General features: G+C 42.0%; 2 protein-coding genes, 1 long non-coding RNA gene and 1 pseudogene across 9 annotated transcripts in view; 2 read left to right on the plus strand and 2 right to left on the minus strand.

The window, feature by feature from the left end:
- Positions 1 to 53,971: 53,971 nt before the first annotated feature.
- On the plus strand, positions 53,972 to 841,589 carry kcnma1a (potassium large conductance calcium-activated channel, subfamily M, alpha member 1a). 6 transcript variants are annotated; one of them, XM_068020590.1, is made up of 31 exons: positions 53,972 to 54,794; positions 260,592 to 260,756; positions 464,176 to 464,237; positions 517,103 to 517,196; positions 521,469 to 521,580; positions 601,404 to 601,479; positions 610,046 to 610,121; positions 613,626 to 613,796; positions 624,434 to 624,525; positions 637,027 to 637,137; positions 641,642 to 641,747; positions 644,051 to 644,133; positions 647,908 to 647,977; positions 655,729 to 655,884; positions 682,711 to 682,820; positions 688,575 to 688,643; positions 696,169 to 696,255; positions 701,164 to 701,240; positions 732,580 to 732,673; positions 736,321 to 736,444; positions 744,566 to 744,790; positions 748,517 to 748,709; positions 784,854 to 784,967; positions 793,565 to 793,648; positions 794,282 to 794,412; positions 801,926 to 802,120; positions 806,942 to 807,060; positions 815,490 to 815,714; positions 816,980 to 817,008; positions 839,567 to 839,700; positions 839,822 to 841,589. In XM_068020590.1, exons 1-31 carry the CDS (start codon positions 54,546 to 54,548, stop codon positions 839,876 to 839,878), a joined length of 3,690 nt encoding a protein of 1,229 aa, XP_067876691.1. In that variant the 5' UTR covers positions 53,972 to 54,545; the 3' UTR covers positions 839,879 to 841,589. The 6 variants fall into 6 exon arrangements, with proteins under 6 accessions (XP_067876691.1, XP_067876686.1, XP_067876689.1 ...); XM_068020585.1 differs by lacking the exons at positions 816,980 to 817,008; positions 839,567 to 839,700; positions 839,822 to 841,589 and adding an exon at positions 825,878 to 826,034; XM_068020591.1 differs by lacking the exons at positions 793,565 to 793,648; positions 839,822 to 841,589 and having other exon boundaries at positions 53,973 to 54,794; positions 839,567 to 839,809.
- Positions 538,153 to 538,283, plus strand: LOC137355531 (U2 spliceosomal RNA; annotated as a pseudogene).
- On the minus strand, positions 782,619 to 794,911 carry LOC137355457 (uncharacterized). The gene is made up of 3 exons (XR_010970928.1): positions 794,830 to 794,911; positions 793,631 to 793,969; positions 782,619 to 783,523 (listed from the first exon to the last, which is right to left on the minus strand). It is a non-coding gene; the product is annotated as an uncharacterized lncRNA (long non-coding RNA).
- A 95,632-nt stretch (positions 841,590 to 937,221) lies between the features above and the next one.
- lrmda (leucine rich melanocyte differentiation associated) overlaps positions 937,222 to 1,153,433 on the minus strand; it is a 1,191,210-nt gene continuing 974,998 nt past the window's right edge. Inside the window, exons 6-7 of one of the 2 annotated variants that reach the window (XM_068020592.1) lie at positions 1,055,682 to 1,055,769; positions 937,222 to 938,897 (exon numbers count right to left, since the gene is read on the minus strand). In XM_068020592.1, the coding sequence (XP_067876693.1) occupies positions 938,818 to 938,897; positions 1,055,682 to 1,055,769 (168 nt within the window). In that variant the 3' untranslated portion in view covers positions 937,222 to 938,817. Of the gene's footprint in view, positions 938,898 to 1,055,681; positions 1,055,770 to 1,153,433 lie in introns of those variants that run through there. The other variant, XR_010970929.1, reaches the window with a different exon arrangement.

Raw genomic sequence — 1,153,433 nt, forward strand, 5'->3', positions numbered from 1 at the left:
TTTGTGCATGTGTACGGGCGTGTTTACGTGGTTACATGATAGCGCCCTGTGATTCTACTGGCAGGTTAAACCTAATAAAATTGGTACAGAGTGATCATGTAGTTGGGAAAAGGTATTGTGATTGGTACTGTTTGGAGTGAATTATGAATTTTTGTGCACTCCTGTAAAGGGCAGACCACTGCATTTTTGTTTCTATTTTTTTGTCTGTCGAAAATATATTTTTCTGCATGGATCTTGATATTTAAACAGCATAATGTATCTGATCATATTGTATAAACTAATACCTTAATTGTTGGGCCTAATGAAATGTAGCAAGGGGTAATGAGCTATTAGCTAGGCCTGGCATGCTGATATGACACTTTCTAAAAGCTGTAAATATTGAAGAAACTGATCTTGGTGCAATTTTGCCGTATATGTTGAGTAGTTTTTTTTAAAAGAAAAATTCAGAGTGTGTAGCAGTCAGATAGATTTATTTAACTTCGAGAAACTATTTCCCTTGCTTGGAGGTTTTGTCTAAGTAAATGTAGTTATGAGGCACAGTAAATAATTGTAGTGTTGCCACTGTTTGGAAATTGGTCATTGAATCTGCAATGCAAGGCTTATGTATGTTTTTTCCCCCCCCATATATTGTGCCAAATTGTCAACATTTATATCCTCTGTTTTCACGTTGCACTTGTGAATCCATGTGTGCCTAACACAGGATTGCTTTTGTCCTCCAGTTTGTGTCATGTTTTTAGGTAGTTCTCCACTGTACCTACAGACTTCAACGCAACTGAATCATTAAAGAAACACAAGACTGTTCCTAACATTTCACAAATTGCCTGGTGCATGATAGCCTTTCATACATTCAACAAAACATGTAAACTGCTTATTTTTGCATTTGATAATGAAAAGGGATGTTTTCTTGTTTCAAAGAGCAAAAAATTGTTCTACATTTTAACAATTGGATTTTTAAAAAATTGTACTTGCTAAATTAGAATTGAGGCCTAAAGTAACACTTGGCTTGGTTATTAATTTCCTTCATCTTCTGCAGATATGTAGAACAATTTGATTATTTCTGTAATAGCTTGACCTGGCAGTGAGGAAGCTTCCCTTTTACATTCAAAGCATCCAATCATACTGTTGGAATTTTAGTTTTGGCTCAATATGTAAATCCAAACTCACTGATCGGGTGACTAGATCCCTACGCACCTACTGCCAGTGTAAGTTGTTGCAGGGCACGGTCAAAGTGTGACAGAGATGGTACAGAGCAAACAGGTACTGATTTTTTTTTCTGAGCTGAAAGAAGAATGTTACTTTGTATCAAATGTAAAGCAATTGATTAGCATATGAATAAAGGTCAATTTCTGATATTCAACATGTGTGTTTTTCACGTACCCATTGTGTTTGAAGTGGATCAAATAGTGTCAAGGTAAGCAGCTTAACTCATCTATAAGGCAGCAGGCTTGGAACTGGTAGAGGATAGTGATGAATTTTTGCTTTGGGATTGATGACCTGAAAAGCAAAAAAAGTTATCTTGATTTAGCAGTGTTGTTTTCTTTCTCCTAATTGGCTAGTGCATCCATATATTTTCTAAAAAGGAATAGGAGGTGTCCATTCCGCCCCTCCAGCCTGTTCTGCCATTCAGTTAGATAATGGCTCATCTCTTTCTTACTCCATCTACCCGCCTTGGTTCTGTAACTCTTAATACTCCTGTCTAACAAAAATATATCAATCTCGGTTTTGAAATTTTCGATTGACCTCGTCTCAACAGCTGACTGCAACACAGTGTCATAGCAGGATATGGCAGAAGTTTTAAGTGGTGGCTTCTCATCCAGCTCAGTACCATTAATACTAAAGTTTGTAAATGTCAAAGTGAATGCGGATGTAATTCTGGAAAGAGTAAAGGTCTCAAATCAGATGGGCTACTCGTCCTAAAAGCATTCACATGAGGGTGTTCAAAGAAATGGAAGATGTGCCAAGTGAGTCCCATGATTATACACTTAAAAGCTTGCTAGAGTCTCAGATTATTCCTGTGGAAGCTAACAAAATTCAAAAAAGGGCAATAAATCAGAACCGGAAATTGTAGGCCCATTAGCTTATCTGTTTGTGGCAAAATCCCTGAAGGGATCATGAGAAATACTCTTTTTTTTAATTCATTCTCAGGATGTAGATGTCAATAGAAAGGTTGGTATTTACTTCCCATCCCTAATTGCTCTGAGAAGGTGGTGGTGGGCTGCCTTTGTAGGAGTTTGATAAAACTGAGTGGCTTGCTCAGCCACTTCAGAGGGCAGTTATGAGTCAACCATGTTGGTATGGGACTGGAGTCACATATAGACCAGACAAGGTAAGAATGGCACAATTCCTTCCCTAATGGGCATTAGTGAACCAATTGGGTTTTTACAACAATCTGTTAGTTTCATGGTCAGCTTTACTGATATCACTTTTTACTTCCAGAATTCTTTTTAGACTAAATTCAAATTCTATATTCTCAACTTTCCATGGCAAGATTTGAACTTGTTCACTAATCTCTGGATTACTCAGACCACCTGGACAGAGAAGAGGTCATTAGAGACTCTCAACATGGTATCTGGAAGAGAAGATCACCTATCACCAATCGGGTTAAAATTTTTGAACAAGTTATTAGGTTGGTGGATGAAGGCAACCTGGTAAACTTGGATTTTCAAAAAGTTTTTTTGACAAGATGCCACATCATAGGCTGTTTATAAGATAAAGTTCTATTGGATAGGAAGCTAGACCCTGGGTTAGATAAAACCTTTGTTGCATTCTTGTATGCAGAGTCCTTTTATTAACGTTAGTAGTTTTGTGTGGAGTTTGGTTACACATTGAGTCTGTGTTGGGAACATTGCACTTCAAGATCTATATTAATGATCTCGGTATAGATGTTTTGGGAACTGTCTGCAAGCTCACAGATGGCGCACAGATTTGTACTACTGTGAGAACCTTGGACGAGAAAAAGGACTACAATCACAACTAGATACAATTGGAGAATTGGCCCATGTCTGACAAATCTCATGTAATGTAGATAAATGTAGTTTTATGCACATGGGTAGTGCTAAACAATATACTTATGTATATGTGTTTACCCTGTAGAATTCCAAACTAAAGTATATTAAGCAGAATAGAAACCTAGCTGTTATAATGCATTAGCCTCTAAAGGTTCATGATCAGTGCTGCAAGACTGTAGCAAAAGCAAGTAGATTAGGATGTATTTCTCGGGTGATCCAATATAATGCCAAATGCACTACAGTGTCCTGGTACAAGAACTTGGTTAGGTCTCATTTAGAAGAAAAATATTACATTTGTATAATACCTTTCATGACCTCAGGAGGGCATCCCAAAGGCAATTAAGCACTTGATTTTTTTGAAGTGTAGTCACTATGGTAATGTAGGAAACACGGCAGCTAATTTGATCATAGAAATGTCCCACAAACGGCAATGTGCTAATGACAAGATGATCAGTTATTTTAGTGATGTTGGTTAAAGGATAAATATTGGCCAAATCAGAGGAAGAACTCCCCTTCAAACTCGTGCAATAGGATCTTGAGGGGGCAGACAGTTTAACACCTCATCTAAAAGATGGCACCTCCAACATTGCAGCACTCCTTTGGTACTGCACTGGTGTGTCAGCCTGAATTTTGTGTTCAAGCCACTGGAGTGGGGCTTGAACCCACAATCATCTGACTCAAAGGCGAGAGTGATGCCTAGATTGTTGGGATTGATAGTTAACGTTTGGCCAGAATGGTCTATTTTCAGCTCAGGCCTCATTGTACGCAATCCATTGGTGTCAAACGGGTGACCCTTTGCAGCTGTCCAGTTGTGAAGGGCAAGTAATTGGTTAGCTCCCATGCTTAGCTGACCTGTAGCCAGAGACGTAGTGATTCTGGGGGATTGGGACCTCGCATGGGCCAGTGGCAGGCTGGTGTTCCTTTATGGACATCCTTCATTTTAGGAATAAAATCAGCACAATTTAAAATTATATGTGGTGGAGAAAGAAGGATTATAAAGATTGTCATTTTTACTGTGGCCTTTTTTGTATGTTGTCCATTATATCTAACTCTTGATTGAGGTGATGGGACATTATTATTCAGTTCTAATACATTTTCTTTTACTGAATAAGCATAAACTGCACTACAGAGGTGGCTCTGTTAAAAATGAGTGATGAATGGTCTGTGTGCACGCACACTGGAATTGTTAGGATCATGTAACGGATTCAAAACTCCTTGAGGGGCACTGTCTGACTCCCTTTCCCTGGTAAATAATGGTCCCAAAGATGGATACATACATGGATAAATTACATTCCAAGAATGAAAATGACTATATGAAAGGTAGGTAATTAGCAGACAATGACACCAAGAATAAATTGTAGAATTTAAGACAGTACATAGTCAACATAAACATTGGAATGTATGACGATATATAGCTGATCCATCCTTGTAATTTCAATAGATTTAGTGAACCAAATAAAAAGTTACTTGCCTTTTGTGACTTCCTCATAGTGAGCAAAATGCAGCCAGTCAACATGAACATCATACCATGAAGTCTTGAAAACCAAACAAGTAAGTCAACAGCAATAAGAAACATCAAATCTTCACTATTAACCCTATACTTATTTCTACTTAACCCACATTACTCTATAGATGGACTACCTTTACTAATATATAAATCTCTAGCCCCCATTGATATCCCACTCATTCCATTCATATCAGGGTAGTTGAAGTAAATATTCATAAAATTACAAGTCAGGAGATAAAGAAGAGGTTATGATTGGTAACAATACTATGAACAGAATACTCAAAAGGAAAGAGATGGTCTTCATTGAAAATGTTAAATTCACTCTTGTTATGCAGAGAGGATTGTCTTAACTGGATAGAAAGTGAGACACCTATCAGTGTTTCGTTGTCCAGTTCAATGCCAATTGTACCTCTGTGCAGATCTAATTCTTGGTTCTTGTCAACTTCAACCTAGATGAGTTTTATGTATTTTTTTATTCGTTCGTGGGATGTGGGTGTCACTGGCATTTATTGCCCTTCCCTAATTGCCTTTGAACTGAATGGCTTGCTAGGCCATTTCAGAGGGCATTTAAGAGTCAACCACATTGCTGTGGGTCTGGAGTCACATGTAGGCCAGATCAGGTAAGGAGGATAGATTTCCTTCCCAAAAGGACATTAGCGTGGTCACCACTAGATGGCTTTTAATTCCAGATTTATGAATTGAATTCAAATTCCACCATCTGCCTTAGTGGGATTCGAACCCATGTCCCCAGAGCATAAACCTGGGGACATGGGTTACTAGTCTAGTGACATTACCACTACGCCACTGCCTCCCCTTACTTGAGTTTCTCTAACTATAATACTTATTTTTGACAATTAAAGAAAATATTGATTCCTTAAAGTATAAAACACAAGCAGAATAATTTCCTTGCTACAGGAATATCGCAGACAAGTTAGCATCTATTTGTGGAATATTAACCCTGTATAACACGCACATCCCATGAATCGACGGCACAGTGGTTAGCACCGCAGCCTCACAGCTCCAGCGACCCAGGTTCAGTTCTGGTGACTGCCTGTGCGGAGTTTGCAAGTTCTCCCTGTGACCGTGTGGGTTTCCACCAGGTGCTCTGGTTTCCTCCCACAGCCAAAGACTTGCAGGTTGATAGGCAAATTGGCTATTGTAAATTGCCCCTAGTGTAGGTGGGTGGTGGGAGAATGGTGGGGATGTGGTAGGGAATATGGGATTAATGTAGGATTAGTATAAATGGGTGGTTGTTGTTCGGCACAGACTCGGTGGGCCAAAGGGCCTGTTTCAGTGCTGTATCTCTAAATAAATAAAAAATAAATAAATACAAAAAAGGTGATTGTTGCTTTCTAAATTAATGCAGCAAGAGATGTCATTTTTTTTAGATTGTTTTCATCTGTATCAGGTGACTTTCTGCAGCATTACTCACAGAGAGTGGCACCATTATTTACTCTGTGGCTGTTTCATCTCCCATCCAGTAATTCTTTGTGTGCCTCTGTTTAGCTTAGAAATTGTTGTGATTGCATTGCTTAACTACACTAAGGAGGTAGCTAAAGACCCTTTATTTGTAAGAGGAAATGGTTAGGTGTTTATTCAGCAATGTTTTTTGTAAAGTGCATTACTAAGATTTGTTTCAGTTGCTAGGAATGCTGATCCAGGAAGTGAGGTGGAGGATGGCATGTCTTGTATGGAACTAAGCACTTCAGAAGCACCTGGTACAACAGATGAGAGCAGTAGCAGACAGGGTCTTCAGAACTCAGTAGACTTGGAATGCTATGAGGAAGATGTTAGCAGACCTCAACAAAGCAACTGAGGTAAGGCTAAAGTACAGTTTGAAATGGTAAATATCCGTCACAAGTAGGCAGGTCACAAGATACACCCTCATAACCTTTAAATCATCCTGTACTGATCCATGATAGCCATTAATAAAGGGTTAACATGCTCAGTAGTGCCAGGAGATAAACTGGCACAGAATGAATGGGAGAAATATATCGGTATAAATCAAACAATATGTACCAAAAGATCTTAGGGGCTTAACAGAAGAAATCTTTATAAACTGACATAGTTACATTGCCATTTAGTTGTTGAGGATGGACAGCTGCATTTTAATCTCTCAATTACCTAAACCTGCCTAGTTTCAAAACTAATCTCTTTGCAGGATAAGAGGTTAAGAGAGTCTCCTTTTGCAGACATTACCCTGGACATTTTAGGGTATGAAAATATTGAGAGAGTAAGTGAAGCTGGAGGCCTCCTCCAAACTCTGTGTTGTTATGTCTAATATCTTGTCTCCTGTTCAGTAACATGCAGTGAAAGAACTGCCTGAAGGTGTTTATTTGCTGCAACATCTTGCACTATGTCCCTCTGTTTTTGTCAGCATAAAGGAACAGAGTGGCACCACAGCCAGTCCCTGAGCAAGCCAGCTCCCCTCTCACAGGCGCTGAAACATGTAAATAAACTGTGGTACTATCAGGTGAGTCATAGTATATGAATGAAGAACAAATACCTACCTGCTGCTTTAGTCCAGCATGGTTCCTAAATCTGTAACACCATATAGGGATTCTGACCTGCAGCGGCTTACATATATGAGGATTGCTGTCTAAGCAGGATTGTCTATATGAGGTATTTGTGTCTATGCACAACACCCTGCAAGTTTGGTGAGGAACAGAGGTGTTCACTAGCTTCACACTCCTAGATGAATGGTTATCTGTACTACAGTATGCTTTGAGTGCATTGCAATTAATGGGCATCAGCAGTGAAGTCTTTAATAGCGTACATGCTAAGCACAGTGGGAGCATTTTAGGTGCTTTAGGTTCATCTACAAGAGGCTGTATTGTCTGACTTAACACACTGGGTGATCAGATTGTGAATGCTTTGAGACAGGTATTTACAGCCTTCATTATTACCCAGAGTTCTGCTTCCATAAAGATCAGTTGATTTACTGAGGGACTGCTCAACAGCCGTGGCATGCTTGGAAGTAGCACAGATGAAACTGCTATTGCTCAATGCAACTCACATCCAACATCCTTGTGCAAGTAACAGTAGAAGATTCAAAAAGTCGACTCCATCAGCCAGCTACAGCAGAAGTAGACTTAATTATGCATTGCATAAAAAGTTAGCATTGTTCATAAAATACTCAACTTGGGTTAGAATGTTTTGAAGTTTGAATATTAGCTGGATTGCTTCTGTACATTGCTATGAATATACTGTAATCTAATCAACAATATTGAATTACTACCTCACAAATTGAGTGTTTTGTTTGAGCAAAGGGAAATAAAATTCCATATCACTATCTAACAGCCCCCTCCTGAAACTGCAGACATGTGCGTGATAGGATAAGGACTGACTTGGGGCCCAGCCCTCCCAGGATTGAAAAGCCTGCCAAATACTCTGTCCAGATACGGGAATGACCCCAAAGGTGAGATAATGGAACATTGTCGTTGTAGATCCCAGCTTTCATGGTTATTGTGGTGGCGGGGGGATGATTAATGGACTGGGAAAAGTGGAGGAAATGAAAAAGTTTCAAAGCTTTCATTTCATAGTTTTATAACCAGTTGTATGACAAGTTTACAGAAGTAGCAATGAAATTTAAAAAAAACCTTTCAGAAGGTAAGATGTGCTCATCAATGGTCTGATCTGATGGGAGACAATCCTGTTAAGTCCATCTTGTTCAGGGTATCTTCTCTGTTCAAACCACAATTTCTGAACTGTACAAGCTCCACATGCTGGTAAAACACAAAGTACTCTCTGCCAGATTTTACAGCCTTATTACCAGATGCTACAATGGCCCTGCACCAAATAGGGCAAGAAGTTTCTTCAGACTGATGACACCTGAACTCCTATAATAAGCCAAGTATCAAATATCAATACTTTATTGTCATTTTGATGCCTTAAGTTACAGCTTTATATTCAATCTATATTACCTAAACAAGTGCCAGTAAAATAAAAGCAGTGATAATAGTTATAAGTAATGCTGAAGTTAGTGTTTGAAGACTGTAAGACTACTGGCATTCATTATACTATGTAACTCTAATTGTGGGGAAGTTAACAAGTGAGTTAGTTTTCACTTCTGAATTAAATACCCAGTATGTAGAATCTGTGTTTTCTTTGTAAAATGAAACTGTAGTGTAATTGGAAACATTGAGCTATCTGGGTAGTGCGTCTGTTGTTGTCTGTGGTATTTACGGATTATACAATCTGATACCACAATAATTGCTGCATCTTAACCTTGCACATGTTATCACTATACAGATAGGAACTTTAGAAATGAGAACATAAATCCAGAATACCAACAAAAACATTTAACTATGAACTAACATTTCCATAAAAGAACTGGATAAATGTGATCAAGAATGAAATTGCAAGATGAGGATAAATATGGAAGGAGACAAATAATCACTATTGCAAGGTAAGTACATATGGGAAAAGCCATTTGGCTTCCATCCAGAAAAATCCCAAAGTCACCCAATTGTTTAAGCAATTCAAAGGTTTTCAGTTCCACTTGTTCTTATCCGAAGGTCTATTCTATGTGTTCCTCACAGAAGGAAATTTTTCACGATTTCAGTTCTGAACTTCACTAGCTCGAGCCAGTATTCTCTTATTCCATTTGCAATTTAATTTAAGGAAATATATGGATTAACTTCATCCAGTTCCTTAACTATCATATATTCATAACATCAGATGCCTACTTTCCAATCCTGGAAAGCTCATGTTTCTCCAGCTCATAACTCAACTCAAACATTTGACATTGGGGATTAACATCACTGCTCTCCTCTACGCTGCCTTTACGGCTTGAATTTGTCCCTTGTGTCTTGGCAGCCAGAAATGGATGCCGTATTGAAGGTACGGTATGACCAAAACAGATGGCAAGATGGAATAACTCTGTATTAGGGAAATCAAACCCACAAATTCTACATTGTCAACAATAGAAATCAAAATCTTGATGGAAGAATAGAATTGTATATGGTGAACCTCTGCATCTAAAGCATCTAACTATGGAACTATAGAAGAAAATCTAATTGTGGATGAAATTTAGTATACAGAATGGTACAAGGAAGAAACTTTCATAAGAATCAAAAACAACAATGAAAGCTCGTATCAACACATATATAGCTTAAAGTCGTTTGGTAGTGCAGAACTTGAGTATTGCTGAAAACAGAGACATTTTGTCAAAGCAAGGCGGCACAGTGGCGCTGTGGTTAGCACCGCAGCCTCACAACTCCAGCGACCCGGGTTCAATTCTGGGTACTGCCTGTGTGGAGTTTGTAAGTTCTCCCTGTGTCTGCGTGGGTTTTCGCCGGGTGCTCCGGTTTCCTCCCAAAGCCAAAGACTTGCAGGTTGATAGGTAAATTGGCCATTTTAAATTGCCCCTAGTACAGGTAGTTGTTAGGGGAATATAGGGATGGGTGGGGACGTGGTAGGAATATAGGATTAGTATAAATGGGTGGTTGATGGTTCGGCACAGACTCGGTGGGTCGAAGGGCCTGTTTCAGTGCTGTATCAATAAATAAATAAATTAATTAATACACATCGAAAGTGACCTGGAAAAGAAGCTGTACTTCAGAAAAACCCCTACAATAATAGTACCAAGAACTTGAGTTTTGAGATATTTTGATACTTCTAATTCTTAAATAAGCTTGATTTCTGGAATTTCATTCTGGATAGTGAGTTCAATACCAGCACATTTTTAAATAACATTTTTACAAACAGCTTGCTTAACTTCAGAGCAAAGGGATAGCCCCATCTACTGACTGCAAAATTTGACTTCCAACTTTTTAATGAATAAATTGTTTAAAGGTAATTTGTATTCATTTTTCTGATATGTGGAGTTATTTTTGAAGGAAGTGACTGCAGCCCAACTGTCCCCTGTTCCAAATGGGTTAAAATACTAACGTAAAGAATTGTGGATAATTGGGCTAAAATTTACTATTGGCTATAAGGTATATATTTCGTAAAAGAGCTGGATAGATTTCTGCTTTAGAATGAAATTGAAGGTTAAAGGGATCAATGTGGAAAGAAGCAAGTAATCTGTTGTTTACACTATTTCCTATGCTGTTGGGAAGCGAGTAACCAGGGTTAAATAGTCATGATAGGTTAAATAACATGTTTTACTCATTATCTTTTGGGTATTGGGGAGAAACTGAGCACTATTCTCTCAGGTATAAATATGTGGAGTTGAGACTGTGACAAAAATGGACCGTTTTTGGCCAAGGTGGAGTATATTATTGGCATCTGTCTTGCTGTGGGCGTAAAAATCCAGTTTTAATTATAGAAAGTGACCATCCCATTCAGTATGCAATAGCTCAGGACCTAGAAGGGTTGGCCATCTGAATATGAACAGGACACATGCATTGGTAATTCATTGTGCTTCAAAACATTGTTGCAAGTAGGTAACCATTAGATTGTTATGGCAACAATCAGTTGGGACAGAATCTTTTGAATTGAATGGCTCGACTCCCGACCAAAGCTCAGTATGCTGTAATTCTCTTTGAAGTATATATTCGATTAGCAGTTGCGGTTACATTTATCTAGGCACCATGAATGGTTCGCCACCTGATGTAGTTGTGAGATAAATTTTCAGTGACCTTTTCTGTTCTGATTTATTTTCAAAGGATTTTGAATGGCATATTTGTGGCCTGTCAATTTGAAGCTGTCAGGGAGTAGGGCAAATCGAAGGCTTTGTGGTAGTAAGGCACCATCAGAGAATGTGTATTAAGGTTCAATTTATAATTGACAATTGGTACAGGATAATTCCCTTGGTTGTTTCTGATATTTCAAGAGTTGCAAAATCTGTAATTACAATAAATCTACTGTTTGTATTTAATACTCCTTTTATTTGCGTTCAATAAATGTGGTTACTAGTTAATATTCTAAGCCATGGTTTTGCGGAATTGTTGCTCTTTTGTGTACCAAAAGGCTAAAACTGTGAGGCCACTTTGTACAACAGGGAATACAGTGATGAGAGTTCTCAGTTCAATTGTTGGGCTTACTACTTTTACCTAGATATTGGGCAGGTAAAGATGCACTGCAAACTGTTGAGTGGGGTCTCGCTTACCAGAGTGAAATTGTGGTACTGAAGCAGATGAAAACATTCATGTAAAAAAAAATGAAGATCATGATACAGTGGGTTGCATATGGTCTGTGAAGGAGCAGCTTTGTTTAGTTTAGTTTAGAGATACAGCACTGAAACAGGCCCTTCGGCCCACCGAGTCTATGCCGACCATCAACCACCCACTTATACTAATCCTACACTAATCCCATATTCCTACCACATCCCCACCTGTCCCTATATTTTCCCTACCACCTACCTATACTAGGGGCAATTTCTAATGGCCAATTTACTTATCAACCTGCAAGTCTTTTGGCATGTGGGAGGAAACCGGAGCACCCGGAGGAAACCCACGCAGACACAGGGAGAACTTGCAAACTCCACACAGACAGTACCCGGAATTGAACCCGGGTCGCCGGAGCTGTGAGGCTGCGGTGCTAACCACTGCGCCACTGTGCCGCCCCAATGATGGTCTCTTTTTCATGTACTACTTGAACTGCTATTACAGCCTCTTGCTTTCGCTTTCTACAGCATTAATGTTTTTTTAAAAATACATACTAGCAGATTTTCAATGGTGTTGTTTAATGAGGAGAGAATCATTACTTGTACCCAGGCAATATGTCAGTGATTAAGATTCAGCTATTTATAAATGAGCATGCCTTTTTTAAGGTCACAAGACTTAATTGTTGTAAATGGGCACTTCCTAAAAGACAATTAGAGACTAATTAGTGGGTAATGTTCAAATTTCACTAAGATGTGACCTGCAGTGTTCAAGGCCACCATTATGAGAGAAGACTTTCAGGAAATTATTCTTCACACATGGAAATAAAACCCTGTAATTACTAAAGAACCAATTGGGTATGGGAGGCGAAACATAAGGAACATTCTGAATGGAGGAACTGAGGTGGGCTGATATCCTTCCTCATCCATAAATATCTTGTAATAATCAGATTCTTGTAAATGATGGATGTTCTGAACCTTCCCCTCCCACCCCAGCCAAGGTCCAGTGCACGGGACTGGAAGTAACCATTTTTTTCCTGCTGAGAGTAATTTGGATGTTTTCAGTATTTACGAAATGGGTCCTTGAGGCATTGAGGCCAATTGTGGAACCCTGGGCCTTGCTACCATAAGGGATGAAATCTACCATCAGCACAGATTGAAATTCTAATGTATGATGTATTTACCCATTAAGGATTTCTGTTTTGGGGTAAAAAAAAAACTTCATATGTATATTCTTCTGCCGAAAGTTTCTACTTGCATGACTTAATTTGTCATCCTTCAGGGGCATGTAAAGCCTGTACATATGAAAGTTTTCTGCAAAGAATTGGCTCAGGATTTTGTATTTGTGCAATAACTATAAATCTGAGGTGATTCTGCATTCCTCATGGAACACTGCAGTTGCAGAAAGTGTTGATTAGAGAATTGGGACAAGAATGTTCTAACGCATATGCTCTTTACGTGCAATTTCCCCACCGGGAACTTAAGAACGTGGACTTACCTCTTGCAGCTTGTGTTTGATACAAGCACGAGCAAGCTGATTAGCAAAATTACCAATGAAAAACCACGAAGGTTGTGTAAAAGCAATAAAATAAATACAAGCGGCAGCCCACAAACTCTCAGGAACACAAGAAATAGGAGCAGGAGTAGACCATATGGCCCATCGAGCCTGCTCTGCCATTCAGAACAAAGAACAGTACAGCACAGGAACAGGTCATTCAGCCCTCCAAGCCTGCACCGATCTTGATGCCTGCCTAAACTAAAACCTTCTGCACTTCCGGGGACCGTATCCCTCTATTCCCATCCTATTCATGTATTTGTCAAGTTGCCTCTTAAACGTCGCTATCGTACCTGCTTCCACCACCTCCCCCGGCAGCAAGTTCCAGGCACTCACCACCCTCTGTGTAAAGAACATGCCTCGCACATCCCCTCTAAACTTTGCCCCTCGCACCTTAAACCTATGTCCCCTAGTAACTGACTCTTCCACCCTGGGAAAAAGCTTCTGACTATCCACTCTGTCCATGCCACTCATAACTTTGTAAACCTCTATCTTGTTGCCCCTCCACCTCCGTCGTTCCAGTGAAAACAATCCGAGTTTATCCAACCTCTCCTCTTAGCTAATGCCCTCCAGACCAGGCAACATCCTGGTAAACCTCTTCTGTACCCTCTCCAAAGCCTCCACGTCCTTCTGGTAGTGTGGCGACCAGAATTGCACGCAATATTCTAAGTGTGGCCTAACTAAAGTTCTGTACAGCTGCAGCATGACTTGCCAATTTTTATACTCTATGCCCCGACCGATGAAGGCAAGCATGCCGTATGCCTTCTTGTCTACCTTATCCACCCGCGTTGCTACTTTCAGTGACCTCTGGACCTGTACGCCAGATCTCTCTGCCTGTCAATACTCCTAAGGGTTCTGCCATTTACTGTATACTTCCCACCTGCATTAGATCTTCCAAAATGCATTACCTCACATTTGTCCAGATTAAACTCCATCTGCTATTTCTCCGCCCAAGTCTCCAACCGATCTATATCCTCTGACAATCCTCATCACTATCCGCAACTCCACCAGCCTTTGTGTCGTCCGCAAACTTACTAATCAGACCAGCTACATTTTCCTCCAAATCATTTATATGTACTACAAAGAGCAAAGGTCCCAGCACTGATCCCTGCGGAACACCACTAGTCACATCCCTCCATTCAGAAAAGCACCCTTCCACTGCTACCCTCTGTCTTCTATGACTGAGCCAGTTCTGTATCCATCTTGCCAGCTCACCTCTGATCCCGTGTGGCTTCACCTTTTGTATCAGTCTGCCATGAGGGACCTTGTCAAAGGCTTTACTGAAGTCCATATAGATAACATCCACTGCCCTTCCTTCATCAATCATCTTTGTCACTTCCTCAAAAAACTCAATCAAATTAGTGAGACACGATTCCCCTTCACAAAACCATGCTGCCTCTCGCCAATAAGTTTGTTTGTTTCCAAATGGAAGTAGATCCTGTCCCGAAGAATCCTCTCTAATAATTTCCCTACCACTGATGTAAGGCTCACCGGCCTATAATTTCCTGGATTATCCTTGCTACCCTTCTTAAACAAAGGAACAACATTGGCTATTCTCCAGTCCTCTGGGACCTCACCTGTAGCCAATGAGGATGCAAAGATTTCTGTCAAGGCCCCAGCAATTTCTTCCCTTGCCTCTCTTAGTATTCTGGGATAGATCCCATTAGGCCCTGGGGACTTATCTACCTTCATGCTTTGCAAGACACCCAACACCACCTCCTTTTTGATAATGAGATGACTGAGACTATCTACACTCCCTTCCCTAGGCTCATCATCCACCAAGTCCTTCTCTTTGGTGAATACTGATGCAAAGTACTCATTTAGCACCTCGCCCATTTCCTTTCAATCATGGCTGATCTTAAGCTTCAATTCCACTTTCCCGCCCGCTTGCCATATCCTTTGATTCCCTGAGAAACAAAAATCTGTCTATCCCAGCCTTAAATCTATTCATCGATGGAGCATCCACAACCCTCTGGGGTAGAGAATGCCAAAGATTCACAACCCTTTGAATGAAGTAATTTCTCCTAAGCTCAGTCCTAAATGATCAGCCCCTTATCCTGAAACTGTGCCCCCGTGTTTTAGATTCTCTGACTAGCGGAAGTAATTGCTCAGTGTCTACCCTCTCTAGCCCCTTCAGAATATTGTATGTTTCAATGAGATTGTCTCTCATTTTTCTAAACTCCAGAGAGTATAGGCCCAGTTTATTCAGCCTCTCATCAAAGGACAACCCCCTCATTTCAGGGACCAATTTAGTGAATCTTTGCTGTACCACCTCTAATGCAAGTATATCCATTCTTAAATGTGGAGATCAAAACTGCACACAATACTCCAAATGTGATCTCACCAAAACCATGTATAATCGATCAATCTACATCCAATTTTATGCCATTGACTGGCTGCTTTCAGATTGCAATGGGGGTTTGTTCAGTGTCAGCCAATCCGTTAGCCACAGAAATGTTAAACCAGTAACTGACGCATTATTTGGCAAAGCCAATACTTGTTAGTGCTTTCCCATTGTGCAGCAATAGCAACATGCCCGAGCTACTTAATTTCACTGCATTTTACAAAGTACATGGGATCAATGATAGTTTTTGGTAATGTGGACTTTTAGCCGCAGTGCCATGACCCGACTGAGCAGAAAGGACTTCTGTTTGATCAACATGCCACTTGTCAATGACTACCAGCATCACGTTACATGAATTTATTACCTGCTTTCCAGCTTGCAATCGCAATGCTTTTATTTTAAGCCAGTTATCTGTCTCAGGTTTATTTGAAGGCTCAGGCAGGTTGGATGGATGACTCCTCGGAGATCAAGGCTATCTTCTTCAGCCATGGACAAAAGTAGTGCTCGCTACAGTGAGGCCAATGTAGCTACCAGGACCATTGCGGAACAGGCCACTGGCCTCTTCAAACAGCACTTCAGGTGGTACAGTGCTGCAAAGGTCTCCCAGGCTGATTACTTTATGCTGCATAATTAATACAAAAATGCCTAACTGCAGTTCTGGCTGCCTCCCAACACTCTTTACTTGTGCTCACCATATAAAGCAGCTTCCTTGCGTGTGTCCATGTACCAATGTTTTATTGTGCTTGTGCAATTTATAGGACGTAGCCTGTCTCTGAGCTGGAAGATATTAGAAATTGTATGGGAGACCTATTATGCTGTCTTGGTCTTTTCAGTAGAAGGAAACCCGCCACGCTGATGGTTCAAATATTTCAAGCTGGACTAAAAATCGTTTAGATAAAAATATGCAAACAAATTAAATCAGAAGATAAAACAGCAGAGTGGGGATAAAGGGAACATTATGATAGGAAAGCGGTGACAAGTGGTATTCCCCAGATATCTGTACCCTTGGGATCTGTAATGAGGCCTCAGCTTTTCATTATGTATATCAATGACTTGAACAAAGGAATGCAAAGTTGCATGTCCCAGTTTGTATAACGACCTCCAGTAAGAAGACATAGTAAGTTGTGCAGATGGGAGCAGGAGAGATTATAGCCACTTAACTGTTTGCTGGAGACCTTTTAAAATGACTATCACATGTACTCCAGTCAGCGCTCTGCGTGGGAGCTTTTATTGACTAGATGACTTGTTTATACCAAATGAAATAGAAATAGCTGTGCGCATGCAGTCGGTGATAGCATTTGTATAATTTTCACTGAAAATACAGTAGGAATTTCAACGCCTATATTTTGTAATGTATTAGTGCTGCATTTCTTATGGCTTTGAACTGAAAAGACCATGAAAAAAATAATTAAGCAACAGTAATTCTAAAACAACAGTAACATTATTCAAGTTTGGAGGGAGATTCTGAACACACATCCTGATGTAAAACCAGTATGTAAATACCGATTACTGTTGTAAAGATAATTGAAGAAAAATATATACTAAATATTAAATATATATTAATTTAAATTTTTTTGTTCAGTTTTTGATCCTTAACCTAAACAAATGGACAGCAAGTTTAATATACTTTCCTCCCGTGTTGCAAGCAGATATATTAATCTAACAGTGAGCTCTGCTGAGAACATATTCATTTAATCACCTGCAATGGGGACTGAAAATGTTGTTTATTTTCAAACAATAAACCAAAAAAAAAATCTCATTTCACTGTCTTTGAAGAGATCTTATAAATGTCTTTCCAATGAAGAGTGTGGCTTTGGGAATTGTCTAGCATGGAGCCAGCACAGACACATTGGGCCAAAAGGCCTCCTTTTGTGGTTTTATAATCTATCATAATGCAGGTTCAGTCTTTCCTTTCAATATCATTAGAATCCAAATAATTTGCTCTTCTAATATTTGAAATATTATCATAAAGATATAGTGGAAAACAGTTTCTAACTTTGGATTAAGATGAACTTCATCCCCAGAATAAATAAGCACAGAATGTGGCTATTCAGCCCTGAGGCAACTGTTTGAAAGTGTCATCTAATTAGTCCCAGACCTATGGTCTTTCACCATATACCTTCAAATATTTATCGAATTCCCTTTTGAAAGTTGCTATTGTCTTATTACTGATTCACAAATATCCTTACTTTGATATATTTATCTAATGTTACAAAGGTAGATCACAAAAAATGCTGTCAGCTAGCAGGACGCCATGAGAGGCAAATGCATTCTGCATCTGTAGGGCGTGCATTAATTGCACTTGTTTATAACCTACCGTATCTTTAATTATCTTTTCCTGCACCTCAAGTGGCAAGAGATCTTCTGGCGTGCCATCTGTGCACAGCTAGTGGCAGCAAGCACAAAATTGATTTATTTTTCTTCGTTTTATGGGATGTGAGTGTCACTGGCAAGGCCAGAATTTGTTGCCCATCCCTAATTGCCCTTGAGAAGGTGGTGGTGAGCTGCCTTCTTGAACCGCTGCAGTCAAGCTGATCGCAACCAGAGCATAGCCAAAGAGGTTTTCCCCATAATATTTTAATGATCTTTGCATTCACACTTTTTATTCTTTCACGGGATGTGGCAATTATGAAAATTGAAACGTTGCAGGTAGGTTTGTAGATTTGGGCAATGATTGTTGTCTGTTGAACTTTCCAAAACAATAACCGTGGTATGTAGGAATGAGCAACAAAGCTAAAATATCCTTACTTTGATATATTTATCTAATGTTACAAAGGTAGATCACAAAAAATGCTGTCAGCTGGCAGGACGCCATGAGAGGCAAGTGCATTCTGCATCTGCACCTAAAACCCTAAAAATGTGTGTAGTGCATTTTTTTTTTACTTATTCATTCCCAGGATTTGGGTGGTGCTGGCAAGGCCTTAATTGGCCCTGAAGGAGCTGGTGAGCTGCCATCTTCAATTGTTGTTGTCTCTGTGGTGAAGGTATACCCACTGTGCTGATGGGGAATGAGTTTCAGGATTTTATTCCAGTGACTATGAAGGAATGGTGATATATTTCTCAGTCAGGATGGCGTGTGGCTTGGAGGGGAACTTGGAGATGGTAGTGTTCCCATGCACCTGCTGCCCTTGCCCTTTAGCTGGTAGGGGTTGTGGGTTTGGCAGCTGCTGTCGAAGAAGCCTTGGCGAGTTGCTGCAGTGCCTTTTGTTGATGGTACACATTGTGCAGGTGGTGGATGGGATTAAGTGAGCTGCTTTGTCCTGGCTGGTGTCAAGATTCTTGAATCTTGTTAGAGCTGTACACATCTATGCCAGTGGAGAGTTTCTATCAGATTGCTGACGTGCCTTGTAGATGGTACACAGGCTTTGGTGAATTACTCGCCACAGAATTCCCAGCCTCTGACTTGCTGTAGTAGCCACATTATTTATATGGCAGGTTCAGGTAAGTTTCTGGTCAATGGTGACCCCCTGGGATGTTGTGATGAAAACCACACCTGCCAAGAAGCATATTAATTTCATCATATGGAACATTAATTTTAAACTCTTACTGGACTGAAAACATGGCTACACCTGCATTCTAACAGGACAGTGGCTGGACACATTTGCAGTTGCCTGGAGAAGACAATGGAACTGTTCCCTGATTCAGTTAACCCAAATGGATTATGACCACCAGACATTGAATGTGTAAAAGTCAGCACTCCAGCCCCCTACTGCGGAAGTCTACTAAGATTGAAAGAATCCACAGAACCTCCCCGGGCAGGTTGTCCCAAAAGAAAAGAGCTAGTCACATGACTGGCCTGCCGGCCCAGGTTTAGTTTGAATTGTGTTCACAGAACAGTTTGAGACCAGACTGCAACTGCATTTAAAGAGATAGCATCTCCCTCTCTCTCTCTCTCTCGCTCACGAAAAGAAGAGACTGCAACTGAATTTCAAGAAGACAGAAAACCATCGAAACAAGTTTGAAAGTGTGTACTGGGCCCCAACGAGACGGCAAAATTTAACTGCAACCAAAGACTTTACATCAAACTCAAAAAACAGTAAATGAACTCCAGCTATTGCTTCAAACCTCTCCCCTTGACTCTTTCTGCTTTTCTGTCTCTATCTACATGTGTGTTTATCGCGTATGCATGCTAACGTGGTCGCGTCGCGTATTTTTAGTAGTTTTAACCGAATTAGAGTTTTAAGGTAACTAAACTTGCACCTTTCTTGTTTAAATCTAAGAAAACCTGTCTGGTTGATATCTTTGCCATTACAATTGGAGAGCAGTGAACAAGGATTCACTGAAGGGAATCTAAAAACGCGTTGTTTTAAAAATTACACCTTGTTATGGTCAAACCAGGAAAAGGCCGAGAGGGAACCCCTAGATCCCTTTCTTACCTAGTCATAACAATGCTGATGGTTAGGGATTCGACGATGGTAATGACCTTGAATGTCAAGAGGAGGTGGTTAGACTCTCTCCTGTTGGAGATGGTTATTACGTGACACTTGTGTGGAGTAAATATTATTTGCTACTTATCAGCCCAAGCTTGGATGTTGTCCAGGTCTTGCTGCATGAAGGCACAGACCACTTTATTATCTGATGAATTAAAAATCAACTGAATATTGTGTAATCATCAGGGAACATCTGCACTTCTGACCTTGTGATGGAGGGAAGGTCATTGATGAAGCAGCTGAAGATTTTGGGCCTAGGTCACCACCTTGAGGAACTCCTGCTGTGTGTGTATTATGTTCCTCTGATTTTATGGGAAATATAGTTGTTCCTGAGCCAGCTTTCATCAGTAATTGTATTTATAGTTATATTTATAGCAAGGATAGATAGTCATGAGAATTTAGCCAAGATTGAAATATAAGGAAAATGGGCCAACCAAGACCCCAATGACCCACTAACTCGGTTAACATTTTAAACCGCTGTGTGTTTATCAGTAAGAGGACCATACTACTCTTGCATTCTTTGACAGGTGATAACTGTAACTATTAGCGAGCCATGTGTCACTCAAATTCAATTGCTACCAGATATCCTTGTTTGAGCATTGTTTTATTTCCTCCTTATCCTAAATCTATCTGCACTATATATTTGGTCCAGTATCTTCTGGCCCTGAGTAAACTTAGTGCCAGCCACACATGGTAAATGTATCTAATCCTGGTTCTTTGTATACTTGTTTCGTAGTGATTTAATCAAATGTGCACCCAATTTTTATTACCTTGGTTGAGCATTGCACAAGCCATCCTTTCGGTTTTTAATGGGTATTTTAATCTTAAAGATTTATAAATGTGCGAGTAATAACATGCCTATTGAGCAACAAATTTTTGAGAAAAGAGATGCCTTATTCCATGCATTTGTTTCATTTTTATATCTGCAACCATGACGCAGGCAACATTTGTTACTTCTGAATTGTTTCAGTGTAAGAGAAGCCATGTAAATTACTTTTCTCAGATAATGAAGTCTGCTGCAAACCAGATCATTTGGCTAATACTTCCCACAGGGAACCACTTTACTAATACAAGTATAAGAATCAAAGAGAAAACATTAACAAGTCTATTAGAGGAAAGGCAAATCGGAGAACAGATTTATTTATCTCACCCCTCGGAGAATACAGAATGTGCATGGAACATTAATGTTTTAATTATACTGTATCTCAGTTTTGGGAGCAGGTTGGCCGGGCTGTGCAGACTCATTCTCTACTCGCATTGTTTGGCTTTTATAAGCCATTGACTGCAGCGTTCCACACAGTTATGCTTTGGCACATGAATTGCAGGTCTATTTTAAAGAACTTTGAACTCTGAGATCCCAAAGCTAGGTGTCAATGAAGCTGTACCAGTGTGTTTTATACTTATTGAAATCCCACTCATGTTGCACCTTTTATTAACGAGATGGATCAGGCGATGATTTTTATTTGAAGATCTGTTTGTGCTGATTCACAGCAGGACTCATCATTATCTTAGAAAAGGATTAATACTTAATGGTGAACTTTGATTTTGCTGGGACTCGGGCATCACTGACAATGATCTATTTCCCTCCCATTATGGCTCCTTATCTTGGCATTATAAAGTAGTAAGGGTACAATCTTAAGTATAACTGGTGTGCAATTGCACTGGCGATCAACTGCCAGATTTGTCTTGACCATATCGAGCTCTACCATGTGTTGCTCTTATGTGCCAAAACTATCTGTTTCAAGAGCATCCTAGAGAATCAGCGCAATCTTGGTTTCCTTTTCTCCAGAGTTAACTGGTGCTTCCACCCTCACCTCCAATTCCAAGTCTAAGGGGCTCATGAATTTCTTTGTCGCTAAGATTGAGAGCATTCATGCAGTTGCCTCTACCACTTACACTCCTTTTTCCTCCTTCCCCTCATCCCTGTCTCTCAACCACCCCAGTCCTGATGCACTTTTTTTTGCTTCTTCCCATCTCTCCCTTGCACGTTCTAAGCTCATCTCTTCCATGAGACCATCCCCTGTTTCCCTTTGACCTTTCCCTCCTTCATTCATTCCAGATGAGTCAGCTATGTAATAATGGATTTTAACCATTTTAACCATCATGACAACAACTTGTATTTCTGTTGTGCCTTTAACATAGTAAAACTTCGTAAGGCACTTGACAGTAGGGTTATCGAACAGAATTGAATACAAACCCACATAGGAGATATTAGGACAGATCACCAAAAACTTGGTCAGAGGTAGGTTTTAAGAAGAATTTTAAAGGTGGAGAGGTTTAGGGAGGGAATTCCAGAGTTTAGTGCTGAAATAGCTGAAGGCACTGTCACCAATGGTGAAGCGATTTTTAAAGTTGGTTGTGCAAGAGGCCCGAATTGGAGGAGCATAGATATCTCAAAGGCTTGTAGGGCCAGAGGAGGCTACATAGATAAAAGGGGATAAGGTCATGAAGGGATTTGAAAACCATTTTAAAATCGAGGCGCTGCTAAACCGAGAGCCCTGCCAAGGAAGGATGTTGAATAAATGAGGAAAAATTATTGTATTTTAAAGCTAAAGGAAGAGTCAAAATCTACATCACAATTTGCTACAATGTTTTACACCCTCATCATCTGTGTAAGTACTTTTGTGTTAATAACTGGGCTACAAAAACATACAATGCATATGGATGTCTTGGGACTTCCATTTCGTGGTAATAAGCCTTTATCATATTGTGGTATATATTGCATTGGGAGTGCCCAGATCTTCAATCAGCAGGGTGGTTACGTTCCACTGAGTTCAATCATCTTTAAAATTCTTTCCCTACTATAATCAAAACATTTCTCTCTCTCTTGAGATGCCAATGCTGGTATATGCCACTTGTGCCAGATTTTCATGAAATATTGGACTGTATACTGGTGCTACATTTGATGGGTTACATCTGTAGGTACAGAAAACATTGTACCAGCTCTTTCAAGTACACTCCACATCCGCAACACCTTTGATTGCTGTCGTACTAACTGTTTCCACAGGGAACACTCCTGCTATAATGTACTGCTGAGAGCTTCAATGTTCAACTATATGACCTGTTCTTGCTTCACGTTGCCAAATTTCTATCGATTATCTGCTTCCTCTCTTACTTTTTTCAGTCCCTCTGCACCACTAAGGGACAACCTTCTGCCCATGTCACTCTGTAACCTGCCTCTACATAGTCCATGAGGATTGCATGGTCTGACTTGTCATGATTTTACTCCCCTTCTTCCATCAAGGGAGACTTCCAGGTTCTGGTATTTCCGTAGTGGTGCAGATGAAAGTGATAAGATTTCATGCAACATTGGCTGCCATTTGTTTGGTTACAACACAAACATTTTTTCTTCTCTGACCAATAGTTTTGTCATACCAGTGTTGCAAACTTGAGCATCCCAAATCTTCTCCAGATTGAGCATTTAACAACAGGTTAACAGTTTGAAGTTGTATAAAGTGCTGTCATTAGCAATATTTTCAATTTTTAATTTCTCCAACTGAGACAGTGGGCTGAATTTCATGGGCTCCCCTGAGGCGAATTGGAGGCAGGGAGGGCATGGAGAATCATGACGGGTGGTGGGGGTCCGAGGGCCTGTCGCCTGTCCGTTGCCAAGTGATCTTCCTGGGGGCGTGATAGGCCGATGATCACCTTCCCACCCAGTGATCAATTGAGGCCCTTAAATGACCTATTGACAGCCAATTAAGAGCCTCTTTTCCCCCCCTCCCCTCGGCCGGTGCTGGGATCTTACCAGCAGCGGGGGAGTGGGGCGGGGGGGGGGGCCTCTGCCACATGCGGAGGTCACCTTGTAACTCGAGGCGATCTCCCTGCGGGATTTGGGGGAGGTCCCTCCTCCGTGGGCAGTCTATGGCCCACAGAGGACCCCTGTTGGGAATCACTTCACCCCCCCCCCCCCCCCCCGGGACCCCCACTGTCCCTGAACTGCATGACCACCCCCTCGCTGGGGCCTTCCGGACTGGTGCCGTTGACCCCGTCTCACCGACCTCTGGTCCGGGGTTTCAGAACTGGGCCTGGGTCCAAGGCCTCAGTAGTACCGGCAGTGGCCACCGCTCCCAGTGGCACTGCTGATACTGCTGAGCTGCTGACCCTCTGATTGGCCGGCAGCTGATGGAGGCGGGATCCCTTTCTTTAAAGGGATAGGGATCCCGGCTCCTGAAACTTTAATAGAACAAGACTGGTGGATCGCTCCAGGGGGTCAGGAAAAGGGAATCCTGTCTTTTCGGCCCAGCGCCAGGAGCCCACCTACTACTCAAAATGCAGCCCAATATGTCAGGTTGAATTCATTCCAAGGTAATAACTTCCTGTTCAGGTTATTCCAACTATATCAGTCAGGGCAGTCAGATCTTAAACAAAAGCAATGTTGGAAATGTGCAATAAAAAAAGAAACTGCTGGAAAATACTTAGCAAGTATTGACAGAGGACAAAGGATCGGCACAACATTGTGGGCCGAAGGGCCTGTTCTGTGCTGTATGTTCTATGTTCTATGTTCTATAAGTCAGGCAGCATCTATAGAGAGAGAAACACAGCTAACTTTTCAGGTCAATGACTTTTCATCTGAGCTCTTCCTTTAGCATTTCAACAAATAGCTAATTGGAAGCTTATGAAATTAATCATTATGCCAGGAGCCAGTTGAGTGAAAAAAGCAGCTGAGTGAGTTCATAGGGTTTGGCCTGAAATAGGATGAGTGGGTCAGTACTAAATAGTAATTTTTGCCTAGATGGCCATTAACTGGGATTTGCTTTATGTTCGGACTGACTGGACTAGTTTGATTTACAACCTAGCCTACTGTGAAAATACTGGTGGCTGGATGTAACCTCTCAGAGATTGGGATCTCCTCCGGGACAGGTGGGACCTGTACAAGAAGGACGGGTTGCATCTAAACTGGAAGGGCACAAATATCCTGGCTGCGAGGTTTGCTAGCGTCACTCGGGAGGGTTTAAACTAGTGTGGCAGGGGGATGGGAAACAGAGCAGTAGGACAGCAGGTGAAATAACTGAGGGGGAACTAGTAAATAAGGCCAGCAAGACTAAGAGGAAGAGCAGGCAGGGCGATGTTGCTGAGCACAGCAGGACTGGTGGTCTGAAGTGCATTTGTTTCAATGCAAGAAGTATAACAGGTAAGGCAGGTGAACTTAGAGCTTGGATTAGTACTTGGAACTATGATGTTGTTGCTATTACAGAGACTTGGTTGAGGGAAGGACAGTATTGGCAGCTAAATGTTCCGGGATTGAGAAGCTTCAGGTGGGATAGAGGGGGATGTAAAAGGGGTGGGGGAGTTGCATTACTGGTTAAGGAGAATATCGCAGCCGTACTGCGGGAGGACACCTCGGAGGGGTCATGCAGCGAGGCAATATGGGTGGAGCTCAGGAATAGGAAGGGTGCAGTCACGATGTTGGGGGGTTTACTACAGGCCTCCCAACAGCCAGCGGGAGGTAGAGGAGCAGATATGTAGACAGATTTTGGAAAGATGTAAAGGTTGTAGTGGTGGGTGATTTTAACTTCCCCTATATTGACTGGAACTCACTTAGTGCTAGGGGCTTGGATGAGGCAGAATTTGTAAGGAGCATTCAGGAAAGCATCTTGAAACAATATGTAGATAGTCGAACTAGGGAAGGGGCCGTACTGGACCTGGTATTGGGGAATGAGCCTGGCTAAGAGGTCGAGGTCGAAGTCTCAGTAGGGGAGCATTTCGGGAACAGTGACCATAATTCCGTAAGTTTTAAGGTACTTGTGGATAAGGATAAGAGTAGTCGTCGGGTGAAGGTGCTAAATTGGGGGAAGGCTAATTATAACAATATTATGCAGGAACTGAAGAATTTAGATTGGGGGCGGCTGTTTGAGGGTAAATCAATATCCGACGTGTGGGAGTCTTTCAAACGTCAGTTGATTAGAATACAGGACCGGCATGTTCCTGTGAGGAAGAAGGATAAGTTTGGCAAGTTTCGGGAACCTTGGATAATGAGGGATATTGTGAGCCTAGTCAAAAAGAAAAAGGAAGCATTCGTAAGGGCTAGAAGGCTGGGAACAGCTGAAGCCCTTGAGGAATATAAAGACAGTAGGAAGGAACTTAAGCAAGGAGTCAGGAGGGCTAAAAGGGGTCATGAAAAGTCATTGGCAAACAGGATTAAGGAAAATCCCAAGGCTTTTTATATGTATATAAAGAGCAAGAGGGTAACTAGGGAAAGGGTTGGCCCACTCAAGGACAGAGATGGGAATCTATGTGTGGAGCCAGAGGAAATGGGCGAGGTACTAAATGAGAACTTTGCATCAGTATTCACCAAAGAGAAGGACTTGGTGGATGATGAGCTGAGGGAAGGGAGTGTAGATAGTCTCAGTCATCTCATTATCAAAAAGGAGGTGGTGTTGGGTGTCTTGCAAAGCATTGAAGTAGATAAGTCCCCAGGGCCTGATGGGATCTACCCCAGAATACTGAGGGAGGCAAGGGAAGAAATTGCTGGGGCCTTGACAGAAATCTTTGTATCCTCATTGGCTACAGGTGAGGTCCCAGAGGACTGGAGAATAGCCAATGTTGTTCCTTTGTTTAAGAAGGGTAACAAGGATAATCCAGGAAATTATAGGCCGGTGAGCCTTAGGTCAGTGGTAGGGAAATTATGAGAGAGGATTCTTCGGGACAGGATTTACTCCCATTTGGAAACAAACAAACTTATTAGCGAGAGGCAGCATGGTTTTGTGAAGGGGAGGTCGTGTCTCACTAATTTGATTGAGTTTTTTGAGGAAGTGACAAAGATGATTGATGAAGGAAGGGCAGGGAAAGGCTTCAGTAAAGCCTTTGACAAGGTCCCTCATGGCAGACTGGTACAAAAGGTGAAGCCACACGGGATCAGAGGTGAGCTGGCAAGATGGATACAGAACTGGCTCAGTCATAGAAGACAGAGGGTAGCAGTGGAAGGGTGCTTTTCTGAATGGAGGGATATGACTAGTGGTGTTCTTCAGGGATCAGTGCTGGGACCTTTGCTCTTTGTAGTATATATAAATGATTTAGAGGAAAATGTAGCTGGTCTAATTAGTAAGTTTGCGGACGACACAAAGGTTGGTGGAGTTGTGGATAGTGATGAGGATTGTCAGAGGATATAGATCGGTTGGAGACTTGGGCGGAGAAATAGCAGATGGAGTTTAATCCGGACAAATGTGAGGTAATGCATTTTGGAAGATCTAATACAGGTGGGAAGTATACAGTCAACGGCAGAACCCTTAGGAGTATTGTCAGGCAGAGAGATCTGGGCGTACAGGTCCACAGGTCACTGAAAGTGGCAACGCAGGTGGATAAGGTAGTCAAGAAGGCATACGGCATGCTTGCTTTCATCCGTCAGGGCATAGAGTATAAAAATAGGCAAGTCATGCTGCAGCTGTACAGAACTTTAGTTCGGCCACACTTAGAATATTGCGTGCAATTCTGGTCGCCACACTACCAGAAGGACGTGGAGGCTTTGGAGAGGGTACAGAAGAGGTTTACCAGGATGTTGCCTGGTCTGGAGGGCATTAGCTATGAGGTGAGGTTGGATAAACTCGGATTGTTTTCACTGGAACGACGGAGGTGGAGGGGCGACATGATAGAGGTTTACAAAGTTATGGACAGAGTGGATAGTCAGAAGCTTTTTCCCCAGGGTGGAAGAGTCAGTTACTAGGGGACATAGGTTTAAGGTGAGAGGGGCAAAGTTTAGAGAGGATGTGCGAGGCAAGTTCTTTACACAGAGGGTGGTGAGTGCCTGGAACTTGCTGCCGGGGGAGGTGGTGGAAGCAGGTACGATAGCGATGTTTAAGAGGCACCTTGACAAATACATGAATAGGATGGGAATAGAGGGATACGGACCCCGGAAGTGCAGAAGGTTTTAGTTTAGGCAAGCATCAAGATCGGCGCAGGCTTGGAGGGCCAAATGGCCTGTTCCTGTGCTGTACTGTTCTTTGTTCTTCTCTTTGTTCTTTGCCTCCCTTAGAAAGCAGGTAGAGGAATATGGTAAAAATGCACTCAATGTGTGAAGTGCTTTTAGATGTTTGAGATGCAATAAATTCATAAAATGTTATAACACAGAAACAGGCCATTTGGCCCATCACGCCAGTGTCAGTGTTTTCCTTCACATGAGCCACATAGTGTAATCCCATTTTATTCAATCCCTATGCTCCTTTAACTTTCCCTTTTTCAAGCAACTATCTAATTCTCTTGAAGAATTTACGGACTCTGTTTCAAAGATTTAAAGAATTCCACATTCTAACCACTCTTTACTCATATATTAAGTTTTTTTTCTAGCAGTGTCAGTTGTGACTTAGTTGGCAGCACTGTTGCCTCTGAGTCACAACGTTCTGTGTTCAAGTCCCACTCCAGAACACAAAAATCAAAGCTGACACTCCAGTGCAGTACTGAGGGAGTGCTACGTCGTTGGAGGTGCTGTCTTTTGGATCAGATGTTAAAACCGAGGCCCCATCTCCTTGCTTGGGTGGATGTAAAATATCTCATGGCACTATTTCAAAGAAGAGCAGGGAGTTCTCCCCGATGTCCTGGTTAACATTTATCCCTCAATCTACATCACAATAACAGATTATCTGGTCATTATCACATTTCTGTTTGTGGGGGTTTCTTGTGTGCATATTGACTGCTGCGTTTCCTGCATAACAACAGTGACTACACTTCAAAAAGTACTTCATTGGCTGTGAAGCACTTTGAGACATCTGGTGGTCATGAAAGGCACTATATAAATGCAAGTCTTTTTTTTAACCTCCCCTTGAATTCCTTTTGTGTTTATTGTAAATTTGTTACCCCCTCATTTCCATCTCACTGACCAACAGAAACAATCTTATCACTAATTACTTGATGTCATTACCTCTTAAGCTCTGGCAGAAAAAGCCTAAATTGTCTAGTTCCCCATTGTATCTGTAACACCTCAGCCTAGTCAATGTACATTACACCTTTTCTATGGCTTTTATATTGTCCTTTTAATAGGATGCCCACAACAGCACCCAATAAACTAACTGAACCGACTGATCTCTTTGTACAAGTTGATCACCTTATTTTAATAATGTTTGTGTGCTAGTATTGCTAACAATTTCTACTCTTAAGTATCTGAAGAAGGTGATTGTGTTTAATTATCACGCATATTCTTATTCATTGTATTTGCTGATAGCACTAGCACTATCTGCACACAGCAGGATGCATTTTCTCATTGCGCGCTCCTTTAGTAGAGTCTCACCTCCCCTATATAATATCAAGAAATCAACATACAGGCCATGATTGCCCATCCATTAATTTTAATGGAAAATTATAGACTATGTGCAGTTTAGAAGATGATTCTTAATGCTCAGTTGCACGAAGTATTCATTCATTTTTCTTCTTACTAAATTTTACATTTTAACTTTGTGAAAAGGCTTTTTCCTGACCAACTGAGCTGAAGTCGGCTCCTATACTGAGCAATATCAGAATTGAATTATACAAACACAGTTGTTGGACATCAGTTAAATAGTTACTGATTTACCATTAGACTGATTCATTAATACTATTGTTTCTTTTTTTCTAAGACTCAAATACAAATGATTAGAAATTACTTCTAGTAATGTATCTCAAAAGGAGAATGGATGCATTACAAAGGGCTCAGAGGAGTACCCATGATTCCCAGCCTTGGGGCACTAAGTTATAAAGAGGCTCAAGCAATCAAATTTACATTCATAGAATCTTGTAATCGTACTATACAGAAGGAGGCCATTTGGTCCATTGTGCCTGTGCCAGCTCTTTGAGCTATCCAATTAGTCCCACTCTCCCGCTCTTTCCCCATAGCCCTGCAAAGTATTGATCAAATTCCCTTTTGAAAGTTACTATTAAATCTGCTTCCAACACCCTTTCAGGTAGTGCATTCAGATCATAATTTGTTGTGTCAACAACCCCCCACCCCCAATAATTTTCCCTTTTTTGGCAATTATCGTAAAATTGCTGGAAAGAAGACTAGAGAAATGATGCAGGCTTTTAAGAATAAATAAGGGTATAAATAAGGTTGAAGTATTAATTTGGACAATGAGCACAGTACCAGAGGATGCAACTTGGTATGACCGAGGCGGGAGCAATGCACTGTCAATTCAGTCCCATTACTCCATTGGTCATAGCATATTATTAAAGTTTTCTCACTTACTGGAAACTTAGCCAAATTAAACACTTCATTAACCCTCCCAGCATAAAACAGACCAAACCAGGTATCTTCAGGCAACAACAAATTAACTATTTATTAATAAACGAAATCTTAAACAATATTGAGATAAATCTATGTCTAAAGACCCTATAACTTCTTATTCCTCCCAACCTTCATGCACACACACATACATTCAAAAATCCAACGGTTAACCGGTTTTAAAATTGATGTTTTAAATTAGAGCTGTTTCTTAGGAATAACAAAATAACTGGGTTGTAAGTCTTTGTAGGTTACGTTCCCGGTTCGGTGAGGCATCCCAGAGTCGAATAGTCAGATGCCACTCCAAGTCTCCATGCAATTTTGATGAACAGTCTTTAATGGATAGGTGTTCAAAGCACTTCGGTTGCAGCAGGCATCACAGAGTTCTTTCAACAAGGAGTATAGCAACAGGTCTATTTGTATTTTTAAATTGGCAGTTATCAGTAGAAACTTTACTGAAAATTCCAGAACTCCCAGAAACACCAAAAGCCAACAGAAAGTCACTCCTGAGGCAAAGACTTCTTGGAGCTTGGAAGTAAAAAGTAATTTGCTATCTCCAACAATACAAATATTTCCTTTCTGGGGGTTTTTCCCTCTCCAGGCGAAACACAGCCTGTGGACCAAAGTAGATTTTCTGCTGAGAGGGACAAAAAAGCCCTTCCTTCATGTGGAGCACGCTTCGTTGGTCTCCAGATCAAACTAGTTCTAGCCAGTCTTTGCACACAGTTAGCTAATACAATACAGCATGTGACCTCCTGTCCTGCTGTTGCCTCGGAAACAGGCTTGGTGCTGGCACACTGTGTGCCCAAAGTATCTAAAAGCTTCTCTCTGCCTTAAAGGTACACAGCCCCCCTTAGTTTTTCAACAGAAGTAAAAAAAAACAGTCCCATGACAAAGTACAAAACTTTCTCTTCGTGCAAAAGTATAATGAAATGGAGAAGCTTCCCTTGTAAAATTAACCAGTCTATTTGACCCGGTTTTTCTGGGGTTTAACCTTTTAAAGGGGCAATATTTTGTTTTGTTTGCCAAACACATGATGAAATTGTTGTCACTCATTCTCATGATAATATCACATTAATTTTGTACTGCTTCTGTGTCAAGCTACCTGGACGCGGCAACTCCGTGGTCCAGTATCAGAAAACAGAGGATAAATTAGTAATAGGATCTTTTTCCTTGCCTGTACCTATTGGTATATGGTTCATATACTGGACAAAAGGATCCCATCTATGACTAAAGGATTGAAATGTTTAAAAAAAAGACTTTGCATCTGTTATGTCACTATAGCGTGACACCTTTCAAAGGATAGGCAATTCAAAGTGCGAGCCTGGAGGCATCACCCTGCCAAATCAGCATACATCTTCAAGCCGAAATAATTGTGATTGGCTCAAATAACCATGTATCTTTACATTATTAGTCAAAGAATCAAATGTGAATGAATCAAAAGCACCAATCAACAGTGATTAACCAACAAAAAATTGATCCTCTTTTCCCTCAACATTATCATTCACTAAGCAACTAATCAAATTGCTGAAATTTTCTTGCACTGTTTTTGGCTGCCGTTATCTTCTGCCATTCTGGTCAATGTAAATATCGAGAAATAATATCTTAGTCACAAAACCAACAGATAAAATTTCCACTATTCTGAAAGACTCAGTTTGCCTATTAAGTTTTTTATAAAGTTGGAAATTGCCTGCTTTGTTTCCTGCACATAGGCTTTCCCATCTATTTGGAGACTTGAATCACAGAATTGTTGCAGCATAGAAGGAGGCTATTCGACCCATCGTGTTTACACTGGCTTTCTGAACAAGCAGTTCACCTTGTGTCATTCCCCCACCTTCTCCCCGTAATCCTGCACATTCTTCCTTTTCAGATAACAGTCTAATTTCCTTTTGAATGTCTTGATTGAACCTGCCTCCATCACACTCTCAGGCAGTGCATTCCAGATCCTAACCATTTGTTGTATGAAGAAGTTTTTCCTCGTGTCGCTTTTGCTTCTTTTGCCAATCACTTTAAATCTGTGCCCTCTCATTCTCGATCCTTTCACAAGTGGGAACAGTTTTTCCCTAGCCACTCTGTCCAGACCCTCATGATTTAGAACACCTCCATCAAATCTCCTCTCAGCCTTCTCTTCTCCAAAGGAAAACAGTCCCAACTTCACCAATCTATCTTCATAAGTTCCTTATCCCTGGAACCATACTTGTGAATCTTTTCTGTACTCAGTCCAATGCCTTCATTATCTTTCCTAAAGTGCGGCACGCAGAACTGGATGTAATACTCCAGCTGAGGCTGAACTAGTGTCTTATACAAGCTCAACATAACATCCTTGCTCTTGTACGCTGTTAATAAATTAATAAATCCCAGGATAATGTATGCTTTATTAACCATGCTCTCAACCTGTCCTGCCACCTTCAATGATTTATGCACATAGACTCCCAGGTTCCTCTGCTCTTGCACCCCCTTTAGAATTGTACCCTTTGTTATATTATTTCTCCATGTTCTTCCTACCAAAATGAATGACTTCACAGTTCTCTGCATTGAACTTCATCTATCACTTGTCTGCCCATTCCACCAACTTGTCTATATCCTTTTGAAGTTCTACACTATCCTCCTCACAGTTCCCAGTTGTTCCAAGTTTCGCATCATCTACAAATTTTGAAATTGTGCCATGTACACCAAAGTCTAGGTCATTAACATATATCAGAAAGACCAAGGGCCCCAACACTGGCCCCTGGGAAACTCCAAAACAAACATTCCTTCAGCCTGAAGAACATCCATTAACCACTACTCTCTGTTTCCTGTCACTGAGCCAATTTTGTATTTGTGTTGCTACTGTCCCTTTTATTCCATGAGATATAATTTTGCTCAAAAGTCTGTTGTGCGGTACAATATCAAAGGCCTTTTGGAGGGTCCATGTACACCACATCAACAGCATTGCCCTCATCAACCCTCTTGTTACTTCAAAAAACTCCAGGTTACTTAATCATGATTTTCCCTTAACGATTCTGTGCTGGCTTTCCTTAATTAACCTGCATTTGTCCATTTGACTATTGATTTGGTCCCAAATTATTGTTTCTAGAAATTTCCCCATCACCGAAGTTGAACTGACTGGCCTGTAGTTGAGCTTATCTTTACATCCTTTTTTGAACAAGGGTGTAACATTTGCAATTCTCCAGTCCTCTGGCACCACTCCTGAGTCTAAGGAAGACTGGAAAATTATGGTCAGTACTTCCGCAGTTTCTACTCTCACTTCTCTCAGTATCCTTGAATGCATCTCATTAGCCTCTGGTGCTTTATCAACTTTTAAGTATAGACAGCCATTCTAATACCACCTCCTTATCAATTTTAAATCCTTCTAGTGTACAAATAGTTGTTTAGTAATACAGAACGTGAGTATTTCTGAAAATAGAGACATGTTGTCGAAGCATTTCATCTTGCACTCATCAGGACAATCACAAGAATTGTAAGGGAAAACAACAACTTATACTGCATGAGAAGAGAGTGCTGATTGGTTGGCAAATGAACTCTGATAGAGGCGTTGCCATGGCGAATGCACCAGTTTACGATGACTGACAGTTAACTGCCAAGCTTTGTTTAAAATTTAAACCAGGCAGCTTGACTCTTCTCATGCAGTATAAGTTGTTGTTTTCCCTTACATTGGTTATTCTTGTGATTGTCCTGATAAGTGAGTGCAAGACGAAAAGCTTCGACAACATGTCTCTATTTTCAGCAATACTCATTCTAGTGTAATAATTACCTCCTCTTTCATTGTGGCCTAGGTAGTATCTTCTTCCTTGGTAAAGATAGATGCAAAGTATTCATTTAATACCTCAATTATTTCCCCTGCCTCCATGCATAAATCCCCATTTTGGTCCCTAATTGGCCCTACTCCACCTTTTATCACCCTTTTACTATTTATATGCCTATAGAAGACTTTGGAATTCCCTTTTATGTCAGCTGCCAGTCTCTTTTCATACTCTCTCTTTGCTTCTCATATTTGCTTTTTCACTTCCCTTCTGAACCTTTGTATTCAGCCTGGTTCTCCATTGTATTATCTAACTGACATTAGCCATAGGCTCACTTCTTCATCTTCATCTCTATCTCTTTTATCATCCAGGGAGCTCTGAAATTGTTCATCCTACCACTCCCCTTTGAGGGAATATACTTTGGCTGTGCCCGAACTAACTCTCCTTTGAAGGTAGCCAATTGTTCAGCTACTGTTTTCCCTGCCAACCTTTGTTTCCAATTTATTCAGCCCAGATCCATTCTTAACCCACTGAAGTTGGCTTTCCCCCAGTTAATTATTCTTACTCTAGATTGTTATTTGTCCTTTTCCATAACCAACCTAAACCTTATGATACAATGATCACTGTCCCCTAAATGTTCTCCTACTGATATTTGATCCACTTGGTCCACCTCATTCCCAAGAACCAGGTACAGCAGTGCCTCCCCTCTCATTGGACTGGAAACATACTGCTGTAGAAAATTTTCCTGAATACAATCTAGGAACTCTTGCACCTCTCTGCCCTTTACACTACTACTATTCCAGACTATATTTGAATAATTAAAGTGCCCCATTATAACTACCCTATAATTCTTGCATCTCTCTGTAATTTCCTTGCAAATTTGTTCCTCTTAAACCTTCCCACTAGTTGGTGACTGATAGACTACACTGAGCCAAATAGATTCCGTCCTTGATCCGACAGGGATATCCTCTCTCTCCAGCACTGTAATGCCCTCCTTAATCAATACTACCATCCTCCCCCTTTTCTTCCTTTTTTATCTTTCCTGAACGCCTTGGATCCAGGAATATTTAACACCCAGTCCTGTCATTTTTTGAGCCAGGTCTCTGTTAAGGCCACAATATCATATTTTCCCATTTCAATCTGCACCTGTAACGCACCAATCGTATTAACCACATTCCGTGCATTCACAGACATGCACATTAACCCTGATTTAGACTTTATTACTTTCTCCCTTGCTCTGACCTCACCTAATAACTTACCTTTGCCTACTTTAGTGCTATCTATCTCTCCCAGTATTCTGTGCACCTTGGTAGTCCTCTCTGATATTTCCTCCTGGTCCCCATACCCCTGACAAGTTAGTTTAAACCCTCCCCAATAGCACTAGCAAATGGCTCAGCAAAGAAATTTGTCCCAGTTCTGTTCATCTGCAACCCATCCGGCCTGTATAGGTCCCACCTTCTCCAGAACTAGTCCCAGTGTCCGAGGAATCTAAAGCCCTCCCTCCCTCCTGCACTAACCTTCCAGCCAGGTGTTACGGCCAGGAGCGGAGGCGGTTTCAGACTCCCCTCTTGCCCTTCCTCTTATTTGACTGCCAGGGTATATTATTTTTAAACAGTGGTTGTGCTTACCACCTCTGAGAGTCTTTTACCTTTTCTGTGATTGTGAAAGAACCAATCAGACAGGTTTTCTTGAGTTTAAACAAGAAAGAGGTAAATTTATTTGGAGATATTGCACTGAAACAGGCCCTTCGGCCCACCAAGTCTGTGCCGACCATCAACCACCCATTTATACTAATCCTACATTAATCCCATATTCCTATCACATCCCCACCTTCCCTCAATTCCGCTACTACCTACCTATACTAGGGGCAATTTATAATGGCCAATATACCGATCAACCTGCAAGTCTTTGGCTGTGGGAGGAAACCGGAGCACCCAGCGAAAACCCACGCGGTCACAGGGAGAACTTGCAAACTCTGCACAGGCAGTACCCAGAATTGAACCCGGGTCGCTGGAGCTGTGAGGCTGCGGTGCTAACCACTGCGCCACTGTGCTGCCTGCTTATTATACTTATATTAATACTTTAACTATTATACTTAATACTCTAACCCCAATTTAAAAATACTAAAAATTACGCTACACATTCACACGAGAATCACACACACAAAAATAGATTACAGAGGGAAAAATAGATTTGGTGGTTGGATTAAAGTCTGGAATAAATGGAACTTAAATACACAGTCTGTGAAGTGGGTGATCCGGTAGTCCTCGCTGATCAAGGTGCACTTTGTGGTTGGCATGCTTTGTTCAGGGTTTTCTTGAAGGCCGAATGGTAGTTGGCTCTCTTCCCCTGGTCGCTGGCTGTAGCAGTCTGTAGGCTTAGAGGGTGCACAGTCGCAGACAGTTTTCAAACTTGATGTTTCCTGTTGAGAGAGAAAGGGAAGCCCAGAGCTTTCTCTGCTGCTGCAGTCTCTGTTACTGCTTGTCTCTTTGTCCAAAGGAAACAAAACCAGCTTCCCCTGAGATGGACAGATGGTCACATGGCTGCTTCAGGTTTTCTGGAACCTTCTAATGAAATTCAAGGTTAGGAATTGACTCCTCATGCCCCAGGATGCCAATTTACACTTGGAGGGGGTTTGCTCTTTCAAAGTTAACTGTTGTGCTAATGAAGCCATTTTAGGTAATTCAGTCACTTAGAGCAAGCCATTGTTCAGGGTCTATGCTCCTCAACCCTCTGGCTCCAGGTGGATCTTTTGAATATAAAAAGGTCTTTCAGATGCATATTGCGGTGGCCATCCTGGTTGCCAGTTGTTTTTTTTCAAGTTAACTGCAAGATTTTCTCCATTAAAAGTCTAATGTAAGTTTCCAACCATTGAAATTAATATTTCTCATTTGGCATATAGGGTTTTCTTGACACAGACATTCATCTGCACTATCGTCCTATTTCTATACTCACTTGCCATGGTACTGGGAGTAATCTGGAGATTACTACTTCTGAGGTCCTGCTTACTAATTTCTTACCTAGCTCACTAAACTTTTTCTGCAGCACCACATCCTTCTTCCTATCTATGTCGTTGGTATCAATGTGGACTACAATTGCTGGCTGTTCACCCTCCCCCCTCGAGGTGCTCTGCAGTGACATCCTTGAGTTGAAAGTTTGGCATGCGTTTTTGGCGCTATAGCTAAAATCTGTGCATACGATAGATGCATCATAGGAGTTGTAATATTCATGCTACTCAATTGGAACTACAATAGTCACAGTGTACTCTGACAGCCTCTCTTACAAGGCGATGCAGTAAATTTACAAATGACAACTGAGACACGAGCAGTGGAGGAAAAACATCAAGGGTTTAAAAAAATGTTTTATAAAGTTTAAGCCATTAAATAAAAATGTGAATAATAGTGTTTCGGATGATAGTTTATTGTGTGCTTACTGGGGACTGATGTTTGCACAGAACCAGAGGAAGTGTTTAAGAAATGCTCTGATTCTTAGATCTCACTGTAGTTGGTGTCAGCCAGACAGACTTGGACCATGGTGAATAACCACCTGTTCCCACTGGAGACTCAACAGTGAGGAAAAACTTCTTTAGGAAGTATTTCTGCATAGATTTTAATGTGAATCATACAGAGAAACGTCCCTTACTAACAGAAATCTTTCATCCCTGAGCTGTCAAATAATTTGTGGTTTCAAAAATTAAACTGTTCCCTGCTGCAGCGTAAAATTCTGAGACCTGTCAGGATTAATTTTTAAGACTGAATATTCAACCTATTTTTGCCTTATCAGCTGCATTTCCTTTCTCAGAGACTTTATCTCCGATGAATTTAATTATTGATTTGTACTAGAAATGAAGTTATTGGAATTTCATCAGCCAGTTCTTTCAGTTCAGCCAGAAAGATTCAACTTTCTTTGTGGCTGCTTCATATTGTCTTTTCTGAAGCAATAACACAAACTCATTTGCATGAAATCATTCCTTTATATGCTGAAAGAGAAAGACTCTTGATTCTTTTAAACAAAAGTAAGATCTTCTTCAAAAATTAGCTTTAGGATATTTCTGGCAGATATAATTACCTGACAATAATAGCCACTTAATAATGGAACAAATGGTGCAGTAATCATTACAAATTTTTGGCACTTGGTTAACTCCATGCCATTTGCTCTTCTGTATTATTTATCATTTCCATTTATGCACTGTTAGCAATATTTTACTGTGAATACTCAGTTTTGTTTGTTAAGCATTGCCATTCTTGTGTTTTCCCAATCTTATTGTAAATTAATTACTTTAAGTCTAAATTTAGCAATACTCTGTGCCAATTTTAAATAAATAATGCCTTAAAACACTTCATTTTCTGGTTTCTTTGGGTCAGTGCAGGGAATAAGAGGAAAAAAGTTTAGATGGAGGAAATGTTTATCATGTGTATTGTTTCAATTAAATGGAAGTAATATCTTGAATTGTGTAAATGAGGAGACATGATGGGAAAGGACAGGATAGCTAGCTTGGTGAATGAATGGATGAGAAGACCCAATGAATCATGAGTTATGGGTATCTTGCTCCAGAATGGAATAAAATGGGGATTGCATTGTTCCCACTTGTATGTACTTTTCATATGACATAGGCAGAGGTCATTTGGTTTGAGTGTTTTTGTGTTGCAAAGCAACTTCTCAATCACTCTAATTGCAGTTGACTACCATCTTAGAAATCTTATTGACTGAGATGAAGAACTAAAAATCACTGCACTACTTCGTTGGAAGGATGAATGGGAACGGGCAGAGACTGCTTGAGTTGTGTACCTATCATAACCTCTGCATCACCAACTCGTTCTTTCACACTAAACCCTGTCACCAGGTTTCATGGAGGCACCCAAGATCACGTCGTTGGCACCAGCTAGACCTCATTGTCACAAGGCGAGCCGCCTTAAACAGTGTTCAAATCACACGCAGCTTCCACAGTGCGGACTGCGACACCGGCCACTCCCTGGTGTGCAGCAAGGTTAGACTCAGACCAAAGAAGTTGCATCATTCCAAGCAGAAGGGCCACCCGCGCATCAACACGAGCAGAATTTCTCACCCACAGCTGTTACAAAAATTTCTAAATTCACTTGTAACAGCCCTTCAAAACACTCCCACAGGGGATGCTGAGACCAAGTGAGCCCACATCAGAGATGCCATTTATGAGTCAGCTTTGACCACCTACGGCAAAAGTGCGAAGAGAAATGCAGACTGGTTTCAATCTCATAATGAAGAGCTGGAACCTGTCATAGCCGCTAAGCGCATTGCACTGTTGAACTACAAGAAAGCCCCCAGCGATTTAACATCCGCAGCACTTAAAGCAGCCAGAAGTACTGCACAAAGAACAGCTAGGCGTTGCGCAAACGACTACTGGCAACACCTATGCAGTCATATTCAGCTGGCCTCAGACACCGGAAACATCAGAGGAATGTATGATGGCATGAAGAGAGCTCTTGGGCCAACCATCAAGAAGATCGCCCCCCTCAAATCTAAATCGGGGGACATAATCACTGACCAACGCAAACAGATGGACCGCTGGGTTGAGCACTACCTAGAACTGTACTCCAGGGAGAATGCTGTCACTGAGACTGCCCTCAATGCAGCCCAGCCTCTACCAGTCATGGATGAGCTGGACATACAGCCAACCAAATCGGAACTCAGTGATGCCATTGATTCTCTAGCCAGCGGAAAAGCCCCTAGGAAGGACAGCATCACCCCTGAAATAATCAAGAGTGCCAAGACTGCTATACTCTCAGCACTACATGAACTGCTATGCCTGTGCTGGGACGAGGGAGCAGTACCCCAGGACATGCGCGATGCCAACATCATCACCCTCTATAAAAACAAAGGTGACCACGGTGACTGCAACAACTACCGTGGAATCTCCCTGCTCAGCATAGTGGGGAAAGTCTTTGCTCGAGTCGCTCTGAACAGGCTCCAGAAGCTGGCCGAGCGCGTCTACCCTGAGGCACAGTGTGGCTTTCGTGCAGAGAGATCGACCATTGACATGCTGTTCTCCCTTCGTCAGATACAGGAGAAATGCAGTGAACAACAGATGCCCCTCTACATTGCTTTCATTGATCTCACCAAAGCCTTTGACCTCGTCAGCAGACGTGGTCTCTTCAGACTACTAGAAAAGATCGGATGTCCACCAAAGCTACTAAGTATCATCACCTCATTCCATGACAATATGAAAGGCACAATTCAACATGGTGGCTCCTCATCAGAGCCCTTTCCTATCCTGAGTGGTGTGAAACAGAGCTGTGTTCTCGCACCCACACTTTTTGGGATTTTCTTCTCCCTGCTGCTTTCACATGCGTTCAAATCCTCTGAAGAAGGAATTTTCCTCCACACAAGATCAGGGGGTAGGTTGTTCAACCTTGCCCGTCTAAGAGCGAAGTCCAAAGTACGGAAAGTCCTCATCAGAGAACTCCTCTTTGCTGACGATGCTGCTTTAACATCTCACACTGAAGAGTGCCTGCAGAGTCTCATCGACAGGTTTGCGTCTGCCTGCAATGAATTTGGCCTAACCATCAGCCTCAAGAAAACGAACATCATTGGGCAGGACGTCAGAAATGCCCCATCCATCAATATTGGCGACCACGCTCTGGAAGTGGTTCAAGAGTTCACCTACCTAGGCTCAACTATCACCAGTAACCTGTCTCTAGATGCAGAAATCAACAAGCGCATGGGTAAGGCTTCCACTGCTATGTCCAGACTGGCCAAGAGAGTGTGGGAAAATGGCGCACTGACACGGAACACAAAAGTCCGAGTGTATCAGGCCTGTGTCCTCAGTACCTTGCTCTATGGCAGCGAGGCCTGGACAACGTATGCCAGCCAAGAGCGACGTCTCAATTCATTCCATCTTCGCTGCCTTCGGAGAATACTTGGCATCAGGTGGCAGGACTATATCTCCAACACAGAAGTCCTTGAAGCGGCCAACACCCCCAGCTTATACACACTACTGAGTCAGCGGCGCTTGAGATGGCTTGGCCATGTGAGCCGCATGGAAGATGGCAGGATCCCCAAAGACACATTGTACAGCGAGCTCGCCACTGGTATCAGACCCACCGGCCGTCCATGTCTCCGCTATAAAGACGTCTGCAAACGCGACATGAAATCGTGTGACACTGATCACAAGTCGTGGGAGTCAGTTGCCAGCATTCGCCAGAGCTGGCGGGCAGCCATAAAGACAGGGCTAAATTGTGGCGAGTCGAAGAGACTTAGTAGTTGGCAGGAAAAAAGACAGAGGCGCAAGGGGAGAGCCAACTGTGCAACAACCCCGACAAACAAATTTCTCTGCAGCACCTGTGGAAGAGCCTGTCACTCCAGAATTGGCCTTTATAGCCACTCAAGGCGCTGCTTCACAAACCACTGACCACCTCCAGGCGCGTATCCATTGTCTCTCGAGATAAGGAGGCCCAAAAGAAAGACTTCAGCTCCAGATGTCACTGTGTTTTACAACTTTGGCATTCAATCATGTCATGAAAATCTTATATTTACAGACAGGAGAATGGAGCTAAGTGGTAGTTCTTTTAAAGAGCCAGCACAGGTGCAATGTGCTGAATGGCCTCCTATTGTGCTGTAAAATTCTGAGGCACAATGAATATAAGTCTCCATTCTTGATGTTTCAGTTCCATACAGCAAGATATTAAGCATGGTACAATTACTATCAAGTCTTGCGTATTGCACACTCGTGCTAGCTCTCAAAGCAAGAGTATTTGCAATCATGACCTTTCTAAAAATGAGTGACAACACCTATTAAAAATATATTTATCAAATCACTTGTGAAAATAAGCCATCACTACAAGTACCTCCAACTTAAAAGTCTGCTACCTTGGGTTACAATGATAAGAGCAGCAGTCACCTGGCAGTGACAGCTCTTCATGGGTCTTCAGGAAATTGATTTCTGTCAACTTGTAAACCAGGTTTTGGAGAAGAGTCCACCCAATAGAAATTGACACCACTTCAGTTTAATCATTGATGTATCTCACAAATGTCGAACAAACTGAAATATCACGACAGTGCAGAAGTACTATTTTGTGGGAGTGCCTTTTCCAGTTTAAGTTGAACTTAATTGTTGGCTTATGTTGGGAGAACACCATATTCTTGTTCACCTGCACCATCAGTGTAAGGAAGGTCAGCACCACAGTAATTAAAAACTAATTTAAAAAATTCAATACTGTCATTAATGTTGAGCAATAATTTAGAAAATCCAAAATATACTGAAGTTGGTGCACCTAACCAGATTGACAGCAAAAGCTGTAATGAATGTTGGATTTTCTTCCAAAGAATATTCTGCACACACACGGCTCCAAAATACTGACATCATACCTGTACCACATTTTGAAGCATTTAACTTAAAAACTATTTCACCAGAGTTTGTCACTGCTGCCTTTCCCTTTTGACTCTTGGACTCATGAGCAAAGATTACACTGACAATATTGTTTATTTTTTGCACTATTATTCACCAACTAACCTAACATTTGTCACTGTGGTGACTTGCGGGCCTCCAGTTACTCTTTCTCCTTGCTTTCCTGCTCCTGCACAATTTATTATTTTTTAACAGCCGTTGTATTCATTGACTGGATTATGATTAGTAATCTTTTACATGTTACCATAAATGGTGGGCGTTCTATTCGTGTAAGTGGATGCTGAAATAGGAATGCACATCTACATTCGGGTACTCTAAAGCAAATAATCTGCAAAAAAAAAATCTTCAAAGAAATTAACTGCAAAGCTATACGTAAAAAGCCAGCCATCAGTGAAATGTTTTTGTAGTAATTTAAAGTATTCATCTGTTTTTCCAGTGAGATGATTTTAACTGCTTTGTTAGCAAATATACTTGGATCTGTTTCATACCCATGAGACAGTTATTTGGCACGTGAAAATCTGAAATGATACTTGACACATGAAGTACACTTAATAACAACTCAAGTGCCTGAAGCTGCATATTCTGCAGTCATACCGAAGATTCTTCAGAGGATTAGTAGTTTGTAGAATAAAACAGAATTACTTTTGTGATTTTAAGTTCCTGGTAGACTTTCACTCCTGCAATAGACGATCATAACTCATTCACATAATGGCAGTGCTCTTGAGTTATGGGTTTTTCATGCTCTAACCTGACAAAATTGGGAATGCAAATTCTATATGTTAGGTGAAAGGACTGCAAGGAATACAGTGCAAAGGAGAAATGTCAAACAACAGAATGTCATCATAATTGCCTGTTATGGATCGGAAAATTTTAGATTCCTGTTGCTTTTCACTTCAGTGATCTATCACTGGGTTACATCATAGACATTTACGTTGAAGAATTTCAGCAATTCTTCATTCTTAATGGGAATTAGAAAGCCACTAGGTCTTGAATCAATGAGATTTCCTTGATCCAATTCTCTCTCCTTATTTTCAAGGTTATTACTTTGTTTATAACAGTTCTTGAAGGAAAGTAACTCATCTTTAATCTATTTGTGTTATCTATAATGTTGGGGCTGAAATTGGACATGGGTGTGGGGATGCAATGTCACCTGTTACACGCTCCGCCCTATTGACTTCAATAGAACTGATTATTGGACATGATTAATAATCGGCATTTGTGATTCTGCCTGTTTTCTTTCCCTGTCCCCACCCATGTCGATGTCCAGTTTCATTCCAGGTATCTCCAGGATGTCACAATTGAGAACAAGTAAAACTGCAGGGAACTCCCCTGCACGATCGAAGGAATCGCTTTGCGAACTCCATGTCAATTTAATTCCTTTTCAACATTGAAAATTTACTTTTCTCTATTCTCATTTTAATTTGATAACATATGCTCAAAACTGATTGCTTAAATGAATAAAGGAGCTGTGTGCGACATGTTCTATATGGAATAAACTTAAACTACAGAGTGACAAACCCATTCCCATTTGGAATCGGAACATTTCTAGTTCCATTTGCTTTTTGTTTCAGTGAGGGATGTGATCTGTATTCTACTGATGACACTGACCTTTATCAGGAAAGCCTGCTCATAGTTGCTAATCATATTGCACAGATCCTCATGGGCTGTGTTCTACTTCCATAGGTCTTAATTCAAATTCTTCCAATATGCCTTGTTAAAACCATAGATATGTCTTAAATTTTAGTAAACAATTTCACCAAGTCTTGTGTAACTGCTATCTTTCCCTTTAATTGTGGGATCTGTTGGCAAAGAATGCAGTGGCAATATTGCTTTTCTCTTGCAGTGTGTTACAAGGAGTCTCTTGCTCACCAAACAAGATGTCTGTTCATCAGCTCTCCTTATCCTTTGACATTCCTGCTGTGACAGTAAACTCTTCCACTGTATCAAAAGATGGAAAAACTATATCATTTACTGTTCTGCTTTCTCTTTTTTTTTGGTTCTGATTGTAACTTTTACGATACCCCAGGAGTTTTTATTTTGGAGTAATGGGCCTTAAAAATGTCACTACCCAGCCACGATAACCAGAAGCCAGCAGAAGTTAGAACTGATTACCTTAGGGAATAGCAACTGCAATTATCAGGCAAGTTTAGCTGCCTTTCTAAGACAGCACATTATTACAGTTCAGGTTTTCTTTTGTATGAATGGTTTGATGACAGTCTGCTTGTGGAAAAAACAACATGTAGTAGGAACTGACACCTGCATCATTATTTGCTGCTGTGCTCGGTTTAACTTAACTCAGATCTGAAAATTAACCCCAATCACAGCAAACCAACTATAGGTGAAACCAACATCAGAAATGATGCAGAGTTGATTAGCATGGCCCCTTCAAAGAATGTCATGCAAATTTGTGAAGCACATTGGTAAGTTTCTAGTCTTCATAGCTAAGTATTACACAGGGTTGTACATCATTCTTTGCCTTCAGGAGAACTAACTACCTCTGTTTATATATGAAAATGATATAACCTCTTTATCTCTGACTTTTTTTATTCTTTTATCTCTGATGTTTTTTGTGTGATATCATAATGTTCTTCTGGGGGGATCCTAGTGCTCCTACTCAATCTGGCCTACATGTAACTCTTTAACCCTTACTACTCTTTTAAAGTGGTCCAGAATGTCAACCTGTTAAAATATGAGTGCTTCACGAAGAAGGCCCAATACACCTCAGAGCAGCTGGAGATGTGCAATAAATGTAGACATGCCAGTGTCACCTATGTCTTAATATATTAAAAAATGAGAATCATCATACGAACATACAACCATACGAATTAGGAGCAGGAGTAGGCCACTCAGCCCTTCGAGCCTGCTCTTCCATTCAATAAGTTCATGGCTGAACTGATTACTCCACGTTTCCACCTACCCTGATAACTTTACAGCCACTTGCTTATCAAGAAGCTATCTACCTCTGCCTTAAAAATATTCAAAGATTCTGCTTCCACTGCCTTTTGAGGAAGAAAGTTCCGAAGACCCCCGAACCTCTGAGAGAAAAATATTCTCATCTCTGTCTTAAATGGGCGACCCCTTATTTTTAAACAGTGACCCCTGGTTCCAGATTCTCCCACAAGGGGAAACATCCTTTCCACAACCACCCTGTCAAGACCCCTCAGGATCTTGTGTGTTTCAATCAAGTCGCCTCATACTCTTCTAAATTCCAGCAGATACAAGCCTAGCCTGTCCAATCTTTCCTCATAAGATAGCCCGCCCATTCCAGGTATTAGTCTAGTAAACCTTCTCTGTACTGCCTCCAACGCATTTACATCCTTCCTTAAATAAGGAGACCAGTACTGTACACAATACTCCAGACGTGGTCTCACCAATGCCCTGTACGGCTGAAGCATAACTTCCCTACTTTTGTATTCAATTCCCCTCGCGATAAACAAAATTCCATTAGCTTTCCTAATTACACGCTGTACCCGCATATTAATCTTTTGTGATTCATGCACTAGGACACCCAGACCTCTCTGCATCTCAGAGCTCTGCAATCCCTCACCGGTTAGATAATATGCTTCTTTTTTATTCTTCCTGCCAAAGTGGACAATCTCACACTTTCCCACATTGTACTCCATTTGCCAGGTCTTTGCTCACTCACTTAACCTATCTATATCCCTTTGTAGCCCCTTTATGTCCTCTTCACAAGTTCCTTTCCTACATATCTTTATGTCATCAGCAAATTTAGCAACTCTACCTTCGGTCCCTTCATCTAAGTCATTTACATAAATTGTAAAAAGTTGAGGCCCCAGCACAGATCCCTGCGGCACACCACTCATTACATCTTGCCAACCAGAAAATGATCCATTTATGCCTACTCTCAGTTTCCTGTTAGCTAGCCAATCTTCTATCCATGCCAATATGTTACCCCTACATCATGAGCTTTTATTTGCTGCAATAACCTTTGATGTGGCACCTTATCAAATGCCTTCCGGAAATCTAAGTATAATGCATCCACCGGTTCCCCTTTATCCACAGCACATGTAACTCGCTCAAAGAACTCCAATAAATTGATTAAACATGATTTCCCTTTCACAAAACCATGTTGACTCTGCCTGATTACCTTGAATTTTTCTAAATGTCCTGCTATAACGTGTATATATGTATAATGATATTGCATTGTCTGCAAACAACTGTATTAACCAGCATAGTGAAAATAATGGAAAACGAGTTAATGTCACCTTGCTTTCAAACTTTCTATTTCTGCCTATATAAATTTTAGCTTACATTTACCACTGGTTGAAATTATATTTCGTTTCTTGTTACAGAATATTTTACCTTGTTAACCCTGAAGTCTGCTGTTCCTTGGTTGTCTTTTACGAACACCAAGTAGCCCTAGGCCCTGATGATGGTGAATATATTCCTCATGGTTCATTGGATCTCTTGTCCAAAAGCCTGACCATCTATCATGTAGGACAGAAAAGATCCCCACACTATGCATTTTCTTTAACTCTAACCTTATGGCATGCGCTTCAGCTGACTGAGTGTGTCCCACTATCCCAGATTCTGACCTGATTAAGATCACGTTCTCACACACAATTTCTCCACAGCAGCTGGAAATCTCAAAACAGCAAAGGACTTGGGAGATTTTTAACTCTCGGCCCCTGTCCCAGATAGCAGGGTATTTGTAGCTATTTAATCCAATTATTTTGAGAAGTTTTCTGTTAATTTCCTAGCTGTCTACACTGACCTAAGTCAAGTAAGAAATAGGCAGTCAAGCAATTTAAAGAAATTATCTGAGGAATCTAGTTGATTTGGTTTGTGAATGGTAGCTTTGCCTGTTTTTCTTTTGTTTCTCAATGGTTGGGTTTGCTGTTTTTGATTTATATACATTTAATCAATTGGATCTTTAGTCTTCAATCAGAATCTCTTGTCCTGGGGACTTGAGGCATTTAGTGGGTGTGACACATCTGAAGTCCCACTTCCAGGTACGATGCCTTTGAAAGGTATTGCATCCTGGAGCCAATCTGGTAAAGCTACAACATGGGACAACATGCCTGCTAAACAGCACTATCCGCATGCTATAGACAGAGCTAACTGGTCCCACAGTCAACAGATCAAATCAAAGCTCTGCAGTCCTGCCCCATCCAGTTGTGAATGGTGATAATCAATTAAACAACTAACGAGAGGTGTTAGGAGTTCCCTCTTCTCTCCAGATATGGAGCAGGATTCAAGTCATGGACAGAATGGGGTTATGGGGAGTTATGAGACTTGTTTGGCATAAAAGAAGAAACCGGTTGGAAGTAACTTTTAGCAATGGGACATCTTTGGGAACTGATTGTTGACTTGTCTCATTGATCAACTTCTGGTGTTAATTACCATCTTCAACATCAATATCTAATACTTTATTTTTAACATAAATATGCCCACTTCAAGTAAGTGGCTCATTAATTTGATTCAATAAAAATCCATGTATATCTTTACGAGGAAATAGATTTTAATCAGAGTACACTTTTTGCAGGTTTGTAATTCAGACCTAATGAGATCTGATTTGAAGCATGTTACCCACAGGAACTCAGCAATGTAACCACAAATAACGGTTCACATATTCTTAAGATAGTAATCTCGGAATATGTGTTGAAAGAGCTGGGTTATGGCCACTGAGCTTTCATTTTCTCTTGTGTTTTGTCATTTATTGGCAGCAAATTAGGCTACATTCCAAAATTAATACATTTAAATGTCTCAATCCATAGACTGGAAGGTTCCAAGGTTACAGTTCAAGCATTCAACGGGGCGGCACAGTGGCGCATGGGGTGGCGCAGTGGTTAGCACCGCAGCCTCACAGCTCCAGCGACCCGGGTTCAATTCTGGGTACTGCCTGTGCGGAGTTTGCAAGTTCTCTCTGTGACCGCGTGGGTTACCACCGGGTGCTCCGGTTTCCTCCCACAGCCAAAGACTTGCAGGTTGATAGGTAAATTGGCCATTATAAAAAAAAAAATGCCCCTAGTGTAAGTAGGTGGTAGGGAATATGGGATTACTGTAGGGTTAGTATAAATGGGTGGTTATTGGTCGGCACAGACTCGGTGGGCCGAAGGGCCTGTTTCAGTGCTGTATCTCTAAAAAAAAACCTCATAAAACAACAAAAACCTTTTTTACAGTGGTGGTGTGATCAACATAATCATGGGCCTGATTTTAACTCTGTGTAACTGGATGGGTTTTGAGTGAGTTAAAATCAAACCCAATGTGCCATAAGGTTAAAAAGCCATCAAAATAGATTATTTTAGCTCACAAATGAAAAGCTCCCTTATTGGAACTTGAGAGTATACTTCCAACTGTGAATGGTTCACGTTCTTGTACCACATTTCTCCGTCTACTGTTACAGGTAGCTGTTAAGCAGTCACACCTGGAACGTCACCAAATGGAAAACATGCCCCATGTAATTACTCTTAAAATTTAGTCAAGCCAATTTGATATGTAATATTCTCACTGCACTAATTCCTCCATATTTTCAGTTTGTATAACTTGTGTTTTGCACAGAGTAATGGCATTAGACATTTCCTGTAACTTTGTACCTTCCTTGCATCCTTTAACTGTAAAATGCTGATTTTCCTCTATACAGTGGCCCTGTCACTTGGCAAAGATAGTAAGAACCTAAAGATAGATTCACTTATACAATATATAGCAGGATGTAATAGATTATCTTCATTTGAAATATTACAATCTTGTGCTTGAAAACAGAAAAATAAACTTGAGCATACAATGCAATCAAACATTTCCTTTAAGTGTAAGATTACTTTCTCTTTGTTTTAAATCCCCTGTTCTCTGTTATAACTCTGTTCACTGCCTGTCTGTAGCAAATGTCCAAGAGATTAGAAACACGGCATCTGAGGGATCATCTGCATGAATCTGCATCTGCCTATCCCATGATGGAAGCTGTTGGTGATTCAATCCACCAAAGCACAACCCTGTCTATTCTAAACCCATTACCACCCACCTAATATTTTGTGTAAGATGCCATAGGTATTGAGTATGCATATATCTCTGGAAATGCCAAAATCAAGTGTATATTTTTCATGAATTATAAATCATTTCAGATTACATTTCTTTATAAAATTTAAAGGTACCTATTTGAGTAACCCCTAACCCCCTCCCTTTTATTATGTAATGTCTGACTAAATTCTGGACTTGGTTTGTATGCTTGAGCTATCTAGAACAATGTGCTGTAAGCGTGACATGCTAACATTTGACAAATTTGCGATGTAACAAATAAGATGGTGAATCTAACCTGCTGGCAGTGATCTTTTTCTATTGCTTTACTGGTTGCACCAAGACATGCAAACAATTCGCATTTATTCATTTTTTTTTATGGTGATTACCAACTGACTCTTCCCCCTTGAGACATTGCCCCTTCTCCATCTCATCAACATGCTGGAAACTTTCAGGCTGGTTGCTCAAGCTGCAACCAGGGGCAAAAAGGCCTGCTACCCAACCCGAACCGAACGGGACCCGATGACGTGTTGGGTTAGGGTCGGGTCGGACTTCCAGGTCCGACATTTGGGCTCAGGTCAGTTCGGGCCAGATCGGACACACTCTATCACCACCTCGTGTAAATGACTCTAATGTTAATTTACTTTTTGGACTTTAAAGGTGGTTTTGTTAGTTATTTCAAGCTTGTGCAGTTAAGGAACAAAGTGAAAAATGGAAAGTAAGTTAACTGATGGTCGGGTTGGGCGTGGGGAAAAAATGGAAGGACTCGGGCCGGGTTGGGCTCGGATGGGGTTCTGTCAGGCTCAGGTCGGGTCTCATTTGCAGACCTTTAGCAAAAAGCAGGCATAGTCACAATGACAGGTTTATAGCAAATGACCACTGGTGAGCATGTATGGCTCAAGATCTTGTCTTGCCAGATCACCACCTGTCAAAGCAGCTGCATTTTAACTGGGTGGAGGGGACCAACTTTCCTCATTATGACCTAAGTTGAAGTAGAGATGAGCCAACATCAACCAAGGGGACCAGAGCTGAGCATGGCTGCTTGCACTACCAGAACCATACACTGCGGAAAGATCAAGTGTGGGACATTCTGCCCGGAGGTGGCTTCTTCCTGCCATTTTCAGTTAGTAAATTTTGAGCTGTACAAATGTGTGTTTGAATTGATGCCTCTTTTACTGTGCTGATTTGCTATACTGGGTGAATAGGCATGTGCATGTCATCAAACATACTGTCATTGGTGAATGGTTTAACTGTTCCAACAAACCGAGCCTGTTGTGCTGACCCAAAACAGCTATGTTTGCAAATGCTGCAGGCCAATGCCCTCCAACATCAATAGCACAAAAGGCTGAAAAGGTCACTTTACAGCAGAAACCAATGAGCAAAGGAAACATTTACATTTTTTCCTACCCTGACACCTTGTGGCTGGAAGATCAGATGTTCCACTCTGTGATATGTTTTTTTTTGGAGGAGCATGATCCAGATTAACTTCACTTTCTTACATTTTGGTGCTTTTTAAATGACACCAAATCAGAGCATTGTGTTTTTAATTTGTGGAGATTGTTGAGGAGGTTTTAGAATATTTTAGAGAAATGTTAAGTATAATGCAGTGACAAGATGTGTTTCTGATTTGTACTTGTGTGTGGCTTTATCATTCTGACCCTGGCAGCAGTTGCCACACGATGACCTCTCATCCCACAGACATCCTTGCAAATCCATCCAGTTGAAACATTGTTTTATTAATAGAGAAAAGCACCAGAAAAATTGTTTCTTCTTCAACTTGAAGCAGCATCACAATGTTTCCTTCTAAAATTATTGTCTGGAATGGGGCTTGTGTGATGAAATCAGAAGGTGTGATATTGGTGTGTAACATGCACATTTCTATAAGATGTCATGTTATTACAACACAGACACTATTTCAATTTATTTTAAATGGGCTAATCCTTTATTCAAATAATGACCAGAGAAATTTCACACACAGCTTATGAAAGCTTTTGTTACTAATATTATGCAGTGTGATTTCACTGTCTAATTGAGGTACTGGTACAAAAAGAGGAAATGGCATCAAGGTCTAAAACCAGGTGCCAATAGTATTTGCAGTCAAATAATTAACAAGTTCAAATAGCATTTATCTGCTTGTGTTGGGTGAAAACTGGGACTAGTGTGTGTTCTGGTAATGCAGAGTAGGGTTGAGAAATGTTGTAGGAACTGACATTTACTTTTTTAAAATCATATGTTCAGATTTTTACCAACCGATTCAAATATGGTGCAAATTTTTTGAGGTGCTTTATCCACTTGTAGGTGGGTTAGGAAAATGTTCCAAGCTAAGTACACCATAATATTGCCACTTGTAGGTTGAGCCAGTATCACAGTCTTCATGTGCATTAATCTTAATTGTTTGCTTTCTAGCTAATGGATTCCAGCAATGCTCAAAATGGATGGATGCAAGAGACTGTACTGAAATAAGGCTTGGATAAATAAAAACACTACTGCTGTCAGTCTCCGAATGCCAAGTACAACTGGGAAAATTAGTACTAAACTGTGGGCAGTGACTCCTGCATCTGATGTGCATAATTTTGCATCTTTATTGCTTTTCTTTGATGCAAGGAGGCAGTGGACAGGCATATCTGTTTTCTCAAACTGCTAACAAGGCTTGGTACAAAGTACCCAGCAGGTCTCACTGATCAGCTGTAAAATTTTAAACCTGGCTTCATTACATACAGTCACATTATTTAATGGAAATGGGAGTCAGACTGTCACCTGACTCGCAAAGTAAATTGCCACTTTATGCAAAGCTGTTCTGTTTGTGCATAAACACAATGGTACATTAACCACAGCCTTAAAACATACATCAGGCTCCATTCTAGCTTAAGTCAATATATTTCCAATATTGCAGAATTTGAAAGTTGTTAAGGAACCAAATTCAAACTGAAGACTGCTACCCCGATATTCAAGTTTATTTTTAGGAAATACAAATTCTTTACATCCATAATTGACAAATTGGAAATGCATCTTGAATATTTGTTGGTATTTAAATCTAAAGCCTTATTTTAAAAATGCATTCTGACTTTGCAAAGTAAGTATTTTCTTTGTCTTGGATTTTGAGATGTGAACAATTTTTGGACAAAAACCTAAAACGTTGGAATTTCAGGTGTGAATCCTTTCATTCTCCAGAGGCAGTGAGATGCACCATAACCACCAGATGGCGAAAGTTGTACTACGCTGGTTAGTAACGTGCAAATTCTCCATGCCTTCGTTTTCTTCACACTGTTGAGCTGCCCCAAGCACATTAGCAGTTTAAACATAGTTCAATTCAATACTGAGGCAAAATTAAGTGATCTAAACATTAATTGTAAAATCAGTTAGTATTGTGTAATAGACTTTGGTTTCAGAGACTTGCAGTGGTCATTTTTTTGGTTGATGGATTTTTCAGCCACTGTTTATTGCTCAACTTTGACTCAATGTAATTGTGCATCAATATTTTGTGGTGATCTTTTTTTTAACACTATAGCATTTACTTCTTAGCTATTTAATGTTTTAAATATTATATCTATTGGACCTAAAACTTTTTTGAAGAGCAAAATGCATCGTTTTTAATGATCCTGGCGATTTAGTGTAAGGTTGTAAACAAAACATTTCAAAAATTAATAACGCGGCGCAAACGAGCAAATTCAGGATCCTTCCCAGGTTTGCGGGGAGATGGCTGATTTGAAAGATGCACATTCGGATACGCTGAACAGGAGACTTTGACTCCCGTGAAGCTGTTCACTAATATTTTTTGGGGTATTTGGTGTAGATGGGAGGATTAATTTAATTCCTAGATGCAACCTTTCACAGTATAATTGCTGGAGGTTGACCCAGTCCCAGTGGCTAGTTATTTCTCAGTCCAAAGAGTAAAATCAAAATAAGAGAAAGATAAGTCACTGGAAGGGGTTAAAATCCAGCCATTTCTGGTGTTGCTGTGCAGATTCATGTTGAGACGGTGGTGATGTGGGTTATTGATTGCAACAATTTTGTGTTATCTGCCCGCGATATGCTGCTGAACATACACACTATGTAGCAGAATCTTCCAGATAAGCATCGCTTCCACCTCTCTAACATACCCACTGATATATCATTTTGGAATGACATTTGCAATTAATTGAGATTTTCCCCCCAGCAGCGAGCCACTGAATTATATTTAAGCAAATATAACGAATTTATAGTCCCTTTGTATTGAATCGAAGCTCTGTTTCACTGGATGTCAGCTAACAGTCAAACATTACAAAACTGATTGTCCTGCAACATGCAACGACGAATAGATCTTTTATCATAACTACCCATTAAGAAATCGATCCGAAAACAAACAGCCAGCAACTGTGTTCTCTGGATACACTAACTCACAAATTTCCCGTTTTTAAAATCTCTCAGGATCTGCAACAGCAACAAAAAAAAAAGCTACCTGCTGTAGAACTGAGGTAACATCCATCATTTTGCAAGAGAAATCTGCGATGTGGGGGGGGGGGCCAAGGGCGAGATATTTGAGGAAGCTGTGATTTCAAGCTGAAGGATTAAATTGCAAATGCATGATATATATGGCAAATATGATTTATTTATATGTATCGAATTGAAAAGCAGAAACAGCTCTGGCAATCTGACCGGGAGCATTTTTTTTTTATTATTTAATTGGGAGACGTTGAGGAAATGGAATGAAATGAAGGGGCTGAGGATAGAATGTGATTAATGCAATCAGCAGAGTGCTAAGGGCTGTGTGGAGTTGCAGCAGTGCTGCTCCTGCTCAGTCAGTCAGTGAGTGAGTGAGCAGCAACCAGTGTGAGCAGGTCTGGGAGAGGAGAGGTTGGACCTCATCCAGCAGTAGCAGTGTCTGTCCATCTCCTGGATCTGGAACAACAAAATCCAATATTTTTCTTTAAAAAAAAAATGAAATAATAATTAGGAAGCCACCTGTGATTTTTTTTTTTGAACCAATGTGTGACTGGAAGTGCTGTCTGCAGCAGAAACCTTCCTGCTCCAGATTATTAGGGAAGAGAGAGGAAAAGAAGCGAGCAGCAACGTTATATTGGAGAGAGAGAAAGAAGATCCAGCAACTACTGTCTATAAATAATCTTGAGCACAAGGCTGGGCTGGGAGAAGGGGACATTGCAAAGCAAACCGTTGCCTCCTCCATCCTCCCCTCGGGATTATAAATCTGACTGAACGGAATTTGCTCTGAGGATTATTAATTCATCCGTGCGTCAGTGGTTGTGGAGAGTGTGAGGAGAAGCTTCTCTCAGTCTCTCCGTCTCCCTGCTGCCGGTTGCCATGGTGGCTCCGGGCCTGGCGGAGGGCCGCCGCCACCGCCGCCGCCTCTCCCTCCTCCCCCCCCGCTGCTAACCATGGCCCGGGGAAACGCCTCCGCCTCCTCCTCCTCCTCCCGCCGACACTCCGCTGCCGTGCTGAAGATGGATCCTGTCATCATCCCCATCGACGCCGAGGCGATCTGCGACAGCAATGACCAGCGCATGTGGTGGGCCTTCCTGGCCTCGTCCATGGTCACTTTCTTCGGAGGCCTCTTCATCATCCTGCTGTGGCGGACCGTCCATTACCTGTGGGCCGTCTGTTGCCACTGTGGCCTCAAGAGCAAGGTAAGAGGGAGAGAGGAGGGGAGAGTCTCCTCACACCCACTCCTCAATAACATCCTCTTTCTGTGTACACATTTCAAAAGCTGCCCTTCATTCATGGAGAAATTCCTCCCTGTTTTTTAAATTCTGTTGGGGAGTCTCCCTGTGTCTCTCACTGCCTTGAACAGGTTGCACTGATCTGCCTTTTCCTCTCCCATTTATTGGATAGTTTCTGAGGGAAAAAACAAGAAATAAGATGCTCCTGCTAGCCACTAGGAGTCGTGAATGAAACCAACATTGGTGTTTATTTGGAGAGCGCACGATTTAAAAACTATTAAATGATCAACACACTCGCCAACCCTGTTATGGATTGGATTTTAATAAGATGCCGATAGGGGTGAAATAATCTACTTGTGGGTCTTTGCTATCGTGGTTGTGTGCTGGGCATAATGTTAAGGATTGTCAGGAAATGATCAATGAATTGGTAATCATTTAATCTCTAGTTGAATGATGAATCGATTTAAGGAAGCTTTGGACACTCACCCTGATTTCTAAAAGATTCTGTGTGTTCCCCTCTTTCTACTCTGGAGAGTGATGCACCATTGTTGGGTGACAGGTCCCAGAGGTGATGGATGCAAACCTTCCTACACCTTGTCGACCCCCCCCCCCCCCCCCCCCCTCAGTACCCTTTCATTGGCAGTGGTGAGCCACAGTTTCTCCTCTGGGTGAAACTGACCACAGTCCCACACTACAACCAGAAAGCATCCCTGGGAACCATCAGCGCCCTCTGACCGAGAATATCAAGCCAACCACCCATGAAATGATATAAAATGGGATTTGTGCACTACAGATTTGGTGCTTTGGCTGCAGGTGACAGAGTGTCGGGTTTAAGTACAGGAGGGTCACTCCTGGTTTGCCAACCCCTTCATGAGATAAGCATGCTGTTGTGGGCAAGTGCAGTTTGCTGCTCCAGTCTGTGAGCTTCATGCCAAATTTAACATTCCTTTTCAGAGATTGGTTACATTCTTTAGATGCATTCATTTGTAGCATTTTATGCAGGTGCAAAGCTTTTATCAGCAGTCATTGCAATGTAAAATTGCCGTGCCGAGCAATCAAAACTTGATCTCAGCCTCGTAGAGAATATACTTGTTTAGTTTTATAAGGCATAAACTGCATTCTAAGGTCCTACTATTGTAGTCAGGACCAGGTAGAATGACAAACAGATAACTGTGAGCTGACTCAGTCCCTGAGCCATTCACTGCCTTGGCATAGGGATATGACTAATGGGGAATGGAAAGATGCAGCTGTAGTTCCTTGAAGTGATGCAGTTCAAAACTGCCCAGCCCTGACTCAAGATTGGGAGAGTTCCTCCTGGTTTCATGATTTAAAATTTAAATGTGTGCATAGAAATACAACACAAGTTAGCATCTTCACGTTTCAAAAGTCCCGTTTGGAGCCTCGTATCAACAGTATCTCAGCCCGTTAAAAATAGACTAGTGAAAAATAGACTAGAGGGAGCTTCTTCCTGCAAAGAGAGATACATATTTGGAATAATCTGGCAGCCAAAGTAACAGAGACATCACTATTAGTGACAGAGTGCTTTTGGTTTTTAGGCTGAGAGCTTGAATACTGGAGAAATTGAGTTTGGGAGCAACGAACTTTACTCCCCTTGCAGTTGTATTCATAACATTTCTTATAGCTCCATTGTTTTGTTTTTAAAGTGTAACATACAATGTTTGGTATCAAAATTGATTGTGAAATTAACTGCAAAATTGATTGCGAGGTTACTCTTGTCGGCTTGGTTCAGTGGCAGTACTCTCACCGGTAGGTTGTGAGATCAAGTCCCACTCCAGGACTTGAGTACATTCGCTTGACTGATATTTTAGTGCAGTACTGTGGTGGTGGTGCTGAATATCAGAGGCACTATCCTTTTGAAATGTTAAACTGAGCCTCCTGCTGCCTGCTGTCGTGGTTTTGGGTGACATTAAATGTTAGTATTTGAAGAGCCGGGAGTTCTGTATCCTCCTTCCCTAAAATCAGATTAACTGGTTCATCTTGTTGCTGTTTACGAGACTTTGAGCCAAATTGGTTGCTGTGTTTGCCGACGCATCGGCAGGGATTGCCTTTTCCAGTGAAAAGCTCGGAGCTGTTAAAGTTGTTTAAGGCTCCTGTGATTTTTGTTGGTGTTCATCAATAGGTGATGACAGAACAAATGAAAGAAAAGCTACGTAATCTATCCTTGAAGTGGTGGAACTTTCAAAGCAGACTACCTACCAATCCAGGCTCCTGGTCAGGGAATGGCAGAAAAATAGCTTGAAATTACTATTTCCTGTTCTTAAAGTTGAGGTTTGCAGCTGCTGAGGAAGAAGGTAATTTTTCCACATTGGTAACCAGTAACAGCATCAAGATCTGTCCAGGTAAATTGATCTCTGCACACACCACCTCAAAAATATGCTTTTCTTGTACCTCCTGCTGACTTAGTGTAACATTTCCATTTGCCACTCTAGCCATGGTTATGCCCTGTCTGTGTGAATTAATGCTGTTAGTGCCAGCTGTGGGGCCTGGCCATTGAGGAGTTGGGTTGCACCTCAATTTCATCTAATTTTGGTGCTTTACAGCCATCAAAAAGAAGACATTTCCCAGCAGCCTGGGAAGTCGCACCAAATCTTGAAGATTAAAGGATGGTGTGTTAACTTTGTCCCTCCATACCTCTGTAATCTCCTCCAGCCCTACAACACCCCAGCATACACTTTTTCTGGCACTGGCCTCTTGTGCATCCACCTCCCCCAGCCCCCTTGTCCCAACATTGGCAGACCTGCCTTCAGCTGTTTAGGCTCCAATTCCTGCAATCCCTTCCCTTAATGTCTCTGCTTCCTTAAAGATCTTCCTTAAAACCCCACCTCTTTAAACAAGCTTTTGATGATCCCTCCTAATTTCTCCATTATTGTCTGATTAAACTCTGTGAAACACCTTGAGGCATTATGTATAAATGAAAGTTGTTTTAAAACACTTCTCTAGTCCAGCTCCCTGCAAATAAATATTTCAAAAAAATGAACTTTTTGTTCACTTGTTATCTATTAGTGATTCCACTGCTAAAAGTTAAACATTGAATAAGGTGTTCCTGTGATAAAGCCCAGAACAAGTTTAAGGATTCATGGTATAGACTTGATAAATTCAGACTTGTCATTGTGACTCTGGTGCAATCTTCACAATGATTTTCATCAAAACATCTATAAACGAAACTAGCATCATAAGGATGTGTAAACTTGCATTCTGTCAGATTGTACAAGACCGTTAAAGTCGCTGAAATAAGAGATTGTAAGATTATAAGCTTGCCATAAACTGTCACTATAATCAACTGTCTCGCACTGTCCCCAGTGGGACAAGAGTCCCATTTAAATATTATATATCTTGACATTTAAGACTGATTTAAATGTTTTTCTCATTTTATTTCTACGATTACAACATTTAAAAATGAATAATTCATTATGTAGTTGCTGTCCATTGATAGTTCAGTGGGTAAGCACAGGGCCCAGGGCGGTACTGAAGCATTCCCAATGGCATCTGTCCTATATTCAGTTTCTGGTTTATGTTGCATAGCTGTTTTAAGGCAGGATAACAGTGGGCTGTTGCAAGTCCCTGAGTTATGGAAAGGGGAAAAATAAACATACTTGGGTTCCTGCTCCTGATTGCCATCCATTAACTCTCTGCTGGAAGATATGTGTTATTTGTGTGGGGACAGGATCAGGCTCCAATGTAATGCTCTCCCTATCCTCCTCAGAAGTTAGTACCAGCTACACTTAAGGCTGGATTTTTCCCCTCTCCTTGTTCCCATTTCCTGATGACAGTGAAGCAGGTGGAGACCATCAAAGTTAAATACATCACATTGCCTGTCATTACTGCCTTGTTAGTGTTAGACATTGCTGGCACCTGTATACAATGGACAGCCAATTTTTCTAGGTGATGTGTAATACAGGAAACTAAAAAGGTGGAGTTAATATCAATGAAGACTTTCACCTTAATATTCTCCAGCCGACTTATTTTTAAGTTGAGACGCTGATTGACCCTTTTAAGCTGATAAAAGTTTTCGTAATCCCTGCCTCAGTGCTGAGTTCCCGGGTACAGATGGTAATACTAGTGGGAGCCTGGTGAAAATGAGAATGGGCCTGATGGAGGGAAATTCACCAGGGGTCCACAGCTGACCACCTCAGCTGGATAAAATGCCCACCCCCTCCACACTTAAGCTAGCAATCTCACTGGTGAGGAATTTCCTAGTCTTGTTCTCCAGGCTCATGCATGCAGACTGGCCATTTGATTGAGACACCAGACAGCTGCTGGCACCTGTGGGACTGTACCTCAGAATTACTGTATCTTTTGCGGGGAGAAGTTCTCAAGGTAACATAAATAAGATGAAGTTGTGGCCCTGGGCTGTTAAATTTTATATTTTGTGCCAAGTTTTTAGAGCAATTATTTTAATTGAATATGTCACTAAAACCATAAATCTTTCCATACAAGTTCTAAACCTTGCCCCTTTGAAAGTGAAGCAGTTTTGATATAATACACCAGTACATGTTCTGAATATTACAGGTGGTAGGGATTCTTTGGCGGTTAACTTTCAGTTGCCTGGCTAGTTATAGTTCCCTCATGTTGCATCTCTTCGCTCTGCTGCTTGTACTTAAATTTCTGGTTCTTGTTTGGATTTCAAAAATGGGTGTTCAGTGTCTTAACAGTAGTGCAGAACTATGTCGTGCTACAGATATACTGAAAGAGGAAGTTGACTAACACACATTTATGCATTCATGAAGCTGATAGCAACCTCATTTAGGTCGCTGTGTCATCGAGCAAGTTTGACCATATAGAATGCTGCATTTTCAGATGCTTTGATTGACTCTAGAAAATTGTCTGTGCAGGAATATATTTAGTTTTATTCTTTTTGCTGTCTGGGCTTCTAGAAAAAATGGCATCACTTGATGTTTTCACACACATTGTACCTCTTGATGCAGTTGGATTGTTTGATTTGTTCACTGTCCATGGAGCTCACTTGTGAATTAACAGGTTATTAATAAACCTGCAGTAAGGATACCGTGAACTGCTCGTACCTTTTGTGTGAAGACCCATGAATCAAGGACGTGGGTCACATTGGTAGTCGGTATTGTCATTGACAGCCTCTGCTAGCATAGAAACAGGCTCCTTTTTTACATACAATTACATCAGTATATACTTTCGTCTGAGTCAGAGGTTGTGGTTTCAAGTCCAATTTAAGACTTGCACACATGGGCCTGGAGTTTCTGCCAGGTTACACCAGTGTTTCCTGCACAATTCAGCCAAACCAACGAGAAAAGGAATGGAATTTTAAGTTCAAGTTGCGCCCAGCACAAATAGTTTCTTTTGCACTAGTTTAAAAACATTGCAATGGAATTCGGCCATGCTCACAAATCGAATCACATTTGTGAGTTTCAGATAATTGCATCCATTTATGGCCTTCAAAGAGCTCTTAAAATTAAGCTGCTTTTTTAGGTGCAGGGGCACTAATACACTTAAAAGAAAATAATTATATTTTAAAATTACTATGAAACTGATGTACATCAATGTAAATTGTAAAGGATTCAGCATAGCTTTTTAAGGTCACTTTCTTGACTGACACTTCAGTGCTGCACTGTTGGAGGTGCCTCCAGTTGGATGAGACATTAAAGCAATGTGTCATCTGCTTGGCGTTAAAGATCCTATGGCACTTTTGGAAGAAGGAAAGTCCTCCTAGTTTCCTGGCCAACACTTATCATTCTGACACCCGCCACCAAAACCGGATTATCTGGTCATTATCTTATTGCTGTGTGTGGGATCTTACTGTGTGCCATTTTGGCTGTTGTGTTTCTGTTGCAACAGCTATGAGGCAATTTGGAATGTCCTGAGGATGTGATAGAATGCAAGCTCGCTCTTGCTACCATTTTTTTTTTTTGAAGTACCAGCTACCAGAGAATAAATCAAGCCAGTGATGGATTTGTAATGGACAAATTATAGACTGTTTGAACCTCACTCTTGCACTTTATCATGTTTCAACATTCAGATAACAAGATTATATGCATGTAAACTGTTTCCAGTATCCATTTATAGGCAGTCTAGATGGTTTAAAGTTTAAACATGATTCCAAACATCTGTGACATGAATATTTCTGAGGTAGTGTTTATCGCAGACCATTGTGTGTATTGTCGTGTCTTGATGGCTGAATGCTATTGTGCCTTTAGAAATTCACTCTAAAGGTTGTCAGTTATCTGTTGGTTTTTGGAGGTGGGTGTTGCTTCGAGGACACACAGGCAATCCGTGCCCTAGATTTGGACCACGTGTGAAAATCAGATGTTTATGGGATTGGAGGCAGGAAGGGTAACCATTTCATGTGTGATTCCTGCTGTGGTGATTTCAGCTCTCTCTATTAAAGGGGATTCTGATCTATGCCAGTCCCTTCTTGAAGTTTCTCCACTGGAACCTTCTGCACCTCCTTTTAATAACTTTCAGCTGTTGCTCATTTTCAGCCCGAGGCAGTGTCCTGATTAACACTATGCCTCAAATCTCTCACCTGTTAATGGATGTGTAAATAATATTTAAAAAATTTTATGTAACTCTTTAACCTAATAGTTTTATTTGGATAAATAGAGCTAATTGAAATTGTTATAAAATTGAAGTGGGAAGCTTTTGTCCTAATTTTTTGTTTTCAAAATTGAACAGTAAATTAACAATTTATTTGCATTTTTAACTTTCTAAAAAGTAAGTTTCCATTAGAAAAATGTAAGAATGAAATGGAACAAAACCAGTCTTGAGTGCTTGTTGATTGAACTGAAGAGACATGAGGGAGGTGCAAAGTATTTACAATTCTGGAGAAGGGTCTCTGACCTGAAACGTTGACTCTGCTTCTCTGCACAGATGCTGCCAGACCTGCTGAGTTTAGTTTAGTTTAGAGATACAGCACTGAAACAGGCCCTTCGGCCCACCGAGTCTGTGCCGACCATCAACCACCCATTTATACTAATCCTACACTAATCCTATATTCCTACCACAGTCGCTCTGAACAGGCTCCAGAAGCTGGCCGAGCGCGTCTACCCTGAGGCACAGTGTGGCTTTCGTGCAGAGAGATCGACTATTGACATGCTGTTCTCCCTTCGTCAGATACAGGAGAAATGCCGTGAACAACAGATGCCCCTCTACATTGCTTTCATTGATCTCACCAAAGCCTTTGACCTCATCAGCAGATGTGGTCTCTTCAGACTACTAGAAAAGATCGGATGTCCACCAAAGCTACTAAGTATCATCACCTCATTCCATGACAATATGAAAGGCACAATTCAACATGGTGGCTCCTCATCAGAGCCCTTTCCTATCCTGAGTGGTGTGAAACAGGGCTGTGTTCTCGCACCCACACTTTTTGGGATTTTCTTCTCCCTGCTGCTTTCACATGCGTTCAAATCCTCTGAAGAAGGAATTTTCCTCCACACAAGATCAGGGGGCAGGTTGTTCAACCTTGCCCGTCTAAGAGCGAAGTCCAAAGTACGGAAAGTCCTCATCAGAGAACTCCTCTTTGCTGACGATGCTGCTTTAACATCTCACACTGAAGAATGCCTGCAGAGTCTCATCGACAGGTTTGCGTCTGCCTGCAATGAATTTGGCCTAACCATCAGCCTCAAGAAAACGAACATCATGGGGCAGGATGTCAGAAATGCTCCATCCATCAATATTGGCGACCACGCTCTGGAAGTGGTTCAAGAGTTCACCTACCTAGGCTCAACTATCACCAGTAACCTGTCTCTAGATGCAGAAATCAACAAGCGCATGGGTAAGGCTTCCACTGCTATGTTCAGACTGGCCAAGAGAGTGTGGGAAAATGGCGCACTGACACGGAACACAAAAGTCCGAGTGTATCAGGCCTGTGTCCTCAGTACCTTGCTCTACGGCAGCGAGGCCTGGACAACGTATGCCAGCCAAGAGCGACGTCTCAATTCATTCCATCTTCGCTGCCTTCGGAGAATACTTGGCATCAGGTGGCAGGACTATATCTCCAACACAGAAGTCCTTGAAGCGGCCAACATCCCCAGCTTATACACACTACTGAGTCAGCGGCGCTTGAGATGGCTTGGCCATGTGAGCCGCATGGAAGATGGCAGGATCCCCAAAGACACATTGTACAGCGAGCTCGCCACTGGTATCAGACCCACCGGCCGTCCATGTCTCCGTTATAAAGACGTCTGCAAACGCGACATGAAATCGTGTGACATTGATCACAAGTCGTGGGAGTCAGTTGCCAGCATTCGCCAGAGCTGGCGGGCAGCCATAAAGACAGGGCTAAATTGTGGCGAGTCGAAGAGACTTAGTAGTTGGCAGGAAAAAAGACAGAGGCGCAAGGGGAGAGCCAACTGTGCAACAGCCCCAACAAACAAATTTCTCTGCAGCACCTGTGGAAGAGCCTGTCTCTCCAGAATTGGCCTTTATAGCCACTCCAGGCGCTGCTTCACAAACCACTGACCACCTCCAGGCGCGTATCCATTGTCTCTCGAGATAAGGAGGCCCAAAAGAAAAAGAAAAAAGACACTAATCCTATATTCCTACCACATCCCCACCTGTCCCTATATTTCCCTACCACCTACCTATACTAGGGGAAATTTATAATGGCCAATTTACCTACCAACCTGCAAATCTTTTGGCTTGTGGGAGGAAACCGGAGCACCCGGAGGAAACCCACGCAGACACAGGGAGAACTTGCAAACTCCACACAGGCAGTACCCAGAATTGAACCCGGGTCGCTGGAGCTGTGAGGCTGCGGTGCTAACCACTGTGCCACTGTGCTGCCCTTATTTCCAGCATTTCTTGTTTTTGTTACAGCTTTCAAGCATCTGCAGTATTTTGCTTTTATTTTAATTCAATAAATATATCTGTGTTGGCTGTGCTTCTGGGATATGTAATAAGTATTTGATAATTCTATATTAAGAAGTCCAAGTGTGTGATTCTGGTTCTGGCTGTACAGTAATTCTAAATGTTATAATCTGCCACAGGGTTTTCATAAAATCCATTCCATTAGTCTTAATGCTAAGTGACACCTCGTGAACTCTGAACCTCATATGCCTAACAGGCATCCCCCTACCCCATCCCCTCCTGGTGTATCATCAATTGGTTGGTGAGTCTGCTGTAAGTGCTTGCTTGGATGCTCCCCCCCCCCCCTCCTTGTTATTTGTGTACTGCAAGTGAGAGCACGTGGAGAAAGATGCACCAAGCAATGGAAAAGGCTAATGTAAACGTTGCTATTCTCAGGGGGGCTGGAATACCAAGGGAAGGAAGTTATGCTGCAATTCAAATCCCATCTAGAGTTCTGCGTTTAGTTCTAGGCACTGTACATCAGGAAGAGTATATTGGCTTTGGAGGGGTACGGCATTAGAGTGATAGGACTTAAAGGGTTAAGTTGTGAAAACAAGTTTCATAAACTTAGCTTGTATTCCCTTGAGTACAGAAGATTGAGTTGCCATCTAACTGAGGTGTTTTTAAAAAAAAAAAACAATTTGATAGTATAGATACAGAGATTCCTCTGGTCAGGGAATCCTGACTCAGCGGATACCATAAAATTAGAACTATAAGCTAGGCCATTCTGGAGTGAAATCAAGGAACACTTTTTCACAAGATAAGAGCAAAATACTGCAGATGCTGGAACTCTGAAATGGGAACAAAAAGTGCCAGAAATACTCAGCAGCTCTGGCAGCACTTTTTCACATTGTGGTGGAAATCTGTCCTTCCAAAAGGCTGTGGATGCTGCGTGTCACTTGAAACTTTAAATACCAAGATTCATAGATTTGTGTATTAAGGGATATGGAGCAAAGCTGGGCAAATAGGGTGGTGGTACACATCAACCATGATCCAATAGAATAGCAGAACAGGCCTGAGGATCTGAAAGAGTTAATGTGGAAGATACTGCAATCTGGACCGCTTTGGGTCAGCTATCCCTTTCTGTTCTGCAGTGTATGAGTGAATCAGCATAGCTAGCACAGTGCACAAGTGAGTAGAAGATCACTGAATCTGTCATTAAAGCCAACGGATAGGTGATATTTCAGGGCAAATATCACCAGTTTAGACTCCAATGTGCACCAGAAATAACCTCCAAGTTAAACACCAGAATCCTGAATTCAGAAGAACTATGCTAACTAACTTTCTCTTGGCAATTTCTGAAGACTGTTATGTGACCAGCAACATTGATTGACAAAACAAGAATGTCATTCGAAAAACTTCCTTTAAGAACCACCCAACGGTCTCCCTATTACCCAAGTGCAAGTCTAGAAATAGCCCTCAGTAATATAACTCTGCAAAGGTGCATTATTATAGTACAGTGTAATTGGCTGCTTCATATAATGGCATAATCTGCTTGATCCCCTCATTGTGATAGTATGCTGTTCACCCTTCTCAAAATGTGTGGTTCCCATGAATAGACTGTTTGAAATTTAGGAAATTGGTCTTGGGGTTTTATTTCTGATGCTTGTTTGAATTCCACCTCTTCAGACCTATCAAAAAAGATGCCCTTGCTCTAAATTGCTTTTCATAATGTGCAAGACATTTGTCTCCATGTATTTTTTGTGCATTTACTTGAACCTGAAGCTATTTCCTAACTAACACGATCAGTCATATCTGGTGGTCGTGGAGTGATAGAGTTATACAGCACAGAAACTGGCCCTTCGGCCCACCGTGGCCGCGTCGGCCGTCAAACCTCTCTATACTAATCCCATTTTCCAGCACTTGGCCCATAGCCTTGTATGCTATGACGTTTCAAGTGCTCATCTAAATACTTCTTAAATGTTGTGGTTCCTGCCTCTACCACCCTTTCAGGAAGTGTTCCAGATTCCAACTGCCCTCTGGGTGAAAAGAAATTTCCTCAAATCCCCTCTAAACCACCTGCCCTTTACCTTAAATCTATGCCCCCTGTTTATTGACACCTCCACAAGGGAAAAAGTTTCTTCCTATCTATGCTCTTCATAATTTTGTATACCTCAATCAGGGCCCCCCCAGCCTTCTCTGCTCTAAGGAAAACAATCCTAGCCTATCCCGTCTCTCTTCATAGCTGAAATGGTCCAACCCAAGCAACACCCTAGTGAATCTCCTCTACACCCTCTCCAGTGCAATCACATCCTTCCTGTAGTGTGGTGCCCAGAACTGTACACAGTACTCCAGCTGTGGCCTAACTAGCGTTTTATACAGCCCCATCATAACCTCCATGCTCTTATATTCTATGCCTCGGCTAATAAAGGCAAGTATCCCATATGCTTTCCTAACCATCTTATCTACCTGTACAGCTGCCTTCAGTGATCTATGGACAAGTACACCAAGGTTCTTCTGACCCTCTGTACTTCCAAGGATCCTACCATCCATTGTATATTCCTTTGCCTTGTTAGTCCTCCCAAAAGCATCACTTCACACTTCTTGACCAATTTCCCATGCGGGACCTTATCAAAAGCTTTACTGAAGTCCGTGTAGATTACATCAACTGCTTTACCCTCATCTACACATCTAGCCACCTCCCCACTAAGCATATCCAGCCTTTGCTTTTGCTTGAGCATTTTAAACTGGTCAATTCAGTGATGTTAGCAAAGATATCCAGCTGCATTTAGTTACCATTTTGCAGTCAGCATCCTGTGACATAATGCATTTAAAAACAAACACAAAAGAGGAATATAACATATTTCACGATTTATAAAGTAAAGCAGTAGTTTAGTATTGGACCCTGTACCTGTCCTGTACATTTTTTTGTTTGCTTAGCCTCCAGTGTCGCATAAAAACAAAGCCCAGCATTTATAAAGCAGCTCACCACATCTCAAAAATGTTCTGAAACACTGCATGCACAGTGAATTACTGTGAAGTGATGTTTCTGTTCTGGCAGCTATTTTGCACAAAGCAAGGTCCCACAAACAGCAATGAAATAAATGAGTTTGATCCATTTATGGTGGCACAAGAGCAAAATACTGTGGATGCTGGAAATCCAAAATAAAAACAAAGTCTTAGAAAAACTGAGCAGGTCTGATAGCATCTGTGGAGCCCTGCGGGCTTCTGAACCCCACCATCAGTCTCAATGGGGGTCAGAAGACCGCACTGTGTGGGGAACAATCACTCACCTATGATTTTCTCTGAATAAGGTCAATTGGTGGCCAGAGAGCAGGCTCGCCATCCATTTAAGGGCAGCGGGTGGGCTCTCAAAGCTGAGGGGCCAATAGGAAACTTCCAACTTAAAAGTAGCAGCAGGATGCCATGGCAGGTGCGAGAGAGAGGGCACCCCAAAATGGAGGCGCCGTCTCTCCAATTTTTTCAATTCAATGTTAAAAAAGTTTCAACAAGAGGGCCACCAGTGTGGAGGGAGAAGGGGGTGGTGGAGGGAAGGGTCAGTTTCCTCCAACTGGCCTTAAGCAGCCATTAACTAGGTGAATTGGCTACCTGCCACTTGAGTGCAGGCAGTCCTTCCACCGCAACCCTCCACCACCATATCCTCAAAATCGTGTACTGTCTTTAAGTATGCATCATTCCACTGATTGTTACCCTGTGTATAAGCTGTTTAGCCACTTTTTCAAATCCACCAACCCCGATGAATAGTTCTTGGACTATAAGTTTTCTTTCCATTTGGTGTTCAATAATAAACTCCATCCCAATTTGTGTCTCAACAACTTTTGCCATCAGCTTGATTTTGATCATCATCTTGCTGGTTACTCACAAATCATTTGTATTTTATGGAATGTTATTGACAAATTAAATCAAATGGAGGGATTATTGAGGTGAAATGGTCATTTTTCTAGTCGTCTTCATACATCAAGTGTCTTGCATACAGTGGACACTTCCTATCAAGGTAACGCTTGCTTCCTGCGACACTTTGCTCTCCTGCTCACTTAGTCACCTAATGGATGTGCAGTGCTGGTCATTTCTTCTCTGATCTCAAGGTTCATTAGAAGTTATTCAGCATCTCAGCAGCCACAAGTCTACCTAAATATGTCTCCAGTAACAGCATTGTTTCTTATTTTCAAACCACTGCCAAACAGCCATCCTCACAACCAAAATGATTATTCCTTAAGCTTTTTACAATAACTGTGATAAGGTATTTATCCAAGGACAGACTCTACAGCAATCCAGTTGTCCTTCCTCTCACCTAGACAGGATTAAGTGAGGGAAATGAGAGCTTAGAAAGAAAAGCTACTTTTGCAACTCTGAGGGTTTCAAGAAGATCAAAGAGGAGGACTGACAGATGGACGAACACGTGCACACACGCTTTTGTCATTTTCAATGTAAGAAAGCATGGAAAGAAGGGCCATTTAGCCACTAAATCTACTCGTTCCACTCACTCGGTGTGTTTCCTTTATTATGGCCTCTACTCCAGCCATGCAATCTATTACAGCAGCCTTTCATAAATATTCCGATCCCCAAAATTAAAACTCAAATATTCATCCTTCCTTGCATTTCTGCTTTTTGATTCTAGCTTGCTACCGCCTGAACACGATGCACCTTCAAGCATTTGACTTCAGTTTAGCCACAATTAGATTTTAGTCTTTATATTCCTGGATCTAACTTGGATCAGTTCATCAGCTCATTTAAGGACAACTTTTCAAAACTTGTGTTATGGCCACAGAAAGCCATTGATTGAAAGCAATAGGTATGCAGGCAACGCATCTGCAGGACACTACTGATAATACAAATTAGAAGTCAGAAATTAACTCACGCTAACATATTGATCATCAAGGCTGAAAACTGTTGTGACATCTTTTGGACCTGAGCAGCCAAGCGTAATTCAGTAGTACCAACAATAAACTGTCCTGATCCGAACTTCAAGCCCACAAGAAGTCAATGACTCCTTGTAGTTTCTAGAAATTCACTACAGACCTGGCTAGCAACAGGTTCCCCAATTGCCATTTTGACATGTTATGAAATACAATCTGCATACACACATATATCCTTTAAATGTTCTTGTCTGACACATCTGTGTGTGGAGCCGGAGGACATAGGTTAGGTTTTAAATGATTACTTTTGATCTGTGTTCACTATGGAGAAGGACGATGTAGGTGTAGAGATCAGGAAGGGGGATTGTGATATACTTGAACATATTAGCATTGAAAGGGAGGAAGAATTAGCTGTTTTAGTGGGCTTAAAAGTGTATAAATCCCCAGGCCCAGATGAGATGTATCCCAGGCTGTCATGTGAGGCAAGGGAGGAGATAGTAGGGGCTTTGACACAAATTTTCAAATCCTCTCTGGCCATAGGAGAGGTACCAGAGGATTGGAGGAAAGCGAACGTGGTACCATTATTCAAGAAGGGTAGCAGGGATAAACCAGGTATTGCAGGCCGGTGAGTCTAGGGAAACTATTGGAAAAAATTCTGAGGGACAGGATTAATCTCCACTTGGAGAGGCAGGGATTAATCAGGGATAGTCAGCAAGGCTTTGTCAGGGGAGATTGTGTCTAACTAACTTGATTGAATTTTTAGAGGCAGTAACTAGATGATGGGAAAGCAGTTGATGTAGTCTACATGGACTTTAGTAAGGCTTTTGATAAGGTCCTGCATGGGAAATGGGTTAAGAAGGTAAGAGCCCATGGGATGCAGAGCAATTTGGAAAATTGGATCCAAAATTGGCTTAGTGGCAGGAGACAGAGGTTGATGGTCGAGTGTTGCTTTTGCGAGTGGAAGCCTGTGACCAGTGGTGTACCACAGGGATCGATGCTAAGACCCTTGCTGTTTGTAGTGAATAGAGGAGGTATGATCAGTAAATTCGCAGATGACACGAAAAGTGGTGGTGTCGTAAATAGTGAGGAGGAAAGCCTTAGATTACAGGAAGATATAGATGGGCTGGTAAGATGGGCGGAGCAGTGGCAATTGGAATTTAATCCTGAGAAGTGTGAGGTGATTTTGGGAGGACTAACAAGGCAAGGGAATATACAATGGATGGTAGTGTGGAAGTGAGCAGAACGACATGGCACTATGCTAGATGGGAAATATAGCCAAGTTAGGAGTAGTCACTTTGCTGAGCTCTGATGAAATGATTTAAAGCTTGAGAAACTGCAATGAAATAGTTAAAAGTAAAGGCTGAGAGTGTGAGATCGTATAAACTTACAGGCACTGGTAATTGCAAGGACATTTGTTCATTCATGACTTGATTGTGTAACTCCTTGTGGTTTGGAACAAATGGATTCCTGTGAGACATGCTGGCCATCCCTGTGTGAGTGATGATAAGGAATGAAAGGCCACACTATCACTGTATACTGTTGCTGCTTGGTGTTACTTCATGATGTGACTTGATAGAGATTACAGGATCCCAGGACTTATGACAATTGTGGGAAGCAAAAGCAGTAACTCCTCTTCCTTTGCTAATTGTCTTAATGTCTGTTTTCTTTTAATCTTGCTGATACAAAACAATATTTTATTAGTAACAAGTATGTATTGAGAATGGAGTGTATTGTAACCTCAGTAACAGATGTACTGCATGTCACCACGTGGGTGAAGTCGAATTGTACCGCACTGGTTAAACAAGGAGGTGTAGCATGAATCTTAATGTATAAACAGTAGTACCTGTATCACAAACTTCACTTACTCTGGGGGGGGACCCGACAGACTCTGGTGGAGTCAGTGCCGCTGTTCTCAGAGTAAGTCCGCTGGCGACTGCGCAAATAAAGTAATTGATTTTACCTACACATCCGACTCGGTATATTTACTGAACCAGACTGAAGGCAAAAAGAACTCAGATTTACAGTAGGACCCTTGGAAGTACAGAGGGCCAGAGGGACCTTGGTGTACTTCTCCATAGATCACTGAAGGCAGCAGCACAGATAGATAAGATGGTTAGGAAAGCATGTGGAATACTTTTCTTTATTAGCCGAGGCGTAGAATGTAAGAGCAGGGAGGTTAAGATGGAGCTGTATAAAACACTGGTTAGGCCACAGCTGGAGTACTATTTACAGTTCTGGTCGCCACACTACAGGAAGGATGTGATTGCACTGGAGAGGGTGTAGAGGAGATTCACCAGGATGTTGCCTGGGCTGGAGCTTTTCAGCTATGAAGAGACTGGATAGGCTAGGATTGTTTTCCTTAGAGCAGAGAAGGATGAGGGGGGACCTGATTGAGGTATACAAAATTATGAGGGGCGTAGATAGGAAGAAACGTTTTTCTTTAGCGGAGGGGTCAATAACCAGGGGGCATAGATTTAAGATAAAGGGCAGGGGGTTTAGAGGGGATTTGTATAGCCGCATGGGATTTGATGGCCGGCACAGACACAGTGGGCCAAAGGGCCTGTTTCTGTGCTGTATAACTCTTTGACTTTTCCCCTTCAGTGTCAGGTTTAAGAGCTTGGAGGAGTGGAACCACTCATTGCAAAATTGGGTACAATTTACTGTTGATTTTCCGTCCTGTTTTCTTGCCTGTCTAAGAGCAAAGTACGGAAAGTCCTCATCAGAGAACTCCTCTTTGCTGACGATGCTGCTTTAACATCTCACACTGAAGAGTGCCTGCAGAGTCTCATCGACAGGTGTGCGGCTGCCTGCAATGAATTTGGCCTAACCATCAGCCTCAAGAAAACGAACATCATGGGGCAGGACGTCAGAAATGCTCCATCCATCAATATTGGCGACCACGCTCTGGAAGTGGTTCAAGAGTTCACCTACCTAGGCTCAACTATCACCAGTAACCTGTCTCTAGATGCAGAAATCAACAAGCGCATGGGTAAGGCTTCCACTGCTATGTCCAGACTGGCCAAGAGAGTGTGGGAAAATGGCGCACTGACACGGAACACAAAAGTCCGAGTGTATCAGGCCTGTGTCCTCAGTACCTTGCTCTACGGCAGCGAGGCCTGGACAACGTATGCCAGCCAAGAGCGACGTCTAAATTCATTCCATCTTGGCTGCCTTCGGAGAATACTTGGCATCAGGTGGCAGGACTATATCTCCAACACAGAAGTCCTTGAAGCGGCCAACACCCCCAGCTTATACACACTACTGAGTCAGCGGCGCTTGAGATGGCTTGGCCATGTGAGCCGCATGGAAGATGGCAGGATCCCCAAAGACACATTGTACAGCGAGCTCGCCACTGGTATCAGACCCACCGGCCGTCCATGTCTCCGCTATAAAGACGTCTGCAAACGCGACATGAAATCGTGTGACATTGATCACAAGTCGTGGGAGTCAGTTGCCAGCATTCGCCAGAGCTGGCGGGCAGCCATAAAGACAGGGCTAAATTGTGGCGAGTCGAAGAGACTTAGTAGTTGGCAGGAAAAAAGACAGAGGCGCAAGGGGAGAGCCAACTGTGCAACAGCCCCGACAAACAAATTTCTCTGCAGCACCTGTGGAAGAGCCTGTCACTCCAGAATTGGCCTTTATAGCCACTCAAGGCGCTGCTTCACAAACCACTGACCACCTCCAGGCGCGTATCCATTGTCTCTCGAGATAAGGAGGCCCAAAAGAAAAGAAAGAAAGAAGATCCCATAGAATGTCCAGCATGGAAACCGGCTATTTGGCCCAACTGGTCCAGAGTGGTGTTTATGAATGGATAGAAAATCCTGAGCAGCTTGTACCTCATGTTGCAATGAGTGTCTCTACCTCTTTTTTTTTTCTGCCCCCCCCAAAACCTCCACCACCCACCCCAAACGTGCAAGCTTTTATTTGAGGACAATTTACCCCAAATAATTGGAGTCTACTTTTCCTGGACGGTCCGCTGTTTAAAGTCGTCAAATCTTTTTGTTAATTATTTTTCCCACTTTTCTCTCCTGAAGTCCCTAACTCTGACTGAGTTCAGTTTCAGAGGCTGCACAGTCACCAAGTGATTTGCCACTTCCTTTGCATTTGACTGACAGAACTGTAAGATCCAAAATGGTTCATGACCACCATCACTGGGCAGAGGGTGAGCTATCATTTCTGGTTTTAAAATAGTGCACCTCTTTTTTTTTTAGTTCAGTGTTACTGTGGGCTTTGAGTCTAGTGGTTGCAGCCTGTTTGAGTGTAACATCTGCTGTTGATTCTTATCTATAACTATGTCAGGACTGTCTGTTTAGTATGCCGGTATTGTACGGGTTATGGTTGGACCATTACATTGATTTATATGTTGCCTCAGAAAAGGATTTCCCTCTACTTCAGTGAGCATTCCAGATTACTGCCAAAGTCATGGAAATGTTGTGTTTTTACACTGCAATCCGAGAGGCTTGATCTGAATCAGTCAGCTTCATACCCTTCAGTCTAATCTGAATTAACAGACTGCATTCAAATCATTCCTTCCATTAGCGAGCAAAAATCATTTGCAAGTATTTAATTTTTTTCCTGACCATTCTTACTTTGGTCACGTAATTGTCAATGCTGATATAAAGAAAAGGAACGGACTTGCATTTATGTAGCACCTTTCGAAACCTCAGGATATCCCAAAGCACTTTAGAGCCCATGAAGTACTTTTTTTTAATGCATAGTTACTGTTGTAATATAGAAAGATGTAGCAGCCAATTTGTGCACAGCAAGGTCCCTCAAACAACGATGAGATACCTGGATGGGTAATCTGTTTGTTTTTTAATGGTGGTTGAGGGATAAATGTTCACTAGAGTAGTGGGGGAGCTTCTCTGCTCTTCTAATAGTGCTATGGGATCTTTTATGTCCACCTGAGAGGGTAGATTGGGCCTTGTTTTAACTTCTTATCTGTGTGTGTATTATAATATGGTCACTGTTTTGCCAGCAGTATCTCTATCTCTGTCACAGGAAAGGAGTGATCTTGGAGTGATTACTAAGTTTCAGTTTGAGGGAAACACTAAACATTTGGAATTAAGATACCCAGCATTTATAGCCATCTCCAATATTTTTATTTTTTTTCTCTCTGAAATTGCCTCACCTCCCCTCCTTTCCTGATTAGGTTCGCCTTTCGGGATTTCACGAGCACCAGTCACCCTCTGGGACCACATCCTACTGGCATTATTGACATATGAAACCTCCTAGTGAATATTGTCAGACTATTCAGGCATGGGAGGATCATGGCTGAGCCTGCTGCTGTCCTTACCAGCATCTCCAGCGCAGGTTTTGTCTGGCATTGAGAATTGGCAGGAACCATGATCAATTTTCCCTTTCTGAAGCCTTTGCACTAAGGTCAGTTGCAGTGTCCTTACTACCTCCATCTCTAGGCTGAGTTCAGTAAATTCATCATGACTGCAATTCTGAACCCCTTCTCATTTAAAAACCTGGGGTTAGGAGGAATAGAAATTGGACATCACCTTATCGGAAAAGGTAAATGGAATATGTTGGAGAAAGCCATTGAAGTGGGCAATATCAATGGTTGATAAGGCAGTTAGTTTGGATTTCTTGAGGCAAGAGATTAAACAATATGATGAGACAGCACTGGGTGGAGCAGAGGTCTAAGAAAGTGCAGGTTTGTTGAGCCTTACGGTATTTTCTGATTTCTGGGGAAAAAAACTCTTACAAGGTTGAATAGCTTTACATAAAGTGATAGTAAATTGAGAAAATCAAACAAGGTAAAAATGTTTCTACTCCATAGAGTGGACTGGAAGTCATATAAGCAGTTTAGTGGGAATGTAGTAACATGATTTTTAAAATTCATTCATGGGATGTGGGCATCACTGGCACAGCCAGCATTTATTGCTTAACCCTAATTGCCCTTCAGAAAGTGGCGGTGAGCCACCTTCTTGAACTGTTGCAGTTGTATGGTGAAGGCACTCCTACAGTGCCGTAAGGTTGGGAGTTCCAGGATTTTGACCCAGTGACAATCAATTGACAGCAATCTATTTCCAAGTCAGGATCGTGTGTGACTTGGAGGTGGTGATGTTCCTACGTGCATGCTGCCCTTGTCCTTTTAGGTGGTAGAGGTCATGATTTGGGAGCTCCTGTCAAAGCCTGTAACCTAGAACACAATAGCTCAGTAGCTCTTGGAAGTTTTCATGTTTGATATAATTTTATTCTAGAATTCCCTCCCTAAACCTCCTCATCACCCTCCTTCTTTAAGACCTTTCTTAAAACCCAACTCTTCTTCAAGTATTTGGCTGTCTCTTTAAAACTATTTATTGGCGCTGTCTGTTTTTCCTCTTGCCTTCCTGAGGCACTTTGGGGCATCATTCGATATCAAAGGCGCCATGTAAATGCAAGCTGTAATTCAGTTGAAAGTCTTTGGTTTGCAATGCACCAATAAAATATGCATCATTTATTGCACAGTTCTAGATGATGGTACTGAGGTTCCAGCTGTAAATCCCTGCAGCAAAAGTTAAATGTCACGAGTCTAACTGGTGTGAGATATCAGGGAATGCACAGCCAATGAAAGGCCAGTGTTGAGTTGTTGTATTTATTTTCATTTAACTGAAGCTACAAAATAAGTAGTGTTCTATTTACTGGAAGCAAGAGGAATGCTCATTCTACTCTCAGTTTATATATTGAAAAACAAGGATCCATTTGATCACACTGATGATGAAATGCAGGTATAGAAGTTGTAATCTGAAAAATTATCTACTCAGAGTAGTAAATACAATGGTACACAATGGAGGCCTGTGTTTTAAATCATTTGCACTGGGCAACTGGCATTGCTTCTATTACTACAAGAAATATTTACAAATAATAGGGGTGCATGCTTTCAAATAGTGTTGGATTTACGAAGTTGCCCTAGATCTGGAGGTCAGCTGTTATGGGACTGCCTGCTAAACAGTTTGGAGCAAAGAAAATGGTCATTTTGGGGATAAATATTTGTGAGGAATTGTCGTTAGCCGCTTCAAGTGCCTTCACCGAGATGTGGTATGTTGAGCAAGAAAAAGATATGAGTGTTCACCTTGTTGCAAGTGACTGCACTTCAGAAGTATTTCATTCGCTCTAAAGTGCTTTAGGACATCCTGAGGTGCTATATGAATGCAAGTCTGTCTGTCAAGTGTCTATTTTCTTTTTTGTTATTATATAGAAAAGGAAGGAATTTCTTAACTCTCATCTCATTACTTCTAGACATGACTATACTAACACGTTCCAGGTCAATTTTCCATCTTCCAACATCCATAAAATTAAGCTCATCTAAAACTCTGTTGTCCATGTCTTAACTCGCACCAAGTCCTATCCACCAATCACCCCTATGCTTGTGGTCCTACATAGGTTGAACAACACCTTGATTTTAAAATTCTCATCTTTGTTTTCAAATTGCTCCATGGCTTCACCCCTCCCTATTTCTGTAACCTTTTCCCGTCCTACGACCTTCCGAGATCTCTGTGCTCCTCCGATTCTGGCCTCTTGAGCATCCCCTATTTTAATCACTCCACCATTGGCAACTGTGTGCCTTCAGCTGCCGAGGCCTAAAGTTCTGGCATTTGCTCCCTAAATCTCTGTCCATTTCTACCTCTCTTTCCTCACCGTAAAACTCCCTACAACTTACCTTTTTGATCAAGCTTTTGGCCATCTGCCCGAATATTTCCTTTTGTTATTCAGCGTCAGAACAACAAGGGTTGCTGGTAAATCATATGGCTTGTACGTGTTATGGCATTGATGCTTAATGCAGACTACATTTACTTTCCATTGGGTTTAGCCACATGCAAATTGGGTTAAAAGAAAACCAGTTTCCTTCTGTAAATGTAATTCCTGTCTTTCTGGAAATTGGAGGCTGTGATTATGCCGGTATTTCAAAATAAAACACTGTGCTAATTTGACTAATATAGCTGAAATATTAATTAGAAATTTGATTTTTCCCAATAACCTGAAAAATAACAATTCTAGGAATGTGGGAGAGGATAATTGTCATGACATTAAGATAATTTATACACCAACGGCCTAATTAATTTTTGGTCATCAGAAAATTAATGTTCCCATTTATCTGCATGTATAGTTAAGTCCATTAATTAATAGGCTAGGGGTAGGAAATATGGTAATATATAAGATACGGTGATGTATACTGAAGGTGCTAGGTCCTGGTAATTAGCTGTGAGTTACCACTCAGTGAATTAAACTTGCAGTGATACCATTCCTGTTAGTGATTATTCTCCATGTAATGGAATATTAAAAGCATGCTTTCTGCCCTTTTGTAAGCATTAATTTATTATATTAGCCATACCTATGATTCTCTGCTCTGTAAACAGGAAGAGTCTCGTTAAATAGTAGTTGCTTATTGTGATCTGAACTTCAGTTGTGTTGGGCCTGTTGTAGAAAGCACAGTTCCATGGGCGATGCTGGTGCCTTGGATCATCTCATTTGTATTCCCAATACATTTTGAAGTGAGTCACCATGAATATGACTCATTGTGTAGACACATCTCAGTTGCGCTTGTGCCAAAGATTGGTGCAAGTATGATTTCATATCCCATAGAGACAGCAAAATCTGATGCTGTACTGTAGTAATACAATTTTTTTATTCTTGTACGTGGAATTGCTCACTAAACACAGAATTTAAAAAATTAACTGACTTTGTAGATTGCCCCCATTTTAAACATTAATCCATAACAATATGTATTCATAAAATTGGACTGTGCTGTTAGATCTCCATCCTAGATTTTCTGTTGAGGTTCAAGGAGAATGTTTCAGTTCTCTTAGATCTTTATCTTTCATTGTTCATCTTCCTCAGAGAATTCATAACTATAATATCTTTGAGAAGGAGAGGCTCAGTGAGTCATAGCCTGTTCTTGTTCCATTATATGCTATTCATTGTCAAAACTGGCGCACGAAAATTCAAGGTCAGGTTGCATCCAGAGTTCTTTACCCAATCTGGTCCTTGCGTCACTGAATGCACCTCTCTCGCACTCGCTTTCTCTTTCTATCTCTCTCTTCCTCCCCCCATTTCACACATTCATAACTGTCAAGGTGGTTCATTGACCTGCTTTTGACACCGTACCAGTTCCACATGTGTGTCTCACTCACTCATTCGTTCATTCCAGGTGAGGAAGTGTCTCTTTCGATCTGTGGGTAATTGTGGTCATAAATAAAAGCCACTGGAACTCCATTGCGAGGCCAGAGCCAAGCATTTCTTTGAGATGCTCCATCTTTGCCACCATAACTTGGCGAAGTTGAAAATGACTCCTGTTAAGTTAGTGGCTGTACCTTCCAAAAAAGTGGATAACATAGCATAACAATGATTCCCAGTATCTGCACATGCTCTTTGAACAATGCATATTTGATGGTGGCGTCACATATATCAAATAAAAAGATATTCAGAATGTGGATCTGTTGTGGAACAATGTAACACTTCTTTGTCTGTACCAACTTGAAAGTAGTATTCTCTGAATATAAGAAAATGTTAAATATTGTGACCTGGACTGGGAATTTTCTCAGATCTGCTCCTGCTCTGTCGCACTTATTTACTTTGGACCCTGTAAAAGTCTGGGATCCTGAGAGGGCTCAGGACTGAGTGCTTGGAGTTACCTTTTCTAAACTTGTCTTTTTGCAAAGAATCAAATTCCAGTCAGGGTTTAAAATGATTACTGTTCTCACCTGATTGGTCTCGATTTGCTACCTAGTGTTTTTTAATTTAAATAATTTGGTGACTGTGTGTCTGTCTTTGTCCTCACACTATTCACACTCATTTTACTATCCTCTTGCTGTCACATTTTTTTCACCGCTATTAACCTTGCGATCGAGCCCATACTCGATCAAATTTGTTCACTAGAGCGCCATGCTAATAATTGATTATGAACTCTACTGTTTACCGGGCCTGTGCCAATATAGCACAGTATCTGTGATATCCAGTACCCGCACAACCTGACTCTTTGTTTCTGTAGTAACAATTGGTCTGAGTGCAAAGCTAGCAGCACTGACCACCACCCATGGGAGGCTTGAATTCCATTTAGTAGTCCTAGTTCCTGGTTGATATAGTCTTCCTCCGTTTTCTTTTTCCTCTTGCTGATTTTTCCATTTGGGTTTTGCCATCTTGATTTTTGTCTGCTTGTGTGATTGTTGCTTTCTTCTCTCTGGCCAATTTTGATGATGTGCTTTATTTCGTAGGACGGGTAGGTTTCACAGCAAAATAAAATGCGCAGTCCTTCTATGCGGTGACAGTGATTTATTGAAAACGCATCTTATTTTACACGCTGCAATACGCTTGTGTACACTTTTTTGTTTAAATGTGCATTTCAAAGTACAGATGTCATTACTGAGGAAAGAAAAAACCTGACCCGATCCACATCGGACCCGAGCCCGAGCTGGCCTGAGTCCTTCCATTTTTTCCTGCGCCCGGCCCAATCCGCCCCGACTATAGTGTACTCACTGTACTTAACACTTTTGGATGGATGGAATGGGAGGAAGCTGCAGCACGAGCGCGATGACATCATTAGAGACACTCACAGTGCAGACTCAGTCTGTGGAGTCCGGATGCACGTTTCCCTCCTTGACGTCCCGGACTCCCAGCTGGGGCAGTCCTGTCAAATTTTGACACTTTCTTACTCAACCTCCCTTTTCCTCCCAGCAGAGCAAAAGGCAGTACTGTGTGTGTCCGACCCGAGCCCGAAAGCTGGTCCTGGAAGAGCGACACTTGTCGTCTGGTCGGGTAGCAGGCCTTTAGAGCAAGGACTCTCCCATGCAATCTGTGATGCATTTATGTTTGTACACCTAAGCCATCAATGGGACTGGCCTCATTAGTGAGCGTCCATTGCTTGCAAGATGCAATTAGCTATTTCTGTTCCAGCATAATTTCCAAGAAATTCCAATGAGTTAGAGAGCTAGGTTTTCATTTCAACTGTGAAGGTGCAGAATTGGAAATAATGCACTTGCTCACTGAGTCACAATGAGCTAATCCTGAACACTTCCCAGAGACTGACTGAAGAGATTAGAATTAGACGTTTAGGAGTAATCTGCATTGAGCCTCTTCTCCCACACGGGGAACCTTAAAGAGGGGAAATAAGTAGCAAAATGAAGGGGAGAGATCACAAAATGCTCATTTATAGTTACTGAGGTAGAGTCACTAGAGAAACTGATGCATTGTTTGACGCACTTTTTTTTTTGAAAAATTTATTTAGACAGCACAAGTATGTATTGTATTATAGAGTCATATATTATTTGATGGCTCATTGTTCGTATTGTCAGGCAAACTCCCATCTGCCAAGACTGGAAGGACATGTGCATAGTACCAGACAATGTTGAAACAATGGGGTTGCTTCTCCAGTACACAGAAGTGGTCAGACCAGTTTTAGTCACATGACTACCTGGCTGTTGCAGAGAATTTGAACTTCCAACAAAGGATTTTGAAGAGACTGTGTCATGTAATGAGCTAGTCACATGACTAACCTGCTGGGCAACTTGAGTTTTTTTTGAACTTGAACTCCTTAAAAAATGGATTGAAACACAGAACGCCGTGTGCTCATGGAGTGAACAAAGCTGTGCTCCTAGAACTGAAGCAGAACCCTCTCTGCCTACCTCCATCTCTTCCCATGGAGCTGAATCTTGTGAAAACACGTAAACGCAAAGAGAGAACAGTCTCCTATATGAACAAAGTTTAAGACAAATACTGGGCTCCAACGAAATGCAAGACCATATCTTCAGTCAAGGACTACAGTGAGTTTAAGAAACAGTAACAAGATATTGCCTCAAACTGTTTCATCGTATCTTTTCTCTTTTCTATCCCTATTTGCATGTGTGTATCACGTGTGCATGCTAGCGTGGGCACGTCGTATATTCGTAGGTGTGAATGTATTAGGTTTTAATAAATTTCATCTTTAAACCAAAGAAAGCTCATTTCTTTGCCTTTAATTGGAAAGTTGTGAACAAGGATTCACAAAGGGGGAGCTCAAAACACAATGTGTTTAAAATTAAACCCAGTTACAAGAAGACCAGGTAAAGACAGCAAAAGACCCCTAGACACACTTCTCACCTGGTCGTAACAGAAACTGGAGACTAATGTCCGGATTGTTGCCCAGAGACGAATGAGTAAATTGGAAGTGGGAAGCTAAATTGTTCCCAATCAAAAAGAGCAAACCAGGTTTTCTTGTGGTTGTGTGTGATTGTATACTAACCTGTCTGCAACTCTCCAAGCCAGGGTGAAGTAACTTGGGAAAGTTAAAAGCACTGTCTGTGGAGGAGTTGAGGAAAATGGCTGAGCAATGTGGGATCACTGTATGTGACAAGGCTAGGAAGTCTGAACTCCTAAGGCTAGTGGCCAACCATTTTTCCCTTGAATCTGAAGTAGAAGCAGTCTTAGAGGCAGAATCCGACAGGGTAGTGTTAGCAAAGATACAATTGGAACAGAGGAAACTTGAATTAGAGGAAAGAGAAAAAGAGAGAGGCAGGAGACTGAGAAAGAAAGAGCCTTCCGAAAGGAACATGAAGAAAATGAAAGGCAGGAGAGGGAGAGAGACAGACCAGAGAAGGAACGCGAGATAGAGAAAGAATATTCTGGAAAGAATGTGAAGAACGAGATTTGAAGTGGCTTGAGTTAACTAGGGGGCGACAGAGTAACCCTAGTGAAAGCATAGCCAATATGAAGGATCAGAATTCAGGGCTGGGTACAAGATTGCCAAAACTCGCCCAACAAATTGCAAAATTCAGTGAGGAAGATGTGTAAGCTTTTTTTCATGTCCTTTGAGAAACTGGCAAGGCAGCTAAAATGGCCAGCTGAGACCTGGTCTCTTTTACTGCAAAGCAAACTAACTGGAAAAGCCCATGAGGTTTATTCCTTGCTGCTAGATGAAAGTTCATTAAATTATGAACTGACCAAAAATGCTATCCTCGGGCATATGAATTAGTACCCAAAGGCTACCGCCAAAAGTTTAAACCCTCAAAGAGCAAGCTAATTAAACTTAGCTGGAGTTTGCAAGAAGCAAGCAGCTGGCTTTTGACCGGTGGCTGAGGGCTTTAAAAATACAACTCAGCAATGAGACTTTGAGAAGTAATCCTGTTAGAGGAATTTAAAAACACTCTCTCTCCCATTCTCAATAAAAACTCATGTCAAGGAGCCGGCTCAGGGACCCCAGCAAGCGGCTGTTCTGGCCGATGAGTTTGCTTTAATTTATAAGTCGGTTTCCCAGGGGAGAACCTTTCCTGATCATCCCCACAAATCAGAAAAGGACAAAGGGTGGGCAGGTGATATCCTCCCAGGCAGCCCTGGAAGAGAAAGGAAAGCAGGGGGCCCTCCTCCAGCCAAAAAGGAAGGTGTTGTGAGCAAGAGTGAGACCTGGCGACCTATGTGCTTCTATTGTAATAAGGTAGGGCATTTAAAAGCTGACTGCTGGAAACTAAAGGTGAAACTGGTAGGGCACACCCACTCAGTGAAGACGAGGCCTGATGGAAAACACAGAATGGGCTGTGGCTTTGACTGCAGTAAGGGTGCAATCCAGGAAGCTTGCTACAGCCAGTGCAGGAAAAGTTAATAGGATTCCTGAAGGTTATCAGGGTCTTGCATCTGAAGGGAAAGTAACCCCATATCCCTCGAGTGGGGCAAGCAAGCCCATAGTGATTCTCAGGGACACGGCCACCAGATCCCTTTTACTGGGAAAAGGTCTGACCAAAGAGTGCAGTAAACACCAAAATGGTGGTGAATGATATTGGAGGGCAGTGTATGTCTATACCTGTACACCGGGTGCACCTGGAGTGCGACCTAGTTTCGGGACCGGTGACTGTAGGGGTTGTCCCTAGTTTGCCTGTGGACAGGGTTGACCTGTTCCTAGGTAATGATCTGGCAGGGGTGAAGGTGGTAGCCGCTCCCCCCCAGTAGTGAAAGACAGACCGCAGGAGGACAGGGAGGTGGCAGGAGACAGTCTCCTGCAGAGTCCCTGAATGTGTAGTGGGTCAGGCCATGATCAAATCAGCTCCCCCAGAGGAGTCTGCATTGGCACTGCAGGCAAATGACCATGGGGTCGGCCTGTCCGAGACTTTCTTTGGAAAGTTAGGAGACCCAGGCAATGAATTAAATGGATTTTCCCGAGGTGAGGCTCAGCGAGCCAACCCAGTATTGCGAGAGTTAGCACAGGCTGCCCAGTCTGAAAGTGAAGCAGAGGGAGTCCCTGATTGCTACTATTTAAAGAATGAGGTACTGATGAGGAAATTGAGTTCTCCGCACAGAACTGAGGGTAAGGGTTGGACAGTAGTTAATCAATTAATGTTGCCACAGGGGTACCGGGGAGAAATATTAAGGGCCCATAAGACTACAGTAGTTGTACATGCTGGTATACGAAAGACCAAAGCGTGCATAAGACAGCAGTTTGACTGGCCAAAACTCCACAAGGATGTGGTAGAGTACTGCAGGCGTTGCCACATGTGCCAGGTTGAGGGGGAACCCCAACCTACAGTGAAACCTGCACCCTTAGGTCCTGTACCAGTGTTATTAGGACCCTCCAGCAGAGGGCTGGTGAACTGTAAGGGACCCCCACCGAGAACAAAAGGGGACAGGCAGGCACACGGTTAGCAAAAGTTTTGAAAAGGAAAGGGAAAAAGTGACCAAGAGAGCAGGTTAATGGAAGTCTTGGAAAAATCCTGGATGAAAACCCCTACTGTTCGGTTAACCAACCCCGAAAAATGTGAAAAGTTAGACTCCACATCCTGCTATGTGAATGCAGACTCTAGAAACACCCCATCAGAGTTGCTAACAGCATTTACAGGAACCTGCAGAGACAAAGAGACCTCTAGGGGGCAGAGAAACCGTGAGGGTGATGCCTCACCTAGTCAAAGTGTCACAAGAGAATGCAGTTAAGCTGGCACAAATACCTGCAGGTAGGAGTGTCACAGAGAACAAAGGGGAGAGTAACAAAGACTTCTCCCCCACAGTCAGAGGAAAAGGGAATCACACATCCCCTGAAGTCAAAGGTCTTTGCATGACTCAAAGTTCAGGATAGACCCGCCCACTACTAACTTTCCTGAGAAAAAAGGGGGAAATTAAAGCAGCCCTGGCACCCAGAAGATACCACTTTTAATGAACTTTAAGATTGGTGAATGAGAGAAATGTATGGTTTTCTTTCTGTATCTTCTATTTCTCTCAAACTCTGTAATGAAATGTGCAGTTTTTCTTCAAATCGCATTTCATTCCTCTGGGTGTGGAGGTGTCATGCAAACCCCCACCTACCAAGACTGAGGGGCACGTTATTTCGCCACATGAACAAAAACTTAACATTGCAAGCCCTAACTGGAAGGGCATTTGCATAGTACCAGACAATGTTGAAACAATGGGGACCCAGCAGTTGCTTCTCTAATACACGAGTGGTCAGACCAGTTTTAGTCACATGACTACCTGGCTGTTGCAGAGAATTTGAACTTCCAACAAAGGATTTTCAAGCGACTGTGCCATATAAGGAGCTAGTCATGACTAACCTGGGCAACTTGGGAGTTTTTTTGAACTTGAGCTCCTAACAGAGATTGAAACACAACGCTGTGTGCTCATGGAATGAACAAAGCTGTGCTCCTGGAACTGAAGCAGAACCCTCTCTGTCTGCCTCCATCTCTTCCCAGGGAACTGAATTTTGTGAAAACCCATAAACGCAAAGAGAGAAGAGTCTCCTACGTGAGCAAGGTTTAAGATGAATATTGGGCCCCAATGAAACGCAAGACCATATCTTCAATCAAGGACTACAGCAAGTTCGAGAAACTGTAACAGGGTATTGCCTCAAACTGTTCCACCTTATCTTTTCTGTCCCTATTTGCATGTATCACATGTGCATGCTAGCGTGGGCACGTCGTGTATCCATAAGCGTGAACTGCATTAGATTTTAAGGTTTAATAAATTTCATTTTTCTTTAAACCAAAGAAAGCCTGTTTGTGCTCATTTCTTTGCCTTATAATTGGAAAGTTGTGAACAAGGATTCACAAAGGGGGAGCTCAAAACACAGTGTGTTTATAACTAAACCGTGTTACAATAAGACCAGTTAAAGACAGCAAAAGACCCTTAGACATATTTCTCACATGGTTGTAACAGTATTAATGGTCCCTGGATGATGATGAACTGGAAACTTGTATCCTTTATTCTATGCAGACATGAAGACAGTTTTGTACATTCTGTGCAAAGGTCCTGAATTTAAATGCTCCACAAAAAGGCTTGTGCAATAATTACAGTGCTGGTGTGTTATTCTCTGAACTCAGATCCAGCTCTAGGCTCTCCCTCACCTTCAGACTGCTACCGCGAATAAGGTTTTTCAGTTTTGTTCAGCTTTATGATGAGATCCCTCCTTACATCATTGTGTTCTGCTTGGATAACCAAATCGTGTTGGTGATGGTATCTCTGAAAGGGGCTGGCAAAAAAAAACCCTCCAGGGAGGTGTATACAGGGGAAGGGGTAAGCTTTGCTTTCATTGTAGTTTGCGTGTCGAGGCTAAAAGTCCACATAGCACTGCTGTTTGTTAACCAATCTGAAGTCTCCAATTAGATCAATTAAAACCTGCCTGGTTTTACAACCATCCTTCCATGGGCATTGCAAACACATCACGTGTGGTGACCTGAAATCACTTGATGTGGATTTGGTGACGCAGATCTAATTAAGTTTAGCTTGATATGCTGGATGAATTTGACCCCTGAGTACTTTTAATTTTTCAATAAATAGGCATGTAAAAGTAATAAAATATGCAAATTTGAATGGGACATTATACTGAACTGCTGCTGTTGGTTTTCACCTCCTTTTCTCACCCCACGTTCCCACTATTCCTGACTATCTTTCTAGATGGAGGAAGGTAAGCCCAATTGTTCGATACGCAATGTTGGTTTAAAAAGCAAGAAATCAAAAACTCTGTAGCCTTTCACAACCTCCAGTCATCCTAAAGCACTTTTACAACCAATGACGTACTTTTTGAGGTGAAGTCACCGTGGCAATGTACTTTCTCACTGACTCCATGATTCCATTAGTGTTTTTCATTGTATGTAGGGCAGAACAAATTAACATCTCACACAACATTATTTAAATATTCAGTCAAGTGAATAAACCCACAGTGTTCATTCAGCTGAATAAATTCATTTGATCTAACACCCTCTCTATGCAACTGATTGGAGACTGAAGTGGACCTGACACCTTTTTACAGATTTATCCTCCAACTAATGTTTCTGTGTCTGATACTGGGACATCACCGCATATTTAATAAAGTATTACAAGGTATTTACAGCACAGAAATGGACTGTTTGGCCCAACAAGTCCATGAAGGTTTTTATGTTCCACTCAAGTCACGTCCCACCCTTCCTCTTCCAACAATATCAGCATTTCCTTCTGTTCCTTTCTCACTCAATTGCTTTTTCTAGCTTCCCTTTAACATTGCATTTGTGAATTCTTAATTTTGCATTTAATTGTCTGCAGAGGCTTAGTGCTCAGAGCGAGCTTTTGAAACCAAGCATGTCTGATCGACCTTCTGAATGAAATACAAAATTATTACTTCAGTTTTTGCAGAGCAGGTGTATGCTGGGACTGCAGAAACACCAGAATTGTTAGTGGAGGCTATTAAGTGTCTTTTTAAACTAATCAGTACCCATGAAGTAACAAACTGATGGAAGACAAATTATGAATATCCTGAGGAAGCAACAATAGCAGATGCTCTTCTTGTTGTTTCCCAAAATTCTGTACAAAGGAAAGTTTCTGGAGGACTGGTGGATGGAAAATGTCACCACATTGAAAAAGACTGAAAGACAAATTGCTGGTCAAATACCCTTTATTAAGGTGATAAATCCCAACTATCTACAAAATGGGATGAAATTACTAGCAACTTGGGGAAGCATCAGCTAATCGGGGACAATGTACCCTTTAATTTTTTTTTCTTAGAGTGTGCAATAACTTAAAGGGGCCAACTTTTTGTGTGGCCTGCATGGGGACTTTTCGGGGTTGATGCACAGTTGTGCGGTTTAGTGGGAGCATTTGTCAGGGTGCATAGATTTTTAAAATAGGTTGTAGGTTACCAAGCTTATTGAAATGTTCCGGGGATAACAGACGAAATAAAAAGGAAATGTAGCAGCTGTGGTTTTATGGATTTTCAAAAAATATTTGAGGTACCACTGGCATCTTAACACGCAAGGCACTTCTGAGGAGGATAATAGCACATGAAATTAAGGGAAGTGCATACACATGGTTGAGAGGTAATTGGAGGGCAGAAAGCGAAAAAGAGCGATGAAGTGAAGTTTTTCAGATTTAACAAGATAAAGGAAGTGGCGTTCCATTGGGTTTGTGTTGGGCTGATCTTTGCATATAAATGATCTGGACTTGACAATTAAGGGACCAATATCAAAGTTGACTGAGACCAAATTGATGAGGGCGAGGGGTGTGACGAAATGTGAAAGACATGAGGACATAGAATAGCAGGATGGGCAGGTGCAGTTCAGTGTAGGGAAATGTGAGGTAAGACATTGTGGATAAAGGACTAGGGGCAATAAATACATCGGAATTGAAGTAGAGAAGCAGAGGGAAGATGCATATTAAAGTAGCAGCGCAAGTGGATGAGGTCATAAAAGTTATGAAAGTGCTTCCATTTTAAAAATATTTTTTGAGGACTCGTGTTTGAAGGTTGTGGAGATGGATTCATTTGAGACGGAAGAGATTCCGTAGATGCTGGACTTTGTTTTTTTTTTGAAGGAGGTCACTGGAAGGACTTTTGGACTTGGTTTAGAAACACACTTACTGGAAGTCTCATGTCTTCAGCTCAGTAAACAGCTAGAACCTTGGTGACTAAGGTGAGTTATTTACGGAGAAGTAACATGTCAAGATTTATGGTGGTCAAGAGTTGGTTTCATTTTGGATATTGTTTTAATTCAGTTGGAGGTCAGCCTAAGAGGTAAGACAACAGCTCATCCTTGCTCCAGAATCCAGTGTGATAGCTGGAACCCCTATGCCTCAGCTCTCCTGGAAAGTCTGATAGACTAACCCTCAAAATCACCTGAAGAGAACTGCTCCAACATGATCCCAGTGACAGCCATCTGTGTGTATTTGGGACACTCTAAGAAAGGGACAACTGATATTCTTGCTCATCTTTTTCCCTTTTTCTTTCAAGAATTAACAAGCATTTGGCCAACATTTTTGTCTCTTTTTGTAAAGAGATCTCCGAAGAGAAAACTTCTTAATTTTTTTCTTTGACTGTTGTGTGTGCGCATGCATGCTGGGCTAATTTAAAAGGGGAACTTTCATATTTCAGTCAGTGTGTTAATGCTCTGCATCTTTACTGAACGTCTTGTTTTATAATAAATTAACAATTTTGTTGTTAAGGAAACCTGGTTGGTAGATTTTACTCTGAAATAAAATAGCGTATATAATTGGCTGTATTGGTAACTGGTGTCATGCAGACCCACACCTGCCAAGAATGAGGCATATTGATTTCGTCATATGAACATTGATTTTTAAACTGTGGCTGGAGTGAAGAAATGACTGGTTTGAAGATCAGCAGATACTTGGCTGGAAGAACATTTGCATACATAGAGACAGTGCTTAGAGAGACAAAGGAATTGATCACTGATTCAATTAACAGAGATTGGTCTGACAATAGTTCCACATCTTGTCCGTAAGAGAGAGCACTACACCACACCCCCCCCCCCCCCCCCCCACCGAGAGCTTTGAAATCCACAAACCTCGCAGAAGAGACTGTTCCCAAATAAGGAGCTAATCACATGACTAACCTGCTGGGCGACTTGGGGTTTTTTGAATTGTGCCACAGAGAAAGGAACAGAAGGGAGTGTGCAACTGAAGCTGGAACAAGGAAACACCTCTCTCCCTTTCCCCCTCCTGCTTTCTCCAAAGCCTCCGGACCCACGGAAGACACGGAAGCCTTGAGAGAAGACTCCTACATCGGAACAAGTTGAAGTGTGAACTGGGCCCCAACGAATTGCAAGACTTACAAGCAACCAAAGACCCCACATTGAACTTAAAAGGACTGTAACTACCAGATATTGCCTCAAATTTTCCCCCTTTATTCCTTCTACTTTTTCTGTCTCTATCTGCATGTGTGTTTATCGTGTATGCATGCTAGCGTGGTCACGTTGCATATTCGTAGTCAGAGTTTAAGATTAATAAACTTCTAACTTGTTTAAATCTAAGAAAACCCGTTTGTTTTCTTTGCCTTACAATTGGAGCAGTGAACAAGAATTCACTAATGGGGAGCTAAAAACACTCTTTTAAAGTTAAACCCTGTTGCAGTTAAGCCAGGTAAAGGCTGAGAGGGAACCCCTAGACCCCTTCTCACCTGGTCGTAACACTGGGTAAAGATTTAAATATATGTTGTGACCTGTGGAGAAGTGGAACTAGAGAACTCCTCCAGCCTCGATCGTAACACAGTACACCAAAAACATTTTTTTAATCTGGAGATGTAGAACAGAAAATCAAGAAGGTTGAATGTGCAAGACCTTAATTAGATTACAGTTGGAGTTCCATGTAAAGTGTTGGCTGCTGAGGTATATGAAAATTAGAAAAATAATGGGAAAATATGTAATGCAGATTCACGAGGAAGTGTCTCAACTCATAGCACATCCTGTTCGCGTATCAGCCTATCCTTGCTTACCTACACTGGCACCCAGTCTGGAAACACTTTTTTATTCTTTGTTTTCAAATCTCTCCATCTCTCCTATATTCTCCTCCAGGCCTACAACTCTCTCGTATCTGGGCTCCTCCAATTCTGGCCTCTTGAGCATCCCTGATTTTAATCACTCCACGATTGGTAGCTGTGCCATTCAGCTACTAAGGCCCTAAACTCTCGAGTTCCCTCCCTAAACCTCTCTACCTCTCTCTCCTTTTAAGATGTCCCTTAAAACCTACCTCTTTGAGCAAGGTTTTAGTCATTTGCCCTAATATTCTTATGTGGCTTGGTGCCAAATTTTGTTCTATTATGTTCCTGTGTAGTGCCTTGGGTTGTCTTACTATATTAAAGATGCTATCTAAATACAAGTTGTTTCCAGAGAGGGGGAGCCAATTATGGAGAGAATTAAGAAGCTAGGGCTTTTTTAATCAGCCTGAGAAGGTTAGGGGGTTTACTAATGCTTATCTTTGAGGTCATGCAGAATTCTGATAAATTATTGAGACATTTTCACTGTTTGTTAAAAGGGATAAATTAAAGGGAAGGTTTAAAAAAAATACACAAGAGGGTGGCATGACTGTGCAGTCCTCTGCCATAAACTATTGTTGAAACAGTCATTTTATTCTTTTCAATTAGATAGTTGATTGACAAAGAAGAAAAATGTATGGGGAGTGAGAAGGACCAGGGTGTGGGGGGGGGAAAAACTTGCATAAACTTGATGGGACAAATGGTATGTTTCTGCACTATTACATTCAGTGATTCTATGAAGGCAACATTGAGATAGGTTTGCCGACGTGAGTAAACAGACCACGTTTCTCTGTGTCAGGTACATGTGGTGAGGCCAATGCATTTGATGCCTCTGGCCCTCTAATGTAGATTGAATCTGACTGCCTCATTTGTAGTGGCAAAGAGCAGATAAACTGGCGAGAATGATTGGGCAATTCAGCTCGCATTTCTAGTCACTATAAATATTGTCAACTGAGAGAACTTGGAACAGCTGAGCCTGGCCCTTTTGCCTAGATTTTGTTCTATTCTGAATTTTGTAAATACAGAGTTCCCTTCATTAAAGATGCTGGCAGACTCCATACATCAACACATTGCAGTGAATTAATATAACCATCTGTCTGCTTTTTACTGCATACTTCAGACCTGGCTATACTTGATTCAGTCTCAACAACCTTGCATGTTCCTCATGTTAACGACCAGGTGAGAAAGAAGTCTAAGGTTCCCTTTCAGCCTTCACCCGGTCTTAGTGCAACAGAGTTTAATTTTAAACACTGTGTTTTTAGCTCCCCCTTGGTGAATCCTTGTTCACCGCTTTCCAATTATAAGGCAAAGAAACCAGCACAAACGGGCTTTCTCAGGTTTAAAGAAGAAAAGTTGAAATTTATTAAACTTAACCGAATTAGAATTTAAGTTTTACGCCTACGGATACACGCAGCACCTCACACTAGCATGCATATGTGATATGTGCAAATCGAGACAGAAAAAAGCAGAAGAAAAATAAAGTGGAAACGTTTGAGGCAATATCTGTTCTTTTGAGGCCTTGTTTGTAGGTAGATCTTGCTTTTCGTTGGGGCCCAGTACTCCTCTTAAACCTTGTTTGCTGTCGGAGACTTTTCTCTCTTGGGGTTCATGTGTCTTCAGTGGATTCAGAGGCTTGTGAAAGAGATGGGAGCAGACAGGAGAGAGATCTTCTCAGTCCAGGAGCAAGCAATTTTCTGCCTAAACTGTTTGTACAAATTCAAAAACTCAAGTTGCCCAGCGTGTTAGTCATGTGACTAGCTGGTTTGACCATATCCGTTTGAGTATTCGGCCATCTTAGCAGTCAACCTGGAATGCAAGCTCCCCCACCTTAGTCTGGTGATCAAAAGTCCATTGTGCGTTGAATGTGTCAGAGAATGGCTGCTTTGTCCTTCCAAACACACTGTTAATATGCAAATGTCTTTTGCAGCCATGGCTGATCTGTTTAACAAGTCCTTTCTTAACTCCAGTAACAGTTTAAAATCAATGTTCATGACAAAATTAATGTCCCTCATTCTTAGAAGGTGGGGGCCTAGCATGACACTCAAAAGAAGCCATTATTGGGGGGAAGCCTACAAAATTACACTATCAGTACAGGCTTTAGTGTGCATACAAACCCTGTAGGTTACAGCACCTCAAATGCACATCCAAGTGTTTTTTTAAATGTGATGAGGGTTTCTGCCTTTACAACATTTTCAAGCGGAGGTCCAGACCCCTCTACCACCCACTTGATGAAAAAAAAACTGTTCAACTCCCCTCTAATCCTTCTACCAATTATTTTAAATTTATTCCTTATGGTTATGGACCTTTCTAAAGGAAATAGGTCCTTTCTATCCACTCTATCTAGGCCGCTCATAATTTAATACACTTCAATTAAATCTCCCCTCAGCCACTGTGTTCTAAAGACAACAAACTCGGCCTATCCAATCTTTTCTCATAGCTACAAATTCTCCAGTCCAGGCAACATCCTCGTAAACCTCCTCTGTACCCTCTGTAGTGCGATCACATCCTTCCTGTAATGCAATGATCAGAACTGTATGCAGTACTGTAGTTGTGGTCTAACTAGTGTTTTATACAGTTCTAGTATAATCTTCCTGCTGTTGTACACTTACGCCTGGGCCAATAAAGGAAAGAGTCCCATTTGCCGCCTTGACCATCTTATCTACCTTTCCTGCTACCTTCAGAGATCTGCAGACATGCACTCCAAGGTCCCTCTGTTCCACTACACTTCTCAGAATCTAGCCTTGTTTATCCTCCCCAAATGCATTACTTCAGACTTCACTGGATTTAATTCCATTTGCTGCTTTATCACACACCTGATAGCTTCCTGCAGTCTCCAGCTTTCTTCCTCATTATCAACCACGCAGCCAATTTTCATATCATCGGCAAACATTTTATCATGCTCCCTATGTTTAAGTCTAAACCTTTGATAAATACCACAAACAGCAAAGGAGCCCTGCGGAATCCCACTGGGAACAGCCTTCCAGTCATAAAAACACCAGTTGACCATAATCCTTTGCTTCCTGCTCTGAACCAGTTTTGTATCCAACTTGCCACTTTCCCTTGGATCCCATGAGCTTTCACTTTTTTGACCAGTCTGCTGTGTCGGACCTTGTCAAAAGCCTTGCTAAAACCCACGTCGACTGCATCAACCTTGCTACCCTCATTGACCCTCCTGTCATTTCCCGAAACTGCCCTCATCGACTCTCCTGTTACCACCTCAATAAATTCAATCAAGTTATTCAGACATGACCTTCCTTTAACAAATCCATGCTGACTGCCCTTGATTAATCCGTGCCTCTCTAAATGACAATTTATACAGTTTGAGTTGCTTCCAATGATTTGCCCACCATTAATGTTAGGCCAACTGCTCTGTAATTACTTGGGCTATCCCTTCCTACCTTTCTAAACAGCAGTACTACGTTAGTAGTCCTGCGGCACTACGACTGCAGCCAGGGTGTGTTGAAAAATGGTCAGACATTCCGCTGTTTCTTTCCTTGCTTCCTTTAGCAGCCTGGGACATGTTTCATCTGGGCCTGGTGATTTATCCCCTTTCAAGGATGCTAAACACCTTAATATTTCTTCTGTCGCCATGCTTATCCCATCCACTATTTCACACTGCTCCTTGACTACAATGTCTGCTTTGTTTCCCCTTTTTTGTAAAAATAACTACAAAGTATTCATTAAGAACAATACCAGTGTCTTCCACCTCAACAAACAAGTTACCCTTTTGGTGTCTCATTGGCCCTACGCTTTACTTAATTGTTCTCTTGCCCTTTATGCATTTATAAAATATCTTTGGGTTTTCCTTGTCTGTTATCAGCAGTACCTAGAGATATAAGATGTCAGGTAGTTGACATTGGAATCACTTGACTACCAGACTAGCACTGGAACAGAAGTGAAACAGCAGCAGAGGGAAAGGTAAGCAGTCATTTGAGATTTACTTTTTGCCAGGAGCATCATCTTTTTCTCCCATGGTATAATCAGCATAACATCATAGACAGGATTGTCTCTTGAATGTTGTGATTTGGCTCTTCTCCAAACTTACAGCTGTTCCACAGTAAAGTACGCTGCTCAAACACCGCAAATGAGTTTACTCTGCTTTTGATACAGAATGAAAATACACTCAACATCTGTACGAGCAGCTTGCTTAGATGGATTTTTGTGGGTCTGACTACCCAGCTGGTTATTTCTATAAATGTCAGTTACATTTTCATCCAGTCAATAATGTTAAATTCTTGGACCTGAGTATGTCATATCTCAATCAATAAGTAGGAAAAATGGTCGCTATTGATGCCCATGCTCTTACTCATAGAATCATACAGCAGAGAAAGAGGCTATTTGGCCTGTTGTGCCCGTGCCATATCTTTAAAGAACTATCCAATTAGTCCTGCCATCCTGCTCTTTTCCCGTATCCCTGCACATTTTTCCTTTTTCAAGTATATGTTCAGGTTCCTTTCGAAAATTACTATTGAATCTGCTTTCACCTCCTTTTCACGCAGTGCATTCCAGATCAGGACAATTGATTGCATATTGTTCTTTATCCTCTCCCATCAGGTTCTTTTGCCAGTAATCTTAAATCTGCATCCTCGGATTACTGACCCACCCACCAGCAGAATCAGTTCCTCATTTATTCAATTTAAACCCCTCATAATTTTGAACCCTTTATTAAATCTCCACTTAAACTTTTCTGCTCTAAGAAGAATAACCCCAGCTTCCTGGTGGTATTCTGGTAAATCTTCTCTGTAATTGCTGTACTGAGTTGTGTTATTTTGGACCCAGGGGCAAGTTACAAACTTATAGGGTTTAGGTCATCTCCTGTACCGTTTTCATTCTACCTGACTCTCCAGACTCATGTGTTCTACCTATAAATAGTCGTCACTGGCTGTCTCACTATTCACACTTACTTCACACTGAAGTCTCCTGACTTTTTTTAAATTGACTTCTAAACTTAGATCATTATTTGATAAGTTCTGCAAGTCTGCACTTGCAGCTGGGCACGGATCAGAAAATAGAGTCTATCCTTGTATACACAACTTATGAGGAATCTGAGCTTTGAACCAATGATTTTCATGGAAAAACATGAGGCATGCATAGTTTTATTTAAATGTGCAAAGGGGGTGTTAGTTTTACAGTTTTGATGTACAGGAAAGTCAGGTAGAATGTAAAATGGGCTGCAGATTTGCTATTGCCTATTCTGTATTCACGCCCATGGTGGGTTTATGTCCATTGTCTCCATGAAATCAGAAATATATAAATTTTGATGAAACTAAGTGATTTTGCTTTGCTTGTTATCTAATAAAATCCCCTTCCTACATAGAATTGAAGTCACAGCAGAGAAACAGCCCAGCTATGTGCTGCCACTTATGCTCCACATGAGCCTCTTTACACCCTGCTTCATCTAACCCTATCAGCCTCTCCAGGTCTAAATGTCTAAGCTGTACCCAGTTTGCACCTTGTGTATAAATAAAACTTCTCCAGTGCGCGCTATCATGACATTTAAATAACTTAATTTGTATTTACATGTAACTTTGCTGCACCTAGACTTCTTTGCCTTGATTGCCATTATGCATCGAAGTATGTGAGCTTCTTTAAAAGTGCTTATTTAACCCTAGAAAATGTTTGTTTGTTAGTTGCTGATTAATGTTGTCTGACCTGTAGCTTTTATGTTTTCTGTCTGGTGCTGCATAACCAGCGCTGTAGGGAGGTAAAATGAAAATAGTCTTTTTTTAAACATGCAGCTATTAAGTTTTAGAACAATAAAGTGTGCTTATTTTTATTTATGTGGCTTAATTGATCAAGCTTCTCCTGGCTCTCACACAAGAACGTCCAATTACATCAGCTGCATGACTAAGGGAGAGCTAACTGAGTAGAGTTATGTGCTGAATCGGAAATCACCCTGGTACACAATTCATCTCCTTACTCAGCTCTTTTACAGCACAGGTGCACCTGAGACAGACGCTAAAGTTTTCTGTTAAAATTACATGCCGTCTCAAATTAACCTGTTTTCTTGTTTTTAATACCTTTTAGCTCACCAAGTAAATATCTGCTAAGTTGGTCACAGCAGAGCTCAGGATTGTACCTAAGACACTTCTGTTTTTTATGTATCAGTGCCACACTTCTGTTTCCGTTGGATTTACCCATTGAATCAAGTGGAGTAACTTGCAATCAGTGCTCAAGATTTGTGTCTTCGGACTTTCAGCTGAACTACACAACCTCTTTTTGAACAGGAAGTGTATTTAATACTTAACTCGTTTCTCCTCCTGTTTGAGGTGGACGGTTCAGTGCAGATGTATATTAAACTAGATGGAAACTTTGAACAGCTGTCGCCTGCCGCCATGTATGTATTGAGTTTGGAGGAACAATCTCAACAACATGCATGTAAAATTGTTTTGGGTTCCTTTCTCGCATTGTAATTGCAATGCTATTTTACAGCTCTCCTTACTGCAGTAACACAATCAATATTAAATTGCATCAGATGTCCTAAAATTTTTTATATATTCTGTAGACTATTTTTTGTTTCAGGATATGAATGTATATACATATTGGCACCGTGTCAACAGTGGTTAAATTCTTTTGGGCCTCCTTATCTCGAGAGACAATGGATTCAACAGTGGTTAAATAACTTGCAAAATATAAGCTGAATAAATTTGAGTGTTATTTAGTAAGCCTCTTGATTACAAATGATGCCAGTTGACAAGGTATAGGAGCATAGGAAATAAGAGTAGACCACTCTGCCCATCGAGCCTGCTCTGCCATTCAAACGGATCATGGCTGGTCCATTAAGCCACTTTTCCCCACTGTCCTAATATCCCTTGATGTCAACTAGTTTCCAGAAATCTATCTACTTCAGTCTTGAACACACTCCATGATTGAGCTTCCACATCTCTCTAGGGTAGAGAATTCCCAAGATTCACCACTCTGAGTGAAGAAATTCCTCCTCATCTTAGGTTTCAATGACCTACCCCTTATTCTTAGACTGTGACTGTGGTTCTAAACTGACCAGCTGGGGAAAAACATCCTACCCGCATCTACCCTGTCGTGCTCTGTAAGAATTTTGTAAATTTCAATGAGATCACTTCCCGTTCTTCGAAATTCTCAAGAATAGAGGCCCAGTTTCCACAATCTCTCCTTATACGACAGTTCCGCCATCCCAGGGATTAGTCTGGTGATGGGATGAATCATTCTATCTTAAAAGTTTTAAGTTTGTAAGATTGTAATGCTGTAGACCTATAATTCTAGGCAGGAGATATGAGGCAGTGCTTCCAGAGTTGCTGATTGGTCCATGCCGACCACTTGATTGGTTAATGTTAACCATTCAATCACATCCCTGACAATCAATTCTGCAAGAACGTTGAAAGCAGCCTTTTTAAAAAAAAGATTTTTTTGAACATATCTGGCTTAAATGAATTACTTTTATTACATTTATTTTTAGGTTTTTATTTTTAAAATATATTTATGTTCACTTTTTAGAATGTTCTTTCTCTTGCATGATTAAGTCCAGATTATCTCTACTGTTACGAACTCAAACCTCACCCCCCCTTCGAGTGTCGAGGGTCCTCATCTGCTCACTACTCTGCTGCTGCCTCCTACCTGAATTTCTTTTCTGACCTGAGAGTATTGTAGATCCCAGCCTATTTGAACTCTCTGCTCTCCTGGCCTGATTCTCCCGCCTTCCCAATGCAACCCCTTTCCAAGTTAGCCATCTGCTCTTCCTGATTCAAACCTTCGCCTCTTCTAAGCAGGACTGCAGCCGAGATCTTGGCCTACTCAGCTGCTTTGCTTTTGCTAGGGTGACCTGACACATTTCGTCCTTGTCCTCTTTTTAAGGCAAAGGCAGAATAGGAACCGTTAAAGTAAACATAGAGAAATAACATAGTAAATGGGACAAATTGATTTATAGCGATAAGTCAATGGAGGAAAAGAAGATTGCCATGACGAAAGTAAATTGAAAAATAGGCAACTTTTCATATTCTGGCTTGTTGAATGCAGTACAAGGTGGGTTGTTGGTGAGTGTTGTAATATTTTCAGTCTTAAGTCAACATAATATATCGAGTTAAATATGAAAATTAAAGTAGTTATCGGGACTTGAATACAATTCTACAAGGTCTAATTCCTTTCATTAGGAAACCCTAAAAAATTGAATTGCAATGCCTATAGCTAATTTTATTTTCATATTTAAAATATTGGTAATCCATTCAGGAGTCATTGATTTTGATTTGAAAAGTCAGGTTGCAGAAGGCTCCAAAACATTGGGTAATGCACCAAAGAAAGATTAAATAATCAAGATTTTCTGGGAGGGGGAGGGGAAAAGCCCAACTGCTGTGAGATAAAATCTTAGAGACTCACATCTTTCATCATTTAAAAATCCACCACTACTGCAAACTGCACTTTTGTTTGGATTAGTTTTTTTTCTAACCTTTAATAAAAGTGATTGTTCCCAAATGATCCTGTTTTCTAGGCAGTCGGAATCAATAGTTACCTTATGCTGTGATACAGCAGGGGCAAAAAATGAAACCTATGCATTAAAAATCCAAATAAATTGAATTTTTGTGTGGGTGATATTCACTAAAAGGGTGATATGGTTCACCTGGGAGGAGAACCACATTTGATGGTGTTCTAAGGTTTCTAAACTGGGCATTGATTCATTTAGATACTGAGTGAACGAGGCCTTTCTGCCTGGCCTGGTTGAGAGAAGCAGGTGGAGGCTAGAAAACAGTAGATGCTGAACAGCTGGATATTATTCAGTAACCTCAAACTGTAACCAGCATGACAGAGTGCAAATAATAGTCTGCAAAAAAACTCGAGTTAATTTATTTTTTACCTTAAACATTCACTCTTTCCACCATCGACGCACTGTGGCTGCAATATGTATCATCTACAAGCTGCACTGCAGCCACTCGCCAATGCTGCTTCGACAGCACCTTCCAAACTTGCAACCTCTACCGCCTAGAAGAATAAAGGCAGCAGGTGCATGGGAGCGCCACCACCTAAAAGTTCCCTTCCAAGTTGCACACCTTCCTGACTTGGAAATATATTGGCATTTATTCACCCTCACTTGGTTAAAATTCTGGAAATCCCTGCCTAACAGCACTGTGGGTGGACCTACACCACATGGACTGCAACATTTCAAGAAGACGGCTCACCGGCACTTTCTCCGGGGCAATTGGGGATGGGCACAAAATGCTGGCCTTGCCAATGATGCCCACATCCCATTAACAAATTTTTAAAAAGCCTCCCTGAACTAAAGAAGCCATATAATGTACATAAGTTTTTATTTTCCATTTGCAACTGAAGAATGAATTCGCAAATTACTTGGGAAAACATTCTTGAGTTTCATGTCATTTGGGTGACTCCACATGTACAATTGATTATTTTAGTTCAGTTACAGGTAAGAATGAGCAAGCATTGACTAATCCCATTACATGGTAATTTGGCACTTACACTTAATTTTTTTTTCTGTTATTAATGGGTTTAGCCTGAAATTGCCAATTTTATTAAAGTTGAGAGCATGTTTTGTACTGTATTTTGATTTTGAATTATTTATCATTGCACGGAAGGTTGCAATTATCTTGGCTTCACATGATTTCTTGCGGTTTTCCTTTGTTCCCAAATGTATGAAGAAAACTGGAGTGAGCCAAATAATGCTTAATAACTCCCTGTGGGTCAATTAGAAAGCTCAGTGCATTAATAATGTTCAAAGTGCTGTTCTGGAGCAACACTCTTCAAGTGATCAAACTTATTTCTTCCTCTTAGTTTTCCTTCTGTTCTCTATAATGTGTCACCCTGGTTTTATGAATGCCAAAGGCTATCAAAGCTCAATGACCTGCTGTAAGAATCAGAGTGCAATGTCACTGTTGAGCACTACTGGGCTGAGGTTAAAAGTGGCCTAGAAATATGGTATTGCAGCATGATATTTTCACTGTGTAATATCTTAACTTCCACTGATATGCAATATCCCCTTCAAGGATAACAATGGCAACAGTATCCATGGATTAATCCCTCATACGCCGATGAAGCCATTTAGTTGTCTTGTGACAGGGCAACAAATATCTACACTCTATCTCCAGTTTTAAATTGGCGGCGCAGTGGTTAGCACCGCAGCCTCACAGCTCCAGCGACCCGGGTTCAATTCTGGGTACTGCCTGTGTGGAGTTTGCAAGTTCTCCCTGTGTCTGCGTGGGTTTCCTCCGGGTGCTCCGGTTTCCTCCCACATGCCAAAGACTTGCGGGTTGATAGGTAAATTGGCCATTATAAATTGCCCCTGGTATAGGTAGGTGGTAGGCAAATATAGGGACAGGTGGGGATGTGGTAGGGATATGGGATTAGTGTAGGATTAGTGTAAAGGGGTGGTTGATGGTCGGCACAGACTCGGTGGGTCGAAGGGCCTGTTTCAGTGCTGCATCTCTAAATCTAAATCTAACCTACCCATTTGTGCTGTCATGTTGAGGCACCAGAATGAATTGCTGAATGTGTGCGTGTGTAAATATATGGTATAAGAAAAGGCCATTTGGTGCATTAAATTCCTTTCGACTGTCCAATTTTCACTGTTAAGGACTCTACCAACTATATATTCTGTAACGAGGGGTAAATTATCCCAAATAGTACATCCATTATATGTCCCTGGCATAGACGTGACAATATATAAGTGAAGGTTAGTGCTGATGAGACAAACTTATGGTGAAGTTGAGGGAAATGCTCAGTGTACAAAAGTATGTCAATTTATCGAATATTTATGGTAAGATTGTGTAGTGTTCAGAAAAACCTCATTAGTTACCCAAATTTAACTTTACCACTTTCCTTCCAATGCTGCAGTAATGAGTTAGGCCACTGTGTGCTGCAGCTTAAACCCTTAACATTTGTCATCTATATTTTGTCAAATTATTAATTATTGCTTTGATAAAGTGTTTCATGATCTTAAAGAATCAGCTTCCTACGTGCAGTGACTTGGGGTAGTGCCCTTCAACTATCTTGATATTCTCAGCACACTGGAATTGATAGGAAATAAGCTACTTAGATTAAAAAATTGGCTTGCCAGTTGGAAACTGAAGGTGATAAATGAAGCTCTGCTTGGAGGTCAGTGATAAATGGAGTTCTGCTGCAGTGCCTTCTGGGCATCCTGGTGTTAACATATTGCTAAACAACATGGAGGAGACTACTGCTATAATATAACATTTGATGATACCAAGCTGTGAGTTCCAGGGACTAATAAAGGGGAGATTTATAGAATTCTAAGTGTTTTCAATGAATTAAGCAGATGGGGTACGGAATGGCAAATGGATTTTGATGTAGATAAATAATGCATACTGGAGCAGGAGAGGTAAAAAAGCGTACGCAGCACATTAGAATGCTAGAAAAGGAGCAGCATCTGGATGTGACTCAGTATGCAACAATGGCCTGGATTTTGCCATGGTAATCATGGAAAAACTGTCAGCATTGGCCATCATTACACCATTGAAACTGACGGCAACTTTGGGAGTCCACACATGCACAGAATAATGTGGAAATCCAGAAATTGGAGTCAGCGAGTCTATACTCCCCCATGGAGTGAGCTGATGAAGTTCCTCCTCCCCAGTCTGCAGTCAATTGAAAATCATTGAATTGACGAGAACTTCCACTCTTAGTCTCACTGTAAAAAAAAAAACCAAACAGCATACTAAGTTCATAATTAATGCTAAACACCCTCACTGAGTCTGAAAAGCTAATTTTATGTTTGTGGAATGTAAAATTTCTCCATTACGATAGAATTCCACATTTTAATTTTTTAAAGTATATGTTTTAATTTCTATCTTAATCCAATCAATCATTTATCTCTCTATCTGAAATATTTAAATTAAAAGTGAAGAGATTCAGTCCTTTTTGCTTCCTGGTTTGCTGTCTGTGAGAATACTACAGTGTGATTGGATGCATCGTGTGCTTTCTGAATTCACTACCACTGACACCTGGAGATCCTGTTGACTTGGTCCCAAATCTAAACTGCTGTTGGGGTAGGGGAAAACCATTCCATAGAGATTGATAGATCTTTGTGGGTACCTTTCTTCAAGGTCAGCAGTGGGTTCTGTTGCTTCACCGCTGGCTGCAAAATCCAGCCTAATTATTAAAGGATAATCATGCACTTTGAGACCATTTGATTACATATTATGCAAAGCTGCTCCTATCTTCTATTAATGTGTTGGCAAGGCAAATTCTAAAATTGTCCTAAATTCAAAGGAGGTACTGGAGAAAGATAGTACACAATATGTTTGCTCACTGCTCTCTACAAGGCAAGCTGGTAAATTGGGAAGGCCACATTTATAGATGTTGTCACCCCACAGCTTGAGTATGCAGGGAGAGAGGAAATGGGTGACCACCAGCCAGTCAAAAAGAATCAGGCAGGTAGTGCAGGAAACCCCTCAGTGCATCTCATTCTCCAGTGGTATTCTGTTCTGAATACTGAGGACAGTGATGCTTCACCTGGGGAGTGCAGCCAGAGCCAAGTCCGTGGCACCACGGGTGGCTGAGCTGCACCCGGGGTACAGGGAAGGCTGGAAGAGCCATAGTGATAGGTGATTCAATAGTCAGGGGACAGACCAGCATTTCTGTGGCCGCAGACGTGAATTCAGGATGGTGTCTTGCCTCTCTGGTGCTAGGGTGAAGGATGTCACTGAGCAGCTGCAGAACATCCTGAAGGGGTAGGGTGAACAGCCAGCAGTCGTGGTCCACATCGGAACCAAAGACGCAGGTAGAAAGAGGGATGTGGTCCTGCAGTCAGAATTTAGGGAGCTAGGCAAGAAATTAGCAAGCAGGACCTCAAAAGTAGTAATCTCAGGATTACTCCCAGTGCCATGCGCAATTGAGTATAGACACAGAAGGATAAGGCAGATGCATGCGTGGCTGAAAAGATGGTGCAGGATGGAGGGCTTTAGATTCTTGGGACATTGAACAAAAGAACAAAGAACAGTATAGCACAGGAACGGACCATTCGGCCCTCCAAGCCTGCGCCGATATTGATGCCTGCCTAAACTAAAACCTTCTGCACTTCCGGGGTCTGTATCCCTCTATTCCCATCCTATTCATGTATTTGTCAAGATGCCTCTTAAATGTCTCTATGGTACCTGCTTCCACCACCTCCCCCAGCAACAAGTTCTAGGCACTCACCACCCTCTGTGCAAAGAACTTGCCTCGCACATCCCCTCTAAACTTTGCCCCTCTCACCTTAAACCTATGTCCCCTAGTAACTGACTCTTCCACCCTGGGAAAAAGCTTCTGACTATCCACTCTGTCCATGCCGCTTATAACTTTGTAAACCTCTATCATGTCGCCCCTCCACCTCCGTCGTTCCAGTGAAAACAATCCGAGTCTATCCAACCTCTCATAGCTAATGCCCTCCAGACCAGGCAACATCCTGGTAAACCTCCTCTGTACCCTCTCCAAAGCCTCCACGTCCTTCTGGTAGTGTGGCGACCATGCCGTGTGCCTTCTTGACTACCTTATCCACCTGCGTTGCCACTTTCAGTGACCTGTGGACCTATACGCCCAGATCTCTCTGCCTGTCAATAATCCTAAGGGTTCTGCCATTTACTGTATACTTCCCACCTGCATTAGATCTTCCAAAATGCATTACCTCACATTTGTCCGGATTAAACTCCATCTGCCATTTCTCCGCCCAAGTCTCCAACCGATCTATATCCTGCTGTATCCTCTGACAATCCTCATCACTATCCGCAACTCCACCAACCTTTGTGTCATCCGCAAACAATCATTTATATATATAAACAGCAAAGGTCCCAGCACTGATCCCTGCGGAACACCACTAGTCACATCCCTCCATTCAGAAAAGCACCCTTCCACTGCTACCCTCTGTCTTCTATGAACGAGCCAGTTCTGTATCTATCTTGCCAGCTCCCCTCTGATCCCATATGACTTCACCTTTTGTATCAGTCTGCCATGAGGGCGGTGCAGTGGTTAGCACCGCAGCCTCACAGCTCCAGCAACCCGGGTTCAGTTCTGGGTACTGCCTGTGCCGAGTTTGCAAGTTCTGCCTGTGTCTGCGTGGGTTTCCGCCGGGTGCTCCGGTTTCCTCCCACCTCCAAAAGACTTGCAGGTTGATGGGTAAATTGGCCATTGTAAATTGCCCCTAGTGTGGTAAGTGGTAGGAGAATGGTGGGGATGTGGTAGAAAATATGGGATTAATGTAGGATTAGTATAAATGGGTGGTTATTGGTCGGCACAGACTCGGTGGGCCGAAGGGCCTGTTTCAGTGCTGTATCTCTAAATAAAATTTAAAAAAAATAAAAATGAGGGACCTTGTCAAAGGCTTTACTCAAGTCCATATAGATAACATCCACTGCCCTTCCTTCATCAATCATCTTTGTCACTTCCTCAGAAAACTCAATCAAATTAGTGAGACACGACCTCCCCTTCACAAAACCATGCTGCCTCTCGCTAATAAGTTTGTTTGTTTCCAAATGGGAGTAAATCCTGTCCCGAAGAATCCTCTCTAATAATTTCCCTACCACTGACATAAGGCTCACCGGCCTATAATTTCCTGGATTATCCTTGCTACCCTTGTTAAACAAAGGAACAACATTGGCTATTCTCCAGTCCTCTGGGACCTCACCTGTAGCCAATGAGGATGCAAAGATTTCTGTCAAGGCCCCAGCAATTTCTTCCCTTGCCTCCCTCAGTATTCTGGGGTAGATCCCATCAGGCCCTGGGGACTTATCTACCTTAATGCTTTGCAAGACACCCAACACCACCTCCTCTTTGATAATGAGATGACTGAGACTATCTACACTCCCTTCCCTAGGCTCATCATCCACCAAGTCCTTCTCCTTGGTGAATACTGATGCAAAGTACTCATTTAGTACCTCCCCTCTTTCCTCTGGCTCCACACATAGATTCCCTTCTCTGTCCTTGAGTGGGCCAACCCTTTCCCTGGTTACACTCTTGCTCTTTATATATGTATAAAAAGCCTTGGGATTTTCCTTAATCCTGTTTACCAATGACTTCTCATAACCCCTTTTAGCCCTCCTGACTCCTTGCTTAAGTTCCTTCCTACTGTCTTTATATTCCTCAAGGGATTCGTCTGTTCCTAGCCTTCCAGCCCTTACGAATGCTTCCTTTTTCTTTTTGACGAGGCTCACAATATCCCGCGTTAGCCAAGGTTCCCGAAACTTGCCAAACTTATCCTGCTTCCTCACAGGAACATGCTGGTCCTGGATTCTAATCAACTGACGTTTGAAAGACTTCCCACATGTCAGATGTTGATTTACCCTCAAGCAGTCGCCCCCAATCTAAATTCTTCAGTTCCTGCCTAATATTGTTATAATTAGCCTTCCCCCAATTTAGCACCTTCACCCGAGGACTACTCTTATCCTTATCCACAAGTACCTTAAACCTTATGGAATTATGGTCACTGTTCCTGAAATGCTCCCCTACTGAAACTTCGACCACCTGGCTGGGCTCATTCCCCAATACCAGGTCCAGAATGGCCCCATCCCTAGTTGGACTATCTACATATTGTTGCAAGATGCCCTCCTGGCTGCTCCTTACAAATTCTGCCCCATCCAAGCCCCTAGCATTAAGTGAGTCCCAGTCAATATAGGGGAAGTTAAAATCACCCACCACTCCAACCCTGTTACCTTTACATCTTTCCAAAATCTGTCTACATATCTGCTCCTCTACCTCCCGCTGGCTGTTGGGAGGCCTGTAGTAAACCCCCAACATCGTGACTGCACCCTTCCTATTCCTGAGCTCCACCCATATTGCCTCGCTGCACGACCCCTCCAAGGTGTCCTCTCTAAGTACAGCTGTGATATTCTCCTTAACTAGTAATGCAACTCCCCCACCCCTTTTACATCCCCCTCTATCCCGCCTAAAGCTTCTCAATCCTGGAACATTTAGCTGCCAATCCTGTCCTTCCCTCAACCAAGTCTCTGTAATAGCAACAACATCATAGTTCCAAGTACTAATCCAAGCTCTAAGTTCATCTGCCTTACCTGTTATACTACTTGCATTGAAACAAATGCACTTCAGACCACCAGTCCTGCTGTTCTCCGCAACATCTCCCTGCCTGCTCTTCCTCTTAGTCTTACTGGCCTTATTTACTAGTTCCCCTTCTTTTATTTCACTTGCTGTCCTACTGCTCTGGTTCCCACCCCCCTGCCACACTAGTTTAAACCCTCCCGAGTGACGCTAGCCAACCTCGCAGCCAGGATATTTGTGCCCCTCCAGTTCAGATGCAACCTGTCCTTCTTGTACAGGTCCCATCTGTCCCTGAAGAGATCCCAATGGTCCAGATATCTGAAACCCTCCCTTCTACACCAGCTGTTCAGCCACGTGTTTAGCTGCACTATCTTTCTATTTCTAGCCTCACTGGCACGTGGCACAGGGAGTAATCCCGAGATTACAGCCCTAGAGATCCTGTTTTTTAACTTTCTACCTAACTCCCTAAACTCCCCCTGCAGGACCTCATCACTCTTCCTGCCTATGTCATTGGTACCGATGTGTACCACAACCTCTGGCTGTTCACCCTCCCCCTTCAGAATGCCCCCCTGTCCGTTCAGAGCCATCCTTGACCCTGGCACCAGGGAGGCAACATACCATCCTGGAGTCTCTTTCACGTCCACAGAAGCGCCTATCTGTGCCCCTGACTACAGAGTCCCCTATAACTATTGCTCTTCTGCGCTTTGTCCTTCCCTGCTGAACAACAGTGCCCCCCGTGGTGCCACTGCTTTGGCTGCTGCTGTTTTCCCCTGATAGGCCATCCCCCCCCCCCCCCCCCCCCCCCAACAGTATCCAAAACGGTGTACTTGTTAGAGAGGGGGATAGCCACAGGGGATTCCTGCACTGACTGCCTGCCCCTTCTAGCGGTCTGGAGGAGACGGGATCTGTAAAGGCCGGAAGGGTAGCACCTAAACAGAGCTGGGACTGAGTTCCTTGCGGGATGTTTTGCTCGTGCTGTTGGGGAAGGTTTAAACTAATTTGACAGGGGGGTGGGGACCTGAGGATAGACTCAGTTGGGATAAAATCAGAAATGAAAATGGAAGGCAGAAAATTAATAAATGAGTCTGGAAGACAGAAGAAACAAAGGTTAGAAAATAAGAACAAGAGTTTGGCAGTGCTTAAGGCTATCTATTTCAATGCAAGGAATATAGCAAATGAAGCAGATGAGCTGAGGGCACAGATAGACACGTGACAGTATGATATCATCGCTATTTCAGAAAGCTGTGTTTGCTGGCAATGCAACCACTAGATGGCACAGTACTGGCACATGTGCAAATGCAGCCTCTTCCACTGAAACGTCACTGTCTGCGACGTTCAGGCAGCTGCCAGGATTAAAGATGGCGCTGCTCAGTTTATCACAGAAAAGTAAGACAGAGCTCTGGTATGATGCTGCCATTGAAATTTGGAATGTAAAGCAACTTTCTGTGGGACAGTGAAGTCAACGTTTACACTGTGAAGTTTATGGAGGAAATAACTGAATTTCTGTCCCACCACGCCCCCATTCTGCAATCTCCCATTTTCCCAATCCACACATTCACACTCGCTACAGCCTCGCCGTATTCCTCAGCCACTTGCTCTAGACCCCACCACTGCTCTCCACCCCCCCCCCCCGCCCCCGACTCCCCTCGGCCGATTGTTGCCCAATCCGCTCCCCCGTTCAATCGTTCCGTACTCCCCGAATAAGCAAGCCGGGCCGCTGGGGTGACAAGGCAACATGGGGGCGAGTGGCCGAGAGGAGGGAAAGCAGCACAGCTTAGAGCTAGTGGGGGGAAGCGGGGAGCTGGGAGAGGCAGCCGGTAAGGGGGTGGGGGAGAAAGTGTCAAGGCCTGGAGTGAGTGGCCAAGGGGGGAGAGCGTGTACCTGATGACGTCTTCCCGCTGCTGCACCAATTAGTCCTGGCAAGACTTAGGCTGCATATGCACAGCATCTCATTGAGTGCAGGAGATTATTGGTGCATGTGTGCAGCTTGGAGCACTCTGATGATGTCATCAGGCCTCTGCGTTGACAGCAGTCACTTTGATTACTGAAACATGGCTTAAGGAGGGACAGGAATGGTGCCTTAACGTTCCTGGTTACAGGGTTTTCAGACATGATAGGGAGGGGGATAAGAAAGGAGGGGGAGTGGCAATTTTGGTCAAGGAAACTATTACAGCTGTGAGGAGGGATGATATGTTGGGAGGTTCATCAAATGAGGCCATATGGATTGAGCTAAGGAATGAAAAAGGGGCAGTTACACTGCTGGGAGTGTATCATAGACCCTCAAACAGTCAGAGGGAGATGGAAGAGCAGATATGTCGGTAGATCTCCTGAAGTGCAAGAGCAATAGGGCAGTAATAGTAGGGGATATTAACTGGGATAGTTTTAGTGTGAAAGGAGTTGAGGGAGCAGAATTCTTGAGGTGCATTCAGAAGAACTTTTTTGCCCAGTATGTAGCAAGCCCAATAAGTGAGGGTGCAGTTTTAGACTTAGTTTTAGGAAGTGAAGATGAGCAAGTGGAAGGAGTGGCAGTGGGAGAGCATTTTGGTGGTATTGATCATAATTCAGTCAGTTTTAACATAATTATGGAAAAGGACGGAGATAGAACAGGAGTTAGAGTTCTCAATTGGGGCAAGGCCAATTTTACTAAACTGAGGAGTGATTTCGCAAAGGTGGACTGGAAACAGCTACTTGAAGGTAGATCAGTGTCAGAACAGTGGGAGGCATGCAAAGGGGAGATTCAAAGGGTTCAGAGTAAACCTGTTCCCACAAAGAAAAGGATGAGACAGCCAAATCTACAGCTCCATGAATGTCAAGGAGCTTACAGGGTAAGATAAGGCAGAAAAGGAAAGCTTATGTCCGACACAGAACTCAATACTACAGAAAGCCGAGAGGAGTTTAGAAAGTGGAAGGGTAAAATCAAAAAGGAAATTAGGAAAGCAAAGAGAGGGCATGAAAGAATATTGGCCAGCAGAATCAAGGTGAACCCAAAGATGTTTTATCAATACATTAAGAGTAAGAGGATAACTAAGGAGAGAGTAGGGCCCATAAAAGACCAAAAAGGTAACCTATGTGTAGGGGTGCAAGATATTGCTATGGTTCTTAATGAATGCTTTGTGTCTGTCTTCATAAAAGAGGGGGGTGATGCAGATATTGTAGTTAAGGAGAAGTGTGAGGTGTTGGATGTGATGAACATGGGGAGAGGGGAATTATTATTGGGATTACCATCCTTGTAAGTTGATAAATCAGCAGAGCCAGATGAAATGTGCCCTAGGCTGTTAAAAGAAGCAAGAGAGGAAATAGCAGAAGGTCTGACCATCATTTTCCAGTCCTCACTGGTTACAGGTGCTGTGTTGGAGGATTGGTTAATCAAGGATAGCCAGCATGGATTTGTTAAGGGAAGATCTTGTTTGACCAACTTGATTGAATTTTTTGAAGTAACAAGGAAGGTTGATGAGGGTAGTGCAGTTGATGTGGTCTACATGTATTTTAGCAAGGCTTTTGACAAGGTCCCACATAACAGATGGTTAAAAAAATAAAATCCTATGGGATCCAGGGAAATGTAGCAAGGTGGATACAAAATTGGCTCAGTGGCAGGAAACAAAGGGTAATTATTGACGGGTGTTTTAGCAACTGGAGGGCTGTTTCCAGTAGCGTTCCGCAGAGTTCAGTACTGGGTCCCCTGCTTTTTGTGTATATATTAACGATTTGGACGTAAATGTAGGGGCCATGATCAAGAAGTTTGCAGATGACGCAAAGATTGGCCGTGTGGTAGATAGCGAGGAGGGTAGCTGTAAGTTGCGGGAAGATATTGATGGTGTACAAAGAAAATTACAGCACAGGAACAGGCCCTTCGGCCCTCCAAGCCTGCGCCGATCCAGATCCTCTATCTAAACATGTCGCCTATTTTCTAAGGGTCTGTATCTCTTTTCTTCCTGCCCATTTATGTATCTGTCTAGATACATCTTAAAAGACGCCATCGTGCCCGCATCTACCACCTCCGCTGGCAACGCGTTCCAGGCACCCACCACCCTCTGCGTAAAGAACTGTCCACGCATATCCCCCCTAAAATTTTCCCCTTTCACTTTGAACTCGTGTCCTCTAGTAATTGAATCCCCCACTCTGGGGGAAAAAGCCTCTTGCTATCCACCCTGTCTATACCTCTCATGATTTTGTACACCTCAATCAGGTCCCCCCTCAACCTCCGTCTTTCTAATGAAAATAATCCTAATCTACTCTACCTCTCTTCATAGCTAGCGCCCTCCATACCAGGCAACATCCTGGTGAACCTCCTCTGCACCCTCTCCAAAGCATCCACATCCTTTTGGTAATGTGGCGACCAGAACTGCACGCAGTATTCCAAATGTGGCCGAACCAAAGTCCTATACAACTGTAACATGACCTGCCAACTCTTGTACTCAATACCCCGTCCGATGAAGGAAAGCATGCCGTATGCCTTCTTGACCACTCTATTTACCTGCGTTGCCACCTTCAGGGAACAGTGGACCTGAACACCCAAATCTCTCTGGACATCAATTTTCCCCAGGACTTTTCCATTTACTGTATAGTTCACTCTTGAATTGGATCTTCCAAAATGCATCACCTCGCATTTGCCCTGATTGAACTCCATCTGCCATTTCTCTGCCCAACTCTCCAATCTATCTATATTCTGCTGTCGTGTGGTCAGACAGGCAGAAAAGTGGCAAATAGAATTCAGCTTTGAGAAGTGTGAGGTGACGCATTTGGGAAGGTCAAACAAGACAAAGGAATACACAATTAATGGGAAAATACTGAGAAGTGTAGAGGAAGTGAGGGACCTTGGAGTGAATGTCCACAGATCCCTGAAGGTAGCAGGACAAGTCGATAAGGTGGTTAAGAATGCATATGGAATCCTTTCCTTTATTAGCCAAGGTATAGAATATAAGAGGAGGCAGGTTATGCTGGAACTGTATAACTCATTGGTTAGGCCACAACTCGAGTAGTGTGTGCAGTTCTGGTCACATCATTACAGAAAGGATGTAATTGCACTAGAGAGGATGCAGAGGAGATTTATGAGGGTGTTGCCAGTACTGGAAAAATGCAGCTATGAGGAAAGATTAGATAGGCTGGGGTGGTTCTCCTTGGAACAGAGAAGGCTGACCGGAGATCTGATTTGAAATGTTCAAAATTTTGATGGGCCGGATAGAGTGGAGGTGAAGGGTCTATTCACCTTAGCGAGGTCAGTGACTTGGGGCATAGATTTAAAGTGATTGGTAGAAAAATTAGAGGGGAGATGAGGAAAAAGTTTTTCACCCAGAGGGTGGTGGGGGTCTGGAACTCACTTCCTGAATGGGTAGTTGAGGCAGAAACCCTCAACTCATTCAAAAAGAGTCTGGAATTTACAGGGCAATGGACCAAATGCTGGAAGGTGGGATTAGAATACATGGATTGTTTTTCAGCTGGCACAGCCATGATGGGCCAAGTGGCATCTTTCCATGACTTTAAACTTTCTATGATTCTATACTTGGGCTGAATTTTTACTAATTTTTACTAATACCAGTACAGGTTGGAAAATGTCCCCAAATTACTACATCAGTCAACTCCTTTGGAAAAAGAGCTGGACAAATGTTTTAAGAGTGGGGTTGCAAGATCTAAACTTATGAGTTAGACTCAAAAAAATCAACTGTTCCTGGTATCATGAAAAACCCTAAATGCCAAATGCAAAAAATTAATATCATCGGTTGGAACCTTACGTTAGACTTTTAATGGAAAAATCTTACGTTAACTTTTAAAAGAACTGGCAACCAAGATGGCCACTGCAATTTACATTTGAAACACCAGGAGATTAAACTGGAGATGAAAAGTGTAACCGAACTCAACCAGAACAATGGCTTGCTCTCAGTGATTGAATTACCTAGAATGGCTTCATCAACATGGTCGTCAAGGCCATCTACACCTATTGACATTGCAAGAGCCAACCCCCTCCAAGTGTGACTGGATATATTGAGGCATGTAGCGCCTTGAATCTGAGATTCCAGAAAAAAGCTAATTAAAAACAAAGGGGTTTGACAGAGCCACGTGACTGCCTGCACCGCTCTGAAGAAGCTAAGCTTTGTGTCACTGCAGGGGCAGTAACTGAAAAGCCATCAACAAAGTTGGCTCTCCCCAGAAAATATCAAAAGATCCGGCTGCGACTAGGAAGCCCCCCAAACCTATAGACCGCTACAGCCAGCAACCAGGGGACGAGAATCAACCACCACCCTGCTGCTTTCTGGAGCCCTGAGAAAAGCAAGCCAACCACCATGCATGTGGCCCAGCAAAGACTTCAAGACTACACTTTCAGCTGAGGACTATTGGACTTGCATACTGTATTTAAATTCCATTTATTCTGGACTTGAATCCAAACATCAAATCTGTTTCCCTCTGTAATCTATTTGTGTGTGTGTGTGTGTGTGTGTGACTCTCGTGTGAAGGTGTTCGTGAATGTGTTGCGCATTTTAAATGGGGTTGGAGTGTTCAGTGTAGTAATCTTACCTCTTGTTTAAATTCAAGAAAACCTGTCTGGTTCTTTTGCAGTCACGTTAGAGGAACAGGAGTAAATGTTTACTGAAGCGGTAAGCTCGACCACTGTTCAAGGATAAACCCTGTTACGGTCTAACGAGAGAAGGGGCAAAAAGTGAAACCCCCTCCTCACCTGGCTGTAACACTAGGTACATGTTTATTCCTGTGCCTGTGGCCCACCTGTTCATTATTTCAACAGCAGAGTGACACAGATTGGAACTTGTCCACTCGCATTGATGTCTTGCTGTTTGGTTAAGCTTTACCATCTTGGTCGTTTAGCTCTGGTCGGATGCCTTAGGAAGTTGAGTGGATTAGATAGTCTATGATTGGGTTAACTATGCTTGGTCTTTATTATTTCATAAATCTATCTTTGGGTGAAAACTTTGTGCCTGATGACTTTCTCTCCTGACCTCCCTAAAACTGGGATTGTTTGATATTGAGTGGTAATGAATTCTATAGGACCTACTGAATCATAATCAATATGTACTTTGGGAAACAAATTAACCAGGAAGTCCCAGAAGTCCCCTGGAGAATCTACAAACCTTGGAATTCTCATTAGAATAATCTCTCAAGGACATCAGCTGCAATTGATGCCTCAGTGAACAATCTGTGTACATAAAGATTTCAGTTTGGATTAAGTTTTTTATAGATTGTTTAGGTAGGACACAAAATCTGGATTAATATTGCCCTGTGAGAGTCCAACAAACACGGGCTTTAAGTCATACACACAGCTCTGTAGTAGATCCGACAGATATTGTGAAAGGAAATCACTTTTTCTATTGCTAAGACCATTGAGGAGATTTTTGTGATACGCCACAGGGGAGAAAGGGCCAGAATATTATTGTGGGGACTGGGGGAACATTCATGCTCCTGTTATACCTACAACAATTTTTTTTAAAACTACTCTTACTTTGGAAGTGGCCTCCAGGGGTCCCATTTAATAATCACCACTTAGGCCACTCAGTGCCTGGAGTAAATGGGACTGGGATACTTCATGCATTTCTCCTTGAAAGCTGCTGTTGGGGTTCTATAAACCATCTTAGCACCCCATTTACATGCTTAAGCAGCCTCATGTCTATTTTAGGCTGGGGGTCCATATGAAGGCCTGCCTGTAGGTTGATTCAAATGGGCAAATGGCTGCACAAAGTCCCACCAGATATTCAACTCCTGTTTTTCAGGCAAGAAGTAGGGGGCTGGCAGTTGAACATCCTCCCCATGGATGTAAAGTTTCTGCAGCTTTGGTTTAAATACTGACCAAATATGTTATTGTCTAGAAATGTTTCATATTTGAGATGAGGGGATGTGAGTAATTATCAGCTTGCAGTTCAGAGTAGACTTCAATTATTTTACAGCCTGACAGTAGAATGCTTTGGGATGTGAGTTAATTGGACGCAAGAGAATAACCTAAGTAATTGGTAGCACATCTTGAAACTCTAGCATCCACCTGAAGGTTTGAATGTTAATGGGTTATATATCTGCCATATTGAGAATTAGTGGATTGAAATTGTACTGAAGGTGCTCAGGAGTCACAGCTGATTCGTGATACAAATTCTATGAATCAACAGGAAACAGAATAAAACCAGGCTGAATACACCTTCCAACTGGGAGGGTTCTGGTCTCTTTATTAATCTTTGCTTCCTTATTAAATGGTAGGAATTAAGTTGTTAGCTGATGACTGACAAATGTCTCATAAGCTGTAAATAATCTGCCCAGATGCATTTAAGGGGAAGCTGGATAAACGCTTGAGATAGAAAGTAATAGAAGGTTCAGCTGAAATATCGACAGATAATGACGGAAATACTCAGCAGATCAGGCCTGATGTGAGCATTTTCAGCATTTTTTTTTGTTTTATATCTCTGATTTCTAGCAACTACGGTATTTTGTCTATTGTTGAAAATGATGCTGATGGGGTTAGATGAATAGGGGTGGAAGGAGGTTCGTTTGGAACATGAATGCCACCATGGACCCAATTAGGCCAAATGGCCTGTTTTTGTGCTATACTTGATATGTGATTTCACCACAAAGAATCACATGCTCCCATATAATAAGTAGGTAGAATATGAAACTTTGGATAGTTGTACTTACAGTTTCCTGCTGGCCACTTGAAGAGGCTATTGCAAAGTTATAGAAGTTAATTATGAGCCTCAAATTTACTCTCCCCTCTTTCTGCTTCTCTGCTGGTATGAGATTTTTTTTTTTACTAGTTTATGGGATATGGGCATAGCTGGTTAGGCCAGCATTTATTGCCCATCCCCAATTGCCCTTGAGAAGGTGGTGGTGAGCTGCCTTTTTGAACCGCTGCAGTCCATGTGAGGTAGGTACACCCACAGTGCCTTTAGGAAGGGAGTTCCAGGATTTTGACCCAGCTACAGTGAAGGAACGACTATGTAGTTCCAAGTCAGGATGGTGTGTGACTTGGAGGGGAACTTACAGGTGGTGGTGTTCCCATGCATCTGCTGCCCTTGTCCTTCTAAGTGGTAAAGGTTGCGGATTTGGAAGGCCTGCAGATCTATTGAAACCTCTTCGCAGGTCTATTTATGCCTGGGGCTCTGGCCTTTCATCCTGGTGGCCCTGTCATTGGGGCATTGAGCCTTTGGCTCCAATGGCCCCTGGCCTGCTGCACACCCCGAGATTCAGGGGCAGGTGGGTCAGGGGAACTGCTCTGATGTCAGTAAAATGCCAGCTCAAAAATGCCCCTTAAGTTGGGCCTTATTGGACTAATTGGCTGCCCGCTTCCATGGAGTGGTTAGCAGACCCCGTTCCCATTCCGCCCTGGGAAAGTCCCCCAGAGGCAGGAATGCATCGGGGGGAGGGGTGCTCCCGAAGCGGCTCCGTCCCCTACTTTCTCACACCCCTCCTGTCTCCATGGGGCTGGGAAAATCCATTCCGCTGTGTTCGCTATTTTTACGCAGGGACATAGGAGCAAACTAAACATTTGTAGGTGAACTTTAACAGAATTTCTGCTTATTATCTCTAATAAAATTAAGAAATTGCAATGAAGAAAGACAGATTTGCATTGATGCAGCACCTTTCACGACCTCAGGATGTCCCAAAGCACATTAATGCCAATAAAGTCCTTTTATAGTGTAGTCACTGTTGTAAGGCCTGGACAACGTATGTCAGCCAAGAGCGACGTCTCAATTCATTCCATCTTCGCTGCCTCCGGAGAATCCTTGGCATCAGGTGGCAGGACCATATCTCCAACACAGAAGTCCTCGAGGTGGCCAACATCCCCAGCATATACACCCTACTAAACCAGCGGCGCCTGAGATGGCTTGGCCATGTGAGCCGCATGGAAGATGGCAGGATCCCCAAGGACACATTGTACAGCGAGCTCGTCACTGGTACCAGACCCACCGGCCGTCCATGTCTTCGCTTTAAAGACGTCTGCAAACGCGACATGAAGTCCTGTGACATTGATCACAAGTTGTTGGAGTCCGTTGCCACCGATCGCCAGAGCTGGCGGGCAACCATAAAGGCGGGGCTAAAGTGTGGAGAGTCGAAGAGACTTAGTTGGCAGGAAAAAAGACAGAAGCGCAAGGAGAGAGCCAACTGTGCAACAGCCCTGACAACCAATTTTATCTGCAGCACCTGTGGAAGAGTCTGTCACTCCAGAATTGGCCTTTATAGCCACTCCAGGCGCTGATTCACAAACCAATGACCACCTCCAGGTGCTTACCCATTGTCTCTCGAGACAAGGAGGCCAAAGAAAGAGACTGTTGTAAGGTAGGAAATGTGCACAGACCCACAACATAACTTATCAAAAGACAAATCACGTGCTAAGGTAATTACTTATGCAATTCAAGTGGGCTAATTATTTAGCCATTTTGATTTTTTTTTCTAGACATCCTCTGCAGAGGTATGCCCCCGGCCTATATATGTGATAGTTTATTTATGAAGTGACTTTCACAGTGTTCAACTTACAAAATGTGTACGCGTTCCAATTTTTAGTACAACCCTTAAAATAGAGGCTTTCTAACACTTACGCAACCTCATTTAAATATAGAATGTGTCCAAACTGCCCTTCTACTCTGTCTTTGCAATTAAAGTGCAATTATCTCTGTGCACCCTGCATACCTTGTATGATAATGTAACACAAAATGAAGTCAACATAGAGCAGATTTCAGTTCAATATTTTCAAGAATAAATATATTAAAGTTAGTATCATCAGATGGCAGAATTCCTGGCGACCGCTTAGAGATTTACCGAGAGATTACAGCAATGAAACAGGTTATTCAATGCAACCATTTAGATTTGGGTAGATTGGAGAGGCTGGGGTGGTTCTCCTTCGAGAAGGAAAGGTTGAGAGGTTTGATAAATGTTCAAAATCATGAGCGGTCTGGACAGAGTATATAGAAACTGTTCCCATTGGTGGAAAGGTAGAGAGCCAGAGAACACCAATTTAAGGCGATTGGCAAAAGAACCAAAGGTGACATGAGGAAACACTTTTTTTTTAACCCAGTAACTGGTTAGGTTCTGGAATGTACTGCCTGAAAGATTGGCAAAGACCGATTTAATTGTGGCTTTCGTTAGTGATTTGGATAATTATCTGAAGGGGAAAAATTTGCAGGGCCGTGTGGAAAAGGCAGGGGAGTGGGAGTAGATATATTGCTCTTGCAGAGTACTGGAAGAGGTTCACCAGGCCAGATGGCGGCCTCCTGTGCTGCATCCACTCTATGAAGGCCTTAGCCCTTGGGGACAGTCCCTGGCAATTGCATGATCAGCTTCAGTTGGGGTGTGAGGAAGGGTCAGCAATTGAGGGCAGACTTCTTAAATGAAGTTTAATAATGCAGTTTCAATAGACATGAGTAGTCAAAAAGTTTCTGTGCTTATTTAATAAATTGGACTGCCTGTACTCTGAGCGTCCATCGCACATATATGCGTGCATAAAGAATGTTATTAACTGGAAAATGTCCGCTGGATAATGCCCATGAAATATTCTGCTACCACAGTAGTGGGGAGATGTATAAAGGTATTATGCAGGTTAGTTTGTGTGCACATGTGCATATTTTGGAAACAGCAACTTGATAGAAAATTGATACTTTTTGGCATTTTTGTGCCATTTTTAGTTAGCAGTTTTAAGCAAGGTTAAATTGGTCAGGTAGAAAAAAGGAATTGGTTAATTTAGGCACCCGATTGGGACCTGAATTGTCGGGGGTAAACCAATTTGAGGGCAGGGCATGAATGGAAGAATGGCGGAATGAAGGGTTTGTATGTTTAATATTGCCAAGCCAAACTACCAAAGCAAAGTTCTACACAAACAAAAATAAATTAGCATATTAGTTAACAATACATTACTCAGTTTTTGCAGGTACATTAATTTGTTTTGGACCAGTTTCGAGAAATAATTTCAAGATTCTTAGAATTCCTTTATTAAAATTCTTTAACTTATGCTGGAAGCCATATAGGACTTTGACAACAAAGACCTCTGCAAATCACCAAAAGTCCTAATGTACAGAGCAGTTGTTGTCACCACACTGCTGTACTGCAGTGAGACCTGGACTGTATCAGCGATACGTTGGAGCGCTAGAGAAATGCCATCAGCAATGCCTCCGCTGCATTCTCCAGATTTAACAGGAGGACCATCGAAATAAGGCTTGTGTCCTCCTTGAAGCCAGTGCCACAAACATTTAGGCAAAACTCCTGCAAAACCAACTTCTATGGACTGGACACTGCGTCCGAATGGCCAAAAACAGTCTCCCCTGCCAGGTCCTGTTTTCTCAACTCTCAAATGACCTGTTTTCTTGGGAGGATGTAGAAAATGCTTCAAAGGCACTCTGAAGCTCTCTTTGAAGTACGGAAGCATTGACATTGATTGAGAGGAACTTGCTACCAATTGTTCAAAATGGTGACAACATGTCCAACAAGCTGCATCATGCTTTGAGTCCAAACGTCTTATTGATGAGGCAGAGCTGCGTCAGAGAAAGCAGCAAATCCTGCAGTCCGGATCCCACTACCTTGTGGGGTGTCCTGCCCATGTGCCCAAAGATCTGTGGGTCGAGAATCGGCCTGTTCAGTCACCTGAAGACCCATAGCAGAAACTCATGACCTTGAGCAGACGTGATCCTTGAATTGAGGGACAGCCGACGATGACTTTAAGCACTATGGGTTTCTGGTGCGCAGTTGCAATATGAACTAAATGATTGAATCAAACTGGCTGAAGGCTGAGCTATTTATCTAAGAAGCTTCGGAGCACAAATCTGTCAATCAAATCAGATTCAAAGACTCAGGTACCCACATGAACCTTAGTAAAATGAAATATAACAGTGATGCTCCAGTAATCAGAAATATTGGCTGCCTGTCGGCACAGGAGACCCCTCATGGGACAGCAGTTGCAAACAGTTAACTTGTAGTTGCTAACTTGTGTTGTTTAAAATCTGTCTAACAATTAAATAAACAAAATAAAACCTGCTTTTCACGATCACTGGACATTTCAAAGTGCATTACAGTCAGTGAGGTACTTTTGAAGTGTAGTCGCTGTTGTAATGGAGGAAGTGCGGCACCTAATTTGAACACAGCAAATGCTCTCAAACAGCAGATAATCTGTATTTATGTGCTGTTGATTTGAGGGATAAATATTGGCCAGGACACCAATGATAACTCCCCTGCTCTTTCTCCAAAATGGTACTATGGAATCTTTTACATCCATCTGAGACAGCAGACTCGGTTTAACATCTGATCCGAAAGATGGCACTTCTGACAGTACAGCACTCCCTCAGTACTGCAGTGGAGTGTCAGCCTAGATTGTTCTGCTCAAGTCCTAGACTGGGACTTGAACCTACAACCTCTGACTCAGAGGCGAGTGTGCTACCAACTGAGCCACGGCTGGCACATCAAAATTGCCAAATGGAATTAGCAAACTAAAACAATTTTCTGCAAAGGGTGCCTAACTTGGTAAGCAGAGTTTGACAGGACACAGGGTGTCAATAGATCACCTGACTTCTCCTTCAAAGAATATTTATCCCGAACAATTGAATTGCCTAGGAATTACTGGCAAAAGCCTGTTTTAAATATCCCAAGACGCTAGCCCAGTTAAAATGTAATTTGAAAGTTTATGGAGTCTGATTATCCAAATTCCAACCACCAGTATCTCGAACTCGAAAGAAAATTACTGCCATAATATTTCCCTTTTACGATATGAAATATGGATCATTGTGTCCACCATAGGACTTAGAGTCTGGGTTGTAAAGAAATTAGTATCAATAAAGAGGTTGTACTTGAAAAATTAATTGGATTGAAAGTTGATAAATGCCCTGGACCAGATGAGCTACATCCCAGAGTATTGAAGGAGGTAGTTATAGAGATAGTGGATGCATTGGTGGTTAACTTTCAAAATTCTATAAATTTTGGAAAGGTTTCTGTAGACTGGCAAGTAGCAAATGTAACCCCGCTATTTAAGAAGGGAGCGAGAGAGATAACTGAGAACTACAGACTTGTCAGTTTGATGTCAGTAGTGGGGAAAATGTTAGAATCTATTATAAAGGATGTGATAATTGGACACTTGGAAAATAATGAGGATGTTACTTGCAGCATAGATCAAGGATAACCAGTGGGTGTGGTGTATTTGGATTTTCAGAAGACCCACATAATGGTAAGGTCCCACAGAAGAGGTTAGTGAACAAAATTCGAGCACTTGGGATTGGGGTAATATATTGCTATGGATTAATAATTGGTTAACAGACAGAAAACAGAGTAGGAATAAACAGGTCATTCTCAGGATGGCAGGCTGTTACTCGTGGGGTACCACAGGGATTTGTGCTGGGGCCACAGCTGTTCACAATCTATATAAATGATTGAGGACCAAATGTAACATTTCCTGATGGCACTATACTAGGTGGGAATATAAGTTGTGAGGAGGATGCAAGGAGGCTTCAAGGGGATTTGGACAGGCTAAGTAAATGGGCAAGCACATGACAGATGAAATGTAATGTGAATAAGTGTGAGGTGATCCACTTTGGCAGAATAAACAGGAATGCAGAGTATTTCTTAAATGGTGAGAGGTTGGGAAGTGTTGATGTCCAAAGGGACCTGGGTTTCCTTCTTCATGAGTCACTAAAGGCTAGTATCCAGGTGCAGCAGGCAATTAGGAAGGCAAATGGTATATTGGCCTTCATTGCAAGGGGATTTGAGTACAGGAGTAAAGATGTCTTGCTGCAATTGTATAGAGCCTTAGTGAGACTGCACCTGTGTACAGGTTGGTCTCCTTATCTAAGGAAGGATATACTTGCCATAGAGGGAATGCAACAGTGATTCACCAGACTAATCCCTGGGATGGTGGAATTGTCTTGAGAGATTGCAGAGACTGAACCTGTAATCTCTAGAGTTGCGAAGAATGAGAGGTAATCGCATAGAAACTTGAAAAATTCTTACAGGGCGTGACAGGATAGATGTGGATAGGATGTTTCCTCTGGCTGGTGAGTCTAGAACCAGGGGACATAGTCTCAGAATAAAGGGCAGGCCATTTAAGACCGAGATGAGGAGGAATTTCTTCACTCAGAGGGTGGTGAAACTTTGGAATTCTCTACCCCAGAGGGCTGTGGAAGCTCAGTCACTGAGCTTGTTCAAGACAGAAATCGATAGCTATCTACCCAATAACATCAAGGGATATGACGATAGTGGGGGGAAAATGGTGTGGAGGTAGATAATTAACCATCATCTACTACTCCTATTTCGTATGTTTCTATGAAACATTGATGAGTGCAACAAAAATAGAAAATGCTAGAAATTCCATCTCCATGTATGACCAGAAAAGAGCAGTGAGTGTTACAATTCTTCATTTCTGACACCATTGTCTTGCTTCATCTTTTGTTAATCTCATTGTGTATCTAGTGTCTTGTCATTTGATTGTTTGTGTCTCTGGGCATGCACCAGGACAATGGTACATGTAACTAGGACAATTATACATTTGACCCATCCCCTGCAGTGAAGAACCTGAGATTACAAGCTTGGTGGGTTATTTGCCCCACTTGAACTACCCTATGGGCTACAGCATTTATGATTTAGCACCATATTGTGTTTATTGCAGAAGTATATAATTCTTGCCACGGGATCTCCTACGTTAACGGAAAAGGCAAATAGGGTCTCAGTTTAACGCCTCATTTGGAAAAGTATTGTTTGCCATTGAAATACTGAAACATACTTCCTTAATCTCAGGTCGCATCTTTCAGTCATGCTGGAAAATAAGATGGGAAGGGAAATATAATGCTCTGTTTGCAGTGTTTGCTTTGAAAATAAAATAATTAATTCTACATGAAGGAGCCTGTAGAAATGAACGTGGTTACCTTTTCCAATGCAATAGAGACCGAGTAGTGGGAATATATCTTTAAAAGAAGAAATCTTTTTCTTCAATTTATTTCTTATGTGGCCTACAGCCTTTCCTTAATAAGAACAATTGGATAATGTTTTGGTTGCCATGGAGATGTTCCCATTAAGAGGCTGCACTGTATGGTGCATTTTTAAACTGCAGTTACAGTACTGGCACTGGTAGCTGTCTGCATCATATGCATATCATGTATGCATTATACAGGGGCTGTAAATCATTAAGTGACAAGAGGGACCAAATTAGCATCTTAGAACCAAGTGTTATATGTAAGTGATCTGACATAAGCACTAAAATTAAAACAAGTAAATAGAGACCTACAATCCTGTGTTAACGTTAAATCTTGTATAACAATGCAAGTCTTCCTCAAATTCTTGATGAGAAATAACCTAAATTTGGGTATGGATATAAATGTTGCGGTCAACCTTCAGATCACTGTAAAGTTGTGAGAACATAAGAAATAGGGGCAGGAGTGAATATGTATGCATGTATGTGTCTTCTGTCTATGCCACCAGTAATTCTTTGCTGCTTGACTAATGGCCCAACAGGATGTGCCCCATTCAAAATATCACAAGCAGCTTCATGGACACGATGATTAAAGGAAACACTTATAATTCAGAACAAAAGGCCTTTTTGTTTTTGGAGCTGGGTATCTCATTAACGAACAACCTTTTCTTCGGGTGGCAACTGTGACAGTCAAATTTGTATAGTAGTCAGCTCCTGAATTTAACTCCCCTGAATGAATCATTAATTTGGAAGCAGATGTGTTGCAGCTCCTGTTCCAAGACGGTTTAAACACTGAGACAACGGACATTAGAAAATGGCCTATAATTTTCTCATCGCAAGATTACTAATGCAATGGAGAAATGTTTAGGTTGTACTCTAAAGGTGTGAACTTATCAAGGGCTTTGCAGCGATCAGTTTAGTTTCTAAGTTGCTAATAAGCATAACTTTAAGTAGAAATGTAGATCTGTTCTCAATTTAACAATTATAATTTAAGTACTGTTTCTTTCTTTTGGTCCTCCTTATCTCGAGAGACAATGGATACGCGCCTGGAGGTGGTCAGTGGTTTGTGAAGCAGCGCCTGGAGTGGCTATAAAGGCCAATTCTGGAGTGACAGGCTCTTCCACAGGTGCTGCAGAGAAATTTGTTTGTTGGGGCTGTTGCACAGTTGGCTCTCCCCTTGCGCCTCTGTCTTTTTTCCTGCCAACTACTAAGTCTCTTCGACTCGCCACAATTTAGCCCTGTCTTTATGGCTGCCCGCCAGCTCTGGCGAATGCTGGCAACTGACTCCCACGACTTGTGATCAATGTCACACGATTTCATGTCGCGTTTGCAGACGTCTTTATAACGGAGACATGGACGGCCGGTGGGTCTGATACCAGTGGCGAGCTCGCTGTACAATGTGTCTTTGGGGATCCTGCCATCTTCCATGCGGCTCACATGGCCAAGCCATCTCAAGCGCCGCTGACTCAGTAGTGTGTATAAGCTGGGGATGTTGGTCGCTTCAAGGACTTCTGTGTTGGAGATATAGTCCTGCCACCTGATGCCAAGTATTCTCCGAAGGCAGCGAAGATGGAATGAATTGAGACGTCGCTCTTGGCTGGCATACGTTGTCCAGGCCTCGCTGCCGTAGAGCAAGGTACTGAGGACACAGGCCTGATACACTCGGACTTTTGTGTTCCGTGTCAGTGCGCCATTTTCCCACACTCTCTTGGCCAGTCTGAACATAGCAGTGGAAGCCTTACCCATGCGCTTGTTGATTTCTGCATCTAGAGACAGGTTACTGGTGATAGTTGAGCCTAGGTAGGTGAACTCTTGAACCACTTCCAGAGCGTGGTCGCCAATATTGATGGATGGAGCATTTCTGACATCCTGCCCCATGATGTTCGTTTTCTTGAGGCTGATGGTTAGGCCAAATTCATTGCAGGCAGACGCAAACCTGTCGATGAGACTCTGCAGGCATTCTTCAGTGTGAGATGTTAAAGCAGCATCGTCAGCAAAGAGGAGTTCTCTGATGAGGACTTTCCGTACTTTGGACTTCGCTCTTAGACGGGCAAGGTTGAACAACCTGCCCCCTGATCTTGTGTGGAGGAAAATTCCTTCTTCAGAGGATTTGAACGCATGTGAAAGCAGCAGGGAGAAGAAAATCCCAAAAAGTGTGGGTGCGAGAACACAGCCCTGTTTCACACCACTCAGGATAGGAAAGGGCTCTGATGAGGAGCCACCATGTTGAATTGTGCCTTTCATATTGTCATGGAATGAGGTGATGATACTTAGTAGCTTTGGTGGACATCCGATCTTTTCTAGTAATCTGAAGAGACCACGTCTGCTGACGAGGTCAAAGGCTTTGGTGAGATCAATGAAAGCAATGTAGAGGGGCATCTGTTGTTCACGGCATTTCTCCTGTATCTGACGAAGGGAGAACAGCATGTCAATAGTCGATCTCTCTGCACGAAAGCCACACTGTGCCTCAGGGTAGACGCGCTCGGCCAGCTTCTGGAGCCTGTTCAGAGCGACTCGAGCAAAGACTTTCCCCACTATGCTGAGCAGGGAGATTCCACGGTAGTTGTTGCAGTCACCGCGGTCACCTTTGTTTTTATAGAGGGTGATGATGTTGGCATCGCGCATGTCCTGGGGTACTGCTCCCTCGTCCCAGCACAGGCATAGCAGTTCATGTAGTGCTGAGAGTATAGCAGGCTTGGCACTCTTGATTATTTCAGGGGTAATGCTGTCCTTCCCAGGGGCTTTTCCGCTGGCTAGGGAATCAATGGCATCACTGAGTTCCGATTTGGTTGGCTGTATGTCCAGCTCATCCATGACTGGTAGAGGCTGGGCTGCATTGAGGGCAGTCTCAGTGACAGCATTCTCCCTATATACTGTACTGCCACTATATTGGATAACATATTGCCAGACATTGCATGTTGGAGAAGATAATTTTTTGCACCTAAGAATTCCCTGTGGAAATAAATTTGATATTTTTAGAATATACTTGGCTGCTTAACACTTAACTAAGGTTGTAAAGCTTTCCTTTTCTTTATTGCTTACAGTACAGTGGGGTCTAAACACTCTCTCCAACTATAATTTGTAAGAAAACCTTTATCTGGACTTGTTTAATCTCATCCCTTTTATAACATTTAGTTGACTCATTGAGATTAGTGATATTTTGATTTTTGTTAGAATTTGACAAAGGCATTAAAAGCCATACCTCATCTATAATCTCTTGTCCCCTCTCTGCAGCTCTGAGACAAGTTTGGAGTTTTGCTTTGTAAGTTCCACTTCTTCAACCTGCTAATATATAATCTCATTTATTATTTTAGCAAAACAATTTTATCCAGTTATTTCTGTGATGAGATTTATTGCGATTGGATTCCCTGCAGGACCAGATCTGGATCGACCTCTTCCAGTTGCTTATATTTGTATAGGGATAAATGGCATTTCATTTATCTTTCTGAGAGAAAACATTTTGAAGGATGAACTGATATACTCTTGCTTGTTTAACCAAAGGGCATCTACGATATACCTTCGAAAACGTTCTTCTAAATAACTTGTACGTTTCGACAGGATACTGGTTTCACAACACTTTATATGTAAATGGTTCTATACTTTGATAGTATTCTCCCTACTTTTAGGAATCAGCTTCAGAATGGGTATAACTATACAAGTCGATTTTTAGCTTAGCAGGAGAAATTGAAGAGGCAGAGCCTTTAAGAAGACAACCATGACTGTCTGTGCTCTCTTGTTTGTGAGATGTCACCTGTGGGGCATGACTCCTGTCCATCCCCACTGTATTCTCAATCCTAGCATTGTTTTACATCTTTTTAACGACCTACCCACCAAGATATTAATCAGTGCCATTTTCCCTGATTAGATTGACTGGTGAAAAACAGGAGGTGGGGATGCAGCAGATAGCATCCCCAATTACTTGGCACCTCCGCCTGCTCTGATCTGTCAGAAAATTAGAGAGTGGGGCTACGGAATGAGGAAGGGTTGTTGGAGTATTAATGTACAACCAGGAAGAGTGATAGAATCCATACTAGATCTTTAAAAGGATGTGGATAAATTGTTGAGACTTTTGAAGGCAGGGAGAGATGGACCATAGCAGAGTGTTTTGAAGGGAATTCCAGGGTACTTGACAACGATGGGTGAAGTCTACACTTTTTGGTGGAGTAGATAGAATGTTACTCGAGAACTTGTAAGATTGGAGGATGTAAGCTGAGATAGAAAGCTGTATGAGACTGTAGAGATAAGGTGAGATGAACCATTGAGTGATTAGTAAATGAAACGAGGATTTTAAAATCAGGGCAGATGGAGGGGGTGGTGGCATCGAGGTTGGGGAAGGGGTCAGTGGATGTTGGTGAGGTCAGATGAGCAGGACATACAGCTAGGATAGGATGTGTGTGGTGGAGTTTCGGATGAGTCAGAGTTTGAGTAGATGCAGCTGGGAGACTGGTGAGAAGATCCACAAGGTTCTGAAGGCATGGGTGAAGAGTTCAGCAGTGATGGGGGTGGGGGGAGGAGGGGGTCAGATGGTGAGATAGGACCATGTATTTTCATCTTAAAAATGTACTTGGCAAATCAGTTTCTTTCACATGCTTATAAATGTGTACCAAAATGGCATCAGAACATTACTTATTCACCATATCTGACTTTTCTCCTCAAACAATATTTTAATCTGAATGCTAAATTCCTGTAAACAACAGTGTGTTCTAGTGGTCCAGTTAGCTTATACTATTCAGTACGAGTGCAGAACCTAGTTTGTATTGGTGCAGTATCTATCTACATTTATATTTGGCTTATTGTCACGTTGGCACTTATTAGAGATGCTGCTGATTTTTTTGGGCTACGTTCATCACCATTACAAAGGTGATTGAATCACATTTATTTCTTTGCCAAATGGTATCCCAGCAGTTTGTACTGTTGTAACATTAAGCCTCTGTCTGAATCGTGTACTGAATGGCATTCGTTTGAATTGGGGATTAGTTATAATCTAATACATGGATCTTTGAGGCCATAAATATTCACTTCTCTAGAGGCCAAAGGCAATGAAATATTAAATCCAGATAGTTGGCTGGCAGTGTGGCCCTCTGTTGTATAGTTGCATCTTAAATTATTAATGACTTGTAATTTTTTTTTTGTTGCAGCAACATCTTGTCGCTGTTAATGGAGGCATCTTGAAAAATGAATCTTAAGAGCTCCATTTTATTGAATAGAAAGATAAACTTCATTCCATTGTCAGTTGTTTGACTGTTTTCCACATGACATGGTGTTTGCTACTGGAGGCAATGTTCCTTGAGTATTTCTTAGTGTATTTGCTTTGCATAAATAGTTATTGTTAAAACCTGTTCTTCCATCTGGATTATTTGATGTTTCTTGCTGTTGGGTGTCTCGGATATAAATAGCCCCACTCTTGTAGTTAGATCAGTATTAACTAATGTGTTCAAATTGGTTGATCGATTCACAGTTTGAATTGACAGATTTGTTTTCAAGCCAACCCTGCTCTCCTGGAGGTTGCTATCAATATATTACAAAACAATGAAGTGTATTATATTTAGTGGACTTCTAATTATTCGGCAGTTAGATAATGGCTTAAAAATACAGTCAGTGAGTTGGACCTCATTTGTACTCACTTTAAAACACTACTGTGTGTATTGCATTTTAAAAATAATTTTTATAGCCTAACATTTAATGGTTCAAGAATTGATCAAACACTTAATGATCAATTACCATTGTCTGAAGTGTAATAACTAATTATTGGCTTCCTTATGTGGTTTGAGGCGTTATGTTTGCTTGATCCAGAAACACTGCACTCGTGCTTTTACAGAAAGAGATCTGGTGGAATATTTTGTGAAGACTAATATTTATTTCATGCCAATTTTATTGGGATAAACATCAATACAGAGCTTCTTTTAATCCTGGTCAAAATTCATCCCCGAGTTTTCGAAAGTGATCAGTGTTGTCAGTCCAGGGACTTGCCAGACAACAGAACTAACTTACATAAAAACAAAATGCTGGAAATACTGCTGAGTATATCCAACTTTTTCTGTTTTTACTTCAGATTTCCAGCATCCACAATATTTTGCTTTTTTGTAACAGAGTTAACGTCACAGGTGTCTATCCTGCTGTACATGACAGACAACATTCTCTGGAAATGATGTTAAAGGAGCAAAAGGAAACTGGGTGCAGATGATCAAAATGATTCAAAGCAATTCCTCGGCAATATTAGGATATGTTACTGCACATGAAGTGCTAAACTGCTGTTAAAATGACTATGTTTCATGGACTTAATATGTCCTTATAGCTGAATTCTCAAACAATTTTACTCACCGCCTCTGGTCCAGTACACCTACTCAGCATCTATACTCCAACACTCTGTTCCCCACCTGAAGCTAAAGATCAGTTCTACGAAGAACTCCATAATATCATAAGAAGCATCCCCAATACCGAGCATCTGTTCCTGCTGGGGGACTTTAATGCCAGGGTTGGGGTCGCCCATGACTCATGGCCCTCCTGCCTTGGGCGCTATGGTGTTGGGAGGATGAATGAGAATGGACAGAGACTGCTTGAGTTGTGTACCTATCATAACCTCTGCATCACCAACTTGTTCTTTCATACTAAACTCTGTCACCAGGTTTCTTGGAGGCACCCAAGGTCACGTCATTGGCACCAGCTGGACCTCATCGTCACAAGGCGAGCCTCTTTAAACAGCGTTCAAATCACACGCAGATTCCACAGTGCGGACTGCGACACCGACTACGCCCTGGCGTGCAGCAAGTTAAGACTCAAACCAAAGAAGCTGCATCACTCCAAGCAGAATTTTTCATCCACAGCTGTTAGATAAGTTTCTAAATTCACTTGAAAAAGCCCTTCAAAACACTCCTACAGGGGATGCCGAGACCAAGTGGGCCCACATCAGAGACTCCATCCATGAGTCAGCAATGACCACCTATGGCAAATGTGTGAAGCAGAATGCAGACTGGTTTCAATCTCACTTTGAAGAGCTGGAACCTGTCATAGCTGCTAAGCGCATTGCACTGCTGAACTACAAGAAAGCCCCCAGCGAGTTAACATCCGTAGCACTTAAAGCAGCCAGAAGCGCTGCACAAAGAACAGCCAGGCGCTGCTCAAATGACTACTGGCAACACCTATGCAGTCGTATTCAGCTGGCCTCCGACACCGGAAACATCAGAGGAATGTATGATGGCATTAAGAGAGCTTTTGGGCCAACCATCAAGAAGATCGTCCCCCTCAAAGCTAAATCAGGGGACACAATCACTGACCAACGCAAGCAAATGGACCGCTGGGTTGAGCACTACCTAGAACTGTACTCCAGGGAGAATGTTGTCACTGAGACCGCCCTCAGTGCAGCCCAGTCTCCACCAGTCATGGATGAGCTGGACATACAGCCAACAAAATCGGAACTCAGTGATGCCATTGATTTTCTAGCCAGCGGAAAAGCCCCTGGGAAAGACAGCATTACCCCTGAAATAATGAAGAGTGCCAAGCCTGCTATACTTTCAGCACTCTACGAACTGCTTTGCCTGTGCTGGGATGAGTGAGCAGTATCCCAGGACATGCGCGACGCCAATATCGTCACCCTCTATAAGAACGAGGGTGACCGCGGTGACTGCAACAACTACCGTGGAATCTCCCTGCTCTGCATGGTGGAGGAAGTCTTCGCTCGAGTCGCTTTAAACAGGCTCCGCTTTAAACAGGCTCCAGAAGCTGGCTGAGCGTGTCTACCCTGAGGTACAGTGTGGCTTTCGAGCAGAGAGATCCACCATTGAAATGCTGTTCTCCCTTCGCCAGCTGCAGGAGAAATGCCGCAAATAACAGATTCCCCTCTACATTGCTTTCATAGATCTCGCCAAAGCCTTTGACCTCGTCAGCAGACGTGGTCTCTTCAGACTACTAGAAAAGATCGGATGTCCACCAAAGCTACTAAGTATCATCACCTCATTCCATGACAACATGAAAGGCACAATTCAGCATAGCGATGCCTCATCAGACCCCTTTCCTATCCTGAGTGGCGTGAAACAGGGCTGTGTTCTCGCACCTACACTGTTTGGGATTTTCTTCTCCCTACTGCTCTCTCATGTGTTCAAGTCTTAAGGAATTTTCCTCCACACAAGATCAGGTGGCAGGTTGTTCAACCTTGCCCGTCTAAGAGCCAAGACCAAAGTATGGAAAGTCCTCATCAGGGAACTCCTCTTTGCTGAAGATGCTGCTTTAACATCTCACACTGAAGAGTGTCTGCAGAGACTCAACGACAGGATTGCGGCTGCCTGCAACAAATTTGGCTTAACCATCAGCCTCAAGAAAACGAACATCATGGGCCAGGACGTCAGAAATGCTCCATCCATCAATATTGGTGACCACGCTCTGGAAGTGGTTCAAGAGTTCACCTACCTAGGCTCAACTATCACCAGTAACCTGTCTCTCGATACAGAAATCAACAAGCGCATGGGTAAGGCTTCCACTGCTATGTCCAGACTGGCCAAGAGAGTGTGGGAAAATGGCACACTGTCACGGAACACAAAAGTCCGCGTGTATCAAGATTGTGTCCTCAGTACCTTGCTCTACGGCAGCGAGGCCTGGACAACGTATGTCAGCCAAGATCGACGTCTCAATTCATTCCATCTTCGCTGCCTGTGGAGAATCCTTGCCATCAGGTGGCAGGACCATATCTCCAACACAGAAGTCCTCGAGGTGGCCAACGTCCCCAGCATATACTCCCTACTGAGCCAGCGGCGCTTGAGATGGCTTGGCCATATGAGCCGCATGGAAGATGGTAGGATCCCCAAGGACACATTGTACAGTGGGCTCGTCACTGGTATCAGACCCACCGGCTGTCCGTGTCTCCGCTTTAAAGACGTCTGCAAATGCAACATGAAGTCTTGTGACATTGATCACAAGTCGTGGGAGTCAGTTGCCAGTGATCGCCAGAGCTGGCGGGCAGCCATAAAGGTAGGGCTTAAATGTGGCGAGTCGAAGAGACTTAGCAGTTGGCAGGAGCAAAGACAGAAGCGTAAGGGGAGAGCCAACTGTGTAACAGCCCCGGCAACCAAGTTTATCTGTAGCACCTGTGGAAGAGTCTGTCACTCTAGAATTGGCCTTTATAGTCACTCCAGGCGCTGCTTCACAAACCACTGACCATCTCCAGGCGCTTACCCATTGTCTCACGAGACAAGGAGGCCAAAGAAGAAGATGATAGCTGAATTCTCAAACAATTTTAAGGCTTCACAGTTTAGTGGAAAAACATATCTTTTGAATATATTAGCAATTTATGGGTTTTCTGTGAAAATATAACTCTTATGAAATGAACTGGAATGCACTATAATTCACAATACTAGTATATACTAGAGAAGAAACTTTCTTGGTTTGTGGTGGGCAGAATTTCTCTCATTGGAGCAGTTTTTAGGTATTCATTCATGCCTTTGTTACCTCTAGACTTGACTAGTCTAACGCACTCCTGGCTGGTCTCCCACATTCTACCCTCCATAAACTTGAGGTTATCCAAAACTCTGTCCATGTCTTACTTCGCACCAAGTCCTGTTCATCTATCACCCCAATGCTCGCTGACCTACATTGGCTCCCAGTCAAGCAACATCTTGATTTTTAAAATTCTCATCCTTGTTTTCAAATCCCTCCATGGCTTCGTCCCTCCCTATCTGTGTAATCTCCTCCAGCCCCACTACTTTCTGAGATATCTGTGCTCATCAAATTCTGGCCTCTTAGGCATCCCCAATTTTTCATTCCACCATTAGTGACTTTGCCTTCAGTTGCCTAGGATCTAAATTCTGGAATTCTTTCCCCCCTCTCTATCTACCTTTAAGAAACCCCTTAAAATCTACCTCTTTGACCAAGCTTTTGGTCATCCGACCTAATATCTCCTTATGTAGCTCAGTGTCATACTTTGTTTTATAATGCTCCTGTGAAGCACCTTGGGACAGTTTATTACGTTAAAGGCGCTTAATGAATACAGGCTGTTGCTGCATCTACAGCACGAGTGATACCAATAGACACTATTGAAACTTTATATGAAAGTCTGGCTACTAAGCTTAGGACCTCCACACCCTCCACCACCACCTCTTAAATACATTTTATCATTTTTTTTCAAACTGTTCCTGTGAAATTCAGATAAGTTTCATACAATAACTAGATTAATTTTAATGACTTGCAGGTTGATAGGTTAATTGGCCATTATAAATTGCCCCTAGTATAGGTAGGTGGTTGGGAAATATAGGGACAGGTGGGGATGTGGTAGGAATATGGGATTAGTGTAGGATTAGTATAAAATGGGTGGTTGATGGTCGGCACAGACTCGGTGGGTCAAAGGGCCTGTTTCAGTGCTGTATCTCTAAACTAATTAATGTGGTTCAAGAAGAGCTGTTGGAAATTGTTATAGTGAGCTCATCCTTTTAGGAAATCCTTTCTGTTACCTTACAACAACGCAGAGATTGATGCACAGGAATAACTTATTAAATCCATAAAACCTGAGACCGACATTAAATAATTCATAAGTGATTCAGCTATTACCTATCCGGCCAGCACACCATGAATCTACATAATTAATGGGATGGTTTACTGATCATAGAATTTTCTGCATCTCTTGTACTGTTGAATCATGTTGTGTTCCTAAATTCTTGTAGTTGTTGTGAAGTGGTTCAAAACAAAACGATCTTTCAGTGACATTTCACCTTGCTGGTGTAGACTTCTGTAATTTGACTTATTAAATCCATATAAATTGGAAACCGGGCAGTCCACTTTCATAGTACGCTGAAACTTCACTTTTTGAGATTTGGGATTTGTTTTCGTACAGACTGAAAGGGTATGTTAGCTGTCTGGGTATTCATGCAAAATGTGTTCAGGTAGTCTGAACCCAGGAAGATTATTGGGCACAGATCACAGCACAGAAATCTCTGGATAGTGGCATATATTGGCAATGGTAATCTCATTTCCAGAGTGGATAAAAGTGGTAAATGTGGGAAATAAGCAAATTCACCTCTGGATTGTGGTTCTCTTGTGGAGTTTAAGGCTAAAATAATTTTTTGAGACAGTAGAAAAGCTTTATTTTGAACCTTGGTCCTGTGTTGCTGATCAAGTAGTGCTTGATGACCAAACTGATATACAGCCACTAATAATCTGCTCTGTCCAACACATGTTCAGTATGCACCAAAAGCATTTCAATCAGAAGAGATGGAAGCCACCTTTATTTTGTTGAAATGGTCCATAATTTATGCCTCATTTTGGAGGCGTGTGTATCTAACGGCATTAACTTTCTTTCTGTGTAGATATTTGGTGGTTCTTTGCTTTTCATTGTTTGTTTGCTAATGGCAGTAACTGCCACTTTAATCCTCTGATTTTAATGAGGTAATTTTCATTAAGCTATTAGTTACTGTGCAGTTTTGGTCGCATTACCTAAGGAGGAAATAGTTGGCTTTGAGGGAGTTCAACAAAGGCTTATGAGATTGATTCCTGGGATGAGAGGGCTGACCGATGAGGAAAGATTTAGTAAAATGGGTCTGTATTCTCTGGAGTTTAGAAAAATGAGTGGTGATCTCATTAAACATATAAACTTTATAGAGGGCTTGCCATTATAGATGTTGAGAGGCTGTTTCTCATTTTTGGAGAGTCTAGAACTACTGGCCATAATCTCAGGGTAAGGGGTCAGTCATTTAGGACTGAGATGAGAAATTTCTTCACTGAGTGCCGTGAATCTTTGCAATTCTTTACCCAGAGGGCTGTGGATGCTCAGTTATTGAGCATGTTCAAGACTGGGATCGATAAATAAATGTTTGGGTTCTAAGGAAATCAAGGACATGGCAGTCAGGCAGTAAAGTGGAGTTGATGTAGAAGTTCAGCCATGATCTTATTGAATGGCAAAGCAGGCTTGAGGGGTCTTATGGTCTACATATCCTATTTCTTATGCACTTATAGTAAATAATTGAGATTCCTTCATTTTATCCACTATTTCTATCTCAAAGTATAACAACACTTTCATGTCTACTTTCACCATTTTAATTTTCTTTATCGTTCCACAAGACTTTGGCGCTGTCCGGACATTGAATTTCACTTGTTCTTTAGCATGTCAGTATCGTTGGCATATCCTGGGTCACGAGCATGTCTTTTATGAATCTGAATATTAATTTTTGTGCTTATCTAATACCCTCTTCGTATGCATTTCAAAAGTTATTAAATGGACCTATGTGGTGTGCATATTACTGAATGCCAACTTTTGCTTTGAATCTTTCTGTGCACTCACCATGACCTTTTTAAAGTGCCAGTTGTTTGCACCAATTCTTTGGTTATAGTTGAATCGATAAAACCGTTAAAAAGTTTTACTTTGCCTTTTCTGTAATCTTCCTTTTATGGCGAAAAGCTTTTCAACTATGTGCTGACCTCAAGTCAATTTGCCCTTCTCATTTTGGGCTTTCTGTTCTGCTGCATGGGCACATTTATTACTTCCAACTGCACCTTATCTAATGAGTTGTTAAACTGTTTGTTATAATTGGAACATGTAGGAAGCTATCAACATAAGGCTTGGTTTAATGAAGAACAGCAAATAAGTAATTGGATTGTATTTGTGAAAGGATAGTGTAAAATCAGAAATGGTCATTCTAATGGTGATACTAATGTTGGTTAGAATCAAGCGTGCAGTTCTTCTGGTCGCTGAGCTGTAGAAAGAATATTAATGTCTCTGAGTGGGTGCAATCGAGATGTTTTTGAATATTGGGAATTTATTTTATGAGGAATGGTTAAGACAGTTAAGCTTGTCTTCTGGGGGGAAAAAACCAAGACTTAGAAGTGACTAAACTAAAGGTTGATTATGAAAGAGACTGGCAAAGCTGATCCATGCAACTTGTCCACTTTGGTGAACAATTAGAACATTACTGGACATGAGGTAAAAATCAGAAAATTAGAAGTAAGAAGGAATGTCAGATAGCACTTTATTTTTCCATAAACTACAATAGACTTGGGAGTAAATTAATGAGAGAAGGTCAATGAAACAATAGTATAAATTGCTCCAAGATTGAGTTGGACACATTTCTATTGAGACAACTTATTTGGTGATAGGGTGGAGTTGATATTTATCCGACTGGGATGAGGTTTTGAGCCTAATGCCCTATCCTATTCCTAAAAGTTCTTGTGCTTCATGCTATTCCTTGGGCTCTTTCGGGTATCAGTGATTTCCTGTCTGTCTATTTTAACTGATTCTTCACCTACCTTTGTTCAGTTAGAAAGCATATCTTAGATTCTTTCAAAAGGAAACTAGAAGACACGAGTACTTGAGAGAGAAAGGAATAGAAAGATATGCTGAAAGATTAGACAGGAATAATAAAAAAGCAGAGCATTACTTAAATGGAGAATGACTGTAGAATTCCGAGGTGCGGAGGAATCTAGGTGTTCTAGTGCATGAGTCACAAAAAGTTAGTATGCAGGTACAACAAGTAATAAAGAAGGCTAATGGAATGCTATCCTTTATTATGAGAGGAATTGAAAATAAAAGTAAGGACGTTATCCTTCAGTTATACAGGGCATTGTTGAGACCACATCTTGAACACTGTATGCAGTTTTGGTCTCATTTAAGGAAGGATGTAAATGCGTTGGAGGCGATTCAGAGGAGTTTTACTAGATTGATACCTGGAATGAGCGAGTTGACTTATGAGGAAAGGTTGGACAGACTGGGCTTGTGTTCACTGGAGTTTAGAAGGGGAGACTTGATTGAAGTTTATAAGATCCTGAACAGTCTTGACAAGGTGGAACGGATGTGGAAAGGATGTTTCCTCTTGTGGGTGTGTCCAAAACTAGGGGGCACGGTTTTAAAATTGAGGGTCGCCCTTTAACGACAGAGATGAGGAGAAATTTTTTCTGAGGATTATGTGACCTTGGAACTCTATCTCAGAAGGTGGTGGAGGCAGGGTCATTGAATATTTTTAAGGCAAAGGTAGATAGATCCTTGTTAGGCAAGGGAATCGAAGGTTATCGGGGGTAGGTAGATGGGAGTGTGGAATTCAAAAGACAAACAGATCAGTCGTGATCTTATTAAATGGCGGAGCAGGCTTGTGGGGCCGAATGGTCTATTTCTCCAAGTTCATATGTATTGAGATGAGGTAGATGGAACGAGGGAGGCTCGTATGGAGTGGAAACATCAGCGCTGACTAGTTACATCAAATGACATGTTTCTGTACAAATGTATGTAATTCTCTAGTTGCAGTTGGAATGAAATTTGGAGATTATACAGGTTTTGTTTTTCTGATAGTTGTCTCTATTTCCCAGTGTTAGTATAAAAATGTTCCATTGTTGCTATTAGTGGTGGTCTGACAGTTATACAAATATTTTCAGAATAATTTCCTTGCACTTCAGAGGTCAGTTAAATGTACTGCACGCTACTGCATTTCTGGCTGTATTGCTAATCTTTCCCCACCCTTCCTGATCTATCTCTTGTACATTGGTGCTATTGGTATTTATTTGGTGGCACTGCTCTTCATTTTCCTCACGTGAAGATAGAGCTCCAAATCTATTTTGAGAGCATAAATTGCTTTGGTAACTCCTGATCTAATTGTTCCTTTTCTTCCTTCCCTATTCATCCTCCACTATCTGCTCCTTATGTCTCATCGGTATGTCTACCCTCTCGAACTCTCCCTCCAAAAACCTTTTTCCCTTCCTGCTGTGCCAGATTGCCTTCAATTCCTTCTCATGTTATAAAATTTTCAGCTCGAGCAATGCACAGATGTATTTCCTTGCAGACACCCACATCTGGTCGCAATGACACATGACACTTAAAATGCCTTTTAAATTTGGTATCAATTTGGTTGCCTTTTTCTAAGCTATCTACTACGTGTGGATATCCTTGCTGTAGTGAATGGGCAGAATTGTAAACAGGTGTAGCTATGCTAGTGCATTGTGCAGAATCATCATCGCCTATGATTTGTGTTCTGTGCCTCTGGTTGTGTGGCTTGAGATCTGGTTAGCTATCCTTACTGTTGCACAGCTTGCGCTGCTGGTTTCAGTGAGTGATTCATCAATATCCTCAATCCCTCTTCTGTACTGTTTCCTATAGCCAACTCCTGTAGTTGATCTCTCTTTACCTAGTCTCAGTACCTTGTGATTGTCATTTATCACTGATAGCTTATCCTGCCAACCTGTCCAGATCCCTTGCATCTCTTTCATGATGTCTGAACCCCTCACCTCCCCTACAAAACTGGGCATAATTAGCAAAAGTAAATAGGTTTGTTTCCAGCTCCAAATAATTTTCATGCATCGTAAATGCCAGTGATACCAGCACTGATCCCTGTGGCACCCCACTAATAACACTTAGGACGTAGTTCCATTCTCATACCTTTTGCTTTCGCCCCTTTAGCCAAATTAATTCCACTCCAGACTGTCTTCTATTTCATGCCTTCCTACCTTGTAGACTATTTGCTTTTGTGATATGAAATCAAGAATCTTGCTGAAATCTGAATATATCACAGTATCACCATCTGTCAACAAGATCTGTCATTTCCTCAAAGATCTCTAGTAAATCTGTTTTGCCACATCCCCCTTCCATAAATCCATGCTGACTCCCTCATGCCATTCCATACCTATATTGGTATGCTATATCCCTGGATAGTTATGTGAAAATGTATGTGAGGTGCACTCGCAGGCCATGTCTCTTAGTGTTCAGTTGTTACATTGCCAACCTGTGCAGTGTACATTTGCATTGTAATCTTAGTCTTTTGAACCTGCAATAGATGTACAGTCAAGGATGACTGCATCACAAGACAGTTAAATTGCTGTCAATTTACACAATTTCAATGCAATCTAAATTTGTGATTGCCATCAACTTGTTTAATTTCATATAATGCAAATGTAGGATGCATTTTGTTTGAGTTTTTAATTAATTATTTGATATTAATGTTCAGTTGCCATTTTGACAAAACAAATGGAAGATTTTAATCATTTTGTTGTAAATAGACCAAACCACTGTCATGTTCTGGTCTCTCGGGTGAGGGCAACCGGGCTATTCGCACTAATATATGGTAGCTGAAGTGGTTGCAATTGGAGTCTTTTTGTCACATGGCACATCTTTTCTTTTTAAGGTTGTAGTGGGGTTCCTGATCTTTGCTTGATCTACAGTTATAGGGCTGACTATAGATCTCTGATAGCTGCCTTTCCACCAGATTATGATCAGAAGAATCAGTCAGCCTGTATTTGCAATGTCAGTTTTTATATTAATAAGGCTATCAACTTGCAGTGTTTCATGGTACTTTATTTATTTTCACACCCTGTTAATACAGTATTTTCTTGTATGCTTTAATTTTCCAATTCTTGCACACTGCCAGTAGAAGGTTGCCTGCTTCCAGTCTTCTGCCTTTACCAGCCTGTCAGTAAGTGAGAATGATCTGGGATGTCTCGGTCTTCCGATTTTCCTTGTGGGAAAGCCCCTTTGCTCTGACACCTCTTCCTGGGTTGAGGAAAGGCCAGTAAGTCACTGTGTGGAAATTTCCAATTGTAAACAAAAGTAAAATATTGTAGATGCTGGCAATCTGGGGGGGAAAAAAAGCTGATATCCTGGAAATACTCAGCAGGTCAGGCAGCATAGTTTCAATGACTTTCATCAGAACTGGAAGAAGTTGTAGATTTAACAGTTTATAAGCAAGTACAGAGCCAGGAAGCCAGAAAATTTTAAATCCTCTTTTCAATCCTTTTTCTTACTTATCCAGTTTTCTCCAACCCTGAGCCCCTGCATCCACCAGCTGCTCTGATCTGTGGATCTTACTTACCTGTGCTCCAACATCAGGGGTAGGACCTTCAGCCTCTTACTGCGGTACTCTGGCATTCACTTTCTAAAGTTCTCTGCTTTGCTACCTCTTTCAAAGACCTCTTCAGAATTTATGTTGCCATCTGTGCTTTTGACCTCGATCTATACTCTAATTTTCCTGTTCGGGTTGAAGGATTGAAGTGAACATTGTCTATCGATTGCTGACCATTTAAATATATGGTTGGAAAATTAGACACAGTGATTCCAAGGGACATGCATTGAAATTTCAATTAGTTTTCTTTTATCCATGCGTGTTTGTTCCTTTCCATGTCATGATTACCACCAGTGATTAATGCTGTGCTGCTCTTCACTGATGCCAGCAATGAGCATGCCCATGATTGCATTACCAGTGGAAGTAAGAAACAAATCGATGATTATAATTGAGGTGCTTGAGGAAGTGTTTTCATTCTGGCGAGCTTTGTGTCGCTGTTAAATTAGATGCTTATTACAGTCATTGAAAACAAAGCTGCTGTTCTCATCCTCTTAAAATACTGTAATGTTAGAGGAGTCATTTTTCCTGCTTGCACTCCCGATGGGGATCCCTGCATTTCGGAAGTTTGTGTACATGCTGCACAAAATTTTCTGGCCATTAATTTCAGTGGTCAGGAAGTTATGCCCAGCGTGTGCCCAAATTTTCAGTCTGCACTCCCAGTGGGTGAGACTCTAGCCAGCAGACTGAAGTCAGAAAATTACCCCTTTATTATTATACTTTGCCATTTGGACCATCCATGCCCAGCCATCCAGAATGATGAACCAAAAATCCACTGTTCGATAATTAACCCTCTGGAATATAAGGTTTTAGAAAAATATTCCGGGCTGAGGGCGGGCATTTGTTGGTGGCGGGATGATGAGCAAGGGAAGAATAATTTGAAATGGAGGTAAAAGATTTTTGAGATGATATGATTACACATCACGAGCTTTTATCTATTGGTACTTGTATAGTACACATTCAGAAGGATAAATTGATTGGGGAATTGCTAGATTAGCTAAATAAAACCTCAAAATTCCTTTATTTCTTGCATCTACATGATATTCTCTGCAGTATTTTCATTTGGGGTGTCATGTGAATGCTTTAAATGTTCACTAATATTGACCGCGATAATTTATGAGCTTAAATGAAATTCCCATTTCATTAATATTTGTGATGTTTATTACTCAGTAAATTATGACTAAATCTATAATTCAAGCCCTTCTATAAATCATCCGTCACAACTTCAGTCTGATTTTACAGATGTAACATTTAATAGTATTTCAGTTCCTTTTAAGATACTGTAGATCATCTGATGCTGACATCCTACTTGGCCTGTTTCCAAAGGTGATATCACAACGGAGGAGGGAAACAGAAGAAGTGGCCATCGTTCTCCTTTCTGCCAATTAAAAAAATTCCAATGGAGTGAAATTGGTTTCTGCACCACATTTCCCTGCCGCCCAGAACTTAACCACACGGGACAAACAGGCTGCACGCAAGAAACTGTCCCTTTGAGATGTGTGACCACATGACAATCTTAGAGGAACCATGCAGTGCGGCAAATGGACTGTGCACAGCCAACAGGAAATTAGAGGGAACATTGCTTTTGACCCTTCATTGAGTTATAATGCGGATTTTTTTGTCTTTGATAGCTGTATCACCCATCTCCCTCTCCCACTAGGGTTGCCAACTCTGGATGGACACATTCCTGATGGTTTCCTGTCTCCAACTGCCCCGTCCCCGCACTCCTGCCATGGGACACTCGACCTGTTCACCCTTACAGTGTCCCACCTTCCTACTCCAATCAGAAAGTGAATAGACTCTTCATTACCTGATTGGATCATCCAATTGGCCATTTTGCTGGTATAACTAATAACAAAAGTGTTCCAAAAAAAACATAAAGTTTTTAATTGCCCCCATGATTTTTCTCCTGAGTCACTCACAGCTGTTTCCAGAAGATTCATCTTTATTTCTTGGCAACTCCAGAGTAGTCCTGGAGGGTTGGCAATCCTATCTCTCATTTTATTTGTTTGGTTGATCTCTGTGTACTCAAACAGCTATTAATATTTCAAAGGTTCCGATTTCAACTCTTTTTTCCATCTGCAAATCTTGATCACTTAATTCATCCACTATCAGATAATACTTCAACAGGTGCTGTTTGTTCGAGGCTGGTCCTTTTCAGAGAAGTATAAACATCGTGAACACACAATCATTGCAACAGATACTGAGAAAGTGGTGTGGGGTTTCTAACACTGTTAGATTTCTGAAGAGCTTTTTTTAAAAGTTTTTTTTGAGAGCTTTTATTCAAGAAAACTCTTCCTATCTGCTGACTTGGATAACGGTAGAGTGTACCAAATATTTTAGATGCGCAAAATTTTGCCCCTGGCTTAATGGGAAGAAAAATCCAGAATGTTGCTTAAAAAATTGTATTATAAGATTTTATAAAGAACAGCAAATAGCCGATGGTAAGTATAAAACAGCGGTTACGTCCTGGGTGGCAATGACTGTTTGCAATTATAATGAGAACTGATGAGTCACAAGTTTGACACCTGTGCTTTCTGAGAACATAGACTTGGCAAGAACTGTCTATAGTAGACCATGTTCCAGTTGACAACGCTGTTTAGGAGAATTCTCCCAGCAGGATTGTAGTCACCTGCAGTTTCACTGCTTGTATTTCCATCGACCTTCAGACTGTATGGGGAAAGAGCAGGGTCTAATAGTTCTGCCAAGGAACCAGCACAGGCACGATGTGCTGTATCATTTTATGATTCTGTGATTCAGGATGTTGAGCTACAGCTGCAATGGCTGTTGTGTTTGTCCTATAGGCATGGAGATCTGGCAAAGGGCCAGGAATGGTTGCAGTGCTGCTCCAGGCATGTCCTTCTGATATTGTTGAGCTTGAGCTGTGCCATGAAGTTAGCAGTCTCCATCCAATCCATGATCCATATGGCTTTGAGGGGCCCGAAGTGTGGGAGAAAGAGCTGCTCTATCTCCAAAAAGGCTACACCATTCCCTACTTGGTGATATGGGCATAACTATTGTATTCCGAGCCACTGTGTTAATAACTATAAGATTAGAAGGTAGATGGCAGGGAGCTACAAAGCAGTAACTCAATTGAACAGTTTTGATAGCTAGGTTTTCCTGAGGCTCCCCTTCAAGCTCTTCCAGCTGTCTTCACCAGCTGCTTATTCCAGTGCAGATTGAATGTGGCCAGAAAGTTTCAGGAGTTGAATTCTTCCAACTGAAGCCAGCCCTTTACCCTTAGGCAGTGCAAGTGGATGAGTAACATCACTGAGGAAGCTTTGATAGAGTTAACGACTTAGCCTTTTGCTGATGAAGTAGACCTTCCTGGAAATGTTGACAAATGCTATTTTTTCCTGCAGTGAATTAGTGTTCGTCTTACTGATACAGGGAAGCAGGGGGAGGCAGTTTAGAGACGGGAGTTGAACATTGTGTGGAGGTTGGTGTCATCACCAATGAGAACTTCTGTAGTCATCAATGCGGGCAAACTGAGTCATTGCCTTGTAGCATCTTATCCCAGAGTTACTGATCGCCTCTGCCCATGTGAATGTATGGCTGATGGATACTGAAAACAAGTGACATTCACACACAGTTTGCTGTGATTTTGGATCACTAACTGAAATATCCACAGGAAATTTTACACCATTCAGATTTTGAGTTAAGAGCAAGAAAAATTCATGTTGCTCTGCAGTGTTTTCAGCCATGTGGGTAAGATTTAAGTAATGCAAGTGTTGTCAAGATGCTTGAGCTCCTCCCATAAAAAAGTGATTGCTGATGCCAGTCCACCATGTTACATTGGCATCAGCCCAGTTTGTTATCTTGCACAAATTGTAATTTCAGTCCTATTCAAATGAAGAAACTGTTCTGTATAAGCTTTATCCTCTTTAATCATGTCTCTGTCCAGAAATTATTTTAGAAGGCAATCTTCCAAGTGCACTCTTTGGTAAATAGGAGCTTGACAGAAGACGACTGCATGGGCTGTTGCATTTTTATTTTACATAGATGAAAGTATTGGGCCTGCTCCCTCTGTACCTCTGCTATAAATATGGTATTTGTGTTTCTTTGCATAGACCATGCGGAAATGTTAAGAATGTTGTTCGATTCTGTCCAATGCGAGATTGCTACCCAGAAGTTGAGAACTTGCATGGCAGATGTGGTTTATATGGTATGCAAAGGAACCATCCTACCTGAAGCCCTACAATATCCTTATGTTGGGGTATCCCTGTCACCATTTCTAATTAAAATAGACCATTAAATATTGCACAACATAGTGCCTGCCACACTGATTAGAGCTGCTTTCATTGCAACATTTTTAAGGGGTGACATTTTTTTAAATTTATTTTTTATTTAGAGATACAGTACTGAAACAGGCCCTTCGGCCCACCGAGTCTGTGCCGATCATCAACCACCCATTTATATTATTCCTACACTACTCCCATATTCCTACCACAACCCCACCACTTACCTATACTAGGGGCAATTTATAATGGCCAATTTACCTATTAACCTGCAAGTCTTTGGCTGTGGGAGGAAACTGGAGCACCCGGTGAAAACCCACGCAGACACAGGGAGAACTTGCAAACTCCACACAGGCAGTACCCAGAATTGAACCCGGGTCGCTGGAGCTGTGAGGCTGCGGTGCTAACCACTGTGCCGCCCATTTGTTATGACCGAGGCGGGAGGAGTGCACTGTTTGTTCTCGTTCCATTTCTCCACAGGTCATAGCATGTATTTAAATTTTTTCGCACTTATTGATATGGTCAATCATAGATGTTATTTTTATCCTAGAATAAAACACACCAACCAAGTTTCTTTTATAAACAACAAAATTATCAGTTTGTTATCAAACAAGTCTTAACCATTAATGAAGCAAAGCATAAACACACAGATCAAAATATAAAAGTTCCCTTATTACCTTAGCCCGTCACATACACATGTGTATACACACACTGATTAACCAAAAAAAAAGAGATTTACTCTTTAGAGCTCTAGTACAAAAAAAAACAAAGAATACGTTGGCCAAAATACTTGCTAATTCTTGAAGAAAATTAGAAAAGATGTCGGAGGCCCTTTTCTGGTTTGGTGTCCCAAATACGTATAGACGGCTGTCACTGGGATCTTCCTAGAACAGTTCTTGTCAGGTGACGTTGAAGATCAGTTTAGGCAGGATTTCCAGGAAAGATTTGGAGGAAAGTATAGGTGGTCTGATTAGCAAGTTTGCAGACGACACTAAGATTGCTGGAGTAGCAGATACTGAAGGGGACTGTCAGAGAATACAGCAGAATATAAATAGATTGGAGAGTTGGGCAGAGCAATGGCAGATGGCGTTCAATCCGGGCAAATGCGAGGTGATGCATTTTGGAAGATCCAATTCAAGATTGGACTATACAATAAATGGAAAAGTCCTGGGGAAAATTGATGTACAGAGAGATTTGGGTGTTCAGGTCCATTGTTCCCTGAAGGTGGCATCGCAGGTCAATAGAGTGGTCAAGAAGGCATACGGCATGCTTTCCTTCATCGGACGGGGTATTGAGTACAAGAGTTGGCAGCTCATGTTACAGTTGTATAAGAGTTTGGTTCGGCCACATTTGGAATACTGCGTGCAGTTCTGGTCGCCACATTACCAAAAGGATGTAGATGCTTTGGAGAAGGTGCAGAGGAGGTTCACCAGGATGTTGCCTGGTATGGAGGGCGCTAGCTATGAAGAGAGGTTGAGTAGATTAGGATTATTTTCATTAGAAAGACGGAGGTTGAGGGGGGACCTGATTGAGGTGTACAAAATCATGAGAGGTATAGACAGGTTGGATAGCAAGAAGCTTTTTCCCAGAGTGGGGGATTCAATTACTAGGGGTCACGAGTTCAAAGTGAGAGGGGAAAAGTTTAGGGGGGGATATGCGTGGAAAGTTCTTTACACAGAGGGTGGTGGGTGCCTGGAACGCGTTGCCAGTGGAGGTGGTAGACACGGGCACGATAGCGTCTTTTAAGATGTATCTAGACAGATACATGAATGGGCAGGAAGCAAAGAGATACAGACCCTTAGAAAATAGGCGACAGGTTTAGATAGAGGATCTGGATCGGCGCAGGCTTGGAGGGCCGAAGGGCCTGTTCCTGTGCTGTAATTTTCTTTGTTCTATTGCAGCAACAGGGTTTAAGGCAGTTTCTTACACTTGTTTCTCAAGAGATGGAAAACTGACAGACTTTTTCAAAGAGCTGGAACAGACTGAGCTGGGGGTTTTGCTCCCTTGGCAAGTTTTCTCCAAATGCCTTAAAACCATTGGCCATCTCACTATCCAAAGCAAAACCAAAAATGTCATAAGGGTCAAGCCTCCTGACTCCCTATAAATCTTGACCTGTCACTTTTTAAACATTTTTCCCCAAGTTAAAAACAACCCCTGCTGGATAATTATTTGAAGATGGGTGCCTTCCAGTAACTGTTAACAATCCAGACCTCTGTGACCCTTGTTAAAAAAAAAAAATGGAGTCCTTTTCAGTTTTAAAACACAAATCTTCAAAATTTAACAAAAGAATGGAAGCACATTTTACCAGCTGGTTTTTGACTTGTAGAATCTTTCATTGAAAACACATGACAGTGTGACAGCTGAGGCTGGCTGAAGAAACTCTACGACTAAGTGTCCAAACTTCAGATGCACTATGAAATTGAAAACACTAACCTGGTGAATATTTTACAATGAATACCTTTAATAAGAATACCAAAATCAAAATTTTAAAAATGGAATAATTTGGACTAATTGTTATTCAGTGAACTTCTTTTGAACTCAGTAGAAATCCTCATTTTATTGCTGTGTCTTTCTTTTTCTTTTGGGCCTCCTTATCTCGAGAGACAATGGATACGCGCCTGGAGGTGGTCAGTGGTTTGTGAAGCAGCGCCTGGAGTGGCTATAAAGGCCAATTCTGGAGTGACAGGCTCTTCCACAGGTGCTGCAGAGAAATTTGTTTGTTGGGGCTGTTGCACAGTTGGCTCTCCCCTTGCGCCTCTGTCTTTTTTCCTGCCAACTACTAAGTCTCTTCGACTCGCCACAATTTAGCCCTGTCTTTATGGCTGCCCGCCAGCTCTGGCGAATGCTGGCAACTGACTCCCACGACTTGTGATCAATGTCACACGATTTCATGTCGCGTTTGCAGACGTCTTTATAACGGAGACATGGACGGCCGGTGGGTCTGATACCAGTGGCGAGCTCGCTGTACAATGTGTCTTTGGGGATCCTGCCATCTTCCATGCGGCTCACATGGCCAAGCCATCTCAAGCGCCGCTGACTCAGTAGTGTGTATAAGCTGGGGGTGTTGGCCGCTTCAAGGACTTCTGTGTTGGAGATATAGTCCTGCCACCTGATGCCAAGTATTCTCCGAAGGCAGCGAAGATGGAATGAATTGAGACGTCGCTCTTGGCTGGCATACGTTGTCCAGGCCTCGCTGCCGTAGAGCAAGGTACTGAGGACACAGGCCTGATACACTCGGACTTTTGTGTTCCGTGTCAGTGCGCCATTTTCCCACACTCTCTTGGCCAGTCTGGACATAGCAGTGGAAGCCTTACCCATGCGCTTGTTGATTTCTGCATCTAGAGACAGGTTACTGGTGATAGTTGAGCCTAGGTAGGTGAACTCTTGAACCACTTCCAGAGCGTGGTCGCCAATATTGATGGATGGAGCATTTCTGACATCCTGCCCCATGATGTTCGTTTTCTTGAGGCTGATGGTTAGGCCAAATTGATTGCAGGCAGACGCAAACCTGTCGATGAGACTCTGCAGGCATTCTTCAGTGTGAGATGTTAAAGCAGCATCGTCAGCAAAGAGGAGTTCTCTGATGAGGACTTTCCGTACTTTGGACTTCGCTCTTAGACGGGCAAGGTTGAACAACCTGCCCCCTGATCTTGTGTGGAGGAAAATTCCTTCTTCAGAGGATTTGAACGCATGTGAAAGCAGCAGGGAGAAGAAAATCCCAAAAAGTGTGGGTGCGAGAACACAGCCCTGTTTCACACCACTCAGGATAGGAAAGGGCTGTGTGCCTCATAGTAAAGCCACATACTACATTCCCTTGCAGCACTTCAGTTTCTTGCGTTTAAATTGGGTTTCAGTACACAGTTGAAAATTGATTTTTCTATTGCGGAGAATGCCTGCATAGTTTGCAAGAAATTAACTCAATTTATTTTATTTATTTAGAGATACAGCACTGAAACAGGCCCTTCGGCCCACCGAGTCTGTGCCGACCAACCTGTTTATACTAACCCTACAGTAATCCCATATTCCCTACCTACACTAGGGGCAATTTGTAATGGCCTGCAAGTCTTTGGCTGTGGGAGGAAACCGGAGCACCCGGCGGAAACCCATGCGGTCACAGGGAGAACTTGCAAACTCCGCACAGGCAGTACCCAGAATTGAACCCGGGTCCCTGGAGCTGTGAACCTGCGGTGCTAACCACTGCGCCACTGTGCCGCATAAGTGTAGAGAGCTCTGTGAACTACACCCACCTCTTCTGAGTTTATGTATTACGAAATCTCCCACGTCAATAACTGTTGCAAGAAATAATTGCAATTTGAAGGAAGTAGCTGCTGTGGCTGGCTTTGCATCTCTGGATGGCAGTTCTCACGTTGTGCACTCTGCATTGTTAGACAAACATTAGAATCTTGAAATAAAGACACAAAATGATGGAAGTACTCCACAGGTCCGGCAGTATCTGTGGAGAGAGCAACAGTTAACATTTCAGGTCGATGATCCTTCATCAGAACTGGGGAAAGTTAGAAATGTAATAGGTTTTGAGCAAGGTGAGGATGGGAAAAAAAACACAAGGGAAGATCTGTGATAGGGTGGAAGACAGGAGAGATTACATGACAAAAGAGTTATTTGTGCTGGGCCAAAGGGAATAGTAATGGGGCAAGAAAAGAGAGACAAAAGATCTGCCTAGAGCCATCTGCCGTCCAAAAGCAAAAACGAGAGAAAAATTGAAATGTGCAAAGTAAAAGAAACAAGATGGGAGCAGAGATTACAGTTTGAAATTGGTGAAATCAGCATTGAATCCAGAAGGCTGTGAAGTGCCTAATCGAAAGATGAAGTGCTGGTCCTCATGCTTGCATTGAGCTTCCCAAGATCCATAAACAGGTAGACTTATTGCTTCAGACTGCCCCGGCCCCACTGAACTGATTTCTTCCTATCTTGACTTTTTTTCCCTTGTCCATTCTCTTCCCACCTACATCCGTGACTCATATGCAATTCGTCACTTCAACTATTTCCCATTTCCTGGCCCTAACCATCTTCAACATGGATGTCCATCTCTCCACATCTCCATTCCTCCACATCTCCATTCCTCCACCAAGACCGTCTTGGGACTCCGTGCTTCTTCCTTTAACGGAGGTGCAACCAACCTACATCCTCCGCACCCTCTACCACCTGCCTGAACTACTTCTCACCATTGAACAACTTCTCCTTCAACTCATTTCACTTCCTCCAAATAAAAGATGTTGATATGGGTACCCGTATCAGTCGTAGCTATGCCTGCTTTTTGTGTGAAATACGGAACATTCCTTGTTCCAACCCTTGGGGGGGCCTCTACTCCCTCACCTTTTGTTCCCAGTACGTTGATGACTGGATCGGTGCCGCTTCCTGCTCTCCCCCTCAACTGGAAAACTTCAACTTTGCTTCCAATTTCCACCCTTCTCTCACTTTCACATGGTCCATCTCCAATTTGTCTCTTCCTTGACTTCTCTGTCTCTATTTCTGGAGATAAACCACCAATGATTATTCACTATAAACCCACTGACTCCCGCAGCTACCTTGACTACACTTCTTCACACCCTCCTTTCTGTAAGGAGGCCATTCCTTTCTCCCAGTTTCTCGGTCTCTGTCAAATTTGTTCTGATGATGCAATCTTTCATACCAGCGCTTTTGATATGTTCTTTTTTTCCCTCAACTGAGGATTCCCCTCACTGTGGTTGAGAGAGCCCTTGACTGTCAGTTCCATTTCCACGATAGGGCTGCCCTTGTCCTCACCTTCCACCCCACCAGCCTCCATATTCAACAGATCATCCTCCGCCATTTCCACCATCTCCAGTGTGACCCCACCACCAAACACATCTTCCCCTCTCCTCCCCTTTTCAGCATGCGCAAGGGACCATCACCCCAGCATCCCTCCCCTTATGGCACCTTTCCATGCAAGTGCAGAGTATGCAACACCTGCCCTTTTTTACCTCCTCTCTCCTCAACGTCCAAGGCTCCAAACACTTCACAAGTTAAACAGCGATTTTTATGTACTTTTTAATTTAGTGTTCTATATTTGCCGCTTATAATGCGGTCGGCTGGCCATTTGTGAGACCAAACACAGATTGGGGTGACCACTTTGTGGAACACCTCCGTTCAGTCTGGAAGCGTGACCCTGAGCTTCCTGTTGCTTGTCATTTTAATTCTCCACCTTGCTCTCCTGCTGACCTCTCTGTCCTCGGCCTACTGTCGGTTCCAATGAAACTCAAAGTAAGCTCGAGGAACAGCTGCTCATCTTTCAGTTAGGCACTTTACAGCCTTCCTGACTCAACATCGAGTTCAAAAATTTCAGAGCGTACTCTCTACCCCCATTTTGTTTCCTTTTCTTTGACTGTTAGGTTTTACTCTTTTTGCTTTCAGACAGCAGCACACCTGCTCTAGGCACACCTTTTGTTTCTTTTGCATCTTTTCTTGCCCCATTACCAATCCCTTTGGCCCTGCATGACCAGCTTTTCTGCCATTTTATCTCTGCTGTCCTCCACCCTATCCCTTTTGTTCTTTTCCCCCCACTCTCCCCTTACTCAAAACCTATTACGTTTCTAACTTACCCCAGTTCTGATGAAAGGTCATCAACATGAAACACTAACTCTGTTTCTCTCTCCACAGATGCTGCCAGACCTGCTGAGTATTTCCAACAGTTTCTGTCTTTATTTCAGATATCCAGCTTCTGCAGTATTTTGCTCTTCAATTAGAATCTTTTACCAGTGCAGTTGCTTCAGTTTATAAAAATAATGGAATGAGCTTGTCACCAATAAATATTACTTTAAAAAAAAACTGCTGTTCCGCAGACATTCCTGCCTCTCCTGGATGGTTTTCCAAGATATCGTTGGAGACATCAATTGCCTTTGGCAACACGTATGAATGGGTAGGGGAGGAAGGGGGTCCTGGTTGCCGGGTTCTCCGAATGCTAAAAAGCTGAATGTTGAGCTTGCCTCTACAGTCAGTGATGCATAGCTGGTTTCTGTGGACCTCCACCCAACATTGTGACTGGTTCACAGGCAGAAAATGAACGTTCCAGTCTCTGCTTTTAGTGAAAGACGGGATATTAATGCCAATGCTAAGTTGTTGGACAAAAGGGTTGCAAGCAAACAGATTGCACAGCACTGAGAGTCACAGCACACTGCAGAACCGTTACGATCCACTACAGTACCCAGTCCTTCCTGAATTGCAGGCAATGAGTATCCCCACATCAGTTTGAAGAGTAAAGCTGAAATATACTAGATGCACTGGCATTGCTTCTTTAAATTTTATTGAATTGATTTAAATGATTTTGTTCACTTAGTTGTATCATTTTCTGTATGGACATTGTAAACGCATTGCATGCATCTCTTGAACGCTACCACCTGTACTTTTTAGAGCCGTATGTAAATATACATTTTAAACATCTTAATTTTATTAGGGCATAGGTGCAATGGTTAACCCAATTGGAACGCCTTCCACGACCTCACTACCCTATATATAATCATCCTACCATGTCTAGGGATAATGTTATAAGCTACGATTATTCAGGTCTGGCAGTCTGCCCAGCAGTTCCACGATGGTATCACAAACCAATCAGAGTCCACCTCTTGACACTTGCAATGACATTGGCATTTGAATTTAGAACATTTTAAATATAAATATTTTGGACAACTTTTTCCCCTGCTTTTGTTACCTAATAAAACAACCACCAAGTAAACTAAGACAGGTGAGTGATCAGGTATTGAATAATCCAAGTAGACAGATTCTCTGTTGCTGTTCTCTGTATTAAAAGGTTAATTTACTAAAGCCGTTGTTATCATGCCATGAACATGGAAGCTGTCGATCTTCTAAAGTGATAACTTAACTGGTGCGTTCTCTGTGAGCCCTGCATATAATTTCCTGTCAAACTCTGTGACATCATAACCTCATTACTGATATCTGATTAAACAGACATTTGACTGATGCCACCGCTCATCAGGCCATTTACTGTACCCCTCACCTAAACAAATAAACTGGTGCTAAGACTCACCTGTTCTTCCGTTAACATAAGTTTAAAAACAAAACCAGCTCGAAATAGAATTGAGATATGTGTTGCTATAGTGGAGTCACATAGAAAAACAGGCAAAAACCAGAGGGCCCTTGAGACAATGGTGAAAAGGTACAAGAGTTGACTTCCTACCTATGGGAGTCTTGGTGACTGCGCGAAGGAGTTTTCATTCCTGTTAGTGTATTGGAAGCTTTTTAAAACTGGTTAAAAATCCTTTTTTTTGGGTCAGGAAAACTGCTGCAAAAACATTATCTGCTGTAGAAGGTCCACACTCTAGGTCGAACAACTACTTGCACTTATATAGCACCTTTAATTTGGTAAAATGTCCCAAGGTGCTCCACAGGAACATTACCAAACAAGAATAATGGAAGACAAATATAGATGAAGGAGGCCGTTCAGCGGGTCCATCCAGACAACATTTAGTGCTCCCCATCATGCTATCCACCTACTTTATTACCAAATATCAATCATTCTTTGTGGTAAGCAGTTCTTCATGACATCTGCCCTAAAATTATTCTTTCACCAATTTGAGATTGTGTCCCCACGTTCTAGGGGCTTTGTTTACCTTGAATAAATGCTTAAATCTTAAGTCCTCACAGTCACCACTTTTGAAGACTAAAGAGCCCAGTTTTTCCAGTCTTTGCTCCTATTTCAAAGCTTTGAAGCCAGAAGGGAAATGGGTTTTCCTTTCACTGAACCTGTGGCTTAAATGTTCTCCTCTTCATGTCTTGGTGACCAGAAGGAAGTATAGTACACAAAATGTTTTTTGGGGCACTGTACAGTTAGCATCACATGCTCCAACCTGCACTGTACTGACTTAGCAATGTAACTAAACGTTCTGCTTTATTTTGCTTTTTGCAGTTCTACAAAAATGTGTCATGTGGTAATGCCAAATCTACAATCACCAGATCTCTCTCAACTTCACCTGCAGTTCTTCGTTGATAATATGATTGTGTACCATTAGTTGCATCGGTGCATACATAAGCCCGCAAACAGCATAACTGCCGTTCCATCCATGGAGACTTCTGGTTGAGCAACCACAATAGAATAGTCAGTCATGTTAACAGTGCTCAAAGGCATTTTGTTCTAACTCGTGTCTATTTATACGAGTGAAATTGTTTGTATTAATCCTAAAGTTACCATGTTGATGAGATTCTTCTGTTCTATATAATTCAGGTCCATTCAGGAACCTGAAGGCAAGGCTATAATTTAACAGTTGCTAGTAGATTAAAAATATATTACACAAATATTGACCAAATGATAGATGTATATAGGTGATTTATTTTTTAAAGAGGAATGAGTGTTTGCCTTATCCATCAGTAATGCAAACAAGCTGATGTTCAGCCTTGGAGATGGTGGCATTTGTGAATAAGATGGGAGATAAGTGTAATGTAGATAAATCTGAGGATGTAAGCATCTCATGATTGTAATTATCCAAATACAGGAAATTACCGGCAGAGTGAATGTACTGTTTGCTATAGACAGATCCTTTTAATTGTAGTTTATCAAAATAAAATCATTAATATGTACCAATTTTTAAAGCATTTTTTTGACCGTTTGAAGAGAACGGGAGTCACTGTTTAATCCCATATAACAGCACACTCACTTGAATGAGGAATCCTGGGCATAGAATCCTGGAATCTTACAGCAAAGAAGGAGGCCATTTGGCTCATCAAATTGTTAATGATGGATTTAGAAAGCAAACCGTTTTTAAATAGGTGGGCGCTGCTGCCTTACTCCTGACTGCACTATTGACTTTGATAAAATGTCCAGATGAATGCTGCTGTCACTGTGTTACCTGCAGGATGGGAGTAGCCTTGCCCTTCAGTACTTGCCTGTATTCACATGATGGTTCAGTGATCAGGAATGCACCATGTGCAGAACAGTGGATGGTGACTGGTGTTTTGACACGAACAGCTTTGCTTTCCTCTTGTTTTGATGGTTCAAGATCAAATTTCTTGTAGAAGTTCCAAGTAAACCCAAACTAGGTCTGATTGAACAAACTAGAGCTCATCAGTTCAGCGTTAGCGCATTTATATTTCAAACTAACTCTTGGATTGCTGGTTTGATAAGTTAGTCTATTAGACCAGATTTCTGTAGTGTTTCTAAACAAGACAAAAAGCTACTGGTCAATGTGCAACATCGGTTTGCAAACATATCTTGTGTTTTTGAAGCTTATGAAGGATCTCGGAAGGCCCGCAAAGATCTTTCTGTATCTGTTGACTTATGGTCTGATTTTTGTTACTGTATGAATACAATTACCAATAAAAAAAAAATTCTGCTAGGAAAGCACTTCAGTTTCAAATGTTAGGGCAGAGGGGCTCTAGAAATGTCACACAGGGTCCCTAGGAGTATGATGGTATTTTCACAGAAAAAAATGTTGAAAACTACTGCTATACAAACTCTTGAAGCTTTTCATTTACTTAATTAAACATTTTAAACACAGCAATTCTTAATCTTACCCTTTAGAAACATAAATCATTAATTTAGTTCCTGTTTTGAGGTTAGGGGGAGAAAGAAAGCTTACAGCCACACTGAATATGATTTTATCAATATATCTGGGCGGCGCAGTGGTTAGCACCGCAGCTTCACAGCTCCAGCGACCTGGGTTCAATTCTGGGTACTGCCTGTGTGGAGTTTGCAAGTTCTCCCTGTGTCTGCGTGGGTTTTCTCCGGGTGCTCCGGTTTCCTCCCACAAGCCAAAAGACTTGCAGGTTGATGGGTAAATTGGCAATTATAAATTGTCCCTAGTATAGGTAGGTGGTAGGGAAATATAGGGTCAGGTGGGGATGTGGTAGGAATATAGGATTAGTATAAATGGGTGGTTGATGGTCAGCACAGACTCGGTGGGCCGAAGGGCCTGTTTCAGTGCTGTATCACTAAACTAAACATTAATAAGTACCAGCTGGCCACTTACTGTTCAGTATATTTAAGCAATACAGTGCTCTATTCACACTTACTGCCTTTTATTCAAATAAGTGTGGTTCTAGTCCAGAACTGCTGTCTATGTTACAGCTATGAGCAGCCTATATGCAACTGCAGAATCCACTCAACCGAACACCAAGTAGAGAAGGTGAGATTTAGAAGTTGAGAATGTGTCTGAATTGGATGGGAGGCTCTTAACCCACACCTTGGGCTCAATAGAAACCATCTGAAATTTCACTTAAAATCTTGGGGGAAATTTTACATCATCTGAACACTTATGAGACCATTATCTGACTGTGCTGTGGCAGGAAGCTTTGGCTGCTAAGACCGAATATTGGAAATTAAGGCTTACTTTGTGCATGATTTGCTGACTATTTTTAATGGGGCAGTGTACGCTTGAATTCCTACATGCGCTTTCACTGGATGAGGCTCCTCGTCGGTCCAAGGTCAGAAAATAACCTTGCGAATCCACTGTGAATATGCACAGGGACAGACTGCTCAGCCCAACTGGTCTATGGCGGTCTTTATGTTCCACACAAGTCTTCTCCCATCCTTCCTCACCAAACCCGATCTGCATATGCTGCTTGTATCGCCTTAAATGTAGAAGATTAAGTGGTGATCCAGTTGAGGTGTTTAAAGGAGTTGATAGGATAGACATTTTGTAAACACGTAACATTTGTAGCAGGTTATTTAAATACAGTTGTGTATAGATAACTCTGCTTCTTGCTTCAGGCTTAGATTGCTTATTGGTGATCACAATTGGGTGAGTGGGGAGTTACTAAGTTGCATTGCTCTGGGGGCTGTCTTATCTTGCCTTGGTTGTTGGTCTAAGTCGCTATTCTTGTGGGAGGGTGCCCATGGTTCTCCTAGCGGAGATCCAGCAAAGAAGAGAATTGGTTTGCTTGGATCACATGACCAATTATAATCTCTCGCATTATAGGCAATTGAACAGAAGGTTTGAATTTGTGGGGCAGGAGCAGAATGTGCCCAAAAGCTTACCTGTCTGGCTGCAGTCTCTCCAGCACTGATCTGTCAGGGAGCCATGCAATCTTGGGGCCTTTTTCCAAGCAAGAATTCTGCTGATTTCAGAATCATCTGATTTCAAAGGAGGAAAAGTTTGACTACAGGTTAATCTCTGGTTTGAGCTACTGAGATGGTTGTTAGCAGGTATGCAAAAGGAAGGCCATAAATAGATTTTTAAAGTAAAAAAAAGAGTTATAAAATGTAAGAGAGCCCTTTGACTTTCTGTAAGGTGATGAATAGTTTTTGTTTTGTTCTGCATTTCTTTTTACTATGCTAATTTATTTGGTGTTCTGTCGAATGCCAGTTTATTCCCAACACTATCCTTGCCGAATGTTGCTGTCAAATTGCATCAAAGATAATACAGTGAATGAAAAAGCAGTCATTCATTTGAACAGCTCTGATGAGATCATAAATCACAAGATTAACATTTAAGCAATTTGTGAATGTCGATGAGTTTAATGCAGCAATTTAACTGCAGGACTGTGCTGATGGCTATTGGTTTTACTTTGTTTTTCGCACCATCGTGTGATGGCAATCTTAAACAGAGTAGAAAATACATTATTAATTAGATCATGACTTGTGTCATGAAGGTGTCCCTCATTATATGATTCTGGTAGTGAATTACTGGGAAGTAGACCACATGTTTATATATTGTCCTGAATCATGGATGTCTGGGATCCATTTCAAAGCTGTGAAGGGCTGAAACCCTGTTAGGGTACTTGTGGCCTGGAGAGCACATTATGGGTCCTAACTGCTGATCCTCTCCTTTTTAAATTAATGGAAAGACAATCGGAAGCTAAGGACTTGCCATTTTCTGACTTGCATTCTCTGGGACTTCCACTTCCGGCAGAAGGAAGTCCCTATCACACATTTGGGCACGTACTGCTTATAATCTATATATTAACTTTAATGGTTTGGAATTTATGGAAAGGTTGTGCCTGAATTTATCATAAATGTTTCTGCCCGAGAGGAAATTTGTTTCATAATCGATGTAGTGGGATTATTTTGCGTGAGGTATATGTTGCATACTTTGATGTTGGAGTAAAGTAAAGCACATTGCAAAGAATTTGATTTCAGCACCAGATCGATTTATTTGATGAGAATCTTCAACTGGGTGTAATAAGGAAAGCAGTCTGTTTGACCAGCAAATTTAATTGTTTTGTATACAACATGTCAGCACAGTTCCTGGAACTGACAGTTCTTGGAATATGTTCTTAATCTGTTTCTTGCACATGTGTATGCATATGTTCAAGGTACACCTGCATGTTTGCAGGTTGTCAGCATATTTACCATTTTGCACAGATAAGACCACTGAAGTAGGCTCATTATTTAGAAAATAGTGATTTGCTTTTGTTGAATTGGATGGATTTCCAGTGCCTGTTCTGTCTCAAAAATTAAGACTGTCACAAGATGAAAATTAATATCTGTCCAAAATAATGTGGGGACTATTAAGTTTCATTTTTTTGTTTAATTTATGGACATTTCTGTGCAGTGAACTGGTAAACTAGAATTGCAACCAGTAGAGAAGCGAATATTTCATATCCATCCAATCAAAGGGTGAAAGGAGAATGTGGTAAAGCGACTGCATCTCATTATCTTCACTCAATTATCTGCGACCTTGTACTGTTGTGTAACGTAATTGGAAAACCTCAAGTGCAACTGGAGAAGAATTTATCCCTTGTGGAGAACTTAATGCATTGTATTTGATATGAGGGTTGATTTTGCATAATGCACTTTGTCAGTACAACCTTTCCTCTCAAGAGCACACCTGGTGGAATTAAACAAGTTGAGAGGTCAAATACTTAATTCACGAGGTGCCAAATTCAGTGACCTTTTTTTTTTGAGACTGTACAGAGTGTGCGTTAGCCTCATTATACTTCAGAGTTGTCAATCAGACAGTTGGCCCCATGCTGAAATTATAATTCTATCGCCTGCTTACTTGGTTGCCTGTTTAAAATGGGTGCTGTTGAGATTTCAAGCTCTGCCCTACAGCGATTTTGATTCTTTAAGCAGTCAGTGACTAATGCATTGAAAGCTCTCCTTTCTTTCCTGACATAGCTGTTTCGTCTGGTGCTTTCAACCATGAGAGTCAGCCATGGTTCAGTTGGTAGCATTTTCACCTCAGAAGATTCTGGGTTTAGTTCTCCCTCTAGGGAATTGAGCACTAAGATCTAGGCTGACATGTAGCGCAGTATTGAGGGAATACTGTATGGTCAGAGGTGCTGTCTTTTGAATGAGATGTTAAACCGAGGTCTTGTCTGCTCTCCCAAGTGGACATAAAATATCCCATGACATTACTTTGAAGAAGAGCAGGGGAATTATCCCCAGTGTCCTTGCCGATGTTTATCCTTCAAATGATCACAAAAAAATGATTATTTGGTCACTATCACATTGCTGTTTGTGGGAACTTTCTGCACGCATATTGGCTGTTGTGTTTCCTACAATTGTGACTACACTTCAAATGTAACTGTAAAATGTTTTGGGACGTCCTGAGGTTGTGAAAGGCATTGTATAAATGCTAGTCTTTGTTGCATTTTTGCATTGTTAGGCTCCTTTTGCAAGCACCTTTTTCCCTCAGTGCGGTTAATATTAACTCTGTTCAATAGAGGAAACTTTCTGGGTCTTCCAATGACCCAGAAGCCAAATCTTTAAATCTAGGCATAGCTACTAGGGAGTGTTACAGCCAGGTGAGACAGGGGTCTAGGGGTTCCCTCTCAGCCTTTGCCTGGTCTAACTGTAACAGGATTTAATTTTTAAAAACACCGTGTTTTAGCTCCCCCCTCAGTGAATCCTTATTCACCGCTTTCCAATTGGAAGGCAAAGAAATCGATTCGACGGGTTTTCTTAGATTTAACAAGAAAGTTGGAAGTTTATTTATATTCGGGTAACGGCTACAAATATGCGACGTGACCATGCTAGCATGCGTACGCGATAAACATGTGCAGACAGGGACAGAAAAAGTAGAAAGAATAAAGGGGAAAAGTTTGAGGCAATATCTGGTAGTTATTTATGGTCCTTTGAGTTCAATGTGGACTTTTTGGTTGCTGGTAAGTCTTGCTGTTCGTTGGGGCCCAGTGCATGTTTTAACTTATTTCGATGTAGGAATCTTTTCTCTCTTGAGGTTTACACGTCTTAATTGGGTCCGGAGGCTTGTGAGAGAGCGCCAGCCAAGAGAGAGGCTGTCTTGTTCCAGGTTCAGTTACAATCTTCAGTCTGACCCCAAACTGTCCTGTGTCTAGTTCAAAAAGCCTGGACCAGCTGGTTAGTCATGTAACCAGCTGGCTTAACCACTCCTGCGTTTGTGGATTCCAAAGCTCTTGGTTGGCAGGTGTGGGGTGGGGTGAGATGTATAATGCTGTCTCCCACCCCAACAAGATGTGGATCACCATTGCCCAGCCCAATTTCTGTTAATCAGTGAGCAATTCTTTTGTCTCTCCAAGCACTGTCTCTTAGTAAGCAAATGTCCTCCAGCCAAGTGTCTGGTGATGGCTTGTAAAACAAGTCATTTCTTCACTCCAGCAACAGTTTAAAATTAATGTTCATAAGACTAAATTAATATCCCTCATTCTTAACAGGACAGGAGTGTCTAAGGAAAACTGCTGTTATTGTCTGTGGTTCGTGAGAGAATCTGTCATGGTGTTGTGTCATCTGCTCATGTTGGCCCCACAGGCAAGATCTATCACGGGGACTGGGAAGGTCACAACAACCATGGATTAGTGATCTAAAACACATAACCATTGTTAACATTTTCCTTTAAGTTCTTGCCATTGACTCCGTGCATAAATACTATGATCATGAAGGGATAGAGTGCTCTACATGTGATCTCAATAATGCTTTATGCGATGTCAAATTTTTCTTAATTCAACTTTGATTCCGGGGGTTAGATTTTGAGCTTTCCTAACTGGTGAGAACAGAGTGTTAGCACCCTGAAAATGGTGGGGAACAACTTACCGACATTGCTGTGGCAGCTATGATCGTCCCCCTGGCCTGCTACTGCGTGCCTGGAGCTCCTGTCCGCATCAGACAATGGGCCTATTTATAATGCAAGAACCCCTTTCACCATTTTAGATCAGTTCTGGGTGGAGTGTGTGCTGAGCTCGGTATCAGCTAGCAGAAAAGGGTTTGGGTTGGAATCATTGTGGTCTTGTCAGAAGTTCTAGAAATTATTCTCTTTTAATCTGCTTATATTTTTTCTGACAGTAAGCAGCAAACTAACAGGCCCATAATTATAATGCAGTTTCTTCTGGATTTATTTTCTAATTGTCCAATACCATGCTTGTGCTCAATGAGCTGTACAAAACGTGCTACCACAGCTCCTCTCATTCCTCCAGGTATTATTGGATGGAGTCGATCTGGTCTAGATTTCTTATAAATATCCAAATATTCTGGTATTTCAAGACTTTTATTTTCCCTAAGAGGCTAGTGATGAAATTGTCATTTTAAAAAATAAAATAGTAATTGAATATGCATAAGGCAATAGTTAGCAAATAAATCAGAACTATAGAAAACATGTTCAAAGTCAAAATATGTATTGGAAAAAAATGTCCAGGGCTTTGAAAAAAAAATCTAAGTTGAAGAAGTTGTTAAACTAAGACGCAATATAACTAATGTTCAATGCATTGATATGTTTGAATGTATTTAATGTCACATTCTAATCGCTCTTTTATTAGATTATTCCCTAACTGGGCGTGGGTTCTGCTGGCTAATGTGAAGGGATGTAAACAAATTGCAATTAAGCCCAAGGTACCAACTCCAGTTGGATTACTGTTATGTAAATTAGAAATGTGGCACAAGAATCTGGTACCTGAAAGGGACATATTAGTGTGGGAGTGAAGTGCTTCCATGTAAAGTACTTAGCCCTGTATGTGTGTCACATCACAGGTACCAGCCGAAACTCATCATTCCCTAGTTATTCCTTGTTGCTGGGCTTCTCCATGGAGACGAGGAAACATTCATTTTAATTCAGCATTTTTGACATGCATATACTCCAATTACATTCCGTTACAGTTTCTTCTAGGTGTAGGTCTAAGCATCTTGCATAAATAAATTTGGGGAGTTTGAGCCCAGATCCTCATGGATGTGGGCAGACAATGAAAAGCTGACCATAATTTAGTACTGTTTGGCAATTACACTGATGGGCCATAGGCCTGACAGGTTTGGAATATGGGAAAATTCCCACTGGTTAATACTGTGGTTTAGAAGAACATCTCTTCACCCCAGAGATTTGGGTTTGAATCTGACCCAGGATCTTGGCCCATACTGAACATTTTCATTCGACATGTCACTGGCAGATTAGGTTGTTGTTTGAAATTTGAACCTTAACCACAAGAAAGTTGATCCATAGAATTGTATGTTTTGCTGGTGGTGGTATATTTATAAGATTATGCGTATGCTGCTTTGTTTCTGATGTGAACATACATACGAACATAAGAATTAGGAGCAGGGGTAGGCTGCTCAGCCTCTCAAGTCTGTTCTGCCATTCAGTCAGATCATGGCTGTTTGTTACCTCAACTCCACATTCCCGCCTATCCCCAATAACCTTTCACCTCCTTATCAAGAATCTATCTACCTCTGCCTCAAAAATATTCAAAGACTCTGCTTCCAATGCCTTTTGAGGAAGACGGTTCCAAAGACTCACGGCCCTCTGAGAAAAATTTCTCCTTATCTGTCTTAAATGGGCGACCCCTTGTTTTTAAACAGTGACCCCTAGTTCTAGATTCTCCCACAAGAGGAAACATTCTTCCCACATCCACCCCGTCAAGACCCCATGATGAAGTTTATTGAGAAACCCAGGTGAAGGGCCAAAGTTCATAGCTCAGGATATGAGGTAAATCAGGAAGTATTAGGGTAAAATAAAAGCAAAATACTGTGGATGCTGGAAATCTGAAATTAAAAATAAGAAATGCTGGAAATACTCAGCAGGTCTGGCAGCATCTGTGTGGAGAGAAGCAGAGTTAATGTTTCAGGTCAGTGACCCTTCTTCAGAACTAGCAAATATTAGAAATGTAAAAGGTTATAAGCAAGTAAAACGGGGGTGGGGCAAGAGATAACAAAGGAGAAGGTGTAGATAGGACAAGGTCACAGAATAGCTGACCAGAAGGTTGTGGAGCAAAGGCAAACAATATGTTAATGGTGTGTTGAAAAACAAAGCATTAGTACGGATAGGGTGTTAACAGTGAAAATTGAACAGCCGCAAGTACAAACATGAAAAAAAACTGTGGGTAAGCAAACTGAACAAACTAAGATGAAATAAAATAAAATAAACACAAAAAAAAATTTTAAGAAGAAAAATAAAGGAAAAAGAAGAAAATAACTGAAAATAAAAGTCAAATGGAGCCCGTCATGCTCTGAAATTATTGAACTCAATGTTCAGTCCGGCAGGCTGTAGTGTGCCTAATTGGTAAATGAGATGCTGTTCCTCGAGCTTGCGTTGACGTCTTAGTTAGGGCATGTGGAGCATGGGTTAGAAAAACCTGTAGATTGTAAGTGGAAGAAATGAAATACATTCAAAAGCAATTCCATACCGTCTTCTTTCAGTAAACCTATCCTTGAAATTGCCCCTCACCTATAAAATAGTGTAGGAGCCAGAAGCTAGAATGAATGTGTTAGTGCATTTAAAAGGGTTCAAATTCAGACCAAAGAAAAACATTGAATCACATACCTATTTAATAGATTCTAAGGTTAAGGAGGTTTTTTCCCCCAGTTATTTCAGTGTTTGTTGTAGACAGGAATCGGGAGAAGCAGTCAATACTTGTCTCTCAAAACAAACGACTTGGCCTTAAAGGTATAAAACCAATTGTGAGGAGTTAAAATAACTAAGTGCTAATAAAAATATGAATTTAATGTTTCTCTATTTTTCTATCCAGTGACAGTGGTATAATTATCTTCCAAGTGAGTTACATAAAGCCTGATGGCAATTTGAGACTATACCGTCACCTCCCTGAGAATGCATTTCAGCCACAAGCCTCAGTGATGACCTTTTCCATAAACACTCTTCACCCAAATAGGTTTAATGGTATATGACTGCCTTATATTAAACTAATTTGAATTACTGGGACATTTTTGTTTCCTTTCAGTAAAATGGATTTTAAAATCATCTATTAGTTTTCACGATGCAGCTTTTATTAAAAAAAACTCTAGCCTGAGTGTGACCGGGGTATTCACTGCTTTTCAGACTGGTGAAAATGGTTGTCATTTTGTTCATTTCCATGGGTTACATGATGATTGAGGGATATGTGTTAGTTTTATGACCAGTTACTCCACTCATGTTACATGAAAGTTGTAAGCTTTGGTCCATACGAGATTTGGTTTGCTTATCGAAACTGCTATTCAGCTATGAATTTGGCAAAAGACCAAATCATAACCGTTAGATCTAACATTTATATTTATATATTGTGGTCCATATTGTTTCCCCACCAATGCTTAAGGCAAGGATTCATACTGAGGTGCAGTTTTGTGAATTCCAAGAGCTCTCTGGTGCTGCTTCCAAATGGTGATCATTCATACCCGATCCTAGAGAGCAAGTGCTTGCAAACTCTTTGTTCATAAGGCCACCAGAGTTGCACCTCGTTCAGTCTTCAGCTGATGTCCACATCCATAGTTAAAGCAGGACAGCAAGGAACAAAATTCTTAGAATGCTTCTTTGTTCTCCCTATCCCAAGGAAATTGATGTGAATTATAATAATTTGTGCTGAGTTCGGCTGAGCACTGATCAGAGATCAAATTTGAGACGACTTTGGTAGATATGGCTCAGGGTTTTGAAGTGTTAATTGTATATCCATTCAGTTGAATTATCTGCAGGTGGAGGGCATTAATTGGGGTCTTTCTTGAGCACATAAAAAGAGATGCTTACAAAAAACGTGTGGTTGAGGTTGGAGGTGTTTGGTTGTCATGTTTTGCTCTAAATAAATGTAAGACTGAGTAATGATTGGCTCCAGTATTGTCCTCCTTCAAATGGCTTTCTGGAATAGGAGATGAAGTAGGTTCTTAGATTTGTATTTTACTATGGTTGATGAGTTAGGCGCAAGGAAACCTTGACTATCACTTTGTTGTGTATAAGCTATGGACATAAATGGAGCTTTGATTTTGCAGTGATCTGATTATTTACATACTTGCCTTTAGCATAAAAGTAATAAAGTTCACCAGGAGCCAATGACAATTGAGTGGACTAGGCCTATATTCCCTAGAATTTAGAAGAATGAGAGGTAACCTCATTGAAACATATAAAATTCTTAACGACTTTGATAGGGTAGATGCTGGGAGGTTTCCTCCCCAGTCTGGTGAGTCACTGGGAGGATGTTTCCTCAGGCTAGGGAGTCTAGAGCTAGGGAGTTATAGTCTTAGAATAAGGGGTCAAAAATTTAACACGTGTGAAGAAATTTCTCTTCTGCTCCGAGGTTGTGAATATTTGGAATTCGGTACCCCAGAAGACTGTGGATGCTCAGTCATTGAGTCTATTCAAGACTAAGATGGATAGAGTTTTGGATAATGGGATCGAGGGTTATGAGAGAAGTGCGGGGAGGTGAAGTTAAGGTAGATGATGTGTGACATGCAGTCATACTTGAACCTCTTGAATACAAACACAACATTAAAGCTCACACTTCTAGGAAAAGGAGAATATTTGTGTTTTTGTTGAATCTGAACTGAAAACAAGGAATCTAATTTCAACAGTCTTAATTTACTGTATTCAGCAAGGGAAGTTGAAATTCAGATGTGGGGGAACTGAAATGTCTATGGGAAAGAATTGATACTAAATGCAGATGGGGCACGGATTGAGAAAGGCACATGGCACCAGAAGAGACGTGAGCTGTCAAACAGAGGAATAGAGTACAAGATGAGACCTCAGTTGGTTGGTGGGGCAGATGCAGCATGAGATATGATGTGATCTATCAGATGTCCTGGATGTGGCACATGCAGTGGTCAATAGAGGTTATACGACTATCTTTGAAAGTACAGTGGAACAGTGTGGTCTAATGAAGAGGAGCTCTTTTCCAGTCTTGGCACAGGACAACCAAGTTAATACAGTTCTGTTGTCATAACATGCATCTTTGGGTACTGTCCAATTCTGCTTTACATCAAAATGAGTTGAATTCATCAGATTGGACTCTGGATTATGGTTAAGGTAAAGAAACTCCTCCTGTAGGTGTAGGCTGAACCTTGGGTGCAGAACAGAGTACCAGAGACATCCAAGCAAAACTCATTATGAGAAGTATTGCGGTCAGGTGAGGAGGGGTCAAAGGGCTTCCCTCTTTTCCTTGATTGACTGCAACAGGTTTAATTCTTTTTTTTAAAGTGGATGTACTGGTCAATTCAGTAGGTGTTCGATTACTTATTAGCTATGATCATAACTAGAACCAATTGGACAGGGTTTCTTGAGTTTAACAAAGAAAGAAGTTACATTTTATTGTACTTAAACTCACTAATTAAAATAATTAACTATGTGCCAACTTTCACATGCGTGCACACACACAAATCGGTTATAGAATGGGGAAGGGTAGATTGGTCGAGTTGGAATCCATAGAAAAATGAGTATACAGTCTGTGGAGTTTGGGGATTCAGCTGGCTTCTAGCTGAATTCGGTGGCCTGGAGGCTTTTAGTTTGAAGAGGTAGATGACTGATTTAGTGTGTCGCTTGGAGACAGCGATGTGGATGATTTCATTTACAGTGCTGACTTCATTTGCACTGGAGTGCTGACTTGGGGCTGCATTAGAGTGCTAAAGTGGGAGTTTTGTGACTGAGGGTAATTAAGGTTAGTTTTATCTAAAGTCTAGTCTTTTATTTAGCAAATTAACTTAACAGTTGCTGTTTTGGGTTGGAGATGGTGAGTTTTAGACCAGCTTTAAACAGAGTTCACTCAGGCTCTGCTTGCAACTGCACCTTGTTAATTAGATAACTGGCTTAAACCAGTTTTCAGGGGCTAGAGTCAGACAGTATAAAAGTGGGCCATCTTACAGTGCTGACTTCGTTTGCACTGGAGTGCTGACTTGGGGCTGCATTACAATGCTAAAGTGGGAGTTTTATGACGGAGGGAGTTCAGTGAGGGGGAGCGAGGAGCTCCTTTCATTTCCTACCTGTCCTCAAAGAACGTGAGGGGGGCCGAGAGTTTCCAAAGAGCACAACTGACTGGTGAGTAAGTCCTGGTGGGTATTTTTCAAAACCGGATTGAATTGTAAGTCGTTTTTAAAAAAAATTATAATAGTCTTCTAAAGTTTTAAATTTAAAGGGTTTAGTCATGGCAGGAGAGCTTAAAGCCGTGGTTTGCTCCTCTTGCTGCATGTGGGAATCCGGGAACATTTCCAGTCCCTGGGACCAGCATGTGTGCAGGAAGTGTGTCCAGCTGCAGCTCCTGGAAGCTCTGGTTTCAGAGCTGGAACGGCGGCTGGAAACACTGTGGAGCATCTGCAAGTCTGAGAGCATCGTGGATAGTACGTACAGAGAGGTGGTCACACCGCAGCTGAAGGGACTTGAAGGAAGGGAATGGGTGACCACCAGGCAGTCCAAGAGAAACCGGCAGGTAGTTCAGGAGTCCCCTCGGGTCCCGCTTGCAAATCGGTATTTCACTTTGGAGGCTGGTTCCTCCAGGGAGTGCGGACAGAGCCAAGCTTCTGGCACCTCAAGCAGCCTGTCTGCACAGGAAGGGGGAAAGAGAGGAAGAGTAATAGTAATAGGGGATTCTATAGTCAGGGGAACAGATGGGCATTACTGTGGCCATCAATGTGACTCCAGGATGGTGTGTTGCCTTCCTGGTGCCAGGGTCCGGGATGTCACTGAACGGCTGCAGGGCATCCTGAAGGGGGAGGGTGATGAGGCAGAGGTCATGGTACATGTTGGTACCAATGACATAGGTAGAAAGAGGGATGAGGTCTTGCATCAAGAATTCAGGGAGTTAGGCAGTAGACTAAAAATCAGGACCTGTCAGGTTGTAATCTCTGGATTGCTCCCAGTGCCACGTGCTAGTGAGTATAGAAATAGGAGAATAGCACAGATGAATGCGTGGCTCAAGAGTTGGTGCAGGAGGGAGGGTTTTAGATTCCTGGATCACTGGGACCGTTTCTGGGGAAGGTGGGACCTGTACAAGCGGAACGTTCTACATCTGAACCAGAGGGGGACTAACATCCTTGCTGTCGGGTTTGCTAGTGCTGTTGGGAGGAGTTTAAACTAATTTGGCAGGGGGAGGGGACGCAGACTCCTAGCAGAATAGGGACACAGCTAAACACAGGAAAGCAAACAAGTCAGAGGGAATACAGCGGAAAAGTAAGTTTCAAGGGAGTAAGACCAGGATGGATGGCCTCTACTTTAATGCCAGGAGTATTACAGTTAAAATGGATGAGTTAAGGGCAAGGATTGACACGTGGAATTGTGATATAGTAGCCATCACGGAGACATGGTTGAGGGAGGGGCAGGATTGGCAGCTCAATATCCCGGGATTTAGAATCTTCAGGCGAGACAGAGGAGGGGGGTGAAAGAGGAGGGGGCATTGCAATATTAGTTAAGGAGTCAGTTACTGCAGTAAGGAGAGATGATATCTTGGAGGAGGCATCAAATGAAGCTTTATGGGTAGAGTTTAAGAATAAAAAAGGGACAGCCACATTGCTAGGTGTTTATTATAGACCCCCAGATAGTCAGCGGGAAATTGAGGAGCAAATATGTGTGCAATTCGCAGAGGTGTGTAAAAATAATAATAGGGTAATTATATTAGGTAATTTCAACTTTCCCAACATTAATTGGGATAGTCATCATGTTAAGGGCTTAAATGGAGCAGAGTTCTTAAAATGTATACAGGAGAACTTTTTAGCTCACTATGTAGAGGATCCAACAAGGGAGGGTGCAGTGCTGGACCTAATTCTGGGGAATGAAGCCGGACAGGTGGTTGTTGTGTTGGTGGGGAAGTATTTTGGTGATAGCGACCACAATATGGTACAATTTAAGCTTGTTCTGGAGAAAGAAATAGATAAGTTGCAAAAAAAGGTTTTGGATTGGGGGAGAGCGAATTTTAGTAAAATAAGGCAGGATCTGGCCAAGGCAGACTGGAAAGAGTTACTTGTCGGGAAATCTACAGAAGAGCAGTGGGGGGCATTCAAAAAGGAAATGGGGAGGGTACAGGCCCAACACGTTCCCTCTAGGGTAATAGGTAGGTGCAACAAGCCCAGAGAACCATGGATGACCAGAAACATTCATGGTACGATGAGAAGGAAAAGAGAAGCTTTTAGCAAATACAAGGAGAACAAATCAACAAAGCATTAGTGGAGTACAGAAAGTGTAGGATGGAGCTTAAGAAAGCAATTAGGAAAGCAAAGAGGGGATATGAGAAAGCTCTGGCTGGTAAAAGTAGGGAACATCCCAAGATATTCTATAAGTATATCAATGGGAAGAGGATAACCAGGGAAAGAGTAGGACCCATTAGGGACCAAGGGGGAAATCTGTGGGTGGAGCCAGAGGACATTGGTAGGGTGTTGAATGAATACTTTACATCTGTCTTCACCCAAGAGAATGAGGATGTAGATATGGAACTCAGAGAGAGAGACTGTGAGGTTCTTGAGCAAATTGTCATAGGGAGTGACAAGGTATTGGAGGTTTTGGCAGGCTTAAAAGTGGACAAATCTCCAGGTCCAGACGATTTGTGTCCAGGATGCTGTGGGAGGCGAGGGTGGAGATTGCAGGGGCTCTGACCCAAATTTTTAATTCCTCTCTGGCCATGAGGGAGGTGCCAGAGGACTGGAGAACAGCTAATGTGGTCCCACTATTTAAGAAAGGTTGTAGAGATAAGCCAGGGAACTATAGACCAGTGAGTCTCACGTCAGTGGTAGGGAAACTATTGGAGAAAATTCTGAAGGGGAGAATCTATCTCCACTTGGAGAGGCAAAATTTGATTAGGAATAGTCAGCATAGCTTTGAAGGCGGGAGGTCATACCTAACAAATTTGATTGAATTTTTTGAGCATGTGACCAGGTGTGTAGATGAGGGTAGTGCAGTTGATGTAGTTTACATGGATTTCAGCAAAGCCTTTGACAAGGTCCCACATGGGAGACTTATCAAGAAAGCAAATGCACATGGGATACAGGGTAACTTGATAAGGTGGATTCAAAATTGGCTTAGCTATAGGAGACAGAGAGTGATGACAGACGGCTGTTTTAGTGACTGGAAGCCAGTGTCCAGTGGCATACCACAGGGATCTGTGCTGGGTCCCCTATTGTTTGTCATTTATGTAAACGACATAGATGACTATGTGGGGGGTAGGATCAGTAAGTTCACAGATGACACAAAGATTGGCCGAGTGGCTAACAGTGAGGTTGAGTGTCTTGGGTTACAGGAAGATATAGACGGAATGGTCAAATGGGCAGAAAAGTGGCAGATAGAATTTAACCCTGAAAAGATGCACTTTGGAAGGAGTAATGTGACACTGAAGTATTCAATGAATGGCCTGACACTGGGAAGTTCTGAGGAACAAAGGGACCTTGGCGTGTTTATCCATAGATCTCTGAAGGCAGAAGGGCAGGTTAATAGGGTGGTGAAAGAGGCATATGGGACACTTGCCTTTATCAATCAAGGCATAGATTACAAAATGTGGAGTTTGCAAGTTCTCCCTGTGTCTGCGTGGGTTTTCTCCGGGTGCTCCGGTTTCCTCCCACAAGCCAAAAGACTTGCAGGTTGATAGGTAAATTGGCCATTATAAATTGTCACTAGTATAGGTAGGTGGTAGGGAAATATAGGGGGACAGGTGGGGATGTTTGGTAGGAATATGGGATTAGCGTAGGATTAGTATAAATGGGTGGTTGATGTTCGGCACAGACTCGGTGGGCCGAAGGGCCTGTTTCAGTGCTGTATCTCTAATCTAATCTAATCTAATCTAAAAGCAGGGAGGTCATGTTGGAGTGTATGCTACTTTGGGAAGGCCACAGCTGGAGTACTGTGTGCAATTCTGGTCGCCACATTATAGGAAGGATGTGATTGCACTGGAGGGGGTTTCACCAGGATGTTGCCTGGGATGGAACATTTAAGCTATGAAGAGAGGTTGGATAGGCTTGGGTGGTTTTCGCTGGAGCAGAGAAGACTGAGGGGTGACCTGATCGAGGTGTACAAGATTGAGGGGCATGGACAGGGTGGATAGGGAGCAGCTGGTTCCCCTTAGTTGAAGGGTCAGTTACGAGGGGGCACAAGTTTAAGGTGAGGGGCAGGAGGTTTAAGGGGGATTTGAGGAACAACGTTTTTACCCAGAGGGTGGTGACGGTCTGAAGTGCACTGCCTGGGAGGGTGGTAGAGGCGGGTTGCCTCACATCCTTTAAAAAGTACCTGGATGAGCACTTGGCACGTCATAACATTCGAGGCTATGGGCCAAGTGCTGGCAAATGGGAATAGTTAGACCGGTCAGATGTCTTTAATGCATCAACGCAGACTCGATGGGCCAAAGGCCCTCTTCTGCACTGTATTTTTCTGTGATTTCCTCCAAAGGAGTTTCTGATTGTAGCTGGAGTATGCAAAGGTGGTCAGTCAACAGGCAGGATTCGTAGCTTGCAGGCTGGAATGGAGAGAGGGAGGGGCCCCCACTTGGGTCCGCATATGTCAGAGTCCAGATGCGTCTCAACCTGCTACAGAGAAACACCAGCTTAAGACCGCAGTTGGGGAGGGTGGCTTGTCACATGACAGTCATCCAGTGATTCAAGCATGGTAGTTAGCAATGTATTTCTTCTTGCTAAAAAGAACAGGCAGTTCCCTTTAAGGTCCTGGGTCTTGGTTCTTGCTGGGATGAGCAGACATTTCATCTCTCTCACAGGCCATGCAATGTAGAATACAGTGTTGCAAATTAGGTGGCCATCATAAGCTGCTAGCAAAGTCATCATTCATCTGTAAATTACATTTCTTTAAAATATATAAATTCAGTTCTCCAGTCAGTGGTTTAAAGAAAATTATCATTCAACAAAGCACGTTGATGTGACAGAAGGATATTTTCCCTTGGTGGTTTTCCAGAAAATGCTTGCTTTTATCCATTCCATGTATAGGTGTCATGTGTCATCTCACTGACGTTCGTGATATGCAGAAAGGAAGCAATAACTTTGAGTGCAATAGATTCATATCCATGGAGGGACAACTCTAGTCTATCTAAGCAGTGTACACACAATTATGTACCCACAGCAGGTATGTTGTAATAATTGCACCCTTTGTAAAGAATTCATACTTGGAAAATTCTAATATTGGCTGCGACAATACTCAATTTATGTACTCAGTTTATGTCAGGAAAATACAGATTTATTTATTGAACCAGTTTAATATAACCGTATCTATTTGGTGCATTTAGAATTGAGGAAAATGAATGTTGTTGCTTATGAAAATAAAAGCCTTTTATTTCTATTTCACATCCAGTCTACATTAACGAACAGTCTGATTTCTTGGACGACGACTTATCCAGGTTAAATGAACTATATCAACCCCGCTCCCAGTTAACAGGAGCCCACACACAATTCGCTTCACATCAGGCACAAATGATGCTTGTTGTTCAACCTCGCACACATGTTTTAAGGATAGATTATGCAGAAATAGAAAACTCATATTAGTACAGCAGGAGCTGCTATTATTGGGTTGAAGTTTAGGCACTTCATAATGTTTCCAGGATGTGAATAACATTCCCTTAAATGAACTACCAAACATTACTGTATTTCATCAGTTTACTGATACTTTCCAGGAGTCATGTTAATAGTATGAGAAATATATTCCAAAAAAGATACGTTGACTTTTTAATACTTGCTTTTTCTGCTGCTTCTATGTTTGTTCAACTTAGAAAGAAATCTGACCCAGTTTTAGCCTGTACATATTGGCCTAAATGCATGGTATTTTCTAGCTTTTGGAGAGGATGGGAGCATATGGTGGGCAATCCCACATGATTGCCACTGTACTGTAGTATAGAATGAAGGGATAATTGTTAATCCTGGTCTACCACACTGTAGGTACAAATCATTAGAGAATTGCTCTGCTTTTTGTCATGACCACAAGGTAAAAGTATTGTGAAAAAGCCAAAATGGTGGTATTAACTTTCATCAACCACCCTCCCACCCCTGCTGTTGTGTTGTAATGTTCCAACAAGAGAGAATCTGACCATCTCCCCTTGACATTCAATGGCATTACCATCACTGATTCCACCACCATCAATGTTCTGGGGGCTACCATTGACCAGAAACTGAACTGGACCAGCTATATAAATACTGTGGCTGCAAGAGCAGGTCAGAGGCTGGGAATTCTACAGTGTGTAACTCACCTCCTGACTGCCCAAAGCCTGCCACCATCTACAAAGCACAAGTCAGGAGTGTGATGGGATACTGGCCACTTGCCTGGATGAGTGCAGCTCCAACAATAGTGAAAAAGCTCAACACCATCCAGGGCAAAGTACCCCACTTGATTGGCAACCCCATCCCACCACCTGAAACATTCACTCCAGCCACCCATGACTGCAGTGTGTACCATCTACAAGATGCACTGCAGCAACTCATCAAGCCCCTTTCAACAGCACCTTCCAAACTTACGACCTTTGCCACGGAGAAGAATAAGGCAGCAGATGCATGTGAACATCACCACTTGCAAGTTCTGCTCCAAGTCCTGATTTGGAGCTATATTACTGTTTCTGTTGCTGAGTCAAAATTCTGGAACTCCCTCCATAGCAGCATTGTGTGTGTGTATATATTGTATCTACACCTACACCACGTGGATTGCAACTGTTCAAGAAAGCAGCTCATCACCATCTGCTCAAGGGCAATTAGGGATGGGCAATAAATCCTGGCCTTGCCAGTGTTGCTGACATCCCAAGAATGGATTTAAAAAAGTTGATCAAAATAAATATGTAGAAAGAATCCTGTAAAGGTGGGTATATGGAGTTGGGTTGCAGATAGGCCATGATGTCATTGAATGACGGAACAACTTGGGCTAAATGGCCGCCTCCTATTCCTGTGAGTCACCTGATAATGAGTCTTGTGTTTCTAAAGTGCTATGATTGGCAGCCACGTACTGAATTGCTGATTTTGTTCATGCTCTAAACACCTATGAAGAATAACCTGTGTGTAATTGGTCTAAAATTTTCAAGAGCAACAAATACCTCCCAGATAGGTGACCACATCTTTTTCTGGATATACGAGGAATTCTGCATTGTTTGAAGTTGCTGTGTCAATGCTGCTCCATGTAACTTGTCTTTTTGTTTTCTGCTTCTCTCTCCTATCCTAAAGCTACTGTCTTTGCTGGAATATGGTTCCACAGGCACTAGTAGCCCTGCATACCTCATCCAATTTCACGTTCATGTGTGAGCTCAGAGAGTATATAAGCATTTTCCAATGACAGGATCTTGCTTGCATATGATACTGTTATCTCATGTATGCGTTGTCAGCTGTGGCTGAGTTGGTAGCACTCTAGCCTCGAAGTCCCAAGGTTGTGTGTTCAAGCCCCACTCCAGGACTTGAACACAAAAATAAAGCTAACACTCCTGTGCATGTGGTACTGAGGGAGTGCTGCACTGCTGGAGGTGCCATCTTTCGGATGAGATGTTGACCCGAGGCCCCGTTTGCCCCCTCAGGTGAGTGTAAAAGATCCCATCCCACAATTTTGAAGAAGTTGAGTGTCATCCCCAGTATCCTGGCCAATATTTGTCCCTCAGTGAACATCACGAAAACAGATTATCTGGTCATTATCACGTTGCTGTTTGTGGAAGCTTGCTGTGCACAGATTGGCTGCTGCATTCCCTGCATTACAACAGTGACTACACTTCGAAAATAAAGCACTTTGAAATGTCCAGTGGTCGTGAAAGGTGCTATATAAATGCAAGTCTTTTTAAAAATTATATATATACTACCTGATCTTTGTGCTGTACCTGAAATAAATGAACACTCAAATAAACCATTGTGATTATAAAATGATAATGAGCAGCAAACTCTGATTTTTATAAAGAACACGAGTGGAAATTTTTACTTCGCCAATTAACCAATTGTAGCTAACACCAATTATTGCATTCTTGTAAATCATGTCAAAATGTTTAAAGTTATAATTGAGGGCAGTAGAGATTGAACTTAGAATATCAAAGTTTGTTGCAGACATGAAATTAGGTGGCACAGTAAGTAGTGTAGGTGGAAGCCTAAAGTTGCAATGGGATATTGATAGAGTAAACGAATGGGAAAAATTGTGGCAGATGGAGTTCAGGGTTGGGATATCTGAGGTCATCCGCTCTGGATCTAAGATAGATAGATCAGAGTTTTTTTTTTTATTCGTTCATGGGATGTGAGCATCATTGACAAGGCCAACATTTGTTGCACATCTCTAATTGCCCTTGTGAAGGTGGTGTTGAGTCACCCTTCTCTAACTGGACAGATGCTAGAAACAGTAGAGGAGAGAGAGATTTAAGAGGCCATGTGCAAAAATCACTAAAAGCTAGCAAACTGATACATAATATAATTTAAAAAGATGAACCAAATGTTGAACTTTACATCAGAAGGGGTGGAAGTTCTGTCAGTTATATGAAGCTCTGATCAGGCCCCATTTAGAATACTATGTTTGTTTCTGGGCACTGCACCTCAGGAAGAACATATTGGCCTTTGAATGGTGCAGTGTGATTCGCCTGAGCCAAAAGGGTTAAATTAAGAGAATACTTTTGCGATAGGCTTGTATTCCTTTGAATATAGAAGAGTAAGAGGCGATCTAATTGAGGTTTTCAAAATGATTGAAGGAGTTGATGATTTCTCTCTCTACCCTATTTCCTTTGATAGGAGGCATAACCTTTAAATAATAGTTGGGCCTTTCTCTCCCCCAGAAAGCTGTTGAGACTGGGGGTCAATTGCAAATTTCAAAACTGAGATTGATAAATTTGTGTTTGGAAGGGTATTGGAGGGCAGATGGAGTTAAGGTATACATCCGCTATGATCTAATTTAATGGCAGAACAAGCTTGAGGGGCTGAATGGGCTACTCTTTTCCTAATATACGGTCTTCCTTATCAAACTTTATGGTTTCCTCCCAGGAAAGATTTTGTCCTTCACCAGCTGACCGGATGACTAAGACTGATCTCCCCAACAGAGTTAATGTCAGAGCCAGATTTACTCATCTGAACTCATCACCTTTTAGGATCCAGTAGAATTACACAAACAACATTGCTACAAGTGCTTCCATTTTTTTTGTTAAATTATGAGGATTTGTGTGTTAAAACTGAAAAAAGATTCCATTGATGCTAGAATTTTGTTTTTTTTAAAAAGTAATCAGAAGGTCTTTTGGACTGAGCTTTGTAAACAACAGTTATTGGAAGAATCAAGGAGGGCTTAAAAACAAGCCCTTACTAGAAGACACCTATCTTCAGATAATTATCTAGCAGGGGTTTTTTTCGACTTGGGAAAGGTGTTTACAGTGAAGTGACAGTTCAAGATTTATCAGGGTCAGGAGGCTTGACTCTTGTGGCATTGTTTTTGGTTTCGCTTTGGACATTGAAAACATATCAAGGGAGTAAGCCCCCACTTTTTAAGTTTAAAACCCTGTCTATTGCCCTAGTTATTCAATTCGCCAGCACGCTGGCCCCAGCCCAGTTTAAGCGGAGCCTGTCCCAACGTACCAGCTAATCCTAATGAGGAAAGTAAGACACTTTGTCCTAAAATGTGGGACCAAATAGACAATTAGTACTAAAATCCTGCAGGTTTATGGCAATCTTTAAATAGTAGAGAAAGCAAGGGAGCTGTCGCAGAACAGATAGCAGTGTCCAGGCGTTAGAGCAGAGCAGTATTTTGAGTTAAAAATAAGCAGAATGGTTAAGAAAGGGGCAGTGAGAGTAACAAAGGCAATAGGGCATTAGTGACTAAGCTGACATCAGGGAAAATTAGAAAAAAGTCAAAGCTAAAGGCACTATATCTGAATGCGTGAAGTATTCGCAACAAATTAGATGAATTCATAGCGCAGATAGAAATTAATAGGTTTGATCTAATAGCCATTATGGAGACATAGTTGTAAAGTGACCAAGATTGAGAGCTAAATATTCTAGGATACTTAACTTTTAGAAGAGATAGGCAGAATGGAAATGGAGAGGTAGTGCTGAAAAAGAATGGGATAAAGACAGTGGAGAGAAAGGACTTAGCAAATCAAGAAGTAGAATCAGTTTAGGTGGAGCTAAGAAACAGCAATGGGCCAAAAAGATTGGTGGGAGTTGTTTATAGGCCCCCTAATAGTAGCTGTAGTGTCAGGCAGAGTACAAATTAGGAAATTAAAGGTGCATGCAATAATGGTAATACAGTAATCATGGGCAACTTGACACTTCATATAGACTGAACAAAAAAATTTCAGTAATAGCATGGAGGATGCATTCATGGAATAGTGTATAAGCTACAGTTTTCTAGTTCAGTATGTCAAGGGCCCAACTAGGGAACAGGCTGTTTTGGATGTAGTGTTGTGCAATGAGAAAGGGTTAATGAATAATCTTGTAGTAAATGGACCTCTAGGGAAGAGTGACCATAATCTGATGGAATTTTTATATTGAATTTGAAAGTGATTTAATTAAATCTGAAACTAGGGTTGTAAATATAAACAAAGCAAACTACGTAGGTATGACGAGCGAGTTGGCTAAGTTAGATTGGGAAACTACTTTAAAAGATATGACAGACAAGCCATGGCTTGCATTTAAAGAATTAATACATAAAGCAATGCATGTTTGTTGCAAATTAAGGCACAAAAGTCCTGTAGAAAAAGCGGTCCAACCATGATTAACGAGGAATTAAAGATAATGGAGCAAAAGAAGCAGCTTATAATGTTGCAGATTTGGTAGGATTTTAGAATTCAGCAAAGGAGGACCAAGAAATCGATAAGGAAAGCAAATATGAGAGTAGACTAGCAAGAAACATAACGGATTGTAAATGTTTCTGTTGATATGTAAAAAGGAAGAGATTAGTGAAAGTCAATGTGGTCCCAGTAGCGACAGAGACAGGTGAAATTATAATGGGTAATGAGGAAATGGCAGAGACATAAAACAGGGTGGCGCAGTGGTTAGCACTGCAGCCCCACAGCTCGAGCGACCCGGGTTCAATTCTGGGTACTGCCTGTGTGGAGTTAGCAAGTTCTCCCTGTGTCTGCGTGGGTTTCCTCCGGGTGCTCCGGTTTCCTCCCACAGCCAAAAGACTTGCAGGTTGATAGGTAAATTGCCCATTATAGATTGCCCCTAGTATAGGTAGGTGGTATGGGAATATAGGGACAGGTGAGGATGTGGTAGGAATATGGGATTAGTGTAGGATTAGTATAAATGGGTGGTTGGTGGTCGGCACAGACTCGGTGGGCTGAAGGGCCTGTTTCAGTGCTGTATCTCTAAATCTAAAATCTAAAAACTCAGTATCTGTCTTCATGGTAGAAGACACAAAAAACATTCTGGAAATAATGGGAACCAGGGGTCTAGTGAGAATGTGGGACTTAAAGAAATCAGGATAATTAAAGAAATAGTACTGGAGAAATTAATGGAACTAAGTGCCGACAAATCCCCAGACCGAATGACCTGCATCCTCGGGTTTTAAAAGAGGTAGTGGTTGCATTGGTTTTGGCCTTCCAGAATTGCTTAGATTCCAGAACAGTTCCCAAGGATTGGAAGTTGCAAACATAACCCTGCTATTTGAGAAATGTAATGGGCGATCATAGCTTTTAATCAGGATAGACCCAATCACAAAGCAGGTATTGGAAGACAGAAACCAATCTTTAATCAATTTAGCAAGATGTGATGGCATGGTGGATTCATACTTGATAGTTCACATAATTATGCCTGTTTTAAGCAGGCTTCTCTTTACATAACGCTATACAAGGCAGTGATGAACATTTCTGTTTTGTGCATAGTGACATATTAAGTTGCTGGCAGGCAGATCGCATGTTACGGAAGATGCACATCACTAAACTGGTTAAATATTGTTTCATGATTTAGACAGAGCTAGAGAGTTAGAGATTAAAAATAGGAGTTTTTGAAATCTCCATTCTAATTACTTATTGAAGCTGTTCTGCAAGTTGTCAACCCAACTGTCAGGTCAGGGCTTGCAACAAAGTTCATAGTCTGAGGGAAATTAGTGGTAATTCGAACAATGAATCTCTTAATAGGTTCCTTAATCCCACAATTGCAGGATGCAGGATTTCTTATCTCATGCCCTGCAAAGTAAGCAATATAACAACTAAATGTCCAACTCTGATCTGTAAACAGACTATTGAGCATTCCAAGTTAATTTGTTCCAGCGGTTAAGTTTTTGTTCTCTAACAAGGGCGGCACAGTGGTGAGCACTGCAGCCTCACAGCTCCAGCGACCCGGGTTCAGTTCTGGTGACTGCCTGTGCGGAGTTTGCAAGTTCTCCCTGTGACTGCGTGGGTTTCCGCTGGGTGCTCTGGTTTCCTCCCACAGCCAAAGACTTGCAGGTTGATAGGTAAATTGGCCATTGTAAATTGCCCCTAGTGTAGGTAGGAGAATTAAGGTAAAGTGGGGATGTGGTAGGGAATATGGGATTAATGTCAGATTAGCATAAATGGGTGGTTGTTGGTGGGCAGAAGGGCCTGTTTCAGGGCTGTATCTCTATGACTATGACTTTATTATTTTGAAATGGTCCTTTTGTGCAATTGTAATTTTTTTTTAAGTTATACCATAAATGTCGAGCATACAGAGAGAATAGGTACTTTAGCATTAGCTTGCAGTCTCACAGCATAATCAACTAAAATTGCCCAGTGTGAACAAACCTATGCAAATTTGAATGTTTCCTTGGAATAATGGGGAATGGGAAGAAAGATTCACTTGCATTTCACACATTGAAAAGATTTCAATTTGTTTAAAAAATCTGGTACTAGCAACTTATTCACATTAGTGTTGCATCTCTAATATTCAAATTGTTCCACGTGGAATTGAAAAATCCTGATATTTCCTTTTTTAAAAGCAGGAGTAGGCCATTCTGCCCCTCAAGCATGTTCCGCCCGCCATTCAATAAGATCATGGCTGATCTGATTGTGGCCTCAACTCCACTTTTCTGCCTACTCCACCCCCCCCATAACCCTTGACTCCCTTGTAGATCAAAAATCTATCTAATTCAGCTTTAAATATATTCAATGACCCAGCCTCCACTGCTCTCCGACGTAGAGAATTCCAAAGATTAACAAACGTCAGAGAAGAAATTCCTCCCGATATCCCTCTGAAATGGGAGACCCATTATTCTGAAACTTTGCCCCCTCGTTCTAGATTCCCCCGCGAGGGGAAACATCCTCTCAGCATCTACCCTTTCAAGCCCCCTCAAAATCTTATGTTTCAATAAGATCACCCCTCATTCTTGTAAACTCCAATGAGTATAGGCCCAACCTTTTCTCAAAAGATAAAGTTGAAAGCGGTCTCTTGTATTGCACTTTAAAGATGAGGTTAAAAGAGGTCCAAGGGTATGAGCAAACTCGGCCCTTAACTTGGAAATTTCACTTTACAAAGCCTAGCATGAAGTTGATTGCACAGACTTTGCACCCACCTGACTTGGCTGCCACTGACCCTGGCAAATCTTTAGGGCTCAAGTTAATTTAAATAGCTTTGATGAAATTCCTACCTGCAGCAGGAACCTAAATAGATGAGGGAACTAATCACTACTGCAAGCATTGACATTTGCAGCAACAGAGGAGGCTGAAGAGGAGAGAATTTAAGAATTCATAAATCACAGGGTTATGACTGCGGACTATTGCCCTACGATTGATTGCACTCCTTAACAAGGCCATATAACATTTAAATCATCTACCCACAAGGAAGATGTTGGCATTCCTTACATCCTGTGTTGCTATGACAGTAATGGATAATGACCAATTTACATCATTTCACAATTACCATGCTGTTTGAATGCACTTGCCTAAAATCAAGCATACGTCAACAGCCGTTGTTACTTCTGGTGGAAAATTCTGACAGTGGCAGCGATTGCGGGGAGAATGGTACACTGGACGAGTTTCTGCCCCTGTCCTACACCCATGAATTTGGACAGAATTCCAGTGAACAATCAAGGCTAAAACGATTGACAAAGCGAGTAGACTCCATTCCGAAAGTACTTCTATTTTTTGTTAAATTTTGTGGACTTGTGTTTTAAAACTGAAAAAAAATTCCATAGATGCTGGACTTTGTGCTTTTTATTTTAAAAAAGAGGTCATCGTAAGGTCATTTGGATTTGGTTTGTAAACAGCCCTTACTGGAAGTTACCCGTCTTCAGATAATTACCCAGCACGGGCTTTTTGCCTTGGAGAAGATGTTTGTAGAGAAGTGCCAAGTCAAAGATTTATAGGGGTCAGGAAGCTTGACTCTTGAGATTGTTTTTGATTTCGTTTTGCACAGCCAGTTGGAGTTTTTTAAAAAAAAAAGCCAGGAGAGCAGTCACCCAAGCTCAGCTTGTTCCATCTCTTTGAAAAGCCTGCCAGTTTTCCCATCCCTTTGAGAAGCTCTTAGAAGCAAGAGTAAGAAATAGAAATTGATGATGCATTCCTCCTGAAAGGCCTGCCGGAAACCTCGATTGCCGTATTGCTCCTGAGAAGCTTGATAAATCCTCAACGCCATCTGAATGAATTGCTCCAGAGAAAGATCCAAATGACAGCCACCTACATATATTTGGGACGCCAAACCAAAAAAGGGATAACTGACATTTTTCCATATCTTTTCAAGAATTAGCACATGTTTGACCAAAGTATTCTTTTGCTGGTAACAGAACTGTAAAAAGAAAATCTCTTTTTTCTGGTTAATGTGTGTGTGCGTGTTAATGCTTTGCTTCCATACTGGTTGATACATGTTTTATAATAACTGATTTTGTTCTTTATTAAACCTGGTTGTTGTATTTTATTCTGGGATAAAAAATAGAGTCTATGATTGATTGACAGTATCGGTAATTTGGTAAACATATAAATATACATTGTGACCTGTGGAGAAGTGGAACTAGAAAAACAATGCACCCTTCCCATCTTGGTTGTAACAACTCCTACGTTATGCTGCTAACTCCGAGGACTAAACCAGTGGATGCCATTCTGAAACTGTGCAGTGCTGTGGTCGGAATACAGTGTTCTGTTTTAATCACTGAATCACAAAGAGAATATGCACAGCCATGGAGCGAAGAGTCATGAGACTGATCCCTAATATCAGAGGATGTGAAATATGAGAGAATGCTGGACAGATTTGGGCCGATCAGTCTTTAAAGGAGATAACTTAGATTTAGAGCATTGTATAGCTCTATCATAGATATTAACGATAGGTATCCTATCAGAGGTACAGGTTCAAATTGGTGAAAGTCAGATTTAGGACTGACGTTACAAAGTTCTTTATGTAAAAAGTGATTAACAGTTAGAATGGGCTTCCAGGCAGGGTGGTGGAGGCAAAATCCTTGGAGTCATTTAAAAGATTGTTGATGCTTTGAAGAGTGAATGGCTACCTTCACCCTTACAGATCTTATAATATGGCTGAGGTATTTTGCCTCTCCGCTGCAAGCAGAAATGTACTTGTTGAATCCCTTGGGGACTTAAAGTATGGTATTGCTTCAAATTTATGCACTTTAGGCTGGTAGGATTCTAATCCATCCCTGTGATACTGTCCAAGGCAACTTTAATTGTGACACATCTGTATCTATCCTTCCAGTTTTCAGTTACATTCATAAACGGACACTTTCCCACCTCTTTTTTTTTGAAAGAATTAGTCAGCATAGCATGAACTGCTTTTGCTGGAAATCCAAATCTTTGTGGCAATAAAACAAACATTTCTTCTAAACTCTAGCTTTGCTTGAGGCTTGTTGACTTTGTTCTCCTGCCATCCCGTTCTGTGATCGCAATCTCATTTAGATGCTTTATCCATGCTTCACATCATTTTAAAGATTTCATATCAAGTTGTTTCTCAACATTTTTTCAGTGAAAATAGTTTCAGTTCTGTGCCGCAGGCCCTAAAATTGTCACTCTTCTTTGCTATCTGTCCAGTGGTTAATGTCCTTTCTGAGATAGGATGCTCAAAACTGCTTACGGTGCTCCAAATTTCACCTAACCAGTGATCTGTGCAAGATTGAAATGATCAGGTTTGATTTATAATCCAATGCCTTCAATGTGCATCCGGAGTAATGGATTTGTTATTTTAAATTGCTTTGCATTGACCAGATATTTTGAGCAAAAAGTATATTGCAACTCTTTTTTTCTGTTTTTGCTGTGAATATCTGTGCAATGGAGCCATGCTTTTAAGAACCACCTGTCTTTCAGCTATTGGTAAATTCTCCACTAATTTTCCACCAGATGGGAAATTGGAAATTAAATGGGAAATGAGCATTTTACTGAATTTCTACCAACCTGAATCGACTAGAACTTTGTTGATCTTAGGGGGCAATATCTACCAGTTATTGGCAGCCAGATTCAAACAAAACGGACATCCTCTTCCAGACCGTGGAGAATTACATTTGCTGAGGACAAGTTTGAACACGACACAGAACAGCTTGATGTATTGTCATTTTGGAACATGCTTTGAGATTTCCACCATAATTGTTCTCACTGAAAAGGAGAATGCGGTGTTATGAGATCAAATTGGAAGAGGGGCAGATAAAGAGAGATTTGTGCCCATTTAGCAGAAGTGATCAGCCAATGTTGAGTTGCCTTGTGTTTGAAGCACAGGGCTGGAGGAGATTCGGAGCAAGCAGGAAGGCTCTAAGCTCTGGAATTTACTCACATAAACCTCTCCGACACTCTACCTCCTCTTCACCCCCCCACCACGCCCCCTTTAAGATGGTCCTTAAAACCTGCCTCTTCAACCAAGCATTTGGTCACCCGTCCATATATCTCCTTATGTATTTTGGTATCGAATTTGTTTAACACTCTTGAGAAAGTGCCTTGGGATGTTTTACCTACGTTCAAGGCTCTCTATAAATGCAAGTTGTTGTATTTGGAGCACTGTGTTGGAGATTGTGTGAGCAGGAAGATTATCATGGAAATTTGGGAGTTGTTTGAATTTAGGGAGACTCTGCACTCACATGAAGCAATCACTCACTTCGAAAGCAAAACCCACATTCGTTTTGAATTTTCTTGCCAAGGTCAATCCGAGTTCCTGGTGGAGATTTAAACTGGCATTGCTCAGTTGTATTCAGGATATGATTGACACTTTTGTGGTGTGTTCTTCATGCTTCATTCATTTCTCCAATAAAGTAGGACAGCTGTAAAAGCAGTAAGAGTGCTTCAGGTCTGCTCAATGGCACACTTGTTGAGATATGGGCACATTCTGCGGTCTACAGTAACCACATGGGATTCCACTCCTTTAACACAAAGATAGTCTCTGATTTATCATGATGACTGCTGTTACAACTGAGGTTGGAGGAATGCAATGTCTTTCTCTAGTTCCACTACTCCACTGGTCACAACATATATTTAAATATTTTACCCAGTTACCGATATGGCCAATTATATATTTTACCTATATTGGTTTCAGAATCAAAATCTGCCAACCAGGTTTCTTTAATAATCAACAAAATTATTAATTTATTATAAAACAAGATTTATTCAATAAAGATGCAAAGCTTATTAACACACAGTTTGAAACATGAAAGCAAGATTTCTACCGTTCCAAAATAACCTAACGCACACACAAGTGCGCACACGCGAACACACACCGGTTGAAGATAAATGAAAACACTAGCTCTGCAGAGCAACTTTAAAAAAAAACTTTGGCCAAGTTATTGTCAATTCTTGAAGTAAAAGGATAAAATATGGAATGTTCCAGACAGCCTTTGGTCTGGCATCTGGTTACATGTAGACGGCTGTCACTGGGATCTTTCTGGAGCAGTTCTGTTCAGTAGACATCGAGGAGTCGTCTTGCAGGCTTTTCGGGAAAATCATGCATCAGTAGTTTCAGCTATCACACTGGATTCTCAGAAGATTTTTCAGAAACGGGTGGAAAAGGATCAGTTGGGTGGCTTCTCTCTTAGTAGGCTACACACCAACTGAGTATTCAAACAGTTCAAGCCCCAAATCAGAAAGCCAAAACTCCTGATGACCATAAACCTGGACATGTAACTTCCCTGTAAACAACTCCAATAGCCAGCAAGGCTCCTTTCATGTTTATTTAGCATTCATTGTCTCTTTCAATGTTTTTTTAAAAATGTCCTTCCAGTGACCTTTTTTTTAAAAAAAAAACAAATCCGGGCATCATCTAAGTCTTTCAAATGAACCAATTTTCACAATCTTTTAAACACGAGTCCTCAAAAAAATATCAATCATGGAAGCACCTTCATGACATGACTGAAAACTTCCCTCGGCCAACACATAATTTGATAACAATGCAATTGATGCATTCTGATAATGCTTGTAAGGGATAATTGTATATTTGATGAAGGCTATGGTCCAAAACGTTGGCTGGCAATAGCAGTGCAAAGCCTGCTTTTCAAGAAAGGAGGGAGAGAAAACAGAGGGAACAACAGGCCAGGTAACCTAACGTCAGTCATTGGGAAAATGCTGGAATCTGCTGTTAAGGAAGTCTTAACAAGGCATTTAGAAAAGCACAGTATGATTAAAACAAGTTAACATGGTTTTAGTAAAGGGAAATCCTGTTTGACAAATTTATCAGAGTTTTTGAGGATGTAACTAGTAGGTGGATAAAGGGGAACCAGTAGATGTAGTATACCTGGATTTCCAAAAGGCATTTGATAAGATGCCACACAAAAGGTTAATTTGCAAGGTAAGTGCTCATTGAGTTGGGGGTAATATATTAGGATGGATAGATGATTGGTTAACAGGAAGCCATAAATGGGGCATTTTCAAGTTGGCACGCAGTGAATAGTGGAGTGCCGCAAGGATCAGTGCTGGGGCCTCAGCTATTTACAATCTATTAATAACTTAGATGAAGAGACAGAGTTATATATCTAAGTTTGCTGATGATTCAAAGGTGGGTGGAAAGGTAGGCTGTGAGGATGACGCAAACAGATGTAGACCGGTTAAGTGGGTGGGCAACAAGATGACAGATAGAGTATGATGTAGGGAAGTATGAAGTATGAAGTTGTGCACTTTGTTCATAAGAATAGAAAAGCAGAATATTTTTTAAAAGGTGTGCAACTTGGAAGTGTTGATGTTCAAAGAGAAGTGTGTGCTTGTTCAAGGAATGCACAAAGTTAACATACAGGTACAGCAAGCAATTAGGAAGGCAAATGGCATGTTGGCCTTTATTGCAAGGGGATTGGACTATAGGAATACTATACTATAGTATTGCTACAATGGTACAGGGTTTTGGTGAGACCACATCTGGAATACTGTGTGCATGTTTGGTCTCCACAAACAATAAAGGATATACTTGCATTGGAGGCAGTGCAGCGAAGGTTCACTAGATTGGTCCCTGGGATGATGGGGTTGTCCTATGATGCATTAGGTAAATTGTGTCTGTATCTTCTGGAGTCGAGAAGAATGAGAGGTGTTCTCATTGAAACATATAAGATTCTAAAGGGGCTGGATAGGGTAGGCAGAGATTATTTCCACCAGTTGGGGAATCTAAAACACGGGGGCACAGTCTCAGGATTAGGGGCCGATATTTAGGACTGAGATGAGAGATTATTTCACTCAAAGGGTTGTGAATCTTTGGAACTCCCTACCCCATAGGGTTGTGGATCCTCCATCGTTGAATACATTTAAGGCTGGGATAGACAGATTTTTGGTGTGTGGCAAGCGGGCAGGAAAGTGGAGTTGAATCGTAAGATCAGCCATGATTGTTTTGAATGGCTCGATGGTCAGCAAGTTTTATAACCAGAGTCTCAGGAACATTGGTGAACAAAGCAATAAGTCTTGCCAATGGGTAAGATGTGGGCGAGAGCTTAGGTTGGAACAACTTTCTTGCCAATATCTTACCCTCCTCTCAAGGCATTGGCTCCTGGCTTGGGTGTGGTTCCATGGACATGGGGGCCCTTCTGGTGCTTTGCTCAAGTGGTTATAAATTCACACCTGAACTTTGATCAATATTCAATCATGAGAAGAATCACAGCTGAACTTGAGCCATGAGCAGCCCAACTGTGGTGTCCTGTCTGAGATCAATTAACTCAATACAGATCAAATATATACTCTTGAACATACGAATTAGGAGCAGGAGTAGGCCACTTGGCCCCTCGAGCCTGCTGATCTGATTGTAACTGCAACTCCACATTCCCGCCAACCTCCAATAACCTTTCACCTCCTTGCTTATCAAGAATCTATCTCTGTCTTAAATGAGCGACCACTTATTTTTAAACAGTGGCCCCTAGTTCTAGATTCTCCCACAAGGGGAAATATCCTTTCCACATCCACCCTGTCAACATCTCTCAATCTTATATGTTTCAATTAAGTCCCCTCTTACTCTTCTAAACTCCAGCGGATACAATCCTAGCCTGTCCAACTTTTCCTTATAAGACAACCTGCCCATTCCAGGTATTAGTCTAGTAAACCTCACTGAACTGCTTCCAATGCATTTACATCTTTCCTTAAATAAGGAGACCAATACTGTACACAGTACTCCAGATGTGGTCTCACCAATGCCCTGTATAACTTAAGCATAACCTCCCTACTTTTGTATTCAATCCCCTTGCAATAAACAATAACATTCTATTAGCTTTACTAATTACGTGCTCTACCTGCATACTAACCTTTCGTGATTCATGCACGAGGACACCCAGATCCCTCTGCATCTCAGAGCTGTAAAATCTCTCACCGTTAAGGTAATATGCTTTTTTTATTCTTCCTGCTAAAATGGACAATTTCACATTTTTCCACATTATACTCCATTTGCCAGGTCTTTGCCCACTCACGTAACCTATCTACATCCCTTTTGTAGCCTCCTTATGTCCTCTTCACAACTTACTTTCCGACCTATCTTTGTGTCATCAACAAATTTAGTAACCATACCTTCAGTCCCTTCATCCAAGTCATTTATATAAATTGTAAAAATTTGAGGCCCCAGCACTGATTCCTGTAGCACACCTCTTGTTGCATCTTGACACATTTGTGCTTTCCTGGTGTATATAACTTAGCTGTGCATTAGCCAAGTTCATTAAGATATTATGGGGAGCAAGTTTTACATGTAGAGACTGGAATCACATATGTTAATTAAATGTTGCAACAACTATCACTTAGGATTCTGGAAGTAGAAGCTAATCATATTAATGTGGCATTGATTCTGCAAACAACATAATTGTTTGAGTTGGGTGTTGCTCATTCTGACACAATTGGCTGCATTTTATTATGGCAATGGGAGACCGTGGTGGGAGGGAGACCATCCCTCAGACCCCGAAAGCCATCTGACGGTGGGCATGCAATTAACTGCCCACCTTTGGGGTCACTGTCTATTTAAGGAAAGAACTCTCGCCTCCAGAGCTACTGGGAGCAGTGACAACTGCCGGTACTCCGGAGACCCTGGGGAAGGTGAGTGGGCCCAGTGACCCCCAACCACATTGAGGCAAGCCCCAGCGACGGGGTGGGGCTGGGGGGTTGGTGAGGGTTGGGGGGAGGTGATTGCCATCGGGGGGGCCCTCCAGGGTCCTGGATTGCCCCCAAAAGAGGGACAGCCCTCTGACCCCATTATTAGGTCACCAGGCTTTACCTGGCGGTGCTTCCCCGCACTGGTGGGCCCCTCCACCTTCCACAAAATTGAAGGGCCTCAGCTGGCCTGGGAGGGAAGGCTGTCCTCAGCCTTCTCTGTCCTGATAAAATAGCAGGGGGGCAGGCAAAGTTGGGAAGACTGCTATTTTGTCGATTTGTTCACTGCCCCTGCCTCCCTGTCCGCCTCCAATGGAAAACAGAATTCTGCCCAATGTTTGTGCCCAGCAATATTCAATGCTAAAGAACTTTAGATATATTTCTTCAAACAGTTCCATTTGAATTGTATTGGGGAGCACTTTGTTTAGTCACAGAGTCATGTGATAACCTGTGTTTCCAGTATTATTTGGCAGATTGCATACATTTGGCATGTAATTGAACTAGAACTTATAAGATTGTCATACAATAAAATTAATTAGCTTGATGTGAAACACTTACTTAAAAGGAATTTTTATAAATCTTAAAGATGCCAATAGTCAGTCCGAAAGAAAGTACCCAACATGAGGCTAGATAATTCTTTTGGGCCTCCTTATCTCGAGAGACAATGGATACGCGCCTGGAGGTGGTTGAACTCTCGAAAATCAGTGGATTTCTTTAATGTTTTCTAAGGACAGTTTTGCATTCACTTGTCCTTTTCTATTGGAACTGTTGAAAACAGGATATCTGAGTTCGATACTTATGCTTGGTATGGGATTTGTTTGGTCTTCTCCAACAGCAAACCTTATTGTTTTGAAGGAGTCTGATCTTACCACATGCCTCTATGGCTGACCTACAATAATTAAATGGCAAGTCTGTTCCGACTTTATCCTGTGCTCACTAAGACATTTGGCTTTGAACTTCGCAATGTTTAAATATTTATATGAAGAAAAAAGTCACACCAAACCTTTTTTTAAAAGAGGTGTTTGAAACCACTGCAGGGTAGACCTCAGTGTGATGCCAATTAGGCGAAACATGAGGGAAGATTGCTCGCATTTGAAATGGTCAGTTCAGATAAACTCTGTTTTGAGCGAGCACACTAATTTACTACATAGTCTTGGGGAGAACTGACTGGGCTTTCATGCATCTCTCATTAAAGATGCATTATCCCCTTTCCCAGCCTTGTAATCTGTGTAATGGAAAATTACATTTATTTATGAAATATCTCATGATGGCATCCATCCATCTCGGGAGATGATGGACTGTGTCCAGGCTGTGTGTCGCTTCTGGATTGAACATCAAAACCATGAAGATGGAGTGTCCGCTCCAGGGCGCAGACCCGGGCAAATAGTATGGAGACCCTGAGTTGCCCAAGGATCAGGACCCCGCTCTTGGCATTGCTAGTATAATCCAAAGGAAAAGGATAAACACAGTACTGCTTCGTACCAGCTCTGCTGCAGGAGATGCTGGAAAGCTGCCGGATAAATGACAGATAACTGCCTGCGGTTTTCTGACAGGGTTTACTCCTTTAGCTGCCTTTTGTCCTGAGACTATTTACCCATAGCTAAGGATCTGGTTTGTGGGCACCAGGGCAGAATCACGCATCGGTGGACCTGCATGCCATGCATCTCTGGGCCAGGCCTCCTGTGAGTCCACTGTAGTGTAGCCTGGGACTGCGGGCTACCCAGTTTACGTATGTCGCCATGGGGAGGCACTACATAGGGCTTGCTGATGGAGAGACTATGTGCTGGCAGGGAGAGGCTTACACACTTGGCTCTCTTTTCACATTACGTACTGCACGCCAGTGGTGAGAGCTGCAAGTGAGAGGTAACAAGCAGACTAATTTCTATGCGCCACCCACTAAGTTAACACACTTGCCGCACCACCAGAGAGACACAATGATCCAAATATCTCCAATAATGGATGGATAAATGCAACAAATACACTTCAAAAACTATTAGGTTCTGGAACACTGATCTGCTTTTAGCACTCAATGCCAATACAAGTACTTCTACTTCAGGCACACCACAGGCCAGATGGAGAGTACAAAGAACAGTACAGCACAGGAACAGGCCATTCGGCCCTCCAAGCCTGCACTGATCTGGATACCTGCCTAAACTAAAACCTTCTGCACTTCCAGGGTCCGTATCCCTCTATTCCCATCCTATTCATGTATTTGTCAAGATGCCTCTTAAACGTGTCTATGGTACCTGCTTCCACCACCTCCCCCGGCAACAAGTTCCAGGCACTCGCCACCCTCTGTGTAAAGAACTTGCCTCGCACATCCCCTCTAAACTTTGCCCCTCTCACCTTAAACCTATGTCCCCTAGTAACTGACCCTTCCACCCTGGGGAAAAAGCTTCTGACTATCCACTCTGTCCATGCCGCTCATAACTTTGTAAACCTCTATCATGTCACCCCTCCACATCTGTCGTTCCAGTGAAAACAATCCGAGTTTATCCAACCTCTCCTCATAGCTAACGCCCTCCAGACCAGACAACATCCTGGTTAAACCTCTTCTGTACCCTTTCCAAAGCCTCCACGTCCTTCTGGTAGTGTGGCGACCAGAATTGCACGCAATATTCTAAGTGTGGCCTAACTGAAGTTCTGTACAGCTGCAGCATGACTTGCCAATTTTTATACTCTATGCTCTGACCGATGAAGGCAAGCATGCCGTATGCCTTCTTGTCTACCTTATCCACCTGTGTTGCCACTTTCAGTGACCTCTGGACCTGTACGCCCAGCTCTCTCTGCCTGTCCATACTCCTAAGGGTTCTGTCATTTACTGTATACTTCCCACCTGCATTAGACCTTCCAAAATGCATTACCTCACATTTGTCCGAATTAAACTCCATCTGCCATTTCTCCGCCCAAGTCTCCAACCGATCTATATCCTGTTGTATCCTCTGACAATCCTCATCACTATCCACAACTCCACCAACCTTTGTGTCGTCCGCAAACTTACTAATCAGACCAGCTACATTTTCCTCCAAATCATTTATATGTACTACAAAGAGCAAAGGTCCCAGCACTGATCCCTGCGGAACACCACTGGTCACATCCCTCCATTCAGAAAAGCACCCTTCCACTGCTACCCTCTGTCTTCTATGACTGAGCCAGTTCTGTATCCATCTTGCCAGTTCACCTCTGATACTGTGTGACTTCACCTTTTGTACCAGTCTGCCATGAGGGACCTTGTCAAAGGCTTTACTGAAGTCCATATAGATAACATCCACTGCCCTTCCTTCATCAATCATCTTTGTCACTTCCTCAAAAAACTCAATCAAATTAGTGAGACACGATCTCCCCTTCACAAAACCATGCTGCCTCTCGCTAATAAGTTTGTTTGTTTCCAAATGGGAGTAAATCCTGTCCTGAAGAATCCTCTCTAATAATTTCCCTACCACTGATGTAAGGGTCACTGGCCTATAATTTCCTGGATTATCCTTGCTACCCTTCTTAAACAAAGGAACAACATTGGCTATTCTCCAGTCCTCTGGCTACAGGTGAAGTCCCAATGAGGATGCAAAGATTTCTGTCAAGGCCCCAGCAATTTCTTCCCTTGCCTCCCTTAGTATTCTGGGGTAGATCCCATCAGGCCCTGGGGACTTATCTACCTTAATGCTTTGCAAGACACCCAACACCACCTCCTTTTTGATAATGAGATGACTGAGACTATCTACACACCCTTCCCTCTGCTCTTTCCCAGTAATATATTTTAACTGCAGCTCCCACTATGTCTTTATGACAGGGCTATTTCCCAGGTTAGCCATACTTTTGACCTCTCCAGAGTAAGCACACTATTTAAAGCAGAATTTTGAGTGGCTTTGTGGCCTGCACTGATGGCAGCAGGAACTGGTTGAGATTGATCCAACAGCCAATAGAAGGGTGCTTTTCCTCCCAGGCTGATTTTGAACCCAGGCCCAAGAGGTGAAAGGCCAGTGTTCCCATAGATTCTGTTTCCCTGTCCCTTTTAGACTGAGGTTTAAAACCATCTGTTCCTGTCGCAGTTTAGTGCTGTGGTAACCTTTCCTCCAACTTGCAGGTTTCTTGTGTGGGTGTGTGAAAAAATTGGTGTAGGCATTTTTGTGCACAATTTTGCAACTGAATTCCATTTACAGACTTCCTGTCAAAAAGGGAATTTGATTCAAATAACAGTTTTTTTTATTGCAGTTACCATGGAGTACTGTTTTTTTTCAGGGAGCTGCTACTGTTTCATTCTAAATATCTGAGGCTAATCCCATGAGATGGTTTCTGAAATAAGGTTAGCTGCAGGGTGTCGATGTTTTCTCTGAATTATCTTCATCGCTCCTTTCAGCTGTTTTATATTTTTTCTCTCCACTATCTCACTTTAATGCAACAAAAGAAGAATGCTAGGATGACATCAATCAGTTTAAATAAAAACCTATATCTATTGAAGTTCAAACTGATCAACTCAAGAATTCTTGGTATTTTCAACAAGCTTCTTGCACTCACCTTTCTTCACTATTTCCTTATGATGTGCAAGTATTGTGACATCAGAATGGCAATCTTATAATATAAGAAGAAATCGACTTTAAATGGTGCTGTGCACACTTAATTATGTTTACCGTTCTGTTGTTCAACTGAGGCAATAAGGCCTTCATGTGAAAGGCCGCTACAGGTCTCTCAGGCCAGCAGCTGTGTTCCTGTTTATACCCCTCGTCCCTTCCCAATCCCAGTATAAGGCTGTAATGGGGGTGGCCTAGCTGTTTTTTGGGAGGGCTACCCGGCTATGAAAATGACCTGGGCCATGAAATTTTGATGTCCTCCTCCCTCTAGTGCAGCTCCTGTACGCTGTGTATGTCTGATGCCTATTGGGAGTGCTGAAGAGGAAAATCACTCCTTTGCTGTCAGTCTGTCTTAAATGAAAGGAGGAATGTAGTGTTTTCGTCTGGACATCAGAGGGGGGAAATTTGGAATTTTCTCTTGGACTAAAGATCATGTAGTGATTGTATTACTTGCAACAACCAGGGACTTTTTGTACAAATTAATAATGTTAATAAAGGTAATGATAAGATCATTGACTGATATCCTGTGAACCCTGATGGCAGGTGCTCATTTGCAGATATCAAGTGGGCTCTGGATTGGGCTCAGCTGTGATGCCCTCCATAATCAGTATGTCAATACTGTCTAAGCTTAGTAGGTAAGGAAACGAGGGGCCACTTACGTGATGCAGTGGAGGGCTGTTGATGCCCATGGATTCATACACCTTGCAGAAGTCGATGCTTTCAAGCAGGCAGGGGAGAAAATTTAACGGAAATGTTTAAGGTGTGTATCTTCAAATTTCACCATGTTTGGTTGCTAAATTAGCAATGTTAATGGTGCCAGGTATAAAAACCAGAAAAAATATAATTTCTTGCCCAAGAGCTGTTCACAATATTAAATATCTTGGGAGAGCAGAGAAAGAACATTGTTGCAGGATCAGTGTCTGTTGAGGGTTATGTTGGTCATGAACAATGTATAAACTATAATGCTTTGAAGTTCTGTTCAACTTGAAATATCTGAAGCCAACAAAACTGATGTCAGAAATTTTCAGCATCTCTCATCATGACATCTTTCACCTTTCCCACCCAATATGATGGAAGCTTTGGCATGTAGTGAAAGGCTGTTTTTAAATGGCTTTAGATAATTAAAGAGAATTAAGGTTTGGATTTATGTTAGCTGTATATTGTCAAAATTTCTTTGGCTCTAAGTTACAAGAGTTAGTGCGTCAAACTTTGATCCATTTGCATTTCATTAAAAGTCATCTGTCTTGGGTAATTTTCCTCATTGACATAGTTGCCTATACCCAGAAATTAATTCTGTCAGATTACTTGGTGTCTGGGTCAGTAATTTTTAAGGTGTTAATATATTCCCCTTTGCAGATTGGCAGATTCGACAAATTCATCATTTCTAATATGACCCAACAGCAGTCACCTTGACAGGAAGATTATTGATGTCATGTTTAACACTTGCCTCGTGAAATTGGCATTCGAGTATTGCCATTGATTCCCAAATTCAGTTGAGTGTTCAAGTCTGGCTTCGCACACTTTGTACAGAGTCAGGATATAAAAGGAACAATGGCAGGAATATAGCTACAACCAAAGATAAATATCATGAAGTCTATGAGAGAATTATTTTTGTAAAAGTCCCGCAAATCAAACTGTGTAAGAATTTTACTTACGTTCTGAAGAAAATATTTAAACTCTTTTGGATTGATTCCACATTGTTTTCTAAAAGTTTGTATCATTTTCTTGCTGTGATGTTCTGCTTCTGTGTAATTACTTTACTTATAACTATGTTTGACTATTAGTTTAGCCTGAATGTAATCATCTGACTGATATTTACCATCTTTTGGAGTCAGCCAAAGATCATGGTTCATATCACATATGATCTATGGTGAGATCTATGACCTGAGAAAAGGTCTAATTGTTAGTCCTGTAGAAGCTATCTCATTCATAGTATGCCAAGTTTTAGCTCATAAAGAAATTCCTGATTGCTTTAACCCCAGTGTAGTGTTCATATTCCTCCAGTATTGAGATCTGTTTTGCTAGCATGAAAGAGAAAGAGGAGCTTCTGTGTGCAATGCCATGTCTGCCTTTATGCTGAAGAAGAATGAATTTGTTCAGCTGATTTTTAGCAGAAATATGAAATATTTTACATTTATATTAAATTTTGCGTCTAAAATTTGTTAGCTGCAAAAAGGTTTGTTCTATCACCAATCATCACAAACACTACTTGGTGCTTGGTATTGTGTGAAGGTCAAAACAACTTTGGCTCCTAAAACTGGGCAAAATTGTCAACCGAATATCATTCAAGCAATATTGCTGCTTAAGCAATCTTGGGTTTATCCCCAGAATTATCTCTTACAAACACCATTTGATGAGAGAAAATAATTCCTAGTGGACGGAAAGCAAAACATAGTCTATGTTCAACTTTGAAAGCCAGTGTAATCACAAAACTAGGAAAACAAACTAAACCTTGAATGCAAATTTCAATCTTGATCAAGATCAATTTTGATCAAAATGCTGTTTAGAGAAACACCAGGGGATTACACCAGTGAATCTTAGACGTTGATGCATCAACCCTATATTTCATGAGTGGTGTTTAGTACACATCATAGTTTCATTCCCAATTCCCACTCTGATAAGAGATACCTCCGAATAGAAATATCCTTTGATGCTCAGATTAATGAAAAAGGTCTGAAAAATCAAATCCCTCTCAGACGTCTGTTCTTTAAACCCAACTAAATGGCCTTCACCATTTTGTAGTAATGTCCCCAGAACTGGAAGATGAGTGTTTGAAGGCTTTGGTCTTGAAGCATCAATGCTTTGGGTCTTGACTATAATTACATGTTATTGCAGTAGGGTAGAGTAATATTTCAGCTTCATCCTAAGATCCTGTCCAAAAAAAACCTTTTGATTTAGCTCAAGATCATTCTTGAACATTCCATCAGTTTGTCATGTCCACATAAATCTATATGGCTGTTTGGCTAAATTTGAGTCTATCTACGTAGTAGCAATCTTTGTTAAAAGGAAACTGAACATCATGTGAACTTATGAAATGAAGAGTAGCAAAAGGGGATGTGGAATATACCTCTTAAAGCTATCAACTGGCAAGGAGAGAATGTCTCTGCGAACAAGTCAATGGTCATTGAGCAAGGGTTGCAGTAGGTTGAGAATCATCAGCTTGTAATTGATATCAATATCTTTATTAAAGCAAAATACTGCGGATGCTGGAAATCTGAAATAAAAAGAAGAAATGCTGGAACCACTCAGCAGGTCTGGCAGCATCTGTGAAAAGAGAAGCAGAGTTAACGTTTCGGGTCAGTTCCGAAGAAGGGTCACTGAACCGAAACGTTAACTCTGCTTCTCTTTTCACAGATGCTGCCAGACCTGCTGAGTGGTTCCAGCATTTCTTGTTTTCATTTCAATATCTTTATTCCTCTGTTTAGAGTTCATCAGCTTTTCTTTTCCAATATTTTCCTGCAGCTAGCCATTTGTGACTTTTGTAATTCTTCCCTGTCCCATTGAGAAGATCTTCCACTGTACTAAGTATGAATTAGAAAGGAATAGAGGATATGTTTATTTTATTTATTTAGAGATACAGCACTGAAACAGGCCCTTTGGCCCACCGAGTCTGTGCCGACCATCACCCATTTATACTTTTTTCTTTTTCTTTTGGGCCTCCTTATCTCGAGAGACAATGGATACGCGCCTGGAGGTGGTCAGTGGTTTGTGAAGCAGCGCCTGGAGTGGCTATAAAGGCCAATTCTGGAGTGACAGGCTCTTCCACAGGTGCTGCAGAGAAATTTGTTTGTCGGGGCTGTTGCACAGTTGGCTCTCCCCTTGCGCCTCTGTCTTTTTTCCTGCCAACTACTAAGTCTCTTCGACTCGCCACAATTTAGCCCTGTCTTTATGGCTGCCCGCCAGCTCTGGCGAATGCTGGCAACTGACTCCCACGACTTGTGATCAATGTCACACGATTTCATGTCACGTTTGCAGACGTCTTTATAGCGGAGACATGGACGGCCGGTGGGTCTGATACCAGTGGCGAGCTCGCTGTACAATGTGTCTTTGGGGATCCTGCCATCTTCCATGCGGCTCACATGGCCAAGCCATCTCAAGCGCCGCTGACTCAGTAGTGTGTATAAGCTGGGGGTGTTGGCCGCTTCAAGGACTTCTGTGTTGGAGATATAGTCCTGCCACCTGATGCCAAGTATTCTCCGAAGGCAGCGAAGATGGAATGAATTGAGACGTCGCTCTTGGCTGGCATACGTTGTCCAGGCCTTGCTGCCGTAGAGCAAGGTACTGAGGACACAGGCCTGATACACTCGGACTTTTGTGTTCCGTGTCAGTGCGCCATTTTCCCACACTCTCTTGGCCAGTCTGGACATAGCAGTGGAAGCCTTACCCATGCGCTTGTTGATTTCTGCATCTAGAGACAGGTTACTGGTGATAGTTGAGCCTAGGTAGGTGAACTCTTGAACCACTTCCAGAGCGTGGTCGCCAATATTGATGGATGGAGCATTTCTGACGTCCTGCCCCATGATGTTCGTTTTCTTGAGGCTGATGGTTAGGCCAAATTGATTGCAGGCAGACGCAAACCTGTCGATGAGACTCTGCAGGTACTCTTCAGTGTGAGATGTTAAAGCAGCATCGTCAGCAAAGAGGAGTTCTCTGATGAGGACTTTCCGTACTTTGGACTTCGCCCTTAGACGGGCAAGGTTGAACAACCTGCCCCCTGATCTTGTGTGGAGGAAAATTCCTTCTTCAGAGGATTTGAACGCATGTGAAAGCAGCAGGGAGAAGAAAATCCCAAAAAGTGTGGGTGCGAGAACACAGCCCTGTTTCACACCACTCAGGATAGGAAAGGGCTCTGATGAGGAGCCACCATGTTGAATTGTGCCTTTCATATTGTCATGGAATGAGGTGATGATACTTAGTAGCTTTGGTGGACATCCGATCTTTTCTAGTAGTCTGAAGAGACCACGTCTGCTGATGAGGTCAAAGGCTTTGGTGAGATCAATGAAAGCAATGTAGAGGGGCATCTGTTGTTCACGGCATTTCTCCTGTATCTGACGAAGGGAGAACAGCATGTCGATCTCTCTGCACGAAAGCCACACTGTGCCATTTATACTAATCCTACATTAATCCCATATTCCTGCCACATCTCCACCTTCCCTCAATTCCCCTACCACCTACCTATACTAGGGGCAATTTATAATGGCCAATTTACCTATCAACTTGCAAGTCTTTGGCTGTGGGAGGAAACTGGAGCACCCGGCGGAAACCCACGCGGTCACAGGGAGAACTTACAAACTCCGCACAGGCAGTACCCAGAATCGAACTCGGGCCACTGGAGCTGTGAGGCTGCGGTGCTAACCACTGTTAAGGTGAGATGAAGTACATAGAATGGGAGGGGGCTCGTGTGGAGCATTAGCAGCAGCATACACACATTGTCTGTTTCTGTGCTGTAAATTCTCTATTTTTGTTCAACTCTCAGATTTACAATTACTATGGCTTAGTGTAAAAGTCCAAGCAACTGTTTTGTTCTGGTATTGGCTTGAATTATTACTACAGTATGTGAAGAGCACCATCCAATGAATGAGTGCCAATGGACCTTTGAAGAAGGATTCAATTCTTATGAAATCTACTGTCATTTTCATTATACTTGCTCTAAATAGGAAGTCAGTACTTTTCAGTGACAGTCATTCATCAAAGAATTGTACCATACTTTGTTCAATCAATTATCATTCAGTAATCAGTAATTGCTACTGTTTGAATATGTCAGTGAAGGAGCAGTCCAGTAAAACACTAAAGACTTTTCTAACATGAGTGACAGAGTAGCGGTGAATGGTTGTTTTTTGGACTGCAGGAAACTATGTAGTGGGGTTCCCCAGGGGTTGGTACGAGGACCGCTGCTTTTCTTTGTACATTTTAATGACCTATACGTGGGTGTAAAGGGCATAAATTCAAAATTTGCAGATGGCACAAAACGTGAAAGTGTAATGAATTGTGAGGAGGATAGTGATAGACTTCAAGAGGGCATAGGTGGATACTTGGCAGTCAAAAGTGATGCATTTTGGTAGGAAGAACGAGGAGGGGCAATATAAAATAAAGGATACAATTTTAAAGGGGGTGCAGGAGCAGAGACACCTGGGGGTATATGTGCACAAATTATTGAAGGTGGCAGGGTAGGTTGAGAAAGTGGTTAAAACGGCATAAGGGATCATGAGCTTTATAAATAGAGGCATAGAGGAGAAAAACAAGAAAGTTATGGTGAACCTTTATAAAAACACTAGTTTAGCCACAGTTGGAGTATTGTGTCCAATTCTGGGCACCACACTTTAGGAAGAATGTGAAGGCTTTAGAGAGGGGGCAGAAAATATTTACGAGAATGATTCCAGAGATGTGCAACTTCAGTTACGTGGATAGCTTAGAGAAGCTGTGGCTCTCCTTTGAGAAGAGAAGGTTGAGAAGCAATTTGACAGGTCTTCAAAATCATAATGGGTCTTGACAGTATATCGGGACTAACGGTTCCCGTTGCTGAAGAGAACAAAGAACACCAATTTAAGGTGATTGGCAAAAAAAGGTAATGGTGGCATGAGGAAGAACTTTTTTACGCAGTGAGTGGTTAGGCTCTGGAATGCACTGGCTGAGAGTATGGTGGAGGCAAATTCAATCATGGCTTTCAAAAGGGAATTGGATAAGCACCTGAAGAGAAAACATTTGCAGGGCGATGGAAAAGGGTGGGGGACTTGCAGTGTTGCTCTTGCAGAGAGCCATCATAGACACGACAGGCCAAATGGCTCCCTTCTGTGCTGTGTAACCATTCTATGATTCTGAAAGCCTTTTCTCCCAGCACTGCACATGATCAAGGACCCCAAATACAACTTGGTTTAAAAGGTTGGACTTCAAACTAATAAGGCAGAAGGAGGTTCAGGTAAAGATAAATTGATGTCTGAAGAGAAAAGGCAAGGTGTGAGAGCAGAGTAGCAATATAGATAAAATCAAGCAGGTTGTGTCAGGAAGGGACAGAGTGTTTAACAATGGTAATAGAGAATTAGGGAAGAGTATGAGTAAGTCGAGCCACATTGGGGGGTGGGGGGGGGGGGGGGTAAAGAGAGAAAAAGCAAAAAGTTAAAATTAAAGGCACTCTATCTAAATACACGATGTGTTCACAGCAAGATAGCTGAATTAACAGCACAAATGGAGATAAATGGGTTTCATTTAGTAGCCATTACTGAGGTGTGGTTGCAGGGGAACTAAATATACCAGGATATTGCATTCTTATAAAAGACAGGCAAAATGGCAAATGGAGGTGGTGTAACCCTGATAAGAAAGGATGAGATAAAGACAGCAGTGAGAAAGGTTCTTAGCCCAGAAAATCAGGATGTAGAATCAATATGGCTGTAGCTAAGAAATAACAAAGGGCAGAAAACACTGGGAGTAGTTTACAGGCCCCCTAACATTAATCATAGTAATCATAGTATAACTGAGTATAAATCAGGAAACTGGAGGCGCATGCAACGAGGATAATGCAATAATACTGGGCGAATTTAATCATCTTGTAGACTGGACAAAGCAAATTAGCAAAAGTAGCTTGGAGGACAAATCCATAGCTTTGAGACATTTCAGATTCTTTCTAGAACAATATGTCGAGGAACCAACTTGAGGGAACTGGTTATTTCAGGTCTAGTATTGTTTAATGAGACATGGTTAACTACTAATCTTATAGTAACGGATCCTCTGGGGAAGACTGATCATAATATAGAATTTCCTATTAAGTTTGAGAGTGATGTGTTTAAGTCCAAAATTAGGATGTTAAATTTAAATAAGGCCAATTATGAAGTTAGGAGGAGTTGGCTGAGATAAATTGGGAAATGAGATTAAAAGATATGGTAGATAAGCAATGGCAAACATTTAAATAAATAATTCCAATTTCTCTATGAATATACGTGCCTTTGAGCAATAAAGACTCCACTGGAGAAGTGTTGCAGCTATGGCTAACTAGAGAAGTTAAGTATAGTATTAGATTGAACAAAGAGGCTAACGACATCGCTGAAAAGAGTGGTAAACTTGAGGATTTGGAGGGTTTTAAAAATCAAAGAATAACCAAGAAATTGTTAAAGGGGAGGGGGAATTAGATATGAACAAATGAGCAAAAATGGATTGTAAGAGGTGTTAGAAGTATGTAAAAAGGAAGAGATTGGCAAACATAAACGTGCGTTCTTGGAGGCAGACACAGGAGGAATTTATAATGGGGAAAAAAGGGAATGGTAGAGATGTTGAACAGATATTTTGTGTCAGTCTTCACTGTAGAAGACGCAAAGAACATACCAGAAATTGAGGGGAACCAAGGTCTAATGGCAACTTAAAGTAATTAATATTAATAAAGAAAATGTAACCATGCTGTTCAGGCAAGGAGGGGGAGAGAAAATGGGGAACTACAAGCTATTTAGCTCAACAATAGTAAGGAAAATGCTAGAATTTATTAATAACGTGATGACTGGGCACGTGGGAAATCAATATAGTTAGGCAGAGTCAGCACGGTTTTATGAAAGATAAATTGTGATTGACAGATCTCTTAATTTTTGAGGGTGTAACTAGGAGACTAAATAAGGGGGAACCAGTGGACCTAGTATATTTGGATTTTAGAAGACATTCAATAAGGTGTCACAAGCTTAAGGCTTATGAGATTAGGAGTAAAGATTCAGGAGCAGAGTTAACATGTTAGGTCTGTGACCTTTCATCAGTACCTGAACAGACCTGAAACATTAACTCTGCTTCTCTCTCCACAGATGCTGCCTGACCTGAGTATTTCCAGCACTTTCTGTTGTTATTTCAGATTTCCAGCATCTGCAGTATTTTGCTTTTATTTTAGCATAGATTGAGGATTGGTTAACGGATAGAAAACAGAGAGTAGGAATAGACGCACATTTTCCGGATGGCAGGTGTAACCAGTGGAGTGCCACAGGGATCAGTGGCTATTTACAATCTACATCAATGATTTAGATGAGAGGCCGTAGTGTAATTTATCCTAGTTTGCTGATAATACAAAGCTGGCTGGGAAAGTAAACTGTGAGGAGGACATGGAGAGGCTGACGAGGTATATACCCGGTGAAGTGATTGGGCAAGAAGATAGCAGATAGATATAATGTGGGGAAGTGTAAAATTATTTACTTTGGTAGGAAGAATGAAAAAGAATATTTTTTTAAAAGGTGAGAGAATAGTAAATTTTGGGGCTCAGAGAAATTTGGGTGTCTTTGTATACGAATCACAAAGTTAATACGCAGGTGCAACAAGCAATTAGAAAGGCAAATGGTAAGTTCGACCAAAGGAAAATACTGCCGATGCTGGAAATCTGAAATAAAAATAGAAAATGCTGGAAATACACAGCACGTCTGGCAGCATCTGTGGAGAGAGAAACAGAGTTAAGAGTTCCGGTCTGTGATGTTTTGTGAGAACCCCTGATGAACTGTCACAGAACTGAAATGGTATGTTGATCTTTATTACAAAGGTGTTTCAGTATAAGAGTAAGGAAGTCTTGCTGCAATTATATAGGGTTTTGCTGAGACCACACCTGGAGTACTGTGTACAGTTTTGGTCTCCTTACACACAAGGGTATACTTGCCATAGAGGGGGTGCAACAAAGGTTCCCTAGATCGATTCCTGAGATCAGAGGGATGTCTTATGATGAGAAATTGAGTAGAATGGGCATATAGCTTCTGGAATTTAGAAAAATGAGAGGTGATCTCATTGAAATGTACAAAATTCTTAGTGGGCTTGACAGGGTAGATGCTGAGGACCTGTTTCTTTTGGCTGGATAGTCTTGAACTAGGGGGACACAGTCTCAGGATAAGGGGTTGGCTATTTAGGATGGAGATGGGGAGAGCTTTCTCCACTGTGAAGGTTGTAGATCTTTGGAATTCTTTACTCCAGAAGGCTGTGGAGTATATTCAAGACAGAGATTGCTAGATTTTTGGCTACTAAAGGAATCCTGGGATAGGGCTAATTTAAAACTTCAGCCATGATCCTACTGAATGGCGGAGCAGGCTTATGGGGCCTGCTGGCCTGCCCCTGTTCCTATTTCTTATGTAACTTTATGATCAGAAGTATTTGATTAGATATATAAATGTAAAAATCCAAATGTTAAAAAATAAATTGAAGAATTAGATCATTTTTGGATTGTACCCATTTGACTTAGAAGGGATTTTGGTTTAATTTGCTATGTTGTCGCTATGAAATTGGCTGCAGTTTACAAAGGGCTAACTCCCAGTGATAGGCAAGCACTTAAAATTTTGTTTAAATTGGAATGAATGCTAGAATTCGCAATCCTCATAGCCATCATAAATTTTGCACATTGCATCAGCATTGAGACAATGAGAAGTGATTAAAGATAGCAATTCATATCTGATGGCTAGAAAGGGTCTCTGATCAATATGGAGAGATGTAATTGGACAGATAGTACAGGTGCTGTGAACTGCCACCTTTGGGGTGGGGGAAGGGAAAGAGTTCATTTAAGGTGCAAACTTTGATTGGCAGCTTGCCAGGCCAGTTCTTGCTCTAGAGCACAACTCTGCTGCCAGTCAGGGTTGCTCAGAAACTCCAGGCTGCAGAGCAAACATGTCCAAAATGAGCATCAAACTACACTGGACCGGCAACATTTTGGGCACCAGAAAGACTGGCGCAAAAGATAATCTTAAAAAAAAACTTTATTTACATCAAATATGTGGACTTTTGTACTATTGACTATATGTTAGTTGACTTAGTCAAGCTACTCGTTTTGTGGAAGTTTATATCCTCAATTGATGTATCATTTGAAAATGGGTCGCATTTTTAAGCGTTTTTTATTTAAACTGACATGATGGGCCACTAGTTAATGGGATATCTGCTGCTTGTTTTATATGCAGTCAATTTAGTTAACTTGCATCACAGCTGTCACAACAGTGGTGAACCACTCAAGTCAGCCAAGCAAATGAATGAGCAGAATTGCCAGTAGTCATTGCCTATCATTTGATTAGTCACACAGATTGTTGCTTGATAAAACCATTTCATTATATTAATATTTTGACGTTATGCACTGAATGGTGGTGTTGACGCCAATGTAGAAAAAGATTTACATTTCAGTGCAGCCATTGTGTGTGGTGAAGTTTTAACTCCTAGGCCAAATTATGATAGTGTTATAAGCAGTCTTTACATACCTATGGCGTGTAATTTTGCTGCTGAATATCTGGTTAAAGATAGCATACTGGGAGTCAAAGCAATAGGACCGTTGTTGCATGTGCTGGCTGTTATCTCCTACGTGTTGCAATTGTGAATTTCTGTAGTCTTTTCAGAAAGCATATTGAAAGGCATTTTAGTGTGAAAAGACCAATTGTAAACCAACTAATTGGATTATTTTGCACAATATATAAATAAACAGAATACAGTCAGATGCGTCTATCACCATCACTCTTCGTACAATAAAACAATTAAAAATGTAACTCTACCTCTGTTATAGGCTAACCTAACTTAGAAGTTAGAAATCCCTGCACCATCACTAATCTTTTCACTTTAAAAGATTAATTAGCACAAGCACAATGCATTTGTGTGTTTTCATCACCTCTGATTTGCAGTTTAACATTTATTGCTGTATTCCTCTTGCAGCTTTTTGAATACTTTCCAGCTGACATGGCACTATCCTTATTCCTCTAATTATGTGAAGTAAATTAGATGAGCTCAATTTACTTGAAAAGCTTCTTAGGGGCTGAAAACACACAAAAGTAACAGTACATGGCAAGATTGGATGCAATCTGATGACTGTTGTCAACGAATTCACTCACTTTAAGTAAGTTAATACATCAATGGCCTGGATTTTGCGGTGGTAATGACAGCAAAACTGTCAGCATTTGCCATTGTGATTATACTAAGACTGGCAGAAACTTCTGGACTCTGAATTTGAGCAGAATAGCACATAAATCCAGAAGTTGCTGTCAGTGATTCTACACTTCTCAGAGGGTGCGCTGAAGAAGCAACGCAAGACTGCTATCCGTGGTAATCAGTTGAATTGACGAGAACTTCCACTTTTATGCTGTTAGTCTCACTGTAAATATTCTTAAAGGTTACACCTTGTTGAATGAGGTGCAACTGGTTTTTTAACATGACTTCATAATTACCGCTAAACACTCCCACTGGCCCCGAAAAGCTAATTTTATATTTGTGGAATGTCAAATTTGTCCATAATAAAAAAAAATTTAAAATTATTTCTTAAAAGATTGTTTATCTTTATTTTAGCTTTTATCTTAATCCAATTACCATTTATTTCACTGTGAAAATTTAAATTAAATGTGAAGAATATTAAGTGCTTTTGATTTCCTGGTTTGCTTTGTGTGAATATTTCAATGTGTTTGGCTACTTAGCTGCTGGTTGGACACCAAGACATCCCCTTGATGGTGCCAGATTTAAATTACTGTCGGGAAAGAGGCAAATCATGGCACATAGATAACTAAATCTTTGTGACCACCTTTCTTTGAGGTTGTAGGCAAGTACAAATGTTTTAGCTTGGAGCTGGAATCAGGTAGCCTGAAAGAAATTGTTTTTCAACTGGATTACATTGTCATAGTCATGTGACTGAACTATTGTGTTTCCTTGTTTCTTACAAGATTGACTGCACATAGGCTTTTATTTGCATGTTAATTTGGTCTTTTGGCTTTAAGCATTTGCATTGAGTAAATATGAGCTTTAAGCCTAAGGGCAACTCCTTGCATTGTACCGAATTAAGACTGGCTATTCTGTCTGCCAGTAGAAACAACTGTCAAAGCATGTGGCTGTATCGCAGATCGCTAATGTAGTAAGTCTGATAGAGGCATGTTGATTGTATCATGTGTTATTTCGGTCCAACCTTGACTAGCAAATTTGGATAGAACCTGTGCTGTTGTAATTCATACTCCATGGCTTGAAGAAAGTAAAATAGGGTTGTGTGCGTATATACTCTTCCTGCAATAGTGCCAAAGGATCTATTACATCCACCTGAATAGGTAGACAATGTTTAAAGTCTCATTCAAAACATGGCGTCTTTGACAGTGCAGCACTGCGTCAGGACCTCAATAAAGTGTCATTCTAGAATATGTACTCATATTCATGCTCGTATGTACCCTGGTGCGGGCCTTGACCGATAACCACCTGATTTAGGAATTGAAGTTCAGGTTTGTCTTTGACGATTCCTGACTGTTGGATTCATTTCCTAAAATGAATTACTTTTGATAATCAAGAGCCAATTTAATGAGAGACTTTCTGAACCTTTTTTCTGGTTTGAGATTTTGGGAAGGTTCACTCTTGACCTTACAAGAATTCTTGCAATTTCACTGCAAATCGCACGAATGGGACTCTTCCCCCATTGTCTTTATTTCTCTCCACTTTGCCACAATGCTCTCAATATCCACAAACTTGAGTTGATCATCACTGCTTAGTGAGAATTAACCAGCAGGCTGAATGATTGTAAGTGGGTGAAGCATTTGTTTGAGGTTTTTCACAGCCTCCTGTGATGTACTTTGCCCCAATAGTGTATCCACAGAGCATTCAAATTCCATGCTGTTGAGTTGAAGGTTTGAATATTGTAGAGTGCAAGGCTCAAAACATATATGGCGTGTTTGCTGTGAAGCAAGTCCTTTTATCATAGTTTTGATGAGGTAGCCATGCAAACTCATTAAACTGTATTGTGAAGCTAGACTACTGACTATTGAACATCTGGAAAAAATGATTGGTTCTTGAGCTTGCTTCTTGTCACATTTTAATGGTAACTTGCATTTGTGTTTTTTGGTGCTTTCTACTCAGCTGTACTTAGATGCATCCCCGTTAATGTTATGCCATTCAAAGTCACTGTCAAATTTTACATCTCAATGTTTTCATATTATTTTGATGCATTAGATTTACAATAGCCTCGATTGCAATTCGTGGTGTGCTGAAAATTGCACTTGGTTTGACTGAGGTCCAGCAATTGCTTCACAGTTTGCTTCTGTATAAACAAATGTAATAATGCAGACTTGCAGCTATTTGATGTAACAGTGAGATGGAATGAATATTCTCTAACATTCAGTGCGTGATAGTCACAGTTCTCCTGGCAGACATCTGACTTCCTGAGTCTGCCCTGAAGAGACATGGTCAGGCGATGAGCCGTTTTTAAGGTATACATCAAATAGCTGCAAGTCTGCATTATTACATTTGTTTATACAGAAGCAAACTGTGAAGCAATTGCTGGACCTCAGTCAAACCAAGTGCAATTTTCAGGGCGCCACGGGTTGCCCTGGGCGCCACGGGTTGCCTTTGTCGGTGGGAGAGGTCATTGCACCTCACTGGACAGCTACCGCCCGCCTCAAACCGGGCAGCCCCCGGTCAATAAGGTTCTGTCCCGCCACAGTCTGCCTGCTTCAATGGGTGCTTGGAGCTCAGGGTCATTGCCCGAAAGGTGGACTGATACACCGCACCAAACAACATGAAAAAAGGAAAGAAGGTACCAGCCCTTCGCTTTGCAAGCTGGAACGTCAGAACTATGTGTCCTGGCCTGTCGGAAGACCTTACACAAATCAACGATTCTCGGAAGACCGCCATCATTAACAACGAGCTCAGTAGACTCAATGTGGACATTGCAGCACTTCAGGAGACTCGCCTCCCCGCGAGTGGCTCTCTAGCAGAGCAAGACTACACCTTCTTCTGGCAGGGCAGGGATCCTGAAGAACCAAGACAGCATGGAGTGGGCTTCGCCATCAGAAACTCCTTGCTCAGCATGATAGAGCCTCCCTCAAATGGCTCGGAACGCATACTGTCCATCCGACTGCTCACCACCTCTGGTCCAGTACACCTACTCAGCATCTATGCTCCAACACTCTGCTCCGCACCTGAAGCTAAAGACCAGTTCTATGAACAACTCCATAACATCATTAGCAGCATCCCCAACACCGAACACCTATTCCTGCTGGGGGACTTTAATGCCAGGGTTGGGGCCGACCATGACTCATGGCCCTCCTGCCTTGGGCGCTATGGCGTTGGAAGGATGAATGAGAACGGGCAGAGACTGCTTGAGTTGTGTACCTATCATAACCTCTGCATCACCAACTCGTTCTTTCACACTAAACCCTGTCACCAGGTTTCATGGAGGCACCCAAGATCACGTCGTTGGCACCAGCTAGACCTCATTGTCACAAGGCGAGCCGCCTTAAACAGTGTTCAAATCACACGCAGCTTCCACAGTGCGGACTGCGACACCGACCACTCCCTGGTGTGCAGCAAGGTTTGACTCAGACCAAAGAAGTTGCATCATTCCAAGCAGAAGGGCCACCCGCGCATCAACACGAGCAGAATTTCTCACCCACAGCTGTTACAAAAATTTCTAAATTCACTTGTAACAGCCCTTCAAAACACTCCCACAGGGGATGCTGAGACCAAGTGGGCCCACATCAGAGACGCCATCTATGAGTCAGCTTTGACCACTTACGGCAAAAGTGCGAAGAGAAATGCAGACTGGTTTCAATCTCATAATGAAGAGCCGGAACCTGTCATAGCCGCTAAGCGCATTGCACTTTTGAACTACAAGAAAGCCCCCAGCGATTTAACATCCGCAGCACTTAAAGCAGCCAGAAGTACTGCACAAAGAACAGCTAGGCGTTGCGCAAACGACTACTGGCAACACCTATGCAGTCATATTCAGCTGGCCTCAGACACCGGAAACATCAGAGGAATGTATGATGGCATGAAGAGAGCTCTTGGGCCAACCATCAAGAAGATCACCCCCCTCAAATCTAAATCGGGGGACATAATCACTGACCAACGCAAACAGATGGACCGCTGGGTTGAGCACTACCTAGAACTGTACTCCAGGGAGAATGCTGTCACTGAGACTGCCCTCAATGCAGCCCAGCCTCTACCAGTCATGGATGAGCTGGACATACAGCCAACCAAATCGGAACTCAGTGATGCCATTGATTCCCTAGCCAGCGGAAAAGCCCCTGGGAAGGACAGCATTACCCCTGAAATAATCAAGAGTGCCAAGTCTGCTATACTCTCAGCACTACATGAACTGCTATGCCTGTGCTGGGACGAGGGAGCAGTACCCCAGGACATGCGCGATGCCAACATCATCACCCTCTATAACAACAAAGGTGACCGCGGTGACTGCAACAACTACCGTGGAATCTCCCTGCTCAGCATAGTGGGGAAAGTCTTTGCTCGAGTCGCTCTGAACAGGCTCCAGAAGCTGGCCGAGCGCGTCTACCCTGAGGCACAGTGTGGCTTTCGTGCAGAGAGATCGACTATTGACATGCTGTTCTCCCTTCGTCAGATACAGGAGAAATGCCGTGAACAACAGATGCCCCTCTACATTGCTTTCATTGATCTCACCAAAGCCTTTGACCTCGTCAGCAGACGTGGTCTCTTCAGACTACTAGAAAAGATCGGATGTCCACCAAAGCTACTAAGTATCATCACCTCATTCCATGACAATATGAAAGGCACAATTCAACATGGTGGCTCCTCATCAGAGCCCTTTCCTATCCTGAGTGGTGTGAAACAGGGCTGTGTTCTCGCACCCACACTTTTTGGGATTTTCTTCTCCCTGCTGCTTTCACATGCGTTCAAATCCTCTGAAGAAGGAATTTTCCTCCACACAAGATCAGGGGGCAGGTTGTTCAACCTTGCCCGTCTAAGAGCGAAGTCCAAAGTACGGAAAGTCCTCATCAGAGAACTCCTCTTTGCTGACGATGCTGCTTTAACATCTCACACTGAAGAATGCCTGCAGAGTCTCATCGACAGGTTTGCGTCTGCCTGCAATGAATTTGGCCTAACCATCAGCCTCAAGAAAACGAACATCATGGGGCAGGATGTCAGAAATGCTCCATCCATCAATATTGGCGACCACGCTCTGGAAGTGGTTCAAGAGTTCACCTACCTAGGCTCAACTATCACCAGTAACCTGTCTCTAGATGCAGAAATCAACAAGCGCATGGGTAAGGCTTCCACTGCTATGTCCAGACTGGCCAAGAGAGTGTGGGAAAATGGCGCACTGACACGGAACACAAAAGTCCGAGTGTATCAGGCCTGTGTCCTCAGTACCTTGCTCTACGGCAGCGAGGCCTGGACAACGTATGCCAGCCAAGAGCGACGTCTCAATTCATTCCATCTTCGCTGCCTTCGGAGAATACTTGGCATCAGGTGGCAGGACTATATCTCCAACACAGAAGTCCTTGAAGCGGCCAACATCCCCAGCTTATACACACTACTGAGTCAGCGGCGCTTGAGATGGCTTGGCCATGTGAGCCGCATGGAAGATGGCAGGATCCCCAAAGACACATTGTACAGCGAGCTCGCCACTGGTATCAGACCCACCGGCCGTCCATGTCTCCGTTATAAAGACGTCTGCAAACGCGACATGAAATCGTGTGACATTGATCACAAGTCGTGGGAGTCAGTTGCCAGCATTCGCCAGAGCTGGCGGGCAGCCATAAAGACAGGGCTAAATTGTGGCGAGTCGAAGAGACTTAGTAGTTGGCAGGAAAAAAGACAGAGGCGCAAGGGGAGAGCCAACTGTGCAACAGCCCCAACAAACAAATTTCTCTGCAGCACCTGTGGAAGAGCCTGTTACTCCAGAATTGGCCTTTATAGCCACTCCAGGCGCTGCTTCACAAACCACTGACCACCTCCAGGCGCGTATCCATTGTCTCTCGAGATAAGGAGGCCCAAAAGAAAAGAAAAGAAGGACCAAATTTCCAACAGTGTGCTCCAAAAAAATTGCAGTGAGTGCGACTTGTTGGTAGAAGGCGTAGAGGGGACGTGAGGAAAAACTTTTTCACCCAGAGGGTGGTTGTCTGGAGTTCACTACCCGGATTGGTGGTGGAGGCAGAAACCCTCAACTCATTTTAAAGGTACCTGGACCTGCACCTGAAGTGCTGTAACCTGCAAGGCTACGGACCAGGTGTTGGAAGGTGGGATTAGATTGAGCGGCTCGTTTTTTTTCAGCCGGTGCAGACACGATGGGCTGAATGGCCTCTTTATATGCCGTTACCATTCTATGGCTTTTGTGCCTGATGTGTGCACCCAGTGGGCTTCAGGCGTTTGGAGAAGCAGCCCTTGCATCTGAAGCATGTAATGGGGTACTATTTCACCTTTACGCCCTCGGTGTTAAGTACTGCCTAAGTGCAGCACAGAGAGGAAAGTCGGGTAGGTAGAGTTGCCTACCCCCAACACATCCCACCATTAAATGATTGGAAGGAGAATTAGGTGGATTTAGTTACTGGGGGGCGAGCAGTCCTCCCTGCCCGATCATGTTATCTCTCCCTCTCTTCTCTCTTTCCTCCCCCGCCCCCCCACTCCACCCAGGAGATGTTTACAATGAGGTGGTGAGGACACTGCCCTGAGTACTTTGTGTAAGCTGCCACTTCATTAAACAACACCCAAAAAGGTACCACTCCAAAATATAGTACATTTTTAAAATCTCTTGTTTCTTGGAGTTGCTAGGGAGAGCGTTCTAAGCTGACCATTAAATCATTTAAACTTCACATTTGTGGGATATGATGAAATCTGAACCGATAGTTTTGATTGCAGCCCTGTAATCACTCACAAGGGATTGGTTATTCTCTGAACATTCTAAAATCATTGATTAAATTACAGCCTTGTAACTGACTCTTGGGTACCTATTATTCTCTGTATTCATTTCTTGATTGGACTATAGTCTTGTAACTCACTGCCATTTAGCCATTATAGCACATATATTATTTTTGGAACAGCCAGTTTTATTTAGGTAGCAAAGCAGTTCTGTGTAGTACTGTTTTTGCTGACCAAAGGAATTTTGTAAAATGGATAATGGAGTGTTAAGCTTTGCCTGGCGAAGTAGGATCATTATGAATCTATCTTCTATTCATGCAAATAGAAGGACAATCAGATGAGGTTATTTTAATCTTCCAGTGATCCTCCCTGCAAGATATTCCTCTTTGTGCTCTAAAAAGGCAATGCTTAACATCCAGGCAATAAAGATGAAAATCTACCTCAGTATATGCACACACCAAATTTAAGGGTTATGGTAAAGGAGTTTTAGTAATTTCTAAATTTAAAAGTTGCATCTTTAAATGAGAGGAAATCTAAAGTGTGTTTTGTTTGCTAAATTAATTCTATACTTGCTTTCAGTCCTTTTTAAATATTCTATATTTTGTTCCACTGATGTAATCAGAACATTTAATTGGGATGTGCACTGGTGCCTGAGTTTTGAGTGGGACTATTGCAAATATAACCAGTCAGGCTAATCAGGATAAGCAACTGGCTATAGCAGTCAAAATTATCTTGATATGGGGATCACCTGGCATGAATTCCATCCCTGTACATCCATCAACCAGCTGCAACTTGCATTTATATAGCACCTTTTACATGGTCAAACGTTCCAAGGTGCTTCACAGGAGCAAAGAGTGACAAACATTGACTTGAGCCAGAGACATTAGGATAACTTGGTTAAAGAGGAAGGTTGTGACAAGTGTATTGAGGGAGGAGAGAGAGGTGAAGAGGCAATTTCAGAGCTAAGGGCCTAGACAGCTGAAGTCACCTCCACTGATGGTGGGACAAATGATGTTGGGGATATACAAGAGGCCTAAATAGGAGGAACTCCAATTTGTCAGAGGATTGTAAGGCTGGAGACGGTTACAGACACACGGAAGGGTGAGGCCCTTGAGGGATTCGTACACCAGGATAAGAATTTTAAATTCAATCTTTTGGTATATCGGGTGCCAATGTAGGTTAGGAAGCACAGGGTGATGGGTGAGGAGGGTTTGGTGCGAATTAGGATATGAGCAACTTTGTTTTGGATGAGCTCAAGTTTAGGGGGGAGGAAGATGGAGGGCTGACCAGGGGAGCATTGAAAGAATTGAGTTTGTAGGTACAATGAGTGTTTCAACAGCAGATGGCTGAGGCAGAGGTGGTTGATACTACGGAGGTGGAAGTAGGGGTCTTGGTGATGGAGAAGATAGGAGTGGTCAGAAACTCAGATCAAGGTCAGTTAAGATGCTGAGGTTGCAAACTGTTTGGTTCAGTCAGGGAGACTGATGGAATTGGTGGCTATAGCATGGAGTTTATGGCGGGGACCGAAGACAACAGCATTGGACTTCCCAGTGCCAAATTTGTGGACATTTCTGCTAACCCAGTACTGGACGTTGGACAAGCACTCGAACAAATCAGAGACAGTTGAGGGGTCGAAAGAACTCGTGGTGAGGTACAGCTGGATGTCGTCCGTGCACATCTGGAACCTGATGTTTCAGATAATGTTGCTTAGTGCAACATGTAGGTGGGAAGTGGGATGATGAGAAATCTCAGTCTTGTAGATACATTTTCTTGGCTTTGGGCCAAACATTACTATGCATTTGGCAAGACCAAGACTTTTTCATATCAGCATAAGCCAGATTACATTTTGGAACAGGTTTAATGGATTCTAATGCAATTTTCCACTAAACTAGTGGTAGATAGATTACCAAGACAAAAATGACTGCAAAAACATTTGTGTGCAAATCTATAATAGAGTAAAATTCTCATGTCTGTTGTCATGCAGACCCCCACCTGCCAAGAATAAGGCATATTAATTTTGTCATATGAACATTGATTTTGAGCTGTTGATGGAGTGAAGAAATGACTTGTTAAAGAGATCACCAGAACTTTGACTAAAGGACATTTTTCTGCTAAGAGACACTGCTTGTGGAGACAAAGAACTACACCCTGGGCCAATGAACCCAGATGGATTTTGATCTCCAGACATTGAAGGTGTAAGGAAGTGCATTCCAGGGATTGCTAAGATGATACAATCCACAAAGTCAGGACTGGTTAAACCAGCTGGTCACATGACAAACTGGTCCAGGTTTTTTGAACTAGCTACAGGACCGTTTGAATTCAAGAAGCAGTTTGCACCTGAAGCTGGAACAAGGAAACCTTTCTCCTGGCTGTGCGTGTCTCTCGTTTTCTCCCAAGCCACCGGACCCTTGGAAGACACGTAAACGTCGAGAGAAAAGACTCCAACATTGAAACAAGTTGAAGCATGACCTGGGCCCCAACGAACAGCAGGACTTAGCAGCAACCGAAGACTCCAAATTTAACTCAAAGGACTGTAATTATAATCCCGATACTGCCTCAAATGTTTCCCCTTTATTCTTTTTCCGTCTCTATCTGCGTGTGTGTTTATCGTGTAAGCATGCTAGTGTGGTCATGTTGCATATTCGTAGTCGTTAACTGGATTAGAGTTTAAGATTAAACTTCCACCTAAATCTAAGGAAACCTGTCTGATTTCTTTGCCTTACTGGAGCAGTGAGCAAGGATTCACTGAGGGGGGAGCTTAAAACAGTGTTTCTTAAATTAAACCCTGTTACAATTAAACCAGGCAAAGGCTGAGCGGGAACCCTTAGACCCCTTCTCACCTGGTTGTGACACTGTGAACATGATTAGCCTTTTCTACTATAAATTACTATGTTCACTTTTATTTTTGGAACTTCTATGTAAATTTGTTATGCTACAATGATACCCTTCCCTACTGGGGTCACTTCATTTCCATTATAAATGTGAACACTTGAATTTATCATGGATTAGAAGGATGTAACATTTAAAAATGGAGACTGAATTATGTCTGCGTGCCCTGGTCCAATTATCTGTTGGACTGCAACCCTGCTTCACCTTCTTGAATCTTTATTTTATCCTTTTGTGCAGGAGTTGTGGTCATTTTCCAAAAAAAAACCTTGTTAAAATATTTTAAATGTTGCTTCAATGTAAGGGAATCTGAATTTCACATGCAGCAATTTTTTTTGTATTTCTATCCTGATCAGTCACTTCGGTGACTGCTCATGAGTCGGAATATCTAGATATCCAATGAAAATAAAATTTAAAGAATGTAGTAAATACTGACTATAACACACAATTGTAAAAATTGTGCTGAATCAGCTGATCAAATGGCAATGTTGCTTGACTTGCTTCGCAGTTGAGCTTGAGGGGTCCAGGTGAAATTTGCAGGTAAGCGTCCAAGATAAAGTCATGAAGTTAATTTCACACAATCAGCTCCATGTGTGTTAACCATCCTGTGACCTTGGATCAAACTGTGGGTTGAAAGGCAGGTTGATGTTCCAACTCCGTGGTGCCAAGGAATTGTGAGAGGTAGCCTCACTGTTGTTGGGACTTGGAGCAGTCGTCTTGGTTGGACCAGCAACAGGATAATGCAAGGCATTTTGCTTTGGGTGAAAAGGAAATTGATGAGTCAGTTTAAGCTGTTGCATTGCTACTCCCAGCAGCAGAACAGCACTGGCACAGTGAGGCCCGGTGATGCAGGGGAGGACTTTAAAAAGAGGAAGAAATAAAGTAAATTGTAATCAGTTATACTGTCCAAGAAGATGTGACACTATCTATAATTGAACAATTTGTTTAGATGAGATTTGTCCATATCATTCGATTTGTTTCATTGCCAAGTCCATTTTAAACGAAGCTTGATGACACGATGATGCTGCCGATGTGGCACAAATCATTTCATTCTTTGGACAAGTAGCACTGAAAATAGTTTAACATAAAAACAAAAGAGACTTGAGGGCTAATGTGATTTTGTAGATACAACACCTGGCCCAGATTGGTGTCCTCTGTGTAACATTGAAAGCTGTGTGTCAATCTCTGTAGCTGAATTAAGTTCTTGAAAACCTGCAGGGACTGAAATAAACAGTTTAGCATTCAGACGAGAGACGCTTCAGACGCGAACCCGAGTATGTAAAATGAATATAGCTCAAGGTTAAAGGCAATCCTAGCTTTGCCAGGAAGGATCATTTTAACAAAGTGGCATTAAGGATGAAGTATTCTTTTCCTTGAGATGACAGTAGTAATGCAAAGAAATTAATTAACTTTAAATCGTTGATACAGTCACCAATCATACAGTTATAGTAACTATTGTTATAGAAGGATTGCACTTTATACTGAAATATTTGGTATGAGAATAGTGAGTCAGTTGCCCAGTTTCAATTTTAAGAATTATAATGTAACTTTAAAAATTGCTCACAACCTGGCTTCACAATGACGGGAATGATTTGGCTGCTTTACAATGTGATAGAATCATAGAATCTTACAGTACAGAAGGAACTCATATGGACCATTGTGCCTGTGCTGGCTCTTCAAAAGAGCTATCCAATTGGTCCCACCCTTCCCCATATCCTTGCAAATTTTTCTTTTGCAAGTATATATCAAACTCCCTTATAAAAATTTAGTTAATCTGGTTCTACCACCCTTTCAGACAGTGCTTTTCAGATCACAACAACTCAGTGTAAATAAAAAATTCTCCTCATTTCCCTGTGGTTCTTGTATCAATTAAATCCGTGTCCTCTGGTTACCGATCCTCCTGCCAATGGAAACAGTTTCTCCTTATTTACTTTATTTATGTTGTGACATAATCATTGTAATAAACTCCAGCTACCAAATGAAGAATGATCTTTCTTCTGTTCAGAATTAAATGTCAACTTTTCTCCTGTACTCCTGTGGGAAACTATTCATCCACCAATTCAACCGAGTTTCCAAACAATAGTGAGAAACTTTATATCTGGGTAGATGCTTTGTGAAGACGGCTCCAAATTGGCAACGGATGTGCTTAATGGGTCTTGACATATTAGTTATGTAATAAACAATCTTTAGCTTTGGCTTTTTCTGTTGCAGGTATGTTATTTTGCACAGTCCTTTCAAAATCAACCAGGGTGGAGAGGAATAGTTGATTTATGACTGAGGAAATTGACCTGGAAACTGACAGATTGTTGAAGGGAGAGACTACAGCTCAAAAATTATTGTGATTGTGCTTCAAGATACATTTTGATTGTAAGTTATCAATAGGTTTCAACCAGGCTTTTTTTTTTTGCAGAATGTGTGTTTTAATTAGGATAATTAAAACCTTCTGCTAAAATCTGAAGATGGATTGTGCAGTCAGATGGGCACTGAGATTGGTCACGGAGGCAATAACTGTAGCAATCCAAGGATTGGGCTAGTATTATGTTACGTGGTATTTACAGCACAAAAACCGACCTTGTTTATGGCCCACACAAGCCTGCTCCCACCCTCCTCCTAACCCCATCAACATATCTCATTCTTTTCTCTCTCTTGAGTTTGTCTAGCTTTCCTTTAAATGCATCTGTGTTAGTTGCCTCAACTGCTCCTTGTGGTAATGTGTTCCACATTCTAGCCATTCTGTGGGCAAAGCAGTTTTTCCTGAATTCCCTTTTGGCGTTGTTACAAGTTATCTTATAGTCACTAGTTCTGGTCTCCCCATAAGGGAAAACATCTTCTCTGTGTCTATCCTATCAAACCCTTCCATGATCTCCAACAGGTCACCCCTCCGTCTGCTCCTTTCTGGAGAAAGGAGCCCCAGCCCTGTTCAGCCTTTCTTGATAGTCATAACCTCTCTGTTCTGATAGCTTTCAGTAGATCTTGTTTGCACCTTCTCCAGTGCCTCTATAACTGAACTCTGTAACACTCCAAGTGTAGTCAGACATTACTACTTTGTGATTTGTATATCTATATTCCCTGATCCCTCTGTTCCTGTACCGCACTTAGACACTTATTTTCCAAACCGAATGTCGTCTCCATATTCTTCCTACTTAAAATGTACCACCTCACATATTGATCTTTATTTGTCAATTATATGCCCATTCTGCAAGTTTATTACACCCTCTATCTTACGTTTTCCCCCCACTATTAACATTTGAGAAGCCCTCATAAGCATTTAAACAATTTTGCAAAGCACAACCTAGATTGTAATTTAAAGCAATTTCAGCTGCTTTTGGAACAACTGGTCTATCCATTGTAGTGGGGTAGAAATTGGTGTGTATTCCATCTAACCTTCAGGCATAAAACAGGTGCAGAGATGACAAATATAGCAGTGGGGTGGCCTGCACCCAATCTGCATACGAGTTTGGGCCCTGTTAAATTCATCTGGGGCCATTTTGTAGGCATTCTGGGCAACTGCCTAAAATGGGCATTGGTCCTTATATATGTTAATGAGGGGGCCTAACATCTGTTTTAGGACTCCTCCTGGGGAATTGGTTTCTGAGGAGTGGAACTAGTGCTTGGGCCTGCTCTGCGTGGAATTCTTCAGTGACCATTGCGTCCAAGCAGCGACCTCTACCTCCCTGCTGCCACAGTACTCCCCATCTCTTCTCTCAACACCTCCCTCCAGCACCCCCAACCCTGGACTTAGCTTCAGGTCACTGCTAGTGAGATCAAGCTGCCTGTGAAAGCTCAAAGAAGCCGACCACTTGTGCAAAAAATGTTAGAGTCCCAGGCACCAATTTCGAGCTGACCTCGGGTTGGGGCACGCATTGTCAGCCAAACAATGGGCCTGAACCAATTTCCACCTCAGTATCTTCAGTAAGAAAAGCAAAAAGATCTAAATATGGATGAATATCTGGCCTGAGTTGGTGTGGAAAAACAACAGTTTTTGGAACCAGCTCAGTAGGGTGTAAACAAGAATGAAGGTAAGGATCCCTGATGCAGGGTGGAAATTGGCTCCAGCATAGATTCTAGCACCATTGTGAATTTCACCAACTTTAAGTGGACTGGAGCAATCTGGAACTCAAACTCCATTCCCTTGACCACAATACGCACACAACCGCCAGTAGTTCAGATTTCAAAATCTTTCTTCCCGTTGCTGCTGTTTTTCAGTGTCAGAGTGTCAAAAGTTAATCTTTGTAATAAGCTCCTTCCAACAGATGAAGAATGGTATTTTCCTCATGTGCACATACATTACTGCATAATCAGGCCAACATCATTGTCGGAATGAAACGGGTTTCACATGAGATCAAGGCCCAACCTAGGCCTGACCATCTTCAGCTGCTTCATCAATGACCACCTCTCCATCATAAGGTCAGAAGTGGAGATGTTCAGTACTGTTCACATCTCTTCAGATACTGAAGTAGTCTGTGTCCATATGCAGCAAGACCTGGACAACATTCAGGCTTGGGCTGATAAGTGGCAAATAACATTTGCGCCACATAAGTGCCAGGCAATGACCATCTCCAATTAGAGAGAATCTAACCATCTCCCCTTGACATTCAACAGCATTACCATTGCTGAATCCTCCACTGTCAACATCCTGGGGGTTACCATTGACCAGAAACTTAAATGGGCCAGCCATTTAAAAGAAATCCTTTCTAGGGATGAGGGCGTCACTGGCAGATCAGCAATTGTTGCCTATCCTGAATTGTCCTTGAACTGAGTGACTTGCTAGGCCATTTCAGAGGGCAGTTAAGAGTCAACCACGTTGCTGTGGGTCTGGAGTCACATGTAGGCCAGACCAGGTAAGGATGGCAGATTCCATTCCCTAAAGGGCATTAGTGATCCAGATGGATTTTTACAACAATCGATAGTTTCATGGTACTATTACTGAGACCATATTTTCATTAATTGAATTTAAATTCCATTAGCTGCTGCGGTGGGAGTTGAACTCATGTCCCCAGGACATTAGTCTGGGCCTCTGTATTGCTAGTCCGGTGACATTATCACTACACCATCATCTCCCCAGTACTGTGGCAGCAAGAGTAGGTCAGAGGCTGGGAATTCTGCAGTGAGTAACCCACTTTCTGACTCCCCAAAGCCTGTCCACCATCTCCAAGGCACGTCAGGAGTATGATGGAATACTCTCCACTTGCCGTTCCAACAATGATCAGGATGCTGGATGCCCTCCAGGACAAAGCAGTCTGCTTGATTGGCACCCCATCCACCACCTAAAACATTCACTCCCTCCAACACCAATGCACAATGGCAGCACTGTGTACCATCTACAAGATGCACTGCAGAATCTCGCCATGCCTTCTTGGACAGCAGCTTCCAAACCTGCAACCTCTTCCACCCAGAAGAACAAGGGCAGCAGATGCATGGGAACACCACCACCTGCAAGTTCCCCTCCAAGTCGTACACCATTCTGACTTGGAAACATATTGCTGTTCCTTCACTATCGCTGGATCAAAATCCTGAAGCTCCCTGTCTAACAGCGCGGTGGGCATGCATGCACCAGATGGACTGCAGCATTTCAAGAAGGCAGTTCACCACCACCTTCTGAAGGGCAGTAAGGGATGGGCAGCAAATGCTGGCCTTGCCAGCGATTCCCACGTCCCAAAAAGAATTTAAAAAAAAAAGTCTGGAGCAGCCGAGGAATTCGGCTCAAAAGAGCCACAGTGAACTTTGAAAGTAATTCGTTGTCAGTACAGCTACATCCTTTGACGCCTGACCTGGAGATTCAGGCTGCAGAGATCCCAGCCCACATTCTATTCTGGAAAATGATCTCTGCAAAGAACTGTCAACAGGATAGTGGCTAACTGAATACTGCTAATTTGTGCAACACTCACACTAGTTGTAACTTATTTATATTTCCTTTCAGTCTTTGGAGCAGGCATATCTCGACTGAAAAGTTATCCCATTTTTTAAATTCCTTGAATCTTATGAAAGAATGCTACATGGGAAACTCAACAAAAATGCTATTTCGAGACAGCCATTTACATTTTGCTTGTTTTCTTACACATTTACATTTTTAGTTTGTAACTTTTTTTCTTCCAACCTTCCCGTAAAAATCAAAAAAGCTGAAGATGCTGGAAGTATGAAATAAAAACAGAAAATGCTAGATACAATCAACAGATCAGGCACCATCTGTGGAGAGAGAAACAGACAAATGACATTTCAGCTGTCAAGCCCTTCATTACAACTGAAAAAAGCTTACCGATGCACAAGCATTTCAAAAGGGAGCAAGAGCAAGCTCTTTCCTCTATATATTTTATTCCTGTTCTTGTGAAGGGCTACATTCCTGAACCGTTCAACTATCTGCACTTTCCAGATGCTGAGGGCAATCAGCACTTCCTGCTTTTAGTTTCCAGGAACCAGGCTCTGAGCTGCCATTGGAGCTGTCCTGCACTCATTTTGGAATGGTGATGACGCAATCTCTTATAACTTCAAATTTGATCAGTGAACCAGCTGATTAATTAAGACAAAATCTTATCTTTTCCCACCTGCTGCCTGCTTAGCCGTCAGTGCAGTTGTACTTTTCCTGAAATGTGCCAGATTGCTGGTGCATTTATGCATTTATTTCAATTTTTTTTTTATTGATTGACAGGTTGTTTAGCAGTGGAATTAAAATATTATCAAGGCAAATGCACACAATGTCAATCAAAGGGCACAGCTTCTTTGAGCTCCTTCCTAGCTGTCTCTTCTGGATATCATTTTGTTTGAAGGCAGTTTGGGAATGCAGTGACCTATTTGCCTCCAGGATAGTTTGAGCCTCAGTCTAAGCCTTATTTAAAAGGTTGTGGTGATTACTTGGTTTGTGGGAAAGCCAAGGAAGTCGATCTCTGGTTATTCCATGGACATGGTGGTCTAAAGATATGGTGATGCCATGATTATTTGACAGGTGTAATATGAGGCATAAGCGTCCAATATGGCACATGGTACACACACATTCGGCACCAGAAGTGTGCTATCTGGCATATTGGTAAAGAATCCTGTATAAGCATTCAGGGCCTGTGCCTATAACAGGTATTGGACCATTTGTGTGTGTGTGTAGGTAAGTGCCTCCACCTCTTTGTGGCCCACTTTCTAAAATTGGGCTGTCCTGAAAACCGCTTGTGCTGGGCCTGCTATTCTCAGGATAGCCATGTCAACATGTGGCCTAACAGATTGCCTTCAAAAAGGTGCTTAAAAAAAAAAATTAACTGAATGTGGAGTTGGGAGGAGCAAGAGAGCAGTCCAGAAAACCATTGCTGGCCCTCTCCCCTTTGACCCTTTCCCAGGACTTACCTGAGGGCTGCTGTTGGGAAGACAACTGACCCACCTTTTTCCTAATGGAACTGGTGAGTGACCTCTGGATGCCCAATTAGCGCCTCCAGCTCATCAGATGTTTGCTGATGAGGCCCAAGGTACAATTTTGGGTGAGCCATTGGCTTCTGGTGCACTCTCCCAGTGAGAGAGCCTTATTTTAGGGCCATAAAGGGGCTGGAACAAATCTCCACCCGGCACGATACTCATGAAGATTGCACTTCAGCCGGATTTTAATTCCTTTCTGCTTGGGCATGTTAAGTCTTGCAGGATGATCTAGAACAAAATTGCACTTGATTATTGGAACCATGTTACTGAAACGCTATGTTCTAATGCTTTGAAAAGTCCTGCAAATATCCTCCCGTGCCCTCATGACATTATTAGCATATACCTGTTGGGTTCCTTTTGCATACATTACTTCTTCATCTTGACATGGTCTTGTACCATAGTGTGAAGGGGGCATAGGTTTAGAGCAATTGGCAGAAGGATTAGAGGGGAGTTGAGAAATCTTTTTACCCAGAGGGTGGTGTGGGTCAAGAATTCACTACCTGAAAGGATGGTAGAGGCAGAAACCCTCGTTGCATTTAAAATAATACTTGGATATGCAGTTGAAGTGCCGTAACCTGCAGGGCTACAGACCAAGAACTGGAAAGTTGGATTAGGCTGGACAATTCTTGCGGCTGGCACAGACACGATATGCTGAATGGCTTCTTTCTGAGCTGTAAATTTTCTATGTTTCTATCCGGTAAGTTAGTAAGTACTGAGTGTCTGAAATATTTGGATTACTAATTGGTCCTAACTATGCTTTAAGCTTGGAACACAATGAAGGAGTTGTTATGACCGTTTGTGTCATCAATATTAGCTAGTTGTATTGTAACCAACATCTTTCTTTGATCTCCATTCGTTGTTTGTAGTCAAGGAAATGGACAGAAAACCTGCTCCCAATCTCCTCCATTACTGCTTTGATATGAGCTGTGAAAAGGAGCATAGGAGGGTTTTGAGATTACACTCCACACCTGTTCAGAAAACCTTCGACTTCGCTTGCCCTTTCCTGTGGGGGAATAGATTCGTGCACTACTGCTGTCCAGCACAGTTGGTATTTCCATGTCTCTGTATTACTGCTACATGGTTATGCAATAATGTGCTTAAATTAAAGTTAGTAAGCTTACTAATTTAAAATTATAATTTCAGCTGGTGAGGTTTGCCATTTGAAGTTCTGTGTTTAGCTGCTGGATTAAATTTTGTTGTTCAGACTTTCTCTTCAACTTTTACTGAGTTCTGCAGCTTAATTTCTATCTTCTGTGACCACCAGCACCACCAAGTACTTTTGTTTTGCTGCCACCCTTACTTTCTGTTTACCATCTGTTGAGAGTCCTTCTCATTGTCATGGTACAAGACAAGTGGAGGGTACTGCGCTTTTCACTTTACTGTGGAAATTGCCTTGTACGTGTTAGTGTGCTGATGTTGAGCTTTATTTGCTTTAGAATGAATTATTTTAATGTTGAATTACTTATTGGTACTGAACTGTGCTGTTACAAAGCCTTAGATTGCCCTGCAGGTTCCTGTAACTTGCATCAGGTGAAGATGTCTGGAAATTTGATCATCTGGTTAAATTGTTAAGATTTTGTTTATCCAGCCAGCCTTTCAAACTAAGTGTCATGTTGACTTAGTTAGCAGCACTCTTGCCTTTGAATCAGCAGGTTGTGGGTTCAAGACATACTCCAGCACACAATCTCTGCTGACACTGAGAGAGTACTGCATGTCGGAGGTGCCATCTTTGGGATGAGACGTGAAACCCAAGGGATATAGAGGATTGGATAAGGGAAAAATGGAGGATTATGGCAGTTCAGAGCACTGAAAACAGTGGAGGCCTTAGAGGAGTATAGAAAGTGTAGAGGGGTACTTAAAAAAAGTAATTAGGAGAGCGAAATGGGGGAATGGAAAAACACTGGCAGGCAAGATAAAGGAAAATCCCAAGGCATCTTATAAGTATATTAAGGGCAAGAGGATAACCAGAGAAAGAGTAGGGCCCATTAGGAACCAAAGTGGCAATCTGTGTGTGGAGCCGGAGGACGTAGGTGAGATTTTAAATGATAACTTTTCATCTGTGTTCACTATGGAGAAGGCCGATGTAGGTGTAGAGATCAGGGAGGGGGATTGTGATATACTCTAACAAATTAGCATTGAAAGAGAGGAGGTATAAGCAGTTTAGCAGGCTTAAAAGTGGATAAATCCCCAGACCCAGATGAGATGTATCCCAGGCTGTTAGGTGAGGCAAGGGAGGAGATAGCAGGGGCTCTGACACAAATTCTCAAATCCTCTCTGGCCACAGGCGAGGTGCCAGAGGACTGGAGGACAGCGAATGTGGTACCATTATTCAAGAAGGGTAGCAGGGATAAACCAGGGAATTACAGGCCGGTGAGTCTAAATTTAAATTTAAATTTGCTAACCAACCTCCTGTGGGGGACTTTATCAAAAACCTCTGAAAATCCAAGTGTACCACGTCCACCGACTCCCCATTATCAGTTCTGTTAGTAACATCCTCAGAAATACTCCAACAGATTCGTCAAACATGATTTCACATTCATAAATCCATGTTGACTATGCCCAATCAGATCATTATTATCCAAGTGTCCATTTATCACATCCTTTAGAATATATTCTAGCATAAGGGCACCGCAGCCTCACAGCTCCAGCGACCCGGGTTCAATTCTGGGTACTGCCTGTGCGGAGTTTGCAAGTTCTCCCTGTGACCGCGTGGGTTTTCACCGGGTGCTCCGGTTTCCTCCCACAGCCAAAGACTTGCAGGTTGATAGGTAAATTGGCCATTATAAATTGCCCCTAGTATAGGTAGGTGGTAGGGGAATTGAGGGAAGGTGGGATGTGAGAGGGTAATGGGATTTATGTAGGATTAGTATAAATGGATGGTTGATGGTCGGCACAGACTCAGTGGGCCGAAAGGCCTGTTTCAGTGCTGTATCTCTAAAATAAATTTAAAAAATAATTTTCTGAACGACTGATGTAAGGCTATCAGGTCTGTAATTCTCTCCATCCCTACTTAAATAGTGGGGTGACATTTGCGACCTTCCAATCTGCAGGAACTGCTCCAGAATCTATTGAATTTTGGAAGATGATCACCAATGCATCCAATATCTTCATAGCTACCTCTTTCAACACTCTGGGATGTAGAATATCAGGTCCTGGGGACTTATCGACCTTCAGCCCCATTAATTTCTCCAATACAACCTTCTTACTAACACTAATTTCCTTTAATTCCACATTTCTCCTTCTCCCTTGGATCTCTAATTCTGGGAGATTTCTTGTATCTTCCTCAGTGAAGACAGACACAAAGGCTGGAGGCTCGGGAGGCCCTGCCCTTCCTGATCCGGCCTCTGCCGCCACTTTACGCAGGACGGCGGCAGCGAAGAACGGCCCACCCAGCCCAGGCCAATCAAGGCCCTTAAGTGGCCATTTAACGGCCACTTAAGGGTCTTCGCCTGCCGCCATGGGGATTTTACCTGTGATTAGTCGGGTGGCTCAGGCCTGAGAAAAGCCAACTGACAAAAGCAGGCAGTTCTCTGCCAGCCTGGGGGGTTGCCCTCTTGATCGGGCACCCTGTACCTCACGGAGGGCTGCCCCAACCACCCCCAATACGTCCCCCAGTCGACCACCCTTGCTTCGCCGGGGCCTAGCCGATCACCCCTGGCGAGGCAACAAAAACCTAGCTTGTTTCCAGGGCTCCCTGACATCGTCATCTTGAAGGCGGGCTGCAGTCCCAGCAGTGGCCACCACTCCCAGTGGCGTTGCTGGAACTAAGAGCTGCCGGCCGCTCCATTAGGCGGGACCTTCTGCCTCGAGTGGGTAGAAGTCCCGCCTCAGAACAATTGAAGGCCGGGGAATCGCAAAATGTGGGTTGGACCCCCAGACCAGGCGGAAGCGGGTTCCCCACCAACTTTTCAGTCAGTGGATGGCTCCCATTCGCCAAGGGAAAAGTCCTGGCCAAAGTAATTATTTAGCTTCTCTGCCGTTCTCTATTCCCCATTATACATTCTCCTGACTCTGCCTGTAGAGGTCCCACGTTTGTCTTAGCCAAACATTTCCTTTTTACGTACCTGTAGAAGCTTTTACAGTCTGTTTTTATATTTTTTGCTAGCTTACATTCATATTCTATTCTCCCTTTCTTTATCAGTTTCTTCACCCTCCTTTGCTGTATTCTAAAATCCTCCCAGTTCTCAGGTTTACTACTATTTCTGGCCACTTTATAGGCATTTTCTTTTAATCTTATGCAATCCTTAACTTCCTTTGCTATCCATGGTTGACTGCCTTTACTTTTGGGATTTTTGTGCCTTGAAGGAATGTATAGTTGCTGTAAACTATGTAATATTTCTTCAAAGACTAACAGTTGCCTATGTACTATCATACCTTTTATTGTATTTTCCCAATTCACTTTCACCAATTTATCCCTCATACCTTCACAATTCCTTGTTCAAATTTAACACGCTGGCTTCAGATTGAACTACCTCACTTTCAAACATAATGTAAAATTCTATCATATTATGGTCACTCATTCCTAAAGCTTCTTTTACAACAAGATTATTAATTAGCCCTTTCTCATTACATAATACTTTATCTAAAATAGCCTGTTCTCTCATCAGTTCCTCAACATACTGCTCTAGAAAACCATCCCTACCATACTCCAGAAACTTGTCCTCCATAGCATTAATGCTCATTAGCTTTACCCAGTCTATATGCAGATTTAATTCACCCATGATTACTGTATTACCCATGCTACATGCGTCTCTAATCTCCTGATTAATACCATGCCCCACACTACCACTACTGTTTGGTGGCCTATAAACAACTCCTACCAATGTTTGCTGCCCCTTGCTGTTTCTTAGCTCCACCCAAACAGATTTTACATTTTGTTTTTCTGATCTGAGATTCTCCCTTACTAATGTACTGATCCCATTCCTTATTATCAGCGCAACACCACCTCCTTTTCCCTTTTGCCAGTCCTTCCGAAATGTCGAATATCCTTGAATATTTAGTTCCTAGTCTTAGTCACCCTGTAGCCACGTTTCTGTTATGGCAATTAAATCATACCCATTTACCTCTATTTGGGCCTTTAAATCACCTACCTTGTTGCGAATGTTGCGTGCATTCAGATAGATTGCCCTTAACCTTGTCGTCTTGACATTATTCTGCATTCTAAGCCCAGTTGATGCTCGCTTTTGTTTCACCTGTCTTCTAATGTCACTTGCTACTTTTTCTACCTCCTGTTACCAGCTTCATTTCCTTCCAATTTGAGCTCCCCCTCAGGTTCCCATCTCCCTGACAAGCTAGTTTAAACCCTCCCCAACAGCACTAGCAAATCTCCCTGCGAGGATATTAGTTATGGTCCTGTTAAGGTGTAGACTGTCCATCTTGTACAGATCCCATCTGTCCCAGAGCCTCAGAAATCTGATGCTCTCCCTCTTACACCAATTCTCCAGCCATGTGTTCAGTTGATCAATCCTTCTATTCCTATGCTCACTAGCATATGGCACTGGGAGTAATCCTGAGATTACTGCTTTGGAGGTCCTGCTTTTTAATTTCCTTTCTCACTCCCTAAAATCTGCTTTCAGGACCTCATCCCTCTTCCTACCTATGTTATTGGTACCAATGTGGACACGACCTCTGGCTGTTCACCCTCCCCCAAAAGGATGTCCTGCAGCTGCTTCGTGACATCCTTGACCTTGGCACCAGGGAGGCAACACATCATCCTGGAGTCACGTTTACTGCCACAGAAATGCCTGTCTGATCCCCTGTCTGTCGAATCCCCTGTCATTATTGCTATTCCACTCTTCTTCCTCCCCTTCCTGTGCAACTGAGCCACCCATGCTGCCACAGACTTTGCTCTGGCTGCATTCTTCCGAGGAACCATTGAGCTCGCCAGTATCTAAAATGGAAAACCAATTAGCAAGCAAAATAGACTCGGAACTCCTGCACTGCCTGTCTGGTTCTCTTAGACTGCCTGGCAGTCACCCATTCCCTCTTTGCCTGCGTGCTCCTAATCTGTGGTGTGACCACCACCCTAAACGTGGATGCACAACAGTGACTGCAGCCACTGCTCAAGTTCCGAAACCCGGAGCTCAAGCTTCTGCAGCTGGTGACACTTCCTGAAGATGCGTTCGTCTAGGACATGTGGTGCGTCCGTGACTTCCCACACACTGCAGTATGTACATTCCACTTGGCCAAGCTGACCTGCCATAATGTAACTTTAAAAACTTTTTATTACAAGGAGAAGTAAAATAACTTACCAGTTACTCACCAATCAATTTCTTCCCCTATGCCAAAGAGAGAGGCAGCTACTGGAGGCTGAAAAAGGTGAAAGAAAGGACCCCCACCCTCATGCACCAAACTCCTACTTTACATTCTGTACACTCAAATTTGTTTTCTTAATTTATAGTTCTCTCCTTACTGAACTCCCTCAATTACCGAAGTCCCTTCTTAACACTCTGTGCCCTCCAGCAGCACTGAGAGTCCCCTCAATTTATACTCTGAAAACAATGCTAGATCTCTGCTACATATCAGAAACTGGTTGAAGCTAGCTACCTAATTAACTAGCTACAGATATTCTGAGTGTTGGTATACCCCTGTTTAAAACTACAAGAAATCTAACTTACCTCTTAACTGAAAGAGGAATTTCAATTAATTGATTGATGTAAACAAAACAAAAACTAGTCTTGAGGGATTAACCCTTAAAATTCACCCACTTACCAAACTCCCTTCTTCACACTCAGTGCAGCTCCCTATTGTGATCTATCAGGACTTGAGCAGAATGTGCCAGTTTAATATAGTACTGAAGGAGGTTTGCATTGTCAGAGAATACTGTCTTTTGGATGAGACATTAAATTGAGCCCTATCTGTCTGTTCAGATGGGCAAAAAACATCTCCTGGAAGAATTGGAAGATGAGTTGAGTCTCCTTCAAAGATTTATTTCTCAACCAACACTTCAATCACAATCTCATCTATATCTGTCCACAAAGTGGATGCCCATGTGCTAATGATTACTTCAAAGTAGTTCATTGTATATGGGACATTTGTGCGAAAGACACTAAGGCTTTATAAATGCATGTCTTTTTCCAAATGTGAGACAGATGAAAGGAATTCTCTGACTCATCCTTGATCATTTTGAAAGTGCACAGTTGGTGGTCATCCCAATTACATTGGATATGCAGCACAGAAACAGGCCTTTCAACCCAACTAGTCCATGCTGGAGTTTATATTCCACTTGAGCCTCCTCTCATCTTTCCTCATCTAATTGTATCATCGTAACCCTCCATTCCCTTCTCCCTCATATGCTTCTCGAGCTTCCCCTTAAATTGGGTGATATATGCTTAAACTGGAGCTGTGAAAAGGCTGTTTGTCTTTTTAAATCATACTTGTTGGAAGTGAGAAATAATTGTCACCCTGGCCCTGGATAATGTAATGGGAAAATGGTTGTATTGGAGATCAAATGGCCCAAGGTACAGATGAAGAAGGCCCTATGTTGTGATCTAGTGATGAGATAAGACGTTACCTGATGGAGGTCAAGTAGACCTGTTGTCAAATAAACTAGTAGTATCATCCAATGCAAAATACAACTCAGTAACATTCAGCAGGATGTCTATGATGTTTCTCTCATTGGCTGAAATTGTGTGGGTTGAAAGGACGTAATAGCATGACAGCTTTGTGAAAAATGGATTAATTCTGTCCACATGAGTAACAATGCTAACAGATTAATAGCAAGTCACGGCACTTTCCTTGATTTTAAAAGCTTTCCCAGTTGTACCTGTAATTTGCCCCAGAGTATTGAAGTATAATGTGGATCTCCCCCAATGCCTCATGGAGAAATCAAGCGTGAGATGGGATTATTTATCAATGTTCTTTATTGTCCCAGAAGTTTCTGGAGTTTAGAATCAAAGGGGAGCGCTTAGCTTTTCCCTTGCTTTAGTTTGGGCCTGTGACTGACATGGAGCAAATGAGTGGGGAAAAAAGTGACGTTGAGACAGGCAACAGTTACTGTCTTTTTTTTTTAAAGCTATGCACTAAACCCAAAAGTCTCAGTTTCTGCTGTTGTCTTTGGTGCATTTTTAAATTCAGTAGAGTGACCAATTTAAATGCGAACAATAATGTTGCAAATGATACTTTTTTTTGTAAGCCACAGGACACCCATCTCTGATTGTGATACTCAACCATGCACCCCAGTCATATCTCGGGATCAATCCCCGATCTATGCCGAGTTAGTTGGACAGTGGTGGGGGATGCTATAATTCTCCCATTTATCATGGTCACATATATGAATAGATTCAATATGTGAAGAAGTTAGTTTACAATAACGAGGATTTCTACATCCACAGTGAATGAACAAACTCTTCCCCTATTACCAGTATTAGTGATAGGGATTTTGGTCATTTCTTTTTCTAGCACTTGTATGTATTGAAATTTTGAATGTCACATTTCAGATATTACATTTCAAAGTGTCATAAAATATATTTAAAAATAGTGAAAGGAAGGCCTTCACACCATGCTTATTTCTTCTGAATTGACACTTGAAAATTTACACCACCAATCTGCAAACATCCCTCACCATCAGTAAATATCTTCTAATAGATCGCAGAGTTTCTTTTTTTACAACAAATAGCCTTTCTGGTCTGCTTAAACTGAGCTGCATTTTAGTAACAAAAGTATGCATTATGTGCCACAGGCTCCCAAATGAAACATTATCTGACTTTCCATGAGCACCTCAATGGGAAGATTACTAGTTGAGAATTAATAATAATTTATAATCCTTTCAAGCAGGAAAGATATTATTTTCTAATCAATGGTAGTGGTGGAAATGTTATTTTTGGGCGGGTCAAAAAGATATGAGTGGAAATTCAGATTTCTCGATGGACAACCTATACATTAATATCTACATTAAAATAGCACAGAAAGGATTTGGTACAAGTATATTGAGTGTTGACATGAGAATATTGACGCTTGTAATTCCTGTGCTGAAAGGTTTTTTGGGTGAATAATGTCACAAACTGATGCATATAACTGTTGTAAAGCCTCAACCTCACAATAACCTACCAAAATTAATGACATTTATAAGCCTAATCTACTTCAAGGACAGGTATTCAGGATATGTTTGTCTTCTAATCAAATATAAATCATGGGTGCTTCATATTGTGAGGAATATTCAGTGTATACTGGTTCCATGTAAAGGGATATCTGTCACATTGCTTCCCATTAGCTTTCGGGGTGTAATTTAATTTTTCAACAAACAAACCGGATACTTCAAAGAAAAATTAAGAAAATATTGAAAGCCGCTATAATTATTACATCAGTTAAACTTCCCATTGAAAAATGGTCCATTCTAACCCAGAAGGTGCTTCTAACATTTTCAGTTCTTTTAGCTCAAGCCAAGAATGTATTTTCCTCAAATTGAAACGGGGATGCTTTAAATGTATATTTTATCACAATAACAGTGCAATTTGATTTATAAGGATTTGACCATTAAAAATGGTTTCAAATTAGTCATTTTGAGAAAAATAAGTGGTGGGATTCTCCCCTGGGCAGGTTTACTATAGGAAAAAATTAGTTCCAGTTGCTATAGCAGCCTTTTAAATGGGGCAATCTGCTTTTCATAATTTAATTGAACTTCGGTTGCTTTCTGATACTTAAATGCCTGCGGTATGCACTGACATTGGGATTCAGGACAATACGAAAGTCTGGCTGAGCACCAATGTAATTACTGGATTTAAAAAAAAATTTGTAATGCACTATCCCCATCACCCCAAATGTTGCGCATGATGTTGTGGAAAAAGATTTTGCTAGACAGTTGGATGCTAAAGATAGTTTTATTTTACCTTTACAACTATGCATATGTTGGAATCATTGTCAGCAAATACAAATTATTTGCATGAATTGCCCCTGTTTGGATAGCTCGTGAGTTATCTCCTTTTAATGATTTTCCATTCACTGACTTGCTTGAAAATCCAGAAAATAATTTGATTATGTGAATAATAAATTGCTCAGATCAAAGTTAAATAATCCTTCTCCTGATTGGTTGAAGACTGGTTTCACAGTTTTCTCCTTCAGCCAATCAGAGGACTGACTGGTGGCTGTGGGCAAGTTTCAGAAAGTGGATGGTTGCCCAGCAAAGTGATAAGTTTGAAAGGAGGGGTGGTGGAGGTGGGGAGTTAGATTTAAATCCTGTTGACATAGTGGTAACTGGTCAGATGGGCAGTTAAAATCACTTGGGCTGCTTGCCTGCTGGAAAGCTGCCAGCGATTTGCCATTCTGAATTTTAACCTGTTCTATTGAGCAGATGGCAAGGACACCTACCCAAACCCGGCAGAGTCCTCCTTACACAAGCATGTCAGATCCTGATGATGTCATCAGAACAACACTCCATTTTAACTGCTGACCCAAGCCAGGAAGCTGCTGTAGCTTTTTTCCTCCAGTTCAAGACAATGGGAAGAGGAGCTGGGGCCAGAAGAGTGGCAAGCGGGTAATCTTTTTTTGTAACTTGCCTTGTGGGTCTGGGACGAGCTCCTAGAGCTCAACAGGGAAAACGTTGGTGCCTTCCCTGCTGCAGTAGCCCCCCTCCCACCCCACAATTCCCCATTGTTCCCTGAACATGAGGCGCCCCACCCCCATGACATGTCACTCAAAACTAATCCTGCCATCATGTTGGTTCTAACTCGCCTCACTGGCCACTCACCCAAAACCTGTCTGGAGTTAATATCAGGGCGATGGAGATTATTAAAAGTAATGCTCATCAAACTGCATAGATTTGTGTAAGATGTATGTTTGTGTGTGTGCTTATTACCACAATAGAGCCTATCCTGACATCTTAAGACCTTTCCTATCCTATTGCATAATCATTGTACTGATGGTCTAATATAACAGTTACACTAATTTGCCATTTGGATACCAAATGTAAGATGGCTTCAGGAAACAGAGATGAGACAACCACAATGGAATGATGAATAGCATTGATCTGGCATCTGGAAAATTATCAAAACTTTGTTCAAATAAATAAATTAGTATTGAGGCTATACTATTCGGCATCAAGAATTTATTAAAATATACACTCTGATCAAGTGCAATGCTTGTAGGATATAGAGTTACATTCCACATTATTGTGTAAACCCAGTATAAAGACGATAACGTAATAAACACTTGCTTAAATCAGAACTGCTGGAATAAAACTGCCTGAACACTAAAAAAAGATGTGTTCTAATTTGTAACCAACAGAGCCGTACTGGGCAAGAATTTGCTTTCCGCGAAGCCAAAATAAGTTTAGGAATCAATTTGGCATGGATAATTGTATTAGCGAAGTAGTTAAGGGATGGTCCTGATTGATGTGAGGACATGCATCTATTGTATTTTTTTCAAATTGCTTCCATTAAGAAACACAAGTGATAGTTATTTATCTAAATCGCAGTATAGCTATTGATTTTGCTACAGGGTGTTCAGTGCACTAAATGCTGTTTTACTCAAATTCCTCCAATCTCATATCTGCACTGTTCACCTTGTTCAAGAAGCTCACTGCTGTACAAACCGAACTATCAATACCACTCATTGGCCAACCTGCCAAGAAGCCAATTTAATTGGATTGGGAAAGGCTCAATGCCAGCAATTTTTCCTTCTAACCAAGTGACTGTGTTCCAAACCCAGTGAAAAGATTCCCCATGGGAATTGGTTGTTGGCAATTGTAGCTACATGGGTAACCTGAAGAGGTCCTGGAAGCTCCTACATTTCCTGTGTTTGACTCATGGCGACTGAGCTTGAACTGAGACTCTTGCATGGTGAACTGTTGATCCAAGTCCAGCCTTCAGGAAAAGGGTGCCAAATGGACATCAATTACTTTTTCAGTGGTACGGTTAAGAACATAGGAACAGGAGCAGGCCATTCAGCCCCTTGGACCTGTTCCGTCATTCAATTAGATGGCTTAACTAATTGAGTAAACTGACTTAACTTGTAACTGCTTACAATGACAGAAGCTTAGGATCAGGTTGCTTCTCAACTGGGAAATTATACATGGTGCAGAGCAGAGAAATCTAGGAAAAGCAGAAGAGACAAATAATTCTAATTGAATGTAGTGACCTTTTTAATCTAAATCTTTGTTATATTTTTATATATTTAAGACTTAATGTGCCACATCAACTCCAGACTTGTTTTCTCTATTACAAAGGAATCCACATTCATATAGGTCCAGTCCACATTTTTTTTTTGAAGAGTTGGTGCCTGCAAGCTTTAATCAAAACTGTTTTGGTTATTTATTCAATCACCACAGATCTGTGGCTGAATGTTACCATGCCTGGATACTATAGTTGCACATCTTCATTCCTAATAGCTGGGCTATTGGAGCTAGGTTTGTTCTGAAAATAAACGGTCAACTGTATACCATTGACTGAAGAATGATGATCAGTACAGTGAAACCTGAGGGGGTGGGTTGGAAGCAGGTGTTGAGCTAATTGACAGCCCACGTCCAGGCAAAGAAATATATTCAGTGTCTTGGCCCCTCAGCAGTCTTCCTTTTATTCTGTCAATGTGGAAGTGTACAGGTAAAGGCTACAGCGACTGGACTAAACCTCATATCAACTTTGCATTCTAGATGCTGGTTCTGGCTCATTGATATAAGGAGAGTTGAAGAAGTGTCGTGGTTTTTATTATTTTGAGAGTCATGAAGTTGTAAGTTAATAGCTGCAGTTTCAAACTATGCGACCGTTTTTACTTTTTATTAAACTTGATCCATAGATTATAGCCTAAGCCATGTGGTATAAAAGGGTGATTATTATTCCATTATCCAAAGGCTAGGTTTAATTGTGAGAGGCTTTGTAATGATTCCATTGAGAAAATGACAAAAGGCAGGGTGATCTGTCCAACTCTGCAACGGTACGTTACCAGATATTGTGAGAAGATCATTCTTGATTTCATAGGGATCGATGGCGCACTTTCAGGAGTCTACAAGGGTATTAAGCATAAAAACAATTATCTATCAGAGGCTGAAAATCAGGAGAGAGAAAATTACTGAAAAACTTCACCTTTGCTGAATAACTATTAAATTGAGAAGCAAAATGCATGAAGAAAAACTGAAGGGAAAGAAGTGTTGGCTTGACTTGCCTTTTGGTCATTGTTGTTCAATGTTTAGTTGCATGTTGGCAATGTCTGGACAATACAGGCTTGAGTCAAAGTTTCATACAAGCTGCTTGCTGGCTGGCCATGAGTTTCCCACAAGGAAGTAGTTCAGTGGAAAAATTATTGGGCCACTTTCTGTCATTTGCACTGAAGGTTTACAAGTGGTGTTTGATTTTACTTGACTTGATTTGATCTTGAGCACTTGACCTTTCTGCAGATCCTACTGTAGCTCTGCATCTGTTTGGCTAACTCTGTTTAAAAATGGAAAGCTTATTGCAATTGCATTCTGGCCATTTGTCGTTAAACGCTTCAAAATATTCATCTACATTCTGGTGTCAAACATAATAGACAACATGTTTGCACTGCTGATCAGATTATTGTTGCCTCCTGTGTATGAAGATGTGATGCAGTGTCTTAGATTGCACCAACCACAGCAGCTGTGTACCTGCCAGGCTGCTTTAGAGTGAATGTCATTTTTAAGAGAGCTGATTGCATTTTGGCTTGGGACAATATGATTCATGTTTGGCAATCTGCATGTCACTTTATAGCATGTCGAGTCTGCTTTATTGATGTATTCACCTGTGCAAAGACACCCTTTGGTAGTTTGGTTTGGGAGAGAGAACTATTTCTGTTGTACTATTGAACTATTTGTGACCATTTTCTGCATTTGAAAATTTTTTCAACAATCGTATCCATTACTGTTAAACGTGTCCATAATGAAGGGCTGCATAACATTGCAGGATGTTGGTTTTCAAATATCAATGGTAATTTCTTTTTATTACGGGATGGCATTGGGAACTAGGGGAGAGAAATGATAAATAAAACAGTGCTTGCAGAAGGAAAGTAAGGAGTCAATGAAGACAGTGCGGAGACTTCTTTGGCTAACCTAAATTAATTCTCTGTTTTAAAAAAAATCATAAGTATTCCAGTGCAGGCCTCAAGACTTTCACACTGTTTCATGCTTGGTCTCACTATCCTATGTTCTATTAACTACAGTCACTGCACGTCAAAGTAATTTCTTGCATATGATTTGTTTTGAGACATGTCTGAGATATGTGATCATGTGCTCTGTAAATACCAGTCTTTCTCATTTCTTGCTGTCTTACAGTTTGTTCTTTCACTGGCTGCCTGTTACAATTTAGATTCTACTAATTGTTCATGTGCACATTGATATGTTCAGACCCATTTCTCCTAGGTTCTAAGACATACACCCTAAGGCATGCTGTGAGTGGGAGTAGCATACCAGGGTGAACAATAACCCTTTTCCCATGATATTTTACTGCAGAATTTACACAGCTGCCCCACCATGCACTGCTAGCCACTTCAAAAGGCAGAGGGCATCAGGCTGTCAAGTTGTACTATTCAGGCTAAAACGAATAGTTAACTTTATGTAGAAGATCTAGAATTAAAGAGAATGTTATGACCATGTGAGGAAGGGGTCTAGGGCTCCTCTCTCAGCCTTTTCCTGGTTTGGCCGTAACACGGTTTAACATTTAAAAGTGTTTTTTGCTTCCCCTCAGTGAGTCCTTGCTCACTGCTCTCTAATTGTAATTGCAAAGAAATCAACCAGACCCCAGGTTTTCTCAGATTTAAATAAGAAAGGTGTAAGTTTATTAACCTTGAAACTCTGATTCAGTTAAAACTACTGAAAATACACAATGCAACTGCACTAAGATGCATATGCGATAAACACACGCACAAATAGAGACCGAATAAGAGAAAGAATTAAAGGGGAAAGGTTTGAAGTAGCAGATGGAGGTCAGTTACTGGTTTTGGGTTGGATGTAAAGTCTTTGATTGAAATTAAGTCTCCCAATTCTCGTTGGGGCTCACTGCACACTTTCAAACTGGTTTCACTTGTCTTCTGTCTTGAGGCTTAAGTTACTTCTGTGGGTCCCTGGAACTTTCTGTGTGAGAGAGAGAGGGAGTGCTCTCTTCTTGAAGTTCAATTGCAGTCTCTTTCTTTCTGTGTCAGGCACAATTCAAAAAGCCTCCGGTTGACCACCAGGTTAATCATGTGATTAGCTCCTTGGTTGGAGCAGCCTCGCCTATGACGTTTGTGAATTCCTCCATGCTTACCAGACACAGTCTTGGTAGGGTGGGGGGTGGAATGCTGGCTCTTACACATTCAATGACTCTCAATGTCTCTTTATCATCATGAAAAAATCCATCTGGCTAATTGAATCAGGAAGAACACCCATCGTCTCTCCATGCAACAGTCTTTTCGAATGCAAATGTGCAGCCAGTTTTCAGCCACTGTTCTGTGGTCTTTTTAAAGCAAGTTATGTTCAATGTCCAGTAAGCGTTCAAGTAATGTTCCATATGGCAAAATTAATATATTTCTATCTGGCAGGTGTGGTTTCCGTCACGAAGTAAAAGAAATACAACAGGTAAACAGAAGTACAGTTCTTGATCAACATAATACTTAAAATCACATTGAAAACAGAATCTAAAATCTTGAAGTTCCTTTTGAGTCTTTTAAATTAGGCTCATTAAAAACTATCATGGGCACGTTGTCCCCTGTCACCACTGCAAAGATGTGGAAATAATTAGTTAAAGCAAGAGAGCTGCAGAACAGAGAATGCTGGACTTATAAGACTGCAACCTAGCTTTTGACACCTCAGATCACATCAGGCTTATAAACTTGCCTTAATTTTTTTTTTAGCAGATAACATGTGAACTTCCAACATTTAAATGGATTTGTTTCACTTCTAACACCTGACCTGATGTTAAATAGCTTGATCCTGAGATGAATGCTTAGTGTCCATCATGGACCAGCAAGCTTTGCATGGATCAGGCGTTTCAAAGCTTGACAGAAATTTCTCATGTGATTACCCTGTATTGCTTTCCCTCCAGTTGCTTGGTTTTCCTACGTAGCAACCATAAGCATTTATACTCAATGTTTGTGAACTGTTTTAACTTGGGCACCAAGACACACATTCTTTTCAAATGCCACTGAACAGTGCCATTTTAAATTCACAGTTGTCTGAAATTTTGTTTGGTAACTATACAACAGATTTTTTTGGTTTGTATTCAGAAATGGTCTCTGCTTCCATTACATCACCATATCTCAGTCTCACCTGTCCCTTGCAGTTCCTGCTCTATTTCCCCTTTTCTGTTGCATTTCCTCACTGTTCCTCTTCCCCACTTTGCTGTTGCTCTTCATTATCTCTTACTATCCTCCTCATCCTTGCCCTCTATTTTCCATTTCTTCCCATACTTCTCTTATTGCGTTCAATCCGTTGTGTCTTTTTGTCATATTAAGCTTTCCCTTTTAGTGCATTACTGTCTCTGCTCCCCTTTAATTTCAAACTTTTTCCCCAGAAGCTGATTGCTTTCTTCTTGAGGCTTCCATTTCATCTCAACATTCAAGCCTTGCCAGGTCGACTTGAGTACATAATTGTGGTTGGCCCTTCAGTGCAGTTCTTGGAGAGTGCTACTTTGTCAGAGGTGCCTTCTTTTGGTTAAGATGTTAAGTGGATTCCTATCAACTTGTTTCGATCAATGTAAAATAAAGCTGTAACAGGAAAATGTTGGTTGATATTCCAGAAGGATGGGAACAGATGGGCCACCTTCATCCAAGGCTTTGCGATCTTCTTGCAATAACCACCACCACCCCTTGCTGTTCCTCTAGGCAATATGAGAGGATTTTTCTTACAGATGGATGCATTTGGTGCGGACCCTCACTCATAAGACATTAAGGATGTTTTCCATGATCTATCCATTGCTATAATATTGCAGGAGGGGAGAAAATGTTTTCAGCTCATATACTGTGACACTTTTAAAAGTATCAAAACACTAATTATAATGTTGAAATGGACAGGGTACGAGATGGGAACAAGATTGGATTTGTTTGTGATGCCCTTCAAGTTAAATAGCCTGCTAATACTCAGTGCCTATGCATATATGTAAAGAATGACGACTGTCCTGCATTGCGACAGTGACTACGCTTCAGAAGTGCTTGGTTGGCTCTTGAGCGCTTTGGGATGTCTTGGGATCATGAAGGGCGCTGTATAAAAGTGTCACGCACTCCAGGCCTCTGCGTATGGACATGAGGAAAAACTTTTTGGATCTGGAATGCTCCCATTGAGAGTGTGGTTGAGACAGCAGGTTCAGTAGAGGTATTCAAGAGGGAATTGGATTATTATCTGAAAAGGAAGAATGTGCAAGGCTGCAGGAAGAAGGTGGGGGGACTACCACGAAGTAAATTGCTCATTGCTGCTTTGGAGAGACAGCACAATCCCAATGGGCCAAATGGCCTGCTTTTGTGCTGTAACAATTGTGATTCTGATATTCTCATTTTTATCAGTCCATTGCCGTAGTTTATTATTAGTTAATGAAATATGTTTGGAGGCACTGGTTGCTTTTTCCATTTTGTGATCGTTTTCTAGTTTTCTGTTTAGTGAATAACTGCACAGTAGCATGATCTAGCACATAGGTAACTAGTTCCTCAGCTTTACTGCTCCTATGCTCTCGATCATGTTAAATGAGTGACAGGTAAAGGACAGAAATGTTTTAAAGCTCCTATAGTGATTGATATGAAATTGTAACAGACACTGAAATTGGCAGTAGCTCCTTTTGGTTGATTGTGACAATGCTATAGAAGAAAATTCACTTACTGCCTTTCTCAAGGACCACATGCTTCCAGTTATAATGTACGGAAGATAGCGACTTAGTTTACACTGCTCGGTGGGATAAGAAGGAGCCTTGTTTGCCTGGATTGATTTCTGATGTGAAACCTTGACAGACAGGTGTTCTATCCTGCAGCTACAGGCGAATTGATCTTGGATAAAATATGGATCTTGATGTGAGAAATGTTTTTCACGATACATTAAAGCAGAAGGTTGAAAGCTGGCATGGTGAATTGTATATTTATGAACATTTACTGATTGTTTGCCATGAAGATCTTGATTTTGGTATTCAGTTGGGGCAAGTATAGTGGATTTACAGGGAATAAGAAAGATAATGTATTCCCAGATGCTGCTGTGTGAATATTATATTAATTGCAGTAAATTTTATGAGCTTTGTATAAAGGGAGGAATCAAAAAATTGTATCATTTTTGAATGAAAACGGTTTTTAATATTTGAGATACTGAATGCTCTTCCATTAATCATGTATGATTCACCTTGTTATGGACTCTACCATACTTTTTTATGTCCTGAGGGAACACTATGTAAAGTTAACCTCCAGAGCTCATAGTGGACCTCGAGGGTTGCTTTCCATCGATGATATTTTCAAGATTCCATCATCACAGGAACCGTTGTGTTCCACTGAATGGTTGTCCAATTAAATTGTTGGTTGGACTGTGTGGGGGGTGGGGGAGGTGGAAATTGCCATTATCTTAAAGCCTCAACTGGAAACCACAAATGCACACTGTTTTGAAATCTGTGCACTCAGAAATCCATTTTTTTGGAAAGAAGACCGAAATTTTGTTTGTGCCACAAAAATGCCGTAATGACACTTTTCAACATTATTCACATCATTGCTTTACATGCTTACTTACAAAAATAGGTTTGACCAATATCTTTCCAGAAAGACCGTTCCCCTTCGAAGAGTTGACTGAGGTTTGAAAGAAAGAAAATAGTAACATTCTTTTGGATAGCATCTTTCATCATACCATAAATCAATTGATTGCAACATTGACTTTTGGTTATGTAGGGAAACTTGACAGCCAATTTGTGCACAGCAAGGTCCTATAAACAACACTGAGGTAAATGTCCAGTTAATCTGTTTTTGTGATAGTTAAGGGATGAATGTTGGCCAGGACATGAGAACGCCCCTGTCCATCTTCTGATTGTTTCTTTTATGTCCACCCGAGAGGGCAGACGAGGTTGTAGTTTAATATTTTGTCTGAAAATTGAACCTCCGACAGTGTAACACTCCCTCGGTACAGCCAAGATTATGTGATGATGTCTCTGGAGTGTGGCTTGAATGCACAACCTTCAGACTTGGAGGTCAGTCCTGCCAGCTATCTGCTGTATATTGTAACAACACGGAAAGTGACGAGCATGGTTTGACGGCTGGATTAGCAATGGACTGTGTCTGCTCAGTGCATGGGAGATGCATTAATTAATTATGTAAATTATACCACAAGATTACATTATACCTCTACATGACTGTCAAATCTTTGTTTAATTTTATTTATAATTTCTCAGGCCAAGGAAAGAAAGCATTGCGCTGATTTAGGACTCTGAATTATTGACCCATAGATTCTGTCACATTGGGAGTCATGCTGTCTGTCATTGATTCACTTCTGCTCTCTGAAGGTAGAACTCTTTGTTGGAAGCACAAAAGACATCAAATGACTTTGTGTAACATGATGTGTATGTGTTGCCGCATGGCACTCTCTCTTGTAAAGTTCTGAACGTTTCATGTTGCCTATACTTTCTCAAGTTACCCCCCAACTCGAGCTGTTGTTAACCACAGCAATGATTTTCCCTTATTTCAACACTCCGAGCACTTGTTCTTTCACATCACTGTACTCTGATAACAAAGGGGATGCGAATGGCTTCAGACTTTCTTGGCTGCAAAAGGCAGGCATTTTGGATTGCGAGTATTTGTTTCCTGCAGAAATAGTAAAACCATGTCGATGACTTGCTCATGAAAAGCAAGATGCAAGACAAAACCTTGGTTTTGAAGGGATGTTTTGGAGTGAAGAGAAAGCAGGGTTTTACTTTTCTTGTATCAATCCTTCCTTGCTGGATAGAGGAAGGTGTGCTGCTTAGTCCTCTCTCTAATGCCAGGTGTTTTTCCTACTGACTGAAGCCCCATTTAGTTATTGTTGAAGTATCTGCTTGAAGCATGGTCTTGCCTGTTGCAGACCCCGTGATTTAAAAGATTCCTCAAAATCTTCAGTCGCACTTGTAAGATTTCTTTCCCTGATGCTAAATGTATGGTAGTTGTGTTCTGCGTGCATGTGAAGAAAAGAGCCTTTTTTAAAGCAGAATTTTGCATCTAAGAAAATGTATGGTGCCTTTACTTGCTAGAACAATGGGTTTTATTTATCAGAAGGCATTTTGTGTCTTGACTATGTAAAAACAAAAACATGCATTTATATAATGCCTTGAACTTAAAAAAAAGAAAGGGAGGTGGAGACGATTAAGGAGGGAATTCTGAAGCATTAAGGTCTAGGCAGCTGAAGGTACCGCTGCCAGTGGTGGAACAATTAAAGTCGGGGATCCTCGGGGCCCGAATTGGAGGAGTGTAGAGATTTAGGGACGGTGGGGGTTGTTGGGTTGTGGGAGAGTGAGGCCATAGATGGATTTGAAAACAAGAATGAGAATTTTAAAATCGAGGCATTGCCGGACCTAGAGCCAGTCTAGGTCACTGAACATTGGGTGATGAATGAATGGGATATAGTGAAAGTTAGGATACGGGCAGCAGAGTTTTGAATGAGCTCAAGTTTATGGAGGGTGGCAGATGGGAGGCCAGCCAGGAGAGTATCGGAATAGTTGTCCGCTTGTGAGTGTGGATCGAGCATTTTATACTTTTATATGATTTTAAATACTGTGTTTTATAGATTCCAAGTAAGGCCCTGATTAGCTTATTTATAAGTATTGTATCTTTAAAAGCATGACTTTTGCTTTACTAGTGCAGTGAAATATGTATTTAGATTGCTTTATGTGTATTTATAAGATGGATAAGGCCATTCATTGCATTAATTTAAAATATAAATGATTCACACATTGCTGTGCATTAGCAATGTCTACTGTTAACACATGACTTCACCCAAGTGTGACTTGGCTGTTGAAAGCTTAATAATTAATCGTATTGGAGATTGTTGCAGGTTCTGTCTCTCACTGGGAAAATTGGGAATTGTATTTGTTCCTGTTACTTAGGTGTTGCAATAGATTTTGTGATGGTAATAACGGCAAAACTGTCAGCTCATTGTCGGTACTCCAGTGAAACTGACAGCAACTTTGGGAGTATAATGCAGAAATCCAAAATTTGCTATCACTGATTCTGTGCTCCTCCAGCTGGCATGCTGTTGAGGTCCCCGCAGAATGCAATCCCTAAGCAATCATTGAATAGACGAAATCTTCCACTATGCTGTTGGCCTTGCTGTAAAAACCCTTGAAAAAAAATTGCACCCTGTTGGATGAGGTGTAACTGCATTTTAATGGTTTCACTAACTTCATAATTACTGCTAAACACCCTCACTGACCCTGAAGGAATAATTTTATTTTTGTTGGAGATCAAATTTCTCCATTGATTAAAAAAAAATCCACATTTTTTTAATAGCTTATTTATTTTAGCTTCTATCTCAATACAATTATCATTTATTTTTCTATCTGAAAATTTAAATTAAAAGTGAAGGATAATCGATGCTTTTAACTTCCTAGTTTGTTGTCTGAGAATCCTTCAGTTTGATTGACTACTTACCCTGCTTACTTATTTGATTGCTGCTAGATGTCTGGAGATCCCCTTGACTTGGCGCCAGATTTAAGCTGCCATTGGGTAAGGGGAAAACCAGACCACCAGGTTTGCTAGAGCTCTCTTGAGGTTTGCGGCAAACACTGTTGCTTCGCTGCTGACCTCAAAATCCTGCACAGTGTTATCCACACACTCGCTCAAAATGGTGACTGCATGTTGCTTGCTGTTTAAATTACCGCTCTGACTGATCTTCTGTGAACTGTCTGGCACAAAGGTGCACTGGTAATTTTATTTTCCTAAATCAATAAAGGATTTAGCATTAAAAATTTTCAGCAGCATGCATGTCACATTTTATTTGAGGACATTGAAACTGCATATACTTGTGCAGTTTCAGATTTTGCGTTAAAGAAGCAACTAAAAATGCTTATCATTTTTCTTAAATTGATTGTTTTATATTTAATCATGCCCATCAAAAGAAAGAAAACCTTGTATTTATACAGCACCTTGCATGACGGCAGGACATCTCAAAGCACTTTAGGGCCAGTGAAATACTTTTGAAGTTTAATCACTGTTGTAATGTGGAAAATGCAGCAAGCAATAAGTGCACAGCAAGATCCCATACACAGCAATGTGTTAATGGTCATAATTTTTAATTTATTTTTAAAGATGTTGCTTACCCTCCTCCAGAGGTTTTGTTTAAGATCTTTTCCAGACTTGATGCCTAGTATCTCCTCTTTCTCTAGCCACACCCCTCAATATCCTGAAATACTTGTGCAAATGACCAGGGTATGACTCGCTCTCCCTCTGTGCTTCCCCATGGTTTCACATGGTGGCTGCGATTTTATTAAAGTGATCATTTCGGAATGCTCTGGATCCGAAGGTGGTGCTATTCCAGCCAACAGTAGCAGCATCCAGGTCTTGGAACACGATGTACATCCTGTCTGGAGAAATGTGCAAGTGCTTATTGACCAGCTTGAACAGAATTTTGGAGTAAGTTTTGTTCTGCTTGCTGCCTTCATTCTACCTTCATGATCCAGGACTGTGATGTTATAACAATAAGAACATAAGAAATAGGAGCAGGATTAGGCCATTCGGCCCTCAAGCCTGTCCCGCCATTCAATAAGGTCATGGCTGATCTGCCCCAGACCTCAACTCCTCTTTTGTGCCTCTCAGCCCTGAACTCCCCGATATTTCAAAAATCAATCTACCTCCTCTTTAAATACTTTCAGTGAGCTAGCCTCCACAACTCTCTCGGGTAGAGAATTCCAGACATTCACTACCCTCTGAGAGAAGAAATTTCTTCGCATTTCAGTTTTAAATGAGTGTCCCCTTTTTCTGTAATGATGTCCCCTAGTTCGAGATTCCCCCGCTATTGGAAACATCTTCTCAACATCTACCCTGTCAAACCCCCTCAGAATCTTGTACGTTTCAATATCACCCCTCATTCTTCTTGGCTCTAATGAATAAAGGCCTAACCTGTTTAGTCGTTCTTCATAAGTCAACCCCTTCATCCCAGTAATCAGCCCAGTGAATCTCTTTTGAACTGCCTCCAATGCCAGTATCCTTTCTTAAATACGGGGACCAAAACGTACACAGTACTCCAGGTGCGGCCTCACCAACACCTTGTACAGCTGTAACAAGACTTACCTATTTTTAAATTCCAACCCCCTAGCAATAAAGGCCAAAATTCCATTATTAGGGTATCATTGCCTTGTAATTAAAACAATGAAAGTTCTTTTTTAAAGGCCTTATACACAAAGCTTCTTTTGCTAAGCCATTTATGCAAGTATTTAAGGGAAGGATTAGAATCTGAAAATTGAACCACTTTGCTCAGTTGATCAACACCCGCTATATTATTCCATCAGTTTTCATAGAGACTGCATGTTGATGTCAAAGGAATTGGGGATAATTACGTTGAATCATATTGTTTGATTCTTTGTAACAGGGATAATATATGGCTTTGTGGTTTTGGTAGAATACAGAAATCAGCTCCTTTTTAATTCTTTTAAGCATGTTTATATTTTGTTATTTAGCTTGCACGGTAACTCCAGCTTGGAGCAACGAGATGATATGTTGTGATATCTCATTAGCTCCCACTGGTGGGCTGGCTGGGTAAATTTAGGATCCCCTTCTGCTCCTACGGCGTATGTCCGTCTGTGTGATCTATTTAAAAAGAATGAACTCTAATAATGACATTTCTAATGTGAATCAATTTAACTTTTCTTTTACACACAATGAAAACACTCAATACATGAATCCAATCTTCATCTAGATCATGCAAGTTGTTCTTGTAAGTATATCCCGTATGTGAACATGTGCTGTGATTGTCCAATTACCAAAGTGATGACATTTCATAAGTGTGATTTAAGTGCCAGTAAAGGCTGTCTGAAGAACATGATCCACTTCTATTTAAAGGTCATATTTACTTGACCAGCAACAGGTGCACAAGCAATACAAACTATAACCTGAAGTAAAAATCTCCTCTTCTCCAATCCTTTTATTCCTTCTTTGATTTACAGACTATTCCAACATCTGTTGTACATTAATAAATTCAAGCACTCTTTCAGATGGCAGTTGTTAATTTTGCTATTCCCATTTACACTCTTCTAGACCCATCTTTTGTTTCTTGTCTCATTACCATTACCTTTTACCTTGCACCATCATTCCTTTTGTTATTTAATCTCCTACCTTCTACTCTATCACAGATTTTCCCTTTTGTTCTAGCATTTTCTGTTTTTATTTCAGATTTCCAGCATCTGCAGTGTTTTGCTTTCACTTGGAAACTGGTTGAACTTGCAATATAGCTCCAGAATCCAGGTGACACAATTCCAGAGAAGAAGACCTTGGTGAAAGTAGTGTCTCACTGTTTGGGTTCAGGCCCAAATGCAGTAAAATTCCAGTGTGGAGTCAATCCAGGTTCAAAAGGTCCTCTGAAGGTCCTTGGGATATCCTGTGAATTTACTGAACCTACCAGGAGAAGACAAAAGCTAGGTACTGTGGATACTGGAAATCTGAAATACGTACAGAAGAGTTTGGTTACCTTTCCTAAACATATAACAGCTAGACAGCTGTTCAATTTATGATCGAGGAAGAACTTGTGAACTTTTTCCACATTAAAGCATTATATAAATGCGAGCTTTTGCTGCATACTGTTTCACTTTAAATGTCAGTGTTGGGAGGAGGATTTCTGTACATACCTGCACTTACTATCTGAAAATTGAAAGTAAACTTTAAGCATTGCACATCCTCAGATTGAAATTCATATTAAAAATGTCTTATTAAGTATTGAGACAAAGAATTTGTCAGTGGAGGATACAGTGCAACTTTTTTTTTTAAAACATAGTGATGCTCAGACCCAATCATCTTTAAACGGTTCTGTACTCAGTCTAATATGACCAGAATTGTGATATCCATCTAGACACCTGTTGACTTTGCAAAGCTCTGCTTCTGGTGTGGAGCCTTGCCCGGAGCGCAGTCTACCTATCAAGTATTATAGTCCTGTCAGTGGCCTGCACTTCTGCCAAGCAAGTTTCCAAGCTCAGGGCAGAGATTTGCAAAATAATCCCTAGAATGCCCACTCCATAATTGGCAATCTGTTCGATAAGAATGAAGATAATTCTCCAGGCTCATGGTGAGGGCTGCTTTGGATTGATTTAGCTAAGGTTAGAAATTATATTTAACAATTTTTTGATTAACGTAAGTACAGAAGACTTGATGCCCATTGCTTCTCTGTTCCTGGTTCAATGACCAGCCCCCACCCCAGCAGGTTTAACAGGTGTCCTGTTAGTAAGACTCCTCTTTCTCATGTTGCAGAGCAGATTTAAAAAAAAACTATTTTCACTGAAGCAGAGAAGTTAACACTGATTTAGTCGAGACGTTTCAAATGTGAAGTTTTTGTGTGGGTTACCAGAGAAAGACTCTTCTGGTTGGGGAGTTTGTGGTGAGGCCATCTATTTAAGACTGCCGCTGAAATCAAGGAATGGATTGGGAGAAATTTCTTGATGCAAGAGGGTTGTTAAAGCTTGGATGCTTTTCCACAGGAATAGCTGCATCCTCTGAAGGAAAAGTGGTTAAATATTTGAAGTAAATAAAGGTAAAATGTTAATTGTATGTCAGTTGTTTAATTATATGTAGGTGGAGGGCATTAATTGGGGTTTCACTTGAGCAGATATAAGGGGACACTCTCTGAAACTGGGGGATGTAGTTGAGTTAGGTGTATGTAATATTTCACTCTGTAAATAAATGTTAGTACTGGAGCCAATCTTTACTCAGTCTATCGTTCACCAACTGGCTTTTTGGAATATAATATAAAGGACGATGGGCAGAGAGCAGGGCAGTGGCATTCATTTTGAATTGTTCTAGCAAGGAGCCAGCATAGACACGAAGGATGAATTGCCTCCAACTCTAATATGAACATATCTGCTTTTAAGAAGCAGAAGAAAAATTAACAGAAGGGGAAGCTGCCCCCTTCTGTGAGGTGTCATCTGTTAAAACTCTGCATTCCCCAATGCCAAGTTGATTGTGGACTGCAAAGGTATCTAAATATTATGGGCACAGAGAATAAAAAGTTGCCTGGAATGATACAAATCACTGAAAACAGCAGCTAAATTAACTGTTGTTTCCAATCAATTCAGTTCTTTGTCACTGAGCCATTATAGTATCCTGCAAAGTTACATCCACCTGTAGCAGCTACACACACATGCACATGTTCAGACTCATCTGGTTATAAACATAAATTACTTTTGTGCAAGTATTCCAATCTTTTACTCTGGAAAATATGGTCCTGGCTGGAAGGCAATGTTTAAGACCTGAAATCAGATAAATGTAATATTTTGGTGTGCATTTTGATTTCTTCCAAAAGATTGTTTGCACACAATATTGGCTTATATTGTGCTTTCTTCAGATCCCCACAACTGTCCAATGATATCCCTATGGAGACCACCAGCAAACCAAAAGAATCAAATCCGCCAAATGATCCTAATTCAGGGAACAAAAAAAAAATGACAAGATTTCACTTTTATAAATTTTACTTTAACACTCAAACCAAAACCAACATAAATTAAACATGAACAGTTAAATCAGTCGACGTATTTATCTCAAAGGTTACACTTTAATTATCAGATGCCACAAAGTTAGTCCTTATGAATCCTCTGAGCAGTCATGTCAGCAAGAGTGTGCCGATTAGTTCCAAAGTACATCAAAATCAGGAACTTGCTCAGGTAGTTTTCTAAGTCCTGTCCTCCAGGATGCAGATATGGAAGTAATGTCCCGTCAATAGCGAGCGACGCAATCTTCCCTTTAATGGTTCAGTATTGTCGCTTCTTGAACAACATCGGCCTTTCCCACAACTGTCATGGTGGCGTGGTTCCACTGGTAACTCTTTTTAAGTCACCAAAGACAACTGCTGTAAACCATATTCACTGATGATCAGCCCTCAGAGTCCAGACTTCTTTGCTTGCAGCTGGTCTTATTAAAATAACCAACAGCTCCCAGCTTGTCTCCTTAAAACAGCTGGCTGCTTTATGCTTCCACACACTGCCAACTGAAACCTGAGCTCCAGTCACATGGCTCTGATCATAAGACTGTGCTTCAAACTGCTTAGAACCAGCTTTGTCTTTTCCAGAACTCTCTGGAGCTTTCAGTTTCATTTCCAGTGAATGACTGTCTCAGGAAAAAAAACACGAGCTTTTAATTCAAAGTCATAACACCTAACTGTCCATTCAACAGGTCAGAATGTATAGAATGCAGTCTGCACACGACGACTCCATACAATGAATAAATTCCTTTTTCAACTGGGAGTTTTCCTTAAAAAGGATAGTATTGACCTCTTCTCTCCCTATAACTCAATGTAAAAGCATATCATAACTTGGCTGAGAATTGCTAAAATTGAATGAAGGTAAATGAATGTAAATCCTGAATGTCATTGGGATGCAGACTGGGAATCGTGGTTCTATGTTCCAGTATTATTGAATCATAGAACAATACAGCGCAGAAGGAGACCATTTGGTCCATCGAGTCTGCGCCAGCTCTTTCAAAGAACAATCTAGTTGGTCCCACGCCTCGGCTCCTTCCCCCACATCCTTGCTATTTTTCTCTGCGCCAAATGTTTACCCAATTCCCTTTTGAAGGTTATTATTGAATCCATTTCCACCAACCTATTAGACAATGCATTCCAAATCCTAATCTCACATTGCATATAAAAAGCTTTGCTTCAACTGCATTTGTTCCTTTAGCCAATCACCTTGAATCTGTGCTCTGTGGTTATCGACCCTTCGGCCATTGGAAACAGTTTCTCTTTATTTACTCTATTTAAACCTTTCATGATTTTTAAGTACCTCTATCAAAACTCCTCTTAGCCTTCTATGCTCTGAGGAGAGCTTCCCGGCCTTCTCCAGCCTATCCACATAACTCTACTCCCTTATCCCTGGAACCATTAAATCTCTCTTGTACCCTCTCCAAAGCCTTCATATCCTTCCTAAAATTATGCAGTTGAGCTGCATTTCAGATCTATGCTTGAAAATAATAGCCTATATTTATATAGCCCCTTTAACATAATATAATGATCCAAGACACTTCCAAAGCAATATAAAACAAAATATGACACCGAGCCACATAAGGAGATATTAGGTGAGATGACCAAAAGCTTGGTTAAAAAGGTAGGTTTTAAGGAGCCTCCAAAAGGAGGAAAGCAAGGCAGAGAGGTGTAGCAGAGCTTCGGGCCGAGGCAACTAAAAGCATAGCTACCAATGGTGGAGGGATGAAAATCGGGGGTACTCGAGGCCAGAATTTGATGAGTGCATATATTTGAGGGTTGTGGGGTTGGAGGCAATTACAGAGATGGGGAGGTATGAGGCCATGGAGAGATGGAATCATTACAACACATTGAAAACAAGGATGAGAGTTTTAAAATCACGATATTGGTTGATCGGGAATCAATGTGGTTCAGCGAGCACCTGTTAAATACATAAATGTTAAATATAAACGTATGTCAGCCAAGAGCGACGTCTCAATTCATACCATCTTCGCTGCCTCCGGAGAATCCTTGGCATCAGGTGGCAGGACCGTATCTCCAACACAGAAGTCCTCGAGGCGGCTAACATCCCCGGCTTATACACACTACTGAGTCAGCGGCGCTTGAGATGGCTTGGCCATGTGAGCCACATGGAAGATGGCAGGATCCCCAAAGACACATTGTACAGCGAGCTCGCCACTGGTATCAGACCCACTGGCTGTCCACATCTCCGCTTTAAAGACGTCTGCAAACGCGACATGAAATCCTGTGACATTGATCACAAGTCGTGGGATTCAGTTGCCAGTGTCCGCCAGAGCTGGCGGGCAGCCATAAAGGCGGGGCTAAAGTGTGGCGAGTCGAAGAGACTTAGTAGTTGGCAGGAAAAGAGACAGAGGTGCAAGGGGAGAGCCAACTGTGTAACAGCCCCGACAAACAAATTTCTCTGCAGCACCTGTGGAAGAGCCTGTCACTCTAGAATTGGCCTTTATAGCCACTCCAGGCGCTGCTTCACACACCACTGACCACCTCCAGGCACTTACCCATTGTCTCTCGAGATAAGGAGGCCAAAGAATATGTATATAAAATATGTTAATGCTGCAGTATGCTGGACTTCCTTTTAATTATTTGCTAACTTATCTATCTCAGGTCATTTAAGTTGAATGTTTATTTGTGGGTTTCCAAAGACTCTCTTCGAAAGCAATTTCACATATTGTCAATTATTGTAATACCCTGCGAAGGCCTGATTGTGAAGCAGCCAGATGGGTGTTCAAGTCACAACCCCTACAGGTATCATCAGCTAACTGTCCTTTTCTCCTGTTACTCTTTTTTTAAAAAACTTTATGTACCACCCACAGTTCCCTATTTGAAAGGACAGTCAAGTGATCTGCTTTTAGCCCTCAGTAAATGCTGCTTCGCCGTTGCCTGGTTAGATTTCTGTGGTATCTCCTGATTTTCACTCCCTTTGCTCTGTGCCTTCTTTTGACAGTGCAACTATCAATAGAATGATAGGGAGTACAGTATATAGACCCAACTCCTCACCCCACCTCGTGGCACAGCCCCAATTTGGATTGGGAATGTCATTGGATTGCCAGGGAGTTGAGCATATAGACCCAAAACCCTGTCTCTCTCCAGCACAGCCCCTCATTTGCCATGGGAATGTCAATAGAATGATGGTGACTGCAGGATGTGCAGCTAATTCCCACCATTCTGCAAAGGGGAGGCTGTGCTGCAGCAATTTAAACTGTATTTACAGTAAAAATATTTTGACAAATAGCAAGTTTTAAGTGTAGAACAACTTAGAATAGTGATTTTTTTTTGTGCAAGGTAAACATAGTGTTTAGGGGAGCATCAGATCACATGGCACAGTTTGACTGAAATATTTTAACATAGGCCTAAGGAGCTGCTTCTTGCCTGTTCTTAATATCACTGAAGTTGTATTTTGGAACTCTTGCTGTGCCTTGAGATTAGGACAGCAAAAGCACCAATGGGATGAACACTGTCATTGTACACAAGCTAGAATACAAGAAAGAGTTTTTTAAAATTCTTGCATGGGATGTGAGCATTCTGGCAAGGCCAGCATTTGTTGTTGCCCATCCCTAATTGCCGTTGAGAAGATGGTAATGAGCCGCTGCCTTGGATTGTTGCAGTCCATGTGGTGTAGGTACATCCACAGTGGTGTTAGAGAGGGAGTTCCAGTTTTTTAACCCAATGACGATGAAGAATGGTGAATGTTTAAGGTGGTGGATGGGGTGCCAATCAATTGGGCTGTTTTTGTCCTGAATGGTGTCAAGCTTCTTGAAAGTTGTTGGAGCTCAACTCATCCAGGCAAATGGAGAGTATTCCATTAAAGTCCTGACTTGTGCCTCGATGATGGACAGGCTTTGAGGAGTGAGGAGGTGAATTAGTCGCCACAGATTTCCCAGCCTCTGACCTGCTCTTGCAGCCACAGTATTTATGTGGCTGGTCCAGTTACGTTTCTGGTCAATGGTAACCCCTAGGATGTTGGTGGGGAATTCAGTGATGGTAATGCTGTTGAATGTCAAGGGAAATGGTTAGATTCTCCTTTGTTGGAGATGGTCATTGCCTTGCAAGTGTTGTTTGCCACTTATAAGCCCAAGCCTGAATTTAGTCCAGATCTTGCTGCATGTAGATACGGACTGCTTCAGTCTTGAATGGTACTGAACATTGTGAAATCATCAGTGAACATCCCACTTTTGACCTTATGATGGAGGGAAGGTCATTGATGAAGCATCTGTAGATGGTTGGGCCTAGGGCACGACCCTGAGGAGCTCCCGCAGTGATGTCCTGGGGCTGAGATGATTGGCCTCCAACAACCGCAACCATCTTCCTTTGTGCTAGGCATGACTCCAACCAGGGGAGAATTTTCCCTTGATTCCCATTGACTCCTTGACGTCGCACCCAGTCTAATGTTGCCTTGATGTCAAGGGTAGTTGCTCACACCTCGCCTCTGGAATTCAGCCCATTTGTTCATGTTTGGACCAAGGCTGTTATGAGGTCTGGAGCCAAGTGCCCCTGGTGGAATCCAAACTGAGCATCGGTGAGTAGGTTATTGCTGAATAAGTGCTGTCAGTGACACTTTCCATCATTTTGCTGATAATTGAGAGTAGATGGGTTGGGCAGTAATTGGCCGGATTGGATTTGTTGTTCTTTTTGTGGGCAGGACACACCTGGGCAATTTTCCACATTGTCGGATAGATGCCAGTATTGCTGTTCTGGAACAGCTTGGCTAGGGGTGCAGCCAGTTCTGGAGCACAAGTCTTCAGTACAATTGCCGGAATGTTGTCAGGGCCCATAGCCTTTGCAGTATCCAGTCCCTTCAGCCGTTTCTTGATATCATGTTGTGAGGAAAACCACACCCAGCCAAAAATGAGGCATATTAATTTTGTCATATGGAACATTAATTTTAAACACTTACTGGACTAAAAACATGACTGCACCTGCATTCTAAAAGGACAGTGGCTGGAAACATTTGCATTCTAAGAGACAGTTGCCTGGAGAAGACAATGGAACTGCTCCGTGATTCAATTAACCAAATGGATTTTGATCAAAAGACATTGAGGGCGTGAAGGTCAGCATTCCAGCCCCCTACTGAGGATGTCGACTAAGATTGAAAGAATCCACAAAACTCATCGGGCAGGCTGTCCCGAGAAAAAGAGTGAGTCACATACTGGCCTGCTGGCCCAGGTTTGGTTTTGAATTGTGTTCACAGAACAGTTTGGGTCTGACTGCAATTTGAAGACAAAAGAGAAGAAACGACTCTCTCTCACGAAAAGAAGAAACTGCAACTGGTTTTCAAGAAGACAGAAAACCATCGAAGCAAGTTTGAAAGAGTGCACTGGGTCCCAATGGGATGGCAAGATTTACCTGCAAATCGAAGACTTTACATCGAATTCAAAAGACAGCAAAGAACTCCAGCTATTGCTTCAAACCTTTCCCCATGATTCTTCCTCCTTTTCTGTCTCTATCTGCATGTATTTATCACGAATGCATGCTAGCATCATCACATATTTTTAGTAGTTTTTACCTAATTAGCGTTTTAAGGTTAATAAACTTATACCTTGCTTGTTTAAATCGAAGAAAACCTGCCGGGTTGATTTCTTTGCCGTTACAATTAGAGAGCAGTGAACAAGGATTCACTGAGGGGAAGCTAAAATCACAGTCGTTATTTAAAAATTAAACCCTGTTACGGTCAAACCAGGAAAAGGCTGAGAGGGAATCCCTGGACCCCTTTCTCACCTGGTCGTAACAACGTGGAGTGAAACGGATTGGCTGAAGACTGGCATCTATGATGCTAGGGACCTCTGGAGGAGGCCAAGATGGATCATCCACCTGGCACTTCTGGCTGAAGATTGATGCAAATGCTTTAGCCTTGTCTTTTGCACTGATGTGCTAGGATCCCCCATCGTTGAGGATGAGGATATTTGTGGAGCCTCCTCCTCTAGTTAGTTGTTTCATTGTCCACCACCATTCACAAATGGATATGGCAGGACTGCAGAGCTTTGATCTGATCTGTTAGTTGTGGGATTGTTTATATGCATGTTGTTTCTGCTGCTTAGTGTGCATGTAGTCTTCTTGTAGCTTCACCAGAGTGGCACCTCATTTTTAGGTATGACTAGTGCTGCTCCTGACATGCTCTCCTGCACTCGTCTTTAAACCAGGGTTGATTCCCTGGCTTGATGGTAATTGTAGAGCGAGAGATACGCCAGGCCATGAGGTTACAAATTGTGGTTGAATACAATTCTGCTGTTGCTGATTGCCCAGAGCACCTCTTGAATAGTTAGATCTGTTCTAAATCTATCCTATTTACCATGGTGGTCGTGCCACACAACATGATGGACTGTGTGATGGTCACTCCTACGAATACTGTCATGGACAGATGCATCTGCAACAGGAAGATTAGTGAGGGTGAGGTCAAGTATGTTTTTCCTTCTTGTTAGTTCTCTCAACACCTGCCGCAGACCCATTGTGGCAGATATGTCCTTCAGGACTCGAACAACTTGGTCAGTTGTGGTGCTACCAAGCCACTCTTGGTGATGGACATTCAAGTCCCACAGCCAGAGTACATTCCATGCCCTTGCTGCCCTCCATGATTCTTATGAGTGGTGTTTAATATGGAAGAGTACTGATTCATCAGCTGACTGAGGGCAGTAGGTGGTAATCAGGAGATTTCCTTGCCTGTGTTTGGCCTGGTGCCATGAGACTTTATAGGGTCCTGACCCTGTGTTGAGGACTCTCAGGGCCACTCCCTCCCAACTGTATACCATTGTGCCGCCACTTTTGGTGGTTCTGTCCTGCCGGTAATACAGGATGTATGCAGGGATGGTGATGATGGAGTCTGGGACATTGGCTGTAAGGTATGATTTAGTGAGTATGACTATGTCAGGCTGTTGCTTGACTGGTCTGTGGGACAGCTCTCCCAATTTTGGAACAAGTCCCCAGATGTTGGTGAGGAAGACTTTGCAAGGTTGACTGGTCAGGGTGTGCCTTTGTCATTTCCGGCGCCTCGGTTGATGCTGGATGGTCTTGTTTGGTATTATTCTTTTTCGACTTTTCTGAGTGGCTTGCTAGGCCATTTCAGAGGGCAGTTAAGAGTCAATCACATTTCTGTGGGTCTGGAATCACATGCAGGCCAGACCAAGTAAGGGCAGATTTCCTTCTCTAAAGGACATTAGTTTTCAGAGGACTCTGATTACAGAAAATGCTGAGTAGATTAAATATGGGGCTCTACAGCTTTGGTGGGAAGGTTATAAAGACATTGTAAGTTTAGCACCTATGTGTGTCCATCAGACCTGATGCAATAACTTTATGTTCAAGGTTTGCATCACATATGTATCTAGTTTACATTTCATACTTGTAAACCAGGAATAAATGAAATTTCACATTCACAAAGCAGTAGCAAATCAGAACTGAATAGGAAATCAGCAATTAACAGATGAGACCTGTTCAATCACCAAGATCCAAAACTATAAATCAAAAATGGGCAGTGAGTAAACTGTTAAATCTATTTTTAAAAGGGGGAATAAGTTCTGGGATGACTTTGGAGGACAATGCTGAGTAAAAGTTATGAATTTAAACATGTTCATTCAAGCAGCACCTTTTCGTAGTGCTCAGCAATGTAGCAGTGATAGTAGAATTTTTAAAAAAAAGATTCACAGTTTAATCTTTAAATTTAATGTTTCTTGGCCCTCCTTATAAAAACCTGTGCCCTAACCAGAAGACAATGACTGACTGTTATCCTTAGGTAAAGAATCATTCATTCTCCATGTGAGACATGCACAGATGTATCTATCTCGCTGCCGTATGTCCAGGGAACAATCTAGATGTCAACCTGCAATGAATAACGATATTAAGTTATTTTCAAATCAGAAATGCTTTCTCTGCTGTCTATGACCAAACCTACCACAAACATCTTGCTAAATACTTTCAGTGGAGATGTGAAGTCCTTCCACGCTCTCATGCCCTCTTTTGCAATAACATAGCCACTGACTCACTTGCTATAGGAGATATATATCTGTGTTTGTGTGCAAATTAATCAAGTCCATCACACTTGGGGACAGATGCAAAACAATCTTTCCCAGAAGAATGCTGATAATTTCCTGCTGCTGCTAGTCATCAGAGATAATCATTCCCCATTCTCTAATTAACCTTAGGAGGTGCCCAAGAGGGACTGACCTTTGATTAACCTCTGCACGTCCAGTTAGACCTTGTGGCTTAGTAACACATAGTTGCACCTGAGCAGCAGAATGAAATATTGTGCATTGCATGTTATAATATTCCTGCCCTTCTTAAATATATATTCTGACTACCAAGGCACAACATTCTCTATAGATCTTCAGTCTGTTAAAGAGCCTGATACAAGAATTCGCAAAGCTGAGTAGGTAGTATATCAGTTAAGAAATTAGTATTTGCCGAAGTATCTTTAACAAAGAGGGAAACATTTTTTGTTAGTAATATTTCTTTGTACCCATTGCCTTAAATAGCTAATCTTGTGAAATTTGAAGCATGATGTGAAATCTGTCCTAGTGTAAATATTAATCGTTATGAAAGATAAATGCTAAAAGTGCATTCGGTATCCTTTGGCAATGTGCTTCACTGTGGTATGATATTTGACATGGAACAGGGTTTCCTACCCAATAAATTAATATTTGGTGACTGAATTTCGAGATGTTGTCAAGCCACTCACGAGCAGCCATAGGTCCGCCACACATAGTTTGCTACTAATGTTTGCATCAAATTAGCAGTCTCAATTCAAGGAAGCCATTGAGGTAGAAGAAGGCATACTTTTGTTGGGGTGAGGGGGAGGAAAAAGAGTAAAGAGGGCTTGAGTCTGTATTTCACTCGTTTATACCTAATCTGTGAGTGCTCAATCCTGTCTTCAGGTAGAACAATATTCTATTCCCCAGCATTGAAACTCAAGCCTTAATAAACACCAACTTGGAGTAGTGAGCGGTTTTGGTGGAGTAGAGTGAGGTCCAATAGAGCTGGATGTGGTCTATAGATGGATGGTGAAACCAGTTGTGCACCAGATATTTTTAAATCTGTGGCCACTGGACTTGAGAGAGAAGGTATGAGCTATACCATGGGAAATGAGCGGAGGGTGAAGGCTTTATGATGGGCGGGCGTAAAACATGGACGAGAGGGACTGATTGAACAGATTGACAGTTGCAGACTTATGTGGCGAATGGATGGCCACAATTGGGAGGTTGAAAGTACAGTAATAATTTGGAAGTGAAGTATTTGGGAATTGGTAATGATAGAAAGACCTTTTATAAAATGAAGCCCTGTATCCTTTAGATCATTGACACACTGGAAACATTTAATAGATCTCTTCCTGTATTTCTATATTTAAATGATTTCCCCCTGTTAAAATGACCCAACATTGTCAGCACAAAATTCTCTGTTCGCTTCAGTTTTTGCTTTCTGATTAGTCGAAGCATTTATGTAGCAGCTCATGATGAGCAGCTGGCTATTTAATGTGCATTTGTTTATTCTCGACAGTGCTGTGGAGCAGTTCTGGGCATTATCTATATCCTAAAGATCCTGTATCCTAGTGGTACACATAGACTGGAAAAATCAGATGGGCAGAGGTAGCTTAGATGAGGAGTACATAGAATGTTTTCAGGATAATTTCTTGGAACAATACGTTCTGGAGCCAACCAGAGAGCAGACTATACTAGACCTGGTATTGTACAACGAGATAGGATTAATTAATGACCTCATAGTTAAGGCGCCCCTAGGTAGCAGCAATCATAATATGATTGAATTTTACGTTCAGTTTGAGGGAGAGAAGCGTGGGTCCAAGACTAGTATTTTAAACTTAAATAAGGGCAATTATGAGGACATGAAAGCAGAGCTAGCTAAAGTGAACTGGTAAATTAGGTCAAAGGATAGGTCAATAGAAATGCAGTGGCAGACATTTAAGGGGATATTTCAGAATACACAGAATAGATACATTTCAACGAGAAAGAAAATTTCCAAAGGGTGGGACCTGCCATTCGTGGTTAACTAAAACAGTTAAAAATAGTATCAAACTTAAAGAAAGAGCCTATAATTGCGCAAAGATGGGAGGCAGGTCACAAGATTGGACGGAATATAAAAAACAGCAAAGAACGACTAAAAGATTGATAAGGAAGGTAAAATTAGAGTACGAGAGAAAGCTAGAAATATAAAGACAGATAGTAAGAGTTTCTATAGATATTTTTTTTTAAAAGAGTTAACGAAGTGAGCATTGGTCCTATAGAATGTGAGTCTGGGGAATTAATAATGAATAAGGAGATGGCAGACGAAATGAACAGATATTTTGCATTGGTCTTCACTATTGAGGATACAGGTAACATCCCAGTATTAGCTATAAGTCAGGGAAGGGAGGGAGGAATTCAAGAAAATTACATTCACCAAGGAAGTGATACTGAACAAATTGTTGGAGCTGTGGGCTGACAAGTCCCTGGGTCCTGATGGACTTCATTCTGGGGTGTTAAAAGAAGTGGCTAGTGAGATAGTTGATGCGTTAGTTTTAATTTTCCAAAATTCCCGAGATTCGGGGAAGGTTCCGTTAGATTGGAAAATAGTGAATGAAACTCCTTTTATTCAAAAAGGGAGGGAGACAGAAAGCAGGAAACTACAGGCCAGTTAGCTTAACATCTGTCTCAGGGAAAATGTTAGAAGCTATTCTTAAAGACGTTTTAGCAGGGCATTTAGAAAAATTCAAGGTAATCAGGCAAAGTCAACATGGTTTTGTGAAAGGGAAATCCTGTTTAACCAATTTATTGGAGTTCTTTGAGGGAGTTACATGTGCTGTGGCTAAAGGGGAACTGGTGGATGTATTGTACTTAGATTTCCAGGAGGCATTTGATAAGGTGCCGCATCAAAGGTTATTGCAGAAAATAAAAGCTTATGATGTAGGGGGTAACATATTGGCGTGGATAGAAGATTGGTTAACTAACGGGAAACTTTTCTTTGGCCTCCTTGTCTCGAGAGACAATAGGTAAGGGCCTGGAGGTGGTCAGTGGTGTGTGGAGCAGCGCCTGGAGTAGCTATAAAGGCCAATTCTAGAGTGACAGGCTCTTCCACAGGTGCTGCAGAAAAATTTGTTTGTCGGGGCTGTTACACAGTTGGCTCTCCCCTTGCACCTCTGTCTTTTTTCCTGCCAACTGCTAAGTCTCTTCGACTCACCACACTTTAGCCCCGCCTTAATGGCTGCCCACCAGCTCTGGCGGACACTGGCAACTGACTCCCACGACTTGTGATCAATGTCACAGGACTTCATGTCGCGTTTGCAGATGTCTTTAAAGCGGAGACATGGACGGCCGGTGGATCTGATACCAGTGGCGAGCTCGCTGTACAATGTGTCTTTGGGGATCCTGCCGTCTTCCATGCGGCTCACATGGCCAAGCCATCTCAAGCGCCGCTGACTCAGTAGTGTGTATAAGCTGGGGATGTTGGCCGCCTCGAGGACTTCTGTGTTGGAGATACGGTCCTGCCACTTGATGCCAAGTATTCTCCGGAGGCAGCGACGATGGAATGAATTGAGACGTCGCTCTTGGCTGACATACGTTGTCCAGGCCTCGCTGCCATAGAGCAAGGTACTGAGGACAGGAAACTGAGAGTAGGCATAAATGGGTCATTTTCTGGTTGGCAAGATGTAATGAGTGGTGTGCTGCAGGGATCTGTGCTGGGGCCTCAACTTTTTACAATTTATGTAAATAACTTAGATGAAGGGACCGAAGGTATAATTGCTAAATTTGCCGATGACACAAAGATAGGTAGGAAAGTAACTTGTGAAGATGACATAAGGAGGCTTCAAAGGGATATAGATAGGTTAAGTGAGTGGGCAAAGACCTGGCAAATGGAGTACAATGTGGGAAAGTGTGAGATTGTCCACTTTGGCAGGAAGAATAAAAAAGAAGCATATTATCTAAATGGTGAGAGATTGCAGAGCTCTGAGATGCAGAACGATCTGGGTGTGCTAGTGAACGAGTCCCAAAAGGTTAGTATGCAGGTACAGCACGTAATTAGGAAAGCTAATGGAATGTTATCGTTTATCACAAGGAGAATTGAATACAAAAGTATGGAGGTTATGCTTCAGCTATACAGGGCATTGGTGAGCCCACATCTGGAGTACTGTGTACAGTAGTGGTCTTATTTAAGGAAGGATGTAAATGTGTTGGAGGCAGTACAGAGAAGGTTTACTGGACTAATTCCTGGAATGGGCGGGCTGTCTTATGAGGAAAGATTGGGCAGGCTAGGCTTGTATCTACTGGAATTTAGAAGAGTAAGAGGTGACTTGATTGAAACATATAAGATCCTGAAGGGTCTTGACAGGGTAGATGTGGAAAGGATGTTTCCCCTTGTGGGAGAATCTGGAACTAGGGGGGGTCACTGTTTAAAAATAAAGGGTCGCCCGTTTAAGACAGAGATGAGGAGAAATGTTTTCTCTCAGAGGATCGTGAGTCTTTGGAATTCTCTTCCTCAAAAGGCAGTGGAAACAGAGTCTTTGAATATTTTTAAGGCAGAGGTAGATAGATTCTTGAGCAAAGGGTTGAAGGTTATCGGGGGTAGGTGGAAATGTGGAGTGATCAATTCAGCCATGAACTTATTGAATGGCTGAGCAGGTTCAAAGGGCCGAGTGGCCTACTCCTGCTCCTAATTGGTATGTTCGTAGCGGAATAAATTACTGGATTGGGTGGGGAGCAGACTTCAGAGAGACTTAAAGTATAACTTGTTTTTCTCATTGCTGTGAGCAACTTACTAACATGCCATGGGAATAAACTGGTTGGGAAAAAAGCCATTGGCTAAATTGTAGATTTATTTACACGAAAGGTACAGTGCTCCATTCCTCAAGAGTAAATGAGGTTTCTGTGGGGCTCTCCAGAGATTGCTTGTTTGTTTCATTATTTGTAGCCTATTTGCTAGTCACTGAGCTGCCTGTATCCCTCGGGTTTCACCATGATCGTATTCCTCGGTTGTATAAGGTATGGAAACATCAGCATTAGGCTATATGCATGTTTCCATTAACATTGGCTGAGGTTATGTGACCTGTCAGCAGTGATCCACCACTGTGCTGATTTAGAATGTGCTATTCCAGCAAAATTATAGTCTTCAAAATGTGATGAGAAATCAGTATTGATAAGTGTTAAGATCTTCATATTGGTCAAATTTTCTGCAGGCTTGAATGACTAAATGAAATAAATGGTTTTCAAATCAGTATGTTGGATTGCTTAAAGGATATTATCAATGGTACATGGGATCCAAGAGTGGGCACGGAAAATGATGTGATGAACAACTAATAGTTTTTACAACTAAAGGAAGGGTTGCAATTATATAGTATGTTTCATGACCTCAAGATGTCCCACAGCACTTTATGTACAATGAAATACTGCTAAAATGTAGTCACTAAAAGATTGCAACCTGCGCAAGAAGTTGATGGCTTAACAACATAGATTTTCAAGCTTAGGGTATTTTGTCTCTTTCCTTCCCCTTCCTCCTCCCTACTTTTCCCCTGCTGCTTGTCCTCCTGTCCTCTCCCTTCTACTTCTCTCCTTTTAGATATTAAACTAACATCATCTAAGCCACTTAAACGTTACAAGCAACAGTGCTCCCCATAGCAAATCATTAACAACCAACTCCCAGCCAAATGTCTGAGCTGGTGTTTCCTTTCCACCAACTCTTAAGTGGTCATTTCTGATGAGACTTATTTTGCCACTGTTAGGCAGGATCAACTGGCACACAGGAAGACAGTCAATTCGCAGCGTTTTTATAGCTAAAATGGGAAGTTTATACGGAAGTAGGATTGAAGGGAATTAACCGTAAGAAGACTGTATGCTGAGATGTTGATGAAGCAATCCTGTAAATAGGACTCTATTTTTGGCAGGCTTATATTAAGCCGATTAAAGAAACACAGGTTGAAACTAACTAAGGTTTAGGAAACCTTTTCATACTGTTCATAGTGACAAGAAAAAGTTTGAATTCATCCCAAAATCCATCTTGCATTTCGCAGCATTAACTTTACAAGTTGCGAATCACAACAAATCCTGTGCTGGGTGTAGGCCACATGTTGCCTGGATCTGGATGTCTGCCAGCATTAGCTCCCTGACCACCAGAATCCATGCAGGCTGCCTTCATTCCCTCTACTGTCTGCTGTTTTCCCCTTCTCTGCTTCTGCTTTCCATTGCCATGGGGCTGCCTAAATAACTCTGCTCACATGCAAGTGTAAGCATGCAGTATGTGTGCACAGCTCTTAATGCATGCAAATATTTTTGACATATTTTAAGTTTTTAGTGCAACAGCTTTCTAGCATAAACTGGAGAGCTTTGCTCACTCTATCCACAGGAATTGACTGCTTATCCTAGATCATGACACTGGATCTCATCATTTCCTTTGACTTAGAAACTATGGCCCCAATTTTAACCTTAGTTGGATGCGTGGCAAGGTGAGGCTGGAAACGCAACTCTTGCTTCAGAAATGAGGGCCGGGCTATTTTAACGCCCAGGTCGTTTCAATCCCGCTAACCAACTTCTGACCCGGAATGGGCTGGAAGACATTGGGAATTGGCAGCAAATTGCGAGGCCCAGAGACTGGTTGCAGGCACAGGGTTGATGGTGGGATTGGATTGCAGGGGCATCTTGCAGGTGGGAGGGTTGTGTTCAGGAAGAGGAGCAGCGCAAGGCAGGAGAAGGTCTAAGCTCCCGACCCTACAAAGGAATGAAGAAATACGTATCCTTTTTCAACCCCTTTTGGGGCTGATCCTCTTCCAGCCTGGCAGCAAAGCAGCAGTGGATTCCCAGCTCGAGTCTTGAGTTAAATTATTGGGACCCGGCGTGCCAGTGTACAAGATGGAGCCCGCTGAAATTGGGCAGGTGTCCTTCCTTCCTTTTCAGGAAAGCAGGCGGCAAGTAAACTGTTGCCTAACTGTCCACGCTCTGCCATGTAGCTAGAGTTAAAGTTGCACTTACTGTTAGGAAATAATCTGATCTGTGTTCCGCTCACTGAAACTATTGTTGAGGTTCTGGAATTCACTGCGAAGAACTGGGCACCACCATGAATTCTGCCACCCTATACCACTGTTTTTTGGCATTGTTGTCTGTTGTCCTTGCTGTTGTATTTTGACCCATTGAGGTGCATGACGACAGATCAAAGCTTTAGCAAAGCACAGTATGAGATGAGGATCTCTTTTGACTTTTGGTTGCTGTTATTATGAGCATTACAGCAAGAAAAATTTGACATTCTTTAAAAATGTATCCTCCATCCTGTCATCTTGTTTCTGGAAACTAAAACTGTATATTTTCCTGCTTGATTCTTTCAGGATGCACAGAAAATCGGTGTCGGCACGGCTAATCAGCCAGATGATACCCTCCAAGACCTGGATGCGAAGGAAGAAATCCCACAAGGGGAAGTGGGCTGGATGACTTCTGTAAAAGACTGGGCAGGGGTCATGATATCTGCCCAAACTCTCACCGGCCGAGTTTTAGTGAGTCTTAACTTTACTTTCACCTGAGTTTGTTGTGTTGTTACTAGGTGGTGGCCCTGCTATCTACTACTGGAGGTTAAGTCTGTTAGATTGGTTGGTGATCAAATATATGATCATGTAATAAAAGTGAAGGCAAAGCAGAATTAGTCCAGTCACTATTTTGGAGTTGTTTGGATATCATTTTGTACTTTTTTGCAGCATTCAAAAGCAGATATTATAAGATGAGAAAAGTATTTCTTTTTGTACCTGTTGTTATAGATTTCTGACCAGGATCCTGATAAATCTGTCTCGGGGTTCTTGCCAATGTCTATAAAGTTAACATCTAAAAGCAGTTGTACATTACATGTGTAACTGTCCAGATACAAAATAAAATTTGGGGAGATTGAAAGTTAAAATGCAAAACTTTTCTGCAGGCTTTGTTGAACTATCCTCCATTTGCATTTATAACTGTTCCTGGTTTTGCTCTGGAGATAGTCAGTAACACACCAACTTTGCCTGCATTTAATAGGCTAGAAGTTCACAGGCCAGCAAAGACTGCGTGCAGGGATTGGGGTGGGCATGGCAATCAGTAGGGGCGGCGCAATGGGGAGAGGGAGGGTCTGGTGTTATCGGGAGAGAGGGCTGTTGGAGAGGTGGGGAAGGTGCTGATTGGGTGAGCTGGGGGGATGCAAATGTTGGGGGTGGGAATCGTGAGGGAGAAATCAGTTATCAGGAGAGGGGGCAATCGGGAGAGGTGGATGACACAGTTGAGTGGAGTAATCAGGAGTGTTGGGGGGAGACGATGTGGGGATTGAACAGGAAATGGCGACGTGATCGGGAGGGGGTCAGGAGATGGGGAGGTGCTCGGGGGCGGTCAGGAGATGGGGAGGTGCTCGGGGGCGGTCAGGAGATGGGGAGGTGCTCGGGGGGGCGGTCAGGAGATGGGGAGGTGCTCGGGGGGGCGGTCAGGAGATGGGGAGGTGCTCGGGGGCGGTCAGGAGATGGGGAGGTGCTCGGGGGCGGTCAGGAGAAGGGGAGGTGCTCGGTGGTCGGTCAGGAGATGGGAGGTGCTTGGGGGGCGGTCAGGAGATGGGAGGTGCTCGGGGGGCAGTCAGGAGATGGGTACGTGATCGAGGGGCGGTCAGGAGATGGGGACGTGACTGGGAGACGGTCAGGAGATGGGGACGTGATCGAGGAGCGGTCAGGAGATGGGGACGTGACTGGGAGATGGTCAGGAGATGGGGACGTGACCGGGGGGCGGTCAGGAGATGGGGACGTGACCGGGGGGCGGTCAGGAGATGGGGACGTGACCGGGGGGCGGTCAGGAGATGGGGACGTGACCGGGGGGCGGTCAGGAGATGGGGACGTGACCGGGGGGCGGTCAGGAGATGGGGACGTGACTGGGAGACGGTCAGGAGATGGGGACGTGACTGAGAGACGGTCAGGAGATGGGGACGTGACTGGGAGACAGTCTGTAGGTGGGGACATGATCGAGGAGCGGTCAGGAGATGGGGACATGACTGGGAGACGGTCAGGAGATGGGGATATGACCGGGGGCGGTCAGGAAATGAGGGAGATAATTGAGAAAGTTCAATGTGTTGATGGGTAGGGACAATGGCCGATGGTCAGCAACAGCCTGTGATTTTAATGTGGACCTGGGAGAAGCACTCCTGTACATCCCAGCTCCACATTCAAGTTTGTATTTTTTTTTAAACTTGCCCTTCAGGTGGCAGATTGCGACGGTCCCTTTAAGGATTGTTGGTTAGGTTGCAGAGTGACCAGGTTTTCCTGAATACAGCCGTCTTGCCTCTGGCTGTGTTGAAGGGAAACCAGTTTCGTGAAGGGGACATCAAACGGGCATTAGGGCCTTTACCTATACAAGTAAGTGGCCTAACGCCTGCTTCAGATGTGGTTCCTGGCTTCCTCTTTTGATGCTATATACTAATTTGGCAGGTGGCACATTTCCACTTGAATGCTTTGATGCCCGTTTTACGCCTGTAAAATATGCGATGACTGATTGAATTTCTAAGCCTGTCTCAGAAGTAAGAAATGTCCTGAAGATAGCCTTACTTGAAATATCAGCTCAATTGTTTGTAGTATTATGATAGATTTGCGACAATATGTTTCTATTTAAATTGCTTTCTTTTCATTATGCAGAATTCCTTCTGCCTTCTGTAAAATTAGGCTGAACTGGTACTGAATTACCAATCATCAGAAACTTCTGTTGCAAAACAAATATTGCCAACTTGATATCTCACTCTGAAATTCAACAAACTATAGATTTAGTGTTGCATAATCTCAAGGCATTGTGTTGACTGTTGCTTGCACAGTTTGGGGTAAGAATTGGGCCTTTAACCAACAGCATGAAGACCGGAGACCTGAGTCCAATCTGAAATTGGCCAAAATCCAAGTAGGTTCCTCTGAAGCTGGTGCCACCCACAGTTAGTCCAGAAATATTTAGTAATCAGCATTTCAATTGTTGAGAGACTATATTGATTATACTTCCATATTTCATTTGTTCCTTTTTGTTGTGGATGCTACTGTATCTACTCTATGTAAACTTCTGGATGATGATTTTCATATATATTGGGTAAAATTAGCCACTGATTAGTGTTAGAATGAATATATGGAAATGCTATCACCATCAATGATTGTCAGGTGTGAATGTTAATGACAGAGGCCCTCAACAGTTGGTAGCTCTACTGAGACATAGCCAGCACAAGTATAGACCCAAAATTTAACAAGTCCCTTCACATAAAGTTAAGGCCACATATTATTGAAGAAAATAACAGTAATTTCAACTCTGCATTCTCTGCTTTCAGGAGATAGTTATAACCTGCTTGATGTTTCCTCTTGAAGTGCTATCTTCAAAAGATCTTTATCTAATTAAGAATAATTTGATGTGTAATTGTACTGCTGTTCTCTGTGTCAAACTATAATATTTGACAGAGGCTGTTATCCTCAAGGAACACTGCTGCAATTACAATAGCCGTTGTCCTACATGTTACATGATCCTAATTGCGCCCAGGATTCTGATGGCATTTTCAAATCTCTTGCACTTCTGTCTTACTCTGCATCTCTCATTAAAAGCCTGCATCCCCTGCCCATATGTACATTCAATAGGATAACTTCACCGATTCCAGTGGAGAGCTATGCTTAAAAAGAGCAGTGGTCTGTGACTCATCACTATATTTTTGTGGCTTCATCTCTGGTAATCTGGGATAAATAAGTTATTCTTTGTATGTTTATTAGCCTGTCAGTTTAAAAATTATAGTCCAGTGTCTCACCCTGACACATGGTAACCAAGTGGGACAGTCAAACACCCAATGCTGGATGAGAAAGTTGCTGGAAGATATTCCAGCAACCACCCCAACACCAGCCAACACCTGTGCTGTTGTCCCTGGTTGCAGATGAGTGACAATGGGGGAAAAAAATGACTTATCCTCTTAAATTTCCTCCCTTCCCATCAAGAAGTGAACCAGATCTGGAATTTAAAACTGGAGGCAGTAACAGAAGTGGACCTGAATCTTCCTGGATCCATTAACACGTCAAAAACAACCCTACCGATTTGAAAACATCAACTTTGCTTCCAATTTCCACCCTTCTCTCACCTTCACATGGTCCATCTCCGACATTTACCTTCCCTTCCTCAACTTCTCTGTCTCCAGCTCTGGGGATAGGCTGTCCACTTCTTCTTTGGCCTCCTTGTCACGAGAGACAATGGATAATCGCCTGGAGGTGGTCAGTGGTTTGTGAAGCAGCGCCTGGAGTGGCTATAAAGGCCAATTCAAGAGTGACAGACTCTTCCACAGGTGCTGCAGATAAAATTGGTTGTCGGGGCTGTTACACAGTTGACTCTCCCCTTGCGCTTCTGTCTTTTTTCCTGCCAACTGCGAAGTCTCTTCGACTCTCCACACTGTAGCCCCACCTTTATGGCTGCGCGCCAGCTCTGGCGATCACTGGCAATGGATTCCCACGACTTGTGATCAATGTCACAGGACTTCATGTCGCGTTTGCAGACGTCTTTAAAGCGGAGACATGGACGGCTGGTGGGTCTGATACCGGTGACGAGCTCGCTATACAATGTGTCTTTGGGGATCCTGCCATCTTCCATGAGGCTCACATGGCCAAGCCATCTCAAGCGTCACTGGCTCAGTAGGGTGTATATGCTGGGGATGTTGGCCACCTCGAGGACTTCTGTGTTGGAGATACGGTCCTGCCACCTGATGCTAAGGAATCTCTGGAGGCAGTGAAGTCCAGGCCTCGCTGCCGTACAGCAAGGTACCGAGGACACTTGTATTTATTATAAGCCCACCGACTCCCACAGCTACCTCGACCCTGCCTTACACCCTGCCTCCTCTAAGGATTCCATTCCATTCTCCCAGTATCTCCTCCTCCAACGCATCTGTTCTAATGATGCAATCTTCCACAACAGCACTTCTGATATGTCTTCCTTTTTCCTCAAACGAGGATTCCCCCGCACTGTGGTTGACAGGGCCCTCAACCATGTGCGACCCATGTCCCGCACTTCTGTTCTCACCCATTCCCCTCCTTCCCAGAACCGCGACAGGGTTCCCCGAGTCCTCACTTTCCACCCCAGCAGCTTCTACATCCAAAGGATCATCCTCTGCCAGTTCTGCCACCTCCGGCGTGATGCCACTACCAAAAACATAATCTCCTCTCCTCCCCTCCCCGTCAGCATGCTAAAGGAATCATTCCCTCTGCGGGAAACTGGTCCACTTCTCCATCACTCCCAACACATCATCCCCTTCCCATAGCACCTTTCTATGCAATCGCAGGAGGTGTAATGCCTGCCCTTTTATCTCCTCTCACCTCACCATCCAAGGCCCCAAACACTCCTTCCAGGTAAAGCAGCAATTTTATTTGTACTACTTTCAATTTAGTATACTGTATTCGCTGCTCACACTGCGGTCTCCTAAACACTGGGGAGACCAAAGGCAGATTGGCTGACCGCTTTGCAAAATATTTCCGCTCAGTCTGCAAGCATGATCCCAAGTTTCCGGTTGCTTGCCATTTCAATTCACCAGCTTTTTCTCATGCCCACATTTCTATCCTCTGCCTTCTGCAGTGTTCCAGTGAACATCAACGCAAGCTCGAGGAACAGCACTTCATCTTTCGATTAGGCACGCTACAGCTTTCTGGACGCATTGAGTTCAACAATTTCAGACCATGAGCCCCATTATTTTTTGATTATTTTTTAACCATGTTCTAGTCTTAAACTTGTTTTTCGTGTTTTTGCTTTCATACAGAGCTGTTCATTATTCTGCCATTAACACTCTCTCTGGACTCTAGCTTTGTCTTTCGCGACAATTATTTAGCACTCTATTTGCATTCTGTTCCATGACATCTGTCATTCAATCTCTTTCCTCCACCGCCCCCCCCCCCCCCGTCCTATCCCAGTCCTTCCCTCCTCTTCTTTCTCTGCCCCCGCTTTCACTTGCTGAAAGATTGTTACATTTCTAACTCAGACCTGAAACATTAATTCTGTTGTTTGCTACATAGTTGCTGCCAGACCTGCTGAGTATTTCCAGCACTTTCTGTTCTCATTTCAGAGTTCCAGCATCTGCAGTATTTTGCTGTTATTGAAATCAAATTATCATGGGTTGTAAAGGAATATCAACCTGAAACATCACTCCGTTTATCTGTCCACAGATGCTGACAGACCAGCTGAATATTTTCAAAATTTTCTGATTCTTCTTTCAGAAATCAAAACAAAGTTGTTGAAAATAATTAATTGAATCAAACTTTAAAATCTTGAGTTAAATATTATTTATTTTATTTAGAGATACAGCACTGAAACAGGCCCTTCGGCCCACCGAGTCTGTGCCGGCCATCAACCACCCATTTATACTAATCCTACATTAACCCATATTCCTACCACATCCCCAACTTCCCTCAATTCCCCTACCACCTACCTACACTAGGGGCAATTTATAATGGCCAATTTACCTATCAACCTGCAAGTCTTTGGCTGTGGGAGGAAACCGGAGCACCCGGTGGAAACCCATGCGGTTACAGGGAGAACTTGCAAACTCCGCACAGGCAGTACCCAGAATTGAACCTGGGTTGCTGGAGCTATGAGGCTGCGGTGCTAACCACTGCGCCACTGTGCCGCCCCATGCGCCACTGTGTCGCCCCATTGACTGCTTGAACTGTAACCTTGGAACCTTCCAGTCTATGGATTGAGACATTTAAATGTATTAATTTTGGAATGTAGTCTAATTTGCTGCCAATTCTTGCCTGACGAGGAGCCAACCTATGTGCCAGTAATTTCTTTAATTAGATTAGGTAGCTGAGGTTGATTTTCTGACTAAGGAATTAATAGCAAAATTGCACTGTAGCAAATGTCCAAGTGCCATTACTCAGTGTCAAGTTTTTCTAAAATGCAAATGCACTAATTTGATCAAGCTTCATTTTAAAAACTATGGTGATGATGCACATTTGAACTGTATTCAAAACATTACTGTGTATAGGCTAACATTATATGTTCATATTCATTTTGGAAGATTTCTTTGAGATGCTTCGAATTCCAGCCTGATTAGGATCAATTTACTCATCAGTAATTTTTATTGGGCTAGGTGCAGCAGTGTTTGTGCTCCTGATTTAAGGCATTACGAAGAGCAAAATTGCACTGTGGAAAATGCCGAAATGACAATCTTTGATGCAGTTGAAATACAAGCATAAGAAATATAAAGCAGCCCTGAAATTACATATTTTGGCAAAGCAACACATCTAATTATCTAGATGAAAAATATTACAGAACAGCATGTGGTATTTCAATTTGAAAGATGGGGAAATGGCAATCAGTACAAATTAGTTTAATTTACCACTGAGACTTTCTTCCTGTCCCTCAATAAGCAAAGTTCTGCATCAAAGGGAATGGCGGGTGCGAGAAGATCCTATTGCCTGAATCAAGACCAATGTTTTCTTGAGTTGTAAAAAATATTATTTTGTTGCCCTCCCAACTGCACTGTTTTGTCCTTTACTAATTATTTCACTTACTGGGGAACTATATAGTTCTTTTATTTAAAAAAAAAAATCACAACCACCAAAACAGCAAACAAGTGAAATTTTCAATTTGTGTTTCCTTCAGTCATGAAGCTTTGGCAGTGAAGCTTGGGGCTCCATAGCCTAACAGTAGCTCCAGACAGTTTGAGTTTATATTAGGTTGCTCTTAGTTTATTTCATAGCTCTGTTAAAATAGCAGATAGGGAGATGTCATACAAATATGTTAGTCAAGTCTTGTGGTTGTAATTGAACGCTAAATTAACCAGTAAGAATTGGTTGATTTGGGGCAGTAAATACTATATGTCTTCACGCTCACCCTCTTGGTAGAATAATAAGCGCAAAATTCTAAATGCTGTGTTTCACCCAGGGTGAGCACCAGCAACTGTAGGGCTCCTATCTTTTGAAATGACAGAATCTATGGAGCTCCAACATGATGAGTGTCCGTAAATATGGAGCTCTGCAATGATGGGCATCACTAACCATGGAGCTCCACCGTAGGTGCCAGTAACTATGGGGCTGTACTGGCATAGCTGCAAATGTCTACTGGTATAAGAAATTATGTAGGACCCTGATCCTATCCTCACATATATGCATCAAGTGCAAGAATTTTAGCTGTTTATTTTTTCCCTTAACCCAGGGACCCTGGACAACTGTCTTGGGGGGTGATCAGCTAACTCAACCTGAAGCAAGGTTTGAACCTTCTTTGTATGGTTTAATACTCTATTGATGCATTTATTCATGGAACCATTGAGGAGTTCCGCTCCTCTTGCTTTGAACTGGCCATTTTGGGACTTGATAAAATCTCAGCAGAGCTGACAACCATGGTGATCTTTGTAAAACATAAAATAAACCAAGTGCCCTAGAATCGAATGCGCCTGGGAGAGGGGAATAATGAAAAGAACCATCCTCTTCGAGTTTAGATGTGAATAAACCATAAGGTTGCCAACTCTGGTTGAATGTATTCTTGGAGGTTTCATCACATGAACTCACGCCTCCAACTGCCTCGCCCCTCACATTTGCACCATAGGTCGTCCAAAACATTCATCCTCAGGTTACACATCATCTCGCTCCAATTGGAAAGCAAAAAAACTCCTCATTACCCAATTGGATGATTCTTGACTGTCAGTCACACAACCCTTGTTCCCATCTCCAATATCTTTGTAACTAATGAACAGAAGTGTTCAAAGAAACTGAAAAAGACTCAATTCTTTAATTCTCCTGTGATTTGACACTAGAATTGCTCGCAGCAGTGTCCTGTAGGGTTGGCAACCTTAAGTCATTTAAGCTTGGCAGTTATATTAAGCAATGGCCCACATTTTGTGGTTGTAATGATGGCAAAACTGCCAGTGTTCGCCGTCGTTACAACTGCGAAACTGAGAGCAACATCTGGCATCTGCACATGCGCAGTCAAACACGGAAATCCAGAAGTTGCTGTCAGTGATTCCTTGCTCCTCCACAGGGAACTCTGTTGCAAAGTCCCTGCAGATGGAAATACTTTGAAATCACTTGAATTGGCATGAACTTCCGCTTTTACACTATTAGCCACACTGTAAAAATCCTTGAATAAGTTACGTCTTGTTGAATGAGGTATAACTGGGTTTTTAACAGTGTACTAAGTTCAGAATTTCTGCTGAATAGCCTCTCTGGCCCTGAAAAACAAAGTTTCAATTAGCGGAAGGTCAAATTTCTTCATTACAGTTTAAAAAAACATCCACAGAATTAAAAAAAAATTTTTTAAGCTTTATGATATCCATTTATACCGCAATCCTATGTGAATGTTTGAATATTTATTTTGATCTCTAAAATGATTGAGGTGACTGATGATCAGTGATTTTTACTTCCTGATTTGCTGTCTGAAGGAATTCTGCAGTGTGATTGGTTGCTTCGCCTGCTTGATGATATCACTGTTACTGGATGCCAGCGATGTCCTTGAGCTAACACCAGAATGAAATTAATTTCAGCAAAGGTGAAATCCATACCACAGAGATCGCTAGGTCTTTTTGGGCAGCTTTCTTAGAGGTCAGCGGCGCGTGCCATCACTTCACTGCTTTGCATTGCATCTCAACTTTGTATTGGCAACCTCTTGTGTCATCTTGTTTCCTTTTGTGATTGCCACACGTCTGTTCTACTTTGCTTGCCCTCAGCATTTTTCAGGAAAGTTAATAGTGGTGTAGCCCCATGACTGCTCGGAAAAGCTGATTGCAAGTCTAAGCCAGGAGGACACTCCGTCGGGGAACTATTTAAAGTGAAAGGACATAAATGAGGATGAGACCAGAATCATAGAGGTCAAACAGGGATAGCCAATGTAACTGTTTCTAGTTCTTGCTGCTGTTAAATGGTGCTGTTTGATCACAGGAATGAATTCATGCTCATTAAGTTCTTCAGTGCAGTTTTTTTTTGGACATTGCTTGACTCCGTCTGGCTAATGACAATATTGTTATGAGCTCTCTGACCTGCCCTGGAGCTGTATAGTCCCAGTTGTTGCTTCACATGGATAAGATACAGATCGAGGCAGATGGTGTTCAATTGTCTTATGCTCCATGTGTTTGCAGACATACTCCCAAATGTTGACTATCCTTGAGGCTGGAAAAAATTAACCTATAAAAGCCCTGTATCAGATTCCAGTAAATCAACTAAAGAAAAATGAAAAGTGCAATGTTTACTTGGTATTGATGCATGGTTTATGTAAATCAGGGCAGAAGTGTGTTAATTTTATGCCTGAAACACTGATTGCAATAATACTTTACCTAATATGGTATACTTTTACTACCTAATATGGCATGAACACATGGTCCCATGAAACATTTGTAATAGATCTTAAATAAAAGGACTCGTAAAGTGTGTAATATAATTACAAGTTTCAACAGAGAAAGTCGATCATTGAGCTGTCATCGATAGAGATGGCTGTAACTCTGTGCAGGCCTAGCCTTCTGTGGAGCAGCAGTTTATTTGCCCAGTAACCAATATATAGCCACATCAACGTGGATCGACTCCTGTCTGTTCTGGGCACTTTTGCTGTGTAAAGCCTGGCTCTTGCAACACGTGCAGGGCTGACTTGAAGTAATATGAGGTGCAATCGTGCAGGCAAAGATGAAGTAAGTGAAAAGCCAATGTGAAAGTGCAACATTAAGTCTGTGAGTAAGTGATGGAGCAGCGGAGCAGTCAGTCCAACTACTCGATGCTGAAAAAGTAGGCATTCTGCTGCTCAAAATGGGAGTGTGGAGGTTTCCTACATTGACAAGCCAGGACACGCCTGCTACTGGACAGCAGTATATCTTGACTGTTAAGAGATGGTATGTGCATGGGGGGGTGCGGGGTGCGATGGGGCGTGCATCTGTTACAAGCTGTAATCTTGGAAATCTGACTGCTCCCAGGAAGTGTTCTAGGTCTTATTAAGCTGATGTCTCCTTTCCACAGTGAAAGTGAGCAAAAGACCTCATCACTGTGGACAGCCAACTTGATATCACCAGTGGGGCTTGGATGGATTAAGTGGAGTAGGACATTCACTCCTGCGAGGCTGTTCCGTCAGTTAATTAAATCATGTCTGGTCTGTATCTTAACCCACCTTGGTTCCATAGCCCTTAAAACGCTTTGTCTAACAAAAATCTGTCCATCTCAGTTTCAATATTTTCAATATCAGTAGCTTAATCAGTATCAGCTTCTTCATTTTCGGGAGAGGGTTTTAGATTTCCACTACCTTTTGTGTGAAAAAGTGTTCTTGCCATCACCCCTGACAAACCCGGAGGAAAGGTTTAGCGCAGGGGTAGATTTTGTGCTCGTGAGCCAAACTCCAAGAGATGGCACAGTTATGTGGCAACAACCAGTGCTGAAGACATAACTAAGAAAAACTGAATCAATAAATATGGGTCCTGGGGTCAGGACAGGTAGGCATATAATATGAGGTAAAAACAGAAAGTGCTGGAAAAACTCAACAGGTCTGGCAGCATCTGTGGAGAGAGAAGCAGAGTTAACGTTTCAGGTCAGTGGCCCTTCTTCAGGGCACTCTAAGAAAGTTGGCTGCTATACGCAAAACACCTACACTTCTGCCTACCAAGAAAATCAAGCCACCTGGAAATTGGGTGGGTGTTGATTTGAGTAATTTGGGTTTCCGGCCAGGCAGGCTTTACATTGCCAACTTCAGTTTAAAAAAGAGTTCTGTACATTCGGGATTGGCAGCTAGATACTATGCCCAGTAGGTGACTGGTGTCAAGCTTGCAAGTAGGTGGTTGTTTCATTGTGCATGTGGCCAGCATTGTCTTTTGGGACCATTGATGTTCGCCACTATCAGTAATGATTTGTGTCAAAGTATTACTGGAACCATCCACATATTAGCAGATGACATGAAAATATGCACAGGAGTTGGGAATTTGGAGCAAATATATAGGTTACTGACTGATTTAGATAAATTAGACTAATGAGCCTTTATGTGGCAGATAACCCTAAATATGGATAAGTGCACTGTGTGTTTTTGTGTCTGGGGAATCTGCAGGTATGTGATTAATAATGTGAGGTGGTCCTCTGTTTAGATTAGCAAACAAGATGAAGGGGGGGGGGGGAATCTGGGTGTCATTGATGATTATTAAAATTCACAACCACATGCTGAAGACAGTAGAAAGACAGTGGGATTTTAAGTCTTTTTGTTAAGACCATAAACTGAAAAACTTAAGGTTGCTGTGTAGGCCATACAGGACTTTGACATGGCCACACTATTCCGACACATGGTGGGAAATTTTAAAACCCTTCTGCTGACGATACAAAAATATGTGGGAAGGCATGTTGTGACAAAAGGTTAGTATGCAGGTGCAGCAAGTAATTAGGAAGGCAAATGGAATTTTGGCTTTTATTGCTAGGGGGTTAGAGTTTAAAAATAGGGAAGTCCTGTTACAACTGTACAGGGTGTTGATGAGACCATACCTGGAGTACTGCGTACAGATTTTATCCCCGTATTTAAAGAAGGATATACTAGCATTGGAGGCAGTTCAGAAAAGGTTCACTAGGCTGATTCCTGGGATCAAGGGGCTGTCTTATCAAGAATGGCTAAACAGGTTAGGCCTTTATTCATTGGAGTTTAGAAGAATGAGAGGTGATCTTATCGAAACATATAAGATTTTAAGGGGGCTCGACAGGGTAGATGTTGAGAAGATGTTTCCACTAGTGGGGGAATGTTGAACTAGGGGACATCATTACAGAATAAGGGGTCACACATTTAAAACTGAGATGCAAAGGAATTTCTTCTGAGGGTGGTGAATCTCTGGAATTCTCTGCGTCAGAGAGTTGTGGAGGCTAGGTCACTAAATGTATTTAAGGAGGAGGTAGATAGATTTTTGAAATCTCGGGGAGTCGAGGGTTAGGCAGAGCAGGCCTGAAAAAGAAGTTGAGGACTGGGACAGATCAGCCATGATCCTATTGAATGGGTTGAGGGGCTGAATGGCCTACTCCTCCTTATGTTCTATCTCTCCCGCCATCTTTCTCACTCACAGTCCATCTCTCCCACACCCAGTAACTGTCTGGCTCTCTTGTGCTTCCTTACAATCTGTTTGCCACTCTTTTAAGCCATCTCAGTCTTTCTTTCTCCCTCTTTCATTCAGTCTTTTTCTCCTCCCCTGGCTCACTCATAGCGTCATAGTAATTTCTCCCTGACTCTTTCTCTTTCTCTCCTTTACTCAATGTCAGCCTGTTATCAGTGACAATTGGCTGCCTTGTAAGTGAGCAATCAGCAGTTCTGGCCTTTGCTCATGCTACATCTGTGCAGTCTCAAATGTATGTGTATTTTACCATATGCAAGATATCCTCCCAATCCATTGCATCTTATCTCTTCTCTGTACATGCTGAAATATCAAGCACCTATGGTAGACACTGCACACAATACATACAGGGCAAGTTGATCACTCCCCATTACCCAGTGTGAATACTGGGGAGGCGGTGGTGTAGTGGTCATGTCATTGGATTAGTAATCCAGAGCCCAGGCTTATGTCCTGGGGGCATGGGTTTGAATCCGACCACAGCAGATGGTGAAATTTGAGTCAAATTAATAAAAGAAAATCTGGAATTCAAAGCGAGTCCAATGGTGACCATGAACCATTGTCAATTGTTGTAAAAACCCATCTGGTTCACTAATGTCCTTTTAGGGAAGAACATCTGCCATCTTTACCTGGTCTGGCCTACATGTGACTGCAGACCCTCTGAAATGGCCGAGCAAGCCAAGGGCAATTAGGGATGGGCAATAAATGCTGGCCTAGCCAGCGACGCCCACATCCCACAAACGAATTTTTAAAAAATGCTCATTTAGTGAGACTTCGAAAGCATTCTAGGCAAAGGTTGAAAGTTGCAGCTTCACACTGAGTAGTAGTAATGCTAGAAGCCTAGAGGGCAGATGAATAGTTATGGGACACATACCGAGAGAAGAAAGAAATTGTGCTATATATACAATGGAATCATTAAATTATAGGCAGGTGGTTGTCACATCCAGTGTAGACATCAGATTCTGGCCTAGTTTGGACCATATTAGAATTCTGATTACATAAAATATCGCCCACTGTTACAGCTGCTAACTAATGCTTGTAGCCATTGCAAAAAATAATTAAGCCAGCAACAATTTTTTTTTTTACCATTTTCATTGTGGTTTTGTAGTTGTAGATTGCTTCATTTGACCTTTTTCAACCTCTTCTGGTGTGGTGGGGAGAATGCATATATGGATACAGGAGTTTTATCCAGTCTGCTGATTCTGTGTGTTTGTGTTCCTGAGTAACACTTATCTCGCGCCTCTGCTCATTTTGTGTGAGGAGCAGGAGTTTTACTGGTCTTTTAGAATATTACAGCGCAGTACAGGCCCTTCGGCCCTCGATGTTGCGCCGATCATCTGACCTACACTATTCCATTTTCATCCATATGTCTATCCAATGACCACTTAAATGCCCTTAAAGTTGGCGAGTCTAGTACTGTTGCAGGCAGGGCGTTCCACGCCCCTACTACTCTCTGCGTAAAGAAACTACCTCTGACATCTGTCCTATATCTTTCACCCCTCAACTTAAAGCTATGTCCCCTCGTGTTTGCCATCATCATCCGAGGAAAAAGACTCCCACTATCCACCCTATCTAACCCTCTGATTATCTTGTATGTCTCTATTAAGTCACCTCTCCTCCTCCTTCTCTCTAACGAAAACAACCCCAAGTCCCTCAGCCTTTCCTCGTAAGACCTTCCTTCCATACCAGGCAACATCCTAGTAAATCTCCTCTGCACCGTTTCCAAAGCTTCCACATCGTTCCTATAATGCGGTGACCAGAACTGCACGCAATACTCAAGGTGCGGCCTCACCAGAGTTTTGTACAGCTGCATCATGACCTCGTGGCTCCGAAACTCGATCCCCCTACTAATAAAAGCTAACACACCATATGCCTTCTTAACAGCCCTATTAACCTGGGTAGCAACTTTCAGGGATTTATGTACCTGGACACCAAGATCTCTCTGCTCATCTACACTACCAAGAATCTTCCCATTAGCCCAGTACTCTGCATTGCTGTTACTCCTTCCAAAGTGAATCACCTCACACTTCTCCGCATTAAACTCCATTTGCCATCTCTCAGCCCAGCTCTGCAGCCTATCTATGTCCCTCTGTACCCTACAACACCCTTCGACACTATCCACAACTCCACCGACCTTCGTGTCATCCGCAAATTTACTAACCCACCCTTCTACACCCTCATCCAGGTCATTTATAAAAATGACAAACAGCAGTGGCCCCAAAACAGAACCTTGCGGTACACCACTAGTAACTAAACTCCAGGATGAACATTTGCCATCAACCACCACCCTCTGTCTTCTTTCAGCAAGCCAATTTCTGATCCAAAGCTCTAAATCACCTTCAACCCCATACTTCCGTATTTTCTGCAATAGCTTACCGTGGGGAACCTTATCAAACGCCTTACTGAAATCCATATACACCACATCCACGGCTTTACCCTCATCCACTTGTTTGGTCACCTTCTCGAAAAACTCAATAAGGTTTGTGAGGCACGACCTACCTTTCACAAAACCGTGCTGACTATCGCAAATGAACTTATTCTTTTCAAGATGATTATAAATCCTATCTCTTATAACCCTTTCCAACATTTTACCCACAACCGAAGTAAGGCTCACAGGTCTATAATTACCAGGGCTGTCTCTACTCCCCTTCTTGAACAAGGGGACAACATTTGCTATCCTCCAGTCCTCCGGCACTACTCCTGTCGACAATGACGACATAAAGATCAACAACAACGGCTCTGCAATCTCCTCCCTGGCTTCCCAGAGAATCCTAGGATAAATCCCATCTGGCCCAGGGGACTTATCTATTTTCACTCTTTCCAAAATTGCTAACACCTCCTCCTTGTGAATCTCAATCCCATCTAGCCTAGTAGGCTGTATCTCAGTAATCTCCTCGGCAACATTTTCTTTCTCTACTGTAAATGCTGACGAAAAATATTCATTTAACGCTTCCCCTATCTCCTCTGATTCCGCACACAACTTCCCACTACTATCCTTGATTGGCCCTGTTCTAACTCTTATCATTCTTTTATTCCTGATATACCTATAGAAAGCCTTAGGGTTTTCTTTGATCCTATCCGCCAATGACTTCTCGTGTCCTCTCCTTGCTCTTCTTAGCCCTCCCTTTAGATCCTTCCTGGCTAGCTTGTAACTCTCAAGCGCCCTAACTGAGCCTTCTCGTCTCATCCTAACATAAGCCGCCCTCTTCCTCTTGCCAAGCGCTTCAACTTCTTGAGTAAACCACGGCTCCCTCGCTCGACAACTTCCTCCCTGTCTGACAGGTACATACTTATCAAGGACACGCATTAGCTGCTCCTTGAATAAGCTCCACATTTCGTTTGTGCCCATCCCCTGCAGTTTCCTTCCCCATCCTACACATCCTAAATCTTGCCTAATCGCTTCATAATTTCCTTTCCCCCAGCTATAATTCTTGCCCTGCGGTATATACCTGTCCCTGCCCATCGCTAAGGTAAACCTAACCGAATTGTGATCACTATCGCCAAAGTGCACACCTACATCTAAATCGAACACCTGGCCGGGTTCATTACCCAGTACCAAATCCAATGTGGCATCGCCCCTGGTTGGCCTGTCCACATACTGTGTCAGAAAACCCTCCTGCACACACTGGACAAAAACTGACCCATCTAAAGTACTCGAACTATAGTATTTCCAGTCAATATTTGGAAAGTTAAAGTCCCCCATAACCACTACCCTGTTACTCTCGCTCCTGTCGAGAATCATCTTCGCTATCCTTTCCTCTACATCTCTGGAACTATTCGGAGGTCTATAGAAAACTCCCAACAGGGTGACCTCTCCTCTCCTGTTTCTAACCTTGGCTCATACTACCTCAGTAGACGAGTCCTCAAACGTCCTTTCTGCCGCTGTAATACTTTCCTTGATTAACAATGCCACACCCCCCCCTCTTTTACCCTCTTCTCTGTTATAACTGAAACATCTAAATCCCGGAACCTGCAACATCCATTCCTGCCCCTGCTCTACCCATGTCTCTGAAATGGCCACAACATCAGGATCCCAGGTACCAACCCATGCTGCAAGCTCACCCACCTTATTCCGGATGCTCCTGGCGTTGAAGTAGACACACTTTAAACCAAGTTCTTGCTTGCCAGTGCCCTCTTGCGTCCCTGTAACCTTATCCCCTACCTCACTACTCTCAACAGCCTGTACACTGGAACTACAATTTAGGTTCCCATTCCCCTGCTGATTTAGTTTAAACCCCCCCAAAGAGCACTAACAAATCTCCCCCCCCCAGGATATTGGTACCCCTCTGGTTCAGGTGAAGACCATCCTGTTTGTAGAGGTCCCACCTACCCCAGAAAGAGCCCCAATTATCCAGGAAACCAAAACCCTCCCTCCTACACCATCCCTGCAGCCACGTGTTCAACTCCTCTCTCTCCCTATTCCTCTCTTCGCTAGCACGTGGCACGGGCAACAACCCAGAGATAACAACTCTGGTTGTTCTCGCTCTAAGCTTCCACCCTAGCTCCCTGAATTTCTGCCTTAAATCCCCATCTCTCTTCCTACCTATGTCGTTGGTGCCTATGTGGACCACGACTTGGGGGTGCTCCCCCTCCCCCTTAAGGATCCCAAAAACACGATCAGATTTTTTTTGTGGATATCTCTCCATTCAATATTTGGTGACTTTGTAGTTATCAAACGTCCTGTTTGCACTGTCTGTGGGGAAAAACAATAAAAGTGAGTGCAGGACATAAATAGTCTTTGGATGGATAACATTGGGCCTCCTACATCCTGTCATTTGATTCTTTCCAAATAAACTTTATTATATGTATCTGTTTGTAAGTAATTTAAAATCAGCATTTAGTAAAATAACAGCAGTTGTACCCTGTGTAAATGTTCCATTCTTCTACCATCCCCACAAGTCAGAAAAATTGACCAAAAAATGCGATTTTAAGAATTTGTAAAAGCTTAGTAAGCAGCAACTTTGCATGAGCTAGTAATGTGTGCAGAACTCAAGCATATGTGCCAACCTTGGCTCAGTGGTAGCATTCTCACCTTTAAGTCAGGTGGTCATGGGTTCCAGAGGTTGAGTGCTGAGGGAGTGACTCACTGTCGGAGATGCTTCTTTTAACATAAGATGTTAAACTGAGGCCCTGTCCATCTTTTCAAGCAGACATAAAAGGTTCCCTCGCACTACTCTAAGCAGAGCAGGAGATTTCTCCTAGTGTCCTGGCCTATATTTATCCCTCAATTTAATTTATTTAAAAACCGGTTACCTGGTCATTTATTTCATTATAGTTTGCAGAAATTGGTTGTGTGTAAATTGGCCACTGTGTTTCCCTACCTTGCACAAATACACTTCAAAAGTAATTGGCTGGGAGCTGCTTTGGGGCATCTGGAGGTAACGAAAGGCACTATATAAATGTACGTTATTTCTTTTAATGCTCCATGTTGACTTCACAGTGAGACTTAGTTAATTACTTGGGCTAATAGTTTTCAAACATGAGTAGCATGTTAAGCACTGTGGATGAAGTATGTTCAGTGTCTGCAGCATTTGCAGGACTTGCTTCTGTTGCGACTCCACAGAGTGACTTTTAGGTAGTTGGGAATAGTTATTACTGCTCAATGGAGATGCATTGAAGGCTTTTTGTTCTGACTTCAGTATCTTCATAATGTCTGTTATCAAACTAAACTCCAGGTAAAGCTTTCAATTTTCACAGAAAAACACACTGAATTGTGGAACGTGATCCCAAAACAATAACAAAAATCACATATAATAAAAAAGGAATTTAGTATTTAGTGGCCTTAATAGGCCTTTATTTCAGCCTGTTTCTCAGTTGTACATTCTTTTCCTGAGCTGTTGACTTTTGTGGGGATGCATCATCACCATCTAAAGCTGATTAACAACTTTTATTTTATTATTTTTATTTAGAGATACAGCGCTGAAACAGGCCCTTCGGCCCACCGCGTCTGTGTTGACCAACAACCACCCATTTATACTAATCCTACATTAATCCCATATTCCCTACCACATCCCCACCATTCTCCTACCACCTACCTACACTAGGGGCAATTTACAATGGCCAATTTACTTATCAACCTGCAAGTCTTTGGCTGTGGGAGGAAACCGGAGCACCCGGCGGAAACCCACACGGTCACGGAGAACTTGCAAACTCGGCACAGGCAGTACCCAGAACTGAACCCGGGTCGCTGGAGCTGTGAGGCTGCGGTGCTAACCACTGTGCCACCGTTTTCTGAGCATATAGTTTGGCATGCATATTCTCTCTCCACACATGTGCATGCACATACAAGCATTTATTTATCATTGTTTATACTTTTGAAGACCTGAAAGCCACTGAATACTTTGTCATGGCTCGGAGCAAGGTGGAGCCTGCCTTAGTTTCCTGGGAATGGATCCATTACTAACTAACCACACCTGATGAATATAGAAGCCTCGCACAGTCATATAAGCAAGTTTAGAATATAATAGATTTTTTATATAGTCGCAGAGTCATTTAAGTCTGTTTTCCATGAAATTAATTAGGCTGTTTTCCCAGGTTTTGTTGCATTCCCTGGGGCAGGAGCATGGAGACTGCCATGATGATAGATGATTGACATTAAGTGGATCTTCAGCAGATCCAGGCTACTGGAGCCCATGTAAAGTAATGCCTCCCTTCACTGGTGCAGAAAATGACTGCTGTAAAAAGCGGCCACAATTATTGTATAGAAATCGGTGTGTGTAGCCTTCAAGGCAGTAGACATCTTAATGATCCTTGCTGTTGCATGCAGCTGAAACCAAGTGTACACACATGCCAGCACTTGGAGTATTGAAGGGTGTAATGAAAATTATCTAACTCAGTTTACACTGTGCATTTCATAATCTAGAAGAGTATAAGGTTTTTTGCCTATTGAAGGTTTGATAACTGTGTGAATGTATATAAAGTTTTCTTTTCATTAACTGCAGTTTCAGCTACCCACCAATACTGAAGTAGTGTAGTGTAAATCCAGTGTTGAAGCCCAGACTGACTCGAGTGATGTGGAGTGAGGCTCCCTCCTCTGGGGAGGCTGGCTGTCTCTGTTGCGCTTAACTATCAGGTTGGGAATGAGACATTGGATTCAGGCTGCCGCACTAGAATATAAATGTTGTCTGAATTGAGTTGCTGGGCTAGGATGCACCCCTGCTCTCGATCCTGAGCATGGTTGGATGCTCCTTGCCCTTTGTCATGACCTATTAGAGCCGCTCCTTATTGGTTCAGGTTGCTTACCTTTGCTGGCCTGGAGTGTTGAGTCTGATTGGACGAGTGACCATGGTGACAGCTCCCCTCTCCATACAATATTTTTGGTGTCTCCATGGTGCTAAAATCCAACATTTTCACCCTGTGTTGCAAACCAGTTTAGCAGATGATGACCAGTAAGCAGTAACTAAGGAAGCATATCATGTGCAAAGATCAGAACATACTGTGCTTTTTCACCTCAACACTTTACCAACAAACGCATGCAAAAAATCATCATGTGAATGAGAATTAAGGCCATATGTCCAACATTGTTGCCTGTTAGAGTCATAGAGTTATACAGCACAGAAATAGGCCCTTCAGCCCATCGTGTCTGTGCCAGCCATAAAGTACCTAACTATTCTAATCCCATTTTCCAGCACTTGGCCCGTAGCCCTGTATGCTATGGCGTTTCAAGTGCTCATCTAAATACTTCTTAAATGTTGAGAGGGTTCCTGCCTCTACCACCTCTTCAGGCAGTGCGTTCCAGATTCCAACCATCCTCTGGGTGAAAACATTTTTCCTCAAATCCCCTCTAAACCTCCTGCACCTTACCTTAAATCTATGCCCCCTGGTTATTGACACCTCCGCTAAGGGAAAAAGTTTCTTCCTATCTAACCTATCAATGCCCCTCATAATTTTGTATACCTCAATCATATCTCCCCTTGGCCTTCTCTGCTCAAAGGAAAACAACCTTAGCCTTTTCAGTCTCTCTTCATAGCTGAAATGCTCCAGCCCAGGCAACATCCTGGTGAATCTCCTCTACGCCCTCTCCAGTGCAGTCGCATCCTTCCTATAGTGTGGTGACCAGAACTGTACACAGTACTCCAGCTGTGCCCTAACTAGTGTTTTATACAGCTCCATCATAACCTTCCTGCTCCTATAGTCTATGCCTCGGCTAATGAAGACAAGTATCCCATGTGCCTTCCTAACCACCTTATCTACCTGTGCTGCTGCCTTCAGTGATCTATGGACAAGTACACCAAGGTCCCTCTGTACTTCCTAGAGTCCGACCATCCATTGTATATATGCTTGTCTTGTTAGTCCTCCCAAAATCACCTCTCACTTCTCAGGATTAAATTCCATTTGCCACTGCTCCTCCCATCTTACCAGCCCATCTATATCGTCCTGTAATCTAAGGCTTTCCTCCTCACTATTTACGACACCACCAATTTTCGTGTCATCTGCGAACTTACTGATCATACCTCCTATATTCACGTCTAAATCATTAATGTACACTACAAAGTAGCAAGGGTCCCAGTACTATGCCTGCGGTACACCACTGGTCACAGGCTTCCACTCGCAGAAACAACTCTTGACCATTACCCTCTGCCTCCTGACACAAAACCAATTTTGAATCCAATTTGCCAAATTGTGCTGGATCCCATGGGCTCTTACCTCCTTAACCAATCTCCCATGCGGGACCTTCTCAAAAGCCTTACTGAAGTCCATGTAGACCAGATCAACTGCTTTACCCTCATCGACACATCTCGTCGCCGCCTCGAAAAATTCAAATTAGTTAGTTCGACACGATCTCCTCCTGACAAAGCCATGCTGACTATCCCTGATTAATCCCTGCCTCTCCAAGTGGAGATCAATCCTGTCCCTCAGAATTTTTTCCAGTAGTTTCCCAGCACTGATGTTAGACTCACCGGCCTGTAATCCCCTAGTTTATCCCTGCTACCCTTCTTGAATAATGGTACCACGTTCGCTTTCCTCCAATCCTCTGGTACCTCTCCTATTGCCAGAGAGGATTTGAAAATTTGTGTCAAAGCCCCTACTATCTCCTCCCTTGTCTCACACGACAGCCTGGGATACATCTCATCTGGGCCTGGGGATTTATACACTTTTAAGCCCACGAAAACAGCTCATACTTCCTCCCTTTCACTGCTAATTTGTTCAAGTATATCACAATCCTGCTCCCTGATCTCTACACCGACATCATCCTTCTCCAGAGTGAATACAGATGAAAAGTAATCATTTAAAACCTAACCTATGTCCTCTGGCTCCACACACAGATTGCCACTTTGGTCCCTAATGGGCCCTACTCTTTCCCTAATTATCCTCTTGCCCTTAATATACAGATAAAACGCCTTGGGACTTTCCTTTATCTTGACCGCCAGTGTTTTTTCATGTCCCCTCTTCGCTTTCCTAATTACTTTTCAAGTACCCCTCTACACTTTCTGTACTCCAGTGCTTCCACTGTTTTCAACACTCTGAATCTGCTGTAAGCCTCTTTTTTCTTTTTTTTTGACAATGCAGAACTTTTAATACAGGTTATAGCGGTAAGTCCATTGCAGAGAAGAAGGAGCAGCGGGACCCGAGGGAAATAAGTATCACAGAGGGGAAGCCCCGAACCCACAAATAGCCATGAACGGCTCCTCGGCTGCAACTTCAAAGCCCCCACGGGAGATGGCTCGGAGAGCATCTGCAGCGCACTGTCGGCAATGCTGGTGCCGGCGCCCGAGGTTGTCTCTCACCTCCCGAAGGACGCGGATGAGCTTTCCAGGCGTCGATGGTGGGAACTGAGGAAATGGCTTATTACCTGCATCCCCTCCCCCCCACCCCCCCTTCCCCTTCCACCCCCCCCTTTCCCTTCCCAGCTCCACTCTCTCAGCTCACCCCGCACCCCACTCCCCCCTCACAACCCCTTCCCAGCCCCCCCTTGCACCATCTTCCCCCTGCACCCCCCCCACCCCCTTACAGCCCCCTTCCCAGCTCCCCATCGCAGCCCCTTCCCTCCACCCCTCCCCCCCCCTCCCCCTCGCACCCCCTCCTCCCACCGGCATCCTCCTACACCTGTGTAGGGGCCCTAACAACCCCACTGCCTTGTGGCCGTCTCGGGAGAGACCAAGGCTAAGGGAGTAAATCCTAACAGAAAATCCGGAGCGGAACCCCGTAGGCAGTCATGTGTCACCTTTGGCATGTTTCCGGCAGTTCCTGCAGCCATACCGGTGCCAAACTTCGTGCTCTGCACTCCTTTGGACCCCACCAGAAAGGCCGAGAGGGGGGTTTTGACGCTTGGGCAACTCTCAACCTCCAAACATTCGCCCAGGCATGCGCCATGGAGAGGTCACTCCATAGTCGCCTCACAGCGACTGAAACAACACGGAAGGCAGCAGTTACGGGTTATAAGTCCAGCTCTATTGGCATAGAGATTGGGCGCCACGGGTTGCCTTTGTTGGTGGGAAGGGCATCGCACTTCACTGGACAGCTACTGCCCGCCTCAAACCGGGCAGCCCCCGGTCAATAAGGTTCTGTCCCACCACAGTCCACCTGCTTCAATGGGTGCTTGGAGCTCAGGGTCACTGCCCGAAAAGTGGACTGTAACACCGCAGCAAACAACATGAAAAAAGGAAAGAAGGTACCAGCCCTTCGCTTTGCAAGCTGGAACGTCAGAACTATGTGTCCTGGCCTGTCGGAAGACCTTACACAAATCAACGATTCTCGGAAGACCGCCATCATTAACAACGAGCTCAGCAGACTCAATGTAGACATTGCAGCACTTCAGGAGACACGCCTCCCCGCGAGTGGATCTCAAGCAGAGCAAGACTACACCACCTTCTGGCAGGGCAGGGATCCTGAAGAACCAAGACAGCATGGAGTGGGCTTTGCCATCAGAAACGCCTTGCTCAGTATGATCGAGCCTCCCTCAAATGGCTTGGAACGCATACTGTCCATCTGACTGCTCACCACCTCTGGTCCAGTACACCTACTCAGCATCTATGCTCCAACACTCTGCTCCCCACCTGAAACTAAAGACCAGTTCTACGTGGAACTCCATAAGATCATTTAGTAGCATCCCCAACACCGAACACCTGTTCCTGCTGGGGAATTTTAATGCCAGGGTTGGGGCCGACCATGACTCATGGCCCTCCTGCCTTGGGCGCTATGGCGTTAGAAGGATGAATGAGAATGGGCAGAGACTGCTTGAGTTGTGTACCTATCACAACCTCTGCATCACCAACTTGTTCTTTCACACTAAACCCTGTCACCAGGTTTCATGGAGGCACCCAAGATCTCGTCGTTGGCACCAGCTAGACCTCATCGTCACAAGGCGAGCCTCCTTAAACAGTGTTCAAATCACACGCAGCTTCCACAGCGCGGACTGCGACACCGACCACTCCCTGGTGTGCAGCAAGGTTAGACTCAGACCAAAGAAGTTGCATCATTCCAAGCAGAAGGGCCACTCGTGCATCAACACGAGCAGAATTTCGCATCCACAGCTGTTACAAAGATTTCTAAACTCACTTGTAACAGCCCTTCAAAACGCTCCCACAGGGGATGATGCTGAGACCAAGCGGGCCCACATCAGAGACGCCATCTATGAGTCAGCTTTGACCACCTACGGCAAACGTGCGAAGAGGAATGCAGACTGGTTTCAATCTCATACTGAAGAGCTGGAACCTGTCATAGCCGCGAAGCGCATTGCACTGTTGAACTACAAGAAAGCCCCCAGCGAGTTAACATCCGTAGCACTTAAAGCAGCCAGAAGCACTGCAAAAAGAACAGCCAGGCGCTGCGCAAATGACTACTGGCAACACCTATGCAGTCATATTCAGCTGGCCTCAGACACCGGAAACATCAGAGGAATGTATGATGGCATTAAGAGAGCTTTTGGGCCAACCATCAAGAAGATCGCCCCCCTCAAATCTAAATCAGGAGACATAATCACTGACCAACGCAAGCAAATGGACCGCTGGGTTGAGCACTACCTAGAACTGTACTCCAGGGAGAATGTTGTCACTGAGACTGCCCTCAATGCAGCCCAGCTTCTACCAGTCATGGATGAGCTGGACGTACAGCCAACAAAATCGGAACTCAGTGATGCCATTGATTCTCCAGCCAGCGGAAAAGCCCCTGGGAAGGACAGCATTACCCCTGAAATAATCAAGAGTGCCAAGCCTGCTATACTCTCAGCATGACATGAACTGCTTTGCCTGTGCTGGGACGAGGGAGCAGTACCTCAGGACATGCGCGATGCCAATATCATCACCCTCTATAAAAACAAAGGTGACTGCAACAACTACTGTGGAATCTCCCTGCTCAGCATAGTGGGGAAAGTCTTTCCTCAAGTCGCTTTAAACAGGCTCCAGAAGCTGGCCGAGCGCGTCTACCCTGAGGCACAGTGTGGCTTTCGAGCAGAGAGATCGACCATTGACATGCTGTTCTCCCTTCGTCAGATACAGGAGAAATGCCGCGAACAACAGATGCCTCTCTACATTGCTTTCATTGATCTCACCAAAGCCTTTGACCTCGTCAGCAGACGTGGTCTCTTCAGACTACTAGAAAAGATTGGATGTCCACCAAAGCTACTAAGTATCATCACCTCATTCCATGACAATATGAAAGGCATAATTCAACATAGCGGCACCTCATCAGACCCCTTTCTTATCCTGAGTGGCGTGAAACAGGGTTGTGTTCTCGCACCCACACTTTTTGGGATTTTTTTCTCCCTGCTGCTCTCACATGCGTTCAAGTCCTCAGAAGAAGGAACTTTCCTCCACACAAGATCAGGGGGCAGGTTGTTCAACCTGGCCCGTCTAAGAGCCAAGACCAAAGTACGGAAAGTCCTCATCAGGGAACTCCTCTTTGCTGACTATGCTGCTTTAACATCTCACACTGAAGAGTGTCTGCAGAGTCTCATCGACAGGTTTGCGGCTGCCTGCAACGGATTTGGCCTAACCATCAGCCTCAAGAAAACGAACATCATGGGACAGGACGTCAGAAATGCTCCATCCATCAATATTGGCGACCACGCTCTGGAAGTGGTTCAAGAGTTCACCTACCTAGGCTCAACTATCACCAGTAACCTGTCTCTCAATGCAGAAATCAACAAGCGCATGGGAAAGGCTTCCACTGCTATGTCCAGACTGGCCAAGAGAGTGTGGGAAAATGGCGCACTGACACGGAACACAAAAGTCCACGTGTATCAAGCCTGTGTCCTCCGTACCTTGCTCTATGGCAGCGAGGCCTGGACAACGTATGTCAGCCAAGAGCGTCGTCTCAATTCATTCCATCTTCGCTGCCTCTGGAGAATCCTTGGCATCAGGTGGCAGGACCGTATCTCCAACACAAAAGTCCTTGAGACGGCCAACATCCCCAGCTTATACACACTACTGAGTCAGCGGCGCTTGAGATGGCTTGGCCATGTGAGCCGCATGGAAGATGGCAGGATCCCCAAAGACACATTGTACAGCGAGCTCGCCACTGGTATCAGATCCACCGGCCGTCCATGTCTCTGCTTTAAAGACGTCTGCAAACGTGACATGAAGTCCTGTGACATTGATCACAAGTCGTGGGATTCAGTTGCCAGCGTTCGCCAGAGCTGGCGGGCAGCTATAAAGGTGGGGCTAAAGTGTGGCGAGTCGAAAAGACTTAGCAGTTGGCAGGAAAAAAGACAGAGGCGCAAGGGGAGAGCCAACTGTGTAACCGCCCCGACAAACAAATTTTTCTGCAGCACCTGTGGAAGAGCCTGTCACTCTAGAATTGGCCTTTATAGCCACTCCAGGCGCTGCTTCACAAACCACTGACCACCTCCAGGCGCTTACCCATTGTCTCTCGAGATAAGGAGGCCAATGAAGAAGAATAGATATTTTGGTAAAATATACATGGGTTCAAGGAACAAACAAGCCCAAATATTTAATGTTCTGCTCAGTGAATACTCTAACAGTTGCATAGATGTCTAATGGGCAGAATCATCTTAAACTAGAGGTGATAGGCAAAAAAAAGATGTATGATCCAGAAAGTACTGCCTGTAAAGGCGGTGGAAGAAGATTCAGTAGCAACTTTCAAAAGGTAATGGGATAAATAATTGAGAAAAATTTGCAGGGCTACAGGGAAAGTGGGATTAATAGGATAGCTGTACTAAAGAGCCAGCACCAGCACGATGGACCGAATAACCTGCTTTTGTGTTGTAAGATTCTGTGTGTACAGTGTTGAAGGGGACGGTACCGATTACAAACAGTTCAGCATATTAATCATATTAACTTTGTCAATCCTAAAAAACCTACAATGAAGTAAAAACTCTTTTAGAAAATTGGCATTGTTAGATCCTCTATATCCCTTGGCATCCAGGGTTCCCTGGACTTGTTGGTCTGACCCTTCACTATCATGGGTACATGTTGGCTCTGAACTCTCACTATTTCCTCTTTGAATGACTCCCACTGATCTGATGAAGACTTTCCTACAAGTAGCTGCTCCCAGTCCACTTTCGCCAGATCCTGTTTTATCACTGTTTTGTGAAATTTGAAGGACTACAAGCTGCATCACCATTACTTTACAAATTAAAAGAAATATGACAGAACCTCCATTTCTTTCAGCAACATTATATTTCAGGATTTTTTAAAATGAGAAATTGAAGTATTTCTGATAGATCTTCTTTATTTATACATAATCTCTTTAATTGACTAATGCAAATAAGTGAGCTGCATTTTCATACATTATTAAGAAATACATTTTATTTCCCTCAAAGTTTTAAGAACAAGTGTTGACATTCAACTGCTACAAAATAGATATTGGGTGTAGTTTCTATGCTGAATATTTGTCTTGGACCATCTCCTGATTTTTCACAAGCAAAATACTTCTTGTTTTTATTATCTACTTCACTGCTTTATTGAGCAAATGGAAGATGAATGGGGCTCCATTGCTTTCAAGCTAATTATATTAAAACCTTCTAGACTAGACACATTTTACCATTTAAAAAAAAAAGACATTTTGTGCTATATCATCATACCAGTCTCATCGCCCCATAACCAGACAGTATTTAATAATCGTGATCATTTACACAGTTTTCTGACTCCAGAAAACAATTTTCAGCCTTAAAGTTTGCCTGTGTCTTTGATGGAATCATTTAAAACCTAGACATTTATCAGGGTATTGGTTTTGACTTTGTGCCAGCAACAATAATCTTATGAATCCTTAAATCCCATTGTGGTGAGTTGCAGGGGTACACTGCCTGAAAAGGTGGTGGAAGCAGATGCAACAGTAGCATTCAAAAATACATGAAGGGAAAACATTTACAGGGCTATTGGAAAAGAGCAGGGGTGTGGGATTAATTGGATGGCTTACCAAAAAGGCAGCACAGACATGATGGGTTGAATGGCCTCCTTCTGTGCTGTATCATTCTATGAAAGCTGCTGGATCAATGAAAAATTCAGTTGCTTATCTATATGTGACTCCAGTCCCGCACTTTATGCCTGACTGTTGGGGCAACTAGGGAAGGGCAATAAATACACCCTTGTTGCCTACATCCCCAAAGTAAACATAAAAAAAAAAATCAATGAATTCATTTATCTCATGATTGTAGCAGGGAGCTGCTCTCAAAGGGATTGTGGGTTAGCAAAACATTGACAAAATGATATCCCTGTATCTTTGACGGTAGCGCTCCCTCAGCACACAATTCCCCACTGAGGATGTAGCATCAGCCTGTCACACCCTTTTCTGCCGCAAATCACATAGAATTTATTTTATCAGGGATCACCTATGAAGGAAGGTGAATATAGTAGAGCTCTGTGAAACTATTTCCTGACTCCATAAAGTAATCCACTGAAACTCTAGGACGCCAGTCTAACATTACACCCCATGTTCCATACTGACTGCTTGCATTCCACCGATAACATCTCCATGATTTTGCCTGCACTGGATCCTAGGTGTTGTAAAGAGCATTTGGTAATCTCAGTTTATAATTAAACTCTTCTGTCCTGTATTTAACCATTTCTTTGATGTACTGGATCTCATTGCTGGGAATTTATTCCATATATCTATAGACCCGTTGATCAGTTTCACTCATCTTCTGACTCTTTTAATTTTCTATTATATTTGAGTTCCTTCTTGCACCCAACCCCCTGCCCCTTCCATTAGGTCAGCTATGCTATGTGCTCAATGGTCCCTTCCCATAATCTGCCTTTAAGAGCTCACCTATATGCTCTTTGATGGCTCCGCTGGTTAAGAACAAAGAACAGTACAGCACAGGAACAGGCCATTCGGCCCTCCAAGCCTGCGCCGATCTTGATGCCTGCCTAAACTAAAACCTTCTGCACTTCCGGGGACCGTATCCCTCTATTCCCATCCTATTTATGTATTTGTCAAGATGCCTCCTAAACGTCGCTATCGTACCTGCTTCCACCACCTTCCCCGGCAGCAAGTTCCAGGTACTCACCACCTTCTGTGTAAAGAACTTGCCTCGCACATCCCCTCTAAACTTTGCCCCTCGCACCTTAAACCTATGTCCCCTAGTAACTGACTCTTCCACCCTGGGAAAAAGCTTCTGACTATCCACTCTGTCCATGCCACTCATAACTTTGTAAACCTCTATCATGTCACCCCTCCACCTCCGTCGTTCCAGTGAAAACAATCCGAGTTTATCCAACCTCTCCTCATAGCTAATGCCCTCCAGACCAGGCAACATCCTAGTAAACCTCTTCTGTACCCTCTCCAAAGCCTCCACGTCCTTCTGGTAGTGTGGCGACCAGGATTGCACGCAATATTCTAAGTGTGGCCTAACTAAAGTTCTGTACAGCTGCAGCACGACTTGCCAATTTTGTCCGGATTAAACTCCATCTGCCATTTCTCCGCCCAAGTCTCCAACCGATCTATCTCCTGCTGTATCCTCTGACAATCCTCATCACTATCCGCAACTCCACCAACCTTTGTGTCGTCCGCAAACTTACTAATCAGACCAGCTACATTTTCCTCCAAATCATTTATATATACTACAAAAAGCAAAGGTCCCAGCACTGATCCCTGCGGAACACCACTAGTCACAGCCCTCCATTTAGGCAGTGAATAGCTGAGGTGTGTAGACCTGTATGGTGTCAGGTATGAATCCTAGCCTGTGTTGAATTTAGTGTATAAAGCAGTAGATTTTCTACACTATTTTTCATGTACAAAGCTGATCGCAAAAGTAATAGGTAATTGGTTATCCTTTACCCCTAGTGGCCGAATCTTAACAGAGCACTTCCAAGATTAAGCACAAAAACAATAGGGTTTAGTCACCTCTGGCTTGCATTATGGTTGTGTATGATAGATTGAAAAATTAGATTAAGATGTATGACGGTAGCTGAGCAATGGTGTACATTTAATGAAATATTTGATAACTCTCAATGATTATGCCTATCATAAAAAATTCATGGGAAAAGTGATTCATCCATGTCTCTTAAGAATAGTATTGGGTTAAAAGAAGAGGCTTATCATAACGCCAAAAAGAGTAGTAAGCCTGAGGATTGAGAGAGTAATAGAAACCATCAAACGAAGACTTAAAAAAAATAATTGAAGAGGAAGAAAACAGAATATGAGAGTAAACTAGCAAGAAGTATAAAAACAGATTGTAAGAGCTTCTATAAGTATGTAAAAAGAGAGTAGTGAAAGTTAAGATTGGTCCCTTGGACAGGGAATTTGTGGGCTTTTAGTCCCATTAATTTCTTCAGTACCTTTGTTTACTAATGTTAGCTACTACAAGCTTCTCACTCTCATTAGACCCTTGATTCCACACTATGTTCTTGTGCTTTCTACAGTGAAGACAGACACAATAATGTCTGTCATTTTCTTATTCAAACTCAGTGCCCTGTTCCCACTTTCTCCCTGTATCCCTTGATTCCTTTAGCCCAAAGAGCTATATCTGACTCTTTCTTGAATATATTTAATGATTTGTCCTCAACTACTTTCTGTGGTAGAGAATTCCACAGGTTCACCACTCTCTGGGTGAAGAAATCCCTCCTCATCTCAGTCCTAAATGGCTTAACCCTTATCCTTAGATTGTGATCCCTCATCCTGGACTCCCCTGCCATTGGGAACATCCATCCTGCCTCTAGTCTGGATGGTAGGACCCTAGGGAGTACAGAGGGTCAGAGGGACCTTGAGGTGCTTGTCCATAGATCACTGAGGGCAGAAGCACAGGTAGATAAGGTGGTTAGGAACGCATACGGGATACTTGGCTTTATTAGCCGAGGCATAAAATATAAGAGCAGGGAGGTTATGATGGAGCTGTATAAGACGCTAGTTAGGCCACAGCTGGAGTACTGTGTACAGTTCTGGGCACCACACTATAGGCAGGATGTGATTGTAATGGGGAGGGTACAGAGGAGATTCACCAGGATGTTGCCTGGGCTGGAGCATTTCAGTTTATGAAGACATATTGGATAGGCTAGGGTTGTTTTCCTTGGAGTGGAGAAGGCTGAGGGGGAACCTGTTTGAGGTATACAAAATTATGAGGGGCATTGATATGATAGATGGCAAGAAACTTTTCACTTGGCGGAGAGGTCAATAACCAGGGGACATAGATTTAAGGTAAGGTGCAGGAGGTTTAAATGGGCGTTGAGGAAGAATTTTTTCACCCAGAGGGTGGTTGGAATCTGGAACACACTGCCTGAAGGGGTGGTAGAGGCAGGACCACTCATGACATTCAAGAAATATTTAGATGAGCACTTGAAATGCCATAACATCCGAGGCTACAGGCCAAGTGCTGGGAAATGGGATTAGTGAGCATGGGTGCTTGATGGTTGGAGCAGGTGTGTTGGGCCGAAGTGCCTATTTCTGTGCTGTAAAACTCTGACTCTGTCATTAATATATATTGTGAATAGCTGGGGTCCTAGCACTGATCCTTGCGATACCCCACCAGTCACTGCCTGCTGCTCGGAAGAAGACCCGTTTATTCCTACTCTTTGTTTCCTGTCTGCCAACCTGTTCTCTATTCATGTCAGCACCTTGCCCCCTATCCCATGTGCTTTAATTTTACACGCTAATCTCTTATGTGGGACCTTATTGAAAGCCTTCTGAAAGTCCAAATACACCACATGCACTGTTTCTCCCTTATCTATTCTACTAGTTACCTCCTCAAAAAATTCAAGTAGATTTGTCAAGCATGATTTCCCTCTCGTAAATCCATGTTGACTTTGTCCGATCATATCATTGTTTTCCAAGTGCTCTGCTATTACATCCTTGATAATGGACTCTAGCATTTTCCCCACTACTGATGTCAGGCTAACCGGTCTGTAATTCCCTGTTTTCTCTCTGCCTCCTTTTTAAAATAGTGGGGTTACATTAGCTACCCTCCAATCTGTAGGAGCTGTTCCAGAGTCTATCGAATTTTGGAAAATGGCCAGCAATGTATCTACTATTTCAAGGGCCACTTCCTTGAGTAGTCTGGGATGTAGATTATCAGGCCCTGGGGATTTATCGGCCTTCAGTCCCATCAATTTCCCTAACACCATTTCCCTACTAATACTGATTTCATACAGTTCCTCCTTCTCACTAGACCCTATGTTCCCCATTATAATAGACATAATCCTAGAATATACATTTCTAGGAAGTAATTTGTGTCCTCCTTTGTGAACACACAACCAAAGTATGTATTTAATTGGTCTGCCATTTCTTTGTTCCCCATTATAAATTCCCCCATTTCTGACTGTAAGGGACCCACATTTGTCTTCACTAATCTTTTTCTCTTCACATATCTATAGAAGCATTTACAGTCAGTTTTTATGTTCTCTGCAAGCTTACTCTCATACTATATTTTCCCCTTAATCAATCCTTTTGTCCTCCTTTGCTGAATTCTAAACTGCTCCCAATCCTCAGGTTTGCTGCTTGTTCTGGCCATTTTATATTTCTCCTCCTTGGATCTAATACTATCCCTAATTTCTTTTGTAAGCCACAGTTGAGTCACCCTTCTTGTTTTATTTTTGCGCCAGATAAAGGAAACCAGTGAATGTAGTGTAGTTGAATTTTCAAAAGGTGTTTGATGAGGTGCCATGCAAAAGCTTGTTGCATAAGTTAAATGTTCATGTGGCTGCAGATGGGGGAGGATGGATGGTAATATTATCATGGATAGAGGATTGGTTAAAAGACTAAACAGGAGGCTTCAGCTATTTACAACCTACACTTTTGACTTAGATGAAGGGACTGAGTGTAATATCATCAAATTTGAATACATTACAAAGCTAGGTGTGGGAAAGTAAGCTTTGAAGAGGACACAGAGTCTGCAAAGGGATATAGATTGGTTTCTTGAGTGGGCTGTAAGATGACAGATGGAGTATAATGTAGGAAAATGAGAGATTATTCACTTTGGTAAGAAGAATAGAAATACAGGATATTTTTCAATTGATGAAAATATTGGTGTTCAGAGGAATTTGGATGTTCTTGTACATGAATCACAGAAAGTTAACATGCAGGCAATTAGGAAGGCAGATTGTATGTTCCCCTGGCTGGTGAGTCTGGAACCATGGGGCATAGTATCAGGATAAGGGATCGGCCATTTAGGACTGAAATGAGGAGAAATTGCTTCACTGAGGGCTGTGAATCTTTGGAATTTTCTATTCGAGGGCTCTGGATGCTCAGTCATTGAGTGTATTCAAGGCTGAGGTCGATAGATTTTTGGACTCTTAAGGAAATCGAGAGGTATGGGGATCAGGCAGGAAAGTGGAATTGAGGTAGGTGATCAGCCATGTTATTGAATGGCGGGGCAGACTTGGGGGGCCATTTGGCCTGCTCCTCTTTCTGATCATCTGTAAGCACTAAAAATTGTGGAGGTGGAAATTTTAGATAGTATTGGAGGATGCTCACCTTACACAACATAATTTCATCTTTGATGAGCAGAAATAGTTCAAAGTCTCTGTGACTCCTGTCTTATATTTCTGGCGGGCAGTGACCTAAATTGAAGAAAATCACCAGTTGGGCCAACAGGAGATGAGATGAACTTAAAAAACATATGACAGCAGTTAAAAGAAAAGGGATTGAAAAGAAAAGGCATTCCATTTCAACATTGGGGCCATCAGGCATTAATTAGCATTGAGTCACAGCCAGGTAATGTAACGGATTCCTGTGTGAGGTGAGCCATTATTATTGTCTGCTGACCAGAGGCCGGGTGTCGTTAGTATGTTCAAATCTTTGATCTCTCCTTCAAAGCCCTTGTAATTCATTTAAAATTGACATGTTCCTAACTTATGGATTGCAAAACCCTAAGATAAATGTGCAATAAAAGGTACAGACTTGCTTATTCGGCAGGTGGATGCACTCAGGAAGGATTGCTCCCTTAAAATGGGAGGTGCTCATTTAATCAGCAATAAGATTTTTCAAAAGGTTTTGAAATGCACATGGTACATACAGTTTGATATTAATCCCAGCTGGAAAAAGTCATATATTCCCCAATAGTGATGTGACAGAAATGGTTAGTATCTTCTCGTGACTGAAGCAGGTAATACAGAGATGCTCTAACCCTTCCATTAAAGTTAACAAAAAGAGAAGCTTAAAAGAAATTGGTCTTAACCTGAACTCATTTCATGTAATATTTATAATCTCGTGGGAACCTTTTGATTCTATTAATTATAATACTCGCTCCCTACTTCTACTTTTATACTGAATGGTTAATTTAATGTTTTTTCATTCAGATTTTCCTCACCTTTCTCTTTGGTTGCTATCATGCACAGATGTAGGTTCTCCTCTGGTACCCAGCTCAAATGACCTATTCACATTTGAGCCCTGATGATGTATGTGTCAGTCAGCTAATCAATGATCCTGTGTTGGGGAGTGCCGGGGGAAGCGTCTTGAAGCTGGGCTTGACTCTGTTTTCAACTGATGTCCAAGCGCCTCCAACAGAGGATTACAGTCCCCTTGCTGCAGCCCTGGCTGTTAGCAGCTAATTAAGCTCAGGTTGACATTGACCCTGGCATCAACCTGCTCCTAATGGCTCAGCTCATCACTGGATAGATATGCTGGGCCATTGGGGATCTTGGAATAATTCCCTTTAAAAAAGCAAAATCTAATATTAAAAATAAAAACAGAAAATGATTTTTAAAAAAAGAACTGACCAATTCAGGCAGCATGTGTGGAGTGAGAAACAAAGGTAACATTTCAAGTGGATGACCCTTCGTCAGAACATATCCAGTGAAGGATCAGACTTGCTAAGTATTTCCAGCATTTTCAGTTTTTATTTGCTCTCTCTATGTCTTTCTCTTTTGTCATAGAGATGTTTATGGCATAGAAGGAGGCCATTCGGCCCATTGAGTCCATGCCAGCTCTCCGCAGAGCAATTCAGTCAGTCCTACTCCCTCGTTCAATACCCATAGCCCTGCAAATTTATTTCCTCAAGTACCCATCCAATTTCCTTTCGAAATTATTGATTGTCTCCGCTTCCACAGCCCTTGTGGGCAGCAAAGTTCCAGGCCATTACCATTCCTGCGAAAAAAAAATTGTTCCTCACTTTCCCCCTGCATCTTTTGCCCAAAACCTTCAACCTGTGTCTCTTAGTCCTTTTACCATCAGTTAATGGGAACAGTTTTTCCTTGTCTAGCTTATCTAAGCCTGTCATAATCTTGAACACCTCTATCAAATCTCCCCTCAATCTCCTTTGCGCCAGGGAGAACAACCTTAGCTTTTCCAACCTAACCTTGTAACTAAAATCCCTCATCCCTAGAAGTATTTTGGTAAATCTCCTCTGCACTCTCTCAAGGACCTTTCACATCCTTCCTAAAGTGTCGTGACCAGAACTGGACGCAATACTCTAGTTGGGGCCTAACTAGAGCTTTGTCAAGGTTCAGCACAAATTCCCTGCTTTTGTACTGCATGCTTATATTTATGAAGCCCAAGATCCCATATTCTTTGCTGACCACACTCTCAATAAGTCCAGCCACCTTCAAAGATTGTGTACATGCACCCCCAGGTCCCTCTGTTCCTGTACACTCCAGAACTGCACCATTAAGTCTATATTCTCAGTGTATTCCTTCTGCAAAAATGCATCACTTCACACTTCTCTGAATTAAATTCCATCTGCCACTTGTCTGCCAATTCTGTTAGCCTATCTATGTCCATTTGCAGGCAGCTCATAGTTTGCTCAAAAGCTGGGATAGGCTGCTTATTCAGCTCTGTGCTCGTGCTGCTTTGAAAGTGTTATGTGGGAGGTATGTGAGAGTTGTTTGAGGATGATAAAAGTGCTGATAATTCCCCCTCTTCCTTATTCTGCTGATATGCCTCTTGCTGATAGCTTTGTTGAGATAGGTAACTCACTTTGGACAAGTGATTTGTTGCGATGCATGATTTCATTTTTTGTACCTGAGATTTCTTGCATCTGCCACTTGTCTACTGGCCCATGGCACTTGGGCAGCAAATTGTGCTACGCAAAGTAAATATCGAAAGTCACGGGCCATCATGTCAACTTAGCTGTTCGCTACACAGAGCAGGCCAGACATCAATCAACTAGGTGCCACACTGTTGCTGCAGTCTGCTGATCAATATCCTAAGCTATTCGGCTGCCTGCTTTTACTCTCTGTCTTAGATAGTTCCAGTCACTCATTGCACACTATAAAAAGGAACACTTAACTCATTGGAAAGCAAACATTGATGATTGTGGGACCTCAGTCCCATTTTTGTGCTCATTTTTGTGCTCATTGCAGTACTGTACTGTAGATCTGCTTCCACTTCACAATTTCTGGCCTACTCATGAACTTTCAACACTGTGGAGATTGTTTTTGCTAGAACATTTTTTCTTACTTTTAATGACTTTTTATTTTACACTTTAAAATAGAAAGCTGTGTGAACTGTTTTAATGCTGTACTAAATTTTTCACAATATGCTATGGAATTATTACCTCAAATGAAAAAGCGTTTCCAGGTGTGAGGATCTCTGGTGCTGAGCTTTCGAAGAGGAAAGGGCTCCCATCAGTAGTTTTCGTCTATTGGATCCTGTTCTGTTCTTTGTCAAAATTTAGTTTTTTCTTAGTACAGAATAGATGGATACCAAAATTTGCCAGAATGTTCCATTGCAATGACTAGAACCTTCTGACACAAGCCCTTCTCTGGCACTTTTTAAACATGTAATTGGTGACTTATTTTTCAGCTGAGAAACCTAGGTGAAGCACCAAGGCCTGCAGTAGGACATCACGAAGGGTTAAGCACAGTAAATGAAGGAATAGTGATTAGGCAAGGCTCCACATGAGTGGTTTTAAAAACCTTTTAGAAGTGAAGAATGAGGGGATCGAAGGCATTCCACAGATTTTAGGCTGTAAGGGGAAGGGAATGAGTTATCACAGGCTGCAAATGAATATTTAAGTTGCAGAGAGACGATGGTGTGTATAAGGCAATATATTTACATGTGTATAGATAGTGATTGACAGTGTGTTGACAAGCATGCAAGTAGCAAAAATGAGAAAGGATCGGATCTTAGTTCAGGCTAGAATTGCAGTGGTCCTGATATAGACTTCTAACTGATGACAGCCATGGGTCCATTATTTGTAGCTGTTGCTACCTAACCTAGTAAAATTATAACTCGTCATCTGCAAGTTGTGATCCTTTTTCTTGCATTTCATTTTATTCTTTAAACAATAGAATATGAACAGTTTTGCCCAGAGGATAACTTTATATATCTTTAAAAAAGGAAATATCACAAGGTTAAGCTAATAGCAGACATAGAACATAAAGGTGCTATCACACAAGCTCATGATTGGTAATACGTTCCTGTTACTAGATTTCCATGTACTGCTCAATTGGGATTGAATGTTTGTTTTAATTTCTTGCTTTTCCTTCTTTGCTTTAAGTGACACTATTCTCACAAAAGCATGTTTGGCACTCTGTAATGATGCAAATCATATTGAAATGCGTCATGAGGCCATTTGTACTTTATGATGCTGTGATGAAAATGATGTGTTGTTTATCCAGAGCCTTCCACTCAGAGCTCAAGCAAGCTGACACTGCTTCTTTATAATGTGACGACGACATTTTCTACTGAATGTCATTTTATCTGCAAACTGAGGAACACCTGCTGCAGAAGGTTTAGAGAGGAAAAGGGCTTCTCCCCTATCCTGACTCGCACCAAGTCCCATTCACTGATCACCTCTGTGCTCTCTGACCTAAATTAGCTCCTGGTCTGGCAATGACTTAATTTAAAATTCTCATCGTGTTTTCAGATCCCTCCATGTACTTACCCTTCCCTATCTCTGTAACCTTCTCCAGCCCTATTACCCTCCAAGATCTCAGCGCCCCTCCTTTTCTTGTGCACTCGGGATTTCCATTGCTTTATCACTGATAGCTGTCCCAAACCTCTCTGCCCCTCTCTGTCCTCCTTTAAGACACTCCTTAATACCTACCTCTTTGACCAAGCTTTTGCTGATCTGCTGTAATATCTCATGTGACTTGGTGTCAAATTTTGTTTGGTAATGGTCCTGTGAAGCAGCTTGGGACCTTTTATTATATAAATGTAAGTTTGTTTGAGGGAGGAGTGAGGGTTGGCGCTTGAGCTCAGTCTCCATTCCATTCATTTGGGAGGGGTGGGGGCGGCATTCCCAGCCTCCCACTTTGTTTTCCTGTTTAACTGCTGAATTGGTACTACAACGCAGGAGCACCCAACAAACATGATGCTTGGGGCTTGCACCATAGCACTCACCGACTGGAGGGATGGTCTGTGGCAGTTTAGAGGCAGACTGAAGAATGTAGGTAGAATATATTTTAATAACATAATCTCCCACTCCCTCAAACCCCTTGTCCTGCTAGAATGCTGCAGTCTACTAGGTGCATTTGGTAGTCACAAGCCTCCATTGCCCAAGATCCAACATGTAGCTAAGCCCTGCAGTATCCCTCACTTTCTTGCCTATGCTAGGTCCTTAGTTTTCACTGCCGGTCTCCCCGGGCTATATAAAGTCCAGGATAAAAAGCACCTGGTGCTCTTGGACCTGGACAGGAACTGAGAACATTGAGTGTACTTGCTCCTGTCCAGCCTTGTTACAGGAAGAAAAATTGATACTTTTCGTAAGCAAGTATGGGAGGTTTTTGGCGCACGTGACTGTGCATAATAACAGCAAGTTACATTTATAAAGTGGCCTTAACCTAGAAAAATAACCCGAGGATATAATTTGAGATATAAATGCAGTATTGAGGAACAAAAGTAGCTACAGGAGGTGTTCGCAGACTTACTAAAATAAAATCAACATTTGCAGTAGATGGAATTTAGTTTCAGAATTGTTTTCATTAAATTCACATCAATTCTAAATCTAAAAGTATATGAGGATAGGTGTCCTTCTGAGGAACAAAGAAATTTTATTTCAAAACTAAATGTAGAACTTCAGTAATGGTAAGTGTTGCCTACCCTAGGTTCCTTTTACAAATGATCTATACTTTTTAAAAATGAAAGTGGAAACATATGGCACAGGATTTGTAAAGATTCTGTACTCCATTTGTCCAGTCCCAGGAACTAATACCCCTCAATATCCTACTCCCTCATATCTATCCAATTCTCAGTTTGGCTCCCTGGACAGATTGTTCCACGCGTTCTCCACCCTTTGCATAAAATAGTTAAATATGAACACTCCGTGTACCTTCCCTCTTCTTGTGGCCAGATTCTAGAGTTTGTGCTAATTTCGACCATATTACGAGGTTCAATTTTCCTACTCCCTTAAGAATCTTGGAAGGGTTTTATATCTGCCCGGAGCCTTCTCTGGCTCAGAGTAAAGAGTCCCAAAATCTTCACCCTTTACTCAACTCAGATGCCTCAAGTTAGGTATTAGTCTGTCTGCCCTTTTAGCCCTGCCTCCAATGCCTGAATAGCCTTGCTGTGGTATGCCAACCAGAATTATCCACAGTGCTCCAGGTGTGGCTATTGTTACCGTCAAGTGAGGAGGGGTCGAAGGGCTCCCCTCTTTTCCCTCTCCCTTGACCACAACAGGTTTAATTCTTTCTTAAAGTTATGATCATAACGAGAACCAGTCGGACAGGTTTTCTTGAGTTTAAGAAAGAAAGAGGTTAACTTTATTGTACCTGAACTATTGAAGATTATAAACAACGTGCCAACTTTCACACTCCCCCACCCCCCCCCCCCTCACTCTCTCTCTCACACACTCTCTCTCACACACACGCACACAAATAGGTTACAGAGTGGGGAAAGGTAGATTGGTTGAGTTAGAGTCCATAGAAAAAGTATACAGTCTGTGGGATTTGGTGATTTGCCCGGCTTGTAGCTGAATTTGGTGGTCCTGAGGCTTTTAGTTTGAAGTGATAGATTTGGTGGGTCTCTTGGAGACAGTGATGTGGATGATTTCCTCCAATAAGGTTTCTGATTGTAGCCGGAGTATGCAACGGTGGTCAGTTCGCAAACAGGATTTGAAGCTTTCAAGCTGAAATGGAGAGAGAGGGGGATCCCCACTTAGGGTCTGCACTTGTCAGAGTCCAGAAGCTTCTCTGCTGCAGAGAAACAAGAGCTTAAAACCACAGATGGGGGAGGGATTTGCCACATGACAGTCACAGTCATTCAAGCATAGTTAGCATTATTCCTCCTTGCTAAAAGAAAGAGAACAAACTGTTTTCTTAAACTTCCTGGGTCTTGGTTCTTGCTGGGGATTGAGCAGACATTTCGTCTCTTTCCTCACAGGCCTTGCAGTGTAGGATGCAGTATTGCAAATTAGGCAGCCATCTTAAGCTGCCAGCGAAGTCATCTTCTATCTGTCTTTTGAAAAAAATATATAAATTCAGATCTACAGTCAATGGATTGAAGAAAATTATCATTTAACAAAGCAGGTTGGTGTGACAGTATCATCTGCAAGTTGAGGGTTGTTTCTATTCAGATCCAATTTACACATGTGTACACATCAAAGACCCGGAATTGAACATTATTGGCCACTTGTTAATGATTTCTTGTCATTGACAACTAACCTTTGCTTTTTCTGGGTTCACTACTTTCCCATTAAGCTTAGAAGCTTTCTTCCTAGTCTATGCCTTCCTACATTGCGAAGTTGGCACTTCTATGGCACGGTACTGAACATTTTGCTGAAATCGAAGTATCTCACATCCATACAAGTTCTGTTGTCAATGAGGTCTGTTGTTTCCTTGAAGAACTTCAGTAAACATGTTCAGCAAAACCTCATTTCCAAAAATATATGCTTGTATCACGTCATACCTATCTAAGTATTTTGCTATCCCTTATTTCAAGATTCACCAAACTGGAAAGAGCTATCTTTCTGACTGGAGCACTTCTGTCTTAATTGTGCAAATGTTCAGAGGATGTGAGGGTGAGCAATTCAGTCGTGTTCTGTGATGGTTTTGATTAATATATTTGGTGATGTTTTAAATCAATTGTAGCTGACCCAAGGAAAGTAACGTAACTAGTAATGATGCTATTTGCATTACAAAAGTGATGATATATTTTAGTTAGATTATGCCTCCTATGCATTCTGATTAGATTAGCAGTGAACATTAATTCACATTCGATGGACGCTGTTTGAATATGGAAGTAGCCCTGGAAACAATCTAGTTATTAATGGTTATAGTGCAGCCTGTTGAGATAGATGTGACCTGTTTCCACGATTTCAGCATTTCACCTGTCAGAGATTGCTCTATAGCTTCATCAAATATCTGTTAATCATGTAGAGCTCATCCCCACAACTGACACTAGGCAGTGCATTGTTTGTCAAGCTGCTGTACAGCAAAAGCTTGTTTTTAATTTTTTATCATTGCCAATTCATCTGTGCAGTATCTGTATCATAAATATTTCATAGGTGTAATAGACCTTGAAGGTGATGAGCAAAATCATAGTTTATGTGAGTCACAGTCAGCTGTGTTTGGCTAGCATTTTGAAGGTAAAACAGTAAAGCCCACTCCACGGTCTGTCTATCTTTTTACAAGGATTTATTTTAGGGTCGAAAAAACAGTCCATATTTCTGCAGTGTGCTTGCTGATTCCTGCTGAAAGCTTTGTTGAGGCTCATTAGTAATGCTGTTGTTGATGGTTTCATTCCAGAATGTGTATTAGTTCAGATTACAAAAGTATTTCCAATTTATCATTCCCAACACAAAGGGAACAGCAACAAATGGAAAGGATGCAGTTGAACGTGCTTATAGCCACTTGTACACAAAAGGGCTTTCAGCGACTGCAAAGTGGCATACGTATTTTTGAAGGGAGTTGGGTTCCAATGGTTACATTACATTAGTTACCTGCAAAGTTCCACTTTCACTGCCTTTACTTGTAAATATAATTGCAATGACGTCTTCAAAGATGGCCATTGTTTTCAGCATGGTGGTCTTAAAGGCACTGTAGCTTCAGCTCAGATTGGAAGAGTGAGCAATAATGAAAAGCATGCCTGTGTTTTCTGGAGAAATGAGGGTGTAAAATAAGTACTTAACGGCCTTTGAAAAATGCTCCTGTTATTAGGTAGCAACAAATGCATGTAGTCAGGCAATGTTGGCTTCTCTGTCTGCCTGAGGTGCTCGGGCCAGAGGCCCAGCTGAGAACAGACAACACTCATCACAAATGTGGCTCATGGATTCATGTGACAGGCAGCCCTGGGACTTGAATTTATGACCATCTGGTTATGAAACACATGCTGATGCTGCTCAGTGTATCATGATAATTCTCAATGATGTGATGTGAGATGACAGTTTTTCTTGCATTGTGGTTTTTTTATCATCTATATTTTCCATTCGTGATTTTAAAAATTTATTTGCTTACTATTTTTAGGCCGGTAGGATCCATCACTGTAAAAGCCTGTGTATATGTGTGTAATAAAAATTTATATGGGGGCTGGATGTATTTATCAATCATGAAAGTAGTGAACTGCTACATCCAGTATTATTCCTCTAGTTTTATCTCCTCATCTGCTGAAGGCACTGACTTCTGCTGAGGTTTGATTCAATGGGCGTCCATAGCCTCTGGTACCTCACTGAAATGAGCACTGTTGTGTACGCCTAGGAATGAGTGTTGCCTGACATCCCAGTCAAGCCCAATCCTGCCCTCACTTGATGTCTTCACTTTTGCAAATCCACCAATGGCCACCAGATTGCAATCTGGAATGGGAACTCTGGTTGATTTTTCTCTTTCCAAGCACAGAGATGCTGAGGCGCAATGCAGCATCTCCGCTGCTGCCAGGCTAAGGCTTATCTGGCTGAACTTGGACTGCTCTATTCTTTATGGCTGAGTACCACACCCCATGGTGCATTAACCACAAAGCTGTCAGGAATCAAAGTGTGATTTTCTTTGAATACATTGATTTTGAAAATGGCCAAAATTGAGGCCAAATTGCATGCTGTAAACTTACAGGATGATTAAACTACAATTGATGAATGTGTAGCCTGTGTACTGAGTGAGGTATTTCAGAAATGTCTGCCAAGACTTGGTTTAAGTCCATCTGCACGATGATGCTGTTGAGGCAATCATTAGGCCATTTAAGCTTCACTCTCAGCTAGCACTTGACCAATGTCATTTTACTGATTTAATTTTTCCACCAGAACATAGAATTAGAAGTAACAAAGGCTGTTGAAAGGTCCCCAATGCCTTCATCACGTCAAGACTTCTTTAATGCTTAACTAGCTGTTCCTCTGCCTGAGTTCTCCACAAACTTCAACTTGTTCAAAATGCTGCAGATCACATCCTCACTTGTACAAGTGCACACACGCATCACTCCCGACCTTTCCAAGATCAACTGACCTACTTCTGCCCCATCAAATTGACTTCAGAGATTCTTGTTCTCACTTTTAAATTCTTTCATGGCTTTGTCCCATCCTACTTTAGTGATTTCTATTAAATCCCCAAGTGCAGCCTCTAACACTAGGCTTCTTCTTGTCCTCCACTCAGCCATTGATGATCGCTCATTCACTGGTTACCCTCCTGTCTGAATTTCTAATTGATATTGCCTTCCCCCAAGTCTCTGCATTATTTTTTACCTCCTGAGCACCACTGATTTTCCCTCCTAACTTTAGCCACTTTGAGACATCTTCCAGCATCTGAACAGTGCTACAGACATGCAAGTTGTTTTATATATCAAGTGGCATGGCAACAATATGCAGCTGAAGACAACTATAACAAGGCCAAATTTATCATTAATCGAACCCTGCCAGATTGCTGAAATAGTAAAAAGATTTGGGGAATTATTCAGGCCTATCGAACAGTAAGCCACAGACTTTCCATAATCTGATATGTGCTGCAGTAACTCTGGTTCGATACTCAGTGTTTCGTGTTACCTTTAACCAGGGGCACAGAGGGTTATTTCAGGGTCGCGGAAGAGGTTGGATCATTACATTAATGTGAATTAATTCCTCAGACAAGTAAAGCAATACGTGAAGATTTATAAACCTGGAGATCTGGTTGCAGACCAGAGCAACCTTTGTGCTGCTCCAGTCACCAACCTGTACAGGCTTGACTGTTGTATCTCTCTGTTGGAGGGAGTAAAATATTGGCAGAGCATATAGTATTCTCATCGGGGTCTTCAATTCTTTTCTCTATACTGAACCCCAGAACAGAAGCTCAGGTTTCTCTCTGTGCTACTAAAATGACACTTAATGGTGGAATTTTACACCATCCCAACGAGCTTGGGGGAGTGGGGGGGTGGGGGGGGGTGGCATAAAATGGAGCACGAGGCTCCGGGCGGCTTTCCCAACCTGCTCCCGCCTCCTCCACCCTTTACATAGGGTTGGGGGGGGGGGGCGGAGGGCGAAAAGCAGCCCACCCGACAGCCACAGGCCAAACAAGACCCTCAAGTGGACACTTGAGGATCTTTGTCCACCTCCACGTGGATTTTATGTGGCAAGCGGGCGCTGGGAAAAGCAGGCAGCTTCTGATCGTCTCGTCGGGGGGCCTGCTCATCGGGTGCCCCAGCTACCCCAACCACCCTCAAGACCTAACATTCCCTCCTTTCCCCAAACGACCACCCTTGCCTCGCCAGGGCCCTACCAATTACCCACGGTGAGGCAACTAAAACTTAATTTTCCTCCCTGCTCCCCGACATCATTTCTGGTCCCTGGCTGTAGTCCTAGTAGTGCCACTGCTCCCAGTAGCACTGTTGGGACTAAGAGCTGCCGGCCCGCTGATTGGCCGGGCTCAATGAGGCGGGACTTACTTCCTCAAGCGGATGGAAGTCCCGTCTTGGAACAATTAAAGCATGGGGACCCATAAAATACGGAATGGATCCTCAGGCGAGGTGTAAGCAGGTTCGCCACTGACTTTTATGTCTGAGGTCTGCTCATGTCCACCCACCATAAAATTCCAGCCTATGTTTCTGCTGTCATGCTAGGCCCCCACCTACCAAGAATGAGGCACATTAATTTTGTCATTAACATTAGTTTTAAACTGTTGCTGGAGTGAGGGGAGGACTTGTTGATAGTATCAACCGTGGCTGGAAAAGACATTTGCATATTAACAGACGGTGTTTGGAAGGACAAAGCAGCCATTCCTTGACATTCAACCCACAATGGACTTTTGATCACCAGACATTGATGTTGGGGGAGTTCATATTCCAGTTTGACTGCTAAGATGGCTGACTACACAAACCGACATGGTCAAACCAACTAGTCACATGACTAACCTGCTGGGCAACTTGAGTTTTTTGAATTTGTACAAAAAACAGTTTGGACAGAGTGTCTTTTTGTTCCTGGACTGAGAAGATCTCTCTCCTGTCTGCTCCCATCTCTTTCTCACAAGCCTCTGAAGACACATGAACCCCAAGATAGAAAAGTCTCCTACAACGAACAAGGTTTAAGAAGAATACTGGGCTCCAATGAAAAGCAAGATCTACCTACAATCAAGGACTCTACAGTGAGCTCGAAGAACCTTAACAACAACTTTGCAGATATTGCCTCAAACTTTTCCACTTCATTTTTCTTCTCTTTTCTCTCTATTTGCATGTGCGTATGCAAATGTGGGCGCGTCGTGTATCCTTAGGCATCAACTGAATTAGAGTTTAAGTTTAATAAATTTCAACTTTTCTCCTTTAAACCTAAGAGAGCCTGTTTGTGCTGGTTTCTTTGTCTTATAATTGGAAAGCGGTCAACAAGGATTCAGCAAGGGGGTGCTAAAACACAGTGTGTCTAAAATTGAACTCTGTTACAGTAAGACCAGGTGAAGGCTGAAAGGGAACCCTAGACCTCTTTCTCACCTGGTCATAACACTGTAGAATGCTGTAGTAATTGCTGACTGTATTGAGATTTTTTAGGGACTCGCTTTCTTTCCTCAGTTTTTTTTTGACTAGCATTACCACTTGGTTGTGCAATGTAGATCAGACTTGAAAACCAAACCAGGAATGTTGTTGATTTTTTAAAAAGTTCACCATCTTTGAGCAGGGATATTTTTCTTAACAGACATTTGACTTAGTCTTCTTATGACGGATGACATGTTTTTTGTCTGCTCACTGGCCAAATTCATTTGCACCTGCCCACTGTGATTTGGTCACCACTTGTTTTTCAGATGGGGAATTAGTCACTCTTTAAAGGACAGCACCATCAGCAAAGAGAACTCCCATCACTTCTGATAACATCTGCATGATTATTGATGAAGGAAATGGAATACAGCCAAGTTAACTTCCTTCAGCAAACACTGTGTAAAAGCTATGTATGGAAGATGATCCTCTATTTATACCCAATGTTGACATATCTTGCATTTCAATTGATATGTCACAAAAGGTCAGCACCTGAATGAGGCTATTTTTCTTATGCTGTTGAAATCTTAAATGTGAGTTGCTGCACCGTGCTGGGCATTGTAATGTATTTGCATATTATGCTAATGATGTGATGCAAATAAACGCTTCCTTGAACTGGCCATGCTTGGTGTCCATTTTATCTCCTAGTGCCACCCAAATATATTACAGAAAATGGCATTGAGAATGAGATCAAAGTCCGTAAATATAGGCAATAAACAGCAGCAGAGACTTCAGTGAACAGGATCAACTAGCTCTTGGTCATCTGCCTGCTCGGATGGCAGAGATTTTGGCTGGATTGTGCAAAATCTGAGCCTTAAATTGTCTCCTCAGTTGAATGGTATGCTGCAGGGCCTTGATGTGCATTTGGGTAAGAGAATATTTTCTCAACTGCTTTTAGGTATCACTGTTACACACAGCTGCAGAAAAGTGTTTTCTGAGTTACTGTAGAAATGGGGCAATATAGCTGCGCCCACAGGATACATCAGAAGTCTCGGAACATATGAGAAGCTCGAGGAACATTCACTTCATATAATTGAAAAAATGGACATGTTTTTCAAAGTTAATAACATTTTGGAATTTTTAGGGTCGAGTGAAGAGGTCAAGACTCCGAATAAAGCAATTCTTGAGTGCAAGAAAGCAATTTGCTAACGGAAATTGACCTGGAAGTGTATGGCATGCCAACAAACCTCCTTGTTCCTAACAAGGTGAAAGATGTGCAGTTCAAAACAATCACCATCAAGTTGGAGGAACATTTCAACCCTAATCCACTAGAGATAGTGGAAAGCTACAAATTTAGAACCAGAAATCAGGAAAGTAGTGCAACAGTTGGTGAGTACTTTGTGGCAGTGAAGAATTTCTCAGTACATTGCAACTTTGGCACATTCTTAGACCGTGTGTTACGAGACAGATTTGAGTGTGCAGTGGTGGATGAAAGAATCCAAAGTTACTAAACACACAAAACCTTACATTTGAGCTAGCACGTAAAATTGCTCTTTCTATGGAGATGGAATCAAAGAATGAGTGGGAATTTTGTCCCATGCTAATGACTAGTACAGCTTCTGTCCACTATCAGGGGCTTCTGCCAAGCCGAAAGCAAAGAGACCTCATTAGAAGAATGCTGGTGATAGCAGTTTAGTATCATGTTGATGTAAGGGCAACCACATGGCACGAGCATATCAGCACAGAAATGCCAAGTGCTTTAACTACCAAAAGAAAGGCTAAATTGCAACTGCTTGCCAAGCGAAGGCCAATGCAGGAAAGGGAACTCATTCCAGTGGCAATGGAAAACAGCAATGTCACAAGGGTGGAGTTTACAATCTTCAAGTGAATCCAGAGTGCCTAAGCGAAGAGGAGCTACAGATGTACAGCATTTATACCACTAGCAATCACTCAAATGACAGAGGCTGGTGTACACAGATGTTGGTAAATCAACAGTTCATCAACATGCGCATTGATAGTTGCAAATTGCTCCATATGAGTAGAGATACATACGAGAGCAAATTCAGTGACAGTCTTCTAACAGAGCACAGTTCAGTTGAAAACCTACTCTGGTGAGGTGTTCGAAATGTGCAGACAAATGGAGTGCAATGTTCAATACAAGAGCAGGTCCCTCAAGTTTCCCATTGTTGTAGCTAAATATGTTAACAAATGAACATTAATGGGCAAAGGCTGGCTTCACGAGCTGAAGTTTGACTGGAAGCATGTTTTCCAAGTTGAGGCGACGAGAAGCTTGATCAGCTATTGAATAGTTACAGTAATGTTTTTGAGGATAGCTATGAAGGCATAATCGGTGTGAAAGTACACATCTGAATCAGGTCTGATGCAAAGCCAGTATGTTGCAAGGCTAGGCCGGTTCCTTACACTCTCAAAACTCAGGTTGAAGAGGAGCTAAAGAAGCTAGAGCAAAATGGTGTGCTAGTGGAAACTGATCATAGTGATTGGGCAATAGCAATTGTTGTAGTGCCCAAGTCAGTCAAAACTGCAAGACTATATGGCGACTACAAAGCCACAATCATCCAGGCAGTGGATGATGAACAGTATCCACTATCAACCTCTCAAGATTTGTATGCAGAGTTAGAGGGATCCAAGTTATTCACAAAGTTGGATTTGTCCCATACTTATGCACAGCTCAATGTGAATTGCGAGTGTCAGCAATATCTCATGATAAACACGCGTGGGGTTATACTCTTATACGAAGCAGCCTAATGGTGTGAAGTCTTCTACAAAAATCATCCAAGTTACAATGGATACAATTTTGTAAGGAGTGCCTTATTGTTTGTGCAATCTGGATGATGTGTTGATCGCAGCTGCAACAGAGGAAGAGAATCTTCAAGTGTTGGATGAAGTGTTAAAAAGTCTCTTTGATTACAGTGTGAAGTTGAAAAAGAGCAAGTGTGCTTTCATGCAATCGGAGGTAGTGTATCTTGGCCTGAAAAAAGAGAAGATAGAGGCTATAGTCAATGCCCCAAAGCCAAAAGATGTGTCTGAGCGTAGATCGTTTCTAGGCATGGCCCAATACTACTCACGATCTTTGCCTGACCTTGCAACAACAATTAGCTCCATTACATGAATTGTTGAAGAGAAAATGAAGTGGTCTAAAGCACATCAAGATGCTTATGCATGGAAGAGAACCTTGACCAGTGATGCATTACTTGACCATTATGACACAAATCGTGACCTGGAGCTAGCTTGTGACGCTTCAAACTGTGGTCATGGTCAAGAGAAGCCCATAGCATTTGTGTTGCGTATCCTGACGAAGATTGAAAGCAGCTACGCACAGATAGAAAAGGGAACACTTGGAATTGTCTTCAGAATCTAACAGTTTCACCAATTTTTGTTGGGTAGAAACTTCATGCTTGTAACAGATCATAAGCCCCTAATAGCTATTCTGGGTCCAAAGTCTGCAGTACCGCTGATGGCAAAGTCAAGGATGCAGTGGTGGGCTGTACTTGTCTCACTACAACTGCAACATTGAATATCGCAGTTCACTGATGCACTGTCATGTTTGCCATATGAGGACTCAGCCGTAGGCTGTGAAAGTGCGAACTTCACAATAGGAGTAGTAAATGATGACTTTCCAATCACTGCAACTGAAATTGCAACTGAAAGTCAAAAGACTCAGTGTTGTAAAGAGTCTACGAACAGACATTGAATGGATGGACAGAATTTGATCAGTGTACAGGCGAGGAACTGAAACCTTTCCACAATCGTCGCAATGAGTTGTCAGATGAACAGGGCTACACTAAATGCATTCATAGAGTGGTGGTGACCAGTTCTTGAGAGGATTTTGGCAGAACTCCATACTGGACATGTGGGAATAGTCAGTATGAAATCCACAGCAAGATATTTTGTTTCTTGGCCTGGTCGAGAAAATGACCTAGAATCATTGGTTAGCAAGTGTACTATCTGCCAAACTGTAAAATAAGCCCCCTAAAACTCCTTTGCAATCGTTTTCAACCATTTCAAAGAGTTCATGTAGACTTTTGTGAGAAGAAAAATTATATAATTTCTTAGTACTCATTGATAGCCACTTGAAGTGGATCAAAGTCAAGCATCTGGGTCAAAACACCACTGCTGAACGAACAATAGACAAATTCCTGTCCAGTTTTGCTTGTCGTGGTTTACCAAAGGTGCTTGTCTCAGATAAAGGTCCTCAATTTTGTTCTCCTTAGCAAAATTTCATGAAGCAAAATGGTATCAAACATACCCTCACTCCTCCTTACCATCCAGCATCAAATGGAGCAGCTGAAAGATGGGTTAGAATAGTTAAAGAAGCACTCAAGAAACAAGTGCTGCACAGGTGTTCAAATTTCAGTATGAAACAGTGATTGGCTAATTTCTTGCTGAAGCATAGAATAACCCCACACTCCATTACAAGGTATACAGCTGCTGAGCTTCTGATGAGAAGCTTAAGGGCATGTTTGAGTCTGTCTTATCAAACTTGATTGCTAAAGTTGAACACAGTCAAAAATGTCAGTATGACACTGAGAATACAGCTTCAGGCAAAATGAGCAAGTTCGTGTTTTCAGTCTCCCACTCAATTCTCAAAAGTGGGATGTGGACAACATCGAAGTGTGTGGAACCAAAAGATACTTGGTTGAAATTGACGGAAAGGTGAGAAATGTTCATGTAGATCACATGATCCCGGCAAAGGATGAGCCAAAACATGATTATGATCTGCTTGAGTTTGAACCAGTTCAGACTTCTGAAGTACCTATTTCTGAGAAAGAAATAAGATCTCTTTTAAGTACTGAACTAAAACCCAGCAGTCCAAAAACTGATTCTCTACCAAAACCCGTAACAAGATCAGAAGACTTAAACCAGCTATGAAACTTGATTTGTGGATATATTTCATTGAAGAGAAACAAAAAGAAAAATATTTCATCTTTGAAAGGGGAAGCAGTGTAATGTATTTGTATATTATACTAATGATGTAATGAAGTCATTTTTCTTTTATTTGTTTGTGGGATGTGGGTGTTGCTGGCTAGGCCAGCATCTCTTGCCCATCCCTAAATGCCCTTGAACTGAGTGGCTTGCTAGGCCATTTCAGAGGACATTTAACACCTCTTTGAACTGGCCATGCTTGGTGTTCATTTTCTCTGCTAGTGCCACCCAAATATATTACAGGCATCAAGAGAATGATCTAATTACTCAGCACTTATGGTATCTACCAACTCTACCACATCCACAAAAAGGTGTGGAATGTGGTGCAGCCCTTCTCGAGAGGAAGTTAGGCTTGGGCCAAATGCCAGAATCAGATTTGATTAAATGTTATCAATCTTTGCTGTAGTGGGGATCTAATCACAGGCTTGTACCTCAGATTTCTTAACCTTGTGGCACTCAAATGCTATCAGTCGTGAGAAGGCCCATTATGAAAGCAGTTTTTGACTTCTGTAAAAAGTCAAAACTGTAATGGCTGGCTTCTAATCCAATGATTTTTATAAATGTAGGTTAAAAGGGTGTTTCCATCAAATTGAGAAGCTTCAATGCAGGTCAGGTTGCGAGAAAAACAGGAATATTTTCTCTGAAAACTCTGCTTAAAAATCTACTGTATTGACCGAGAGGATATGTTTGTACTGCAGGAGCCTAGTCTGTGGCAGATGCTACAACATAAACATCTGCAATATCATTTTCAGTTTATAAAAAACATTTAGGTGTCAAAACGCACTTGGTTTTGCAATTATGTCGTTCATAGCTGCCTTCTGGCTGGTAAGGTTTTTAACTGGGTAACAAAGATATTTTAACAGTTTCTACACATTAGCTTTTCTTGCATTATCTGCTGCAGCAGTGGCGCCCTGCAGTGCTTGCGATTGGGCACAGCATTAATGGAGCTTAATGAGCTTCTGACCACACATTCATGCCATCACCGCATATTTCCACCTTCGGAACATCACCTGACTCCACTCCTGCCTCCACTTCTCTGCTGCTGAAACTCTCCATGTCTTCTTTGCCTCCAGACTTGACTATCCCAATGCACTGCTGGCCGGCCTCTCTCATTCTACCCTCCGTAAACTTGAGGTCATCCAAAAAGTCTGTTGCTTGTGTCCTTACTCGCACTCAGTCCCATTCACCCATCATCCCTGTGCTTACTGAGCTTTGTTGGCTCCCTGTTAAGCAGTGTCTTGATTTTAAATTTCTCATCCTTGTTTTGAAATCACTCGCCATCCCCTTCCCCCCCCCCCCCCCCCCCCCCCATCTCCCTGCCTCCTCCCTATCTCGGTATCTGTGTATCTCTAATTCTGGCCTCTTGAGCATCCCCGATTTTAATTGCTGCACAGTTGGTGGCCGTGCCTTCAACTGCCTGGGCCCTAAACTATGGAATTTCTTCTCTAAAACCTCTCCGCCTCTCTTTCCTCCTCTGATATGCTCCTTAAACACTTTTTAGCTATCTGCCCTAATATTGACTTATTTGGCAATATTTATATAACACTTCTGGGAAGCGCCTTGGGACATTTTATTATGTTAAAGGCGCTCTATAAATAGAGGGATATGGTACCATAGTGGTATTTTAATGAACTAGTAATCCAGAGGTCTGGACTAATGATCCAGAGACATGTGTTCAAAGCCCACCATGGCAGCTGGGGAATTTAAATTCAATTAAAATAAATGTGGAATTAAAAAAGAAGCTAATATCAATAATGGTGACCATGGAACTACGGAATTGAAAATAGAAACCCATCCGGTTCACTCATGTCTTTAAAAATGAAAACCTGAAGTCCTTGCCTGTTGTGGCCTATATGTGATTCCAGGCCCACAGCAATGTGGTTGCCTCTTAATTGTCCTCTGAAATGGCCTAACAAGCCACTCAGTTGGATTCAGCACCACCTTTTCAAGGGCAGTTAGGGATGGGCAATAAATGCTGGCCTATCCAGCAATGCCCACATCTCGTGAATAAATAAAAATATATAAATACAAGTTGTTATGGAATGCACTGAATTATGAGTCTCTATGTGGCCTCTAGGTTTAGACTGAATGTTGATTGAACACCGGCTGAATGCTTTGAGCGTCTTGGTGGTTTTTGACGCAGTTGGGTGGGGAGTGGTACTTTGTTATTTTGGTAGCTTTGTAATTGGATTTTGATATGTTGTTGATACAATGAGCAGAAGTGTGCTGTAAACATTCTGGAATAATAAGGCCATGCCCTCATAATTGACTGAGAACTGTGAAGGTAAACAACTTCAACCAGCTCTATATTACTGTGTCCAAGGAGCAAGGAGGAGCCAGAGACTAATTCTACTTGTTTTAATTTGAGATTATTTTTGGAAGTATTACAGAATGACATCAAGGAATGAGTGGAATCAGGCAGCTGTTGATGTTTATGTAAAAAGAAAGATATATTTGTAATGTGCCTTATTCCATCTCAAAAATATCCTAAAGCAATTCAGAAAACAATACATTTTGCTTTGTTCTTAATAAGCTCTGCCAATCCTAAAAATAAAATTGTAACATTGTTGATGATGTTGGCACTCGATTCTTTTCATTGTTGATAACCACAACAGAGAATGAGGACAAATTCTGAAAATTATAAAATGAGCAATACAGATGAGTTAACTAAATTTTATTGCTATTCCTTTTGATTAATTTTGACAGGTGATACATTAAATCATCTTTGAGTTCTTGTATACCTATACCGAAGTGCTGCCCCATTGCCTTTGAATTTGCGTATGATTAAATATTACATTGTGTTTGCCAGCAGTGGTGTGGGCGGCTCCAGAAAGATGTTGTTGCCATTGGAAACAGTTCTTGGCTGCACCACCAATTGTACAAATGGCCAATGATCCTTGGAAGTTAAAGGGACTCCAAATGAGCCATTCTGGTGCTCTCCACAAAACCATTTCAAATTCGGTGGTACCTGCCCATTTACCAAACAAAAGGGGCAATGCCCATGGCCAGAGGGTTATCTTTGCATTGGCAGCATGCCATTTTTGATTAAAATTCTTAGGTTTGCATTATCATGTTGCTGTCTCTGTCTAGAGCTATAATAATAAAAACAGGGTTTTGTTTCATTTAAGAATAAATTAGTGGTGGAGGTTTGTCACTACAGTCATTGTAGGGCAGATGTTTGTGACAATTAATGGTAGTAGTGAGTAGACATCTGACTCACGCAGCGTAGTGAATGGAGAGTGGGGGAGGTGATAGGGAAGGAGGACATGCCAGTGTCTGCCTGATTAGATCGAGGGGAGGTCAAGCATTGGCTTCATTCTCAAGCCACGGGCTGTAGTTTCATGAAGACCCAGATATTAGGTGCCTCAAAGCTGAAACTTCATTGATAACTGGATGAACATTCACAACACGTGACCAAACCCATGACCGTTGCCACCTAGAAGGACAATGGCAGTAGATGCATAGGAGCACCACCACTTCCAAGTTGCACCCTATCCTGACTTGAAAATATATCGCCATTCCTTCATTGTCTTTTTATTTATTTATTTATTCATTCAGAGATACAGAAACAGGCCCTTCGGCCCACCGAGTCTATGCCGACCAACAACCACCCATTTATACTAACCCTACAGTAATCCCATATTCCCTACCATCTACCTACACTAGGGGCAATTTACGATGGCCAATTTACCTATCACCTGCAAGTCTTTGGCTGTGGGAGGAAACCGGAGCACCCGGCGAAAACCCACGCGGTCACAGGGAGAACTTGCAAACTCCACACAGGTAGTACCCAGAATTGAACCCGGGTCCCTGAAGCTGTGAGGCTGCGGTGCTAACCACTGCGCCACTGTGCCGCCCTTCTTGGTCAAAATCCTGGAACTCTACCTAACAGCACTATGGTCGTACCTTCAGCACATGGACTGCAGTCGTTGAAGAAGGACAATTAGAGATGGACATTAAAAGCCGGCTTTGCCACCGATTTCCAAGTTTCGTAAATACATTTTTAAAAATACACTCTTAAAATTTATTTATGGGTGACAAATTGGTTAGAAGATGGAAGCTTGATGCAATCGAAGTAAAGTGACCTCTAGAAATAAATTTGTACCAAAATGAATACTTCAGTCATTGAAAGATTATCAACCATCAGAGCTTAATCATTGACTTTTCTTGTCAAATGAACACAAATCAGTGAGAAAAAGCTATAGTGGAACTAAAACACCGCATGCTCAAGATGTCTCTCAAGGTCCTGCACAAACAAAGAATTACCTTTGAAGTAAAGTCACTTATTATGTAGGCAAATACGGCAAACAACTTTCACACACAAACAGCGAATGAGATAAATATTTTTTTCCATGGTGTCAGTTGAGGGAGAAATGTTATCCTGATTATGAGGGAAAACATTCTGCTCTTCAAATAGGTTTTATTTAAATCTGGCAGAACAGGTAGATGGAGCTTTGTTGTCACATTTTGTATGTATGTATGTAGAGATACAGCACTGAAACAGGCCCTTCGGCCCACCGAGTCTGTGCCGACCATCAACCACCCATTTTTATACTAATCCTACACTAATTCCATATTCCTACCACATCCCCACCTGTCCCTATATATTTCCCTACCACCTACCTATACTAGGGGCAATTTATAATGGCCAATTTACCTATCAACCTGCAAGTCTTTGGCATGTGGGAGGAAACCGATAATGCTCTGGTGAAGTGCCTTGAAATGCGTTAAAGGCGCTGTATAAATACAGATTTTTCTTCGTTTCAAGAACAAAGCAGCACTCCCTCAGTACCGCACGGAAATATCGGAGCGGGGCTTGAACCCATAATCTTCTGACTGAAAAGCACAAGAGGTATTTATTATGTGAGTCATCCTGATATTTTTTCACCATAACTATTTTAAAGTCATTTTGATTGGAATTCTGCCTTATGAATTGAGGTGGTGGTAATCAAGTGTCTTTGTTCTGCCATTGTGATGAGCAGTGCCAGCAGGGGATTACTTCATGTCATTCAGTAGCAGAACCAAACATGTTTTCATGTGCTGTAGGGCAGCAATAACATGCACTGTGAAATGCTGCAAAACAAGCTCAGTACCTGAAAGGTTAACCAAACAATAATGAAACCTCAACATACAATATGGAACACAATATAGGATAAGTTCATTGACATTGTGTCCAAAGTAGGGAGCTATGCTTCAAGGAGGTGCAGGTTGGAGAGTTGTCACAGCAGTGCTGCCGTGTATATCTTTAAATTCTATAAATATCTACAAAACTATTGTGAGAACGAAGCCGTTGTCATATTTTCATTAAATGCAGCTAAGGAGGTGATATGACACAGCAGGAGATAAACAACTGGGATATGTGTTGATTCAGTTGGAATCTGCGCTCTGGCCTAAAATTCTTTGATTCAACATTGTGGCTGTATTTTTTTTTTAAACACTACCATTTAAATTTGGAAAATTTATTTATGGGTGTTTAACCCACTTGCTAATATCTGAATTAGTTCCATTACAGGGCCTAAGAAAATCTGGTGCTGCAGATTCTGACATCTTGAACAATTGGCCTAGATTTTAAGTAACCTGCCCCCTGCTCCCCGGTGGAACTCTTGTTGGTGGGTGTAAGAGTGATGGGAATTTCCCACACCTTTTCTGCCCTGATCTGACTGACTTAAGCCCATGTGATTAAAGCATGTGGAATACATTGCCTGCCTATAATTCTTCATCTGTGGAGCTATATGCTTGACACCTAAGGAGGAGAGAATTTGTATTCCCAGTTGTCAAAAATGAAGGACAGTGTACACCTCTAGGGTGGAGTAGGTTTCCAATAAGCCTTCAGAATGGTATTGCTATTCAGAAGAACACAAGAAAGAATTCATTTATATAGCACCTTCCATGTTCTTGTATCTCAAAATGCCTCATGGCTGAGGAGTAAAGGTCTGCTCGGGTTTGCAAATGAGCTTAAAATAACTGTAGAAAAACCACCTTTAAAGTCCAAAAAGTAAATTAACATTAAAGTCACTTACCTGAGGTGGTGATAGAGGTTGTCTGATCCGGCCAGAATGCCGGACCTGGAAGAGCGACCCGACCCAACCTGAACCCGACAGGTCCCATTGGGGTCGGGTAGCAGGCCTTTACCGAGGAGATCCTTTTTTTTAAGCTAAGCAGATAAGCAATCACTTCTTAGTGGCTCTGCTTTATCATATTTTCTAGCTCCCTCTCTCCAGTTTAGCTAACCTGCTTTAATTATTCTAACATTCTCTGGATGTTGTAAATATCCTTTTGTTTCTCCCATCATGCCGCTTTTTGTCTTATGCCATTATCAACTCTGCCAATTAACCATCTCTTGTTCTCTACCTAATCACTTTACAAGGTCAGTCTTTTTCTTGTGTATGTGGTCTCTTCTTCCCCTCCTTTCCTTCACTCTGTTACTACTTATAAGCAGTTCATTCATAATATGCAGTTCTGATGAAGGGCCATATCTAAAACTTTAACATTTTACCTCTCTTTACAGATTTTTCAGTGTGTCCAGCATTTTCTGTTTTTGTTTGATTTATCAGTAGTGTTAGTTGAGAAATGACTGTCAGCCAGCATGTTGAGAGAACTTCCCCAGTCCTCTTCGGATAGTGCCATGGGACCTTTGACATCAACCAGGGCCTCAGTTTAACATCTCATCCCAAAGACTAGCACTTCTGGCAATGCAGAACTTAATTGCCAGCCTAGATTATGCACTGAAGTGGGACATGAACCTCTGAGCTTCTCGCTCAAAGGAGAGTGCTATCGATGAGTCAAATTGATGCTTGAAATGAAGTATAAATGTTTTATTGAGTAGCTGATCATTTATACCTTGACGTTGATTTCTTTCAATTGAGTGCTGCCTCAATCGAGGTGCAATGCTCGAAATTTGAATGGAGTGAGCTCTTAGATTGCTGTACATGGCTGTCTCAGATGACTAGGCTGACCTTGAACCCTTGGCCCATAGCCAGTTTACACTGTGCTGGCTTCAAATTACAAATTAATTTCAGCTTGAATCCTTCCTCTGGTCAGTGTTCTTTCATGTTGTGCTGATTTCAGAGCTGAGAATTTACAATGTGAAGAATATAAATTTAGCTTATGCGGTATTCAATCTGGTACCATTAACCTGAAGTAAACTATGTATTAAAGAGCACGTCGTTATTGATGTCATGATTTGTGATTTGAACTACATAAAGTATTGAGGCCTGTCTGTCAAACAGTTTGTGAAGTCTCCTTTGTCTCATGACAGCGGTACTAGACTCATGTAAAACTTGAAGATTGGAAAATTTAAGTTTCTTCCCAATCACTAAAAATAATTGAGTGACTGCTGATTATTAATCCAGTAGTCTACATTATTTAACTTAAACCAATTTTATTCTACAGATGACATTGTTATGCTCCCAACCTTATACAGCTATCATAGAAGATAATAGAATTATAGAAAGTTTAAGGCACAGAAAGAGGCCACTTAGCCCATCGTGTCTGTACCGACTGCAAAATGATCCACTTATTCTAATCCCACCTTCCAGCATTTGGTCTGTAGCCCTGCAGTTTATGGCACTTAAGGTGCATATCCAGACTCCTTTTGAATGAGTTGAGGGTCTCTGCCACAACTTTCAGGCAGTGAGTGCCAGACCATCACCACCCTCTGAGTGAAAAAGTTTTTCCCCTCTCATCTATCGTGTACCCAAGAGCATGTAATTATTTATGTCTATTTATTCTGAAAATCCTCAATCCCATTCTTAATCAGATATCCATCTAAACTACTTCATAAAGGAGTTAATCCTGCTTTTGAAGGCAGTTCATTTTATAACCAAACTGATGTCCTCCAGTGCTGTGATTATAATTTGTTATATCAATTTATGCGATTCTTGTCAAATCTCATCCATCTGTACTGTGCACGAACAGTTTCCTCTGAAATCACAAACTTGAGAGCAGCTCTGCAGACTTGAATCTCACGCCTTTGCAAATGCTAGGTCATGTTTGTAACTGACAGTCTGGCCAAAATGTTTTCCTAGTGTCAAAGCAAATTGCTGTCCCATTCAGACAGGCTGAGAAATCCGCAATCTAATGGCACTTCCAAGGTGGAGGATGTTATGTTACCATATGTATCAGCACCTAGCAGTCAGAGCATTCATGGGAAACTTTTCCCCTGTGGATTCTTGCATAAAATAATCTTGATTGTACATACCTTATCCCTCCATGATTGCATTCAGTAATTATGTCCTTATATTAAGGACACTGATATAAATAAAGTTATTTGAACAATCCCTTGTCACTTGGGCCAGTAAAGATGGATTGACGCCAGCCAGCCATGCTCTGATTCCCTCCAGGACTCTGAATGAATGCCACTGTGCATGCAGAGACACATACATGTAACGCTATACACGTATCACTACCCTGAAGTGATGATCTGAGAACTTACTTGAGGAAGAGGTAGGCAGCAAAGCTGTGAATTTAAATCCGTTTGAGGGCAAAAGCCTATTTGCCCAAGGACTCCTGCTAGGCTTCACAGTGCATGCCTCAGTGTCATGGATTGTATGTTTCAATAGTCAGTAAGAGCCTTTGCAGGGTGAGTGAATATTTATTCACCAGTTGATTCTGAAACAGAATGAACTTCAGTCAGTATTAGGTGAAAAATAAAAGTAATTTTGAAAAGTTAATTCATGTGAGTCCACACATAAGGAACATATGTTTTTTTTTTAAACTTGAACTTAAATGACATCTGCCTTCTGGGATATTACATTTAGCAATATAGTTTGGTTTCTCTAAGGTCTCCATCCCTGCCAAATTGGAGAGACTGCTTGCTAATTGTATACCCTTTTACTTCACATACTTGCAGGCTTATTTTAGATTAGGACATCTGATTTAACAGAGATGTCCCATTTAAGGTTCCCAATGGAACACACTACAGACTGAATTGGAAGCAAAAGAATAGTTACACATGCTCAAATAGTGACATTTGAGTGAGCGTTGTGAAGATGTGGGAACATTAATTTGGAGGAGAATCTGTTCATCAGTTGATATTGCACTACTTTTTTTTATGGGTTTTGACCTGAAAAGTGCATAGAAGATGAATTGATTCTGTGAGCCACATTGACTGAGTAAAGAAGTTATATGTTCTACCAGCTAGAGATTGTCTTTGGACAGACACTAACATCCATTTGGAAAATAATCAGGAAATGATCGAGCTTTTAAATTGAAGCACTGTTTAAACAACAGAGTGAATAATACCTGTAAACTTTGAACCTCTTATTCTAGTCCATTTTTAATTCTCATGGTGCTGAATTTGCATCTTTTGTTTGTGATTTAGAATCTCATAAGCATTTTCACACAAGGTACTTACGGATGAGGAAGGCCATATGTCTGTCTTAATTCATCCATCCAGAACAACTTGATGCTTCCTCACTGCTGCATCTGATTTGTTTCTTAAATGATTCCAGTGTTTTTGCCTTCACACTCTGCCCAAAAATCCCTTCCAATTGTCCACCGTCATCTGCATAATGATGAATCTCCTGATATCAGTCCTAAAGTTAACCTTTTACGAGTTCCAGCCTATGTCGTCTTGGCTGAATTTACAGTTGAACCTATGGATATTCCAGATTAAACTTTTTCATACCATTTACTGCTGTGTATCTCCAAAAAAAAATCTTCGCTCATACCCCTTCTTTCCAGGTTACTCCAATTCTTCATGATAAGTCAGACCCCTGTCACTAGGGATCAACCTGGTGGCTCTCCTCTGCACTGCCTGCAGTACATTAATCTATCCCTTGTTGCATTGCGATCAGAACTGGATGCAGTACTCATGGTGCACTCTGACCAGAGAACTTTGCAGATTGATTGCAACTTCCTTTGACTTGCGTTCTGCTGTTTCTGCAATATGGTTTAATTTTGGAGTAAAATACCCTGGGTCTATGTCTGATCCCTTGGACTTTATCTCTGCCATTGCGGAATCATCAGGGCAGGTGGAAATCAGAGTTTGATTTTTTTTTCCTGAATACATTTCTGTGAAGTGCCTTGGGACTGTTTTATTAAAGTTGTAATATGAATCAATTTTCAGTACAGTATGGGACTTCTGTTCATAAGATATACTTTAAATAAACTCATGCTCTCACATCTGCACCCATTTTCTTTACCAGAAGGACACATTTGTCCAGCTTTTGGACATTTTTTTTTATTCGTTCATGGGATGTGGGTGTCGCTGAGGCCCGCATTTATTGTCCATCCCTAATTGCCCGCTGAAGGCATTTAAGAGTCAGCCACATTGCTGTGGGTCTGGAGTCACATGTAGGCCAGACCAGGTAAAGACAACCGGCTTCCTTCCCTAAAGGACATTAGTGAACCAGATGGGTTTTTGCAACAATCAACAATGGTTTCATGGTCACCATTAGACTAGCTTTTTAATTCCAGATTTTATGAATTGAATTTAAATTCACCATCTGCCCTAGTGGGATTGAAACCCATGTCCCCAGAGCATTAGCCTAGGCATCTAGATTACTGGTCCAGTGACATTACCACTATGCCACAGCCTCCCCTCTCATTAGGAAGTAGAAAGGAGTAATATGGGATGAGAAATCAGCCAGGCAGACAATTTCTCTGCCTCCCAATAACTCCCCAATCAAACTACTGAAACATCTCTTAGAAGGCCAAGTGAACTTGCATTTTCTATATGGGAGACCAACTTTCCAGTAGCTACTAAACTGCCCAAAAAAGCTAATTGTCCTGTCGTTCTTCCTCCTTTTTGCAATCTCCAACTTTCTCTACCGGTGACATTATTAAAACAAAATGAATCATTAGGTCACATTTCAAAAAATGCTGTTTTTAGGTCTCATTCACTGTGCCAATTTTTGATAATTTTACCCAAAAAAATAGATTATGGACCTAAACAGGTTACAGTGGATTATTCCTTGTAGTGTTAAGTGAGATCAGACATGCTAGGGAACCATATCGAGTTCATTTTCGATAACTGATCACTTTATTTATTCAGACTGAAAGCTAAGGAGGTGACACCGTTGATGACGGGATGTTTTTCCTAAACCAAATATTGTTTTCACAATTCATATGTTTTAACATTATTTTGGTTGAGACAGCATACGTGTTTGCATTGGACAGACTCCAGTGTGGAAATTACTCTTGCTAATAATAGCAGAAGAACAACAGACATTGCAGAAGAAACTGTGCCTATTTAGGTAGAAAACAAAGATATAAGCACTCTTTTCTGCATCGATTTGGATTATACTGAGGAAATAGTTACAGATTATCTAAGAATCTGTGCTCTGTTGCACAAGTCCTACTGGCATTTGTTACATCTGCATTGCCTTATTCTGGTTCTTCGATCTAGCTTGGCTTACTCAGTGCCATTAAATATGCGGTGCACATTAATTTTTTTTTAAAAGTCGTAATTTTTGTATTGAATGTTTGGAAAGGATAACAACTTGGGTTCAGACCTCTGAAGAAGTGTATGGGCCTGAGAGATTAACCCATCTTTTCTTTTTACAGCTGCTAATGACCCTGCTATGCATTTCCTAGAACTTGCCTTTTTTTCCCCTGGATTTCTTGTATTTGTAGTCTATGGTTTTTATTCATGTTGAAAGATGTTACTTAGATTTTCCAAGGAAATGCTTTGCTTCAGTGTAGTATTACTCATGTACGACAGATATGCTGCACAATCGGAGATGGTTATAAATGGTGGTTTTACCGACAATAGCTATTTGATTTATCCCTAATAATGTCACAGCCCCTGTACTTGACCATATTAAAACTGGAAATTTTTCTGCAGTTTCCATTGTTTGTTCCAAAGAGCTAAAGGTGCTGCCTATTAAAACAGCTACCACTTTATTCAACATGTCACATTGCAGTATAAATATTTGTATGTTGTAACACCAATTTACGCAAAGTTTATCTAACGGTGATTCATTCGTCACAGTTAACTCTAAATAATGCAAGGCAGTGTTGTAAAATACAACATAGCAAAAAAAAATCCAAATGGAACAAAAACTTTTTGTGATGAAGCATAATGCTTTTGGCAAAGATTAAAGAAAAGTCAATAAAATACACAATGCAGAGGTTTTTGGGGCAATGTGCCTTTAGTGACAGAATTAAGTGCGGTACACTCAATTAAGCAAGAAATCTAATTAGTTGCTAAAACTAATAATTTGAAATGGAAACAGTCTCGGCTTTGGTGAAATAGTCCCCTGGTGGCCTCATAGTGGGACTGACTTTGTGCTTTCATCTGACTGAAAGGTTAAAGCTTGCCTTTTGCTTGAGCTTCCTAATGCTGGGCACAACTTTCTCCAGTTTTGGCAAGACAGTTACCAGAATATCATTTAAGGTACTGGAGGGAAAGGGAATCTAAGGGAGGAAAAACTGGTACCATTGGCTCAAATCACAGCCTTTAAAGCATGTAGCCAAGGGTGATGGGCGATTTTAATTTTTAGATAGATTGTGAGATGGAAAACAGCTTAAGTCATAAAGACAATTTATTTCTAGAATTATCCAGGACAGTTTTCTGAAATAATGGCCAAGTTTTTGCGATTGGAATAACAGTGAAGTTATCAATGCTCCTCGTTATTTTGGAATAAATCAGACAGCAACTTTTGACAGCTGCACAAGTGCATTTAAATATGGAAATCGGGAAGTTTCTGTTACAGATACCTGCTCCTCTAAAAGATTTGCTACACCGGAATCACATTGAGAGATTTGGCATTGAAAACACACGAGGGGTGTCAAGTTGGGTTACTTACCCACTAAACACACCAGAAAAAGGTAGAGCTGGTGCATTCAGGTGTTAATGAATTTTTAGTGGCGCGATAAGTCTTACTTACTGCCAAACAACCTCTCTGGCCCTGAAAGTTTAACTTTATAATTGTTGAGTCTCAACCCTTCTGTTGGAAATTTTATACTTCCTGGTTTAGGCTCTGCATGTCTGAGGATCTCATTGGTTGAGGAGCCATGTTGGTGCTTCCCCTGCTCACAGATGCCGTAGAAGTCCTGTAGTCAGCGCTGTGCTGAAATGGATCCACTTAAAAGCCCATGAAAAGTCTACGGGTAGCTGTGAGTGTAATGAACAGCAAGTGCCATTCCTTTGCAGCTGACTGCAAAATCTGGGCCTGTATGTTTCCAAACTACCAAGGGAACAGGCTATACTAGATTCAGTAATGATTAATAAGCCAGAATTAATTCATTTGAGCATCCTGCAAACAGTGACCATAACATGATAGAGTTTGACATTAACTCACGCGGGAGAAAGGTTGCACAGAGACCGAGGTTTTAAATGCAAGTAAGTCTGACTTAGAAGGAATGAGATATAAAATGAATATGGTAAACTGGGATGATCTCTCAACGGATAAACCTTCATTAAAAATAGTGATGTGGTTGAAACATATTTCGTATAATACAAGCAGTACATACTCCTAGAGAGCAAATGTTCTGCTTGTACGGTCAAGCAACCATGGTCAACATATGAGGTAAGACAGAATATAAAGCTAAAGGAAGTGCTTAAAATGCCAAGAAGAGTGGGAATGCATTGGACTGGAAGAAATATAGAAAGCATCAAAGAATAATTGAAAGTAATATAAAGACTAATAGTAAAAGTTTTTCTAAATACATTAAAAATAAGAGTAGCTGATAAAGATGTTGGCCCCTTAAAGACCGATGGAGGTGATGCTGTAATAGACAATATGGTAATGGCAGATTTAATGAACAAGTACCTTGTTTTCATGGTAGGGAAGAGGATAAAATACTTTGATAAAAGGAAAACTAAAAATATATCGAGGGGAGGAACTTTTTGGATTCAATATAAGTTTTAAAAAAAGGTAATGCTGAAAATAATGGGATTTATGATGGCTGAATCTCCAGGACCTGCTGGTTTCCAACCAGGGTATCAAAGCAAGTAGGTGAGAAAATTGTTGAAGGATTGCTTGTAATTTTTCAAAGCTCTTGATTTGGAAATTGTGCCGATAGGTTGGAAATTTGCTATTGTCACTCCACCTTTTAACAAGGGTGGGAGAAAGAAACCAGTTAACTGCAAGGTTGTCAGTTCAGTATCAGTTTTAGGGAAGCTACCAGAATCCCTCTAGGAATAGAGTGAGTACTTGAACAAATGTGAGCTGATCAGAAAGAGCCAACACGGCTTTTTGTTAAGAGTAAGTTATGTCTGACTAATATAGAATTTTTTGAGCAGGTCACTAGTAAGGTCGATAAGGGTAGCATCTTTGGATGTTATCTATGTGACTTGCAGAAGCCATTTGATAAGTTTTTAGAAGGGATTATTGGCAAAAATGAGAGCTAACTGAATTGGAAGTAGCCTTTGATGGATTGGAATTAGTTGGGTGGTAAATGGAGGGAACTCTGATTTACTACATACAGTTTTTAAAACTGCTTAATGAAGCTTAAAAAAAATGTTGAGATAAGACCTCCGGAATTATACGAATGTCACAAGCTGCCCTTATTGACTATATTTGCAGACAACTCGGCTATATGTTAATCTGCATAAGATGTGACAGCCATTAGTGCATGACGCAGGGATTATTGTATTGCAATTTACTGCATAATTTCAGTACTAACAAATTGCATTCACACTTTTGAACAACTATCAAAAATCATTCTGTGGGATTCTCTGTGCCAGGGGGCTTCAACACATCAATGGACAATGATCATAGACCTGCAGACTATCAGTAATCAGCCAATTTTATTCACTGGCCTGTACAAAAAATGAGTTTTGAAAAATGATGGTAAGAAGGAGCTGGCTGTGCTTGGAAGGATATTTTACATATATAAGGGCGGCACAGTGCCGCAGTGGTTAGCACCACAGCCTCACAGCTCCAGCGACCCGGGTTCAATTCTGGGTACTGCCTCTGTGGAGTTTGCAAGTTCTCCCTGTGTCTGCGTGGGTTTTCTCCGGGTGCTCCGGTTTCCTCCCACATGCCAAAGACTTGCAGGTTGATAGGTAATTTGGCCATTATAAATTGCCCCTAGTATAGGTAGGTGGTAGGGAAATATAGGGACAGGTGAGGATGTGGTAGGAATATGGAATTAGTGTAGGATTAGTATAAATGGGTGGTTGGTGGTCGGCACAGACTCGGTGGGCCGAAGGGCCTGTTTCAGTGCTGTATCTCTAAATAAATAAAAAAATAAAATAAAATATTTGGTTCTGAGGACAAGTGAAAATAAACAAAATTCATGTACTAAGACTGAACAGGTAGTGAGTACCCTGTCTCCTTAAAGCTGCAGTTTTTCTGCAATATGTTGTCATATATACTTGGGTGATAAAGAAATTCCACCTCGGTGCTCATCAGCCAATTTCCCTCCACTAAAGTGAAAGGGTGACCAATCACAGACTGATGTGGAAATGGAATTTCTAGCTCACCATGTGGTGGTCATGTATGCAGGCATGTTAGGTTACAGGGAAGGGCCTTGGCACTTCTTAAAATAGTTGAACCAAGGCGAGATTAAATGAGGAGTAGTGATTTGCTGATGCCAAGCTGGTGTTTTAAAAGCCTGTGGAGTGTAAGAGGAAGAGATGCCAAAGAGAAATTGAGTTGCTCAGCTTTCTGGTTTTGGGCAGGGACATGACGTAGTATGAGATGATGCAATGAGTCTTGATTCAACACGAGATGCTGGGTGTAGAGTGTGTAGCAGATTTTGAGCTTGGGCAGATGAAAATTGAGAAGTTCAGATAATGATTGTGTTCTTTGACAGCTATTAACTGCAATCTTCACCACCAATGTCTTGTCAGAGCTGGAAATAAGGGCAAAGAGAGGAGGCCAAAAGCATGAGTATGGAATTTTATGACACAAATGACCAACGAGAGAGAATCTAACCACCTCCCCTTGACATTCAATGGCATTACCATTGCTGAATCCCCCAATGAGCAAAATCCTAGGGACTACCATTGACCAGAAACTGAACTGGAGTAGCCATATAAATACCGTGGCTACAAGAGCAGGTCAGAGGCTAGGAGTCCTGTGGCGAGTAACTCACCACCTGACTCCCCAAAGCCTGTCCACCATCTACAAGGCACAAGTCAGGAGTGTGATGGAATACTCTCCACTTGCTTGGATGAGTGCAGCTCCAACAACACTCAAGAAGCTCGACATCATCCAGGACAAAGCAGCCCGCTTGATTGGCACCCCATCCACAAACATTCACTCCCTCCACCACCGACGTACAGTGGCAGTAGTGTGTACCATCTACACGATGCAATGCAGCACCGCACCAAGGCTCCTTAGACAGCACCTTCCAAACCTGCGACCTGTACCAACTAGAAGGACAAGGGCAGCAAATGCATGGGAACAGCACCACCTGCAAGTTCCCTCCAAGCCACACACCATCCTGACTTGGAACTATATTGCCGTTCCTTCACTGTCGCTGGGTCAAAATCCTGGAACTCCCTAACAGCACTGTGGGTGTACCGACCCCACATGGACTGCAGCGGTTCAAGAAAGCAGCTCAACACCACCTTCTCATGGGCAATTAGGGATGCTGGCCTGGCCATCAACGCCCACATCCCTTGAATGAATTTAAAAAAATCTCCTGGCAAGATTATTCATTATTTTAAAACTTAGATGGTACCAGGAATAGTGTTTTTTTCCCCAAGAGACCATATCCTTAGCTCATACATATGGGAAGAAAGTCTAATTTACGGGACAGTTGTGAGAAATGCCATCCTTTCATTGCATGTTTTTTCTATCATCACCTTTTGGAAATATAACAAAGTAAAGCAAAAATCAAAGTGTTTCTGAAAGATTACAAGGTGGGTGAAATACAGTTATCACTTGAGCATCTACCGTGTGTTTATTGAGGTGCTGGATTGTCTTTTCTTAAATCAGTCAAAAGCTTAGAGAGAGAGAAGCTGTAGTGTATTTTTCATGCTATTTTGTTGTACCAGTAAATGAACTACCATTTTTCAAAGCAAGTGACCGTTAGCAAAAAAAAAACTTGTTCGCTCCACAATACAACCATCAAGTTTTTAATTAAATTGACATTTTTGATCTGAATTTCCTCAAAATTAAAAGAAATCTTAATTCATTTTTAAAAAATATATAGAAACCCTGACAATTTGTAAATAATATTAACTGCATAGAATCAAAATGGACACCCCTACCCCACAATAAAACATTCCATGATTGGATGCAGCATATCACCAAGTGTTGTAGAATAAAGGAAAGGGTTATGTCACATTTTTAAGAACAATCAAATTTTGCTCCAGAATTACTGAAGCATCTGTTCCACTCTTTGAAAGCTGGAAATGCTGGCAGCAATTATTTCATCAATGACTGCATTTGCAGGTTAATTGCAAGTGAAAACACTGAAGTGGCTTCCTGGTTTACAGGTGAGGATGACAGAAACTTAATTTGGAAAAATTCTGTCAGCAGTTAAATAATCCCTCACTACATTCCCTGATTTAAATATTTATGTCAATGATAGCACAGTTATATGTCCACATATTATCTTTGCCTTCAACATCCACATTGAAAAAGGATAAATGCAGTAAGGTTAATGAAGTGTATTATGACCATTACAGATTGATCGCAATTCTCTGAAGGCATTTTTCTGCTACAATTCGCACAAACCAGAAAGTGAAACAACCAGAGGTAGGCAAGACCTGGGAGAGTTCCTTTTATAGAAGATGTACATTCACAAGTTTATTGGGGCTTTGTAAAAAAACATAGCTGTCATTTGACTGCCGTGAATTCTGGGTTCGAAACCAGGTCATCTGCAGTGATCAGGTCATGTCTTAAGGCTATTTTGCACTTAGCTTTACAGAGAAATTAGAGAATATATGTTCAGTAGAGAAAAACATTCATGTCATAACATTGGTATCTGAGTTGTGGACCGTTTGTACATTGTGATCTGGGGGCTGCGTGTACACTGCAGCCCAGGGGATGCATTTTAGGTGCAAAATCAGAAGTCCTGAGAGGCTTTGTTTGTAACCACAGTACCAGTAACAGCGCCTCTTCCCTTGCCTGCACTGTAACATCCAGAATTCTTCAATGTATTCTCAGACCCTCTTCTTAATCATCAACATACAGCCTGATTAGGTGTCTGCCCTGCATACTTATTTGATCTATCACAGGCAAACAGGACATGGTCATGGCAAGATCGGACCACTGAACAGAAGTACCACCTTCAGCTATTTTTAGCAGCAGTTCAACCCTTAGGAAAAATCCCCTGCCTTATTGTGAGCTCCTGTGGTAATTGGATCCATAATTCTACCCCTCCCTCATCCTCCCAGGGTGAACAGACTCAATTATGTCATTATCACCATGACGGCATGTTTTCACCTCTGTTATTGGCCAGCTCTGTTTCTATTTGCACACTATTGAAATTCGTGTACATGTCTGTCACTTCCAGACTCCAATACTCCAAAGCTGGTCTTTCTGGCCACCCATCCTGCAGCCTCTGGCAAGTCCAACTTGTCTGAACTCTGCCGCACATATCCTGTCCTGCACTTAATCCCACTGGCTCCCCTGTTCCCCGCCCTCCATATCCCTCAGCCAATTCTCACTAACCTACATTGGCACCCCATCCTCCAACAAATTAATTTAAAAATCCTCACCCTTATCTTAAATCGCTGCAAATTCTCTCACCATTCTATCTCTGAAATCTCCTTCAATAACCTATCAATTCTCTCCCCCACCCCCTGAACACACTGCTGCTGACTGCAATATTTTCTGCATCTCCTCTATTTTTTTCTTTGTGGTTGATTCTTCAACAATCAAGACCCTAATCTTTGGAATACCCTCCCTAAACCAGCCAGACTGTCCAACTCGATGGAGAAACCTTCTCACCTTATTTGAACAAGTCTCAGACACACTCTTGATCTTTCTCTTGCTGGCTCAGATCCTCTTACTGTCTGCCAAGCTGTGAAATGCTTTGAGATGTTCTTACTGTTCATGATGCCATATAAATGGAAGTTGTTGGCAGCTCTAGTACAATTCTCTCTGTTAGCTTCACACTGTGATAACCCATCAACGTTAGTGTCATAGCACAGTGAAAACTGTTGCCCTGCAATGCGGAAGTTGCTGTGTTAATACACCCTTAGTTTCCATTATAAAAATTGAAGCTGCCTTGAAGTCTCAACTCCTGACAAAGGCACAATGTTTGATGCACTTTTTAAAAAAAAAAATCTTTGTGGCAAGGTGATTCAACTCCTTCCAGCTCAGTTGCTGTAAGCAATGAGATATGATGATTAGCTTGGACATGGGGTCAGGCTGCACTCATCCACGTGTGGCATAACAGTCCTGACAGATAGCACTAAATACAGTTAGGATTTGAATGGTACGATAGGGTGGTGTTGTATTACTTAATTAGCAAGTGTACACACTATAAAATCCAGATCTTACTTCAGTTGGGGCATTTCATGGCACATGCCATTAATTAAACCTCTTCCTGCACCCTTCAGCTCGAACATTTTATGCAGTGTAACTCGGTGGAAGTGCGAGCCAATGATGCAGTGAAAGCAGCGGGGCATCTGCAACCTTATTATACAGCTGGACCAATAGTCTGTTTCCTTAACTAATGAGATTTCAGGGTTGAGAAAGAAACAGAGGAACAGGGAAGGAGGATAAATTAGAGCCAAATAAGGTATCGAAAGAGAAATAGAGAGGAAAAGAAAGATTGGATTGAGACAGAAAAAAGTCACAAAGGAAAAGTAAGAAAAGATTTTAAAATTAAAAATTTGACTATTTGCTATCTGAAGGAATGAGACTGAACAGCTTAAGTTGTTCCTTTGCTAGTCCAGAGAGGTTGATTGGTATTGTATTAACAATTATCACATAGTTATCAAGCTACTTGAGCTGTTAAGTTGTGGCTTTACCTTTCTGCAGTGAGTTTAATGGGCAATTAATGTGCAAATACAGGAAATTCGTCAAGAAAACAGGTAGTTAAGGGTGAGATGCCATTTTTGCAAAGCAAAGAGTGGAATGGCTGAAAGCAATCAACAAACTCGGCAGATTCAAAGCTCACGCCGTATCCCTTAATCCCCTGAGTTTACAAGCTGATTTGCACATTAATAATGACATAAATAATTGATATTCCATTATTTTTCCTGCAAGATTTGCCCCAATATTACATGCAGGCTAATTGTGTAATCCATTTCCTTTTATCTACCATGATGGTTAAACATTTCAGCTAGTCAGTTTAAGATTGAGTTATGCCATAGCAGTTAATTATTGCAATCTACATTAACTGGATAGTATTTTTTAAAAATTCTGTACTGTGTGTAGTTACCATTTAAGTATGTGACTGTGGTCACACCTGCCCATTTACCTCCTTTCTCCTCACTATCCCAGGCCCCAAACACTCCTTTCAGGTGAAGCAGCGATTTACTTGTACTTCTTTCAATGTGGTATACTGTATTCGCTGCTCACAGTGTGGTCTCCTCTACATTGGGGAGACCAAGCGCAGACTGGGTGACCGCTTTGCGGAACATCTCCGCTCAGTCCGCAAGCAGGACCCTGAGCATCCGGTTGCTTGCCATTTCAACACTCCCCCCTGCTCTCATGCTCGCATCTCTGTCCTGGGATTGCTGCAGTGTTCCAGTGAACATCAACGCAAGCTCGAGGAACAGCATCTCATCTACAGATTAGGCACACTACAGCCTGCCGGACTGAACATTGAGTTCAATAATTTCAGAGCATGACAGCCCCCCATTTTACTTTCATTTTTAGTTATTTTTTCTTTTTTTATTTTTACATTTTTTACAATTTTTTTTTGCATTTATTTCATTTCATCTTAGTTTGTTCAGTTTGCTTAGCCACTGTTTTTATTCAGGTTTGCACTTGCTGCTGTTCAATATTCAGTGTATTAACACCTAATCTGTACTAATGCTTTGTCTTTCAACACGCCATTAACATATTGTTTGCCTTTGCTCCGTGACCTTTTGGTCAGCTATGTGGCCTGGTCCAATCTAGACCTCCTTTGTTATCTCTTGCCCCACCCCCACCTCACTTGCTTATAACCTGTGACTTTTCTAATATTTGTCAGTTCCGATGAAGGGTCACTGACCCGAAACGTTAACTCTGCTTCTCTTTTCACAGATGCTGCCAGACCTGCTGAGTGGTTCCGGCATTTCTTGTTTTTATTTCAGATTTCCAGCATCCGCAGTATTTTGCTTTTATATAACTAATTCTTATATCAGCTTTCTGTAATGGCAGTCCAATAATGACTTGCGTATTTTTATTTGAAACATAATTACAAAGTAGATGGAGACACTGTACATGCTTAAATAATTCGCTTGGAGAATTCCCCACAGAATAAATCACAGCTGCTACTAATGTACCATGTGTTTACCTGGCACATTCACTGGGCTGTCAGTAACTTTTCTTGTGAAATTGGTGACTGGATAATAACTGCTTTAAACAGGGTTCTCTGTGCTCTGTCTATACTGAGGTAGCTCTATTATCTCCTATTCCTTTTTAGTTGATGCTGAGTTCGGGGTGAGTCATTAATGTGACGGACCATTTGCCAACCTTGGTTCTCACGCCAAGCACTTGGTCATATCCGATACCAGCAGTTGGTTCCATGGCCAGATTTGTCTCAATTAGTCAATATGCCACTATTTTCTATGGCACACATTTGAACATAATTGTGGTACTGCTATTTTAATTCAATTCCAGATCCACGCTGGACAATTGTGTGAGATACGTTCATAATGGGGCTCAATCTATGATGTATTTTGATAAAGCCAGATTGGCATGTTTCGATGGGTTGGGGATGAGTCCTTTATTAGACATGAAAGTTAAGCTGTGAAAACTGATTGGTAAATGCATCTTCAAAGATTCATTTGAAGCACAAACCCACACTGCTGCAGCAGCAACAACAACAACTTTTATATCACGCCTTTTACATAATAAAAGTTCCAAGGTGCTTCACAGAAACGTTACCAAAAACACAAAATACTTTGCCTTAACTATATTAACTTCTTTCAGCTCACTTCAGTTCACTTATATCATTTGTGATCCTTCCCAACACTCAAGTTGCACAGTTCCCTAATCTCAATTTCAGGTCCACGTCACATTCTATTCTGTGCCTCATTTCTCAGCCTTGCATGATCTAAATGCACATTACACATTGTGATTCTGTTGAATTCATTAAAGTAACTTTGTTTTTTAAACCAACCAGCAGACACTGCAAACTGTGCACATGGGGGACAATATTACCAAGTTCAGTGCTGCTGGTCACAATTTCTATAAAAGCAAAATACTGCAGCTGCTGGAAACCTGAAATAAAAACAGAAAGTTCTGGAAATACTCACGTCAGGCAGCATCTGTGGAGAGAGAAACTGTTACCGTTTCAGGTCTGTGACCTTTCATTAAAAAGATGGATACCTTTCTGTTACAACAACTTGCATTTATATAGTGTATTTAATGTAATAAAATGTCCTAAGATCCTTTACAGGAACATAATCAGACAAAGATTGACACTGTCAAAGAATGAGATATTAGGAGAGGCAACCAGCTGCTTGGTCAAAGAGGTACACACAGGGGAAATATAACTCTCAAGTATATAGGAGCAATTTTTCCTCTTCAGTGCTTAGATGCAAGACACAAGCTTATCTTGAATTTTCTGTCTGTGCATTTTAATGGATGAAAGATTGTGGGCAGCATGTGCCCAAATCTGAAAGTTTCCATTCCTGCCAAGCTGGTATATACCAGGCACTGGAAAGGAAAATGCGTCTTTGTGTTTCCATCTAATCTCAGTGACTCGAGCCTACAGCTGCAGAAGACCATGTGGGCAATTAATTGACAAGAGAGTTGGTCTTATAGGAAGTATAAAAAGCACTTCAAATACACAACTGAAGATACAGATAATTAATTTATCAGTTACTCAGAACGCTCAGTCAGAGCAACAAGCAGTAGGTTACGATTTCAATGAATCAGTCTGCATCGATGTGAAGAGTTCCTTTGGGTGTTTCAACTACCATTCAATTAATTAAAAAATCAAAGCTGCATTAAAAGGCCAATAAGAGCATCAGGGCTGTCAGTGTTGTAAGTGATATTTCTGATTGGTAAGAATGATCCAGATTACAAATCATTTTAATATGAGGGTAGGATTGACTGATTATGTTTTGGTTCAGTGGGTGTGGGTTCAAGTCCCATTCCAGAGACTAGAGCGCATAATCTTAAACTGACACTTCAGTGCAGTACTGAGGGACGCTACACTATTGGAGGTGCTGGCTTTCAAATGAAATGTTGACCCGAGGCCCCGTCTGTGCCGTCAGCTGGGCGTAAAAGATCCCACAGCATTATCTGCAAAGAAGATCAGGGGAGCTCTCTCTGGCATCCTGGCCAATATTTATCCCTCAACCAATATCACTAAAACAGATTGTTTGATCATTATTTCATTGCTGCTTGTGGGATCTTGCTGTGCAGAAATTGGCTGCCACATTTTCCATATCACAACAATGGTTACACTTCAAAAGTACTTCATTGGCTCTGGAGCACTTTGGGACATTGAGGTCATGAAAGGTGCTATATAAATGCACATTATTTTTTTTATTGGCATGTGAGCATAAGTTCACATGATATTCCTTTCCCAGCTATTTTAACAGAGGCATTAACCCATTTAAAAGAAACTGTTTCACTCCCATGTTGAAAAAAAATTAACAGATAAATGTCAGGAACATGTTCAGCAGTCACAGACTATTATTGCAAAATGTACTTTGTTGTAGGTCGGTGATATTTATTTTTGTGCAGTGAACAGAATGCGAGAAAGTTAATCCCAATGAATATCAGTGGTGGAATTCTTGAAAGCATGAAGTTCAAATGACAAGTATTCTTAAATGCAAAATATTGCATCATACAAACAGCAAAATTGCTGCTTGTCTGATGACATAGCTCTCCAATGTTGCCAACAAGATTACAGTTTAGGCCCCCTACAACATGAATGCTTAACCTGCAGATATGTTAGCTGCAGTCATGGAGGTTCTCTGAACCCTTTCTTATCTGGTGACATTGTGTCCCAGTGGCCTTTCCAGGGTGCTTTAGTTTGTTTTCATCACAGTACTCACTGTTATTCCTCTTACCCACAACATTCTTAAGAACTTTGTCCCTGATGCTCCCACAAATCCCTGAAACTGAGGATTGAATTTTCCCGCGGTTGTTGGGACTGTTTCTGGTTTCTGAGCTTGCGTGATTTAGCAGCATGCCCACTAGCTTATTTTTACAAGAGGCAGCCAGTTAGTAAGCCACCTCCATGTTTGTTGTCCAATTCGGACATGGGAGGGGCTGAAGGGAGGACTGGCTGACAGTCCCACTGTGAGAAAGGAGCGCTGCTCAGGCAGACAGAGAGCAAGAGGGCGCCACGAGATGCAGGTTCTCACCCAAATGTCCAAACAGCATCTTAAAAATAGTGGCCAGAAACATCTCGGGGATCAGTGTGTAGGGGAAATGGCTCCAAATGCCTGCGGATGTGCTGCTTATAACCTTTCTGCTTCTTTATACACAAAATCTGCAAGATCATGTGATGGCGCTATGTTCAATTGCCATGAAGCCACCTCCGATGTGTTGCTGGGCTCCTGACACAGCAGTGGGGGGGGGGTGGGGGGAGTGGATGGGGGGGGGGAATGGGTGGTGGGGGGAATGGGTGGTGGCATGCGATGCCAGCAAACTTGCCTTCCTATCAGAAAATTGCCAATACTTGAGGCCTTAATGACCTTAATTGGGATCCCACCACAGCCGAGTGACTTACTGGTATCGGCCCCAGCCTGTCCTCAGGGAAATAGGCTGGAGGCGGGAATTCACCGGGCAGCCGGCCTGCCATATTTTTCCACAATTTTCCAGGTCCTCCCACCTCCAAGAGGCTGGAATAAGTCCCCCCTTCATCTCCAACGTTTGTCTCTTCATTCTGTCACCAACTCCGCATTTTCAGCACACATTCTTCCTCTATCCCTGTTTTCCGAATAACACAGCTCCACTATGGTGTGCATACCTTCTTGTCTGATCCAACATTAGCACCACCACCAGCCCCCACCTCGGTTTATTCCTTATTATTTACTTCAGAAAGGAGATTGTCCCCTCAAGGTATGCTGTCGATTTCTTTATTTTTGTACTTGTTGAAAATCTGATTTGATAGCCTCATTTGTTCCCTTTCCTTCACAATTTAAATTAGTACCTGCCCTTTTTGACCATCTTTTTTTACTGCTCCATCTGCTAGCACACTGCATTCGTTGACAAATTCCAGCAAGAAGCTTTTGTTTTTTGTTCTAACTTTCTCTACAAAAATTAACTCTCTATTTTGCATTATGTCATGTTTGTTAAACTCAGTAGCTGATACTGAAAGTTGCGGTAACCTTTTCATCACTTTCCACTCTTCGTATTATCTATAATTCTTTGGACATTGCAGGTATTCTCAAACTCTTCTCACTCTTTGCAGTGAAAATTCATTTGTAAATCATGTAGATCTGTTGCAAAGTGCTCTTAATTTTTCCTTCATCTTTGTTCTTATTCCCAGTACCTTCTGCAATTCAAGGTACTTTTTCTTTGCCTCCTTACAAAGGCTTTCAAACTCTCCCTCCCTCTCTGGGGTTCTCTTCACCATGATTGCCTGGGACATCTTTGTTAATCAGCCTCTCCAACCTACTTGGCCTACCATACTTTGTCTTCTTTACTCCTTGGATGACAATAAAACCTCTCCATATTGATTACACAGAATATGTCTGTCACTTCGCTCAGCTCGTCTGCTGCCAAGGAACTTAAACAATTCTTAAGTTCTTCCATGCTCTGCTTGAAGTAAGGGCACTTTATCTTCACTGCTGATGCTTTAAACTCAATTATCACAGCCTGGGTCTTCTGAATATTTTGTTCTTCCAGGTTCTAATGGCTTTCTGGGTGATCCTGCTGCATACCTGTTTTGCCATGTCTGATTCTTATCCTATCTCTCTGCTTCCCGTAAGTGCTCATCGAACCCAATACAAGTTTGCAAATTTGATCTTCTGTGAATTTTCGTTTAACTGCTCTAATCCAGAAACTTTGCATCCTTTATTTGCCCTAAAAAGGAAATAAGAGCAGCACAGTTAAGTGTTTGTCTCCAGAGCTCCTGAAACTGAGTTTGGCAAATATTGAACTATTAAGAGTAAGAACATGTCCTTTTATGTTACTGTTTAACTGCTAGAACTTACAAGTAGTAACTATTCTTAGATGGGCTTGTACTTGTCGTACTCAGTGAGCATCTCCAACTCTATTTTTGTAAGAATTGTCTTGTGGCCCTTCAAAAAAATTCCTTTCATGGCAAATGATTAGCCACACAGTCCCTAAAAGGATTTTCCCAAAGATTGTAGCAGATAGTTTGGGCATTACAAAAGTGTTTCTCCATTAATTAATGACAAGTAACTTAGCTGTGCCAGCCAGACTGTCACTTACAGGATGACCAGTGGGTTGGCAGGGGAACGTGGAAGCTCACTGCTAACCCCAGAGAACGTTGAGAAATTCAAAAGGGATTACAAAGGTTGGAGAACCATGAAACCCCTCTTTGAGTCTCCAGTTCACTGGTGGGAGGCGATCAGGGAGAACATCAAGTGGTTCTTTATCTTCAAAGGGGTTCAGAGGGCGAGGGAGAGACAGAGGGAAATGTCCCGACTCCAGAAAAGAATGCAAAATCTGCTCTGGCTGCAGTTGATGGGGGTCGAGGTCAAGGAGGACCTCCATGAGGTGAAGAGCCAGCAGGCCTCGCTCTTTGCCACGGAGGCGTCAAAGATCATCATCCGGTCCAGAGTCCGCTCCATTGAGCAGAATGAGGCGTGCTCACGTTACTTCTTCCAAAAGGTACACACAGAGAGCTGTGTGTTCAGCAGCCTGAAGGAAGAGGATGTCTTGGTAACGTCTTCATACAGTCCGACATACTAAGGATCAGCAAATCCTTTTATGCTGGGCTGTATGACATGAAGCCCACCTATCACAGAGGTCTTAGATGAAAGCAAGAGGGAGAGACTGGACAAGCTGCTAACTCTGGACGAGCTGACAAAGGCAGTCAGGTCCTTCGAGATGAGTAAAACTCCCGGAAGCGATGGCTTACCGGTTGAGTTGTATTCGGCACTGTGGGACTGGGTCGGCCCAGACCTGCTGGAAGTATACGAGAGTATGCTTCTGGCCGGCAGCATGTCAGAATCCATGAGGAAAGGCATCATCACCCTCATCTACAAGCGTAAGGGGGAGAGGGCGGAAATCAGAAATTGGCTGCCCATCTCACTGCTTAATGTTGACTACAAGATTCTGTCCAAAGTCATCGCCAGTCGAGTCAAGTCTGCTCTGGAGTTGGTGATTCACCTTGACCAGACCTGCACTGCACCCGGCAGGAAGGTCTCTGATAGTCTCGCGCTACTCAGGGATACAATCGCCTATGTACGGGACAGGAGGGTGGACACCTGCCTCATCAGCCTGGACCAGGATAAGGCTTTTGACAGGATATCGCACACCTACATGATGGACGTGGTCTCCAAAATGGGGTTTGGGGAGTGAATCTGCAATTGGATCAAACTGCTCTACACAAACATCAGTAGCGCAGTCTCAATCAATGGGTGGGAATCAGAAAGTTTCCCGATCAAATCTGGAGTCAGACAGGGCTGTCCTCTCTCCCCTGTCTTGTTTGTTTGCTGTATTGAACCCTTTGCTGAGTCTATTAGGAAGGATGCGGGCATAAGAGGGGTGACAATCCCAGGCAGCAGAGGCACTCAGGTGCCTGTACATGGACGACGTCGCCATCTTCTGCTCGGATCTGCTGTCTGTTCGCAGACTGATGAGCATCTACGACCAGTTTGAACTGGCCTCGGGAGCCAAAGTTAACCACGGCAAGAACGAGGCCAAGTTCTTTGGGAACTGGGCCAACCGATCCTTTGTCCCCTTCACCGTCAGGTCAGACTAACTGAAGGTGCTGGGGGTATGGTTCGGAAGGGCTGAGGCGTGCAGCAAAACCTGGAGGGAGCGAGTAGCCAGGGTACAACATAAACTGAGCATGTGGGAGCAGTGATCTTTCTCTCCATTGTGGGTACGAACCTGGTCATCAGGTGCGAGGCGCTCGCGTTGCTGTATGTGGCGCAGATCTGGCCCATACCCCACTCCTGCGCCGTGGCCGTCACCCAAGCCATTTTTCGCTTCATCTGGGGATCCAAAATGGACCGGGTCCGGAGGGACACGATGCCCAAACCTCTGGATAAGGGCGAGAAAATGTACCCAACGTCGCCCTCATCCTGGTGACCACCTTCGTGTGCGGCTGCATCAAGCTGTCCGTAGAGCCCCAGTACGCAGTCACTACGTGCTGAGGTTCTGTCTGTCCCCGGTGTTGCAAAGGATGGGCCTGGTCACATTGCCACGGAACGCTCCATCCAGTTGGACTATGCCGTACCACCTATCCTTCATGGGAAAGTTTCTACGGAAAACATCTTTGACCACCAATCCATCAGGCAGTGGTCTGCACGGAATGTCCTCAAGGCCCTACGGGAAAAGGAGATGATCGATCCTGTCAGATGGTTCCCCGAGCTGACCGCCAAAGTCATTTGGCAGAATGCCTCATCACCAGAACTTTCAAACAAGCACCAAGACGTATCTTGGCTGGTGGTGAGAAGGGCCCTGCCCGTCAGATCCTTCCTGCATGCCCGGAGTCTCACCCCCTCTGCACACTGCCCTCGAGGTGGCTGTGGTGGGCAAGAGACTGTTGCCCACCTCCTTCTGGAATGTGTCTGTGCAAAGCAGGTGTGGAAAGAGATGCAGTGGTTTTTGTCGAGGTTCATCCCAAGCAGCTCCGTAACACAGGAGTCTGTGGTATACGGGCTGTTCCCAGGGACGCACACCGAGATAAACATCAACTGCTGCTGGAGGACCATCAATTCGGTGAAAGGCGCTCTTTGGTCTGCCTGAAACTTGCTGGTCTTCCAGCGAAAAGAGTTGTCCATGACCGAGTGTGGCAGACTGACACATTCCCAGGTCCAGGACTATGTGCTGAGGGATGCACTAAAGCTTGGGGCAGCCACAGCAAAGGCTCAATGGGGAAATTCCACTGTGTAAGGTCCTCCCACCAAAGTGAACTGAGGGGCTGGAACCATGGGAAACTCCTCGGGCCAAATCCAGCAAATATGGGTTTGCTGCAAAATGTACATGGCATGAAAATGAAATGGAAGGGTTGTGAGGCAACTCACTCCTGTATTGAAGGAAACTGATCTCCTTTGCGCTTTTTTTATTGTCAACTTGGTGCTGTTTTGAACTGTTTTGTAATGTATTTTTTTTTACAGATTTTTATGAATAAAGTATATTTTGGAAAAAAAAAAGGTCTCCCAGGACGTACTACCGTCCTACCTACTGTTTCTGCAGGAGTGTGGAATACCACACCTCAACACCTGCAGGCAATGGTTAAAAAAAAATATGCCAGCCAGAAAGTTTTACGAGTTTTGTCTGTTTGAATTTTTAGCTTAAATGAGAGGAGATTCTATTTGAGTATCTGGATGAGAGACACCAGCTGTGACATTTGGCTGAGAGGTTAGCTATTAATGATTAGCTGTCGGGATCAGTGTTGGCAACACTGTTGTTTGTAAATGACCTAGAAATGGAGTCTGTTTAATTGTGGCCAAATTTCTGGAAGATATCAAAATGGAAACAGTGGTAAATGATGAACAGTAGCGTGTGCAGATTTAGAAGGATTTTGTGATAGTATTGCTCACACTGTATCTTGCATTCATCTCCAGTTTGCTAGGTCGGATGAGTTTGGCTGAAGGCTTCCTCATGATCACATGAATAACACTGATAGATTGGCAAGTAGAAAACGTAGTGTAATGGGAACTTAGTTTTTTGTGGGAATACATTAATCATTTGGGGCCTATATGCAATGTCAAGGATTCAGGTAAAGCACAATTATATACAAAATTAAGAGTATGAGAGAAAGCTAGCTAGAAGTATAAAGACAGACAGTCAGAGTTTCTATAGATATTTTTAAAAAAGTTAAAGTTTACAGTGAATGTTGGTCCTATAGAAAGTGAGTCTGGGGAATTAATAATGAATAATAAGGAGATGGCAGATGAATTGAACAGGTATTTTAGATGAGATTTAGATTAGAGATACAGCACTGAAACAGGCCCTTCGGCCCACCGAGTCTGTGCCGACCATCAACCACCCATTTATACTAATCCTACACTAATCCCATATTCCTACCAAACATCCCCACCTGTCCCTATATTTCCCTACCACCTACCTATACTAGTGACAATTTATAATGGCCAATTTACCTATCAACCTGCAAGTCTTTTGGCTTGTGGGAGGAAACCGGAGCACCCGGAGAAAACCCACGCAGACACAGGGAGAACTTGCAAACTCCACACAGGCAGTACCCAGAATCGAACCCGGGTCCCTGGAGCTGTGAGGCTGCAGTGCTAACCACTGCGCCAATGTGCCGCCCTTCGCCCTTCGGTCTTCACCATAGAGGATACAAGTAACATCCCAGAATTAGCTGTAAGTCAGGAAATGGAAGGGAGGGGGGAACTCAAGAAAATTGCAATCACCAGGGAAGTGGTACTGTAAAAATTGTTGGAGCTGTGGGCTGACAAGTACCCAGGTCCTGATGGACTTCATCCTAGGGTGTTAAAAGAAGTGGGAAATCATGTTTAACCAATTTATTGGAGTTCTTTGAAGAAGTAACATGTGCTGTGGATAAAGGGGGAACTGGTGGATTTATTGTACTAAGATTTTCAGAAGACATTTGACAATGTGCCACATCAAAGGCTATTGCCAAAAATAAAAGCTCATGGTGTAGGGCGTAACATATGGATAGAATATTGGCTACCAAGCAGGAAACAGAGTAGGCATAAATGGGTCATTTTCTGGTTGGCAAGATGTAACAAGTGGTGTGCCGCAGGGATCGGTGCTGGGGCCACAACTTTTTACAATTTATATAAATGACTTAGATGAAAGGACCGAAGATATGGTTGTTAAATTTGCTGATGACACAAAAATAGGTAGGAAAGTAACTTATGAAGAGGACCTAAGGAGGCTACAAAGGGATTTAGATAGGTTAAGTGAGTGGGCAGAAATCTGGCAGATGGAGTATAATGTGGGAAAAAGCGATGTGGTCCATTTTGGCAGGAAGAATAACAAAGAAGCATATTTTCTAAATGGTGAGAGATTGGGGAGCTCTGAGATGCAGAGGGATCTGGGTGTCCTAGTGCATGAATTGCAATAGGTTAGTATGCAAGTACAGCACGTAATTAGAAAAGCTAATAGAATGTCATCGTTTATCGTGAGGGGAATTGATTACATAAGTAGGGAGGTTATGCTTCAGCTATACAGGGCATTGGTGAGTCCACATCTGGGAGTACTGTGTGCAGCATTGATCTCCTTATTTAAGGAAGGATATAAATGCGGTGGAAGCAGTTCAAAGAAGGTTTACTAGACTGATACCTGGAATGGGCGGGCTATCTTATGAGGAAAGATTGGACAGGGTAGGCTTGTATCTGCTGGAATTTAGAAGAGTAAGAGGCGACTTGATTGAAATGTACAAGATCCTGAGGGGTCTTGACAGGGTGGATGTGGAAAGGATGTTTCTCCTTGTGGGAGAATCTAGAACCAGGGTCACTGTTTAAAAATAAAGGGTCGCTCATTTAAGACAGAGATGAAGTGAAATTTTTTCTCTAAGAGGGTCATGAGTCTTTGGAACTCTCTTCCTCAAAAGGCAGTGGAAGCAGAGTCTTTGAATATGTTTAAGGCAGAGGTAAATAGATTCTTGATGAGCAAGGGGGTGAAAGGTTATCGGGGGTAAGTGGTAATGTGGAGAAATCAGTTCAGCCATGAACTTACCGAATGGTGGAGCAGGACCGAGGGGCCAAGTGGCCTACTCCTTCTAATTCGTCTGTTCGTATATATGTAAAATAAAACTTACTAAACAAAGTCAAATGCCTATATTTTTAATAAAAACACACAAAGGGACCAGAGATATACAAAAAATTAAAACATAAGTTTTAGGAATGTTGCATACACATTGCTCTGACATGAATTATCATGCACTGTATTTACTTTTGCAGTATTTAACTCTACTGTGGACCAAGGCTCAATATCCACTTCAAATCTTTTATTCCAACACAACAACAACATGGGCCCAGATTTTGTGGTCCGGCAAAGGAACACTGCTTGCCTTTCACTTTGAAAATAGCTGCCCATAAAGTTGATTCTGGAATGCAGACTTTCTCTATTTTGATGTCAGTTTGAATGTGGCACCTTTTACAGGGGATCTGTTGGGTCTGTGGACAGGGCAGCCAGCAGGGAGACTGATCTACCAATCAAATTGAAGAATTCTCACAAATGACAAAGCAGGAGGTAAATTGCAGGAAATATAAATTACATTTAAATCATTGTACAGAAAGCAAAATAAAGATTGGAACACACACATCAGATTAATAAAGAAAGTTGAATAGCAAAACATGAACTCCAAAAATCTCCACACTTGTAAGACTAATTTTTCAGGGCCAAAGAGGTTGTTCAGCAATACCTGTGACTTGGTACACCATTAAAAACTCAGTTACTACTGATTGAACAAGGCTTAAATTTTCATTAGTCTGTACAGCAAAATAGTGGGGAATTACTTTAAGTTCATGCCAAAACAGTGATTCTGTGTTGACTCTATCGAAGACTGCATTAGTGCACCAATGGAGGAGTAGGGTATCTCTGACAGCAACTTCTAGGTTTCCACATTTAACTGCGCATCTGCAGACACCAGAAGTTTCTGTCAATTTTCCACAGTAATAATGGCGAGTGTTGACAACCTCACTGTTATTACTACTGCAAATCATTAGGAAAATTCCCATTGGTACTATGTGACACCTTTTATAGTTGTAAAAGATTTCAGCCTCTCTGAAGGAATTCTCTTTTAGCATTATTCAGAAATGTAACACAGGATCTCTAATAGCTGAGAATACCCAGACTCTGAAAGGTGGACTTTAATACAATAACACTACACTTAAAGTACACACTTAAAACAGTGCAACTGGATGAACTTGAGGGGTGGGGGGGTGCTCTTTTTGAATTTTGCATCCAAGGAGCTACTCCCCAAAAATGTCATCTGAAGTTTAAAATGTGGAGATTTGTAATTATTGTCATGCTAGGCCCCCACCTGCCAAGAATGAGGCACATCAATTTTGTCATGAACATTGATTTTTTACTGTTGGAGCGAAAAAATGACTTGTTAAACAGATCAGCCGTGGCTGGAAAAAAAAACATTTACAGACTAATAGACATTGAAGGCGAGGAAGTGCATTCCAGACCCTGCTAAGGAAGATACAATCCACAAGGGCCAGGACTGGTTCGACCAGCTGGTCATATGACTCCTGACTGTTCCAGGGTTTTCTTGTGAACTGGTCACACAGAGTTTGAAGGCAGAGTGTCTGTTTGCTCCTGGACTGAGAATATCTCTCTCCTGTCTGCTCCCATTTCTTTCTCACAAGCCACTGAGTCCACTGAAGACACATGAAGTCCAAGAGAGAAAAGTCTTCTACAGCGAACATAGTTTAAGAAGAATACTGGGCCCCAATGAAAAGCAAGACCTCCCTACAATCAAGGACTCAACAGCGAGCTCGAAGAACTGTAACAACTCTTCAGATATTACCTCAAACTTTTCCACTTTATTTTTCTTCTCTATTTGCATGTGTGTATCGCGTATGCATGCTAGCATGGGGCGCATCATGTATCCGTAGGTGTTAACCAAATTAGAGTTTAAGTTTAATAAGTTTCAACTTTTCTTTTTCTTTGCCTTATACTTAGAAAGCAGTAAACAAGGATTCACCAAGGGGGAGCTAAAAAAACAGTGTGTTTAAAATTAAATCCTGTTACAGTAAAACCAGGTGAAGCTGAAAGGGAACCCTAGACCTCTTTCTCACCTGGTCATAACACTATAAATATTTCACCTAATTCGCAAAATGACAACGAATAAAACACTTGCTTGTGATGCATAAAGTCTAACAATGCGTCAAACATTCCACCCCTGTTCCAGAATTACTTCTATATTTGTTCTATTTTCAACTTGAAAGTTTGAGGGATTGTTGATCACAAATTTGCTTTTAAGTAAGATTTTAATTTATCAGCTCTTTCCAAGCTGCTCTATGACTGATAAAGGCCCTTAGGTGGGATTCAACAAAGAGGTTACATTGTCACAACAGATGAGTAGAAACAGACTTTGCCATGTATTACCTTGATGCTGCATATTTCTTAAAGCGACAAGCATCACTACTTCTTTCAGCTGTCCACCATTTTAATTAGAAATGACCAAACAGCAAAATAAATTACACAAAAACATACTCTTTTTAACCACACAACAGAGTTTGCATGTGATGTTTGAATGCTTTTGCCATGGACTGATAAGTAGAATCAATCCAATCTTCTTCTCTGAACTAACTGTATGTCACCTGCAAATCATTGCAGTCTGTATGTCACTGGTTGCAATGAAACACGCTCATGAAAATCAAAAAGAATTAAACTATTATGTCCTCAGCTTTTCCCACAACTGGCTATGCCAGATCTTGCTGATCAATAGTCTGTTTGTTTTGCATAGTTACAATCAGTTTGGCTCCAAATGAGTTGTTGATGATACCATCTTGTTTTCCTAGCATAAGTTTCATCTTGTATTGCACCTCTTGAATCCTTCATGAAGATTCTGCTTCATTGAGATATCACTGAGACTCACAGCTCATGCCTTAAGGAACTGGGATACGAAAGGTCATGCATGTCATGTGTTGTAGATACAGCTCACTACAACATTTGGGGGGGAGCTTCTAATTTGCTCGTTTAAAAGGTCAGTGATTCTTGTGGGTGCCACAGGACAGTTGGGTTATGACTGACCCTAGTCTAAGATGGGCACAGTTCTCCTGCCATGTTAATGCAGGTCCATAGCAATGGTTTGCAAACACTGAAGCATTCAAAATTCCAGTGTTTGATTCACTTTATGTTGAACTGAAGGAGTAATATCCCTGATTTAGAAATTATTACTGTGATAGGGAGAATCTAACCACTGATCTTTCACTCAATTACTATGTAAACTTGAATGTGCTTCAAAGAAGCTAGAGGTGCATTCAATTGTGAAGGACTTCATCTCAGTCTGCGCACGAAGTAAATAAATTAATTATTCTGGTGAAAAGTGTTCCTTCCAGTTTAGCTGTAGGAAGCAGTCAGCCTCAAATTTGGAACCTTAAAGTAAAGTGTTCCATTGAATTTGTTTGGGGATTCTCACCTTACCAAAAGATTGTGATCCTGAAATGAACTGCTGATACTTTAAAAACATTTAAGTACAATCAACCACAGTATAGCAGAGTGAAATTCTTCCTCCAGTGAGCCATTATGTATTGACGAACAGTATTTCATTCTAAGTGGATTCATTATCTGTTCATTTAAGAGGTGGTACAAAACTGAGTTCTGATGAAAGGTCATTGACCTGAAATATTAACTCACTCACTCTCTCTCCACAGATGCTGGGCATTTCCAGCATTTTCTGTTTTTTATTTGATTGCCAGCATCTGCAGTATTTTGCTCATATCAATTTTATTGATGTTGGTTGAGGGATAAATACTGCAGGACACTGGGGAGAAATCCCCTGCTCTTTGAAATAGTGCCATGGGATCTTTTGTGCCCACTTGAGGGGGCAAAGGGGCCTAAGTTTAATGTCTCATTTGAAAGACAGCACCTCCAACAGTGTAGCCATCCCTCACTACTACACCAGAATGTTATCTAGATTATATACTCAAGTCTTCACATTATGTAACTGTTTGTTCTGTTCAAAACTGTTAATACCTTTTTACATGCACTGTGATACGCATGTCATTTCAACTAAATCAGTGATGGAAGGGGTCGTTGACAGTGCTATCGAGCAGCACTTGCTCAGCAATAACTTGCTCACTGACGCTCAGTTTGGGTTCCGTCAGGGCCACTCAGCTCCTGACCTCATTACAACCTTTGTCCAAACTTGGGCAAAAGAGCTGAACTCTAGAGGTGAGGTGAAAGTGACATCAAGGCAGCATTTGACCGAGTATGGCATCAAGAAGCCCGAGCAAAACTGGAGTCGGTGGGAATCGGAGGAAAACCCTCTGCTGGTTGGAGTCATACCTAGCTCAAAGGAAGATGGTTATGGTTGTTGGAGGTCAATCATCTCAGTCCCAGGACATCTCTGCAGGAGTTCCTTAGGGTAGTGTCCTAGGCCCAACCATCTTCAGCTGCTTCATCAATGACCTTCCCTCTATCATAAGGTCAGAAGTGGGATGTTCGCTGATGATTGCACAATGTTCAGCACCATTCGCGACTCCTCAAGCCGCACTTCCAGCTTTTTGGATAAGATGGTAAACTAAGGCCCTATCTTTTTTCTCAACTCAAAAATTCGTAAGTCCCTTTTGGGTTTGCATCCTTTCATCTACAAATAATCTCAGACATGCAGCAAACAACCTATTTAGGTGGAGTGGTTTCTCTTGGAGCCTTTGCTGATGGCTCTGAAGGTCAGTCCTTGAGGGGCATGTTCTGCCACAAATGCTGCACATGAAGCTGCTGTGATGCTGTGAGCTGTTGTTCTTGACCTTGGCAACTGTTGCCAAATTGCTACAGCAACTGGTTGTCGTGGTAGTACACACCAGTCCACAGGATGTGTCGCCATTTCCCTCTTTCATCAGCTCGTGACTCCCAGGTGCGATAGTCAACATTTCAGGCCTCCTGTCACACTCGCAAGCATCCTTGAATGGAGCTTTGGGTGCCCCACTGGTCATCCTGGCCCCGGCTATCTCACCATACATAAGGTCTTTGGGTACGCGACCGTCTTCCATCCTGCGGACGTGTCCGATCCACCAAAGCCGCCTCTGTTTGATTAGTGCCAACACGCTTGGGAGCTCTGCCTTTGAGAGGACTGCCACATTTGTGATTTTGTCCTGCCAGTATATACCTATAATGCGCCACAGACAGAGAAGAAATTATTGAGCTGCTTTTCCTGGTAGCTATAAGTTGCCCATGTTTCACAGCCCTACAGCAAGGTGCTGATAACACAGGCCTTATAAATCATCAGCTTGGTCCTAAGGGTCAGCTTGGTGTCCCATTAAATTTAGCTTAATTTGTGTGACGCAAACTTCAAATTCTTTTTCAGAATGCCAAAATTTTGTGTTCTGAATCATCACCCGCATAAACCTGGCCCACCTCCAGGCATAAGAAGTAGGAGCAGGAGTAGGCCACATTGTTCTTCAAGCCTGCTCCACTGTTTAATAAGATCATGGCTGATCCTCGACCTCAACTCCACTTTCCTGCCCGATCTTCATGTGCCTCATGCCACTGGTATTTCATATGCTAATAGGATGTCTGTCAGTATGAACTGGAAGTGGACTCTCAATCTCAATCCATCGTGAGCATCCTATTCCTCTTCAGGTTGTGAGTTCAAGTCCCTCTCCGGAGACTTGAATTCATATCTATTTGATATAAAAGCCCCCCGGCACTATTCAATGAACCGGGAGCTCTCTGGCTGTCCTGACCACTACTAAAGCCAGGAATTGTAAAGCCACCTTCTGGAAGATTTTGGATTTCCATGTCACTTTACCGTTGAGTTATCACAATATTGCGAGACAGCAAACTGTGCCACCTGCTCTCTTCTAATAAAAAAAAAAGCTGCGCAGGAATAGAACCCTGAATGTGAATGCCAGCGCAATGCACAGTAAAGGCCTGCTACCTGACCCGAACCCGATGGGACCCGGTGACGTGTCAGGTTCAGGTCAGGTCGCTCCTCCGGGTCCGGCTTTTGGGCTGGGTCGGGTTGGGCCCGGGTCAGACACACACATGAAGTCATGCATTTTGCTCTGCTGGAGTGGAGAGTGTAAAAGTTGAAACACTTGCCTCAGCTGGAGTCTGGGACATCAAGGAGGGAAACTCTCAGTCTGCGCAGTGAGTGTCTCAATGATGTCATCATGCTCATGCTGCAGCTTCCTTAATCCAAAAGTGGTACAGCGAGTGCACTGTGGAATCCAGGTAAGCAACCATTCCAGGGGCCGGGCGCGGGAAAAAGTGGAGGGACTTGAGCTCGGGTCCGATATTGTTCTGTTGGGTTCGGGTCGGGTTTTTATTTCCTGACCTGAGCAGGCCTTTAATGCACAGAGCTCTCTGTTTGGCAAATTTGGTACAATTTATAGGCCACAGTATAAACCAGGTGTTGCCAGCTGCACTTTGCACTCTGTAACCACCATTCTCAGTAATTGCGGGTGACTATGATACTTAACACAGGAACTAGATTTCCCACATGGTCATATGATTGAATATTAGTCACAGTGGCATAATCTTGTATGCAACAATCTGGTCTTTATGTGCTTGAGGTAGAGGAGTTTAACAGTTGCCAAACTGACTTGGTTAATAGGATTTCAATTATGCACTAATCCACTGAGTCTCCAGATACTTTTTTTTCCCTCACCGATTGATCTCAATTGAATGTTTTCCATTTTTATATTGGCCAGTCATTCAGGGTTGAAGTAGCATTAATTCAGTGTTGTTTAGGGGACAGAAAAGTTGAATTATCTCACAGTGCATTAGTTTTTGACTAAGACCAAAAATGAGCAAATAATTTTAGACACAATCAATTCATGCACAAATCCCAAGATCTATCACCAGAAGAGGATAACTCACATGCCAGAACATGTGACAAACACATTCTCACTTTCTGTTTCCAGTTGTTAGCACTAATTACTCCACCTTGAACCACCTATGAGGAATCTAAATTATTTATATTGCATATATCTGATATGGGGAAAACATGAAACCATTAGCCAGGTACCTGATCATGAAGGGTCTGTATTCTACCTTGACATATATTCAATTAATCAGGCCCTTGTGTCACAGTTGCTCAATACATTGCTGTATAAATTTCCACTTTCAACCTCCACTTTATAACATTATCGCGAACAACATTTTATTCAGACAATCCTAGTACTGGCTACCTTCCAGATATTGGTCCTGAGACTGTGGAGAATAACATTAACGATTTAATCTTTGACATACTTACCATAGACATGTATTGTATTTCCTGCTCTATAGTTTGATGTGTTACACCATCGTTTAAATAATGGGATTATGTGGTGGACTCTTGATGTTTGGCAGATACGGGTGGTGAAGCAGCCGCCAAGTTTTACTGCGGGGCCTGAGCCGCCCAGCGGCAGTGGGAGGAGGCCCTTAAGTGGCAGTTAATTGGCCACTTGAGGGCCTTAATTGGCTTGGGGCGGGCAGGCCATCTCTCACTTCCGCCCCTCGTAAAATTGCAACGGGGGCGGTAAGGCAATGGGAACGGTGCCTCCCACCTCCCATTCAATTTTACCATTTCCCTCCCCCCCGCCTCCAGCCCACTTCTGCAGGGATGTAAAATTCTGGCATCCTCCTCCATTTTCTGCTCACACCTCTCCTAGATCTAAATTAAATCCCTCTTCGATCTAAATTTATCTTTTTTCCAACTGCTGGTCAAAAGGACACTAGTCCTATCTAGCATAATTCATTGATATTTGCAATCAACTAATGATTTTTTAAAAAGTACATGTATTGGTAGAGGTGACTGCCACTAATCACTTCGCGTGATCTTTTCAACTTGCATTTGAATTCGTAGCTGCAATATTGACCCCAGCTCATAAGAGCAGCAATGGATTCCAGAATCTGACTATTCCATTTCCTTTTTTTGGTTTCGACATGCAAAGTATTCTATGCTTATCTCTCATCTCTTGAAACCCCAAGCCACTGGTTTAAAGAGGCAACATCAGCAAAACAGATGAACGAGATTTTGGCTTCCAATCTTATGATCCTAATTCATTTTGGACTGTATTTTGACAAAGTTGATCTGTTAATTTGCAGAGGTAAAGGTTAATAAATGCTAGGAGTATCTTTTCAGGGGCTTGTGAACTAAAGGTCTGCTACCCGACCCGGACCCGACGACGTGTCAGGTTCGGGTCTCTCTTCCGGGTCCAGCATCTGGGTCCGGTCCGGGCCGGGCCAGGGACACACAGTAAGTATTGCATTTTGCTGTGCTGGTAAGTGTCGAAAGTTGAAAAGCCTATTTGAGCTGGGAGTCTGGGACATCAAGGAGGGAAACTCTGAGTCTGCGCAGTGAGCATCTCTATGACATCATCGCGCTCATGCTGCAGCTTCCTGCAGATTCGGAATAGAAAGGTAGGTAAAGTGAACATTCTGGTGGTCAGGCACGGGAAAAAATGGAGGGACTTGGACCGGGTCGGGCTCAGGTCCGATGTGGTTCGGGTTGGGTTTTTTTTTTCCTGACCTGAGCAGGCCTTTAGTGCCTCTATCTCGACTGAAGTACCTGGAGGCATCCTGGTTTTACTGGTTGACATTTTATTTAGATATCCTGTTCTATTCTGAGAGTGTCTAATGCAGGATTGGGGATCATTGAAGCAAGAAGAGAAAGTGCTGCAGTTGTACCTACTCGACGAAATTCAGATATAAAACTATTGGTCATTTCATTTATCATGAATTGACATTTTAAAATTCCTACCAGGACCATGGCATTTGCTACAAAGATGTGGAATTGACACAAGATTATCTCAAAGCATCCAGAGAAATAGAGAGCTCCTTCATGCCTGACATCATGTCTTATGATCAGCTTTGTTCAGAGTTTTATCTTCCTAACTGGCAGGATTAGCAATCACTGTAGATGCACTGTTTTACAGATGGGAAATAACAGAGATGCTCTGGGCTTTTAATCATGGAGCCATTATGTGTTTGAGTTTGCAACATGGTACATGCTGTTCGACTCCTGACTTCCTTTACTTTAAGCAACTTACTGATCATATCATTCCACACAACTTCAATATGGAAAATTTGCATGCTCCCCTGTGAAATAGTTGTCTTGTCAGTCTGTGCAAACAAAGCATGAAACAGGCTGCTTTTAAGAAGCTGTCGATGACATTTTCCAATTACAGAGGCGCATTTACCTGTAGCAGTGTCTTTAAGTTTCTTCTGACAGCATTGACTTATTGTCTCCCCATTCACAGCAAGTTTCTCCAGCTTGGATAAAGTTATAGATTGATTATTATTCGGGGTGGATAAGTGGGGACTTAGTGTAATTTAATTGGTAAAGCACCTCGCATGCTTGAACTATGTCCATTGACATGGCAAATGCGGCTTAAACATACATGGGTTCTTTCGTTTTCTACCATGTCTGTTTTGAATTATATTAATTATGTTCAGGCATCGTAGAGCAGCAGTCAACAAAGCCAATAGGATTGAACCTAGTGGTAGCAGTAGAATATAAGCCAGGGGAGGTACTGATCAAAATTTCTAATATTCTGGTTAGATGCACCTAGAAAACTGTGCAATTCTTTTTTTATTTGTTCATGGGATGTGGGTGTCACTGGCAAGGCCAGCATTTATTGCCCATCCCTAAGTGCCCTTGAGCAGGTGGTGGTGAGAAGCCATCTTGAACTGCTTCAGTCCTAGTGCTGTTAGGGAGTTCCAGGATTTTGACCCAGATATATTTCCAAGTCACGATGGTGTGCAACTTGGAGGGAAACTTGTAGGTGGTGGTGTTCCCATGCGCCTGCTGCCCTTGTGATAGGTGATAGAGGTCGGGGGTTTGGAAGGTGCTGTCGAAGGAGCCTTGGCGAGTTGCTGCAGTGCATTTTGTAGGTGGTATACATTGCAGCCACTTGTGTGCTGGTGATGGAGGGAATGCATATTTAAGGTGGTGGATGGGGTGCCATTCAAGCAGGCTGCTTTCTCTTGGATGTTGTCAAGCTTCTTGAGTGTTGTTGGAGCTGCACTCATCCAGGCAAGTGGAGAGTATTCCATCTGGACACTCGAGACAGAAAGGTGACATTTGGGCTTTTCAGTCTCAAAAGCAGGTGGCTTGAGAAGTGATCTTTTGGAGATACATAAAATAGTTAAAACTGTAAAAGGAAACCCAAAATATTACTTTACATTCAAATGTGGGAATTGGACCACAGGACATAGGTTCAAACAAGTAAAGTGTAATTTTAGGGCTGATCTTAGGAATTGTTTTTCACTCGAGTGAACAACGTGTGGAAACTTTTAAATAGAACGGTGAAGGCAAAAATTCGAATCATTTAAGAAGCAATTGGATGCTACAATGGGGGTAGGATGCACGAATCTTTCTGGAGGGATGAATGAATTAAGATGAGCCAACTTGTTGTCTTCATCTGTAACTTGGGATCTTGTGATATTATAATCAATAATGAAACACTTTCGCCTAACACACAATTTGTGATGTTCTTAGATGCCATAGGGCTGATTTTAACCCTGCCCGCCTGGCAGAAATTGGGCAGGTCGGTAGTTAGAATCCCCCATGGGGCTTAGCTGTCAACGTCCTGTTGTCTTCCTGTAGGTTCTGCTTTTAACCTGCCCTGAATAGGCAAGAGGGACACTCAACGGGGAGGCAGTGGGATCCTTCTTTAATGTCATCGGGCTCTAATGATTTAATCGAGTCCGGACTGCAATTCTAACTGAAAGCCTTGTGGCATCTCTGCCCGGTCAATCTACTGAGAAGGGCAGTCAGGGCCAGAAGAATCTCAAAATGCTGAATGCTTGTCCGATTTGTTTCTTTCCTTGTGGGTTCAGAAGGAGCAGGAGTGCCCTGCAGAGAAAATTTGGGCTTCCCCTCCCAATCACCTACCTCAATGCAGGGGACTGTTCCTTTGGGTCCCTGATGACAGTCTCTCTTCTCCCAATATTCTGTTCCGAGCTGGTGACTAGCTGCCGCTTCCCACTGTTTTCAGCCAGGAGACTCTCTGGCAGATGAGGCTTGGGAGTTAAAACCTCTTGGGCCTTCGCTGCCAAGGTCTGGATGATTTGCTGTCTGTCCTAGCCTGGCCTTCTTGACTCAGTTACAATGTGGGTTACTTCATAACATTGTTATTGCTCTTCATTGTGTAAGGAAGCTGAAAATTTGCAAAATGCTAACTGACCTTTCTCTTTCAAAATGCTATTATATCGCTACACTGCCAAGATCAGCAGTCTAGAGTCAATAATATCGGTTGAAACTATTAGGCCTGCAATCCATCATTGGTAGAAATGATCACTACATCCTAGAATTATAATGAAAACAGATGCCGTTTGTGAAAATCACTAAGAATTGATTCTGCTTAAGTTAGTTGTCACTTGTCAGCCACTTGTGTGCTGTTATAATTGTAAACTAACTTATAAATTGAAACACAGAGCGTCCATGCTATCTCAGATTTTCTCCTCCCTTTCAACTTTTCGTCAAGCACATATTTCCCTGCTACGTGGAGCATGCAAAAGGCCCACTGTTCTCTGCTTCATCACTTATGCTGAGCTCAAAATGGTCTATTCAATAAGGAAAGAAATGGGACATCAGTGAAGCAGAGGTGAGTGTAAATATTTTATTTCCAAATGATATATACCATTGGATTTCAAAGATGGCGTAGATGCATTTAAGGGGAAGCTAGATAAACACATGAGGGAGAAAGGAATGGAAGGCTGTATCATAATGTTAGATGAAGTGGGCTGGGAGGAGGTTCATGTGGACCATAAACACTGGCATAAATCTGTTGGACTGAATGGCCTGTTTTTGCACTGTGCATTCTGTGCAATTCTAACTAATTTAATCTATAAGTATGTCCTTTTGAATCTAATCCATAATTATTTTTCATAAATCCATAATATGGAATCCAGTCCATAACAACAGTTTATAAATACATGCCACAAAATACAGCTCATAAGTATATACTATAGAATCCAGTCCAAAAGTCACTCTTGCGTAATGATTACCATTTTAATGAGCACTTCACAAACAGTACACGTGTATACCTCACTCCCCTAAGTACAGGTTATATATCAGTTTTTGCAGTACACTAATTACCAACTTCTCAGTAAAGATGAAGCCTGCTTAGGAACATTGGAGCTGGAGTAGGCCATTCAGCACATTGAGCCTATTCTGCCATTCAGTTAGATGATGGCTGATCATCTACCTCAACACCACTTTCCTGCACTATCCCCATATCCCTTGATGTCATTAGTATCCAGATATCTATCGCTTTCTGTCTTGAACATGCTCAGTGATTGTGCTTCCACAGTCCTCTGGGGTAGAGAATTCCGAAGATTGTCCACCCTCTGTGTGAAGAAATTCCTTCTCATCTCAGTCTTAAATGGCCTACCCCTTATTCTGAGTCCATCCCCTGGTTCTGGACTCACCAGCCAGCGGAAACATCCTAGGTACATCCACCCTGTTAAGCCCTGTAAGAATTTTGTAAGTTTCAATGAGATCACCTCTCATTCTTTGAAACTCAAGAGAATACAGGCCCAGTTTCCTCAATCTCTCCTCATAAGACAATCCCGCCATCCCAGGGATTAGTCTGGTGAACCTCCTTTGCGCTTCCTCTATGGCAAGTATATACTTCCTTAGATGAGACCAAAACTGTACACACTACTCCAGATGCAGTCTCACCAAGGCTCGATACAGTTGAAGCAAGACTTCTTTACTCCTGTAAGCTATAACTTCTTGTATCCACAAACTACTGGCTGTTGTCGCCTTTAGCCAGATTCCATGGATGTAAACATTAAAGGATTATTAGACTGATTTTTGGATTTGTTGGTTCATCTGCCATTTCAGAAGTTATGCACAACATTCAACTAAGCAGTAAAAGCAAGTTCAGCACCGAAGAGATTAAACAATGCAAGCAAATTAGGGAGGACTGCTCTGGACTAGTTGCGAGGATATTGTTTTCCAGATCAATCCCAAAAAATCATGTCATCACTTAACAATCATTTTGAAAAACTCTATGGGCCCTACTCCCTGTTGAATGGGTACACACCTGGTGTTTTGGCCTCGATCGCCACCCACCCCCCCACATTGGAATGCATCTTCAGCAGGACTTTCATCTGCCACAGAGCAGTCCTTTTGACCTTAGCTATATTTCCAGGATTATTTCCATAAGTTAGGTGAAATTCTTGGCTTTCACTGGGAATTGTATCAGTACAATTTCAGAAAGGACTTGCTGCAATGGTCTTTAGACACCTGCTTCAGTGTATGAAACAGGTGGCCAGTGAGCTGCCTGCTAATAAAAAATATTGTTTAAAAATCTCTCGTTTCACAGGTCACACTCCAATTTTTACCCTTCCTCCTCCATTGATCTCTGAACACTAAACGCTAGGGCCCAAAAGGCGTGCCCTATGTCATCATTCCAAGAATGTAAATGGCGGGTAACAAACTGGAGGCCATGTTTCGTCAATTGCATGTTGTTAACATATGCCTGCCCACATATGGGTGTGCACAGTTTACCCAAGAATAAGTGCAAAGAGTTTGTCAAGTGGTTTCTACTGTCCCATCCGCATCAATTTAGATTGGCATATCTCTTGCTTCAAGTTTTATGCACCAGCTTCCCAATGCGAACATTGGAATGAATATGAAAATCTGCAGTGCCAACCTTGGCTCAGTCTGGGAGCACTTTCACATGTGACCCTGAAGGTCATGAGTTCAAGCCCAACTCCAGAAACTTGAGCAGCTAATCTAGGCTGACATGTCAGTGCAGTACGGAGAAAGTGCTGCACTATTAGAGGTGCCATCTTTTGGATGACACTTTAAAGTGAAGCCCCATCTACACTCTCAGGTGAAAATGTAAGATCCCACAGCAACATTCAAGCAGCGGTGTTCTCCATGTGTCCTGGTCAACATTTATCCCTCAACCATTACCATCGAAAACAAATTAGCAAGTCATTCATAGAATCTTACAGCACAGAAGTAGGCCATCCAATTTAATCGCACACCTCAACTTTTTTTCCCTTAATCCTACAAATTAGTCCTATTCGGTTACACCAGTGCTGTTTTTGAGATCGTGCTCTGCACAGATTGGCTGCCACATTTGCCTACCAAACAAAAATGATTATGTTTTAATAGTAATTGATTGGGTGGAACATGCTATGGAACATCCTGAGGATGCGAAAGGTGTTAAACAAATACAAATTCTGTCCATCACAAGTGTGGTTAGAAAGCCTTCGTTCATTGGAGGGTAAATTACACCCCCTCTTCCCCCACCCCCACCCCCAGCATCAACACCATTAATTTGCTATCAGACCTTGTGTTATGGATATTCCTTTTTACTCCTTGTTCAAAGGAATACCCATCGCTTGAGATAATCATTATTGTTCACCTTAAAACTATTTTGCTTCCATTTATATTTAAATATCAGTTGGGTGCATAGTTAAATGAACTGAAATGCAGCTATGTGGTTATTTCTCAAGAAGCTTTAGTTCCATCTCAAAGAAATCTGTTCTTGCTGTGGTTTAGGAAACACTTTCCCTTTTAAGTTATGCCTAACAGTAGCAGGAATATACAGAATTCACAAGTAATTCTTTTCAATTTTCAAAGCAGATTTTCAAGTAAAATTCCTTTCTGAAATCTGTGCCTTATTAAAGTCTCTGTTCTTGTTGGAATTGCAAGAGAGGCCCAGTCTATATATATATATATCTTGTTTACCCAGAAGGAGATAGATGGAGGGAACCTGCAGTCTGTCTCAGGGTTGCTCTGTGGAATTGAAACCTGTTTCTTGAGTAAAAATTAATGCCATTTTAAATGAGGAACAGATATCCGAGCAGGAAAGCCTTTATATTGATGTGCGTGCGCAACAAGGCTTCTATTTATTGACAGAAGATCTATTAGTACACCCCTGGGGCATTTTGAATGTTGTCGTGACATCCTTGTCAGACAAATCATATGTCCCGTAGATATATGAGCAGAATGTCTTTTGCAAGCACTTGTAGAACAATATCCATAGTTTACATTGACAAATTCTGTGGCTATATAGCTTTATATAGTTGATAAACTATATCTACCCTGTAAGTATATCTATATGAGGGATGGATTGATAGCAGGATTTGGAGAAACTTAATAGCATTGACACCAAAGATAAATTTCAAATATGAGTTAAGTATTTGTGTAGTTTCCAATCACAACAACACAATTCAATTGTTTGTAGATTTGAATTGTACTTTAATTGCACACGCCTCCTTGATGAATCTAGGATGCAGACAGTCATTGCATTGCTGTACAGTTGTACTTCCAGAATCTTTTTAAAAGTGCTAGCAATAGATTTAATGAAGTGAGGTGTGCATTCACAGCCCATTGCAAATCAGCGCACACTGTATCATGAGCATTTGAGAGCAGCTGTGCTCTCCATGAGGTGCAATGCAATGAGCTTTCATACTCCATAAAAAATACTGCCACTGTAGTTTTGGCCCTCATGTTGATTGCTGCTGGAGATTCTGAATGCATTTACTCTCTCTGGTAATACATATACATGACATTCATAATTTCTCTGAGTTTGGACCTATTGGCAGCTTCAAAAGCCAAAGGAGTCTCATGTTGATCAATTCCTGTGCCGAGCCTTCATGATTAAGCTTTTGTTCAGAGTTGGGTCTAATGGGATTCTAAACAGAGTGATATTGACACTTAATATTCACCCAGACTGACTGGTTGCACAGTAGGAAGTAAGGATTTTCTCAAATATTTCCAGCATCCGTTTTGTTCGCAGTCCATATTCTGCTACTTCATTTTCTGTTTGCTCTGCATCTCCAACCACCCTCATTCTTTGCTATCTCCATCCAGTTTCAGGACATATGAATTAATTATCCGGCTGTCTCTAGTTGGTTATCGCTCTACTTCCTCTTTCTCACTTTCATTTTGTCCATTTCTCCTTTGCTGTTTTAGCTTTCTTGTCTCCATGCCAGTATTTTCAATGATTAACTCTTTCCTGTTTGCACTTCAGTCATTTCATTTAATCCCCATGTCTTTTTCTTAGTTCCATTACGAAAGGCAAAGGTATAACACCTTTGAAAGAGCGAGAGAAAAGATCAGAAGTCAACAAAAAATGATAAAAGGTTTAAAACTATGAAGAGAAATAAATTAAAACTATGAAGGGAAAGTATATTAAAAGGACAAATCATATATGGGAAGGGGAAAGCCATAAACCTCAGGTTCTCCTTGAAGTAAGCATCAGGTACAGAAACAGCCGAGACTGGATGTTAGGCTGATCTCTGCTAGGTTTCCCTAACTTGGGAGAAGGAATGGCAGAAAGCATGTATAGATGCCATTCCAGAAAGCTTGAGGGCCCACAATACTGAAGTGGCAATCAATCTCAATGGGATCAATTGCCATTGATGCTGGGACCTATCATGCTTGGATTGACAGAGAATGTGTGTACATAGCTCTGAAATTTTCTGCTTGACTATAGCCTGTGACTTCCCGTCAGAGCAGTGTAGTGCCATTCCAAGATTTGGCCTGAAATTTTACTATTAACATGGGCAGCTGCCCTTAATATAAAGTAATGATCTGGCCGCTGAGATTAAAGTTCATGGTGGAAGTAAAATGGCAGCTGGAAGTTCAGCCACACTGCAGGAGTTCCTATGCTTTTACGGTTTCAGGAAAATAGTAAGTTAATTGTCAGCTACTTTTTATTGTGTTGGTCTGGGTCATAATGCTGAACATTTGAAATTTTTAAGCTGTGAAAAATGCCATAAATCTCTCTCCGATATAATTAATAATTCTGTCTTTGAAGCACATTTGGAGAGAGCATTTTGAGCTAACACCCCTGTTATCCACACTCCTATTATCTGCTTCCTCAACTATCCATCAGAATTTGCACAGGATATTTTCTTGCTACAAAGTGCAGTAACAACAGCAATTTCCTTTCGTCTGATTGAAATCACAGCCTAAGAGGTTCAGTTTGTTTTGGCCAATAATTAGTGTTATGTTTTAATAGGACTTTCCGTGATAGTGAATTTTGATAATTTGATATATATTCTTTTAAACTTACTTGATAGAACAGTACAATACAAATGATGTAATTTATTTTTTGAGCTGTGAACTTATCTTCTCAGAACTACACACAATGTGTTTAATAAAGACATTGAGGCCGGAATGATATAGTCTATTTGGGAGGATTATCTACGTGTATAACTTTATTTTGCGAATGCCAGACCAAAGAGGCTTTTATTGAAAGTGCTGCTCGCATTTGGGATCTGATTCTTCCACAAGGACGTCGGGTTTGAAGATATTATCTCGAATTCTTCAGTCGTTCAGGAGTACTGCTGGGACCCATCCTGCCGGTTCTCCTCACCAATTTCATTACTAAGGACCTCACTTACAGGTGAGTGATCAGTTGACACGACAGCTGCTAGGGAAATTTTGCAGCTTTGGCCCGAATAAGCCAGAAATGTGACTACTTTCTGTTGACCCTTTTCCTCTGTAGGGTATCAACTGACATGATGGACAAAGATGCACTGTAAACCAAAGTTTCTCATAACTTCACTTTATTAGTACTTCTTCTTCTTCTTTGGCCTCCTTGTCTGGAGAGACAATGGGTAAGCACCTGGAGGTGGTCAGTGGTTTGTGGAGCAGCGCCTGATGTGGCTATAAAGGCCAATATTAGAGTGACAGACTCTTCCACAGGTGCTGCAGAAGAAATTGTTTGTCGGGGCTGTGTGTTACACAGTTGGCTCTCCCCTTGCGCTTCTGTCTTTTTTCCTGCTAACTACTAAAATCACAAAGCATACAAGCGATTGATTACTTCTCAAACTTTGCATCTACTTTACTCTGCTTAATTACTACTGATTACAATAAATCACAAGACTGACGACTTGGACCTAAATATTACCCGTGAGAGGCGAACTGGCCCGGCTCCCTCCGTGCGGTCGTAGTCTTCTCTGAGTATCGACCTCAGGTCTTCCTTCGTGATGGTTGATCCCAGGTTGTCGCTCCCGAGGCTTCGGCCCCTCCTATTTTTGTATGTTTTTTTCAAGAAAGTTACATCACCCAGGACCCTGATGATCCTGAGATCATCTGTCCAAATGTCTCGTAAACAGGACACATCAGCCCCATTGTTCCCTTATCCATTCTTGATATAGCATCCTTGATAACCACAAAGACTAGTGACCCTTGATGTCTAGAGTCTGCTCAGTCAGTTGTCTAGTTTTGCTTCCTTCTTCAGGACAGATCGACCTTCACAAAACCACAACCTCAACTCTTCTCCCTTTGCAAATCTGGTGTTTGTATGAGGTTGGCCTCTTTTCCCATTATGCTTTGTGGAGACGTGACATTAACCTCTGCTGTCTACATTTCAGAGAGCATTGATTGTATAGATAGTCAGAATGTTCTGCAGCCGTGCAGTAGAAATTGGAGCTAGTTGTGCCTGCTTTATGAAATTCAAAAGTGGTCTAAGCAGTGGTTGAGATCATAAGAATAGATTTAAAAAATGTAAATGATATGTTTATGCGGAGCCAGGTGTACACTGTCAATTCCACAGTACTCACAGGCCCACCCACCCCATTGCGGCTTAAACTCCACAACACCCCCATCCCCACCCGACATATCTTCACGCCAATGAGGCAAATGGCCCAAAATTAATTTGTTTAAAATGGGCAGGCTTCCTATGGAGGCACGACAGGTGCCAGTAGTGCACCTGAGCAATATTAATAAGGCCCAGTCTCCACTTACAGGCTGGCCTGAGCCTTCCTGGTTTCAGGCCCAAGAATAGGTTGAAAGGATTTGCTAAGTGATTTAAAATGAGCTGCTGACCATTTCCTGTTAATGCAATACTGTTGTAACAAGCCTGTCAATAGGTAAGCATGTCAGGAACTGTCTCAGTATAATTCCAATAAAACTAGCCAGGGTTGGCCCTGCATTGTGCTGTAGGTTTCTGAGAGTTGGTTACCCTCCACATTCAATCCATTGCCTGTATTTTTTTTATTCTTGCTGTTTCCTTCTGGAGGTATTGGACTGATTTCATGTTGGCACTGATCATGCACCTCATTCTGCTCCACAGTGGGCAGGACATCATCCATCCTCTTTAGTCAGTTAAACTAGCTGTGTTATCACTTTCATCATCATCAAGGTTCAAAATCATGCAGTGAGTGAGTGATTCCACCGACCTGTTGGACTATTCCAGCTCCTGTGCCACTCTCTTTCCCCCCCCCCCACCCCCCTGCTTGGTATCACTGCCATTAGAGATGGATTAAGATCTGACATATGCCAGCTGTCAGTGATCACTCTGTGTTGGAAGTTATTGGCCGGCAGGTTGGAGAACCTCCTTGTAGGTCTGTTCCTGGGCCTGGCCAAGGTGGTCATTCACAGGTCCAGGTTGGACATGAGCATTGGGAGGTGGTTGCCCTGGCTGCCTGCTTCTATTCTGCTGCTACGTCCACTTCTGAGTAGCCATGGAGAGGGAGCATGTGGTTCCCGTCAGTATGCTTGAGGCTTTCTGCAACCAATGAGCACCAGAGGGACTGGGGGTCATTGTCAATAAGGAAACAATATTATGAGTTAATTTGATAAGTTTTATTTATAATTTGGGTGTTAGTGTTTGTGCCCTTTTTAAAAAAAAAAAAAGCAGGGCACTTTTTAATTTAATTTTAATTGCTCACACTGGGGAAACCCTGTGTCATCCTGTTGGCAAATATTAGAGAGAGACCGTGTTTATCGCTCTCTACCTGGGCAGGATTTAAACATAGGTCAAAGTTTGTGAACCCCTTATGCTGCACTAATGGTGATGCATGTATGATAAAATCACTGCAATTTTTAAAATAAAAACCTTGCTATCTTTGTACAATGGGTTGTAAAAACGTTACAAAGTGATTTCATTGGAACTAATGTGGATCTTGTGAAAAGGCCGGAATATTGCAATTGAGTACTTTTTAATAGATCGTAAAAGCTGCAATATCATTTTGGTCAGTCAGAAGTGCTGATGGTTCATGCGAGACACAGAGATATGAAACTGCAGAAAGCTGTATCCAGATTCTCTCTCACTGAACGGAGACACTGCAAGATGTATCGCACTGGGTGTGCCCCCAATTGCTTAGCAACTGGGTTCAAAATGGTTGATTTTATATTTAATTTGCAGTAAAGTTGAATCCATGAGAATGCTTGGGTTGACCAGACTGGAATATGACTGAACTGAAGTGAGGAAGAGAATGCAAACATACCAGTAATCACAGAATGACACAACACAGAAGGAGGCCATTCAGCCCTTTGTGCCAGTGCTGGCTCTTGCAAAATGATATCCAATACATTCCACTCCCCTGCTGTTCCCCATCGCGCTGCAAATATTTCCCTTTCAAGTATTTATCCAGTTCCCTTTTGAAAGTTACGGTTGAATCTGCTTCCACCAGCCTTTCAATCTATGAAGATAGTTATAATATCTATTGAGGGAGTTCTGATGTTTTTGAAAGTGTGGTCTCAAGATTACCTCATACACAATGAGTTGAAGCCTCACTATTGCAGATGAATGGGCCTTGCAAATTCATTCTCATAAAGTAGGGAGCTCCTTCGTCAAATGTTAAATGGTACTAAGAAATGTGGCTGCATTGTGTCTGCTGTCATAATTCAGCTTTGCTCAACCTTTTTATCAGTCCTGTCATCGTTCGTTTGAATGTTGTGAGCTCCAAAATGATAAATGGGTTTAAACTAAAAAATCAAAGGCATAAGTATTTAGAATTTCAAAATAAAATCTTAAGACCCTCATTCAGCTTTAAATCACATGCTTACCAATTGGTAATATGTGTTAACTTCCCAACCCTGAAATCCTTCAGGCTTTTGTTGTATTACTTTTTATATAATTACTGGACACAAAAGGCAAATGAATCCTTTCACAAGCTATTTTTGGATTGGAGAATGAAAGTCTTGACACCAAGGGACAACTGATTGCCAGCAACGAGTGGTTATTTTCGTGTCCTTTGGTTTAAGTTAGGAAAGACAAAGCCCACTTCAAATAACCTGAGTTTTGTAAATTGCTAGGAGAACCAACCATTGCCCATTTCAATCTTCTCTCAAGACCAATTGAACATGCACAAGTAACATTTAGACCACACACGAAAATTAGTGGTGTCGTAAATAGTGAGGAGGAAAGCCTTAGATTACAGGATGATATGGATAGGCTGGTAAGATGGGCGGAGCTGTGGCAAATGGAGTTTAATCCTGAGAAGTGTGAGGTGATGCACTTTGGGAGGTCGAACAAGGCAATGGAATATACGATGGATAGTAGGACCCTAGGGAGGTCAGAGGGACCTTGGGTGCTTGTCCATAGATCACTGAAGGCAGCAGCACAGGTACATAAGATGGTTAGAAAGGCATATGGGATACTTGCCTTTATTAGCCGAGGCATAGAATATAAGAACAGGGAGGTTATGAAGGAGCTGTATAAAACACTGGTTAGGCCACAGCTGCAGTACTGTGTACATTGTGGTGACCAGAACTATAGGAATGATGTGATTGCACTGGAGAGGGTGCAGAGGAGATTCACCAGGATGTTGCCTGGGCTGGAGCATTTCAGTTATGAAGAGAGACTGGATAGGCTGGGGTTGTTTTCCTCGGAGCAGAGAAGGCTGAGGGGGGACCTGATTGAGGTATACAAAATTATGGGGGCATTGATAGGATAGATAGGAAGAAACTTTTTCCCTTAGCGGAGAGGTCAATAACTAGGGAGCATAGATTTAAGGTAAGGGGCAGGAGGTTTAGAGGGGATTTGAGGAAGAATGTTTTCACCCAGAGGGTGGTTGGAATCTGGAACGCACTGCCTGAAGGGGTGGTAGAGGCTGGAACACTCGCAACGTTTAAGAAGTATTTAGTTGAGCACTTGAAACGCCATAGCATACAAGGCTACAGACCAAGTGTGGGGAAATGGGATTAGTTTGGATGGGTGTTTGATGGTCAGCGCAGGCGCATTGGCCCGAAGTGCCTGTTTCTGTGCTGTAAAACTCTGACTCTATGACAAATGCTAGGGAATGCCCTTTTCCAACAAAAGAGAATCTTTTACAAGTCACCTCCCCATGACACTCAGTGGCATTACAATCACCAAATTCCCTACTCATAACATCTTGGAGTTTCCAATTGGCCAGAATCTCAACTGGACCAGCCACCTGAATGTCATGGCTATTAGAGTGGGTCCAAGGCTGGGTATTCTGCAGTGAGTGACTCACCCGTGACTTCCCACAGCCTCCCCACCACCTACAAGGTACAAGTCAGGAGTATGATGGAATCCTCTCCACTTGCCTTATGGGTGCAACTGCAACAACACTCAAAACACTTGACTTCATCTAGGACAGGGGTTGGCAACCTTAATAACAAGAAGAGCCATTTTTAAAAGTTTAGTCAGAAACGCAATATCTTAAAAGTCACATTGCTGTTACTCAAATGCCAATAATGAAAACAAGACAGAGACGCATTTAAACAGCATTTTAAAGGTTTTTACAAAAAGTTAATTGTACTTGAAAAAGTATCATTCAATGTTAATAATTTTTTTTAAAAACAATCCATTTAATTATCATAAAATGGGTTTGATCCATCAAGGTTGGGAGTCGCACATGAGTCTTTACTGAGCCACAGGTTGCAGACTCTGATCTAGGACAAAGCAGTCTGTTTGATTGTCGGGCTGCCCACCACCTTAAATATCTAGTCCCTCCACCACTGACGCAAATGGCTGCAGTTTGTACTACCTAAAGGATGCACTGCACCAAGTCACCAAACTTTCTTCGACAGCATCTCCAAAACCTAGAAGGACTAGGGTAGCAGGTGAATGGGACCACCACCTCCAAGTTCCACTCCATGTCTCCCACCATCCCGATTTGGACATATATTGTCATTCTTCATCTTCGCTCGGTCAAAATCCTGTAGCTCCTTATGTAACAGAACTGTGGGACTATCTTCACCATATGAATTGTCGCAGTTCAAGAAGACCCACCACCACTTTCTTGAGGGAAACTAAGGATGGACAATGAATGATGGCCTTTCGAGTGACATAGGCTGTTGATGTCAAAGATGTCAAACCCTACCCTGACCCAGCCGTGAAAATGTAAAATCAATATATGTCAGCACCTGGATTTACTGTTGTAATTCCAGCTAAAAAATATTTGGCCCCCGTAGAAAAAACGTTTGATGGAACATCACAGATTAAAGTACTTCTTTGTAGTTAAAAATAAAATAACAAATGCCAGACTTATCCAAATCTAAAAGACGATAGTCAAATCTTTTCAATTTTGCTGTGTGCGGTTGCCATTTATTACAGCACCTCCAGTGTGTTACCAATACATTGGTTTGTTTTCATTTAACAGATGGAGCGTGTATCGAAGATAGAGAGGGCTGTTTGAAAATATTGTAAAGACTTCAAGGCAGATTTTTCTGTCACTCTGCTTGGCTGTATTGGAACACCCAGGAGCAAACACAGAGAGAAAAAATGGGCACAAAGGATTGCACAGCATAGACAGCCCAAGCAATTAATTAACTAATGGATGGAAAATAGAACTGGCAGCATTAGAGCATGCAATCCACTTCACTTGATTTTCTGCTGTGCACTCTACCCAAGCACAATAAAAGGGAAACCAGCCCTTCAGCTGAGGATGTGCTCTATCATGTTTGACGCAGTGTCTGTTTGGTCAAGTAAAAATGTAGACCAATGTGCCTGGATGAGTGCTTCTACAACACTCGAAGCTTGACACCATCCAGGACAAAGCAGGCTACTTGATTGGTACCCCATCCACCACTTTAAACATTCACTCTTTTCACCTCTGGCATGCTGTGGCAGCAGTGTGTACCATCTACAAGATGCACTGCAGCAACTCTCCAAGGCTTTTTCAACAGCATCTTCCAAATCCACAACTTCTGTCACCTAGAAGGGCAGCAGGTGCATGGGAACACCACCACTTCCATGTTTCCCTCCAAGTCATGCATCATACTGGCTTGGCTATACAGCGCTGTTCCTTCATTGAGTGGTTGAAGAAGGAGGTTCACCACCACCTTCTTAAGGGTAATTAGAGGTGGGCAATAAATTAAGGCCTTGCCAGTGATGCCCACATCCCATGAACAAATACAAAAAACCTCAGGCAGATCTGTTATAGCATTCAGTCCTGTCATGAGAATTCTTCTGTGTGCACTATTTATTTCCATGATTAATGAGGCTGCATTAAATTCTTCATTGTACTATTTTAACACAAGGTTGAACACATTTAAAATAAACAAGTTAATGACTGTTGAAACAGCAAAGATATGAAATAAATTAAACCACTGACCAGAGCATTAAAATAGCAAAAGGGAAATTAAAGCAGCAGTAATCTGAAACTTCCTTTACTCATATCAGTTATTTGTGTGTGTTTAAAAAAAAAAAAAAATGTGCTGGCTGAAAATAAAGGTCCAGCAAGAGAATATTTAGAGAAGGTCTGTCTGCACTTGGCTCATGGTATACCTGTCTTTGAAGTGTTGGACGTTGATCATTATAACACATAGCGTAGTTAAAAATAATAAATAACTAGGAGATCCGCTGTAATATTGCTCATGGTAAATTGGAGGATACGGTCTATTATAAGGTCAACAGTATGAACCATGTGATGCACAATGGAATATTTTGCTGCTGAGGGGAGATATGCATTTTCTTGTGCTTCCCCTGTCGGAACACATGGTCTTAATGCTATAAGTAATGTTACGACTGAGGCAGAAGGAGTGCACACTCTAAACTAGTTCCACTTCTGTACAGGTCACAACATACATTTAAATGATTCCCCAGTTACCGATACAGCCAATTATATACTCTATTTTTTAATCCCAAAATCAAATACACCAACCAGGTTTCTTTTAGAAACAACAAAAATATCAGTTTATTATAAAACAAGTCTTAACCAGTAATGAAGCAAAGCATTAACACACAGATTGAAATATGAAAGTTCCCTTTTAAATTCCCTAATTACACTCACACAGGGAAAAATCGAACAGAAATTCTCTCTGCAGAGGTCTGTTACAAAAAAAGACTACTTTGGCCAAATACTTACTAATTCTTGATGAAAAAAGAAGATATGGAAGGATGTCAGTTGTCTCTTTTTTTTAGTCTGGCATCTGGGTAGAGTCATGGAGATGAGTCATTGGGATCGTTTCAGAAGCAGTCCGTTCTGGAGATGACGGGAATTATTTTAGTAGGCTTTCTAGGAGAAACGTGGCATCAGGGTTTTCCTCCAGCACACACTTGAATTGCAGGATTTTTTCTCAGCTTCTCAGGAGCTATGCAGCACCAGGGATTTTAGCTCTCCCACACTGGATCTTTACAGGATTTCTTCTTGGGGAAGAGGTGGGCTGGGGTTTTTTTCCTTGGCAGGAAAACACCAACTGTCTTTAAACAGTTTACACCCAACTAGGCTGAAAACAATGTCCAATCCCCAAAACAGAGAGCTGACCTCCATAAACCTTGACATGTGGCTTCTTTGTAACCATTCTTTTCCAGGTCACCAGGGTTCTGTTGTTTACTGAGCCCAAGGCATATGACTTACAGCACAAGTAGTTTTTCAAACAACATTTCAAGTGTCCATGGAATCTTTTCAGTTTTAACACTAGTCCTCAAAAAATATTTTAAAAAGCACTTTCATAACAATAAGTATAATCACAGTCATTTGGAGGCTATTTGCTCTCTGGAGCATGTTGAAGTCAGTGGGTAATTTTGCTGATGGGTAGCTTCTCTGGAACTAGCAAGAAATTACTTTTTTTAATGCATATTGTTTTGTGTGACAGTTGCATCTCAAAATCTCTGTGTATGTATTCTAAAATCTGCAACCCATATGACATCACAATAATTATAAACATACACAGCAACAAAATTATTAATATTCGTAATGCTGGTCGAGCAGCATCCCAAAGCTCCATCCCACCCATTCACTCCCTATTCCGCCTGCAGGTTTCAGCTACCTGCCCCATCCCGAATCTCACCGGACTCTGACTGCAATTAAATGACATTCACCCCACATTCTCGCCCAGGAGAGAAATGTTTCAGCAATGTTAGACCTAAGAGTCCTGAATACGCACCTAAGTCCAATTCAGAAGAGAGGAAAAGGAAAGACTATGAGACATATGGAGAGAAAGGGAAAATGCATGAGACACATACACACTATTAGACATACAGTTTAAAAAAAAAAGCAAAAAAACAGAAACTGTGTGGGACGTATATATTAGGCGATATACAGAAGAATGGATTTGAAAACCAGGAGACATTTATGGAAAGCAGGACAGTGAGATAACCATCTCTTACAGTAAACTACATGTAAATGACTCAGTTACTTGGCTTATTGACTACAGTTAATGCATAGAATACTTTAGATTTATGTGTAACTGAATGGAAAGAAAAAAAGCACAACTACCTCATCCCTCTTCATAGCCTTAGTGTTCACTTCAACATGTCTTAAAGGTTAATTTTTCCATTGGGAGTGCTGGTTGGTGGAGCGAGAGTGTCACTTATCCATATACAAATAATATTTGTGTCTCTTTGGATTTGAGAAATAACTGGTCCTGGGCTTTTTATCATTTATTTCCAATAGCAACTATCGTTGTACAATGCATTTTCCAGCACCTGCTCAATGCTATCAAACCTGTGAGACGTATCAGCCAGTGCTCTTTCTTGTATTCAGCTGGCCTCTAAGCCTGCAGTGAATGCTTGCCATCAATGAAAGCGCACTGTGATAAGATTATTTCCATAGCAGTCAGCAAGACGAGCTAATTCTTTTAGGAAACCTGATCCAAGTGTTGCCAGAATCCAATTGACTGCTGTTGTCCATAGTCTCCTGTGACTAGCCAACTGTGTAAGTGATGTTAGGAACAGGTGATATTGTGCATATGTAAATATGTTTAATGTAATAGGGCTCAGTAAGTTGTACCAAAGAATAGTTTGTGACTGCAGTATTGTCTCCTGTGATAAACAATTCAATCCCAAGAATAAATCCTAACCTTTCAACTTTAGGAGAGTATTTGCTGATTGTGCTACAAAACTATTCTGTCCCAGAACTTAATCAGGAGACATTTTTCTACTGTGATGTTAAAAGTCTTATAGTGTGTGTTGCTAAAGATCTATTAAATTTTACTTCACTGCCAACTGGATGCAAATCCAACCTGAGGTATGAGGTGAAAGTTGCCTCTGTTTGCTGTAAGATTCCTAAATGAAATGCATTTGTTTAATCTCACTTGGGTCCTTAATGGGTACAGACCTGCTCATCTCAATTCATCATTAAATTAGCAATCTTATTCAGAAAGGCCATATAGTTTACTGTTATGGGAAATGCCAACATTTACAAACATTGGGCTCAGTGGCATTGTTGAGATGAGCAGGGGAAGTCCTTACCCTTCATCTGGCCAAGATGTACTTGATGTGGGAGTACTAGATGGTGCCAGATGTGTACCTAATATCTCAATGCTGGATGGTGACACAAGGTGCCAGAAGTGTTGCATCCATCTGGGGTGGCGCAGTGGTTAGCACCGCAGCCTCACAGCTCCAGCGACCCGGGTTCAATTCTGGGTACTGCCTGTGTGGAGTTTGCAAGTTCTCCCTGTGTCTGCGTGGGTTTCCTCCGGGTGCTCCAGTTTCCTCCCACATGCCAAAGACTTGCTCGTTGATAGGCCATTATAAATTGCCCCTAGTATAGGTAGGTGGTAGGGAAATATAGGGACAGGTGGGGATGTGGTAGGAATATGGAATTAGTGTAGCATTAGTATAAATGGGTGGTTGATGGTCGGCACAGACTCGGTGGGCCGAAGGGCCTGTTTCAGTGCTGTATCTCTAAACTAAACTAAACAAAAACTTTGGGGACATTCTTATATATTAGAGGCTTTCCAGAGCCAGCGTTGTTTTAATGCAAGAATTGATCGAATGCATTTACCTGAAAACCCAACATTTCATGATTCTCATTGTATCTGTTACTTGATTTAAAAAAATGTTAACTTGGCCTACCCACAGTTTACTTAGTCAGCCTCCAAGTGCAACCTAAATACATTGAGCTGAATTTTCTCCATGGAGGCAGGAAATAGGTGTTGGGACTGTTTTCAGGTCCCAAACCCGCCTCCGGTGGGAAACTGAATAATGTTACGATTTTCATGTGGGTGAGCCCTTAATTGGCCTAGAGACAGGTTACCTGTCCAGTTAAGGGTGGTGGGTGGGCTTTCGCAGCCATTTGGAGGCCTTCCAGCTTCAGAGGAGCACTCGACTGCAGTACAGGGTAGGTAACTGGGAGGGCACCTCAACAAGAAGGTGCCCTCTCGGCCACTTTTTAAAAACTTTAAATAAAAAGCAGAAAAAGCAACTAGGCCGCCATGGTGTACGCGGTAGGGAATGCCCCGCTACAGGGCAGCCTTTGGCTGCATCCCCATCCAGGCAGACACTGGGGGCCTGGAGGCTTGCCAGGAGCACTGGCATCTTCGCCTACACTGGGTGCCCACCTCCAGGCAATTGATCTTCCCCCATCACGTTGAAAAACTGGAGGCTGACTGGACAATCCCATTCGAGCTGCTTAGTTTACCTTTAACAAAGGTTTTAACAAGCCTAATTGCCACCCGACTCATGGGGGTGGGTGGTCTACTCGGGTCCCAAACTCGTGTTGGCCAAAACGGCTGATGTCAGGAATAGGGTTGGAAGCTGGCATGCCAGCTGGCCTTGTAATTGTTGGTCCCTATCCACCTCTGTTTCAAACGTTGGTGGGGCCTAAAAATTCAGCTCATGCAGTCTGACCAACACAATCAATACAAATCTAAGATTTCAATGTTTGAAGTACTGTGTACACGCACAGTGTACACTGATTTGAACCTAATGTTTAAATTTGTGTTCAAAGTCAGCGTGAAATTGAGTTTTTCAAGACTTTCTTAGTTTTATATTAATTTTACTTCACTGCATTTCTGCCCCTCCCATGAATATCCACATTGCCTTTTTATGAGACTACCTTAAAAAAAAAATGACTGACAGCAGTCTCCAGGTGTTGTATTTGTACGTGCCAGAATTACTTAAAGAAGTATAGCAGACGGTGCCAAATGACATGAAACCAGATCCCTGAAATGAATTATTTATCATCCAGTCTAGCTTCATTGTTTCTCAGCGGAATCTCTATGAATATCTATTTATACAATACAGGTAATCACCTGCTATCTGGCAGACATTCAGCTTTGTATATGGAACTGCTGTGAATGATCTGAGTCACATTTGTTGATGCAAGGCATTAAAAGCTCATGGGAGGATTGTGCACCAATGTTCTCCATTTATTAAAACGTTTTTTCAGATCATGGCAGTATTTAAAACGTTCTGGTTAATTCTAGTAACAAAAGGCTGATTGAACAAAAAACAGAAAATGCTGGAAATACTCAGCAGGTTAGGCAGCATCTGTGGAAAGAAAAAACAGTTAACGTTTCAGGTCTGTGACAGTTCTGATGCGAGGTCACAGACCTGAAACGTTAACTTTTTTTCTTTCCACAGATGCTGCCTGACCTGCTGAGTATTTCCAGCATTTTCTGTTTTTTGTTTGATTTCCAGAATCCACAGTATTTTGCTTTCGTAGTAGGCTGATTGAAATGTCTTTTGACCATTAGCTCCATGCTTAAATAGTATAGGAGTGCCATCTTTCTTGACACTGAAAGAGAAAAGAGAGGTAGTTTGAGTTTCTAATGACTTTGTTATTCCCAATGGCATATACTTGAATACTGCATCCTCTCTGCATGGCCAATTACAACTGTGCTGTAGGAGGGAGTTACTGCCTCATAAAAATCTTGCTGCACCATTTCACATCTTTGACCTGACTCCAGCTGCCAGCTGGCCGGTCTCTTCTGTAAATGCCTTAAGTCACGGTGGTTTTCTGACAAAGAAATGTGGACAGGCTTGTATGGCCGCTTTCATTGCATTTATATTGTACGTCTCCGTCACTACAATGCATAGCTTCAGTTTAAAGTTGATGAGCAATGAACGTAGTATTGAGAAATATATGACCAACCTGGTTAAATATCAAACAATCATAATGGTATATTTAAAAATGAGTAGAAATTGAAATACAGCAAGTTTGCATGAGAATAATGCTGATTATTGCAATAATGCATCATGCCACAGACTGATATGGATTTATTTCCTTATGTAATCATCCCATGGCAGGTTAGCAATTTTGAGCTGTGACATCTGGAAAGGGAAAGGGAATCAGGGGTGTGGAAGGTAATGTGATGTTGCATTCAGATCTCAAAAACTAAAGCTGAGAGTATGGCAAACTGGTGCAGTAAATGCTTAGGTAATGCTATGAATACATAATCCCTTTCACAGCTAGAATTTGGTTTCAAATTCACTCCAGGTTAGTGGATAGGAGTTTCAGCTGTCCTCTGGCTACAAGTTTAAGTGCAATAGATTTTGACAGTATAACCATAGTTTCTGGTGGAGGTGAGAGCTGGACGTTCAGTTTGATAAAGATATTTACTTGGCACCTCACCTGGAGACGATAAGAATGGCCAGTTTGCATCCCAGCAAGGGGTTTTCCAGTTTAGCAGGGATGTGGGCGTCACTGGCTAGGCCAGCATTTATTGCCCATCCCTAATTGTCCTCGAGATGGTGGTGGTGAGCCGCCGCCTTGAACCGCTGCAGTCCATGTGGAGTATGTATATCCACAGTGCTGTTAGGACGGAAGTTCCAGGATTTTGACCCAGCAACAATGAAGGAACGGCGATATAGTTCCAAGTCAGGATGGTGTGTGGCTTGGAGGGTAACTTGCAGGTGGTGCTGTTCCCAGGCATCTGCTGCCCTGTCCTTCTAGGTGGTAGAGGTTGTGGGTTTGGAAGGTGCTGTCGAAGGAGCCTTGCTGTGTTGCTGCAGTACATCTTGTAGATGGTACACACTGCTGCCACTGTGTGTCAGTGGTGAAGGGAGTGAATGTTGAAGGTGGTGGATGGGGTGCCAGTCAAGCAGGCTGCTCTGTCCTGGATGGTGTCAAGCTTCTTGAGTGTTGTTGGAGCTGCACACATCCAGGGAAGTGAAGACTATTCTGTCCCACTGCTGCCTGTGCCTTGTAGATGGCGGACAGGCATTGGGGAGTCAGGAGTTGAGTTACTCACCACAGATTTCCAGCCTCTGACCTCCTCTTGTATCCATGTTATTTATATGGCTACTCCAGTTCAGTTTCTGGTCAATGGTAACCCCCAGGATGTTGCTCATTGGGGGATTCAGCGATTGTAATTCCATTCAATGTCATGGGGAGATGGTTAAATTCTCTCTTGTTTGAGATGGTCATTGCCCAGCACTTGTGTGGTGTGCATGTTACTTGCCATTTATCAGCCCAAGCCATGAATATTGCCCAGGTCTTGCTGCATTTCTACACTGACTGCTTCAGTATCTGAGGAGTTACGAATGGTGCTGAACATTGTGCAATCATCAGCGAACATTCCCACTTCTGACCTTATGATTGAAGGACGATCATTGATGAAGCAGCTGAAGATGGTTGGGCTGAGGAAGACCTGCAGTGATGTCCTGGAGCAGAGATGATTGACCTCCACTAATTACAGCCATCTTCCTTTGCTCTGGGTATGACTCCAGCCAGTGGAGTGTTTTACCCCGATTCCCATTGACTCCAGTTTTACTAGGGCTCCTTGATGCCATACTCGGTCAGATGCTGCCTTGATATCCAGGTCAGTCACTCTCACCTCACCTCTTGAGTTCATCTCTTTTGTCCATGTTTGAACCAAGTCTTTATTGAGGTCTGGAGTTGAGTGGCCATGGTGGAACCCAAACTGAGTGTCGATGAGCACGTTATTGTTAAGCAAGTGCCGCTTGATAACACTGTCAACAACACCCTCCATCAATGGCGAGGCTATGTTTGGCCGACTGATATAGGGTTGGGGGGGAAGGGGTCGAACTCCAGATTTGGATGAGTTGGCAATAGGAGGGCTGAGCTGGGGATGGAGGAATGCTAAAATATCTAAAAATGAAAACTAAGCCAGGAAGCGTACAGAACTGCATGCGGCCTAATTTTGTTTGTGTGTGTGTGCGTGCTTCCACCCACGTGTAGAGCTATGTTCAAAGGTCAGTGCATTTTCACAGTTTTGAGTGTAGCTGAGGGTGTCTGGTTGCTTAATATTGTTACGCCAAAGTGTTTTGTTGGATGATCATTTTGTTTCGTTCATTGACCAGAGATCTGAATTTATATTTTTTGTAAAAGACAAGCTCCCAGCAAAGTCATCCTTTCAGCTTAAGATGATCACTTAATTTGCAACACTTTATCCTACAATGCAGTGCTTGTGAGGAGAGAGATGAAATTTCTGCTAAGTCCCCAGCAAGAACCAAGACCCAGGAGGTTTAAAGGAACTACCTGTTCTCTCAGCAAGCAGAGAAATACTGCTTACTGCTAACTGCTGTGCTGTGATTTTAAGCTGATATTTTCTGTGCAGCAAAAGAGAAGCAACTGGACTGTGACATGAGCAGATCCTAAGTGGGGACACTCTCTCTCTCCCTCCATTCCAGCTTGAAAACTTTCAAATCCTGCCTGTTGACTGACCACCTTTGCATACTCCATTTGGTAACTCAAGAAAATCTGTCTGGTTCTTATGATCATAGCAAGTATGTAATGAAACACCTACTGAATTGGCCAGTTAATCCACTTAAAGAAAGAATTAAACCTATTGTGGTCTAACAAGGGCTAGTAATCCAGAGCCGCAGGCTAATTTCCAGGGGCGATGGGTTCAAATCTCACCATGGCAGCTGGTAGAATTTAAATTCAGGTAATTAGGAAATACAATTAATTAATGAAAACCTGAAATTGAAAGCTAGTCTCAGTAATGGTGCCATACAACTAACATTGATTGTCGTAAAAACTCATCTGGTTCACTAATGCCCTTTAGGGAAGGAAATCTGCCGTCCTTACCTGGTCTGGTCTACTCTGGACCCACAGCAATGTGGTTGACTCTTAACTGCCCTCGGAAATGGCCAAGTAAGCCACTCAGTTGTCAAGGGCAATTAGGGATGGGCAATAAATGCTGACCTTGCCAGTGACGCCTACATCCCATGAAAGAATTTCTTTTGGGCCTCCTTATCTCGAGAGACAATGGATACGCGCCTGGAGGTGGTCAGTGGTTTGTGAAGCAGCGCCTGGAGTGGCTATAAAGGCCAATTCTGGAGTGACAGGCTCTTCCACAGGTGCTGCAGAGAAATTTGTTTGTTGGGGCTGTTGCACAGTTGGCTCTCCCCTTGCGCCTCTGTCTTTTTTCCTGCCAACTACTAAGTCTCTTCGACTCGCCACAATTTAGCCCTGTCTTTATGGCTGCCCGCCAGCTCTGGCGAATGCTGGCAACTGACTCCCACGACTTGTGATCAATGTCACACGATTTCATGTCGCGTTTGCAGACGTCTTTATAACGGAGACATGGACGGCCGGTGGGTCTGATACCAGTGGCGAGCTCGCTGTACAATGTGTCTTTGGGGATCCTGCCATCTTCCATGCGGCTCACATGGCCAAGCCATCTCAAGCGCCGCTGACTCAGTAGTGTGTATAAGCTGGGGATGTTGGCCGCTTCAAGGACTTCTGTGTTGGAGATATAGTCCTGCCACCTGATGCCAAGTATTCTCCGAAGGCAGCGAAGATGGAATGAATTGAGACGTCGCTCTTGGCTGGCATACGTTGTCCAGGCCTCGCTGCCGTAGAGCAAGGTACTGAGGACACAGGCCTGATACACTCGGACTTTTGTGTTCCGTGTCAGTGCGCCATTTTCCCACACTCTCTTGGCCAGTCTGGACATAGCAGTGGAAGCCTTTCCCATGCGCTTGTTGATTTCTGCATCTAGAGACAGGTTACTGGTGATAGTTGAGCCTAGGTAGGTGAACTCTTGAACCACTTCCAGAGCGTGGTCGCCAATATTGATGGATGGAGCATTTCTGACATCCTGCCCCATGATGTTCGTTTTCTTGAGGCTGATGGTTAGGCCAAATTCATTGCAGGCAGACGCAAACCTGTCGATGAGACTCTGCAGGCATTCTTCAGTGTGAGATGTTAAAGCAGCATCGTCAGCAAAGAGGAGTTCTCTGATGAGGACTTTCCGTACTTTGGACTTCGCTCTTAGACGGGCAAGGTTGAACAACCTGCCCCCTGATCTTGTGTGGAGGAAAATTCCTTCTTCAGAGGATTTGAACGCATGTGAAAGCAGCAGGGAGAAGAAAATCCCAAAAAGTGTGGGTGCGAGAACACAGCCCTGTTTCACACCACTCAGGATAGGAAAGGGCTCTGATGAGGAGCCACCATGTTGAATTGTGCCTTTCATATTGTCATGGAATGAGGTGATGATACTTAGTAGCTTTGGTGGACATCCGATCTTTTCTAGTAGTCTGAAGAGACCACGTCTGCTGACGAGGTCAAAGGCTTTGGTGAGATCAATGAAAGCAATGTAGAGGGGCATCTGTTGTTCACGGCATTTCTCCTGTATCTGACGAAGGGAGAACAGCATGTCAATAGTCGATCTCTCTGCACGAAAGCCACACTGTGCCTCAGGGTAGACGCGCTCGGCCAGCTTCTGGAGCCTGTTCAGAGCGACTCGAGCAAAGACTTTCCCCACTATGCTGAGCAGGGAGATTCCACGGTAGTTGTTGCAGTCACCGCGGTCACCTTTGTTTTTATAGAGGGTGATGATGTTGGCATCGCGCATGTCCTGTGGTACTGCTCCCTCGTCCCAGCACAGGCATAGCAGTTCATGTAGTGCTGAGAGTATAGCAGGCTTGGCACTCTTGATTATTTCAGGGGTAATGCTGTCCTTCCCAGGGGCTTTTCCGCTGGCTAGGGAATCAATGGCATCACTGAGTTCCGATTTGGTTGGAAGAATAAAACAAAGAAAAAATAGAGGGAAGCCCTTCAACTCCTCCTCACTTGACCGTAACAATATATTAAAGTGTTAAAGTTGGGATTGATGCTGGAGTTATGGTACCACTTCTGCGCCAGTTCCCATCAACAGAAAAGTTGCAGGATAACTGCATTCCTGAGTTTTTCAAAAGCAGAAATTGCTAAACACTAAATTTCACTGAGATTTTCACTGCCTCTATTACATTGATAGCCTCATTATTATTGGCTCAGTAGCAAGTCAACTATCAGACAATGCCTGCAGACAAGACAGGAAATATTGAAAGGTTACATCCTGCTTGCAGCTACCTCGTCCTTCTGATTTCAAGTTTACAAATAGCCCATTATAACATGGTTAATGAATGCCATCGTACCACCTCAAGCACTTTTCTCATCTTGTAGCCCCCATGCTTGCCATCTGGAAAAGCATTTTTTTTTTTTGTGGTCTGTGCTGTTGCAATGGCAATGTAAATGGGTTGAGCATAGCTATGTCATTAAGGAAACCCACAACCTGACTGACTGTCATGTGACATTGAATACATAATCTGGCAATTCAGGCCCACAATTCCAGATGACATCCTGAAACGTTTGTAGGCGGGGAGAAATGATGAGTAAAGACACAATGGAAAGAAATTAAATGAAAGGAAGATCTGAATATTTATAATATTTCTTCTCTGCTACATTTGAAAATATTCAATAACTGTTTCATAGCTTACCCAATTATCCTGATATCCACTAGACCATTCAGAGATAGTGAACTATTCCTTCTGGCAAAGTGTATGAATCCAAGTGCTTTCTGTGCTTGTTTCTGCTCCAACATATCTGCTACCATTTTGTCTCGACTTGTGTTTGTTTTGCCGAAACCCCCATGTTGCTTTCCATTTCATTCACCTGTGGGTGAGAGTCTTCCTTCCTGCCCAATATGCATGGAGTTCCATGATATCATCCTCTGCAGATCCATGTTAAGTGTCAGTATTTCTTCCTCTGCTGTGCTACCCAATGACATAGCATTCTAGGATGTGGAACTATCCCAGCTTCCACTATGTTGGGAAATGGTTCTATTCATTAAGGCTCGAATATGGATGGTTTGTGGTGCAGGAAAGGTTGGAAAGCATTGTGAAAAATATCCATTTGTTTCATTCCACCCAATTGAGCACCACCATTTTGACCTTACTGTTTCATCAAAGTATCATTCAGATGGTGTCAACTCGAGAATTGTCACTGAGCAACTCCACAGTTTGATCAGAAAACTCAGAACTAGTTGATTCTGTTACCTGCTATATGGCAATAATTAAAGCCAGTAATAATCAGTGGGATTGAAAATCATGTGCAATCATTTCCTAACCTGGTAGGAGGGTTTTTAAATTAACTCAGGTGACAGAGTATTTTAAATTAAGTCCTACCCTGTTCCTAGCTTTATTAGCTTGATCCTGTATTATTACATTTCTAAAATAAGGGCTTCATTTTCTTATTAAAGCAAGAAATATTTCAAGATTCAAATCTTTTCAATTTTTTGAATAAATTTGGATTTTTAATTACTTCGGATAAAAAGTAATATATTTTGTGATGTCACTAAGTCTAATTTCCATTTCAACAGAAACTCATTTTGTTTCATTTTAAATATTTTTTTTTCTCTATGGCATTTAGAAATTTAAATTAAAATAAGTTTGGAGAACTACAGCAGTGGGTTCCTTGAAGCACTGGAGCATCAATTTCAGAACTCCATCTCCATTCTTCACCCTATTTGAATTTATAAAACATTGGCTGATTTTGTATTTTGAACCTTCAGCCTAAGTAATTCTACCAGCTGACTGATGAGGTTAGGGCTCCCTCAATGCAGGCTTGATCCCATACGTTGTCCATGCAGGTCCATGTTCTATTTCTGTACAATCTGATGAATCCAGTTTGAATTTACATCAGAAAGGTTACATCTTGTCAGCCCTCCAGCAGAATTCACCTTTGGTGCATCAGTGTGCACATCTCTTCATTATGGTATCTCGATGTGAAAGTTGCGGTCAGTATTGCTATCCAAGTATGTATTTTGCTCCAAAATGTGTTAATACCTCTTGTATATTTGTCTGTAATCTTTGAACTCCAATAAGGCCCCTCATATCCTTCTGCTTCTTGCTGGCCATGGGTGTTTTGAAGAAAATGCACTCTAAAGTTACTCTTATACAAATCAATAATTTGCTGGGGCAGTTGAGATTCATGTGCAGAGGAGACATGATTGCAACAGAACTGTGATTGCTTCTGTAAGCCATGGAGACTTAAACTAGAAAGTGAGCTTGTGGAGTTCAGGCCATTTTAAAAATTAGCCCTGGTGAACTCTGTCATAATCAAAGACTTGTATTTGTGTGATGCATTTTAATCGATTATTCTGCTGCTTAGAGAGGATATAATTCTGTTGGTGGAATACTTGTTTGACCATAGGGAACCACTGCATCTATTCCCTAACACCCATGCATTTGGCAGTAATTTATCATGAATGTCGTGAAAAAATGAAGAAACACTAAGTCCAATTTCCATTTCATCAGAAACTTATTTTTTTCTCTATGGCATTTAGAAATTTAAATTAAAATAATTTTGGAGAACTACAGCAGTGTAATAAATAATGCACATTTCCTATAATTACATAGAATATACAGCACTGAAACAGGCCATTTGGCCCAACTAGTCTGTTCTGGTGTTTGTACTCCACTCCAGTCTCCTTCCATTCTATCTACCTATCTCATCTCAGCCTTTCAGCATATCTTTCTATTCCTTTTTCTCTCATGTACTCATCTAGTTTCCTTTTGAATGCGTCTTAGCTATAACATAAATGAAATGTTCCCAAGCTGTCATGGAGATGAGGAACACTGAAAAAGCAAGTAGCTCGTCTCTACACCATACTTAGTCAGAAGTAAACTTGCTAATGTAAATACAGAGGCAGAGAGTATAAGTCACCTCTTTCCTGGATATTTGTCAACTCAATCCAGATTCTTACCAGCTGATGCGCATTCAGCGCTGCCAGGCACTTTGTTTGCAAAATAACTAGGAGTGGGAATTGGCACAGGAACTGCCAACTTATAATTTGCAATGCATTCTCTGACTTGGAAGAGAAAAGGGCATTAAATAGCATGATTTCCATTCCTTTACTCGTTCAGTTATTGGTGCCTACTTTCGTAATGTAATATATCACTAACTGTCATCACTGTGGTTACTTGGTTTACAAGGTTCAAGTACACAAAATAATCAAGCTCTTCCTTCAGAATTTATAGAGTTCTTTAAAAATGGATTCAAAGGAAAAATGTGCAGGGCATTTGGGAAAGAGCTTTACCAAAGAGCCAACGCAGGTATTATATGCCGAACGGCTGGCTCTTGTGCTCTAAGATTCTATGGAATGCCGCTTTGTTGTAATATTGCCTTTTATATCTCCACCCAGGTGACCACAGAGACCAGACTTGGTGTGTCTTAGAAACAGTGCTGGAAATGTGCAACATGTCAATCATCATCTGAAAGAGAAGTTAATGATTTGGTCTGTGTTCGGATAGTGTGTTTCCAACTTTCAGAGCTTGCCATGACTGGCAGAGGCAGTAGAACATCTCTAACTGTTACTGTCTGGACATCTTGTTCTCAAATCACCCCAAAGAAAGATATGAAGCTGTTCTGATGGTCTGGATCTCAAGATGAATTTGTGCTTATTCTGGTATCTTTTTGCTCAGTGAAATATACCAGGGTATTTCATTAGGGGGCTTTGGATAGTAAACATGAATTAAACGAAAGTTAACGGAGATAGCTGAAAGTCAATCTGGAGAAATAGGTGGCACCAGCATGGATAAGGATATCAATGACAGTTAAGAGTTGCAGCAATGTTTGGAGAGAGGTAGTGACAGAGGCAACTAATCTTTTGGAGGTGCAAATAGTTTCTTAAAATTTAGTTTAGAGATACAGCACTGAAACAGGCCCTTCGGCCCACCGAGTCTGTGCCGACCATCAACCACCCATTTATACTTCTTCTTCTTTTGGGCCTCCTTATCTCGAGAGACAATGGATACGCGCCTGGAGGTGGTCAGTGGTTTGTGAAGCAGCGCCTGGAGTGGCTATAAAGGCCAATTCTGGAGTGACAGGCTCTTCCACAGGTGCTGCAGAGAAATTTGTTTGTTGGGGCTGTTGCACAGTTGGCTCTCCCCTTGCGCCTCTGTCTTTTTTCCTGCCAACTACTAAGTCTCTTCGACTCGCCACAATTTAGCCCTGTCTTTATGGCTGCCCGCCAGCTCTGGCGAATTTATACTAATCCTACACTAATTCCATATTCCTACCACATCCCCACCTGTCCCTATATTTCCCTACCACCTACCTCTACTAGGGGCAATTTATAATGGCCAATTAACCTATCAACCAGCAAGTCTTTGGGCTGTGGGAGGAAACCGGAGCACCCGGAGGAAACCCACGCAGACACAGGGTGAACTTGCAAACTCCACACAGGCAGTACCCAGATCTGAACCCGGGTCGCTGGAGCTGTGAGGCTGCGGTGCTAACCACTGCGCCACTGTGCCGCCCTGAGGTTAACTCAGCGGTGGACTGGATGTGAGGTCGGAAGCTCAGCTCGAGATCGGGCAGGTCATTAAGGCTGTATATGTTGTTGAAATCGTGTAGTATCTCAATGGAAACAGCACTACAGCTCAGGTTCAATAAGTAAACTGATGGATTTAATGAGATTATGTTTTCAGAGGATTGAAGTGGCTGCAGTGCCAGTCGTCTTATTTTTAAGAATTGAAGAGTTTCCAGTTTATTTTAAAGCCAAAGTGAAATAAGTTTGGCTGCACCCCTGTAGAGAGCTCGGAATGCAGTTTTATTTTACAGTATTATTGTAAAATGTAACTGCTCCTGTTGAATTTGGATTGCCTCAACAGCTCTGTGACTGTTGCATTTCATGGTTCAGCTCACTTTCTGCATCATTACATATGATGGGAGTTAACGAGACAACTTTATTAATTTAAGCACATCATTTCTTATGGAATACCAAAAGTTCCTTCCTTCAGTGGTGCAGAAATAGTATGTTTGAAACTGCAGAAAATGGACTGGCCCATTTCAGACATGTTCGTTGCCTGATTCAAAATGAATTCTCAGAGGAATAACTTAGTCTCTTTGCAGAGTAAACATTTAATTAAAGATGCTATCTCAAACAATCCTGTGTATGATTGTGTGGAATGGACTGATAGCAATTGCTTCTACAATAAACTTCATAAATATTCAGTGGGACCATAGTTTTATTTTCTTTAAAGTATAGATATTGGCTAAACAAAAATGTTGAAAATACAGACATTCTTATGACAGTTTGCATTTACAGAGTACCTGTAAGGTTAAAAAGTATCCCAAGGTGTTTCACAAAAATTGAAGGAAGATAGATGCAGAGCTATAAATGGACATATTGGAGGACTGAAAAGTTTGGTAAGAAAGGTGGGTTTTGGGAAGGATTTTTAAGGAGAAAAGTGGAGGGCTTTAAGTCGTAATTTCCATAGAGTAGGATGCTGAAGTGTCCGTGACCATTGTTAGCATTGAAGTGAAGGGGAAGACGTGCAAAAGCCAGAGTCAGAAGGCCAAAGGTTTTGGGGGGAGTGGGAGACTATAAGGAGGTTCCAGAGACTGAACGGGGCAAGGAGGGATTTGCGGCTGAGGGCAGGGAGTTTAGTTTTGTTACACTGGGGGCAGGGAGCTAGTGTTGGTCACTGAGCACAGGATGATGGGCAAAAAGAACTTGACACAGGACAGGGCAGCTGCATTTTGAACAAGTTTTGGTGTGAGGAGGCTGGAGGATTGGAGGTCAGAGGTGAGAGCCAAGAGGTGATGAAACATGCAGAGGTAGAAATAGACCGTTGGGGCCAAATAGGATATTAAGGTTAAAGCTCAACTCAAGGTTGAACAAGACAGCAAGGTTTTACACAGTCTAGTTCATTATGAGAAAGTGGCGAGAGGCCATGGAATCAAAAGAAATGTATTTAAATTAGCAACTCAGCCCCATTTACTCTGGTGCGGTGAATGAAGTTCATGTAAAGTAGGGACAGGAAAGTAAAAAGTGGCAGCTTCAGTTAGGACCTAAAACATGACTTGCCTGAATTTGATCAGATGAGTTTCACCCTTGAGATTGCGTTGAAGCAGTGTTCTACACTACAACAGGTCTGTAAATTTGTGTTAAACAATGTGCCTAAAACCAGAAAATGTATTGGATTTGCTGACTCTGATGATGCAGTGTGTGGAATAACGAACTTGTCTCACTTCATTCAGTGGATTAGTAGCTTTGATTGATCAGCTCAACGTGGCCCTCATCCTGATGACCACCTTTGTGTGCGGCTGCATCAAGCTGTTTGTAGACCTCCAGTACGCAAACTCCAAGTGTCACTACGTGCTGAGGTTCTATCTGTCCCCGGTGTTGCGAAGGATGGGCTTGGTCACATTGCCGTGGAACGCTCCATGCAGTTGGGCCGTGCCGTACTACCTATCCTTCGTGGAGCAGTTTCTGCAGGAAAACACCTTTGACCACCGGTCCATCAGGCAGTGGTCTGCACAGAATGTCCTCAAGGCCCTACGGGAAAAGGAGACGGTGGATCCTGTCGGATTGTTCCCCGAGCAGACCGCAAAAGTCATTTGGCGGAATGCCTCATCACCAGAACTTTCAAACAAGCACCAAGACGTAGCTTGGCTGGTGGTGAGAAGGGCCCTCCCCGTCAGATCCTTCATGCACACCCGAAGTCTCGCCCCCTCCGCACAATGCCCCCGCGGTGGCTGTGGTGGGGAAGAGACAGTCGCCCACCTCCTCCTGGAATGTATCTTCGCAAAGCAGGTGTGGAAAGAGATGCAGTGGTTTTTGTCGAGGTTCATCCCAAGCATCTCTGTAACACAGGAGTCTGTGCTCTACGGGCTGTTCCCAGGGACGCACACCGAGACAAACATCAACTGCTGCTGGAGGACTATCAATTTGGTGAAAGACGCCCTTTAGTCTGCCCGAAACTTGCTGGTCTTCCAGCGCAAAGAGTTGTCCACCATCGAATGTTGCAGACTGGCACATTCCAAGGTCCAGGACTACGTGCTGAGGGACGCACTAAAGCTTGGGGCAGCCGCAACAAAGGCTCAATGGGGAAAGACCACTGTGTAAGGTCCCCCCACCAAGCTGAACTGAGGGGCTGGATCCTTGGGAAACCCCTCGAACTGTATCGGAGAAATTTTGTGTGCTGTAAATGTAAAAATGTATATGGCATGACAATGAAATGGAAAGGTTGTGAGGTAACTCATGATTGTATAGAAGGTAACTGATCACCTTTGCACTGTCTGTATTCTTTGACTTGATGCTGTTTTAAACTGTTTGGGAATGTAATTTTTACAGATTTTTATGAATAAAGTATATTTTGGAAATTAAAAAAAAAAGATTGATCAGCTCAGCAATTGAATCTTGGCCTGAATAACTGTACAGCCATGCCATAAAAAAAGTCTTAATAGAAATTAATATTCTGTCAGGGCATCCTCTGTCTCCTGTATGTCATCAAAAGGATCAGACTCTAACTGCATAAATGCTGGTGGCTGGGTAGTTAAGGGGCACAGTCCTGAAATGCTGTATATGAATCATGCTATTTGTTTGTGACATTAATCCTGACAAAAATGGCACACAGCTCTCCTCCCACTCAAACAAAAAGGTTTGCTGTTACTTTATTCATGAAGCTGGTGCCCCTTTAATAGCAAAACTATTTGAGTAAAATATATGAAGCTCCTTACTTAATTATTGATCACTTTAATGGTTGTTCAGCTGCAGCACCAGTATATTGAAGTGGAAGCTTGCTGATCCTCTGGTTTGCTGTGTTGCACTGCATATTGTAATCTTTAACCTGCAGCTTTAAATAACTTCTTTAAGGATCCCATTGTTTATATCATGTGAACAAAAGTGCCTAGCATAGGCTAAGCCTGGTAGTAACTCTTCAGGTAGGCTCTTGTTTGAGAACATGATTACTGCTCAATATACAGTTTTCTGTAATCAACCACTGATCTAACATTGGTCATCAAGTGAGTGCTAAGTGGTGTCAAATTTGTGTTGTGGATTTGCACTCGCTCAGAATAGGAGCAGGATTGTCCAAGGTCATTTCACTTTGAATTGTCAGTGTGCAAAATGAAGACATTGATGCCATTGGACTGCACTGGATTCACTCCCACGGGAGGTGAAAGGACAGTGTGATAAACTGTTCTCCATTCTCTGTCCATGGAGTGTAGAACTCACATAGCAGAGCAAACAGAAGATGCACAATTCACATTATGGCTGGAATTGAGATTCTTTGAAAATTTAGATCAAATTATTTTTCTGAGATAAGTACAGGCTGTCAGATATGCTTTACCAGTGCACGTTAATGAAACATTTATTGAAAAGCTCTCTGTCCTTGTCACTGAGTTTCTTGTTTGTATAGCTGAATGAGTTTGCACCGAGTTTTGATTTCATGTTTACAGGATGAAGCTTCTTAAGTATTTTATATAAGGAAAGAGATTGCAGGGTGAAAAGAATGTTTGGGCAGATGTGCAGAACCTTCAAGACTGTTTTGCCAATTTTGCTAAGATGTTAAATCACGTTCCTGTCTGCAGTCTCAGGTGATTCTAAGTGATCCCATGACATTACTTTAAAAAGAGCAGGGGAGTTCTGGTCAATATCTATCCCTCAACTAACATCACTGAAACAAGATCATCTGGTCATTATAACATTGATGTTTGTGGGATCTTGGTGTATGCAAATTGGCTGCAATGTTTCCTGCATTGCAACATTGACTACACTTCAAAAAGTACTTCAATGGCTGTAAATCGCTTTGAGGGTCCCTGAGGTCGTGAAAGTGCACGATATAAATGCAAGTTCTTAAAATGCTGTGACCATGAAATTTGTAAATTTTGTCCCTGAATTTGGTAGGGCCCGAATCATAGGACCCTGATTGGAGAGAGTTAAAATTCTTCCTTAGTCCCTTAATAAATTATTTGATTTCATGCCAGTAATGAACGAATTATTATGCAAAAGTTTGATAGAGTACCGTTAACCATACCTGTGACTGCATCTTGCAACATAACATTGATAAAGCCGCAGACTCATCTTTCATTGTTGAAAGCATTCGATCTGAATGGGATGAAACCTCATTCCTGCTTAGAAATCTCATTCATTTTCAACACGTATTAAATTTATAATGAACCATTATAATGGAAATCAGAAAATTTTGTATTGAATTATGGCTTTGGAAGGAAGGTAAATTTGCTTCTAATATAATGTATGTTAGGTGGAGCTGGGTTAAATAAATCCCTAATCTGTTATCTTCTCCACAAAAGGCATTAGGAACTGTGGAGACGCTCAGATTGGTATGCCTCATGAGATTAAAATAAAGGTTCTGAAAATTTGAAATGAAACAAAAGCAGCTGGTGGAAAAAATGTCATTAGGTTGTGACAGAATGTGTGAGCACTATTAGAGAACAAGTTCATCCATTACTGCAGATCACAGACTGACGATGGCAGGCTATAAGAAAGGGCAGGTGTCTGATAGGAAATGTCTTTGTGCAAATTTGGGTGTATGGTTGACATATGATGATTGGAGTTACTTCCTCCACCCCACTCCCCCACCACCACCAATCCCTTATCTCAATTTGCTCCTTTTTTATCATGAAGGTGTCAGCCCATGCCAGGGTGCAGTTCTGTGAATGTCAGTAGCCCTCCAGTGCCATCACCAAATGGGTCATTCCTTAAATGGAGGACATTTCCCCCTTGTGCACTTTTCGGGTGGCAGGAGTCTCAGTTCATTTTGAGGTCTGGCCCTCATTAACACTGGGCCGGCAGGCAGGGGATGTAAAACGATTGCCCCCAGGTAGCTCGGCTGCAGGCCCAGAGGGGCATCCATGCTCAGGAGCGAGCAGGCGAGCTGCTGTGACAGTGCCCTGAGTATTTTTTGCAGGGTCCTGAAGACATTCCTGCTCCTCCTGGCCCCACAGAAATACATTATTTCATTTCTGGGCTCCTCCTCAGCTGGGCTGCCAGTGGGGCAGAGTTTTCATGATATCCAGTTGAATCTTAAAATTGACAATCAAGGTTCTGTGTGCATCACAGGATAGAGATTTGCATATTAGGACCTACTGTCTGACTCAGGAAGGATCTCCAGCTGCCTAGCAATTGGCCCCTGAGAAGGTCATGTCAGCCACACTGTTGGTGGAATGGAGTTGTTAGTCATGCCTTTGGGGCACGACCATCCCATTTCCACCTGGCAGATGGGCTGAAAATCTGCCAATTAGCGCAGGTCAAGGATGGAATTCTAGACCTTTCTATATTGTGCAAGCTTTTTATGCTGTTTGCATTTTATATTCCTTTCAGTTTGCATGACCTTCTCGCTGTGTTGCTAGTCAATTCCTATTCTCCACGAATGGTGTTGAAATAGCTACGGGTGACGTAAAAGTAGACCTATGAGTCATAGCACACTCGATGATAAACATGTCCAAGCAATGTGGAGCAGCAAGCAACAAAACCAACAGGATGTTGGACTACAGAGTCGCAAGAATAGGATAAAAGTCAGAGGAGGTAGTGATGAAACTTCTTAGTGCTCTAGTCATACTGCACATTGAATTCTGCATCTAGTCCTAGTTGCCAAGCAACAAGAGAAGAATCAATGAGCTGGAGCCCAAGCAGACATGAGCCACAAGGCTGGTCCTTACTGTCAGAGGCTTCAGTGATGAGGAAAGACTGTAGAAACTTGGGCTTTTTATCCTGAAAAGGAGATGCCATAGCAGTGATTTTATAGAGGTATATAAGAATGTTAATTTATAGAAAATGTTAACCCAGGATATTACTTAAAATTAAACTGTGAAATCGAGCTAGGAGACCCAGGTTCAAACGAGAGAAGAATACTTTTAGGATTGGTATCAGGAAATGCTTCACGCAAAGAATATTCAACACTAGGAATTGAGTTCCAAATGTTGTAGTGGTGGTAGGAATCCCTGGTATGGATGCTGCGATGGGCTTTTTATGGATGGATGTATTAAAATGGGCAAAATATTCTTCCTTTATCTTGCACTGTTGCTATAACATTTGTATTGGTCAGTAGATTTTACTTCTATGGACCTATTATAATCCTATGTTGGACTTTCAGGATTTAAGCATGCTGCAACATCAAACTGGCGATATATTTTTAAACATTTTACTTTCACACTGCATCATTTAAGTGGCAGTTTGTCTCAGTTGTAGCACTGCCACCTCTGAGTCAGAAAATAGGATCTTGAGGCCCCATATGCTTGTTGAACTGGATGTAACACATCCCATGGAACTTTTCAAAGAAGAGTTGGGAGTTCTCTCGGTGTACTGGCCAACAACGCTCCCTCAACCAACACCACCACTAACTTGTCATTCCTCTCATTTTCTGCGCTATGCTAATTGGCTGACACATTTGCCCACATAACATGGCATTTTTGACTGCTCTCCTGAAATAATTAGTTGGTTCCAAAGCACTTTGTGGCATCTTTAAAAGATGACAAGATGCTATGTAAATGCAAGTTCTTTCTTTAAGTTTTGGATCATTAGCATGACTAACATTTGCACAAGGCACATTTCTTTCTAAAATATTAGTATTTAGGTTCCTGAGTTCCTGTCAGTTACAGTCAGAATATTCAAACTCCTTCTCTCTCAATCCCAGAAGATTTAGTTTGATTGCCTGACTAACCTATTTATCTTTGCAGATTCTTTACAGTTTTCTGCCTTTAGATTTTAGTTTGGATACCTCCGGGCCCAGAGAAAATGAATGAATACAACATCATGGGATTAGTGTGCAATTTCCCAAACTGCATTCCCAGTGTGCCTGGGGAGTGGGGACAGTAGAATTTTTTACTCCTAAGTGACAGTGAAATTAAATAAAAACACGTGAGCTTCTCTGAGTCTGTTTATTAAATATATCCTTTAATTCATCCAAAGCTTCCAATTGCCAACTCCTTTTACAATGAATCTTCAGCACTCCCTTGTGAAACAATGAATTGTAAAAGTAACAATGATTTGCAGTTCAGCAGGCTGCCACTCCCTGTAAATACTGAGCTGCTCCCTTATTGTAATTAGTAAAACACTACTTATTAAAGTGGGTAAGAACACAACCTCATGTGGAGCATAACACTGGCGTGGATCTGTTGGACCAAATGGCCTGCTATTGTTCTGCACAATTTATGTAATTCTATGTAATAGTGCTAAACTCAGACTAATTGCACAATGAGAAATCTGTCTCTTTGCTTAAAATGCCTTGAGACATTCTGCGCTAATAGTCAGTACTTTATTAATGCAAACCTGTTCTTCTTTCATTCAAAGTTACCTGATTGCCTTGGAATGACTTCCTGGCTTATCTAAATTGTGCATACGCTGCTAAGCCAAGCTCCAAGAGTTCCATGCATGTGCAATCCAGGCATCATTAATTTCAGATTGCAGTTGGACTTTGAAGAGAAAGGCACAATACTGCAGATGCTGAAAAGCTGAAATACAAACAACAATGCTGGAAATATGCAGCAGGTCAAGCAGCATCTATGGAGAGAGAAACAGTTAACATTTCAGCTCGGTGATCTTTCGTCAGAACTGAAGGTTACAGAGCTGAAATATTAACTCTGCTTCTCTTTCCACAGATGCTGCCTGACCTGTTGTGTATTTCCAGAATTTTCTGTTTAAATTTAAGCTCTTTTGTAAGTTTGATGCCCCAGCATTTATTGATGGTGCTGAAGATGAAAACCATTAATGAGCACAAAGAGCTAATTTTATTCAAGTTCAAAGATCTGAAAGTACACTTAGTTTTATTTTAGTTTTATTCATGGATCGTATATATTAATGAGATGCTGCACACTGCTGTTCTTGCTCAATAATTTCCATTTTAGATTGGCAAATGACACATGGTTTAATTATCATATAATTTCTTCTCAACATTAGAAGTTTTTAAAAAAAGTGCTTCTTTTCCTCACCCTTATTTATGCGGCTGCTACCTTGCAAGATTCTCTGATTGCGAGACAGCAGGCACTGCGTGGCACCTTACCAAACATAAGAAATAGCAGCAGGAGTAGGCCTTGCACCCATGAATGCCACTATTTGGAAAGTGCCCATCTGCACACCTGGGCTGACTTGTTATCCAATTTTCTTTTCATTTTCTCCAAAGATAATCTCCATGAAGAAAGAATTAAGAGGGTAAGGGAACAGGACTAGTGGTGGATGGCTCTTTCTGAGAGCTGGCACAAACACAATGGGCCAAGTGGGATCCTTCTGTCCTGTAAAATTGTATGATGCTGTGGGGGGTGATTTTCGTCTGTCTGCTGCCTCATTTTCAGTGTGCATGGATGATAAGCAGGTGAAAATTCTTTCGCAAAACAGTGTATGCGTGGCCACAGTTATTGAGGTCTGCTCAACTCGATTTTCTGAGCAGCCAGTGCTCTCACCCACCCAGGCGAAAGCTTCATTAAATATGTTTAAATCAGGGTCCTACACTGTATTTAGGACATTTAGTACAATTTTACTCTTGTACTGAATAGAATGGAACTAAGAGTTGAGTGGCCGAAGTAGTTGGCCTTATAGGGATTGTGGCAGGCTGCTCCAAAAATGCTTAAACACCTTTTCCAACATTTTTTGTTGGACCTGGAGGAGCATCAAAGCTTGGCTCCATTCCACGGAGGAGCTGTTGGATTTCTGACCCGATCCTCCACCCCTTGACTTGAAATATTAACTCAGTTTCTCTTTTCTTGCATGCTGCTAGACCTGCTGAGTATTTCCAGCATTTTCTATTTTTATTTCAGATTTCCTGCATCTGCAGTATTTTGCTTTTGTATAAGGGAATAATTGAAACTGTCTCACACTCACAGGTAGTAAATTGTTCCTAGATGTTTTGTAAATGTAATAAAATATTTTCAAAAATATTCTTCTTACTCCAATCATTCACTCTTTCTGTATCTAATTGACTCTAATTCACCCTCATTCCTCTTCACTTTGTTTCTTTATCTTTAAATATCATTGGTTAAGGAGATGGGACTAACAGTCTATCATTCACCGATCCCAGATGACCCACTGATCTCACCATGCTGTTATCAGCTTGCACTTCCAGCAAATTGCATCGCAAAAATATGATCTGATGGCTACAGTAAAAAAAAAAAATCCAATTTACTGTTTATCGTGATCTGCGGCACTCCAGCAATTACTGGGCCATTAATACTGTACTGTCAAAGATACCAAGCTCTGCATGAGGCATTAAACTGAAATCTCCCTCTGTCTGTTTCTGTAGTTTGACAAGACGTTAAAAATCCCATAGAATGATTAAAAGGACAGCAGGAGGTTCTTCAGTTGTCCTGGCCAACGTTACTCCCTTGAGCAACAGTAGCAAAACCAGGCTAACGGGTTGTTCATTTTACTGCGGTTTGTGATATGAAATTATTGTGTTCACCCACATAACAATAGTTGCTGCGTTTCAAAGTCAGTCATTGTATGTGAAGAATAATGACACTTTTTAGAAATTGACAAGGTGCTGTTTGAATGTGAGCCTTTTCTCCTTGGTGAGACACTGAAGCAATTTGAAAGAAATTCCCGCTTTATTACATGGAGTTCACCACATATTGTTCTTTTCAGCTGTATCACATCACGGTGACAAATGAATAGATGTGCGTATGCATTTTTTGCCGAACATTTATTTATAACTCACTTGATGAATATTGCTGACAAATCAGAGCACATTCATTATATATTATACTTGTGGTGCAGCGATGAAATATTTAAATGGTATGAGTATGTTTGGGCACTCTTGATGCCTTGTGCATCCAGCTTATTGAGAGTTTGAAGACCCGTCTGCGTTTTTGATTGAATGAGAAAGAAAATCCAAGATTGTGCGAGTTTATACAGAGATTAACATTTTCTTCTTAGTCATTTTCTCTGCTGTCTGTTGTTTGCCGTTCTTCATTTGAGAAGGTGGTAAATCCTGCTGTTAAGTCAAGGCTGCTGTGCTGCTAGCACCTGGGAGATGCACCAGAGCAGTGTGGAGAGTTTGATTCTGCTGAGAATAGCATGGTTTGTGCTTGGCACCTCCCTTGGCAACCCATCTGAACTTGGATGTTTGATCCAAACTACCACGTTCAGTGCTTCACTGAGCATAGTGCTTTCCCTCTTAATCACTAAATATCATCCTGCAAGGGTTTTGCTTTATCTTTTATCCTCCTCCACTTCTTCCAATCTTGGCATCTCGCCTGGGTTTCTAAATAAAAACATTTGACAGCATAATGCTTGCATCCTCAAAATCAATGGTACACCAATTTATGTGTGCTGCCTGACATTAGACCTACCTGAAGAAATTATGCTGGAATAATGACTCTGTCAAATTATGCTGTCAAATTCTATATTCTGAACAAGTTGCAATGGAATGACAGGGTCTTTGTCTTGGAATTCTCTGCTCCAGAGGGCTGTGGAGGCTCAGTTGTTGAGTATGTTTAAGACTGAGACCGATAGATTTCTACATATTAAAAACATCAAGGGTTACGGGGGTAGTGCAGGAAAATGATGTTGAAGTAGATCAGCAATAATCTCATTGAATGGCAGAGCAAGCTTGAAGGGCTGAATGGCCTACTCCTGCTTCTGTTTTTTATGTTCACAGCCCTGGCATTCTTAGTGCTCTGCGTTAATGAAGTTCAAGCTGCAAACTCGAGACGTCATTGGCTCAACCAAGGATTTTAAATGGAAAAACTAATTAATAGGACAAATGATGATTTTATTCATTTAGGCCACCGCATCCTAGAAATTCGGGAGTGCTCACCTTTGGACACTTGAGGGGCATCTGCAGAATGGCGAGGTTCAAGGTGCCATTGATATTTGACCTCACTGTCATAGACTCAGCCTGACACCGCAGCCCATTGATGAAGAATGGAGAGGAGTGAAGAAAGATCAGGAATTTTCAGCTGCCTTCAGCTAAGTTGGGCTGCGGGATATGGGGTCAACGGCCAGGGGTGAGAACGGGACCAGTGTGGGGGAGTGGGCGCAATGTATGCGCAGGGTCAGGAGTTGCACTGATGGTTATGGGGTGGGGGTCAGTAGCAGCAATCTGATTCTTTAATGTGGGATTTGGAGGAGCACTCCTGTTTTCCCCCCAACCGCCACCCCCCACCCCCAGCTCCACATTCAAGTAAGTTACTTAACATCTTAGTTGCAGGTGATTGCAAAGGCTGTTTTCTCCAAGTGCAGCTCATGATGCTGGCTGCTTCAGGGCAAACCAGTGGTGGAGTGGGTTACCTCATGCAAGTATGAGACCTTTTATTTGCATATGCAAAGGGCCGAATCCCTGCTTTTGGCATGATTAAAGTCCTTGCCTAATATGGTGGTCAGTGCAATTCAGGCCAGAAGTGTGTGTGCACTTCCTGTCTGCCATTTTGGGACCATAGGCCGTGTAGCATCTGAAAAATGGATGCCAAGTGGTTCATTTTCTAGGGCTACTTGTCCATATACCTTATGATGAGGGTGCATTTTCATCTTAGGCTGTGAAGCATCTTTTTATTTTTGTTGGGCTTTAGATTTGCAGGTGACGATTGCTGAGTTACTAAATGTGAGAAAGTTAGAGAAGGCGAGAAGTAATCTGTAAGAGATGCTAAAATTCAGGAAATACCTCAGTTTTTTTGGCCAATTTTAAAATAAGAAACATTCATGTCCCCAACATGAGCTGTGTAGCTTATCCATTGGCAACTATAGTATAAAGCAGATACATAATTCAATCTGTAAGTCTTTCAATTATTGGGAAGTAGCTCATGCACCAACATAGTGTCGCTGTGTAATTCAGATAACCTCACAGAATCACTGAATTGGTACAGCACAGAAGGAGGCCACTTGGCCTCCGAATGAGCAATTCACCTAATGCCATTCCCCCGCTTTCTGCCTGTAATCCTGAATATTCTTCCTTTTCAAATAACCTAAGCAAGGCTGTGACTCATGCACTGTTTTATAGGTAATTCTGATGTAGGAATTGTGAACACAAAATGGCCTCTGACTTGCATACAAAATGTACTGACTGAGCCAAGGAGGGGGAAGAGAAGCAGAAGAGCGAGCTATCGCCCTCTTAAACAAGATAAAATATTGTGCCTTGACTCTGGCTTTGTCCCAATGGCTTAAACAAAAACGTAACTTTTTTTGTGGTAAACCTTATTTCTCGTCTCTCCTTCCTCTATCGGACCCAAACTGTGCTCCTGTATGTACAGGTCAAAAAAAGTCTGAGGTTTGACTTAAGATTAAGTAGAACATAAAAAAGGCCTTCGACAAGAGTTTAAGAAATCACACACCGTTTCCTTCTATTTCATTTGTAGTATCACTTTAATAGAAGGTAAAGAATGACAGTGTAATAGTTACAGGAGCAAGTGACAGAATGTCACTATTTGAAATACTTTTTCCAATAATTAGTTTAATTTTAATGCAGCCAATGATGATCCCCACAAGTGTGAGCTATCTCTCACCTATCCACTGCTCCAAAGTCCCAATCAAACTTTTTTTGTGTAGGTAAAACTTTTTTCATGCTTCTCTATATTTTCCTTTTTTTATTTATAACTTGCGCCACTCAGGATAGGAAAGGGGTTTGGTGAGGAGCCACCATGTTGAATTGTGCCTTTCATATTGTCATGGAATGAGGTGATGATACTTAGTAGCTTTGGTGGACATCCAATCTTTTCTAGTAGTCTGAAGAGACCACGTCTGCTGACGAGGTCAAAGGCTTTGGTGAGGTCAATGAAAGCAATGTAGAGGGGCATCTGTTGGTCGTGGCATTTCTCCTGTATCTGACGAAGGGAGAACAGCATGTCAACGGTCGATCTCTCTGCACGAAAGCCACACTGTGCCTCGGTAGATGCGCTCGGCCAGCTTCTGGAGCCTGTTTAGAGCGACTCGAGCAAAGACTTTCCCCACTATGCTGAGCAGGGAGATTCCACGGTAGTTGTTGCAGTCACCGCGGTCACCTTTGTTTTTATAGAGGGTGGTGATATTGGCATCGCGCATGTCTTGAGGTACTGCTCCCTCGTCCCAGCACAAGCATAGCAGTTCATGTAGTGCTGAGAGTATAGCAGGCTTGGCACTCTTGATTATTTCAGGGGTAATGCTGTCTTTCCCAGGTTTGCGGCTGCCTGCAATGAATTTGGCCTAACCATCAGCCTCAAGAAAACGAACATCATGGGGCAGGACGTCAGAAATGCTCCATCCATCAATATTGGCAACCACGCTCTGGAAGTGGTTCAAGAGTTCACCTACCTAGGCTCAACTATCACCAGTAACCTGTCTCTAGATGCAGAAATCAACAAGTGCATGGGAAAGGCTTCCACTGCTATGTCCAGACTGGCCAAGAGAGTGTGGGAAAATGGCGCACTGACACGGAACACAAAAGTCCGAGTGTATCAAGCCTGTATCCTCAGTACCTTGCTCTATGGCAGCGAGGCCTGGACAACGTATGTCAGCCAAGAGCGACGTCTCAATTCATTCCATCTTCGCTGCCTCCGGAGAATCCTTGGCATCAGGTGGCAGGACCGTATCTCCAACACAGAAGTCCTCGAGGCGGCCAACATCCCCAGCTTATACACACTACTGAGTCAGCGGCGCTTGAGATGGCTTGGCCATGTGAGCCGCATGGAAGATGGCAGGATCCCCAAAGACACATTGTACAGCGAGCTCGCCACTGGTATCAGACCCACCGGCCGTCCATGTCTCCGCTTTAAAGACGTCTGAAAACGCAACATGAAGTCCTGTGACATTGATCACAAGTCGTGGGAGTCATTTGCCAGCGTTCGCCAGAGCTGGCGGGCAGCCATAAAGGCGGGGCTAAAGTGTGGCGAGTCGAAGAGACTTAACAGTTGGCAGGAAAAAAGACATGCGCAAGGGGAGAGCCAACTGTGTAACAGCCCCGACAAACAAATTTTTCTGCAGCACCTGTGGAAGAGCCTGTCACTCTAGAATTGGCCTTTATAGCCACTCCAGGCGCTGCTCCACACACCACTGATCACTTCCAGGCGCTTACCCATTGTCTCTCGCGATAAGGAGGCCAAAGAGAATTTATAACTTCGTTTACCCTCATGAAGCTACTGTCTTGGTCTTTGTTTCTCTTTTTATTACTCTTTTCACCCATTTCTTCCACTTGTGCTGTTTCTCTGCTACTCCTGGTGTCCTTTGTCTGTGATGTCTCTTTTTGCTGCTTTCTTTTGATTTCTGTTATTCTCTGCTTCCTTTAGTTTCTACACTTTTATCTTTTTTCCCCCTCTTCCCATTTCCCCAGGACTGCCTCTCTGCCCCTTAGCTATGTAAACTGACTGGGCTCTGCAGTGGAGCTTCAAGATTTCCCACACCCTTTGATCAGTGAACTGCTCCAAATGCACAGGCAGCTCTCTGACAGAAAGCTAACAAAGCCTAACGGTAGAGATGCTTCGAACTTTGGGCCACTTCCATTGGGTGAGCTGCTGGCTCTCTCTGCCAACCCTCTGCCTGATGAAAGGGGTCACATAAAAATCAACCCCATGGGCCTTATGTTTACCAGATCTAATTGTTTTTCTGCAACTCAATCTGCCTCACTTGGACTCTTGTCATTGTGCCATTTGGAAAATGATGCCTGGGATGGGTGGATTGGTGCATTATTCCAGCCTTTCCCACTCTTAAGCCCCCTTATTCTCAATTTAGATCATAAGCCCAGTTTCACACCGTATGGGAGGTTGGAAGAGCACCCACATTCCAATAGTAGTGTTGCTTGATTATTTCCATGATAACGGGACCTAATTTCGAGATGCAAGGAGGGAAGTTAGATGTTTGCTAACCATCAGCATTTAAACCCATGCCTCAGCTTGTGTTTCACAAGAAAAATCAATTGCTTCACTGGGATTTGAGGTTGTTGGTATTAACTAAGGAAACACAGGAAGCAAGAAAAGAAATGCGAGGAGAATGAAAAAAGAACGATTATGCACAAAGACGAAAATGGGAAGAAAATTGTTCGATTAATTGAGGAGAGTAATGCAAGTTATATAGGTTCAGAGACCAGAGATAAATTAACTTGTTGGTTTCATTAATATCACAGAAAAGAGCAAGGCTATATATCTATATACTCACAAATAGGATATTAGTTGGGGTCTAAGAATTACTCTTGGCTCACGCACTGTTTAATAGGTGTAGATTTTGTTTTGTTGATTGTGTGCATAATAGTTCAGCTGAGTAGTACAATATGACAGGCTAGTAATGGATGACAGGTTTATATTCAGAACATTTTGTGACATAAATAACAAATGCACAGTCTCTAAACTGGTTGATAGGCAATAATATTTTTGGTGTCAGAATTTCTGCAACCTTGTTGCCAATGCTTCAATACAACAAGGTTTTTAATTCAATATTCTAAAAGCAATGAATCTAACTTCCTTGGCATTGTGCCTGCATGCAAGTTTCTTAGATTTGAATTATTCAAATTTATGAAGTGCAAACTTACATTCAATTTTTTTTCATTAATTTTTTCCAGCTAATTGCAAACTCCTTCCAGCTGATTGGTTGATATGCAAATATATTAATCGTACGTCAGTAGTATGCAAACGTCATAGAAAGCAGAAAACAAAACTAGTGAATTACTCAAGTCACTCAATGGCCGTAATTTTCAGTGGGCGGACGGGAGCCAGACTCCGACATAAATGTTGGTGACGAACCCGCTTCCGCCCAGCCTGGGGATCTGTCCCATATTTTACGGATCCCCGGGCTTTAATTGGCCCGAGGCGGGACTTCCACCCACATGAGAGAGGAGGTCCCGCCTCAGTGAGCTGCTGGCCAATCAGTGGGCTGGCAGCTCTTAATCTCAGCAGCACCACCGGGAGCAGTGGCTACTGCTGGGACTGCAGCCTGGTGAGGCTAGAGTGGTCGTTTGGGGGGGAGGGGGGTGTCTTGGATCCCGAGGGTGGGTTGGGAGGCAGGGGTGGTCCTCAATCGGGCACCCTGTACCCAACTGCCATGCCCCACCCCCGGGACGCAGAAAGGCCGGTAATTATCGCCGGGCGGCCTTTCACGTCCCCGGCACACCCGCTTGCCACGGGTAAAATACCCGTGGAGGCGGGCGAGGGCCCTTAAGTGGCCGTTAAGTGGCCACTGAAAGGTCTTGATCGGCCTCGGGTGGGCGGGCCGTTTCCCACCTCCACCCCCCCACCCCCCTCCCCTTGCTGGACCGCCATAAACTTGTCCAGAGGCGGGTAGGCCTCCTTGAGCCTGCTGCTCAATTTTACGCCAGCCCCACACCTCCATCCGACCTGTTGCAGCGACGTAAAATTCCGGCCGATGACTTCTACCGCACCTCCTCCCCCTTCCCAACCAACCACCTGCAGCTTGGTAATAGGGTTTGTACAAAGCATTTGCAGCACAGAAACCAGCCATTTGGCCCAGTCGTTCCACGCCAATGTTTAATCTACACACAAACCTCCTCCCACCCCTCTTCGTCTGACTCCATCAACATATCCTTCTATTCCTTTCTCCCTCATGTTTATCTAACTTCTCTATTAATGAACCTATGCAATTCACCTCAGCTACTCCTGTGGTAGCGAGTTCCACATTCTAACCAATCTCTGGGTAAAAAAAAGTTTCTCTTGAATCTCTATTGGATTTATTAGTGACTAAATTTTATTTATTCCCACGACCAGGAGTTTTAAAGGTTGTGTTGCCTGCCCGGTGCCAGGGTTAGGGGCATCTTCTAGCTGGAGACAAACTTGGTGGCAGAAGGAGGATCCAGTGGTCATGGTCCACATAGGAACCAATGACATAAGTAGAACTAGGAATGATCTGTTGAGAGAATTTGAGGATTTAGGTCCAAATTAAAATGCAGAATCTCAAAGGTAATAATCTCTGGATTGTTACTTGAGCCACACACTAATTGGCATAGTGTCAAGCAGATGAGAGAATTAAACACATGACTCAGAGTGGTGTGGGAAGAAGGGGTTTTGATTCATTAGGCATTGCTACCAGTACTGGGGGAAGAGGGAGCTGTTCATTGGGATGGGCTGCACTTAAACCAGGCTGGGATCAGTGTCCTGACAAATCCTATACTAGGTCTGTGGAAAGGGCTTTCAACCAAAAGATGAGAGGAGAAGGGTTAGGTGAAGGGAGATTTAGAAATCGAGAAAAGTTGATGCAATAGAGCAGTGTAGCGATTTGGGTAAAAATGAGCAGAGTGCGACCGGAAGGGACAGAGTGTTTAACGGTAATAGTGCATCAGTGAATAAGGTCCATGCAAAGAATAGTAGTAAAAAAATTAAAGGCTCTTCATCTGAATGCGCAAAACTTTTGTAATGTAGATGAACTAATAGCACAAATAGAGATAAGTAACTTCGATCAAATTGCCATTACAGAGCCATGGTTGCAAGGTGACCAAGGTTGGGAAATAAATTTTCCAGGGTACATAACCTTTAGAAAAGACAGGCCGAATGGAAAAGGAGGAATAGCCCCGTTAGTAAAGGATGACATAATGACATTAGCGAGAGAGGATCTTGCCTCAGAAGATCAGGAAGTAGAATCAGTATGGTAGAGAATAGGAATAAAAAGGATCAGAAAGCACTGGTGGAGTAGTTTATAGGTCCCCATAGTAGTTATACCATTGGACAGAGCATTAAGCAAGAAGTAATTGGAGGTTGTAGCAAAGGCAATGTAATAATCAAGGGAGATTTTAAACTTCATAGACTGGACAAATCAATTTGGCAAAGGTAGTCTAAAAGATGAGTTTGTAGAATGCTTTTGCGAAAATTTCCTGGAACAATATGTGATGGAATCAACTTGGAATAAAGTGATCTTACATCTCGTGCCAGCGACATCCCATGAAAAAAGAAAAAAAAGAAAACATTCTACACTGAGGCAGGTTTAATTAGCAATCTCATTGTAAAAGATTCTCTGGGAAAATTTGACCACAAAACAATTGAATTCCATATTAAGTTTGAGAACGGCATACTCAAGTCCCAAACAAAAATCTTAAACATTAAAGGCAATTACACAGGTATGAGGGAAGAGCTGGCTAAGGTTGATTGGGTCGATAGACTAAATGCGGTAAATACACAGTGGGAAAGGAAACAGTTCAAAATGTTCAACGAAAATACAGATGTATCCATGGCTTACTCAGGAAGTTAAGGATAGTGTTCGATTTTTAAAAAAAAGAGCTTATAATGTAGCAAAAAAATAGTAGTAAGCCTGAAGATTGGGGGTGTTTTAGAAACCAACAAAGGGTGACCAAAAAGTTGATTAAAGAAGGAAAGCATAGAATATGAGAGTAAACTAGCCAGGAATATAAAAACAGATCGTAAGAGCTTTTACAAGTATATAAAACGGAGAGTAGCTGAAGTTGGTCTTTTGGAGGCAGAGACTGGAGAAATTATCATGGTGAAATGAAGAATTGGCGGAGATGTTGAACAAGTATTGTATGTCAGTCTTCACAGTGGAAGATGCAAGTTGTTTACCTGAAATGGAGTGTAACCAAGGGATTAACTAGAGTGAGGAACTTAAAGTAATAACAACTGAGAAAAAGTATTGGAAAAACTTATGGACTAAAAGCCGACAAATACCCAGGAACTGATGGCCTACATCTTGGGGTTCTAAAACAGGTAGCTGCAGAGATAGTGGATGCGCTGGTTATGATGGCCTAAAATTCTCTAGGCTCTAGAACGGTCCCAGCAGATTGGAAGTTGGTAAATGTAACACTGCTATTCAAGAAAGGAGGAAGAGCGAAAACGGGGAACTACAGACCAGTTAGCCTGACATCACCAGTTGTCAGGAAAATGTTAACGTCTATTATTAAGGAAGTTTTAACAATGCACTTAGAAAGTCATAGTATAATCAGACAAAGTCATCATGGTTTTGCGAAAGGGAAATCATGTTTGACACACTTATTAGAGTTCTTTGAGGATATAACTAGCAGGATAGATAAAAGGGAACCAGTCGATGTTGTATATTTGGATTTCCAAAAGGCATTCCATAAGGTACCACACACAAATTTAATACCCAAAATAAGGACTCAGTTGGGGATAATATTTTCGCATGGATAAAGGATTGGTTAACGGACAGTAAGGAATAAACGGGACATTTTCAGGTTGGCAGGCTATAATTATTGGAGTGTCACAAGGATCATTGTTCGGGCTTCAGGTATTTACAATCTATATTAATGACTTCGACGAATAAACTGTGAGTGCTGCGTCCCAGTTTGTTGTTGTTACAAAGTTAGGTGGGAATGCAAGCTATGCGGAGGACGCAAAGAGGCTGCAAAGAGGTATAGACAGGTTAGCTGAGTGGGCAACAAGGTGGCAGATGAAGTATAATATGGGGAAGTGTGAGGTTATTCACTTTGGTAGTAAGAATAGAAAAGCAGAATATTTTTTTTAAAAGACGTGAAACTTTTAAATGTTGATATTCAGAGAGACTTGGGTGTACTTGTACAAGGAACACAGAAAGTTAGCATGCAGGTACAGCAAGCAATTAGGAAGACAAGTGACATGTTGGCCTTTATTACAAGGGGATTTGAGTACAAGAATAAAGAAGTCTTGCTACAATTGTATAGGGCTTTGGTGAGACTACACCCAGAGTATTATGTGCAGTTTTCATCTCCTTATCTAAGGAAGGAGATACTTGCCCAGGAGGCAGTACAGCGAAGGTTCATTTGATTGGTTCCTGATGAGAGGCTGAGTAAATTGGACCTATATTCTCAAGTTTAGAAGAATGAGGGGTGATCTCATTGAAGCATAAAAGATTCTGAAGGGGTTTAACAGGGTAGACGCACAGGTTGTTTCCCCTTGGTAGAGAATCTAGAACATGGGGGCACAGCCTCAGGATAAGGGATCGATCATGTAGGACTGAGATGAGGAGAAATTTCTTCACTCAGAGGGTTTTGAATCTTTGGAATTTTCTACCCCAGAGGGTTGTGGATGCTCCATCATTGAGTATATTTAAGAATGAGATCAATATGGGCGGCACAGTGGCGCAGTGGTTAGCACTGCAGCCTCACAGCTCCAGGGACCCGGGTTCGATTCTGGGTACTGCCTGTGCGGAGTTTGCAAGTTCTCCCTGTGTCTGCGTGGGTTTCCTCCGGGTGCTCCGGTTTCCTCCCACACGCCAAAGACTTGCAGGTTGATAGGTTAATTGGCCATCATAAATTGCCCCTAGTATAGGTAGGTGGGTAGGGAAATATATAGGGACAGGTGGGGATGTGATAGGAATACGGGATTAGTGTAGGATTAGTATAAATGGGTGGTTGATGGTCGGCACAGACTCGGTGGGCCGAAGGGCCTGTTAAAGTGCTGTATCTCTAAACTAAACTAAATAGATTGTTGATCTCTCAGGTAATCAAAGGATATGGGGAGCAGGCAGGAAAACAGAGTTGAGGCAGTCATGATCATATTGAATGGCAGAGCAGGCTCGAGGGGTTGACTGGCTTACTCCTGTTCTATAGGATGCTGCACACGTGCTAGACACCAATATCTGAACCCCACAGCTTTTAAACTCCAGTACCACACACGCCTGTGCTGCTAACCCTAGGGCCCCCCATGCCAGTGTTGTTAATCCCAATCTCCATTGCTGCTAAACATCAGGTATGTATTTCCAACCTTGAACATTTTGCATATAATTTTTGTGTGAATTCTGGGATTTAAGTAGGGAAGAGGTAAAAATGGAATTATATATATATATATATATATATATATATATTCTCGTGAGTTTGTGTAAATGTAAAGCCAGTACCACTGCGATCCTGTTTTCTCAAAATAGTTGGATTTACAAAATCCTATTTCCAAAGCTCCAGTACAAATCTCTCAATTCGATGTGGTAAAAACTGAAGTTGACCTATTCAGCCAGTGTAAATCAGTGACCTTGATAACGCATTGTGCATTAAATGGCAAAACGCTTCTTTGAGTACCATATCCTCCAACTCACTGTGATCAGCATCATAGGGGATTCACTAATGAGCATAAGTGTTTTTATATTTTACATTTTTGCATATTTATGAAGATTTGATTTTTTTTTTAAAAAGCAGATTGGCCTTTAATTGACTTGATACTCTAAGAACAGTCAGCCTCAAATCGACTTGAAACAGGCACAGCAGTTACATCTTGTACTTGCAAAAGGCAACACTATGTGACGCACACAGCAGCAGAATAACACATTGACCATTATGTCACATAGTGCTCCTGACCTTACAGAACAACGTGTCATCTGATCTATCATGAGCAACACCACAGGAGATAAGTTGGTGCAAAAATAATACTGAATTGACTTGAAGGTTGCTCTGTGGTTTACGTTAAAGGTTGGCCACCCGACCCGAACCCGATGGAACCTGATGACATATGTCAGGTTTGGGTCGGGTCCGGCATTTGGGCTCGGGTCGGGCCAGGCCGGGTTGGACTCGCTGTATCACCACCACTGGTAAGTGGCTCCAATGTTAATGTACTTTCTGGACTTGAAAGGTGGTTTTGTTAGTTATTTTAAGCTTGTGCAGATAAGCAACAAAGTGAAAAACAGAAGGTATGTTTACTGATGGTTGGGTCGGGCGCGGGAAAAAATGAAAGGACTTGGGCCGGGTCGGGCTCGGGGTCGGATGTGATTCTGTCGGACTCGGGTTGGGTTTCATTTGCAGCCTTGGACTCCCTGTCTTCTACGCTTAGAATGAACACATTTATACTGTTGGGAGTATTTGGAGCTGGAAGAAACAAGAAAATTGGATTTTAAAGTAAGTATCGTTCTCCTCTTTAATGTTAAATGCAGCTTTGAACTCTCTAGAGTTTGATGTAATATAAAGCCCTTCAATTGAATTGTGCTTCTAACTCACTGTGTTATTGATTTTATTACGTCTAATATATATTTGCAGTATAATTACTCAGTAAATTTCTACACTAGGTTTATGCCATGTTCCTTGACTTGGAGTTTTTACTTCAACAGCTGTTCAACTATTTTGAGTCTGCATTTTTGCATCATTACCATTTCCTCATACTTTATAGTTCCAGTGGAATATGCACTGGAGTCTTAAATGAGTTGGCATGGTTAATGGTTTGTAAATAAAAATATATTTGTGACAATGGATTGTATCAGTTAGTCTGAATCAAACTATGTGTTAAAATACTTGTGCCTATACGCCAAATGATCTCCAATAAGTTGTCAGGTCAGATAAGTGAGTGAAGTAACTTGTATCTCTCAAAAAGCAAAACTCAGATCACCCTATTGAATTCTGTAAGCCCAGGGGAAAATCAATCGGGCTGCACAATTTATCCTAGAATATTTTTGAGGGTTTGTTCTAGAAACATTCACGGAAGCGTATGAAAAAATGGGCCTTAAGCTAAACATCTGGAAGACACAGGTCCTCTACCAGCCTGCCCCGCAGTGCAACACTGCCCCCAAACTATCAAGATCGAGAGCGAAACACTGGACGATGTTGATCACTTTCCATACCTTGGGAGCCTCCTCTCAGCAAGTGCAGACATCAACGATGAAACTCGGCTTCGTCTCCAGTGTGCCAGCGTAGCCTTCCATTGTCTGAGGAAAAGAGTGATGACAAAGACCTCAAACCTGCCACCAAGCTCATGGTCTATAGGGCCGCAGTGTTAGCTACATGGACACAGTACAGCAGATATCTTAAAGCCCTGGAGAGAGATCATCAGCGGTGCCTCCGCAAGATCCTGCAAATTCAGTGGCAGGACAAGTGCTCCAATATCAGTGTCCTATCTCAGGTCAACATCCCCAGTATCGAGACACTGGTCATGGTTAGTCAGTTATGCTGGGTGGGCCACATCGTCCGCATACCTGACACAAGACTCCCAAAACAAGCTTTCTACTTTGAGCTCCATCACAGCAAGAGCTACCAGGAGGGCGGAGGAAACGCTACAAGGATGTCCTTAAATTCTCCCTAAAAAAAAAATGTGACATTTCCACCGATTCATGGGAATCTCTTGTCTGAGACCGCCCAAAATGGAGAAGAAGCATCCGCGACGGTGCCAGCCAGTTCAAACAACGTCAACGTGCTCAGGCAGCAACCAATTGCAAACGGCAGAAGAAGTGTTCGGAATTTTGAGCATCCCATTTGCATGCCTCACCAAACACCAGCTGCTCAACCTGTGGCAGAGTGTGCGGATTCAGAATTGGACTATTCAGTCACCTAAGGATCCACAACCCTGGAGTGGAAGAAAGTCATCCTCGTTCCCGAGGGACTGCCTCAGAAGAAGGATAGTACTGTGCAACAGTGATCTACTGGCTCCTCACAAAGCGCTACTTGTAGTATAATGGCACTGTTAATTTATAAATCTGAGTCTTTTTGATTGGATTAATGGTTTATAAAAATTATTCAGTTAAAAATTTATTTCAGACCCACCTAATTTAGTAGATGTGGGGGTTGGGAGGTATAGGTTGTTTGTGGCCAAGACTAATGACAAAGTCACATTGGTTTTCTCATAGCTTCATGACATGGGAATTGATTCTGGTCTCCACTCAATGAAAGAGCCTCTTGTGGAATCCTTGTGGCACACAGTTCAATTCCATTTGAATGCATTAAATATCTCTGCATCTGAGTTATCTTGCAAGCTCAAGTTCTCCATTATGTTCTGCATGGGTTTGGCGAATTATTCTGTTGTGTGATTTGGTAATCATGGGAAGTGTCGCACTTCTGAGTAATTGCTGTGTTCTGTCTTTTATCAGTTCCATTGCCTTTCTGTTGAAGGCCACAGAGCATTCATATAGATGGATAAAAACCATATTAGCAGCTTAATGGTGCAAGTACAGCGATTCATTTAGCTGTCTGCCACCAATGCTGCATCATTATTACGTTTAAAAGAAAATTCAGTACTTCTTCAGTATGAAAGCATGTGGTTTTACATCTTTCATTATCACCACAGTCTTAAAATACTAGGGAAGACGCAATTAGTTGAGTAATGTAGCTGTGTAGATGTAGGAATGAGTGACATTTAAAAAAAAAACTGTTGTCTTTACAATTGCAGAGCTGATTCTTAGGTAGCAGAAATTGAGATTCAAATGTGATTAGCAGTCCAAAAACTAAATTTTAGTGTCATGAAAATGTGCTAGGTCGAATGATGATTTTTTTTTTAAAAGTCCACCAGCCGGAAACCTGAATATTAAACTAGTGGAGACGAAGTACTTAAACCTTGCAAGCTTCGAGCTCTGTCTACTGACTGTAAGCACCAAGGCATATTTCCTGCTGCAGACTGTAGTGTTCGGTGGTTTAATTGATCTGTGTTTGATTTGTGTTACTCTGTTCACCAATCGATACTCGCTGTGCTTAATGACTTAAGCCTGATAGGGGAGCTACTGAAAGTAGTTATGGAAAGAATGGACAGACCCCCTCCCCCCCCAAAAAGGAATTCAGTCGCATTGCTGTCTCCAGGAGAACTGCCGAATCAGCGTCCACATCTTCAAACTGGAAGCCTCAGAACCACCAAAGGAAAGTTGTGCAACCACCAAATTCAGCCTGAAGCCAGCCGAGTCACCAACCACCACAGACTGTATAACCCTTTTATTGCTCTGGACTTTAATTCGACCAATCTATCCCTCCCCACTCTGTAACCTATTTGTGTGCGTGTGAGTGAAAGTTGGAGCATATTTTATTATTTTTACTTAGATTGGTTTAAGTACAATAAAGTTAACCTCTTTGTCAAACTCGAGAAAACTTGTCCTATCATTTTCTTTAATGATCCCGGCCATAAGCACTGAATTGCCAAGTATATCCACTTAAAAAAGAAATAAATCTGTTGTGGTCAAACAAGGAGAGATAAAAGAGGGGAGCCCTTTGACCCCTCCTCACCTGATAGTAACAATTTCTGTGAAAGTTGGTTTGTATGCATATATTTTAGCAGGGGTCACTCCATAGTGCTTGACAGTGGAAACCCTGGCTGATTGTTGCTCTGCTCCCTTGCCGAAGGGGGTGAGGCAAATTGTAGCACCCTTAGGCACCATCGCTCTGGTTGAGACCAGCTAATAAACTTCAATCTTATTGGCCTGTGTGGCTCAGTTCCACATTGGGTGGTGGATGTACTATGTGAGCCATCAGAAGTCCTGCTAATTTCTTTTTCAATGGAATGGGTTTGTTAAATTCTGGCATTGTTACTCCTCTGCTTGCTCATTAGAATCATTTTTTGTTCAAAGATGACAATACAGACAGCAGATTGGATCACTTGTTTAATTCACAGCAATTTTGAAAATGTATTGAACCAAAGTGTATTTCTTCTCCATGTTGCATGTATTAGAGCAACAATAGAATATTGAACATTTGAAAAAGAGTTTAACTTGCATTTTTTCCAATCAAAGTCTGATTTGGGCTTGGATAACCTGATACTGATGTTTTTTTTTCTTCTCTCAGCTGTTTATAGCAATGTTCGATCCTGGTAAGCGTTTCAATACTTCCTGACTTGATCTATTCCAGTTTGCAAGTCCATTACCACACATTTCCTTCTTGGTGAAACAGAGTTGAATTGATGCACTGACTGTACTGGGTGCCACTAATTGATGCTACCTCTGAGTCAAACAGGTTTTCCTGTGTGAAACCATCTTTCTGTGTTCAATCAACTTGGGTGGCAAGGTGACTGGACTTGGATTGATAGCAAACATTTCTGACATGATGGTGAGAGTTGATCTAAGCTGGGATGTCGGAAGGAGTCACTGTGTAGCGATGAGATGATTAGTTTTTTATGGACGGGTAATCCAAGAGCAGTTCCACTTTTCCAGCCATATGTAGCTCCAAGTGAGTGGTCAGCACATGTCGCAGGTAAATTGAGCATGTTCTCACTGGAAAAGAGAAGGTTGAGCTGTTACAATTGGCTGAAGAGTCTGGAACTCAGGATCATTGTCTCCAGAGGAGGGGTCGACCATTTAAGACTGAGGTGAGAAAATTTTTCACTCGGTGGATTGTGAATCTTTGCAGTTGTCTATCCCAAACGGTTGTGGATACTCATTAGTTTAGTATATTCAAGATTGAGATTGATGGATTTTTTGGGGCACTAAGGGAATAATGGGATATTAGGATAGGACTGGAAAGTGGAGTTGGTGTACAAATTCAGCTATGATCTTATTAAATGGCCAACAAACTCAGGGGGCCATACAACCTGCTCCTCCTATTTCTTATGGTCTCATGATCTTATGATTAGTGTTTTTAGGATTCTGAAATGACTGAGTAATAGATCATGAAAAGCTGTTTTTCTTGAACGGAACAGTAGAACTGGAGGGCAGGACCTATGCTTACAAGGGGGCAAATTCAAAATTAATTTGCAAAAACATTTCAGTTAGCCATTAGGTCAATTTATAGAACAGGCTCCCTAGGGAGACAGTGGAAGCTGTTATTACTAATTCATTCAAATTAGGTGGCTATCTTTCAGGAAATAAAATTTCCTGATGCAGTAAATGAATAATTTGGGACATCACGTGTAAGTTTTTCTTTATTCATTCACAGGCTGTGCAAGCGTAGTTTGGAAGACCAGCATTTATTACCATCCCTCTGCAACTGAGTGGCTTTCTAGGCCATTTCAGAGGGCAGTTAAGGGTCAGCCAGATTGCTGTGGGTCTGGAGCCACATATGTGCCATACTGGGTAAGGAGACTGATTTCCTTCCCAAAAGGACATTAGTGAACCAGATGGGTATTTACAACAATCTGGTAGTTTCATGGTCGCCATTAGTGATACTAGCTTTGATATGATCCCAAATTTATTTAAGGCATTGAATTTAAATTCCCCAGCTTCTGTGGAGGGATTTGAACTCTCAACTCAGATTATTAGCCCAGGTCTCTGGATTACTAGTCCAGTAAGATAACCGCTATGCTACCGTACCCCTAAAATGTAGCATGTTTGTGAGGGAAACAGTGTCTTTGGACCTCTGGTTCCCAAAGCTCTTCACCACCGGGACTTTTCCTCTTGTCATTTCTTAGACTGTTGTAAACTAATTGGTTGGTATGGTTAGTCAACAACTCTCCATTATTGTTGTACAAGTGACTACCAGGATGGCAGAAGGCGAGCTAGATGGACCATGGTCATTTTTCATCTGACAGTTCCTATTGATACAAGACTGGCAGTAGCTTTTGTGCTCATCCTTTTGGATTTGCAAAGAAGGCACACAGTTGAGAGCAGACGAAGAACCGAATAAATTATCATTTTAAAATGGAGGTGAGAGAATTTAAGCAACGCCCCCCCCCCCCCCCCCCCCCAATGTTGATGAGACATCATAATGTGTAAATCTGAAGAGCTCCACTCTTCAAAGTAAAAGCAAAATACTGCGGATGCTGGAAATCTGAAACAAAAACAAGAAATGCTGGATTCACTCGCAAGCTCGAGGAACAGCATCTCATCTACCGATTAGGCACACTACAGCCTGCCGGACTGAACATTGAGTTCAATAATTTCAGAGCATGACAGCCCCCCACTTTACTTTCATTTTTAGTCATTTTTAGTTATTTTTTCTTCCTTTTTTTTGCATTCCTTTTTACATTTTTTGCATTTATTTCATTTCATCTTAGTTTGTTCAGTTTGCTTACCCACTGTTTTTTTCAGGTTGTTTTTCTTCAGGTTTGCACTTGCTGATGTTCTATATTCAGTATATTCACACCTAATCTGTACTAATGCTTTGTCTTTCAAAACACCATTAACATATTGTTTGCCTTTGCTCTGTGACCTTTTGGTCAGCTATGTGGCCTGGTCCAATCTGCACCTTCTCCTTTGTTATCTCTTGCCCAACCCCCACCTCACTTGTTTATAATCTGTGACTTTTCTAATATTTGTCAGTTCCGAAGAAGGGTCACTGACCCGAAACGTTAACTCTGCTTCTCTTTCCACAGATGCTGCCAGACCTGCTGAGTGAATCCAGCATTCCACTCTTCAAAGGTTTTGTTTTAGACACTAAGGAAATGAAGAAATACAGGGATAGGGCAGGAAAGTGGAGTTGAGGTATAAGATAGCCATGATCTTATTGAATGCCGGAGCAAGCTCAAGGGGCTGTGTGGCCTACTCCTGCTCCTGTTTCTTATGTTTGCAGTTGCACTTCTCCATGTGAATATTTTATGCATATTTTTCACTTCACAATGATATGGAATAAAACTCTATCTGCCGAGCGCGTCTACCCTGAGGCACACTGTGGCTTTCGTACAGAGAGATCGACCGTTGACATGCTGTTCGCCCTTCGTCAGATACAGGAGAAATGCCACGAATAACAGATGCCCCTCTACATTGATCTCACCAAAGCCTTTGACCTCGTCAGCAGACGTGGTCTCTTCAGACTATTAGAAAAGATTGGATGTCCACCAAAGCTACTAAGCATCATAACCTCATTCCATGACAATATGAAAGGCACAATTCAACATGGTGGCTCCTCATCAGACCCCTTTCCTATCCTGAGTGGCGTGAAACAGGGCTGTGTTCTCGCACCTACACTGTTTGGGATCATCATCTCCCTGCTGCTTTCACATGCGTTCAAGTCCTCTGAAGAAGGAATTTTCCTCCACACAATATCAGGGGGCAGGTTGATCAACCTTGCCCGTCTAAGAGCGAAGTCCAAAGTACGGAAAGTCCTCATCAGGGAACTCCTCTTTGCTGACGATGCTGCGTTAACATCTCACACTGAAGAGTGCCTGCAGAGTCTCATTGACAGATTTGCGGCTGCCTGCAATGAATTTGGCCTAACCATCAGCCTCAAGAAAACGAACATCATGGGACAGGACGTCAGAAATGCTCCATCCATCAATATTGGCGACCACGCTCTGGAAGTGGTTCAAGAGTTCACCTACCTAGGCTCAACTATCACCAGTAACCTGTCTCTAGATGCAGAAATCAACAAGCGCATGGGAAAGGCTTCCACTGCTACGTCCAGACTGGCCAAGAGAGTGTGGGAAAATGGAGCACTGACACGGAACACAAAAGTCCGAGTGTATCAAGCCTGCGTCCTCAGTACCTTGCTCTATGGCAGCGAGGTCTGGACAACGTACGTCAGCCAAGAGCGACGTCTCAATTCATTCCATCTTCGCTGCCTGTGGAGAATACTTGGCATCAGGTGGCAGGACCGTATCTCCAACACAAGTCCTCGAGGCGGCCAACATCCCCAGCTTATACACACTACTGAGTCAGCGGCGCTTGAGATGGCTTGGCCATGTGAGCCGCATGGAAGATGGCAGGATCCCCAAAGACACATTGTACAGCGTGCTCGCCACTGGTATCAGACCCACCGGCCGTCCATGTCTCCGCTTTAAAGATGTCTGCAAACGCAACATGAAGTCCTGTGACATTGATCACAAGTCGTGGGAGTCAGTTGCCAGCGTTCGCCAGAGCTGGCGGGCAGCTATAAAGGCGGGGCTAAAGTGTGGCGAGTCGAAGAGACTTAGCAGTTGGCAGGAAAAAAGACTGAGGCGCAAGGGGAGAGCCAACTGTGTAACAGCCCCGACAAACAAATTTTTCTGCAGCACCTGTGGAAGAGCCTGTCACTCTAGAATTGGCCTTTATAGCCACTCCAGGCGCTGCTCCACACACCACTGACCACCTCCAGGCGCTTACCCATTGTCTCTCGCGATAAGGAGGCCAAAGAAGAATTGAGAACAGCAGAGTATGTAATCACTTTAATATTAATAACAATTAATTTAATTCAGTAATGCTCCTGGTGTTTCTTAGTGTAAATGTGGAGTACAACTTGTGCTTGGAGATGCACATGGCACTACCAGCGAATTGATCAGTGGAATGTTTAGATAAAAAGAGTATATAATATTTTCAGAGAAAGTTGATGGTAATGTTCCAGCCTGTTAAGTCACCACTTGCTGAGGTTGGAAATTTATCTGGCCAGCGAGAGCAAGAAATGTGCATCATCTGAAGTGACTGGGCCAAACAGCAAGTGTGATTGCTTTCTGCTGGACATATTATTGTAAAGTGACCAGATCTTCCATCAAACCAAAGAGACAATTTTAAAAAAAACTTTTGTCTAAGCTCAGTTGACAGCCATATATTAATGTACTTTAAAAAAAAAGCCATTAAAGTTACTGCGGAAGTTATATTCCTACCAATCGATGACTGATTCTAAACTGTGGCGACAGTCTTGTGTGCAAAACTGAAGAAGCTTTGGAATGTTAATATGCTCTAGATTCTGAATGGCCACTGTCACTTTATAACCTATTGTGCAAAACGTCTTACTAATCTAACAGCAGATGTGTGCTGTCGTGTAATTGTATTGCTTGCTCCCATTTGCTTTTTAAAGGGAAGGAAAGTCTAGGGGGAGTACTTTTTATCGAAATTACCTTGCCCCATTGTAGATGTAATGAATTTCAGAAAAGCTAACATACTTTGATGAGGAAGAGTCGAAGAAGCTTCCACCTGAGTTGGCATGTGGTATATGTGACATTGGAGTGCTTGATGCTGAACATGGGAACACAGAGCATAGTAACAATAATACAGAACTAGCGGATTTCTTGTGGCATCGTTCGTGCTAAAATGAAGGATGTGTTGTTTTACAGGGACAGGAGCATTATACGACGTAATATGCAACATCTTGTGCTGCTAAAGGACAGTATACACTGTGAACGATCCCTTTCAGGTCACAACATTTTCTGTTGCTGAAGATTTTCTAAAACAAGTGCAAAATCATTGGTTTTTGCTCCTTTTTTAAAAAATAACCTGTGAAACAGAAGTTTGCATGTAAGATGCTTGGAATATGAAAGTGAAATAAAACCTTGCGGGTTTGGAAGGTGCTGTCTAAGGAGCCTTGGTGCGTTGCTGCAGTGCATCTTGTAGATGGTACACACTGCTGCCACTGTGCATCGGTGGTGGAGGGAGTGAATGTTTGTGGATGGTGTGCCAAGCGGGCTGCTTTGTTCTGGATGGTGTCGAGCTTCTTGAGTGTTGTTGGAGCTGCACCCATCCAGGCAAGTGGAGAGTATTCCATCACATTCCTGACTTGTGCCTTGTAGGTGGTGGACTGGCTTTGGGGAGTCAGGAAGTGAGTTACTCACTGCAGGATTCCTAGCCTCTGACCTGCTCTTGTAGCCACGGTATTTATATGGCTACTCCAGTTCAGTTTCTGGTCAATGGTAGCCCCTAGGATGCTGATAGTGGGGGATTCAGCGATGGTAATGCCATTGAAAGTCAAGGGGAGATGGTTAGATTCTTGTTGGAGTTGGTCATTGCTTGGCACTTGTGTGGCGCAAATGTTACTTGCCACTTATAAGCCCAAGCCTGGATATTGTCCGGGTCGTGCTGCATTTCTACACGGACTGCTTCAGTATTTGAGGAGTCGCGAATGGTGCTGAACATTGTGCAATCATCAGCGAACATCCCCACTTCTGACCTTATGATTGAAAGAAGGTCATTGATGAAGCAGCTGAAGATGGTTGGGCCTAGGACAAGGCCCTGAGGAACTCCTGCAGTGATGTCCTGGAGCTCAGATGATTGACCTCCAACAACCACAGCCATCTTCCTTTGTGCTAGGTATGACTCCAACCAGCAGAGAGTTTTCCCCCTGATTCCCATTGACTCCAGTTTTGCTAGGGCTCCTTGATGCCATACTCAGTCAAATGCTGCCTTGATTTCGGGGGCAGTCTCCTCACCTCTTGAGTTCAGCTCTTTTGTCCATGTTTGAACCAAGGCTGTAATGAGGTCAGGAGCTGAATGGCCCTGGCGGAACCAGGTGTGGGCTTGCAGAGCCTGGTTATGGATTAACAGCAGTTGGATGGATAGAACTAATGAGAAAAGTTTTTATAAAGTAGCTTGTCCATAAATTGCTTCCTCACATTGAGTGGCAGATTATGGTTTCTAGTATTGCTTAGAGATTAACAGATGTCCTCAAGTTCTCTTAAAGTCGATCAGAGCAGGCCATCACTGTCAGCTGAACCAACAGTAATTGAAACTTTCAAAGTTGTGAAGGTGATTGCCCAATTCAGTTTTGTCAATGTATTCTTTGTGACAAAGGGTTTAAGTAACCGGTTAAAAGTTAGGAAGGAAGAACTCTGATAGAATATTTCCCCTAAAGCTTAATGATCTGTGAAATCTTGGAAGGTCCGTGGAGTAATAGTATAAATGGGTTTAAGCAACAATTAAATGCTTTTCTTACTGATTGAAAGAAATGAAAAAGGAGCTTGCTTGTTGGGCCAAATTACTTCTTTCTGTTGCTTAAAAACTCAGACCTTCGCTATCTGGATATTGCTCCAGCTCGGGAGGCAAGTACCTGATTGGATTAATTTCATCAGTATTTGTCTTCATTGGGGTCAGCAGGCTAGGGTATGTTTTCTTTTTTTTTTCTATTTATTGATAGGATATATGAGTGCTGCTGGCAAGGTCAGCATTTATTACCCATCCCTAGTTGCCCTTGAGAAGGTAGTGGTTTGCTGCTGCCTTGAACCACTGCAGTCCATGTACACCCACAATGCTGTGAGGAAGGGAGTTCCAGGGATTTCACCCAGTGACAGTAACTGAACAGCAATGTATTTCTGAGTTGGAATGTATCAGAAATATTATACTCATTGTCAGTGCTGTATGTTTCAGATTTCTTGCAAACAATTTGCAATAATTTTGATTCTTCTTGTTAATTCCATGTTGTGAATTGTTGGAACCTTATAAGATATATCTGACAGGAATGATAAAAGAAATTAGTCTACAAAAGAAATTCACAGCCAAACAATCTTTATCCGAGAATGAAAAATTGTATCAGCAGATAGGTAGGGCTTTGTAGAAGTTCAATACTAGATGTATTGGACAGGAGGTGGGAAACTGCAGTAACAAATAGTTTTACGAGCAATTGCTATAAATGAAGCTGAGTACTAGTGTGGAAGAGCTGGAGAACAGGTGGATGAACTTTGATGGGTAGAATCGCCTTTTCTCATATTTTGTTCACAGCAACAATGATCACTATAAGCTGGCTGCAGTTCTTGTGATGTCACTGTTACATCACATGGAGGCTAAGTTGGTAAAACACTACACAGTGTGGTACTGAGTGATGAAAATCCAAGACAAGACACACGTTCAAGCCTTGTTCTGTACTTTTAGCTGACCAGGTAGATAATTGCCCTCAGCACTTTGTGGGGAAGAGCTAGCTGGGATTTCTGTTAGTGAATGTTACCCAGTAACTGTTTTATGCTGTGGATGAGTGTATGGATATCAGTGAGGATGTAATCGGATTCAGTTGTGATGGAGATTAGTCTGTCAACACTCACCATCTCAATCCGCATATGAAGAATAGGTGAGATATTGGAACGTGGCCAGTGCCCATGCAACCAATCTCCACAAACTTTGCTGCATTGTCAGTAGTACTAGGTGCTGCAATTCTAGGTTAAGCTGCCAATAAATAATGGACTGTTATATGAATTGAATGTGTGTGTGTGTTGACCTACACTTCTAAAACACAAATACATTGCCGTTCTGTATTACACAACCACAACTGTTAGCCAAATGTTTGATAGAACTGGGGATGACTCTGAAGCCTCTGTAATACAACAAGGTACACTGGCAGCTTTAAAGGGATACCGAGTTCCCAAAATAAAATTGTCTCTGAATGCAATCCAAAAATAAATGTTTCCAATAATGCAAAACTCCACTGGGAATATTGCCTACAGACGGGCAGCACAGGCTAGCCAGCTTGGAAAGAAATTATTAATGGAACCTGCGAAATTCCTGTTTATTTTTAAGTACACTTGGGAAAACCCTGGCAAGAAGCCCTGACTCAGAATGGTTTTCTTTAAACAACATTTTGCTGGTAGGAAACCAATTATTGTGCTGTTGATATTTCTTTGAATACATAGTTAAGAGTCAGTGAAAAATTTAAATGTAAGGTCTACTTACAGCTGTTCTTATTTCTTTCTTTCTTTGGCCTCCTTATCTTGAGAGACAATGGGTAAGCGCCTGGAGGTGGTCAGTGGTGTGTGGAGCAGTGCCTGGAGTGGCTATAAAGGCCAATTCTAGAGTGACAGGCTCTTCCACAGCTGCTGCAGAAAAATTTGTTTGTCGGGGCTGTTACACAGTTGGCTCTCCCCTTGCGCCTCTGTCTTTTTTCCTGCAAACTGCTAAGTCTCTTCGACTTTGACTTTCAGATTAAAACATACAAAGCACGTTTCAAATGCAACTCTTCCTGGAAGTTTTTACAGGTTAAATGTATTTACAAATGGTATTGATGCCTGCTGTTCGTTCTTGCTGCCTGGTTCTGTGATTGGCAGCAACCGGGGCAATAGATGGGCAAAATGTCTCATGACAAATTGTCTGAAAAGGCTCACACTTCATAGACAGTATTTGGCAAATAAAGATGCTGGAATCTTGGACACTCTTTCTGTAAGTGTTTATATATCTTTCTAGTGTTATTTCCACTCATGTATGTGGCCAGTCCTCTGTTCGCCCCTGAACATCAATTCATCCCGTGGTGCAGTTAAGGGGAATCTAGATAAGTAATTTGAGAGAGAAAATAGCAGAAGGATATTCTGATGGGGTTAGATGAAGTAGGGTGGAGGAAGACCCATGTGGAGCATAAACACCAGCATACACCTGTTGGGTTGAAATGACCTTGTTCTATCAGTTCTATGTAATAACTTAAAGTGGTGATTTTGTTAACATTAGTAGTCACTACTACATTAAAAAACAACTACCTGTACTTATATTATCCCTTCATGTTGTGAAATGTCCCAAGCAATTTGGTGGATTTCGTATTAGGGGAGACTGCAAAGTCTTTTATGAGAGGATGAGCTAAGATGAGTTAGATGGCTTCCCTCACCTCTGTTTATTTTGTGATCTTTTATTCCCATTGCACAGTTCATTTTTAAGTGTGAGATACAGTTTTAAGCCCAGTGATGCATTTGACATCACCATGTGCTGACATTAACTTCTCTCTCCATGAATTTGGAATATTTTATTTGAAGCCTTTTTGTCAAAAAAAATTAAGATCTACTTTTTCAGTGTTAATAATATGCAATGTAAACAGAATGTTATCTTTAAACTTTGTTAGGTTTCTAATGGTGACTTTATGACTCAGAAATTGCTGCAGTCTTCATGTTCAAAGCCCATTATTGAACTGAAGAACTTCGATCCTTCAAGGTGATTTTTTTAGCAATATCTGAATCTTGTTCTTAAAACATGAAAGCAGCCTTTTTCCAATTAACTTTTTGTAGACCTCAGTAAAATAGATTGAAACAGACACAGAAAACAAAAAGCAGTTTGAATGTATTTCTTTGCTCTTTGAAGGGATGGATGTGGGGAAGAGTAGGTCGCTGCACAGTGCAGTGCTTTGGGATTAATTGTAAATAGGGCAGCACATGAAAAACCCCTCGTGCTGTCTGTCCAGCATCCAAAAGTACAGTTCTGCACAGCTTTTTGTAACACATTCTGTATGTATGGATCTTGGCCTTGTGAATGTGAAGAGAGTCCATGTCAAATATCAGCCCGTATTCAGTCTGTAAGATCAAATGGTAGCTTGAAAGAGTGAGAGTGCATGCAAAACCTGTTCATTCTAATGAAAAACAGCATTCACTGCTCCCACTCAGCTCTGGTTGTTTAGCAATAGAAATGGTTTGTGGACATGTTTAGTAGCTAGAATATTATTCACTTAGCTTCTCAAATAATAGTTCCAGTCAGTCAATCACAATCTCTCCCTCACTGATTGAGATATATTTGATTGAGATATATACAAAATCAAAACACCTATACCACCCCAAGAATACTACTGTTCCAATACATTGAGGGTCACGTGAGTGCTGCTTCTTGAATTGAGAATTTTATTCATTTTTTGAAGAAGGGCTGCATCCAAAATGTCAACTCATTTGTTTTCTTCACCAACTGACCTGATATACCTTTCCAGTACTTTTAGTTTTTGTTCCAAATTTCCATCAGTTGTAGTCTTTTACGTCTTAACTAGGGTGCATGGATAATGTGACCCGCCCCATCTAATGGGCTGGTGAAGTTTAACAAAGTATGAATGCTTGTTAGGTCAGGTATACTTTAGTGTCTGCACCAGCGTTACCTGGTTTTGCACTGCATCGATGTATAAAACACAGTATAACTGCAGTCTGAAGTTGCTGGGTTAAAGGCAGTTTGAATTTTGGCAAGAAGTGAGAGGGACTGGTCTCTCACCACCTGAACAGCTGACCAGAAGCTGGTCCAAAGAAAACTTTCCAAGCCTTACTTCTGAATTGAAAACTTGCCAGTTGACTCATTGCACCACCTTTATATTTCTCATCATAGTAGCCTACAGGACCGTCACTGTTTTTCGCTTCACAGATGCTGCCAGACCTGCTGAGTATTGCCAACATTTTCTGTTTTTATTTCAGATTTCCACAATCTGCAGTATTTTGCTTTTGCATTAGATTCATTTGTTGCTCAGCATACATGGAAAACTCATATTTGCAGATCATGGGAGGGAGCATTGAGAATACCCTATTAAAACCGAGGAAACAGCCTGCAGTAGGGCATATGTACATATAATAAAATCCCAGCTGTGCTACCTGCAGTTAGGGACTCCAGCAGTTTTATTCAGATAGGCCCATGCAGCTGGTCATTATCGTAGTAAATGACCTTTCAATTTGATGGTGGTTATAATTAGGGTGGAACTGTCTTATAAGCCAACATGGATAGCAGCTAATTAGGCTACAACACAGCAGAAAACGAGGGCTATTTCAGAGTGACAGCTTTTCTTTTATCACATCTCCCGAAGTTGTTGAAGACGCACCAATTTGCGAAAGAACAGTCGATAAATAATGCATAGTGTTAAACTGAAATTCCGCTCAGTGCTTTTTCATGAAAATTAGATTGGTTACATGTAGTGAAGATAATTCCATTCTTTCCACTTCAAAATAACACATTGGAAGGGAGATTGAAGATAATTGGTGACTGATGGATGTGCTAATGAGAGTGTATATTGTGCCTAGAGAACTTATAACTAACAGATCTAAAGAAATTCTTGCCTCCCTTTCCCAACTTTAAAAAAAAAACTTCAGCTTCTCTCATCTAAGTTTAACATTAGCAGCCTAATTTCATGGAAGAAATCCTTTTAATTCAGTTCTATTTTCCTCCATTGCCTTCTGTTTTCTGTACTCTCAACATTTTTCTACTTAAGTTGTACTTTTTTTCCAGCTTAGTGTTTCAGTATTTTTTCCCTGTAATGCTGAGTTTTAAATATTAGAATCAGCTCTTTACTTCTGCCTCTGTGCTTCCACTTTGAAGGTAAGGCCTCCTTTTTTAAAAAAGGATTTGCTTTGGTTTAGCAGTGAGTTCCAATCCTGTTGAAAGGCCCTTTAGAGTCTTTGTGAAGGAAAATGATCACTGGGACAAGCTCAGGAGGCTCCCACTGTTACTAGCTTGCTGAAAACCTAAGATGTAAAGGCTGATGTTGTTGCATTGACCAAGTCAATCTTCAATTATTTTCTCGCAGGAAATCACCAGCAAAGCAACACTTTTGGAAATAACAAAAAACATTTTCCCAATTCCCAGTGTTTCTTCTTCTCCAAGTTTAATGCTTTAACAGTCAGTGGCTTTGGTTGACCAGAAGAGAGGAAGGGAAGAGATGCCACATCTGAGCAATGCAGTTTAGTCCCTAGGGTTCTATGTGTTTCGCATTGGCTGATGTATTCATTATAGTTTGACCAGAGGTTAGGATTTCCAACTCTCCAGGATTGCCATGGAGCCTCCATACTAACATACGAATTAGGAGCAGGCCCCTCCAGCCTGCTCTGCCATTCAATGAGATCATTGGCTGATCTGATTGTAACCTTGACTCCACATTCCCGCCTATCCCCGAAAACCTTTCACACCCCCCTTGCATATTAAGAATCTATTTACCTTTGCCGTAAAAACATTTAACGATTCTGCTTCCACTGCCTTTTAAGGAAGAGAGTTCCAAAGACTCAAGACCCTCAGAGAAAAAATTTCTCCTCATCTTTGTCTTAAATGGGCGACCCCTTATTTTAAATAGTGACCCCTAGTTCTAGATTCTCCCACAAGTGGAAACATCCTTTCCACATCCACCCTGTCAAGACCCCTCAGAATCTTATGTTTCAGTCAAGTCGCCTTTTACTCTTCTAAACTCCAGCAGCTACAAGCCTAGCCTGTCCAACCTTTCCTCGTAAGACAATCCGCTCATTCCAGGTATTATTCTTGTAAACCTTCTGTGAACTGCTTCCAACGCATTTAAATCCTCCCTTAAATAAGGCGACCAGTAATGTACACAGTATTCCAGATGTGGTCTCACCAATGCCTTGTATAACTGAAGCATAACCTCCCTACTTTTGTATTCAATTCCCCTCACAGTAAACGATAACATTCTATTAGCTTTCCTAATTACTCGCTGAACCTGCATACTAAGCTTTTGCAATTCATGCACTGGGACACCCCGATCCCTCTGCATCTCAGAGCTCTGCAATCCCTCACCATTTAGATAATATGCTTTTTTTTAATTCTTCCTGCCAAAATGGCTAATTTCACATTTTCCCGCATTATACTCCACTTGCCCATTCACTTAACCTATCTATATCCCTTTGTAGCCTCTTTATGTCCTTTTCACAACTTATTTTCCTACCTATCTTTGTGTCATCAGCAAATTTAGCAACCATGCCTTCGGTCCCTTCATCCAAGTCATTTATATAAATTGTAAAAAGTTGAGGCCCCAGCACTGATCCCTGTTACACACCACTCATTACATCTTGCCAACCAGAAAATGGCCTGTTTATGCCACTCAGCTCCTGACCTCATGGATGCCCAGTTTTGCATTGCTAGATCTGTTCGAAATCTATCCCATTTAGCACGGTGGTAGTGCCACACAACACGAAGGAGGGTATCCTCAATGTGAAGGCGAGACTTCGTCTCCACAATGACTGTGCGGTGGTCACCCCTACCAATACTGTCATGGACAGATGCATCTGCAGCAGGCAGACTGGTGAGGACGAGGTAAAGTATGTTTTCCCCTCTGTTGGTTCCCTCACCACCTGCCGCATACCCGGTCTAGCAAATATGTCCTTTAGGACTCGGCCAGCTTGGTCAGTAGTGGTGCTACTGAGCCACTCTTGGTGATGGACATTGAAGCCCCCCACCTAGAGTACATTTGGTGCCCTTGCCACCCTCCATGCTTCCTCCAAGTGCTGTTCAACATGGAGGAATACTGAGTCATCAGCTGAGGGAGGGCGGTAGGTGGTAATCAGCAGCAGGTTTCCTTGTCCATGTTTGACCTGATGCCATGAGACTTCATGGGGTCCGGAGTTGATGTTGAGGACCCCCAGGGCAACTCCCTCCCTACTGTATACCTCTGTGCCGCCACCTCTGCTGGGTCTGCCCTGCCGGTGGGACAGAACATACCCGGGGATGGTGATGGCAGTGTCTGGGACATTGTCTTGTCAGGTATGATTCCGTGAGTATGATTATGTCAGGCTGTTGCTTGACTAGTCTGTGGGACAGCTCTCCCAACTTTGGCACAAGCCTCTAGATGTTAGTAAGGAGGACTTTGCAAGGTCGACAGGGCTGGGTTTGCCATCGTCCTTTCCAGTGCCTCGGTCGATGCTGGGTGGTCCATTCAGTTTCATTCCTTTTTATTGACTTAATTGCGGTTAGATACAACTGAGTGGCTTGCTGGGCCATTTCAGGGGGCATGTAAGAGTCAACCACATTGCTGTTGGTCTGGAGTCACATGTTGGCCAGACCAGGTAAGGACAGCAGATTTCCTTCCCGAAAGGACATTATAGAAGGCCTTGCTATCTGTTTTGATATTTCTAGCTGGCTTTCTCTCATCGTCTAATTTTAGGGTTAGCTTTAGGAATTGAAAATTAAACTGCTGGCTGTTGCTCTGAGCAACCTAAAGAAACATATAAAATTCTTAAGGGGCTTGACAGGGTAGATGCTGAACAAATATTTCCCCTGGCTGGGGAATCTAGATCACGGGCTCACAGTCTCCGAATTAAGGCCGGCCATTTAGGACAGAGATGAGGAGAAATTTCTTCCCTCAAAGGGTTGTGAACCTTTTGGAATTCTCCACATAATAACATAAGAAATAGGGACGAGTAGACCATACTGCCCCTTGAGCCTGCTTCCCCCATTCAATACGATCATAGTTGATCTGCCTCAACTTCACTTTCCCGCCCGCTCCCCATATCGCTTGATTGCCTAACAGACCAAAAATCTATCTATTTCAACCTTGAACGTACTCAACAATGGAGCATCCACAACACACGGGGAGAGAATGCCAAAGATTCACAAACCTTGGAAGAAATTTCTTTTCATCTCTTCCTAAATGCTTGACCCTTTTTCCTGAGAATGTGCCCCATGTTCTAAATTCCCCAGCCAGGGAAAGGAAGCAACCTCTCAGTGTCTACCATGTCAAGTGCCTTCAGAATCTTGTATGTTTCAATGCAATCATCTCATTCTTCTAAACTCCAGAGGGTATAGGCCCAATTTGCTCAGCCTCTCATCATAGGGGCGGCACAGTAACGCAGTGGTTAGCACCGCAGCCTCACAACTCCAGCGACCCGGGTTCAATTCTGGGTACTGCCTGTGTGGAGTTTGCAAGATCCCCCTGTGTCTGCGTGGGTTTCCTCCGGGTGCTCCGGTTTCCTCCCACAGCCAAAGACTTGCAGGTTGATAGGTAAATTGGCCATTATAAATTGCCCCTAGTGTAGGTAGGTGGTAGGGGAATATAGAGGCAGGTGAGGATGTGATAGGAATATGGGATTAGTGTAGGATTAGTTTAAATGGGTGGTTAATGATTGGCACAGACTCGGTGGGCCGAAGGGCCTGTTTCAGTGCTGTATCTCTAAATCTAAAATCTAAAAAAATCTAATAGAACATCCCCCTCATCCCAAGAACCGATCTAGTGAAGCTTCGCTATACCGCTGCCAAAACTGCACATAGTACTCCAGGTGTGGTCTCACCAAAGCCAATACAATTGTAGCAAGACTTATTCTTATACTCCAGCCCCTTGCAATAAAGGCCAACATGTTGCTTGCCTTTCTCATAACTTGCTGTACTTGCATTCTAACTTTCTGGTCATCAACCTGAAATGTTAACTCTTTCTCTATCCACAGATGCTGCCTGACCTGCTGAGTATTTTCAGCATTTTCTGTTTTTACTTCAGATTTCCAGCATCAATGGTATTTTGCCTTTGTGCTAACTTTGTGTTCCTTTTAAGAGTACACCCAAGTCTCTCTGAACATCAACATTTAAAAGCTTCATGACTTTTAAAAAAGATTCTGCTTTTTTATTCTTTGTGAATAACCTCACTTACCCACATTATACTCCATCTGCCACTTTGTTGCCCACTCATATAATCAGTCTATATCGCTTTCCAGCTTCTTTCTCTGTCCTCCTCACAGATTACATTCCCAACTAGCTTTGTATCATCAGCAAACTTGGACACATTACCCTAGGTCTCTTTTGTCTAAGTCATTCATTTAGATTGTAAATAGCTGAGGCTCCAGCATTAATCCTTGCGACACTCTATTAGTTTCAGCCTGCCAACTTGCAAATGCCCCGTTTATCCCTATTTTATGCTTTTCCATTAATAAGTACTCTAGCCATGCTAATCTATTACCCCTAACTCCAAGAGCCCTTATTTTGCCAATTAACTTTTTGTGTGACGCCTTATCAAATGTCTTCTTTGAAATCAAATATACTACATCTACTGGCTCCCCTTTATCTGTCCCACTAGTTACATTCTTTAAAATCTATAATAAATTTGTCAAACACCATTTCCCTTTCGTAAAACCATGTTGACTTTGTCTGATAAGACTATGATTTTCTAAGTGTATTGTTAAGACTTCCTTAATAACACATTCCAATATTTTTCTGACAACTGATGCCATGCGAACTGGCCTGTAGTTCCCTATTTTCTCTCTCCCGCCTTTCTTCTCTTCCTCCTTTCTTGAATAGTGGTGTAAGATTTGCTAATTTCCAATATGATGGGACTATTCTAGAATCTAAGGAATTTTGGAAAATCATAACCGGTGCATCCACTATCTCTGCAGCTACGTCTTTTAGATCCCTTAGATGTAGGCCATCAGGTCCTGGGGATTTGTCGGCTTTTAGTCCCTTAAGTTTCTCCAACACTTTTTCTCAGCTGATGGTAATTACTTTAAGCTCCTCACTCTTACTAGCCCCTTGGGTTACCCTCTATTTTTGGTATGTAATTTGTGTCTTCTAATGTGAAGACAGATACAAAATATTTGTTTGATGTCTCTGCCATCTCATTTCACCATGATAATTTCTCCGGTCTCTGCCTCCAAAGGTCCATCTGTAGCTACAATCCTTTTTATATACTTGTAAAAGCTCTTACAATCTGTTTTTTTATTCCTGGCTAGTTTACTCATTCTATTTTTTTTTCCCTTTTTATCAATTTTTTGGTCACCCCTTGGTTTCTAAAACTCTCTCCCAATCCTCAGGCTTGCTACTATTCTTCGCAATATTATAAGCTCCTTCTTTTAATCCAATACTATCTTTAACTTGCCTCATAAGCCGTGGATGGATCTTACTGAGTTTTTGTTTTTTAATGGAATATATTTTTGACACAAATTTCAAATCCTTTCTTTCAATGTTTCCCACTGTTTATTTACTGCCATACCTTTTAATCTATTTACTCAATCAACCTTAGCCAGCTTTCTGCTCCAACCGCTGTAATTGGCTTTGCTTAAGATTCTTGTTTTGGACTTGAGTATGTCACGCTCAAACTTAATATTGAATTCAGTTGTATTTTGATCACTTTCTCTCAGGATTTTTTAATATGAGATTACTAATTAAGTCTGCATCATTACACAATATTAGATCGAAAAACTACTAGTTGGTTCCACACTCTTGTTCCAGTAAACCTTTGCGACAGCGTTTTACAAACTCATCTTCGCGACTGTCTTTCCCAGTTGATTTGTCCAGTTTAACTGAAGATTAAAGTTCCCCATGCAGTATTTCTTGCTTAGTGTCCTATCCAACAGTATAACTACTGCTTGGGAGCCTATACTCCTACCAGTGTTTTCTGACCCTTTTTATTCCCAATCTCCATCCATACTGATTCTACCTCCTGATCTTCTGAGCCAAGATACTTTCTTACTACTGTTCTTATGTCACCCTTTATTGTCAGAGCTATTCGTCCTCCTTTTCCATTCTGCCTCACTTCGAAATGTAAAGTACCCTGGAATATTTATTTCCCAACCTTGATCACCTTGCAAGCATGTCTCTGTAATGGTGATTATATCAAACCCATTTATCTGTATTTGTGCCACTAGTTCATCTATCTCGTTACGAGTGCTTCGTGCATTCACATGACAAGCCTTTAATTTTATTTTTTACCACTAATCTTTGCATGGGCCTTATTCGCTGCTGCCCTATCACTATTAAACTGTCTCTCTTCCGGTCCCACTCTGCTTGTCTTTACCCAAATTGCTACACTGCTCTATTGCTTTGATTTTTCTCTTTAAATTTCTAAATTTCCCTTCGCCCCACCCCTCACAACCCACCCCACCAGCTCTAGTTAGACGATTCACCAGCCAGCTGATCCAGCCTGGTTTAAGTGGAGCCCATTACAATGGAACAGCTCCCTCTTTTCCCCAGTAGTGGTGCCAGTGTCCCATGAATCGAAATCCCTTCTTTCCACACCACTCTGATTAATTCTCTAATCTGCTTGGCCAGTTTACGCAGACTTTGGCAGTAATCCAGAGATTATTACCCTTGAGGCTCTGCTTATTAATTTAGAACCCATTTTCTCAAACTCCCTCTGCAGAGCCTCATTCTTAGTTCTACCTATGATGTTGGTTCCGACATGGACCACGACAATTAGATCTTCCCCCTCCCACTCCAAGTTCTTCTCCAGCTGTAAGGAGATGTCCTGAACTCTGGCACGGGGCAGGCAACATTATCTTTGGAACTCACTGTCTCAGCTGCAGAGAATAGTATCTATTCCCCTGACTATGCTATCGCCTACCACTGCTACATTCCTTTTTTACTCTGCTAATTTTTTTTTCAACATTCAAAAGCAATCAACATTTTTAGCATAATAAAAACAGAGAATGCTGGAAATACTCAGCGGGTCAGACAGCATCTGTGGAGGAAGAAAGGAACAGTGTTAATGTTTCAGGTCGGTGACTTTTCATACCCAGACCAAATGCATATGCAGGAACTATGACGGGCTGCTTCCTGTGCCCTGTAATCCATGTGTTTCTGGTATCAATTCCCAGGGAATTCAGAAGCTTTTTGTTGCTGTAGGAACCACCCCTCTACCCCAGAGAGCTGTGGATGCTCAGTCCGTGAGTATATTCAAGACAGAGGTTGACAAAACGTTTGGGTACTAAGGGGATTAAGGGATATGGGGATAGTGCAGGAAGGTGGAGTTGAGCTGGAAGATCATCCATGATCTTGTTGAATGGCAGAGCAGGTTTGAAGTGCCAAATGGCTTAGTGCAGCTCCTATTTCATATGCTCTTTTGATCTACTAGCACGTGCTACTTTTGTAAGTTTTGTGGCATGTCCTAACATCAACATAGTGTAATCCAGCAAAAATCAAAAGCAATTAACTGTTTAAAATCTCGTAGGCTCTTGTTTTGCATTTCTGATCTTATCTTCCCTGTCCAATATCTTATCCTGCTGCTGCTTGTTCAGTGCTTGGAGATGCGTTCATTATATGAAAGTTAGAACTCATAAATACTGCTATCTAGCTGTAAAAACCTGACTTTGCAAAGGATTAGAATATAATTAGATGCAGGAAGGAAGAGTTTGGTCCCAGTCTATGTGACCCCTAGAATCAGGTTTGACTTCATTGTAAAAATGAAATGGGATTATTTGTTCTATTTTAAAACTACATACCACCAAAGCGCTAATTAGTCAATGCCCTAATTGTCAGAAAGAGTTCTAATATTGAAATTAGTCAAGTACAGTTTCTGCCTAAGGCCTCATTGATAATGGCGCTTTTGATTTATCATTGTAATACATTTCTGTGTACAACAAAAGTAAATTGACTTTTAGTCTGCAGTTTTTGTATCAAAGAGTTTGCTGAGGACTCTATTGAGAGCATTTTCTAGTATTGAACTGGTTCACCACCCCAAGGTTCTTGTATGTTGGCTGGCTGACCAAAGGTATGGATCGCTTGATTTAAGAAGCCCTGAGCAACTGAACAGTTCCAGGTCAATCTCTGAATTGAATCAACAGTATCATTTCATACAGAACTGGAAGAGTTTAGAGTGCAGATGGAGACCATCAGCCCATCATATCTATTCTCATTCTTTGTCAAAATTTATGCTTGTACTGTAACAACTCTGTGAACATGATGGATGTTGTACTCTGTAAAGTGACCCTATTTTTAGACTCGTTCCTGCTCTTAAGGGTGTGAAATCCATCTGATCTTTACTCCTGTCATACGGGGGGCAATAGCCCATTCATATCCTGTAGATCAACCCAGTTCCACCAAATCACTTCGCAGCCAAACGTTAGCATTTACTTAACAGCAACTTGATGATGAGCCTCCCTCTGCCAGTTCTAAGGTTGTAAAATGTTGCCATTTTACTGCCTTAGAACTTTGCCAAACATGACCGGAGGAGGGACTATTTTCCAAGATGAATGGGAATTATCATGTAACATCTTCAGAGTATTCCACTGCAAAAAAAAAAAGTCACTAAAACCTTTTCTGTCTGAGGCGATTCCACTATAATCCTGATTTAGTATCAAAATCCCGCTGGGGGGGGTGGGTGGCGGTGCTGCGGGGGATGGTCTTGGGGAGGGTCCCTCGTGTTTGAATGTTTGGCTTCACAGAAGTGTTATCAAACAAAATTTGGCACTGAGCCACATAATGAGAAATTAAGGCAGATAACTGAAAGCTTGGTCTAAAAGGTTGGTTTTAAGGAGCGTCTTAGAGGAGGAAGGAGAGGTTTATGGAAAGAATTCCAGAGGTTTAGGGCCTTGGCAGCTGCAGGCTTGGCCATCAGTGGTGGAATGGTTTAAAATCAGGGATGCTCAAGAGGCCAGAATTGGGGGAGTGCAGATAGCTCAAAGGGTTATAAGGGTGGAGCCATGGAGCGATGCGAAAGCAAGAATTTTAAAATCAAGGTGTTGCTTAATCAGGAGCCAGTGTAGGTCACTGAGCAAGGGGGTGATGGGTGAATGGAACCTGGTGCTAGTTGGAACACTAACAGTAGGGTTTTGGATGACCTCAGGTTTAGGGAGGGTAGAATGGCCGAACAGGAGTGCATTGGAATAGTCAAGTCTAGAGATAAAGCATGGATGAGGGTTTCAGCAGCAGATGAGCTGAAGCAAGGGCAGAGTCAGGTAATGTTACAGAAGGGGAAATAGACGGCCTTAGTGATGGCATGGATATGTGGTTGGAAGCTTATCTCAGGTTCAAGTATGATGTCAAGGTTGCAAACTGTGTCTTTCAGCCTCAGACAGTTGCCAGGGAGAGGGATGGAGTCAGTAGCCTGGGGAACTAAGTTTGTGGTGGGGACCGACGACGATGATTTCTGTCTTCCCAATATTTTTACAAGAGAGCTGAGAAACTGGATAGCATTCTCACCGAGGATTATTTTTCCCTTGTAAAATTGTTGGGTTGATTTCAAGCTTTGTCTTGAAACACACAATGCATGATATCCATGTTACTAAAGTGCACCACTTGTGTGGAGTGTGCCAACAACATTGGATTCAATAATTGCTGCTGTATCGCCATCCATCGGAGATGCTTTTATTGGATCAGTTTATTACTCAATCTCTGAAGTGATCCATCAATGTGGAACATTCTTTTTGACATTTTCTGAGAAACAGCAGCCCATGTCTGTAAAGATTAACAGCATTTGAGTGTCAGTTACGATGTAATTGAAGCCCTGCACTCCTGAGTAAAGGCCAGCACTATGTCATGCATGGATGTGAGGTCAGCATTGTGAAATAACTCATCCCCCTTGTGATTTTATTTCAGAACAAAATCTTCCTGGGTTAAGGTTAGACCTAAGATTTGCCTATACTGCAAAAAGAAATTCATTATATGAAATGCTTTGAGACATTTTGACAGCTGAATAAGATGTTCCATAAGTGCTAATATTTTTTTCTTGGCTTAGGGTGAAAAATTAGCATTTATTTTTAGAGTGAGGATTCTTTATCTGGAAGAATTTTCCAAGGGGCACTGTAGTGAGTTTTCTGGGGCGGTAATGGATCTGTTACTGGGGTTGATGTATCCCCTGACAGCAGGGCTGTTACTCAAGGTAGAAAGGCCAATGCTTTGCCCCTTGAATCAGCTCAGCACTGTGATTGCAGGTATTTCACTGGTGTGAAGAACAGCTTGTACCAGTCTTGCTGTGTCTTACTGCAGCCTTGGGGGTTTTGCTTGGTGTTATTTATATTCTTAGCATGCTCTTTAAGTTTGCTGACACATTGCTGTCTCTGAGAAGTGCAACAGTCCCTGTTTTACATTTCTGTTTGATGAGAAACTGAATAATGTACTTGTGAAGCTCCTTTTTACATCATCAAGTCACCTTCCAGAACAGCACTTAAGCATTAAATGGCACTAACTCTGCCATGTTCTCACTGCTGTTCGCCCTGCACAGTTTTAGATCTTTTTCTAAGTGGTGCAATTCCAGTTGGTCGTGAAAGCTCTTTGCCTGCCTATTGGCAAATGTCAAACCATTCAAAATATTATCATCAGTGACCTGGAAGGTTCGATGTTCACGATGTAGTGTAAGAAGTGTCTGTTGATGCATTAAACTGATTGAGCAACATGATGTTGGCAGAAATCCCAACCATTCTGGGATTAGCTTGCTTTTCATCCAATTGTCTTGGATTCTGCAGTGATTTCTTTCTTTACTTTTTGTCAGTTTGCTCCCTATTCTCTTCTCTTTTTTAAAGGTGCTAGCTCGTGCTGTGCTATTATTTCATATGCACCAGTTGATCGACATGTACTTTGTCCAAGTGATATTTCTTCAAACATCAATGCTGAATATTGGCAGACTTTCAACTTATGGGGTGATGATACAATCCTGACCTCGCCCAATGGCGGGCGATATGCCCATTGTCCAGCAGAGATCATTGGATAGTGCTAGAAGAAGAAATAAGAACATAAGAAATAGGAGCAGGAGTACACCATATGGCCTGTTGAGCCTGCTCTGCCATTCAATAGGATCATGGCTGATCTTTGGCTTCAACTCCACTTTCCCATATCCCTTGATTCCCTGAGAGACCAAAAATCTGTCTATTGGATGATTTGCCACCACTAACCCCTCCTTCCCCCCCCCCCCCCACCCCAATTCTTGGTAACTAAGGCCATCACATTAACTGGAAAATCCAAGCATATACAGGTAGACTGAAAATCCAATATGGAGCACACATTAGCAGGAGGATCTCAGCCCAGCCTACCACTTCTGCTGTTAATTGTGAATAATAAATACTTGTTTATCAATTATGTCTAGGGTTTTATATATGTCGAATTTAGCTCACCTTTGGATTGTCCTATCTAAGTTGATTTGATTAACCCATGCTTAAGCCACTGCCCTATCATCCGTAAAACTGCAGTGCAATACGGGCTAAAGTGTGATTTAACTTTACTTTTTGAGACTGAGCAGGTCACAGGTTTACCACTAGCAACTCCTTTATTTAACTACATCTATCTGGTTAAAAATCAAGGTCTGATAGCATAGTGGTTATATTATTGGACTAATAATCTGGAGACTTGAGTTTAAATCCCACCATGGCAGTTGGGGAACTTACATTCAGTCAATTCTATTAAAATACCGGATTACCATAAAAACCTAACTTGGTCACTAATGTCCTTCAGGGAGGGAAACCTGCTGTCCTTACCCGGTCTGGCCTATATGTGACTCCAGATCTACACAGTAGTGTGGTTCACTCTTAACTGCCCTCTGAAGTGGCCGATCAAATCTCTTGGCTTTATCAAAACCACGAAAACTGATTGTATCAATTCAATAAGGTGGCTCACCACCACCTCCTCAAGGGTAATTAGGGATGGGCATTAAATGTTGGCTTTGTCAACGAGGCTTGCATCCTGTGAATGAATACTTTGCTAACTACTTGTTTTTTGATCGAATCATCACAAGCAAGTAACTTGGTTGCAGGATGATAGTCGTACAATGTTTGCCATTGGATGGAACAAAGAGCAAGGGAATACTGATGAATGGCAGAGTGCGAGGAGAGCACAAGGAAATTTGAGCCAAGGCTTACAGTTGTTAATAGAAAACAAAAACTTTCCTTTGCCTTATCTGGAGCAGCTGCTCACCTCTGGGCATGATCTGTTGTTCTATTCAGTTACTCATGTCATGTAAGAAAATTAACCCTACGTTTCAGTTCACCACAGCTTCTTAGGTACAAGAAATTTGAACACTAGCTACTGGTCTATATGTCTTGACTGTACCTAGGCTCGAAACCCCACTCACCTCTTTTGGGGCCAGCGCCCTCTTGCTCTTCTGGCTGGGTGCCACTGCTCCCAGTAGCACTGTTGGGACTGAGGAGCTGTCAGCCTCTCTGGCTGGCAGCTCTTGGAGGTGGGACTTCCTGCCTCAGAGGGGCAGAAGTCCCGACCAAGGCCAATTAAGGGCCTGGGCCACTCAAAATCGCTGTGTGACTTCCAGGCCCAGCAGAGGTGGGCTGACCCCGACTTTTAAGCTGGTGGGTGGGGCCTCCGCCGTCACACAAAATTCCAGCCGATGAACCTGGTATACAATTTACACACACTGTGCCATTTTCTGAATAGAAGCATAGCACAATACAACATGACCCAGTATCTATCTAAATGAACAGATTGAGGTTATTTTCTCTCGAAAGAAGACTGAGGCATGTCCTGAAAGAGATCTTCAAGATTATAAAAGGGTTGAATAGGGTAGATGTAGAGAAGATGTTTCCATTTTTGGGCACGACAAGAGCTAGGGGTTATAAATATATGATGGTCTCCAATAAATCCAATAGGGAATTCAGGAGAAACTTATTTACCTAGAGAGTGTAGAATGTTGAAATTGCTACCACAAGGAGTAGTTGAGGTGAATAGTATAGATACATTCAAGGGGAAGCTTGATAAGGTCATGAGGGAGGAAGGAATAGAAGGATGTGTTGGGGTTAGATGAAGAAGAGTTGAAGGAGGCTCGTGCGAAACATAAGCATGGACCTTTTGGGCAAAATGGTTTGTCTCTGTGCTATAAATACTTTGTAATGGTTTTTGCAAAGTGGTCTGTGGATGAGCTAACACTTTGTGGTGTTGTCCAATGTGTTGCGGGGTGAAGGGTGGGTGAAAACGCTTCAGTCTCCTGTTGCATATCAAGTGTATTGAGGATATGGAGTGGTTGTGTGAGACTCACAAGGTCAAGCTTTGTTCTTGGTTGGGCTGAACTACAGAACGATTGTTGGTTTCTGTTTGGCACCTTTTCAAATTCTTTTTGCAGATATGAGGTAAGGATACCTTGTGATCATTTGTAGGTTGCACTTGAGTGTTGGTCAGGAACATAAATCAGAAAGAACACTTTTTTAATCCAACATGAGCAATTGATTCATATTGACTGGCAGTGTTACAAATGCCAACTCATTCAGTTTGATCCCACAATTCCAGTTATTGCTGTAAAATAGTTTGAAAATCACTGTCTGTGGTGTTTTCAGATTCAATTCAAATTCTTTAATATTTTAGAGATGACATTCACCTGTCTACCTTAATATTGTATAGGAATTTGATATGGGCCTCGTGTGTGTTCATATCATTTCGCTAACAATTTCTGACTTGATATGTTCAGTGGCACCTTTTTTCTGAGTTATTATTGGCCTAAATTGGCTACCGGTCCGGCTTTGCATCAGTTTTAAAATTCAGAACCTTGAGTTCCTATCCTTCCATTGCCTTACCTTCTCTATCTCTGTAAACTTCTCCAGCTCTACAATCCTTCAAGATCTCTGCACTGCACCAATTCTGTCTGCTTGCGCATCCCTGATTTTCTTCACTCTACCATTGGTAGCTGTGCCTTCAGTTACCTTAGTTCTGAAATTCCTCCCATAAACCTCTCTACATCTCTCTCCTTGTCGCTCCTCAAAACCTACTTCTTTTGGTTGCCTGTCCTAATATCTCTCTGGCTTGGTGTCAAACCTTGTCTGATAACTCTGCTCCTGTGAAGCACCTTGGGACTTTTTGCTACATTAAAGGTTCTATATAAATGCAAATTGTTGACACTTAAGCAAAATATACCTTCAAATGGATGGGATTTGTTCAGCAGTGTCTCACCTGTGTGCCTGATCTCTTCAAATGCCTTCTGGGCTTCAGTAATCTCAGATCTGTACATGAAACTTATTTGGGACCCAACTGACTCTTTTCTTTCTCCAATTTTACGGAATGTACCCAAATGCAATGTAATCCTGTCTGTTGGGAAAGGCATCAAGTCTCATTGAATAATTTCTAATTATTTGCATGCATTGAGGGTTTGTGGAGAGCTCTTCAATACATATTTGGTTTGTCTCTCGCTTTTTCTCTGCAAGTTATTCCATGTCTTTAAGGATTTTGTGCTAAATGGCATTTCTACCTACAAAATGGAGATGGGCAGAATTTCCAGTTTACCCAGAGAACTCATCAAATTGCTGCAGAGAGCAAGGGTAGAAGTAGAAAAACATGAACAAAAACTGTGGTTAAAAAGTCTCAAAGAATGAGGAAAAATACAGCGAGAGTAACCTAATTTTTGATTAATATTATTAGAGTAACCCAAGTTTTTATTAATAGTATTATTAGGAAATTGTAATATCATTAGCTTTCTGATGTGTACAGGAACAAGTATTTTTTATTGTTGCCATATATGGTATTTTTATATTCGTGTGTATTGAATAAACAAACCTGGATTTATATAGCACCTAATCACCGCCTTAGGATGTCCCAAAGCATTTTACAGCCAACAGATGACTTTTGAAATGTCACATTCTCTAGACAAATGTGGCAGTGAATTTGCACACTGCATGCAAGGTCTCAAACAGAAAATTAAGAACTGACCTGATTACCCATTCTTTGTGCTGTTGGTTAAGGTGTGAATGCTGGCTAGGGCACTGTGAGAACTTCTTGCCCTTTTGTTTTATGAATAGAACCGTAGAAATCTATGAAGGAGGCTATTTGGCCCACCATGTCATGAATAGTACCAAGGGATCTTGTATGTTTCATCTGAGAGGGCAAGCAGGGACTCAGTTTGACATTGCATCCAAAAGATGCATTCATAAACACATGATAACGAGTTGCAAATTAAAGGAGAAGTAGCTTGGGAAACTGGGGAAAGTGACACTGTGATGCATGTGACTATGATATGGGAACACTGGACTTGCTTGTGTTGCCTGTTCTGATGTTTTTGGCTCAGTATGGGGCTGTAGAACTCCTTGAAGTGAACTATTCCTCATCACTTATCTTCACAGGGTGGATTTCAAAATGTGTCTGCATTTAACCAACACCATGAATTACACCTTAAAACATGCTGATAAGCATAGTTTTAAAGATTACCAACTCCTTCTGTGGGAACCCAGCAACCTGTTTCAATGGTTGACAGCTGTGAAAGGTTATTTGCATCAGTATTCGTTGAAAGTTGTACCTCAGCATGACTCTTGATTAGTTGTCTAGCCTAATCCCTTGCAGGTAATGCTTGTAACTATAGGTCGGATTAAAGTCGACTCCTTTACAGAGAGTGTTTATTCTATGACTCTATGAGACTATTTGACTTGTGCATCAGATATTTAGGCCAAAGTGTATTTAAAAGTAAGTTGAGAAGATGTTCTAGGAGCTGACTATATTGCAATATGCTTAGATTCAGGCTTGTAATCATTTAAAGATTTTGGTACGCTTACGGAGGGATGTAGAGAGATGCCTTTTCCCTCTTCCTCCTCCCAATTGTTTCCTCTCTTGACGCTAGAGATTCACACTTGGTTGTGGTTGTACAGAACATGTCTGTTATTTGTTACCTCATCCAAGCGACCATTCCTCACATGTAAACCTAGATGCCAGGTATGAGCAGGTCAAAGTGAGCATTGGAAAGCCATCACCACTGAGCCTGATCCTATCTTCTGCTGATGTTCACAGGTATATTTTCCAGCAGTAGATCAGGAGTGTGATCCTCCCAAAGCTGAGAAAATGAGGTCAATTGTAGCATCCCCACTGATCAAATTGGCTAATTCCGCTTAGACCTGGAATCAAAAATGGGATTTCCATGGTCTCTGTGGTTCAATATTATTACCTTTTTTGAGGGTATTTTGACATGTTACCTGGCTTTTGCAATGTAGTGGATTGGAGGGGCTTAATGCTAGTAACTAAAAATTCTTAAAAATCTGATTTATGGTGTGTTAGGGCTGAGTTAACAGTTCCATTTTCTGCCTGTGAGTAAATGTGACAACAAAGAACTTTTAGAATTATTCCTCAAATATCTTTATCTTCATATTACTCAGCCGTTTGTGGTCATGGTGAAAACACACAATAAAGTCCTGATTCTGTGTCTGTCAATCAGAATCAAAACTATAAAGCATCCCACATCTCTGTCCTCCCCCCTTCCCACAACCTGCATGCTTTTAATATCCCAGACTTGGTGTTACTTAACCACCACTGCTTGATCTTAACTCCTGTTCTTTTCAAATTTGTTGGTCCAACATTGAGTCTTGCCGTAATCTCTCACAGCCACATACCCACTCTCACATACTAAACTTTTCTGGTTAGCATTCCTGCCACAGAGCTCTGTGTGTTGCCTGAGATGCATATGATGCGGCACAGTGGCGCAGTGGTTAGCACCGCAGCCTCACAGCTCCAGGGACCCAGGTTCAGTTCTGGGTACTGCCTGTGCGGAGTTTGCAAGTTCTCCCTGTGACCGTGTGGGTTTCCGCCGGGTGCTCCGGTTTCCTCCCACCGCCAAAGACCTGCAGGTGATAGGTAAATTGGCCATTGTAAATTGCCCCTAGTGTAGGTAGGTGGTAGAGAATATGGGCTTACTGTAGGGTTAGTATAAATGGATGGTTCTTGGTCGGCACAGACTCGGTGGGCCGAAGGGCCTGTTTTAGTGCTGTATCTCTAAAGAAAAATAAAATAAACATTAAGGTGCTCACGGCTCGCGATAAGGGCCCTTGACACTCTAAGCTCTGCTCCTGGAGCACTAAATTTGATTATTTCCCCCAGTTTAATCAGATTAGAATCTGAAATCTATTTTCATTCTTGGTTGCTTTATGCTATTTCTCACTTATCAAACCTTTTTGAGTGGTGAAAGTGTTTTGACGTCCTAGCTCTTGTCAATTTACTGAGCTGACAGCTTTTCCAATCCAGTGCACATAGAACTGTTTTTAAAAATTCATTTCACCCACACAGCAAGACAGAACAGTTTCTTCAGAGCAGCGATTTACTGCATCTGGAGCAATCGCCAGCTGCCTACTACCACTAGTCAATGCCCTGTAACTACCTGCTGCAAGTTAACACAGGGAACTTGCCATAAAATTCATGTTTTCAGGGGAAACATCTGACCATAGACTTTCATACTTGGTTTAAAAAAGTTCAGGAAAAAAGGAAAACTTCAAACAGCAGCTCCCCAGTGACCTTGTAGGTACTGTCGTTCAGACTAACAGCAACAAGAAGAACTTAAGTTTCTATAATGCCCTTAACGTGAATAAAATCTCCAAAGCGCTTCACAGGAATGTTATTTGACAAAAAATTGACATAGAGCCGCATATGGAGATAATAGGACAGGTGGTAGGTTTTAATGCACCTCTCAAAGGAGGATAGAGAAGTGGAGAGATTTAGGGAGGGAATTCCAGAAATTGGGCCAAGGCAGCTGAAGGTGCGGCCACCAATGGTGGCGTGGTGAAAATTGGGGATATGCAAGAGGCCAGAATTGGACCAGGAAAGTTCTTAGTCTTATTTGTAGTCCATGTTGAGATAGTCCATGTTGAGGTAGGCAATCTCAATCAAGGTGTCAGTCAGGGTTCAACAGTTGTCCTCAGCACCTTATCGGTCAGGGTACACAGTTCCAGTTCTGGAAAATGTGCATGTGTGGATCGAAAGACTTGCATTAATGCAGCTCATCTCATGGCCTCAGGACATCCCTAAGTGATTTACAGCCAATAAAATATTTTATAAATGCAATCACTGTTGTAAAGTAGAATAAGGACTTCCAGAAGTATATGAGGTGTTGCACAATCTTAGCTGCCCCTCAGTTAAATAGCCTTAAAGCTGTCGTGGTTGAGGCTGAAAAGTAGAGAATAGAAACTGAGAACAGGTAGGGGAGTTGTACTGGAGCACTCTCAGCACTTGTGGAACCAAATGTAGGAAAGAGTTGGGGCCTGCTCATTCAATGTAGCTTTAAACTAGCCAGAAAAAAAGTCTGTAGGGAATTTTCCAAACAAGGAAGCAGTCATTCTTTGTTATTACCTCCTACCAGTGGCATCTGGTCTCAAAAAGGATGCTAAACATCTCTTCAAAACAGTGGTTTCTCTCAAGTAAATGGAAAATATCACTTAATACAGATGAAATGATCAGAAATGAGTGCCAGGAACTCCTATTTTTCTGTGTTATATTGATATTGCTGGGTACCTGGAGTTTGGCTTTCCAAGTTTTATAGAATCATTGCCCCCTCTGCTGGCTACAGATAATACACCAACTATCTTCAGATTGCAAGTTTCAACAATACCAAAGATGGTTATACATGTGTTCTCCTTGGTTGTTCTCTTTTTAATTAAGTGACTGCCCACTGCTTCATGTGCACTGGTCCTGTAGCTGTGACAAGTTATATCTAGTACCAAATTGCATGCAGAATTCCATGACCAATACTGAGTCACACATCCAATCACTTCCTTTCCCTTTAAGCTTCATGAGTTCTCCTTGCCGATGTGGGTCAATTTCAGAATTCTTATCCTTATTTTCAAATCCGTCCTTGGCTTTGCTCCATTCTATATTCGTGATCTGCTCCTGCCTCACATCCCGAGACACAATGTCTACTCCTCTAACAGTGGGTGTCTCGACCCTTGATTCCTCTTCTCCACCATTGGTGGCTAGTCATTTGAGACGAGGTGGTGTTTGGAATTCTCTATCTAATTCTCTCCACCTTCCTGTCTCTCTGCCTGTCTTCAAAAACCTTCGCAAAACATTTCATTTCATTTCACCATGCCTTTGGGTTCCCCATTTTATTCTCCCCATTGCCCTCTTGTCTCCCCATGCTTAGTGCCCACCTCTTTCCTCCTTATCGTAAAAAAAACTCTAAGACGTCCTCCAGATGATGAGGAGCAGGCTGTTGTTGTAAATCAATTCTGACATTGTATATTGTTAACATCAAAACAAATTATCCTGCTACTGTTTTTATGATCAATGTATGTCAAAAAATCCATTGTAATAAAAATGCCAAGAGTTTACAGCCTAACCATGGCAAGTAACTCTGGGTCATTAAACTTTCACTGATTTTAAATGTTTTTATTACAACATAAAAAATTGAAAGCTGGGTTATTGTATTGTTTTTAAAGAAAAGCAAACTAATACAGAACCAGTCAACTGGGGGTGGCAGTGAGCGAGGTGGCGGTGGCATTGGTTGTGGAGGAGGGGTGGAGTGGTTTAGAGGGGGATGTGCTTCTGATGGTTCAGTAAGATTTCCAGTGGGAAGTGTCAGTCGTGGCTCAGTGGTAGCCTCCTGACCTTTGAGTCAGAAGGTTGTGGATTCAAGCCGCACTCCAGAGACCTCAGCACATACATCAGTCTGACACTCCAGCACAGTACAGAAGGAGTGCTGCACGTTGGAGGTGTTGTCTTTCAGGTGAGACATTAAAAACCATCTCAGTTGGATGTCGAACCTCCCAGATAACCAGACAGTTCTCCCAGTGCCCTGACAAATATCCCTCAACCAACACCTAACAATGGTGATCTGGTTATTTATTTCATTGGTGTTTGTGGGAGACTGCTATGTACAAATTAGATGCTGTGTTTCCTACATTACAACACTAAAAGAAGTACTTTGTTGGCTGTAAATAGTTTTGGGACGTCCTGACGTTGTGAAAGACCCTATATGAAAGCAAATTCATTCATTCTTTAACTGAGTCGTAGAGATTACAAAGGTCCCTGATTTGATTCCATCTGTACTGAGTTATTTGATTGGTATAAGTTGGGGTGGAGACTTCCACATCCTTGTGTTTAGAAGGGAAAACCAGCCAGGAGATCCTGGTCCTCATCATTATCCAGTAACCCGTACGAGATGTGTTCGCGTGTACATGTTATGAGAATTGTCATGGGCTCAACTGTGATGCCTTCATGGATCAATAACCTGCTCATAGTCATGATTAGCAATGCGGGTGAGATGCTAAGGATGGTCCAGTGGAGGGTATTCCAACAAGCAGTCATTACCTTTAGGGGGGCAAGGGAGAAAACTGAAAGAAACAAATAAATAAATCAGTCCTATTGATGTATAGTGATATTGAGTGGAAGAAGATAACTTGCATGCCATTTCCAATGACTATGGAGCTGGTTACCTAACCACCATGTTTACATCCAACTGGTACACATCGACAGAATCAAACTGTCTTGAAGTGAATTTTGTTTAAGTTGCACAAAGTTAGTGTTAAAAATGCAAATTTTTTAAAATGCGCTGTTAGACACATTACCCAGATACAAGCAAACTCTTGTTTCTAAATGCTCTTTCGGCTAAATTGTTTATTAATAATTGTCATTGCATCAACTGCTAGATTTTCTCTGAAGAATAAAGTTGACTGAAGGACATTAAATAAAGTTTTGATGCAAGTATTCTTTTCAAACTTAGGTCACGAACTTACTTTAATCTGGCTGGGCTCCTTTGAGAAGCTTGAATTGTTGTAATTCTGCTGCATGGGGCTTCACTGTTGAGTTTGCAAGCATGCTTTCATTCCTTCTAGCCAAGTATTGAAGTGTAGTGCATTGTTTCCTAGGCATTCACTGTTGTCCCTGGACACAAATTAGAAAATAGGTGTAACTTGACTTGTGAAGCAAAGAGCTCCTGCCAAAAACCCCTCACTAGTATATCCCATAATAATCTGCCACGTAGCATGTGTCCCTAAACCAGACACAAACCTCACTGAACAGCGGGTGAAATATTCTGGAAATGGGGAAATTCTAATGCATTCCTTTTTCTCTTGACATGGTCACAAAAATATACAGTCTTATTTGCTCAGATGCCACAGTAAATGACAACCATTGAAATAGTGCTGCAAAAATATTCAATACCATGAAAAATTTAACAACATAGTTGACATATGACATTCAACAAAACTGAACAGATTGTGGAAAAAGTAATCCCGCTTGTGACCATTCATAATGCATGAAGTGATTCTAGTTTGTACACTAACACCTCTGAGAGATGCTGCAACCTCCCTTGTCACCAGTTATTCATTCTTGCAGCAGTATTCCATTGACTCATTCTGGAAAACAAGCCATCCCCATTTCTTGGAGATGTTAATATCTTAATATTAAATCTCTGACATTTATATACAGAGATTTCACTTTGTCTTCAGGTCATTTTTAGATTTTACATTATAATGCATGGGGAGAGGGAGGCTGTGCGTTTCATAGTTTATCATTGTGGCCAGAATGGTTGAATTTGCTGTCACAAGGAGTAGTTGAGGCAAATAGCATAGATGCATTTAAGGGGAATCTAGATAAATACAAGAGGGCGAAAGAAATGGAAGGATATGTTGATGGGGTTAGATGACAAGAAGGAGGAGCGTCATGTGGACCATAAATACTGGCATGGATCTGTTGGGCAGAATAACTTTCTGTGGTGTAAATACTATTTCTTCTTCTTTGGCCTCCTTATCTCGAGAGACAATGGGTAAGCGCCTGGAGGTGGTCAGTGGTGTGTGGAGTAAATACTATTTAATATTACATAATAGAACATCTCAGGAATACCATACCCTGTAGGATTTATTCCCAAACCCAGACTGGATAAAGAACTAAAATTAAAGGTAGTTGGAACCATTTAGCTGTCTGTGTATAAATCCAGTCAATTGGATTATTGGCACTGGGCTCTTTCTTAAATATGAGAAGTTGTCCAGCCTTTGTATGAGGGACTAGCCATTAACAAAAAATACAGTGCCTTTAATGCACAGAAACATCTCTGGGTGTTTCATAGAGGCTTAAGACTGGCGGGTCAAAGGAAAGAATGGGAGCAGTGACCAAATGTTCAGTCAAAAAGCTGGATTTTAAGGATGGCCTTAAAGGTGGAGAAGTGGAGTAATTTAAAAGAGATTTTCAGAAAGAGGGATCTGGACAGCTGAAGGAACGACTGACAATGTATCAACATAGATTGTAGTGTTGAGCATTGTATGCCTTTGATGTCATAATGTGAAGCCTACTGTCCTGTATTTAGTTATAGATTAAATATCTGAAAGATGTGATGCATGTCTGTAAACCAGTCAAGATCAGATAGAATTTTCTAGTGAAAGCAGCATTCTGGTAGTTTATAATGTAACCTAAAACCTGAGACTGGGGTTATATATTTTCTCTCTTACATTTGTGATTTATGGTGCAGAGTGTTTCTGAAAGATCATTAAAGAAAAAAATCTTTAGCTGGTGTGGACTTGCGTGTAGTTAGGTAAGCCAGGGTCATTAACATCCCAGCATGATTTGAAATTTAGTAGGCAGACTGAGACAATTGCAACTCAAATTGTATTTTATCTAAAATAAATTCTTCACAATGCCTCAAGACTCCGGCAGCTCCTCCCTCCGCTGTCCTGCCATAAGTCCCTCCCGCTCCAACTCATTGGCTAATACGGTGGCGCCAATAAATACTTTGCACTTTTCTAACTTTGCATCTTACTGAATGTAATGACTGTGTGTGTGTGGTTGATATCAGTGGGCAAACATTGCGTACTTTACGTGACATTCTCCTGGTTTATAAAGGTCTTGGTCCCATTCGTTTTAACAGGTTAATGCGTCTCACAATATAACAAACTAGTTAAGCTTCTATTATTATCACCAACAATCATTTAACCTTATACATTTTTTAACTAAACAATCATATTGAATTTATAAATAATGTGTACTACAATTTGCAGATATTCTAAATTGGAGCAGTGAATAATGTTCAGCCCGTGCTGATGAAGACACCGATACTACCATGCCAGCCAAATCTTGCCACGGGAGGGACATGTATCTCCCAGACAGCACAGCAATTGAGATGCCACAGTCTCCAACCAGCTCCTCTTAAATTAACGTGGTTCAGATTGGGATCTGAATGAGGGGCAGGATTGAACCTGTAGATTCCCACTTGGTGGTGCTGAATGTTAATGTTTCAGTGCATAAAACCATAAAATAATCCACAAACTGCAATACAGCCACAGCTAGAAATTAAACGTTAAAAAGATAAAATATGTAATGGGAATGGATGGTACAATGTTTATTGCATGATTGAGATAGGCCTGCATGACTCATGAAATTTAGAAGAGGATATTGTGATTTTTGTCATCTGCTGATGGTTGATTCCATTTCTTAGCGTGTGCAAATTTCTATTAGATGTACTAGAGCATCATCTAACATTTAGAATAGTTTAGTACTGGATCCCTGTAAATGTATATTTTCTTTTATTTTCTCATAGCAGCTTAATGCTAGAGGATTTAATTTACTTTGCTGAACAATGTTGCCGGACTGGAAAGTGACAAGTAATTAGTACAAGAAGCTGGAGGTTGCGTTCCATTGGGCAAGGTAGGGAGTTCCTTGTGTCAGCTGTGCTTCAGTTGGTAGCACTCTCACCTCTAAGTCAAAAGGTTCAAGTCCCACTGCAAAATCTTGAGCACAGAATCTAGGCTGACGCGTGAGTGCGGCACTGTTGGAGGTCCTGCCTTACGGATGAGATTTTAACCTGAGGCCCTGCCTGCTCTTTCAGGTGATGCAAAAGATCCCATTGCAACATTTCAAAGAAGAGCATGTGAGTTCTCTCTGGTGCACTGGTCAATATTTATCCCTTATTAAATGTCACGAAACACACAAAAAAAGGATTATCTGGTCATTATCTCTTTGCTGTTTATAGGAGCTTGCTGTGTGCAAATTGGCTGCTATGTCTCCTACATAGCAACACTTCAAAAGTACTTTGTTAGCTGTAAACCACTTTGGGGCATCCTAAGGTCGTGAAGGGTGCTGTACAAGTCTGCCTTTCTTGGTGCTACAGCTGCCTTCAGCTCTCGTGCTGTTGGTTGAAGCCTAGTATTTGTAGATCTGATACCCTTGATAATACAGATGTGGCCTGTATAACAAAACAATATCAAGTCTTCACTAGAAAGTAGGTACATATGGAGGCCATTAGAGTGTTGTATGGTGAAGGGATTTTGAGCAGGTCTTGTTTTGTACTTATTCTGAATTTATAATATAATTGTCCTTGCACACAGTATTCTTGGATGCATTTTAATGTAATTTATTATGCCTGTTTGTGTCATTGTGCACATTAAGCTAGATAATGACACAGTGCCAGTCAGTTGAATATTATTTTTGTTTTTCATGCGCGAAGGTTAAACAATACCAAGGCAGAAGTAGGATGGCTTAGATCCAATGCTACAGCTCTTTCCATGACCCTGACGATCTGTTTGAGAGCCAACTTCCAGAGTATGCTCCCTACTGCACTAATATGGCATTATTCGTGTACTTTTTATCTTCATATGCTTGCCAGCTTGGCCCACTTAGTACTCAAACCAGAGAAACAACATTTAAAGCCCATCTGTCTGTGCTGGGTTGGGTGTAAGAATGCAATCATATTCATTGCATTGTCTCACATCTGAAACATAGATATTTGCCAGTATAGTAATTGTAATTTTAATTGAACCCATCCTTTTCTTGATCTAAAAAAGTGTAGCACAGAGGAATCTGGGTGTACTTGTGCATGAAACACAAAACGTTAGCATGCAGGTGCAGCAAGTAATTTAGAAGGCAAATGGAATTTTGGCTTTTATTGTTAGGGGGTTGGAGTTCAAAAATAGGGAAGTCTTGTTATAACTGTACAGGGTATTGCTGAGGCTGCACCTGGAGTACTGTGTACAGTTTTGGTCCTCGTATTTAAGAAAGAATATACTGGCATTGGAGGCAGTTCAAAAGCGATTCACTAGGCTGATTCCTGGGATGAAGGGGTTGACTTATCAAGAACGGCCAAACAGGTTAGGCCTATATTCATTACAGTTTAGAAGAATGAAGGGTGATCTTATTGAAACGTACAAGATTCTGAGGGGGCTTGACATGGTAGATGTTGAGAAGATGTTTCCACTAGTGGGGTAATCTCGAACTAGGGGACATCATTACAGAATAAGGGGACACTCATTTAAAACTGAGATGCGAAGGAATTTCTCCTCTCAGAGGTAGTGAATGTCTGGAACTCTCTACCCCAGAGAGTTGTGGAGGCTAGCTCACTGAAAGTATTTAAAGAGGGGGTAGATAGATTTTTGAAATATCAGGGAGTTGAGGTCTATGAGGAGCTGGCACGAAAGAGGAGTTGAGGTCTGGGGCAGTTCAGCCATGATCTTATTGAATTGTGGGGCAGACTTGAGGGGCCGAATGGCCTACTCCTGCTCCTATTTCTTGTGTTCTTATGTTCTAACCAGGCCAGATCAGTCAGTAGAGTAGGGGAGACAACTTGTTTTGTAGACTTATTCAGCACTCCCTCCTGACACACTGCGAGGAAGTGCCTGACATCCACTCACTGCCTCTTCAAACATCAATGGCAGATTTTGGAGCTCAGTTGCTGGGTGGTGCAGGGGAGGGTGGGGGGAGAGTGCGAAGCACCTCCTGCAGTTTCCTGCTGCAACAGCTGACTGCTCAATCATGTCAGACATGGTAGATGCAGCCAACAATGACTCGCAAAAGGAAGACTTTAGCACACTCCATCACTTTGTGCCTTTCATAAGCCACCATAGGCATGATGAGCTGGACGGCCTCCTTCTGTGCTCTATCATTCAATGATTCTGTAATCAGGATTGAAAATCGGGAGTGCGCATTGTTGCCGATATGTGCGTTAAAGATAGTGCAGCTGTTGTAATTACAAGGATGGGTTTAATGCAACTGTGAGCTGTACGATGAAGCAGTTTCGATCTGTGTGGACAGCAAATAATGTCAGACCAGTTTGACGTTCATTATACACTGGTGGCATCGTCTTCATTCTAAATTAAATATTTGGCCCATTACCAAGCATTAGCAGTATTTTTTTAAAAACTTTTTTCCCTCTGGCTGCTGTCAGGCCCAATTCCCTCCTAAGATGGTGCATTGTTAAAGGTGCCCTCCATGGTGCAGTGAGTTATTGGTAATAGTTTTACAGTATTCGCTGTCATACATTGGCTCCCGGTCCACCAATGCCTCAATTTTAAAGGTTCACATCCTTGTTTCAAATCCTTCCATGGCCTCGCCTCTCTATCTTTGTAACCTCCTCCAGCCCTACAACTCTCAGATCTCTGCGCTCCTCTAGTTCTAGCCTCATGCAAGTCCTTGATTTTCATTGCTGCACCATTGTCGGCTGTGCCTTCAGTTGGCTAGGCCCTAAGCTGTGGAATTCCTTTCCCTAAATCTCCCTGCTCCTCTACTTCTCTTTCTTCTTTAAGGTGCTCTTTAAAACCTACTGCTTTGACCATCAATCCGAATATTTTCTTATGTGGCTTAATGTCAAATTCTGTTTCAGAATGCGCCTTGAGACCTTTTACCCTCTTAAAGGTGCTGACATAGTTCGTTGTACAATTGAGAGTATGATTAGCACTAAATCACATGACCAGGCACCAGTTGAAATATCAGCATGGATGTTGTGCTTTACCCCGCTCTCCAGCATGAACCTCCTTAAAACACCTCTTGCTGCATGTGACAACTTGCGCATCTGTAGAAATCATTTTTAAAACTTGATGTAAATGAACTTTGATAAAGAATTCCATTTTTGTTGGTAACATTTTTAAAATTTGTTCATGGGATATGAGCATCGCTGGCATGGCCAGCATTTTTATTGCCTAATGCCCTTGAACAGGTGGTATTGAGCCATCTTCTTGAATTGCTTCAGCTGATGTGGTGAAGATACTCCCACAGTGCTGTTAGGAAGCAAGTTCCAGGATTTTGCCCCAGTGATGATGAAGGAATGATAAAATATTTCTAAGTGAGGGTGCTGTGTGACTTGGAGGGGAACTTGCAGGTGATGACATTTTCGTGTGCTGACTGCCCTTATCCTTCCAAGTGGTAGAGATTGTGGGTTTGGGAGGTGCTGTCAAAGAAGCCTTGGAAAATTGCTGCCATGCATCTTGTAGATGGTACACGCTGCAGCCATTGTGCGCCGATAGTGGAGGGAGCGACTGTTTGTTTAATGTAGTGGATGGGGTGCGAGTCAAGTGGGCTGCTTTGACCTGAATGATGTCGAGCTTCTTGTGTTGTTGGAGCTGCACTCATCCAGGCAAGTGGAGAGTATTCTATTACACTGGTGACTTGTGCCTTGTAAATGGTGGAAATGCTCCAGGGAATCAGGAAGTTAGTCACTCACCAGAGAAATACCAAGCCTCTGCTTTGGTAGCCACTAGAATACTAGGCAAGCATTCTTAACCTCTAACAAATGTGTGCATCATCAATGGCTAGTTAAATTTTCATTCAATAAATGCAAGAGGCTTCCACCATGCTGTAATATTTATGTCTTACGTAAATAGTAGATCTGCTCAGGTTAAAGACTTTGTTGTTTCCATACTGATTTGTATGGGTTTTGCATAAAAGTTACATCAAGTTGTACAGCACAGAAACAGTCAGTTGGCCCAACAGGTCTCTGCTAGCATTTATGCTCCACATGAGCCTCCTTCAACTCTTTATCTAACCCTAACAACGCATCCTATTTTTTTCTCCCTGATGTGCTTATCTATCTCCCTCTTAAAATCATCTATGCTATTTGCCTCAACTACTTGTGGTAGCACATTCCACATTCTAACCTCTCTTTGTAAATAAGTTCTTCTGAATTTCTTACTGATTTATTAGTGACAATTTTAAATCTGTTGTATACTTATGCTCACTTACACCACACCTGGAATACTGTGTTCAAATATTGGTCTCTATATTTAAGGAAAGATATACTTGCATTGGAGGGATGAGAGGGTTATCCTATGATGAGAGGCTGAGTAAATTGGGTCTATATTCTCTGGAGTTCAGAATAATGAAAGTGATCTCATTGAAACATTCAAGATTATGAGAGGGCTTGACAGGTTACATACTGAGACATTGTTTCCCCTGCCTGGAAAATCTAGAACAAGGGGATACACTTTCAGGATAAGGGGCCAATCATTTAGAACTGAAATGAGGAGACATTTCTTCACTCAACGGGTTGTGAATCTCTGGAATTCTCTACTCCAGAGGGTTGTGGATGTGCCATTATTGAATATATTTAAGGCTCAGATAGACAGATTTTTGGTCTCTCAGGGACTCGAGGAATATAGGGAACGGGTGGGAAAGTAGGGTTGAAGCCAAAGATCATATTGAATGGTGAAACAGTCTCGATGGGCCATATAGTCTACTGCTTCTATTTATGTTCTTATGATGTCGGGTTTTGGGCTCCCCTATCAAGCCCTTTCATTATCATAAAAACCTCAGTTGTAAGTTTATTGTATTGCAACTATGAATCTAAATGATAGGTTTTAAAAAAAATAAAAACACCTTGCTTCAAGCATACATCTGTCATCCTTCAGACATTGCACTTTATTGCAGATGCAAAATAACACAAGAAGAATCATGACCAGACATGTTATCCTGGAGCCTGAATTTAGCAAGTAATTTACTGCCTGGTAATTGAACTGTGGAATATAAAAGCAAATACAATTACTTGGATTCATGAAGGTAATGTTTGAGCAGTAGCTTTAATCTGAAATGCCTTGCTTCAGATCCTAGACTACCCACGAACAACACCATGGGATATCCACAACTGCTTGAAATTTGCAATATTATTAGTGGCAGAAAGGGGATTCCTTGCATGCCTAAGCTTGAAATACCTCGCTGCCATTTCAGTACCATGGACAGGTACTGTGCTGTTGTTTCAGCACAGGGTTGAGATCCACATTTGAAATAGTTCACTCCTGTCCCCATTTATTTGTTGCCAGACACTAAAATGTTGGTGGTGTGGTGAGGAGTTTTAGTACAACAACAGTTATGGGCCACTGTTAAAATGTTAATTAGCGTATTAAGTTCTTGATGGGAATATTAGGCAATTCTTCAGAAAATAGTGAAAATTCATGGTGGAAAATGTTTGATGCAAGTTAATTATTCAATAAGTTTGAACCAAAGATCATAGTGACTCCTGTAAGCATCCAACTTTAATGAGTACTGAGTTTCCACTGCCATGGACTGTGTGTAACCTGTATACACTGTTGCTGCACCATTATTTGCAGGCTTTACACCCACAATTGTATTGGTCTGTCAATCGCAACAGCTACCCTACTGCTGTGTCTTTCTATTCATGTATCTATTTATTATGGAACTGCTTTTAATTGGAGTTGGGCGAGCTGTTAGTGCCCTTTATTCATTCTCACCACAGCAGGCAAGGCAGTACATTCTGTGAACCAAAACCGAGCATGATGTGCAAAATTTAGTAAATAACGTGCCACAATTAAGTCAAAGGGACTCTTGGTAGTCACATCAGCCATGCCTTCCATTTTAAACATTGCAAATCCTAAGGCATATAAAATGTGGCATTTCATCTGCATTGAGCTGGTTAAGCCACTTTGGGATTGCAGTCTTACTGATGATCACTACTCTTGTTTTGTACCTCAACATGGTGTAGAATGAGAGATGCAGAAGCATTGGTCAATCTTGACTGAATTGGTGAGGTGTAGAGGCAGTCCTATCCAGCTGGGCTGACCTCAGCTTAAGAGGTCTGTTCAGAAACAAGTTAATGACGTAGGGCACCCATCAACAATGCCATAGGATAGAGTACTTGTTCAATTCCTTGCATTACTGTCAACTGTTCAGTCTCAGCTATGCTGAGTGTAGACTCAGAGAGGAAATGTCAAGTGTAGACCAGGTGTGCCTCTGGATTTTCTTTACTAACCTATGTCCAGAAGAGAATGAAAATATTGGTAGATGTGGGGCAGGTTGGATTTTGAGAGGGTGGGGTGGAGCAGGCTCAAGGGGCTCAATCACTGACCATCTGGTTTCTATCCTAGAGTACAGAAATACATAGGAAAAATAGATCCTGGCACACTTTGAAATTTCTCCAAAGTAGGTGGGCATAAACTTAATTTATCTGCATTAATGTTGGATATATTTTAATGGATACATAAATGAAATCTGATCTGGCCTTTTCCCGTAACATGGATATAAGAAGGTGACATATAAAAAACAGATTGATGGTAAGACCTGCGGACCCTTCCCCATTGTTGTCCAGGTGCCCAGACCTCTGACTGTCCTATCCAGATTTTGGATGGCTACACTCAAATGATTCCTGGGATCGGCCTATCAGGACCTATTCTTGTTGGGCTTCTCTCAAAATCTCCCCACACTCTCTCCACCATGAGTGATTGAAATGCACCCAAAAGAATATAACAGCATGTATTTGACAATGAAAAATGTCCTGATTTACAGAATACCTTTCGTATTTTTAATTGGGAATACCTTTTAAGAGCAAATGCAATTTAAATCTACTTGTCATTACAATAAAAGTGGTTCTTGGGATAAACCCTTTATCATCAATGCAGAAAGGATGTAGATTTTCACTTGACTGCAATTTTTAAAAAAACTCATTCTCCCAGATATATCGGAACAAATATTGACGGTCATATTTTATATTGTCAAGGAACTGTATTTATTTTCTCATCTGTTTGAAACAGTGCACCTTTAAGACTCTGTTTAAAAAAAGTGTACCTTTAAGACAGAGAGAGAAGTTTTAGATTTCTGAGAACAGCGTGTCATAGCTGCGCCTGTTACCTAGGCAACAGCAGGAGAGTGAGGAGGTCACACGTTGTAATGTTTCAATTTAACTGTGTGTAAAAACCAGCTAAAATCAGTTTGAGACACCAGTGAAGCGTGCTTACTGGAGGAAGGAACTGTCAATTTCTCTCAGCAGAAATTCTACAATGAGTTACAGGCCTAAGGAGGAAAATCCCTTTGAAGAGACCATTTGTATTGCTGGGAGTAGCAAAATTCCTTTTCTTTACTTCCAATCCAAGAAGACTTTGCTTCAAGATTGAATCTCTCTTGACTGATTGATTGTGTTTTCTGGAATTCACAGTAAAGTTTCGATTGAGAGACTGTCAGTTTTAAAATCCGAGTGGACCCAATGCTGTACTCCTTGTTTAAAGAACTGTTTGACGCCTGCTGCAGCCAACGTGTTTTGAATGCTTATCTATTGATGGACTGTTCCATCAAATCCGCTTGGAGACATTGAGTGGCATCTAATTATTATTTTAACACTAGGATACCTCACCCAACAGGAACATAACCCACAACATTTGATTACCAAGTTAGAGTCTAAGCCATTCCCAAATTATCTATTTTTCTTAAACTTCTAATCTTAATCAATCTGCAGTGCAATTTCAGTCTGAGACACAGCAATGTACTTAAGATTATGATCAATTGTGTGGTGGACATGGATATATTATAGGACGCTTTCCACTTTGTTTTGATTTCATTGGGACCTGATTTATTTGGAGATGTGCACATGAATTCTGATCCAAGCATAATCCTGACTGGAGTATTCCTCAGCAAAATTGTTGTTTGCTTAAAAGGATTTAACTCCAAATGAAATTAGCTAGTTCCAGAGCCCAAACACTAAACATATGTTTAGACAGTGCACTGTCTCTCAAAGAAATGCTGAACTAGCATCAGAGCAAATTAAAACCATAGTAAGTGTACAGAGTAGAGTCACCAAGGTAATTCCAGCAATGAGAAGCTAAAATTATGAGGAAAGACTTGATCTGAAACTCTCTACTGGAGCAGAGAGGGCTAAGAGGAGACTTAATAGAGAGTTAAAAAATTATGAATGGTGTTGATGATGAACAACTATTCTCTTTGGCTGGGAAGTCAGTTTTGAAAGATTGCCAATTTAAAATTAGCGCAATAAAAGTGAGAAGAGATGCTTGAAGTCATTTTTTCACGCAGGATGTTGGAGCATGGAATATTTTGTCACGGGAGGTGCTTGAGGCAGAAGTCTTTGCATCTTTTGAAGGAACATTAAATAAATATTTGAAGAGAGAGAGAGATGCAAGGTGATTGGGGGCAGGGGGGAAAGTGGTGTAGTGGAATTAATTTTACATTACACTAGTGAAGATTGAGCACAGACACAATGGGTGGAATGGCCTCCTTCTGCACTGTCCATGTCTACAGTCAACTCAGCTGCACAGAAGGATGTTCACGAGGAAGTGGTTTCATCCCACTTCAGTTCTATGCAGCCTTGGAGGTCTGCCGCTGCTGCAGGGTGACTGTGATAGATAATGAGTATCACACAGATATGTTGAGTGTTTCCAATTCTTGGTGATGTCCTGCATGAAATAATTTATAGAAGGGAGAAGATGGGGTTTTAGAGCGTTGCTTTCTGCAGTCATTGGCTAGATTGCTCATGATACGTTATAGGTTGAGATCAGCGTTTAAGTGCTGGTTACCATCCGATCTCTCCTGGAGTGTAGATAGTTACAGCAAACCATCTCAACTTGTCAGCCATGGTGTAGAGACTGTCGCTATGAACTGAAGTCCATTTAATTAAATGTGTTGTGATTGCTGTTCTTGTGTTTGGATTGTCCACCGAGTACTGAATGGTGTGCAAACAAGAAATCGGGTTTTTCAAATTACCGAGGAATTATCAGGACATGTTGCTTCTGAGATAACAGAAACTATCAGACCTTTTTGCAGTTACTGCAAGTATTTAAAAATGTCGAGCAAGGTAGGTGCAGTGACTCTAGAAGGTAATGTCAAAACCCTAGGGCTGTGTTTTTCCCCCACTCTGCTGTACTAAAGCATTACTAATTATATAGGTTAACTTTTTTACTTTCCTAAATAAATTGTCCTTTCTCACCTCTTTTTGCTTCAAACTCTGCTTTGAGATGTTCTAAGCAGGCATTGTACTAAATTAAGGTAGATTTTCAAAGAGTAAGAATAAATAAAAATAAAAGATGACATGGTATTAAATAGCAAATATTGCATATTAGAAACTTGTGGTGATAATGTTACAATTCTTCCCATTGACCACCGTTAGGAGCAAACTGGTTGTTGTACCAGAAAGCTGCCATTGGCGCGAAAGTGGACTAAATGAAACCAATCATTCAATTAACAGCCACCTAACTGATTTTGATCCAAGAACCTATCCTCCGGGTTCAGCTGATGCTTACAATGTGGCTAAGCTCCATTCTGTGCTTACTGATGCACCAGACCTTGCGTTCAGAGCATTCACACTACAAGTTTAGCATTAAGGCAAGGCGGTATCAGCTTCACACCAACGCTAAACTTGTGAAGTGTAAATCAGATGTCCAACCCCGAATTGACTCGAAGGTCAAGTGGAGAGGGACTACCACATTCATGTGAAGCTGCATCACTTTGCTCTGACACTACAGTTCTACTATGAGTGCTCTCCGACATACTTTGTAATGTATGGCTTTGCGATCATTTTTAGGCATCCGCCATTCTTTAAATAGTTTGAAAAAACACATGGAAGTTAAAGTTAATAGTCAAGCATCATCCAGTAAGAAGCTTCAGCCACTTACTTGATATAACATACTTGCCCTAAAGTGTTGAATCACAGGTCTATTATCTCAGTGCTTCTATTTACCATTTCACTTGAACTCCTGCTTCCATTGAACATCTTATTTTCTTGGATGCAAATTAGGAATGGGGCTCCTATTGGCATTTGCTTTGCTTCAATGGCTCTTAAAGGACATGGAGTATGATTACTGGTCAAAGCACAGTCCTTAAATTGTTGTCAGTACAGTGTAACAAACGAATTTAAATCCTCAGGATGCTATACAAGGTTATTTTTTAAAATCATTTTTGATTTGCTTTTTCCCAAAAACAAAAAGTGAATATATTTTATACCAAAAACGTAAATAGCAAAATTAAAATTTAGCAGAGTGTCACTTATCAGCGACACTTCTTTTTCTTAAATATTTAAAATGTAGCTACTAGAGTAGAGAGGTTAAATGACAGGGGTTCTGATTCATTTATATATTTTAATCCTTTTTCTCTATTAAATTTCTGCTAATGAACTGAACCCATCTAATATTATTCTCTGAAACTCAATCCCTCTCCAAACTGTCGATCTCCCCTTCCAATCTCTCTGTTGTTCTAGCTGAAGTTTGTATTCCCATTAGGACAATTCAATTCAAATCATATTTTGGTTTCTACTTAAAGGGGAAGGAAACATATTTTGTGCCCGTCACTGATGCAGAGAGATGCATGTCTTTGTATTTTTACACCCGGGTCAGATCAAGCACACATGTAAAGACCCTTCTGCTCTGCCCCTAGGCCTCAGCCTCAGTAGACGAAGTTGCTTTTTTTTTCCAAAACAGTAAATATATTTTACACTAAAAATACAAATAGCAAAATTAAGATTTCATCATAATCATTTAGGCTGTGTGCATCCATTAGTAGAGTTTAGGGCCTAGGCCCCGCATCCAGTGGAGGGGCATAGGAATTTGGGAATGCACAAGAGATTGGGGTATGGGACAGTCATACCTGACTCTGGGATTGTGGGGCGGATAGAGCTGGGCCACCATGTTGGTTCAGCGAGAGAGACTGGGGCAGGGGAGTGCAGAGGAGTCACGAGTGTGACTGTATTTTCTCACTGGTTTTGATGAGGTCCATGCTGCTGCACTGTGAGCCATTGCTAAAGGCCTGTCTTGAACTGTATCACCCGTTTCTATTTCTAAATTGTGTAGAGGGCACATATATATTGTACAGTAGAATAGGGGGCCATTCAGTCCATCATATCGCAACCAACTCTTTGAAAGAGCTATCCAATTAGTCCCACTTCCCTGCACTTTCTCCGTAGTCCTGCAATTTTCTTTCCTTTTTAAGTATTGGTTCAATTTCCTTTTGAAAGTTACTATTGAATTTGCTTTCACCATCCTTTGAGGCAGTGCATTCCAGATTGTAACAATTCACTGTGTATAAAAAAAACATTCTACTCATCTCTCTGCTGGATATTTTGCCAAATCTCTGTCCTCTGGTTACTGATCCTCCGACAAGTGGAAACGACTTCTCCCTGTCCTAGTTTTTCAAAAACCCTCGTAATGTTGAACAGCTCTATTACATTTCCTCTTGCATTTTGCTCTAATTGAATTTGTTTTTCTGTCTAAGGGAAGCTGCACCCACAGTGCTTTATTTTAATTATTGTACGTTGTCCATTCTCAATAACAAATGGGCTTATGCTGATCAAGCCATTGCCCAAGGATTGTTCAAAAAGTTTTAATTCCTTTTACACATAAAAGCAAGTTTAATGAAGAGCTAATAATGTGTTCTAGTTCTTTAAATATATCCTCGAGGTTTGAATGTAGTGACACATTTGAGCAAAGCTTGGTATCAATGTTTAGGTTATTGTAAAATTTACAGCATGATGGAATAGAAAAAGGATTATTCCAGCACACAGCCTGAGCCTGCTTCGGTGAAGAATCAAGCAGTGCCAATCATTTAAGCATTCTTATAAACTGCATCTGATTACATCTCATAGAAGTACTGATATTCCTATCTTGTTGAATGCTACCTGAATAAACATACAAGTACAATATGCATTGGTGTAAGAGGTTTATTTTCCTGTGAGAATTTGATTTTTTTTTGAGAAACCAAGGTGAAGGCCCGTTAAGTGCCTCTCCAACTAATGTAGTATTTAAGTATTAGACTTGCCATGTAACAGCATTTCTAAGAGCCCCATTACTGCCCTAACAATTGCAGATGGGCCAATACTTTAATGTTTCTATATTTACCTAGGCCAGACCTATCAGAATTCAGAACTAACCTTTTTGTGCTTTTGACCACTGAGACCAGCTGGAAACAGTCACTAAATCACTCACAGAACACTCATCCTCATTTCACCCCACGCTACCTGTGCAGCATGCTCCACCATTGTGCTCCAGTTCACACCTTCCCTTCCAACTCTGGTCTGCTCTGTAACCACTGACTCCTCACGCACCGCACCCAACCCCCCCGAACCCCATGCCAAACTCTACTCCACTATGAATCTGGAATCTTCTGTATACACCACTTGGCCTTAATACATCTCCCCGCATTCACAAGGCTTCTCAAAACCTATGGCTTTGATCACCTCCCCTAACTCTTCTCATTACTCCTGCTCAATCTGCCCCTTTTTGTCAAGGTCCTTAGAATGTTTTACTACGTCAAAAGTGATGCATAGTGCAAGTTGTTGTGGCTATTTGTAACCCTGAGCACAGTCTTTGACACTTCTTTGTCAGCATGCACTTACAGGTCTCCATTATCATCTTCCTGTCCTCCTGTTCAGAGTAGTCCGATGATTCAGGGTGATGTTGGATGACATGACAGTGTTCAGGTGCTGAATCTGGACTGTTCCCATTTCAGTGTTGTGCCTGCACTTTTCCTATCCCTCTCATTTTCTGATGTTGATCACCAAAAGCACATCTGTTTATTGTTCTGGTACAAATGTTATAATATGCATATTTCCATGGAGACTAATTATGGAGAGTTTTTAAATGTTACTGTGTATATAATTTGAAAATGGGCTTGCTAGAATCTCACAATGGGTGACAGTACACAACCTTGATTAAAAATGCTGCTACATATCTCACTGAAATTTTGCAGATGTTAATTAAACTTTGGAAAGATGGCTCAGAAATCTTTTAACCTGCTTTGCAATAAAGCCAGCTCCTTAGACAAATCACTAGTGAGCACTTAGCCGTGACCTAATTATGTCTATATTGAGGCCATGAAATTTGCTGATGATTGCAAGTATCATCCAATTATTTGTTTTGAAATTAAATCAAAAAAAAAATTAGTGTTAAATGACACTAGAGAGCAGTCACTTCATTGCATAAACAGCTTCAAAATAGATAGCTACTGCATTGTTGGTGCTTGAGTTTTAATGCGTGTAAGATAAGTTCATTCTGTTTGTAAAATGTCCTGAGTGTTATGAATGAAAAGCATTTTCATTTTATAGCGATGTTTCCAGGCAGGTTCAGTTGTGTCAAATGACTGCAAACTGTTAACAAAACCACCACTTTAAGGGAGGACAGGGTTCAGAGAGGAGGCAACCTCCTAAATGCTCTTGTTCCTGCAATTTTACCTTTTCATGAACTCTAAGGATATTCTCTGTAATATTTGCCTCTCTGGTCAGTGCCCTTGGATTGTAAAACACCCTGAGACTGTTCTTTCATGCGAACAGTGATATTTAAGTCGTTGGCCAGTCAGTTACACAGTTTCGCAGTTGTATTAGTGAGCATTAGACAGTGGCTTTTACATGCTGAAATTTGGATCTGCAAATGACAGCATATTGCCTTGAGTGTACTCTCATATGCAACACTGTTGCACCATTTGGCATTTGCTTTGTACTATTACCTATTTATAGTTCCGCTTGCATGCATAGCTCTTATTCAATGTTCCATCGGAATCTGTATTTTCTGCTGGGTACATATTGTTCTTCAAAAGGGCGAGTAACCACCTGGCTGACTTGATCTGACATGTTAAAGAAAGTAGTTAAAGGGGATCTCTAAGGTATGATCAGCAGAACTGTTAACTTTTGCTCTTAACCTCTCTCAGTGTTGGCAATGAGGCTGAGGCAGAAATGTTATTTTGCTCAAAATATAGTTTAGAACCCCAATTTTAAAAAAAAACTGACAGATTTCCATTTATTGCAAAACATTGGTATTTCAGATTTCAGTGTATGTTTCGGTTTATGTTTCAGTCTTAGTTGCCATTATATTTGTCATGGAGAATCATACAGTCATTTATGGCACAGAAGGAGGCCATTTGACCGATCGGATCCATTCCAGCTCTCCATGGAGCTATCCAGTCAGCCCCATTTTCCCCGCTTGATCCCCATAGCCCTGCAAGTTTATTTTCAAGTGGCCATTCACTTTCCTTTTTAAGTGGAAGATGTGGTGATGGCTGTCATTGTGAAACAGGCTGCTCACCAGTTTTCTGTCCTCATGAAGATGAATGAGGTTTTTTAATGATGCAGACAGCCCTAAATAGTCATAAGCTCTGATCTAAATATAATGTATGAATTTGGGCTAGTTTAAGTTATGAAAAATCCAGCTTGATTCCCCTTGGGACTCAGACTCCTTTTGAGAAAATGGTGCAGGATACACGCATCAAAAATGTGTCATTTCTGCTCAAGCTGGTCACCATTTTGTTGATGCAGCAAAAGCATGTGCACAATTTTTCACAGGTTCCTGGTGTCAACAGCTGAAATAGAATGACTAAGTAGCTGATGAATTATTTTGTTTTTAAATGTAATTGTGCTTTCTTTAAAGTGCTTTATGTCGAGTCACAGCAGCTGATTTTTCTATCTGTTGCTGACTATACATGGCATGCCTGCTTTTCCTTGGAGTTGATTGGCTGTTGGTTCAAGTGTGTAAGGAGCTATCTGCCGCCAGCATCCGACTTTTTTTAGTGTAGGGGCTATCCATGGCATCTGAAGAGTGGAACAAGACAAAAATTTGAGACTCACTTGAGGCTTACCATTTTAAACCTGTATTCTTTACCCTGCATTCACATACTGAGTGAAGTAGCCTGCATGCATTCACATAACTCTGCATGTTTGTGAGAAACGTAGCCCACTTGATAATAATTTACACCAAGTCAAACTCTGAAGAAGTAAGTTTATTTAACGTTCTTGCAAGATCGGGTGTCCTACAAGCAGGCACACCGATCAACATATTCAGTTCATGTTTATACAATACAAATCCATTTTTCCACGCCTTTAGTTTACATTATTGGTTATAACATATTATGACACTAACCTATCCTATAGTTGCTACAGTCTCCTCCTCTGTTTACTTCTCCCCCTACTCTAACTTTCTAGCCCCTAACTCTTGTTGTTGTTTTACCTTATTTGGCTCTCCATTGTGTGTTTTAACTTGCAGCTGTCAGCCTTTATCTTAGTGGGGCAGTTTCTTATTCACTACATCCTTTGTTCTAACTCTTGCTGTTTCTCTTTTCTCTGCCTAAGCACACTTTTTAACTGCTGTACTGTCTCAAGGTCTTTACTTACATTCCCTTATCAGTTCTCTTTTTCAGTGATTTCATTATGTTGTGTAGAAATGACTTCTCGGTAATTTTCCACAAGCTGTATGAACAACATTTCAGTATTTCTTATTCTCACAATGTTCAAGTCCCAAATCATGCCTCCTTCGCAAGTTTTACTCCCGTGAAATGTCGAGTTCAGTAAATCTCTCCTCATAACATAAAACCGTGGAACCCAGAATCACGTTAGTCACCAATTTGGGATGTCAACGCTTTCAAGAAGGTGCAGTGAAGCTTTACCAGAATGGTACCAGGGCTGAAGGACTTGAGTTGAGTGAGTAGACTAAAGAATCTGGACTTCTTTTCCTTTGAGCAGTGCGGGTTGAGGGCAGATTTAAAATTCAGAAGTATATGGGATTTAGAGAGTAGATAGGGAGGAACTGTTTCCACTGGCAGGCGGATTGGTAACAAGAAGACAAAGATTTAAGATAATTGACAAAAATCTGGTGGGGGTGGAAATTAGCAGAATATTTTTCTACGCATTGAGTTATGATGATCTGAATGCACTGCCTGAAAGGATGGTGGAAGCAGATTCAATAGAAACTTTCAAAAGGGCATTGGATATGTATTTGAAAAAGAAAAATTTGAATGGCTATGGGGAAAGAACAGGGGAATTGGACTAATTGGATAATTGTTTCAAGACCTGTGCAGGCACGATGGCTTCCTTCTGTGCTGTATGACTGATTTATTTAAAAAGTCCAAAAATACACAGATGCAGTATCAGACATAAAAACAAGAAATGCTGGAAATACTCAGCAGGTCTGGCAGCATCTGTGGGGAGAGAAGCAGAGTTAAAGTTTCAGGTCTGTGACCCTTCATCAGGACTGACAAACGTTATAAATGTAATAGGTTTTAAGCAAATAAAGCGTGGGTGGGGCAAGAGATAACAAAAGGCAAGGTGTTGATAGGACAGAGATTAACTGACAAGGTCATGGAGCAAAGGCAAATGGTATGTTAATGGTGTGCTGAAAAACAAAGCGTTAGTGCAGATTGGGTGTTAATGGGCAGAACAATGACCAGCCCTGGCCCAAAGTACAAACATGAAAAAAACAGTGGACAGGTATGTGGTAAGAAAAATGAATGATGAAACAAACTATAATAAAATAAAAGAAAAAGGAAAAAGAAAAAAAAACTGAAAATAAAAAGGCGGGCCCGTCATACTCTGAAATTATTGAACTCAATGTTCAGTCTGACAGGCTGTAGCGTGCCTAATCGATAAATGAGATGCTGTTCGTCGGACTTGCGTTGATGTTCACTGGAACACTGCAGCAAGCCCAGGACAGCTATGTGGACATGAGAGCGGTGGAGGTGTGTTGAAATGGCAAGCAACCGGAAGGTCAGGGTCATGCTTTTGGACTGAGCAGAGGTGTTCCTCAAAGAGGTCACCCAATCTGTGTTTGGTCTCCCCAGTGTAGAGGAGACTACATTGTGAGCAGCAAATACAGTATACTAAATTGAAAGAAGTACAATTGCAACCTTCCACGACAGCGCTTCTGATATGTCTTCCTTTTTCCTCAACCGAGGATTTCTCCACCCCCCCCCACTGTGGTTGACAGGGCCGTCAACTGTGTCCGGCCCATTTCCTGCACCTCTACCCTCACCCCTTCCCCTCCCTTCCGGATCCGCGACAGGGTTCCCCTTGTCCTCACTTTCCACCCCACCAGCCTCCGCATCCAAAGGATCATCTTCGGCCACCTCCAGTGTGATGCCACTACCAAACGCATCTTCCCCTCTCCTCCCCTGTCAGCATTCCGAAGGGATTGTTCCCTCCGTGACACCCTGGTCCACCCTCAACACCTCGAGCCCTTCCCACGGCACCTTCCCATGCAATTGCAGGAGGTGTAATACCTGCACTTTTACCTCCTCTCTCCTCACTATCCAAGGCGCCAAACACTCCTTTCAGGTGAAGCAGTGATTTATTTGTACTTCTTTCAATTTAGTATACTCTATTCGCTGCTCACACTGTGGTCTTCTGTACACTGTGGAGAACAAACACAGATTCTCCTCTGCTCAGTCTGAAAGCATAACCCCGAACTTCCGGTTGCTTGCCATTTCAACACACCCCTGTTCTCATGCCCACATCTCTGTCCTGGGCTTGCTGCAGTGTTCCAGTGAACATCAACGCAAGCTCGAGGAACAGCATCTCATTTACCGATTAGGCACGCTACAGCCTGTCGGACTGAACATTGCGTTCAATAATTTCAGAGCATGATGGCTCCCTTTTTTATTTTCAGCTATTTTTTCTCTTTTTTTATTTGATTTTAGTTTGTTTCATCATTCATTTTTCTTACCACTCTTGCCCACTCTTTTTTCATGTTTGTGCTTTGGGCCAGGGCTGGTCATTTTTCTGTCCATTAACACCCAATCTGCACTGACGCTTTGTCTTTCAGCACACCATTAACATACCATTTGTCTTTGCTCCATGACCTTCTGGTCAGTTATTCTCTGTGACCCTGTCCTATTAACACCTTGCCTTTTGTTATCTCTTACCCCACCCGCGCTTTATTTGCTTAAAACCTCTTACATTTCTATTATTTGCCAGTTCTGAAGAAGGGTCACAGACCTGAAATGTTAACACTGCCTCTCTCTCTCCACAGATGCTGCCAGACCTGCTGAGCATTTCCAGCATTTCTTGTTTTTATTTCAGATTTCCAGCATCTGCAGTATTTTGCTTTTATTGCAGTATCAGACCCTTTGTTGGAACTGTTCAACTGAATGGAAAGATTTCACTCTGTATTAGTCTGATTACCATGTACCATTGAACCTGAACATTGACCTTGCACTGTTTGTCATAGTGCCAGTAGGTTATGACATTATTTAAGTGTAGTGGGTAACCTATTGGCATGGATAGAAGATTGGCTAGCTAACAGGAAATGGAGTAGGCATAAATGGGTCATTTTCTGTTTGGCAAGATGCAACAAGTGGTGTGCCGCAGGGATCAGTGCTGGGGCCTCAACTTTTTAAAATTTATATAAATGACTTGGGTGAATGGACCAAAGGTATGGTTGCTAAATTTGCTGATGACAGTGTTATGAACTAGGCAGGAGGAGTGCATGGTGTATTCTAGTCCCACTTCTCCACAGGTTACAACATATCTTTAAATTTTCCCACTTACCGATATGGTCAATCATATACTCTATTTTTCCCAGAATAAAACACACCAACCAGGTTTCTTTAATAAACAACAAAATTATCAGTTTATCATACAAGAAGTCTTAACCAGTAATGAAGTAAAGCATAAACACACAGTTCCCTTTTTACCTTAGTCCATCATGCGCACACACACACACATATATACTGGTTAACCAGAAAATAAAAGGGATTTTTGTTTAGAGCTCTGTTACAAAAAAAAAGACAAAAACAACACTTAGGTGGAATATTTGTTCATTATTGAAAAAAACAGAAGATATGGAAAGATGTCCTTTGGTTTGGTTTGGTGTCCCAATTGCGATCTTCCCAGAATAGTTCTTTCCAGGTGATGTTGAAGATCAGTTTGGGTAGGCGTTCCAAGAAATGCGGCAACAGAGGTTTCAGATAGGCCTTAAAGCAGAAATGCGACAACAGGGGTTTCAGTTCCTACACGTTCAATATGTAGGGTTTCTTCAAATACAGGAGGAAAGAGGAGACTGACACACAGGATATGTAGGGTTTCTTTCCAAGAGAACGAGATGAGCAGGGCTTTTCTTAGGCAAAAACTAACTGTCTTTTGAAACCAAAAACATTACAGATGTCAAGCCTCCTGACCTCTAAATCTTGACCGGTCACTTCTTTGTAAACATCTTCCTAAAGTCAAAACAACAAGCTCCCTGCTGATATTTTATCTGAAAACAGGTGTGCCTTCCAGTAATGATTTGTTTACAAGCCAAGTCTAGGAACCTTCTGGTGACTTCTTTAAAAAAAAACAAAGTTCAGCTCTCTTCAAGCTGCCCGATGAATTGATGTCCATAATTCAACTATAAGTCCTTAAAAACATATTTTACAAAACATAGAAACACTCTCATAACAGTAGGAAAGTAAGTTGTGAAGAGGACATGAGGCTACAAAGGGATATATAGATAGGTTAAATGAGTGGAAAAGATCTGACAAATGGAATATAATGTGGGAAAATGTGAAATTGTCCATTTTGGTAGGAAGAATAAAAAAGAAGCATATCATATAAATGGTGAGAAATTGCAGAGCTCTGAGCTGCAGAGGGATCTGGGTGCCCTAGTGCATGAATCACAAAAGGTTAGAATGCAGGTTCAGCAGGTAATTAGGAAAGCTAATAGAATGTATATTGCGGGAGGAATTGAATACAAAAGTATGGAGGTTATGCTTCAGTTATACAGGGCATTGTGACCACATCTGGAGTGTAGTATTGGTCTCCTTATTTAAGGAAGGATGAAATGCGTTGGAAGCTCTTCAGAGAAGGTTTACTAGACAAATACCTTGAATGGACGGGTTGTCTTATGAGAAAGGTTGGACAGGCTAGACTTTTATCCGCTGGAGTTTAGAAGAGTAAGAGGCGACTTGATTGAAACATATAAGATCCGAAGGGGGCTTGACAGAGTAGATATGGAAAGGATGTTTCCCCTTTTGGGAGAATCTAGAACCAGGGGTCATTGTTTAAAAATAAGGGGTCACCCATTTAAGACAGTGATGAGGAGAAATCTTTTCTCTGAGGGTTGGGAGTCTTTGGAACTCTTCCTCAAAAGGCAGTGGAAAAAGAGTCTTCGAATATTCTTGAGGTAAAGGTAGATAAATTCTTGATAAGCAAGGGGGTGCAAGGTTATCGGGGGTAGGCGGGAATGTGGAGTCGAGGTTACAATCAGATCAGCCATGATTTTATTGAATGGTGGAGCAGGCTCGAGGGGCTGAGGGACCTACTCCTGCTCCTAATTTGTGTGTTCTTATTTGTGCTGTTCTCAAATTAAGTCAAGTAGCAAATCTAATAAAAGATTTTATTACCATATCATCAATTGTAGACCAAATTTGGCAGTCTCATTAACTAATCAGTCTGTCCACAAGTTAGTTTATACTACATAATTCTTCTGACTGTTACTGAGGTGAACATTGAATTCAAAGCCCAGAACATGATGGATTTACTAATGTGTGAAGTATAAGGAGAAATTTATTTTTTATTTATTGTAAAAACACGCAGCAACTCGCCTTAGCAAAACACTGACGCATTTAATTTAGCTGGCATCCTCGTGTAAAGTCAGTATTGATTAGAAGTCAACAGTAATCAACACATCAACATTTCTTGCTGATTGTATTTGTAATTCACTTTGCATTTGTTAAAATCTCGTCTTCAGTCCAGTATCTTAATAACTGTTTCTTTCTCTCATTTTCAGGTTGTCTTGGTCTTTGCTCTCAGCATTGGTGCACTTGTAATATACTTCATAGACTCTTCAGAGTAAGTGCAACAATACTTTTTAACTTTGCCGTTCCAGTGGATTATAGGCAAAAATGCTAATTATTTCTATTTATAGTTCTGTACACAGTTTCTTCTGACGGGGTAATTTGTGAACTAATACTCATGTTAATAAATTTACTAATGTTTCCAGCATGTAATTTTTTTTCTGCTATTCTATATTTTGAGATTTTTAAATGATTTACAAGTATGAAATCCACAACTTTGGGAGCATTTTAATGTGTTCTCCTTACTTTGTTTCTTAACAGTTAGTCGATGGCTCCTTTTTCCAGGACACATTTATTTTACGTTGGGATGGCAGTCTAGAGGAATTGAGCTGTTTTCTCACATAATTTGTGAATAGGAGGATTACTTTTATTCATAATTACATTAGTTGTCAGCATGGCAACAAATGGGGGTATCTTCTTTGAACATCCATACATGGTTGATAACTGGAGGCCACAGATTTAAGATAATTGGCAAAAGAACCTGAGAGGAGATGAGAATTTTTTTTACACAGTGTGTTGCTATGATCTGGAATGCACTGCCTGAAAGGGTGGTGGAAACAGATTCAATAGTAATTTTCAAAAGGGTTGAATATATACTTGAAAAGGAAAACTTTGCAAGGCTTTAGGCAAAGAGCAGAGGAGTGGAACTAATTGGATATCTCTTTAAAAGAGCAAGCACGATGGACCATCTGTGCTGAAAGATACTATGATTCGGTGAGCAGGGCCGCCAATCACTTGAGAAAATGCTGGAAGCCCTCAGCAGGTCAGGCAGCATCTGTGAAGAGAGACACAAAGTTAACATTTCAGATTGATGATCTTTCATTAGAACTGGAAGAAGTTATAGATTTTACCATTTATCAGCAAGTACAAAGCCAGGAAATCAGGCGAGGGTTGGGGGGATTGAAAGAACAAAAGGAGTGGTCCATGATAGGGTGGAGAGCAGGATTGATCAAATGCAAAAAGGATGATGGTGCAAGGCAAAAAGAGGGTGGTAAAGGGACAATGAAGAAACAAAAGATGGGTCCAGAGGGGATGTTATTGCCAACTGCAGGGCCATTACCAGCACCTGCTGTCCGAGAAAATTTTTGCTCACCTGACCTGGGAATAGGAGAAAACTATATAATTTTCTCAATGCATCACAACATTGATCAAATAACATGTATTTTAGTAAAACTGCAAATTGGATGGTACACTATAACAAACAATCTTAAATACTCAGCTGGCATATGACAAGTTGCCGCTATTGGTGCTGACTCTAAATTGTTTAGAAAATGCTGCGATAAGAAATGTAACTCATTGGCTGTTTAAGTTTGACTTTCAACAGTTGTTTGCTTTAAAAAAAAAACCTACAACATTGGGCAACATTGAGAGAATCTGTGCCCTACATTGTTATCTCTGTCTTATGCTTCAGCAATTCAACGAGATGAGGAAAGCAATGGAACCTTCCGTGTGCATCAACTGCCTAGCTCCTAATCTTGTCACTAACTTTCCAGTGAAATTGAAAATATCAATGGTAGTACATTAATACACTAAAACTTCAAAATAAATGCAATTTTTTGCAAATTATTTTTTGTTGTGAGCACCTACCAAACGTCAAATGAAATTGATTGCAGGCGATCCATAGTTACACAAGTGGGATGGGAACCAATGGAATTTGGTGAACATTTACACCATATTGTAGATGAAATGTTTCAGTCCTTTATTGGTAGGTTGAATAGAACAGGGAAAATGGAATAAAAGTCTACTTTTTAAAAAAATCTTATATGTTATCATTTTGGAAACAGAAAAGGCACTGGGTTTATTGTACTCCGTTGAGGTGCCTTCAGACCGATCTTATGAATCACATTAATTACAGATGTTTGGAAAGAGGAGAGTGCACAAATGCCATCGGTGCTATTTCGTTTGACTTTTTGTTTTCTCACAATACAAAAAACCCTGATATAATTTATCCCAGCCTGCTGAAGGGAAGACAAAACATCTGAAATACTTTTCTCATTGGCTGCTTTGCACAGCTTTGGTGGGGGCAGCAAGTCTGTCAAAAGCTATCTGGTGCTTACTGGCTGGAAAGCAATTTTTTCCCGAGAAAAGCTACAAACTAACATTTTACTAATGGAATCTGCCATCAAAATAACTTGATCTAATACCAGCTCTTTCTCCCATTCATTTCCTCTTAAAAAATATCAAATTATTAGTTCGTCCAGGTAAGATGTGCATGCTCTTGTTTTACTCTCTTAATTGTATTAGACACGTTTGCATTGCTGAGGAATGTAGACACATTAGAGATGTAGTACTGAGTAGAACTGCTGTTCGAGTACAGAAGCATGCAGTCCCTCACCCACTTATTTTGGGATAGTTCTACTGAACTTATTACCCCTGCCTTTCTCTTCACTTAGTCCTTTCTGTTGTACAACTATGTTAGCGTAGAGAATTAATGATTTGGGAATGCTTTCTGTAGATGCATGAACTAAAAATGGCCACCATTAATCACATTTATTTTAGTAGAATGGTTTAATTTTTTTTAAAATTATGTCGGTGTTTTTGATATATTTGTACCTGGCACAACTCTGAGTATTTTGGTATGGTGTTTTTCTATTGGATTATTTTGTAGGGCAAGCGATCGCAGGAAATGCAAACGTTGGGTATCCTAGCTGTCTGCCTTAATTTTTTTTGAGTAATGGAGGACAAATTTCTTGCAAATACTGTGACAGGAGACTGCCCCCCCCCCTCCACCCCTTCACCTATTTATTGAGATATTTTCTACTTTATCAGTGATTAGTTGCCTAACGTTAGCTGTTTAAGATGTTGAAGCAGGCATTAGTCCATTCTAGTGTGAAATGTTTCTGTTACACTGATAATGATTCATCAGTCATCTGATCAATATGGGACTTACAAATGCAAAACATTTACAACTTACAGATGAGAAGTAATGAGATTCCAGTGAGTTTCAGCTTGTATGTTCTTATTCAGGAATTAACTTTCCATTTATTTTCCTCTTAAAATTCTGTTGTTTTGTAAATCTAAGAATGTTTACCAGGGAGGCAGACTGATAGATACAAAGAAATTTAATACTGCAATTCTATAAATATTGTTAACATGTACAGTTTAGCTTTCCAAAATATTGATTTTCTATGGCGTTTGTTAAACAACATTGCTCCTGGTCATAAAATGAGCTGCAACAGAATTGCCCCCTTTAACCTGTGAGCCTTACTTCGGTTGTGGGTAAAATGTTGGAAAAGGTTATAAGAGACAGGATTTATAATCATCTTGAAAAGAATAAGTTCATTAGCGATAGTCAGCACGGTTTTGTGAAGGGTAGGTCGTGCCTCACAAACCTTATTGAGTTTTTCGAGAAGGTGACCAAACAGGTGGATGAGGGTAAAGCAGTGGATGTGGTGTATATGGATTTCAGTAAGGCATTTGATAAGGTTCCCCACGGTAGGCTATTGCAGAAAATACGGAAGTATGGGGTTGAAGGTGATTTAGAGCTTTGGATCAGAAATTGGCTAGCTGAAAGAAGACAGAGGGTGGTGGTTGATGGCAAATGTTCATCCTGGAGTTTAGTTACTAGTGGTGTACCACAAGGATCTGTTTTGGGGCCACTGCTGTTTGTCATTTTTATAAATGACCTGGAAGAGGGTGTAGAAGGGTGGGTTAGTAAATTTGCGGATGACACGAAGGTCGGTGGAGTTGTGGATAGTGCCGAATGATGTTGTAGGGTACAGAGGGACATAGGCTGCAGAGCTGGGCTGAGAGATGGCAAATGGAGTTTAATGCGGAAAAGTGTGAGGTGATTCACTTTGGAAGGAGTAACAGGAATGCAGAGTACTGGGCTAATGGGAAGATTCTTGGTAGTGTAGATGAACAGAGAGATCTTGGTGTCCAGGTACATAAATCCCTGAAAGTTGCTACCCAGGTTAATAGGGCTGTTAAGAAGGCATATGGTGTGTTAGCTTTTATTAGTAGGGGGATCGAGTTTCGGAGCCACGAGGTCATGCTGCAGCTGTACAAAACTCTGGTGAGGCCGCACCTGGAGTATTGCGTGCAGTTCTGGTCACCGCATTATAGGAAGGATGTGGAAGCTTTGGAAAGGGTGCAGAGGAGATTTACTAGGATGTTGCCTGGTATGGAGGGAAGGTCTTACGAGGAAAGGCTGAGGGACTTGAGGTTGTTTTCGTTGGAGAGAAGGAGGAGGAGAGGTGACTTAATAGAGACATATAAGATAATCAGAGGGTTAGATAGGGTGGATAGTGAGAGTCTTTTTCCTCGGATGGTGATGGCAAACACGAGGGGACATAGCTTTAAGTTGAGGGGTGATATAGGACAGATGTGAGAGGTAGTTTCTTTACTCAGAGAGTAGTAGGGGCGTGGAACGCTGCCTGCAACAGTAGTAGACTCGCCAACTTTAAGGGCATTTAAGTGGTCATTGGATAGACATATGGATGAAAATGGAATAGTGTAGGTCAGATGGTTTCACAGGTCGGCGCAACACCGAGGGCCGAAGGGCCTGTACTGTGCTGTAATGTTCTAATTCTAATTAACAAGTGTGATGGCTTCCTTCACTTTTTAATTAGATCAATCACAATTTCAAAAGTGAAGTCCAGGCCACCCAGAGTCTCCAACACTTGTATAACAGTAGGTAATGTCCAGTACCACACACAATCAAGGGTAACGTGGTTCACACACCATGGGCCGACTTTTACCGGCCCCTCGGCACTGCGGGTCGCGGCGCGGGGACCGGTAAAATTCTGCAGGGAGAGGCCCACCTCAACCTGCGACGTCGAGAAGGGCCCGCCGCATACTACCGGCAGCGGGGGGACCTCGGTGCGCCCCCCCCACCACCACCACCTGGCAGTGAGCCCTTCATCCTCAAATGTAGATTGCCATTAAATACATTCAAATTAACTTACCTGCCTCCTCAGGCCGTTTTTACGGCCTCCGTTCGGCCTTTGCGCACCTTTGGAACCCCACACGGAGATCCAAGGCGAGAACCTGGTGGGGGGTGTGGGGGGAGTAATAATATTTCAGGGTGGGAGGGGTGGAGGAGTTGGGAAATCAATTTTTATTGGATATGGGGGTGGTGGGAAGGGGTTATCGGCCAAATGTTATACGTTTAGGGGGTAAAGTTGGGGTAGAGAAAAAGGAATGTGTTGGTCATTTTGGGCATTGAAATGACCATTGTGGGGGTTGGGGAAGGCCCATCCACATATTTCGTATCATTGAATAAAAATTTAATAATGCTGTCTGTTTAAAAATTTTAAGTAATTCTAAGAGCTTAAAGCCCTTTAAAAATGGCGCCTGCGCGGTGTTGCGGACACCTTTTCCAGGGACACAGAGGCCGCCCCTGCACATCAACGGGGGCGGGTGCTCCATCCCCACTATTTAAATCAGCCCTCGTGCCAAATATTGTGGGGGCTGCTTGGCGACTGCTGAATGTGGGCACCACGCCGAGTTCAAAGGGCGCTGCCGCGTAGTGTGGCGCCCGATTAAAATTCAGCCCCATGTCTCTTTATCCAACATAATCAAAACAAAAATTACGTTTTCGCCTTTTGTTCTGTGTTTATTAAACATATACTGAAAACAGTGTGATCGTTCAATTCTGTCAGTCTGGCTGACACCCTGACAACAGCATCAAGTACTCCCCACTTCCTCCACCAAGTCTGCTCCATGACCTGGATACTGTTCCTTGCCAATGAGTTACAATATAGCCAGTGCATTTCCAACAATGGTTTCTTCGCTTCATGATCACCTCCGGAACTCACCAAGAATTCATCCCTGCCCCCTCGTTTTTCTGCTGTTACATGTTTCCCCTCCGATCCACTTTCCAACGGGATGAAGTAAATTTCCATTTGTGTGCTGAAATACCCAGAGTGAAGAGGGGGCATGAAAAAACACTGGTGGACAAGATAAAGGAAAATCCCCTATAGTATAATAACGGCAAGAGGATAACCAGGGAACGAGTAGGGCCCATAAGGGACCAAAGTGTCAGTCTGTGTGTGGGGCATGAGGACGTAGGTGAGGTTTTAAATGATTTCTTTTCATCTGTGTTCACAATGGAGAAGGACGATGTAGGTGTAGAGATCAGGGAGGGGGTTTGTGATATACTTGAACAAATTAGCATTGAAAGGGAGGAAGTATGAGTGGTTTTAGCAGGCTTAAAAGTGGATAAATCCCCAGGTCCAGATGGGATGTATTCCAGGCTGTTATGTGAGGCAAGGGAGGATTTTGCAGGGGCTCTAACAGAAATGTTCAAATCCTCTCTGGCCACAGGAGAGGTACCAGAGGATTGAGGACAACGAATATGGTACCATTATTCAAGAAGGGTAGCGGGATAAACCAGGTAATTACAGGCTGGTTAGTCTAACATCAGTGGTAGGGAAACATTTGGAAAAATTCTGAGGGACAGGATGAATCTCCACTTGGAGAGGCAGGGATTAATCAAGGATAGTCAGCATAGCTTTGTCAGGGGGAGATCATGTCTCACAAACTTGATTGAATTTTTCGAGGAGGTGACTAGATGTGTAGATGAGGGTAAAGCAGTTGATGTGGTCTACATGGACTTCAGTAAGGCTTTTGATAAGGTCCCGCATGGGAGACTGGTTAAGAAGGTAAGAGCCCATGGGATCCAGGGCAATTTGGCACATTGGATCCAAAATTGGCTTAAGTGGCAGGAGGCAGAGGGTGATGGTCGAGGGTTATTTTTACGATTGGAAGCCTGTGACCAGTGGTGTTCCACAGGGATCGGTGCTGGGACCCTTGCTGTTTGTAGTGTACATTTATGATTTAGACACGAATATAGGAGGTATGATCAGTAAGTTCACAGATGACACAAAAATTGGTGTCGTAAATAGTGAGGAGGAAAGCCTTAGATTACAGGACGATGTAGATGGGCTGGTAAGATGGGCAGAGCAGTGACAAATGGAATTTAATCCTGGGAAGTGTGAGGTGGTGCACTTTGTGAGGACTAACAGGCAAGGGAATATACAATGGGTGCTAAGACCCTAGGAAGTGCAGAGGGTCAGAGGGACCTTGGTGTACTTGTCCATAGATCATTGAAGGCAGCAGCACAGGTAGATAAGGTGGTTAGGAAGGCATATGGGATACTTGCCTTTGTTAGCCGAGGCATAGAATATAAGAGCAGGGAGGTTATGATGGAGCTGTGTTAGACGCTAGTTCGGCCACAGCTGGAGTACTGTGCAGAGTTCTGGTTGCCACACTATAGGAAGGATGTGATTGAACTGGAGAGGGTGCAGAGGAGATTCACCAGGATGTTGCCTGGGCTGGAGCATTTCAGCTGTGAAGAGAGACTGGATAGGCTAGGGTTATTTTCCTTAGGGCAGAGAAGGCTGAGGGGAGACCTGATTGAGGTATACAAAATTATCAGGGGCATAGATAGGGTAGATAGGAAGAAACTTTTTCCCTTAGTGGAGGGGGCATAGACTTAAGGTAAGGGGCAGGAGGTTTAGAGGAGATTTGAGGAAATATTTTTTCATGCAGAGGGTGGTTGGAATTTGGAGCACATTGCCTGAAGGGATGGTTGAGGCAGGAACCCTCACAACATTTAAGAAGTATCTAGATGAGCACTTAAAACGCCATCGCATACAAGGCCTACGTGCCGAGTGCTGGAAAATGGGATTAGATTAGATAGGTGCTTGATGGCCGGCATGGACATGATGGGCCGAAGGGCCTGTTTCTGTGCTGTATAACTCTATGACTCTGCACCAGCTCCAAAACTCCATGCTGTTAAGCTGCCTGTCTTCGATTTAAGTCATGTAGGAGCCATAATTTCATCCACTTGAACATTGTGAAGAATAAAATCAATTTTTGCCAAAAACTCCAACCTATGACTTTGAGTGTATCATCCTCCTGACCACTTGATCAGGCTGAAACAGATGGTGCAAAACCTTAATCTCATGTTCAAGCCAGAACTGAAATTCAAACCCAATATTCTGTCCATCACCAAGGCATCTTACTTCTACCTCCATAACATTATCCATCTTGGCTTTACCTCTCTGCTCATCAGTCTCTTGAGGTCCATACTCCATCATACATTTTCTCCACGTTGTCCAAAACTTCAGTGACCTCTCCATTTGCATAGCATTCCTGTTCTCATTCACTGGTTTATTTTCTCCAATGCATCAAATTCAACATCTCATTTTTGTTCACAAACCTCATCCCTGCCTCACCTCGACCTACTTCTCTAGCCTCACATCCCAGGCCTTTTGATCCTCTGACTCTAGCTTAGAGTTATAGAGTCAATATGGCACAGAAGGAAGCCATTCAGCCCATTGAGTCCGTGCTGATGCTTTAGAGGAATCCAGTCCCATTCCCTCGCTGTATTCCTGTCGCCTTGCAAGTTTATTTCTCTCAAGTGCCCATCCAATTCTCTTTTGAAATCATTGTCTCTGTTTCCACCACCCTCGCAGGCAACGAGTTCCAGGTAATTTGTGGTCTTAGTCTGCTCCACTCTTCACCTGACTCTCTGGGACTCTGTTGCTAAAGCCAGGCTTCTGACTCCACCTTCAAAACCCTCCTCAAAGCCTGTCCTTTTTCACCAAACTTCTGATCATTTCTCCAACTCTTCCACCAGTGTTCTGCCTTCATTTCTTCTCTGTGAAGTCCCTCAGGACATTTATTACATTATAGACGCTATATAAATATCGTTCCAGTTGCTTACTCTGCAAATTCACAGATAAGTGAATTTTCTGAAACCTGAAGAAGTCATTGATTAGTTTAAAGCTCTTTATCTTTCATGAATTCAAGTAAGTAGTAATGTTCCGGAACTGATTGATCTACATTTTGAAGTAGATACTTCCTACCTCAGAAATCACATCACCTTTTCCTGGGGTTGGATCAGCAATGTTGTAATTCACTAGTGTAACTTTTCTCTCTAGAAACATGGGAGTGAATTTTAACCTCCAAAAATGGGTGGGTTGGTGGTGGGTCAGATGTTAAAATTTTAAAAATTTGCAACCCGACCGTAATTTGCCTCTAACGTTGCTGAGACAAGGGCGAGGCAGTCAACCCACTCCCAAGACATGGGTTGGCAATTTAAATATGTTAATGAGGGTGGTAGCCTCTGATTTAACTTGATCCACAGGTTTAACAGTGGCTGACTGTGTTTTTTGGGCCTTGTAAACCCAGTAGCTGCAGAGGCGAGAATAGCTTCGGGAAGGTCTTGCGGTCATTCTTGGAAATTTTGCATACATATTTTGCCTCTGATTCATACATTTTAGCATGCTAGTGCTGATGAAACTTGGGTAGACATGACGTCTACATGTTGTGTTTGGCCCACATTACAAAATAATAAGTAAACATATTCATTTGCCCATAGGTCTCGGTGAATTTGTAATATTCTTCAGTTTATGTCCTCTTGTTTTATCACTTCATCCTTCTTACTTCAATTTAGGTTTGAACTGTGAGACAAATTTATTAAACAGCAAAAGAACAAGTCAATGGCATTGACACAAGATAGATGAATGCGTGGCTGGAAAGATGGTGCAGGAGTGCTTTAGACTCCTGGGGCACTGGGACCAGTTCTGGAGAAGGTGGGACCTGTACAGTCTGGGCGGGTTGCACCTGAGCAGAGATGGGACAAATTTCCTTGTGGGGTGAGGTGCTAGTGCTATTGGGAAGGGTTTAAACTAACTTGGTAGGGGTGTGGGAACCAGAAGGAAATATCAGAGGAATACCAAAGTGCAAAAAATACTGAGAGAGATAGATAGCATTAAAGTAGGGAATAGTCAGATAATAGGTGGGGTCAGAGTAAAGGCCTGCTACCCGACCCAAACCTGACGACATTTGTCGGGGTCAGGTTAGGCCGCTCTTCCGGGTCCGGCTTTCGGGCTCGGGCCAAATTGCAAATGCTACACCCTTGTTCAACAAAGGGTGTAAAGATAAGCTCAGCAACTCCAGGCCAGTCAATTTAACTTCGGTGGTGGGGAAGCTTCCAGAAACAATAATTTGGGACCAAATTTCTAGTCACATGGACAAATGTGGATTAATTAAGGAAAGCCAGCACAGATTCGTTAAGGGAAAATCATGTTTAAGTAACTTGCTGGAGTTTTTTGAAAAGATAACAGAGAGGGTTGATAAGGGCAACACTGTTGATGTGGTGTACCTGGACTTCCAAAAGGCATTTGATACAGTGCTGCACAACAGACTTTTGAGCAAGATTATAACTCCTGGAATAAAAGGGGTAGTAGCAACATGGATATGAAGAATCCCACCCTGAAATCTCAAGAAAGCCTCTACTGCTAAACTGCTGCTTTTTAAAAACCCAAGCAGACCTGTTACTACACCCTTTGCTGAAAGAACTGTGTGATGCTTGCTGCAGACAAATTGCCTTGAATGCCTACCCATTACAGACTGTTCATCAACCTTGCCTGGAGAGATGTCAAGTGGTATCTGACTATTCGACTCTGGGACACCTCACCATACCGAAAACATCCTATCAGAACATGATAAATGCAGTCATTTTATTCTTTCCTTTTTATTCCTAAGAAACAGCTGTGAACCAAAAATCCTTTTTCCCGGTTAACCGTTTTTTGAATGTACGTGTGTGTGCATGAGGGCTAGGAAGAATAAGGAGTTTTAAGAAAACTTTTCACATATAGATTCATCTCATTATTGTTTAAGACATATTATTCCTTTTCTAATAAATAATTAATGTTGTTTGAAGAAACCTGGTTTGGTATGATTTATTCTGGGGGACAAATAGTGTCTAATTTGACTATTCTTTGGTAGGTGAAAAACATTCTTGATGTGCTGTGATCTGTGGAGTAGTGGGACTGAATTAACAATGCATTACTCCCGCCTTGGTTGTAACAGGTGGTAGTTCAAGTTGAGAGAGCAGTTAATAAAGCATACATTATCCTGGGCTTATTAATATATTAATAGCGTACAAGAGCAATGAGGTTATGTTGAACTTGTATAAGACATTAGTTTGGCCTCAGCTAAGTATTACGGTGCTGCACTTTCAGAAAGATGTGGAGAGAGTACAGAAAAGATTCACGAGAATCGTTCCGGGATGAGGAACTTCAATTATGAAGATAGATTGGAAAGGTTGGGACTGTTTTCCTTGGAGAAGAGTAGGCTGAGAGGAGATTTAATAGAGATACTCAAAATCATGAGGGATCTGGACAGAGTAGATAGGGAGAAACTGTTCCCACTCATGAAAGGATCGAGAACCAGAGAGCACAGGTTTAAAGTGATTGGCAAAAGCAACAAGAGGAAAAGCTTCTTCAGGCAGCGAGTGGTTAGGATCTGGAATGCACTGCCTGAGAGTGTGGTGGAGGCAGGTTCAATCAAGGCATTCGAAAGAGAATTAGACTGTTATCTGAAAAGGAAGAATGTGCAGGTTAATGGAGAGAAGGCAAGAGAATGGCATTAGGTGAATTGCTCATTTGGAGAGCTGATGCAGATGCAATGGGTCAAATAGCCTCCTGTGCTGTAACAATTCTGTGACTGTGATTCTGTGATATAGTTTTTAATTTATTATTGAGCTTAGCTAACTCCTCAAAGTGGAAAATATTATAGTGTGCAGCTGCTGTGCTAAGCTATTATATGAGTAATATTCTTGCATAGTGGTTCTTTTCCTTTTGTCGCCATCAACGGAAGCTATCTATCCTGACTGGCACTATTTGAAGGCTTCAGGCAGGCCCTCTAATCTGAATAAGTAGGCTTTCTGAAAATCAATGAAGATCAAGCAGTGTTACATTTTCAAAAACTTCTGGTTCAACACATATCTGAACAAAACCCACAAAATGTTTCTTTTTGAATTGTATAGCTTGGGCCTCCCTTTAGGCATGAGACATGGATAAACTGACTAAAATGGGTCCAAGGTAAGTTCATTCCAAACCATCGCCTTTGTTAAAGTTAAGTGATGTATTAAGAGGCATATTACATCAAAAATCAGAGGAGACTTGATGACAAACCAGTTTTTACTTTACTCACATGTCCAATGTGAAGAAGTCTCATCTTGTACTATGTTATATTGTTTGCTGACTGTCCAGTTATTAATAAAGCCTTTGCTTACTACTGGCATCTCTGATCTCCAAACATTAAACTCCAGTGTGCTTGTACGGACATCCAGCTTATGTAGTTCAGTAGAAACCCTCAACTGTAATCTGTTCATTAAAATCTCTGTATAACAATGTAGAAAGATAAATTTCTAAAATGGAAATTCGCAGCAGGTCCTACAGCGTCGTTGCAGGCAAAGCCAGGTGTAACCCTTCTTCAGAATGGGAAACTCAAAGTTAAGCAAGCCCCTTTATGGAAAGAGAAAAGGAGGGGTGGGGGAAAGGATGAGGAAATGAGACAACACAGATTCCAATTACTGAGAGGAGGTAACTGGGTTGATGGATCCACAAACTACTCAGTATAGAAGCAGGATTCTGTTAAAGGATATAAATGATCATCTCAGTGAGGCAATAAAAAGATGTTAGAAACAAAGAATGTGCAAATAGCTTATAATGTCTCCACAGAGGATCTTTAAACATAAAGTGCCACCTTCGTGAAGTTGCAATGCTTGGAACAGAGGACCTTTTCAAAATTTTAGTTATTACCCTTTACAGAGCATACCTGGGCGAACGTTGATCTTTGGCAACGGCGTAAGTCTGGCAGGATCGTGTCGGCATCTTTTCGTAAAATAAATGCAAATTTAATGGACCACGGGGTTGAAAGCTCGTTAGCTAGTTGTCTGCATTCGACATGAAGGGGTGGCCACCATTCTGAGGTCCTGGCGTAATTTACATCGGCCGACCAGCTTCAGGATGCTAAGCAAGTGTCCGGATGCAGCTCGCTGGATTGTGGCCTATCAATATTGGGCCGTCCTGACTAGCAGCAAGATAAGTTCAGGGGGTTGTCCAGGGGTGACAGTGGCGCACATTAATTCTGAAGGGCCTGGAAGAATATTCATTCCATAGATCCCTCAAAGATAATTCCAAAATGAAAACAGAAAATGTTGGAAATACTCAGCAGGTCAGGCAGCATCTGTGTAGGGAGAAACAGAGTGTGATGAAAGGTTATTGACCTGAAATGTTTACTTTGCTTCTCTCTCCACAGATGTTGGCTGACCTGCTAAGCAGTTCCAGCAGTTTCTGTTTTTATTTCAAATTTCTAGCATCTGCAGTATTTTGCTTTTGTATTAGAAGATAATTCCAAACGTAGCTTTGTTGGGCCTTTTCAACTCCATCACCCATGGTACTGATCAGAACATGCACTACACGCATGTGACCTGCACCAACCTAAAATGGCAACTAGGGTATCATTTCTGTTGTAGAATCCCAACTTGCTCATTAAAAGGGGATGTCTGCCTGAAACAAGCATGTGCTTTGGACATAAATAAAAGCAAAATACTGCAGGTGCTGGAAATCTGAAATAAAAACAAGAAATGCTGGAAATACTAGCAGCATCTGTGGAGAGAGAAACAGAGTTAATGTTTCAGGTCAGTGACCCTTCATCGGATGCTTTGGACATCTCGTGGCAGGTCCCTTTCAAAATAAAATGGCCCGCAGCATCATTAGTGGGGCAGTTCGGTTACCTAACCCACTTTGAGGCCATTAACCACCACCCCTGTTAACATTTGACAAAACAAGTGAAAATTGACCCCAATCTACTTGAAACCGGGAGCAGTTTCGACAAATATTAATTTGCCAGAATGAGAGTAGAGTCCGACAAAGTGTCATATCTGCAGTAGAGGTGTGGTGGAAAATCAGTTCATGTTTAGGGGAAGGCTAACTGCACATTTCAAAATAAATATGAAGATTATTATTACATAAGCCAAATACAGACTGAAGGTTTGAGGAGGCAACAGAAAAGAATGTGCCCATTACAAAGGCTCATTCTTCCAAAAAAGTATTTAACTGACTTTTTTAGCTTTTGGTTGTTTGAGGGAGAATGAACAGAAAAACTCTCTATTTTCAAACAGTATGTCATGTGCAAGTGAGACTATCGGGGAAATTTTCTTGAGTTTGCAGATAAATTGAGTGGGTTCCTTTTAAGGTATGTGTTTGTTTACTGTAGCTACAGTGTCTACTGTAGATGGCACAATGCAGCTGGACTCAGACCCAGGAAGACGTCTCCTGATAATGCATTTATTCTTGTGTTGTGTGCCTGCTTGCTCAACATACACTTCTTCATGAAGACGGTGCCCCTTGTGGTGTTAACTCCATCTGAAAATATGCTGTGGCAAAAGTGTATTCCCTCAAACATGAAGATTGTTAATTTTATAAGTAGTGCTGTGATGGGACTTCATTTTATCATGTGCCTGAAAAAGGTTATGATGCTCAGCAAAGTGAAGTAAATCTACATAAGCTGTCAAATATCACCTGTTAGTTTAACACAGCATCCCTTTGAATATTAAATATTCAAGATATTTATATTTTACCATTTTAGGGTTAATTCAGGGGGTAAACAAATACAGAAAAATATAAACCTACTCTGGGATTTCAGGGCTTTACAAACTGTCTGCCTTTATGGTGGAGCTTTCAATTCTCATGGTTCAGCAGCATTAATTACAGCCTCAAAACTACTGTCAACTTTCTCTGTTTCCCCCCTGGGATGAGGATACTGGGCTGATTACAGCAGATTGTATGTAATCTACAGAAGGAACCTTCCAGCATTTAGTCACAATTGCAATCAATTGAGTATCACTTGCAGTCATAAACAATCCTACTGACGAGGGTTACTTAATAATTCACAAGGGAAAATTCTTTCCATCCCACAAATAATTAATTTTGTGAGTCACTTAAGTGTTGGGAGGGGAATGCTCTGTCATATAACCAATTATATATATGAGTCATTTAACAGGTCACATTGAATAAAAGCCTGCAATATAAATAGCTAGAATATTCTGTGACTGAAGTAAAAGACAAACCAATTTTTAACAAAAGTTATTTCTTAAACCTGCCATAAACAGCCAGTGACACATCATTTGGTAATGATAATTGAATTTTTGAGGCACAAGGAATTTAGTTGTGTGGAAAAATGATCTTGGATCCCAGGGGTGGGGGGCTAAATTTCCAGAGTTGTTCTCCTTTGCTGTAACTTTTTTGTAGCATGTTGCTTCATTTAGGAGTACTTTTTACTGATTTAAAAAATACAGCATCCAGTTAATGCAAAGCTCGAGTGAGTGAAATGTGTCTTGGGATGGTAGCACAATTCCCATTTCACCCTTCCTGCCCAGAAGGTGGTGGCTTCACGTATTCTGCAAGCCCTCTGATATTGCTTAACTGAGGGGCTGGATCCATGGAAAACCCCTCGAACTGTATCCAGAAAATATTTGTTTGCTGTAAAATGTATATGGCATGTAAAATGAAATGGAAGGGTTGTGAGGCAACTCACTCCTGTATTGAAGGAAACTGATCTCCTTTGCATTCTTTGTATTGTTTAACGTGGTGCTGTTTGGAACTGTTTTGTAATGTATTTTTAAACAGATTTTTATGAATAAATTATATTTTGGAAATTTAAAAAAAAGATATAGCCAAGCCCAAATGCAGCATTGGGCAGGCTATTCATTGTAATTGGCAACATTGTGCGTGTGTTTGTGCGTGTGAGAGAGAACCTGGCCTCGATCCCACCATTGCCTGATGTCACAGTGGGTGATGAGGAGTGGAAACCTTGGACAATTTTTCTCTTCTCAACCTGTCACACGAGGCCATTTGTAGAACTCCTATCATTGCTGCACCCTTTGTTCTTTTTATTTTGTTGCTTCAGTTTAGTCAGTAGGTTCTTGAACTGTGATTCCAGTCAGGGTGCAGAGCTATTTCACATGGAAGGGCTGCCGAGTTGCTGATTGACTGGGGGCAATTTGGCAATTTTAACATGGGTGACTGGGTGGGATTGGGTGTGGGTGGAAGGCTAAAGGGGCAAAAATTCTGAGTTCATCGGGAAGCCGGCTCCAACCTGTCAATTAGACTGACTTCTGAGTGGGGAACCTGTCAGGCCCAAAGGTCGTATGGAGTTAAAACTCCACAGCATGTGGGGAAACTCAAACTACTGGGTTTTCCATATGTCACTGGAAAAACCCCCTCCAACCCTAATTGCTCCCAGTGTTTCAACTATTAAAAACACCCCCATTTTGTCAAAAGGATGGCGGGTGCTTCTCTTGATGTTGCATAAGCTAATGACTCGGAATTGCCATGTCAGCATTTAGGGGGCTGCCATTAAATTTATATAAAAATGGAAAACACTGGAAATACTGAACAGATCTGGTAGCATTAACATTTCAAGTCACTGAGCTTCAGCAGCCCAGTCATGGGCTCTTATTCATTCCAGCAGCATTTACGGCTCTCCTTTGCACTTGCTGTTACCAACTGACCTTTACTCTGCTGCTTCTCGCTATTGCTGACTCCATTTTTCCCTCTTGTATACTGGATCCACCGTGTGCACCACTAATCACTGAGGCCGCCACTTACCTCTGCTGGACTCTAGGATCAGCCTCTCCTGGCTCATGGTTGATCTTCCGCACCTCCTCGACTCTCAGCTTTTCATGGAACTACTTTTAGCAGTGTTTCCACTAATTATTCTGTGTCTCAAACAGTTCCTGGTCTCACTCACCTTTCACAGCTGTCGCCAGACCTTACCATTCATTCAATAGCACTCCAAATTGACTCCATTCTGTTCACAAGCCAATTTCATTCCACTGTGGGATCTGTGACTTTATTTTGGACTCTCACTTAATTTTGAACTTTCAATTACTGTCTCCTCCATTTTCTCCCTTTCATAATCAGGACATATCTATCCTAATCTTTGCCATGCCAATGTAACCTGAATTTTCTCTGTGTCCATTTGTGTGCACATTTTGGCTGTCATTCCAGACCCAAGTCCATTATTCCTGCTCCATTTTTCCTTCCCTTTTGGGCCTTTTTCTCCTGTCTCCTCCTCTTCCCGTTGCCACTCATGTCTCCTTTCATTTCTCCCCTCTGAGGTACTTTGCCCTACCAAATCCCTATTCAACCCTTCACTATTCCACTACCTTCCTACTTTCCTGCTGCCATTCCAGGCTTGACTCCCTCATGGATAAATCCACAGATTCCATCTGTGCCTGTCTTTGCATTTTCTGAAGGAGCCACTGAGGCACTATTCGCTACTTCATACACAGTCAGCACCCCAGATACCCCATTCTCCTCTCTAGCTGACATTCCCACCCAGAGTGCCCACTGGAGGCTAATCTTGCTGACGGATGCTACTCACCTCTCCAACCACTAACCCCAAGGACTTTTATCAGCGGATCAACAATCATCGTTCTTTCACGTCTTACTCGAGAATGCCTGTTTACCTGTGAACGAGAGTTTTCCTGTCCATGACCTTATTGTACATGATTGCATTGGCATTATGGCCTTGACACAAGCTTAGCTCATGTGTAATGGCATTTTGGAACTTACTGAAGCCTCCCTGCATGGCTGTACCTTTCACTACCCACTGCACCTAAACCATCTTCGTGATGGTGTGGCCCTTATCATCAAATCTCACCTTGGTTTGTCCCAATTACTCCCCCCCCTCCCCCCCCCCCCGCCCCAGAGCACCTCACCTTGATCCAACGCTCTTGCCTCTCTTTAACAATCTTTCTTCCTTACTGCTCACATAAGCCCAAGTTTCTCACCAAGATATCCTCATTCCTTTCCTCCCTCAGCCTCTACACCAAGCAACCGCTCATCCGCAATGATTCCACGCTCACTTTGCTCTCTCTCCCCTGAGATTGCTGCCCTCTTGTCCTCCCTTAACCGCTCTTGTTGATCTTCATGGCTACTCCCTCAACTTAGATAGCTTTTCTTTGTATACTTAAAGCTATTTTTACCTTTAGTTCACAGCAAATAAATCTCTGTGTACCAGTGTGCTGCTCTAATAATCAACAAAAGCATGGCTGTCCACCCGCGATTCCCAAATAATGAATTTGCGATCTGGCAGGTGATGCAGAATAGAGGCTGAAGCACTTCCTCATTATCAAAGGGTAGGGGGGCCTGTTAAGAGGAAGGCCAAGCTACAAGTTGTTTGTCAGCATGCTGAAGAGAAATGGAGCATGCAAATATTTTTTAAAGAAGCAAATTATTGGGAGAACGAATGAGCAATGTATCTGTTGAGTTGCATATAAATTTTCTGGAAGTCTCTGAAGAATAGCATCAACAGAATAATAGCTGCAGAACTATACGAGAGTAAATAGCCCAGTTAGGAATCCCAAACTTTTTTTTCTAAATTAATTTCTGGGAGATTAATGTCCCGGATTTGTTTCTGGCTTTAGAGACGACAAGGGCTTTCAATACCAGCATGGAAGTGGGCAAAAAAAGGGGTCAATACTTCAAATCAAATAACATTTTTGAAGCTATGTCTAATTGGTGTTTCATTGCTAGGCCAGGAGTCGGGTAGGATCTACTGGCTTTGGTTCATAAAATTGCCCTCTTACTCAAAGTCTCAGTTATGGTATATCAATGGATGAAGAGTATGAATAATTCTACAGCTTCTGGCTTTAGACCTCTGGTGTAAGAGCTGGTGCCCTCAGGCCTATAGTTCAGAAGATCTGATTTATTCACAACTTTCTGTGCGAGTCTGCGGCCTTATGATGGTGAATACAGCTTTTAGGCTCCAAGCCTCTGTATCGTTAAGCCCATGAGTCAGCAGCTTTCATGGGATGCAGTAGTCCAGTTCTGTAGTTATTAGTCACAAACTCATGTCTATATTGTGCCATGGTTCTGAAACTTTCAGTCGCCTAGGCTTAGATTTCCGAAACCTTTAGCCTCAGTCTCATGGTTTTTCCAGCATATAGCCTTAGGCAATCCCACAGCTTCTAGCCTTGGCCCTATACATCACCAGCTTCCAACAGAGGAAGGGAACAGAATGACCGAAGAATAACAATTAGAGCTAATGCACTCCTAATATTGAAGTCAGTTTAAATACTTCATCTAAGGATGAATTGTGCAAGTATCATATGCATTTTATTATTAATCGTGCATTGTGAAATGTTAATGGCATTTGAAAATTTGAGGGTTAGTATTATGATGTCAACATGTGTTGCAGGTCTAAGTGCCAGGCTGATATTAAAATTAATGCCTTGGAGGAATTTTGCTTTCTGTATCTACCCTCGAAATCATTGAGAAATTGGTTTTGTTTTGTAAAGCCCCAGTATGTGTGCTCTTCTTGCATTTGTCAAACAAAAATACCCTTCTGCTTGGCTTTCTCTAACAAGGCCTTGAAATAGCAGCAAATCACTAGGATTCAGATAAACCCAAAATCAGATTTTGTGGATAAAGTGGTTTAATCTGCATAATGCAAAGAGCAGGACACAGGAAGCATTGAGTTCCTGTCATGCAAGAAACTTCCATTTAATTGCAGTTGATTTTTTTTTAAATGAGAGGCCAGGCTGGATATATTTCTGCTTCATCTTTTCCAATGTATAGCTTTGATATGGTTAATTGTATATTCGCAAAGATAATACAGAAAGATTTGAGAATAGTTTGCTTCTATACGGACAGGAAATGCAGTTTTTAAGTCCAATTATTGCAAAAGGCAAAATTGTCTCTGTTACAAGGCTCTGTTTTCGTACTATGTAATTTTTTTTTTGACATGCTGGACTTATTGAACACAAAATGTTTTGTGGTTACTTAAGCTTCTATTGCTCACTCAATGTCTGGCAGCAATAGTTGAAATGTCGAACAATTTGTAGTTAGTGTAGAAGTATTATACAGAATCAGGCAATAGATCTGTATTGTTTGAAAACATTTATTACTAAGAAGATACAAGAATTTATAAAAGAAGAAAGGAAAAAGTGTCCTATTATTTTATAGTTTTGATTGGGTGACTTGGTATGCCGCAGTTGGTCAAATTGTAGCTCAGATTTATAGAGTAAAGGACTGGCTTTTCCAGAGATCTCACGTGCGACTTTGAAGACAAATTGCTGCAAGCTTCTTTGTTCCTGAAATATAGCTTAATAAATAAATAAGACTGTTGACTGAGCAGTAATGATGTATGGTTCAGTGTTAAAAGAGGAATGTGCGGTTTGAGGCAGTGCCGACTAAAGTGGAGTGGTGACAAAGTAAAAAGGTGGTGATATTTAATTAGCACATTTGAGATTAAAAATATGCAGTGCAGAACATTCATTAGTTTTCTAGATGTTTATACATTCTAGCACATCATTTATAACTGTATTGCACAGTCAATAAAATATATTCTAACTAAGGTGCTCTCAAAATGAAAATTACTACTCAGGAACAGTTTTTCACAACGTGTCACAAGCTGACTTGGAGCAATTATAAATTGCACCTGACATAGATACTATCAAGTGTGTAATCCTGTGCGTTAGGCCAATGAATCAGGTCTAACAATGATCTTTGGAACTATAAGTTCCAGAGTCGTCCAGCCCCCAAACATATAGGCCTGTTGGAACCCAAGTCATTGATTTATTTGTGAATGTCAAAAGCTAGTGTCAATAAGTGATTAATATAATTTCAGGTTGCAGTCGGTCACATATCAGGATGTAATTGTTGATAGAACAGTAATTATGTAAATTATTTTACATATTTGCTGCATTTATCGTGACAAAATGTATTGGATCAAAAAGTATATGATCAAAATTATGGATCTGTAATAGTTGATTTCTTTCAATTTGCTTTAACCATAAATTTATGCAGTGAGCAATAAGGACACCACTGGGAGAACTGCTTGGGAGCACGCTGTTTTAGATTGGAAAAGTCCCACTTAGACCTTTCATGAATTAAAATGCTTCTTGTATGGAACTATGTTTGTCAACTCAAATTGCTTTGCGCATTCCCCCTACCGCTAAACAGGGATAGGCCTTTATTCATTAGAGTTTAGAAGAATGAGGGGTGATCTTATTGAAACGTACAAGATTCTGAGGGGGCTTGACAGGGTAAATGTTGAGAAGATGTTTCCACTAGTGGGGGAATCTCAAACTAGAGGACATAGTTACAGAATAAGGGAACACTCATTTAAAACTGAGATGTGAAGGAATTTCTCCTCTCAGAGGTAGTGAATGTCTGGAATTTTCTACCCCAGAGAGTTGTGGAGGCTAGCTCACAAAGTATTTAAAGAGGAGGTAGATAGATTTTTGAAATATTAGGGAGTTGAGGGCTATGAGGAGCTGGCACAAAAGAGGAGTTGAGGTCTGGGGCAGATCAGCCATGATCTTATTGAATTCTGGGGCAGGCTTGAGAGGCTGAATGGCCTACTCCTCCTATTTCTTATGTTCTACCAGTAACAAAACTGTGACCATTAATACTTCATCATGGTAGTGCCAACAGAAGGGCAAAAGTAGCCAAAATTACCATAAAGCGAATGATTTGTTTCTCAGTCTGAGTTTTTTTTCCACTGTGCTATTAATGATGACACTAGCTCTTTGTGACTACCTGACCAATGTGGATGATGCTCTTTGCCAGTTCTCAGTAGTCTTGGTTTTGGAAGTAATCTATAGCTTCTGGGTCCATGAACAATTTAGAGGAGCACAGGCATTTGAATGAGGATAGACGAACACCAGTCCAGTAACCTGCAGGAAGCAGACATTGTTGTGTCACTAGGTTGCAGTGCAAAGAATTATAACAACCCTTGGTTTGCTGTATATTTGCCTACTTCAAGTTTGGCTTGAGATATCAAAATTGGAAAAATAGGTAAACAGTAAATTGCAAACAAGCTCTTTCAAAAGAATTCAAGTCCATCCAAACAAATATAGTCCAGGGAGTTCATCATCCTTCAGATTCCCCCAATTGTCTCCTACTTCTGATCCTCCTCCAGGGGTTGCAGTGTAAGGCATTTGCTTCTCATAGCAAGTGTGTTTGTGCTCGAGTATAAAAGTATAATTCATATTTTCATGAATAAATGGCCAAAGCACTAAAATTCATCACTTTCTGTCAGGATATTTAACAGCCCAAATTATTCTAATATTTTCTAATATTGAGGATCCTGATTAGTAACTGGTGCTCTAACGCTGCAATTATTTTGAAGCTGGCAGCAGCAGTATTGGGCATGACTTATTTACATCTTTGTCAGATCTTTTCTATTCTTCTGCATTGGGATCCCAGACAATATTGCTGAATTTGAGAAGGGTGTTAAGATCCCATAAGGGACCATTAACTTTTCAAAAGAGAAAGTCAAATTCCCAGTTATTACTGAAAGAATTATGCCACAAGGTTTCACATTTTAAATAAAAACTTTGCTGTACAAGAGTTAAACAAAGCAAAACACTACAAACTTAACACTACAATTTGGAAACACGTGTTTAAACTTAAAGTCTTAACGGAACATAAAGACGTATACTTCAAAGTCTAAATCTCAACAGAACACTCCTCGTTGATTGTTACTTCCACCCCAACAGTCCCTTATACTTTTCAGAATCTTGGTGGTTTGTTCACTTCCCCTGGGACCAATCAGAGTGTACCACAGATCTTAGGAATTCACTTCAGTTTCCTTAGTTTCTCAGCTATCTTCTGAGCTATCAAATCTCCCGATCTGGACTTCCCAGCTTGAGCATGGGCCTTATTCAAAACAGAAACACCCCTGGTTCCTGATGGCCTCTTTGTTCCTAAGTCCAGCTGATATCCAAAAGCCAACTGATTGACTGTGTCAGCAAGCACACAGATAAAAAAAAAACAACAGACACCCCTTGCATCATCTATCTCCATAGTAAATTGGTACACGTGGGATATCCCAAAAAGCAATTTAAATTAATTATTTCCAACTCCAAATCTTCTCTTAGATCCCTGATACCCTCATGAATAATTGAGACTGCTTAACAATGACAGAACAAACTCTCCTATATTTTATGGTTCCAACTGCCCAACTAAACGAGGCCATCTGCAGTGTTATGGCTCTCACCTCTCTAACTCTGTCTCTGTAAACAATCATGGAGAGATTTTTGAACCTTAAATCTTCTCTTTGTTCTTGGAAATCATATGAATAATTTGAACCCCTGACAGGTAGCTGCAGACACACCATCTCCATTTACAAGTTAAGAGGGGTTCCCATTGTGTAGGGTCTTTACACTTCCCAATATAACCTTACTAAACAAACATGGGCCACCCTTTGATTTGTAACCACTCTAGGCTTGTTTGCCAGCTTCTCAAGCCAGGTATTTTTAATTTGACTTGCATTAAAAAAATCAATTCCCAAATTAAAAGTTACCTCTAGAAAATTAATACAAACCGTGAACAAGGGTGATCAATCTGTTTAACAAATGGTAGTCCAGGCATCTTGCACTGAGAGACTGGTGTTCTCACCCACATCATCTTAATATAGTAGTCAATGCACTGTTTAATTTCTGAGAAGAAAGCTTCAGCAACTTTATCCATCATTGTCACCAAATTGGATGTTCCACCAGTTTAGTTCAGTTATTTCCAAAATATACAAGTTCATACCAATCTTCTTAGCTTGATGATCATCAAATGCAATGCTTCTCGGAAGCCACTAAAGCAAATTTCTCCAAATTCTTTCCACATAAGACTCAGTTTGTTTTTTAATGCTCAGTAAACAAACCCTCAACGAATGTCCCCCAGGTCCTCCCAGTCCTTGTCGATTTCAAATTTAAGACTGTGAATGGCCAGATCTTCCACTCTTGTAGCAACATTCCAGGTACCTTGATTCAAAGTTTCCATTGGTTCCCAATTAGAGCAGTATATTTCCAGCAAAATGAGCATTCTCCTCAGCACAGTGTCAACTGACCTTCTAAACCCTTCCTCTGACAGAGAGGGACAGTAGACAAGAATTTTTTTTTCAAAGAAATAAAACTGGGCTTTCTACTATACTTTGGTATTTATGTTTAGCAGCTGTCACAGGCTTTCTGTTTGGTTTTGTGATGTGTTCCTATTTTCTTCAGCTCCAACACTAGATAGAAGGAGAAGGGAACCCCTGTACTGTCTTTTGTTCACTCTTAAACAATGTTCGGGGCTACTGTTACCTTTTCTTGTGCTCTGGACCATGAGTCCTTCCATGGCAAACGAACTATAAAATGTAGCTCCTCTCATAAACTGAAGAGTGTGTTCATCTCCAGTATTATTTTTTCCTAATTGAAAGCAAATAAGTTAAAACAGTCGTGAAGCAAATAATTCAAGTGGTATAAATTTAATGTGTTATTATTGATACATTGCACCATTGTAATAGACATTGCTATATGTGGAAATTCTTTAGTTATTTTCATTTGTGTTTCTTGATCATCTGCCCCAATATTGGTATGGTAAAATCTTCAAAGCATGCTTAAATGCGATTGAATTCATCTTCAAGGAACCTCCTTACAGGGCCATCCTAATCAACCAGGTGAGTAGAAGTATGGTCAGTGTGGCTTACTTGGTAGCACTTTCCCCTCCCAGTTAGAAAGTTGTAAATTCAAGCTCACTCCAAAATTTGAGCAGGTAATCATGGTTGACACTCCAATACCACACTTGGGTGTTAATCAGAGGTGCTGTCCTTTTGGATAAGATTGCACCAGATCCCATGGCATTATTCAATGCCCGAGGCAACATTCTTTGATCAATGTATCACACAAAAAAACAGATTAACTGTGTGCTCATCTCATTGCTGCTCATAGAATCTAGTTGCACAGAAAATGACTGTTGCAATATAGAATAAATGTTACTGCCCTTTGGAATAACTCTTGAACGTCATGATGTTGCTGTGAAATGTGTTCCATGAATGTAAGTCAAAAAGAACCATTTCAGATCAAGATTGAGAGTAGAGCTGGTTGCCTGATTTTCAGTTTGATACCTTGGCTCAAACAGAAAAAAAATCAGTTTTACAGCTACATATGGTTGTAAAATGCCATTCAAAGAATATTTGAACCTACTTTGAGTACCCTGAGAGACGATAAACTTGGTGAGTTTAAGGTGAGATATGTAGATAAGATCAAATTCACAAACCACTTTGTATAAGCCAGTTTCCAACTCGTTTTATTCTTTTGGCCTCTGAGAATTTTATAAAATATAATTAGTGTTCTTTTAATCCAATAGAAGTCTATACTGGGGAGGGTGAGAAATGCTTGAAGGCAAATTTGACCACATCTAATTTAATAAATGTATTGAACTTTAAACAGAGACAAATATGAATCTTGGTCAAATGTTGGCGAAGCAACACAGAAGCAGATACTTCTGTTGGTATATTTCATTCCTATTTTGTTTTTTTGTTACTTTTGGAAGAGAAATCTGGAGACTTGAACCTTAAACTCTCAGAAGGTTATTGCTCTTGGCTGTGGAAGGTGCTTAGCAAAAACCACTTACCTTCCCACAGCATGGAAGGAGAATCAGAGGGGTGCCATCCTTATCTGCTCTGGGTCTCGGCGTGGTTGGCTCAGAGTAGCAGAAGCTTGAGAGCAATTATTTGCCTGTCTGTATGTCTGTTCTAACTGGGAGTGCTTTGTTACATTGGTGGTCTGTGGGATAATAGGGGATTCGTTCCTTCCCAGAAATGCCCCTTTACTGGTGAAAAATTGAGATTATTGCTGACTTTGTTGGACTATAGCAAGACAATACTACTTAAACATGTGTTTTCTCTTTTGAAGGAAGAGAAATGGTTGCCTGTACTTGTAGATGCAACAAAATAGTGCAGATCTTTGAGATTTTTTTTTCTAACAAAGCTTGCTGCCGATGGCTGAGATCTTGGAAAAATGGACCTCTTTTGCATTAATAGTTGGTACCTCAGGATATTTGCTATTACCATGTCACCTGGAATTCCACAGTGCAATTCGAAGCCTGATATAAATTTAATAGTTACTTCCCAGGTTTCAAAAGGTTCAGGAAACCTGGTATTAAAGGGAGTTGGGAGCTGCCAGTTCAAGAAGGTAAGAGCATCTTTCAGCATTTCTTGTGGGCCATGAGGAGTAGCTCTTCTCCAGGCCCCTCAAGGAAGCCTTTGGTCTCTACTCTGCTGATCGCAGCCTCTCTCTTCACGCCGCTGGTATAGCTGACCTCCATCCCTTCACCCCTGCCAGCCTTCCATGCCTCTGCAGGCCACAAACATGGCCGACCTCCTGTCCCCACCCCTACCCCCACCAAGCACTGATTTCTCACTCCCTTTCCTCTCCCAATTGCCAGGGACTGCCCTCAGTGATCCTCAGCTGTGACTTACTGCCACTGGTTATCCAAATTGACAGGCGAGCCACAGGAAGCAGAAGCAAATATCGTATTGTTAAATTCAGCAGGACCTTATGACTCTCTGACCTCTGTGTCCTTGGCCTTGCCAGGTTTTCCCTGTGCTTCTCGCACAGCCTCCCCATAAATATCAGGAACAATAGGCGCTGTATCGATATATTGTTCATTTTTCTTCTTTGTTCAATGGCACTGAAACAGAACCCAGAAATAGAGTAAGACAATAGTGTAGTTTTCAGACATTAAGGAATATAAGCTGAAGTTGAGAAATTTATTGCCGATGCACTAAGGAAATTTGCAGGAGAAGCTTGTGTAATACTGATTCTGCGGATCTACTTCCTCTTAAAAATTTTGATAGTCCAAAAATGGGACCTGTCTACAATTCTTGTCTGTAAATGGTATAGCGTTTGAAGAGCACAACTAATCTGGAAAGCATTTGCAACAACAGTGTTTATATTCCTATCCACATACACTGCAATCTTCAACTGCCAAGTGTTGTCTGCTGCCATGGTTACATTAAGCTCCTCTAGCTTTCTGCAGAAAGTTGAACTGCTTTGAAAGTTCAAACTGAATTGCACTCTGAAGAATTGGCTGAAAATAGAGTAAATCCAAATCAATTATATGGAGCTAAGATTGTAATAGAAATGCAGTGTATGTGTGACCTATATTTATTTATTAACACAGCTGCCAATATGTGCACGTGTCGCAATTTAGTTAGGAGCTCAGAAGTGGAAATGAAAAGTCAGAAAAAATTTCCCCTAATAATTATTGAAGCATTGGTGTCACAGATTAGAGTGGAAATACTTTCCTTCAACTCTCCCTCCTCCCTGAGGGTGCTGGGGTACAAGTTCCATACCTTACAACAACCTCAGGTATTTCACCCATGTGGCCATGTGAGAGCTTGTCAACCAGGTATTCGACTGTATGTGGATGAGGCAACATGATCTTGATCAATTGTCCTCACCTTCTACCTACTTCTGCACACGTTCCAAGTAAGGCCTAGTGCATAGCAATCAATTTTTCCTGTTCCAGTTGTCATGTCCCCATTGCACATACAGCTGAAATCACTTAATTTTGCATGCTTCAGATCTTCATCAACTATAAGGTTGTCTCTCGCAATATGGTACATTTACCCTTTGAGCCATTGGGATAGTCATTGGCATGATTCATTTCTCAAATTATGAATTTAGCATGTAATTAGGAATTGAGGCCATTCATCCCCCAAGCCTGTTCCACCATTCAGTTAGGTCCTGGCTGATCTGCATCTCAACTTTATTTAGCCATCTTTGATCTATATCCCTTGATACTTAGCTGACAAAAATTTATCAATCTCAGTCTTGAAAATTTCAATTGATCCAGCATCCACAGCCTTTTCGGGGAGAGAATTCCACATTTCAATACCCTTCGTGTGAAGAAATTCTTCCAAATTTCACTCCTGAATGGCCTTGCTCTAATTTTAAAACTGTGCCCCCTTGTTCTGGATTTCCCCACCAGAGGCAATAGCTTCTCTTTGTCTACTCTATCGGATCCCTTTATCATTTTAAACATCTTGATTAGATGACCCCTCAAACTTCTAAACTCAAGGGAATACAAGTTTATGCAATCAGTCCTCATAATTTAATCCTTTAAACCCTGGTATAATTTTAGTAAATCTGCATGTCCAAGGCCAATATTATACTTCCTGAGGTACAGTGCCCAAAACTGAATGCAGTATCCCAGATGTGAGTCTGACTAAGGATCCGTATAACGGAAGCATAACTTCCTCCCCCTTGCATTCCAACCTTCTTGAGATGAAGGCCAACATTCCAGTCACCTTTTTGATATGTTTTTGTATCAGCCTTTGGGTGAATTTATACTTGGACACCCAAATCCCTTTGCTCCTCCACAGTTTGTAGCCTCTTGCCATGAAGAAAATATTCCACTTTGTCTACCTTGGCTCCAAAGATTCTTGCATCACGCCTCCCCAATGATCTCTGCCTGCCGCAGTTTTGCCTGCTCACTTAAGTTGTCTGTTAATTGCAAATGTAATTGCTGTAATTGTACTCTATGCTTGACAGAACATTAAATACATAAATATTGTTCCTGTCACAATCTGATATGTGGATAAGTGATATGGAATAATTGCACCTATCACTGCTATATAGGAATATACAATTTGAATTTGGCATAAGCACAATAAATTGGAATGCATCTAGCAAAGATTGTAAACTGGAATTGGATACTCTGGGCTGAATTTTACCAGCCACTCGACGCCGCGAACTGCATTTTACCGGCGGTGGCGGGACCTCAGTGTGCCCTCCCCCCCCACTGCCGCTGGCACGGCGGCACCACAATCAACATATGGTAATAATTACTTACCTATGCTGGTTATGCAGCCCACCGCCTCTCCACTGACACTGCCAAATTTTTTGTTGAACGGGTGGCTGTCACATGCCGTCCTGTTCACAATCTGAAAAGCCAGTGGGTCCTCACTCTGCATTCTGGAAGGGAAGGAGGGGAGACATGCAGGGGTCTAACTCTGTATTCTTAAAGGGAGGAGGAAGGGGGGATACACAGGGGTCTAATTCTGCATTCTGGAAGGGAAAAGGGGGGTTCATGCAGGGGTCTAACTCTGCATTCCTAAAGGGAGGAATGAGGGGAGGGATACACAGGGGTCGCACTCTGCATTCTGAAAGGGTGAGGGTCTGGGATTACTGGAGGGAAAGCTGTGCTGGCATGAAGGGAGGTACTGTGTACCATCCCTCTGTTAACAGTGTACGTTCTTGTGTTTGTGAGGGGGCAATGGCACACTAGGCACCCTGTGTGAGGGGAGGGTGCCAGAAAGGGCAGGAGCATTAAGGCTTTATGGATGATGGAGGCAATCGATTCAGCTGGTAGGATCTTGATGTGGTCATGCTGTGCCACTCTGACTTTTGGCTAAGATGGGCAATTCCATGGGCACGCCACGTAGTTGATCCAGGAAAGCAGCTGATGTACCCATCAACACCAATCCATGCCATGTTAGGAACCTTTGAATACATGCAGGGTTTAACTTTATTTATCACATGGAAATAGGTATGGCTCATCCTATGTTGTGTGATCATCTGCATGTGAGGATCTGTATGCGCCAGAGGCAATATCAACAGGCAGATGCCATCCATGTAGAGGCCCTCGGTCGTCAGCAGCAGCCCCAAGGGGAGCCTGCAATTATGGTTGACATGCATCTACAGGCCCCATATGACATGCCATTGGATGTCAGAGCACCAGTGTCAGAGGAGATTGTGCATATAGAGAGGGTCTCTGTGCCCTGCTCAAGAATGACATGCAGCTCATTGGCTCCGGTGGACATCCCATGCCTTTGTTCCTCATAGTGGCAGCGGTTCTCCAGCCTGACGCCCCTGCAGCCTTTTAGGGGCCCATCAGAGACCTTTGTGGGTCACACAGTAAGCAGTACACCGCTGCATCAGCAAGGTCACCAATGCCCTGCACTGGAGGGCCAGTGAGTATGTCCGCTTCAGGACGGACTCTCACAGCCAGGCCCGGAGAGCCATTGGTTTTGGCACCATTGCTGGAGAACCAAAGGTTGCAAGTTAATAGATTGCACTCATGTGGTCATCAGGCCTCCTGCCAGGCTACCACCTGCAAACGTCACCATTAAAGGAGCCCTCTCAATCTAGTTGAAGCTGGTATGTGAACACCGCAGCTGCTTGCAGCGAATCTGTGGCCATGACACCTGGGTCTTGCGCTAGTCTCAGCTGCCACCGCTGTTCACTGAACTGGCTCAGATGGAGGGGTGGCTTCTTGGAGATAAGGGCTATCCTTTGCAGACATGGCTTCCGACACCAGTGAGAGACTCCACCGCTGCTGCAGAGGAGAGATACAATGCCAGCCACTGAGCTACATGAGCCACCATTGAGCAGGAGCTGAATGCTGAAAGAGCACCTTCAATGACTGTATAAATCGGGTGATGCCCTATACTACGGGCCGAAAATGCCAGCTTCTTCCTTTGCTGCTGTGCACAACTACACACCCAATAGGGGCCAGGCCTGGCATAATGAGGAGAGACATCAACAGGATTCCTCCTTGGACTTGGAGGACGCTGAGGACCTACAATATGAAAGTCATGGAAGGGCAGATGGCACCCAGGCTCTGCATGCAGCGCTAGCAGTGAGCTGGGGATGTACGGAAGTGGCTTATCAGATAAAGGCTGTCTTCTCCATAGGAACCAACGTGAGCTCTGCAAGCCACACATCACCCTTGCTCACCTGTTGTGCACCAGTCCACGTCTGCAGCATCCCTGTGTAAACCATTAGAGGCAGCAGCTGACTGAGCCAATGTCCATGTCACTGCATCCATGGAGACGCTCATGTGTAATGGTGGCATGGCAATGATATTGCATACATTGGCTCTTCTGAAGGGCCAACGGTGCAAAGGGATGTGACATTGGCACTACATGCTGGCATGCATCATTTGCACAGAGAAAAGGACATACAATGGGTGAGGAACATTTAGTGAAAGACATATTTACATTGCTGTGACACCCGTGCATTCCCATTTGTGTCGGTGTGTTCTCTGTAAACCTCTGTAATACCTTTCTTGATGTAATTAAGTCTCATGTCCTGGAATGTGCAAATTTAAGATTATTCACCCAGGTGCAGCATGCCTACAAGAAGGAATGTTACACTTGAGTGGAAGAGGATCGCAACTTCACAGGACACTGGGACACAGCAGGGTACGTATGTGGCAGCAAAGCAGAAAGCGCTGCAGAAATCCAGCAGGTCAGGCAGCATCTGTGGAGAGAGAAACAGAGTTAACTTTCAGGTCTGTGAACTTGGACAAGTTAACACTGCTTCTCTCTCCACAGATGCTGCCTGACCTGCTGGATTTCTGCAGCGCTTTCTGCTTTGCTGCCAGACTGACAGCAGCCCCACTCTTCAGTCAGGTAAGTATTTCTTTGACAGCTGTCAGGAAGCAGTTGCTGGGGCGCTTAAAATAGGGCCCCAGCACTTGCTGCACAACTGTCAAAGGGTTCCTCACTGCGCCGAATGTCCCGCCTCTCCCCACGTAATATCGGGGATGAGGCTCGACGCAGTGATATTAATGAGCCCCCGCGCGAAATATTGCGGAGGCTCTGTGGCAGCCGCTAAATACGGGCGCTGTGCTGAGTTCCAAGGGTGCTGCTGTCCCCGGTGGTGCCCCAATAAAATTCAGCCCTTTCTGTGTGATGCAAAACAAATTTGAGTGAATGATAAAAATGGCTCGCTTAATGAAGAGGTGATTACCATTATGTACAAAACACTTCAGATAATATTGATTATGCCACTGTCTTCTCCATTTCTGAAAGGTGCCTGGAATATATAAACTTGCTAGGAGAAATGTTAATTTGCATAATGCATTCACTATTGGGCATCTGCCACATATTGATGATAAAGACTGCAAAGTGCATTGTGTTATAATTGGTGCAGTGTTTACAAAACTCTTCAGAGATGTGTTATGGGATTAATTAACAAGGTCTGTCTCATTGCTGTGCATAACCTTCCCTTTGTTTTTCATGGAGGTCTTTTGTTGTTGGAAAGTGCCGCTGTTTGCAAGATGAAGGAGAATATTGACTTCTTGATGCTGTTGTATGTCCACAATCCAAGATTAAATTTAGAATTCTGGAATTATGATCCAGACCTGTTTTAGGGGATTTCTTCGATCTTTTCGTATTGAAGGCTACAGTATTTTCTAGGTCAGAATAAAAACAGAATATGCCAGAAACACCCAGTAGATCAGGCTGTGGTGAGAGAAACAGTTAACATTTTGGGTCAATGACCTTTCATCAAAACTGGCTGAACTGTTGAAAGGTTATCGACCAGAAATGTTAATTCTAATTCTGTCTCTTTGGATGCTGCCTGACCTGCTGAGTGTTTCCAACATTTTCTGTTTTTATTGCAGATAGCCAGCATCTGCAGTAGTTTTATTTTATTGTGTTTTCTACAGACATTTTTTTTTCGTTGGTGGAGGAACTGAGCAAATAATTGGGTATTCATTTTTTTATTCATTCTTACTTAGACAGATAATTCCTGGAAAATGTATTGATTTTCTCCAATGAAAAATGGCTGATTTTATCCACAAAATGGTGGAAATAGAGAGTCACTGTAGTTATACATTATTCTGATCTGGGGGTCAGAATAGTTTTTTTTTAAATAAAAGCATTAAATTGCACTTGTGGAAAAACTAGCTTAATATAGTTAATATAAATTATGCTCAATGTGAACTGCTGTGGAATGCTGATTCGTTACCAGATATGCCATCCTGGTCACATTCTATTTGGGAATAATATTGTTGCATGAAAAATTCGATAATTAAATGATTCAGTATTTTTCCAATGTTGCTAATATGCCAATTATTTTACATCATTATGGTCAATGCAAATTAATTCCTGGGTTCTTGAGCCATCTGTAAGGATCAGTTTTGGACAGAGCTAAATAATGCCATGATTGCAAATGTTTTGATCTATGAAATATATAATTGAAAAAAAGTTATTTTTGTGATGATAAATTCCAATAAACGTGAGTTAAGGATTTAATCAAGCATAAACTTTGATCTTTTTGAAATGTGAAGTATCCACATACACTGGCTCAAGAAAGTAGAAATTAACTTCATTTGCCCTAATGAAATGCCTTTTCGTTGGATAACTCCTGCTCTAGAGAGGCATTAGATTACGGCTCTTCAGAATGGAGAATTCTATTGGTTAAGAACTAGTTTAATCATGTAACATTTTAAAACCAGTGTTTTCTACACATCAAATAAATAAAACAGGAAGGCCAAAAATGATAAAACCCTTAATCTAATGGCAGTGATGATTTTAAATTTAGTGTGTTTATTATGGGATGTTATATAGTTAGTATATGGACATGGCTTCATCTAATGCCAGAGCTGCAATAAACACCCATTCTCATCCCTAGTTACTTTTATCAACCTTCTGTTGGTCTATGTAGACTTCATTTCTCAAATTCAAGATGGCACAAATATGTGCTGTTTGACACATTGTTTGGTTTAGTTGCTGTTAATTATAGACTTTGTGGGCCAACAAAAGGACTTTCTGCTTTGTTTAACAATTATACCCTAAAAAGAAGACTAAGCATGGGAACCAACTGCAGTCAATTGTAAAGAAGAGAGAAGTGAAGAATACTTTTTGAAGGGGAAAGCTTATTGGGCTGTCCTTTTAAAATAAGTATATGTTCATTGTGGAACCACAACGCAGCTAGTCATTTTGGAGGCAGATGCACACGGCTTTTTTGAACACATCTGACTTTGAGAATAAAGAATTTAGGATGTGTATGGTGAGTATATAATGGAAATAGATTCCATGGATAACACCACATGATGCTTTTGGATATAATGAGGACTAACAACTTGCTAACAGTGAAGATAATTATGGGGCTGTTTAAAATGGCAAGTGCCCTTCTGGAATAAAATTGCTGCAGTTTCACTTGCATTATACAAAAAGAACAGCAAAATGTTTGTTTTACGCCTGATGTGGAAACATTTATAGAAATAATATGGTGCTACAAAATCATTTTTTTTTTTAATAGCAACAACATTTTGCCCTAGATCTGTCACTGCTGTACTAACCAAGCCCTATTTCATGTCATGTCTTACCCAGGAGACGCACTCCAGGCTCATTGATGTAGGTTTATTGCATGGCATTAAAGCCATGCACTAACTGCATGATGGTACTAACCATTGCTTCCCTGACCAACCATAGCTAAAGCCTATGCTGCCTGTGCATGCAACATAACCAGCCTGGTGACTTGTTAACTGAATGCACAGAATTGTTATAATTATACACACAATATTCCTTTCTGAATGTGTCAGTATATTGTATTGAGCAATTTCTGTAATTGCTAGGTAATTTTGAAACTTAACTTAGTTCTCCTAATTAAAGGTATAATACTCCAAGACAAACCAATAGAAAAGTAGAAAAAATATATTTGTGATGGCCCAGGTGGGCATTCATTCAATTTTAGGTTCTGGACTGTGACAGAATGTAAAATAAGATTTAAAAAGTCACATCGGTGAAGGACTGTAATGAGCTTTAAACTAACGTTCTAGCTGTTGAAACTCTTTGTTAATCCCAATAACATCAAAATGCTTCCTACATATACTGCTGAACAGTCATTTTAACAATGTTGAAGTGTTGCTTCTTATTTAGTTTGTTAACATCTATTATTTTGTTGGCTTGTTTTGGAGTACATGTGCATGGATGAATTTGTATATTGAGTTGTAATACTGAAATGTTGAATATAAATTCAAGTTTAAGTTGTGTTTGAGAAACTCACTTCAGTTTTACAGCAACTTCATGATCTATGAATTTCCATTTAACTGTTGAATATCATACCTTATCGAACTGTATCTATATATATATATATATATATATATGTATATGTATATAAAAAGCAAAATGGAGAGAAGAGAGATCATATATTGAAAAGCTTATCAAACTGTTTGAAAGACTGGCTCATTTTCACCTTGTGGAGAACACTGGCTGGAAAGCAGTTTGTATCACTGGAGTACACCTTAATGTAATATGCATTCATCATTCTCTGCTCAACACAGTAATCAGATTGATTTTAAAACCGTTGACAAGTAATGTAGATGATAAATAGTGATTTTTTTAAAAAAAAACCTAAAATGGTCATAAACCTCAGTTTTGTATATCATAGAAAATAAAGAAAAATAATAGAAGGATTTCAGCAAAAACATTAATTTCATTTGATTTTACAAATTGTTGAGACTGACAAAATGAATGATGTCAGATTGTATTATTATTTGAGACCAGAAAAATATTATCCAACTTTTAGTTCAGAGAAACTCATGACAATTGTTAAACAGCATTTCTTTTACAATATACAAATTTAAGTAACATCAGACGTGCACTCAGGAGACTCTGCACAGTGAGGGGTTAACCCACTGTCTTTTCATTCTCTTCAATCCTAGTTCAAGGCTAGTCCAAAATGATGGCATGAAAGCCTTTCTGCTTTTTTGGATGTAATGATCCAATTTGAAATTAGTTTAAACAGTTTCAACTATGGAACACAAAATACTTACAATTCAGGAAAAAATAGAAGAGGATGAGGGAATGATTCTTGAGACAGTGGAAAGGGAGCTTTGCTATGCATCATGTTCAGCTAGCCCTAGAAATGATCCAATCTCCAGAACTTCACTTTGATGAACACAAAATTAATGCAGAAAGTACAAAGTTCAGAACTGTTTCAGTCAAATGCTATTGCTTTTCTTTATCTCTTATATTCCTTATACTGTGGAACTATTTATATTTTCACTTTTCATGGCCCATGTGAAAATCATTTCACTGCATATACTTTGGACCTGCTGCACATTTAAGTGCTTTGCAATTATATATATGCATGCTCTGGCCTTCCCAGATTTGTCTTGCATAACTGTAAACAATTCTGTACCACTATAGGTACAATCAAGTGGGATAAAAAGAAAATCACACAAAGGATGCCTGTCCTTTTTCTAGAATTTTCAACCAGAACCATGGGCCCTCCCCTTGCAGCATATTGATGTAGAAAAACAAATTGATGATCCTAACTTATTTTTCTTTTGTAATTTGTATAAGGAATATTAAAGAGAAGAAAGCATTTCTTTCAGACAAGTTCTTTGTCATTTTTAGACTTGAGTTATTAATCTCAGGGAACAGTTTAACTGTCTCCCACCCCCCCCGCCCCCCAAAACCTCGGTCTTAATAGTTTTAAGTCCTATAGTCCTAACGACAGCCCTATTCATCCTTGCAGGTAGGATACTAGTCCAAGCCTAGTTTCGGTGGATCCCGTCCCAATGGTGCAGCTTCCCCCCACCCCCCCAATCCCAGTACTGGTGCCAGTGTCCCATGAAATGAAACCCCTCCTTCTCAAACCAGTCTTCCAGCCATGCATTCATTTGCTTATCTGCCTATCCCTATGCAAATTAGCAGGTGGCAGGTAATCCCAAGATTACTGCCTGTGAGGCACAGTTTTTTTAATTTGATTTGTAAATTTTGATGTTCCTTCAGCAGGACCTCTTCCATTTTAGTCTCCTTTTTCGGCAGAACGAATGTCTTTTAGCACCTGGCTGACTCCCCACTATCTATCTCGTGAGTAGTTGAGGCACAGGGGCCATGAGAGTCACAAGTTTTCTTCTGGGTTTGTGCCAAATAAGATGATCTCGGCCAAGCATTACACTTGGTCACAGAATCTCTTGTTTAGGGAGGGACAGATTGGTAGGTTTGTTGCTGCAATTGCTACCCAGTGACCCATACTGCAGGTGTCTTAGTGTGTGGATGTTGGCTGAGGACAGGATTGAGCTAAGCTGGGACGTCCTCCTATGGCAGAACAGTTAACAGTCATATGTGAATAAGGGCTATTTGGCCAGTTATCCCAGAAACAAGACTTAGATCCAAAATAGAACTCCATAAAAAAGTATGGGTAAAGGTATTTGGCAGTATCCTGGCTTTCCGTACATACCATATATGGTGAGCTTCCTGCAGCAAGTGTGTGGGAGAAAATTATAAGTAACAATCTTAACTGCTAATAGGTGAATTACTTGAAAACTGCGGTGGAATGGTACACCTGAAAGATGCCTATTTTTATGTACATAACCACAAGGTGCCCAATTCTTTGGTAGCCTCTTAAATCTCTAGCTCCAGTATGTGTTGAGAATCTGTTATAGAACAATCATACCCTTTCTTTGAGTCTTTAGCAGCAATTGACTTGAAGCTCTTGACGTGGCAAATTGTCATTCAGATAGTTCTAGTTTCAGCTCAGAGGGTGAGTATTATATGGCCACAGACTTGGGAGAGCTACCACTCCCTGTAGTGTTGACTTCTCTTAACTCTCACTTGGTTCTCCTTTTGGGCAAGTATGTTGTTGGCTGCTCAGCAGCAGCCCATATTTACTAGAGTGTGTCTGAGTCAAGATTTTCATTTGTTTGCCAAGATTAGCTATGGTTCTTCGTCATTGAGTTGTCAGAACCTGAGAATCAGCATGGGTTGAAGGATAGCATCTGGTGATGATGAAGACAATTTCTTAAGTTAGCTTTATAGAAGTGTAAAAGTTGGTGGTATTTAACACCGCAGTTCTAATGTTGCAATTTTAGAAGACTGATCAATCGAAGTGATTGATAGCAGGGCTCAGGTTGGTTTTCCATTGTGTTACACGTTTATTTATTCAAAAATCAATTTGGCACAAATGATTGCTCCAAGGAAGAAATCTTACAAAAAGAAGGCTTTATGATCTCTAAGATGTCTCATTCTTAGCTCAGTCCAACCTATAGCTTCCTGTAAGTTTGCCTATCCTGAGTCCAAAAAGGAAGTCAAAGGGAAAAAGAACTTCAGCTACAAATGACCCAACGTCTGTTAGGTGTTGCTTTTAGCTGACGTGATTTTTTTTTCCCCTTCAGCACAAATACCTCCTCTTCTCTTGATGGAGTTGGCTGCAGCTACAATTGCGTTGCTCCGAATCAAAGAACTTCAGTATAGATGGGCTATGTTTGGTAGCTTATTTAACACTCATTTAATTTAAATTAGAACATAAAGTATGGAGCAAGAAAATCCATTTGGTCCGTCAAGCCTGTTTCTTCCTCAGCTGTTCAACAAGCTTTTTATAAAAGGCATTTAGTTTGTTGGAATTCCATTCCATACTAGTCTGTGGTGGAAACATTTACTACACCTTCCCTCAACCAAGACTTAGCCATTTTGTGTGCATGTGTTCTAATTCTGCTATTACTGTCTAAATGTAACTTCCTTGAAGTTTTTCCAACACATCAATGTCCTTTTGAAGGTAGGTGCACCAAATTGCACATAGTTCCAAATGTGCCTTCACTGATGAGTTAAATGGACTGTTTTAAAACAAATCTCTTTGAAGGTGCCTCCCAGTTCTTGATTAGTCTGGGTGAATATAACTTCACAGCAACTAAATATTCTCATTGAATTGCAATAATCAAACCCACATCCTTTCCCTTTTCCAGTTTAGGTAAAGGACAGTTATAAAGTAAGGTTCATTCACTTGATTCCTGTTCAAATGTGTATTACCTTAGATTTTCCACTTGAACTTGTATGCTGTTCCTCAGAACATCTTAATTTTTTTCAGCCCCCATTGAACACTTTCATTCTCCCTTATTCTGGTCCCTTTGTCACGCAGCTTGGTGTTATTTTGTGAGCTTCACTCGTCACTGACCTTCAGATCAAGCTTTTTCATTTATCACCATTTTCTGCTATTTGCCAAGCCAGCTTTCATTCCATCTGTGGTAAATGGCCATTAATTCCATCAGCCTTAATCTTCTTTAAAAGCTCCACAAATGTCAATGTTTTCTGAAAATTCAATGAATACGTTCAATGAATAAACTTCTGTTCATCCATTTCCAAGGCGGTAATCATTTCTCGTGCTAAATTCATTTCTAAATCCTAAATTGAACGTAGCATCTGCCCCATTCCCTGTTTACCTGTCGTGTTAAGTAATTTACTATTTGTGTGAAGTTTTCCCACTTTCACTGCAATGTTTTGTTTATTCTTGATCTGTTCACTTTACGTCTGAGAAATTGAAATCTACTATGATAATCAAGTACAAAACCGTGTAGTCCAAAAGCAACTTATCTGAAATACATAAAATGCTGGAAGTACTGAGCAGGTCAGGTAGCATATGTGGAGAAATGCTCCGCAATGTTGTCCTTCTCACTTGCCTGAAGAACAGTTCAACCTATTCATCCTGAGATGATGGTCAGATACCTTTTATTTACTTTGTTGTCATTACCATTCTTCCCTTCTTGATATATTGATAGTTATCATTTAGCTGCCTGTCTCCACATTTACTGTACTTTGTTTCATCCTCATCCAGTTGGAATTCTAGTACTGTGGATTGTTAAAGCTCTCTGCTGACTTTCATTCTAAGGGGTATATGCTCATTATTGTACCTTCTCAATCTTTTTAATACTGCTACTAATTGAGCCATCTGAAACTTCTAATCTCATTCCAGCCCCATTTTTCTATAACTTTAAATTTGATCCTCCATTACAACCTCCTAATTCCCCTAATTCTTCATTATTCCATGTACTGTCTCCATTATAAATAAATTCGAAATAATAGGAGCGAGGATGGAGGTTCTGGGGGATGAGGTGAGTCAAGTGTCAGTTTGGGAACATTTGGGGAAGAGTGATCATAGTTTCATAAGGTTTAGATTAACCATGGAAAAGGACAAGGAGCAATCCAGAATAAAAATAACTAATTGAGGGAGGGACAATTTCAGTTGGGTGAGAACGGATCTGGCCCTGGTAAATTTGAGTCATAGATTGGCAGGCAAAAGCATAACGGAACAATGGGCTTCCTTGAAAGAAGAGATTTGGGTACAGTTGAGGTATATTCCCATGAAGGGAAAATGTAGACAAACAAAGTCAGAACTCACTGGATGTCAAAAGAGGTAGAGAGTAAGATGAACCAGAAAAAGGACGCGTATGACAGATATCAGATTGATAATACAAGTGAAAACCAGGCTGAGTATAGAAAGTTCAGAGGGGAAGTGAAAAAAGAAATGAGAAGCAAAGAAAAAATATGAGTAGAGACTGACAGCTAATATTAAAGGGAACCCAAAAGTCTTCTGTAGGCATATAAATAGTAAAAAGGGTAGTAAAAGGAGGGGTGCAGCCGGTTAGGGACCAAAAAGGGGATTTATGCATGGAGGCGGAGGGCATGGCTGAGGAACTGAATGAGTACTTTGCATCTATCTTTACCAAGGAAAAAAGATGCTGCCAAAGTTATACTGAAAGACGAGGTTGTTGAGACACTGGATGGGTGAACAATTGACTATGAGGAAGTGTTAGAAAGGCTGGTTGTACTTTAAGTTGATAAATCATCAGGACCGGATGAGATGCAGCCAAGGATACTGAGGGAACTAAGGGTGGAAATTGCAGAGGCACTGGCCGTAATCTTCCAATGCTCCTTGGACCCGGGTGGTACCAGAGGACTGGAGAATTGCAAATGTTTACACCCTTGTTCACAAAGGGGTGTGGGGATAAGCCCAGCAACTGTAGGGAAGTATGTTTAATCTCGGTGGTGGGAAGGCTTTTAGAGACTATAATACTGGAAAAAATGAAGTCATTTGGACAAATGTGGATGAACTAAGGAAACCCAGCACAGATTTAAAGGCAAATTGTGTTTAACTAACTTGATTGAGTTTTTTTAATGAGGTAACAGAGAGGGTTGATGAGGCTAATGCAGTTGATGTGGTGTACGTGGACTTCCAAAAGGCATTTGATAAAGTGCCACATAACAGGCTTGTCAGCAAAGTTAAAGCCCATGGCATAAAAGGGACAGTGGCAGCATGGATTTGAAGTTGTCTGACTGACAGGAAACAGAGAGTAGTGGTGAATAGTTGCTTTCTGAAGGGAGGTATACAAGGGGTTCCTGGGATCAGTACTCGGGTAACTGCTTTTCTTGATCTATATTAATGGCCTAGACTTGGATGTGCAGGGCACAATTTTAAATTTTGCAGATGATGCAAAACTTGGAAGTATTGTGAACTGTGAGGAGGATAGTGATAGACTTCAGGAGTACTTGGACAGGCTAGTGGAAAGGGCAGACATGTGGCAGATGAAGTTTAATACAGTGAAATGATACATTTTGGTAGGAAGAACCAGGAGAGGCAATATAAAATAAAGGATGCAATTCTATAAAGGGTGCAGGAAGGAGCAGAGGAACCTGTGGGTATATGTGCACAAATTGTTGAAGGTGGCAGGGCAGGTTGAGAAAGTTGTTAATAAGGAATACAGGATCTTGGGCTTTATAAGTAGGAGCACAGAGTACAAAAGCAAGGAAGTTCTGGTGAACCTTCATAAAACACTGGTTTGGCCTGAACTGGTACCACACTTGCTGAAGGATATTAAGGCATTAGGGAGGGTGCAGAAAAGAATTACGAGAATGGTGCCAGGGATGAGGGACTTCAGTTACACGAACACATTGGAGAAGCTGGGGTTGTTCTCCTTAGAGAAGAGAAGGTTGCGAGGTGGTTAGATAGCGGTGTTCAAAATCATGGGAGGATCTGGACAGAGTAGATAGAGAGAAACTGTTACCATTGGCAGAAGGGTCGGGAACCAGAAGATTTAAGGTAATTGACAGAATAAAACCAAAGGCAGCATGAGGAAAACTTTCTTGGGCAGCGTGTGGTTAGGATCTGGAATGCACTGCCTGAGTGTGGTGGAGGTAGATTCAATTGTGGCCTTTAAAAGGGAATCTGAACAGAAAAAAATTTGCAGGGCTACAGGGAAGGGGCGGGGAAATGGGGCTAGCTGATTTGCTCTTGCAGAGAGCCAGCACTGGTACGTTGGGCCGAATGGCTTCTTTCTCTGCTGTCACCATTCTATGTTTCTATGAAAAGATATGTCCCAACTCATAAAGCCCTGGTTTTTGCATCCATTATGCCGTAGAAACTGGTGTATAAGGAGTGCAATGGAGTAGAGAAAGGGTGGGCATTCTTCTGTCATTTCAGCTTTTGTGAACCTTTTTGACAGTTGCTCTGCTAAATTAATTATTTGTAGAAGGACAAAAAAATTGGGAGGAATGGGCTGGGTAGGAGGGAATGTCAGACAAATTAGATTGCACTGTAGGGGTATCTACCCACCAGTACACTCATACCTGCATCTATGGATAGAGGTAGAAGTACCTTACTTTAGCTGAAGATTGGTACATGCAGAGCCTCCAACTTTCATAGAATCACAGAACAATCCAGCCATTCAGCCCAATATGCCTGTGCTGATTTTTTGAAAAAGCTACCCAATTAATCCAAGTATGCTTGTGCAGCAGGCCCAATGACACGGACGAACTGGTGAAAGCCTGTCTACCTATAATTCTGGATAGTTCTGCAAAAGCTCAATAACCATGTCTTTTCAGTGGTACTGGATGAAAGATGGCATGTCAGGGTGATCTCTGCCAGCATAGCCTGACTGACTGCATCAGCTAAGATGCTACCTGCCATATTTACAGAGTACGTCAGCCCAACCTGGAAATACAGGAACACAAGAAATTGGAGCAGGAGTAGACCACATGGCCCATCGAGCCTGCTCTGCCATTCAATACGATCATGGCTGATCTTAGGTTTCAACCCCACTTTCCTGCCCGCTCGCTATATCCGTTGATTCCCTGAGACCAAAAATCTATCTATCTCGGCTTTAAATGTATTCAACGATGGAGCATCTACAACCCTCTGGAGTAGAGAATTCCAAAGGTTCACAACCCTTTGAGTGAAGTAACTTCTCCTCATCTCAGTCCTAAATGATTGGCCCCTTGACCTGATCCTTATCTTGGGGAGTGATTTCATGAGCTGAGAGTCAGCAGAGAATGAGGTTCTAGGCTGTGCTATCCTACATTGACACCAACAGCTAATGGGCAGCATTGAACTGGCATAGCCAGTGACAGTAATGAGCAGCTGCGGCTTTCAACTTGCCTCCACCTCCTCCGAAGCATGTTGTGGTGTTGAGCTGGAGGCATAGTGCTGTGTGTTGGCCTTTTTTTTTTTACCCAGAGTTGTCTCCAGGCAAAATCCAAGACCTCCAAAATCATACTTCATGATTTCACGTTTGCTAATGACTGTGCACTAGTTGCCAGTTCAGAGCTGGACATGCACTGTAGCGTGGACTTGCTCTCTGATGCATGTGACAACTTCAACCTTACAATCAGCACATAGAAAACTGAAGTAATGTACCAGCCTGCTCCAGGAAAGCCCTTCTCGAGCTCAAGGTTTCAGTTCATGACCAGAACCTGTCAGCAGCAGATAAGTTCACTTATCTTGGCAGCAAACTCTCTCGAGTTGTCTATGTTGATGATGAGACACAAGCAAGAACTGTCAAAGCGGACTTCAAACATCAGTCTGGGAATGAAGGACATTAAGTCTGCTTACCAAACAGAAAGTCTATAGAGCAATAGTCTTACTCACTCTGCTTTACACATGCGAGACTAGACTGTGTACCAGCGTCATGCCGAGAAGCTCAACCATTTTCACTTGAGCAGCCGTCAGAAGCTTCTGAAGATTAGATGGCAGGACAAAATACCAGACACTGAGGTGCTCACCTGAGCTGGCATACCAAACATCCATATCATATTGAGTTGTCACAACTGAGTTGGGCTGGTCATGTAGCCAGAAAGCCTGACACTTGCTTACCAAAGCGAATCTTCTGTGGGGAGCTAGAACCTGGGGAGCACTCTCATGGCAGTCAAAGAAAGCGCTACAAGGACACTGAAGGTTTCTCTTAGGATTTTTGTTGTTGAACCCAAGTCCTAAGAGAAGCTCACCCAGGATCGCAAACCTGGCCCAACCAAATAAGAAAGGGTGCGGCCTCCTTCGATAGCAAGCGCATCTAAAAGGCAGAGGGAAAACACGAGAAGAAATCCCGAGCCAGCAGCTTGGCCGAAACTTGACCGTCTGGTATCCTGCCCTATTTGCAGCAGAACCTTTCGGGCACAGATCAGCCTTAGCAGTCACCAAAATATCCACTGGAACCCTACCAAACACTACAGATGATGGACATGGCCATCCTTGCTTCAATGAATGAACAACATTGGCAAACAGGGCCATCTCATGCAACAACATCTCTGCTGTCACAGCCATCAAGCTGGGTGGGAGGTGGGATGCTGAACTTCTCTGTCACTTGCCTGCGGATTTGTCAATTTTGCCTGTTGCTTCTTAGCCCTACCCCTCTTCAATCTTGCCAAAGGCTGCCAATATGTTGAGCTACCTTTGAGTCTTTGCAAAGGCTGTAAGAATTTTCCCCCTATATTGTCATGAGCTTCAATTATTCACATCTCTAAATTATACCTAGGTGCAATTTTTCGGCTCTGGTCACTTGTACGCCCCTTGCATATGTCCAGATCTGCAGCTGGAGCTGTGAATAATTATATAAATAGTTGACCCACAAAAATTGAGTTCTGGTGAGAGTTCTGCTGGATCTTATTGATCTAGAAGTAACACATAACAATCTAAAGATTGACCCCAAAGTGATTGAACTGTGTCATCTCGAGGTCAGTTCCCTTTAAGTTGTCTACTTAGACTTCTTTGTTGTGGAATTCCTTCCATTACAATGTTGAAGAATGCTACATGTTTCCTTCCTGATGAAACTTCCTGGGCTATCCCAATGATACTGACAGAAGTTTGGGTTAAATTTTAAAGCTTTGAAAACTCAACTGTAATATCTTAGTAGGAAAATATTTTGAAGTTAAGTTTTCAATTCGCGAAACTATGTGCATACATTCCAACTAAAGCAGTGAACGTTAATTACTGATTTACTCTGCTTTCCTTCCTGGTCAGAGCTACTTGCAATAATTGCTCCGAACCAACACAGAAAGTATACTTGCAAAATTTAAAGAAAAACTCAAGACAAATGGAAAACTGTTTTAATTCAGTTTTTCCCCATGGGATGGGGAATGGGGCCAATTGATGGCACAGAAACCTCTACCTGTTGTAAAATTATGTGTTCCTCATTGACTCAACAATCAGAAATCCACTTCATTCTGTGATGCAGTGTCACAGTGCTTCCACTGGATCCTTTCAACTTCAGCCAAGGGTGGTCATTCGGGCAGGTGTGCAGATATTTGTAACTTGCTACATTGGTCTTATTAAAATTATAAATAGGTAAATAGATACACTCCTGGTTTCACAGTGTTAAAACTGGTTGAAGAAAGGCATGCATTTTACTTTAAAAGTGCAGGTTCCTGCTGCTTTAATCTAGAGCATTGTGTAATGCTGTCGGAGTTTAGCACTTTGATATTTTTAAGGAATGTTATCACATGGTGTAATCCCATCACCAAGACCATTTGACAGGTGTGCTGTGGTTTTACTTGCTTTTTCTGAAGCAACAAGCACTGCTCTGCAGCTGTGCCCTGTGTGGGATTGTAATTAACCTTGAGGCTCAGTGTTCTGATGGCTCTGCCACAATGACGCTGCTCATCTCCCTGTGGCACAGCAAGGCAGTGAACAAAGATGCACAGCTTTCAGTTTGCCTTACTGTCTGCTACAGTTTTACCTACATAAAGTTATTGTGTTGTATGAGCAGTCAGCTTATTGCTAAATTTACTCCTTTGATGTGTTTGGGGAGGAGGCTTCATCACACTATGCAAATACATTGAGAATTTACATGGGTTGCTGAATGGTTCTCCTTTCTCTGCAGAATCCAATATTTTGAGAAGTATTTACCATTGATATAGATATTATAGGGCATCCATTCTACATTAAATATCACACTAATAGGTACTTCATTTAATGCTGGAATAACCTTTCCTTCTGTCCCTGGTACCCATTAACGGCACTCATACAGATAACTTCCTTACAAGACTGGCTTCTAATTATGTAATGGGGTGAAACTGCCCAATGGGTTACTGACCTTTTGATGCCAGGGATCGCATGTTGGATAACCAGCAAATTGCATTCATATACCAGAAAGTTTTGATCTATGTCCCAACATGACTACTTTGTTGAAAAATACCAGCAACCACATTTGTTCCATAGGGAGAAGTCTTTAGTTTGTATTCTAGAATCTTTCGCCCATGCAAATAATCAACTCAAGCTGTTTGTCTACAATTAAAGCCTTATTGTCTAACCATGTTTCATTTTCTTCAGTCTAGAGAACTGATTTTCTAGTTTCAAAAACTTTTGCTCTAAATGTCACGCTGAGCATGTTTTGGGCCAGCTTGGCTCGTTTCCTTCTTTTCCTGCATTTTGAATTTTTGAAGGTACTTCTTGATTTTTGAGCTCGGCATTAGGCACAGTGACCTCTCATTGAAGCTGCCTGTAATCCAAATTGCACAGTTGACACATTTTGAAAAATAGCAATTATGATCCAAGTCTAAATCCACTTTTGGCAGATCTACCAGAGCATTTAGTATCCTGTGGCTCATCTTTTGGCTTTGCTGTTCCCGTTTTGCAAGGATTCTCTTGCCTTTAAAGTTAGCAGGTATCTCTCTGTTTGTGCTTTACTTTCATATCTTCATTATCCTCCTCTTGGGATAAAGGAGTCTGCTGATTTAAATATTGCCCCTCAGGCGTTGCATGGAATGGTGCTACCTCAGGTACCACATGGATTCATCCAGAGACCAGCTGCGGTCCCACAGGCATTTAGTGAGGGAAGATCATCCACGCAGCCCAAGAACGACTCTTGGCGGCAATCAGGGAGCAAGTTCTCCCCTCACCCTTATAGCCTTCTTGAAATCAAGAGAAAGAAAAGTAAAATAACATAACATTCAACTTTTAACTCTCTGACCTGCAAACGTCATTGTTGCATCCTGCAGTGTGATTACCTAAATCTTTTATTGTTTTTTTCATACATTTGAGCAAACTGGGATATTCTACACAGAATTAGATAGAATTTACAGCACAGGAGCAGGCCATTCGGCCCAACTGGTCTATGGTGGTGTTTTTGCTCCACATGAACCTCTTCCCACCCTACTTCATCAACTTTTATCAGCAGATCCTTCTATTCTTTTCTCCCTCATGTACTTATCTAGCTTCTCCTTAAAGGCTATTTGCTTGAATCTTGAGGAAGCACCCACTGTCTTTATTTGAAACCTTCCCTTGGCAGTCGGTGGCAGTGGACTGTCCAAGGAGAGCTAGTATCATAGCCATGCTCAGTGATGACCTCACCCAATGGCCACACACACTTGCTTCCAGCAGGATTGCTGGATAACAACCAGCAATGAGAACCCTGGCCAATTTCTTCCCCACCTTAATCCTGGAACAATGCCTGGAATTTAACAGTGACACAGTGGCCCTGCCCACTGGCTGGAAAGCTGGGGGCTAGCCCTCCACCGACGGGCCTGAAAGCCACACTGCTGCTTTGCGTAGGGGCTTCAATTGGGGCTCCTGACCCTCTGAGGCAGGAAGCTCCACATCCAAAAGCTGCCGGCCAGTCGGAGGGCTGGCAGCGCTTCAGTCCCGGCAGCACTTCAGAGCAGTGGCCGCTGTTGGGACTGCACCCACCTGGAATGTCGGCCTCTTAAAAAAAAAGTAAGTGGGGGTCGAGCCTTGCCGGGGACTGTTGGCTAGGGCCCAGTGAAGGGGGTGGTGTTTTGGTTGGAGTGCAGGGACAGCCTGTGCTGTGGTGGGGGTGGGGGGGGGGGGTGCTGTCCGTGGGGCACAGGGTGTCCAATCAGGAGGCCACCCCCGCCCTCCCAGCCTGCAAAGGAGGTCACCAAGTATTACTAGGCAGCCTCCTCAGGTGCCAAAGTACCTGTCTGCCGCTGGTAAAATGCCAGCGGCACCGGGAAGAGGCCCTAAAGTGGAAATTAGTTGGCCAGTTAAAGGCCTCAATTGGCTTAAGGGCGTACTGTTTGCCACCTCCCCCGTCACTGGTTAAATAACTGCGAAGGCGGTAGGCAACAGCATAGCACCCCCTGCCTCCCAACCGATTTAGCAGCCTCCCCACCTCCTAGCCCAATCCCGTTGGCGGGGGGTGGGGGGGGGGCCTTAAATTATGACCAATGAGAGTTAATTGTAACACCTCTAACAAGGCCCTCAGCTACCTCAATATAGGGTGGAAATCTAACCTGGCACCTTTCTAGTCTGTTTGGGTCAACTACCTACTGGATAAACTTGTGGACCCGTAAAGGGAACTACATTTCCTATGTTTGTGACCTTGTGTGACCTTCAGGCTTGGGTGTGTTCTGCTGTGCCAGCCTTTTGTAGGCCTGATACTGCAGAGAAGAGGAGAAAAACAACCAGGAAATTAAAATAAGTTTATACTTGCACGTTCTCATGAGTGTAAAAGTGCTGCCTGATGAAAGGATGGATATTTTTAGTGATATTTTATTTTAGGTTAGTGATTGACTCAGTTTTACTGTGAGGGAAGAGGGTGAGGATGGATTCAGTGTTCAAAATCACCACATCATCCTACGTCATTTCTGAGAGCTTTTGCACTCTGAAAATCTGCTTCAGATGAATATAAAGACCCTTCAGAATGGTTGCAGCACAGATTCACCAGCAAGATACTGAGGCTAAAATGGTTAAATGAAGACAAGTTGCATAAAGATAATTTATATTCCCTTGATTACAGAAGATTATGGGGTAATTGAGCTGTTTAAATGATAAAGGGATTCAATAGGGTTGATAAAAGTAGAAACGATTTCCTCCAGTGGGGGAACCTAGAACACAGGTGCAGAATATTAAACATACAGCTGGGGTATTCTGGAGTGCAATTACAAAGCATTTCTTCGCACAAAGGTTAGTAGAAATCTGGAACTCCTGCTCCCAAAAGGTTATGGATGCTGGGTCAGTTGAAACTTTCAAGACTGAGATTGATAGGATAATAAGGGATATGGAGTAATGTGAGTTACAGACTAGATCTAATTGAATGCCAGAATAGGCTTGAGGGGCTGAATGGCCTGGTCCTGTTGCTGTGTTCCAATGTTGCACATTGGGGGCAGGTACTTGTAAGTAACAAGTAAAATATGAGAGGCTGGTACTTTTAAACCTAATTTCTTACCTAGCAAACTGGGACACACTAGATTAAGCCTGTTAGAACTGGTTTTGTGAGGCCTTCGTGGCATTATTTTTGCTGGTTGCTCAGTTTACCTGAACATCCTTATAACTTGGATGACTTTTTGGAGCCTATCTCACTTTCCTTCACTTTGAAGAAAATGCATATCTTTCACCGCCAACCCCTAACCTAGCTCTCAGCTGTTTACTTCCACCTCCATAACAATTTGTAGCTCCAGTTGATTACTGTGAAAGGCTTCCACAGAAACTTCCTAGTCTTCAACCATGGTTACATTAAAATCCTCTTGAGTTTTTTTATGTTGGTGCCTGACTCTGACTTTGTACCTTTCTGTATTACACATGAAGTTTTATCTAAAATGATTAAAAATGCACAGAAACTTAATTCTTGGTTTAACTTTGGCTTAGATCTCATCAATTCTGTAACTAAATCAATAAAGGATATGTCTTAAGTCTATGTCTTAACAATATCAGTTATTATATGGGAAGACATGGATTCTAGATTAATCTGAGAAACAGGCCACAGGGAGAATCACAAAAGTACATTGGACCATTCCTCAAGCTTTTATCTTCATAATGCAGAAAGTTATTTCCTGATGAATCGTGATATTAAGTTACAGATTTGATCGTTCCCACTGTGCCACCAGCTATTTTCATTGAGTTGATGAAGTCATAGAGTACAAGCTCAGAAGAACTGTAATTGTGTTTAACTTCTGTGTTTTTTCTAAATGTACCATTGCTCAGCTTCAACTTGTTCTCCTATCTCATTGTAGAATCTTAACACTGCAGAAATAGGACAGGTACACCTGTAAGCAAATTAACATAACTGAGTCTCTCCAGCTATAGTTCTCAGGCATGCCATTGAACTTTTAAAACCCATAACTCAACACACCCACTTTTCAGAATTAAAAATACATGCCTGATTTAACATTTTTAACAAAGTTTGCTTCAGAGACTTTAAGAAAGCTATTTGTCCAAAGTGCTAGTTACTGATGGAATTGGAGGCTTAGAGAAGCTGCAGTTTGTTCTTTTATTGAAAAATCAATTATGCTATGTTAAGATCATGTGAGAACATGAATCATGTAGTTACTGATTGCAATGAGCAGCTTTTGAGGTACTAGTTCCTGGCTGTTGTCTTAGCAGGGCTGAATGTTGCAGCATTTGTAACAATTATGTATTTCTATAGTCTCAGTATTCTGCTGTAAATGGTGAAAAAGATTGGACAGGCTAGGCTTGTATCTGCTGGAGTTTAGGAGAGTAAGAGGCAACTTGATTGAAACATATAATATCCTGAGGGGTCTTGACAGGGTGGACGTGGAAAAGATGTTTTCCCTTGTGGGAGAATCTAGAACTCGGGGTCACTATTTAAAAATAAGGGGTCACCCATTTAAGACAGAGATGAGGAGAAATTTTTTCTCTGAGGGTCTTGAGTCTTTGGAACTCTTTTCCTCAAAAGGTGGTGGAAGCAGAGTCTTTGAATATGTTTTAGGCAGAGGTCGATCGATTCTTGATGAGTAAGGGAGTGAAAGTTTATTATGGGTAGGCGGAAATGTGGAGTCAAGGTTACAATCAGATCAGCCAGGATCTTATTGAATGGCAGAGCAGGCTGGAGGGGCCGAGTGGCCTACTCCTGCTCCTAATTCATATGTTCATATTTTTAGTGGTTTTAAATTATTTTATTTTGCACCTCAAAGCCACGTAGTCCAACTTGTGAGACATTGAAGCTTTATGCATTTGCTTGTCGAAAGTGGTCAATCGACATTACTGTGCACACTCAGATCATTCCTTCGCTCGGTGGCAGCCTCTGTGCATTATGTGGAGAGATTGAGATTCCATATTGCCACTCAGGCCTGTGGAAGTAATTATTTTCATAGAAGTACTTACACATTGTAAGTGCTCACAAGATTAGTGCAAGATAGTTATTGAATCGTTGTACACAGAATCCACAGCTCCAAAAACAAACACTCCCTCCAAGAATTGTGTAGACTTTCTTTTTCCTCTCCCCATTCCACCTTATGGAATAGACCTTGAGCTGAGGACATCAGTAAAATGTCAATAGTAAATAGGAGTAACTGAATAGAATGTATATTTTCTCTATATTGCTGTACTACTGTTAAAACCAGGCCCATTTTACACAAGTTTTCTTCTTGTCCACAACATTTTTTTCTTTGTCTCCTCTTTCCCTCTGTCTTGAAAAAAAGCTTCCTTCCTCTCTAACTATCACAACTTACTGACTTTCTCACTCTTGTTCCTATATAACAGCCACCTTGTTTTAGCCTTTCTCGATATCTTACCTTAGACTAAAGTGGCTTCATGGAACTGCTATTATTCAGCAGAATTACTGAGCTTCGCTCCACCTTTTGACACTTCACATAGTGTGCAATTTCTAGAAAACATTTCTCGGCAATAATATATAAAAATGGTACTTCAATGAAGGCAGAAATCACTCTCCAGTCATCACACTTTGGATGAAACACAGAAAATACTATACATTTTCAGAATTTGATAAAATATTTTTTATAATGGTGGATGCAAAACAATCTTTAAATGTTGTGCGATTTCAATGTGCCTGAAGCCAACAGGCACGTTGAAATCTGCAAAGTTCCATGACCAAACAACAAGTAAACTTCAAACAATAATTATATTTTGTTATTTTAAAGGAATATTGCTCCACCTTGGGTGAATACTAGTTTGACAATTATAGGGAATAATACTTTGTATTATCAGTTGACTTTGCTATGAGCAATAGGATGGGTGATCGCTAGTAAAATGTTTAAAAGTACATTATGGATAAGGTGCTGTAGACGTCACACTTATACAGTTGCAAAACAATCTTAAAAGGCTGAGTGCTGCTCCGCTTCAACCTGAAATTGATTAGCACATTTCCATGTGCCAAGTTCCCAAACCAAAGAACAACTAAATTCTGAGTGACCTCAAACTATATTTACTTCTAGCAATTACACTTACTGTCCTTCAGGTACAGACCAGGTTAAACATAGATCCACCTTAGCATTAGATTAATGTGCATTGTCTGTTTGTATAATACAAGTATTTTAAGAGAGTTTATGATCCTACTTATAATGAGCAATGCTATGGGAGTTTCAGCAGGAACAAAACTCCTATATGAGCAGGAAGTGAGATGGGTTCTGGGGACAGACAGAAAAATTTAGTAATTTTGAAAATCTGAACTAAACGTAGCAAAATGTTGGAAATATAAAATGGGTTGAGCAGCATTGGGGAAGAGAAAAAGGTCAGTTAATATTTTGACTGAGTCCTTCATCAGAGCTGTGCATTGTTGAATATTTGCAACATTTTCTATTAACATACCCAACTTTGCTGTTAAATTCATGTCTTCTCAGATAAATCTGCTATGTATTCCTAAAACATACATAACTTGAGTGTCACCCCAGAAATCAAATAAAACACGGAAAACACTATATATTTTCAAAATTTGATAAAATATTTTTAAAATGGTAGAATTCTAATCAGTTAGAATATTTTTTGTTCAAACATCAACGTGGAGGTGTATTTAAGTGATTTGTCAGTTTGCATGTGCAGCTTTGAGTTGAATACTTCTAAACCTTTGCATTAGTGTGAAGACCCTTTTAATATAATTTACTGGCCTGCAACCCATGTACAGTTGGTCAGATATAAATGTTTCTGCAGATTAAAGTTCGAGTGTTGTAATTACAATTTGTTTTATATAAATTGCATGTGTTAAAATACACATTTTGTCAATAACTGGTGCCTGATACTGATAAACATGAAGAGGTTCGATATCTTTTAGCATTTGCTATGGCTGCTTCTCATATAATGAAAAATAATCCTGCATGAATTTAGTAACCCTTAAAGTACTGCTATTGCACATACTATTTGTTTAAAGGTTTAGAATATTAGTGTGTTTGAGGCACTTCATGTTAAGGGTGCACTGTAGATTCCATGCTTAAGGAATAGATTTAGTGTATTTGGGTAATTTCTAACATGTTTTAAATATTCAGTCCTTTAAGGGTTAATCAAGGACCAACAAAATAATGATTGATATCTGCTTTGTTTTTGCATGTTCCTTCTTTTACAGCAAATCCTATATATTCCTGATGCATTTTTGGTATTCCCTGATATCGGATGCTCTCTCCTCCTGTATGTGTAATATTAAAACAGTCTACCTGGAAAATTACAGGGATAAAGACTTGCTATTTAGGACTATAATGAGGACTGAAAATGTTTCATTGTAGTTTATATTTTCTGTGTATTGTTTTATTCTGATTTGTCATTAACCACCTTTTCCTATGTTTTACTAGCCCAATAGAATCCTGTCAGAATTTCTACGATGATTTCACATTGCAGATTGACATGGCATTCAACGTATTCTTCCTACTCTACTTTGGACTGCGGGTGAGAACCAACTTACTATGCTTAAGTTGTATTCAGAACGTAATCGCATAAATGAAGTCTGGGCAGGTTTGTAGTTTTAAACGGACCAATTTAGGGAGTATTTTGTTTCCAACTTATAGCCAAAGGTTGTCAGCTTCATCCAGCTTTTCTACATGATGAGGTATATAGTTGGATATTTATGTATATAATTTAAATATATATTCTACAGTCAAATTTTTGAGGCTTCCTGTTTGTCCTACCTATTTCCTGTTGTGATTTAGTAAAACTTTTGTGATAGAGAGTTATCACCTGAAGGATAATAGTAACGCATGCTTCTCATTGTTATTCAGTCCTCCTAGCACTGGGGGTCTGATGTGGTGCGAGTTGCCTAGATATGCCCACTATTTTGACCATTACAACAAAGACAGCTAAAATACATACTACTACTTCCATCTATTCATGTCCAAGGCCACAGGAAATTAGTTATTTTATTATATGTACATGCACATTTCTGTATCATGCCTTAAAAAGAATCATGCCCTCTTTGATTCAGTCACACCTTCCACTTACAGGAAATACCTTCTAATTGGCCTCCAATTGGTCTCAGGTTGTGCTTATGTTCATTGTTATGTTGTTATAGCCTTGAAGTGATAGGCCAGGTTACCCACGGATTCCCTTTAACAGCACAATATATCCTGTGTAGCATGGCATAATGGCTCTGTTTATAGTGCCAGTCCTCTGACCTGGTGTGAGCAGCACCATGGAAGGACTGCTTGTGTTTGTTGTAATCCTGGTTTGGACTGGCAGTTGGTGACCTGCGTTTCCCAAGAAGATGTCTTGTTATCAGCTGGCTCTGTGAAGGAGGGAAAGCTGGCTCAGAGGTCTGTACTTACATGTGGCTCTGAATGGGAAGTGGCACTTGTGTGATTATCCTCCTGTCCAAACCATGAAGCTCAGGGTGGGTATGAAGGGCTAAGGTGTCAGGTGGATAATCCAGACCGTTTCAAACAGATCAGTGTGACAATTTAATAGATTTATAGTCTGTAACCATTACAACATTTTTTGTTTGTCACTGCAACAGTGCCTGAATTCTCGCACACACCCCCACCCCATTAATTTCCCACCTTGCCTTCCATTGGGAATGCTGGGAATGACACACCGGTTGTTTTGTGCCTGCTTGCTGTATTGAATTGTACAAATACTTGGAAGGGGGGAGAAAATTGCAGGGCTATGGGGAAAAAAACAGGGGAGAGTGGGACGAGTCGGATCGCTGTTTCAAAGAGCACAAGCACAATGGGCTGAATAGCTTCCTTCTGGTGCTGTATGATTGTACGACTCAGTTTGAACTAAACCTGCAGGATTTGCCCTCATTTTCCTTTGGGAGAAGATCCATTTCTTTCACCCAACCAGGGGCATGGAATTTTATGGCTACACTCTTCTCCATAGCCACCACGAGTGGCAGTTGATATTTGGATGATAAAAGCAGTACGTTGGGATAGTTTTCCTAACCCGTTGAGATGGAACATTTTGTTATTCAGTATGTCCTAATTTAGGGGCTCAGCTGGACCTTTTGAAGCCCAATGAGGGCAATCAAATTCAAAGTCAACAATTCTGACTGGGAGTCCTATAGAAGCAGAGCCAAGAAACCCAGCTCACCTGCCATTTGAGTATTTGTCTTCCAGTACATCAAAAGAGGAATGGAACTAAAATGCAGCATCAGAGGTTTTAATCAGAAGGATTATGCATCAGGTTCTTGTGGTATCTCATAGCAGAATCATTCTAGATTGTACAGCATTGTATTAGAATATTCAAGACATTCTTTTAATGTGATCTCTTGTGCTGCAGTCCTCACAATTTGCAGTGTTAATGGAATTAGGCCATCTGGGGTTCTGTCTCTGCTTCACTTTTGGTTTAAATTGCAAATGCATAATTACTTAGGATTTTATTTGATAAATGGATTTTAAAAAAGCAATTTAAAATTCAAAATTATGCCTTGTCACATATTTCTTTCCTAAATGAACTGTGTAATGTCCATACCATAACATCAAGCTCTCCCTTGCTTTGTGTCCCTTTCAAAATTTTAATATGGCTGAGTTCATAAATAAAGGATGACCTTGTACATTGTCTGCATGTGTAGTGAATCTTGTTACGAATCCTATACAAAAAAAATCTTCGTTTGATCCGAGCTGAATTTGCATGTTAACATTTGCTATCTTTAAGGCAGGCACAGTGTTATTCTGATGTCCCTTTTTGTGATCTACTCAGAAAAAATTCTAATCAAAGATTATGTTTTATTCCAAGTAGTTCAGTGGTTAAGATGCTTGTTTTACCATCTGTGGAGAGGCTGGAGTCAAGAGGCCTGCTTGATGTTTGTGTCAGCCTAGTGCAGATCAGTTCCATCCAGCAGGTTGCTTGGTGGATTAACTCATTCCAGCCGTAGAGTAGTTAACAAGGTGCACCTTTCCCTTTGCCAGTTTTATCACGTCGGCTGAACACAGTGGTCTGCAGCCCATGCGCTTGGATGCTGTGTGGAGGTTATAGCAGCCAAACATGCATTAATTTTACAAGCCACACATGATGTATGTGTGTATGCATTGGTGATAAATAGCCATTTTTAATACCCAACTAGCCTTCGTATAAATGACATGTATAGATACAATCAGGAGGATTTCAGCGTGGTTATATCTCCCTTATATGAAAAAAGTTTCATTTTTGACTGCTCAGCATCGAAGGAAAGAATGGCAGGACCCTTTTTGAGTAAGTGCTCGACAGAGAACCATGTGCGGGAAATGCCAACCTGTTTGTTTGCCAAGTTAAAGAAAATGTCAAGGCTTCCATTAAAATAATGCAAGAGCAGGCTGATTAATTAGAAATTCTCTTGGTAATGCCACAAAGAGAAGCTCCCAGGGAATGACTTTTGTTGAGTCATTCAGTTACAAAGTTAAATTTAATATCAGAAATAAGCACGAAAACAATCACAAGTCTTGGAAGTCTTCTGTCAGAGAGTAGTTACCTTCTCTACCTCCTTTGCAGTTGCATGTGAAAATGCATGAAGACTATTTTTAACTCTTTAAGATATGCACCAGGGAATTCAGGAACAGGAGCAGGCCTTTCAGCCGCTCAAGCTTGTTCTGCCATTCAATTAGATCTTGGCTGATCTGTATCTTAATTCCTTCTATCAGCCTTGGTTCCGTCACCCTTAAACCCTTAATATTCCTGTCCAATAATTTAACAGTTGCTGTTGGAATAGAATGTACATTAGAGAAGAGTACAATATAGTAGAAGAGTTTTTTCTATTCCATTGTCTACAGGCAGTGCGTAATATTGAAAAAAATCATAGCATATAAAATGAACAGCGCCCTTAAATATATTTATTGTGGGGTGAAGCATTGTCTCATTGCAGAATGAAACATGTGCATCTTATACTAGAGTTCTGGGTGGAGCAAATCTGAATACTAAACAGAGCTTTGAGAGAAATATTCTGTTTTGTATGGGGTCTGTTGAGTTTCAGTATAAAACTGTTTGGCACAATTGTCACAGGACAGTGCAGTGGTGGGAATTGTTTTGTGAAATTACTGCACAGACTTTCAGGTTGGCCTGCTATCCTGGGATTGCACTGATTTTCTACACCGATTCTCATCCTTGTTAAGTGAAGGATCACAGCTGGGAGTTCTTTTGAAGTAAATGCAAAATCACAGTCTAATATTTCTATAGGCTGACAAGCTCATCAAGTTAAAATAAAGCTGATTACTTTTTTTAAAAAGCTTCCATTACAATGAAATGACAGTAGCCCAGTACCACCATGCACTACCCAAAGATTGGTATCTCCAGGTCCAACTCCCAACATTGGATGAAAGTTGCACTAAGGTTTCCACTTGATGGGCAGTTGTTGATTTTGGCCAAACTGCTCAAGGCAAAATGAGCGAAAGAAAAGTGTGTGTCAGACGGCATAGAGGTAAAACTAAGAAGGATTCTGACATCCACTTTTCCAAAAGGCAGCTGGGGATGTGTTCTCACTGTGTGTGAATTCCATTTTCAAGATCTCACATTGAGAAGTTCCATGTTCGGTGTTTAGGCAGCTCAGACCTTGAAGAATTTTCACATCTTGAAATGCTGTCCCCAGAGGCCCAGCAATTCACAGTTCTTCCTATTATAATCCAAATATTATTAAAATATCTAATTGTAAAAATGTCAAAATGTCAAGTGTCTTCATGTTTTGACCATCTCTGGTAGAACTGAATGAACCCTGTCATGAGAGGGGATATTGGAATAATGCTCTCATTTCTCTTCCAGTTTATTGCAGCAAACGATAAACTGTGGTTCTGGTTGGAAGTGAATTCTGTGGTAGATTTCTTCACCGTCCCTCCTGTCTTTGTGTCTGTGTATTTGAGCAGAAGCTGGCTGGGTAAGTCACACGCTCTTCATCCATGTGAATTCATGAATGCCAATTGTTAGAAGACCTCCTGTGTCAAAAATATTTGTAGTTGTGCTGCTGGTTCCGGATCATGAATAATCTTTTCATACGTTAACTATTAGTGTGCATTCGTGCTAATCTTGGAGCATAAATTGGTCCCAAGACCTAGACTGACTCTAGAGAGTCTAGTCACCTTGGTTGAGCTATCAGATTTGGCTCCCACTCCAGACTCAGGTTGCACTTGCACCAAATTGTAGCTTCAGTGTGAACCCAAACCCTTTTTGTGCCCACACTGTAGATGAAGTGTGAATGCACCCAATGTCTCAATAATTGGTGTGCAGCCAACATTCGCATTCCACTGGGAGGGTGTGAGGATGAGCTTGCTTTTATACAATGTATACAAATTGGGTAGTTATGATTTGTATGTAGTGTGGGAATTGAGAAGTACAGTCTGACCTTGTGTGCATCAAGCAATGACTGAAAAACTGTGATAACAGAAATGTTATTCAAGCGGAAAGGGTTCAAATATTACAGCTTTTGTCACCAGAGCATGAAAATACTTCAAATCAAACCCGTTGCTAAAATAATCGCTGCAAAAATGGTCACTTAAAATGAATCTCTTCTGTACTTCTCATTTGCAGGGTGGTATAATTAGGACTTTAATAAAAGAGCATGATGAGCTGTGAATGATCTGCTTTAGTGCTGGTCTACTAATCAGCCTGAGCTGACCTTGGTAACTCCCTTTGAAGTTGTACTGTTTATGCAACATGCAGCATCTGTCTAGTGTTCATTTGCAGTTTTACACCATCTGATCTTTAGTAAAACAGCTGGCTGCCTCTGTGGTAATTGATGGGGAGAAACATAGGCACAACCACTTGGTGAGGGGGTGTGAAGGGATCCTGACTGTGCTGCCCCCAAACACAAGCTTCTTGGAATGTTATGACTCCCTTTTCCCCCATTTCCGGGTCCTAGAATTGCTCGCGATTTCCTTCCTACACCTCAGCACTTTATGAATCATTGGTAGTAGGGAGTTACAATGCGTGTATTGGAGTACTGTGTACGGTTTCGGTCGTCTCACCTCAGGAAGGATGTACTTGCCATAGAGGGACTGCAATGAAGGTTCACCAGACTGATCCCTGGGATGGCGGGATTGTCCTAAGAGGAAAGATTGAGGAGACTGAGCCTATATTCTCTAGAGTTTAGAAGAATGAGGGGTGATGTCATTGAGGCATACAAAATTCTCACAGGGCTCGACAGGGTAAATGCAGGAAGGATGTTTCCCCTGGCTGGGGGATCTAGAACCAGGGGACAGTATCAGAATAAGAGGTATGCCATTTAGGCCTGAGATATGGAGAAATTTCTTTACTCAGAGGGTGGTGAATCTTTGGAATTCTCTACCTCAGAGGTTTGTGGAGGCTCAGTCATTGAGCATTTTCAAGACTGAGATCGATAGATTTCTAGATACTAAAGATATCAAGGGATATGGGGATAGTGTGGGAAAATAGCGTTGAGGTAGCAGATCAGCCATGATCTAACTGAATGGTGGAGCAGGCTCGAGGGGCCGTATGGCCTACTCCTCCTATTTCCTATGTTTAATAGCTTTGTGAAATATCACAGAGGGTGCAGGGACAAGCAGTGTGCCAGGGACCACTACAAGTTATGAAGGGCTGATCCATCCTTGGCGCTAACGATGTATTGTGTCAGTAAATCTGATTCAGAAGCTACCGTGACAGTGTTGAGAGTTCAGATGACGCACAGGTTTATGGGCCTGTAGAACTCACCTGAATCTTGAGATTCTTCTGTTGCCTTTTAACTTCCCCCGTCTAATATTCCTTTTTTTGCAGCTTCAAAAGTTTGTTTGTGTCTGGAAACTGCTAGTGATTTGACACTGCAAAGCTATTAATGGGCCCTCGGGTGGTGGAAAAGGTGACCACTGTTGGGACAAATTTACAATCATTCAGATTAATGGAGGACATCTATCACCTTGTGACTAGTAAAGTAATTCAACAAGGTTTCATTTTACATTGCAGAATAACTTATTCACTGCCTTGTATCTGTGGTAAGTATATGAAGAATCTGGTTAAGATAAACCATTGTATCCTGCTCTGGTTGCTGCAACTCAAATCACAAAGTGAGATATCTATTTGTTTGGTAATGGTCACTGGCATCCCTCTCATGAGGAAGCTTGGTGCTCACTATGTAACACTTCGTGATCTCTAATCTGCACTCATATTTTCTGTTTTTTATTCTTAAAATCTATAAGCAGGGCCTGGGTGAAATCCTGTGACAGTAAACAATCCCTTTAAGCTCTGGGACCTAGACATGAATCTGTCCAGTAATCTGTCAGGATGAAGGTCCTCTTTCCCTGCTGTCCAGAAGAATCCTATGCACAGTCTCAGCTCAACTCTTAGTGAGTGTAGGCCTTCACTACACTGTTGTTTCTAATTTGGCAATCTCCAAGTAGCCATTGAGAATCTGATCGATGGGAAATGGAAATGTCACACTGGTACACCAGCGAGTGGTCTCCTGAGTTTTAGGCAGAGGCACATCCCTGGTGCAGCATAGAGGGAGCTGGCTTTGCTGTATGAGACCTTGAGAGTACTTGATATTGATACTGAGTACCTGAAATGGGAAAGTGATCCATTCCCCAGCCTTAACCTTCACCACTTTGATGAACAAACAAAAATGTTCAGGGCAGAAGAAGATTTCTCAACTATAACGCAAAAATCGAGGCTGACTCTACAGAGCTGTACTGAGGGATTGTGGCAGTGTTGGGGATGTTGTCTTTCAGATGAGATGTTAAACCGAGGCCCTGCCTGTCCTCTCGGGTGGAGGTAAAAGACCTCATGACACTTTTTCAGAGAAGAGCAGGTAAATTCTTCCCAATGTCCAGTCCAATATTTATTCTTCAATCAGCATTACTAAAAACAGACTATCTGTTTGTTATCATACTGTTGTTTGTGGGATCTTGCTCTGCACAAATTGGCTGCTGTGTTTCCTATATTACAAAAGTGACTACACATCAAAAATGCTTCAATAGCTGTAAAGTCAGTTTGGAATATACAAAGGTCATGGAAGGCATGATAGAAATACAAGTCTTCTACTGGGGACTGAGATGAATGCCGAGCTGAAACTTAACTTGGAGAAAGTGCTTACTAATTGAGTTAGATGTCTAATGCCTAATATTGGTAAAGGCAGAAAAAACATTGTGCAGTGCCCATGCCTGAAACAGCTAAAGACCCTTGGCGCATGCAAAGATGGGGCTAACTGTCTGTCTGAGGCCACCATTGCAAAATTGGATTGCCCTGACTTAGGCTCCACACAGAAAGTCCAGGCCTCAATCAACAAGGTAATTGTGGAGCCAGGAAGAGTAGAAGTACTCCTCTCAACCCAGATTTAAAGAATGCAGGCCCCACCCCCTGATAGACAACGCCCCTGACCCCAATCTCCACTCCCCACACCCTGTGAAACCAGGGGTGGCTCAGTCATCATTCATTCATGTTCCTTGGGCCTTATCATTCAGGCGCAGAGATCGATCCCTGCCTGCCCCCCCCCCCAATTTTTAGGCCTTTGGATTTGAGTTGGTCTGCTGCTTTAAGCAACAAAAAACTGTTGGCATTCCCCATCTCATTGCCATGATGGGTGAGGGGTACAAGTCTGTGACTCACACATTAACATTTGGAGTGTTTTTTAAAAATCGGTTCTTTCCTGTGTGATGCCTTGTAACTCAGTGGGATGCCCAGTAGTTTGTGGCTCTTGCAGAATTTGTATTCAGGACAAAATAATTCTTTTTGCTTTGATCCCCGGTGCTTTAACGGTGAGGAGCGTATGGATGATTTTTGGTAGCAGTTTCTGATTCCTAGTAATGAGGTGAGAAGGGGTCCTTGACATCATAATTAACAGGACTAGTACAAAGTAATAGACCTGCAGAGAGAGAGGGAAGGAGCCTTGCAGGTGAGGTGGTGCTGCACACTTTGTAAAATAGTAAACTGACCATATCTGATTCTGAAAACTCCATTGCTTCTCATCTTGATATCTATGGAATGTTAAATTGCTGAGGATGGCTGTGGGTCATCAAAGCAGCATTATACACAAAAGAAAATGTGCATTTAGATAGTGCCTTTCACAACTTCAGGAAGTTCCCAAGCGCTTCACAGCCAATGAAGATATTTTTGAAGTGTAGTCACTGTTATAAGTTAGGAAACATGACAGCCAGTTGGTTAGCTTGGGGTGGCCAGGGGAAGGACAGCTGCTCCTCCTGGCCTACAGCAGTCATCGTCTCCCTTTAGCTATTGGGTCTTCTGAGGTCCCGGAAACTTAGCCGGTCAGTGTTAAACCTAGAGGTGAGAGAAAATCTGAGGCACGTAACCTCATGAAAATATTTAAATGAGGGACCTGCCTCCTGGGAGTGCATTGTTTGCCCCTCCCATCCCGAATCCATTAAACTTGGGAGTGGACAGGCTTGAGGTATGTTGGGTTTGTATTTGACCTGACCCAAACCCACCCATTTTTGGGAGTTAAAATTACCTCTGCAAGTCTCTGGAGTAGGGCTTGAACCCACAACCTCCTGGCTCAGATAGAAGTGTGCTACCACTAAGCAACACTGTCACTTTGAACTCTGATTTGGATTCCCAATCAGCAGTAGTTTTCAAAGATTACTAATAAAAGTGAAATCATTCTTTAATTGAGAACTTGATTAGTAAAAGTTCATACGGTGGGAACTGTGCAGAGGGGTCAGTGGTGCAGTTACCCAGCAAGTCCAACCATTATGACTCAGTGTGGCAGGGGGAATGGATGGATGAAGGGCATGGTCAAATCACTGAATACAAATAATGACTATATGTTCAAGATTATTGTATGTGCATCAGCGGCTGGGACAGTTATTTACAACAAAAATGCCATTAAACTAACTACATGCAACAGTATATTTATCATGAGGTCAAGGGTCCCTTCTCACCTCACTACTAGGAATCAGGAATTGCTACCAAAAATCATCCATATACTCCTCATGACTTTTTATTCTTGGCACACAATTGAATCTTACTAATTTGCCGAGATATTGTAGGATTGGACCAAGATTTAGCTTGGGTCGTTGTTTTATACGGAGTTACCAATTTAAAGTATAATGTCTGCAGCTCAGAGCTATTTTGTTATTCAAAGTAGCCCCAATATATACTAACATGAAGCATATTACTGTGACAAAAATATTAACAAGAAATGTATTTTACATAAACGTGTGAATGAATGCGAAACATCAGGCTTCAGGCACACTACAGTCTTTTGAGAGTAAATTCAGCGTCAGAACAAGGTTGTCTTTTCCAGCAGCTGCTGTGATGATTTATTTTATTTATTTTTTATTTTTATTTAGAGATACAGCACTGAAACAGGCTCTTCGGCCCACTGAGTCTGTGCTGACCATCAGCCACCCATTTATACTAATCCTACACTAATTCCATATTCCTACCACATCCCCACCTGTCCCTATATTTCCCTACCACCTACCTATACTAGGGGCAATTTATAATGGCCAATTTACCTATCAACCTGCACGTCTTTGGCATGTGGGAGGAAACCGGAGCACCCGGAGGAAACCCACGCAGACACAGGGAGAACTTGCAAACTCCATACAGGCCGTACCCAGAATTGAACCCGGGTCGCTGGAGCTGTGAGGCTGCGGTGCTAACCACTGCGCCGCCCATGAATGTATGAATCAAGAAATTTTCTTTCCTAATTGAAATAGAGGGTGGCTTCTGTGCAACTTTGGCACCATCTAGTGCTACTTCTGTGAAATAGCTTTAAACAATAGGCATGAATTTTTATTATTAGAAATAGGAGCAGGAGTATGCCACATGGACCCTTGAATCTTCTCCGCCATTTAGTAAGATCATGGCTAACCTTCTACTTCAACTCCACTTTCCTGCCTTATCACTATATCCCTTGATTCCCTTAGTGTCCAAAAATAAATTAATCTCAGTCCTGAATATACTAAATAAGTGAGCAGCCACAACCCTCTGGGTTAGGGAATTCCAAAGATAAAGATGATGGTCAGCATGGTGCTACTTTTTTCCTTTGTAATTTTAATGGTTTGAAAATATGTATTGAGTTCTTAATGTTTAAACTAGAGTTGTGAATAACTTTTTATTTTAAGCATTGATTTTTAACTTGACCGGATCCTGCCTGGTCTGTGGACCATTTCCCAACTGATAGCTCATGCAACTGAACAGCACCCGGGCCATTGGTGAATTATGTCAATGTGACCTGAGACTGTTCAGCTCCCAGCTCTTCCTGCCTTCCCCAGGGGGAGGCTTGAATTCATAGATCAGTACCTCACTTTGAGCAGTCGTGCTGTCACTGCCCCACCCCTCCCCGACCGCTTCTGTCCATTTAACCATTTTACACTATTTTTCCTTCTGCAGCTTAAATTATTGCTGAGCGTGGAACATTTTGTTTCTCCAAATCCATTATGACAATGGAAGGGTTTCCATCATATTAACAGAGAGAGATCTCCCAGGAGATATAAGAGCTGAGCTGATTAGAATAGTCTGAGTGTGCCAGCCCTGGCCCTACATTTAAATGGATAAGGAGCAGTTGGAGACTTGTGACTGATTAAACTGCAGAAATGGAAGAAAAATTTGGGTCAACAGACTTTGTAATATTCAGCAATAAAAACAGATATGAATCTTTGCGTGCAAGATATTATGAAAGCTTCAGGAAAAAGTCACGGCTCAAAGAGCTAATAAAGTTATGAATTTTATTTTGCTTGTGTTTATTCAGCTGCTCTCACCCTAGTAATGCAGACAAGCATTTTGCCTCTCAAGTGAATATCCGTAACACAGCATGAGAGTGGGAGAAGTGAAGGCAAGGAGCCATGTAACATAAATGGTGCTTATAATGGGGATATGGTTTATAATCATGAAGGGTTTAGATAGAATAAATAAAGAAAAGCTGTTTCGAGTGGCCGAAGGGTTGATAACCAGAGAGCAGAGATTTCAGGTGATTGGCAAAAGAACCAGGGGCAACATGAGAAAAATCTTTTTTAGATGAGCAGTTAGAATTTGGAATGCACAGTCTGATAGGGTGGTGGATATAGATTTAGTAGTAGCCTTCAAAGGAGAATTGGATAAATACTTGAAGGAGAAATATTGCTGGGATAACAGGGCAGGAGCAGGGAAGTGAACTAACTGGATGGCTCTTCAAAAGAGCTAGCACTGACTCAATGGGCCTCCTTCTGTTCTGTACTATCCTATGATTCTATGTTTGTTTGCTGTACTTTGTGATGAGAAGCCCCTGTAATAACGAACAAAGAACAGAACAGCACAGGAACAGGCCATTCAGCCCTCCAAGCCTGCGCCGATCTTGATGCCTGCCTAAACTAACACCTTCTGCACTTCCGGGGCCCATATCCCTCTATTCCCTTCCTATTCATGTATTTGTCAAGATGTCTCTTAAACGTCGCTATCGTATCTGCTTCCACCACCTCCCCTGGCAGCAGGTTCCAGGCACTCACCACCCTCTGTGCAAAGAACTTGCCTCGCACATCCCCTCTGAACTTTGCCCCTCTCACCTTAAACCTATGTCCCCTAGTAACTGACTCTTTCACCCTGGGAAAAAGCTTCTGACTATCCACTCTGTCCATGCTGCTCATAACTTTGTAAACCTCTATCATGTCTCCCCTCCGCCTCCGTCGTTCCAGTGAAAACAATCCAAGTTTTTCCAACCTCTCCTCATAGCTAATGCCCTCCAGACCAGGCAACATCCTGGTAAACCTCTTCTGTACCCTCTCCAAAGCCTCCACGTCCTTCTGGTAGTGTGGCGACCAGAATTGCACGCAATATTCTAAGTGTGGCCTAACTAAGGTTCTGTACAGCTGCAACATGACTTGCCAATTTTTATACTCTATACCCCGACCGATGAAGACAAGCATGCCGTATGCCTTCTTGACTACCTTATCCACCTGCGTTGCCACTTTCAGTGACCTGTGGACCTGTACGCCCAGATCTCTCTGCCTGTCAATACTCCTAAGGGTTCTGCCATTTACTGTATACCTCCCACCTGCATTAGACCTTCCAAAATGCATTACTTCACATTTGTCCGGATTAAACTCCATCTGCCATGAGAGCAGTAGTGAGTTGCTCCAGCACAATAAGCGGCTTTGTAAACCCAAAGCTGTTTCAGTTCCTTTCTGAATGCTCTACTCCAGCCCAAATCACGCTTGCTATTCCCAAGCTTGCCCAGCTTGAAATCCATTGAATTTTTCACCAGGTCTGTAAGGATAACAGACATAAACACGAAAAGTAATAATGGGATGCTCATGGCAGGATTTACAAAGAAACAGAAGTAGGCCATTCAGCCCCATCCATCCATCCATCCATTTAGATTCCAAGCTAACACTGAGTTTCTATGCACAAGATGATGGAACTGGAGTGTGGACAATGAAACTTTTCTCTGTGTTTGTTGGAGGTAAAGGCTTCTGCTACACTGAAAGTCTTTCCAGTGCCCATCATTCAGATCTTTGCCACAGCTCCTCTCCACACAAATGTTCGTTAACATAGAGCACGTCATTTATGCATAGAGGTTTTTCTATGTCCCTTCTCATAGATTTTATTCCTCTTCAATCCCCTGCATCATTTCCTGCCTCACACCTCTCAGAGTCTCTGATGCTGCTGCTCTGTACCCACCAACTATGAAGTGCCAGTTAAGTTGGGGGGTTTACCTTTCCATAGAGGCATATGGAGAGTTAAAATGGGCAGCCGATCCTCTACTGCCTGTTTTCTGTCCCTGAAGAAAATGAAAATGATGCCATTGCACTCTGGTTTTCCCCATCATTCACTTAAGTTTTCCTCAGTAGGACGTGTTGAGATTTGGGAATATTCCTGGAGTAGATTGGTGGCTGTGAATCTGTCCTTTTATTACATGTGTAGTATTGCATAGATATGATACCTTACTCCACTGGAGTCCCTTGTGTGCAGTATTGAGTTAGGTGCTATATTTGTATGTATTGATTTTGCCTTCTCTTTAGTTGAGTCTTGACCTACATTGGCTATTCTCAGAATTATTTCTCCCCAACTCCCTCTCCGGTGCTAGCCAACTCTATTATCCTGTCCAGTCTTCATGTATTATCCTGGGCACTGAGTGTCGGCTGGTAATTGGGCCCAGAAATACATTGGAAAGTGTGGTGGGGTGGTGGTGGGGGGGGTTATGTAGCAGTAATGCTTGGATTTGAAGTAGGGGAGAGGAGGTATATAACCTACGCAAAGAAAAAGTTCATGCGCTCTCATTTCCCCTTCCTCCTGTGGGCGAACAGATGCGACGTGTACCTCAATTTTTCTTCCCTTAATGTCTGTACACAATTCCTGACTGTGATTAATGGACAGCTATGTACAATGTAAACCTTGGCTTATATCCCGTGGACTGAGGCCAACTCTACTGCTCTTATCATCTCCTCAACTGGTGTCCATTAACTCAGCACACATCCATGATTGAAACTGGCATTTTGTACTGAGATGGCATCTTCTAAGCAGCGATTTAAATCATTTCCAAGTATGTTTTATAAAACAAAATGAAGGGCCAATCTGTTTCATTTCTGATGAAAAGACACAGACGTGAAATGTTAACTCTGCTTCTCTCTCCACAGATGCTGCCCGACCGGCTGAGTATTTCCAGAATTTTCTGTTTTTATTTCAGTTTTCCAGCATCTGCAGTATTTTGCTTTTGTAAGCGTCATGACTGCTTGTCCCTCAGATCAGTTTTCTATAGTTTAAACAGCATTTCGCCTTTAATTTACATTTTAATTTTCTAATTTCTTTTAGACACGTCCTTTTCTTCCTCCTCCCCCCACCCCCACCTTCTACTCCTCCTCTTCTCCCTCTTCCTCCTCTCAGGTCTTTCTTCCATAGCACACATCATGTCTAATCTGAAAGTGCAGATGCCTTACCTGCCATCAGACCTCTCCCAGCACCCATTGCTGTTTCATAAACTGGCTGCTGAGATGTAGCAATAGCTACATGTAGATAACATCCCTTATCTACAAGGCTTAGGCTTTTCTTATCTACTTCCCTTTGTGTTCCAGCTGCTTTCAGGAATTCAGTTGTAGTTGCAGGATAGTAACCCAAAGGCTTAAGGCTATATCTGGAGTCATGAACCCACAGTCGCATGTAATTTAATGTGCAATGCCATCAAGGCACCACATTTTTGATTGTGCAGTGTTTGGGGGAGCTTTATTAACCTTCTAACAGTGAACTGATGGTTGTTTGGAGACTGTTTGTTTTTTCTTGTTTTTCAAGCTGCGCTGTTTAGTCACATTGCTGATTGTCAATTGTAATTTCCTTTCCTCCCCAAACTCAATTACTTACATTTGTTGTGCTTATACTTTGTCAGACTTTATTGGTGAAATAAAGTCCTCTAGCAGTACTTACCAGGAGAGACTGCAAACCCATGGGTGAGAGATCTTCTGTTTGTAACCCATAACTGATAACCCTTTGAGGATTGCAGTAGGATTTTTCACTGATTTAGTTTACATGACCTGGCTACTACCATCAGTTAGATGTGCCACTCTTAACAGTAACTCACTGTGCATAAGCATCAGATGTGAATTGTTGCAGTGATTATGACAAAACCTAATTGCAAGCACTGTTGTAGGAATTCACTCAGCCTTGGTTTCTCAAGGTAGTGCTTAGCCTGGCTCGTAGTTGAAGGTGTTCTGTGCCTGTGGGTCTGACACAGTTTTACTGGCAAATGGGGCAGGTACATTCTAATTGGAACAAGTGATTCTTTTCTTGTAACTGCCTGGGATAGGTATATTGTTCTTAAGTCTTCACTAATTCATGTGTACGGTAGTTTCTTTATTTAAACTAATATTTGCTTAGAGGTCTCTCTCTCCTCCATCACTGGCAATGATCAAGATAATGGACCTTGCAGGGAAATAATGAAGATCTTTATTACCTCATAAAAGGGTACAGTGTTTGCTAATTGTGTGTTAATATGGTCTGTGGTGGGCATATCTAGCAATAATTACATGGGGGCCAATCTTAACCAAGTTCAGAATGCAGAAACAACCTTGAAGCGATGAATAACCAATGTCAAGACCCTTTGACTGGAATCCATAGGTCGTTATACAATGTACGTCACTTAACCAGCAGTGTGGAATCCTGTTTTCTCCACATGGATGGTAGTTGAAAGAACTACTTGAACAGAACTACTTTTCTGCTCTGCAAGTGGCAATTTCAAAATAAATGTACTGCCATGATTGAACAATGTAAGCATGCCAACTGCTTCAGACAATTACTCACGGTCACAGGCCGAACCCAAATAAAAACTTGGATAAACAACACAAAGTAAAATAAAAGAACTTACATTTATATATGACCTTTCTCATACTCAATATTCCAAAGTGCTTCCCAGCCAATTAATTACTTTTGAAGTGTGACATAAGGAAATATTAGGACATGTAATCAAAAGCTTGGTCAAGCAAGTAGGGTTTAAGGAGTGTCTTAAAGGGGTGGAGAGTTTCAGGGATGGAATTCCAGAGCTTAGGAACCCAACCCCCATACAAGGTCTGGTGTGGCTTTGAACCATACAGACAAACAGTCTTTCATGTTTGATCCCTGACCTATTCTGAGTAGGCAGATCTTAAGCAGGGTGGCAGTTGGGCCACTACGATGAGGCTCAGTGGCCCTGCTTAAAGAAAAAGGACCTTACTCCTAATTACTATCCAGTGACTCCTTTTCCAGCGTGTGTATGCACAGAGATCAGATGCAGACATGATCAGGTTGTGATAACCTTCCTATGGTCAGTTAGTCTGTTAAAACTCATTGCCTGTGTTTGCAAATGAAGAAGAACCATGTGTGTCGGGTACCAGAAGTTGATCGATACCCATGGAACCAGACCCCAGCATGATTCAGGACTTGCATTTACAGCACAGGAACAGAATACATGGCACAACTGGTCTGTGCCGGTGTTTATGTGCCAAACGAGCCTCCTCCCACCCTACTTTATCTAAACTTATCAGCGTATCCTTCTATTTCTTTCTCCCTCATGTACTTTCCCTTAAAGGCATCTATGCAATTAGCATCAACTATGCCATCTGGTAGCAAGCTCCACATTTGAAGAAAGGGAGAGAGAAAAAATCAGCTCTTCTGAGGTAATATCCTTCCTTTGTTTTTAGTAGATCCTGCTTCATTTTTATGTGAGACTGTTTAGATCAGTCTTTGTGTTGACAGCAGCCGTCACCATGAATGCCTACTGTCAGGACACTCTCTGCCCTTGCTGTGCGATGACTTTCACACAAGAGCATTAGTATCTCCGACGTCATTACTGCAGCTTCATTGAGAAATAATCTGCAGGCGATTAACAGGAGATTCGTTGGAAAGCAATATATATTCGAATGGTAATGGTTGCATGGTTTGCAAATACTGTCAGTTCCTTCCCAGGGCCCATGGTCTGTTTCCCTTTGTTTTTAAAGCACCTATACCTGTGGAGACCTGTGCACCTCTATTTGTTGCAATGTCGGATGGAGTAGGTGTATTCATTTGGAAGTGTTTGGGTCCTTTATGGCCAGGATATCCAGACTTCTACCTTTATGGGCTACTTAGTTATGCAGCTAAAAACTTTACAGCCCATGTCTGAAGAATTACAGTACAAAGCATCAAATCCAGTAGCAGTGCCCCACATACTAAGGGATGGACTTGAGAATTAATTCCAGCAAAGACTGAAAGTGCTGGAAACCTTCAGCAGGGCAGGCAGCATCTGTAGAGAGAGAATTGGAGTTAAGGTCAGGAAAAGTCATGGCCCTAAAACAAAAACTGAGTGTTTCCAGCATTTTCTATTCTTATTTCAGCATTCTTGCAGTATTATACTTTGGTTTAAGAATGTATTGAGTGTAATTTAGCACACCTGAATAAGCTGTCAGTCTCCTGGACAAGCTATGTTGTCAGCTAACTGTTTGAATTTGATGCTGCAATACAGGAATGTATTATGGCAGTGGAAGCGATCTGGGCTTCACAGGCTGCATATGGCCTGTGGCCCATTGTTTGAACATCTCACTTTCCATCATACTTCTAGGGCTGATCTGCTTTTGACAAAAGTACTTCTGCCTTGTGGACCAAGCTCATTAGTGCCTTTTGAATTCACCCGTTTACGTTGCAAGACAGGTTCACAGACTGGCAACGGCTCTGAGTCAACTGTGTCTGCTGTTGTTCAGGGTTTGTGCCTGTGATTAAAGGTTTTACGATACAGGCTTCCCCTGATATCAGGGGACCTTCTATGCAAGTTTGCAATGTAAAAATTGCCCTGCTCACTGACAGTTCAGCCATGTATACTCAGAAAAAAAACCGTAGCCAATTATGAGTCTGTCCAGAGGCCTTCAGAGTCCCTTGGTGGGATTTAGTATCTCCATGGGCAAAAGGCAGCACTGCAATATAAGTGAGGCATGAGAGAAGCTATCAATCATTCTGTGAAAAAGACAATGTAATGCCTCCATAGTTTAACTCGACCTTGTTTTTATTAGCATAAAAATTATCTTTGGAAAGCCTGGTTATGACTGTTCACCATGGATTTTAACAGTGCCTGAGACCAACATTTATATTTTAGGTTATGTATGCAGTGATAGCTGTTGTCAGCACAAAGACTGACCAGAGAAATCATCAAACTCCCACACAGCACTGAAACAGAACAGATCACAGATAAATGGAGGATGCTACTGGGGGTGCAATGGGCTTCACTGGTAGTGCAAAATAGAAAAGAAAATCGGGCGGGATGTGATACGGATTGTCAATTCATTGTCGTCCATTTTTCACCCCCATTACCTTGATTGGTCTCTTGCTGCTTCAAGTAATTGCCACCTCGTATTCCCCCATCTACGCAACTTGTTTTAAAAGTCTAATAAGTTTGTTGTTTTAACAAATGACATTTTTGGACTGTTGCTTCATCTGCCTTTTCAATGCCCCGTTACTTTTGCTGTTCTTTTTTCACAAATCAGTTGTTTTTAATAAAAGGTGTTATTATCATTGCTTTACTGGGAATTAGTAAATTGGCTCTTGACTGTCAAAATAGTGGACTGTCTTCAGTATAAAATTCAGTCATAATGTTTGGCTGCTCTTTTGGGGAAGTTATTTGCTCATCCAGCTATTAAATAGCTTACACACAGGTCCCATATTGGGCATTTTACTGTAAGTATAAAACAGTGCTGTTCATTTTGAATACTGACTGAGTCTGAAGCTGAAGTTTATAGTAGTATTTATAAATAGCCTGGAGATATAATTAGATTGTAAACTGTGCACCCAGCAAATTCTGCGTATATTGAAACTATATTCTGAACAAATAACACCATCTGTCTGTAAGGGGATGTTGTGAGTGTCCCTTTGGGTCACTTGACCTCCTCTTTGTGTCTGTTGGTACCAATTTTGCACTAATGTTCAGGACTGCTGCTTGAGTCAGGGGAAGCAGAGTCCCTGGCTGACATAATTCATTGTGCAGGGCCCTGCCAGTGAAATTTTGTAGCTTACCATAGGACCATAGAAAAATTACGACACAGAAGGAGGTCATTCAACCCGTCATGTCCGTGCCAGCCGAAAGAACTAGCCGCCCAATCTAAGCCCACCTTCCAGCACCTGGTCCATAGCCTTGTCGGTTACAGTACTTCAGGTGCATGTCCTTTTAAAAGAATTGAGGGTTTCTGCCTCCACCACCATTCCTGGCAGTCAATTCCAGACACCCACAACCCTTTGGGTGAAAAGGTTTTTCCTAATGTCCCCTCTAATCCTTCTACCAATCACCTTAAATCTGTGCCCTCTGGTACTTGACCTCTCTGCTAGGGGAAACAGGTTCTTCCTGTCTACTCTATCTAGGCCCCTCATAATTTTGTACACCTCTATTAAGTCACACTTCAGCCTCCTCTGTTCTAAGGAAAACAACCCTAGGTTATCCAATCTTTCCTCATTGTTATAAACTTTCGAGCCCTGGCAACATTCTTGTAAATCTCCTCTGTACTCTCTCTTTTTAAACAATGGTACAACGTTTGCAGACCTCCAATCGTCTGGTACCTCTCCTGTATCTAGTGAGGATTTGGAGATGATCCTCAGCGCATCTGCTATTTCCTCCCTGGCTTCCTTTAAGAACCTGGGATGCAATCCATCCGGTCCTGGTGATTTATCCACTTTCAAGGATGTCAGACCCTCTAGTGCTTCCTCTCTCATTATGCTTATCCTATCTAATATTTCACACCCCTCTTTAACTACAATGTCTACATCAACCGTCTCCTTACAGTGATAGCAAAGGCCTCACTATTTTGCCAGATGAGCAGGTTAAAAAAGGATTTGCATTTATAAACTCTTTATCATATCTCTTGTAAAGATCTCCCAGCTCTCCACATATACTGAATTACTGTGACTGTTATGCAGACAAATATGGCAGCTCCTTATGCATACAGCAAGATCTCGATTGATAGAAATGAGATAAATCTTCAGTTAATCTTGGCAGTGGTTAAGGGAGGAATGTTGACTAAATTAAACTGTATGGAACTGAAGTGAATAAAAGTAAAGACAACTTAAGATGAGCAGAACTACTTTATTTGAAATATATAAAGTAAATGTTTCGAAGAAATTGTTGTTTGTTTGTGAAAAGACATGCCCTGCATTTGTTGCAGTGACATGAGTAAGTGGCACACAATTTTGTTTATGGCATGCATTCTGTTATTGTTTGGAAGTAAACCAGAAGTTTGGCAAGCTTGTTTTTCGTGAAACTGTTCCTTTGAGATTAGGTAGGAAGTGGCCCTTTAGAATTAGACGGTTAACATGAGAAACAATTTGGCAGCGTGAGGTAAAGTAGGTGAAAACTCGAGTGCAAATGAGGAGGAGATGAAAGATTGCTGGACACACTCACATGCCATTGGTGTATTTGGAGCACTTTCAAAAGAGGTTTGCACTGTTACAGAAGATTTTATGCATTGAAATATTTGTACATGAATATACACACAGGTACAACAAAAATAAACTAGCAGATACCACATTTGAAAATATATTTATTATTCATTTGCTTTATTATGATTTGAGTAAATTTTAATTCCTGATTGTTTTAGGGTTATTCCTTTGTAAAGCCTCCAGCAATCCGATAAAGTCAGTACTGAGCAAATCATTGCGATCCATATTCACAGCCAGATACACTCTGCACTGAGACAGCAATGCGCTGATCATTTTCGCACATACTCGCAGCAGTAAATGCTGGGAGTCTCAACTGTTAATTATTTCTGTTGTCTCTCCTTGTCAATTAACAGGTGCCTTACCTTGTTGTTGAGTCTCACTGATTTGTGATGGTAAAGTCTTTTACATTGGTAGTTACTTTTCAAAGCACTGCTTTGCTATTAATGATGCATGCTAGTGATGTTTATTGTTTACAGGAAGGCTGCAGTGTTCACATTCTCCCACTCTTGTTCGCTCATCCCTTGCTGTAATGGTCACAATGGCCTAATAGAGACCTAAATAGCAGATTCTGAAATAGAGAAAAGCTCAGGTCCAGCACAGGCTTATAAGAGTGGTGCTGAAAGAGTAAAATTGCAAAGCTCACAATGTTTCAGCTTCTCGGCCTTTTGGCTAAGATCAAGTGTAGTATCTGTTCTTATCAGTGCTTACTTGGCAGAGAAGAGACCATGATCATTGCCTTTTGATCCTGGGTAGGCTTTGAGTGAAATGGCTATAACCAATCTTCGATCTTCAGACCAGGGAGTGCGGAACACCGTTCGGGTGGTCGTGAAGGACAAGGAAGGAGATGCACCGGTCGATCTCAGCTTCTTCATCAAGAAAATTCTCCTTGATTGCTGTCGATTTCAAGCTACGGACATCTTCTGCCTGCAGGATTTCCCCAGCAGTGGATACTTCGACGTGACGTTCCGGAACGTGGCAGGATGCATCAAGTTCCTGAAGGCGTTCAAGGAGAAAGGGGGCCGCTCTTCACGCATCCGTCACAACGGGACCGGGTGGTGACGATTCACCTCTGCAACCCCCATGTTCCGGTGGTGGATGTACTCACCTTTCTCGCCAGGTACGTCGAGGTGGCCGGCAGCAGCACTGATGTCAAGGACCCCTTTGGGATTTGGACCAGCAAGGGGCAGGTCAAGGTGACCTTGAAGGTCGATGCTAATGGAGCCATTATCCACCCTCCATCCAGCTTCGCAATCGGGGGAAGTCGAGGCTTCTTGGTTTACGCTGGGCAGCCCAGAGTTTGCCGCACCTGTGGCAAATCGGGTCACGTGGCAGCAAACTGCAGCACAGTTGTTTGCAAGAACTGCAAGGAGGAAGGCCATCAGACTAAGGACTGTAAGCAGACTAAGTGTTGCAACTTGTGCGGTGAGGCAGGCCATCTCTACAAAACTTGCCCCAAACACTGCCTCAGTTATGCTCAGGCGGCAAGGTCCAAGGAAAGGCCTGGGGAAGGTTCGACAAAGGCGTCCAGTGCTGGAAAGGAGATGAGCAACCTTCCCCGCAGTGAGGAACTTCTCCCTGAGAAAGAGAAGAAAGGGGAGGCAGTTGAAACCAGCGACCCAGCACCTACCCTGCGCCCGGAAACCCCGCTTCCACAGACAGAATCAATGGAGGAGGAGGCAGCAGATGGACAAACAGGTCAGTGGCAAGTGGTACAAAGGAAAACCACAAAGAAAAGACCTCCAAAAGCAGAACAGGCCACCACCCAAACCAGTGGCAAGAGGAGGCTACCTTCTGAGACAGACTACAACAGCTCCTCTTCACTGGATGGGGAAATGCTGGAACGACGGCCCCTTCAAAAGAGGCGGCAGAACTCCAAGGAGCTGGAAGGTAAAGCCCGCCAGCCCCCGGGCACTGGAAGCTGTGATGGGCCCGGCGTGCCCCAACCCCAAAGCACCACACCGAACGACACAGCAAGCGCATCCCAGCTCCGGGACACCGAGAGCAAAGACACGTCTGGCGCACCTCAGCTCCGGGAAGCCGGGAGCAGTGATGTTTTCGAGGAGGAACAGAGGGAAGCAGCAGAAGACAACCCAATCCTTGCTGCCTACAAGACCCCCCCGATGTCACCCCAGCGGAACAAGCCCTACATGAAATTCCAGGAGGGGTTTCTGAGCCCAACTAATGTGAAACAGATTGCGCACACTATGGGTATGCAGGAACATCCCAAAGGACTGGGATTAGCAAGGACAAATGGTACGGGAAGCAACAACCAATTTTTTTAAAAAAATGGGTGTACGGATTGCTTCCATTAATGTGCGTAGCATTAAATCCACTACGCGATGTGTTTCAACCTTGGATTACCTTGCAAAGTTCAAAGCCGACCTACTATTTCTGCAGGAGTGTGGAATACCACACCTCAGCACCAACAGGCAGTGGTCGCGATGGTGGTCCCACGGGCCATCGATCTGGTCAGGGGGTAATGATTGCCATTCCTCTGGCCTGGGTATTCTGCTGCGGGGAGGTAACTTCACCATCTCCGAAGTTAAGGAGGTGGTGGGCGGTCGCCACCTCGTAGCAGACGTAATGTACAACAACGCTCCGCTCCGGTTGATCAACGTGTACACCCCGGTTCAATGCAGCGAGCGGCTGACCGTCTTCCAGCAGCTCCCACTGCTGCTGGCGACGTCCAGGCCGGTCATCCTAGGCGGTGACTTCAACTGCATCATCGATGCGGCTGGACGATCCGGCAGAGACGACAGCAAACTGGACGCTACGTCCAGATTCCTAATAGAAACAGTTAAAAGATGCCAAACTGCACGACGTCTTCAGCAAACCTGCAGACGGAGCGCAGTGCAGATACACATGGTCAACATCGGACGGGTCTGTCCGTTCCAGGATTGACTTCCTGTTTGTGTCCCGTGCTGTCACGGTCGGATCCACCGACGTCAAGCCGGTGTTTTTCTCCGACCACTGCCTCTTACTGGCCGACTGTCACTTACAGGACGACCAGCGGGTTGGCAGAGGGACATGGAAGCTCAATGCTGCACTGCTGACCCCAGAGAATGTTGAGGAACTCAAAAGGGATTACAAAGGTTGGAGGACCGTGAAACCCCTCTTTGAGTCTCCAGTTCACTGGTGGGAAGCGATCAAGGAGAACATCAAGAGGTTCTTCATCCACAAAGGTGTTCAGAGGGCGAGAGAGAGACAGAGGGAAATGTCCCGACTCCAGAAAAGTATGCCAAATCTGCTCCGGCTGCAGTTGATGGGGGTCGAGATCAAGAAGGACCTCCAAGAGGTGAAGAGCCAGCAGGCCTCGCGCTTTGCCACGGAGGCCTCCAAGATCATCTTCCGGTCTAGAGTCCGCTCCATCGAGCAGGATGAGACGTGCTCGCGTTACTTCTTCCAAAAGGTACAGAGAGAGAGCTCTGTTATCAGCAGCCTGAAGGAAGAGGATGGCTCGGTAACGTCTTCGCAGTTCGACATACTAAGGATCAGCAAATCCTTTTATGCTGGGCTGTATGACGCGAAGCCCACAGACAGCAGAGCCTCCCAGTCCTTCCTGTCATCTATCACAGAGGTCTTAGATGACAGCACGAGGGAGAGACTTGACAAGCCGCTAACTCTGGACGAGCTGACAAAAGCCGTCGAGTCCTTCGAGATGAGTAAAACTCCCGGAAGTGACGGCTTACCGGTCGAGTTGTATTCGGCCCTGTGGGACTGGGTCGGCCCGGACCTGCTGGAAGTATACGAGAGTATGCTCCTGGCCGGCAGCATGTCAGAATCCATGAGGAAAGGCATCATCACCCTCATCTACAAGCGGAAGAGGGAGAGGGTAGAAATCAGAAATTGGCGACCCATCTCACTGCTTAATGTTGACTACAAGATTCTGTCCAAAGTCATAGCCAGTCAAGTCAAGTCTGCTCTGGAGTCGGTGATCCACCCTGATCAGACCTGTACTGTACCCGGCAGGAAGATCTCCGATAGCCTCGCGCTACTCGGGGATACGATTGCCTACGTACGGGACAGGAGGATGGACACCTGCCTCATCAGCCTGGACCAGGCGAAGGCTTTTGACAGGATATCGCACACCTACATGATGGACGTGCTTTCCAAAATGGGGTTTGGGGAGGGAATCTGCAATTGGATCAAACTGCTCTACACAAACGTCAGTCGCGCAGTCTCAATCAATGGGTGGGAATCGGAAAGTTTCCCGATCCAATCTGGAGTCAGACAGGGCTGTCCTCTCTCCCCGGTCTTGTTTGTTTGCTGTATTGACCCCTTTGCTGAGTCTATTGGGAAGGATGCGAGCATAAGAGGGGTGACAATCCTAGGCAGTGGAGGCACTCAGGTTAAAACCTCCCTGTACATGGATGACGTCGCCGTCTTCTGCTCGGATCCGCTGTCCGTGAGCAGACTGATGAGCATCTGCGACCAGTTCAAACTGGCCTCGGGAGCCAAAGTTAACCACAGCAAGAGCGAGGCCAAGTTCTTTGGGAACTGGGCTGACCGATCCTTTGTCCCATTCACCGTCCGGTCAGATTACCTGAAGGTGCTGGGGATATGGTTCGGAAGGACCAGGGCGTGCACCAAAACCTGGGAGGCGCATGTAGCCAAGGTACAACACAAGTTGAGCATGTGGGGGCAGCGATCTCTCTCCATTGTGGGTAAGAACCTGGTCATCAGGTGTGAGGCGCTCACGTTGCTGTACGTGGCGCAGGTCTGGCCCATACCCCACTCCTGCACTGTGGCAGTCATCCGAGCCATTTTCTGCTTCATCTGGGGATCTAAAATGGACCGGGTCCGGAGGGACACGATGTTCAAACCTCTGGATAAGGGCGGGAAAAACGTACCCAACGTGGCCCTCATCCTGATGACCACCTTCGTGTGCGGCTGCATCAAGCTGTGTGTAGACCTCCAGTACGCCAACTCCAAGTGTCACTATGTGCTGCGGTTCTATCTGTCCCTGGTGTTGCGAAGGATGGGCCTGGTCACGTTGCCGCGGAACGCTCCATCCATTTGGATCCTGCCGTACCACCCATCCTTCGTGGAGCAGTTTCTGTGGAAAAACACCTTTGACCACCGATCCATCAGGCAGTGGTCTGCACGGAATGTCCTCAAGGCCCTACGGGAAAAGGAGACGGTGGATCCTGTCGGATGGTTCCCCGAGCAGACCGCCAAAGTCATTTGGCGGAATGCCTCATCACCAGAACTTTCAAACAAGCATCAAGATGTAGCTTGGCTGGTGGTGAGAAGAGCCCCCCCCCCCTCCCGTCAGCTCCTTCCTGCACGCCCGAAGTCTCGCCCCCTCCTCACAATGCCCCCGCAGTGGCTGTGATGGGGAAGAGAGGGTTGCCCACCTCCTCCTGGAACGTGTCTTTGCAAAGCAGGTGTGGAAAGAGATGCAGTGGTTTTTGTCGAGGTTCATCCCAAGCAGCTCGCTGACACAGGAGTCTGTGCTCTACGGACTGTTCCCAGGGACGCACACCGAGACAAACATGAACTGCTGCTGGAGGACTATCAATTCGGTGAAAGACGCCCTTTGGTCTGCCCGAAACTTGCTGGTCTTCCAGCGCAAAGAGTTGTCCACGACTGAGTGTTGCAGACTGGCACATTCCAAGGTCCAGGACTACGTGCTGAGGGACGCACTAAAGCTTGGGGGAGCCGCAGCAAAGGCTCAATGGGGAAAGACCACAGTGTAAGGTCCCCCCACCAAGCTGAACTGAGGGGCTGGATCCATGGGAAACCCCTCGAACTGTATTGGGAAACTTTTCGTTTGCTGTAAAATGTAAAAATGAATCTGGCATGACAAATGAAATGGAAGGGTTGTGAGGCAACTCATGATTGTATTGAAGGAAACTGATCTCCCTTGCAATGTTTGTAATTTTTGACTTGGTGCTGTTAGAAACTGTTTGGTAATGTATTTTTAACATTTTTATGAATAAGGTATATTTTGGAAATTAAAAAAAAAAGTTTCAGCCTGTGAGCCTTTGTTTCTGTCGGGCTTTGATCTTCAAATAGCTTTGGCCTTCGATCCTTTTCTCAGCCTGTGGCTCATAATTTCAACCTGTCTCCATAGCCTTTCCTGCATCTAACCTTTTCTGTTCTGACACATTATGAATGAAAAATGGTCACTGAAAAAGGTGACATTTCTAGAACTTCACAACATTTATTGATTAATTTTCACTTGGCTTTTTCTTGTATGTGGTCTCCAGAAATGATGTACTTTCTGGACTGGAAGAGTTAAGATGCTCTGTAGTGTGGTGGTATTCGGAACTAGTGGAAACCAGTGTATTCTTCATATTGTTACACATTTCAGAATTCTGTTGGATTGGCAGCCCATTGCTGAGATGTCTTATAAGTCAGTGACCTTTCATAAACAGGACCTTGGGAGTAAAGTGATTCAGTCAGCAGTCGGGAGAAGTTAGACAATCAAAAACTGGAATGGACAGGGAGAAGAGGGCAGGTGGTGCATGTTTACAACAACACAGAAATACTTAGCAAAAGACCATTAAATCCAGCAAGCCTGGGCTTTTTTGATTGGCCTGTATTGAAGGATCAAACTAATCAATTGCATAACAGATGAGGAAGATTATTGGGCTCATCTCAATTTATTCATCCAAAACAACCCCACACGTTCCCCATCCACCATCCCTTCCCCCATTCCTAGTGCTCTTCTTCTTTCTTTCTTTCTTTCTTTTGGGCCTCCTTATCTCGAGAGACAATGGATACGCGCCTGGAGGTGGTCAGTGGTTTGTGAAGCAGCGCCTGGAGTGGCTATAAAGGCCAATTCTGGAGTGACAGGCTCTTCCACAGGTGCTGCAGAGAAATTTGTTTGTCGGGGCTGTTGCACAGTTGGCTCTCCCCTTGTGCCTCTGTCTTTTTTCCTGCCAACTACTAAGTCTCTTTGACTCGCCACAATTTAGCCCTGTCTTTATGGCTGCCCGCCAGCTCTGGCGAATGCTGGCAACTGACTCCCACGACTTGTGATCAATGTCACACGATTTCATGTCGCGTTTGCAGACGTCTTTATAGCGGAGACATGGACGGCCGGTGGGTCTGATACCAGTGGCGAGCTCGCTGTACAATGTGTCTTTGGGGATCCTGCCATCTTCCACGCGGCTCACATGGCCAAGCCATCTCAAGCGCCGCTGACTCAGTAGTGTGTATAAGCTGGGGGTGTTGGCCGCTTCAAGGACTTCTGTGTTGGAGATATAGTCCTGCCACCTGATGCCAAGTATTCTCCGAAGGCAGCGAAGATGGAATGAATTGAGACGTCGCTCTTGGCTGGCATACGTTGTCCAGGCCTCGCTGCCATAGAGCAAGGTACTGAGGACACAGGCCTGATACACTCGGACTTTTGTGTTCCGTGTCAGTGCGCCATTTTCCCACACTCTCTTGGCCAGTCTGGACATAGCAGTGGAAGCCTTACCCATGCGCTTGTTGATTTCTGCATCTAGAGACAGGTTACTGGTGATAGTTGAGCCTAGGTAGGTGAACTCTTGAACCACTTCCAGAGCGTGGTCGCCAATATTGATGGATGGAGCATTTCTGACGTCCTGCCCCATGATGTTCGTTTTCTTGAGGCTGATGGTTAGGCCAAATTCATTGCAGGCAGCCGCAAACCTGTCGATGTGACTCTGCAGGCACTCTTCAGTGTGAGATGTTAAAGCAGCATCGTCAGCAAAGAGGAGTTTTCTGATGAGGACTTTCCGTACTTTGGACTTCGCTCTTAGACGGGCAAGGTTGAACAACCTGCCCCCTGATCTTGTGTGGAGGAAAATACCTTCTTCAGAGGATTTGAACGCATGTGAAAGCAGCAGGGAGAAGAAAATCCCAAAAAGTGTGGGTGCGAGAACACAGCCCTGTTTCACACCACTTAGGATAGGAAAGGGCTCTGATGAGGAGCCACCATGTTGAATTGTGCCTTTCATATTATCATGGAATGAGGTGATGATACTTAGTAGCTTTGGTGGACATCCGATCTTTTCTAGTAGTCTGAAGAGACCATGTCTGCTGACGAGGTCAAAGGCTTTGGTGAGATCAACGAAAGCAATGTAGAGGGGCATCTGTTGTTCACGGCATTTCTCCTGTATCTGACGAAGGGAGAACAGCATGTCAATGGTCGATCTCTCTGCACGAAAGCCACACTGTGCCTCAGGGTAGACGCGCTCGGCCAGCTTCTGGAGCCTGTTCAGAGCGACTCGAGCAAAGACTTTCCCCACTATGCTGAGCAGGGAGATTCCACGGTAGTTGTTCCAGTTACTGCGGTCACCCTCGTTCTTATAGAGGGTGACGATATTGGCATCGCGCATGTCCTGGGGTACTGCTCCCTCGTCCCAGCACAGGCATAGCAGTTCATGTAGTGCTGAGAGTATAGCAGGCTTGGCACTCTTGATTATTTCAGGGGTAATGCTGTCCTTCCCAGGGGCTTTTCCGCTGGCTAGAGAATCAATGGCATCACTGAGTTCCGATTTTGTTGGCTGTATGTCCAGCTCATCCATGACTGGTAGAGGCTGGGCTGCATTGAGGGCAGTCTCAGTGACAGCATTCTCCCTGGAGTACAGTTCTAGGTAGTGCTCAACCCAGCGGTCCATCTGTTTGCGTTGGTCAGTGATTATGTCCCCCGATTTAGATTTGAGAGGGGCGATCTTGATGGTTGGCCCAAGAGCTCTCTTCATGCCATCATACATTCCTCTGATGTTTCCGGTGTCTGAGGCCAGCTGAATATGACTGCATAGGTGTTGCCAGTAGTCGTTTGCGCAACGCCTAGCTGTTCTTTGTGCAGTACTTCTGGCTGCTTTAAGTGCTGCGGATGTTAAATCGCTGGGGGCTTTCTTGTAGTTCAACAGTGCAATGCGCTTAGCGGCTATGACAGGTTCCAACTCTTCATTATGAGATTGAAACCAGTCTGCATTTCTCTTCGCACTTTTGCCGTAGGTGGTCAAAGCTGACTCATAGATGGCGTCTCTGATGTGGGCCCACTTGGTCTCAGCATCCCCTGTGGGGGTGTTTTGAAGGGCTGTTATAAGTGAATTTAGAAATTTTTGTAACAGCTGTGGGTGAGAAATTCTGCTAGTGTTGATGCGTGGGTGGCCCTTCTGCTTGGAATGATGCAACTTCTTTGGTCTGAGTCTAACCTTGCTGCACACCAGGGAGTGGTCGGTGTCGCAGTCCGCACTGTGGAAGCTGCGTGTGATTTGAACACTGTTTAAGGCGGCTCGCCTTGTGACAATGAGGTCTAGCTGGTGCCAACGACGCGATCTTGGGTGCCTCCATGAAACCTGGTGACAGGGTTTAGTGTGAAAGAACGAGTTGGTGATGCAGAGGTTATGATAGGTACACAACTCAAGCAGTCTCTGCCCGTTCTCATTCATCCTTCCAACGCCATAGCGCCCAAGGCAGGAGGGCCATGAGTCATGGTCGGCCCCAACCCTGGCATTAAAGTCCCCCAGCAGGAATAGGTGTTCGGTGTTGGGGATGCTGCTAATGATGTTATGGAGTTGTTCATAGAACTGGTCTTTAGCTTCAGGTGTGGAGCAGAGTGTTGGAGCATAGATGCTGAGTAGGTGTACTGGACCAGAGGTGGTGAGCAGTCGGATGGACAGTATGCGTTCTGAGCCATTTGAGGGAGGCGCTCTCATGCTGAGCAAGGAGTTTCTGATGGCGACGCCCACTCCATGCTGTCTTGGTTCTTCAGGATCCCTGCCCTGCCAGAAGAAGGTGTAGTCTTGCTCTGCTAGAGAGCCACTCGCGGGGAGGCAAGTCTCCTGAAGTGCTGCAATGTCCACATTGAATCTACTGAGCTCGTTGTTAATGATGGCGGTCTTCCGAGAATCGTTGATTTGTGTAAGGTCTTCCGACAGGCCAGGACACATAGTTCTGACGTTCCAGCTTGCAAAGCGAAGGGCTGGTACCTTCTTTCCTTTTTTCATGTTGTTTGGTGCGGTGTATCAGTCCACCTTTCGGGCAATGACCCTGAGCTCCAAGCACCCATTGAAGCAGGCAGACTGTGGCGGGACAGAACTTTATTGACCGGGGGCTGCCCGGTTTGAGGCGGGCGGTAGCTGTCCAGTGAGGTGCAATGACCTCTCCCACCGACAAAGGCAACCCGTGGTGCCCAGTTTCTACGCCAATTTATCTGGACTTATAACCCGTAACTGCTGCCTTCCGTGTTGTTTTAGTCGCTGTGAGGCAACTATGGAGTGACCTCTCCATGGCGCATGCCTGGGCAAATTTATGGAGGTTGAGAGTTGCCCAGTCGTCAAAACCCCCCTCTCGGCCTTTCTGGTGGGGTCCAAAGGAGTGCAGGACACGACGTTTGGCACCAGTATGGCTGCAGGAACTGCCGGAAACATGCCAAAGGTGACACATGACCGCCTACGGGGTTCCGCTCCGGATTATCTGTTAGGGTTTACTCCCTTAGCCTTGGTCTCTCCCGAGATGCCCACAAGGCAGTGGGGTTGTTGGGGCCCCTACACAGGTGTAGGATGGTGCCGGTGATATTATTTGTAAAATGATTCCAGCATTTTTGCCTCCACAACTGCAAATGTTGGCATTAACTGTGTGAAGAACTGCTTCCTGGTATCTTTTCTAAAGTCAATTCCTCGTAGTTTGAACTTGTCACTTTTCCTACTTATGTTTAATTTATAATGGTATTCTGGACTAACCTTTTCCATACCATTTACTAAATTCTACAACTCCATAAGATCACCTCTCAGATATCTCTTTCCAGGCTGCAAAGCTCAAGTATCTTTGCTGCACACTTGAATGTCTCCCTTGTTTCTCACTGACCAGAACTGGACACAATACTTAATGCGCAGTTAAACCGGAGCAATGTACAGTTTGATCGCAAATTTCTCTAACCTGTGTTCTGCTCTTTTAGCTATATAGGTCAGCATTCAATTGGTTTCGTCAATTGCTGCTGTTCATTGGTTAGATTTGTAGCATTGAATTTACTGAGACTCTGAAGTCTTTGTCAGCCTAATCCTGGGCTATTTCATCACCATTCATAAAATATGCATATTGTCCATTTTTCCTTCCTCCTTCCTATGTGCAAGATGACACATCTGCATTAAATTTCATCTGCCCCTATTCGGGCCACTTATTTTGGTTGGTTCATTCAGTAGTTTCTGAACTGCCTCCTTTGATTCCACTGGCCTTTCCTAGTTTAGTGTCAGCTTCAAATTTGACTACTTTATGCTGAGTTTCAGAATCCAATTATTAATGGAATTTAGAAGCAGTAATGGTTCCAACACAAAGTCCTGGTACGCCTCACTTAGTACCTCCACCACCCCAAGTCAAGCCAAGCCACGCCACGCTACACTTTTTTTTTTAAATTTCCAAAATATACTTTATTCATAAAAATCTGTTTATAAAAAAAAAATATATATATATATATATTACCAGTTCCAAACAGCGCCAAGTCAAAAATTACAAACAGTGCAAAGGTGATCAATTTCCTTCATTACAATCCTGAGTTGCCTAACAACCCTTCCATTTCACATTTGTCGTGCCAGATACATTTTTACATTTTACAGGAGACAAAATGTTCCTGATACAGTTCGAGGGGTTTCCCATGGATCCAGCCCCTCAGTTCAGCTTGGTGGGGGACACGCCGCGCTACACTATGCACTAAAAAGAAATACTTGCATTTGTATAGCGCCTTTCACAACATCAGCATGTCCCAAAGCACTTTCTGGTCACTGGAGTATTTTTTGAAGTGTAGTTACTGTTGTAATGTAAGGAATGCAGAAGCCGAATAATGCACAGTATCAGGCAAACTCCACCTGCCAAGACTGAGGCACACATTATTTCGCCACATGAACAGTAAAACTTTAAAAATTGCAATCTCTGACTGGAAGGACATTTGCATAGTACCAGATAATGTAGAAACAAAGGGAGCCAATCCCTGGTCCTCCAATACACAGAAGTGGTCAGACCAGTTTTGGTCACATGGCTGACTGGTTGTGACAGAGAAATTTGAACCTCCAACCAAGGATGTTGAAGAAACTGTACCATATAAGGAGCTAGTCATATGACTAACCTGCTGAGCACCCTGGAAGCTTTCTTGAATTTGAAATTCCCAACAAAGGCAGAACGCCGTGTGCTCTTAGAACTGAAGCAAGAACATCTCCTCTCCTGCCTGCCTGCTCATCTCTCAGGGAATTGAAACCATTGAAGACACGTGATACTCAGAGAGAGAAAGATTTGCCACGTGAACAAAGTTTTAAGATTACTGGGCCCCAACAAAACACAAGAATATAACTTCAATCAAGGACTGCAGCGAACTCGAGAAACAGTAACAAGATATTGCCTCAAACAGTTCTACTTATCTTTTCTTCTTTTTTCTGTCCCTATTTTGCATTTTTATATTGCATGTGCATGCTAGCGTGAGTGTATATCCGTAGGCGTGAACTGTATTAGAGTTTAAGTGTAAGGTTCAATAAATTTCATCTTCCTGCTTTAAATCAAAGAAAGCCTGTTTGCGCTCATTTATTTGCCTTATAATTGGAAAGTTGTGAACAAGGATTCATAAAGGCGGATCTCAAAACACTGTGTGTTTAAAATTAAACCCTGTTACAATAAGACCAGGTGAAGACAGCAACAGACCCCTAGACATTGCTCACCTGGTTGTAACAACAACAAACTCCCACAAACAGCAATGTGTTAATGACCAGATAACCTGTTTTTAGTGATGTTGACTTGGGGCTGATTAATGGCCAGGACACTGGAAATAACTCCGCTGCTCTTCTTCAATATAGTATCATGGGACTCTTTATGTCCACCAGGGAGAACAGATGGGGCTGTGGCTTAATGTCTCATCCAAAAGACAGCACCTCCAACAGTGCAGTATTCCCTCAGTACTGCACTGGAGTGTCAACCTAGATTGTTGCACTTAATAAATGGAATGATGTAACTCCTTTAACCAGTACCCACTGCTTTCTGTCATATAAACAATTTCTTATTGACACTTAAGCTTTGCCCTCACTTTCCAGAACTTTGCACATAATTAATGTCCTTTGGAATGGAACTTTATTAAATGCCTTTTGGCATTCCAAGTGCACGGTGTTAAATGGGTCACCATTATGACTTGTGACTTCTTCAATGAAATCAAAGAGGCAGAGGATGATTAATGGTCTTATGAGAAGGTAGTTAGGTATTAATTGGCTCTGTTATGGATGCTTGTTCACACCAGGATGTGACAGTAAGTGATACCTGTCATTTAGTGAACTAAAAGAGGCAGAACTGACTAACAGCTAGAGGCTGTGACCTAACTGAACCAACATAGGTTCCCACAGAATACTGTTCAGAGCATAAATGATATGTGTAAATTTAATCAAGATTTTGTAATTTGTATTAAACGCTAGAAATAGTAAAGTAGTGTGGTGTGGATGGGCTTATAAGTGTTCAAACATGGCCGAAGCAGAAAATGACAAGTGATAGTATTTTTCTGATGCACTTAGGAAGGGAATTCATCTACAGGTACAGGGCAGTAATTGCCCTGGCAAAATGCCCCCTCGGGATTTATTTCAGTAAGTCCTTTTCTTAATAGGTACCTTTCCATTGTTTTGTATCTCACTGTAATGGTACATTCATTTTCAGCACTTGGAAAAATGTTTAAACTTTCTCTAATGGATTTAAATCATAGGACAAGACTGGTCATGAGTCATTTTGACAGAAACATTTAAAAATGCAATTGTGATGGGGTGTGTTGCTTAATATCCATAATTGTAATGTGAGATGAATATCTCTGTGATGATTCAACCACAACCACCCCTGTTCTGAAGGTGCCAAATATTGCTGGACTATGATTCTGTAGATGCCATAAAAACTTTAGGACCTTGCTTAGCTTGCCTTTGTATGTGTGTGAGCCTACTAGATGGTGTTAGCGGGGTGCTTGACTAGACCTTGGGATCATGCCTGAACCAATGTTCACCTAATCCTGTCCTCACTGTGTGTATTTGCATGCTATTCCAGCATGTCTTTGCCACTGTTTTTCCCTCAACTCATACCACCAAAACAAATCCCTACTGATAGTTCCCTTCCCTTCCCCAGGGGGATTGAGGCTGGGTTATCGTATCATTGCTACTTCCCTGGCTAAAATCAGCTAGGTCAGTTCAGGCCAAGCATTGAATCTGGAACCTTGGTCTGTAAAAGCAAGTTTCATTTGGTAGCTCTCCCACCTTTTGTCAGGAGATGTGGGTTCAATCCTCACCCCAGGACCTGAGCACAAAATATAGGTGCCCACCTCAGTGCAGTAAAGAAGGTGTGCTACACTGACAGAGGTCTTGACTTTTTGGATCAGACATTATACCCTGTCTGCCTGTTGAGGTGAATGTAAAAGATCGTATGGCACTATTTGAAGAGGAACAGGAAAGTTCTGGTACCCCAGCCAATATTTTTCCCTCAATTCACACAACCAAAACAAATTAACAGGTCATTTATTTCAGAATTGTGCTGTACAGCAATTGGCTTCCTAATTTCCCAAATAACAACAGTAACTACAATCCTTGGCTGTGAAATGCTTTGGGGCATCTTAAAAAGTATTATATAAATGAAAATTCTTTCGTTCTTCACTATATCAGGCAATGTTTTCAGCAACAGAGCTGTGGGAAAACTAATAAAAATAGTAAATACTGGAAATACATCTGAGGAAAAGGGAAGTGAATGTCTCAGATCTATATCATTCTTTGGAACTTATCTGTTTGAAGGCAGTTCCGTTCTGGAGTTTGCTTATTTTTATCTCACTTGTTCCTTTAGACTGCCCAGTACCACACAGTAATGCTCATTAAATGTGTGCAGGTGGCCTATCTACAGGCTTTTGCCAATAATGCTGTTGAGCTGACAGCAGGAGTGTGAGAAGCAGCTAGTTATCTCAAACTTCCTCAGCTTCTCCCTTGATGGGCCAGCTGAGATCCACTATGTGGTTCAGCTCATTGTATGATGCAGAGTACCAATAAAACCTTGAATATGGTCCTGAGATTACAGTGGGACAGGCGAGGGATGTGGGAGCCCATAAAATTGCAAGGGAAGGCAGGGGATGGAGTGCCCATCGCCTTCCTAACGTAATTCAGTTTAGTCAGGGCTGGGGAAGGCCAAGGACAGCCTTACCACCCCAGAGGCCAATGGAGCCTTTGTGGCCAATTAATGGCAATTTAAGGACCTTATCCTGCTGCTCTTGGCGTGGGGAGGCCGCCCAGTTACACCAGGCAGCCTCTGTGTGGGCTGGTAAGGGGATGGGGGCGGGCACCTTCTGATTGGGTAATCTTGGCCGTTGGAGGGCCCCCAATGGTAAAGGCCCTCTCTGTGCTAATAGCACACCCCCTCCCCCACCCCTTGCCAGGGTCTGCCTGACTGGTGTAGTGTCAGCAGGGGCACTGCTGCCGGAGGTGCTGTTGGGACTGCTGAGCTGTTGGCCCTCTGATTAGCCGGCAGCTCTTTGAGGTGGTTCCCCATCCTTAAAAGGACAGGGACCCCGGCGCCGGGCAGTTAATTGCCTGAGCGCCCTTAAATGCAGCAGGGTGTCCCCCAAATGGCTGAGGCAGGGTTCCCCTCACCTTTCTGGTCTGGCGTCAGAACCCCGCCAGCTACATAAAATGATTCTGATCTAATGGCCAGTATATCCCTGTTTCATAGACTGGGGATGTGCATATGTGCAGTACAGCAATAATGTAGACGAGATGAAAATACAAAGAGTAGTGCCTATGGTCTACCCCACAAGTAAGGCCGGAGACTCAGAAGATGAGTTCCCCAAATATTGCACTTATATAACTGAACCCCTTCAAATAGAAGCAGCTCTGTAATAATCTATAGTCCTGGTGCCATGGAATCCACCTTAGTTACATTATGAAGGAGTTAGGTTTGACAGCAACAGTAACCGCAGGCAAACATCTGTGTGAAATTGGTATATTTACAGCTTAATTTCTGGCCATTACATAGCAATTAGGTCAGCGATCAGAAACTCTGTAGAAACTGAGGGCTTCGCCCATAGCAGAATTTATCATTGCCATCAAGAGCAATGCTTACCTTGCTACTCTAGAGCCACTGGCTCAGAGGGAGCTGGGAAGGCCAAAAACAGGTGAGAAGCTGGCAAGATCGGGGACAAAGGTGTCACGATCTCATTATCATTTTTTGGATCTGTTCTGCACCAGGCGATCACCAAATTGACAGGCTGGGAGAAAAGATCAGCATCAGGTGGCTGCAGCCAGGGTCTCTTGGGGACTGTCCCAGGCAATCGGGAGGGGGAAGGTTCAACATTGAGGAGGTTGTGTGACGGGAGGGCTCCTACCTCACTTTCACAGTTGAGCTTCCCGACCCCTGGGAAACCTGCAATGCAGCAGTTATTTTAAACTGGACTCCCAATTGCCCCATAGGAGCCTGATTTAAATATGTTAAAGAAGTGATCCGTCCCTTCACAGAGGGCCAGTTGGATGGCATGAAACCCACTGCTGTGAAAACAGTAACAGTCGTATGCACATTAGGTTAGAGTCGCATTTCGTACAATTTACAGCAAACCCTCCCACAAGGGGCAGAAGAGGGTCAGGGTTGGGGGAGGTGGGATTAAACCATCAAATATCAAAGACACTGTCCCTGGAGTATAAGAAAATTAGTTTTAAATAATAGAAAGATAATGGTGTGCATCATCAACCTGGCTCTCTAACTGATGGACCTTGCTTTGTCCTAATGGAATGCAATAAGCTCACTGCCCACAGCGGTGTGATATTTACATCGATGTAAAATCTAAAATTATAACTCAAGCATAATGTAATAATGGACAATAATATTCCAATCCCAAAAACCACAACGTTCTTAATGCCTTACTGAAAGCTAGTGGTCATGAAATAGGCACAGGGTCCTTGCACTGTCACTGCATTTGTGATGCTTGTGCACAGGATCATCATAATTCACTTGCTTCCTAGCCTCGTAAAGAACTGTCATAACTCAGTGGCACTATGGAGAGATTCTCAGTTTACTCTCCTCATTCATGTAGCTCATGCTGCTAAATGTGGATAGGTCATGTTGTGTTAATAACCCTTTCAGTGCTGAATTTTCTTGATGTTTTGATTGTTAAATGCTGCATGCAAAGCCGATCTTCAGTAAATTATTTTATAAAGTGAAACACGAGAATTGTCTCCAACGTGTCATTCTTCCCTGAATTAATGAGAATGCAATAAGCTTAAGATACCATTCGTTTTTACTCTCCCGTTAGTTCAGTTAGTAAGTGAATACATGCTGGTTGCTGTAGACTCGGAAAATTCTGAGTTCATTCACCATCTCTGCTGGATCTCATGTTAGCTTCAACTCCTCTGAAAATGGGGTGGAGTTAAAGCAGCTTGAGTTCCGGCTCCCAGTGACACTTCAATGATTCCTGCTCGAAAGGGCAGGTTGAATGAAGACTTGACTATGATCCCCTTGTGGGTTGAATGGCCTGTTGGGTTGAATTGCTATAGTGAGCTCCAGTGTGGAGAATATCCGCATGGGTGAGGGACCAGAGAACAGTCAGTGACTCAGTTCACATCCCAGCACATGTTAACACCTATGGGATGAGAAGGGGGGAAAACTGGAGGTGGAGGGAGTACATTTTGTAAAAAGCAAGAGGGTTGATTTTGTTACAGTCCAACAGGGTAGCCCAGTTAGTAACTTTCTGCGCTATGGATAGCGCAAAGGTCAAAGGTGAGAATGCAGTTTCTCGTGCCCTGGCTTTACTTGCAAATTTTGCTTCAGGATACTGCAATCTCACATTGCGCCCAATACACAAGCTGCACCATCACTTTGGCCATATTGTGCCACAGCTCTGTTTCACACTGATCACATTGCTCCAAAGAGGACGTCCCACCCCACCAGCGAAACAACATTAGCAGTTGGAAGTGAAGAAATAGTTCTCCGTCTGCGTATTTGTTTGTGTAATTATGGAGTTACACCTTTCCACATTCCACAGTGATGTAAGTAGGCAGCATAACCACAGCTGTCCATTGTTGAAGTTATCACAACAGTGTAACATAATGAGGGCTGAAGTGATAGGGCCTAATGGCTATCGCATGTTACAAGGTATAATATGGATATACTTTTCAGCTGTTCATTTCATTCAGTTACACAAGGTACTCAAAATATTGAACTATTACATTTCAGTGGAGCTCACTGTTATGAGTGTCCATGAGTCCTCTTGGAGATCCATCAGTGTCCTTCATAGTATCACATAAAAGTAGCCTGTGTGCATTTGAACTTTTATTATTATGTTAATGATGAAGTTCAGACTGAGTTGATTAAAACTGAAAATTGTGTCAAAGAAAAGAATGATATGAGATAAAACCCTATAAAACTTTCCAAGTATATTTTATTAGGAGACAAATTACCATACTGTTCTTTTGTTTCAGGGTCTTTGGTTGCAATTCAGCCCAGACTGTGGAGATGAAAGTCTCCTTCTCTGATAATGATTCTATGCCAAAATTAATTTGGATAGTCTTAATCTCAGTACCTACTTGAGGGAGCATCACTGCATAAAAAAGCTTCTAGTTTGGTATTAGTTGTCGCTGGCAGTGTGGGCAATGGGCATTTGTGTTACAGGCACACTGTCAGAGCACGCTAGCAGGATCCTTTCTCTACCTTCCTACATTACAACAGTAACCGCACTTCAAAAAAGAATACTTAATTGGCCGTAAAGCAATTTGGGATGTCCTGAGATGGTGAAAGGGGCTACATAAATGCAAGTTCTTTCTTCTTCCATTTTGATGCTGACACAGAGCATCTAAATTCACTGCTACTTCCTGGCTCAGGGTTGCTGGGATATAGATTAAACTGTGGCGAATGCTGGGCTTGTTAAATGATGCAAATTCTCTTAATTTTATCTCCCAACAAGTCTAAGTCATGAGACATCTGTTGTTCGTGCAGTTGCCATCAGCCACTGGAATATCACCCAATAAGCAAAGAGAATAGCTTTCAATGTAGGCCCACACGGTTAATAAAATAAAAAGTACTGATGTCTGGTGGAAGGGGATTGCTGAAGATCGATACCCATTGGATTAATTAGCTTCAACCAAGTTTGATCATTAATCAGAAATGGGACATACAGGAAGATTAAATGGAATTAAAATCTAAGCTCATATTGGAACATTATTCAGTTTTTTATTTTATTTTATAGTTTGATTTGTGTTGAGCTTTTTTTTTGAAAAAGTTCCCATTGTAGTTAAAACGGCTATCTTTTGTTGAGTGGGGTATCTTACTTTGTGAATATACACTGCTCTAAAAACAGAAAGATCTGGGATCATTAATATCAAACAAGTGAAAGAGGAGCAGTGAGAATGTGTGAAGCAATTGTGGCAGAAGGAGTGTCATAGGCCCCACATAGAAAGAGATGTACAAACTGGGTCTTCAGATAAATACAGTCACAACCACAGTGCTACCAAGCATCTGTGTGATATATATCATTCCTTAGATATTCTTCCCTTCTCCCAAATTTTGAGTCACAATTATAGAGCATGTATTAGACAGAGTTGAAAAGTTCTGCTACGTATGATATGACAGAAATTTAAGGTAACTGGTAATTCAAGTTTCACACAAGCAAAGGCCCAATAACTGAGAGCCTTGTCTTCTCCTATAAACATCACATCAAAGAGCCCTCGTGAGATTTTTTTTTATTTCCAAAATATAATTTATTCATAAAAATCTCTATTTAAAAAAAAATACATGACTAAACAGTTCCAAACAGCACCAAGTCAAAAAAATACAAACAGATGTGTGAGCAGTCCCTCTTACATCCATCTCTTTTGTGTTAACTTCAATTTCATTTAGTGTGGATGTGGCGCACACTCCCCTCCTTTAAGGTCATGGCTGTGAGAGATGAGAGCTCACTATGCAGTGGAGACCTTTGTGCATAGAGTCAGGATCTATAATGGATTGGTAAATAACCTTACCTTTACTCCATATATCAAACATCTCCATTTCTAAAGTAGTATCTACCAGGAGGTAGCTTAGATTTCCATAGATGAAGATTTGAGCAAAAGAACTGCCAAGCCACCAAGTAAGTGTGTTTGGAATATGTGGTCTATGCCAACAGTCTGCTAGTGCACTTCTGTACAAATGGATTGTAATGGCGCCTCTCATACTGTGATGAACTATTAGTGACCTTGCACATTGCAAAATATCGCAACGTATGCCAGCCAAGAGCGACGTCTCAATTCATTCCATCTTCGCTGCCTTCGGAGAATACTTGGCATCAGGTGGCAGGACTATATCTCCAACACAGAAGTCCTTGAAGCGGCCAACACCCCCAGCTTATACACACTACTGAGTCAGCGGCGCTTGAGATGGCTTGGCCATGTGAGCCGCATGGAAGATGGCAGGATCCCCAAAGACACATTGTACAGCGAGCTCGCCACTGGTATCAGACCCACCGGCCGTCCATGTCTCCGTTATAAAGACGTCTGCAAACGCGACATGAAATCGTGTGACATTGATCACAAGTCGTGGGAGTCAGTTGCCAGCATTCGCCAGAGCTGGCGGGCAGCCATAAAGACAGGGCTAAATTGTGGCGAGTCGAAGAGACTCAGTAGTTGGCAGGAAAAAAGACAGAGGCGCAAGGGGAGAGCCAACTGTGCAACAGCCCCAACAAACAAATTTCTCTGCAGCACCTGTGGAAGAGCCTGTCACTCCAGAATTGGCCTTTATAGCCACTCCAGGCGCTGCTTCACAAACCACTGACCACCTCCAGGCGCGTATCCATTGTCTCTCGAGATAAGGAGGCCCAAAAGAAAAGAAAGAAAGAAGTTTGGCTTGCAGGGTTAACATAATCAATATCTGATAGCCTAAACTGAATACCGTCCTTTCACTTCATGCTACAGTAGGTGTTGTGACTGGGTGCTTTCTGAGGACATTAGCGTTAAATTGCTAGCTTGTGCAATTGGAAGTTGAGTCATGTGTCTTAGACCCAGCAGATGTGGACTTTGCTTAATTGGGCTGGCATTAGGCAGGGAAGAGAATAGAGACTGCACATGGATTGTATTTACTGCTGATGAAAATCTATTGAAATTCTTCAGGCCATATGAAGTAGATTGGGAGTGTAGGCGAATGTAAGGTTCTTTACCAGTCTATAGTAGAACCTTATTCTCTGCACAAAGGTCTCCACTGCATAGTGAGCTCTCCTTTCTCACAGCCATGACTTTAATAATTTCACCTTAACAAATGTTTCCATGTTACGAGCCCCAGAAGTAAACTGTAAAAATGGATGTTTTGATTTTGGAAGGAATTAGACACACTACTCAGAAACATGACTATCCAAAACAAAATTCAGTAGGGGAAAGAGGATGGAGAAAGAAAGGATTTTCATTTATATTGCATCATGCACATCCTCAGGAAGTCCAAAAGTGCTTCACAGGCTCTGAGTTGCTTTTATGAAATGCAGTCACTCTCGTCATGTAAGTAAACACAGCAGCCAATTTGTGTACAAGTGCCCATAAACAGCAGTGCGATGATGACCAATTAATGTGTTTCTGATGGTGACATTTGAGGGATAAATATTCGTTGGTCTTCAAATAGTACCATGGGATCTTTTCCGTCGACCTGAACAGGCAGAAGCCTGGGCCTCTGTTTATGTCTCAACCAAAATCCGTCCAAGAATGTGGCACTGCCTCAGAACCACACTCAAAATGTCAGCCTCGATTATTTTACAGGAGTCCCGTGTTTAAATATTATTGTGGGGTTGTCGCTCTGGTGGTCCCTTGGCCTGTCCAGCTTTGGGATTTAGTTATCTAACTTTAAGATTTAGTGGCAGATAGATTAGTTTGAAAACCTGTCATTGTTTCCTGCTGCAATGTCGATGGTTACAAAGCCTGTTCTTTCATATCTATTGACACAATGAAAACAAGAGAAATAATTCTGTGGAAATTCCAGTAATCATCTTTAGAAGAGAGATTTAAAATGCTGGAGCTGCCTTTGCACATATTTTGAGGGAAGCAACTCCATGTTGCTGAAGCTTTATTGATGCAAAAGTGTGTTAACTTTTAGTGCTGCATTACTTTAGCTGTCAAGCTGCAGATGGAGGATAGTGATCTAGCACAGTCAGGGTAGGTTACATCTATTCATCTTTTTCTTGGTCTTGTGAACACAGGAGATTGCAGGATTTATCATTTGGAAACCTCTAACATGTTTTCGGTAGCAACGAGTATTCAGAATTCAAGTGGCTTAAATGAAATGCCTTTTGATGCCTTTTTTTTCTGTGCGAAAGTACCTTGAATTTTAGCGACATTTATGCACTGACTACATTCAGTTTCTGTAACAGTGAGCAATGGATTACACTGACATATTATGCAGTTTAGAGAGTGCTCACCTACACAGCTTGCTACCAGTTCAATCAAAGGCTGTTACAAAACTATGATGATGTGGCAGTGAAGAGTTGCAGCTGTCAGGCGGTAAAGATTAAAATCGATTCAATTTGCAAAATGTACTTTGGCAGCTTTAATATCTGTATTTAATATCTATTTATAATGACATTGAGAGGCAAAAATAACTTAAGAGAATTAAGAGCATTAACCTTACAGAATCATTAAATAAAGAATTGGAACAATATAATCAAAACAAAATTAAAGTGGATTCTAAAGCTGCAAAATCTTTATTGGGCTCCAGTATTACCGGTTCAGCAACTGTGAGCTCTGCAATTCGCCATCACTCAACCTGTCAAACATTTCGATAAAATTAACAATCCCAAGGTATATTATCTGAATGCATTTTGATGCTTAAACTGGTAATTCCTTGAGCGTATTGAATTGGGTTGGACACAAAATTATCTTGCCTATCTGCTGTCTGAAACTGGGGAGGGCAGGAGGAGATTTCAACTCCCCAGCAAAAACCAGGCAAGAGGGCAGTTAAAATCATCCAGGTTAATTACCTGCTAGAAAGCTGCCAGGACCTCTCCATCCTAAATTCTAACCTGCTCTTTTAAGGACTGGGCCTTCTTTTCATAAGTGGGTTAAATCTTGCTGATGTTATTGGGGCCCAACTGCAATTTTAATTGCTGGTCTGCGCAGGACAACTGCTGTAGCTTGTCCTCCAGGTGAAGACAGCAGGAAGTAGAGACAGTGCCTGAAGAAGCACCAACAGGCATATTCTCTTTCCTTCCGTGTGAGGCCAATGGGAGCAACAGGAAAGCTTTGACCTACCCTGCCACAGATTATTCCCCTTCACAAACTCGGGATCCCGCAAGACAACCCTCAAGCCAATCTTGCCATCCACCTAGTGTTAGCAGCGACTTCTATGGCATGCCATTTTCCACTGCTTTTGATCGCCTTTCCAGCCAACAGGGTTTAAATGAGGCCTGAGAGTTAAAATAGGCTGAGCCGCTCCAGAGACTTGAGCACAAAAATCTAGGCTGACACTCTGAGGGAGGGCTGCATTGATGGAGGTCCTGTCTTTCTGATGAGACGTTAAAAGGAGGCATCTTCTGCTCTCCGAGGTGTTTGTAAAAGATCCCATGGCAGTATGTTGAAGAGCACCAGGGGAGTTCTCCCCAGTGTCCTGGTCAATATTTATCCTTCAATCAACGTCATCAAAAACATATTATCTGGTCATTATCACATTGCTGTTGTGGGAGCTCGCAGTGAGAAATCGACTGTGTGTTTCCTGCAGTACAATAGCGACTGCACTTCAGATAAGTACTTCATTGACTGTAAAGTGCTTTGGGACACCCTGAGGTTGTGAGAAGTGCTACATAAATGCAAGTCTTTATATTTTCTTATTTGGAGACGCAAGTGAGCATTTCCACATAAAGATCTAATTAGTTGGTTTGCAGCCTCCCAGACAATAATCATTGCTGTCAAAACTGCCACTGTATGGTAGGAAAGCTTGAAATTTATATGATAGGGGAAAAAGAGTGACTGGAAACTGCAACTTTCAGTTGTTACTTCAGTCAGTTTTGGGGAGATGCTTTTATATTGCATTTTCTTCAGAACCATTGTATATTTGGTTTAGGGACACCTATATTCGAATGTTTGAGTCCATTTTAAAATGGCAGGTATAGATTTTCAGATGGTGCAACCTTATTACAATGACAGCTTCTCCATTGTCATAGATGTACGATTCCATTGTACAGAAACAATATTGTCGGAAATAATTGTGTGTCTCCCCCTCACCAAAATAGGGCTGAATTATTTTACACTCCAGCATTTGGTGCGATGCCAATTGGACACAATCGAACCACTGTGGCCTGATGGGGACACTTGCAGGTTTCGCTGTTCGTCCATAATCAAGATTGTCATTGAGCATCTGTGGACATGCTGGAATCAGAGGCTCAAGTTGATGCCTAACTTTGGGCAAATCCAGCTTTGTGAGGCCATGCAAGGAAAGCAAGACAGACTTGCATTTATTTAATGCCTTTCACAGTCTTAAGATATGCCAACGTGTGTTACAGTCAATGAAGTACTTTTTAAAGTGCAGTCGCTGTTGAAATGTAGCAGCCAATTTGTGCACAGCAAGCTCCAACAAACAGCAATGTGGCAATGATTAGATTGCTTTTTAATGGTGTTGGTTAAGGGATAAGTGCTTGCCAGGACACCGAGGTAACTCCGCTGCTGTTCTTCGAAATAGTGCCATGGGGTCTTGTATAACTACCCGAGAGGGTAGATGGGACCTCGGTTTAATGTCTCATCTGAAAGACTGCACCTTTGACAGTGCAACACTCCGCTGGATTGTGCCACCCTTAGATTTTGTGCTAAAGTCTCTGGAGTAGAACTTGAACCCAGAACCTTCTGACTTAGCGGTGGGAGAACTGTCACAGCTGACAAAGGCAAAATCTCTTTGAGACTAGGTTGCAGTTCTGCATAGGGCAGTGCCAAATCCATTGAGGGGAGCACCAACCACCAATTGAACTGGTGTAATCTCAATGTGTGGGGTCACACGTAACCCATAAAGCATGTTTTTGCTGTTTGCACAATCCATGAAGATAATTACTGAAAGACAATTTCCCCACCCCCTCAGTCTCTTTTGCATCGGTAAGCTGATTTGCTATTTTATCAGCAGTGATGAAAAACAAACAGAAACATTCTGTGCTCATTTATTACACAAGCAGTGCTTCCTGAACCATCACATTTACATGTTCATTTGTTCAATGGAGCAAATTAGATGCCCTGTAAATCACCCTTAGTTTCATCCTGTCCAATTCCTCCTGTGATGTTAATTGTGATCTATCTGATCACTGTTTTGAGAATTATTGCTTATTTTTATGCTACCCTTGAAAGTAGGCAGCATGGGCCAATCATATAGCCAACAGTTATTGCGTGGACAGGCAGTGGAGGGTTTGCACCTAAAGCATTCACATAATACGTTCTTAATATACAAGCAAAATGCTGCAGATACTGGAAGTCTGAAGTAAAAACAAGAAATACTGGAAATACTCAGCAGGTCTGGCAGCATCTATGGAGAAAGAAGCAGAGTTAATGTTTCAGGTTAGTGACCCTTCATCAGTACATTCTTAATCTTGGTTGTGCAGTTCAGTATTGATGCCAGTATAGGCTCCTCATTCTCTCCCACGATAGGAAAGAAAAAGTGGAAGGCACATTTACCTAGGACTGGTTTTGTAATTCTGGGGACCACTTTGTTCCAAAAGATCACCGTGGTGATTTTGATGGGTTCTGATTTGCTAGTGACATCAATGACTATGTAACAGAAATGGTCAAATTGCAAGGCTTTAAAAAAAAAAAGTATCATGGTGGGTGGTGGGCAGTGGTGGCCAGTGGGCGTGTACTCTGGCAGAAATTGGGTGGGTAGCCATTTTCAATTTTGTGTGGTTGCTGGACGGGCAGCTATGCTGCTCGCTGAATACTGGTGGGGTCCTATTCACATGTTAATTGTGGTCTGATTATGTCATTGGGTTCAGAGAAAAAGTTTTACTGCAGCCTGAGGAGGAAGGTTTTCCCTCCAGGTGGAGAGGATAGGAAAGCTGAAGAGGGCCTCTAAATGTTTTTTTTTACCTTCCTTTATGGGCCAGGAAAAGGAGCAGTGGTCCTGCAAGCCTTGCAAGCAAAGTTTAGGCCTCTGCTGCTCTGGACTCTTTCTCCTGTCAATCACTGTCTTGGCACATACATAGTGAAGTATCTTTAGGATCTGGAGCACTGAAATGCACTATATTCTGTCCTCAGAGAGGAAATAGTTTAGATTGTACAGATTTCAATGAAATGGGTGAGAAATTCATGTGCAAAATTCCTCACCTTAGCTGTCATTGCTGTTGAAACATAGGAATAGGAGTAGGCCATTCAGTCCCTTGAACCTGTTCAGCCATTCAGTTAGACCATGACTGATCTGTATCTTTACTGCATTCACCTGTTTTGACTTCATAACCCTTTATACCCTTGACTAGCAAAAATCTATTGATCTCAGATTTAAAATTATTAATTGAGCTATCATCTGCTTTCTGTGGAAGAGAATTGCACATTTCTACCACTCATTGCATGAAGAAGTGTTTTGTAACTTCTCTCCTGAATGACCTGCTCTGATTTGAAGATTACGTCCACTTGTCCTAGACTCCCCCAACAATAGAAAAGTTTCTCTCTATCCTATCAATTCCTTTCAAAATCCAAAATGCTAAAAACAGGAATTAAACTCAGTTCTTGTTGTGCCCTTTCCCTGTTCTAGACTCTATGCCTGGACAGCTCTTAGTAATTGGGGTGAGGATCCCATTGATATTTGGAATGTGGAGATCATTTGCATCGTTGAGTCTTGAAACTAAGCTTGCAAAAGGGAATTAACCTTGAGAAATGAGCATCATTACAGCAAGAGCACTCTGAGGCATGCTGACGAACAGACAAACATCACCGTCACAACGTGAACTAGTGATAAAATCCCTTCAGCTGTGGCAGGGTGATGGCCAACCAAATCAAACTGACATATGAAATTCACCAGAGTGCTCACTACATTCCCTATATCACCACAGTGATTGCACTTTAAAAAGTAGTTCATTGGATGTAAAGCGCTTTGGGACATCCTTTCCTTTTCTTCCCTATTAAGCCATTGATTTGTATCGGGGTGTTTCATTTTGGTCACAGATGAAAATATGGAGCAGCTGAGTTAACTATTGTTTCTCCTTCCATAAATCTTAACACCATTACTGAGCCTCGGAAGGTTGTTTGTCCTATTTGTTGGTCACAAGATTTCATTTTTTTAATTGCTGTTCAGCATCGAATGAAATATTTTCATGCATCTTCTACTTGTTCTGCTAAAGTGGAATTGGAACATGGAAGGTCCTTGATCTCTAGCAAGGTTAATTTTTATTTATTACCGTCCATACAGTAATTATCTTATAATTAGCTTGGAAACTCATTTTTCATCTTGTGTTGCAATCCTTTCCAATTTCACCTTAACTGTTTACTAAGCAACAATAACGTTTACTCACAAAAGGCAAAATGTTCAACATTAGCTTTTAAGGGTCCCCATGTTATCGAGTTGTGGTGACACTTAATGTGCTCTGACACAACAATAGGCATTTATATTCGTGACTGCAAATGTAGCATTTTAAGGACACTTCTAGACTAGCAGCATAATAATCCCATGGGAGAAAACAGGTTGGCTCGAGCTGGCACCCTTCAGCCAGTAATGCTACTTGTGTGTAGTTATTGCAGGGTGAGGGGAGCGGTTTGCTTGGAAACATTTTGCATCTCCAATCAAATACGAACAGACAAATTAGGAGCAGGAGTAGGCCGCTTGGCCCCTCGGGCCTGCTCCACCATTCAACAGAATCATGGCTGATCTGATTGTAACCCCTGATAACCTTTCACCCCCTTGCTTATCAGGAATCCATCTACCTCTGCCTTAAAAATATTCAAATACTCTGCTTCCATTACCTTTTGAGGAAGACAGTTCCAAAGACTCACGACTCTGAGAGAAAAAAATTCTCCTCATCTCTGGCTTAAATGGGCGACCCCTTATTTTTAAACAGTGACCTCTGGTTCTAGATTCTCCCACAAGGGGAAACATCCTTTCCACATCCACCTTGTCAAGACCCATCAGGATCTTATATGTTTCAATCAAGTCGCCTCTTACTCATCTAAATCCAGCAGATACAAGCCTAGCCTGTCCAATCTTTCCTCGTAAGACAGCCTGCCCATTCCAGGTATTAGTCTAGTAAACCTTCTCTGTACTGCCTCCAACGCATTTACATCCTTCCTTAAATAAGAAGACTAGTACTGTACACAATACTCCAGATGTGGGCTCACCAATGCCCTGTACAGCTGAAGCATAAACTCCCTACTTTGTATTCAATTCCCCTCGCGATAAACTATAATCTATTAGCTTTCCTAATTACGTGCTGTACCTGCATACTAACCTTTTGCAATACATGCGCTCGGGCACCCAGATCCCTCTGCATCTCAGAGCTCTGAAATCTCTCACCATTTAGATCATTTTTTTTATTCTTTCTGCCGAAGTGGACATTTTCCCACTTTCCCACATTATACTCCATTTGCCAGGTCTTTGCCCACTCACTTAACCTATCTATATCCCTTTGTAGCCTCCTTATATCCTCTTCACAAGTTATATTCTCAAGCCTGACTCAACAGTCATAGAGTTATACAGCACAGAACCAGGCTCTTCGGCCCATTGTGTCTGTGCCGGCTAAACAGTCTCTAGCCAAGAGTTATTATCTTAGATGTACCCACATCTTTTCTAACCATTCATTTCTTCATAATATAGTCAATCCAAATTATACAGGGCTAAATCTGGTCTAACCTCATATTTGCACAGGGCGTAAAATATCACACCTATGAACATCACTACCTGGGTAATATGAAAGGAATGACAAACATTTCTTCATTCATATTCTATAATGGTGAAATCTGATACCATTATTCCTTGCAAATAATCAGATCACTATGCAACAATTTCTTTACATTATGCATCACTTTACCCTCATGTTCCTGTGTTTCCATACAGTGCAGTGAGTATTTGCATTTAAGAGATTGAGGTGACATTTCCTGATTTTTATGCAATAGTGGGCTAAAAATCAGAGATTGCTGGTTTTCAGGTGCAGGGATCGGGGTGTGCGATTGCCCCATGCCCGTTCATAGAGTCATAGAGAGATACAGCACTGAAACAAGCCCTTCAGCCCACCGAGTCTGTGCCAACCAACAACCACCCATTTATACTAATCCTACATCAATCCCATATTTCCTACCACATCCCCACCTTCCCTCAATTCTCCTACCACCAGCTACACTAGGGGCAATTTACCATGGCCAATTTACCTATCAACCTGCAAGTCTTTGACTGTGGGAGGAAACCGGAGCACCCGGTCGAGGTCATGCAGGCAGCAGGCAAGCTTCATGCTGCCTGATCATCTGCATTAATGTGGCATGCAGCCCAGTGCTAAATGTGCTGCAGACTGGCTGCACGTTCAGCAGGGGGCACAGGTACGTGCGGGGCTAGTACAAGTTATGGCTAGCCTGCACTTCTTACAGGCAGCTTGCGCCTCTTAAAGGGGAGGTGCCTTCAGGCTGCAGCATGGTGGAACTATATCATAAACGTTTCGGAGAAGGTATAAGAGTACCCGTGGAGCAACAGGCCAGAGAGAGGATTCTCTGATGTGGCACTGGAGGCCAGATGTGGTCTCACCAATGAAACTGGAACTCAAAAAAAATAATGATGCTGCTGTGCACATTTCTTAACTTGGTAAAATAGTCAGCAAGAAACAACATTCACCCTGTGTTTGAAACTAGTTCACGAGGTAATGACCTTTGGTTTGACGATGCTGCTCTCTGATGTCTGCTGAAGCTGGCAGACATAACTTGTATATATTTGAAACAAAAACAAGAAATGCTGGAATCACTCAGCAGGTCTGGCAGCATCTGTGGAAAGAGAAGCAGAGTTAACGTTTCGGGTCAGTGACCCTTCTTCAGTGACCCTTTGATCTCCCTTTGTCTGATGACTATGGCAGAATTAAGGTAAATTAACATCAATGTGCGATTACTGTAGCATTGAAACTTCCCTTAAATGCATACATTTCTGAGCACCTCGAACCAGCCCTCAAAGTAATATATTAAAGAGTAGAAAACGAGCATACATATAGACAACTTTAGCACTTTACAATGGGAACCTCTTACTATTTCATCTTTGAAACATATAGAAGGGGAAATTCTGTGAGAATTCACTGAAGGCACAGGAGCTTCGAGAGATTAAAGCATGGACTGGAGACGGGGTGTAATGCTAAAGGGCCAGTTCTGTGACCAAACAGTTCTACCACCTCATGAGGCTCAACACTGGGACCAGAGCTTTGCACAATGGCCAATATAATTTTAGCTTTATGGAGTGCATCAATAAACTATTTTATAAGCAATAGAGTTGAAATCTGATGTGCTGCCTCATCAAAGCATACCATAACTTGGGACTCCAAGCAATTTAAATTATATAGTGCCTTTCATGTACTTTGGCTGTGAAGTACTTTGGGACATCTAATGAAGAAGTTTCGAAGTGTAGTCACTCTTATATGGACTTACTTTTAAACTGGTTCGTTGCAGAAGCTCCACAGGTAATACTTTAGTACAAATAGTACGTTCCTTTTTATCTATTTTTCTAAAAAGCTACTGGCAAGGAATGTTGGATGACAGATGTTCTGATTTTGTAAATGTAACATTGTATCTTAGGGCCAACATCTTAAATTGTCACTCATTAATTACATGGCTATTTCTGTTCACTATCTGGAGGATTTACTATAATTGGTCACCAGGACATCTATTGTGGGCTCTAATGGGATATTGCACCGTGCACAAGACGAGAGCAATCTTTCCGATGGCTCAGCTATCGAATACACAGCCATTCGAACCAAAAGCATCTCGGCTTCAATCCCCAGTTTGTGCTGTTAGCTGATCTCATTTGGGAATGGTGTTAGAATTTGTCAATGTCCTTGGGGTAGGAAAGGGAAAAAATTAATCTTGATTAGCGTCCCTGGATTCATGTTGCTAAGCGTATCTGCGTGTATGCTCGGTGGGGTGGGTAGTGTGGAGGTGCAGGGTGGTAGTGAGGAGAAAGCATGGGATTTGGGTATGATTGACACCCACACCCAGACTGCATGTGTGGTTAAATACATACAGAAGCAGAGTCTTCACATGTTCAATCTCCAGGTTCACGAGGGCAGGTGGCACCCATGGGACCACATCCCTGTATGAGTCAGTACCTGGGGAAAGTGGGAAATATTTAACCATGGAGTTATCTGTACTGAAGGAAGCCATTCAGCCCATCATTCCTTTGCCAGCTCTTTGCTAGTACTATCTGAAACTAATCTAACTCTCCTCACTCTTCACATAGCACTGTATCTTTGGGTAAGGATCCTTCTTGAAAGCTGTTTGTAAGAAGGATCTGTTCTCTCAACATGAACTTAACTACCTTTTCTCTCTACAGATGCTAACTGACCTGCTGTATGGGTTTCAGTTTTCCAACATCGGCAGTATTTTGCTTTTAATTGGCCCTATATCTTCCTCTGCTTAAAATGTTTATTTCCCTTTCATTTAAAAGTTGCAATAGATTCTGGCTCAACAGCACCCAGTAGCAAAGTATTTCACACTCCAAAAAAGAGAAGCAAGAGTAAGAAAAACTTGAATAAATTCAGCGCCAATTTCTGTAGAAAAATGTTTCTATTATTCAAGACCCTGAGAATGATCTGTCATGCAATTCAACTCTGTAATCATTAGTTTAGTTTAGTTTAGAGATACAGCACTGAAACAGGCCCTTCGCCCCACCGAGTCTGTGCCGACCATCAACCACCCATATATACTAATCCTACACTAATCTTATATTCCTACCACATCCCCACCTGTCCCTATATTTCCCTATCACCTACCTATACTAGGGGCAATTTATAATGGCCAATTTACCTACCAACCTACAAGTCTTTTGACTTGTGGGAGGAAACCAGAGCCTCCAGAGAAAATCCACGCAGACACAGGGAGAACTTGCAAACTCCGCACAGGCAGTACCCAGAATTGAACCCGGGTCGCTGGAGCTGTGAGGCTGCGGTGCTAACCACTGCGCCACCTTGCCGTCCATCTGCAGTTTTATGTGATTTTACCAAAGGAGAATCATCACAGTTGAATCCTATAAAGATCGGAAGAAATGTTGGAACAGAAGTAAGTTGTTTAGCCTTTCAAGCCTGCTCTGCATTCAGTTCGATCGTGGCTGATCTGTATATTAACTCCATTCACATTCTTTGGTTCCGTATTCCTTAATATCCTTGACTAGCAAAAATAAACATATGGCAAGGTTTCCAGGAAATGCCCTGATTAAATGAGGATTAAGCTTGGACCATGAAATGATTCTAAAGCCAGCCTAAAAACAAGCCCACTGGATTTGCAATATCTGTAACTCAGCCCATTTCAGCTGTCAGTAAATGACTGCTGTTAAATTAATACAACAAAGGGCACTTTACCATTAAGTGAGAAAGGTACTAATGGCAGCTGGGTGGTGTGGGTGATTGGCTGCAATTTGTAAACCAATCACAAGGAGGTAAGGGAGAGGAAATGTGAGAATGAACCATCTTGTTCAGTTGGCTACAAAACATTTTGGGAAATGGTCATGGACTAAGTCACCTGTCCGAAGGGGATGTGGCAACTTAGTTGAAAGTCGTAGTTGATGTCCTACCTCAGAATTGTGATCTCCAAGCATGTGGAATGAGCAGTGCTTCCGATGCTCTCCTGCCTGGCCGGCCATCCAACATCCTGCATAAACTTCAAGTCATCTGAAACTCACGTACCTGTGTCCAAATTGTGTCAGGTCCCACTCACCCACTCTTGTTACTCGCTGTTGTACATTGGCACACGGTAATCCAATGTGTTAAATTCAATATTCTCATGTTTAAATTCTTTATTTTCTAGGCCTAGAACTCCCATTCCCCATCCTCATTCCCACCCCCAATCCCAACTCTGTTTTCTGCTGATCCTGGCTTCTTATGCATTCCCTTCCCTTCACCCCAAACTGACAGCTGTGCCTTTGGCCTTTTCAGCCATAAGCTCTGCAATTCCTTCCGTAAACTTCGCCACCCTCTTCTCCTCCTCCTTTTAAGACCCTCCTTTGATCCCAACACATTGACTAAGCTTTCAATCATCTTTCCTAATAGCTCCTTCTTTGGTTCGGTGTTTACTTTTGCTTGATTATGCTTCTGTGAAGAGCCTTGTGGTATTTTTTCTATTAAAGGCACTATATAAATGCAAGTTGTTGTTGATAACCCTTAGCATTTTTTTTTAACTGGAGAGGAAGAGAACATTATGGAAGCCAGAAACAGTATTATTAAAACTGTCAACCTCAGAACTCCTGTGGAGATTGCACAGCTGCACACTGGGTCACAGCAGGTGCCTGGTACAGACACAAAGTGGAAAGGAAAATATATTATATTTAAAAGGCGGGATCTTTATCATCTGGCACAAAAAGAAAATCCTTCCTCCCTGTGGAAATGCACTGGGACTTGGCATCCTCCTGCTGAAGATCAGAAAGCCACCATCAATACATGCTGTGATTATGCTGCCTTATGATTCAGACCCCGCTCACTTGGAGTGAATTTAATTTTAACATTATAAATAAACACTAAGTCCCTTATATGTAAATAGAACTTTTCATTATCTTCTCATTTACTGGGGGAAAGTCATTCACTTGCCTCCAATTCTCGCCTTTTGCACACCCCCGTTTTTAATTGCTGTACCACTAGTGGCTATGCCTTTCAGCTGCCAAGATTGTAAGCTCTGGAATTCCCTCCCTAATTCCATCTACGTCTCAGCCTCTCTACATCTCTCCTTTTTAGTCGCTCCTTAAAACCAACCATTTTGACCAAGCTTTTGGTCACCTGTTCTAATATCCCCTTACATGTGGCTCGGTGTCAAATTTTGTTTGAATGACACTATAATGATGAAACACTTGGGACTGTTTACTAAATTAAAGGCACGATACAAGCAAAAGTTGTTGTTATGTTGACAATACATTGCTTGGTATGGACATTTTTTATTTGCTTACTAAGACGGGGAGGTGTAACTCGACTGCATAACCTCCAAAGTTGGCCAAGGTGGATAAGGCAGGATATAGTGAAACTATCCTCCTATTTGATGTTTAGTTGAACTGTAAGGACTATGAGCATGTCTGGGACAGCTGGCTATGACTGTTAAGTGACCCTTCATATTATTCTTGACCTTAACATTGGTTTGGTAATAGGATCCTATTAATAGAGAGCTCCTCACATTGCTTTCTTTCCATTGGCTCTAGAATTTTTGTTGCATTTTTTGGACAGAGCCTCATGGAATAAATGGCAATTGAGGTCACTCCCAATAATTCACAGTGAAAAAAAATTAATATTTTGGTTGCGCATGTCCCGCACCAGTGAGAAGTCCTGCAGCTGATCGTTGTTTTCAGAGGGTTTCACATCCTCATGTCAGGCAGCATTTGCTCAAGACAGGGTGGAATACTCAGAATGGAAAGGCAATTTGCTATTTCTGAGGTAAACATTACACACATTAAACCTCACAGACCTTTCTTGGAAGATATAAATATGAATATTGAGCGAAATATTAAAGCATTAAATAAATACACTGATTAATTATACACATTAGTGCAAGTTGAACCTTGCCTATGCTGGACAAAGTTTGAACATGCCCTCAGCTGTACAGTTCATTTAGGAGTCAATGTAAAACAATAGATGTGGTTTGAGTAGAGGGGAATGAAACAAAAAGACTTTGGGGTGGTTTGTGTTTGTGAAATGAGTCAGAAAGATTGCAGGATGGCTGGTGTGAGGAATGGAAAATAGGCCTGGGGTTGAAGCTGAGCCTTCCTGTTGGGATAGAGTAGAGCGATCTTTTACATCATCTTCAGAGGACAGGCAGGGCCTTAGTTTAATGTTTCACCTGAAAGGCATCACCTCTGACACTGCAGCACTCCTTCAATACCGCACTTGAGTGCCAGTCTAGATCTTGTGATCAAGTCTCTGAGTGGAACTTTAACCCCATAACCTTCTGTCTCTGAGGCAAGAATGTTATCACTGAGCCAAGGCTGACAATGATAGGATGGTGGAAGTTTGTGGCTGTGTGGTACTTTGCAAGGATGCGAGGGATGTCACTAACCTGGTGCTAGCATTATGACACCCCCCCCCCCCTCCCCCCAAAAAAATGTCTCCATCTCTTGCAGCGAGTAAAGTCCCTGCTTACGAGCTCTGAGCCCACTCCTCCTAGGGAGTGAAGTACCTCAGCTAGGCCATATTTAAATATGTTTTTCTCACAACTGCAACGGACATTGAAATTAACACTATTTTACATCCTAATGTTCGCATCGGATGTCGAGGAACAAATCTACATGTTTAGCTTGCAGTATTTTCTTCATTTTCATAGGGAGGTGGTGGTAGGGAGCACTGTGCATCTGCCTTCACTGTAAAAGCAACACGAGTTGATATCTGCTGCAGGTCCTTCGGTTTATAAGTGAATAAACCTTTTAACTGCCTCTTTGTAATTAGCATCTCTCTACCCTTGAGGGTTCAGTCAGCATTCCCAGTAGGGAGTGCAGCTGCTACAGTGTGGGAACTCCAACTCTGATGCATGTTGCCCTTGAGATGTGGCAACACTGAATTAACTCAATGGCCACTAACTGTTCTCCATAGTATCCCCACCTCTGATTCATGCTTGCTTTGAAATATGGCAGTACTGAATTTACCCTATGACCTCCAGCTGTTTGCCTTTTTGGCCCTGATTTTGGTCAATCCTTTGCACTCTTGGGAAGCGCTTTGGGACCTTTTACTACATCAATGGCTCTGTATAAACGCAAGTTGTTCTACCATAATTCTTCTTCTTTGGCCTCCTTATCTCCAGAGACAATGGGTAAGCGCCTGGAGGTGGTCAGTGGTTTGTGGAGCAGCGCCTGGAGTGGCTATAAAGGCCAATATTAGAGTGACAGACTCTTCCACAGGTGCTGCAGTAGAAATTGTTTGTTGGGGCTTTTACACAGTTGGCTCTCCCCTTGTGCTTCTGTCTTTTTTCCTGCCAACTGCTAAGTCTCTTCGACTCGCCATACTTTAGCCCCGCCTTTATGGCTGCCCGCCAGCTCTGGCGATCGCTGGCAACAATACAAGTTCAAGAAAAGTGTCTCACCCAAATAGTTAATCTTTCCCTGTTAGATGATTCCTAACCTCTGAACTCGACCATTTTAGGAACATAGGAACAGGCATTAGCCACTCAACCCCTCTAGTCTGTTCTGGCATTCAGTTAGATCATGGCTGATCTGTACCTCAACTCCACTTATCCGCCTTTGTTCCATATCCCTTTATACCATTACTCAACAAAGATCTATTGATCTCAGTCGTGAAAATTTCACTTGGCCCAGCATCCACAACTTTTTTGGGGAAATGTGTTCCAGATTTCACTTCTCTTTATGAACAAGTGCTTCATTTCTATTAACTAAGCATTAAATTAGAATAAATGAGGCAGTGGGTCTGAAGAATTGGCATTTTTAAGTTATAAACACTCTTTTTCTCCATTTTTCTCAATTTTATGCAGAGAGGAAAAGGGAAACTGATAAAGAAATGAACATTAATTTCGATGCACTTCACTGTATGTCTCAGAAAAAGATATGGTTAAATTAGTTGACAGTCAGCCTATGTTAGAAGGATTACTGTGTTAAATAAATGCATTTGACAAATGTAAAGTATTATTGGAAGTGAATTTGTGCAATTATTCAGGGAAGCAGGATACAGTTAATCTGAACTGCCCTTTCATTACTGAACCACCATTAATTAGCAAACAGTTGTGCTCCATTGTGATTTGCAGTACTTTCCGCTCCTTATAGTTATAACTGGCAGCGGCACTTAAAAAAGACAGTAAAGCATTTGTGGACTGGTTCCTTGAAGCTGTTTTTCTATTGGGAGTTTCCAACTTAACGCTCCAAACTCAAGCTTCTGGCTTTTACCTAACATAACCTCAGCCTAATGTGATCTTCTTGACAGTTTCTAAAATGAACTACACCATGCCATTATTCTGATGAAAGGTCACTGATCTGAAACGTTAACTCTGCTTCTCTCTCCACAGATGCTGCCAGACCTGCTGAGTATTTCCAGCATTTCTTGTTCTTATTACACCATACTTTACCTGATTTAGGCATTCTGGGTGAGGGGAACAGAACATTACACTACTGTGTGGCAAAATACAAAGTCACTGCTGTTGTGCTTAACCTATTCTTGGCCCACAGAAACATACCTTGCATTTGAAAGAACTATGGGATAAAATATATGAACAGATGGTTTGAGGAGTTAGAGGTCTGAAAATCATTCTGTGCAATGTGAAATGGATTTGAGTAATCTATCATAAAATTGAGGATCAACCTTTATACCTGGATAACTGAGGCATTTACATTTTCACAGTAAATTTTCTATTAAGCATTCCTATTGTTGGAGGGCGTTGAGAAGATTCACTTTTAACATTCTGCAGCAAACATCCGTTTCCATCAACAGTTGCATACACACACACAGACATGCACATACAACAAAAAATAACTAACATCTTCAGAAAAGCTATTGTAATACCCAAAATAGTTACCAGTACACTTAGGACATGGGAAAATAGTATGTTACACTGAGAGTGCAGTGGGGCACAGGCTTGTAATTTGAACTGTCAGTTTACGCAACATTCCTTCACTTCTTTTGGAAGAAATAAACCTAAATATGTGAATGTTCAAGGCGCAAGATTTATATTCTGGTTACATTTGAAATCTACAATGAAGATGGGTATTTAATTGTCTAATCTAAAAAGGGACAATTGCTCAGTGTTATTGAAACCTACTGCTTGTTTGCCATTTGCACATTATTTTTCTCTATACTTTTAAAACTTCTTTCTCTGAATAGCTATTACTGGGAGAAAAAAATTTTAATTGTTTTTTTTTAAATGCTACGAGCAAAAAGGCTATTTGAACCTGGTTTACTGAGCAGAGGACCATGCCAGTTAGGACTACAGGCAGCTAATTTAGAACTTTCCACACTGCATTCGGATGATGCCCTCTCCCTCCCCTAACTTTGTGAACAGGAATCTGGAGCTTGATCCACTTCAAAGTTTTGCATTGGAAGTGGTGCATTTGGATTGATTTTAAACATCTCAATTTTACTTCCATTATTTTATTTTACTTCACCTAAATTGAAGGATTTATAATTTTTCAAAATATGAAAAATAATTGCTGTCTGAATTTTCAACAGTTGATCACTTCTTCAAAAACCAAATCTGCAATTCTTCCCCTCTCTGCCCCACAGTGAGAAATGTTCCCTCTCTAACTTCTCCCCAGTTTAGAGACCCTTTATCTCTCCAATCCCTATCCAGTTCACAAATGTGTTATCTCCCCTACAAGCCCTCTCTCCAAATTCCTGTGTACAGTCTTCTATATTTCAAGTCAACACTATTCTACAACCCCCTCCCTTGGTTCTTGCTGGCATTCTACTTCTCCCAACCCCTCAACCCAGTTCAGGCTGACAGTCTTCTCAGCACTTCCCTTGTGTTGCTACTTGTTGTTTCATTCGTGTACCCTTGTGCAGCATTCCCCCTGCAACCCCGCCCCCCCCCCCCCCCCCACTACCTCTGCTGTTCCTCTCTCCTCCTCTCCTTCTCCCTCTACCCAGCTCTTCCCCTGCCCACCTTGCTAAGACTCCTCCCCTTACCCAGCCCCACTGCACAGTCACTTTACCCTTTGTCTGGTTTTTGCATATAAGAAGCTGCATACACTAAGCTGTCATTGTTAACATTTCCCTGGTTCCACATCTAAATAGATCAGGATGTGCAGCTTATCAAAACTTAGCTATTGATAACACTGCTGAGGAGAAGCTCCTCTATTTGTATGAGTGACACTGATGTACAATGCATATCTCTCTTTTTAAAAAATCTTACATTTAATGCACACTTTCGATAAATGTCAATTGCTCCCTGTAACCTGTTCCATGTCACAGAGTGTTGATTTGGCAGGATGGAATCTGACTTATTTCAGTGGGTCTGATAATGCATTGTGTGTTACATGCATAACACCCCTGTTAGAACATACGCGCTGCCATGAGCAATGTCACAGTATATCCTAGTGTGTATAAATGTGTGAGAGAGAGAGAAAATACATTTCTTGAATTGCTTTTCTTCCCTCCCAAAACATTTATTTGAAGACCATTTGAGAGATGAGATCCCTTTGCATTCTTAGAAACTGAAGTATGGAAAATTTCTGACAGGAAAATCAGCTCGTCCTTGCCTCTGTTCTACAGATAGAATGTAGACTAGCTAACACAGCCTGCACTATGGGCTAATTTCCATGTAGGTTCCACATGCGTTACGATCTTAAATGTCACACAACAGTTAATTAAATCTAATGAAGGAGTTGACTCATGATGATGTGGGGAGTGTTGGGCCCTCCTCTTTGGTGCCTCTCCAAAAATAGATATGTTACTTTAAGCCCTTGTAAGCAGGTGCTGGCTTCAATGAAACTTAATATCCCAGAACATTAGATGCTTAATTACTTATATTGCAGTTTTGGTTGGGACCTAGACTGACTTGTCAGTGCAGCAAAAGGAAAGCCGTTCATTGGTTACTGTAGATCGGGAAACTTTTCTAGGGGCTACATTTTCGTGAGATCAAGCCTAATGATGAATTTGTGTGGCTTTAACTTCACCCGTGACCATTTTTGTACCGTTTTGCAATAAATGTGGCAGACAGATTTACTCTGGTTTAGTTTCTATTTCAAAAGGGGAGAAGTGAAATAAATCCTGTGCAGGATTCTGACCTCTGTAATAACCAAATTCCCATGAGGAAATTCAATCTTTGATAGTTTTCAGCACTATGTTCTTACTAAAAGGATGGAAATTTAAACAAAGGATATTGTTTTGACAGATTTATAATTGGATCTGAAGACATTTTAATTATTTAGCCAGCGTGACTGAAAATTTAGATGTTTCTGCAGCTGATCAATCTGTTGAAAGCAATTCGACTTCACTCTCTGCATGACTCAATTCTAAAAAAAAAAATTCATTCAGCCAGTCAAGTTCATTTACTGTGAGTGGAGATGGCAAAAGTCTACTTTTAGCACAGTTTCAGAAGACCAGTCAATTAACACAAGATGGTGTGCAGATAGGTGAAAATGCTGACATGAAAACTCAACCTCAGTAGACTGCTCGTCAGCAATGCCTCAATCGAATGCCAGTGTGTAGACCATGCTTAAAAGCTGCACTGTAATATTGAAGTGATCTATCAGCACCCTCTACTGTTTCTTGTGTGGAAGCAGATAGATTAAGGTGCGAGACTGCTTCAAAAAAACACAATTCGGTCATTCTAATTTCACAAACAATTCAGAGTCAAAAATGTCTCTTTGAAGCATCTCATGCAATATGTTAACTGATTTTTCTCAGATGCCAGTTAACCTGTTGTTTTTCAGCATTTTTTAAATGCAAGAGTGGAAATTCCCTCAAGTTATTTATTACCTTAGGAATTCCAAATGGACTCAGAAAGGCAGATTTTAGCTCCTGAAGGGAAGCTGGTGGGAGCGGATGGCAATCCCGTGTGGAAATCTGTCAGAGGCTTGACAGAGTTTAACTCCCAGCCTCTTTTGAATGTCACAAGTCAGCTTTTTGCCCACTTCATTTGCAATATTTTTCTGCTCTAAAAACTTAAATACCCAGGGTTCAGAATAGAAGTTTCCAGTATAAAACCAGGAAAAATGTGCACATTTCACAATAGCATGATTAAACTTGCATTTAAAGTCATCTTTGTTTGTCAAGGTCTTGAGTAGTGTTTTTACTCACAAGGCTATTAATTCCTCGTAAGCCTGGTGCAGTAATTAATTTTCCGTGCTGTACTACACCTGTATTTCTAAGTGTGTGTCACTTTTCCTTTTTAATTTGTGTTCCATGGCTGCTGGGGATACAATCCCTGGATTTGGAATCCCTCTTTGTTTTCTCCCCTCATGGCTCCAATTTTAGCTTTTTGTTATTTTTTAAATTGGAAGCCTCTGGCCTTTTCAGTTTGCCCCAGAAAGTGCAAATTCTGGCTGCAGACTGTCATATTTTCTCCTAACACACTTAAAAAAAAAAAAAATTGAACCTTCTTTTCACTCTTTTCGTTTAAATCTTCCTTTGCTGCACCCTTCATTGTCTTCTCAATCTCCGATCCCGCCTCTGTTGGTACAAACCAGCAGCTGTTTTATTTCTCAACAGATTCTGAACCATGACTCTATGAACTTGTTTTGAAATTTAATGATGCATAGCACCTAAAATTCCCTGATCCTGCTAATGGAAAATCAACTTAATAGCTCACTGTCATTGTGCCCAAATGATCCAACACATTTTAAAATATCCCAAATAGTTGCCAGAGTGGGTGGCAATAAATTTGTCACCGCAGAACTCCATGTTCTATGGGCAAGGCAACTAAAGTCAAGGTCATTAGCGTCGGTGATTTCAGCACATCAGTCTGCTTAGACTGTTGGTGCTATCTGTAAAGGTCATTCATGTTCATTGTTCACCTGGATTCTAATCAAAATGCAATGTTTTGCAATTAAAACATTTAATTCAACAACCTAAAGATTGTTTCACTAGCTGATCTTCCATGGCATAGTTCATGGACAAAGTTTTAAATAAATATTTGGTTTCTCTGTTTGTGTCACTGTCTGTTGACTTGCCACTCTTCTCATTCTTACTATTTCCTCGCTTTGATTTTAATCTCTTTCTGTATTGCTCTTGCAAACTCTCATTGCAGTTGTTATAGCCCTCAGCATCTGACTGTCATTCTTTTTCTGTCCCTGTTTAAGCAAGTCTTTCCGCCATCTGACTCCCTCCATCTCTATGCCGACTTATATTTAATTATGTTTCATATTATTCAGCACGCCAAGTACAAACTATGTTTCAAACTCCACATGTTGAGACAAATGGAGAATTCAATGCTCATGTTCTTAAATTGTTGCAGCTGTAGCGTTCCCATTACTCAGAACATCGAGAACTACATATAGAGTGGGGCAGGCATAACGTTGAGATTGGTAGACCTGGCACAAAGTCTAGCAGAGAGCAAAAACAAGAAATGCTGGATTCACTCAGCAGGTCTGGCAGCATCTGTGGAAAGAGAAGCAGAGTTAACGTTTCGGGTCAGTCACCCTTCTTCGGAACCCGAAACGTTAACTCTGCTTCTCTTTCCACAGATGCTGCCAGACCTGCTGAGTGAATCCAGCATTTCTTGTTTTTGTTTCAGATTTCCAGCATCCGCAGTATTTTGCTTTTATTTTAGTCTAGCAGAGAGCATTAGGCCACCACCTTCAGGATACCTGCAGGCTAGTTTTCAGCCCAAGAAACTGGAATGTGCAATGCAAAGCTTTGGACCCCTAAATTCAGGAGCAAGGTGAAAACAGTTAGGGCTAGATGTAAAAGGGAAGGAGGCTGGCCTTGGTTCCATATGTGTGACAGAGTAAGTTGGAAGTTGTGACTGGATGCACTTAATCCCCAATTAGATTTATTGGTGATGTAGTTCTCACAGGCCAACCAGGTCTCTCAAAAGGTGTGTGTAATTTTTTTATTAATATTTATGGAGACCATGACTACCCCTTCCACCTCATTTAAATCTAAAAAAAAAAATCTAATCTAAACTTCAGATAAGTCCTTCATTGGCTGTAAAGAGCTTTGGGATGTTCTTAGGTTGTGAAAGGTGCTATATGAATACAAGTCCTTCTTTAAATAGTACAGTCAGGCCTGTGCCTACTGCAGGCTGAGGCTAAGCCCCACCCGCTTTTCCCGACCTTAAGCCCAGGGAACTGAATGTTCCTCAGGTGTAAGAGGCAGGAAAATCAACTCGACAGTATTTAATTTTATAGTTCAGCCATACAGCGATAGTCTCTTTTTAAAATCAGGGCGTTGTTTTTGGTTATTCATGTTGTATAACTGTGTTACATTGAAAAAACATTTATTTCTGGACCTGATGGGCTGAATGGCCTCCATCTGTGCCATAATGACTCTATGACCCTGTTTGGTATTTTTACAAAGCAGCAAACCTCATTAGTTTGATGCACATCAATTGCCAGTCAGAAAGAAGGCAGATTGCTACAGTCAAAGGCTTCGTGGGTTCACTGCTGTTTATTTTGGACAGTTTTTCTAATTGTAGATTGACACTGGGCTAAGATCAAAAGTATATGTATTAAAAATAACTGCTTTTATTGGCTGGTTCTGAGACTAGGGTTTGTTCCTGCTAACCCCACATGTCTGACAACATTAGCTTACTGATGAAGGAACTGTTTTCCCAGATAACTTTAGAGCATTTCCTCTACTTCAGGCTGATTATTTGTTTAAAGATATGCCCCAATTAGTTTTCCTCGTAAGTCTGATTCCCTTTCATCTCCTCCTCTTCCCTTACCTCAGTCTCCCTGCATATTGCCTTCATCCCTGAGGGAGAGTGAGCTGCTCACAGGTCTCTTTGAATTCAGTCATGCTGCTTTGCAGAAGCAAATGGCACTTTCTGCAAGGGAGGGAATATCAGATGGGTCGGTCAGGCCTCTTGCAGATGCTGGCTTGGAGTGACGTCAGCTGAGAATGGCAGGAGGCTAGTAGCCTAACCACCTGGCTGCAGGTCACAACCTAGAAGAATTGTTAGGATTGGGAAGTTAAAACAAATTAAAAGCTACATCACCCTGTGACCTCCTGTATGAGCCCTCACAGTCCTGGCATCTGTCATTACCTGGTGCCGAAAAATAAATCAACGCCTGCCATTCATCTGTACTTCCAGCAGCACTCTGTATGCCCCAGTATGTTAAGGGCAATTGGGATTAAGCCTTAAAGTGGACTCCCTGACAGAAGATTTTTAGTTATTTGGTAAGGAAAGGAGCCATTGAATCTGAATAGAATTTTTATCACAGTGGTAATATTGGCAACCAACATGATGCATCTGGCTTAATTTACATGATATTTTATGTATTCATAAAAAAGGGGGAAAAGATGATATGCCAAACATTTATTCATGAAGACAGTGCCCCTTTAAAGCACGCAGTAAATGATCACATGGACAGAAATGTGTTTCCAATCAAGTTGGACTCTAATATGAATGGAGTTATTTCCTGTTGACCCTTTCTGTCTTACAATATTAGCTTACTGATGAGGAACTGATTTCCTAGATAACTCTTGAGCATTTCTTCTAATTCAGGCTGTTTTGTTGTTTAAAGACGATCCCGAGCATTTGGAATACCAGAACATAGAGGTTATACCTCTCAGGAAAGACTGAACAACCTGGGGCTTTTTTCTCTAGAAAAAAGATGACTGAGGAGTGACCTGATAGAGGCCTTTTAAGATTATGAAAGGTTTTGATAGGGTAGACACAGTGAAGATGTTTCTAGTTGTGGGGGAGCCTAGAACTAGGGGTCATATGTGTAAGATGGTCACTAATAAATCCAATAGGGAATTCAGGAGAAACATCTTTACCCAGAGATTGGTTAGAATGTGGAGCATGCTACCACAACGAGTCGTTGAGGCGAATAGCATAGACGCTGTTCCAGACAGATGGGAGATGGTGTCGGTGACTTCCATTTTCACCTCTCAACTGATCGCAAATAATGTTTCAAAAATAGTGTTTTAGTCCCTGAATGTTTTAAGGGTCAAATAAATAGACAAATGACAGGTTTTCTCATAGGTTAAAAAGGAAAGATAAATATTTATTTTACACAATAACTGAAAAATGTTTGTGACCTCACCCATTCATGCATTCATTCTCTCTCTCTGTCTCTGGCTCACTCACCTCTCTCTCTCTCACACGCACACACACACACAATAAGATAGAGGGAGTAGAGTGATAGCAGGCAGTTAGAGTCCAACTGTGGTAAAAGAGTTTGTTGTTCTAAGAAAAACCTTTGGAAGCTTTTTGGGAGGAAATCTTGCCATGGTGAAGGCCTGAAAGTTTTTTGTTTTGAAAAGGATGAAGTGTTGTAGGCTTCTTGTGGTTAAGCCTTAATCCAAAGTCGATGGTGGAAATCCTGGTTCGCTTTCGCAGGTGGGGGAGTTCCAAAGTCACCTTGCAATTTCTTTGTTGCAGTAGTTAAAGGTGTTGTCAGCTGGGCTCCTGTTTAGCTGGAGCTGTCTCACGGCTGTTCTGGCTGGAAAAGACCTCCTTCAGCAGTTCTGTTTTGTCCCTCTCTCTCCCCAGAGGGACGCCTTTTAAGGTATCAACTTGACAGGTTGGGGTGTCAGTCAAGTGACTAAGGGCTCTCTCTCCTTGGGTGACTCCTACAATATTCCAGGATATGGGAACCATTGGTCCATGATGGCATCTGAATATGATCCATTCTGATGAATAAGTGCTCTTCACACCCATTATCGTTACCTCGGCCACAGAGACAGGCTGTCTGCAAAAAGTCTTTGTTAGTTCATTTCTTCAAATAAGAGTCATCAGTATGTAATGGGCCCCTTTCAATTTCCATGGATTCTTCCTGAAGCTAATTCAGACGAGGTTAGCGGGTTTCTGCTTCAGACAAACATGCATATTTCCTGTGGAGGGGGGGGGAATTTATCATCTGCCTGTTTCCATTTTGTTGGATATTCAGGAGCCACAGTTTTTTTTACTTTCTCATTTCATAATTTCTCCAGTTCATTGTTTATTTCATCATGGCTCTTTCCGAGACAATACATTTAAGCAGAAGTTGGATAAACACACGAGGGAGAAGGGAATAGAAGGATATGTTGATATAGCTAAAGAGGAGTGGGAGGAGGCTCATGTGCAGCATGAACACCAGCATAGACCAGTTGAACCAAATAGCCTGGTTCTGTGCCGTACATTCTGTGTAATTTTATGGAATACAGCTTCAGCTCTGAGATTGCCCCATTGCATTCAGCTTCGGGTCGGCCATGTTTCATTCAAGTACTGGATTTCAGTGCTCAATGATCTATTCAGCTGTTCCAACTATGAGAATTCTCTCCCCCCAGAATTCTGCTTGAGAGACCAAAGCTGAAAGCTCCAACGTTCATTCATGGGTTTTCTCTGACCGTCTGTCAGTTTCAACCATTCACTGTTGTTAAAGCAGAACCTAGATATAAAAGTTGCTCAGTGATCATATATGACATTGTGCTCAGAATCTAATTTTCCAGCTATCAGCATTAACAGTAGGTATGGTTCCACACACAGAGACAGTTACCCACGATGCCTAACATCTTTCTTACAATACATTCATGGAACACTCATTGCATTCACAGCACGAGTTGTTGACTAGGTGATTGATGAATTTGGCGGTTCCTCCATGCTAATGCACCACATAACAATTTTTCTGTTTGTCATTTGTTGGAGTCATATGCCACTGTTCTAAAGGCCAGATGTATTGTATAAGCAATAACACACGGCTAACAGACAAGCGATCATAGCAGAGACACCCATTGAGATTTCCCTGAAAGCTATGATTAGATACTTGGATTCTCAAAAGCATTTGCGAGTATTTCTGGCAGTAAACAGGTGCGTTTATGTTACAAGTACCGGTCTGACATTGACCCAGTCATATAGTATCTTCTTTATATTACTTGGCTTTGATTGAAATTGTCAGATCCAGGAGAGAGCTGTGTGCTAAAGGCTTGAAGGTGCTCCCCTTTCTGCTGTTAAATTTTGTGAGTGGGAACCGGAGAGTACATTTTCTTAACATATAAGTCTACCCTGATTAAGTTTTTCAAGTGCCTCGTAGATCCAGCAGGCACCATGCTGGAGTTAGAATACATTGCATGGTGTCAAATGCCAGCAGTGAGAGACTGATTCCGTAAGGGGATGTCACAGTACTTTGCTCCAGTGTTAGGTCAGGATGCAGCTCCAGCATTATACTGCAAATTGAGCACGACTGTCAAGTGGAATTCCTTAACACAGCAATATTAACAAACCCTTAGTGCAGTCATTTACACCTAACATTCTTCTGTAACATATGACAACATAAAGTTAATACAATGAATTGGATACGGAAACTCCTAGTGAGTCAGGCACTTAACTTACGTAGATTGAAATGTTTAATTTTTTTCAGCAGCAGGAAAAGTTAAAGAAGGAAAGACTTGCATTTCTATAGCGTCTTTCACAACTTCAGGACACCCCAAAGCACTTTACAGTTAATGAAGTACTTTTGAAGAACGGTCACTGTTGTAAGGTAGGATATGCGGCAGTCAATTTGCACACAGTATGCTCTCACAAACAGCAATGTGACAATGACCACATAATGTGTTTTTGTGATATTGATTGAGGAATGAATACTGGCCAGAATACTGGGATAACCCCCCTGTTCATTGAAACGGTGTCGTGAGATCTTTTATGCCCACCATAGAGAGCAGACAGGACCTTGGTTTAACATCTCATCCATTGAATTGGATATCAGACAGGAATTGTTCGGAGGTACAGCTGAAGAAATAGGTTGGAAAAGACTGTTGAGTATGTGCAAAGATGTAGCAAAGCACAGAGATTTAAGAAGGGAATTCCAGAATACAGGACAGCGATAACTGAAAAACTGTTCACCAAAGGAGCATTGAAGAGAGGTGGGCATGCAGCAATCCAGATTAAGAAAAATATAGGTTTCAAAATTAGATTTAGGACTGGAAGAAATGGTTGAGGTCAGGTGGAGTGAGGTGTTGGAAGGATTTGTAAACGAGAATAAGAATTTTGAAATCAATTAATTGGGTTGGGTCAGCAATAACAGGATGATAGGTAAATGGGACTTAGTATGGGAGAGGATGCGAGTGAGGGAGTTCTAGATGAGTTGAGGTTGTTGTAGGGTGCAACTACATTAACTTCAACTTGTCTAGAGCAAGTAGAACATTGACTTGCATGAGGGTCTTTGCGGCAATGGGAATGAGATCGTGGCAAAGAGAATTGATCATTTCTGAGCTGAAAATAGGCAGTTCAGTTAAATGCTTGGGCTTTGGTTTGGATGTGGGGCTTGAAGCTCGGCTTAGTTCCAAAACTAAAGTCATGTATTGCTGGGTTCAGCTTGAGTGAACAAAAGGGGAATGGAATCAACGGCCACGGGATCTTTTATGCCCATCTGAGAGGAAAGGCGGAACATCAATTTAATGTCTCATCTGAAAGATGGCATTTCCAACTTTGCAGCATTCCCTCAGTGCTGCACTAAAGTATCTGCCGGGATTATGTGCTCAAGTTGCTGGTGTATATTTTAAATCCAAACTATTGCGACTAAGAGGTAAGAAACTATTGAGCCACGACTGACACGTAGGGAAACATAATTACATTTGTATTCTAGTGCATTGGTATGGTGCAAGTGCTCATTTTATTATTGGAAGTTCTGTCAAGTGTATAAAACCAATAATAAATATATTGCTGTAAGTTTATTCACAGTAATAAGAGGGTAATGTAGAGTTTAAGGTACAGGCCCACATATCTAGAGGTTGTGAGTTCACTTCCCATAGCAAGTTATTAATTTGAATTTAATAAATCTGGTCATTTTTGACTATGAAGCTGCCGGGTGGTCGTAAAAACCCACTGGTTCACTGATTGCTTCAGGAAAAGGAAACTGTCCCTCTCTGGAGACTCCAGCACAAGATCTAGGCTGGCACTCCAGTACAATTTTGTGGGAGTGCTGCATTATCAGAGGTGCAGATGTTAACTCAAGGCCCCATCTTCCCCCTCGCGTAGATGTAAAAGATCCCATGGTGCTATTTTGAAGACGAACAGGGGAATTCTCCCCAATGTCCTGGTCAATATTCCAACCTCAACCAACACCTTTTAAAAATAAATAAAGCCTCCAGATTAGCTGGTCATTTATCTCATTTTTGTTTGTGGCTGATTGCTGTGCACAAATTGGCTGCTGCATTTCCTACATTATAACAGTGATGACACTTCAGAAGCACTACATTGGCTGTAAAGCACGTTGGGAAATCCTGAGATTGTGAAAGGCATTATATAAATGCAAATCATTTTTATTCCTAGCTGGTCTGTCCTAAATGTGACTACCCTCTGAAGTGGCTTCAAAAGCCAGTCAGGTCGACTAAAATGGGCAATAACTGTGGCTCTGTCAGCATTACACACATCCAGAGAGCAAAAAAATATATAAACAAAACTTGGTCCAACTGTGACTCTCATGTTTGATGGGGTAAAACATAAAATATCAGAATATATTGCATTTATTTTTAGATATTTTGAACTGCTGCCTTATAATTGATTGCATTTGCCATTTTTAATTCATTTAATTCATTAAATCTGTATTGGATTGTGGGGCATTATATTAGTGCAATTGAAAGTGCTCCAGAAGCTGGCTCGCACTTTACTGCCTGTGATTGCCTTGCAGGAATCTGGTTGATATATCCATGCCAGACCTTATTTTTGAAACTTGAGTTATATCTCTCCCCTCTCCTGGTCTAAATCTCAGATTTGACCCAATGTTCTCCCTCACCCCTCCCACCTCCATCCCCACTTCTTTGTCTGTTGTTACATCTCTTCCAGGGACCCAAAATATCAGGTCATACTCAGATGTTTTGGCTGTTTATCTCTAGGAAATTAATAGGGATTGCAGAATGCTTGTTAATGCTCCGTATACTAGAAATGAATGAGTGATTGTTAATCTCTTTCTATTTATTTATTTTGAGGCAGGAAGATTAGTGCAGTCTCTAGAGTGCTAAAATGATGAGATGTGTTGTCCTTTATAGAGGTTGTCTGAGATAGTAGTCAATTAGCATCTCTTTCACATTCATTATGTGATTGGAATTAAGTATCTGTCTGAAAATTAAAGCCTAATTCTCCAGTGCAACATTCTATAAATGAATTGAATAGAACAAAGATACCAGCTAAAAATGAGTTTTTCCTCGAGTGCTCACTATTTAAATTAAAAGCCTCTCTATTGTGTGACATATTTTTGATCAGAAGTTACTTATCAACGGTCGTCATCCCGTTTCCATGCCAAGTCTGCCCCTGGGAAGTGAGGCATGCCTAATCTTAGAACCTCTCTTCTCGCTCACTGAAATCAGAGGAGATCTGTCACTGAGTGAATCAGACACACACAATATCCCCACTAATTGCCAATCTTGTATAAAGGGGCTGCATGGATTGCTACTGTGAGGAACAGAAAGGGAAATGTCGCACTGCACCAGTAGATGCTCATCAGAGGTTGTGGTTAAGGGTGCCTTGTTGAGGCAGTGCAGAAGGAGCTGGACTTAACCTGTAGCCCAGAATGGAACTGACCTGGGGTAGCTCACTGCTGGGAATGAGTGAAAACACATAAAAATGTTCCTTTCCTATAACTGTCAACCCTCACTCTGTTCAGCATAAAATTCCAGGAGAAAATAAACTTTTTTGCTGAACTATTGAGACCTAGCAGCATTCACAACATGGTACGCCATCCCCCCCCCAACAAAACCTCTCTGCCCCCAATAAAGTTGTGAGCTTTCCATGCGGGCATTACACACAAGAGCTTGCTGCCTTTAATGTTGGCCTGCATCACTGAAGTTAGAGTGTGAAAACCACAGTGTTTGTTTCACTAACCTTTCTGCACTCTCAAATCTACCAATGTTTGTTCAATTTCCCTTGTAAAAATATCTGGACTGCCAATTCAAAACCAGCTAGATTAGGACAGTCAGATGAAATGTTCCCCGGCCATTGACAATGGTGCTCTGTAACCAGTCACTGAGACCAGCTTGGATCTTGTGGTTTTTCTGTCCTTCATTGAGCCATAGTTTTTGCTCCTATGTTGCCTGGTAATGGCCAACTACTGCATCATGTACTTGTCTCGATTAATAAAACACAATGCAGAAAAATTCTGAATTCTGTAGTTCCATACCTAACCTTTGGCAATGTCACTCAATACAATAGCACACAACAACAGTCACAAAAGCACAATGCACACAAGACTGGTAATGAAAAAAATTGAGCTTGCCCAACACACTAAAAGGAACTTTCATATTTTAAGCCTGCTTTACTAAAAATAAAGCAAATCATATATATATGTATAATATATGGGTGATTATACAAAACAGTGATTTTATCCCTGGTTGGCTGATAGAAACAGTATGGGGGTGGGGAAGTAGGGGTGGTTTTCTGCAGCATTCCCACCTTCCCTCTGATTTTTAACTCTGGGGTTTTGAGGAGCATTCAGGCAGGCCACCATGGGCAGATGGGAACCTCCTGAATATTGAAATATCTGGGTGTGATGATGTGTAATTTGGACTGCAGTGTTGCTTTTACTCTGAAATGTTGCGCACAGTCTCCGAGCTGTGGCAAGCAGGATGGGGGTGGAAGCATATCAGGTAAGTGTTACTTATCATTTCCCTCGGTCCCTGGAGTGTCTCACTCCCACCTGCTGGCCATGATGTCACATGCACCGGTTTCAGAAAGGAGAGAATCTGAACTATTTAGTTCAGGTTTAATAGTTAAAATAACATGGACTTCATGTCAAGGAGTCCATGGCAGTGAGTATTTGTGATGGTTTAATGGAGGTCTCCATTACCTAGCATACCCTGGGTTCTTAGTAATTTCTGTCCTTTGTTGCTCCAAAAGTGCTTTCCATACCTCATCAGCCTGAGTTACAAATCAAGCATTTAAAAACTTCTTTATGCCCCATTCTGACTTTGAGTTGCTTGAGTTTGTGTGCCATTTTCACAGCGCAACCATTGTGGGGTTTTAATGTTTGGAATATCACGACTGTCTGAACATAAGCCACAGAGTCAATGCCCATCACATTATCTTGTCCAGGTTTACATAACTTCAAATCTGGGATTGCAGAGCTGCAGATTTTAAATCCATGTTTGTAAGGCAAACATTTACTTAGACTGGAAATCTATTGAACCCTTCCAATAAGGGAATCAGTTTTGAACATTATGCAGACAAAAGCAGTTTGTAGATTTTAATCAAATTCATGTGACACTAGAGACATTCTTGCCACCTAAGTCACTCAAGATTGGAATTCTTATGCCCTGGCGCTTGGTGTAGTCCAGATGACATGTGAAGCCCCACACATTTCAATGTTGTGTAGCCATTGATAGGGAATTTTAAGGAAAATCACGTCAGTTGAGTGACTCAACCATTTCCTCCTCGCACCATGGTAAAAATTTGCTTGTATAAACTTGATTAAAATTCACACCATGTCTCGTTAGTTTGAACAGACACAAAGAGAAACACCTCCTGAGACTCTCAGCAGTTCTTACTAATCCTCTTCTCATCTGGCATCTTTTTTCAGCAAGTCTTGCTGGACAGTAATCAAAAGTGCTGAAGCCAGTCCTGACCTCTCTTCCTGCAGCCTCGGTTGAAATCTATAACTCCCTCACAGACTATGACCCTGATATTTCCAAGTATGCCGGGGGGTGTTTTGCATTCAGGAAAGCCAAAAGAACAGGATTCTCTCAGATCTTGCCGAATTTGACGGCATGACCTGATTGCTATTTGTTGTCTCCATTTCCTGGCCGCAGCCGGCCAGACTGAGAGACTGGAAGGTGATGGGAAAGACCTGGGGGGGGGTGGAGGGGGGGAGATTGGAGGCCACAGCCAGGGGAGCGCACAGAATGGAGAGACTGGAAAGATCTGTGGTGGTGGTGGGGGGAGATCTGAAAGGCCAGGATGGTAGACGATTTTGGCTCAGGGTTGGTGGGGGCAAACTTGAGAAGGATGCAGGGAACAATCATCTGTGGGAATGGTTTCCAGTTAAGCTTGATGAGTTGGGGGCTCCTTCTGGCCCACAAACAGTGCTGGAAAGGCATTTACCTGCTGGAGCCAATAGTCCTCACTTTCCTTTTGCTGCCACATTTCCTGAGGCCCAGGAAACTCCGACATCCAAGATTAAACCTAAAATGGAGATGAAATGTGAGGCACACCGTCTCATTAAAATATTTAAATGAGCTACCTGCCTCCTGGGAGTGGGTCGGTTGCCTGCCTTGTCATCTTGCCTCAGTTAAAAGCGGAAGTGGGCAGATTCAGGGCAGTTTGGGTTTGAGATTTTTAGCAATTTAACATCCCAACTGACCCAAACCTGTCCATTCTTGGGGAGTTAATGTTCTCTCATATGGATCAAACCTGGGAATTTCCTGGTCTCCATCTCTCTACTCACTACCTTTCCCACATGTGACATTGGGAAGCCCTATTTTACCATTTCTAAAGTAAATTTTGAGGTGCATTTGTGCAACAGAAAGGCACTGACACAACAACTGATTTTCAATTGTAAATGCCACGTTAAAAACCTTCTTAATCCCAACTTTAAAGACAAAAAGCATTCTTCCAGCAAAGGGGAAAACTGATGACTTGCTTAGAGACTTAAACCACAGCCGTGCTTCCTCCACTGCAACTCCTCCCAACTATGTCACATGTGGAATCAGAGGTCTGATAGCATTGCCAGCTCTGGTTGAATGAATTCCTGGAAGTTTCATCACATGACCCCCTACCGCCAACTGCCCCATCCAATCAAACAGCCTTTTTTTCTGTCTCCAATACCTTTATAACTAATAATAAAATTTTAAAAACATTTTTTTAATGTCCCTGTGATTTTTGGCCTGGGTTGCTTGGAGCAGTGTCGAGGAGAATAATCTTTAATCCTCAGAGACTCCAGAACAGGGTGGCACAGTGGTTAGCACCGCAGCTTCACAGCTCCAGCGACCCGGGTTCGATTCTGGGTACTGCCTGTGTGGAGTATGCAAGTTCTCCCTGTGTCTGCATGGGTTTTCTCCGGGTGCTCCGGTTTCCTCCCACATGCCAAAAGACTTGCAGGTTGATAGGTAAATTGGCCATTATAAATTGTCCCTAGTATAGGTAGGTGGTAGGGAAAATATAGGGACAGGTGGGGATGTGGTAGGAATATGGAATTAGTGTAGGATTAGTATAAATGGGTGGTTGATGGTTGGCACAGACTCGGTGGGCTGAAGGGCCTGTTTCAGTGCTGTATCTCTAAACTAAACTAAACAAGCCTGGAGATTTGGCAATCCCAAATTCTGAAGCTCCTTCACGACGAAACCGTTTAACCGCCCAGGGTCTGAAATTACAAAGCATTTAGTTGCTTACCTTACCATGATCACATTTTTAATTGGGCTTGTTTGTTGTACTTTCAGTACTTTGATTTCAAATGTTTTGGATATCCTTCAAAGAGAGTGTCGACTCACAGGAGAATTGAAGGCATACCCAGTATTGGCTGATTGCAGCCCTTTCACACAATTTGAAGAATGAGCCAAGCACAGGATTTTCCTGGGGGAGGTTCAGAAAGTGATTTTTCCAAAATGTAAATGTTTGTCCTTTCACTTAGACCATTAGTTCCAAAATGAATGTAAACAAAATCGCAATCAATAAATGACTGATGTGTTTTCACTCTCAATTTGAATCAGCTTCCTCCTCTGATGGCATTTCATGCCATTCAGTCAAGGTGTTGTCTGTAGAGCCTTGTCAGCCTTCCCCATCTCTCACTCCTCTCCTTCTGTTTCCTTTGTTCATTGAGAGCATTTTCATTCATACTCAAGTTGTCTATTTTATGGAGGAGCTGTTAGCACTAAAATTGTGCAAAGCTGTGTTTGAAAAGCCAGTGATTTTCTGGACTGAGATCATTGCTAGTCGCTTTATAGCTACATTGATAGAAAGCATTTAAAGACTATATCGGGTTCATTAATTTTTAAAATAGTAACTGATTTGTAATTACACAAGAAATATGTCACTCTGCAAATTAAATCTGACAGCTGTTTGCAAGAGGCTACTGTAAATAGTCTTTCATTATCTGCATTCTGCTATGTGCCTTTAGGGCAGGTGTCCAAGTAACCAGAGCACAGCATCAGGTCTGTGGAGTTGTGATTAAGTTAGGATTATATGTTTTTTCATTTAGGCTGTTCTAAATCCCTTGAGAGTTGTATGATTGCAAGAGCTCTCCCTTTATACAGTTCAGTGCAGATAAGGACTGATAATGCTCACGTCGCCATAGGTACACAATGAAAACCAAGCCAGGAAGCACCCGCTGAGGACTTGGTGTAAATAGCGTAGAGTAACAAGGTGTAAATTCTGCATGGGGCTCCAGCTGTAAGTGGGAATAGCATGTTGCAGAAGCAGCAAGTCTGCTCTTCATAGTCAAGGGGTGATTTTCCTGCGTGAATCGAAAAGGAGCTTATGTTGTAATATCCTGATGGAAAATAGCTTTTAAAGCTTTGCTCTATCAAGGATCATAACTGCAGCTGTGGGAGGTCCCTGCATCTCATTGTCCAGCATTTGTTTCTTACTGAGCACCACTGGCTGTATTTGAAGTGTGCTTTGGATGGACAAGTGTTTTACCTGGATCCTCAGTGCTGTAGGCACGGAGTGCAAGGATTATATTTTCTGTAACCTAGAAAGCATCACAAGTCCCAGGAGGGATGCAATTATGTTTCCTACATCATAAGAGTGACTGCACTTCAAAAGTACATTGTTGGCTGTAAAGTACTTTGGGATGTCCTGAGGTCATGCTATATAAATGCAAGTTCTTTCATCTTTAGGAGGACTCTTTTGTTGATCAGGTTCAATGGAAGTGGATGCACTGTCGTAATCAGTAGTGGAGGAAACAGAGTTGAAAGCACAAAGGAAGTGAATTAGTACCATTAAACTTCAGAACTGTGTGCTTGCTTTGAAATGTTGAGGGCTTTTCAAGACCAGCAGGGATGAAACACACTGCAGCTCTTCGTCATCAACTGGTGAAGCATTGCGAACCATGATTCCAAGTAAAATTTTAGTCTATCGCGCCCCAAATGGAGCTACACGGACAGAGACCTTGCGAAACACAAGGAGACGCAAGAAGTCACTGGGAGAGCTCTTCCAGAATGGGTACCGTGTCAGAGCTGGTCACAGTCATAACAAGGACAAAGAGGAGCAAGACAGCTTCCAAAACTCTCTGGCCTCCTGCTACCGAGTTATGTATTACTGGGGTAAGATCCCTCTACGCCCAGTGTACTGGGGCCATTCCTCTGAAAGGACATCCCATGTCTAACTCTGTCCTACCTCATAGTTTAGTTCGTTAAGCTGCCATTAGTGCAGATGTGTTATTTCTGGTTTTATTTGATTTCTAAGCACCTGTACTTGCCCATATCCAAAAACAGATGTTTAGACACAATTTTGTCAGCTCTGTTAACAGCAGGATTTGTCTGTGTAGCTGAAAAGTTAAGGTTCACAGTAAAACAAACAAATTTGTCCAGTATGTTTGCTAAAACCTCATTAATGCAATAAAATCTTGACCTTTCCTTTCAGTAGTATTTCTGACAGTTTTCAGTTGCTAACTACCATTAGTTTGATTAAAGGTTGAAAATAAAGACAGTTGATGACCAACTCCAATTTATTTTGAAAGGATTTGTTTTGGTTTCTGGCCAACCTGACAGACACAGGACCTCAGGTTTCCGATTATTTAAATTTTGTTTTGATCGGTTTACTCCCTCCTGACTGATTTTGTTTAATAACACTCCTGTGAAGCACCTTGGGGTATTTTACGTTAACTTTACTATATAAATGCAAATTGTTGTTGCTGCTGTAGCTGTCCATTTCACCTTCTGAATGCATGGTGTATGATCTCTATCAAGCATATATCGGTTGCTTCCAATTTGAATTACTAAATGGTCTTGAGCATAATTGGAGCGATGAACACATGGACAGAACATTTGGTAATATGTAGGTTACCTTTACTCTTAATGACCTGTCTTGGGGCAGAAATGCTATTGGTGTTCCAAGGGTTAACGTCCTTTGTGTTGTCCCACAGCTAGTTGTCCTCCTGCATTGGCTAGTTATGCAACATCTGCCTTTTGCCAGACCACTGTACTCTTAAGGTCCCTTTAGGTTTGCAAATCTAAAAATATTTCCAAAATATTTAGGCCACTGTATTTCCTAAGGCCAGTTTATAAAACAGTGAATTTAAACTGTGATAGGTTTATCAGAAATCTTGGCAATTCCTACTGCTTAAGTGAAACTTATGCTTTATTGCAATTATTATTTATCTTTTAGTTTGATTTTGGTCCTTTGCTGTACTACCTTTCACTCAAAGGTTGTCTTGAAAGTCTAACTTCTGTTCTCACTAGCAACCTGTACCTTAAAGTTGAACAGAACAGCTCCAGGGACCTCAGTTCGAATCATGATGTACATCTATATTTATGATTCACATCTATATTTATGATGCATTACACTGGACATCTCCATTCTGTAAGAACTGTGGAGTTACAGATACTGGACTTTGTACAGGATTGGTGCTAAACGTGGCCACCACGTTTCTGTTTGGAAGTCTCCAAAAATGGAAAATTAGTCAAAGCCTTCCAGCACTGAAAGACAGCTTTATTCACTAATAATACAGATATAGAATATATTTTTTCCCTCATTCCTAATGAACCAGAACGAATTCCAGCCCCATCCTCTGGTCTGTGCTCAAAATTATGTGAGGTTTTGACAAAAGTACGTAGGGAGAATCTGTTTCCATGGGCAGGAGGGTCGGTAACCAGAGGATATAGATTTAATGTAATTTGCAAAAGAACCAGATGGAGAGAGGAGGAGAATTGTTTTTACTTAGCGAGTTGTTATCGTCTGGAATGTACTGCCTAAAAGGCAGATTCAGTAGTAAGTTTCAAAAGGGGATTGGATAAATACTTGAAAAGGATAACATTTGCAGGGTTATGGGGGAAAGAACAGGGGAGTGGGACTAGTTGGATAGCTCTTTCAAAGAACCAGCACAGGGATGATGGACTGAATAGTCTCCTTCTGTGCTGTATAACTCTGTGGTTCTAGCCTAATACTGCAACAATAACTGAACAAGGTGTAAATTGCATGGATAAATGAACAACCTTTACCAATAAATTGGGAATAAAGCTTCATAAATACCTGAACTGTATCAATAACAACTACACATGTTTATTGCATTTATGTGTTTTAAACTTCTGAAGAACTTGATTGAAACATATAAGATCCTGTGGGGCCTTGACAGGGTGGATGTGGAAATGATGTTTCCCCTTGTGGGGGAATCTAGAACTAGGGGTCACTGTTTAAAAATAAGGGGTCGCCCATTTAAGACAGAGATGAGAAATTCTTTTCTCTGAGGGTTGTCAGTCTTTGGAATTCTCTTCCTCAAAAGGTGGTGCAAAGAGTCTTTGAATATTTTTAAGGCAGGGGTAGATCGATTCTTGATAAGCAAAGGGGTGGAAGGTTTTCAGGGGTGGGTGGAAATGTGGAGTAATCAGTTCAGCCATGAATTTATAGAATGGCGAAGCAGGCTCGAAGGGCCAAATGGCCTACTCCTGCTCCTAATTCGTATGTTCGTATTTGCTCTTTTTAAGATAATGGGGATTTTGATGAATTGTGTTACTTGGTCTCCGTTTTATTCATTTTGCCTCTGTTTGTGCTGTGCAACTGATAACACATTTCTCTTCAGCTGAGTTGGGTAGTATGGATCACAGACCTCTGCTGTCTGTGTTCCTGCCCGATTACGTGACATAACCAGTAGTTTGAACACTGAGAGTGGATTCTCTAATTATTTTTTTCTACCCCACCCCCGCACCCTTTACTCCCTGCCCAGTCTCACTGTTGAAACAATAGAATTCGTCTCTATATGATGGCTTATCCTATGATACCTAAAAACTAATCACATTTGACCTAATCAAATTATACAGGATCAAGTGTTGGCCAATCTATAACTCACACTCATCATGTGGTTTTATCCCTCAGCCACAGAATTACAAAATATGCTTGAAATGATAGTTAAATGCATCGACTGGGAGTCAAGTGCTGCATTACTTGAGGTGGGAGAATACCTAGAGAGTGTGGAGCCCACTATCACAATGAATAGTTGAGGCAGCTAGCATAGATGCATTTAAGGGGAAGCTAGGTAAACACGAGCGAGATGGGGTTAGAAGGATATATTGATGAGGTTAGATATAGAAGGGTAGAAGGAGGCTTGTGTGGAGTATTGACATCGGCATAGAGCTGTTGGGCCCACTGGCCTGTTCGTGTTCTGTGTATCACCTGTCTATTCCAGTTTAAAACAGTTACACTTTTAGAAGTGCTATGGGAACAATTTCATTACAGTGTAGAAGGTGAGTTGAGTTAGCAGGACAAACGTACTTGTATTTATGCTAGGACAGGCCAAAGCGCTTATTTTATTTATTTTATTTAGAGATACAGCACTGAAACAGGCCCTTTGGCCCACCGAGTCTGTGCCGACCAAGAACCACCCATTTATACTAACCCTACAGTAATCCCATATTCCCTACCACCGACCTACACTAGGGGCAATTTACAACGGCCAACTTACCTATCACCTGCAAGTCTTTGGCCGTGGGAGGAAACCGGAGCACCCGGCGAAAACCCAAACCAGTCATTTCTGGGAGGGGAAACAGGATGGAAGTGAATTTTTGTTTGTAGAGGAAGGAAGGGATGGATTTTAGATTATAATGGTATCCAAAGTACCTGATGAAATTTGTATTGTACTTGCAGCGGAAATAGTGGTTTACCCAATGGAAAACACATGTACGCAATAAACATGGGGAGCTAAGAAATCCTCCCACCAGCATGTCACAGAATGCCTGATAAATAGTGCACACTACTTTTGTGCAAATTTTGTGCTAAGATTCTGAGTTTTCCCTTTGATTTATTATTATCCATTACCTAAAGCCACCATTTGAGAGATATGTAGCCTACTGAGAGAAAAGTTGCAATATTGTAAAATGGTCCTTGTGATAGTAAATGGGAAAAGATGTCTATTGGGAAACAACTAACTATGGAGTAAGCCCAGATGTGATTTGAAATCTACCCAGTTCTCCCTTTCCTTGCCACACTTCTGAACTGGATGTAAAGAAAATAAAGCTTGTTGGCTGAAAGTATTACTTAGAATAACATCAAATTCTATGAAAGGTTATGTTCCGTCTCACAATCAATCTCGAGTCTCTTTCCAACAAAGCTTGTGGTGAATTTGTGACCTCAAGTAGATCTTATGACTGTAATCATTTTCATAGTTCCATTCACCAATGTCATTGTACTTGCCTTGCTTTCCAAAATAGGAGAATTTTGGTATCATTCAACAATAAATGAATCAGTGGGCCATTGCCTCCGATGTTTTTGAGCTACCTAAACACCTGTAGCCAGGCCTTTTCTCTTGAGTCTAAGGTTTACGTGTTTGCTTTAACACCTTTGAATTGAGCTAAACCTGGTAATGGGAACGGCCAGATTTCTATCATCACTACGGAACTCCAAATGTTATAGGCTTGTATCCCCTTGAATGCAGAAGATTATAGGGTGATCTAATTGAAGTTTTTAAGATGACTGGAAGGATTTGATCCGGTAGATATTCCTCTGGTGGGATTGTAGAGAACAGAGCCTAACCTTAAAATTAGAGCTAGGCCATTCAGGGGTGAAATCAGGAGATGATACTTCACACAAAGCTTAGTGGAAATCTGGAACTCTCGCCCAAAAAGTTGTTGAGGCTAGGGTGGGATGTTGGAGTCAATTGAACATTTCAAAATTAAGATATTTGTTAAGCAAGGATATTAAGACCATAGATGGAGTTAAGGTACACAGATCAGTCATGGCCTAATTGAATGGGTGAATGGCTTACTCCTGTTACTATGTTCCTATCCCACTACCAGGATGTGGCTCTTTTCATTTGAAAATGATAAACAAAATCTGTCCTGTTTTTAGTGTGTTCCAGTCAACCCTTTAGTTTTCTTCATTGGTTAAAACTAAATTTTCTCAAAATCAATTTCAATTTAACATTAAGTTGCAAATTATTGATTGTAATTGGACTGGCAACAACTTTCATATATGTTGTGTTGCTGGATTCCTCCATAATTTCCTGATCAAACAGATCTAAAATATTCTAGGACTGGTTCAAATCATAGTAAAGGTTCACTGTTCTTTCAAACACTATCAAACACCTTCCCCTTTGTTCTCTCCCCCACCCCCATCTCCTTCACTTGCTTAAAACCTAATTCTTTTCTAGCCTTTGCCAGTTCTGATGAAAGGTCACAGACTTGAAGCATTAACTTTGCTTCTCTCTCCACAGATGCTGCCAGTACTGTTGAGTATTTCCAGCACTACTTGTTTTTTGTTTCACTGTTCTTTTCATTGATTAATTCTTCTATTTAATAAAGCTTCTGCCGGATATATACACCGCCTCTAGATATCCCAGCTTGACAGTAGACAGGATTTCAGGTGCTTCACTTGTATAGACCTGACTCCCTATTACTGCATGTAGAGATTTCACTTCCTGTTTCGCTATTACTGTCTGTAGAAAACTCCCTATCTATGCCCCTATTACTGTTAGTGAAGAACTCCCATACTATATGCAGAGAGCTCTGTTTTGTTACAAGCTATTATTTAGAGATTATGGCTCCTGTTCCCTTCTCAAGTCAGATCGGCTAATGCTAAATCAGGGTTGAACAAGTTAATTTTGCAGCTCCAGATTGTGCTATCATTCTTGTGCTCCAAACCAAGCAACAAAAGCTCTCTCCTACTTGCAAAACATGAATTAGGGGCTTAAGAGTGTTTGCCATCTACCAGCCTTCTTAGGGACCCTGCGGTTCCTTAAAGCAATGAGAGCGAAATTGATTTTATTGCCAATATCTATGAATGCCATGTTGTATAGGTATTTAATCCTTTCAAAGGTCATAGAAACAGCAGATACACACTGAGATTAGCCTTCTCAACCTGCATCGCTGTCCTAACATAAACAACAAAAACTCTTGAATTGGCCCTGTAGGAACTTCCTAAATGAGACTTGCTCCTACCCCATTTATTTAGATAATAGCTTTTCTAATTGGATTGTAAAGTTTAGTTACTGCAAGTTGCAATCAACTGCAGTGTCTCTCTGATTTCGTCCAACTCTTTAATCTGAGCTGGCTTACATTAAAGATGATAAAGATATTCGAAGGAAATTGTTACAGATGGTCCCTTTTCTGATTTAATGTAACAACATACACTTCACGGAAGAATCTTCATTTGAAAGTGTTTAGTAGCGATTAGGCTCGAAACAGCTGCTGAAGACCAAATTGCAAATCAACACATGAAAAGAAAGCTTTATGAAAATTTTATTTTTCTCAGTTGTGCATTGCCCAACCCTAACTAAGATAATAGCTGATTGTGTAAGCCACGAGCAACTTAAAGTTTAATTTTTGTTTGAGGTAAGGTTGCATCATATCACTTTGTTCTAATTCATTCTTGATTAATTTCTTGCATTAGCCCATCACTGAACAATCCAACATCTGTTGCTGTTCCTTGGTTTCTTTTCAAAAGAAAATTTCAAAATTGGATTTTGTGTCTAGTATTGTCTTTTAAAACTATTTCATAAGATAATTTTCAAAACTAAAATGATTTCTATTGATGGTTTTCCCTAATTGATCAGTTTGTGCTCATTTTTTATTTCCTTCCTTTGTCGATGAGCAAGAGGCTTACCAGCCATGACATGTTGGTCATGAGCTACCTCAATCTAAATACAAAGTACTCGGATATTCCAAAAAATGGTTGCATGTGTTCAGTCTCGATTAATCTTGTATTGGTGTTATAGTCTTGTGTGTGCTCACTTGTTGAAATTTTTCTTTGACCTTATGGGGTAAGTTTTATGAGTAAGCACTGCCAGAGCTGAAGGGTAGATCAGGCAGTCGGGTGTGGCAAACCAGCACTGAGAATTTGTAGACCTTCCAGTTTTCAGATTATTGATTATAATGATCAGATGATTACGGTCGGGTGAGGGGGGCCGTGAATTTGTGCAGTGTTGTCAATGCCTGGTCTCCAATACCCACCCCCCATCGAGGGAGGCCCAATGCCAGGATGTTACCTCATATTATTTATCTGATATTTTTGAAGGCGAGACTTTGTGACATATCTGCTTATATCCCTCGGCCAGTTCCAACTTGGTTCGCCTAATAGTCTGACTCAGTTGCTTTCTTATTGCTGAAATCATCAAACTTGAGTTGCTCATTTCCTTTTGAAGCATCTTCTCAAATAACCTTTCTTGAAGTGATGAATTAACTTTCCCTTTTAATACCACAATATATTTCTGGAAACTAGATTTTGCAAATTACTGAATACTGCAAGTTTCTAAATATAAAGTTATGTCTTGATGGCTAACAATATACTGAACATGGGACAGGCCCATTTCTCCGTGCCACATCATACCCTCACCCTCCGTTATACTTAACCCCTGACAACCAACTGATCAGGTGAACACTGGAGGTCCATATTCCTTCCGGGTTTCTGCCTGCTTTGTGTAGCATCTCTGTCAGCTCGATTGCCTAACTGTTATTTGCCTTAATCTACTGAAATATCAGGCTACTGCTTTACTCCAATTTCCTTCTCCCTGTCTTGCTCTTCTCACACCTATATCAAGAGTATTACCGATTTTTTTTTTTGAATTTTAGTTGAGCTGTAATGCTAGGTATTGCCTAGAGGGATTTTAGTGTTCGAATCTTAAACTGGTTCCCTTGTTTGAAACTTGTCACACTGTAACATACTAAAATTATGTTTTGGGCCATTGTAAGCTTGTCATGCCATCATATGCAAGTGATGAATAATTCCTGGTACTTTCATGCAATGTCAAGTTTCATTTTGCTCTTATTGTCCGCTTATAGCATTGAGACAGCTGAGAGGCAAACAGCATTCCGTTTCAGTGGTATATTGTAATCGATCAGAATGCAAGGCTTCCAAAGACACCTTTCTTTTCATGTTACCGTTACGTGTTTTCAGTGTAGAAGCTGATGCTCACAAGGCCTGGTGGTTTTTAAAAATAGTGTTGTGGCAGATGGTATCCTTATATTAATTAACACCGAAGGGGAAGATTTCTGACAAGTATTGTGTATCTATTGAGTTGGGGGCTATGTTTCATTTATATACACAGCGAACCGTAAATTCTAATTTGCACTTCCAGTGGATGAGATTCCTCCCCCCACCACCCCCCAGCAGAAAGTTACCCCTTATTCTCTAATTCCAGCTCTAAGCCAGAGCTCATGGTTACGATGATTCTGAATGATACTAGTTGTTAAGTGCTCTGAGCAGAGTTGATTGGCTGTTAATGTGTTGTTTCTTTTTACAGGCTTAAGATTTTTAAGAGCCCTCAGGTTGATACAGTTTTCAGAAATTTTACAATTTCTGAATATCCTAAAAACAAGGTAAGCAACACAAATTGTGAATCAGTCATTTAACAGACTGTAGGAGTATTTTTAGACATGTTTGGATTGTCAGATTATTTTCAAATGTTTTTGTGCCAAAATGAATTTGTATAATTCTTTACATAGTTAAAATGTGGTTGAGTATATGTAGTATGTGTATATCTGACAGGTGTTTTTACGTAGGCTCAGTTCTGGGAAGTACAGACTTGAAAAGCATTGCAGGTGATAGCTCTGCTCCAGTGCAAACTATTGCAACATGGCTTTTGCTTTTTAAGAAAGAACTTGCACCTTTATTATGTCCTCGGGATGCCCCAAAGCATTTTGTAACCAATGAATTACTTATTAAGTGGAGTTACTCTTGTTATATAGACAAAGGTGTTGCCTATTGTTACACAGCAAGGCCCCACAAACAGCAAATGAATGAATGGCAAGACAGGGGCTTTTTATGATGGTGTTGATTGAGGGCAGAGTGTTGGCCAGGAATCATGAGGTCACAACAGACAAATGGAGGCCTCCAAGAGTGCTGTATACCCTCAGTGCTGCACTGAATTATCAGCCTAAATTATATGCTCAGGTGGAGTTGATCTAACAACCAGCTTTCTGCCAAGAGTTGACAGTGATGCCAACTGAGTTGATCTGAGATTTTGTAAATTTCAGTGTAACAATTTTCAGCCAGACAGAATCCCTGTTGTGTGACATTATTGTCCTATTGATTGGATCATTATGCATTTCTGTTTAAAGTGAGAGAGAGACCACCAAGATGACAGTATTAAGTTAACCATTACAAGTTAGGCCTTTGAAATAGACTTAGCTGGATGCGGCTTTCAATGAATATCTTCTGCACAGATTTTGCTGATGTTGATGCACTTAAAAACGATTTATTTTGTTTGTTCCCTTAGCCCTTGATTTTTCTCCTCTTTCTTCTTCCACATGCCAACTTGTGCTTGATGAAAGGCATTGCCACCAAGTCCAATTCCATGGCCACACACTCAGACACGCATGCATGCACAGGAGCCCTGGTTGATTTCTTATCATGCATAATTTAGGGTCTCTAAACCAAATTGTAGCACCACTGTGGTGCACTGATTGACATCGGCACAACATGGGTATTGAATGTGGGATCTTCCTGTTCTGTGTAGTTCAGTGCTACACTACACAGTGCCTTTACCAACTGAGCTATTGGGGAAGGGGAAGGATTGTTTTCTTTTCTATTCAGAAGGCTTTTGAAAAAATATTATTTTACACGGCAAGTAGTTTGGATGAGAGGTTAGTGATTTCACAGAAGGCTGAGCTGGATTGCAGTAATCCAGTTAAGTGGTTTAAGGAAGAAGTTGAAGATGCTGTATATAGATTGAAGAAGGATTGTGGATTAAAATTCTCATTGATGTTTGTCTGAGGAAAGGAAAAAGCAGTTCCACCCGCTGGCGAAATGTAAGAGTTACAGAGAGAGAGCAGCGAATTTATGTTTCGACTGTAGCTAGCATTGAACAAAGTTAAAGTACCTTGCAGGCAACACAGTGAAACTCTGTTGGATTATGCCACACCTTTAGTTTAAGAATTTGAGGTACGAAGAAGATGCAAATGCATTAGGGGCACAGGACTGATTTGTACAGCTCAGCCCAATCTTATTACCAGCTGTCCACACACACTTTCCAACTTGAGCTTATAGAATCATAGAATGATACAGTACAGAGACCTGTGTGGTGCCTGTGCTGGTTCTTTGGTAGAGCTATCCAATTAATCCCTCTCCCATGTTCTATCCCCATAGCCCTGTAATTTTTTTTTCTTTCACCCTTCTTGTATTTATCTAATTCTCTTTGGAATATCACTGTTGAATCTGCTTCTTCCACCATTTCAGGCAGTTCATTCCAGATCAAAACTCGCTGTAAAATAAAATGTTTCTCATGTCTCCTCTGGTTCTTCTGCCTATTGCCTTAATTTTGTGTACTCTGGTTACCAACCATCTGTCACTGAAAACCGTCACTTTATTTACTCTATGAAAACTATTCATGATTTTGAACATCTCTATCAAATCTCTTCATAACCTTCTCTGCTCTAAGGAGAAGAACACCAGCTTCTCTAGTGTCTCCACGTAAGGGAAGTCCCTCATCCCTGATACTAGTCTAGTAATTCTCATCTTCAGCTTCTCCAAGGCCTTGACATCCTTCCTAAAATGTGGTGCCTGGAATTACTCCAAAAGCCTAACCAGTGTTTTAAAAAGGTTTAGCATAACTTCCTTGCCTTTGTATTCTTTTCCTCTATTAATAAAGCCAAGGATCCCATCTGCTTTCTCAATACCCTTTTCAACTTGCCCTGCTACCTTCAAAGGTTTGTGTACATACACTCTCTGTTCCTGCACTACCTTGAAATTTGTACCATTTAGCTCATATTGGCACTCTTCATTCTTCCTACCAAAATGTATCACATGACATTTCTCTGCATTAAATCTCATCTGCCATGTCTGACCATTTTACTAGTCTGTCTATGTGCTCCTGAAGTCTGTTACTTTTTAAAAAATCTTCCTCATTGTTTGCTACATTTCGAATTTTCATGTCATCTGCAAACTTTGAAATTAGATGCTGGAAATAAAACCAAGTTTATCACCAGTTGTAAGTTCTAATGAAGGATCTTTGTTTTTTGTATTGTGTCTTATAAGTAGCCGACAGACCTGTTGTGTTCTTCTAATATTTTCTGTTTTTATTTCTCAGATATTTCATTTGACCAGATATAAGATCCAGCACAATAAACTGCATCATAGCATAAACAAGTATCCATCAACACTGACATAATGCTACATTACATTCAGCGAATGTTTCATTGTATCCCAAGGCTTTTTATACATATATAAAGAGCAAGACGGTAACCAGGGAAAGGGTTGGCCCACTCAAGGACAGAGATGGGAATCTATGTGTGGAGCCAGAGGAAATGGGCGAGGTGCTAAATGAGTACTTTGCATCATTATTCACCAAAGAGAAGGACTTGGTGGATGATGAGCCTAGGGAAAAGATTGCAGATAGTCTCAGTCATCTCATTATCAAAAAGGAGGAGGTATTGGGTGTCTTGCAAAGCATTAAGGTAGATAAGTCCCCAGGGCCTGATGGGATGTACCCTAGAATACTGAGGGAGGCAAGGGAAGAAATTGCTGGGGCCTTGACAGAAATCTTTGCATCCTCATTGGCTACAGGTGAGGTCCCAGAGGACTGGAGAATAGCCAATGTTGTGCCTTTGTTTAAGAAGGGTGGTAAGGATAATCCAGGAAATTATAGGCCGGTGAGCCTCGCGTCAGTGGTAGGGAAACTATTAGAGAGGATTCTTCGGGACAGGATTTACTCCCATTTGGAAACAAACGAACTTATTAGCGAGAGACAGCATGGTTTTGTGAAGGGGAGGTTGTGTCTTACTAATTTGATTGAGTTTTTTGAGGAAGTGACGAAGATGATTGATGAAGGAAAGGCAGTGGATGTTATCTATATGGACTTTAGTAAAGCCTTTGACATGGTCCCGCATGGCAGACTGGTACAAAAGGTGAAGTCACACGGGATCAGAGGTGAGCTGACAAGATGGATACAGAACTGGCTCAGTCAGAGAAGACAGAGGGTATCAGTGGGTGGGTGTTTTTCTGAATGGAGGGACGTGACTAGTGGTGTTCCGCAGGGATCAGTGCTGGGACCTTTGCTGTTTGTAGTATATATAAATGATTTGGAGGAAAATGTAGCTGGTCTGATTAGTAAGTTTGTGGATGACACAAAGGTTGGTGGAGTTGCGGATAATGATGAGGATTGTCAGAGGATACAGCAGGATATAGATCGGTTGGAGACTTGGGCAGAGAAATGGCAGATGGAGTTTAATCCGGGCAAATGTGAGGTAATGCATTTTGGAAGGTCTAATACAGGTGGGAAGTATACAGTAAATGGCAGAACCCTTAGGAGTATTGACAGGCAGAGAGATCTGGGCGTACAGGTCCACAGGTCACTGAAAGTGGCAACGCAGGTGGATAAGGTAGTCAAGAAGGCATACGGCATGCTTGCCTTCATCGGTCGGGGCATAGAGTATAAAAATTGGCAAGTCATGTTGCAGCTGTACAGAACCTTAGTTAGGCCACACTTAGAATATTGCGTGGAATTCTGGTCGCCACACTACCAGAAGGACGTGGAGGCGTTGGAGAGGGTACAGAGGAGGTTTACCAGGATGTTGCCTGGTCTGGAGGGCATTAGCTATGAGGAGAGGTTGGAAAAACTCGGATTGTTTTCACTGAAACGATGGAGGTGGAGGGGCGACATGATAGAGGTTTACAAAGTTATGAGCGGCATGGATAGAGTGGATAGTCAGAAGCTTTTTCCCAGGGTGGAAGAGTCAGTTACTAGGGGACATTTGTTTAAGGTGCGAGGGGCAAAGTTTAGAGGGGATGTGCGAGGCAAGTTCTTTGCACAGAGGGTGGTGAGTGCCTGGAACCTGCTGCCAGGGGGGGTGGTGGAAGCAGATACGATAGCGACGTTTAAGAGACATCTTGACAAATACATGAATAGGAAGGGAATAGAGGGATATGGGCCCCGGAAGTGCAGAAGGTTTTAGTTTAGGCAGGCATCAAGATCGACGCAGGCTTGGAGGGCCGAATGGCTGATCCTGTGCTGTACTATTCCTTGTTCTTTGTATTATTTTCATGTTCAAGCAATTGAGGGATGATGCTGTTGGGGAATGGATCAGTTTATTATTGTTGACGCCCACTGTCAGCATCAAACAGCTCCAGTTCAGATAGCAGCAAGGCTTGGACAGAGAATTAAGCTCCCTCTACTCTGTCTCAGCTTTGGAGAAGTATCCCTGTTGCACCAATTTTGCCTTTTTCCATTTCCTGTAGTGAGTTCTGGAGGCAAAACAAATGTGCTGACTTACTGCACCATCCAATTCTAATTTATGGATTTAACACACAAGACTGTGTTTGTCATGAAAGGTTCCAACTGAAGGCATTTGCTGTTATTAGTTTGAAGCACATTTACAATAAATATCAGAAATGTCTTTTTAAATTAAATTTTTAAATAAACATGAGAATAATTTTTACCACCAAAAACAGGCAGGTTCGGGTCAGGTGGGAAGTAAAAATGTTGAAAATATGGAACAGGAACCTAACCCACTGACTTTCAGTTTTAATAGAGGTGGGATAAGGAATGGCTGACCGATCTAACCTAAGGAAGTGGGTCAGTCATCAAAACCTTTAAGGAAGCTGCATGTCTTCTTTTTAACAGGATTTCTATTTTTAACCCATATTGGCTGGGCTTCCTGACCCTCTGGAAATCTGGCAGGTATAAGTAGGTGAAAAAGACCAGATCCACAAGGTAAGTGCCTTTACAGCACTGCCTGTGGGCCAGGAGGGGCAGAAATATTTCCTCCAGGCTCAACAAGGTAATCTATAACTACCCACGCGCCACCATCATGATCTCCGCCCCCCCCCCCCCATGATCTCCAACTCTCCACAACCCCCGATCTGTGACCCGGGTCCCTGATCTTCAAGCCCTGAAATCACCCCTGACCCTCCCAACCACACTGAACTCATCCCTCACCCCCACACCCCAGCATTCTCTACCCCCAATAACCATTAAACCTACCTGCTCCTGAACTGCCCCCTCTTCGAGAGTGTTCTCTGCCCATCAGGCAGCCATGTCTGTCAATTAGGCTGCTTTTTTTGGCATGCCACAGATTTCCCAATCATAACTCCTCCAGTTCTCCATTCGGAAACCGCGCTCCAGTAACTATCAGGGCTCTATGTTAGAGGACTTAGTGGCCTCCTGTTTGGATGCTGCAAGGAAACTTTCACCTTGGAACATCTTGCCCTCTGGGACATGGTGCTAGCCTCGTAGGCAACATGAAGCATGTTGACCAAAAGCAACTGTTCATTCACATGTCTATACAAATACCAAAGGATCATGTGATAACAAAGGTAGGCTAGATCAAATACTTCAGACAGACAGCCCATCCTCTGTTAAGTGCTATTTACCCAAAATTGCGACCTTGTTTGTTCAAAGTACACTAGTTGGTTTGAGCATTTCAAGTGGCTGTTTAAGATCCCACCGCACCATTCAAAGAGCAGGGAGTTCTCCCCATGTCATGTCCAACATTTCTTCAAGCACCACTACCAAAGACTGATTAGTTGGTCCAAAAGCAAAATACTGCAGATGCTGGAAATCTGATATAAAAACAGAAGATGCTGGAAATACTCAGCAGGTTTGGCAGCACCTGTGGAGAGTGAAACAGAGTTAATGTTTCAGGTCTGTGGCCTTTCATCAGAACTGGGAATAGTTAGAAATGTACTAGATTTTGAGCAAGGGGAAAGGGGAGAGCATGCGGAAAAAGGGAATGTCTGAGGGCAGGAGAGATTAAATGAAAAAAAGTTCATGGTACAAGGCCAAAAGGAGGGTAATGGGACAAGTAAAGAAACCAAGATCTATCTAGAGGAGGTGTGAATGGCAGGATCATCAATAGCTGTCATTCTTTTCCTCTCATTCTTCTAAACTTGAGAGTAAAGGCCTAAACTGCTCAATCTCTCTTCATAAGACAAACCTCTCATCTCTGGAATCAATCTAGTGAACCTCCTCTGAACTGTCTCCAATGCAGCTACGTCCCTCCTCAAGTAATGTCCACAATCTTCCATCTGACGGCCGGCATTCACGCGCATTCACTTTCCCGTCCAGGGAAAACTGGCGCCACCGAGGTGGGGAAGGGGGAAACTTCGGATTTTTAGTGTAGATTGGGGCAGGCTTGGTGGGGGGGGGGGTAACTTTGCATTTCTAGTTTTGGGAGGAAGAGGTGACCTCAAACTTTGTACACTTGCGGGGGAAGAGGTCAACTATTCAGTTTAAGTTATTTGGTTGGGGGGGTGGGGTATGGGGCTACCATTTATTTTCTGTGAATTTGGAGCGGGGGGCGCGAACGGCTGACACATTTATGTACAGTGTAGTGGAGGTCAGGGGGTGTGGGGGGCGCTCCAGGGTTGAACTTTGTATTCTCTGTGCAGCCCTTCAAAAATGGCACCAGCGCCTGCGCAGAGGCAGCTGAAGCCGTTGCCAGCGTTGCAGAGCCCACCCTGCCACATGATTCAGTGGGGCGAACAGCCCTGTGTATGGGAATGAGTCGCCGTGCGGGCACCCACCCCCGGTTGTTTTTGCCCGGTGTCGTGAGAATAAAATTCAGCCCCTGGTGTGCGATGCAATTAAAACTTTGTTCCAAACATTTTGTTCAATTGTTAGTTAACCTGGAAAGGATTTGACCTGCATAACCCCAGTATGTATTTAATATTCAGAATCGTAACCTATTAAAACAGTTGTATTGTTCGGTACTGTGGAATCATTCTTTCCAACTTTCACAGTAATCATACAAAGTCTACAAATATTTTCTTTCTTCTGCTGTTGAATGTTTCTGAACTCGCAGGATTGTAAATGTTGATAATTTGTGTGGCGAAAAGCTTTTGTAATCCTGAAAGGGATTTAAATGGTGAAGGTGATCGGTAATGATGGCTGTATACCAGCTCTTTGTTAAAAGCGGCTTCCAAATGATGGTAGCACCTGCCCTTTTTAAATACACCAGCAGTTATGATAATCTCCTTTCTGCTGACTTTGTGAGTTGTTTCATAAAAAGAAATTTGGAGCATATCATTATTCATATTGCGGATAAATAATAATTTCTGGTAAATTCTTAACATTATCTTAAGTAAATGATACTTCAGTTGCTGTTGCTGGGACAATTAAACACCGTCTGTTTGAATGCATTTCTGGTGGAGCATGTGGGGAGATGAAACCTAGTGTAGTCATCAGATGGAGTGAGGCTAGAGGGCAGGGTAAGTGGATCAGAACATGCAGATATAATTCAATCCACCTGTTAAAGTTATAGATACTGTTTTGACCCATAATATATTAAAAATTCTCATATCTGTGCTCTCTCCTGTCTGCAAATCTTACTTCCTGTTGGCATGTTTTTGGTTTTATGGAGAGGAAGTATATGCAGATGGATAATTTCTTGATCTATAATGCATGTGTGTGTATCTATGTATATATGTGCTTTTATGTGCGTTGCATAATATATACAGTGCAGAAAGAGTCCATTTTTCTCAATATATCCATGCCAGTAATATGTGTGTTTATATAAGTTACTGTGTGTGGGGGTTTATGTATGTACGTATATGTGGTTTTTGTGTGTGTGTATGTTTGGCCCTAGTTTGTTTTACCCACCTCTCCAACCACTACCCCTAAGATAGTAATTAACCCTGAAATTCCTGCAAAGTACAGCTGGTCTGTCCATGTCTGAACGAGAAAATATACATTAATGTTTTGGTTGGTGAGTTGTCTTCAGGATTGATATGGACAGACAGGAGGGCCCCTAAATAAGAATGAGCAAAGCAACGGGCCAAGTACAGTTATGTTAACTTCTATTACAAGAGGCATCAAATTAATTTAGTCAATTGTAAACAGATTCTGTTATGCATTTCCTGTATTTTCCATTTCCAGTAATGCTCATACACTCACCTTGATATATTTTCTCAAATAGTACCATTCAGTATTTATTTTTCTCTTTTGGACAGCAATTCCATCAAGTTGGTGAATCTACTATCTATATTTATAAGCACATGGCTAACAGGAGCTGGCTTCATACATTTGGTAAGTACTTGACACAGTTCACTGTCAAATGCCATTTGTATTGACAACTTCTCCAAGCAGGTGAATTGTCAATAAATGTTAATATGCTGATGTCTTTGTAGCTTTCTGTTTGAATTTTTATATTGCATAAGATTATGGGCTGTCTGAAGTCCAGTATTACGATATATAATAAGTAAATAACTCTCAATCTGCATTGTGTTGGCCATGTTGTTGCTTGAGACCCTGGTACCTTTCTCAGTGTTTAACGTTAAGATATCATGATCAAAATGGATAGTCCAGAGTTATGACCAACAATATAAATCAACTGCAAACTATTTCTCAATAAACCTCCACTAATGAGATTTTATAACTGCAACTGTTTATAAAGCAGCAATTTTATTGTAGAGCTCTAATAATACCATAAGCAGTTTCCAACCATCATCTGAACACTTCAGGTGTGCTAACAATGTTAAAATCAGTAACTAGATTCTGTTTTGTTCTTTCATGGGGGCAAGGTGGATTTATCAGATATTGAGAGCACTTGTTTTGCTAATGTTAGGGTAGAACTGATGCACAGTGACATTCACATTTAAGCATTAATGGCAATCATATGATTACCATATATGTTTATAATCCGTAGCTAACTAGTGATAAATCAAACTATCAGTATGAACATGGGAACAGGAAGCCTGCTCCACCATTTTTGTTGGCCTTGTGTTACAACTGAGGTGGGAGGAGTGCACTGTCTTTTCTAGTTCCACTTCTCCACAGGTCACAACATATATTTTTTTAAATGTTTACCCAGTTACCGATGCAGTCAATCATATACTCTATCCCAGAATAAAATATACCAACCAGATTTCTTTAATAAACAACAAAATTATCTGTTTATTATAAAACAAGACTTAACCAGTAATGAAGCAAAGCATTAACATACAATTGAAATATGAAAGTTCCCCTATTGAATTTCCTCACACACAAACTGGAAAAAATACAGAAATTCTATCTGCAGAGGTCTGTTACAAAAAAAACCCCACAAAGAATACTTTGGCCAAATATTTGCTAATTCTTGAAGGGAAAAAGAGACCATATGGAAAGATGTCACTGTGACATTTTTAATATTTGTCAGTTCCGAAGAAGGGTCACTGACCCGAAACGTTAACTCTGCTTCTCTTTCCACAGATGCTGCCAGATCTGCTGAGTGGTTCCAGCATTTCTTGTTTTTGTCTCAAGTGTCAAGCCTCCTGACCCCTATAAATCTTGACTTGTCACTTTTCTGTAAACATTTTCCCCAGGTCACCAAGGTTTCTGTTGTTCATTGCTTAAAGCACATGACTTCCAGCAAGGCTGTTTCTAAACAACATCTCAGTGTCCTTTCAATGAACTGTCAACGACAAAGCAAAGTCCAGCTTCTATGAAATCTTCAGCCTGCCAATGAATCCATCTCCACAATTTAAATATAAGTCCTCAAAAACACATACTTAACAAAAAATATAGAAGCGCTTTTGTAACACTTGGCAATTCTATCATTTTAACCCAATTTCCCGTAATACCCTCACCTCCAAGTAAGCATCTATCGCCATTTAAGACACCTCAGTTGACTTTGAATTAGTGGCTTTCCAGGACAGTGTCCCAAATTTCTCAACCCTTTGTGCTAAGCTTTTCCTGGGTTTCCCCTTAACTGGTCCAGATTCTGTCCCCATGTTCTGGATTTGCTTATAAAGAGGAATATTTTTCTATTATCTTTGTTGTTTTGAACACCTCAATCTGGTCATCCCTCAACTTCCTTGTCTCCAGTGAATGGGTGGCACAGTGACGCAGTGGTTAGCACCGCAGCCTCACAGCTCCAGGGACCCGGGTTCGATTCTGGGTACTGCCTGTGCGGAGTTTGCAAGTTCTCCCTGTGACCGCGTGAGTTTCCGCCGGGTGCTCCGGTTTCCTCCCACCGCCAAAGACTTGCAGGTGATAGGTAAATTGGCCATTGTAAATTACCCCTAGTATAGGTAGGTGGTAGGGAATATGGGATTACTGGAGGGTTAGTATAAATGGGTGGTTGTTGGTCGGCACAGACTCGGTGGGCCGAAGGGCCTGTTTTAGTGCTGTATCTTTAAATAAAATAAAAAAATAAATATAGCCCAAATTTATTCTGTCAGAATAACTCTGCCCTACATCACAAGTAGCATCCCGGTGATTCATTGCTGGGCTGTCCCCAAGACAAGCAAATCCTTCCTAAAACTGAACACGATATTCCAAATGAGGCCTGACCAGTGCTCTGTGTAATGTAGCATGCCTTCCTTGTTTTTATCCAACATACCATGAACTTTTTTCAGCTCATGTTGCACCTGTAAGCCAGTTACAGATATAATTGACTTATGCATCTGGAACCCTAAATGCCTCATTCATTGACCCTCCCCCAAGCCCTCACCCCATTATTGTACTCTCACCTGGCATTCTTATATCCACAGTTTAGTACCTCACAGATGTTGTAGGAAACCACACAGCGCAGTGACATAAATCATGTTGAAGTGCATTAACACATCCATTACAGGTGATATCATCATAACACTAGCAATTTAATAAGAAAGTAAATACAGGAAATTGTACTTGACATCAGAACATCTTGCATCATAAATACTAATGTTGGAGAGTGGAAAATAGAGTTCACTACAAACCATTACTGTCTGACTGTGAATGATACTGAAACTGATTCTGAGTTCTCATTTGTTTCACCCTGTCTGATTTTCCTCATGTTGGTATTTAACTCTTCTGTTCTCAGAAAGATGGTAATTTATGCCAGGTATTCATATCCGTCCTCCACTACTTCATGCAGTTGGCAATTCATAATCTGCCGGCAGGCTATTCAAGCATAGGGACTGCAGCAGCCATGACTGGCAAGAGAGTAACATTTCAAAGATCAGAAAACTGACCCAACCTGCCTCGAACTTCTGGTTTTAACGGAGGCAGATTGAGTGGAGGGGGGTGGTGACTAACTTGCTGTCAGTGAGAGAAAATAGCAGTGAAGACCAGATTGGCCTCAGTTGTGATGTTTCCTAAAGTCAAGTAGCCTGCCAACATTGGTTGTCTAGACTTAGACATGTAAAATGACCAGCTGGGAGAGATGGCAAAACAAGTTGTGGAAGCACCTCTCAGAATGGAGTCAATGACTTCAGAGGCAATAGGGAGACATTTGGTGAGAGGATTATTGGCCCTTCTCCCTCCCTTGGTCCAGCACTTGTGTGTGTAGCAGATCTTAAACACACACTGAGAGTGCAATGTGAACAGAGTGTGCTATTCACGAAATGTGGTTCTGGAGCTGAGAGTGTTCCGTGAACAGGAATAAACAAAAAGTTATTTGCTGTGTTTGCATAGCTTCAAACTAGTAAATCATGCTCCTAACAGTCAGTTTGTGTGTATGTGTAAATGTGCTAGCTTTGACACTAGGTGGTGCTGTAGCTATATCACTGCTCAGTGTCTCCTTCCAAGCTCAGATTGTTAACTTCTGCCTTTTCTTTTTACTGTTCATAGGTGGAGAACTCAGGGGATCCTTGGGAAAATTTCCAAAATTCCCAGCCACTGACTTATTGGGAATGCGTCTACTTACTTATGGTCACAATGTCCACAGTTGGTTATGGAGACGTTTATGCAAGGACAACCCTTGGACGGCTTTTTATGGTCTTCTTCATCCTCGGGGGCTTGGTAAAATATCACCTCTATTTATTAGTGATTAATCATTGCACTCTGGGACCTCTGAAACCTGCTTCAAAAGGGAAAATAAAGGCCGAGTATGCATTTAATTTGGTCCTACCTATTAAAAGTACAAATGCTGATCAATGCTGCATTTCCCACCCAGATGTTAAAATGATTGGGAGAAATTATAAATTCCTGTCACTCATTTGTTTAAGAAGTTTTTTTTGCCCCATTGTGCATTAATGTCTTTGCCCAGTATCACACAAGGTAATGTCCAAAATCTCTCACTGAACATACCACATCCCAGAAGATGTGCTCGCTGCTGCAGCTGAAGCTCCTAATAAGGTCACCTACACAATTTACAGATCGACAGACATGTTGACAGGTGTCTGGGCCTGATGGAAGGGTCATTTAATTACAGGTCAATCCATAATTGTTTATTGAGAAGCCTGGTGATCCATTACACATTACGATCCAGCTTCTCAGTCTCAGTCATGCAAGTAAACATAGGGTGTGCTTTTCATGTACTTGTCCATCGTGTGGCCAGCCATAGAACATTTTTTAACATATTGTTTTAAGGTTCTGCTGCAAAGCAGGACTTAATGTTTAGCAAAGCTGCAATATCCTGCCTTCAAAAAAGTGGTGTTTACAAAATAAATAAATATTTAATAGCTTTTTATTTTTAAAATGTTATTGTATTGTTATGAGCACATTTTAGAGCAACTACAAAGACACAATTGAGCTCAGTTTAGAAAGGTTTGGTAACACTGCTTATCAAAAAGGAACATCAGGGAAATATGAGGAAGCACTTTTTTTTACGCAGCGGGTATTATTGCCCTGGAACCCGCTGCCCACAAGGGTGGTGGAAGCGGAGATGATCAATGACTTCAAGAGGAGGTTGGATGGCCACCTGAGAGAAATAGACTTGCAGGGGATCGAGCTGGGGAGTGGGACTGACTGCATAGCTCTGTGGAGAGCTGACATGGACTCGATGGCCCGAATGGCCTCCTTATGTGCCGTAAATGACTCGAGACTCTATCAGCATTGGCCCTGAAAGCCAGAAGATTGTCACTGAGCTGATATCGATTGTGTGTTGGGCAACTGGTGACTTTTAGGGTTGACCCAAACCAGTGTGCCTAATCTCAATTACTTATCTGGAAGTGTCTCCAAATGTAGGAGTGGCTGGGCATTGTTATCACTGAGCGCAGCTGATCAGCTCTTTTCCACCTTTTGCAATGGAGTGGGGTGTCTGATAATCTACAGGGACAGATTGTAAGGGAATAAAAGCTGAGACTGGTCCCAGTACTTTGGGAAAAGATTTATTTAAACAGGACAGCATGTTACATTCAAACTACCTCCTCCATTATATTGTTCTCCATTTAATTTATAACACTTTGAGTTGTAAAACCCCAGTGAAATTATGGGATTACTTTACAGTATTTCATTTCTCTATGTCCTTTGATGTGGAGTTCTCCATCTTTTAAAATCATTCCTCTTGAGCTAATCAGGAATAGGCTGAATAAATTTGTAGAGTCACTTTTCATTCAAAATGCTTAAGAGGAAATCATGGGGTGTATAGATAGAAAAACACAATAGACTAGCTGGATTTTCAGAAGACATTTGATATGGTGCCACATAAGAGACTCATGATGGAAGTTATGCCATTCTGTAATCTGTGCTCCTCTCACAGGTTGCCATGACTCCAACAAGTATTAAAGGAAATGTAGCCACCTAGACAGGTACGTGGGGGTGGGTGGGGGGAGGGGGGGTTGCAGAAAACATAAAGTAGTGATAAATGGCTATGTTTTGGATTGACCAGATATGGATAGTGGAATGTCTGTGATTTTTCCCCCCATTTAACAAATTGATTTGGCTGGAGGCAGAAGAGGGCTGATATTAAAGCTTGCTGATTATAACAAATTGGGGTCATGGAAATCTAAGAGGAACACAGCAGATTGCAGGCTGACATAGGTTAGGAGATTGGGCTGTAGCAGTTTAGTGCACAGAGGAAGGGAGTGTTTTTTGGAGCAGAGAACATCGAAAGGAAGTAGATCCTAAATTCTGAGATTCGAAACTGAGCGGAGGATCTGTGAGATTTGAATGAAGGTGCATAGATCTTCAAAGGCAATATGATTAGTAACAAAATGCCTGGGGCACTTCCCACCCAGAACTGGTGGGCTTGCTAGAAGAAGAAATGGAAAGTCAATAAATAAGAATGCAGATTTGGAGGTGTGTCAGGGAATGCTGCTCGATTTTAAAGCAAAGAAACTTCCTTCAGTGAAAAAGCAGTGCCAGATGTACCTGGATGAAGATTGCTGAAAGGGTCAATGCTGTCTCAGCTCTGGCCAGATCCTGGGACCCAGGTGAGGAAGAAGTTTGAAAGTAAATGTCTTTACACTTAGTTAAATTTTCTAAACTTGCCCCACACTGCATCTTAACAGCACTTCACTGGAAGCTTGGTGGAGTATCAGAGAGGGAGAATGAAGCACACTCTGGTAACTGCTCACTTGCATTCCAAATGCACTGGTAGGCCCACATTTTGGCAGGGGATCCTGTTTTGCTGCCACGCCAGTGCTTTTGTCCAATGTTCCGCTCAACATAGCAAGCTTGAAATATCAAGCATGTTGCCAAGACCTGGCACATGTGGGGTAGATATTCAAGGATTCACATGAGGTAGCTACTGGGTTGGCCACCTGGGTGACACACCTCTTTGATTCCTCATTCTGACGTGTCTCTTTTCTGTTTACTTGCAGAGGGCCGCACATAACAGCTGCACAGATCCATCCACTCAAAGGTGTTTATTTAGTGAGTTGTAGGAGTGGGCACTTCATAAATAATTAGGCACAAATGAGGAAAACATATGGAAGTGGTAATGGAGGAGGTGCAAAATGCTGACCAGAGAGAAAGCCGGAAGCCAAGAATGCAGTTTGATGCCTTGCTATCACATTTCAAGCAGCTTTTTGAGTGTGCCAAGCTGTCTTCTAAGTTAGAGGACATCTGTGGAACTGGCCATAATGCATATCTGTGCAGTGCTCTCTGATTTCCTGGCTGACCTGCAGAAATCTTTACAGAGCTTTGCTAATACATGGCCTTCTTTAACATAGTCCTAAACTCAGATATAGTTTCTGGGAAGCTCTGTGGAGTTAAATACACTGAACGCCTGCATCTTGTACTGTCATGATGAATAAAATTTGGGTTAACTGGTGTTCTAATGTATAATGAGAGCTTAGTTGAGATGCGCTAGAGTACGGCTATATGTGGAGAAATAAAGTGGTGTTCATTGGTCTTGATGCAAGGTTCAGGGCAATGGTGGGAAGCCTTTCTTTTTGGCTGGGTATTGCAAAATGGGTGGCATAGGCACTCAACTAAGATATGTAGCTTTTTCGAATGTTTCTTTCTGCAAATATCTACTGGATCCCAGTTAGGGCATCTTTCTGTCACTGTCGCTTTTAGGTCCTTCCTTAATGTTCCATGGCAATGCTGCTTTGGAGAAGAGAGTTATGTAAGGGGCAGCAGAACACAGTAATCGTGGATAGCTTTCCAGGCTTTATTGTAAGATTCCCTACCACCACATCACCCCTCCCAACCCCCCAATTGGTTTTAACATCCTGACAGTCTGCTCCATCAAAATCTCATGAACTGTGAGTCACTTCTGATCATGCCATATTCAAGGGTATCTCAGTGGGATCATGGGTATGGCTGCTATGGTGAGCCTAGACCTCCCTGTACTTATCCATTCATTGTTTTCAGGCCCTTGAAATAATGGTGGTAACATGATTGCTGTAAAATAAAGGAGTCAAGGTAGATAGATACTAGAGGCATTCTTCTGTTCCTAGGATCACAGCCCAGCTACATGGGCATGGTGTAGTGCGCATTTTTGTTCAAAACGGAATGACATAGGATGCAGAGGACCATGTGGTCATGCATGTGCCAGCAATCACATCTTGCACTATGGGGAATCCAGCCAGATGGTAAAAGTCCCAGGCTCTTTCCTGTTGGCTGTTTTCCATGGAGAAATTACTGAAATCTGTGGCCTGAGCAAACAATGTACCTATTACCTGTGTGATACACTTATGCACTGCTGGTTGTGAGATTTGACAAGTATCACCTGCTGTTGATTGGAAAGATCCAGGGATGTAAAAATTGAACGCAGTAGTTAACTTGACAGCCACGGTGAACTGTCCCTGTCCCCAGAGTGGCTTCAATGTCTGGTTGCAGGAGATGACACAGTTCCCTCACATCCTGACGAGTGATTCTTCATCTCCAGTCGCAGATCTTCTCATATTCAGGCCTTGTAAATTGTCTTGATCGTAATACACAGGTGGCAGCGTAATATTGCAGGCCCATCTTCTGCTGATAGGTGTAAAGGCATCTGCCCTGCATGTTTCCTCCACATCTCCAGAACCTGCAGATAACTAAGGATGTCCAGTGGGATACCTTTTGCCAAAAGCAAAATACTGAGATCTGAAATAAAAACAGAAAATGCTGGAAGCACTCAGCAGGTTAGGCAGCAACTGTGCAGAGAGAAACGGAGGTAGCATTTCTGGCTGATGACTTTTCATTTGAACTCTTGGGTCCTATTTAGGCTCTGGCCAATTCTCTTGTGAACACTCTCGACAGGGAGAGGGAGTGCAGCTTTAAGAAGCTCTGAATAACTTCAGCAGTGAAAGCAAAAAGAACAGCAAAGTTAGGAAATCATTGGAGATCTGTATACAGCTACTTGCTACAGTTACCATGCATGGTGCCTTTTAATCAGGCTACCCAACATAGCTGAAGGGGCCTACCAACCAGCAGCCATTTAATAAGACAGTTGCAGTGCTGTTAAGGCCTTGTGAGCACAGTATTTGACAATTGGCTAATTTAAATGAAATTTGGGGCTTCCTTAGCTTAGTACATGCCAGGCGCTGTTCCTCGGAGCCACAAGCACTTTCTGACCGCACAAGAAAGCGGATCACCTGTGCCCAATATGCAGCTGCACTACCAGTACCAGCCATCACTTGACTGACCCGATAAGAATCACTACTGGTACAAGTGTCCTGGTGCTCATTACATTTCCACTGTTTCGACTGACGAAGAGGCCTTTATTTTTACTTATTCCTTGGCAGGTTTGCAAACAGTTTCTGGGCAACATAAAGGCAAAACAGTGGGGGTTCATCGAATTCTGTTTTGTGACTGAGGAAAACTAGGACCATTAATGTTTGCACCCCACTGTATTTGCCATATGTTGATTCTGCAAAGGCAGCCAGAACTATTCATCCCCAGGGTGTTTTTAAATGCTTAAACTATATGTTATCAGACATTTTCTTCTAAGTTCTGCTCTTGCAATGGAATTCTGTGATGGTCTTTTAAGATTTAAGGCAACCAGGGACTCAAAACTGGAGAACTACCTAATCTGCCGTCTTGTAAAATTATTATTAAATAGCAATTTAATTTTAAAATGAACAAAAAATGCTTCACTTTATAAACTGTAGTATTATTTGAGCTTGTACTATGGTTTCTGAATTGGAAAATGGCAAATTGCAGACAGTGTCTTTGTTAATATAATAGCCTCACTGATGCATTGTATATCTAAATATAAAATAAAACATCACAGTAATTCTAAACAATAGCTTTTAATATTGAGGTTTCACAGAAAGCAAGTGAATCGTGAAGGGGCAGGGTAGTGACATGTTGGCTCATTAAGTTAGTTCAAAGGCGACTCTAACCTCTTGGAAACTTTTAGATTTTTAAAATATAATTTACTGCAGAACAACAAGCCCCTCAGCCTATTTTGTGCAGCTGCGCTGTAAAGCAGTCCAGTATGTTGAAAGACTGTATTTTATCCAACAGCAGGGGATGCCATTAATTCCTTCTCATGCAGTTTTGCTGAGTGGTTGTATTAAAGTTTAAGCAGGCAAGCTGCCTACTGTTGAGATCAGTCAGCACAGCAGAGAAGCATGCTTCCTAACTGGTGGGAAGGCTATTCCTGTAGTTTGTTTTAGATTTTATTTCTTAATTCTATTCCATTGTTTATTTTTTTTCCCTTCTGGACAGCGCCAGAAAAAGTTCTCTAACCCCAGAGAGCTGACATTTATTTCAGTCAATTAACTTCAAAATATGTCTATACGACAGTCAGACGGTGCAACATTAAAAGGATGCACTGGTTACACACAGCTCCAGCTTAAGAGCAGAATAATACATTGTGTAATGCTCCTGTCATTATAAAATAACATGCAAACATAACAATTGACTTGCAGGAAAAGACCAGCTGATCCATCTAGCCTGACCTACACCTCAATGGTCAGAGCATCATGGACTGAACACTACTTCCCTCCAACCTATCCCCGCAGCTGTGTAATCTCCTGAGAGGCAAAAAAAGGCCCAGGGCCCTTATGGGAAAATGTACTCAGAAAAATGCCTCTCTGACCCCCTTGGGTGATCAAAACCAGTCCAAGTTTATTCTCTGACAACTGTGAGCAACATCATGGGAGATCCACTGGCATATTTTAAACTTTAAAATGTTGGCCCCAAAAACCTCTCTACTCCTACTGCCACCATCCCCCTCCCCCCCCCCCCCCCCCAAATAAATGGTGCAGTTATTGGTGCAATTGCTTTTTTTTAAATAACACTAATGAAACTGCTCCTCCCTCCTCCCCTAAGTAAAACTCCTTGCCACTGGAAATCTTAATAATGCCTCATATTACCCACCCAAGGTTATTGGGGGTAGGCAGGAATGTGGAATTGAGGTTACAATCAGATCAGCCATGATCTTCTTGAATGGCGGAGCAGGCTCGAGGGGCCGAATGGCCTACTCCTCCTAATTCATATGTTCATATGCTCAGGTGGACTGTGTAGGCAGTCAGTTTGCAGTCCTCCTTTTGTGCTTGCCATAATTTGTGCAGTCACTATGGATGGAAAGGATGCAATTCAAGGGAACAGACTACCCAAAAGATCCCAAAAACCCAATTCTTTCGATTTTGATGCAATATTCAATCAATGGTGCTACGTTTCTTTGAACTTGGACTAATTTAAACAATCGCAAATGTATTATCCAGTGTCCTGTGCAGCCTCCCACGCAGTCTTATCACATTTTCTGACCTGTAAGATTTGGGAATGTTATTGCCTGTAATTTTAAGCTGGGTCTCTACACAGCCCATCAGTAAGAGGCTGAAAGGACTGAGGAGAGGATTTTATTGGAGAGTAAATTATGAACATTTACAATTTTGGGTGTAAAAAGAATGGTGAATTTTAATGTTCATTAAGATGGGTGAATATCAGTGCTGGCAATAGAACACTTTCCACTTTAAGCACCCTGGGTTTTCATTAAGCATTCCAAGCTTGGCTGTAGTATAGCCAGGTGTAATGTAAATCAAAATATGTGGTGAGCTGTGAAATACAATTTATTTCCTGGAGTAGAATGGCTTGACAATTCACAGCTAACAATTGCAAGTGAGTTATGGTTACCAGCTGAATGGGATATAGATCATGTCCCACAGCTCATCATCTGCTTGTGCTGCTCATTTTAAGTAATTAAAAATCATAAAAGTTAGGTATAAATGTAAATTCTAATTCCATTAAATTGATGCACACACTGTGGAGAACGTCCAAAACCATCGCTAATTTTCTTCCCATGTTGCTGCCTGTTTTTGATTGAGACTTTATTTTGATGAAATATGGAAATGACTTTATTGAGATGACCATATCATTAGACACTGTCATAGCTTGAAATCTTAGAAAAGAGCTGCAGGGAATGCCTCCATTTCCCCCACAACTGCTATCTTTATGGCCTAAGTGTGGCTTCAATGCCACTTTGCCCTCATTTGCAGGCAGTTTTGTTCAGCATGCCAGTATCCATAGACAGCGAAGTTGGCACTTCAAAAATCCATTTTGTGTAGGGGCACATGCACAGGCAGAGGGTCAAGAGTCTCTAGCCACCAATGTTGTGCTGGGTTCAGAGCTACTTTCCACACTGCAACACTGAGTTCCTTACGCATTCACTTTTTAAAACAAATTAGGGTGGAGTTGCCTTTAAACTCAATGAGCAACATTGAGATTGTGCAGGAATGCAGATAGAAATGATTTTTTGTAACTCGGATTATGTGATCAAAATGTTTTTTAATCTTTTGGATGTTTTTAAAATGAGCTGGTGAAAATTAGTGGAGTTTTAGCTGTTAATCATTTTAAAACCGGTTCTATGAAAAACTTTCAGTGACGTAGATAATGTAGAAATTAGCATTTGTCTTGCTTTATGTGATAGTCCCAGGTTGGTGTTTTGAGCTGTTGTGTTTTGTCTAATAATTTTGTACAAATGCCACTGACCATAATCCCTTTTGTGTGATTTGTTCCTTTTAATAAAGTGATTGTTTTAGATTTTTTAGTGCGGTTTTAGGAGCCCTACCCTTCTGTGTCCCCCTCCAACTGCTAACAAACACGTGGTTACAGGGTGCACTGCACAGCCTGTACCCCTGGATGAGAAATCAAATTTATTAATAACCATTGTTAATGTGAACTCAGAAATTACTAGGGGTGATATTAACGGGTAAATGTTTTCATAACAGACATTCTGTTTATCAGAAATAACTTTGAAAACCTTTTTAATATAGCAGAGAGAGGAAAGTCAGTATTCATTCACTGGAGTAGGCCACAGTCACTGTCCAGGCTATGGAATCCAAAACCTGTAAGGACCAACTAAGGGGTTCACTCATTTAGATTTAATATATTTTAACTGCAATTCTGAGGCATCCAAATCCGGTTAGGTGACGATTCATGACGCAGGTCCTCTTATCTTACTTGTTTAATAATAGCATTTTTTGTCAAACATGCGTTCACGGTAACATATTCAATTCAGTCACGCAGCTTATGTGAAATAATTCTTGCTTATTCATCATCTGCGCCCACTTTTAAATGGATATTTCAGTAAAAATACCGTTACTCAAAATGACACATTGTCCAAATAAGAGGCCTTCCTATTGACTCACTCCTGGTTGTTGTTAACCTCTCTGTCAAAATGCGCCTAAAATCACAATTGCTGTGGTGTTTGAGGCCGTGAGAGGAAACTAACACTCATAATTATGCTTTATCACACAGCCAGTGCTGATAAATGCTTAAAATATCAGTGTTTCATCAAGATTCTCCCTCCTGCTCTGATGGCTCAATTAGTAAAAGGACCCTACAAGTAGAACTGGGTCATACAGGCCAAGGAGGCCTTGGATTTGATTTGTTCTAACTAAACTGAGAACTGTGATAATGGTGCTGCAATTAGTCTCAATTCCTCTGGGAGAGGGAGGGGGAAACCAGCTAGAGTTTCCACCAGTGGTCAGCATGCAGTGACCCCGATGGAAAGGACAAATGTCAGCTGAGAACAGAATGAGGCTTGACTATAATACCCAATGATAGGGTAGACTGCTGATACTCACTATTAAAGGCTCACATTTGGAGACCTGCTGGGTGAGTGACGTCATGGAGGGTGGTAATCACCAGCCTACCCTGCAAGCAACCAGTTGCTTCCAAAGAAGTGAGATTTTTTAAAATAATGATCAATCCTCCCTTAGAAACCTTTATTTGTACTTTGCAGCAGCACTAGTTACAGCTAATAGAGATCATAGATCAAAGAATAATACAGCAGAGAAGGAAGTCACTTGGCCCATCGAATATCTGCAGCTCCTAAAAGAGCAATCCATTTAGTCCCATTCCCCAGTTTTTCCCCAATTAAGACATTCAGCAGAATCTTTAATCTATTTTTATTTGCATCCTAAGTAGTATTGGATTTCAGTTTAATTAATTTTTGCTGGAAATACATTTCAAAATATAATTTGTAACTAAACATGCTCACGAGATGAAACAAATGTATCATTTTTAGAACTCAGTGTATGTTAAGATCTTGCTGCCTCTTTTATGTACAGCTTAGCTCCCCTGTTGGCATGATTGTTGGACATCAGAAACTAAAATTTGAATTTGAAGTTTGCAAGTGAGAACAGCATGTCATAGACCAGCCAGAGTAACCATAAATCATAAAATGGCTCTAGGTGGATCCCAACATAAATCATTCAGAAACTCATCCAGACACAGCTCGCAGATGCAACTTGCCACAAGCAAAGTGTTTGTTGCACGAAACATGGCAGATAGAAATTTTCTTTTGACTACTTTTGAATTTTTTTCCTTCAATGTTGAATCTTGTGAGCAGACATTTTGGACTTGTTTGGCTGTTACGTGATCAGCTCTGACTTTTTTAAACATTTTTGTTTTTCTTCAAAAACATGATTTTGGTCCAATTATTTTTATTGAAAATATTTCCTAAAACTCACAAACTAAACTGGCGCAAGCTCTTCGGAGCCCTTTGCCTCATTCTTTTAGAGTATATAGTTTATTTGTTACTTTTACTGCACTGTTACAGAATAATCTCTCAAGTAGATGAAATACTTTCACAATCTAATTTCATAAACCTCCAGTTTCTTTAGATTCTTAAGAAAAAACCTTCCCTTGTAAAAGCTGAGCCTTTTTGCTTTGTGAGTTCTAGTTTTAGCAGAGCTGAGATTTTCTTCACAGATCTGACTATTCTTTTACAGTTTCAGATCTTAAGAACATCTGAACCTTAGAACACAGCATCCCCCCCCCCCTCTTTGGCCTCTCTTTTTAGTCTATTCTTCTGTCTCCTATCTTCTTCTTAGGCCATGTTTGCGAGCTACGTCCCTGAAATCATAGAATTAATAGGAAACCGCAAGAAATATGGTGGTACCTATAGTGCGGTTAATGGAAGAAAGTAAGTATCCCATGGGCCTCTGCTGCCTCTGTTGCAGTAGAACACTCTCTGCATGCCATTTTCTTTTTCTGTTTCATGCATGTAGGCAATGTTTGCTCGCTACGTACCAGAAATTGCTGCTCTCATCCTTAATCGGAAGAAATATGGAGGGACATTTAATGCGACTCGAGGCAGAAAGTAAGTCAAATGGACAAGGTGTGCTTGGGTGACCTCTGAACCGCAGAGATTTAATATTTTGTTTTCACTGTGATGTCAGGTGTTAATGCTAGGATTGTCAGACTGTTATTGGAGATCTGGACTATGATAAAGCACGTGTCACATTTGTTAACTTTTTTTTTATTAATGAGTGCCTCAAACAAGGATTCCTGCTGTTTTATTAGTCGACAGCACACGGAAAAGGCTGAAGAAAAAAATGGCAGCCAGACTGTTCCAGCTACCTTGTTTTTGGCTTTCACCAAAAAAAGTACAACATCAGTGTCTTAATTTTCATATTTACATCGTGCCATTCAAAATGATTTATTTCAAAATCTCCATTTTAAAAAATATTTATTCTGGCCTTCCAGTCAGTTTTTTCATGGCTCTGATATTTTCATCTACTTTATTTCCTGCGTGCAGCTTGTACTTTCCATGTTTCATTAAAATCCATGTGACTCTTCCATGGAAACCATTTCATGAGAACTTGCCAGAGGCTCGTCTGTCACCAGTGTTCAGTTCTGCGATACTGTGTGGTCTAAAACCTTGGCCCTGATCTTCAGTCAAATCCCCCATCCCTCCCTTCCCTTCCCCTCCCCCAAACTCCTGAAGGGCTCAACTCCCAGCCCTTCAGTTCCTAAATGCTTGCTTTGCAGTCTGTCAGCATTCTGCTCGTCTGAGCAGACATTTTGCTTTTAGATAGTCATTGTTTCTTGCTTCTGCCAACCTTTGTCTTTGTGAATTCCCTCAGATTTTCGATCCCACCCTAATTAAAACTCAGCTCTTTCATCAGCACACAAACTGCCTGGTAGAGATAAAATTCCATTAAACAGTTCTTAGTTTACATTTGGTGTAAAGTTTTTAAGACCTTTAGTCACTTAGACTTTGCATCAGTGTTTGTATAGCTGGGAAGTATCCTTTGTTTTTCATCTCATTTCCTCATTAGCAGAAGAAGATTGACGATATATTGTGTTTGGCCAACATTTTGGTTTTCATTTAGAGCCTAATGTTGAGAGAGCGAGTTGTCAGAATGTTCAAACTCCCTGCCCAGGAGATAAGGGCCATGTGGTAGTAATTTCCAGCCATGCAATGTCTTTAACCACAGCTGGCAAGTGTGGCTTCTGGCTTCAGCCATGATAGCTGGCTGCAGTTCTTGTCTTTCATATAATTGCAACTTTTTTTTTAATAAAGAGAAAGTTGATGCAAAGTGACATTTTATAAACAACTTATTTTCCAACTTTCTAATTTTAACGTGTCAGTATAGCACTCAACATAAACCTTCATTTTGCACAGCAACAGAGCGTCTAACACCAATAGCTTGCAGTTTGTTAGCTGTCATTATTCATAAGCATTAAGTGGTGAGGATTAGAAAAAATAAAGCCTACCATGAGATTATGAAATTGCATTGCCATGAATCCACTGCAGTCTAGCAGGCAGTCCATGGTGCCGACTGACACAAGAAGCAAAATATACCAAGGTTTCCTCTTTGATCATCTTCTGAAACTTTTCTAAAATTGCTGCATTCTTTAAGAGGCTTTATCCCAGGACAGCCAGCAGTTCTTTCTAAGAGGACAATTATGCTTTTAATGGACTCGCACAATGACACGAGGATTAGAGCAGTAGTTGGAGGTGTGGCTGAGTCTGGTGCTGATGCTGGAGCTGCTCTTTACCTGTATGCCCCTTGGGTTCTGTGCTGCATGGCTGCATTTGCACGTTAATTTACTGTAACCCTGGTTTATTCTATTTGTGTTACGTGTTTGAGTTTCTGTTATGTTGTTTATTTCTTTCCTTTTTAATGTAAATGCTAATTGTGTTTGACTACTGCCTGTTTCCAATAATGTTTTTGCTCAGCTGGGTTGTCCGCTGAGGGTTTTAACCTAGTTTTGCCTCTTAAGATGTAACGCTGAAGTATTTGTCAAATTGAAGCACTATGATAACTCGGGTCAATGCAGTTACATAGTTGCTTCCCAAGTCCTGCCCCCACCCCAGCAAAAATAAATAAATGGACTGCCAGATATCAGCCACATATATCACCAGGGTGTATGCATGCCCCCACCCTATGTTTGTCAGGCATTGGTTGTGTCTCTGTTTCCCTCCCCTCCAGAGATCTGGAAACATTGATGCCTATCCACTACAAAATTAGTATGGATCTAACACCAGGAAGTTTTCCCCTCCTTCCTGTCACCGCCTCAGACAGTGTACAGATATCAACTCATATTTTCACTATTACTGTTCAAGAACAGATGCCTTGTGCTGAACTTGAGGGGTTAGGAAAATGTTCTGCACCACCAACGTCCCACCTCCTACTTGCTCAGATTTTTACAAGGCTGACTTTTGGCACTGTTAATCCACTGTTGTCAGCTACTGTGCTGTCAGGATGTGACATATGTGATTGTTGATGGTGGGTGAGGATCATTGCTGGGTCTGTACCGCTGCAAGCAGAGTGGGTGAAGTTTACTGACAGAAATACAATTGGATCCAATGGCTTATTTTTCCTCATTCCCTTTTAGTTTGTCTTGGGGACTTAGGATGAGTTGAATCATTATTTTATGCTTGCAGCATCCTACAAGCTGAAGCTGGTGCCAGTAAGATGCTTAGTATCTCATGGATTTCATGAGTGATGTGCTGTTGCATTGTGATAACATTTTTGACCTATGCAGGTACCACACAGCTCATCAGAAAACGGGAATGGTAGCAACATGCAATGACCAGCTGAGTTCCCTGTGAGTTGCATTATCCTGCGCACAGGGTGGCATGTCTCAGTGATGCTGCACTAGCTGTACCCCTGTCCCCAGTGTTAATCTATTAATTGTGTATCAATTGTTTAATTATATGCCAATGGAGGGTGTTAATTGGGGTTTACTTGAGCACTTATATAAGTAGACACTTACTGAGACTGGTGGAGGTTTTTGAGTGAGGAGCTATTTTGAGGTTTTTGAGTGAGGAGCTATATGTTTGTAACCCTTTTATTCTGTACGATAAATGAGTACAGACTCAAGATAGGCTCCAGCATCATCCTTCCACAACAAGTTTTCTGAAATTTAGCACCCAGTAATGCAAAATGAGGAAATCCTGCAGCAGCTTTAATGGAAGAGAATAAAAATACCAGTGTATTGTGAACTATTAAGTAGTCTTAGCACCTAACATTGCAAAATGAATCACTTCATTATCTTAAATGTCTGATTAGCCATGCAGATACAATATGTTATTGAACACAAAGGCGTCTGCTGTAAACAAGGTTTCTTATAAATTCCCAACAAAAATTTTTTGAGATGCTTCAATTCTACATATTTTAAATTGATTTATTGCACTCAAACATAAGTTTAGAACCTGTTTGAAATCGGCCTCTTCGTATAGTTATATGGCAAATTAAGTTTCAACTAGTGCTGTGTCTTTACAAAAGTGAGGATGGAGGTTTAGGTGTTGCACATTTGAGATAAACGTTCACCTGTGGCAGTCAGTATTACACGGATTGCTTTTCTTCATCATGATAAGGTAAGGGTGATTTTATTACTTTATTTTGAATCTCAGTCACAGATTTTCATGACTGAGGGTCTGTTGTACCTCTTCTGGTGGTGGTGGATTTGTATCTGAAACACTGGATGTCTGGGGAAAGGGAAGTCCCAGATGATAATCCAAATCACTCCCATACACTTTGGGGCAATGTATTTATGTGTAGAAATCTTGTATTGGATGTGCTTTTGCAATCAATATCGGACAGTTTAAGTGTGTGTGCTGAACTCTGACGGTCCAGTTATGTATTTCAATCTTGTCATGCTATTTGTGGGTATGCATTAGTTATATGGTGGTGGGTACATGTCTGAATCTTGCCAGGGTGTTTGCAGGTATCCGTCAGGTGTCAGGCAGTCTGGTGGAGGGAATATATCTGAATCTTGCCATGCTATTTGTGAGTATGTATTAGATATCTGCTGTCTGGTGGTGGGTATACATCTGAGTCCTGCCAGGCTCTTTTTGGGTATGCACCAGGTGCCTGGCAGTCTGGTGGGTATATGTCAAAATCCCTGGTGGTACAGAAGAGGCTCACTTGCCTAAGTCTCCATTTATTCACAAAACTCTGCCTGTCTTCTGCTGTTATGGAAATCAGTGCCTCTGTAGAACTTACCATGTCATTGGGACCTTGGAGTTTTTTGGTAGGGCTGTTGATGGCAACTCTGATACAGCCAGTGGATTTTAACCTCTCCCTCAAGGAACCATATCCTGCAGATAACTACAGGATCCTAAAATTACTGGCCTTCCGCTTCCTATCTTTCTTCCATTTAGTTATGAAGGACAGTGAATCTCCAAAACAAATCTTTGGTACAATCTGAAATAAAATAACCAAAATTGATCTTTTCTAGCCAGCCTATCTGGTCTGTATTGATACTTCAAATTGATTATTTCTTAATGCTGCAGGGCTCTACAAGTGTTAGAGAAACTGTTGACTATTGAAAGTTCTGCCTGGCATGACAGAACATCAGATTGGTGCAGCAGCATGATTGGCTACTGCACGGCCAGGCACAGGATTTCCATGTGACAAGTGACTGGCAGGTGTTAAAGTGTGTGGGATGGGTGGGGAATGGTGGGAGGAGATGCAGAGTGAACATTAATATTTATTTTCACAGCTGAGTTTTTCTCGTTCAGCTGGGGAATGGTGCTTGACACTTGGGGTACCAAAAGAAATCAAAACGTTGAAAAAATTTAATCCAAAAGTTCTGGCTAGTCTTTAATATTTATTTCATTGTACTCATCGCTTGAGCCTTTTCTTCTGTACCAGGGAAAGTGGTATATACAGGAGCTTAAAGCCTGAAAGCCCAGATGTTTCTGTTCAGATTTATAAACTGTACACCCAACAGGAACAAATGTTTGAGGAAATGATTACTGTTATTTCTCTAAAAGATGTTTTGATGTGATTGAAGATTTTTTTGCAAGATTATATTTTTACACCCTTAACAATGGAGGTGACTTACATTGAATATTTTCCAAATTATCAATTACCTCTACTGTGAACTTACCTAATGACCAGATTAGTTCAGATGTGCTTTCATCTTCTAATCAAAGTTACACAGCTTCACACAACTTAATGTTGCTTAATGTTCTGTTAAATTGTAAAAAAAAATGTTCTTGGGTTCTATGCATATCTAATTACTCCTGTTTTAAAGCCCCAGAGATCTGAATTAATAAAAAAGATGAAATGTTTTGCTTGAAAAGTAATTGACTGCTTGTGCAGCTATCCCACTCTTCAATAATTCATTTGTACCACTTTGAAAACTCTTTCTCAGGCCTCAACACAAATATTAAACTTTAATGACCATTTCCATTTATGTTGCATTAAAATTGTCTCCTCCCTTCCATTTCCAGCATTGTTTCTGCCATTGTCCAAGCCTTGTATATTTTAAACTCACTCCTGGTCATTCATTGCATTCTGTTCTTTTCGACATATGATTGGAATTCTGTGTCCACATATTTGTGAATACAAATTTGTTCTGTACTTTAATGAGTCTCCCAAGTAAAACACTAGTTCAGCCCCAGCTGGAGTATTGTGTCCAATTCTGGGCACCACACTTTAGGAGAGGGTGCAGAAGAGATTTATTAGAATTGTTCCAAGGATGAGATATGACAGTTGCATGGATAGACTGGAAAAGGGTTGTTTTCCTTCAAGCAGATGAGGCTAAGACGGGATTTGATAGAGGTGTTTAAAATCATGAAGGGTTTTGATAGAGAAAATAAATAGAAACTGTTTCCAATGGCCCAAGGATTGATAATCAAAGGACACAGATTGGCAAAAGAACCAGAGGCAAACTGAGGAAAAGCTTTTCTAGGCTGAGTGGTTAGATTTGGAATGCATTGCCTGATAGGGTGATGAAAACAGATTCAATAGTAGCATTCAAAAGGGAATTGGGTAAATATTTGAAGGAGAAGAAATTGCAGGGATATAGTGAAGGTACCAGGGAGTGGAACTAACTGGATTGCTCTTCGAAAGAGCTGGCACAGACTTGATGTGCCAAATAGCCACCTTCTGTGCTTTATTATTCTATGATTTTTGATGACTTAGCTGATCTCACATGGTCAGAATGTTATAAATGACCTCAGGTGAAGAGGAGAATGTCAGCCAACATTCCCCCTCCTGTTTGCTACCTCAGGTTTCCTGATGGAAATGTGCCTTACGGATGCTGGTTGATGATCAAGCTCAGCTATGATGCCCTCTTGGCAAAATATCCCACCGACACTTACTGAGCGTGATTTTGAGCAATCGTTATTTGCATGAGGTATCACAGGATGTGATGCCAATTGAACTATATCTGAGCAAGATGTTAACGCCAGGAAGTAAGAACTGAAAAGTGGTCAAAAATGGACTCTAAACATCAAAATCTCTTCAAAACAGTTTGAAAAAATTTTTTTTCACCAATTTCATCCTCTCCTCCTTTGAGTATTGCTGGAGTTCCACAGGCAGTAGGAGTCCTCCATTACCTTTCTTAAGTGCCCATTGTCGATGGGTGAGCCTATGCAGTGAGTGCCAGTTGTTGATTTTATGTAGGGGATATCACTGCCAAGGCAGACCTTGTCTTCACCCATATTCCAGCAGTGATCACTGTGGCTAATTTTCACTTCCCCAACCCAGGGCCTTGAGACCAGTTGTATGGCCCAACTGCAACACTGGGGAAAACAAAAATAATCAAATATTTATAACTGTTTTACTTTTAAAGTGATTCTGATGTTTAGTGTGTCTCTATTTTTGCCCATTTTTCTGTTCCTCCTTGTTTTGCTGAAAATAGCTGAGTGCAATCGAACCTAGGATCTTCTGTTCCATATGGCTTAGCGAACTGAGCTGTTTTAATAAATACTTTTATTTAAGCAGTGAGTGCTGTTGACACCATCTGAGTTACTCTACCCAATCCTGAGGAAGATTTAACATCTGTTATAATGGCATAACCTCTGAGGCAATCTACATCAGTTCACATGTTGTCTTATGTTAGATAAGCTTCCTCATACAGTCAGGCCCAGTACCTTGTCCCAACTAGTGCCCAGAGATATGAGCAATATTCACAGTTTAAACTAAAATAATTAAGACACACAAGAAAAATACTACCAGTCTCTCGTACACTCCACAGTTTGATTGATACTCTAGGCAAAACTCCATTCAGGCACATTGTCTCATTCAAAACTGCCAGGGTGTGAGGTAGTTTGGTCGATGCTGCTGCCTCTGTAGGAGGCTAGAAACCACTTGAAAATGTGATTGATTCCCCACACCTTCAGATGCTGCAGTCCCAGAGTAGTATTGGAAACAGCTGCTGCTCTGTTGGCCACCATTATTCTGACTGCAACAGGCTGGGGACATGGTTTCCAGGTTTCAGGACTTTACAAGAAAATGAAAGTTGGAAAGTCAAGTTGCAAATTGCACTCTGCAAACAAATGTGGATATGCAAACCACAGCTGTTTGTCTTTTGCTGCTGGAGTTGGGGAATCTGCTGTACAAAACAAATGGGCAGATTGCCACAGCCATGTCTATTATAGAACTCCTACTTGAAGTAGCTCTGTAATATAAATGGGACAAATTAAACATAACAAACACACCGATATATACACACAAATAAATGAAATGCATACGTGCACTCACATACCCATGCTTTCTTTTTATATAATTACAGAAGACTGTTTGAAGAAACAATCTCTTTTGTTTCACTGCTTTGTTTTACCTCCTGCAAGCACATCTGCATCTCTTCACATTGTCTTTTCCAGTTCACTTTCAAGCTAAGAATCTTATTTTAAATTGAAATACTCCCATGAGATCCTAATCACGTAATGTTCTTCCAACTCGGCAAGAGCAGTCTGGTAAAAGCATCTGTGCTTCAGTGATGGGTTTAACCAGTGTTTTAGCAAGAGCAAAAAGATGGCCGCTTTCATAGATAATTATATTCCACATACCAGTTTCCTTGTCAACATCTGTAAAATTTAGCACTTAAAGCCAAAGCTAAATTTATTCTAACAGACAGCATAAGAAAGAAAGACTTGTATTTATACTGCGTCATTCACAACCTCAGGACATCCCAAAGCACTTTACACCAATGAAGTACATTTTGAAGTGTAGTTACTGTTGTAATGTACGAACAATGGTGATTTCGCTTCAGAAAAGTATGTTAGAGATGAGATAAGGGGGAAAAAACCTGCACACGATGGAGATCTGAAATTTAAAAAAAACTGTAAATGCTGATCATTAAGTATCTTGAAGTGAAAGGAGCTTGGGACTCGAGAACACCTATATCATTAGCCTGTCTTTCCTTTTCAGAGGCTGACTGATGTCTTGCGTATTTTGAGCATTTTCAATTTAAAGTGCTGGTCAGGCATTATATCAGGAGCTGACACCTCACAATCTGTGGAGGCATCAGTGCACTCAGTGACCCAACCTGTACCAAGTGAAACTCAGAACACTGTAGCACTTTCCACCGACCCACAGCTCAACAAATCAATTGATGGTTGTTATTTTAAAATGCAAACCAGTCACTTTGCATATTTTCTCAAACAGTTGGAGTCCATTGGATCCTTGTTTTAAAATCCAGGATAATTTCTTCGTTATTTACTTGGCAAGTTTGTTAGAAATGCCCTGAAGAGCAGCTGCCAGTGGCGAACACTGCAGTTAATGTTGCTGCCATTGTTTTGCTACATTCTGTTTAGTCTATTAGTATTATTTTAGGGTAGAATTGCATTATGCAATGCCCCCCCCCCCCTCATCGCCCCTTGGAATTTACATGCACACAGTGGAATGAGGATTCCCACATGACTGCATGCTGTTTGTATGTCTCTTACACAACTTATAATTTACAGCAGTTATCCAGCTTTTATATTCACATTATCAACACATCATAATTTTTCAGGCTGACAAGAAATCAAACTTATATTTGACACCAATTTAATTTTCTTCCTCTGCTGAAGGCAGATCCACAGGCACCAACAGCCCTGCAGTACCTCATCTAATCATGTGAATCTGGATATTTGCAACTTTGAGAAGATTTTTGGGGGTTGCTGCATGGGGTTTGTGAAGGGGTTTATTGGGGTTGGTGTGTGAGGTTTGTGAAGGGGTGTACTGGGGTTTTTGTGTAGGGTTTGTGAAGGGGTTTACTGGGGTTTATACGTGGGGTTTGTGAAGGGGTTTACTGGGGTTTTTGTGTAGGGTTTGTGAAGGGTTTTACTGGGGTTTTTGTGTAGGGTTTACTGGGGTTTATACGTGGGGTTTGTGAAGGGGTTTACTGGGGTTTTTGTGTAGGGTTTGTGAAGGGGTTTACTGGGGTTTATATGTGGGGTTTGTGAAGGGGTTTACTGGGGTTTTTGTGTAGGGTTTGTGAAGGGGTTTACTGGGGTTTTTGTGTAGGGTTTGTGAAGGGGTTTACTGGGGTTTATATGTGGGGTTTGTGAAGGGGTTTACTGGGGTTTATATGTGGGGTTTGTGAAGGGGTTTACTGGGGTTGGTGTTTGAGGTTTTTGAAGGGGTTTACTGGGGTTTTTGTGTAGGGCTTGTGAAGGGGTTTACTGGGGTTTTTACGTGGGGTTTGTGAAGGGGTTTACTGGGGTTTTTGCGTGGGGTTTGTGAAGGGGTTTACTGGGGTTTTTGCGTGGGGTTTGTGAAGGGGTTTACTGGGGTTTATACGTGGGGTTTGTGAAGGGTTTTACTGGGGTTGGTGTTTGAGGTTTGTGAAGGGGTTTATTGAGGTTTGTGTACAGGTGTACTGGGGTTTGTGAAGGGGTTTGTTGAGGTTGGTGTAGATGTTTACTGGGGTTTTTGAGTGGGGTTTGTGAAGTGGGTTATTAGGATTGGTGTGTGGGGTTTGTGAAGGGGTTTATTGGGGTTTGTGAAGGGGTTTATTGAGGTTTGTGTAGAGGTTTACTGGGGTTTGTGTGTGGTGTTTGTGAAGGGGTTTGTTGAGGTTGGTGTGTGGGGTTTATTGGGATTTGTGTTTGGGGTTTGTGAAGGGGTTAATTGGGATTTGTGTTTGGGGATTGTGAAGGGTTTACTGGTGTTGGTGTGTGGGGTTTGTGAAGGGGTTTACTGGTGTTGGTGTGTGGGATTTGTGAAGGGGTTTATTGGGGTTGGTGTGTGGAGTTTGTGAAGGGGTTTATTGGGATTGGTGTATGGGGTTTGTGAAGGGGTTTACTGGGAATTGTGTTTGGGGTTTGTGAAGGGGTTTATTGGGATTGGTGTTTGGGGTTTGTGAAGGGTTTACTGGGATTGGTGTGTGGGGTTTGTGAAGGGGTTTACTGGTGTTGGTGTGTGGGGTTTGTGAAGGGGTTTATTGGGGTTGGTGTGTGGAGTTTGTGAAGGGGTTTATTGGGATTGGTGTATGGGGTTTGTGAAGGGGTTTACTGGGAATTGTGTTTGGGGTTTGTGAAGGGGTTTATTGGGATTGGTGTTTGGGGTTTGTGAAGGGGTTTACTGGGATTGGTGTTTGGGGTTTGTGAAGGGGTTTATTGGGATTGGTGTGTGGGGTTTTGTGAAGGGGTTTATTGGGGTTGGTGTGTGGAGTTTGTGAAGGGGTTTACTGGGATTGGTGTGTGAGGTTTGTGAAGATTTATTAGGGTTAGTATGTGATGAGATTTATTGATTTGTGTGCAAGTTTTATGAAGGAGTTTATTGGAGCTGTTGTGTTGGGTGTATTAACGGGTTCATCAAACCTGATTTTAGTTCCCTTTGTCTGTCGAGTTAAATGGTTATCAGCCCTATTCACCTGTTTTGCTAGATAAATAACTTCCTCAGTTCTGTTTTGAAATTGTGTGTGCTAGGAGCTGTCTAATTGCCTCACATCCATCTATACATCTACCTGTCTGGTACTAACTCTGACATGTCGCCTTAACTGTTCAGTGTCCTGTTAGACTTTTATTAAGCTTAACAATTGATTTCTCCTCATCTGTTTCAACACATGATAGAAAACCTTGCACTACACACGTACCATAACACACTAAGACTAATCTGATTGCTGTGATATTCACAGATCTATGTATTTTCTAAAATGATTCTATAAGTCACGCAACAGTGAAGGAAAAAAGGTATAAATTCACCAGGGGTTTGAGCACTTCTGGGCCTATGTTTAGTACAGTGGGCGGTGCAGTGGTTAGCACCGCAGCCTCACAGCTCCAGGGACCCGGGTTCGATTCTGGGTACTGCCTGTGCGGAGTTTGCAAGTTCTCCCTGTGTCTGCGTGGGTTTCCGCCGGGTGCTCCGGTTTCCTCCCACAGCCAAAGACTTGCAGGTGATAGGTAAATTGGCCATTGTAAATTGCCCCTAGTGTAGGTAGGTGATAGGGAATATGGGATTACTGTAGGGTTAGTATGAATGGGTGGTTGTTGGTCGGCACAGACTCGGTGGGCCGAAGGACCTGTTTCAGTGCTGTATCTCTAAATAAAATAAAATAAATAAAAAGGTGAAATGAAATATTGAAGGGCCCTGCAGCTTTGGACTTTGGGTAAACTCTTAGTTCCTTGCTGCAACTTATGTGTGGCTGTGGCTAGTTCCTTCTTACAGTTGATTCAGAAGAGTACTCAAGGCATTGTGTTTATTTAGGCAGAAGCAAACAATGTTTCAGGCCTTACCCTGTGGTACATGATTGTTTGTTTGAGAGACATCAAAACTGGGCACTAAATAGTCACTGATGTGCTTAAGAACCCAGCTGTAAATGTGTCTCCTTCATTCATCCTGTTCTACCCTCTTCCTCAGTGGCTGTTCTAAACATCAATTCGTGTTTTAAGGTAAAATGTTTCCAAATCTCTCAACTTTTAGAGTGCTTCCAAATGGTGTTCAAACCTAAGAGTAATTGTCTCAGCAGGTGCAGCCAATCTTCTTGAAAGTGGCAGAGGAAAGGCTTTTTGTTTATTAAGTCAGTGAGCGGGAACAGACTAGGGTTTCACAGCATTGTTTTTACCAATCACAGAATTGCCAGTGCTCCAGACTGAGATTTGACAAATTACACATTTGAGGAAATTTACCTCATATAGATTTGATCAAGAGTAAAATAAAAACTAGTGTTGGACTACAGGAGCACATCAGGTAGAGGAAGGTGCCTTTCAGACCGGTTTAGAAATCTTTTTGGTATTTGAATTATGGGATGAATTTGCATTCCCCTCTCCTGTATGATGGACACAGGATTCTAAATGGCCGTGAGCCTTCCCTGCTTCTTCACAGACAGAAGTCAATCACCTCCTGTCAAAACACCACCATTTTGTCTCCCTAATCTAGTTGGTGAAATAATAAGACTGCATTATTGTAGGAATCTTTGACCTTGGATCTGCACTGAGTTTTGACCTGGTCTACTTTCACTTTAACAGGCATATAGTGGTGTGTGGGCACATCACACTGGAGAGTGTGTCCAATTTTCTAAAGGACTTCTTGCACAAGGATAGGGATGATGTGAATGTAGAAATAGTCTTTCTGCACAAGTAAGTAACAGCTTTGATTTACATTGGAACAGTAATGTGCAGAGATGCAGTGACTGAAATATTTCATGGTAACGCCCTGATTTTGCCCAGTCCAAAGCCAGATACTTAAAAAGAAAATGCCTCTACCTGGAGTGAACCTGTTTGTTTGGACACATGTGAAATGGAGAAAGAGGGATGCAGACTGCCCACAAATTCACAACTGTGGAATGCAGCCTCATTTCATGCTCACACGTGCTCTCATCCTTTTTAAAAAGCCCATTGTTTGGAAAGTGCACCTTTTTGGGTCCAGCATTTACTAGAAGGTCAATTGGAAACTGGACTGGCCATTACAAACTAGATTGTTGGTTCCATTAGTTATAGATAGTGCTTAACTGATCAAATAACGCAAGGAAGGCCCCAGTTTCAGCAGCTGACGTTGGCTGTGGTAGTAGCCAGAGCACAATCCCTGGACTAGGGTGAAGAAAGTCACCCTGATTATTATCCCGTGACCCCACTTGGAAAGCATTATCTGAGAGCAGGAATGGGCTTGAAGACACCCCATGCCCTCATTGTCACGACTCACACTTGGCCACTTGAACAAGGTACTGGTGGACAGCCAATACCCATGAACCATACTCCCCTGCCCCCTCCCCCACCCCTGCTTCCACTCATTGTAAGTCTTTGAGAAAATCGGAAGGACAAAGAAAGTACTAATGTTCCTATGATTTTCCAGCACGCTTCCAATTGCTTGTAAAGATTGTATCCTATTATTAAGCACCTATAAGATTACAAGAGCTTGCCGACTACAGAGATTCCATTCATCTGATTCCCATATTAGTGTCCTCGGTACAAGTCATGGAACCTAGGGGGAAAAAATCTGATATTAAAATCAGAAAATGCTGGCAAGACATAACACCCAAAATGAGAAAAGATGAGTCAATGTAACAGATAAAGAGCATCCGTCAGATCACTTGACAGCGATCAGGTTAAAATTCTGCTCTTAGACCCAGGGTGATGTAGTCATTTGTAGTACCACTGTTGTCTCAGTTGAAATCAGCTGATGCAGCACAGACTAGTGAACAAACTGGAGACCTTCATGGCCTATGTGGATCAGACATTGGGACTTCATCCTGGAACCGTTGCTAATATGATTCCCTTCTAAACACTGAAGTAAAGGGTTTCTGTATATGTGACCATAAATGTGACACTATGAATATAAAATCGTCCAGCTGGTGTGTTCCCTATCTGTGTAACATCCTCCAACCTGACCATGCTTCGGGATGTCTGCGTTCCTCCATTTCTGCCTCTTACACAGCCCTGATTTTCTTTGCTGTGCCCTTGCCACCCATGCCTTCAGTTGCCTGGGCTCTAAGATCTGGAATTCTCTTCCCAAACCTTTTCATGCCTCTATCTCTCTTCCTTTAGGAAGTGCTTCAAAACCTACCTCTTTGACTAAGCTATTGACCACCTGTCCTAATATATGGCTTGGTGTCAAAATTTGTTTGATAATCGCTCCCATCAAAGGCCTTGGGACATTTTAAAATGTTAACAGCACTATATAAGTGCAAGTTGTTGTTGTTGAAGGGGAAACTGGGGGGGAATGTAAAAGCAGTGCGTGTATACTGGAATAAAACATCTTTTAAAATGACATGGCTACTTCATCTCATTTTACAAATGATGCTAAATAGATTAGCATGACTGTAGCTTTGGCTGGGCCACTGTGAGCTATATTATTGATAGCAGCGATGATTTGATTCATTGCCTGTGGTTCCAGTCTTCTGTTCTCTGGATTAACACATCGGCAGGGAAGCCGAGCAATTCACTCACTTCATCCCAGCAGCATCTGTAGCTGTTGATTTTCCTAAACCATGGACGTGGATCACAGTTATGTGAAATGATCCCAGGAGCTCCATCAAAGGCTTTGCAAGACTAGGCAGTGAGTAGCTGAACCAGGCAGACTAGCAATGTCCCAGGCCAACTTCCCCTCCCCTGCGGGCATCCTGCTGAGTGGGCTGACCTCGGCTGGGGCTGGTACTCAAGAGCTTCACCTGGCTTCAGTCCAACTTGGGTTCGGAAGGGGGCAGCTCAGCCCAGACCATTCGTTAAATAGTTGGGAAGTTTGTACCTGTGAACATTGAGCAGGGACTGGATCTGCCTCAGCTGTGATGCACGTAAAGGAGGAATAGCCCATACGCATTCTGTCTAGACTAGGATATTTGGATTTGCAATACCTCTAGGTGGAGCCATACATCAGCCAGAGGTCAATGCGAGGAGAGGAAGAGGGATTGCAAACCGGTGAATAAATCTGGTTATTCAGATTTCCTGCTGAAGGTTGATACTGAATCAAATTCTAGCAGATCTTGACTTCTGGCACCAATATACGCTCAATTCACTTCAAGCCCATAAAAAAGATAAACATTAAGAGAAAATTAATTGTATGGACTTGTCTATTCAGTAAACCTTTCAGAGCCTAATTGAGGATTAGTTACAATTCTTTTCAACATTATTTAATAAACTGTATTTCTCAACATTTTGTCATGGAACCACTAGATGGCAGTGTCTCTTAAGACACTGAATTTGAAAATGATCAGAATATTTAGAAACTACAATATTCCTATTTTTCTTATTCAGAGCCAATCATTTTAAAAAAAACCTCTAACCCTTTTTCCCCCGTTTCCCTCTCCTTAGTGATTTGTACCATTCCCTAACTGAAGGATCAGCGAGTCATCTTGTCTCCCTGCAACTAGCAGGATGCATAGAGAAGCAACCCAGGGTGACTCGACTGGCCATTTCCCTTCTGGGCGATGGGGAGGTGACTAACACCAGCTCACAATGGCACCAGGAGGCCAGCCTGTGATCACAAGCTTGCATCGAAGGAACCCTGACATGTGAACTTTTATCCTACATCCTGGTGGCACCTCTCCCATCTATTCCTAACACACATGCCTTCCTAACATACATTAGACTGTAGGCTTTAGAAGGATGCTGTTTGCTGTCTCCCGAGGCTCCGAGTGTGCAATCGCAGGCAGTTGGTCTTAGTCGGCAAGCGGAATCCCTCATGAATGCTTTAAAGAGCTGAGGGAATGTGTCATGTGGATTGTGTGAGATATTACTTCTGATAATTTTTGAGTGCATTATGTACAGACCAAAACACCAGAAGGAGGGCAATTTAAATCAATCCACCTCAAATGAACATGTTCCAGAAATGCAGATTCTTGTTGAAGTCATGTGATTTTGCAGAGCAAAAAAACATCAGGATCAATAGGGGATGCATGATTCCCCCAGGATGGTGGGTCAGAGAATCGGGACTGGAGTGTTGTGGCCCATTGACAGACCTGGGCACCCTGCACTCGCGGTTTCCCCATTGGAAGCGCAAGAGTGCAAAATCACTCCTCATAGGAAGGGATTAAACTCTCTCGTTAGGAATAATATTTGAGGTATTCTGGAGATCTGGCATCTAGAGATCCTGTTCCAATAAGATAATGAGAGGTTTTGATAAAGTAGATAGGGAGAGCCTGGTTCCAGTGGCAGGAATCAGGGGACGCAGATTTAAAACACTTGGCAAAAAAAAAGCTGGGGGAGATGAGAATTTATTTTTTATGCACTGAGTTCTGATGATGTGGACTGCATTGCCTGAGAGGGTGGTGAAAGCAGATACAATGGTAATTTTCAAAAGGGAATTGGATACATACTTAAAAAGGAAAACATTACAAGGTTATGGGGAAAGAGTAAGGAATTGGGATTAATTGGTAGCTCATTCAGAAAGCTTGCCCAGGCACAATGGACTATGACCTCCTTCTGTGCTGTTTGATTCTATGACACCATCAGATCCCATTCAGATATGATCCTATGTTCTATAAGGTCTCCAGTTGCAAGGCTTACATTAAAGATTCATTGCACCACTACCTGTGCTGTGCAATGTGAAGCTGGCACGACTGAGTTACACTGCTAGCTGTGAGTTGCAGGTTGCCTAGTGACTAATCTTTATTTGGCTGAAGAGCAGAATGGTTTTATGTTTGAATATGAGGATGAATGGCCTCACTCCTAACACTGAAAATATCCCAACATTATATTTCACCACCTCGCAACTTTTAACATGTTGCTTTGCACTGGATCCAAGCAACAACTTGCATTTATAATAGCATCTTTAATGTAGTAAAATGTCCTAAGGCACTTCACAGACAAAAGTTTGACATCGAGCACATAAAGAGATACTAGGAAAGATAGCCAAAAACTCAGTCACAGAAATATGCTATTAAGATGCTTCTTAAAACCTGAGTGTAGCTCCTGGAAGTAGGACGAGAACCTCATCTCTCAATCTCAGTGTGCTGGGTCAGTGGAGTGAAACATGAGTCACATTGCCATTTCTGTGTTAGCATTCATCCAAAGTCACTTTGCAGTAATATATTATTACAACAGCACAGTCTCTGTTGTCACTGCTTGTATTTCTCTTGTCTGAACTTTTGCATTTTTAAAAAAAATAATTGCTGCTCACTAACTGTCTCATTTGTTTTTATCCCCCCAGTATTTCCCCTAACCTTGAGCTCGAAGCCCTTTTTAAAAGGCATTTCACTCAGGTAGAATTCTTCCAAGGTTCTGTCCTGAACCCTCACGATCTAGCCAGAGTCAAGGTAACAATTGTATCCTTTTTCTGATTCTGCTGCCTTGTGTGCTACGATATGATGTATATTTATATCCTGTCCAGGGCAGTAAAGTTTGTTTAAACTCAGAAAAATTCCCCCGGTTTCTGATTTATCAGCTGCTCTTTTTCAAAGCCACTGTGGGTAGATTTGCTCTGTTTTCTTCTTGGTTTGTTTAGAAAGCTGCGTCTCATTTAGTGTAAGAAAATCTACCCGATGCGTAAGATGCAGTGAAACAGAACCCAGGATCACATGCAACTGCAAACATGAGGATCAATAGCACAACCATAGTCCATTGATGTCTGTGTGACACCCAGCGGCTATCTGGAGTGGAAAGTCTTGAAGCTGACTGTAGCCACCACCATATCTGGGTGTAATTATAAAAAGTTATACAAGGCTACCTTGTGTTTCAGGCATGTATCTCAACCCTCGGGTTCTGTAGAGACTCCGGAGTCACACAGTAAGTGTTGTGGCCACAATGACAGACAATGGCCCAGAGTTTGCTCATGGTGTGGCCTGTTAGATTTATTCCCCTCACCCTTCAGCTTGAAATTAGGTGAAGAAAGAAAAATAAAGAAAAAAGTAAATACATTTTAAAAGCTTCTAACATGAATTTACTACCTGCAGGAATGCGACTTCATTGTTTCAATTACAGCCTTTCTGAGCTGGAGTGGTTGAGCGGCATTGCAGAAACATAAATCTTGTCCTTAAAAAGAGTCATTACATCGTTAAGTATCAGTCCTAACTTTCTGCAGGATGTTTAATTCATATTTGCTGGTCAAATGCAGCGATTTCCTCAAACGCACAAGGAGGTGAGAGTGAACTTCCATTTTTGCGAGGCTCTTGGTGGACCAGCTCAAATCATCCAGCAATTTGTGGCGATTCGCAACTCACTGCATATCTCTTCCTTGCCATAAAGTGCTGAGTTATTTATACACTATAACGGTGTGTTCATTAAGCTCACTGTTACTTTCACAGCCACTTCAGGGCCAATATAAACTCCAGGAAGTTGGATGTCATGTCAGCCATCAACTCACAATGATATTATTGTACACTTGCTTTTTGCTGCAGTGATACTGGGTTCTGTTTCAATGCGTATTATCTACCCTGTATCTAGAGTCTGGGAGTTGAGTTCGAATTCAGTCCAGGCTGGTGAAATAAAAATCTTGTCTCTGACAGGTGTAAGGATCTTGAAATGAGTTTCAGATTATCTTGAGTCCAACTGCTAATGTACATAAATCCACAGTACGAAACTGGCCAGAGTTTGGGAGGAATTGCCAATAGACTGACAATCTCATCCAGAGCTGCCATATAGGTGGCTGAGTGAGCTTGTCATGTTGGTGCAGCAGGAATGCTTTTCCACGGTTGCCCTTAAGCTACCTTGTTGATGCAGAGTAAAGGAAGTGCCCTCTGTATTTAGGTGCAGTTTGCCTGCTCTGGAAATGCTTGATGCCAACACTGACTGAAAACGTTGGAAAAAACAATTGTACACCCAGTGTCTCTAACCTGTGAATTCCTTTGCTGAGCTAATGTTGAAAGTTTAATAAATGAGTGTTCGATTGGGCCAAACTCCACTGAGTGAACAACTATTTTGGCCAATCAGAATTTCCTTCTGCCGTTTTATAGTTCCATTTACATAAAATGCAAAAGTGATTTTCCACAGCTGCCAGCTCGCTTTTACAACCAACAAACCCAGCAGGGTGAGTCAGCAGTGACCGCCTTTGCAAACTGCATTGTAGACATTCCTCTTCAGTTACTGTGAAGTGACCCTCACCCCATCTTTCAATCTCCCCTTCAGGCCTACCAGCACCTGGCCTCCAATGGGCCAAAGCACTAACAAAGGTCAGTAGAGGTCGCTGTTTGGTTTCCTGGTCAGTGCTTCAGTTCATTAATGAGCAGTGGCAGCAAGACGCTGCTGCATGCGAGCTGGACAAGTGTTTTTCTGTCCTTACATGAGGGGGATTGCTTTGGATATGAATGATCCTCTGGCAAGAATCTGAGACATGTCAATTGTGAAATCTCCATTTTAAAATTTCATATGAGTGATTTGATGGGGATAATTTAATTTTACTTTCACCTTTTCCTTTCATAAAGCATTCCTGTGCAAAACTTTGACAAATAAGGGAGTGATTGTGATTAAACTTGGTCTTAGGTTAATGTTTACATCGATGTTTAAAATCCAATTAAGCTAGATCTTTTGAACATCAGTTTATTAAATTGTGTTTGAATTTGATGATGTGTTTTGCATCTGTTCCACGCCTTTCATTGGCTTTTCATATTTTCCCGGGTCTCAGATAGAGTCATCAGATGCATGTCTAATTCTGGCAAACAAGTACTGTCCTGATCCTGATGCTGAAGATGCCTCCAACATCATGAGGTAAGAGTGGAGGATGGAACATTACTACCGAGAGCGAACTCATATCCTACAAAAGGATAAGGTCCAGAGTGTGCTCAGAGATGCTGAGCAGGTTGTGCCATTGTGTGCGCTGTGCTAATGGTAGTGAATAGCTGGTTTACATGTAAGAATGCAAGACATTTTAAGAACAGCTAAGTGGCATTCAGCTCAACAAGCCTTTTTGATAGATAAGCAGGTTCTACTTACCTTCCTGCCATAATATTGCAACTCACTGCCACTTAAATACATCATTCCTCAGCCATAGTTTTCTCAGGTAACTTATTTCACAGTTCAAATTGGCCTTTAGATGAAAAATTGCATCTGGCTTTCCTCCTCCCTCCTAACTTCCAGATGTTTAACTTGTGTTTTTTTATTTGAAACTCTTCACAGATAATTTGCTTGGATAGGTTTTGCCACTTCCATTTATTGTCTTGAAAATTTCAGTTGGACCACTTCAAAGTCTCCTTTTTCCAAAGAAAAGCATCCCAAATTCCTAAACCTGTCCTCGTAACTTAAATTCCTAACTTCAAGAATCACCATTGCTCACTTCTGAACCTTTTGAAGAGTGGTAATATCTGTTAGTAATATTATTGAGGTCATAGCACCAACCTGAAGAGTCAAGGAGCGGTTGAATCATATTATCTCAGGAGGGGCAAGGGGGAAATGCAATGTTTCCTCAACTCTGAGATTGTAGCTCCCCTACAGGTAATATTGGGGTTACAGTGCTCCCCGAATCAGAAATTATTGCCTTTGCCTTGCATAGGGCAACATTTTTGCTGGAACTTGCCAGCCACTGATCCTGCTTGCCCTTTGCGGTCAATAAATCAACTGACCCAAAATTTCAAGCCTCAGAGTTTCTGTCACGGTGGGCAGTGGAACACTGGAGATTGGAATCAACTTGAGCAACTGACTGCACAGGGCAAGCAAGAAGTTCCACCAGTGAGTCCATTCCAACTGTGGTAAATCCAGTAGGGAATTCAGGAGAAACCTCTTTACCCAGTTGGTTAGTATGTGGAACTTGCTAACACAAGGAGTTGTTGAGGTGAATGGCATCGATGCATTTAAGGAGAAGCTTGATCAGCATATGAGGGGGAAAAAAGGAATAGAAGGATATGTTAATGGGGTTAGATGAAGTGGGGTGGAAGGAGGCTCATGGAGCAAAAGCAACGGCACAGATCAGTTGGGCTGAATGGCCTGCTTCTCTGTGTTGTACATTCGATGTAATTTTATTCAAAGGTGAGTGGACTGGGCTGATCAGGCAGTTGCCAGGAGGCAGACAGGCCATTGGTAACTGAACATATAGGAGGAGGCAGGTGATGTTATGACAGTTGGGTGGGGAGAGGAGGTGGATTATCAGTAGTGAGGGAGGATGTTGGGGAGACAAAGGCAGAGTGCTTTAGTTTTGTTCCCCTAAAGTTCCATCCAAGATGGTGCTTACAGTTGAGCATAATTTCGCCTTCATGAGCAGACAGACTGAAAAGAAAATAGATGTTTATAAAGGGCAGTCAATCTGATATCACTTAATTTTATGGTGTAAAACAGAATAATTTCCATTGTGTTAAATCTCAAATGAACTACACATTCTTTTATTCTGTTAAAATCTGTTATTACAAATGGAGGTATCCTAAGGAGGGGTTAGTTTGCTGAAAAAGTTTTTTTCATGTGTTGTGTTTTAAAATGTTATTTGTTTTGTGGTTATGTTTTATTTGAGGAGTATGCTGGCAAACTGTTCTCGGGTGTGGATCAAAGTGTTTTGTGGTGTGCAAAGCACTCATCACCAATGAATGCTCTGAGAAAGGATTTCTCTTTCTATCCTGAATACTACACTGGATATTTGTTGTACTCTTGGGCTCGGCCATGCGATACCAGCAGATAGCAGCGACGGGCATGCAACACCACCAGACAGTAGTGACATGCGTGTGACACCAGCAGGCAGCAGTGACGGGCATGCGACACCAGCAGACAGTAGTGACGGGCATGCGACACCAGCAGACAGTAGTGATGGGCATGCGACACCAGCAGACAGTAGTGACGGGCATGCGACACCAGCAGACAGTAGTGATGGGCATGCGACACCAGCAGGCAGCAGCGACAGGCATGCAACACCAGGCAGCAGTGATGGGCATGCGACACCAGCAGGCAGCAGAGACAGGCGTGTGACACCAGCAGACAGCAGTGACACCAGCAGACAGCAGTGACACCAGCAGGCAGCAGTGACGGGCGTGTGACACCAGCAGGCAGCAGTGACGGGCGTGTGACACCAGAAGGCAGCAGTGACGGGCATTGTGACACCAGCAGCCAGCAGCGACGGGCATTGTGACACCAGCAGCCAGCAGCGATGGGCATGCAACACCAGCAGGCAGCAACAACGAGCATGCAACACCAGCAGGCAGCAGAGTCAGGCGTGCGACAACAGCAGACAGTAGTGACAGGCGTGCGACACCAGCAGACAGTAGTGATGAGCAGTGACAGGCATGCGACACCAGCAGGCAGCAGTGATGGGCATGCGACACCAGCAGGCAGTAGAGACGGGCGTGCGACACCAGCAGGCAGTAGAGACGGGCGTGCGACACCAGCAGACAGCAGTGACGGGCGTGCGACACCAGCAGACAGCAGTGACGGGCGTGCGACACCAGCAGACAGCAGTGACGGGCGTGCGACACCAGCAGACAGCAGTGACGGGCGTGCGACACCAGCAGACAGCAGTGACGGGCGTGCGACACCAGCAGGCAGCAGTGACGGGCGTGCGACTCAAGCAGGCAGCAGTGACGGGCGTGCGACACCAGCAGACAGCAGTGACGGGCGTGCGACACCAGTAGACAGCGACGGGCATGCGGCACCAGCAGCCAGTAGCGACGGGCATGCGGCACCAAGCAGCAGAGTGGTCTTGACCATGACATCACCAGGGACCAATGCCATGTGCTGCTAATTAGAAAAGCATTTGGTGACAGCATGATGTGGTATCTGCAGCATATATTAAAATGAAAGTAAGCAATGGAATACCCATTGGTACAGAGGTGGCCCAATTAATCCTGGATGTCCTCATGTACCCAGTCATAAATGGTTACAGGGCAGCAGTAGCAGCCTGCAGGGGAGTAGGTCAGTTGAGGGATAGTGCCATAGCACTGTGGGACGGATACTAGCACAAATGAAATAGAAGTGCAACCCCTATTGATGGAGAGTAGTGGGAAAGGTTTAAGTGGTGAATTTCCTTGGAGCTCATCCGACTGTACTGCTGTAATTTTGGTGAAAAGTGTTTGCATGTAAATGGGATTTGTCCCAAAGTGGGAAAAGTCCTAAGGAAATTCGCTCGCATTCTCTGTGTGTCCAGATTTGCTCTGTTGAGTATGTTGTAGGCTATGTCATGAAATCCTATATTCAACCAGCAGAGTGTGTATAGTCCCAGAGGTAATGGTAAGTTCCCATTGAGATGTAGTGGAACAGTTGGCCATGCTTAAGGGGCCGTATGACCTACTCCGCTCCTATTTCTTATGTTGTTAATAAATAGGAAAACCGCTGCTGAAGAAACAAAAATGGACACAGTCATTTTTAAAATGAAAGAATTGAGTTCAAGTAAAACTGAATCAATCAGCGTAAAACTGAGTAATGCTACCATGCGCGTTTCTTCACAGCTTTTAGGCGTCTTATAACTATTCAGGAGATTGTCTCCCATTTGTCTACGACATTATTATTATTCAAGGATTTAGCCTATTAAAGAAGGCACTGCCTAATGAACATTTTCCTTTTTCGTTTCAGGGTAATATCCATCAAAAATTATAATCCAAAGATAAGAATTATAACACAGATGTTACAGTATCATAACAAGGTCAGAATCCATTTACTTATTGATTCCAAATGATGCTGTAATTACTCTCCTGACCAGACTAATAGTTTTCAAACTTCGCTGTTTGGGCGAGTACTGCAAATCATAGAAAGTTTACGGCACAGAAAGAGGCCGCTTGCCAAACCTCTGAGAAATTCTCCTATCATATTGAAGTACTTCTGTAAAACCTGTGTCCGAATTTGCAAAGGACAGTACCACCTATGCAAAAGAAAACACTCCTCTCAGTACCATTCAGCAATGGAAATAACATGCTAGTGAGTCACCATAGAATCATAGAATCCTACAGCAAAGAAAGAGTCCCATCGTGTCCATGCCAGCTCCCTGAAAGAGCCGTCCAGTTAGTCCTATACTCCTGCTCCTCCCCCAGAGCCGTGCACATTCTTCGCCCCAAGTGCCCATCCAGTTCCCTCCCAAAGGCAGCACATTACAGATCACAACAACCCACCCACAAAATAAAATCTCCTTATCTCACCTCTGGTTTTCCTGTCGATTATCCTAAATCTGTGCCCTCTGGTTACTGACCATTCTACCACTGGAAAAAGCTTCTCCTTACTTGCTCTATGAACTGATTTTGAACACCTCTATTAAATCTCCCCCTAACCTCCTCTGCTCTAAGGAGAACAATCCCAGCTTTTCCAGTCTCTTTCTGCTTCCCGGCAGAAGGGGGAGAGATCAAAGATAGTTCCCTGCCATTGGAGAGCAAATGGGGGAAAGTGGAAAAGAAATGCTTTAACCTGCCCTCTCGTCCACCATTGCAAAATACATTTTTGTTGTATTATTATAGAACTTCTATGGACAGATAAAATGTGTACGAACTGTGCTAGGCTTGAGAGTGTGGGGCCAAAGGGGGAGTTCATTTTCTGAGTTGGATGTTTTTGATAAGAAACCCACACCTGACTGCTGTTTATATCAGAAAATTGTGTGAAGTGCAAGCTCAGAAAATCTGCCCTTTCTGTCATATGATCACTTCCTGTTTTTAACTGATGGGGGTTGTGTCGGTGCTCGCCACTCCCTCTTCCCCTCTTTACTTTGTAGTTCTGGGTGCTGTCATCTTGATCAGTATTAGAAAGGAAACATATGTGTGAACATATGGCCACCTTTAAAAAGGTTCAAGCAAGCTCTCTTGATCCCTTTCTGGGACAAAGACTTCGGCAGCAATCGTAAAAGAGTTTTCCAGATGGAGGGAGGAGTTATGGTTCCTGCCTGCTGTGGAGTTTGTGTGCGTCTTTTTTATCCCAGCAGGATCCCCGTCTGGAAGCCAGCCTGATTGACAGGTGAGGCTCAATGTCAACAGCAAAATTTATTTATATAGTACCTATAATGTAATAAATCGTCACAAGGCAGGGGATATTATGGAGGAGGCCGCAGTCCAGGAGCAGGTAGGGCGCCTGATGCTGGGATAGTGATAGTGTTGGGGGGCGGAGTCCAAATCTTGGGGGTAAGGGTTCGAGGCTGTCTTGGAGAGGGGACTCCTGTTTCTCTTGGCCCACAAGCAGTGCTAGAAAAGCACTTACCTCTTTCATGTAGCAGTCCTTGCCTTCCTTCAGCTACCAGATTAAACCTGGAAGGCAGATAAAATGTGAGGCCTGCAGCCATATTATAATATTTAAATGACCAACCTGCTTCTGAGAGCAAGCTGGCTGCCCGGCCTGTCCAAAGGGTTTGGTTTCGAGGTGGGTTGGGTTCGGGATTGAGGTTTTTTAAATTTTCAGATCGCGCCGACCCTCACCCACCTGATTTTGAGAGTTAAAATTCCCCTTTAGATTAGATTATGTATAACTCGGTCATGTGAATCCCAATTCCTGAAGAGTGAACTGCAAGGGGGATTGGAATAAAACTCGACTATGATTCTCTGCGAGGTAGAGAAGCATGCAAGTGCTGCTGCTTTGAGAATGACGGAGGTGGGAGGGGGTGCAGGAAGAGCATACTGGAGGTCTCCTGTTGCCTGTAGTACTGGACCCCAGGGAGAATCAGGAGAGAAATGGAGAAAAGAGATTAAATAGTCTGATGGAAAATGACTTGCTCTCTGTATGTTCAGTATTATTTTCTTCCTCTAGACTGACAGCATGGCATGTGGCATTGAGGCAGGCAGATATTTGATATGATATGTCTGTGCCAACAATATAGCTTCCTGACCACAACCTGACTAGGGTCCAAGCTGCAGACTGTCAGCAGATGTTTCTGCTCCTCTTTTTTTTTTCCTCTCGCTGGCGCTGGATTCCCTCAGCCTGATGTTTAAATTTATTTTTTCTGCAAGAGATTTTAGCAGAGCACATAGAATATGACCAGAAGAAGCATGAGGCATGGTGGAATTTAAGGAGAGTTTGATGCTCAGTTTATTTTCAGTAGGCATTTTGAACTCATCCCTTCCACTGGCCTCTCTGTGAATCTCACTGCACATGAAGTGCAAGCTGTAAATAGTCAGTAGTTGCTCCCCTCTGTGGTCACTATTGGAACTGCAGAGAGTAAACCTTACTGTCAGGGTAACTTGCAGCTTTTGAAGAAAGAATACATACTACAGCAGTTACTCTGCTTAACAAAGATTCCTTTCCACCTTTTTTAGGTTCCCTTCCTCTCACCAACTGAGAGAGGACAGCAGGGTCTCCTGCCTGTCCAGTGTTTATTGAACCAGTTGCTCGGAGGTTTAGTGTGAGGATTTTCTGCTCTCCTCGTGAGGGATAGACTGAAATCTGCTCCTGTCATTCCCTCACAGCATGACTGGTATTGGGAGCTTAATGTCTGAGGAGGAGGGAGTCCAGAACAAAGGGGCATAACCTGAAAATTAAAGCTAGGCCATTCAGGGGTGATGTTGGAAAGCACTCCTTCACACAAAGGGTAATGGCAATCTGGAACTCGATCCTCCCCTCCCCAAAAAAATGTTGAGGCTAGGGGTCATTTGAAAATTTCAAAACTGAGATTGGTAGATTTTTGTTAGGCAAATATATTAAGGGTTACAGTACTAATGCAGCTAAATGGAGTTAAGATACAGTTTAGCCATGATCTAATAGAATGGCTTAGCAGGCTTGAGGTGCTGAAGGGCCTGCTACTTCTGTTCCTCTGTTCCTCTGTTCTCTGCTCATATCATCCTCTCACAACGTGACTGTGTTTCGGAGCTTACTGTGTCAGAAATAACGTCGTTACAACCGAGGTGGGAGGAGTGCACTGCATTTTCTAGTTCCACTTTTCCAAAGGTCGCAATATATATTTAAATGTTTACCTAGTTAACAATACCGTCAATCATAGACTGTACTCTTTATCCCAGAATAAAATACACCAACCAGGTTTCTTTAATAAACAACAAAATTAGCAATTTATTATAAAACAAGACTTACCCACTAATAAAGCAAAGCATTAACAGAGCGAAATATGAAAGTTCCCTTTTACCTTAGCCCCTCACACATGCACACACACACACCCACCCCCCACACACCGGTTTACCGAAAAAATTGAGATTTTCTCTTTGGAGCTCTGTACAAAAAAAGATAAAAAAGAATACTTTGGCCAAATACTTGCTAATACTTGAAGGAAAAGAGAAGATGTGGAAAGATGTCAGTTGTCCCTTTTTGGTTGGCATCGCAAATCCATGTAGATGGTTGTCACTGGGATCTTTCTAGACCAGTACCTTTCAGGCGACGTTGGAGATCAGTTTGGCAGATTTTCCAGGAGAAATGTGACAACAGGGGTTTCTGGAAGGCTTTTTGGGAGAAATACAGCATCAGTTTCTCGATTTCTTACACTTCATTCTCAGGAAGTTTCCAAAGAGATGGAAAAGGGTGCTGATGGTGACTGCTCTGTTGGCTGGTTTTCTCCAACTGCCTTCAAAACAGTTCACACCCCAACACACTGTCCAAAGCGAAACCAAAAACAATATCTCAAGAGTCAAGCCTCCTGACCTCTATAAATCTTGACCTGTCACTTCTCTGTAACCATCTCCCCAAGTCAAAAAGCCCTTGCTGGGTATTTATCTGAGGACAGATACCTTCCAGTAAATGTTGTTTTCAAACAAAACCTCTCAGGGTCCTTTCAATGACCCCAGTGGAAAAATAATCCATGGAATCCTTTTCAGTTTTCCCAAATAAAACAATGTCCATAATTCTAAAATACATGAGTCCTCAAAAAAAAACTGAACAAAAAATGTAGAAGCACCGTCTTAACAAGATGCAACCCCTAAGTCCCCTTTCTGTTTCAATTTAATGCAGATTGAATGTGCTGCACCATCTCTCACTCGTGTTGTAAATCTTCATCTTCTGCTGGTGTCAACGATACCTTTCCTTAACAGGATAAGCCTTAATTTGGTTGGTGGCAGTTGTTTTCCAGAATCCAAAACTTTTCAATCCAAGTGGCAGTGGACTAGATGCTCTTATTCATATTGGGAAGTGCCAGTGCTGTTTATTTTGGAACAGTCAAAGATGAGATCCTTTAAAGACAAAAGGACGCCAGCTGTACCTTGCTTGAGGTTTAAAGCGGGTATAGCTGGTGTCTCACAGCTAGATTCAATTCCCAGTCTGGATTCTTCCATTTGGCTTAAGTGTCCTAGGTTAGGCTAAGGAAAATAGGCCAGGGCCCCACATGGGCGGTGCAGTGGTTAGCACCGCAGCCTCACAGCTCCAGCGACCCGGGTTCAATTCTGGGTACTGCCTGTGTGGAGTTTGCAAGTTCTCCCTGTGTCTGCGTGTGTTTCCTCCGGGTGCTCCGGTTTCCTCCCACATGCCAAAGACTTGCAGGTTAATAGGTAAATTGGCCATTATAAATTGTCCCTAGTATAGGTAGGTGGTAGGGGAATATAGGGACAGGTGGGGATGTGGTAGGAATATGGGATTAGTGTAGGATTAGTATAAATGAGTGGTTGATGGTCGGCACAGACTCGGTGGGCCAAAGGGCCTGTTTCAGTGCTGTATCTCTAAAACTTCTCAGGATCTACAGAAATCTGCTGGAATGGTGCATGTATGGCTGTCATGTGATGCCTGGATTAGACTTGGCTATGACATCTTCCACAGTCTAAAAGCCATGGTTCACCCATGAATAATAACCTCTCGGGTGAGATTCCAGCAGGGCACCTGATATCCATGATATGCAGACTCAGCAAGACGTCAATAGGCTTAAAAGGAAAAAAATTTTTAAAAGACCCAGCTGTTTTTGGTCATTCAGCATCAACTCAGACATCTCCATGGATTCCTGTCTCCACTGGGTTAGCCACTCTATAAATATCATATGTCAGCCATAGTTCAGCCATTAACATACTTGCCTCTGAGTTAGAAGATCACGGGTTCAAGTCCTACTCAAGTGACTTGGGCATAAAAGCTAGGCAACACTTACAGCTCAGGACTGAGGGATTGCTGCACTGTCGGAAGTAGATGAGATGTTAAACCGAAGCCCCATCTGCCCTCTCAGGTGGACATTAAAGATCCCATTAGGCTGTTTTAAAGAAGAGCAGGGGAGTTATCGCTGGTGTCCTGGCCAATATTTATTCCTCAACCAGCAAAACAGGTGATCTGGTGATTATTTCACTGCTGTTTGCTGGACCTTGCTGTATGCAAATTGGCTGCTGCATTTCCTACGTTACAGTAACGGCACTTAAAAAGTACTTAATTACCTGTAAAGTGTATTGGGGCATCCTGAGGTCATGAAGACCCTATATAAATGCAAGCTCTTGCCATATCCTGCGAGTGCTGTAATCTTCACAATATCCAGAGATGATATTTCACACTAATGTAAATAAAGCAGCCTCTCGCCTAATGGTTTGCACAACCCACCGTCTTCCGAAATAATTTCTGTCTCTTCAGCCAACAATTTTGTGGATTCACTGATTATCACATTGGCTGGTAATCGATTACAATTGCTTTGTCACCCATGAGAAAGTCATTAACATTTGACCAGTGTGAATACCATTCCTCTAACTGATAACAATCTGTCCAGCTCCTTTTGCATCACTTTACTGCTGGTGTTTTTTTTTTCTCATCTCTTAACTTGCTCAAAGTAGTTTCCTTTAAACATAAACAAACCTTCTCGAGGGCAATTAGGGATAGACAGTAAATGCTGGCCTTATCAGCGAAGCCCACATCCTGTGAATAAAAAAAATATAAATGCAAATTGTTGTGTGGAAAGGGGAACTGCAACCAAGCTAGAAAGGATCTATCAAGCAACAGTTTAAGTTAAGAGCTCTGGATAAATGGAAAGAGATGGATGGATGGAGGAGGTTGAGGAGGAAGAACACACATTCCCTGATCCCTGGTTTCCCTCATTCCAGTGATGAGGTCCTGATGATCTGGGCATTAATTGGCTCTCACTACCCACCAACCAACTAGGGTACCTCAGTTGGAAAAAATAAGTTCTGTGGGTCAAGAACAGACCCATTGTTTGAGCATATCAGGACAATCCTGTTTGTGAATCTTGAGAAGGTGGGAGAAGTGGGATTGGGGGACTATGAGGTTGAAGGCCACGGAGGGAAGAATTCCAGAGGAGACAAGGTCAGTGACAATCTGGGACAAAGGATATCTCAACCTGGGATGGGTTAATTCTCTGTTGGTGGATCACAGATCGGCATTGAGAAGAATTCCAAACTGCTCCCTGGTCCATGTTATCCTGCTTAAAAGGGAGTCATTCAGCTGAGCATTAGCTTAGTAGGTAATGGCACAATCCGACAGGGTAATGAAACAGGAGTTCCCAGGTTAGTTTCCTCGTTTGTGCTTGGTCAGGTGAATTCAGCTGAAGCCAAGGTCGGGGAATTGCAATTGGCCTCAATGACACTAAGGAAGGGAAAAAAATAGCAAGCCTTCCAACTCCTGATGACCATCCAGCCACCCACTTCGTGTCCTCCACCCCGTGCCCTCTATGGAAGGTATATGTGTGGATTTTGGGTGAAGACAGAATTTAGTTTGGCCATTAAACCCAGCACGTCTGAGCTTGCACGTGAAGAAGTGCCAATTCAGTAAGGTATTCTACCCTAGTGGGCTCCAGGGGGTTGCTCGTGGTGAGAATGTAAACCTGTTCTTGATTAATAGATTTGTGATTCCCTCCACACAGGGAATGTTCTCCACCCCCAGAAGAGCAGGGAAGGAGGTTGTTCAGAAATCAGGGATTGAAAAATAAATGGACACACAGGTTCTCCTACCTCTTAAACGCCAAAATTAATCAATGGATTTGATTTTAACCGAGATTTAATTTCAGCAGTTCAGATTTGTTCTTTATTTTTGAACATCGCTGTAATTTCTTTTTGTATGGTATATATTTAAAATGACCATAAAGTACATCCCTTCAAATCCTGGATCCACACACCTGTAAAATGTCAGGCAGCAAAATGCAGTGCTGACAGCCCAGGCACAGGGTGAGTAAGGGAGGCTGCTTTATATTGAGTGCACCTTCTGCGCCTGCCATGGAAGTTCTGCAGCTGCTTATACTTTTGTAGTTCATTACAGAAGAGAAATGCTACACTGGCACTCCTGTATGAACAATATAAAAATAAAACAAGAAGTTTAACCAATGATATTGGAAAGGTTTGAAAGGCCCAGGGGAACTTGCTTTAAATGGGCAACAGATGTGAATACAGATTGAAGTACAGCGTGTTTGTTGCATGCCGCTCTGGTGCCACTTTATTGTGTGGGGTTCCCAGGGAAAATAAAGGAGACAGTTTGTTGTAATGTCTCATGAAGCATTTTTCAAGATGTTTTTGGGAGTAAAATGAAGGGAATTGCATTTGTAACTTCCCTTTTATTTCTGCTTTTCAATGCTATCAGGCCCATCTGCTGAACATACCCAGCTGGAATTGGAGGGAAGGGGATGATGCAATCTGCCTAGCTGAACTGAAGCTGGGTTTTATAGCTCAAAGCTGCCTGGCTCCAGGCCTCTCCACTATGCTGGCCAACCTCTTCTCCATGAGGTCGTTTATCAAGGTATAGTACTGTCTCTTCATATTAAACCTGACAAAACATTCATCCAACTTGTCATCCTTTTGAATAAAGAATATATCTTGAAGGAAAAAACAAAAGATGGAAGATGTTACCATGTTTTTTTTGTCTAACAGCAGGTGCCCTTCACATACTGCAGCTTTTAATGAGTGCCAGTGCTGCAATATTCTAAATGGAGCGTGAATCTGATGTTGTTTCCTTAGGCTTTAATTTAGTTAAGACCGACAGTCCACTGGTTATATATATGGTGCATTATTTTAAAAAAAGGTTGCTGTTATGTGTATAATCAGTAAAGGGGTGAAACCTAGGTATGTTTGTGGATCACAAGCTCTACATAAGCAAGAGCCAAACAAGCAGGAGTCCCTGTGTGCATCTCCGATTGAGCCCTCAATGGTTCCCATCGAAATGCGTAGCACCCCTTACAGAAGCGGCTATGTTCTACATTTCTTTTCCTGTAGATCTGCAACACGACCATCACAGTGATTTCCACCCAAGTTGATAGGGTTGTTAAGAAGGCGTATGGTGTGTTGGCTTTCATTAACAGGGGGATTGAGTTTAAGAGCCGCGAGGTTATGCTGCAGCTCTATCAGGCCCTGGTTCAACCACGCTTGGAATATTGTGTTCAGTTCTGGTCGCCTCATTATAGGAAGGATGTGGAAGCTTTAGAGAGGGTGCAGAGGAGATTTACCAGGATGCTGCCTGGACTGGAGGGCATGTCTTATGAAGAAAGATTGAGGGAGCTAGGGCTTTTCTCATTGGAGCGAAGAAGGATGAGAGGTGACTTGATAGAGGGGTACAAGATGATGAGAGGCATAGATAGAGTGGATAGCCAGAGACTTTTTCCCAGGACGGAAAGGGCTATCACCAGGGGGCATAATTTTAAGGTGATTGGAGGAAGGTTTCGGGGAGATGTCAGAGGTAGGTTCTTTACATAGAGAGTGGTGGGTGCGTGGAATGCGCTGCCAGCGGTGGTAGTAGAAGCAGATACATTAGGGACATTTAAGCGACTCTTGGATAGGTACATGGATGATAGTAGAATGAAGGGTATGTAGGTAGTTTGATCTTAAGAGTAGGTAAAAGGGTCGGCACAACATCGTGGGCCGAAGGGCCTGTACTGTACTGTTCTATGTTCTATAGTGGGAGCAGTCATTATCCTGAGCAATAAGAAGTTCAGGCTAGTATGGCCAGTAATGAGCAAATTTCAGCAATGTCTCTGTTTGTCGGGGTCCAAAGACTGAGATGCTTTTAAGGAGATTTATTTTTTATATTCCCGTTGAGGGAGGGAAAAACAAAGATCTGTTTCTCCTTGATTGTGCATGTGCTTCATAAATTGCAGACTACCAGTACAGTTCCCACACCAGTGCTGTAAACACAGTTGCACCTTTTCAGTATCCACGTGGTGCCAATGCTTGGCATCGTCGTTTTCTGACACAATAGCACCTTTACCCCCATGCACTGTGGCCAAACACTAGCTCACTGCAGGAGGATTAGCTGCATTAAAGGGGAAGCTTGATAAGTACGTGAGGGAGAATGGAATAGAAGGATATGTTGATGAGATTAGATGAAGTAGGAGGAGGCTCATGTGCAGCATAAACACTGGCACAGGCCAGTGAGTGGCCTGTTTCTCTGCTCTAAAATATAACTCATTGAAGATCTGGATTGGGCGGTAATGTAACCACATCAGTTAAATAACACTGAGAACCAAATGTTACACCATAAGAATACTATCGAAACTCTAAGATCCTTCCCTTAGTAATCTGTAGCCCATAAAAATATATATTTAGAAGGATGATACTGGACTACCATCAGTCATGAACTGTTGCAAGTATTTAGTAGATGTTGTTTACAGTGCAGGTTCCATTAAAGGATGGTGCATTTGTCAAACCACTCTTATCTTGTAGCCTTGACGGAGAGTGTATTCCATATAAGTAAATATGCAGGGATTTTAAAAATCTAAGTTTATAAATTTGATACTTAAATAGACCATAATGCATTTATAATGATTCTTGTACACCTCCAATTCATGTGCTACTCTGCTGTGTCGAGAAGCAATAAAGGATGGTTCTTTTGTATGCGGACTGCAGTATGCTGCTGGGGGCATTTTTTATGCAGCTTTCAAGATATTCAGCTGGCAGTATATCAGGATTCCAATGTGAAACTCAGGCCACCAGTTTGAAGTACTGTCCTGGGGAAGCAAAGCAAGAGTTTTAGTTTAATACAAGTTGATGCGTCCCTAATAAAATCATTGCATGTGTTATTGCTCTTTAATCTATGTGCATTGCACCGCTGGGTCTCACACAGTGCCTGCATTCCAAAACATGATACGAAGTGGATAAACCCTTTGTAGAACACAATACCAGCACTTCAGGATCGCAGTGATTTGCAAGGCTTGTCATTAAATGTTAATGATCACTTAACTAATGTTGAAGTTCACAGATTTATACCAATCATTTCTATCATTTTGAGCTTGAAATTCAGACTGTCAAATGCATACCATGTGGAAAATAGCAAGGTGTCAGTCTTGGCTCAGTGGGTAGCACTTCAGCCTCTGAGTCAGAATGTTGTGGGTTCAAGCCCCATCCAGAGTCCTGAGCACATAAAGTAGCTAACACGCAAGTGCAACATTGAATCAAAGAAAAATCACGGCACAGGAGTCCTTTCAGCCCATCATGTCTGCGCCGGCCGGAAAACTAGCCGCCCAATCTAATGCCATCTTCCAGCACCTGGTCCATAGCCTTGTAGGTTACAGCACTTCAGCTGCATGTCCAGGTACCTTTTTAAATGAGTTGAGGGTTTCTGCCTCCACCACCATTCCTAGCAGTGAATTCCAGACACCCACCACCCTCTGGGTGAAAATGTTTTTCCTCATGTCCCCTCTAATCCTTATACCAATCACCTTAAATCTGTGTTCCCTAGTAATTGACCTCTCCACTAGAGGAAACAGGTCCTTCCTGTCTACTCTATCTAGGCCCCTCATAATTTTGTACACCTCAATTAAGTCACCCCTCAGCCTCCTCTGTTCTAAGGAGAACAAGCATAGCGGATCCAATCTTTCCTCATAGCTGCAACTTTCAAGCCCTGACAACATTCTTGTAAATCTCCTCTGTACTGTCTGCAGAGCAAATATGTCCTTTCTGTAATGTGGTGGCCAGAACTGTATGCAATACTCCAGCAGTGGCTGAACCAGCATTTCATACAGTTTTAGCATTACATCCCTGCTTTTATATTCTTTACCTCGGCCAATAAAGGAAAGCATTCCATATGCCTCCTTCACCACTCTATCTACCTGTCCTGCCACATTCAGAGACCTGTGGACTCCAAGGTCTCTCACTTCTTCTACCCCTCTCAATATCCTCCCGTTTATTGTGTATTCCCTCGATTTGTTTGCCCTTCCCAAATGCATTACCTCACAGTTCGCTGGATTGAATTCCATTTGCCACTTTTCTGTCCACTCAACCAAAACATTGATATTAGAATTAGAATATTACAGCGCAGTACAGGCCCTTCGGCCCTCGATGTTGCGCCGATCATCTGACCTACACTATTCCATTTACATCCATATGTCTATCCAATGACCACTTAAATGCCCTTAAAGTTGGCGAGTCTACTACTGTTGCAGGCAGGGCGTTCCACGCCCCTACTACTCTCTGCGTAAAGAAACTACCTCTGACATCTGTCCTATATCTTTCACCCCTCAACTTAAAGCTATGTCCCCTCGTGTTTGCCATCCTCATCCGAGGAAAAAGACTCTCACTATCCACCCTATCTAACCCTCTGATTATCTTGTATGTCTCTATTAAGTCACCTCTCCTCCTCCTTCTCTCTAACGAAAACAACCCCAAGTCCCTCAGCCTTTCCTCGTAAGACCTTCCTTCCATACCAGGCAACATCCTAGTAAATCTCCTCTGCACCCTTTCCAAAGCTTCCACATCCTTCCTATAATGCGGTGACCAGAACTGCACGCAATACTCAAGGTGCGGCCTCACCAGAGTTTTGTACAGCTGCATCATGACCTCGTGGCTCCGAAACTCGATCCCCCTACTAATAAAAGCTAACACACCATATGCCTTCTTAACAGCCCTATTAACCTGGGTAGCAACTTTCAGGGATTTATGTACCTGGATACCAAGATCTCTCTGCTCATCTACACTACCAAGAATCTTCACATTAGCCCAGTACTCTGCATTGCTGTTACTCCTTCCAAAGTGAATCACCTCACACTTCTCCGCATTAAACTCCATTTGCCATCTCTCAGCCCAGCTCTGCAGCCTATCTATGTCCCTCTGTACCCTACAACACCCTTCGACACTATCCACAACTCCACCGACCTTCGTGTCATCCGCAAATTTACTAACCCACCCTTCTACACCCTCATCCAGGTCGTTTATAAAAATGACAAACAGCAGTGGCCCCAAAACAGAACCTTGCGGTACACCACTAGTAACTAAACTCCAGGATGAACATTTGCCATCAATCACCACCCTCTGTCTTCTTTCAGCTAGCCAATTTCTGATCCAAAGCTCTAAATCACCTTCAACCCCATACTTCCGTATTTTCTGCAATAGCCTACCGTGGGGAACCTTATCAAACGCCTTACTGAAATCCATATACACCACATCCACGGCTTTACCCTCATCCACCTGTTTGGTCACCTTCTCGAAAAACTCAATAAGGTTTGTGAAGCACGACCTACCTTTCACAAAACCGTGCTGACTATCGCAAATGAACTTATTCTTTTCAAGATGATTATAAATCCTGTCTCTTATAACCTTTTCCAACATTTTACCCACAACCGAAGTAAGGCTCACAGGTCTATAATTACCAGGGCTGTCTCTACTCCCCTTGTTGAACAAGGGGACAACATTTGCTATCCTCCAGTCCTCCGGCACTACTCCTGTCGACAATGACGACATAAAGATCAACAACAACGGCTCTGCAATCTCCTCCCTGGCTTCCCAGAGAATCCTAGGATAAATCCCATCTGGCCCAGGGGACTTATCTATTTTCACTCTTTCCAAAATTGCTAACACCTCCTCCTTGTGAATCTCAATCCCATCTAGCCTAGTAGGCTGTATCTCAGTAATCTCCTCGGCAACATTTTCTTTTTCTACTGTAAATACTGACGAAAAATATTCATTTAACGCTTCCCCTATCTCCTCTGATTCCGCACACAACTTCCCACTACTATCCTTGATTGGCCCTGTTCTAACTCTAGTCATTCTTTTATTCCTGATATACCTATAGAAAGCCTTAGGGTTTTCTTTGATCCTATCCGCCAATGACTTCTCGTGTCCTCTCCTTGCTCTTCTTAGCCCTCCCTTTAGATCCTTCCTGGCTAGCTTGTAACTCTCAAGCGCCCTAACTGAGCCTTCACGTCTCATCCTAACATAAGCCACCCTCTTCCTCTTGACAAGCGCTTCAACTTCTTGAGTAAACCACGGCTCCCTCGCTCGACAACTTCCTCCCTGCCTGACAGGTACATACTTATCAAGGACACGCATTAGCTGCACCTTGAATAAGCTCCACATTTCGTTTGTGCCCATCCCCTGCAGTTTCCTTCCCCATCCTACACATCCTAAATCTTGCCTAATCCCCCAGCTATAGTTCTTGCCCTGCGGTATATACCTGTCCCTGCCCATCGCTAAGGTAAACCTAACCGAATTGTGATCACTATCGCCAAAGTGCTCACCTACATCTAAATCGAACACCTGGCCGGGTTCATTACCCAGTACCAAATCCAATGTGGCATCGCCCCTGGTTGGCCTGTCCACATACTGTGTCAGAAAACCTTCCTGCACACACTGGACAAAAACAGACCCATCTAAAGTACTCGAACTATAGTATTTCCAGTCAATATTTGGAAAGTTAAAGTCCCCCATAACCACTACCCTGTTACTCTCGCTCCTGTCGAGAATCATCTTCGCTATCCTTTCCTCTACATCTCTGGAACTATTCGGAGGTCTATAGAAAACTCCCAACAGGGTGACCTCTCCTCTCCTGTTTCTAACCTCGGCCCATACTACCTCAGTAGACGAGTCCTCAAACGTCCTTTCTGCCGCTGTAATACTTTCCTTGATTAACAATGCCACACCCCCCCCTCTTTTACCCTCTTCTCTGTTCTTACTGAAACATCTAAATCCCGGAACCTGCAACATCCATTCCTGCCCCTGCTCTACCCATGTCTCTGAAATGGCCACAACATCAGGATCCCAGGTACCAACCCATGCTGCAAGCTCACCCACCTTATTCCGGATGCTCCTGGCGTTGAAGTAGACACACTTTAAACCAAGTTCTTGCTTGCCAGTGCCCTCTTGCGTCCCTGTAACCTTATCCCCTACCTCACTACTCTCAACAGCCTGTACACTGGAACTACAATTTTTCTTTCTGTAGTCTGCAGCTATCCTCTTCACTATCAATTACATGGCCAATTTTTGTGTCATCAGCAAATTTCCCAATCATGCCTCCCACATTTAAGTCCAAATCATTAATATATACCACAAACAGCAAGGGACCCAACACTGAGTCCTGTGGAAGCCACTGGAAACCGCTTTCCATTCGCAAAAACATCCGATGACTACTGCCCTTTATTTCCTGTCACTGAGCCAATTTTGGATCCAACCTGCCACATTCCTCTGTATCCCATGGGCTTTCATTTTATTGACCAGTCTGCCATGTCAGATGCCTTACTAAAATCCATGTAGACTACATCCACTGCGCTACCCTCATCAATCCTCCTAGTTACTTACTCAAAAAAAACTCAAGTTAGTAAGACATGACCTTCCCTTAACAAATCCATGCTGACTATCCCTGATTAATCTGTGCCTTTCTAAGTGGCAGTTTATCCTGTCCCTCAGAATTGATTCTAATAATTTACCCACCACTGAGGTCAGACTAACCAGCCTATAATTATTTGGCCTATCCCTCGCACCCTTTTTAAGCAATGGTATAACGTTCCCAGATCTCCAATCCTCTGGCACCTCGCCCGTATCCAGTGAGGATTTGAAGATGGTCTTCACATCTGCTCTTTCCTCCCTGGCTTCCTTTAACAACCTGGGATGCAATGCATCCAGCCCTCGCGATTTATCCACTTTCAAGGATGTCAGACCCTCTAGTACTTCCTCTCTCATTATGCTTATCCTATCTAATATTTCACACTCCTCTTTAACTACAATGTTTGCATCATCCCTCTCCTTTGTGAAGACAGAGACAAAAAACTAATTAAAACCCTGCCCACATCTTCTGCATCCATGCATAAGTTCCCTTGTACATCTCTCTGATACTTTCCTTAGTTATCCTATTGCTCTTAATGTACTAATAAACCATCTTTGGATTTTCCTTGATTTTTACCTGCCAATAATTTGCTTTTCTAATTTCCTTTTTTACTTCACCCCTGCACTTTCTATACTGTTCTAGGCTTTCTAAAGTATTAAGTTTTTTGTGATTGTCATAAGCTTTCTTTTTCTGCTTTAACATACTCTGTAAGCTTCTAGATAACCAGGGGCTCTAGATTTGGCTGTACCACCCTTTATCCTTGTGGGGACATGCCTACACTGTGCCCGTAGAATCTCGCTTTTGAATGCCTCCCACTGGTTTGCCACTGATTTTCCTTCAAGTAGTTATATCCAGTCCAATTTTGCCAGATCACCTCTCAGTTTCGTAAAATTTGCCTTGCCCCAATTTAGAACTTTTACTCCTGTTTTATCTTTGTCCTTTTCCATGATTATGCTAAAACTAACTGTATTATGGTCACTATCTCCAAAATGGTTACCCACTGCTACTTCATCCACTCGCCCAGCTTCATTACCAAAGACCAAATCTAGAATTGCGCCTCTTCTCGTTGGGCTTGTTACGTGCTGGCTAAAAAAGTTCTCTCGAATGCAGTTCAAGAATTTTGTGCCGTTCACACTGTTTGTATCCCAGTTTATAGGGTAGTTGAAATTCCCAACTATTATTGCCCTATAGTTTTTGCACTCAGAAATTTGCCTACATATTTGTTCTTCTATCTCCCTCTCACTATTTGGGGGTCTATAATACACTCCTAGTGGTGTGGCTGCCCCTTTTTTATTTCTGAGCTCCGTTCATATGGCCTTATTTGATGATTCATTTCAGATATCATCATCCTTCCTCACAGCTGTTATTGATTCCTTAACCAATAATGCTACACCCCGTCTGTTTTTATTCCCCTCTCTATCCTGCCTGAAAATTCTATATCCAGGGATGTTGAGCTGCCATTCTTGCTCCATTATAGCAATGATATCGTGTTGCCATGTCTCTATCTGCGCCCTCAGCTCATCAGCTTTATTTACTATACCCCTTACATTTAAGTAAATACCTAGGGAAAAATAGAGTATGAGAGCAACCTTGCGGGGAACATACAAACTGCCTGTAAAAGTTTCTACAGGTATGTGAAGAGAAAAATATTAGTGAAGACAAATGTTGGTCCTTTACAGTCAGAAACAAGGGAATTTATTATGGGGAACAAAGAAATGGCTGACCAACTAAATGCATGCTTTGGTTCTGTCTTCACGAAGGAGGAGACAAATATCATACCATAAATGTTGAGCAACACAGGGTTGAGTGAGAGAGAAGAACTGAAGGGAATCAGTATTAGTAGAGAAATGGTGTTGGGGAAATTGATGGGATTGAAAGCCGATAAATCCCCAGGGCCTGATGCTCTGCATCCCAGAGTACTTAAGGAAGTGGCCCTAGAAATAGTGGAATAATAGAAATAGTGGCCATCTTCCAAGATTCTATAGACTCTGGAACAGTTCCTACATATTGGAGGGTAGCTAATGTAACCCCACTATTTAAAAAGGGAGGTAGAGAGAAAGCAGGGAATTATAGACCAGTCAGCCTGACGTGGGTAGTGGAAAGATTCTAGAGTCCATAGTCCATTATCAAAGATTTTATAGCAGAACACTTGGAGAACAGTGGTAGAATCGGACAGAGTCAGCATGGATGTACGAAAGGGAAATCATGCTTCACAAATCTACTTGAATTCTTGGAGGATGTAGCTAGTAGAGTTGATGAGGGGGAGCCAGTGGATGTGGTTTATTTGGATTTTCAGAAGGCTTTTGACAAAGTCCCACATAAGAGATTAGCATGTAAAATTAAAGCGCATGGGATTGGGGTGGTGTATTGCGATGGATAGAAAATTGGTTGGCGGACAGGAAACAAAGAGTAGGGATAAATGGGTCTTTTTCCAAATGGCAGGTAGTGACTAGTGGGGTACGGTGCTAGGACCCCAGCTATTCACAATATATATTAATGATTTAGATGAGGGAACTAAATGTAATATCTCCAAATTTGCAGATGTGAAAAAACTGGGTGGGAGGGTGAGTTGTAAGGAGGATGCAGAGAGGCTTCAGGGTGATTTGGACAACTTGAGTGAGTGGGCAAATGCATGGCAGATGCAGTATAATGTGGATAAATGTGAGGTTTTCCACTTTGGTAGCAAAAACAGGAAGGCAGATTATTATCTGAATGACTATAAACTGAGAGAGGGGAATATACAACAAGACCTGGGTGTTCTTGTACACCAGTCGCTAAAGGTCAGCATGCAGGTCCAACAAGTGGTAAAAAAGGCATCTTCATAGCGAGAGGATTCGAATACAGGAGCAGGGATGCCTTGCTGCAATTATACAGGGCCTTGGTGAGGCCACACCTGGAATATTGTGTGCAGTTTTGGTCTCCTTATCTGAGGAAGGATGTTCTTGCTATAGAGGGAGTGCAGCAAAGGTTTACCAGACTGATTCCTGGGATGGCAGGACTGATGTATGAGCAGAGATTGAGTCGGTTAGGATTATATTCACTGGAGTTCAGAAAAGTGAGGGGGGAATCTCATAGAAACCTATAAAATTCTAACAGGACTTGACAGGGTAGATGCAGGAAGGACGTTCCTGATGGTGGAGGAGTCCAGAACCAGGGGTCATAGTCTAAGGATACGGGGTCAACCATTCAGGACTGGGATGAGGAGAAATTTCTTCACCCAGAGAGTGGTGAACCTGTGGAATTCGCTACCACAGAAAGCATTTGAGGCCCAAACATTGTATGTTTCCATGGAGGAGTTAGATATAGCTCTTGGGTTTAAAGGGATCAAAGGATATGGGGTGAAAGGGGGAACAGGTTACTGAGTTGGATGATCATAATGAATGGCGGAGCAGGCTCAAAGGGCTGAATGCCCTACTCCTGCTCTTGTTTTCTATGTTTCTATCATGGTCTCACTAAGGTCACTTGGAATTTCTTCATTCTGCCAGAGCTTCACAAATAGGGCATGTATCTGAGAGGTCTCCTCTGTGTTTCAGTACTTCCACAGGGATATTGTTTGGACCAGAAGTTTTCTTGTTCATATAGTTGACGGTAGTTATTACTTCGATCATTGCATCATCGTCTAGCTCACCTCTGTGCGTTGTTGGAAGTCTCCAGCAGGTGCATATCTGCCATGGACTTAAGATTGAGTAGTTCTCTTTCCAGTGCTCTTTCCAGCAGGTGTTGATAATGTTTGTGTCTTCAAGGGTCGTCTTGCCATCTTTGGATCTTACCAGTATTGGTCCATGTGTTGAGGATCCATAAGATCCCTTTGGTTGCCTTGAAAAAGGCATGCATGTCAGCGAGGAGTTGAATTTCTTCAGCCTTCTCTGTCCACCATTTGTTCTTTAAATTGTGGGTGGTTCTTTGAACTTTAGCTTTGACTGGTGGTCGAGCTTCTTCTCTGTAGAGATTGGATCCTGTTGCCAGGTTTGGAATGCTGTCCGTTTACAATCAGTGAGTTTGCATATTTCTGTAATGCTTTCATCAAAACAGTCTGGGTGTCTTTTGTTGGTGTGTCTGAGGATTTCTTGGCATGTATGAGTAATGATGGATTTCAATGATTAAAACTCAATATCTGTCAGGCAGTGGTTCTCCCAACGCTTCTCCACAGTACAGAAGCTTGGACAACTTATAGACGCTATATCAAAGCCCTAGAATGCTGTCTTAGAAGGATCTTGCGAATCAAGTGGGAGGACAAAAGAACAAACATGAGCATCCTCCAAGACACATATGCCAGGTATAGAGGACATGATGATCTCACGTCAGCTGAGATGGATGGGGCATATCATCAGAATGCCCCACTTAAGACAGCCCAGACAGGTGCTGTATGCCAAGAAGCCTGTTCACACAAGAGCCAAAGGAAGCATTCCAAAGACAATCTCAAAGCCTCTATGAAGGTCTGTTCTTTTAACATCATATGAGAAGCAGATGCCCAATCACAACCAAAATAGCGTTCTATCATCAAAAATTATGTCAAAATCTTCCTATCTATGAGCCACTGAGAGAGAATGGCGAGAGAGAGGCGGAAAGAGAGGACAACTGCTCGAGCCAACAATCCGCCACCCCATCTACCGGCCGATAACCAATGTCCTTGCTGTGGGAGAGCCTGCAGGGCTAAGATAGGGCTCATAAACCATCTGCAAACCTACAACCAACACTGATATCTCACTTCCATCTAGCCGTACGCAAGGAAGAATCATCCTCAATGTGAGGGATTGCCGATGATGATGATCCTCCACGTGGATATAAGGATATCAGCTCCTGCAGGTTAAGACACCACAAGTGACAGAAATTTGCAACAGTTGTATCTTGGAGAGTGAACAGCCAAGATATTGAAGGATTCAATTCTACACATGAAGTGACACTGGAAAACTGGCATGAAGTGGAGTAAGAAGAAAGCAGAAACAAATAAATAAAAGAAATCTCTTCAGGTACAGGATTGTTACTTCCAACGTACAGATCGGTGCCTGTACCCTCAGTATGTTGCATTTGAAGATAAATAGCTCGTGAAAAGTAGACAAAATGTGAAGTTTTCCATACAATATTGAATTTCTGGTTACTAATGGAATATATATCAAAGTAAAAGTAATTGTAAAACAAGTTTATTACTGCAATCTATGATAATTTACCTTAATCTGTGTTGTAAAAAGATCTCTTTGTTCAATTGACATCTACAAATTATTATGCATCAGAAGGATCAGACAGTTTCAGGATCCTTTAAAAAGTAGTGCTTTGGATTTGGGGCCATCTTGGCCATAGAGGAACTGGATGCTGGTCCCAGAACTCCTGAGGACATCTTGGAGTCATGTGCAGAAGTGTTGCTGGTTTTACGTAACATTTTTATAAAGCACGTGCATTACCTCCTCCAAAAGGCTTTGGGATGGCGGTGGAGATGTCAGAGGACCAGCATCTGTCCCATGTGGCAGACATCGTCCCTGATCTGTTGTTGTATACCCTTGTATAGAGTACAACAACTGGTTCCAGATTCTCTAACTGATATCATGACAGTCTGAATTGGGATGTCTATTTGACGTTGGCTACTTGCTGGTTTCAGTCCCAGACCTCAAAATTGATCCAGCCTCTTCAACCCCGGGACAGGCTGTGCATTCCAAAAGTTAACCTTGACCCCTATGAGTTTTCCTGCACTACATACCAAGTAGCTGGCAAACACAAAACTGGAATACTACAGCCCACCATTGGTGAAAGGGTGTAAATGGAAAAGGTTGATAAGAAATACATGCAGATTCTTAATATATAGATGTAAAAGATAAAGCAGGACATTTCATGTCACTTCTGACTTGGAGATAGTTCAATAAGTTGTTGTTTCCACAACCTCCCCTTTAATTATTTCCTTGCTCTTTTAGTGTGTTTTTTTAAGCCCTTTTTAAATATGCCTTGACATACTTCTGTCACCAAGACACTGACGCATGTTTTGGGTATGGTGCTACTGGTGCTATTACCCTCTGATACCTTGTCCAAATAATGATTCTTCATGCATAAATATCGTCAATAAATGTCAGTGAGCTTTTCATTTATGCCGATTGATGAGCCTGACCTTCTCCTCACCTGATGTCTATATGCATGTTTCAGACTGGAGTGCAATCTTCCCCTCCCTGTCACCACATCCCCACCCCCCCAAACACACTTTTGTCTCTGATGGGATCAGGTAAGACAGCACAGGCCCTGGGACCTGCTTGGCTGACATGGCTCAGCTCTGCTTCATGAGGTGCAGATAGATGGTGAGCAATTGGACATGTAAAATGTGTCTCAATGTTGTCCAAACTTGGTTTGAATTCTGCCAATCCTGTGTTGGTAGTAATTGTTGCAAAGCATTTATTCTGAAAACTATGTCCTGCACTATCAGTGCTATGTATAACAACAACAACTTGTATTTATATAACATTTTTAACGTAGTAAAAATATCTCAACATGCTCCACAGGGGTATAATCAGACAAAATTTGATACCTAACCACATAAAGGGATATTAGGACAGGTGACCAAAAGCTTTATCAAAGTGGTCAAATTTAAGGAGCATCTCGAATGAGGGCAGATTGGTTTAAGGAGAGAATTCCAGAACTTGAGGCTGAGGCAGTTGAAGGCACGGTCACCAGTGGTGAGGCGATGAAAATCGGGATGTGCAACAGGCCAAAATTGGAGGAGTGCAGAGATCACGGAGGCTTGTAGCACTGGAGGAGGTTACAGAGAAGGGGAGGGGAGAGATTTGAACACAAGGATGAGAATTTTATGCTCAAGGCATTCTTGGGCCAGGAACCAATTGCAATCATAGAATTTGGAGGTAACAAAGGCATGGATAACAAAATCATAAACTTGTTTGTAAAGAGCATATTTATGATTTTACTCTGCAGGGCACCCAAAGGAAACTTTCCCTTGTGTTTTGTAGCTTAGGTTTTGAAACGCGATGAAATATTCTAAAATTCGACACATTAATCGTACCTTCCTCTAGCTGTTCATAACCTGGTGGTGCAATTTATGCAGTATTACAGATGGACTGTATAAGCATTGTGGCCAATACACTAGATTTCAGGGTAACCACATTTTACATTTCAACCTTGGCCACATTCCCTTTCCCACAAATGGTTAATGTGCCTGAAGCTTCCATCAGCTAAGGCCTTGGTTTTGCAATTTTAGGAAAATAAAACAGATCTTATCCATTATGTTGGACCTTAAACAGTATGATTCATTTTGACTGCCTGCTGTATTATTCATTTTAAAGCAAACACAGAAACCAGAATCATCTGATTTATTCCTCCAGTTTCTACAGTATTCATATGGAACCTTTTATTTGTATTTAACATTTGGCAAGAAATGAAAAAGAATTTGACTTTTAATATATTTGTAAAGTTCAGCATACATTTATAATAAAAAAAATTTCATGAAACAATGACTAATAATTTTGGTAGAGTTTGTCAGACTTTTACCCATGGAAGACATTATAATTATGCTCTTGTCTGCTTTTCAGAGCCAACATATCTTGACATCAGGAACTGTTGGGTTAAAATGCAGATCTTCCAAACATTTCAAATTGTGTTTGATGTACCATGTTGTAAGCAAATTGGATTTACAATTAGATGAAATTTGAACGCAAATGTTTTATCCAAAAGGGCATTTATGTCCCACATATTACTTGTATGTACTTCATCAATCTGACTTGCTTCTTCCATACGATAATTGTTTTAAACTAATGAAAAGGAGTATTTGTAGCACTGCCTATATAACTCAGTTGGTATATCCATTGAAAGTAATGATACCTTTAGCCTGGAGAAAAAAAAAATGCCAAAGATGACAAGTCCTGTCTGATCAAGGATTTGTTAAACATCTCCAGTCCTAGAGGGAGGCACTTGGCCATTAAGCTTCTAACATTAGGGTTGAGTGAACTGGCTTACAGATAAGTCTGGACTGTCCATTGAACCTAATTCTACATCTCATACCTAACCTCCTATATTATCATTCGCTAAAATAACCTAAATCATTAAATCCGCAGTGCATATCTTAACACAGTGCAGTAGAGCACCTGACTTACGTTGTGAACCCTAACAGCTATTCTACTCCAAACACCAATCCTTAAATCTGCCTGTCTTTGCTTAGTTTTTAGCTGTTTCATGTCCTGTATGGTCACTCTTTGCTACACTCCCAAAACACATTGTATGTTCTCATTGTGGTGACAGATTTGGGATCTGAGGAAATTGAGGTAAGAAGATAATGAGCCTGGCCTGGTTGTGTTGCCAGAGAAGGACAGTTCTGTGGAAGGTAACTAATAAGAATGGACATTTTACTGCTGGATCCATCAAATTTGGTATCCAGAATTAAGAGCCACTCGTGACATTATATTGAGCTGCTTGTTTGCATTAGAAACTGGTTCATCACCTACCATTTCTAGCTAGGTAGATTGTGTTCTGTTTCTCGAATAAACCATAAAACCCATCAATGCTATTAAATAGTTCTTGTTGAATCTCTAAATGAGATTGAGAGGATAGCTGAATTGTCCTCACAGGTAGAGTGAGTTCTTGAAGGGAGCAAAGGCTTGTAGTACTTACAAAATCCTTCATGTTTATTGATGTGACAAAATCTTTCAAATTCATTGATAAGTGACTGCCAATTAAATATTCAGGAGTTCAGTCCTAATAAATTAGAGCACTCTCGTATGTATTTTTAAGAACTTCCTCATACTTGGAAGATAAAAAACTTGGAATACTTTGTACTTTGACCAGTGGACAAATCATCAGTTTATTATATAGTGGAATAGCAAGAGGCATTCCATCTCCTTTCCTAATCACAATGAGACCTCTAAGAAGATGAAAATTAACCTTAGAATTTCAGCTAAACTATAAGAGGGGTGCCATGAACCATCTGCAGAAAAGCAGTGTTTGCATTCATTGAAGGTCTCTCTTACACCATGGTACATGGTCACTAAGGTTGATATTCACATATGTGCACTGGGACACAGTCTACTGATAGAGAAGTACATCAACAAAAATTGTTTTAATTCTCCAATATGCAGTCACCTGAAAATGAATGCTCTTAATGTGTTGGAGCCATTCAAACCCTCCGTCACTGTGATTGCTTCTTGAAGTGGAACGTTCACCTGCTGCGTCTAATGAGGCAAATTATAAAAAATCATTTAAATGCAATTTGAGATTTCTGTAATAAAAAATCTGATTTACTCTATTTCTTTATAAAGAATTCTAATGCACAAGAACTTATTTTAAATAGAGGACAACTTGGAACATATTACAAGATGACAGATCATATAGACATCAAGGGCTTGATAGGACATCATGTTTTTCACAAAAACAATTCGAATTGTCCAAAAAAATTAATGAAGCGACATAGCTAAGTGGAAATATAGCGCTAAACAATTAAATTGTCGAATCACTTTGATTCAGTGCCATTGAAGTCAAAGTGGTCTGTTACCTAGAGAAATAAACTATTTTCATGCTAGTTCACATTTTCTTTTTTTGGGTGGGGGTGTGGTAGGTAGAGCTTTGTTGTTTGGGGTGGCATGGTGGACAGTGATAGATTATCTGTTCTCTTTTATATGCCATGCAATTAGGCCGGAAGTGATAGTTGCATTCATTTTAATGGTCAGTGTAAGGACCTGCACGTACTTCCCATTCATTATAATTATGACTGCAATGCCACCTCTAATATGAGTTTTACTGATCTACAAAAAAAATGTATCTGTATGATTGTGATGCCATTTACCAGACGTTTCTTTTTAAAGTCCAAACTTCAGTCAACAGTAGAATTAATGATTTCTTTCAACAGCAACAAAACTGCTTTGAGATTTTAGTGTTTCTCATTATTGCTATGACTGATGTTTTGCACACTCAACTGTGTAACATGATTTTTTTTGTAGCATGATTTCTTTTTGTAACACATTATCCTGGTATAGTCATGCTGTGTATGTGCCAGATTATAAATTAGAAAACTATACTGATTTAAAGAATATTTAATACACTGGAAAGATGTGTGACATAATTTCCATGCCCACAACTTTAAGTCCTGGTGAGATTGTCTCAGTTAAATATATAACTGATGACCTTGGACTGCTTGCAGGAGCCCATGGTACCACTAGCTCTAGCTAGAGGGGCATGTAAGCTGCAATTGGCTCTATCTTTGGGGGTGGTCACATCTGTCATTGTATAGAGAGCAACACTGTTTACATTTCTTAAAAAGAAAAGCAACTACTTAGGAATTGAATGGTGATGTGTTTTAAACAAATTCATTCTTACCATTTTCCCTTGTTTGTTCCATACTAGACTGAATGTAACAGACTAACCTTTCCTATTCTGGTACTTGTAAAATTATATACTGGGAAACTCTTAGCCTCCAAATTAACTAAGCTTTCATGGCTTTAAGGGAGCGCAAGGGTTTGTTAGACAATTCTTTCATATTCAAATTCTGGGTTGGTGGTCAAAGATGGAAGACTGTTACCGCTTGGAGGATCCTCATAGGTCACTACCCTAGGGATTCTGTCTCCCCATTTATGTGAGAAAGAATGACCAAATGTGCAGATCTGCTTTGCCACGATGAGTGTATCTTCTACCCTCAGAGGGCACTGAAATGCCCAGAATCTCTACATTATGAAAGGGGAAATTCTCATTGACATTGGACATGGTGCAAATTATATTGTGGAGTAGCGGTCAAGATATCCTGGATTGTTTTGAAATCTCAGATTTTACTTGCACGATTATCCATAGCAGTTAACACTTGCCATTTGTGTTATACATAAAAGAAATTGTGATATGTTAACTTTTTTAATTTGTGGGAAAGCAACTTTTTTCTGATATTTCGTCCAACACTGCATTGGGCATGAATCAGTTAATTATCAGACTCTGAGGAATGCTTTGTTAACATGAATGAAGTAATTAGTTTAGGTAAGGTTTCACATCATTTCAAAACATACATACATCATACCTGTCACCAAGTTGAGAATAGACTTTATATTTTTTTCCGAAGTGCATTTGATAATTTACTGTTGTTCCTCTGGCTTTTAATCGGCATAACAGAGTCTCTAGGGCCCTGGCTTTTAACAGGACCAGTTGTGCAGGCCAAAGCTTTTAGGGATTAGGGGAATAATAAAACTTCCTCTATTGGCTGTAGGAACGCTGAACCTGTCTGGGAATTAAAAAGTTGGATCCCATCCATCGCCTTTATTAATCACAGCTGCTGTTTGTTTACTTACGTTCTGCTGAAATAACTAATCACCTGGTGATCCGTTGATGAAAAATGATTTGTTTTAATCAAAATCTCATTCGAGGGTTAAGAAAACCTGAAAATGATCAATCACTTGGTTCTGTGTTGTCACTCAAGAATTTGGTGTGAAGGGAGTTTATGGAGCATTTCGAAATCCAAGTGCTGATTTCATCTTTCAAAATTAAGTCTGAAAATAAATGGTGCATATTAAACACAGAGTTGATAAAGTGCCAGAAACACATTGACAAATCACTAAATTATGTTGAAATATTTTCATACATTTTTCAAAGTAATTTTGCATTAAATCCAGGCTTAAAAATAAAGTCAAGTACCAGTCTAAAGGAATGCTTAGCTAGTACTTGTACAAGCCAGCTCCAAAAACACATGCAAATTATTAAAACAGTATTAAGTATATTTGGACTTTGTTCAAGCAATACATTTTCTCCAGCACATTAATCTGCACATAAATCTACCCAAGTCTGAGGAGAATTCATATGTACACGAAGCCAGAAGGTACTTTTCCTTCAGTTCGTGGCAGAAACTCTTGCAGTGCAGCATTTTTAATTGAGGTACACAGATTTTTCTTTTGCCTTTGCATCTAATACTTCTGACGTTGTTTCTGTTCCATAGCTGATTGATTTACTACCGAATGCCTCACTTACAACCTCAAAAATCAACATCATAAATTACAGTTAATTTGGCACCTCTTCCTGAATGGCCACGATTCCCATGGCACCAGTTCACCCCAACACGTGCTGTTTCTTCTCTTTACCCATGATTGCACAAAGACACACAGGCTTCAACTTTCTAAGTTCCCAGTTCATCTTTATTTCATTCTAATCTAGTAAACTCCTGTCATTTCATATGAATGAGAATGACAGCCCAATATATGAATCAAAAACTTTACTCAAAGTAGCTATTTTGAAAGACCAGTGCTGTTTATGCAACTGTCATCTCCTCATCAGTTCTTTCACTCATCATGTCTATTTAATGGAAGTTCTTCTTTGCCTTACAAATGCAATTTTATTTATTTTTTATTTAGAGATACAGCACTGAAACAGGCCCTTTGGCCCACTGAGTCTGTGCTGACCATCAACCACCCATTTATACTAATCCTACATTAATCCCATTACCCTCTCACATCCCCACCTTCCCTCAATTCCCCTACCACCTACCTATACTAGGGGCAATTTATAATGGCCAATTTACCTACCAACCTGCAAGTCTTTGGCTGTGGGAGGAAACCGGAGCACCCGGTGAAAACCCACACGGTCACAGGGAGAACTTACAAACTCCAAAACAGGCAGTGCCCAGAATCGAACCCGGGTTGCTGGAGCTCTGAGGCTGCAGTGCTAGCCACTGCGCCACTCTGACGCCCACAAACTTCATGATGTCATGGCCTGAGTTTTGAACTCTCCATATCTTTCGAATGTATTTTTGTAAAATCTCTGAGTTCTTAGCACAGGTGTCACGCCTTAAAGATATTTCATGGTTTATTGGCAAAAAATTGTGCCAATGTGTAGCATGCACTTTAACTTTTCAATAATGGGATAGTTAATACTCCAGTGCTCGTAACTCTTCCAGGAGTTTCCCATCGGGTTTCAGGCCCTCAGCTTGTGTTATAAAAACAGAAAGTACTGGAAATACTCAGCAGATCTGGCAGCATCTGTGGAGAGAGAAGCAGAGTTAACGTTTCAGGTCTGTGACCTTTCATCAGCTTGTGTTCTTTTGTACTATCTTTTCAATATAAAGTAGAAATTGTTTTTTTTTTAAAAAAAGGCGGATGAGGGCCGAAACTTTAATCAACGGTACATGACTAGCTTTGCAGTACAGTTGCAACAGCTTCTGGTGGATGTTTTGGTGTTTGCGCAGTTTCTCACTATATGCAGTGAACAATAATGCGAATCACCACTGCTGTGATCTCTGCACCTCAACTGGTCAGTAAAGTATGGATTGGTGTTGGCTGCAACTTCCAGTCAGTTCCTTGGTTGACTTAGAGAAGCGTCAGCCTACTGGCACAGATATGAACGTGGGAGAGGAATGTTTTCTGAAGAACTGCCCAAAATGGTCATATAATTACCCATTATAAATGGTGCCATTGTAATTGCTTTGTATGGGCATAGAAATGGTTAGCGTCACTTGCCCACTATAGGCCCACTATAGGCAACTGCTCATAATGAGTACGGGTGGTATAGGGAGTGAAGACTCTATTTTGTTGTCTGATGTGCAGGTCTGAGTCATTGTGGAGATAGCTCCCTGAAATTGCTCCAAAAAAGCTTGACAATGGAAAGATTGGATAATTTGGATAATTTTAGATAATGGCTTTGGAGTTTTTTAAAATCTAGGCAGTGGAAGTATGATGATTAATTTGCAAATGGGGAGGGGCAGAGCTTCATATGACACTTTTCCTCCCAATATCCAAGGATCTTGGAGACATAGTTCTTCATTGCTTTTTATAACTTCTGAGACTTTAGTGTACCCCTACTGCAGCCAGAGTACCAGGCATCAAGTGTTAGCCTGTCCTAATAGATCGTGAAGTAGCTCTAAACCACTGCTGAACAATGGAAAGAACAAGCAACATCCAGCTTTATAGCAGCCAACTATCACACTTGGATAGCTGTCATATTTAGGGGAGAAAGCTTTCAGGAACACAGACTGTGACACTGTACAGGCCCAAACCTTCTCCAGATCCTAATTTCGCTGTATCCAGTACCTTCCATTGTAATCTGAATCAGTCCAATTCAGAACAATGAATGCCTTGAGTTCCATGTTCGTTCATAAATAAAACCCCACTTTCAAGTAGCAGACACTCTGGACTGCCAAAGAGGTTTCTGAACCTATGAGGACTGTTACAGGATGTGGCAAAGCAATAGTGCATTATAGGATTAGTACATTCCCTTTGCCTTTGCCCCATGACCTCCTTGTCAGTTAATCTCTCTTGCCCTCTGCCCTATCACACAGTTCCTCTTTTTTTTCTCTTTTCCCCCCCCCCCGCCCCAACCACCCCTGCTTCACTTGCTTAAAACCTATTACATTTCCAACCTTTGCCAGATCTGATGAAATGTCACAGACCTGAAATGTTAACTCTGCTTCTCTCTCCACAGATGCTGCCAGACCTGCTGAGTTTTTCCAGCACTTTTTTTTTCATATTTCCAGCATCCGCAGTATTTTGCTTTTAAATTAGTGCATTATAGGAGTTCTGTTACATGTGAAAACAAATGAATTAGCTTTCTCACAAGGGAAGGAGCATCCGTGTTGATTTGGTATTGTTACTTTTCAAAAGATTGCTGCAGTGCAAATTCGGAAGTGTTGATTGTAATTATCATATCTCATTGTTGTGGTTGTATCATTAAGCACCCATGGCACAAAACACTTGGATTTTTGATTTGCTGCAAAAGTCTGATTCACTTGTTTTTATATCTATTTATTTAAAGAGTGTTGCAAGTGCTATATGGCCCTGGCTGTCTTTTCCTCCCCTCGCTACTCAATGTTTATCAATGGTGGGTAGTGGGATAACTTAGATTTAGATTGGCGGGTCAGATGTCACTAATTGCCAGGCTGCTTCAGGAGAGATAGCAAGGAGGATTTAAAGGGGTAGTGGGCTTTACTGAATTATAACTTGCCCTTAGTTTTACCAGAAGGATGTAGTGGAGTAATTGTTGATGGCTGTCAGTTGAATCGAACTTTGTTGCACTTACTCCCAGGCTGTTTCCAGCCAGAAGTTTTAACACCTAGGGGAAATCTGCCAATTAGCTCAAGTGACATACGAGCTGCCCCTGAAGCTGAAAAATGTATCAGGAGGAATGGACTTCCTTTCCATGAGCACCACCTCACTCTCATGTGCTCCCAAGTCCCCCTTAGCCAAAGAGGTCACTTGGCTGACTGGACACATGCCCATGTCACTGACCCCCTCACCAGCCACAGAGGCCGCATGCTATCACAATCATAAAAGACACTTCTCTTTCGCTTCTTCCCCCTTCTGCTGTGACCCGAGCCCCTGGACAAGGAATGACTACCTTGGCCTGCCAAATATGAACCCCATCCAAGTACCCACCCTACAGCTATGTAGGGCCATCAATGTGTGTGCAGGTACCATGAACCCTGCAAGGTAATATGTATTATGTACCATATTATTGCATAAGAACAGAATTTTGTACAACTATTTATTTGTGGGGGGGGGAAGCACATAATATTCAATCATAACGAGTGACTGGGAAAAGTTTTCTTTTATAATGTTTTCATTTATGTCATTATTTAGTAGAATGCATTTATCTTTTGAACGTTGTTAACCACTAGACAGAAACAATGTCATGTTTTAGTAATTAATCTAAAACATATCACCAGAAAAAAAAATGAAGTGTTGAAGAAAGAAAATAAGCAACTTGCATTTATATAGTGTCTTTCACAACTTCTGAACAGCTCAGAGAACTTTACAGCCAGCAAGTCTATTCGTTGTTGCAAGGTAGGGGAACAAGGTGGCTAATTAGTGCACAGCACGGTCCCATAAACAGCAATGTGATAATGACCAGATAATTTGTTTTAGTGATATGGTTGAAGGATACATATTGGCCAGGACACTCGGTAAAACACCCTGGCTCTACTTCGAAAAAGAAGTTAAATCCAGATGCCTAATTAATTCCCATTACATGTCCTCTAAACAGCTGCCTGCCAAACTCGTCTAATCGCTCAGTGGGTAAATCCCAGTCTCTGTTCCAGTGTGGGGCCAGTTAGACGCCATGGACCACTACAACGTCATTCTGCAGATGGTAGAAAGAATTAATGATATTTTGAAAGCTGCAAATATAAGTCATCACTCCAAAGTTTTATTTCTCTAAATAGGAGAATGTAACTTAGCTACTGGTAAATAATCATAATTAGTAGCTTGTACAAACTTGATTATTGGTGCTAGGGAGAAGACCCTGTGACCTGTCCGATCAACAAGCATCTATTGCTGCTGGGTTTAGGTGTCGCAAGTAACTTGGGTGCTAGTCATTCATTCACCTGTGGAGATTCTTAAGCACATCTGCGATAATTATTTCACCAGAATTACTCTCGCCGCTCATTCACAATGACTGTTTCAGTTGTAGCCCCATCCTGAAAAATGTTCTTTAAAATGACAGCTTTCTTTTGCTTTAATTCATTGATATGGAAAGTTTAAAAAAAGAGCAAAAAAACCCTCAATTGTTTCCAAATTATGTAATTCAGTCTGTTCTGGTGAGTTTTATGGCTCGCATGAGACTGTTCAATGAAGAACAGGAAGTTCTAGTGTCCCAGCCAACATTGAAAACTCAAACTGCACCACCAAAACAGATCGATTTGTCACTTTTCTCATTTGCTTTCCCATGACCTTACTGCACACAAATTGCTTGCCATGTTTACCCGCAAAACAATTGTGACTACACTTGAAAAGTAGTTAATTGGCTGAGAGTCTGAGAACAGGAAAGATGCTATACAAATGTGTTCGTTTGTCAGTTAAAAACGTGGAAAATAGTCCTAAAACCCCACAACGATGTTTGCAAAAAATTCAGAAACTTGATCCTGGATTTCAGTCAAAACAGAGGACAGTCCCTAATAAGTCACTTTCTGGTGTTTTCTTGAATAGAGAAACAATGATGAAGAGCCAGGCGGTGGCAGTGGTGATGTCACTGGACGAGCAATCCAGAGGCCCAATCTAAAGCTCTGGGGACATGGGTTCAAATCCCACCATGGCAGATGGTGAAATTTGAATTCAATTAAGAAAAAAATCTAGAAATAAAAGCTAGTCTAATTGTGACCATGAAACTATTGTCAATTGTTATAAAAGCCCATTTGGTTCACTAATGGCCTTTCGGGAAGGAAATCTGCCATCTTACTGGTCTGGCCGACATGTGACTCCAGACCCACAGCAATGTGGTTGACTCTTGAATGCCCTCTGAAATGGCCTTGCAAACCACTCCATTCAAGGGCAATAGGGATGGGCAATAAATGCTGGCCTAGCCAGCGATGCCCACATCCCACGAACAAATTATTAAAATGGCTCCACAGTGAAGAACACCATGCAAGATTGAGAAGAATAAAAGAGAAAACAAGATAAGTCCACACTGATTAATTGTGACGGAGCTAGGGTTTGAAAATCTGAAGGTTGTAGGAATGAGGTACGGTATGCACAGTTTAGAGGTTCTATAAAATAAAGAGATGAGTAGGAGACTACATAACACATCATAGTTTCAACACAGTGAGGATGTGGAAGTGCGGAAAGAGCACGTGGGATGGCATCTTTGGAGCTGTGAAGGAACAAGTGAGGAAAGTTCATACAAACGCTAACCAAAGTAGTAATTTAAGTTAGTAGGAAGTAAGAAAGATTGCGAGACATTGGTTGGAGACTAGAGATAATAAACCAGTGAGTTTAAGTAGCTGTGGACTTATCATACCCATGCATTGGTGAATGTTTCATCGGGTTCTCTGTTGAGCAATGTTAGGCTGGTTAGCACCACAAAGGCAGAGTCTACTGGTGTTGGCACAGGTAATTGCTGGACATTACTGCACAGTTATGTGCAACAGGTGATGATTGTTTATGAAGTGTGACATGGAATGGGGTGATATCAAACAAGATGAGTCCTGATAGTGTTATTGTAAGCACCAGATGAAAATAAAGTTGACATGCTTTTTTTTTTAAGAAAAATCTTGAAACTTAGCAAAATTTTGAACAGTATTAAAATTCTGATTCCACCATGTTTGAACAATTCAACCACTCATTTCCCAGTGTTGTGTTGGTTCATCGGGGGTAGTTTTTTAATTGTGCACTGGGGGTCCGATGAACCAGCGGTTTTCCTGTTCATGCACCCAGTTGCTGAGTGTGATTAACTCTGTCCAAAGTATTCCCCCCCCCACCCCCATTATGTTGTATGGCAGCCAGCACTAATTTGAGCTTGCAGGCATGCAACCCTTGTTGAGTCAACGATGACCTAAGTATCCCAATTTGAGATTTGTTGGTGTTACACTAGAAAAGAATAATCAATGCTTGCTGGCATTCCATTTCCACTTAGTGCACTAAAATATTCTGGAACTTTCCAGATGATTATAATTAACCAGGATTGGAAGACATATGCTTATTTTTCTTTCTCAGCAATTCTTTTTCTGAGATAAATAGAGTTGGTTGGCAACACATTGTGTTGGCTCACTTGCATGCTACTTCAGACACCTTCCCCATGAGTATCACGTAATAAAGTCTGATTTCAGTCTTGTGGAATGGAGAGGTGTCAGATGGAACAGAGGCACTTTTCTTTGGCATAAGAAACTATGCCATACACCTCCCAGTGCTCAAGTCAAGTAGGGTGTTGGCAGAAAGCTGGGAGCAGGTCATCTGCCCATCCACTTATAGGATAGTTTGTGCCATAGCAGCATCTGAAGAGGTAGCGAGCTTACAAAATAGCTGGTAAAATACATCCATGGTTAGTTTGTTACTTTGCTTTCCCAGTAAAGAGACATAGCTTGGTGAGATTATTTAACTCCTCAGATTTTACGCTGTCTCCTTTCTCAGCTGCTTCCTTCCCTATCCAAAAGATAACTGAATTTGGAGATAAGAGTCTCCTGGAGTCTTAGTGGCTATGCTGTACCAATGTCCTGTGCCACAAATTTGTGCCTTATACCAAAGTCTCTGTTGAGCGGGGCTTGGAGGGCAGCCAAGGTTATAGTCATTCAAGTTTCATTTTCTAATATTGAGTCTCTTTCAAAAATAAAATATGTAATTTCTCTCCCTCATCCATTTCTACTGTCATAAAATAATGAGAAACAATGCATTTTCAATGACCTAATCACAAGTTCACAATTTAAAATTACTCATTAGATTTAGTTGAGAGAGGCCTCAGCAGCTGAGTGAAAAATGAGAATGCTGCTAATGTAGAAGGAGATGTTTATAAAGGTTGGATTGAATGCCGCCATTTGGACAAAGAAGCATTGGTGAGCACCTTGTGGCCATGTCTCAGACAAAAAAAATTAGGGAAAATAGCTTTGTCATCAAGGCCAACGCTCAACTAGATCTTTGGTTCAGCTTTCTTTAACTGACAGAGTAAACCTGCCATTATATTATCAATGACATAAGCGGGAAAATAATACAATTTAGAAAGAAAACTTGCAACAGTCACAGCAACATTGATAATACTTCGAGTAGAATTGTAAAGCGTGTTCGTGGATGGCCACCAGATATACAAGTGATTGAACTAGTTCAATCTAGGCAGCGCATGATGCTGTTTATTCTTCTTTAGGTCTTTTGTGGAACATTTTGTGCTCACCAAAGTAAGAATAATTGAGATGAAGAATTGAAAGTTTGTTCCTCCACATCAGCATCAAGATGTGGTTCTCGTGGCAGGGTGAAGGTTAAAGTTTCGTTGCCCTATTGATGTACTTCAGCCCCAACCTAAGAAAGAAAAGGGCAATCTGTATTTTTCCAGTGTATTATTATATCATCAAAAATGCCTGATAGTCTCGTACTTTGACTTACTGTTTGGTAGTTAGTGATTATTATGTAAGCAGAAAGATTGCGTCTGACAGGGCCAATATAACATTTCTGTTATTTTTGTGGTATCCCATTACTTCAGCATTATGGATACTTTTGTTAAAAACCTCGACTGTTTAATCTAATTTTATTAGTAGGGCTTTTATTTTGTCACTCCGAGCTAGATTCAAACCCAGGTGTCACCAATGGAAATACAGCATTGACCTGTATTGAGATGATTGAGAAAAATCTAAAGTTTGGTTTTCCTTTAACGAGATGTGCCAATGCTTTGTTTCTCTTTCCATTCTAGATTGAGGAGGATACCTGGCAGAAGTACTACCTAGAAGGGGTAGCAAATGAAATGTACACAGAGTATCTGTCCAGTGCCTTCATAGGCTTGTCCTTTCCTGCAGTTTGTGAGTAAGTAAATAAGACTATTTTTGTCTATTATCTCCAATACTGACTTCAAGCTCATTAGTAAGCACTGACTAATTCCTGTAGATCTAGTGAGTGTAAGAACACTGTGCCCAACTGCTTCAGTTGTACAGAGTATTTGTTCCAAGAATGTCTGAGGCACTTCTAATTATTGCTCAGCCTCAGTTACATGAGCTGCAGGCACCTTTGTCTCTGTGTATACCCTACGGTCTCAACATTGACTTATATCTTGTTCTCCATCCCACCAGCAGTAACCACTAGTTCAGCCTCTTCAGCCCTGCCTATTGGAGCTCACTCCCTCAATATTTCTCCTTGCTACCTCCCTTCAAGCACTTGCTTATGGCTTTCATCTTCAACTATGGATTTCTTCACCAACCAGCACCCCCCCCCACCCCCCCCCACCACCCGGCTCAGAATCCACTTGCTATGCATCACCGTAGAAAGGGGTTTAAGACACCTCCTTGCATATAGAGCACTATGAAAATGTAAGTTGCTGTTATTTGATACAAGATAGATCCTTAACTCTGCACAGCTCCATGGTTTTCCTCTTAATTAAAGGTGAAATCTATGAATTCTGATCTCCAAATTTGCCCTGACGAAGTTTGGATTAGGCTTCTCAGAATGAATTCAGAAGTAATACAGTATGATAGAGCCACTGAGTACTGCAGTGACAAGGTCACGTGTTCATTCAATGTAGATGAGCAAAAATGTACAATGCGGAGACTGGATGGTTCAGTAAGTGAAGCATTGTCCTTCACCTCTTGAGACCCAAATTCAAGGCCAGCCCAGACAAATGGATTAAAGTCTTCTCTATCTGCGAGAGGTGAATGTGAAATGATTTAGGGCAATTTCAGCCCAGTTTTTACTGCATACACAGAACTGCTCTATTGTCTAAAATTAGCAATCTTACCCCAAAATTATGAGAATGCCTTGTGTGTGAAATGAAGATGTCACACTGTGTTAAGATTGAGACTGAGGAATATTGCTGGTGTAAATCAGAGTTCTGAATATCACTATGCAGTACCTGACTCAGGATGCCTGAAGTGAGAACATTATCTATTCTCAGTTATTGGATTCTTTGTCCTGTTGAGAACAAACAAAATTGACCAAAAATGATGAGAGGCCAACTCCAGATGGCAGTACTTTTGTGTTCAGGCAGACTTGTTTCATGGTTGCACTTGCAGACCACTTAGCTGGATCCATATCAGACCCTCTCCCCAGCCTCATTTCAATCCTTATCTAATGACTTTGTCCCCCTGATGCTTCTGAATCATATCATTGCTCAGTGCTGGTTCCATTACTCTCTGCTGAGTCCTGTCACTCTCTCTTTACTACCCAGTCCTGCTCCTACTACTTCTCCCCTCTCCACATTCAGTGCCACTTCTGTGTCTATCCCCACTGGTCAGTGCCTCTCTTGCTATAGACTCTCTGCTCAATGTAAGTTCCACTGCTTATCAGCCCGCTCCCTAACCCCCCCCACCTTTGCTGCTTTCTCCTCTGCTTAATAATTTTCTAACTGCTTTCTCCTCTCTGGCCGTTACTGCTCCTTATCCATTAGTATATATAATTAAAAGTCTTGTGAATAACAGTCACACATTAAATGTGACAGCCTATACATTGAATTTGAGAATGAACTATTTGCAAGGCGCAAAAAAATTATTCATCACACTTTTCTGATTGGCTCCACTAACTACTATCTATCAAGTTAACTACACTGATTCACTCAAAAATGTTGAAGTAATCCTTCATAACACAGCAGTGTCGTGAAAACCACTTATAAGGAGAACACAGTAGTACTGAGAATGTCTACATATCCCAGTTACTCCTGGAAAGGTTAATGTTATAACATATGAATAGATTGCATCCTCCACATTAGGCAGTTTAGCGGCATGGTGAGTCAGTATCCCATATGCTACCCATGATGTTAGGTGTAGGACTCTCAACTCTCTGTATATGTGCCTAATCTGAGTTGGGTTGCAAAGGATGTGAGGATGAGTCAACCTTTATGCATCTGTTGGTGCCTGAGAGCTAAATATCACTGGAAGAAAAATGTACAGCTATCTTGACCTCCTCTCAAAAATGGCACAGAACATTAACTTGCCACCCTAACATAAGGTGTTATTTTTTTCTGTTCTTTAGATTCCACGCAAGCATATATTGGAAAGGGTAATGAAATTTCATGTTGGAACAGGAATACAATAAAATCCTATTGAACCTACTGTGGAGAGTTAAGGAGCACAATTAAAATAAAACTGGATTCCAAATCAGACAGCTGTATATGATGCCTAGAATAAATAGGCTAACTGATGGTTCTTCTAAATATATCATCAGAAGTGATGGGTAGGTAGTTCAGTGATGTCCAAGGCATGCCCTAGGTCAGGGCAAAGGTAACCATGAATGTGCAGGTGGAATCAAATTCACTTGAGTTCAACAAATGGAATTGGATTGGGCTTCCCAGTGCAGGCAGAGTGTATGGAAGCAGTAATGCCTCAGTGTGGTAATTACAGTTCAGATTTTGGATTTCCCCTCGGGAGATGCTGATTACATTATTACGGGAGTCATGTTCATATACTAAACAACAGTTGTCTTGCCGTGGTAATGGCTGCTTTGAAAATTCGCATCATCTGTTCTCATGGGGTTAATGAGATTTGAACAAGGAGGGGTTGTTATTGTCGACTAATGATGCAGTGCCACAAGGAAGTGATGATCAATGAATGCAGATGTTCTAATGAGATTTAGGAATCGCCTGAAAATCTTCACTTGACACATAGGTTTTGCCTAGAGACTCAATTATCCTGTTTTCTAGTTTAAATTAAAGAGACCTCATTATTCACACTCTCATGTCCTTGCTAGTGTTAGATGGATAATGCTATCCAAATCTCTTTAATTAAGCCCTATGATAATCAATATGTCCTTTTGTATATTGTTGTGCAAATTAATCCATGTTAACATTACAGTAAATACAGCTGTTTTATGGAATCATGTTAGGAAAGAGCATGATATCATTAAACAGATGAAAAGTTTTAAAATGTAAGTACTGGAGCTGATTACTTTCAAAATGCCAGATTGATTCATCATACATTCTCAATGATTCTTCATCCAAATGATGTAGATTCCGTGCTGGACATCTTTACTGAAATATTCAGTTGGGTAACCTGCTCCAAAACTGTAATGGGGCCCCATAAAGTTGCTTCCAGGTTCTTTTACTGTAGAACATAATTTCCTGGATTTTACAGCTGGAATGATGGTAAACTATTAGCGATCGCTGTCATTGCACCTCTGAAATTGACAGCAACTTCTGGCGTCAACATACATGCAGTTAAACGCGGAAATCCAGAAGCTGCTGTCAGTGGTTCCCTGTACCTCCGCAGTGGGCGCTGTTGAAGTCCCCGCAGATGGAAATCCTTTGAAATCACTTGAATTGGTGTGAACTTTCACTTTTGCACTGGTGGTCCAGCTGTAAAAATCCTTGAAAAAGTTACGCCTGTTCAATGAGGTGTAACTGGGTTTTAACAGTGTACCAAGTTCGTAATTTTCTGGCCCTGATTTTATATTTGTGGAATGTCAAATTTCTCCCTTCTGATAATTCCATCGGTTTTTAATATGAAAATAATTTTTTTAAGCTTTATTATGATATTTCAGTTTCTCCCTTAATCCCATGTTCACGTCCCAATCTTTATTTTGCTCTCTGTAAAATGGTTTAAAAGCAAAAGGATAATCAGTGCTTTTAACTTCCTGGTTTGCTGCCTGGAAGAATTCTTCAACGGATTGGCTGCTTCACCTGCTTGATGATATCACTGTTACTGGATGACAGCGATCCCCTTGAGCTAATATTGGAATCTAAGTAACGTTGAGAAAGACAACATTTTTGCCACAGAGATCGCTAGACCTTTGTGGGCAGCTTTCTTCAGGGTCAGCAGCAAGCGCTGTCACTTTGCCACTGGCTGCAAAGTCTGGATTATTGTGTTTAGTTGTTGTAAGTAGTTACATAGGATTGTATTCCATATTACTATCTATCACTAAGGCATTAACGTCTATTTATTTTACCTAGAAAGCATTGAGTTATGAGCACAGCTTGCATAAATTTGGGTTGTGTTCCTTTAAGTTTAGAAGGTTAAAGGGTGACCTAGTTGAGGTGTTTAGAATGATATGAGGAGTCAATAGAGTAGATACCGAGAAGCTATTTTCTCTGGTCGAGGGATTCCAGAACAAGGAGGCACAATCTTAAAATTAGAGCTAGGTCATACAAGGGTGAAAGCAAAAAACACTTTTTCTGCACAAAAGGTAGTGGAAATGTGGAACATTCTGCCCCCAAAAAGCCGTTGATGTTTGGTCAATTGAAATTTTCAAGACTAAAATAGACAGATTTTTATTTGGTAAGGATATGTGTCAAAGAAAGGTAAATGGAGCTGAGGTACTGATCAGCCATGATATAATTAATGCTAGAACAAGCTCAAGGGCCTGAATGGCCTGCTCTTGTTCCTATGTACTTTAATACTGTGGTCATGTTTAAAGACTTTGGGAGTCCATGATTGTTAAAATATCAGCATGATTAATAATTACAATCGACTTCTATTTTAAGTTGGCAATTAGTTGTCCATTGAGTTTCATTTCAATTTCTTTTTCGTTCTTTTTGTTTTGTACAAAATGAATACTTGTGTGGGTTCAGTTGTAAACATCACATTAGTGACAAAAGTATTGTAAATTTAATTTTACACAATGATCTTTCTTCATACTTGGGTTCAATGTTTATTGCTTATTTAATAATGATTGTACAACTAATAAAAATTGATTTCCAGACTTTTTTCTAAGTAAACGTAATAGACTGGCTACAATTAGGAGGGTAAAGTGATGGATGATAGGACTAGAGCTGGAAATATTTGCTTACTTGACACTTCATGTGTGTTAATTGACAAGCAAGTTGATGTGCACGATCAGGAATTATATGGATGATCATTTTATCTTTCGATTCATTCTCTGTTTAGGTAGTTGAGATTTATTGGGCATGGGTTTATAAGTGTCCATTTTTGGCACAAATACACTCATGTATTAAGTATAATTTTAAATTTCTGGTATTCCCTGGCTTGCACTTGATGGTGCAAATGATGCAGCCTGGCCCTGAGGTAGATTCTCTAGACCTCCGGTCATTGGTACTGACAAATGTGTGTTATATGGTTCTGGGATAAAATCACATTTTATTCAGGATTAACCTGCATCAGGAGCAGTTACGATGGATGCTCGATGTGGTAGAGCTTCTTTCACTTGACACGTGTGCACTTCCTTCAGTATATCCAGCTCTGTATTCAGAAATGCCTTTCCCATATTACTTTGCAAAACTTGGACAAAGTTTTTGGGGAATTGGCAGCACAAAAGCTGTGTGGTTCCCAAATATGCCACACTCTACCTCCTGATTCATGCCCCCATCTATAACATCAGCCATCCTCTACCAGCTATGGGGGAGAGGGGTGGAACAATCTGAGCACCCACATCTGCACAGTTACAATCCTGTTACCCAATGAGCCAAGAGGCTACTCAGGATTGTTCTTACATTTTGATCATACTCCTCTAACTGATTATTTTACAAACTCCATGCGGAACTTGTGTAAGAGCAGAATAATTCCCTCATGTCGAGAACATGATCAACTGCATTGACAGAGTATATATTTTATTTATGAAATGGTTTTACCTGCCAGAGATGTAACCACATGAGGTGACAGGTTCATTGTCTTCCATATGCAGGCTGTGTTTTGTGAAGCTGAAGCTGTTACTGTTAGCCATTGAATACAAATCGGACACAAGGGAAAGCAGGTGAGTATCACAGCCTTTATTGTGAATTGTATTAATTGCATCACAAGTCTTCCTAATGGACAAAAATGAACACTAAATGTTGACAAAGGCATTCAGATGTTGCTAGAAACTCAGCATCTTCTAACCCCAATTCACATTGGCAGTTTAAATCTGATTAAAAGTCTGTTAATGCCATTTATTGCTGCTGCCATGTTGGTTGCAGAGTCAGTGGTAGAGTTGAAGAAAGAATAAAAAGGAGCTGTGCAATTGAAGTAAGTGCTGTGATCTCTAGCTCTCGTGATATGTTTCCTTCACTCTGAAGAATTGGTTCTTCCCGGGCCATGCTGGTAAAAACTAATAACATTGTACCCATGAGCACTATAAGGAATGTTAACCAACAGGATATCAAATAGCTAAACGTTCCTTCAAATGTAACTGAATGTCAAATTTATTGGCTTTATATCAATATCATCCTACATGGTTTACTTGTTACTGCATTTCATTTTATGCAACACACTTGTATGGACTGATATACAACAGGCAGATATTAAATAATTTCTTTTTTTACAAAAGTGTATCGCAACTAGTTTTTTTCCACCTTTTGGAAAACCTGATAAATGCATCTTAAAAATGTGAAGAAAAGTAGATAAAGAAGTTGCACCAACTGCACTACTGGCTCACCAATGACTGATTCTGCTTATTTTATACAGTGGAGAGAAATAAACCCCTACAACAGGAGATAACTTGCAAAGAACTGAGAATAGGTACTGTGGTGATTGGGTAACTGCCTACCACTGACAGTGTTGTTTTATTATTGCAGCCAATGTAAAATATAGTTCCATGGTGGTGCTAGTCCCAGTTATCTCCAGTGGGAATATCATGACCTTTCCAACAGTACACTGTTGCTAAAACATTTTCATCAATAAAATTATCATGACAGAGCTGAGCTAGGTTAATTGGTAATGCTTCACATTCTTCAAATTTACCATCATTTTAATCAGAAATGTCTCTGCATTTGAAAGCCCCTGCCTATAGATACTCATTTAGTTCCTATCGGCACCTTGATTGACAGTAGCATGTGCCGTCCAGGCATTATTGATATGTAATTGGCTTGGAATGGGATGATCCCTACTGGCCATAGACAACATTTAAGTGCTCTGTAAGCATTGCCCATCCAGTGCCAGCTTACAGCACACCCCCAAATGCCAGCTTACACCATTCAGAGGTCAGTTCAGGCAAACTTCCACTTAACACTGGATTTGAAGTGGAAACAAGGAATTATATATATCATAAGATGAATGCATTTCGGATATAGCTGCCCTTAAATGTGAAAGGGGATAAATGATGCTGATTTAAACTCATTAATATGGTAGAAGTCACTAAATGGAAGCAGCCGCATGTTAAGCAAACTGTTCTTTAATCCACTTATTTACATTAAGCAAACATTATTGATTCAATGCTAATCCCAATTGGCAGTAATATGCACTGTAAATTCTCAAGAACCAAGATTACGTATCCATCTACAGCTGTGGATATGTATTAAGTGCTAAAGTGAAGACAGTCATTCCAGTAGCTCCTTTAAATTAGGTATTTTGCCTGGCAGCAACGGATTATGCAAAACAGTTTAAGTTGCCACTTAAGCACTACCCAAAGTGTGCTAAACTATACTGAAACAAACGGCTGACTAGTGGTAGCCTGTCCAATCAGTATTGTAGTTCACGCTAAGGACCACCATTGATTCTGCTCCCAAGCCATCAGACCGAATTAGTACCTCACCAAATGTTCATGTTAGATCCAATTTTCTGCACACAGTCATTAAAAGCTCTATACTATACAGTTCTTAAGTTATTATGTTGGTTGTATGTCAGAATATTTAGCTGAAAGTACTTTGTTTACTTACCACTGTGTAATTCCTTTCACTGCCAGTATTGAAGGGTCCACAATTCACAAGTGAATGTAACCTTTATTATCAAAAGATAATTTCAAAGATATCCAATTGAAGAACTTTATAACTTTCTAGAATAGCATTGCTTGGCATTTGCACTGGTAACTGATCTTAATTTCATTTAAATGTGATATTAACCTTCTACTCAATTTTGCATACATCAGACACCAGTAAGACATAATGAACTGCTCACATGAAGAGCTATGTATCAGCCAATGCTAATTAGCAAGTCTAATCAGCCTCTCACTGTCATTATACGTGTCCAATGTTATACACCAGCCTAATGTAAAATATATTTCCTGTCCACTCTCTTCCATTAAAAATATGATTGACTGGGTCCGATGCTCCAGAAAGTTTTGTAAAGTCTAAATTTGGAGTAATTGGGTAAAAGGGGAACCTTAATGTGCTTTATTTAAGAAAATGTCAGGAAAGCACAGTGGGCCAACCAGCTAAAAGAGGCAAGATAGGTTAATGTTCTGGTGGGATCCTTCGTTTCAGCCAAACAGTTTTAATGAAAGGTCACATCCAAAATATCTCTTCCGCTTTGAGATGCTGTGCGTTTCCAGCATCTTCTGTTTTTGATTCATTAGTTATTTTTCCTGAAAGTTTATGGGAGATTTTAATTGGGGAAAATAGTAGTAGTCATTTAATTTGAGAGCACAAGGGGAACATTTAAAAGACAACCATGGGAGAGAGGGAGTTGGAGAAGCTCCATTAGTTCTTTGAGGGCAAGAAATATTAAAACACTCAATAATCATGAACACCTACTTGCCAAGCACATCTTATGGTGAAATGCATAAATGCTGCAAAGTAGCGTAGTGAATGGCCAAGACTTGTGCCTATATCTATTGAAGTATACAGATTCATCTTTGTAATTCTTTCACACTGCAGAGAAAATAGAACAGAGTTCACACTTTGTGTTCTTGTTAGCAGTATCCTTCATTGCATTTTCTTGTGTTTTGCCACATTCATGTTTTTGAAAAAACAAAACTATTTTGTTTGTTTTATGTTTGCCAAGTTGGAACATTTCCTTTGTTTTTGTTGCGAGCTGTTTGTTCCTACCATGGCATTTGATTGAAATGTTTTCTTGTTGTTTACAGAGGTGCCAAGTGGTAAAGCACTCTTCGTTTACTTTCTAACCAATCTCAACCTTCCCTTCAATTCTTTACACTTTCCAGCTTTGGGATTCATTTCTGAGAGAGCTCATTCTTTTACTCTCATCAAGCCAGCAGGATAGTACTAAAAACACATCAAATAGTATAATATTTTAGTCAACGTAAAACATTTATAGCATTTTTTTTTAAACTACTTGTCCTTGCACTAATTTCTTTGCAAAAAAAAGTGATATTTCCATATATTTTTCTAAATGGTCCTTCATTCTCTGCTGTCTCACAGATTGTGTCTCAGACCATTCCTTATTAAAAGCTTTGCTCGTGGAAAGTTTTGTTCCTCCCCATCCCCCCCATGATGATGTAATGTAAAAGTCAGTCAGCCAAAGTGCTATTATGCTGTCCGCTTGTCAAAGTCTTCAAATGATGTCTTACCCATCATCTGTCTTCAGATTGTCATACATTTAAACAGTACTTCATGTTGTCTGTGGATTCATTGAAAAGAAAAGAAAAAAATGAAGTCACAGATTTAATTCGTTAGCTAATTAATGAGTTTGATGGGTTTTTTTTGCAATGATAATTTTAATATGCCCTGATGGTAAATGATCGCATTTCATGCTTACACAGTCAATTCACTAAATGTGGAAATATTTTAGAAGCAGTTTTTGCCATTTCCTAACAGTTTTTCTTGCATCAGCAAGCTTGCAGATTGTCTCCCAGCCCACTACTAAAGACAGCCACTTGTCATCTGCCCCCTCCACCCCACCCCTGTTTGTTGCTTGACATTGAGTGAAATGTTAATGCATGAAGTAAATTAATGTTTTGGCAGTATCCTTTTAGTCCAAAGATACCCATTTGAATCTTTGAATTTTTTCATGATTTTTGTTTTAATTTTTTCAAGCGTCATTTAAATTGCTGACCCGACTAGCTTAGTAGCTACTTGATTATTCTCTTTTTGTCTCACGAATTGCCCCTCCTTTCCCGCTATCCTGCTTTGTGTCTGTCCCTCACCTTCTTTCTTTGTCTGACTCCAAGCTTGTGTGCAGTGGTATATGTACAACAAAAGTAAGAGGGCTTCTGGTCAGCTTGCTATTTAGTCATCCAACAGCAGTTACTGCAGTCTTACCTGGCTTGTGATGGTTGTACCTCTACTTTTGGAGTTGTTTGTTGTATATTGTTGGTCTTTGTGTGTTTGTGATGGAAGCATGTCATTGCCACAGTGAACTAACTGTACTCTATACCAACAGAAATTTGCTTCCTGGGATTACTCCTTGATTTTCTAGTTAAAATTTAATCCGTTAATAAGTCAATCTCATACTGTATGAACAGTTTGCTAATATATGGAAACCTATACTGAGACTTGGTTTTTATTAATTTATATTCTAATTAGAATGCCAATTGAATATTAGATTGAATTTGATGTCTGCAGCGCCCTGATTTCTACTCTTACAGAAATAAAAGCTTATGGATATTAAACTTTAGAATTCACTTCATGAATTAAGCGATTAGAACACATGGTCATCATTACAAGCTGGGCTATTTCCCACCAGTTGGAGGCCTGCCTAAATGAATCCCATATTTCAGCAGTGTTCATTGTGTCAAACACTTTGAGACCTTTCAATGACGTGATAAGGTGTTACATAAATGTAAGTTTGCTTTTTATTAGTTGCTGTGAAATTATTCTTTTTCAAATAAATCATCAGTTTCTCAAAACAGAAGAATATTATTCCATACATTTTATGTTGTAAGTGAAACAATAACTTTTAACAAAAATGAAAAATGCTGGAAATACACAGCATCTGAGAACAAGCAGATAAGCAGCTTAATAAAGTTGGAGGGGGAGATGGGGAAAAAGACGATGAAGAAATAACAGAAGCTCCAGAGGACATTAATGGGGTAAATGATTTGCAAACTGCTAATTGAAAATCAGGAACTGTTAGATGAAATATAAAATAATCTTGGTAAGACAATGGAAATACATTAAAAGAATGTGGAAGAAGCTAAGAAGCTTAAAAAAAAGCCACACAAAAAATAGGGGACATTGAAAAGTAAAGGACGATGCAGTAAATCTAAAACAAGAACAAAACAAATCCGTAACACGCATTAACTTTGATGCTCATAGAGCAACTCTACTGTTGCAGATTTTTAAAATATTTGTGCTGAATGATTTTTGACTTAAACCAGAATCATCATTCTATTTAGAAAAATTCTTGCAGTAAATGATAATAGCAGGTTTATTTCTGAACTTTTTTTATTGGGAAAACAAAGTGAGGGGTCAAAGCCCATTGTACAGGACTCTAGAAATGTTGAAAGCAGTAGGAGGCAAGAATGAGGTAAATCAAAGTTAGGTGATGAATAGAAACATAGAAAATAGGAGCAGGAGTAGACCATTTGGCCCTTCGAGCCTGCTCCGCCATTCAATACAATCATGGCTGATCATCCAAACTCAGTAACCTGTTCCCACTCTCTCCCCATATCCCTTGATCCCATTAGCCCTAAGAACTATATCTAACTTTTCTTGAATTTATTTAATGAGTTGGCCTCAACTGCTTTCCGTGGTAGAGAATTCTACAGGTTCACCACTCTCTGTGTGAAGAAATCTCTCATCTCAGTCCTAAATGGCTTACCCCTTATCCTTAGACTGTGACTCCTGGTCCTGGACTCCCCCACCATCGGGAACATCCTTCCTGCATCTAGTCTGTCCAGTCCTGTTAGAATTTTGTAGGTTTCTATGAGATCCCCCCTCAGTCTTCTAAACTCTCGCAACTACAAGCCTAATCGAGCCAATCTCTCTTCATACATCAGTCCTACGATCCCAGGAGTCAGTTTGGTGAATCTTCGCTGCACTCCCTCCATAACACAAACGTCCTCCCTCAGATAAGGAGACCAAAACTGCACATAATACTCCAGATGTGGTCTCACCAAAGCCTTGTATAATTGCAGCAAGACATCCTTGCTTCTGTACTCAAATGCTCTCCCTATGAAGACCAACATACCATATCAATGATTGTAAGAATGAGGCAGAGGGAATAGGAACAAAGTTTTTTTTTTAAAGTTTGGTAATCACCTCAGGATATTGAAGAATCCTTGCAGAATTTAGCTCTATCTACGGGAAGTGGTGCTGGTATAATCCTGGTAAACCAAGAGGAGCTGCCCCTACTGATACCACTGTAAGTCAGCAACTGCAAGGAGTTCATTCCTGGAAGCAATTCAGGTCTTGCTGTGCTTTATTTGTGAATGTGGGTTGTCTTGAGTATACTTTCTCTACTGCTACCTTTCCTTTTCATTTTTTGTTCTTGTCTACCAGAAATCAAACCCTTTGGAATTGAAAGTATAACTGTATAAAACCAAGTAGTTTGAGAGTGCCCAGAAGAAAGAGCTGGGTGTTTGTTCTGAACAATTGGAACTAAAGTAAGATTTCAGACAACAGCCGATTTAAACATGGAGATTGGGATTCTTGTCGATAACATATACCAGCCATCTCTTTCCTTTGGGTCATCTACCTAATTTAGTATACAGCTGTGCCATGCGGTAGTTGCACACTTGGCGTGTATTACCTTTAAAGTATTGTGACTGTTACTTCAAACTGTTGATAAGTTGCAGTTAATTAATGATGTTACACGTCGCACACATTGTTTTCCAATCACGGAGGAACTGTGCAAACTACTGAAACCTGTTTGTTTGACACTGCTGCTACAGTACTGTTAATTTATTTGTGAAGTAGCTTTTTAAGGGATATAGGACTAGATTTTTAATCTGTAGTCAATGGGTAAAAAAATCTTGTCGATGTTTCCTTCACCGAAATAGTGCTGTAAGGATCTATTTTACGTGAATAAGATTGATTGCAAGTTGTATTGCCAGAGGAATCTCCTCTTAACCAGTTCAAGAGTGACAGGGGGAAAGCCTGAGAGCAAGACACCTCAGGGCCTGCTCAGCTGGGGAACATATACTAGTACCAGCAAGAGGGGAGGGGGACCCTAAAAAAAAAATGGCAAATGGGAACGAGTAAGTTTGCACAAAAAAAAACTACCTTTTTGTACAGGTAAAGCAGCAGTAATCCTTTGAAGAAAAATTGACCTGAAAATTTACCTGTAAACTGCATGTTCGATGCTGTGATTAACAATGAGCTACATCATCCAGATTAAAATTATATAGCCTGTGCTTTGCTTTGTTATCAGAGGGCTTTCAAATTAGGTAAAATGAGAATTTATTTAAGGTGTATGTTTCTTAAGCAGATGGTGCTTTGCTTACAATGCATCTTAATATTGTGGGTCTAATAAACAAGCTCCTTTCAGTCATTAATTGAATCATTTACAGTCATCTGTTGGAGTGTATACAGCTACTGAAATATAAGTGTAGTTCATATGAGAGTGATTTCCATTGCAGCGGGGGATGCTTGAACCATTCCCCTTTGATTCATGTGCGATTGAGACAATGCTTTTCTCCAGCAGCAGCTAACAGAAATTTGGTGTTTTGTGTTTTCACTGAGTAGCATATTAATCAATCCTGGGAACCACATCAAGATCCATGAAGGCACATTGGGATTCTTCATTGCAAATGATGCCAAAGAAGTAAAAAGGTAGTTGTTTGATTTGATCCATGGGAATTGAAAGTAATTCTAATCTGTTCCCAATGGTATAATATGCCAAATAATAAACACTCCCATATCTTTACTTTTATTTGGAGGGGTGGGAAGGAGGAATTTTGCTTTTCCTGCTGAGACATCAGAACAAGCCTGAGAATATATATCATTATTTGTAATCCAGCAATGCAACTCACCTTAAACGCTAACATAGCTTTTTAATAACTGTTGATGACCATTTTTTAAGCATGTGTACAGTTTGGTGTTATTTCCAAAATGTTCTTCAACATTGAGATTGTAAAAGTCTCAATCGATTTGTGAGCCCTCTAAACTTCTGGGAGCGTTGTAGCTCTCCCAGAAAGCAAGAGAGCCAAGTTCAACTCTCCATTCTGTGTTGCTCAGATATCATTCAACTCACTGTGTAATCTCTCTTTGACCAACCAGCACCTTCAGTTTTGGGAGGCGGGGAACATGTTGCTGGATATAATCCCGTGCTATGGAAGTGTATCCCTAGTCAGCTGATCACAGAGTGCCATTGATTGCTGTTGTGGAGTACACTACACGGCCCAGAGTCCCCTGCATTTCTGGCTTGTATTGCAAGTGTGACAATTAGTGCCAGTCAGAGAAAGGGTGAGATTATGTAGATCTTTAAAAACCAAAGGGTTTTCCTTCTAAAACAACAAATATTAATATCAGAAAAGCAATTGACATAATTGAACAATTAAGGAAGGGTTGCAATTGAATTCATGCAACAAATGATACTGAAGCTTTGAGAAGTCTTCAGCTGTCCACCCAGTGTCAGCATTAAAAACCCCTTAGTCATTTATACCATGGTCCAGATACAGAGCAAAGCTGACTCTACTCAAGCCCAATAATGTGAATTGTTTTTCAATGCCAGTGAGCAGAGAAATGAATCCTGGTTAGGGAAAGACTGGGAGAGAAGTGACTATTTTCCACGTGCCTCCCGCCCCCACCCCTCAAAAGGCAAAAAGTTATATTTTTTCCAGAAATGTCCGAATGCTCATTTATGCCTGCTTATTAATCTCTCGCAAAAGATTTGGTAAGAATCTGCTCACCCACTGAGCTGGACTTAATTCTTTGGTGCAGCAGCTAAACTATTTAGCCATGAAATGATCATGTTCAATATTGATTTTGCTGCAATCTTTAAACTGGTTCAGTGTTGGTGGGGGAAGGCTAATTGGAGTGTAGGTTCTACTGGAGACTGAGCAGCAACCCTATGAGCTACCACTGAGTCCTCTAAAAATTTTCCTGGATTGTGCCCACCTGCACATTAAACAGCTGAGAGTCACTTCATTCATGGACGTTTTAGACAGATAAGCAGTAATTGATTTCTTTTTAAATCCCAATGTGCTGCTCAACAGTATATCTTACTCTGGTGGGAATTCATAGATTTCAAGGTTTGGTTGGTGAAATAAATCGTTAACATTACAACAAAGGCCTGAACTAACCAAGCAATTGATTTGAACATAATTTTCAATGTGATTTAGAGAAAGGTGAATTTTTTAAAAACCTGATTCTGTTTCAATCTTTGTTTCTGACTTACAAGCATAGAACAAATCCCTCTAGTCTTTTAAGATCCAGAAATGGTCATGTCATTGAATCAGATTGTACAAAATTTGCGTCTCAGCTTAAATTCTTATTTTAACTCACTCAAAACCCATTCATTTTACGCAGAGTTAATATCGGGCCATAATTTCTAATAGGAATTGGATTAATGCCTCTGGTTGTTACTCAACTAGTTATGTGCCCATTAAACCATGAGAGGTGCCAAATGAGCTTTGCTGAAGGCAAGACCTGATTGGCCAGACTTCTGCCAGCGAGCTAAATGAAATGCGAAACTCATCCAACGGGAAACTGAAGCAATTAGCATTTCTCTTGGTTGCCGTTAAAATAAACAAAAAAAAACGAGACTAACACCTCTGATTCTAAAAGCAGGAAATATCTCAAGTTCCTCAGCCGTTATCTCAGAGTGTTCCCTACTGCGTCAGCCTGAATGTCCCCCTAACAGCCACCCCCCAGATTTACTGAGTTGAACCTACCAAATTCATGTCAGTTAGTCCTGGTTTGTGTGTAGTTTAGTCCTGTGGACTTGTGCCCACTTGGAACTGGGTCAGAAGCAGCCAACGATCACTTTGTTCGGTTGCTGTAACTTGTAGGATCTTTTGCTCCCCAACTGTTAACTTTCCTTTCTACTGTTTCCATCAATGCCCTTTGAAGCCTCTGAGACTGAGTGTTTTGGGTTCAAGCTGAGAGGTAGGGATGGCAAAGAAAGGACCTTCAATACTGAAATCCAATATCCTGTGGTCCAGCCAGCAGAATTAGACATAAGGGGTAATACCTGTCTATTGCATAATTACCCCTCTGGTGTGTGCTGTGCCAGTACCCCACTGAAGACCAGAGATTCTGATTTCATGGGGAAGCCTTTCCAGATCCTTTTTAATGGGACTTGATTTTATGTGAAGAATTACATTTTTAATTATAAGTTATTTTGTTAAATGGAAATGTTTCTTTGGGTCTGCTTGAAATACACAAAATTAAACATAAATTTTTTTAACTTAAATGTTAATATTGGAGAATATCCAGAGAATGGAAGAAGGATGCTGGATTAAGCCTTTTCTGGGAACTTGGGGTGAAAGAACTTCTCTCTCCACAGACTCTCAGAGTTCTACATGAAGTCATCCTGGATAGTTACAGCATGGCCTGCAGTACAGAACTGCTACAAATTATCACTGAATTGGTAATCTTACTGAGATTGGCCATACAACTGGCTGATATGGGAAAATGAACAATTCACAATGGTTCAGCGAGGGTTTTAACATTGGAATTACATCACAGCAGCATAATAGAGAGACCTTTACTATGCATTTACTCTCACTGGGTGAGAAATGTGCCCCATTCCTTACCTCTGATAACACATAACAGGAACTTGCATTTATATAATGCCTTTAACATAGTAAAACGTCCCAATGTGCTTCACAGGAGCTTTCAGACAAAATGTGACATCGAGCCACATAAAATAATAAGACAGATGACCAAAAACTTGGTCAAAGCGGTGATGTTTTAAGAAGCATCTTAAAGGAGGATAGAGAGGTACATTCACCAAAACTGTACTTATTAATAAACAGAGCCATGGGGATCTGGTTAGTGTCATACATTTTCATCTCTGATGTCTGCGTTCAATTCCAGCAAGATGAGAATGAAAGCCGCCTCTTGTTCTATGTGGTGACTTCAGGCAGTCATAATTTGGTTCCTAGTTAACATGGGCCCGCAGTAGAATACAGCAACTAATTCGGTACAAGTACCAATCTTTACAAGGCCACAATTATGGCTACTGTTGGACATATCAGCCCTGCATCTCAATGGTGCTGGAGAAAGTGTTCCACTATAACGTTTGGAGTTAAACATGTTTAGGCAGAGTCACTTAAAATTCTCAATTTTAACAATCTCATTCTTATTTTCAAATGCTTCCATGGCCTTGCCACTCCCTATCTCTGTAACCTCCTCTAGCCCTACAACCCTCTGAGATGACTGCACTCTTCCATTTCTGCTGTCTTGCACATCCCCCATTTTAAGCGTTCCATTGTTGACGGCTGTGCTTTCAGCTGCCTATGTCCTAAATATTAGAATATCCTTCCTAAACCCCTCTGCCCCTCTACCTCTCTGTCCTCCTTCAAATCACTCCTTAAAACCTACCTTGTTGACCAAGTCTTTGATCAACTGTTCAAATATCTCCTTATGTGGCTCGGTATCAAATTTTGCTTGATAATTCTCCTGTGACGTGCCTTGGGATGTCTTACTACATTAAAGGTGCTATATAAATGCAAGTTGTTATTTAAGTAGAGAGAGCTTCACTCTGCAACTACAGTTGGCCTGTTTAATACTGAAATTGGGCGCCAGGTTCACTGCATTTAGTATCCCACACACTGATGAGCAGAAAAATTCTGCAAAAAGCATTTTAGGAGAGGAACAAGGATGATGGAAGCCTTAGGGCTGCAACTTAATGCAAAGAGACACTCCAAACTGAATTTGTCATTGGAGAAGTAAGTAAGTTCAGAAAGGATCCAGATCTTTAATTGCTGATGGCCATGGATAATGTAGATGTAAGCAGGTTATTTAACTTGGACGGTGAGCACAGAACTACAGGAAATGAGAACAGAATTAACAAGCCTCAGGCAGGACGAGAGTGTTCTTTCCCCACAAAGTAGTGTGCATATTGGAACAGACTCTTAGCAAAAGCAGTTCAGGCTGTGCTGATTAACTCTTTTAAGAGGAGCAGCTACATATCTAGTTAAAGGTAGAACTGAAGATCATAATGATATGTGCAGACAGAGATGATCAATGACTTTCAGAAACACAATGGTTCTTGTGACACGGATGCCATGGAAACATCATTGGTTGGAGGCAGCTGGTCAGGATTGAATAATGGGCCTTGTTAGGATAGATTGATATTCTGGAGTTTCAGTCAATTACCTTAGGGGGTCAGGGAGAAATTTCACACAACTTTTCCTCAGGAGATTAAATATGTTGGGTAGAGTCCACGATAGCACAGAGTGCATGGCTGTGGAAGTAGTGGGATTGATGAGGCAAATGGCCTTTTCTGTTTCTGTGTGTTCTAGAATATATTTTTACTTCAACTGGAACAAAATGCCACCCCATTCCCCCTGAACAATCATACTGTACCTTACTCAGGAATTTGCCACTTAAATTCTGGCCTTTTGCCACTCCAAATTTACACGTCATGTAAAGATTGGCTTTTTAAGATATTACACAGTTTTTCTCAATCAGAATATGTCATTTTTGGAGATTCATAAAAAATGTGGCATTGTCGCCTGAGCAAAAAGCATCTGTCTATTAAATGGTCATTCTTGCACTTTATTGCTTCAGGGCATTTTTCTACTGCAAAGCTTGTCACGATGACATCACAGATACAAAAAGGATTAAGAAATGTGGCTGTAAACGACGTAAGTAATAATTTCATCATCCTTCCATCAGTATCTTGTTATTACTGATTATAATTTTAAACCAATATACACTTTGAATGCATTAAAATGTTAAGGTTCTTGTGCCAACAGTATGTTGATATTGTGGAGGGCATGCTGGACATCAAATGTTTTCTGTTATTAGCTTGTCACTGACAATCGGAGGCGGGATTACAGTATAGTAGTTAAACCTCCATTTACTCACCCGATAGACATTGTATAAAAACAACACACTATAAATGCCTGCTATCCAACAGCAACACACTCATTTTAAACAGTTTTCAAGTGTACAGGTATACATTTTATTGCAGCTCCACCATTAATTATAGCCCCTATTTGGCAGAATTTGGTTCAACAGCCATAAAGTTTGTTACAGAATATAAACCTTTTACATAAGATGTGGACGGAGATCAGTGTGTGTGAAAACCCAACTCTTAATTACTGTAAGTCAACCCTTTTTGCTGCAATGTGGTTTTCAGACTTCTGTAAACAGTGAAATTATCATTTTAAGGCAAAACATAATCAATGCTTTTAGTTGTAATGTGCATTGGAATGGACATTGGTTTCCACGTACAATTTTTGAAGGGAGGAACTCACCATTTTAAGATTTCCCTCCATGCCATTTACTTTCTGCAGCCGATAGGGTGGGCTAATAACCTGCTCCAGCGCTATCCTAAAGTCGGCCAACCAAATGAGCTGAAGAGTGGCTGTGGGATAGCTCTTTGACTTATCTTCCCACTTACCCAATGGTATAGTGCCCAGCCTCTGTTGAGCACCTGCCTGTGGCAATGTGGCTGTGCCACCAATGCCCTTCACCAACTCTTTAACCTAATCGAATAATGAAGGCAAGAGAAATTAAAAGGAGAGCAATATTTTTCAAGCTATATGAAAGGAAGTTTAATTACCTGAAAGGAAGGCAGGTTTAGATTAACATTATGCCATTAATACATAATGGGAAATCTGGGAAAATTAATGAATGCTGCAGATTGGGGAGCGAAAAATAATTAGCATTAATGTGATTAAGCTGCACACAAAAAATTAGAAATATACTTAGAGAATAACGGCGTGCCTAAAATGAGGAGTCCAAATTTCAGTCTATTAATGATGTGATGTAGAACAGATGTATAAATAAAATGACATGATTAGTGAGGCTGAAGAAAGAGCTTGTCAGAACTAAACTGCCGTTGTTTGAAAACTCTAGAGGTAATGCTGCAAGTCAGCTGGAAAAACAAAGACAAATCCTTGCCAAATGCATTGTATTTCACAGCCCATAATGGTGGAGCATGCAATATGCAATACTTGAGTACAGTACCAGAAATGCAAAGGTTTTTTTTTGGTAAGGGCACACATCTTAGTAGTTGCTGTCACATTTAGAATGGGATTCCAGCAGATTTATCATTATATTGGCATTAGTCATGTCACATTGTTAACATATACCTGACCTACTTAGCCACTTGTCCAAACCTTTTAGGCCCATTATTAATAATTTAAACAAAAAAACTTGCTGCATCCACAGAGGTCAAGAATAATTAAAGTGAGTAGCTTTATCTTTTTTTAAAAAGAAAAGCTGGCTGCTTGAAAGCGCAACAAAAATTCAGCTTAAAAGTATCATTATTTTTTCATTGTAATCTAAATTATTCAAAGAATGGTCCAGAATTTACAAAGAAAATTTCTTCTTGGCAGTGGGGGAGGGAGGAAGTTCAATAACCGTTTCAGTTTTTTTTGAAGAATTGTTCAGGATGATTTGTTAGAGAAAATGTGCTAAAAGTTTGATGTATATCTGTATTTCTTCTGTATGTATGAACTTTTTCTTAAGCATTCACCCCTTCTAGGTTTGTCTCACTGTTGTAGAAAATGTAATGGGGAAAAGAGAAAACACAAAGCACAGTTACATATAGATCTTTTTCCGTGGAACTCAGACACATGAGAATCCATGTATGAAATGATTGCAAGTACCTTTTGATGATTGATGTATTTTTAATTTATTTTTCTCCCTGCTGCCCTGGAACATGAAACTCTGTAATTTAACTGCACACTGGTAGTGATCTATTGTGAGTAAAAATGGGTTCCCTGTTGCCCAGAGTGCGATCCAACCTGTCTACCTTAAGCAAGAGATTTTTATGTTGCATGTGTAGCAGTTACATCATACGTACACATCATCTTCAGCACTGCCCACAGATCACTTTGAATCTGTAGAAAATACAGCAGACCAGTAGCAAGATGTCAACGTAAAAAAAGTGATTCAGTTAAAGGAAAGGGAGTGAGTGGAAGTGAGCTGGAGTCAAGTGCCCCTTTTATTGGCTGGACATAGCAGAACAAAGAAAGATAAAATGAACATTGCATTCATTCCAAAGCCTTCTTGCAAAGTTTCCAACTTTTTACTTGAGAATTCTCTTTAAAAGAGAATGGTGACCATGCTGCCATTTTTGTCACCAGGAGGTTCTTGCAGCTCTCTTTAAGCACCATGAGAAGTGGACAGTACAGGTAGCCTCAGACATGGGGCAAAAGCAACTGCCCTCTCCCTCTTGAGACTTTGGTTAGACTGCAGGTTTGAGAATCTTAGCATTGGCAGAGCAGAGAGTGTGGCGTAGGTGTCGAGGGCTGTCTGCATTATTGTTGTAATGCAGAAAGGTCGGACATTCCCGTTGCATGGCACTGGGTAAAGCCTATGGCCAGTATAGCACTAAGTGGTGCAGGTGACAAGGTCCCAGATTTTGTCATCTTAGTTAGCTGATCTCACCCAAGGCAGTAGTTGGAATGCTGCAGTCAGTACTGATAGCCCCAGGCTAGGGAGGGGAAACAGCAGTCAAGGTTCCTGCTTCTAGCTGCAAATCCTTGACCTTTCCTACCTGATAGAAAGTATGCATGTATAGCCATCATATGAGGATTACCCCATGTAGTTGAATAGTCTATCAGTTTTCATTAGTGAGGCCAATTGATACCTGTGGAATTATCCCTTGCATAAAGGAAAACCTTCAGGAGTGGAAGGAGGAACATTTTTGAAGAAAGCTGTCTAGGATATTTAAAGAAGGCTAAGATCTGCCAAAAGGAATGTTTTGTTCGTGCATTTTATTTTTCAATCATTTTGACAAATGTTTAAATCCAGTATCAGCAGATAGTAGAGATACGTCTCACTTGGTTCTACATCAATAATCGAGATCAAACTGTCTAATCCAATACCAGATTTTATAAGTGAGCAAAAGAAACAACAATTTTTAATCTTTATTTGATAAAAGTACAGCCCATGACCCTGACACCTAACATCGTCCTCCAATTATAGAAAAATGGAGATGGTAAACCTGTGAAAAGGCATTTATTATTATACTGTGAAGATAATATGGGTACTCCCACCTTTTTGAGAGTGCTCTCAATCTTCGGTTTAATGTTGCTGCTGTATTTTCACTAACCTGACCATCTTCTATGGGAAGTCCCACAAACTGGGAAATTATCAGGAGAAAAAGTTTATTAACCACCAGTCAAAATAATCATCTTGTTCTTTTGTTATTATCCCACAATTTCTCATTTCATTTTTCTTTTCTATGGGAATAATCATCAATAGTTATCGAATTGAAATGAATTTGTCACCATTTCAATTCTTCTTGGTAGTTGGGCCCTTTTTTACTCACTACCCGTGACTGGACTCTGACAGCTTCCACATTTTGCTGAGCTTGGTGCTCTGTGATGTGCATCCACTAGATGTCCTCAGAGACCTTCTCTTACTTCCTCCTTTGGTCTCCAACAGTGCGTGGTATTTTAGGTCCTCAAATGATTTTTTCTAAAAATCATTTTTTTTCTAAAAATGGCAGTATAAACATGTTTTTGCAAGGAATCCATATAGCAGTTTGTGTGTCAAGTTAGTGGACACGTCCTTCGTGTGTAGAACTACATGCATCTCATCAACAACTAACATTTTCCAACATGTCATTGTCTGAAAGTGCTATTACTGTTTGCGTTTTATTTCCACAATGAATGCAATGTATTTATTACAGCATGGATTTTTTGAGAATCAAGCTAGACTGTTAATGTTTATGAATGCTTCAATCTTAATAACCTTTTTTGAATTTTGTTCGTTACTTTTTTCATTATTGCCAAGGTTGAAGTCTGTTATTTTTATCAGCATGCCGTTATTTCGGTAGTTCTGCATGGACTCAAATAGTTTCCTCAAGTCTTCCTTTTTTTAAACAAAAAATAGGTATCTGCATGTCTTCTACACAATTCCCCCGTTGATTGGGAAGAATAATTTGGCTCAAGTATTTGGTTTCATTTCAAGAAACAAGATCAAAAAATGGTTAGTCTCCCTCAAGATTCCATTCCTTTTAAAGACTTGTCGGACTCAATTAATGTCACACTGAAAAGATTGGCATCTTTCAAAGGAAGACAAGAGGCCGATGCTGCCCAGCATCAGCAGCATTTATTAGGCTTTGATGCTACTTTCTTCATTGAAATACCAGTGCGAACCAAGTAGCCTTGTTATGTGCATTGAACAGGCTTAATGCTGCATGATATGATCATTCTTTTCTCAGCTAGCGGATAACCCAAAAAAAATCCTGCTGAAAATTAAGTGTTTTGCAACTAACCGCTGTAAAGATTGCAGAGAAATGGGGATGCTACTGAAGATGCCTCTCATTCATCACCCTCCAGTGCCGTTTTTTTCCTCGATCATAGCGTGACCCTTGCTTGGCCAGTAATTTTGATATAAATGGCCTTAGGTCAGTGCTTGACTCAGTCGAGAGCTTTAAACATGTCCTTCACGTGGCATAATGGCTTGTTCATCCAAGGCTGATTTTGTTTTACTTGATATACGAAACTTAAATTATTCCTCATTACCAGTACATTAGGTTTATTATCAAATAATATGGTTTTATATTATTTATATTACAAATTCATTAAACAAGTGGATCAGTTAGCACAATAACCATTTCAGCATCATGTGTGCTTGAAAGAATTGGACCTGTATTTTATGTGCTACCTACATTTTGACATGCTCATTAGCACAGTTGTAATTACAAGGAAAATGTTAATTGTACCAAATTCGTGCCAGCGCCACGTGCTTGTGCAAAAACAATGGAGAGTGGCGAAAAGATCACTAAAATACAATTCCATTTCTGTCAATTGCCTGCTTTGGCTAAATTGTTTTAAAAGGGATATGATGAACAGGTCTACAATTGAAATTTTCACCAACTTCTTGTGTTCCTGTTGAACAGAATCCTGTGTGGCACTAACTTGAAAACATCTAAGAATGTTAATTATATATTCAAAGTTATCTGTTGAAATCTTTTGAACTTTTAAAGATGACGTTCTTATCACTACTTTCATGAAACAGCTCTTCTTCCTTGTCAAGCCTGCTTACGTTACTAAGGCCTGTATTATATCCCTTGTTAATTCCTTCCAACTGCCAAACTGAGTAACCTTGCCATTAACCTGCTCCTCTTCCTCTCCTTCCATCGAAAACATGATTATAGCCAAGATGTCCATCTACAAGAGAATGAAACTCGCATGTTGTTTTGATTGCGGACGCTGTGAGCGTGACTGCACTTGCATGTCAGACAGTGTACATAGTAACTTGGACACCCTTGAGAGAACCTTCCCACTTTCTTCTGTCTCTGTTAATGATTGCTCCACCAGTTTACGTGCCTGTAAGTTTAACACCATGCTGTTCCATGTCAGTCGTATGTGGGGTCGTCCCTTCTGTGTTGTATTCTGTGGTCCAGTAAGTTGTACTTTAGCCGCCACTGCTGCCGTGTTCATTGAGCTTCCTAGTGACAAAGTTGGCTATGTGTGCTTCGCTAGAACTTGGGTCTGTGGATTAGCATGGGAGACCCACAGTGCAGCTTTGATGTGGATGTTGTTGGTACGGTGTGGTATTGAAATTATTCCATGTCTCTAAATGTCATTCTGGATAAACTATGGAGAAGTGACTTCATTAAAGTTAAAGTGCATGACTGGAGTGGGGGCGGAGGGTGGGTGAGGCCGAATATCTTGGGTTTAGCTGGTTTATTTCGAATTATTGCTGTGTTTTAAGTTTTTAAGTGTTCTTTCATTTTCTTTTTCTGTCACAAGTACAAAATACCCACAGTTACATTAGCCCAAAGCAGTGTTACGGCATAACAGACTTGAACATCCCATTCCGTATGCTTGTTTCTAAGAGCCACAGCATTCAACATCATTCCACTTTCCTATTGGTGGGGCAACCTCTAGTGGAACTAATCTCCAGATTAGTGATCTGTTGGTAAATACGGAACCACTTCCATTATATAAACATTATATTACTATGATTCTGGAATTAACCCACTAAATAGCAAAAGCATCCTAAAGATTATTTAGGGGTGGGGAAGGGATTTAAAACTCTTTCAAACCAGTGACAAACACTGACATCGTGTGTCCATAATTCGAATTTAAATGCCATGCCAGGTATCCCTCAGTTTTGAGGCAGCCATTAGATCCCCTACCCTGGAACTTTAACTAGTTTTAGTGTGTTTGCAACGCTGCAGAAATTGGGAATTTAAATATCTGAGGCTGCTCTGTTGCTGGGTGGCAGGGCCCCTTTAAGAAGCAGTAATTCTGTCATCTTATTTCACAGTACAATATTCTGTTAAAACCAGAAGGTCACATTTAGTTTGAATCAGGTTGCTCTCAATTAAGCCAAGTCTCCCAGCAATCTCACTTGGCTCTGCCTGGAGTTAATTCACAGTTTGAAATTACCAGCCTGACACCGCCGTGTTTTACTCAGGGCAAAAAGTTGCAAAAGATCTTAATCTAGCTGCTCACAAAAGAGAGACTCCAATTGCATTGTGTTGCGTCCAACTTAAAATTGTTATTGGGCGGTGAGGATGTTTACTTCAGCTTCGAGCTGGAGCAAGCCACCTCTGAACCTGCAAAGCAGATTCCAGCTGTAGTCTAAACAGAGCTGAGCAGTGGCGATTAATACGACAGTTATATCTGCACATTTTGTATTGGTGACAGGAAACAATGCAAAGATGTGCAGTATAACTCACTGTGTCAGTCACTGAAATTGAATTTAGGTAAATGATAAGTGATGTGAAATAACTTGTAGCACATGTATCCCTTTGACTTTATGTTGCCTGCAGCATTGTGGAAACTGGTGTCAAGTTAAGTTTAAAACATACTCGGGCCTCCATTGTATTCTTTAAATATAGGTTTTAACATTTTTAATTTTAGCAGACTGTTTGCGAATATTAAAATGTAACCAGTGTTTGGATGCCATTGAACAGAGCTCTCCACTGGCAACTTTTCTTTACTAGAGTATAACTCAGATCTGTCAGCTCTGTATCGCCGTGAGAAGATAGCAATCTGAAACCCCAATGCTCTAAACATCTACTGATGTCAAACCACATTCCTGTACAACAGCTTGCATTTATATAGCACCATTAATGTAGACAAGTGTCCCAAGATACTTCACAGCAGCATGAGGAAAACAGACATTGAAATAAAAGAGGACATATCATGATTGGTGACCAAATGCTTCATCAAAGAGGTGTGTTTTACAGAGTGTCTTAATGTAGGAGAGGGACATGGAGAGGCGGAGAAGCTTTAAGGGGGAATGCCAGAGAACGGAAGTAACAGCTGCCAAAGTTGGAGTGAAGGGGGAGAGAGAAAGGATACACAAGAAAATGGAGTGGTAGGAATGGAGGGTTCTGAAGGGGGTTGTGGAGCTGAGGAGGTTACAGAGATCAGGATGGGTGAGGCCGTGGGCGGATTACAATACAATATTGAGAATATTAAATTTTAGCACGTGGGAACTTGGGTACAGTGTGTATGTAAGGGAGGATAGAGTTGATGATGAGCAGGGATTGCTGTGCGTGAAGATCTGGGCAGCAATTATTGCTAAGCTAAAGTTTTTGGAGGATGGTGGATGACAGGCTTTCTGGAAGAGATACCATTAAAGGAATCGAGTCTGGAGGTAACAAAGTCATGAATGAGCCCTTCAGTGGATGATGGGGTGTCAACTATCAGTCTCAATTTGCATTCTTTTAAGCAAGTACCAGTCTCAAACCACTATTCAGATAGTGGTCTCAAATCAGGACTTTTTAAACAGTTACCAACCTCAAATTGTACCCCTTTACGCAGATACCATATCCTTTGAAACATATAACCCTAAACCCCAATTCTCTAAATAGGTACCAGTTTCAAACTGTGGCTTGTGCCTGCTGATGGTAAATATCTAGGATGAAATCTCCTATGCTATTTTTAACAAGATGTTTTAGTTGTGAACTTGTTACTTTTCTGTCCATTTTAGTTGGACTGCATGGTGCAAATTGTTTTTGTTTACACCTCGTTATTGAGGAACTGCAAAAATTCCTGCATTCAATGGGAATCATCCCAATTGCTTGACTGATGAACAGTTGCTGGATATTGTAAATCCAGTAGGAGCAAAGCACACACACAAAAAAAATCAGCCTAGTTCAGAGCCTGTTTAACTGAAATAGTTCATGAATCAAGAGGGAAAGAAAGGACAGTGAGTGGTGAGATTTAGATTTTCATTAAATTAATATGAGCAGATGTGAAATGTTGACTATTTGACAATTAGAAATGGCAGCAGTGGGGGATGGAATCAAAGAGAGGTCAAATGTACAGATCACATTTCCTTTCTTACATTCTTCAGCTGCTCTGACAATCAGCTTGAATTAGTGTCAGTTCAGCTATGATGCTTTTTGCCCTTTGTCTTTCACTGTGGTACTAGATTGCTTCCCTAGATACTCATTAAAACCCATTATATCATTACTTGGCTTGGTTTCGGTGTGGACCCCAGTAATGTTAGCACACTCCATGGTTTTGTCAGACAATTTTCTTTCATTACAACACAATTTTGATATTTCAGTAAGATCACATAGCTGGTTCCACAAATTGGCAAATGCAATAATTACTTTGGACGTTTCCTGGCCCATCCTCCATGTGCATGCTGCGTTTCAAAGGGACGTCAAAGGATCCACGTATTGAAATCTAGACTCTCGACACTTTGGATTGCGCTTGTACCAATAATCTTTTTCCGCAAAGGAAGCCAGAATGCCAAGCGAACAAAAAGCTGCTCAGGCTCCATACTTGTGTGTTGTAATGTTTCATACCAAGTACATCAAGCACATGGGAAGAGCCACAATTTAAGCAACTAATTTAGAAAGCTTGAGATATACTTGTTTTTTTTCATTGCCTTTCCCCTGAGTTGTCAAGCGTTCCCCAAGCAAAGCTGTATTTTAGCTTACAAAAACTGGTATCTGTTTCAAGAGGGATTTCTTCCTTGTATTTACAGCAAATACAATCACACATCTTAGTGACATTTAAAGAAAAGCTTGTGTGTTTACACTGCAGTCCTGGTCCAGAGGACCTGGGCGTTTTGCAAACAGGATTGTTGACGATACGTAGAGGCAGCTGGGAGCTGATATTTGCAAAAATAGAGAGGGAGCAGAGTGGCAGTTGGAATGTATGAAAGCAAAATGTGGAAAAATGAACCACGGAAATAAAAGCTGCACCTAAATTCTTAAACTGCGGTGCACGTTTCTCTGCATAACTCAACCTAATTAAGTAAGGGCCAAAGTTCAGTTTGTCAAAATCCTCCTGAGTATAGTCTCTTCCGGCTGCTGATGTGAGTGGGAAAAGTCAGCATGAGTCTGAAGTGCCTTTCCCTGTTTCACGCTTGCACTGCTGTTCTATTGCTCAGATCGCAGATCCTAAACCAATTGTACAAAGATGGAATGTCTGAGGCTTAATTTTTCATTGGTATCCAACTCACCTTTGCCCTTCATAAACATTCAGAGTTCCCTGGTCTGCACCTTTACTGCCACAAAATGCTAGCCACCCATCACCAGCCCAACTGCCCCCCACCCCACAAATGTACACAGGGTCCACTGGCTCTCCACATTACAACAATTTGGCTTTTAACATTTTAAGATCCTTACTTTTGCTTTCAAATCCCTCCATGGCCTCACCCTCCACCCCACTCCTCCCAACTTCCACTTTGGTGATACCAGTTTGCTCTTTGTTTCACACACTCTTCACTCAACTGTCATGTTAGATATTTATCCTTCACACAAAGGGTAGTGGAAATCTGCAGCTCTCTCCTCCCAAACGCTGTTGAGGCTAGGTCAATTTGAAAATTTCAAGACTAAAATTGATAGGTATTTGTTAGGCAAGGGTATTATGGGATGCAGAAGCACCATGGGCAGATGGAGTGAAGATACAGAGCAGCCATGATTTAATTGAATGTCAGAACAGGCTTGAATCGCCTAGTCATGTTCCAACATTACTATATTCCTATCACTGGCTGCTCTTGCACCTATTACTCCCTTGCTGTTCTGAGAATCTCAACCCAAATTCCAAATTCTTCTGCCTTGCCACTTCTGGATCTTTCTACAATAACCTTTCAAAGGCCTCCAAAAAGCCCTTCTGTTGGACTCTGCTGAGCTCCCCTCAACACCCCCCCCCCCCCCCCCCCCCACCCACCAACATAAGTTCTCTTATTTCCATTATTATCTTCTCTTCAGTGTTTTATCTTTTTCTGCCATAAGTCACACTGAGACAGCTTGTTATATGTGATGTGCACGATGAAAGTTGTTGTGGGGGAAAATACACTTGTGTGTTCAGGATCACTACCTGCCTGTTTGCATGGAAATGTCTGGAAATGTTTAAGATCAAAAAAGTTAGAAAGTCCATTTTTAAAATAGGCATTATTTTTTCCACATGCTTCTGCACACTATGATGGTTCTTAAATGTTGAGGTTTGTAATTAATTTTCAGCAGCTGCAGCAAAGAACCAACTCCCTGCCCCTCTCCTATCCTGTTTACCAGCTGATTTGGGACATGGCAACCTGTGCTATAGGATAGTAAGTTTGCACCTACTATACCCCACAAAATGAGTTGGTGTTCAAAGCTGAGCTTCTAGAGACAAGAGAGAGCAAATTATAGACATTACTCCATAGAAGGAGGCAATTCAGCTTATTGGACCTGTTCTGGAACCTATCAGAGGTAACTCCTCCAGTCCCATTTCTCAGCCTTTTTCTTTCGTTTCTTGATTTTTTCCTTCTTTGGATGAAGTGCAGAATAGAGGCAAAGTGCTTCTTTCCTAAAAGATTGAGGAGTAATGAGCAGTCGAGGCTCCTGTTTCACTCTTGATTACACAGCACTATTGGCCTAGGCCTAGCAGTAGATTAGCAGCCTGCATCCTCTACTCACATCTTTTTTGTTGAGGTAGTATGCTAAAAAGGGGAGAAAAATAATTCCAAAATCAGAAATTGAAACAAACTAGGGTTATACACATAAGAACATGCATAGTTTAATGCCAAGAGACTAGAGAACAATCACACCGATAAACACTAGAGCAGAATAGAGCAATATAATATTGATCCCCATACTCTGAGCCAGTAGGTGCTCAGACAATTCTTGGAATTTCCCTGTTGGAATGGGAGAAAATAAAACTATATGATAAGGCCATTGGAAGTCTAGAATTCACTCTTCCAGAAGGCTGTGGATGCTGGGACAAGTGGAGATTTCAAAATTGAGATGAATAGATTTTTGTTGGGTAAGGGTATCAAGGGATATGGAGCAAAGTTGGAAAGTTGAGTTGTTATGGATCAATCATGATCTCATTGAATGGCAGAGCAGGCTTGAAGGGCTGAATGGCCTAATTCTGTTCGTTAAGTTCCTGTTTTGTAACAAGTTCAATTGGGCACTTCCTGCTGGTTGGTTAAGAGTAACTCTGGGAGATGGTTGGCCATCCACCTTCTCTGCCAGAGTTGGTTCTTGGCTCAGCAAGAGCAGCAGAAGAACGTTTGTTAAATAGAGAGGTCCATGACTGGAATTTTAAGAACAGTAAAACCATAGCCAAATAAAATCAATTTATGAAATCACAACGTGAATAGATAGTTGCTGTCAATGACTCTTGAAGTGGAGCAACAATATCTAATCCTATCTACATGTTACCAAAGGGATTGATGAGCTGTAATCAACTTTTACGTGGGATCACAGAGAGGGAATTTATATTTGATTTAAAATAAGATAAAAGTGATGAAAAGGACTACTAACAGTGAAGACATGGTACTGAGCTTCCAATAATGCACTCCTGTTGTGTACACGTCATGTTCCATGTGCAGAACTGAAGTGTTATTATTCCTGTTACTTATGAATACTGACTCAGTTTACAGAGTTGCTGTGTACCATTTCCATCTACCACTGTTGTATATGAGATCCTACCCAGCAGAGTTACAGTATACTGTACCCAGCCTCATCTACTGTTCAATTGAAGCCTTCAAAAGGGAATTGGACAGTTATATGAAAAGGAAGAATGTGCAGGGTTTTGGGGAGAAGGCAGGGAAATGGAACTGAGGGAAATGCTCTTTCAGAGAGAGAGTGCGGACATGATGGGCCGAATGGCCTCCTGCACTGTAACAATTCTGTGATACTGTGTGTATGTCCTCACAATGTGTCAGTCCCATTCATCGCTATTGCATAGGTACCTTTACCCAGTACATTTATAGGTTACCATTTCCATTCACTGAAGTTATTCAGGAATCCTGTTCCAAGTAGATGATTATGGAGTACCGTTTCCGTCCACTCTTAAAGACCCTGATTGAAGCACAGTCTGAGCCAAGTAGAGCAGTACTTGGCTGATTGGTTATGTCTTTATCGGGATTGGACTGCATGAAGCTGGGGTGAGCTCGTCTTGATGTTAGACTAACTGCCAAAGCTTTATTTTAATTTTATTCAATATGACTTTTATTCTATTTTTGTTAGCTTTTGCAGCACTGAAAAGCACAATCATTACATGGGGATTAAACAATATGACATTTTCTATAAACTTCTAATATACACCATCATCCTAGCACCGCTGTTTAAAATCATAAGAACATAAGAAATAAGAGCAGGAGTAGGCCATTCGGCCCCTCAAGCCCATTCTGCCATTTAATAAGTTCATGGCTGATCTGATTGTGGCCTTAACTCCACATTCCTACCCGCCCCCCCTTAACCCTTGACTCCCTTGTAGATCAAAAATCTGTCTAACCCAGCCTTGAATATATTTAATGACCCAGCCTCTACTGCTGTCTGGGGAACAGAATTCCAAAGATTAACGACCCTCTGAGAGAAGAAATTCCTCCTCATCTCCCCCTTAAAAGGGACAGCCCTTAATTTGAAACTGTGCCCCCAGTCTTACGAGGGGAAACATCCTCTGAGCATCTACGCAGTCAAGTCCCCTCAGAAGCTTCTATGTTTCAATAAGTTCTCTGGCTCCACTAGTTTACCTGGTAAATCAATGAGCTACATAGATCAGGTAGGTCTCGCTCTGTTCTCTGGTCTATTTCTGAGTTGCTTGATCTCAGCCCAGGCAGCAATTGGAATGCTGCGATTGCTTTACTAATCCTCAATGCCCTTTGGTTAGGGAGAACGGAATATGCCAAGGTCCCCAGTTTCAGTCAGTATTTACCAATCCCCTTTTCTTGTGCTCTTGGGATGTAGGTGTCACTGGCAAAGTTGCCATTTATTGCCCATCTCTATTTGCCCTGAGATAACACAAGAAATAGAAGCAGGAGTAGACCATGTGGCCCGTTGAGCCTGCTCCACCACTCAATACGATCGTGGCTGATCCGAGGCTTCAACTCCATGTTCCTGCCCACTTGCCATATCCCTTGATTCCTTAAGAGACCAAAAATCTGTCTGTCCCAGCTTTAAATGTATTCAACGATGGAGCATCCACAATCCTCTGGGGTAGAGAATTCCAAAGATTCACAACCCTTTGAGTGAAGCAATTTCTCCTCATCTCAGTCCTAAATAATCAGCCCCTTAGACTGCGCCCCATGTTTTAGATTCCCCTACCAGTGGAAACAATCTCTCAGTGTGCACCCTATCCAGCCCCTTCAGAATCTTGAATGTTTCAATGAGATTGTCTCTCATTCTTCTAAACTCCAGAGAATATAGAGTCGTACAGCATAGAAACAGGCCCTTCGGCCCACCGTGTCCATGCCGACCATAATGCCTATCTATACTAATCCCACCTGCCTGCATTAATTCCATATCTCTCTATGCCTTGCTCATTCAAGTACCTGTCCAGATGCCTCTTAAATGTCGCTACTGTTCCTGACTCCACCACCTCCTCAGGCAGCTCATTCCAGATACCCAGTATTCTTTGTGTGAAAAATTTACCCCTTTGATCTCCTTTAAACCTCCTCCCCCTCACCTTAAATCTATGCCCTCTAGTTTTAGTCACCCCTACCATGGGAAACAGACTCTGGCTATCTACTCTATCCATGCCTCTCATAATTTTATATACCTCTATCATGTCCCCTCTCAACCTCCTTCGCTCCAGGGAAAACAGACACAGCCTATCCAATCTCTCTTTATAACTCAAGCCCTCCAAACCAGGCAACATCTTTGTGAATCTTTTCTGCACCCTCTCTAGCTTAATCACATCTTTCCTGTAGTGCGGCGACCAGAACTGCACACAGTACTCCAAATGCGGCCTAACCAACGTTATGTACAACTGTAACATGACATCCCAACTCTTGTACTCAGTGCCTTGGCCGATGAAGGCAAGCATGCCATACGCCTTCACCACCCTGTCTACCCGTGTTGCCACTTTCTCTCTGCTCAAGAACACTCCCAAGGGCCCTGCCATTCACTGTATATGTCCTGCCCTGGTTTAACTTCCCAAAATGCATCACTTCACACTTGTCTGTGTTAAATTCCATTTGCCACTCCCTTGCCCACTTTCCCAGTTGATCTATATCATGTTGTAACCTTAGACAACCTTCTTCACTGTCCACTATATCACCAATTTTGGTGTCATCTGCAAACTTACTAATCGTGCCCCCTACATTCACATCCAAGTCATTAATATATATGACAAACAACAGAGGGCCCAGCACCGATCCCTGAGGCACACCACTGGTCACCGGCCTCCAATCTGAAAAACAACCCTCCACTACCACCCTCTGCTTCCTATCACCAAGCCAATTTTGTATCCAATTTGCTAACTCACCCTGGATCCCATGTGTTCAAACCTTCTGGATCAGCCTACCATGCAGGACCTTGTCAAAGGCCTTGCTAAAGTCCATGTAGGCAACGTCCATCACCCTGCCCTCATCAATCTCTTGGTCACCTCCTCGAAAAACTCAATCAAATTTGTGAGACATGATTTCCCACGCACAAAGCCATGCTGACTATCCCTAATTAGACGGTGCCTTTCCAGATGCATATAAATCCTGTCTCTCAGAATCCCTTCCAATAACTTTCCCACCACTGATGTAAGACTCACCAGTCTGTAGTTCCCTGGCTTTCTGCTCTTAAATAAAGGCACAACATTAGCTATCCTCTAATGGTATCTCACCCGTGGCTAACGATGATACAAAAATCTCTGCCAGGGTCCCAGATATCTCCTCCCTTGCTTCCCATAACATCCTAGGATGCACCTGGTCAGGCCCTGGGGATTTATCCACCTTAATGCGCTTCAAAACCTCCAACACCACCTCCTTTGTAATGTTGATATGCTCCAGGATATCGGTGTTCCCTCCCTTGAACTCACCAGCATCCATGACGTTCTCCATGGTAAATACAGACGAGAAATATTCATTTAAGACTGCGCCCATTTCCCGTGGCTCCACACATAGATTACCACACTGATCCTTAAGGGGACCTAATCTCTCCCTAGCTACCCTTTTACTCTTAATATACTTATGGAATCTTTTAGGATTCTCCTTTATCTTATCTGCCAGGGAAATCTCATGGCCCCTTTTCGCCCTCCTAATTTCCTTCTTAAGTGTAGTCCTACATCCTCTATACTCCTCGAGGGACTCACTCGATCCCAGCTGCCTATACCTGACATATGCCTCCTTCTTTGTCCTGACCAGACCCTCAATATCCCTCGTCAACCAAGGTTTCCTAAACTTGCCAGCCTTGCCCTTCCTTTTAACAGGAACATGCCGGCCCTGAACTCTTCCTATCTCACTTTTAAAAGCCTCCCACATGCCAGATATCCCTTTACTTGTAAACAGCCTCTCCCATTCAGCTTTTGAGAGTTCCTGTCTGATGCCATCGAAATTAGCCTTCCCCCAATTTAGGACTTCAACCTGAGGACCAGTCCTATCCTTTTCCATAACTATCTTGAAGCTAATGGAGTTATGGTCACTGGTCCCAAAGTGCTCCCATAGTTCCAATTTACTCAGCCACTCATCATAGGACAACCCCCTCATCCCAGGGACCAATTTAATGAACCTTCACTGTACTGCCTCCAATGCAGGTATATTCTTTCCTAAATGTGGAGCCCAAAACTTCGCACACTACTCCAGATGTGGTCTCACCCAAACCCTGTATAGTGGTACTGGGCTTCCTTCTAGAAGTTTGATATAACTGAGTTGCTTGCTCGATCATTTCAGAGGGCAGTTAAGAGTCAACCACGTAATATAGGGATGTAGTCACATGTAGGCCAGATGGAGTAAGGACAGCAGGTTTCCTTCCCTTTGATAAGCTAATTGACGAGCCTATTGCCAGTTTTAGGGCCTCCCTGCCTAGTTTGTCAGAAACAGGGTAGAGCATGTGCTGTGTATGTTCCGCTCAGTTTTTCCTGTGGTACCATGGCCTATCCAGCAGTCCTTAAAGGGATCACTGGAGGCTGCTGATGGAAAGGTAAATTTACTGTTTTGTTTTACACGCCTCAACGTTGAGCCAGGAGGAGCAGCAATACTTTCAGCTCGTTCTCTGCCACCCAACCCACCCCCCTGGCCTTCACTCATAGAGTCATACAGCACAGAGACAGGCTCACCGTGTCCGCGCCAGCCATCAAGCCTATCTATTCTAATCCCATTTTCCAGCACTTGGCCCGTAGCCTTGTATGCTATGGTGTTTCAAGTGCTCATCTAAATACATATTAAATGTTGTGAGGGTTCCTGCCTCTACCACCCCTTCAGGCAGTGTATTCCAGATTCCCACCACCCTCTGGGTGAAATTTTTTTTCCTTAAATCCCCTCTAAACTTCCTGCCCATTACCTTAAATCTATGCCCCCTGGTTATTGACACCTCCGCTAAGGGAAAAAGTTTCTTCCTAACTATCCTATCTATGCCCCTCATAATTTTGTATACCTCAATCAGGCCAATCCTCGCCTATCCAGTCTCGCTTCATAGCTGAAATGCTTCAGCCCAGGCAACATCCTGGTGAATCTCCTCTCACCCTCTCCAGTGCAATCACATCCTTCCTATAGTGTGGTGACCAGAACTGTCCACAGTACTCCAGCTGTGGCCTAACTAGCGTCTTATACAGCTCCATCATAACCTCCCTGCTCTTATATTCTATGCCTCGATTAATAAAGGCAAATATCCCATATGCCTTCCTAACCACCTATCTACCTGTGCTGCTGTCTTCAGTGATCTATGGACAAGTACACCAAGGTCCCTCTGTACTTCCTAGGGTCCTTCCATCCTTTATATATTCCCTTGCCTTGTTAGTCCTCCCAAAATGCATCACCTCACGCTTCTCAGGATTAAATTCCATTTGCCCCTGCTCCGCCCATCTTACCAGCCCATCTATATCAAAGAACAGTACAGCACAGGAACAGGCCATTCGGCCCTCCAAGCCTGCGCAGATCTTGATGCCTGCCTAAACTAACACCTTCTGCACTTCCGGGGCCCATATCCCTCTATTCCCTTCCTATTCATTTATTTGTCAAGATGTCTCTTAAACGTCGCTATCGTATCTGCTTCCACCACCTCCCCTGGCAGCAAGTTCCAGGCACTCGCCACCCTCTGTGTAAAAAAACTTGCCTCGCACATCCCCTCTAAACTTTGTCCCTCGCACCTTAAAATATCGTCCTGTAAACTAAGGTTTTCCTCCGCACTATTTACGACACCACCAATTTTCGTGTCATCTGCGAACTTACTGATCATACCTCCTATATTCACGTCTAAATCATTAATGTACACTACAAACAGCAAGTGTCCCAGCACCGATCCCTGTGGTACACCACTGGTCACAGGCTTCCAATCGCAAAAGCAACCCTGTACCATTACCCTCTGCCTCCTGCCACTGAGCCAATTTGGATCCAATTTGCCAAATTGCCCTGGATCCCATGGGCTCTTACCTTCTTGACCAGTCTTCCATGCGGGACCTTATCAAAAGCCTTACTGAAATCCATGTAGACTACATCAACTGCTTTACCCTCATCTACACACCTAGTCACCTCCTCAAAAAATTCAACCAAATTTGTTCGACATGATCTCCCCCGACAAAGCCATGCTGACTATCATTGATTAATCCCTGCCTCTCCAAGTGGCGATTAATCCTGTCCCTCAGAAATTTTTCCAGTAGTTTCTCTATCACTGATGTTAGACTCACTGGCCTGTAATTACCTGGTTTATCCCTACTACCCTTCTTGAATAATGGTAACACATGCGCTGTCCTCCAGTCCTCTGGCACCTCTCCTGTGGCCAGAGAGGATTTGAAAATTTGTGTCAGAGCCCCTGCAATCTCCTCTATTGCCTCACATAGCAGCCTGGGCCTAAGGCTTTATCTGCTTTTAAGCCCGCTAAAACCATTTATACCTCCTCCCTCCCCCCTTCCCCCTCCAAAACATACCCATGGGTCCAGACAATTTTGGGAATTCCTTAACCGATGAGCTGCATTGTGATGTCTGATTGGTATCCGCAGTTCACCAGTATTCTGGAGTGAGGCCCAAGGTCAAATTGATGAGAATCTGAAGCCTTGGTCTTCAGGTGCTTACTTCGCGCTAGTTCTTCACACAAAACCAATTTCTCTCCTTCTGCCTTCAGGCCATATATCACAGGAGATATAATTTATATATCCACCCAATTCCTGCACAACGTTATATTTATTGTAATAAATGTTATCCATACAAGAATTGGTTCTTCAGTTAAAAATGTTTGCTTTTTTGGAGTGGGGGGTGCGGGAAGTAATGCGTCTTTATGCTCATTATGATGAAGGATGTCAGCATTGGGGATGAGTAGCACAGCTACCTGCACAGTATTACTGAATCTGGTCACAAGGTGAAAAAAGCTGAAGAAGACCATTCAGTGAATTCTCAGTCATCCTTCAAAAAAAAAAAGAAATCTGCTATCACCCATCACAGCATCCAGTTATTCCTTAAATGAGCTTTGCCCCTACTGTCTGACTTGGAAGTCCATTCCAAATGCTGGTTATTGCTTTTGCCTAGTTTGAACCTATGCCCATGTCATACAGTCATGGTGTAATTTGAGGTCGTTTTCTGAATTTACATTTTCTGTAACATTTACCATCTGTAAGATCCCTTCTCATTCATTTCAAGACTGAAAGACGCAAGTTTTTTTCATCTTTATAATTCAATTGGCAGCAAGGAGGGAATCTGTCTCATGGCTTTTTTCTGCAGTACTGCAAGGGCTCTAACTTCTTGTTTATGTCTTAGTGACTAGAACTCTGGCCCAGAATTAGAAGAACATTCACTTCTCCAGTGTAATGTCATCATATCCTATATTCGATGAGTTGGCCCATTAGTGCCCAAATTGTCAATTTTTGTAGTTATGGGCCCACTCCCAAAGGGAACTTGGTTGAGATTGTCCAAGATCATTTCATGAAGAACCCTTAGAAACATCAGAGAAGGTAAGCTTGCGTCCCGGCAGCTTAGGTTGGACTTGATCCTTTGACCCGCAGGTAGAAGGGCAGTGTGCTATTTTATTCCAACCAGTTGACAATTTTCATAGTTGCACAGTACTTTTTTAATGATGCTGACATTTAGATGATTTGTTGGATGGTACTGTTGCTTTAGCAGTACACCATTAACAAATCTTGCCCTCAAAGGAATATGAATTAGTTTAGTAGCAGATTAAAATCATAATTGACTCATTCCATTATTTTATACCAGATTGGAAATGAGGGAGGCTATTGGGAAATGGATGAGCAGGAGCGTAGTCACACAGTACAGTCTTTCTATCTTTTAGCTACACAGTAATTCCTGTTGGAATGATTGATGTAAATGCTTTTGCATTAGTACAAGCTAAAGGTGCATTCATCAACACAATTATGCCACTGAACTCTGAATAAGTTAAACTGTAGAAATGTTACTGGTCCATGGAGAGCAACTCATTATTTTGTCAACCGTGCAAAATATTTGGCAGGTGGCAGAATATATGATATTGCAGAGGTACAAACATACCAACATGTCAGCACATATCAACAGGGTACAGCATCAGAGGTAGTGTCAGCTACAGAAACCTCATCCTGTCCTCCGATCATCTTAGTAAACCTTTTAAAGCCGCATTGCCCAATTTTTAAAAAGTGCTGACTAGTCACAGATGTGGCTACAGCAACACTGTTTCATCAACCTGATTTTAGTAGAAGACACTCACATAATACAGGTGAAACTACTGTGTATGTTTACTTAACAAACATCTACCAATATTCAGCAATCAAGGAAGAAAAGCAGTCACAATGATCAAAAAGGACTCCCACACTCTGCTTTTTGTTCTACCATTTTACCAATAAATGCATAAAAAGGTTAAAGTTCACACTCATGTGCTATGTGAGTATGAGTATTAAGATCATATACTCAACTTTAATTTTTTAATCCTGGGGGCACATTGTGACCTGCAAGCAAACAGGAAAACCTTATAGGATATGTGGTGATTAAATGCTGTAACCCCTCTACTTGTTGCTCTAATTTGTTCCATTCTACAATGATCCCAAGAACTCAACTTCAAACTCTTGCTTTTCTTATGCAAGAAGCATGAGTTGGTTGATCTGGTTCTTACATTTCCATGTTATACACATCAAAGCACCATGACATAAAGCTACAGGTTCAAGCTTGTAGGGGTTAGATTTAGGAGAACTGACAGCAAGTAATTCTCATACAAAGTTGGAATAGGTTTGCTGGGAAGTATATCTGAGGGCACACCAGCTTTCTAGCTTCTGTTAAGCAGCTGATAGATTCTGTAATGGGAAGAGGCTGTCTGGAAGGATGAAATTGCTGAGCCAAAGGGCCCTTTTTTTTGTCTGAACCTACCTTGTGATTTTGCTTATTTTCAGGACATGAGTAACTTTGGCAAGGCCGCATTTGTTGCCCATCCTATAGTCGTAGATCGTGATCGGTCACCTTGAACTCGTCTTCACCATGATAGTTGTTTAGTAGGGAATTCCATATGTTAGCAAGTCAGAATGGGGTATCACTTGGAGGGGACCTTTGAGTCTGTTAATGTGTGCATCTATTTGTCAGTAACAGTAGATCAAAGCAGTTTCAAGCTATTTTGCACTGTTTGTTATCCATATGATACACCAATTATCAATACACTTAAACCATGGGAAACAGTGTTATTTTTCTTTCTATGTGCTGCAAACCTATTCTTAGTGCCATGCACACATTTTAAAGGGGTCATTACATCAAAGTGACATTTAAGAGACAACCTGTGTAGGCCAACTGGAAGAGAGACTGGAGCTTTAAGGAGAGAGGTCAAGAATTTCTATTGCTAAAGGCATTTGTTAGCGTGGGCTTGTTACTACAGTGTTTCTTACCAGGGTCACTGGAAACTAAACAGTGAGTGGTTTGTTGTGATGTGGACAGGCTGGAAATGATGCTGTCTGCATCTTCTGCTGTGAATTCAATGGAGGGTTTATATGTGGTGACATGGAAATTATGTTTGCATTTTCATTTTCTGAGTGTTGCTGGTTGTCATGAAACTCACCCTGACAGTTTCTTACCACCAGGCAGCGGATTCTTCTTGCAACATTTTTTGTGCAAGACAGATGCTCGGCAGTTATTTTTCAGAGCCCTTTCGCTCCGGACTATTCCAAGCGACAGATGCCAAGGCAAGAACTGTTTCCCGGGAACATTTCTGTCACAGTCCTGCCTTCAGCCCAAAGAGTGACCTTTTGTGAATAAAACAAAAGCTTTTATGGAGAAGCACAAACCTTCATCCAGAGCAGGCTCAAAGCAAATTTCATCATCTGTTCCCTTCCCTCAAGTCAGCCTGCATTAGAAACAGAGTTCTGCCCAGGCTATCTAGATGCAGTTAACAATCACACTTGTCAGCATTGAATTCAATAATTTTAGTGAGGCAGTTCTTCTGCTAACATTATCTCTAGAATAGAACACCACGCAGAAAAGCAAAAACTACTTATATTGCCAAAGAACTCTGTGGTGCTTTCTGTCAGATATATCAACTCAAGTAAGTCATTGTTTTGTAAACAATTAGTTTATCCCTTTACTTTGTTAATTCAGCAATGCTATTCTCTCAGCATAATTGGGATTGAACTCATTTTCCATCAGAATTCTTTCCTGTCTGTTTAAAAAAAACCAGCCTAGTGCTTCACCGTAGAACTCCCTCCCCCCCCCCCCCCAACCCCCCGAAAAATGTATTTTTCTCCTCTTCACTATATCCCTTCCTTGCTCTAAGTTCTACTTTCAAGGAATTTTCCCAGCAGTCTCTCTGATTCAGACTGTAAGATAACAGGAATGCTCTGGTGCGACAGCACAGTTTGATTTGACTTTAGAAGGTGGCATGTCTGCTGCCCATAATCATATGCCCTGTTCCTTCTGTTGGTATTAATATGGTGTGGGGCAAAGGAGAGGACATGGAAACACATCCAAACTTTACAATGAGCTTAATAGAGATTGGTAGCACCTTGGCAATTCTCCCCAATGGTACAAATCAAGTTGAAGGGTGTTTGTAATGGCTTGAGGACCCTTGATAGTTACTGTAGGATATGCAGCAAGTGTCATTTTCAGGACATCTTTGTTGGTATTGGAGAATTTGTTGATTGGAATGTCACCCATTATGCATCAGTGATGACTTGGTTTAAGAATTAGTTTGTATACAGAGACAGGTACAAAAAGCAGTATAAATGGCAACATATATGGGGAGGCACTAAGAGGAGTGCATTATCAGTATCACCTGTATTGATTTTTTTTCCTGTGCTTCTCATTGACCTTTCATGAAACATGATTCTTGTTTTCTACATCTCTTAACCTGTCATTTTTTTTTGCATTGTCTTCAGCAAAATATGGCTATAATGGATATATCAGCTCAAGTAAGTTATTGGTTTGTCAACAATTAGTTTATCCCTTTACATTTTGCCTCTCGTTTGATTTCTTTTTCCACGTGTTCTCCCCTTAACCCACCTGCCTTTCTTGTCTATGGTTTGTTCCATTTCTTTAAATTTATCCTTTTAGTCGGAGTGCAGTGATTACCTATTTTAGTTGTTTTCTTTGCAGCCTCTTTGTCAATTAGACTTCAGCGATATCAGGATCAGCCATAATCAAGATTCGTTCAGACGAAATGGCTGATATTGATCTTTTGGATCTTCAGCCTGTTCATTTATATCACTGGCTTGTGCCTGAGTCAACACAAATAAGGTCAGATATCTAGGCTCTTTAGCTGAAGTACTGGCCTTTAAATTAGATTGTTTTTTTTCCCCATGTCTTTAAGGTGTTGATTCCAAATACAGTGTGGTTACATAGGTGCTGGTCACCCAGTGGTGTTTTGTTCGAGTGGTTATTATTTATATGAGTCTTGACGGGGACTATTCGCATGCGAGTGGGAAACAATCTCAGTCCTGTTTTCAAATCAACTTCTAAACGTAGCGTCCCCAACAGGGGTGACTGGATAGTAATCAACAATGGAAACCAAGCCCAATTTGTGCCTCTCTAACCCAGAGTGGTTGGGTTCCCCACCTGCCTGAAATTAGATAACATGACACAGACTGGGGTTTGGACCTGGGACCACCTTGGTTGTTACGATTCAGCTACTCCTGTATAATTGTAAGGAGCAATTGGACAAATGGGGGGAAGCTGTAAATGAAATATGTAGAGGAAGAGTATATCAGCAGCTCCTTTTTGCCGAATCTCCAAGTGCAGATGCCAGCACCGTCAGCAAAGCTCTGGCTCCTTTGAGCTGCTGCTTGTGGCAAGTCTTCAAGTGCTGTTCTGCCCATTGATCAAAAATAATTGCTGGATGTATTTGAAATGCCTGCTGAGCCATCCTCTGTCACTTCCCCCTGCTCCATCCTGATTTCCAGTCTGCTCATTCTCCAAACATATTACACAAGCAGCGTAGTCTTAAAGGTTCTAAAAATGATCTTTGAATGAAGCTGGAATAGATTCCAGACAGTTTCATCGGTGCCTGGGAGAAAGCCACAATCCTGCAGGTGGAGCGAATGCTTTTAATGGTGTCATTAAAACCACAAGGAGGGCAGCATTCACATGGTTTCATGAACATGATCGGGACCTAAGTTTGGATTGCAGCCTTTACTCACTACTGTTTGTTTGCTGTTTCAATAGCATGTGCCTCTTTATTGCTACGTTAAAAGCTAAGTGTGGTTTCTTACTGTTCTGCTTTGCTGTAGTGTGAGAGCAATAATGTGGTGCTTGAACTAAAAACGTGCTGTGACAGGGACTATGGTATATTTGAATACTGCTCAGTAGGTCCAAATATGGGTACTGTCTATAATGTTCACTATCATTTAGAAAGCTTCATCCAGATTTCACAAGACTATGTTCTAGGGACAGGGCATTAGATGCATACTAAAGAGACAATCCTTGTGAAAAAGCATAATTGAATATTTGAGTATTAATTGTTCAAATTTTTATTGCACTGTACTTTTTAGTATAAAAGTATGCTTTTTAAAAATTTTGTAACTAATTAAATGTAGCTGTTTCCCTTAGTAATAATGCTGCGCACTGCCTTAATGTGTCAAATGTAACCATCACCACCATACCTTATAACTGTTTTTCATTTTAACTTAAAGCAATAGATGGTCGAGTGTGGCAGATGGTGCAGACTATTAGATGAATGTAATAAACAGCAGGTGGTGCTACTACTTAAGGTATCAGCAAGCCCTGCATTTACACACACACGCACATGCCCACACACTCACGCATGTTCACACACGCTCACACTCTTTGACATTAGAATAAATAGGATGTTTATTTCCTTACCTCCTATTTACACAGGTAACAAGAAAATTCTGCAGCACTTGACTCTAAGTAGAGTATCAAAGGTTTCAATGTATCCCACTAATAGGAGAGGCGCTTTCTCGAGCCTCTTTATGTTAAAGTTGCTAATCCTCTAGATTTTGCAAAAGGAATATAACTGATAGATAGCCAACTGATTTGAATGCTACACCAGGGTGTGACCAGTTTTGATTTCACAGTACACATAGAGATGCAGCAGTTCATCTACAACATCTATAAAGCCCAACATCTGAATGATTGTAGCTGACTCTCCAGAGAAACATTCTCTAGGAATGTTTTACATCTTTCCCTTTACCGGTGATGAGACAAAGACCTTTAAACTCCAAAATTGGCCATGTTGGGAAATATAAATAATGAGGCTGAAGAAACATGGTTGCAGATTTTTTAAAAATACAAATATTTTCTCATACCTTATCTTTTCAATTGCTAACCAGTCATTGCATAACTGGGAAAAAATGCACGGCAAACTCATCATTTGCCTCACCACGCGTGAATAGACAGCAGCCGTCTGGATCATTCTGGATCCTCAGTGAAACTGCCACCCTGCGAATTCTCAAACTAATGCTGTACATGTTTGACAATACGCAGATGAATCCAGGAGTTATCGGTGCAGGGGTTTGAATCTAAGCAGCAGCTGACATTAGAATCAACCTCCATGGATTGCTCTAAGCTAGTTTGGGGATTTTGCTGTTGTCGTCCAAAGATTTCAGGAAGTGTTCTCATTAATGTGGAAGAGCAATATTTTTCAAAAATGCCATTGGCTTATATTAAAAGTGAAATGAGCTCAATAAGTTATTCTGACATTTTCTGATACTTGGCAATCAGTTCAATAAGATTTATAATAATGACCAGATGAAATGAATTAACCCTGTCTAATTACCCAGTAACAGGTGAAATCTAAAACACATTACACTTCCTCAGGTTTGGATGCTTGGTTCAGAATCCAAATCTATTGTAAGGATGTGATCCAAGTTTTCTAAGATCCTCAATGCCTTATAAATCAAAGTTGCAAAGTCATTAATGGGAAATGATAAATACTGCAATCTAATTATTTTTAACAAGTCATTCACAGGGAGATGCTTGTGATTAAATATGTAAAAGCATGTTTGCTATAAATATTTATTTATAATATTGTCACTCTCTCCAGCACTTTTCCAAATATTAAATTAACCTAAATAATTTGCGATTGTTCACAGGGCGCTGTTTATTACAGTTATTGCCCACACTGATGAAGTGTGGGTGACAGTCACATATTATCTCCACTTAGGCCCTGTTATTATACTGCGTTAGAATGTAGGAAAAGCACCTTAAGATTTGGCATCGATCGAACTGTAATTGATGTCACTATTTATTAATATCACCTAAAATTATCTAATGGACGGAGACATTTTCTTTTCAATAGTTAATTTATTGGCCTCTGTATTCTCAACACCATCGGCCATTTGTTATGGGAGGTGGGATAGAGTGGGGGTGGGGGATTTGGGAGGAGCTTTGTGACTGAAACCTTGGGCTGGATTTTCAAAGGGCTGTGGGGTCGGGACCTGGTGTGAACATGATTTGAAAATTGCGGTCCCGGAGGTTGTCTCCAGAACCCAGCATCCCTGGGACAGTCCACAACTTTCAATGTGAGGGCAGGGGAAGGGAACAGGAAAGCTGCTCGCCTCCAATTAAAGGCCCATTAAGTTTTTGAAGGAGCTCGTTAAGGGGGCGGGGTGGGGATCCATATTGTAATTTTCAATTACGGTTCTGGGAGGCCCGATTAGTCTGGTGCACGTCTGTTGGGCTCACAGCAGGCAGGGGTCAAACTTCATTGCTGCACGATGAAATGTTTTGGGCCCATGGGGATCTGGCGCTGGGTCAAGTGCAGGACATTTTGTAAATTCTGGAAGTGCTGCCTCACCTCTTTATGCCGCTCGCCATCCATTGGAGCTGCCTGCTCTCGTCGGCACGGCAGCGGCAGGCCTCATCATGGCTGCCGCCTGCCCTTGCCACTCGCGCTCTGCAGGCAGCTTCCCTCTCCTGCAGATGCTCGGCGTCGAGCTTGTCTTCTGCCCAATTAGGATATTAACATTTGAAGATCACGTCGCATTAGTCACGCAGCTCAGGCGCAGTGTCGGGACCCTGTAATCATCCAGGCATTGGGTTCCCAACCCTGTTTTGAAAATTCAGCTCCTTGGCTCTAGAATTAGATCTGTTTGCAGTGGTGCCAGTATTAAAAGAGAGCACTACCTAGTTCCAACTCTGGGGTTTCTCCCGCTGTCCTGCAGAAATTGAGCCCATAATGATGCAGTGTCAGGACAGAGTATAGATTGCAGAGTTTGCAGCTCAGTACTAGTTATCATTTTCAAAGTGGAGGCCCATTGTGGAGAGCATGAGATTGCAAAATACAATTCCAACTAGCAAATCAGAGGCATCATAACTCGGCTTATCACTGGGAAATTAGGCTGCTGCTCAGTTGCCCATTCTGCAGGTGGAGGTGTTAATTCTTTAGTGTTAAGAATGTAGCAAGAGAGAAGGCTGCACTGGTGTATAATTAATGAATAAAGGGTCTGGTTTCCTGGTGGCACATCACTTTGATCTTCAGTAGGCTGTGCCACAGAACAGTAGGAAATGGGGCTGGACCTTGGCTTTTCCCACACACTGCGTTCCCTGCCTTAGCTGTGCTGGGATACAAGTGGTGAATGGAGGCTAGGCACTTCCCAAATGGATGGCAGGATAAAAAAAAAAGCATGTGAGTCCTGAAATTTCCAGCTGCTCTGTGATGCCTCTTAATATATGGATCAAGATCACTATTGGTAGAACTCAGCCTCTCAATCAGGGCATGGAGCGGGGAGACTGAAAAATTTTCAAACAATAGAAGAATATCAGAGTGATGAGAGGAGGTAGGTAAATGCATGGATTTCTTTCTAAGTATGATTTGATTTCTCGTTTAATGACAAATTACCTTAGCAATAGAATTGGGGAAACCTACTTTTTGGTTGGTCTCTGTTCTGACACTATGTCTGTGGAATACATCGTATTGTTCAGGTTGTTAAAAGATTGTCTAAGGAGCAGATGTATAAGTTGTTGCTATCAATTCAATTATAAGCACTAAGACCCCACAATGCAGTCGTAAGGTAGTGTGTTGTTAATCTGTACAATTTGTACTAACGCAGATTGCTTCTGACTGACTTGCCAGCATCCCAGATAATGAACTACAAGCACAGGTGCAATGTACAGTTTGCTTGACTCTTACCCTATTGGGGATTATTAGTTTTGCCTCTCTATTGGCTGGTAACTATTGGTATCACTGCAATATCTGATTATATCTGTTAGTCAGCCTAGACTTGCCAGTGAAATTTGATTTAAGTTTTTTAACTAAACAGGGAGAAAAGTAGTTGTAAAATGTTACCAAAAATAACTTCTGACAATGCAGATGCTTAGTTGCAATTTGTTGTTAATGCATCTCTTTCTTTCTTGTCAGTAAAGGATGAAGCTAAAACAGGTTTGCTAAGTGAGTAATTTAAAGCCCACAATTCCACAGATCATGTGGTATTGCCGAAGCCTGCACCTGCTACAGAAGGGGCTGTATCAGTGCTGCTTGTTAATAGCCACAAAGGAGGCCGCTACTTGCCCAGCGACCCTTCACTCAGATGCTGAGGTCTACTGAATATGAGGGAACAGAGAAGAGCTGTCCAGTGTAGGTTACAGCGGGCACTAAGCTTGCCCATAAAATACCAGCCCATCTGCTCTGCTTTCAGTGACCTTCATAGGTTGCGCTTGTCTGCATTCGCAACCAGTGCTGTGGCAACTGTGCATGACAGTGTAGTTTGGGGTGCCTTTTTCTTCTTTTAAACATTACTTAAAAAAAACACACAGAAAATCTGCCAAGTGGTGACAGGAGTATGGTCCTTCCAGAAGTGATCCTTTTATTGTCTGATCTGAGCTGAGTTTGTGTTTCATAGCAGTCTTTAAACAAGCCCAAATAAATACTTCAAGTATTTATAAAATAAACTTTCAAGGTACAAGCGCACACTTACGAAAAGAACTCTTCTTAATAAAAGCAGCCATTTGCGGAGTTTGAGAGATTAAAGCTTGCTGTATTTTGAAGTGATGCTAGGCTTTGGGATTTGGATAGAATCGTGCAGTATATTGAATTTACCCAAGCTATAATGAGCAGAAATGTTGAGTGTCATTTTCAGAATAGTATGCATAAACCCAACAAACAGCTATTTGGATGTGCTTTGTCACTGATTATGTCTTTTTTCCTATATATCGTGCAGAATTATCAGCAGCTACATATTATATTGTGCAGTTGCTGTAACTGCTCCATACACCTACAGGTACACATCCACTATTGTATGTGCCCCTGTTTATAGGGAACGCAAATGGACAAAGCCTACATTTTCAAAACCATCTGTCTGTGCTGATTTAGTGGTAAAGAAATGAATGTTCAAATAAGTAATAAAATTACATTGTAAATGAGGAATGAAAATACTGTGTGGTTTCACAGTAATATATTGCAGCTTTAAAGGTAAAGAATGTGCTTTTTCCAGTTTTTGTGGATCACTGTCTGGGGGACTGTGTCATCTTATCACTTGCCAGTAATAACAGTTTGAAGTTTGACCAAACATATTCCAGAAAATGTTTGCAAATTCCTGAGCCAAAACCCTGCTCTTTAACGTTTCAAACCAGCCAATATCTCAGTCCACCCTGATTTAACAGCCCATGAATTATTTTCTTTTCAACTAATGCTGTCGTCACTGCTGCAGCCCTCTAGAACAGGCCTTTGCAAGGATTTTTTTTTAAAGGAGAATATTATACTAGAATCTAATATCTTGCTAATTGTGTTCTAGACAGTGCTGTCCAATGCTTGTTGATGTGTTCGTCATAGTCTGACAGCAGCAGTGAAATTGAGCTCTCCCATAGAATCTGCCAGCATTTTCAATTGTGTCAAAAATATTGGAGCAGTTGTAATGTCTCAATTTATTCCAATGGTGTACTTTAGAGAGAAATATCTTCTTTTGTTGTTGCTGTTATCATTTGGTTCAGTATTGAGGCTGAGGCAGTATTCTCATCATGGATTCTGTCTGTGCTCCTGCTATATTAAGTGCAGTGCTTCTGCACAAACTCATAGGGTTAATGGCATGTAGCAAATGGTAAATGAAAAGGCACCTGCTACAAACCCAAAAATCGTAATGTTATGCTGCCATTTCCCACAGAAGCTTATTTCCCATACTCTCAGTGACTCAAATCATTGGAAATGGCTGCCTTACCTTCCTCTACCTGTACACTTCTCTTCCCAATCCTCTGATCCAACTGCCCTTTACTGACTTGTCATTCTACAAGATTCCTCATCAGTAGCAGGTTTCCATTGTCTGTTGATAATCCTATTTACAGTCCTCACGAGTTGCTGAATTCACACCGTAGCCCCAGTGTGCATATAAAGCATTAATTCTTACCTTAACAAAACTAAAACTACAGATTGTGCAGAACACAGCAACATCTTAACTCTGTACCTGCTTTAAAGATTCCAATTGAATTCCAGTGATTCAATGAATATGTAAATAAGGTGTCAGATGATAAAGTAACTGAAAATTTACTATTTGCCTAAATGCATTTAAAACCCCTCGAACAGAATGACAGCCAAGATATACAGACAGAATGTTGTGTGGGTTTTAACACTTTCAGAGCATTCACATACTGTTTAATTGGACAAACATAATTAATAGCGTTGCCATAATGGATTAAATACTTCAGTTCAACTTTGTCTACCTTTTTTAACGGCCGTTGTTTGAAAGGCAGAGGGATGCATATTCTCCCACCCTGTTTGCTTTGCCCAGCCCTGCAAGTTGCACACATGTAGTTCTTTTGGCCACTGCTGATTGAACACAGGAGCCCATTTGTGAAAACTCCATGCTCAGAATGATACCGTCTTTAACCCGAGTGATTTGATTTATTCTTTAATAAATTATTGTAGCACATTACGTATATTAAGTCTATACCGCATGTGTTTTTGGAGTGGGCAGGTGACGGCTTGTATTCCTAACCACCCAAATTTAGGCTGCTTCCAATCAGAGCTTTCCTTTCTGTTCTGTTTATATGTGCATTACTTTAAATTTTCCTTTAATTATCTGTTTTACTGTCCTTACAGTGCCATAGTCTGAATAATATTGAATAATACATAGCCCTAGTTGTGATATATGGGGTTTTAGACTCATTTTGATTAATACTTTTCCCAAGCTACTCTTTTATTCTGAAGTCTTGTTAGTTGCCTGTAGTGGGGACCTTTAACTTTCATAATGAGTCACTTTCTGTTTAATTTTTTTAAATATTTCATTTCCATTTCATATTGGGCTTAAAATGGCTCCTAATCTCCCATCTTCCATATGTTTGCAGTTCAAGATGAAAACCCATCAGCCCTGTCGCCCAAAAAAAAGCAGCGAAATGGAGGTATGCGAAATTCACCCAACAGTTCACCCAAACTGATGAGGTAAGACAGCTTAAAGAACTCTTGTGTCTAAAGAGAAAGAGAGAGGGAACGAGTGAGCGAGCAAGAGAGAAATCCTTAAAGGCTGAAGTATTTATTCTGTCAGCCTGTCAGCAGTTAATGATAGAGCTGAAAAATTTCTGTCATGAAAGCGGGTAGGAAAAGCTGTTAGAGAAAACGCAGCCTTTAAAGTCTCAGCTGTCACCTCAGCCTGTCCGCATGTACTTCTTAAACAGCAATGGCACTAATGACAGCAGTAACCAATCAGAGGGATTCATACGGTTTCTTTGCCTCAGGCTGTTCACCGTTTGCGCGAAGCCCTTCGAGTCCTGTTTTCTGTACTTCAGGCCATATGTGAGATGTGGCGTCACAATGAGAAATGAACCCAAATTTTTTACATTCCTTTTATCTTGTCCATTTACATTAATTTGGCATTAATTGATTTTGACTTAGAGGACAAAAACAAAAGCTAATAATTGGTGGGGTAAGGTAGAAGGAGGATTGTGATGGGTACTGTGCCACTCCTATGTCAGGGATTAAAGTGCATACAATGTTCGACAAGTAAACAGCTTCATCTACTTGGAATATGAAACGATATTTCATGAGAATTGCTTCAGGTTTACTGAAACTCCAAACATTTCACAGATGAGCAGAAGGTCCCTGTTTACCATGTAAAATATGCATTGACTCTTTTGATCTGCATGCAGTAATAATTCTGGAGAGCAAGTTCTGCTGTTCTCAAATGCTTCAAAGCTGTGCCGAAGTTTTGCTGCTGTAGGGTACTCCTTTATATAGGTGGCCCTCGGGTAGTGAAATGACAGGTCATCTATGTTTGGTGCAGCTTTTTCAACTCATAGCCCTCAGCAAAACATAGAATTACTGAAAGCAGAGTCACTGAAGCCTTCAGAAATCCTTTTCCTGCAGATATATTATACCTTAAATATTACATATTTTGGAATTACAAGGTACATTTTATGGGCAATATTAAGTGGCGGTTTAAGTCAGCCTAAGGGATACTTATTGCACAAGGGTGAATAAGCTGGTATGTATTGTATCAGATATGGTTTTTGCAGGCACACATGCCTCAAGGCCTTTGTAAATAAGTAATGATCAACAGTTTGGATGTGGGTTTTGAAAAGCATGCCTTTGTCAGTTTGCATGATGGGAACGGAAAATTTCAAAGAGCAGCCTGCTTTCATTGCCTGGTGGAGTGGGACTGAGCGAGAATAGTCATCCCCTGCTAGTGCTGTCTAGTCAGCATCACATTGGAATTGCTAAACGCAGCTTGAACACCAAGCACAGAACTGTTTGAGCCTTCAGTATAACAAGTTCTAACGAGTGCCAGTCTGACATTCTTTACATGAAATTAATACCGTTCTGTTGGATTTCAGAGGGTCATTGGATACTTGGTTCTAATTGTAGTTGGTGAATGTTGGGTCTATTAATCACCACGCATTTGTTCAAATCCATCAGAACAGAGCATTATGGTGTAACAAATGTCGTAGTTATTCCCTGTGAGTAGCAGCGTTCAACAAGAGTTTGCCAGTGACAGTCTGCATTGAGTGACAGTTGGTGAAAGATAGCTATCTTGGCGGAGCTTTATTGAGCCAGTCAAGGCAGTCAGCAAAGATTGAAGTGACAGAGGTCCATTGACTAAATCGTGAAACACACAGAGCGTCATGAAATATTCAGCCATGGTGTAAAATCACTAAATGGTTTTGCAGTTATTAGCACCTGCACTGACTGCCTGCATCTAGGCGATGAACATTTTAATAGACAAATGTTTTGTCATGATGATTGTGAAGGACTGAGTGTGTGGAACGCAGAAAACGAGGGAGGAAATTAAATAAACATGCGAGGTTTCGAGCAGACATGACTGAAATGCCAAATGAGAAGCAATATTTTGTCGGATCTGCAGAAAATCTATCCCTAGCAACATTACAGGATGGGATTTGTGGTTTTGCTCCTGGCTGTTGCTTGTGAGGCAGCTTGGTTAGTGTGTGCTCATAGTACATTACCCACAATTTCTACTTGTCGTTGAGCTGCATGGTTGGATGCAGTGTTCCAAACAGGCCCTTACCAGTAGCAAATTTGACAACACATTCTTGGCTTGCTACAGGACACCATTTCCAGTAACAGATATTTATTAGTAAGCAACTAAGGGGCACTAAAAATATACGGAGAAAAAATGCAAATATTAAATATAGTAGGAAGCAGGCTTGATTATTTATTTGTAGGTGACTGTCAAAATGCTTTCAAAGAAAGTTAATTTAATTCCTTGCAGGGTAATTGAAATTTGTCTCTTAGTTTTAGTTTTTAACTCATTGAAGCTGTGATGGACTGTCTTGTCCCTGTACTTCTGCGAATGTGCTTTAACCCACCGTCTAATTAATTGCATGCAGTAAGTGTTCTCAGATTTCTGCAGCGCTCACCTCAGACTAGGTTACATAAAGCATCGCATTACACAGGGGAGCTATCAGCACTGAACACAGCATTACACAGGAGAGGCCTGCGGTACAAACAGTACATTATACACAACAATTCCAGGGTCAAGAAGGGACTCGCAGTGTGTGCCTCTCTAGGTGAAAGGGTTAAGCAGCCAGTTCTTTTTTTATTTATTGAATCTTCAGTTTCTTTTTAAGAGGCAGAATTGTTGAAGCCTTCTTGCACACATATAAATATATATTCCATCATTTGCAGAATGTTTCATATATTAATAAATATGTTACTGGAATTTTGAAATTTACAGCTTTAGGATTGAAAATAATCTAATTCTCTCAAAAATGTGTGCTGATTTATTTCTCAAATGATTTAGAGTTTGAAATGACTGAGCAGGGTTGCTGTGTGCATTGAAAATTTTGTGAGCATTTCTTCAGTGCAACTTATGTAGGTTGAAAAAAAGATATGCCGCAGGTGTAATTACCTCATAAGTGGTGGAATTTGAAGTAATGAGGATTCTGGTAGAGTTTCAGCTAGGTCAGGATGAAAAGGGATTTTTAAAGCTCTATTGCTGACTATTCAAGACAGAGACTTGGGATGACAGCTGCTGGAGAATGATGGATGTGCAGAATGCAGTGAAATGTTAGAAGTGCAGGCGTTGATAGCCAGGTGGCAGTTGCTGAGGACCACTTTTATACTCAGTGTTCTTCAGGAGAAAAATCATCTGCTCGCAATGTAGATGTAAATTAATCAATCTGCTCTGAGCTGACATCCTCTGAAACTTTAATGGCTTCCAGTTTTCAAAAAAGCAAAATATGATGGGGGCAAAATTGCTAAAATATATCAAGTGTACCCTGTTAAAGCTTTTATTGCACAGAGAACAGCATCGGAAGTTGTATGCGGTAAAAGCCTGTAATTGGCTTTTCATCTTCATGCCACTCAGCCAGCATGAGGCTCTGTCTCTATGTATTTCACCTCATTGCAGCAGTTAATGTCTGCCTTTTGATCATTTTTTGGTGGGGCGGGGGCAGGGAGGGTGGGGGTGGGGTGGTGGCTGGAATAAGTACTGCAGTAATGGGATTGTAAATTAAACAACTCCTGTTCACTAAATGTGTTCCTGGCCGCCAGTAACTTGTCAACTGGTCGAAGCAGATCGAGCGAGGTGTCAGGCTAATAGACAACTCCTTGTCTTGATTCTCTTGTCTCTGCAGACACGACCCCTTGTCAATTCCAGGAAATGATCAGATAGAGGAAATGGACGCCAGTGTGAAGAAATACGATTCCACTGGGATGTTTCACTGGTGTCCAGCCAAAGAAATGGAAAAGGTCATTCTGGTGGGTATCACAAACTGGCAGTGACCTTGGGTGGCACAAGGTGACATGACTCTCCAATTACCTGCAACCGATATTTTATGGACTCTGACAGTCATATATGCTGAGCTTTTCAATGTCTTGTACGAGCAAAAGTGACATGTTGTTTTACAAACTGCCACCAACAGCCCTGAACCTCATTAAGTTCCACTGTCTTCTGACCAAACCCATTGTTTGCTGATTTTCACTGACTTATCAGAATGATGAATCAGATTCTGCTTCATTGGGAACTAGTCCTTGGCTTGCTAACAGCGGTGACCGCACTCAGTTTGAGACACTGAAGCATTTTGAGTTGGGCATGGGTCATTTATTCTGATATTAACAGGACTCGGCTAGTTGTAGACAGCCCCTGGAATATTTCACCCATGTAAATACAATTAGAACTGTAAACTTGCTATTTAATTGCAATCAGACCAACAATCAGAGGTGTGTATTTCTGCATTTAGATGCCTGGTTGCCTATCAGCAGCCAGTCCTCAAAATGATGTTGCATTCATTGATTGCATAAATGCCACTTCTCATTTGTAAAATCACTGTGCTGATTTACCGTAATGTGGCAGTCCTGCTTTGAAATACATGCTAACCTGCACTGTCTCTGCTGGAGATCTGATTTCTTCAGAGACCAGCTTCAAAGCCTGTTTGACAGGCAGTCCTGATGCAGAGAAAGAGCAACAGTCATAGGGTAGCAGTGTACCCAACATACAAAGATTTGCAATGAAACTAGCTCCATGCTTTCGCCCCCTAGCAGACCTGAACGGGTACGTAGAATATCTCCTGGTCAGCCATGTGATATGATAAATGTCTCAACGAGTGAATCCAGCTTGCAAATGGTGAAATCACAAGTGGGTTCTGAGCGGTCTCACAAGTGGAGATATTTATTCTGTCTCACTGTCAGCCGTGACACACTTTATAATACTGATGTGTTCTCATCTGCAAATAATGAATTCTTGCAGTTATGTTATCATTCCGTTCCAGTACTTCCCTGCTCCGAGTGCCCCTTATGGCTTCCTCCACATTCTGGAACAGTCAAATGATTCTCCATGTAGGAGAAAACCCAGAGAAGGCACTGTCTATCAACACATGTTACTAGTAATGTTTTTGTATTGTTTACTATAACTAAAACAATTATATTGTTTAAATATGTTTGAAGAAACTTCTAAGCGTAAGAATAACGTTGAAATGTTTACAATCAAATTGACACAGGAATGCCAATGAAACCATTTGTTTCATTCTTTTCCCTTCTCTCCCCATAATTCAGCACATCAAAACGACACAAAGCTCTTACAGGTAAAAATTCCACCCTGGATGCTCCCAGCGCACATTTCAGGAAGTGACACACTCCCGGCCAATGACTTGCTGTCCATCACGGACAATTTCCCGATTTGCACTCTTGACGTGGAGTTTCCACGCAAAAATCGTTGGGAAAAATCAGCAGTGTTGAAAATGGCGATCACAGAGCATTCCCGCAGCGGCAGGCTGCTGCCAGAGGTCACTGGTTATTCAGGGACACTTGGAGTTGGTGTAGTGGAGATCCTGGTTGGTCAGACACACCTGAGGTGGTTTACAAACCCCCAGTAGGCTGCAATGTGTTGTCATATGTGTTGAGCCATCATTTTTAAACCTATTTCTTTATTTCTTCCTTACCTTCCTTACCCATTGGTATTCACCAGTGCATAGATGAGGATTGAAATGCTACAGATGGTGTTGGCCTTGTTCAGTAGATGCTACTTACTGATGCACCAGTGTTACAATGTTATCATGAACATAAACAGAAAGGACAAATGAATAATAGTTATAAATATTCAATAAGTTAATATGAAAGTAATGATATCAGGGGATCTTACTGCTATTGCAGGTGATGTGTGACGTCAGAGAAGGTAATGCAGCCTGAAATATAAACAGAATGGCCTAAGTGTCATGAGCTGAACAATGGTAGCAAACTGTTCACTGCTGTTATGTTGTTGATACCCGACCGTTAATCTCTTTATTGGATTTCTGTTGTCCCTTTGAGCACTGATTCTTTACTCACTATACAGCGTGTAATCTCTCACAAATTGTTTTAAAAATGATTTTCTGATGATACTTTGCTGAATAGGACAAAGTAAGAAGTAAATTATGGCTTTGTAGTGAATAGGGACACAATTCTGTACTTTATTTATATTTATCTACAGCCTTTTGTTATCACAATTACTTGTCATTCAAAATGCTTGTTTTTTTTTCTCCTTTGCTCTCTTTCTCTGAAGGCAACAATTTTTGCTGGGCTGCAGTCAGGGGTTGCACTGCACCTGCAATGCCTGATGCAGGTGGTTATGTTACTGAGCTTGGACAATGACTATCAGCAGGCTGTTCAACCATGGGGACTGTTACAAGCCTGATCCCAGCCTCATGTGAAGTCTCCATGCCTGTATTTTTTGTGTAAATTCAGGGCCCAGAAATGACTGTTGTCAATGGACAAGTGGCCAATGCAATCACCTGACGTTCTTTTGCCTGCACTTTTAGCGGAGGCATTAACCCATGTAAACTAAAATAGGCAATTATTTTTCTCCCCTGGGCACTGGAATGCTGCCATAAATTTGTGTTGCACCCTCTGCTGCCTGACTGAGATAGCTCACTTAACCCAAACAAGGGAATGAACCTGGAGTTTGCTGGTCTCTGTCAGCTGGGCACTGTGCCAATTTGTGCATTTTCCACTCACCCTCTCGGAGGATGAAGATTGGAGGCTTCCATCCTAGAGATTGATCAATCAATTGAATTAAAAGGACCTAAGGGGATGAGCTGTTGCATGCAGTGAACTTTTTGTGGCTAACACCAGTGACTTGTTTGTTAACATTATTATCTAAGTGTTGGGATTCTCTTGTGCATTTAATTGTTAGGTGTTGTGGGGAACAGAAGCGAATAGTTACAGCAAATAATTTTATTCATAAGTTACCAGGCAAAATCATTAGGTAACGCTGCAGAATGTAGATGATAGTAACAGTGTTGCTCAAGGAAGTTGCATTTTAACAAACAAACACCATGTTTACGTTAAAACAGCTTTAGTCCCTGAGGATTAGTGATCTCTAGAACATAAAAAAAAAGGAGCAGGTGGAAGTTATCTAGCCTCTCAAGCCTGCCCCACAATTTAATACTATCATAGCTGATCATTTACCTCAATTCCACTTTACCATCCTATCCCAATATCCCTCAATTCCCCTTAGTGTCCAAAAATCTATCGATCTCCATCATGACTGAGTATTCACAGCCCTCTGAGGTAGAGAATTCCAAAGGTTCACAACCCTTTGAGTGAAGAAATTTCTCCTCATCTTGATCCTAAATGGATGACCCCTAGTTTGAGACTCTCCAGCTGGGTAAGCAACCTCTCAGCATCTACCCTGCCAAATCCTCGAAGAATTTTATACATTTCAGTGACACGGTGTATAAAGAGAGCCAAAACATAACTTGCACTTACAGTTGTCACTTGCTTACCATTGGGGATTTCTTTTACCAGTTCAGGTTGAAAGACTCTGGGCCCAGGATTTTCTGGCTGTCTGTGTGCTTCTCCCTCTATTACCATTGCGGCATATTATTGCTGTTTCAGGTTAAAAATATTTTTCTTTAAGTAACTACTTGGAACAGGAGCTGAACAATAAGATATTGGAATCGAGGAAGATACAGAAAATCTCCCAGAAATGCTAGGGAACCAAGGGACTTGTGAAAATGAGGAATTGAAAGAAATTAGTATTAATAAAGAGGTAGTCGTCGAAAAATTAACTGGAGTGAAGGTTGATAAATCCCCTGGACCAGGTGAGCTACATCCCGGAGTGTTGAACGAGGTGGCTATAGAGATAGTGGATGGTGGTTATCTTTCAAAATTCTATAGATTCTGGAAAGGTTCCTGCAGACTGGAAAGTAGCAAATGTAACCTCACTATTTAAGAAAGGAGGGAGAGAGAAAATGGGAAACTACAGACCTGTCAGTAGTAGGGAAAGTGTTAGAATCTATTATAAAGGATGTGATAACTAGACACTTGGAAAATAATATGATTGAGCAGAGTCAACATGGATTTATGAAAGCGCAGTCATGTTTGACAAACCTGTTGGTGTTTTTTGAGGATGTTAGTTGTAGCATAGATAAAGGAGAACCAGGGGATGTGGTGTATTTGGATTTTCAGAAGGCTTTTTATAAGGTCCCACACAGGAGGTTAGTCAACAGAATTAGAGCACATGGGATTGGGGGTAATATACTGATATGGATCGAGAATTGGCTAACAGACAGAAAATAGAGAGTAGGGATAAACGGGTCATTCGCAAGGTAGCAGGCTGTTACTTGTGGGATACCACAAGGGTCAATGCTGGGGTCACAGCTGTTCACAATGATTTGAATGTGGAGACCAAATGTAGGTGGGATAGTAAATTGTGAGGAAGATGCAAGGAGCCTTCAAGGGGACTTTGGACAGGCTAAGTGAACGGACACGAACATGGCAGATGGAATATAGGCCGGAATTTTACGCCCTGCCAAAGAGCGGGAAGGTAGTGGGCGGGGGGGGGGAAGGGGTGGGGGTGTGGGGGTAGTGTAAAATGGAATGGGAGGTTCAGGGGGCCCTTCCCAACCCGCTTTCACCTCCGCTGCCACTTTACGCAGGGCAGCGGTGGCGAAAAACGGCCTGCTCGCCCCAGGCGAATCGAGGCCCTCACATGGCCACTTAAGGGCCTCTGCTCGCCGCCGTGGGGATTTTACCTGTGGCTGGTTGGGCAGCCCAGTCCGGAGAGAAGCTGCCTGACAAAAGCAGGCAGCTTTCTGATGGCCTGGGGTGGGGGAGAGGGGGTGCTCATGATCAGGCACCCTGTGCCCGACAGAGGGCCGCCCCCACTGCCCCACCCACCCCCAACACGCCCCCAACCCCCCGCAATCGACCACCCTTACCTCGCCGGGGCCTGACTGATCACCCCCGGCGAGGCACCAAAAACTTAACCATTCCGGGACTCCCCAACATCATCTTTCCAATATAATAAAAGCAAAATACTGTGGATGCTGGAAGTCTGAAATAAAAACAAAGTGCTGGAAAAACTCAGCAGGTTTGGCAGCATCTGTGGAGAGAGAAGCAGAGTTAATGTTTCAGGTCAGTGACCCTTCTGCAGAATCTTCTTTCCGATGGCTGGGTTGCAGTCCCAGCAGTGGCTACCGCTCCCGGTGGCCTGCTGATTTGCCGACAGCTCCATTAGCCTCAATGAGGCAGAAGTCCCGCCTCAGACCTATTAAAGGCCTGTGGACCGCAAAATGTGGTCCAGATCCCCAGGCCAGGCGGAAGCGGGATCGCCACCGACTGTTTAGTCGGTGGACAGCTCCCGTCGGCCGAGGGAAAAATTCCAGCCATAATGTGAATAAGTGTGAAGAAAAAATGGAAAGGCAGAGAGTATTTCCTAAATGGTGAGTGGTTTGGAAGTGTTGATGTTCAAAGGGACCTGGGTGTCCTTGTTCATGAGTCACTAAAAGCTAGTATGCAGGTGCAGCAAGCAATTAGGAAGGCAGATGGTATGCTGGCCTTCATTGCAAGGTGTTTTGGGTCCAGGAGTAAAGAGGCCTTGCTGCAATTGTATAGATCCTTGGTGAGACCGCACCTGGAGCATTGTGTACAGTTTTGGTCTCCTCAGTGCAACGGCGGTTCACCAGACTAATCCCTGGGATGGTGCGATTGTCTTATGGGGAGAGATTGCGGAAACTGGGCCTGTATTCTCTAGAGTTTTGAAGAATGATGTGTGATCTCATTGAGACTTACAAAAATCTTACACACGTGACAGGGTGGAAATACCTAGGATGTTACCCCTCGCTGGTGAGTCTAGAACCAGGGGACATGGTCTCAGAATAAGGGGTAGGCCATTTAAGACTGAGATAAGAAGGAATTTCTTCACTCAGAGGGTGAGTGAGTCTTTGGAATTCTCTACCCCAGAGGGCTGTGGGAGCTCAATAATTGAGCATGTTTAAGACACAAATCAATAGATACCTAGATATTAATGACATCAAGGGATATGGGGATAGCGTGGAAAAGTGGCTTTGAGGTAGAAGATAAGCCATCATCTAATTGAATGGCAGAGCAGGCTTGAGGGGGCTGAATGGCCTCTTCCTTCTCCTATGTTCCTACGAGAGGGAACCTTAGCTTTAGTTGACCCCTATTCGCTGTTTTTCACGGGCTTGCCCTGTAATCAACCAGTTTAACGTAGAATAAAAGCAAAATACTGCAGATGCTGCAAATCTGAAATAAAAACAGAAAGTGCTGGAAATACTCAGCAGGTCTGGCAGCATCAGTACAGATGCTGCCAGACCTGCTGAGTATTTCCAACACTTCGTTTTTATTTCAGTCTCGCATAGAGTTGGCTCTGGATGCTGGAAGCTGGCAGCCCAGGATAAGAGAGCCTCAAATTAGGCACCATTTTGAAAATCCTTTTTAACAGGGCTAAAGTAGTAAATTCCTAGGGTTGTTTTGGCTCTCAATCTATTTAGTTTTGTGAGGGACTATTGCATTTACTTTAAATATTAAGCTCCAAGGCTCTGTGTATGATGAATTTTTTAAAAATGACAGTCTTAGCAAATTCACTGGCAACTGAAGTGTCAATAAGGCCATTTTTGCTACTTCAGATCCATGCAGCCAGCTGTAAATCTCCAGGGGTGCTGAACATGGGCGATAGGCTGCATGAGCTGGAGAGGGAAAAGTAGTTTGTTTGTGCTGGGCTCACAGCTGTATTGTTGTAGTGTTTTGAAATTGCAATTGCATTGTGTACTCGAGGCTGCTGTAGAACACACATGCCAGAAAAGGGAAAGTGAAACTAAAACAGAATAAAAAGAGAAGCCTTTGTGTTCAGCTGCTGCAGTCCTTGTCTCTCTGTCTTTACTTCATATCCTATACTAAAATCCGCTAAACCTCACTCAAGTCCTGAAGATACCATAACACCCTGTAATAAATGTCATACCAGATTAGAGTGGAAACTTACATTTAACATGCTTTTTCAAAACTCCCATTACTTAAATACTGAAGGTATTCAAGCTTGAATTCAGCCATTCTTATGTTTGCCTCATTTCCATGAAACTGTCCAGATAAGATCAGCTCCAGTCTCAGGCCCATCCTTTGCATTAAGCCTGAACCATTAAACTTCATTTGTCAAAAAGATACAAGTGATAATTAATGTCAGGAGAACTTTCACTATTTTCATTAGGACAACATACTGGTAATAATGGAGCTGGCAGGATCAGCTTTGTGTGATTTGATTAACCCTGTGGTAGCTCCATTGGCATTTCTGTCTCAATTTAGAATGTTTCAGTCTGTTAAAAATGCACTGTCAGTTAACAGCAGTATACAGCTCCCTACATTTCTCCAATTTAATAACACTCATCTTTGGAAATTAATAGCAAATCAGCTTTGCAGATGCTATATGACAGAAACAGGCGGACTCTGAAGTCTACAAAGGACACTTAGCAGCATGAAGATGAAAATAATGATAACAGCTCGAGGATTGCTAGTGAATTTATCTCTCTGAAGAAGTGCAGGCCTAGATTTTTCAGCCGTCATCATGCTACTGCCCTGTTTTACATTGGGTTTAACTGACTTCCCAGCCATGAACTTGTTTTCCTTCTCAGCACCTACGCAAGTTGCAGCGGCTTAGAATTAAAGAGTTTTACAACACAGGAGGAGGCTATTCAGCCCATTGTGCTTCAAGCTATCCAATTAATTTCACTGTCTTGCTCTTTCCCCTTTTGGATGTTTTTATTGAATCTGCTTCCAAGACTCTTTCAGGCTGTGCATTCCAGATCATCATAACTCACTGCAGAAAACAGAATTCTCTTCATCTCACCTCTGGTTCTTTTGTCAATTCCCTTAAATGTGTGTCCTCTGGTTACCAACCCTCCTGCCAGAGGAAACAGCTCGGTTTCCAGCTGCTCTTGATTATGTCTTTCTCGTTTTAAAAGAAGGTAAAACAACCAGCCTCTTACATCTGTTCGGAGCAAAGCTCAGGCTGGTCATATTTGGCGTGCTGCCATTTAATTCTTTTGGGTTAATTTACACACCTGAATGAGCTTGTGTGTTTGTCATTAACAATGATCTCTCTTTTCCTAGACCCGGAGTGAAGCTGCCATGACCGTTTTAAGTGGGCATGTGGTCGTGTGTATATTTGGGGATATGAACTCTGCTTTGGTTGGTTTACGCAACTTAGTCATGCCTTTACGAGCCAGCAATTTCCATTATCATGAACTGAAGCACATTGTTTTCGTTGGGACACTGGAATACCTAACGAGAGAATGGGAGACGCTTCACAACTTCCCGAAAGTATCAATATTGCCGGTAAGTTCTATTAACTTCCAAATTCTGGGACATCACTGAGCTCGCTAAAGAAGGAACTAATGCCTTAAAACAGTTTGAGCCACTCTGATTTAGTTTTAAAGCAGAGGTCAAATGTCACTCCCAAGTACATGTAGTAACATAAACCCTTGAATTCCGGTCTTGCCACATGCATTATATTCCATTACATGGAAGGATGTGTTTCTGTCTTGGTCCCTGCTTAACTCAGCTGTGGATTACTCCTTGTTGTTGGTAATTCACTGAGTGAAAGCTCGAGAGGTTACTGGGCAAAACAGTAAAAAAAAAGGTCTGTGTTACAGAACACCCAGCTGTGCTATGAGATCTTGTGCTTTTGTGAGAAATTTTTGGTGGCTTTCTGCCATGCTTGAAAAATGTGCCTTGTTGTCTAATCTCTTCATATTATGTGCTTCTACCCAACCAGTTTAATAAAACATCTGTCCAGTTTACAGTCGCCTCCAGCTCCTAGAGTAACTAATAAGTTACACATGGAAAGATAGAATGTGGGGGTCACCCTGATGATTTCTGCTGCAGGGTGAATTTGTAGTTTCTTCCCAGGTCACCTGAAAAGTTGAGGAAGAGAAATCATAGGAGGGCCCAATTTACAGTGGTCAATTCAGTATGAATCTATCCATGTATTCACAGTGGTCAGTTCAGAATGAGTCAGTCTGTGAATGAGTACGCTGTCTGATTCGTTGACCTTGGCTTAGAGATAGAGCTATCATCTTTGAGTCAGAAGTTTGTGGGTTTCAGCCCCACTCCAGAGACTTGAGCACAAAATCTAGGCTAATTCAGTGCAGGAGTGAGGGATTGCTGCGTTGTGGGAAGTGTCATTTTTCAGAGGATGCATTATAGCAATTCGTCTTTCCTCTCAGGTAGACGTAAAAGATCCCGAAGCACTATTTGAGATTGGCCAGTGTCTGAGCTAACACCTATCCCTCAAGCCACAGCACCAAAACAGATTAGCTGATCATGAATCTAATCACTGTTTGTGGGATCTTGCTCTGTGCATATTGGCTGCCATGTTTGCCTATATTACAGTAGTAACCTGTCAATGTTTCAAAAGTATTCCTTGAACCGTGAAGCACCCAGGGACATCCTGAGGACGTGAAATGCGCTAAATTAATCCCACATTCTCCCTTTCTTTTGTCCTAGCCCGGAGGCACCAAGATATATTTTAGCATCACCTCTGCTGCCGTAGCGAAATCAGCTATGTCAACATGGCAAGGATCAAACCTAGATAGCACCAAATGGTGCATTTACCCAGTGAGCTATTAGACAGCAAAAGTATTGTGAGCATTTAAATAGTTATGATACAGCAGTAATTATGGAAAATCTGTAGAAGCTTGACGTTCAAAGGACCCCAAACAGAGTTGTAATAGGCAGAGAGGTTTAGGTGGAACACTGTACTGCTGTTTCACCTCTTGGACCTGGGAGCAGATCGAGCTCTAACGAGAGAGCTGAAAGTCTCTTCTTTCTGTTATCTGCAAGGGCACAGCACAGAGTTGTCTGAATTGACAGTAGGTGGAAAATTCACATTAATGCACAAGCTAGTGCAAAATACAATTTTGAAAAAGAAACACATCCAATTTTAGAAATAGTTTGGCCACAGTTGAGGACTGAGTCAGTAAGCTACAGGCATGCATGTTGGAGAAAAGGCAGAATAGACAATAAGCAGCTTGATTCATTTTACAGTCTGCGTATTGTTGTACATTTCACATTAACAGTTTGGCAGCCCCATTAACTCCAATCACTGACAGAATGTAGATATTTGTACATGTGTATATGTATAAATTATTATATTATAGCCCTTAAATAACACCTTAGAAAAGAAATTTCTGTAGAACTGCCTGCACTGATTGCTTACCGATTCTCTTAGTGCAGATCTGTAGTCCTTCTATCAGGTAGACACTGGTAGGCACTGCAGATATGGGTTTGGAAGCAGCATCATTAAAGACCATAGGACATTTGAATTTGGGGGCACACATCAAGTACCCTAAAGTGGGTGTTATATCCCTCATGCAGGATGTCCCATGTGCTTTTGGGAGCCCTACTACTTTTAATGATCGGCGACTAACAAAAGATGCCTGGGCATGCAAGTTACCCAGAAACTCGGCAGCCTTTACAAATGAAACCTCTCCCCAAGCTAACACATGTATCAACTGATCAGATGGAATAACCTACCCCTGAGTGCCCTACCTGTTCCAGATGGTATGGTCAAGATCCCTAACTAACAATCCCAAGATTTGCATAGCTGCATCTCCAAGTTCTTGGGACATGGGTATACTGCCTATTCCCTTTTAAAGTGGTGGTGGGCCCTCTTCTTGAATTGATTAGGTCATTGTGGTTATCATGGTCCCACATAATGTTTGGTAGGCCTTTCCAGGATTTTGACATAACAATGGAGGGGGAGCAGCAATATATGCCCAAGTCAGGATGATGTGTGACTTGCAATGAAACTTGGAGCTGGTAGTGTTCCCATGATGTTTCTGGTGTTATGTACCTACTGGTAGAGGTGACAGGTCTGAGAAGTGCTGCTAAACTAAGCTTGGTGAGTTACTGCAGTACATCCTGTATTTAGCACGTCCTGGAGCCACAGTGCAGCCGGGGTGATTATTGCTCAAGAAGTGTAGCGAGTTGGGCACTCTATCTATTTATATCCTGGTCAGGCACCCGCATTGTCGTTCTGGATGGTAGTCCGGAAGACCACATTAACTATGCTTGGCCTCATCATTTCAGAGGGTCCAGCCCAATGCTTACTGGTCCTATTGACTGGAGAGTGAGGGGGCCCCCTAACCCCACATAGACTAGCACAGCTGTTGTTGTTAGCTGCAAAAAGATGCATTCCTCCTGCAAATAATTCATTCATAGACCAACAAGGACCAAGACCACAACCAACAGGGCAGCAAATAGGCAGCCCCCCCCCCCCCACCTTGTTCCCTATCCCAATGGACCCCAGGTACCAGGAGCAATCAGAATGCTTCAGCTGTTGAGCCCCAGTCCTTCTAGCACAAGCACACCAAGAAACCCTAAGGTATTGGTACTCCTGTATGCACCAGGTAATCAAATATACAGTAGCACATAAATATGCAGAGGAGTGCAAACTCTCAACTTACAATTTAAAACTTCTTCCATGACTATAGAAACATTTTCCTTTAATTGGGGATTTTACTCTTGATGTAGTTATAACTCCCAACAGAAATACAATTCAGATAACAGAGCATATCCTCCAGTGGAGGTACATGATCAATGCACTAGTGAGGGCTGGTGTTCGCAAATACTTGTCATTGTTTAGGCTCCTTCACTTTATTCACCCTTCGTTTCATGGACATCCGGATGCCGCAAGTGGCTGTTTGACATTTTATTGCAATGATGAGCAGCCTGGCATTTAGTTCACACATTCTGAATGCCAGAGTTTGCCAGTTAGAAAAGATTGCTCACAGTTATTGACTTGGCATCAATGACTCAGATGTGGAAAGCTGGCAATGAGCCTGTCTCTTATTTGCTTTTAATGGCTTCACTGAGTATAAACAATGAACCGGAGAGTTGCCATCAGCACCATCTACCCTTTCAGATAAGTGCACATCTCCAATTCCCAAGCACATAGTTACATTGTTTTAATGTTGGAGTATAAAAGACTACTTGTTAAGTATTGTCCCATAGCTGCAGTCTTGATCTTTAATTTGTTTTTCTATTTTTTATTCGCTGAAGGGTACGCCATTATGTCGAGCTGATTTAAGGGCTGTCAACATCAACCTCTGCGACATGTGTGTTATTCTATCAGCCAATCAGAACAATATCGACGATTGTTCGCTGCAGGACAAAGAATGCATCTTGGCGTCACTCAACATCAAATCTATGCAGTTTGATGACAGCATAGGGGTCTTGCAGGCTAATTCCCAAGGTAAGGACTGCCCTATAATACTTCCCTGCAATGCCTTGAGGGGACAGGAGCTGGCAAGAAGAATATCCCTCACTCAGTAATTCAAACAGTCTCGGACTGGATTGTTTGACAATAAGGCCAACTGACTGCTATGATGTTTTAAGCAGGACGGAGATAAACAGCAATGGAAAGGAATAGCTTTTGGATTGATGGGGAATTTTGAAATGGGTTGAACCTTAATATAGGCAGGGCACAATTAAACTTAAGTGTTTAAAAGGGTTCATATTTACAGTTTGTGTGTGGTCGTTTTTGCAGCTGATTGAAAGAAGAGAGCAGAAAAGTGACAAAGAAATACCTTTTTTTAATATATATGGTAATTTCTCTTGCAAAAATTGTTTTTGCTTTCCTCAAACATTTCATTGAATGCTCAGAAGGTCAAGGTATGTGTAGAATTGCTGAGATATTTTCAGCTCTGTAGTCTTCTGAAGAGTTTTGGAGAAGGTTTCATACCTTCTCTGTTTAGCTCAGGACGACGCCATTATCGATCAAACATTGAAATGCACCATGCGTCCTTTCCAAGCTATGACTAATCACCCTTTAGCACTGGCTCTGTTTAAAGCCTCAACATCTCGCACGTCAACCTCGTTGGGTTATCTGATGATAGAGTGAGGCGGGGATCAGTTTGACCTCGTAAAACGTTTTGTTGGAAAAGATTTAGATTCTTTTCATTGTCAGATTGTACAGTTGTTTGCGCAGTAATGTACCTCTTGTGGAAATATTTTATGCACTACTGTCTAGGGACGTAAACATATTAGAAACTGCTGATATGTTTCTTTCTCATTGGGGACTTAAAGCTGAGTTCCTTCTTGAAAATGAGAAATGACGTGGAACCTTTAAAATCAGCAAATATATGCTTGATAACATCTACATGTAGGTGCAGAAGGCCATTATTTACTGCTCCTTAGCCCCTTTTATAAATATTTTAATCCCTGTGTTTGCCTTAAGACATTGAATTGTTGTAAGTGTATTCTGACTTGGGCTCTGTACAACATGCTGTAGTACTTTTTGAATCTGGAAAAAATATTATGATTTAATTAAAATGTACGAGTGGATCAATGTTTGTTCCAACCGAATGTAATGATTTATAGAGATGACTATGCATTACAGTGGTTGCTTGGCAACAGGTAGAAAATCAACCATTGCTTAAGGCTGTTTATAAAATTACCGAAATCGATTTGCAACAATTGCTAAATAACACTCACCAACTTCAAGCAGTGGTATTAGAGAGCTAACAGAGCAATAGATAATAACACCGTTTAAATGATTGTACTTCTGAAATATTTATAAAAGCACTTTATACCTCCTTTGAGACTTTTAAAATGTTCTGAGTCTTTAATGCTGGACTGCTTGTTCCATGCCTGTTCTTAATTTTCCTCAGAATAGATTGAAGAGCTCTCATGCCAGTAAGACATTTGACGTGAACACAGTATATTTTAAAAGTCTCTGGAATAGATTTAGAGGTCTATCATTATTACAGTAATTGTGTTTGGTGCCTTATTAGAATGACTTTTGGCCCTTTGATGTTTTCTTAAGTGGCCCAGTAATCTTAATTAAATGAGGGCTGCAATGGCTAGGAGAATGGCGTTTAAACCGCTTACATGCAAATAAAAATTAAACATTCGAATCTTAATATTTTACACACCTTTGGCATGACAAGGCTAGCCACCCTGCTGGTTTATATTTACTAATTGCAAGCTCGAAGCAGTAACACAATGCTAGTAAACCACATAACCCTTAAAATTCTAATGAGACTACAAGGACTGCATCAGATGCTATTGTTTAAGTGGGTAATGGTTCCAGTAATGTTCTAATTGCAGGTTGAAGTACATTAGAGTGGTATCTACATTTAGGAATTTTTTTCACAGCATGGCCTTAAGGGAATAGTTCAGAAAGACATTACCTCCAAATTCATGTCATTTACATTTATTACTCACTGTATTAATCCTAGATAACCATTCTTTGACTGTTTAATCGCATGAATTGCAAAAAAAAATTTTTGAAACCTGCAGTGAGTTCTGATAAAATGTGCTTTTTGTCTTCATTTGCAAGAGTATTTAATTGTTATTTTATGCAGAGGTCCAATTAAAAATCTGCCAGTGCTGCAGATAACTTGATTGTGAATGTTAGTTTGGCTGTGCCTACCCTGCTTATGTCACACAAAGTGTGTACCCCTCCTAGCATAGTCTTGCTGAGTGAACATCCCCTCAGAGGTTGTCACTGTCACCACACAAACGTCCTTGGGAATACCAGGCTCAGTTCTCCAGTTGGTGCTGTTACTTTTATAACCAATATGTTTCCCAGTGGTTTTGTAGATGAATGTATCACATAGTGTGGTACTGAGCCTTGCAAACCCTAGAGGTTCCAGATTTGATGGCCAGTCTGGGCTGTGATCACTGATCCCAGCCGGCAGCAGTAGGGGCTGTACAATTAGAATATGAGAAAATGTCAAGTACGAGAAAGGCCATTCAACCCATCAAAGCTTATGCTCCAGCTCTCTCTGCCCAGCATTGTTAGCTATATTACCTTACCTAGTAGGTTATTCCAAATGTGTATTAAGTAAGAAAGAACAAAAGAACTAGGATTTATTCAATGGATTGTTGTTATTTAGACAAACAGGGCAGCTGATTGGCTCACCTCTAGGTGCCAGGCACTTATCACGTACGCCCTTCAAAGTGATCTAGTTAGCAAATCAGTATTTTTCTTCCAAATGAATCCCTTCTAGAAGGAATCATTGAATAATTTTACTATTTTAGGTACTCCACCACTTTTATTATTTGGAATTCTTTCTAATTACCCTTTTACTAATGATGATACTGAGAAAGGGTTTACTATTGTGCTGTAAATCTTTTGCTTTGTTCTTGTACAGAGCCCAATTTCCATCCTCATAATTAGAAGTAACTTAAAAGGGTAGAAATTGGATCTCATTGCACCCGAAGCATAAAGTGGGTGCAACGAGGCCCAATTTTGGGCAGCAACACTCTGTCCCCAGAAGACATCTGGAAGAGGTCTGACCTGAAATTGGGGCAAGCAATTTTTTAGACATTACCGCAGCTGCCTAAAACAGACAGTAGGCCCCTTAAGTATGTAGATAAGAGGCCTAACGCCTGTTTTAGGACCACTCTCGGGAAATTTGGGCACAGCACATGCTGGCTTTGAGTTCGAGGTGCAATTTCGAGCCAGTTCAAAGTTCTCAGTTCTGGCGCACGTGGCCGCGTCACCACCTATGCTTGCAAAACCAGTGCCAATGGATTTGTACCCACCAATCCCCCAGAGTTTAAATTCCTGAGAAAAAATCTATCTGCTCTTCCTGCCAAAAAACAGAAGCTGTTCCCTCTCCCAAATACCCCTCTTGTCCTGCCAATCTAGCCTGTCTGCAGGCCAACTGTCCGAGACTAAATGCCCGACCAACACACAGTCTAGGCTCACTTAGGGATATTGGTCACTTGGGCGTGATACCAACCAGTAGCCTGGAATTGTCGCCAATAGGAGTCAGGAAAGGAGGGAAGAAACCAGAGCAAAAGAATTAAAGCTGGTATTGAAGGCTTACCTGATTTGATATCTTTCTTTTACATTTTTACCTGTACAATGACATAGTATTCAAAGTGCCATGGTAGAACATCAGATGAAACTGTAGTACAGGTTTTGGTAACAAACTGTCCCCTTATTTTCTTTAAACATATGGGACATGTCCACATTCGGTGAACACTGGACATTAGTATTTGTCCTTAGTTGTTCTGCTTAAACTATGAGCTTGTCATGACCTGTGCTGTAGCTACAGCTAATGCATTCCAGCACTGCTACTACTTTTCATTAAACTTGCCCAAGCAATGAAGTGAATTAGGTTTTAATTAGCCTTTGTATCAAGTTAAAAGTGACAGGTTCTGATTTATGAGGCACTTCACTTTTATTTTGCTTTCTGCAATTCAACGCTACAATTACACATACCGTGAATAAAAATAGTAACATGCACCCATTTTGACTTGAAAATAGAACACTACCAACCTTCCCTTTAAACATTGAATTCCCTTTGGAGTGGAATTTCATTGTTCATCATCTCGGACCTATAAAGGTTACACTGTAAAATTAAAATATGGAATTTTGTCAGAGAGAACTGAGCCTATATTAAGTCGTGTAAAGGCTATTATTTATTGCCATAGTGTGGGCTGCATTATTCAGCCCATTTTGAAGCATTATTAATTTATTTTTGTTCATATACCTGCCTGAACTTTGTCTTCTCTGGTTTTCTTGTGGCCGGCCTTCCAAGCGCTAGCAGATCGCAAACATCTTGCACAACAGCAACTACAACAAAAACAAAATACTACAGATGCTGGAATTCTGAAATAAAAACAGAAAATGCTGGAAATACTCAGCAGGTTTGACAGCAACTTAGGAGAGAAAGCGCAACTACAATGACTTGTATTTCTATAGCACCTTTACCATAGTGAAACGTCCCAAGGTGCTTCACAGGGGCATTATCAAACAAAATTTAATATCAAGCCACATGAGATGTTAGGGTCGATGACCTAAAGCTTGGTCAGAGGTACAACAACAACTTATATTTATGTGGCGCCTTTAACATAATAACGTCCCAAGGCGCTTCACAGCAACATTATAAAACAAAATATGAGACTGAGCGACATAAGGAAATAGTAGGTCAGATGACCAAAAGCTTGGTCAAATCAGTGTCTTAAAGGAGGAAAGTGAGGCAGAGAGATATGGGGAGGGATTTCCAGAGCTCGGGGTCTCGGTTACTGAAATCAGGGCCACCAATGGTGAATTGAATAAAATTGGGGATGCTAAAGAGACCAGAATTAGAGGAGCACAGATATCTTGGAGGGTTGTGGGGCTGGCAGAGATTATAGAGTTGGCAGGGTCCAGATCCTGGAGGAACTTGAAAGCAATAATGAGAATTTTTAAAATCAGAGTGTTAACCGGGAGCCAATGTAGGTCAGAGAGCACAAGGGTGATGGGTGAATAACATGGGCTTCACAAATAATCCATTTCAAAGTGTGGACCCAGTGGATTCAACAGGCCACCTGCCTGGAGTATTATAGTTGAACTCGATCCTCACCTGATGGCCATATAGTAGTCAGGATGGGAACCCCGGCTGATTTTTAGCTCCCTGGATCCCGAATACTGAAACCAATTTTAGCATCGCCAACTCCAGGAAACAGAGCTAATTCAGCACAGGTGTTGAACTAAAGGCAGTGATTTGTTCTTAATTCAGACACCATGGGAAAATGTGTACAATGTAAGACATTCCCTTGGTATAGGTTGCTAACTCTGGTTGGACATGTTTCTGGAGCTGTTGTAATGGCCAGGATTTTACCCGGGCGACGGGGGTCTGGACTACTGGCAAAAGTGCCGATGAGAAACCCGTGTTGCCTCCTCTGGGGAAGGCCTGCTGGATCATGTGCCAATTAGGCACTTAAGTGGATAGTGGTGGGCCTTTCTTGGCCAGCTGCCGGCCAGTCAGTGGCTAACAGCTCTTTAACTAAGCAGCGGCACCGTGAGGGTGGTGGCTGCTGCCAGTGGAGCACTCATCTGAGGCCCTGGAACCAGGCTACGGTCCACGCATAAGTCACAGTGGGAGGGGTCTCTCACGGAAGGTGCGTATAGAGAGGTTGGCAGCAAGGGCAGGGGGGTGGCTCTCAGTGGCTTCCCACCCTCTTCATGATGCCAGTTCCCCCGTTCAGGCATTGTGTCTTTAATGAGGAACACGGCCCCCCCCCCCCCCCCCAACCCCCAGAGCCAGCAAGCAACTTGAACAGATTAGCTTGGTGTTCTCCCTGTCCACTTAAAGGCCTCAATTGGTGACAGGGTGGGAAGGCTGTTCACAGACCTCCTTCCCCGGACTTAATTTGGGTGGGGGGGGGGGCGGGAATGTAGCGGAGTTGCCCTCCCCCCCCCCCCCCCCCCCCCCGCCACATCCCATCCCACTCGATAATATGCTCTCCCGCCTCTAAACCTGACGGAGGAGAGCATAAAATTCCACCCCCCTCCCCCCCCAGCCCCCCCGCCTGACGTGTCCTCCTGCCTCCAGATGCCCTGTCCCCACACCTGTCATTGGTCAGCCAACATTGATCTTTAATTCCTGGAGGGTTAGTAATGCTACCTTGGTAACTGATGGGTTGATCAGAGACTGTTAGGGGTTCCAATATAGAATTTCTGAAAGTGTGAGCGCAAATGATAAAGTCACAAACCAAAAGGCCAGTAGCATTTTGGGTTTCATAAGTAGGAGCATAAGAGTACAAGACAAATGGTCATAAATTTATACAAAGCAATAATTAGGCCACAAGAAAAACAGAAAATGCTGAAAATACTCAGCAGGTCTGGCACCATCTGTGGAGAGAGAAACAGTTAATTTTCAGGTCTGTGACCTTTTATCAGAACTGAGAAAAGTTAAAAATGCCATAGGTTTTGAGCAAGTGAAAGGGGGGAGAATGGGAAGAAGAACAAACAAACAGGAAGGTCTGTGATAGGGTGGAGGGCAAGACAGATTAAATGATAAAAGGTTTCATGGTGCAATGCCAAAGGGTCTGAGGTTCTGAGGAAAGGTCACAGACCTGAAACATTGACTCTGTTCCTCTCTCCGTGGATGCTGCAGTGTTTCCAGCATTTTCTGTTTTATTTCAGGTTTTCAGCATCTGCAGTATTTGGATTTTGTAATAATTAGGCCCAGTTCGAGCACTATGTGTCTTCAGCACCTGATTATCAAAAGGATATTAGCATACAGAAGACCAGATTGATGCCAGTAATGGAATGCTATAGTTTTGATAAAGCCTTGAGATGTTGGAGCAGAGAAATCCAGCGAGAGATTTAATAGAAATTTCTTTTTAAAATTTTGATAGAATAAATAGGGGAAAAGTCCCACAACCCTCTGAATTCTTTGCGCTTATCTAATTCTGGCCTCTTGTACATCCCTGATTTTAATTGCTCCACCATTGGTGGCCGTGCCTTCAGTTGCCTGGGCCCTAAGCTCTTGAATTCCCTCCCTAAACCTCTCTGCCCCTTTTTCTTCCTTTAAGAATCTCCTTAAAACCTATCTCTTTAACCAAGCTGTTGGCCATCTGCCTTCTGTGGCTCGATGTCACACTTTGCTTTATAATGCTCCTGCGAAGCACCTTGCGATGCTTTATTACGGTAAAGGCACCATATAAATTTAAGCTGTTAATCTGACTGGGGAATGAGGCTAGGAGAAATTTGTTTCTGCACAAACTTGTTGGGGTATGGTATGCTTTGAAATTCAACTAGACTGGTTTACACTTAAATAGATGCAATGATGTTGCTACAATGTGAGATATAGAAATACGAACTGGAGTTGCCAGGTACAGTAGTGAACTACTGACAAAGGGTCAATGAGAGTTCATTCTAATGAGCAAAGGTGAAAGTCCTATTGAATGTTTGAGGTTACGTCTGTATCCTGAGGGCAGTAATTGACTAATTATAGCTCTTGAGCTGCCATCAATATTTATTATATCCTTGAGTTAAATTTATTTTTTAACTGAAGTGTTTCACCTGTTTTCTGTCAGACTTGTGCTTTGTGCCTTCATTGTGAAATTTTAACCCTTCCCAGATCGTCAGGAACAGAGTGGGGTCGACATTACAAAGGAGCAGCTCCGCTTCCACCAATCCGCAGTATTAACACCGTTTATTTTGGCAGAAGATACAACCCCTACCAGCGGGAGTCCCATTGATAAATGCAAATCAGGGTTCCACGTCTTTACATGCACGCTGGTGGAATTGTAACTGACTGGTGAGCAGGATGCCCTCCCCTCCCAGTCTGGAAGCTGCTAAGTTAAGTTTAAGAAAACCGTTTCTTGATGAAGTCTGGGCGAGCAGTAATGTTCCTCCAGACCCCACAAGGAAAGTCCAAGCTTTTTCAAATACCTCCCCACCCTCACCCTGGATTTACCTTGCTGCTGACGGCCATCTTCTGATGTTGGTGGGTAGCTTCTGAGCCACTCAACTTTTATCCTTCCCTGCAGGATTCAAATAGGGCCCAGCAGTTAAAATTTTTAGTGATGTGAGCCCTCCTTGTACTAGATTCCCCCATCAAAGGAAATAGTTTCTGTGTATCTACCCTACAATCTTCTATCCGTGCCGATATGTTACTCCCTACACCGTGAGCTTTTATTTTCTGCAATAATCTTTGATGTGGCACCTTATCAAATGCCTTCTGGAAATCTAAGTACAATATATCCACTGGTTCCCCTTTATCCACAGCACATGTAACTCCCTCAAAGAACTCCAATAAATTGGTTAAACATGATTTACCTTTCACAAAACCGTGTTGTCTCTGCCAGATTACCTTGAATTTTTCTAAATGCCCAGCTATAATGCCTTTAATAATAGCTTCTAATATTTTCCCTAAGACAGTTGTTAAGCTAACTGGTCTGTCGTTTCCTGCTTTCTGTCTCCCTCCCTTTTTGAATAAAGGAGTTGCATTCACTATTTTCCAATCTAACAGAACCTTCCCCGAATCTAGGGAATTTTGGAAAATTAAAACTAACGCATCAGCATTCTCACTAGCCATTTCTTTTAACACCCTAGGATGAAATCCATCAGGACCCGGGGACTTGTCAGCTCGCAGCTCCAACAATTTGTTCAGTACCACTTCCCTGGTGATTGTAATTCCATTTCCTGACTTACAGCTAATACTGGGGTGTTACTTCGATCCCCAATAGTGAAGACCGATGTAAAATACCTGTTCATTTCATCTGCTATCTCCTTATTATCCATTATTAATTCCCTAGACTCACTTTCTATAGGACCAATGCTCACTTTGTTAACTCTTTTCTTTTTAAAAATATCTTTAGAAACTCTTAATATCTGTCTTTATATTTCTAGCTAGCTTTCTCTCGTACTCTAATTTTACTTTCCTTATCAATCTTTAGTCATTCTTTGCTGTTTTTTTATATTCTGCCCAATCTTCTGACCTACCACCCATCTTTGTGCAATTATAGGCTTTTTCTTTAAGTTTGATACTATCTTTAACTGTTTTAGTTAACCACAGATGGTGGGTCCCATCCTTGGAATTTTTCTTTCTCGTTGAAATGTATCTATTTTGTGTATTCTGAAATATCCCCTTCAATGTCTGTCACTGCATCTCTATTGACCTATCCCTTAACCTAATTTGCCAGTTGACATTAGTTAGCTGTGCTTTCATGCCCTCATAATTGCCTTTATTTAAGTTTAAATACCAGTCTTGGACCCACTCTTCTCTCCCTCAAACTGAATGTGAAATTCAATCATATTATGATCGCTGCTACTTAGGGGTGCCTTAACTATGAGGTCATTAATTAATCCTATCTCGTTGCACAATACCAGGTCTAGTATAGCCTGCTCTCTGGTTGGCTCCAGAACGTATTGTTCCAGAAAATTATCCCGAAAACATTCTATATACTCCTCATCTAGACTACCTCTGCCCATCTGATTCTTCCAGTCTATATGGAGTTTAAAGTACCCCATAATTATCGCTGTACCTTTCTGACAAGCTGCCATTATTTCTTCCTTTATACCCCATCCTATAGTGTGGTTAATGTTAGGTGGCGGGTACACCTCTCCCACAAGTGACTTCTTGCCTTTATGATTTCTCATCTCTACCCAAACTGCTTCTGAACTTGGGTCATCCCTCTCCATTGCGCTAATACCATCATTAATCAACAGAGCTACCCTTCCACATTTTCCTAGCTTCCTGTCCTTCCTAAGTGCCATCTACCCTTCAATATTCAGGTCCCAATCTATGTCATCTTGCAGCCATGTCTCTCTAATAACTATCAGATCGTACTTATTTATTTCTATTTGCGCTCTCAGTTCATCTATTTTGTTTTGAATGCTACATGCATTCAGATACAGAACCTTTAGTTTGACCTTTTATTATTTTTGTAACCTCTAGCCTTATCTGTTGATTTGCTCTCAGATTTGTACGCTCTGTCCCTTCCTGTCACTGTCTGTTTATCATTTCCCATATTCATACCTTTCTCTCTTGCCTTGTCTCTACTCTGTTATTTACCATAACTTCCCTGATTTGATCCCTTGCCCCCACTATTCAGTTTAAAACCCTCTCTACTTCCCTAGTTATGCAGCTTGCCGGAACACCGGCCCCAGCATGGTTCAGGTGTAGACCGTCCCAACAGTACAGCCACCACTTTCCCCAGTACTGGTGCCAGTGCCCCACAAACCGGAACCCACTTCTACCACACCAGTCTTTGAGCCACGCATTAATTTCTCTAATCTTATTAGCCCTTTGCCAATTTGCACGTGGCTCAGGTAATAATCCAGAGATTATTACCTTTGAGGTTCTGCTTCTTAATTTGGTGCCTAGTTCCTCATACTGATTATGCAGAATCTCTTTCCTTGCCCTGCCTATGTTGTTGGTACCTACATGGACCACGATGACTGGATCCTCCCCCTCCCTCTGTAAGTTCCTCTCCAGCCCTGAGCAGATGTCCCGAACCCTGGCACCAGGCAGGCAACACAGCCGTCTGGACTCTCGCTCTTTGCTGCAGAGAGCAGTGTCAATCCCCCTAACTATACTGACCTCTGCTACTCCTACATTCCTTTTTTCTCCCTCCACTTGAATGGCTTCCTGTATCATGGTGCCATGGTCAGGTTGCTCATCCACCCTGCAGCCCCCGCTCTGATCCAAACAAGCTGAAAGAACCTCAGACCTGTTGGACAATCGCAAAGGCTGAGACTCCTGTCCTCTGGATCCCCTTACCTGCCTCAGCTGCAGCCACACTCTCCTGTCCCTGACCACTGACCAAATCAGAAGACCCTATCCTAAGGGGCGTGACCGCCTCCTGGTACAAAATGTTCAGGTAACTTTCCCCCTCCCTGATGTGTTGCAGTGTCTTCAGCTTGGACTCCAGTTCAATGACTCCGAGCCGAAGCTCTTCGAGCTGCAAATATTTACTGCAGACGTGTTCGCCCTGGATCACACTGGCGTCCAAGAGCTCCCATATGCTGCAGTCGTGAAACATCACCTGTCCTGCCATCCTTAATGTGTTTTAATTAACTGCTTAATTATTTTATTCAATTATTTTATTTTCCTTTTTTAATATATTTTATTAAGCTTACCACTAGTTCCTTTACTATTTTAAACATTAGGATGAGAATGGACCTTAATCACTTATCAGATACTCACCAAACAGGTAGCTTCTTCCCAATCCAATCACCTACCTGCTTGCCTGTGATGTCACAGCTTGCCAGTTACTCACCAAACAGCTTCTTCCACTGCACCGAAGCAAGAACCAAATTCTGTACACCCACCCCGGCGGCTCTTTGTTTCCCTGCTCTCACTGTTGATTGTGACGTCACTCTGTTGTCACTTTTCGATTTTTCCCTGCTCCGCTCCAGCTGTGGTCCTCTCTCTCTCTCACCATTTGTACTTGTGCACTAGCTTTTATTGAGTTGTGTATGTGGACACCAAAATTCTCTTATTCTTTCACTGCTCCAAGTTTCCCATCATTATGAGCATGAAATGACCAGATAATCTGTTTTTTGTGGCTTTGGTTGAGGAATAAATATTGACCAGGGCACCAGGAGAACTCCGTGCTCCTCTCTGAGTGGATTTTTAACATCTACTTAAAAGGATTTATGGGACCTCAGTTTGGACGTCTTATCCAAAAGTCAAGCACCTATGATAATGCAGCATGGCCCTGTAATGAAATGTCAGCCTGGATTCTGCCTTCAAGTTTCTGAGGTGGGGCTTGAATCTATGACTACCTTGGATGTGAGGGTAACGCCACTGAGCCAGACTGTTGCATAAACAAAGGGCCAGAGACCAATAAGAGAATTGAGCTTTAATAGTTGTTGAAAGGTAATAGAAATTTGGTAAAAAGGGTGAATCTGTGCTTCTGGGAGGCCGGAGTTATGCAAGCAATAGATGAAGAGGCCCAAGTATGGTGGCATCAAGAAAGTGTCTTCTTGAAGAATTGAAAGAACCAAGTCTCATTGTTCCATCAAAGGGTGTGGAGGAAATCAAGACAGCACTTCTGCCATTAGACTCTTGGATCCTGCATTTTCCAGAATCTGCAAGGTGTGAAAACACTTGTTTGTTTAAGTGGAGTTGGAAATTGCAGCAACTTTGGAAAACGAGGCAGATTTATCTGAAGGAATAAGCATTTTTGTCTGAATGTTCAATATTATTGCAGGCTCCTTTGATTTTGTGCTTTATCTTTCGCATTTTGCCATACAAGGCAGCTTATAATCTGTTATGGAACAGTCAATATTTGAATACTCTCAACTGATGGGAGAAACCATTATTGTTCAAGGGATTCAACGGTTACATTTTTGTATCCCCAGCCAAAATGAAAATATTGCACTTTGCATAAAAATTCTAAAATTCTGGTAAATCCACCACAACTAATATTTAGAATGTAACATTTCAATCAGCTGTGAGGCAGCCTTAGACATGTCATTTCTTGAACGGGATAACTGGGATTTTTGTGCTTTTACTTTAGAGGATCGTAGCCGACGTTAGAGAAGTGTCATTGAAACTGTGGGTATAAGAATCAGCTGTTGGCTTAAATGCCTCTTGTTGCAGAATCCAGCTGTGCAGAACCAGTCCTGCGTGCCTGTAGTCCAATGTAATCTGGTCTCAGTGTTCAGGAGCCCAAGGCCTACATTACCAACATCTGGCATGTAAATGGGGAAAGTTTTGCACATGGGTGATTTCTTAGGATTACCAACCCTGCAGCTTGTCCTGGAGTCTCTAGGAATTAAAGATGAATCTCCTGGTGATTGCTGCAAGCAAGATGGGGAGGAAAATTATGGGACAGTTTGTAAAAAAAATTGTTTGCTTTTTTTCCATGGAACACTTTTGTTTACTGGTAATACAAATATTGGGAGATAGAATAGAGGCTGTTTAAGCAGGGAGTTTGGAGGTGAAAGGTCATGTGGTGGAAACTCCAAAAATCCATCCAGAAATACACAGTTGGCTACCCTGTGTTCTCCTGAAACCGGAACAAAGGGAAGCTTTAAAGCACCATTTGTCAAGTCATAAAATGGTGACCAGTAGTGAATTAATTCATGTGTTGACTTGCCCGGGGGGAGCAGGGTAGTGGAAAGTCCAAAAAACAGCAGAGGTCCCACTGAGCTGTTTTTTTACAGTTGATGGTTGTTTGCAATTCATGGTCATCAGTCAAGTTTCCAACCTGTTGGTGAATCAAAATGAAACAGATGAAAAACTCTCATAATTCAGCTTTTAGTGTGCTTAAGGAGCTCAGAGGTAGCTACATAATGCTGTGGTTTGCCCAGGGTATGATTTTATATTAAGCCTAGATCACTGGCATAAAACATTGCAAGCATTCAGTATAGCTGTCAAAAGCAGCTTTCTTTGATTTACAAGGCTAATTACACTCACTGATAAAATGTCGGCCATGAATTTACGGTGTATGTATTCTGCATATGACCTCAGTGGGGGGTTGAATTCTCATCCAGGCTGTAGCACATAAATCTGACGGCAAGTGGCCGGCTGCTAAGTGCAGGTCACGTTGCTGGTTGCGGGGTTATGCTGGCTGCCATGTGACTGCTAATGAAGTCAATAGCAGCTTGTTAAAGTTGCAAACATCCCGTGTGTGTTTTTGATTGACTCAGTGTACACTTTCTGACCAGTGTGAGTAATCGCTTCAACAAGCTATGTAAGTCAGAGGCATTTCATCTGGGCCAGGATGTTAAAACAGCAACTTGGGGAATGTAGCATGTTAACTAGAGATACGAGATATCATAAAAGTAACCTTTACAAATCCTCATAAGATTCAGATTTATTTCTGTGGCTAGTCTGGTCGCCTCAGGTTTATCACAGCAGCAAAGTCCATTTTCTTTTGTTCTAAGATTCTAAGCATGCAGTTAAATGAGATTGCAGTGAATATCAGATGACTGGAGTCCTTGTGCAAAACAATTCAACATGAAACAACCCAAACAGATTTTCAGGCCAGGCTCTGCAGAGAGAGGAAGATTTGCAGCAATGTGTGCTGCAGCTTTGTGCAAAGCAGACAGACTGACGGGAAGGACAGCAGGTCAGCTACTTTCAGAAAAAGAATTAACTTACTAGGTGCCTTGGTACAAAAAACAGCAGCTGAGCGCAAAGGTCAAAGGCCTGATTTTTAACTGTGAATCATTTTCTTTGCAAGTTAGCAGCTCGCCCACAGCTCCAGAAGTGAGACCCGGGCTATTTTTAACTCCTGGGCCTGAATCTCACCAGCCAACCTCCCATCTGTTTTGGACAGGAAGTGGTGGGATATCAGGCTGCCCAGGTAGGTGGCAGGATTGGCTGCTGGGACCGTCATGCGGGGGTCGTGATTGGAACGGTGGAGGAGAGGGCGGGGAGAATGGGTCTTTGATAGGGAAGACTTAAGCTTTCCATCCGGGGCCTAGGGAAGCATTGCTGCTTCTGTTTGGGCCCTTGACTGGCTCTCGATTCTTTTCCCCACTGTCTTCAATTGTAGCAAAGCTACACGGGCTTCCCACTCAGGTTGGTAAACTAAAATTGCAGTCGGGTCTCGATGATATCATCAGGACTCAACATGCTCATGTATAAAAATGACCCTATTGGCTTTGGCTGGATGTCCTTCGTGCCAGCTCAGTAGACAACTAGTTTCTAGCAACTCCAGGGCGGGTAGGTAACCCGGGCTGCTTCCACTGGGCAGGTTCGGTTAAAATTGCCCCCCAAATTTCAAACTTGCATCTGTAATATGTGGCATACTCTTGAGGTCCTGCACATAAAGAGTCAAGACCCAGTGTAGTCATCAGGTGGAGTGCGGTTATTGTGCGGGAATAAACAGACCAAGGAGTGGGGATGTAATTCGGTCCCCATTTTAAAGTAGCACATTGTGCCAGTTTAGTATTTAAATTTTAAATTCTATGTCCACATTTATAATAGGAGAAGCCTACGTAAACTTGTCACACTGTTATTAGCCTCTCCCTCTAGTGGTGATGCTGCAGTACCTCCACTGGGGGGAGCAAGTGATGTACATACACTGTGACATGTTTACATAGACAGTTTCCATTATATATGTAGATACAAGAATTTAGAATGGAAAAGTTGACAGGAAGTATGTATAAAAACGACCCCAGTGGCCTTGGATGGACATCATTCCCACCAGCTCAGTTGACAACTAGTTCCTAGCAACTCCAGGGTGGGTAGATAACCTGGGCAGCTTCCACTGGGCAGGCTGGGTTAAAAGTGCCCGCCAAATTTCAAACCATTTTACAATTTGCCCTTCCCGTCCTTTAACACTTGATTTGCTTGAAAGTAAATAAATTGTGTTCCAATTTCATTTCCAATTGAGAAACACAGAGGGTGTTGGAGGCAGACTAATCTTACATAAACTCTCCCATCTCCGAAGATACTGCATTGGGTAATGCGCTTGCAAGGGAAGAGAAAAGAAATAAATCAGTGACTCCAGCTTGACAAGTCCTTTTCTCTGCAGTAAATCCATTTGTGTTATCAGGGCCCCTTGGCTGGCGCAGCACAACCAGTTTTAGAGTGTTTGTGTCATCCAATGTGATGCTGTTCAGACAATATATTAAACAGTGTTTAGTATTTAGCTTGTGCACTGTGCAACACTAAGGGGGCACAGTCTGTTCACGTAGAGCCGCTTCAAGCCGGACTACGTAGACTATGTAGATTTCCCTGGGGGAAGAGACTACCACGAGGCATTCTTCAATTATATCAGTGAGGAAAACCATGTGGGTTGCACAATTAGCAGCCTGCAGTGCTGTCTGTCCCTAGGAAATTGACATAAATCTACGTAGCGGTGCTTCAAGCGGCTCTATGTAAACTAGTTTTCCCCCTGTCTTCACCTGGATCATGCTCTACTTGGCTTCTCACCTAATGTCAGATTTACACCCCACCTACTGCATCTAACATCCAGGTGAAATTAGCAACCAGAACAAGGAATCTCAAGTGTGAATCTCAGTTGCAGCAGTGAATAACAACTTGCAGTTAATGTAGTAAAATGTCCCAAGGTGCTTTACAGGAGCATTATCAACAAAAATTTGACACTCAGCCACCTTAGGTGACCAAAAACTTGAACATAAGAAATAGGAGCAGGAGGAAGCCATTCAGCCCCTCGAGCCTGCAGCACCATTCAATAAAATCATGGCTGATCTGAGCGTAGCCTCAGCACCACTTTCCTGCCTGGCCTCCACTACCCCCCCCCCCCCCCCCCACCACTACATAAACCTTGACTCACTTGTAGATCAAAAATCTGTCCAACTCAGTCTTAAATATAGTCAATGGCCCAGCCTCCACTGTTCTCTGGGGTAGAGAATTCCAAAGATTAACGAGCCTCTGAGAGAAGAAATTCCTTCTCATCTCATCTCTTAAATGAGAGACCCATTGATCAAAGAGATGGGTTTTATGGTGATTCTTAAAGCAGGAGACAGTGGTGTAGAGGTTTAGGAAGGGAATTCCAGAGTTTAAGGCATTGACAGCTGAATGCACAGGTATCCATGGTGGAGCGATGAAAATCTGGAATGGGTAAGAGGGCAGAATTGGAGGAGTGCAGAGATCGTGGAGGGTTGTCGGGCGGGATGAGTTTATAGGGATGAGGAGGGGTGAGGTCATTATTCTTTAGTTTTCTTTTTGTTGCTCCACTAATGCATCCCGCGTCAGCCTTTCCTCTGGGCTAGCACACATGTCTCTCGGTCAAAAGCTTGAGCATACAATTTTGGCTATCAATTCAGTGCAGTACTGAGGAAGTGCTGCTGTATTGGAGGTGCTGACTATCAGATGAGACGTTAAACTGAGGCGTCGTCTGTCCTTTCAGGTGGGCATAAAAGATCCCATAGCACTATTTGAAGAGGAGCGGGGGAGTTCTCTCTGGCATTCTTCCCCAGCCAATATTTATACCTCAATCAATATCCCTAAAACAGATTATCTGGTCATTTATCTCACTGTTGTTTGTTGTGTGTAAATTGACATCTGCCTTTTCTTACATTCCAACAATGACTCTGCTTAATTGGATGTAAAGCCCTTGGGGACATCCTGAGGTTGTGAAAGGCACTATAGAAATGCAAGTTCTTTTGTTTGTTTTCCTCTCCTATACTTTCTGCTTGGGCTGTAGGGCAGGATGAGGGATGGCCTTCTGATAGTGTCATTCCATGATCTGCTGCTGAGAGATGTTTGTAACAAATGGATAGATGCCTTTGTACTATCCTTCCTCCCCAGTGCAAAGGACTCAGTTATAACAGCCATAACCAAGAATTGATAAATCTCTCACAGTGATGGTGAACACAAGGGTTAGTTAAGATTCCATTTCCAATGTATGATCTGCTGGCTGGGAATTTCCCTGGTGCAGATTTGGGATTTGGCTTTGCTGCGCCAATCAAAATGTCGTCAAAATTCAAGTGGAGGCGGCAAACTGGAAGTAAATTGCTTGAAATTGTGAGTTAATGGGAACCCTACCTGGAAATTTGAAATGAATTTGTTTGGAAATTTGCAGGAAAGGTTATTTGAAAGTGTTAACCCCTAACAGCTTACCCCCTGCCCTGCAGAATTACTGCAAGTAAAAAAGATGATTATGGAGAGGGAATACATTAGTATCCAGCATATGTTGATTAGCATTTGGCTAGAAATGCTTCTGATTTCTTCAGGGGATTTAGTTTTGGTTGGCCCTGTTTATTTTTATTCAACAAGTGACATTTATTACAATCTACAAGTCAGCAGTAGTCCTAGTGTAGCCTGAAGCACCTTGCCTTCACCTGTAGCCCTTGTGTCTCTCTCAGCTTCCAGTCCTGCCCCAGCTGTGGGATGTGTCCAGGGCAATAATTTAGCCCCGTTTCCTCTTGCCTTCCTTTTGCTGTGCAGTGAATGGAAGTGAAGGGATGCTTTTTTTTAAGGAGTTCAGCATTCAGGACAAGTGAGAGAATTTTATTAAAGTTAGGATTTTGAGGCCCCACTGGCAGTGCATGGCCTCACAAACAGCAGTTGCAACTGGAGAATTGAGGATGTGACATTCCACGCTTGAATCTCAATACATTTGTTTTTTCAATGGGTGATTTGGGGAGGGAGGGCGGGAGTCAGGAGCCTCATGTGGGCCTCATTTAAATAGCTCATTAATGCAAAAGAGGTCACATGCCAAATTGCCCAGGTTCAGAAAAGGCTCCACTTTAAATCCCAGGGCATTAGAGGTGGAAGCCTAGTGGCACTCGGGGATTCTCGCAACTACAATAAGTTGGGGGGTGGGGGGGAGGAATTGGGTGGAGGTCTGGAGATCAAAACTAAGGGAAGATATAGAAAGAGTAACAGGGGACTGGGATCAATGATGAAGGCTTGGGGGAGGGAGGGGGATTAGGACATGTAGATCAGATTATTGAAGCTTGGGTGGAGGGAGAGTGGGAAACAGGGGACTGGGCATTTAGGGTGATTGGGATTCAGGCAGCATGGGAAGCACTGGGGGGTTGGTTAGATTTTGGAACTTATGTGGAAGGGAGAAGGATTGGAGTGGTCTGGATATGTGTATCAGCATTTCCTGTAGAACTGGGAGCAGCAGCACTGGGGCATGGTGAGGGGGAGCAGTGCCGAGAAAGGAGCAGCCAGTAAAAAGGTGAGTGAAACCTAGGAACTTGCCTCAGGGTAAATAGTGAAAGATTGTCTCCTTGTTCCTCATTCACCCAAGATTAACAAACAGGATTCTCCCTGTACGGGGCAGCTGCATGCCCTGATTTTACATCACAAGCCACATTACATGGGAGAGTGAGATGGAGGAGAGCCAAGAATAGGCCCACAGTCGTATGGTAGAGTTGAGAGGGTCACTCCTACTCCTCCACCTCCACAAAAGGAGTAGTTAAAAAAAAAGCATTTCATATTATTTCTCCGTGGTCCCTTTTAGGACTGCTGTTTGTCATATTAAAACTGGAATAACTAGTCGGAGCTTGCATGGAGCATGCTCCAAGTGGTGTTTCACAAAAGAGTCCCGAAACAGAAGCAGGACTTTTCTTTGCATATTTACTTATATCCAACACTTATTTTCATCTTGAAGTTTGTTAGAAAGAAATGCATTATAAATAGAGGAGTAAGAGATTGAGATAGAATGGAATCTGCTCACTGATCAGTTCCAGGGTGTTTACTGCCTCTCGTGTGCCTGAACTTTGTAATCATTTTCCAGCACTGAACACAATGGGTTTTATGTTGGGCAATTGGATCGAAAACAATGTGAATATAGATTTAATTTTTTAAAACTAAATTAGAGTCCAATGCAGACTACAAAATCATTATTATCAGTTACCAGAGTTGTACAAATGGCATGAAGTGCATACCTGGTACACATTCTATTCCACAAACTGGAAGCACCAGGAAAGTGGCTCTGTATAAGGGGACAAAATGATACATAACTAGGAATTGGTGTGAGTTTTGAGAAGTGGTGGAATATACACAAAACATTACACCTTGGTGATTCATGTGCTATGTTTATTTTCAGATGTGACATAAAACTTGGGTTTAACTTATTTCTATGTAATGTATTTGTTCTATGAATATAAAGATAGTGTTAATGATTTGTAATGTTGACAATTTCACCTTTTAAATGAATAAATAAGGTATAATTTTGCAAATATGACAGCAAGTCTGTTATGCAGAGGTTTTCTGAGAATGAAAATATTTCACATGCTGCAGCGTAACTGTGGTGGATAGATGATTAAAGATGTTCCATATTCATTAGTTTTTGTGAGTTATTTGTGACTTTCTGCCACCTAATTTATATTTTTCTGTTTACATGAGTGAATTTTAAAAAAAAGGAAGAGGATCATATTTACATTTGCTAGATTTTTCTTATTGTCAATTAATCTTTCTACTTTCTTCCTCTTCTGAAGGTTCTGGTTTTCTTGCTCAGGCACAGCTTCACAGGCAACCACTAGCAGAACCTCATCTGTGACCATTCTTACTTGGCTCAGTTGGTAGCATGCTTTCCTCTGAGTCAGAAGGCTGTGGGTTCAAGTCCCACTCCATAGACTTGAGCACAAAAATCTAGGTTGACACTCCAGTGCAGTGCTGAGTGAGTGCTGCACTGTCAGAGGTTTGAATGAGGCTTGCTCAGGTGTGCATAAAAGATCCCATGATGCTATTTCAAAGAAATGTTGGGGAGTTCACCCCCAATATCCTGGCCAATATTTATCTCTCAATCAACATCACTTTAAAAAAAAAAACAGATTATGTGGTCATTATCACATTGTTAATTCTGGGAACTAGATGTGCACAAATTGATTGCCAGGTTTGCAACATTACAAAAAGTACTTCATTGGCTGTAAAGCGCTTTGGGGCGTCCTGAGGTTGTGAAAGTTCCCTGTGTGAGTTTAGCAGCGAGTGTCAGACGTCCATTGAATTGTAGGGAGAACCACACCCAAACCTATTCAGGACATCTCTACAAATGCAATTTTCTGGTCTGTGCTGAATTGACTAAGAGTGTTTGGGATAGAAATGCAATGCTGAACTAACGTGCCTCCTGGCTTGCTGTTATCATGTAACCTCAACCATGAGGCACTCACTGCAGGCATCCATCAGAGGGCAGTTCAGTAAAAACACAGTACAAGCAAGACTTTTGTCCTGTGAGAACGTAACATGGTGTCAGAGTGGAGCTGAGATTGAGTGCTGAAGAGCTGTATGGAAGCACAGCTACGGAAAGAGGACCACAGGAATGTTCAGAGCTGCTGAAAGCTGCTATAGGCCACAGGAAGCCACAGAAAAGGAACAAAGAAGTGCTGAAAGCCCTGGGTCAGACGCAATGGCTGCAAATTTTCCTCTCCTGGCGCCAGTCGAAGTGAAAGGTGATGGGAAGCAGAACTGGCAGTTTTTCTACTCTCAATGGCAAAATTATGAAATTGTGACAGACTTAATTGACACACCAGAGCAGTTACAAATGGCTACACTTTTAACACTGTTTGGGAGAGACTGTTAGAAAATATATTCTACCCTACCTCTCTCCGAGGAACCAAAAAAATGGACAGCAGAAATTTTGAAAGCCTTGAAGGCACGCTTTGAATCCCAAGTGAACGTAACTTATGACCAATATTCTGTTCAATATTAGGGACCAAGTTGAAAGAGTCTATTAATCAATATGTGGCTGCACTAAGACAGCTTGGAAAATCCTGTGAATTTGTGCAACTAAAAGATGATCTAATTAAAGACAGGCTTGGATTAGGCATACGAGATCTTGCAGTGAGAGAGGAGAAACTTACTCTCAGGTAAGCGATCGACATGCGCAGAAGTGCTGAGGTTGTAAATCACCAGCTAAAGCATATTCATGGCAGAACAGACCAGGCCTTGCATTATGCTGATAGACATTCCAGGCCGAAAGGGCAGAAAGATCATGGACATAATGACAGGATGCAAATATTGTGTAGGGCATCGCACAAAGGAAAAGAAGGCATGCTCAGTGTGGAGAAAGCAGTGTTCTCACTGCGAGAAGCCAAATCCTTTTGCACAGAAGTGTTTGGCTAGAAAGAAGCACAACAAGCAGGTACAGATGGCCACTGGAGAGATATCAGCCGAAGATTCTGATGAATCACTATACACCATGTAACAAGTTGGTTCAGTCAGGTCGATGGGTGGAAGATGGTTTATGACTGTTGAAATGATGACTACAGAATGAGAACATCAAGTCAACATAAAGTGTCAGATAAACACCGGTGCGTCATGCAACATAATGACCTTCACAGACCTGTGCAAAGTGGCTCAACATGACGAGTCAAAAATGAAGCCCTCGAAAGTAAGGTTGAGGCTATATGATGGTACCATGTTAGTGCCAAGAGGACAAATTGTTCGGAGAACCCATTGCAATGACCAGAACGAAGATCTGGAGTTCCTGATCATAGACAGAAAGCAAAAGCCACTCAACTCAGCCAGAGCAAGTCCAAAGCTTGGACTGGTAACCCTCAATGTGCAAAAAGAGATTTGCAATGTGTCGCAGCACACTAAAATATTGACCGCGGAACAGATCCTAGAGGAGTACAACGATGTATTTACAGGTTTAGGATGTCTTCCTGGAGAATATTATCTCAAAGTGGATGAGAGGATAAGACCAATTCAGCATCTGCCAAGAAAAATTCCAGCTACCCTCAAGGCCAGCCTGAAAGACCAGATAGAAGAGCTGGAAAAGAAGGGAGTAATCTGCTAGTTTATGGATGCGGAGACACAATGGAAGAAGCCATTGCTGACCACGATCAAAATCTAGTGCAACTGCTGGACAGAGCTCGCCAGATGAACCTGAAGCTGAACAAGAAAAAAAATTGCAATTAAAGATGCCCGAAGTCAAGTACATAGGTCCTGTGCTGACGGCAAAACGTCTTCACCCGGATCCTGAAAAAGTGAGAGAGGTAGCAATGATGCGGCAACTGACTGATGTAAAAGCAGTGCAACGATTTGTTGGATTTATTTATTTATATATACAGCACTGAAACAGGCCATTTGGCCCACCGAGTCTGTGCTGACCAACAACCACCCATTTATACTAACCCTGCAATAATCCCATATTCTCTACCACCTATCTACACTAGGGGCAATTTACAATGGCCAATTTACTTATCAACCTGCAAGTCTTTGGCTGTGGGAGGAAACTGGAGCACCCGGCGAAAACCCACGCGGTCACAAGGAGAACTTGCAAACTCCACACAGGCAGTACCCAGAATCGAACCCGGTCCCTGGAGCTGTGAGGCTGTGGTGCTAACCACTACCCAATTTATCGTCGGAGTGTGAACCATTACACCATGTCACTGCCAAGGACATGCAGTGGTATTGGGGCACAGAACAAGAAGCAGCGTTCACTAAAATCAAGCAACTAGTGATGACAACACCAGTGCTAAAACACTATGACATAAATGATGAAGTCACCCTGCAGTGTGATGCTAGTGAGACAGGACTTTGGAACAACCCTAATGCAGCAAGAACAACCGGTTGCATTTGCATCCAGGGCATAAACGCAAACGGAACAACACTGCACTACAATCGAGAAAGAGTGCCTGGCCATTGTCTTTGCTTGTGAACATCAATACCTACTTGGAAGAGACAAAGTGATAGTCGAGTCCAACCACAAGCCACTTCAAAGCATTTTCCTCAAGCTGCTACTATCAGCTCCAAAGCGTCTGCGAAGAATGCTACTCCGGTTACAGAGATGTCATATGGACGTGACATACAAGCAAGCGAAACAGATTTACATCACTGACATGTTGTCAAGGGCAGCACTCCCTATGAAGAAAATAGAGGATGCTACGACAGAGTATGAAATTTTCCAGGTCCAACGTGAAGCCACAGTTCGACATGTTCTAAAAGTCATCAACCCAGCAGAGACATTGAATCTGACAGACAAGCGCCTTGCTCAAATCAAACGACCTACCCAGCAAGATGCAACTCTCCAAGTGTTGCAAGAAGTAGTGATGAAAGGATGGCCTGAAAGCATCAAGGACACTCTTGTGGTCACAAGAGCATATTGGGCATACAGAGATGAATTGACAGCCGAAGATGGCATCGTGTACAAAGAAAATAGTCATTACCCCTAAGGAGTTGAGAGGAGAGATGCTGAAGCGCATCCATGATCGACTGGCCAAACATGAGCAATGAAATAAAGAACCACATCAGCATTGAGTGAAACGAGTACCGAGCTAAGCAAGCTAAAGAGCCGCTGATGACATGTGTGAATCCCAGACGGACCATGGATGAAGCTGGGAGTAGACCTCTTCGCTCTTGCAGGAAATGATCATCTAGTCACCATAGACTACTATCCTGACTATTGGGAGGTAGACCAGCTGACTTCACCGACTATCAGTGAGATTGTAGAATGCTTGAAAGCACACTTCGGTTGTTACGGCTTTCCAGACATTGTGATGAGCACCAATGGCCCTCAGTTCACAAGTAAAGAATTTAGCTGCTTCATAAAGGATTGGGAAATTCAACACCATACTTCATCTCCACACTATCCCTAGGAAAGGCTGAGGCGGCAGTGAAAATCGCCAAAGGAATCATAAAGAAATCGAGCAAATCCAGCACAGATGCATATAAGGCAGTCCTCGAGTGGAGAAACACACCTACTGAAGGCCTGGAAAGTAGTCCAGTACAAAGACAAATGTCACGCCATACCCAAACTACTCCTCCAGTAGCAAAAAAGCTACTGAAACCAGAAGTAGTAACAGGCGTGAGTGATAAAATCAAGGTGAAATAGCAGAAAGCCAAATTTCATTTTGACAAAACTGCCAAACCATTGCCAGAATTGAGCATTGGAGAGCTAGTCAGGGTCCAAACCTTCAACACTCTCAACAAGAGTCAGCCCAAGTGGCATCTTGGAACCTGCGTAGAACAGTTGTCACCTCGATCATATGCGATGGAAGTGAACAACCAGATATACTGTTGCAACCGCAGGCACATACGCACAACTGGGGTAGCTGTTCCTTCACTGCAAGTGGCCGGTCAGGAAGATGTGAACTCGCCATCAGCACAGACCACAGATCAACCATCAGTCCCAGAGGTCCATAGCACCCAAATAACGGAAATGGAACAACAACAGTTACCGTGGCAACAAGTTGGCGAAGGAAAATCACCCAGATGAATAACCAACAACAACACGCACGTGCACCATTAAGAGACCGACACGATTTAAAGACTGTGGGCTGAATTTTACCAGTGCGCCTCAATTTGCGGCAGCGTACTCTGATGGCGGCGTGCATCCTGTGCGGAAGCATCATCCCTGAGCCTCCGCGATATTACGGCGGGGGCTCATTTAAATAGAGGGGGCAGCTGCCGTGTCCCCGGCAATGGTGTCCAACGCCACTGCGCAGGCGCCGCCGCCATTTTTAAAGGGCTTTAAGCCCTTAGCAAAGATTTAAAGTTATAACGGAACATTACCGCAGATGTTTATTCAATAAACACTTATGTTATGGAGGCCCTTCCCCAACCCCCCCCCCCCCCAATGACTTTCAATTGGCCCTCATTGACAAAATAACACTTTATTCCCTGCCTGAACTTTCCCCCCGCCAACCTTCGATTATTTGTCCTTCAACTCCTTCCCACCATTCACACAACCAATAAAAATTGATTTCCCTGCTCCCCCATCCCACCCACCCTGAAAATTGTATTCCTTACCCTCTCCCCACTGGGTTCTCACCTCGGAACTCCGGATGGCGTTCCAAAGGCGCACGAAGCATGAATGGCGGCGTAAAATTGGTGTGCGATGGCCGCCGCTTGCAGGTAAGTTTATTTACATGTTATTAATGTTAATTTAAGTATGCAGATGAAGGGGCTGCACCAAGGTCCCCCCTCCACAGGTAATATGTGGCGGGCCCTTCTCGACATCACGGGTCAAGGCGAGCCTGTCCTCCAGAATTTTACCGGCCCCTACGCTGCGACCCGCGGCGTTGAGGGGCCGGTAAAATTCAGCCCTATGTGTGCTGTGTGCAACGAATGAGAACAGTTGTGTGCATCATGGGTAACTTGAGCAACTCAGTGTAAATGATAATGCATGCAGTTTTTTTGTTTTTTGTATGAAAAGGGGGTTGTTTGGGGTAGAAATGCAATACTGTACTAATGTGCCTCCTGGCTTGCCATAGTCATGTGACCTCTACCATGAGGCACTCACTGCAGGCACCCATCAGAGGGCAATGAAGACACATTACATGCAAGACTGTTGTCCTGTGAGCTCGTAACAAAGAGTGCCAACAATCACATACTATCCCCCTGCCCCTTTCTCTCCGTTCAAATGCTTAAATTCTTGTGACACTACAACTTCTCCACCAAGAGCAACTATTTTACACAGTGTGAAGACCAAACCTGGAACCTTCTGTGTGCCTCAGTACTATCTGAAACAGTGAATCTGTCCACTAACATATCTGGAGAGCTTCAAAGCAAATTAATTTGTTTATTTTCCCGTTAGCGTTCTGCCCTTGCCTAATCTATCAAAGACATTGACATCCTTCTGGTTCCATTGGTGCTGGTTGATCTGCAGTTCCAGGTCAAAGTGACCATTGTTCATGTGTGAGCCTGAGAGTCTGCTGTTCAATTGCAGAAGGTGGGGTATCATTGCTGAACCCAATCCTATCTTATGTACACATACATGCACATTCATGCATGGACGTATACCTGGCAAGGTTTGGCTAAGTACAATCAGGCACGGTTGCAATCTCTTCCTCCACTCCTCCCCCCCCCCCCCCCCCCCCCCCCCCCGTTTCGGCACCTTGATCTTTTCTCTAGAAAAGAGAAGAGTGAAGGGTGACATAATAGAGGTCTTTAAAAATTATGAAGGAGTTTGATGGGGTTGATGTAGAGACAATGTTTCCATTTGTAAGGAGTCCAAAACCAGGATTCATAAAATATAGTATAGTCACTAATAAATCTAATAGGAAGTACAGGAGAACCTTCTTCACCCAGAAAGTGGTTAGAATGTAGAACTTGCTACAAGGAGTAGTTGAAGCGACCAGTATATAGATGCTTTAAAGGGAAGCTGAGTAAGTACATGCGGGAGAAAGGAATGGAAGATAATGCTGATGGGGTTAAATGAAGTAGGGTGGGAAGAGGCTTGTGTGGAGATCGACACCAGCATATCTGTTAAGCTGAATGGCTTGTTTCTGAGCTGTAACGTCTGTGTAATTCTATGTAGTTATCAAATACCCTTTCAACAGTCTCTGCTTTGAATCACGTGAGGAATCATCACTTGGGTGTGGTGCTTGATGGACACCACTTGAAAAACACAGTAACCTCAAAAGAACAGCAGAGAAACTTAGGGGTGGAGGGGGGAGTAAATTATGTTAAAAAAAAAAAAAAATCCCTTTTTCAAACTTCACTTGTGTAGGTAGATGCTAGCCTACTTTACATTGTAAATCAGAACAAAGCCCATTTCATGGGTATAAAGTTATAATGCAGATTTAACCCACAGTATCCACAGTAACAAAATCCTAGCCTCTTCCTTGCTAATAATTTCATTCTACACTCATCACTTTCTTCAGACTGCACACCTTCAGCAAAGCAGCCTCCATTTCTCTTGCTGTATGAAGAGTGAATCACGACATACTGATCTTATTGCCCTTTGGAGCGGTGATAATCTTGTAACTTTCAACTCGTGAAGAAAGAAGTCCAATCTTGTCTTTGATTACTCCATTTTTAGTCTTTCTCCGTCCATAGGCTTCGCAATCTGATCTCAAATGGAACCCCTGTATCCAAAATCAACTCTTAAGAAGCTTTGTTTCTCTATTTCATGGCAAACGCTTTTTTTTTCTCCTGAGTAAATCTTAACTTTGTATAACGTTTAAATCCATTGAAGACTGCCCTCATTTGTTCGTGTGGAGTTGAGTGGGAGAGAGGGTGGTACTCTTAGCATCATTTTCACTTTCCTGACTGGATAGAAGAAAGAGTTTTTTTTGAATGATATGTCATCCTTCTGTCACCTTCAGCTTTAAACTACATTCTCTGTCACAACCATTCTTGTCTCCCTGCTTTATTGATGCAAATATGATTGGAATCATTGCTTCTCTTATACCTCTTTAGTTCCTCCCTGTTCCCCCTCCCCCCTGCAATCTCTGTTTTTAAAGCTGTAGTCATGGCACTGTCTGCTCCCTCAGTCTTTCTCTGCTGCTAAAATTTTTGTGGGGCTGATTTTAACTGTGAGCGGGTTTCCAGCGAGAAAGCGCTGGTTTTAGTGGGAATCCCGCCTGCCCAGCAGCCGAATGAGGCCATGGCAGTTTTAAGTACCCAGCCTCATTAACATGCTGCTTATCAACGGGGAGCAATTACCAGCTTTTGGGCACTTGGGGGTTGTGATGAAGGGGAGGGAATCCAGGCAGGGGAGGAGCTTCCCCGGCCCACACAAAGGAAAGTAATAACCTCTTCTGCTTCTAAGTTCTCTTCTCATTTGGCTTTACCATATCTGAACAGCCTGCAGTGCTGATAAAGTTGAATCCTTGACAAGTGCAATCAAATGGGCAGTGCCAGTTCCTGATCACCCTGGCATGTATTCATTTTGTACAGTACCACCTAAAGCATGGCAAGGTGTGAGATAGGTATTCACATCTCATTGTGATGCCACCAGGGATCTGTTGGCAAAGCTACCTTTAGGAGGAGGAGACTCCACTAACAAGACCTGCCAAAGTGAGTTCTCAGATACAGGGGTGTGGATGCTGAAAGAAACAGAAATAAAGTTACAAAAAGGGCCTTTCAAAAGCCAAATCCACTTGCATTTAAAATGTGCAGGTCTCTTAAAGGACCTCCTGTTAGCAGATCCATTGGAAGCCTCCAGGTTGTCAAGGACCTGCTGGGAGTTGATATCTAACATGACTGTAAAATTGAACAAATCCGTTGACTGTCCCCTTTTTCATACATTAAGGAAGCTCCTGCCTGCTTCCGAAACTTGCCCAAGTCCTGAACAAATTATACAGCAGGGTCCAAAGCCAGTGGTAATCTGACAGAACTAATGTCCATTGGACATCACAAACTTTGATCTGAGGTGTTAAGATGAAAATCACCCTTACTGGATCCCTCTTTTAAAAGAAATATTTTCTTAAATTCCATTTATTATATATAACTTACAGAAACAGACCAATTAGCCTGACTGGTTGTCGTCTTCTCACCCTATCCAGATCCTTCTATGTCTTTCTATGTTTATCTAGCTTCCCCTTAAATGTATCTGTGCTATTTGCCTCAACTACTACTTGTTGGTAGCAAGTTCTACATTCAAACCATTTTTCAAAAGGAGGCCATTTGGCCTGTCAAGCCTGTGCCAACTCTTTGCACGAGCAACATAGCTAGTTCCACTCCCTTGCCCTTTCCCTGCAGTTTTTTTCCCCCCTTCAGGTGCTTATCCAGTTCCCTTTTGAAAGCCACGAATGAATGTGCCTCCACCACCCTCTCAGGCAGTACATTCCAGATTGTAACCACTCACTCACTGCATAAAAAAAGATTTCAGTAAAGAGATTTCTCCTGAACTCCCGATTTAGATTTATTCTCCATTTGTCCTGCAATGTTCAGAAAATTGCCAAATAATTGGCATTGTTGTCAAAGCCCCAATCCTACATATACATTTCAAAATAAAACAAGATAAATATATAGAACTATTTAAAATAAAATCAGACCTTGAACATGGGACCCTTTTGGTTGACTATGACATTGGCATGTTTTAATATACTTTCAACTCATGACATCATGACATTTTAAATAATTTCCATACCCTTTCCTGTCAACAGAAGGACTTTCGAGGGCATCACTCACATTTCTAATTTCAGTAATGAATGAGTTATGTGAAAAAATACCTTATTCTTTTCCAACATAGAGTATGGAATAAATACATTCATCAACACTGAAGCTCATTTTAGTCAGCATCTGACCTGCCCTGTGCCTGTATTATTGCGCAATCGATATTAAACCTCTGATGTATGGTTCAGGAAGAATATAAGCACCAGTGCATTAAGTAGTATATAATTATAATTTAAGTATGCATGCCAGTGAAAGAGTTAAATCACTTCTCTTTAGCTGCACTTACAATCAGGTCAATATTCTATTCATACCGTGTCAGAAATGCTAATGACTCACACCTTGTATCTATGGTGATTAAAGCTTGTGAGCTGACAATATGCTTCGTATCTCTATCCACGTGCCTGGATTCATTGTAACAACTAATTCTTCAGATCTTTTATTGTTGTTCCATGTTTGAACATTTCATTTCAGTTCTCCTTTTGCTGCGAGATCCAGACTGAAGATCCAAATTTTAGTGAAAATAGCAATAGTTTCATGCATATATTCTTTAAATATGTATATATATTCATAATATTTAATTCAACAATCATCACCTTTGCCAGTGGGAAACTGTTAACATAATAAAAACGGAAAGTGTTGGAAATACTCAGCAGGTCTGGCAGCATCTGTGAAGAGAGAAACAGAGTTGATGTTTCAAGTCGGATATGACTCTTCATCAGAACTGAAGGAAGGTAAAAATGTGATGGGTTTTATGCCATTCAAAGAGGGGAGGGGGAGGAAGAACAAATGGGAAGGTCTGTGATAGAGTCGAGGGCAGGAGAAATTAAATGGCAAAGATGTCATGGAATAAAAGGCAAAGGGAGTGGTAATAGTTGTAGTAAAAGAAAGCATTTGTCCAAAGAGATTGTTAATGGCAGAATAATGAACAGCTCTGTCCAAAAGCAAAAACATATTTAAGACCAGCACATTGAGTTCAACAAAAAACCATGACCCTCATTTTGATTTTATTTTTTACCATGTGCCGCTCTGCCCAATCTCCTATTCTATTTGGCTCTTGCACACTTTTGTCTCCCCTGTCTCCAACTCCTTTTGGCTCTTGCACATTTCCATTCATTGTGCCTATTTCTCCTTTACCCTATCTCTCTTTCTGTAACACAAACACAGACAGACAAAAATAAATCCATGTGGCTTTGCTGATCCAGTTTAGAGTTGCTATGCCACCAGTTCTGAATTTGTTGCGAAAGTTTTTTTTTCTCTCATTCCTGGATATTCTCCTTACATTTCACACAGAATCATCAGGAGATTTTTCTATAAAAAGTTGGTTCAAAGATCTGCAGTCACCTTGCCAAATGATATAAGAGTATCTGCACTATTCTCATAATAAATAAAAGCAAAATATTGCAGATGCTGGAAATCTGAAATAAAAACAAAGTGCTGGAAATACTCATCAGGTCAGACAGCATCTATGGAGAGAGAAGCAGATGCTCGCTGTTTGAACTAATCCCATTCCATGTCAAAAAACTGCCTATTCTCTGTTGAGTAACAATTGATATTTCTTCTGATTTTGTTTTCTATTTGCCATTTTAGTGCATCAAAATATGTAACATAATTCAAATGAGCACATGGGTACAGTAGGCCAATGGCTGTGTTACTGGACTAGCAATCCAGAGATGAGTTCAAATCTCAGCATGTCACCTTGGTAAATTGAATTTAATAAATCTGTGGGCTAGCACCAGAAAATGAGCATGAAAGCTGCCTGATTCAGTTGGTTCACTAATGCCTTTCAGGGAATGGAAACTGGCACCACTCCCAATCTGGCTGCCATGTGACTCCAGAACCACACTATGGGCTGAATTTTCAGGCCTCATCGAGAGTCGGAATGGAAGCAGGTGAAGCCCGAAAATATCAGCGCTGGCCAGCGTGCCAGTTTCCCGACCCCAATCCGGGTGTTGGCCATTTTTGCTGAGGCAGGTTCAGGGCTGGTAAGGCTACCTGCCTTCATGAGGCAGGTAGCCAGTTAGGCTCATTAAGAGCCTTGTTGACTGCACTCAAGGAGGCCGAATGGAAAATTCCAGTCGGCCTCCAGTTTCCTGAACTGACGGAGTGTTTCAACTGCTTGAAGACGTGTACCCAGTGGTAGACTGGTTAGGGGCGGCAGTGGCGGGGGGAACCAGTGTTCCAGGCAGGCCCAGAGGTGCTTGCTGTCTGCCTGGGTGCAGATGCAGCAAAGGTCACCCTGTAGAGGGATTCTTTCCCCCCACCATCACAGTGGTGGCCTAGCTGCTGTATCTGTTTTTTTGGAGAGGGTGCATCCATGTTGAAGTGCCCTGTCAGATACTTACCATCTATTGCAGGCTGCTGCTCCTCTCAAGCTGAAAAGCCTCTGGTTGGCCCTTCAGCTTCCAGAGCCCACCCGCCGCCCTTAATTGGGCAGAGAACCTGTCTCCATGCCAATTAAGGAGCGCCTCTCTGAAAATCCCAAATATTGACTGTTTACCTCCAGGGGTGGGTTCGGGACCCATAAATAGTCCCAACTACTATCTCACACCCCCGAAGGGAAAGTCCAGTTGATGTGGTTGACTCTTGGGGGTTAGATCTTCTGCCAAGGCATCAATCTGGTATTGTGGATCAGCCACTCGTGATAGAAACTGTTTCATTTTCATTTCCATTAACTTCAATGAAAATTAAAATTGGGCCTTGACTTCGTAGAAGCTGGCTTGCCTCTCAGTCCGCTGGTCTTGGGTTCAGGTTCCATTCCATAGACTTGAGCACATAATCTAGAAAGATGCTCCAGTGCAGTACTGAGAGAGTGCTGCACTTTCGGATGTGGTATTAAACCGAGGCCCCATCTGCCTCGGGATGTAAAAGATCATAGGGCACTATTCAAAGAACTGTGTTGCATCGCCAAACTTTATGGTCACTTTGCATCAGACAGTGCATAATGAGAACAGTGATTCCCTCTGAATGTAAAGTTTCATGGAAAGGTTTTTGAGAGTAAACAAGGGAAGCAAAAGCAGTAGAAATTGGGAATGATTTTCTTCCATATTGCTGCTCCAAGTCTTGCTCCCATGTTAAACATGTTCACAAAAAATTACCCTAACAAAAAAAATCCATGTCACGGTTTTCAAGAAAAACTATTTGTAGAACGGCAAGTTTTGATTTTAAAGGTATAAAGTGGAATGATTGAAGCTGTGTACACTCCTTGCAGCAGTTCATTTTTGGCATCTGCGCATGTGTAATATAATTAGTTTGCGATATCAAATTGTTCTTCATAACTCTTTACAAGTACAATGTGTTTTGTATGTATATAATTCATCACCCATATATATCCTTCATCTCCATATTAAGATAGGAGTTCCAAAATGGTACAATGCAAGAGAGATCCAGTCCATGTTTAGCCCTATGGATGCCATCAAGAATGCATAGGAATTACCAAGACACAGGCTCGAGTATAATAGGCAAAGCTCAGCTCCTCCATTGAACGACCCAGATTAGGAGTAAGAAGAATAAGATGGACAGGATTGAGAGAATGAGGTCAATATCAAATGAATTTGAAACACTTCACCCCGCCCCCCCCAAGTACCACCCTCACCCTTCATTCTTTCCTCGGTCCTATCGAGCAGATGTTGTAGTCAACACTTTTATTTTTGCAGCACTGTTGAAGCTGGCTGTTCTTGGCTTTGCCAAGAATTCCTCATTGAAGAGTTAATGCCCAAAAAAAAGAAATGATCTGTCAATATTAGGGAAAAATATTGTTTTTTTTGTGAATGTAGATGTTAAACATACTTCCAGTTGGTGATATGACACTATGCCTTCATTAGGGGAGGAATCAACAAAGGCTAAACTAGTCTCTAATAGATTATAAATTGTTTCATGCCCCAACATGGAGCTGTTCAACTGAATGGCAACTGCACTGCCATTTGATGGTCCATTGTGGCAGCTAGTCTGCTGGTCTGTATTTCAATCACCTGTACTTAAATTGATGTTGATATACAGTTACTTTATATATATTTTGCGATATCCCAGGTGTCCTGACAGCATCTTCCATGTTCTTGATTTGTCAAAGCCGCTTTGGATTATAGTATCTGAAATGTAAACTTGTACATTAAGATAAATAATTCTTTTCCCCGTCCCCCTCCCCCTGCCCCTCCCCCTCCCCCTGCCCCCGGCCACTCTTTGTACATGTAGAACTACTTTAACATCAAAAGCTGAAATAACTGCTGGTGTAGTTATTACTGCAGCTGCTCAGGGGAGCTATTCAGATGCCTCATTTATTGAAGCTTAATAGATAAAAAAGCCAAATTGGGTCTCATGATAAAAGCCTAATCAAGTTATAATCTGCATAATTTTCACATAAGCTTTGGTGTGAAATTTGCATAATTTATGTTGCAAGAGATACTAATGTGATATTAAAAAGTATTTAATCCAGTCATTGATTTTTATTTATCATGATGTTCACTTATTGTTCTTCTATCTGACAATTGTTTTAGTTCACTGTCTGCCGAGCATCATACAATGATTACCATCTTAAAATATGTCAGTTGGTGTCTTGATCTGTGTCACCCATAAAAGTATCTTCAGCCACGCTGGGATGTTTGTCACCAATACTACAGAGGCATGCTGTCAGCTTCCTTTTTTATTATTTCCATATTAGCTCTCATGTACAACTACAGTAACTAAGAGTCTCAAACAACATGGGAGTTGTATCATTTGAACAGTGCAGTACATAGAATAAGACAGCATCTTCTACAGGAATCCTCTGTGGGCTATAGTGTTAAAAGCAATAAATGGTTAGACTTTTCTCAAGTAGAACTAAAGAATAATAACAAGTGTAGTCCTATGTGTCCTACTCTCCTCTGTACTTGCCAATCGCACAAATACATGTACCATATTATATCTGCATGGAGGTTGTGCTGAATTATTCTTATAACACCAAGAATATTAAATGTGGTTTGGACAGACTGTGAAATGTTGGTTTGGGTATGATGCAGAAGTGCTCTGTAATAATATCTGTTAATTTTTCATTGAGTCCTGTTTTTTCTGGAGAAATTAAAGATCCTTTGTTAACATGAATCTGTCAGCATTCAGAACTCAAAGTAGCTTCATTTTTTTATTGAGACAGGAAAGGAATTATACACAGAACAGTTGTTTGAAATAAGGTGAAAGGTAATAGAAATCTAGTTTCGATCTGCTAAAGCTGTTTCGTTCTTTTAAAAAAAAAATCACATTTCATTTTGTTCTCGTTTAGTGATTTAAATTGTTTTGTTTCCAGGTATTTTGACCTCCTCATTCACTCACTCTTCCTTTGTCTTTTATTCTGCTGTGGTTACAGGCAATTTGTGTAAGTTGAGCTTTTCAAGCCACACTGAGCTCTAACATATAGAGAACAAAACTGCAGCCAGGAAATTTGCATGAGAACAATAAAGGCCTGTGCTTTCTTTTTGTTATTACCATCCTGAAAGATGCATTACAGATCCCCTTGAACAACAACTGTTAACACAAGTTATTTAAAAAGGCAAAATCGTGAATAAATGTGACACTTTGATCGTCTCTAGAAGCTTCATCCTCAGCATCAATTGAATGCTATTCTTCATTTAAGTTGAAGCTGTTTGGAAACATAAAATATGTAATTAATGTTTGGGGAAGATTTCCATTTGAAAAGAGCAATTTTAGGTAGCATTACTTAAAACAATTGGAAGAATGTGTTTCATTTAAAACTCTGAGGTCGTTTTTTTTTAAGATAACAATTCAAAAACCAGCAGCTTGGATTTTATTGTGTCAGCATTAACTAATGGCCTGAAGCCCTCTCAAAAAACCTGAAGTCTATGTATTATGTATACAGCATTCCTGGCTTTAGGTGTTGACTTGTCAACATGGAAAATGAAAAATGTCAAGTTCCATGGCTTCAAAGAAATGGCATGTTTGTGGGGTTCTTTTAGGACTCTGAATGTTAACATATCTGATAAAAAGGGTTTTATGTTCACTATATAGTATCCAAATGGAGAACATGTAAAATTAATATCTGCAACATGATGGGAAACTGTAAATACTAAATAAGTATCAAGTGACCTTTATTGATGAAATTATTTCAGGTTGCTGCTAGTGGGCTTGTCAGTTTGGTGAAACATTAATGTGAGCACCAAACCAAAAATTAATTTAGAATAAAAGCTTACAGCATGGAGTTTCTGATCTACCAAGATTAAAAAGAAGGGGAAGAACTCAGTTTAAGAGAAGCTACAGGAGTTGATTTTTACTGTTCCTCACATATTGCCAAATTGAGGAATGTCTGATCAGTTGATGCTTATCACTTCAATTAGAATTCTTAACAATTTTTGGGGGGTTTTGTTTGGCTTTAAAGCACAAGTCATTTCTCTGAACTTAAGATGTTGACAGCTTCCTTTGTACTGTAGCCCTTCACTATCACACTCCCTTCGGGAGGCATACAAATATCATATTTCAGTGGAGGGGCTCTTGCAACTCGGAGTTTGTGTATACTTTATTTATCAGCAATGCATGTTGTATCAGAAGCTGTGGCACATCAGAGAGCTTTATAATGAGAGCTTACGATATAGTATTTTACTTTTCAATTTCTTGATTTCGAGCAGATCTTTTTGTAGATGGAGCACAGATAAAGTTACATTTTGACAACTGTGCTAACGCTATATGTGTGCTATTTAATTATGGTTTTCCAGCAAAAAAAAATCAAGAATGTGCATTTTCACCATTACTATTTAATCAAACTTGCATGACTAGAAGTCAATTGCTCTTAACAGGGGAGGTTTTCCTGCACAGAAACACCTCAACACTGAATATTAGAGAGAATCAGGCGAGTGGGACCACATATCTATACAAGAATGCACCTGTTCATTTTTCTAAACGAGGCAACTAAGAGGTAGAATTTTTGATTTTCTGACAATTATTTCTTCACTGCCCAGGATTCACACCTCCGGGAATGGACAGAGCATCGCCAGACAACAGTCCAGTCCATGGCCTAGTCCGGCAGACCTCTGTCACCACCGGGGCCAACATCCCAATGATGACTGAGCTAGGTAAGAGGATCAGATTTCTTCCTCTCAATTGACTATATATTTTTTAACCCATTAATCATGTACGGGGTGTGTATTAGTCACCTTATTGTTACGACCGCTCAGGACAAAGCCCCCAATCAAAATATATAATTCTGATTGTGGTGGGAGCAATGCACTGTCAATTCAGTCCCGTTGCTCCACGGGTCACATCAAATTTCTTTAAGCTTTCCAAATCAAAGTAAAAAGCAGCCAAGTTGAACAATTTACTAACCCCCAAGTGAAGCAAACCAAACCAAGTATCTTTAGATATTAACAAATTAACTATTTATTTTTTAAAAACTAAAATCTTAAACACTGCTAAGATAAACCACTATCTAAAGACGTTATAAATTCTTACTTAAAAATCTAACTCCTGCATTCGCATACATATACTCGGTTTTAAATTAGCTGACCAAAAAAGTAGAAAAAAAAAGTCTTTGCAAATTACATTCCTGACAAATGGTCTTTCAATACAACACAGTCAAAGTTCACTTGCAGTCTTCCAAGGCCCGATGAAAACAGAAGGTCCTTCCAAAGATAGGGGTTCAACAGTTTGGCTGTTGTAGTATTAAACTCTTTTTTCCCAGCGATGAACACAGCAGATATCAATAATTTGGTGTGAAAGAAACAAGCTTTTTTCTTTTTTTTTAATGGAATTAATTCGGCTTGAAGCTTTGTAGAATTTTGAGAGAGAGATAACACAGCTTTTCTTCCTTCAGTTTAAATTGTCTCAGAGCTCTGCTTCTTCCTTCAGTTGCTGGAACAATCTCTCTCTCTGCAAACCAGTCTCAGCCAGCCAGTTTTCAAAAGTCAAACTGCAAGATTGAATCTCATGTCCTCTCTCTCTCTGGCTGTTACTTGGCAACCAGAATGCACCCTGGCTCACTGTGCCTCTGGAGAGTTCTTAAAGGTGCACTGTTCTTTTTTCAGTCTTAAAGGGCACCCCAAAATTTCCGAGGAAAAAAAAACACAGGACCATGGCATTATCATGTCAGTTACTTGACATAATTGCCATTTGTCACCAGTCAACAACAGCCCCCTCAAGTAAAGTTTCTAAGTTTAAGTTTCAGTGCCATAGTGACTCCTTCCTTGGTTGGTATTTGCAAACATTGATTCTGCTCAAGGGCAATGTACTAGGGAAGCCACACACATACTCTTTCTATAGATGATTGACATCTCATTCATCACTTTAAACATTTACTCTCTCCACCACCGGCGCAGTGTGCACCATCTACAAGATGCACTGTAGCAGCTCACAAAGACTTCTTCAATAGCATCTTCAAAACCCACGATATCTACCACCTGGGGCAAGGGCAACAGCTGCATGGGCACACCACCAACTCAAGTTCCCCTCCAAGTTCCACATCATGCAGACTTGGAAATATATTGTCATTCCTTCATTGCCGCTGGGTCAAAATCCTGGCGCTACCTACGTAATAGAACTGTGCACGTACCTTCTCTACATGGGCTGCAGCAGTTTACGAAGGTGGCTGACCACCACCTTCTCAAGGGCAATTCGGGATGGGCAAAAATGCTGTCCAAACCAGCAACGACCACATCCTGTGAATGATTTAGAAGAAAGCTACACATAGCAGGAAAGGCCTATCCTTGATTTTAACTTGTGCTTGATCTAATAAAAGGCATGAGACAATAGGGTAAATTTTGGGAATTGAGGCTCCCTGCTCGGTGGGAGCACGGATTGAAGAATTCTAGCATCCCAACAGAACCTACCAATGTAGCTCTGTAAAATCATGTGTGGTAAGAGTAAGTACTTATTTGTATTTCAATATTCTTAATGCTTGATTTGAGAATATTTCCTAGAACTTAATAGCAATGGTTTCATAAAAATGTCTTAGACAATGCTATTCTAGTTAGGACAGGAGCTAGAAGCTGTAGATTCTTTTGTCAAATGTAATAGAAATACTAAACTGAAGCCTTGGGGAGTGCAGCACAGACGCATTGGTCAATGGCTGGCATTCCCACTGACTCCTACTCTAGCTAATTGTTCAATGATATGGACAGAATTCAGATCCATTGTGCTCAAGGGCTTCTGCTGTAATGTTTATCTACAGATTGTTGGAACCTGACTGATCAAAGGTCGAAAGACGACTGTTCACTTTTCAAGGAAATCTATATTACTTAGGACGTTATTGAAGCCGTAACCAGTCTGGTGAGCAGTGCCTCCTCTCCTGATAGCCTGTGGGTAAATGTGGGAAGTGGCACTGAGTCATTCAGACCTAGAAGGTCCCAGGTTCAACCCTTGCCAATTTTTATTCTTCCCCTAGCCAACGGATGCTATGGACAACTGCAGCCACCACAACTGAGATCAGCTAACTCAGTGCAGGCCCACGAATGATCCTTAGTTGCGACGACTCAATACCCTATCACACATTTACCTTTTACAAATCAGGTTGGAAAGCGCAGTGCTGACCAAATGTAGTTCTAATCAAATGTAGTTCTAATCTCAATAGTGTGTATTTAAATAGATTTTCTTGAGGCTGAAAGCAGTCATCTTTTCAACTTTGGTCAGTGTTACTACAACACCTGTAACTTGTTTATAGATATTACAATGGCACAGACTTTGCAGTCAGCAGTGAAACAAGGCCATTCACCACTGATCTCAAAGAAAGTTGCCCACAAAGATCTGGAGATCTCTGTGGCTGGATTTTCCCCTTTCCTGATGGCAGTTTAAATGGGGCATCAAGTCAAGAGGATGTCTTGACGTTCATCTGCAGTGATGTCAGCAAGCAGTGTAAGCAGCCAATCACATTGAAGTATCACATAATCACACACAGCAAACCAGGAAGTTAGAACTACTGAATCCATTCACTTCTAATTTAAATTTTCAGATAGTGAAATAAATTATTTTGATTGGATTAAGATAGAAGCTAAAATAAAGATAAACTTATAAAAATAATTTTTTTTAAAAATATGGATTTTTTTTATCATAGTGGATAAATTTGACATTTCAAAAACATAAAATTAGCTTTTCAGGGCCAGTGAGGGTGTTTAACAAGGTGTAACTTGTTCAAGAGTTTTAAAAGAGCTATTAACAGCATATGAGTGGAAGTTCTACTACATTAACAACTACTTATATAGCACCTTTAATATAATAAAACATCCCAAGGTGCTTTACAGGAGCATTGTAAAACAAAATATGTCACCAAGCCACATAAGGAGATATAAGGTCAGATGACCACATTTTTGGTCAGAGAGGTATGTTGTGGACAGCTGGGAAATGGTGTCAGTAGCTTTCACTTTTCACCTCTCAACAGACTGCAGATAGTACCTTAAAATAGTGTATTAGTCCCTGACTGTTTAAGGATCAAATAAACAGAAAAACAACAGTATTCTCCTGGATTTAAAAAGAAAGATAACTATTTATTTATTAAAATAATACCCAAAAATGCTCGCAACCTCACCCACTCACGCATTGACACACAAGGAAAAGAGAGTAGAGGGTAGTATGCAATTAGAGTTCGGTTGTTGTAAAGAGAGTTCACTTTGAAACCTTCTTGGTTTTCCGGGAGGAATTTTTAACAGCATTGCAGGCCTGAATGTTCCTTGTCTTGGAATTGATGAAGTGTCGCAGATGCCTTTGGTTAAAACTCAGTCTGAAGTTAGTGGTGGAAGTCCTGGTTCAATTTCTCAGATGGGGAGTTTTCAACGTCACCTTGCAATCACTCAGCCTCAGTAGTTTAAAGATGGTGCTGGCAGCTTATTGCTTAGCTGGATCAATCTCACAGCTTCTCTGGCTGGAAATGGTTTTCTGTGAACTCTGTCCCAGAACAGTTACATCTTTTAAGGTAAAAATCTGTCAGGTTTTGGTTTTAGTCAGGTGACTCAAGACGTCATCCCCTGGGGTGTTCATGGAATGTCCCAGGATGTGGGGACCATTGTTACATAAAGGCATCTGAATATGGTCCATTTTGATAAATAGGTGTTATTTTGCACTTATTTTGACTTTGGCTTTAGAGTCAGTCTGTCTGCAAAAGCCTTTGCAAGCCCAACTTTTGATAGGAATTGTTATCATGGGCTGTTTTACATTTCAGTATGCCTCCTCAAGGCAATTTCAGACATTAATAATGGTCCTCTCCTCAACAGACAAACTGTGATTGGAGCACAGGAGGGGATCAGCTAACCTCTCCCACCATGTTGCCAGTAGCAAAGTGTCCATTTTCTTGTAACTTAGTTAACTTAGTTCCTCCAGTTCATTTCATATTTCATCACTGTTCCCTCCATGAACATGACAGGTAGGTTTTAAGGAGCATCTTAAATGAGGCAGAGAGGTGTAGGGAAGGAATTCCAGAGTGTAGGGCCGAGGCAACTGAAGGCATGGCCACGAATGTTGGAGCGATTCAAACTGGGGAAGCTTAAGAGGCCAGAATTAGATGAGCGCAGATATCTCAGAGGGTTGTGAGGCTGGAAGAGATTACAAAGATAGAGAGGGGCAAGGCCATGGAGGGGTTTGAAAACAAGGATGAGAATTTTAAAATCAAGACGTTGCTTGCCCGGGACCCAAAGTAGGGCAGCGAGCACAAGGGTGATAGGTGAATGGAGTTAGGACACGCGCTGCAGAGTTTGGATAACCTCAAGTTTGCAGGGCGTAGAATGTGGGAGACTAGCCAGGAGTGCATTGGAACAGCCAAGTCAAGAGGTAACAAAGGGATGAATTCTCATCAGTACTTAATTACAATGGAGATTGCAGTGTGGGGAATTCAACAGCAAACCCAATGGAGGAGCGTAGACGTACTGACAGCAACTTCTGGATTTCTGTGTTGTTCTGTGCATGTGCAGACTCCAGAAGTAGCTATCAGTTTCAGTGCAGTAATGATGGCAAGTGCTGCCATCAGAACCACAGCAAAATCCAGGCCAATAGGGAAGCTTATCATTACACTTTTACACTGGAAATGGATTATGTCTGATGATGTGATTTGGAGATCATCAATTCTGTTTGTGAAATCGCTTCCAAATTGATATTTATAATTTGGCATTATTACAAATTTTAGGCCTGTACTCCATATCTTTCAGATTCAGGTTTATCAGTCTCTCACGTAAGTGACTTTCACATGTTTTATAATCTGAGGTTGATCTTTATTGCCCAATACTGCTCCCATTGTTGGTAGAATAAGAGGGAGGGTTATATCCTCTTAACTCATTGCCTGTGCTCCATCTGACCTGGGAGTGTTTGATGTTGAAAGTGAAACATTTTCAATTCCAGTGCAGCTGCGTCTCACAAAAGTCATTAAAAAAATTAGAGAGTGAAAATCAAGTTAAGATGAAAGGTTGCTTGAACCTAATTAAGAAACAACATGAACATTAGACAATATATATCAAAGGAATAGCAGCAGGTTATTCTTGGAGAAAAGATGCTTAATTTAGAATCCCCAGGAAAAAAAAGTTATTTATATTATTCTTGAGGTCAAATTTCTAGAAAATCAGTCATTAGGCGGAATGTGCTGTTAATTAACCGAATAATGTCTAAAATAAATGTTGTGGGTTTTCCATCTTAATTATTTTCTTTTGTATACTTAAATAAAATAGTTCAAAATAGGATACTAAGCACAAAACAAAGAGTGAACCTTACTTTTATTGTAATATGGAAGATTTAGCAAAATGAATTTCTTCAAAGGCCCTGTATTCTCGATGAAGTTACACATGATGATGGTGTTCATCTACCATGGCAGCTTGAGTTCGTCAGTCGATGTTAAAATCTTCATATAGAAACCAGACCAGTCTGTCTAGCCAGTCCTCTTGGCTCTAATTTGGGACCTTATATGGCTAATGTCACGAGTGCGATTTCCTGACCTGAACCTGCATTGGTCTACTCTTTGCTGAATCAGTAATTGATCCAATTCTCCTTTGAATACTTGAACTGAAACATCATCATCTGTGCTTGGTGGCAATCGATAGCACAAGCTAACTTGCAAAGTTACTCTTTAAACTAAATGTAGCTCATGAGTTATTTTGTTTTTATTCAAACCCTCTCGATATCCAGCTCTTGTGCTGTGCAGAATCACTAAATTCATGTCAGAGCTTCCATCGTGAGGACAATTTCATGAGGGTGAGAACTTCATCAAATACTGACGGCATGAGTCGTAGCTGTTACGATTGAGGTTTTCTTGTTACAAATTCGGTCTGCTGCAGTTACCTTCTGGGTTCAGTGGCATCAGCCACTTCCATAAGTAATCAGAGTCTAGCCTTTATGGGAGTTGATTGTGCATTACCAATACATTCATATTGTATTCACAAATGAACATCAGTGTCTATAGACAAGATGAATATCTTACTAACCAAAACTTGGACCCTATGTATGCAACAGAATTAACAATAACCCTTTTTATAATGCACAGATATTTTCATATCTACCTTCTAACAGACTGGCTGCAGATGAGGAAATGTGTCGACTATAATCTCCACCTATGGGAACTTTCCCCTGTGATTTTCACTCCAATTGATTTCTTGTTCTTTGTATCTACAATCCAGACCACCTGTAGTATAGTGATGACCTGACTATATGTACAATATGTGTACATTCCATGACACATTGCGTAGTAGATAGTATCCTTTTCTCTATCATACTAATATCACAATCCTTTGCTAAGCCCAGTAATTTTGTCACAATTCTGAAACTTCAATTAATATTGTCTGTAATTGCGTGTGCAGCAACAACCTGATACAAAATCTATCCGCTCTTTTGCTTCGGCACTCAGACTCATTTCTGCCTTACATGATGGAGATGACATCTCAGGTGGTGTCACTCGGTTAAAAAAAAAATAAATTGCAGAGACGTTAAATGACATCAAACTGCTACTGTCACACTCTGGTAAGCTACAAAAGGTTTCTCACCCGGTCTGATGATAACATTAAAATGGGAACTACTTTTTCGTCTCTGATCACTGCTGCATTTGGGTGCTTTGCAGCAATACTAATGCACTGTCTGTTGCACATAACTGAAGCAACGGGAGCTACAAAGCAACCTTTCTTCCAAGGCAGCCAACTGCACATTTGACAAAATATTCTTGAGATGGAGTAATGAGATTGAACGTTTGTTCAAGATCCTCAACACACCCAGATTTAAAGCAACACTGTTCAGTGAGATTAATATTTCATCTCCTCCTAAAAGAACTCTTGAAAAAAGCAACCTATTGAATCTAAAGAGAAAGGGGCAACTTGCATTTCACGATGAGCATCAACATGGCCATTCAAGTAAAACTGCCATCCGACCCATAAACAAATATTCCTCATGACGTGACCCTTACAACTTATCAGTTATTATTTCATTTTGACTTACAAATACCTTCCATTATATTCTGATCAAATAAAGAAATCTTATCTCCATTGTTAGAGAGGTTTACCAAAATTTATATTTAAAGGAGAACTCTAGTGTCTCATTAGAGACACGCTAAGCTGGCATCAGTCGCCGACTCTAGTAATTTTCAGGTTGGCATTCTATTCCATATTGAATTCCAGTTAGGAGGTACCTGACTGAGAAAATAAAATTCATTACTGATCAGGTACATGAGTCAAGCATCTCTGTCGAGACAGGAGGTCTCTTTTGATAAACAGAGATGAATGTCCTGAGTTGTGCATGTTTCCCTGTGATGAGGCCACCATTACTTAATAATTCGCCAACATGAGCCTTTAGCTGTCACCATTGTGTGTGGACAATAAATAGCATACTCCCAACCCAAAATATTCATACTGTGTGAATGCATGCATGGTATTTTTCTCAAGTTCACATAGACTGACACACACAATCTGTATGCTCAGTAGCAAAGCAAGTTACTGAGCACCTGACTATTAAATATTGGGCTTTTTGGCAGGGGTTGTTTATACATATGTGATGTGTGATTTCTGCTGACAGAAACTAACTGACAATGGTAATTTTCATAATAACTTCTTTGAAGTTTTCTTTCAAGGACAACAAGCGCTTTCTGTAAAAGTATTGTATTTCCTAAGGGGGAGGTAAAAACACTGGTGATTCCACTGCCGACTGTAGAAAGGACTAATACAGAGCAGGAAGATCCCTGCAGCCTTCCTGGTCTGTGTTGTCAGTAGATATCAGCTGATGTGACTAGGAAGGGGAAAGGTCAGCCAGTGTCCATTCTCCAATGGCTCTTGTTTGAATATTTATGTGTTGACATTGATGAATACAGGATCAGATTTGGCTGTCATAGCCACTAATTGAATAGCCTGCCTTACTCATTGGACTCAAACATGAAGTGCCAAGATGGGCGACTGCCAGGGAACCATAGTTCAGTGCCTTCAAGAAAGGAAAAGAGAAAATCGGATGAATATTTAAAAAAAGGAACCTTGCCTAATGGCTAACAGATATATAAGATGGTTCCTAATAAGTTCAAACAGAAACCTTTACTGTTATTTTAATATATGCTTAAGCCTGTTGTCTTTTATATCTGGTTAATGAAAACCTGTTCTTTGCTTAGAAACGCATTCTTGTGAAGGCAAATATTTAATGTTCTGGTTCTCTATTTTGGTGCTTTTGAAAGCGTTACCTGTATGTTCTCTTTCTTGTGTCTTTGTACTCTCCTGTTTACCAATTTCTCGTTCATTATTAGTTAAACCTGGCAAATTGCTCCCTTTGGTTTCATTCAGTCAGGAAAAAAACATTGGAGCCAACATACCAATGATAACTGAGTTGGGTAAGCAGCCCCTTTCTCCTTTTGTCCACAGTTTCACTTCGCTCATCAGTTCTTCTTTTCATTTGGCTGAGAGAAATTTCTCCACTGTCAGTGTCTTTCTTTTGCTGGCTATAATTGAAGTTGGCTGCCTTAGTTGTGTCCTTCTATTTTTTTTTAACGATTATTACTTTCACAGAGTATCTCTTGCCCTTTGACCTCACCGTTCTGTCTTTGCAGCTGTTTCCATAGTATTTCGCTTGCAGTTTATTTCTGCAGCTTCAGCCTATTTATCAGCTTCTGTCATGCTGATTGACAGTTCTTTCCACAGTGCTCTCAGAAAGTCTGAAAAGAGAAAAAAAATCAAAACAAGACTTCAGATCAAACCTTCTTTCAAACTGTTTATTTTTGCTAGATTTATTCTGAAGAGAGAGTTCAGGGGTTACAAAAGAAAGAATAATTTTTACTTGCTTGCTATGCTTTGCACTTTGCGCTGAAATATGAAATAAATTAGAGCAAAAAGTTCAGAGATTACAATTTCCAATCTCTCAAAGCTGCTGTTGACTGTTCAATAGCTTCTATCGTGCATTTATGTCCTTTCCCTTGACCATTCAATATGTGCTGATAACTTGTTGACTTTCCTTTTGATCTCTCCAGTGAATGACTCTAATGTTCAATTCTTGGACCAAGATGATGATGATGACCCAGATACTGAGTTGTACTTGACACAGCCATTCGCATGCGGGACAGCGTTCGCTGTCAGTGTGTTAGACTCGCTAATGAGTGCTGTAAGTAAAAGCAGGCAGATGTGCTTTTCTATCTATGTGATCAGTCTTTTCTATCGCTTGCACTTGAATTCACAGGTTCCATTTGATACGCAGTTTTTAAAAAATGGACCCGTCCTTGTAAATCACTCATTGACAGATCCATTGGTCTTTTAAAACCAAAGCTTAGCAGGATTTGGTAAAGCCTTTGGGCGTTTGAAGATCTCACATGCTGTGTGTTTTAATAAGTATGCTGGTATAATTCAAGGCAGCCAAAGTAAACTGCAAGTAACAACATGAAGCTGTACGTGAAATGAAGATGTCCCTTCTATTAATTAAGCTTTCTTTAAATAGCTAGTCCTTTTATTTAAGATGAAAATAGAAGTTCTGTTGTCTTTATGGGGCAGTGTGATATTACAGGTAGCTGTCTGAGATATTTACCTGGTCAAAGTGTTGTGGGGTCAGCAGATCCAAGTTGTACAGCTAGCTGTGCACTGTTCCTTGGCCAGGGAAGCTGGAGCACTTGAGCTCTGCTTACAGGCATTCAAACTCCAGTTAAATTTTAATGGTAACTAAGAGCCGACAGGATAGTTACGTTAATAAGTGGAAATACAGCTTTTTTTTTAAGATGTTCCCCGGTAGTCAATACAACTGCCAGGGTAATGTTTTCACACTGTTATAGTGCAGCTGCTGGGACGTTGAAGCAATGTGAGAGCACATCTCCTCAAGGTGCATTCAAACTGCTGGTTTCGGTCCAATTTGGGCAACTTTGCGCCAGCGCTGTTGTTTGTAGTTCACATCAACTTGAGCCCAAAGCTTCTTCACAATTGATGCAAATCGTGGAGTGTAACTGGCATGTTCGTTTAACACGGTTTGTTGCAGAAGTATTGAAGTGTAAAGTTTTATGGTGGTTTTGAACTGTGCTAAATATACAGCAGGATCGATTTTTTGAGGCCTTTGATTGTAACAAAACCTGCATTTTTAAGGGCGGCACTTGTTTTCTCAAAATAAAGCACCGAGTGTAAGAAAGCTGGGGTTACTTTGAAAACGATCAAAAGCTTTCAAAGCATCTCTTCAAAATAATAAGAGCCAACCACAGTTAAGGTGGCTGGTGATTTTTACTGAATGGATTTCTGAAATAATGGAACTCGGTTAGCTAAGTGCTCCAATGTAGCTGAAATGTAATGGTTGGAAGAGTCACCTTTGACAACCATCTTCTCAATGTGTCAGGACAAGGCCTGAGTTTGCTGAACACTAAATATTTCATTCAGCAGCCATTTAAGGCTTTCCCATCACACACAGGATACGCAACAATAACAACGTGCATTTATATAGCACCTTTAATGGAGTAAAAGCATCCCAAAGTGCCTCATATGAGCGTTATCAGACCAAGTTAGCACCGAAGCACAAAAAGAGATATCAGGACAGATGACTAAAAGCTTGAGCAAAGAGATCGGTTTTAAGGAGCAACTTAAAGGAGAAAGATAGGTAGAGGGGTGGTAATCAGTGGAGCAATTGAGATGGTGAATGAAAAATATAAAACAAGAAACATATTGCACAACACGAGAATACTGTTAAGTTTTGCTTCAACTGTCTGAGGCTGAGCAGACTGTTTTCAACCTTGGTGTTAAACCAGAGATGTGCTTCCAACTACATATCTGTGCCATCACTAAGACTGCCTATCTCTACCTCCATAACATTACCTGACTTCGCCCTTGCCTCAGCGCATCTGCTGCTGAAACCTTCATCCGTTCCTTTGTTAACTGTAGATTTGACTATTCCAACACACTCCTGGCCAGCTTCCCACATTCTACCCTCTGTAAACCTGAGGTCATCCAAAACTGTGTCCTTTTTCACACCAAATCCCATTCACCCATCACCCCTGTGTTCACTAACCTACATTGGCTCCCAGTTAAGCAATGCCTTGATTTTATAATTCTCATCTTGGTTTTCAAATTTTCCCATGGCTGTGTCCCTCCCTATCTCTGTAATCTCCCCAGCCCCACAACCCTCTGATATTTGTGCTTCTCGAATTCTGGCCTCTTGGGCATCTGTAATTTAAATTGCTCCACTATTGGTGGCCGTGCCATCAGTTCCCGAGACCCTAAGCTCTGGAATTGGGTTAAAGCCGCTATATAACTGCCAGCTGTTGTTGTTGTTTAATTACAAATAGGGTGAGGTCGTATGTAGTGCGAGTAATCTTGAACTGAGTCAGGCAAAGAAGGTAGAAACTTGGGAACACAATGCTAGATATGAATAGTAAGGAACTGCCTGTAATGGATGGGATCTTCCTTTGCTCTTTAATATTTGCTGCAGCTTCAGATCAGGGATGTTTGGAGCTCTCCACTAAGCAGAACGGACATGGTTTCATTTCAATTTAACATAAATATAAATGCAACTGACAATTTGTGAAGTATAGTCCCATTATTCTGGCATTAGAGACGATCTCTAGTTTATACAGAGTATGAGCACAGGGGCTACAAATTCCTGTGGATTTTAAAGCAAAATTCACAGAGAGGTCCTTAATTTGTGAACTTGAGCGTGAAATACTGAAATAACTTGGTGTATGTGCTTTGGTGAATTTTTCTTTGAAACAAAACCCAGCACTATTTCCAATGTCTTTTCTACTGAGATACTGAGATTCAATATTAAATCATTTACTGCAAGAAATGTGAAGTAACATACCATGCAACAACAACAAAAAAGAGAATTCATAAATCCAGTGCTGGCACCAGATGCAAATTTAAGTTGAATTCAAGTTGCACTAATAGGCGAAAGTTTATAAATGAATCTGTCAGATTGATGAGACAGTCCGACTTGCTGCAGTATCAGCCAAGTGAAGTTTCTGTCAACACACTTTTCACATACATTGCCATCAAATGGAGCTGTACTGAGCACATTAGATGACTTAACAAGGTCACTGAAGCACCAAGCTCCCCAAATAACAATCCTTGAAAGCTACGTGGGCTTGTGGGTAAGGAGTAATGTGCTTCTTGTTGGCTGATGTGGTCTAAAAGGTGCCAGCAAGGAGAAGATGGATTTCTGGGCATTGAAACACTCCACTGGTTTGATGTCTCAATTTGGCCTCTTTGTTGGTTTTGAAAAGCAGTTAGAACAAAATATCATTCAGGCAACATTTCACATTGAGCAAAGGTGTTGATGGTTAACAGACAACTCTCATCTATCATCCCGGCTGACAGCACTGTCAAAATCACAGATAGCTGCCACATGTTAATGCTGAGCTTGCTTCACTTATAGCCGTAGGTTTGTAATTTACTTATAATCACGATACAATCCCTGGAGTTGTACCTTGTTTTTATTGGCTGAGTACAAGGAGCTGAATTTCCCACTGCTCGTTCCCAAAATAACATCAGGTAATCCGGTTCTCATTTGCCTCTTTAAGAGTCAGAAATTTTTGGTGGGTCTTGCTTGTTCCAACTTTTCTAACTATGGAAGTTCCTATTGATTCTAGACCATGCCCATGGCAATGCCAAGTTTATAAAAGTAGGGTCAGATTAAGATGGCTGCCAGCAGCCTGTATCAGTCAAATAATTTCCATGGAATCTACGTTGTATGTGGCCTCCCTCACTGTTCAAAATGAAACAAGGAAAGTCCTATTTATTGAGCAAATGTTTTGCGTTTTTCCCCTTTTTGTACCTCATTGCTGAGTCTTCATACAGGATAGGTCCCATTGATATCATTTGAAAGACAGCTGGCAGTGTAGCGGCGGGAGGCGACCAGCTGATGCCATCTATCTCGCATCTCTGCCAACAATGTGGTTGTCTTCCTCTTATTGGTGAAACCATCCTGTGGTATAAATAGTTTTCACAAATGGTAGGGCTGAATGTGTGGTTATTGAGAAAGCCCACTTACCCAAACATTTGGTTCTTAATACTCACGATAAGGTTCTCTCCTGACAGCTGTGAAAAGTTGAAATGTTTCTAACCCTATTCTTTAAAATCCTCTGGGGCTGGTGATTTCATGCCCAACACTTTGTAATGTTTATGCTGACAGCTCCTCACCCAGATGCAAAAACCTCAAATTTTATGGGGGGGGAAAGGGATAGAGGTCCTGCCGATCTTAATACCAGGGCCTCATTTAAATAGATCTCAGCAGAGTGTCGCCCGACACAAACCAGATTGCCTACCTGGCCAGTGGGTAAGAGGGAGACTTTGACTGGAGGGGATTCCCCTGAACGCTGGTGGGAGAGGAAGTCTGGTGTTTTTTTTGTTGTTTAATGCAGCAATCGGGGAAGGGTGTCCAAGAGGAAATCCCTGAGGATCGGGTGGGAGGCTAGGGTTGGGAAGGCCCAAGGGGACACTGAGGGTCCTGGAGGGACCGTAAGCAGTTCAGTGATGGACACAGTTTTATAACTTACTTGGGCCTCTCCTGGCCTGTCGTGTTTCAGGACCCCCACCTGCTGTGGACCATAAATGTATGTTATCGCACCTGGACTTTTGAATCTTAAGTGAGCCTCCGCCTGCTTTTAGCAGAATTTTTATCCAGGGTCTGAATCGCCAGCACTAATGTTATGGCGGTTGGGAACTTGGCAGCTTTGGAGGTTGGATCTCATTTTTTAGGATTTTAACCACTCGCCTGACCACTTCCTGTCCATCAAGGTGGAAGAGGGAAATGGGGGTGGGTTAAAATCAAAGCCAAAAGTGTTTGTGAATGTAGAAGCTGAATAGTGGGAATGGAAGCTGATAGCTGTTTGCATTTTTGCTGCATAAGTTAAGCCAAAGATTTTATTTGTTTGGTAGCTGCTTCCTTCCATCACTAGCTCCACTTCTTTCAACAAGTTATTACTGGAAGAAGTGCTTTAGCAAAATCCCTTCACTTTTTGAATGCATTTTGTTTTCAGTTTCATGAATGTTTGTGAATGAAGCATGGATCTGTATTCTACAACTCCTGTCTTCTTACAAGAGATGGAAGTGCTATCGGTCTCGGTGACACCTTTCTTGCAACACTAGTTACTCCATTTCTCAATCAATCATGGAGTCAAAAACTGGTGCTGCAAGATTGACATCACTATGATTGACAGGATGTGTTTTGCTTGTGGAACTAAAAGGAGTGGATTTTACATTCCTGATTTCCTTTTTAAAAAAGGGAAAAGGCGCGATATCAATGTATCTTAAAAACTAAACACAATAGAAAATTGAATTTTGAAAAATAGAAAATTTTCCAATAACATAATATTGGGAATTTTCTGTTTCTGGAGAGTTGGAAAAGTTAGTAGCATTCAGAATGTTAAGCTCCAATTTTAACCCAGCCCACCTGGGATGAACTGGGCTGCTGGATAGTTAAAATGGCAGCCGGAGGGGTTGGGTGAGTGGTGGTTGCATTGCGATCCTGAGGCATTCTCGTCCAATACCGCTGCAACCTAATTTTAACTGAGAAGATCAAGATGCTGGCACATCATCGAATGTTGCCTGCCCTCCCACTACTTGGAGCGCTTTGCAGACTCCAACCCCCTACCCCACACCTCTTCCCCTCCCAACTCTCAATGCTAACCCTATACCAGAAGTTGTTCCCTTACATCCCCAGGTCATTGCAGACCTCCCACCTGATTTCCCACTCGCTCTCTGTAATGTCATTTCCACTGGTTTCAGGCAGGAGTTATTGCTGCTGCACTTTTCAAATGAAGCCCAGGAGTTAAAATGGCCTTGACCTCTCAGTGAGCTCTGCACTCAGGTGTTAAGTCACACAGTTGGCTCTGTACAATGGCCCCTTTGTAGACCTTTGGGTAAGGTGAATTTGTATTTTTACTCAGTAGACCACTCTATTTCTAACTGTTCTGAATGAAAAGCAACTAGCCCTCATACCCTGCATAGTCATTTCTTTATATTTAAGGGGAAGCTGGATAATACCCTTGTACTGCACCCCACATGCCCCATCCACCACGATCATGCCCCAGGTTAAAATTGGGGCTTTGGTGTTATTATTGTGTGACACAGCCTCATTTAAAAAGTTAGTCAAAAGCAGGACTCTGTAAGCATGTAACATATTCAACACCAGACATCACACTTTCATCCCACGGATGCAAAACAACCTTTATTTAAAAACAAAGTCGTTCATTTAATGCTGGTTGCTTCTGACCTGGAGGCTGAAAACACAGCATTTTCCACAGTTCTCAACCCAAACAGCAATTAAACTCTGAGTTAGCAACAATTGGACCTTTTGTCTTAGCAGTACACATCTTTAATTTAACAGCAGAATAATGAGAGATTTGCTATTTTTTTTTTAAAGACAGATAAAGTAAGCAGTTTTTAAAGGATTGCACTTTTCTCCCCAGGGCTGTTACCTAATGAACCAGGGCAATTGTTTGGACAGTACAGTTTATCTGAGTGCCCCTTGGTTAGGAAGGAAATTCTGGGGGTCTTCCATCCAATAGCCTCTTAGCAGTTCCTCCTAGGGAGTCTACATCTTCTGCTGTCGGTAGGTTAAGATAGTATTGGGCTACAGGGCTCCAAATGGGGAGAATATCTCACTAATAAGCTCTCTAAACAAATATGTGAAAAGGTCGTCTTGGGCAAAACAGCTAAGGGCTGCTGGGGTCCACGGAACTTTGCCCCCGGCATGCATCAGTTTATGTGGGGAGGGAAAGAAGTTTTTTTTAAAAAAGTAAATGTTTTTGGGAGTCCCAGCAACTTTGTGAGGAAGCTAGAGCATTTTGTAATGAAAGTGTTGTACAGATCCTGGTATTAAATATGGTCCATGGAGGCCTATAAAAGGGACAGTGCTTCCTTCACTAAAACAATCATCTTTAATGAAGCTTAAATTTATTATATTGACATTAAGTAAATATTTCTAAGACTGATTGTTTACCTGAGAGGATGGAATGGTTATAGATACTGGCAGGCTGTCATCTTGAAGTAGCAGTGCACCTTATAAACTGTGCTTGCCAGCACACTTGAGTGTTTTAAACAAGACCACCTGGGATTTTACCTTCATCATCCATTTATTTAAAAAATAATCAAAATGTTTAATTGATACATACTTAAGTCTGATTTCTGTCAGCTCATGTCGTAAAGCTGCAGGATGTGATAGCAGGAGAGGACTGCATGAGTATACATGTGGTAATGTGCAGCGACATTCTCAGCATAAAGGCTGTTCCCAGCTGAATCAGTGATGAGGAAAAAAGGCACTCTAGCTCATACAGGCTTTAAACCTGTCCAGAGTCTTCTACTTTTGTATCTTTCTCAGCCTCATATTGGTTGTGAAGTTAACGCTGAGAGAGGGAGACTTTGCATCGCCACTAACAGCAATTATAGAGGGAATTAATCATTACAATTTCTGTCTAGAACAAAACTGACCTGAATTTGTGTGTGGAAGAAAAGATATATAGTGAAAGGACCTAATGGGACATACAACTAAAACAGAGTAATTGGAGTCTGCTGTCTTTTCACTTCCCAGATAAAATATGTGAAGTGACAGCACGTTAGTTTTAACTGCACAAAGTCCTCGGAAAGCGTAATTTGAATTTCTTCGGTGATGACTTTAATAGTGTTCGCTTAAAGAGTTTGTTTTATCTCCGCAGACATACTTCAATGACAATATCCTGACTCTGATACGGACATTAGTAACAGGGGGAGCCACGCCAGAGCTGGAATCAATGCTGGCTGAAGAAAACGCCTTGAGAGGTGGCTACAGCACTCCGCAAACACTATCAAACAGAGACAGGTGTCGAGTCGCACAGTTGGCTCTGTACGACGGCCCCTTTGCAGACCTTGGGGTAAGGTGAATTTGTATTTTTGCTCAGTAGGCCACTCAATTCCTGACTCTTCTGAATGAAAAGCACCTAGCTGTTGTACCTCGCATAGCCCATTTCTTTATTTTTAAGGGGAAGCTGCATAATTACACATGAGAGAAAGCAATAGAAGGATAGACTGGTAGGATTAGGGAAGTTGGGTGGGAGGGGGGTTTGTGTGGAACATAAAGACCAGCCAAATGGCCTGTTTCTGTTCTGTAAATTCTGTGTAATTTAATGCTTTTTTAAAAGTAATGTAGTTTGCTATGAGTGGATTTGTAATATGAGGTGGCTCGCTGCACTGACCCATTGGTGCTTAAACATGCTGTGTCATGGGGCTTTATAATGTAGCTCCTCAAATGGAAATCTCTGGGACGGAACCAGCAGTGTCATGGTGAGGCAGTTTTCCCAGTGAGAGGGAAAACCAGCAAACTCATCTCACTGTGCTATTCCCATGGGCACCTCAAGATGCCGTCAAGGGCTGAGAGAGAGCTGGGAGCCATGTAGCTCACCACCCTCTGAGCCAGAGAATGGGTTGCACATGACATCAGGAGAATTAGAATGGGGAGTAAATAAATGGAAACTTGATCCAGAAATGCAACCCAGACCCCTGATGGCTCAATCGGTACAGTAACTGTCTGCTGTGGGGTTTATCTATGCAGTTAAGCAATTGATCCCCAGAATATGCTGAGTCAGCTGATACCAGCCATCACAAAAGGCATTAATGTCATTCTCAGAACCCCCGGATTTAGGATGGGCAAATCAGTCATTCAGGGTTCCCATATCTGATACCTATTTCGCGACCCGTGCTGAAATTGCATGCATGTGGGCATTGGTGAGGGCAGGAAGAGAGTTGTCTGCATTATCCTCCTGGTGAATAACCTACTGAGGACTGGGTCCACAGTTGAAGAATAGGTGTGCGGGTAGCTGACAGCCATGGTACCCAGCAAGGCCAGGAGAGAAGAGGGAAAGAATGCAAAAAGCACATTTTTAAAGTTTCTTTGAATGGGGAGTGTGAAAGTACTGCCAATGATTGTGGTAGTGCCTGAAATACCGAATGGAAAAACACACTATAAATAGGAAATGCTCATTTTCAATGACTAATAGCCAGTTTATAGCCAATACATTGAACTTTCAGGGCCAAGTACACTAAAATATAGTAAAGCTACAGTAACAAATCAAATCAGTTGGACACGAGTCTCCCAACTGGATCAAATTACAGTGTACCCGTCACCATAACCCACTGGTTGAATTATTTTCTGTATCCCATCAGTATATATTTATAATTCTGTTTGTGAATTAGAATATTTTTCTGATAAACTACACAATGCAAGCCATCAGATGCATGATGTGAGTTGGGTGGATCCAAGTTCTGTTCAATCCTCCTCTCAGCCAGCAGCAACTCAGTAAAACCTTCATCCCAAGAGGAAAGAATAAAGTTATGTTCCCGTTTTTAGCAATGCAGTCACTAAAATACCTTGTTGGAAACTATTTCTATCTCACCAAAGTCTTTCTCTTCAACACATTCTCCTTACAATGTGCACTACATGGAGCTTTGGTGAGACCACACCTGAAGTACTGTGTACAGTTTTGGTCCCCTTACCTAAGGAAAGATATACTTTAGAACGGGTGCAACAGATGTTCACTAGATTGATTCCTGGGGTGAGAGGGTTGTCAATGAGGGAGACATTGAGTAGAATGGGCCTAGAATCTCTGCAGTTTTGAAAAATGAGAGGTAATCTTGAAACTATAAAATTCTTGGAGGGCTTGACAGGATAGATGCTGGCATGTCTAGACCAGGGGTCATGGTCTCTGGATAAGAGGTCAGCCGTTTAGGACTGAAATGAGAACGTTCTTCACGCAGAGGGTTGGGAATCTTTGGAATTCTTTACCCCAGAGGGTTGTGGATGCTCAGTCGTTGAGTATATTCAAGACAGAGATCAGTAGAATTTTAGTCACTAGGGTATCATGGATATGTGAATTGGGTGGGAGAGTGGAATTGATGTAGAACATCAGCCATGATCTTACTGAATCGTGGAACTGGCTCGAGGGACTGTATGGCCTACTCCTGCTCCTATTTCTTATGTTCTAACATGGAACAAAATTGGGATTGTGGCAGGGCCAGACTCTGCTATAATGCAGTAATATATGGATAGTCCAGCAGTTGAGACTCCCCAAGCTGTAGTTCCTTTGTTTGAAGCCCATCAGTTTAAGCTGCTGAATGGAACATTGAAATAGAACATATTCAGTGCTAGAGGAAGAGGTGTGGTGGTGGTGGATAGTCTGCATATGAGGACCATTCTTATATTGCAGAAGAGCACTTCCCATTGGCCAGTCACAGAGATGGCACCAATTTGTCTTGTCCACACTTCGTGGACAGAGACAAAGCAAATATTTCTGTTGAAAATACATCTAGTGATATGTTCCATATAAAACATCATAGATGCAGTATTACCAAAGTTCTTTCATGTTGGGGGAAGCACCTAACTCTTGAGGCCTGCACTTCCATCCAAGAATGTGAAGTGTCACAACTGTGCAAATACTTTCACAAGAGGGCAATTCGCTTGTGTCCTTTTTGTGTAAATGGTGGACATGAAAGTACTAAGATTGAGACTATTTTATACTAAAAGAAATGAATATTTTGGCGTTTAGATCTACTGAATATAGGGGCACAGAGTGCCATCAATTATTTGATATTTTATTCTGTAAAAAATACCATTATAATGTAAGTGCGCTTTAGAATGTTCCTTGTGAATTGAACCTCTAAGTGCTAATCCACCACAGTGGATTACTGTGTTTACCATGAAATCATCGTTCAATCCCATAGAAAAAGAGAATATCACAAAGGTTTCAGTCAAGGGAACATTCTGAATTGACATTAATGGATATGCAGTCATTAACCCAGAGTGCTTTAGCAATCATGTCATTCTGACTGTGAGTTAATTCAGCTGCTTCACCGTCATGGGCAGTAACTCCTCTCATGTTGCTTGCTGCTGATGTTCGTCAATGCTTGGTACTTAAACCAAAATATTATATTTAATAAACAGAAAAAAATTGGGAAAGTTGGTTTGTTCTTTGAGACTCAGATGACCACACTCCCTTTAATTCTGTGAAATGATTTCTTCTGAGCAATAATTCTGTACAATGTATGTGTTATATATATATATAAAAAAGAAATCTTGCAAGTAGTACAAGGATTATCTTAGAACATATCTTGAAATGGTTCAGCCAACAGGGTATTATAAAGGGTTGACAACCTTTTGAGATGTTCTGAGCATGCTGTTTCGAGACTAATGCCAGCTGAGAGCAATGAAAACACAAACGTATATTGTCAGTTCCACCTAGTTCTCTGGCCAGGCTAAACACTCACTAGCACCCTGATACCAGTTGAATTCAAATGATAAGGAAGAGACAATGGGAGAATTTGCTCTTCAACAATATTAAAAACTGTTAAAGATAAATGCCTGACCTAAACTGCCACAAAAGATTGAGGAATTTCAAGACCAAATTAAGTCCAGTGCAAATTGAGTTTCTGCTATCTTTTGCGCTGGTTTAAAAAAAATGTGCTAGAAGCAGGCCCTGCCCACAAAACTAGCCACGCCCCCAGAGCTAATTATTCACCTTGGCGAGTTTCTGCTAATTGCAACCATTTGCAGGGCTTCGAGCATGCTGTTAAAATTTATTTTTTTAGGATTTGGGGTACTAATAGGCATCTTTTAAAAGCTTTTAAATTTTTTCTAATTTACTAAGAAACTGACTACCGTACACCAAAAAACTAGTAAATGGTTCCGTATAGTTTTTTTAAAGTTTTCAGTTATTTAAAATTGGGTTGCTCACAGATGGTGGACTAGACACTGATTAAAAAATGCTTATTTTTTGTGGTAAACCTATTTTCAGCTGTATTTACTGAAACTGCTTCAGGTTACCGCTCGTTTTTTTTTACTGCAAATTCGTTCGAAAACAGCACCCGATTCGCTGGTTCATGAAGATTTTAATAAAAACAAAATACTGTGGATGCTGGAAATCTGAAATAAAAACAAGAAATGTTGGAAATACTCAGCAGGTCTGGCAGCATCTGTGGAGAGAGAAGCAGCGTTAACTTTTCGGGTCAATGACCCTTCTTCGGAACTCCGAAGATTACTTATTGAAGATTTTAAGTTTGGCGATATGCAGATGAGCTTGAGCAGAAATTTGAGCAAAAAAATTCCTTTGCAAAGCTAGTGCAATTTTGAGCACATTTTGTTCCACAGAAACTCTTGGCCAAAATTTTTAAAACTTTTTCAAATTCTCTTCACATTGCTGCAAAAGTGAAACAGTTTGAGGCCAACTCTTTGAGACACCACTTGTCTTGATCTGCATGACTTCACACAGTTTTGTAATGTGGAATGTAAATGTATTTACAATCTGTATTGCTTGAAGTGATTTATTTTCTTCAAGGTAGGAATGATGACTTAAATGTGGTGGATATTTTGTAGTTAGCAGAGTAATAGGAGAAATAACTCATACTGTTGCTGCCTCATCATAAATTTCAGATATGTAACATAACACAACTGGCTCAGACATATTCACATTTACATATAGGCCAAGAAAATCAGTTGAAGCTGCTTTTGTCATGTGATAGCACCCCTTTATTTAGTTTCTTCACATCCATTTTATAAAACAGATGACTTTGTGTCGCACTTGACGTATTCCATTTCCCCCAAAATCCTACATCTGGAACTGAAGGTATTGGGGGGGTGGGGGGAGTGCAAATAATGCCCTCAGAGCTATGCTCTTGCTGATATCTCTTGTGCCTTTTTGCCCCAGGATGGTGGCTGTTATGGAGACCTGTTCTGCAAGGCCTTAAAAACATACAACATGCTTTGCTTTGGAATTTACCGATTGAGAGATTCACATCTACGCGCACATAACCAATGTACTAAGCGGTAAGTGCCACAGGCTTCTCACAGCTCCCTACTTGTTATTTATAATGTTTGTATCCCTTTAACCTGAACTATTTTGCTGCTGGCTCAATGTTAGCCATAATATTAGTGACACCAAACTAACATAAAAGCACAACTATCAGAAAAGAGTTGCTGAAATAATTATTTTGTTCTTATTCTTTCATGGGATGTGGGTGTCACTGGCTAGGCCAGCATTTATTGCCCATCCCTAATTGCCCTTGAGAAGGTGGTGGTGAGCCCCCTTCTTGAATTGCTTCAGTCCTTGGGGGTGTAGGTTCACACAGTGTTGTTAGGAAGGGAGTGCCAGGATTTTGACCCAGCGAGAATGAAGGAACAGCGATTAGTTCCAAATCAGGATGGTGTGTGGCTTGGAGGGGAACTTGCAGGCAGTGGTGTTCCCATGCATCTGCTGCCCTTGTCCTTGTAGGTGGTAGAGGTCACGGGTTTGGAAGATGCTGTCGAAGGAGCCTTGGTGAGTTGCTGCTGTGCATCATGTAGTTGGTATGCATTGCTGCCACTTTGCACCGGTGTTAGAGGGAGTGAATGTTGAAGGTTGTGGATGTGGTGCCAATCAAGTGGGCTGTTTTGTCCTGGATGGTGGTGTTGGAGTTGCACCCATCTGGGAAGTGGAGAGTATTCCATCACACTCCTGACTTGGGCTTTGTGGAGTCATAAGCTGAGTTACTGCAGAATTCCCAACCTATGACCTGCTTTTGTGGTCACAGTATTGCATGGCTGGTGCAGTTCAGTTTCTGGTCAATGGTAAGCTCCAGAATGCTGATAATGGGGGATTCAGCAATGATAATGCCATTGAATGTCAAGGGGAGATAGTTGAATTCCCTCTTGTTGGAGATGGTCATTGCCTGTCACTTGTGTGGTGCGAATGTTACTTGCTACTTATCAGCCCAGGTCTTGCTGCATGTGGACACAGGCTGCTTCAGTATCTGAGGAGTAGCAAACAGTGCTGCATATTGTGCAATCATCAGCGAACATCCCCTCTTCTGACCTTATGATGGAGGGAAGGTCATTGATGAAGCAGCGGAAGATAGTTGGGCCTAGGACACTACCCTGAAGAACTCCTGCAGTGATGTCCTGGGACTGAGATGATTGACCTCCAACAACCACAACCATCTTGCATTGTGCTAGGTATGTCTCCAACCAGTGAAGAGTTTTCCCCCTGCTTCTCATTGACTCCAGTTTTGCTAGGGCTCCTTGATGTTACACTCAGTCAAAAGCTGCCTCAATGTCAAGGGCAGTCACTCTCATTTCACCTCTTGAGTTCTGCTTGAGGGCTAATTAATAACATTGCTGGAAAGGAGCCTTTGGGAAATAGTGACCGTAATATGATAGGATTTTACATTAAGTTTGAAAGTGACATAGTTCATTCTGAAACTAAGGTCTTTAATCTGAACAAAGGAAATTACAAAGGTATGAGTGGCAAGTTGGCTATGGTGGATTGGGAAAATACACTAAAGGATTTAACAGTAGATAGGCAATGGCTAGTACTTAAAGAAGTAACAGGAAAGATGGATCAACTATGGCTAACAAAAGAAGTTAAAGATTGCATTAGATCAAAGGGAGTGGCTTATATGGTAGCCAAAAAACTGGTAAGCCCAAGGATTGGGAGCAATTTAGAATCCAGCAAAGAATGACCAAGAAACTGATAAAGGGAAAAGAGAATATTGATGCAAGCTAGTCAGAAACATAAAACATAAAAGCTTCTTTAGGTATGTGAAAAGGAAAAGATTAGCAAGGACAAATGTGGGTCCATGACAGGCAAAGACAGGAGAATTTATAATGGAGAATAGGGAAATGGCAGAGAAACTAAACAATTACTTTGTGTGTCTCTCTCTATGGAGGAAGATACAGAAAATTTCCCCGAAATACATGTGAAAATGAGGACTTGAAAGAAATTAGTATTAATAAAGAGGTAGTACTCAAAAAATTAACTGGATTGAAGGTTCATAATTCCCCTGGACCTGATGAGCTATATCCCAGAGTGTTGAAAGAGGTGGTTGTAGAGATAGTTGCTGCATTGATGATTATCTTGCAAAATTCTATAGATTCTGGAAAGGTTTATGCAGACTGGAAAGTAGGAAATGTAACCCCACTATTTAATGAAGGAGGGAGAGAGAAAACGGGAAACTACTATTAGTTTGACGTCAGTACTAGGTAAAATGTCAGAATCTATTCTAAAGGATGTGATAACTAGACACTTAAAAACTAATGATATCATTGGGCAGAGTCAACATGGATTTATGTAAGGGAAATCATGTTTGACAAACCTGTTGGAGTCTTTTGAGGATGTTACTTGTAGCATAGATATACGAGAGCCAGTGGATGTGGTGTATTTGGATTATCAGAAGGCGTCTGATAAGGTCCCACACAGGAGGTTAGTAAACAAAATTAGAGCACATGGGATTGGAGCTAATATACTGGTATGGATTGAGAATTGGTAAACAGAGAGTGGGAATAAACAGGTCATTCTCAGGATGGCAGGCTGTTACCAGTGGGGTCGGAAGGATCAGTGCTGGGGCCACAGCTGTTCACAATGATTTGGATGTGGGGACCAAATGTAATGTTTGTAAATTTGCTGATGACACATAACTAGGTGGGAATGTAAGTTGTGAGGAGGATGCAAGGAAGCTTCAAGGAGACTTGGACAGGCTAGGTGAAGGGCAAGAACATGGCAGATGGAATATAATGTGAATACTTTGGTATTATCCACTTTGGTAGAAAAAACAGAAAGACAAGAGTATTTCTTAAATGATGAGAGGTTGGGAAGTGTTGATGTCCAACGGGACCTGGGTGTCATTGTTCATGAGTCACTAAAAGCTAGCATGCAGGTGCGGCAAACAATTAGGAAGGCAAATGGTATGTTGGCCTTCATCGCAAGGGGTTTTGAGTACAGGAGCAATGAAGTCTTGCTGCAATTGTACAGAGCCTTGGTGAGACCACACTTGGAGTATTGTGTACAGTTTTGGTCTGTACATCTAAGGAAGGATATACCTGCCTTAGAGGGAGTGCAACGGAGGTTTATCAGACTAATCTCTGGGATGGAGGTGTTATCTTATGAGGAGAGATTGCGGAAACTGGGCCTGTATTCTCTAGAGTTTAGAAGAATGGGAGGTGATCTCATTGAAGCTTACAAAATTCTTACAGGGCGTGACGGTTAATGTAGATGGGATATTTCCCCTGGCTGGTTAGTCAGAACCAGGGGACATAGTCTCAGAATAAAGGATAGGCTATTTGAGACTGAGATAAGGCAGAATTTCTTCACTCAGAGGGTGGTAATTCTTTGGAATTCTCTACCCCAGATGGCTGTGGAAGCTCATTCATTAAGCATGTTCAAGTCAGAAATCGATAGGTATCTGGATACTAATGACATCATCAGATATGGAGATAACACAAGACAGTGGAGTTGAGGTAGATGATCAGCCGTGATCTAATTGAATGGTGGAGCAGGCTCAACAGGTTGAATTGCCTAATCCTGCTCCTATGTTCCTCACTTTTGTCCATATTTGGACCAAGGCTGTAATGAGGTCAGGAGCTGAGTGGCCCCGGCGGAACCCAAACTGAGCATCAGTAAGTAGGTTAATGCTGGGTAAGTGCATTGTCATCGACCCCTTCCATCATTTTGCTAATGATTGAGAGTAGACTGATGGGGCGGTATTTGGCCGGGTTAGATTTGTCCTGCTTTTTGTGTACAGTACATACCTGGGCAATCTTCCACATTGTCGGGTAGATACCAGCGTTGTAGCTGTACTAGAACAGCTTGGCTAGAGGCATAGCCAGTTCTGGAGCACTAGTCTTCAGTATTGTTGCTTAAATGTTGTCAGGGCCAATAGCTTTTGCAGTATCCACTGCCTTCAGCTATTTCTTGATATCATGTGGAATGAATCGAATTGGCTGAAGACTAGCATCTGTGATGCTGGGGACCTCAGGAGGAGGCTGACATGGATCATCCACTCTGCACGTCTGGCTGAAGATGGTGGCAAATGCTTCAATGTTGTCTTTTGCACTGATGTGCTGGGCTCCCCCATCATTGAGGATGGGGTAATAGTGGAGCCTCATTCTCCAGTTAGTTGTTTAATTGCCCACCACCATTCACGACTGTATGTGGAAGGGCTGCAGAACTTAGATCTGATCTGTTGGTTGTAGGATTGCTTAGCTCTGTCTATCGCATGCTGCTTCCGCTGTTTGGTGTGCATGTAGTCCTGTGTTGTAGCTTCACCGAGTTGACACCTCATTTTTACGCATGCTTGGTTATGCTCCTGGCATGCCCTCCTGCACTCTTCATTGAACCAGTGTTGTTTCCCTGTCTTGAGGTGAAGGTAGAGTGTGGGATATGCAAGGCCATGAGGTTACAGATTGTGGGGGAATACAATTCTGCTGCTGATGGCCCACAGCGCCTCATGGATGCCCAGTTTTGAGTTGCCAGATCTGTTTGCTATCTATCCCATTTAGCACGATACTAGTGCCACACAACACCATAGAGGGTATCCTCATTGTGAAGATAGGACTTGGTCTCCACAAGGACTGTGCGCTGGTCACTCCAACCAGTACAGTCATGGACAAATGCATCTGCGACAGGTAGATTGGTGAGGACGAGGTCAGGTAGGTTTTTCCCTCTTGTTGGCTCCCTTGCCACCTGCCGCAGACCCAGTCTAGCAGCTATGTCCTTTAGGACTTGGCCAGCAGTGGTGCTACCAAGCCACTCTTGGTGATGGACATTAAAGTCCCCCACCCAGAGTATATTCTGTGCCCTTGTCACTCTCAGTGCTTCTTCCAACTGGTGTTCAACGTGGAGGAGTACTGATTCATCAGCTGAGGGGGAGGGGGGCAGTAGGTGGAAAGCAGCAGGAAATTTCCATGCCCATTTTCACCTGATACCATGAGACTTTATGGGATCTGGAGTCAATGTTGAGGATGAGGACAACTCCCTCCTGACTGTATACCATTGTGTTGCCACCTCTGGTGTCTCTGTCGATGGAACAGGACATACCCAGGAATGGTGATGGCGGAGTCTGGGACATTGTCTGTAAGGTATGATTCGGTGAGTATGACTATTTCAGGCTGTTGCTTTCCCCATTTTGAGACAAGCCGCCAGATGTTAGTAAGGAGGACTTTGCAGGCTTGAGAGGGCTGGTTGTGCCATTGTCATTTCCAGTGCCTAGGTCAATGCTGGGTGGTCTGTCTGGTTTTGTTTCTTTTAGACTTTTCGCAAGTGGTTTGGTACAACTGAGTGGCTTGCTAGACCATTTCAGAGGCAACCACATTGTTGTGGGTCTGGAGTCACACGTAGGCCAGATTTCCTTCCCTAAAGGACATTCGTGAACCAGTTACAACAATCGACAATGGTCACCATTCCAGATTTATTAATTGAATTTAAATTCCACCAGTTGCCATGGTGGGATTTGATCCTGTGTCCCCAGAGCATTAGCCTGGGCATTTGGATTGCTAGTCCAGTGACATTACCACTACGCCACTGCCTTCCCGTTAAGTCGGATGGTAGTTGAGCAACACCAGTTTTAAGGGGAATAGGCAAAAATTGCAGTGCTAGCAGTATGTCATTCACTGTAGACTGGGACCACTTGTGATAAGTGTTTTGTCTGTGGTATTTGTTGCTGTCTCACAGCAGAACTGGATTAAGTCAAATTGACTTGTTTATGACAAAATGCTATGACAGATGCCATGAACACAGACAATGGCATCCCAGGGCACAACAACACAATTTGATGTTATACACATAATTTAACGTTAAAATACTGCCAAGAAATCAATCCAAATCAGCTGATTCTTCCAGCCCAAAACAATGGCACTGACACACTTAGCTATCACAATCTTCTTTATCATGTTGTATGTCTTTGCATTTCGAAAGTTCAGAACATTTGTTTCATTTTCACCAAAACTTTTTTGTCCTGAGAGTATAGTTATATAAAGCATAAACACAACATGTGGCAAAGCAAATAATCTGGACCACTCATGTCCTTTCTGACTTTCTGTGTTTCCTCACTTGACACAGTGTAGGGACTGGAAGTACTTCCCTGGGGACATTTCCTCAATTGCAGCCATGTTTAAGTTCACAGCTCTAAAATTGTCACATTTGAATAACTTGTCTCACGTAGACATTACAGTAAATACAGCGACTAGTCCATGATCACTTAATGGTGTTCTTTTGAAGTCCTGTCATGTGCTCCATTGTGTTAATTTTGGCAACAAAACCATTTTACTGAATGGTGCATTTGCCAATAGGAATTGCCTGTGCCTGTATCTATTAAGTGACATTGGCTCAGTGAAATTTATTTATTTAGAGATATAGCACTGAAACAGGCCCTTCGGCCCACCAAGTCTGTGCCAACCAACAGCCACCCATTTATACTAACCCTACAGTAATCCCATATTCCCTACCCACCTACCTACACTAGGGGTAATTTACAATGGCCAATGGCCAATTCCTCCCAATGGGAGGAAACTGGAGCACCCGGTGAAAACCCACGCGGTCACAGGGAGAACTTGCAAACTCCGCACAGGCAGTACCCAGAATCGAACCCGGGTCCCTGGAGCTGTGAGGCTGCGGTGCTAACCACTGTGCCACCTGAGATGAGCCCCATGATCTCTTTGGTAGCTCTCAGTGAGCTCAGATGAATGAATATTTCAATTCCAAGGTAAATCTGGTTTCTCAGCATTATACAGTATCAATAGTCTGAACTATGGGGCAGAGGAACAGCAAAGATTTACATGCAGAGGTTTACACAAGCCTGATTATACTGATTCTGATTCAGATAGTTGGTCAATAACGACTTTGCTGTACAAAACCAGCGGTCCAATCAAAATTGTGGTCTCTAATGGTTTGCTGTATTTTACTTACGACTTTGCAAAATCACAAGGGTGAAAGTGAAACTGTTGCTGTACATGCCTGTTGTGGAGCCTTTCCTGTTTGACTCTGGCTTTCCTCATCTGGCCCAGTAATGGTGCACCATGGGTGTAGGTGCTGTCAGACTGCCTGTGTCTTCTGTTGAAACAAGATCACTAATTATACTCCAATAATGAACATGGTCCGTTTAATGAAGCCTTTTTAAGCAGTAATGACTAAGAATACCAGAGATCGTTCATGCTTGTTTTAGCCCAAATGCAAACCAGTTGTGGAAATGATCAATGAAGTGTTAAAACCAGGAGGGTTTCCTGCTGTTGTGCACTGTTCCCCAGCTATAGGCTTTAGTTTGTTTCTGCCAACACATTCTATTGTTTAAACAAAAAATATACTGTAATAGTTATAGCAACTAGCTATATGGCACTGATGGTCCTGATGTTTACTCTGAGCCGGGAAGAATGCAGGTGGGGGAGAATTTTTAGACTAGAAGCTTGAAAGTCAGGGTTTCCCACAGGTCTTATGGAATTTAAAGGGTTTCCAGCTCGATAGCTGGAATGGCAGACTGTGACTTCCTTTCAGGTTGGAAATCAGTGGGGAGTGGATGTGATTAAGTCTGACATCACAAGGTGGATCAGACATAGTGTTGGGAAGGGTAGTGGGGGGAGGAGTCTGACATCATGGGGTTCCAATCGCTTGTTAGGCCTGGTGGAATTACTCCTGCTCCTTCTGGCCCACAGTCAGTGCAATAACGGTACTTTGTTTGGACACATCACTCAAAAAGTAAAGTTCTTGCCAAGATCATTAGATTGATCCACATTCTCCAGTTATGCACTTCATAATTCTCTACGCACCCTGAAGAGGTTTTCAGTTCCTGCATTTATTTATTTTTCCACATGTTCTAAGTTCCTTGAGCAGTGTGCACTGGGGTTTGCTTCAGCTGTTGTCGTACTGCAACAAGATCGCCACAGTAAGACATTGCTTACAAAGTAATGTCTGACTGCAGTTGGATTCGCACTTTTATGAAGTGACTCTAGCTTCACAGGTAAATGATAATTCCCAGATTCCTGGTACTTGATGTTATCTGCTATAGTAGTGAAGCGATGGACCATGTGCGTTCTCAACTTTCCTAGTTGGAGGACAGTTTTGATCTAATCTGACAAACAGCCGGGATCTGGTGAATAGCTGGTTTTGCACCCTGTCTGATTTTACACTCCATTGACTTCAATGGAGTGTAATATTAAGTAGAGTACAAAAGCACTGTTCCCACCCAATCCCCTGGGAATCCCACCCAGTGAGTTAGCTTAAAATTATCTCCATTATTGCAATTGAAATGACATCGTACATAATTAATATAGTGGCATTTCTGGGCAGTGCATTTTGATGTAAATTTTGTCACGATGTTACAGCTTTAGGCAAAAGCAAAATTTTTTAATGGGCTTGCCAGGACTCTTCAATACTTTGGTCCTTACATGGAAAATAATGTTCCAGTACTGGGGTAGCTTACATGGTTCATTTATATTTTCCTGTTCCTTCTCAGGTATGTGATTGCTAATCCGCACTATGAATTTGAACTCGTCTCAACGGATGTGATCTTCTGCCTGATGCAGTTTGACCACAACGCTGGCCAATCCCGTGGCAGTTTATCGCACTCGTCTCATTCCTCCCACTCTTCCAGTAAGAAAAGCTCGTCTGTGCACTCCATCCCGTCTACCACCAACCGTCCAAATCGCAACAAGATTCGGGATCCCCGGGAAAAGCAGAAGTATGTGCTTGACCCTGCTAACTGATGAAAAACTGTTTGTGAATTTCCACCTCTGCCCATTCCCCAACGCAGAGCTTCCCTTTGTCACGGACTGCATCACGTATGTCTGCATATGTTTGTCTGTATGCATGTGTTTGTCAACAGATTTCATCGTCCATCTCCTGCAGCACAACAGCAACAAACCAGATGGACCAAAACAAAAATCATTACCAAACACCAATTAACTCTCAGCAGCAAATACTGACATACTTTTATTTGAAACACTTAATTGTGTAATGTTTGTTAGTTTACACAGAACACAATAATAGTAATTATTTAATGCGCAACATTAGGGTACAGTAAAGGGCAAGATTTTTATAATTATCTTAGACTAACTTATGAAAATAACATATCCAAGCAGGCAACTCCTGGTGAAGATGACTATTGTCCCCTTGGTAATAATGGCAGAGCATTTTAAATTCATGACGTTTTTGAATTGTCACTGATTCAATAGCATATTCCTATTAGCACAGACACAGATGAAAGAGCTTGGGGGGGTGGAAGCGATGAATAGAATTTAGCGAGACATGCAAAACATTCTTCTTTTCCTTAATTTGACTGTTACATTGTCAACTTTTGTTTCTCCTGAGAATTGATGTCACTTTTTTTTAAATTAGCTTTTATATTTCCTAAGATAAAAAGTCAGTCATGTTTTCCTGGGATGGTGCAATGATGTGAATCTTGGCAGAAGGAACAAAAAAAAAAGAAAATAGTGTGTCAGGCACTTTTATACAGTAGCCATTCATACCACAGTTTGTATTCATGAAGACAGTTAAATGCACTTCTTTTGTGTGACTGTCATAGATACAATTGGCATATACACATTGTTGATTTTTCATGGAAGCAGGATATTCACTTTCTGGTGTTATGTGGGAATGTAAATTTTTTTAGGAACCCAATATTTATTAGATAACTTTACTTTTCGCCCAAAGAAAGTTTTTTTTGTATGTGTGTATGTATATATATATATATATATACACACACAGATTTAATATACTTTCCTAAAACAATGTTTACACTATACCACTATTTCATAGTATGGGCTTGCCAGTGGGTGTATGTTTTGGTTAAGAGATACTAACCAAAGTAGACTTTCACTAACACTGTCTTGTTTACAGGAGATTTTAATGTTGTCAGACAGTGCCAGCGAAAGTGCTGAGTCCAGATGTGATAGTTTAAGAAAATTGTAAACTTATCTAGAATATTTACTTACTTTTTCTCTAAAGTGCTACAAGGATGACTAGAATGAGCCAAGGTATGACTATCAATGGTTTTGCATGATATGGCAATTGCCGTGGGTTCTTTCCATACTTGTCCTTGTGAAACTTTGTTAATTAAAACTTAGTAAAAAGACTTTTTTTTTAAACAGATCAAATAATTTGTGTTTGTTTATGCTTTCTGGCCGAAATGAGCTGTCTGCTGCTGCTGCTGTTGCTGTTGCTTTGTCCATGACAGATGTGACCCTGGGTGTCCATCATTCTCCTGCTCCTTTGCATGTGGTGTCTTGCTGCTCATGTGATTGCCTTGTGACCATTTGGAATCTGTCACTGTATGCAGATTCTGTCATTCAGCTCATTGTTCGGTCTAAGACCGACAAGATAATTTGATTTTGTGTTGATGTCAGCTGAGCAATTACTCATCCTGTTCACGCAGTGGTTTTGTGAGCCTCTATTCTCATTCTTTTTTGAAAATTCAGTTTGCTATATGTGATGTTTTAGTGAATCAGTCATTCTGTATCGTGTATCTATCCCTCAACACGTTTCTACATAATTTGGCAAGAAGGAGTAGTTTTGGATACATAACAACAAGCAGCATTGTATGCATCACAGTGCAACTCTGGGCTGAGCAACAGTTATGTATTATCAGGCCCAAAATCACCAGTGATGCTTTATTCCCTCCGCTATTGCTCTGATGTTACTTGTCCTCTTCATTCCCACTCCCATATTTTGTGTATGTGCGTGCATATCTTTTGTTTTCCTTGTTTAAGTCTCCATTGCTGTGACATCCCATGTTACTGTATACCTTGCACCTATGAGATAAATTTTATGATGCATGTACTCAAACCAACCAACTGAATCCCTTCCCTGCCCCAACCAAAAGTTGTGGCTGCTGAAAGAGAAAATTGAATTTTCCTCAAATGATAAACAGACATTGCTACGTGAGTTTTTTTTGGCATTTTTAACTTAAATATATGCAACTGAACAAAATTGATTTTTATATTCTAGATAAAATCTTACTCCTATGTAACTCAGTTTGCAACTTATGGGATAGAATTGATCTTTAACATATATAGCACAATAATGTAAAACTTTTTTTTTAAATGTAGAAATACTCCATTGTTAAACTTGCCATTGATCTGGAGCCACTTAACAACCAAATAAAGTGCAGCCAGTCAGTGACTGGAGAAATTTCTGAAGTTGAGTAGCGGTGACTTGGCTCCCAGGCCAGTCTGAATCTATAACCTGTGACTCTGGATGAAAGGCAGTGCAAAATTGTAGGTCCCCCTGCAGTGACAGAAGCACAGTTATTTCAATACAAGTAATAAATATACTTTTTGGATAGACATTGGCGGAGTACTATGTGTAGAAAATATTCCACCGTCACTGTAGACTTCCCTTCTCAAAGTAAAAAACCTTTAATCTGGAATCCAAAAACTGATATAAAAGAAGGAATGAATTGCTTCCAAATCACAAAGACCACCTACTTTAATGGCCTTGTCATCGTATGCTTCTGTCCCTGCCTCAGCACATCTGTTGCTGAAGCTCTCGTCCATGCCTTTGTCACCTCCAGATGCACTTATTCCAATGCTCCTATCCTCCACATTCCACAAACTCCAGCTGATCTGAAACTCTGCTGCTGTATTCTATCCTTCATCAAGTCCTGCTAGCTCATCACTCCTGACCCTTGTTGAACTACATTTACTTTGAGATCCCTCACAACCCTTCAATTTGAAATTTTCATCCTGGTGTTTAAATCCCTCATGGACTCACCTCTCCCTTGCTGTGTAACCTTGTTCAGCTCCAATAACTCCCCTCAGAACTCCAAGTTCCTCTGACTTTGGTCATTTGTGCAACGCAACCACCACCACCACCACCCCCTCCCCTCATTGGCAGCTGTGCCTTGAGCCATTTGGGCTCCACTCTCTGGATTTACCTACCTAAACAAATCTGCCTCTCTACCTCCCTCCTCCTTAAAACCCACCACTTCCACCAAGCTTTTGGTCACCCTTCCTAATATCTCCTTCTAAAGTCTGGCACCATTTTTGTCTGATTATGCCTCCATGAAGTGCCTTGGGTTATTTTCTTACATTTAGGGTGCTTTATAAATGCAAGTTGTTATTAAATGCTAAAATAGTCTATTTATATGTTGACACTGTTTAATCTAGTGATACTGAGTAAAGCAGCATCAGTGGAACACCATGAGAATGAGTTCACACTGAAGTATTTATAAAAAGTGCCTAGCTAGATTCTGGTAAAAATAACTCTGGCTACAGCCAAGATAATTAATAGGACTTGCATTGTTTACGTTCCAGCACAGTTGGACACCTCTGGGTGTTGATAACAGTCAAAGTTTTATGAAAGGGAAATCATGTTTGATAAATTTATTAGTGTTCTTTGAGGATGTAACTAGTAGGGTAGTTTAAGGGGAACCAGTAGATACTTGGATTCCAAAAGGCATGTGATAAGATGCATTACAAAAGGTTAATTTGCAACATAAGGGCTCATGGAGTTGAGGTAATATATTAGCATGGATAGAGGATTGGTTAACAGAGGGGAAGCAAAGAGTAGGGATAATACGGCATTTTCAAGTTGGCAGACTATAACTAATGGAGTGCTGCAAGGATCGGTGCTGGGGCCTCAGTCATTTACAATCTATATCAATGACCTAGACGGAGACCAAGAATAATGTATCTAAGTTTGCTGATGAAACAAAGCTAGATAGGAATGCAAGCTGTGAGGAGGACAAAGAGGCTTCACAGAGGTATAAACAGGTTAAAGTGAGTGGGCAATAGGTGGCAGATGGAGTATAATGTGGGGTAGTGTGAGGAATTCACTTTGTTCTTAAGAATAGAAAAGCAAATTATTTTTAAAAAGTCATCAAATTTGTAAATGTTGATGTTCAGAGGGATTTGGGTGTACTTGTACAAGGAACGCTGTAAGTTAGCATGCAGGTACAGCAAGAAATCAGGAAGGGAAATTACATGTTGGCCTTTATTGCAAGGGGACTGGAGTACAAGAATAAAGAGGTCTTGCTACAACTGTACAGGGCTTTGGAAAGACCACACCTGGACTGTTATGCGCAGTTTTGGTCTCCATATCTAAGGAAGGAGATATTTGCCTTGGAGGCAGTACAGCAACAGTTCACTAGATTGGTTCCTGGGGGATGAGAGGGTTGTCCTATAAGAGAGGGTGAGTAAATTGGGTCTATATTCTCTGGAGTTTAGAAGAATGAGGGATGATCTCATTGAAACATACAAGAATCTGAAGAAGCTTGATAGAGTAGACACTGAGTGGTTGTTTCCTGTTGCTGGGGAATCTAGAACACGGGGGCACAGTCTCAGGATAAAGGGTTGATCATTTAGGACTGAGATGAGGAGAAATTTCTTCACTCAAAGGGTTGTGAATTTTTGGAATCCTCTACCCCTGAGGGTTATGGATGCTCCATCATTGAATATATTTAAGGCTGAGATAGACAGATTTTTGGTGTCTCAGGGAATCAAAGGATACGGCAAGTGGGTGGGAAAGTGGATTTGAAGCCAAAGATCAGCCAGGATCATATTGAATGATGGAGCAGACTTGACAGGCTGTATGGTCTACTCCAGCTCCTATTTCTGATGTCCTTGGTGCAGTGACTGACAGACATCGGACCAACTGACATGTTGATAGTGTTTGTGCTACCAGGTAAAATCTAGGCCAGCCAGGAGACAGAGGGATCTTAAAGTGGAAAGCCCAGAAAGCTTGTATAGTGCTGGGCCTCGAAAACTGAAACTTGGACAAATGCCCCCCTCCCCACCTTCACTTACCACCCTCACCCAACCTATGGAGGCAGAATTCTAATGTTAATATAACTCCAAAGTGTAATTTGGACATTTATCAGTAAGTATCAGCTGTGGCTTAGTTGGTAGCACTTGTGCCTCTGAGTCAGAAGGTTGTGGATTCAATTCCCACACCTGGACTTGAGCACAACAATCTCAGCTGACACTCCAGTGTATTACTGAGGGAGTGTTGCATTGTTCGAGGTGCCGTCCTTCAGATGAAATGTTATACTGAGGCCCCATCTGCTCTGTCGCGTGGATCTGGCACTATTTTGAAGAGGAGTGGGGGAGTTATCCCTGGTGTTGTGGACTATTTATCACTCAGTCATTATCACATTGCTGTTTTTGGGAGTTTGCTGTGCAGAAATTGGCTACTGTGTTTTCTACATTACAACAGTGACTATATTTCAAAATAGTACTTAATTGGCTGTAAAGCACTTTAAGATGTCCTGTAGTTGCGAAAGGCGCCATATAAACCCAAGTCTTTTTATACATTTCATTCAGTTTTCAGTTGATAGTGTATTAGGGCAACTAAAAGAAATCTGTGAACTGAAATCTTTCCAACAAATCTGTATTTAGTTGAATGAATTTCTGTACTTTGTACAAATGTTTGTTGTAGTTTAAGCAGGTTGTTAAACGTGTTCTGAGTGTTCGCATTTCCTGTAAAAAAAAAAGGTACATGTACATGTTCTGTCCGTCCTTCCTCTTCTGAAGGTGCTGACTGCTTGCTGGGCCACAGTTCCATAGGCACACCTTCTGGTGTCCAGCTGGCTATGTCATATTTGAGCCTTGAAAGTGAATGTCAGTGGATTATTCTACTAGGGAATTACAACCAAGCCTGATCCTATCTTTACCTGATATTCAAACTTGTACTTCACTCATAAGAGTCTGAGATCCACCTTTTCCTTGCTGTACCCAAGGCTGCTGAGGAGAATTGTAGCAGTCCTCTGCCACTGAGGTCAGGTAACACAGCACCTGGAATAGTGCTGTTTTGTATGTTTCAGCTACACACTAACTCAACAGGAGAGCATGGTTAATATTGTGTATCATTGATAACTGAATGGGACAGTCAGCTCGATGCTAACATTAAAAATAAAGCTTGAAATGTTCCTAGGTAGTTACTGTGCAACTGATGCAGAGCTGAAACTGCTGAGACTATCTCACATGGCTTGGTCCATGGATGTACCATTGGATCAGCAACTTCTCTCCTTAGTTTTCCACCATTTTTTCTCTGTGCAATGTGAAAACTATGTCACATTGACTCAAATGCTATAGTGTAGCAAAGGTTGAAGTTTTCCTGGTCTGAACAGAATTCTATTAATCCATGGACTTCCACTCCCTCAAAAGGACACCATTCTTTTGGTGTCTATAACAACCACATTTAACGGTGGTGTTGTTAATAGATTGACATCAGGGACAGCATTAATCCTGAAGTGCAATAGATGACAAACAGATGACATACATGTGGTAATGCTGATTTAATACTGACTTTTTTTTCTCTTGGATCATTGTTTGGAAGCAAAACAGGAGTTGTCTTAGCAATCAGAATCTGTTACAATTCTCTGTTGTGCAAATTAGTTTGATTCTTGTGACATTGGCCTTTCTGTGATAACCCATACACTGGTGACCTGAAGTGAGCTTCAAGCCATGGAGATCTCTCTCCAAATATTGCTCTAGGGTCAGCAGTGAAGCCATCTCCAGCTTGTTTCCAGTTGACTCGAGTCGTCTTCCCCTCCCAGAAAAAAAAATCTGTCAATGTTTGGAATTTGTACAGTTGTGAAATCGAAGTGTGAGTAGGAGCTCGGTTTCCCTGTCAGGATGACAGGGAGCAGGTGGCTGCATTCTCAGGTCATTGCACAGGAACTCAGAAGTGCTTCTGGCCTCTGCTGCTGACCTGGGAGCACTTAATGTCTTCAGTAGAATCACAGCAGGCTAATAACTCTCTCCTTGTCCAACATCAGGATAACAGGAAACAGTTATTCAAAAAACATGGTGCTTTAATCAAATCAAGGGACATAAATTGTATCGTTCCTTTGTGCTTCTCCTCTAGTTGATTTGTTTCCCAGTTTTTCTTTGTTCTTCTGCCACCAAAGCCTGCAGTGGGGCTGTGGGTTATGTATTTGAACTGGGCCAGTTCATCTGGAGAAATCTTGGCCAAATCCACATTAGGCTGGATTGTGTCTTTAAAGAAAAAAGAAGTGGAATGCAGGTATATTAAGATAAAATGTCCCTGTATGTGTACATAACATTATTTCTTTGGACATTTTACTGCTTTTTTGGTAAAAGTTTGTGCAGTTATTTGCTGCCCTCATTTTAGTTACTGAATAACAAAATGAAGCACTTTTGTTCAATACTGACTCTCCTGTAGATGCTGACTCATTTACATTGCAGGCTGGCCTCCACTGCACCAGCAGCTGAAAAGAAATGCATCCATAACCGTGTTCATGCACAGTTCTTGACAGTTTATTTTTTATGTGATGTGAAAGCCTGCCCAGAGACCGATAGAACAGCAGCTGTTTACCTCCAGAGGAGGAAACAACTGCCACCTCTTGAACTGCATCAATAGTGTGCCAGTTTGTGTGCATTTTTCATGCTGTTTTTTCCATTCATTTTCAGGCTATAGGCATGGCTGGCAGAATGGCATTCATTGCCTATCCCTTGTTACCCTGAGCAGGTGGTGATAATATGTAGTTTACTAAGCCACCTCAGGAAGCTTTAACCTGGTGTGAATCAGCATGTAGGTCATTGCATGGTGGGCTGAAATATTCTGTTGGAAGATGGACCGGTTAGGTATTCACGACTATCTGGCAACTAATGTAGATTTTTTATAGTTCACAAATTGTCCATTTATCAAGGTGAATTCCACTACTTGCCATTGTGGAATTTGAACTCATGGGGTAGTAGGGGCAAAATTAGCTGGTGCCATCTTATTGGTGTGAACTGGGTGCAGAAAATGCACAACCCGAGGCCCACTTGATAGATTACATCAATGAGCTGGGGGTGGAGGAGAGGATTAGGAGGGGTCAAGTGGGGGTTTTGGGGACTCCTGCAGAGGTGGGAGAGGCACGCCTGTTCCACATTCATGTAAGTTTTGGTGGTAGCCTTCTTTATGGACCACCTGTTAGGCCACATGTAGATTTGGTTCTTCTGAACATGGGAGGCCTGAACACCAGTCACAGCAGTCCAATTTTGCAAAAGGCTCCTGAAACCGACGTTAGGTCCTGTCTTTACACATGCAAAGAGCCTAATAACTATTGCAGGCAGAGGTCCTGGCTGCTGTGCCAAATTGATGGGCAGTGCAATGTATGCAAGCATCTTGCATGCCATATTAGATGCTTCGGTATCTGTTTAATGCCTGTAAGACCGGTACACAGTCCATGAACAACTAGGCCCCCCCAATCTTGGCGTTACTAGCTAAGTGCTTAAGGACACATAATAAGCACACCTGCAAGCGATCAGAAGCCATCAACGCATCCTAAGTTTGTGTGCACCTAACAGTGGATGAAAATAATGAATGTCTGGTTGTGAAAGCACTCATGCTGCACAGACAACCAATGTGACTGATGACAGTATGCTTTCTCACTGACAGTTTTTTAATGCCTGCTCAGTTATGGGGGGGGGGGGGCACACTCTGCTCATTTCTATCAGTTATAGATTTTGTGCTTATGTTGATCATCCATTTAGTTTAGTTTAGAGATACAGCACTGAAACAGGCCCTTCGGCCCACCGAGTCTGTGCCGACCATCAACCACCCATTTATACTAATCCTACACTAATTCCATATTCCTACCACATCCCCACCTGTCCCTATATTTCCCTACCACCTACCTATACTAAGGGCAATTTATAATGGCCAATTTACCTATCAACCTGCAAGTCTTTGGCATGTGGGAGGAAACCCACGCAGACACAGGGAGAACTTGCAAACTCCACACAGGCAATACCCAGAATTGAACCCGGGTCGCTGGAGCTGTGAGGCTGTGGTGCTAACCACTGCGCCGCCCTATTTATGGATGCATCTCAAAATTGTATTAGGGCGGCTTTGACTGTCCATGGAGCAGGGCAAGGTTTCCACCACTACACCAAATTTCAAACATCCAGGGTGCTTGTTTTTCAGGCAAGTGACAGTTGGAAATACTGCTGCAGGAGTATTAGCCTTGTTCAAATTCATCAGCTGACTGGATTTGAGCATTCTTGTAATGTGGCATTTTTGTTTGTGTGTAGCACCCCTTATATTCTGTAACTTCAAAACCTCTTGATGGTGGGAGTGGGGTCCATTTGTTGCTGTGTAGTAACTGGATAGTAAACCTGTAGTGTATGTATAAGCAGTCAACATTCACAGGAAAATGTAAGGAATGACAATCATTTTAGAGAGTGCACAACTCATGAGAGACTTTATCAGGTCCACTCAACAGTACAAAATTCCTTTTCTGCCTATGCCTGAAAATCACATTTTTATACAGCTTATTATGAAAACAAAATTGTGATTGTTCTCCCTCAGGCAAGAAGAAACCTTTCTGTAGACATACACTTGATGAGGCACACTTTAATACCTGCGCCCATTCCAAAACAGTATTACAGCCAATGAAGTACTTTTAAAAGTGTAGCCACTATTGTAATGTATGAAATGCAACAGTCAGTGAACGGTAAGCTCTCTCGAATGGTAATGCAAAAATGATGAGTTAATCTGGTTTAGTGATAAATAGTGGGCAGAACTATGCTGCTTTGAAATAGTGCCTTTTCTGACCATGTGAGAAGGTACATGTGTTTCACAGCTCATATGAAAAGATAGCAATACAGAATGTTGATGTAAATGGATTTGAAACAAAAATGTGATTTAGATTTCTACAGAAGAAAGGCATGTGACAGGTTTCATGTCTAATGCAATGTTAAAAGTTGATTATGTGGCAATAAATGTCTAGAGTTTACGTTGCTTCATTTTCAGTGGAATGAGCAGAAATAATGCTGGTAGGTATGAGAGAGGAGGAGAATGTTACAATCAGGTGAGAAAGAGGGCTAGGGTTCCCTTTTCAGCTGCCACCTGGTCTTAGTGCAACAGAGTTTAATTTTAAACACACCGTGTTTTTAGGTCCTCCTTGGTGAATCCTTGTTCACCACTTTCCCATTCTAAGGCAAAGAAACCAGCACAAACAGGCTCTCAAGAAGAAAGTGGATTCAGAGGCTTGTGAGAAAGAGATGGGAGCAGACAGACTTTCTGCCCAACCTGTTAATTCAAAAAACTCAGGTTGCTCAGCAGGTTAGTTATGTGACTGGTTGGTTTTAAATGCGTGTTTGTGTATTTGGCCATCTTAGCAGTCAACTTGGCATGCAAGTTGCCCCACCTTCTACATCTGGTGATCAAAAGTCCATTGTGGTTTAAAGTTTCAGGGAATGGCTGCTTTCTCCTTTCACATTCTGTTAATATGTAAATGTCTTTTCCAGCCATGGCTGATGTGTCTAACAAGTCCTTTCTTCACTTCAGTAACAGTTTAAAATCAATATGCCTTATTCTTGGCAGGTGGGGGCCTAGCATGACGAGAGAAGGGAGAGTGACAACTGTAGGAGTGTTTGAGGCATGAAGGAAGGAGCCCCTTAACAATGCATGGAGCCCTGCTGCAAACTAATTGAGCAGGCAGTATTTTTGCCTGCTGTCTGCATTAGAGTAAATGGGCTTGGGTTAATTTTGCATTGTCATCCCTGTGCACTTTAAAGAAAAAATGGATCCTCTGTAAAAGAAGTTGTTCTGTGGATTGATTAAATTCTTTGTCAATGAAAGTGGGTTTTCAGTAAGAGGAGTGGGAATTATCAATTAGTAGGTCAGGGCACTAGCAAACATGACTGCCAATGCTAGGATAATATGGGGATTGCAAAATAATAAAGGACACTGAAAGGAATGGAGAGCTTGTGCAGGCACAGGAAAAAAAAAGGCTTGCATTGCTATTGTGCCTTTCATGACCTCAGACCATCCCAAAGCCACTATCAGTGCCTTGAGTCATACAATGCAAGAAAAGAAGGCCTTGCATTAGATAGCATCTTTCACAATCAACAGCCAATTTGCACACATCCAAGTCCTACAAACAGCAATGTAATAATGACCAGATAATCTGTTTTTTTTGCAATGTTGATTGTGAGATAAGTATTGACCAGGACCTTGGAAATAATGCTGCTGCTTTTCTTCAACAAAGCACCATGCGCTCTTTTATATTCGCAGCACCTCCAATAGTGCAGCACTCCCTCACTGTACCACCAAATCAATAGAGGATGAGACTTTTAAAATATTGCATATCTTGTTGAGAGATACAGCAGAATTGTCACTTCCACTGCACTGCTGGCAGTATCTGTGAAAAAGTAAATTAGTGAATGACAGGAGAAAAGTTTGGTTGGCTTTGATTTTTGTCAGTGTCAACCCAGTGTTTAAACAGCATTTTCCAGGTGAGCACAGTGGAATCATAACATGTTTGCTCCAAACACTCTTAGAAGGGGGTGGGATGCATGAACGATATTCCTTCAGGAGCTGCAGTTTTCCTCTTGCTCTGCAAGTGATATTTTTCAACATCCTTCCCACACTTACTCAGTGGGAATGAGAGTTACTGCTGTTTCTATTTGCTTCTTTTGAAGAAAATAATTCATAAACCATTTCTGGGCTCTTCTGCCCACTGTGCCATATCTGTCTCTTGCAGAATACCTTGCAGCTAAATACATGGTTTCATTGACAGCAGTCTTATTTGCCACAATGCCTGAACCAACAGGAATGATCTTTTAAAATCCTTGCTGCTCTTTGACAGCAGGAAAACTTTTTTTTTTAACACATAGCGAGTGGTTATGATCTGGAATGCACTGCCGAAAAGGACAGTGGAGGAACATTCAAGCATGGCTTTCAAAAGGAAATTTTTTAAGCATATGAAGGGAAAAAACTTGCATGCTGTGTGGAAAGGATGGGAGAGAGTGGGACGAGCTAAATTGGTCTTGCAGAGAGTCTACTCGGGCTTTAACCATTCGATGATTCTTGCTGTAACTAATACATTTACTTCATTGTTCCTTTGGTGAAAATGTGAATATTATTCTCATTGTGCTAGAAGATGTCTTACTTCAATTGTGGCTGACATTCTGCTCCCTCTCTCGCAAAGGTCCTACCTGTTGTAGCAGCAATCATGAAACATTCCAGTTAAATCCTATCTAGACTTGTACCCTCTTTTAAGTCACACTCTTAGAGCTGCTAAACATAACTTCCTTGAAAAGAGACAGTGAGGGAGAGAGACAAATTACCTTTACCATATTACAAAGTCCCAGGGTGCTTCACAAGAGCATTATCCAACAAAATTTGACTGAGCCATATGCAAGGCAATATTAGGGAAGATGACCAAATGCTAGACCAAAGAAGTAGGTTCTAAAGAGCATTTTAAAGGAAGAAAGATAGGTTCAAGGAGCAGATTCCAGAGCTTCGGGCCAAGGCTGGTGGCATAGTGGTTAGCACTGCAGCCTCACAGCTCCAACGACCCGGGTTCAGTTCTGGGTACTGCTTGTGCGGAGTTTGCAAATTCTCCCTGTGACCGCATGGGTTTCCGCCAGGTCCAGGTAGGTGGTAGGGAATATGGGATTAATGTTGGATTAGTATAAATGGGTGGCTGATGGGTCAGCACAGGCTTGGTGGGCCAAAGGCCCTGTATCAGTGCCTTTATCTCTTCAAAAAAAAAAGGCAGCTAAAGGCACAGCCACCAAATTAAGACTGGGGATCTTCAAGAAGCCAGAATTACAGCTATCTGAGGGTTCTGGGGCTGGAGACAATTGCAGAGATAGGAAGAGGCAAGGCGAAGGAGGGATCTGAAAACGAAGACAAGAACTAAAAAAAAAAAAAGATGTTGCAAGCCAATGCTGATCAGCGAGCACAGGCGTGATGTGTGAATGAGACTTGGTTCGAAGTAGAGGTTTGGATGAGGTGGGAGGCTGACCACAAGTGCATTGGAATAGTCAAGTCTAGAGGTAACAAAGGCATGAATGAGGGTTTCAGCAGTAGATAAACTGAGGCAGTACAGAGTTGGGCAATGTTATGGAATAGGAGGTCTGAGTGATAGTGGAAGTGTGGCCAGAAGTTCATCGCCTGGTCAAATATGACACCAAATTTGCAAACTGTCGGGCCCAATCTCACACAGCTTCCATGGAGCGATAGTAGGCTAGTGCAGTGTTGTCCAATAGAAATTGTTAACTGGCAACCGGTGTGGCTACAGTGTTAGCCACATGCGAGTAGAAAAGGCCATAAAACACTCATACAAGTAAATGTACTTTTACTTAAACATCACCAGTAAAGGACAGGCGATTATCTAAAATTGCTCACATATTCTGTTTTTAATATTACCAGCATATGCAAACTATACATGCATATGCTATGTGAATGGGTACTGAGTACTAACATATTCTCAAGAACTATTTCCATTGCTCATCTTGTATGTAATCAGAACAGCAATTAGCCACATGTATTCAGTGGTATTCAGTGGTACAACACCATCCTAAAGACAAAGTTGAGCCTCATGGCTCAACTCCTCAGTCAAACTGAATAAAGATCCTCCCTTCTTTTCTACAATACATTTAAACACAAATTGCACTCCGTCCATGAGAGTTAGATTCTCTACTCTCCAGATCTGGTTCTCGTGCTCAACATTCTGCCTCTGAACTTGCCCTCTCACTTGTTCTTTTTTCAGTCTTTTCTACCCTTCGCCTTTGCTTCTTCTTGGAAATTTGTTTGTCTCTTTCAACTACTAGCCTGCCCTATAGCTATCTGATGAAAGGTCACAGACCTGAATCATTAACTCTGCTTCTCTCTCCATAGATGCTGCCTGACCTGCTGAGTATTTCCAGCACTTCCTGTTTTTATTTGACTACATACATTAGTACTGCCTAAAGTTATGGAAACTGCTGTTGACTCTAAAAATAACCCATCTCCTTGAAAGTTCTGGCCTAATCCATTGACAATTGTAGGGTTTTTGCATGGTTGTTTTTCTGGCAATCATTTGCCTATGTTATACAACTGAGGTCCAAGAGCAGAGTTTGAGAGGTTATATTTTTCACTGCCTTAAATATCTCAACCACTTGACAGGATCTGGATCTCAACTTCTAAACCAGTTACCATTTATATAGACTTCCAAAGTGATGTTTGCTAGTTTACTGTCAAATGATTGCATCTGTGCTATGTTTGATAGGTCATCTTCAGCCTTTTTTTCCATCAAGAGATTTGTGACTGTTTTATCTGTCAGTGACCACCTACAGTCATCACTGAACCCATTCTGCACATTTACTGATACTTCTGCATTCAGCAGCTTCTTTCTGATTCATGTCCACAGAATCATAGAAAGTTTGAGGCCACTTGGCCAATCATGTCTGTGCCAGCCAAAAAACGATCCACCCTTTCTAATCCCACCTTCCAGCTTTTGGTCCGTAGCCATGCAGATTACAGCACTTGAGGTGCATATCCAGACTTCTTTTGAATATATTGAGGGTTACTACCCTTTCAGCCAGCGAGTTCCAGACCCCCACCACCCTTTGAGTGTAAAAGCTTTTCCTCTTCTCCCCTCTAATTTTTCAACCAATCACTTTACATCTATGCCCCCTAGTCACTAACCTCTCTGCTAAGGTGAATAGGCCCTTCACCATTTTGTACATTTTAATCAGATCTCCCCTCAGCCTTCTCTGTTCCAAGGAGAACAACCCCAGCCTATCTAATCTTTCCTCATAGCTGCATTTTTCCAGTCCTGGCAACCTCCTTGTAAATCTTCCCTTTACCCTCTCTAGTGCAATTACATCCTTTCTGTAATGTGACCAGAACTGCACACAGTACTCAAGTTGTGGCCTAACCAATGAGTTATACAGTTCCAGCATAACCTGCCTCCTCTTATATACCTTGGCTAATAAAAGAAAGGATTCCATTTGCCTTCATAACCACCTTATCGACCTGTCCTGCTACCTTCAGGGATCTGTGGACATTCACTCCAAAGTCCCTCACTTCCTCTACACTTCTCAGCGTTTGACCTCCCCAAATGCAACCCCTCACAATTTTCAGGGTTGAATTCCATTTGCCACTTCTCTGCCCATCTGACTAGACCACAATATCTTCCTGCACCTACAGCTATCCTTCTCACCATCTACCACATGACCAATCTTTGTGTCGTTTGCAAACTTCTTGATCATGCCCCTTACATTTACATCCAAATCGTTAATACCTACCACAAAAAGCAGGGGACCCAGTACTGAGCCATGTGGAACACCACTGGAAACAGCCCTCCAGTTGTAAATAATTACCCTTTGTTTCCTGCCACTGAGCCAATTTTGTATCCACCTTGCTGCATTTCCCTGGATCCCAACCCACAGAGTACATCACCTCGTGCTTCTGTGGAATTACTAAAGTTTTAATTTCCTCTATGCCCCTTGATGACTCACTGAAGATCTTGCGCATTTTTTTAGATGGTTCTTTAATGGCACAGTTTTTCATCTGCCTCAGAGATGCTTACCAGCAATGGTCCACATCCTGTTTGTAAAATACAAGTCCCTCCAAGATTTGAATATGGCTCACATTTCTCCAGAGTCCTCTATGTCCTCTTGCATACACCTGGACTGAAAAGTAGGAAACGTTTATCAGTTGATGAGCAATCTTTTACACTTCTAGTCTCCATTTGCTTTCCAATACAACTTTTCCTGTCTTTCTTTTATGAATACTAATATTCTCATGGTTCCTCTGTAGTTGCCTTTTATTTTCCAAATATTCTGTCCTGCACACCATTCACTTTTTGTTTCTTTGCTGTGTTGTAATCAAGAGTCATCACACTATGTTCTGCACTATTTTATTACTGTGGAACATCTTACCTCTTTCATTATTCTCTTCCTCCAACAATCGCTAGGCTCCAAAATCACAGCTCTTTTCAATCTTGGTATCCTGCACTATGGGTCTTACCCCTTAACCTTTATAAACATGAGAAGGTCTGCATCAGGTGTACCTAATGTTCCTTTTAACACCTTAAAAAAGTGATTTTCCTGAGATCCTTCAAGGACAGCAGAAAACATAAATATTAATTCTCACAGGCCATGGCCCACATTGGGATCACTCCGAAATCAAAACAGGAAATGCTGGAAATATTCAGCAAGTCTGGCATCATCTGAGGAGAGAGTTAACATTTCAGGTCTCTGACCGTTCATCAAAGGTCATCAACCTGAAATGTTAACTCTGTTTCCGTCTCCTCAGAGGCTACCAGACCTGCATTTTTTATTTCAGATTTCAAGCGTCCGTAGTATTTTACTTTGGCATCTTTCCACCCACTATTTGGATCAGAGAAGGCCCAGCAGCCAACCCAGCCTTGAAATTCAAACAACTTCATATGCAGTTAATGCTCTACAATTCTACCCACAATGTAATAGGGCACAAAAACCTGTAATCAAATAATCCCAAAATAAATGCTCTTATTTATGGTATGAATCAGCTACAGCTGGTGTGTGGGGCCAGCAATTTGGTCCTCTCATTTAACACAATGATGGGCAAGTATTGCCTAGGGCTTTACATTATCTCAAGCACACACTTCCATGGCTTTCGGTAGCACCATCATTCTTTGGTTGCAGTGGTAATCTTGAATGTAAACAAACAACATTTGCAGGCAAATTGTAAACATAAGGACAAACTTTGAGCCCTATGATCATTAAAAAGCAGTTTAATAATTGTACAGTTCTTTGCAGAGAAAAGGCACACAAAGTCAATAAATCATTAAGTACCATAACTCTAATGAACCATTCTTCTCAAAGTAAAGTTAAAGAGTTAGGAATTAAGTGGACTCTTCAAAAACACTGAGCATCTAGATGTTCTGCATGAGAAGTTGTAGTTATTATGTAAAACATGTAGAACTTTTAATAAAATTAAACGGATTATTATTACACACTGCTTGCATTCTCTAGAGTTTCAAAGAATTAGAGGTGATCTTAATGAAATTTACAAAACACTTAAAGGGATAGACGCAGGTAAGATGTTTCCCCTGGTTGGGGAGTCTCAAACCATGCGACACAATTTCAAAATAAGGGGGAAGCCACTTACGACAGAGATGAGGAGAAATGTCTTTATTCAGAGGGTTGTGGAAGCTCAGTCGTTGAGTATATTTAAAGCAGAGATTGACAGATTTCTAAATACCAATGACATAAAGGGATATGGGGATTGTGTGGGAAAAAGGCATTGAAGTGGATGATCATGTTGAATGGCCTACTCCTGCTCCTGTGTTCCTAAGCATTGCTTGGAAGTGATGCTACAAGAGCAGTTTTCTACTTTGTTATCTTCTGTGAAAGGCTATGGTCCGAAGAAATAGAAATGTTACACTATCAGTGGTAAATTATTAAACCCCAGGTTATTTAAGAGCCCTGTGGGTTCCTTTTTATCAGTTTATAATTTTCTGCTTGATTACCGAGGCCTGAAAGCTGCCTTGTGTTTCCTGGTCTGTAACTGAGTTGAAAGACTATGGCGCAATGTGAAACCATCATGACACACTAAAAATTTTAACTGACAAAACTAAAGAAGTCCTCTTACAGAAGCTTCCTACAAACCAAACTCATTGGTCGCTATCCATTTACAGTATTACCCTGATAAAAAAAAAACTGAGAGTCGGGTGCGCTCTGTAAATGCAATTCTGTCTGCAATATAGTGGACAATTAGCAGCCTAGCTTTCTTGTATTTTGGCTACATCATTAGCAGAATTTCTGTCCAGGGTTCTGCTCATTGACAAATTCTATTCATTTTTGAAATACTGATAGAACTCATGCTTTTACAGACACCACAAAATACCAAGCTAGCCTTCTGTGAACACCAGGGAGGTATAGGATATGATAAATCCTCCTTGAAATCTAGCCAGCTCCCTGCTTTGTGTAGCACCTGCAATTTCCCCTCCAAGCCACACACCATCCTGACTTGCAACTATATTGCTGTTCCTTTACTGTCACTGGGTCAAAAACCTGAAACTCCCTTCCTAACAGCACTTTCGACAGCACATGGACTGCAACAGTTCAAAGCAGCTCACTGCCACCACCTTCTCAAAGGCAATTCGGGATGGGCAACAAATGCTGGCCTTGCCAGCGACATTCATATCCCATGAAAGAATAAAAAAAGTGCGTGAAGGAATCCTCCATTTCTAAAAGCGTGAGCTTTGGTTCCAACTAGATTGGAGGAAAAATTCCAAATTTGCGAGAATGACAAAGAAGAACCTATTCTGATTGGAACATGAGACTGGGCCAATGACTCAGTTGTACTTAAGAGGATTCGCTTACACCATTTTACTTCCTGAAGACATTCACTTGTTGTGAAGTCCAATGTTTTCATTGTCAATAACCTGGAGTAAAAATCAATAAAATGAACTCTCCCAAAACATTATTTTATGCAGTTCCTGCTGTGTAGTCTGGGATCTTTGGAAATATTTTCCAGTTATGTCAGAATTATTCAACTGTGGGGACTTGAGCTATATTCCTCCCAGCCCCTCACTACCCACAGTGGGAGCCAACTCCCTCCTATTCCCACCCACTGATATGCATGTCTCAGCTCTCAGTACAATATGAGTTACTAAGCTAATAATTTTTTCAAGCTCCACAAACTTACCTAAATGCACATACAATACTTGTTGCAATTCCTGGTCAGTAGCTTACAAACTCATGTTTGCCACTTCAATTCAGAACAGGCTATCAGGCCTGTGTCTGCTATATCCTGTGCTTTACACCAGTAATACTGCACTGCTAGCCTGCTGTAATGAACTGAAGCGGAAAGGGTAAATTTTAGTTCCAAACAGAAAATTTCAACAAGTATTTGTGCGTATGTCTGTGTTGACTCACTGAACTAAAACAGGCTGAAGGCCCAGTGACCCTACACCCTCAACAGAAATCCACTCACTTCCAGGGATGCCATCTCTGTCCCAATTGCAGGGACAGGCTTATTAGCTCAGTCAGATCGAGTTCATCAGCAGCATCTGCCTAGGCAGAGGCTCAAAATGTTGAAGTAGTTCCATTATTCTCTGGCACAGCACAGGAACCCAGGGAAGGACCTTCACAGAAATAAGGCAGAAGTCTTCAGCTCCCAAATGTGTTTTTGTGCTGTTCAACCAGTCCCTCTGCCATTTTGGGCCTTTACTTGACGCATAACGGAGCCTACATTTGCACTCAATTGGGCTTATCAGGTGGCGCACTGACCCGATTTTCCCAGGAAAATCCCCTCCTCTCATTAGACAGCCCCCTTTACATGGCAGTAGATCCACACAGTTTCCCAGCCTCATCTCCATGGGGTGGAACCATGACGAAACCAGGTAGCATGCCGACTCCCATCTCCCTCAACCAGGCTCAGGGTAAGATGTCAGGCCTCACATTTTGAGAAGCTTGGGGGATGCAGCTATGGTGGCTCTGTGAATCAAATTACACATATAAATTTCACCTAACTCTTCTCAATTCCTGCTTGAAGTTCAGTTTTCGCTTGCTCTCTTCTGAAGCACCATGAACTTTCTCACTATGTTATTTATGTTTATGCTTCCAGGATGAGAACAAGCCATCTGACCCATACATATTTGCCCCTATCTTTCATCTGATGTTAGCCCTGTGTGCCAATTATTCCTTCCCTCACCTACTGGAGAGGTAGATAAACCAGAGACCTGCATCTAATTCAAGCTTAAATCCACATCTCTGACTCAGTGGTGAGAGTGCCAACAACCGACCCCAGTTGGTAACAATCCAAGTTGAAACCTATGCCCAAATATCATCACAATATGCATCCATCCTTATATCTTCACTGTTCAACCCTGGTCTGCTCTACTCACACCCTGCCCTCCAATACAGTAATATTGTCGCCTCTGGAGTATATGATCATCTCAACCCATGCCTACAATCATAAATCTTTTCCAAACAGCTACTTATCCAGATCTTTTTTTAAAGGAGTTAGTTGCCTCAGCTTTAACTGATTTTTCTGGAAGCCTGTACCTCCATTCTGGTGAGGGGTGGGGTGGGGTAGGAGTGCCTTTTAAGCGGTAAATTGAGTCAAAGTAGCCAATTTGCATCCAAATCATCTTTGCCTCTTAGCATTTTAAATATATGGATCATGTCCTTCCTCAAACATCTTAGCTTCTGAGAAACAACCAGATTCCCAGGAGTTTGATAATCTATAAAAGAAAAATAAGTAAATAGTGTGGTGACAAATGTTCTGCCTCTCACCGCCACCCTCCCAGTGCCTTTTTCCTGCATTGTGAAAATGACACATATTGATTAAATCTGCTTGTAACTATTGACAAAACATCAATACTGCCTCAACTATTGACTGCTATTTAAGAAGGCTCTAAGACTATAAAAAATAATGTCATGGCATTCTCTAACTGGGCTATGTAATCGATCATAGGATTTGGATTCATAAAAATATTGCTTTATTTAATTGCTTTATTTCTTTCAAAAGGGTATACACCTAAGTTATAGAACATGGTCTTTTAACTGTCCTAGCAAGAAGGGGAAAGTGTCAAAATCGGCTGGAGGTGAAAAAAGTTCACTCATCGAAGGTTTCACTGCTTTCCAGACAACAGTTAATTTGTGAAATCCTCAGTTTTAAAGATAACAGACTCCAGCTCGATCATGACAAGCTGTTCTAAAACTACACACTTAAAAGACAACATATATTTGAGACTGTACCTGTATGAAAATGGGATCATGCCATGCCAAACTTGATTATATGCAGTAAGCTCACCTTCTCATAAACCAAGAGTCATTTCTTTTTTTAAATCAAGGGATTTGGTATACACATTATGAGTTGTGATGTTTTTTCAAACATCAACCAATATAGGATGACAGTTTGTAAACCTCATTAGTGACTTACTTAATTTAATTTCATTTTTTTTTATTCAGTCATGGGATGTGGGCGTCACTGGCTATGCCAGCATTTATTGCCCATCCCTAATTGCCCTTGAGAAGGTGGTGGTGAGCTGCCTTTTTGAACCGCTGCAGTCCATTTGAGGTAGGTAGACCCACAGTGCTGTTAGGAAGGGAGTTCCAGGATTTTGACCCAGCGACAGTGAAGGAACGGCAATATAGTTCCAAGTCAGGATGGTGTGTGACTTGGACGGGAATTTGCAGGTGGTGTTCCCATGGATTTGCTGCCCTTGTCCTTCTAGTTTGTCGAGGACGCGGGTTTGGAAGGTGCTGTCTAAGGAGCCTTGGTGCATTGCATCTTGTAGATGGTACACACTGCTGCTACTGTGCGTCGGTGGTGGAGGGAGTGAATGTTTGTAGATGGTGTGCCAATCAAGCGGGCTGCTTTGTCCTGGATGGTATCGAGCTTCTTGAGTGTTGTCAGGAGGTGAGTTACTCGCCTCAGGATTCCTAGACTCTGACCTGCTCTTATATGGCTACTCCAGTTCAGTTCCTGGTCAATGGTTGCCCCTAGGATGTTGTTAGGGGATTCAGCGATGGTAATGCCATTGAATGTCAAGGGGTGATGACTAGATTCTCTCTTGTTGGGGATGGTCATTGCCTGGCACTTGTGTGGCGCAAATGTTACTTGCCACTTATCAGCCCAAGCCTGGATATTGTCCAGGTCTTGCTGCATTTCTACACGGACTGCTTCAGTATCTGAGGAGTCACGAACGGTGCTGAACATTGTGCAATCATCAGCGAACATCCCCACTTCTGACCTTATGATTGAAGGAAGGTCATTGAAAACTATATTACAACATCTGAAAATGCTTGGCAATAAAACTTTTTAAAAATCCTATCTGTTACCACCGCATTGGGAAAGGAAGTGATATAATGAGTGGCAAGTCATCCTCTCATTATTGATTTTTTCTTCCTCTTTGTGTAGTTAATGCATCTCATTCAGAGAAAATGGCCTTCCAACTCCTCCCCTGGGCTTTAATTGTTGATTTGATTGACAGTAGAAAAAAAAAGTCCTGAGAGTTGAGAGTTTTATTGCAAGGTCAGGAGTGAGGCTTAAACTAGGTTTAGAGAATTGCTGAAAATAGAGACATGTTGTCGAAGCTTTTCATCTTGCACTCATCAGGACAATATGAAAGAATAACCAATGTAAGGGAGAACAACAACTTATACTGCATGAGAAGAGATAGCTGATTGGTAGAGGCATTGTCATGGAGAATGCACCAGTTTATGGCGACTGACAATTAACTGCCAAGTTTTGTTTGAAATTTGAACCAGGCAGCTTGACTCGATTGGTCAAGGCATTGTCCTGAGGAATGAACCAGCGAATGGCTGTCTCTTATTTTGTTTAGCTGAAACAGGCGCAATGTTTGTACATGTTCTTTCTGTCTGCAAAGAACAGGGCCCTGTGGATTAACATATGTAGCTTCCAAACGTGCTACACTGCGAGCCCTAATGTTGTCCAAATGAGTAATGTGATATATGAATTTCAATGCCAGGGTTATGCCAGGTATATAGGCCGTACATCCCAAAGACTGGCGGATCGTATCAAACATGTCCCTCCCGCTGTTCACAACGGGCAAGGTACAGGCCGTACCTAACCAGCCCGTGCTTGCAAAACTCAAAACACAGTGTCCAACATTAGATATGATTCCGCGATTGGACAACATTTGCTAAATAATCGGCAGTGTGCTAAGAATTACGCTAGTACAGAATAGGCGTCTGCCCTGAACCCCTGCCTTGTTCCTGCTGGGTGGGTTAGGCTAAAGTTACCCAAGTAGCTCCTGTGTTCCACTACCTATTTGTCTACACCTATCTAAAGATTTATTCCTGCAAGGATAACATTCCCCATTTGTGATAGACTTGGATGTTTTACAAATGCCTGTGTACCATCGTCCAGGAGCCCAAATGGTTGAATACTTGGCTCCCAGCCAGAAAGTCATGTGCCCAAGTCCTCGAGTGGCCTGTCACTTCAGCTTGCTTGCCTCAGTTGATTGAATCTCAGAGATCAACCAGGCTATTAACTAGAGTACCAAATGACACACTGTAGAATAGTAAAGTATTCCATCTCTGAGGTAGGAAAAAGCTGACATAGATGTAAACTGTCTCATTCACTCGTTGAATAGTGCAATCTGATGAACAAGACATGGAGCAGCCCTGACAGTGGTCTAGAGAAGTATCTAAATCTACACTGTCCTATTAGGCCTACTATAGCAGGACACATAGAGGCAAGAGACGGAGTAAAATGAGAAAAGAAATTTGCCAGTAAAATTGAACAATCGCACAATATCAAACAAGACATCATACTGTTATTGGTTTTTGCAAAAGCTGTCACAATGAAATGTAGTCATTCTTTTGTTGCTTTGATTTTATTTTACATTTACAATACCTCTGAGTCGTATTCCTATAGTTTCAAAGCACTTGAACCAGTTTAGGGGAGTCTGCATTCTAAGCCTAGAAAAAGCACTTTTTTTCTCTCGCTAACTCCAGTCTACTGAGAGCCTTCCACATAAAAAGCCTATCAATAATTCAGGTGTTCTGATTACTTTAAAAGTTCCATTGAATTACAGCTACAAAAAAATGTCCGTTTGACGTGAAGATGCATGTAGATGGACATTGCAGAATGCTTGCAACCTGTAGATCATGTCAGAACAGATTGTAACTTTATCATTCTGTCACAGGGAATAATTTAAACCACTTAATCAGTCAGTATCACAGTGGAGGAGGTAACATGTCATGAATTCCAATTTTACAATCTATCAAACATGCAACAGGGTTAACATTTTTTTTTCCAGCCCACGAGACTAACCACAATGTTTGTTTCTCTCTTTCCTCCTCTTTCTCTCACTCTTCTGTGGGTCCTTCCTGCTGTTTGTAGAAAAGAAATGGTTTACAGATGAAACTGATAACACCTTCCCGAGGAACATTCAGATAAAACCAATGAGCACTCACATGGCTAATCAAATCAATCAGTACAAATCTACCAGCAGTTTGATCCCACCCATCAGAGAGGTAGAAGATGAATGTTGATACCTGTATGAACTCCAGTCTAAGAGTGAGACTTTGTGAAGATCCTTCAATGGGATGCTTGCTGGCTTTGATGCTCCGTGGATCTTATCATGCTCTGTTACAGACAAGTAAAGGATCATGGACACTACACCACCAAGAAGAAGTAATAATCTGCCCTTAAATTATCTGCGTCCAGCATGGAATCACAGGTTTAATGGATGGTTTTACTGATGACTTGAAGACAATCGATGCAGACTGAATATTATGGCCATTTATGTTTAGCAAGTTTTTATTTTATAAATGCAATACCTTGTCATCTTCTACTTTGTAGCTTCTCTTTCCTTCCTTTTGTGACCAGACTTGTATTTTGTTCCCCTTTTGTTTCCTCCTTGGAGAATGAAGGTCACAAAAAAAAATTAGTTCAATGTATACAATCCCTCAATCAAGTAATAAAACCAGTATACTTCTAGCAGTGGCAAATGAGGCTTCCATTGTTGCCTGATGACTAGCATGTGAGCGCCATCAGAATATACACTGTTATCTGTCTTTGTGTTGAGGTAGGGCATAGACCTAGCCCTGTATTAAAGATTGTTCAACATTCTAACATCAACATTTTTTAGTTTTCCATTTCGGAATTTTTTCCCTCTGCTTTGATGAAGTGTAGAAGTGCTTGACCCACAAGGTCTTCTGGGAAAGACCACATTGCAAGCCAAGTGCTATTTTTCTACAGTGTTCATTTTCTCCATTTTTAAATCTGTTTTGAAATGAAAATTTTGAGACAGCACAAAGTAGTTAATTCATATCAGAGACAGTAGATCATTTTTTGGAGTCTAGCCTGGGAGGATAAAGAGACATTAATCTTAACTTGGTGAGGTAGAAAGCATTAATGCAGAGTTGTCTGACTTAAGTAAGCCTGCATGCCATTTCAGCCTATTACATAGTTCCAAGCAGCACTTATTGATCCAAGGAGTTCAATCTTTGACTCTTGGTGTGATCCCCACCTCCCTCACAGTGCTGAAAGCCATCTTGACAACTACTTTTGTTCAGCAACACAAGGTCAGGAGAGAGAGGAACAAACAATACCATAAGAGAGCTGGACTGGACTTACTGCAAACTCACATCATTAGGATAGGAAAAGATACATGGCAGGCAACCTTATTGTTTCTGCACACCCTGCTGTGCCAGTTCCGTCGATTATAGACTCTGATTTTAGCTAAAACTATCTCAGCTTTAATGTCTGTTCTCTGGCTGCAGCACTGAACACATCCGTACTGCAACCCAACCACACTATGTTCTGGAGTGATTTTTGAATTGTGATTACTTTGTTGTTACATTTTGTAGGAAGTAGAGTGAAACAATTGTGAATAAAATATTAATATTAATTGGATTGTTAACAAGGAGAACTTGCTAGCCTGTTTTAAGGAATTGCGCTTCAGCACCTTCCATTCAGTTCGACTCTTTCATCATGCCAGAGTCTGGGAATTCAGTGGATGATTACATAATGACAAAAACGTTAACTTTACTACACTTACTGAAAAATGTACATTTTTCATTATTTTTAGCATGTTTTCTGTTATATATTTTCGCACTTTTATTTCTATCAAGTTTGGTTTCTTAACTCCCTGTTCTTTTTGCTCCCAATTCTTCGTCATCAACCTTGAAGATGGAGAATCATTGCAGGGACCCACCTTTCCTTAACTTTTATTTTTGGTTTGCATTTTTTTTCCGCTAGGAAATTAGAAGAGATAATATGATGGTGCTCAGACCTGATCTACCTGGCTCTGTCATATGATATCTGGTGATAATATTTTGTCTTGTACAAAAAGAGTTTGTACATATATTGTACATGGTTTCATTTTGTATTTTTTCTCAGATTAAAATGGTTGTATTTGTGTCCAATGAAGCAATGTGTGGGATCCTTTAAGTCTCTTTTTTAACCTCACTGAGTGTCAAATCACAAACAAACACTGGCCTCGCTAACTCTGGCAGATTGAGCGCTACGGCGATTGCAGAGTAAATGCTAGAATCATGTCATAAGGATTTTGAGCCTAATATGCTTTCATTGGAAGAAAATTGTATTCCCGGCATGTGTTACTAGTTGTTTGGTGTTCTAACACTTTTCCAAATAATCACCAAAAATATTAAAGGGGAAATTACATTAAAAAAAATCTTTACACATGGGTGGTTAGCACATGGAATGCTTGGCCACAAACTGTTGTTGAAGCAGAATAAACAAATTCATTTAAAAGGGAATTAGATGGTTGTTTGAAAAGCTGAAACATTAAAGTGTGTAGGAGAATGGGATTGAAATAGCTGAGTCAGGTGGAGAAAAGCACCATGATGGGACAAATGACCAGTTTCTGGGCTGCAACATTTTTAAGATTGTGAGAAGAATGGGCTTCTGGGCAAGTTATCATAGAACTGCCAGCAACTATAAAATCCTGTCCATAATTATATACCATGGCCACATTGCCATTTTATTACATGAGCATTAAATATCAAATTAGGTTTAATCCCTGAAACAACTTCCTCCTCTCCCTATCGCAACCATCTCATCAAGGTTCACATGAAAAAAGAAATGAGAATTGGAAAATCCTATCTCACTGATGTGAGCTTCATCAGCTTGTGGCTGGGCTGATGAATGGGTACATTGCAGAAGGGAAATGCTTCATCTGAGTAAAGCAAAGGTTTTCTCGATTGTGTGAATCATTCCCCTGCTCCGGCTAGAATAATAGACGGCAGTTGACTATTCCACCTCACATCTGGAAGACACTGTGCAAGAGATCTGCGCAGAGGAGAAAGTGGAGATAATAAAATGTAACAAAAAGAACACAAAATAAGCACCACCTCCCTAAGGCTGTTACAACAGCTGGTTGCATTTGAATTGAAATGACAAAAAGACTGCATAAAACTTTTAATGGGAAATTGGCATTGAATTTAAATCTAAGCTGCACTGACGTATTTTTCAGTAATACTGAAATTCAGCTTCACTGGCCAACAATTGGGAATGCATTTGAAGTACTGGGGGCATAGTTGCTGTAAACACTGTGAACATGACTTGCAGCCGCAGATGTAGGATGCACATACCACAGGGGACTATTAGACTGATCACCATCATCACAAGTACACTACTTTTGACACATGGTTGCATGACACATTTTTACTCTCCTATTGCATTATGCCTGACAGGCTGTCAATCAAGGAGAATTATTTTTGATGCAATGGAGTGAACCCTTTCGATAAAACTCGAAGTAGTATTAACCCCTGACCAAAGTCATTTTTCCAATGGACTGAAATCTCCGTTAGCCAGAATGTCCTGACCTATTCCATACTTAATATATTTTCTCACTGGAATTACTGCACGTTGCTGAAATGTCTGTTTATCTTTAGAAAACATCACTTAACATAATATAATTTGTTTCAAAGCACCCAAAATCATCATAACGCAAGTAATTGTTATAAAGCGTGTTTAACAAGTTTCTGTAGGAACTATGTTTTTCTTTAACAATAGGGCGGCGCAGTGGTTAGCACCGCAGCCTCACAGCTCCAGCGACCCGGATTCAGTTCTGGGTACTGCCTGTGCGGAGTTTGCAAGTTCTCCCTGTGACCGCGTGGGTTTCCGCCGGGTGCTCCGGTTTCCTCCCACAGCCAAAGACTTGCAGGTTGATAGGTAAATTGGCCATTGTAAATTGCCCCTAGTGTAGGTAGGTGGTAGGAGAATGGTGGGGATGTAGTAGGGAATATGGGATTAATGTAGGATTAGTATAAATGGGTGGTTGTTCGGCACAGACTCGGTGGGCCGAAGGGCCTGTTTCAGTGCTGTATCTCTAAGTAAAAAATAAAATAAATAAAAAGTGTATAATTTTAGAGATTATGGTGCAAATCCTGCAAAACATACTATGTCAGGAAATAGTGTATGAGGCAACAGTTTTGAAACTGGGAACAATTATTCCATCATGATGCATACAATTACAAATATTGGGATTTGCCCAGAAACTACATGGAACAAGTTAAATCATCAAGCCTATATCCAGGTCAGAGATGGCACAGTTTGAGTGATGTGATGCAGTTTCAGCCTCTTGTCAATACAGTGCAGTATAATCTGAAATGAAGTGAGTAAAATCACATTTAGCCAAGATATCTGAGTAGACCTCCAGGAGCCAGTTTAAAAAGTTACAGAACAGGCCATGCCTTGCAACTTTATAAATGTCATTTTGATGTCAGCTGTGAGTTAACAAGACAGTTGACTCCTATGATTAAAATTTATTATTAAAATGCAGTTGTTTCATTGTTAGTGTTCCCAGTGTTAGCACCAACCCAATATTCCAAACCAATATGGTATTTCCTTCAAGGGTCAAGATATGTACATGTATTTTTAAAAAAGAAATTACCTGTGAATTTTCATTATTGCGGAATTCTCCTTATCCTGCAGAAAATAAATCAAATTTATCAATTGAATTCTATATCTAAGAGGGCACTTTTTAAACTAACCACAGCTACACTGAAAATGTCCATCGACCACATTCTTTATCAATAAACTCAATCAAATGGCTGCCACAGCACTCAATATGGTTGATAGGCCAGTCTGCACAACTCTGTAGCAGAAGTAAAATTCTGACACATTTGTCAACCATTCCTAGTATTGTTTCAATTTCTGCCAATGCAAAGTAGGGTCTCTGCACCTCAATGAAAAGTTATACTTCTGAATCATGAGCAAACCAGTAGACAGTTTGCTTCTTCTTTAATGGTTGTTTTTAATTTATATTTTTTAGTTGCTGAAAAATTTCACTGAAGCTGATAACAGGAAACTCATTATTTAGAGGATCTAGTCAAAAGTGATTGAATAAGCAACATTTTCCTTCACTAAACAGGCATCCCCACCAAAAAGGATCACATTTTATTCATCCAATCTCCATTAAAAAACATGTGAACAAATATATCAAAAATAGTTTAATTTCATAGATTTTTTGGGGGAAAAATATCCGGCTACATATTGTTGTAATTTTCATAAATTCTTCTGAGTGAGCAAAAGTGATATTATGAAAGATGAATTTCAATCAGACCAAGTTTAAGAGCAGCCAAAACTATCACATTTGACAAGGAACAGTTAATTTGAGTCAAGATATTAGACTTTTGCTGATTGAGGCAGTATCCCTATGACAGGCCAAGGGCAATTGGAGCCCAATTCTCCATGCCCCAATGAAGAGGCCACGTGAAAAGGGTCACAATCACAACTGCATCCAATCCTGCGAGGGAGTTTTTTTCTCCATCTGATAGCCCTACCATTTTCAGGAGTCTTTATTTTCTGTATTCTGTGCGGGCCAGTGAGGGTGCCTCCAGGTTGAGGCATCCTTGTGGCTCCTGACATGCCTCAGCAGCACTCAACTCTCCTGGTGGGGCTGCCGAGGCTCTACAGCTGTGGGCCCTCAGATTGGGTCGGCAGCATCAGGAGCTGCCATCCTTAATAGGACCTGAGCGCAGAGGCAGCCGCCTCCCGGACGATTGCGTTGCCAATTGCGCTGCTGACAAATGTGGGCTCAGGACCCCCATATGGTCCTGACGCCCAACGGCAAGTTCCGCCCATTAACTTTGCTTCTCTCTCCACAGATGCTGCCTGCTCTGTTGAGTATTTCCAGCATTTTCTGTTTTTATTTCAATTTTCCAGCATCCGCAGTATTTTGCTTTATTTGCGTTAGTCTAGTCTTTGTTGTTTACCTGAATTTATTAAAAGCTGTTCAGTTTTTATTGGTTTTCAAATGTTTTAGTCATATGTAGATAATTGTGGTAGAAATTGGATAATATTTCTGATTATAATTTCTGTTATTGAAAAATCCTAACTTGATTTTACAATTTTATACAATGGTGTCATTGTGATCTAATGAGTGATACAGATTTGACTAAATACTAATTCTACCACTAACTAATAAGGATAATTTCAGCTTACTTCTAATCATTTCTGACAATTTTTTGGTTAAAGAAAGTTTAGCCTCGCAGAGCAACAATGGGAGTTACTGAAAGTTTTGGTCCAGTCACTATTGGTGTGAATAGGTTACTCTATTCTGTTCATAACGTTGCATAACACACAGAACTGGAACTTCTTCTGAGTTTGTCTAAAACCAAACCAGAATTGTTGGAACATTATATTTCAACAACTACAGTAGGTCAACAATTGGTGTAAGATCATAAGAACTAGGAGCAGGAGTAGGCCATTCGGCCCCTCGAGCCCATTCAATAAGATCATGGCTGATCTTTTCGTGGACTCAGATCCTCTTACCCGCGCTCCCACCGTATCCCTTAATTCCTTTATTGTTCAAAAAGATATCTACCTTAGCTTTAAAGACGTTTACTGAAGAAGCATCAACTACTTCACTGGGCAAGGAATTCCATAGATTAACAACTCTCTGGGTGAAGAAGTTCCTTCTTAATTCAGTCCTAAATCTGCTCCCTCTAATCTTGAGGCTATGCCCTCTTGTCCTAGCTTCACCTGCCATTGGAAACATCCTCTCTACTTGTATCTTATCTATTCCCTTCATGATTTTATATGTTTCTATAAGATCCCCCCTCATTCTTCTGAACTCCAATGAATATAATCCCAATCTACTCAGTCTCTCCTCATAAGCCAACCCCCTCAACTCCGGAATCAACCTAGTGAACCTCCTCTCCAGTGCCAGTATATCCTTTCTCAAGTAAGGAGACCAAAACTGCACACAGTACTCCAGGTGCGGCCTCACCAGTACCTGATACAGCTGCAACATAACCTCTCTGCTTTTAAACTCAATCCCTTTAGCAATGAAGGACAAAATTCCATTTGCCTTCCTAATTACTTGCTGTACCTGCAGACCAACCTTCTGCGATTCATACACAAGGACGCCTAGGTCCCTCTGCATAGCAGCATGCTGCAACTTTTTACCATTCAAGTAATAATCCTTTTTACTGTTACTCCTACCGAAATGAATGACTTCACATTTATTAACATTGTATTCCATCTGCCAGACCTTTGCCCACTCACTCAATGTATCTATGTTCCTCTGCAAAGTTTCACAGTCATCTGCACACTTTGCTCTGCCACTCATCTTAGTGTCATCTGCAAACTTTGACACCCTACACGTGGTCCCCAACTCCAAAGCATCTATATAAATTGTAAATAATTGCGGTCCCAACACCAATCCCTGAGGCACACCACTAGTGACTGATTGCCAACCAGAATAGCACTCATTTATCCCCACTCTCTGCTTCCTGTTAGTCAACCAATCCTCTATCCATGCTAATACTTTACCCCTGACGCCATGCATCCTTATCTTATGCAGCAGCCTCTTGTGCGGCACCTTGTCGAAGGCCTTTTGGAAATCTAGGTACACCACATCCACTGGGTCACCATTGTCCACCTTGCTCGTAATGTCATCATAGAATTCTAAAAGATTTGTCAAGCATGACCTGCCCTTCATGAACCCATGCTGCGTCTGCCCAACGGGACAATTTCTATCGAGATGCCCTGCTATTTCTTCCTTGATAATAGACTCAAGCATCTTCCCCACTACAGAGGTTAAGCTAACCAGTCTATAATTCCCCATCTTTTGTCTACCTCCCTTTTTAAACAGTGGCGTCACATCTGCTGTTTTCCAATCAACTAGGACTACCCCAGAGTCCAGAGAATTTTGGAAAATTACCATCAGTGCACCTGCTATTTCTCCCGCCATCTCTTTTATTACCCTGGGATGCATTCCACCAGGGCCAGGAGACTTATCAATCCTTAGCTCCATTAGCTTGCCCAACACTACCTCTTCCGTAATAATGATTGTTCCCAGGTCCTCACCTACGTTCGTCTCTTTGTCAATTACTGGCATGTTATTAATGTCCTCCACTGTGAAGACCGATACAAAATACCTGTTCAATGCCTCGGCCATTTCATCATATCCCATAACTAAATTCCCCTTCTCATCCTCTAAAGGACCAACGTTTACTTCAGCCACTCTTTTTCGTTTTATATATTTATAGAAACTTTTGCTATCTGTCTTTATATTCTGTGCTAGTTTTTTCTCATGTTCCATCTTACTTTTCTTTATAGCTCTTTTTGTAGCTTTCTGTTGACCTTTAAAGTTTTCCCAATCTTCTAGTTTCATGCTGCTTTTGGCCACTTTGTATGCCTTCTTTTTCAATTTGATAGCCTCCCTTATTTCCTTAGACACCCATGGCAGATTACCCCTTTTCTTCCAGTCCTTCCTTTTCACTGGAATATACTTTTGCTGAGCACTTTGAAAAATTGCTTTGAAAGTCCTCCACTGCTCGTCAACTGTCCCACCGTAAAATCTTTGTTTCCAGTCCACTTTAGCCAAGTCCTCCCTCATTCTATTGTAGTCCCCCTTGTTCAAGCACAGGACCCTGGTATTGGATTTTATCTTCACACGCTCCATCTGTATTCTAAATTCAACCATACTGTGATCACCCCTTCCAAGAGGATCCCTAACCATGAGGTCATTAATTATTCCTGTCTCATTACACAGTACGAGATCTAGGATAGCTTGCTCCCTCGTTGGTACCATTACATACTGTTCAAGAAAACTATCACGGATACACTCAACGAATTCCTCCTCAAGGCTACCCTGACTGAGCTGGTTCGACCAATCTACATGTAGATTAAAATCCCCCATGATAATTGCTGTACCATTTTTACAGGCATTAGTTATTTCTTTGTTTATTGCCCGCCCCAATGTGATGTTATTATTTGGTGGCCTATAGACTACGCCTATCAATGACTTTTTCTTCTTAGAGTTTCTAATTTCCACCCAAATGGATTCAACCTCATTCTCCATAGAACCTATATCATCTCTCAGCACCGCCCTGATGTCGTCCTTGAGTATCAGAGCTACACCACCTCCCTTACCTTCCTGTCTGTCCTTCCGAATAGTCTGGTACCCCTGGATATTTAACTCCCAGTCGTGACCAACCTGTAACCATGTCTCCGTAATGGCTACCAAATCATATTTATTCGCGATGATTTGTGCCGTTAACTCATCAACCTTGTTACGAATGCTACGAGCATTCAGGTAAAGTGCCTTTATGCTAGCTTTCTTACCCTCATGATTCCCAACATCTCTAATAATAACTCCTGAGTTATCATTCCTTTCTGCTTCTTTCATCGTCTGCCTTGAACTTAAACCCTCCTACACACGTTAGCCTGCTGCTTACCTTTTTATTTATCATCATACTCCCTGTCGTTTTCCCTTTCCCTTCCCCCCGAGTCACTAGTTTAAAGGCAAGTTTGAATATACAGCCTCCTCCAATCCTACAACCCACTGACAACTCTGCACTCCTCCAATTCTGGCCTCTCGTGCATTCCCGATTTCCTTTGTCCCAAGTTTGATGGGCATGCCTTCAGCTATGCTGAGGCTCTAAGCTCTGGAATTCCCTCCCTACATGTCTTTTCCTCTCTACCTCTCTTCCTTTAAGACACTCTTTAAAACTTACCTGTCCTGGTATCTCCTTGCATTGGCTCAGTGTCAAATTTTGTCTGATAATGCTCCTGTGAAGTGCCTTAGGATATTTTACTATGTTAAAGGCACTATATAAATGCAAGTTAAAGTTAGCCAAAACTATACATTCACAAACAAACACCGAAGAATTGATTTTGGAAAATTATTCTCAATCAATAATTTTATGAGTGTGTTTCCTCATTTATGCATTTTTACATTCAAAGTGATCACAGAATCACAGAATAATACAGTGCAGAAGAGGCCCTTCGGCTCATCGAGTCTGCACCGATGCATTAAAGACACCTGACCTATCTACCTAATCCCATTTGCCAGCACTTGGCTCAGAGCCTTGAATGTTATGACGTGCCAAGTGCTCATCCAGATACTTTTTAAAGGATGTGAGGCAACCCTCTACCACCCTCCCAAGCAGTGCATTCCAGACCGTCACCACCCTCTGGGTAAAAAAGATCTTCCTCAAATCCCCCTTAAACCTCCTGCCCCTCACCTTAAACTTGTGTCCCCTCGTAACTGACCCTTCAACTAAGGGGAACAGCTGCTCCCTATCCACCCAGTCCATGCCCCTCATAATCTTGTGCACCTCGATCAGGTCACCCCTCAGTCTTCTCTGCTCCAGTGAAAACAACCCAAGCCTATGTTCATAGTTTAAATGTTCCATCCCAGGCAACATCCTGGTGAATCGCCTCTGCACCCCCTCCAGTGCAATCACATCCTTCCTATAATGTGGCGACCAGAATTGCACACAGTACTCCAGCTGTGGCCTTACCAAAGTTCTATACAACTCCAACATGACCTCCCTGCTTTTGTAATCTATGCCTTGATTGATAAAGGCAAGTGTCCCATATGCCTTTTTCACCACCCTATTAACCTGCCCTTCTGCCTTCAGAGATCTATGGACAAACACACCAAGGTCCCTTTGTTCCTCGGAACTTCCCAGTGTCAGGCCATTCATTGAATACTTCTGTATCACATTACTCCTTCCAAAGTGTATCACCTCACACTTTTCAGGGTTAAATTCTATCTGCCACTTTTCTGCCCATTTGACCATCCCGTCTATATCTTACTGTAACCCAAGACACTCAACCTCACTGTTAACCACTCGGCCAATCTTTGTGTCATCCGTGAACTTACTGATCCTACCTCCCACATAGTCATCTATGTCGTTTATATAAATGACAAACAATAGGGGACCCAGCACAGATCCCTGTGGTATGCCACTGAACACTGGCTTCCAGTCACTAAAATAGCCGTCGGTCATCACTCTCTGTCTCCTACAGCTAAGCCAATTTTGAATCCACCTTATCAAGTTACCCTATATTCCATGTGCATTTGCTTTCTTGATAAGTCTCCCATGTGGGACCTTGTCAAAGGCTTTGCTGAAATCCATGTAAAACTACCCTAATCTATACACCTGGTCACATGCTCAGAAAATTCAATCAAATTTGTTAGGCATGACCTGCCTCTGACAAAGCCATGCTGACTATTCCTAATCAAATTTTGCCTCGCCAAGTGGAGATAGATTCTCTCCTTCAGAATTTTCTCCAATAGTTTCCCTACCACTGATGTGAGACTCACTGGTCTGTAGTTCCCTGGCTTATCTCTACAACCTTTCTTAAGTAGTGGGACCACATTAGCTGTTCTCCAGTCCTCTGGCACCTCCCCTGTGGCCAGAGAGGAATTAAAAATTTGGGTCAGAGCCGCTGCAATCTTCACCCTCGCCTCCCACTGCATCCTGGGACACAAATCGTCCGGACCTGGAGATTTGTCCACTTTTAAGCCTGCCAAAACCTCCAATACCTTGTCACTCCCTATGATAATTTGCTCAAGAACCTCACAGTCTCTCTCTCTGAGTTCCATATCTACATCCTCATTCTCTTGGGTGAAGACAGATGTAAAGTATTCGTTCAACACCCTACCAATGTCCTCTGGCTCCACCCACAGATTTCCCCCTTGGTCCCGAATGGGTCCTACTCTTTCCACGGTTATCCTCTTCCCATTGATATACTTATAGAATATCTTGGGATTTTCCCAACTTTTACCAGCCAGAGCTTTCTCATATCCCCTCTTTGCTCTCCTAATTGCTTTCTTAAGCTCCATCCTACACTTTCTGTACTCCACTAATGCTTCCGTTGATTTGCTCTCCTTGTATTTGCTAAAAGCCTCTCTTTTCCTTCTCATTGTACCCTGAATGTTTCTGGTCATCCATGGTTCTCTGGGCTTGTTGCTCCTACCTGTTACCCTAGAGGGAACATGTTGGGCCTGTACCCTCCCCATTTCCTCTTTGAATGCCCCCCACTGCTCTTCTGTAGATTTCCCACCAAGTAACTCTTTTTAGTCTACCTTGGCCAGATCCTGCCTTAATTTACTAAAATTCACTCTCCCCCAATCCAAAACCTTTTTTTGCAACTTGTCTATTTCTTTCTCCATAACAAGCTTAGATTGTACCATATTGTGGTCGCTATCACCAAAATGCTCCCCCACCAACACATCAACCACCTGTCTGGCTTCATTCCCCAGAATTAGGTCCAGCACTGCACCCTCCCTTGTTGGATCCTCTACATATTGAGCTAAAAAGTACTCCTGTATACATTTTAAGAACTCCACTCCATCTAGGCCCTTAACACGATGACTATCCCAATTAATGTTGGGAAAGTTGAAATTACCTAATATAATTACCCTATTATTATTTTTACACACCTCTGCGAATTGCGCACATATTTGCTCCTCAATTTCCCGCTGACTATCTGGGGGTCTATAATAAACACCTAGCAATGTGGCTGTCCCTTTTTTATTCTTAAACTCTACCCATAAAGCTTCATTTGATGCCCCCTCCAAGATATCATCTCTCCTTACTGCAGTAACTGACTCCTTAACTAATATTGCAATGCCCCCTCCTCTTTTATCCCTTCCTCTGTCTCACCTGAAGATTCTATATCCTGGGATATTGAGCTGCCAATCCTGCCCCTCCCTCAACCATGTCTCCGTGATGGCGACTATATCACAATTCCACGTGTCAATCCTTGCCCTTAACTCATGCGTTTTACCTGTAATACTCCTGGCATTAAGGTAGAGGCCATCCATCCTGGTCTTACTCCCTTGAAACTTACTTCCACTGTATTCCCTCTGACTTGTTTGCTTTCCTGTGTTTAGCTGTGTCCCTATTCTGCTAGGAGTCTGCGTCCCCTCCCCCTGCCAAATTAGTTTAAACTCCTCCCAACAGCACTAGCAAACCCGACAGCAAGGATGTTAGTCCCCCTCTGGTTCAGATGTAGAACGTTCCGCTTGTACAGGTCCCACCTTCCCCAGAAACGGTCCCAGTCGTCCAGGAATCTAAAACCCTCCCTCCTGCACCAACTCTTAAGCCATGCATTCATCTGTGCTATTCTCCTATTTCTATACTCACTAGCATGTGGCACTGGGAGTAATCCAGAGATTACAACCCGACAGGTCCTGCTTTTTAGTCTACTGCCTAACTCCCTGAATTCTTGATGCAAGACCTCATCCCTCTTTCTACCTATGTCATTGGTACCAACATGTACCATGACCTCTGAAGGGAGCCCTTCAGGATGCCCTGCAGCCGTTCAGTGACATCCCGGACCCTGGCACCAGGAAGGCAACACACCATCCTGGAGTCACGTTGATGGCCACAGTAGCGCCTATCTGTTCCCCTGACTATAGAATCCCCTATTACTATTGCTCTTCCTCTCTTTCCCCCTTCCTGTGCTGACAGGCTGCTTGTGGTGCCAGAAGCTTGGCTCTGTCCGCACTCCCTGGAGGAACCAGCCTTATCAGCCTCCAAAATGGAATACCGATTTGCAAGCGGGACCCCAGGGGACTCCTGAACTACCTGCCTGTTTCTCTTGGACTGCCTGGTGGTCACCCATTTCCTTCCTTCCTCAAGTCCTTTCAGCTGCGGTGTGACCACCTCTCTAAACATGCTATCCACGATGCTCTCAGACTCGTGAATTCTCCACAGTGTTGCCAGTCACACTTCCTGCACACATGCTGATCCCGGGGACTGGAAATGTTCCCGGATTCCCACATGCAGCAAGAGCAGCAAACCATGGCTTTATGCTCTCCTGCCATGACTAAACCCTTCAAATTTAAAACTTTAGAAGACTGTTATAATAAAAAAAAAAATCAACTAAGTCTTGCTAAAACAATGACTTACAATTCAATCCAGTTTGAAAAATACCCACCAGGACTTACTCACCAGTCAGCTGTGCTCTTTGGAAACTCTCGGCTCCCCTCACGCTCTTTGAGGACAGGTAGGAAATGAAAGGAGCTCCTCGCTCCCTCCTCACCGAACTCCCTCAGTCACGAAACACCCACTTTAGCTCTCTAATGCAGCCCCTAGTCAGCACTCCAGTGCAAACGAAGTCAGCACTGTAAGATGGCCCACTTTAATACTGTCTGACTCTAGCCCCTGAAAACTGTTTAAGCCAGTTATCTAATTAACAAGGTGCAGCTGCAAGCAGAGCCTGAGTGAACTCTGTTTAAAGCTGGTCTAAAACTCACCTTCTCCAACCCAAACAGCAACTGTTAAGTTAATTTGCCAAATAAAAGAAAGACTAGACTTTAGATAAAACTAACCCTTAATTACCCTCAGTCACAAAACTCCCACTTTAGCACTCTAATGCAGCCCCAAGTCAGCACTCCAGTGCAAACTGGAGCTTTCCTGATGTCATTTTATAATCAGAAGGAACAGATTATAACAGAGTATAAGCAACATATCAACAGAACAATGGGTAAGCGCCTGGAGGTGGTCAGTGGTTTGTGGAGCAGCACCTGGAGTGGCTATAAAGGCCAATTCTAGAGTGACAGGCTCTTCCACAGGTGCTGCGGACTGTTACCTAGAAAAAGTCATTATCTCTAGGAAAGGAGGGGACAAAAATAACCAGGACGACTTTGATATGATGTTTTCACATTTATGCTTGAACTATAAAAAGTAAACTACAAAACTGTAAAAAGAAAAGTACTTTGGAAAGCTGACACTTGACTGATGAATGAATGTGAACACATTGTGATGGTCTTTCTTTGAATCTGGGCAGATTTCTGATTCACGCAAACTTAGGATTGCTAATGTCTCGCAACTAATTCCAGGAACTGACAGAGAGTATCAAGGTTTCACCAACGCTTTAGATTCTACAATGTTGCTACACAATCAAGGCCTGGTTGCACTCAATCGATCAGCAGAAGAAAGCACACAACTCTCCCACTGTACTGTCAACTGGAGGCTTTAGATGCTCTAACAAATGTTCCAATATCTCTGTGTGTCAGTGTGATGTTAAGCAGTCAGATAAAATGAACAGCACTAAAAAAATTAAGATGATAAATGGAACAGTAGCATGGTTAAATGCCTTCCAAGCTGTAAAGCTTTCACTATTTTATCCATTCATTAGTTTGTTCATTCATACATGCATGATACTCAGTTTTATCATATTAAATGTCTCTTTCACCAGCAGCTGCTGACAGATTATGATGGAACTGTATAAAAAGTATGAAATAGATGTTTGAAGTGTCAGAATTAAAGTATGAAGATGTGGTAGATACTTTACCTTTAAGCCTATAATTGTGTGGATAAACAATCTAACAATTAAAGTTAGAATGTTTCTTTCCTGAGACTTCCTTTAAAAAATATGCTCAATTGGAAATTCTAAAGATATTGTACTGTATTTGAACTGCAGTGGTTATTTCATCCAAAAAGATTTTGTTTTTAATGTTCTTTTCCAATGGTTATAGTAACTTGTCGGCTTTAGGGAACCATTATGTCAACTTCAGCTCACTGAGATTGAGCCGAGCACTAAACTTCAGCCACAAGGGGAATATTACTGAGTTTATGCTACCCATAAATACTAAGATATTGGAAAGTTGCAGTTCCTCACTTGAGTTTTAATCAAAGAAGCATAATCCAAACAATGCAACTTTTGTGTTCTAAAATACTTAACTGCACCTTACCAAGTGAATAATACAAACACTGCTGAACTATGTTGCACCTTGGCTCTGTGGCACCACTCCTGCCTGAGTCAGAAGGTTGGGTGTTGGAGCCCCAAGCCAAGACTTGAGGACTTAAACTAGGCTGACACTTCAATGCAGTGCCACATTATGAGAAATGCCATCTTTCAGTTGAGATGCTGAGCTAAAACTTGGGACACCTGCTCCAGCGAATGCAAAGGGAGGTTATGATGGAGCTGTATAAAACGCTAGTTAGGCCACAGCTGGAGTACTGTGTACAGTTCTGGCCGCCACACTATAGGAAGGATGTGATTGCACTGGAGAAGGTGCAGAGGAGTTTCACCAGGATGTTGCCTGGGCTGGAGCATTTCAGCTATGAAGAGAGACTGAAAAGGCTAGGGTTGTTTTCCTTAGAGCAGAGAAGGCTGAGGGGGGACATGACTGAGGTATTCAAAATTATGAGGGGCATTGATAGGAAGAAACTTTTTCCCTTCACAGAAGGGTCAATAACCAGGGGGCATAGATTTAAGGTAAGGGGCAGGAGGTTTACAGGGAATTTGAGGAAAAAATGTTTCACCCAGAAGGCGGTTGGAATCTGGAACGCACTGCCTGGAGAGGTGGTAGAGGCAGGAATCCTCACAACATTTAAGAAGTATTTAGATGGGCACTTGAAACGCCATAGCATACAAGGCTGCGGGCCAAGTGCTGGAAAATGGGATTAGAATAGTTAGATGCTTGATGGCTGGCTCAGACACGATGGGCTGAAGGGCCTGTTTCTGTGCTCTATGACTCTAAAAAGGCCCTGTGGTAATATTCAAAGAACAGGGAGTTCTCCTAGACTCCTGGCAAACATTTGTCCCTCAACCAACACCACAGAGACTCGTCATTTATATTGTTTGCTTTTCATGGGACCATACACTGCACTGGTGCATTGGCGGGCAAGTGTCTACACATCAAAAGTTGTTCATGTGGATTTACCCATGGCTGGGTGCAAATATCTGACCTTTGAAAAAGAGATTCTCACTCGTTCCCCTGACCATAAATTTTGCAGGTACTGTGCTGGGTTTGCTGATGGAGAAAAGAAAAGCAAATACAGTTGGCTTAATGAGTGGAATATTAGCTAGGACTCTCACTCTCATCACAATCCAATGTTTTCAACTGGAAATGCATTTGTGTGGATGCTGATTAAAATTCACTATCAAAACAAACACAAGTATATTCAATGCTTGGACAATATACAGGAGTTCACCCGATTACACTGAAGCATAACGGCACTAAAAATCCAACATTACCAGGAGAAGGGAGCAAATTAGCAAAGAAAAAAAATGTTTTTCAATCAATCAGTCAATAGTACTCCTCTTGAGAAGTCAAATGGTACAAGAGATTGGGCCAGAAATTGCTGCAACGGCAATTTCACATTGAACAATGGTGACAGGATGTGTTAGCTCATTATTGGTGTTGCACTATATTTGTGCCACAAATTGCTGCAACATCAATCGGATAATGGAGCAGCGATATCAATATCTGGGACCTCTTGAATGTCATGCTCAATGGCTTATCTCCCTGATCAATGAACGAAAGCGATAGAGAAACAGAATGAAAGACAAATAAGGAAATAGGATAAATTAGAGTCAAACAAAATATACAGATAGAAAGAAATAAAGAGGAAAAGAGCGGAAATGGAATAAGAGACAGAAAGGAAAAGTAAGAAAAAAATTAAAAAGCAGAAAAGAAAATTGTAACCTTGTGTTTGGGAATTGTTGCATTGGTCCTTGAGAAGTTAATGAGGAAAGGCAGGTGTGGGAAATGCAGAAATATTCTTGACCCATGAAGTATAGAACCAATGGCCCCATCTATCATGACCAGTAACAGTGGAACTGCTTTCATAGCAACATAGGAATTATTAGCTGGAAAAAGATCAAGATCCATCTAATTTGTCACTACCAACCTGCTGGTGGTATGATACAATTATAATTGAGTTGTTGACTAATCATAGTGATCAAACTCTATCAATTAGTTTACAACAGGTCAAGAATAACACTATGAAAGCCCTAGTGATGCAGGGCTTTGGGAACAATAGGTTCTAAGTCACCGCTTTCCTCCAAAGCATGTCTCAAATTACTCATACTGTATCTCAAAATGTTATTTTATGGAAGAAATTGATTTAATTTGCTTTAATGAGTAGCGGATTAATAATGGCAAGAGTCTTTAAAAGAGGAATTTCACTCATTGCATTTTTCCCTGCACTAATTCCCTCTTCCTCCTCTTACACAAATATTATAGGATAGAATTTGATACACACAAAGAATGACAAAAGAGTTCGGCCTGACTAAAGACTTAGGCCCAGAATTTGGATTGTAACGATGGCGAAACTGTTAGCACTCGCCATTACTACTGGGTAAAACCAACAGCAACTTCTGACGTCTGCACACACGCAGTTAAACATGCAAACACATAAAGGTTGCTGTGAATGATACCCTGCTCTTCCACAGAGTACACTGTTGCAGTCTTCGCTGATGAAATCTGCACACAAATCAATGATCTGATGTTAAATTCAACTATCTACACCCTGTTCTCATTATAGAAAACAAATGAAAATGTTAAGCCTTGTTTAATCAGGAGCAACTCAGTTTTTAATGGCATACCAAGTCATAATTACTGCTGTGTAACCTCTCCAGCCCTGAAAATATAGTTTTATAAGTGTGGAGTCTCATTGCCTCAAAAGAACATTTAAAAATTGCAGAATTTAAAAAAATATTTTTTTAAAGATTGTTTCATGTTAGCTAAGCTTCTCTCATTTCCATGTGTTTGTCCCAATCTTCATTTCACTTTCTGTACACCAATTTAAATGTGAATTATTTTCCATGCTTTTAAATTTCCTACCTTGCTGTCTATGAGAATTCTTCAATCTGATTGACTGATTAGCCTACCCTGTTGTTGGATGCCACAGGATTCCCTAAAGCCAAACTCTAAGTGATGTCAGAAATGAGAAAATCTACCCTCTGGAGCCCATTAATCTTTGAGGGCAGCAGCAAACACCATACCTTTGCTGCTGACTGCAAAATCCAGACCATGGACACAGACCATAGGAGATTTACGAGGATGTTGCCAGGACTGGAAAAATGCAGCTATGAGGGAAGATTGGATAGGCTGGGGTTGTTCTCCTTGGAACAGAGAAGGCTGAGGGGAGATCTAATTGAAATGTACAAAATTTTGAGGGGCTTGGACAGAGTGGATGTGAAGGGTCTATTCACCTTAGCAGAGAGGTCAGTGACAAGGGGGCATAGATTTAAAAAGAGATTGGTAGAGGAGAGATGAGGAAAAACTTTTTCACCCAGAGGGTGGTGATGGTCTGGAACTCACTGCCTGAAAAGGTGGTTGAGGCAGAGGCCCTCAACTCATTCAAAAGCAGTCTGGATATGCACAAGTGCCGTAATCTGCAGGGCTACGGACCAAATGCTGGAAGGTGGGATTAGAATAGGTGGTTCGTTATTCGGCTGGCACAGACACGATGGGCCAATGGCCACTTTCTGTGCCTTAAGCTTTCTATCATTCTATGAGTCACAAATCTGAAGTTACTGAAAAAAAATCTACAACAAAAAATGTTTACCAGTAATCCTTTAAAACTCAGACATTATATGAAAAATGATGAATTCTATTAAAATCCTGAATTGATCTTGCGCAAAGGCAATATGGGATTTTTCACTTTCAACAAACCTCTCTATTGTCAGAACTATCAGCCAAAAGACAAGAGATATTTCAATTTTCTCCTCAAGCAAAACACACCCTAAATGTTTCTACTTACAGCAGGATGGTTTAATAGAACGACATCAAAGGGGAACAGACTTTTCAAAGAGTTGTTTGACAAACACATAACACAATTACATAAATCCTGTCAAAACACAATCAGTGGGCTACTCATGACTCATACCTCTTTTCCCTCCTCACACAAAATAAGACTTGTCAAACACCTTTCCATAAATACAGTGTCCATTTAAGGTCAGTAGTTTCGTTTTTATTTGTGTACTTGTCAGAGTAGTGATAGAGAGAATCACTGACTGCTTAAAATAGCCCATAAAGTGGTCTCCGGGGGAGAGGGAGGAGATATGCAGAACGAGGGAGCAACGTAGAAATGTTACAGTCTCACACCAAATCATTTGAGTCGGTGTTATGTTTTAAATCCATTCATGTCAGAATTTGGAAAGACAGCCAGCTACATATTGAAATAGGGGTAGAAAATTGGTCAACAAATGAACTGCATTTAATGACATTACATATGAAATTCTATTGAACAATCTTTAATTATTCATTTAAATTATAGTCCTGTAATTCACCTGATCATTGCACATCATACTGGTTCAAGTACATAAGCACCATTGACTGATTCTAGATTCTGGTTTAGTAAATTGGCAACTATATCATTGAAGAAGAGTTACTACAGCTTCAGAAATATAGGACATGAAACCAAAATAATCCTCCCATGTCCTTTTTCTTCAGGTTTCCATTGTTTTTGATTGAACTACAAATGAAATTTCCCCATTTATATAAGCTCCATTAACAGAATGTTCTTAATTTGTGTCCTTCAAATGCACCTTGACAGATAAGCATGACCAAAAGGTTTGTTGAAGTTGTTTTCAAGGAATTCCTTAAAGGAGGAGAGAGATAGAGAAGCACAGAGGTTTAGGGGTGGAAGTTGACAGAGGGAGGCAAGATGCCCAGCAAGCAGAAATCAGAAGCTTAGAGCATTCAGTGGAAGGAAGGTGTGAAGGGCTGAAGGAGATCACAGAGATATTGAGAGTTAAAACCATGAAGGAGTTAAAAACAAGGGCAGGGATTTTCATGTTGAGGTACAAGCCAATGGATGTCAGGAAGGCACTTTCTTATAGAACTGTGATATGATAAGTATTCAAAATGTAAGCATTCAATACCGATTGAGTATTATAAATTCACAGTGCCTAATTCAAAAGATTAAATAAATTAGCTTTTGCCGATTTTCAGACAAAACAGATTTAGAACCATTCGGCCTCTTAGCCAAATTACTGACCAGTAAAGCCAGATAAAACACTCCACATTTCTTATCATAGTTAAAACTAAAACTAAAACTGAAATTGGAGAATGGTGGGGTGCGGAGGGGAAGAGGAGAGATGATTGGGAGTTGGAAGGAGATGATGCAGGGGTGGGAGGGAGAGAGTGGAAAGAGAAAGAGATGGTGGCTGGGGAGAGATAGAACCCAATTGATTTATTAATGCCCATTAGGGAAGGAAACCTGCCATCCTAATCCGGTCTGACCTATACGTGATTCCATTCCAACACCAAAGTGCTGACTCTTAACTTCCCTCTGAACAGTGTTACAACCGAGATTGGAGGAATGCACTGTCTTTCTCTAGTTCTACTACTCCACTGGTCACAATGTATGTTTAAATGTTTTACCCAGTTATCAGTACAGTACTTTATCTATATTAGTTTCAGAATAAAAAAATCTGCCAACCAACAAAATTTTTGATTTATTATAAAACAAGACATATTCAATGAAGATGCAAAACTTATTAACACTGTTTGAAATATGAAAGTATAAATATATACCCTAAAAGAGAGGCAGGCACAGACATGCACACAGTACACAGAGGAGTGCACGCACAGATTAAAAAGGGAAAAGAATAAAGAAAAATGAAAAAATTGGCTCTGCAGAGATCAATGTTTAAAGAAATACTTTGGCCAAGTTAGTGTCAATTCTTGAAGAAAAAAGGATAAGATATGGAATGTTCCAGATGGCTTTTGGTCTGGCATCCGGGTATATGTAGATGGCTGTCACTGGGATCTTTCTGGAGCAGTTCTGCTCAGGAGAGGTCGAGGAGTAGTCTTGCAGGCTTTGTGGGAGAATTACTGCATCAGTAGTTTCAGCTATTACACTGGATTCTCATAAGAGTTCAAAATGGCTGGTAAACAATGAGTTGGGTGGCTTCTCTCTTAGCCGGCTACACACCAGCTGACCATTCAAACAGTCCAAACCCAAATTCAAAAGCCAAAGCTCCTAACAACCATAAACCTAGACATGTGACTTCGCTAAACAACTCCAATAGCCAGCAAGGCTCATGTTTATTTTAGCACTTCATTGTCTTTTCCAGTAAGTGTTTTTTTAAAATCCAAGTGACCTTAAAAAAAAACAAATCCAGTTACCTCCTTGGTCTTTCAAATGAACCAATTTTCACAATCTTTTAAACACAAGTCCATAAAAATATATTAATAATGGAAGCACCTTCATGACAACAGACCTAGCAAGATACTCAATTGTATCAAACCTGCTAGCAAGAACAAAAACCACCACCATCACAGGGCCGCAAGGTTAAAGCAATAAATGCTGACCATGAGACAACACCCACATCCCAAGAATTAAGTCTTTAAAAAGTAACACCAATAATGTATCTAATATTTCTAAGGAATTAAATCACCTGCCTTCAGATATGAACTAGGATAAGTATCAAACTAGTGGGAAACCTATTCAGCTCTCTGCTGGAGATGGTATCTAATTCAGATTTACATTAACGCCCTGTATGCAGTCTCAAATCCCTTTTGGATTTGTTTTGCACAGGTTACTATATAAATATATCTTCAGTTTATGATTTGCGTATGTTCACAAGCAAACATTTTGCGCAAAACTGACAACTCATGGCTTTTTAACTATACTTAATTTGGATGCAGAGCATACAGTTCTAAATACCCAAAAATAGAGCTGATGGGGGGACAATGCCTCAGGATAGCAGCTCATTAATAAGGTATGCAAAGGAGCAATAGGGCTCATTTCCATGCTTGGGATTGCCCAAGAACTAAGATCCTGATCTGCTGATGGAGACATTGAGGAAGTTTTCTGTGGGAAACAGAGAAAGAAGACTGCAGTGGGAAAGTAAATAGGTAAATGCACCCTCTACTGCCCAGCTGCAGAACGGCACTGATGGAGCCTGTTGTATTTGTCAGTGCTAAATGGGTACATGGAGTATTGGATATAAATCAGAAGTAAGTAATAACTTACGCTTTAATATTCTAATGTTATTCATCTGATGTTTTATTGACTCATATAGTCACTAACTGGTTTGTTGTGTAATTTCTTTTACAACAATCCATTCATTCATATTACATTGAAGCCAGCCCTTGAAAGTGTACATTTACTGCAGCTGAGAAAATGCTTTAAATTTGATAACTATGCACAATCATAGTAAAAGCATTAGAGAGATTTCATTTGGAATTTTTGTTGCTATGTAACCACCAGTCATTTATCACTTACTGAATCTCTATCATGGAAGTTAAGGAAGTCCAGTGACAAATCCTGAAAAGAAATCACATCTAGTAAAAATATTTATTGTACAGGTGGAATTGGTAATTTCATTGCTACAGGTCTGATACTAAAAATAATCCACACATGATTAGCATGTGATATTGCTGTGATAACAGCTCCCCCATGTTCTGAAAATTCATATAATCAGCATTTTCAGGTGTGTTACCAGGAGCTAAGAGCATTTCTGCTGTTTTTAACCAGACATTGTATTGTTGTGATCTGTTTTCTTAAGTCTTCATGAAAGGTTTTAATATTCAAATTCAACACAAACACTATTTACTGTTTTACTTACCGACATTGCATGATCTCTGGTCTAGGTCTTTTCCCTCACTGGTCTGTATGTGCTCTTTGCAAGCTCTTTGAGTGTGTCTCTCAAAATGGTGTCTCCTCCTTGTATATGTCTGATGATATCATCAGTTGCATCAATGGCCTGATCTCTGAAAGGTACAGTTTCTTAAAGGTGAAGTCACCACTAGGCTACATTACAGACATGAAAGAACAGCAATAACTCAATGTCACTAGACCCTTAATGCATACTATATAGGGTGTATTATGTGTGAAATAATTAATTATCAAAAGTGCATGATGAAGAATATATGGTGACTTTGGAGTTGAATGCGGACTCAAGCCTGCTTCAATAGAATGAGTCCATACCAACCTGAAATTTCTTACACCACCGCATACATGTGTTGCATAACCCAGGAAGGGAGACGGTATTATCTTTAATTGAAATACTCTAGTCCTGGTGATTGCCTCAATGCCTTCACGAGAGGGGGAGAGGATATAAAGGAGAAATTGACATTAAAAGACAAAAAAAAAGTAATCTTGTAAACCTTTTCTTCCTCTAGTGACAAAAGCATGGCTGCAAAACTCAACAGTGCTGTTGGTGCTGATTAGCAGCCGTCATTCCAAGTACATATCTCAGTGCCTGCATTCAAATATAAAAGCTTGGGCATTGGAAACACCATACAGTTACACTGATTAAAATGATTAAACTGTACACATTATCACTGAGATGCCTCTCTCTGTGAGAGACAATATGGGAATTTACTCAGAGCTGCTCCCACACTGTCACCGTAATTTCGCTTGAGTATGGCGGAAACCCTGTTGACATGTATAAACAGGATTTCCACTGGGCGACCAGAAAACTTATGGTGGCAGAAGAGCAGCAGTTCTGAAGAAATTCCCAATTACTCAGAATGAAGCCTTCCCTCAAAATCCATGGCTGAGTAAAAAAGATGAAGTCTTTCTTTCTCCCAGCACTCCCCAGGAAGTGGCCAGCTGGTTACAGAATGCACCAGGCAGCCTTACTTTGAAAAACCTGCACATAAATGAAGGAATGTGTACCTTATTCCTTACTTGGCATAATGGAGAATTTCCAGGAGCCACAACTTCAAGCAGGCTCAAAATTTGTTATGAGAAAAGTAATCATGAAAACTTTCATAACCACAGCTCTCCTGTTGACCGAAAGGTCCAAGTTGTTGTGATATTGTTTTAATTCTGATGAACATATTGCTGAATATGCAAATAGTTTAGCATACATCACAGTAAGTGATGCAGTAGTTGGAGCAGTGTTAGCAGGTAAGCACATCTATTGAAGAGTTCACCTAGTTCATTAAAAACCCTTTGTTTAGTTTACCAATCATTGTTATAGTGTTTGGTAAGTTTGTGTTAAGAGCCAATAACACAAGTATCCTCACTACACAAAATATGTTTGTCCTCTTATTACACACAGCTTTACTGGTAACTTTAAAAAATTTGTTTATGGGACGTAGGCGTCGCTGGCTAGGCCCGCATTTATTGCCCATCCCTAATTGCCCTTGAGAAGGTGGGGAGCTGCCTTCTTGAATAGCTGCAGTCCTTGGGGTGTAGGTACATCAACAGTGCTGTTAGGAAGGGAGCTGAAGATGATTGGGCCTCGGACACTTCCCTAAGGAACTCCTGCAGTGATGTCCTAGGACTAAGATGATTGACCTCCAACAACCACAATCATCTTCCTTTGTGCTAGATATGACTCAAACCAGTGGAGAGTTTTCCCCCTGATTCCCATTGACTCCAGTTTTGCTCGGGCTCCTTGATGCCAAACTCGGTCAAATGCTACCTTGATGTCAAGGGTAGTCACTCTCACCTCACCTCTGGAGTTCAACTCTTTTGTCCAAGTTTGGACCAAGGCTGTAATGAGGTCAGGAACTGAATGGCCCTGGTGGAACCCAAACTGAGCGTCAGTGAGCAGGTTATTGCTGAGCAAGTGCCGCTTAATAGCACTGTTGACAACCCCTTCAATCACTTTGCTAATGATCAGGAGTAGATTGATACGGCGATAATCGGCTGGGTTGGATTTGTCCTGCTTTTTGTGCACAGGACATACATGGGCAATTTTCCACATTGCCGGGTAGATGCCAGTGTTGTAGCTGTACTGGAACAGCTTGGCTAAGGGCGCGGCTAGTTCTGGAGCACTAGTCTTCAGTACTATTGCCAGAATGTTGTCAGGGTCCATTGCCTTTGCAGTATCCAGTGCCTTCAGCCTTTTCTTGATATCACATGGAGTGAATTGGATTGGCTGAAGACTAGCATCTGTGATGCTGGGGACTTCAAGAAGAGGTCGAGATGGATCATCCACTCGGCACTTCTGGCTGAAGATGGATGCAAATTCTTCAGCCTTGTCTCTTGCACTGATGGGCTGGGGTCCCCAATCATTGAGGATGGGGATATTTGTGGAGCCTCATCCTCCTGTCAGTTGTTTAATTGTCCACCACCATTCACAACTGGATGTGGAAGGACTGCAGAGCTTAGATCTGATCCGTTAGTTGTGGGATCATTTAGCCCTGTCTATTGCATGCTGCTTCTGCTGTTTGGCATGCAGGTAGTCCTGTGTTGTATCTTCATCAGGCTGACATCCAATTTTTAGGTATGCCTTGTGCTGCTCCTGGCATGCCCTCCTGCACTCTTCATTGAACCAAGGTTGGCCCCTGGCTTGATGGTGGGGGATATGCCGAGGCATGAGGTTACAGATTGTGGTTGAGTACAATTCTGCTGCTGCTGATGGCCCACAGCGCCTCATGAATGCCCAGTTTTGAGTTGCTACATCTGTTTGAAATCTATCCCATTTAGCACAATGGTAGTGCCACACAACACGATGGTGGGTACCCTCAATGTGAATTCAGGAATTTGTTTCCACAAGGACTGTGCAGTGGTCACTCCTACCAATACTGTGATGGACAGATGCATCTGTAGATTGGTGAGGACGAGGTCAAGTAGATTTTTCCCTCTTGTTGCCTCCCTCACCACCTGCCGCAGACCCAATCTAGCAGTTATGTCCTTTAGGACTTTACCAGCTCGGTCAGTAGTGGTGCTACTGAGCCATTCTTGGTGATGGACATTGCAGTCCCCCACCTAGAGTACATTTTGTGCCCTTGTTACCCTCAGTGCTTCTTCCGATTGGTATTCAACATGGAGAAGCAATGATTCATCAGCCGAAGTGGGGGGGGGGGGGGGGGGGTGGGTAGGACGTGGTAATCAGCAGGAGCTTTCTTTGCCCATGTTTGATCTGATGCCATGAAACTTCATGGGGTCTGGAGTCAATGTTGAGGACTCCCAGGGCAAATCCCTCCCGAATGTATACCACTGTGCCCTCATCTCTGGTGGGTTTGTCCTGCTGGTGGGACAGGACATATCCAGGGATGGTGATGGTAGTGTCTGGGACATTGTCTGTAAGGTATTATTCGATGAGTATAACGATGTCAGGCTGTTGCTTGACTAGTCTGTGGGACAGCTCTCCTAATTTTGGTACAAGTAAGGAGGACTTTGCAGGGTCGACAGGGCTGGGTTTGCCGTTGTTATTTTCGGTGCCTGGGTCGATGCCGGGTGGTCTGTCCGGTTTCATTCCTCGTCTGAGCCTTTTTAGCAGTTTGGTGCAACTGAGTGGCATGCTAGGCCATTTCAGAGTCAACCACATTGCTGTGGGTCTGGAGTCACATGTAGGCCAGACCAGGTATGACTGGCAGATTTCCTTTCCTAAAGGACATTAGTGAACCAGATGGGTTTTTACAACAATTGACAATGGTTTCATGATTACCACTAGACTAGCTTTTTTAAATTCCAGATTTATTAATTAGATTCAAATTCAACCATCTGTCGTGGTGGGATTCAAACCCATGTCACCAGAGCATAAGCCTGGGGCTCTGGGTTATCAGTCCAGTGACATTACCACCACACCACCACCTCCCCTAGCTCAATATATAATTGCATCTTTTTGAAGACTGTAGAAAAAGGGAAATACTCAACGTAGAGAATTGTTTTTATAAAGCTCAAGTGAAAAAAAAACATTTCAAATGCTTATGATTGTAAGGCTTTGTTGTGATCAGAGAAAACCTCTGAATGTGTTACAGCCTGGTTTCAAACTCCCAGCTTCTCTGTGTAATGCACACCTAACCATCCATTATTCTGCATATAGTTTACTGAAGTCTAAACAATGATGTTCCTGCATCAGTAAATGTAAATTGTGGCTAATACTGCAATATTACCTTTATAAAGCTGTTCTTCCCCATATGAATGGCAATAGTAGTCGAAATGTAGTGATAAAAAAAAATCTAATGAGTTGAGCTTAACCCTCATCTATATGAAATCCATGATCCTTGCAAATCCGATGCAGTCTTGTGTTTCTAGCTCAATCCCACCACCCTGCACTAACATTGTTTTCCTCGTGACACCTACAGTAACAAAGTTTGAAGTTAATGGTTGGATAAATAGTATTTTGCTGGATCAGTTGCCACATCCATCATCAATGCATAGTTCAAGAGGATTTTAATTCTGCTTTTTTCTGGTTGCTAATTAAGAATTGCAAGTTTATTTTCATTGAGGTATTCAATGGTCCTGCACAGTGAATTGAACATTTTCCTTCCTTGTACTCACTGGTGATGTGCCAAGTGTGGCAGAAGTTGGATGCAGATTGCATTGCCCCAATAGTGCACCTTAACCCCAATCTAAGAACAACGTTCCTTCCTGCACCAATGTCATAAAAGCTTAGTCACACAGGTGACCATTTTAAAAGTCCCCTTCACCTCATCAAAATGACAACCCATGTAACTGTAAAGATCCGTTCATTTAACAATGGAAAAAAGAGTTACATTTTCATCTCCCACACCAGCCATTCCTGTGTCGTCTGTCAGTGTGATAACCAATTAGTGCTAGATTACATTCTGCCTGAACATTATTGAATGAGAGGGGATATAGGTTTTTACAGTATCTGGCTTTTAATTTTGATGAAGTGATGAGCAATACTAAAATGGACACTTGTGTGAGAAAGGCTTTATGATTATAATTGTCACTGAAGTTTGTTGCTTTATAAATTAAATTTAATTGAGAAAACAATTTTGTTCTTCTGGCGGAGAATGTTGATTCTTTACTCATGGGTTTAGCCCAGTTCTTAGCCAATCAGACTCTCACTTTATGAATACAACCAGTGAGCTCAGTGTACTGGGGCTAATTTTGCAGCTGGACCATCTGTAAACATATCTTTGCAATAAAATTAAAAACCCTATGAAACTAAAATGATCTACAGCAAAATATTGCAGATGTTCAACTGGTGGTGAGGGAAGGTACAGTTATATTGTTATAGATTTCAATCTTGACCTTCAAAAAACGTGGAAAGACAAACATTCCCACGGCTATCAATCTTACATACAGAATTTACATTATAACACACCAATTACACCCTACTGTTCAATAACAACTGGAAAGAAGGGTTTAGATGGCATGCAGTACTTGGACATCTACCTCATCACCTGAAAAAAGCTGGGTTTGAAGTCAGACCAGCTAACAGGATGAAGCTATTGCTTTCTGATGCATCTTGAAGGTCCAAAAAGTTTGGACCACCTCAAGCCAATTCTCAAGCTAGTTGGGAGATTAGCAATCTGTTTAAAGAAGTAAGAACAGGGAACACAACAGAAAAGTAGATGATTGCACTCTCCCATGGTCTGAGGCCTATCACTGGAGCCATGAATGGGGAGTTACATCTGCTTTGTGCTGTGAACTTGATGCTGCCCCTGGGGACAGAGAAGAAAGATGCTCCAAAAACAGAACTCAAAAGCAAAATACTGCCGACACTGGAAATTTGAAATAAGAACAGAAAATGCTGGAAACATTCAGCAGGTCTGGCAGCATCCGATACGGAAACAGAGTTAAGTTTTATTAGAAAGGCCACAGACCTGAAATATTGGCCAGGATTTTGTGTTGGAGGCGGGGCTCCCAGTGCAGGGCCGAAAGGCTGGGGAAAGCACGCCTCTGCCTTTTCATGCCACCATGGAGCGATCTTCCGTCTTTTAAAATATAATTTTCCTGAACCGGGATCCCCGTCCCTTTTGAAGACGGGGATCTTGCCTCGAAGAGCTGCAAGCCAATCAGAGGGCCAGTGTTGTGTGATTGCCTTTAAGAGTGATGTCCCTTTAAGATCTTAGTATGCTAAGGAGCTGAGTACCAGGATGCAGTCATGTGACCAGATGTCAGTCTCACTCTAACTGTAACACCAAGAGGCAAGACCTGTAAATGGTTAGCTCTGTACTATATATTAGTTTAGCTGTTAATAAACCTGTTAGAGATCTTCAATCAACTGAACTCCACACATCTCATTTATGTTCCATCAGACAACACAAAAAAGCTTCATTAGAGCCAGCAGCTCAAAAGTATCGGCAGCGCCACCTAGAGCAGTGGCCACTGCCGGTACTGCAGAGGCCTTGGACACAGGCCCAGTGCTGGAACCATGGACCTCAGGTAAGTAAGATAGGGGCGCGAGGCCAGTCTGGAAGGCCCCGGTGAGGGTAGGGGTAGGGGAGTGGTCATGCAGTCCATGGAGAGAGGGGTTCCGGTTGGTAAAATGGTTCCCAGTGGGGATCTTCCGTGAGCCACAGATTGCCAACAGAGCAGGGACACCAAGCCCGCAGGGAGTGCCGCTCATGTTACAAGGTACCCTCCCCGCATGGCGGAGGCACCCCCCACCCCACCGCCGCTGGTAAATCCTAGTGGTGGCAGGAAGAGGCCCTTAACTGGCTGTTAAAAAGCCATTTAAGGGCCTCAACTGGCTTTTGGACGGGAAGGCCATTGTCGGCCTGTACCGCCCCTGGTAAGATCGCTTGGTGATGGGGAGGCGACAGGCCCTTTGCACCCCCATTGCCGCCACCCGTCACAATTCTTGTGCCCCCCCCCCCCACCTCTGACCCCGCCTCAAGGGGAGGGGGCTCATAAATACAGCCTGTTAACTCTGTTTCTCTCCACAGATGCAGCCAGACTTGCTGAGTATTTCCAACATTTCTGTTTTCATTGTAGAAAGATGCTCCACATGCACTGTGATTCCCTTTCAGACATAATATGCTGCAGTAGTCAGTAACCAATGGTGCAGTGAGTATGATAGGGAGAATTCCTATAACCTCATCCATTGGTTCTTTTTTAAGAATTAAACTGAATCACTTTGCTGTGCCCACACAAAAGTTGGTTATCAATTCAAATCAATCATTTGTTTAAAACCTACTTGTGGGTTTAAAATTGATTGATTGAAAATAAACTGGCCACCAGGATGTGCATGCAGGCAGAACCAATTCTGATCGATTCTGCTGAAGATGATTGATCAGCTGTTTAATCTGGCAGCAGGTTTAATGACAGTACTGTGCACATGTCACTGTCTCGCTACAGCAGGAGCTATATTGTGAATGGCCTACAAATCTAATCTCAATTCTTTTAAAGGTACAGCATTTGTTTTCACTGGAAGTAACTGAGTAGCATTTTAACCTTTTCAGTAACCAAACCAGATTCATTCTTCACAGAATAAAAGCAAAATACTGCGGATGCTGGAAATCTGAAATAAAAACAAGAAATGCTGGAACCACTCAGCAGGTCTGGCAGCATCTGTGGAAAGAGAAGCAGAGTTAACGTTTCGGGTCAGTGACCCTTCATCGGAACTCTGATGAAGGGTCACTGACCCGAAACGTTAACTCTGCTTCTCTTTCCACAGATGCTGCCAGACCTGCTGAGTGGTTCCAGCATTTCTTGTTTTTATTTCATTCTTCACAGAAGTTATGTTGCATTTGTTTAAACATTCAGCAAAGAAGCTGCAGTGCTTTCTTCCTAAATGCATTCCAGTGTTTCCAGCAGCTTTATAATAATCGAGCATCACAATTTTTTTCCAGTCTGGGTGGAAGGAATTTGTATCCTAAATTTAAACATTATCAACATCATAATAGAATTACTTGTGTGTTTAAAATTAAGATGAGGTAAATCAAATGGATGCATTATTTTGTCAATAACATTGTGTAAATTGCTTTTTTAAAGACAGGAGGATTACATAGCATTACATCGGATATACAGCACAGAAACAGGTCATTCAACCTAGCCAGCCTATAACAGCGTTTACTCTCCACTTGAGCCTCTGCCCATCTTTCCTCATCTAAATCTATCATCCTAACCCTCTATTCCCTTCTCCCACATATTTGTCTAGCTTCCCCTTAAATGCATCCAGACTATTCACTTCAACCACTCCTTGTGGTAGCGAATTCCACATTCTCCCCACTCTCTATAAAGTTATTTCTTCTGAATTCCTATTGGATTTGTTGATGACTATCATATTGATGGCCTCTAGTTATGCTCTTCCCCACAAATGGAAACATTCTCTTTGTATCCACTCTATCAAAACTTTTCATAATTTTAAAGACCTCTAATAGGTCACCCATCAGCCTTTTTTCAAGAGAAAAGAGATCTACTCTGTTCATCCTTTCCTGATATATATACCCATGCATTTCTGGTATCATCCTTGTAAATCTTCTCTGCAACCACTCCAGTGGCTCTCTATCCTTTTTATAATATGGTGACCAGAATGGCACACAATACTCTAAGTGTGGTCAAACATAACTGCCCTACTTTTCAATTCTATCCCTCTAGAAATAAGGCCTAATGCTTGATTTGCTTTTTTATGACCTTGCTAAACTGTGGTGCAACTTTTAGTGATTGATGTATTTGTACTCCGAGATATCCTTGTCCCCGAGATTCACACTTCCCAAGCATTGTGACCTCCCTATTCTTCCTACCAAAATGTACTACTTCATATTTATCTGTGTTGAACTTCATTTGCCAATTATTTGCCCATTCTGCAAGTTTATTAATGTCCTCCTGTAATTTGTTGCAGTCTTTCTCAGTATTGACTAGCACCCCCAATTTGGTGTGAATACCAATTTTAGAAATTGTGTTTTTGATTCCAAGGTCCAAATCGTTAATATAAATTGTGAACAGCAGTAGTCCCAGCACTGATCCTTGTGGAACACCACTTCCCACCTTCTGCCACTCTGAATATTTACCCTTTACTCCCACTCTCTGCTTTCTGTCTTGAAGCCAGTTAGCAATCCATTCTGCCACATGTTTCTGACTCCAAAATCTCTGGCCTTATTCATTAGTTTATTATGGGGTACCTTATCAAAGGCCTTTTAAAAATCCAAATAATTTTTATCTACTGCCATTGTTTACTCTCTCTGTTACCTCCTTAAAAACATCAAGCAAGATTTTCCCTTTTGAAATCCATACTGACTATTTGTTATGTTTTCTTGTTGTTTTCTGGTTCCCAGATGTTGGAAAAATCACATTTTAAACTTGGAAAGGCTTGAGCTTTTCATTTATTTGTTCAGCCAGCATGCTGTCTGCTGTAGGACTGGTGAAACTGGTTTCGTGTTCCATCTCCCATGACTCTCCAGTGCAACCGTGAATGTGGCCCCACTGAAACACTTAACACATAACAACTAGTTCTTAGCACTTTACATATAGTATAACAATATATAACACTATTCATTATTATATTTTTCTTTTCTAGATGTTCTTCTATTCTGTCCTTTAGTCAGGATTCCATTATTTTTCCTACCACCGATGTTAAGCTGACTAGGCATGTTGTGTCTCCTTCTTAATTATAGGAATTACATTAGCTATCTGCCAGTCATTGGCACTGCACCTTTTTCTAAAGAATTATTAAATATATGGAATAATGCCTCTGCTATCTCTTCTGAGATTCTTTTAAAATGTGTGGATGCAATCCATCTAGACCATCCTCTTTGAGTTTGATTCATTTATTCAATACATCCCTTTTTAAAAAACATTTAAATGCACTTACCTCATTACTCATCATTCAATGTCATCTGTACCTGTTCTATCTCCCTGAAAAATACCAAAGCAAAAATAATTATTTAATATTTCTGCCACCTTTCTAGCATTACCTGTGGTATTATCCTGTGAATCCTTTATTAGTCCTATTCCAACCTTCCTTTTTTATTGATATGTCTGTAAAATATTTCACTATTGTTTTATGTTCCTTGATAATTTATTTCATAGTTTCTCTTTGCCTTCTCACCTAATCTCTTCATATTTTCTCTTATCATGCACTCCTCCTTCCATCTATGTACTCAATATATGCCTCTTTCCTAACCCTGAATTGTTCCCTTTTATTCATCCATAGAATTCATAAGCATTTAGTTTGTTCTTTCCTTTTAGCAGAATATATTTTTCCTGCACTCTGCTGAACACTGTTTTAAATGTTTCCCATTGTTGTTCTACCTCGTTGTTTTCCAATATTGTAGACCATTTTATTTTCCCAAGTTCAATTCTCAACCTCTCAAAACCAACTTTTCACCAGTCTATTAACCTGGATTTCGTCATACTTATGTCCTTCTCTATTATCATTTTAAGGTGTATTATATTATGGTCACTATTGCCTAGATGTTTCCCTACTTTTATTTCTCTTATCTACTCTGGTTCTTTCCCCATTATTTGATCCAATAGCGAATTTTCCTTCGTTGTTTTTTTATATATTGGGTTAGAAAGGAGTCTTGTTCGCACTGTAGAAACTCCATTCCCTTATCCCTTTTATGTACCTCTTTTGTCAAATTAACCTCAGGGTCGTTGAAATCCCCTATGATTATTATTCTATTTTTTCTACTCAATTCTCTAATTTGTCTCCATATTTCTTCCTCTACCTCCCTTCCATTATTAGGTGGTGTGTAGGCTACAACTACGAGTATGATTGATCCTTTATTATCTTTTATCTCTATCTTCTATTTTTGTCTTGCTGATAGCTGCATCCCTTTTTTCTATTGTCATTGTTATCCCTATTAAGTACAGGTACTCCTCCTCCCCTTTTTTCCTTCATCTTTTCTAAGTATGTTATACCCTGTAATGTTTAATTCCCAGTCCGGATTTTTCTGTAATCATGGACTGAATTTTATCCGGTCCTTGGAGCTGGGCTAGGAGCTGCCGGGGGGTTGGGGGTGGTGGGGGGGAGCAAATAAAATGGCACGGGGTGGCGTCGGGCAGTGTGCCTGACATTGTCCTGCCCATGCCATTTGGTCTGTGGTGGGCCATTTAAAGGCTGTCTCCCACCTCCGCTGCTATTTAGCCAATATTGGAAGGGCCTGCCACTGTGTAGAGACACTGCCAGGTGAGACCTGGTGGCTTCCTAGCGAGCTCGGGTGGGGGGGGGAAGATCCCTCCTCTAGGGCCCACAGAGTGCCCCCCAGTGTCGATGGCCACCCCCACAGCCTGGCCCCCTCCACCACCCACCTCACCGATGGGGCCTGCTTGGCTTGTCCCAGAAAGTCCGACCCCACTTACCTTCGTTCTAATGCCTCCTCCATCTTCACTGCTCCAGGCCTTGTGCAGTACCTGCAGTGGCCACCACTTCCTCTGATTGGCTGGCAGCTCTTGGGGTGGGATTTCGTCCCTTCAACTGGACAGTATCCCCAACGGCGTACTGTTAATTGCCTGCTGGCTATTGAATTTGGCAGAGGGTCTGAAAAAGAGCCGAGGGGGTTGCCTTCTGCCTTCCGGCCTATGGCCGGAACACCCCTTGCCGAAATAAAATCTAGCCCTTTGTCTTAGTAATCCCTAATATGTCTGGTTCCTCCCAACACGATTGCCTCCAGCTCCCCTGTTTTATTATGGATACTGTGTGCATTGCTGTACAGACATGTTAACTCATTTAACTCTATTCCCTTGCCACAATGCCCTCCTTTATTTCAGTCTTTCCTATGCTCTGCTTCCTGGTTTTGTTTACATTTAGGCTGATTATGTTTCTTGTAAATGCCTCCCCTATCTTAACAGTTTAAAGCCTTTGCCACCTCCCTATTTACCCTTTCGATTTAGGTGCAGCCTATCCCATCAGTACAGCTCCTTCCTGTCCCCGAACTGGTGCCAGTGCCCCATCAAAAAATCCCTTCTTTCCCTTACCAGCCCTTCAGCAATGTGTTAATTCTCCTGTACCAATTTGCATGAGGCTTGGGCAATAATCCAGAGATTATTACTCTCGAGGTCCTGCTTTTTAATTTACAGCCTAACTCCTGATACTCTTTCCGCAGAAACTCCTTCCTGTTCCTACACATGTCGTTTGTTCCAACGTTAACCACAACAACTGGATTTACCCCCTCCCTTTCCAAGTTCCTTTACAGCCGCTGTGAGATATCCCTTACCATGGCACCGGGTAAGCAACACACCCTTTGGGAATTTCATTCTTGGCTGCAGAGGACACTATCTATTCCCCTAATTATAAAGTCTTCTATTACTACCACATTTCTATTTTTCTCTTCCTCGCCATGGACAGCCTTCTGAGCCACAGTGCCTTAGTCTGCATTGTGGCTGTTGTCCCTGCAGTCTTTCTCCTGTCCTCACAGGTAGAGAGTACATCATACCTGTTGGACAGGACCAGTGTTTATGGGACCTCCTTCTCAACTTTCGTTAAATCCCCACTCCCGGCTCCCTCACAGTCACACCCTCCCTTTCCTGAACCTGTGTTTTCCTCTGGGGTGTGATACTAATCTGGAGAAAACTGTCCAGAAATTCCTCCTCCCCCCTTATGTGCCAGAGTCTCTCCAACTTGCACTCCAACTCATTGACTCTGAGCTGGAGAGATTTGAAATGGACACATCTCCTGTAGATATGTTCGCTCGGGACAGTTTCACCTTCCACAAACTCTCACATTCTGCAGTCCAACCTGCTCTGCCATATCTGAGATGAGCTTTATTTTATTTATTTAATTAGTTAAAGTCTTTCTTCAATGTGTATTTGTAGTTAGTTTAATGTAATACATTACTTTTATTTTCCCAGTCCTAGTTTAAACTACACCCAGTTTAGGGGAAAAAAATCTTAAAACTCACCAACCAATCACTTCTCTGCTCACCTAATTAATGCCTTCAGACTTCAGGTCTCGCCGTCTCCTGCTCCCTCTCTCGGACCGCTCCTTGTTTTGTAAAATACCAGAATAGCACCTCTTCTCACACTCACCAAATTCCCCGAGTTAAGTAATCTGATGAAGCAGTCCTCCATCCATCTGGACTTCGTGCTTTCAAACAAAGGGGAAATATTGATCGACTGAGATGTTGCATAGAAATGTCACGTTATATATTATAAAGGGAACTAGCTATATCATTACTTGTGTCTCTTACTCATACTTACTTCTGTTTCTCTGCTTATGCTTTAAAACTGTGGGATCATGACAGCTTGCACTTTGAAAACAGGTGAAAAGACTATTGCACAACTATAATACAAAATAGCAAACTGGATTTTTTTTCAAGGTTTAAAATAGTAAATTGAGACCTGTGTGCACTCCCCCTGCCCCCAAATCTATGCTGGCACTGTCCCCACCAGTTCATGCCTGTACTGCCCCTGTGCCCCCCCCCAGTCCATGCTGATATACCCCCTGTGCCCTCCTTAGTCCATGCTGGCACACCCCCTGTGCCCCCCCAGTCCATGCGGACACTCCCCTGTACCCCAACCCCCGTCCATGCTGGCACTCTCCCTGTCCCCTCAGTCCATGCTGGCACTCCCCCTGTCCCCCAGTCCATGCTGGCACTCTCCCTGTCCCCTCAGTCCATGCTGGCATTGTTCCCCCCCACCCCCAGTCCATGCTGGCACTCCCCCTGTCCCCCAGTCCATGCTGGCACTCCCCATCCCTCCCCAGTGCATGCTGATACTAGTGCACCTTCCATTTTCCTTGGCCTAGGCTGTGCTGGCACTTTCCTCTGCACCAGTATTCAGTCATGTCCAACCACTTCAGAATGTACAGTACTAACAACAGTACTTGTGGGTAGGAGCCCTAGAATAGGGCTGAGGGGAGAGAAACTGAGAGCTGCAAGAAGTGGGGAGAGATCTGGTCCTTGTTGATTCCAAGCTTCAAAAGCAGACACACATAGTGGATTCCAAAAATGCATGACTGTGTGAATCAAAGTCAGATTGTAGGCATGTGTGTGATATGATTAAATTTTGCTACAGTTATTGACGAGGGATGAATGGAAATATGGCTGCACATGGTTTCACTTGCTAACAATCATATCATTAAAGCAGAACTTTAGGATATCTCATCAGGAAAAATTCCAAATTTTCGAAAGTCTGCTCTCAGACTGCCTGGAACCAGCTGCAATAACATGTGACTGAAGGATTCCATTGAGTGTACGGATATATCTCCCTGACAATAAATTAGGATTATTTTGAAGTTGCATAGAATGCATTTCCTCTTTAAGGACCTGAAACAAAGCAGAGGATGGTGAGCGTATGATGTGTTGGCGTACTGCATCAGCTGCAAAAGGGCTCCAGGGAAAAAAAATCAGCTGAAATTTTATCAAGATAATGGAAAGCTTTGTTTAACATCGTCATCAAATCCATCTCCCCCTGCCACCGCCCCCCCCCCCCCCACCTCCAAACACACTTACCAATTAGTTACAGAATAGATAAACTGCAATACAACAATCTCCCCACAACCACCATCCTCCTCCCCCCTGACCCCACTTCAAAAAAATGTGCATCTAAGACATTGAGTTATGAGATAGTACTACACAGGTTAAAAGCACAACCTCCACCTAGTTTATGTGTAAACAAGGATTGCAGCACCCCCCCCCCCCCCCCCCCCCAACCACTGAACCAATTTACTAGAACCCTATTCAAAATGTCCTGGCTCTGTAAATGTAAAGCATGAAAGACATTCAGATATAAACTCAAGATTGATGAAGTGGCTATTGATGGTGTACATCAATAATAGGAAACCTCAGTAATTATCAGGGATTCAATATCGTCAGAGAATCTCCTATTTATTTTAAAGTATGGATTCTTTCCACCACTGGCCTCGGGGTAAATATGATACACAATGAGCTTGAAAGAGCTTTCAGCTTTGCTCAGGTGTTTGACTCTACTGATGCCTGAGAGCTGTGGTGACAGACACTATTTATTCATTGGCTTTGTAGTGAAGGCTTCACCCATTATCAGCACTGCTACATGATCATGAAGGGGGCAATTATTCACTGCAATGACATTGGGTAAGAAGGCTTTAAATGTGAACTGCCAGTCTTTGCACACCTGAGCTTCTGTCAAACAGCCTGCTAATGAATATACAGTTCCTGTATACTGCCCAACATTCTTGTTTGAGTAAAAGCAAAATACTGCAGATGCTGGAAATCTGAAATAAAAACAGAAAGTGCTGGAAATACTCAGCAGGTCAGGCAGCATCTGTGGAGAGAGAAGCAGAGTTAATGTTTTATGCCACTGACCGTTCTGATGAAAGGTCACTGACCTGAAACGTTAACTCTGCTTCTCTCTCCACAGATGCTGCCTGACCTGCTGAGTATTTCCAGCACTTTCTGTTTTTATTTCTTGTTTGAGTGTTATGACAACAGTATTCTTAGCCCTTTTAACAGTGTACATATCTGGTCCTATATAAGGATAAACCATTTTTGATTTTTGCTAATTTTTTTATTGTGTCGCAACCAGAGAGTCCCCCATGAGTGCTTCCAGAAACATCTCAAGAAGCTTTGAATCAAACATCATAAAATGCCACATAATTAAGGTCTCATGGCTGCCTCCTGGATAATGCCCCAGACATACATAACGGCATTACTGAAAAGTGATCGCTCATGGAGGCCATGAGATTGATATGAGGCGCCCCAGTGGCCACATGAACATCTTGTATTTTAATAACCCTGCCACCCAGCAAGCATTGTACATCCTGTCCAGTTGATGCCTATTTTTCATTGGAGAAGACATATCCTTTTAGAGGTGGAAGCATTTATTAACATAACATTCATCACCTATTTGATTTGGGGGTAAAGACTGTCTGATATGATAAGTGTCTCCTGAACGATCCAGTGGCATGAAAGCTTCATGTTGCAGTAACCTTCAAATTCTACTGAAAGAATTGTCCCTGATCCAGATGGCACAAGTTGGTGCAGCTAGTGATGATGTCATGCTTACGTGAAGTACGACGATGAAAAAATACAAACTCAAACTGAAATGTTATAAAAAATTGACTTCACCTTTTTTTAAAAAAAGGACAATGCTGCAAAGGATGGCTGCATGTGTATTTGAACATTGTTTTAAACAGACAGTGTGGCAAAGGATGCCTAACCAGGCTGATAAGTGTCAATTACACCCTTCCTGAAACATTCCCGAATTGAATGAGTTCTTCTGAAGCAAAGAAGCTGTGAAGTAGCCACATCCTGGGCCATTGTGGGTCACCATAGGGAGGGAGAACTATGTCCCCCAATAGAGGAGAGATGTAAGAACATTTTGACCTTAAAAGTAGTTCTCTGGAGAGAGACACCCAGAAAGAAACATCACCAAGAAGCTTGTCCAGCTAAGAGCTGGGAGAAAATCCAGCAAGCCAGAAGGGAGGCACCCTGCTGTAAATGCTACATTTTTAGCTTATGTTGCAGTGAATTAGAAGTGATCCTCTGTCTTTAAACTGAACTTTTAATCGAGAGAAACCTACAAACACCTCAGGCTTGCAACCACCGAGAACTTGACTTACAAGAGAATTCAACAGGTTTACCATGAACCCTGAAACCCGAGCTTACTTGACAACCTTTTCCTCTCTATCTGTCTCTTGTGTGTATGCATGCGAGTGAATGTGAGAGTGGATGTGGTTGCGACAATTTTGGGATAAGGTATATCGCTCAATAAATAATTAATCTTCTGCTTTAAACCTACAAGAAAACCAGTCGCTGTCTGTTTATTTGACAAATAAAAGACAAAAGGGTTAAACCCCAATAACAAAAAACGCTTGCTGTGGTCAGGTGGGAATTGAACAGTGGGAACCACCCCCACCCACACCCCTAACCATGAAGCCGTGACAATGTGAAGCAGAGACAGTAATGTTAGATCTCCCTCTGATATGCGCAAGTACATGTTTAGGAGGCCTGTCCACTCTAATCCTTTAGTAGTGACAGGTGCAGAGAAAACACCTCTATGGTATACCTGTATCTGTTGGCCAATTTGTTACTCCATTCAATGATATAATGCATTCCAAATCCTCAAAAGAATACCAGTCCTCAATCTCTGTGTATGGTGCAATTTCAAAGTCAGCAGCAATCAAAAGTAATTAAGTATTCATACTGCCATGGAAACAACTCATAAATGTATTACTACCCACCAAGCTATCGAACACATGGAGAAAAATGTGTTTCAGACTACTCTTATCAGTGAACGATAGTGCTGACATGCTCAAGAGTATTTTCACTAGACCTGCTTTGAGTTTCATATAGTATGCCCAGGATAAGCAGGAAACACTTGTTTTTAAGATTATTTCAGTTACTATTACTTCAGTCTCTTTGATTTTTGAAAGTAATAAAATGACTTTGTTTTAGGCTTTAAATGCCAAAAGTGAATAGGGGCAGTAAGGCAACAATGCTTTACAGTAGTTAAGGCATGCTAGCTTTAGAAAATAACAAATAGTCCACAACCTAAGAAAAAAGATTGTTGTTGTTAGTTTGTATCAGCCGCTTTACCTTATCACCACCATATGTGGAAGTGTCTGGTTTGTCCACCACCCTTCAGAACTTTTACAGAGTCTTGCTTTGAAGATTCCAGATAATACATGGTGATTTGTATGTATGTTTGTATGTATTTGAAAAGTGTTGATATATAGCTTTGAAATGATATCCAGAGTTTTGTGAACTCAGTTAACAGTTCAATTCAAAATGTTGCCAATTCATCATGTACCTGTACAAATCACACAGCATTTTTGTGTTTGAATTGAGTAGCTTGGTCCTTCCCTTGTAAAGATCCCAGCCAATGCATATAAATCATGTCCCAGCTTAACTTGATTCATCATTGCAATTATGAGTAAAATCTGCCTTTAACCCCATATATACCATGATGGAATTAAAGAAGCTAAAACCATAAATTACTTTTGTCAAGGTCACCATCTCACTATTTGAGTATGCCGGGTCCTATCCCCAGTTTTATGAAGGTTCAGATTGTACATGTAGCCTTGCTTAAAACTGTGAAAGGGATCTTTAATGAGGGGGATTTAAATGCTGAAAAGAGGTATGCTTGTGAGGTGGCCTTACGTTTTGGCCATAAATTACTCATCAGAAAATCAAGTGCCCCATGAACTGGTTGTGCAAGTGCAGACTGCCTTGCAAGATCCTGGATGCTGTGTGGCCCTTGTGAAATCAGGACTGATGTGAACACGGCATTGCTTTCATTCTGCTTTACAATATAAATGGAGTAAAGTCTTTGCACCAATAATGTTGATACATTGTGAAAGTCCTTCCAATCTAATGGTTCATAATATAAACATGCTGTTAAATTTGCTCTATCCTTTTTTCCTGTGGCTTATTTTAAAAGAAGTGTATAGACACTAAAATAAGTCACATCATATCAGATTTGTTAAGGAGAAAGATACCATTTATGCTGGAGACAGTATTGGTTGCTGTTCCTGTACAAGACACTAAACAAATGAGCAGTAGCTCCTTTGCCACCAATACAGCTCACATTGCTTTTACATATGGGTTTGTCCATCATGGAGCATACCTAGCGTGTGGCAGATATCAACGGGGGCCCGACAGACCAGGTGTGAAAGCAGTACAGCTTTTAATCAGTATTTACCTGCATTGCTTTTATAGCCACTCCAGGCGCTGCTTCACAAACCACTGACCACCTCCAGGCGCTTATCCACTTATCGAGATAAGGAGGCCAAAGAAGGAAGAAGGATTGTTATTTGAGTATTCATCACCATTTTTTTCCTTTGTTGTTGCTCACTGCCCAAATTCTCTTTTAGCTGATGAAGTGTGGAAGTCTGGATTGTCAAGACCCATATCTCATGTCCCTTGTAAATTAGGTACAGTTCCCTACCTTTGACCCAAATGCCATTCAAATGATGTTGCATGATATCAGATCACCTGGCCCCAATGTTCTCAACTGTTTGGGGGAATTTGTTATCAATACATAAATAAGCCAGGACTACAAAAGTCCCCTCAACCCTTGGGAATACAGTATATACATGCGTTTCTATAATAAAACTGGATGCAGGGGACTATATAGACTGGGTTGAAGGTAAAAAGCATAGTCAAACAGAAAGCAGGGGTGAGATGGTAAGGCAGATCAATTCAGGGAGGGAGTTCTAGAGGACTGGGGCACATTGAATGAAAGCTACTAATGGTGGGGAGTGAGCAGTAAGCTAGTGTCTGAGAAGCAAAGGGTATGCACAGGAAATGTACACCTGCAGGAGATCACTGCTGGACAAGACCATAGAGGGATCAGAAGATATGGACAAGGATCTTATCAATTGTGCATAGCACAAAAAACTGATGAAACATGGCAGGGACAGGGGTGATGAGAATGAAAGGCTTAGTGCAGGTGAATGAGGATGGTGTTGTGAATAGGTTGTGTAGTTGTGTACAATTTGGCATGTAGTTGCTGAGCATCATCAAAATCATAATTTAAGCACAGTAAACTGTAATATTTTACCTCTTGTGATGCACCATCCAGTATGAATTGATGGAACTCATACCAAATGAAGTGGATGGACTCCAGGCTTGGGGCAGCCATGGGACTCAAGCCCATAATTCTTGGTTGAACACTCAATGATTTGAACTTCATCTGACATTCAATTCTTACCCAAATCAGCCCAAGTTCAGAAGGAACCTTGACATCTGTGTTTAAATTTAGCAGTCTGAATTTAAACTGACAGATATATTTCTGGGATTGCAAAGCCACTTTTGTTTCTTGCTTGAGCTTCAACGTTCCAAACTGCATAAATATTTTGTTGTACGAGTTTCACGCACTGAGAAAACTTTAGAACAATTGCTTAAACTGATCATATCAGCTGTCACTGAAGCCTATGTGTCTCAGGAAATCAGTTCACAAGTAATTAAACAAGTGCTAGTAACAGAATAAAAATGACAGCGCATTTTTGGGTCTCATTGAAAGATACAGCTGCAAAAATAAAACTCCTCACTTTTTTTTAAACTGATGACTAAATCTTCAACAGTATATGAAGTGGCAATCAATGAGCTTAACAGCTGCCTCACTGACTACCTAAAGTTGGTCCTGGTTTTACTTCTGCCACTCATATCCACCAGCCTCAGTTGGGATGAAGTTTCTCAGTCCTTGCCCAGATTATGCAACATCTCACAATGTTGCCCCTGTCCACCCAGCCAAACAGCCAATAGCTGGCTTCTAAAATGTGACTGCCCCTTCAGTTGAGTAATGTTATTGAAAGCACTTCACATTTTAAGGCGAGATTTGAAATAAAAAAGAAACCTTGTGACAATTTGATTTTTCGTTAAAATTTTGATCTGGCCTTTATAGGCCAAGATGAGCCACACTGTCTGTTTAATCTCTAGCTTTACAGAAGTTGAGAAATCATGTTTGACAGAGTGCTACGTACATACCCAAGTTAGGCAAAGTTCTGAGCAGAAGGCTTATCTCACTTTCTTTGTCTTTTATATTATTGTTACTGAGTGCCAGAAGTTGTCTTTGTCTCTATGTCTCACCTTGGAAAGAAGTAGCACATCATGCAGCCTATTAGTGATTTTGCACACTTAGTTGCTGGTGCGACCTGTCAACATGCCAGCAATATTCACTGTCTGACACCTACATTATCAGCTGGAAACTTCAAGGGCTTCTGATTGTGATGATATGAGTTTCCATGACAATCAAATGTATTTAGTATACCAGCAATGCCCTGGATAAACAGTGATTCTTTACGAAAACAAGAAGGTCATTACAGCAGATTGTCAAATCAATTCGGTGAGTGTCTCAGCGGATTAAGGCATCTTCTTTTGCCACTGACATGGTGTCAATAGTACTGGGCCACTGGTGCATGGTCAGATGATTGAAGTGAAATGCCCATCAGTCATTGAGCTGAGGTGGACTAATGATTCCCTGTGCTGCCTATTAGAAGTACATGACAACTCAATCCTCGTTGCTGGAAAAAGTGACCTTGTTGCTTTACTTGAAGCTGAATTAAATTGACAAGAGCAGCTAATCTTTACCTTAGGCGATTAACAGAATTTAAGTACAAAACCATAGAGGCACAAATGTTTAATGTTTTATATCTTTAATTCTAGATATTGTTTATGTTTTATTAGACCTCTTAACCCAAGCTCATAATTTTATTACCTTTCGTGAATATGCTGTGTTGCAAAGTCCCTACCTTACACTTTCTGTATCCAGATCTTCCTTCTTCAAAGCACCTTGGTGTGTTGTGCAGACAGCCTGAATGCTCCAGCAGACGCATTGTCACTGCTATCCCATGGTGCCCAGCTGGTAGTTGACAATGCAGAGCCTGTACTAGCCTTAATGCCACTGTTGGTGGTCCATGTAATAGGTATGAAATCCATAGCATCTGATAAGCAAGAATTAGAAACAGATAAGTGCTTTCTAAATGGAGAGTGTGTAATTGGCAGCTCCTAATAAAGGACACAGCTTTTACTTATCTTCATTTACTGGAAGCCTGACAGAATGACAGAGCTCTAATAAGCTTAAAAAAGTCAATCATTTGGGAGAAAAGTGTGTTAAAATCTGAGTACATTTTGAAAAAAAAATGTATAATGTGACCGATAAATACTATATTTCAAGAAAAAAATAAGTAAATTGGATTTTAAGAATAAATTTGATATTAAAAAATTAATAACATTATAATCTATTTAAGTGACATACTGCTTTACAAGTATTAAAATTATATATATATATATATGATATATATATATATAAAACATTTTACGATTTCTTATGCACTCCAAGGGAATTAGGTCTGCAATTATTCTAAGTGAAGAAATGTACTTTTTTAATTAGACATGTAGAAGTAACATTTATTTATTCATTTAGTTGGCATGGGCACACTACGTACAAGCTTAACTTCCCTTCTTTTTTAAGGTAATAGGGTCATAACAATAACCTTTAAGAAAGTACGTTTTGATATTTTGTGAGACTATCATGAGGTGATACATCATTAGTTCATATACCATTCCACTGCACAAAAGATGATGAACAGGCTTTTCAACAACTTGGTTGAAGCAGGTGGCTTAGAGCTTGTCAACTTCATCACATCCACACAACACAATAGATCATTTTACTTAAAACTCAAAGAACATAGCTAACCGCTCCCAGCAGTATACATAAAACCCTCGACTAAAATTGGCTGCTTAAGACAGGTGCCTGCTAATCTAAACTTGGCAAGCATTAAAACAGCATTACACAGGGACTGTCACTAATATACCCATTGAATGCAGTTGGCCATTTTGTTGTTGGTAAAATTAATGTCAAGTTTTAAAATAAACAATGTCCCAGTCTTTACATATTTCTAAAGCAACCTGCAAAATTGTGAAATGTATAAACAGAAAAGGGAATTATTTTGAGATATTGTGAAATATTCAAAAATCTTTGTTCAGTACCAATCATTGCAAAGCTGAGACTTTCACTGCTATTATTGGATGAAAAATGAGCTAAGAATGAATGCAACAGTAAAAAAAAGTAACTGATGTTATTAAAGAATCAATTCTTCCTACTGTCTTGATTTATTATCTCTGAATTTCCAGAGTTGGGTCTGCCATATTGTTTTCCAGCAGAGGAATTGTGAAAAAGGACAGCCGTGCTACTTAGGCTCCAGTTCTTTTGGTCACAGGGAACAGGGAAGTGGTGAGGGGAGAGGAAAATTCAGATAGCCACATCACCTGTAAAGTTAAGGATTGACTTTGGCCATGCAATGTTCAGTAGCAGGACTTACCTCAGAGCTGCTGCCATAACATCGCCATAAGTGTATCGAAAAGTCTGTTTACACATGTAAGCAGAGTCTCCACTACACCTCCAGTAGCGTGCAAGCGCCTCCGAGGAAACTCCTAGCTAATGCTTTTCACCCTCAACTTTCTCCTCCTCTAATTACATCAGTGAATAATGTTGGGTTATGGTTCCGTAGGCATCAGCATTCCCTCAGAGCTCACCCAAGCAGCCAATCCCTGAGACGTGACTCTAGATAATGAATGTTAGCAGACTATTCCCCCACACATCACCGCTGAATCTCATCCTCTTCCTATCCAATCTTTTAGCGGAAGCCACTAGATAGTGGTCAGAATTGGAAACCTTGGTTGAGTTTAACGCAGCTTATCCAAGGTGCACTAAGCCCAATCATAGTACCCCCACTGGACATGGCTAAAATCAGATTATTCATTGGGGATTAATAGTGCAACAAGTTAGCGATACATTTTAAACCTCAACTGAGGCCAAAATAATATAGTAGCACTTCTTTAATTTGGATTGTTCACCTTGAAAGCACTAATGAAAAGTATGGTTTCTGTTAAGTTGAGATAAAGGTTGTTTTCTTGCACCTTAGAAAAGACTTGCATTTATATAGCACCTTTCACACAACAGAAAGTCCCAAAGTGCTTTACAGCCAATGAAATACTTTTGAAGCATAGTCACTAAAGTAATGGAGGAAATACGACAGCCAATTTGTGCACAGAGCTTCCACAAACAGCAATGTGATAGTGACCAGACAACTTTTATGATATTGATTGATGGATTAATATTGGCCAGGATACCGTGGAAATTCTCCTGCTCTTCTTCCAAACAATGCCATAGGATATTTTTTTTACATACACCTGAGAGGGCACACAGGGCCTCGGTTTCGCATCTCATCCAAAAGACAGCACTTACAACAGTGCAGTACTCCCTCAGTACTGCACCGTTGCAGGTACCATCTAGTATTGCACTAGAGTGTCAGCCTTGATTTTTGTGCTCAAGTCCTGGTGTGGGACTTGATCCCACAACCTTCTGACTCAGAGGTGAGAGTGCTATCAATTCAGCCATGGCTGATATTTTGCAGAATGATGCTTCACATGGCATGAGGCAGGGTATGGTGGTACTGTGGGTAATATTTTCCATACACCAGTGAGGCCAACAAGTGAATGTGAGGTCAGCACACATACAGCTCCCTTCATTCCCATTATGAACCTAGCATTCCACATAGTCTATTTATAAAAAAACAATTAACGCTGATGTCAGGCAAAGCCCCCACCTGCCAAGACCTAGGCACACATTATTTCGCAACATGAACATTAAAACTTAAAATTGCAAGCCCCTGACTAGAAAGACATTTGCATAGTTACAGACAGTGTTGGAACAAAGGACAAAGGACCATGCCCTGATACATTCAACCAACAATGGACTTTTGATTACCAGACATTAAAGGTGAGGAACTAGCATTCCAGGTTGACTGCTAAGATAGAGGAATCCACACACAGATGTGGTCAGAACAGTGTTTAGTCACATGACTAACTGGCTGTTGCAGAGTTTTGAACTGAGAGTTTTAAATTGGAGAAAACAGTGTTTGAAATCAGAAAGCACTTTTCTCCTGGACTAAGAAGACCTCTCTCCTGTTCTCATCTCGCTCTCATCAGCTTCAGAAACCATTGAAGACACATGAACCCCAAGACAGAAAAGTCTCCTGCAGTGAACAAGGTTTAAGAAGAATACTGGGCCCCAACGAAAAGTAAGAGCTGTCTACAATCAAGGACCCTACGGCGGGCTGGAAACACAGTAACAAGAAACCCCCCTATAGAGACTGCCTCAAACCTCTCCATTTAATTTTTCTTCTCTTTTCTGTCCCTATTTTCATGTGTGTATCTCGTGTGCATGCTAGCTTGGGTGCGTTGTATATCCGTAGGCGTTAACCGTATTAGAGTTTAAGGTTTAATAAATTTCACTTTTCTCCTTTAAACTGAAGAAAGCCTGTTTATGCTAATTTCTTTGCCTTATAATTGGAAAGCTGTTAACAAGGATCCACAAAGGGGGAGCTCAAAATACAGTGTGTTTAAAAATAAAACCCTGTTACAATAAGACCAGGTGAAGACAGTTACAGACTCCTGGACACCTTTCTCATCTGGTCATAACAGCAGAGATAAAATGCACAATGCAGCATCTGTGAAATGGTGAAGAGAACATTTACAAAATGTAAGTTTAAATTGCCAAATTGTGGTTTATGGCACATACAAAGTTATATTGTAGTGTAAGGCAACCTTTCTGCAGCGAGGCATCTGTTGAAAGTAAACTTCATTGAACAGAACAAACATAACGCTTAAAATATTTTGGCAAATGATTATCTACTATTAATTATGCATTTACAATGTTTAATTAACAGTAGATCTTATTCTAATGTTCATTTAAGTTCACAGCTGGTCTAGACCACACTTATTTCTGTCAGATATCCTAGTTGTCCCATTCATTTATACACCAAGTGGCAATTCAATTTGATACTAACCCTCTGTATTCTGCTCCTGTTGTGTGTAATGCTCAATATGTGATGTTAGATTAACATGTTAAATGGATCAGTTGTTTCTCCCCTCAGTTGTATTAAAAAAAGGACTTATGAGCAATTTTTCTTTTAGCAGTGCTTGTGGTAGCTATTGCATTTTGCTGCAGTGCCCAAAAAAATTAACCACTAGCTCATTAGAATAAATTCCTGGTATAAAGAGTCAGTATTTGGTCTCCTCTACTGGCTTCTTGAATATCAGAGTAAAATAGCGTGTGCAAGCCCTCGTCTGCACTGAGGTAGTTAGCTTAGCTACAACTGGTCTTGGTCCTCACAGAGTAGCAGGGGAAAATCTTCTAAGATTTCCCCTTCTGATTGCTTTCCACTAACTGATCCTAGAAATGCAGGGATTGCATTTAACTCAATTGTGACGCCTGAACTATGGAATATTCTCTAATACTCAATATCAAACATGAATTCTGACTACTACATGTTGTAAGATTTGTCATGGTATATTTGCTAAAGTGTGAATTGTATCTGGTACAATATTGTGTGCATTATGACTTGCATCAGCTGTAATATCTGCTGCATATAAACCATAGAAGGTGCAATTTCTACTGCAGGATTAATAGTACCACATATAATATAGACTGCAATATGAAATTTACCAGATATATCTACTGCAGTATAAACAGCACCAGATGTAATATCTACTACAGTATGAACTGCACCAGGTACAATATTTACTGTAGTGTGAACTAAATCAGGTAATAATAACCACTTCAGCATAAACTGTACCGGGTGCAGTATTTACTGCAGTATGGACTGTACTGGGTATAATATCTACTGCCGTCTTTTGTATTAGGATTCCCCGCTTTTTAAAAAATATATATCAGTGCTTGGGGCCCAGCTATTCACAATATATATTAATGACTTGGGTCAGGGAACTAAATGTAACATTTCCAAGTTTGCAGACAACACAAAGCTGGGGGGCGGGGTGGGGGGGGGGGGGTGGGGGAAGTGAGCTGTGAGGAGGATGCAAAGAGGCTCCAATGTGATTTGGACAAGTTGGATGAGTGGGCAAATGAATGGCAGATGCAGTATAAAGTGGATAAATGTGAGGTTATCCACTTTGGTTGTAAAAACAGAAAGGCAGATTATCTGAATGATAATAGATTGGGAAAGGGGGTGGTGCAACGAGACCTGGGTGTCCTTGTACATTGCTGAAAGCAAGAATTCAGGTGCAGCAAGCAATTAGGAAGGCGAATGGTATGTTAGCCTTCATTGTAAGAGGATTTGAGTACAGGAGCAAGGATGTCTTACTGAAGTTATATAGGGCCTTGGTGAGATCACATCTGGAGTATTGTGTGCAGTTTTGCTCTCCTGATCTGAGGAAGGATGTTTTTGCCATGGAGGGAGTGCAAAGAAGATTTACTCGGCTGATTCCTGGGATGGCAGGATTGACGTATCAGGAGAGATTGGGTTGACTAGGCCTATATTGACTAGAGTTTAGAAGAATGAGAGGGGATCTCATAGAAACCTATAAAATTCTAACAGGACTAGACAGGCTAGATGCAGGGAGGATGCTCCCGATGGCTGGGGAGTCCAGAACCAGGGGTCACAGTCTCAGCATACGGGGTATGCCATTTAGAACTGAGATGAGGAGAAATTTCTTCACTCAGAGGGTGGTGAACCCGTGGAATTCTCCATTGCAGAAGGTAGTGGAGGCCAAATCATTAAATATATTCAAGAAGGAGACAGATCTATTTCTTAATGCCAAAGGGATCAAGGGATATGGGAAAAAAGCAGGAACAGGGTACTGAATTAGATGATCAGCCATGATCTTTTTTGAATGACGGAACAGGCCGGAAGGGCTGAATGGCCTACTCCTGCCCCTATTTTCTATGTTTTTATATTAATTACCTGAACTTGGGTATGCAGCGAAAATTTCAAAATTTGCGAATGACACAAAACTTGGAAGTATTGTGTACTGTGAGGAGAACAGTGATAAACTTTCAGTGGAATGGGCGGACAAGTAGCAGATGAAATTTAATTCAGAGAGATGTGAGGTGATTCATTTTAGTCGGAAGAATAGGAACAGCAGTATAAAATCAAGAGTATGGCCGGGATTTAACCTTGGGCGGATAGGAGCCAGTCTCTGACTGGAAAGGAGGGGCTGCTGCTGCCTGGGGAGATGCCAGGTAAACTGTAGCGGGTTCCTTGGGGGTTGGCCCTTCTTTATGACAATTCCACAGCCAACAGAGGGGCCCCCTGGTGGCAATGGCCATGCCTGTAACTGTGGCACCATCGCTGGAGGGTGCACCCCTTCAATCGACAGGGCCTGCCTGCGTGGCCCCAGCACATTAAATAAAAAAGACTTACCTGGCCTTCGAGGACATCTCTTCATGGAGACTCCCTCTTATTCCTGCAGCCTCAGCCGTGGCCACTTCCATTGGTGTTGCTGTCAAGCTGCCGGTCCTCTGATTGGACTGGCAGCTCTGGGAGGTGGGTTGCCATCCTCAATTGGGCGGTAGTCCAGCTGGCGGTACCTTAATTGGCCGCCACCAGTAAAATGCTGCCCATGGTTCTGCCATCCGTCCACGTGGGCTCGGGTCTCGCCTTCGGTCCTGGCGGCAGGACAACCCGGGCTTCCATAAAATTCAGCCCTTGTATTTATATAGCACTTTTCACAACCACTGGACATCTCAAAGCACATTACAGCCAATGAAGTACCTCTGAGGTATAGCCAACTGTTGTAATGTAGGAAAATGTGTACATTACAATTACATTACTTAAAAATTCAGAATATTTTCCAAACAACTTTGACAGAACCTAATTGGAAATCATGGCTTCAAAATGTTAGCTGGGCTGCTTCCGACCATTTGAGATGTTGCGTGCCATGATTCTAACAGCACTAGTGCTCTGTGGTGCCAAACAGTGTCTTGCACAGATCTGGCACACAAACTGCCATTTTGGACCTCGCAGGTCCTGTTAATGCTTTTTCTTAATCACTCCCAGCTGAACATGTATTGTGCTGCATGAGGGGTCCCCCACTAATCCTATTTAAAGGGAGCACCATGGGACTTTCAGGTGAGGTGTATTTGATTTCCTTTTTCTGCAGGGTAAGTGGAATTACAGTGTTGAGTGTTATTGGAAGAGTTGGGAAAAGTTTTTGGATTCACAAAGGAATGGTGCTGGACTTTGATGAGGAGGTCATTGGAGTTGGAAGGCCTGTCAGCAGAAAGCTGCAATCCCTCTTAGCCTGCAATACAAAAGGAGACATAGAGCACAGGCAGCAGAGAGGGGAAGTTGTGTGCATAGGGAGGAGGAGGAGGAGGAGGCCGTATCCACCAAGTGTCTTTAGGGAGCACTTCCCTACCTCTACCTCAGCCAGGAGCAAGGTCAGAGGTGGCTATGCCACCTCCTTCAACCGTACCCGCAACTGCAGAGCAGGGTGAAGACAATGCTGCCAGAGGCTATGTGGTCCTTATTTTCTACCCCAGAGGATCTTTCCAGTCGAGAGCAGGAAAAATTGCCAACATTTCATAGTTTTCCATGCATCAGGATGGTGACAGAGGCCCTGAATGCTAGGAGAGGAGACTTCATTGTCTTTTCTCTTACCAGAGGGAAGCAGGATGGGCGAGCATATAGCTTTGCCAGACGAGTGGGATTCCCAGTGGTGCAAGTGTCATCAACTGCACCACATGGTTCTGCAGGCTCTACATATTAAACGGGGAGATGCACTGCAACTGCAAGGCCTACCACTCCATGAATGTGCAGTTAGTGTGTGACCATTCACAGAACACCTGGTCGATGACTGCCTGCTATCCTGGCAGCAGCAACACGCACTCATCCTATGCCAGTTAGTTGTACCCACCACCACCACTATGCACATGATGCTGGCTGCTTGGTGACAAGGGCTACCTGCTCTACCCCTGGCTCTTGACTCCCCTCTGCCACCCACGCATGGATAACATGCTTACAATGAAATGCTGCCATCAGGAATGTTGTGGAGCAAACCATCGACATTCTGTCACAACATTTCTGCTGCCTGGGCCACTCAGGGATAGCCCTCCAGTACTTGCTGGAATGTGTCTCCAAGTTGTATGCTGCATCCTTCACAACCTTGCTCTCATGAAAGCGCTGCTCTAGCTACTAAGCCCTTGGAGGGCACCTCAGGAGGAGAAGGAAGAGGAGCAGGAGGGAGGAGGCATACAGGATCCCTTTGCTTTGGACGGGCTCTCTGTGACTGGATACTCAGACTCCAGTTCCCCTGAAATGTCATCCCCACATCTCAACAATTCCCCATCTTCCATTGCCTCTGCTATGTACAGCTTCTTCTTGGCCAAAATCCTGAGATAAAGGACACCACCAAAAAACCATTCAATAACAACTTTATCCAACAACCAAGATCTACACTGCCAATCATACATACAAAACTGAATCACTCACCCTTATGCGTTCTCTTCATGTCTGTCATGCAGATGCCTTTACCTGACCTAGTGCTCCTATGCAGTGCTACCCCAGTGGCTGTAGCTTGGCTTGTTGAAGAATGCTGACTTTCAGTGGTGGTGGAGGGGGTTGGGGGTGGGGGGGACCTCAGATGACTGATCAGCTCTGGGTCTTGAGGGCCTGGCTTCAGAGTGCACCACTTTGGCATGGGTGGCAGCAGTCTAGGATGGCTGGATGAGAGACAACAGCAAGGGCACTGGTGAAGTGGCCGTGGTGGGAGCACAAATGCTGTCATCCTGAATGAGGACAGTAGTTTCGTGAACCACGAAGCCACTGCCACTCCACTGGTATGGTGCCTCAGCAATCTTAGTAATCTGCTGGGGAACAGATTGCTGGACTGCTGAGAGCCTGCATTCCCCTTTGAGAACAGGTATCCACAGCTATGATGGCATCAGTCTGAGCCTGCATGGCAACAAGCATGCATCGCATGACCTCAGTCTGAGCTTCTACTACAGCACTTAGAGGTTGGGTGGCTTTTGTTTGCACTGCAATGGATATTGAGACATTGGCCACCAGTCTCTGTAGCATGGTTGGGTCCACATGATGTCATGGAGTTGGCCACCACTTTCATGCTGGGAAAGATGGGCTCCAAGCTCTGCGCGAAGCCATGCGCTAAGTCGGAGCTGGACTCCTCCGTGCTCCTTGACAGTGACAACAGATTCTGAGGCAGGCCTGCCAATGCACTAAGCATCTCTGTATTCTTCTGTATGCCAGCCCATCACAGTTCTTATCTGAGTCCTCTGCAGCAGAATATGACTGTGACCTCACCCACCGGTGAGCTAACACACTCGCTACCCTTTCTTTCCCCCTGGCCTGGCTGCAGCCCACTCGTGCTCAGTAACTCACTGTGTGCTGATCCGAATTCTCAACTACCCTCTCATGGACATGTAGAGATGGTAGCTGCAATTGTCAAGTTAAAAGATGATGCTGCTTCATCTGGGGTCTGCTGTTCTCACACTCTTCATGGTGAGGCATCTGAAAGCAAAAATACAGTCGATTAGTATTGGGGTGGGGTGGAAACAAAAGGGTTCATGGCTACACCATCTGCAGCTTGCACTTTATGTCAGATAGCAGGATGAGGGTAAAGTGGAATTTAAGAAGGTGCATAAAGTAGGAACATACCGTCATCCTGAATATTCTTGACAACATGGGATGCAGCAGCCTCAGTCACTGCTGGCCACTGATACAGAGCACCGTCTCCTCCAAATTGCTCAGGAGATGCAGGCATGCCTGTTCCCCATCAGTTCTCTGCTGCTTCCTGCAGTTTTGTGTGAACTTGTCCTGCAAGAGATAGGGAAGAATGCCAGTGAGTGCATTGCAATGTATTTGGGTGATGTGCCTGCCATAGCTGAATAGCTGGAAGTACGCGAATGCTGCGAGATGTGGCTGTGAAGTTGGAAACATTGATAAGTGTGTGAAGGTAAGACAGAGCTTCTGCATGTTAAGCATGACTCCTGATTGCTGATTGGTGACTGATGGGGCTGATGTGCAATGAAAAGCATTAGATGTTAGTGGTGCAGTGGGTAGATGTCATTTAGGATGCATTCACTAACCTTGACCAGTCGTGTGAGGTCATTAAACATTTTTCAGCACTAAAGCCAGGTTGTTGGGGCCAGATTCTGGAAATTCACCTCTCTCTCTCCACCTGCTCCTCTTCCCTTCGCAGGGTATGCCTTGCGGGCCTCCTGGCCCCCTGTGAAAACATGGCCTCTCTTCTCCTTCCAACCTCTTGGACTAAGGCCTCCAATGCAGAATTAAAGAACCAGGGAGTCCTCTGACTGACCCGTTGCACCATTACCAGTCTTCCTCCTTCTATCAAAACCTTTCTGAAACTGCTCCAGCAGCTACTGCAACCTGAATGCAACTCCCCTTTAAGAGCGGCAGGCTGCCTTTAAGAAGTGAATACTAGCTGACATGTTCTTGTGTTAAACACAAAATTCATCCCAGAGCATTCAGGCCCAAAATTCTCTCTGATGGTTGATGGTGTTGCGATTGGGTTTTATTGGCCCGGCATAATAAATAAGTCTCCCTCTCTGCTTTTTTAAAAAATTATTGTTTCATGGAATATGGGCGCCACTGGCAAGGCCAACATTTGTTGACCATCCCTAATTGCCCTCGAGAAGGTGGTGGTGAGCCGCCTTCTTGACCATCTGGTGCATGTACACCCACAGTGATGTTAGGAAGGGAGTTCCAGGATTTTAATCCAGTGACAGTGGAGGAATGGCAATATAGTTCCAAGTCAGGATGGTGTGTGGCTTGGAGGGGAAATTGCAGGTGGTGGTGTTCCCGTGCATTTACTGTCCTTGTCCTTTTATGTTTGGGAGGTGCTGCCGAAGGAGTCTTGGTCAGTTTTTAAGGCTCCTTAAAAGTCTTCTCTTTGATCACTCATTTTCTTTCCCTCCCTAAATCCAGATCTTTCCCTTTCCTGAATGCAAGGTGTTCTGAGATGTTCGTTGTGCAAGTTGTCCTTGCGTATTCCCTTCGTATAAAATGCATGACTTGTGATGTTATTAATTCAGGAAAAAATGCAGTGCACAAAATATAGTAAATGTCTTTTTTAATATGAGTACAGTGTATTTTTGATTGACAGTACTTTCATCCATGCTTGCTTTGATTGCAAAATGTGCCCAACTTTAGTAGAGGAACATTTCTTACATGTGAGTGAAATCCATGAAGGACAACCAAGTATGGCCACCCGTTACATTGCCCACATTCAAAGAGCAAACTATTCATACAATCAAAACATCACCCCATCAGTTAACACAGAGACTACTGGACTGCTGACGGAGCACAAAGATATATGGATGATATTGCTGTAATAATTGAGTATGGTAGCTTCCCTATCCCACCACCTCCCTCCCCAAACCAATTGATAAAAGTATCTACCTCTGTCTTTACATACTGGTAATATATCCAGAAATGCTTAATGAAATCTGATCCCTGTTACGTGAGCACACTGAGGTTTCAGAAATTGTTAAATAGTGACTTGCTTAAAAAGTTCGAAAATGCAGCAATCCAGAAAAATTGAATCTGAACAGATAAAAGTCTACTCCAACAACACAAATGGCTTTGCTTGTCACATAAAGGAAATGATGCAGACTGAGAAAATGGATATATGCGCATACATTTATAAAATCCATGCTGACTGCACACAAAAAATGAAATTTCTAGTACAGTACTCTTCACATCTATATTATTTGATTTTCAGCTTGGTAGTATTAACTCATCTTTTGCATTATAACCAAGAGCACTGATTTCAATTCATCAAATTCACATTGAAAATGTTTCTTTTCTGAACAATAAGCAAACACATATAAAAATCGAATTTTTACCACCGCACACACTTCATCTCCTTGAATTCTTACACCTCAGACAGAAGCTCCATGTTTGTAATTCTCGGGATAATGGTGCCTTAACTGCTTTCATTGAAATATTCTTTATAAATGTAGTACAAAGGCTAATAAGGGAAAGGAAAAATGGGAATGTAATATGGTCAAATTGGCAGCAATTGCTTCTTTCCATATCATAACATGTTGTATTGAACCATGGGATTAAATGAAAAGGAGAATTACTCGATGTACTAATCCCATTTCCCAGTAGAGAAATCTTTTCTGTATCACTAAATAGCTGCTGTTTAGCACAGTGTTAAGTGAACATAAGATTTTGGAAGCTGGTCTTTTCTGTTCTCCAGACATCGTTTTCTTGGTAAGTAGCACAAACTATATATGCCTTAATTGAATTTTAAACTGCACTGTTTTCAAATAACCTGCTTTTGACTGTCAGGTCACGTTCATTAATTCAGAATGAGACAACCAGTAATCTCTATGTACGTAATCTTATTGTGAAGTAGGGGAGTCCGAAAGTAGATTTAATAAAATATAGCTTTTTCATTAGACAATTGATCAGACTTTCTAATTGTGTAAATGGATGGTACCATCCAGTACTGAATGAGATTTTGCACAATGTAAGGAATCCTGATGGAAGTCTCATGGGCTCACTAGCTCATTGATCAGGCTCTTCTCAGTTTAAAAGCCAAAATGAAAGAAGAATGCAATCCTGCAAATCCTTCATCAGTACCAGAAAAACTAAAGCTTACCTCCCTCCTGAGCACAAGACAGCAGTATGTATTTCGTGAACCCTTAGCTTGTAGTGAAAGAATATGTTGCGGAACAACATGCTAACATTTTGATATGAATTCTTTTTGGTTATTTATTCACCTCATTACAGGTGAAAAGGTATTAATTGCTGGGAAAGGAACACTTACCTATTTTATGTATCCAGTTTCAGCATCAATCACTCCCAGGCCAGACATGCCACCATTAGATGTTGACTGAAGCTCTCTCTGCTCTTCCTCAGCCAGGTTCCTTGGTCTTAACTTGACAACAGCAACCCTATTTTACCATTGCAATAATTTTCCATTTCCCATGGCAGCCATCCTTTGGCATCTGTGACAGAGATTGCCAATTCAGTGTCAAGTAGTGACAAATTAAGGGGTGGTTTTGCACTAGGGATTGTTTTAAAATTCCAATGCCTCACAATATCATGCAAGTGTTCTGTTATCAGTGTCATATGATGCACTTCATTACCCATGACATGGCATACAGTATGTTCCTGATCTTGGTTAACATGACAAGGGCAGATGGCAAGTACAGTGGCTTCCTCACAGGGGAGGAAAATTAAAACTTTTAAATCTGAGATGGTGAGGAACCTGAAGTCAATGTTGGTCAGTGAGGACAAGGCAATTGGCATGCTGGAATTGGTGTGGGATAATAGGATATGTGTAGCAGAGTTTTGGAGGAGCTGAAGTTGAAAGATTTCAGGCTGGCCAGGAGACCACTGGAGTAGACTAGTCTGGAGGAGTCAAAGGCATTGATGATGACTTCAGCTGAGGCTGGAGATGCTATAGAATTAGAAGTAGGCAGTCTTTGTGTTGGAGAAAAAAGGGATTCGGAAGCTCAGCTGGGTCTAATAGGACACCACATTTGCAAACAAGGTTGAAAAAAGTAGGATAGAAGCCAAGGCAAATCAAGAAACAGTGACACCAAGTTTGGGTACTAAAAGCATTGACATGAGGGAAGATTGAGACACCAAGGCAGGTTAGGAGTTCTGTAGCTTTGAAATCCTGGGGGGAGAAAATGATAACCACGTCCCTTCAATTGGATAATCCATCACCAGCCATCAGTATCCACTACATATTGCAAAATGCATTTTTTGTTGAAGTATAAAGCCAATTTAAACCCTCAAGAAGTTTGGATATCTAGGATAAACTGATCACCTTGTGCTGTCCAGATAAATTGGTAAAGTTTGGATTTGCTTACGAGAAGACTGGAATTGAAAATGCACCTCATTGATAACACAAAGGTGGGAGGGAGGAGAATGCTGCCCTGTACCTCTCAAGAATTTTGCTTGGTTGCGTTTTTTAAAGCAGTTACAAAGAAATCCGACAATGTTCCAAAGTGAGATGACGAGGTGCCTGCAGATGAGCAGCATGCAGAAAACCAAACCTAACAAGCACCTGTGACCCTACTCTATACTCACCGAGGATCTGGGAAATCTTCATGCCAACAGGCCTTGCAGGTTAACTGATATTTGGTACTGTACAAGATCTCTGTCAATTGTTGGTATCAGAATTATGCTGGAAAAAAATATACACGGCAAGATGAAAAAGACGGCAATTTATAATCTGTCGCTTGGCAGTGGAATGTTTTAATTATCACAGCAGACCTGTGATAACATGCTTACTTTGATTACCTTTCTTTAAATGAAGATTATAATAAAATCAACAGAACTTATCACTGTCAGTTTGATATGTCAACTGTGTTTTGACAAGTATATTTTATATAATTTCATCTGGTCTAATTTTTCATTACCATCATTGCAAAATCATTCTTTATTATGCAGGGCAAATATTTTGCTTATGCTACACTACAAGAACCCTAATCATTAATTCAACAAAATTAAATTCCCTTGCCATTGTAGATTTTAAATCTATTTTAATTGCATCTAGCTGACTGGAATTTAATTAATAACCAGTAGCAATAATCATATCTGGAGAAGATCCAAGTCTGTTTCTGCCAGAAACATTACTGATGGTCTTTATGAAAAAATACTGAAATGTTGTTAAGTATTTACTAAGTGCCACCTCATCATTCATCTCATCATTAACTGGTAATAGAATCACATTACAAGTGATTTATTTTTTGATTTTGTTTTTTCTTTGCAAATATTCATGACATTAAACAAAAATTAAAAATAAATAATTTAAATTCATGAGTACTGTCCACAAAGCTGCTGATAATTTAAAGCAGAATGTTAGATGAGAGAGAATTACGAACAAAGTAAGGGGAATCTGCTTTCTAACTCCCCTTGCTGTTTGGTGCATTCACAGCAACTGCTCAGACTACAGCTTTGTTTTTTATTACTTCAGGTATTTACATGCATCTTTTTTGGGATATTATCAATGGGGCAATGGTCACTGCACTTGGTGAGTATCCCTTCCACAAATGAGCAACTCCAAGTCCAAAGCTCCATATAGCATATTTAGGTTAAGGTTAAGGTTTCGTAGTTTATTATATTGCTCAGTTCATTTTGTGGTTCAACACAAAGAACCTCTGCACATACATCACGTCAGTTCTCTTGGTTTTAGAAACAGACCCACAAATTGGAATCAGGGTACAATCCTGGTGCAGCGCATGCTGCACGTGCCTAATGAGGCCAATGGGAGGACCACAGCACATTGGTCTGTCAGACTCATTTGCGAGCAGCAGGCACCAGTCATGGCCCAAAGGCATGTCCCTGCAGGCAGCAAGATCAGACGTAAGACAAACCTTTCAGAGTCCAGGTGGTGTGGTGTTAGATAGATGGGCCAGGCAAATTGTGAATTTCTATCTATGTATAAATCAGCTTGAAATAGGTAAAAGAATAGGTTAGTGCTGTAAGTTTCAATATACTGGAAATTGCTTAAGGTTTCATTTCTCTGGAAACGAGGCTAGTGAGATAATTATTCTTAGGTAATGATAGTTAGCCTGACAAGGGGCCATAGTTGGATAAATGCATAAAGAGATAACCATACTACAGAGCTGTGCGAGGCTTCACATTTAACCTTGCTTAATTAAGACACGGTTGGAATGTAAAAGTTAATTGGTATGTAGAACTAGAATAGAAGTTATTTTAGTAAATGGTTCAAAAGTTCAATAAGGCACAAGGACACTGGATTGAATGTTCATTCATGAACAGCTCATTAACAAGACTTATGAACAGATTTGGGCACAAGTAAATGGTGAAAAGACAAATACGGAGAATGAAAGTTTTGGAAATTAGTCTGATATTGGAGATGGAATGTTTCTGGGGAGGATGGAACTAGTTAGGGAGAACAGCTTGAGATCCAATAAAAAAGGGTGAGGCAAGGGTGATTGATCAAGGACAGAAGGTACCTGCGAAGGCTCAAGAAACTAATAGTTAGGTGCATGACATTAAAGGCGGGTTTTTCAACCTATAGTTTAGACAAAGAACTTGGTGTTTTATAGGGTAATTCAAAATAAGGTAAATCTTTATAGGGCAAAAAGACCTGGTCAATAATCCATCCAGATGTCCACCCCTAAAAAAGGGTATAAAAGAAGAGACTTCGGGAGGCCTCAGTGTAGGTAGGCGGTGGAGAAAAACGCTCAAGGAAGACTCCAGTCCAACACTCCTGAGTGGTTCAAGCAGTCGAGAAGACGGCATATCAAGAAGTGGAAGAAAGAAAGAAAGAAAGCTGTTTACGCACGCCAGCCATCCTGCCTGATTTGGACTGGTACTACTTGTCATGGTTGTATGTATTTGCTGCATAACTAGTGCGTTATATTCTGTATTAAACTCTGATTAAACTCAATATACCCACCATATCGGTTGCAGTCAATCCTGATTGAAAGATTAAAATCACAATAGTGCAGCAAGCACTCGTGGTGGGGGTGAAGGTGCAGGGGTGTGAGTAGTGGTTGGGCAACAGCCCACCGATCTAATGCAGAGCTGGGAGGAGTGCTTATGGGCCCTTCAAGGACCATTGCTTTGGCAACTATGTGCCTGAAGAAACTGGCCACAATATGCATACAGCACAAACAAATTTTGAAAAGCAGACTTCAAACAGGTGCAAAATTCTTTATTTGTATATGTGAAAGCCTAATGCCAGTTTAAGGCATGTGCTCAGAATGCTTTCAAAGGAGCCTTAACCAATATGGCAGGATGTGCACTTCCAGCAAGAAATGGGTGCGTGCATGCTGCCCACCATGCTGGACCCTGGGGCGCCTGTTTTTCACCTGAAGAATGGACACAGTGCAATCCAGTTTCTAGGCCTTGGTCTCTTCTCTATTCTAATGAAAGTTTAAACTCCCTGTAAAATGTTTGCCATTTGCAGAATTGTAACATAATCTCTATTCAATCTGCAAAGTCTCATACCATCTCTAATCTTACCAGTAGATCCATGCTAGTTTTGGAATACCTATTTAGCTGCAACCTGCCACGTAAAATCAAGCTTTTTCTAGATGTCTGTTTAAGTACTTTATATTGGAAGCATGCAATGATCCAAGTGAATTGCAGGTTAAAGCTGACAATTTCAATGACTTGAATTTTCACAGCCAATCAAGATGAATGGCTAAGGTTGTTGTCAACTGAAAGTACTGGGACTCATCTTGAAAGTATTATTGTAAGTAAAAACAGGTTACTTTAATTCCTAGAAATGTAATACTTAGTGCAATTTGGGCACCCGCCCATCAAAAGTGATGCATTGAAAAGGATGTAGAGGAGCCCAATGAGAAAGAATGTGGGAGTTATGAAAATAATCGAACAGAACTGAACTTGTTTTCATTTGGGAAAAGAAAGATGAAGAGGAGACATGATTTAGGCTGTGATAATGTTGGTGCCAGCAGATTACTTAAATCACTTTATTAACTGGTAAGACACAATGCAAAATTGGAATGTGTGAAGTGTTACTACAACAAGTTAATCTTAGATTTGTGGAATGTTACCACACAGGAACAACCCATTTGGCTAATTTAAGCCTGCAGTGGTATTTTTCTCCATATGATCCTCTGGGTCTGATTTTAAGTCGCTCTGCTTGGTTGGAATGGGATGGTGGCAGCCTGAAAGTCATGGTACTGTAATTACTGCCCTTTTTAATGGAAAAAATTAAAGTAGTGTGCAGTGCTGGACTGCGCAATATTACAGCTGAACTCAAGAGGTGAGGTGAGAGTGACTGCCCTTGACATCAAGGCAGCATTTGACTGAGTATGGCATCAAGTAGCACTGGCAAAACTGGAGTCAATGGGAATCAGGGGGAAAACTCTCTGCTGGTTGGAGTTATACCTAGCGCAAAGGAAGATGGTTGTGGTTGTTGGAGGTCAATCATCTGAGCTCCAGGACATCAATGCAGGAGTTCCTTAGGGTAGTGTCCTAGGCCCAACTATCTTCAGCTGTTTCATCAATGACCTTCCTTCAATCATAAGGTCAGAAGTGGGGATGTTCGCTGATAATTGCACAATGTTCAGCACCATTCGTGACTCCTCAAATACTGAAGCAGTCCGTGTAGAAATGCAGCAAGACCTGGACAATATCCAGGCTTGGGCTGATAAGTGGCAAGTAACATTTGCGCCACACAAGTGCCAGGCAATGACCATCTCCAACAAGAGAGAATCTAACCATCTCCCCTTGACATTCAATGGCATTACCATCGCTGAATCCCCTACTATCAACATCCTAGGGGCTACCATTGACCAGAAACTGAACTGGAGTAGCCATATAAATACCGTGGCTACAAGAGCAGGTCAGAGGCTAGGAATCCTGCGGCGAATAACTCACCTCCTGACACCCCAGGACCTGTCTAACATCTACAAGGCACAAGTCAGGACCGTGATGGAATACTCTCCACTTGCCTGGATGGGTGCAGCTCCAACAACACTCAAGAAGCTCGACACCATCCAGAACAAAGAAGCCGCTTGATTGGCACCCCATCTACAAACATTCGCTCCCTCCACCACCGACGCACAGTAGCAGCAGCGTGTACCATCTACAAGATGCACTGAAGCAACGCACCAAGGCTCCTTAGTCAGCACCTTCCAAACTCTCGACCTCTACCACCTCGAAGGACAAGAGCAGCAAATGCATGGGAACATCACCACCTGCAAGTTCCCGTCCAAGTCACACACCATCCTGACTTGGAACTATATCGCCGTTCCTTCACTGTCGCTGGGTCAAAATCCTGGAACTCCCTTCCTAACAGCACTGTGGGTGTACCTACCTCACATGGACTGCAGTGGTTCAAGAAGTCAGCTCACCACCACCTTCTCAAGGACAATTAGGGATGGGCAATAAATGCTGGCATAGCCAGTGACGCCCACATCCCATGAATGAATAAAAAAAAATTAAAAGGCATTGGAAGCACTATTTAAGGGGCACTCACCCGCAAGTACTCAGATCACTATAATCTGTTTGCAATTTAACTGGCTGAATTTTTTCCAGAGGTTTTGCATGGAAATAGCTGAATTTCTACTGTATTCTACTTCAAAATCTTGAAGATGACCACGGAGTGGCTGCACAGTATTCAACATGACAAACACCCTCGCCACTCTACAGTGCCAGGTCTTTGAGATATCCTGAGTTTAGTACATATTGAGTATGGTGCGGAGTAAGACAACACATAATTCAACTGCTCCAGCTGACTGAGCTTCATTTATTGATCACCTACACAGCAAATGTGTTAGCAGTGGTTCAAACTACAGTGTCACCAAGCTGTTTGCTCCTAACAATCACCATAAGTGTGCTTGGTGAATGGTACCCTTGTGGTACCCAATGTCATAGAGAGAGTTGTCTTCAACTTGTTTAGGTTACACTGGGAGCTCAGTAACTACCTGACTGGGTCGCTACACAGTCTTAAAAGGAAAAATATGGGTGTTGCTTTTTGCCGAGTACTCTCATCCACCAGCAACTGGGTTGAGTCATTCCCAAACTCTTCTCACATATGACTTGTACATTTAAGAGAAAGAAGAGGTTTCTGTTTCATCATTTGAGGAAGGGCAATTGAAAGCTGGTCCCCAGAGTAGAAAGGATAGTGAGTTGAACAAAGTCTCCAAATTTATAGCCTTCACAACATGTAAATCCTCTATTTTAACTAGACATCTGCAGCAGCTGATATTGCACAATTATTTAAGAGAAAAGTGCGGTCAGATTTACAGCATAAGCTACATTTAAAATCAGCCTCCTAGCCTCTCATCACCATCACAAACTGATAAATCATGATTGCTCATTTCAGAATTATTTGTACGTGTGTTCAGGCTGTCAGACTGCTATGGATGAGGTTTAGAAAACAGTGAGAACAGTGTCAAAGTTACAGTACGACGTCGAATAGATTTCAAATCAGTACAGCAATATTTTCATTCTATATTAAAAAGCAAGTAATGCACATCAGGGTAATCACATAACTCCAGAAAACAGTATTGTCTGCATAAGTATTGCTCCTCAAATTCTGAATAGAACTGAAATGAACAAAGATAAAAAAATCCCTTCTTTCCAGTTACTCACACATTATATTTTTGAATAAAAATGATCATGTCAGGATTCTAATTAAAAAGCTTTTATTCTGTTGCTTTGAACAGAAGGTTTTCATTGAATTGTACAATGGTAATTTGGTGCTTTAGACAAGAAATCTACAGTGGGCTCAAGGCAGAAGCTGTGCCCAATCAAGGGACAAATGAAGGGCAGGGTCAGAGTCAAGTTTAGTGTAGGGTTACCAAAATGACAAGCCTGCAGAGGAGGTAGTCCGTTACCTGTTTACATTGGGGATTCAGTTCAGTTCAGATCAGATTGAAAGATCTGAATTGAACTTGATCTCCCGAGTGTTTAAACTGCAATTTGAGCTAAACCAGGAAATGACTTGACAGCATCAAATTACTGCCATTCACATACACTGGCCAGTGATGGATGGGTTTGTATGTGTGTCATGCAGGAATTCAAAAAAGAATTAATACAAGCCTGGGTTTAATCCTTTTCTTCTGTGTTGTTTAGAACATAGTTCATCAGATGTGAGTTCTTACACTGTACATTTTAATTCAAATCAGCTACACTGCTGTTCACAACTAGAGTTAAGACATGTGATACTATAATTCTTTCTGCTACTTTGTCCAGCTTATCAGAAGAAACATGTGAAATGTTGGAAGGCAAGGCAGAAAACGGGACCTGAGGACAAAAGCATTTCAAGAAGGCAAAACTCTGTGCCAATATGGCTAACAATACTGGTAAAGAGAAAGGACTGGATAGGAGAATATGAAGGCTTCCTCACCCACCACTGGATAAGGGGAAGGAAACTAAGGGATGGGATGGTACTGAAAGAAATGGAGGAATAACATTTGAGGAAAACAGTAGATAATAGAATCAGAGTCCAAAAATCTAACCATCAAAATACCAACAGGAAGGAAGGAGGGAATAATCGATCGCTCACATATTGGTATTTGTAAATAATATTTCTATTGTAATAAAGGATACAGTACATTGGGTAGTTGTGTTGTAGTGAAATAACATTTGATTGTATTCATTATTTTTACATTCTGGACTCCTGTCCTTTTATAAAGTCCCAATAAAGTGCATCAATTCTTAATCATTTTGTAATTAATATGAAAATGTAGTTTTACAAAGATGTACCTTAACATGAAAAGAAATTTGCATTTGATTGGTATAGGGATTTGGGGATTCTGTAGAGTTCAAAAAGAGAGACAGGATGAAGGAGAACATGGAGGGATTCACAACTGAGATCCGACAATGTGAGGAGGGGAAAATAGAGAGAAGAGGAATATAAAGCTGTTTAGGGGAAATAAAAGAAAAATGAGAAAGGGGGATGAAAAGTGTGCAGAGGATAGGAGGTAGCTGGCAGGAGCACCTGAAAGCAGTGTGGGAAGTAAATAACATTAGGTCCAGATTTCAGTAATTGGGTGAGATGTTGATTTCAGATAGAGAAGAAAGGAGGCACAACAGCAGGAGGACAAGAAGCAAAATCATGTCAGAATGAAGGAAGGAGGAAGTGAAACAAGGTAGAAGAGATTTTGAGGAAAGACAGAAACAGACATGGAAGTGGTGAGATTCAGGTATGCTGTATGTGCACTGACAGGGCAGCGAGGGAAATCAGAGTGCATTTGGAGTTTAAAGGGATGAGCTTTGGTTTAATTATTTAGGACTGGGATTTCCCAGCCTTTGTCTTTGTGGACCATATAGATGTATAGCACCTAGGGAACCATATACAGAGTCTCCCACTAACTTGCATATATCTCAAGTTGTTGATACGAACAGATCTGGGTGTTCTGATTAAGGATTTATTCAATGAGGCAACAGCATCTAGAACAAACCTTTCAAATCCACAAACTTCAAAGAGGACATGCATGTGAATTAAAATTAAATATAAATGCTACTGGGCTGGCTGGGGTTTGAAGGCTAGACATTCAGAGCTCATGGGGGCCACATGTGACCTTATGGACACAGGTTGGACATCCCTGCTTGGGTAGATAGGAGACGGAGGAAAAAATAACAACTTTCATTTGGAATCAATATTCTGGGATATTGCTACAACAATAACACTTTAAACCTTACCTTTGATAATACAGGTAGCTTTAGACTGGAAAATGTTTCTGGGATCACTCTTGTTTTTGCCCTGTGTTTAAAGAATGGTTTTCAATGCCATTGGCCTGCTTGGCTGACTAAATTATATTACAGAGAAGTTCTAAAACTTTTATTTGGGACCAAGAATGTGATACATTTCTCTTTTAAGCCTGTCGAGGCAGTGGGAAGGAATCAGAAACATACTTTTTCAGGAATGGCAAGAACAAGGACGTAAGAAACCAGGAAGTGGCAATCTGTAAAAGCAGCTATTTACACCCATTAAGCACCTTTACTGTAGCAAAATATTCCAAGGTACTTCACGAAGGGGAGAGGGGAGAGAATCAGACACCAAGCAGGAGTTGGTAGGAGAGCTGACTGAACGTGCAGTTGAAGAAATAGATTTTCTACAAGCTTTTAAAGGTGGGAAGAGATGCTACAAGGTGAAGAGGTTTGGAAATAGAATTCTAGAGACCAAACTTTAATAGCAAATGAGTTGTGCTACTGATGAGAAAGTGGTAGAATTGGGTGGGTGGGGGTGGGGGAGGGCCAGTAGTCCAGACTCAGAGAAGCACTGGGTGTGAGCTGGCACAGAATTAGGATAAAGTGAGACCACAAACAGAATCGTAAACTAAAACTTTGGAAACATGTGGAAGGGAGTAAGATGTAATGAGTCCTGGATTTCAAGTTCATAAATGTAAAATATTTGTAGTGCTTTGCCAAAATACAAAGGAAAATTATCAGTGTTAGATCTGGAGACTTATACAAGAGGCAAAAGAGTGCACCATAATCGTGAAGACATGTATTTAACTTGATTTCAAATGTTTAGAAAGAGAGATAGAGAGAGAAGCCTGTTGGTCAGGGAACACTTAGCAGTGAAACAGAAAATCTTGCCTTGTAAGTTGGAATGTCCAAATCAATTAGGGCTAAATACAGGAACAAGAGCAGCAGAATTATTCTAGATAACAGGGCAAATAAACAAGCTGAACTGAAACTGTTTAACAAATACCAAAGGAAAATAGAAGTGGAGCGATTGTAATCATGAGCAACTTCAACTATCTAGTATTCAAGTGAGGTAGAGCAAAGGCCACTGAAAAGAAACAACAACCTGCATTTATATAGCAGATTTAACACAGTAAAATGTCCCACAGGGACATTATCAGACAAAATTTGACATAAAGAGACATTAGGACAAGAGAAAAAGGACAAAATTGATCAAAGAGAAATCTAAGGAGTGTCGTAAAGGAGAGAGCAGGTTAGAGAAGTTTAGTGAGGAAAATCCACGGCTTTGGGCCTAGAAAAGTGTAACTGAGGATCATAATACAGTGCATGCATTAGTGCAGCAGAACTGATATGACGTTGGATTTAATATTTCAAATTAGGTTGCCAGACATTTCGAGAAGATCAGATTTCAGTACTATGAGGAAAACCTAGGAACCAGGAAATGGCAAATCACAAGAGCAGCAAAGGAGAAGCAGCTCGTGTTCCATGAGAAGTTACAGGTTGACTCCATTTACAACAGAAGTTTGCTTTAGTTAGCAGCAGTGCTGATGCCAATGGGGACTGTGTGCTTTCAAAATAGGTGGTGAGCTACATTGTTTCCAAACAACCAGCAGCAAATCAATTTGCAGCACAAACACCATCATCAAGACAGCCACAGTAGAGCATAGCAACTCGACCCAAACCCGGCGGGACGAAATGACATGTGTCAGGTTCGGGTCGGGTCGCTCTTCTGGGTCCAGCCTTCGGGCTCAGGTCGGGTCTGATACACTATCACAACCTCTGGTTCGTGGCTCCAATCTTAATGTACTTTTTAAACAACCTTTCAAGACCAGTTACAGTTTTTGTTGCTTATCTGCACAAGCTTAAAAAGTGAAAAATGGAAGCTAGGTTAGCTGAGCATTCTGGTGGTCGGGTCGGGCACGGGAAAAAATGAAAGGACTCAGGCCGGGTCTGGCTCGGGTCGGATGTGGTTCTGTCAGGCTCGGGTCGGGTTTCATTTACAGACCCGAGCAGGCCTTTAAGCCACAGGACCTTCATACAGGAGAGGGAGTGGGTTTACCATCACTGGCTGAAGCAGACAATCCCAGTTATTGGCAAACATAACCATATAAAGCAAATAGTTCCAAACCAAATGCAGGTGAACAGTTACATTAATATAAAAGCAAAATACTGAGAATGATGGAACTCTGAAATGAGAACAGAAAGTGCCGGAAATACTCCACAAGTCTGGCAGCATCCATGTAGAGAGAACCAGAGTTAACAATTCAGGTCTGTGACCTTTCAACGTCAACTCTGTTTCTCTCTACACAGATGCTGCCAGACCTGCTGAGTATTTCAGGCAAGTGAACAGTTGTTTTCCAACTGATCTAACTGCAGAAACTCTTCTGAAGTACAAGCAAATGGTTTAAACAGCATGAGGCCTGGAGTAGGCATTGGAGAATTGCTTTAATAAGCAGCTAAATATCGTGCACATGATACATTGGAGGCACAGGAACATAAGAAATAGGAGCAGGAGTAGGCCATTCAGACCCTCAAGCCTGCCCCGCCATTCAATAAGATCATGGCTGATCTGTCCCAGGCCTCAACTCCCTCTGTTCCATATAACCCTCGACTCCCCGAGATTTCAAAAATCTATCTACCTCCTCCTTAAATGCATTTAGTGACCTAGCCTCCACAACTCTGAGGTAGAGAATTCCAGAGATTCACCATCCTCTGAGAGAAGAAATTCCTTTGCATCCCAGTTTTAAATGTGTGACCCCTTATTCTGTAACTATGTCCCCTAGTTCGAGATTCCCCCACCAATGGAAACATATTCTCAACATCTACCCTGTCAAGCCCTCTTAGAATCTTATGTTTTTCGATAAGATCACCTCTCATTCTTCTAAACTCCAGTGAATAAAGGCCTAACCTGTTCAGCCGTTCTTGATAAGACAACCCCTTCATCCCAGGAATCAGCCTAGTAAATCTTTTCTGAACTGCCTCGAATACTAGTATATCCTTCCTTAAATACGGGACCAGAAATATACGCAGTACTCCAGGTGTGGCCTCACCAACACCCTGTTTAGTTGTAACAATACTTCCCTTTTTTAAACTCTAACCCCCCTAGCAATAAAGGCCAAAATTCCATTTGCCTTCCTAAATACTTGCTGCACCTTCATGCTAACTTTTTGTGTTTCATGCACAAGAACTCCCAGATCCCTCCATACTGCAGTATTTTGTAGTCTTTCTCCAATTAAATAATAATCTGCCTTTTTATTCTTCCTACCAAAGTGGATGACTTCACACTTTCCCACATTGAACTCCATCTGCCACGTTTTTGCCCACTCACTTAACCTATTTATATCCCTTTGCAGATTCATTGTGTTCTCATCACAACATGCCTTCCCACCTATTTTTGTATCATCAGCAAATTTGGATACACTACACTCTGTCTCTTCCTCCAAGTCATTAACGTAGATAGTAACTAGTTGAGACCCTCGGACCAATCCTTGTAGCACCCCACTAGTTACGGCTTTCCAACCTGAAAAAGACCCATTAATCCCGACTCTCTGCCTTCTGTGTATTAGCCAATCCTCAATCCATGCCAAAACATTACCCCCAATACCCTGAGCTCTTATTTTGTGCAATAACCTTTCATGTGGCACCTTATTGAATGCCTTCTGAAAATCCAAGCAAATGTCAGCCAGGTTTACACCAGAGTAGAGGTAAAAGGAAACACAATGGACAATGATAGAAAGAAGCAAGAGGTTAAAATAAAATAGGAATAGTAGCTGAGGATTACTATAACATCCTTTAGGAGAGAAAACCAGAAATTTTAAAAATACATTTTGATAGACTTAAAGGAAAATATGAAGAAATGCTTTGTTTCTGTTCATAATAGGTTTGCGCCTCTAAAGAGTGAATGAGAATCTAGTCACAGATCAGGATAGAGGTAATTTTTGAATGGATCATGAAGCAAACCCATGGTACAAAAATCACTAACAACCTTTACGCTGAATGTAATCCCCCAATGCCATCTCCTTCTTTAATAATTGTCTTCTCTACACAATCCCTGATGCCCCACTCATTTTGTTTTTGGATTGAAGAACAATCCAACTAAACTCCTGTACTGTTTTTGTCATTGATTTCCCACACATTGAGAGACACCATTTGAGATCTCCTCTCAGGCTGGTGTGACAGTTCAATGAGGTACGTTAAAGGTACATCTATGAGTGGCTCCACTGACTACTTGGAAAGCTCACACTCCTTGATGCCATTCCAGGAATTAGTAGCACTCAGTGATTATTGCATTAGCCTCTACAAAATGAGAGGAATAGCCCTGGAAATGATCTAATAAGCCAACCATGTTAGCAAAAAAAAGACATCATTACATAGTATTGTGAGGAATGCCTAAAAAAAAACTGATAAATGAAAGTCAATATTTATAAGTAAAGATTAGACTGTACCAATTTACTACAATTATTTTTGGAGATGCAACTAAGGTTTCAGATGGGAGCAACCCAATAAATATGTAACTTGATATACAAGAGGTATTTGGCAAAATAACAGACTGCAAAAAATGAGAGCTCATGCAATTAATGCCAAAATTGTGAAATAGATAGTAAGACAATGGGACATGGAGAGCAGTTATAAATTCACACAGAGGAAAGGGAATAATGCTGTTTCCTAGATATCATGGATGATCCATCACAGCCTCTTTCTGAGGTCCCCAGAATCACAGAGCTCCAGTCTTCAGCCAATCCGATAAATTCCACCTGATATCAAGAAATGACTGAAGGCACTGGCAATATTATGAAGACCTGTGCTCCAGAACTGGCCGCACCCCTAGCAAAGCTGTTCCAGTACAGTTACAACACTGGCATCTACCTGGCAATGTGAAAAATTGCCCAGGTATGTCCTGTGCACAAAAAGCAAGACAAATCCAACCCGGCCAATTACCGCCCTATCAGTCAACTACCGATCATCAGCAAATTGATGGAAGGGGTTGTCAACAGTGCTATCAAGCAGCACTTGCTCAGCAATACCCTGCTCACTGACGCTCAGTTTGGGTTCTGCCAGGGCCACTCAGCTCCTGACCTCATTACAGCCTTGGTTCAAACATGGCCGAAACAGCTGAACTCAAGAGGTGAAGTGAGAGTGACTGCCCTTGACATCAAGGCAGCATTTGACCAAGTATGGCATCAAGGAGCCCTAGCAAAACTGCAGTCAGTGGGAATCAGGGGGAAAAGTCTCCGCTTGTTGGAGTCATACCTAGCACAAAGGAAGATAGTTGTGGTTGTTGGAGGTCAATCATCTCAGTCCCAGGACATCACTGCAGGAGTTCGTCAGGGTAGTGTCCTAGGCCCAACCATCTTCAGCTGCTTCATCAATGACCTTCCCTCCATCATAAGGTCAGAAGTGGGGATGTTCGCTGATGACTGCACAATGTTCTGTACCATTTGCAACTCCTCAGATACTGAAGCAGCCCATGTTCATATGCAACAAGACCTGGACAACATTCACGCTTGGTCTGATAAGTGGCAAGTAACATTCGCACTACACAACTGCCAGGCAATGACCATCTCAAACAAGAGAGAATCTAACTATCTCCCCTTGACATTCAATGGCATTACCATTGCTGAATTCCCCACTATCAACATCCTGGAGGTACCACTGACCCGAAACTGAACTGGACCAGCCACATAAATGCTGTGGTTACAAGAGCAGGTCTGAGGATGGGAATTCTCTGGCGAGCAACTCACCTCCAGTCTCCCAAATGCCTGTCCACCATCTACAAGGCACAAGTCAGGAGCGTGATGGAATACTCTCCACTTGCCTGGATGGATACAGCTCTAACAACACTCAAGAAGCTTGACACCATCCAGTTCAAAGCAGCCCGCTTGATTGGCATCTCATCCACCATCTTCAACATTCACTCCCTCCGCCACCGATGCACAGTGGCAGCAATGTGTACCATCTACAATATGCACTTCAGCAACTCACCAAGGCTCCTTTGACTGCACCTTCCAAACCATGCCAAAGACTTGCAGGTTGATAGGTAAATTGGCCATTAGCAATTGCCCCTAGTATAGGTAGGTGGTAGGGTAATATAGGGACAGGTGGGGATGTGGAAGGAATATGGAACTAGTGTAGGATTAGTATAAATGGGTGGTTGATGGTCGGCACAGACTCGGTGGGCCGAAGGGCCTGTTTCAGTGCTGTATCTCTAAACTAAACCTGCGACCTATACCACCTAGAAGGACAAGGGCAGCAGATGCATGGGAATGCCATCGTTTGCAAGTTTCCCTCCAAGCCACACACCATCCCGATTTGGAAATATACCCCCGTTCCTTCACTATTGTTGGGACAAGATCCAGGAACTCCCTTCCTAACAGCACTCTGGGTGTACCTACACCACATGGACTGCAGTGGTTCAAGAAGGCAGCTCACCACCACCTTCTCAAGGGCAATTAGGGATGGGCAATAAATGCTGGCCTAGCCAGTGACGCCCACATGCCCCGAACGAATAAAAAAATCACTGGTTGCATAGATACCTATCACAATCTACTAACTGAAACAACCTGCACAAAGAGATTGAAACTGGAACAGTTTTGCAAGGTGGCAAAATGTGTATCAGATGTTAATAAAAGCAAAATACTGCAGATACTGGAAATCTGAAATAAAAACAAGAAATGCTGGAAATACTCAGTAAGTCTGGCAGCATCTGTGCAGAGTGAAGCAGAGTTAACGTTTCAGGCCAGTGACCCTTCATCAGAACTGAGTTCTTTGTCAGAAGACCTAAGTTTTAATTGGCATCATAAAGAAGGAGAGTGTGGTGGAGAGGCAGAGAGGTTCAGGTTAAAGGCACGACTTCCAATAGAGGGGTGAACGAAGTGGGGGATGCACAAGAGGCCAGAATTGGAGGAATGCAGATTTTTTGGAGCTTTGTCAGGCTGAAGGAGGTTTCAGAATGAAGCAGATAAAACATGTTCTTTAAAAAAATCATTACAATGTGGAAACACACAAACATCAGGAATAATTTAGTTTCTTCAGAGTGGCAAGGTTCACAGAACACAAAATCTGATCTACCTGTTCCAGGTAGAGAAAGTGTAGTCAAATAGTACACTGCAGGAGTCTGTGGCACTTGAGTTCTTATTACACATGAAGAAATAAACAAGTTGGTGCAATCAAGTGTTTATTTCCCTAATAAATTTTTGACAAGAAAATGATTTCATAAGTATGTGGACTTTCTTGGCTTTTGATATTGGAATATATAACACCAAAAGTATTAAGTTGTTTATTTTTACTGCATAAATAATTAAAATGAATTAAAATGCAATAAATTGAATAGGTCCATTGTGAGCAGGTTTTTCTGTGAGGCTACATCAACCCAGCATGTTTTGATCTTGTCACGCACCTTAATAAGATATTGGAGCATTTTCTATTTGCTTCTGACAGAACACACACTGGTATCTATTTGACCTTCTAAGCTTTTGTATTAGTGGAGTGTTATTTTGCCTGTGAATTTAAATCGAGTGTGTTACAGTTTGTTATGTTTGCCGTAAAGAAATCCTCTTTTCCGTAGCAGTAGTCAGTTAATTGACAACCTTCTGCTACTCCATCTGGGACGGAAAAATAATAAAACAAATGAAATGGAATATTGCACTTCTTTTCAAAAATATTAATTTCAATTACAAGACAAAAAGCCATATTCATGGTTTGGGGATTGTTGTAGCCTGACCTTTAAATGCATTGGAACAATACATGATGGGTATAAATAAGATGCCCATCAGAGTTTGACAATGCTGATTCCCAGGCTAAGGACACTAAATTGATTTATTTACAGGAAAATAAAGGCTAAGAGTGATTATGATTTGGGTTTTTAAAATAATAAAAGCAGATTAATCTACAGCCAATAAATTATTTGAATCAAAATAGGAATGGAGGACCAAAAGGCATGCTGTCAAAATTAAAACACTATGGCCTCAGCAAAGATTTAAAGAGAACTTTTTTTTGCTGTTGATGTCTGAAAAAAATTGCCACCAAGTGTAATCAATGTGAATTTGGTACAGCATCTGGGGAACTTGACAGTCAAAGTGAGGGTTGTCTGAAAAGAGTAACAAGGGTTGTCTTTGATTTCATTTCAGGAAACTGCACAATCAAACCTTAGCAAAGAAAAGGCATATATAATTTAGAAACATTAGCGAAAAGATTTAGTGGAACCTTCAAGTTCTACTAAACTCAAGAAATCAAAGAAGTCTTTTGTGGTTGCCTTCAAGTATACTTAAGAACTTAAAGCATGCAATGGGAAAATGCCCATCAAGAGCCCTATGCTTACACGGACTATGCATAAAATACCTATTTCATCATCTAGTATTCTGAAGGGATGAGATCAGTTGGGGAGAATAGAGTTCTTCATCTGAACCTATCTTTGTCAACACTGCATGAAATACTCCTTCATTACATAAAACAATCAAAGACAAAGGAGTATTTAGGCATCTCCATTTTGCCACTGTCACCTTTCTGGCTCCACATCACATGAAGCATCAGGTCCTAAGGGCCTTGATCATTCAAGTCCATAATAACTCTATAACCTCCAACTGCAACTAGATCCTTTTTGAAGGAGTCAATTGACACAGCATCAGCTACTAACCTATTCAAATAACAAATACTTTGAGAGGAAAAAAAAACTCTTCTAAATTAGCCTAGATGTTGTTGCATCTCCCAGTTCTGTGCCTACATCCAAAGTAACATGTCTGCTTACATCCACGGCTTAAAACCTGGATCAGATACTTTTCCAATCTACAAATATGCACATCTTTAATGATCCAGAATTTAAATAACCAGTTGCGTAGTGCTATTGATGAATGCAGGGAAGTTCTCCACAGTTAACATGCTTAGACTACAGTATACTGGGAATTGCTGGCACAATTGGTAACTCTTTTCAGAGATATCTCTGGGAAGAATACTAATTCAAACCCTAGGCTTTTCAGAAAGGTTGAGGCCTGTGAGTAACATATTGAATGCACGTTAATGAGTTATGTATCATAATGAAATCATTAAAAATTGCAAACATAAACTGCAAAAAGAGGGCTAGCAAATAAGAGCTCTCAAGGGTAGCAGGTGATAGAAATCGAAATGGCACACTGCTGTAGTAGTAGTTCCTCTTCTGAGGTTAGGGTGGGGAAGGTTAAGGGACAGCAAAAAAGTTAGCATTTACATCCCTTCACCTTTAATTTAGAAAAATTAAATTACAAAATAATGGAGCACGTTTGTGAAGCAATCATAGTTCCAGATAGAAGGACAGAGTGGATAGCACCACTAGATTCTCCACGTCTGTCAAATTCAAGGCTTGTTGTGTTTGCTGAGTATTAAGTCAGAAGCTGTTACAATCCTTTACATTCTTGGCAGAGCCCAGGACAGTTCAATGTTGTGAAGCTTTCTGAGATTATGTGGTCCATTTGGTGATGTGACTTAGCAAAATTCAAGCACGACCAGAAACGTGTTCAAACTGGAGCTACATTACTCAGGAACCATAGACCACATTAAAGAGTTTAAGGTGGCAAGGTACAGATAATTCCGGATAAACAGATGACAAATCAAAGAAAGCATCTGCTGTTATTTTTCTTCACCACAAAGCAGAGTTTCAAGTATGACACTTCAGGTTATTTTTGACATACTCCAGCCTTAGAAATCTGAATGCAAGTAAATTTTTATAAAAATTGTTGCCAATTGGTTATGTAATTTGTGAAGGTGTTAGTTTTTGTGCCTTTGAAGGACCATGTGTTTAAAAGTGAAAACATACAATGTTGCTATTGCATCAGTTTGGGGCTTTACCTGGAGAAAGCTTTTAACTGGCAGGGCAAAGCAAAGATTTCAATTGCCTGTCCTTTGTCCAACTCACTGGCTTTTTAAAGGATCCAAAGTAAAAAAAACCTTCCTGAACATGGTCACATGTCCAGACACAGTGTCTCTTGCCATTCAAAAAAACTGCTCTGAGGATGGCCAAACCCCTGCGGTTTCCTTGAAATTGCCTGCTTTCCTGCCCTTGTACAAGTTCAACTTTCTTTCAAAGCACCCATAAAGTTCAGCTGTTGCTATGAACTTCCTTTCAAAACATTGCAAGAATTCCAACTATTTGCAGGTCAGTGTCTACTGAGCAAAAAATCCTTTTCTCGGTATTTTAAAACACACACAATTCTAAGTTTTTTAATACAAAAACAAAACCTTGTAACAACATGGACTTATCAATTAGTTAGTATCACTATCAAGAGACAATGTACCATGACATTACCCAGATTGCTGACCCCATTTCTCCTTTTCCACACATTCCACGCGAGTGCGTCCCGACTTTCAGATTCCGAGTTAAGCAGCAGCCAGCAAAGTTGCCAACCTTCCCACTATTCTTGCATTTGTTTCCATGTACCGGGCAATTTCATTCTTTTGCAAAATACCCCCTTTGGTTACATGCAGAACACTGTTCCTTCTCCAACACCGCTCCAGTTTTCCTGGGGCCATTCCTGCCAGTGACTCTTTCAGCTACATTCATCCCTTCATTCCTGTACCTATTACTTCCATTTCCTGGTCCACCTCCTCATGAGCCCTGGGTATTCCCAATAATTCATCCAGGCTCAGCGCAATCCTGCTCAACCAGAGCTCCTTTCTCAGTGTGACGTACTGGCACTTGGTAATGGCCTGATCCCTGATCTGTCTGATCATCGACATTGCAACCATGATTTTAGTCACGGTCCTGTAGTCTCAACTGGCACACAAATCTCTCTTCAGTTTCCTCGCCTTGCTGACAATATTGGTGGAAAATGTCCTCTCAAACTCCACATTGGCTTTAGGTGCAAAATGATTATTTAAGACAGCAAGAGGGTCCTCATACCCATGTGGGTCTGTATCCATACGGCAGGTGAAGAACAATTCTTGCACTTCCGATCCCGTGAAGTGCAGAAGATGAGCCGCCTTCTGTCTATCACAGGTGACACCTTGGGTAGCCAAACTTAAATAGGAACATACAAAAAAACAGTGGTCAGAGCCTGCCCTACATATGATTGCTGGAACATGATGACTAAACATTTCTCTCCACACCATCAACCCCCTGCCCAGCCACATAATCTTGTGGGAAAAGCAAAAAACCCACTCTCCGATTCCCTCAGACAATTGAAACCAGTCCAGGAGATCACATAGACCATATGTTTTCTGTACAGAATATTACCTTCTATATGATGAGACCTCTGCCCCATTCAAGAACTGGCCCAGCTCCCTCTTGAAGGCAGACAGAGAGTGAGCGCCCACTGCATTAGCTGGCAGTGTATTCCAGAAGTTCACTACTCTCTGGAAAAAGAACAGCCCACCACCAGTTTATTCTTAATGCTTTGTCTTTCAACACACCATTAACATATTGTTTGCCTTTGCTCCATGACCTTTTGGTCAGCTATGTGGCCTGGTCCAATCTAGACCTCCTTTGTTATCTCTTGCCCCACCCCCACCTCACTTGCTTATAACCTGTGACTTTTCTAATATTTGTCAGTTCCGAAGAAGGGTCACTGACCCGAAACGTTAACTCTGCTTCTCTTTCCACAGAAGCTGCCAGACCTGCTGAGTGGTTCCAGCATTTCTTGTTTCTATTTCAGATTTCCAGCATCCGCAGTATTTTGCTTTTATTCTTAATATTGCATTGGTTAAACTCATGTCTCTAAATGCTCCAATTCACCACATCCTCCTTTGACCAGTTGTGTGATGGTCCTTCTTTATATCAAAGTGTAGGCACTTAGCTAATTCGATACACACCAGCAAGGTTTTGATTGTTGCTCGATAATTGTAGTGTATTGGCATTGCTGGAGTAATCTTCTTATAAAAGGAACAAACGCTTTATTAAGAAGCCTCAACATACATACACATACAGAGTGATTGTATACTGTAAAGGAAATGGTTCAAACCCTTTCAGCTTTCTACATCACTTACTTTCCCAGAACTCTCCACACAACGTGCACATTCTCAGCACTATACAGTACTCCAATTTGATTTTTAGAAAATGCAGCAATTCGTCAAGTCTTGAAAGCAAAATCTTGTACTTTGATTTAAGCAAAACATGCTTTCTAGATAGTGTTAACTTATAGAAATTTTGTGCCATCTTCTTATTTACACGCTATCAGCATTTCACACACTAGATGTGGTTGTATATGGTTGCACGAGTTAAGTTTGCATTAATCACGTCCAATCAAAATACATTAGAAAAAAACAAATGAGAGTTAAATTTATACACAATAACTGAAATTCTTGGATAGAACTAAGCCTATGGACTGCAGTGGGCATTAAAGTGGAACACCATGTGGACATTTATTGACTTCTAGGGGATAGTGTAGTTGGAGATCACATCCTGTTAGTGTCTCACTTTTATTAGCTATTTAAGAGGTGTTTGGCAGTAGAAACGGTTTGAAAGCATTACAGGATTTACAACTGAGCTGTTAATTGTACTGTTAATCTCAAAAGAAAATGATGGAGACAGTTTTCTTTCTTTTAAGTGAGACAGATCTAAATATTTGAAATCGTATTCTGTCTAAAATAAAGTGATAAACCTCATTTAATTCTTCTGGAGTTGAACAGATGTTTGAACCACCTGCGAAGAATAAAGGTTTACTTTCAATCAAGCACATGGTAGACTGTTTATCACTGTTTTTATTAGATTTGGATCTATTGCAGGACAAGCTGAAATGGGAATGGTCTGTAAAATAAGCATTAATTTCCTGGATTTTCAAAATTGATGGGTTGTAAGGAAAAACATAGATCGAAGCCTGGATATGTGAGTGACATTGTTCATAATATATAGAATGCAACAATGACTTTTTAAACCATGTTTACCTAATCCTGTGTTTTTATAATCTGGCAGATTTTTTTGGATAGTTTACATTGATATGTCTTGTAGCTTTTTCCATTTGTAATATGAGTTACTGAATCATCACTATATTGCAGTGCTAGTTTAATTTGCTGTGTATGATCACTTTGTCATTTTCTCTTTATATATTTTAATGCACCATAATCTTGTCTTTCAGAGATAATTATTGATGTAAGACAGCCATTAAGACCACACAAGGTTTATAATACTCCAAACTCATATTTGTGGTAAATCATCATAGAACTGCCAGTGCATGGAATCAAGTTTTGAACTTTGTTGAGCCTCTAAAATAAGCAGCTTCAGATAATCCATAACTGGACATTGTCACAGCACAGCCACAATCACACGCTTTTCATTAGAAGCAACCTTCACCTCCAGGGGGCATTTGCTTCCTGTATACTCGGAAGAAATAACAGTCTCCCTTAAAGACCCTCGAGGCGACTGATAATGTGAATAAATGTCATTGTTTCCAGCAAGCTTTCCAGTGTTTGCATTTAAACTCAAGACAAACTGAAATACAGCTCCAGGCCAGTTTAATGTTAAACACGGCGCAACATGCACTATGCTGCAGTAGATGCATCTCCATCAGTGAAGAAACGTTGCCCGGGGGCATGCTCAGCACTGTGGTTATGAAAACTCGTAACTGCTAGTAATTTTCCACAATGGGTGATCAGCATAGGTGTTTGTTCACCTCATGAGCTCTATGAATTGAAGATCCTAAGGCAGTATGTAGAGATGCTATTGTTATTAACTTCACACAGTACAATGAGCATATTGTGCCATTTTAGTCCAGTTGTTCTATAATTTGAGGCCATTGATCTTTTTCTAGAGATAAGTATATTTAATTCAGCTTTCAAATAAAATTACATACTTTCACAATTAACATACCGCCCAAATTTAACATTTTACTTGTAACAATTTCTCAACACCAGAATGTTATTTTGGTGCATCAAAAATGAAACTGTTGCGCCTGTGAAAAATAATAGATATCTGTGACCTTGTTATTAACACTCAAAGTTGTGCCCTGTAGACAGAGGAGCAACGAGTAAAGTTTATCTCACACAGTGCAACATTTCAAACAATTGGTTCCTATATGGAGAAGGCAAACAGACAGAAGCAGCATCAGACTGGGCTGGGAATGGTGGATGGACTTCATTATTTACCAGTAATGAATCTCCCACACTCGTGCAAACACTCCAAATTCCCCCCACCCTACTTTGCCCAGTGTATTTTTGCACATGCTATCTATAATGTACATGTATTGAAGATGAAATGTACGTGTACTGTAGGCAAACATCTGAGGCATACAATGGTTTGTGTTTCCAACATTTTCCTGTCTTTAATCCCCTGTAGGATTTTGTGTGGAAGAATTTCCACACAGCACTGTCGACAGGAAAGAAGGCAGAAATCCAATCTCATTTATATACTCTTCAAAGCTAGTGGCCTTTATTGAACAGTTACAAAGCTGCAAACAGAAAATCTTTTCAAGCATGTGGTGACATGGTTACTTTCCATAGAAACCCATTTACAGAACAATCATGGTGCATAAACAAAGGAATACATCCTGATTTGGCTACAATGGTGAAAACAGTTTCCCCAATTGCTCTCTTGATAAATGCACTACCCTGCGTGATATGGCACCATTCAGGCCACAAAGGTCTTAGTGTCGAATCCTAGTCTGCGTTCACCTGGCTGATCTAGGATGTACAGATGGCAGAAGTACTTTAGAGTTTTGGGATAGGAAAGTGGGAAAACAAGATTCAGCAAGGGTCCAATTTCAATCGAGCAACCACTGCTGGGGATTTCAGATCATTTTAGGATGAAACTTGACTGGGTTGCCCACTACAGTTGATCAGAATGGCAACACTCACTATCGAGCTCAAACGTGATGCAGTGCCACTGACCAAGATAGTAAAGGGCTATTGATGCCTGTTGAAATGTACAAGAACTAGGGACCATAAATATAAGATAGTGTCTAACAGCTCCAATAAGGAATTCAAAAGAAACTTCTTTACTTGGAGAGAGGTTCAAATGTGGAAATCACTCCCACAGGTGTAATTGAGGTGAATAGCATAGATGCATTTAAGGGGAACCCAGAGACACACATGAGGGTGAAAAGAATAGCTGGGATATGTCAATAGGGTTGGATGAAGGTGGGTGGGAAGAGATTTGGGTGGCGCATAAACACCGGCATGGATCAGTTGGACTGAATGACCTGTATCTGTGCTGTAAATACTAAGTGATAGTTATGCCCTCAGTGGTTACTACCTTTGGGAGAGGAGGAGGGAAAATGAGACAACTGAAAGTAAAACTGTGAAACTACAAGAAGCTGGAATAATTTGAACACTATATCCTGTGCATCAGAACTGTATGTGTTTGTTGGGTCCACAGAATACTGTTTATTCAGGCACAGGTTTTCAAGATCTCAGCACACCAGATGAGAGACGCAGCACCTCATGACTGCAATGAAATTTTGTGGGTCTGTTTATAACTAAAGAAAGCAATGACATAAATGTCTATAAAGCAGAAATATTTTATTTGTCATATTGCCATTCTTTATTTCATTACATGCGATGATGCAACCCGTACAAAATGTTTTGCCTTGATGAAAATAACAGATGTCCAAGACAGCTTGCATGGAATAAAAATCGAGCTGTCCCGATTGCAAGCATCCAAATACAGTGATAGATTTAAGAGGGCTCACTACCCCATGGGAGGATAAGAAGGTGAGAGACTGTAGTACCAGTTTACAACAGTTAAAACAGCCTAAACTGTTGCCAAAAGATGCAACATGGCAGACACTGTCAAACATGACAGAGGAGTCAATATCTGCAGAGGTTTTTTAAAAATAAAATTGAAATAAATTTAACTGTGTCATGTTAACATGGAAGGGAATAAAGCCTTTTGAATTATTAAAAAAATGTTTGGTAAACATTTTTTTATTCATCCTCTTTTTTCCTCTCAAACAGAAACATTTATCAAATATTCTGCATGGAAGGCATTGCATTTCTGTAGTCACAATACTAGCCCATAATAAAGCAGGCCAGAAATTCCTGATGCCTGCTTGAACTGCAATAGTGCACTGTTCTTCCAACAACCTAATGGTGCACTAATATGATGAGCTATAGACGAATATATAATAATAACCATAGGGTTATTTGGTAGCAGTCTAATCTCTGATTTAAAAGATTGTAGATTCAAGACCTACTCCAGAAACTGGAGCACAAAATCAAGACTGACACTCCAGTGCAATACCATCAGAGGTGCTGTCTTTCAGATGAGACATTAAACTGAGGCTATGCCTGTCCTCTCAGGTGGATAAAAAAAATCGCATGGAATTATTTCAACAAAAAGTATGTGAATTCTTCCCAATTTCCTGTCCAGTATTTATCCTTCAACAAACATTACTACAAAGAACAGATCAGTTGGTCATTATCTCATTACTGTTTGTGGGAGCTTGCTGTGTGCAAATTGAGTGTCTCGTTTCCTACATTATAACAGTGACTACACTTCAAAAGTACTTCCTTGTTTTTACGTGCTTTGGGACATCCTGAGGTCATGAAAGATGCTACATAAATGCAAGTATTTTGTTCTTCCATTTAGACACGAGTGTGCTCTTGACAGCCCCAGAATACCAGTATGTAATACCTACTGGGCTGTTGGGAGAAACCATAAGCACAGATGTAGCAATGTCCAGATGACCAAACTTTTTGTCAACGCCTTCACTTTGCACGCCACCCAGCTTTGTCTGATTATGCTTCTGTAATACAGTAATGAAATTGATCCGGATGAAACTGACGAGCACAGCTGTCGATACTTCAATCTCCGATCCTGCTGTCTTCACAGTCCAGAGTGTCTGCAGCCACGGCATGCGGTAAGTCCATTGAGGTGAAGAAGGAGCTGCGGGACCCGAGAGAAGTCCTGTGAAAAGGTGCCCCGAACACCCAAAAAATCCACGAACGGCCCCCCCGGCCGCAACTTCAAAGCGCCCGCGGGAGATGGCTCGGAGAGCATCTGCAGCGCACTGTCGGCAATGCTACATGCCTTTATTTAAACCACTGCAAAAAAAAAACCCTTAGCAAATGTAATCACCTCTAAGTCTGCCAAATGATGCTTCACCTCCCGAAGGACGTGGATGAGCTTTCCGGACGTCGATGGTGGGCACTGAGGAAATGGCTTATTACCTGCACCAGATTCCACCCCCCCTCCCCCCCCCTTTACCCCCCTTCCACCCCCCCTCCCCCGTCCCCTTCCCTGCTCCACCCTCTCAGCTCACCCCCTCACAACCCCGTCCCAGCCCGCCCTCACCTCGCACCATCTTCACCCCGCACCCCCTTACCCTGCACCCCCCCCCCCCACCCCCTCCCTCTACCCCTCCCCCTTGCATCCCCTCCTCCCACCGGCACCATCCTACACCTGTGTAGGGGCCCCAACAACCCCACTGCCTTGTGGGCGTCTCGGGAGAGACCAAGGCTAAGGGAGTAAACCCTAACAGAAAATCCGGAGCGGAACCCCGTAGGCGGTCATGTGTCACCTTTGGCATGTTTCCGGCAGTTCCTGCAGCCATACTGGTGCCAAACGTCGTGTCCTGCACTCCTTTGGACCCCACCAGAAAGGCCGAGAGGGGGGTTTTGACGACTGGGCAACTCTCAACCTCCATAAATTTGCCCAGGCATGCGCCATGGAGAGGTCACTCCATAGTTGCCTCACAGCGACTAAAACAACACGGAAGGCAGCAGTTACGGGTTATAAGTCCAGATAAATTGGCGTAGAAACTGGGCGCCACGGGTTGCCTTTGTCGGTGGGAGAGGTCATTGCACCTCACTGGACAGCTACCGCCCGCCTCAAACCGGGCAGCCCCCGGTCAATAAGGTTCTGTCCCGCCACAGTCTGCCTGCTTCAATGGGTGCTTGGAGCTCAGGGTCATTGCCCGAAAGGTGGACTGATACACCGCACCAAACAACATGAAAAAAGGAAAGAAGGTACCAGCCCTTCGCTTTGCAAGCTGGAACGTCAGAACTATGTGTCCTGGCCTGTCGGAAGACCTTACACAAATCAACGATTCTCGGAAGACCGCCATCATTAACAACGAGCTCAGTAGATTCAATGTGGACATTGCAGCATTTCAGGAGACTCGCCTCCCCGCGAGTGGCTCTCTAGCAGAGCAAGACTACACCTTCTTCTGGCAGGGCAGGGATCCTGAAGAACCAAGACAGCATGGAGTGGGCTTCGCCATCAGAAACTCCTTGCTCAGCATGATAGAGCCTCCCTCAAATGGCTCGGAACGCATACTGTCCATCCGACTGCTCACCACCTCTGGTCCAGTACACCTACTCAGCATCTATGCTCCAACACTCTGCTCCGCACCTGAAGCTAAAGACCAGTTCTATGAACAACTCCATAACATCATTAGCAGCATCCCCAACACCGAACACCTATTCCTGCTGGGGGACTTTAATGCCAGGGTTGGGGCCGACCATGACTCATGGCCCTCCTGCCTTGGGCGCTATGGCATTGGAAGGATGAATGAGAACGGGCAGAGACTGCTTGAGTTGTGTACCTATCATAACCTCTGCATCACCAACTCGTTCTTTCACACTAAACCCTGTCACCAGGTTTCATGGAGGCACCCAAGATCACGTCGTTGGCACCAGCTAGACCTCATTGTCACAAGGCGAGCCGCCTTAAACAGTGTTCAAATCACACGCAGCTTCCACAGTGCGGACTGCGACACCGACCACTCCCTGGTGTGCAGCAAGGTTAGACTCAGACCAAAGAAGTTGCATCATTCCAAGCAGAAGGGCCACCCGCGCATCAACACGAGCAGAATTTCTCACCCACAGCTGTTACAAAAATTTCTAAATTCACTTGTAACAGCCCTTCAAAACACTCCCACAGGGGATGCTGAGACCAAGTGGGCACACATCAGAGATGCCATCTATGAGTCAGCTTTGACCACCTACGGCAAAAGTGCGAAGAGAAATGCAGACTGGTTTCAATCTCATAATGAAGAGCTGGAACCTGTCATAGCCGCTAAGCGCATTGCACTTTTGAACTACAAGAAAGCCCCCAGCGATTTAACATCCGCAGCACTTAAAGCAGCCAGAAGTACTGCACAAAGAACAGCTAGGCGTTGCGCAAACGACTACTGGCAACACCTATGCAGTCATTTCAGCTGGCCTCAGACACCGGAAACATCAGAGGAATGTTTCTCCGGGTGCTCCGGTTTCCTCCCACAAGCCAAAAGACTTGCAGGTTGATAGGTAAATTGGCCATTATAAATTGTCACTAGTATAGGTAGGTGGTAGGGAAATATAGGGACAGGTGGGGATGTTTGGTAGGAATATGGGATTAGTGTAGGATTAGTATAAATGGGTGGTTGATGTTCGGCACAGACTCGGTGGGCCGAAGGGCCTGTTTCAGTGCTGTATCTCTAATCTAATCTAATCTAATGTATGATGGCATGAAGAGAGCTCTTGGGCCAACCATCAAGAAGATCACCCCCCTCAAATCTAAATCGGGGGACATAATCACTGACCAACGCAAACAGATGGACCGCTGGGTTGAGCACTACCTAGAACTGTACTCCAGGGAGAATGCTGTCACTGAGACTGCCCTCAATGCAGCCCAGCCTCTACCAGTCATGGATGAGCTGGACATACAGCCAACCAAATCGGAACTCAGTGATGCCATTGATTCTCTAGCCAATGGAAAAGCCCCTGGGAAGGACAGCATTACCCCTGAAATAATCAAGAGTGCCAAGCCTGCTATACTCTCAGCACTACATGAACTGCTATGCCTGTGCTGGGACGAGGGAGCAGTACCCCAGGACATGCGCGATGCCAACATCATCACCCTCTATAAAAACAAAGGTGACCGCGGTGACTGCAACAACTACCGTGGAATCTCCCTGCTCAGCATAGTGGGGAAAGTCTTTGCTCGAGTCGCTCTGAACAGGCTCCAGAAGCTGGCCGAGCGCGTCTACCCTGAGGCACAGTGTGGCTTTCGTGCAGAGAGATCGACTATTGACATGCTGTTCTCCCTTCGTCAGATACAGGAGAAATGCCGTGAACAACAGATGCCCCTCTACATTGCTTTCATTGATCTCACCAAAGCCTTTGACCTCGTCAGCAGACGTGGTCTCTTCAGACTACTAGAAAAGATCGGATGTCCACCAAAGCTACTAAGTATCATCACCTCATTCCATGACAATATGAAAGGCACAATTCAACATGGTGGCTCCTCATCAGAGCCCTTTCCTATCCTGAGTGGTGTGAAACAGGGCTGTGTTCTCGCACCCACACTTTTTGGGATTTTCTTCTCCCTGCTGCTTTCACATGCGTTCAAATCCTCTGAAGAAGGAATTTTCCTCCACACAAGATCAGGGGGCAGGTTGTTCAACCTTGCCCGTCTAAGGGCGAAGTCCAAAGTACGGAAAGTCCTCATCAGAGAACTCCTCTTTGCTGACGATGCTGCTTTAACATCTCACACTGAAGAATGCCTGCAGAGTCTCATCGACAGGTTTGCGTCTGCCTGCAATGAATTTGGCCTAACCATCAGCCTCAAGAAAACGAACATCATGGGGCAGGATGTCAGAAATGCTCCATCCATCAATATTGGCGACCACGCTCTGGAAGTGGTTCAAGAGTTCACCTACCTAGGCTCAACTATCACCAGTAACCTGTCTCTAGATGCAGAAATCAACAAGCGCATGGGTAAGGCTTCCACTGCTATGTCCAGACTGGCCAAGAGAGTGTGGGAAAATGGCGCACCGACACGGAACACAAAAGTCCGAGTGTATCAGGCCTGTGTCCTCAGTACCTTGCTCTACGGCAGCGAGGCCTGGACAACGTATGCCAGCCAAGAGCGACGTCTCAATTCATTCCATCTTCGCTGCCTTCGGAGAATACTTGGCATCAGGTGGCAGGACTATATCTCCAACACAGAAGTCCTTGAAGCGGCCAACACCCCCAGCTTATACACACTACTGAGTCAGCGGCGCTTGAGATGGCTTGGCCATGTGAGCCGCATGGAAGATGGCAGGATCCCCAAAGACACATTGTACAGCGAGCTCGCCACTGGTATCAGACCCACCGGCCGTCCATGTCTCCGTTATAAAGACGTCTGCAAACGCGACATGAAATCGTGTGACATTGATCACAAGTCGTGGGAGTCAGTTGCCAGCATTCGCCAGAGCTGGCGGGCAGCCATAAAGACAGGGCTAAATTGTGGCGAGTCGAAGAGACTTAGTAGTTGGCAGGAAAAAAGACAGAGGCGCAAGGGGAGAGCCAACTGTGCAACAGCCCCAACAAACAAATTTCTCTGCAGCACCTGTGGAAGAGCCTGTCACTCCAGAATTGGCCTTTATAGCCACTCCAGGCGCTGCTTCACAAACCACTGACCACCTCCAGGCGCGTATCCATTGTCTCTCGAGATAAGGAGGCCCAAAAGAAAAGAAAAGAAAGAATACAGTAATATACTATTGTATGTATATATTATATAAATAAGAGAAAGGGTTTTGTTTCCAAGAACAAATAGCACAACATTATTTATTACAGCTCCTGACATGCCCTGAGGCTATTAAGTGTCAACCACATAGTGTGAGACTAGTGTAACATGTAGGCCAGACTAAGTGGGGTAGCAAGTTTCCTTCCTTGAAGGAGAGTAGTGAACCAGTTGGGTTTTTATGAGAATCTGGCAGCTTTAATGGTCATTTTTGGGTATTAGCTCACAAATTAACAGGTTTATTGAATTCAATTTCACAACCAGCCCTAGTGGGATTTGAATTCATAGCCTCTGCGCTGTTGGGCTACCATAGTCTATTAATCCTGGGAAAACTTTGGAAGTTATTCTAAGGACACAATCAGGATTTTTCTGTGGAAACAGGAGAAAGGCACACTTTGCACCAGGTAAATAAATAATGAACCAGATTAATATGATCAGAGATGGATTTTGGCTACATCATACAATACTCCACCTATCGTATCTTATCTGGTCATTATCACATTGTTGTTTGTGGGAGCTTGCTGTGCACAAATTGGCTACAGTGACTACACTTCAGAAGTACTTCATGACTTGTAAAGTGCTTTGGCACATCCTGCAGCCATAAAAGGCGCTGTATAAAGGAAAGTATTCCCCCTGCAATTTTTGAAGATATTTTCTGTAGTGTTACATACTGAATGGCAAAAAAGAACATATTTCTGAATTCCAATGATAAGTGCTGAATTAGATGTCCACACAAGACTGTGTTCCTTACTCGCAGAGCTAATTTCTAAATAATCTGAAATAAATTCGTAACTGTAGCCCTCCAGAGATTAAAGCTAATTTATTAAGCTTTATTTTCATTTGTTATTAGCCATTTCTTGCTCAAAATATAGTTTAATTTTACCAGTAAAACAAAATAAAGCTTAAGTACTAACAGATGGTTGCATGCCAGTGCAGTTCTTTTGCCCATGGTACTAAAAATGATTTGTAACCACGTCATATTATTTATCATTACTCATTTACTGTCAGCAGTGTATTAGAGGTTAATAGAAGTGCCAGAACATGCACTGATTTACTTAGTAAAATTTTTGTTCCAAGGTTCAGGTCAGCTGATTGGAGTCTGCGAGATTTTCAATATTCATATATTATGAACAAGAAACCTCAGTGACCTTGAGCCACAACTACTTGAACATATATTATATCAGGTTTGACCTTCAGCTGCCTATAAATATACTAGATGTATTTAACCAATATTTTCTTCCATATTACTGACACCGTGCAACACACAGTCTGGAAGATTAATGCTGTGTAACAACATGAACAAAAATCATGTGACACAGATATTCCAAGTCTCTTCCAATGACCTTCAGCATTGTAAGCTGTCAATAATAAAGGACCAGAATAATCATAGGTAGCCTTTAAGGGAAAAGGGACACTTTCTTCAGTCACCTCCTGCTATTGTGCTCTGGCGTATAGGGAATTGTCTTATCTAGCTTACAGAATCATACAATGAGAAAATAAAAATCAATAGCTGTGGTGTTAGCAGGCGTGTTAGTAATGCTACAGCAACCTCTAAAATATCAAGACAAATCTATTTTTTTCATAAATGTCTTCATTTCCAAATGTCACTGCTAAGTGATTTTTTTTAAACCTATCTAAGCTTATGCCGTAGCATTTCACTAAAGTTTTTATTCCCCCTCGATTGTTTTCCAATTGGATGTAGCAGGGAGTTAACTGATTTCATTACACTGGATTGTGCTGTACTGTGTTTTATCATTTTGTTTTTAAAAATGTATTTGTGAGGGAAAAAATCCAAATGTAGCAAGAACAGAACCATTGTATTGTACTGTAGAATAAGAAGTAATTACTCAGAAAAATGAAAGCTGTTCCTGCTGTTAAGAGAAATGATAAGGGAATACTATTCCTTTTCAAGGCATGGAGTCCATTTTGATATAATTGGTTCCAGAATTATTTATGACATTAATTGCTGCATTATCGACTGGCTGTCAGCTCTTCTGGCAGTCAGTCCATCTTTCTTACCACTGCAAGCCAACTCAGCCCAAACTAGACTGACAAGCTAATTACACTCATCTCCCCCTCAATGACAAATGCTGCTCATCTGAAACCTTTCCAGAAATAGGCGCTTTTTCTTTCCTTCAAGTGAGTTCATCCTAAGCCAGTCTTTGCTGATATCTACAGGTACAGAATGCAGCTAACTCTGCACACATGATGATTAGTTAGAACATCTCACTCGATCCAAATACCCAAACACCTTGTGCTATCAATCTGAATGTCAGTCCATGATATGCTCCTTGCTTTCATCGGATTTTCTACTGGCTCATATCTGTCAGTCAAGCCTGAAGCCCACAGCTCTGAGCCTGATGAAAAAAAAATAGAAACGTACCTCCTCACCAACCACGGCCTCCTTCCTCCCCCACTCCCTCCCCATTTCCTCCCTCCTTCTTCTTACTTCCAGTGAACAAGGATCGAATGCGACACGTACCAAACTCAGAATGTCCCGCAGCCAGCTCCATTCCCTCTGATGCTGTCATCTTGAACTACATCAGGAGCACTGGCTCAATGGCAGCATCCCTGACATCTGTCAGAAACTTTTAAACGTCTGCTCTTTTCATTAGGATGCTTCAGTATCCCAGCCAGGGGAAAGATGACATTTTGTAGGGGGGAAAACTTGTTGTAGCTCCCTCTTTCAACTGTCATTCCAAGTATCCTCTAAACATATCAAAACATGGGCAAATAAACATGGTCATTTGGAAATGTATGCAGTAATAACCAAGTTTTTTTTCACATGTCAAAGCAAAATGTGCACATTTTCTCATAGGAAGCAGTGCGACAGAAAATTTAGCGGCAGGCTATCTTTGACCTTTGGGATGTGCCGCTTCCAAAGATTGATGAGCACAACTCAAATACACATGAGTTCCTTAATGCTCCTGTCCTTTTTCCATTTCAGTGGAATATTTGCCATATAAATATTATGAAGCAAAAGTTGGAGAAGGTCATTTTGATCTCAAGAGCAGTGGAAATATTTGTCCAAATTAATATCTTCATGAACAATTCTGAGCTGGGGGGAAATAATAACAAAATGGCCTAACATTTATTCACAGTGGTTTGCTATCAAACATGAATTTATAGTTGCTTTGGAAGTATATCCTTCTGTGCTTTTTTTGGAGTCACTTTGTAATTGACTAGTTCCTAGTTTTATTTATCTTTTTCTCCTTTAATTTTTCCTCTGATTTTCTTCCCTCTTGACTGTTCTGCTTAAAGTCTGATGCAGTTGGACCACAGCTGTTTGGGCAGTCTCAGTGCTCTGTATCTTAGCCAAGTGGTGATCCTTTGTGTGAGAGTTAAGGGTTGGCAAATATTCAACTGGGTAGACAGGGTCAGTGGTGGAACATCCCACCTGAGACCAATCCTGTTTTCACCTGATGTCCACGATAGTGCACTTCCTGCAGAGGTTGCTGGGTAATTATCATGAGCAGCAGCTTGGCCAATTTTACCGCTTCTTAATCCAAGGACATGGAGGCCAAAGGTGCACCCATGTTATTGCCTTCGGCAGAGATCAATTAACTAAGCACAGACCAAGGATCAAAATCCTGGTATCTTTCAAATCTGAATGGCTGAGTGCCACATCATACTTAGCCATTGGTAGGAGTGGGTGTTAGTGCTGCATTGTTTAAGAAATTCAAATCCAAATGAAAGAAAAACCTAATTGTAAACTTCCTGTACTATGTTGTTCGCCAGACTCTAAACTCAATGGTAATGCTGTTATTTAGATGCATTGCCTCAAGCTAAAATTAGATCTGGTGTGCTACACAATAAATGGATTGAAAATAAATGGAAACATCCTTGTTCATTATTGTTTGGAGATTTCTCAAAACTTTCAAAAAACAATGATTTGCTGTAAGGAGATTCTTTAAGAAATGAACTGCACATAAACAAATAACCAGTGTGCATGACAAAGGCTAATCTTTAGATGACACATTGGGCCTAATCTTTTAGATTGATACTGGCATTGGTGATTTCTGGGCCTGGCAATGGCACAGAAAAGGCACCAGGAATAGCATAGAACATAGAACATAGAAAAATACAGCACAGAACAGGCCCTTCGGCCCACGATGTTGTGCCGATCCTTTGTCCTCTGTCAAGGACAATTTAATCTATACCCCATCATTCTCCTTTATCCATATACCTATCTAAAAGCCGTTTGAAAGTCCCTAAAGTTTCTGACTCAACAACTTCCCCAGGCAAGGCATTCCATGCCCCGACCACTCTCTGGGTAAAGAACCTTCCCCTGACATCCCCCTTATATCTCCCACCCTTCACTTTAAATTTATGACCCCTTGTAACGCTTTGCTCCACCCGGGGAAAAAGTTTCTGACTGTCTACCCTATCTATTCCCCTGATCATCTTATAAACCTCTATCATGTCACCCCTCATCCTTCTCCGTTCTAATGAGAAGAGGCCTAGAATGTTCAGCCTTTCCTCGTAAGACTTATTCTCCATTCCAGGCAACATCCTGGTAAATCTCCTCTGCACCCTCTCCAAGGCTTCCACATCCTTCCTAAAATGAGGCGACCAGAACTGCACACAGTACTCCAAATGAGGCCTTACCAAGGTCCTGTACAGCTGCATCATCACCTCACGGCTCTTAAATTCAATCCCTCTGCTAATGAACGCTAACACCCCATATGCCTTCTTCACAGCCCTATCCACTTGAGTTGCAACTTTCAACGATCTATGCACATAGACCCCAAGGTCTCTCTGCTCCTCCACATGCCCAAGAACCCTACCGTTAACCCAATATTTTGCATTCGTGTTTGTCCTTCCAAAATGGACGACCTCACACTTTTCAGGGTTAAACTCCATCTGCCACTTTTCAGCCCAGCACTGCAACCTATCCAAGTCCCTTTGCAGACGACAATAGCCCTCCTCGGTATCCACAACTCCACCAACCTTTGTATCATCTGCAAATTTACTGACCCACCCTTCGACTTCCTCATCCAAGTCGTTAATAAAAATCACAAACAGGAGAGGACCCAGAACTGATCCCTGTGGCACGCCACTGGTAACTGGGCTCCAGGCTGAGTATTTACCATTTAAGACCACTCTCTGCCTTCTATCAGTTAGCCAATTCTTAATCCAACTGGCCACATTCCCCACTATCCCATGCCTCCTGACTTTCTCCATAAGTCTACCATGGGGGACCTTATCAAATGCCTTACTAAAATCCATGTACACCACATCCACTGGTTTACCCTCATCCACTTGCTTGGTCACCTGCTCAAAGAATTCAATCAGGCTTGTGAGGCAAGACCTACCCCTCACAAAACCGTGCTGACTGTCCCGAATCAAGCAGTGTCTTTCCAGATGCTCAGAAATCCTATCCCTCAGCACCTTTTCCATCAACTTGCCTACCACCGAAGTAAGACTAACTGGCCTGTAATTCCCAGGGTTGTTCCTATTCCCTTTCTTGAACAGGGGCACAACATTTGCCACCCTCCAATCACCTGGTACCACCCCCGTCAACAGAGAAGATGAAAAGATCATTGCCAGCGGCTCTGCAATTTCATCCCTTGCTTCCCATAACATCCTTGGATATACCCCGTCAGGCCCGGGAGACTTGTCTATCTTCAAGTTATTCAAAAACCCCAACACATCTTCCCTCCTAACGAGCACTTCCTCGAGCTTACCAGTCTGTTTCACACCGTCCTCTTCAGTAATACACCCCTTCTCATTCGTAAATACCGAAGAGAAGTACTCATTCAAAACCTCACTTATCTCTTCCGGCTCAACACACAGTCTCCCGCTATTGTCCTTGACCGGACCTACGGTCCCCCTAGTCATCCTCATATTTCTGACATACGCGTAAAAGGCCTTGGGGTTTTCTTTTATCCTACCCGCCAAGCATTTTTCATGCCCTCTCTTAGCTCTCCTAATCCCTTTCTTCAGATCCTTCCTGGCCATCTTGTATCCCTCCAGAGCTATGCCTGTGCCCTTTTTCCTCAACCTTATATACGCATCCTTCTTCTTCCTAACAAGACTCTCAACCTCTCTTGTCAACCACGGTTCCCTCACATGACCATCCCTTCCCTGTCTGACAGGGACATGCTTATCAATGGCCCCTACTATCTGCTCCTTGAAAAAGTTCCACATTTCGACCGTGCCCTTCCCTGCCAGCATATGCTCCCAACTTATGCTCCTCAGTTCCTGCCTGACAGCATCATATCTACCCTTCCCCCAATTGTAAACCTTGCCCTGTTGCACATACCTATCCCTCTCCATTACCACAGTGAATGCTACAGAATTGTGATCACTATCTCCAAAGTGCTCGCCCACCAACAGCTCTATCACTTGCCCTGGTTCATTACCTAGTACCAAATCCAATATTGCCTCCCCTCTGGTCGGGCAGTCTACATACTGAGTCAGAAAAGCTTCCTGGACATACTGCACAAACACTACCCCATCCAAACTATTCGATCTAAAGAGTTGCCAATCAATATTTGGGAAGTTGAAATCCCCCATAATTACTACCCTGTGACTTCTGCTCCTTTCCAAAATCTGTTTCCCAATCTGCTCTTCCACCTCCCTGCTGCTATTGGGGGGCCGATAGAAAACTCCCATCAAGGTGACTGCTCCTTTCCTGTTCCTGACCTCAACCCACAGTGCCTCAGTCGGCAGATCCTCCTCGAAAATTCTTTCAGCAGTTGTTACACTATTTCTAACTAACAATGCCACCCCCCCACCTCTTTTACCACCATTCCTAATCTTATGAAAACATCTATAACCAGGTACCTCCAAGAACCATTCCTCCCCCTCACCTATCCACGTTTCAGTGATGGCCACAACATCGTAGTCCCAAGTGCCCATCCACGCCTTCAATTCACTCACCTTATTCCTGATGCTTCTTGCGTTGAAGTATACGCACTTTAACCCTTCTCCGTGCCCATCTGTCCTCTGCGACAGTGCTACCTTCCCCAATACCTCACTACACTCTTTGTCTTTCTGAGTGGACCCACTGGTCCCTGGACTACAAGTCCGGTTCCCATCCCCCTCCCAAACTAGTTTAAACCCTCCCGAACAGTACTAGCAAACCTCCCTCCCAGGATATTGGTGCCCCTCTGGTTCAGATGCAGCCCGTCCTGTTTGAACAGGTCCCATCTTCCCCAGAATGCAGTCCAATTATCCAAGAACTGGAAGCCCTCTCTCCTACACCATTCCTGCAGCCACGTGTTCAGCTGTGCTCTCTCCCTATTCCTAGCCTCACTATCACGTGGCGCCGGCAACAAACCAGAGATAACAACTCTGTCCGTCCGAGCTTTCAGCTTCCAGCCTAACTCCCTAAACTCACTTCTAACATCTGTGCCACCCTTCCTTCCTACGTCGTTGGTGCCAATGTGCACCACGACCTCTGGCTGCTCCCCCTCCCCTTTAAGGATCCTGAAGACGCGATCACAAACATCACGGACCCTGGCACCAGGTAGGCAACAAACCATCCGTGCGTCTCGCTTGCGCCCACAGAACCGCCTGTCGGTACTCCTCACCATCGAGTCCCCGATGACTAGTGCTCTCCCATTCTCCCTCCTTCCCTTCTGATTTTAATGATTTTTGTATTACCTTGTCAGCTAACCCCGTGTATACTACAGGAGTAATCCCACAGTCCTGGTGGAAAGGTAGAACACTTTTTGACTCCCTGAACAATGTCACTGTGTTGTTTATTTCACTCTGCAAAATAAAAGGTTTCCAGTCTCAAATAGGTGATGTAGCCAAAGTGTTGCTCCACAAAATATTTTTAACGAAAAGGTCATTTTAAACATATTTGATATTTTGGCTGCTTTAGGATTCACTAAGGTGTGCAGCTAACCAAACTGCCAGGCCTATGCCAATGGTCTCTGCAAATGCTTACTGTCGCTAAGTTTGTGATAGTAACTTGGGGCGAGTCACAGATGAGAGAGGCCATTCATCCCATCTGTTACGACCAGGAGAGGAAGGGGCCTAGGGCTCCCCTCTCAGCCTTTTCCTGGTTTGGCGGTGACAGGGTTTAACTTTTAAAACAGTGTTTTTAGCTTCCCCTCAGTGAGTCCTTGCTCACTGCTCTCTAATTGTAATTGTAAAGAAATCAACCAGACAGGTTTTCTCAGATTTAAACAAGAAAGGTCTAAGTTTATTAACCTTAAAACTCTAATTCAATTAAAACTACTAAGAATACGTGATGCGACCATGCTAGCACGCATACGCGATAAACACACACACAAAATAGAGGCAGAGGAGGAGAAAGAATTAAAAGGGGAAAGGTTTGAAGTAGCAGATGGAATTCAGTTACTGGTTTTGGGTTGGATGTAAAGTCTTTGATTGAAGTTAAGTCTTACAGTTCTCGTTGCGGCTCAGTGCACACTTTCAAACTTGGTTCACTGGTACCAGAAGGTTGCAGGGGTCTACTGTCTGGAGGCTTAAGTTACTTCCGTGGGTCCCTGGAACTTTGCATGAAAGGGAGAGAGAGAGACAGGTGCTATCTTCTTGAAATTCAATTGCAGTCTGACTCAAAACTTTTTTCTGTGAGCACAATTCGATTAACCCCCAAGTTGACCAGCAGGTTAGTCATGTGTCTAGCTCCTTGTTTGAAACAGTCTCGCCTACGAGGTCTCTGGATTCATCAGAGCTTACCAGACACTCTCAGTGGGGGGGGGGGGAATGCTGGCTCTTACACATTCAATGACTCTCAATGTCTCTGGATCATCACTATTGATAAATCCCATCTGGCTAATTGAATCTGTGAGTACTCCCATTGTCTCTCCACGCAACTGTCTTTCAGAATGTAAATGTGCAGCCATGTTTTCAGCCACTGTTCTGTGATCTTTTTAAATAAGTTATTTCAATGTCCAGTAAACTTTCAAATAATAGTGTTCCATATGACAACATTTATGCGTTTCTATATGGCAGGTGTGGTTTCCACTACATACCTTAGCACAATCATCCAAAAAAACATTTCAATCCCCACCCCCATCACATCATTAAACTGCAACTTCAATGGATTGCAGCCCTACTACCCTCCTCACAAGATCATTCTGGATGCTGATCAGTCTTGAGTGAAGCAGTTCTGTCTGATGCAACCGCTTGTTGATTTCTCCTCTCCCTCCCTGTGGGAAAATAATTGATGACCCCGCTGATATCTGGGCCTGCATCATTTGCACTTTGTTGAGCTCTAGGAAGTACAGAAGGATAGTCTGGGAGAATGTATCGCCACTTTTCTGTCCCTATGGGCAAATGCTGTGCCTCATTTTCCACTTTTCCCAAGTTGCAGACCTCACTGCAATGGGAAAACACACAAATAAAAAGGTCTGAGGTATGAGGGGAAGGGAACAGTTAAAAGGATGACTTCATCTAAATTAAGTCAAAATTAAAAATGTTCACATTTGGCTCAACGTGGATCGATTTGGGCTCAGACTTAAAAGTGAACTTCTTATAATTATCAAAAATGCTGTGGAACAAAATGTGACTCACCATGTATTATGTCTTCATTTTTGCATCCTTAAAATAGATTGAGATTTTTAAAACGGCAATCCAAGAGTTTGTGCAGGAAATGACTGCACTCTATTCAAGCACTGTCCATGTGCATACGTACAATCCTGTACCTGGAGTTCAGCATAGTCAACAAGCTTAATATTCGAAGCTGAGCTAGAAAACTGCCTTCACCAGTCCAAGAAGAATCCAACAATTTAGGGAATGCTTTTATTTTATAAAGAAGTGAAACAATCATCAGGACTAAGTAACAAAGTGCTGTAAGCATGTTTTGCAGAACATGGGAAATGTAAGTTATTGCAGCGTATGTCAGGCACAGATTAATAAAGTTAAGAATTCTACTTTGTTAGTTTTTTAAATCCAAACAATGTAACATCATATTCTTAGCATATGTAAATAATACTTATAATAATTTCATATTGTTTAGACAGGCTATCTGCTTTACAGTAAATTTTACTCATCAATGCTCAACGTTTCAATGGATCCAATGAAGAACTGTAAACTCGAGATTCTTGGAACATCAACTGCATTAAATAAGATGGCACAGCAAAGTTATGCAGAGAAAGCACGCATCCAAATGTTTAGTCACTACATCAAATACAACAAAACTGCAATTCTGTACTGTGTAGAAAAACATGTATATTGAAATATACATGTCACTGTGTTAAATATAAACAGCAACATGCCCATTGTAGAAAAACACAACACTGTATATGTAGAAAAACACATGACCAAACTCAGTGCTGCAGTGTTGAACAAGGCTATTTAAATACAGAACTGTACTGTGTAGAAAAACATGGGCACCAAAAATTCCAAATATTGAATTTAATCTCGTCAGATTACCTTACTGCTGCATTGCTTGCACTAAAAATAACTGAAAAGTCTCTTACAAAAAGTCTGACCCCAAATGAATAGGTTTTAAACAGAAAAGATGGTGAGCCCCAAAAGACATTTTTCTCCATCTTTTACAGTATAGATAAATTGCAAATCCTACTCAAGTACGATAAGAGAACAGCAAATGTGACAAAAAAAATCTTAACAGAGTTCAGAAATGATCTGCTGCTTAACAAAAAAGTTGCGGTAAAGATAGACTGCGTTTTCAATACATCAAAAGTCAAAGCCACACAGAGATACAAGTACAATTTATTCAGCCTGCTAGAGTTGTCAATTTTGTTAGTCAACCATCACTGATCAAAGCTAAAAAGAGAATCTCATCTAATGGGGCTGATATTTAATCTTCCCAACCTCAAAATAAGACCCATAAGGCAAAAGATAAATCAAGATAAAGTCCCTGAAATAATGTTGGTCAGTCAATGGGATTTATCGTTTAATATGACTATTCATTTCATCTTGTCCATGGCCATCTATAAAATGGAACAGAATTTTCCCATTACTCAACAACAAGTCATTGTAATGAGTGCAGTAAGGGCTTAATGTGACTTTCTAGAACTTGGTGTGATGCAATAAGCATGCTCAGTTCAACCTCAGGTGTGACCTGTGCCCTCTCATGAGCAGCAGTTGTACCAGGCAATCCATCATGTGGCTCATCCTGTCAGGCATACAGCCTCAGTGCAGCTGTCTGTCATGGCGATAGAAGGGACCTGCTTAAAGGCAATCATGTCAATCTCTATGTGCCTGCTCAGACTAGACTGAAAGGTTGATCTTGACAGGCATGGCAAAGTCAGCAGAAGACACTAGCAGGCTGAAGTTGTATTCTCTGTATTTCTTTTTATTTGGAAATAAGTCTTCAGCTTAAAAAAAGGTGAAAGCAGGTAGGCTGACAGAACCATTCTTAAAGCTGGTCATCGCGGATGAATCTGTTCCCCTCTGAGTGTCTTCCATGATAAACATAGCGACATTTTGCGAAAACACCTAAAAACACAAAAAAAAGCTACAGTAAATAAATTGCCTTTTAAAAAAAAAAGAAAACAAACATGTATTTTCCTTTTTCAGGATACCCATTTAACTGTACATATCTCTACGGTGCAAACCTAAAGTCAGTGCTATTGTTTGACTCAGGAAACAGGAATAAAGATAATTACTGAGGCAGGTAATCTTCCTCCTCTTAAGGTGGAAAACTCCATCCCAAAGCAGATTATATCACTTTTTGGTCAACTGGGAATATAAAGTTGTTCTCTCTGACATACTAAGCACTTCAATTAGCTGGCCTGTCACAATGGACCGTGGAAAGACACAACGCCTTTAGATAAGGTTATCTCAAGGAACAGAGCCTGTAGATAAAATCTGACAGTCAGGCAACTGGGCTGCACAGTGGGTTAGAACATTCCCTTTCAGCTCAGAGTTTGAGTTTATTCACACAGATGAGATGAAAGGCATTTCTCTGATGCCTATATAATGTACAAAGTGCAAAGCAGTTGAGCAGCCTCAATCACGTTTCCAGGATGCAAGTCCACAAGGTACAAATGCCTATAAATGCAACAAAAATTGAGCAATCAGGGAGGCTAGAATATGGCATTGGACACAGAAGTAAACTGCTGGGAGTAGAAAATCCACTTTTAATTTCAAGCTTATTGGCTAATTTGGGGCAGGCTATAGCCAATTTTGAGTTCTATTTCAATGTGAGGGGTGCAACACTTATTAATCAGCAAGAAATAAAACTTGAATACCATCATTCCTTATTAGTGAGCACAAAATACACTCAATGCATTCAATGAAAAGTCTCACTTAAAAAAAAATCTCTGTTCTCATCCCTGAATGTGTTTATTCCTTGTTAAGCTGCAATTCCAGTGACTAGTCTTCTTTGGTACCCTACCCAAGTGACCACTATTCACAGTTGAGCCTCCACAGTCAGTGTTGATAGGCTATTTGGTTTTGTAGGCGGCACAGCCAAGACCTATCCCAATCTCACCCAGCATCCTCACAAGAACATTTCAGTGTCCTACAGAAAGAACGTTGACTGATTTTCCCCTCTCCAAGCCAGGACTGCAAGGCTAGGTGTAGCCCCTCATCTGAGATCAGCTAACCCAGGAGAGACCAACGATTAAATCTGGACCTTCCCCTGGTCTCTATAACTCAGCTACCCATTGGATGAACTGTGCAATTAGGGACAAAAACAGAAATTAGCATAAAAATAAGAGTTACTTCATCTTTACAATATTAGTCTTATTTAATAGTTAAAAAATGAATCTTCAGACTAATTATTTTTGACTTATTTTCTAACATTTCACAATGTGGACAAAATTTTTACTTTGAATTAATTTACTACCTCAGGACATCACAGTACAGCAACTCCATTACAAAGCACATAGCCGCCCCCATCACAAGAATGTTTCTATCATAAAAAGTGTAGCTTAAATGAACTTGTACAAGTAGTTCATTATGTAGTTATAAACTCAGTGTATGATGGGGCCCGTTGGTTAATGGACAAGTGAAGGACTGCAGTGGGTCAGCTGTTATAACTCACCATGCATACATCTGACATCACCTGTGGTTGTTCTATCTACAAAACAAGTGCTGTTGTTTGCCTTCTTTTCACATTTGAATACATACTGTTGCTTTCATTCTTTTTGCACTCAAGCTGGGAAGGGGCAGAGTACTTCACCAAGAAAGGCAAAGGAACAAACAACTCATCAGATGGTCCTTAACATGACTACACAGTCTGCCTTAGAGTTTACATGAGGGAGGCAGCTATTGCTCAGTGATCTGAAGGATTATTTTATTTAAATAAAATCTTTATCATTATAGTAATGTATTGACATGTTTCATGTAATCTAAGTTTCTGGACTTTTTTCACTATTGATCCATTTTAAATTTTTTAGTAGCAGGTGGGATCAGTCTATCATATTTGCCTCTGATGCTGGCAAGAGCTGATCTCAAGAGAAGAACATTATTCACAATGATCTCCAGAAGAGATTGACAGGCTCATGGTGGGAAGTGATGATTGTGTCAAGGAGGGAAATGGCATCCTTGAAAAGAAAACATGTGGGAAAATAATGATTTGTGAGATGTATGGCACTATTATGTTGGTCTCGGGGGAAACAGCGCCAATGTGTAAGGATGATGAGTCAGCTGCGCAAAAAAGGAATTTATTTCCCAGTTTATGTGACATCTGAATGTTACACACTAAGTTATTGAATAATTTTGTGCAATGTAATGCCTTTTGATTGATTCATTAAACTGCCAATTATCTTTGCTCGGCCCCAACTTGTAAATGCTGATTTGATTCTTTACATAGCATAAACCTACCTTCCCATTTCTTGAACAATCTGCAGGCAGATTTGACCCTACTCCTTGCTCAGTTCTTCTACAGTATACAAATGGTATGGCAAAAAAATGCACTGACATCCAATTGTACTGATAGTAGCTGTAGCACTCAACAAGGTCATTGGCCAAACTCAGAGAACATCAGTACAGTAAATGATACAGTGAGCTCTTAACATTTGCACTTTGACCCTGAAGGTCAGCTGGGCAGGCAATTTCAGGTAGAACAATTCTATTGATAAGCTTGAAGCAAGATGCTAACAGAGGCTGCATGGTTTCAATGGAACAGAAAATCACAATTGCAGGGATATCTAGGCAATGTTTAACACTCAATGCCTTCAGGCTACCCGGATCCGTCCTCTACAGAAACAATTTTGGCTTCTGCCCTTTACACGCTAGATTTATCACGCTCTTCTCCAGCCCGACAACCCTCTCGCCCCATCACCAAAATAAAATAAATGAAGTGACTTGTTAAGAACATGTTTTTGTAGCCTATGTTAACAGTTGGTGATTGCAATCTGCTGGTGTTACTGACGGATTAGAAACAGGACTGTTAACAGACATCCTGGTGAAAGAGCCACTTGATGAATGCAAGAGACTGCAGCTAGGTGTCAGCGCTTAGCATATGAAGCAAGGACATGTGGTATTAATATTGTCAATGATCTCAAGACAGGAAAACAGATCCCATATTCTCCGTCAGTTTTTAATAGATATCAAATGCATTAATGACAAAAGACCAGGCTTCAAACAAAGGAGCTGAGTGGTGATGTGCTGAGTGCACTCTGCGCTGGCAATAACGTGATCTGAAAAGACATTGTCAGTTGTGGAGACAGGCCCAGAATTGTGAGCAATGACAGAAAACAGAGATGAGGAGAAAGATACTGGTACATATTAGTGCCAACCATATTCGAACACTGTCTGCGCTCCTAACTGAATCTGACATCATCTCCTATCACTTGCAGTATTCTCTGCTGCTCCTCTGCCTAGTTTTCCCTAGACATCATTACAAACTGTAGTCAAGTTTTATGTTACCAGCGGTTGTACTGTCAGGGAGGTTGGGGCTCAGAGGCCTAGGGATAACCTCAGTCATTCTACATTGTGAGCTTGTAACGACAGGACACTCATTTTTTCTGAAAACTCTCGCTACTTGAGGTGCTCTGTACAGCAACGTGTGAGCAGCTGTCACCTCGAATAAAAGGTTCGAATATTAAAGAATGTGAATTTCTGGATGTATCATAAAGCAGTTGGACTGGCTGGCAGTAGGAAATAAATTCCAGCTGCTGCTGTTCGCCTGGGGATAAAGGTGCTCAAGCTAGTGACAGTAAAAGTCAGCTGAAATTTCTGAACTCTCGGGGTCTGAAACGGTTTATTTTTTTTAAAAGGGTTTGCTTTGCAGAGAAGCCACACTAAGTGATACAGCTGCGATTTGATAGCAAATCATATTTTTACAGCTTTCATGTATATCTGATAAACCTTGATTACAAAGGGGCAATAAAAAGATACTCATTTAAAATAGGAAGCTCAGATATCGTACAAATAAAGGAACAGTTTGCTTTATGAAAGGAAGTGTTGCAACCGAACAGTTAAACTTTAACTATACAAAGATCCCGAGAAATTGTTCACATTTGAAAAGTACACAGAACAAAAGTATGAAGGCCCCAGAAAACTTGTAAGATATTCAAATGGTTAATACATTCTAATATTTGTCTCGTGCTAATTCTGTTTAAGTATTATCTTCAGAACCCTTTCAGAGTCAATGCTTTCCAATTGACTGGAAATAGCGGTTAATTACTTTGAACCATACCTTTACCACCAGGTGATGACATCACAGTGTGTGAAATACATGGTACCCTGGGAGTTACCAGTATTTTATGTTTTTGTTCCCTTTTTGAAATTGCTTGCTAGATAATCAAAAGAGAGAAGCTTCCTTCTTCATTTAAACAGTAATGAAACTGTTCATTTCTCTCCTCCCTCAAATCTTGTCCCTTCCCTCCTGAAGGCAGTCCACTCATACTGGATTACAGATTCATGGTCCAGCAGACCTCCAGCACTTTTCCAAACGGCCCCTCTTCAGTCAACCCAACCAGCTATTTGAATGTGGGCACCATAAACTAACTTGATCTGCACACATGCACAATTTCAAGATGGTGATCAAGAGTGGGGACCTCTGCTGATTTTATTTCTCTGCAAATGTCCACCACTGTCCTTGAAGAAATCAGAATGTATTGTGGGACCTTCTGAGTCTATTTGGTTTATTACCAAACTAGGTGGTGCCTTCCACAACAAGCCTTTCACATAAGCTAGATTTGATTAAGTTTCCAAAGAAACTTTAAAAGAAGTCTACATTTATGGTTTAAAATGCCCATGGCATAGCCATATGGTGACTAACTGATCTCTGCATCAGAAAATGGCTCCTGTATCCTAGAGAACAAAAAATGTAGATTGACTGGTAACAACTGACTTACTGTCAGGAAATATATCCGTATTTTATGTATTAAAAGCAACATTTCTGGTATCTGGAACTTTCCTTTGAAGTTGCTGTGGCCCAAAATGTGTTTTCCAACAGTTTACTGGTGGTGTTTTGCCTTTCAGCTGTGCATTTTCAACATGTAAAAGTAATTTTTTGGATTGTTGTGCTGCAACAACTGAACCCTGTCATTCTCAATTCAAGTTATGGTAACATTCCCATTCATTTACTTATATTTTCCTCACCGTGCTTCTCTCTGGCAGGTTTACACATTTTGATATTGGACATATGGTTGCATTTTGTATAAAATCCTTTTCAAATTAGTGATCCAAAAATGAATTTAGGATAAAAAGGCATTGGCAGACTTTTTAATTGCAGTAATGAATCATAAAATGTTGCTACATTGATAGTTTGAGAGTTTGTGATGGGAGTTCTTTTACAAGTATGATTGATTATAATTCATGAGAATTACAAGGACCATCAGGCCAAAGATGCTAATTTACTCCCAAGTTTCCCCATGTTCAATTTCAATAATCTTGGAGAAAAAAAAAAGCTTTGTTAAATGGTGAATTATGCATGTGGACAATATACTGTAACATGTGCATAACACATGTTCTGATCATTCCCTTGCATCCAACCATTCTGGATGGTGGTCCAAAATGAGCATTACAACTTCCCCCACTATTAAGGTTGCCAACTCTGGCTTGATGTATTCCTGGAAGTTTCAACAAACGACCTCCCATCTCCAACCATTCCACCCACACGTTCACACCATTCGTCTTCCAACACATCAATTCTTGCGTGCCCTGTTTTCCTACGGGAATTGGAATGCAAACAGGCTCTTAATTGGATGATGCTTGACTGTCAAACAACCTTTTCATCCCCACTGCAATATTTTTAGAACTAATAAATGTTTGGAGAAAATTTAAAAGACACACAGGTATTTAATGTCCCTATGATTTTTCTCCAGGTATGCCATAAACAATGGCCTGGAGATTCTTTGTTTCCTGGAGACTCCAGAACAATCCTGGAGGATTGTCAAACCTACTCACTATCCATACATTCCATGCCTAGCCACTAAAGAATGAGAGCCTGCCGCAGTATGCAGGTTGGCACAACTCTGTTAGCTGTAAGATGAAGAATATCCTCACTATTGCACAATAAATATGTGGCTAAAACCTATTTGACATACCTAAATTGGAACATGTTGTTATAGACAGCTGTGAAGTGGTGTGGGTGACTTCCACACTTCACTTCTCAACTGACTGCAGATAGTATTTTAAAAATAGTGTTTTAGTCCCTGAGTGTTTTAGGGGTCAAATAAATAGACAAATTACAGGGTTTCTCATAGGTTTAAAAAAAAAGAAAGATAAATATTTTTTACACAATAACTGAAAAATATTTACAACTTCACCCACTCACGCATTCGCACACAAGAAAAGATAGAGAGTAGAGTGGTAGCATGCAATTAGAGTCCAATTGTTGTAAAAGAGCTTGTTGTTTTAAAAAAACCTTTAGAAGCTTTTCAGGACAAAACCATTCGGCAATGCAGGTCTTAATGTTCGTTGTCTTAAAAATGAAGAAGTATTGCAAGCTCCTTGTGGTTAAGCTTCAATCTGAAGTCAGTGGTGGGAAATCCTGATTCACATTCAGAGATAGGGAGTTCGAAAGTCATGTTGCAATTTATCTGCTGCAGTAGTTAAAAGATGATGTCAGCAGGGTTCCTGCTTAGCTGGAACTGTCTCACAGCTGGTCTGGCTTGAAAAGGCTTTCTCTTGTTAGTCTGCCTCTCTCACTTTCCAGAGAAATACCTTTTAAGGTAGAAAATTGTCAGGTTGGGGTGTCGGTCAGTTGACTCAGGGCTCTCTCCCCTGGGGTGATTCATACAATGTTCTAGAATATGGGAACCATTGTTACATGATGGTGTTTGAATGGGATCCATTCTGCTAAAGTGGTGCTATTTCACACCTATTTACTTTTGTCTAGTATGCGGAGTCAGTCTGTCTGTAAAAGTCTTTGTTAGCTCCATTCCTGCAGACAGGAGCTGTTAGCATGGCATGGGCTGTTTTCCAATTCAATGTGTTTTCCCCAAAGCTAATTCAGACGTGGATAATGGGTTTTGTCTTCAACAGATGAACATGCTTATTGACATTACAGGAGGGGCTACCTGACCTCCACTCCATCTTGCCTGAAGCAAAAATGTGTCCATTTTTTGTAGTTCAGTTCAACAATTGACTTTTATTTTGTAATTGCTCCAGTTCATTTTATATTTCATCACTGTTCCCTCCATGAGTATGAAAACATGATGTATAGGCTCAACCTACGCCCGAGCAAAATACTGGATAATCTGTGTTCTGTTCCTGCAGCCTCATTCAACATAAAGCTTGCTCTTCAATACTCAACATATACCCTAGGAAAAGATAGTAGGTCAATGTATGAGGGGAATTAAGGCAATAAGAGGAACCCATCTAAAGCCAGGCAAATACTATGCAGTCAAAACATACAATACAGCCAGAAATATGTATCTGTATGTAAACTTTTGAGAAGTTTTGGGCGGCACAGTGGCGCAGTGGTTCGCACCGCAGCCTCACAGCTCCAGCGACCTGCGTTCAATTCTGGGTCCTGCCTGTGTGGAGTTTGCAAGTTCTCCCGGTGTCTGCGTGGGTTTCCTCTGGGTGCTCCAGTTTCCTCCCACAACCAAAAGACTTGCAGGTTGATAGGTGAATTGGCCATTATAAATTGCCACTAGTATAGGTAGGTGGTAGGGGAATATAGGGACAGGTGAGGATGTGGGAGAAATATGGGATTAGTGTAGGATTAGTATAAATGGGTGGTTAATGGACGGCACAGACTCGGTGGGCCGAAGGGCCTGTTTCAGTGCTGTATCTCTAAATCTAAATTCATTGCAAGAAAATAGGGGTGACAATGTTATTGTATTGAGTAAGTTACAAACTGCCATTTATAAAGCCTTATAGGTTTTTTAAAGATATAATAATTTCAGGATGTGCCAGTAATATGTAGTGATAGGATACTGATTCGACACCTAATATACTGACAGGCTGTTCATTTTGGAATCGCTTATGTCCTTTCTTTCCTGCCAATGTTTACTCTCCTGAAGATTGAGATAGTTTGGTTACAATTCCATGGGCATCAGCCATCCTCTGGCACCTTGCCCAAGTGGTTATTATTCATGTATGTGCATTGATGGTGAGTGCCAGCAGAGTATTCAGTTGAGGAGAGTATCATGAGTTGACATCAACCCATATGCACTTTGAGCAGGGAGCTTGGATACCAGTGAGGAGTTGGAATCCTGGCCAACTTTCCCCTTCCTACTTCTGGGGTGCCTTGGCCACCATTAACTCCCTTGTTAAGATTAAACGTATCACAGACCAAGGTCGTGTTACATGTATAGATTGACCCATGGTCCCAGTTGTGAGTGAGCTATGACAGCCTTTTTCACAAGTGCGAGGATTTCAGTAACACATTGGTCTACAGGTTTACTCTGTTTGCTTTTGAATTTTGTAACAAGTCTCATGATTCGGAACGACAATTTAAAAAATCTGAAATAATATTAACGGGCTTTTGCTGGTTAACATTTTAAAAGAAAACAGTTGACTCCAACAAAAGGGACACTATCTCTTTAAACTGTCGCTTTACCAAATGTAATTACCAATAATTGATAGAGACCAAAGAGGTACTCACTGCCAGTGCCAACTTGTTTAGTTAAATGTCTTGAATGGACAAATTGAAAATGACATGAAGAGAAATGTGTTATAAATGCATTTTCTTTATAGTAAACCTTTACGCTTTTATTGTATTTATTTGTGTTAACTTTGATAACTTACAACTTAACAAATCAAAATTAGGTACAGATGATGCCTATTACAAATGTAAAGACTGTCAGTTTCTATTTCTATTCCTTAATGTTCACTGAGGAGATTTAATCGGCTGCAATTTGATCTGGAAAAGTTGACATTCGTATTTTCTTTTCCACATGTCTAACACAGCATTAAAGGAGAAGGCACAGAATCAGTACAAGGTTAAGCTGTGAATTATAGGCACATGTGCACGCTCAGAGAAATGTTTATGTCCCAATGTTTCAGTATAACTTAGGAGTGAAGTGCAGCTTTATCTGAATGCACTCGAGGGGCAGTGGTGCACCTATAACTGGAAATCTCAGGCCCCTTCTTCATATAATCTTTGCTGGAAAATTGAGTAGCAGCTCTAAGTCCGTGGGAACAGAATGATGAGCTGATGCACAATAATAAACCATATTGTGTCGAGCATAGTCATCGAGATCCTCTCGGGCCGCAAGTATATTATCTCATACAGACATGGCTGACATACATTTAAACCCCTATACACATTAAGAACCCATTAGTCTGACAGATTAAAAGTTATCTTGAAGCTAATGTTTCCATTATGTACAATTTGGCAGTGGAACAATCAACACTTTGTTCCTCATATGTCATACGTTGTTTAAAAAAGGGAGGGTATCTCCACATCCTTGAATGACACTGACATGCTCTGCTTTGATGTGGGCATGTGCTGTCTTCAGATTTGCTACTGGTGGCGAATGATTATTCTGCAGTAGTGATGATGGAAACAGATTTTTTTGCAGGAGGAGGGAAAGGAAGAAAAAAATCAGTTAAGACACAATTTCCACTCTGAAAAATCACTGCTCTTGAGGTTACTGAGGCCTTCTGTTTAACTAGAACCTTCAGGAAAAAACAAATTAATCAACTGTGCACTGAAGTGGGTTTAATGATTGTATTCTGCATACAATCAGCTTTTCCCATTCCAGAGCTATCAATATGTCAAGGAAAGACATATCCAAAGGATGTAGCTCTTAACATCAAGGTTATCTGTTCTCCACAAGGCTCTCCCTCCTTTCTGCCCTGGTACTTTACATGGGCTGCATTTAACATTTTCATCAACATGGCAATCAATCATGATAATGACGCAGTGCAAAAAAAAATCAATTAACAATGCAATTAAACTTTCCTTATCAACTAAAAGGGCTGAAATAATACCTGTAGGAAAAAGATAGACTCAGAGCACAGACATCCATAACCACAAGTAAGACTGAATTATGGGGTTAGGTAGAGATAGGGTGTGCAGTTGTGGTGTTATTTTAGACTGGATATATCTCATGCAGACTGTTTCTCAGTCGCACCAACACTAGACTTCATAGTTACCATTCACGGTGCAGTCGTTTTAGAAAGATATGGTGAATTTAAGAAACACGTTACATCAAAGTGTGGAAAAGGTTAAACCTAGGTTACCAAAATGAAATAATCAGTTCAGGTTGCATATTGTGCAGAAAGGCGAAAAAGTTGATATGGAAAAATAAAAATCCAGACAATTTTGCTTCATTAAAGTTAACTAACTGAAGGTAGAACCAATTAATCATTATATTGTTTAGATTTTTGCTTCCTTACTGACTATTTGATATAGCAGCCATCTCCGAGACTGTATTGCTAACTTAAATCCAGAACCTTCAAAGTTAAAATGACATTTGTTCTCTTCCAGTAAAAAATATTTAGTCCATTAAACATAAATACCTGTCATTATGATACATGCACTGAGTACAAGTCTCCAGTTTTCCTCGAATGTTTATTACATCCAAACAACTGCAGTGCCTGCATGTTTTCAACTTTAGTGTATTGATTAAACTTTTAAATGCCTGCCATATAACCTAGGGACATCAAAAAGATTAATTTGCGTCAATGTTCATCTGTAATTCATTAGCCATTTATACTCTACAACCACATGGACTATCAAGAAAATGCATGCCATTTTTCACTGTAGCAATGCTTGGAAGCAAATCTTGGCAGTTCTACTGCATAAAATTAGGACACAGGGGCCTGTCCATTTACAGTGCAGTATTAAGCATTGCCAAAGAGCAACTAATTAAAGAAGCAACAGATACACAAAAATCTGAAACAGCATTTGTTTCCTATAATGTGCAATAAACAGCAACATAAATTGCTTGTTACTGGGAGTCGAACAATTTAAGGATTTTTTCAGCTGAGGTAACCAATTAATCTACAATGTTAAATGGGTGCTCTCAATATAAAAATGATTTTAGCAGCACAATGATATTAATCAGTAACACATGTTCAGTCTCACAAAGAAGGTCTTGGATAATCTGCTTATTTTACTTAAAGCATGATTAGCTCTTTTGAATAAACAGTAGCAGTGAGGCAAAACACATTTATTATTTGTTGTAACTACGTTACTGATCAAAGCCTAAAATTAATTATCCTTGTAATGTTTAAGTGTGCAGATTATATTCTGTAAATAAGGCCCACTATACAAGGAAACAATTTGCATGTTACCGTTGCTCTTGGTTTACCTCATGGGTCCTATAAGACTGTGTACAACACACACTACTGTGGCACCATGCTGGAGTTTAGGCCCTGTTTGTCAAGACAGATTGTACTGCTATAGAGAAAATTATTCATTAATATTATTTGCATCAACAAGTTGGGTTGTTGCATGTAATACAATAACAATTCCAGGTTTCTATAAATTTTATCAACAGTTTCATGACAACTATAGATGTGAATACATTTGAAAAACCCCTGTTCTTGCAATGCACATAGTTTAAAAAGTATTTGTGGTATATTGTGCTATCGTTTATATATTGTCTCGCTGTTGCCCTCTCTGCTGGGAGGTGTAAATAAAAGTTTCCAACATGGCTGCTTCCAGGAAAGACCTCATGTAGGTTTAATCTGAATACACAACAGAAACATGACGACGAGGATGGGATTGATTTTTTTTGCATTTCATTCGAGAGATTACAATTTGAAGAACATTCTGACACACTTTTTGGAACTCCCGAAGTCAATTTTGAGGACATTTGAGCAATTTGAAATATTACATCCTTATTACTTCCTGCAATTCATGTTCAGCTACAACTCAGTGAGTATGTAATTTTAAAATATGGCACTGAAGACCTATTTTGGGACAATGGGGGAATTCAACCCTACCAAAGAAGACTGGTGTAATTATGAACGAAGGTTACACATTTGGCTTAAAGCTAACAAAATCAGAGAGCAGGATAAGGTGAATGTTTTCCTCAGCATGATGGGGCTGGATGTGGCTGAGATGGTGTTCAACCAATGTTGTCCATGAGACCCCAGTACTTTGGCCTATCCTGAAAGAAATGAGATTCTGGAATCATATGGCTCGACTAAGAATGAAATTGCACTGCACGTTGCATTTCATGGAGGGAAGCAGTTGCCAAATGAGACTTTTGCAGATTATATTCTTGAATTAAAGAAACTGTCTTGTTATTGTGGTCATGGTGCCAACTTAGAAGTTAACCATAGAGACACATTTGTTGGAGGTCTAAAGAACATTAAAATCCAGGCCAAGCTTTTGTGTAAAGGCAATAAGCTGATGTGGAAGGAGGCCTGCGATGAGGCCACAGCCCTGGAAATGGCAGGAAGAGATAGCTGCAAGGAAGTTCTTTTCCTGTGCCAGCAGGGGAGGTCCACCGGATTTCAGCAGGAACCAGCTGGCCAAGTTCACAAACTCAGAGTCAGAAATTTAGATGCTATCATTGCCAGTGTAGCCAGCAGCCAGCCAAATGCTCCCATTTCCAGTCAAAAGTGCTATGCTCTAAGTCTCCTGGAAGTCCTCAAATGTGCATATGGTAGATATGGAAACAGAAGTTGATGTTATCGAGCAGGAAGATCAAGAGTTGCAAGAAAAACTGCATATGAAAGTTGAGAGAAAAAGGGCTGAAGATATAATTCCAGCGCTTGCAGTAGAAATGAAAGTCGGAGAGTCACAACTTACGTTTATCGTTGATACAGCTGCAGCAGTGTCTGTTATCTCGGAAGAAGAGTACAAGAAGTCCCTAAGTCACATTCCCTTACGAAAAACTGGTGTGAAACTGACTAGTTGTTCCGATAACAGTATTCCAGTATTAGGTGAACTGAGTGTTAAGATGGAATACAATGATGTATCTTATCATTTGCCATTAGTTGTAGTAAGGGGGGGAACAAAGTCTCCCTGATGGGAAGAAATTGGCTTAAGAACATACGTTTAAACTGGGCTGACTTATCTACTGTACGGATCAGTAAGAGTACAACTGACATTGAAGAAATGCTAAGAGTGCACAAAGTGGTCTTTGAGCATGAAGGACCAAATGATAAAATTAGGCATCACAAGGCTGAAATCCAGATAAAGGACAATGTACAGCCAACATTTTGCAATGCCAGGCCAGTGCCTTATGCACAGTTAAAAGCAGTAGTAAAGAGCTGGATAAGTTAGAAAGAACAGGGGCAATTAAAGAGGTCAAGAGCAGTGAATGGGCCACATCCATTGTAGTAGTTCAAAAAGCAGACGGGTCCATTTGAATTTTTAGGGATTATAAACAAACAATAAACAAGGGGATTGAAAATTATATTTATCCACTGCCTACTAGTGATGATTTGTTTTCTAATTTAGCAAATGGAAAGGTGTTCAGTAAAATTGAGCTGTCAAATGCATATTTACAATTAGAATTAACTGACAAGAGCAAGGAATTGCTTACCATTCATACACACAAAGAATTGTACCAGTACCAAAGGTTGGCGTTTGGGGTGTCTACTGCTCCCAGTGTTCTAGAGCATCATGGATCAGGTACTAAGTGGGATGAAAAGAGTGTGCTGTTTCTTGGATGACATTTTGACTAGCACCAAGACGGAGAAAGAGCACATTGTAAGGTTGAACAAAGTCCTAGATTGACTTTGTGGGTATGGCATCAAAGTTAAAAAAAACATAAGTGTCACTTCATGGTGTCAGGTCCAACATACCTGGCTTACCAAACAGATGGAGAAGGTATCCACCCAACACAGGAGATGGTTGAGGGGATTTTAAAAGCAAAGAGACGAGAGAACAAAGAAGAACTTAGAACATTCATAGGAATTGTTGTGTATTATTGTAAGTTCATCCCCGACTTAGCTAATACACTTACTCCACTGTATTAACTGCTAAAAGATGGAATGGATTGGGAGTGGTCTGTGGAGTGTCAGAAAGCATTTGAAGAAGTGAAGAAAGTACTGACTAGTGATGCTTTTTTGACCTACTATGATCACAAGAAACCATTGGTTTTAGCGTGCGATGTCTCACCACAGGGGTTAGTTGTGATGTTATCTTGCAAAATGGAATATGGTGTGGAGAAGCCTACAGCATATGATTTAGATTTAGAGATACAGCACTGAAACAGGCCCTTCGGCCCACCGCGTCTGTGCCGACCATTAACCACCCATTTATACTAATCCTACACTAATCCCATATCCCTACCACATTCTCACCTGTCCCTATATTCCCCTACCACCTACCTATACTAGGGGCAATTTATAATGGCCAATTTACCTATCAACCTGCAAGTCTTTTGGCTGTGGGAGGAAACCGGAGCACCCGGAGGAAACCCACGCAGACACAGGGAGAACTTGCAAACTCCACACAGGCAGTACCCAGAATTGAACCCGGGTCGCTGGAGCTGTGAGGCTGCGGTGCTAACCACTGCGCCACTGTGCCGCCCTATGCTTCATATGCTTCATGTACTTTAACAAAGTCAGAGCAAAATTACTCACAAGTTGAGAAAGAAGCATTAACGATCATTTATGGTGTTACGAAGTTCCATAAATACCTGTAGGGCAGAAAGTTCACTTTTATTTAAACTGACCACCAAGTCCTTACAATCATTTTTGGTTCACAGAAGGGAGTACCATCTCTAGCAGCAGCACGGCTTCAGAGATGGGCATTGATTTTGATGGCCCATCAGTATGATAGTGGCGCAGTGGTTAGCACTGCAGCCTCACAGCTCCAGGGACCCGGGTTCGATTCCGGGTACTGCCTGTGTGGAGTTTGCCAGTTCTCCCTGTGTCTGCGTGGGTTTTCTCCGGGTGCTCCGGTTTCCTCCCACAAGCCAAAAGACTTGCAGGTTGATAGGTAAATTGGCCATTATAAATTGTCACTAGTATAGGTAGGTGGTAGGGAAATATAGGGACAGGTGGGGATGTTTGGTAGGAATATGGGATTAGTGTAGGATTAGTATAAATGGGTGGTTGATGTTCGGCACAGACTCGGTGGGCCGAAGGGCCTGTTTCAGTGCTGTATCTCTAATCTAATCTAATCTAATATCGTAAGTCAGCAGATCATGCAAATACGGATGTTCTTTCAAGATTTCCCATGAAGACATTCACTTTTAGCCCATGAGTTACCTATAAATTACTTTACATACACAAATGACTGCCAGTGTCTGCCAAAGAAATTTCTAAAGAAACTCGCAAGGAGTGGTGCTCAGCTCAGCAAAGTTCTCAATTATGTCATGAATGTCTGGTCTAAAGAGTGTAATGATGAGAAATTGCAAGAGTATTTTACACATAGAAATTAACTAAGTGTAGATCCAGGCTGTCTCCTATGGGGTTTAAGAGTCATTATTCCACCAAAGTTTAGGGAGAGATTGTTAGAGGAACTTTATCAAGAGCACACAGGGATAGTCCATATAAAAGCAGTAGCAAGAAGCTATTTTTGGTATCCAAATATAGATAGAGATATTGAAAGTTGTAAAGTGTATCTCTTACGGGGAGGCGGTGGCGTAGTGGTATTGTCACTGGACTAGTAACCAAGAGACCCAGGATATTGCTCTGGGGACATTCTGAATTCAATTAATAAATCTGGAATTAAAAAGCTAGTCGAATGATGGCCATGAAACCTTTGTTGATTGTTGTAAAAAACCATCTGGTTCACTAATGCCCTTTAGGGAAGGAAATCTGCTGTCCTTACCTGGTCTGGCCCACATGTGACTCCAGACCCACAGCAATGTGGTTGACTCTTACATGCCTTCTGAAATGGCCGAACAAGTCACTCAGCTGTATCGAACTGCTACAAAGTCAATAAAAAGGAATGAAACCGGACGGACCACCTGGCATCGACCTAGGCACTGGAAACGACAACGGCAAACCCAGCCCTGTCGACCCTGCAAAGTCCTCCTTACTAACATCTGGGAGCTTGTGCCAAAGTTGGGAGAGCTGTCCCACAGACTAGTCAAGCAACAGCCTGACATAGTCATACTCACGGAGTCATACCTGACAGACAATGTCCCAGACACTGTCATCACCATCCCCGGGTATGTCCTATCCCACCGGCAGGACAGACCCACCAGAGGTGGCGGCACAGTGGTATACAGTAGGGAGGGAGTTGCCTTGGGAGTCCTCAACATCGACTCTGGACCCCATGAAGTCTCATGGCATCAGATCAAACATGGACAAGAAAATCTCCTGCTGATTACTACCTACTGCCCTCCCTCAGCTGATGAGCCAGTACTCCTCCATGTTGAACAGCAATTGGAGGAAGCACTGAGGTTGGTGAGGGCACAGAATGTACTCTGGGCGGAGGAGTTCAATGTCCATCAACAAGAGTGGCTCGGTAGCACCACTACTGACCGAGCTGGACGAGTCCTAAAGGACATATCTGCAAGACTGGGTATGCGGCAGGTGGTGAAGGAACCAACAAGAGGGGAAAACATACTTGACCTCGTCCTCACCAATCTGCCTGCCGCAGATGCATCTGTCCATGACAGTATTGGTAGGAGTGACCATCGCACAATCGTTGTGGAGACGACGTCCCGCCTTCACATTGAGGATACCCTCCATCATGTTGTGTGGCACTACCACCATGCGAGATGGGATAGATTTCAAACAGATCTAGCAATGCAAAACTGGGCATCCATGAGGCACTGTGGGCCATCAGCAGCAGCAGAATTGTTCTTTCTTTTGGGCCTCCTTATCTCGAGAGACAATGGATACGCGCCTGGAGGTGGTTAGTGGTTTGTGAAGCACGCCTGGAGTGGCTATAAAGGCCAATTCTAGAGTGACAGGCTCTTCCACAGGTGCTGCAGAGAAATTTGTTTGTCGGGGCTGTTGCACAGTTGGCTCTCCCCTTGCGCCTCTGTCTTTTTTACTGCCAACTACTAAGTCTCTTTGACTCGCCACACTTTAGCCCTGTCTTTATGGCTGCCCGCCAGCTCTGGCGAACACTGGCAACTGACTCCCACGACTTGTGATCAATGTCACAGGATTTCATGTCGCGTTTGCAGACGTCTTTAAAGCGGAGACGTGGACGGCCGGTGGGTCTGATACCAGTGGCGAGCTCTATGTACAATGTGTCTTTGGGGATCCTGCCATCTTCCATGCGGCTCACATGGCCAAGCCATCTCAAGCGCCGCTGACTCAGTAGTGTGTACAAGCTGGGGATGTTGGCCGCCTTGAGGACTTCTGTGTTGGAGATACGGTCCTGCCACCTGATGCCAAGTATTCTCCACAGGCAGCGAAGATGGAATGAATTGAGACGTCGCTCTTGGCTGACATACGTTGTCCAGGCCTCACTGCCATAGAGCAAAGGTACTGAGGACACAGGCCTGATACATTCGGACTTTTGTGTTCCGTGTCAGTGCGCCATTTTCCCACACTCTCTTGGCCAGTCTGGACATAGCAGTGGAAGCCTTACCCATGCGCTTGTTGATTTCTGCATCTAGAGACAGGTTACTGGTGATAGTTGAGCCTAGGTAGGTGAACTCTTGAACCACTTCCAGTGCGTGGTCACCAATATTGATGGATGGAGCATTACTGACGTCCTGCCCCATGATGTTCGTTTTCTTGAGGCTGATGGTTAGGCCAAATTCATTGCAGGCAGCCGCAAACCTGTCGATGAGACTCTGCAGGCACTCTTCAGTGTGAGATGTTAAAGCAGCATCGTCAGCAAAGAGGAGTTCCCTGATGAGGACTTTCCGTACTTTGGACTTCGCTCTTAGACGGGCAAGGTTGAACAACCTGCCCCCTGATCTTGTGTGGAGGAAAATTCCTTCTTCAGAGGACTTGAACGCATGTGAAAGCAGCAGAGAGAAGAAAATCCCAAAAAGTGTGGGTGCGAGAACACAGCCCTGTTTCACGCCACTCAGGATAGGAAAGGGCTCTGATGAGGAGCCACCATGTTGAATTGTGCCTTTCATATTGTCATGGAATGAGGTGATGATACTTAGTAGCTTTGGTGGGCATCCGATCTTTTCTAGTAGTCTGAAGAGACCACATCTGCTGACGAGGTCAAAGGCTTTGGTGAGATCAACGAAAGCAATGTAGAGGGGCATCTGTTGTTCACGGCATTTCTCCTGTATCTGACGAAGGGAGAACAGCATGTCAACGGTCGATCTCTCTGCACGAAAGCCACACTGTGCCTCAGGGTAGACGCGCTCGGCCAGCTTCTGGAGCCTGTTCAGAGCGACTCGAGCAAAGACTTTCCCCACTATGCTGAGCAGGGAGATTCCACGGTCGTTGTTGCAGTCACCGCGGTCACCTTTGTTTTTATAGAGGGTGATGATATTGGCATCGTGCATGTCCTGAGGTACTGCTCCCTCGTCCCAGCACAGGCATAGCAGTTCATCCATGAGGCACTGTGGGCCATCAGCAGCAGCAGAATTGTACTCAACCACAATCTGTAACCTCATGGCCCGGCATATCCCCCACTCTACCATTACCATCAAGCCAGGAGACTAACACGGGTTCAATGGAGAGTGCAGGAGGGCACACCAGGAGCAGTACCAGGCATACCTCAAAATGTGGTGTCAACTTGGTGAAGCGACAACACAGGACTGCTTGCATGCCAAACTGCGTAAGCAGCCTGTGACAGACAGAGCTAAGCGAACCCATAACCAATGGATCAGATCTAAGCTCTGCAGTCCTGCCACATTCAGCTGTGAATGGTGGTGGGCAATTAAACAACTAACTGGAGGAGGTGGCTCCACAAATATCCCCATCCTCAATGATGGGGGAGCCCAGCACATCAGTGCGAAAGATAAAGCTGAAGCATTTGCAACAATCTTCAGCTAGAAGTGCCAAGTTGATGATCCATCTCAGCCTCCTCCTGAAGTCCCCAGCATCACAGATGCCAGATTTCAGCCAATTCGATTCACTCCGCGTGATATCAAGAAACGACTGAAGGCACTGGATACTGCAAAGGCTATGGGCCCTGACAATATTCTGGCAATATTACTGAAGACCTGTGCTCCAGAACTTGCCGTGCCCCTAGCCAAGCTGTTCCAGTACAGCTACAACACTGGCATCTACCCTGCAATGTGGAAAATTGCCCAGGTATGTCCTGTACACAACTCGGCCAATTACCGCCCCATCAGTCTACTTTCAATCATCAGTAAAGTGATGGAAGGTGTCATCAACAGTGCCATCAAGCGGCACTTGCTTAGCAATAACCTGCTCAGTGACGCTCAGTTTGGGTTCTGCCAGGGCCACTCAGCTCCTGATCGCATTACAGCCTTGGTTCAAACATGCACAAAAGAGCTGAACTCAAGAGGAGAGGTGAGAGTGACTGCCCTTGACATCAAGACAGCATTTGACAGAGTATGGCACCAAGGAGCCCTAGCAAAACTAAGGTCAATGGGAATCAGTAAGAAAACCCTCGGCTGGCTGGAGTCATACCTAGCGCAAAGGAAGATGGTTACGGTTGTTGGAGGTCAATCATCTGAGCTCCAGGACATCACTGCAGGAGTTCCTCAGGGTAGTGTCCTCGGCCCAACCATCTTCAGCTGCTTCATCAATGACCTTTGTTAAATCATAAGGTCAGTAGTGGGGATGTTCGCTGATGATTGCACAATGTTCAGCACCATTCGTAACTCCTCAAATACTGAAGCAGTCCGTGTAGAAATGCAGCAAGACCTGGACAATATTCAGGCTTGGACTGATAAGTGGCAAGTAACATTTGCGCCACACAAGTGCCAGGCAATGACCATCTCCAACAAGAGAGAATCTAACCATCTCCCCTTGACATTCAATGGCATTACCATCGCTGAATCTGCCACTATCAACATCCTAGGGGCTACCAGAAACTGATCTGGAGTAGCTGTATAAATACCGTGGCTACAAGAGCAGGTCAGAGGCTAGGAATCCTGCGGCGAGTAATTCACCTCCTGACTTCCCAAAGCCTGTCCACCATCTACAAGGCACAAATCAGGAGTGTGATGGAATACTCTCCACTTGCCTGGATGGGTGCAGCTCCAACAACACTCAAGAAGCTCGACACCATCCAGGACAAAGCAGCCCGCTTGATTGGCACCCCAATTACAAACATTCACTCCCTCCACCACCGACGCACAGGGGCAGCAGTGTGTACCATCTACAATATGCACTGCAGCAATGCACCAAGACCCCTTAGACAGCACCTTCCAAACCCCCGACCTCTACCAACTAGAAGGACAAGGGCAGCAAATGCATGGGAACACCAACAAGTTCCCCTCTAAGTCACACACCATTCTGACTTGGCACTATATCGCCGTTCCTGCATTGTCGCTGGGTCAAAATCCTGGAACTTCCTTCCTAACAGCACTGTGGGTGTACCTACCCTACATGGACTGCAGTGGTTCAAGAAGGCAGCCCACCACCACCTTCTCAAGGGCAATTAGGGATGGGCAATAAATGCTGGCCTGGCCAGCGACGCCCACATCCCATGACTGAATTTTTAAAAAAAGGATGAGAAATGATCCAACCAAGGTTCCTCTTATTCCAAGGTCAAACACCAGAAAACCGTGGGAACGAGTATATCGGTTCCTTTGAAGTGGAAGGTAAAGAGGATTTTGTTTTGGTCGAAAACTATAGCAAATGGATAAATGTTGAGTTATGCCCAATATCACAAGTGCCAAAACTATTGAGATTTTGAGAAGTTGATTTGCAATTTATGGATTGCCAGAAGTGTTGGTGTCAGATAACGGTCCACAGTTTACATCAGAAGAATTTGAAATATTTCTGAGTAAGAATGGAGTCAAACACACTCTAATACCACCATATCACCCAGCATCGAATGGTGCTGCAGAAAGAAGTGTACAAGTTGTGAAGAGGTCTTTGCAGAAATATTTGCCAGTGGATTTGATAGTCCAAGTCAAAGCTAGGCAGTAATTTCCATGTTTCTCTTCAACACAGGCTAGACAATTTTCTGTACTCTTACAGAATAACCACACCATCTACACCAGGTTGCTAGGACAAGGCTTAAGCCAGATGTCAATAGCAAGGTAAGAGAAAAGCAAGCCAGAGTGAAGATAAGTTATGATACTCGTGGCATGAAACTTAGTAAGTTCAGTGCTGGTCAGAAAAGTAATGGTGAAAAACTACTGAGGGTGATAAGGAGAAGTATGTGTTTGGAGTTGTTGTAAAAAGACTAGGGGCTGAATTTTATGAGTGCACCGCAGTTCGCGGCAGCACACTTTAAGAACAGCGTGCATCCCGTGCGGATGTGCCGTCCCTCAGTCCCCACGATATTACGTGGGGGCACTCATTTAAATAGAGGGGCGGAGCGACCGCGTCAAAGACGTAGAGGGGGCGGCCGCCGCGTCCCCGGCAATACCGCGCAGGCACCAGCGCCATTTTTAAAGGGCTTTAAGCCCGCACAAATAAGTTTAATTTTTAAAGGGTATAAAATAAAAGATTTTTAATACATTGAAAGATAAATGATGGAGGGCCGTCCCCAACTCCCCCAATGGTCAAACCAGGTAATGAAATGACCATCAGTTGGTTGTTCACATACCCGAATTGTCCCCCCCACAACCTTCAATATTTTGCCCTTCAACCCCTTCCCACCATCCCCACATACAATAAAGATCGATTTCCCCGCACCTCCACCCCTTACGCCCTGAAAATTTTATTACTCTCCCCTCCCCACCAGGTTCTCGCCCCGAACTCCGTACCGAGTTCCGAAGGCACGTGGAGCATGAACGACAGCCGTAATATCGGAGTGGGATGGCCGCCGCCTGCAGGTAAGTTTATTTAAATATTTTACATGTTAATTTACATATGCTGATGAAGGGCCCGTGCCAGGCGGCGGGGGGGGGGGGGGGGGGGGGCCGCACAGAGGTCCCACCGCCACCAGTAATAGGCAGCGGGCACTTCCCGACATTGCGGGTCGAGGTGGGCCTCTCTCCACTGGATTTTACCGGCCCCCGCGCCACGACCTGCGGTGTCGAGGGGCCAGTAAAATTCAGCCCTAGGTGTATTCACTTTTCCAGTGAAGACTGGTGAGAGAGTTCGTCAGTGTCATGTAAATCATTTGCTTGAAAGAGGGAATATGACAAAGGAAGAGCATGAGAAACCTCCTATAGTCCAAGTTCCTACAGTTCGAAGAGAAAGTCAGGAAGAAAGTGAAAACCACAAAGAAACTGAAAGTTTGCTGTATCACAGAATCCACTGGTAAAGCAAAGTGAATCAGGATCTTTGATTAAGATTAATCAAACAGTTTCACAGTCCCAACCATTAAGTGAAGTGGGTAGTCAAAGTCCAGGGTTGACACAGTCTGAGATGTTGGGAGAGCAGAGTCAAGCTAATGAAAATGGAAGAAGATATCCTGACAGAAAGAGGAAGAAGCCAGATAGGTTAATTGAAAGTATGTCGGAAGAAAGAAGAAATAATTTGTTTCTTTCATTACTTTTTGTCAATGATGATATTTTTGAAGAGACATACCGGTGTTAAGGAAAAACAACTTTTTTAACATATAAATTACTCTGGAAATATTGGTTATATATGTTTTAGTTTTAATTACAGTAACCAATGTGCAACTCAATCTGTTAAATTTCAGGGTATTGTTATTGTATTCTGGGAAATTATGTACATGTACCATTTTACACATACGGTATAAATTGTTATTTACTTGGGGAGGGAGTGTGGTGTATTGTAATATCTTTTGTATACTGTCTTTATGCTGTGCTCTCTGTTGGGAGGTGCAAATAAAAGTTTCCAACATGGCTGCTCCCAGTTAAGATCTCATGTAGTTTTACTCCGAATACATAACAGTATTAAAGCAAACATTCCCAATCTTATTCCAAACAATGGACACAATTTGCTAAATAAATTAATGTGCATTAAAAGCAGTTTTGTTTTGGGTAATAAATGATTCAAATAGTCACATACCTGGGGGCAAATATCTTTTTGAAACTAGTGTGGCAGGATTGTGTCATAAATACAGAAAAAGCATATTAAGAGTGCAGGTCAAATGAAATCCTGCCACATTGTGCAATCTATTACTACATACACAGCTAGTGAGATTGTATCATTTGCATCATAAAATGTCTAAGAAATGGTGGTGAATCAATAAAAAAAAATCAATATCGAGTTACAATTTATTCACAAAAATCTGTGATGGTTTCACACTTCAAACCTATTAATTACTGACTGTTTGACATATTATCATGAATCTGCTGCACTAATAGTGACATATTTTTCATCACAGTCAGTGGCTTCTGGACTTTGAATGACCACAACAGTGTCACTGTCTAAAAGTAGTCTGTAATTACTTTAAGGGTCATGGTGCCATCCCAGCACTGGTCCCGCACCAATTTCATGTAACTGTTAAATCTCATTCTATCAGACAAACAGACAATAAAGTAAATAAGGGCAAGGTATCAATAATTGTACATCGAATATCTGTAAGGTAGCATGTATACTGACCATTTTCATTTTATTTTTAATGGCCTGTACACTGTAACTTGATTCATTGTTTCTGAAAACATATGCAGGAACGAAATTGGTTGTTGCTTCAATATATATCAATTGGTTTGAATTAACTTTTCCTCTTTCCTGTTTGAATGGATCCTAGTGGATGTCAGCAGCTCAAGGTTAAGGCCTGGACTTTAGCCTAGAGACAAATTCTGTGTTGCGTTGGGGGTAGGGGAGTGGTTACACTGTTATATGGTTGGAAAACCTGGAAGAACAGGTTTCCCTAATGTCATGTGGAATTTAACAGTGGAGCTGCTTCAAATATCTTTTGTGGGGTTCCCACCTACGGCAACCTGGCTGACAGGCTGGAGGACTTTTGGATGGGAAGCCAACAAGAAAAGGTAGATGTATTGGGGGAGTGAGTGATTGCACTGGGGGCTCTGATGGTGGTTGAATGTGGGGCCTGATGGTAGTTAGGGTTAACAGAAAGTTAACTGGGATGAGGGAGTCGGGGGTAGCATTTACTGGGTAGTTTGTTGGGCCTAGAGAAAGCACTCCTCCTCCTCCTGTCCCACAAACAATGCTTTAAAGGTAATTACCTCCTGGATTCAGCCCTTCTCACCTCCTTTAAGCTGCTGAGTTTCCCCAAAAGCCCAGGAAACCCAGACCTGTGATTAAAAATACAATGACTGTTAAAATGAAGGCAGGTTCAATCAAGACAGTCAAAAGGGAATTGAATTGTTATCTGAAAAGGAAGAATGTGCAGGGCTACAGGGAAAAAGCTGGGGAATGGCACGAGATAAATTGTTCTTTCAGAGAGCCAGCACAGACACAACAGGCCAAACGGCCTCCTTCTGTGCTTTAACGGTTCTGTGATTCTGTTACTCCACCTCTTACTACCTGCTTACTATTTGCATGCCGGGAGAAGATTTTTGGGTTCCCTTTTACGTTGACTGCCATTTTATTCTTATGTTCTCTCTTTGCCAGTCTAATTTTCCTCTTCACTTCCCCTCTCAACTTATTGTATATGGCCTGGCTCTCACCTGAAGAATTCACCTGACATGCATCATACACCCTCATACATCCTAATCGCTATTTCCCTCTTCATCCAAGGATCCCTGTTTTTGGTTCCACTATCTTTCGCCCTTGTTGGAATGTACCTAACCTGTATACTTAAAAATAACCCATTGTTCTGATACAGCTTTTCATGTCAGTCTTTGGTTCCACTTTATCCTGGCTAGATCCCTTCTCATCACGTTGAAATTAGCCCTCTTCCAATATAGACATTTTACCTTATTTCGTTCTTTGCTTTTCTACATTACTAGTCTAAAACTTATGATACAATGATCACTCTTACCCAAGTGCTCCCCGACAGATACTTGGTCCACTTGGCCCACCGCATGCCCCAGCACCAGATCCAGCAATGCTTCCTTTCTAATTGGGCTGAGAACATACTAATCATAGAAGTTCTCCTGAACACATCATAAATTCCTCCCCCTCCTTACCCTTTACTCTAACATTATCCCAATCAATATTAGGGTAATTAAACTCCCCCAATATCACCACTCTATAGTTCTTGCACATCTCTATGATTTCCCTGCAGATTTCCTCCTCTATCTCACTCTCACTTTTTGGAGGCCTAGATAATATCCCTAGTAGCATGATCATACCCTTTTTTGCTTCTCAACTCTAACCAAATGGATTCTGTCCTTGCCCCCTGAAGGATATCCTCCCTTTCCAATACTACAATGTCTTCCCTAATCAGTACTGCCACCCCACCTCCCTTTTTTCCTTCTCTATCTTTTCTGAACACTTTATATCATTGTATATTAAGCACCTAGTTCTCGCCATTTTTAAGCTACGCTTCTGTTATTGCCACTACATCACAAATTACCAATGTTATTTGACACACTTTGTGCATTTCCAAATATACATTGTAATCCTATTTTTGCATTCCTCTTAGTCTTTCTCAGTCCAGTCCCATCTAATATGGAACTACTCCCCTTGCTAGTAGTGTCCAACACTCTCACATTATACACCTTATTTCTCTTTTCTACTTCTATATGCTGGTGCCCGTCCCCAGCCAATTTAGTTTAAACCTCCCTGACCACAGTAGTGAATCTCCTACGAGGACATTGGTTCCAGTCCTGTTGAGGTGCAACCCATCCCTTTTGAATAGGTGCCTTCTGCCCAAGAACTGGTCCCAATTCCCCATCAGTCTGAAGCCATCCCTCGCTGCACCAAGCTTCAAGCCACGTATTGATCCTCCCTATCTTCCTATTTCTTCTCTCGCTAGTACATGGCACTGGGAGTAATCCAGAGATTCCAACCATCAAGGTCCTACTCTTTAACTTCCTCCCTAGCTCCTGAAAATCTGACCAAAGGACCTCAATACCTACCCTTGCTATGTCATTGGTACCAACACGTACACAACTCCTGGTTTGCTCCTTTCCCCCTGCAGAATGTCCTGCACCATTTCTGTGATATCCTTTACCCTGACACCAGGGAGGCAACACACCATGTGGGACTCACGATAACGGTTACAGAAATGCCTATCTGTCCCATGACTATGGAATCACCCATAACAATTGCATTTTTGCACTTTGCTGCTCCCTCCTGTACAGTCGCATGCCCATTGATTCCATGGTCTGGACTGAGCTCCTTCAAGGTGTCGTCACTCCCAGCAGTCTCCAAAGCTGAGTACGGGTTTCAGAGTGGCACACACCCAAAGACTCCTGCACTTGCTGCCTCTACCTACTCTTTTGGATGGTCATTCTCCTACTATTCTGACCTCTTACTGCCTGTGGGCTGACTACCTCCTGGAACGTATGATCCAGGAAACTCTCCTGCTCCCTGATGCTCCGTACTGACTCCAGCTGCCCCTCAAGCTTGGAAATCCTGAGCTCAAGCTGAAGCAGCTGGAGACACTTCCTACCCACGTCATCACCCAAGACACATGAAGTGTCCTGAAGTTCCCACATGGCGCAGGAATTGCAAGCAACAGGTCGGAACTGCCCATTCATAATCTTTAAAATAAAAAAAACCTCTATTCCCTTTTATAACATCTAATTAACACCCTGTTTAAACTATTAATTTTAATTAATACCTCTAGACCTGCTCTGTGCTTATGCTCTTATTACAACACTTATTGTTATACTACCCAGATTGAATATTTTTGATTTCCCAGCTCCTAACTTGAACCAATACCCTAGTTTCAACAGAAGAGAGAAAAGTACTCACCAACCAATCACTTACCTTCTTCCCTGTGGCATCACACTTTGATTTACTTTAGAATACAGTTGGTCTGCACCTCCGCTTTCACACCGCTCCTATATCCTGCTGCCAATCTCACTGTGCTCGCTCTCAGACCCACTCCTTTATTCTGCCACCAGTCTCGCTGTGCTCGGTCTCAAACCCACTCCTTCATCCTGCTGCCGGTCTCGCTCTGCTCTCTCTCAATCTGCTCCTTTATCTAGCCTCCGGTCTCTTCTCTTACTTCATATATCGTCATGGCCTTCGGCATGGCGTGACTACATATGTAATTTAGGTAATGTAGTTCAGGCTTAGCAGGATTGTCTTTGATTGGATTTGGACTTAAAAAAGTTGGCTGGGTCCTATTCGTCTTTGCCTGGTTTGTACATTAGTTGACAGTTGTACGGCATGTGTCTCAATCTCCATTTTTCGATTCTTGCAGACATTGGTTTCTGTTTTGTAAAAATGTCCAGCAATGATTTGTGATCTGCTCCGTATATGTATAGGTCGAAATGTTCTACTTCCCATACAACTGCGAGCATTTCTTTCTCTGTCTGAAAATATCTTGTTTCTTTCTGTGTCCGTCAATGATCTGCTTGTGTATGATATCGGTTTGATGTCTTGGCAGAGCATGGCTCCAAGATGAACTGGACTGGCATCTATCAACTCTGTGTGTCTTCTGGGATTGGAATAATGCAATTGGTTGCGTGTAAGTCATGAGATGGCTGCGCTTCTGCCTCGTCCTGCTTCCAATTGACATCTTGTCGAGTGAGCTGTCTAAGTGGGGCTGTGATGGAGGCATACTCTAGGATAGATCTTGAGAGATACGATACTAATCCAACGAGAGGTTTGACCTGTTTTACATTTGCGGCAGGATCTGCATTCAAGATTGCCTTCACCTTCTTCGAATCTGAAGATATGCCTTTTTTGTTAAATATATTCCCGTAGATCTTCATTTTCATAGTTGAAGAAGTGCATTTGTCTTTATTTAGTCACAAATTGTGCACGGAGTCGATCCAAGGCTGCTTCTAAGTGCTTGTTGCGTTCTGCTTGTGTTCTCCTGTATCCAATAATGTCGTCTGAGACATTCTTGACTTCATTCAGACCTATAAGTAGTTTTGCAACTGTCGATTGCAAAATTTCAGAGGCTGCGTTTATTCCAGATATTAAACACTTACTTGTACCTTCTTAACCTGAAGGTAGTTACGTATCGGCTGGATTAATTTAACTCAAATTGGTGATATCCAACAGTCAAGTCTAGGGTACTGAAGATTGTTGACCCATTCATGTCTTCAATTATCTCATCTAGCGTTGGCATTGGGTGCCTTTCTCGTTTTATCGCTTTGTTGGCCTGTCTCATGTCCACACAAATTTGCACTTGTCCTGTGGGTTTGGGGACTACAACAATTGGACTGTTGGCCCTTCTGTCCTTTCAATGATGTCCAATTTCTCCAGTCTGTCCAATTCTTTCTCTATGTCTTTTCCGGTATGGAATGTAATCCTCCTGTGTTTCTATTGCTTGGGTTGGACTGACTCATCTATATGGAGCTTTATTTTCTTGTTTTTCACTTTGCCGATGCCTTTGAATAATGGTGTATATTTCTTCAGGATGTCTCCGTTCGTCAGGGAGTTCTGTCCTCTGATGGTGTTGACTGTGAACAGCTTCAATTCATTGGTAGTTTCAAAACTTACATACGAATTAGGAGCAGGAGTAGGCCACTCGGCCCTTCGAGCCTGTTCCGCCATTCAATAAATTCACGGCTGAACTGATTACTCCATATTTCCACTATCCCCATTAACCTTCCACCCCCATTGCTTATCAAGAATCTATCTACCCCTGCCTTAAAATTTTCAAAGACTCTGCTTCCACCACCTTTTGAGGAAGAGAATTCCAAAGACTCACAATCCTCAGAGAAAAAATTTCTTCTCATCTCTGTCTTAAATGGGCGACTCCTTATTTTTAAACAGTGACCTCTGGTTCTAGATTCTCCCACAAGGGGAAACATCCTTTCCAAATCCACCCTGTCAAGATGTCTCAGGATCATATATGTTTCAATCAAGTTGCCTCTTACTCTTCTAAATTCCAGTGGATACAAGCCTAGCCAGTCCAATCTTTCCTTGTAAGACAGCCCACCCAGATTTCCCTTGCTTGAGTCTACAACATGGAACTCAGTTTGACATGTGGACCCATGGGAGGATCTGAGAGTAACTTGGATGATCCCTAGGACCTGTAAACAGGCATCTGATCCGTAAAAGATTTGGTTTGTTCAGTTGCAGTTTCTGTTTTCTCTGTAACTTGTGGAATGACAGGGCATCCACTATGTTGATGGCTGCTCCTGAATCAATTACTGCAGAGATTGTTGAATTGCCGATGAACACATCACACATGGGCAGGCGTCGGTACTTGCAGCTGCGAGCAACAAAAATCTTCTCTTGTGCTGCAAATATGTAATCTTCCTTCTGGCATTCAACTCTATTAATGTCTTGTACAGGTTTCGATTGGCATACTTTTGCGAAATGTTCCATTTTTCTGCAGGCTTTATACTTCTTTCCTCTTGCAGGACAAGTTTTGTAGCGAGGATATGCAGCACCGTAATGATTGCATGTTCGAACGTGACATGATTGTGACCTCTGTCTTGGTCTTCCTTGATGTGCCTCGGACGTTTCTCTGGGTTTTCTCTGTGCCCTTGCATTGGTGTGTTTCTCTGGTGAAACCTTCCTCTTGTGATGCTCACGGATTCTGTTGACGATCCTGACCTGGCCTCAGGAGATTCTAATCTTATGTTATTTGCCTCTTTCTCTTCTAAGAATTTGGCTTGTCTTTCGCTGACTTCCAGCATTCTGCCAATATTGAGTAACCTTTGCAAGTTTAACGATTCGCTCTTTCTAAGAGCTTGCCTTCTTACTCTTGGTGATTGACAGGTCATAATGATCTGGGAGGTAATTTCTTTGTCCATGTCTCTGGAGTTGCAATTCTGGTTCAGACTTCTGAGTCTCGTCATGTAGTGGTCAAGGGTCTTGCACTTATCTTGTTTTGCTTGCCTGAAGATATAAATTTCGCAGTAAGGATTTGCCCTCTGTTGAAAATATTTTGTTACAGCATTCTTCGCTGCATTATAATCATCGTTGCTTCCAGTATCTGTGACTGTATTGAAGATATCGTCGACTTTTGGTCCAGCATAGTGTTGGAGTAACACTCTCTTTCTTTGGGCTATTGAGTGTTTCCATTAGGCGTTCGAATCGTGCTAGCCATTTGCTCCAGTGTGACCCTGGGTTGCTGTCCATCTCTGTAAAGGCTGGAAAGACTGGCAATTGTTGTGCACACCTGGTGATTTAAAAAAAAAATCTGGTATCATCAATGCAAGTCTTCTGTATGTTCCTGGGTTGTCTGTGGGGTTTGCCTTCTCATAAACCCTTTTTTTTCTTAAAATGGCTGCTGTGTTCAGGTTTGCACTTCTTTTCGTAATTGATTTATGGATGCATCACCTTTATTTTCCTTATTTCTGTGTATCTGCAAAGTGTTAATTTTTTTCCTGTTCCAGCCCAGGTTTTCACTTGATTTTTTTTACCTTTGTGTTTGCTTTCTGCCCTTGGATCCTTCTGTGCCTCATGTTTTCTTTTTATTCTCCTCGTTGCCAGAAATTGTAGTGTTGTTCTGTGTTCTTCAGTCTTCATTAAAGATAACCAGAAGCTTTATATTCGGATTCAACACAAACACTATTTATTGTCTTACTTATCTACATTGCATTATTTTAGATACAGATCTTTTCCTCGCTGATGTGCGTCTGTTCTCTGTAAAGCCATGTGTTGAGTGTGTCTCTCAAAATGGTGTCTCCTCCTTATATATGTCTGTTGTCATCAGTTGCCTGATCTTTGAAAGTTATGGTTTCTTAAAGGTGAAGTCACCACGACACTACACTACACTACCCAAGGAGACAAAAGTAATCTTCGAAGCTTCCACTGAGGTTGCACAATTCACACAGTCTTAGATCTCTAATGGGAGCATGAGTTTAAGAAAGAACAGATCTTTAAATAACAACTGGGGAGGAGAAGCTTGGATCAAGGCCAGACTGTGAGGAATGCACACTACAGTATAAAATAATTAAACATGATGATCTTTCCCGAGACTTGAGCACAGAATTCTAGACTGACACTCCAGTGCAGCACTGAAGGAGTGCTGCACTGTTGGACATATGAACATACTTACGAACATACGAATTAGGAGCAGGAGTAGGCCGTCTTTTGGATGAGACGTTAAACCGAGGTCCTGTCTGCACTTTCAGATGGATGTAAAAAATCCCATGCATTATTTTGAAGAGCAGGGGAGTTCTCCCCAGTGTCTTGTCCAATATTTATCCTTCAATCAACATCACTAGAAAAAAAGCAGATCATCTAGTCCAGGGTTGTCCAACATACAGCCCACGGGCCAGGATCCTGCCCGTCAAAGGTTTCCATCTGGCCCGCAGATGTAAACTGTATCGGACCGTTCCTCATCCTTGCCAGGGGTCCATGACTTGCAATTTCAGAGATATGAACATACGAATTAGGAGCAGGATTGGCCACTTGGACCCTTGAGCCTGTTCCGCCATTTAATAAGATCATGGCTGATCTGATTGGAAACCTCGACTCCACATTCTCACCTATCCCCGATAATCTTTCACCCCCTTGCTCATCAAGAATCTATCTACCTCTGCCTTAAAAATATTCAAAGACTCTGCTTCCACTGCCTTTTGAGGAAGAGTGTTTCAAAGACTCATGACCCTTTGAGAGAAATAATTTTTCCGCATCTCTGTCTTAAATGAGTGACCCCTTATTTTTAAACAGTGACCCCTAGTTCCAGATTCTCCCACAAGGGGAAACAGCCTTTCCATATCCACCCTGTCAAGAGACCCCTCAGGATCTTATATGTTTCAATCAAGTCACCTCTTACTCTTCTAAACTCCAGCAGATACAAGCCTAGCCTGTCCAATCTTTACTCATAAGACAACCTGCCAAGTCCAGGTATTAGACTAGTAAACCTTCTCTGTACTGCCTCCAATGCATTTACATCCTTCCTTAAATAAGGAGACCAATACTGTACACATTACTCCAGACGTGGTCTCACCAATGCCCCGTATAACTGAAGCATAATCTCCCTACTTTTGTACTCAATTCCACTCACAATAAACGATAACATTCTGTTAGCGTTCCTAATTACTTGCTGAACCTGCATACTAATCTTTTGAGATTCACGCACCAGGACACCCAGATCCCTCTGCATCTCAGAGCTCTGCAATCTCTCACCATTTAGATAATATGCTTTTTTTAATTCTTCCTGCCAAAATGGACAATTTCAAATTTTCCCACTTTATACTCCATTTGCCAGGTCTTCGCCCACTCACTTAACCTATCTATATCTCTTTGTAGCCTCCTTATGTCTTCTTCACAACTTACTTTCAAACCTATCTTTGAGTCATCAGCAAATTCCGCAACCATACCTTTGGTCCCTTCATCCAAGTTATTTATATAAATTGTAAAATGTTGAGACCCCAGCACTGACCTCTGTGGCACACCACTCGTTACATCTTGCCAACCAGAAAATTATCCATTTATGCCTACTCTCTGTTTCCTGCTAGCTAGCTAATCTTCTATCCATGCCAATATGTTACCCACTACACCGTGAGCTTTTATTTTCTGCACTAACCTTTGATGTGGCACCTTATCAAATGCCTTCTGAAAATGTAAGTACTGTACATCCACCGATTCCCTTTTATCCACAGCACGTTACTTCTTCAAAGAACTCCAATAAGTTGGCTAAACATGGTTTCCCTTTCACAAAACTATGTTGATTCTGCCTGATTACCTTGAATGTTTCAAGCGCCCTGCTATGACGTCTTTAACAATAGCTTCCAACATTTTCCCCAAGACAGATGTTAAGCTAACTGGCTTGTAGTTTTCGGCTTTCTGTCTCTTTTCCTTTTTGAATAAAAGAGTTACATTCGCTATTTTCCAATCGAATGGAACCTTCCCCAAATCTAGGGAATTTTGGAAAATTAAAACCAATGCACCAACTATCTCACTAGCCACTTCTTATAGGACCCTAGGATGAAGTCCATCAGGACCCGGGGACTTGTCAGCCTGCAGCTCCAACAATTTGCTCAGTACCATTTCCCTGATGATGGTAATTTACTTGAATTGCTCCTTCCCTGCCATTTCCTGATTTACAATTATTTCTGGGATGTTACTTGTATCCTCTATAGTGAAGACTGATGCAAAATATCTGTTCAGTTCATTGCCACCTCATTTTTTCCTATTAATTCCCCAGACTCACTTTCTATTGGACCAATGTTCACTTTCTTAACTCTTTTCTTTTTTAACCATCTATAGAAACTCTTCCTATCTGTTTTTATATTTCTAGCACGCTTTGTCTTGTACTCTAATTTTCCCTCAATCTTTTAGTCATTCTTTGCTGTTTTTTATATTCTGTCCAATCTTCTGACCTGCCACCCATCTTTGTGCAATTCTATGCTTTTTCTTTAAGTTTGATATTGTCTTTAACTTTTTTAGTTAACCACGGATAGTGGGTCCTCCCCTTGGAAGTTTTCTTTCTCATTGGAATGTATCTATTCTGTGTATTCTGAAATATCCCCTTAAATGTCTGCCACTGCATCTCTATTGACCGATCCCTTAACCTAATTTGCCAGTTCAGTTTAGCTAGCTCTGCTTTCATGCCCTCATAACTGCCCTTATTTAAATTTAAAATACTAGTCTTGGACCCATTCTTTTCTCCCTCAAACTGAATGTAAATTTAAATCATGAAACTATCCCAAAAACATTCTATGAACTCCTCATCCAAGCTACCTTTGCCCATCTGATTCTTCCAGTCCATATGTAGATTAAAATCCCAGATGATTATTGCCCTACATTTCTGACAAGCTCCCAATACTTCTTCCTTTATACTCTGTCCTACTGTGTGATTACTGTTATGGGGCTTGTAAACCACTCCCACGAGTGACTTCTTGCCTTGATCATTTCTCTTCTCTATCCAAACCGCTTCTACATCCTGGTTTCCTGAACTTCAATCATCCCTCTCTAATATGCTAATACCATCACTAATTAACAGAGCCATACCTCCATCTTTTCCTAGCTTCCTGTTCTTCCTAAATGCCATGCACCCTTCAATATTCAGGTCCTAATCTATATCATCCTGCAGCTATGTCTCTGTAATGGCTATCAGATCATGTTATTTATTTCTATTTGCACTATCAGTTCATCTGTTTTGTTTTGAATGCTACATGCGAAATGAGAAATTATTGAAGGGGGTGGGGGGTATGGACAGAGGAGGGGAGCGGACGGTGGGGGGGCGGACGGGGGGCAGCGGACAGGGGGGGCGCGGGCAGAGGGAGGGGCGCGGGCAGAGGGAGGGGCCTGACAGGGAGGGAACCGACAGGGAGGGAACCGACAGGGAGGGAACCGAGAGGGGGTCCGGACCGAGAGGGGGGGTCGGACCGAGGGGGGGGGGGGTCGGACCGAGAGGGGGGGTCGGACCGAGAGGGGGGGTCGGACCGAGAGGGGGGGTCGGACCGAGGGGGGGGGTCGGACCGAGGGGGGGGGGGCGGACCGAGGGGGGGGGGGGCGGACCGAGGGGGGGGGTGGACCGAGGGGGGGGGGGGCGGACCGAGGGGGGGGGGCGGACCGAGGGGGGGGGGGCGGGCGGACCGAGAGGGGGGGTCGGACCGAGGGGGGGGGGGGGCGGACCGAGGGGGGGGGGGGGCGGACCGAGGGGGGGGGCGGACCGAGGGGGGGGGGGGCGGACCGAGGGGGGGGGGGGCGGACCGAGAGGGGGGGGGGCGGACGGACCGAGAGAGGGGGGGGCGGACCGAAAGAGGGGGACGGACCGAGAGAGGGGGACGGACCGAGAGAGGGGGACGGACCGAGAGAGGGGGACGGACCGAGAGAGGGGGACGGACCGAGAGAGGGGGGCGGACCGAGAGAGGGGGGCGGACCGAGAGAGGGGGGCGGACCGAGAGAGGGGGGCGGACCGAGAGAAGGGGGCGGACCGAGAGAAGGGGGCGGACAGAGAAGGGGGCGGACAGACAGAGGGGAGGGGCCTGACAGGGAGGGAACCGACAGGGAGGGAACCGACAGGGGGTCCGGACCGAGAGGGGGGGTCGGACCGAGAGGGGGGGTCGGACCGAGAGGGGGGGTCGGACCGAGAGGGGGGGTCGGACCGAGAGGGGGGGTCGGACCGAGAGGGGGGGTCGGACCGAGGGTGGGGGCGGACCGAGGGGGGGGCGGACCGAGAGGGGGGGGGGCGGACCGAGAGGGGGGGGGGCGGACCGAGAGGGGGGGGGGCGGACCGAGAGGGGGGGGGGCGGACCGAGAGGGGGGGGGGCGGACCGAGAGGGGGGGGGGCGGACCGAGAGGGGGGGGGCGGACCGAGAGGGGGGGGGGGGGCGGACCGAGAAGGGGGGGGGGGGCGGACCGAGAGGGGGGGGCGGACAGAGAAGGGGGCGGACAGAGAAGGGGGCGGGCAGAGAAGGGGGCGGGCAGAGAAGGGGGCGGGCAGACAGAGGGGAGGACAGACAGGCAGGGGGGAACAGACAGGGAGGGGGGAACAGACAGGGAGGGGGGAACAGACAGGGAGGGGGGAACAGACAGGGAGGGGGGAACAGACAGGGAGGGGGGAACAGACAGGGAGGGGGGAACAGGGAGAGAGGGGGGAACAGGGAAAGAGGGAGACAGAGAGAGGGAGAAAGTGTGATCAAGATCACTCCTGACAGACGCACATCTATCCAGAATACTTCGTCTCAGTACAAGTGTTTGGGCAAACACTGACTACTTGTGCAATCAAAAAAATGTCAGATATCTCACTAAATCAGTGTGCAACATAGTGACAAGAAAGTAAGTCAATAAATTAATCTTCTCATTTAAAGCTTCTTCACAAAAATGCACATTTGTTGGTTTTGATTAATAGTAAGATAAATTTTTAATGCCTTTATCTTTCCGAAATTGTCTCACTGGCCCCTCCGTAAGTCAAAAATTGTAATGTGGCCCCCCACACGAAAAGGTTGGACAACACTGATATAGTCATTATCACACTGCTGTTTGTTGGTGCAAATTAGTTGCCATGTTTCCTTCATCACAACAGTGGCTATACTTCAGAAGTATTTCATTGGCTGTTAAGCGCTTTGCGATATCCTGAGGTTGCGAAAGGTGCTATATAAATGTAAGTCTTTCTTTAAATCTGACAACTGTTACTGTCAGATTTAAATTCGGCATGAATTATTTTCTGATCCACATATTTTCATTTTTCTGGCTCAATGGTAGTGCATACATAGCAGGGGAACCAACAAATTACATATTTAATATCCATGGGAACGATTCAGCAACACTCACTATCAACCCCTTGCACAGTCCCAAGGCTTTAGGAAAGGCCGTAAAAGTAAGATTTGTGCATTCTGATTTAAAACTAGTCCCTAAAACGCACATTATCTATTTTCTGTTGGCAACCTCTTCCCCCAACCCCACCCCGCCCCCCGCCCCGAAAAGCATTTGTTTCCAAAAGAATTGTAGCCTACAACATTCATGAAATGAACCAAATACTTCTTGACCAAAAATATGTTTACAACATTTCAAATTGATTTGGTTACCATTTAAAATGATTACACAGGGGAACAGCAGTTCAAAGGTTACCAGATGAACATTATTTTACATACATCTGGTACTTGTACCAAGTAAAGATGGACAACATCAGATTGCCTGATTAAGAACATCAGAAACCACTGGACAAGGCAAGCCTTGTCTGAACTGTTTTTAGATACATTCCCCAATACTCTCTGCAAACTTTTACCAACTCTGCCACACACTCAGGACAGATGTAATGGGTACATGAATTGAATTGTGGAAACTGCAGTATAGTTCCATGCAGCAAACTGTCCACACCACAGTACAGAGTTTGAGTGGAGGTCTATTAGGACTGCAACTGAAGACTTCAACGCGCATACATAGTAACAGCAGCGGTTACTATTAAGCTACATTTAAAAGTCTATTGTGAAACAATGGAATAGTTGCACAGGTTTACCTTTTACTTATTTCTAAACCATCCCAGCCACCACAGGAGTAGGCCATTTAGCCCCTCAAGCCTGTTCTGCCATTTAATGAGATGATGGCTGATCTTGTGACCAAACACCATATACCCACTTTTGCCCCATATCCCTTCATACCTTTGGTTAACAAAAATCTATCAATCTCAGTTTTAAAATTAACAATTATATCCAGCATCAATTGCCATTTGAGGAAGAGAGTTCCACCGTTTGCATGTAGAAGTGCTTCCTAATTTCACTTCTGAAAGGACTGGGTCTAATTTTTAGACTATGCCTGTAGTCCTAAACTCCCCAACCAGCAGAAATAGTTTCTCTCTACCTACCCTGTTCCACTGAATAACCTGAAAACTTCAATCAAAGCACCCCTTATCCTTCTAAATTCCAGGGAATACAACCCTAGTTTGTGTAATCTCTCCTTGTAATTTAACGCTATGGTAAATCTACGCTGCATTCCATCCAAGGCCAATATATCCTTCCTAAGATGTGGTGCCCAGAACTTCTCGCAGCGCTCCATGCGTAGTCAAATCAGGGCTTTGTATAGCTGATGTGTGACTTTTACCCCCTTGTATTCTAGTCCTCGAGATATAAAGGCCCGCATCCATTAGATTTTCCGATTATTTTCTCTACTTGTTTGTGACATTTTAATGATCAATGCACCTGGACACCCCAAGTCTCCTTGGACCTCCTCCATTGTTTCCAGCTTTACATCACTTAGAAAGTAATATGCTCTATTCTTTTTAGGCCCAAAGTTAACCAATCCGTCGTTTACAAAACATTATAGTAAGGTACAAGATTGTATCCATAATTCAGCATCCTCCCAACTTTTCAATCTCAACTGTACTGCTGTAGGGAAGTGACAACTGGAAGATGCTATTCTACAGAAAATGAAAAAGAAACAGAAACTGGAAAAAACATAACCCCAATCCTCTTTTTCAACCTAAGCCAGCTATACAGCATCATTGATAGGAGCCTGAGTGAGGTCTTAGCCAGGGAAGGTCCAGAATATGAGAGAAACAACAAAATAAAAAGTTACAATTTTTAATTTCTCATTCTTAATGCACATCATTAGTCCCTAGCCATTGGCACAATTAACAAACAGCCAACTCTTCTGTAGCTGCCAGTTCCAATGCTAATCAACTAACACCTCGCATAATAGGCACAGGTAAATACAGTCCAATGTTGCACCCCAAATATGTAACAGAGTTAAAGACTACAGGCGAGCACATACATTATTTTTATCAGTTGTGGTTCAAAAACATCAGCGCTCTACAGTGATATGAAACAGGTGTCAATATTTTTTACACAGTTCAGTCAGTCTCCCATCTTTCCACAAATCTGGAAGGGTTAGAATTTTGGATGCAACAGAGAACATATTTTTCTCTGGAAAACTATTATACCTAACTTCAAAATGCAAAAAATGACAAATCACAACATTTGAAGCTGTCCAGCATATAGTAATGTAAAACTAGCACTGAGATGGTGGGTGGGAAAGGGGTAGGGAGGGAAATTTCCTTGTTTAAGTTGACTTGATATTCTACTTCAACAGAAACAGCTCTAATTTTAATCTCCGACACTTCCCTTCCCTTCCTCGACTTCTCTGTCTCCATTTCTGGGGATAGGCTGTCTACTAATATTCATTATAAGCCCACCGACTCCCACAGCTACCTTGACCACACATCTTCACACCCTGCCTCCTGTAAGGACTCTATTCCATTCTCCCAGTTTCTCCGTCTCCGACGCATCTGTTTTGATGATGCAACCTTCCACGACAGCACTTCTGATATCTCTTCCTTTTTCCTCAACCGAGGATTCCCCCCCACTATGGTTGACAGGCCCCTCAACTGTGTCCGGCCCATTTCCCGCACCTCTACCCTCACCCCTTCCTCTCCCTCCCAGAACCGTGACAGGGTTCCCCTTGTCCTCACTTTCCAACCCACCAGCCTCCACATCTAAAGGATCATCCTCTGCCATTTCTGACATCCCCAGTGTGATGCCACTACCAAACGCATCTTCCATTCCCCTCCCCGCCAGCATTCTGAAGGAATCGTTCCCTCCGTGACACCCTGGTCCGCTCCTCCATTACCCCCAACACCTCGTCCCCTTTCAACGGCACCTTCCCATACAATCGCAGGAGGTGTAATACCTGCACTTTTACCTCCTCTCTCCTCACTATCCAAGGCCCCAAACACTCCTTTCAGATGAAACAGCGATTTACTTGTACTTCTTTCAATTTAGTTGTCTGTATTCGCTGCTCACAATGTGGTCTCCTCTACATTGGGGAAACCAAACACAGATTGGGTGACTGCTTTTCAGAACACCTCCGCTCAGTCCGAAAGCATGGCCCCGAGTTTCCAGTTGCTGGCCATTTCAACACACCCCCCTGCTCTTATGCACACATCTCTGCCCGGGGATTGCTGCAGTGTTCCAGTGAATATCAATGCAAGCTTGAGGAACAGCATCTCATTTACCGGTTAGGCACGCTACAGCCTGCCAGACAGAACATTGAGCTCAATAATTTCAGAGCATGACGGTCCCCCCTTTTTATTTTGTTATTTTTTTCTTTTCTCTTTTTATTTTATTTTATTTCAGTTTGTTTCATCATTCATTTTTCTTACCATGTACCTGCCCATTGTTTTTTTCATGTTTGTGCTTTGGGCCAGGGCTGTTCATTTTTCTGTCCATTAACACCCTCTCTGCACTAATGCTTTGTCTTTCAACAAACCATTAACATACCATTAGCCTTTGCTCCATGACCTTCTGGTCAGTTATTCTCTGTGATCCTGTCCTATCAACACTTTTGTTATCTCTTGCCCCACCCCGCTTTATTTGCTTAAAACCTATTACATTGCTAACCTTTGCCAATTCTGATGAAAGGTCACTGACCTGAAATGTTAATTCTGCTTCTCTCTCCAAAGATGCTGCTAGACCTGCTGAGTATTTCCAGCAATTCATGTTTTCATTTCTAATTTTAACTCATCCTTCTCAAAACCTGACATAAATTTCAGGTAGGGCTGCAACCCTCCAGGATTGCCCTGTAGTCTCCATGACTTAAGAATTAAAATCCTAGATAATGTTGTGAGCAAACAGGGAGAAAAAGCTTAAGGGAATGAAAATAAATAGTATTTATTTTTATTTTCTTTAAACAATTGTGTTTATTAGTACTAAAATTATTGGAGATGGATAAAATGGCTGCTTCACCAGGCAGGGCAATTGGAGGCAAACGGTCATGTGATGAAACTTCCAGGAATACGTCCAACCAGATTCAGGACAGCTAAATCTCAGGTTCTCCCACCCCCAGATTTCTATTGTTCATATAATTTTGCATGAATTACACACCTGCAAATATGCAAAAAAGCTAATAATGGGTCACATAAAGGGGAGTGTCATTTTCAAATTTCTGGTTTGCTGGGATAATTGTATCTGGTTTAAAACAGACATCAGTGGCATAGTGCATTGATAATGCTGTTGCCCCCACGAATACAAATTCATTTTTTTTTTAGGGCTTGTGAAAACAGATTACAAAATAATCTTCTCCAAAAGTTCCTGCTGCGACAGGTAAGTCATTTGCCCAGCGCAAATTCATTATTCTAGTCAAAAAACTGGTGGTGAGGCAGCTCAGTTTGAAGAGTTGGTTGTTTCTGGCTCTCCCAATTTTACAGATTGCAAACCTGGCCAACATATGAGTCCTCATCAGCATCACCCATAGCCCCTTACTGTGAGAGCTTGAACCCTATCTTGCATACATCTGACAAAGCAATAAAAAAAAAGAGAGACAAAAAAATCTGGCAGATCTGTGCAGGTTTTACATAAATTTGAAAAAAATAAATTGTCGCAAACAATGTAAATAGCAATGCAGGGCAAAGGCTCCTGCTGGAGCAATAAACTAACATGAAAAGAATCAACAATGCATGCCAAAGAAAGTATGCTCATCTGATAGAAATTTGAAAAGAAAAGATGCCAGAAGCCAGGAGAAACACCGAGGAGAGATTTGAGGAGGTGATTGCTGCCACAGTTGTCATTCACGTCAGTTGGAAGATGCCAAATTTGAAATAAAAATGGTGTCAGCTGAATAACAGAATCTGTTTACCATGTGTTTTCAGTCAAGAAATATTATGGATGAAATTTTGGGCAAATATAAAAAGTATCAGAGGTCAACTCCAGGGGACAAGATGCACGTTTTTTATAAATTTAAACAAAACAACAGGAGCTACTTAAGGATTATAACTACACTGCTTGACAGCTGTTACAAAACAATATATACTTTCCTTGCCAATTTACCAACATAAAGTGGTTTTGAGTACATATTAGCAATGAAGTGACAGATTATTCCTAAACTGAAAAAGCTAAGGCCTTGAGACGAATATGTTTCTTCCTGTCCACCACAAACTATCGAATAACCAGCCATTTTATGAATGCAGGAAAGGTGCTTTTACTTCAATGCAGCACCACAGGCTGCTGGTATATGAGTCCCATGCAGTCGACGGCACCAACAAGTATGAAGCTACTGGCCTCCATTCTGTTGACTGCTGCCACCAGTCTCCCACAATGGCCTTGGAAACATGCTGAGCTGGGGTTCAGCACATCAGCATGTTTGCATTGTGACATTAAATGTGCTTTGACTTGAACATGTATGACACACTGGGATAACTCAGCATCTGTTCCCAATCTGCACTCTGATTTCTTTTTAAAGGTTGAAGAGAAATCAAATTATTGATGCTCTTCTGTACTTCTACTCTCCTGCAGATTTGTTGGAGGAGGCTACTTTGAAAAAAAGAGGCCCAATATTGTGTCCACAATATTAAGTCTTCCTTATGTGAATTGTCTTCCAATGGCCCATGGAGAGCTGGGACACAGGATACTGAATGCCTGGAAGAGAACTGCACAGAGAATAGCTTGGTATCACTTTCCTAAAACATGGGGCAAGTATAAAAGCACCTTAATTAACTTCAAGGTATTCATTCACCTTCAGCACCGTGAAGACTAGTAGCATCAAGTGACAGTGAGTGAGAAAATGCATAATTAACAAAGAAACACAAACACAGATAAAAAAAAAGGTTGTCAGTGTTCCGTGTCTTAAATGTTTTTCGTTTTAAAGGTTAAGTGCCAAGATGTAAATTGTTCAGAGGAACATCATCAGCTTGGCCATGTAATATATGCTGATAGCCAAGATACATCAAATTCAGATATTCCCTATTGGTATCAGCACGTTTTAAATTGGTTCTAATTATTTCACAGGTTGCTCATCCTTGGTCTGTGCCTAAAGCACACATTTCCCTAACTTTCTGCTCAGGTTAATGCAAGCATTTTTCTTCTTTACATTCCACCTATTGCCACCAGTTCATGCTGCCACTCTTTCTCCCCCATCATCCATGTGCACCTTGCTCCTTTCCACTCTCCCTCCACTAAAGTGCCACTTCCTTCTTCTCTCCCAGCTTCTTCATACCACCCAAAAGTGTAATCCCAGCTTTTTCCATCTCCTGTCCTTTCCACCTGCAGAACTGCTCTTCTTCTCTCCCCCAAAACTCTGCTCCTGGCTTCTTTCTTGTCCCAAATTGCTTTTTTGGTTTTCCCTCTCTATCTCCCCACCTTTCCTCAACTCCATGTTTCTCCCTTGCTGCTTACTCAGAATAAACCAGACAGAACACAAACTCAATGGGAGCAATTTTAACCCAACCTGTCATTGAGAAACGGACAGGAGAGTGAGTAATGGAGTTAACGAAGTGTAATATTGAGCAGGGTGTAACAATGGTGTTCCCCCAATCCCCTGCATTTCCTGTTTGTGAGTTTGGTTTAAATTAGCCCAATGTCTTCTTTGACGAGGAGCTTAGCTTGAGATCTAATACAACACCACGATTACCTAACTCCAGCTCTACAATTCACGTCTAGTCTTTACCTCAGCCCACTCTGCTGACATCCTTATCTATATTTCTGTTACCTCCAGAATGAATGGGTTGAATTTTATAAGCCCGCTGGCGAAATTGGCAGTTGCGAAAGAAATGGTGGGCCGCACGCCAAAGAGCCGCCGTGTTTCCAAGCATGGCGGCTCATTTAAATATCCGGGGCGGGCTGCCCCCCCCCAATCAAGGAGCGGGCTGTCCATTCCCGACAATGGTGTCAGCTGCCTGTGTGCAGGCGCTGATGCCTTTTTTAAAGGGCTGTCAGTCCTACCAGGAAATTTAAATATTTAAAGTTAAATAGAATTTAAGATAAATACATTTCTTTTGCTCTTCTCCCACCTCCGCAATAACAATTAAATTAATTTGCCCCTTTCCCCCAAAAACACTTACCTTTACCATCTGCCCTTCTCCCCCCCGACCCCCCAAACTTTCACCTACAACCTTTCCCACCATCCCCTCGACACATGACGCTAATTTGAATCCATTCCCTCCCCCCCCCCCGCACTGATAAACGTAGCTCGCACCCCCACCCCACAAGCGTTCTGCCTCGTTTCCCCAGACGGGGATCTGAAGGCGCGGCAATGCCAGCCGCCGGGGTGAAGATTGCGGCGTGACATCAGGAGGCGATGTGAAATTAATTAATTCAGGTAATTTAACTTATTTAAATAGTGGTCTTGCCGCTGAGTGGCAGAGGGGCCGCCATGAGGCCTTGCCACCGCCGGTAATATCGGGCCGGGCCCTGCTGGTGTTGAGGTCCGTGACGAGCCTCATCCGGGGCCATCTTCAGTACTCCCCCCACCACCACCATGCATTCTGACACCAAGGGCTTCTTAAAATCCAGCCCATTGTCTCCAATGCTTTCCTCCTGAGCTGCAACCTGATAAAAAATTTCAATTTATGTAAAAATTTGCAATGACGGCATCCTGTCACTCATCAATCAACTACTTCACTATCTCCTCATGCCCCAATCCATCAAATTCAAAATCCTTGTCCTTATTTACAAATTCTTCCACAGCCTCACACCACCATACCACTGCAATTTCCTCCAAATTACATCACACCCCATGTTTAATTATAGGTAATCTGCTACTATCTATAAAGTGACCACAATTCTTGTGATTTCATGTCCAATAAAACACCTCTTAAATCTCTACTGTAAGCATGCCAAAGAGGTGCTGAATTGCAAATTTGCAAAGTCTGGGTAATTGTTCTTTATCAGGAATGTATCAGCAAAAAAAAAACTTGAGGGACCCTTCTAGGGAGTCTGAAGGGTTGTAAGAATATGATGAAGCATATTATGAGATTGTTCAAATTAGGTTGGAGATTAAGTACACATGGTGATCTCTTGATAGTAAAGCTAATCAGATATGTGCTTACTGTTTAATGAAAGTACTTTTTCCCTTCTGAGAGGCTGCATGTAGAAAATAAAAGCAACAAGGCATCAGATTAGTTTTAGCTATCTCTGCATTGGACTATTAAAGTGAAAGATTACTGCATTCTGTAACATGCTCCCGACTTTATAAATTCCTATGAAATGAGAAAATGTTCTTGATAGCATGTGCATTTCTGGGAGTTTCCCTACTGAAATAAAACACATAAAAAGGAAATTTAATTCTTAAGGAAATAAATTGAGGGGAAGCAGGAGATCACACTGAGGAGCTAATTTAAGTGGCAATGAAATTAATTTTGCTGACATTTATTTAATCTGCTAGAAAGTGGGACAAGGCATACAGTCGCTCTGTTACCTTGAGATAAGAGAACAGTAATTTAAGTTGTAGAAGTGGCTCCTATCACAGATTTAATCCTAGCTATGGTACATGGCCTCATGTGACCCGTCACAGGGGATTTCATATGTAACTGACAAACATTAGTGACAACCTGGATTTTAGATAATAGTCTTTGTTTTAGAAAATATCAAAAGAAAATATTAGATAGAGACAAAATCATTTACAATGGACACATCATTATCACTGTATAAATTGTTTGGCTGTACCTTGTAGCTGTATAGATAAGTCTGCTTATAGCTGTATAGACAACTCTGGTTCACAACAAAATCTCATCCACAGGAAGAGCTGCTAGACATAATATCATTTTTCATCTGACAAGTTTTAGTGGGAGTGTCTTTAGTTTTATTTTCAAAGTAACATTTAATAATTGCTCTATAAATGGTTTAAAAACTTGATATGCACATATGATAGAGAGAGAGCACGCACACGATAAAGATATATATATATGATATACATAAGTGTGTGTGTATATATAGATATATCATATAAATAGTATAGTCAAGTATGGTGCCACATGGTGTTCTCTGGGGAACTGTTTTAGGTATCAAAGATAATTAATTTCCATTTAAGAACCTTTTACACACAGGATTGTGCTCTCATACTTAGAGGACATGGTGGCAAGGCAGCAAAGCTTAAGATACAGATTTACACCTAAGATTTCCCAAATGCTAAGCTCTGAATTATGAATGTTATTAAGGAGGATATACCAAGCAGAGGTCAGGTGCTTCTTCAAACAGTAGGAGGGAAAATAAAAGCAGGGGTCATACACTGTACCCATCTGGTATAGCTCAGAGATGATAACAGAAGCCTGGGAGCAGATGGGATAAGCTAGATGCACTGGGAGACTTGTAAAGTGGGGAGTGAAATGGCCTACTCTATCTTCATCTTCTTTGGCTTCCTTGTCTTGAGAGACAATGGGTAAGCGCCTGAGGCGGTCAGTGGTTTGTGGAACGGTGCCTGGAGTGGCTATAAAGGCCAATTCTAGAGTGACAGACTCTTCCACAGGCACTGCAGATAAAATTGGTTGTTGGGGCTGTTACACAGTTGACTCTCTCCTTATACTTCTGTCTTTTTTCCTGCCAACTGCTAAGTCTCTTCGACTCGCCACTCTTTAGCCCCACCTTTATGGCTGTCCGCCAGCTCTGGCGATCACTGGCAACTGACTCCCACGACTTGTGGTCAATGTCACAGGACTTCATGTCGCGTTTGCCGACGTCTTTAAAGCAGAGACATGGACGACCGGTGGGTCTGATGCCAGTGACGAGCTCGCTGTACAATGCATCCTTGGAGATCCTGCCATCTTCCATGCGGCTCACATGGCCAAGCCACTTCAAGCGCAGCTGGCTCAGTAGAGGTGTATATGATGGGGATGTTGGCCACCTTGAGGATTTCTGCGTTGGAGATATGGTCCTGCCACTTGATGCCAAGGATTCTCCGGAGGCAGCGAAGATGGAATGAGTTGAGACGTCGCACTTGGCTGACATACGTTGTCTAGGACTCACTGCTATAGAGCAAGGTACTGAGGACACAGGCTTGAAACACTCGGACTTTTGTGTTCTGTGTCAGTGCGCCATTTTCCCACACCCTCTTGGCCAGTCTGGACATAGCAGCGGACGCCTTTCCCATGCGCTTGTTGATTTCTGCGTCGAGAGATAGGTTAGTGGTGATAGTTGAGCCTAGGCGACATGTTTAGACAGAGGATCTGGATCGGCGCAGGCTTGGAGGGCCGAAGGGCCTGTTCCTGTGCTGTAATTTTCTTTGTTCTAGGTAGGTGAACTCTTGAACCACTTCCAGAGCGTGGTCGCCGATATTGATGGATGGAGCATTTCTGACGTCCTGTCCCATGATGTCTGTTTTCTTGAGGCTGATGGTTAGGTCTACTCTATACATTGCAATTAATCCCCAAAGGTTTTATATCATAAGAGAGCCCTCATTTCCTGTGTGTCGCTTACATTTCTGTGTCATGTTAAAAACAATTAACAAATGTGTTATTTGGCAAAGGCTGGGTGACCTTTTCCAATCAAAACTTTTAGAAAAGTCAGGGTTTTGACCTGCAGCTTGAGCAATTAAACTCTAACCTCATCTGGTGTTTACTGAACAGCAATTAGACTTAAAGGGCACAGTTTCATAAGAACAGCAAAATATAACCTGAATTATATGGGATAACATGATCCTTAACATAAGAAGTAGGAGCAGGAGTAGACTATATGGCCCCTTGAGCCTGCTCCACCATTCAATATAATCATGGCCAATCTTCTGCCTCTACTCCACCCATTCCCTATATCCTTCGATTCTGAGAGATCAAAAATCTATCTATCCCAACCTTGAATACACTCAATGATGGGGCATCCACAACCCTCTGGAGCTGAGAATTTCAAAGATTCACAAACCTCTGAGTGAAGAAATTTCTCATCTCCTTCCTAAATAATTGACCCCTTATCCTGAGGCTGTGTCCCTGTGTTCTAGATTCCCCAGCTAGGGGAAACTACCTCTCAGTGTCTACCCTGTCCAGCCCCTTCAGAATCTTGTACGTTCCAAAGAGATCATCTCTCATTCTTCTAAACTCCAAAGAGTATCGGCCTAATTTACTCAGCCTCTCATCATAGCAGAACCCTCTCATCCCAGGAACCAATCCAGTGAACAACTGCTGTACTGTCTCCAAAGCAAGTATATCCTTCCTTAGATATACAGACCAAACTGCACATGGTACTCCAGGTGTATTGCAACAAAACCCTATACAATTGTAGAAAGACTTCCCTTTTACACTTTACTATTTATTTGACATGAGCAATGCATGGGAGATCTGCTTGTAATACCATAGAAACATCCTGTCACTACATCACACTTCCTGTGTCACACTTCCGTGTTCTCAATTCTAGCCAAACTTTTTGCAGCTGGCTGGCTCATTAGCATTCTTTTTTAAAACAGAAAACGAGAAAGGCAATAATATTGAATGTACAGGGAAACTCCCCACCAACATAAAATATTTTATAGAGTTAGAATATCTGTTACCTATGATATGAAAAAAAAACTTTTCCTTGCACAACCAGGCTGTCAGTGCCCCTCACTATCATTGGCCCTATGCACATATGTCACTCGATTCCAGACTTTCCTGGCTTCCAGCTGCCAGTGATTCTCTGCCTCAGTTTCTTGACATTCTATTCTGCTGCTTCAGACTATGCCATTGTTATTGCTATGCTCCTCTCTGTTTCACGGTCCTTCATGCTATGCTTTCCCCTTTCGCCGAGTACAGCCAGGCAAACCCAGATCAATGGAATCAGACCCCAAAGTTCATCCTGGCTACTGCCATATCCCAGACCCTTTCCCCACCCCAGGATCTGTCAAACTCCTTTCCACAGCCTACTTATAATCAACCTCAATACCTGCCCCACTGATCTGAGAGCATGTACCCCTCCCCCAAACCGCTGAGTATAGGCCCCAGCCTAGTATATCACAAAACCATGTGTGACCTGCATGATGCCCATTCCTGCCTGGTTCTTTTCACCTCTGTCCACGCCATCCCACATACCAACCTCACACCCCCATAATCTCTCTCAGCTTCAGCCTCTCTCATTCGGGTTTCTCTATTCACCTATGTGTGTTGCGCCAGCTCATAGATGGCATGTCCAAATATCAATGTCCTGCTCTTCCCAGCTCCACAATAAGGTAAGTAAAATGAATTAAAACTTGCCCACCGGCTGTCCATTTATGCACATGAGAATACAGATCGAAGCATGCATGTTGCATGCCGCCATCAGTTGCAATGAAATTTTCCAAAGGCCTACTTGCACATGCAAAGAGTTGAATGACAGTTTCAGGTATGGGCCCTGGACTTTCATGCTGGAATCTTTACCGATATGGCAGATGGTCCACTTCCTGCATGAATTGAGTGCATGCACACCATACGCTACATTGGATGCTTAGCTTCCTGTTTTGCTGCTGGAAAATGGATACAGCATATACAATATCAAGGTCAATGCTTCTAAATCTTACAAGTGGCATTCTTGGGCAGTTTATGGCTGCATTAAGTCACTGCTGTCATTTTCTTTGCTTTCAAGCCAGTGGGCTGCAAGCGGTGTGCCCTTAGTTTTATTTCATTTTCAAAATTAATTTCCCCTTGTTTCAACCCAATCTCACAAACATTAACTTTCATGAAGCCACAATTATCAAAACAAACTTCAGTAAAACTAAAAATGTAACATGATTTTTGTTTTATTTCAGAAAAGTTATAGAAAGATTAGATCTCGAGGGCCATCACAGTTAGGTTTGATCCTGGCCAGATGCATGCATGATCTAGCAGGATTCACTGGTAGTGGTTAGAAGTGGAACACTGTGTGACTTGTTTTTCCCTTCCATAGTCAGACTCTAAAGCCAGCTGTAAAGCTTCCATCATTGACTGGACTGAGATTAGATAACTCAGTAAAGACCAGGGAGAAAATCTGGCACCTACCCGTCATGTTTATCTCAGTGGTATGCCGAGAGATGTATTTATTCATAGCATCATAGAATGGTTACAGCACAGAAGGAGATGATTCAGCCCATTGTGCCCATGCTGGCTCTCTGAAGGAACATTGAAGAATTCTTGGCTGGTCAATTAATCTGAATTTTGCACTCTTTCCAACACTGGTTCCTTTCTTTGCCAATATTATATTCTAAGCCCCATTTACGCCAGATCTTGATCCATGTTGAAGTAAGTCAGTTCCGATCATACCCATGCTCAGTAAGAATAGACCTACTTCTCTATGTAGATCAGGAATCTGGAGCTTACAGAACACAAACCAATGAATGGCTGGGCTGTGTAGCTGTGAGTGCATTATGTTCATCACAAGCAGCTTGTTTTTTCTAACTCACTAGGCCCTCAAGATCTAATCTTTCGATAACTTTCCTGAATTAAAACAAAAATCATGTTACATTTTTAGTTTTACTGAGGTTTGTTTTGCTAATTGTGGCTTCATGAAAGTTAATGTTTGTGAGATCGGGTTGAAACAAGGGGAAATTAATTTTGAAAATGAAATTAAACGAAGGGCACACTGCTTGCATCCCAATGGCTCGAAAGCAAAGAAAATGACAGCAGTGACTTAATGCAGCCATAATGTCCACTTGTTTCAACCCGATTTCACAAACATTAAATTCCTCACTGAGCATGGGTATGATCTGAACTGACTTACTTCAACATGGATCAAGATCTGGCGTAAATGGGGCTTAGAATATAATATTGGTAAAGAAAGGAACCAGTGTTGGAAAGAGTGCAAAATTCAGATTAATTGACCAGCCAAGAATTCTTCAATGTTCCTTCAGAGAGCCAGCATGGGCACAATGGGCTGAATCATCTCCTTCTGTGCTGTAACCATTCTATGATGCTATGAGTAAATACATCTCTCGGCATACCACTGAGATAAACATGACGGGTAGGTGCCAGATTTTCTCCCTGGTCTTTACTGAGTTATCTAATCTCAGTCCAGTCAATGATGGAAGCTTTACAGCTGGCTTTAGAGTCTGACTATGGAAGGGAAAAACAAGTCACACAGTGTTCCACTTCTAACCACTACCAGTGAATCCTGCTAGATCATGCATGCATCTGGCCAGGATCAAACTTAACTGTGACGGCTCCTCAGTTCATTAGCCTGCTGATGTGCAGGATCACACATGAAGAATGACAGCTGGGTGATTACCATGATGTCCATGGAATGTTAACCCTAGCAGAAGATACCAACTTTATTTGAGGAGGGGCGAAGAAAGCAAATTAGAAACACCCATATTCGGCTTTGAGACTAGGTAGTCAAAGCTCCACACGCAAAGCCTAACTGTAACATCATGAACACATTACCCAATTCTGTTTTTAATACAAATGATATTTTCAACATCCCTTTTCAGTTACAAATATGTAGAAATTTTAAGCCAAAATAAAGTTTGAACGTTTCTATCATATCTCTACAGGCATGCTGTCCAACTCCTTTCCCAGGGCTCTATTTTCCAAAAGATATTTTGTGACTTGCCTAAATTTGTTTTGACCTTCTTAAATAACTAGAGCTTGAACACATCATGAGGAATCAAAATGGGATTACAAACAGTTAAATCCACAAACAAGTGGCTACATATGGTGAAACCACCTACACTACAAATATGTCACACCTTTTTAGGCACAGGACAGAATTGTACTCCATTTGTGATGACCAGAAACAGCTCAGTAATAGTTCAACACCATCAAATAATGATCCATTCTGAGCTTTTTCATCACATTGGGTTCAACATGTAGCCATTATGGGGCTTATTGTCAGACGTATTTCACTATTTCATCCAAAAATCAGGATTGCACATACACTTGCCTGGGGGCAATAAAAAGGTCATGTTGGTGCAATCCCTTATATTCTATAAAAATCTAAAAAGATAATCACCCACAATCACTATTAGTGTCACACTAGTGCCAAGGTAGTTGTAAAATTCAGCCTTTATATAATGCTTTGGAAAATGTATAATTATACTAATTTATCAACTGGAAATCTGCATCTGCTACAAAAAATTTGCCATCCTGATCTCACAACATTGGAAGTGGATAAATCCAACATCACAGAAGAATATCCCAGTTCTGAAGAGGCCAGAGAAGCCAATTCCAACATTTTCTTTGTTAAATTGCATCCTGATGATGTTCTAAATATAAAGGATTTGCTAATTCAGATGTCACTATTCAAAACAAGCAGCAAAAAAAATTTGCCAGGATAGCCTAACAGCCAGAGCAATGGTGTCAGCAGCCATCTTTCAGAACAGATATTAAACTGAGACCTCAGCCACCCACTCAGGTGGACGGCATTATTCAAAGAAAAGCAGGGAAGCTCTCCTGTATTCTGGCCAGTATTTATTCCTTAACTAAAACCTTAAAACAGATGATCTGGCCATTTATTTACTTTTGTTTGTAGGAGTTTGCTGTGCATAAAGTGGCGTAAATTGTACATTTCCTATAGTACAACAGTGACGACACTCGAAAAGCACTTAATTGACTGTAAAGTACTCTGGAATGTCCTTAGATTGTCAATCACAGCATATAAATACAAAGTTCTTTCCTTTTTCAAGACATGATAAACCCCGGGAGCTTGCTCCTTTTACTGGATATTCCTGGTACCATGACTGAAATCAAGTGTTCCTTGTGTTCAGAATCATGGGCACTGAACAGTGTCTGAGCATCACTGTGGTGTAGCATGTCCCTAGAATCATTGAATATGACCACAGAATGTACAAGCAAAGAAACAAACCATTTGCTTAACCTGTTCTGATGCTTCTCTTCACATGAATCCTGCAGTTCAAAACTACTCTCTCACTCATTGCCACACCCCTTTCTTTCTAGTAACTATCTAATTCCCTTTTGAAAGAATTCAGGACTCTGCTTTTGCAACCACTCATGGCAGCAGTTTCCATTTTTCGACTGTGGAACACCACATTTTCCAGTGCAAAAACTTACTTTTGCAAAAACAAACATGACCTGCTGGCTGTCCCTGATTAGCTCATGTCCCTCCAAGTGCTTAGCAATTTTAGTAACTGAATACTAGCTCGCCTATAGTTTCTTGGCTTTTCTACATTTTCCTGTATATGTGCTTGCTTGGGATTTTGGCCCTGAACAAAAAGTGAGCAAGACGGCTAGGAAAATGCTTTGTAAGCTTGCTGTAAATAGGGTGACACATTTGGTTTCTGCTAGAGATATTTACTGTTATTAATGTACAGAACTAGGATTCTCCCCACATAAAAAGTCCATCTTAAAATTTCAAACTGTCGACTCCATACTTCATTAAACTGAGTAACTAATCTCACAATGGAGTATAAGTGTATATCTAGCCTACAATGGGTTTCAATGCATGATGACATATTTCCCTACACAATCTATACAATATTATATGTGCACTGTACATTTGTCTTCCAAATTCCACCACTTACTCTGAAATGTTGCCTTTAAAATACAATGATCCAGGTTGCAGTGTTTTTCTATCACGTGCTTCAAATCAGAGACAGTACTAATATGAGATAATTCCTGCACTTTTGCAACTTTTCTGCTTGGTTTACTGCATCTTTTCCATCATCAGTTTTGTTGCAAGCCCACTGCAAGTAACAGACTAAACAGAAGAACACTTTTGCTAACATTGCAAGCAAAGATACAACAAAGTGGCAGAGAATCTATCAACCTTTCACAAGTGGATCCCTATTAATTTACTTGCAAGCCATCAGTAAAAGTATCCAGATCCAGTCAGGATGGGGCTGTGTGGGGGGTGATTGTGGGTGGGGTTTTGGGGGTGGAGAAGACTACACAGAAAAGCACACGCCCAAAAGGCCATAGGCTAAATTTAGTGCATTTTACATTATACAACTCTTTGAAAAATACACCACTGATGCGGGTGAACTGTGAAGCTTACTTTACTTGTGGGAAAGAGATCATAACTTTGCCACAGATGAGTTATGGGTCTTTCAAACTTGTAAAAGAACCCCCGTAATGCTCGGCTACCAGTGTGTATTTAATAGTATGAATAGTTCTCATTCACCATACCTTTTATCTGTATTTACTTTTGAGGCAGTTTGGTATATTAGCTCGATGACTGACACTGTCCATTTGAGAATAATAATTTTACTCTATCCGTCATTTTTACAATTATAAATTTATTCCAAAATATACCCACTCTTCTGTACTTCATAGACAAGCCACTTCCAAGGAGTTTGCCAAAGCCAAGAATATATCCCAGGGCTTGACAGAAATATAAACAAACCACAGAAATGTTGCCCAAAATGTAACAGTAACAAATAAATTATGTCTGATTGTGAGGCCCAGTACTGGAAATGCAAACAGCTGACAGCTCAAATACACTGAGGCTCTGAGATCTTTTTCACAATAAGATCTGCAAATAGTGCCCCAAAATAAATACATTTCACAATTGCAAGGATGAAAGGAATGTTAGCCTACGCAAGGCAAATCAAAAGCCTGAGATTTCAGCTCTTAGTGGACTGCCATTATCACACCTGAGAGATTTAAGTAACTTATTTTGCAAGTTTTCATGTGAAAGTGAAATTGTAAGAAATTGGATCTTTGCCCACAACATAAAGTCCAAAGTGATTAAAAATTAATAGAGTAATAAGGCCCAAATAGGTTTTTTCTGATTGATAAGAGGGACTTTAATGGATTCTCTTCTCAAGAAAAAGCCTGAGATAGTGCCACTGAGCAACAATTGGTTTGAGGGGAAAAATTTGGAAATAAAATATTACAATGACTGGTTTTGCACAAATTCCTGTATTGAAGAAAATTCAAAATATAAATCTTTGAGCTCACAAAATATTTATAATTAGAACAATTTAAGTCAATTTCCTGTGGCATTGCTTATGGTGAGTTAGGGGATATGGTTTAGAACAGCAGGAAGGTTATATGATGCTACAGTGCTACATTATTATATAAGTTGCTTATAGACAACTTCCTGTAGCTATCTCCATCCTTGTTTTCCATACTCCGATTTCCTGTGTTCTACTTTCAATCTTTCTATTTGTCTTCCATGCAATGTCTTCATGGTTCTCATGTACATTTTCATTGTGATATCTATATCTCTGTGTGGCACGGATTTCACTGTCAGCAGCAAAGCGATGGTGCTCGCCACTGACCTCAATGGTATGGATTTCCCCTTTCCTGATGTAATTTTGATGCCGAGTCAAGGGGATCTCCAGGCATTGAGCAACAGTGATGATATCAAGCAGGTTAAGCAGCCTGTCACATTGAAGTATTCTCACAGACAGCAAACCAGTAAAATGCACAGAATTTTTCACTTTTGATTAAAATTTTACAGAGAGTGAAATAGGTGATTGGGACATACTCGTGATTAAGGTAGAAGCTAAAAAATCATAAATAAACTTTTAAAAACTATATATTTTTTTCAAAATGTGGGTTTTCTTTCATCATTATGGAGAAATTTAACATTCCACAAATATAAAATTAGTTTTTCATTGTTAGTGAGGCTGTTCAACAATAATTATGAGCTTAGACTGTCATTAAAAACCCAGTTATACCTCAATTCAACAAAGTGCAACTTTTTCAATGGTTTTTACAATGAGACTAACAGCGTAAAAAGGGCAAGTTTTCATCAGTTCTGTGATTTCTGATGGAATTCGCCCTGACTGCATTCGAACAGCACACTCCATGGGAAAGTGTATCAGCACTGACAGCAACTTCTGGATTTCTGCATTTAACTGCGCATGTGGAGACTCCAGAAGTTGCTGTCAGTTTCAGAATGACAGCGAATGCTGACAGTTTCACTGTCACTGAAATGGGGATCTGGTGTAGGAAATGAAATTGTCACAGTGGTATAGTAGCAGGTGCTCCACTAAGGTCTAACTTTAGAAACATGAAGCCTGATTCTTATTGGTTATTAGTATTATCATTACCATATAGCTCACAATGAATTTTGCACTGGGTTGCACCGAAGTAGAACTCCTAAGGCTCCACACATTTCTTCAACATTTTATTTTGCAGTGCTTTTTCAGTATGGAACAACAATATAATGAGACTTCCACAATGCGTCTTTCAATATTCCTGTTCAGTCAGAGAAGAATGGGCACCCACAATGTGTTAAGTCCATGTTTTTTGTGTCACACAGAAAAGTTCCATCATCTCGTCCAGTGATTAAGAATAAAATGCTTACATTGCCAGATAAACACTTTTTCAGGATATCAAATAGAACACCCACAACTCCTCCATACCTAAAGCTGCCTCCAGGAACTTCAGTTGCTCTATTAGCAGAAGTATTTCTTTCCCCTCTTAACTTTTTCAAACCCAAGTTTGTCGAAAACCTGCTTACTGCTACAATATTGGGAAGGTTTCTGGACAGTGTACAAAAAAATCTTGTCATCTGATAAAGGACCCTTGCCACACTGCCAGCCTTCAATCTTTCTCCTCTGCAAAATTATTGTGTCTCTTTCTATTTTAATGATACTATCAGCATTGCTTCTCTGAACTTGCTTCTTATTCTTTCCAATGCACCAGCCTACATACTGCTCCTTCTCAAGACTCACCAAAGTGTATTCCATCTAACTCATTCTTTACCAACAGCTAAGGACTGAAAGTCCCTAGTTCGTCATATTTTATTTGCTTGGATTATGGTCTTTTTATTGTCTACTTTCTGGTTTTCTCAGTCTTAAATCTACTCGTTTTAGTTTTGTTGTTTTTCCATACCATGAGCCTTAGTCTTTTTATCGGAGTTTGCAAATTGAATAAAACCACAATATAGCTCAGCTTATTAAGACAGTGAGTGACGTTGCTATACTTTCCAAGAAGGTTCCAAGTTTGAGCCCATGAGATCCATTAGACATGTTGGGCAGAATTCCTCATGTAGCTGAGAATGCCCCAAGGTCTCTGCAGGAAGTAAGGGAGCTTAAGAGTGACTGACCACGTGACCCCACCCAATGTCATTTCACCTCCAATAGCCTCTTTACACCCCTAGTAACTTTTATAGCCAGTTTCTCTATTTCACTATACTCCTCCCAGAGTTATTTGCCATTTTTCCCTGCAGGCTCTTACTGGACATTTGTTTTCTTGTTTCTTTGTTTCTATTTTATTTGTTCTTTTCATGTATTTTGGAGACTCCTTGTTGAGCTTCCATTTATCTTTCCTAAGTGTGTACTTGTCTTACATAGTTAAAAGTTTTCTATTTGTCCTTGAAAAGATTTCTCTCCTCAATACACTTCATTTTAGGTTGTCCATTATTCCATTAAAGTCTGCCTTCTCAAACCAAATATTTTTATGCTGGCCTTCAAGGGCACCAATTGACAAATCACCTCGAAAGAATCACACTGACATCAAGAGATTTGACTATTTCTGTATTATGGAACTGTCCTGATTATTTGGAATAATCAGGATTAGATGTTAGTATTGTGCCAAGAAATAGTTTTATATCACATTTACTGGTTCTGATTCTCTTACCACACTCTCACTTAGGCATTCACAGTTTATGGCCAGAACTAACCACACCCCCCACACCCTCTGGGAGTGGGCCAGGAGGCGGGGGGGGGGGCATAAAGTTGTGTGGGAGGTTGGGGGGGGGGGGGGGGGGAGGTTGCCGTGCCAGCCGCCTACTCGTCCCTGCTGCTATTTTACCAGCAGTGGGGAGGTGGCAAATGGCCTGCCCACCCCATGCCAATTGAGCCCCTTAAGTAGCCAATTAATTGCTACTTAAGGGCCTCTTCCCACCGCAGCTCGTATTTGACCAGCAGCAGATGGACACTTCAGCACCTGAGGAGGCTGCCTAGAAAAACCTGCGGGCTGGGGAGTGGGGTGGTGGGGGGGGGAAACGGCGGTTGCCCACCTGATCGGCCACACCCCCAGCAGCAAGGCTGCCTCTGCTAAAATTACCCACTACCCCCCGCCCTGCTCTCTGACTTGCACCCCCCTTGCCAGGGGCCAGCCGATTGTCCCCGGTGAGGCCCAAACCCCATACCCTATTTATCCTTTTGAAGGGCAACGCCCATCATCCCTCTTCTTGATGGCTCCTGGTGGTGCTGCTGGGTCTGAAGAGCTGCCGGCGCTCTGATTGGGCAGCAGCTCTTGAAGGCGGGACTTCCTGCTTCAGAGAGGTGGATGTCCCGACTGAGGCCAATTAAGGGCCTGGGCCACGCAAAATTGCAGTGTGGCTTCCAGGCCCTACAGAGGCGGGCTCATCCCTGACTTTTCAGCTGGTGGGCAGGGCCACCGCCACAATGTCAAATTCCTGCCTATATGGGGCTAGTTGATGTTAATCATTACTACTATATACCCACCTTATCTCATTGTATATAATGCTATCAAATTCTTTTACACTTCTGAACATGATGTTGCAGTCTTGATATCTGAGGACAGGCATGTATCTAAAAATGCTTCAAATGGGAGTTACTGTTGAAATGGTCTTAGCTAAGATTAGGGCAGCTAAAGTCAACAGGGTAACTTGTCCTAACTCCATGTTTCCCAGAGCACTAAAAGAAATTGGTAAGTCATATGAGAACCAGTGGCTTATATTCAAAAATAAATTGAAATCTGGACTGGTTCCCATGGATTGGAGAATCAAAAGGATCTAACCAAAGAAAATATAGGCTGGTGAATTTGATGAGTTACAGAACAGAAATATATTGGCTGTGATTTTTGATCTCTTGGAGAGCTTGGCAGTTGTTACAGATTCCTAGCATGGCTTCAGAAAACATGACTGACTACCCGGTTTTGAGTTCTTTGGTTAAATGACCACTGAAGTTGATGTTGATACTCCTAATGTAATATACCTTAAAGAAGGTATACCTATCCTCCATTCAATGAAATAGTACTAAATAAAATTAGGATCATATGAGATTATTGGACAGATATTATGCTTTGTGGGTAAATGGTTGAGCAGAGGATTATTGTGAGTGAATCTGAATAAGGCCTCCTTTTTATTCCTTTACAGGATGTGGACCGACTGGCATTTATTGCCCATCCCTAGTTACCTTGAGAGGATGGGCCATGCAGTTCAATACAGTGGCTTGCTTCAGAGGACACTGAATAGTCATCATATTGGAGCAATACTGGAATCACATGTAGGCCAGACTGGGTAGGTTTGACAGTTTCCATCCCTGAAGAATATTAGATTTTAAGGCAATCCAAAAGTATCATAGAATCATAGAGTCATACAGCACAGAAACAGGCCCTTTGTCCCATCGTGTCTGTGCTGGCCATCAAGCACCTAACTATTCTAATCCCATTTTCAAGCACTTGGCCCGTAGACTTGTAGGATATGGCATTTCAAGTGCTCATCTAAATACTTCTTAAATGTTGTGAGGGTTCCTGCCTCTACCACTCCTTCAGGCAGTATGTTCCAGATTCCAACCACTCTCAGGGTGAAAAAATTTTCCTCAAATCCCCTCTAAACCTCCTGCCACTTACCTTAAATCTATATCCCCTGGTTATTGACAACTCCGCTAAGGGAAAAAGTTTCTTGCTATCTATCCTATCAATGCCCCTCATAATTTTGTATACCTCAATCATGTCCCCCCTCAGCCTTCTCTGCTCTAAGGAAAACAACCCTAGCCTATCCAGTCTCTTTTCATAGCTGAAATGCTCCAGCACAGGTGACATCCTGGTGAATCTTCTCTGCACCCTCTCCAGTGCAATCACATCCTTCCTATAGTGTGGCGACCAGAACTGTACACAGTACTCCAGCTGTGGCCTAACTAGCATTTTATACAGCTCCATCATAACCTCCCTGCTCTTATATTCTATGCCTCTGACCTAATGGATTGAATTTTACTGCCCCCCCCCCCACCGGTGGCAGGAGTGGAGGTGGGGGGGGCGAGGGGTGGGTAAAATTGCCAAGCCAGTCCCACTGCCTGGCAAGTACAGGCTCGGGACCCACTTTTTATCCTGATGTCAAGGGTCACGAAGTCGATGGTAAAATTCAGCTCTGCCTTTCTTGAAGTGGCTCGGTGTCATATTTTGTTTTATAATGCTCCTGTGAAGAGCCTTGGGATGTTTTATTATGTTAAAGATGCTATATAAATATAAGTTGCTGTTGTGGATGTTTATTGAATAAATTTATTTCTCATTTTATCTTTATCCTTTACCACTTCCAAGTTCTGTTTATCCAGAGTTAAAATCTGATTCATTCCCCCTTCCCTACCTACCTTACAAGACCTTCCTTCCTTCCTCTTTATTAGGGTTGAAGTGTCATTGCTTTTTAATCTATTTAGATGCAATACCAGCATCATTTATCCCAAAAACAATCTCAACCATTTAGAAAAACATGATTCAACTAAACTCAACCAGCCAGCCACTCAATTGCTTCTATAATTCTACGCAAGAACTCTACTTTTCTTTTTAATTCTTTCAGGCTGGCAAGGCCAGCATTTGTTGCCCATCCCTAATTGCCCTTGAGAAGGTGGTGGTGAGCCATCCTCTTGAACCGCTGCAGTCCATGTGGTGTAGGTATACCCACAGTGCTGATAGGAAGGGAGTGCAGGTTTTTCACCCACAGGAGCAGTGAAGGAATGGCGATATAGTTCCACGTTAGGATGGTGTGTGGCTTGGAGGGGACCTTGTACCTGGTGGTGTTCCCATGCATCTGCTGCCCTGGTCCTTCCAGGTGGTAGAGGTCGCGGGTTTGAAAATTGCTGTCGAAGGATTCCTGGCAAGTTGCTGCAGTACATTTTGTATGTGGCCACTGTGCTCAAGTGGTGGAGGATGTGAATGTTTAAGGTGTTGGATGGGGTGCCAATCAAGTAGACTGCTTTGTCTTGGATGGTGTTGAGCTTCTTGAGTGTTGTTGGAGCTGTCCCCATCCAGGCAAATGGAGAGTATTCCATCACATTCCTGACATGTGCATTGTAGAGGGGGGACAGGCTTTGGGGAGTCAGGAGGTAAGCTCACCATAGAATTCCCAGCTCTGGCCTGCTTTTGCAGCCACAGTATTTATATGGCTGGTCCAGGTAAGTTTCTGGTCAATGGCAACTCCCAGTAAAGGCGGTGGCGTACTGGTATTGTCACTGCACTAGTAACCCAGAGCCCCAGTATATTGCTCTGGGAACATGGGTTCGAATCCCACCACAGCAGAAGGTGGAATTTGAATTCAATTTAAAAATCTGGAATCAAAGCCTAGTCCAATGATGACCATGAAACCATTGTCAATTGTTGTAAAAACCCATCTGATTCACTATGTCCTTTAGGGAAGGAAATCTGCTGTCTAGTCTGGCCTACATGTAATTCCAGACCCACAGCAATGGGTTGACCCGTAAATGCCCTCTGAAATGGCCTAGCAAGCCACTCAGTTGTATCTAACTGCTATGAAGTCAATAAAGAAACCAACCGTATGGATCACCCAGCATCGACCTAGACACCGGAAACGACAATGGCAAACCCAGCCCTGTCAACCCTGCAAAGTCCTCCTTACTAATATCTGGGGGCTTGTGCCAAAGTGGGGAGAGCTGTCCCACAGACTAGTCAAGCAACAGCCTGACATAGTCATACTCACGGAATCATACCTGACAGACAATGACACAGCCGTCACAATCCCCGGTATGTCCTGTCCTGTTCAGCAGAGGTGGCGGCACAGTGGTATACAGTGGGGAGGGAGTCATCCTGGGACTCCTCAACATTAACTCCAGACCCCATGAAGTCTGATGGTATCAGGTCAAACATGGGCAAGGAAACCTCCTGCTGATTACCACCTACTGCCCTCCCTCAGCTGATGAATCAGTAATCTTCCATGTTGAACACCACTTGGAGGAAGCACAGAGGGTGTACTCTGGATGGGGGACTTCAATGTCCATCACCAAGAGAACTGACCGAGCTGGACGAGTCCTAAAGGACATAGCCACTAGACTGGGTATGCGGCAGGTGGTGAGGGAACCAACAAGAGGCAAAAACATACTCGTCCTCATCAATCTGCCTGCTGCAGATGCTTCTGTCCATGACTGTATTGGTAGGAGTGGCCACCGCACAGTCCTTCTGGAGACAAAGTCCCACCTTCACATTGAGGATACCCTCCATCGTGTTGTGTGGCACTACCACCGTTCTAAATGGGATAGATTTCGAACAAATTTAGCAATGCAAAACTGGGCATCCATGAGGCACTGTGAGCCATCAGCAGCAGCAGAATTGTACTCAACCACAATCTGTAACCTCATGGCCCGGCATATCCCCCACTCTACCATTAACATCAAGCCGGGAGACCAACCCTGGTTCAATGAAGAGTCATGCCAGGAGCAGCACCAGGCATACCTCAAAATGAGTTGTCAACCTGGTGAAGCTACAAGCCAGGACTACCTGCATGCCAAACTGCACAAGCAGCATGTGATAGACAAAGCTAAGCGATCCCATACCCAACGGATCAGATCAAGCTGCAGTCCTGCCACTTCCAGTTGTGAGTGGTTGTGGACAATTAAACAACTAACTGGAGGAGGTGGTTCCACAAATATCTCATCCTCAATGATGGGAGAGCCCAGCACATCAGTGCAAAAGTCAAGGCTGCAGCATTTGCATCCATCTTCAGCCAGAAGTGTCGAGTGTATGATCCATCTCTGCCTCCTCCTGAAGTTCCCAGTATCACAGATGCCGGTCTTCAGCCAATTAGATTCACTCCACGTGATATCAAGAAACGACTGAAGGCACTGGATACTGCAAAGGCTATGGGCCCTGATAACACTCCGGCAATAGTACTGAAGACCTGTGCTCCAGAACTTGCCGCACCCCTAGCCAAGCTGTTCCAGTACAGCTACAACACTGGTATCTACGCAGCAATGTGGAAAATTGCACACGGGTGTCCTGTACACAAAAGGCAGGACAAGTCTAACTCAGTCAATTATTGCCCCATCAGTCTACTATCAATCAGTAAAGTGATGGAAGGTGTCATCGACAGTATTATCAAGCAGCACTTGCTTCACAATAACCTGCTCAGTGATGCTCAGTTTGGGTTCCACCATGGCCACTCAGCTCCTGACCTCATTACAGAAAACATCCCTACTTCTGACCTTATGATGGAGGGAAGGTCATTGGTGAAGCAGCTGAAGATGGTTGAGCCTAAGACACTACCCTGAGGAACTCCTGCAGCGATGTCCTGGAGCTGTGATGATTGGCCTCCAACAAACAACTATTTTCCTTTGTACTAGGTATGACTCCAACCAGTGGAGAGTTTTCCCCCTGATTTCCACTAACATCAATTTTGCTAGGGCTCTTTGATGCCACAGCCACAGTCAGTCAAATGCTGCCTTGATGTCAAGGGCAGTCACTCTCACCTCACCTCTTGAATTCAGCTCTTTTGTCCATGTTTGGACCAAGGCTGTAATGCAGTCTGGAGCCCTGGCAGAACCCAAAATGAGCATCTGTGAGCAGGTTATTGCTGTTTATGTGGTGCTTGATAGCATTGTCAACGACACCTTCCATCACTTTGCTGATGATCGGAAGTAGGCTGATGTGGTGGTAATTTGCTGGATTGGATTTGTCCTGCTTCTTTGTGAGGACAGGACATACCTGGGCAATTTTCCACATTGTCGGGTAGGTGCCAGTGTTGTAGCTGTACTGAAACAGCTTGGCTAGGGGCGCAGCTAGTTCTAGAGCACAAGTCTATAGTATTACTGTCAGGATGTTGTCCCATAGCCTTTGCTGTATCCAGTGCCTTCAGCCATTTCTTGATATCACATGGAGTGAATCGAATGGCTGAAGACTAGCATCTGTGATGTTAGGGACTACAGGGGGAGGCCGAGATGGATCATCCACCTGGCACTTCTGGCTGAAGATGGTTACAAATGCTTCAGCCTTGTCTTTTGCACTGATGTGCTGGGCACCATCATTGAAGATGGCAATATTTGTGGAGTCTCCTCCTCCGGTTAGTTTTTAAATTATTCATCACCATTTTACCTTTTATGAAAAACTGGCATTGATCCACAAAATACAACTCGATAACGTAAACGCAACAACATTTGCAAACATCACTTGGTCAGATATCATGTGCCTAGAATATCATGTGATCAGCCCTTCAGTAATGCATCCACCCAGAGTAGGCAACCCTATGGCCAATCTATTCCCTCATCTTTTGAAAAGTGGATAGCAGGCAGGTGAAGGAACCAAAGATGGGGAATAAGAGATGAAGAAATAGAACAGAAGAAAAAAAATACGAATAAGGCACATCTAATATGGTAAGGCATGGTGAGGTTCCCATTATGCAGTCTTCACCCATGATAAAGCAGAATGTACCATCACCAGTGCAAAAAACTGATTAAAATAACTCAGAAGATAACTACAGCCATGTTGTATTTGGGATCTAAATAACGTCCTAGGGCAAATTTCAACACCATTTGAAAGGTAAGTCTTCTTAAATTTCTACTTTTCAAAAATATCTATTCTCACCAAAGTGACTATGTTAGTACAAGGGAATGACATCTTGCTCCACTCTAGACACCCAATGCAGCATCAAATGTTCCCCCCACGTCCACCCACAGTCTATCACAGTTAGGTGAAGAGCTTTTTTTCACAACTCCTTTAATGTGCTAAAACTTAGAAGAGAAACTCCTTTTATCTTTGACGGATGAAGCTGTTAAATTAAGAACATAAGAAATAAGAGCAGAGGGAGGCCATATGGCCCCTCGAGCCTGCTCTGTCATTCAATATGATCATGGCTGATCTTCTGCCTCGACTCCAATTTCCTGCCCGCTCCCATATCTCTTTATTCCTTGAGAGATCAAAAAATCTATATCCCAGCCTTGAACAGATGCAATGATGGAGAATCCACAACCCTCTGGGATAGAGAATTCCAAAGATTCACAACACTGAATGAAGAAATTTCTCCTCATCTCAGTCCTAAATAATCGACCCCTTATCCTGAGGCTGTGCCCCTGAATTCTAGATTCCCCAGCTAGGGAAAACAACCTTTCAGTGTCTACCCTGTCAACCCCCTTCAGAATCTTGCATGTTTCAATGAAATCACCTCTCATTCTTCTAAACTCCAGAGATTATAGGCCCAACCTACTCAGCCTCTCATCAAAGGACAACTCTCATATCCCAGGAACCAAACTAGTGAAACTCCGCTGTAGCTCATCCAAGGCAAGTATATCTTTCCTCCGATATGGAAACTAAAACTGCACACAGTATTCCAGGTGTTGTCTCACCAAAGCCCTTAGTGCCATGTTGTACGGAATTGTAGCTTAGGTTTGCATTAGGCATCCATATCTGGGTGCAGGTAGCTTCTATGACTGAATAATTCACTGACATACGCAGTCTAGATTCAAAGATAAAGAATGCCCACTTCTTTGAGCTACTGGAGGCTTACAGAACTGTACCTGAGCAAGTCTTGAGAGGAGGAGAAAAACTGCTCACAGAACCAGATTTTTTCTTAAAAGACTCCCGCTTTACCTCCCTTGGCTTAATTATTTGCAATTCAACGTCCACGACAACATGCATTTAAGTCTCAGTGATGCTTAATTAACCCTTCCTTGACCTCTTCCAGTTTAATGTGATAACAGTCCATTAATTTTCACTGGGTTAAGTATTTACAAAGGAGTTTGGTGCTGCAGCATTATGATAGAGTTCACTGTATCAACAGTAGGAGTTTAGATTGAAGTATTACAGTCTGAATTAAATTAAATCCCTAGTGTAAAGGGGATACATTGAAAGTAATCAAGTATGCACTTCACTGCTAAAGCTTTTAACAAAGTCAAAGGATGGTTTCAAGTGCAGTTATTTCAAACTAGGATCACTTCAACAAGTTATGCCATTCTTTCTCCCTTAATGAGAGCTTCCAGCTCAATTGTGACCATTCAGATTAATAAATTGTAACAGTTACCATCATTATGCATTTGTGAGTCTGTCAGCTTTGTGACATGTGTTGCCCAATGGGACAGTTTATCCTGTATCCTTGCAAATTGCTAAACAAACAAAGCACTTGATTTTCAGTAGAGCCCCAAAATGTCAAAAGTGAGCTATTTTCAGTAAACTCATGACACAGATCTGAAAGTGATGGAGTGTTTGAACTTGGCTTTATAAACTACATGCTACTGATACAAGGGTGCAACAGATATATCAAAAACACTGTTCACCACCGATACAAGGAAAGTACTGTAACAGCCTGGCACCAGTATGATGTTCGTATTACTCTGTCTTGTGTGAAGGCCTTAAACAGGCTTAAACTGTTTGAATGAATTTGCTGTACTGCAACCTAAAATGATACGGAACTGAGCAAAACCCTCGCCCTGAATCCATAATCCTAGGACCTTCCTAATGTGTACTCTGAAAATAGGACGTGGGTCTAAGAGCATTCGGAGGCAGGTTTATGACTGGCAATCACTAATGGCCCTGCAATACTACAAACCATTGGGGTCCACCTAAGCTGTTGATAAAAACATTAAAAACTGAACAGCCTGGGAACACAGCACTTGTTTCCCAACTAGATCCTTTTAGACATTTTGGGATAGTTTAGAACAAAAATAGGCTAACTTTAGCCAGAGATGTATTATTAGCTATCGACCGTTGGCTAGTTGGTGAGCTATATATTAACATGGTATTCCAACAGAGGAGAAGAAAAATCTGACACTGCCCATCTTACTTGACTTCATTCTAGCTGCCTTGTGGCCAATCATGGAGTGGCATTATAGAGAACTGCAAAACAAGTTAGGGGCTTTAACTTCCTCCAATAACAAATTCTAACCACATTTGTATAATTATTCCACTGTACACAATTGCAACAGATGTTAACCCTTTTACTTTTAGCACAATGAAGTGCCCTACCGGAGGAGCTCAAGCCCTGAATGTCCAGAAATGCCGATCCTCTTGGCTGCAGGAAAGATGGTGGTGAAGCCTGAGCAAGGTGCAGTTGTTGGGGTGGGGGGGGGGGGGGTGGCAGGGGTTATCAATGGGGAAAGTCAGGAGTACTGGAGGATTAGGAGAAGTGCCCACCTCTCCTTGAACTTTCTCTTTCTTGCAATCATATATTCCATACAGTAAGCAAGGCAACCATACATGATCTGCATCTAGAAGTCAATCTGTTTGACTGCATACAACTGTGGGTTCATTCCCCCAGTTTGGAACACTATCAGAATATTTAAGATCATGTTTCTAATCACTGCTTTCTGAAATTTCACCCACGTGAGGTTCAAAGCATATATTTGTTATTTGCCAATGCAATTGCAATACCTAAAATTTATGTTTTGAGCTAAAATGTCAAACGTGCTCCTATGTTGACGATGGCTACCCATGCAATATGATTCATTCATAAATACTGCTTAACTCAGCCAATTCATGATGTTGTAAAAGAATGCAGTCTGGTTTTATTCAAATCTCTGCTGCAAACAAATCTAAATCACATTCTCTTCAATGTAAAGCATTTGTAATAAACTCTAGATCAAGCAGAACAATTAAGGTGTAGAAAATATTTGGATTTAGACAGTTGCTATTCATGTACCACAGCTAATCAAGCACACGGATATGATTATTTAGGCCATATTATAATCATACAATCATAAAATGTGTTTAGCAACATGCAGTTTCAGTCAACCTGATGTTTAAATATGAACTTAACCGGAAAAATAAGCAGCACTTGTAAAAATAGTGCATGAGGAATGGTGAAGGAGAAAATCTTAGAAATGACTATAGTCAGAAATTCTGAAACTGTGGTATATATAAGATATATAAACACAGAGTTATGACTGAGGCAGGAGTAACACACTGTCAATTCAGTCCCATCACTTCATAGGTTGCAGCATATTATTAAAGTTTTCCCACCCAATCGGAAAAACAGCCAAATTAAACACTCTAGTAACCCCCAGAATAAAACAGACCAAACCAGGTATCTTTAGATAACATTCCTGATGGTTGAGGTATTCTAATGTGAAAATAATCAAACGCTACTCAAAGACTTCACACGGATTTGATGAAATAGTCTCTTCAGTAGATAGGCATTCAAAATACTTCAGTTGCAGCAGGCATCAAGACAACCAGTGAATTCCAGAAAATACAACCAGTCAAGATTCAATCTTGAAGCAAATACTTCCTGGCTTGGAAGTAAAGAAAAGAAGTTTTGCTACCTTCAGCAATACAAATAGTTTCTTCAAAAAAAGGCTTTTTTTCTCCTGAGGCAATTAACTCGGCCTGTAGCTCCTTACAGAATTTCTACTGAGAGAGAATAGACAGTTCTTTCCTTCAGCACACTTTCTGGTGAGTCTCTCAATACAAACTGGTTCCGACCGTTTTTTTGTCAGTTTTACACACAATCAAATCGAAACACTATCCATCTGACATCTCTCTCCTGCTGTGGCCTAGGGTAACAAGTGCAGCTGGCACACTGTGCCTCAGAAATCCAAAAAGTTCTCTCTGTCTTAAAGGTGAACTGTTCGTTTAACAGAGTCTTAAAGACACACTGTTTTTAATCCGAGGAGAAAATAAATACAAGTCCGTGACACCTCCGCCCTTGCTGAAATGAAACACCATTCTTAAAATGCTTTTTATTACAATGCAAAAAAGAAAAAAACTGGGAAAAGACAGTATCATTTTTTCACATTCACACCTATTCACTCCACTGATACTTTACAGCATTTTCTTTGTACCATCGCCATTCATATAAGTTAACATGGTTAAATTCGCGACAAAGCATCAATGATAACATTGTTTTTCCTTGAAATATGTACAATTTTCAAATGATAAGGCTGTAACAACAAACTTCATTTGAATATTCTAGCATTTTGGTTTTTAATTTTTTTCACCAACGTTAATGGGTTATAGTCAGTGTATATTAATGTTTCTTTATAGTCTTGGTGGACATATACTTCGAAATGTTTGAGAGCCAGCAAAAGTCCTAATGTTTCTTTTTCCACAGTGGAATACTTTTTTTGATGGCAATTTAGTTTTCTTGAAAAGTACACTACTGGCTTCTCCATGCCTGATTCGTCATCCTGCAATAGGACTGTACAAACCCCCAGGTCGCTAGCATCGATCGCTATTTTAAAGGGTTTAGTAAAATTTGGAGCTGCCAAAACTGGTTCATTAGTTAAGATTGCCTTTAGCTTTTCAAAAGCTGCCTTGCATTCATCTGACCATATTACTTTGTTTTTCTTTTTTTGTTGCAAATCGGTTAATGGAGCAAACACAGTACTAAAATTCTGTACAGATTTCCTGTAAAAACCGCACATCCCTAAAAATCTCATTATTTCCCATTTAGATTTAGAGATAGGGAACTCTACTAAGGGTTGTACCTTTGCCGTTTTTGGCAATACCTGTCCTTGCCCCACTATGCGTCCGAGGTAAGTTACTCTTGCTTTTCCGAATTTGCTTTTTTCCAGATTTATCACTAAGTCCACTGCTTGTAACTTTTTAAACAGAATTTTTAGCTGGTTTAAGTGTTCTTGCCAAGTGTTACTGTATATTAGTACATCATCGAGATACACTACACATTTGGGAACACTGGCTACCACCTGATTCATTAATCTTTAAAAAGTGGCTGGGGCATTTTTTAGCCCAAATGGCATCACCTGGCACTGATAAAGACCGTCAAATGTTACAAAAGCTGATATCTCTTTGGTTTGAGGAGTCAAAGGAACTTGCCAGTATCCCTTTAGCAAGTTCATCTTGGTAAGAAACCTAGCACTGCCCATTCTGTCGATACAATCTTTTAAACGTGGAATTGGGTAGGAGTCTGCCTTCGTTACCACATTGACTTTTCTGTAGTCTATGCAAAGTTGGGCCGACCCACCAGGTTTAGACATCAAGACCACTGGCAAATTCTAGCTGCTCTGACTAGGTTCAACTAAGCTGCCCTTCAGCATGCTTTGGATCTCTGCTTTTACTTGGGCCTGTCTGTCTGGACTTAAGCGGCAAGGATGTTGTTTTAAAGGAATGGTTCCCCCTATATCCACATCATGTGTGGCTAAGGTTGGACTGGCTTATCCCTATAAACTCTCTTAAATGCTTTGAAAAGCCTGGTTAGGTCTTCACGTTGTTTTGCCTCTAAGTGCAAAAGCATGTGGCCTAATTTTCCTAGCCATTCTGTACTTGCGAATCTGATAGTTGGAGGTTCAATCTGAGAATTGTCTAGGCCTCCTTCTGTCTCATCCTCACTATCCATTTCCTTCTCAACAGTCCCCATTACCTGACATACGTGTACTGGCTTATCCTCCTCCCTGCGATAATATTGCTTTAACATATTGATGTGACACAACCAGTTCTTCTTCTGGCGATTAGGAGTGTCAATCAAGTAATCTACCTAACGCATTCTTTTGATCACTCTGTATGGGCCACTGAACCATGCTTTTAATGGTTCCCCCTGTAATAGTAACACCACCAATACTTTATCCCCTGGTTGAAAATTGCGGACTTTTGCGTTCTTGTCTGTCCATTTTTTCGTATTGACTTGGGATGCTTTAAGGTGTTCCTGAGCCATACTGCAAGCTTTTGTGAGCCTTTCTTGGAACACAGATACATAGTACAATATCAAAGATTCATGCTTTTGTTCCAAGAATCTGTCTTTTATGAGTTTTAGAGGACCTCTTACTTCATATCCATAAACCAATTCGAAAGGACTAAAGACTGTAGACTCATTCGGTGAGTCTCTGGTGACAAAGACTTTGTCCCAGTCATGCGGATATTTGTGACAGTATTCTCTAATCATTGTTTTGAGAGTTTGCTGGTACCTCTCTAAATCTCCCTGTGACTGTGGGTGATATGCTGAAGATTTCAACTGTCTAATACCCAAATTGTCCATGACTTCTTGAAATATCTTAGACATGAAATTAGAACCTTAATCTGATTGAACTTCAAGTGGGAACCCATATCTCATAAAGAATTGGATTAACTTTACTGCTACTATTTTAGCGGTAAACTGTCCTCAAAGGATTGGCCTCTGGAAATCGAGTAGTCATATCCATGATAGTAAGTATGTATTGATGTCTCGCTTTTTTCTTTGGCAAGGGTCCTACACAGTCTACCAATATCCTGATAAATAGTTCCTCAATCACTGATAATGGGAACTAGTGGTGCTGATTTTATGTTGCAGTTTTCCCACCATTTGGCATGTATGGCATATCCTACAAAATTGTCTCACATCCTTTGTAAGACCTGGCCAGTAATAATGTTGGCTTATGCGTGATTTGGTCTTCTGAATTCCCCTATGTCCTGCAAAAGGAATGTCATGTGCTAACCTTAATAATCCCTTGTGATATTCAGGCGCTACCACTATCTGTTCAACAACTGTCCAAGTCTTTGTCCACAGGTCTGTGAGGTGGTCTCCATTTCCTCCTCAAAATCCCATTTGCCATTTAATAGCCTTCTGGAACTCCTTTTGCCTCAGCTTCTGTCAGAGCCATCTGTGCTATTTGGTATAACTATGGATCAGCTTACTGTGCTGCAATTATAGAAGATTTGTTGAACATCTCATTTGGATTATCTAAATCCCCAAATAAGGTTTCAGATACTTGGCTATCTGTTTGTGGTGCCACTTTTACCTCCGACAATGGATCCTGTTTAGTCATTGCTCGGTTGACTACACACGCAGGAAATATTCTTGGAACTCGTTCCTGTATTTATTCCGTTTCCCTAACTTCACTTGGTTCCTCTGTAATTATAGGAGAAACTAATACTTTTGATCTAGCCAAATCATTTCCTAGGAGTAGATCAATTCCCTCTACTGGCAAACTGTGGACAACTCCTGCAGTTACCATCCCCGATATTAAGTCACTCTCTAGATGTATTTTATATAAAGATATATACTGCCTGCCGACTCCATTAACTAAAACTTTAACGTTCAAGGTGCTCTCTGGTAGAAACATTATATCTTTCCCCAGCAAGAGTGTTTGGGTTGCTCCTGTATCCCTGAGTATAATGATAGGTTTGACAAAAATTCATTATAACTTTCAGGTATCTTATTCTTAACTTCTACACTCACTTTAGTTTTTGTATCTGGTTTTACAGCTGCCGTTAAAGCTATGGCCTGGTCTGCTATACTCTCAGTCAGAGTATTTTCCTCTGCATTAGCTTTGCGTACCCCAACAAATCCTATGAGTTTACCTCGCAATTTCCAGCATTCTGAACAAAGATGACTCATTTTGTGCCAATGATAATACTTCGGCTTGTGAACCTCACTTCTACCCTCAGCAGCTTCCTTTCTGGCCTCAGGAAGTGATCCTGGGGCATTCCCAGTGGTTCCTTCTTGCACCGACTACTTGCCTTCCTTTCACTCTCCCACTTTCTATCCTTCTCGAGTTTATGGGGTGATGGACAAAAGGTTTTGGCTTATTCACAAAGCTTGAAATCATCAGCAATTTCCGCTACTTGCCTAGCTTTCAGATTGTCTACATGAGTCCTCATTACTGAAGGAATGGAATTTTGAAATTCTTCCAAGAGAATCAACTCTTGAAGGTTCTCATATGTGGTTTCCATCTTTAATGCCCGTATCCAATGGTCAAGATTAATTTGCTTCACCCTCTCAAATTCTACATATATCTGCCCAGCCAATTTCCGTAAGTTCCGAAATTTTTGACAGTAAGCTTCAGGGACTAACTGATACACAACTAGAATAGCCGTTTTTGCCATCTCATAATCTGCAGAAGCCTCTTCAGGAAGCATGGCATAAACTTCATGAACTCTGCTTACCAACCTGCTTTACATAAGCAGTGTTCAGCTTTCCAAGGCCATTTCATCTGTTTGGTTATTTTTTTTCAAAAGATATGAAAAATGCCTCTACGTCCCTTTCCTCAAACTTCGGAAGAGCTTGCATAAATTTAAACAGCTTTTCGCTGGGTCCTGGCCTGAATTCAAATTCTTCCTGACCCGAATTTTTCCTGGAGTCAAAACCACCTCTTTGTCTTCGTTCCATTTCTCTTAACCTAAATTCCCTATCTTTCTCAAGTTCAAGTTTTCTTAATTCTTTTTCAGCCTCAAGTTTTTTTATTGCTATTTCTTTTTCTTGTTCAAGTTCCATTTTTTTTCATTTCTAAATGAATCTTAGCCAATTCAACTGCATCACTCCCTGATTTACTATCTTCTTCTTCCTCTTCTAATTTTAGATCTTGGACAATAGGTCAATTATCACTGCTTCTTAGCACCTGATTTCAACTCTAACCTCAATTTTGCCGCCAATTCTTTTAGTTTATTCTTAGTTAAAGTTATCAGATCACTGTGGGTAACATTCTCCTTTTCCAGAAACTCTGCTGCAACTACTAATGCCATTTTGATGATACATTATTATGCAAGAAAACTGAGTCCTTTTACTTCTTTTCGTAATTGTCGCTCGATTTGGATCCTAACAATTGAGTCTCCAATTAATATGATGCCAGATGAAGAGCAATTAATATGATGCCAGATGCAAGACCCCAATTTACATGTTATCCCAGAGACGAGCAATTAATATGATTCCAATTGCGAGCCCCCCAATTAGTCTGATCCCGGAGGGGACGCCCAATTAATCTGTTACGACCAAGGCAGAAGCAACGCACTGTCAATTCAGTCCCATCACTTGCAGCATATTATTAAAGTTTTCCCACCCAATCGGAAAAACAGCCAAATTAAACACTTTAGTAACCCCCAGAATAAAACAAACCAAACCAGGTATCTTTAGACAACAAATTAACCATTTATTAAAAAAACTATATCTTGAACACTATTAAGATAAACCTAGGTCTAAAGACCTTATAACTTCTTATTTAATCTAACTCCCAACACATACACTCAAAAATGAGGTTTTTAAAAATTAGCCGTTTCCTAAGAATAAGTAAATAACTAAGTCTTTATGGGTTACATTCCTGGTGGGTGAGGTATTATTTATTTTACTTTTATTTAGATATACAGCACTGAAACAGGCCCTTCGGCCCACCAAGTCTGTGCCGACCATCAACCACCCATTTATACTAATCCTACACTAATCCCATATTCCTACCACATCCCCACCTTCCCTATATTCCCCCACCACCTACCTATACTAGGGGCAATTTATAATGGCCAATTTACCCATCAACCTGCAAGTTTTTGGCTGTGGGAGGAAACCGGAGCACCTGGCGAAAACCCACGTGGTCACAGGGAGAACTTGCAAACTCCGCACAGGCAGTACCCAGAATTGAACCCGGGTCGCTGGAGCTATGAGGCTGCAGTGCTAACCACTGCGCCTCTGTGCCGCCCATTCTAATGTAAAAATAATCAAATGCTACTCGAAGTCTCCACATGGATTTAATGAAATAGTCTCTTCAGTAGATTGGCATTCAAAACACTTCGGCTGCAGCAGGCACCAAGACCACCGGCGAATTCCAGAAAATACAATCAGTCAAGAGAGATTCAATCTTGAAGCAAATACTTCCTGGCTTGGAAGTAAAGAAAAGAGTTTTGCTACCTTCAGCAATACGAATGGTCTCTTCAAAAAACAGGCTTTTTTTTCTTAGGCAATTAACTCAGCCTGCAGTTCCTTGTAGAATTTCTGCTGAGAGAGAATCGACAGCTGTTTCATTCAGCATGCTTTCTGGTGAGTCTCTCAAAACAAACTGGTTCCGACAGTTTTTTGTCAGTTTTACACACATTCAAATCAAAACATTATACCATGTGACCTCTCTCTCCTGCTGTGGCCTAGGTTAACAAGTGCAGCTGGCACACTGTACCTCAGAAATCCAAAAGCTTCTTTCTGTCTTAAAGGTACACTGTTTTTGACAATTTTAAAGGCACACTGTTTTAATCCGAGGAGAAAATAAATACAAGTCCGTGACAACAGAGACATTTAAACACACTGTAAACTGAAAATGTCAAAGCTTTTCATTACTTGATCTTTTATAATAGACAGTAAAAAGTAAATAATTTGGAGGAAAATGCATGCTTGAAATGAACTGGGTAGTAAAGGAAAAAATGGATATTAAACTGGCTGCAATGTTGTCCCTGGAAAGTTTCAATAGCTTTGGTGCAAATGCCCCCATCTTCTTTGACTCTCTGGTGAATTTGATGCCCAACTTCAAGTTACCATGGGTGCCATGGAGAGCTCTTTCTGCAGGGTCATGACCAGAAGGTGGCAAAATGTTTCAACACTTTGGTCTCACTTTTGCCTGCCTTTTTAAGTCTCCATTCACCATCCATTTACTCTTGAAAAATGTGGTCCTTGAACTGTTTGTTGAGGCATATGTGAAAGGAGCATGAATTAACCTACATAACAATTTTTCACACTTTACATAGAGAATTACATTGAATTTCTCGAACAGAAAGAGATCTGGTCTGATGTTTCTATACTGCTCTGCAAAATACTTTTGTAGACTGACTTGTAACTCAGCTTAAACAGTTTAACCAGCAAGCTTTTCGTTGTTCATTTTTGTAAACTCCGCTTATCCTAGAATCAAGACTCAATTCTACAGCTTTATACTGATCTTATTCACATGTTTACTCACAGCTAGTGTTTTATAGTAGCTAGCCACAGAGGAAGATATGGTTTTAATTTATCTAACCAATGGGAAATGTGCTCCTTGTGAGCCGTAGTAGGAAATATGAATCTTCTCCTCCAGAGATTAAATGCTCATTCAAAATGGAACTTTTGATCTAGTGACTGGCCAAGACTGGTTAAAACATCATTAAATATCTATAGACTAGCCAGTGAACCCAAGACTCAACACCAATGACTTCAATCAAAGAACAAATTAATTAGCATGTTATCAAGTCCTCAGGGCATTCTAAAACATCCTATGAATTACTTTTGAAATGCAATCACTGTTGTTATGTCGTCAACGATGACAACCAACGTATACACAGCAAAGTCTCACAAACAGCAAGTGAATGCCTCACCACTTAATCAGTTTTTTTTGGTAAGTTTTGGTTGAGACAGAAATGTTGGCCAGCACATCAGGCAAATTCCTTGCTCATTTCTGAAGTACTGCATGGGGTCTTTCACATTCACTTAACCAGATAGATGGGACCATGGTTTAATGTCTCATCTGAAAAAAAGACCTCTGATAATAATTCGGCCCTCCTTCATGACTGCAATGAAGAGTCAGTCTGGATATTGTGTTCAAATCCAGAAGAGACTTTCTAAACCAAACATAGCACTCAAAGCTGTACAGCATTAATATTTATTTCAGTTAGGTGATGCTTGGATGCATTAATAAACTTTATATATGACATTGTGATAACAGACACAATAACGATGCAACAATAATATATTGAAATGTCAATGATGAAAAAAATAAATAAATGAAGAGTCAATTCATGCACACCACTTAATCCTAATCATTCCATGGAGCATTAAATTAATTTTCTCCAAGCACATATCATTGCAAATTAAAGATAATATATTTACTGGGCATTGATAACTAGTACAGCAGCAACTACTCTACTGCAGTTTTACTTTACAAAGTGCAAAAATCTGATTTTTCTTTTTTTCAATTTGTTTGGTAATACACGTTAATTATTCTGAACCTGAGGATATAAATTGTAGCAGCGTAGCACTACTTCTTGTTACATTTTCAAACGTGCCTCCATCATTCAACATGGGCTACTTCAGTAAAACCATTAAATTGATACACTCGTTAGCAAAAACCTCTCAGGGCAAGAGAATTTACATCAACTGTTTGACTCAAATGTCTGTGTTTTATAGATTTTTTTCCCTGCACAACTGTGTAGTGTGGATCCTGAACTCTCTGCTTCTTTGAAAGCATCTCAGATAAGCAACTTGACAGCCATGAAGTGACAGACATCAATAGTAATCTGCCAAGGTTGCCCGTAAGTGGACTCTCAGACAGCATAATCCACACCTGCATGACTAGAGGATGAACGCCTGGTTTTGTGCCCAAAAGAAACCACTAACAACACTTATTAGATGTTTTCCAGCCTGATAAGTGGTCTGTGCTATTTTCTGGTTCACATTATTATATTCATTTTATAATGCCTCCAGAAGCTTGATACCTCAATACCTGAGGGTCCTGTTTCTACCACAAAACGATGATTTAACATGACACGGTGACAGAAAACAGGGTAAAGGGATGGAAATAAAAGAACAAGGGATCAAAACAACCATGTTTGGCTCACTGCATGGGGTGTGCCTATCAACACCAATAACAGTTAGCTCAAAACCTAGTGTCACATTGATGGAAAAGGAAGATCACTCTGAGGGGTGCATCATCTGACTGGAAGATATCATTCCGATCCTTTCCCTTCTCTCTATACATAACCCCCAGCCTTGCCATCGCAAGACCATCAGAAGTCTGCATGCAGATATCTGACACAGAGAATAATGATGCTTGTACATCACTGCTCTGAAAGTCCAATCATGTATCTTCACTTGGCACTGCTTCTGAGAGTCAATTACTTTATTGACATGCAATCTTCATAAGGAGAGAAATATTGTGCATGTAAGGTCATCTGGTTATGAAGACATATTATCATATTATCTGCATAAAGGTTGTAGGGCCAGAACCTGACAAAGCTAATTATAGTAGTACATGATGCAGAGCTCACAGTATATTATGTACTTAACTGCATGACTGTATTTTCTAGTTGAGAAATGAAGGTAATGTAATAAAGCTGCAGTGTCACAAGAGACACAATGCAGTTTGTGTAATGCTGCGTTTTTTTTCTTCAAATGTTAATAACCAAAATTTGGAAACAGCCACTAGTGAGTTTAATATTCATCCTTTAGTAAATCAGCCAACTAAAGCCAAGGCAACTGGTTGCGGGCGTCACTCTCCAGCTGGGGAAATGGGAGTTAGTTTTTTGCATCAGTGCTTCCACACGTGCAAAAAGCTCTGCTCAATAGAATCCAAATGTGAGTTATAATTTAACGTTGACACAGAGCTATCTGTCCCATTGGCGGTCTGCTAACATTAAGATGATTAAAAATGAAGGTTAAAAACTTCCTGGGCCAGGGGAGTCCATGGACCAGTTGGAAAATTTTAACCATTTGTCGTTGTACTGTAGTGTGAATCTACTTCCTGGAGGCGGTCTCATCAACCCACTTACCAAAAGCTGCTCATGATTTGCACTGACCTCTGCTAGTGGCACCAGTTCTACTTACCTGGCAGGGGACAGACCTTGATGGTTTTCCGAGAGTGAGTGCGAGTTGTGGTTCTTTTGAATTTTGTTTTATTTTTGGGGGATTTTCAGCGCTGGCTTCGGTCTTTAACCTGTTGGTGTTGGAGCTCTCCCATGGTACATAGGAACACACGAATTAGGATCAGAAGTAGGCCATTCGGCCCCTCGAGCTCGCTCCGCCATTCAATAAAATCATGGCTAATCTGTTTCTGTCTCGAATTCCTCACTCGCATCTATCCCCAATAACCTTTGATTCTCTTGCCTAACAAGAATCTATCTAGATCCACCTTAAAAATATTCAATGACCCCGCCTCCACCACCGTCTGAGGCAGAGAGTTCCAAAGTGGTTGTTGTTTTCGTGCTGGCTTGGCCTTGGTGCCTGTCCTGTAAAGACTTTAAGCAATGGCTACAACCAACACCAGAGCTCCAAGCCGAGGGGTGCGTAAAACCATTAGTGTGGCAATGAAAAACAGAAAAGGATGTGCACCCATGGACCGGACTTTCTTCATTAAGCGAATCCTTTTCGAACACTGTGGATTTCAAGCTGCAGGCAACTACTGCCTGCAGGATTTCCCTGGCGGTGGATACATCGATGTGCCATTTAAAAACGTGGCAGGATGCGGGAAATTCCTGAAGGTCTTCAAGGAGTGTGGAAACCAGGCCCCGCCGTTGATCCTCTTGGCGGAGCTGCTGTTTATGCTGCCGTCCAACGAAGGAATTGGGTCATGATCATCCATCTCTACACCTCCCATTTCCTCACTTTCCTTGCCAGGTACGTCAAGGTGGCTGGAAACAGCACTGGCGTCAAGGACCCTTTTGGGATTTGGACCAGAAAGGTGACCTTGAAGGTGGATGCCACCAGAGCCATCCTCCACTCTCCCTCCAGCTTCGCTATTGGGGAAGTCAGGGCTACTTGGTCTACGCGGGGCAGCCCACAGTTTGTCTTACCTGAGGCAAATCTGGTCACGTGGTGGCCAACTGCAGCACTCTATAAGAGCTGAAAGCAGGCAGGCCATCAGACAAAGGACTGCAAGCAGATTAAGTGCTGCAACCTGTGTGGTGGAGCAGGCCACCTCTACAAGACCTGCCCAAAACGTTGCATCAGTTGTGCACAGGCAACGATAATCAAGGAGGGGCATGAGGAAGGAATGGCGAATATGGATGCTGCTGTGAAGGAGACCAGCAAGTCTCTCACCGGGAAAAACTTGACGAAGGAAGACACAGAGAGGGACAAGCAGAAGGAGGAAAAGGGTGCTGCTAAAAGCTGCCAAACACCAACCCTGTGCCCTGAACCTCCTACTCAACAGACGGAGGAGCCAGCAGAGGGACAACCCAGGTGAGTGGCAAGTGATTATAAGGAAAACCACAAAGAAGACAGCCCAAAAAAGGGAATAAGCCACCACCTAACCCAGTAGCAAGAGGGGGCTCATGTCTGAAATTGACTATAACGACTGCTGCTCATCAGGTGAGGAAGGGCAAGAAAGACAGCAGCAAAAGAAGTGGCAAAATGTGAAGGAGCTGAAGGAGAAACCCCCCCCCCCAGCTCTGAAACACTGGAAGCAGGGAAGGGCCCAGCGCACCCCAACCCCAAAGCGCTAAGTGCAGAGAGACGCCCAGCACACCCAAGCCTCGGGAAGCCAGGAGCAGCAACATCCTCGATGAGGAACAGAGTGGAAGGACAGCACCAATGGAGGACAGTCTAAACCTTCCTTCTTACACAATTCCCCCCGATGGCAACCCAACAACAGTGCAACAAGTTGTGAACTCCATGTGTATGCAGGAACATACCCAAGGGCTGGGACTATCACAGACACCTGGACTGGTAAGCAACATATAGTTTTAATGGGTCTAAAGAATGTCTCCATTAATGTGTCTAGCATTAAGTCCAGTATGTGATGTGTTTCGACCTTGGGGTTCCTCGCCAAGGTCAAAGTTGACCTGCGGTTTCTGCAGCAGTGCGGAATACCACACCTCAGCACTTAAAGGCAATGGCCATGACAGTGATCCCACGGGCCATCAATCTGTCAGGGCAAATGATTCCCGTTCCTCTGACCTGGGTATTCTGCTGCGGGGAGGCAACTTTACCATCTCCAGAGTTAAGGGGATGATGGGCGGTCACCTCCTCATAGTAGCCGTAATATACAAAAACACTCTGCTCTGGTTAATCAATGTGTATGCCCCGGCTCAAAACAGCAAGCAGCTGACTGTCCCCCAGCAGCTCCCACTGCTGCTGGTGATGTCCAGGCTGGTCATTCTAGGTGGTAACTGTCAACCACATGAAATCAGGCAGGGCTGACAGCTGGTCATCAGGTGTGAGGCGCTCTCAGTATTGCTCTACGTGACAGAGGTCAGGCCCATACCCTGCTCCTGTGCTGTGGTGGTTACCTGAGCTATCTTCCACTTTATCTGCAGATCGAAAATGGACCGTGTCCACAGGGGCATGATTTTCAAACCTCTAATTAAAGTGGGGGAAAACGTACCCAATGTCACCATCATCCTGATGGCCAACTTTGTGTGCAGCTGCATCAAGTTGTGCATAGACCCTCGTTCGCAAACACCAGGTGTTGCTCTGTGCTAAGGTTCAATCTGCCCCCGGTGTTGCAAAGGATGGGTCTGGCCAAATTGCTGCAGATTGCTCCATTCAGTTGGACTGTGCCGTACCACCACCTGTCCCTTGTGGAAAAGTTCGTAAGAAAAATACGTTTGACCACAAATCCATCAGGCAGTAGTTTGCACGTAATGTTCTCAAGGCCTTGTGGGAAAAGGAGATGGTGGATCCTGTCGGATGGTTCCCCGAGCAGACTGTCAAACTCATTTGGCGGAATGCCTCATCACCAGAACTTTCAAACAAGCATCAAGACAAGGCTTGGCTGGTGGGGAGAAGGGCCCTCCCCATCAGATCCTTCCTGCACACCCAGAATCTCACCGCCTCCACACACTGCCCTCACGGCGGCTGTGGTGAGGAAGAGACCATCGCCCACCTCCTTCTGGAATGTGCCTTCGCAAAGCAGGTCTTGAAAAAGATGCAGTAGTTTTCGTCAAGATTCATCCCGAGCAGCTCCGTAAAGCAGAACTCAGTGCTCTACGGGCTGTTCCCAGAGACGCAAACAGATAAATATTAACTGCCGCTGGAGGATCATCAGGTTGGTGAAAAGCGCACTTTAGTCAGCCTGAAACTTGCTGGTCTTCCAGTGCAAAGAGCTGTCAGTGACCAAGTGTTTCAGACTGGCTCATTCCAAGGTCTAGGACTGAGGGACGCACTAAAGCTTGGGGCAGTCACCGCAAAGGCTCAACGGGGAAAGGCCACTATGTAAGGCCCTCCCACCATATTACACAGTGGGGCTGGAACCTGTGTAAAACCCCTTGGGCTGTATGCACCTGAGAATGTTCAATATGAAACATAAATGTACATTGTAAATCTAACCTGTAATTGCAAGTGTAGTGAGGCACCTCATGTACTGTATTGAAAGAAACTGATCTGTATTGCACTTTATGCAATGTCAAATTTGAACTGTTATGTAACGTATGGTGGAAGCAGGTACGATAATGACGTTTAAGAGGCATCTTGACAAATACATGAATAGGATGGGAATAGAGGGATACGGTCCCCGGAAGTGCAGAAGGTTTTAGTTCAGGCAGGCATCAAGATCGACGCAGGCTTGGAGGGCCGAATGGCCTGTTCCTGTGCTGTACTGTTCTTTGTTCTCTTTGTTCTTTGTATTTTTACAATTTTATGAATGCAGTATATTTTTGCAGAAAAAAAGCCCAGTTCCCAACATGTGGCTCACGGAGTTGGCCACAACCTAAAAAACAGAGCAGAATCTGCTAAGGCTGATTGCTGGGAAGATCCATTTTTACCTGGTGGAATGCACTGCCTGACTGGGTGGTAGAGGCAGGATCAATGGTAACTCTCAAAAGGGAATTGAACAAAAACCAGAAAAAAAAATATGTACAGGGCTATTGGGAGAGAGCAGGTGAGTGGGACTAACTGGATAGCTCTTTCAAAGCACTGGCACAGGCACGATGGGCCAAATGGCCTCCTTTAGTGCTGCATGATTCTATCTTCTTGGCTGTCAGCTTTAGTAAATCCTAGTAAGTGTACTTTCAAGTTACATAAACCTGTGCTTCAGGAGCCAGTGACACTAGCACAGGTCTTGTACAATGTTAGATGTGATTCATGTGATTCCACATCTGAATTACACTTCACAGCTTGCATTGATCCAAAGCAAAGACCACCTCACATCCTTAATTTGCAATTCCAGGAAGGCAGTTTTTTTAAGCTGCTCTGAACATTTAATTACCTTCAGAAAGAGAAAATACAATTTATTTGTTAAGTTTCAGCCATCCTATGGAATAAACATTTTGGTTTGTAATGGTTACCAGTGCAAAGGTTAACTATCAGCTTTTATTCTATTTTAGTCACCAGCTCTGTGAAAATCAAAGATGTTACAGAATGAAATCACAGTATCCTGAAATCAACAGTTAAAATTGGATTCAGTGAACTGTATCATCTTGTAGTGACATTGCATGTCAAAACTGATCACCCAATCAAATCCTGAAATAGAAATGAGTTGTCCTTATTTATTAGAATGATGAGAGATGTTGTACCTTACATACAAAACTAGAATGTACAAATTCCAATGACAGGCATAGCCATACATGTTGTTTAACACTAATTAACAAAAATTAATTTCCAGTTGACAACTTAATTATCAAAATCAGAGGTATTATTGCTTTCTCTCGAATGTTGAGTATGATACTTCACATCTTGCAGCATTCCTCCAATGTTCCTCTTTTTATCAATATACTTTCTTTACATTTTATGAGGTTTTTATTTTAACATATTAAATGTGATTTATCAGAATAAATATTTCTCTGAGCCAGCAGTTTTTATAACATAAATCATACTCTAATTATAACATAATTAAGGGTAATTGGGTATGGCTTGGTTTTCCTTTAAAATGACAAGCTATTCCACATCTGCCAGGATATTAATATTTCTACATTACTCAAAGAAAGTCAAGCAGTTTCCTGGAATAGCTGATGTATTAGATTCTAACTAGGCAATGACATGGGTCCAATCAGACCCATGCCAGACCAGCAGCTAAAATACCCAGACCATCTGGATATCTGTCCCATGATAAATCTCCATGATAAATGTCTTCGCTTTGATGTTCTAAAGGAAATACAAACCTGCTCAAACTTCTGGCAGAGCTGAAAACATGTTAGTAACACTAGAATAAAACTCACTTGTCTAAATTATATGAAGGTCATTTCCAAGCTGATCATCATGACGTGAGTATTGTTTTCTTCCAGCAATAATCTCTTTAGAAAACCTGATAGCAATGATAAAAGTTCTGACACATCATAATTTCTAACACTCTCCTGCCAAAAAAAGAATTCCATGCTTTCACGGTATGGTATTGGATTTTTACTTGTCGCCATTAATCACTGACTTAAGTATTGTATTTGCAGATAAACAGAGAAAAGGAGCTGCTTTTATGCCTTTGCCTTTCTCTGTAAAAAAACCACAGCTGCAGGAAATATTTGGTCCATAAGAAAAATAACAAAATTCCATATGAAACTGAGCAGATTTTTTTTCACCTAAAAAACAAGAATGCAACATTTCTTCCAGATGTACATTAAGGAACTGAAGTCACACAACTCACAGAAACTATTGGAGCTTTATAGGCTGGTGCTGACAAGCCCAGACCAGATTAATCTTGCAAATGTAAACAAGGAACTCTCAACATTTATATAAACTGCCTGAAAAACTTTGAAAATTAAGAAGTTATGTTCTTCTATTCAAAGTACATAGACAATGGGCATTATAAGAGAACTTTCATACTCTTAAGACAAGGTCCAATAAATGGCTTGATCCTCAATATTTGTGGAAACATTATTTTTTTATTATTCATTTGTGGGATGTGGGCTTTGCTGGCTAGGCCAGCATTATTGCCCATCCCTAATTGCCCTTGAGAAGGTGATGGTGAGCTGCCTTATTGAACCACTGCAGTCCTTGGAGTGTAGGTACACCAACAGTGCTGTTAGGAAGGGAGTTCCAGTATTTAGACCCAGCGACAGTGAAGGAACGGCGATACAGTTCCATGTAAGGATGGTGTGTGGCTCGGACTGCAGGTGATGGTGTTCCCATGCATCAGCTGTCGATGTCCTTCTAGGCGTTAGAGGTCACGGGCTTGGAAGGTGCTGTTGAAGGAGCCTTGGTACGTTGCTGCAGTGCATCTTATAGATGGTACATGCTGCTGCCACTGTGCATCGGTGGTGAAAGGAGTGAATATTGAAGGTTGTGGAAGGGGTGCCAATCAAGCGGGCTGCTTCGTCCTGGATGGTGTTGAGCTTCTTGAGTGTTATTGGAGCTGCAACCATTCAGACAAATGGAGAGTATTCCATCACACTCCTGATTTATGCCTTGTAGATGGTGGACAGTCACTGGGGAGACAGGAGGTTAGTTACTTGCTGCAGAATTCCCAGCCTCTGACCTGCTCTTGTAGCCACAGTATTTATGTGGCTGGTCCAGTTCAGGTTCTGGTCAATGGTAACTGCCGGGATCCTGATAGTGGGGGATTCAGTGATGGTATTGCCATTGAACATCAAGGGGAGAAAGATTCTCTCTTGTTTGAGATGGCCATTGCCTGGCATTTGTGTGGCACGAATGTTAATTGCCACTTATTAGCCCAAGTCTGGATGTTGTCCAGGTCTTGCTGCATCTGGACATGGGCTGCTTCAGTATTTGAGGAGTCGCGAATGGTGCAGAACATTGTGCAATCATCACTTCTGACCTTATGATGGAGGGAAGGTCATTGATGAAGCAGCTAAAGATGATTGGCCTAGGACACTACCCTGAGGAACTCCTGAAGTGATGTCCTGGGACTGAGATGATTGACCTCCAACAACCACAACCATCTTCCTTTGTGCTAAGTATAACTCCAACCAGCAGAGAGCTTTCCCCCGATTCCCATTGACTCCAGTTTTGCTAGGGTGCCTTGATGCCATACTTTGTCAAATGCTGCCTTGATATCAAAGGCACTCACTCTCACCTCACCTCTGGAGTTCAAGTGCCGCTTGGACCAAGGCTGTAATGAGGTCAGGAGCCGAGTGGCCCTGGCAGTGAGCAGGTTATTGCTGAGCAAGTGCCGCTTGATAGCACTGTCGAGGATCCCGTCCATCACTTAGCTGATGATTAAGAGTAGACTGATAGGGCGGTAATTGGCTGGATTGGATTTGTCCTGCTTTTTGTGCACAGGACATACCTGGGTAATTTTCCACATTAGAGGGTAGATGCCAGCATTGAAGCTGTACTGGAACAGCTTTACTAGGGGCACAGCTAGTTCTGGAGCACAGGTCTTCCGTACTATTGCCAGAATGTTGTCAGGGCCCATAGCCTTTGCAGTATTTCCCCTTCTTTCATTCTATGGAAAGATATGGCCAATTGTATAACATTGCTGAAACTGGACATTTCTATGCTTAGTCTTTCAGAAAGCAATGAGAATCAGGAGGTTCAGGGAACTCAGCAATCAGAAGCAGCGAGGCTTTGTACCTCAGCCTCTGATACATGGCAATGATGGTGGTCCCCTTTGGGAAGCTAAACTCCCAAAAATTAAAGCAAAGAAGCAATTATTACAAGTATATACAGGGTGGTAGCAAGTATAAAAATGCACCCAACGCCTGTAATTTAGTCACATTTTCTGCAAGTGCAGCTATAAACAATTGAGAAATCAACATTTTCCATTTTGCATTATTTCACCTTCTTCTACTCTTATGATGCAAATAGATTGAAAGGATGGCCTGGAGACCTATTCCCAAGCTTCCACCAGTGCAGGTGGGAGGTGTGCAAGAGTGTGCCAGGTGTCCAGCTCTCCTGATTCTGTTTTCCCATATCCCTCCTTGCGAAAATTGTTTCACTTTGCATTGCTACAGTAATCCAGTGAAGTTAGCAACAATACAAACTGACAGAAATTTCCAAAATTAAATACATGTCATAAAGGGGTCCTGGTCCACTCCTCCATTACCCCAACCACCTCGTCCCCTTCCCACAGCACCTTCCCCTGCAAGCGCAGGAGGTGTAATACCTGTCCATTTATCTCCTCTCTCCTCACTATCCAAGGCCCCAAGCACTCCGTTCAGGTGAAGCAGCGATTTACTTGTACTTCTTTCAATGTAGTATACTGTATTCGCTGCTCACAATGTGGTATCCTCTACATTGGGGAGACCAAACGGAGACTGGGTGACTGCTTTGCGGAACACCTCCGCTCAGTGTCCGAAAGCATGACCCTGAGCTTCCGGTTGCTGGCCATTTCAACACACACCCCTGCTCTCATGCTCACATCTCTGTCCTGGGATTGCTGCAGTGTTCCAGTGAACAAGCTTGAGGAACAGCATCTCATTTACTGATTAGGCTCGCTACAGCCTGCCGGACTGAACATTGAGTTCAATAATTTCAGAGCATGACAGGCCCCCCATTTTACTTTCATTTTTAGTTATTTTTTCTTTTTTCTTTTATTTTTTGTGTTTATTTTATTTTAGTTTGTTCAGTTTGTTTCTACTGTGCCTACCCACTTTTTTTCATGTTTGTGCCTGTGGCTGTTCAGTTTTCAGTACATTAACACCCTATCTGTGCTAATGCTTTGTCTTTCAGCACACCATTAACATTTTGTTTGCCTTTGCTCCATGACCTTCTGGTCAGCTATTCTGTGACCTTGTCCTATCAACACCTTCTCTTTTGTTAACTCTTGCCCCACCCCTGCTTTACTTGCTTAAAAATCTTTTACAATTGTTATCTCTGCCAGTTCTGAAGAAGGGTCACTGACCTGAAACGGTAACTCTGCTTCTCTCTCCACAGATGCTGCCAGACCTGCGGAATTTTTCCAGCACTTTCTGTTTTTATTAAGGAGTCATGCAACATTGATGAACTTTTTTAAAATTGGGGTATATAAAATTGTTCCCCTTTCTCCCCCTAAAGCAATCATTTTCAAACTTTTCTGTGAAGAAGGGCCCTCCAAAAATATTGATACACTCTTAGTGACCATCTGCACTAATGTCTGAAAGAGTGTTGGCTACTGAAAAGATAGCAGAAAACATTTTTATTAGTATAGTGCAACAGAAACGATATGCTGATAAATCAACAAAATACATAAACAATATAGAATATGGAGTTATCGAGACTGTTCTTCCAGTCTGGCTTATGCCTCATTGCAAACAGATTAAAATCAGATGATCTGTCAGATCCCATCGGATCAAAACCCCTTTTCTTAAAAAAAACCTATGCTGTAAAGTTCCTCTTGGGCCATGTACCTCATCCAATCTAGATAACCCACTCCTAGCCTTTTCCATTGTCATCTTTCAGTCAGTTGCTGGGAAGTATAATGTGGCGGGATTTGAAAACAAGGATGGCAATTCTAAAATCTAGACATTGCTTGTCCAGGAGCCAATGAAGGCCAGCGAGCACAGTGGGGAATAGGTGAACAGGACTTGGTGCGAGTTAAGACACAGGTAGCAGAGCTTTTTTAATGACCTTAAGTTTACGGAGGGTAGAATGTGCGAGACCAGCCAGGAGTGCATTGGAATAGTCAAGTCTAGAGATAACAAAGGCTTGAACCAGTGTTTCAGCAGCAAATGAGCTGTGACAGGGGCAAAGTCTGGCAATGCCACTGAGTTGGAAAGAGGCGGTTTTACTGATAGCGCGAATATGAGGTTGGAAGCTCACCTCGGGGTCAAATATGACAATAAGGTTGTGAACAAATTGGTTTAGTCTCAGATGGTTGCCAGGGAGAGGGATGGAGTCGGTAGCCAGGGAACGCAGTTTGGAGTGAGGACTGAAAACAATGGCTTCTGTCTTCCCAATATTTACTTGGAAGAAATTTCTGCGCATCCACCACTCAATGTCGGATAAGCAGTCTGATAATTTAGCAACAGTGGAGGAGTTGAGAGAGACGGTGGCAAGGTAGAGCTGGGTGTAGTCAGCGTACATATGAAAACTAACACTATGCTTTTGGATGATGTCACCGAGGGACAACATGTAGATGAGAAATAGGAAGAGGCCAAGGACAGATCCTTGGGAACACCAGAGGTAATAGCACAGGGGTAGAAATAGAAGCCATTGCAAGTGATACTCTGGATACGATTATGCGGCACAGTGGCGCAGTGGTTAGCACTGCAGCTTCACAGCTCCAGGGACCCGGGTTCAATTCTGGGTACTGCCTGTGTGGAGTTTGCAAGTTCTTCCTGTGTCTGCGTGGGTTTTCTCCGGGTGCTCCGGTTTCCTCCCACAAGCCAAAAGACTTGCAGGTTGGTAGGTAAATTGGCCATTATAAATTGTCACTAGTATAGGTAGGTGGGAGGGAAATATAGGGACAGGTGGGGATGTTTGGTAGGAATATGGGATTAGTGTAGGATTAGTATAAATGGGTGGTTGATGGTCGGCACAGACTCGGTGGGCCGAAGGGCCTGTTTCAGTGCTGTATCTCTAATCTAATCTAAAAGATGACAACAGAGAGGTGCCGGAAGAGGAAGATGTGGTCAATCATGTCAAAGGCTGTAGACAGGTCAAGAGGGATGAGGAGGGAAAGCCCATCTTTGTCACAGTCACGCAGGATGCCATTTGTGACCTTGATAAGAGCTGTTTTGGTACTGTGGCAGGGATGAAAACCTGATTAGAGGAATTCAAACATGGGAGTTCTGGGAAGGTTGGGCATGGATTTGGGAGGTGACAACATGTTCAAGGATTTTTGAGAGGAAAGGGAGGCCAGAGATGGAGTGGCAGTTTTCCAGGACGGTGGGGTTTTTCGGGGAGAGGGGTGATGATGGCAGATTTAAAGGAAAGAGGGATAACACCCGAAGAGAGAGAACTGTTAACAATATCGGCTAACATCAGGACCAGCTAACATCAGGAAAATTGGGTGATGAGCAATTTAGTGGGAATATAGCAATGAGATGAATGGCTGATGAATCCTTTTTTTGGTGACATTGATTGATGGCGTTTAGCTAGGACACAGCAAGAACCATTGTTCTTCCTCAAAGTGTCATTGAATTTTTAACATCCACCTCAACAGTACTACATTATACAATGACCTTTATGCAACATTACATCACTCTATTGTCATAATATGAGATACCATCAGGGAATGAATAACTGAAGCACCTAGTCACGTAGCAAAAGTATGATTTGGTTGAATTTTCAGACTTTTTTAAAAAAAGTTCGTTACTGGTCCTAATAATTCCTCAGAATAAACTTTTATTTACTTGACCTATGGTGAGATAAACCAAGAATGTGAGAAAAGATCATTAGTCCTATCAAGCTCATTCCTGCCCGAGTTTTATCTAATACTGTGAGGAAAGGTCCTGGAAAGCTTCTCTCCTCCTTCTCAAACAGTAAATCAAACAATATTTTTGAATATCTATTCTGCATTGCATTCTGCACTATTTATCTTTGACCAGTTTGGTATGACATTTACATGGTCCCAGCAGCTTTAATTTCACATGGTGTTGCCATGCAATTTTTTCATGAAATTGCTCTGTATTGCTAATATGGCAGGAAATCTATACAAGCAGCAGATTTGTACAGCTTCTATACATTTGGCAAGATATTTTTACAATTCCAAGCAGATATACGAATAATTTATTCATTAATTTGAAAATACTGAGGTAAATGAAGATTACCCCCTACAGATGGTAATCTATCAATTTTGTGTTGCACTGGTTGTAGTATAACTATAGCTGGCACAAAACCTGCCTTTTATTGTGATAAACTTACAATGACCATAAAAGACACTGCCTATTTTCTATTGCTTGAAAAGAGCTGTTTGTCCTATCAGATTGCCTTGCCAACTCTTTCAATCAACAGAAAATTCACCAGTAGAACAAGAGGATGCTAAATTGCATAGATGCACTGCCTAAAAAAGCAAAATTTACAAGGCTTTGAAAAGGGAAATGTTTTAGTAAAAAGAAAAAGAAAGACTTGCATTTACAGAGTGCTTTTCATGACCACTGGCCACCTCAAAGCACTTTACAGCCAATGAAGTACTTTTGAAATGTAGTCACTGTTGTAGGAAATGCGGTAGCCAATTTGAGCATAGCAAACTCCCACAAACAGCAATGTGATAATGACCAGATAATCTGTTTTGTGTGATGCTGATTGAGAGATAAACATTGACCCAGCAACCGGAGTTAACTCCCCTGTTGTTCTTTGAAATAGTGCCATGGGATCTTTTACGTCGACATTTGAGGGCAGATGGGGCCTCAGTTTAACATCTCATTTGCAAGATCTAAAACATAGTAAAGCATTTACAGAAACCACAACAGCGGATGCTTTCTTTCAGCATGTTATCAATTTCAGAATACAACGTCCAGGGCAAGCAGATTGTAAACAGTAATGGATTTTATGTTCTAGAAATAGAATACAATTTGAGCATATATGTGTCACATGTCCCCTGCAAATTTACCATATAAATGCTAAGCAACGCAATCTCATCTGGGATTAGATATAGCAACATGAATTGTTATGATTCATAATGACAGCGTTCCAACAAGAGGATGATTATCTTTCCCCATAAAACTGTATAAATTCAAAATGAAAAATTATTTTGAGTATTGCACACAACAATTGAAAAGGAGACTGTGCTGAATCAAATGGTATACCATTTCCCATAAGTTATTATTTACCAATAACATTCTGTAATATACAATTAAACGTTTCCTCCCTTGTGGATGAAATCACTTCCTATGAAGCAGGAAACATTAATCCATTGGAGAAAATTATTATTTTAAGTTTTGACATTTGGAATATGAAGTAAATTCTTTCCTGACATCTGTGTATTTGTGAATGAACTACATGAGTTATAGTTGTGAGCAACAAAACTGCGATCTTTGCACCATCCAGTTGGACTAGGACTCAATTACAGAATGACAGAATGCATTTTAGTGTCTGTATATATACAGCTATCCGCATTAACTGTTGTGGGATTTCTAGCTGTCTATAGCATGCTGCTTCCACTGTTTAGTTACAGCTAGTGCTGGTCCAGGTTGTGGTGGTGCACAATTCTGCTGCTGCTGCTAACGTGAATGTCCAGTTTTAAACTGCTAGATCTGTTATTCCCTTCAGCACAGAGGTAGCGTCACACAACATGATGGAGGGTGACATCAGTATAAAGACAGGACTTTATCTCCACAAGGACTGTGCAGTGATCATTCCTACCAATATTGTCATTGACAGTTGCATCTACAACAGGAAGATTGGTGAGGACGCATCAAGTAGGCTTTTCCTTCGTGTTGGTTCTCTCACACCTGCCGCAGCCCCAGTTTGTCAGCTATGTCCTTCAGGACTTGGCCATCTTGGTCAATAATGGTGCTATCAAGCCACTCTTGGTGATGGACATTGAAGTCTCCCACCCAGAGTACTTTCTGTGCCCTTGCTACCTCAGTGCTTCTTCCCAGTGGTGTTCAACATGGAGCAGTACTGATTCATCAGCTGAGGGAGGATGGTAGATGGTAATCTGCAGAAGTTTTCCTTGCCCATGTTTGACCTGATGCCATGAAATGCATGGTACTCAGAGTCAATGTTGAGGACTCCCAGGTTCATTCCCTCCTGACTGTACACGTCCATCCGGTTAAGTTTTTGTCCCAGAGGTCAAGTAAAAACCAACTATTACCATGGATCTGGAGTTTTCCAGCATCCGCAGTATTTTGCTTTTACCATGGATCTGGAGTTGCATACAGACCAGATCGGGTAAGGATGGCAGATTTCCTTCCCTAGTGAACCAGATGGGTTTTTTATAACAATCTGGTAGTTTCATGGCCACCATTACTGATACTACCTTTTTATTCCAGATTTATTTTAATTACCTGAATTTAAATTCACCAGCTGCCCTAGTAGAAATTGAACTCATGTCTCCAGATCATTAGTTCAGGTCTATGGATTACTATTCCAGCAACATGACCACTATGCTATCGTACCTACATGTTATCAATAAAATAATTTTGTTCATGTACTTAATGATAATATGCTTAAGAATGTATACAAAAACTTGAGAGAGATGTCAGAGAACACCAGTTGTACATATGCATCAGACACATGATGCTGAGGTGAGAATTTTGGATGCACATATATGGTTGGCAATTTGGAAATGGATTGGGAAAATGGTGTTGCCTTTCAAAACGAGCACCGTTACTTAGTGTCCCACCAGAGCACGAAAGTCACTGAGACAGAAGCAGAGCTCTGCCATACCTCAACAGGAACATTCTGTATTGTATATATGTTAAATATGACTTTAGAAAGATAGAATAACGTGTTTTAAAAGTGACTTCAGTTAGCGGTGGTTGAAGTTGAGCTGTTTACTTCTTGATGTCAGGAAAGAAAACAATACACAAACCTAGCTAGAGGTTGTTTAATTATGGGAAGGTAACCAGCTAGCTGTCATTTTTGGTGTTACACCCTGATCAAAAACTAATCAGCCCCAGTTCGTTTGGCAATTCCTGCGTGTTTTGCAAGTGCAAGGCATGCAAATGTGTAATTTCACACTAGACAGTCAGAATCATTTCTTTTGTTGCCAGATGTCAAGGGTAAATGACACAGCAGTCAGCCAAGAGCCTGCTGCAAACACCTGACCCACTTGAGTAGGCTGATACCCCGAACATGACTTAAATTTCTTCATGCTTCTCACAACCTCAGGATGTCCCAATGTGCTTTTGAAACAAAGAACTTTTGATGTATACTCACTGTTTATAATGTGAGAAGCATGACAGCCAATTTGCAGACAGCAAGGTCCCACAAACAAGCAATGTAATGATGACCAGACAATCTGTTTTAGCGATGTTGGTCGAGGGATAAATATCAGAACTCCCCTGCTCTGAAGGCACGGTTACACTGGTCGGGTGCATGTGGCGCGAATGCCTGATGAACAAATCAGATTAAAATCATCTTGAACATTGATAACTGAGAAGCAATTTTGTGGTGGACAGGAAGAACAGAACTTGGTCAAGATAAGAAAGCATTGGAAGAAACCATCCATGGAGGTATCTCATACTATGAGTTCTGTTGCATTGCTGATACCAGCAGAGCAAATCTCACTTGAAAAATCAAGATCCCAAACCTAGTGTACCGCAAACCCTTTGTTCATTGAAGAGTGCAGGAGGGCATGCCAGGAGCAGCACCAGGCATACCTAAACACGAGGTGTCAGTCTGGTGAAGCTACAACACAAAATTACTTGCATGCCAAACAGTGGAAGCAGCATGTGATAGACAGAGCTAAGTGATCCCACAACCAACAGATCAGATCTGAGCTCTGCAGTCCTGCCACATCCAGTCGTGAATGGTGCTGGACTATAAAACAACTAACAGGGGGAGAAGGCTTCACAAATATCACCATCCTCAATGATGAAGGAGCCCAGCACATCAGTGCAAAAGTCAGTGCAAAGTTCCGAAGAAGGGTCACTGACCCGAAACGTTAACTCTGCTTCTCTTTCCACAGATGCTGCCAGACCTGCTGAGTGAATCCAGCATTTCTTGTTTTTGTTTCAGATTTCCAGCATCCGCAGTATTTTGCTTTTATTTTAGTGCAAAAGTCAAGGCTGAAGCATTTGCAATCATCTTCAGCCAGAAGTGCTGAGTGTATGATCCATCTCGGCCTCCTCCTGAGGTCTCCAGCATCAAAGATGTCAGTCTTCAGCCAATCTGATTCACCCCACGTGATATCAAGAAACAGCTGAAAGCAATGGATTCTGCAAAGGCTATGGGCCCTGACAACATTCTGGCTTGCAGAAAAGGAAGATGGTTGTGGTTGAAGAATTGTGCTCCAGAATTAGCCGCGTCCCTAGCCAAGCTGTTCCAGTACAGCTACAGCACTGGCATCTACCCGACAATGTGGAAAATTGTCCAGGTATGTCCTGTACACAAAAAGCAGGACAAATTCAACCCAGCCAATTACCGCCCTATCAGTCTACTCTCGATCATTAGCAAAGTGATGGAAGGAATCGTTGACAGTAATATCAAGTGGCACTTGCTCAGCAATAACCTGCTCGCTGACGCTCAGTTTGGGTTCTGCCAGAGCCACTTAGCTCCTGACCTCATTACAGCATTTGTCCAAACATGGACAAAAGAGCTGAACTCCAGAGGTGAGGTGAGAGTGAGTGCCCCTGACATCAAGGCAGTATCATGGAGCCCTAGCAAAACCAGAGTCAATGGGAATCAGGTGGAAAACTCTTCGCTGGTTGGAGTGATACCTAACAGAAAAGGAAGATGGGTGTGGTTGTTGGAGGTCAATCATCTCAGTCCCAGGACATCATTGCAGGAGTTCCTTAGGGTAGTGTCCAAGGCCCAACCATCTTCAGCTGCTTCATCAATGACCTTCCCTCCACCATAATGTTAAAAGCGGGGATATTTGCTGATGATTGCACGATGTTCAGCACCATTCACGACTCCTCAGATAATGAAGCAGCCCGTATCAGATGCAGCAAGACCTGGACTACATCCAGGCTTGGGCTGATAAGTGGCAAGCAACATTCGCGCCACACAAATGCCAGGCAATGACCATCTCAAACAAGAGTGTATCTAACCGTTTCCCCTTGATGTTCAATGGCATTACCATCGCTGAATCCCCCACAATCAACATCCTGGGGGTTACCACGAATCAGAACCTGAACTGGACCAGCTACATAAATACTGCAGATCAGAGGCTGGGAATTCTGCAGCGTGTAACTTACCTCCTGACACCCCAAAGCCTGTCCACAAGGCACAAGTCAGGAGTGTGATGGAATACTCTCCACTTGTCTGGACAGGTACAGCTCTAACAACACTCAAGAAGCTCGACACCATCCAGGACAAAACAGCCCACTTGATTAGCACCCCATCCACCACCTTCAACATTCACTCCCTTCATCACCTACACACACAGTGCAGCAGTGTGTACCATCTACAAGATGCACTGCAGCAACTCACCAAAGCTCCTTCGACTGCACCTTCCAAACCCATGACCTCTACCACCTAGAAGGCCAAAGGCATCAGATTCATGGGAACATCACCACTGCAAGTTCCCCTCCAAGCCACATACCTGCCACATACATGGTCCGGAAGGTTCGAACGCATGGGATCCAGGGTGAGTTGGCCAATTGGATACAAAATTGGCTTGGTGATAGGAGGCAGAGGGCGGTAGTGGAGGGTTGTTTTTCAGATTGGAGGCCGGTGACCAGTGGTGTGCCTCAGGGATCGGTGCTGGGCCCTCTGTTGTTTGTCATATATATTAATGACTTGGATGAGAATGTAGGGGGCATGATTAGTAAGTTTGCAGATGACACCAAAATTGGTGGTATAGTGGACAGTGAAGAAGGTTGTCTAAGGTTACAACAGGATATAGATCAACTGGGAAAGTGGGCAAGGGATTGGCAAATGGAATTTAACGCAGATAAGTGCGAAGTGATGCATTTTGGGAAGTTAAAACAGGGCAGGACATATACAGTGAATGGCAGGGCCCTGGGGAGTTTTCTTGAGCAGAGAGACCTTGGGGTGCAAGTACATAGTTCCCTTAAAGTGGCAACACAGGTAGACAGGGTGGTGAAGAAGGCGTATGGCATGCTTGCCTTCATCGGCCGAGGCATTGAGTACAAGAGTTGGGACGTCATGTTACAGTTGTACATAACGTTGGTTAGGCTGCACTTGGAGTACTGTGTGCAGTTCTGGTCGCCGCACTACAGGAAAGATGTGATTAAGCTGAGAGGGTGCAGAAAAGATTCACAAGGATGTTGCCTGGTTTGGAGGGCTTGAGTTATAGAGAGAGATTGGATAGGCTGGGTCTGTTTTCCCTGGAGCGAAGGAGGCTGAGAGGGGACATGATAGAGGTATATAAAATTATGAGAGGCATAGATAGGGTAGATAGCCAGAGTCTGTTTCCCATGGTAGGGGTGACTAAAACTAGAGGGCATAGACTTAAGGTGAGAGGGAGGAGGTTTAAAAGGGATCAAAGGGGTAAATTTTTCACACAAAGAATAGTGGGTATCTGGAATGAGCTGCCAGAGGAGGTGGTGGAGGCAGGAACAGTAGCAACACTTAAGAGGCATCTGGACAGGTACTTGAATGAGCAAGGCATAGAGGGATATGGAATTAATGCAGGCAGGTGAGATTAGTATAGGTAGGCATTATGGTCGGCATGGACGTGATGGGCCGAAGGGCCTGTTTCTATGCTGTACGACTCTATGACCATCCTGACTTGGAACTATGTCGCTGTTCCTTCATTGTTACTGGGTCAAAATACTGGAACTCCCTTCCTAACAGCACTGTTGGTGTACCTACACCCCAAGGACTGCAGCGGTTTAAGAAGGCAGCTCACCACCACCTTCTCAAGGGCAATTAGGGATGGGCAATAAACTGGCCTAACCAGCGACGTCCACATCCCATGAATGAATAAATAAATAAAAAATTCTGTGGATGCTTATTCTTGCAAAAATCAGTTTCATCAATCAAGGAAATCTCTGCAGAAAATGAAACGATATTGTGGATGTCTTCTTTGATTTCAAAGGACAAACAAAAGAAATCTTGACTTATTGAATCTCTAATATACTACTAACCATCAGATGAAGGGTCACAGACCTGAAACATTAACTCTGCTTCTCTCTCCACAGATGCTGCCAGACCTGCTGAGTATTTCCAGCATTTCTTGTTTTTATTTCAGATTTCCAGCATCCGCAGTATTTTGCTTTTATATAAGGAAAAATTAAGACTTGGCTTTCCCAATGCCGGGCCCTGGGTACCCTTCACTCTCCCGGCAATAACTTTGGAGCAGAAAGTTGGATCTCCACCCGCCTTGGTAGGTACAACTCTTGATTAACTGGAATTTTTGCTTATCTAGCTTATCTATCAGGTCTGACACATGCAGGAAAACAAAGCTTTTACTGTAAATAAATTGGTATGAATGATACAGTATGATGATGTGACATTTATCACCTTGCGCAGTGGACAGGAGAACTTGGTGGTGCTCAAGATTCTGGTAAACGCACAGTTCTTGGACCTGAGGCACACTATACCATTCACATCATATAAAAAAAGTTTGCAAGTTTCAGGTTATTGGAAATGTCAGTCTTATATAAAGTGCCTTTTTGCTGTAAGCACAAGTTAAAATTGTCAAAAAAAAGCCCAAAATGTAACAGTCACATCAAATTAATATCAGAAGATCAGCTCCATATCTGGTATCAAACCAACATATACCATTGGATTAAAAAGTTTTTGAAATGTGCTTTTCAAATATTCCCACCCTCATACAATACTCAAACCGTAATATGACAAGGAAAGCTATAATCTGGTCTATTTGACCAAACATGTTCGCCTATAGCAAAATAAAGAATGTATTAAAAAATATATTGACATTTAAAGCCTATATAGATCGTTCCTCAATAGTTACTTCTTAAAAATTCATTCCACACCTTGGACCTTTCAATTGGCATTCTGGCTGATATATCTTGCTATCTGACTGGTGACATTTCATTGACTGAATTGATGTGTTCGAGAAACGACTTTCATTATAAGCAACCTCATAGCCTTAATCAAATTCCAGCTACTAGGGTGAATGTTAGTTGCCACTGTTACATTTTTTTGTTAATCTCAACTGTGCCACAAATTATTTTGCTGATGGCTTGACATATTGTTAATATGATTAGAGGATGTTGCCCATTATAATGATCCAGGTTGAACACAAAGCAAATTGGTTGTGCATTGTGATACTTTCCAGACCAGGGCAGTTACAAAACAAAGAATAAACTGACTGAGGTGTCAGTTATTTTGCAGATCTACTATACCTCTCTATTTTGATTAACCAACAGTAAAACAATCAGAGCATTTTGTTATTGCATTCATGTGAGGGCTGTTTACAAAATGGCCAGAGTCTCAGCAGAAAGCTCATTTCAGGGCTCATCAGATTTATACTGCACTGCACCATGGGTCTTTCATAGGCTGACACATAGGTATCCAGGCAGCAGTGCAATGGCACATAACTGCACTAGCTTCCCAGGCTGTCGGAAAAAGATTTGGGTCAAACTACTTGTGTTATTCTAAGCTTTCACTTACTTATTGATATCACCCTGAGAAACCTGTGACCAGAGACTCAAGGTGCATATCAATAAAATTCCAGAGAGGGAGGGGGTGGGAGATTGCGCAGGACTGCCAGAATGTGGCTTATACCAAAATGGACCTTGTGGAACAAACTGAACTGAAGATATTAATAACAAATGTGGAGCATTTAGTCATTTGAGTTAACTTCATGTTGTCTTGGAAACTTACATTTAAAAAGTGAAAGACAGATTGTGTACATATATTGGTTACATTTTCTCCAAAACACTAGGCAATAATTCTACTGCCAAAATTGTGTCTTTGACATCCTGAATATGTCATTAGGTTGGCAGCATCAATTTAGTCAGCAGGACCACAAGCAAGATGGATGCATACACATCAACCATTTGAATTTGACATGGAGAGTCAGTTTCACGGGGATTTGGTCCTTGGATGAAAATCAAATTGGACCAGGCACCACCCCAAGTGCCACTCTAGAATTCCTAATGCTGTGTTTGACAGGGCTGTATATTGTAGGAGAAAATCCCTGTTTACAGAGAACAGCCCTGTCAATCATGATAGAAACAACTAAAGAAAGATGGAGTAGTGCGGGGAGTTGCAAAGGAGGTGCGGAGTTGTGTGAGCAGTATTCTTCAGAGGTAGAGAGAAGGGAAATCTTGGGATCATTGCCTGAGTGCCTGAAGAAAGGTGGAGAGAGATAGCGATAACAACAAAGATAGAGACAGAGAATATTCATAAGCAGCAGCTGGAGGAGAGGAAGAAGGGAAATAGTGCATGCCCTCAGATCCCCCTTAAAAAAAAGTTACGGCTTCAACACCTATACCCTCTTTCAAACTTTCTTGCAATTAAAGCAAAGGAATATTGGGTATATCAACAGCTTACATTATAAGCCCATGCCCCAATGTACTTTCAGCCCAATTACCCGCTTTCACATGTCATGGGGCCATTTTGAGGCTGTATTAGTTGTTTTGAGCTTTATTTAACTTTCTCAGTTGGCATGTATGTTACTGAGGCATAATGATATACCAGTGAAGGAAAGATTTTAGTTCAAATAAAGTTGATATATTTATGGATGGATCTCATTGTGATTGCTGAGCCAAATTCTGCGCTTGCCTGACTTCTATGTAGATGTGCATATAACAGGAGTTGCTGGATAGTGATCAGGTATGCAAAGAGTGACCGATTTTTATGTCCTGCATAGCTGAGACCTATTATAGAATCAGACAAGAAAATATCAAGGTCCATCTACAAAGAGGAGAATTAAAATGACAAGTGCCACCTTTCTCCCACTCTAACCTTTGTCATTGGCCTGCTACAGTGTTCCAATGAAGCTCAACACAAGCTCGAGGAAGAGCACCTCATCTTTCAACTGGGCACTTAACAGCCTTACAGACTCAACATTGGGTTCAATAATTTTAGATCATAACCTCTGCCCCCATTTGTTTTTCCTTTTCTCATTTTTTTTGCTGGTTTGTTGAGTCCCACCCGCTCGTTTCTTTCTTAATCCCTTCACTATGTGTTTGGATGGCTGCTATCGTGCCATCTACACCTCATCCAGACACATCTTTGGTTTCTTTACTTGGCTTTGTACCATGAAACCTTTTGTCATTTAATGTTTCCTGCCCTCCACCTTATCACAGGCCTTCCCTTTTGTTCTTCTTCCCCCTCCCCCCTTTGACTTTTTCTAAACCTATTACACTTCTCACCTTTGCCAATTCTGATGAAAGATCATCAACCTGAAACATTAACTCTGTTTTTCTCTCCACCGATGCTGCCCGACTTGCTAAGTATTTCCAGCATTTTCTGTTTTTGTTTCAAACATTCTAATTTGTTAGTTTTGTTTGATTGTGATTTTCTACACTACACTAAACTTCAAAAGGACCAGGAACTAAGCTGCACTCAGCCTCCTGCAGCTCTTTGTTCTTCGAGCACCATCCTAATAGAGGTCAACACCTGAAAACTCCATTGGTATAGACTAAATCTTACTTATAAGTTGTGTTGTAGACACTTGTCCAAGTTCATTATCTTTAGGAAAGTTAACAAAGTGTTATATTTTGCAAGCTGAAGGTTCTATAATGAAGTTAAATTTTCTATATCGACTTTCTGTTTCTTTATCATTTTTATTTTGAAAAACTCGATTTGGGTTAATAGCCTAAATCACATATTCTGCTAGTGTTAAGATGGTGCTTCTATTTTTTTTGTTAGTTTTTTTTGAGGACTCATGTATTTTAGAATTATGGACATTGTTTGATTTGGGAAAACTTAAAAGGATTCCATGGATGTTTTTTTCACTGGGGTCATTGTAAGGTCTTTTGGACTTGGTTTGTAAACAGCACTAACTGGAAGTCACATGTCTTCAGATAAATACCCAGCAGGGGCTTTTTGACTTGGAGAAGTTGTTTACAGAGAAGTGACAGGTCAAGATTTATAGGGATCAGGAGGCTTGACTCTTGAGATGTTGTTTTTGGTTTCGTTTTGGACAGTGAGTTGGGGTGTGGAGTGTTTTGAAAGGAGTTTTAAAAAACAGCCAAGAGAGCAGTCACCCCAGCTTCACCTTTTCCATCTCTTTGAAAAGCCTGCCAGCTTTTCCATATTTTTGAGCAACTCTTTGGTGTGAGTGTAAGAAACAGAGAAATCGATGCTGCATTCCTCCTGAAAGGCCTGCCAGAAACCCCTGATGCTGCATTTCACCTGTAAAATCTGCCAAACTGATCTTCAACATTACCTGAAAAGAACTGTTCTAGAAAGATCCCAGGGACGCCAAACCAAAAAGGGACAACTGACATCTTTCCATATCTTCTCTTTTTTTCTTCGAGAATTAGCAAGTATATGGTCAAAGTATTCTTTTTTGTCTTTTTTTTTTGTAACAGAGCTCTTAAAAGAAAATCTCTTATTATTTTGGTTAACCGGTGTGTGTCTGTGTGTGAGTGGGGCTAAGGTAAAAGGAAACTTTCATATCTCACTGTGCGTGTTAATGCTTTGCTTCGTTACTGGTTATGCCTTGTTTTATAATAAACTGATAATTTTGTTGTTTATTGAAGAAACCTGGTTGGTTTATTTTATTCTAGGATAAACAGTAGAGTCTACGATTGACTATCGGTAACTGGGTAACATTTAAATATATGTTATGACCTGTGGAGAAGTGTAACTAGAAAAGACAGTGCACTCCTCCCACCTCAGTCATAACAATAGTATTTATATTCTTCAGCTATCCAAAGGCTAAAGGGTGCATATCAATTCCCATAATAGGTGTCCAGCTCAAGCCCTGGACATTGCTATATTACCAGATATTGTGCCTATATCGTCATGCCCAACTTCAGAGGGAGTGTGGGCTCCTTTACAGAAGTGGCCCTTGGCAGTGAGCAGACAGAAAATATTTGGTGGAAGCACAAAATTGTAAAATTCTTCACCATCTGCTTGACTTTTCCATGAGTTAATTTTACTGCAGTAATTAAAACCTGAAGTTGTGCAAATGCATTCTCATTCTTTCACAAACTGTCTGAAATTAGTACTTGCCAATGGTGACCCATTGTCATTAATGGTTTCAATAGGGATTTCAGTTCTAGGGGCAGTAGCCTTCATGACAGTTTACCACCATTTCATTTGTGCTGTTAAGTATAATGCACATCACTGGGTAATATTAGTATCAAGCTTTCAGGTACCAATATTACCAGTTGACATAACACTGGGTGAGATTTCAGTATTTTTGTTGGCCCTGCTCTTCTTCAAAATAATGCCATGGGATCTTTTACATCCACCTGAGAAAGAAGACGGGGCCTTGGTTTAATGTCTCATCTGAAAGACAGCACTCCTTCAGTACTGCAATTGAGTGTAAGCCTAGATTTGTGTGTTCAAGACTCTGGAGTGGGACTTGAACTCACAACCTTCTGAGTCCGAGATGAAATGTAATAAATTAATTTCACCATTAAAACTGTATTTAGTACATTCTGTATTTTATGTAAAATAAATGTTTGTTGATTTGCACACATGCCTATTTCAACAAAGTGCATTCCAGTCCATCTTCATTAAAGTGCAAAATTTCAACAGCCCGTGTACAAGGCATGAGTTCCATGTTATAATTCCAAGGTCTTACTATTGTTTAACTAGATATCGGTCAATAAAAGGAGCATTCTGGATGATAAGGTACATGACTACCTACTATATGCACTATTCCATCTATTACTATTAACTCCTGTTTGCAGTTTCTTTCCTTTAAGACACTCCTTAAAACCTATGCATTTGACCCGGCATATATCTAATATGCGACTTGGTTTTGGTGTCAAATTTTATTTCATAACACTCCTGTGAAGCTTTTTTGTTCATTTTATGAGATTAGAGGTGCTATATAAATGCAAGTTGTTTTTAAATTTCTCTGCTGCCCATAATCCTAACTTGCACTAAGTCCCATTCACCCATCACCCCTGTGCTGACCTACATTGGCTCCGAGTCCAGTTAATGCTGCAATTTTAAAATTCTCATCTTTGTTTTCAAATCCCTCCATAGCCTCGTCTGTCCCCAACTGTGTAACCGCCTCCTGTCCAACAACCCCGAGATCTCTGTACTCCTCCAATTCTGGCCTCTTGCGCATCCAGAATTTTCTTCACTCCACCGCTAGTAGCCATGCTTTCAGCTAGGTCCTATGCTCTGACATTCCCTAAATCTCACTGCCTCACTATTTCCCACTTCTCCTTTAAGACGTTCCTTAAAACCTACCTCTTTGCCCAAACTTTTTTCACTTGCCCTAAAATTGAGCAGGACACTCCGGGAGGCCTTCTCGGCCTGCTCCCGCCTCCGCCCCACTTTACGTGGGCCACAGGGGGGCAAGAAACGGGCCACCTGTCCCAGGCCAACAAAGCCCTTAGATGGCCATTTAATTGCCACTTAAGGGCCTTTGCCTGAATCCACGGGTATTTTACCCGTGGCAAGTGGGTGTCTGGTAGACTTGAAAGGTTGACCATTGATGCTTAGCGGCCTCTCAGTGCACCGGGGTGGGGGGGGGCCTGACAATCGGGCACAGCATCCCACTCTATGAATCCAAGTTAATGTTGGCACATGTGCAAAGTTTTAAAACTTTAAAAACAAGTTGGTTTATCGGCCCATTATCTGTTTGTAAAAAATTGTGCCTGATTGTGGGCCACCCCCGCTTCTCCAACCACCCCCAGGACCCAGTTGCACCCTCCTTCCTCCCAAATGACCACCCTTTCCTCCCCAGTTCGCGACCGATTCCCCCAGTGCGGCAAACCCAACTTACCTTCAGTCCTGGCTCCCTGTCCTCAGCTGGTCTGCAGACCCAGCAATGGCCACCGCTCCCTGTGGTATTGTTGGGACTAAGAGCTGCTGGCCCGATGATTGGCCGGCAGCTCAATGAGGCGGGACATCCTCCCTCAAGTGGGTGGAAGTCCCGCCTCTGAACAATTAAAGCCCGGGAACCCGTAAAATGCGGGTTGGATCCCTGGGCTGGGCGGATGCAGGTTCGTCACCGACCTTTATGTCGGTGGCCAGCTCCCGTCCGCCCGGCATAAAATCCAGCCCTACTATTCTCACAGGATTTCACATTATACTCCATTGCTCTTGTTGATGCAGAAATTGCTCGGTTATATAGCACCTTCAGGTCACATTCCTAAAGGTTGTTCATTATTTCTTGTGTTTGCAAAAACGTCAATGATTTCACAAATAGAGAAATTAGCAGCTTATGGATGTCAATAGTAAAATATTGCCATTCTAAAACTTTCTTACAAACTGATAATGGCCCGATAAACCAATTTGTTTTTAAAGTTTTAAAACTTTGCACAGTGCCAACATTAACTCGGATTCATAGAATGTCCTTAATAAAAAAAAGACTTCCATTTATATAGGGTCTTTCACAACCACCGGATGTCTCAAAGCACTTTATAGCCAGTGAAGTACTTTTGAAGTGTAGTCACTGTTGTAATGTAGGAAATGCAGCAGCCAATTTGCGCACAGTAAACTCCCACAAACAGCAGTGTGATAATGACCAAATAATCTTTTTACTTGTGCTGTTGATTGAGGGATAAATATTGGCCAGGAGACCAGGGATAACTCCCATGCTGTTTTTCAGAACAGTACCGAGGATCTTTATCATCCACCCGAGCAAGCAGATGGGGCCTCGGTTTAACCTCTCATCTGAAAGATGGACCTCTGTCAGTGTAGCACTCCCTCAATACTGCACTGGAGTGTCAGCATAGATTTTTGTGATTTTTAATATGCTAAAGGTCCCAAGTTGCCAGAGGTGGGGAACGTTACAGTGGTGGAAGTCAGCAATCTTTGTCTTGTTTACAAGTAGAAGCTGTCTTTATATCCATGGATGATGTCGTCATGGAGTAGCATGTAGATGAGGAAGAGAGGGGAGTCAAGAATAGATCCTTGTGAAGTTCCAGTGGCAATAGTATGGTAGTAGGAAGATAAGCCATTGCAGGAGATGCTTTGGCTATGATTGAGTAGGTAAGAATGGAGCCAAGCAAGGGCACTGCTACTGAGCTGGACACTGGAGGAGGAAGATTGGAGGCGGATGGTGTGGTCAATCATGACAAAGGTTCCAGAGACGTTGAAAGGAACAAAGAAGGATAAAGCAACATGGTTACAGTTATGGTGGATTTACGATTATGATACATTTGCGATTGTTGCAAGGGTTAGTGCAGTGTTGTGGCGGGAGGGAAACTTGATTAGAGATATTGAAATTAATTTGCTGGAAAGATGAACATAGACATCTTTGACAATACATTCAAGGATTTTGAAGAGGAAAGAGAGGTTGGAGATGATTTAGTTGGTAGCAAGGATAGAGGGATTTGTTGGCCAGGGGCTGCAAGAAATACAGAGTCTGGTACAAACTGTTGCCTAGCTCATGAACTAAAGTAACCGGCACTCAGACACTGTTGGATTGTTTGTGAACTATAGTAACCTGTGCTCAGACACTGGCCTGTGCCGGTAAAAACCAGTTTGAACTAATTAATTTATGTGACAAGACAAAGGAGAGATCACAGGAATAGAGCCTTATTTGGACACGGTGTGATACCGGGGTCTTTGGGCCTGGGCCAATACGGAGAAGATACGAACGAGGTGAGCAAGCCTAAAACAACAGGAAAGAGACAGCATAGTTTTGAAGAGATAAGAAAGAGAATAAGTATAGAGATTCTCAGGCATAGAGACCAACCATCGCGGAAGTGGAAGACCCTGCGTGAGCAACACGGCAACGACGTAAAAGAGAGAGAGAACGGAACGCCTGGCCAGCGTCAGCTCTCCCCTTTTCGGGTATTATCCTTTGTTTTCTGTGACTAGGTCAGGGAAAGGTCAGAAGAACCTAGTAGGTGTGCTCATCAATTCTAGCTAGCTTTGTTATTAACTGTATAACCCAGTTTGAGTTGCATGCTTTTGTATAACTAAGTGTATAAGCCTTATTCTTACATTGTACAACAACGTGAATAAAGTAAATTGATAGTTAAAGAAAGGGCTGAGTTTCCTCCTCTTTGTACTAAGCCATTAACTGTAGCCGGTGGATTAGGTGGAGGGTGGCTCTCCTGTAACCCGATATCCCAAACACCCAGCCTGAGCCTAAATTAAGAGGACTTAGTCCCACGTGACGGCCAGGATCAAGTGGGTGAAGGGAATAAAGGGGCCAAGGGGGAGTTGACTACGCGCCATGGTTTACAGATTGATGGTGAGTCTTTTGAGGAGGGGGTGATGACGACAGCTTTGGAAGAAAGGGGGCCAGTGCCCGAGGAGAGGGAACCATTTACAACAACAGCTAGCATGGGGTTTCAATCCATTTACTGTCTTCGTAATATTTAGCAATAGAATATGACTGTTCATTTAATACAATAAAGAACATGTAGTTCGGACAGAAGACTTGCAGCAATTTAGAGGATTAAGCGACTATTCGTAGTATGCTCAAGTGAGCAATGCCATAAAAAAGTATAAACTTTAGTTCCCACTTTCACAAATTGCATCTGAAATTATTATTACAGCTGAGTGGTACAGCATAAGTATTCCGCTGTAATCAAATAAGTGAGAGCCTGAGAACTAATGCCATTAAAGTACAGGCAGGCTACTGTGAACCAGGTGTGAATGGAAGGTGTGAATGGACCTGACACGTGAGAGATGAACAACTAGGAAAATCCATTAACCTATAAACTAACATAGGTTCAATTTCACAAGCTCAAATAACACGGATCTAGAATCAATAAAGCAGCAGGTATCTGTGCTGAGTTTCTTCCATTTCTTGTTTTGTAGAGAAGTATTCATTTTCAGATACAAGGTCAGCTAATAAAAGATATGTAAAACAAAAAAGCTCTAAAGGATTACCTGTATTGTAAGAAAAAAAGAAAAACTTGAACCATGTTCCTTTTTGTGAAATGTTGCAATTAAAAAATGAGCAGTACAAGTCCATTGAAAACGATAAAAATAAGTTTCAAGAGCCAGTTTCAAAGCAGGTCACATGAAGTAAGACCACACACACGCGCAAAGATGTCACTACAAACACAAAGCTTTGAATTTTGTCCTTGACTTTTAAAATCTGAATATGCCCTCTCAATCAACAAAAGAGACAATTGGATTCATCAGAAAACACTAGAAACACTGAAACAGCTCCGTACTTGCAATGTAATTGCTTGCCTATCTAAGAGAGAACTGCTCAGCTAACACCTCACATTTCTATGGTGGAGACATTCCCAAGATGCCATCAATGAGTTAAGAACTTCCATTGGACTGATAAACTTATATAGAAAATACTCTAATGCCCCAGTCCTATTGCACAACTCCTTCGAGTGGAAATGGTTTCACAACATAGAACAGGCACTGATGTCCTGAATTTGCCTAAAGGTTAGATATAGAGCATAGGCAACAGTATTTGAACAACTGTGTGTGCATTTCTGATTTTTGAATTCTACTCTGGATCTTTCTAGATTTCAGGGGTGGATTTGAGCAGGCCAGCAACTTATCAACACTGTTTCATAGGAACATAGGAAATAGGACCAGAAGAAGCCCATTCGGCCCCTCAAGTCTGCTCCGCCATTCAACTAGATCATGGAGGATCTTCTACCTCAACGCCATTTTCCCGCACTATCCTATATCCCTTGATATCTTTAATATCTGGAAATCTATCCTCCACAGCCTTCTGGGGTAGAGAATTCCAAAGATTCACCCACCCTCTGGGTGAAGAAATTCCTTCTCATCTCAGTCCTAAATAAATGGCATACCTCTTATTCTGAGACAGTGCACCCTGGTTCTAGATACCCACCCCAGCCAGGGGAAACATTCTTCCTGCATCTACTCTGTCGAGCCCTGTAATCATTTTGTGTGCCTCAATCACCTCTCATTCTTCTAAACTCTAGAGAATATAGGCCCAGTCTCTTCATAGGACAATCCCGTCATCCCTGAGATCAGTCTGGTGAATTTTCATTGCACTCCCTCTATGGCAAGTCTATCCTTACTTAGATAATGAGACCAAGACTGTACACAATACTCCAGCTGTGGTCTCACCAAGGCTCTCTGCAATTTCGGCAAGACTTCTTCACTCCTGTACTCAAATCCTCTTGCAATAAAAGCCAACATACCATTTGTCTTCCTAATTTCTTGCTGCTCCTACATGTTAGCTTTCAGTGACCTATGAACGAGGACTCCCAGGTCTCTTTGGATATCAACACTTTCCAATCTCTCACCATTTAAGAAATACTCAGCATTTCTGTTTTTCCTACCATAGTGGATAACCAAATTTTTCCACATTATATTCCATCTGCCATGTTCTTGCCCACTCACTTAGCCTGTCTAAATCCCCTTGAAGCCCCTGCATCAGAATTAGCTAACAGAAATCAGGAGCAAGACCCAATTACTGCCACCCTAAAGGGATTAATATTAATTGCTCCCAGGCATGTTAAAAAATGGGCCAGATTTTGCTGTCAAAATAATGACAAGGTTAATGGTGCTCACCATTATTTATGTGCAAATGGGCACAGTAACTTCAGGGGAGGATAGATGCACAGTTAAATGCCAACATCTAAAAACTGCTGTTGGAGTTGCACTTATCTGCCATTAACTTAGTGAAAATGGCATCTCACCACAGGGCTCACCACGGAAATGCATTGAATGGCATGAAGTTGCTGAATTTGCATAATAGATGTCAACTAAACCCACCACGGATATTTTTGGCTAGTAAATACAAGCATAAGTACCCTTACCAACCCCTCTAGCATTGAAAATTAATTATTCTAAATATTCCTTCAGGTTGCAAATTTTTTTTTTCAGGAGATTTTAAAAAGTTTATTTTTTTTGAACAGTTACTTTTCCTTGCTATCTTTTTCCTCTCTCAATCCCATTTTTCTTCCCACTCTCTCTCTCTTTCTGCACCTGATTTGACATTAAATTCACCCTTCCTCTCAGTCTTTCCACTGTTTATTTCCCAATCCTTAAATCTCATTGGTTAAGGGGATACCCTATTGGTTGCACTGTTCACTAAGATCCCAGATGTCCTGTTTCTCTCACTGTACGATTATCAGTTTGCAATATCAGCAACTTAGTGGGCAAAATGTTTTTGAGCTGAAGTATGCAAGACAAGTCTAACTAATGGCAGATGCTGGTAGATGACCTGCTACCATTGTGTTGAGCAGAAATTAGCATACCAGCTAGAGGCATTGTATCATGATGGGATGGTAGGCTTACCATCTACATGACAAGTAAAAACATTCTACTTGCCATGGTGAAATGGCTGATTTCCAATCTTATTAACAGCAGGGTGGATGCAACATCTAGACCAATAAGAAGCTATCTCAACCCATAATTCTAAAGACATTGTGGGACTGGGTAGTGTCAAGAAAACCCCATATGCCAAATGAGAAATATTAATTTCATTGGTTGGAAACTTACATTAGACTTTTAATGGAATAAAATCCTACAGTAACTTTAAAAAAAAACTAGCAGCCAAGATGGCCACTGCAATTTGCACCTGAAACATAATTTCATATTCAAAAGATCCACCCGTAGCCAGAGGTTTCAGCAGCATGGACCCAGAACAATGGCTTGCTCTAAGTGATTGAATTACCTAAAATGGCTTCATTAGCACAGTAGTCAAGGCAATACTGGCATATGGACTTTGAAAGAGCAAACCCCCTCCAAATGCCAATTGGCATCTTGGGGCATGTGGAGCCGATTCCTAACCCTGAATTTCATTATAAGGTACCAGAAAATCTGAAGCAGCCATGTGACCATCTGTCCATCCTAGGGGGGAAAACTGGTTTTGTTTCCTTTGGACAAAGAGAAAAGCAGAAACTGAGACTGCAGCAGAGAAAGCTGTGGTCTTCCTTTTCTCTCTCCCCAGAAAACAGCAAGTTTGAAAACCGTCTGCGACTGTGGACCCTCCAAGACTACAGACTGCTACAGCCAGCGACAAGGGGAAGAGAGCCAACTATAATTCTGCCTTCAAGAAAACCCTGAGCAAAGCAGGCCAACCACAAAGCACACTTTGACCAGCGAGGACTTAAAGAATACAGCATCAGCTGAGGACTACCAGATCATCCACTTCACAGACTGTGTATTTAAGTTCCATTTATCCTGGACTTTAATCCAACCACCAAATCTATTTTCCCTCTGTAATCTATTTGTGTTTGTGAGATTCTCGTGTGAATGTGTAGCATATTTGTTAGTATTTTAAAATCGGGGTTAGAGTGTTAAGTAAAAAAAAACTTACCTCTTTCTTGCTTAAACTCAAGACAACCTATCCAATTTGTTCTTTCAAGATCACAGTAAATGAAAAAGCACACTCACAGAGCCGGCAAGCACAACCACTGTTTAAAAGGAATAAACCCTGTTGCGGTCACCTGGCTGTAACATTAGTCTTATGGAGCGTGTAGATAAAAGTATAGCTGACTATCACTGTGTTAGAATTTGTACCTAATATTATTCATATAAACAAACAATAAAGGTTTCAAGGGTTTACACTGTCCAACCTGATGGTTAAAACAGAAAGAGCTTTGACAACAGAAAACAGGCACTGTAACTAATTAAATGAGACATTTTAAATTAAAAAATCTTACAGTTGATCCAGCTTGTTCCACTATCCAGGTCCTACCTCAGGACCTGAGTCTTAACATTTCTCACCTTCTTGCTACTTTCAAACCCATACCTCTCGATTGAATCAGAAATTGATCCACTACCCTTTTGAATGCTTCAATTGATGCCATTATATGAGCTTTATTTGGTAACAGCTGTATTGCAGTGTTTTACAATGCTGTAATAGAATCTCAGGATTTTGATGGCATGAACTGGAAAAGCATACCTCAGGTCATTTATGTAGTAATAAGAATCCCAAAATTGTATTGTAGCACTGTAATGTGCTCTAGCAAATCTCTTGTTTTATACACTGCTCAATTTTGGTATTTGGTTAAGGTTCTCTGAAGTGTGCCCCTGTCCGCCATGACAGTCTTCTGAAGTCAGCACTGGTTGTTTTGTCATGTGGCATGATAAGTGAGTACAACAAAAGTCTAAGTACAAGTTGCAATAGAAAGGTCAGTGACACAAAGGCATGTCTGCTCTCTTCCAGTACCAACCACTATATTAAACAGGATTTTGAGCTGTAATAGTTTTCTGGACAATCAAGTTCAAAAAATCTGCAACTGGCTTCATCAATGCTCCAATCAATACACCATTTCCACCACCACCACCCCACCACCGCCCCACCAAATAGACATGCTCATGATGGTTAACTTCCTACTGCAAGTTGCATCACAAATATTTAAGAGAAATAAACTACAGTAGCTTTGATATATTTGTATGAGAACCCATCAAAGAGGCAGACAACATAAATGATATTAAATTTCCTGGTGTAGTATAATACTTACAATTGATGCGTGCCGAATGCCATCACTCAGTTATATTGCAAACAAAGGAATACAGCATTTAAAAAAACATTCAGGTGACCTGAACAGTAAATGATTTTATTTTACGACTGATGATAGAAGGCTGTAGAAAAAAATAAATCTGCAGTCTTTAGGATGCACATTAGTAGAAAGCATTCAGATTAATACAAGTTGTATCCATTGAAAAAAGGACTTTTATTTTTTTTTATTTTAGAGATACAGCACTGAAAACAGGCCCTTCGGCCCACCGAGTCTGTGCCGACCAACAACCACCCATTTATACTAATCCTACATTAACCCCATATTCTCTACCACATCCCCACCATTCTCCTACCACCTACCTACACTCGGGGCAATTTACAATGGCCAATTTACCTATCAACCTGCAAATCTTTGGAGGTGGGAAGAAACCGGAGCACCCGGCGGAAACCCACGCAGACACAGGGAGAACTTGCAAACTCCGTACAGGCAGTACCCAGAACTGAACCCGGGTCACTGGAGCTGTGAGGCTGCGGTGCTAACCACTGCGCCACCCATTATTCCTCTGTTTAAAAATAATCAAATAGTTATAAATAAATGCTGTGCTATTTCTCTGTAACATGCTGTGAAATATAACTGGGAAAAAATAGCTAGGAGTCATTTTGCAACGCCAGAGTCAACTTGCTTCTCTTCATACCACTATGTGAACAAGAGCTTTAGATGATCGTTGTGCTATCTCCAACTCACTAGCTTTTCAGTACTGTGTGGTTCTATTCAAAATACTCTGAGGGGTACAGCACCAAGGGTTTGATCTCCAGACACTGCACTCTCAGACAAAGGGTGACTTGCTGAAACAAATTTAATACCAACATCTCCAAGAGAGAAAGGGTAAACATTTTATGGGCCCATTTCTAGATACAAAAACAGCACTACGTTGACATCACTTACCTAAACATGAGGGCACAATTACAGACACAATTGGGCAGGGAACACCATCGTCATGAAATAGGCAAGCGGCCAACACTAATACCGCTTTTGATTGGCAGCTTTCCTAATATAGAGCTCGAGTATCAGGCATCCCTGACAATATTTAAATGCAGCCTGCACTTCTAAACAGCAGTTTGAAGGAAATTTAGAAGGTGACAAGCCAAGGAGAAGCTTCAAGGAGCTCTCCTATTTCAGATGCAGCACTGAAGGGGAAGTGACATTCTCTTCCCAGAAAGTGGCAGGAAGATATCACAATAAGCTGCTTGACAGCAGGGAGCACAGGTAATGTTCTGGGAGTACATCAATACCAAGAACAATACTCTCAGGATGTGCCTGCAATGCAGGAAGAAGTTCAATGACTTTACTGGGGTTGTTAAGGTAAGATTCCTAACTTCGATGTCCAACACTCTCCTTAACCCTGCACGACCAGAAGCCCCAGCACTCTCAACTATTTCCTCCCCTGCTTACCAACACTCTCTTCGATTTACTGTAGCACACTTCACTTCACCTCTTCACCTTACACATTCTGCAGCTCCTATTCTCCTCACTGCCCTTGCCTCCTCTCACTACTGCCACCCTTTACACACCAACACCACTATTAGACTTTGAAATACATATCCTCACAGCATTTCACTATGCTACTACTAACACTCAATCTTCTATTTTTCATGGAATGCTGGTAAACAATAATAGAGAGGAAGTAACACAGGAGGAAAGAGAATATCCATTCAGGTCCTCTTCCCCACCAAGGAGGAAGCAATACAAATCAGGGACATGGGTCAGGTCAGGTGTTTGGTGATAGGAGAGCTGCAGTGTGCTTAGCTATCTTACACTCCATTCCTTCTCACTTAGATCACATCATCACACAATATGCACGACAAAGTGTAGCTGCTTTCAGCAGTTCCTCATCCGTTTCACCTTCTCTTTCACAGTCAATGCTAATCTTTGTCCCTCTCTTCCCTTTCAAGTCAACAAAATGTAGAGTGCTCCAAGACTGAGGAGTTGCTGGAATACATCACCTAAAATGGCACAGCATCGCTTGACCTTACTTTAGCAAGCGCGAGCTCAGAGACTAGCACTATGTGTACAATAGAGGATGAGGTAGAGGGGGCATGTTATAGTTGAGGGGGCATGTTACAGTCAAGTGAGGAAGGGTCAAAGGGCTTCCCTCTTTTCTCTTTCCTTGTTTGACTACAACAGGTTTAATTCTTTCTTAAGATGAATATACCGGCCAATTCAACAGGTGTTTGATTACTTACTTGCTATGTTCATAACAAGAACTAATCGGACAAGTTTTCTTCAGCTAACAAAGAAAGAGGTTAACTTTATTGAACCTAAACCTACCTAATAAAATAACAACAAGCCAACTTTCACTCACACACAAACTCTGGAGGTTTACACACACACAAATAGGTTGCAGAGTGGGGAAAGCTAGATTAGTTGGGTTAGAATCCATTAAAAAAGTCTACAGTCTGTGGAGTCTGGTGATTCAGCTGGTTTCTAGCTGAATTCAGTGGTTCTGAGGCTTTTAGTTTGAAGAGGTAGACAACTGATTCGGTAAGTCTCTTGGAGGTAGCGATGCAGATGATTTCCTCCAACGGGGTTTTGGATTGTAGCCGGAGTATGCAAAGGTGGTCAGTCAACACGTAGAATTTGAAGGTTTCAAGCTGGAATAGAGAGAGAGATCCCCACTTAGGTTGCTGCTCATGTCAGGGTCCAGTTGCTTCTCCTTTGCTGCAGAGGAAACACCAGCTTAAAACCACAGATGGGGAGGGGCTTGTCACATGACCATCATTCAGTGATTCAAACATAGTAGTTAGCCGTATTTCTCTGTTTGCTGAAAGAACAGGTAGTTGTCTTCCTGGGTCTTGATTCTTGCTGGGAAATGCAGCCAGTATGTTTCCCTCCTCATAGTCCTTTGAAATGTGGGATACAGTATTGCAAACTAGGTGATCATCTTAAGCTGCCGGTCATCCTGTTTTAAATACTCTTTTTAAATGTCTTCAAAAAACATTCAGATATCCAGTCAGTGGACCAAAGAAAATTATCATTCAACAAAACACATTGGCGTAACAGGGCTGTACTGGGAGACACTCCAAGCACTAGCGTGTGGGAGTGTAGACAGGTGGAATGGCCAGGGAAGCTGCTTGCAGGAGGGAGAGATCACACCTTAGTTCTGCTGCAGAAGGCACAGCCTAGATTCAAAGACTTATTCCTAAACACCAGGACCTTTTAAGTATACCGGGCAGCATACCAGTGAACTTGTGCACAATGACACAAGTATGGAGGAGTCCAGCTCTAATCTTGCTTATCTACCAAGGCATTGAGACCAGCAGTCAACCATGGAGCAAGCGGTCAGCTCTAAGAACACTGCAATGGGGCACACAATGATTGAACTTTTGATGACAGCTCGGACAGCTTCACTGGGAGCTCAGACTGTTGCCATCGTAGCTCTGGGATCTAGCATTTCCTCAGCCGTTCAATCCATGAACAACAGCATGGATATTATTGTGGAAAGCATTTATAGGGGCTTCCCGAGTATCACCACACTCCTTCACTCTATTCTCAAGCAGAGCAGAGCAGTGTAGGGGTACATTGCCATGACAGTGGCATTGGTTCCATGGGAGAAATTCATCCTGTTCTCTCACAAGATGACAGCACACCTTGTCCTTTGCCACCTTCTGACCCAATGCCATTGATGGTTCCACATGGCCAGCTGTTCCAGACTGTCCTGGGCAACAGTGGGACACAACAGTCTACAACTGGGCTCTCAAGGCCCAGAGCTGCTCAAGGTCATTCACCATGTCCATCTGAAATGCCTTCAGTGGATGATCAGCAACCTTCCACCTCCCAGGCTTCTATGACTGGCGAATCATTATGTAGGAGCACTAGCAAAGGGAAATGAGCATGAGGCAGACACTAATGGACTAAGTTAAATTCAGTTTAATATCAAGACAAGGAAAAGTTAAATCCACAAAGTGTATGTGTCAAGTAAAGAGGGTTTTTTTTGCGTTGATGTTGGACTTCATAACCTTAGGATTGTAAAAGGAAGACCCAGGAGGTAGTAGTGTTGGAGGGCATTCAGACGGTGGGTGGAAGGAGTTGGTTATAGGTGAGACTGCTGGTGTGTGGAAGAAGAGGAGAGAATGCTTAAGAGAGCATGAATAGCATTGGATGTTCTGGAAGCCCTCTGGATGTTCTCTATACTCCTGTCCAAGCTCCCAACACTTCTATACATGTTTGTTGCCTTACAGCTCTGGCAGCTGTCAGCAATGCTTGACCTGGTCTTTCCCATCATCCTCTTCATCTTGTTCTTGCACTTCTTCCTTCTGTGGTAGCTGCAAGGCTTGGGCCCACTAAATGGCACAGTCATCAAACATATAGCAAATCACTATAGATCTATGAGACTTGCTTGAAGCTGCATGAACCACTTGACTGGATCAGTCCAGGCACCAGAACCTTTGTTTTAGGATGTGTCACGGACCTGTAATTATTTTTTCTCCTTGGATTAAAATCCGCATGTGTGCCTTTAAGACTGTTTAAAAACAGTGCACCTTTAAGGGTGAGAAGGTTCTGGAGACACAGTGTGCCACAGCTGCATTTTTGTTACCCAGGGCAACAGCTGGAGAGGTGGCACATGGTAATGTTTCCACCTGCCTGTATTTGGAACTGGCAGAAACCAGCTGAAACCAGTTAGTTCTGAGAGACTTTCCAGTGAGGCGAACTGAAGAGAAAGGAGCTGCTAATTCTCTCAGCAAAAAATTCTACAATGAGCTACAAGCCAAGTTAATTCCCTGAATAAAGAAGAAAAGCCTTTCTTTTCAAGAAACCATTTTTATTTCTGTGCCCATCGTTCGAAGAACTGTTTAATGCTTGCTGCAGCCAAACAGTTGATTGCCTATCTACTGAAGGACTATTTGCATCAAATCCACGTGAAGACTTCGAGTGACCTTTGACTATTTCCACATCAGAGTCTCATCCATCAGGAATGTAACCTACAAAAACTTATGGTATTTATTCATGAGACAGCTACTTTTTAAAAACTCCACTTTTAAAACCAGTTAACTGTTAGTTTTTGAGTGTATGTGTGTGAATGCGGGAGTTAAAATAAGAAGTTATAAGGTCTTTGGACATAGGTTTATATTAATAGTGTTTAAGATTTAGTTTTTTAAAATAAATAGTTAATTTGTTGTAGGCTAAGGATACCTGGTTTGGTCTGTTTCATTCTGCGGCTACTAGAGTGTTTAATTTGGCTGTTTTCCAATTGGGTGTGAAAGCTTAATAATATGCTGTGACCTGTGGAGTGACGGGATTGAATTGACAGTGTGTTGCTCCCGCCGCGGTCGTAACTGATGCCTATGGTTTGCTCAATGACTGCTCTGGTTTGAGTGTGGCTCTCATTGTATAGGCACAAAACGTCTAAGAGTCATGAGTCAGGTGTAAAGGAGATACTCCTTGTCTCCAAGGAGCCAGCCTGTTGTCTGCTGGTCTGGATTGAAGATGGTGGGGGAGTGCGATGGGGAGATTGAGGACTGGCACAGTATGAAGGCATCATAACTGCTGCCAGGAAACCAGGCAGAGACCTGCATTATTCTCTGCCTGTGGTCACAGACCAGCTGAACATTCAAGGAGTGAACTTTAACTGCCATGGGCAGAGCTGTGTGTTCCCTGGTGTTCGGCTTCAATTCCTGACAGAAGGCAGTGACTGCCTGCTTGCTGAACTGTAGCCTTCTGATACACTGCTCCTCTGTCATGTAGAGTTAAGACATGCTGTTTACAAGACAGTATGTTCTAACTCTTCCTTGGCCCTTGTCTCCTCTGCCGTCTTCTTTGAGACTCCACCAGTCTATGATGCCGTTTCTGTGGCTGCTGCTGCTACCACTGGGGCAACCTCAAAGACAATCCCAGCAACATTCCCATCTTTTTCCAGAATGCCTGCAACTAAAGAAGTTAAATAATGCAGCTGCTGCCAAAAATCAGCTCTTCAACACCTCAGCTGTATCTGCCAAAATTCAGCCAGAAGACAGAGCTTGCTGAGGAGAGGGGTGACTTTTTGTGACAACAGATAGAGACTGCATAGGCCTAGAAATTAAATATATATATATATATATATATACTTTAAAGGATTAAATTGTTTCAGAATGTCAATATGGTGGGCTAAGTTGGAAAGTGTAAGGTGGGGGGGGGGGGGGGGGGGGTGGTGGGGGGAGGTATTTAGTGACCTGGCTTTTAATGAGACAAGATATTTGGATTTTGTCATTATAAAATCAAATCCAACAAAGAAAAATAATACCTTTTAAACTATGTTGACTTCCACATGTACCAATATATTATTATAACTCAAACTCTCCCTAGTTAGTACTATTTATCCAGGACTGGACTTTGATGTGTAGTGGTAGTATCTGAATTTAGCAGACCTATGATTATTGTTTGGTGAGTCAACATCACACAATTCAGCACTCTTAGCTCCAAGATTCCTAAAATGAAGTGTAAAAATGAGGTTTTAAAGCCGAGGACACGTTTCTGAGTTGGGGCATTGGTAACACAATCTAGCCTCGGTACTTAGTAATGTCATTGAACACAAACAGAACTGTATAAATCTTCAGAACATCCATTATTCATGATAACTATTGCAGAGAAAAGCATCATACACAATCTCAATTACAATTGATAAATAATTTCAATTTAAAAGTCACGTACCTTTAAGGCATAGAAAAAATAACTATTAGCCAAGTATTCCAGTTTTAATGACTGCATTATACTCTGAGTGAGACTGTAAACTTAACATGACAAATTATCTATAGACAATATGGGGTCATTGCCAATTAAACCTAACAACAGAATTGATGTGTAGATTACTCCAATTCAGGCATAGCAATACATCTGCAAATATAACAGCCTCAGAAATGCATAGCTGGAAAATATCGGCAATATTAACAACAGAAAATTACCTATAATCTAGTGGCAAAAGAAAACTATCTTTGTGTCTTTATACTAAATAAGTAGCGCTCCACTGGTATCAAGTTCACTGGTTTTTGTTTAGATTTCATCTTTTTAAGCCATTTAATTATGACCTCCATTTTTGCCATATCTGTTCTTACCTTTGTGATTAGTGCCATTCCGACTTCCTTGTGGTAATGGGGTATATTGCTGAAAGCCTGGCGAATTGGAGCCAAAGTCACTGGAGGCCTGTATGGGAAATAGTTATGTCAATATAATGCCTTAAAGTCAAAGGTTAAAAAAAAAGCATTTTTTTTCTCACTTCATTTTTACAGAGGTAGCAAGGAGTAGTCTTTTGTCATGCTAAGTCTCTTCAAATAGGAACCTTCTGACATTGTAACCTCACTCAAAGAGACACACAGTAGGGTCAAGTTTCAGCAATGCTGGATTTCTTCAACATTCTTCATAAAGCTTTATAAAAAGCATGTCGCACAAGTCTTAAGTATCGACACTTTGACATATAAATTGTAACAGAAGGAAACCAACTTGTTTAGTTGATGCGGTAGAGGATTAACCATGATCTTACTGAATAGCAGAACAGGCGCAAGGGGCCGTCGGGCCAACTGCTGTACACCTGTTGCTTATGTTATGTTCATTATTAATATCGCAATTAGAAAATATTTGCACTTCAGTATCTAAGCATTTATTCCGTACCTGTAAATGCCAACCACTTACAAAATAGCCTTCCTATTTTTCCAGCCAAAAATCCAAAAAACAAAATTGGAGTAACTCAAATACATGAGGAATAACATGAAACAGCTTGTGTCTTCAAACAATGGCAGATGACAGACTTGAAATAATTGACAAACTTTACAAGATTTTGAGAAGCTACCCAAGAGGTGGCTCTTCATGGGTCAAAACACCACCTCTTGATCCAGACCAACTTATGTTTTTAAGCTAAGCTTATGCAGTATTATAATAATGCTCCCATTTCCTGCTCTCAAACTCTTAAGCCTGCTGCTCCCTTCTTTTCAATATAAGGCCAAGTTTATAATGGTGTCTAACTTTGAATCACTATCCTTGTGACATGCTACCTTGCTTGAGGAAGGTACTGATTTCCAGTTCAAAGCTACAAACATACATATGATTTAGGAGCAGGAGTAGCCCACTCTGCCCCTCGAGCCTGCTCCGCCATTCAACAAGATCATGGCTGATCTGATTATAACCTCAACTTCATATTCCAGTCTACCCCGATAACCTTTCACCCCCTTGCTGATCAATAATCTATTTACCTCTGCCTTAAAAATATTCAAAGACTGCTTCCACTGCCTTTTGAGGAAGCGAGTTCCAAAGACTCATGACTCTCAGAGAAAACATTTCTCCTCATCTCTGTATTAAATGGGAGACCCCTTATTTTTAAACAGTGACCCCTAGTTCTAGATTCTCCCACAAGAGTAAACATCCTTTCCACATCCACCCTGTCAAGACCCCTCAGGATCTTACATGTTTCACTTAAATCACCTCTTACTCTTCTAAACTCCAGTGGATACAAGGCTAACCTGTCCAACCTTTCCTCATAATACCTGGAATGGGAGGGTTGTCTTAAGTAAACCTTCTAGTTAATTAATTTATTAATTTTTTAAAAACCTGGCATCTCACTCCTCAATTGTGCCCATGCATAGTGCACAAAACAGAGCTAAACTGGATAAAAAAATCAAATTTCCTATTCTGTGGGAAGAAACCATATCACTTCTGAGCGACTAGAAAATTTGATTTTAATGCATACTGTTTCATCCGCTGGTGCTTTGCTGAACAAATAGAACCAGGGAAGGGAAAACAAGGAATTAAATTATTTTGTTTCTTCCTCAGAAATGAAATCAGCACCTTCACTTCCAGCAAAGTGTCTTGCTAGTGAGGGTGGTGATGCAAAGTTACATAGGATTTTAAATATATCCATATATTAGAAGAATGGGAGTCAGAGATCAAAAGCCGGAAAGTGGAGTGGAAGACTAGCACTGAAGACAGGAGGGGAAGACTAGTGCTGGAGGGAGGAGAATGGAAGACAAGCACTGAAGGGAGGAGAGTGGAAGACTAGCAATGGAGGAAGGAGAATGGAAGACTAGTACTGAAGAGAGGAGAGTGGAAGACTAGCACTGAAGAGAGGAGAGTGGAAGACTAGCACTGAAGAGAGGAGAGTGGAAGACTAGCACTGAAGAGAGGAGAGTGGAAGACTAGCACTGAAGAGAGGAGAGTGGAAGATTAGCACTGGAGGAAGGAGAGTGGAAGACTAGCAATGGAGGAAGATGAGTGGAAGACTAGCAATGGAGGAAGATGAGTGGAAGACTAGCAATGGAGGGAGGAGAGTGGAAGACTAACACTGGACGGAGGAGAGTGGAAGACTAACACTGGAGGGAGGAGAGTAGAAGACTAGCACTGGAGGGAGGAGAGTAGAAGACTAGCACTGGAGGGAGGAGAGTGGAAGACTAGCAATGGAGGGAGGAGAGTGGAAGACTAGCAATGGAGGGAGGAGAGTGGAAGACTAGCAATGGAGGGAGGAGAGTGGAAGACTAACACTGGAGGGAGGAGAGTAGAAGACTAGCACTGGAGGGAGGAGAGTGGAAGACTAGCAATGGAGGGAGGAGAGTGGAAGACTAGCAATGGAGGGAGGAGAGTGGAAGACTAGCAATGGAGGGAGGAGAGTGGAAGACTAGCAATGGAGGGAGGAGAGTGGAAGACTAGCAATGGAGGGAGGAGAGTGGAAGACCAGCACTGGAGGGAGGAAAGTGGAAGACTAGCAGTGGAAGGAGGAGAGTAGAAGACTAGCACTGGAGGGAGGAGAGTAGAAGACTAGCAATGGAGGGAGGAGAGTGGAAGGCTAGCAATGGAGGGAGGAGAGTGGAAGACTAGCAATGGAGGGAGGAGAGTGGAAGACTAGCAATGGAGGGAGGAGAGTGGAAAACTAGCAATGGAGGGAGGAGAGTGGAAGACTAGCACTGCAGAGAGGAAAGTCAAATTAAGGATAGATAAGAGTACAGGATCAGGCCAGACGCAGGTGAGTGAGCTACGGTGCCATTGACCACCATGATGTACATATAATAATCCCCTAAACCACCAAGTAGTAATCTAAACATATCAACTTAAATGTGAGTATATAGTCCATGATCTATACAGGTTGCATTTCAAATTGATATTGTGCCAGTACTACATCTCTTAATATTAATAGTAATAGTTGTAGATTCCTGATGGAAATGGTAAAAGACGTCAAGCTGCACATCATCTTCAGCAACTCTGCAGAGGGACTGCCATGTAGATACACCTGGTCGAGGCTAGACGGGTCTGTCTGTTCCAGAATAGACTTCCTCCCTGTGTCCCGAGTGTTCATGGTCAGATCTACCGGCGTCAAGCTGGTATTCTTCTCTGCCACTGCCTCCTACTGGCTGATTGTCACTTACAGGAAGACCAGAAGGTTGGCAGGGGGAACTGGAAGCTGAGTGTGAAACTGTTGACCCCAGAAAACATCAAGGAACTCATAAGGGATTACAAAATTTGGAAAACCATGAAACCCATCTTTGAGCCCTCGACGCTCTGGTGAGAAGTGATCAAGGTGAATATCAAGAGGTTCTTCATCCTCAATGGTGTTCAGATGATGAGAGAGAGAGAGACAGACAGATGGAAATGTCCCGACTTCAGAGAAGCATGCAGAATCTGCTCCTACTGCATTCTATGGGGGCCAATGTCAAGGAGGATCTCTAGGAGGTGAACAGCCTGCAGACGTCCCTCTTTGCCAAGATCACCTGCCAGTCCAGAGTCTGCTCTGTGGAGTGGGATGAGACGTGCTAACATTTTATCTTCCAAAAGATAGCACAGATAGAGCTCTGTGATTAGTAGCCTGAAGGAAGAAGACGGCTCGGTAATGTCATCGCAGCCTGACATACTAAGGATCAGCAAATCATTTAATGCTGGGCTATACGACGTGAAGCCCACAGTCAGCACGGCCGCCCAGTCCTTCCTGGCCTCTATCATGTGGGTCTGAGATGACAGTATGTGGGACAGTCTGGACAAACTGCTAACTCTGGACGAGCTGACAAAGGCCATCAACTCATTTGAGACGATAAAATCTCCTAAAACGACAGCTTATCGGCTGAGTTGTATTCGACTCTGTCGGACTGGATTGGCCCAAACCTGCTGGAAGTTTACGAGAGTATGCTTCTGGCCGTCAGCAAGTCAGAATCCATGAGGAAAGGCATTATCACCCTCATCTACAAGCGGAAAGGGGAGAGGGAGGAAATCAGAAATTGGCGACCCATTTACTGCTTAATGTGGACTAAACAATTCTGTCCAAGGGTCATTTGGGTCAAATCTGCTTTGGATTTGGTGATTCACCCTGATCAAACCTGCACTGTACTTGGCAGGAAGATCTCTGATAGCCTTGCTATATACGATCAACTATGTGCGGGACAGAAGGGTGGACACCTGTTTCATCAGCTTGGAATAGAAGGCCTTTGACAGAATATCGCACACGTCCATGATGTACGTGCTCTCCAAAATGGGGTTTGGGGAGAGAATCCACAATTGGATCCAACTGCTGTACACAAACATCAGTAGTGCCGTTTCAATCAATGGGTGGGAATCGTAAAGTTTTCCAATCAAATCTGGAGTCAGGCAGGGCTGTCCTCTTTTCATTGTCTTGCTCATGTGCTGTATCAAAACTTTTGCTGAATCCATTGGAAGGATGTGGGCATAAGAGGCGTGACAATCCCAGCCAGCGGAAGCACTCAGGTCAAAGCCTGCCTGTAAATGGACAACATTGCTGTCTTCTGCTCCGATCTGCTGTCAGTTCACAGACTGTTCAGCGTCTGCGACCAGTTTGAACTGGCCTCGGGAGCCAAAGTAAATCGCAGTAAGAGTGAGGCCATGTTCTCTGGGAACTGGGCTGACTGATCCTTTGTCCCCGACACCATCAGGTCAGACTACCTGAAGGTGCTAGGGATATGGTTCGGAGGGGCCAGAGCATGCACCTAAAACTGGAAGCAGCGTATAGGCATGGTGAAACAGAAACTGGGCATGTGGAAGTGATGCTCCCTCTCCATTATGGGCAGGGAACAGGTCATCAGGTGCGAGGCACTCTTGGTGTTGTTCTGCATGGTGCAGGTCTAGCCCGTACCCTGCTCCCACATGGTGATCACTTGAGCCATCTTCCACTTTATCTGGAGATCGAAAATGGACCACGTCTGCAGGGACATGATTTTCAAACCTTTAGATAAAAGGGGGGAGAAAAGGTACCCAACATCACCCTCCTCCTGATGGCCACCTTTGTATGCGGCAGCATCAAGCTGTGCGTAGATCCTCGGTGTGCAAACACCAAGTGTCACCACGTGTTAACGCGCTCTATGTCCCCAGTGTTGCAACGGATGTATCTGGCCATGTTGCCATGGAACGCTTCACTTAGTTGGACCATGGAAAAGTTTTTACAGAAAAATGCGTTGGGCCACATGCCAATCAGGCAGTGGGCCGCATAGAATGCCCTCGAGGCCCTGTGGGAAAAGGAGATGGTGGATCTTGTCAGATCATTACCCAAGCAAACTGTCAAACTCAATCGGCAGAATGCCTCATTGCCAGAACTTTCAAACAAGCACCAAGTTGTAGCTTGGCTGGTGGTGAGAAGGACCCTCATCAGATCCTTCCTGCACACCTGCAGTCTTAGTTCACCTGCACTCTGACCTCGCAGTGGCTGCTGTGGGAAAGAGAATATCACCACCTCCTTCTGGAATGTGCCTTTGCAAAGCAGGTCTAGAAAGAGACGCGGTTTATGTCGAGGTTCATCCTGAGCAGCTCCATAACGCAGAATTCAGTGCTCTATGGGCTGTTCTCAGGGATGCACACCAAGATAAACATCAATTGCTGCTGGAGGATCACCAACTCGGTGAAGGACATACTTTGGCCTACCCGAAAATTGCTGGTTTTCCAGTGCAAAAGCTGTTGACGACGGAATGTGCCAGACTGCAACAAAAAGTCCAGGACTGTATGCTGTGGGATGCTCTATAGCTTGGGACGGCCACCGCACAGGCTCAACGGAGAAAGGCCACTGTGTAAGGCCCTCCTGCTGTAGTATACCGAGGGGCTGGAATCCACATAAAACCCCTTGGGCTGTATACGCCAGAGAATGTTTGACATGAAATGTAAATGCAAACTGTAAATATAACCTGCAAAGGTAAGTTAGTGAGACACATCATGTATTGTATTGAAAGAAACTGATCTGTATTCCACTTTATGTAATGTCAAATTCGAACTGTTATGTAATGTAGTTTTACAAATTTTATGAATAAAGTACATTTTTGGGAAAAAAATTTATGATCAGCATAGACCTGCAAGTATTATTCCACAGGAATATTGACAGAAGTGTAACTGGGCAAAGAATCGAAATATGTACTGCAAATACTTTCTAAAATGTGTTTCTGGTCGAAAAGGTAGTTATGCACATTTTTCATCATTAAGAACAATTTTGTAATTTGCTTCACTCTGCTGTGTTAAAAGGTCAGTGCATTCAACAGGACCATCCTATGGCACAAGGTTTTAACAACAGCTCCTTGCATTTTTACAGAGTTTTTGAACATAAAATACCCAAGGTGCTTCATATCTAAGAGAAAAGACCAAGAGATAGTGGAACAATAGGCTAAAAGCATGCTTGAAAACATAGGCTTTGAAGAGGCTTTTACAGGCAGGGAGAGAATTGACAAAGATTTAGGGAGGAACTTCCAGAGAGTTGAACCTACAGAGTTGAGAGTCTGAAACAGGGTGGGTGTCGAGCAATAACCTATTGTAGGAGTTATGGCTGTGCATATGACAAATAAATCTTTTACTTTGCTTTGCTTCTGTAGGGGTTCATACGTGGTTTTCTCTTCTTCTTTGGCCTCGTTGTCTCGAGAGACAATGGGTAAGCACCTGGAGGTGGTCAGTGGTTTGTGAAGCAGCGCCTGGAGTGGCTATAAAGGCCAAGTCTAGAGTGACGGACTCTTCCACAGGTGCTGCAGATAAAATTGGTTGTCGGGCTGTTACACAGTTGGCTCCCCCCTTGCACTTCTGTCTTTTTTCATGCCAACTGCTAAGTCTCTTCGACTCGCCACACTTTAGCCCCACCTTTATGGCTGCCCGCCAGCTCGGGTGATCACTGGCAACTGACTCCCACGACTTGTGATCAATGTCACAGGACTTCATGTCGCGTTTGCAGATGTCTTTAAAGCGGAGACACGGACGGCCGGTGGGTCTGATACCAGTGACGAACTCGCTGTACAATATGTCCTTGGGGATCCTGCCAACATCCATACGGCTCACATGGCCAAGCCATCTCAAGCGCCGCTGGCTCAGTAGGGTGTATATGCTGTATATAGGTTTTACATCATCCATGAACAGTTAGATAGATTCACCATATTATTGGTTGGGGGTTTTCCACAGTTAAGTTGGTCCAGAACAGGGCTTTAGGAGTTTTGTATTTTGCTTTTGCCTCATACAAGAGATTTCTTTCCCAATATCTCAGTCCATCAGGAATTATTTTTTCTTTGCAGACCAGCCTTTCCTTGCTGTTACAGGAGAGGTTGGGGTTTTCAGTATAAGAATAGACCTATGTTTGTCATCCTGTGGGAAACCAGCTGGGCTTAATGGGCTAGAAATTCATCTTAGGTGGTAGTACAAAATGGGTGGTATGGGATTGGCCATCCCTTATGTGCAGCGCCTGATATTCAGTTCCATTGCAGTCTGCAGAATTAAACAACAGGTGCTGCATAGAACAAGCAGTTGATCCGGTACTGCCCGTTTTGCGCCCGAGCCAAATTTGTCGCCCAATGTATCTTGCCAATACCTTGGGTTGTCGTGGTTTGTTGCCTTTTGTAGCTCATAAATCTGGGACTCTCATACTGAATGGTGGGTGGCTCCCCCAATGAAATTTTATTGCAGTAATTGTTTGTACCATTACTGTCAAAATGATTTCCATTCCAATGTGTTTTAGCTGGAATTTATTTTCTCCACATAAATGCATTATTTTTGTTCTGTTTGTGCTGCTATTTGGATTACTTCCATCTTATCTGGTGAAACAATCACAAATAACAAATAAAACTGAAGTATAAGCTGTTTAATGCATGAACTACATCACCCTTTATTAATGTTTTTTACAAAAAAGTCCAGATTGAAAGGGCAGTCTTCAGAGTCCTCCAGTCACAAACTCCTTTGAACCAGCCCAATTTCTGAGTAACGGATCTCTAATGTGACATGGAGTTTTTTTTCACAGTTCTATGACAAGTCACTGTGTAAAAATGTTGTTCCAAATGAATTACCAATATGTAAACTTGTTTGCTTAATTTTACATTAAAAATGGGTAATAACCGACATATGTATGCAATTACTTGTCTGAAAACAGAAGTTGTGTGCTGACAGAAAATGAGGGCAAATATTATCAATCTCACAGGTCTATCCACAGTGCACCAAAAAGGTCTGGAAAACCTCCAGACAATTTTTCAGTGTCTGGAGCAGCACATAAAAGACCCTTACATAACAAGGGGCTGAACCTCTGTTTTAGGACCCCTCAGGGAAATTGGGCTACTCTAAGCAGGGAAGGTGTTGGACCTGCTCCACTCAAGTTTTTCAGGTGTGAATGCAGCCTAGCATGTAGCTGCCACCAAAAAGGAAAGTTTACATTTTTTTGATCCTGAGGGCCACAGCTGGTTAGGCAAGTGGCCTGATATTTGTTTTCTGAAATGGGCAAGCTGCCAGTTTAGCACCTGCATTGCCAATCTTACTGAGTTGAGGCCTAAGATCCAATCTCGGGCCAGCCTTGCGTTTCCAATGCTTGTGCAGCACTGATTCTGGGCCAAAGAATGGGCCTAGATTAGAGATACCAACTTGTGAAATTGATGTCTGTGCTTCCAGCATTCTTTCACTCGGAACTAAAAAGCGAGCTTTTTTGGGGGGCTAGTTAAAATCGCCCCATAATCCTGCACTTTGGAGCTCTTCTGCAAAGGCCTTCAGCGATTGGAAACAAACAGCAGGTATGTACATAACTGAACAGCATCAGCAACATGAGCACTGCTCCTCAGTATCATTCATCCAGCACAGTTGCAGTGGCATAATACAGTCTGTCTGAGGACTTGGCGCTCGTGTCAGCAGTTTATGTCTAACAATATTGTAAAAGGCAAGGTTTGTACTTATAATGGGAGTAACCCAATCATGTGTGAAAGCTGAGAGTGACACTGCTGATCACAAATCACAAGGGTCTCGAAAACTCTTTTTCTTTAGAGCTTTGTCCTTCAACCAAACATTAACCCGAAACTGGAATGATATTCATGATGGTGAAAACTGTAATGCTGTCGCATAAAAGTCTGTTAGGAAATAATGCAAATTTTGGGATGTTACTTTTCCACTACAGACACAATCTAACATTTTAAGTGATCAAATTTTAAACTCAGCTCTTACCAATATAAAGCAAGAAATTACTGTTGGGTACAAACAAACACGTGACATTCCTTAGCCTGCTGTTTTATTGGAAACAGTAACCTATTTATTTTAAATGGGCTACTGCCTATAACATAACAGACAGAGAAATATCAGATAATTGTCGATACCTCGCTTGTCTCACTCATGGATATATCATGGGAGGCCAGAGTCAAGGAAATTCACACTATTGAATTCCCTCCCCTCTGACTTGCCATGTTTGGAGCTGAAAAACGTCCTGCCCACCTCAGCCCTCCCCATAAATTTACAGCCAGATAGAATCTGAATGGAGATCCAACATTTCTGTGTCCTGCCAGAATTCTCTTGGGCTTCCTGTTCCTAACTTGCATGGCACAACCAGCAGGGTGCCAAGGAATTTTGGTTTTTATGTCTTCAGCGTGAAGTAAACTTGACACTTTCCCTGATCTTTTCTCATGGTCCTGCTGCTTTTCTGGGACTGAGCTAACACAGCACCAGTGCAGCTCTGTGCCGGTTCTTCGCAGAGAGGGGTACAGTTCAATTCAGCAGATGTCAGCAGCTGCTGTGCACAGCCCTCTATCACTCTTAGGTCTATGGACATGAAGCTGCTCACTAACCTACAGCCCTCCCTGCACTTGCACAAGAACCAGCCAAGGAAGGTGGCAGCCAGGCCAAAAGCAAAAGTAAACCAGTGACAATGCAGAAATGAGCAAGCCATTGATAATTTATGTGGTCCCACTGCTCTCTGGGCCCTCATGGGACCAGGGTTTGGAAAAGCTGATATTTGCCCAAGAAATGGACAATTGTCAATTGTGCATATGTAAAGCCATTGAAATTCAGTTTTCACAGAAAAACAAACTGAATTGCAAATAAGATCCAAAAACACGAATGAAAAATCCCACAATGAAATGTGATACAAAGGAACTGAACTTACTCAGTCTTGTTGGGGCAGCGACTTTGGTCAAAGGTCTTTTATTCAGGGCTATTTTTCAGTTGTACATTGTTTTTGTGTTGTCAGCTTTCTGAGAGCTGTGTCAGCTTTCTTTGAAGCTGTTTATTAGATTTTCCAAGTTTTGTAGATTACCATGTAAACCTCCAAGATCATTATCCCCATCCCCAGGATCCTTTCAGCATAGCTTCATATTTATAAATGATAGAAAGTTATGTTTTCACGTGGAGAATGATTGCACAAAGCGAGCCGCTGACATTTGTAATTAGATTTGTTGAAGAAAATTCAAACGCTAAGCAGCTCGAGAGAATGTAAGTCTCTGGGAAAACCTTAAACTTTTCGATGGCATTTTCAAACATTGCATTTACCATCAACAAGAGGTCAGTGTAAGATGTATAAAACAATTCTCGGTGAGTTGTAGGAGCTTAAAGGGTTTCCTTTATGAATCACAAATAATAAAGACCCAGTCAAGGTCACAATTTTCATTTCCGTTTGCAAACCACACAAGCTATTAATAAGAATAACTTTTGCAGCTTTCCTGTTTAAAGAATTTTAAAGGGCCTATGCTGTTGAACTGTGACGATGGAGGAGATGATATTAATAGGTAGCTGTCTGGAATAGCATGAAAAATTACCTTAGCAATAATGTTCTGACATGGTACTCCTGGCAAACACAGTGCGAAGAACAAAGCCAATAAGTACTCTTTATTAAAGAGATCAAAAAGTCATGCTTAATCTAAAAATGGCATATCGAGAATCTGGTTGTGCAATGCAGTTGAGCACTAGCATGCTTTCCCAATGAATGCTAAGATGAAGGTTCTCCATCATAATTTCCTTGCGCAGTGGCTACCTATTCTTGGCTGGGCAAATCAGTAAGAGACACTGCGTATGTAAAGGGACTTATGCCAAAGACTTGCAGGTTGATAGGTAAATTGGCCATTATAAATTGTCCCTAGTATAGGTAGGTGGTAGGGAAATATAGGGACAGGTGGGGATGTGGTAGGAATATGGAATTAGTGTAGGATTAGTATAAATGGGTGGTTGATGGTCGGCACAGACTTGGTGGGCCGAAGGGCCTGTTTCAGTGCTGTATCTCTAAAACTAAAACTAAAAAAAACTTGCTCTGACAGCAAAAGGCAGAAATTAGAGAGAAAATTAATTCACTTCTCTCAGTGTACTAGCAGCAGAGTGGTTCCAAGAGTATCAATTATAGAGGTTCGTTGTCCCTCTTGATCATAAAGTATTTGCAATGGGGTTGGGGGCATATCGAGAAACACATAAGATGGGAGAAAATAACTAAAAATGAGAGGTTGGAAGGGGAAGCAAGCATTTTAGGTTTTCAACATAATTTTATTCCCACCAGACAATTTTTTTTGTCAGGGTACAGTTAGGCAAACAATGGCTGCTCTCCATAACCTCAACAAATGGCCATTTGTCACATATAAGTCCAGAAGATGATTGCTCACAGATGACTCAACCAGTGAACTCAATAAAGACTAGATATCACAGCTGGCCCCCTCGTGTTATGCACAGCTCAGAATAACGTCAACAGCTTGGAAGTATTCTATGATTTATTTCAAATATAGCAATGAAGAAGGTATCTTCTCTTTTTGGTCTGTTTGGTGCCTGATGTGACGATTAGGACCAGGTTTTGCAGCAGCAATGATGGTGAAACTGTCAGCGCTCGCCATCATTACTCCACTGAAACTGAGAGCAATGTTAGGAGTCTGCAGATGCGTAGAATTCTAGAAGTTGCTGTCAGTGATGCATTGCTCCTCCAGAGAGTGCACCGTTGCGGTCCCGCCTGAGTCCAATCCCCTTTTATACTGTTAGTCTCACTATAGAAACTCTTGATAAAGTTATATCTAGTTGAATGATGTGTAACTGTTTTTATTGGTGCACTAACTTCATAATTACTGCTAAACACCTTCACTGGCCATGAAAAACTAATTTTATATTTGTGCAATATCAAATTTCTCCATTACGATTAAAGAAATTCCACATTTTTATTTAAAAAATTTTAAAGTTTGTTTGATATTGTAGCTTCTATCTCAATACAATCATAATTTATTTCTCTGTCTGAAAACTTAATTTGTAAGTGAAGGATTTAACTGGTTTGCTGTCTGAGAAGATATTGCAATGCGATTGGCTGTTTACCCTGTTTGCTGGCATCACTGCTACTAGATGCTTAGAGATCGCCTTGACTTGGCACCAGATTTAAATTGTCATCATGAAAGGGGAAATCCACACCTGAGAGATGGCTAGATCTTTGTGCGTAGCTTTCTTCAAGGTCAGCGGCGAGTGCCATTTCTTCACCACTGACCATAAAATCCAGCCCTCTTTCTATCCCTGACAGGTGCCAATCACTAAGAGTGGCTGCTTGCTATAACTGGAGTTTACTCTCTCTCCTTGTATCTATATAACTCACATCGTAAACGCAGATAGCTTAGGTACAGGTTGGCAAGAGCCAAGGCTTAGGGAACCCACGGAGATATGGCTGGAGTTTAACTGGCTACAGCTTGGCAGAACTGATAAGTTTACAACTGCTTATCTAACTTGGACCACCCTGTTAGGCTATTGATCTTTTTATGCTTATATAGAACTGCAGTAAAAGAATGTTTCCTGTAATGGGTCCACTACTGCTGATTCAGTTAGGCTGAAAAATCAATTGAAATCAGTACCCCGGCATATTGTACATCAATCCAGCTCAGCTATCAGATTACTGATGTGCCATAGACTTGACTCAATTTCAACCTCCCAAACACAGATGCAGTAGCTTGGATCCAACTAAAGCCCAAGGCAACAATGTTTACTTCTCCACCAAGGAGGATAGTCACTAGTTGATCACTCGACAACTGACAGGTGCAAATCTAAATCTTTGCTAAGTAGGCAGCAAGTACTCTCCCCAGCTCATGTGAGTGCATTGCTACCATCAGTCTGATCGCAACATGGACACACACCGTGCCCCATTAATGGGTGATTCCATTAGTTGCAGACATTGAGCTTCAGCAACAAGTGTTTGCACCTCTGTAACCCAATCAAGACAAACTCTAAACCCTGGATGTACGAGTGTCTTGTTACGGACAGGTGGAAAGGAGTGTGGATGGTTCCCACTGTTCACCTCCCAAATGACCATAATCATGTTTTTTAAAAATGCTGTGTTAGCCCAAGTGTCTTTCGGGTCAAATAAACAGACACATGATTTTTTTTTTTAACCTAAAAGAAAACCTATTTATACAATTCCTGAAATGGCCGCAACTTCACCCACACACATATTCACTCAGACGCACAAGAGTAGATAGGTAGAGAGAAAAGGGTGGGATGTAGTTTAAAGTCCAAAGTGAGGTAAGTGTTCGTGGTTTACAGTAAACATGTTAAATCGTCTCAGGAGGAAAGTCTTTTTAAAGATGCAGGCCTGGGTGTTTGTAGCCTTGAATTTGTTGAGGTGTTGTAGAGTTCTAGTGGTTACAACTCAGCACAAAGCTGGTGCTGTAGATTTTATTACCTACACAGATGGCGAGTCTTAAAGTCACTTTGTGATGTCTCTGCTGTAGTGGCTGTTCCAGTTGTTGTTCAGCAGGGTTCTTTATGCTTGGCTAGATCTTTTGCATAGCCTCTGGCTGGTCTGGCTTTCTGAGGTTTTGGCTTGAGCTCCCCTCTCTCTCCAAAGGGCTAACTTTTTAAGGTAAAAATCCATCACATTAGAGTTTCAGTTAGGAGATACATGGCCCTCTCCCCTCGTGTGACCACACAATAGACCAGGATATGATAACCATGGCTATCGATTGATGTCTGAATAGGGACCATTCTATTAACACGATGCTGCTTCACACTTATTCATTTTGGTTTGGGCTGCGTCAGTCTGTCTCTAGAATCTTTGTTAGTTCATTCATGTTGATAGGGGTCATCAATATGCAATAGTTCTGTTTTCAATTTTAAAGGGGTTCTCCCCAGAGCTATTTCAGATGAGGTTAATGAGTTCCATCTTTTCAGACAGGATTGTTGATTTCCAGTACAGAAGGGGCCATGATACTGCTACTCCATTTTGACTGTGGTACAAGTGTCCATATTCTTGTGGCTTTGTTTAACAATTGACTTTTTAATTCATAATTCTTCCATTTCACTGTTTATTTCATCACTGCTCCTTCCATGCATGATAGTCTGTTCACATATGACACCTTGCAGCAGGTGCCATCCAAGCCTCTGAGATTCCTCATTGGCTATTCGATAGACAGCTGCAATAAAAGAAATGACAGAAGCTATGTCACATATGACACCTTGCAGCAGGTGCCATCCAAGCCTCTGAGATTCCTCATTGGCTATTCGATAGACAGCTGCAATAAAAGAAATGACAGAAGCTATGCAAAACAAACAGCAACGTGCTAGCTATCTTTATAGGCTTACTTGTCACCAAATGTTTAATCAACAACCTCATGCAAAGGATCCTCTCACAAAGGAATGTGCCTGCTGTGAGCTTGGTTTTGCTGCTGAGTGCTGTATGCAGTTAAGTACAAGTTTGGTTTTAGGCTCCAACACAGAAGTTCTCGAGGCGGCCAACATCCCCAGCATATACATGCTACTGAGCCAGCGGCGCTTGAGATGGCTTGGCCATGTGAGCCGCATGGAAGATGGCAGGATCCCCAAGGACACATTGTACAGCGAGCCAGTCATTGGCATCAGACCCACCGGTCGTCCATGTCTCTGCTTTAAAGACGTCTGCAAACGCGACATGAAGTCCTGTGACATTGATCACAAGTCGTGGGAGTCAGTTGCCAGTGATCACGAGAGCTGGCGGGCAGCCATAAAGGCAGGGCTAAAGTGTGGCGAGTCGAAGAGACTTAGCAGTTGGCAGGGGAGAGCCAACTGTGTAACAGCCCCGACAACCAATATTATCTGCAGCGCCTGTGGAAGAGTCTGTCACTCTAGAATTGGACTTTATAGCCACTCCAGGCACTGCTTCACAAACCACTGACCACCTCCAGGCGCTTACCCATTGTCTCTCGAGACAAGGAGGCCAAAGAAGAGGAGGAGGTTTTAGGCTGCAAACAAAACTGAAAACTCCAAAATAGTGCTGATCTCTATTTGGTTGAAAGAACAGTATTTCTATCAAGCTTCATTAAGATAACATTTTATATATTATGCTGAGTATGTGTTAACGATCCCCTTATCAGTATGAGCTTCTCTACTGTCTGCATGATCAATGTGCGCTGGACTGAGGATTGCAGATGCTCCTCTATTCTACTGCTCAAAATTCAAGTGACAGCAGTTCACTGCTCACTGTTCATTTCATCATGTCTGCTAACCTGACTTTGCTCACTTACTGAACCAATGATATCAGTTCTTTAATAGCCTGCACATGCACAAACCATAGTATGCTCCACAGATTGGTATTTTGTGCCCTGTTCCAGACAGAGACTATCTGGGTTTGGGAACACTGCACACTGGCACTTTTTTGAGGATTTTCTTTGATCACAGAGCCACCCAACATGGTAGAAATGGTGACATTGAGGGTTAGCCAGAGGCTGCATGTGCAAGCAATACAGAATACGCCCATTCTGTGTCCACAGATAAGCTCATTTCATTTGTATCTTTGGGCCTTTATTTTTGTGCCTACTACCCTTGGACAGAATATAGATTTCTTTCCCCTCCCCACCCTTAAAGTATAACGGTTTGAAAGGATTAATGTGCGGAACAGTGTGAGTAACATCTCCCACTTTCATGATGTAAGAGATCACATGAAAAAGAGACTTGAAGGAGAAGCAGCATGGTGTCAGGGAGCTAGCTATAACTTGTGTAGACCTGCATATAGTTCCTTAATATGTAATAAACTAGTTATTTTTTAAATTCATTCATGGGATGTGGGCATCGCAGGCCAGGCCAGCATTTATTGCCCATCCCTAATTGCCCTGGAGAAGGTGGTGGTGAGCTGCCTTCTTGAACCGCTGCAGTCCATGTGGGGTAGGTACACCCACAGTGCTGTTCGGAAGGGAGTTCCAGGATTTTGACCCAGCGATGGTGAAGGAACAGCGATATAGTTCCAAGTCAGGATGGTGTGTGACTTGGACGGGAACTTGCAGTTGGTGGTGTTCCCATGCATTTGCTGCCCTTGTCCTTCCAGTTGTTAGAGGTCGCAAGTTTGGAAGGTGCTGTCTAAGGAGCCTTGGTGCGTTGCTTCAGTGCATCTTGTAGATGGTACACACTGCTGCCACTGTGCGTCGGTAGTGGAGGGAGTGAATGTTTGTAGATGGGGTGCCAATCAAGTGGGCTGCTTTGGCCTGGATGGTGTCGAGCTTCTTGAGTGTTGTTGGAGCTGCACCCATCTAAGCAAGTGGAGAGTATTCCATCACACTCCTGACTTGTGCCTTGTAGATGGTGGACAGGCTTTGGGGAGTCAGGAGGTGAATTACTCGGCACAGGATTCCTAGCCTCTGACCTGCTCTTGTAGCCACGGTATTTATACAGCTACTCCAGTTCAGTTTCTGGTCAATGGTAGCCCCTAGGATGTTGAAAGTGGGGGATTCAGTGATGGTAATGCCATTGAATGTCAAGGGGAAATGGTTAGATTCTCTCTTGTTGGAGATGGTCATTGACTGGCACTTGTGTGGCACGAATATTACTTGCCACTTATCAGCCCAAGCCTGGATATTGTTAAAACTTATCGACGACTCAGTAATCTCTCCCAGCTAGACTATCCAAACATACAACAACCCCCTCCAATTTTCTCACTTTCATCAGTGCTGACAGTAGTGACTCGTGGTAGGGGCATTATAGGATGAGACTTAATCTGCCATCTTCAGACACAGACAGACACATTGGGTGGGAGGCACTGCCCACCGTCCAAAAAGTTGGGGGTGAGCCTGCCTCCACTGGCCTGGGGGAGCTACGCCAAGATTTTATGCTTCCCAGGCCCTTAATTTGCCTTAGGTGGGACTTCCGCCCCTCTAAGGCAGGAAGTCCCATCTAATGGAGCTGCCGGGAAATCAGCAGGCTGGTAGCTCTCAGACCCAGCAGCACCAACAGGAGCGGTGGCCACTGCTGGGACTGCACTCAGTTGCAGCAGGATCATGGATGCCGGACTGGAAAAAAGGTAAGTCTCTGGGGCCTCACCTGGGACAATTGGCCGGGCCCCAGCAAGGCAAGGGCGGTTGGTTGTGGGTGGGGAATGCTGGAGTGTTGTGCAGTGGGGGTGGTTGGGCCATTGGGGCGGCCCTGTGTAGGACATAGGGTGTCTGATCAGGAGGGCCCCCCAGCCTGCAAGGAGACCTTCAGATTTCACATGACAGCCTCCTGGAGGGCCTGAGCTGCCCGCCTGCCACTGGTAAAATACCGGCGGTGGCAGAAGGAGGCCCTTAAGTGGCGGTTAATTGGCCACTTAAGGGCCTTGATTGCCCTGGGACGGGCGGACCATTTCTCACAGCCGCTGCCCCTTGTAAAATTGCAGCGTGGGTGCAAAGGCATCGGGAATGTCCCCCCCCCCACCCCGCCTCTGACTCAATTTTACAACCCTCCCGCCCCTGTCACCAGCCCGCTCCTGCAAGAGGGCATAAAATTCCAGCCATAAAGAGAGGATACTTCCTGCAGTGGGTCAGCTCCTTCTGAGCAGATGTGGGAATCCAAACAATTGTTTCCTTCCCTATCCCAGGGCCATTAGGAACATACCAGCAACCATGACCTCATGAAGCATGCAGGCCAGACTTTGAGGCCGACATCCTGCTCCTGACACATCCACTGCAGGGGGTGGAAAATCTAATCCAGTTGCAGCAGTTAAAGGGTAAAAGCACAGCAACTGGGTGAGAAAAGCTGGGAGTAAAAAGTGAGACTGCAAGCAAGAAGGCTGAAGTTAGATCTAGACCTTAAGACAGAACTGCAGTGACGGAAGGAAGAGCAACATCAAGGCGGTTTGACATGGCTGAAGCCCCAAGATTTTCAGAAGCTTTGGCAAATGTCCTGTTGGCTGGCATAAGGCCAAGAAGGTAAAGGTTCCATGGCACCCGGGGAATGAAGCCCCAGGGGAAGGAGGTTGCTCTGGTGGACACTATCAACACAACCACCTTTTGAAAGGATATTCAGTGCCATAAATGTTGCAGTGATCTCACCAGGTTGGCTAAGGTAAGTGAAAACATGAATACCGATGCAGATGCAGAAATAACATTGGAAGCACGACTTACTTACATATCATGACCACATAATGTAAAAGGAAAGATGAATAAGACAGATAGCCTCACAGTCCCCTTCACGGCAATGCCTCCCTCCTACTATTCCATTGTCCCATATCAAATTACCTGCAGTGTTCGAGTGAAAAGTGATGAATTTGATGCATTGCCTGCACCCGATAGCATTATCACAAGGAAATATCTGTAGAAGCCTGGGTGAAATTAAACTGTGAATTCATCAGTAGCATTTCATGTTCTTTGCAAAGGAGATGCATGTGCACAAAGCAAAGAAGCACCACAAGTGGAGGAACAAGAAGCATCAAGCCCCTGAGTAGAGGTGAGGGGGATGCTTGACAATTCATCAGCAGGGAGGCAGCGAGAGATGGAGAGGTAGTATGAGAGCTGTCAGGCTCAGGTTGGCAATGGGATGAATCTCTTACAGTACTGTAAGGGTTTGCTGGTTTCAGACATTCAGATTACTTGAAAGACCTCCTATTGGTGCTCAGTCATATCTTCTCATTTGCATCTCAGAGTGCTTCCTCCTGAAATTCATGTTTCTATATCCCTAATAGTTGCTGAACGCTTACAGAAAGAAATAACTGATGAGCACTGGCACCTCCAGAGAGCATCTTCCTGATTCACTCATTCCATCAGGACATGTTGAGGAGGACGTGAACAGTGAAACAGACTACATCATAGGGTGAATTGAAGAGCATCAGTGTGTAGAAGGCACTGGGAGGGAATGATGTGGAAGCATCTGTCCCAAAAGGGGGCAATAAATCTGCTCGGCTGAGGAGCCTAAGCACTAAAATAAGAAGTGCACAGTCCTTTAAAAAAATGATTTAGAAGCATTGATGAAATGCAGGTAATGGAGAGAGTCTCATCTCTTGTTGCTGATAGGAGATAAAGTTGAAGGGGTCCAACAACCAATCTGCAACACCATGCAGGATGTGTAGCATGACGTGAAGAACACCCTGGTGAGTGGCAGTCCAGGAGATGCTTGCAGTATGAAAACATTGGGAATAGCATTCACAACCATTTTCAGCCAGAGGTGCCGAGTAGATGAACCAGCTTAGCCCCCTCCTAAGGCCCCCATCATCACAGATGCCAGTCTTCAGCCAATTCGATTCACTCCACGTGATAACGACTGAAGGCACTGGATACAGCAAAAGCAATGAGCCCTGTCAACATCCTGACTTTAGTACTGAAGACTTGTGTCTACACCCTTAGCCAGACAGGTAGCACCCAAGGCTTTGCTATCTCATTTCAGTCTCTGTCCTTGGATAACTAAACTGAGCCATTAGCCAAAGCTGTACCTCTGGTCTCCTATCAGGCATTTTGTCACATTGCTGTAGATGATCAGTGTAGGTATCCTGAATTGCCAGAGGATAAAAGAATCATAGCTATTTACTGAATAGCACATAGTTAGATACAGAGGTGCTTTCATCACATGACTACCTGTACATTGAATTAAATCATGTTTATTAAATGGGCGCAACCTTCAGAAAGGCGTTTTAATTATATACCAGTGACACCCTGCAGTGGGGGAATCCAGCCAAACACACATTTTACTGATTAAACATAACTCTCTTTAAATTTCCTGCAAGATTCAACAAATACCTTGAAATACTCAAATATTTGTATTAGAAGGCACTTCTAGCCAATGGAATGCTGCAAATTGTAAGTCAATGTGACCTTTCACCTTCCTGACCTTTTCCCACCTGTGGGGCAATTTGTTGGCTCAACACCATCTTTATTGTGAAGGTAATCACTGTGCAAATGACTACTGGCAACACCTATGCAGTCGTATTCTGCTGGACTCTGAAACCGGAAACATCAGAGGAATGTATGATGGCATTAAGAGAGCTTTTGGGCCAACCATCAAGAAGATCGCCCCCCTCAAGTCTAAATCAGGGGAAACGATCACTGACCAATGCAAGCAAATGGCCCACTGGGTGGAGCACTACCAAGAACTGTACTCCAGGGAAAATGTTGTCACTGATACCTCCCAGTCTCTGCCAGTCATGGATGAGCTGGACGAACAGCCAACAAAATTGGAACTCAGTGATGCCATTGATTCTCTAGCCAGTGGAAAAGCCCCTGGAAAGGACGGCATTACCCCTGAAATAATCAAGAGTGCCAAGCCTGTTATACTCTCAGCACTCCATGAACTGCTTTGCCTGTGCTGGGATGAGGGAGCAGTACCACAGGACATGCGTGATGCCAATATCATCACCCTCTATAAGAACAAGGGTGACCGCGGTAACTGCAACAGCTACCGTGGAATCTCGCTGCTCAGCATAGTGGGGAAAGTCTTCGCTCGAGTTGTTTTAAACAGACTCCAGAAGCTGGCCGAGCACATGTCTACCCTGAGGCACAGTGTGGCTTTCGAGCAGAGAGATCCACCATTGACATGCTGTTCTCTGTTCGTCAACTACAGGAGAAATGCCGCGAACAACAGATGCCCCTCCACATGGCTTTCATTGATCTCACCAAAGCCTTTGACCTCGTCAGCAGACGTGGTCTCTTCAGACTACTAGCAAAGATCGGATGTCCACCAAAGGTACTAAGTATCATCACCTCATTCCATGACAATATGAAAGGCACAATTCAGCGTAGCGGTGCCTCATCAGACCCCTTTCCTATCCTGAGTGGTGTGAAACAGGGCTGTGTTCTGACACCTACACTGTTTGGGATCTTCTTCTCACTCCTGCTCTCACATGCGTTCAAGTCTTCAGAAGAAGGAGTTTTCCTCCACACAAGATCAGATGGCAGGTTGTTCAACTTTGCCCGTCTTAACGTAAAGACCAAAGTATGGAAAGTCCTCATCAGTGAACTCCTCTTTGCTGACGATGCTGCATTAACATCCCACACAGAAGAGTGTCTGCAGAGACTCATCGACAGCATTGTGCCTGCCTGCAACGAATTTGGCCTAACCATCAGCCTCAAGAAAACGAACATCACGGGACAGGACATCAGAAATGCTCCATCCATCAATATCGGCTACCAAGCTCTGGAAGTGGTTCAAGAGTTCACCTACCTAGGCTCAACTATCACCAGAAACCTGTCTCTCGGATGCAGAAATCAACAAGCGCATGGGAACGGCATCCGCTGCTACGTCCAGACTGGCCAAGAGGCTGTGGGAAAATGCGCACTGACACTGAACACAAAAGTCCGAGTGTTTCAGGCCTGTGTCCTCAGTACCTTGCTCTACGGCAGCAAGGCCTGGACAACGTATGTCAGCCAAGAGCGACGTCTCAACTCATCCCATCTTCACTGCCTCCGGAGAATCCTTGGCATCAGGTGGCAGGACTGTATCTCCAACGCAGAAGTCCTCGATGCGGCCAACATCCCCAGCATGCACATCTGACTGAGACAGCGGCGCTTGAGATGGCTTGGCCATGTGAGCCGCATGCAAGATGGCAGGATCCCCAAGGACGCATTGTACAGCGAGCTTGTCACAAGTATCAGACCCACCAGCCGTCCATGTCTCCGCTTTAAAGATGTCTGCAAACGTGACATGCAATCCTGTGACATTGATCACAAGTCGTGGGAGTCAGTTGCCAGTGATCGCCAGAACAGGTGGACAGCCATAAAGGCGGGGCTAAAGAGTGGCAAGTCGAATCGAAGAGACTTAGCAGTTGGCAGGAAAAAAGACAGACGTGTAAGGAGAGAGCCAACTGTTTAACAGCCCCGACAACCAATTTTATCTGCAGCGCCTGTGGAAGAGTCTGTCACTCTAGAATTGGCCTTTATAGCCACTCCAGGCGCTGCTCCACAAACCACTGACCACCTCTAGGCGCTTACCCATTGTCTCTTGAGATAAGGAGGCCAAATAAGAAATCTGTCGGGATAATAAATCCGCAGAAACTCAAAGAAAAATCCTGGGGACAACTAGGGTCATGCTTTCCCACACCTTCATCCATACGCTATGTGACACACTTACAGCAGTCAGCTAAAGGTTGCATGGGGTCATAGGAGGGAAATCATGGCTGCCATTCTTTGGGATGGAGTTCTGACAGCAGGGCTCTCAGCCCCCTTGTCCTTGCCAGACCACCTCTGTGCTGCCTGAAAATTAGCTGTTTTTGCAAGGAAATATTCAAAGAATCAGCCTATCATGTGGTATATTTGCCACTCAGGCATTGGACAGGAATGTAAGAAAGAGATCTTTTTGCAAACAAATGCAGTGAAGTCTGTCTGCACCTGAATTTGTTATATTTGGCTGGCAAAAATGGAGGCCAGAATTGGGCTCCAGGTTTTCGACGGATGTTCTGTGTCACAATCACTTTGTAGCTTGGAACAGTTGGACAGTAAATGGATCCTCAGGTTTCTTTCATCTTTGCTTGCAAAGAGGGTGGTTTTGATTAGGATAAGGAATGATGAATGTAAGAGCATCGGCTATGATTAGAAGCTCCATTCCCTCCCTCTCTCTACACCCCCAGCTGTTTTTGAGGAGTCTGGGGAAAGATTAATTTGCTGTCACTGATCTATGAACTGGGTCAGAGGTTAACAGAAGGTCAGTCTATGACTGAAGCTGACACTTTGATCCCCTGTTGTCTGCTGGGAATCCAACAGGTGGCATGACATCACCACACTTTTAAGAATACAGATGAACATTAACTTCATTTGAATGCACAAGAGTGCAAAATACTTTTATATACACTTGAATCACCCAAAGCAATCCAAACCCCTTTGGCTTATTTCTACTTCAAACGAAGGATCCGCTTTCACAAATACAGAGTTGGTATTTTACTTTAGAGAAGAGCTCACATCTCAAAATGGATTTTAAATTAAAGAAATGTGCATCGGAGAGGTTTAGCTGTATTACATGTGAATTCCATCCTTCTGTGCGAAGTCATCAGATGTTTATCTTGAACCTTCAATGTTTTTTTCTTGTTAACGATTCTCATATCCTCTCACCATTTGGCTTTAATATCCTAAATGCTTTTTTAAGCTAACTCCTGTCTGCCCTGACTAATTTCCTCTCTAGCTGAGAGATCAGAGGCTTTCCTCACTGCTGTTCCTTTGCACCAGTGAAGCCCCTCGTAATCCTGCTGCTTGTCTACAATTAATCTTTCCAGTTGCCACATTATTAACACTACCACCCACAGACAGAGAATGCCTGAGCTCCACTGGACATTAGCTCCTGCTGGAGAGGCAAAAATGTCAATCAAGCTCTGGTCAGAAAGCTCCCTGCTGTCAACATCAGAGATTTCATACCCTTCCGACTGCTGATCAAACATTTCTTTCCTGGAAGATTAATTCACAATCCCACCCATTTCCTCCCATATCCTCTCTCCTTTTAAGTTTATTCAATGACCCATCCTGTAGCAAAGGAAAAGGTTCTGGAATCCTTCAAAAATTAAGCAAGGCAAAGTAGAAATCCCAGGTGCTGTAAAATTTATTTTCCCTTTAAAGCTGATCAGATTAGGCATGACCAACAAGGGTTCCCTTTGATCATATGCTATAGAAGTTCACACAAAAAAAAATCAGAAGACAAGGTTGATTTGGTTGACAGAACTACAGTAAACGTCCTTACAAACTAATCGATTTTACCTTGATATCTTTTTGTTATTCTTTCCTCAGTTGGCACTAAGACACTTTGCAAGCCACATAAAGCAAACCTACTGAGACTTATGTATCTATGCTGTCATAGATCATTCCATTTGAAAACATTATGCACTCATGTGGTTAACATTCTGTGCTCTGTGACTAAGCACATCTCTATCCAATATTGAGCCAAAAAGCATCACACGCTTACACACCAAGCATAAAGACAGATACTTTAAATTAATTCAGGTGGACATCATGCCACACCCTTTTGTGAACAGGAGAGTGCTGTGTGCAGTGAATAGCATTTAAGACAAGTCAAGTCACAAAGTCAAATGAAGGGAAGCTGTGAGGTATTACAATGGCCCCCACCCCCCCCACCCCCCCCAAACACCATCCTGGCAAAAATATCTGCCACATGTTAGTATTTCCTTTGTTGCTTCATAAATCATATAAAATTAGATTATAAACAACTTACATTTATATAGTGCCATTAATGTAGAAAAAATATTTCAAGGCCATTGACAGGACTGTTATCAAACAGAATTTGGCATTGAACCACAAAAAGAGATATTAGGAAAGGCGATCAAAAGCTTTGTCAAAGAAGTAAGTTTTAAGGAGTGACTTAAAGGAAGAGAGAGGGGCAGAGGTTTAGGGAGGGAATTCCAAATCTTAGGGACTAGGCAGCTGAAGACACGGGCGCAAGTGGTGAAGCTTTGAAAATTGAGGGTGCACAAGAGGCCAGAATGCACATACAAATGTTATTGTTTAATATTTACAGACATTAAATATTTACAAAAAACAGTTTTCTGCTTATGTGTATTATTTATTTACAAAAATCTTTTTTTATATATCTATCTCTGATTATTTACTTTGACCACCAGCTTAAAATAAATGTCAAACCACATTGAAACTTCGGCATAAAACTGCATACTGCACATGCTGTGTTCATAGAAATGAAGCAACTGCCTCACATGCCAATGTTGGAACTACAATACCTTTCTCTTCTTCTCCCCAAATCATCATGGAAAACACTTGACAACAAGGCGACCAATTGACTTTTTTTTTGTGTTGTTATTTTTTCTCTCTCCCTGCTGTGCCACCATTTCTGCTCCCCAAAGTCTGCTTTTTTCCTAGTCTTTTCATTTTACCTACCTGCCACTGATGAGTCTTTTTTGGGTCTGTTGGCCATTATGCTTCCAGGTGCTGTTGCTGTAGTTTTCCTTATTTGTATTTTGGTGCCTTGCACATTTTAAAAAATCTCTCAATTTGCATTTTTCTACAACAGAACTGTCACTTTCTTCCAGCTTGTCTTTTCCACGTCTGTGAAATTTCTCAGTGAAGTTTTTTTTTCTTTCATGGGATGTGGGTTTTGCTGGCAAGGCCAGCATTTGTTCCCCATTCCTATTTGCCTTTGGCAACTGAGTGGCTTGCTCGGCCATTTCAGAGGGCAGTTAAGAGTCAACCACATTGTTGTGGGTCTGGAGTCACAAGTCCTCTGTATTCTTCTTCTTAGTCTCACTCATGTCCTAACTCTCCTTGGTGCCATCTTAATTTTTTATGAAGTTGTCTGATGTGAACAGCGAATTTCACAAACACAGACCATACACTTCATATTACCAGTGCACTAAACATAAAAACATTCAAGCATCAAAAAGTTCTTGCCAACAACTCAGATGTGATCAGGAATTTGTAATTTCTGGGTATGAACTTACATCATACAATTTCTTGTACAGCATACAATACAAATAAAAAAAATTAATCAACAAGCTGGTTAGCAAATGGTATGCATCATTAGTTTGATGACTGACTTTACAGGGAAAGCACACTTTGAAGCAATTTCAATGGACAAATGTCACCTAAGTAATTCAACTCATTCGTGCACTTACAAGGGGAGTATGGATGGCAAGTTAGAACATCAAGCTACTTTAAAAACTAAGCACTAATCACACACAGAAGCATTCTTGTGACCAATCAAAGAAGAGTCACATTTCGGGAGCAAATGACATATTATTAGTTAAATGAGAATTTATGAATAAAACAGACCAGAACACTTTTAAAGCGATAAAAGCTTTGGTATTGCCCGTTAACAGTGAATGGGAATTATTTTAGTAATTATGCTGCAACTTTGCTTCTTTAAGCTTTTAAAAATATAAAGAAATGACTCTAGAATCATTTGCACTTTGACCCACCAGAGCACAGAAAATTTGGTAGAAGTGCAGCACTATGAAGAAGGGAAATGTAAATCTGCATGGTGAATAAATGATCTTGGGTACAAAAATCTTCTAATCAGGACCAAAATGCCTTTTAATCCCTTCGAATGAAAAGTCGAATAGCAACAGAATCTGTAGCACATGAAGCACAAAGTTTACAGAAATATAATATTTGTGAGTTTTGCCAGTAAAAAATGAAATGTGATCTGTTTTCCTGGAAACTTAGCTTAAACTCTTAAAGCTAGCCCTGACTGATCTCAGTATTTTTCACTGAAACCCAAGCCCAGTAAAATCTAATAAAGATGACCTCTGTGCACATATATCTTTATTTGCCATCCCATGAAAATGTACATTCAGAAGAGGAACTGAACACTGCTGCTTGTGTTGTAAACTGACTAACTCTGATCTAATTATTGCCAATATTAAACAGACAGCTGTTTTTATGCAAAAGCCTATTTTTCAAATTATCAAATTAATGTGACATGCCAGTTTTATTGTTTGGCTTGGTCTTGTGTTTAGATTCATATGTCACTCTTACATGTGGACCTCCTGACCTTTACCATGTACAAGGTTCAACTCAGGAGCGTGATGAAATACTCAGCACTGGCCTGGATGAGTGTAAGAGCAAAAAGACTCACGAAGATCAAAATCAACCAGAAGAAGAAAAGGGGCCACTTGATTGGTACCTCTGTCACAGAACTCAATATCCATCCCTTCCACCACAGGTGCACTGTGGCTGCAGGATGTACTATGTACAGGGTGCATACATTATAAGTACAGGGTGCACCACAGTAATTGTGCAAAGTTGTTTGACAAAACTGTCACCCCTGCAACTTCTACCACCGAAATAGACAGGAACATAAATGTCATGGGAACACCATCACCTACAAGTTCTCCTCCAAATTGCACATAATCCTTATTTGGACATATACCATTGTTCCTTCATCATTGCTGGATCAAAATCCTGAAATTCCCAACCCAACACCACCATGGGAGCTCTATCACTGCAAAGAGTACAGGTGTTGAAAGAAAAGTTATTGAACCAGATACCCAACTTCCTCACAGGGTCCAAACATTAGCTCAATTAAGTTTCTAAAGCAGGATGCATGCGACAAGTTCATTTGTTTCAAATATTCATCAACTGTATACATTTAACATTTTAAAGATATAATGAATTTCTGATGCGGTGGCGCCAAAAAGACTCTCAGCCGCGAACAATGTCCTGCAAACAAAGCAGAATGCTTCCACTGTAAGAAAGTAGGCCATTTTGGGAAGATGTGCCAAAGTAAAATCTCTTTTCTCACAGGTTCTAAAGAAAAGGTCTTCACGCATTGAGCCATTAATGAAGTTGAACAAACTCCATCAGGAGAGAAATCAGAAAATTTCCTTGGTGAGATTAATGACCCTAATCAAGTATTCTGGTCTGCAGAAATATATGTCAACGGGCATATCACCAATTTTAAACTAGACACTGGAGCAAGTGTAATGGTTTTATCAGACAACGCACCGTGGTTATCAACACCTGCAATCAACAGAAACTCAGTTACATGGCCCAGGAGGGACTGAACTGAAAGTCAAGGGAAAGCTACAGGCAACACTCCAGTACAATGGGAAAGCAGTTATTGGAAACACTATGGTCTATGGAATCAATAATTTTCTCTCTTAAGCAGAAGAGCTTGTATTGACCTTCATCTTAGAAGAAAAGTGGAAGAAGTTAAGCAATAAGAATCCAGGAGTAATAAAAGCAAAATACTGCGGATGTTGGAAATCTGAAATAAAAACAGAAAGTGCTGGAAAAACTCAGCAGGTCTGGCAGCATCTGTGGAGAGAGAAGCAGAGTTAACATTTCAGGTCAGTGACCCTTCTAAAAAGACGTTCCGGAATTATTTACTGTGCTATGGAAGTGATTCTGGTTTTTTTTGGTTAAAATATTTTTTGAGGAATTCATTGTCAAACTGAATAAATGTTGGACCAGTTTTCTTTCAAGAGGGCACTGAAAGACTAATTTGATAACAACATATACTGGTTATCACATGACTCTAGTTAAAAACAGAACAGAAACCCTGGAAACATGAGCAAAATGTGGGCAGAGAAGTCAGTAGTGCCCCTTGATTGGACAAGCCCAGCAGCAGCACAGTGCACCTGAGGGGACAGAAAACTCACAAGCTTTTGGCTGCAGAGTCAGAGTGTGTTTGACCTTCTGGAGTGTGTGGCTAATAAAGTTATCTTGAAGAAGAAGTGAAGGAAGGAGAAAAGACTACAACCCAGCTTGCTTTCCAACATCTCAAACACCCTGAGAAGTCCACTGTGTCAATTAATCTCATTTCCTGTCTTTGAAGAAAGCCTGCTAAATTAGTTCTCAATGCCACTTGAAAAGAACTGTTCTAAAAGATGCCAGTGGCCTGTCTACGTGGACTCAGAGGCTAGACTGTATGCCAGTTTTGGAACAACATATCTCATCTGCTGTTTTCTTCAAAAATGAGCAAGTAATCAGCCCAAATGCTTTTTTGTCTGTAGCAGAGCTCTGAATTTTAGAAGATCCCTTTTATTTTTTCGGTTAACCGCTGTATATGTATGTCTGTGTGTGAGTGAGAGAGCGAATGTGAGGGGCTAAGGTAAAAAAGGGACTTTAAAATTTGGTTAAGGTAAAAAGGGAACTTTAAAAATGTGTGTGTTTATTCTTTACTTCATTACTAGTTAAGAGTTGTTCTATAATAAACTGATAATTTTGTTGTTCATTAAAGAAACCTGGTTAGTGTGTTCTATTCTGGGGAAAAGTAGAGTATATGATTGACTGTATCAGTAAGTGGGAAAATTTAAAATATATGCTGTGAGCTGTGGAGAAGTGGGACTAGATTAAACAGTGCACTCCTCCCACCTCAGTTGTAACACGTCTTTTCACAATGAAATATTATATTCGGACTGGCTTTTTAATTTCAGATTTATTAATTGAATTCAAATTCCACCATCTACCGCAATGGGACTCGAATCCATGTCCCCAGAGCATCAGCTTGGGGCTCTGGGTTACTAGTCTAGTGACATTACCACTACATCACCGCCTCGCCTAATGAAGCAAGTCCAACATCAGCTAGAAGAGATGACCAAGGTGGGAGTTATTTTTACTATCACTGACCCTACAGAGAGGTGTTCTGGAATGGTTCCAGTTCCTAAATCTAATGGTACTCTTCGCATTTGTGTAGACTTAACTTGATAAGGCTCTGGCAAGAGAAGTCCATCTGATGTCCTCAGTAGACGAAAGCTTGGCAAAGTTATCCAAAAGTACAATGTTCACAAAGCTGGATGCAATAGTGACTTCTGGCAAGTTCCATTGGATAAGAAGTCAAGATTATTGGCAACCTTCATTACTCCATTCAGAAGATTTTGTTTTAATCATTTACCATTCGGTAGAACATCAGCACCAGAAATATTCCAAAGAACAGTGTCGAACATTCTACAGAGCCTTGAAGGAGTAATATGCCACATGGACGACTTCTTAGTCCACGATTAATCTATTGAAGAAAATAACCTGAGGGTTAGAGCGGTTTTGAATCGTCTACAAGAAGAAGGCCTGACACTTAATGAAAAGTATAAATTCTCGTAACCGTTTATTCATTTCTTAGGACACATCGTTAGTAGCAAGGGCATAATGGCAGACCCGCAAAAGACAACAGCCATTAGTGAATTCCCACTCCCTACGTCTGTCCAAGATCTTCAATGATTCCTTGGAATGGTTAATCAGTTGGTAAAAATTTTGATCAATTCTAGTACGTTACTTAACCCTTAAGACAACTATTAAGGAAAATTCAAGTATGGTGTTAGGATACACATCAGGAGCAAGCATTTCAAAGGACCAAGGAAATGCTGATTTTGCCAGATATCTTGGTGCATTATAACCCCTCACTGCCGACCACAAATGCAGCAGACGTCTCATGTGGACGAGGTACACTGTCATTAAGAAATAAGCTCTCACAGTCACGTGGGCTTGTGAGAGGTTCTCAGATGATATTATCGACTTACAGGTCATCAAAGAGACAGACCACAAACCCCTAGTTTCATAACTTGATGAAAGGGAACTCGTTAGAGTGCCTCCAAGAATCCAGAGATTCCAGTTGAGGGTAATGAGATTCATGCACGAAACAGTATATGTACAGGGCAAGCAACAAACAATAGCAGATGCATTGTCCAGAGCTACAGTTGACCATCCTACTATTACGACCAGGTGAAGAGGGCGTCTCAAGTTCCTACACCCCTTCTCTTGTTTGACCACAACAGGTTTTATCCTTTTTTAACACGGTGGCTGAGCTTATCACCTCAGTGAGCGGTTGCCCCTGTTCCTCTAACGTGATTGCAAAAGAAGCAATCAGACAGGTTTTCTTGAGTTTAAACAAGAAAGAGGTAAGTTTATTACACTTAGCACTCTATCCCAAATACGCTGCACATTCATGCACACATTTACACAAAAGTCACACACACACAAATAGATTATAGAGGGAAACAGATTTGGTGCTTGGATTAAAATCCGGAATAAATAGAATTTAAATACAGTATGTGAGATCAATAGTCCTCAGCTGAAATTGTCGTCTTGAAGTCCTCGCTGAGCCACGTGCACGGTGATTGGCTTGCTTTGCTCAGGGTACCTGAAGGCAGAAGGGTGGTGGTTTCTCTTCCCTGGTTGCTGGCTGTAGCAGTCTGTAGGCTTGGGCTTGGTTCTCAGTTGCAGCCGGATCTTCTCTTGGTATTTTCTGGGGGGAGAGAGAGAGAGAGAGAGAGAGAGCCTGCTTCGTTGCGAGCTTTTCAGTTACTGCCTGTCTGTTGCCTGTGTGACAAAACACACAGTTCCTTCAGAGCTGCGCAAGCAGTCACATGGTTCTATCAAACCCCTTTGTTTTAAATGAGGTTTTTTCTAGAATCTTCTCTGAGATTCAAGGTGCTACATGCCTCAAGATGTCCAATCACACTTGGAGGGGGTTGGCTCTTTCAAAGTCAATGGGTGTAGATGGCCTTGATGACCATGTTGATAAAGCCATTCTAGGTAATTCAATCAATGAGAGCAAGCTATTGTTCTGGCTGGGCTTGGTTAGACCTTTCGTCTCCAGTTTAATCTCCTGGTATTTCAAATGTAAATTGCAGTGGCCATCTTGGCTGCCAGTTTTTTTAAAAGTCAACTTGTAGGATTTTTCCATGAAAAGTCTAATGTAAGGTTCCGACCAATGAAATTAATATTTCCCATTTGGCATATAGAGTTTTCATGACAATGCACAACAGGATGTTAAATTTATTAATGAGGTTGAGTCATATTCTCAGTTCACTGCCTCACAATGGCCGGCAAGCTCAAAAAAGCTCCAAGAAATTCATCATGCTCAGATGCAAGATGAGGAATGCATCTGTATCCACCAATATTGCACGCAAGGTTGGCCGCAGCAGCGTCCCAGTGGTAAGATGAAGAAAATCTTCTTTGAACACAGAAGGCACTTCATTATTGTGGACGATTTGCCAGTATATGATGAGAGGCTGGTGATTCTGGATTCTGGTAGACATCTTGGAGAAAATACACCAGGACCACATGGGTATAACGAAATGCAGAGCACGGGCTCAGTCGTCTGGTGACCGGGAATATTGAGAAGTATAGAAGAAATTATTTCTAATTGCCAGGTATGTGCACTGCACAGACAAGATCAGAGGGAAGCCCTTAACTCAACCCAATTTCCAACCAGACCGTGAGAACATCTGGATGAATCTATTCATGTTTAAAGGAAAATCCTACCCGATTGTCATGAACAATCTTTCAAGGTGCATTGAAGTCAAATGTTTGTACACAGCGACTACTGAGATAGTCATTCATGCTTTATCAGAAATCTTTGCAACACATGGCATTCCTGACCAGATAATTTCCGATAATGGACCACAATTTGCAAACGACTACTTTAAGCACTCTGCAGAAAATTGTTGGATTTGTACATTTTACAAGTTCCCCTAGATATCCTCAATCTAATGGTGAAGCTGAAAGGAGTCAGAGCTATCAAAGCAATTTTAAAGAAGAATGAAGATTTTCAAACAGCACTCCTAAACTATAGATCTAGTCCATTGCTATGTAGATTGGCACCATCAGAACTGTTGATGGGAAGGAAGACTCAAATGCAACTTCTCATCCTACCCAAAAAATTACTTCCAGCACTAGAAGTCCAGGATTATCAGAGAGATCAAGACAAAGGAATGTCTTACCAAAAGCAACAAACATAATTGTAACAGGAAATAATAGGAACCTACCCAAGTTGATGGAAGGAGAAAAGGTATGGGTACAAGACCAAAGCAGAGAAGGGGTAATCATCCAGAAAGAGGTGAATCAACAGAGATCTTATTTCGTACATACTTCAGAAGGTACTGTAAGAAGAAAGAGGAGAAATCTTATTTCTCTTCAATCAAAGACGTCAATCAGTCATACATTTGGAAGAACCAGATGTTGAATCTGAAATTCAGAAAGCACCGGATACTACAAACCTCAATGGAGGCGATCCAAGTGAAGGAACAAGAGTTCAGAGAAAGACTACTGATCTTCCAAGTCTGACAACAACACGGCCAGGGAGAGTTGTGAAGTCTCCTGACAGATTGAATCTCTGATGTCAGAGACTTAGGGGGAGAGGGATGGTATGTAAAAATGAATGTATAAATATATATATGTTATATATGGATAAAGACTCGGGAGAAGACGCAGATTAAAGGTTTGAAAGGGTTAATGTTTGAGGCAGTGTGAGGAATACCTCCCACCATGATGATGTAAGAGATCACATGTGAGAGACTTGAAGCAGCAGCAGCATAGCTTCGGAGAGGTCATACAGACTTATGTAAAGCTGTATATAGTTAATATATAATAAATGAGTTAATGTTAAGATTACTGAAGACCCAGTCATCTCTCCTAGCTAGACTAACCAAATATATAAATGGTGGTACACTAACCAAACATACAACACATGGTAATGAGAACTTTCATCAGCCCAGCAAAAAAAATTTAATATTTTTAATTCAACAAAATAAGAGATTGGAAAATTGATTAATAACTATATCACGGTGTTGCAAACACTGTGATTCGATAAGTAACAGGAGCTGCATGAATTGTGCTTGTATTGTGTTTGGAATCAGAAACAACAATGCTGGATGTAGGCTGCTGAGAACTAAATCCTCACGCTTAAGAACATTCCAGAAATGCTATATGGTAAGAGCAGGTGAAGTTTCAATGTCTCAAACGAAGCAGCTTAGTCTGAAACTGTCCATGTAGTTAGGTAGAAAGGGAGTAAGAATAAACTACCTGATAGGAAACCCAGAGAACAGAAGTTTAAGCTGGTTGACTAAAAAACACCCTAAACTATAAGATTCCACATTCAACATTTAACATTTAAACAAATAAGTATGGCTTAAATAATTTTAATGTAAAAATGAGAAAAAGATTTACATTTATATAGTGATTTTTATATCTCAAAAACCATCTCAAAGGATTTTAAGTACAATTAAACACCAGTTGAAATCCAGATTAAATATCAAAATCAAGCTCGATAGAAATTGAAATATACTGTTCCTATTGAATGGCCAAATTGCAAAAATGATGTTCATCCTAAAATTAAAGAGTACTACCATGAATTGTCTAGTTATGTAGCAGAATCATTATTCCTAAAAATGTAATGCTCGAGATGATGCAAAAAAATCACTAGCCTTACTGGGACTGAAAAATAGCAATGGAAAAATCTCTCTCTATGCACCTCCTCATGCTGGATATTGGGATCAAATACATTCTCTGCACTTTCCATTTCTCTGCACAGATGTTGAACTTTCCCAGTCCTCATCATCTAGCCATATTCTTCCTTACCAATTACCTTCATCCTTTCCAGACAATGGCAACCCCAAGAGCATTCTTTTTGACTTGGGAATAATATGCCTGCAGCGCTATTCTCACTGGAATCAACCTCATGAATTCTCTCTCTTGTGGTAGCTCAAGGATGCTCTCATTAGGATGCAAAAAATTCACTCCAAACTTACTGGGATTAAAGCAATATCTGCACAAAACGAGAGACATAATTGCTGAAATTAAAGACTACATTCTTGTGCGTTTTGTGTAATTACAGATGAAGGAACCACTGCAACTCAAGAATAATCAAAATTAGGAACCACTGGCATCTCAAACAGAAGAAAATACATCAAATGGCAGACTGATCAAACTTTTATGAAAGATTAAGAAAATATTGAATAAAATGTGGTTTATATTAAATAGGTATAAGATAATTCCAAAAGGGCATCTGAAAGAAAAAGGTTTGTAAGTAAACACTAACATAGATTTAAAGTTAACAGCGAATGGAATTTTGTGCTTGTCGGGATGGGAGCCGTCCAGCGACCGAAAAGTCGGTGGCGATCCCGCCTCCACCGGGCCTGGGGATCCAGACTGGATTTTACAGTCCCCAGACCCTTAATTGGTCTTAGACGAGACTTCAACCCTAATTGAGGCAGTAAGTCCCACCTAATGGAGCTGCCGGCCAATCAGCGGGCCGGCAGCCCTTAGTTCCAGCAGCGCCACAAGGAATGGTTGCCACTACTGGGACTGTAGTCCAGCTTCAAGAGCAAGATGACAGAGAGGACAGAAAAGAGGTAAGTTTTTGTGGCCTCACCGGGGGTGATCGGTCGGGCCCCAGCAAGGTAAGGTGGGTCAATTGGGGGGGGTGGGGGTGGGGGTGGGGACGGGACGGGGTGTGTGTTGGGGGTGGTTTGGAGCATCGGGGTCGGCCCTCCGTCGGGCACATGGTGCCCGATCAGGAGGGCCCCCACCCCAGGCCATCAGAAGGTCTCCTACCTTTTACAGGCGGCTTTTCTCAGGTCTGGTCCGCCCGCCTGCCAATAGTAAAATCCCCATGACAGCGGGCGAAGGCCTTTAAGTGGCTGTTAACTGGCCAATGAAGGGCCTTCATTGGCCAGGGCGGGCGGGCTGTTTCTCACTGCTGCCACCTGCTTAAAATTGTGGCAGAGGCGTGAGTGGGTTGGGAATGGCCCCCCAAGCCTCCCACTCCATTTTACGCCCCCTCGCCACCAGCCCGCTCTTTGGGGCTGTAAAATTCCAGCCATAATTTCTTTTTTGAGAGATGCAATCATATTGATGCAATGCACAGAATAGAGTTTACAACTGCTTAAAATTCTTGTGCTATATCTCGCTGAAAATTAGGTTATCCATATGCTTCTGAATAGTACAAGAAGTTAGGACCAACTCTGAACTTGCATTGTTTTAAGGCTCTGTGTATACATGAAGCTTGGTTAGAAATAAAGACACCAAGCAGTGAAGAACCTGTTGAATATGGTGAGACATCTAAAACCACCATTTACAAAGTGTTCTCTACCATGAAAGGCAAGCAACAATTGCACCAGTGCACATAACAAGTTACGATCCTGCATTATTGGTGGACAGATGCTGTATTATCTCCAATACAAAGACCACAAAGTCAACCTTATGTTCAAAAAGACTGACCATGATGTTGTCGATTTGGCTCTACTCTATAAATATACCAAGCTCTCTTCAATTACATTCAATTATTTGACTAAGAATCGCATACAATCTATATTGGAGCAAAGAAGTGTCAAGATACTGGAGAAAACAGAAGATTTAAGTTGTTCATAATGACATATAGGACCAAGCTATTTTTTATTAAGGATTCTAATCTTCTGTGTTTTCCAGTATCTTTGACATTTCTACAAAACGTCTTTCTCCTCAATAATGAAATACTGTAGTCCCATTTGCAGTCTTTAAATAAAGCTCTTCTTTTATTCCTGGATGTAGCAGCATTTAAAGCTGTGCGACTGAGCCCACCGTCTCTAATCAACAGAAAAACATGGCTGGTCTGCCAGTCTGGAAAAACATTACTGAAGCAGTGACACACTAGTCAGATCTCAGAATACCAACAGTAAAGCTTCATGCAACCCATTTCCCACCTGTAGACTACACTCCCATGATAAGGCAGTTCTTGGAACCATTAGTGGTTTAAATTACCTGCTGAACAAGGAAAACCAGAGCATAGATTAAGGTGTGGTAAATCTGTGATTTGACTGTAGGTAGCCCAGTACAATATTTTCAAATCTTGCTTTTCCCAGTAAGCATCAGGGTCATAGAACTGAAACATCTGCCCTTGTTAATGATGCGGCCTATTGACTCCTTGTTATGCCACCTGCTATTTAAAGCAAGCTCTGTCAGTTGAGGATATAGTGCAGTCATCTGCCACAAGCTTTGAGGACAGAAGATAATTTAAAAATCCAGCAGTGAAAGCAATGACAAAGTTTTAAGGACTCTTCCATGGAAACGCCATGCTTGGCTAACCTACGCTCCACTATCTCAGGGTAATGTTCAACTACCATTTGGCATTCCAATAATACAAGTAGAAGACTGAGCCCCAATTTTAACCCACCCTGCAGCAGGAATGGGGCAGATGAGCAGTTAAAATTGGGAAAATCCACTTACTGCTCTATTCTTGACCTGAAGTAACCAGTCCCAATTATAATGGAGCTGAGTCTGTTCCAAAACTCATTCAATGGAAATTGGCTGCTGCCGAGTGAATATATTATCAGGGCCACATGATGTACTTGGGGCCGCAATACAATTTTAACTGGGCTTGATAGAATAATAATACTAACAGTAATATCTTGTGAGATTGGCTTCAGAAACTGACTGACATAACCTGCAGGAAAATTTAAAGGAACTCTTGCCTCCAATTCGGCCAACAGGATGTCTGTGCTTTTCTGAGCTTGGAGATTGCTTCTTTTTCTTTAGTTTAGGTTACTCACACCAACTAAATGTTTTTGCTTCTTTATTCTGCATGGATGAACAGTGGAGGAAGAACAGTTGCAGCAACCTCAGCAAAGAGAAGGCACAGCTGGTGAGGTGTGGGGTGGGGGGTGGGCGGTGAGGGGGAGATGGTGCTGCTCTAGAGACCTTTGCTCAGCTAACAAGGTGTATAGCCCAAGAGGAGCAGTGCAACAGCAACTCCCCCTTCACCAGGCAGGTTGTTACAGATCTGCTGCCTGCTGGATCAGAGAGCCATACTTTGAAAGAAAGAAGAAAGGCATGCATGACTTCCAATATCCTAAAGCACTGTAAAACCACTTTTGAAGTGGAGTCAGTGTTGTAATATGGAAACGAGGCAGTCAGTTTGTGCACAGCAAGGCCCTACAAAGAGCAATGCAATAATGACCCGATAATTGGTTTTTACTGATTTTTATTGAAGGATACCGAGAATAACTCCCCCATGTTTGTTTGAAATAGTGCCAGGATATCTTTGATGTCCACATGAGGGGGCAAACAGGGCCTCGGATTATCGTCTCATCTGAAAGAAAACACCAACAGGGCAGCACTTCCTCAGTACTACATTGGAGTGCCAGCCTGGATTTTGTGCTCAAGTCTCTGGAGTGGGCCTTGACCTCACAACTTTCTAACAGAGGTGAGAGCGCTGTCCACTGAGCCACACTACCAGTCAGGGGGTCATGCTTTGTCACTGACAGTGAAGGCCACCTCTGCCCTGAACTTTTTCAATACAGACTCCTTCCAAAATTCTACAAAACACATCACCTGCATTTCAATAGTCTGCAGAGCCAATCAGTATATTACTTTGTAATGGTCACCAACATCCAGAATGAGTGCGCTCTGGGATTTGTAGCAGTGACCAGTTTCCCTTGGGTACAAGATATCATTGAATGTACGTAGCATTCAGGGAACCAGAGGACGAGCTGGAAACTATTCACAACAGGAAGGATTGTTTATCAAACTTGTCAATGTCCAGCTGATAAGTGATCACTGCTGAAGGATAATGCAAGCCTATTCCAGGTTTGCTGGCAGCTGCCATGATGCTTTCATCCTGAGATACCCATCTCCCCTTCCCAATATTCCACCCCTCCAGGAACATCAAAGGATGGCTGCTACGGGACAAGTGATATCCCTCCACACCTGGCTAATGACACCACTCTGCAACCCCACCACCCCTAAATGGCACAGATAAAATAATAACCATGGAACCACCATTGGAATCTTGAAACTAAAGTTTTGGTGCCTTGTTCACTTTGCAATTGACCCAGACAAAGTGGGTCCTATTATAGTAGTGTGCTAATTATGTACAATATGGCTAATCAATGAGGATTGAGTTGGAGGAGGCACAGTGGCAGCAATAGATTTTATATTACAACAAATAATGGGTGAAAGTGAGGGAGAACCGGAAGGAGGGTCAGCTCAGTGCATGGCAGTCAGGAAGCAGTTGTTCGCTCAGTACTATTCTGAACCTGCTCAATCCACTCATGTGATAACTGACAATAAGTCCCTCTGCATTAACAGTCTGTTATCACCTTCATCATATTCTTCAATCTGCATTGAAGAATAGTCAAAGCATTCAGCCAACCTCTGCATCAGTGATATTCTGACAATACAAACTCACTGGCTCCAATGAAGAGAGATTATATATCAAGCTCACATTTGTGAAAATGACAATGAATTTATTAACAGACGGAAGATTGAATTAAAATTTCCTGACACCCAAGTGGACAACCCATCATGCTTTTCTTGGTAGAATGTTTCCTCACTCTACTACGATTACAAGGCGCTCCCCCAGTGACTTCAGTAAGCTACTGGAAGGCTATAGTTGCTCCCCTGGGGATCTCTGAGGTGACTATGGCTGGGTGAGACTGGGTGCTTGAGCCTGAGGGGGGTCTGGCTGTAGACTGTTGTACTTGAGATTCTGCTAGAGCAGTTTTGCCCAGCTGGCTTTTTGGCAATGTATGGTGTATTAGTTGAGAGGGTGGCAAGAGAGCAAACCTGCTGACATCCTGAGAGCTGTCAATACCTGCCACTCCCATGGGACTCATCACTTACATTGAACTGTGGAAGGGAGACTGTAGAAGATGAGTGACTCCTTGAAAGCCCCTATCCACTTGCTTCAAAGTAATATCCAAGGAGGAGCACTGGTTTGAGTCCAGAGTTTGCATGGCAGCTATTTGAGTTGTCATCAAGGTTGCAAAGGATATGACCGCAGACCCCTGTTATGAGGGCCAAGCTGCACTGCCCCTGAAACTCAGTGGTGAGATGATAATGAAGGCCCAGGAGTTAAAATACCTCGGGTCTGCTTTTGGCTGAAGCATTTGAGTTTGCAATGGCAACGAAAAACTAAGCCAGAGTTAAAATCACTCACTTGAATTGACTAGCTTTTATCAGTTTAGTGAGGCCAGTAAATAGAGCATCATTTGGAAACTTAGGAATTCCACAGGTACCATGGTGTATGCAAAATAGCAAAACACTGCATACCTGCAAACACAAACTATCCTGCAAATGCAGTAGTTGCCAACAATCTGTGACAGATTGTCTCAGCCATATGGCTGAACAGTGCTTTTGTAATTTTGATCATGAAAATGGGAGCTGTGCTGGGTGGGGGGGGGGGGGGGGGGGAAGAGAGGGGTTGAGGGGGAGAATGAAAAAATAAAAAAAGAGGTCAATTGGTATTAATCTATAACTCTGTAGTTTGAGGAGGAGAATAAATCCAAATCAGTCCTTACTCTGAATTTAAAACACCTTTGCAACAGTGCTTTTATTGTAGCTGGCACTATAGAAATTTGCATAGAGAAATAGTTTTCCAAGGTGCAGCCATTATATCACTCGGTGCTATCAAATCAAGCTCAGTATGATTTGAGCTCAGGAGACGCCCTGTTCCAAGAAAGTAGACCACTGTAATTGAATTCTGACGATAACTTTAAAAAGTAATTTTTTATTAAAAAAACGCTATTATACATGTGCTATCTTGACAATATAATTTCTGAACCTACGTGGATCAATGTTTGCCTCCGAAGGGCACAATGGTTGCATCCTAAGGGCACAAATTCCTCTAGGGTTCAAAGGTATATACCCTAACTCCAATTTTCAAACTTGTGTTTGCTGAGCAATCAGGTGTTTTTACCTAACAAACAGCTCCCTTCTTTGCCCTAGTTGATGCCCCCTTTTTCATCTCAGAACTCTCTGAGGCTTATCAAGAACACAATTTAATTACAGCTCCAAGAAGTGTAAACACAACTTCTTTTTATCTTGTGATACATCTGGACAAGTAGACAATGTGCTAAAACAAAATAAATCTGCCCTGACAGTCACATCAAAGGGTTCAGCCAAGGGCTTGCAGCTACTTAAGGCACAGGAATGTTGTTGCTAGGCATCAGCCTGCAACTTATCAACCCCATAAAGAGGAGATTTTTTTTTACAGTGGGATGAGAAAAGTGAGAGAGTGGGAACTAGAAAGTTAAAAAAAACTTTAGGATCTCAGGAGATTTAGAAGCTTAAAGCAAATAGTTTCAAATCCTTTAGTTTTTTCACCAAATAATGCTGCTGATTTTATGTGAAAGCTAGCTGTATAAACTTGTCGATATTTTCCCATTTTGGCTCACTGTCAGTTTTGAGGAGTTAGGGTTCTTGTTAAAACCATGTACTTGCATGTACAATCAGATGAGAGACAAGAAAAGCTGAACAATGTGCTTGCCCTGTGCTGCTACAAACCAATGACTGATGGGAGACCAACAGTCCCAACACTTAAAGCCACTTTATCAGTTGAAAGATCAGTTAATAGGCTTACAACACCTGAACTCTAATGCAGTATGAAGTTATTTAAGAAAAGAAAATGGCTTCAGAATAGTTTCCACTTCTTGTAACCAACCTTGTGATTGCAGGCTGAAAGGAATGCCATTCTTTGGTAAGCTCATCAAATACTAAGGATATTTTACAAAAATTTTCATCCCTTTTCAAAACATACCTCAATTGTTACTCACAACTCACTGCAAGTGAATCACAATAATTCAGAAACAAATTATTTCAGAGCCAGCACAAAGGACAAATTAGTTCAAACATCTAAAATTTAGCCTTCACTGCATTTGAAGATTTTAGATCTTGGGGAGCTTATGAAATGTATGCAAATGCTTGAAGTCAACTTCTACACCATAATTTATGATATTCTATTAAAGACAACCCCTTTTTACACATACATCTACTTGACATGTTCAGTTAATCCACCTAATTCAATCATAAATTGTTGCTGCTTTTTACCTTTTTAAATTAAGCACTGAGAACACAATATTCAATCAAGAACATCTGGCGACACAGCACTAGGCAACCCCAAAGCTATCTCTGCTGCCTGGGCTGTTAGCAAGCACAACCTTAGCACGAACCCTCCATGTGTGGTAAGAAAATACATATAAAATAGTACTCCAGAAAATAGGGTTTTGTTATAGTGTAGGAAAAGGCGAACACATTTTCTGATAAATTCTTCATCTTCAACAGGCAACCTTTTCACCAAAGTACCATTTATTTCAATGCAACTGGTTCTGTCTCCCTCTTTTTGGCAAGGAAAAATGAGTGATCTTACAATGCTTTGTGGTAATTTCCCAATATAAACTGTCTATAGTTGAGCTAATACAGCTTCTGGTAATTGTTTCTTTTTTTTTGCAGTATTGTTCAGGGTGATAATCCTGCAGAATTATCCTTCTCTTGAACCTTTTTATCTGGTGATAGATCGGATATAGTTGATCATCATCTATCAAAGGAATAAGAACGTAGAAATAGGAGCTGCAGTAGGTCATTAGGCCCCTTGAGCCTGCTCCACCATTCAACAAGATCATGGCTGAGCTGAGTGTGGCCTCAACTTCACTTTTTTGCCTGCCCCACCCGCCCCCCCAACAACCCTGGACTTCTTTGTAGATCAAAAATCTGTCTAACACAGTCTTGAAATATTCAATGACCCAGCCTCCACTGCTCTCTGGGGAAGAGAATTCCAAAGATTAACGACCCTCTGAGAGAAGAAATTCCTCCTCATCTCCATCTTAAAAGGGAGACACCTTATTTTGAAACTGTGCCCCCTAGTTCTAGGGGAAACATCCTCTCAGCATCTACCCTGTCAATCCCCCTCCGAATCTTATATGTTTTCATAAGATCACCTCTCATTCTTCTAAACTCTCGTGAGTATAGGCCCAGCCTGCTCACCCTTTCCTGATAAGACAACTCCTTCATCCCAGGAATCAGCCTAGCGAACCTTCTCTGAACTGCTTCCAATGAAAGTATATCCCTCCTTAAGTAAGGAGACCAAACTGTACGCAGTACACAGGGTGTGGTCTCACCAATGCCCTGTACAGCTGTAGCAAGACTTCCCTACTTTTAGACTCCATCCCCCTTGCAATAAATGTCAACATTCCATTTGCCTTCCTAATTACTTGCTGTACCTGCATGCTAACTTTCTGTGATTCATGTATGAGGACACCCAGACTGCAGCATCCTGCAGTCTCTCTCCATTTAAATAATATCCTGCTTTTCTATTCTACCTGCTAAAGTGGACAACCTCACATTTTCCCACATTATACTCCATCTGCTAAATTTTTGCCCACTCACTTAACCTATCTGTATTTCTCTGCAGACACCCGGCGTCCTCCTCACAACTTGCTTCCCTTCCTATCTTTGTATTGTCTGCAAATTTGGCTACAATACACTCGGTCCCTGCATCCAAGTCATTAATTTAGATCGTAAATAGTTGAGGCGCCTGCACTGATCCCTGTGGCACTCCACTAATTATAGTTTGCCAACCTGAAAAAGCCTCATTTATCTTGACTCTGTTTCTTATTAGTTAGCCAATCCTCTATCCATGCTAATATATTATCCCCAACACCATGAGCCCTTGTGTAGAAGCCTCTTATGTGGCACCTTATCGAATACCTTTTGGAAATCCAAATACCCTACATCTACTGGTTCCCCTTTATCCACCCTGCTTGTTACATCCTCAAAGAGCTCTAATAAATTTGTCAAACATGATTTCTTTTTCATAAAAGAATGTAGATTCTACCTGATTGCATTATCATTTTCTAAATGTCCTGCTACTACTTCCTTAATAATGGATTCTAGCATTTTCCCAATGACAGATGTTACGCTAGCTGGTCTATAGTTTCCTGCTTTCTGATGTTCCCCTTTCTTGAATGGAAGTGTTACATTTGTGGTTTTCCAATCCACTGGGATCTTTCCAGAATCTAGGGAATTTGCAAGATTATAACCAATGCATCCACTATCTCTGCACTGACTTCTTTTAAGACCCCAGCATGCAGGTTATCAGGTCCAGGGGACTTATCAGCCTTTAGTCACATTAGTTTTCCTAGTACTTTTTCTCTAGTGATAGTTTTAAGTTCCTCCCTCCCTTTTGCGCCTAGATTTTCTGCTATTCTTGGGATGCTCTTTGTGTCTTCTACTGTGAATACAGATACAAAATACTTGTTCAAAGTAACTGCCATTTTCTTGTTTCCCATTTGTTTCACTCACATGAAGTGCAGTGATTACAAACTGAAGAAATCAAACTGAAGAGTTATAAAAATTGACTTTTCGATTAAAAAAGGGACAATGTGCTTCAAAATGGCCACTGAAGGTCAAAAGACCTGGCCTTGTATATTCAAACTGTCTTATTGTCTGGCAAAGACTGAAGGACATAATCAAAAGCTAAGAGGTGTCTATTACACCCATCCTGAACTCATCGAGATATTTTTGAATTGAATGGGTTCTTCTGAAACAAAGATGATGTGAAGTAGCCACATCCTTGGCCATTGACGGTGACCACAGGGAGGAAGATCTAAGTCTCCCAACACAGGTAAGATGTGAGAGACCTTTAGCTTAAAAAGGTAGCTCTCTGGAGAGAGGGAGAATCAGGACAAAACATCATCAAAGCCTGTCCAATTGGGAGCTGGGAAAAAATCCAGTAAGCCAAAAAGGGTCCCTGCTGTGAGTTCTACACTTAAACACAACAACAGCAGAGAACTGGAAGTGATCCCTTGTCTTCAGGCTGAAATTCCAACCAATGGAGAATTCTGTAAACATCCCAGACCTGCTACTTTAAAGAGAAATTGACGTTCAAGAAGATTTAACAGGTTTTCCGTGAACCCTGAAACCCTACCTCACTTCAAACCACTTACCCCTTTTCCTCTTTATCTGTCCCTTCTTGTATGTGTGTGTGCGAGTGAATGTGAGAGTGGATGCAATTGCGACAATTTCAGGATAAGGCATGTTGCTCAATAAATAATTTAGCTTCTGTTTTAAACCTACAAGAAAACCTGTTGACAAATAAAACAAAAGGGGTAAAATCCCTAGTAAGGAAAGCACTTGCTGCAGTCAGTTGGGAGTTGAACAGTGCGGACCATCCGCAGCCCTCACCACGTGGCCATAACAAATTGGGGGCTTGAAGCCACAATCTGAACCACCAAATAAGTGAGAGATTTGAAAAGTGAGGAAAATTGACCTCTTTAATTGTGGAAAAGTACACAAACTGGTTTTCTAGTATTCCTCTGTTTTTTTCTACAGTGCTAGAAACAAAAGAGATGGTCACACTTAATGTTAAGGAGTTTGTACAGCAGTGAGACAGATCCCATTATAAGTTAAATAAATTAAGTATTGACAATTCAAAAAGCTTAGCTACAGAGATGGGATTCACTTTCAAACAAAAAGCAAAAAAACCTGAACTGGTGAAGTGTCTAGCTAACCATTTTAAACTTACCCCTGAACTAGAAAAAAGCAAGGAATCTGAAACTGAAAGGATAGCCCTACCTAAAATTCAGTTGAAAAGAGAGGAGATGCAATTTCAGAAGGAAAAGGAAGAGAGAGAGAGAGTTTCAGAAGGAAAAGGAAGAAAGGGAGTTTCAACTTCAAAAGGAAAGAGAAGAAAGGGAGTTTCAGAGGGAGAAAGAGGAAAGAGAGACTAAACAGTTTGAGTTAGCAAGGCTGCAAACCCAAAATGAAAATGCCACCAGCCATTCAAACCTTATCCCCAATTCAGATCAAAACTTTGATGTACTGAGACACTGAGAGAGATGGCTGAAAGAATTGTGGACTCTCTCTTACAAGGCAAGTAAGTGGGTAGGGCTTGTGAAGCTTTCTCCCTGTCATCAGAAGAGATTTCCTCTGACTATGAACAAACTAAGACTGCAATTCTAAATGCATATGAGTTAGTACCTGAAGCCTATTGTCACAAATTCAGACACACGAGGAAAACACCCACACAGACTTGCATTGAATTTGAAAGAATTAAACAAATGGTTTTTGATCACTGGATACGATCTCTCAAGCTAGAACCCTCATACAAAAATTTGAGAGAAGTGATGTTGCTGGCAGAGGTTAAAAATAGCGTCAAATTAATATAAGAACCCACTTTGAAGAACAAAGAGTTACAAGGGTAACAAAAGCTGCAGAAATGGCTGACGGCTATGAGTTAATACACAAACCCCTAACTCAGAATAAATTTGGGTCTAGTAACTCTTACAGGCCAGGGACAGATAGCAAGGATGCAGATGAAGCCAAAATGGGCTCGAGAGAAAAGGAGAATAGGGGAGGAAAACCAGATCAGTCTCCAATTTTTAAAAGGAGGAACCCAGGTGATAAATCAGTTGGGGCACACTGATGTATTTCCATTGTGGGAAATCTGGGCATGTCCAGGCAAATAGCTGGTATTCCAAAAAAAAAGGAGGCGATGCATACAAGCTAGTGTCTGTAGCTATGAAAGTCGTAAGCAACATAACCCAAGAACAAAACACATATTAGAACCTTTTACACAAAGTGAAAATGACTCTTTTTGTATCTGAGGCACCAGGCAAAGAGATAACCATCCTCAGGGATACCGGTTGTTTTGAAGGTTCCCTTAAAGTTTACCTACGAAGTAAGTTGTTCACTGGAGTAGTGATGGTCAGGATCATTCCGAGTTTACCACTGCAGGGGGTTGACCTATTGCTGGGCAATAACTTGGCAGGAAGCACAGTATTGTATCCTGAGGGTCCAGAGCAGTCCACTGAGACTGGAGAAGTGTAGGGGAACAAGCGAAACTCTGCACTGCTGCAGAGGGTTCAGGAAGTCCCAAAAATCCCACGGGGGGGGGGGGGGGGGGGGGTGGTGGTGATAGGGCCAGTAAAGATTACAGAGGCTAAAAAAAAGCTAACAGAACTTAAAAAGGCCAAGATAGAGCCAAAGGAATTTTAAAAGACCAAGATAGAGCCAGAAGAAATTAAAGGAACTGAGATGAAAGTAGCAAAAGTTGAAGGTAAAGGACTAGAGATATGGGGCTGGATTTTACCTTAGGTGGACGGGAATTCGCCACCGACTTTCATGTCGGTGGCGAACCCACTTCTGCCGAGCCCGGGGATCCGTCCCGCATTTTACGGGTCCCCAGGCTTTAATTGTCTCGAGGCGGGGACTTCCACCCACTTGAGGGAGGAGGCCCACCTCAGTGAGCTGCCAGCCAATCAGCGGGCCGGCAGCTCTTAGTCCCAGCAGCGCCACCGGGAGCGGTGGCCACTGCTGGGACTGCAGCCCAGCCGTAGCCATGGATCCAGGAGGGAAGGTAAGTAGGGGCATGTCTCACCAGGAGAATCGGTCCTTCCTTGGTGAGGCTTGAGTGGTTGTTTGTGGGGGAAGGGGGCATCTTGGGTCCCGGGGGTGGGTTGGGAGGCGGCCCTTAATCGGGCACCCTGTGCCTGATTGCCATGCCCCCCCTGCCCAGGGCGCGGAAAGGCCAGCAGCTATCGCTGGGTGGCCTTGCACGTCCCCAGCATGCCCACGTGCCACGGGTAAAACACCCGTGGAGGCGGGTGAGGGCCCTTAAGTGGCCGTTAAGTGGCCATTTCTTGCCGCTGCTGCCCTGCGTAAAGTTGCAGCGGGGACAGGATGGGGGTCGGGAACGGCCCCCACCACCTTCCACTCAATTTTACACCACCCCCTGCCACCAGCCCGCTTGTTTGGGGGCCATAAAATTCCATCCGTTAACTGCTTCTCTCTCCACAGGTGCTGCCTGACGTGTTGAGTATTTCCAACACTTTCTATTTTTATCACCACCAAAGCCTGTCCAGCTGAGAGCTGGGAGGAAATCCAGCAAACCAGTAAGAGCCCTACTGTGAGTTCGACACTTCAACCTGTGCCACAGAAAACTGGAAGTGATCCCTTGTCTTCAGACTGAAATTTCAACCAACAGACAAATTTATAAACACCTCAGGTCTGCAACTTTAAAGAGAAATGGCCTCAGAGAACAGTCAACACTTACTTTAGCCACTCTTTCCCTGTTATATTTGCAGAAGCTTTAACTGGGTTTTTTCTATTTCTTGCTAGTTTACCCTCATACTCTAATTTCTCCCTCTTTTATTTAAGTGATCCTCTGCTCGTTTCTAAAATTTTTCCAATCTTCTAGCCTACCACTAATCTTTGCAGCATTGTATCCAAGAACTACTCAAACAAGGAATCTTGAATGCAATCTCAGAAGAACATCAGACTGTTTAGTTCACGATTATATCTGATTGGACCAAATTCAGTTATGACTTTTTTTCTGTATAAAATAGGAGACCAACCACTGCAACTCATTTCATTTCAGGCTTTTAACAGATAATCTTAGTTACACTTCCTTTGACTAAATTTAAACTCAGATTTCCAGAGTCAAGAAATCCCAAATAGACCATTGCACTATTTGAAAAATTAACTTTTCTCCTTCATCAAAGAAAGACTTGCATTTATATAGCACCTGTCATGACCACTGGATGTCTCAAAGCGCTTTACAGCCAATGAAGTAGTGTAGTCACTGTTGTAATTTAGTAAATGTAGGCATTTATTAACTAGGAGAGCAACTATTTAGATGAAACTTCCTCCCTCCCTAAGCACCCACCTTTCTCAAGATCCATTTAATCTTGAACAATATATCACAATATGTACACATCCTTATCTATCCTGCAATTTTAAACAGAAACCAAATTGTGATACAAATAAACTGCCCAATTGTGCGTTAACTAGTGATGTATTTACAATAAAAAAGTGAGCTAAATTAAAACATAAAGATGAGGAAACAGAAACTGAGTATTGTTTGTGCTCAAAACAACAGGCAGCATAACAATGCTGATCGAACACCCAACTGTAATTAGTATCATATTTGATTGTGCACAGACCAATTAAAAAATTTCATTCATGGGATGTGGGCGTCACTGGCTAGGCCAGCATTTATTGCCCATCCCTAATTGCCTTTGAGAAGGTGGTGGTGAGCTGCCTTCTTGGACCACTGCAGTCTATGTGAAGTAGGTACACCCACAGTGCTGTTAGGAAGGGAGTTCCAGGATTTTGACCCAGCGACAGTGAACGAATGGCAATATAGTTCCAAGTCAGGATGGTGTGTGACTTAGAGAGGAACTTGCAGGTGGTGGTGTTCCCATGCATTTGCTGCCCTTGTCCTTCTAGTTGGTAGAGGTCGCAGGTTTGGAAGATGCTGTCTAAGGAGTCTTGGTGCATTGCTGCAGCGTATCTTGTAGATGGTACACACTGCTGCCACTGTGTGTCGGCGGTGAAGGGAGTGAATGTTCGTGGATGGGGTGCCAATCAAGCAGGCTGCTTTGTCCTGGATGGTGTGTCGAGCTTCTTGAGTGTTGTTGGAGCTGCACCCATCCAGGCAGCTGGAGAGTATTCCATTACACTCCTGACTTGAGCCTTGTAGATGGTGGACAGGCTTTGGGGAGTCAGGAGGGGAGTTACTCGCCCCAGCATTCCCAGCCTCTGACCCGCTCTTGTAGCCACGGTATTTATATGGCTACTCCAGTTCAGTTTCTGGTCAATGGTAGCCCCTAGGATGTTGATAGTGGGGGATTCAGCGATGGTAATGCCATTGAATGTTAAGGGGAGATGGTTAGATTCTCTCTTATGGGAGATGGTCATTGCCTGGCACTTGTGTGGCGGGAATGTTACTGGTCACTTATCAACCCAAGCCTGGATATTGTCCAGGTCTTGCTGCATTTCTACACGGACTGCTTCAGTATCTGAGGAGTTGCGAATGGTGCTGAACATTGTGCAATCAACGAACATCCCCACTTCTGACCTTATGATTGAAGGAAGGTCATTGATGAAGCAACTAAAGATGGTTGGGCCTAGGGCACTAGCCTGAGGAACTCCTGCAGTGATGTTCTGGAGCTCAGATGATTGACCTCCAACAACCACAATCATCTTCCATTCTGCTAGGTATGACTCCAACCAGCAAAAGTTTTCCCCCCGATTCCCATTGATTTCAGTTTTGCTAGGGCTCCTTGATGCCGTACTCAGTCAAATGCTGCCTTGATAACAAGGGTACTCACTCTCACCTCACATGTTCAACCCTTTTGTAGATGTTTGAGCCAAGGCTGTAATGAGACCAGGAGCTGACTGGCCCTGGCGGAACCCAAACTGAGCGTCACTGAGCAGGTTATTGCTAAGCATGTGCCTTTTGATGGCACTATTGATGACACCTTCCATCGTTTTACTGATCATTGAGAGTAGACTAAAGGGGCAGTAATTGGCCGGGTTGGACTTGTCCTGCTTTTTGTGTACAGGACATACCTGGGCAATTTTCCACTTTGTCGGGTAGATGCCAGTGTTTTAGCCTGTACTGGAACAGCTTGTATTTAATAAATCAGGTTTATAAGCTCCAATGAACATTTACCTTGACATAGATAGGTTTTGTTTTCTAGTTAAAATATTATTTCTAAAACAGCAGCCTGTCTCTCATCAGGCAGTTGACACAAACTAAGAAGGGTATAAGACAATTAAGTTGGGCAAAGTTTTGAACAGAGCAGTCATGCTCAATGTTTTTGCTATCATCTTCATTCTGCAAAAGATCTTGCACAGACCAAGAATATGTCACCGTATAATATTTTTCACTGATGTCATGGACTTAGAAGTCAAATCACTTCAATATAGGATATCTGTTGGCAGCAGAGCATACTCAATGTACCATTAAACCCTTTCACCACTCTGAGATTTTGTTTTTCCTACAATACAGTGTCCTTCTGTTTTTCTCACTGCACACTTTTATTTTCTCCTCAGCTATATTATTTCCCCTGACTAGTTTACCATTGTCCCTGCCTTCATACATTGTTTCTAAAGCAGTGAAGAGAAACAGACCCCTGTGATGGCTCACAAAATTTGTTCCATGAGCAACTGAAACACACAGTTAGAATGTTCATATTCTCTGATCCCTAGTTTGCTGTGTTTGTTGATCTCAGCCGGATGATAGTAATGCACTACAACTAGTAGCAGTGGCCCAGCTTAGCGAAGGCAGATTTGGCCAAGGTTCTGCTCCTGACTACTACTCAGTGCAGTATTTTGGAAGTGCATCTGCACGGACACTGGATGAGGCCAGGAATAATAGCTCCACGATCAGGACCAATGCTTCTCAATGTGCATAATTCAATAACCATTTTAGCAAATGGGAATCTCCACCCCCCCCCCCCCTCATATTTTCGGGATTGCAACATAGGATTCTATTTAGTGATTTTTGATGATAGAATGAGTCAAATTCTGTTTTTATAACAAGGGTTTCTGGAATGTTGACTGATATTTTCAGGATCACACTCTGAGATTCCATCCATTTTTCTGTAAAAATGAAAACTACTTGCCCACATTCACTTCCAAGGATCTGACAGAAATAATGGGCAGCTCAACATGTGGCAGAGGGCAATCAGCAGCCACGAGTTTGGACCAAGCGAGGAATGAACTCCTTCAATACAATGGGGTGAAAATTGGTGAGAAATAAAGAGGGAAGAAACAAAATATGGTCTCATTTTTAACTTCATAGAAAGAACTGGCATTTACATAAATCTTTTGATGTGCTCAGATAGATAGGTTATGTGCTCAAGTCTCTGGAGCAGTGCTTGAATCCACAACCTACTGACTTGGAAGCAAGAGTGCTACCTCTGAGCCATGGCTGACATTACAGAATAAATCCAATTTACAGCAGTTTTTTAAAAAAATCACAAACCAACATGAAGGGACAAGGCCTATAGTGCGAATTGCCACAAAGGTTGAAAAGAATAAAAGGTATACTGGGAAATAGTGATCAGGTGATACCCAATTATCGGAAGACAGACAGATGCAGGTGAGGTGTCACATAGTTTTGAGGGCTTGGCAAAGAATGAGGTGTTAATACTAAAAAAAAAAGCACAACAAGCATTTATACTGCATCTTGAAAAAACTTCCCACTGCAATCAGAGAAACATAAAGGAAAAATGGATGCCCAATAAAATGACAAGATATTGGGAGAGTGAGTGCCTATGTAACCATCTTCTTTGGCCTCCTTATCTCGAGAGACAATGGGTAAGCACCTGGAGGTGGTCAGTGGTGTGTGGAGCAGCGCCTGGAGTGGCTATAAAGGCCAATTCTAGAGTGACAGGCTCTTCCACAGGTGCTGCAGAAAAATTTGTTTGTTGGGGCTGTTACACAGTTGGCTCTCCCCTTGCACTTCTGTCTTTTTTCCTGCCAACTGCTAAGTCTCTTCGACTCGCCATAACTCGCTATGTAACCATACTCACGTAAGAAGTCATTGCAATCAGGAGAGGAAGGAATGGAAGAAAATTAAGAAAATAAAGTTTAAAAAAATCCAAAAGGCTTCTTTTAAACAAATGCTTAGCACCTCCTGTAGATTTTTTGCTCTGTAATTTAATTATTTTTGCATGACTACATGCTGTACAAAGTTCATCAATAAAATGGCTGCCATTTGCTTCATGAAAAGATGTTAGTGAAGTATTTTTATTTCGTAGTGTAAGCATGTACTTTTCAATGATTTACCCACTGTGCTTGACTGCGCTTGCACTCTATAAAGGGTCATACGATAGTTGATCACATGTTGAAATTGGCTTAATGTCTACCATACTGAAAACCGGTAACAATGTACAATTCAGTGTTAGACAAGAGGAGGTTGTGTACAACAGGCAGTTAGTGGCTCATAACAGTAACCCCAACCTCAATTCAATTTGTGAGACTGAATTCCAAAAACTTAACTGACCATGCATCTGCAGTTAAGATTGTGCATTTTACTTATTTATACCTGTATATGCAACACTCTTGAGTGCTTTATAGCATTATATTGCCAGGAGCTAATCCCAATTTCTGGTTTAAACTTAAAGATCTCAAACAAGCAAGTCTTGTGCTACTGGCCCAGCTGTCATTGTGAAATGTAAAGGATAGTTTAATAAATCGTAAGAAGCAAGGAAAACACCTACACAATGTCAGCTGAGCCCACATGTGGGAAGATATGCATACAGGCAAGAGGTATTAGTAAGCCCAGGGTTTCTTTTTCCACTGTTCAGTATCTCTTTTGGTGTCAATTTAGCCTTTTAGCGAAGTAGCCCACAGGCCTTTCAATGCCCAATTCATCTTCTTGTAATAGGACTGCACTGAGCCCATGTCACTAGCATCATTTGGTACCTTGAAAGTGCTTGGTGAAATTTGGGGCAGCCAACAACAGATCATTGATCAAAATGGTTTTCAGCCTCTCAAAAAATGCTTGGCACTTCCCTGACCAACTACCTTGATTTTCCTTTTTTGTAGCAAATCTGTCAGTGGAGCAGCTATAGTGCTAAAATTTGGTATAAACTTGTGGGTAGAAACCACACATCCCCAAAAATCTCATGATTTCTCGTTCAGTCTTAGGGGCAGGGAACTCCATCAATGCTTGTACTTTTGCTGTTCTTGGCAACACTTGTCCTTGCCCCAGGTAGGTTACCCACGCGCTTTTGCAAATTCACTTTTGGCAAAGTTAATCACCAAATCAGCCGACTGTAATTTTCCAAATAGAGCTTCTAGTTGTTCCAAGTGGTCCTTCCAAGTGTCACTGTGTACCAGCACATCATCGGTAAACCACACAGTTAGGAACACTGGCTACCACTTGATTCATTAGTCTCTGAAAAATGACAGGGGCATTTTTTAGCCTGAATGGCATCACTCGACATTGGAAAAGACTGGTGTGACAAAGGCCAATATTTCTTTAGCTCGGGGTGTTAAAGGAACCTACCAGTATCCCTTTAACAAATCTATTTTTGTAAGAAACGTGGCACTGCCCACCCTGTCAATACAGTCTTCCAAGCAAGAAATTGGGTAGGAGTCTGCCATTATTACTGCATTAATCTTTCTGTTGTCTATGCAAAATCTAGTTGAACTGTCAGGCTTAGGCTTAACATGACTGGGAAACTCCAGCTGCTTTGACTGGGTTCAATTAGATGGTTTTCCAACATATATTGGATTTCTGCTTTCACCTGGGCCTGTTTCTCTGGACCTAAACGATAAGGATGCTGTTTTACAGGACAGGATGCTCCTACATCCACATCATGTACGGCTAAGGTTGTACATCCTGGCTTATCCCAACATACTCATTTAAATGCTGTGAGTAGCCTTGTTCTCGTTGTTCTGCATCTAAATATGAAAGCATAGTGTCTAATCTCCCTAACAATTCAGTATTAGCTAACCAGACAGTAGGAGGTTCAATTTGAGAATTGTCTAGTCCTCCTTCTGCCTCATCCTCACTCTCCCTTTCATCCTTCACTGTCCCTGCTACCTGACATACCAGTGCTTTCTTATCCTCCCCCAGGTAGTGATATTGTTTCAACATATTGATGTGACATAGCTGATTCTTTTCTGGCGATCTGGGATGTCAATCAAATAATTTACTTTACCAATCCTTATGACTATTCTATGTGATCCACTGAACCGTGCTTTCAGCGGTTCGCTCTGTAAAGTCAGTAACACTAACACCTCATCCCCTGGTTGAAATGTTTGGGTCTTGGCATGCTAGTCTGCCCATTTCTTCATGGTTGTTTGGGAAGCTTTCAGGTGTTCCTGAGCCACTTTGCAGGCTTCCGGAACACAGATACATAATCTAACATGAAAGATCCGTCCCTCTGTTCTAAAAACGCTTTCTTTGATTAGTTTTAGAGGACCTCTTACCTCATATCCACAGACTAATTCAAAAGGACTAAAATCGGTAGACTAATTAGGTGAATCCCTGGTGGCAAAGAGAAATTCTCGCCCTCTGTCCCAATCACTGGGCTGTTCATGACAGTATGCCCTGATCATCATTTTGAGGGTCTGAGGGTACCATTCTAATGCCCCTGGTTTCTGTGGGTGGTATGCTGAAGACTTTAACTGTGTTATACCCATATTACCCATAATCTGCTGAAAGGTTTTAGACATAAAATTGGAACTTCGATCCAAATGAATCTCAATCCATATCTAGTGAAGAACTGAGTTAACTTTTCTACCACTACCTTAGCAGAAATTGTTCTCAAGGGAATGGCCTCTGAGAACCAAGTAGCCTTATCCATAATAGTGAGTATATATTGATGTCCCACATTTGTTTTTAGTAAAGGTCCCACACAGTCCACCAGCATCCTACCACCTACCAAATGGTTCCCTAAAAACCGGTATGGGAATTAGAGGTGCCGGTTTCATGGCAGGTTGCGGTATTCCCACATCTGTCACATTTTACAAAACTGCACCACGTCCCCATAACAACCTGGCCAGTAAAAATGTCGACTTATACGAGACTGGGTCTTCTGGATCCCCACATGTCCCGCCATAGGAATTTCATGGACTATCCTTAATATTTCCTGGCAATGCTTGGGCGATACCACTATCTGGTGAACTACCATGCATTCTTCATCGGCAGGTCTGTGAGGAGGTCTACACTTCTTCATCAGAATCCCATTTTTAATATAGTAGCCTTCTGGAACTCCCTTTGTTTCAGCTTCAGTTAGAGCCGATTGTGCTGCTTTACTTAACTCTGGATCGGCTTGCTGAGCCTTGATCAGAGAAGACTTACTGAACATTTCCTTTGGATTATCCAAATCCCCAAAGAAAGTTTCATACATTTGGCTATCTGTCTGTTGTGCCAATTTGACCTCCAGTGGAACTTGTTTAGCCATTGCTCGGATCACTACACATGAAGAAAAAATTCCTGGAACCTTTACTGCAACTGCTCTGTTTCTTTAACTTCACTTGGTCTTTCCGTGACTACTGGAGAAGCTACTACCTTCACTCTGGCCAAACTATTCCCCAGGAGCAGGTCAACTCCGTCTACAGGCAAACTATGGACAACTCTTACGGTTACTGTTCCAGACATTCGGTCATACTCCACCCAATGCAAAGGTACAGGTATATACTCCCTGCTGATGACATTCACCTAAACCTTGGCATTCGGTGCGCTCTCTGGTGGAAAGGTTATGCCTTTCCTCAGTAAAAGAGTTTGCGTGGGTCCTGTATCTAACCCTAAGTATAACTATAGGTTTACCTGCGTCACTTGAGGGAAAGGTTGCTACTTTTCCTTTTGACAAAAATTCTCTATAACTCCCAGGTATCCTGTTCACGTCCCCTGCACTCAGAGCGGTTTTTGTACTTGGCCTTACAGCTGCAGTCAGAGCTATCGCCTGATCAGTTGTACACAGTCAGGGCCCCTTTCTCTGCATTGGCCTTATGTACCCCAATAAGTCCCAGGGGTTTACCCCACAACTTCCAGCATTCTACATGGAGGTGTCCCACCTTGTAGCAATGGAAACACTTAGGCTTTTGGGACCTCACTTCCACCCTCAGCATCTTCCTTTTGGTCTGAGGAGGAGATCTCGGGGCGTTCTCAGCTATCTCATCTTGTCCGTGGCTACTTGCCTTCCTTTCACCCTCCCACCTTCTATCCTTCTCAGATTTGTGGGGGGTGACAGAAAAATGGTTTGGGCTTGTAAACAAGCTCGTAATCATCAGCGATCTCACCTGCCTGTCTGGCTGTTGAAACCTTCTGGTTCTCTACATGGGTCCTTACTAACAGAGGGAATGAAGTTTTAAATTCTTTCAGAATTATTTCCCTAAGGGTCTCATACGTGGCCTCCACCTTTAGTGTCTGCATCTGCAAAATTAATTTGCTTTACCCTCTCAAATTTTATTTAAGTCTGTCCAGACAGTTTTTGGAGGCTCCACAATTTCTGTATGTAAGCTTCAGAGACTCATAAGCAGCTAGAATTGCCTTTTTTACCATCTCATAATTTGCAGAAGCAACCTCAGAAAGCATGGCATAAATTTCATGAGCGCTACATGAGCAGTGTCCATTTTTCTTTTGGCCACCTCATCTGTTTAGCTATCTTATCAAAAAAATGAAAAAATGCCTCTACGATCCTTTCCTGAAACGTCAGGAGGGCTTGCACAAAATAAAACTGCTCTCCACTGAGTCCTGGGCTGAAATCAGGTCTTTCCTCACCAGAATTTCCACTGGAGTCAAGGCCACTCTTTTGTTTTAGTTCCAGCTTTTTAAAATTCGAATTCCCTTTCTCTCTCCTGCTTCTCTTCTCTTTCCTTTTGAAATTCTAGTTCAAGTTTTCTCATTTCTTTTTCTCTTTCAAGTTCAAATTTTTTCATTGCCAATTCTCTTTCCTGTTCAAGCTGCTTCATCTGCAACTGAATTCTAGCAAATTCAACAGAATTATCATCTGGATTGTCATTTCCATGTTCCATTTTCAAATGCTCTTCTACTAGCTCAATTATGTCTGCTTTCTTAGCTCCTGGTTTTAACTCTAACTCCAACTTTTGTGTCAACTCCTTTAGCCTCAAAAAAAATGTTTTTTAAATGGATGCATTTTCGTAACACCTCCATCCTTGGAGGAATGAAATGCCTTTTTTAATGCATTTCATTACAAAGTGTGGAAAAAAACAGATGAAAAAACATTAAAACACAGTTACACACACATTCTTATTCACTCTTTAACAGTAACTAATACAGTTCTGCTTATTACCATCTTTGTATTCAGATAACTCAAAGCAAATTTAAATTCTAGACAAAGCATTAGCAGTTACATTATTTCACCCCGCAATGTGGACAATCTTTAAGTGCAATAGTAAACTCCATCAAAATAGTCTGGCATTCTGGTTTTTGAATTTTTCCACAAAGGCTAGGATGTTATGATCAGTATATGCCATCTCATCTTGTGCCACCTCTTTGAGAAACTCTGAGAATCCAGTGTGAGAAAAAGAGAAACTGATGCCACATTTCTCATGAAAAGCCTGCCAAAGCCTCGATGTCACCTGAAGAAAACTGCTCCAGAAAGATCCCAGTGACAGCTGTCTATGCGAATTTGGGACACCAGAATAAGGAGACAACTGACATCATTCCATATCTTCTTTTCCTTCACGAATTAACCAGTATTTGGCCAAATAATTTTTTTTTTGTTTTTTTTTGTAAAGAGATCTCTGCAGAGAAAACTCCTTTATTTTTCTTAATTGGTGTGCATGTGTGTGTGTGTTGGGCTAAGTTAGAAGGGAAGTTTAATGTTTCAATCTGTGTTCATGCTTTGCACCTTTACTGAATATGTCTTGTTTTATAACAAATTGATAATTTTGTTGTTTATTAAAGAAATCTGGTTGGTGGATCTTATTCTGAAATAAAAATAGAGTATATAATTGGCCGTATCGGTAATTGGGTAAACATTTAAATATATGTTGTGACCTGTGGAGAAGTGCAACTAGAGAAGGACAGTGCATTCCTCCCACCTCAGTCGTAACAACACGTTTAAAGAAATTACAATGCTTGTTGTTAACATACATATCTATTCCTTCCAGTTACTTGGTTAACAATAATGCTGCATTAAATGTTATTAAGTTGTAATTGTAGACCTATGCTGATTCTGCTCAAGTACATCTAAAACTAAATTAACCTGGACTGGCAACTACAAATCAGTTCTTCAGAAACACTTCTGCTGTTAAATTGTTTAATCTCATCAAGCTTTGCTTTCACTTCCAACAATAAATCAAAAAGTCTTTGTTATTATCGACCTCCATAAGTGCCACTCCAAAAAGCAATGGATCGTGGGGATATGTAATCCTGACTGCATAAACAGCAGGATCATTGCTGGCTGAAATACTTTCATATTAGTGGCAGTGATGGATATCTCATTTCCTATGCATGGCATTTATTTCTGGCAAATTATTGCCACATAAATTTCTTGTCAACAGAAATGGCCAATTAATTAAGTTAAAAATTTACTTCTGATCACATCTATAAACCAAATAGAACAGCAACACAATTTCCCAGTTAACAAAGTCACTCCAGGTCAGTTTAATGTATAATTTTTAACCCTGTCATCAACCAAAGACAAGTTAATATCTGCAGAAAGCTGAAAGCAAACAAGCTGATTTTACAAAAGCTTGAAAAGTGTGCCATATGCACTTGTGTGTAAAACGCACAATAGATAGAAGTCTGTCAGCATCTTCCTATATGGGGTTTATTCATGAAAACCCATTTAGGACAGTCGTTTGCCATTTATTTTCACATGAAAGAGATGAATAACTAATGAAACTCAATATGAAGTATTATAGATAAGAATACAAATAAATGTATAATTTTAAAAATATTATACACCACCACCATAAACTGTCCACCAACAGTCTGGATTGTGATCAAGAGCAAAATGGATTGTCCTATTTCATTTAATTTTGAATTTGTGTCAAACTGGGATTCATTACTGCGCAGTTTTTGCTCTGGTGTATTGTTTAGTTCTGGCTGTGACAAGCCAAGAGCTGAGGCATCTGGTTTGAAATACATACTAGATCTTTGGTCGGCTAAGCATTTTGCCTTGACAATATTATGTCAAACAATCAAGTAACAAGTTGCAATGAACTTTTTTCTGTAAGCTAGTAAATTCAAGAGTATTATTAGTGACCCTTTCCATTTTAATAGTGACAGATTTCTGGTGAATTACAGGCCAACTTTATCCACTAGGCCTTGGGCCAGTTTCAGCCTTGTGTGTGAATGCTGTCTCCCACACAGCCTCCCAGAATGGTAATAAATCAAGGGAAGTGTCACAGTACACTTGGTTACTGTGCGTCATTGGGGAGAGCAGGAAGCATCGGGGGTGTAATTCTGTCTATCAAACTAATATATTATATCAGTAGCTTTGTAATCTGCTCCACTAAGTTATGATAACTGACAAAAAGAAATTATGTTTTAAGGCAATGTGTTCATGAAATGTTAAAATCAATCCAGAGTCTGCAGAGTGTTTCATGGTTTAGTGTTGGCCAACTGCAAAAATCTTATTAGTGTTGCAGTGTTGTAAAGATTCACAACATGAAAGAACTGCACATTTAGCAGCTGTCTTTAAAAATAACAAACATTTATTTTTTAAAAAATCATTCCTGGGTCACATGGACACGGTAGGTCCCTAGTCAGCCATTTGAAGTATGGAGTTAGCTGATCAGCCGAGGTGCAAAGCCAAGCCCAAATTGGCCCAGCTGGGGGACCTTTGAATAATACTGTTATTTGTTCTTTGAGCATTGGTGAAGAAAACTTTAATAATTAACTTGTTGATTAATAGCTTTGGGGCACTTGTGCATACACTCCATAGTCATTTCAAGTGCTGCCCATGGATGGAATGATTCACATAAAATCCCCCCAAAATAGTTAAAGGCTCTATTTCTCACATGATCAGGCTTTTGTCAATAATAGCTCATTTTTTTAACTCGTTCGTGGGATGTGGGCGTCGCTGGCAAAGCCAGCATTTATTGCCCATCCCTAATCCCCTTTGAGAAGGTGGTGGTGGTGAGTTGCCTTCTTGAACCGCTGCAGTCCTTGTGATGTAGGTACACCCACAGTGCCGTTAGGAAGGGAGTTCCAAAATTTTGACCCAGTGACAGTAAAGAAATGGCAATATAGTTCCAAATCAGGATGGTGTGTGGCTTGGAGGGGAACTTGTAGGTGGTGATGTTCCCGTACGTCTGCTGCCCTTGTCCTTCTTGATGGTTGAGGCCGTAGGTTTGGAAGGTGCTGTTGAAGACGACTTGATGAGTTGCTGCAGTGCATTTTGTAGATAGTACACATTTATGCCACTGTGAGTTGGTGATGAAGGGAGTGAATGTTGAAGGTGGTGGATGGGGTGCCAATCAAGCTAGTTGCTTTGTCCTGGATGGTGTTGGGCTTCTTGAGTGTTGTTGGAGCTGCACCCATCCAGGCAAGTGGAGAGTATTCCATCGCACACCTTACTTGTGCCTTGTAGATGGTGGACAGGCATTGGGGAGTCAGGAGATCAATTATTTGTGACAGAATTCCTAGCCTCTGACCTGCTCTTGTAGCCACATAATTAATGTGACTGGTCCAGTTCAGTTTCTGGTCAATGGTAACCCCCAGGATATTGATAGTGGGGGATTCAGCGATCGTAATGCCGTTGAGCATCAAGGGGAGATGGTTATATTCTCTCTTGTTTGAGATGGTCATTGCCTGGCACTTGTGTGGTGCAAATGTTACTTGCCATTTATCAGCCCAAGCCTGAATATTGTTCAGGTCTTGCTGCATATGGACACGGCTGCCTCAGTATCTGAGGCGTCGTGAACTGTACAGAACATTGTGCAATCATCAGTGAACATCCCCACTTCTGACCTAATGATGGAGGGAAGGTCATTGATGAAGCAGCTGAAAATGGCTGGGCCCAGGACACTACCCTGAGAAACTCCTGCAGTGATGTCCTGGGATTGAGATGATTGACCTCCAGCAACTACAACCATCTTCCTTTGTGTGCTAGGTATGACTCCAACTAGCAGAGGGTTTTCCCCGATTCCCATTGACCTTAGTTTTGCTAGGGCTCCTTGATGCCATACTCGGTCAAATGCTGCTTTGATGTCAAGGGTAGTCACTTTCACCTCACCTCTGGAGTTCAGCTCTTTTGTTCATGTTTGGATCAAGGCTGTAATGAGGTCAGAAGCCGAGTGGCCCTGGCAGAACCCAAACTGATTGCCAGTGAGCAGGTTATTGCTGAGCGAGAGCCGCATGACAGCACTGTCGACAACCCCTTCCATCACTTTGCTGATGATCGAGAGTAGAATTGTCCTGCTTTTTGTGCACAGGACAAACTTGGGCAATTTTCCACATTGCCAGGTAGATATGCCAGTGTTGTAGCTGTACTGGAACAGCTTGGCTAGGGGCGCAACTAGTTCTGGAGCACAAGTCTTCAGTACAATTGCTGGAATGTTGTCAGGGTCCATAGCATTTGCAGTATACAGTGCCTTTAGCCATTTCGATATCATGTGGAGTGAATCGGATTGGCTGAAGACTGGCATCTGTGATGCTGGGGACCTCAGGATGAGGCCGAGATGGCAATTCTGACTGAAGATGGATGCAAATGCTTCAGCCTTATCTTTTGCACTGATGTGCTGGGCTCCCTCATCGTTAAGGATGAGGATATTTGTGGATCCTCCTCCTCCTGTTAATTGCTTAATTATCCACCACCATTCACAACTGGATGTGGCAGGACTGCAGAGTTTAGAGCTGATCCATTGGTTATGGGAATGCTTGGCCTTGTCTATCGCATGCTGCTTCTGCTGTTTGGCATGCAAGTACTCCTGTGTTGTAGCTTCACCAGGCTGACATCTCATTTTTAGTTTTGCCTGGTGCTGTTCCTGGCATGCCCTCCTACACTCTTTGTTGAACCAAGGTTGGTCCCCTGGCTTGACGGTAAAGTGGGGGATATGCCAAGCCATGAGGCTACACATTGTGGTTGAGTACAACTCTGTTGCTGCTGATGGCCCTCAGCGCCTCATGGATGCCCAGTTTTGCATTGCCAGATCTGTTTGAAATCTATCCCATTTAGCACAGTGGTAGTGCCACACAACATGATGGAGGGTATCCTCAATGTGAAGACGGGACTTCATCTTCACAAGGACTGTGCGGTGGTCACTCCTACCAATACTGTCATGGTCAGATGCATTTGCGACAGGTAGATTGGTGAGGACGAGGTCAAATAGGTTTTTCCCTCTTGATGGTTCGCTCAACACCTGTCGCAGACTCAGTCTAGCAGCTATGTCCTTTAGGACTCGGCCAGCTCAGTCAGTAGTGGTGTTACTGAGCCACACTTGTTGATGGACATTGAAGTCCCCAACCCAGGGTACATTCTGTGCCCTTGCTACCCTTAGTGCTTCTGCTAATTGGTGTTCAACATGGAGAAGCACCGATTCATCAGCCGAGGGGGGACAGTAGGTGGTAATCAGCAGGAGGTTTCCTTGCCCATGTTTGGCCTGATGCCATGAGACTTCATGGGGTCTGGTGTCGATGTTGAGGACTCCCAGGGCAACTCCCTCCCGACTGTATGCCACTGTGCCGCCACCTCTGGTGGGTCTATCCTGCTGGTGGGACAGGACATACCCAGGGATGGTGACGACAGTGTCAGGGACATTGTCTATAAGCTATGATTTCGTCAGTATGACTATATCATGACTGTATGACTGTTGCTTGACTTGCCTGTGGGATGGCGCTCCCAATTTTGGCACAAGCCCCCAGATGTTAGTAAGGAGGACTTTGCAGGGTCGACAGGGCTAGGTTTGCCATTGTCGTTTCCAAGACCTAGGTCAAAGCCGGGTGGTCCATCCAGTTTCATTCCTTTTCTTAAACTTTGTAGCGGTTTGATACAACTGAGTGTCTTGCAAGGACATCTTTGATTGGTAACAGACTTGAAAAAAGTATGAAATTGACCTAAAGTATCTTTGTTATCTGGAAAGTGTCTTACAGTTCCATTTGGTTGATAGCTGTGCTTGGAAGTAAATTTTTAACTTAATTCATTGGCCAACTCTGTTGACAAGCAATTTATGTGACAATAATTTGCCAGAATTATATGCCTTACATAGGTTTATATATTTGTACTCATTAACGTAAGGAGGTTAGTGATGAGCAATAGAGCATGTTACATTTTCCCACTATTACATCAATCACTTCCAAGTTTGGTATCGGAATGTAGCAACAGGAGTAGGCCATTCAGGACTCTAAGCCTTTAATGTGCTTACTGTGACCTTGCTCAGTTCTCTGAATAGTCAATTGAATCAGAAAAATCTAGACAGCCTTACCATTTTGACACATTTTAATTGCAAAGTCAGCATTGCTATCAATATTTGGATCAGTAGTTTGCAAGTGTCTTTCAGTAAAAGTGTCATGTGGATGATTGTACTTGTCCTCTTTCCAAAGTCCTCGCATCATAGATTCCAGTGTTCAATCAATTTAGTTCACTCCTCATGACATTAAGAAGCTGCTAAGAGCAACGGACACAACAACAACCCTGGAAACATCAACTGTAGTGAAAACTTATGTGCCAGAACTAACCAAACCCCTAACCACGTCAAGCTGTTCCAGCGCAGCAATCAAATTGGCATTTTACTGAATTATGTGGAACATTACCCAGGTATGTCTTATCGGCCAAAAACAGGGCAATTTTAACCCAGCAACTTACTGCTCCATCAGGCTCCTACAAATCCTCAGCAAAGTTTTTTTTTACTCATTCATGGGTTGTGGGCATTGCTGTCAAGGCCAGCATTTGTTGCCCATCCCTAATTGCCCCTGACAAATGAGTGGTTTGCTAGGCCATTTCAGAACCAGTTAAGAGTTAACCATATTTGCTGTGGGTCTGGAGTCACATGTAGGCCAGACCAGGTAAGAACTGTAGATTTCCTTCCCTAAAGGACATTAGTGAACCAAATAAGTCTTTACAACAATCAATAGTAGCTTCTTGGCACCATTACTAGCTTACAATTCCAGATTTTTATGAATTAATTGAATTTAAATTCTCCAGCTGTCGTGGTGGGATTTGAACAAGCGGTCCCAATGCATTAGCCTGGGCCTCTGGATTACTAGTTCAGTGAGATTACCACTACGTCACCGCCTCCCCTAAAATGATGGAAGGAGTCATCAACAGCACTATTGAGAGGCACCTCCTTACCAATCACCCACTCACCGAAATTCTGTTTGGCTTCTACCAGAATTATTCAACTTCAAACCTCATCACAGTTTTGATCCAGACAGGAATAAAGAGACAAGAATGGCTATTGATGACATAAATCTAACCATGCCTGATACTAAGGAGCACTAACAAAACAGAGGTCGATGGCAGTCAAGTGGAAAACCCTACAGTGGCTTGAGTCATAATTGGCACATAGGTAATGGTCATGGTTGTGAGAGTTCAATCATTGCAGTCCCAGGACATTTCTGAAGGAATTTCTCATAGCATCATCCTTGGTTGAACCATCTTCAGCTGCTTCATCAAACTTCTATCCCTCTAAAGGACAGGAGTCTGTATGTTTTCTTATGATTCTACAGTGTTCACAATGTGAAGGATTATGAATGGAACTGAAGCAACTCAAGCCAATCTACAGTAGGAGGGCTGACATATGCTAAATAACATCTGCATCAACTAAATGCCAAGCAATGACCTTCTCCAACAAGAAAAAGCTCAACCCCCTTTCTCTAACTTTCACGGATATGTTCATTAATGAGTCCCCCACCGTCAACATCTTGGGGGTTACCACTGGCTCCAAGCTTAACTGGGTGAGCCACATCAATAATGTGGCTACAAGAACAGGGCAGAGGCTGGGTGCTCCATGACAAGCAATTCAAAGCCTCTCCACCATCTAAAGGCTCAAGTCAGGAGTGCAACAGAATATTCAACACTCACCTACATGGTTGCAACTGCAAAAACACTCAAGACGTTTGGCACCATCCACGATACAGCAGTCAATTTAATTGGTGCCTTTGCCTTAGGAATCAAAATACACCCTGTCCATGGCCCGCACACTATGGTTATGGTACATACTATCCACAGGATGTACTCCGGTAACTCATTTAAGTTTATTTCAACAACACATTTTAGCCCCACAACCTCTACCACCAAGAAGGACAAGTGCAGCAATGTCATGGATTACTGCAACATACCCGAGTTCTGATGAAAGGTCATCGAACTGAAACATTAACTTTGTTCTCCTCTCTCTACACATTGCTTCCAGACCAGCTGAGTGTTTCCAGCAGTTTCCATTTCTGTTACTGTCGGCGGCAAGGTCAAAAAATGGTGACCTGACCGCGCGGGCCGCGCACCAAAGAGCCGCCTCAAACTTAAGTGCGGCGGCTCATTTAAATAGCGAGGGTGGCCCACCCCGCCCAATCTTGTGGAGGGGGCAGACTGTCCGTCCCTGGCAATGCGTCAGCTGCCTGTGCGGAGGCACTGGCGCCATTTTTACAGGGCAGCCATCCCTGCTGGTATATTTACATTTTTAAAGAAAGCTCCCCCCAAAATTAAATAAATTACTAATGCCCCTTTCCCACCTCCCCTCCCCATAACAATTACAATAACTATTTGCTCTTCCCCCCCCCCCACCAAAATGCACAAAGTTTATGTTTCAACCCTTCGCACCATCCCCTACACCCATCACGTGTATTAGACCCATCCCCCCACCCCCATACTGACAAACTTGCCTCCGCCCCCCTTCCCACCAGCGGGGTGCCGCGTTTCCCCGGACGGGGATCTGAGGGTGCCGGAGTGCCGGCTGCCGCGCTGAAGATCGTGGCGGGCCCTCAAGATTGGAGGTAAGTGTAGTTGAATTTATTGATTTTAGTGATTTGCATATTAAAATTGTGGTCCCGTTGCCCAGCAGTGGGGGCGCCACCAAGGAGCCTCGCCATCGCTGAGATGATCGGGCCAGGCCCTGCCGGCATCCAGGTTAGTGGCGGGCCTCATCCAGAGCCATCTTCAGCTCCCCCACCCCCCCACCCCACAGATCAAGACATCGAGGGCTTGTTAAAATCCAGCCCATCTTTATTTGGACACGTTGCTATTCCTTCAACCCGCTGGGTCAAAATCTTACAATTCTCCACCTAATACTAGTGTGGAAGCACGATCACACAAGGATTGTATCAGTTCAAAAAGAATGCCCACCACCTTCTCAGGACAAAAAGAATAGATAATAAAATGTGACCCTGCCATCATTCAGTGGCGCAGTGGTTAGCACCGCAGCCTCACAGCTCCAGCGACCCGGGTTCAATTCTGGGTACTGCCTGTGTGGAGTTTGCAAGTTCTCCCTGTGTCTGCGTGGGTTTCCTCCGGGTGCTCCGGTTTCCTCCCACATGCCAAAGACTTGCAGGTTGATAGGTAAATTGGCCATTACAAATTGCCCCTAGTATAGGTAGGTGGTAGGGAAATATAGGGACAGGTGGGGATGTGGTAGGAATATGGAATTAGTGTAGGATTAGTATAAATGGGTGGTTGATGGTCGGCACAGACTCGGTGGGCCAAAGGGCCTGTTTCAGTGCTGTATCTCTAAATAAAATAAAAATAAATCATATTCTTAGAACAAAGTTTTTCAAAACCATTCCATTCTGTATAGCTATTTAGGTGCTAATCACCCTCTAGTTTCCTGAGATCAAAAAGGGTAGGCAGGGTATTAATCTCAAAAAGGATCCCTGTTTATCAGTTCTTCTTACATCACTGTACTGCAGCTCACCTGGAGATGATTTCATGGAACTCCATGGACTATTATGAATTCTTACGTGCAAGAATGTCCTGCCGAAATCTGGTCTCTGAATATGGAGTTAGTGTTCAGTGGGGTGCTGGTGTCCAGTGGAGTGCTGGCATTCAGTGGGAGTGGAGTAGAGACTACCCCCATCCCACCCATTAGATGAGGTTCTCTTTGTTGCGAGTTGTGAATCAGGCCAACAACCAGTCCATATAAAAAGGGACTTTGTTATGGAAAAAGCCCAGAACACAATTTTCTGCATATAAAGCAGTGCAAGAAATGGACTGCCTTGTGCTACTAGACATGGAAGGGAACAGATGATAAAAGTTACAGTACAAATGTCAGTCCAGGTTTATTATTCTCAATAGTTTGCTAATGTCATAACCGAGAATGGAGAAGAAAATTATAGCACACCACTCAATTGTCTCATTCTAATGCTTGTATATTGCTTTATATAAAACCTGTTCTTTAGTTTATAGTCTAAGTCCCTGTGTGATAAGAGTGTTAGTTCTTCTGTTATTCAATGTCTAAAGGATCACGAGAGGGCTCATGTCTTATCCAGTTAGTAAAATGCAGTAACTAAAGTTTCTGATTGATACCTGGGAAATGCAACAACACCACATATTGTGTGTGTAGTGTCACATATCAGCTCATAGTGAGCAAGGACTCACTTACAGTCATGGCCCTTGACATTTAGCATGAAGAGAATCCCAAACATTTAACAGCTTCTACTTTCCCTACAACAGAATGAAATTGGCTTTGTAGAAATTAATTTTCCAATCTTCAGAAAAGAACAGTCTGTGGATCTGCTCAAGCTTCCAGAATGGCATCCAAATTATAGATTTGCATGCCTTTGTCAATTTCTGATAATTTCATCCATTGAAATGCTTACTTCATAGTAAAGTGACACATCCTCAATGGGCTGACAGTTTCAATAGCTATTCCTGAGCACTATTCAAGTCATTTTCAAGGGCCGTGATGCCATCTGCAGTGTAGGTCATTCAGAACTTTAGCATGATGTATCTAGCACCATCCTGGATAGGTTACAAAGCTAATATCTAACTGGTACAGCACATGATCAATGAAAACAATTTTAAAAAGTACATATCCAGAACATCTTTCTGATGGACTGCAGTTTTGAATTCAAACACTTTAGTAAGGTTGGCATCTTGGAAGACAGGGCTATTTGAGTGTACAGAACAATAAGTGCTTTCACAATGCATGAAATATGCCACAGTCTGAATCAGAAACCATTATGTGCCAAACAAATTGAGCACTTTCTTGAAATCAACTGAAGTAACATTATGGCTTTTGATCTGCTGCTCCCCTGAATTGGTGCAGAGTTTGTAATTGGTCAAGGTAACTTCCCTTTCTTAAAAAACTACCCAATTTTTCACCATAGAATAGGGTTAAAAAGTCTTAATCTGTGAAGGTTTCCATGATAATTACTGTACCCTTTAGCAATAATTGTTGTCATTTCTCTGTGGTTTTTTATTAAGCATTTTCTCCCTTGTTTTGGTAACAATGCAAGGCTATCTGTCTAGTACCTGGATTGTTCAGTCTTTTGAAAGAGATGCTGACATCTCTTCCCTCTGACTCCCATCCCTTCTCCTAATCTCACCCCTTGCCGTGTATTCACAATACCCTCTGACCTTCCCCTCACTGATGCTGAACCATTTGTGCTTAGTAAAGGACTCAGTTTTAACCCCATACACCCCCACCTCAAAGAATTTCGTGCTCAGCATAACGTTGAGCTCTTCTTCTGTCACCTTTGCCTCCAGGCACACTTCTTTGGCCAGGAGTCCTCCCCCAACCTATGGACCTATTTTATCTACCTCGACCCCTCCTTCTGGCCTCTTACCCGCTCTTGATCTTTTCATTGAGAACTGTCATCATGACACTGGCCGTCTTAATTTCTCTGCCTCCCTTGCTCACTCCAACCTGTCTCCCTCTGAACTTGTTGCACTCTGTTCTCTCAGGTCTAACCCCAATATTGCGATCAAATCTGCTGACAAGGGTGGTGCTGTTGTTGTCTGGCATACCAACCTCTACCTTGCAGAGGGTGAGCGCTAACTTGCAGACACTTCTTCCTACCTTCCCCTGGACCGTGACCCCACCACCAAACATCAAGCTACTGTCTCCAGGATTGTCACAGACCTCATCTCCTCTGGAGATCTTCCCTCCACAGCTTCTCACCTCATAGTCCCGCAACGCTGGACAGCCCGCTTCTAACATCTCTCCAAAATTCACAAACAGGGCTGTACTGGTAGACCCATCGTTTCAGCCTGTTCTTGCCCCACTGAACTTACTTCTTCCTATCTTCATTAGCGATAGTCAGCACGGTTTTGTGAAGGGTAGGTCGTGCCTCACAAACCTTATTGAGTTTTTCGAGAAGGTGACCAAACAGGTGGATGAGGGTAAAGTAGTGGATGTGGTGTATATGGATTTCAGTAAGGCGTTTGATAAGGTTCCCCACGGTAGGCTATTGCAGAAAATACGGAAGTATGGGGTTGAAGGTGATTTAGAGCTTTGGATCAGAAATTGGCTAGCTGAAAGAAGACAGAGGGTGGTGGTTGATGGCAAATGTTCATCCTGGAGTTTAGTTACTAGTGGTGTACCGCAAGGATCTGTTTTGGGGCCACTGCTGTTTGTCATTTTTATAAATGACCTGGAAGAGGGTGTAGAAGGGTGGGTTAGTAAATTTGCGGATGACACGAAGGTCGGTGGAGTTGTGGATAGTGCCGAAGGATGTTGTAGGGTACAGAGGGACATAGATAGGCTGCAGAGCTGGGCTGAGAGATGGCAAATGGAGTTTAATGCGGAAAAGTGTGAGGTGATTCACTTTGGAAGGAGTAACAGGAATGCAGAGTACTGGGCTAATGGGAAGATTCTTGGTAGTGTAGATGAACAGAGAGATCTTGGCGTCCAGGTACATAAATCCCTGAAAGTTGCTACCCAGGTGCATAGGGCTGTTAAGAAGGCATATGGTGTGTTAGCTTTTATTAGTAGGGGGATCGAGTTTCGGAGCCACGAGGTCATGCTGCAGCTGTACAAAACTCTGGTGAGACCGCACCTGGAGTATTACGTGCAGTTCTGGTCACCGCATTATAGGAAAGATGTGGAAGCTTTGGAAAGGGTGCAGAGGAGATTTACTAGGATGTTGCCGGGTATGAAGGGAAGGTCTTACGAGGAAAGGCTGAGGGACTTGAAGTTGTTTTCGTTGGAGAGGAGGAGGAGGAGAGGTGACTTAATAGAGACACATAAGATAATCAGAGGGTTAGATAGGGTGGATAGTGAGAGTCTTTTTCCTCGGATGGTGATGGCAAACACGAGGGGACATAGCTTTAAGTTGAGGGGTGATAGATATAGGACAGATGTTAGAGGTAGTTTCTTTACTCAGAGAGTAGGAGGGGCGTGGAACGCCCTGCCTGCAACAGTAGTAGACTCTCCAACTTTAAGGGCATTTAAGTGGTCATTGGATAGACATATGGATGAAAATGGAATAGTGTAGGTCAGATGGTTTCACAGGTCGGCGCAACATCGAGGGCCGAAGGGCCTGTACTGCGCTGTAATGTTCTAAAAATTCTAAAAAATCTTGATTCTATTTTTTCTCCCCGGTCCAGTTTCTTCCCACTTATATCTGTAACTCTTCTAACACCCTAAGCCATTTCGATAATTTCCAGTTTCCTGGCCCTAACCACCTCCCCTTCACTATGGACGTCCAATTCCTCGATACCTCCATTCCCCATCAGGACGGTTTGAGGGCTCTCTACTTCTTCCTTGAACAGAGGCCCAACCCCAGTCCCCATCCACCATCACCCTCCTCCAACTGGCTGAACTTGTTCTCACATTGAACAACTTCTCGTTCAACTCCACTCACTTCCTCCAAATAAAAGGTGTTGCTATGGGTAGCTGCATGGGTCCTAGTTATGCCTGTCTTTTGCAGGGTATGTTCCAATCCTATTTGGGCCCTTTCCGAACTCTCTTTCAGGTACATTGAAGATTGTATTGGTGTTGTTTCCTGCTCTCACCCCAAACTGGAAAACGTCATCAACTTTGCTTTCAATTTCCTTGACTTCTCTGTCCCCATCTCTGGGGATAGGCTGTCCACTAATATTCATTATAAGCCCACCGACTTCCACAGTTACCTCGACTACACATCCTCACACCCTGCCTCCTGTAAGGACTTCATTCCATTCTACCAGTTTCTCTGTCACCAACACATCTGTTCGAATGGTGCAACCTTCCACAACAGCACTTCTGATATGTTTTCCTTTTTCCTCAATCGAGGATTCCCCCCATACTGTGGTTGACAGGCCCTTGACTGTGTCCAACCCAATTCCTGTACTTCTGCCGTCACCCCTTCCCCTCACTCCCAGAACCACGACAAGGTTCCCTTGTCCTCACTTTCCACCCCACCAGCCTCCACATGCATTTGATAAAGTGCATGGTTATTGCAAAAAATAAAAGCTGATGGCGTAGGGAATAACATATTGGCATGGATAGAAGATTGGCTATTTAGCAGGAAACAGAGAGTAGGCACAAATGGGTCATTTTCTGGTTGGCAAGATATAATGAGTGATGTGCCACAGGGATCTGTGCTGCGGCCTCAACTTTTTACAATTTATATAAATAACTTAGATGAAGGGACTGAAGGTATGGTTGCTAAATTTGCTGATGTTGCAAAGATAGGTAGGAAAGTAAGTTGTGAAGTGGACATAAGGAGGCTGCAAAGGGATATAGATAGGTTAAATGAATGGGCAAAGACCTGGCAAATGGAGTGTAATGTGGGAAATTGTCCACTTTGTCAGGAAGAATAAAAAAGCATATTATCTAAATGGTGAGAGATTGCAGAGCTCTTAGATGCGGAGGGATCTGGGTGTCCTAGTGTATGTATCGCAAAAGGTTAGTATGCAGGTACAGCACGTAATTAGGAAAGCTAATAGAATGTTATCGTTTATCTCGAGGGGAATTGAATACAAAAGTAGGGAGGTTATGCTTCAGCTATATAGGGCATTGGTGAGACCATATCTGGAGTAATGTGTACAGCATTGGTCTCCTTATTTAAGGAAGGATATAAATGCGTTGGAGGCAGTACAGAGAAGGTTCACTAGACTGATACCTGGAATGGGCGGGCTGTCTTACGAGGAAGGATTGCACAGGCTAGGCTTGTAACCGCTGGAATTTAGAAGAGTAAGAGGCGACTTGATTGAAACATACAAGATCCTGAGGGGTCTTGACAGGGTGTATGTGGAAAGGATGTTTCCCCTTGTGGGAAAATCTAGAACTAGGGGTCACTGTTTAAAAATAAGTGGTCGCCCATTTGAGACAGAAATGAGGAGAAATTTTTTCTCTGAGGGCCGAGAGTCTTTGGAATTCTCTACCTCAAAAGGCAGTGGAAGCAGAATCTTTGAATATGTTTAAGGCAGAGATAGATAGATTCTTGATAAGCAAGGGGGTGAAAGGTTATCGGGGGTAGGTGGTAATGTGGAGAGATCAGTTCAGCCATGTACTTTTTGAATGGCGGAGCAGGCTCGAGGGGCCGAGTGGCCTACTCCTGCTCCTAATTCGTAAGTTCGCAGCTTCATTTCCTAAAACCAAGCCCAGAACCACTCCCTCTCTTGTTGGGCTTGCTACATACTGGCTAAAAAGTTCTCCTGAATGCATTTTAAGAATTTAGCTCCCGCTGTGCCTTTCACACTAATTCTATCCCAGTTAATATTAGGGTAGTTGAAAGCCCCCCACTATTACTGCCCTATTGCTTTTGCACTTCTCAGAGATTTGCCTAAATATTTGCTTTTGTTGAATCTTGAAGCTTATTTCTTTCTTCCATTTTCAGGACTGGAAATTTGCTTTGGGCTTCTTTATATTAAACTTTCAAAACTTCTCAAAGTGTACCACAGGGTTTGAGATCAATTATATTTACCGCACATTCCCTTCCCTTTCACTTTTTGATCAGTAAATAAATAACACATCACTTTCTACCTACAGACTGATTAGTTTTCACTGTATCACTCTCTCTCTGGACCACTATGTTACTTTCACAGACTGTACTTTTCAATACATGAATGGCATTCTACTACAGATTCTCTGTAAACCAGGGATACTTCTGCTTTTTTAACTTTTTGAGCCATGTGAATAAATCAAAGGTTCAAAAAATTACATATTTTGTTCCCTTGAATTAAATTAAAAAGATGGTGACTTAATAATCTTAATTAATTTGAGTAATTTCATTGCCAACATGTTTCAACTCTTTCATAAAATATGCAGCATAGTCCAAAGATAGTTAGATTTCAATTATACATTTACTGATTAAAATATTTAAGAATTCTGCTTCGCATGTGTGTTACAAGTTAGTTTCATCGAAAATCTGGAAACCCTACAGCCAAGTTCATTTTCTTTGCTCTCAGACAATCCAATACAAGACAATCCCCATCTTACCACTTGATAAATTTCCCATTAGATGGTAAGGTGCAGTGTATCCAAGGTTTCAATATTTCTGCCAGTCTATGGCAGTGGTAGAATAAATCTTAAATGAACGTACAGGTACAATATTGTACATTGAAAGAAAAGAGTGCATCCCATACATATTTAAGGAATGGTGTTGAACTAGCTAACTGCAAATTTAAAAGAGTGGTGTTAGTAGACTGGAAATTTAACAGGCCCAATCACTACAGAGCAGCAAAGAAGCAGACTAGTGCTCTGGTCAGATCTGATTTGATACTCTGTCTAATTCTGGTCACCAAGGCAAAAAGACATTCAAGTCTTGGAGGCAGTCAGATATCAAGATTGAGCGACTAAGAATGATAGGTGAAATTTGAGTTCTTCAACCTTAATAGGAGGCGACTGGGACGGGAACATATAACAGTGTGTTTAAGAATGGTAAATTGTATTCTGAAGAATATTGAGAGGGGTAAAAGTGCATGTCCACAATCTATGAAGGTGGCAGGACAGGTTGATAGTGTGAAGAAGGCACATGCAATGCTTTCCTTTATTGGCCGAGATATAGAATACAAAAGCAGGGATGTAATGCTGGAACTGTATAAAACGCTGGTTAGGCCACAGCTTGAGTATTATGTACAGTGCTGGTCACCACATTACAGGAAGGACATAATTGATCTGGAGAGAGTACAGAGGAGATTTACAAGAATGCTGCCAGGGCTTGAAAGTTGCAGTTATGAGGAAAGATTGGATTGGCTAGAGTTGTTTTCCTGAGAACAGAGGAGGCTGAGGGGTGACTTAATTGAGATGTACAAAATTATGAGGGGCCTAGATAGAGTAGACAGGAAGGACCTGTTTCCCCTAGCGGAGAGGTCAATTACCAGGGAGCACAGATCTAAGGTGATTGGTAGAAGGATTAGAGGGGACATGAGGAAAAACTTTTTCACCCTGAGGGTGGTGGATGTCTGGAATTCGTTGCCTGGATCGGTAGTGGAGGCAGAAACCCTCAACTTATTTAAAAGGCACCTGGACATGCACCTTTAGCACTGTAACCTGCAAGGCTACAGACTAGGTGCTGGAAGTTGGGATTAGATTGGGCAGCTAGATTTTTCAGCTGGGTCAGGCACAATGGGCTGAATAGCCTCCTTCTGTGCCATAGCTTTTCTATGGTTCTATAGTTCTAAGGTAAAGCCAACATTCAGCTTCAGGGGATGAGAAGGCATCTCAGGTTTGAAATGGCGAAAGGCAAATTTTACAGCTGTCAGAAAGTTTTTCTTTATACAAAGGGTAATCAACATTTGGAATACAGTTGTGGGTAGGATGACATTTAGGAGACAGATAACTGAGAAGTAATATTGATAGAATAGTAGTGACCATACTCTCAACTTGGTGGTTGGTGATTTGTTTTGTCCATCTTTCACACAAAGCAAGTACATAAGAACTAGGAGCAGGAATAGACAGTTCAGCCCCTCGAGCCTGCTACGACATTCAATACAATCATGGCTGATCTCATCTCGGCCTCAACTCCACTTTCCTGGCCATTCTCCATAACCCTTCAACCCAATACTAATTAAAAATCTGTCTATCTCCTCCTTAAATTTACTCAATGTCCCGGCATCCACCGCACTCTGGGGTAATGAATTCCACAGACTCAAGACCCTTTGAGAGAAAACATTTCTCCTCATCTCTGTTTTATATCTGCTACCCTTTATCCTAAAAGTATGACCTCTCGTTCTAGATTGCCCCACCAGAGGAAACACCCTCTCTACGTTTACTTTGTCAATCCCCTTAATCATCTTATACACCTCAATTAGATCTCCTCTCATTCTTCTAAACTCTGGAGAGTAAAGGCTTAAACTGCTCCATTTCTCTTCAAAAGACAAATCCCTCATCTCTAGAATCAATCTAGTGAACCTCTTCTGAACTGCCTCCAATGCAAATACATCCCTCCTCAAGTAAGGGGGCCAAAACTGTACATGGCTTTGTTCCCAGATGATGATCAATCTTATAGGTCAGGATAAAGAATTATTGTCATAATCTTACAAATAAATGCTGCTCCACCCTGGGAGAAGAATAAAGATTCTATTTTAAGTGTGATAACTTTTTAATTACATTTCACAGCTGTGCATTCTGCTCCTCGAGAGTTGTGACTTTCTTAACTTGTGTCCTAGCTGGATTGAACGTTTTACAAAAACAATCATTACAACATCAAGAGGTTCAATAACCTGCTTTTCTACAAATGCAAATGCCATGTAGTTAACAAACTAAGTCAGGATAGAATAATCTTTGGTTATGATGGAGACTTACAGATTTTGGAGACATAAGAACAACATAGCTGGGAAATTCATCAGAGCTACTCTGCTCCACTGGCATTACTTTGACGAAGGTGTGACAAAAACACCATCTAACATGTGTAAACAGGTTTTCTACCACACTTCTGGTGGAGTAACATCTGCAGAGTGGGAGCAGCTCGAAGGAATGTCCCAACCTATGTGTGACATTACTGTTCTTCCAATTCATCCATCTGTTAACTCTCACTTATGAATTTCTGATTACCTAGCTGTGGAGGCTGAGCCATTGAATACATTCAAGGCTGAGAGAGACAGATTCTTGAACTGTAGGGGAGTCAAGGGTTATGGGGAACAGGTAGGAAAGTGGAGTTGAGGCCAAGATCAGATTAGCCATGATCTTATTGAATGGTGGCACAGGCTTGAGGGGTTGTATGACCTACGCCTGCTCCTATTTCTTATGTTCTTATATTGTTATGCTCCACCATTCAATAGGATGATGGCTGAACATATAACTCAATTCCACTTTTCTGCCCTAGCCCCATATCCCTTGATTCCCTTAGTGCCCAAAAATTTATCAATCTCAGTTTTGAGCATACTGATTGACTAAGCATCCACGACGTCTGGGGTAGAGAATTACAAAGATTCACATCCCTCTGAGTGAAGACATTTCTCAATTCAGTCCTCATTTGTCCGCAAATAAATCATTTACACAAGCAATCATTGGAAAAATGTAGCTGAGTTCAATTTGCAAAACTTAGTTTTATGGTCAGTAACATATATTTCCATGTACTGATTCCCTTTCAGCACACAGAAATCTAAGTGATAAAATTATGTTAAATGATTTATTTTTTTTTAAATTTATTTAGAGATACAGCACTGAAACAGGCCCTTCAGCCCACCGAGTCTGTGCCGACCATTAACCATCCATTTATACTAATCCTACACTAATCCCATATTCCTACCACATCCTCACCTGTCCCTATATTCCCCTACCACCTACCTATACTCGGGGTAATTTATAATGGCCAATTTACCTATCAACCTGCAAGTCTTTTGGCTGTGGGAGGAAACCGGAGCACCCGGAGGAAACCCACGCAGACACAGGCAGTACCCAGAATTGAACCCGGGTCGCTGGAGCTGTGAGGCTACAGTGCTAACCACTGCGCCACTGTGCAGTGGTTTAGCAGTAATTTAGCAGTAAAATCACCAAAGTTCCCACATTCAAATCACAATACATTTTTAAAGATTATGCATACGAAAAAAAGCAAACTGTCAGATTCTCAAGGTATCCATGGTGTATACAGGAAAGAATTGTTTCAAGATGGTTACAGTAGGGAAGAAATGGGAAATCTCAGATTCTTTTCTAACATCTCCAATATCTTACACAGGGGTCCAGTTATTCTAATGCTGACAAGGCTCTAACCCAGACTTGCTTAGACAACATCAAGATTATTCAGAAGCTGTTGGGTAATTACTTGTCTTTTTCACACCACCCTTATTCAAGAAATCTCAAAAAATCACTCTAACCCTGAAGTCTTCGGCTATTTGCAAGGGTATTGTTAAGAAAACACGATATGTCAAATGAGGAATTTTAATTCATCGGTTGGAACCTTATATTAAACTTTTAATGGAAAAAATTCCGACAGCTAACTTTAAAAAAATTTGGCCGCCAAGATGATCACCACAATTTGCATTTGAACAGCTTAAACATTCCAAGGCCTCCAACAGGAGACATATGTCTGATGAGTCTGTATCCAAAATAATGGCTTGCTCTAGTGATTGAATTAGCTAAGACTGCTTTTAGTAGCACAGTAGTCAAGGCCATCCTGACTTTGAAAGAGCAAGCCCCCCCCCCCCCCACCCCCCCAAGTGTAAATATTGGCATCCTGAGGCCTGAGGAGATGGAAACTCCTAAACTTGAATCTCTTTAGAAGGTTCCAGAGAATACACTGAGGCAGTCATGTGACTGTCTGTCCATCTCTGTGAAAGCTAGGAGTTCCCCTTGGACAAAGACAGACAAGGCAGTGAATGAAACTGGGCAGAAGCAGAAGGGCTGCGTCTCTCTCTCTCTCTACAGATAACATCGCAAGTTTGAAAACTGTCTGCGACTGTGCACCCTCCAAGCCTACGGATTGCTACAGACAGAGACACCAGGGAAAGAGAACCACCTAAACGTCTGCCTCCAAGAAAACCCTGAGCCAAGTGGGCCAGCCACAAAGTGCACTTTGACCAGCCAGAGACTTCAAGAATACAACTTCAGCCAGAAGATCACGGAATCATCCAACCTCACAGACAGTGTATTAATTTTATTTATTTATTCTGAACTCTAATCCAACCACAAATCTACTTCTCACTCTGTAATCTATTTGTGCATGTGATTCTCATGTGGGTGGGTGCGTGAATGTGTAGCTTTTTTATTATTTCATTTTGATCGGATTTACATTGTTAAGTATAATAAACTCACCTCTTTCTTGTTTAAACCCAAGAAAACCTGTCCGACTGGTTCTTTCACGATGACAACAAAGGTAAAAAACTCACTGAGGTGGTAAGCATATGCACTGATAAAAAAAATCCCCTGTTGCGGTCAAATAAAAGGAAGGACAAAAGGGGAGCCTGTGACCCTTCCTCACCTGACTGTAACAATATCCTAACCTCAACTCCCTACAGTAATAAAAAGGTGACCGTAATCCAATTCTCTTGGGTAATCACAAAGTTCCTTAAATGTTGAATCAGCTGGCCAAGGTTACTCTTGCAATTCCGTTATTTTAAAGCAATGGAATTTCTTCCATCAATCCAATGGATAGAATTTGTAAAGTATTATTCAGACACAATATTCTAATTTATGCATTGCCCTGTTATAAATCTAATCGCTGGTAGATGTGTTATTTACTTATTTAGAGATACAGCACTGAAACAGGCCCTTTGGCCCACCGAGTCTGTACTGACCAAGAACCACCCATTTATACTAACCCTACAGTAATACCATATTCCCTACCACCTACCTACACTAGGGGCAATTTTATAATGGCCAATTTATCTATCACCTGCAAATCTTTGGCGGTGGGAGGAAACCGGAGCACCCGGCGAAAACCCACGCAGTCACAGGGAGAACTTGCAAACTCCGCACAGGCAGTACCCAGAACTGAACCCGGGTCGCTGGAGCTGTGAGGCTGCGGTGCTAACCACTGCACCGCCCAAAATTCTGAGGCGAGTAACACACCTGCTGTCTCCCCAATGCCTGTCCATCTACAAGGCACAAGTCAGGAGTGTGATGGAATACCCTCTAGTTGCCTGGATGGGTACAGCTCAATACTATCCAGGACAAAGCAGCCTGCTTGATTGGCACCCTATCCACCACCTTCAACATTCACTCCCTTCACCTCCGACGCACAGTGTCAGCAGTGTGTACCATCTACAAGATGCACTGCAGCAACTCACCAAAGTTCCTTCGACAGCACCTTCCAAACCCGTGACCTCTATCACCTAGAAGAACAAGGGCAGCACATGCATGGGAACAACACATGCATGGGAACAACCATGCATGGGAACAACACATGCATGGGAACAACACATGCATGGGAATAACACATGCATGGGAACAACACCTGCAAGTTCCCCTCCAAGCCACACACCATCCTGACTTAGAACTAAATTGTTGTTCCTTCACTGTCGCTGGGTCAAAATCCTGGAACTCCCTTCCTAACAGCACTGTGGGTATACCTACACCTCAAGGACTGCAGCGGTTCAAGAAGGCAGCTCACCACCACCTTCTCAAGGGAAATTAGGGATGGGCAATAAATGCTGGCCTAACCAGCAACCCCCACAATCCATGAACCAATAAAAAAAAGCACAAACATTCTGGGGTATAACCAGAGTCTAAGTAACCCTTCAGAGAGAATGTACTCTGTGTTGATTCTCATCAGGAAGAAAAAAAATAAAGCAATGTGTTCTGGAGGAGATTTTCAGACATATGCTTTGAAAGTAAACTTCTACTTTATTAGCAATCGGAAAACTAATAACTGAGAAGCAAGCTTCCCCACTCCACAGTACATATAACTTAGAAAAACAATTAGGAGAAAAAAATGTTTTTTCTTAAATGGGGAAAATGGATATTTGTCTGTCAAGTATCGGCAACAAAGGATTAGCAATTGCTCAGGATAATTTTCTCTGGATCTGTTGGAAGAAATAATCAGGGCCAAAGTACCGTGGCCATGTTTCATGAAGAACTGAACTGCTCTTAACCCTTCGGATTACGTGGGTCACTGATTGTTGTACAAGGCCTATCAAGTGGAACAGTTACAGTCTCACAATTGAAGACAGCTTATGCTCCTTCCAGAGCACAACCACAATGCTTTATTTCTTTAACTTTTCCTTTCTTGAGTGCATTGTTCCAAATATAGATCTTTTATTTTAATTCAAATTTAGTCATGCAATTTTTGTTGTCAGTTACAGAATACAGAATATGCATGGGGCCATTCCAAACAACTCAGACAAGCTAGGATTAACACAGTTATTCATTCCAGCATTCAATAATGGTTTGTTCAAAGTAAAAAAGATTTTTAAATGTTGCCATCCAACATATTGTGCATCCAAAGAAAGTTTCAAATTTCGGTATTCTTCATACAATCAGAATATTTGCACGTTAAAATAATTCAAGTGATATTTTACTTCCCATCAGTAGAAAAAGGAATACCCATAGAGAATAAAATACATGATCTTAAAGTCAGAGAAAACCCTCGACTTTGAGATGAGGGCAAGCACACTGACAGCTCCCATGATCCCGTTCCCACTCTCCTTGTTTTCATACCAAGCAACAAAGCAGATGTTAAACAAGACTATTAACAAAGCAATCATTCAGCCCTTTTATTTAGGCTATTCATATTCTCAGCCCTAAAATTAAATGACTTTCACAATAAAACACAGAAATCAATGCTCCATCCATTGTCATGGATGAAGGAAGGGATCTAATTAGAAGCAAAGACTGATAGAACAATCATTACAACTCTTAATCCCAAACATAAGGATCGATAACCTTTGAACACCACACCAACCCCTTCTTTGATTTTTATGTGAACACTCCTTATCTGCGAACTTCAATTTGCATAACTTTGCTTGAAGGCAGCTCCTATGATATGTTAATTGCAGGGTGCGTTCACACTAAAAGGTTAACATAAAATCCTTTGCAAACAAGTTAATAGTTTATCATAATTTTGTTCTTGCCCTTTGTCTATTGCTGGATTGCCTCAAGCTGCAATTTTATCGAAGGGCTGTAAAATATATATTAAACAAGCTCATTCATTCATAATTAATATTTAAATCACTTAACTTAATTTAGTTGTTCTGACCTGCTAACAGTCTCCAAATTATAATATAATTAAACCATCCTCACTTATGGATGTTTTCATTTCAGAATTAAAGGGGAAACAGCCTTCCACTCAAAAAGATCATTTCAGCACATTACTGCAAAAGTTGGAAAACCGCACACTGGTTTATTTTAAAGTTATTATAGTATACTACTGCGTAACCAGAGAAGTACGATTCATAATACATATTTCTTGCAACCTTATTTTTATACAAACCCATAATTTTGATATTTACAGGAAAAAATGTGTCCATGAGTACAATATTCAATCCTAAAATGGGAAAGTCTTTTGAACATAACTAGCCTTTCAGGCCATAAAGTAATTATATAGTGCATGTATTGTGTTATGACTACTGTATTTCTTGTTTTGGATACGGGCAGGGAGAAAAATGTTGAAATGACAAAAAAAGGAATCTTAGCTGTGAGAGGGAAATACATTGTGCTGTTTACATTTCCAAAAACTACTCAAATTTTATGAAGCAGATTCAAACCTAAATCCAACATATTTTTCTCCTCTTAATAGTTCTAGCAATAGCATAAAAATGACATTAAAAACCAAAAAAAGCAAAAACATGCCCTTTAAAAAAAAAAGCAAAAGTTAATCACACTCAACTCTGGTTGGACTGAAAGATGTTATGGAGTGTTGCAGGTTGAGATAGAATGCAATGGTTAGGATATGTCTTGAGAATACCAGGTTCTTAACTACCAATGATATTAATTAAAGGAATAGTACAAGTAACACAATGCAGAAGCAGACCCTAACATTGTGGTCTGATAAACTGCTGGAAGAGTTGTAGATAGGTAAGCATAGGACAGACTATGCAAGGAAGATTTAAATGGTAGAATTGGATCTCTTGTGGTAGAGCCTTTGATAATCCTGGCCACAATAATTACTCATTACTATTTAAAATTTTCCAGAATTCTGGTCTAAATATGTTATAAGCTAGCACCATTACAATATACAATCTTTCAAATTCTTCTGTATCCTATCCTAATTTAAATTTATATATCCAATCAAATAATTAGAACTCAGAATTATACTATCTAGACATTTTGAATTGAATAGATGTAATCGCAAGGTTCTGCTTTGCATAACCTGTTACAGCATATAGCTATTATAAAATGTTCCCATTTAGCTTCTCCTAAAATTATTGTTGAAACACCAATCTTTACTTATAATTGCTTTACCAGTTCCACAAATCTGAGATATACATTAGAATCACAGATTGATTCCAGCACAGAAGTAGGCCCTTCGGCCTTTCATGTCCATGCTAGCTCTCTGCAAGAGCAACTCAGCCAATCTCACTCCCCCACACTTTCCCATAGCGCTGCAAATTCTCTCTTTTCAGGTGCTTATCCAATTCTGTTTTTAAATCCACAATTGAATTTGCCTCCACCGTGCTCTCAGGCAGTGCACTCCAAATCCTAACCACTTGCTACGTTAAAAAAAAAGTTTTGCTCATGTCACCTTTGGTTCTTTTACCAATCATCTTAAATCAGTATCCTCTGGTTCTTGACTTTTCTGCCAATGGGAACAGTATCTCTCTATCTAACTCTGTCTAGTCCCTTCATGATTTTGAACAATTCTATCAAATCTCCTCTCAACTTTCTCTTCTCTAAGGAGAACAACCTCAGCTTCTCCAATATATGCACGTAACTGAAGTCTCTCATCCCTCAAACCATTCTCATAAATCTTTTCCGCATCTTCTCCAAAGTCTCCACCTCCTTCTTAAAGTGCAGTACACAAAATTGGATACAATACTCTAGTTGAGGCCGAACCAAAGTTTTATAACAGTTCATCAGAACTTCCTTGCTATTGTACTCTATGTCCCTATTCATATGCCTTTTTAACAACTTTCTCAACATGCTCTGCCACCTTCCATGATTTGTGCACATATACCCCCAGGTCTCTCTGTTCCTCGACCCCCTTTAGAGTTGTGCCCTTTATTTTATATTGCCTGTCCTCATTCTTCCTACCAAAATGTACCACTTCACACTGCATTAAATTTCATCTGACATGTGTCCATCCATTCCACCAGCCTATGTCCTTTGAAGTCTATCACTATCCTGCTCACAGTTCACAATACTTCCAAGTTTTGTATCATCTGCAAATTTTGAAATTGTGCCCTGCACACCTAAGTCTAGGCCATTTCCAAATATATATGTATAAATAAAAGAACATTGCTCATTTGATTTATTGTGGTTTTGCAAAGCACCTATAAAGGTCACGAAATTGACCTTCAACATATTCAAATAAGCTAACAGTGATATTTAATAAATAAAAATCAAAATAAATAATTTTATTTTCTCTACAATGCGACACTGAATCCAAATTTGGCACATGACACAGAATTTGTTCATTAATTTATTTTGATTATATATAGAAAAAAGTTTCGCTCGAAATTACTCTGTGCAGAACTCCAAGAAAAATGGGAACTGAGCTAACAAGACAAGAAGGGCTAAACAGTTTTTGTGACATTAATTTATCTTCATGGGCCATTCCTTATGTAAATCGGATTCTATTGCTTCACTGACACTAACTTTAAGGAAGTGTTCTGGTTATTATAGTCTGTCCCAGTAAAGGCATGACATAGATAGCAATGCAGCAATACAAGTGAGGCAGCAGTAAATGCCTCTGGATGCCACATGCCAACATTTGGTCTGCATTACTGACATGGGCAGGTCTTCCCTGCCAAGAAAGAAATTGAAAGTGTTAATTTGCGTTGCTACCAGCTCACTTGAATAATCCTGAGGCCATTTGAATCCACATTTGTTACGAGTTACTTTCCAAGTCCCAAAGTTTGAAAATAAATTTACTTTTGACATTAGTTCAAGGTTGTAATACATTTTGGAGAGAGCAAGTTGGGAACACTAGATTGCATGAACCCCAGTCCAATATGACTCAGTTCGCCTCAAAGGCAGCAAGAACTTTTTTTTCAAAACATAGTTCAAAAAGTTGTTTCAGTCTACAATTATTAGATCACCTTTAAAGCTTTATGTGAAATAGCATCAATGAACCTTTAGATAATGGCACTCCAGCTGCAATAAGAATACACTTAGCCGAGGTATTATTCAATCCTTTGTGCAACGGTTAGCTGCTTATTAAAAAGGTCACCCAAACAAGCATTCACCTCCCTCATTAAATCCAGGCAGGTTCCCCTAGAAACAATCACAGAATATTTTAACTGTCAGATTTTTCATGGATATGACTTCCTGCATTATCAGTGAGGAATCTTTGGGCAACAAGGAGCCATCTCTCTCTTACAAATTTATCAACCAGACAATCATGGAGGTGGTGAAAAAAATTCAAAAAGAGCAGAACGAACATATCAAGGCAATCTACAAGTATCTTACTGTGGGTAAGCATCACAGTGTGCATCTGAGGGTTGATTTCTGCTTTTGTTTCTTTTTCCTCATTATTAATCCTATTCCTTGATATTGTGCTGAATGCTACAATGTGAAATAGTGCACAATCGGGTTCAAGTTGGAAGTATTGCGTGTTCTGAGTAACCTGCGAACATTCCAGTAGCACTACCATTTAACTAACCAAAGCAGCAGCTGCAGAGGTTAAAGGGTACTTTGAGGAGTGGTGTTTGTCAAAAAACCACTGTGCAGATGAAGATTCAATTTTTAATGAGGGCACTTTGAGAATTAGTTGATGGGGTACTGGAGAGAGACGGACTGATCATTTCGGATTTGCAGGGGTCATCAGCACAGAGGCCAGCCAGCAGCTTGTCCAGTAAAATGTCCGCGATCCCTAGTCATGTGCACAAGACATTTAACAGCCTTCAGAACACTACCAAGGTAACTAATAGTTACAGGAAATATTAATGGGCAGACAAGGACCACAACATATTGGAAACTACTTGCAATGTAAGTATCCCGTTGCCATCATGACATGAACTAAATATGGTGCGACACGGTGTAAATATTCTAAATAGAATGCTGATGCCCCACAAATATGGGTGCAAATCAACCTGGTTGCCATTGTGAAGGTTCATTTGTAAGAAAATCATATGCTGTCCTATAAAACAGCAATTATCTGTTAGGAAATGGCAGCAGGAACTGAATGTGCACCCACTATCATTCATATCCTGTGTTTGAATGAATGAGGATAATTGGTTGTCCTGTGAATCTGAAGTACAATGCTTGACTCTGCTATGTAACATAACCTGCCACATCTGTGTGCCTTTTCTCAGCAACAGTGCATAAAACTATTTTTTGCTTCCTCTAGGTCAAACTATCATACAACAGCAAAGTCAGACAATTTTCTGGGAGAAGGTTATGTTGCCAGGGACTACACTTTAATAGAGTTGATAGGACACGATCAGGTCTCCCCTCCAGGAGGAGGGGCCATTCAACACAGAATATAGCTACTAAAAATACAAGGCATCATGTACTCCCATGAAAAAAGCTCACTCTCCTTTACTCATGTCATTGCATGTGTTATCTTCACAGCTGAACAATCCATAATCATTGTCCTTAGCACTTCTCAGATGAAGGAACGGTGTCTCGCCTTGCATTGCTGCAACATTATACATAAATTACACACTTCACACACTCGGACAGGAAGAATTACTGGATGAATAAACTAGTACTACTGGCGAGATGGTATCTGTTGTATGTTTGGTTGGTATGCTGTCACCTTAATATACTTAGTTAGTCTAGTTTAGAGATTCCTTAGTCTTGAGTACTTAGAACATTAACCTTTATTACATTATAACTATGTATAGCTTCACACCAGTCTGTGACTCCTTTGAAGCCACACTGCGTCTCTCTTCAAGATTCTCTCACATGTGATCTCTTACATCATCATGGTAGGAAGTATTCATTACACTTTCTCAACATTAACCCTTTCAGCCACTTATACTACAGAATCAATTGCCATTGTTCCAAAAAACTCAGATGCTGATTAGATTCACTCAGAACCCTCCCCTAACATGTCAGATGAGGTAGAACACTTTGTGTTTTCTTTCTACAGAGGATACTGGGCCACGGGCAGGTTATATCAACTTAATTTGAGTCCAAGCAGTGATACTTCTAAAGTGTATGTGTCTTGGATCTTAAGCTAATGGAACAGTACAGGCAACGCAATGGTGTAAGGCATCTCAGAGTTGAGCATTAAGATGCAATACTGCAGTTCTGCAAATACACTTCATAATAAGAGGCTGATCTATACAATAAAGCTTAAAGTGCTTAATAAATGTTGCAATGAATCAAAATTTCCAGTTTTTTATGACAATTTTCTGAAAGATCATTAGCCATTACTTTTAAGGTACAGAACACAAGTGTGAAAGGGGATATGGCAGACATTGCTGTGCTACGGAAAAGGCGAATAAGTACAGATTATTGGACCAGTGGGAAAAAAGCAGTAGTGAACTGCTTCCACTGGTGGTGTGCTGGTAGTGTAGCATCTTCCTCAAGTGGTAGATCTTTTGACTGATCCAAATTTTCTGGTACCTGCTGATCACTGGGCACTACTGCAGAATATTGCAGTAAACCATCAGTATTTTGCTGACTCTCTCAGGGGCATAACATGAAAGCTGTCAATGTGATCCAGGCACCTGAATCACTGCTTCACTGAGCCATAGGCCTGCTTGATCACCACTCTAATTTGACCACCAAATGAGTTGCAATGGACTTCTGTCTTGGTAAGCACGTTACGCACAGAAGACATGAGCTTTAGGTACATTTTACAACCCCACATCACCAAACTATTTAGCCTTGTTTCTTCTTGAAACAGTTCAGGAATATTAGATTGGAGTAGGATCTATGGAGACAAAAATTATGATGGTGTAGAGGTAGTGCTGGGTGTAGTCAGAATATATATATGAAAAATTACTCCATGTTTTTGGGTTGTCATTGGGGGAGCAATGTGTAAATGATGAAAAAGGGAGGGTCAAGATGGAGTCTTGAGGTACTCTGGAGGTGGCCATGAAGTGTGAGAAGTTAAACTATGTTAGTTACAGAAAACAGACTTGAATTTTTATGGCGATTTTCACTTCATCGGGCCTCAGCCTAAGCACTTCAGCCAATGAATACTTACCGTTGTTTAGTCAGTGGAAGTGACAGCCATATTATACATAAGGTTCCACGAACAGCAATAAGATGAATGACCAGTTAATGTGGTTTTATGGTGTTGGTTGAGGGATGAACGTTGACTAGCACACAAAGAACCTCCTGTTCTTTGTGCAAAAAAAACTGTTGAATATTGACACCTGAACAAAGTACCTTGGTTTAGCATTTCATCCAAAAGATTGTACCTTCTGACAATGCAGCACTTCCTGTGTTGGTGAGAACTGAGGCAAGGAAAGATATTTGAGTGGTGAGGAGCTGGGTGGGGAAGAATTTAAGGGAACAAGAGGTAGCTTCTATGGAAGAGATGAGCCTCCTGCTGGATGGGGGCACAGAGATGCTATTAGAGTGATTTTGGGATCGGTCTAAAGTAAAGGAGGAATGATAAGACGACAAAAGCTGAAGCACTTGCACAGATATTCTCAATCCTTGTGGTAGAAAATTCTATTATCTCCATGTATTTAGTGTTGGAATTAAGGATGAGGGAGCAGGGAAGGAAGGTCAAAAGGAGATGGTTGGTAGTTCAGAAATGAATCTGTGGATTAGCCTTATCCTCTAGGATAATCCAAGAGTGTGAGATTTTTTTTTAACCAGGCTGTTTCGTCTTTATGTTGTTTCTGGTTCCCAGATGTTGGAAAGAATCACACTTTACAGATAGTATAACAATATATACACATATATAACATCCCTCTTTAAAACATAATGCCCCTATATCAATATAACTGTCAATATAAGTAAAGATCATCATCCGACTTGTGAAAATAATCTGAACCCCCTTTTTAGAGTCTTTTACAGTGTGTATTCTTTTTTTAAATATTATTCACGGTATTGTTTGGGTGGTAAGATGTTGTGCCTCCATCTTGTAGATTTGGCATTTGTTGCTCTTAATGATGAGTTGACACTGTACAGGCGATGTTGTGTCACTTGCTGGTGATGCTGTTAATGTTGTCTCGCTGGATAGTGATGTTTCCGGTGTTGTTGATGGTCTTTTCTGTTGTTCCAGTTCAGGTGTAGGTCGAATATGGATTCTGTTCCTTCTCATTTGGTTACCGGTTTCGGTATCAATGATATATGACCTTAGAGTCTCAGCTTCACCAACAACTTTTGCTGGGCTCCAGGTTTTCATGATTCTCTCCATGGCTTCATGTAGCTTTTCCATTTACACCATATATCTGGATATCAGCTATGCCGACTGCTCCTTTGCATCCCCTGTATGTCTCGTCTACTTTCTGTTGGAACACATCCTGGCTCACTTTGCGGCCAAAGGGTAGACACAGGAATTTGTACTGTCCAAAGGGTGTGTTGAATAAGAGGCCTGCGACCCGACCCGAACCCGACGGGACCGACGACATGTGTCGGGTTCAGGTCAGGTCGGGCCCATCTTCCAGGGCCGGCTTTCGGGCTCGGGTCGGGTCAGGCCGAGTCAGGCACATACACTAAGTGCTCTGCTGGAATTAAAAAAACCTTACCTGAGCTGGGAGTCTGGGATGAAACGGAGTCTGCGCAGAGCGATTGGTGTCACTATGATGTCATCGCATATGCGCTGCAGCTTCCAGCAGGTTCGGTGTCAGGAAGGTAAGTAAACGGATGGTCGGGTTGGGGTCAGGTCGGGTCGAGTAGTGGCGGTTTCGGGTCGGGCCAGGTCGGGCTCGGGTCTGCTGTAGTTCAGTCGGGTTCGGGTCGAGTTCTTTTTCCCGACCTAAAGCAGGCCTCTTATGTTGAATGTTGTCAACAGCGAAGATTCTGCGTCTAGCTTCACATTCCAGTAGCCATTTCTGGCATCAAGCTTGCTGAAAACTTTTGCCCCTGCCAGTGCTGGTGTGATTTCTTCCAATGTTGGAATAGGGTAGTGATCTCTCTTTATTGCTTGGTTAAGATCTTTGGGATCTAGGCAAATTCTTAGCCGTCCATTTGGCTTCTCTCTCATCACAATGGAATTTACCCAATCTGTAGGCTCTGTGACTCTGGTGATCACCTTCTTTTCTTCCATTTCTTAGAGCTCTCTTTCAAGCTTTCCTTTTAGTTCTACTGCTACTTTACGTGGGGGATGAATCACTGGTTTCATCGCTGGGTCAATAGTGATATGACACTCAAAATCTTCGAAGCATCCAACCATCTCATCAAAACACACTGGGCACATTTGTACCAGATCTTCTTTGCTTCTGATCGGAGGGAGCTTTTCAAAGGATGTACTATCTTCAACCCTCAGTGTCACCTCCTTCACCTCATGGTTTACTGAGATAATATGCAGTTCTTCACAACTGCTCAACCCAGGATAGCTGGACCATCTGTTTCTGTGATGTAGAACATACAGTTAACATCTTTTCCTTTGTGTGTTCCTCTGATTTGGTTTGTTCCTAGCTGTCGAATCGCAGTTCCACCGTATGCTATTAGCATGACGTTGTTTGGTTTCAGAGCACCTTTCCTTGGATAACCATTTTTCTCCAAATTTTCGGGAAAGATCTTCTGGTATAGTCTGAGCGGGATGATGTTACTCTGCGATCCAGTGTCAATCTTCACCTTCAGATTTATCTGCTGTCCTCTTCGCTTAGGTCCCAGCTGTTAAATAAATGTAATCCTTTATCTCCAGCCCACAGAAGGATATATAGCTGACCCTCTCCTCTTCACTAGTGCCTTTTAGGAAACTACTGAATGTCAAATAGCACTTTTGTTTAAACTTTTCAAATGCCCCTATGACATCATCAGCTTCCCATTCATAATGGGCTGTAGCAGTGCATTCATTCCTGTCCCAGCTGACATTTCGTTTTTTTTTTAAAAGAGTTTTCGCACGAGCCACTTCGTTTTTCTTTTTCTCTCTCTGGCACTAATTTGCATCACTTTTCTCAGTCTGATGCTTTTAAAAATTTTCTAGGTTTACCCACAGACACTCGCTGCCACCATGTTTCGTCTTTATGTTGTTTCTGGTTCCCAGATGTTGGAAAGAATCACACTTTACAGATAGTCTTTTGGGCCTCCTTATCTCGAGAGACAATGGATACACGCCTGGAGGTGGTCAGTGGTTTGTGAAGCAGCGCCTGGAGTGGCTATAAAGGCCAATTCTAGAGTGACAAGCTCTTCCACAGGTGCTGCAGAGAAATTTGTTTGTCGGGGCTGTTGCACAGTTGGCTCTCCCCTTGCGCCTCTGTCTTTTTTCCTGCCAACTACTAAGTCTCTTCGACTTGCCACATTTTAGCCCTGTCTTTATGGCTGCCTGCCAGCTCTGGCGAACGCTGGCAACTGACTCCCACGACTTGTGATCAATGTCACAGGATTTCATGTCGCGTTTGCAGACGTCTTTATAACGGAGACATGGACGGCCGGTGGGTCTGATACCAGTGGCAATCTCGCTGTACAATGTGTCTTTGGGGATCCTGCCATCTTCCATGCGGCTTACATGGCCAAGCCATCTCAAGCGCCGCTGACTCAGTAGTGTGTACAAGCTGGGGATTGTGGCCGCCTCGAGGACTTCTGTGTTGGAGATACGGTCCTGCCACCTGATGCCAAGTATTCTCCGGAGGCAGCGAAGATGGAATGAATTGAGACGTCGCTCTTGGCTGGCATACGTTAGATTAGATTAGAGATACAGCACTGAAACAGGCCCTTCGGCCCACCGAGTCTGTGCCGAACATCAACCACCCATTTATACTAATCCTACACTAATCCCATATTCCTACCAAACATTCCCACCTGTCCCTATATTTCCCTACCACCTACCTATACCAATGACAATTTATAATGGCCAATTTACCTATCACCCTGCAAGTCTTTTGGCTTGTGGGAGGAAACCGGAGCACCCGGAGAAAACCCACGCAGACACAGGGAGAACTTGCAAACTCCACACAGGCAGTACCCGGAATCGAACCCGGGTCCCTGGAGCTGTGAGGCTGCAGTGCTAACCACTGCGCCACTGTGCCGCCTCGCTGCCATAGAGCAAGGTACTGAGGACACAGGCCTGATACACTCGGGCTTTTGTGTTCCGTGTCAGTGCGCCATTTTCCCACACTCTCTTGGCCAGTCTGGACATAGCAGTGGTAGCCTTACCCATGCGCTTGTTGATTTCTGCATCAAGAGACAGGTTACTGGTGATAGTTGAGCCTAGGTAGGTGAACTCTTGAACCACTTCCAGAGCGTGGTCGCCAATATTGATGGATGGAACATTTCTGACGTCCTGCCCCATGATGTTCGTTTTCTTGAGGCTGATGGTTAGGCCAAATTCATTGCAGGCAGCCGCAAACCTGTCGATGAGACTCTGCAGGCTCTCTTCAGTGTGAGATGTAAAAGCAGCATCGTCAGCAAAGAGGAGTTCCCTGATGAGGACTTTTCGTACTTTGGTCTTCGCTATTAGACGGGCAAGGTTGAACAACCTGCCCCCTGATCTTGTGTGGAGGAAAATTCCTTCTTCAGAGGATTTGAACGCATGTGAAAGCAGCAGGGAGAAGAAAATCCCAAAAAGTGTGGGTGCGAGAACACAGCCCTGTTTCACGCCACTCAGGATAGGAAAGGGCTCTGATGAGGAGCCACCATGTTGAATTGTGCCTTTCATATTGTCATGGAATGAGGTGATGATACTTAGTAGCTTTGGTGGACATCCGATCTTTTCTAGTAGTCTGAAGAGACCACGTCTGTTAACGAGGTCAAAGGCTTTGGTGAGATCAATGTAGAGGGGCATCTGTTGTTCACGGCATTTCTCCTGTATCTGACGAAGGGAGAACAGCATGTCAACGGTCAATCTCTCTGCACGAAAGCTTCTGGAGCCTGTTCAGCGTGACTCAAGCAAAGACTTTCCCCACTATGCTGAGCAGGGAGATTCCACGGTAGTTGTTGCAGTCACCGCGGTCACACTTTACAGATAGTATAACAATATATACATATATAACACAGGCCTTCCCAGCAACTGATCTTACTGAATACAGGAAGTTTATTTTTGGGTTGCTATCAGTTGTACCAGTCTGGAGCCAGCACTCCTAATACCCCAATAAGCCAACTATAAAATGAAACTCAGTTCTGGAGTAATGGGCCTTAGTGAAGTATTTACTACATCAATTGGAATTATTAAGTTAGGATATTAAGACAATGCCAGAAAATTATTAAGATCTTTTTTCACGGGGAAGCACTAAAACCACCAACTGAGGCTTCTGGTTCTGTTTCCTTTGTTTTTATGCCAGTTTTTTTTTCATCTATCATAAAATGTACTTGCTGATAATTCAAAAGCAGATTGTAACTCAAGCTCAGAGTGAAACTGCAATAAACGCTGTTTGAGGTCACTTGTGTACATTTCTATCAAAATAGGCACCTTACTCAGTTGCCTATACGCCAATGCAAAGACACCAGCTAAGAAACGTGTAAAGCACTGGTAACAATACTGTTAAACTGCTTCAGGCAACCCCTCCCAATCATTCAGACTCTGCTGTTCACTTCTTTGTAAACATTGTTGCTTACAGACTCTCAGGCACCAACTCTCTGATATTAGCCTTCACTTATGTGAAACTGTCCAGAAACTTAACTTGGTGACCTTTTTAATGATCCCTGAAACAAAAATGTGTGCGGTAGCACAGTCAGAGTATTTAGAAACATGCCTATTTTGTTATTTGACATTTTCTTTGAATTTTGGAGTTTTTTTTATCATACATCGTAAGTGCAAATGAAATCTGTCTATTTTATGGTAAGTCAAAATACTTTCACACTTCGGTTCATTTTCAACATTTAGTAATGAGTTTAAAGGGGTATGGTTATCTACAATATCTGGTTTACAAACCAGCCATTCCAGTATGCAAACTAGGTCCAAATTGGAGCATTTGGAAGGGAGGTAAGGTGCAGTCAAGAATTTGCATTTATATAGCTTCTTTCAGTTGAAAACTATTCCAAGACCCTTCACAGAGGTGTAATAAAAAAAGCAAAATACTGTGGATGCTGGAAATCTGAAATGACATTTTTTTTTTTATTCATTCTTGGGATGTGGGTGTCACTGGCAAAGTCAGCATTTATTGTCCGAGAAGGTGATGGTGAGCCGCCTTTTTGAAACACTGCAATCCACCTGGTTTATGCACAGCCACAGTGTTGTTAGGGAGGGAGTTCCAGGATTTTGACTCAGCGGCATTGAAGGAATGGCGATATAGTTCCAAGTCTGAACTTGTGTGACTTAGTTTAGTTTAGTTTAGTGATACAGCACTGAAACAGGCCCTTCGGCCTACCGAGTCTGTGCCGACCATCAACCACCCATTTATACTAATCCTACACTAATCCCATATTCCCTACCACATCCCCACCTGTCCCTATATTTCCCTACCACCTACCTATACTAGGGGCAATTTATAATGGCCAATTTACCTATCAACCTGCAAGTCTTTTGGCTTGTGGGAGGAAACCGGAGCACCCGGAGAAAACCCACGCAGACACAGGGAGAACTTGCAAACTCCACAGAGGCAGTACCCAGAATTGAACCTGGGTCACTGGAGCTGTGAGGCTGCGGTGCTAACCACTGCGCCGCAGGCAGGTGATGGTGTTCCCCTGTATCTGCTGGCCTTGTCCTCAGAGGTGGTAGAGTTCATGAGTTTGGAAGGTGTTGTCAAGAAAGCCTTAGCGAGCTGTTGCACTGCATCTTAAAGATGGTACACACTGCTACCACTGTGCGCCGGTGATGGATGGGGTGCCAATCAAGCGACTGCTTTGTCCTGGATGGTGTCGTGTTTCTTGAGTGTTGTTGGAGCTGCATTCATCGGGCACATGGAGAGCAGTCCATCACACTCCTGACTTGTGCCTTGTAGATGGTGGACAAGCTTTGGAGGGTGGTGGGGTTCAGGAGGTGAGTTACTTGGCGCAGAATTCCCAGCCTCTGACCTGCTCTTGTAGCCACAGTATTGTTATGGCTGGTCCAGTTAAGTTACTGGTCAATGGTTAACCCTCCCCCCCCCACCAGACATTGATGGTGGGGCATTCACCAATGGTAATGCTGTTGAATATCATGGCGAGATGGCTAGATTCTCTCTTGTTAGATCTAGTCATTGTCTGGCACTTGTGCGGCATGAATGTCACTTTCCACTTATCAGCCCAAGCCTGAATGGTGTCCAGGTCTTGCTGCACATGGACACGGACTGCTGCAGTATCTGAGGAGTTGCCAATGGGACTGAACACTTATGCAATCATCAGTGAACATCCCCCACTTCTGACCTTATTATGGAGCAAAGATAATTGATCAAGCAGCTAAACATGGCTGTGCCTAGGACACCACCCTGAGGTAATGTCCTGGGGCTGAGATGATTGGCCTCCGACAACTACAACCATCTTCTTTTGTGCTCGGTATAATTCCAACTAGTGGAGAGTTTTCCCCGATTCCCATTGACTTCAGTTTTGCTGGAGCTCCTTGATGCCATACTTGGTCAAATGCTGCCTTGATGTCAAGGGAAATCACTCTCATCTCACTTCTGGAATTCAGCTCTTTTGTCCATATTTGGACCAAGGCTGTAAATGAGGTCTGGAGCTCAGTGGCCTGGGCAGAATCCAAATTGAGCATCGGTGAGCAGGTTGTTCCTGTGTAAGTGCTGCTTGATGGCACTGTCGACGACACCTTCCACCACTTTGCTGATGATTGAGAGTAGACTGATGGGGCAGTAACTAGCCAGTTTGGATTTGTCCTGCTTTTTGTGGACGGGACATACCTGGGCAATTTTCCACATCGTTGGGTAGATGCCTGCGTTGTAGTGGTACCAGAACAGCTTGACTAAGAGCCTGGAGTACAAGCCTTCAGTACAACAGCTGGGATGTTGTCCAGGCCCATAGCCTTTGTTATATCCAGCACTTTCAGCTATTTCTTGATAGCACATGGAGTGAATCGAATTATCTGAAGATTGGCATCTATGATGGCGGGGTCCTCAGGAACAGGCCTAGATGTATCATCCACTCAGCACCTCTGGCTGAAGATGGTTGCAAATGCTTTTTTACTGACGTGTTGGGCTCTACCATCATTGAGGTTGGGGATGTTTTTGGAGCCTCCTTCTTTGGTTAGTTGTTTAATTGTCCACTAGCATTTATGACTGGATGTGGCAGGACTGCAGAGCTTTGATCTGATCCGTTGGTTGTGGGATTGCTTAGTTTTGTCTCCAGCATGCTGCTTCTGCTGTTTAGCATGTATGTATTGTAGCTTCACCAGCTTAGCACCTCATTTTTAGGTGTGCCTGGTGCTACTCCTGGCATGCTTTCCTACACTCCTCAATGAACCAGGGTTGCTCACCTGGCTTGATGGTAACAGAAGAGTGCAGAATATGCCAGGCCATGAGGTTACAAGATTGTAAAATACAATTCTGCTGCTGCTGATGGCCCACAGTTTTGAGCTGTTCTGAATCTATCCCATTTAGCATGGTGGTTGTACCACACAACATGATGGAGATGTCCTCAGTGTGGTGGTCATTCCTATCAATGGACAGATACACAGATGCACCTGCGACAGGTAGATTTGTGAGGATGAGGTCAAGTAGGTTTATCCCTCTTATTGGTTCTCTCATCATCTGCCAGACTGTCAGTCTGGCAGGTTTATCCTTGAGGATTTGGCTGGCTCAGTCAATAGTCGTGCTATTGAGCCACCCTTAGTGATGGACAGTGAAGTGCCCCACCCAGAGTTCCCTTGCTACCCTCAGTGCTTCTTCCAAGTAATCTTCAACAAGGAGGTGCACTGATTCATTAGCTGAGGGAGGGCAGTATGTTGTAATCAGCAGGAGGTTTCTTTGCCCATGTTTGATCTGATGCCATGAGATTTCATGGGGTCCGGAGTCAATGTTGAGGACACCCAGGGCCACTCCCTCCCAACTGCGAGTTTGGAGTCACATGTAGGCTAGACTGGGTAAGAATAGCAGATTTCTTCCCCTGACGGGGATTAGTGGACTAGATGGGACTTTACAACAATCCAGTAGATTCATCATGATTATTTTAGCATCTAGCATTTTATTCCAGATTTTATTAATGAATTGTATTTGGATTCCCCCAGCTGTTACGATGGGAGTTGAACTCAAGTCTCCCAGCCTCTGGATTACTAGTCTAGTAACCTTATCACTATGCTACTGTTCCCTTTTGATTCCTAAAAAAGCTGGAAATGCTCATCTCTTGAACATTGTAGCAAGCTACCCTGGAGAAAAATCACAGGGGCATTAAAGAAAAAATTTATTTTAATTTTCTTTGTACATTTTCATGTGCTAGTTATGAAAATATTGGAGATGGTAAAATGGCTGTTTGGCTGGCAGTGGTTGGTGGCAAGAGATCATGTGATGAAATCTCCAGGAATACATCCAACCAGAGTTGGCAATCCTAGTTTGAGCAGAAAATTGGCTGAGGTTGGGGGGGATCGGGGGAGGGGGGGGGGGGGGTGAGGGGGAAGCATGTGATGTAGTGGAGGTCAAAGAAGGCAATATTTATTATGGTGAGGATATAGGGTCAGGAGCAATGTTCCCTGTAAGCTGTGCGGCACCCGAAAGTCTTGGCACAGGCCGCGCGTAGGTTGGCCCCTTTAAGTTACTGTTCATGCTAGCCATACAAAAAAATTCAAAGGGCCCACACATTTAAATAAGGTACCCAGCTCTGGGTCAAATAGGCACCAAAGTTCTGAACAGCCTGGTTGTGGCTGTGAGGTGGATGGAACCAATGGCAAAGGTATGAAGTTTGTACTGGGTACTGAAGATGGTTGAAGAGATCATGGGTCGGGTGGGTGGGGGGGTGCAATCACAAAGGCGGGGGGGGGGGGCGGTGACTTTGAAGAGATCGGGGGTGCATTTCAAACCTCAGGAAGCAAAGCAAGTTTGCTTGAGGGGTTGGAGTGGGGGAGCACTCCTACTTCGCCTGGCCCTCAAGCAGTGCTGAATTCAGCCACTCTCACCTCCATTCAGTTTCTGGTTTCTCAGGGATCTATACACCTAGCCTGCAGCCATTAAATCAACAAGTCTGTTAAAATTTGAGACAGGCAGCAAAATTTTAGTCCCTTTCTTTCCAGAATTTCAAGAATCCAAATGTGGCTGAATGATCCAATTTCTTCGACAGCTCTGATGGAGGACATAAGTCAGCCTTTTATAATATAGGACAAAGTCTCAAAGATCCATCCCAGAGATCTTGGTTTAAAGTAAGGCTGTTCCCATTGTGTCTCTTGACTACGTGGACATAATAAAATGAGTACAATAATTTTGGAAAATGGACTGCATAATTAATCAAAATACATGATGTACTAGTCACGAAAATAAAGTAGCATTATATTTTCAACTTATATTTCTTATCATACTTGACATGTCTACATCAAAAAGGAAGAGTTGTGGTAATTAGTTTGCAGATACAGAGAAGGGTGAATGTAAAAGAGTGGCTTAAGCTTCTCTCCATTGCAATAGGAAAGTTTTTACTATCTGTACATTGGAGGCAGTTCAATAGCATCAGAATCTCATTAAGCCAGAGACTGGCATCAGAATTTCAATCCTTAAGAGGCTAATGTAGATTCAGGTGTTTCAAAAGGCATGAGCACCAGTTAAAAGAATGATCAAGTCACAATGCTAGCATTAAAATAAGCCAGTAACTGAATTCTTATAGATTCTATAATTGGCAACACCGAAGCTTTCAGCTGGTTCCCAACATTAGCATTTAGACAAGTGAAACAGTATAAATACATATTTATATGTTTCAGACACCATCCATTGCACTTGAATACAGAATAAGACTGAGCCTTGAAGCATTTTTTTCTCCAAACCATGATCTCACAACAGAAGGGCTGGAGTTTTCATTTATTTACTTTTAGAGGGGGAACGAGGAAGAAGTTTCACAGTAATTTCGATTCCTGAAAGCTTTATTACAGGTTTCAATTTATCTTTAAAAGTTCAAACAGGTTTGAGAGATCCAAAGCATACTTGGTCTATTGGATGGTCCAAGTGGCTTTTTAATTATTCCATATTTTATTATACACTCAATTTTAAATATGTTCTTATCCTCTCAGTGGACTTCACACACAGCGATAGACATTTTCACAGCCACCAGCAAAATGCAGATGGTGAACAATCTATCAAAGTAGTAGCTATTGGTCTTTAGTAGTGTCCTTGATAGTAGGAAATACAACATCAACATACCTAAATCAGGAGTAGGGACACTACAATTGGCCACAACACCCAAAGTTAGGGATTGGAGGGAGGGAAAAGGAATTTGGTTAAGTTTCCCACTCTGCTTCATGTTGTAAAGTGCCAACTGTGGATTTGGGGCGAGGAGAGGACTAGACCCTGATAATCCCACAGTCAAAAAGTTTGCCACCACTCACTATCTGGTCTCACACAGATAGAATACCATAATACATGAGAGGAGCTA

This window comes from Heterodontus francisci, chromosome 42, assembly GCF_036365525.1.
Source record: "Heterodontus francisci isolate sHetFra1 chromosome 42, sHetFra1.hap1, whole genome shotgun sequence".
Classification (NCBI taxonomy): domain Eukaryota; kingdom Metazoa; phylum Chordata; class Chondrichthyes; order Heterodontiformes; family Heterodontidae; genus Heterodontus; species Heterodontus francisci.

Bases quoted from the DNA above. Each gene is read 5' to 3' on its own strand.
- kcnma1a (XM_068020590.1), top strand. From the start codon at position 54,546: ATGGCCCGGGGAAACGCCTCCGCCTCCTCCTCCTCCTCCCGCCGACAC. The intron at 260,757-464,175 runs GTGAGTCTTAAC...TCTCATTTTCAG, and splicing joins CTCTCACCGGCCGAGTTTTA to GTTGTCTTGGTCTTTGCTCT. The intron at 732,674-736,320 runs GTAAGACAGCTT...TTGTCTCTGCAG, and splicing joins AGTTCACCCAAACTGATGAG to ACACGACCCCTTGTCAATTC.